This window comes from Stenella coeruleoalba (genome assembly GCF_951394435.1).
Source record: "Stenella coeruleoalba genome assembly, chromosome: X".
NCBI lineage: Eukaryota > Metazoa > Chordata > Mammalia > Artiodactyla > Delphinidae > Stenella > Stenella coeruleoalba.
In genome coordinates this window covers 117,277,707-118,431,139 of record NC_137152.1, presented here as the reverse complement: position 1 = coordinate 118,431,139, position 1,153,433 = coordinate 117,277,707, and the positions used below count along the sequence as shown (strand labels likewise).

The following is a 1,153,433-nucleotide window of genomic DNA, read 5'->3' as shown; positions in this document are numbered from 1 at the left end:
ACCTTAAATCCTCAACTGTCTTCTTCTTGAGGGCTTGGTGAAGCTCGCTTTTAGGACCGAACGCACTAAAATTGCCAAACAGGTGATGTGAATTGTCGTTTTTCCATGTTATCAGACAGGTCGTCTTAATGAAACAAAGAAACCTGCACATACCTGATTTTCAACAGCACTTGGCCTTAGAGTCATTCACAAGCATAATGTTTACAAAAGACCTTACTACATATGACATCAGTCGTATTAAAATCATTGATCCCTCTAAACGATTGTGTAATCACTGTAATTATTGTATTAAGGGCAGACAATCTCAAGATAGAAAAAGTGAGCCTACTCCACAATAGATTTTTTGGGGGGCGGTAGCATACTAAATTTAAATTACACCATAGGCACTTTTTAGCATAACATGTACTGTATATTTTTGCATTTCAATAAACCCATTTTCCCCCTACACATAACACTTGGTAATTCAGAGAAATGTATCTTAGCGGCTCCCAGCTGCTGCCTCCTCAAATTGGCTCATGGGTTTCTCTTTTCTTTTCTTTTTCTTTCTTTCTTTTTGAGTTAAGTGAAAACTACGAGTTCTCTGGGAGCAAGAATAAACCTGACTGTCTTTGAGAAAAAGGAATTCCTTTTGTTTCCCTCCCCTTCTCTCAAAATCATATCCTATGCAATGGAACCGTCAGCTGAATTTATCTGTAATAAAGTGACCACGGGAGGAAATCAAGAGAATAATTTCAGTGAAAATTGTCACATGGAGTTATCATTATACCATACCAACGAGAGATCTTTCTACACATCCTATTTTTCCCCAGAGCAAGAAGAAAGGCTCATTACAAATACAAGCTCTGCTGCCAGACAGATGTGTGTTCAAATCCTGGCTTTACGACCTACAAGCCCCATGGCAAGGTGATGCTGCGTGACTCCCAAGGCTAAGTCTTGCATAAAGGCCTGTGCATCGCAGCATTCACATTTGGAGCCTTGAGCCACCATGTAAGAGTGTCCGTGCTGTGAGGAAGCCCAGGCCACGTGGGGAGGGAAGGTGAAAGTGCTCTGGTGGCAGTCCTGACATGAGCCATCCCCGTCCAGCCACCAGAGAGGGAAGTAACGGCATCATAGATCCTCCAGACCAGTCCATACCCCAGCTGAATGCCACCGAGGGACATGAACTGATGCCATAAGGAACAAAAGAATCACCTTAATTCTCGGCCCACAGAATCCGTGAGCTTACGAAAATGGTTGTTATTTTAAGCCACTAAGTTTTGGGGTCATTTGTTATGCAGTAAGAGTAACAGAAACGAGAAGCGACCCGCGTACACATCATCTCACTGGGCCAACAAGCCTTTGGAAAGACGCTTGGCTACAAGTCAACAGGATGGGAATAGTAACAGGAACCGTAGTGACAGTGGGCCAGTATAGAGGACTTAATCTGTGCTATGCAGTGCTCTTAGTGATTTACGTCCACGAACTCATTTAAGCCACACAACAGGCCTGTGAAGTAGGCAGTATAATTATTCCCGCTTCACCAATGAGGAAATTGAGGAACAGAGAGGTTAAGTGACTTGCCCAACCTCCCACAGCAAGTGAGACAACGGGATTTGGATGCATGTAGTCTGGCGCCAGAGTCCCTGCTTTTAGTCATCCCGCTGTGCAGTCACTCGTGTCAATTATGTACATCAAGCATGTATGAGAAACCTTACCAAGGTGCCTGGACTTCCTGAAAACACCAAGTCCATCCGGCTCACTCATGGGCTCTCCTGCCTCTGGGGCATTCTTCAAGCTTAGAGGGGGCTTACTCGAGTTCCTGCAATTCATAAAGACCATTTTCCTTTGAAAGACTCCAACTCTGTCCTGGCCCTCAGTGAGAACATTGATAACGTTCAAACTAGGCTTTACTGGTACCATCCTAGGTGCTGCAGGAGAGGCTAAAATAATCATATCTAAAACCTACTGAGCACCGTGTGTCAGGCAAGTCTTATGCTCAGCCTTTCACATGTCATACTTCTTTTAATCCTCACAGAAACAGTGGCCCATGAGGTAGCAATGTTGTTTTCACTACAATTCTACAGAAAAGGCAACCAAGGCTCACGGAGAGTAACTGACTTGCCCAAGGTCACACGGTAATTAAGTGGGGACAGCCAGGATTTGAACTCACATCCATGTAACTCTAAAGCCAGTATGCTCAACTAGATCAGTGACACTCAATGCACTGCCTTTCTGATGAAAAAGAGACGTATAACCTAGTGGTTCAAAGCCAGCACAGGCTCCCGCACCAGCCATCCTGGGTTGAATCCCATTTCCATGTCTTTTGCTCTCAACTGTTCACTTCCCTCACCTGTAAAATAAGGATAATGAAAATACTGCCTCTTCCACTCCTCGGTCAATACCCAAGAGAAATAAAAACATTTGTTCACACAAAAACTTGGACAGGAATGTTTATGGCAGCATTACTGACCATGGCCAAAAACTGGAAACAACCCAAATGTCCTTCAGTAGGTGGATGGATAAACAAATTGAGGTCTAGCCATAAAATGGAATATTACTCAGCCATACAAAGGAATGAAGTATGGTACATGCTACAACATGGATGAACCTCAAACACATTATCCCAAGTGAAAGAAGCCAGGCACAAAAGGTAACGTATTATATGACTCCAGTTATATGAAATGTCCACAGTAGGGAAATCTATGGAGAAAGAAAATAGATTAGTGTTTTCTAGGGCCTGAGGGGAGGGGGAACAAGGAGTGACTGCTAAGGAGTGTGGGGTTTCTTTTGGGGCTGATGAGTTGTTCTAAAATTGCTTGTGGTGGTTGTTGCACATTTCTGTAAATATACTAAAAACGAGTGAATGGTATACTTTAATGGATGAATCAGATGGTATGTGAATTATACCTCAATAAACCTGTTTTTAAAAAATACTGCCACACCACATAAGGTTGTTGTTTGGCATAAGTGAATTGAGTGCCCAGAACTGTGTCTGGCACATGTTCAGCTCTGAATACAAGTTAGCTATTTTTATGCTTTAAAAGGTTAGAAAGAATGTACCAGAACAGACTTAGGATATTGGTTCTTGTTTGAGCACCACAAGATATCACATTTAATTCTCACTCCCGATTTTACTGTGTTTTCCTGAAAGTCGTTACGCCCCCTTCATCCTGTCACCTGAAACACACAGCTAGAAGTGCCAAATTGCACAGGAGAAACAGAGGAAAACAAAAGCAAAATAAAAGCAATATTTTGGTGGGAAACACCTACTGTGGTGGGAAAATATCTCATCCTGCTTGTGTTTCAGGAATTGATTAACCATCAGGGAGATGCTCTGCCCGTGTCTTGCCCATGCTGCCCCTCCGCTACGCCCTGCCCTCCCTCTCTCTCTCCTCCAAAAAGTTTAGTTACTTCCTCAACCAAATAAATACTGATGTTGAAAACTGCAGAGCAGTCCACATATAGGATAGTAGCAACCTACTGCAGCAGCTCTCCTAGTGCCTGGTCCAAGGTGAGGCACTGAAGAATCCCCCAGAAGCAGCTGCTGATTGGCTGCGGGACGGCTGTAGCTGTGGGATAAAGAAGGACAGCTTTTCGCCACTCCTCTCTGCACACCACTGAGCTTCTACCCTAATCCTAGCAGCAAAAGCCAACAGGAAATTGGCTTTCCAAGGAGCACTCCAAGAAACCGCACTTCCAACCTTCCCAAATTTCTTTTTTTTTTAAATTTATTTATTTTTGGCTGCATTGGGTCTTCACGTGGGCTTTCTCCAGTTGTGGCGAGCGGGGCCTACTCTTCGCTGCAGTGCGCGGGCTTCTTATTGCAGTGGCTTCTCTTGTTGCAGAGCACGGGCTCTAGGTGCGTGGGCTCAGTAGTTGTGGCACGCAGGCTTCAGTAGTTGTGTTTCGCGGGCTCCAGAGCACAGGCTCAGTAGCTGTGGTGCACGGGCTTAGTTGTGCCGCGGCATGTGGGATCTTCCCGGACCGGGGCACAAACCCATGTCCCCTGCATCGGCAGGCGGACTCTCAACCACTGCGCCACCAGGGAAGCCCAATATCCACTCTTTTTTTAGATTCTTTTCCCATATAGGTTATAAAAGAGTATTGCGTAGAGTTCCCTGTGCTATACAGTAGGTCCTTATTAGTTATCTATTTTATATGTAGTAGTGTGTATATGTCAATCCCACCCAATTTATCCCTTTTCCCCCTGATAACTATAAGATTGTTGTCTACATCTGTAACTCTATTTCTGTTTTGTAAATTTAGATTTCACATATAAGCAATATCATGTGATATTTGTCCTCCAAATTTCTCATTTAAGTTTAATTATGGAAATTAGATTGTGTTGCTTGCAGCTGTTCGCAAGTTAGGTTTCCTTGTCCTTAACCTTGTATCTTAGTAGGAGCTTTCTTCAACACCAGCACATCATGGAGGGCAGGGATTAGACAATTTCTGTTCCTTGGATTTTGTAGGAGGAGAGGCTAATTTAGAGAATGCCTCTGTATTCCATTGGTCAGTCAGTCCCTTACATGGTGAGCTTACCAGTCCAGCTCAAAAATGGTTAATTGATCCACAGGTAGCTTAAGTCTGGATATTTCCAACAGCAGGGTCATGATTCTTCACCTAAAATTCTTGGGGCCTAATGTTTCAGAAATCAGAATCATTTGGATTTCAGAAATGGAACTCAATGCATATACTGTATATGATGTAATGCCCCCATTGGGGTAGCATCCTCTAATCAAGACAACGAAAAACATTTCTGAGGTGAAGCAGATGAATTCTCAGGTGAAATAGGATAAATAGATTGTAAATAGACTCGTAGTCAGTTCAGGTCAACTTCTGCCACGAAACCCATTTGCTGGAAACTTGCAAAACATATTCAGTTTCCCATCCGTATCGGATATCAGAATTGCGGATAAGGGACTGTGTGTACCTTCATGTACACATTACCACATGTGTACTCCTGGGCAATTTCCTCACCTGATTGAGCCTCATTTTCCGCATCTGTAAAATGAGATAATAAAAGAGCTAATGCACAGAAAGCTTTGAGCAGTGCCTGACACGTGGTAAGAGCTCAAGAAATGTTATCTCACCTAAGTATCTACTGACACTTAACCATTCATCTAATGGTTAAAGAAGTTGTGGCATATATGTATATGTGTGTATATATATATATATATATATGTATGTGTGTGTGTGTGTGTGTGTGTGTGTGTCTATATATATAGAGAGAGACACACACATACACACAATGGAATATTATTCAGCCATAAAAAATGAGGAAATCCTGCCATTTGCAACAACATGGATGGAACCTTGAGGGCATTATGCTGAGTGAAACAAGCCAACAGACAAAGACAGATACTATACGCTCTCACTTATACGTGGGATCTTAAAAAACAACAACTCATAGAAAGAGATCAGATTTGTGGTTGTGGCGGGGGGAGTAGTGGGGGAATTGGATGAAGGTGGTTAAGATGTACAAACTTCCATTTCTAAGATAGATAAGTACCAGGGACGTAACGCATAACATGCTGACTACGGTTAACACTGCTGTATGCTTTACATGAAAGTTAAGAGTCGATCCTAAGAGTTCTCATTACAAGGAGAGAAAGAAGTTTCCCATTTCTTTTCATTCTATCTCTACGAAATGATGGATGTTAACTAAGCTTATTGTGGTAATCATTTCACAATGTATGTAGTAAGTCAAAACCTTTATGCTGTACACCTGAAACTCACACAGTGCTGTGTAACAGCTATACCTCGATCAAACTGAAAAAATAAAAAAAGAAAGAAAGAAATGCTAAGTCCGCGGTTGCTGCTGCTGAGTTCATTAGCATCACTTCTGCCCTCCACAACAGTAGGAACTGGAAGGGACCTAGATACGAGGATTTTTTAACTTTCCATATCTGCACAAAAAAGTCATGTCATTAGGGTCATCACTTTTCAGATGTTCTCAATTAGCAACCAAAGAAGAGCTGCCACGTTGAGATGGGAGGGGCGGCTACTCTTAAGTATTACCCACCACTCATTTATATGTATGAGGTGCCTGGGAGTCAGGGGTTTATACCTCATACTGTTGGTATAGCAAGAGGTACCCTTTGTTGAGCCCGCAAGTGTGCCCAGCACTGCACTAGATACTTAACAGGTGTTATCCTGGAGATCATGGCCACAGCCCTATAAGGGCAGCATTACTGTTATGACTTAGAGGGGTTAAGCAGTGTGCCCGAGACCATGGGGCAACAAAGCGATGGCAGCTCCAGGGTTCACTCCAGTTCCCTCCGACCTCCGGCCCTGTCTCTTTCCTCTACACTACTTCTGGGCAGAGGTCTGAGATTTGACCACTTGGTCAACACAAAATGAGGGTGCATCTAACAGGGATATAGAATCACCCATGGTGCTCAGAACATACACCTGACAAGGAAGAACAATTACTTACACCAATTCTACTGGTTTTGAGAAATATTAAACATAGTGGGGTGTGTGTGGTCTTTAGGGCTGGGGGTAGGGAAGCTGATTATTCTTATGAAGTTTCATTATGGCTTAATTATTTTTTTCATGAGATAAGCCCAGAAGGCCTTTGTTTCAAATATTATTTCTAATTATTCATGGCTTATGAATGCAATCACAAATAAGGGTGAGAAGGTAGTTTTATTATTTAATCAACTGCATAAAGATGATGTACTATTCAAAGTTAAAAGGAAAGAAAGTCATCTTATAATAAAAGCCCTAGTCAGATAATGAGGTCTCTTTGCCTATATCTATATTCCAAGTTGCTAAAACTTTTGAAGAATAAAGTAACTACGAGAGTCACAGCCTGACATGGTCACAGCAGACGCTGAGGTCCACTCGAGGGTTTCCATGAGCCCCGCCCCTCAGGAGGGAGCTTAGAGGTCACACAAGTCCAAAGCCTTGTGCTTTGCAATGAACTGTTCTGAAACCCAGCCAGCGGCCCATACTTTGAGTGATAGGGAGCTTACCACCTCATGGGGTAGCTCGTTCCTCTGTGGGGCAGCCCAAGGGGTCAGAAAACATCAACTTGTGCATGTACACGGCATGATTTCTAGACCTTTTGTCACCCCTCCGTACACCCACTTCTAGAAGCTCTCTATAATGCAGTGTTTCCCATACTTGGCCGCATAATAAAAATCACTCAGCTCTTTTAAAAATTATGATGCCCGGGTCAAACTCCATACCAGTTGGAGATGGGCCCCAGGCATCAGTATTTTAAATCTTTCTAGGCGATTTAGATGGGTAGTCAAATTTAAGAACCAGGGCTCTAAAGCCTTGCTACACAAGAGTGGTCTACAGGGACTTCCCTGGTGGCACAGTGGTTAAGAATCCGCCAGCCAATGCAGGGGACACAGGTTTGAGCCCTCATCCGGGAAGATCCCACATGCCGCAGAGCAACTAGGTCCATGTGCCACAACTACTGAGCCTGCACTGTAGAGCCTGTGAGCCACAACTACTGAGCCCACGTGCCACAACTACTGAAGCCCATGCACCTAGAGCCTGTGCTCCACAACAAGAGAAGCCACCACAATGAGAAGCCCACGCACCGCAAGGAAGAGTAGCCCCCGCTCGCCGCTACTAGAGAAAGCCTGTGTGCAGCAACAAAGACCCAATGCAGCCAAAAATAAAATAAATTTATTTAAAAAAGAAAAAAAAGAATGGTCTACAGACCAGCAGCACCAACATGACCTGGGAACTCAAGAATGTAGGATCTCAGGCCCTGCCCCAGTCTTACAGAACAAGAATCTGCATCTTGCAAGATGGGGAGACTTCTGTACACATCACAGTGTGAAAAGCCAAGCTGTAAGGTACATTCTATCTCGGTCTTGTTTAAATGCATTGTTTTGTTAGATCTTAAGCTTAGTTATCGCATCCTCAAATAAGGCAAGGTCTCTTCTGACTCAAGGTCTGCCACAAAATGCTGGGACTTCCTCTAGCTCACTCCCTATATCCATTTCAGGGTTGACTAAATCTTCTTTTCAGCCCTAGAGCTAGACCCTGGTCATCCAACTTTGCTGGGTCTAGCAAGGCTCATCTAGTGCACTGTTTCCTAAACTGAAGTCCACTGTCATATTCTTAGGGTTCTGTAGTTCCATAATAATGTCTTAAAGTGGGAGTTTTAATTTCAATCAGAAGATCTAAAAATTGTATCAGCTATAAGCATTTTAGAAACTATCTGGATGACCACCTATAGCTTGCCACTGCCTTCTGGTTTCAGCTCCCATGCTGGCTTTTGCGTTTACAATCACACCTGGTACCAATTAGAAATATTTTTAGTGTCTCAGGCTAAAGATAAAATAACAGAGACCAGCCTAGGATGCAGAGCCGGGTTTTAAAATCCAGATCTGTGACTCTACAGCCTATGGGTTTTTTGTTTGTTTGTTTGTTTGTTTTTTGGAAGCCTGTACTCTTAAAGCACAGTGCACCCCAGACACCATGCTGAATGACCTACCAGCCACCTTTCTACCTTCTCCACATTCTCCCCTGAGATCAAGCCTGGACATCAGAATGGGGCATGCTTCAACCATGTTGCCTTTGCTCTATCAAAGTCACTCTCAATGAGCTCATAATGTCATGAGAAAGAACTATGTGACACTCAGCCTTGTTTTTGCTGTGCCCACCATGGAGAACCACAGGAGAAACTTAAAATTCCTCACCATGAAATACTTTATTTCCCTTGAAGAGGCAGTAGTGTCTTTCATTAGAAACATGATTTCTGTAACTAGATGATTCTGAAACCGAGATCAGATGACAAAATCTCCAGGTTCCTGAAGTTTTATAAGAATTTTTTAGTTGTGCATTTTCATTAGTTATTATAATCTAAAAGAATCCCTTTCATCTGGTGGCCACCTCACAGCTAAGTGCTAGAATATATGCTCAGAACTCACACCTGCATTTTTGTACAAGTGCTTTGGTACCAAGTGAAGCCCAAATGCCACGATGGAAAAGAGGGTAATTCAAAGAGGGGCAGGAGCTGGGAGGATGGAGGCGCCATGGGGCCTTGGTCCTGTATGTGCAGCAAGCGCCCAAGAACCTGCGGCAGAGGAGGCACTACACAGTTACATTGCAAAAAGATGCACCTGCCGAGTTGTTAAATTAATGGTACTTTAAATATGTAAAGATAGATTTCTCTTTAAATGATATTTTTTCTATTTTAATGTTGTATTTAGGGATATTAAATTTACTGTTTCCTCAAAGGAATCAACAATTACCCCAAATCTAGTTCCCTGTTAAAAAGTAATAATAAATGATTGAGACTCAGATGATGGTCTGCTATGTTGGGAAGGAAGGAGGGAAGGAAGGAAGGAAGGAAGGGAGGAAGGGGGGGAGGGAGGGAGGGAGGGAGGAAGGGGGGGAGGGAGGGAGGGAGGGAGGAAGGAGGGAAGGAAGGAGGGAAGGGGGAGCGAGGGAGGGAGGGAGGAACGAGGGAGGGAAGGAGGAACGAGGGAAGGAAGGAAGGAAGGAAGGGGGGGAGGGAGGGAAGGGAGGGATGAGGGGAGGAGGGAAGGAGGGAAGGAGGGAAGGAGGGAAGGAAGGAAGGAAGGAAGGGGGAGGGAGGGAGGGAGGGAGGAAGGAGGGAAGGAAGGAAGGAAGGGGGAGGGGGAGGGAGGAAGGAAGGAGGGAAGGAAGGAGGGAAGGAAGGGGGAGGGAGGGGGAGGGAGGGAGGGAGAGAGGAATGAGGGAAGGAGGGAAGGAAGGAAGGAAGGAAGGAAGGAAGGGGGAGGGAGGGAGGGAGGGAGGAAGGAGGGAAGGAAGGAAGGAAGGAAGGAAGGGGGAGGAAGGGAAGGAAATGAAAGGAAGCAAGGAAGGAATTGGAATATAAAACTAGTAAAGTATACTACTACTAAATTCAACAATAAATACTGAACTTCAGCAAAAAACATCTACCACATCGCAACTGAGATCATCAGCCCTTGATACACTTTCTCTCTTAAAATTCCTATAAAGACACTCAAGAAAGGATGGAACACTAGGCTGTTGGCAGATCTACTGCCAAAATCCTGGGGGAATTCCCACCAAGTACAACTGCAACGTCATTGACACTGGACTGGACAATACATTCCATGGCCCGGACTGTGCTACACAGCTGGATACAGAATTCACCTTCCTGCTGTCCTGCTGGCTCAGCTGTGCTAGGTTCCCCTGACGAGAAAACGGGTCATTGTCCCTCTACTCCATGGGGGGAATTTCTATAGAGCCGAAAGGCTGTTCTCCCCTCGGTCCATTCATCAGCTCCTCTTTATTCGGTTACTGAATGCAATTCCCAGGAAATACCTGGACAGGAGGTGTGTGTTCATGGGTCAGGTGACAAATGCAAGCGGTATCTTGCATCCTGGGAGGATTAGGCTCCACTAGCACATTGCTCTAGGCCAGTGTTTTTCAAATTGTGGGCTGGGACCCATTAGTGTGATGTGGAATTCATTTGGTTGTCATGTCCTCTTTAAAAGAAAATAAAATTAGAAAAGAAGATATCACAGTACATCTCACATAGTAAAAGTAAGTACTGTTACATAGAACTTGTGTTTGGGAGATTATGTGTGTATGTTTTGTGTTCTAGATGACAATGTAAAAGGGTCTTTCACATGAGCCCTGCTTCTGTCAACTAACATATTATCACTTAGTCTAGCACTGTTTTATCTGGAAATCTGGTGAACATATCTGTGTTCTATACTGAGAGTATGGTGTGGTGATTGGTATGGACTCTGGAACCCGGCCACCATCTTGCCTTGTGACCTTGGGAACTTTATTTTGCCTTTCAGTGTTTCCGCTGCCTCACCGGTTAAGTGATGGTAACAATAGTGCTTACTCACAAAGCTGTTGTAAGAATTTAATGCGTGGATACACGTAAAGCAATTGGAACTGTGCTTGGCTTGCACTAGGTTCTATTGAAGTATTAGCTATTAGTAACATAACCATGATTATTTAACCTAAGTCAAAGGAAAACATCACATATGATGGTGCGGCCAAGTGCAGAGCTCCAGGGAATGCCACTTAAAGATCTCCCTCCACTTTTACATTGACCCAGTAATCATCACTTTGGTTGTAGTGGCTCCACTAGCCAGAAACTTACTAAACTGTACTTCCATCCCGTATTCATTTCTCCATCTTCGAGATGCCATAAGAGACCCTAGCCTCCTGTTCCGCTCACAGTAAACTCCAAGGCCCTCACCATGACTGAACACCATTACGTGCCCCCTACTTCCCATCCTCTGGCATCACTGTCCTCCTCTCCCTTCACTCTCCTCCTGGCTCATTCAGCTCCAGGCATGCTGGCCTCCTTGCCAGTTTTGAAACATCCACCTTTGGGACTTCCCTGGTGGTGCAGTGGTTAAGAATACGCCTGCCAATGCAGGGGACACGGGTTTGAGCCCTGGTCCGGGAAGATCCCACATGCCGTGGAGCAACTAAGCCCATGCACCACAACTACTGAGCCCACGTGCCAAAACTACTGAAGCCCGTGCGCCTAGAGCCCATGCTCCACAACAAAAGAAGCCACCACAATGAGAAGCCCGCGCACTGCAACAAAGAGCACCCCTCGCTCGCTGCAACTAGAGAAAGCCCACGCGCAGCATCGAAGACCCAATGCAGCCAAAGAGTAAATTTAATTAATTAATTAATTTTAAAAAAAAGAAACACTTACCTTTATACTTCAGGACCTCTGCACTTACTGTTCCCTCTGCCCTGGATGCTCTACCCAGGCAGACACATGGCTTGTTCTCTCCCTTCCTTCAGATCTCAGCTCACAATCACCTTAATAGAGGGGCCTGAGAAGACCTAAACAGACATTTCTCCAAAGAAGACCTAAACAGACATTTCTCCAAAGAAGACATACAGAAGGCCGAGGCACATGAAAAGATGTTCAACATCGCTAATTATTAGAGAAATGCAAATCAAAACTACAATGAGATATCACCTCATAGCAGTCGGAATGGCCATCATCAAAAACTCTACAAACAATAAATGCTGGAGAGGGTGTGGAGAAAAGGGAACCCTCCTGCACTGTTGGTGGGAATGTAAATTGATACAGCCACTATGGAGAACAGTATGGAGGTTCCTTAAAAAACTAAAAATAGAACTACCATATGATCCTGCAATCCCATTCCTGGGCATATATCTGTAGAAAAACGTGGTCCAAAAAGATACGTGCACCCCAATATTCATTGCAGCTCTGTTTACAATTGCCAAGACAAGGAAGCAACCTACATTTCCATTAACAGAGAAATGGATAAAGAAGTTGTGGTACATATACACAATGGAATATTACTCAGCCATTAAAAAGAATGAAATAATGCCATTTGCAGCAACATGGATGGACCTAGAGATTCTCATACTGAGTGCAGTAAGTCAGAAAGAGAAAGAGAAATATTGTATGGTATCATTTATATGTGGAATCTAAAAATAAATGATACAAATGAACTTATTTACAAAACAGAAATGGACTCACAGACTCAGAGAACGACTTATGGTTACTGGGGGGGAGGGATAGTTAGGGAGTTTGGAATTGACCAAAAAAATTGTATATCACTATACTGTACACCTGTAACATATAAAATATTGTATATCAACTCTACATCAATAAAAAAAAATAGATTGACTATAAAAAAAAATAGAGGGGCCTGCCCCAGTCATCCTATATTAAATAATATCCCCTGCTCCATCCCCAGGCCCCTGTGGTCCCTCTAGCCCCCAGCACTTAACATCAGCAGACATAAGATTTAGTTGTTCAGTTGATTGTTTTCTCTCTTTCCCGCTGGAATGTCAGCTCCAAGAAACATGGATTTTGCAATGCTTTGTCCACTGCTGTACCCCCAGCGCCTAGAACAGTACGTGGCACAGAGCGGCAGATAGTAATCACTTAATAAATATTTGCTGAATGAAGATATATCAAACACAGTGCAGAGAACCTGATGTTTTACATCTATAGCATTCCCCTGACCTAAGAATCTAGTAATAGCCTTTTAAACTCTTTTTAAATAGACGTTTAAGACATTAAGTTCAGTTTAGCATGACTTGCTCTCAGTGCCCATAGAATTTTATACATAATAAAACTATTCTTTGTCTTTTTGTGCAACAAAGTACATGAAGCCCTATTAAACACGACTCTGCTGCGTTTGAAGATTTCGCTGCAGCCTTTGGCTCCGTCGCCAGAAATCAGCTCCGGCCCTGCAGCCTTGCCCCATCATTGATGGGCATCTCTTCCTTCTGCTTCAGCAGGTTCTCACTGGCACCCTTGATAAAATAAAGGCAGGAATTTCCAGTTCTTTGACCAAGGGGTGAAGCAAGGGCATATCTTAGTCCCCCTTCTATTCAACCTTCACCTTAATGACCTACTTAATCTTGAAATCAGATTACAGGGTATTTGATTACCTCCATACAATTTCTAAATCACTGTTGTATGTAAGCAATAAACTTTAAAGTTTTAGGTCTGCGTTTATTATTCAGTTTATGTACTGCAGTGGCTGTTCCTGGTGACTTTTCTCCTGCCTATTTCTATTTTCTTAAAAAGTGAGGTAGTCCCGGGTCCTGGGCTGTCCTGCCAATAGCACTGGAGACTGCTGCAACTTGTTGCTTGGACATGGGATCCTAGAAATAGCCCGAATGGATACTCTGCTAATGATCCTTGTTTACAATTTTAATCTGTAAATCAAAAAGGTACAGACTAATCAGTCGTGAAACTTTTTCCTTCTTAATAAATACTTTATAAAGTAGACAGCATACATTTATTCTATAAGATCCAGGATAACCATCTAATGCCAAATTGTGAAAAGCTCTCTTGCTCAGCGCTTTTCCTGACTCAGCTCTATCTAGAATCTCTGTCCCTGTGTTTGCCAATATTTTGTAACAGCTTGTAACCTTTATAATCCTCAAATTTTTTCCTAATTTTTATGTAATTTTCTGTCCTCTTATAAGTTGCCTCAAGTCCTCTGTAAAATGAGGAGTGGTGTAAATATATCTAAAAACATTCACTTAGCCTCAATATGTGTGTGTGTGTGTATGTGTGTGTGTGTGTGTGTGTGTATCTCTAGATGGTATGACTCACTTAAAGAATCATCATTAAATATTAATTATCCAAAAAGAAAACTGATGTTTGGGAGGGGGCAAACCAGCAATTTGATGGGCTCTGTATTATCAGTCAATTGATTGGTACTGGGTATTTAAATAGCTAGGTATTTATTTTAACTAAGCACTTTCTGGAAATGACATACTAAGACATTAAAGGCCACAGTCACTAAAGCTGTAGGAGCCAGAGAGAAACTCTCTTGCACCAAAGGGGGCCACTTAATCGATCTTCCTCTAAAACTCTTCCACAGTGTAATTTAGTGACCCAAATTCTATCTGAACAAAGGAATGGGATTGGGACAATAAACAGAGTGCAAACCTGGAAACGTTACAAAAAAGTCTCCGAAAAACACCTGTATTTACCAACACCACCACCTCGCAGTACCCCGGAGGCACTAATTCAGTCATTTTGGATTTGCATCAGACTGTATTCGTGGGACCATAATAAAACACTTAAAGAAACTGCCCTTTTCCCTCGAGAACTAGGTCTCAAATTTACGTTGGCTTCAGCTTCCCAATAGGAAGCACAAATTTTATAAATAATTTGTGTTGTGTCAATTCTATTCTATTTTCTTTGATTTACAGGGTCAAAGTAGGCACTAGCCTATTAGTTGAATCAATTTATTGAATCTCTACAGTGCACAACGCAGTAACCCAGGCAGTGGGGATACAAAGTGAATACAACACGGTCCCTGTCCTCAAAGAGATCACAACCAGTTGGGGTGGAGAGAGGTGAGGAAACAAACACATAAGCTATTTTAATTAGTCTTCAATATGATCATCACTAAAAGAAAGGTTGAGCAGAGAAGGATGAAAAGGCACTCGGGGAGAGGGAACAGCAGGAACAAACTCAGAGGTATGTGAGCCCATGGAGTAGAGTGCGAAAAGGAAATGGTAAGGGATGGGACACAAAAGTTGGCTGGGACCAGATCTCCAAGGACCATCAGTGCCTTGCAAAGGAGTGGGGACTTTACCACAGAGGTCATGAGGAGACAATGAAGAGCTTAAATGGCAATTTCCTAAGATTATATCAGAAGGTAACAGAATATACATGTCTGGAGGCAGGGAGGCTGTTAAGAGAAGTTTACAAGACTCAGAGATCCTCAATGCTGGCCACATATTAGAAAGTAGGGAGTTTTCAAAAACATGCCTATTTGCCAACCCATCTCAGAGCATTTGAAACTAGTATCTGGAGGTGACCTCAGTCAATACAATGGTTTCAAAGTTCCCCCAGATGGTTCTAATGAACAGCCAGAGATGTGATCTCCAGGGACTCCACCAACAAGGGAGGAGAGGTGCCTATATTAAAGCAGCGATAACGGTGATAGAGAAAAAAAAGAAGAAAGAAGGGAGAAGACAGACTACAGAGGCATTTCTAATGTGGAATTTAAAAGGCTCTGGCTGAATGGATGTGAGAGTTGAGAGAGAGTAAAGAGAGGAGTTAGAGGTTGGTTGAATGGTGGCGTCTCTCACTGCCAATGGAGAACCGAAAAAAAGAAAGGTTTTGAGGAGAATGTTGACGAGTTGGGGCTCAAGCATATGGAATGTGAGGTCCTCGTAGGACATGTAAGGGGGTGTCCATTGGACAACTGCACGTATAGAAATGGAGTTGAGGTGAGAAGTGGAAGCAAAGAGAATCTATACGAAGAGATCTTTGATCAGATACTCCGTTTGATGACCTTGCTCTTTGAGAGGTATAATTCATCTAGATTCAGATTCAGATGGAACACACATTAACTCAGTACTTATTATGTGTCCAGAACTATTACCATGCCATGTACCATCTCCCAGGTGGTTGTGGAATAATGAAAAGGAATCACTTGGGAAAACTTACCTTTCAGAGACAAAGCTTCATAGTATCGATACAAATCTTAACGTTGGCTGTTCAGATGCCCAGGCCACGTGCCAGGCCAATGAAGTCAGAATCGCAGGTAGTAGGACCCAGGCAACAATATTTTCTAAAGCTCCCCAGGGGGTTCAGATGAGCAGTCAAGGTGGAGGACCACTGCTTTATAGAACTCTATTTCCAAAGCCCACTCACTTTCATAACTGAAGACAGTGCCGGCCAGAAGCTCCTAGCCTGGAAACCGGCACATGTGGGTGAAGCCCCTGGTTGTGCACAAAAGGATCTGTTTCTGGAAATAACCCAAAAGTTTGGGGGATAATTTTAACCACTCACTATATTTTGCAGGCATATATTTCAAGTGCCTATTTGTATTGAATTCTTCACTTACCAAAGCATAAGCTATTGTAGACCCTAGTTAAAACAGCAGAGGGTACTGATTCCTTTTCTGAAAACAATGCTAAAATGTGGCCAGCTCTTACACTCAGAGATTCACTGTAACTTAATTCTGTTTTGGGGGGGTTTTTTTGGGTTTTTTTGCGGTACGCGGGCCTCTCACTGCTGTGGCCTCTCCCATGGCGGAGCACAGGCTCCGGACGCGCAGGCTCAGCGGCCATGGCTCACGGGCGCAGCCGCTCCGTGGCATGTGGGACCTTCCCGGACCGGGGCACGAACCCGTGTCCCCTGCATCAGCAGGCGGACTCTCAACCACTGCGCCACCAGGGAAGTCCCTTAATTCTGTTTTGATCTTTATAATTTCTTTTTAAAACTCACATTGTATCTACCCTTTGCTCTATGAGTCTTGCAATGGCCTTTGGCCAAAAGCAATAAAATTCTGACCTGAAGATATATAATAAGGAATGCTCTGTTGTTCTTTCCCCAGCACCCTAATAAAAACCATAACACTGTGAGCAAAACTTTTTATACTCTTTTTATGACACCAAATCAGTGGCATTTCCCCAGGTTGATGGCAATGGTTTTTAAAACCTGGAAAAACAAGCAGACACAGAATTTCCCTCTCTGCGCATTTCCCCTTAGAACTGGACTGTGCCTAGGTCCTGCTGAAGGAAGGCATCCCTGAGCCCCTCTGTAATAAGTCTTCCCCAAGGCATTCACCCAATCCATAGCCAGTAAGCCAGGAATGCGGGATGCCAGGGCACATAACACACGCTACAATTAATACTGGCTAAGCCTTCTTGTAAGAGGGTTAGAGCTGAAATGGCTTTGGAGATCAATCTAACCCTGTCCTTATACACACGTCCAAATGAGGTCCAGAGAGGGCGGGGGCAAGGCCTTGCCCAAAGTCACACAGGATTAGAACGCAGTCCTCCTGAGGCCTCACGCCTCTTCTTTCTATTTGGCTCTAGGTGAATCCCAGACATCCAGAAAGATAGTGGGGCTTAGCTCGAGAAAGGAATTCATCCTCAAAATCTGAAATCTCTTCCGTCCCAGTGATGATGATCGTGATGATGATGGTCACTGCTAAATACGAAGCAGACAGTCCTGGGAAGGACCTCAAGCTTCTAGCCCTAGTTCTACTACTCTCCCTTTAAAGCGACAGTCACCGCAACTCCACTGGACAAAACTCAGGCCTCAACCTGTGAACTGACCTACTTCCCAGGTGGCCGAAAGCTGATGCTCAGGCCCACTCTGCTAGTCTCATGACCTAATGACCTGGAGACCCCAGCAGAGCTGAAGGAGCTGGGGACTCTGCCACACACGAGTGGTGTCCTCTTGGTGAGTCACCACCTCTTAGAGTTTCAGCTTCCCCATCTGGAAAATGTGGAGAATAATAGCACCTGCTACAAAGGGTTGGAGGACCATACTAGAACAGTGGTTCTCCACTGGGGACAAATTTGCTACCCCCGCTAGGGGACAATGGAGACATTTTTGGTTGTCATACTGGGCAGGGGGTGCTACAGGCATCTAGCGGACGGAGGTCAAGGACGCCACTCAATAGCCTACAAGGCACATGACACCTCCTAACAACAAAGTGTCATCCAACCCCAGACGTCAACAGGGCTGAAGCTAAGAAGCCCTGCGCTTGGCGCTATGTGCACAGCACTGAGCTCAGCTCCTGAACATGGAAGTGTTCAGTAAAGGACAGTCCCTTTCCCTTGGCGCCGACAGACAAACTCTTGGTGTTTGGAGAACTTGCTTACAGAAACCAAACTCCCTGTTTGGTCTGCAGAAATTCTGTTTCTCGACCTGCACAGGCGAATGTTCAACTGAGTTTCCCAAACAAGGATTGTAGACTGCACTGATCAAATATATGTCCTAAAAAGCCATTTTGCCCCAAACGGAACCCAAATAAGCACAAATAAGCACCTCTACTAGTTTGCAACTGGGCAATTTCCTTGCTTTGTCACCCAATTTCTCTGTAAGACACATGGCCATGGCTGAAAACCCAGCTCTGAAGAAAAACAGGACCCGGAAACTGGTAGGAGATCAGCTGGGGAAATCCTTCTCCAGATAAAACATACCTGAAGACAGACTCCACCGAGTTTCTCCATGGGAAGTTTTGACTCCACGGCCTCGGATTAAACACTGTGGTATTTGAAGCTAGAACTTCTGCTCGACTTGCCTTGAGCCACCACTATCAATTTTTTATTCATGTCTTCAAGGGATCTGTGTGTGTCTCTGTGTGTGTGTGTGTGTGTGTCTGTGTGTGTGTGTGTGTGTGTGTGTCTGTGTGTGTGTGTGTGTGTGTGTGTGTGTGTGTGTTTGCCAAAAGCACCACAGGTCTTAACTCATTTAGTATGAAGTCTACTGTTTAGGACTGGCTCGTCTTCGCTTTCCACAAGAGCAGGGAATTCTTCCAGGCATGTGAAAGGCAGGCAGCTTGGAGCCATTATAACGCTTGTTCCCGGCATGATCTCCTTCATTAAATAATCTTTTAATGCAACATTAATAGTAATTACAAGATTACAGTTCAAAATATTTGATAACAGCCCACTGTGGAGCTGAAATGTTACTGTTCTTTTCTCTAAAGAAGTCAGTGGGAAGCAGGCCTCCTGCACAGCGCCGCCAATACAGTACCCAGATGCAGAGTGATGCAAAGCCTTTGCTATTCCTCCTGAACAAACAGATTGCTTCAGCTCTAGGAAGGATAATATATGAATGGGGCAATAGCCGAACCAGTGTAGCTGTTTTAAGAACAGACACGCGCACATGCACACACACACACACACACACACACACACACGGACATGGACACAGACACATAGATATAAGGAATTCTTTCCCTACCTTCATGCCTACCCTCCCTAACTTAAACCTTTTCATGTAAAAAATAAATCAATCCATCGCACTTCAAATAGATTAAAGGAAGCTCTTTCTTACCATCACACTGTCTCAACAGGACCATTTTCTCTTTCAAGGCACTATTTTTGAGGACATTAACAGAACTCAGGGCGTACCTACTGTGCACCAGTGGTGTGTGCAACTGTGAGAAAAATCAAATTTAGCAGTTGATTATTTAACTCTGTTGAAAACGAACCAGAAGGGAGAAGAACCTCACAACACGACCCGGTGCTTGATTTATCCTCCCCTTGCTCTGCTGTACTAAAGGCCCCGGGCTGCACCCACGGCTTGCCACCCAGCCACTGCCAAACCTCATCCTCCACAATGGAACCCTTCTACCTCATCTTCACGTCCATTTCTGGAAGGACAACAATACATCCTTTTGTTTCCTTCTAGGCAATGCTTTGCCCAGAGACATTTTCTTAGTCCAGGGCTCACTGGAGTGCTGGATCATCACTTGAGGAGTCTGGAGACGAATCTCTCCTCAGGTATCAGAGGGATGGGATGGGAAGTCAGTGATCTTGTCCACACTACGCGAGGTGTCAGGGAGGCACCGACTCTGGCACCCTACAAGGGTGCGACCCTGCTGAAAAGTGACAGGGAGGTTGCTATTCAGGAATGATTGGCGCTGGCAGAGCTGGGAAGGAAAACCAAACACTGTGCCAACGTTCATTTTGCCAGAATCTAACAAAACTCCATCAGTGCCTATATTCTTGGAGAAATCCAAGTCTGCCGAGGGACGCCCAAGTGAACAGTCTCTTGAACTCTACCCGCGATCTATTCTGGTTTCCCTGTCAGAGGGCAAAGCCTTCACTTCACACTGTCAACACGAGCCACACGACTGCCGAAGGATGCCTGAACTCTGTCACCGGGTACTGTTTCCCAGATGCATTGCCATGAACAAATCTGAACTCCATCCAAGTGTAATTAATCAACGGGGCCATTTTAATGCTCTCTCCATATCTTAAGGTTTCTTACAAATGAAGATACAATTTCCCAAATGGGGGCACATTATACTGAGCAGTCCAAACCTCACAAACAAAAGCCATCGATACTGGGCTTTATTCGTTTTATTGAACTGTGTTCAAAGAAACAGGACGTTTATGGGGCTCTTTAATCTATTTCATTGTCCTTGATGTTCACAGGTTGATCTCTATTTAACATCAGGTTATAGTAAAGAGGTATCTTAGACGTGAACGCTCTGAATCCAAGAAGGATGGCAACCCCCTAAATGACTCGGGATATAAATCCAAGATAATGTTAATATTGTGTCTGAAGTGTGTGTGTGTGTGTGTGTGTGTGTGTGTGTGTTACTAACTTACCCCCACTAGACTCAGATGTACAAACAGTGCCATATTTCTCCGGAGTCTATAAAAACTTCCCCATGATTCTAACCACGCCACATTCCTGGATATTCCAACAAATTTCCTGCAGTTGAGTAAACTCAGTCTGATCCAGTCTCCTCTGATGTTAATGCTCGCTTTTTAACTCAGTCTCTCTTGGGTCTTCTAGATTCTCTCCTCCTCTCCTTCTCTTAAAGACGGTGTGTAAGGGGGCTGAGGATTATGTGATACTACGCGTATTTGTTTTCTATACTGTGTAACAAAATGCCACAACCTCAGTGGCTTAAAACAACACACATTCATTATTTCACTGTTTCTGTGGGTCAGAGGTCTGGGTACAGCTTAACTGGGTCCTTTGCTCAGGATCTCACAAGACTGCAATTAAGGTGTTCCTTAAGGCTACAACTAAGGTTTCTCCTCATCTGGAGGCTCGACTGGGGAAGGATCCACTTCCAAGATCATTCAGGCTGTTGTCAGAATTTACTTCTTTGGGGCAGTACAATTGATGACAGCTTGCTTCTTCCAAGTAAGCAACAGAGAATAAGAGACTAGAGACAGTCTGCAAGATGAAGTCTTATGTAATATAGCATTATCATAGCAGTGGCATCACTTCATCTTTGACATTATCATGGGAGCAGCATCCCCATTCTATCAAGTTGGATAGAAGCAAATCACAGGTCCCACCCACACTCAAGTGCAGGGTATTATACAAGGTTGTGAACACCAGCAGCCGGGGATCATGGGGGACCATCTTAGAGCCTTTCTGCCATACTCATGATAGCAGTAGCAAAGAAAGAGTCTGGGGGTCCATACAGTGTCCCCTAGATCCTAGCTGATATCTATAGCAGAGCACTCTGTTCTGCTCCTTGGACTGGTGACATCTACTAAGGTAGAGTGAGTTCCGTCTGACATTTTGGGCCAACCAGCTCATAGCCAGCAGCAGAGTCCATTGTCGTTCCCCTTCAGACTTGAGTCCTCATTCACAGAGTCAATTTTGTTCTAGCTCCAGGCATTCTCAACCTGTCCTCACTCCCTCGCTCGGGTATAGGAAACTTGCAGTGCTGCACTGTGACTCCGACAAGAGGTCTGAGGCCTCTCAAAACTATGACAAGTATACCTTGTCCCTCTGCCTCCTGTGTTTTCAGGCTCCTTCACACCAACCTGGAAAGATCTAAATAACCTCCTTACTCTAACCTGCATCCCCAAAGAGAGGGAAAACAAAGACCCCAGCATCTGAATTCCTTCCCCTCCTTCCCTCTCCTTCTTTCCCCTACCCACCAGGACCAGACGGAACAGAGTTTCTACTTCTTTTCTCATATCCTGAGTTCTATTTTAAGAAGCTAGTAAACATCCATGATCTAGTCAGCTGTGACCAGTTTGTCATATGTTAAATGAGAGCTAAAGGGATTTAGGACATCATTTTCTCTCTCAACAGAGTGGGGCTTTCAAAACAGTGGTCTTTCTATGGTCTCAAAATAATCAATTTTGAGACTTCAAGCTGATCAACAACCTCTTTGTTTTGGGCAGGTTTTACCCTCTCCTTCCTTGGGGCAATAAACCTCATGACTGACTCAGTCTTGGAAGTACAAATTTGAAAGAGGAATGATTTAAGGGAAAAATAAAAACGTACTCACAGAAATACACACACACACAAGCCAGAAGGTTAAATAGATCAATATGCTTGGTAGAGTAATCCCTTCAAAATCGATTTCAGAATGAAGTGGTAGAACCCCATTTTGTTGAAGGGCTCTAGAACAGAGCTCATCCAACTAGCGGTTACAGTGCCCTGTTTTGATCCCTTCAGTCTTCATGGTGGTTGGGGGAGACCTGGGCCAGCCAGAGCCCCTAGGCCTGTCTTTTCCAATCATGTACAGCCTCTTCTGGTTACCCAAGGAGAATGAACAGATATTATTACAGTCTAGTTGGTCCGTGGCATGAGAAGGTTTAGGAAGCACTGTCCTAGAATGCCATTGTTAGGACAGAACTGTAAAACAGCCGAATATTAAACCTGGTAAAGTCCATGTGTGCTTTTACGATTATTTGTGAGAATAGTCTTTAATCATATATAACCTGCTTCAGGTTTGATTTGCAGCTGCTAGTAGTAAGCTGCACTCTTCCATTCGCACTTAGTCTTGGTTTTCTTAGTTGGTGATTAGTGGCAGTAGCAGTGTGTGGAAATGATTTTTCCTTTATACAAAGCCAAGTGGACCATATGATAACATCACCCAAGCCGCCGGCCTCATCCCTAGTGGGTTCTTACCAAACACATTAATTTGTCCCAATAAGCAGACTTGAAGATCCAGGCTGGCTAGAATGGTCTGGGAATGGCGCCATTGGGGTTACGGCTGGCACTACCGGTGTCTTGTTGCCTCCCATGGGACCTTTTGCTCTATGTTTTCTGTCTCCTTTTTCCTGTCCCCCTGACTACTTCCAGCCTTACTATGGGGCTGCTGAGTCCCGGTCTAGCCAAGCAGGCCCATGGGGAAGTAATACCGTTAGCTCAGCAGCTGCAATGAACACATCAGTTGTGCTAGGAGAATGACTCTCGGTTGTGATGATAGAGCCTTACGAGTCTAGTCTTCGACATAATGCAGTACACACTGGAAACACTCCCATGTGTGCATTTTTAGTCTGGAGCCGGGATGTTCAGCAAAGGGCAGCATTTAAGGGGAAATCCAATTATGGACTCTGTGTTACAATCATGCACACACATATGTGCATGCACACACACACACACATGAGAGGATTCGGGGCAGAAACATGAACTAGTTGCGCCCATTTTAAAGCAAGTTATACCAAAAAGTGTACAAATGGCCTGGAGCATGGGACGTCCCATCACTTGACTCATTTCTGATATCCATACCCCCTTCCCCATGTTCATCACGGCACGGTGCTTAATGCTATCTAGAAATCACTTCATGATCTCACGCCCCCGAAATATAATGAAAAACAAGATATGGTTTTCATGAAAGGAGAAAAAATCCAGATCAGAGAAATCCAGCTGCCCAGATCCCAGGGAGCTTATAGTGAGCCATTCCTACAGGAAGCAGTAGACAGAATTTTTTTTAAATGATAATTTATTTTGTATATACATACCATTGAGGATGAGGAATTCTTTCTGCATGAAAACCTAGCAAGTGGCACCTCATTAAACAGGACCTAGACTTAATCTAACTTAGAATAGATAAAAAGAAAGGATTCACATGAAGCTCTCCAGCCTGGGGGCTTAATCTCAGAGCTTCAGAATATAATGAATGAATTAAGTAGGGCAAGTGATTAACAACAAAGAAGTGATCGCTTATTATTTTCTAAGCTGAAATATTATTGAATTTAGAGTAACATATTCATTGTTTACAGACAGGGTCAGGCTGTGATCTTTTTGACAGAGAAAAAAGGAGAGAGAGAGGATCGTGGATGGAAGCTGACTCTAAAAAGATAACATGAGTAATTTCCAATCTTTTAGAGTACAGCACCTTATCTTGTTATTTTATTTGATGCCCTACTTATCTCCTCTCTCAAAAAATGTCGTGTGGTTATTTAAGAAACACAGCCATTGAAAATGAGTTCTGTGGTATGAAAAATGGTAAAAAAAAAAAAAAAAAAAAGTCACAACCTTCCACAAGTTAATTGGAGATACTTGGGGATATCAGGCAATGAAAGATGGAAATGTCTCTGCTAATATTGAGACAGAGCCGTGACATTGAGAAAAACAGTTAAGGGAACCACCTTAAAAAGTAACAATAAAAACAGCAACCCAAGGAAGGTTATCTTGGTGACCGACCGTATGAGGCCAATCATCTCAACAGGAGAAAAAGATCAGTCATTTCATACATCAAACTTTAGCTGTTTGCACATCAAATAACTAGTTCGCTTATTTTTTCACCTTTCTTACTGGTCATATTTATAACAAAAAGCACATATCTGATATCCAAAACTCACTTGTTCTCATTTGGAGCCCCAAATGGGTACTTGATACATTTTTGTTGACTACATGTTTCAGTAGATAGAGGAACGGGTAAGTGAATGAAGGAAGGAATATGACTTCTACAGGTGTAATCTCCAAGTGGTTGTTTCAGTCTGTCTGAAATTTTCCCATTAAAGTGCCCCAGCTGCAGAAGGGCCTAAGTGTATTTTCCTGTGATTACACCAGCAACAAGCATGAACTGTTTTGAAGTACCTACTTTGACTTAAATTTCCACACAAATATTCTTTCATCTATAAAAATATTTATGTCTCGTATATGGATGCATTCAGAATGCCTATGTATAAGTGTTATTCTTTCTACAGACTTAAGTTCTAAAATTTTCCATTTCTATTTTCCTCACATATGAGTCACATAGATGTTAATGTTGTAAACTGTCTCAAACCCTTTTCAGAATGAAGTGGTTGAAATGTAAGTGTTTAAATAAATGTTTTAAAAATAATTACTGATTAAATGAACATTTTCTCTCTGTCAGTGAAAGCCAGGAATGGCCTATGTACATAGATTGTACCATCAAGTGTGGAACAAGAAAATGTCTGACAGATAATCCTATTCATTGACTTGATGTGCACAAATTCAGGGCAGTCCCTTACACTGGGGCGACTAACGGTACCAGGCAATACTCCTGATCAATATCTCCCTCCTAGGATTCTGAAGAAGAAGTCAAACTGTTCAAGAGGAGAGGTGCCCAAAACTCCAGAAGGAGAGAGAGAAACACTCCTCGTTGTACTGCAGCCTCCACAGGTGGTGGGGGGCTTTGCATATCTTGGCAGAATTGTTCTGTAACCAGGCTATTATCTAGTCACCCCAAACTCAGATGATCCTCCCAGCGAGCCTGTCTCGTCTGCTGAGTCAGATTTCAAATTCTTCCAGAGAAGTGTTCCTGCTTTCTGATATCTCCCCAGTGCACCTAATCCTGTGTTCTGACTCAGTCTTGACTCAGTGAGCCCTATTGTTTATTGCAAAAACGATGCAGGAAGCAATTTGAAGAGCTGCATCCCTGAGGGAGGTGGGAAAAGCACTAATCTATTCTGCTGTACTGTCTATTCCGGGTAATTCAAGTCAGCAAGTATTTACCACGTACTCACTATGTGCCAAGCTGTTCTAGGCACTGTTAGAGCTTCTTCTCAAGCTTTAATGTGCATAAGAATCACCCACAGATTCTCTGAATGCACATTCTGATTCAGTACTTCTGGGGTGGGATCCGGGATTTCACATCCCTAATAAGCACCCGGGTGACACAGTCAATGCTGCTGGGCCTTGGACCACACTGAGTAGCAAGGCTATAGGATACAAAAAGATAAATACAAAGCATTCCTTACCTTCAAGGCATGTATATTGTAACAAACTCAATAAAGACTTTAAAAATGGTCCACATCAAAAAAAAAAAAAAGAAATGTGGAAAACAGCCATGATTCAGATATTTGGGGGTCATTAAAAATCCTCAAGATAGCATTTTAGCGACAAGATGAAGCTGAACCAGTAGTGAGGAAGTATAAGCAGAGAGGGTTGACCACTCCCTGTGAGTTTGTTACTTCTTGGGGATGCCTTTTCTGACCCCCAGAATAAATCACATCGCTCTATTATATCATTTCCTGGTACCCTGTATATCTCCTCTGTTTAACTGCTCACCACGAGCTCCATGAGAGTGAGGTTCCTGTTTCACCTTTTCTTCCTGTTGTATCATAACCCCTAGAAGATTACCTGGTACACAGTAGGTATTCATTAAATATTTGCTTCTGAAGTTAATATATCAATACATCTGACCATTCTTAAGTCATGAAATGAGCTGTAGTAGAAAGATTCTAGACCTCAGAGTCGGACAAACCTGAGTTCCAATTCTGGAAGGGACCTTAACTGTCTTATGTGACAACATGTAAAGCCCAGTGTAGTTCCTGGTACATAACAAATTTATAATAATATTTACTGATTAATTAGTTAAATAAATGGGAGATAATAGTAGTTTGAGAGGTAACAGATATGTGGGAAGATTATCTTGGGAGGGAGGAGACCCAAGGGTATTTGAATACGGAAGGGAAGAAAGGTTGAAGGTGAAATAGACTTGTGAGAGACATAATAAAACCAGGTTTCAGAGGAGGTGGGCAGAGACAAGGTCAAGAACGGGAGAAGAGGTGTTAACTTGCAAGAAAAAAGGCACTATAATTTGAGAGTTGCAAATTAAGAGAAAGGTAGACTTCTGCTCTTGCAATATTGTGAATAAGATATTCTAAATAGCCTTCCTACTTCAAAACTCCTAAATGCTGGGTGAATTATAACAATATGTTTTTAAATGTGCTGCTGAGCTCACAGGAAAGTAAGGGAAACCCAAGGGGGTGGAGTAGGGGGAGGACAGGGGAGGGCGAAGGGGGGAGGTAGGGGATGAAGAGAGGCAGGGGAGGGCAGGAGGAGGGGGAAGTAGAAGAAGGAGCAAATCTGAAACCAGAGCAGAGTGGGAAGAAATCGGCAAGAGGGCTCAGGGTGACAATAAGCCAGCAACCTAGAGTTTGGGGAGCTGGAAATGAACTTGAATCCTTGGACTTAGGCAAATGGAGAAAATGCACCTGAGGTCCTTGCTTAAATCTGGCCCTCCTGAAGGTGGTACATCATCAGTGAAAGACAGTCCCGAAACAAAACCTGGTAGCCATCAGAGCAAGCCCACAAGGAAACCATTCCTCACCACAGTAGCAGATAAACAGAAATCAATAGTAACAGCAATAGTAATAGCAGTAACAGTAATAGCCTCTACCACACCCCTACCTCAAGAATTTGTTTCTAGAGATGTCCTTTAGAAGGAATTGAGATTTGAATTTATTCAACTATCGTGACTGGGAAACACCAAGCCTAGAAGATATTTCAGTATAGTAGCACCTCGGTTAACCAGCAAAAGCACATAAGTCATCTATGCATAAAGCGTCCTCAACCCAGACCTACAGGAGTCGCACAGACTAACAAGTACAGTCAAATAGTAACACAATAATAATCACCAAACACACAAAGGAACAAGTTACCATGAACAAGACTCAGAAGAAACAAGAAAGAACAAAGTTAAACCTTTAAGGATTATAGGTATTACTGTTAAGAGAGAATATACAATAATATGAATCTTCAAAAAAAAGATAGAAGCAAAAAAATGAACAGAAAATAAGACTATCAACAATGAGCACAATAATCTGAGAATTAAAAACAGAACTAAAAATAAATACAACCGCTGATACTGTCTCAATGGGTGGTTTAAACTACAGATTAAATATAGCTGAAGACAGAAATGGTGAACTAAAATATTGATTGGAAAAATTACCTAGACTGGAGCACAGAGAAAATATGAAATTGAAGCTAAGAGATCTGGAATGCATTGTGTAAAGGTTTAGCATAACTCTACTCAGAGGGAAAAACTAGAGAGAATGGAGGAGAGGCAGTATTTGAAAAAATAATGGCAGAGAATTTTCCATAACTAAAAACCTTAATCCATAGATTCTAGAAGCACAACGACTCCTAAGTGGGAAAAATCAGAAATCTATGCCCAGACACATCACAGGAAAAAGAGAAATCCTTTAAAGAAGCCAGAGAAATACCAACAATGGAAGCTGGAGGAGACTGTAATAAAAACTTCAACATGCTAAAAAAAAATGCCATACCCAGAAAACTATATTACAAGAATGAAGGGGAAATAAAGACATTTAAAAATAAGCCAAAACAGGGGCTTCCCTGGTGGCGCAGTGGTTGAGAGTCCGCCTGCCGATGCTAGGGGACATGGGTTCGTGCCCCGGTCCGAGAAGATCCCACATGCCGCGGAGCGGCTGGGCCCGTGAGCCATGGCCACTGGACCTGTGCGTCTGGAACCTGTGCTCCGCAACGGGAGAGGCCACAACAGTGAGAGGTCCGCGTACCGCAAAAAAAAAAAAAAAAAAAAAAAAAAGCCAAAACAGAATTTACCACCAGCAGAGCCTCACTAAAGGAAATTCTACAACATATACTTTGAGCAGAAGGACAGTGATCACAGATGGAAGGTCTGAGCTGCAAGAAGTATTAAAAAAAGAAATAGTAAATGTGTGGGCAAATGTAATGAGCACTGATTGTATTAAACTAGTCATGACATCCGGTGGGCTTAAAAAACAGATAGAAATAAAATATTTGATGGTAGTATAAGCTGGGAGGAGGACGAATGGAGTAAAAATGTTTGAAGTTCTGTGCGTTCGTTCCCCAGGGGAAAGGTAAAATTATTCATTGTCATTAGGCTTTAATAAGTAAGTTAGATATGCATATGATAACCTAAATTAATAGAAGTAAAATACATAATTAAAATAATAAACATAGGGTGTATAACTTCTAAACAAGTAGATGTGGGGGGATGGAAGCACTGTGAAACGTAGCAATTAATGCAAAGAAAATTAAATAGAACAGGCAAGACTAATTGAAAGTATAAAAACAATAGTTTTTTTTTAACTCAAGTATGTCATTAATTGCATTAAATGTAAATGAACTAAATGCTTCAGTTAAAAGATAAAGATTGTTGTCTGAATTTTTAAAAAACTATCGGCTAGTTACAAGAGACATATCTAAAACACAGGGTAACAGAGCGGGAAAAGCTACATTGTGCTGCTGTGACCTCAAAGAAAGGTGGAATCACTCATTAATATCAGATAAAATCAACTTTACGGCAAAAAGTGTTACTAAAGATAAAGACAGTCACTTCAAACAAGCCAGCAGAAAAGCAGGCAAAAGACATTAACAGGCATTTCACCAAATAATAACCATGAACGGTCAGTAAACATGGAAAACTCCCACCCTCTTTAGCAATAAGGGAAACGCAAATTAGAACCACAAATGAGGTATAGTTTTACAGCAGCAGATTTGCAAAACTTTTAAAGTCCAACAACACTAAGCTCTGGTGAGGATGTGGGGCTGAGAGAAGTTTGTGTGATGCTGGTGGATGTATTAATCGATGTTGCTTTTTTTTAACAATTTTAAAAATTTTTCTTGAAAAGTTGCCTAAAACTCTCTCCTAGGTATATACCTAAATAAACTTTTGCACATGAATATGAAGAGATATGTTTAAGAGCGTTCACTGGCAGCCAAAAGAACAGATAACAGTCCAAATGGCCATCAAAGGAAGAATGGATAAATAAGCATGTTACACTTATTTTATGAAACACTATGTCAATGAGAATGGGTGAACTGGAACTACATGCATCGACATGGATGAACTGCACAAACGTAATGTTGAGTGAGAAAAGCAACTTGCAGAAGGAAAAACAGGCAGTATGACACCATGCATATAATGCTCAAAAGCACTGACAAGTATTCACACATATGTGATAAAATTATAACGGGAAGCAATAGAAATGATCAAAAGAACACTCAGAGTAGTGTAGTGTTGGCCACTGTGGGGACAGAGGGGACAAAATGAGGGTGGGGTGGCATACAGGAAGCTTCAGTAGTGTTTGTAATGTTTGTTTCTTAAGCTTCAGGGTGGGTACATGGGTGTTCATCACAATTTTCTTTATACCCAACATAAAACTTATTATATATCTGTATATATACATATACATACATACATTCATTTGTGTATTAAATACAGCACGAAAAAGAGAAAGGGTAATTACGCGGAAAAGGAGGATGGTCAGCTGTGCATGGTGAGGGACATCATGCTGGGATTAGAGGCTGGGGCAGAAAGACGAGAACGTAGGACGAGAACGTAGGTGTGGTGAATGTGGTGGGAGATCAACACCAGCTCTCCAAAATAAGGCTGAGGAAGGGCCCAGTGGGCCCTCTTAGGCTCTATGCTGACAAAATAAAATCATTCCTTTGCCACCCCTTCCTTTCCCTGACTCTACACCCTAAAAATAATAACCCTAATACTAATACCTACCATTTGTTGAGTGCCAACCGCGTGCCAGGTACCTTATATATGTATTATCATCTTTATTTTACAGATGAGAAAACTGAGGACCAGAAGAGAGTTTCAGGGGTTGGCCCAAGGTCACATAGCTGGTAGTAGCAGCTAGTAGCCTTAATAAGAGCGTTCATAATTAATAAAGGTGGGATTCAAACCCAGGTCTCTGTGACTCCAAAGCCTGGTGTGCTTACCATTCTGCTCTCTTTCTCTTCCTCCGCCACCATCCACATCCCTTCAGGCTGTTTCTATGCTAATTCTGATTTCTGCTTTCGGTAGTGCTACCAAGGGAAAAATGGAAAGAGAAGAAACACTTGTCATGGCAAGATAGCAACCACAAAAATCAGGAATACATTCCCAAATCTGTAGCTTCTTTTCCATGAAAGCTATGATAGTATTAACTTCTCATGAATTTATCTGTAATCTGGGTGCACAGACATTTGGAGGAGAGGAAAGTGGCTGACGTAACCTTTAAAATTCCACCCCATAATTAAAGGACAGGCTCTTTCTTACTACCACGGTCTCTATTATACAGCAGTAAATGCCTCCTACCCCAGCCCTGCCTCTGCTCCTAAATCTCCAAGATGTTTATTTCAAGCTTTCTGTCCTTCTATGTGGCATGGATAGCTGTATTTCCCTCATGCCTCATGTACCTAACCTGTAATGCAGTTTGAAACACACAAATGTGCAGTAACACTATTCTGGACTCAAGCCACGCACTGCAGCCCAGACCTGAACAAGAACACTGGATAATGAATGGCTCATTATGGTCTGTCTCATTCTTGGTTGAAAATAATCCTTCAATAACGAAATAACAGATAACACGTAAGACACAGGCTTAACTGGAATCACAGTCTCTAGTTCCAGCAGATAAATTCTTCGAATGTTGCTGATAATCTGAGACTGAGTTGGTTGGTTGTTTCCTAAATGTTATCTTTAACAACAGAGAGTCTCATAAGCTAACGTCATGTGTCTCCTAGTATTCACATAATTTAGAATAAAATTTGGGACTGCGGAAGACAGACATCAGGGGAAGACATGGGAAACACTGATTGTTTTGCTGGTCGAGGACAAATTTTGCCCCTGATTTTCTGTATTCCCAGTCCAGAGTCGGAATGAATAAAGAAACAGAAAAAGAAAGCCTTAATTGACAATATAATGCCCACAAGCATCAACAGATGTGATCCCTTGTAATGAAGCATGTGGGTCTAATTTGGCATCACTAACCACTTGGAGGATCTCCTTGCTGAGTTCTTGCAGGCTATCCTTCTAAACCTATGTTTGGCTGGCACCTGTGCCCTGTTGAAACTGGCATACCACCCTATGGGTGGGCACGGTGCCACCCTAACAGATGGCCATGAAGAGTCATCATGCCAGAGAACTACTATTGTTTCTAGCAAGTTTAACTTAACAGCAATTGGAATCTCACTGAAGAGTGGCAAAATGGTGGGCCACCTTTCTGTGGAAGATAAACCATGACGTGTCTACAACTGGTATTTCAGAGTCGTTTCACATACTAAATTAAGACCTACAGGGGAAGAAGTGGAACGCAACAATGGTGTACCTGTCCCAAGGTGCTAGCAAAAAGAGGGAGCAACACGTTTCAAGGTTCCACAATAAATTCAACATTCTAATATCCTAGAGCCAATAAATAATTCAAACCCAATACCATTAAAAGTAATATTTTTAAGACATTATCACTAGAATCAACGTTCTACTTGGTCTCCTACCTAGTTCTGCTCCTACTGATAAAACACACTTGTTCTCTTAACAATGTCTGTGTGATTTGGGAACATTTGTTTTTTTCTGAGAGAGAAGATTTAATTTTAAAACTCACATATCTATAAATAATAATTGGAAATATTAGCTGTGAAGCCCAATAAATGTTTGAGTTTTGTCAAAAATTGTCAGGGTGGATAGCAGAAATCAACCTGAAAATATTATAAACGAATGCCCCAAACTGGCGAAGGAAACCCTGAAGATAGGAGGGAGTGTGGGGAGATTGGTAGCAGCTGAAGGAAAAGGCTATAGTTATGGTGCAAAAATATGGAAATCAAACATATTGTGCAGGTCATATATTCACAGATTTCCTTCCAAATCCATCTCCTTTCCTCAAATAATGAACTCAATGAGTAACCCCAATCAACAGTAAAGTTTTGTGTAGGGTTATTTAGATCCATCAGAAGGGAAAAGAAAAGGGAGCTTATCTTTCATGAGCACCTACTATATGTCAAGCACTATGGTATATACTTTAGAGGCAGTTTTCATTTCACACAATTCTGATATGCACAAATTTCAGTCACTTCAGTTTAGTTAAGGAACAGTCCCCCAAAACACACGTTCAAATTTCAGTTATCACAGTATAGGAATTGTGAATAATTGCATAAACTACAAGCTTCACTCTTAGCTCTTCACCCCATAAATCACCACAGAAATAACAGATGTGCATCATGACTACTGATCAATTATGTCACTTCTTTCAAAGTCTGTGATTGGTCACCGAGTGTCTGTTATTCAGTGTAGGGACACACAGCGAAGTGTGTCATGGTTGTGTTGCCTTCTTGTGGGTCATTGATAAACCACGTGACATTTTACAAAAATGGATAATCGAAAGAGGGAATCAGCCAACAAAGATGAAAGTGAAGCAAAGAAACAAAATGTGGTAACACTGGAAGTAAAAACTGAATCAAACATAAATGGAGTTATAGAAGAAATTGTTTACCACGGGACTGTTGACACTGCTGCAACTCAAGAGACCCTAGATATGCAGCCAGAGGACCCCAGTGAAGGTGAGTTAATCAGCAAATATGAAAACAATAGTTGTGAGAAAAAGACGATGAAGTCCCAGAGGAAGTGACAATGGCAAAATTTTTCACATCGAAGAGACTCTTGGAGATATTTCACCATATTGAAAGCACAAAGGTTAAAATATTGAAAACTGACCCAAACTTGAAAAAAGAGTATGACCACTCACCAAGGCATAGAAAAGATGGTTGCTCCATATTGTAAGTTACACAACAAGAAAGCAAATACTGTTCAAACGACTCTTGATACCTTTTTTCAATAAAGAAAAATTTAATAAACACTTTAATTTTCAATGTTTCTACTGTTTTAAATTATAGTACACTAAATATTCATTTTATAGCTTTATTTCATTCCCCTATATACTTTCAACTGACAGTAAAAGAGTTTGTAATGTTTTGACAAAATTTTTAAAGGTCATGGAACGATCACAATTTTCCCCATTAATCAGTGGGAACACTTGGCATGGTTTCAGCTTACATCGTCACTTTTATGGTGCTGCACTATTGTGGAAAGCAAGGACTGCCTTACATTTTTTCATTTGAGACTCACAAAAACCCTAGGGTGTAGGTATATGATCCAAATGTCACAGGTGAAGATCAGAGAAGTTAAGGTCAAACAGCTTAGAGATCATAGAACTGTATATAAGATACCTGCAAATAGTAGGCACTCAAAAAAAGTTCCTTTCAGAATGATCTAAACATGCCTAGGTATGACTGGCGTCAAAGTTACACTCTTTCTAATAAGTGACACAGCCTCCAAAAGTAAATATAAGTATTACATTAAATACATTCTAGAAATAAAACGTATTATATATGGTAATTTTATCATTACATTCTAGAAATAAAACCTACTATATATGGTAATTTTATCATATGTGCCTACATGATAAATCATTTAGGAAAATAATTATTATTTAATAAATGGTATTTGGTTAACTGGATAACAAATGGGAGAAAAATCAAGGTTAAAAAAAAATCAACCCCAACTAACACTAAAGTTTGTGTATGAGATAAAATCAAAAGCTACATTATTAGTTGAAACTCTGCCTGACTATATCAAATTCAGTTCAAATGGATCAAAAATATAACAAGAATAAAGCAATACCATAAAGGATATAAAAGATCATTTGCTTAATGTGAGAAACGTCTAACATGTCACAAGAACCAGAAGCCATAACTTAAAAGTCTGGAAAATTCGAATACACAGAAACTAAAAATTAAAAATTTACATATAGGGGCTTCCCTGGTGGCGCAGTGGTCGAGAGTCCGCCTGCCGATGCAAGGGACACGGGTTCGTGCCCCGGTCCGGGAAGATCCCACATGCCGCGGAGCGGCTCGGCCCGTTGAGCCATGGCCGCTGAGCCTGCGCGTCTGGAGCCTGTGCTCCGCAACAGGAGAGGCCACAACAGTGAGAGGCCCGCGTACCGCAAAAAAAAAAAAAAAATTTACATGTAGTAAAACAACATCTCAAAATTTAAAGAAAAATGACAAACTGGGGGAAATATTTTCAACTACATGATAATATAAAAGAACATATTCCCAATATACAATGAGCTCCTACAAACTGAAAATTTAAGAAGGAAAAAAGAAATTAAAACAAAAAAAAATGGCAAAAGGTATCTTTTAAAATAAGAATAGCAAAGCAAGTGGAAAGCATATGAAAGTATATTCAACTTCAATAACCATCTAAACAGCACAAATAAAAACTACAATTAGATATTGTTGCTCACTTACTTCCCACGTAAGCAACGTTGTACAAGGTCAGCCTGAAGCAGACAATCACAAAATACAAAAAGCCAGTATTCCTAACAATGTTTATGTTATGAATGTTATGTTTATGTTATGAATGTTGTTAACAATGTAGCACTTTTTGGAATAGTGAAAAACTGGAAGAAATCCAAATGTACCTCAACAGGAGTCAGGTTAAATAAATTAACACACAGCTACACACTGGACTAGCATGCAGCCGATAAAAAAGGTGATTTTTTTTTTTGGACATGGAAGTATGTCTGCAACCATTTCCTGCCGCCATCTTTTTTTTTTTTTTCCGAGTTTTTTGAAGGATGAAAGTAGGTTACAGAATTACATATATAGTGTGCTACCATTTATGCAGAATATGCACACACTCTGGTTCTCCATTGATTTGCACATAGTGTACAGATCTATGTGACTTGGCATTCTGAGGCACAGAACTACAGATCTGCGTGATATGTATGTTATTATTTGTTGGGACCACTTAATATCTTTGCACCAAACCTAAAAAACCGCAATTTCTTTCAATGGACACTAATAAAAAATATTATTAAGAATAGGAGTTAACACAGTGAAGTGTAGAAAAGCCATACTTGGTGCAAAGAAGAGATGTGATCTACCCAAAGTCAGCAGCATGCAAATGAGTCGTCTGAATATTAGTCTAAAACGGTGATCTAAATAATGGAAACTCTTCTAATACTGGCCACAAGTCACTATTAAGGCACAGGGGTTATAAGGAATGGTGACATGGAACAAGGCTAGCTGTGACCTCTTACCTGTACAGTCCAGGACTGCCTCAACAGACCCCTGGAAATGAGACTCATCCAAACTTAGTACATAACGTTGGGATCTGCTACCCATTTTTTTGTTTTTGTTTTTATTTCAGCTTTATTGAGGTGTAATTGACAGAACTGTAGGGTATTTAAAGTGTGCATCGTGATAATTTGATGTACACATACATTGTGAAAAGATTCCACACTCTTAGCAAGTTATACAATACAGTGTTATCAACTATAGTCACAATTTTTACATTAGATCCTCAGACCCTGTTCATCTTATAGCTGAAAGTTTGTACCCTTTTACCAAGCTCTCCCAACTTCCCCCTGGCAACCACTTTTCTACTCTGTGTTTCTATGACTTTGACTTTTTTTTTTTTAGACTCCACATATACGTGATACTACACAGTATTTGTCTTTCTCTGTAGGGCTTATTTCACTTAGCATAAGGCCCTCAAGGTCTATCCATGTTATTGCAAATAGCGGGATTTCCTCCTTTCTCACGGCTGAAAAATATTCCATTGTATACATATACCACATTTTCTTTATCCATTCACCCACTGATGGACACTTAAGTTGCTTCCGTATCTTGGCTATTGTGAATAATGCTGCAATGAACTTGGGGGTACAGATATCTCTTCAATATTGCTACCCATTTTTATGTTAAACTTCCCTCACAGCGCTCCCAGGGGAATCTTACCCCTTCTAAAGTTATGTTTCTTTGAGGGAAGAACAAATAGATTCTGCCAAGTCGCTTATTTGTAAACTTTGTTAGTCTCACTGAGCTTATTTTTGGGGTGTGAATATGCCTATTTTGACCAAAAAAGGATTCAAATAATTTCTTTCAATCTTGAATTTAATTTACTATTTCTTTGTCTGTTTTTCAAGCCAACCCTGGTCTTGCAAAAGCAATCCTGCAGGGTCTGAGGTTAGCATTATGTACAGGATTAAGTTATCAGAGGATGAAATGAGGCTGCTGCTATTTCCCTGGGTCATCACTGTGCCTACGCCATTTATTTATCCAATAAGAAACAGTGCCCAAGCGCTGGCCCTGAGAGAGTACAGTCTGCCCTCTTCGTACCCTGCAGGCAGTTTCTTTCACAAACTGTCCTTTGATTTCTTGTTTTTAATTAGCACATTTTGCTTAATAAGTGGCATAATGGCAAAAGTCATTCTAAAGGTAAGTTCCTGAGCGCAGTAATTGTCCACATGGACACAGAATCGTCACCCTGGTTGCTAGTCACATCTGGGCAGATAAAACAGAAAAACAATTTACTTTCTATCTTGGGTTTAAATAATTAAAGTAGGAAAAGGCAAACGACGCTTATTTGATCATAACGTGAAAAGTCATTTAGGAGAAAGTGGTCTTTCAATTGGTTGCATCTTTCTTTGATCAGAATGGGTCTAAAAGTGGCCTAACTCTTCCCTCCCTGCCTCTGCTGTGAGCCCAGTGGTCAGAGCTGGATTTTGAGGGGCCAGCCAGATGGACTGCACCTTCCAGGTAGCTCAGAGCAAAGACAGCCCATAGTATGGCCCCAAGCTTTGAAGGAAGGGCGGAGCTAGGCCGCCAAAGGGCGAACAAATAGGATGCAAAATGCAAAAGCAGAAATCTAAAGGAGAGGCACAGTCAAAAACAGGTTCTGGGCCCAAATCTATGACGTAGCTTACTTTAGAACCTTCAACAGGTTACTTAACTTCCCTGAGCCTCAATTTTTTTCATCTATACCAAGGGGCAACTTGACCTGCTCTGTTGATTTCATATGAATATATTTTGAAAGTTATTCAAATGTAGGGTCTTGTCTGTTATCAGGAACAAATATTTTGCCACTAAAATTCTCCTTTTTTTGAAATACTAGGATAGCGGGATGGCCTATGGAAATCAAATTGTGTATTTTTCTTTTTTCCTATGTGAGAGGTGCAAGAAAAATCACCTTGAAACCTCTGAATTTTGACAACTTTCAAAAGCGCCCCCCGCATGACAACAGCAAGAGTGAACTTAGATTCCAGTTTTCCCTTTATTCAGATGGAATAGCCAGGATGATGCCCAACGTCTCTGAACTCTGGGAACCCCCAGACCTGTTAGACATGTGGTGGGGGTGGAAAGAGAGGTATCAAGAGGGAGATACTGCATTTCCTGCTAAGGAGCAAGTGGGAGCTTGAGCAATGAACTGGAAAAAAGGAGAGGTATAGCTATATTTGCACCTGGAACTTGTAGAACAGTTCACACGAGGATACCTATTTGGGAATTTCAAGAATTTCAGTGCCAGAATATGAGTGTCATGTCTCACAGGGGCAATTAAAGGAGGAAACAGAGGGTGGGGAATTTACTCAAAGGCTAGGGCATGTGCCCGGGGCGGGGTGGTGTGGAGTACTTGGAAGCCTTGGTGTGACTTGGGTTTTGAGGACTGGAGCGCAGGGTGTGAAGTACGGGAGAGGGATGGGGAGGGATGGTGGGCAGATGTGAAAGACCTTGAATGCCATACAAAGAAGTTTCTCCTCTAGGCCAAGTTTCTCCTCTGGGCCTCTGAATTATTATAAGCAAGCAGGTGATCTGATCAGAGCCAGGGGGAGGAGAAGGAAATTCTCTGTGGTGTGACAGTTAAAACTACACCAAACTTTTCTGCAATGCAATGTAAACATTTTCAAAAAACAAATTTAAATAAGTTTAAAGCCCCAGAAGCCTAGTGCCTTGGATATGCCGTTCATAACATTAGAAGTATTTGATAATTATTTAGATTAGATTCAGTGTTTTAAAAAAAACACAAAATTCAAGCCTCTTTAAAAACCAAAAAAAAAAAAAATCATTTAATAAAAGAGCTTTGAGAAAGCAGGCAATGTAAGGACAACAGACAAGCGAGAGACTGCCTTTAAGTAGATGAGAGTAAAATTGAATGGGTTATTTTTCTTCTTTCAGCTTAGACATGTTTATTTAATTACACGCCTATCTATTTTAACACACTAGTGTGTTACTATATCATAACATTTCCAATTGAAACTGAGACTTGCCAGGGGTATGGTTTAGCACTCCACGAAACAACTGCAGATCAACCCATTCAGGCAAACCCACGACCATGCTACTGCTTTCATCGTAACCCAAAGACTCCAACACCACAAAATGCCAGGAAATAGAACGATGCAAGTTAAGACCTCAAAGGGAAGCAAAAAGAGGAATGCCAGAAACTAAAACATATGTTTCCCAAGAGCCATTGAGGTATAGGGAGACAGGAACACTTGTCCGTGGATATAGTTCACTTACGAGAGATGGCACAGGAATGGTCCTAACAGCCCCTGTAACAGGAAATAATCTGGTATGTAATTGGACTATCTTCCAATCTGTAAACGCGATGCTATAACATTTTGACTACTACATGTAACCTTTTATTAACATTCAGCAACCTTTGAAAATAATTGCCTTCTCCCAATAAGGAATCTGTTATAAAGCGATCAGGTTATATCGCTGTTTCCCGTCCCACCGAAACCCAGAATAATGGTCCTTCATAAAATGCACACGTTGTGAGCAAGGGACTTTCCTACACGGTCATGTTAACACTGCCTTATGCAGCACCCAGGCCAGAAAGGCATGATGTACCCTTAAAACACATTCGTCACCATATGTAAAGACCTTAAATCATCTGGATCTGAAACAATTGCTTTCCTGAGGCAATATCAACTATTAATCTAACGACAGATGAAAGACAGTCGGCAAATCATCTTGCTCCGGTTTCTCTTCTAATCAGGGATCCTTTAAAAAGGCTTTTAAAAAAATTACTCTCAGTAATAAAAAACAAAAGTCTGAATGGATGAAAACGAGAGCGCTGACTAGGTTAAGGTGCATCTTCCCATGGTCCATACTGAAAACATAATATTAGATAATGAACATTTACACGGGTTTCTCATTCTCTATTTCAAATTAACACGATGTTCTTTCATTAGGCGAGAAAGCGCCAAAGTAAATCAAGCAAGAATAGACTCTTTCCCTAAATAAAATAAGTGAAGAAACATGATAGAGTAGGAAAGTACCAAATTAGCTACAAATTTTCCATCTCATTGTTTTCTGTAAAATAAAATTTTATAACGAACACGCTCCATACAAGCTGTGCCGGTAGGTCTCGCTTCCAAAAACACTCACAGAGCAGTAATAAAAACCAAGCATGAACTCTAGGACATCTGCTATGGCATTGTTATCAAATGCAATCATTTTGGTCACAAATCTATACTCGCTTCAACTTTTTGTTGAAATATTACTTTGTCTGCAGCATCTCCAATCTGGCACGCGAGGACTGACAGATGCTCTGGTCTTACCTCAGCTTCATCTAACACGGCTTCTCATTATACTAGCTATAGCTCGGCAAACTATTCCTCTGTTCTGGAAGAAGGACAAAATGCCATCTGTCTCCGCACGGTTATCAAAACGAATACTGCAGTGTGAAGAAACTCAGCTCCAAATAGAAGAATGAGGGCGAGTTGCACCTTAGCCATATCCTGTTACAAATTATATATATATGTGTGTGTATGTATAGAGATATGTATATTTACATGTACACACTATGTATACACGTTTATATTATATATATAATAGCACGGGCTCACCACTCAAGTTTTCCAATTATTCCATGATGTGAACATTTCCAAGCAAAAAGCATGTCTCACCTTTCCTAGCTCTATTTGTAACCCGTGCAGTTTACATCCCCTGACACTAATTACTAGCTAGAAGGCAAGAGAGCTGTGCTCCCGCAGCAAAAGATTCCAAGGTCATTCCGCAACCGAAAGCAGGTGGGAGCCTTAATGTAAAAATTGGGCTAGACTTAGAGACAATGTAGAGAAGGAAGGACAAGTGCATTTCAATAGTCTACACCCCCACAAGCCAGGGAGGAGGAGGGGGGTGTTTGCAGGGGAGGAGGGCAGGGATAGGGATGACACCACAGAAAACCTGAACGCTGACGGTCTTGTGTGTTGTTAGCCCTGATAGTAGGAGTATGGCTGGAAAGGCACCAGAGGTAACCGCGAAGCAGACTCCTTATCCGCAGCTAAAGGTGGAACTTGAACTTTCTGTGCGACAGCATGTTTGACTTTGATTCCTATGCTTCACAGATTTGCAGCACAGAAATGGAAAAGAACTTTCAACCTGGAGAGGAATTTCATACTTCAAGAAATTCAAGGAGCTCTTTAAAGCCAGCATTTTCTTCCGCAGAGGCGCTGCAGATCAAGACCAACCGTACTAAGGATCTTGAGATTTGGAGACTCTGACTTAGGGGATAGTCAACCCTTTACTCCTCAACCTCTTGACATTTACAGTTGCCTGCTCAGGGCCAACAGTATATTCTCACTAGCTAGCGATCGATAGGTACCCAAGTCCTCTCGGAGTCCATATGAGGGCCCTGTGGTTTTCAGACTAAGTCTTCATGCGAACCCCTAACCCCAGACATCTGTCTAAAAAATTGATGAGGATTAGAAATGAGAATGAATGCTGTTTTTTACTCCAAAGTCAATTGGTTTGGATCTGTTTACATAACCTTTTAATTCTATAGTTTATGTGAAATGAGATTCTGAAAGCCTTATATGAAAGCTATCAGCCCAATTCCCACATGGGTCAGTTAACTTCAGTCTGTCACATGTCACAGCCTCATGCTGTCCCCTCACCCCACTGAACCATCTGGCAAATGGTGCAGTTGGTCACCACGGGAGCTAAGGGGAAAATGTGGCCAGATCAGTACAGCCCATCCTCGTGGCTGTGGGGAAGTCAAGACGGCCATCTCGATACACACAGGACAGCCCGTTTCATTTTGCTGAATCTTCCTCTCCCACACTGAACTCCACTCACAGGCATAATTACTGCCAAAGCTGTCTGTGCTCACCTGTAATTAACCTGCAATGATAAACTTCATTGATTTACAATGATGCTAGTCTGTTTTACTGTGATCAAGACAAGAGAAACCCTTTCAAGAGAAAGGTTTGCCTCTCCTGCACAGGGCCCGAAGCCTAGCTCTGCACCGAAGGTGCCTCAGGACAAAAGCTGCCATGGAGACAGGAAGCCCACTCAGGTCAGCCAGGCCATCTGTACGAGTCGTGGGCTGCACCTTGCCACCTTCCCCGCACTGGTCTCCGGACACCCGACTGCTCCCCGCTCCTCTGAACTCCGCTTCCTTCCTGGACTTCACATTTCGGACTCTCTAGCTCTTCGTGGCTCCTAGCCTTCTTCTTTTTATCAGCCCCGTTGGAGCATCCCTGATACTCAGCTTGCCTCTGGCCAATGGCATTGTGCTAGGCACAAAAGCGGAATAAAGCTGGAAGGGCTTTGGGTGGAAAGTCCTAAGATCTCAGCTCCAGCCCCACCTGAAATACTAAGAGCAGTGTGACGTAAAGCAAATCCACTAGCTTCTTGGTACACACGCTTTCTCCGTTTTCAGATGGAGATAATTACACTGATCCTGCCTTTTTCGCAGGGATAAAACAGTGTCTGGCACAGAACAGGCACTCGATCCATATTTATTCACATATTGATAGATTAGAAAGTGAGAGTGCTGTCTAAGCATAAGGTGATATCAGAGCATTATCGCCACAGCAGAAGATTTTAAATGTCTCATGCTTCTCAATATTTGCATCAAATCTAAGATGGTAGCAACTGCCAATTGATAAAATCTTGTACATAAATATGGGTGCAACAACAATAGCTGGTATTTACTGCGTGCATACTAGGTATCAGGCAATGGTCCAACCACACTACATGGATTAATTCATCTATTCCTCACCACAACTGCACAATATAAAAACTGTTACCTTGACTTTACTTATGTGAAAATTGAGGCTCCGAGAGGTTATGAAACATGCCTCAAGTCATCCGCACAGGGGATAAATGAGAGCACTGGGATTTTTTTTTAACATCTTTATTGGAGTCTAATTGCTTTACAATGGTGTGTTAGTTTCTGCTTTATAACAAAGTGAATCAGCTATACATATACATATGTTCCCATATCTCCTCCTTCAAGCACTGGGATTTGAGTCCAGCACTGTCACTGGTTCCCGAACCTGTGTGTTTCCATGATGCCATTCTACAGCTGAAGATCAAAGTAAAATATGCAGCAGAAAATACAAATTAGCTGATCACAAACCAGACTTATGTCGATGTCATAGAATCCAGTAACTACACGGAAAGCAGAAACCAACTGCACTTGAACCTCCCCAACACAAGAACTACAAAACTAGAGTCGTGATCCACAATGACCTTGATGACAAACATCCCTTTATAAAGCAATCCCTCTTTTTTGCTTTCAGTCCATGCTCGGGTATATTTAGGGCACCATTCGCTTTGTGTTATGTACTGTATGTCTGCTGCATTGTTCCTTCATTCTGTAAGGCAGCAGTGGGAAAGTAGAAGGATCAGTCAACTTGGAGTCAGAAGAGCAGGGTTATGGTCCTGACTGGCACCAGCTACCTTCTGTTTCTCATTGGTTAATTAAGGATGTTGGAACAGATTCCATATTCAGCTTCTGCAACGGCTACAATTATATGGTCTTAGAATGTTGACGTTAATATTTATCCCCTGAGCCTAAATGGGCTGAGGGCAGAGTACGGGGAAGACTTAGTGTGCTGCAACACCAAAGAAGGCACTGGAAAACCCATAGAACCTCAATCCAAAATAGCCCGTAGTGTCAACCCCAACTGCTTTAAATTTCTCATGGCGATAATGGGATTTTGATGACGATGATGATCTATCGCCACCATTTACTGAGTACCTACAATAAGCCTAGTATTTTACATACACTGTTTCCTTTTATCTCATAAGAACACTGCAGTGCAGGTATTATGATACTTACTTTACACAGGTGCAAACTAAAGCTCAGAGAGGTGAAATGCTTTTCCAAGGTAACAGCTAAGCGGCAGAGCTGGTATCCTACTCACTGGGCTTCAAACTCTAATAGAGGTGATCATGTAACCTTATTCGCCATTGCGCATCCAGTACCCAGCCCGATACCTAGCACTCACTGAAAGCCTTATTCAACCAGTGCCTACTGAATGAAGAAATAATTCCAAAATCTGTGCTCTCACCACTCTCCATGCTGTCTTTGTCTAAGACCCATCTCTAACTCTAGCTCCAGATATTATGTTAGGCACCTTATATATGATAGCTCACATAATTCATTTAGTGAAACTTCGAGACAAATATAATTATTCCCATTTTAGAACTGAGGAAACTGGAATTTGCTAAAGGTGAGTGACTTACCCAAATCTACAAATAAAAATAGCTAGGAAGTGGGAGAATCTGGGGAGTTCCAAATCCTGCCCTTATTACAGGATATTCATGTTATCTGTCAATTATGAATTACTATTTAAGAAAAAGAAGAAACTTCCCTGGTGGTCCAGTGGTTAGGACTCCACCCTTCCACTGCAGGGGGCGCAGGTTCCATCCCTGGTTGGGGAACTAAGACCCCACATGCCTCGTGGCGCAGCCACCAAAAAAAAAGAAAGTAATCCTTATGGAACATGACTTTAAGTGATGGAGTGGTGTCTTTTGAGTTCATTTTCAACTTTGCTGCCATCCACTCCCACCCCTGTAAATGCAGACACACATGCCAATGCTATTGGCCTCTTGGGTTTCAGGTTTAGCATCATTGGAAACCCACACTGCAAACACCCAGCCCGGCATCACTCACGCATAGCACTGCCATGAGAATCACCCAGTGGGAATTGAGGCATACAGGGGACTTGCGTGCTCTTTCAGTTCCTTCCATCAATTTCATGTATTTCATACTAATATAAAAGCAGGCACATTCATGCTGAAAGACATTTAATATTAGAAATTCAAATGGATCACTTTTTTGGTCTTCACTGGGTAAGAAATGAATAAAAGTAAAATGTATCTTTTATTTCCCATATACTCCAATTTTATGAAACTGTCAATGTTGGTTACTTAGGATTGAGCAAATACATAATTTCCATTGAAATGGTACGAAAAGCAAAAGCAGCATTAGGAGTTTCTCAGGTTGTCACTGATTAGCTTTATAGAAGAAAGTCCCAGACATCACACACCCTCCACAGGGGGTGCTTTGGCATCTCCAGCACCATGCTACTTACATTAGCAAATAGTGCTTATAAGAAGCATACAATGGCCAAAAATACCGTCTAGCTCTCTCACCTCAGCCCTGCTGTCCCCCATACTCACACTGTCCTCAGCTTGACAGCAGAAGTGTTTGCTCTCCACCCCCATTCCCATGTCTGAGCTCACACACATCTTTACACCACTCAGCTGACACGTCTATTTCTCCCACTCAACCGAAAGCCCCTCAAGCTAGGCGCCCTCTTCTGTGCATCACTGGGCCTCTGTGCCTAGGCTCTGTGGGTCTGGCACCGCCTAGTCCCTCTCTAGCACATCATCCTGTTTTCATCACATGTTCTTGTTCATTCATATATTAAGCTGTTTGCAGTCACTAGTGCTTGAATTCTATAAGAGCAGACACCTTGTCTGGCTTATTCATTTATGAAAGCCCAGCAACTAGAACAATGCCTGGCACTGAGTGGGATTCAGCAAATATTTTCTGTTAATACTTTAAGTGATAGCTAGAGTGTATAAGTACTTAACATATATTAAGTATGCTAACATACTTAACATATTAACATATTCATTCATTGCTTCTCAGTGGCCCTGTAAGGTGGTGTGATGAATTGGGAGATTGGGATTGACATATATATGGAGACACTGAATGAATACATGTGGACTCTCTAGACACAGCTCATCCCTTTTTTCCAGTCTTCAAAGCATAAAATTCAAAAAGGCATTTCAAAAGCATGTCTTTACAGCAGCTGCCTGGTTAAATCTGCTCACTTCCCATAGAGGCCATCTTTTTGCTCCAGCAAGGCACACATCTGACAACATGAGTTTACCTTTAAAGTGGAGTGTCTCCATTCCGAATGACAAAATGAGATGGGCAGGAGGAGTGAAGAACTGCAAGGCAAACTGTGATCCAAAATGAGAGGTGAGGGTCAAGCTCTTCGATTCAATCTTACGCAATGCTCCATTTAGTTCTTGTGATTCGCATTGTATTTTTAAGCACAACAGTTTGGGGAATCTCTTCTCAAACCATTCATTCATTTGGGATTTACTCCTTCTCATTTTTATTTATGCAATTATAATATCTTAAAATTCCAAGGGATCTTGATCCCAATCTTCTACCCAGATTAGAGTAAAAGAGCATGATCTTTGGCACCATGTGGTAGGCAAAATTTTAAGAGGACCCCCAGTGGCCCACACCCCTGTATAATCTCCTCCTCTTGAGTATGAGTAGGACCTGTAACCTATTTCTAACCAATAGAATATGGCAGAGGTGAATTTTGCCTATGTAACTAAGGTTCCTAATTAGTTGGAAGGGAGATAATCCTAGGTGGACCTGACCTGATCAGGTGAGCCCTTTAAAACAGGATCTAGACCCTCCTGGAAATCAGAGACTTGAAGGAGCAGACACTCTGTTTCTCTCCATTGCTGGCTTAGAAGAAGCAAGCTGGCATGAATTCTGCCAACAATTAGAGCTTGAGAGTGGGTCCTTCCCTAATTGAGCTTCCAGATGAGAATGCAGCACAGATAATACCTTGATTATAGATAGCCTTGTGAAACCTTGAGCAGAGAACCTAGCAAAGCTATGCCTGGATATCTGACCTATAAAAACTGTGAGATAATAAATGAGTGTAATTTCAAGTTGCTAAGTTTGTGGTAATTTGTTACACAGCAATAGAAAACTAACATAGCATCATATACACCTGGGGTCCAACACCAGCACCACCTCTTTCTATGTATGTATCACTGTGGACCTTAGTTTCCTAATCTATGTAATGGAGATCATGTCATTTATCTTAATGTTTTTTTGAATTTTATTTTATGTATTTTTTTTATACAGCAGGTTCTTATTAGTTATCCATTTTATACATATTAGTGTATATATGTCAATCCCAATCTCCCAATTCATCACACCACCTTACAGGGCCACTGTGAGAAACAATGAATGAATATGTTAAGTATGTTAGCATACTTAATATATGTTAAGTACTTATACACTCCAGCTATCAGTTAAAGGTAAAGTATTAACAGAAAATATTTGCTGAATCCCACTCAGTGCCAGGCGTTGTTCTAGTTGCTGGCCTTTCATAAATGAATAAGCCAGACAAGGTGTCTGCTCTTATAGAATTCAAGCACTAGTGACTGTAAACAGCTTAATATATGAATGAACAAGAACATGTGATGAAAACAGGATGATGTGCTAGAGAGTGACTAGGAGACACATCCAACTGAGTGGCTGGAAAACTCTCCAAAGAGGTGACATCTGACCTGAAATCTGAATGACAAGAAGGAATCCGTTGTGTGAAGATCAGAGGGCAGGGTATTTCAGAAAGAAGAAAGAGCAGATGCAAAGCTTTCAAGTGGGAAAGAGTTTGGTGTTTTTGTGGAACAGCAAGAAGGCCATGGAGGCTGAAGCAAAGTTAGCGGAGTGGAGAGAGGGCTGAGATGAGGTGGAGAGGTAGGCAGGGGCCAGGTCATATAGTTTCATAGACCACGGTCAGGAATGTGCTATTATCCCATTTTCCACTGGAGGGTTTTGACTCAGGTGAGTGGCATTATCTGATTTACAGTGTTACAAAATCACTCTACTGCTGCATGGTGCTTGGATGGTAGGATTGAAGCAGGGAAGACAGTAGTATTGCAGGGAAGACAGTAGTATTGCTTGGATGGTAGGATTGAAGCAGGGAAGACAGTAGTATCATTCAGTTCAACAAATTATTTTATCAATAATTACATACATAGATTCAGGCCCCACACAGAGTGAAATGCCATATTTTTCCTTGTTCTCATCCCCTACCCCTCTTATTTTCTCACACTAGTAATCCAGGGGACGTGTATGCCCAGCATCTGGTTCAACCAGCAAGGCTAGAGCAGGAAGTTTCTTTTATAAGGCAACAAAAACACTACAGTCAAGAGAACCCACAGAAGCTAAAACATTGTGTGAAAACCACAATACATGAGGGTGAGAGGAGGATCCAGAAGGAAGGATGTCAAAGCCCAAGGTGACCAGAGAAAGGAGAGGAGGCGGGGCACGGAATGAAGGAGAAGAGAGTCAAGGTCAAGATCAAATGGGGAATGGGCAGGGAGACAGCCTAGGTGATCACTGGAATATCTAGAATCTTCAAAGCTTTTCCAAAATTTCAAGAGAGGCATGTGTGTGTACATATACACATATAAGCATGTATGTTAGTGCATGTGAAAAACCCTAAGAAAACATGTATATTCATCATTCACCTTGGACTTTTAAAATTTAAGTAAATAGTATTAAGGGCCAAATACAAATTGACAAACATGAAGCTTAAAAGTAGAACCAGTTTCCCTGGGAAAATCTCTAAAAGAGTTTTAGCAAGCTGAGGAGTATCATTAAAGACAGTTTTCTTTGTGTCAGAAGTGTTTCTGGGGCTTCCCTGGTGGCACAGTGGTTAAGAATCCGCCTGCCAATGCAGGGGACACGGGTTCAATCCCTGGTCCAGGAAGATCCCATATGCCGCGGAGCAACTAAGCCCGTGCGCCACAACTACGGAGCCTGCGTTCTAGAGCCTGCGAGCCACAACTACTGAGCCCATGTGCCACAACTACTGAAGCCCGCGCGCCTAGAGCCCGTGCTCCGCAGCAAGAGAAGCCACCGCAATGAGAAGCCCGCGCACCGCAACAAAGAGTAGCCCCCGCTCGCCACAACTAGAGGAAGACCGTGCTCAGCAATGAAGACCCAATACAGCCAAAAAAAAAAAAAAATTATACAAAAAAAAGTGTTTCTGTTTGCCAAGGCGCTCCATTAATTAAAGATATTGTTGTGATCTTATACCCAGTTAGTAATTCCACCTTTAACATTAATCAAGAGGCAAAAATGGAAAGAAACCAATGAATTGTGACTTAAAACATCTCAGTAATACATCTGACATATCCAGCAGGTGAACAAAGAAAGAGCTTTGACAGCATGGAGTGCTAAACAAATGCACAGTAACAGAGATAACCATCTCCCCAGAGGGCCAGGAGCCCAAATGACAGCCTCACTGGTTTTTTGTTTTTGTTTTTTTTTTGCGGTACACGGGCATCTCACTGTTGTGGCCTCTTCCGCCACGGAGCACAGGCCCCGGACGCGCAGGCCCAGCAGCCACGGCTCACGGGCCCAGCCGCTCCGCGGCATATGGGATGCTCCCAGACCGGGGCACGAACCCGTGTCCCCTGCATCGGCAGGCGGCAGGCGGAGCATCGGCAGGCGGACTCGCAACCACTGCGCCGCCAGGGAAGCCCAGCCTCACTGTTTTTAAAGAAAAAGCACGGCAACACCCAAGAACACTACCTATTGTCCTTTCCAGTAACAAAGGCCTCAAAACACTCCATGCTTCTTGCTATTTTTACTTTACAATAAACTTTAAATCACTTAGAATACAGATACTGCTCAACTGACAGATGTACCTTAAGTGTATGGTCCATGGGGGTAATTTTCTTAGGCCTAAAAAAGGTTTCATTAAGCTTCGCTATAAGTGCTAGGAAAAAAAACACTTGAACGCAGCAGTGATTTCAGTTTCACTCTCGGATTTCATCAGCCTGCATGTATCTGTTTGTAATTCTTCTTCATGAAGTCGCTGCATTTGGGTCTGATCTTTTCTTATTTCCCCAATCTACCCTCCTCCCATCCAAAACGAATCCAATACCATATTGATTTGTTTTTCATAGTTACAGATAAGCAGAATCATAGGTTACAAAGAAAATCCCGCTAAATAAGTCAGTACAAAATCCACAGCCATCTACTGGTGCATAAGAAATAATCACTCTCCTATGTTTATTCCTCATTGCAAAAGGTTTATTAACGATTGACGAGCAATTGGTGGGTCTCATCCAAGTTTAGAAACATGAATTCAATTATCACAGGCCACTTAAGTGAATTTCCACTTATAGTATGTTTTAGCTCAGAAGTTACAAGTCGTTTCTGGCTAGTAGTTTTTGATTTGATGGAAACATTTAATCAATTATCAAGAAATTAGATTACTGACCACTCTGTTAAAGGTTAAAGATATGTACAGAGTGGCATTTCTAAGGGTGAATCCAAGGGGGTATACTTGTGTGAGATATAAAATTGCTTACTTCTCTGCCTCTTCTTTTAGGCTCTGAACCCCGTGAGGGCAGGAACTGTCTTTCATCTCAGTGGCCCTCAGGGCAGAGTGGGTGACACATACTAGGTTCAAAAGTACTGCTGTTCAACTAAGAACTGTAAGTTCAGGGTCTGTGTTGTGAAGTCCCTGTAATCTAATAGTGGAAATTGGGCACACATGCAAATTGCAGTAATCAAGGCAGTTGATAAAAAGTATCTTATGCATAGAACAAATTAAATGCAATAAAAATACACCAGACGAGGAATCGTTTTAGGATGGGGTCATATGCAAAGGGAGTCACAAAGAAAACAGAATTGGGCCAGGTTTCTAAAGATGGATGAATATGGCTGGAAGACACATTCTGAACACTGGGGATGCTAGGAGCAAAGGCAGGAAGGTAGGAAAATCCAGTGCATATTCATGAGATGACAAACATTCCAGATCCAATTAGATGTCAGGCATGTGGAAAAGAAAAGACTAGAAAGGTGCCTTGAAGGCCGATTACAGAGGTCCCACATACCAGGTTAAGGAATTTGGACACTCCTGTATTAAGTAGTCAATTTGGTAGAATTTTACTCAGGAGCCACTAAAGACTTGTGAGGAGAAGATTGACATTAACTAACTCAATAAACGACTTGTGAGAGACAGCAACAGAATCGAAAGTTATATCCAGAAGTTAGGGGGAAAAAATACAGGAAACCTCAGATGAATCTACATAGGGAACCACACAAGCTACATACACGGAGTGATTAAAAGTGGAGATCACTAATCCAAATAGAAGAAAAACTCAGATACAATCAAAAAAGACCTGCACATCAGAGCGGGTACAGTCAGATTGTAATAAATAAGAATGAGCCTCCTCTAAAAATGCTAATGTGGGTAACCACAAGAGATCAAACAAAAACCACTATGGGACATTCAATATTTTGTCAGACACATGAAGGCAGGTCAACTCTAACTTTCATGTCCGAAATGAAACTTAGGCATGCGGGCATAGCAAGTTGAGATACACATGGAAAGAAAATGAGAGTGATGCCAGGTGAACACAGATGTGAACCCTGCCTCCACCACTTACTAGCTCTGTGACCTGAGGCAATTCACTTAGCTTCTCTGACCCTCAGTTTTCTTATTGGCAAAATAGTGATTACAATAATAACCACCTACAGAGTTGGTGTATTAAATGAGAAAATGCAGGCGAAAAGAACCGTGTGAATTGAAAGGGCCAAGCTTAGCTCTTCTCAGATGTTGGTGTTTCTCTGGAAATCACCAGGGGGCTTGTTTAAATGCACATTGCCAGTGCCATTGTCCCAGAGATTTGGGTTAGCAGGCTGGCAATAGGGTTCTGGGGTCTTCTTTTTTTTTTTTAATTTTAATTGTGGCTTTAAACAACACAGCATAGGGCTTCCCTGGTGGCGCAGTGGTTAGGAATCTGCCCACCAATGCGAGGGACACGGGTTCAAGCCCTGGTCCGGGAAGATCCCACATGCCGCGGAGCAACTAGGCCCCGTGCACCACGGCTGCTGAGCCCGCGCTCTAGAGCCCGCAAGCCACAACTGCTGAGCACGCGTGCCGCAACTACCGAAGCCCGTGTGCCTGGAGCCTGTGCTCCACAACAAGAGAAGCCACCGCAGTGAGAAGCCCGCGCACCGCAACAAGGAGTAGCCCCCGCTCGCCACAACTGGAGAGAGCCCACGCGCAGCAATGAAGACCCAGTGCAGCCAAAAATAAATAAAATAAATTTAAAAACACAGCATAAAATTTCCCATCTTCACTGTTTTGTTTAGTGTACAGCTCAGTAGTACTAAGTATACCAGGCCCTGACAACCTCCACTCTACGTGCACTTTTTATGAATTTGAACTCCCTTCAATACCTCATCCAAGTGGCATCATACAGCATTTGTCTTTTTGTGACTGGCTTATTTCACTTAGCATAACGTCCTTAAAGTCCATCCAGGTTATAGGATGCGTCAGAATTTCCTTCGTTTTTAAGGCTGAATAATATTCCATTGTATATATATCACATTTTTATTTATCCATTCATTGGCTGATGGATACTTGGGTTGTTTCCACCTCTTGAACACTGTGAATAATGCTTCTATGAACATAGACATGTAATATTTCTTCATGATCCTGCCTTTAATTATTCTGAATATATACACAGAAGTAGGAGTGCCAGATTATGTGATAGTTTTTTTTTTTAATTTTTTGAGGAACCACCATACTGATTTCTACAGCAGCCATGCCATTTTACATTCCCACCAGCAGTGCACAAAGGTCCCATTTTCTCCGTATCCTTGCCAAGACTTGTTGTTTTATGACTTTTAAAAAAAATAGCAGGTATCCTAATGGGTGTGAAGTGTAGTGGTTATATTTGCATTTCTCTAATTCTCTAAACGGATCTGCATTTTTAACATGCTTGCCGGTGGTTCCAATGCCAAATCACACTTTGAGAAAAAGTGCTCTAGGTCAACAGTGGTTGCTGTTTTTCAACAAGTACAAGGGGAGTGAAGGTGGCCATTGCCTTTTCGGTACAGATACTACAAGAAAACCCAAGACTATCCTTCCTACCACATTACCATTGCACTAAGAACTTTTATTTCCTATACTTGGTCTAGCAATGGATGTTGACATTTTGCAATTACTTTCTTGTTACAAAGCCCTTGGCATGGTGCAAGTGCAAGTTCAAATCGCCCATGAGTGACAGTCACCACTGCCCATTCATTACATGGTAAGCTCAGGTGTGTATGTAAAGAGCATTTTGAAGGACATGATTCTTATTCATGAAATGCTATTTATATGACCAGTACTTTCCAACAAAGAGAATATTTCTCCACTCACTTCTTTTCTTTTGGCCATCATCATTATTTTGAACTCACCAGCACCCTGGCTCACACCTAATTTTAATTGTACATAATCTGTATGTGTACTCTAATTTTATCATTGGAGTGGGAGTGCCAATCCAGTCCATGTACACTGTATACCAAATGCATTCAGAGACTTTCTCCCTTTGGGTATAAGATCATTTGATCTTTCCACCAAGATTCATGGGATAACTGAATAAAATGGGGAGAGGGTTATCTTGGAAGTTGAAGAGCAGCAATAAGAATCCTCACTAAAAGCTGCATTTGGAAAATATTTATCAAGCACTTATTATGTGCCAATAACTTTTACTTTTAGACTCAAAGATCAGCATATTTTAGTCACCACTTCCTGTAAAAAGAAACCTTTTGATCTAAAGTACTTTCAAGACTGAAGTTGAAGTCACCGTCAGGGCTACAAATAAATTGAAAGACTGACTCATTCATTATTTCTCTGAATATTTACTGAGCCCCTATTATGTTCCAGGCACTATGGTAGATGCTGGATATAGAATAATGCTTCAGTACTGAAGAACGGTGTTTCATCATTGAAGAATCGCGCTTGACCTAGTAGGGGGACATCTATCTTCCAGTCTAAGTGTTTCCAGATCAAGCTTATTTAGCTGAACTCAAACAACAGGCTGCATTCTAGCCTTCCTAATCTTGGCCCACCTATATGCGTCTCTTTGTTCTGTAGTGCTCACACAGACGGCCCTATTTGCCTTTAGTGGTAATATCCCTATGTTTACACGCTGATCCTCAATTAGTAATTTTTTTCTTTCTATAGGATTGAAGCCTATTCCATACAAAATAGCTCATGATCTAGTAAGGTAGTCCACCACATCTAAGTATAAATAGTACAAGGAGTGCTCGACTTCAGGGACAGAAATATGAAAACCAATAAAAACTACATTATGAAGTCAACAAGATCGGGGTGAGAGCCGGAGGAAGTGAATATGGAGAAAGTTTCTGAACAAAGACCCTTCATCTAGGGTCCCAGGCACAGTCCCCTGCCACCACACAAGAAAAAACAGTTCCAAATTTCCAATCAGTGAGAAAGACCATATATTAAGAAAGATCTGGCTGTTACTCAAATGGATATTTTCCCAGACAGGTGATCTTAAATTACATTATCTTGCCTTAAAATGTTCTGGCAGCATAGAATGAAATATGTGTTTCTCTTGGAAAAGTATGAGGATGGTCCTTTGGGGGTCAAAGTTTCTAGGATTAGGGTAGGGAAAAAGTTCAGCCTGCTGGTAACCATGCTGTGAAGAGAATTCTAGTCCTCGGTGTTGTCAAAAGCTCCTCCATAAATCAGTAACTAACCCAACGTTAAAAGGCAAGAAATCACTCTGAAATAGGGAGAACTCTTTTTTCCATCTGAAAGGAATACTTCATCACCAGCCTTCAGCCATTCCCTCCCTGGCATCCCAGCTCTCTGAAAAACCCACCGTGGTGGATGAGAATGAAGGTCTAGGAACTGTTTTTGTTGGTGACATCTTTGTTAATAGAGTAAACTCAGAGCATGCCAGTTACCGCTATTTCTCCTTAGTTAATACTTAGCACCCTGAAGTTTCAATGAGAAATCAAGAAGCATTATCATTTTGTAGCAGAAATTAAAAATTTGAGAAGCTAAGAAAGGTATTCAAATTTCACATTAATTCACTGTTGAGGCTGGAAAAGCTCTTGACTAATGACTCTGTGTTTTCAGTTAAAGTGCTCTGATATAATCTCATTCATAATTGAAAAAGAAACCCACATAGCTACCAGTAGGTCTGGTAGTCTGTGCACTTTTAGGCCCAGAGAGAAGCTGGGGTGTCTGAGTGGAAACAAGGAGGCACCTGGGCCTAGCCTCTGCAGAAAGACTTGGTAATCAGGGATAGAGAACGCAGCCTATAATGGTTTTAAACAAGACATGGCTAGGTGGACCTAGTCATTTGTGGATTAGAGTGTGCTCGCCTTTGCCCTTTTGCCCACACTCTTACTCTTGCATGAAATCCCCCCCAAGACCCATGGGATTCACAGATCCGAGGCTTACTCTTCTTTCAAACAGAGTCTCTCTTCCACAAACTATCCTTTAATTGCTCACCCTTAAGGGCCACGTCATCCTCTAAAGTCTTTTAGATTTGATTTGCTGTCTGCATATCTGACATTCAGTATAACATCTTGTTGATATTTATCGTCTTTCCATGTCTTCTTTCCCAACTGGACAGCAAGTCACTTAAATAAAGTTATCCCCTTTACAACATCCTTAAAAAGTAGCTGCCCTTCTCTGATTAAGCACCTCAAGTGACACAGAATTTACTACCACCTCACAGAATAATCCTAAAGGGGCAGCTATAATCGTTAACCCCACTGCCACCACCATGCACACACTCTTCCTTACATCCAGCACCTTCCAACCTGCAACTGAAGATCCAAAAATTGGCTAAGCGTATCTCTCCATGTGTGGTGCCCAGAACCAAGCTTGACGTTCAAATTCATTTGTTCATATATTCATAAATGTATTCATTCAACCAATATTTACTTAGTGGTAACTCTGTCTGGCGTTGTAATATGCATGGAGGATACAGCAGTGAGAGAGAGACATGGTTCCTTCCCACAAGGGACTTGTAAAATGTGAGATAAACATTTGACTGCAATTATGCAAATAGTTATTCAATAGCAGTATTAGTTTTCTACGCTGTGTAACAAATTACCACAAACTTAGAGGCTTCAAACAACACACACTTACCTCACAGTTTCTGTGGGTCAGGAGTATGGGCACAGCTTCCTTGGACCCTTTGCTCAGGGTCTCTTACAAGGTCGCAACCAATGTGCTGACCAGGGCTGGGATCTCATATAAAGGCTCCACTGAGGAAGGATCCACTTTCCAGGTCCCTCAGGTTGCTGACAAAATTAATTTCTTTGCATCTGGCCATAGGATTCATAGTAGCTTGGTTCTTCAAAGCCAACAACAGAAAGAGAGACCCTAGCAAGACCAGGCTAGATTACGTAAGCATGGGCATGTAATCACAGACATCTTATCTCCTGTGCTACTATATTCTTTTGGTTAGAAGCAAGTCATAAGCCATGCCCATGTTCAAGGAGAGAAGGTTATTTAACAGTCTGATCACCAGGAGGTGGGATCATGGGGACCACCTTAGAATTCTGCTTACCATAGTAGCAAACTGAAATCGTGTTATGAATGAAAAGCTCAAAGTGCTACGAAAGTAAATAACCTACCTTAGTGGGTAGGGGAGTCATTAATTTTTGAGTGTGTTGTCTGTCTCATCTTAACCAGATCACAAAGCTAACACGAGCAGGGCACAAGGTAGGGCCCGTATCTTATACATTTGTTTCTACTTCAAGATACCTAGCACAGAACTACACCTGGGTGTTTTATAAACAGTCACTGATTTAACTTGATACGAAATGGATCAAATGTTCTTCAACATGTCATCCAGACTAAAAGCATGCAGCAGACCCTCAAAGACTGTTGGCATTCATAGATTTAACATTGGCTTTCAGTGACCCAAGAATCTTTCAGAAGTATGCGTGAATAGCACAAGCTACAGAGAAGCACGTCCCTTTGCCCAGCCCAGCATCTGCCTTTGGAGGAAGCTTTGCTGCTCTCTGTTCCTCAACGTGTGAAGTGATAATGCAAGTAAAGGCGTAACCGCCCTCTCAGACAAGGCCTCCCAAGGAGATCCAGCCATAAGCCCTTGGGCTAAGAAAGGCAGCTTTGAGGAGGTGACATTTAAGTTGGGACTGTGAAGCAGCCAGGCAAATGACATTGTCAAGTAACAGAAAAGGAAAGCACTTCAAAAACTAGGAAATAGGAAACCAACAGGTATGAAGGCCTATGATGGGAGGATCCCAAGTGCAGAAAGTGAGGAGAAAAGTGCCTTGAGAGGTAGATCGGCACCAAAGTAGGGATCCACGGCCAACTTTGGGACGGGCACATCTTTATTTCCACCATACCCTCAGCAATGACAAGGCTTACTCAAGTTATCTCCTCAGGGCGACACAGAAAATTGAAAGTTGTGTAAATTAACAAAGTACCAGAAGGAAAATCTTCTGGGGTATTAAATTGCCCACCAAGCAGCCTAGCACAGGGAAATCAATCCTAACCCTTCTTTCTGGGAGTGCTGAGGCATGGCACAAGTCAGTAAATGTATTAGAAGGTGCCAAGGGAACTAATGGAATAGAAAGTCCCTGGAGCATCATCAGAAAACTGTGCACAAAATGCATCTCCCAGGAGTCAATGTTGGCAGGATGGCATCATTATGCAGCCTTTCTGGTGCTTACGAGAACTCAAACTCCTTGCATATCCTAATGTAAGATAAGACGACTCTTGCAAACTCAAAGCTCACAAGCTGATGCTTGGCGTTACTACCAGTTACCACGACACTGTAAGTAACTAGGAAGGTTGTCCTCTTTGGCTGAGCCCAGAGCACTGAGGGAGGAAGAGGACAGCCTCTTAGTCTGCTAGAGCAGCTGAATCGACTCTGGTGATAGATGTCACAACCCTCACATCTGAGGCTCTGTGAGTAGAATACTGGCTGGTATTTTGTTAGCTCAAAGAAATTAGGAAAGCAAGAATCTCATTTAATTTCTAGTGCAACACAACAAGACTTTAGGAGTCTCCACTCCTCAACTGCCCAGACATTGGAATATGCTATCAAATGTTCTTATAGAATTTTATACCCTCTGAGAGCAATCATCTATCACGGAGGATCTAGGAAGAGGCCTTAAAAGCAGAATCTGGGTTCAGTGATCTCATGAAGTTGCCTCTAGTTCTAAGAGCATACAAAAATCAGTATATTTCAAGGTGGCTGTACATTCAGGAGAGCCAATGTTACCACAAGGTTTCCCTGCCATTATACCAGAATTTTTTTAAAAAAGGTTTTTTGTTTGTTTTAATTTTATTTATTTATTTATTTTTGGCTGTGTTGGGTCTTCGTTTCTTTGCATGGGCTTTCTCTAGTTGCGGTGAGCGGGGGCCACTTTTCATCGCGGTGCGCGGGCCTCTCTTGTTGCGGAGCACAAGCTCCGGACGCACAGGCTCAGTAGTTGTGGCACACGGGCCTAGTTGCTCCGCGGCATGTGGGATCTTCCCAGACCAGGGCTCGAACCCGTGTCCCCTGCATTGGCAGGCAGATTCTCAACCACTGCGCCACCAGGGAAGCCCAGAATTTTTTTAAAAGACTTTGAAAAGAGGATGAAGCAATGACCAAATATGAAGTCTTTAAAAATGACTGATCCCTTCAATTGTTTTAAACAAACCTTTCTTACTTGAAATGATCCCAGAGTCAGCTTCAGAACCAAAGTTGACACACTTCAGACCAAAAGGTAGAAAGGAACAGATATTGGCAGCGGCCAAATTAAGAAACCAAGGGCAATGGTATTCACTTAATGAGAGGTCACTTAATCCAATCTCCTAAACAGAGTTAGTATGAGCAGAGACGAGCCCAGGGAGATCATAAAACATGTTAACACTGGAATAAATAATTGGAAAATTCCTAGGACCCTCTAGGGTCCAACTTCAAGGTTGTGTCCAAGGAGAATCAGCACTTTCCACCTGCATTCTGCACTTCCTCAAACAGAGATAAGCAGAGAGTAAAAGGCAACTGAATCCCAAGTTAGGACAGAAGAGAGTAGAAACAAGGCCCATTACTGGCTGCAGATAAAAGTACTGCAGTATGTTAAGGCAAAGGGGCAAAGGAGGGCTTTGTGATAGACTCACCAGGAAAATGAGAATCTTCCAGTTTATAATTCAACGTTCCATTCTGATTATATCCACTCAGCCCAACACAGAAAAGTACATTGGGGTTAATTATAAGGTTGTTCTGTTTGTAATAACATAACGAAATTTTTAAAAATTGAATGAGTCTGGTTATGGTCAGAGGCAAATGGCCATCATTTCCAACCACTGCTTGCATTAAAATGTTAATGAGATAGCATGTCTATAGTACTGAAAGAAAGGCTGACTAGTTCTCTAAGAGGAGTTTTCAGAATGCAACAAGTTCACATGTAACCTAGCCTCTCAATCCACTCAGGACTGCCCACTTTGTGGCAGGGGAATGGGGAGTGGGCAGTAGTTCCTTACTGCAGACAATGGTTCACCAATGAGGAACTTTTTCCTCTCTTTGCCTTGCATGGTTTCCTAATACAACTTGTTTCTTCTATTGCTTCCTCACAACAGCAGCAATGTCCTGAGTGCCTATAAAGGACCAAGAAAACTGACCTTCCCAAAGGCACACAGCTTGTGAGTATCAAAGATGGGCACTAAAAGCCATCTCCAGAGTCAATGTTTCTACAACTAAACACAATCCCCTGAAATGAGCAGAAGCATATGAACACATGAACATGCAGGCATGCATGTGCGCATGCGTGCACGCGCGCACGCGCGCACACACACACACACACACACACACACACACACACACACCATCTCACACTGGGTTCCCTCAAGACAAAGTGAGGTTCACTGGTTAGCAAAAAAGAAAGTAAATGAATGTCAGTGGGTCATTTTAAGATGTTCAAGAAGAATAATGTAGAAAGAATGACGTTCAAGAACAAACGTAAGCCATATGTAAACAATGGCTGAAACAGCCAATGGATCATCAGGAACTTGTAAGTGAAGCCTTGTTTCTTTTTCTCTGAATTTCAAAGTACTTTAGGACAGGGGCTCCCCAAGTGGTATCCACAGGGGTTCTCCACAGACCCCAAGTTAGTCCCAAATGTCCATGACATAAAGGTAGAAAGCAATGTGTCACATGTCACCCATTACATCAAGAGCCATGATGGGATGTGGAGCCCCATGTCTTAGAGATCAGTGATCTTCCCATTGACTAGACTAAGAAAACTCAAGAAGAGTCAGAACAAGAACACGAGTGACAGGAAAAGCCTCAAGGGAGAGTACACAGCCTCATAAGAAAAAGGAACAGTAAGAACAGTGTTTTTCTGAGCATAGGAAAGATGAGCGCACGAACAAGGACGAGCAGAAGGGGAGGTGGACCTCTGGGGAAAGAAGGCTGTGAGTGCCATCTCTGACATGATCTGACTCTCTGGGGTCAAGGGCTGGGAGGGTGAAGGGAAGAGACCATCTGCTCCACCCTCAAAACATCTGTTATAAAATAAGACTGATGGCATGTGTCATGTCAGGAGGATCTTGTGAAAGAAACTGCTGAGCCGTACATGATCTGAGCTAATGGAGAAGTCCCCAAGGTTTGGAGACCTAGATTCTAATCCCTATTCAACTGCCAATTTACTGTGGAACACTGGGAAACTGCTTAACCCTATTCTGTCTCAAGTTCTCCATTGGCAACGGGGTAGTAAAATGAACACTCCCAGGAGTACTGCCAAATCACATTCTTGTGTTTTTGACAGGTACAACATAACCACAAAGTCCTAAGACTGTTCCTCCCTTTGCAGCTCAAAGTGGTCCCCCCATTTCAGCTCAAAGAAGAGAAACATAAAGTCTTTCATTCTCTGTCAACTCTCACAGAAAAATACAAAAGATCAGTCTTCCATCCAAAGAAAGAGTTCTAAGGAACTAAGAGAAATTCACATACATAATTAGATTACACATTTATCCTACATTGGGAGGAATGATATCCATTTTGTCATATCTATGATCACATATTCCCTAAAACAATATGGAGACAGAGTCCATGCTGTAGGTTACAGTTTAAACAGTTGTCCAGTTCTTCCAGCCATAAGTCACCTTGGAAAGAGTAAAGAATGGACCATCACCTTCCCCTGAATTCTTCATGCTAACACGTTGTGCTCCACTGAGATTAGATGTATTTTTTTAGAAATGAGCTCATAATAAAGTAAAGTCAAATGAATTGACTAAATACTTATTTGGTATTTTCAGTCCCAGGCAGTCAACCCTAGAGGAGCTGGCAGTCTTATGAAAGGAAAACTGTTCATCATTATCCTTTCCAGAACAAAGAAAGAAATTAAGGGCACATTAATTTATTTCACATCTTGCCTCTGATTAGGCATAAATATCCCACTTATCAGTATGAAAAAGATAAATTTATCTACAGCAAAGGATCATTTATCTATCAATGGCTACTTACCCATGGGAGGAGGTGGGACAGGAAGAGAATCTTGAGGAAGACCTGGGATTTTGTTTGTTCTGATTATAACTGGGAAACTGGTCAGGAAGGTCCCCTCTGCAGAGTATCTCTCAAATTTAGAGGTCACAACATGGCAGTAAATTTTAAAATGCAAATATCCGTGTGAGGAACAACACATTCAACTAAGATCATTTTAGTGTGAATTACTCTACTGGATGGTTTTGTCACCAGAGTGGAGCTTGGGGGAGCTTGATTTGAGCACACTGGACTTACAACTGAGCTTGGGCATGGACTGAAAGGGAAAGGATACGTTCAGAGAGCTGGCTCTGAGAAAGCCCCAGACCTAGCTTCACTTCTTTGTCATTTTGCTTGAAGTCAGCCTTGAGAAGCTTGGTAAGGTGATGGTACCCTTGGAAGTTATGATGGAAGAAGCTGGAATTCCACAGGGGAGTTTGACTCCAGATATACTTGCATTAACTATTAGGATTAGATGACCCTAGTGTTCTTCTAGAGCAGTACTGTCCAGCAGAAACTCAATGTGAGGCACGGAAGTAATTTTAAATATTCTAGTAGCCAGATTTTTTAAAGTAAATGGAAACAGGAGAAATTAATTTTTTTTCTTTAACTCAATATATCCAAAATATTATCATTTCACACGTAATTTACATAAAAATTATTTGGGTAGACCATTTCCATTCTTTTTTCACACTAAGTCTGAAACCTGGAGTCTATTTTTACAACACACCCCAATTCAGATGCTAAATGTTCATCAGAAATATTTGATCTATATTTAGATTTCATAACATTTACAGTTGACAAAGGAGATTCACGTACCCAAATTGTTCTAAATATGCAATATAATTGTTCTAAATATAAAGGTTTTCCACTAACTGAATCAAATACCAGTTTTAAAACTTAAATTAATCACAATTATTACTTACATGGAAATGAGAGCAGGATACTGAACAGATATCTGCACTACCATGTTCATTGCAGCCTTATTCACAACAGCCAAGATATGGAAACAACCTAAGTGTCTGTCAGGCAATGAATGGATAAAGATGATGTGGTTTATATATAATGGAATATTATTCTGCCCTGAGAAAGAGGGAAGTCCTGCCATTTGTGGCAACATGGACGGACCCTGAGGGCATTATGCTGAGTGAAAGAAGCCAGAGAGAGAAAGACAAATACTTCATGGTATCACTTATATGTGGAATCTAAATAAAAGTCAAACTCATAGAAACAGAGTAGAAAAGTGGTTGCCAGGGGCTGAGGGGTAGGGGAAATGGAGAGAGGTTGGTAACAGGGTACAAACTTTCAGCTATAAGATGAACATGGTCTGAGGATCTAATGTAAAATATGGTGACTATAGTTGATAACACTGTATGGTATAGTTAAAAATGTTTTCATTAGTTATAATTCAAAATTCAATTCCTCATTTGCACTACCCACATCAGGTGCTCGAAGGCCACATAGGTTACTGCATTGGCTAGTGCCGGTCTAGGGTGTGAGAAAGGGGGGGTCAAAGGCCACATAGGTTACTGCATTGGCTAGTGCCGGTCCAGGGTGTGAGAAATGGGGGTCAAAGGCCACATAGGTTACTGCATTGGCTAGTGCCAGTCCAGGGTGTGAGAAATGGGGGTCAAAGTGCTGCTGTATCAGTCACAGGTTCACAGTACTGCTGCGTTCATCCTGCTTTTTCCAGGGGGGCACAGACTGTATTTGTCTACCTGGCTAGTCATTGAACACGTGTTCTCCACAAATCACAAGGCAGCCCTATCAGAGGATAACGTGGATACCCATAACACCAGCCCTCCTGCTTGTAAAAACAAGTCTAACACAAGCTCTTTGAGGTCAGGATCCAGCACAAATACAACCAGCAGTGTGTCGCCCACTGACTGGCACAAAGTAAGCATTTGGCCAATTCTTATTCAATGAATGACTGACTGCTCTCCTGACAGTTGACCAAAACTCCTTTCTGCGTTTTGTGGTGTGAGCCTTGTTCACACTGGGCATCACTCATTTATCCAGTCAACAGACTATGAGCTCATGACCAGTGTATATGACAGTCACTCATAGCAGCCCACTGTCTACTCCCTGACTCCTAAAGAACGTGCCTACTGACTGACACTGGAATGTCTAGTGAGTGAGGTGCTGTCCAAGTCTGTTGAAGTATGTCAGACCTTGCCCAAGGCAGACAGTAAGCACCTGGAAAAAGAAGGGAAGAGGCACCAATGAAGGTGGATAAAGGAAGGCCACAGAATATGGATGCAGAGGCATGAGAGCCAAACAATGCCACCTTCACCATTTGCCCTCAGCCAGCACTGATGGTATATACAGTCATCCCTTGGTATCCACGGGGGCGATTGGTTCCAGGACCCCCGAGGATAACAAAATGCGAGATGCTCAAGTCCCTTCTATAAAATGCTGTAGTATTTGCATATAACCTACGCACATCCTCTCGTATACTTTAAATCATCTCTAGATTGCTTATAGTATCTAATACAATGCAAATGCTATGTAAATACTTGTAAATACAATGTAAATGCTATGTAAGTCGTTGCCAGAGTACAGCAAAATCGAGTTTTGCTTTTGGGAACTTTCTGGAATTTTTTTAAAAAATATTTTTGATCCACATTTGGTTTAATCCGAGGATTTAGAATCTGCAGATACAGAGGGCCAACTGTACTACCTCGTGCGTGCCTTGTACAATACTACACACTTCCGATGTGCGTATATGGGAAAACATTTAGTTTAAGAAAGAATTACATGCACTAGGATGGCTACAATTTTTTAAAAATAGAAAATAATAAGTGTGGATGAGGATGTGGGAATGTAAAATGCTGCAGCTGCTGTAGAAAACACCATGGTAGCTCCTCAATAAGCTTTTAATAGAGTTACCATTTGACCCCAGCAATTCCACTCCTATACATATATCTCTGTGTGTATATATATATATATATATATATCTGAAATTTCCCATGTTATCTAATCCCAGCCGCAAAATTTCCCGTTAATATATGATTCCACTTATATCAAATATTCACAGTAGGCAAGTCCATAGAGATAGAAAGCAGATTACTGGTTACTAGGGACTGAGAAGGAAAAATGGGAAGTGACTGCTTCATGGGTATGGGTTTCCTTCTGGGGTAATAAAAATGTTCTGGAACTAGATAGTGGTGATTGTTGCACAACATTGTGAATTTACTAAATACTGCTGAGTTGTACACTTTAAAATGGTTAATGGTAAATTCTATGTCATGTGTATTTTGTCACATTTTTAAATGTCAAAAAAAAGGACAATATTTTTGTGTAAAATGAGGTGGAATTTTAATCAATAAGAGGTCAAAACAATTTTTCTTTCCTTTCTTCCTCTTCTTGGATTTTCTTCCTTTTCATCTTTTTTTTCTCTATAGTATCTGTATCCCCACAATTCCTTTGTTTGCATTACAGCTTCTAGATGCCATAATCAGGAACCTTTTATGTTTTTTCATTTTACTTAATGCAAGTGAACCTACCAGTAGAAGTCACATTATTTTCAACAAATTTTCATTCTAACAGGGCCTGCCTACCTTTTGTCAAGATTTGTGCCAGGCACGTCATAAACATTTTCTCAGTTAATACAGGAGGTGGATAATTTTAAATTAGAAACAGCAATAATATTGCTTAAGACTGATCTTTCAAAGGAGAAAAGTAATTTAGAGGTACGAAAGGTGAAAGACCAACAAAACACATCTAGTTTGGAAATTCTTGTTTTCATCTCGACAGATGCCTTCATTAATTACTAAAATGAAAATTTATTGAGTACCTACTATGTGGTCCTGCCTATGATGGCAGAATGATGCAACAGATTCTTCCTGAAGTCGACTTTGAGGGAACATTAAGAGTCATAGGGTCATTGAAACAAACATAAATACTAGTCTACAAATGTGAATGACTAAACAAAAGAATGTGTTTAAACCCCATGGAGGACGAGGTGAGAAGTAAGGAGGAGATAGACAAGATCATTCCCTACATTCCCATATATATTTTTTCTATCTTTCCTTCTATATAATACACTAAAGTTCCACTGTTACACCATCCTTAGGGTCAGAGCCATGGAACTGCTCAGTAGTGGCAAGTTCATGATTCACCGAATTGTTTCTAGCACTGCCAGTAACTGAACACCATTGGACCTGGTCCAAGGTGTGTAATGCCAAATTCCATGCTATGTACTGTATAGAGAGGATCATATGATATTGGAGGCCCGTATGTCGTATTCTGATTCCAAATCTTCTACTTTCATATTATCGTGTAACGTAAGGTCTTCCAGACAAAAAAAAAGTTGAGCTGTCTCAAGGCGCATCCACTGCTCCTGATGCCCAGGACTTTGAGCTGTATGTTAGAGGATAAGGCACAAGAAGCCCCACACATGTGTATTGCTGGAACCTGAACTAAGAAACTACTTAGAAAAACAGCAACCACAAGTTCTTGGGGGAACCAGGCTGGCCTGCAAAAAGAGCAAAAATTACATAAAAGAAACAAGTGAACCACACCACAAATCTGCGAGCTTCTGCTCAGTGATGGAAGCTTCTGGTAAGTTTCTCTGCTCATGCTTTTTATTTATAAGCTCACTACGAAAACAAGACAATAAGTCAAATATAAAGCAAAAATAGTAAGCAATTGTTGAACAAGAGGAAAAGTGAATTCAAAAGGACTGGAGGGCTTCCCTGGTGGCGCAGTGGTTGAGAGTCCGCCTGCCGATGCAGGGGACACGGGTTCGTGCCCCGGTCCGGGAAGATCCCACATGCCGCGGAGCAGCTGGGCCCGTGAGCCGTGGCCGCTGAGCCTGCGCGTCCGGAGCCTGTGCTCCGCAACGGGAGAGGCCACAGCAGGGAGAGGCCCGCGTACCGCAAAAAAAAAAAAAAAAAAAAAAAAAGAGCAAAAATTAAATAAAAGAAACAAGTGAACCACACTCCAAATCTGCGAGCTTCTGCTCAGTGATGGAAGCTTCTGGTAAGTTTCTCTGCTCATGCTCTTTATTTATCATTTATAAGCTCACTATGAAAACAAGACAATAGGTCAAATATAAAGCAAAAATAGTAAGCAATTGTTGAACGACTTGAACAAGAGGAAAAGTGAATTCAAAAGGACTGGAGGGCTTCCCTGGTGGCACAGTGGTTGAGAGCCCGCCTGCCGATGCAGGGGACACGGGTTCGTGCCCCGGTCCGGGAGGATCCCACATGCCGCAGAGCAGCTGGGCCCGTGAGCCATGGCCGCTGAGCCTGCGCATCCGGAGCCTGTGCTCCGCAGCGGGAGAGGCCACAACAGTGAGAGGCCTGCATACCGCCAAAAAAAAAAAAAAAAGGGCTGGAAAGAGCAGGGGTTTTGAACCTTACAGAAAGTCTTGCAATACCTTCCGGATTTCCTTACCCTCCTTCTTCACACAGGCTGAATGGATGTGCCCAGCATTTACCATGTTGGCTTATCACTTAACCTCTGATCACACCTTCACTTCAGAGACGCTCATTTATACATAAAATTGTCAGCCCCAAATAATAAATTCAAAATATATAAGGATCGAAAAATCATTGTAAAAAAGACTATCTTGTTGTGGTGGCACTCTAGAGTATATACAGGGCATTCGCAGCCATTATCTCACTGGGTATTTCACACAAATACTTTGAAACTTTTCATATACATTCTTCTGCTATGTGGATATTCACACTAGCATTTTCTAGATAAATGTATTCTGTATTTCATAGATGCTATCTATGACTGTCAGTAAATTAACTTTCACAGTAGCCTTAAAACGCCAGTCCTTACAGGAAAGGCAAAATTAAAAACAACCACTACCCCCAATTGAAAGCCCTGTTGGAGGCCATAAAAATCTTTGTTAATGGACTTGGTACTCAATAGCAACAATGGGCATAGTGGCTCAGTATACTGCGGTAAGCGTGGGTAGAGCCTCTTTGGGAAAATAAAACAATAGAACCTATGTTTGGGGGACCCGATTTTCATGCCAGCAGCTAGCTTCTCTGCACTTTTTAAAATGCAAAATCCTCACTTCCATGTGCAGTACACCTGGCTAGCTAGCTAACTAACCTCTGACTGTGACAGTAAGTCCACCTAATGGCACTTGTATAAACAGAAACCTAGCTGTGATTGTTTTCTGAATGGGGCTCATCCAACATGCAATATTACTCCAGACGTGCCCCTGGCAAGTCACTTAGGGCTCAGAGGAGACAGCATTCGCAGGGTCTTTTTGCAAGGCGGCGGTCGGGGGGTCATTCTTTTACTGCTATGATAGAGGAGGGAGTAAAGGGAGAGAGCATTTTTCAATAAATATACTGTTTATAAGAAAACCTGAGCACTGAAACAAAATTCAAGAGGAAAGCAAATTTATCACGGGGGGGGGGGGGGGAGGGAAGATTTATTCAAACGTTAAAGCTCTCAGGTTACCTCTGTTTTCGTTTGAGATATTCATATTTTAATACCTCTGCATTCCGGCTTCTCCTCTTACTGGATGTGAGGCTAAGTCTCTACCCCGTGCTCGTGCTCATGCTGTCAGCTAACTGATCAATCATGCTATCGCCAATTTCACATTTGGACTTCACGGCAGGGTGAAACCAGAGACCAAAATGGCTGTGGAGGAAGAATTTGTTTAAATACAGCTAGTTTGGGGAACTGGCAAAATGATAAAAAAAAAAAGATGGAAAACATATGAAGTGTAAATGCATCTATCTTTAAGGCAGATCCATTTCAAAGCTTTCTGCAGCACAAAAGTCATTGTGTGATGCATCTGAGTGTGTAGTAAAATACTGTAATAGGGTTGCAACTAAATGCCAATATTTCAGTCCATCGACTGTGGGCACTGATTTGTATTTACTGCATGTCTCTAAACTCTATGAATACAATGAATGAATACACTGAAGGCTACTTATGAAATGAATCTTCATTTTGTATTTACAAGCAGAACAATGTTTTAAGAAAACCCAACAGTCGCAAATCCCAAGCAAGAGAAATAAAGGCAATCGGAATGAAGCCCTGTAATATTTTCAACCAACAGATGTTAGAGCCTATTCTGTGTGTGTGCAGTCCCATATGCAACCCAGGAGCTGGGAGACAGAAGGAGCTCTTATGCTATGAACACTCCAGCAGTGGTTTGGAAGCAAGATATTCAGGAGAAAGCAGGCGAGCCTGGGTTCTGATTCGGAATTGAACCTCTTCAATTTAACTTCAGCAAGCAAGCAATGCTTATTTCTTTTAATGTTGATATTACATTTAAATTTATTTATTTTGGTTTTTATTTATTTTATTTTTGGCTGCGTTGGGTCTTCGTTGCTGCGCGTGGGCCTTTCTCTGGTTGCGGAGCGCGGGGGCTACTTTTGGTTGTGGTTGGTTGTGGTGCGCGGGCTTCTCATTGCGGTGGCTTCTCTTGTTGCCGAGCACGGGCTCTAGATGCGCGGCTTCAGGAGTTGTGGCGCGAGGGCTCAGTAGTTGTGGCTCGCGGGCTCTAGAGCACAGTCTCAGTAGTTGTGGCACGTGGGCTTTGTTGCTCCGCGGCATGCGGGATCTTCCCAGACTAGGGCTCGAACCCGTGTCCCCTGCATTGGCAGGCAGATTTTTAACCACTGTGTCACCAGGGAAGCCCTGATTTTACATTTAAATGCAAGTTTTGAATGACTGCTCTCTAAAGACTCAACTGATGGAAATGATCTACTATTACAAGGGCAGATCATGCTTGCTTAAAATCAATCATTTTAAATCTACCTTTGTAATACATTCATGATACAAACAATCCTTTCTTCGTGCAAGGGTTGCCATTAATTCTAATCTTATAGTGCTCCCTACTGGTGATAAGTTACGTGAAACCTCATTAGATATCGAAAGGCCTAATTAACTTCTCATCTTATGCTCACATTACCATTTAAGTCCAGCGTGGCATCACCCAATTCACTGCACTGGGCAATCAGAACCAGGGGGCACCAAGAATCTCCCTCGTGTTAGGGGGAGAGAGGCGCACCTCCCTGTGAACCATAGCATCAAAGGCACCCAGGAAAAAAAAGGTCCACCACTTTGGAATGGGAATATTTAGGCAGGTTAGCTGTAAGACAACTAGCGTAAAAAACGTTGAATGAGGAATCAAGAATTGAATTGGAATTCTGGCTTTGGGCCACAGTAGCCATGTTGACTCTGAGTAAGTAATTTTAACTTTTTGAGCTTTAATTTTCTCATCACTGAAATAGGAATGATAATTCCCACCCTACCTATTTTATCAGGCTGTTGTAACAGATGCAATCATAGGTAAGATCATACTTTGTAAAAATATTATTATTATCATCATTATCATTACAGTAAAAGACATTATTTTGTTTAGATCAGTGAGCCTTAAACCATTTTAGTTTTTCAACAGTGGGATTTTTTTTTTAAGCAGAATCTTGCATGGAACTTTAATATATCAAACTGATTTTATTAGTATAGATGTACAAGTTCAAAGCTGTAACTATTTCTTTATTATTAAGTCAGTTAATGACAAGAATGAAACTGTCTGGATATACATGAAGTTTTGAAATCTGGGGTCATGGCTGTCAACTGAACTGACATTTGCCTCAATATCTAATTTGTTTCTGGACTTCCTTTGGTTGCCTAGTATCAGGAAAGTATAATTCATATAGATAAATGAAGTGTAGATGTAAATCTGGAGATGACATAGCTTTCTTTAAAAGTCACCTCGAAATGTCAGCATTATACTTCAACTAAAATGATCCAGAAGCTTGAACAGTGAGTGATAATAATAGCTACTGCTCAAACTATTCCCTATGTACCAGGTGTTTTTCTAAGGACTTCGTGTATATTAACTCACTGAATTCTACTAATAACCCAATGAGGTAGGTGTTTCTAAAGTCGCCATTTTTCAAAGATAAGGAAACCGACAAAGGAGATTAAGAAATATACGCAAGGTGACACAGCCAGTCTGGCGCTAGAATCTGTGCTCTTAACCACTTTGGTACATTGCCTTCTATGGAGGAAATGCTTCTTTGGAAGTTGAATCACCAAAAAGATTTAACAACTGCTAGAAACCCAGAACTGAAAAATTATAAATATGGAATTAAACAATGAATGGAACTCAGAACCAGCTTAAATCTTCACTATTTGGCAAAATTAGTTTCCTAATATATCTTGTTCTGACAGCATCTTTTTAAAAATATGAGACTTACTTCACTCTGTATGACAGACTCTAGGTCCATCCACCTCACTACAAATATCTCAACTTTGTTTCTTTTTACCGTATGTTAACATATATATGGAATCTAAGAAAAACAAAAAAGGTCATGAAGAACCTAGGGGTAAGACGGGAATAAAGACACAGACCTACTAGAGAATGGACTTGAGGATGTGGGGAGGGGGAAGGGTAAGCTGTGACAAAGTGAGAGAGAGGCATGGACATATATACACTACCAAACGTAAAATAGATAGCTAGTGGGAAGCAGCCGCATAGCACAGGGAGATCAGCTCGGTGCTTTGTGACCGCCTGGAGGGGTGGGATAGGGAGGGTGGGAGGGAGGGAGACGCAAGAGGGAAGAGATATGGGAACATATGTATATGTATAACTGATTCACTTTGTTGTAAAGCAGAAACTAACACACCATTGTAAAGCAATTATACTCCAATAAAGATGTTAAAAATATATATATATGAGATATTTCAGCGCCTATCTATCAGGTAGTCCCTGGAAATTTCAAAACAGCCAAATTTATTTTGTTTTCCATAATAACTCCAACTTTAGGTTTTCATTTCATTGCTAAAATTACAACCATAAGCCTTGTAAGAATATAAGCACAGATTGCCTAACCAGGTTCCTTCTGCTTATTAAAATTCAGACGAGAGTACCCCAAACGGGCCTCAGCACTAACTGGTAAAATGTTATTTTATCACCATGGGATGTACTACCACCTTCTTGTTCTTATTATACAACTTCCCCTCCCCTCGCACCTGGAGGAGAGCATGTACCTGAGCCTCCCCTGACATTTAATTGAGCCCAACACACATGTACTAGAGTAGTGACCTCACATGTACAATTCCATGCTCACGGATATGTCTCAGCTTGACATTTTTGCCCCACTTAATTTAATTTTAGCTCCTCTTAATCAACAACACATACAAATAGTTTAAATAAGTAAATATATACACACAGAGAGCAGGAGTTTTATGGCAAAGTGCACAAAAATTGTTCTGCAGAGATGGCCAAAAGGCACATGAAAAGATGCTCAACATCGCTAACCATCAGGGAAATGAAAATCAAAACCACAATGAGTTATCACCTCACACCTGTCAGAAAGACTATCACCAAAAAGACCACAAATAACAAATGTTGGCATGGATGTGGAGAAAAGGGAACCTTCACACTGTTGGTGGGAATGTAAATTGGTGCAGCCATTGTGGAAACGAGTATGGGGGTTTCTCAAAAAACTAAAAATAGAACTAACTTATGGCCCAGCAATTCCACTCCTGGGTATATATCCAAACAAACAAACAAAAAACCCACTAATTCAAAAAGGTACATACACCCCAATGTTCATAGCAGCATTATTTACAATTGCCAAGATATGGAAGCAACCTAAGTGTCCATCAATAGATAAATGATAGAGAAGGTGTTCTATATATATACAGTGGAAAACTATTCAACCAAAAAATAGAATGGAATTTTGCCATTTGCAATAACGTGGATGGACTTGGAGGGCATCATGCTAAGTGAAATAAGTCAGAGAAAGACAAATACTGTATGATCTCACTTATATGTGGAATCTAAAAAATACCACAAACTAGTGAATATAACAAAAAAGAAGCAGACTCACAGATATAGAGAACAAAACAAACTAGTGGTTACCAGTGGGGAGAGGGAAGGGGGAAGGGGCACGATAGGGGTGGGGGAGAGTGGAAGGTACAAACTATTGGGTGTAAGACAGGCTCAAAGGTGTATTGTACAACACAGGGAATATAGCCAATATTTTGTAATAACTGTAAATGGAAAGTAACCTTTAAAAATTGTATTAAATTTTTAAAAATTAAAATAAAATACACCAAAAAAACTTGTTCTGCAGAAAGCACAAGTAACTGTGCTGCTGGGCTCCAGAGTTGCCTCGTTACTTTTCCTGCTTGATCAGCCCCTCCCATGCCTAAGGAGACCCCGAAGAAGCAAATCTGGTAGCTCTGGAACACCCCCGCTTCTTCTGGGTATTTAGAAAATCTATGTCCCACTGTAAGATTTTAGCAATAATTGGCAACAAGTGATTAATCTGGGGAAAATGGAAATACAAGTAATATTTTAGTATTGATTACACATTTTAAAAGTACTTTGTTTGTTTAGCAACATTACGAGGTTTTATTTATAATCTGGCATGCCCATAAAATTACCACATTTGGTATATTTACAGACATGAAAACCCTGAAAAATAGAGAAATGATGGGGAAATGTATTATCTGATAACAAAATAAGTCATCATAATTAAGCCCTTACTCCTTCATCTTTTTAATCCCCTGCCCCCCGGGTCTGTACATTTCTGAAGAACGCCAACTTAGAAATTCTTTAAATTCTAAATTTTGGTTTATATAAAACCAATGTTTCCTACTTGTTCTATTTGATTAATTACAAATATGTGAAAGATTTAATTAAAATATATACCTTATTTTTGCATACTTAAGGCAACTACTGCTTGTGAGCATTGCAATAAAGTTTGTAACATATAAAAATGGAGGAATTGATATGAAATTATATTCTTAATCACTAAATCAGAGCCAGAACTAGGGATAGTAGACATTAGACTAGCGATTAGTTGTTTTAAAAAAAGAATTATATGTGACTAGGTTATATATTACTAAAACACACTAAGATTAGTGGTTATTAAATACTTTTATTCGTTTTGACATTTCAAAGTATTCTAACCCAAAAATCCCCTTTTTTGTCAAAGTATGAACTCTCAGATGTCGATTGCCATCAAACAGAAAGTCTCAGGTGAGTGGCACGCTAAGATTTCTTCAACCTGTTCAAGTAAGGAGGCAAAAGAAGACTGTAGTACGTTCAACCAGGGCAAGGGGGCACTGATCCAACTGCAGGGTGTTTATTACAGCAATGTCTTAAGTTTAAAGGAGCTCTTAAATGCATGACTTGGTAAAGGAAAGTGTCAATACCTAGGTATAAGAACCCAGCCAAGTGGGCAACTATTCAAAATGAACCTAGTCCCAGTGGGGAACTGGAAACTGAAACATGAACTCAGGCAGAGAGACTAGACTAACATGGTGGAAACGGGAAGGATGTGATTTGGCGGAGGGAACAAGGAATACCACCGAGCACACTAGATGTTCAGGGTCAACAAAAATAAGGCTAATTCTAGCATCCAGCAACCACAAGGATCTTTTGGCTCGGCTCACACTGGAGGGGCTCAGAAACTAGACGGGACTTAGCCTTCAAAACCCCATAGACAGCTGAAAAATATATTTCTCTCCAAAAGATGACATCATCAGGACATCATGAGATACACACATTTGTAAATACAGACATCATGAGTGTGCATATGATTTGGAAACCTCCCAAATCATTTTATGCTTTCATTCTCACTATTCAAACTGACTCCATGAATCACAGACACTCAGAACACCTTTCTCAGATACATACACCCCCACTCTTGTCCCCATCTAGCTCAACCACTCTGTTGATATTGTTGTAGTTGCTCCCTTGTCCTCCTAATGGCCCTTAAGAACCCTAAATTTGGGCATGCTCTTTTTAGGTGGATATTGTTAGCACCTGGAGAATGATTCCTATTAAAAATGGGTGACCCTTGGACTTCCCTGGTGGCACAGTGGTTAAGAATCCGCCTGCCAATGCAGGGGACATGGGTTCGAGCCCTGGTCCAGGAAGATGCCATGTGCTGTGGAGCAAGCTCGTGTGCCACAACTACTGAGCCCGCGTGTCACAACCACTGAAGCCTGCAAGCCTAGAGCCCGTGCTCTGCAGCAAGAGAAGCCACCGCAATGAGAAGCTCGCACACTGCAACGAAGAGTAGCCCCAGCTCGCTGCAACTAGAGAAAGCCCGCAGGCAGCAACAAAGACCCAATGCAGCCAAAAATTAAATAAATAAATTTTTTTTAAAAAAAATAGGTGACCCAAACCTAAATGGGCCATATGGGGAGAGAGCAAGCACATAGTTCTTTTGCTGTCCTTGGCTCCTGGATTGGTAGGTTGCCCTTGTTTGGAAAAGCCTGAAATTCTGCCAATAGCTTTGGCACATCCCTGGCTGACAACTTTAAAGCAGGCACTTAGCAGGATTTTCATTTCACTTTACTTCTCAGCCATACATCCACTTGGCCTAGACTTAAGCTCAAAAAGCCTCAAAAAATTTTTTTTCTCTTTAAAATCCAAACTTATGTTCTGAAGTTACATGGGGCAATGAGGAGACTAAACTGATACAGGGAGACGTGGTGACTTCCAATTCCAGCCAATCCAGTCATTTGGCATCAAAATGTGCACCAGCTGTGAGTGTTTGGATCTTGATAAGTCAGAGGATGCTGGAAAGCTGACAAGACACTGCTATGAAACTGTTTTCAACCCCTTAATGTCTGCTTTACCCCCTTATTTTCATATTTTGTTCCGCCTGTAAGTGTATAATATATTTTAAAATGAATGCAAAATCCCATGAGTCTGTAGGCAAGTTAGCACTGTGCCTTTGCAAGGCCTTTGAGATATCCTCAACTAACTTCACTTTTAGACACGGTCATCCTTTATCATCTGCCAGCTATTTTCTCTTAAACGGTTCTAGCAGTAATAACAAGTGATCATCATATAGATGTACCATAAAAAGAGGAGAGGGGAGTGACCGAATTTACGAGCAGAAGTTTCTCCAGGACTTGAAGTTGGTGAATTCCTCATGGATTTCAACAGGAAATTGGCCTGCTAAGGGGTTATGGGTGATAGGCATTAAGCTGGACTTATGAGCTATAGTTCCTAGTCCAGGACCACTTTGCTCTTGTTCATCAGTGCTTATGAGGAAATAAAACACTTCTTTTAATTTTGCTTTTATTGCATTTTTGTGAAAGGAAAAATATGTAAGTTTGTTGGGGATAAATACGTGTTTTCCTTATTATTTATTCATATGCATATTAAATTTCGTAAACTCAAATTGCCAAATTTAAACTGCTGATGAGGGTGAATCTCCATGCTTTCCATATGTTCAACTGAGTCAACAAGATGCTCAGGCCTTGGACTGTGTTTCACCATCAAAAGCCAGTGGGGGGGCTTCCCTGGTGGCGCAGTGATTGAGAGTCCGCCTGCCGATTCAGGGGACACGGGTTCGTGCCCCGGTCCGGGAAGATCCCACATGCCGCAGAGCGGCTGGGCCCGTGAGCCATGGCTGCTCAGCCTGCGCGTCCAGAGCCTGTGCTCCGCAATGGGAGAGGCCACAACAGTGAGAGGCCCGCGTACAGCAAAAAAAAATAAAAAAAAAAATAAAAGCCAGTGGGGCTACACATAACCATTACCTATGATACTTCCTTTTCTTCACACACAACCGGAGAAGAGAGAGAGGGTAAAGCTTCAGGCACAAGCAAGTACTGTTAGTACCAAAATTCTTCTCTCCCACTCCAACAGACCTTGTCATGGATCAGAATAGAGCCTTTTATCTAAACAAGAAATGAATCGCTGGTTTTTCATTTCCAACTGCCCGTAATGTGATTTTACAGGAATTCCATGTTGGAAATGAAAGTTGGTAGAGACAAAGGTATTTTCTCAAGCAAAGTTTTCCCAGGACTTGAGCTTCTCATCCAGGGCAGATTAATTGATTTACAGTCAGCACGATGCTGGTAATACTAACAGGAAATATAAAGAGAGGAACTTGCGTTATGTCTTGGGCTCAGGCAATTTGCATTAGGTAAAAGAAAATCATTTCCAGAATTGTCTGTCAGCCAAAGCACAGTTTTTAAATCATGAAACCAAGCCACAGATGCAAAGGTCACCCAACAAAATATTATGAACATAACTAGGGGAAAAAAGCCCTTTATGTGTCAAGAACAGGAAATGATTTTGTGTTTCTCTACAAAAATTTACAGTCAGCAGCTGAAGGCAGAAAAGGCAATAAATTATAACAATTAAATCCAAAGTAACTTGCCACTTTCATTCAAGGTCACAGAGCTTGATACAAAAGTCATGGCACAATATAAGGCAGCAAATAGTGTAACGGGTAAATTACACATACACTTTTGAGTTTTCATATTTATTTCTTGTGTACACGTCCTATTCATGTCACTTAGGAGACAAGAAGGAAGGATTGAGAAAACATCCATTGCTCCCCATGTGCTATCCACTGGCAAAGGTGAGTGGGCCTATGAATAAGCCCACACTCATCAGTAGGTGTTAGAGAATAGACTCATTTCACGCGCCCTCCATTTCTGTATCTCTCCTGCTGCTGCTGCTGCAATTCACTTAAGAGAAAACTCCAGTTTATTGATCTCCTACTATGTTCTGGGCACTGTTTGAAGTGCTTTTCATACGCTATCTCAAACCATCTTCACAAAAGCCTTGCAAGGTAGATATGCATACCCTTGTTTTATAGATTAGACACACATACACATGGAGCAGGTGGCCCTAGTTGCTATGTGCACTCAAGTTTGCTTGCGCTCAGGCTCTTACACCCAAGACTGTTGGTCTTGAACACAGTAGCAGTGGGTCCTTTTCCTGGGTCCTAACTGATATCTGAGAACCACCGAGTTTGTAATTTACAGTTGGAATTATTTCTCCCCTACATGATTTATAATGTTGATTATACAAATTCTTTGATTTCTCTTCCAAAGAACAAGGGGGACAAGGGTCACCCAGTTATCTCTGTATTATTCCAATTAGGTTATAAACTCTTTGAAGGCAAGCACTGGATTTTAGGAAGAACTCTTCTTTTCCTTTCCTCCAAGTTCCTGTCTCAGTCAGCACATTTCTGTTGTCTCCGGAGCCTATGAGAAACTTTCCATCCTTTTCTCCAGCCCTTCCCTTGATCCTACCCAAGGAAAGAGGAAGAGCATCAGGATGCTAGTATGGGACAGAAATCACTGTGCAGACAAGAAGATTCTCTTTTTTTTTAATTTTTATTTTATACCGGAGTATAGTTGATTAACAGTGTTGTGTTAAGAAGATTCTCTTACTGTCTCTCTGGCGAGCAGACAAAGCAAGGCTCTCCTTGTTGACTGCTAGCAAAAGGCAGAAGCTTGCTCTTATTATGTGTCATCTTGGCCAGGCCACGGTTCCCAGATATTTGGCCAAACATTATTCTAGGTGTTTCTGTGAAGGTATTTTTAAAATGAGATTAACATTGAAATCAGTAGACTGTGAGTAAAGTAGAATACCATCCATAACATGGCTGGGCCTCATCCAATCAGTTGAAGGCCTTCAGAGAAAAAGAACAACCTCCCCCAAAAGAATAAGAAATTCTGCCAGCAGACTGCCTTTGGGCTTGAATTGCAACTCTTCCATGTATCTACAGCCTGATGGTCTACCCTGCAGATTTTGGATTTGCCAAGCCTCTGTGATTGCATGAGCCAATTCCTTAAAATAAACCTCCTGATAGATAGATAGACAGACGGACAGGTAGATACAGATATAGGGAGAAAAATCAATTAAAATATTAATCTAAATTTATCTATATATATATTTATATCTAAATCTCTATGTCTGTATCTCAGTCCTGTTGGTTCTGTTTCTCTGGATAACCCTGACTAATAGAGATAGGGTAGGCTGCATCTAGCAAAAAGCTAGGTATCCTCATGTTGGTTCCAATTCTGGGGAAAAAAGCACATATAAGATATTAAATGCCTATAAAACCCCCAATCAGATCCTGAATGATTTTACATATCACTGAGCACTTTGTACTGATACACAGTAGACCTCCAGTAAATATTTCTTCAGTGAATGAGTTTCTGTTATAAACATGGCTGACTTCTATTGTCTCATGCCAGAAGAAATCCTAGACAGTGGAGTTTACCTATCTTTTAAATAAGGAAGCTGAGATGATTGAATTTAAGGAAAACCTGGCCTTACGGTTTCATGCCATATAGAGAGGACTGCAGAGCTGACTGGAAGTTGGCAGGCAATCAATCCTCTCCCCGATACATGAACAAGATACATTAGTTTTCTATTGCTGTGTACGTGGTGGCTTAAAACAACACCCATTTATTACCTCACTGTTCTGTAATTCAAAAGTCTAGGCAGGCTCATCTGGGTTCTCTGCTTAGGGTCTCCCAAGGTCAAAATCAAGGTATCGACCATTGGAAAACCAGGGTGAGCTGGGCTGGGTGCTTAGCTGGAGGTTCTGGCAGAAGAATCTACCTCCAAGTTCATTCAAGTTCTTGGCAGAATTCAGTTCCTTGCAGCTATAGAACTGAAGTCCCATTTTCTTACTGGCTACTGGCCATGGACCACTCTCAGCTCATAGAGGCCACTCTCAGATCCTTTCTACACAGTTCCTGCATATTCACATCGGCAGCAGAACATTGAATCCTTTCTCATTCTTTGAATCTGTATGACTTCCTCTTCTGCTACCAGATAGAAAAAAACTCTCTGCTTTTAAAGGACTCACATGATAGGTTAGGCCAGCCTCCACAATTTCCTTATCTTAAGGTCAACTGGTTAGTAACCTTCCTTAATTACACCTGCAAAATTCCTTTTGCTGTGTGTGACGATATAACCATGGTAGTAACACCCAGGGGGTGGGAGATGAAGGTCATGGAGGCGAATCTTAGAATTCTGCCTACTGGAAAGACTCATGCATACTGTCAAAGAGAAATTATTCTGGCACTTGTTAAAATAGTAATGAAGAAGACTTTATTCAAGATTATTGCAATAGGGGAGAGACTATTACAATAAGGAAGAGAAACTGGACTCAGAATTCTTGCTAAAGGCAGGCCAAAGACTCAGATATACAGGGTGGAGGAAGGAGCTTGATCATACATAAGGGATGTGAGCAAAGAGCTTGATTAGATATCAAAGATGAGGGTGTTCTCGATAAATCGGCTTAGCAAGATTCTTTGCTAAAACTGGGCTAGGCAGGCCAAGGTCAAGGCCTAATGGAGAAGAGAGCTCAGAGGAACCTGATCAAAGTCTGGTTAAGGAGGGAATCTTTTTCAAGACATCTGACTATCTTGTAAGCAGGTCAGCCTCTCCAAGGCTCAACATGTAAGTAGGTAGAATAAGTAGTTATCCATGTAATGATATTCAAGTGATTCCAATGAATTCCTTACCAAAAGTATCTCTTCTCTCCAGATGATGACATGGTACCATCCAAGGGAAGTGAAAATGAACATGACAACGATATAGAAAGGGGAAGTTAGAAGGTATCACAGGTAAATTTCCTCTTGGTCAATATGCCTAAAGATAAGCCTGGTCATCTGCTATGGTGAATCATCTTCACTGACATTTTATTTTTTATTTTTATTTATTTATTTATTTTTTGCAGTACGTGGGCCTCTCACTGCTGTGGTCTCTCCCGTTGCGGAGCACAGGCTCCGGACGCACAGGCCCAGCAGCCATGGCTCACGGGCCCAGCCGCTCCGCGGCATGTGGGATCTTCCCGGACCGGGGCATGAACCCGCGTCCCCTGCATCGGCAGGCGGACTCTCAACCACTGCGCCACCAGGGAAGCCCCTTCACTGACATTTTATGACAGCTCTCTATTCTATGGCCTTGAGCTCTTTCTTATTTCTAATCATCATGCAGCTAAGAGGTCTCATCAGCACAATGCCATACACACCAGGGACACTTGAATATATTTTCATTACAACCCATTCTTTAAACCAGAAAAAGTAAACAAAACATAGAGAAAAATGTTGGCAATACACACTCCTTAGCATTTTGATAAAAGTTAAGAATTACCAAAGAGTTCAAACTAATATCATAGGGCTGTGACACAGAGACAGAAATCAAGAACAGATTCAAACGTCTAGTGATACATTTCAGCTTGAAATATACCTTCCTTCCTTTAAGGTTTAAGTGTTTCTATGCAACTGTCCACCTTCCATACATAAATTTGTATGAAAATGGCAGGGCTGGAAGAGCCCTTCAAGTTGATCTAGCTACTCAAACCCCTCAATATTCAGATGAAGACACTTGGCTTGGTAGGTGTCTAAATCCTTCCATGTGGGAAATGACAATTTTTCAAGCCTGATTAGATTATTCTAGAGAAATCCAGCTATAGAACAGCTGTAGTGTGAGCTCAGATTAACCTATGTAGGCACATGGAAGATGACACTTACAGGACATGACTTTCTCACACCCATGTTATCCGCAATCCTCACTGTTCTCTAAACCATGGGCTTTGATGCCTCCATGGCGCTGCTCACGCAGTCACCTAGGTCTTAAAAGGCTTATCTCACCATTCAGACTCATTCTTCAAAGCAAAGGTGAAATGTCATCTCCTTTCTGTGTTTTACCTGAACCTGTCTCCTTCTACCTCACCACTATTTCCAGACAGAAAACATGGCTTCCTCTATTTTACAATTTATCATATAATATTATGATGATTTCTTCAAATGTCTATCTCCTCCTCAAGAGCAGGGATCTTAAGAGCTTAAGAATTGGTCTTTTGTGGGATTCAGTTGACTTGGTTGGTTGGTTGGTTGGTTGGTATTCAGGTAAATTGGCTGGATAACTGGTAGATTGGCTCATTGGTTGACTGGTAGGTTTTCCTAGATGTAAGTAGATAATTCTTCAGTGTTTTTCAGGAGGTGTAACCAAATAAGGTCATTCATTCATTGCTCATGACTCTCTTATAGAAAAAACATGATTGTGAGGTCTCAAGTAAGTTGGATCTGGATTCAAATCCTGATCTCATCCTCCAAAGTATTCTTAAGAAACTGCAGCCTTGGCCGAGTAGCTGGAGGTCACAGACTTAGCAATACTATCTACAAACTTTATAATTTTATTGAGGATCCTAAGTCCAGCTATTATCTGTAGATACCATCTAGGAACTGACTCAATATAACAATTGACTTATACATATAAATCACGTTTCATGTATTCTTTGGTTCTGGGAAGCCCTTCAAAATAGTGCCATATTTGGAAGCACAGCTCCATTCCCAGTGCTAGGGGGAATTCCAAATTCCTTGAATTTTTTACTGCCAGTACCACTTTTTTACTAAAATATACATTTAACCACAGTCAGAACCCAAACCGTGTAGCTGGTATTTTCATTCATTCCCGTGACGAGAAAGCCACACAGGTCCCGTTTATCAACAGTCTACTGAATAAAAACAAAAGGTTTCATGTTGGTGCCTTTTACTATAAGACAAAATCCCTATATATTCTGAAAACAACTTTAGAATACTTTCAACTATGAAGCCATCACTGTCAACTTGGGTTACAAAAGGGAGATTCAGGTTTTCAATTACAGCAATGCTCCAGGGTCCCAGGCCATCACACAATTGTTTAGTCTTAACACCTATCCTGTCAGAATGATTCTTTACCAACTTCACTTAACTCCCCCCAGCAGTTCCTCACCTACCCCAAGTTTGAAGCCAATTTAGCAATTCTTCTCAGTACTTTTCAGCTATGAACAAAACTGTCACAACCAAGTAACTGTCACGTCCACAAAGCCTTGCCAATAGATGTTTGTGGAGAATAAGGGTAATGATGATCTTTGTATATCCTATTTACAAACTGTAGAGTAATGTAAATAGAAAGGCCTAGCCATTGCTTGGTTTTTCTTTCACTGTCAGGACCAGAAAAGGAGACAGCATAGGCTTCCATGATTTTTCCAAGATTGGTCTCCACAATCACCATTCAAGAGGTTCATTTCCCCCCACAAAACGGGATTTTCTCCTAGAGGAAACACAACCATAAGAGAGACCTTAAATAAGTTTTCTACCCCAGTACTTCTCAAAGTTTAATGTGAAAACAAATCATCTGCCAAGCTTGTTAAAATGCAGACGACTGATTCAGTAGGTCTAGGATGGGGCCTGATACTCTGCATTGTAACAAGCTCCCAGGTAACGGGAGCTAGTCTGCAGATCACACTTTGGGTAGGAAGGAGTCTGCCCTCTCCCCAAAATACCACTCTTTCCTGTAAAGGAGCCCATGTTCATCGCCACAGATGGATGTGACCTTTGCCACTTTATTTGTTCTTTTTCCCCTGTTGGCTTCTTTTCCTTCCTTCCTTCCTTCCTTCCTTCGCTCTCGCTCTCGCTCTCTCTTTTTCTTTCTTTCTTTCTTCCTTCCTTCCTTCCTTCTATGCATTGGCAGATTACTTATTGTATACTATTCTACATATCTATTTATCTATTATTACTTCTTATTAATGTTGTCTGTGCTTTTTTATGATATTATTTTTATTGGAGGACAACAAATGCCTGTATCCCAAAGAAAAATTTTTCCCCTTTGAGTCTTTAGAATCATGTCCAGTCCCAAAATGCAGCTACCCACAATCCAAAACTCTGCCCAAGAGAACAGTATCGTTAGTCTTCGAGGCACTCCAAGAACTACAGCAAGAGCTTTCCTGTCTTGTCTCTAGACCACACAATTCCTAGAGGAAAAATTCAAAATCCTTCTCATCCTGACTAAGCTTCCCAAATAGTGCATACTGAACAGATTTCCCAGTGCAGTTCCAAGTTCAAGGGTTTTCTGTCTCTTTAATCCAGCAAAAACATCTCCCTAAATTTCAATATTTTGTCACCCAACAGTATTGCTTCTTATAACTAGATGCATCACAACACTTTTTGTCATGTGTTCTGAGGTTTGTTTCAGGATATTTTCAGGACTTAGTAAGTGAAAATTCTCAGCCAGGGAGCGTCCTCTACAGTTTCATTCTCTTAAAAAGCCAGGGTTTCCATAGACGTAGAGAATGGACTTGAGGGCACGGGGAGGGGGAAGGGTAAGCTGGGACGAAGTGAGAGAGTGGCATGGACTTATATATACTACTAAATGTAAAAGAGATAGCTAGTGGGAAGCAGCTGCATAGCACAGGGAGATCATTTCGGTGCTTTGTGACCACCTAGAGGGCTGGGATAGGGAGGGTGGGAGGGAGACGCAAGAGGGAGAGGCTATGGGGATATAGGTATAGGTATAGCTGATTCACTGTTATACAGCAGAAACTAACACACCATTGTAAAGCAATTATACTCCAATAAAGATGTTAAAAAAATTTTTAATAAAAAAAAAAGGCCAGGGTTTCATGCACATTTCTGTAAGCACCCCTTTGAACGAGGCATGATAGAGGTTTCTGCCTTAAGTTACTGGGTTCACACTTAGGGGGACCTGTCTCCAGAATATATTGAATTAAACTTCTCCCACTTTCATCAAGACAGGGCTTCAAACAATGTCATCTTTCCCAATTCCTTTATCTCATCATGAAAGAGTCTACAAGTCAGTGACAGTTATACTCCCATAATTACTCTCCATATTATTGAAAGAAAAGCCAATAACCTATTTTGACAAGCAAAGCCCACAGACTTTTAGATCAGTGAAAACCTGGGCTCCTATCGTGGTGGTGTCACCTCATTAATTGTTGTGAGAATTAAGTGTGTGTGCAGGAATCACTGAGCTCAGCACCTGGCAGAGGGTCAGTGGTCAGTAAGGTTAGCTAGTATCTTCTCTGAATGTCTGTTTCTGTACCTGAAAACAAGGATGGTAGGTAGTTCTGCTGAGTAAGATAAGATAGGGAGCCCCTACCTCCATAGGGTTATGGAGACTAAATGCCTTGATTTATGTATGTCAACACAATGTACTTTGAACATTGCATGATACATACTAAGTACTATATAAATGTTAATCATTTATTATTCCATTTTAAATACTGTTAATAATGATGATAATAATCACAGAGCCTTTGAGAACACAGGACTGTAATGGCTGACTAATTAAGCTCCAGCTTCCCGTGGAGGAGTCTCTTTTGACTATTTGAACCCAGTAGTTCTGGATGGTTCTGTCTATAGGGAAGCATATACCCTAGTGCAGTGACTCTCAACCCTTCTATTGGGTTGGCCAAAAAGTGCGTTCGGGTTTTTTGTGACATCTTACGGAAAAACGCAAACGCACTTTTTGGCCAACCCAGTACTTCAGAATCACCTGTAAGGTTTTGAAAAATGCTGCTGTCGGAGCCCCCCAACAGACCTCCTGAGTCAGAATTTTCAGTTGCTCCAAAGCATCCTTATGTGTATTGAGAGACACGGGCGATTCTGACGCACACATTTGAGGAGCACTGCCTTACACAATCTCTCATGGGTCTTTCATAAGCTTTGAAAGGCCATTATTCCATTATAAAAGCCATCCAGAGTCATACTCACTGAATGGGAAAAAGGGTTTCTGAGAATGAGTTAGAGGCACAAGAAAGAGACGGTTAAGGTATAGGAAAATACGTGCTACAATGAAAAATGAAAAGATCTGTAATCATTTAAACTTGAAGCAAGAAAGCCTAGGAGGGAACTTGAAGAAGTACATGAAGGAGGACTACATAGAAATGAGAATGACTGTCTCTTCTAGATAGAACAAGACAAATAAACCAAAATAGTTGGTTTAGACATGCTACAAAAGTCAATCAGAAGACACTTAAATGAGTTAGGGGATCTGCAAAATCTTTATATATATAAGCTAATACTTACACAGCACTTAACATGTGCCAGACAGTGTTCTAAGCACCTCAAATACTGACTGTTCGATTTTCTTAGCAATCCAATGATGTAGGCTTCACCCTTATCACCATCTTCCCTATTGTTACAGATGAGGAAACTCAAGCACATAGAAATCAAGTTACTTGTCAAATATCACACAACTAAGAAATGTTGGAGGGCTTCCCTGGTGGCGCAGTGGTTGAGAGTCCGCCTGCCGATGCAGGGGACACGGGTTCTTGCCCCGGTCCGGGAGGATCCCACATGCCACGGAGCGGCTGGGCCCGTGAGCCATGGCCGCTGAGCCTGTGCGTCCGGAGCCTGTGCTCGGCAACGGGAGAAGCCACAACAGTGAGAGGCCCGCGTACCGCAAAAAAAAAAAAAGAAAAGAAAAAAGAAATGTTGGAACCAAAATCTGAACCCAGATGGTGTCATGCTCATGGCCATGCTCTCAACCACTATTTTATACTGCATCTCATCCTAGTATATTTTTGCAAAAGAAATGAAAAATAAAATGTCTCCAGGTTTCCTCCAAGCCTTTACAACTGTCATCTGGGTTTACATTTCTATCACATCAATACCACTCAGAAGTTAGCTTAGCATCGGGAATGTAAAGTTATATGCTACTTATTTATAGGATGCTGACAAACTTTTTTCTGTGCCTGGATTTCTACACTTATAAAATGGGGTCAATATCTTTTAGGATGCTAAATATTCATGGGGTAATGATGTGTAAGGCTGAATGGCATGTACAACCCAAAAGATACAGGGAGAATTCCTTATGAGCTAGACACATGAATCTGCTTCAGATCCTTATTTCTCCCTAGAACGGTGCATTTCCACATCATAATGAAGCTGTTCTGCTGCCTTCACTTCTTGCATTAACTGCGGCAAATGTTACTACATGCACTATCTGTTTGATGTATATGGATTGCAAACTGATTGTAAATTAATCATGGAAGTTCTTCTGGCATTATCACAAGCTGTCACAATGGAGATTAAGTGGTTTGTAATGATGATTGCTCAGTAACTGGATTGATAGCAAGGGAACTCATCAACCTGGTCTGTTATTAATATAGCACACACTTTATAAAATCTGAATTGCTGATAAAAGAACAACAAAAACCACTTTGGTGACAGAAGATTGCATTGAAAGTACTTAGACTGATAACTGTATCATGTTCTTGCGTTGCTCTTTCAGAATTTGAAAGCATTTAGACAGAAATTGGTAGGATGGGGGAAATAACGCTATTAGGTGAGGATTTTTTCCCTAAGACATCTGTCAAAAAGTTCTTGGTGTTATAATGTCATCCAGTGTGCTCCAGGGAAAAGAAGAGGGGAGATGCTAAAGTGCCTGTATCAAACTGGGGTAGGCATTCTCAGGATGAGCTCGTACGTGTTGAAAGGGGGACAGGCCCCAGTGGAGACTGTGAGTCCCTCTCTTCTTACGTGTGTTATTTGTGGTGAAACAGGAAGACTGTGGTTGTCAAAGTGCAATCTTTAATTCTGCTGTCCTGGATCTATGCACTGACGTGTACTTTAATTAATCAGAATAGTCAGAAAATATTACTTCCAGTTAAGTGAACACTTGGGAATGCTAAGTATATTCTGTTGCCAAGGATGTGAACTGTTTTATACATACCCCAGGTGATTCTGAAAGGCAATATGATTTGTGAACCACCACTGTATGCCATACACCAATGGATCCTCAATTTTTGAAAAGTGAAAGTAAAATATATATTACTGAAACATCACTGAATATAAATTCATTTTAACTTGATGATCTGTAAAATAAAACAAAATCTTGCCTTATCTCTGGCAGACCATTGTCTTTTCCTTATCCAATGCTATGGGTAGAAAAGTAGGAAGAGGAAATGAATCCCCCATACTGATCCCAGGAAAATCCCACAAAGTTGCTGGCTTACAAAGACCCTCGGTAGCTGCACTGCCAATATCTGGCTCAACATATTCTACCTGGACATCCTAGCAGAACCTCCCACCAGTACCTGGTCCCACCAGTACCGCCCACGTCAAAATCTTCTGCTCCTCCTACTGTGTTCCCTCTCTGGGTTAATGAAAAGGAGGTAGTCTAACTGGACAGAACTCGAAGAGGGACCGTTGAATAAAAGCGGTGTCATGATGGTCTGGAAACAGCCACTGAAAGCTGACAGAATGGAAGCTGCTCCTTGAGATCCATTATAGGCTGGGGCGTGGGAGCCTGGGCTCCACTTGAGAGGGTTGCAAAAAAAGAGGGGGGGTAACCCTCAGAAATCCAACCTTCAATCAAGGCAGGGAGATGCTAGAGGTGGTTAAAGAAAGTCTGAGATTATAAAGAAGCTCCTTCACAATGAAAAGGGAGCTCCCAAAAGCAAAGAGGAAGGGCTGAGAAGAGGGAAAGGAAGGAAAAGGTGGGCCAGGTTGGGACCACTGAAGAGAAGAGCTGACAGAAGAGGTTTGGGCTCCAGAAGGGGATTGCGACTCCTAGACTTTGAGGTCCGCTAGAGCAAGATTGCGTCTCATCTCCCAGAGTGCACACAACACCCACTGGCAGGCACCCAGTAGTGAGATCCTATATGTTGATCAACTGACTCCCAAAGAGAAAATAAAGCCCTGATATATAGTGTTTGCTGATTTCATGGTGTAAATATTCCCACCGTGGGTGATTCAAGTTACCAACGCCATGTCACTGAAGGCAGAGTTGGGAAGAGATCTGCTGGCATTCTTGAACTATTTCTTCCATTCACAGAATGGCTTTAAGTCTGGCATTGGAAGACAGAAGAGGAATGCATTTTCCTCTAATTAATGAGTGCTCATTTGTAGGGTTTGTCATGTTCATCAACAAAAGCTGATCCCGGCTCTGGATACGGTTCATGATAACTGAACTGAGAATAAGTATGACGACTGTCCCCCATCGATTTGCTTGCCTTTCTCACACATTTTCTCTTCTTTCAAGTAGAGAATGGCAGGGACCCTGCAAGATGCAGTGCCTTGTTCACGTACCCTCTGTGTTCTTATCCCTGCCCGTGGATGGATGAGGCAGAGATGCCATCCTCAGCTTTCACCGTCATATAGATTGGAACTTAATCTTTCCGTTTTTCCCAGCCTAAGATGTCTAGTGTTAAAATCACCATTTTACTTGTCTGTGCAGCTATATGTTACAATGGTTTTGGTGATTCTAGTTCAGCTTAGCAGACGCTGCAGATCAGGTGTGTTAGAAGCCAAGACCAGAAGAGTCAGCAAAGGAAGGAGACTGGCATTGGGCCAGTGCCAGCCATCAGGGAGAGGCTGGGAACCCAGGCTTCTGGAGGCAGTAAGCCAAGCAGAAGTCTTATATACCAAGAGATCGAAAAACATCGAGCAGAAAGAATGGAACTGGACGAGAAGCTGAAGGCCGTCTGAGGTAGGGAGACTTTATATTTATATACTTCCTGCCCAAGAGAGGAATCTCAAAGCAGAGTGGGCTCTGCAACCGAGGCAGATGAGGCCAGATCAGAGCAATACCACTAAGGGGACGAGGAATATTTGCACGTCTGCTTACAGACACTACAAAGGAGCTATCAGTTGAGCATCTCTCCACGCTCCACTTGCAGCTTCTTGTCTATTCTTCTCAGTAAACTGTGTAAGAATTTTGCTCTGTTTTTAAAGAGCAAAGGACTCTGTTAGGAGGATAAAACCCAAAATTACAAACTGGGGAAAATATCTGCAAACGCCATATCTGAAAAAGTTAACCACTTGAGTATCAGAGCCTCAGAACCATTAACCCAGTCTCCACCAATGGCGACATTTTCTATAACTCTACTACAATATTAAAATCAGGAAACTGACATCAGTACAACACTGCGAACTAGACTACAGACCTTAAACAGAGTATATAAATACTATTAACATTCAACAGTAAAAAGAAAAGAATCCAATGAGAAATTATACAAAAGAAATGAACAGACAATTCACCAAAGAGAAGCTATGGGTGACAAACACACACATGGAAAAGTATGCAAGGTTGGTCAGTAGAGAAATGTACATTAAGGTATTACTACCTACCTATCAGAATGGCTAAAATCAAAAACAGTGACAACACCAAAAGTGGTGAGGATGTAGAGAAACTGGATCACTCATACATTGCTGGTGAGAATGTAAAATGCAATAGCCACTCTAGAAGGGAGTACGGCAGTGTCTTATAAAACTGTATATCCATTTACCATTCAACCCAACAACTGCACTCTTGGGCATTCATCTCAGAGAAATGAAAACTTATGTCCACTCAAAAACCTATACATGAATGTTCATGAAGCATTATTCATAGTAGTTGAAAAGTGGAAGCAACCAAAATGTCCCTGGTACAAACTCTGTTACATACCCATAATGGAATACTACTCAGCAATAAAAAGCAATGAAACATTGATACATGCATTAACTTGAATGGATCTCAAGTGCATCATTCTGAGTGAAAAAAAGCCAATTTCAAAAGGTTACATACTGTATGCTTGCATTTATATAACACCCTTGAAATGACAAAACCATAAAGATGAGGAAGAGGTTAATGGTTGCCAGGGGACAGGGACTGAAGCAGGAGATGAGCGTGACTTTAAAGGGGCCGTACAAGGGAGTTCCTTTGCAGTGAGAGAACAGTTCCATATCCTGACAACGGTGGTGATTACACAACTCTATATACGAATCAAATGGCCTAGAGATACACACACACACACACACACACACACACACACACACAAAGTGCACATAAAAACTGGTGAGAATCTGAATAAGACCTGAAGTCTAATTAACAGTACTGTACCAATGGATGTCAATTTCTTGGCTTTGATACTGTACTATGGTTATGTAAGGTGTCACCATTGGGAGGCTGGGTGAAGGGCTCAAGGGACTCTAGTACTACTTTTCCAACTTCCTATGAATCTATAATCATTTCAAAATCAAGAACTTAAAAAAAATAAATGCTGGCCAGAAGAGATACCACAGCAGGCACATTTGTTCACTGACGTGAAGGGTAAATTGTTGCACCCATTAGTCTATATATATCAAGATTCCTGGGCTTCCCTGGTGGCACAGTGGTTGAGAGTCTGCCTGCCGATGCAGGGGACATGGGTTCATGCCCCGGTCAGGGAAGATCCCACATGCCGCGGAGCGGGCTCGCTGAGCCTATGCTTTGCAATGGGAGAGGCCACAACAGTGAGAGGCCCACGTACTGCAAAAAAAAAAAAAAAAAAAGATTCCTACAATCATCCCGACTCTTTAATCCTGTACGACTCTATCTTTAGGAGTTAAGCAGATATTTATTCAAAATGCATGTACAAGAATGTTCACAGCACAATACCAAAGACATAGAAACAACTTGACTGTTTAACAATGGGAGTTATGGCTGAGAAAATGAAGCCTTATCCATAGGATGGATCATCAGGCAGCCACTAAAAACCATTATTTCAAAGAATATTTGGTACCTGTGGAAATGCCACGTAATTATCTGTATGCACAGCCTTATGTACACTGAAATGCCAATCTAAAAAATAATGAAAATTCTAGAGAAAACTACAATATTCACAGGAGCTAACTCTAGGTGGTTGGATTCTACGTAATTTTTATTTTACACTTAACTAGGATTTCCAAATATTATACAATGATATGCATTACTTTGCAAAAAACAGTGTGTGTGTGTATATGTGTGTCTTTATAGATATTAAAGTGTGGTCTAGCTTAGTGTTCCTCAGACTTTTATGTGCTCTTGCTAAAATGCAGATTCTGATTCAGCAGGTCTGGAGCAGGGCCTGAGATTCTGCATTTCTACCCAGCTCCCACTCTATGCTGATATTGCAGGTCCATTTTGGGGAGCAGGGTTCTAGCTTAGCCAAACCCCAAACGATTACCAAACAGTTCTTCTGAGTAGAAAATGTGTTGTGCCATTTACAATTATTTTTACTGAGATAACGTTGCAAAGAACTTCCATCGTGAAGACCTTGTCACAAATCTATACCCACACCAGATTCTGATGCATCCGCTCTCGGAAACATCGAAGCAAAGTTTACAAAACATCTCGGATTCTCAGAAATGACAAAAAAGGTAGGGGATGTTTCAACAAACAAAAGATACCCATTCAATAAATTGTGCAGTGATTCAGGTGGGAGAGCTACAACATCACTCCAAAACAAATTCCAAATGTATTAAAGAGACAAAGGAAAAAATAGTTAACAGTTTAAAAAAATATATATATATATATGATAAAAAATATAGATGGGTATTCTCCAGCAGAATGAAAAAGAATTCCTATGGGTAAATTCAGTAGAGGAATAATAGCTAACATTGAACACATCATGTGCCAGGTACTGTGCTAACTTTTTTTTCAATTCCCGTTTATTTTTGGCTCTTGGGGCAATGTCATCTTTTCAGTATGAAAAAAAGTAGCAAGTTCAACACAACAGAAATCTGAAGTGTAGAATAGGACAAAACCAAGGGTGGGGGGAAGGCAATAGCAAAAGTAAGAGATGAGATGTTGCCAAAAGACGGAGGGTGTCCTGTCCCCTCTCTGGGAAATGGCATTTAGGTGTCAGCACATAGCTTTCCATATAGGTACAGAAGGGCTGATATTCATTTTTTTCTGTAAGAAAAGATAGGGCTGGGGAGGGGCTTTCTGGAGGCTTAGAGACCAAGGCTAGTCTCTCTCTTGCTCCTCTTGACCCCCTTTTCTGACCAGGGGAAAGGAAGGAATCCAGCATTATGAAGGAGGTAAAGTGGAAGAGGGAAGGATCTCCCCCTTGACAGGGTGGTGGCCAGAACCTTACAAAGGAAATGGCTCAGGACAGTCCTTGGAGGGAGACTGAAAATGGAGATAATACTGTTAACACCTCCCCAGAAGCTGAGAGAGGAGCAGGGAGATATCTGGAAACTAGGACTTTAATAGCCTGGATGCCCCTCTCCAAAACCCCACCCCTTCCCTGTAGGGACTTCTACCTGCTGCTTGGTTTCCTTTCCCCTGGGCTACCACATGGGCCTAGGATGGTGGTCATCTATCTGGGTTACCAGCACATGGTTTTAAATGGGATTTGATGAGACCCAGCTTCTTGAAAGGTTATCTCGAAAACAGAGAGGGAAATGTTAACTGGACAGATGGGAGGAGTAGGCACCAGAAGGAAATACAAGGTTACCCAGAATGGCAGAAATCTAGGTTCCCCAGAGTGGAAAGAGAGAGGAGACATTCAACAAACAACAGATATTTATTGAGCGCCTATTATGTGCCAGGCACTGTTCTAGCACTACCCTCCAAAAAAAAAAGAAAAAACAAGACAGAGGCAGAAAACGCAAATTCTGAGGGAGAGGAAAGGGGCGGCTGAGGAAGGCAGAGGGGACTGAGAAGCCTGCGGTGGTGGGGACTTGGCCTTAGGCCTCCTCACCGAAACCCTTCTCCTCTTCTGCGGTGGCATCCTGGTACTGCTGGTACTCGGAGACGAGGTCGTTCATGTTGCTCGCAGCCTCGGTGAACTCCATCTCGTCCATGCCCTCACCTGTGTACCAGTGGAGGAAGGCCTTCCGGCGGAACATGGCAGTGAACTGCTCTGAGATGCACTTGAACGGCTCCTGGATGGCTGTGCTGTTTCCAGTGAAGGTGACCATCATCTTGAGGCCACGGGGTGGGATGTCGCAGACGGCCGTCTTGACATTGTTGGGGATCCATTCCACGAAGTAGCTGCTGTTCTTGTTCTGCAGGTTGAGCATCTGCTCATCCACCTCCTTCATGGACATCCGCCCACGGAGGATAGCAGCCACGGTGACATACCGGCCATGGCGGGGGTCATAGGCAGCCATCATGTTCTTGGCATCCAAGACCTGCTGGGTGAGCTCCGGCACAGTGAGGGCCCGATATTGCTGGCTTCCACGGCTGGTTAGAGGCGCAAAGCCAGGCATGAAAAAGTGGAGACGTGGGAAGGGCACCATGTTGGCTGCCAGCTTGTGGAGGTCAGCATTGAGCTGGCCAGGGAAGCGGAGGCAGGTGGTGACACCACTCATGGTGGCCGAGACGAGGTGGTTCAGGTCCCCATAGGTTGGCGTGGTCAGCTTGAGGGTGCGGAAGCGGATGTCGTAAAGGGCCTCGTTGTCAATGCAGTAGGTCTCATAGTGTTCTCCACCAGCTGATGGATGGAGAGGGTGGCATTCTAGGGCTCCACCACGGTGTCGGACACTTTGGGCGAGGACGCCACACTGAAGGTGTTCAGGATGTGGTCAGGATATTCTTCACGGATCTTGCTGATGAGCAAGGTGTCCATTCCAGAACCCGTGCCCCCGCCCAGCAAGTGGGTCAGCTGGAAGCCCTGCAGGCAGTCACAGCTCTCGGCCTCCTTCCGAGCCACATCCAACACCGAGTCGACCAGCTCGGCCCCCTCTGTACAGGGGCCCCTGGCCCAGTTGTTGCCTGTCCCAGACTGATCAAGAACAAAGTTTTCTGGTCTGAAGATCTGACCAAAAGGACCTGAGCGAACAGAGTCCATGGTCCCGGGTTCTAGATCCACCAAGATAGCACGAGGAATATATTTGCCCCCTATGGTTTCACTGTAGTACACGGAGATGCGGTCCAGCTGCAGGTCGCTATCCCCATGATAGGTGCCAGTGGGTTCAATGACATGTTCATCACTGATCACCTCCCAGAACTTGGCACCAATCTGATTGCCACACTGAATGGCCTGGATGTGCACAATTTCCCTCATTTTAAAATGTACTGTAATCTTTTTGCTCACCTCAAAGTATGTACAGGGCAAGAAAATGATATGTAATTAGTTTTTCTCTGCTGCCGGTCACAGGCTGGAAGGATGGGACGGGGCCTGGAGGCTGGAGCAGCGAGGTCCGAACGCGGAGGCAGGAAGGTTCTGAGAGCTGTGCTAACCTTTAGTATGCATTATCTCATTGAATCTCTCACATCAAGGCTATCAAGTAGAGACTATATATTTCCCATGTTATTGATGAGGACATTATTTCTAGCCCTGACAAACTATAATTTATGTATCATTATCCATATTTTACAGGTAATGAAACTGAGTCTTAGAAATATAAGGTAATTTAGCTGCCCAGGGTCACCCAGCTAACAATTGGCAGAGTCCAATTTCCAACTCAAAGCTACACTCTCTGATGCACTGCCTCTTTAAGAAAAACAGCCATACATTGCCTGAATGCAAATCTTACACTCCTAAATGCCCATGATCATAAACAAAATTAAAATGCTATAATAAACTAAGAAAATGATTAATAACAGATTTGGCAAAAGGTAGTTATCCTTAATATATAAAGAGCTAATACAAATTGAAAAGAAAAACACTCTGACCCCAATGGAAAAAGAGATCGAGGTCAGGTACAGCAGTTCACAAAAGAGAAAACATGTGTGTACAGGTGTGTGCACATGTGTACGCATGTATGCAATATACATATATAAGACTGGAGGGAAAAATCCAAAGCATTAACAAGTACTTCTTAGTGGTGAAATTATTAAATCATTTATTTATGACTTTATACTTTTTGTGTTTTTCACATTGTCTACAATGAGTATATTTTAGTTTTATGATCTGAGAAAAATGAAAGCTAGTCATGTTGGCACCGAATAAACTTGGTCTCATTGTAATTGCTAATCTTGTGCTCCGCTGTCCTCTGGAAGTTCGCATTTGCATTTGACAAATTTCTCTGGGACAACATTCATTCATCCATTCGTTCTTTCATTCATTCATTCATCCAGCTAGTATATTTATTGAGCATCTACTAGTGTGTAGCCAGGCAATAAATAAGTAAAATAGGCAGACATGGGCTTTGCATACAAAAAGCTACATAAGAAGACAGACCTTAAGCAAATTACGTGATTAATTAATCATTAATGGTGCCTAAGATCTCCTAAACTATTACAGATGGTTACCTACACTCTACTTATTCCTTTCATCTCTGTTTAGGCTAGGTCAAATGATCCCAATCCACTGAAAAAATCTATCTACCGGGTTTTTATTAATAGTAAGAGGGTGATGTCTTATGGAACAAATGAGCAAGGCATTTAATACAGATACTGTCTCCAATTAAATTTTTTTTTCCAATTAAATTTTTAATTGAAAATTTTATTGAGATAATTGTAGATTCACATGCAGTTGTAATAAATAATACAGAAAGATACCATGTATTTTGCCCAGTGCCCCCGATGGTAATGTTTTACAGAACTATAGTACAATATCACAACCAGAATACTGATATTGATATAGTCTACCTATCTTATTCAGATTTCCCCAATTTTACTTGTACTCATTTGTGTGTACACGCATGTGTGTGTGTATATGAGTATTCAGTTCTATGTAATTTTATCAATTTGTAGGTTCTTGTGACAATCACTACAGTCAAGACACAGACTAGTTCCGTCACCGCAAGGATCTCTTGTGTTGGTCACTTACAACCATACCCACCTTCCTCCTCCACCCACCCCACCCCATCCCTAACCCCTGGCAGCCACTAATCTGTTCTCCAGGATATACAAATGGGCAAAAGATATGAAGAGACGTTTCAGGGAAGAGGATATAAAGATGACAAATAAGCACATAAAAATATGCTCGACATCATTAACCATCAGGGAAATACAAATTAAAACCACACTGAGATGTCACTAAATACCTATCAGAATAGCTAACATTTTAAAAAGTGACAACACCAAATGGTGGCAAGGATGTGGAGAAATTGGATCACTCATCCATTGATGATATGAATGTAGTATGATACAGCCACGCTGGAATAAAATATTGGCAAAACTATTGGCAAAAAAATATTGGCAAAACTAAACATGCCTACACATGAAACATATAAAGTTATAAACCAATGTTACCTCAATTTAAATTTTTTTTCAAAAATATTAAAATTAAACTCTATAAATCTAACCACTCAAAAAAAAAAACAACAACAACTAACCATGCAGTTACCATACAGCCCAGCAATTGCATCCATGGATATTTACCCCCAAATAAGTGAAGATTTAAGTTCACACAAAAACATGTACGCAAATGTTCACAGCAGCTTTATTTGTAAAATCCCAAACTGAAAACCCAAATACCCTCCACCAAATGAATAGACAAACTGTGGTACATCCATGCCATGGAATACTATTCAGCAATACATACAACGTCCTGGATGAATCTCCGGGGCATTATGCTTAGTCAAAATAGCCAGTCCCAAAAGGTTGTATGTTGTATTATTATTCCACATACATAACATTTTTGAAATGCAATACATTGTAATTACTTGTTTTTTTGTTTGATTCTCCTTCTCAAGCTCTTTGACAAAACCATCTTTATAAATCAATAGTTCAAATGATTTTGGCAGTTTCCATTATAAGGAGTGTATCATGTCTGGTTATCAAATCCATCTTGCTGTGATCTACACCCAATATAATTATATCATAGATTTTCAAGGGGCAGAGAGCATTCTAACTGCCAACCATAACTATCTCCAACATACGGATGAAAAAACTGAGGTTCAGAGAGGGTAAATGTTTTGCCCAAGATTGCATAGCAAGCTCCTAGTATCAGGACCACAGAGATATCCTCAGTCTCGGCAAAAACTCTCCGCTGCTTCACTCCAACACTTCTACTTGGGTGCAGTGCCACTGTTTTCACGGTTTTCCTCCTGCTGCCCAAGGCACTTCCTTACCTTGTGAAGAAGCCTCTGCTGCTGTCAATCAGGACCCTTGCTGGAGATGCCAAGTGAAAAAATGTACATTCAGTACAGCCTTGCTCAGTTTGCGCTTGCTTGGCAATGATGATGATGGTGGCAACAATGACAACCGCTAACGTTTACTGGGGGCTTACTGTGTGCCAGGCACTGTTCTATTGGGTTGGCCAAAAAGTTCGTTCGGTTTTAAAGTAAAAATATGACACATTTTTCATTTTCACCAGGAAATTTATTGAACAACATATTCACCCTTTTGTTTCACTACCTTCTGCCATTTTTCAGGCAACTTCATAATTCCATCTTCCCAAAACTTTTTATCTTTTTGAGCAAAGAACTGTTCCAGGTGCCTTTTACAGTCTTCCATGGAATTGAAATTTTCTCCATTAAGAGAATTTTGTAAACACCGAAATAAATGGAAATCCGAAGGTGCAATGTCTGGTGAATACGGCGGATGAATCAGAACTTCACAGCCAAGCTGTAACCGTTTTTGTCTGGTCATCAAAGAAACATGCGGTCTTGGCGTTATCCTGATGGAAGATTATGCGTTTTCTGTTGACTAATTCCAGACGCTTTTCATCGAGTGCTGCTTTCAGTTGGTCTAATTGGGAGCAGTACTTGTTGGAATTAATCGTTTGGTTTTCCGGAAGGAGCTCATAATAGAGGACTCCCTTCCAATCCCACCACATACACAACATCACCTTCTTTGGATGAAGACCAGCCTTTGGTGTGGTTAGTGGTGGTTCATTTCACTTGCCCCACATCTCTTCCGTTCCACATTATTGTACCGTATCCACATTTCATTGCCTGTCACAATTTGTTTAAAAAACTGGAACGTTTTTGTTACATTTAAGTAAAGAATCGCATGTGGAAATACGGTCAAGAAGGTTTTTTTCACTTAACTTATGTGGAACCCAAACATCAAAGTGATTCACATAACCAAGCCGGTACAAATGATTTTCAACACTTGATCTGGATATGTTGAGTATGTCGGCTATCTCCCATGTGGTATAATGTTGATTGTTCTCAATTAATGTCTCGATTTGATCGCTATCAAGTTCAACTGGTCTACCCGACCGTGGAACATTGTCCAGAGAGAAATCTTCAGTGCGAAACTTCACAAACCACTTTGACACGTTTGATCAGTCAAAGCACCTTCTCCATACACTGCACAAATCTTTTTTTTTTGCGTTTCATTTGTGTTTTTACCTTTCTTGAAATAATAAAGCATAATATGCCAAAAATGTTGCTTTTTTTCTTCCATCTTCAATATTAAAATGGCTACACAAAAATTCACCAGTTTTGATAAGCTTTTTTTTTTTGATGCACGCCGATATGACAGCTGTCACAATACAACCACCAAAATTGTTTCGAATGAAGTTAAAGACAACTAAGGGCTACTAGAGTCATCTTATGGAAAAAAATGAACGAACTTTTTGGCTAACCCAATAAATGCTTTACTTGTATTAACTCATTTAATCCTTATGACAACTCTACAAAGTGGGTGCATAGGGCTCTTGATTAATAGTACTTCTTCAACCATTTTCTTTTTCTGTGCGCCATGTGGCACCAGTGTCCTCTGCTGTGTAGGGAAAGCCTCTCTTGGGGATGAGTCCAGAAATCATGGTGATTTAACCTGGTATTTGCTCCCCCATCCTCTGACATTACCCCACAAGACCCCTGTGTTTTCAGAAGTAAGCAGAAGGTTCAACTGTGACAATCATAGTCACACTCTTGGATTGCTGATCCCCTAGAAACCTGTACAAGGTAAATCCATGAGGTGATTCCAGCTACTGCTGTTCCTTCTTTGTGGGAGAACTGTCTGGGTGTAAGGCAGGAGCCCAACACAGTGGTTGAGAATCTCAGCTCCACCACTTCTTAGTGCAGGCCCTGAGGCAAGGTACTTATTCCGAGCCTCACAGTTTCTCCATCTGTATAACAGAGATAATAACATTCACCTTGGAGGACTGCCGAAGGGATTAGAAATAATGTATATAAAGAGCCTGACACATCGAAGTCTGTCAAGCGTGGCTAGTGTTGGTATGACACGTGTGCAGCCACTCATTTGTCAATACAATCTGTTCCCTCTCTTCCTCAGTTTAAGACTTCCTCTACTTGAGAACGTTCTTAAGATCACCAAACCTGGAACTCCAGATCGTTGTTAAAGACCTATATGACCATCCAGTGATGGTACTTGAAACACACAAAGTTTACTGGGAGAGGGAATGGATGTTGGGTATTTTTTTTTTGCTTTAGCTGAATCATCTCCTTTTTGTGTTCTCTCTGGTCTGCTTTAGGCTGCTACTGTCATTCCTGGCTTTCAGCTGTTCTAGAAGATGCTACAATTCCTACAATTCCCTGTTCTTGATCTTAAATTCTACCTTCTTCCACAACATCCATCTGAAGGCTTTGCTATTGCTGTTTCTAAGCTAGTTTATCTCTCAGCATCTTGGTCCACTTTCTCTTCACACTGCTTCCTCAAATCCCCTTTCTTCTCTGAAGCTGATTCACCCACGCTGCTAATTCATTCAGCATTTATTGATCACCTACTTGGAGCCAGATACTATTCCTAGCAGTAAGGATACAGGGATGAACCCAATGGACAAAAGCCCTGCCCTTATGGGGTTTGTGGTCTAGTCAGAATATCTACCTAATTTCTGTTATTAATTTGGCCAAAATTTAAAGCAATTTTTACATTATGTATATATTTTGGAAATGTTTAACATTTGAGGGAAATGTTCTAATTTATAGGGCAATGCCAAAGCTATATCGGAGTCTTCAGTTTCCACAGTCCTGCTGCGTGCCTTTAACTTGTGCCATAACACCTGGAGCCAGGACCTTAAGAGACAAAAAGGGAGGAGCCGTTCCTCACTTGCCCCTCCTGTCCCTACCTGGCCCACTCCTATTTGTTAAGCTTTGTGATTTCAGCCCTTGTAGTCCTCCCTCCACAGGCTGACTTGTCCCAGTTTGAAAACTGTATGACCCAGCATCTCTTCAGTTTGGTGCGTAGAGAGCTCATTCTTGTCCCTGCTTCCTGGCTCTCAACCCATGACCTAAATCCTCGGTGCTACTCTCGTGGCAAACAGATCCCTGGCTCCTTCTTAGGGATCATCTTTTTGATAAAGATCAGTCCTCTGTGTAGACTCCTCCCAGCTACTAAACCTCCCTCTTGGTTCAGGAGTGTTCACCACGGAAACCTCTCAGGGCCACATTGGACTACTGCCCCAAACTCAATGTCAGCAGGTCTATATGAGTAATAACTATGGGATCATCAACTTCTTCCTCCCTACATCCTTCTCCAGCTAGTGAAACGACATTCTTTTTCTCCCTCTTTTTTTTTTCTCAATCCCCCTTTCTTTCCACTTGAAATTAATCTTCCTAAATGTATAGCCCACATTTACTTTCTTGCCATACTCACTTCCTATATTAAACAGCGTTCTCCAGAGAAATAGAACCAATATAGATATAGATAGATAGATAGATAGGAGGTTATGGGAATTAGCTCGCGTGACTATGGAAGCAGGTAAGTTCTACAATCTGCCATCTGGAATATAGAGAACCAGGAGAGTGGGTGGTGTAATTCAATCAGAGTCCAAAGGTCTGAGAATCTGGGAGGATGGGAGGGAAGGCACTGGTGTAAGCCCCAGAGTCTGAAAGCCCAAGAACCAGGAGCTCCAGTTACTGACGGCAGGAGAATATGGACGTCCCAGCTCAAGAACAGACAGCAAATTAGCCCTTGCTCCACGTTTCTGTTCTATTTGGGTCCTCAGTGGGTCGCATGATCCCCACCCACATTGGTGAGGGTGGATCTCTTTACTTAGTCTACTGAGTCCAATGTAAATATCTCCCATAAACACCCTCACAGACACACTCAGAAATAAGGTTTTACCAACTTTATAGGTATCCCTTAGCCCAGTCAAGTTGACACATAAAATTAACTATCATGCTTCCCAATCACCGGTTCAAAGTTAACTTAGATCCTACAGGTCAGTCCCCCTCCGAAAATGGTCTCACCCAGACCTCTAAACACCTCCTTGCTCAAATCATTTGCATGTTTGGCAGTCTGGAAACTCTCCTCACTTCATTCCCATGACACCACACTCCTCTTTTCTTTCTTCCTATCTCTCTGACAAATCTTTCTAATTCTTCTTTGTAGGCTTATCTTCCTCTACCTTGCCGTTAAATTCTGGAGTTCTTGTTCCTGTCCTCTGGACTTCTTGTTCCTGTCCTCAGCCCATTCCTCTTCCACTCTACTCATCCCCCTGGGTGGTCACATACATTGCCATGGCTTCAGTTACACCTACATATCAGTGATTCCCAACCTCCCTATGTGGCCCAGATACCATTCCTGAGCTTGAGACATGCAGCTTTGTATTAGTCAGGAGGGAATAGGTTACAAATTTGCTTTAAACAATTCAAAAACCTCAGTGGTTTAACACAAGTTGATTTCTTACACATGCTGTATGGGAAATATAGATCCAGTAACATTCCAAAGCACTGTCCTCCAGCATTCAGGCTGATGGAAATGCCATTATCCTGTACCTACACATGATGGGATACTCAGCCAGCTTGGTCAATGCAACAGGGGAAGACAGACTGGAGAATTATACTTTTAAATAAATACTTTGGCCCAGAAGCAACTCACATTATTACCACTCACAGCCCATTGGTTAGAAGTAGTCACAAGATCCCATCTAACTTCAAGTGGAATCCTCCACTGTGCTGATAAGAATAGGAGAACCAGATATGGGTGAGCTCTACAAGCCTTTATCAAAATATCCAACAGAGTACTAGATATCTCCATGTTACTGTTAAATAGGCACATAAAACTGAATATGTCCAAAACAGAACTCTTGCCTATAGCACTGCCCTGGATTCATAATTATTCTCTCTGCCTCCAGTCTTGCCCTCTTCCTATGAAATCAATATACTCTCCACCTTACATTCATAAAGATCTTTTTTAAACACAAATGTGATTGTGTCATTCTCATGGTTAAAACACTATTCAGTGGCTCCGTGTTGCTCAAGATGTGGCATCAAGGCCATGATCTGGCCTTTACCACCTCTCCAGTCTCGCCGCTGTCCCCTTTCCTCTTGGGCGCCATCCCAAGCTCCTTGCAATTCCTTGAGCACACCACATTGTCCCATATGCCCCACACCTTTGCACATGCTGGTATGCCCTTCCTTGCCACTCCTTGGACCATCCTTTGTACCAGTCTGACTCCTTCTTACTTTTTAAAACTCAGCTCAGCCATCCCCTCCTTGATGAAGTTTTTCCCTGAAATCCTGTGCTTACTCCATTTACGCAAGAAATAGGTCCAGAGTCCAGGAAGTAAGTTAGATCAGTGAACTAAGCAAAATATCTGCATAATAATAAAAAGAATTTATTCACTGATGATTTAGCTCTGTATCTACAGCTGCACTATCCGATATGGTGGCCAGTAGCTACATGTGGCTATTTAAATTTATATTTATATTTTAAATTCACATTAAAATAAGACATTTAGTTCCTTAGGCATGCTAGCCACATTTCAAGTGCTTAATACCATATGTGGCCAATTACTACTACACTGGACTGTGCGAATATAGAACATTTCCATCGATGCAGAAAGTTCCATTGGACAGTGCTGCTCTAGACCATGCTGGGCACTTTACATATACTATCTCATTCAATTCTCAAGGCAGCCACATGAAGAAGGTGCCCTTTGTTTCAAAGGAGCCCCATTTTACAGATGAGGACGCTGAGATTCAGTCTGAGAATGGCAGAAATGAGAGTTCAGCTCAGGTCCATCCACTGCCAGAGTCCATGCTTTTTTCCACCACTCCACAGCACTCCTCAGTAAAGGTTCTACCTCCAGGCTAGAGGCGGGGCATAAACAGTACAAAGGCAGGCAAAGTAGAAGAACCAAAATGTCACTAACTCCTCTATGGAAGGTCTTTTCAGACAAGGACACCACGTGCATGTCTTTCTGCAGCTGTAACTCCAGACTTCAGAGTATAGATTTGCCCGAGCTCATAAGCTAAGAAAACGAGGCACACTGAGCTGCAGTACGGGAGTTACTGACATTGTTACTGTTCATGTGTTTCAATTAAATATATTTTGGGGGACTTCCCTGATGGTCCAGTAGTAAAGAATCCGCCTTCCAATGCAGGGGACGCGGGTTCAATCCCTGGTTGGGGAACTAAGATCCCACATGCCACGGGGCAACTAAGCCCACACGCCACAACTACTGAGCCCACATGCCTCAACGAGAGAGCCTGCATGCTGCAAACTACAGAGCCCATGCACCCTGGAGCCCGTGCGCCACAACTAGAGAGAAGCCCATGAGCCACAACAAAGAGCCGTGCCACAACAAAAGATGCCGCATGCCTCAACGAAGACCCTGCATGCCGCAAGTAAGACCTGACGCAGTGCTTGCTTCAGCAGCACATATACTAAAATTGGAACAATACAGAGAAGATTAGCATGGCCCCTGTGCAAAGATGACACGCAAATTCGTGAAGCATTCCATATTTTTTGTGGCCACCTAGAGGGGTGGGATAAGGAGGGAGGGAGGGAGACGCAAGAAGGAGGGGATATGGGGATATATGTATAGCTGATTCACTTTTATAAAGCAGAAACTAACACGCCATTGTAAAGGAATTATACTCCAATAAAGATGTTAAAAAAATAAAAACGGGACTTCCCTGGTGGCGCAGTGGTTAACAATCCACCTGCCAATGCAGGGGACACGGGTTGGAGACCTGGTCCGGGAAGATCCCACATGCTGTGGAGCAACTAAGCCAGTGCGCCACAACTACTGAGCCTGTGCTCTAGAGCCCACGAGCCACAACTACTGAGCCTGCGTGCTGCAACTACTGAAGCCCATGTGCCTAGAGCCCGTGCTCTGCAACAAGAGAGGTCACTGCAATAAGAAGCCTGCGCACTGCAACGAAGAGTAGCCCCCGCTCGCCACAACTAGAGAAAGCCCGTGCACAGCAACAAAGACCCAGCACAGCCAAAAATAAATAAATAAATTTATTTAAAAAAACAAAGACCTGATGCAGCCAAAAAAATAAAGAAATTAAATATTTTTTTGAAGTGATAGCATTTTTTAAAAAATGTATTTTCCTTGTCAAGGCCAAGACAGTCTAAGTTCAGACCCCTGCTCTGCAACACACTTGCTATGGGACTTTGGGCAAGTTAACTAATCCCTGCAAAATCTGTAAAATAATAATAATAATATTGTGTCTCTCAGAGGGTTACTGTGAGGATTAAGTGAGATGAGTGCAAAGTGCCCACCACTCATATATAATAGCTATTATTGCTCCAAAGCAACGTAGTCCCACTTTGGCACGTGATTCCCATGGAATCAATTCCTAGAAATAATACCTGGATTTGAACTAACTGTTGAAAAATTCACATCATTAGAAGCCAGGACTTGGAGGTTAAGATCTCTCCCTGTCTACACACTACCTCCTTATTATCAAGAGCACTTTTATCCATTCCTCTGCTGATGGACATCTAGGTTGTTTCCACATCTTGGCTACTGTGAACAGTCAGTGCTACAATGAACACGGGAGTGCTAATACCGCCTCGAGATTTTCAATTCTTTTGGATAAATGCCTAGACGTGGGAAAGCTAGACCATATGGTAGTTCTGTTTTTAATTTTTTGAGAAACCTCCACACTGTTTTCCATAGCAGCTGCACCATTTTGCATTCCCTCCCAACAGTGCAAGTATTCCAGTTTCTCCACATCCGTACCAAAACTTATTAGCTTTGATTTTTTCTGACAATGGAACATTATTCATCCTTGAAAAAGAAGGAAATTCTGCAATATGCAACAACATGGATGAACCTTGAGGACATCATGCTAAGTGGAATAAGCCAGTCGCAGAAAGACAAATATGGCATGATTTTCCTTATATGAGGCATCAAAATAGTCAAATTCATAGAACCAAAGCATAGAATAGTAGGGCTGCCCTGGTGGCGCAGTGGTTAAGAATCCTCCTGCCAGTGCAGGGGACACGGGTTCGAGCCCTGGTCCGGGAAGATCCCACATGCTGCCAAGCAACTAAGCCCATGCGCCACAACTACTGAGGCTGCGCTCTAGAGCCTACGAGCCACAACTACTGAGCCCATGTGCCACAACTAACGAAGCCCGCACACCTAGAGCCCATGCTCCGCAACAAGAGAAGCCACTGCAACGAGAAGCCTGCGCACCGCAACGAAGAGTAGCCCCCGCTCAACGCAACTAGAGAAAGCCCATGTGCAGCAACGAAGACCCAACGCAACCAAAAATAAATTTTAAAAAAGGCATAGAATGGTAGTTGCCAAGAAAGGGGCAAGTTACTAATCAGTGGGCATAAAGTCTCAATCAAGGAAAATGAATTAGTTATAAATAAAATTTTAAACATGATTTAATATAATTTTGAAGTATAATAAATCACTTTTATTGAAGGCACCTCACCCCCTCCTAGGTATTCTCTCAAATGATCAGTTGATAATGTATCTGCTGTCTGAGATAACGGGCTATTGAGATAGACATGGATAAGTCACAGTAGTCCCCAAACAAATTTTGCCAAGAAAATAACATCTAGGGACTTCCCTGGTGGCATAGTATATAAGACTCTCCACGCTCCCAATGCAGGGGCCCCAGGTTCGATCCCTGGTCAGGGAACTAGATCCCACATGCTGCAACTAAGAGGTCACATGCCGCAACTGAGATTTCTCATGCCACAACTAAGGAGCCTGCCTGCCACAACTAAGAAGCCCGCCTGCCACAACTTAAGGAGCCCACATGCTGCAAATAAGCAGCTGGCGAGCCGCAACTAAGGAGGCTGCCTGCCGCAACTAAGACCCGGTGCAACCGAATAAATAAATAAATAAATATTTTTAGAAAGAGAGAAAATGACATCTAGTGAGTCCAAAGACCTGGGATCCACCACATAAAACAGACTTTCACTGCTCCCTCTCACCTTCCCCAGGGTTACTCTACACTCAGTCACCCTGACCCACCTTCAGTGTTCTCCCTTGCCACTGGGTCTTCTCACATACACACACACAAACACATACATACAGAGAGGGGACCAGCATATAATAGTCATTAAGAAAATACCTCCTCAGTGAATAAATGAAGGAAGTGGAATTGTTCTGATTATATTGGGATAGAGGGTGTCCCCAGAGTCTCCTCTGTGATGGTTCTGAGAAGTCTCCCAAGAGCACAACTGGATAACCACCAGATTAGAAGTTCCCTATGATCCTTCCCTTATCTACCAGACTGTGATCCTGCAATGGATTTTTTAAAGGGAAGAGGAAAAAGCAAAGTACTAATACTGGATATCAGCAAAGAAATCAGTGTATTTTGTCTCAGAGTCATTTTCATCCATTTACATTTCCCCAGGAGAGAAAGAGAATATGACTAGCCATGACAGGGATGTGAGGGATGCATGTTGACTCCAGGACCCATCCTCTTTTCAGTTTGATCGTTCACATTCCATTAGTGGCTTTCACTGTGTGAAGTGAGAGGATATTCCAATGTTATGACCCCTGTTTGGTCCCCCAACTTATATCTGCCCGTGGCCATGCCTCTGCCCGTGCCCTGTTACTCGCCATCACGTATCTACTCAGTGCCTATTTGAAGATCAAGGGAAAAAACTTACGGATGTGCAGAAGATTTTCAAGGGATCAGACTTGAGAGCATGAAATCCTTACCAGTTTAACCCCAGCCAAGAGATAATTCTCTCTCTGGACATTCAAAGAAGAATGAAATTGTGCTCAAAAGACACCTAGAGCCAACCAGATTGGTTACTAAGTGGATGCAGCCTGGCAAGAGGTTTGCATGGTGGGAAAAAATGTGTTTTCATGTGTGTTTCAGTCTCCAGGACTGCTTTAGGAGCTGAAGATCAGAAACTGAAAGTGGACAGGCAGGCATTATCTGCAGTTGAACTTTTTACAACTGTGAATGCTGGAAAGGGCAAAATCACATAGTGCAAGCCGGGGTCTTAAAGATAATGCCTTTACATCCAGACATCTCTCCCCTGAGAATTCCTCAGGGCCAGTGCTGAAAAACGCTCATGCTTTTTATAGTAATCTTCCTGGCTGCCCTCAAGAGCATTTTATAAAGTGTTTTTTATGTACTAGAAGTCAGAAGAGTTACAAGTGGGATTCTGAGTGCAATGGTTAGATACATTATTTTTTTTTTTTTTTGCGGTACGCGGGCCTCTCACTGTTGCGGCCTCTCCCATTGCGGAGCACAGGCTCCGGACGCGCAGGCTCAGCGGCCATGGCTCACGGGCCCAGCCGCTCAACAGCATGTGGGATCCTCCTGGACCGGCGCACGAACCCACGTCCCCTGCATCGGCAGGTGGACTCTCAACCACTGCGCCACCAGGGAAGCCCAGATACGTTAAAAGCAATGATCCCTCCATTAAAAGGCCTCACTCATGAGTATGACCTGCCTACCCTGTCATCTAGGTTAGGTTCCAAAAGCAAAAGTGTTCTCAGCAATATACGGCTTTACTCTTTCAGGCACCTGGTATATTCCAGCTAAGAGAAAACATCATCTCTTGCTCTGATCCTCTTTTGAGATAGATGTTACATTAATACTGGGTTTCCCTCATTACATAACATTTATTCATCAGCTACCATTTTTCCTTTTCTCCACTTGTACCCAAACTTTTCCACCTTTGGAAGAGACATTAGGTTTGGCCACTGTGCTGGCAACAACAGTAGTCTAGCAAGTAATAGCAATAACAAGCAACAGTAGGCAGCAATACTAGTCTAGAAAGTTCCTCCCTGCCCAGTCCACTCCTGTTCACATAAAGTAATGTTACATAGGTGCAACTAGCGGGCTATTTTTACCACCAGGCAATACAGCTGAATTCACTGTTAGCCCCAATTTGGCATTTGGGGTGAAGGCACATTCTGCGCCATCAGGCCCTTAGGAATTGTGACATAAAGGTTAAAAACACATATATTGCTGAGACCACTCCTGCTTTTGGAACCTGACCAGAGCAAATAGAAACCTGCAAACCTGAGTGGCCTCGCCCTGGGAGACATTTTCCTAAGATGTGATGATGGATTGGATAGTCATTAATGACTGAATGAGAGTCTAGTAATGTGTCAGTATCTTTTGACTTCTATGGTTGTCTTGCGGTAAGGGATCCTAAATTTCTTGCTGAGGAATCATCCCTGCTTCCAGACCTTGTAGTTGCAGCCCTGGTTCTATGACCACTGCACCAAGCAGGGAAAAAAGAAAAAGTTGGGGTGATACAGGGAAGAAAGTACACCAGGACCTTCCTCACCCCCTCTTCCCCAGACCCACCAGAAAAACAGAATCTATCCAGCAGGGACAGTCCTGTAGCCCCACTCACATTCACGTTGAATGTGAGCACATACTCGTGAAAGCGTACAACCCAGCCCTTCGTGCCTTTATTTCTCCCCCACTTCAGACAACCAATATTTCAACTACCTGTTCCAATTCTCACCAAACTATTACTCTGAGGAGATCTCTCTGCCCATTGCTGGAAATTATCAGCTGTAATAATACAGCCGATATTATTTCTGTATTCAGACCAGATCGGCTGGTCTGAAGAAATGACGCTCAACTGTCCCAAATTAGCACAATATCTTCTGTTCTGGTTCTTTTACGGCACTCACAGCATCTGCATCTGCCACCAGGCAAGCAAAGCCCAGTCTAGGGTCAGTGTCTCTTCCTGTCAGGACCACTTGCAGCCCCCAGGGCTACCAGCATCAGTCTGACCTGCCAGCTATGCTTGGGGCCTTCCCCCCCAGGGAATCTGCCATAGAGTCATCTACATTCTCTGTCTCTTTCGCTGGCAGATAGAACAGCTCTTATTGGCATTTTGTGCCTCAAAGGGTGCAAGAGGAATATGTCTAGATTCAGTCCGTCTCTGCATTGCTGCAGACCCCCAATGGCCACTCGTTTCATGGACCCAAGTAGCTACCTTAAGTGAGCACACAGGGATATCTGCCTGTCAATTCCAATCACCTTCCTAACCTGGAAGGGGGTTCTTCTGATGGGCATCAACATGCCCTACTTTGATGCAACCCTCAAATTTCCATAGGGCTGTGCCCCACATTGGCATCCCTTTAATAGGCCAGGTTTTTTCCACTGCCCTCCTGCTTGACCATGTGGACAGACCACTGGCCACTGCCCATGAATCAGTACAGAACCAAACATAAAAGTGGGCTTTTACCACTGTTCAATTCTTCCATCACTGCTGGGGAAACAGCAGGCAATTCAGCCCACTGAGCTCATCGATTTCTTTTTACCTTCTTCTACTGGAGTGGAGGCCTCCCAAACAGGGAGGTCCATTCACCTTGGAACTGCAGTCTACAAACCAAGCGACTCATTGTCAAGAGCTGTTCATAGGGCATTATCCAAGTGATGACAGAATTCGGCAGCTCCTTCTGCAGTTCCAGAGTCAGTCCTGGGGGAAAAGAGGCTCCGTGCTAGAGCGAGTATCTCCTCCTTGCATTCCCCAGGCAGCATGGTCCTGTATAAACAATCTCCATTTTCTTATGGAACTCTTCTGGGCACTGCCATCCCCATTAGAGTGTTTCTCTGACATCACCCAAGACATTGTATTTCCGGTTTTAAGATCATTTTAGGTCCTTCCGTCATGGGGGTAGCTTTAATTAATAGCGTCCAACAGCGAGGTAGTAAATGCCACTCCAATGGACACTCTCTAGTCCAAAGTCCCAGTAGCTGTCACTCGGAGGCACTCACAGGTTTTTGCCATAAGCTCCATACTCCACGTAGGGCTAACGCACAGAGAATTTGTTCCCACCAGCACTCCAGCTTCCGTGCTACGCTGTGTGCGTTCTGGCAATCTTACTGGTTCCCATTTAGCATGTCCAATTAATATTGCTTGGAAGGGTGGACGCACATGCCTTCTGCTTTGCAATATTAGGTAAGGGAAGTGTTCCCCAGTCAGATACAATGTCCATCCCCATAATACAATCAGGTAAAAGAGACACAACCACTTCACATAAAGGCCGTTCAAACATTCCAATTCTCCTACAAACGTTTACTTTAATTCCATCAACCATTATGTTCCTAACTGTAGCCTCTGTTAGGACTTCCTCAACAGCTTTGGGTTTTACAGTACCGGGTAGGGGAAGTGTTCCCCAGCCAGACGTGATACCTATTCCTATAAAATATTGAGGTAAAGTTGACACAACTTCTGTACATAATACCTGCTTAGACATTCCAACTTTCATAATCCTATTTACTCTTACACTTTTACATTCTCTCAATCAGATTGTAGCCCGAGTCAGGGCTTCATCAATGGGTTTTGGTACTACAGTTGTTGGAAGCTTCTCTTCTCCACCCCGACCATTATTTGACCTGCCCTTGTGCAAAAGGCTTTGGGTCCCCAGGGAGGGTGTTACAGCAAAGTCTCCCTGCCTGATGCACACAGAAGCCAATACTGTGCCACGGGCTTTTGAGAAAAGAAAAGGCTTGATTGCAAGGTCCACTGGTAAGGAGACAGAAGGCAGGGCTCAAAGCTGTCTCCCTGATCTGGTGTTCGGTTAGGTGAGGATGGGTTGGTATGCAGAAGCGCTGGCGGGGCAAGTTTTGATTGGAGGGCTTTGGAACTTGGCCATTAATGGTAAGGTATGGTTAAAGGGGGCTTCAGCACCGGATCTTCCTGGACAAGGGACCCTTTGCTTCTGAAAGGGTTTGAAAGGGTTCCGATGTTCAGGTTCTGGTCATGTCCTGGTCCTTTGGTTCGTGGGTTGGGGGCTGGGGGGTCCTTTGGTTCCGGGTGTGACTTGAGGTCAAATTTTTCTCCTCTGCGCATGCTCTGGCTGCATGACTCACGCTTCTGTTCTGTTGTCTCTGAAAAACAACGCAGTATCTTGCTAGAAACAGGATAGGGCCAATTTGGGCTAGCTCTGCGGCTATAAGGGGTCGGTCGAGACAAAGGACCCAGGCCGTTTTGTCGTTCTTCAGCCAAACCGCTGCCCCAAGCAACTGCTGGTCAGGTTTCTTCTTGTAATTTTTGCCTTCCAGCTTTTAAAATTTCTCCAAACATGGGTAAATAGAGCGAGCTTGTTGGGGCCCTTTAATGTTAGGGAACCAGCAGGGTTTCCCTTTGGCCAACGTTCGTTTGTTTTAATCCCATCAATGTTCATTGTTTTCATCCCATTTCCTAATAACCATCTAAAAATTTCCATCCTGCTGGGACAAGTCCTGTGATTCCCCCCTTTCTGATTCCTCTTTGTTCCGCCCCTTTCAGTATTTGCTTTTTTCACCTTATTTCTAAACAATCTTTTAAAAGCTTCCACCTGGTTGGGAAGAGTCCCTTGACTGTCCCCAGGCCTCTTCCCATTCTCTTGTTAATTCAACTAATGTTTTTATTAGCATCTGTAAGACCCATAAGGGGAAGCTGAGATGGCAAATTTGATAAATCCTCCAGAACTGTTTTTCGATTTTGCAGCAATAAGGTTATATGGGGTGCCCACGTGAAGGGGGCTCCGAGAGACACAACATTTACCATGACCTGGGTAAAGGGCATATTCAGTGGGTGAATATTCTGGTCATCAAAAAACCAGTCCTACGTGGCTTGTATACGAAGCATATCAGCTGCTTCATTTGGGGAATTCCACTTGGCATTCATAGAGGGTGACAGTCCCCCTTCTCGGGGTGAACAGACCTTAGAGTAGCTTTTATCCAGTCCACCAGGCTGGCTGTCCCCCTGGAAATAACCCACTTTGTGTCTGGATCATGTATGGTGTCAAAACCCAAAGTCTGCATACTAAATCAAACAAAGAGAAAGATGAGTTTCTTGCAAGGCTTTTGACCTGCACGCCAGAAAACTCAAGGCTACAAGAGCAATGAGTTCCGAGTTGCTCACAGACTAAGGGATTTTTATGGGGTAAACGCTGAAGTTATTTGGCTTTTTCAGTGATCATCTTCCCTATTTGGATTAGGATAGCTGAGTCTGAGGAACAAGGAAGTCCAGAGATGACAGGAACAGAAGAATTGGCTTTGGGGGACAGGCTTGTGTCCTATGCTCTTCTGAGAAGAGCTGTCAATTCCTGCAAGGTTAGGTTAAGTTTCCTTTATGTGCCTGCACTGACTGTCTCCATTTTGTCCTTGACATAAGTGACTCCATTTTAGTTTGGTTCTACGGTAGCCATCTGTGACTGTTCCATAGTGACCTGTGACCTCCTGTGTCAACCCAAATTTGCTCTTCCACTCTGTAGCATTCAAAACCAAAGCCACAGCTCCTAAATTACTTACTCTCACGATCCATTTTAGTAAAGTTTCCTCAGGAAGCTGATGATACCAAATCTGCAAAATGAAACAACTCCTTCACACTGTCCCCCCTTGTTTCAATAGTTCCAAGAAGGTTTTGCTCTCCCCCACATGACGGCTTTCTTTGTGACCAGAGGTTGTACAGGTACTTTCTGTTGCCCCTACATAATTCTTCCCTTTCTAGGTGGCTCTGAGGCTAGTGGCCCAAGCTCAGACTGACCCAAATCTGACCTTGGTTTAGCATCAAGGCTGAACCCAGCATTTTCTTTTACTTTTAGTTTAGCTATTATAGATAACAATAGCCAAGGGACTGAATCTTTTGCCGTTGTCTTATTAGTATGTATTTCCTTATGCACACAGTGAACTAACTTCCCAGGAGTTGGATCCACCTCTATATTCTATTGGTAACTTTTACCCTTAGTACTGGATGCAGTACAGCTGCTGCTGCATACCACGTGTGACCATGTAGCCACCAAGGAATCAAAGGTTCCTCATCCCCCACCCTTTCATCCTTTTTCTTCCCAAACCACGTGTTTACATGAGCCAGGACCTTGTTATAGCAAACCTCAGTTCTGATACCAACTAGAAGTGTCCAGATGCCAATTACAAATTGTGGGAAGGAGGTGTTTTCCCACTACCACCAGGCAATTCTCCGGACACCAACTGAGTGTCCTACAATGCAACTCAATTCTGATACTAGCTACCCAGGGATAGGATCAGGTTCCGCAGGTTAAGGGCTCAGTCCTACAAGAATGCCTTCTCACCACTTCAGATGCCAGTTTCAAGCCCAAGTTATCACCTGTGCTTCTGACCGATCAGCTACAGACTGGAGGTTCCAATGACCCACCTCCTCAGGTTCAATTAATTTGCTACAGCAGCTCACAGAACTCAGAGAAAACATTTTACTTACTAGATCCGCAGTTGATCATAAAATGATATAACTCAGGAACAGCCAGATGAAAGGGATGCATAGGGTAAGGCATGGGACATGGGAGCAGAGTTCCCATGCCTTCTCCAGGGGCACCACTCTCCCAGCTCCTCGACCTTCTCCAGGTGTACCACTCTCCCAGCTCCTCCGCGTGTTCACCGACCCAGAAGCTCTCTGAACCTTGTCCTTTCAGGTTTTTATGGAGGCTTCATTACATAGGCATGACGGACTAAATTATTGGCCATTGGCAGCTGAACGCAATCTACAGCCCATCTCCCCTTCTTAGAGGTGGGGGAGGAGGGACTGAAAGTTCCAACCTTCTAATCACTAGTTGATTCTCCTGGCAACCAACCTCCTACCCTTAGGTTACCTAAGGGCTTTCCAAAAGTCGCCTCATTAACATAACAGAAGATACCTTTATGGCTCTTAGCACAGGAAATTCCAAGGGTTTTAGGAGCTGAGAGACAGGAACCATGGAAAAAGAAGACTAAATATATATGCGAAATATATTTTGGTCATCTGAATGACCAAATATATATTTCTTATAAATCACACTATCACATCAACCAAATGAGATCATTTCCAGTACCCAGAAGCCCCTATGTATCCCCTCCAGATCACCACTGCCCCTTGAAGGATGTCACTATCCCAAATTGTACAGTAACTAGTTCCTTGCTTTTCTATGTGGTTTAATCACATATGTATGCAGTTCCAAATCTTTCAGTATAGTTTTCCATAGTTTTGAATTTTCTATAAATGGCTCCTGTTTCATTACCAGGGCGATGAGAATGTACTGATTAGGGAATATATATAGGAGTAGCCTTTCTGAGTCACAGTTGTACTTCATTTTCTACTTCATTAGAAAATGTCAAATTATTTTCCAAATTAGTCATATCAGTTTTTTGTTGTTTTTTTCTTTCATAATTGAGATTTTATTGGTTGTTTTGAGGATCAGTACACAGGCATTTCAAGTTGTATATAATTCTTAACATATGTACCAAAAATCTAAAAAATCATGTAGTTGTACTCTTTTCTCAACAGTTATCCTAGTGACTTTCCAGCTTAAAATGTGGAGGCAAATTTTCCTTAACAAGATATCAAGTACCAATATCTTCCAATATTGATATGCTGTTACATCGTAAGTCCCACTAATTCACAATTTAATATCATATACACTACATACTCAAATTGTCAATCATTCACAGCACATTAACAAAGTTACTAGAAGAACTGGACTACCACGACCAAAGATGTTACAGAGCGCACAAAATTCTGACCAGGAGAGCCAAGATCAAGGAGTGAGTGGTTTGCCCTAGGAAACAATTCTACCAAAAACAACGTGGGAAGAGAAGTAATTTAAAATGTTCAAGACATTTAAATGCACAGCTGACTCCAAACTGCCATTTAGTATGCTTTGTATTATAGGATATAAAAGCTACCGCCCATCTATGGAATGTTAAGCTGACACCCAAGACAACCAAAGCCTCCTGTATTCAATATCTCACTGTTTTCTGGTTGCACCAAAAAATAAACACCCAGCAAATGATTTCAACCTCTTAAAAAAGAAGCATTTACACTTAAAAAATGGGATGAGATGGGATTCCCTCCGCGGTATGTGGGATCCTCCCGGACCGGGGCACGAACCCGTGTCCCCTGCATCGGCAGGCGGACTCCCAACCACTGCGCCAGCAGGGAAGCCCTCTCCTCGTTTTTAGTTCCTCCATTTTCTGCAGATAACTTTCCTTCAGTCCCTTGGTTAGACACTTCGGCCTGTTTTCCCTTTGCTCCCCTTTTTCCTTTTGTTTGCACTCTTTTGTCTGAAGATTTACCTTTTCCTGCCGCCTTCTGGCTTCGTTTCCACTTTTGCGGAAGCCGGTTTCGCTGACAACCTCGCCAGTCTCCTCTCGTGCTCCTCCTTCGCCGCCCCCTCGGCGGAAATGACCTTCCCCTTAGGCAGCGTGGCTGCCGGGGCGGGCTCGTGCCCGGGGCCTGTGGGTCCCGGCGGCGCGCCGAGGGCTTCGCGAAGCTGCCTGCCTGGCTGCTGCCGCTCCTCCCGCGGCCCGAGCTGCTCAGTCATGTTAGTTTTTATTCTCACTAAAAGTGACAGCTCATCCTGTTTGGTTTCAAGTCAGGATTTCTTACAGCTTACCGCATGTGCCTGGCCTCTTAGGTATCTTCTTGTAGTCCTAGTTTGCTAGGAATTTTTTTTTTTTTTGCGGTACGCGGGCCTCTCACTGTTGTGGCCTCTCCCGTTGCGGAGCACAGGCTCCGGGCGCGCAGGCTCAGCGGCCATGGCTCACGGGCCCAGCCGCTCCGCGGCATGTGGGATCCTCCCGGACCGGGGCACGAACCCGTGTCCCCTGCATCGGCAGGCGGACTCTCAACCACTGCACCACCAGGGAAGCCCTTGCTAGGAATTTTCATCATAAAAGAATGTTGACTTTTATCAGCTGATTCATCTGCATCTTTTTGAGACTATCATATGATTTTTCCCCTTTAATTTGTTGATGTAGTGAATTACATTGGCTTTCTAATGGTCATCTTGTATTCCTGGGATGCATCCTACTTTGTCATGATGATTTATCCTATTTATATATTGCTGAATTCTATTAGCTAATATTTGGTTAGAGTTTTTATATGTATCACAATGAATGAGATCGCCCTCCATTTTTCCTTTCTTTTAATGTTTTCGTCCATCAGAATTAAGCTGGCCTCATGAAACAAGTCAGGGAATGTTCACACATTTTCTGTTCTCTGGAAGGTTTTGTGCAAAACTGGAATTTTTTATTGCTTGAGTATTTCATAGGCCTTGCCAGTGAAGCCATCTGGGCCTGGAGTTTTCTTTGTGGGAAGGCTCCTGATTAGTGATTCAATTCTTTGGTTTCTAACTCTTGTCAAATGAGTTTTGGTATGTTATATTTTCTAGGAATTCATCCATTTTATCTACATTTTCTAATTTGTCAACATACAATTCCTCATAATAATTTCTTATTTTTTTTAAATATCTGAGGCATCTTTAGTGACATCTTTTTATAGCCAATCATATTTATTTTACAGGACAGGCATAAGAAGATATATGATTTCCATTTGTAAAAAACTTTTATTCTGATAACTGAATTGTTTCTAAATACATCTTACTTTTATTTATTTATTTATTTTTACAATACATCTTACTTTTAAAATTCTTGATACCTGTTCCAATTCTAAGGGTAAATGTTTTCGGAGTTACTAAAATCCAGTGATTCTTCCCAAATAAGATATCAGATGGAAAATTGTAAGTAATTTCTCACTAGTTTCATAAGATTTCTTGAAAACATATTTTTGAATTCATATTTTGCCGATCATTGTTTTTCATGCAGTTCCCCAGTCTTCTTTCCAACCTTCCATTCCCCTCTACAAACCCTACATTCTAGCCATATTTCTCTGGTCACCAACCCATGAACACATTCCACTCCTTTTTTTTTTTTTTTTTTTGCGGTACGCGGGCCTCTCACTGTTGTGGCCTCTCCCGTTGCGGAGCACAGGCTCCGGACGCGCAGGCTCAGTGGCCATGGCTCACGAGCCCAGCCGCTCCGCGGCATGTGGGATCCTCCCGGACCGGGGCACGAACCCGTGTCCCCTGCATCGGCAGGTGGACTCTCAACCTCTGCGCCACCAGGGAAGCCCCATTCCACTCTTTTTCACCTCTGGTCTCTGCTTTTGCCATTCCCTCTACCTGTAAGGCTCTTCCTCACCTATCTCCATCTGTCAGAGTCCTAACCACCCTCATGTAGGCAACTACTCCTGAGATGAGAGAATTTCACTCTCCTTCCTACAGTCCCTTTGTCCTGCCTCACAGGAACAGCTGATGTAGTATGCTCTCTGACAGGACTTCAGGGAGGCAGAGCTACACAGGGAGACAGAATGGGAGGATCAAAATGAACAGGAGGAACATGGAGATTTGGGAGATGTTCCCAGTCTGTAATAGAACTATAGAAAAATTCCATCTTCCCTACTTTTTGTTCCTATGTGTTCTGCTGTGGGTATCTCAAGGCAATCTCCCTTTGGGAGAGCAATGTCTCCCTGTGACACTGACATAAGGGTAAGAAGGTACCAGTTATTTGTTCTCATATTACCTGAACATCTTGCTGTTTCAGAAAGTTCTGATGCACAACCAATATCAACATCTGTTTCAAGGATCTCTGCTGGCATTGCAGCTTCACACAGCCAAATTGCCTATGCTTCCATCAAGGAAATGGCTATTTATTTTATGCAGCCATCTGGGCTATAACCAGGATGTTCTGTCATTTGTGGTCTTGTTTCCTGGCTTTTTCTTTTAAGGATAAAAATTTGATGACTTCATAAGCAATTTCATATATATATATATGAAATCAAACTTATAAGTAAATGTTGCCTAAGTTCTTTACAGTGTCACTGTGGTGATAGATATTTTGGTCTAGCATCCTCTCTTCCTTTCCTGTCCCCCAACTGCTGTTATTTGGATCTACAACATTTACTCTTTGGTGAAAAACAAGTTAATAAACTCCACAGAGCCCATAAGCGGTTGCCTGAAGACTTTTCACAGGACTTACTTCCTCTGAAAAGAGGCAGGCTGTTTGGAGACTCAGTATGCTACCAAATGGGATTCTCCCTTCCCTTCCTACCTCCCAACAGTCTATCAAGGAAATGGTTTGTCTTATCACTTTAACAAGCACTCTTTTTTTAAATTGGAGTATAGTTGTTTTATAATGTTGTGTTAGTTTCTACGGTACAGCGAAGTGGAATTTCCTGTGCTACACAGCAGGTTCTCATTAGTTATCTATTAACAAGCACTCTTCATCATCTCAAACATTAAAAACTTTCCTTCATCTTTTATGGTGGCTTCTCAAGAGGAATATCACAAATGACTTGTGGTCTAGAGTGTAATTTCAGTGACTACCACGGTAGAGGACATTGGAGGGTAGGGGTAGGGAGAGAGTGATCTGAAAGCAACCAATTTATCTTTTAAAATGCTATTTCCCCCCTTTCATTGAACTCAGTTTACTCAGAATTATGACTTTTATAAAGTTTTTCAAGTATTCTTATTTGAAAAAAAAATACATGGTACTCCCACTGACAACACATTACTTCTCATATTCCTGGCAATCTCACTTACTTGGAACGGAGCCATAAAATAGGAAGAACTTTGAGAGACCTGTAAGCAGCCCAAATAAATGTTGCAGAGTTCACACCCCAAAGCTTATAGGCTTTATTCATAGAAGAGTACTTCACCCACACTCTGTTTACTCTTACATTACACACAATTATAGCTGGTTTTCCAGCCCATTGCAGATTAGGATCAGCCAATTAGAATGGAGAGAGGAGCTGCAAAGGGAGAGATAGAAATGTTATCAATAGAAGACACAAAACTAAAAATTCACAGCAGTTCTAGGGCATTCTGAATTGGGCACAAAGCTCTTCACACCTCCATCCCCATGACAGCACACTGTGTTACAACTCAGTGCAATCATCGATGTTCAGAACGATAACCTGGAGTCATCGAAAGAATGCATTATGTTCGGGATTCTCTCTGTAGGAGAGCAGGGAGTGTGAAATATACTTTAGGAAGATTGCCGTCCAAAATGATTAACATTTTAAAAGGTAAATCTGAGCGATATAGAATGGATTATTGACGTCACCTCCTGCCCAGTCTTCTGCCTCCAATCTCTCCTCCCAGCCCCCCAACTACCCACCTCCATCAGGTCATCTTTTAGGGTACTACAAGATTCATCCTCCTGAGCAATAGCTCTAGTCAAATTACTTCCACATTCAGGAATCTCCAATGGTTCCCCTATACCAATAAAATCAATAAAACAAGATGCTCAGCTTATCATTTCAACACCTTCCACAGTGCAGCCCCAATCTAGCTTTATCTACCATTATTCCTTTCAAGTGTACTGCTCTCCGGCTCAGCAGTTCTCAAAGTGTAGCCTCTGGACCAGCAGAACCACAGAACTACTGAATCAAAAACTCTAGGGCTGGAGCACAGCAATCTGGGTTTTAAGAAGCCTTCCAGGTGATCCTGATGCACCTGAAGTTTGCAAACCACTAATCTAGCCAATGTGAACTGGCCATTACATAATTATACTTTACCTCTCCTGCCTCTGTGGTTTCCATGTTTCCTGTGTCTGGAATTCCTCTTGCCTTTTCCCCCTTATAAAGTGCTACATATTCTTGAAAAATATCTCTAATGATATATCCTTTAGGGCAGGGGTCCCGAACCTCCGGGCCTCGGACCGGCACTGGTCCACGGCCTGTTGGTAACTGGGCCCCCCAGCAGGAGGTGAGCGGCGGGCGAGCAAGCAGAGCTTCATCTGCCGCTGCCCATCACTCCCCATCACTCACATCACCGCCTGCACCATCCCCACCCCACCCACCCTGTCCGTGGAAAAACTGTCTTCCACAAGACCAGTCCCTGGTGCCAAAAAGGTTGGGGACCACTGCTTTAGGGAGCATCTTATATTCCGTCCACTCAGATGCAAATTCTTTCTTCTACAAATCCTCACAAAAATTTACTTGCAATCCATTCAATTCACTTATTCATTTTTCCATTCAACTAATATTCACTGAAGTTGGCTGTGTGTCAGGCACAGGGCACTGGGGATACAGATGGACAAGTAAACAGAAAAGTACACCACGGTATTCCACGCAGGTAACCGTGAGAACATAAGAAGGGTACATCTCTCCCAGACATGGAGGTTTGATAACACTTCTTACAAAAAGTGTCATCTGAGCTGAGTACAGGAAAGATGAGTAGAGATAATCAGCAAGGAGAATTTTTTTTAAAGAATAAGCAACAGGTAATCAAGACACATTTTAAGTAGAAATTCATACATGATATGAACATACAGAGTCAAATGAGTGGTGTGAGCATATACCCTTACCAGAATGTCAAGGTCTCTTCGGGGGAGCCTTTTCTTCCACCCAACAGCTATATTTAGTACAAAGATATAGCCAATGCAATTATCTCCAAAGTGCACCAGTCATATTGCTGGCATCTTGGAGAGACCCCTTTCCTGAAATCTCTGAAGAGTAACTCACGTGTGGTCTCCTTCTAAATTCTGCAGCCAGCATCCCTGCCTCAGGCCAGCATAAACTATTGCTAGAACCACCGTATTTTATTGCTGTTTTGACCACCTAAGACCCCAACTAGGTCTTCACCAACCTATCAAGTGTCAAATTTCTTATTAAAGGTGTCAAGGCTACCACAGAAATTTACCCTTGTTTTAATGTTACACCAGACAATTGACCTTCATCTATAGAGTCCCACAAACTTAAAAGGATCTCTTGTCAATCAATCTCCAAGTTCATATGACCCCCCAGGCAGTCAAGGGTCTGAGACCTGTGAGAGCTGGTGTTTGAAGTGACTCCTGAGAGGAAGTTTCCCAGTTCACTGGAGGCTCCCTTCAGAGCAGGCTGAAAGTCATGAAGACGGGATCTCAAACTGCCTAATCTGCTCAGAGATCCTGAGCTCATCCCCACTGAGGTGGCTGTAGACTAGCTCCAATCGACATGATAATCCACAGACAGGAGTCTGACATCAGATCCAAATGCCAGCCTCTAACCAAACACCCTTGTGTCAAAGAGTTATGGATGGAAAATACCTTGCTGTAAAAGCAAGGAGACTACATGGTGCTGGGAAAAAAACACTAAACTTGACACCGAGTCCCCCTAAAACCGAGTTCCTCTGCTGAGTTTAAGATTAAGCTCTCTATCCAAAACGCTATTCCCTTTCTTGTCCTAACCTGTTCCCCTCAAGATGGAGGAATATCAAAGAAAAGGGGTGACTGAAACCATATACAAGCCCCCATGTCCCTGTGATTTGAAGTAAAAGGCTTCGGCTTTAGTCTCCCAGGCCTCCCCTGAGTCTCAAAAGGCTGGCTCAAGAGTTCATGATTAGGAAATGTGAAGATGGAGAGACAAAGAATGTTTGTTGGGCTGGGAAACCGGGAACAACTTAGACTATAAACCAGCCACACAGCAGAGTCGCCAAACTCCCAGCTCCCTGAAAGATACAGATGAAGGCCTGACACATCTTCCTAAGTTGTTTTTAGAGGAAGCCGACCCCCACCAGATGAAAACTGCTGACCGCAAGCATGGAGACTCCAGACCGGTTGAAATAAGAAGATTGGTGATGCTTGAAAGTTCACCTTAAGAACCTACTGTACAGCACAGGGAACTCTACTCAATACTCTGTAATGAAGTATAGGGGTAAAGAATCTAAAAAAGAGTGGATACATGTATACGTATAACTGAATCACCTTGCTGTACATCAGAAACGAACACAACATTGTAAACCAACCAGACTCCAATAAAAATTAGTTAAAAATAAAACAACAAAAAAGAAAGTTCACCTTGAAAGCCAACCAATTCGAGAATTGTGAACAAACTGATCGTGCACTCTGCAGCCCCCTCCCTCATACTGCCTTTAAATCCCTTCCTTGAAAGCCGTTGGGGAGGTTGGGTCTTTTGAGCATGAGCTCAGCATTTATTGCAATAAATGCTGTACTTTCCTTCACCACACCTCCGTGTCAGTAGATTGGCTTTACTGCACACGAGCAAGTGGACCCAAGTCCAAGTTCGATAAACTCAGAGTCAGAAAAAACAGACTATTGCTCCTTCTCTGTTAGCCATCAGCCCTGTGACTTCTCTGAGCCTCATCCTCCCCAGCACAACTTGAGGAAATCAGATGTAGCTATACAGCTGTGTCAGAGCCTTCTAGGTGTCTAACCCAATATCCATTCTTCCATTTAGCCCTGGTTATAGAACCCCAAGGGTGAAGTATAAAACTAGCTGCAATTAAGCACAGCTGGAAAAAAAAACTAAAAAAGATCACCATAAATAAGTAAGTAAATAAATAAATAAAGCGCAGCTGACCAGCTTGGAGCCATGCCCAGTGTTCAAAGAGCAGCCGGTTGCATGAGCGCGCCCCCCTTAATAGTCCAGAAAGCCCCTATGCTGGACTATTAAGTCCAGAAGCATAGGCGCCACTGGCTTAGATTAGTCCACCATGATATATGCTATCACTGCCTGATATTTTACTTCTGTACTGTTTTTTACTTCACAAATTAGATATTGTTTTTACTAACTTATACCATCAGTGTTTCTTTAGAGTTACACACATATTAACCAATGTCTTTACTCATATTCCTTATTATCTTTCAGGCTTTCTCTCTGGGATCATTTTCCTCCTGTCTGAAGGATAGCCTTAGAAGTTTCCACTAGTTAGGGTTTTTTGATAATAAACACCCAGTTTTTGTTTTTTTGAAAATATCTTTAATTGCCTGATTTTTGAGAAATATTTTTGTTGACTGTACAACCCACTGATTATTTTATTTATTTATTTATTTTTTTTTTTTGCAGTACGCAGGCCTCTCACTGCTGTGGCCTCTCCCGTTGCGGAGCACAGGCTCCGGACACGCAGGCTCAGCGGCCATGGCTCACGGGCCCAGCCGCGCCGCAGCATGTGGGATCTTCCCGGACCGGGGCACGAACCCGTGTCCCCTGCATCAGCAGGCGGACTCTCAACAATTGCACCACCAGGGAAGCCCCCACTGATTATTTTTTGATGATTATTTTTTCTCAGCCTATTGAAGATATGGTCCACTGTCTTCTCACTTCAATTGCTGCTATTTAAATATCATTCACCATTGCTATTCCTGTTTTGGTGATCTGTCTTTTCTCTCCACCTGCTTCTAAGGTATCTTCTTTTTCTTAGATGTTCTGTGGGTTCGCTGCAATATCTCTAGATGAGGATTTTCTCTTTCTGCTTTGAATTCATTTTGGTTTGCTGGATCTGAGGATTGATTTCTCTCAGCAATTTTTAAGCCTCTCAGTCAATCCTCCATGTCTTTGGTATTGCTTTCATATTTCCTATCTCTGTCTTTCTGAACTATATTCTGGAGAACTGCTGCAGGTCTATCTTCCAGTTCATGAATTTGTTTTCCAACTATGTCTAATCTTCTGTCTAATGCAGTCATTGAATTTTGAATTCCAATTATTTTAAGGTGATTTTCTAACTTTCTTTTTGTACTTTTTTGTATTCCTTAAATTATTTATAATTAGGAATTGTCCTTTAAAACAAAACAATTCTAATTGTTTAAAAAATTTAAATGGTGGATGAGGAAGTAACTTTGCGGACTATCTAGTATAATTATTTCATTTTACATATAAGAAAATGAGACCCAGGTCAGATAAGACACCTTTTCAAGGTCACACAGTGAGTTAGGGCAAAGCCAGACGTGAATCCAACTCTTCTGACCAGGTTCACTCCACTACACTCCAATTCTGAAACAATGCTCATTACACAGAGAAATGGTACTGCCACCTCCCCAAACCTGCACATTTTTCTTTTTCTTTTCTTTTCTTTTCTATTTTATAATAGTCTGTTGAGCTACATCATCTCTTTTAATCCCTGAATTCAAAGGCCCTCTTTAACTGATTTCCCTTTTACATTCAAACTATCATTTCCAAGATAACATGGAATGTGCCTCAGAAAAGAGATCAGTTAAAATATCCTACATGGGGCTTCCCTGGTGGCGCAGTGGTTGGGAATCCACCTGCCAATGCAGGGGTCACGGGTTTGAGCCCTGGTCTGGGAAGATCCTACGTGCCGCGGAGCGGCTAAACCCGCGTGCCACAGCTACTGAGCCTGCACTCTAGAGCCCGTGAGCCACAACTACTGAGCCCATGTACCACAACTACTGAAGCCCACGCGCCTGGAGCCCATGCTCCGCAGGAGAAGCCACCACAATGAGAAGCCTGCGCACTGCGGTGAGGAGTGGCCCCCGCTTGCTGCAACTAGACTGTTCGCAGCAGCAAAGACCCAACGCAGCCAAAAATATAAATAAATAAATAATTTAAGAAAAATATATATATATAGTTATTACCAAAAAAAAATATCCTACATGTAATCACTTAGACTAGGAACTTGTATGTAACACAGCAAATTAGGCATTCTAAAGTTTGTTCCACTCTTGTAGCCATACTGCACTTCATTGTTTACAAAGCATTCTCACATTCACTACCTCTGGGATCCTCACCAATCCTGAGGTAGATACCCAGAGGTTGTTATTACCCTAGGGGTGGATTATCTGGGAACCAATGAATCAAATATCCCCCTCTTACGCCTCATTTTGGTTTTGTGATTTTTTTTAATCACTTTTCTTCAAGAGGGGCCCCCAAACAGTATAAGCCTGAGCCCTGCAAAACCTGGATCTGATCTTGATAACCCCCCAGTCAGCAACTGAGGCTAAGTGAAATTAAATGACTTCACCAAGATATAATGGCCATTAAATTATGTGTATACAACTTGACCAATTAATTATTCTGAAGTCAGTATTTTTTCATATGCTGTCATGGCAAAACTTCCCGAACTCTTAACATATTTCCGCCTAGCTGATAACTGAATTAAGATGACTTGGTGGTAGAATATTCTGAAATATATTCACTGGTGTTTTCCCACACCAAGATGTCCTTGCACCACACAAGCCCAAACAGCTAGAACATTCCACACACACTGCCTTCAGGTTAGGACTGTCACTGCAGAGATGTAGAAGAGAGAAACATGAGAGTGTTCCCCTCTTGAATTTCAGCTTTTGAAGCCCATGATGGAAATGGTGACTGTAAGGGCACAGCCTGGCAGGAGTTCCCTGTACCACCACAGCATGGGAACAGTACACATTACTGCTAGAACAGTACAGGTTACACAGGGGCAACATTAGACCCTGTAATAACCACAAATGGTGTGGGAGTGAGAGACAGAGCAGGAAGATGTCCCCTTATTCCTGAGAGAATGTATGAGCTGGTGGGCCCAAAAGCATTATGTGGTTGTGAAGAGGGAAAAATGCTGGATAAAGTGGCATGGACCATATGGTGGGAGGCAGATGGGGACACAACTGTATCGGAGGATGCTCCATGGAGGTGATAGTGCACAAGAACCATAGCAGCGGTTGGCATGACCCATGCCATAAAGTTTTATAAAGCCCCTATAACCTAGAAGGCAGTTGAGGGAAAAGAATGGGAAGAAGGATCCTGGTGTGAGCTAACACCTAAAAGTAACTGACATTACACTTTGCATCATCTAGTAGATTTAGATTCAGGACTTAAGAAAGAAGCCAAATCCACTTACAGAAATAGTGAACCAACTTGTGAAACTGAGTTGTGTGGGCTATGAAATTTGTATCCATTCTATGATTATTTTTCAACCAAACATTACTCATACTGGCAGGAGAAGGCATGATTTAGTAGAAAAGACTTCTACTTAGAATCAGAACCTGTATCTTCAAAGTCCCAGCTCTAGCAATTACTAGCTTTGTGATGTTGAGCAGGTAACTTAACCTTTCCGAAACTCAGTTTTCTCATCCATGAGACAGGATCCCTATCCTGTCTTCCTCTCAGTGCCATTATGAAAATGAAATGAAATCACACAAGAGAAAGAGTTTTGCAAAATGTAAAGCTCTCTACAAACATTAGGTGTTAAAATCAATCACACATTTATTTTCATTCACCTTGTACTCTCTCTTTTCATATTTTGGGATATTAACGTCAGTGTCTGAAGACGTCTGCTTTGTAAATATGTTTTGTTCTTTTTCATAGACTATACCCAGAGACGTGGGAGTGAAATAGGGCAGGTCCTCACTCTAGCCCCAGTCTCAGAGAGCAGCTGGATGTTGGACACTGGTTATTGGCCAGAGGCCAGGCTGCGAGGTTTCCAGTGTATTCATCACTTACGGCTGCTGTAACACACTATCACAAACTCTGCAGTTTAAAGTGGTACAAATTTGGGCTTCCCTGGTGGCGTGTCCCCCAATGCAGGGGACACAGGTTCAAGCCCTGGACCAGGAAGATCCCACATGCTGTGGAGCAACTAAGCCCGTGCGCCACAACTATTGAGCCGGAGCTCTAGAGCCCACGAGCCACAACTACTGAGCCTGCGCTCTAGAGCCCATGCTCCGCAACGAGAAGCCACCGCAATGAGAAGCCTGCGCACCGCAACAAAGAGTAGCCCCCACTCTCAGCAACTAGAGAAAGCCCTCACGCAGCCACGAAGACCCAGTGCAGTCAAAAATTTAATTAATTAATTAATAATTTTAAAAAACAGGGATACAAATTTATTATCTTATGGTCCCAGAGGTCTGAAGTCCAAAATGGGTCTCAGTAGGCTTGAATCAAGTTTTCTTCAGGGCTGTGGTCCTTCCAGAGGCTCTAGGGGAGAATCAACTTCCAGGCCTTTTCCAGCTTCTAGAGGCACCCACAGTCCTTGGCTCATGGCCCCATCATCCATCTTGAAAGCCAGCGACAGAGTAGCTTCACACTCTCTGCTTTTGACCCTCCTGCCTCCTTCCTACTAGGACCCTTGTGATCACACTGGGCCCACCCTGATACACCAGAATAACCTGCCCATCTCAAAGTTTGTGACCTTAATCACATCAGCAAAGTCCCTCGTGCCGTGCATGTTAGTTTTTGGGGGGCTGCCACAAACTGGGTGGCTTAAAACAATCGACATTTCTTCTCTCACAGTGCTGGAGGCCAGAAGACTGAAATCAATGTGTCAGCAGGACACAATCCTTCCAAAGGCTCTAGAGGAGGACCCTTCCTTGCCTCTTCCAGTCTCTGGCAGTCACAGGTGTTCCTGGGCTTGCAGCTGCAGCATTTCGACCTCTTTAGTCTCAATGCCTCCATTGTCACATGGCATTCTCCTCTATGTCCCTGTGTCCAGATTTCCCCCTTTCTGTAAGGATGCCAGTCATATTGGGTTAAGGGGACACCTTGCTCCAATACAATTTCATCCTAACTTAACTAACTACATCTGCAATGACCCCATTCCCAACTGAGGTCTGGGATTAGGGCGTCAACATATCTTCTGGGGGGCACAATTTACCCCCTAACACCATGTAAGGTGACATATTCACAGATTCTGGACATCTTTGCGGGGGTGGGGCGTTCTACCTACTGCATCCCGGTTCTCCAGACAGCCTCTCTCACCCACAATGTGGAGACCTCCAGGCCTTGCAGGAAAGGCAAGGGCTAGCAGCCCAGGACCAGTGTGGTGACACGAAAGGGTTTGGCCTTGCCTTCAGCAAGGTCTGGATTCAAATTGGTCTCTGCTCCTCGTAGCGGTGCATACTTAGAGTAAAACACTTTTACCTCTCTGAGGCTCAGTTACATCATCTGAAAACTGTTCTAACGATCTCCATCTCCCAAGGGTAGTTGTCGTAATTCCATGAGGCGAGTCTGTGAAGCACCTGGCACATCAGAAGCACATATGAAATGGGAGCTGCTATCATGTGTCCCCACACCCCAATTTTTGAGAAAAAAAGTCAAGCTTTGTTCCACATAATTGCTCCCACTGCTACTTCTATTCCACATTGAAACAGTAAATTTGCCTGTGTGCCCAGCTGGCCCTGCCAAGGCAGAGTAAGAGTTAAATTAAGAGGCCATATGCCTCTCACCTCAGGGTCTCCCTTTGCTCCATCCACCTTCCCTGGACTTGGAACTGCTGCGAAGACCTCTAACCCCTGGGGAGACCCTGAAGCCAAGAGCTAGGGGAGTTCTGAACGTGCCAAACTCCCTAGATCTAAAATTTTTAAAAAAGAAAATCTAAACTGTCAACGACCTCCCTTCATCCCCTTCAAGTCATCTCCTTGTGTCTCGTAAGCAAGCACAGCCTCACTTGAAGCCAGTTTTTGCACTGAGCCACGTTTTTCAGGAAGGAAAGCTGAAAGAAACAAGAGGTGCCACGAGCTCAAGACCCTAACTAACTTTGCCACTTTTTGACCATAAGTACAGAAGACTGGATGCATTTGAGTTTCTTGTAGACTAACACAGGTTGTCAGGGAAGAAAGAAAGATGCTTACTCTACTGCCTGATAGTTTGGCTTTTGAGTGAAATAATCAGAGAGGAAGATGCAGGAGAGGGATGAAGGATAGGGATGGACATTCCATGGGGTTTGGTTCTGCATGCTGTTTGTCTTTCATCTGAGGCTCTTGAAAGCAGCCCCCAACCCCATTTTGGGCACAAGTTACCAACACAGGACGCCATGCGAAAACTGATACTTGCCAGGGGAGAGCTAGCAGGCCTCTGACAGACTGCTCCAAATCCCTGCCTGAAAACTTCTTCCCTGAAATGTGACTTTTTGTTAACAGACCAACTTTAGCAGGGAAGTTGCATTTGTTTGCTAGAGCTGCAATCAAAAAAGCTACTACAGGGGGCTTCCCTGGTGGCACAGTGGTTGAGAGTCCGCCTGCTGATGCAGGGGACACGGGTTCGTGCCCCGGTCCAGGAGGATCCCACATGCCGCGGAGCAGCTGGGCCCGTGAGCCATGGCCGCTGAGCCTGCGCGTCCGGAGCCTGTGCTCCGCAGTGCGAGAGGCCGCAACGGTGAGAGAGGCCCGCGTACCACCAAAAAAAAAAAAAAAAAAAAAATAGCTACCACAAAACGGACAGCTTAAACAAAAGAAATGTATTGTCTCACAGGTCTGGAGGCTAGAAGTCCGAGTGCAAGGTGTCAGCAGGGTACTTTCTCTTAGCTTCTAGTGTTGCTGGCAGTCCTTGTGTTCACTCCAACCTCTGCCTCTGTCTTCACACGGCTTTCTCCATCTGTGGGTTTCTGTCTTCACGTAGCCATCTTCTTATAAGGACATCAGTCATGGATTAGGGCCCACCCTACACCAGTATGACCTCAACTACGTATATCTGCAGCAACCTTATTTCCAAATAAAGTCACATACCGAGTTACTAAGGGTTAGGACTTCAACATCTTTTGGGGAAGACTCAATCCAATGCATAACAGAGGTGAATTAGGCCACATTTGGTACACAAAAATCCAAACTGCAGCCTGCTGAAAAGGCCGTAATGTGCCACACCAGTGGTTCTCAACCAGGGGTGATTCTGATCCCTGGGACACAGTTGGCAGTGTCTGGAGCCAGTTCTGTTGTCCCATTTGGTGGAGCAAGAGGGAAGGGCCAGGGATGCTGCTAAATATCCTATAGTACACAGGACAGCCCCACACAGCAAAGAAGTATCTCGCCCATGGTACCCAAGTTGAGACCCCTACGCTCTCCCCATCAGAATAGTGTCCTTCTCTACCCAACCTGCTCCCCAAGAGCTCTCTCTCTCTCTCTCTCTCCCTCAGGAGCCATTGCTGGCCCTTTGACTTCAAGCCCTGTTTATTCCCCTCCCCTCCAGACTTGCCAATTTGAGGCAGGGTCTTCAAATTGATGATTTGAAAGGTTTTTCCCTCTGCCATGCTGCTTGGCTCCTGTCTGCCTGCCGAGACAACAGATGAAGTTGTGAGGGCTGCTGGCCTCCCTGCATCTAATCCTGAGCTTCAGCAGCAGCAGGGAAGGTGGCAAATGTTCAATAGCGGTTGTTGGCAAAGAAGCACAGCAGTGGCCAGACCCAATAATGCCACTGCGTGCGCAAAAGCTGCTTGAGCAAATTTCTCCTACGTGGTCAGATCTGCAACCAGGACAAAGGCGTCTGCTGTGCGTGGGTTCTGGGGACAGGGAAACACAGAGCTCCTTTTCAGTTCTTTGCTGGTTAATTAGTTTGGATCACTGGCTGAGATCTCTTTAAATTTCACTTCTGTTATTAATATTGGTAGATTAATCTGATCTGTGAAATGCAATGGGGGGGTGAATTTATGTGGCATAAAATATAAGGCAGAAAATTTCCACATGAGTGTGGTATTATCTCAAGTAAAATGGCTTCTGCATTGATTAGGCTCTGGTCAGCAAACCATAATAAACTACTTGCCAGTTTGCTAGGTTACATTAACTAATGAATGATTGGGTAGTACTTGCAAACTATGAAGTACTGATTAATATTAGATAATCTTATGATTAGGCACAAATGTGACTTTTGTTACCTCCTTATAGAGTCTTTCGGGTTTCTGTTCTTGTCTTTTACCATTATTATGTTTGTTAATCAAATAACTATGCGCCAGAATTCAGCAATCCGTCCTTTCAAATCCTAGCCAGTAACATCAAATAGTGACACTGCCTTGTATTTAATTAGGGAGGAAAATGTCTTTTCAAAATGTAGCACTTGGGCCCTAGCTACTGTTTTCAACTGCTGTGGATTTGGGATTGAGGAGGTGGCAGAGGTTCCTATTGCCCTTCTATTTGCGGATCAGCTGTACAATTGCGAGCGAGCATTCACCCTTGCTCAAACAGCAAGTGACCTTAGAAAGGTAGTTAGACAGGGCTATCGGACAGTGCTTGTTTCTGTTTCCAGGGTGGAATATCCTTCTCCAGCGCCCTCTTCTAGTTCCCTTTGCCAATAGCTCCCTCATGTGATTTGCACTGTAATTGTCAAGAAACTAACAATGAAAACTATCTACCTCTTCTAGCTTTAGGAATGCCATGCCTCCATTTTAAACTGCTCACCTCATAAAATCTGAGTGGATCCTCATCTCCATCAGAGATCATGAAATACGATTGAATAGGGATTTGCTTAGGAAGTAGCTGTACCTTTTTTTTTTTTTTTGGATATACTTTGCTTTGGTTTGAACAAGCATGTCCCCTGTTTCTGGGGAGCCGGGCACTTGAGGAAGTAACTCTGAGCTGGGCTAAACAGAAAGAGAATCCTATTCTCTTCAACTTTTATCTGAGTGTGAACTAGGAGTCAACACTGGGGCTGGTGTCCTGAATCCTTTCAATTTATCTTTTTAGTTATATAACTTAATATTTTTCGTTATCTTTATGAAATATTTATATCATACAGAAAGTAACATCACCCATGTACTCACCACCCAGATTTAACAGAAGGTAACATTTTGCCATATATGCTTCTGAACTATCTCCGTTTTTTAAGAAATAAGATGTTATAGCTCAAGCTCCAAACCCCTCCCATATCTACCTTCCTTTTCCCTCCTCAGAGTAACCACTCCTCCAAAATTAGTGTGTATATTTCCCATGAATGTTCTTATCCTGGTGTATTTTTCCCATGAATGTTCTTATCCAGGTCTCTATATGTATGTATTTATAGGTAATACATAATATTGTTTTGAGTGATTTTTAATTTGCATGGCTAGCATCAAACCAACCACTTCTAGGTTTCTATCCTAGGAAAACTTTCCTGCATGCGACATGTACATTACAATATATTCATTGTAGTACTGTTTGCAATAGCAAAAAAGAAAGTGAATACAACCTAATCATCCATCAGTACGGGAAGGGATAAATAAAACTGTGCTTTATTCATACACTGGAATATTATACTACAGTTAAAATAAATGGACTAGATCTATGTGTATCAACACAAATAAACCTCAAAAACAGGGTTCAGTGAATAGAGCAAGCTGCAAAAAGATAAGCGTACAGGGTGATACCATCTACTTATCCAGTTAACTCATATGTAACTCTAATTTTTCTGATGTCTGTTTCATCACATTTAAAATACAGTTGAGAGAGAGGGAAGATGGTGGAAGAGTAAGACGTGGAGATCACCTCCCTCCCCACAGATACATCAGAAATACATCTACACGTGGAACAACTCCTACAGAACACCTACTGAACGCTGGCAGAAGACCTCAGACCTCCCAAAAGGCAAGAAACTCCCCACGTACCTGGGTAGGGCAAAAGAAAAAGGAATAAACAGAGACAAAAGGATAGGGACGGGACCTGCACCAGTGGGAGGGAGCCGTGAAGGAGGAAAGGTTTCTACACACTAGGAAGCCGCTTCGCGGGCGGAGACTGTGGGTGGCGGAGGGGGTAAGCTTCGGAGCCACGGAGGAGAGCGCAGCAGCAGGGGTGTGGAGGGCAAAGCGGGGAGATTCCCGCAGGGAGGGTCGGTGCCGACCGGCACTCGCCAGCGCGAGAGGCTTGTCTGCTCACCCGCCGGGGCGGGCGGGGCTGTGAGCTGAGGCTCGGGCTTCGGTCGGAGCGCAGGGAGAGGACTGGGGTTGGCGGCGTGAAAACAGCCTGCAGGGGGTTAGTGCGCCACGGCTTGCCGGGAGGGGTTCGGGGAAAAGTCTGGACCTGCCGAAGAGGCAAGAGACTTTTTCTTACCTCTTTGTTTCCTGGTGCGCGAGGAGAGCACTGCTTAAAGGAGCTCCAGAGACGGGCGCGAGCCGCGGCTAAAAGCGCGGAGCCCAGAGACGGGCGGGAGACGCTAAGGCTGCTGCTGCCGCCCCCAAGAAGCCTGTGTGCGAGCTCAGGTCACTGTCCACACCTCCCTTCTGGGGAGCCTGTGCAGCCCGCCAGTGCCAGGGTCCCGGGATCCAGGGACAACTTCCCCAGGAAAACGCACGGCGCGCCTCAGGCTGGTGCAACGTTACGCCGGCCTCTGCCGCTGCAGGCCCGCCCCGCACGCAGTGCCCCTCCCTCCCCCCCACCCCCGGCCTGAGTGAGCCAGAGCCCCCAATCAGTGGCTCCTTTAACCCCATCCTGTCTGAGCGAAAAACAGACGCCCTCAGGCGACCTACACGCAGAGGCGGGGCCCAATCCAAAGCTGAGCCGCGGGAGCTGTGAGAACAAAGAAGAGAAAGGGAAATCTCTCCCAGCAGCCTCAGAAGCAGCGGATTAAAGCTCCGCAATCAACTTGATGTACCTGCATCTGTGGAATACCTGAATAGACAACGGATCATCCAAAATTGAGGAGGTGGACTTTGAGAACAAGATTTATTATTTTTCCCCTTTTCCTCTTTTTGTGAGTGTGTATGTGTATGCTTCTGTGTCAGATTTTGTCTGTATAGTTTTGCTTTCACCATTTGTCCTACGGTTCTATCCGTCCGTTTTTTTTGTTGTTTTGCTTTTTACTTTTAAAAAAATTTTTTTCTTAATAATTATTTTTTATTTTAATAACTATTTTATTTTATCTTTATTTTCTTTTATCATTTCTTTCTCTCTTTCTTTCTACTTTTTCTCCCTTTTATTCTGAGCCGTGTGGATGAAAGGCTCCTGGTGCTGCAGCCAGGAGTCAGTGCTGTGCCTCTGAGGTAGGAGAGCCAACTTTAGGACACTGGTCCACAAGAGACCTCCCAGCTCCACGTAATATCAAACGGCGAAAATGTCCCAGAGATCTCCATCTCAACACCAACACCCAGCTTCACTCAACGACCAGCAAGCTACAGTGCTGGACAACCTATGCCAAACAACTAGCAAGACAGGAACACAATCCCACCCATTAGCAAAGAGGCTGCCTAAAATCATAAGTCCACAGACACCCCAAAACACACCACCACACGTGGACCTGCCCACCAGAAAGACAAGATCCAGCCTCATCCACCAGAACACGGGCACTACTCCCCTCCACCAGGAAACCTACACAAACCACTGAACCAACTTTAGCCACTGGGGACAGACACCAAAAACAACGGGAACTACGAACCTGCAGCCTGCGAAAAGGAGACCCAAAACACAGTAAGATAAGCAAAATGAGAAGACAGAAAAACACACAGCAGATGAAGGAGCAAGATTAAGAACCCACCAGACCTAACAAATGAAGAGGAAATAGGCAGTCTACCTGAAAAAGAATTCAGAATAATGATAGTAAAGATGATCCAAAATCTTGGAAATAGAATAGAGAAAATGCAAGAAACATTTAACAAGGACCTAGAAGAACTAAAGATGAAACAAGCAATGATGAACAACACAATAAATGAAATTAAAAATACTCTAGATGGGATCAATAGCAGAATAACTGAGGCAGAAAAACGGATAAGTGACCTGGAAGATAAAATAGTGGAAATAACTACTGCAGAATAAAGAAAAAAGAATGACAAGAACTGAGGACAGTCTCAGACACATCTGGGACAACATTAAACGCACCAACATTCGAATTATAGGGGTTCCAGAAGAAGAAGAGAAAAAGAAAGGGACTGAGAAAATATTTGAAGAGATTAGAGCTGAAAACTTCCCTAATATGGGAAAAGAAATAGTTAATCAAGTCCAGGAAGCACAGAGAGTCCCATACAGGATAAATCCAAGGAGAAACACGCCAAGACACATATTAATCAAACTGTCAAAAATTAAATACAAAGAAAGCATATTAAAAGCAGCAAGGGAAAAACAACAAATAACACACAAGGGACTCCCCATAAGGTTAACAGCTGATCTCTCAGCAGAAACTCTGCAAGCCAGAAGGGAGTGGCAGGACATACTGAAAGTGATGAAGGAGAAAAACCTGCAACCAAGATTACTCTACCCAGCAAGGATCTCATTCAGATTCGATGGAGAAATTAAAACCTTTACAGACAAGCAAAAGCTGAGGGAGTTCAGCACCACCAAACCAGCTTTACAACAAATGCTAAAGGAACTTCTCTAGGCAAGAAACACAAGAGAAGGAAAAGACCTGTAATAACGAACCCAAAACAATTTAGAAAATGGGAATAGGGACATACATATAGATAATTACCTTAAATGTAAATGGACTAAATGCTCCCACCAAAAGACACAGATGGGCTGAATGGATACAAAAACAAGAACCATATATACGCTGTCTACAAGAGACCCACTTCAGACCTAGAGACACATACAGAATGAAAGTAAGGGGATGGAAAAAGATATTCCATGCAAATGGAAACCAAAAGAAAGCTGGAGTAGCAATTCTCATATCAGACAAAATAGACTTTAAAATAAAGACTATTAGAAAAGACAAAGAAAGACACTACATAATGATCAAGGGATCGATCCAAGAAGAAGATATAACAATTGTAAATATTTATGCACCCGACATAGGAGCACCTCAATACATAAGGCAAATACTAACAGCCATAAAAGGGGAAATCGACAGTAACACATTCATAGTAGGGGACTTTAACACCCCACTTTCACCAATGGACAGATCATCCAAAATGAAAATAAATAAGGAAACACAAGCTTTAAATGATACATTAAACAAGATGGACTTAATTGATATTTACAGGACACTCCATCCAAAAACAACAGAATACACATTTTTCTCAAGTGCTCATGGAACATTCTCCAGGATAAATCATATCTTGGGTCACAAATCAAGCCTTGGTAAATTTAAGAAAATTGAAATTGTATCAAGTATCTTTTCCGACCACAACGCCATGAGACTAGATATCAATTACAGGAAAAGATCTGTAAAAAATACAAACACATGGAGGCTAAACAATACACTACTTAATAATGAAGTGATCACTGAAGAAATCAAAGAGGAAATCAAAAAATACCTAGAAACAAATGACAATGGAGACACAACGACCCAAAACCTGTGGGATGCAGCAAAAGCAGTTCTAAGGGGGAAGTTTATAGCAATACAAGCCCACCTTAAGAAGCAGGAAACATCTCGAATAAACAACCTAACCTTGCACCTCAAGCAATTAGAGAAAGAAGAACAAAAAAACCCCAAAGCTAGCAGAAGGAAAGAAATCATAAAAATCAGATCAGAAATAAATGAAAAAGAAATGAAGGAAACAATAGCAAAGATCAATAAAACTAAAAGCTGGTTCTTTGAGAAGATAAACAAAATAGACAAACCACTAGCCAGACTCATCAAGAAAAAAAGGGAGAAGACTCAAATCAATAGAATTAGAAATGAAAAAGGAGAGGTAACAACTGACACTGCAGAAATAAAAGAGATCATGAGAGATTACTACAAGCAACTCTATGCCAATAAAATGGACAACCTGGAAGAAATGGACAAATTCTTAGAAATGCGCAACCTGCCAAGCCTGAATCAGGAAGAAGTAGAAAATATGAACAGACCAATCACAAGCACTGAAATTGAAACTGTGATTAAAAATCTTCCAACAAACAAAAGCTCAGGACCAGATGGCTTCACAGGTGAATTCTATCAAACATTTAGAGAAGAGCTAACACCTATCCTTCTCAAACTCTTCCAAAATATAGCAGAGGGAGGAACACTCCCAAACTCCTTCTACGAGGCCACCATCACCTTGATACCAAAACCAGACAAGGATGTCACAAAGAAAGAAAACTACAGGCCAATATCACTGATGAACATAGATGCAAAAATCCTCAACAAAATACGAGCAAACAGAATCCAACAGCACATTAAAAGGATCATACACCATGATCAAGTGGGGTTTATTCCAGGAATGCAAGGATTCTTCAATATATGCAAATCTATCAATGCGATAAACCATATTAACAAATTGAAGGAGAAAAACCATATGATCATCTCAATAGATGCAGAGAAAGCTTTTGACAAAATTCAACACCCATTTATGATAAAAAAACCCTGCAGAAAGTAGGCATAGAGGGAACTTTCCTCAACATAATAAAGGCCATATATGACAAGCCCACAGCAAACATCATCCTCAATGGTGAAAAACTGAAAGCATTTCCACTAAGATCAGGAACAAGACAAGGTTGCCCACTCTCACCACTCTTATTCAACATAGTTTTGGAAGTTTTAGCCACAGCAATCAGAGAAGAAAAGGAAATAAAAGGAATCCAAATCGGAAAAGACGAAGTAAAGCTGTCACTGTTTGCAGATGACATGATCCTATACATAGAGAATCCTAAAGATGCTACCAGAAAACTACTAGAGCTAATCAATGAATTTCGTAAAGTGGCAGGATACAAAATTAATGCACAGAAATCTCTGGCATTCCTATATACTAATGATGAAAAATCTGAAAGTGAAATCAAGAAAACACTCCCATTTACCATTGCAACAAAAAGAATAAAATATCTAGGAATAAACCTACCTAAGGAGACAAAAGACCTGTATGCAGAAAATTATAAGACACTGATGAAAGAAATTAAAGATGATACAAATAGATGGAGAGATATACCATGTTCTTGGATTGGAAGAATCAACATTGTGAAAATGACTCTACTACCCAAAGCAATCTATAGATTCAATGCAATCCCTATCAAACTACCAGTGGCAGTTTTCACAGAACTAGAACAAAAAATTTTGCAATTTGTATGGAAACACAAAAGACCCCGAATAGCCAAAGCAATCTTGAGAACAAAAAAAGTAACTGGAGGAATCAGGCTCCCTGACTTCAAACTATACTACAAAGCTACAGTTATCAAGACGGTATGGTACTGGCACAAAAACAGAAAGATAGATCAATGGAACAGGATAGAAAGCCCAGAGATAAACCCATGCACATATGGACACCTTATCTTTGATAAAGGTGGCAGGAATGTACAGTGGAGAAAGGACAGCCTCTTCAATAAGTGGTGCTGGGAAAACTGGACAGGTACATGTAAAAGTATGAGATTAGATCACTCCCTAACACCATACACAAAAATAAGCTCAAAATGGATTAAAGACCTAAATGTAAGGCCAGAAACTATCAAACTCTTAGAGGAAAACATAGGCAGAACACTCTATGACATAAATCACAGCAAGATCCTTTCTGACCCACCTCCTAGAGTAATGGAAATAAAAACAAAAATAAACAAATGGGACCTAATGAAACTTCAAAGCTTATGTACAGCAAAGGAAACCACAAACAAGACCAAAAGACAACCCTCAGAATGGGAGAAAATATTTGCAAATGAAGCAACTGACAAAGGATTAATCTCCAAAATTTACAAGGAGCTCATGCAGCTCAATTACAAAAAAACAAACAACCCAATCCAAAAATGGGCAGAAGACCTAAATAGACATTTCTCCAAAGAAGATATACAGTTTGCCAACAAACACATGAAAGAATGCTCAACATCATTAATCATTAGAGAAATGCAAATCAAAACTACAATGAGATATCATCTCACACCAGTCAGAATGGCCATCATCAAAAAATCTAGAAACAATAAATGCTGGAGAGGGTGTGAAGAAAAGGGAACACTCTTGCACTGCTGGTGGGAATGTGAATTGGTTCAGCCACTATGGAGAACAGTATGGAGGTTCCTTAAAAAACTACAAATAGAACTACCATATGACCCAGCAATCCCACTACTGGGCATATACCCTGAGAAAACCAAAATTCAAAAAGAGTCATGTACCAAAATGTTCATTGCAGCTCTATTTACAATAGCCCGGAGATGGAAACAACCTAAGTGCCCATCATCGGATGAATGGATAAAGAAGATGTGGCACATATATACAATGGAATATTACACAGCCATAAAAAGAAACGAAATTGAGCTATTTGTAATGAGGTGGATAGACCTAGAGTCTGTCATACAGAGTGAAGTAAGTCAGAAAGAAAAAGACAAATACCGTATGCTAACACATATATATGGAATTTAAGAAAAAAAATGTCATGAAGAACCTAGGGGTAAGGCAGGAATAAAGACGCAGACCTCCTAGAGAACGGACTTGGGGTTATGGGGAGGGGGAAGGGTGAGCTGTGACAGGGCGAGAGAGAGTCATGGACATATACACACTAACAAACGTAGTAAGGTAGATAGCTAGTGGGAAGCAGCTGCATGGCACAGGGATATTGGCTCGGTGCTTTGTGACAGCCTGGAGGGGTGGGATAGGGAGGGTGGGAGGGAGGGAGACGCTAGAGGGAAGACATATGGAAACATATGTTTATGTATGACTGATTCACTTGTTATAAAGCAGAAACTAACACACCATTGTAAAGCAGTTATACCCCAATAAAGATGTTAAAAAAAAAGAAATATTAAGAAAAAAAAGATATGAGAAATACCAGAAGAGCTTGCTAAAGATTTTACAAGACAGAACAATAAGCCTCAGTGCCTTCAAATCTCTAATACTTGCTCCAAACAATAATATGTTTAAAAAACCATATCAACTATAAGCCATAAAGAAAAAATATAGCTTACTAGGAAAAAATTAAGGATGTCTATATGCCAGAAAGATGATGAACACATTTCTCAAAAGACAAATGGGAATCTGGGTACCATTTTAGACAGATCCATTTGACAAACAAAAGGTAATTTTACATAATACAGTATGACCTTCACACAATTAAAGAGTAATTACTTTATACAGATAGAGAAATTAAGGCCAAAGAGGCCCAAGGAAAGGGACATGAATAAGGACATCAGAGGAAAGAAACACCAATGGCTTACTGGCATGTATAAATATGTATTAGTCTTAATGAAATGCTTATTTAAACAAAATGAGGATTATTCAACACAATAATCATAGATGATGATGTGAAAGTTGACATTTAGTGCTTCCCAGTAGCAGTATTCTCACGGGTGCCTATTTGTTTATTCATGTGATCATTCACTCACTCATCCAAGCATTTACTGAGCCGTTGTTACATGTCCACTGCCTGAATAGAGAGCAAAGCCTCCCACTTTCTGTTCACTAAAATCTCACATTATAATAGTAAAAGTAAAGGTGTGAAAGATCAGAATCAACTGTGATTAAAAATTTCCGAGCTGGGGGAAGTCTCAAATGTTTCAGTTCTACTCCCCACAAGCACAAATGTAGGGGGATTTCCCCTCCACTCACTAGGGGTCCAGAGACCTATACATTTTTCTAATTCTTGCAGATGTTCCGGGACTTCGCAGTGAAGCTTCAGCCTAGGGCCATCAGATGGACACCTGGAAAAGTTTTTAGGCTCAGGCAACTGTCCAACTAGATTAGTCAGCGGAGAAGGTACTGACTGCTGACCAAGGGTGGTCCTCATCAGAATTATGGTGGGTGAAGGGGAAGAGATGGAAATCATTATGCCAGGCAACAAGAAACCAAAGGAGAAGGAGAGAAAAAGCAAAGATAGAGGATCTGAATAATAGAATTAATAAGCACAAACTGGTATAGAGAAAACTTACCCTCCACAAGTAGAGGATACACATTATTTTCAAGCACTCAAGGAATAGTCTCAAAAGTTTACCATGTACAAGTTTACAAAGAAAGTCTCAGAAAACTTTCATGAGTTAATATCCTACAGACTGTGTTGTTTGACTATAATAAAATTAGGTCTTTTAAAGGATAGCTTAAACACCTAACATGCTTAGAAACTAAAATCATACTACCTAATAATCCTTGGATGAAAGGAGAAATAATAAAAATGAGATACTCCTAACATGAATTAGCAGGAGAAGATTTGTGACTTGTAGCTAACACAGAACTCTGTGAGAAAATTGCTGCTCTGAATACATTTATCAGAATTCAAAAAAGCATATTGAAGACAAATAAGCTCTGTGTTCAATTTAACAAGCTAGAATGAAGGGCAATAGACTAAATGTGAAAGAAACCATAAAGGAGGAAATAGATATAAACAAACAAATGAGGAAATACAGACCAAAAATAAAGAATAATTATAAAATCAAGAAATGATTACTTTAAAAGATTTACAAGATAAACCATGGGAGACATCAGGAAAAAAAAGAGCCAAGACTAAAGCAAAATATGAATGAGAAAAGTAAAAATACTATAGCAATTTAAAAAGTAACGAAATAATATTATGAATTAGTGTGTGCCAATAAGCTTGAAGCCCAAGAAGAACGAGCATACTGCTGGGGGAAATAATATAAATGGCTAAACTCTGCAGAGAAAAACCTGAAACGGCCAATTGTTTGGGAGACTCTCACTTGTTCTAGTATAACTTTTTATTTTATTTTACTTTATTTTTGGCAGCGCTGTGTGGCATGTAGGATCTTAGTTCCCCAACCAGGGACTGAACCCGTGCCCCCTGCAGTGGAAGCATGGAGTCCTAACCACTGGACCACCAGGGAATTCTCTCTGGTCTAACTTTTAAACACATTTAGCCTCACTCGCTTCTCGCCAGGAAGAGACAGGGATTTCTTTGATAAAATTGTAAGCAGCAGTGGGGCATGCTTCACCCAGCCCCTTCGGATCCACTCACTTTTCACAGGATCAGCCTACCAGCTGAATGATGAATTCTGATCTGCCACGTAGTAAGGAGTGGAGCAAATTCAGGGGTGAATTATTAGCAAGTCTGCTTGGCTAGAGATCTAAAGTCACAACTTGCAGTCAGCTTTATCTATGTCTCTCTGATGCATACGTATCTACCAATAGGTTCCAAACTCGGAAAGGGAAGAAATGAGTATTATTAATTAGCCCATCTCACAAATCCAAATGCCTGTAACTATTACAGAAATAAAACAGTCATCAGACTCACCCTTGTCCACTGCTCCACATACAGGAAAGCCCTAGATCTATATAGCTTTAGAGATATATTGTACAAAATGTTCAAGGAACAGATAATTCCACCTCTCACACAAGCTGTTTCAGAAGATAAAAAATGACAGAAACCTTACCAACCCGTCTTATAAGGCTCTTGTAAACCTTGGTTTCATAGCTGAGATAGAACGGATCATACAATGAAATTTAAAGGCTATCTCCCTTATGAACATAGATACAAAACTGTAAAATAATATATGATAATAGGATAATGCATCATAATCAAGTAAGATTTGTCTTAGGAAGAGAAGACTGATTTAAGATAGGAAAATACGTCTGTGTGATCCCCCACCCTAAGAAGATAAGGAAAACATTTAATTTAAATAATCATCTCAATGGGGAGATCAAAAGCATTTGGTAAAGACACATGATTTTTTACAAAGTGCTTTCCAAAACCTAAGAATAGCAGGAAACTTCTTTAACATGATGTAGTCTCTGTAGCAAATAAAACAAAATAAAACCCAGAAAACCTTCTCCTAATTACTATAACACATTAGGCACATAAATTTCAGGATATCCATGTCTGATATTGTCTCTACATTCAACCTAGTACTAGAGGCCATGATCAATGAAATAATACCCCTTCAAAATAAAAGGTATATGATAAAGATATCACCACATACCACATGGTGCAAGAACTCTACGTGGAGGATAACACAAGTATTGAACATTACCCAAAGCATATCAAAGTTCACTAACAAAGAATTAGTATCCATAAAATACAAAGGAATGGTAAAACCAACATGAAAAAGAGAAGAAATCCAATAGAATGAGAAACATTATTAACCAAGAAACAATTTAAAGAATAGAAAATCTAAATAGCTGAATCACTAGTAATCACAGAAGTGAAAGGAGATTACACTATTTACCAATCAGAGTTTTTTAAAATTAAAAGTCGGGTAATACTAAGTGTCTTTGTTATCACTTGCTGTGTAAAAACTTACCCCAAAACTTAGTGGCTTGAAACAACAGAATCTATTACCTCAGAGTTTCTATGGATCAAGAATATGGGTGCAGCTTAGCTAGTCCTCTGGCTCTGCATATCTTCTAAGGCTACCTCATCTCAAGTCTCAGTTGGGAAGGATCTGCTTCCCTAATTGGGTGTTGGTAGCACGCAGCTCCTTGTGGGTCGTTGCACTAAAAAGCTCAGGTCCTCAGGAGCTGTTCCTTGATATGCGAGTCTCTTCACTGAGCACCACACAATATGCTTTCATCAGAATGAGAAAACAAGGGGGCAAGAGAGACCGTCAGCAACAAAGTTCTAGCAAGAGGAAACTTAATCATGTGGATCACATCCTATGACTTTTGCTGGCTTCTATTGATTCAACTCATTAGAAGCAGGACACTAGGTACAGCCCACACTCAAGGAGAGTGGATTACACAAGCATGTGAACATCAGGAGGCTGGGATTATTGGGAGTCATATCAGAAGCTGCTTCCACACTGTGTATTGATGAGTATGCAGGGAAACAAGTAATAATATAATTCTATTGGGAAAATAGACTGGTACTGTCACTCTGGAGAGTAACCTGGCAGTATTTAGAAAAAACTATTGCTTATAGACAATGCTTGTGTCCCTCCAAAATCCATATGCTGAAACCCTAGCCCTCTAGATGTGATGGTATTTGGAGGTGGGGCTTTCGGGAGAAAATTAAAGTTGGATTAGGTCATGAGGATGGGGGCCTTATGATGGGATTAATGCCCTTAGAAAAAGAGGAAGACACAGGAGATAGCTGTCTCTCTCTTTGTGTGTACACACTGAGCTAGGCCATGTGAGGACATAAGCAGGAAGAGGGCCCTCACCAGAACCCAACCATGCTGGCATCCTAATCTTGGCCTTTCAGCCACCAGAACTGTGAGAAGTAAATGTTTGTTGCTTAAGCCACCAGTCTATGGTATTCTGTTCTAGCAGCTCAAACAGACTAAGGATATCTATGACCTAGAAATTCTATTCCTGAGCGTATATTACAGAAAAATATATGCAGAAGTCCATAGGGAGACATGAATGAGAATGCTCCTCATAGCAATGTTTCTGGCAGTGGAGTGGAGAGCCAACATAGATGTCCCTCAAAAGAGGAAGGAATGGACAAGTTATACTTGGGATATTCGTTCTAATGGAATATGATGCAGCATTAGAAACAATTAGCTAGAGATACATATAGCTACATAAGTTGAACTTAAAAGCATATGGTAAGAAACAGAACGAGGTCTACGGCACAATGCACCATATTCACACACACACACATTTCATAAGGCTATATGTTTCGCAAGAGTACAAACATATACGAGGGCATGATTCAAACACATCCGAGTAGGTGCCTAATTGTGGGAAGGAAATGAGTGTTGGACTCTAGGATGAAAGAAAAATAGAAAAACTGTAGGAGAAAGAACCTTGTCAAACTCAATGATGACAATATGGCCAGAGTCCAAGAATAGAATAAAAGAAAAAATAAAAGCAACCTTCATGAGTGGGCAGTTAATTCTAATCCCTGCCTTTAAGTTGCAGAGCGGGCAGAAGATAATTTAATCAAAATCAGCAGGCTTTAATGCCAGATGCTCTAGGTAGGGAGATGTTTATTCATGGGAGCTGTCTTTTTGTTAGTTTGTAAGATGATTCATATCTCCATCAATATTTAAATTCAGCCATACAGCTTTTGGAGGGATTTTAAGTAAGATATCCAAAACACTAGCTGATAACTAAGGGTGGGAGATCTCAGAATAAACCACTGAGTAGGGGTGGCCTTGGAGAATAGCTTGGAGGAAAGGTTTGTTCTCTACCATGTGCACCACCACAACTGAACATAGGGATATGAGGAGGGGTGGCAGTTCGGCTTGGGAAGACTCTTCTCTCTAACTGAGCCATCCTGGCCTCATCATCATCCCCCCCCCACCCTGCCTCATCATCATCCCCCCCCCCACCCCGCCCCAGGTGTCAGGAATGGTTCTTTGAAATGTCTGAGCTACATCAACAGACGTGTCACAAGGGCTGCTTTGTGATGGCTAAGTCCCTCCTTAGCCACCATTGGCTGAGGGTACGGACCCTTCATCGTCCTGGGGAGCTGTATATATAGCGTGGTCAGTAGGCCCGGAGTAGACCACTGGTAGGCTTCAATACAGCTGAGGCGTGCCAAAGACTCCTAGAGCCTGATACAGACATGGATCGAAAACCCTCGAGAGCCAAACGGAGAAGGGTGGATGAGGCTCCCTATAACCTCAGACCTAGACATGGTGGCCACGTAAGATGACCCTACCCAAGCTGTTTTCTTCATGGATTCCCTCTCCCCCAAGAATCCTACCCTCTCCCTGCCTGGCACAAAACCCCTCCTCAGCCCTGACCCCTTCTCATGAAGTCTCCCTTTCCATCAATAGCCCATCTTCTTCTCCCTAATCCAATGTCCTTTTGACCTCACTCTGTTGTCCTTCCAGGTGCTGAAGACAGCCAGGACCGTGACGAAACCCCGTCAAAGGAGTCTGAATAAAAAAGCCTCTAAGAAAGCTGTCAACCCCACAAAACAGCAGAAGAAAGCTACAAGACAAACACTCTCCAGCTGTTCTCACAGGCTGGATGAGACACTAAATCAACATCAGAATAATGCAGAGCAGAACCAAGAGGCCGAGCAGAACCAAGAGGCCGCGCAGAACCAAGTGCCATACGGCAACACCCCTCCAAGCGAAGAGCTGATGAGCCAGTAAAGCTCAGGGGGAGGCCAGAGACCTCAGAAATATCTGCCAAGTCTGAGGTCTGAGAAATGGCCAACTGTGTAGACACGGAATTTTACAACATCAGGGTACACGGATGCTAATTAAATAAAAATCAACTTGTGAAAATTTCTGTGTGTTTCTGCGAGTTCTCTCATGGTGGGAGCAGGGAAGGAAGGGAAGAGGCAGGTGTGTGAGGAGGGAGGGACACTGAGTCCTGCAAGGTTGCGGGGGACACTGGCAGAATCACAGTTAACCAGACAGTGGGGATAAGGAATGGGTCAGGACTGAGTGCTGAAGATAAATTTCCTACTTAACACTTGAACCCACAGGCAAGGTGGAAAGGGGCTTGGCGTTTCTGTCTTTGGGGTAGGGGGCTGGACGAGGGGCACGACAAAGTGTACATTGCCAGAACCTATGTTGTTTGAGGTGAGTAGGTGGCAGTATCATCCCAAGAAATAGACAAATCACTTCCAGGCCACCTACGTCATACAAGTGTTTGCTACATCTCACCCTACGATGCCAGCGACTAAAGGTCCTCCAGAGGGCCAAAAATCTCACCCTACTAAAAGTTATTGAAAGCACCCTGAGGACTCAAATAATGGTGGATGGAAGCCACAAACTCAACACTGATCAGCCCACTTTCTAAAGAAACTTAAGGTGGAGCAGTGGCTTCCCAAGGGCAGGGAAGTAAGAGCTGTCTGCTCTCAGTACAGGCAACTGTCTACAAAGAATTCTAAAACAACATCATCTCCCCTCCAAACATCTTTTATCTCTATTCCTTCCAAAGTTCTTGTTGTTTTTTCTCTGAAGAGACGATCCTTTTAAGTGGTTTTATTGAAGTATAATTGACATATAATAAATTGCACATGCTTAAAGTGACCGCTGAATGAGTTTGGTCATATGTGTATACTTGTTAAACCATTACCACAATTATAAGTGTGAAAATACCCATCACCCCCATAAGTCTCCCCTTACCCCCTGACAATTGCTTCCTCTTGTTCCTCTCTGCACCCCCATCCTCAGATAACCACTGATTTGCTTGCTGTCTCCATAGATTACTAGCATTTTATATAAATGGAATCAGTATGTACTCATTTTTATCCAGCTTCTGTTACTCAGAATAGAGAGTCAATGTTCTTGTGTACATCAATATTACTTTTTTTTTTTTAAGAAGATGTTGGGGGTAGGAGTCTATTAATTAATTTATTTATTTTTGTTGTGTTGTGTCTTCGTTTCTGTGCGAGGGCTTTCTCTAGTTGTGGCAAGCAGGGGCCACTCTTCATCGCGGTGCGCGGGATGCTCACTATCGCAGCCTCTCTTGTTGCGAAGCACAGGCTCCAGATGCGCAGGCTCAGTAGTTGTGGCACACGGGCCCAGTTGCTCCGTGGCATGTGGGATCTTCCCAGACCAGGGCTCGAACCCGTGTCCCCTGCATTAGCAGGCAGATTCTCAACCACTGCGCCACCAGGGAAGCCCTACATTTCTTTTTAATATTATGATTGTTATTTTGTTGAAAGTTTAGTAGCTTTTAAATGATGCCACAAACTTGCTTTAATTTTATTTAAAAATTAAGATCATTGTCAAGCCATGTGCAGTCATAAGAAATAGAAAGATACCTTATACCCTTAAATGTTGCATGTAATGCAACATTTAATAATCTCCCACTACATAATTTTCTCTTTACATCCCATTTTAACCCCCAGTATCTACCTCATGGGTTTCACTGAAGTATATTTGTCATATACAAAGAAAGAGAGAGAGAAAGAGGGAGGAAAGGAGAAAGAGGGAGAGGGAGAGGAAGGTGGGGGTCGGCGGGGGAGGGAGAGAAATTCCACTATAATGCCCTGTATGGGGTGTTTATTTTCCTATAAACATTAGAACACACTATGCACATCATTATGCAGCTCATTTACTCTTCAGATCACTCCATGGACATCCATGCCAAGATGTAGATATATCACTGGATAGATACCTAGATTTATGGATATAGACAGCAGATTTTAAAATTTAGCCTCTGTAAACCACAATGTCTTGTGGGAAGAGCTAGTTTTTGTAAAATGGAATCGATTTTTCAATGGGAGATTCAAATTTCTCTAACAGCATTTTATGTGTTCATTTATTTTCCTACTGTACACTTCATTAAAACTCTAGCTATAAATATATATTAAAAAACTCTAGGTAATGCCATATTTTAAAAATGCACGTATGACAGAGCCTTCATATACTCTGGTTTCTGCTATTGCCAATCTTCTCAGCAGGCTCCTTTTTTATGGTAAATCTAGAAGATTTTTGTTAAGACTTCATGTGGCAACTAACTAAAAGTTGCACAGGTTTGCAAATACCAGTTGTGTTGACTGGAGATTTGACTTATAAAAAGTGAAAATAAAATGAAATATCCAATATTTGGGGGGAAAAAGATAAAAGCTGTGACCACTGGTGAGAATAGGAGAGTAATAATATAATAATAGCCCAATAAGATAATGAGGAATTATGATATATACATTGTAAGCAGGGGTCCTAGAATCTGGGAGACTGGATCTAAGTCTCAGCTCTGTCAGTTACATATTAGTGTGAATTTGGGCAGGTTACTGGACTTCTCTGAGATTCACTGTTCTGATCTATGAAATACTGGGTCAGTAAACATTTTCTGTAAGGGGTCAGGTAGTAAATACTTTAGGCTTTGTAGGCTATATAGGTTTCTGTTGTGTTAGCACAAAAGCAACCACAGACACTATGTAAGTAAAAGTGTACAGCTATGTTCCAACAAAGTTTTATTTGTAAAAATAAGCAGCTGTGGTCTATATTTACCCCCACATGGACACTGGTTTTCTGGCCCCTAAATCACAGTGACTATATATATATATTTGTTTTTTTCAATAACTGCCATCGAGAAAGAACGCAAGCAAGAATGTAAAATATCCCAACATATTAAATACCCATAAAAGAGATTTTAAAGTGAAGGATTACTATAAGCCATGCTAAGATAATAGGTTTGAAAAATGCAGTCTGATCGATTTCCTTAAGATTATAAAATACCAATTTTCACATATTAAATTTCAAAAAAAGGAAAGAAAAGCAGAATAACCGACCCAACTATAAAATTATTAAATGTATTCTATAAATCTCATTTGGTCCTTATTAAAAATATAATAAAGGAGATTTCATTCTAAAGGTTGTTTATAACGGAAAGGCAAAGCTCTGACAATCTGGCCCATCAATACAACCCCCAAATGATTTAACTGTGATGCAAATAAGATAAAATGTGGAAGTACAATATTACAGAAAACATTTGATTTTTTGAAAATATATTTTAAAAATTATTTGTCAGCCCTGGATTTATATTTAGAAAGATAGATTTCTCATATCCTGAAATTGCTTTATCAGGGGGAGAGCATATATATATATTTTTTTACCAGTAATAAGAAATATTAATCAGGTCATTACTGACAGTCCAGTCCTATATTGACTATTTCTTGGTACTCCACGCAAAAAGGATAATTTACTCATTAATATTTTACTATTAGAAGTTCTTCTGGGCTTGAAAAGTTAGTTCAGGTTCCAGAAAGACCTAATTGTAAATACTGAGTTACGTAAAGATCAACATTTAAACATTTAAAAATATTCCTCCTTTGTTTTAAGGTTTTTGCTGTTTTTAAGTGGATTCTGAGGCTGCAGCAGAAAATTACGGCACCATCAATTAGCTATGCTTTCATATATGCATTATGGTGGTTGTAGAAATGTCATTTCCCTACCTATTTTTAGCATGAAAGACAAACACTAACAAAAAACTATTAAAACTTGTGAAAAACGTCATAAAAGACATGTATATAAGACAAAAGGTACTTAAAGATATCAGAGGGGAGACCTTGAAGATGGCGGAAGAGTAAGACGCGGAGATCACCTTCCTCCCCACACATACACCAGAAATACATCTACACGTGGAACAACTCCTACAGAACACCTACTGAAGGCTGGCAGAAGACCTCAGACCTCCCAAAAGGCAAGAAACTCCCCACGTACCTGGGTAGGGCAAAAGAAAAAAACAAAAAACACAGACAAAAGAATAGGGAAGGCACCTGCACCAGTGGGAGGGAGCTGTGAAGGAGGAAAGGTTTCCACACACTAGGAAGCCCCTTCGCGGGCGGAGACTGCGGGAGGCGGAGGGGGGAGCTTCGAAGCCGCGGAGGAGAGCACAGCCACAGGGGTGCGGAGGGCAAAGCGGGGAGATTCCCGCACAGAGGATCGGTGCCGACCGGCACTCACCAGCCCGAGAGGCTTGTCTGCTCACCCGCCGGGGCGGGTGGGGCTGGGAGCTGAGGCTCTGAGGCTCGGGTTTCGGTTTCGGACGGAGCGCAGGGAGAGGACTGGGGTTGGCGGCTTGAACATAGCCTGAAGGGGTTAGTGCACCACGGCGAGCCGGGAGGGAGTCCGGGGAAAAGTCTGCACCTGCCGAAGAGGCAAGAGACTTTTTCTTCCCTCTTTGTTTCCTGGTGCGTGAGGAGAGGGGTTTAAGAGAACTGCTTAAAGGCGCTCCAGAGACGGGCGCGAGCCACGGCTAAAAGCGTGAACCCCAGAGATGGGCGCGAGCCGCGGCTAAAAGCGCGGACCCCAGAGACGGGCGGGAGACGCTAAGGCTGCTGCTGCCGACACCAAGGGGCCTGTGTGCGAGCACAGGCCACTCTCCACACCCCTCTTCCGCGGAGCCTGTGCAGCCCGCCACTGCCAGGGTCCCGGGATCCAGGGACAACTTCCCCGGGAGAACGCACGGCGGGCCTCAGGCTGGTGCAAAGTCACGCCGGACTTTGCCGCCGCAGGCCCGCCCCGCACTCCGTGCCCCTCCCTCCCCGCCGGCCTGAGTGCGCCCCCGAATCAGCGGCTCCTTTAACCCCGTCCTGTCTGAGCACAAAACAGACGCCCTCCAGCGACCTACACGCAGAGGCAGGGCCAAATCCAAAGCTGAGCCCCTGGGAGCTGTGAGAACAAAGAAGAGAAAGGGAAATCTCTCCCAGCAGCCTCAGGAGCAGCAGATTAAAGCTCCACAATCAACTTGATATACCCTGCATCTGTGGAATACCTGAATAGACAACCAATCATCCCAAATTGAGGAGGTGGGCTTCGAGGGCAAGATCTATGATTTTTTTCCCCTCTTCCTCTTTTTGTGAATGTGTATGTGTATGCTTCTGTGTGCGATATTGTCTGTATAGTCTTGCTTCCACCATTTGTCCTAGGGTTCTATCCGTCCATGGTTTTTTTTAAAAATTTTTTTCTTAATAAATTTAATAACTTTATTATACTTTACCTTCTTTCTTTCTTTCTTTCTTTCTTTTTTTCCTTCCTTCCTTCCTTCCTTCCCTCCTTTGGACAACGAATCATCTCAAATTGAGGAGGTGGTCTCTGAGAGCAAGATTTATGATTTTATCCCCTTTACCTCTTTTTGTGAGGGTGTATGTGTATGCTTCTGTGTAAGATTTTGTCTGTATAGCTTTGCTTCCAACATTTGTCCTAAAGTTCTATCCGTCCCTTTTTTTTCTAAATAAGTATTTTTTAATTCAATAACTTTATTATACTTTATTTTATTTTACTGTATCTTCTTTCTGTCTTTTTTCCTTCTTTCCCTCCTTCCTTCCTTCCTCCCTCCCTCCCTCCTTTCTTTCCTTCTTGCCTTCTTTCCTTCTTTGCTTCTTTCTTTCTTTCTTCCCTCCTTCCTTCCTTCCTTCCCTCCTTTCTTTCTTTCTTTCTTTCTTTCTTTCTTTCTTTCTTTCTTCATACTTCTACTAATTCTCTCTACTTTTTCTCCCTTTTATTCTGAGCCGTGTGGATGAAAGGCTCTTGGTGCTCCAGCCAGGAGTCAGGGCTCTGCCTCTGAGGTAGGAGAGCCAACTTCAGGACACTGGTCAACAAGAGACCTCCCAGATCCACATAATATCAAACGGTGAAAATCTCCCAGAGACCTCCATCTTAACACCAGCATCCAGCTTCACTCAACGACCAGCAAGCTACAGTGCTGGACAACCTATGCCAAACAACTAGCAAAACAGGAACACAACCCCACCCATTAGCAGAGAGGCTGCCTAAAATCATAATAAGGCCACAGACACCCCAAAACACACCACCAGACGTGAACCTGCCCACTAGAGAGACGAGATCCAGCCTCATCCACCACAACACAGGCACTAGTCCCCTCCACCAGGAAGCCTACACAACCCACTGAACCAACCTTAGCCACTGGAGACAGACATCAAAAATAGCGGGAACTACGAACCTGCAGCCTGCAAAAAGGAGACCCCAAACACAGTAAGATAAGCAAGATGAGAAGACAGAAAAACACACAGCAGATAAAGGAGCAAGATAAAAATGCACCAGACCTAACAAATGAAGAGGAAATAGCCAGTCTACCTGAAAAAAGAATTCAGAATAATGATAGTAAGGATGATCCGAAATCTTGGAAATGGAATGGACAAAATGCAAGAAACAGTTAACAAGGACCTAGAAGAAATAAAGATGAAACAAGCAACAATGAACAACACAATAAATGATATTAAAAGTACTCTAGATGGGATCAATAGCAGAATAACTGAGGCAGAAGAACGGATAAGTGACCTGGAAGATAAAATAGTGGAAATAACTACCGCAGAGCAGAATAAAGAAAAAAGAATGAAAAGAACTGAGGACAGTCTCAGAGACCTCTGGGACAACATTAAACGCACCAACATTCGAATTATAGGGGTTCCAGAAGAAGAAGAGAAAAAGAAAGGGACTGAGAAAATATTTGAAGAGATTAGAGCTGAAAACTTCCCTAATATGGGAAAAGAAATAGTTAATCAAGTCCAGGAAGCACAGAGAGTCCCATACAGGATAAATCCAAGGAGAAACACGCCAAGACACATATTAATCAAACTGTCAAAAATTAAATACAAAGAAAGCATATTAAAAGCAGCAAGGGAAAAACAACAAATAACACACAAGGGACTCCCCATAAGGTTAACAGCTGATCTCTCAGCAGAAACCCTACAAGCCAGAAGGGACTGGCAGGACATACTGAAAGAGATGAAGGAGAAAAACCTGCAACCAAGACTACTCTACCCAGCAAGGATCTCATTCAGATTCGATGGAGAAATTAAAACCTTTACAGACAAGCAAAAGCTGAGGGAGTTCAGCACCACCAAACCAGTTTTTCAGCAAATGCTAAAGGAACTTCTCTAGACAAGAAACACAAGAGAAGGAAAAGACCTATAATAACGAACCCAAAACAATTTAGAAAATGGGAATAGGGACATACATATCGATAATTACCTTAAATGTAAATGGACTAAATGCTCCCACCAAAAGACACAGATGGGCTGAATGGATACAAAAACAAGACCCTTATATATGCTGTCTACAAGAGACCCACTTCAGACCTAGAGACACATACAGAATGAAAGTAAGGGGATGGAAAAAGATATTCCATGCAAATGGAAACCAAAAGAAAGCTGGAGTAGCAATTCTCATATCAGACAAAATAGACTTTAAAATAAGGACTATTAGAAGAGACAAAGAAGGACACTACATAATGATCAAGGGATAGATCCAAGAAAAAGATATGACAATTGTAAATATTTATGCATCCGACATAGGAGCACCTCAATACATAAGGCAAATACTAACAGCCATAAAAGGGGAAATCGACAGTAACACATTCATAGTAGGGGACTTTAACACCCCACTTTCACCCATGGACAGATCATCCAAAATGAAAATAAATAAGGAAACACAAGCTTTAAATGATACATTAAACAAGATGGACTTAATTGATATTTATAGGACACTCCATCCAAAAACAACAGAATACACATTTTTCTCAAGTGCTCATGGAACATTCTCCAGGATAGATCATATCTTGGGTCACAAATCAAGCCTTGGTAAATTTAAGAAAATTGAAATTGTATCAAGTATCTTTTCCGACCACAACGCCATGAGACTAGATATCAATTACAGGAAAAGATCTGTAAAAAATACAAACACATGGAGGCTAAACAATACACTACTTAATAACGAAGTGATCACTGAAGAAATCAAAGAGGAAATCAAAAAATACCTAGAAACAAATGACAATGGAGACACAACGACCCAAAACCTGTGGGATGCAGCAAAAGCAGTTCTAAGGGGGAAGTTTATAGCAATACAAGCCCACCTTAAGAAGCAGGAAACATCTCGAATAAACAACCTAACCTTGCACCTCAAGCAATTAGAGAAAGAAGAACAAAAAAACCCCAAAGCTAGCAGAAGGAAAGAAATCATAAAAATCAGATCAGAAATAAATGAAAAAGAAATGAAGGAAACAATAGCAAAGATCAATAAAACTAAAAGCTGGTTCTTTGAGAAGATAAACAAAATAGACAAACCACTAGCCAGACTCATCAAGAAAAAAAGGGAGAAGACTCAAATCAATAGAATTAGAAATGAAAAAGGAGAGGTAACAACTGACACTGCAGAAATAAAAGAGATCATGAGAGATTACTACAAGCAACTCTATGCCAATAAAATGGACAACCTGGAAGAAATGGACAAATTCTTAGAAATGCGCAACCTGCCAAGCCTGAATCAGGAAGAAGTAGAAAATATGAACAGACCAATCACAAGCACTGAAATTGAAACTGTGATTAAAAATCTTCCAACAAACAAAAGCTCAGGACCAGATGGCTTCACAGGTGAATTCTATCAAACATTTAGAGAAGAGCTAACACCTATCCTTCTCAAACTCTTCCAAAATATAGCAGAGGGAGGAACACTCCCAAACTCCTTCTACGAGGCCACCATCACCTTGATACCAAAACCAGACAAGGATGTCACAAAGAAAGAAAACTACAGGCCAATATCACTGATGAACATAGATGCAAAAATCCTCAACAAAATACGAGCAAACAGAATCCAACAGCACATTAAAAGGATCATACACCATGATCAAGTGGGGTTTATTCCAGGAATGCAAGAATTCTTCAATATACACAAATCTATCAATGTGATAAACCATATTAACAATTGAAGGAGAAAAACCATATGATCATCTCAATAGATGCAGAGAAAGCTTTTGACAAAATTCAACACCCATTTATGATAAAAACCCTGCAGAAAGTAGGCATAGAGGGAACTTTCCTCAACATAATAAAGGCCATATATGACAAACCCACAGCCAACATCCTCCTCAATGGTGAAAAACTGAAAGCATTTCCACTAAGATCAGGAACAAGACAAGGTTGCCCACTCTCACCACTCTTATTCAACATAGTTTTGGAATTTTTAGCCACAGCAATCAGAGAAGAAAAGGAAATAAAAGAAATCCAAATCGGAAAAGACGAAGTAAAGCTGTCACTGTTTGCAGATGACATGATCCTATACATAGAGAATCCTAAAGATGCTACCAGAAAAGTACTAGAGCTAATCAATGAATCTGGTAAAGTAGCAGGATACAAAATTAATGCACAGAAATCTTTGGCATTCCTATACACTAATGATGAAAAATCTGAAAGTGAAATCAAGAAAACACTCCCATTTACCATTGCAACAAAAAGAATAAAATATCTAGGAATAAACCTACCTAAGGAGACAAAAGACCTGTATGCAGAAACTTATAAGACACTGATGAAAGAAATTAAAGATGATACAAATAGATGGAGAGATATGCCACGTTCTTGGATTGGAAGAATCAACATTGTGAAAATGACTCTACTACCCAAAGCAATCTACAGTTTCAATGCAATCCCTATCAAACTACCAGTGGCAGTTTTCACAGAACTAGAACAAAAAATTTCACAATTTGTATGGAAACACAAAAGACCCCGAATAGCCAAAGCAATCTTGAGAACGAAAAACGGAGCTGGAGGAATCAGGCTCCCTGACTTCAGACTATACTACAAAGCTACAGTAATAAAGACAGTATGGTACTGGCACAAAAACAGAAAGATAGATCAGTGGAACAGGATAGAAAGCCCAGAGATAAACCCATGCACATATGGTCACCTTCTCTTTGATGAAAGAGGCAGGAATGTACAGTGGAGAAAGGACAGCCTCTTCAATAAGTGGTGCTGGGAAAACTGGACAGGTACATGTAAAAGTATGAGATTAGAACATTCCCTAACACCATACACAAAAATAAGCTCAAAATGGATTAAAGACCTAAATGTAAGGCCAGACACTATCAAACTCATAGAGGAAAACGTAGGCAGAGCACTCTATGACATAAATCACAGCAAGATCCTTTTTGACCCACTTCCCAGAGAAATGGAAATAAAAATAAACAAATGAGACCTAATGAAACTTCAAAGGTTTTGCACAGTAAAGGAAACCATAAACAAGACCAAAAGACAACCCTCAGAATGGGAGAAAATATTTGCAAATGAAGCAACTGACAAAGGATTAATCTCCAAAATTTACAAGCAGTTCATGCAGCTCAATTACAAAAAAATAAACAACCCAATCCAAAAATGGGCAGAAGACCTAAACAGACATTTCTCCAGAGAAGATATACAGACTGCCAACAAGCACATGAAGGAATGCTCAACAACATTAATCATTAGAGAAATGCAAATCAAAACTACAATGAGATATCATCTCACACCGGTCAGAATGGCCATCATCAAAAAATCTAGAAACAATAAATGCAGGAGAGGGTGTGGAGAAAAGGGAACACTCTTGCACTGCTGGTGGGAATGTGAATTGGTACAGCCCCTATGGAGAACAGTATGGAGGTTCCTTAAAAACCTACAAATAGAACTACCATACGACCAGCAATCCCACTACTGGGCATATACCCTGAGAAAACCATAATTCAAAAAGAGTCATGTACCAAAATGTTCATTGCAGCTCTATATACAATAGCCAGGAGATGGAACCAACCTAAGTGTCCATCATTGGCCAAATGGATAAAGAAGATGTGGCACATATATTCAATGGAATATTACTCAGCCATAAAAAGAAACAAAATTGAGTTATTTGTAGTGAGGTGGATGGACCTAGAGTCTGTCATACAGAGTGAAGTAAGTCAGAAAGAGAAAGACAAATACCGTATGATAATACATATATATGGAATCTAAGAAAAAAAATGTCATGAAGAACCTAGGGATAAGACAGGAATAAAGACACAGACCTACTAGAGAATGGACTTGAGGATATGGGGAGGGGGAAGGGTAAGCTGTGACAAAGTGAGAGAGTGGCATGGACATATATACACTACCGAACGTAAAATAGCTAGTGGGAAGCAGCCGCATAGCACAGGGAGATCAGCTCGGTGCTTTGTGACCACCTAGAGGGGTGGGATAGGGAGGGTGGGAGGGAGGGAGACGCAAGAGGGAAGAGATATGGGAACATATGTACATGTATAACTGATTCCCTTTGTTATAAAGCAGAAACTAACACACCATTATAAAGCAATTATACTCCAATAAAGATGTAAAAAAAAAACCAAAACACAGATGACAAAATTGTATTTCACAGTTATTTCATTTAAATGTCTTTTCCAGGGGCTTCCCTGGTGGCACAGTGGTTAATAATCCGCCTGCCAATGCAGGGGACACGGGTTCGCGCCCTGGTCCAGGAAGATCCCACATGCCGCGGAGCGGCTGGGCCTGTGTGCCACAACTATTGTGCCTGCACTCTAGAGCCCATGAGCCACAACTACTGAAGCCCGCTTGCCTAGAGCACCTGCTCCGCAACAAGAGAAGCCACCGCAATGGGAAGCCCGCGCACCGCATCGAAGAGTAGCCCCCGCTCACTGCAACTAGAGAAAGCCCATGCGCAGCAACGAAGACCCAACGCAGCCAAAAATAAATCAATAAATCAATAAATAAAACTATTACAGAAAAAAGAAAAGTCAATAAATAAATATATTTTCCAGTTTGCAGAACACTTCCATATATACAGTCTCATTAATAAAGGCAAAAGGGAATACAAAGTTATTAATGTTAAAAAGTGCTTCTTCAGCTTTTGGAATCCTGAGAATTTTTAGTAAGACTTGGTTAGCTTCAGCAAGCTACTTGGGTGGGTTGCATTCTTATCCATAGGACCATCCTGCCTAATATGTGAAACCCATTAATTAAATAAGCCTCTGACCTTGGTCAAGCCTCCTAATCAGCCACCCCTCGAAGCAAATAAGAAGAGTAGGAAGTCAGTCCCAGGAAGGGCTTCTCATGGTGCTGTCTCTGCAGCTATCTCGCTCTATAAAATAACCTGAATGTTTCTACAAGACTCCTCAGAGGAAAGTACAACATAAGTTGCTCGTTTAAACTTCCAAAATTCCTCTAGAATATAAAGCGATTCAGCTTTCATCACGTAGTAGGCCCTTAGGAAGATAGTCCTAATATACAGTTCTTCCCAACTCTCTTTTCTCATCCTGGAGAAGCCAAATAACTTGAAGGCAGGAATTATAACTGTATCTTTGCATCCTGCATGGCACGGTTTTTGTACTCGTAAGCTGCTCAACAAATGTGGAAGGCAGTACAGAGCAGGAGAATTCATGCAATCTGAAGTCACACTAAACAGACCTGCTTCAAGTCATAGATCTACCACTTATTCGGTCATATGGATCTGCCAACTGACCTTAGGTTCAGGTTACTTGATTACTTGTCAGATTCAGCAAATAAAAATCCAGGATACCCAGTTAAATTTGGGGGACATACTTATATAAAAATTTATTCATTGTTTATCTGAATTTAACATTTAGCTGGGCATCCTGTATTTTAATCTGGTGATCTTACTTTGAGCAAATTACTTGTCTGTGTTTCAGGCAGTTTTCCCGGGAGAAACAGCCCACAAGGAAGCAGCATACCCTATTCAGAGTCACACCATGGATGAGGCCAGAGCCCTGGCTTCTCCAGGGGATGGGTTCAGAGCTACTTGACACTTAGTGCCCTAAAGTCTACTTAGGACAGCCTTTCCCAGTGAAGGACAGTCCCTCCCAAAGTACTAATGGTGTCTTATTTGAGAAACACTGTACCAGATGTCTGTGGGATAAGGGTAGCTGTGCTTAATCTAGTGTTGAGTTGGGTATTTTATACTGGATGGAGATTGTTCTCTTCCCCTTCACTTTGACCATGTATGGTCCTGTGCCACACACGAGACTGGAATGGTGAAATTATGAGATAACAAGTTAAAGAATGAGTAGAAATCACTCCAATTCTGTTGACATCACTCCAATGACAGGCAACAAATTCCCATCAGTCAGAACTCAAGGCTTTCTGAGAGAAACTACCTTTTTAACTAGGAATTTGTTTAGATAAAACAGTGGACAAATGCAGGTTATTTCTCTTCCTTCTTCTGCTTATTTTTTTCCAATTTATTTCCCTATCTAGACCCCGAACACTATAGGAATACGCAGAATGTACTATAGTCTCACCCCACAATAAGGGAAGATAAGGAGTATCTTGTGTTATGTCTGCACTGAAGCAGTTGATTATTCAATAACCAGAATAATAACCAGACAGACTTTTGGTCTTGCATCCTTGTCTGGGCATCTCAGCTTATACCAAAAATGTCCCTTCCCCTCCTAAACGTGCTATTACTCTCAATATTGCCGTTCCTGAGTCTGGTCATACATTTGGCCAAAATAGAGGGACTAAAGGGATAATAAGAGTAAAACAGAAAAGAGGTCTCAGTTCCACAAGTAATTTTCTGAGGTTCTCTTCACTGTCATGTAAGGTAGTGGAAGCTTTAGCATCAGGTAAATGGTTTGAATTTTGGCTCTACCACTTACTAGCTCTGTCACCTTGGAAAATTATTTAGCCTTTTTGTGCCTGTTTCCTCATATGTAAAACAGGGTAGTAACACAGACCTCAAAGTGTTATCATAAGTATTAGAAAAATAAATATATGTAAAGCACTTAGCACAATGTTAGGCAGAGAACAAGTGCTCAATAAACAGCTATTATTACTGTGATGCTTTCAGAAAAGCATCACCTCTGACTCCAAGCAAACACAAGCACAGGCAGGCTGGAGGTGGCCATGAATAACCCATGTCTAGACAACCAGGAGAACGGCCAGCCTATCTCCTAGCTCAGGAAAGCCTTCTAGGAAGCGTCCTCGCGTGCGTGCGCGTGTGCACGCACACACACACACACACACACACACACTCATGCACCAAGCAAAATGATGGGATGGCAGTTCACATAACTCAGAATCAGTCACGCACATACTTAAAGAAAAGATTTTTCATAAGCAACTTATTATTTGTGAAACATGTGATTCACAAATTCTTAATTGAAGGCATTCGGCTCAGACGCTAGTGCCAATAACAAATGCCATTTTGGGAACAGAGCCAGCTACAGAATGTCTTCTATAAAAGGGAAAAATTAATTTCCATTTTAGCCTGTCTGGAAAGAGTATCTCATTCAGCGTTACAAGCAGATGGCAATATCTCCATGTTTTGTGAATCTCAGGGCTTTCCCTAGCCAGTTAAATCCAGCTGCTTAGCATTTTTGGTTCATGATTTTACTTGACAGCATCCTTTGACACTCAATATCCATTCCTACTCTCTTCCACGTACCTGTCTGTATACCACAGGGATAGAAAAACTAAAAACTCTATTTCCCTGGCTCTCTTGCAGCTAGGATCTTGGATGTGAATTCCATTTCACCAATGAGATGCTCTTGCACAAGATTTGGAAGGCAGGAGTGAGGCAAAGTCCATCTTCCTGCTGCTATTGTCACTGTTGGTCAAGTGTCACTGGTAAGCCCTGAGCTCTGTGTGGAGGTAGTGGAGGCAGCAGCAGTGGTAACAGGGGCTGGAGCAGCAGCTTCCTAGCCTCTGGGTCCCTTCCTACCCTCTGGAGATCACAGAGCTGCCTCCTGATCTCCAATCTTCTAATCCTTCCAAGGATTTTATAACGGAACCCTGACACAATTCCTTTAGTGCTTTAAAAAGCTTTCCATCAAAATACTTTAACAGGGGCTTCCCTGGTGGCACAGTGGTTAAGAATCCACCCGCCAATGCAGGGGACATGGGTTCGAGCCCTGGTCCGGGAAGATCCCACATGCCACAGAGCAACTAAGCCCATGCGCCACAACTACCGAGCCTGTGCTCTAGAGCCCACGAGCCACAACTCCAGAGCCCATGTGCCACAACTACTGAGCCCACATGCCACAACTACTGAGCCCGCGTGTCACAACTACTGAGCCCACGTGCCACAACTACTGAAGCCCACGTGCCACAACTACTGAGCCCACGTGCCACAACTACTGAAGCCCACGTGCCTAGAGCCCGTGCTCTGCAAGAAGAGAAGCCACCGCAATGAGAAGCCCGCACACCACAACAAAGAGTAGTCCCCGCTCGCCGCAACTAAAGAAAGCCCACGTACAGCAACGAATACCCAACGCAGCCAAAAATAAATAAATAAATAAATAAATAAATAAATAACTTTAACGTAGTAAGGCATGAACTCTACCTCCTCGGGGTCTGGGAAATAGCCCCAAATGAGCCCTTGCATGTACTACATGTCTAAGGCTCATATTTTATTTCAGAAATTAATGCAAAATTCAAATTATGCTTCATAATTCATCTGTTTTAATAGGAAAAACGTTACTTATCTTCGAATAAAACATATGCTAGAGGAAAATGTGCTATGTTTATTGTGTAGCATAGATCAGTGGTTCTCAAACCAGGATTTGCATCAGAATATGCACAGAGCACCAGTAATTACAGGTTCTCAAGCCCAATGCCAGATCTCCAGAATGAGAATCTGAAGATACATGGTAGACCATGGAACCTGAACTTCTAAAAGCCTCCCCCCAGTTGATTCTGATATGCAGCCAGATTTGAAAATGATTTGTTTGGATCATCAGGAAAATATGTATCTGGACTATATTCCCTCAGTTTCCCCAAAGAGACTTTTTCAGTGATTTGAGTTATGATCTGACATTTTGGCTGCATTTTTAAGAGGGCATGTGAAGAAAATATTCAGTCAGAAGTTTCTGTGTCTTTGGTAAACATATAATAAAAAACATTGTCCGATATGTCACTCAGTGTTGCTTATATAAGACACCATACAATATATTTCTTTTAACATTCTTCCTTCAGTATAAACACAGACAATAGAGCCAACCTAGTTACCTTTCTTTGCTTGGGAACCAGAAACCTCAGAGCTAAACTCTGTGCTTTGTTTAGTAGAAACGCCATTCCATATTCCTGTTACAGTTATCTCATTCCTTCTAAATGGTTATCTCATTTCTTCTAAACAATTTGCCTTTTTTAGTTTATACATTTATTTTTATTGTTCCACTTCAGGTCTTTTAATATTGTAAACAGTTTCAAGTGTAGAAAGGATATAATTTATAAGTTAACTAATTGGTTTTCTTTGGCTTTGGTCTGTTCAAGATGAGTGACAATTGATTATACTGAGCAACAATTATATTCAGCATTATGAAAGTCTCAGAGGATTGTGCCAACATACGCTCCCTCCACATCATTATTTATTCAGATTACTTTCTCATAAAAAATCCAGGCGATAGAAAAATATATAAAGTAGAAAATATAAGCCCCCTTTCACTGCAATACTACTCTCTCCTTCACAACATAAACCACTTTAAGCAAATTAGTGAATAATCTCCTAGATCTTATTTTCTGAACATATAAAAGCAAATATATATTTCAAACTGGGATCATACTTTACATATTGTTCTGCAACTTGCTCTGTTTCTCTTACAATTCAGTTTGGACACCTTCCCATGTCAATATCTACGAATCTATGTCATAATTTTGAACAGCTACATACAGTCCATCATATGGATGTGTCATGATTTATTTCGCCTGTTCTTTACCTAAGATAAGCTCTTCTACCCAACAACATGGCATGACACAGTGTTTCCATTGGGAATACAAGAAGGGAGAAGTTAAAAGTTCCTTTCTAAAGACATGACCATTTTACTCTTTCGTCTCTCACTTGCAGTCGCATCGCTAACTACTGACAGCTCATAGTCGCTCAATAAGGAATTCTCCAAAACGAACGAAGTTGAGAGAGTGAAAAATGCTTAAGAGCTCAGTAAATGATACTTTAAGCCAACTACACACTGCCAATGCATCTTAAATGAGCATTTTATTTTCCCTTGGTAGATTCTAACACATGACCCTTTTTTAAAAATCCATACCACCCAGATAGCCAGACCAAGGTGCTTAGCAGGGATTTTCTTTTATAATCAAGTCAATATACAAGTTCTTAAGACACCTATCTACCAGGTTGTTTTCGACTGCACAGAAAACAAAGCCTGCTCTTTGGTTAGTGAATCAAAAAGGGAAGAGTGTTGTATGGCTTGGCTCTCACATTGCAAGCTGCTGACACTGCAATTTGTAGAAACCTAGTCCTTATCCAAACCAGGAACTCTTGGAGGAAAACAAGAGGCACAGGTGACACTCACAGGAGACTAGAAACTTTCCGTAATCACAAGAATCTAAAAAAAATGAACCTCAAATATGAACTCTTTTGATATATGTTTATAGAGAAAGTTTTATATGGCTAGCATCTCCATTGACCAATAAACTACCTTTCTCTGGGGAGTAAAAAAATAAGCAGAGGCAAATGACTGATTCTGTTTGGTAAGGAATTGCTTTATGTGACCCCAAATATTTTGCAAAATACTTTTTATCTTGGCGAGTGGGTTGGGGACTGATAACTGACTACTCTGAGACATGGTGAAAGTTGTGGATATGCTCATCAGAAAAATTCTCATTTACACAACATTTTAGATACATTTCAGAAGTTTTGTGGATCAAATTTAACAAAATGGTATTTATTTCAACAAAAGCAATCCATAGACTGATACAGCCAAATGGCATTTTGTCGTGTTCATACTTTTGTATAACTTTTCATATAAATGTATTCACAGAGCAAAAGCAATCCTTTGTTGGATCCTCACATCCTGCTTTTCAGATCAGAAAATAAGGTCACCTTATAAAAGGCTGCAAAGAAGTACATTCTAAGAGCGTTCCTCTACTGCCATCTTGTGGGTTTTTGTTGAGTAACAGGCAAAGGCTATAAGGGTTTTTCTTCCCCCCTTCTACTTCTCAACACCCATATACTCCTCACCTATGTTCGCCAACCGTTACAATCTTGCTACACCCACTCCATCTGTCTACACACCCACACATCCATTTTTCCAAATCATAGAAAAGTAGGCTACTTTCATCATGACCTTCACCATGAAATATTTCAGTATGCGTTTCCCAAGAGTAAGATCTCCCTATTTAACTACAACATTAGCACACCTAAAACAATTCACCATAAATTCAATATCAAGCATACAGTAGATACTAAAATTTCTTCTACTGTCCCCAAAATGTCCTTTATGGATTCCATTTTTCCAATCCAGGATCCACTCAAGATTCACTCAGAGCATTTGGCTGTTGTGTCTCCTTAGTCTCCTGCAATCCAGAACCATCCCCGACTCCCCCTCTTCTTCATGACATCAAATCCTTTGAAGAAGCCAGGTCAATTGTCCTTCATCATGCTGCACATTGTAGAATTGTCTATTTCCTTGTAATGAGATTCAGGTCAAACATTTCCAGTAAGAACGTCACATAAATGACATTGTGTACCTACCACTGAGTCATACCAAAAGCATACAGTGTCACATCAAACCACTACTGGCACTGCCAAGCTTGACCACTTGGTTACAGTGGTGACCACTGGACTTTTCCATTGTAAGAGCATATTTTTCCCTTTATTAAAAGTAATCTGTGGGGCTTCCCTGGTGGCGCAGTGGTTGAGAGTCTGCCTGCCGATGCAGGGGACACGGGTTCGTGCCCCGGTCCGGGAAGATCCCACATGCCGCGGAGCGGCTGGGCCCGTGAGCCATGGCCGCTGGGCCTGCGCGTCCGGAGCATGTGCTCTGCAACGGGAGAGGCCCCAACAGTGAGAGGCCCGCGTACCGCAAAAAAAAAAAAAAGTAATCTATGGAGTGATCATTTCAGACTTGTTCCCAATAACATTTTACCCAGTCATATTTGCATCAACTGATCATTCTTACCCAAACCATTTATTACTCTGGGGGTTATAAAACAGCACTTTTCTAATTATATTATTCTTTCTACATTTAGTAGCTGGCATTCTTCTGTAAAAATAAAAACAAAAACAGAGTTTTCCTCTTTTTTTCTCCTCTCCTCTCCTTTTCTTTTAAATATCACCAAGGATTTATGAATTTTTCTTAACTCAGTGTATTCCAAACCATTACCATCGTTATTATTTTTGATGTTCAAATTATTCCAGACTTAGCCATTGGGTGCCCCTTTGAGTTGGCTCCTGTGTCCTTATGACATGTTCCCATCATTCTTTGGTCATTTTCTTACTTTCTGGTACAGCAAGATACCCAGGCTTATCTTGTACTTTACTTGAAATCAGCCATTTCTTCAAGGAAATCTGATTCATTTTAGTGAGAAATGATGTATAGAAACAAAGATCTGAATGCTAGATGTGTTCACTGTTATTGGAGAGTTATTGCTCCTATATCGTTTTGAGCAATGTAGAGAGATAAAGGGAAACACACACACACATTATAATCGTGAGTTCAGAAGACTTCCTCTAACTACGATGGAGTAGCTTTGTAGCAGACCAATAACCTAACAAGAAAAACTAGTAAATTCACGTTCTCAAAAATACCTTTTGTGAAGGAATTAGAGGGCTACTGAGGCAGCCAGGACTTGAGAGACAAGATCCAGAAAGAAGGGATGCTCATTAAGGTGAGCCTTACTTTCTGCACACTACTTTTCCCTCAGGATATTTTTGGCATGGAGCATGAGACAGAGAAGCCAGTAGATTAGTTTTAGGTCATCACATGGGTTGAGGAGACTAAAAATGAAGTTTGGAGCTGCCAAGGCAGCTGAATGTTGACAGACCAAGATCCTAGAGAACTAGGAGGACACAGAATAGAATACAACACTTGGAACCCGTTTTCTTTTAGAGGCATTAACAGATTAAGCTGTGCAGAGAATGAGGCTAAGAAGTCAGGTAGAAAGCATCAGCAAAGTAGAGCAAGTTTGTGACAAGCTCACAGTGCTGGGGAGAGCAAAACTGTAGTTTATGACCTACCAGGTAGGAGGAACCCTAGCAACCAATCTTGACTCTTTTTTTGTTTTTTTTTTTTTGCGGTACGCGGGCCTCTCACTGTTGTGGCCTCTCCCGTTGCGGAGCACAGGCTCCGGACGCACAGCCTCAGCGGCCATGGCTCACGGGCCCAGCCACTCCGCGGCATGTGGGATCTTCCCAGACCAGAGCACGAACCCGTGTCCCCTGCATCGGCAGGCGGACTCTCAACCACTGCGCCACCAGGGAAGCCCCAATCTTGATTCTTAGTTGGAACTCCTAGAGGGCTACACCCTACAAGGGGGGGTTAACCAGAGCTAAACCTGGACATATAAAGATTGCAAACTAGCCTTGAGACAGCAAAGTCCCTAGGTGAATTAAGGTGATCTAATCCTCTGCTGCCTGCCAGAGGAAAAGGGTAGTCCTCTCTGGAGGAAGACAACATGATCAGGAGCCTCTACAGTTTCTCATACATAATGTTGAGCATTCAATCAAAATCTACTGGCATACAAATACACAAGACAAGAGAAAAAGAGACAGGATAGAAACAGAAACATAGGTGATATTGGAGTTACCACACACAGACTTTGAAATAACTGTGATGAATAGGTTCAAGAAAATATATGGTAACAGAGAGATTTTCACCATATAAGTGGAAAATATAATAAAAAGTCAAAGGTAAAGTCTGGAACAGAAAATAAAATGGTTAAAATTAAGAACTCAGCATATGGGTTTAACAGCAGATTGGGCAAAACTGATAACATGATTAGTTAACTAGAAGATACGTCAATAGATAATAGCTAGAAAAATGAGTGGAGAGCAAAAAGGATGGGAATTCCTGAAAAAATGTAAGAGACATTTGAGATATGGTAGGAAAGTCTAATGCAAGTGTAGTTGGCAGACCCAGAAAGAAAAAAGTTAGAGAATGGGTCAGAATCAGCTCTAGAGGAAGTGGACAAATTCCTTGAGAAACAAAACTCAATAAATCTGACAGAAGAAGAAAGAGTCCTATATCTATGAAAGACATAAAACCTGTTATTAAGAACCTCCCAACAAAGTAAGACTCTAGGCCTAAATGGCTTCACTGATAAAGCCTTTCAAACACTTGAAGAAGAAATAACATTGATCTTACACAAATACTTCCAGAGATCAGGAAAAAAAGGGAATACTTGCCATCTTATTTTATGAAGCCATCATGACCACAACTTGAAAAACACATTCTAAGAAATGAAAATTACATAACATGGTAAAAGGGGCAGGAAGAAACTTTGGAAGGTGATGGATATGTCTATGGTATGGATGGTGGTGACGGTTTCTGGGTACATGTTTATCCCCAAATTCAACTTTTATACATTAAATATGTACAGCTTTTTACATGTCAATCATAACTCAATAAAACGGTTTAAAAAAAGAAATAAAAATTGTGTGTGTAAATGAAAAGTGTGTGTGTAAATCTAATCCAGTGATATTTAACAATGATAATATACCTCAACCAAGTGGAGTTTATGGGAAAATCAATTAGTATAATTTACTATATTAGCAGGAAGAGAAGGTAGAAATTATATGATCACTTCAATAGATGCAGGAAAGGCATTTGATAACACTGAACTCCTACTTGTGGTTTAAAAAAAAAAAACTCTTAGCAAACTTGGAAGAAAATGGAAATTCCTTAATCTGAATAAATAGTAACTACCCAAAAAATCACATTGTTAAATTATTTTAAAAATTTCCCCTGAGATCAGGAAAAAGGCAAGGATGTCTGCTGACAACACTTCCATTTAACACTGTACTAGAGGTCCTAGACAGTGTAATCAAGCAAGAAAAAGATATACAAGGCATAAGGATTAGAAATGACGAAACAAAAACTATCATTTGCAGATGACATGATCGCATACATAAGAAATCCAAAAGAATCTACAATGTGAATTAATAAGTGTATTTAACAATGTTGATATAAGATCAAAATATAAAAATCAATTTAATTTTTATAGATCAGGACAAGTAGAAAATAAATATTTTTAAAATTTACATTACCAACTAAAAGCCTAAAATACCTAGAAATAAGTCGGACAAAATATGTGTAAGATCATTACACTGAAAACTAGAAAACACTGTTGAGAGCAATTAAAGAAAACCTAAGTATGCAAACATAGGAAAATACTACGTTCATAGGTTAGAGTCTCAATATCGTTAATATGTCAATTGATTTATCGAGTCAATGAAATCCCAATAAAAACTGCAGCAGGTTTGTGATGAAAACTGACAAGCTGATATGGAAATTTATATGGAAATGCAAAAGACCAAGAATAGCTAAAGCAACCTTAAAGAACAAAGCTGGAGGGCCTAAACAACCAGATATCGAGACCTACTATATAGCTATAAGACAGTGTCGTATGAGGGGAAGGATAAACAGATCAATGGAGCAAAACAAAAAGTATAGGAACAGGGCTTCCCTGGTGGCGCAGAGGTTGAGAGTCCGCCTGCTGATGCAGGGGACACGGGTTTGTGCCCCAGTCCGGGAAGATCCCACATGCCGCGGAGCGGCTGGGCCCGTGAGCCATGGCTGCTGAGCCTGCATGTCCGGAGCCTGTGCTCCGCAATGGGAGAGGCCCGCATACTGCCAAAAAAAGAAAAAAAAGTATAGGAACAAACCACAATTATATGATCACCTGATTTTTATATCCTTAGGATATATCCTTCTGAGATTATTCAGAGTCAAATTTATTTGACTTAATTTTTTCCTCTGTGATTACTGTTATCATTCTAAATCATTTGTTTTTGTATATATTCAACTTAAGGTTTTTCTTAAATCCCTTGATCTGTAAAATATTTACAGAGTTCAAAAGTCAAAACTATATTAAAAGACTGGAAATAAAATAGCACACTCAATAACCACAGGATCAAAGAAGAAATCACAAACAAAATTATAAAATACTTTGAGATGAATGAAAATGTAAATACAACTTAACAAAACTCACAGGATACAACTAAAACCCAATGCTTAGCTGGAAATGTATAGTTGTGAAGACCTATATTAAAAGAAAAAAGATTTCAAATCAATAACCTAATCTTCCACCTTAAGAAACAAGAAAAGGAAGTGCAAATTAAACCCAAAGCAGTCAAAAGGAAGGAGACACATATTAGAGCACAAATGAATAAAACAGAAAGTTGAAAAATAGAGATCAACGACACCATAGAAGTTGGTTCTTGAAACAGATCAACAAAATTGACAAATTTTTAACTACATTGACGAAGCAAAAAAGAGAGAACTCAAACGATTAAGAAATGAAAGAGAGGGCTTCCCTGGTGGCGCAGTGGTTGAGAGTCTGCCTGCTGATGCAGGGGACACGGGTTCGTGCCCCGGTCCGGGAAGATCCCACATGCCGCAGAGCAGCTGGGCCCGTGAGCCATGGCCGCTGAGCCTGTGCGTCTGGAACCTGTGCTCCGCAACGGGAGAGGTCACAACAGTGAGAGGCCTGCGTACCGCAAAAAAAAAAAAAAAAGAAATGAAAGAGAGAACATTACTACCAATCTTACAGAAATAATAAAGGATACAGAAATAAAAACAATACTATGAACAGTTATATGCCAATAACTTAGACAACTTAGATGAAAGGGTTAAGTTCAAGAGAGGAACAAATTAGTGAAACTCAAGAAGAAATAACAAAATCTAAACAGACCTTTTAAAAGTAGAGATTCGATCAGTAGTTTTAAAACTATCCCCAAAGAAAAGCCCAGGTCCAGGTGGCTTCACTGGGTTTTACAATCTCTTTCAAGCGACATAAGAAGAGGGAACACTTTCCAACTCATTCTGAGGCCATTTTACTCTGGTACCAAAATCAGACATAGACATTACAATAAAGAAAACTAAGCCAACATCCATTATGAATATAGACACAAAAATCTTCAACAAAATACCAAACCCAGCATCACCAAGTGGGACTTACCTCAAGAATGAAAGGTTGGTTCAGCATACGAAAATCAATCAATGTAATACACTGTATCAGTAAAGTCAAGGAAAAAACCACATGATCATCTCAATAAACACAGAAAAAGCATTTGACAAAATCTATCTAACACCCTGTCAACAACAACAAACTAGGATTGAAAGGAATCTTCCTCAACCTGACAAAGGGCATCTAGGAAAACTATGAAGCTAATATCATACTTAAAGATGAAAGACTGGATACTTCTCCTAAAGATCAGGAACATATGTTTTCATACCTCTTGAGTATATACCTAGTATATACCTGGAATTGCTGGGTCATATGGTGCTACTATGTTTAACATGCTGAAGAACTATCAAACTAGCAATGTATGAAGGTTCCAACTTCTTCAAATCCTCACCAACATCTGTTATTTTCTTTCCTTTTGACTGTAGCCATACTAGTGGTTGTGAAGCTATATTACATTCTGGTTTTGAGTTGCATTAACCCTAATAGTTGTTGAGGCTGACCATCTTCTTATGTGTTTAGGTCAACTCTATATCCATTAGATACATTATGTCTTAATTCAACACAATCTGCATTAACCGTGCATTTGTCAATGAACTTCAAATGGGAAAAAAATGATCTTTTTTTTCCAATTATTAAATACGTTACCTTAAAAAATACTTTTCTTGATCTCAGTAAACCCCCTCCACCTACCAACTACTGCTTGATTTCTTTGTTCTTCTCTGAAGCAAAATCTCTCAAAAGAGTTGCCTATATCTGCCGTCTCTAATTCCTCTACTTAGTCTTTTTAAAACTCATTCCAAGTAGGCTTTCACTCCTTCCACTCCATCACACTGCTCTCATCAAGGTCTACCATGACCTCCACATTGATAACCCTTCAAGTCTAAGCTCTTATCTTACTGACCTATCAGCAGAATTTGACCATGGATCACACCTTTCTCCTTTCCTCCCCTGACTTCCTGAAGGCCAAACACTTTGGGTTTCCCTCCTACCTCACTTGACACTCCCAGTCTTCTTTGTTGGTTCTCCTCTTTTTCCTTACATCAGTTTTGGCATAGCCCAGGGATTAGTCTTTGGTCCTCTTCTTTAACTATCTTATTCATTCTATCCATGGCTTTAAATACATGGATTTAAATTCCCAAATTTTTATCTCCAGCTCTGAATTCCTGACTCATATGTCCAGCAACCTATTCAACATCTCCACTTGAATATCTAATAATCATCTCAAATTCAACATGGCTAATTCCTGATCATCCGCTCTAACTTGCTCCTCCTACAGCCTTCCCTATCTCAGTATTGATAGCAACTCCATCCTTCCAGTTTTTCCTGGATTACTCTTTCTCTTACACCTCACGTCCAATCTGTCAGGAAATCCTATCAACACTTCCTTCAAAGTATCCCCAGAATCAGACCTTCTTAACACCACTTCTCACCTTGCTTCCACACTGATTTGAGCTACCTACATTGCTGCAACAAGTTCATAACTGGTGTCCCTGCTTCTCCTCTTGCCATTTTACAGTCTATTATCAACACAACAACCTAAGCGATTCTATTAAAACACAAGCTAGATCCCATCCCTCCTCTGCTCAAAACCTCGTACCAGCTCCCATCTCATGCAGAATGAGAGCCCAAGTCCTCACCATGGCCTCCGTCTTCTGGCCCCGACCACCACTCTCATCTCCTCGCCTTATACCCCTCCCCTTGCTCTCTGAATCAGCCACACAGGCCTCTTTGCTGTTCTGCAAACATGCCAGGTGCATTCCTGCCCTGGGGTCTTTGCTCTAGCTGTCCCCTCTGCTGGAATGCACGTCCCCTAGATATCAGCTCAGCCAATTCCTTTACATCCTTCATATCTTTCCTCAAATCTTCCCTGCTCAATGAATTCTACCCTGACTATTCAGTAGTGCAACCTGTGCCTCCCCTCGATGCCACTCTGAACTCCTCTCCTTCTACTCTTTTACTCTTTTTCCACAGTATTTATGACATTCTAACATGCCACATAATTTACTTATTTATTATGCCTACTGTTTCTTCTGTCTTACCCCCCTCCTCACCAGAATGCAAGCTTCTTGATGGCAGGGCTCTTTATTGTGTCCCATAACATATCCCAAGCACCCAGAACAGTGCCTGGAATATAGTAGGTGCTCAATAAATATATATTGAGTGAATGAACAAATCTGCTCTAGTTCTTCCAGAAAAAGTCACTGCCACTGCTGTTCTTGTCCTTGAGAAAATTCTATGCTCAGGATGCTGTCTTCCAGTGCTCTCAACCTGGAGCTTCCATTCAGTCCTCATTGCACTTAATGCTATATTCCAAGGAGAAATAAAGATGCTCTTCTCTCCATAGGACTCCATCCTAGTCTATGGGGCCAGTTAGAGGAATACAGGCACTCTGTTCACTCACTCATCACCAAGATTCTGCCTCCAGGGGTCAGAAATAAACCAAAATCCCCCAGGAGATAGACACAAACCAAACTAGGCCCCATGCCCTAGGTAACAAACCTATGAAAACGGATGTCTAGATATGTCAGAATCTTAGTTTTTACTCAGATATGAATGTCCGCTACATATAAAATGAGGTGATTGGATGAGAATGTTTGGTCTTTTCTAGTTCTCAATGTTCTTATTGTATTTAAACTTAAACAGTTAAGGTCAATTCTCTAATGTACTAAGTATTTTAACGCTCATTTCAAATATGATCCTCTACTTTAAAAAACTGTGAGTCAAATTGCCTAAAAACTGTTCTGTGAGCTATTTTATCACAGACATGCATCCCATATCTGTCTATACTAGGTGAAGGACTTGACATTCTGACTGATTCAATTCATTAGGTGATTTTTTTCACCCTCCAGTGAATCAACTGGTCATTTGACTGAACTGTCTAAATAAAACAGTTGTAGAAGAATGTTTCAGAAGGCCATTTCTCTAACTGAAGCAAGACACTGTGGCCTATATAAAAGTGAAAATGAATAAGGCTCCTAAGGCTATATTTAGCTTTCTATCGTCTAACACATAATTTGGCAAGGCACACAGATGTCAATCAGCCCAAACATCTTCTCCCAGCCTTGGTACTCAACTAAGACAAAGTAGACAGGATATCTGGGGGTCATGTTGGCTTTTCCTGGGAGATGCTAGTCTACATGACCTATTTTTTGTTGTTGCTGTTTCTCTATGTTTTTATAATTCTGAATTTCTGGAGAGTTGCAAAGAGAACAAAGGGGGGCCTACATATCCTTCACCCAGTTTTCCCCAATGGTTACATCTCACAAAGCTATAGTATAATACCTGAAACTAACATAATATGTAAATCAACTATACTTCAATAAAAAAAAACCCAGGAAATTGACATTGGTACAATGTGTGTGTATAGTGCAATGTCATTTTATCACATGTGTGGGTTCACGGTTACCATCACTGCCATCGGATGTGGAACTATTCCATCACCACAAAGATCTCCCTAGTGCTACTCCTTTATAGTTACACCCACCCTCCTCCTCTCTACATAATCTATTTTTAACTATTTAAGGAATATACTTCCTCAGGCAGGTTTCCCTATTTTGACGCACGTTTATACCTAAAAATTCCAAGAACAGACCTCCATCATTTTCATGACCAAGAAATCCCTGACAACTCATCAAAGCTCTGTTTTGAGCCTGGGCTCACAGATAACAGTTTGCTTAATTAACATAAAAAATCTGAGATATATCAGAGCCTTTCTAGGGATATTTAACATTCAAATACATTTTAGTTAACTTATTCTATTCTTGCCCTGGTTAAAGCATGGATTTTTAAAAATCCCCTTGGTAAGTGATTGTTTAAAATGCCTGCTCCAATGATCTAGTTACATGCTCAACAAGACAATGTAATCTGGATCCAGGGGTCTGAGGAATAACATTTGATCACTTTCCCTCTCCAATGAGAGGAGTCACACAATGTGAAAAAAGAAAAAGAGCTATGGGTTACAAGTGTTTAAAATACAAACCGTCTCACTACAATGGAAGCATTCCCCCTGTGTTACCTCTCCCAATCTTCACCATTTTTCTTCTCCTAACCTACCATCCTTCCCCCTTGCCAGCTGCTCATCCTATAAGATTTCTTTTCCCTCCATCCAGAGTAATCTCCTCTGAGACTGAAGTCAATTCTATCTGCAGAAGTTCTGCTAGCTATCTCAAAAATTTTCAAAGATACAAATACATGGCATATTTTTACAGTAAAAATAGTACCCAACTATAGAGTTGTGTAGTTTGCTTTTTTCACTCTGCACATGAACATTTTCTCATGTCATTAAACATTTCATTATTCTTAAAGGCTTAATAAGGAAAATTCTGGCAAAAGTACACATAGAGCTCATGTGGATCCATACCTTATGCTAAAGTTATCTAGAAATGCTGGATAAACTGTAATACCCAAACAAATTTAAATACATAGCCTAGCTATGTATTTAAATACATGAAGGAAATACATGAAGGGTCATGAGGGAAGAAAGAAATCAGAGCCGGAACTACGGTGCCTATCTCAGGTTTAGCATGGAAAGTCCTGCATCCAGGGAAATCCCTCAGTCTTGGGCAACCTGGACAGTGGCCATCCTTGCCCAGAGCAATAAGTAAGTGGAAGCTGACATACAATGGATCTGTAGGCATATCAGGCCTGATAAGGACTCTAGGGGATAGATCCAGTACTCCTAAGACTCTCTTATTAGTCCCAATTATTTGTAGATTTTCTTGAATTGTCTATGTAAATGATAATATTTGTATGCAAATAACGGTGGTTGCCTTTTAGTCATTACAAGTAATTTGTTTCTATTATATGATTCTTTGGCTAGGCCCTCTAGTATTATGTTAGATAGCAGCTGTGATATCAGGCATCATTGCCCTATTCTTGACCTCAAAGGGAATGCCTCTAAACTTTCTCCACTAAGTATGTTTGTTTTAGTTTACTTTCATAAGGTTAGGGGAGTTCCCTTCTAGTCCTAGTTTGCTAAGATTTTTTAAAATCATAAATGGGTGTTGATATTTATCAACTTTCTTCTTTACCTTTTCAGAAAATCATAACATTTTTCTCCTTCAGCCCATTAATGTAATTCTATTCCTCTGCATTCCAGTACTGAAACATCCTTGCACTCTTGGAACAAAGCCTACTTAATACATTGTTGGATTCAGTACACACACACACACTTGTGGGATTTTTGTATCCATGTCCTGAAGTTAAACTGGCCTCTAATATTCTTACCTTGCACTATCTTCTTCTGGCTGTGTTATCTACAACACACTAGCTTCATAAAAGTGATAGACAGCTTTTTCTGTTATTCTTTTCAAAAAATTATTTACTTTTTGGCTGCGTTGTAGCTTCGCTGCTGTGCGCGGGCTTTCTTTAGTTGTGGCAAGCAGGGGCTACTCTTTGTTGCTGTGTGCAGGCTTCTCATTGAGGTGGCTTCTCTTGTTGCGGAGGACACGTTCTAGGAGCGCAGGCTTCAGTAGTTGTGGCGCACAGGCTTTGTTGCTCCGCAGCATGTGGGATCTTCCCGGACCAGGGCTTGAACCCATGTCCCCTGCATTGGCAGGCAGATGTTTAGCAAGTGTGCCACCAGGGGAGTCCCTGTTATTCTACTTTCTGAAACAATTTGTGTACGACTGGAGATATCTGTTCTTAAAATTTTAGTAATATTCACCTAAAAAACTGGGGTCTGACCTGGGGGGCAATGAGGAAATGTAAAGAGTGCAACTAGAACCATTTAGCCTAACCACTCTGGCCTCTGCAGGCCCTGGGCATCTCCCACATTTCCCTTCATATACTGATTCTGCCCAAAGGCCTTTGAAAGGTTTTTAGTTAAGTTTGACACTGAGTTCCATTAACTTCCCTATCACTTTTTTGGCATTGACAGGGGTGAAGGTGGGGGAAGGATCCATATACGATAACTTGGTTTGCCATATGTCACAACTATTCCCCAAGGTGTACCTGGGTGTGCAACCTGTGCAGTCACACAAGGCCCAACTCCTAGAACAGCCCTGTGCTTGGCTTAATGCTCTGTCATCGCCATCTTGAAATTCTTAGTAATTTTGAACATGGAGCCCTGCATTTGCATTTTGCACTAGGCCCCACACATGCTATAGCCAGTCCTGCTATTCCTGGATACCTTTTGAGTTTCACCTCCCTCTGCTTGGTCTCCTACCCTGAAATTATAACCCAGGTACAGCTACGTTTTCTTAGCAAGTCTCTGAGATCTGGGGCAGGCAGCAGTTGACTTGGATGGTCCACATATTACAGCCAATATGTAAGGCTCTAAATTCAGCCTGGCAATTCCACAGTAGGTATTATGAGTTTCCCAGTCCTCCTAAGGGAGAGTTGTGCATTATTTAGACCATAAATAGAAAAGAAATAGTCACAAAATGCCATAATGAATAAAATGTGCCTTTATTACACTAAAGAGAAGCCCTTATTTTATGGAGAGCTTCCATTGTCTGTGACGGTGACATTCAAGAGAGAACTTGTCCTCATTTTCCAAGTGATTGAACTTTACATCTATACAGACTCTTTATTTTTTATTTTTTGGTTGTGCTGCACAGCATGCAGGATCTTAGTTCCCCGACCAGGGATCGAAACTGTGCCCCCTGCAGTGGAAGTGCAGAGTCAACCACTGGAACGCCAGGGAAGTTCCTCTAACCAGATTCTTTACCAACGTCTGGTTGGCCAGGGATTCAGGTGTAAGATCTTTGACCGTTTGGTGATTTTTGGTTTAAACTCTCAATGCCCGTGGAGTTCGGGAGAATGTCTATCACCTCGGGTTTTAAAGCAGCCACACTTATCAGTTTCAGTTCAGGCTCTGCATCAGAGGTACTTCTCACTTAACTAGCATCTTTTCATTTGGAACAGATATGGTAATGGCTTGAGGGAAATGACTCTGTGACTGTTAAGGTTTGCATGTTAGTGACATGCTTATGATCCATCTCTTTGTAGGGCTTGATCATCTGTGTCAGACACGACTTAGTAGTGCATTAGGCACTGGGGTTGGAGACAGCACTAAGAACCTTATCTCCTTTCCACTCTTGTGAGGGTCCCTTTGGCTTTTAATGTTTAATAATAACAACCCTCAACTGCTTCAACTTTTCATCTCTACTCCAGCATTTATCTTTAATTGTTCGGCTGCCACTCTATGCTCACATTCTTTCCCCTCCCATTACCCGCTTAGTGGTAATCTCTGTCAGTGTACCCTGCAACTCAGCTTCTAATTTGTTAAACAGAGAACAGTTGCAGATGTTCCTCTCTACTGCTTTCGGAGTGCTGTTTGTTTCACACTATGCTTATCTTCTGCATAGACTGCAGCAGCTTTTGCTAAAATCTCAATCTTATATTCTAAAGTATTTGTTTCCTTATGGAGTTGTCTTATTACTTATTTCTACCCAGAGAATTTTTTTGGTTGTTCTTTTTCATTTAGTTTTCCTTGAAGGCAGTTCTTAAAATTTAGAGAAGCAGTATTAGATTCTTGGGGAATAGCCTTAAAAGCAACCACTTGTTTTACTGAACTCTGGTGATCATTCGTTGTATGGTTTGACTTTTTTTTTTCTAAGATTTCGGTTCATCTTGGAAGTACCTGTTTGTCATAGCAAAAATGAGGAACACCACAAAAACATCTGTTTCTAATCCAATCATCCAAGAGGTATTTTATTTGTTGCGCACTTACTATGTGCCAGACACTGTCCTAGGCACTTGGGCTGCATCACTGAACAAAACACATAAAAATCCCTGACCTCAGAGAGTTTATATTCTGGCAGGAGAAGGCAAATAATAAACAATAAGCATAATACATGACTAAATTATATAGCATATTCACAGGTGATAAATGCTATGGAAAAAACAGAGCAGGGCAAGGTGGAGATCAGGAGGGCAAGTTGAAACTTCCCTACCTCCCCAGCCTTTATACTCAATGTTCCATCTACTCTCCTATCTTGAAAAAAATTATTCTCCCCATTCTGTACTACCAGTGAATCACTGTACCATTATTTCTGATTCCTTTCACAGTCAAATTTCTTCAACAAGTTGTCTACACTCTCTGCTTTCACTTTCTCACTTCCCAGTTACTCTGCAACTCAAAGTTATCTAGTTTCTGCTCCTACTTCTTCACTGAAACTATTGCCAAAGTCACCATTCATTTCCATGTTACCAAATCCAGTGGAAATGAATCCAAATTTTGATACTTTTGAGCACTCCTTCCTCCTTGAAAAGTGCCCCCCTCTTGGATTTCATTATATTGCTCTCTCCTGCTTACCCTCCTACTTCTCAGTCTCCACTGACAGCTACACTACTTCTGACCATCCTTTAAATGCTTGTGATGCTTGTGTTCCTCTGGATTCTATTCCAGTCCCTTCTTTTTTTTCTTATTCTTTCTGGTTGGAATCAATCATTCACTGTGATTTCAATTACCATCTATATACTGATGACTCTAAACTTTTATATCCAACCAGACCTTTCTCCTGAGCTCCAGAACCATGTATCTAACTGCCTACTAGTCATATCTACCTGGATGGCCCATAGGCACTTAAAACAGCCCATCCAAAAATGACTCATCTCCCCCTGCCAAACCTGCCCTTCTTCTCACTGTTCCAGCTCAGCACCATCTTTCCAGTTGACCCATCATTTAGAAACCTGAAATTAATACTCTCTTTTCAGCACCCTAATTTCTTCCCTCACACACACTGATCACCAAGTCCTATTGATGCTAAACAGCTCTCAAATCTACTTCTATCCACAAGTGCCACTACTCTAGCCGAGTATACCATATTTTCTCATCTATATTAATACAACGGTCTCATAACTGGTTCCCTTGACCCCAGTGTTGCTCACTCCCAAATTCTCACACAGTAGTCAGAGTGACCTCTAAGGATTAGATCTAACCATACCATTCCTTTGCTTGAAACCCTTCATTGGTTCCCGCCAACCACAGGATAAAACCTAACCCTTTAGTGTGGGTTATAAGTTCTTCTGATTGAACATCTAAGTCAAAGTTGCTGCCATCCTGAACTATCTGCAGTGCTCCAAATACTCCATGCATTTGGGCCTTCATACCTGAAACACTCCTTCCACCACACAGTGATTCCATGGCAAACGCTTGTTCATCCCCCTTACCTTTCATTTTAATGTCTCTTCCTGAACTCTGGGCTACTGTCCCTGCCATCTGCTCCCATAGAACTTGGTACTCCTCCCATCACAGCCCTGTCATTACTTCTTTACCTGACTTCTTCCCCAGCTGGATGGTGAGCTCCGTGACGGAAAGGCTAAGTCTATTTTGCTCATGATTATATCCCCAGTACATAGCCTAGCAGGGGCTAAATCAATGTTTGTTGAATGAATGAGCAATAAGCCCAGGTAAACTTGAGCCCTACACATTTCAAAGAGGAAAGTAAATCATAAAAAAAGATACAATTTTTTTAAAAAATCAATTTTACGTATGTCACAGAACACAACTGTTTTCTTCAAAAAGTAAATATAAGATAATAACAGTGTTCAGCTCTGGGTAGTAGATTATGGTTGAGTTTTTTTCCTTTCTTCTACATAGCCTTTTTACCAAATTGTCTATAATGAGTGTGTCTTACTTTTATGGTGGAAAAAATGTTATAAATTATAAACTACAAAGAACCCTAATACAAAATATTTTTACCTCTTTTCCTCAAAACAAAGAGTGCCATATACAGTGAAATATGATCACTGGGTTTTTTCTACCACTTTGCTTGAAGGTGAATAACAACATGAAATCCCTGCTTTATTTAACACCAACAGAAGTATATATATGTTGATAACATAACCCAAGTTGCAAAAATCACATCACTATCTAGGACCTGAAATGCAAGCAGTGCTTTTCATATGTTTTTTAAAATTCTGTAGGAGCTATTTTTAATAAGAATTCGGATTCTGGTTTGATGCACAAAAACTGAATTATATCTTTATTTTATATTTAGAAATAAACACAACAAAAATAAGAACTAATTTTTATCCTTCTAGAACACTCCATCAGATTTGGATGACTTGGACAGTCTCCTCTGCTCTGAAAGACATGTCCTTCTCAACGGGAAAATAATGCTACAGGAGAAAAGTAAAGTAGAGTTAAACAACTTGAAAACTACTATACACACATCACACTTTGTTATAGAAGGAACTGACTGCGACAAAGTTCTCAAATTCTCTATATTGAATGCTATGATTAACTTAGCTATTTTCAGTTTGCCAATGTATCATCTTATTACAGTGAGGCATACAGACAAAATACACTATAGAAAATACCATTACAATGACAATTTCTGAATAACAAAGTTAACTTCCATGCCTCAGAGAATGACCCACAGAAATCAAGTTTTGTTAGTATAGTTATAATGTCATATGTGTGCATACACACGTGTGTGCATATATTGGGTTGGCCAAAAGTTTCATTCATTTTTTTCCATAAGATGGCTCTAGTAGCGCTTAGTTGTCTTTAACTTCATTCGAAACCATTTTGCTAGATTGTATTGTGACAGCTGTTATATCAGCATGCATTTTAAAAAAACTTATCAAAACTGGTGAATTTTTGTGTAGCCATTTTAATATTGAAGATGGAAGAGAAAAGCAACATTTTCTGCATATTATGCTTTATTATTTCAAGAAAGGTAAAAAAGCAACTGAAACGCAAAAAAAAAAAAAAGATCTGTGCAGTGTATGGAGAAGGTACTGTGACAGATGGAACGTGTCAAAAGTGGTCTGCGAAGTTTCGTGCTGGAGGTTTCTCGCTGGACAATGCTCCACGGTCGGGTAGACCAGTTGAAGTTGATAGCGATCAAATCGAGACATTAATTGAGAACAATCAACATTATACCACGTGGGAGATAGCCGACATACTCAACATATCCAAATCAAGTGTTGAAAATCATTTGTACCGGCTTGGTTATGTGAATCGCTTTGATGTTTGGGTTCCACATAAGTTAAGCGAAAAAAACCTTCTTGACTGTACTTCCACATGCGATTCTCTACTTAAACATAACAAAACGTTCCAGTTTTTAAAACAAATTGTGACAGGTGATGAAATGTGGATACTGTACAATAATGTAGAACGGAAGAGGTCGTGGGACAAGTGAAATGAACAACCACCAACCACACCAAAGGCCGCTTTTCATCCAAAGAAGGTGATGTTGTGTATATGGTGGGATTGGAAGGGAGTCCTCTATTATGAGCTCCTTCCGGAAAACCAAACGATTAATTCCAACAAGTACTGCTCCCAATTAGACTAACTGAAAGCAGCACTCGATGAAAAGCGTCTGGAATTAGTCAACAGAAAACGCATAATCTTCCATCAGGATAACGCCAAGATCGCATGTTTCTTTGATGACGAGGCAAAAACTGTTACAGCCTGACTGGGAAGTTCCGATTCATCCACCATATTCACCAGACATGGCACCTTTGGATTTCCATTCATTTCGGTCTTTACAAAATTCTCTTAATGGAAAAAATTTCAATTCTATGGAGGACTGTAAAAGGCACCTAGTTACCTATGAGCTTCAGGAGCTAATAGAGTGCTACAGTGACACTCCAACTGTCAGAATGAGAGTAGCTGAGTAGCAGAATTTTGAGTGTCAGGTTATACTTGGGTGGGGCGGGTTGAGGGGTACAACTGCCCAAGAAAAGAGGAGTCTTGAAAATACACTGGTGGGGGAGATACTCGTAGAGGGGTACACTGAGCTAATACTCCCGGCTCTTTAGGAGTGCTGGAATGTGTTTTAAAAGGCGGAAAGAAAGAGTCCTAATTTTAGGAAGTAGTCCACAGATTCATGCTCTCATATTATAGATAAAGCTGCATAAGTTTACAAGTCCACATAGATATACCTACCAAAAAAAACAAGAAAAGCAGCTATTCTGAGACCTTTTCTGAGGATCACTCAGAGGTTTTAGGTTAAAAAAGCAGCATGTTCAGGATGTTTTAAGCTGTGTAACAGACCTGAAGTTGTCACCAGGGTAGGGACAGGGTGCTACTGTTAACTCTTCCGTAAACTTACTGGTTTATTATTTCTTAGTGGAATCTTTTTTCCTTAAAATAAAAATAACTTTTCTTTGCTCAAAAAGATAAAAAGTTTTGGGAAGATGGAATTACGAAGTTGCCGGAAAAATGGCAGAAGGCAGTGGAACAAAAGGGTGAATATGTTGTTCAGTAAAGTTCTTGGTGAAAATGAAAAAGGTGTCTTTTACTTAAAAACTGAAGGCACTTTTTGGCCAACCCCCAATATATGTGCATGTGTGTACTGCATTAAAGTTATACAAAGTAATATATAGGTATGTGTAATAATATACATGTACTATTATTATATATATTTATGTATTACCTTATATAAATAATACATCAATTACATACACACAGATAATACCTTGTATAAGAATTTTCTTTTGTTTCCTCTGAGATAAGTCACTTTTCCTATTCATCTAGTCCAAATCTCCATTTTGTATTTTCATGAACTGAGCCCAGGAAAGTTAAGGGACTTGCCCAAACTCCCACCGTAAATAACAGGAGAACTGGGACTAAAGCCAGTCTCCTGACGCTCAGTTTAATGGTCTGTTATTCCACTCCTCTCCTTCTCCATAACTGAGGCTAGAAATGAACACCTTGAGTAATGCACTGCAATTTTCAAAGCATTTTCACATATGCTTAAGCTACACACACACACACACACACACACACACACACACACACACACACACACACAGATACACACACACACCCCCTCAGCTGATGGTATCAAGGCTAAGTTACTTGCCCATGGAAATGCCACTACTTAATGGCCTGAGTCTCCTGACTCCCAATCTAGTACCCTATTCCTTGAAGTATACTTCTTTTCTCACAAACCATTTTATTCTTACTGGGCCCTTGGTAATTACTTTGGGAGGAGGAGACCCAGGCCAAGGCTAGGGGATCTGTAAGTCTGCGCAAGTGAAATGAGGCCCAGGTAGTCCCCTCGTGTGTGATCCTGGGATCCCCTCTCTGAACCTCTTCTAATACTGGATTGTGTACGTTTGGAGAGCAGGTAGCTGAAACTACACCTAGGATCCAGGATTTGATCTCAGATTTATCAGACTCCTGAGGCTATGCTCCTTCCCCCGGATATGCCATGTGGTCAACACACGTGGAGGACCATGGTCATTATTATTTAGCAAGGGTGTCTATCATGGAGCTTCAGAGTCAGGGCAGGCAGATTCCATTTCTTTGTTTCCCTGAAGAGCTGAACTATGTATACCAAATAATATGGCACCCAAACAACCTAGCACATTTCTTGTCCACCTTCCTCCCATCCAGATATCCCTAGTGATAATATTTGTTTCAGAAGCTGATACTCCTGTGGTCCAAACATTTGTGGGATAAAAAAAATAGGCATCAATTGAACCAAGATGTTGATAACAAGAATCAAATATTAAATACTTCAACTTTATATGCTATTGTCATTACCTGTGGTCTCCTGCTCCTTTTCATCACCTAACCCTTCCTCATCTGTTGCTTTCCCTAATGTTCCAGCAACCCTCTTTGGTTTGTGTCTTCGGTTCTTGAAACCCTTTAAAATTCTGTTGACTTTCCTTCGTAAAGGATTGGCCCATATGCTGCAATATTAAAAGTTCAAAGTGAAACCTTACTTCTCAACAGTGACAGAATAATAACAATGGTGGGTTATAAGGAAAAGGCTATTTGCTCACATAACTCTTTACACATTCCCACCTAATTGTTTAATTCCAGATTTAATAACTCTGATAGAAAGTATTATACTTGGCTCACTCATATTTATCATTGTAACCATAATTATTATTCTATATAGCATTATTTTGATCATTGGATCCTCTGCAACAGGAATGCCATCCTACTTCCCTCTGCTGACATCAATGTTACCCACCCTTCAAGATCCAGCTTATATATTATTTGTCTAGATAGCCTTCTCTTTCACTCTTAGCCTATAGGGATTCCTCTCTCTTACGAACTTCAAAACTAAATAGTAATAGTTCACATTACATGATCATCTACAATTTTACAATTTCACACTCACACTCACTATTGCTATCATTGGGTATTCAATCCTGTTCTTCTTTGCATTTGTGTGGACAGTGGATGGAGGTGGGTACTTGAGAGCCTCTCACAGGCCAAGAACTTGGCCAGGTGCTTTACATATTTTATCTTATTTAATCCTCACGACAGCCCTATAAGGTGCAAATGATTAAACTGGGGCTTAAAGAGGTAAGATAACTTATCCAAGGTCATACATAGCTAGTAAATAGAGGTGTTACTAGTATTTGAACTTATGTCTGTCTGACTCAAGTACAGACGTTTTCTATTAGACAACACTGCAGCATTAGCAAATAATGACTAATAACGGCAGGTATGATAGAATTCCTGCATTCCAAGGCCTGTGTATAAGTACTTCATGTGCATGATCTTATTTAGTTGATGAGGCAGGTACTATTTCTATCATTTCCATTTTTCATACAGGAAATTGAGGCACTGAGAAGGAAGGTAATTTGCCCAAGGTCACCAGACTACTCAGTACTGGAGGCAGGATTCAAATCCAGACCTGCTTAAATCTAAAGCACAATCTCTTACCCACTACGCTATTGTAGTCTATTTTGTCTACTGTTGTCTTATTTTTCCCCCCAGAGCTTGGAAATAACTTCAGGCTAGAGCTTTACCTTGTAACTTCATATATCCCACAGAGCCTGGTAACCCAGTGAGGACTCAGGAAATGTTAGTTGATATTTATGTTTACAGAGCTTTCACTTTCTAAATACCTAAAAACAATCCAAGGAACAGAAACAGGAATGCCCAAAGCAGAGGTAAGGATGGAAACACAAAAGAGAAAGAAAGAGAGAAATATTTTCATATAAGATTATGAAGAGGTTTGCATATAAGATTATGAAGAGGTAATGACAGATACATATTCCTATCCTCAGCTCAATGCTAGATAGTGTACAGAAGAGGATACCTGGCCCCAACAGTGCTACTTAGCTATACAGAGCAGCGGGTTCTGTGTATGTGGGGCCCAAAGATAGAAAATCCTGATTTTGACATGACTCTGAAGGTAATACTCACTTTTCTCCCCTAAAACTACATTCCTGGGTTGTCACTGAGCTCCACTAGCTAAGGCAGATATGGAGCAAATAAACACCTTTTTCTCAATGAATCATAAAAAGTCTCCAGGCATAAATGAAACAGTGGGTGAAGGCCCAAAATACATTTATATGATTTCCCTATGGTCTATTTACATTGCAGTACTGTTAACTGCAGTCTCAAAAAAACCAAAAAAACAAAAAACAAAAAACCTGAAACAACTACATAGTTCTCAGTCCCCTGGGGCTACATGTGTTTCAGAATGCAGAATATTTTGGATTTTAGAAAGGTAATATGACATGATATACTGCATATTACATGACACTCTCATGGGGTCTATGGCAGCATCTCATGATCAAACAGTAATATTTCTACAACAAAATATATGAATATTCACTCTAAGCGTTAAATAATGACTAGAAAGTGTCTCAGGTCAGGTCAGATCAGGTTTTGCTGCCAAATGAGTTAGGAAAAAAGTTTTAGGTTTGCAGAACTTCTTGAATTTCAGAATTTTAGATAAGAAATTAGGGACTTATACTTTTTTTCCAATGCTGTGACTTCAATGTATCTTACTTCACATAATTAAAATGACTGTGTTTTCTTTACCCACAGATTTTATTTTAAATTTCATGGTGTACATTTCCCCTTAATTAACAAAGAAAAATGCAACACAGCCTTATTATTTTAAAACTCACTGCACTGGTTTAGGTTGCAGAGGACTTGGTATTAGGTTCAACCTTCTAACATTACTGAGATCCAAAGTTACATTTTCTACCCAATATCTAATGAGAATGCTCAAGGGGGAAAGTAGGGGTGAGATTATTTGTTCAGTGTCCTAGAGGTGATTTTCTTCTTTTCATATAAAATGTCATATACTGTCACCAGCATACTCACACTTGAAATATACAGATCAACTTATCCAATACTCATTCACTCACTGACACATCTGCTCATTTATGAAATTAACACTATTCTAAACAGCGAGACATAAAGATGAGTAAGACATGGGACCTGCCCTCAAAGGAGCTTAAAACTTAGAAGGGAAGGCAGATATATAGGCTGATAATTATATCACATTGAGATAATCCAAGTAGAGGTAAGCAGAGGTTGGTAGAAGATAAACAGGAAGAAGCCTGACCCGATCTGGGCAGCAGGTTTGGGGTAAACTTCCTAGAGGAGGTGACATCTAATATGAGGCCTGCATTCTGGGTGGAGTGAGCCAGATAAAGAAGAGTGGAGATAGATATATGACAGCATTTCTATCAGTGGGTAGGTACACTGTGTGAAAAGCTCAGAGTGGCAAGGCAGCAAGTTGTTTGTAAGCATCAAGTAGAATAGTGTGGCTGGAAACACTAAGTAGGCCCACTGGGAATTTCTAGTGATACATATCTATACAGTTGTGAGACTTTTTTTTCCTCTAGGAATTCCCAGAAGCTTAGATGTAGAAGCAGAGAAGTGGTGTGGATTCAATTTCAATGAAGCAAAGGAGCTGGAAAGACTGTATTGATGTAACAGGCAATAGGATCCAGGGTAGATAAAGAAATCAGATGATGTTAAAAAGGTAGAAGACCAGGGGAAAAGAGAGCGTTAAAGAGTCTGGAGGTCTCGATGAAAACAGGGGTAGCAAAAGTAAAGAAAGGAAAAACCTAGAAAACAAGGCACACACACACCCCCCTCCATGGCCAAAGAGTAGGATTTTGAAGTTTAAGATTTCAGAGACTCATAGGTTCAATTTTTGATGAATGATAAGGTTCAGGATATGGGCACAAAAATGGGTGGCCAATGCAGAGTGCAGGCAAGAGTCCTCAGAATTGAGTACACCAGGGAAGTCTAAGGCTATGGACTTAGATGGCTCATAACATGGACAGCGAGGCTATCCAGGAAGATGATCAGATGGAGAACACAACATCTAGCAAGTGCCTAAACCAAGCAGGAGCTCAATAAAGATATGCAGAAAGAATGAATGAATAAACGGTTGAACTGGAGAACCTAGTGCAATTCCAAATGGGCTGTGTACCAGATTCATTTGGGGTGCTTTAAAAATATAAATTTCAGGACCAAACCTCAGACTTACAAAATCGGAATCTCTTGGGTAAAGCCTGGCAATCTGTATTATTAAATATTCCTAAGGCTACTTCCACAGAAGCCATCTACAGTCCACAGTTTGAGAAACACTGATCTAGTGGGTTGATTTTTCCATGTTCCTTAATAAACTATAATTCATTAATATAAATATAAATTATTTAAGATAGTTAAAGAACATAACATCACTTTTATAGCTAGGAAAGCTTATAAATTTAACTTATCATTTGCAACGTCACAAAACAGTCATAAAATCCACAGAAATGACTAACTAGATTATTCCAATAATTATTTACTGATTTGCTTACCACATGGTCTAGAGATCAGTGGTTCTCAAACCGGAGTGTACATGAGAATCACTTGTTGGGCTTGTTAAAACACAAATTGCTGGACTTTAAACCCAGAGTTTCTGATTCAGTAGGTCTGGGGTGGTGCCTGAGAACATGCGTTTCTTACATGTTCCAAAGGGATGATGATGATACCTGTGCAGAAACTCCATTTGGGTATCCCCAGTTCTAGACTCAAAGAAGTATGAACTTGGCCCCAGTGTCCTCACAGAGGTTACAATTTAGCTAGAGAAAGAAAACAAACAATAGGAAACAAAGGATAATTACATGTTAGATTATGTGGATAAGAATACCAGCACAGAAAGAGGTTTTAAGACAAGACAAAACACTGGAATCTGGAGCAGTTGCAGAGCACTTCATGGAAGAGTTGGGGCAGCTGCAATTTGAAGGTAAGAAAGAATTCAAACAAGTGAAGAGGATGAAGAAGAACAATCCCAAGATCTAGGAAGAACATGGGCAAAAGAACAGAGGCAAGAATAAAGCCTGGGGTATGCCAAGAAAAGTAAAGAGAGTTCCCTGGCTGGAGCAAAAGATACATGGAGTATTACAAGAAATATTACTGGAGTTATAGAATGAGTCCAATATAGATGAAAGCCACAGCCCTTCGAGTGGACTTGAAGCAACAAGATGCTGCTGTTTTTATCTAATTTTCTTCCTATTTCCTATAGTAAAAAGAGAAAGAAATCGGAAGACAGATTGGAATCCTTGCTCTATCACTACGTAATCTTGAGCAAGAAGCCAAACCTCCCTGCACCTGTCTTGAAGGTCACACACGACAATGTATGTGAAAACTTCACATAAACTGGAAAAGGCCAAACATGCTCATTGTTTTTATCTGTGCCTTTTCAGTGTGACTTTCTATCTTGGATACTTGTATATACCCTTTATTAGACTATGTGTCCCTTGAAAGCACAGAGCATGATCTGATTCACCTCTTTGCCCTTCACAGCACCTAACAGATGGCCTGGAATCCAGATATTCTTGAATGCATTAGAAGTTCTTGAATGATATAATGAAATGAAATAATGCTATTTTAGGAAGATAAGCCTGGCAGGATATAACAGGATGGATTAGAAGGACAGTAGACTAGGGGTCCACGTATATGTCCAAATTAGCTTGGCAAGCATCCTTACTCACTCTCTCCTTCCTAACGGCACAGCCACACATTCCTATTGAAGGGCCAGGAAACTTCTCCAGGACCTAAAGCCTAGCCATCTTCCAAAAACCACCTGCAGCCCCATCGCAGTTATTGTGTCTCTTGTATAAATTATTTGCATTGGACATATCATCTCAATGCTCTCCTCAGTTCCCAATTCTGCCTTTGCATTTGGATGCTAGCTAGTCTTGTGTTACGGACTGAATGTTTGTGTCCCTAAAATTCATCTTGAAGCCCTAGCTCCCAGTATGGTTGCATTGAAGATGGTACCTCTAAGGAGTAATTAAGGTTAAATGAGGTCATAAGGGTGGGGCCTTGATCAGTAAAATTAATGTCATTATAAAAACTAATTTTAAAATTCTTTTTAGTAAAAACCAGACAGCTTTCTCTTTCTCTCTCTACCCCCCTCACAGGCATCATGGAAAGACCATGTGAGCACACAGAGAGAAGGTGGCCATCGGCAAGCCAGGAGAGCCCTTACCAGAAACCAAATCAGCTGGCATCTTGATCATAGACTTCTAGCCAGCAGAACTGTGAGAAAATAAATGTTTACTGTTTAAGCCAACTGGACTGTGGTATTTTGTTATGGCATCCCTGGAAGACTAATATATTTTGCTCCCCTTTTGCTCCTCTCCTGAAACCACTTACTTAGGACAGCAGTTGACAACATAAAAGGCCTGGACTAAGCTGCGACTATAAAATATGAAGAGGTAAATCCCAGACTCATCCCAAAGGAAACCAAAAAAATGACAGGGAGCCTGAAGGAATAGAATTACATATTAAGGATAAAGGAAAGTAAATAGTCACAGATGATTCCAAGGTTTCTAGCCTGGGAGACTAAAGAAATCACTGACAGAAATGAACGGGTGTCAAGGGGAGATGATTTGGGAGAAAAAGAAGTTCAGTTTTGCAATGCTGCAGTAAGTGCATTTTGCACTAACAGAACACCCAATTCATGAAGGCAGTTGGAAATATAAAACAGATAGAGGTGAGGATTTCAGGATGTATGTTTAAGAGTCATTTATCCAAACAAGCCCAGAACATTATGTTCAGAAAGGACTTCAGAAATTTTCTAACTCAATTCTCTACTCTAACTTTATGAGAAAATCAACACCAAAAAAAGTTAAGCTCACTATAAAACTGGTAGTGAAGGCAGAAGTAGAACACAGATCTTTTAAAATATTCTTTCTACTACATACTTGTAATATTCTCTGATAGATGAGAATAAGGCTTTGGGAGACAACCACAGTTGGGAAAACAAAGAGAAGCAAATTGAGGTGGATCAGAATGGTAAGGAGAACAATGAAATCCAAGGAAGGAAAGTTTCAAAAAGGAAGCAGTCAACAGTGTACTTGTGACAAAAAGGTCAAGTTGGATGGAAACTGAGAAAAGGCCACTGCATTTTGCAATGAGGTTATTAGTTACTTGGCAACAAACTCTTCTTTTTAATAGTACCTAATATCCCAGAATTCTCTAAAATGCTGCCCTTGGAGTCCCTGCAATAGGAATACCTCAGACATATAATCCGCATATAATGAGGTTCTCTTATTATTTCAATAACTAAATTACCTTGAACAGGGTCCAAGAAGAACTGGCTTTATGTGAATTTCAAATCTATAGTGACTCATGTTAGATTAAGGGTTCCAGTTTGCTCACATTCTCATCGGATCATATTTTGTCAAAGTTCTTACAGCCCAGCCATACTTTTAAAATTTATAGACTTTATTTCCTTTCTTTGAATTCATATGTATATAATCCTAGGAACTTCAAACCTTTCAGCAGTTGGCTAATTACTGCATAATCCTTTTCAAAATAACATTACTAATTATATTGTACAGTATAATGAGACACACAAACATAGGGATTTGAAAATGTAAATGCCTATTTTTAAAATTCAATGGGTGATGATTTTTAGGCAATTTTTGACACATTTATTCCCAATTCTTTACCTCCCATTCTATGAGAGTAAGTGGTATTAAGATTATCTACATAATGAAAACCACATTATAATACAGAGAATCACTCAGCAGGATTTGTCTAAATGTAGAAATTTTCAGTAACAGCCATCTGGCAAGCAGCAACATTGAAAGTGTATGGGGGATGTGCTATTTACATCATCTGTGTATCAGATGATCTACAATCTTAAAAAAACATGGCTTTTTTATTAGTTGAAAGAAAACATAGTCTTGTCATTTTCAGACTGAGTTCTGAATTTTTCTTAATTCGAACTTACAAATTCAATCTGACAGGAAGAAAAAGAACATTGAAAATACACTTCATCTGATTTTAATAGGCATGGTATTACAATGTTTGAATCTTTCACCTTACTAAAGCTATGTACACACTCAAATATCATATCACTATATAATACACAGGATGTTTAACTGGCATATACATACAGATTAAACTTTATATAAAAACAGATAAAGATTAGCAGCTGAATTTTGCACTTGAAACTACTGTTATTGGCACTGTATTACTGTAACAGGAAAAATTCAGCCACCCCCTTTCTCCTCTCTCGCCCTAGAGCCCCCTCCCCTGCTTCCTTTTGTCCCAATCCACCTGTTTGTTCCTTCATCTCTATGTAAGTCTTAAGCCTACCAGTGACACTTAAACCTAATGAGGCTTCTGATCCCTATTAATGAGAATAAAAATAGATCTTACATAACCTTGAGGACGTAATGAATTTCAAAATGCATCTTATATGCGAGTTTAATAAGGCTATTAGTAGCAAATTCTTAGAAAGCTTTTCACTAATGCTCTCTGTTCCCTTTTGTATATGTGAACCAGTTCAAGCTGGCTTGAGTTTTGTTTACCTGGTTCATACCACACTTGAATATAGAAGTAAACTACAGATTCAGTTACAGATTATTAAAGGGGCAAAGTTCAGCCACTCCTGCTTAGAAATGATAAGCATTTAAGGGATCTATAATAAGGAGACTCCATCTGGATGTAATGAATTCTGTGGGAGGGCCCCCTCCCCACCTAACCCAAATCTTGTCCTCCCTTCAAAAACTCAGCTCAAATAGCACTTCCACCATGGAGCCCACTCTTTCCTCTCCCACTCAGCCTTATCCCCAATGCCTCAGAACTTTTATAAGTTACTGCCACCACTCATTTTAGTCCTTAATTATATTCCATCTTATATTGTTCTTAATATGTCGTGCTTGGGATTTATTTTAAGGTAGACTGAAGCTCCTTAAAACTAGAGCCTATCTCTTAGACATTGCTGCATCCTCCACAATACCTAGCACAAGCAGTGACTGAACATGGTCAACTGGAGAAAGCGTGAATCAGGCATTAAAAAATGAAATGCATTTGTCTCTGGAAAGTGATTATCCTCTTTAGGTAAACTGCTTTCATTCCTCCCCTCTACTCATATTACTTCTCATTTTTCATCCCTCCAACTCTTGCCAGTTGTTAGCTCCTCAGGTTACCTGTAAATAAAAGGCACTGCCCAAACTATAGGAGCTGAGGAATGTCAAAACATCATTTGTTTGGCTTATGACTGAAGGCCAAAATAGAAGAACTACAACAGCTTTTTCCTGAAGGAATGTATATTCAATGTATAGGAAAGGATCCAGCAAGAGGAGCTTAAGAGTATCTTCCAGGGACTTCCCTGGTGGCGCAGTGGTTAAGAATCCGCCTGCCAATGCAGGGGACACGGGTTCGAGCCCTGGTCCGGGAAGATCCCACATGCCGTGGAGCAACTAAGCCCGTGCACCACAACTACTGAGCCTGCGAGCCACAACTACTGAAGCCCACGCGCCTAGAGCCCATGCTCCGCGCAACAAGAGAAGCCACCGCAGTGAGAAGCCCGCGCACCGTGACGAAGAGTAGCCCCCGCTCACTGCAACGAGAGAAAGCCCGCGCGCAGCAACGAACACAACCAACACAGCCAAAAATAAATAATACATAAATAAATAATTTTTCTTTTTAAAAAAGAGTATCTTCCAATGCCTCAAAGGTTCTTCTAACAACGAGGCCCAGATCATGTTACTATAGATATGCATTTCGCTGTGGGCCCCTCTGATTCAGACAAACAACTGTGTTTGGCTTCTTTCTTTTCTTTTTCTAAACCACTACACTTGATTTTACTGCTGCATCTATTTCCCTTTTATGGGATCATTTATTTTACCTACTGTCATTTACTACTGTAACAGTTTATCTAGCTCTTTATTCTTTGAGATGGAGAACAGAAAGTGAGTTAAGGGGATAGCTCTAAAGAGATACCTTGCCCCCAAAAAGGAGGGTTTAGCAGGCTTTGGCCTCCATTTAAACTCCTTGTTTGGTATCAAGGATAGGATCTTTGTTCTAACACAATTATTCTCCTTGCTTCTAAAATCAGCTTACCAGGAAAAGCTGACAGTGCCCCATCCACCCTCAACCATCCACTGTTCCTGGAAATTCAGCTAAGCAGCAAGCTGAAACTGACACCTGCTCTGAGGTTGCAACAAAGAGCTCAGGATGACTGAAGGTACATACCACTCTTACACAAAATAGTAAAGTAAGTAAATAAATAAATAAACTATAGTAAACCAAAATTTATGGCATTCTATATATATACCATTCACATTGTTCAAGTCTCTCAAGCAGTTTGTATTATGTAAAAAGAAGAAAATATGTTCTATTAAAGGATAATCCTCTGGAACTCATTTTAGAGAAAACTCCAGTGTACTTTAGCATCCCCATAAAACTCCTTGGCAGAGGCATAACAGAGGGACCATAACGAAATTATTATACCAGGCCTATTATAACAGATATTCTAAATTGCATGGCATAATCCTAAGCTACCTATTTCTAGCAAATAGTATTTCATTTTTATTCATGGGTTATTTTTATATGAAATCAAGCTTTGGAGGGAAGACAGAAGGGTCAAAAATTCCACTCCTATTCCCATTCACCTGTGAAAAGAAAGAAAAGAAAGAAGCCTAGGAATAGCGATAACTCACTCATTATAGGAAACTAAGTGAAAACTGAGAAAAGAATTGACAGTCATGCAAACTGGAAAAGCTGAAAGGCTGTGACCCAACGGTGTCTTCAAAATGGTCTGAGAAAGTGATGAAAGCAATGAGAAAGTTTAAATCACTATATGACTGCCTTCCAGGCTAGTCAACTCCATCCACTGTATTTCTTTATTCATTTATTCAACAAAAATATATTAAGCATCCACTATATGTGAGGCATTCTGCTATGAACTGAAACTACAATGATGAGTATGACAAATTCATCAGACTCAAGGAAAAGGTACAAAAAAGAAAAAAAAAAGACTTAATGATCTTTATTGAAAATAAGGTAACATGTATAGTCTAAATCTTCTGGTGAAATCTAAATAATTTCTTGGTAACTCAAATATCACCTTCTTATTAACTCAAATAAAAACATCAAAGATGCTTAATCTTCAACAGGCAACTTTTCTTTACCAAAAAGTTTAAGGAGGAACTTGCTCTCAGGGTTGTGCTAGTGCCGACCCTGCACTTGCACAAACCTGAGAGTGAGTGCCTCACTCATCCGACCCTAGCCCTGGCCCTGCTCTCTACCTCCACACCCACTCTGTCCCAGCAGGTAGGGAGCTATTTAGAAAAACTTACAAGCATCATGCCAACAGCCCACTGGGATTTTGTATAAGATGCTAATAAGAAATCTGATACAAATTGGCTTGAAGGAAGATCAAGACTTTAAGACCCAATGGTAGGTGACCATCTACTAGATGGAAGCTAACACTTCTGGGAATCCTTCTGATTTGCAGTTAATAACCACTTCCACTCTACATACCCTCACCTCACTGATTTATTTTTCCTTCCAATTGGGATTTTGTTTGATGAGGGAATGTATAGACTATGCAAGAGGATGTCTTAAATTTATGGAAAAATAAAATAACATGCATTGAAGAAATATTATGGTAACTCAACTTTTAGGTTTTTCCCAAGCTACCTTCTTTTAAACAAAAGGGACCTAAACATAATCCCTGTGCTTTTGGAGCTATGAATAAATGTGTCTACACAGAAATATTCAAGTATACTCAGCAATCAGCAAATAAAAGTTGATGTTTGCCTACCTCCTCTGGCAAAGCAAGTAGCAACAAATGAGCAGACATCCCAGGATGAGAATGCTGATCACACCAAGCCCAAACATCCGGAACATCTGCATAGGCTCTGGTGGTTTAATTATATCCTGTTATTTTTATGACTTAAGCAAGAGAAGCAAATCTGAGCTCTTTCATAGTCTTTATTAAAAAAACTATCAGTTAATAAAGTAAAATAAGGAGGTATTCTTATATGACAGGTAAATATCATTGGTACTCTGTAAGTAGCAGGAGTTCATGAAATGTTCTTGAAATACAACTAAAGGTTACACTTTAAGTATGCTCCCCCCAATGGAAGCCTTAACCAAATGATCCTACTGTTTTTGTTACCAGATTATTACGATTCAGACTATATATATTTCTTCCTATGACCCAAGCATGTTTTTTCCTTGGCCATATGTTATATATCCTACAATACTCAGGAAGTGAATTCATCTATGAATACTTAACTTGACAAAGGAATTGTTTCTTAAATGTTTACTTCTCAACTATAAAACATTATATTAAATGAGAAATCAAGAATCTGCAGGTGAATAAGTATATTTTATTCTTATATTCATTTGGAAATGCATTCTAATATGATTGGGGAATTGTAAGTCACGGTTCAATTTTTCCCTCTACAAGAACCAAATGTCTCTTCACACATAATATAAAGACTAAACTGATGAATGAATTATAAACACCATGTGACAGTGTTAAAATTGTAATACTATGTTCATGATCAGGTTTCAGTTCCCATTATTAATACTAGATATTCAACAAAGACCTGTAAATTGAATAGGGACTATATTAACCTAAGACACTGTTTTGCATGTGTCCTTTCTGTACCATTTGTTAGTAGTTAATCATATCAAATATGTCCATGAAGGGACCAACTGGTAATATGTCCCCACTATCCAAATGAAGGAGCAAAAAACAGATGGTCTAGTATTCAAAGCATTGTAAAGAAAAAAAATCTTAAGAGAAGAACCTAATTCAAAAACAAAAGAACAAAGAGAGAAACTGACAAACAGACTTAACAGGAAACATTCAAGTTACTGTTACATACTGAGATGCTGAAGAAAAGATAAATGAGAAGAATTCTACTCAGGAAGAAAAGATGGGAAGAGAAAGTAAGCTAAGGCATGCTTGACTGGTATCTTCTCCCAGGCATTGAGGGTTACATCTCACAAAGCCTGGAATCTATGGGACAAGATAGTGACTAAAGCAAAAGAAAAGATGAAACTAATTTCAAACTGCCATAGTCACATCTAAGGACTAAGCAGAAATGGCTCATGAATAGAGGCCTGACCACCTCAGGACTTTCTACAGGTGGTATTGCTCTAGGGCTGGGAGCCTCCTTTCAATGTTAAGCTGAGGGACCCAAATTTAAACTTATGCCATTGTGACCTGTTTATTCAATTTTTAAAAACAGGAATATAATAAATGTAAAAGGATTAACTTACTGTCTCGTAGCGGGGCAAAACAGTTGAATTTACTGGTCTTGGATGACGAATAACAGCATTTGTATCTCAAACATTCACTTTTGCTAAGATCTTGCAGGTGACGGCAAGGCTTTATCTCCTGATTCTCCTGTACAATGCATGCTTTTAGAAACAAAATGCAAGAAAGAGAATTCAGCATGGTTATTAAGTACTTGCCCTAATTAAATAATTACTGCAAGACAAAAGAAAAGAAAAACAAACACTTAAGCTTGTACATTTAAAGAAAAGATTGAAGGAAATATACAAATAGTAATAAATGCTGAAAAAATAAGAGTTAAATGAAAAGTTACCACAAAGTTACTTAACATCACACATTTTCAATTCTAGATAAATTGCAGAAAAATATAAATTGTTAACAGATCATTGGTAAGGTAGTTTTTGTTTTTTTGGTTTTTCAAAATTTATTTATTTTTGGCTGCATTGGGTCTTCGTTGCTGCACACGGGCTTTCTCTAGTTGCGGTGAGCTGGGGCTCCTCTTCCTTGCAGTGCGCGGGCTTCTCATTGCGGTGGCTCCTCTTGCTGCGGAGCACGGGCTCTAGGCGCGCGGGCTTCAGTAGCTGTGGCTCGCGGGCCCTAGAGCGCAGGCACAGTAGTTGTGGCGCATGGGCTTAGTTGCTCCGCAGCATGTGGGATCTTCCCGTACCAGGGCTCGAACCCGTGTGCCCTGCACTGGCAGGCAGATTCTTAACCACTGCGCCACCAGGGAAGCCCGGTAAGGTACTTTTAAAATGACTATAAACATAAGCTGATTAGTAGTGATACAAACTTACAGAAAGGGCTAAATAACTAGAACAGGCCAAATGCCCTTAAAACTAACACCTTGTTAAAAGAATACCACAGATACACTCTCACTCAATTTTACTAAGCTGCAGAAATGCACTGAATCCATCAGTGAGACTGAATGTAAGTAAAATTCACACAGTTTACTGCTAGGGAGTAAAATAAGTAATACTATTGGCATTGACCTACTTTCTGTGAACACTTAATCATATTGGCACTGCAGTATGTTTTAAGATTCTTCCTTTTGGCCTTAAGTTACAACTCTATAATTTTGAATAGGCAATGATTTATGGCATGAATACCAAGATTCATGCAACTGTAAGAAATTCATACATATCTGAATCTGTAAGATTCACAAGCTGAAACAGCTGATTTTTTAAACATCCTGCTTTATATAAAAAACAAGTGACAACTAAAAACGCAGATATCAGATTTTTATTTGAAAAGAAAACCTCTACAGTATGGCTTAAGGCCAGCATAGATTCAGTTCAATCTCCAATACTATCAACAACTACAGACTTAGAAAAGTAATAAATGATGTTTTACGATCACTCTGAAGCACTTCAACATCAGCAAAGAATAATATAATGGTTATAAGTATATTATTACCTCTTGGTATATTTTTATTATATTCCTCTACTTTAAAGACTGGCAATTCCTGAAGCTCAGGTAAGAATAACAACAGCTACCATTCATTAGTCACCTATTTGGGCCAGGTATCTTGCTTTACGCACATTATTTCCAATCTTCACAACAAACTCTCAAAATTAGTTTTACAACCTCCATTTTTAAAATGAAGAAATAAAGGATCAAAGTAACTTGCGCAAGGTCACAAATTTAATGCGTTACCAGTTGGCCTGGATATTCATTTCCCAAACATTTTAGACATGTGAGAGCTTAGCCTACTTTGTTGTTATACTCTAAGCAATCTGTTCTTCAATTCTGCTAGGCCCAGAGTGACTCTCCTCCCCAGGATGGGCTGCATCTAGGATACCATGTTCAGTCCTGGACATCACACACTCAGGGAAGGGTGACAATTGTCAGGCCCTGGTCAGAGATCTGATGGACTTCCTGTGTGCTGAGTTCCTCACTACAGATATTGTTCAAAGACCACTTTCCAGGAATGAAAATCATACAAGAAGAGATTTTAAATCATAGGAGAGACTGGACTAGATGATCTCTAAGGTCCCTTCTAATGCTGGGCTTCTGTTATTTTATACCTAAATTGCATCTGATGGACTTTATGCCAGATACTAAAATTAGCTTTTAGACTCAAATTACTAATTTTGAAGAATAAAAAGGGTAGAACAATTTTTATCAGTTTAAGTGTATGATTTTATCCAAAGGGAGAAGGATTGTGTGACCTCTCAAGCTTCCCTGCCAGTCTGTCTCAAGGTTATCATTTTAATCTGCAAGAGATGAATCTATTACTAACAACAGTCTAATGATGAGAAGACGGTCTTTTTGTTAGTGCTTAAGTGGGAAGAATATTCATTTTTAATTATATAGGGAAGGAAATAAATTGGTTAAAAGTACTTCACATTTTATGAACTTGTAGTTATTCTTTTTCAAGAATACAGTATATAACATTTTATAAATATTTAATCACTGTTGAAAGAGTTGAATCAACCTAGGTATGATATTTCTCTTAAAATAGAACGGTCTGATTGTTTTGGGCAAAAACGTCATCTCATAAATTGATTTTGGCTCAACGTACTGCACCAGGTTGGAGGAGTATTTCAGAAATGCAGATATCTTTTTTTTTTTTTTTTTTTTTTTTTTGCGGTACGCGGGCCTCTCACTGTTGTGGCCTCTCCCGTTGCGGAGCACAGGCTCCGGACGCGCAGGCTCAGCGGCCATGGCTCACAGGCCCAGCCGCTCCGTGGCATGTGGGATCCTCCCGGACCGGGGCAAGAACCCGTGTCCCCTGCATCGGCAGGCGGACTCTCAACCACTGCGCCACCAGGGAAGCCCAGAAATGCAGATATCTTATTCAGACTATTTTTAAAGGTGGCGTCAGTGTTTGTATAATGTACTTATTATAGGTAGCTATGGGACAGTTTACATCTGCTCTCTTCTCAAGCTCTAAAGCTTAAATCATCATTTGTTGTTTATGACGAACTCCAGCGCTCACTATTCTTTCAGCTTCACAACATACCACCTTATCAGACTTCTCTTTCTCCAATCGATTTGACCATGGCAGTATTTTTAAATAAATTATTTAAGGAGTTTGTTTATTTTGCTATTCTCATTGGTAGTAGATGTCATAATGCTTGTTTTGAACTGGAAACCTCTTAGAGAAACAAGAAGAGATTTATGCAAAATCACAGAAGAATTCAGTGGTAGAGTCGGAATTAAACAATGGATACAATTTTGTGCTTATATATGTACATCAAATTTTATTAGAATTCTGCATGATTTTTAATAAAAGCTTCATCTTTATAATTCACATATGTCAATTTATTTGAACCTTCTCCTTGAAAGGGCACCACATGCTGTACAAAATGAAATGTGTTTATTTGTGGTTAATCTCAGGGGCCATCATGTGCTTGATAAACACATTATATACAGAATCACAAAAAGACAGAGATGATGTGACTTGAAACCTGAACTTTTTATCATTGAAACAGATGGGAAAACATCTGGTATATTCCATAACATTAGAGCTACACAGTACCCTGATTAATGCCACAGAAGACACTAATTTCACAATACTGGATCAGTGACTAAATTTCAAGCAATGCCATTAAGGTAAATTTTGAAAGGTTTAGAGATTTGTAAAGGAAAAGTATTCTGTAAAGAGTAACAAATATTTATGGAATGACTTAAAATACTGTCTCAGTTCATCTTCGCAATTCTTTGTGGTAAATATTTTCATTTTAAAGATGAAGACATTGAGGTTCAGAGGTTATCTTGCCTAAGGCAAAGGGCAGAGTCAGGATTAAAACTCAGGTTTGTCTCACTCCAATGCCAATAGACCACACTGCCTCCTAAACATTTAACTACTGTTTTCAAAACAAGGACATTGGGAGGAATAAAATAAAACAGGAACTTACTTGTTGGAAAGAAAAAACTTAACAGAGTTTCCCTGGCAGCAGTTTCTTCCAGAGGTTGTCCATTAACATTTTCATTGCTCCACAGAATATTTTCAGTTGGAGACACAGAATTCGAGAATCCTTAAGAAAAGTGAAATTATTAATCCCAACATATAAAGTATTTATCATTTTCTTTGACCCTTTAAAAGTAATTACCTGTGCTTAAATTAAATATGGAAAGTCTAAGAGCTAACAGACATTGCATTTAAAACCCATAACAGCTTAGGTACAATTAATAATCAGAATATGTTTTTGCTGTGAAACTGAAAAATGAGTATTAAGTTTAAATAAATTAATTAAAAAATAAATAAATTTCAAAATGCTTAAGCTGTAGGCTGACATCCCATTGTTGCACTGTAAACTAATTTACAATAGTGAACTTGCCTGACAATCTTGACATTCGGAGGCCCAATCAACTAACAACATGGAAACAGTATGTATTCCAACTAAGTCAGGCCCCATCACAGAAACTCTTGGCAAATATGTTGGCTTCTTTATTTACGAATAAAAATCAAGGCCTTAGACACTGTAAACCTTCCTTATCCTTTCTCACTACTTCAACACAACTTGCTTTTAGTTTTATTTGCATGATTCCCTCCTATATAAGAGGAGAGGATATCCATCCTCATTCCCATGACATGGATTTGTCCATATCATTAAATATTTTCCAACACTATCTTTAATAATCTTACAGTATCACATTATACGGCTCTATTATAAATGAGTTAATAATTTCCCCCGTACAAAGACATTTAAGTTTTTTACAATTTATTGATATTATGAAGAACACTGCCTAGAAGAACACTCATAGATACAGAGAACAGACTGGTGGCTACCAGAGGTGTGGGGTGGGGTTAGGGGTGGGGTGGGAGAAACGGGTTAAGTGGGTCAAAAGGTACAAACTTTCAGTTATCAATTAAATAAGTCCTGTGGTAATGTAATGCATATTTAAAAGTTGTTAAGAAAGTAAATCTTTTAAAAATATTTATTTATTTATTTATTTATTTATTTATTTATTTATTTATCTGTATGTGGGATCTTCATTGCAGCATGCGGGATCTTTTAGTTGCAGCATGCGGGATCTTTTAGTTGTGGCATGCGGGATCTAGTTCCCTGACCAGGGATCAAACCCAGGCCCCCTGCATTAACCACTGGGCCACCAGGGAAGTCCCAAGATAGTAAATCTTAAAAAGTTCTCATCACCAGAAAAAAAAAATTTTGTAACTGTGTATGGTGACAGATGTTAACTAGACTTATTGTGATGATTTCACAATTTACACAAATATCAAATCATTATGTTGTATACCTGAAATTAATATAATGTCAGATGTCAATTATACCTCAATAAAAAAAAGAAAAAATAAAGAACTCTGCAATGCAATGATTTATCACTGTAGCTATATATTTGCAGATATTCATGAAAAATTCCTTAGGATAAATTCTTAAGGAATGGCTCTTGACCTTGGTCACACTACCCTCCAGTAAGGCTGCCCCAAGGTATACATCTACCAGCAGTGAAGGCAAGTGTCAATATTCTTGGACCCTCACCTTTTTTGTTGTTTGTCAGTTTGATGGCCAAACTAATGTTGCCCCTTGTTTTAATTTGCACCTTTAGTCATCAGTGAACTGATCTCTTTCATATATTTGTTGTGTAATAGAGAACTTAACCCTTAATCTGCCACATATATTGTAAATATTTTTCAAGGTAGTCAGCTACGTTTGCGTTTTTTATGGTGTTTTAAGAAATTCAAAAGTTTAAAATGTTTTATGTAATCAAATGTATCAGTCTCTTCCTTTACTATTTCTGCCTTTCAGGTCATGTTTTAAATGGCATTGTGGACCTTTTAAAGAATGTCACCTGCCATTACAGTAAACAAAGGATGTAGCTGGCCACATACACCAAGCCATAAGTCACTGAGCCTCCACAGATGGTGCACCCTGAACGGATTCAGGATGGAGAAAAGCAGGATACTGGCCCTAGATAGTTAAGATGCATATCAAGGGAATGATTTCAATAAGCCCAGACTCTTGCATCTTCCCATACACAGAAAAGCGCTAAATTCATTAACTTGAGATGTCTGGTTTTTCTTTAATTAGCAGTAATCTTTTGATCTTTGACTATCTGGGTGTTTTTTTGTTTTTTGTTTTGTTTTTTGCCAAAACTCCTATATCCTGGCTCCTCCCTTACCTCTTTGGAACAGTCCCTCAGAGCTAATCTGAGAGGCTGTTCCCTGGGCTTAAGTCCTCAGAAAGTCTGCCGAATAAAACATAATTCTCAAATTTTAGGTTGTGCATATTTTCAGTCGACAGCATTCTACACTCTAATATTTCCTTCTAACACTTTTATAGTTTCACTTTTTATATTTAATCCACCTCGAAAATATTTTGGAGTATGTTATGAAGTAGGGACACATGTTTTCCAGTTTTCCTAATACCATTTATTGAATCTATCCTTTCCTACTTATGACATCACCATAATATTCTAAGTCCTTAGTCATAGATTTGTTTCTTGACTCTCTATTCTGTTCCACTAATCTATCTGTTCATGCACCAATACCACTGTTACAATTTACCTTGTATTATCATATGTTTTAATAACTGGATCTGGCAATCTTTTCATTAGTCCTCATTATCAAAATTTTATTCTCAACTCTGAAGAATATTTTAGATGAAACTTAGAATCATTTTGTCAAATCAAAAAATCCTAATAATATTTTTATGGTAATTATGTTCCTTATTTAACAGTCATTCAAAAAACATTTATTGTGTGCCTCATGTACTAGGCATGAATTTACTTAAATATAGACTCATTTGGAGATAACTGATAACAGTACAAAATTATCTCACCCAAGAATCTCACTCATTCAAGTCTCTTTTTATCTCCCTGAGTATAGATTTATAGTTGCATTCATATAGGTCCTGTACCGTTCTTATTACACTTATTTCCATATGTCAAATATATTTTGTTGTTATGTTATGAATATGCTGTCATAAGAATATTCACTTATCATTTTTAAATCTCCTTTATATCAATGATAATATTCTCTTTCTTATTTTAATGAGACCAACTTCCATACATATACACTTGAATGTATATTCTCAGCCTGTAGGGTACTTTAATATGAACTTTATTATATGAATATGAACTTTATTATACATGTTAAATCAAGCTAACTTGTATAATTCAAATGGTCAATGTCTTTATTTTTTCTGTCAAGGACTAAAATATATGTATCATAGTCTCCCACTACGACTGTAGATTTGTCCATTTCTACTTGAAGTTCTAAAACCATTTTTTTTAATATATTTCAACACTATGCATAAGTATTCATTCATTACAGTTTTATCTTCATTGTGTAGTACATATCTTGACAATAACCCATTTTTTCCTGTTTGTTTTCTCCTAACCCCTACTCGTTCAATAACTATGTATTTAATGCCTACTATATTCGAGGTTTTGGGGATACATCAGTGTACAAATCAGATAAGATCCCTACCCTCATAAAGCTTACAATATAGTAAACAAACAAAAAAGTAAACTAACAAATTAAAAAATTATAAATTGTAATGCATGCTATGAGGAAAGTGGATACCAATACAATATAAGGTAGGGGACATACTTTAAATAGGGGCTGGCCTCTCTGAGATGATACTTCAGCTTAAAAAAAGAAAAAAGATTAGAAGAAACTGGCCATACAAAGGGCTTGGAAGAGTGCTTCCAGCACAGGGAACAAGAAGGGAGACTAATATTGCCAGCCATACTTTGCCAGGTTAGAAGGCTCACTGCCCTACATTATACAGGAAAGGAGCTACAGTTGGAAGCAGCCTTGACAGGACCTGTGTTCTGTACTGCCATTTGTTCACTCAGTGCCCCCCTCGCACAACTGACTGTTCTTGTCAACACGCCATCTGAAGGAAGTATTGGCTGGCAGTAGCACACAGTGACCTGAGTCTCCACACTAGGTTATCTTCTGCAGGGGGTGTGCTCTCTGGAGTCCCTCTAGGATGGAGATTCATCTCCAACTCAAAGTACCTTAGCCTCTAGACCCTGCCAGACAGGCTTGGCCTTAGCTAAAGTGAAACACGGGTTGCTGCAACTTCTCTCATTAGTGTCTGGCCTGGCCTTCTTTCTATCTTTCAGAAATCCCTCCAAATTTCCAGCATGTCAATAAAGATAGCACCTGGGACTTCCCTGGTGGTCCAGTGGTTAAGACTCCATGCTCCCAATGCAGGGGGGCCCAGGTTCGATCACTGGTCAGGGAACTAGATCCCACACGTGGCAACTAAGAGCCCGCATGCTGCAACTAAAAAGATCCTGCATGCTGCAACAAAGATCCCGCGTGTCGCAACTAAGACCCGGCTCAGCCAAAATAAATAAATAAATAAATAATTTAAAAAATTAACAAAAACAGGATCAAACTACACATTAACTAAAAAAATGTTTTTAAAAATAAAATAAAGATAACACCCTTCTTGGTTCTCTGGGTTTTCAACTATTACAGATCTTTTGGTCACTTCGATGGGTACAAAAGGAGGAGGCAATTAAACATTTACTCAGAAAAGCACCAGCAGCAGCAGCCTGAACCCAAAACCTCCAGCATGTTTAACCTGCTCTCTACCACTGGTTTCTTCCCTACTCTGAAAGACAATTATTTATAAATTAACTTGAGCACTATTTCCCAAAGTGTGGCGTAAGTACCATCAGCATTACATGTGTTGATTTTAGGTGGAACACAGTTGAATACTTATGGATGTATTTAATTTTCGCTATTATTTATTATGAAAAGTGTAGAAAAAATATACATGACACCAAACATCATTTACCATATGGCAAACCTTTATAAAATCCCCTTTGACATTCCTGTTCTTTCATTACTGGAAGCAACTTCCTTTCCTCTCTCCAAAATCTTCCATCAGCCAGTGCCCAGGTCTTTTCAGAGCTTCCTCTTCACCTTATTAAGCTCCAGCCTCTTTCCCCTCCCCCACTGTTATTCATATGCAGAAAAATTCCATCCCCTATGCTTCTAATTTGCATCTGTACACTCATTAAGCTCAGCAAATAAAAGACTAGGAGGCAGCATCCCTAAATGGCAGCAAGAAATGGTAAAGAACCAATTATGTTTCCCTGTCACAAAGAATTTTTATTTTTTAATTTCCCTGTTACCAAAAAAAGACTGAAAACCTAACTACGTTTCAAAGGAAAAAAAAAGGCAGACTCAAAGCTGTGGGCTTCATGGGCATGTGACCTATGCAATGTACAGAATGTGGCTCTTAGAACGGTTCCACACTTGGTTTAATGTTCTGCTATCATCTTGAAATTCATAATACATTTTGAACAAGGGACCCCCACATTTTCATTTTGCAAATCATGTTGCCAGTCCTGCTCTGCAGTGAGGTCTCTCAGATGAGGAACTGAATTAAAGGGCGAAGAGACAGAATGTGAACAGTAGCTAACGGTATCAGCTTGAAGAGGATTCTGCTAAGACTTAAGTTGAGGGTCTACCTATGCTGCAGTCTTTTCTGGGCCTTGTGCTCAAATAGACCTGAACTTGCATCTTGGCTCTGCCACATACTGGCTGGTGAACTTGGGCAAATCAGTAAACTTCTCTTTGCCTCAGTTTACTCATCTGCAAAATGGGAATGATATTTATTTTGAAGAATTGTGAGTATTAAATGAAGTCATACACGAACTGCTTAGCACAATGTAAAACAAGTAAATATTTTATCATATATCTTTCATTTTTTTAAATTGTTTCTAATTTTAAATTTAATAACATTACTTTGTTTTCACAATACTTATTTTTATAAATAATTCTCTTAATCACAAATATGACCAGTTTCCCATTTATAACGGTGCTATAATTTCCTTTTAAAATAAATATATTTATTTAAAAAGTGAGGCAATTTAAAGAAAAATATGAATAACTGATAGCATTAAGATAACAAAGAATTGTGAAGGTGTTATACAAATGACTGAGGCAGGAGAAACACCTGTCTAGTGAAATCTCCTCGATTTTTAGACAAGATAACTGAAGCCTAAAGAGGCAAAATGCCTCATCAAAAGTCACACAGCAAGTCAGTGGCAGAATCATGACAACTCAGGTCTCCTAACTTCTAGATCAGGCTCTTCCAACTACACCACATACACAAATGGTTAAAGCAAGACCAAACTTGGTGCCTAGTGTGGTACAAGGCAGTCAATCAGACCTATCTAGGTGCACTGCCTCATGCACTCCCCCAAATAACAGATAAATGAAGTATTATATAATAATATAGAAACCAGTCACGTGGTTTTTTCCTATGGAGCTAAAGCATTCTGAAAATATTACCTATTAGTCAATCTTTATTTCTCTCTCTCTTTTTTAATCTCCCCAAAAAGGATGTGCAATAAGGGCTGACCCAACAGGTTACAGAGAATTGGTGGAGGAGGTGGGATCAAACTCCTAGTCCTGATCTACTAGTCTCTTCATCCTGTATGCTACTAGTCTATATGCCTTATGCATAAAAGTAACCTTAAAAACAAGATCTAAAAGACTATACAACCTGGAGCTCTCCCAGAGTTAATTCAGATCCCTCAACTTCAATTCTCCTTGGTGGCATTAAGTCTAAGAGAACTCAGAAGGGTCTATCTAGAAAGAAGGGAAATTTTAGCTCTGGGACCAGATGCCCTGCTTTCACTGCAATACTCCAGGGGCATGGCCAAATTATTTTACCCCTCAGTGTATTAGTTTGCTAGGGTCACTGCAAAAAAGCACCATAAACTGGATGGCTTAAAACAACAGAAATTTATCGCCTCAACAATTCTGGAGGCCAGAAGCCCAAAATCAAGTCCAAAATCAAGATCAACCAATAGGGTTGGTTCCTTCTGAGAACTGTCAGGGAAAGCCTCTCTCCTTGGCTTATAGATGGCTGTTTTCTCCCTGTGTCTATTAGTATAGTCTTTCTACTAACAATGTCTATCTCTGTGTCCAAATTTCCCCTTTTTATAAGGACACCATTCATACTGGACTAGGGCCCACCTCACTTTAACTTGATTACCCCTATAAAGACCTCATCTCCAAATAAGGTCACATTCTGAAGTGCTAGGGGTTAAACGTCCAACATTTTTTGTTGTGGGGGGGACACAATTCAACCCATAACACAATGAGTTTAGTTACATTAATTAAGTTAAATCATTTTAAATAGAAAATAATATTTAATCCATCCAGTCACATATTACCTCCTGAGAATCTGGGACATCTGACAACATTAAGAATGAATCATGGATTATTTTAGGAGAAAACATGTTAAACCTATATTGGAAAAAGTCCTCATGGAAATAAAGAAATCACACTGAATAACAGTATTCTCCTTTTATAACAGTTCTACTCAAAATAGGAGTAGAAAATGAAGAACTCACGGACTAAGAAAATAACACGTACAATTTATAGTTTTGTTTCTTAAATTATGTTTTCAGAGAATGAAAAAGCTCTCAGTTTGTAAGGTTCTCAGTTTTATTTGTAACTAACATTTACAAATACAGTAAAACTAATTCAGAAATATATTGTATTTTAGATGAACAGTAGGAAAAATAAATATGGATAATTCAAAGTAATATGATTTGTAGATGATCATTTAAAAGGCATCTTAAAATGTTTTTCAAAGAGTAGGAATAATATTTTTCTAACTTATTTAAAATAGTTGATAAAAGAATGCATAACATATACTTTATTCAACACTGAATTTCATCCCCAAGCAGCTGAGACACAGTGTATAGTGGTCTCTGTTCATTTTACTTAACAATGCCTCTGCCCAATTTTTGCTTCCTTCTTTGACTGTGGGAGGACCTTGGCTGAGGAGATGGAAGGCCTCTGGGTATGGCAGGGACAGAGAAGTCATTGAGATTAGAGGTGGGGATGATGGAAAGTCTTTGGGCTTGAAGCTGGAGCTTGAGGGAGGGAGGGAGGGAGGAATACTATGGGAGAGCCAAGTCCTTTATGCGGAGGAGGAGATAGAATACCACTGTGAGGGGACTGGGAGGGAGGGCAGGCCAAGGGAGGTAAGGTAGAGAAGGCCCTTTTTTTGAGAAGGCTATCTTGGAGCTAAGGAGAGAAGGCTGTGGGGAAAGAAAAAGTATTTGAGTGGGGGGGGGCAAGAAAGATCTGGAGGAGGTGGGAAAGACTTTGAGTGAGGAAAGTGAGGCAGCAAGAGCATTGAGTAGAAGGAGGAAAAGAAGACTTCTGAGGAAGGAGAGAGTTAGCTTTGGGTAGTGAGGGAAGAGAAACCTGTTAGTGGGGAGAACGGGGGGCCTTTGGAGGGCTGAAACAGGCATCTGAGAGGGGGGTGAGCAAAGGTCTCAAGGAGGGTAAATAAGAAGGGAAGGGAAGGATTTTGACTGAGGAAGAGAAGGCCTCTGTGAAGGTAGGTTAGAGAAAGGACAATGTGACATAAGAGAATGAAGGCATTTTAAAAGGGACGTGAGGGGGACTTCCCTGGTTGTGCAGTGGTTAAGACTCCACGTTCCCAATGCAGGGGGCCCAGGTTTGATCCTTGGTCCTGGAACTAAATCTCACATGCATGCCACAACTAAGAGTTCACATGCCACAACTAAGGAGCCAGTGAGCCGCAACTAAGGAGCCCGCCTGCCACAACTAAGGAGACTGCAAGCCACAACTAAGGGGCCCGCCTGCCTCAACTAAGACCCGACACAACCAAATAAACGAATAAATAAATAAATAAAAGGGAGGTGAGGGAGTGAAGACCTTGAGTGAGGGGAGTAAAGGGCTTTGTGAAATAAGGAAGAAAGGCTTTTGAGTGACGGGAGAGAAGGCCTGTAAGGTGAGCAAAGGAAAGTTGTTGTGGGGACGTGAAGAATTAAAGGACCTTGACTGAAAGTTAAGAAGAACTTTTAGAGTGGTGATGAAGAAGGGAAAGCATTTCTGAGAGTAAGAGAGGAAAGGGATTTGTGAAGTGAGGTGACAGACAGAAGGTCTTTGTGAGCACAGGTAAAGGAGATAAGTTCTTTGAGTAAGGAGGTGAGGGAGTTTAGTACTCTGTGAGGAAAGGGAATTTCCTACTTTGTGAAAGGACTGGAAGGAAGGAGGTCTTTCAGGGGAACAAGTGAAGAAGGGAAGTCATTTGTGAGGGTAGAGGAGGCAGGGAAGGCAACCATGAAAGAAGAGAAGGCCTCTGTGAGAGGAATTGAGCAAGGAAAGTCCTTGAGAAGGGAGGTGATGGGGAAACGAATTTGAGAGGTGAGGTAAGGAGGGTTAGTAACGTGAGGTTAGAGGTGGAAGAGCTTTAAGAGAGGAGGTGATGGAGGTCAGCACTTTGAGTGGTGCGGTGAGGGAGATTAGTACTATGTGATGGGAGACAATGAAAAAGCCTTAGGAGAAATGAGGGATGGAAGTCATTCATGAGGGAAAGAAAGGCATTTGTGTAAGTTGGTGAGGGGATTTAGTAGTTTGTGAAAGGAGGCTAGGGAAGGAAGACCTTTCAGAGAAGACCTAGTATAAGTAAAGAGACTGAAACACTAATCAAAACCTCCCTGAAAAGAAAAGTCCAGGAGCAGATGGCTTCATTGGTGATTTCTACCAAATATTTAAAGAAGAATGAACACCAATCCTTCTTAAACTCTTCCAAAAAATAGAAGATGGAACACTTCTTAACTCATTCTACGATGTCAGCATTAATCTGATACCAAAGCCAGACAAAGATACTGCAAGAAAACTACAAACCAATACCACATATGAATACAGATACAAAATACTGGCAAACCAAATGCAACAGCATATTAAAAAGAATATACAAAATGATCAAGTGGGGTTTATCCCAGGAATCCAAGGATGGTTCAACCTAAGAAAATCAATGGAACACACCACATTTATAGAATGAAGGAAAAAAACTCACATGATCATCTCAATTGGTGCAGAGAAAGTATTTGGCAAAATCCAACACCTTTTATGATAAAATCACTCACTCAACTATGAATAGAAGGGATTTTCCTCAATAGATAAGAAGCATTTATGAAAAATCAACAGCTAACATCATAATCAATAGTGAAAGGCTGAAAGCTTTCTTTCTAAGATCAGGAGCAAAATAAGGATGCCCACTTTTACCACTTTTATTCAACATTGTATTGGAAGTTCTAGCCAGAGCAATTAGAACATAAAATGAAATAAAAGGCATCCAAAATGTAAAGGAAAAATACAACTATCTATTCACAGATCAAATAATTATATATGCAGAATATTTTTTACAGTTCACAAAAAAACCTACTAGAGCTAATAAATTCAGCAAAGCTGTAGGGTACAAGATCAACACACAAAAAGCAGTTGTGCGGGCTTCCCTGGTGGCGCAGTGGTTGAGAGTCCGCCGGCCGATGCAGGGGACAGGGGTTCGTGCCCCGGTCCGGGAAGATCCCACATGCCACGGAGCGGCTGGGCCCGTGAGCCGTGGCCACTGAGCCTGCGCGTCCGGAGCCTGTGCTCCGCAACGGGAGAGGCCGCAACAGTGAGAGGCCCACACACCGCAAAAAAAAAAAAAAAAAAAAAGCAGTTGTGCTTCTATATACCAGCAATAAACATTCCAAAAAGGAAATTAAGAAAACAATGCCATTTACAATAGCATCCAAAAGAATAAAATTTCTAGTAATAAATTTAACCAAGGAGGTTAAAGACCTGTACAATGAATACTACAAAACATTGCTGAAATAAATTAAAGAAGATAGAAATAAATGGGAAGACATGCCATGTTCATGGATTGAAAGACTTAACATTCTTAAGATGGCAGTACTGACCAACATGATCTACAGATTCAATACAATCTCTATAGGGACTTCCCTGGTGGCCCAGTGGCTAAGACGCCACGCTCCCGATGCAGGGGGCCCGGGTTCAACCCCTGGTCAGGGAACTAGATCTCACATGCCACAACTAAGAGTTTGCATGCCACAACTAAAACAATTAAAAAGACCCTCTCATGCTGCAACGGAAGATCCCGCACGTAGCAACGAAGACCCAGCACAAACAAACAAACAAATAAATAAATAGAAAAGTGCTTTAAAAAAATACAATCTCTATCGAAACTCCAGGGGCCTTTTTGCATAAATGGAAAAGCTAGTCCTCAAATTTATGTGGAACTGCAAGAGGCCTTGAATATTCAAAACAATATGAGTAAGGAACAAAACTGGAGGAATCACATGTCCCAATTTTTCAACTTTCTACAAAGCTATAGTAATCAAAAGAGTATGGTACTAGCATAGGGATGATCACACAGACCAACAGAACTTAGAGTCCATGAATAAACCCATAGGTCTATGGTCAACTGCTTTTCAACAAGGGTGCCAAGACTATTAAATGGGGAATGAGTAGTCTTTTCAACAAATGGTACTGAAATAACTGGATATTCACATGCAAAAGAATGACGTTAGACCCCTAACATATGCCATAAAGAAAAATTAATACAAAGTGGGTCAACAACCTAAATATAAGGACTAAAATCATAAAACCCTTAAAAGAAAACCTAGGCATAAATCTTCATGACTTTGCATTTGGCAATGGATTCTTAGATATGACATGAAAAGCACAAGTGTCAAAATTTTTTTTAAAAAAAACAGATAAAATTGGACTTTCTCAAAATTGAAAACTTTTGTGCATCAAAAAGCTATCAAGAAAGTGAAAAGAAAACCTACAGAATGAGAGAAAATATTTACAAATCACATATCCAGAGTATATGAAGAACTCTTACAATTCAATAACAAAACCACAAACAATCCAGTTTAAAATGGTCAAATGATTTGAATAGATATTTCTGCAAAGAACATATACAAATATCCAGAAGCACATGAAAAGATGCTCTACATCATTAGTCACTACAGAAATACTAATGAAAACCACAATACAATACCACTTCACTCACACTAGGATGGTGATAATCAAAAAGAGGGGGTGGTAACAAACACTGGTGAAATGGAGCCCCTCATACACTGTCAGTGGGAATATAAAATGGCTCAACCACTCTGGAAAAGTCTGGGACTTCCTCAAACAGTTCAACATGGAATCCCCATACGTCCCAGCAATTCCACTCCTAGGTACATGCTGAAGAGAACTGAAAACATACTGACACAAAAACCTGTACATGAACATTCATAACAATATTATAGCCAACAACTGGAAACAGCCCAAATGCCCAGCAATCTGATCAATGGATAAACAAAATGCAGTATATTCATACCACAGAACAGTATTCGGTGGTAAAAACGAATGAAGTACCAATACATATACAACATGCCCAACTCCCGAAACCATTATGCCAAGTAGAATAAGCCAGACACAAGGAAGGACAAATATTCTCTGTTCCCATTTATAGGAAATGTCCAGAACAAATCCACAGAGACAGAAGTAGACTGGTGGGGGCCAGGGGCTGGGAAATGAGGAGTAACTGCATTCTCAGTGGGTGTGGGTTTGAATTCGGGGTGATGAATGAGATAGAGGTGGTGGCTGCTCAACGTTTAAATATCTAAACGCCACCGAATTCTTCACAACCCAACAGTTAATTTTAGGTTCCGAGAATTTCACCTCCGTTTTTTAAAAAATGGCGGGAGGTGAGGGGGTAGGGTTTTGTGAGGACAAGTGGGGAGGAAGGGAGGGAAGGGGCTTCTGAAAGGAGATAAGGAGGGAAGCTGTTTGTCGTCGGACAGACGGGAGGGCAGACGCAGCGGGAGAGACGGATGGCCTTCGTGCTACCGCGCAGAGCCCCGCCCTTCGGCGCCCTCCCCTCACCCTCCCGTCCCCCTGAGGGACCCTCGCCCGGTGTACCCCGGGTGGCACTCACTGGCACTCAGGTAGCAGTAGAACAGCAGCATGAGCAGGGCGCAGACGCCAAACAAGAGCAGCCGGGAGTGTTTGCAGGCCCACACCTTCACCAGAGAGTAGCAGGCCTGGATGCCGCACAGAAACGCCCGCGGGCCCGGCTTAGGCCTGTCCGCCATGATGGCCTGGTCCTCGGGGGCACTGCCGCTAGTGGACACCATCTCCGTGTTCTTCTCTTGGTTCCCCGCCTGACAACTGCTCTGCTTGCGGCGCGCCGCCCGCAACGCCCGAGTCTTCGGCCGTCTCCTCCCCCGCGACAACTGCCCCTTGGAAGGCATGCCTCAGAGGGCCCGGTAAGCTGAGACGCGGCCGCCCCGTCCGCTGCCCATTACCCAGAAGCCCCCAGGGCGGTGACGCTTACGTGATACCCCCGGCAGCACGTGTGGCCGTCGTGCCGGGCCCAGGCCTCGCCCCTTCGTAATGGCCGGCTTTAGTGGCTTGTGCGCATGCACCGCTCAAGGCCTGCCCCTTCTAGGGTTTGTCAAACGTTGTCGAATGAATGAACGGGGCTCCCAAGGCCTGAGCCAGTAGCGGGACTGCTTGTCACCCATCAACTAAATGGCCTGGCTGGAGTCATACTCCAGCCCTGGCTGCTAATTCCTCCTCAAATTCAGTCCTCTGGCACCACTATAGCCTCTACGGTCACCACAGGCAATCACTGCAGCACCGCCAGATAAATGTGGCTTTTTAAATGTAAATTTTCGTTATTTAAAATGAAATGAAATTAAGAAATCCCTTCTTCCTCAGTCCCAGTAACCCCATATCAAGTGCTCGGTAGCCACACATGGCTCAGGCGACCATATCTGACAGAGCGAAAAAGGAGCATCTCCATCATGGCAGAAAGTTGTGATGGGCAGCACTGGATGTGAAGAGTGACGATCGCGAATATGGTAGATGTTCAATAGGTTGCTACACTGTGGTAGGAGCTCTTAAGTGGAACGAGATGGTATTTGCCTTTAGAGACCTTAAGGTTGAGTCACAAATAAATGAAACAATAAGACAATATGAGGACAAAGAGTGTGTGGGGAACACAAAAAAGCGACTCAGAACACTTCGATTTGATTCCCATCATTTGTCACCAGTGAATTGGGTGGCCTTAAGTGCCTTCCTTCTGCTGTGCCTTAGTGCAACACGTGTAAAATAAGACAGCGTTGTCTCAGAGTCTCCTTTTGACTCTAAAATCTGACCCTTGGGCAAAATCCCATTAACTCACTTTGTGTGGGCACATCTGCAAAAGCACTTTGTAGATGATGCTGGAACACTTGTTCATCTACCTCCGTCTAGTTTTCAAGGGATGTGAAACGACCCCCTTCAACTGCATTTCCATCTTTCTTACTACATTTTACTCTGGCTTTCCAAATGGTTTTCTACTAATCATATTCTATTGTTTTTATTGTTCTTTCCGATGTTAATAAGCATTCCATAGGGGAAAGGAGGAAGGAATTTTTCCTATGTAAATAATTCTTGAAATTTAGCGCACTCCACTCTACCACCACATCTAGGAGCAATTCATAATGCTCTTTAGTTTATTAAAGGAGCCGGCAGGAAAAGAAGCTGCTTTCCTTTCCTTTTATCTTTTCTTAATCTTTTTTTGGGAGGGAAGGCCTCAGCTTTTCCAAAATTAATTTGACCAGAGGATGCCTGTATTAACAGCTTTTGAAATTACTGCCTTCAACTGTAAGGAACAGGAAAGTGTCTGAGATTTTACTGTACTTCTGAGTAACAAGGCAGCCCACCACAGTTTTGTAAATGCTGGCAGAAGATGCAAGACTACTGGGTCAGAGACAAAGGACAAAAGCTCCCCTAGACATTCAGACACTCGAGAGACCCATGAACAATTGCCTCCCAACAGCAAACTTGTTCATGTCATAGAACCCGTGGAAAATGACCGTGTGACCAGGTACCACGCAGCTGCCCTGAGGGCTCAGGGATTAAGCTAGAGCACACGGGTTGGAAACTCAGCTCTCTACCACCTCATGGGTTGTGCTCTCTGAGCCTTAGTTTTCCCTTCTGCAAATAATGGGCTGTGGACATACTGATTGTGAGGATTCTTTCCAGTTCTGGCTTGCTGTGACTCGCACTCGACTGTAGCGTTTGGGGTTGCTGTCAACAGGCAAGGCATGGCAGTTTATGGCAACAATGCAATACTCGTGAGCAATCCACATTATGCCGCTAGAAATAACAAAAACTCGGGGACAAAATCTCTAAGATTAAGCCCGAGTACTTCCTGGTTTACAAAACACTAATTCAGATTGGGGGCCAGGGCACAAAAAGCCATCCACTTTGTAGATTATCAGATGTAGATTTAAATCCTGCCCTGGATTTCCTCTTTCATCCTATATTTTCAAGGGAACTAAATTTGATACTAGTCAACCTAGAGCTAATTAGGAAGGAAAATCTGTTGCGTGAGCATGAATACAAGGGACTGCTTCACAAGATGGTACATACCACTGCTCAGAATGTAACTACCATTCTTGTGGAAAATTGACAATTGACACTTTTTTAAATATCACTATAGGCAGACATGAAAAGATGTTCAACATCAGGTAATCAGGGGAATGCAAATTAATCAACAAGGAGATAATTTATGCTCATCGGATTGGCAAAAATTAATAAATATTCACAAGAATGTACAGAAATGGGAACTCAATCATTGCTGGTGGAGGTGCAAATGGATACAACCACTTAAGACAGCAATTTGACCACAACTTGAAAGGTTAAATATTCACATATTCTGTGACACACAAATTCCACTTTTAGGTATCTATCCTCTCACCCATGTGTACAAAACAACATGTACAAGGGCATTCATTGTTATAATGAAAGCAACATAAAGGATGTCTCAGTAGGGAAATGGAAACAAATTGTTGTTCATTCCTATAATGTATTAATATATAGTACTTAATAATGGTTAGGATCAATCACCTTAGCCGACATAGTAATTCTTTTTTTTGGCGGACCTGCCTAGTGGCATAAGGTGGCAGTTTCAGCTTCTAATTCAGTGGAACCACTGTTGTGTTCCCTGAAAGAGATATTTCTCTCTTGAATAATAATCTTCTAAAATAGCAGAAATCAGAGAATGAGAAGCAAAGTGCAAACATCTGTATAAGCATGTCGTTAGGCATCATTCTCACCATCACTCCCTTAGTCCTTAGCCCCATGTATTCTAGTTCTGGGACAAACAGTGCCTTATGTTGATTACTGGTCCTGGTTCAGAGTGCACAACACATCCTGCAAGACAGCACCACAAACTTATAGGGTGTTTTCTCCTAGGTGGTGTCATAACTAGGTTTTTACTAGGTGATTTCATTGTTCTAGTAAGCCAACTTATTTTTTTTCCAGCTTTTTTGTGGTATAATTGACAAATAAAATTGTAAGATATTTAAAGTGTACACGTGGTGATTTGATATATACATACATTATGAAAAGATTCGCACCATCTAGTTAATTAAGACATCTATTACATCACAACTCTCTCTTTTTTTTTGGTGAGAACATTTAAGTTCTACTCTTAGCAAATTTCAATTATGCAATACAGTGTTATCACCTATAGTCACCATGTTATACATTAGAACCTCAGACCTTATTCATCTTACAACTGAAAGTTTACCAACCTCTCCCTGTTTCCCCTACCCACCAGCCCCTGGCAACCACTTTTCTACCCTCTGTTTCTGTTTCTGACTTTCACTTTTTTTTTTTAAGATTCCACATATAAGTGATACCACACAGTATTTGTCTTATTTCACTTAGCATAATGCCCTCAAGTTCCATCCATGTTGTCACAAATGGCAGATTTCCTTTTTTCTTATGTCTGAATAATATTCCAATGTGTGTATGTGTGTGTGTGTGTGTGTGTGTGTGTGTGTATCTCACATCATCTTTGTCCGTAATTCTTCAGGAGACCTTTCCTGACCCTCAGACCAGGTTAGAGCCCCTTCTTATACTTTCCTGTGAGGTTAGTGTGGTTAGTGTGCTCCAAGCACAAAGAACAAGATAAACTCAAAGGGCCAATATTGCCAGAACAAAGGCTACAGGACTTCTGTCACAATGTGACCGTTGCAATGTCCCAGAGCCCTCCCAAGCAGCATGCCCTGTCCCTTTGCTATCCCATATAGGGAAAGACATTGGCCCCGTTTTTCTCCCGCTCAGCACACTGAAAGTATACATACTCTGCCCAGGCAGCAGATGACTCACAGGTTCCCTGCCTATAAAAACAGACAAGCAGGGCTTCCCTGGTGGCGCAGTGGTTGGGAGTCCGCCTGCCGATGCAGGGGACGCGGGTTCGTGCCCCGGTCCGGGAAGATCCCACATGCCGCGGAGCGGCTGGGCCCGTGAGCCATGGCCGCTGAGCCTGCACGTCCGGAGCCTGTGCTCCGCAACGGGAGAGGCCACAGCAGTGAGAGGCCCACGTACCACCAAAAAAAATTAAAAAAAAAGAGTAGCCCCCGCTCGCTGTTAAGTAGACAAAGCCCGCACGCAGCAACGAAGACCCAACGCAGCCAAAAATAAATAAATAAAATTTATTATTATAAATAAAATTATTATTATTATTAAATAAATAATAATTTATTTTAAAAAAAGTTCTAAAAAAAAAGAACATTTTCTTACGTAATCATAGTACAATTCTCAAAACTGGGAAATTGACATTGTCCTACTATGTAATCTACTTTATTCATAGCCAAATTTCCCAATAATATCCCTTATAACAAAAGACAACAAGATTTTCTTGTTCAAGAGCCAATCCCATATCACATATTGCATTTAACTGTCATGTCTTCTTAGTATCATTTGATTGCAAACAGTTCCTCAGTATTTGTCTTTCATGACCTTGATAGTTGTGACGAGCATAAGCCATTTATTCTGTAAAATGTCCATTTTGTAAGCTTGTCCGATGTTTCCACATGATTAGATTCAGCATATTAATTTTTTTAGCTGGAACACTACTGAAGTGTGTTGTGCCCTTGTGCATCGTATGAGGAAGCACATATCTATCTGTCCCTGTAATTATCTTTCATGCTAATTTTTCTGTCTGCCAATGTCTTTTTCTTGTGTATCTCCAGCATCAAATGCCAAAGTCTGCCTGACTCATGGTATATGTTTAATAAACATTAGTTAAATGAATAAATCTCCCTTCCTCTAAAAGAAAGTTATAGGGGTTTCCCTGGTGGCACAGTGGTTAAGAATCCGCCTGCCAATGCAGGGGACACGGGTTCGAGCCCTGTTCTGGGAAGATCCCATGTGCCGCGGAGCAACTAAGCCCGTGCGCCAAAACTACTGAGCCTGCGCTCTAGAGCCCGTGAGCCACAACTACTGAGCCCACATGCCACAACTACCGAAGCCCACACGCCTAGAGCCTGTGCTCTGCGACAAGACAAGCCACTGCAATGAGAAGCCCACGCACAGCAACGAAGAGTAGGCCTCGCTCACTGCAACTAGAGAAAGCCCGTGCACAGCAACAAAGACCCAATGCAGCCCAAATTGAATAAATTAAATAAATTAAAAAAAAAGAAAGCTATAACTCAAGCCAAAAATCTGTAAATCATAATGCTAGTTTCTTCACTCTCCTTTCCCCCCACAAGTAATAATCACTAAGCCCCACTGATTCTATGTCCTAAATATCATAGCAATCCCACCTTTCTCCATTCTCACTGCCATTGCACTGGCTCATTACTCCAACATCCTAGCCTCCCTGCCTCCAGTCCTGCCCCCTTTTAATCTATCTTTGGAAGGTGAATTAAAGAAAATACCACTATATCATGGAGAATGGGCACAATAATAAGTTTAATTGGGATAACTTACAAGCCCAAGTGTTAGTAAGATGAGGTAGGTGGTTTCGAGTTCTGTCAGTATCCCACAGTGAGACATTTGGGGACGGAAATTGATTGGCTTTTTCAGTGGGGTTTCTGAAGTTGGTGAGGATGGCAAAGAAGACGTTGTGAAACAAGGAGGCTCCTAAATAAGAGTACAAAGTTCATCATGAAAACTAGAGTTTTCTGAAACCTCTAGTCATGGACTCCAGACCAAGCCATGAGAAAAAGGTCCCAGGGCTTAGATAGGGAGTGGTTTAGAGCCCTGTGGCCAGCTCCTACAGCTTGCAGTGAGGTATTCAGCCAGAAGTTGGCCACAGTACACACTGTCTAGTCAGTAAATAACCCAAAGCTACGCAGATATCCGACACAATCAGAGGCAAGGAGGCAAGAGTATCTTTGGTAGAGAAACTCCCAGCTATCTCTTTGGTAATCTCCCAGGTGAGCCTTAGAAACACCCCTTGATGGGGGAAAATGCATGTAAAATGGTGATGAACTGCGTCCGTAATGCCCCCAAGGACAGCCTACTAATTGCACCAGAGGCTGGGCATATATAGACTGTGCCCACTGGATCTTTGAATACCGAAGAGTTGTGTCGCTACCCGCACGAAGAGGGTCACCCTGTGTCCAAGTGAGAGGCAGTGGAGGCAAGGGAGGTTGTCTTAGCACACGGAAAATCTAGTCCTGGAAGTGGGTGGGAAGCACATAATGTTGCTTTGAGTTGGGTCCAAGGTGACCCTCTGCATCCATTTAGCATGGACATCACAGGATATGGACACATGAGTGTAGAAGGCAAAGGCAAACAGTGGCTGAGGCCACTGCCTGGTAGAAGTGATACCCGAGGCATTGTTTGATAGTGGGATGCTGATAAGATCCCTCACAGACAACTGAAGTTGGGGGTGACATATCTAGCTTTGTGATAGTTGGCACTATGGTCACTGCCCCAGACAGGTACAGTCTGTCCATATCTGGATTAGGAAAACGGAGAAGTTATTCACTCCTCAGTGCTCTCCTTGATTCACAGGTTTGAATCTGTCCGTGCCTCACCAGTTGGGGCCCGTGAGCTACCCTCAGGAATGAACCAGACCTGATTTTCTATCCTGGAATGAAAAGTTGCACAGAGACCTGGGCTAACAATTCCTTTACCCAAGGCAGTCTGTTCAGATGAAGGAAGATGGCTTCAGGACAAAGGCGACTTTGTTCATCAGCATAAAAATCACAGAAGTATCCCCCAACTTTCAGAGGAGGTGTGTGGCAAACCCAACATCAGAGTTGTCTGCCCAGTGGGAAAGGACACCAGATGCCATTCCAAATTTGTGTTTATCCACATTTCTGTGATCCATGCAGTAAAATCTTCTTACTCAGCATGGTCAGTGCAGGTCCAAAAAAGGAGGGAAATTATTATTATGTAGTACGGCAGCCAGGCAAGTGTGCCACTCCAGTCCGTTGTGGAGAGCACGATTGCCTAACAGCCCCATGGTGGTGCCCTGCAGGCTCCACAACTGTGTTTGTGCCAAGGCCATATTGCCTATAGACTACTTGCAGTCAGTAATTGAGCACGGTGGAGGTACTAATGCAGATTCGGCTCAAGAACTCCCCATCTGCCTGCGATACTTGGAACTGCATTATAGTCTAAGATCGTTCTTACCCAATTCTCCTTACTTCCTTTTCCTTCATAGATGTCAGATCTGCATCATGGTCTGAAGTCTCTATTGACCTTCTCTGGCATGTGGCAAAGGTAGTCCGTCAGAGCCTTCACTTTACGTGTGCTATGTGATTGGAGGAGGTGGGCGGCAACCCTATACCTAGAGAGTGTGTCCAGACTATGGAGGGGCAGGGGGGCTGTGAAGTATATCTGCCAGTGTGAGCCAGTCCTATCTTTTGTGGTGTGACCAAGCTAACCCTGAATGCCATGCTTGTGTAGCTGCCACCCGATGCAGGCTCTGGGGGTGCCAGTAGTTTCTTGTGTGTCAAATGACAACCGTTCATGGTGGTTTTGTTACTGTGGTGGGTCTGGATGTGGGTCCCGTAGGTCAATATGGCTATGATGGCTCACAGGCCCGGATGAGTTTCTCATTGCAGATGCTTTGCTTTTCTCAGGATGTGCTCTTTTCTAGGAGACAAGTGCATATGTGACTTATTAACTGAGCTTGTGGCTGAGTTGTGTTTGTTTCTATGGGGTATGACTTTAATAGTCCTGCGTGGCTTAGTGACCTGACTAAAGAGTGAGGCCATTAGCAGCAGCCCCTGAGTCTATGTAAAGGGATATTTCATTCATTGAAGAGTGGAATGCTTTATGACCAAAAAAGCACTGCACTTCCACACAATGTGCAGAGCAGCCAGTGCCAGGGGTTGTCAGCATTTATCACCACATAACAAATGGCTTAGCAGTATTCCACTGAACTTGCTCACCCATCAGTGAAACAGGCTTCCTTGTCTGGTACCAAGTCTCAAAGTTGAGGCCCACTCGAGCCAGTAGCTCAGGCAAAGCAGGCAATAGGGCCATCTCAGTACCTACTGGCTGGGCAGCCACGTGTTCTTGCAGTTGGCTTGACCCCCCGTTGGATGTACCATTTCCATTTCGCATTTTTTTCGGTTTGTTGCACTTTGTCAATTATTAAGCTACTGTATCTCAGTTCCAAACCATCCTTCTACACTCTACTCTATGAGGCTGGGGCTGGGATTCTGCACACCACATTTCTCCTTTGCCGGTGCTGCCTATTAGGGTCTGCCAATAAGAGGCTCTAGAAGGAGACTGGAAGACCATGGTTCTTCACTCTGGCAGGAAGAGTTTGCTCCAGTAGCAGCTGCTGAATCCAATTTCCAGATTCCGATCCCCCCCGCCCCGCTCTCAGAACCAGCATTATCACGTCTCCTTGGTGCTCTAAGCCCAGCCACATGGGGGTCTGCCTGCATGTTATCAAGGTACCTGTACCGACCGATAGTACCCCTTTGCTTGAGATCTGGGTTTTTACTCTGTGGCCCTCATTTTTGAGCCTTTGGGTTCTCACCATCCCAGCCTCCTCCCTTTGTTCCCCCAGGCCTCAGGATGGTAAATGCTTCCCGCAGAACCCACCTCTGTGGAAACTTAATGCTTCTGTTTTGCATTTTCAGTCCTTTAAGGTCTGTTTAACCAATCCCTGTATTAAATTCTCGGTTAAAATCACTGGTGTGATTTCTGTTTTCCCAACTGGACCATCACTGAGACACCCATCTGATGGAATTGATTTCAGTAACAACCCCACTAGCAGGTTGGGAATGTTGGATCTGAGAGTCACACTTTTCCCTTCAGTGAGATAATCTGTCCCCAACAGGGCCAATAATTGTCATTCACAACGCATGTACCATCCAGTAGTGGTGAGATGACCCACCCCCAATATTGGCAGAGTCTTCTTGTCAAGAGACATCAGATGTGAGACTGGTCACAGATAATTAAAACTCCAAGGGATCAGAATGAGTTGGGGGCGGGGCGGAGCTGGTATTGTTTCATTGCTTCTGTGGCTGCTTCCTGCTGGGGTCCCCAATCGAATTTGGCTACCCTTCTGGTGACTTACAGATTCTTGAGTAACATTCCTATGTGCAGGATGTGCTGCCTCTAATACCCGAAGAGGCCAAACAGGCGATAAGGGCTCCTTCTGTGTAGTTAGTGTTTGAAAGGTCAGCAGTTTTTCCTTATTAGGTTGTGGAATATCTCTTTGGGTTGCTGCTCAGATAGCCCCCAACTTATGCACTCCAGTGGCCTGGCTCCGATATCTATCTTCATTCAAGGCCCTGCCACTTGCGCTTAGAGAGCATGCATTATGGTGAAAAGTTTCCTCTGGGCGCCACTATGGAAACTGTCATCAATGGAATGGAAGGGCTTTCCCAACGTATTATTGATATATTGCAGTATTGCTGGGGAAGTTCAACATGCCTGAGGTAGGACAGTAAAAGTGAGCTCCTTGCTCTGCCAAGTGAAAACAAAATAATTTCTTTTTTCTTCTTGGAGAAATCTAGAGCAAGGAACATGAGCAATGTCTAGGGCTATTCTGTCCAAGAGTAGTATAATGTGAGCCACACGTGTAATTTTAAATTTCCTAGTAGTCACTCTATTAAGAAAAAGGTAAAAAGAGACAGGTATAACTAATTTTACTAACATGGCTCAGTTAACCCAATAGATCCAAAATATTAATATTTCAGCACTTAAATATAAAAAATAGGTATTTTTCATTCTTTTTCTCAAACTAAGTCTTCAAAATCCGTTCTAAATACATGCATTCTAAATACACTGAGAATTGCACATCTCAATTCAGACTAGCCTTTGATCGCTCAGCAGCTACATGTGGCTAGTGGCTGAAGGCCCGGACAGTGCAGCTGCCGGCCACATACTGAGTGCCGGTAATGGATGCAGTCAGTTCAGTCACCTAGTGGTATATCAAGTGCTTTGAGTGACATGGCGGCCACTATTAAAGCCACAATGATCTGCAATCAGGGGCCACAGACACTGTATTTACTCACTGGCTACACAGGCTGGGAGTTGGAAGGTAGTATGCGCTACCACTCCCTCCTGGCAACGGAATAAGCCTTGCGGGTTGTCTTTCTCACCTACTGGTACTTGATACTGTTTCAGCTGCACAATCCTGGCAGGCTTTGAAAATACAAGAGGCTCTGTAGTCACCAGGAGGGATGGCGATGACCACACCCACCCGGCAGATGAGGGTACTATGCTGGATTGAGGGAACCCAGCATGTCTGTACCAATCCTGCAGTCTGACAAAGGGACCATGAGCACGGTCCCATCAAAGGGGCCAATGGCATCTGAAGCAACTGTGCCAAGTCTCTGGGTGTAAGTAAAACCAGTCTCAAATCCTGCCAGAGAAACTTACTGTGGACCCATCGGGTCCAAGAATGACAGCTCCTTGGGCTCCAGTGGCTGCCAGGTCTGCAGAATCCTCCCCGCACCTAAGTTCCGGAAGACATGGACTAGGGCACAAACTCAGCAATCCCTATGACGAGGGCAGAGGACTGGCCCCCAGGCCGAGTTTGCTCTTGAGGGCACTCAAATCTGGATTGAAGGGCCCTCTAGCAGTCGGGCTAGAAAATCAGTCTCCTGGGTAGCACAGAGGCCTGTGGGGCTGGGGAGTCTCATTCCAGCTGCATTAACGTGTGCTTAACTGCTTCGCTTCCTCCCCTGCACCCTTCTCCAAGGACACAGGAGGCGGCTTTGGAGACTTGCCGTCCAGGTAGTGGGAAAACTAACGGCCTTCATCACCCAGGATCCCCTTGCGTCAGCTCTCCACAGGGGTCTCCTTGATGCCCGCTCAAAAATCAGTCATTTTTGATTCCTGCACCCCTACCTCCTCTCTGCAACCTCTTTAGAGTGTTTTTCCCATCTCTCCTTCCTTAGCAATCCCTTTGTTCAAGGCCCAGAGCCATAACAGTGCTGCCTGAGGGAGCCTCAGAAGGACGCCTGGAGTGTTCGCCTCCGGCCTTTTCATTTTTGCTGGGTCCTGGGGCAACTTTTACAGGGCCCCTTATCTCCTCTTCCTCTTTTGGGTGGGGCCTAAATCAGCACCGAAGGATTATCCCATCCCTCACTCCCGGGTAGAAGCAGCAAAGTTAGGGACGTCCTGCTCATGTAAGATCCCACTGGCTTCTCCAGCATTCTCTGAATTAAGGTCACTTGCTCGCAAGTTATCCCTGACGCCCAGGATTTTCATACCGTCGGTCTATAGTGCCAACGTGCCTCAAAGCAGCTGCGACCTCAGTAGGGAAGTCTCCTCTTTGTGGCTACGTGAATCTGATTTCCCCGAGCATCCGGTGCAAGCCCAGGGCAGGCACATGTGCTCTCTCCCCATTGGCTGGACTAGCCAATTCATTCAGCAAACGGAAATCTGGTGGTAAACCTCAAATGCTGGCCATTCAGTGCCACTTACCTCATGGGTGTAGCTTCTTCATCACGCAAGCTGTTCAAGCCTCATGGGACTGCTGTGACTATTGTTGGGAGTCCAGTTCCCTGTGTTTTGAAGCCCCTCGGTCTGGACCTCAATCCCTCACCCTCTGCCTAATAAGCCCCTGGGCGGTACACTGCACAGTGCCAGGTTTCATGTCTGAGGTTAGGTTGCATCTACTGTTCCAGTGGCACTTGAGACCAAGGGCTCTTTTCTGTCAACTTCTTTTCCCTTAGGGCTCACAGGGCTGACTAACTTGTAGGGAGGGCCAAGGGATGGAAGAGTCTCTATCTGCCTCACATGGAGGACTTTCCAGAGCCTCTGTGGCACATGGTATGGCCCTAGACCAAGGCCGAAACATGTTCACCAGTGATTTCAGCTCAGCTAGGCCTCCCACCGCTAGCCCTAGGAGGGGTGTTGTGCAGCCCTCGTATGGCTTAGTTGATCCCTTTTGCAGTTTCCCAAAGGCCAGAGCTGGAATAAGTGGAGTTTGCCTCATGTGGGGCACTCACGTGGGTCACGATCTGTGTGACTCGGTGGGTGAAGGCAAACAGCACACCAGCATGCAAGAGGGGAAGGTTTTAATGAGGGAAAATTACCAGTAAGGGTCAGGAAGGAGAGGCATGTGGACGCCCATTCTCTCCCGCAGAGACACATGCAAAGGCCGCCCCCCCCCCCACCCCCACCCCGCGTGCTGCATCCCTGGGGCTGGGCTCCAGGGGAAGGTGTATCTTCCCTGGGAGTCTACCTTTCCACAGGGCAACGCTGATGGTGGTGGCCTTGCAGGCAAAGGATCAAACCAGGGCTCAAATGCCAGCTGTCAGGGGAGCTGTCTGGGAACACAGCCTGCTAGCACCTGTGACCTTTGGGAAGCTGGATTTGGACTGTGGGGCAGAGGAACGTCCAGGAAGTTGGATGTGGGCCCAGTCCCTCCTGCTAGGTGGTTCCAGGCGACCTGACAGAGGCTCCTGGAGTGGTGGGCAATCCCGCCTGTCCCTCCACACTCTTCAAGTGTAAATCTGATCTCGTTTAAAACCCTTCAAAGGCGCCCAAAAGCCAAACCTCTAACATGGCACGTAGGCCTTCCTTGGCCTTATCTCTCGTCTCACCTCTCTCACTCTCTACCTCAAATTCCGTGGCCTAGCCACACTGAAGCTTCGGGAAGCTTCCCAAACTGACTTTTTCATGCTTAGATCAATGGCCCCAGCCCTTTTTATCCTGGCTAACCTCTCCAACCTGTCCTCCGTCTTAGGTAAGATTTCACTTTATCCGAGAAGCCCTTTACTGACTCCTCGCCACCCTGATTTGGGTTGTTTCTATGTGCTCCCACCTCACCCTGTGCATCTTAGTACTTACTGTACCATGTGCTGGAACTGCCCACTGACTCACTGAGCTCTCCCACTCGACACTAAGCTTCTTGAAGGCCTGAAATATTATCTCTGTATTCCCAAGAAGCCTGTGAAGTGCTTGCTATATAGCGAATGTGCACTAAATATTTAATGAGAACCAGATGAAATCAGGCGGGTGCTTCGTTAACAATTACTCTGTAGTTTTCTCCATATAAAACATGAATACCTTCTTAATGCATATACGACTTTGGAGTTAGGATACCTTAGCAACCACTTACTTAGCCCATGAAGAAACTGGAACCTGGAGAGGTGACATGACTCTTCTAGCAACCACCGAGCTAGTCTACGGCCTGGTCAAGTGTGGGATCTACCTCCTGATTCCTCCCTCTTCACAGTATAATTCCTTAGGTTCCTTTTTATCACGTAGTATCCATGCTGAGCTTGCAACTTTTAATGATATATATTCCTTGAGCACTAGTACTCTGTTCTTTGATGTAATACCTTACAGGTTTTGATCTCCAAGGAAATCTGACAAAGATGCCTTAGTATTTACCAAAAATAACACTGGAATTTTTTTCCTCCTCTTACCATAAACCATCTATGTTCTGTATGATACCGAACAATGATGATATACCCCAAGTTCTCAGGATTGCATGTAACCATCTTCTGTTGACACTTACATCTTCCTTCTAGTTTTGGACCTGTAATCAAGTGTATGGTATATAGAAATTGGTGGGAAGACCTTTAGGCACTTAGTTTTGAAGCCTATCTTTAATCATTTAGCAAGTGCAACTTGCAAAGACTTTTAATGCCTCTCCCATTAACATAGAACTCATCAGCATAAAATACAGATTTCCCCGTTTCTTCATGGAAAGTTCTGAGAGAAATGGAAAGTAGATCTCTAAATAGCCCCCAATAAAATTTTTAAACAGCCCTAGATAAACACACAGAAGGAAAGACGATCAAAATTTAAATACTGGTACACATTAAGCCTTCTGAGCAATCAAGACTAGCATCTGGTAATGGCTATTTCAGAATAACTGCTTATCAGAGGCATCAGAGGGTCATGAGGGAAAGATGCTATTTATGGCCATGAACCAAACTGGCTCAAAAGTGATCAAATCGGTATATTGACTCTAAAAGGCACTATATTCCTAACCACCAGGAACGGGAAGATCATGGTCAGATGGGAGAAATGCCTCCGAGTGAGCCAAATTGAGTCTCAAGCCTGCCGCCACCAATAGGTTGTTCACGTGTAGCGAGCACTGAAATGCGAGACCAGGAAAACCCAACAAAGTTACTTGAGGATGGCTGCTATTTTTCAACATAGACATATTTAATATTTTCCAAATGGCAAGGTAAGTTTATGTGTGCTCAGACAAGAGTATGTGTTTAACACGGTTTAGTAGCATCCTATGTAATTAATGTGTTCAAATTCTCTAACTGGGGATATGCAGAATTAGTTTCAAATATCTACTTTTCTGCTTTTTAAGGGCACATAAAAGATTATTTGCAAGGCATAATGTATGCTTTGCATGATTAATACCTCCCCCCATCGTTAATTTTTGTTATATTTAGAAATTTAAGACCAGGAGCAAACATCTGTCAGACTAATTTTTTGCTTTTTCATAAGTGCAACTTTTTAATAAAAATTTACATCTAGATAAACAATCTTCAGATTTTTGAAACTTTAATAAGATTTTAAAAACATGACTTTGAACTGAAAAACATACACGTTTAGCACACAAATATTGTAATATGAATAAACTCCAACTCCGTTTGAAAACATGTGACTCAAATTACAGTTTTAGAAGTTAGTAATTCACATTTAAGCAAGTTAGCGCCTTGCTGAATTCAGCCTTTGTAAAAAAGAGACTTAGTGCATATTGTAATGGCACAATGTGCTTTTGTACCATTTTGTTGACTTTTTTCACCTTATTAAACAAGATCAAGTTCTTGAAAGTTGGTAGATAACGGCTAACTTCCTATGACATGTGAAATTTCCAATGGTAATACAGTTACATTTTGTAACAGAACGTTTTATAGATTTCTTTTCCTATCTTAAAATTTTAAAAGCAATCATTTGTAAGGATTGCATCAACGTCAATTTAGCAGAGGAAGATCAAACTTTATTGAAACTGCTTGCATACAAAATATATTGCACTATAACCAAACAAATGTCAACATAAAATCCAATCTGTTGTTGCTAATATGTACAGAGAATATTGCCCAAGAGCAGTTACATTACAAGGTCATTCTACCTTGGTTAATTATCTACAGTATTTTAAACCAAACAGCTTACAGATGATGTGTGCAAGGTACCAATTTCTGTTTTCAAATACTATACATTCCCAGAATAAATAACTAGAAATCAACATTAATGTTTGGCAATACTTTTAAAAGACTTTTTAATATTCTTGAAATCATGTGCAGTTTGTTGCCATTTTTATATGCTTATTTGTATGCAAGGAAAAGTAACCGTAAAATGAAAATTCAAAGAAACAAACCCACAAAATACATCAGAGGCAGAACTTCGGTTTGTACGGCTCTGTACAGATTCAGTGGTACCCCTACTTGGAGTTATTTTTTAAGAAAAATATAACATCTTAGAGTGAAGGTCCTTCACATATTTTTCCTCTGTAAATCTTGTTCATAAGAAAAAAAAAAAAAAAAGAGAGACTCAAACCCAAAATCCAACACATCAAAAAACTAAAGAAAAAAAGTATCATTTGTTAACCAATCCTAGTCTGCTTTCCAATTCTGCTTATACATTTGGACCTAATATTTCAAAGTTTACAAAACATTTAACCTGCTTCCATTGTTTCTTAGACAAAGTACCTGTACTTCACAGGATTATTATGCACACATGGAAATGACCTTCCTATCTCCCCCAAATAAGCTTGAAATTAAAGTATGAAAAACTTCACAAAACATGGGGAGGACAAAATAAAAACAGCTCTAATTTAAAACTGGTCATCAGGCCAAAGAGAAGGCATATCCTACTAACTTTTGACCAGGAAGATTTGCTCCTAGCTGAAAATGTTTTAGCCTCTCTCAAATGAAAAGACAGTTATTTCTTCTCCTGTCTATATAGAAAAATTACACATCCCTCTCAATAACACTATTTGTCAAACTTCAGTGCAACAAAACAAAAACAAAAACAAGTCTTATTCTTTATACTGCCTAACCTGATGTTTATGTAAGAAAAAAAAATATGGAAAGCATGCATTCTTCTATAAAGTACTAATGTTTGACAGGGTTTGCTACATCTTTTAACATTTAGTGTTTCCAACTTATCTTCCCTGAACTCTGCATCCAAATATAATATTCCTACCTGCCAAGATATAAAAAAGGCACAGATCATACAACTTTTTTTTTGCTAATGAAAATGACAAACGTCACATCACACACATCTCAGGGTCCACTAAAATACTGGAAAAGTGGACCAAAACATAAACTGACACAGGACATGAAATGTCATTGGCCTTCCGTATGAGACTGAAAACAGAAGTGTAATATGATTACCATAAATGCTATTTATTCAGAAAAACTGAAATGTACCAGTGAGTTATCACCCAACGCAGGGTAACGGTCCAAATTAAGAAAGAATACCACTGCTTGGTATTTAAAAAATAAACCAAACGAAAATCCTGTCCTGAAGTGCTAAGTATACTTAATTACTTAAAAGTAATGTTTCAGGGGCTTCTCTGGTGGCGCAGTGGTTGAGAGTCCGCCTGCCGATGCAGGGGACGTGGGTTCGTGCCCCGGTCCGGGAAGATCTCACTATGCCAGGGAGCGGCTGGGCCCGTGAGCCATGGCCGCTGAGCCTGCGCATCCGGAGCCTGTGCTCCGCAACCGGAGAGGCCACAACAGTGAGAGGCCCGCGTACCGCCAAAAAAAAAAAAAAAAAAAAAAAAAAAAAAGTAATGTTTCAAAATTTTAAGATCTGTTTCTTTGTGCAAATCTGAAAACTGTTGCTTATGGCCAATATGACAAAAAATAAAATTCTTAACAGAACTGGTGTTCATTTCATGCCCTGTGCCACCTTGCCTACTATTTGTCTTTGGCCTAACAAAGTTTCTAATATGGAATAAGAATTACGGAAATGGTATAGGGAATATAACTCCAGAATTATGCCGTTTAGGGTACTCCATTCACAAGTGGTTGCTGACCATCCGCGCTGTCTGGCTTTTCCTTCTTCTGGTTACGATCTTTACCCGTACGCAGCCGGTTACCTTCACCGGAGGTATTCTGTAATGTTTTAGTGTGGACACTCCTTTCATTATTGCAGTCAACTCTGATCTAAAACAAGTTACAGTTGTTATATACACAGACCATATCCTACTGTAATCTGTAATTGGCCTGATGAGAAATTTAAGCCCGAAGGGTAAATTCCACATCTTAAAAGGGGGATATGGGGGTGAGAATAGAAGAAGTGCAAGAAATTATGGTCAGGTAGGATCTTTATTTGGTTTCTGATTTTAAAACACTCTTCTTTAACTGGAACACACTGGTCATCTCACTGTGTCCAAAGTTAGATAAAAACTCACAATCCTGCCATGTCTTCTTCTAAGCTTTAGTTAACATCTTTCTGTCTATCATGAGTATAATTAAGTTTCCTTACACTGAGGGCGCTCACTGTCTTACAATAAAAAAAAATACGAGCGTTGGTTTCTAGTAGCTTCAGTAAGGCTACTTACTTGCCTTCAGTAAGGCAAGTCAGATGATCATACAACTTGAACTCTGAAGAATAAGAATGGTACAGGGAAATTTGAAGACACTAATGTGTGGAAGAACTGGAATCCCAGGAAGAGTGTAGAGATGAATACAATTTAAAAAATAATATTCTGAGATTTATGCAATATTTTAAGTGCCAACACTGAACACTTAAACACTGCTAAATAGACTTCTAAATGCTGTACAAAAGGAAGATAATATTGACAAATGGGCCTAAAACAATTACAAATATTGATCTGCTTCAAGTGCAAATGTGACATATAATCCCAAAATGGTTTGCTGTAATTTCAAAGTGTGTTTAAGTGTTGGTCCTGGGTGACTGTTTTAACTGTTGGGTTGTGAAGAGCGGAATTATAAAACTGGTACATAAATGCCTTACATCTCTGTAAGGCACATGTGTGTGCATTATTTCATCGATCTCTATCTACGTCTAAGGTCTTTTCTATGCTGGTCCTTAAGAACCAGCCAATGGTTAACACCTACTTACAACCGCTATGAATTCTAAGAAATACTCCATCATGGAGTTTCTGCCCTTAAAAATCATCTCTCACTAATCTTGGGTATTGGTCCCAAACCAATCCATAGGCATGAAGGAACCCTAAGTACTTGGATTAAGTCTTCAGAATTAAAGAAGCAGCAGAAGAGAACATGGGTTCTGGGAATCAGATACCAGCATTCAAATATCACTCTACCGTATGCCATCTATGTGATTCAATCTTTCTAAACATCAGTTTACTCACCTATAAAACAGAATAATAAAACTTTTTACACTTCAGGGGGCTGCTGAAAGATTAAGTAAGATAAAACACACACAGAGCACTCAGCAAAGGTGTCTGTCTGGACACGCTCAGGGGTAATTTTCAAATTACTTAACAATGGGTTCGGCACAGGTGATTACCACTTGAGATGGGGTTCTCAGAATAGAGGCTGGCTGTATATAAGCAGCTGACTGATTCAGCAAGTACCAGCTGAGTGTCAACAGCCCTGTGTATCATGATTATTACCCTTGAGCCAGACACCTTTTTTCCCTTACTTTCCACTCAAAGAGGACACTCTATCCATGTAACTCAGGGGAGGAGGGACCCACAGGGCTGACGCAAGTCTCTCTTGGTTCATTCCTGGATGTTTCTTTTCTTGGGCAGTTCGTGGGGGGGGGTGGGGGGGCGGTTGGACCACCAATGTGGTATTGAAGTCACACTGAGGCTGCAAAGTCTTCAGAAATACTGAGACTGCATATTCTCTCGAGAAATCTTCTTTGTATACTTGTCGCAAAGGACTAAGACTGCCCACAAATGTAGTGTTGAAAGGAAAATATTTCAATGTACCAAATTCACAACCTTTGAACATGCTCAAAAATCAAGTAAAATAAACTCATACATCTCAAAGTACTGTAACTCAAACAATTGAGATGGAAAGAGGCACACAGGTTTACCTGGAGGGATCCATCTGCGGCTCTTCCTTTAGCCTCTCTTGGATTACGTGGACGATTATCTGTTCGGGAGTGATCATCGTTTCCTATAGGGACGTTTTTAAAAGGTTCGATGGTCACTGATTCTGACATGCTTATTGGAAGTTCTTTGTTCCCCCATCCTCAATTTATTTAGATCCACCACAGAATCTAACATAGGATCAACAACCTAGTGATTCCAGTTACACACTGGCTAATAACCTAGCATGCTACCAAGGAACAGAAAATATTTCTAAGGCATCACAATTCTGCATCAGCTGTTACAGGTCAACCTGAGCTAATGATCAGACTGTGATGTTTAGAATACCAGAAGAGGTGAAACTAGTTATCAGTGTTAATTCATGTATTTATTCTATGTGAACCAGAGGGAAAGGAAGGCTGTCTAATATTGCCAATTGCATGAGCCTTTCCCATGGTGACCAGTACAAAACCAGAGAAATGGGGGTCTTGGTAATACATCACTGAATCAGCAAGGTTCTTCATAGAACTTCAGACAGCTGTTACAACTGACCTTCATTTCTCGACTAATGAAAACCTCTGTACCTTTGAAGCCACCTCCGCGTCCTCTTCCTCCCTGTCCTCTTCCTCCACCTCCACGCCGTCGCCCGTCTCCTCTGCGCAGGAAGTTCTCCCTCTCTTCCTCTGTTGGAGCTAATGACCAATCACTGAGTTCATCTCTGTGGTCAGATTCTGTTTCAGAAGCATTTGATGCTTCAGAATTAGTTCCTATCGAGAGTTAAAAGTTATATACCGTTGTCCGACTTAAAAAAAAAGTTAGGTTAACAGAAGCTTCCAGAGACGTTTCAGGGGTAATCCATTACTCTTCCCAATTTATAAGCCCACCAAAGAGTATTATCACCTTCCATTTTGTAAAACAAATTATCTTAAATTCAAAATGAAGGTCTCCACAATATTTGAGGTAATTTTTGTTTTAAACATTTTTGGTTCTCATTAAAAAAAATAAAAGATTTTATTAGCCATCTAAGTTCAAACCTGAGTATGCCACATCATTAAACAGCTGTGCTCCTTTAAACATCTGTGCTCTCTGGAGGAAAAGTTGTCTACAACAGTTAAATGCAATACCTTGATCAACAAAACCTCTATAAAGAGGGTTCCTTTTAACAAGGTTTGGCCCAGGCACAGAGGGGAATGCATACATTTTGGTCACCTCAGAGAGGGTGGCAAAGGTGGCCACCATGGCTACTATCTCAGGGAAGGGTCTCTCGTGCGATAAGGGATTGGACCTAGCTGAATGGGGATATGCTTGCCTGATGCTTGGTCCACAACCTTCCCTCCCACTCCCACTGGGATAATTGATCATTATAAAGGATTTATTGTAATAAACTTGTTATGCCTGAGGGTCTGGGTTAATGACATAAGGGATGGGAGTGGGGAAAAGAGCTCCACGGTGACGGGGGACTTCAACAGCATAAAGAACAGACTGCTGGGAGAGGGATTAGGGGTTAGGTTCAAGGTTGGCCTTAGGAGTAGGTGTCTCTCTCCCCGACTCCAGAATATCAGCTCTACTACCTCTCTCTCTTCCTCTGTTGGAGCTAATGACCAATTATAGCTTCACCATTATAGCTTCATTCCTGTGGATCTTGAAGGCTTTTCCATCTTAAAGAGTTCCTTTTTGAAATGCAAATATTTGTGAGATGGATTATACCTTATACCATCATAAGCAAGTTACATAGTAGATACACAGTTGAGCAAGAAAGACAGTAGGCACTGGCAGTGGGACAGCGTTCAATGAAAGGTACTGGGAGAGAAGAAAGAAGCACTGAAAGAAGAGCTGAGAAGGCAAAGAGAAGCTTCGCCTACTTCTTGACTGTGCCTAGGGCTGACTTTGGCCATGCCACTCAAAATCACCTGACGAGCCACAGGATGCAGACCCCTGATTTACACAGTCCATCCAGCAAGTATGACCAGCACATGCCTGACAAAAAATGAGCCACAGTACACAAATGAAAAAAGTTTTGGCTATACAGTAATAAAATCAGGAAAGGCCTTAGGAAAGTCATCAACGTACAAGGGCTTAAGCAGATTTATCCCCAGTCAGAATGTGGACAGACTCACACCTGCCCTGTGAACTCTATGTGTTATTATCAGGTTTTTACTCTATGTCTCTTGCAACACAATTTGACGCACTGTGAATTGGAAACCATGTAGTGAGAAACTGTTATAATGGGGTTCTAATGAGTATTAGAGATTAGCAGCTATTAAGTCTAGGAACAGATAAAGTTACTGAGTAAAATGCTTAGTTTGTACCTGAAGTATATCCAGGACCGCGTCTGCCGTGCCCCCTATTTCTGTAAGGTCTACTACCTCGACCCATTCCTTGACCATCATCAGTCACATAGCCTTTTTCCTTATCTGTACGATTTGGTGGTGGTCTAGAACTAGCTCCAATCTGTCGCAACTGCTCATCAATTTGTAATCTCTCCAAACGCAACTGGTCTACTTCCTATTTAAAATATACAAGATAACAGTAAAAATAGTTTGACATTTTACTTAAAAATACCTTTCTCCTTTTCATCAGATAAAAAGTATACTGGAAATATTTCAATTTCAGTTCTAAATTTATAGTAAACACTGTTACACAGAATTATCAGGAAATTGAATGGTCTCCTTAAAAATAAATTTACTATAGATAACATATTATTGATGTCCAGAATTAGAGATATAACAAAAATACTAAGCATTAAAATTATACTGATAGAATTTAAAGTTATTTAATTTGGCACTATTATCCGATAGATCTGCTAAGGCACAAATATGCTAGTTTTTGGACCTCTTGATAATAGGATATTGAATAAAACAACTCTAAAACGTATGAATACAGATAAATGACATTTAAGGTTTAACCAGCTAACCTTAAAAATCACACATTGTAAATAATCTTAATTGAAATAGATTTGCCACTTAATATCTTAATTAACAAAACATTGAGTCTGGGCCATCTTCTGCTTTCAAAGAACATATACTATGGCAGGTCTTTGGACGTGACTATACAATTAAGAAACAATTATCTTCGATGAACTGAAAATGTTTATATTCCTTATATAGGGGAACTATTTAATAGTTGACAAAAACAAGTTGGATATCTTATATCATGCCTTGAAAACCTCTTAAAGACTACAACTCTGCTAGAACAAGTATGACGAACAGTATAGTCAGTTGATCAAAATATACACCTGGGGTCCATTAACAGACCCTCACACACAATGCTTCCAATATGTTGGGTTCTGTCAAATCCAGATGAAGTCTCAATTCTAACCCTTCTTCCAATCTACCCATAAGCATCTATTTACTAGCCATAGGGAACTGGATCCACAACTAGAGTAGCACTGGGTGTCTCAGTCAAGCAGACGCCGTCATAGGGACCGTCCACATGAACAGTCACTGGGGAAGCCTCTGTAAAGCTAGGTTCCTAAAATCTTGGTTATGGCAGCCTCAGGAAAAGGGCAGGTAAGAATCTAGATGAGCTTCATCTGTGCTCTGAACCAGAATTTGTTTTACAGAGGACTTGAACAAAGAAGAGACTGCAGCTGAGTGAGTGGCTTACTCCAAAAGTACAGTTAGAGCTCATGGAATGGGTGTATCTTGCAAAACAGAATGGTAGTCCAGGTTATCCCACTGGGGCAAAGCAGTCACCTTTTGGTGAGAGATGCCAAGCCCACTCGAGGGAAGATCTGGTGATGGAAAGAATGGCAACAACAGGACAGCTGCTGATAACCAAAAAAGATACTCAATTGTGAAGAATAAATCAAAAGATCTAAGGAAGAACATTAGTCAAAAGAACAAGGGACTGATACAATGCAACCCTAACTCTCCAGGTCTTCAAAATTATTTAAGCTAAGAATATGAAGAAAAACACATACAACAGATTACACATAAAACACACTTTAAAACAAAAGTGAATAAGCAAATCAATGGGGTATCCTATCCATGCAAACCTTGCTGGATGAAACCTCCCCACTTGCAATTATTAACTGACCACCATAAGAATGATAAGAAGTGCCTAGCTATTGTATTTTCCTTCCTTGTTTACATATAACTATAAATTATTTAATTTTATTTCTTTAAGAAATCAGCAAAAAAATTCTTATTAAGATAGCATCATAAATAAAATAGAAACTTGGATTGCTTTAAAAATACTATTTAGTACCAGTTACAATGTATTTTTGATACATATGGATACAAAGAAGAAATTATAAAAGTGACATGGGTGAAATTCTATTCTATCGAATTACAGAACATTTGGCCAAAAGAAATTTTAAAAAGCACCTAGTCTAGGGAGGTGATTTGCCTATAGACACAGAGCTAGTTCATGGAAGAAGAGAGACCCCAAGCAAATCACTGGATTGCCAATCCAGTGCTCTTTCTGCTATGCCTTGCAGCCTCCTCGTTCCTGCTTTCCAGTTTGTAAGCTAGAGGAGGCATAACTGTACAAATACTAACTAAAATGTGCATTTATAAAACAACACAAATTGTTTCTATTTTGTAATAACAGAGTATAGAGAAAATTACGAAGGATAAACATTTAAACAGAGGACTTCATGAAACCCTGGGATTTCCTTGATAAATGACATAAAAGGGACAACAAAGGCAAGTGTTACAGACACGAAATTTGTCCTGGAAAAAACTCACAAGGGCTAGAAAGGATCAATGGGATGAAATGTATTTTTGACAGGATTGTCTAAAGTGAGTATAAGGGTTTAACAGAAGAATAATGGGAAATAGGGGAGTTTCTTGAGAACTGGGATACTGGTCCTTAAATTTATAATGATGGAAAACTGACGTGTTTTCAGAAGGAATATAATAAGCTAAACGAAATGAACATTTTTTTCTATTATCTTTTACAGGTCTTTGATTATCATGTCCAGGCTAGTATGAAACTTAATTGCTTTAAGACTTACTATGGAGTTTTTATATTTTAGTGCAAAAGGTTTCAACGTTAAAGTTCTTCCTGTCCTCACCTTTAAATAGTTCAGGTGATAATCCAGAAGAACAGTGGCATTAGCGATGCTGTCTTTTGTTCCCACAAAAACAAATGGTACCATACCCTGAAAAAGAGATGGCAACAATAATCCTATAAAATTAATGGTGAATTAATCTGAAAAATGCAAATAATGACTAAATCCCTAGCACAGGGTCTGACAAACAGTAAGTACATGAAAGTTTGTTGAAAATATAAACCAATACCTAAAAACAAAAGTAGTTGGTATATTTTACCCACCTACTGTGTATAAGGACAGATCAGTATAGCAACCCTTAAATCCATCAGGTTACTATGATATAAACACTACTAATAAATGTTGGTAAACTCATAAATTATGTAACTCAAAATTATATAAGCTTTAACATGAGAAGCATAAACAAAACGAATACTTTAAAATACTCTAAATCATTTACTACAGATTTTATCTAGATCAAATTCTTTAAAAAATAATTCAAAATTAGATACCAGGGTACAAAAGTAGAAACTAAATCAACTTTGCTAGCCGAGTCAACAGAGTACAAACAAAACACAAACAAGAAGAATAAGAAATTAAAATGCACTTAGTAATTATTCTGTGGGGGGAAAAAAAACTAGGCACATCCATGAGCATAAAATTTAGCATTTCAATATACTTCCATAATGCGCTCTGAACATAGTAAAGGACTGAATCATCAGGAAAGTTTGATCTCTCTATGGTACTACTTTAATATAAGGATAGATTTTAAAAAAGGAGTAGACTAAAAATGTATACTTCTAGCCCATCAGTACAAATGAGAAAAAAACTGTTTCTTGTCACAGTTATAGGGAAGCCTAGGCCAGTTGTGCAAACTAATAGCTGGCAATTATGACATTCAAAGTTAAGAATAATTCAATATTCAGCTACTGATGAAATTCACATGGTTACTGATATTCACAAGTGACTAAAGAAAAGCACACAGGAGCTTTGATGTAGATACATTAGAATTCTCTAGGTGAAGTTTCTAGGTGTGAGAAGCCAAGAAGCTTACAAGTATCACCCTTTTAAAAAGAGCATTCAGGGCTTCCCTGGTGGCCCGGTGGTTGAGAGTCCGCCTGCCGATGCAGGGGACGCGGGTTCGTGCCCCGGTCCGGGAGGGTCCCGCATGCCACGGAGCGGCTGGGCCCGTGAGCCGTGGCTGCTGCGCCTGAGCTTCCAGAGCCTGTGTTCCGCGACGGGAGAGGTCGCGGCGGTGAGAGGCCCACGTACCGCATTTAAAAAAAAAAAAAAAAAAAAAGAGCATTCATTTGATAGGTGTGGGTACCGCTGGGCTGCTTTTGTTTGCTTGCGCTCAGTACACAGAGTCTTACATGCATGTGGGGTTGAAATAGGTTTTTTCTTTTTCCTTCCACATGAACATGGCTGTTGATAGGGTACAAAACTAAACAATTAGGAAATACTGCTTGCAGACTGACATCCATCTGGTAAGCAAGGCACTGCTTCCTAGTAACAACAACCACCTAATGAATCAGGTGCCATTGAAAACCCATGAGCTTCACATGGATTTTTTTTTTGATTGAATAATATATGAACTATGGAAACAATCAGGCCTATGACTCAGATCTTTTTTTCTCAAAAACATTTCTGACGGTTGAGTTTTTTCCCCAGCTTTGTTACAAAGCAGTTAACCATATTATTTTCCAAAATGCCCTATGATGAAATGCTACGCCCTTCCCCCTGGATCACATATGACCAAAATAAGCTTGAAAATCCTATGTCACAGATTTAGTTGATCAACTGTGGAGCAAATAATGAAAAAAAATTCTCTTTCAACATTTCCAAACTGTTGATGTGCCCAAGTGCCACTCTAATTTAAGCACATTACTAGTGGACCAGAATGGTTAAATTACGACAAAGAAAGGCAAGAGCAGACACCAGGAAAAAGTGATTTCCTGTTCTGGGATGAGAACTGGCCTGCCCAGCAGAGAGGAATATCCAATCTACTTGCGGTTATATTTCTTTTTACAAAATGGCATTTTTGCTTTTAATCTCTTGTGAGTCATAATATTCTCCCCATAAACAGTTCTCACAGGCCAGGTTGAGGGCGGGTGTCTGCCCTCAAGGAACTAACAATGTGACGAGATAACTAGTAAATATCTATGTAGTAAGCGCTACGATAGGGGCGAACACATCGGAGCATGAAAGGGGGAAAGGCTCTTGAGCCCGTCAGGGGGAGGGGACCTATGGAAAGTATACAAGGAAAGCTGCACAAGGAGTACGGTCAAAGCAAGGTGGCAGGTTGGAGGAAAAAGAGTGCGCCAGGCAGAGGAAACATGTGCATACGTCTAGAAGCAACAGAGAGCAGAGTAGTGTTTCAAGAACTCTAGGTACTTCAGGTATGGCTCAAGCCTCTCTCAAGTACAAGGGAGAGGAGTGGTAAGAGATGATATTGGTCAGGGGACTGTGAAAGAAAGGCCCTTATTATAAGCAACAGGAAGGAATATGAGCTTTTTCCCAGGGCAATGGGTCCACGAACCCACAGACACTCCTCCACATCCCCCAACTCTGACGATCATTTGTAGTCTTTCTTAACCAGGGGAATAAACATTAAAATATAAAATTAAAATGTATTTTTCAAGGAATGTTTTCCTACCTGCCAAGCCTTGAGTTCAGGTTTCTGGGATTCCCCTGCTACAATTGATGAAACCACTAACACCTAAAGCAGTATAAGGAATGCAAGTGATGTCATTAACTATAACAAACGATACACAGAAGCCTGAACGCAGGACTTTCACTGCAGGACTTCTAAATCTATTTCTAAACAATTAGGTTAGTTCAAATATTGAAAGTCAGTTTTAAAAATATGGTTTTAAGTAGTAACTTATGCATCTAACAGAGGGTACATTTTGAGCTACTACAACCTGTAAAATTTCAAGAGCTACAGCATGAAAAAATAAAAGTCCACCCTCAAAAGAAAAATGTGACCACTGAATGCAACCCTGTATTTTATGTTTACAGCATAAGATTTGTCACTGTGAATAAACTGAAGAGTAGTTATCACTTTGGTTTGTAATATCTCATAAGCTGGCAATCAGATTTGAAACAAATATAGCATGAGTAGCCTTATGAGCCTAACCACAGAAAATACCCAAAACACCAACTGTAACATTTGGGCTGAAGAAATGACTTTTAGTATAATTCAAAGTGACCATTATTTCTTACCCTCTGGACTTTTGTGCTGTTAGGCTGAGAAAAATGAGTGCTGTTTTCCTTTACATCTATATGCTTTTTTTCTTCTGAAGGAGTAGGTCCAACCCTTGAGTTACTGGAAGGTAGGGAATTTGGTGGCATAATTTCCTTGGTGAAAAACACAAAACACAAAAGAGAAAAAAAAAGGACCAATTTCTAAGACTTTATTTAGCTCCATTATTGTACCAATGATCATATTTTTAAGAACAGAAGCTATTATAAACAGTCTTGGTAAACAAACTTACAGAATGCAAACATTATGCAGTAAAAGCGCACAAAGATTCAACTTCAGCTAAAAGAACCTTGACAAAAGACTATGAAATATATGAAAATTATGGCAATTTGAAAGGATTTTATTTTAAACAGTACCATTGTACAGAAGAGCACGCCCTTACCCCCCCACCCCAAATACTTTAAAAAATGTAAAGCACAGAAAATAAGCAGACACACAAAGTAAAAAAGCCAAAGGATGAAAGCCAGAAGACCTAACTAGTGTCCCAATTTTGTCTCTGTCAGGAACATTAAGTAATATATGAAGAGTGCTTCAGACTTTTTTTTTACATTTGTGGTTACTCATGTTGAAGATCAAGAAATAAGGCTTAAAGGGGTTAAAATTACTAATCCACAATCACAGCATTAGAGAATAAACAGAGGCCGTTATCTACAACTGCAATTAACTGGAATGCCTGATAGACTTTTTACATTCACATTATGTGCATATTGGAGGCCTCTAAGTTACTATCTCAAATAAGACAATAAAAGACTTTTACTTTTATTAGAGAAACCAGAAACATACGCACTAGAAACATACCTCTTCTTGTGGAACATTTTTCTCATTTTCAGCTTCAATTCTCACCCTCACAACTCCTGACTTGTCCACAATCTCCTGAATCAGTTTTCCATTTTTTCCTATTACTTTGCCTAAGGTAAGAAATGAATAATTCATGTTTGGTTTTAAAAACACATACCTCAAACCAGTAAGCACACCCCACCATAAACGATCACATTTTATATATACGTATAAAATTTCATATAATTTCAGTTCTTTCTTTCTTTCTTCCTCCGTATCTGTCTGTCTGTCTATCTATCTCAAAACCAAAACAGAGACTCTTTTCAAAAAGACAGAGTCAAACTGGCTTTCCATTTTATGAGGTCATCATTGTTCAAACTCCTCTGGTCAGGTATTAGAGTTGATTAATACTTGTGAACTGATAATACTTGTGAACTGATACGGGCAATTTTGAATTTTTAAGGCAGTTCAAAGATAGGCTCTTATTTGGCATAAAAGGGCATATTTTAAATGTTCAGGTATAGTGGCGTGTATCATTCTTTCTGCAAAGTTCTATAAAAGGAATTAAGGAAAAGGACAGATAGTAGAAAATACATTGGCTTCGTTCTTTGACAATTTCAATTCTATCTGTACCTGATTGAAATCTGCTTCTTTGCCCATGGCAAAGATTTTTAGAATTTTATATGGCATATTTATAAAAGGTACTCTAAGTTTAAAAGTGGCTTAAGCAGCTATAAGTACATCTAAAAGTACACATTCTTCAGGCCAATGTGTTAGTGGACTACTACTCTTGTGCATTACTCACAAATTATATTAGTATGTTAGAAGGTAAAGGGATTAGTCAGAGTAAAAGATTAAGAAATCACACTTTTAACTTAAAACCACAATGGAAAAGCTTAAAACCAATTCAAGATTAAGTTTTATCAGTATCATCTGTTAAAACTCCAAAGACTTCAAATACCAGTAATGAATGGGCACTCGATTCTCTCTCATTTTATAAAATTTAATCATATACTTAACTGGGAAATGACTGCTTTCACAGCCATCATCATGCATTAGTGTAAAGCAAGACATTACAAATATTAAGAACAAGGGATTCTAGAAATCTACATGTGAATTACATCTGATTCCAAGGGCTCTCCCAAGGTTCTTAAAGCACCCAGCACTGGCCACGCCCATCATGTGCTTGCCCCACCATTTCACCTGAGGTAGGGATGGGGAAAAAACTGGAATCGAAAATTTGCTGAGCCGATCCTAAATAAGAATGCAGGGAAAGCCCTGTCAAAGCACAACCTTGTGGTTCTTCTAATCAGCATAGCCTTGGCACTCTTGCTTTGCGTGCCAGCCTCACTCACCCCCATAACCTCTTCTGACTGGTCATAACCTGCATGACTGGTCAGTGGTCAGGGAAAAGAACTGACACCACTAAATCAGGACTCCTGATTTAGGTCTTTCTGTCAATTATTTCAGCTCTTCTTCCCTTCAAATGAAAAGGGGTGGAGGAAGGAGAGAGTCTTCCCATGGTTTTTTTCTTTATGTCTATAACACTTATTAGACCAATTCACTGTCAAAGTGGGTGAAAAACAAGCAAATTTTTAGAAAAGAAAGATAAATCAGTGTACGTACCAAAGAGAGTTTGTGGGAAATAAGAGAGATCATAAGTCATATTGTGGGACTTGAAAACTCATACAATACTTATTAGACATCTCCCTATAGATCTGCCTTGCCAAATTTTATACAAAAACGCTTTCTGAAAACTCCCAACATTCCCAGTGCTGGAAGAGACAGCCTCTAAAACAGAACTGTCTTATTTTTCTAGGTAGGAACAAAATGAAAATCAGGCTTTCTGGTGAAAGGTCACTGCTGGGATCCTCTTCTGTTTAGGTAAGACCACAGGTAGAATCTACTTTTAATAGCAAATAATCCAATTCTACGTTACATAGTTATTTCCAATTCCCAACTGACAGCTTACTATAATTCTGCTCTACCGAACTGGAATTGTTTTGAATAGGGGAAGGAAAGAGAACTACATTTACAGAGTCCCCTACTATATCCAGAGCTTATGTAATTATATCTTTAACTATCTATCTATATCTTCCTATTTAATTATCACAATCCTATACGGTAGACACTATGATCACATTTGTTTTAGAGGTGAGGAAAGTAGACTCAAGGAGGCTAAGTCAGTTGCCCAAGGCCAAATAGCGACCAAAAAGTGAAGTAGAGCTGAAATCTGGATCCAGCGCCTACACCCAAGACCTTTCCCTATCATCAAGCCATCTCCAAAATGAACTTTCGTGAATCTGACACATAAGTTTTTATTCAGTAATTTTTGAAAAAACTGTCTAATGGTTATATTTTCTAAGAATTTCTGAATTTAAAATAACTTTTCTAACTATAAAATGTAGGCAATTGCTTGACAAACTGCAAATAAGAGGAAAATAAATATCATTCACAACCCCACTTATCCTGAGGTAACCAGGATGGTGCTAATCACACATTTCCCACACACACAACTGGTGTGCAAGTTACCTCAGTAACATTACATAGTCATGCTCTTCGGTTGTCTGTAGTATATAGTTGAGAAAATAATTCTGCATTATTTCACTAGTATTTTATACTTCATCTTCAAACTAATTGTCTTTGGGAGAAAAATACTATTCCAAGTGTTTTTTAATGGCATAGGAAGATGTTTATAATTCTATGCTGATAAAAAGAGCAGGCTAAGTAGAACTGAAAGTAGGTGAAAAAAATGCATAGAAAGTCCTTATCTTCTCCTTTAAACATTCCAAAGGGCATGCATTACTTTTTATAATCAGTCATGATATCAAGTTAAAAATTTTTTTAAATGTATAGGCAGTGTGTCCCAATTTTATTTATAAATTTAAAACATATGTAGTATTCTTGATAAAACTGCACTTTGTTGATATGTTCTACTAAAGATAAAGAGTTCCCATGTGTTTGCTGGTACTCGTGATTGGTGATGATCATGAAACAAGTCAAAATGAAGAATTACAGTTGACGTTGCAGAAAGCCCTAGAGACATTCGGAATTACTTCTAGCTTTGGAACTTATTAGATTTAAGTAACCTATATTCAGATCTTCAACTCTGAGATAATGAAGAGTGCTATCATTTTATAGCCCCATTAGAGAGATCAAATACCAGTCTATTCCAAATTATAAAAAGCCCCCAAATGTCATTAATTTTGAAAAAAACATATTTAAGATATAAATACATATAGTGAAGAGGCTGTGCAAAATTTATCCTTCCAGGAACCGGTAGGTTTGAACTAGCAAAGCAGTATCTTTTGCACACCTTCTGAAAATGTAATCTTTGACTGTATTTACCAAATATTTTTTGTACACTGTAGCAACAGACTATTTCAAAGACTAAGCTTCAGCTAAGTGACTCCCCAAGTGAGTGAAAATGGAATTCTATCGGTATAAATAAACTGTTTACCTAACTTTTGCTTTTGTAGTGTGTGTCAAAAGCAATTGACGACTCACCTACTAAGTTCCTTGGAACTTGTATGACATCTTCAGCAAATTCCAGAAAGCTTCGAGCCTTTTTCACTGCATCCTGATCCTAATACAAATGGGGAAAAGATTTAAATCAACAAAAGATGAGCCAGCTAAAATACTATTTTTTATTTTAGAAAAACACTATTTAGTAAAATATTTACCTCCCCATAAATATGAAATGTGCAGGTATCTTCATCTAGATCGATAGCTGTGACCCCAGGTACCTTTCTAGCTTGCTGAATATTAGCACCATGAGTACCAATAGCTAGACCCATCAGATCTTCTCGTACGATAAACTGTTCGTGAAACCTTGAGGCAAGTTGCCTTGAACTCTGAAGAGAAACACACATCTGATTAGTATGCTTTATCAACTATTAAGACAACTGTATTTAGGTCAGCCATGTAAATTATCTTGACCCTGTATATCAGGGACCTATAAATCAGTTTCACTTGGAAACTAACAGGTTTAAGAAAATATTTCGCACAGCGTAAGTACTTTTTAGGTCACTAAAGGTCTATGCCATTTGATATATTTTTGTTAACAGGAAAGGGCTTGTTGACAATTTTCCAAGGTAACTTTTGCAAACCTATTTGCAAGGCTGCCTTAGTTAACCAATGACATCAATGTAATACTTAAGAAGCAGATCAAATGTTCCCAAATAAAAACCAGCTCACTGGGTCTGACAGACTCAATATTAATTAAGTAAAAAAAAAATTTAAATACCATCTTTACAGAAAATTGTACTCATTTCATTTTTTTAATTCATTTTCATTGGAGTATGGTTGCTTTACAATGTTGTGTTTCATTTCATTTTATTAAAGGATATTGGTGTGTGTGTGTGCATATATTTTTTTTTCTAGAAACAGTGCCATTTACATAACTTATCACTAGATACTGTGGGCCTAGATAGTCCTCTGATGAAGTGATGACATTAGAAAGACACCCTCCCACCCCCATCCCCAACCTGAGTAAAGGAATCATAAAAATTTTGGTATAGTAATTAAATTGAATGATCACAGAGTATCAAAGATTTACAGCTTATCTTACATATGTGCCTGCAACCTAAAATGAGATCAGAGTCTGTAAGACCTTGTGATCTGGATCCACAAGTAAGATGAATTCTTCCAAATATTCAGTGATGACTGAACTAGGTTATACTGACACCTCAAACTTGTGGATAATCACTCTCTTTAGATAGTATTATCAAAATTTAATGTTTAGTTCTAGCATGCCATTAATGAAAACCAAACATATTAGTGGCTCATGTTGAAAAATGGAAATTTCGTATCTGAATATGTGGATCTCTTTAATATTAGTAGTGAGAAAAGATAGGCATGCACGCTAGTTTCTCATTATTCAACATACCTGATAATTTGAATGAATGAGTGTAACTACTATAAACAATTTAAAAAGTATAAAATCCTTTTTTGTAGATTAGAGCAACAAAATGTATCAAATATTCCTAGGACTTTTCAAGAGGTCATGTTTTTTGAGTCCTGGTTCATTCACCTGGTTCATTCTTTTCAATTGATAATTCACTGATAAATGATAAGCCAAAGGTATGATAACAGACCATTTAAGAAGAATTAGATGTTTAAGAAGAGGTAAATGAGTATATTTCCACAATACTCACAATGAAAGTAAGGAGGCTGTTCTGGCCTAAAAGCTATGAGAGAATCACTAAAGAAACCACAAACTTGTGAACACAGGGACATCAAGAAAGAATGAGAGTAAAAAACCAATTAAATAGACCTCCATATGGCCGTAAGGAAAACAAAGTAGCAAAAGGAGATATGAATGTCTCCTCTCCTGCTGAGAGTTCAGCGATCACATAGTAAGTTGGAAGGTGGCACGTTTCACAGAGTTTTACAAGAATACAGCCTTTAGTAGTAGTCACCTTCTCTCTTAAAATGCAGTTTGGAACTCCTTTTTTTCTTTACTATTTCAACTGCATGGTGTTTTCCCTCTAACGAAATGAATAATGATGAGGAACTCTGGAATCTGACAATAATATACTTCAGTTGGCACATTAAACTAAGATCCATTTAGTTTCTATGGTAATGGATGGAAGTACTAAATAGTTATCAATGAAAATAAATGTATGGTGATGGAAATTATTGGAGGATTAATAAAAGTAGATAAAATGCACCTTAAGAGACGAAATAGTAAGTTAGGGAAATAGCCTCTGGCAGGAATCTGAAGACAGGAGTTTTAAAGAGTGACAACCAATTAGAATGAAGAAGTTCTATACCCTTTTAAACAGAGATAAACATACATAATGAAAGGAATATGATTAGATATTTAAATACTCTCTAGTACTTTAATGATAACATGTTATATGGAAGAAGCATTGCTTCATTTTATTAGCAGCTTTGATGAACTTCTAGTAAAAAGTGAGTTGGCCAGAAGTTCCTTAGCATACATAAACTGCTGCTGAATTCTGAAACCTCAGGCATAAAAATTTTAGTACGATTATGCACTGTACAATTTAATTTTTCAAAATATAGAATATAAGGAATTGCTAAGAAACAATAAATAAAGGACAAGCTGCCCATATTCAAGTTTTGTAAACACACAGTTATTTCTAGATAATCTTACAACCATCCCTAGGGAAAGCCACATACCTCTAGCTGCTTACTGGCTTCCTCATTTCTCAGTATCAGAGACAGCTTAGTGCGCAGACTCCGAAAGTGCATGTCAATCAGCATGTGTGCACGCTTTGAGGTGACTTCATTGATAGACTAAAGGATATAAATCGACATCATTATTATCAAAGCAAATGCCCTAAATGAAATACACCAAAAATAGACAACTCAAACACACTCACCAAAATGACAAGCTGATAGTTTTCTGCATCATAAGTTACAGAAAAGGCACCAACTGCCTTTTTAAAGTCCTTATGTGCCGATTCTTTGGCACACCTAGAAATAAAAACAATATCCACTGTGAAGTTCAGATGACTGATTACCAACTACTGGTACAAATATATACAGAGACATTTGCACTTAGTAGAACTGTAGATTCATCTTAAACTTGATTTATGCAAAATATGCTGTATCCATTTAACAGTTTAGTTCCTTTGCTGTACATTTCTGATATACTCAGGCCAATCAAGCATATGAGATTACAGAGAAAGGAAAAAACCAGTTATGTTCTTAGGGGATTACTGGTGGTCTTAGATGACCAGAGGTGACATCTTTAGGGGAACTACTCTCCCCTGCAGGCTTCCTGATTTCAGTTACATATGGTAGGTCACTAATTTTCTTGAGTCAACTGTTGAACACTTTTGGGGATAGCTACAGGATACTCAATTTTGTTTTGCTGTTTCTTTTCTAAAGAAAAAGTACTGACCAACTTAAGGGAGAGAAGGAAATGTGTAAGAATCAGAAGGCACAAACATACATATGCAATCTCTATAATCAAGAAGCAGGATTTCTGTGTATTGTGAAATACAGGTTACTGTTTATCTAAGGTGTGACATGTCCAAATCAAACTTAATATACGCCCTTGATGAAATCTTTAAAAAGGAATTTCTTCTCTAAAAGGTCTTTAAGCATTACTTCAGATCAAGGATTATAAGAGAGATGACCTTTCGAAGCTTCTTTAAGCTCTACTTGTTACATATTTATCTGAAAATACTAGCTAAAAGGGAAAAAACCTGGACAAATCTCCATTGCCTAGAAATTGATCTGTGACTTAGGACAGAATATCTGTATTAACCAGTTTCAAAATCTTAAAATTCTATGAACAATGTGTATTTTAGAAAACAAATGTACATTAGCCATGTATGTAACCAAGTAAGTTTAAACAAGTGGAATGTTGGCTTGATTATATAACTGGAAAAAGCTAAATATGTTTTTTTCACTACTTTTGCAAACCATTTTTTGCCAAAGTTCACTGAATTTAAAAATTGATTTCTATTATTTGAAAACTTATATTCTTTTAAATTAATTGCATAGCACCTCTAAGTTCTCAGCCTTTTCTTGCATACCAACTTACATTTGTCGTAAGTCTTCTGGCACGTCCAGTTTGATTTTATGGAAAGTATCTTTTGTGGCAGGTTTGTTGGGATTAACTGATCGTAAACGTTCAATTGTGACAATTTCATTGTATGTAGCATCACATGCTGCATATTCTATCACATAAAACTGTGAGAAATAAATGAAAGTCATTCCTGGTCACAGCGTTTAAAGTAAGAACAAGAAGCTATACCTATTCAGTTGTTTTTCAATTCTCTAGAGGAAAAAAAACTATTTGATCAACTAACAAACACACGAAATATACTGAACATGTAAACATTTAAATAAAATGCTCAAGTTAGATATTACTTTCAAATAGAAATCCAGACTGAAATGTAGTATACCTGGCTTTAGAAAAGGGAAATCGCGTAAGAAAAAAAATTTAAATAGGCATTTTCCTACCTCACCCTTTATCATCCTCACTTTAGCTAACCACCAACAGCAAGGCTCTTTTTCATTTGCTCTGGAATAAACCTACACAAAAATTACAACATAGAATATTTCATGATTAACATCATTCAGAAATCTATAAATTATCAGACATCAAGGAAAATTTCTTAAAATGACCTTAGGTGTCTTTCAAGCCCATAAGCTGTAGACTTTAAGCCAGACTGCACCCCTACTTCTGGACATAGACACACACTCAGAAACTACCTGATTACCTGGGAGAGTCCTGTAAAAAGTGCTTTCCTATTTCTCTATGCTGCCTCAGTAATAATCAGTAATCTGAATATGAATGCTCAAGAAAAGATGACCATTCATAAACCTGGGCATACTTTCCTTGGGTACTTTGAGAGCTAAGAAAATGTATCTAAAAAATGTAAAGATAGATTTGTTTTTGTTTTACTCTAATAAGCAAATAACAAATTGGAAGTTACTGACCCTGGCCTACTTCCTGGCTGCATGGTCACTGAATGGGTAAGGCCGCTGACTACTCAGCTCACTAAGGATACCACCTGGCATTCACGTATCCTGGGAACTAAACGGACAGATCCTTGGTCACTCTCTGGTCTCCTGTCCCCTCTCCACTAAAATGGACAACTCCACGCTGGCAATCCTCTGGATACCACGTTCCTGCTCTCACACACTGTGGATCAGTTCTTCTAAACTGATCTCTCTGGCGACCACTTCACAGTTCACTTATGATGTGCAGCACGGAACCTTTTGTGAAGACACTAGCAAATCAAGGTTAATAGGAAAAGAGACACATGGAGAGAGAGAAAGAAATACTCAGAAGCAGAAAGACAACACAGGGAGGACGAGGAGGATGGGGAGGAGAGGACAGGAGAGAAGACCGGCAACTCAAGGCTCTGACTCTCGTCTCCCTTTTACTACTGAAGTTAATAGTTACACAACACAGAGATGAAATACAACTGAACTCAACCTCCTTTCCCTCTTGCCCCCAACACTTCCTCTCACCTCTGCTCTAGCCAGAGAAATAACCTCAGTTATTTGTTAATTGTTATGTAACACAATGAGGTCATCCTGGCAACTGTGGTTCATTGGTTCCCATCTGTTGTGTGACTAGGTTGGGAAAAAAGTCCCCTCTATTCATCACTATTATGAGCATTCGTGGTACAGACAGACCAAAAGACCTAAGTTAATGGTTATACAATACAGTGACTCAGTACAACTTGATTTAACCTACATTTCTCTCTTGTGACCATCAATTCCTTTCAGCTCTGCGCTAGCTAGAGCAACAACCTCAGTTAGTGAGGTCACTGTAGCAACAGCATCTCACTGGTTACCACCTGTCATGTGACTCAGTTGAGAGGGAAAAAAAGAAAAAACAGTCCCCTTTATCCATCCAAACACTATTATGAGGCCTTCTGATATAGACAAACCAAAAGTCCTGGTCCTTGACTTCAGGAAGCTCGTAGTCTCCTGGGGAAAGTGAACAGCTAAAGGTCCTCAAGTACAGACACTGTTTGTGCTCCCTACTGGGATCCGTCACAAAACCAAGCCCAGTTCCTTTCACCTAGTAAGTACTGAGTACATTTTTGGTAAATAAATAGCACTTTATTCTATTTCCACTATAAAGCTGTAGAGAAAAGAACACAGGCCTGGACATCCAGAGACCTTCTCTGAGCACTCTCTAAAATAGCACTCCTGCCCCTACATCACCTTTCATCCTCTTTTTCTCTTCCTAGGACTTACAACTGCCATAATATTAGCTATCCTCACTAGAATGTGACCTTGTCAAGGCTGGGGCCTCTTCTGTTTCACTGACCATCTGTACCTAGCACAGGAAATAAGAATTCAAGGACCTAGTACACCTTACCTGACCTGTACAAATGGATTCTTAGCTGCTTCCATCATACCACAAATGCTCATGAAATTCAACTGTTAACAAGGCATTGTGGAGAAGAGAAGAAGCTTAAAATGGAGTACATGAACAGGGAGGAAGAAAAGGATACTATATAGACCAACTACAACATAAAGCAGACTCCAAGTGCCTTAAGTGTCACAACAATCTTCAGCGGCTAGAGAAATCACAAATATAATGTTTTTGTCAATGTGCTACATCTCCATAGCACTTTTTGGTCAGACATCAATGGCACATAAGCAGTTGGTTCATAGCATCTCCTGTGAAAAGATGTTTTACCTGTATGTGTATATACTAAAACTCGCAGATGAGTTCTTACAAATATCCCAGGAGGATTTTCTGCTACTTAAAGCAAGCCTAGGATGCTGCTCTATCGTTAAGGAATGATTTTTTCCTAACCCATTTTACTTAGAACGGGGACACAGTTGTAAACTAACAATATATTATTCAAACAAAAGATTCAGAGAATGAGGGAAGGGGGAAAAGAAATACTAGTGGGCAAAGGAAATCAGTGGTGACTTTCAAAGCTGCACCCTGAGTGCTGCTCGGGCAGCCACACTTAAGCATCCATAATGTATTATTTCCAATCATTATTAAGATGGAGCAGTCAAAAGCACACATACATCAGAGCTATAATTCTCAATGCAGATTGAAAAGTGTTAAAGACAAGGGATACAAAAGGCACAGGCAAATTAAATGCTCCCCCTTCTTCAGTGCTTAATAACTTGATGGCAGGGGAAACTTACCTCAACTTCATCGCTTTCATTTATATCTTTATTATAACCTACAGGTGGTGGGAATCTCACATCATGGAATGGAATCTGCCTCTCTGGCTGCCAGCTGCAAATAAGCAAATGCAATTATTTAACATGTTTTTTGGTTTAATGGAAACAATGACCATGCTGCCATCAACTTTTGGTTAAGTGTGACCCTTTGGTTTTCTAGTTTAAAGAAGCAAATGCTTTAAAACTGTCAGTGTTCTGCTGAGTGGGGCATAAGGGCAATCTAGACACATTTCAACAAACTCTGCATGCAGCACAGCAGCCTTGTAGTTCTAGTTGGAATATTTCTCTAAACACAATAGATCAACATTACAATTTTCCAAACAAGTCTTTCTTCCAATAATTTCAACCTCTAAGAGTTCTAAACTTAGGGCCACAACAGCAATTTCCTTTGATGCTTAAATACGTTAGTATCAGTAAGTGTTAGTAACGTCATCACCATACTTCCACTTGCAAAGGAATTGTAACCACATTCCGATGACCACAGAAACTGGTCCTAAGTGCCCTCTAATTCCCAAGCAAAATGGGGCAGTCAGCACATTAGCAATTCACAACTCACTTTTCCCCCTTTAAATTTTAGATCCCGCGAGGTGGTCAGTTCTTGCCATGGATAGCTGGCTGCTGATCAGTATGGCGCACCAGCAATGCACTGGCCTGGTGGGGTCTCCTAAACCACAGAAACCCGATGGAGACAGCCTACAGGAGTTCAGTAAGTTGCCTATGTTTTTTAATTTAAAGTTATGTGGAACAATTTTGAAAAACACCAAATTATTCTTTTATATCTACAATGATATAGAGTATTAAAAGATAAACTTTGCAGAAACACTGGAGGATTCAACTGCTAGAGCAGTCATTTCTGGGTTTTCTGCTAAAGGGCTCTCTAAGTAAAATCCTATTGAGAAAAGTGCTTTTTTTTTTTTTTTTAAGAAGAGCTATTATATAAGATAGCACAGTAGGTAAGTCAGAATTTGTGGAAATATGATTAGGGCCTATATTACACTGAACCCCTTTTCTGTATTATTATACACCCTTGAAAACTCTGAAACTTAAAAAAAATTGTCTTTAGGGAATTCCCTGGTGGTCCAGTGGTTAGGACTCGGTGCTCTCACTGCCAGGGCCCCGAGTTCAATCCCTGGTCAGGGAACTAAGATCCCACAAGCTGTGCAACGTGGCCAAACAAACAAAAAAAAGTCTTTACTTCAGAAAAACTTTTTAATATACTTACTGAATTCAATGACTTAACATGTTAAAGATTCACTGCTAAATTTGATTTGTAAAGCATATAATAATAAAGTTTCTTCATTCCAAAGAATTATTTTGTCTTAAGTATAGAGATAAAAATCAAATTTTTTATTCAAAAAATATGAAATATGGAAGGCAAAAAGAAAGCATCTAAAATAATGTGGTATTATAGGAGTTTCTTTATGATTGAAAGGAAAGAAAGGGTAAATATAGTCTGAAGTTTTACAAAACATCAGGTTTGTTTTTTGTTTGTTTTAAAAAACCCAGAAAAACAAAAAGGAAACGCAAGGAAAGTACTACTTTGGTAGGGACCTATCAAATCCTGGTGACATGCTCAAACCCAGTGTTGAATCTCATACATACTACACAAACACAAGGAAAAAGTTGATCTATTTCAAATTCCCAGGATGACAGCTAGAAGAGAAACTTGTACACAGCTACGGTACGGCAGACAATTAGGAGGTCCATAGAAAGAATAATTTTAAGTTTACAGTAGAAATCTGGTTGAAAACAAATGAGAACTGATCTATCACTGTATAAACAAATACAGATACATTCTTGAATGCACAGAGGAAATAAGTGTTTGCTTAATACCTTAGATTAAGGACTATAGGAGAAACTAAAAGAGTAGCAAATAAAGATAACTCTCCCTTTATGGGAAACAGTGTTTACCTAGTGATGGAAACAAGCAGATAAGAGTATAAGTACAAGAAAAAAAATTACTCTCCAAGTTATCAAAGATACCTCTGTTAGAGGTGTGATGCTGTTATCTAGTGTATAATGCATGGATAATCACGCAGAGGCACATTCTGGAACTTTTGGCTCTATGTATTCAGAGAAAGGTATTCTATTATCCAAACTTGTATTTGGGACCAAGACTATTTGTCTGGAGCTGAGAATTGGGCTGGATACTCTAAATCCTTTTATCTGTCTCCCTAAATGCGTTTTAGGCATCCGAGAAAACTACAGTTGACCCTTGAATAACTCGGAGGTTAGGGATGCTGACCCTCTGTGCAGTCAAAAATGCACGGATAACTTATAGTCAGCTCTCCGTAGCCACAGTTCCTCCATATCTGTGGTTTGCATCACGGATTTAACCAACCCTGGATCGTGCACTACTGTAGTATTTACTACTGAAAAAAATCCACATATAAGTGGTCCTACACAGTTCAAACTCATGTTGTTCAAGGGTCAACTGTACTTTGCCCTGTTGGCAGCTACAAGATTCTGCTAACATTCTAATTATAGCACGCCTGGGTCAGATACTGTATTTTAACAGATTTATTGAGATATAATTCACATAACCATATAAGCATCCACTGAAGTGTATGTACAAGTCAATGGGTTTAAGTATATTCCCAGATATGTGCAACCATTACCAGTCAATTTTAGAAAATTTTCATCACTTCAAAAAGAAATCCCATACTCTTTAGCTACGGTTCTCCATCCCCCACCAGCCACTAAGCAACCACTAATTTATTTCTTCTCTCTGTAGACTTGCAATCTGCTTTTGATACACTATTAATTTCTCTTGGTAAATAAAAGCCAAACATTATAATTGTTGGCCAGACTTCAGAGTTCAGTAAAATCCTAAGATCATGACCACATCTATACTCCGGTTAAGGAGGTTATATGTACTTTATATTCTTGAATGGCTACTCTGAAAATAGCCGTTATTAGCATTAAAAAAATTTAGTCAAGAGACCTGTCTCCCCCAATAAAATGCTAACATCTATACTATTGATGCCTTTGTATAGCTAATGTTCCTAGGCCTCTAGGTATTTTTATTTACTCACCTAGCAGAAGAAAGCAGAAACGATCAGTTACTGCTATTAATGATTATAAACATATGAAACAGATAAAAATGTTAATGGGCAAACAATTATTTCCAATAAAATATACCAGATGACTAAAACCATCAATTTTAGATTTAACATTACAAAACTCACATCAACTTTCCCAGTACCCATGAATCCATTCATTTTCATCTTTTAACATTTACAAATATTCCTATTCAAACCCTCAGTTACTAATACAGAAGAATCTGGTTTCTTTCTTCACATTCAAGGGGACTGAGATGTAAGGATCAAGATTATACAAAAGGGATCTCTGAGGTCATTAGCAGGAACAGTCATTCCATTGGTTTAATATTGAGTTGTTCACGAACTTCCTGGTCAGTAACATGAAGATCCATTCCTGAAAAACACTCAAACTACACTTGAATTTTTTAAAATGAGGAGTAAAAGGAAAAATTAGCATAAAATATTAAAGAACCTAAATATTAAAATTATATCAAGACACTTACTTGTTTTCAAATGCCACTGTTATTGAATCTTCATGAACATCTTTTACAAATGCCTATAAGAAAAAAAACACCAGTTAAATTAACTTCTAAGCTTAAACATCATTTTTGTTTTCAGTTACACTTTACAGATACCAAACATTTTATGTTTAACAGAATGAAGCTTCAAGTGAAAGTTTGTCAGTTTGTGAGGATCACTCATTCATGAGTCACATCTATATTTAGATACCTACTATGTGCTAGGCCCTAGGAATACTCATTAGTTAAAATAAAACACAAAGAATTGCTCCAGAGTTCAGCATCTCATAGGACAAAGACAGACAAGTAAATTGAAAATTACAATGCAAAGCTGAAGGTATACTTCAGGCTAGAAGTACTGGAAACTAAGAAACTTGTTCCAGAGCTATATACCAGTCAGTGTAGATCTGTTGTAACCTATCTTTTTCTCCTTAATACAATTTTAGGAGAATACAATAGTAAATAACTAAATATAATCTCAAATCTATATATGCACAAGTACACTAAGTTCTCTTTAAAAGCAATGTGCTGCTAATACCACTAAAAGTCCAATTACCAGAGTTTAATTAAATTCTCAATCTCGCAGGCACTTGGCAAAAAAGAAATAGTAATATAAAGTACAGAGGTTTAAATCTTTTAAATCTGATGACGCAATTGCTAATAATCTGCAGAAGGACATAACAAAAGTAATAGCTAACTAATTATCAAGAATTCTTTAATCAGCATGCTGTCCGTAATTCTATAAAATTAAGTTTTTAATAGGTGCAGGAAAGGAGGTTTTGTTTTTGTTTTGACAATTAGAGGAGTAGGATAAAGCATAAAGAAACCCAAGGGGCTTTATATCTTAATTCATTTTAAAATGGCTTTAGAGATTAAAGCTTCTTACTCCAGTGTGTTCTGTACATGTTTCTGTCCTTTCGTGGTTTCTCCCTGTCTGCAGGATTATGGTTAAACTCCTCTGCCTGAAAAAGGCCCTTTGTGACCTGGCCCCACTGCTCACCACTCCAAGCTTCATCTTTCACATCCTTGTAGGCTGTGATCCAGCAGTGCTAAACTACTTGGGCCTCTCTGTACATGCTGCTGTTCCTTCTTTCCTATTGTCCTTCCCCTCTTTTCACCTAGCTATCTCCTACTGGTCTTTTACAATTCAGTTCAGATGTCAGCTGCTATGGGAAAACCCAGAAGACTAAGTTAAATTCTATCCTCTACATACTTATAGCATCTTCTGAGTATCCTCACCATAAACTTATCCCACTATAGTCTTTTGCCCATTTTCCTACCAACAGTAAGTTTCCTGAGGGTGGGTGATATAGGCCTTTTATTTACTGTTGAACTTCAGAGTACCTATTAAGGGTTCAATGAATAGTTGTTATCATGGATCATTGCCTAAGGGGTTCCTATCCTAGCCTTGGAGGAAAGGTATGCGGGTGGTGGGGTGGTAGTATGTTGGTCAGGAAAGACAAACAGAAGAGGACGAGGTTCCTATCCAACTTAGGGAGTGGAGGATGGGGAGGCCCAGCAGGCCTAATGGGCAGCAGGAGCAAAGGCTTAGACCTGGAGCAACAGCTTGGGGTGCGGTAGAAGTAAATCCTTTGTGGACAAGGAAGCCAAGACAATTCAATGGGGAAAAAAGAACACTGTTTTCAACAAATGGAGCTGGGACAACTGGATATCCACATGCAAAAGAATAAATGCAAAGCTATGCTAGAAGACAGTTTCCTTGTATGATCAAGGTGGACTATAATGGAATCTAGGTGTTCTGCGATACTCAAAATGGCTAAATTATTATTTCTAAATTAAGCATGTATGTGTATCTTTATAGTTGCTGGTTTAAAGTGGGGGGGGAAATCCACATTTTCTTCCTATCATTTTGATCTTGCTTACTTTTCCTTAGCCATATTTAAATCACACCCATTCTCTTCAGAGTATTTCAAGAACTCTAGTTTAATACTGACCATGATATTTTAGAATATACTAGATTTTATAAGGGCGCATGCCCCCAGTGCTCTCAGGGGTTTGCCTATTACTTCAGCAACAGAAAGGCTTGATTTTGAGTTAAAGTTGGAGGAATTCGACGTTTAGTTTTATAAAGTAAGTCCCACAAATTACGGAGAAAGGAAAAACAGACCCCCACCCCACCCCAACTTCTCCCTTGTGTTTACATGATGGCGAATACCAAATTAACAATCTGCTTTTTGAGGGTGGGACTCCTATTAGGAGCTAATCCCTTATTTACCCAAAAATGTCTTTGCTCTGTCTCCATCCTCGCCTAAAATTTTATGTTTGCATGCCTTGGCAGTAACTAGTATTAGTTCTTTACTGTATATTATATGCTGAAAATGTTAAGTCCTTTAGTCAGCTAAGAGAACCTTGTTACAGCTGGGTGAAGAACTGTTCTCACTAAATCAGGTACCTTTCCAATACTACTGCCCTTGTCTAAAACCGTGCTGTTGCTCACCATAGAAGCTGCTGGTCATATGTACATATTTCGATTTAATTAGGTACAATTAAATAAAATTAAAAATCAGTCTGAGTCACACTTGCCACACTTCAAGTGCTCAAAAGCCACACAGGGCTCAGTACCTACTGTAGAGGACAGCGCAGGTAGAGACCACTTCCATCATCACAGAAAGTTCCACTGGATAGCACTGATTTAAAACATTTACAAATGTTGGGGACTTTTCAAATCCATCTTGAAAGCACTCTAAAAGTTAGTCTCATTACTTCATTGCTCTATTTTAATTTATTTCTATTTGCCAAAGAGTTATTGTATAGTTTAATCACACTCATTCACCACATTTGCCTATTTCCTAAAATTGAACGTCCCTTCAAAGGAGGAAGATCTGCAACTGTGTGACTACTAAAAACCAAAAAAACAAAAAACAAAAAAAAAGCTTCCAAGTTTTCAAAGACACTAAAAGCAATTCTGGATGTAGAGTGTCAAAAATGGTTTGAGTAATCATCACAGCTTACGGCGGCCACCGCCTCGAGTTAATGAGGCTTACCTGTATATGGATGTTGGCGTGACTGTTCCCAAACCAGTCATTTTTAGCCACTGTTTGCATATTACGTGAATACAGAAGGCATGGAATACCTTCTTGTTGCTGCTGTAATAAGGGGAATAAAAGAAACTCAGAGGTTGCAAAGGTCTCCTCTGACTCCTGAGGCCTTTTGCTAAAATTCCAACAAAGGTCCCGTCTTTCTGCTTCTCATCATACTTTCTCCAATAACCCTCCTTTTCGGCCCTGCCCCTGACTTACCCCAACACTCATACCCTTCCCTTCCCTGGCCACCCCAGAGCATTATCACCTCACCCACCAACAACTATGGAAAACTATGTTTTGTTGTGCTCTCTACCTATCTACATCTAGCAAAGTTGATGAGAAGATAGGTTCAGCGGATTCCTGAGGGGTTGGTTACCAAAGAAGGCAACTGAATAGGTTTGAATGAATACAAGAAGGGAGCTGCATGGGACTGGATGAGAGCTAGGGCTCTTACAAGGGTCAGTAAACTTAGTGGTTAAGAGTTTTGCTGTGAATGAGAGATAGGTTCAAAACCTTGGATCTAAGACATAACAGCTGTGGGACTCTCCACGAAATGGTCTCTGGTCCTCAGATGCCTTGTCTGTGTAAGTAAGGAATGGATACAGGGGAACTGGACTTGCCTCCTAAAGCTGTTGTGAATAATGAAATCACACATGTCTAGTGCCTAGCATGATGGCTGGCACATAGTTGGCACTAAATAAATGAGAGGTAAAGCAGAGAGGGGCATATTTTATAAAAGATGCAGAACCATAAACACTCCTGCATCTGAGAAAGTTACATCTCAACAAAAGCACACTTAAAAAAAGATTTAAAAATTAGGATAGAAAGAGAAAAGGCTGTTTTCTCAAAGATACTAAATACTAATAGGTTATTTAGACTTTCAGAAGAAAAAGTGATGAAAATCTTTGGGGTTTGAGAAAGGTGCTAAAAGTGCAGTTAAAGACACAGTGGGGCTTCCCTGGTGGGGCAGTGGTTAAGAATCTGCCTGCCAATGCAGGGGACACAGGTTCAATCCCTGGTCCGGGAAGATCCCACATGCCGCGGAGCAACTAGCCTGTGCACCCCAACTACTGAGCCTGCACTCTAGAGCCCACGAACCACAACTGCTGAGCCTATGCGCCACAACTACTGAAGCCCACATGCCTAGAGCCCGTGCTCCCCAACAAGAGAAGCCACCGCAATGAGAAGCCCACACACAGCAATGAAGAGTAGAGAAGGCCCGTGTGCAGCAATAAAGACCCAACACACCAAAAATAAATAAATAAATGAAAAAAAGAAAGGAAAAAAAAAGACAGACACAGGCTCCTTATCAGGGGGAATAAACAGAAAATCAAAAAATCATTATGGGATCCCCCACCTGGCAACTGGGCCAAAGAGGCAATCATAAAATCATACTAACCAAAGTGTGTAATGACTAGAGATATCTAAGTCAAACATTACATCACCGGGATTGCTGAAACTAAAAGAAAGTCTGTCCCTATTTGGGTGAAGTCTTACTCTCCCACTATACCTCACACCTTAGATTGTACAGAGAAATTTCAATGTAAGCCCCTGACCACCAATGAACACAACTACTACATTATCACTGAAGACAGCACATGTAGTGCATTGATAATTCTCATTAGAGAAAACTTAAAAGCATTGCAAAATATCCCTCCTAAAGAAAATCTGTAGGAGATAGACAATAAGGACATATGAAATGTGATAAAATACGATTCAAACCCAAGGCTTCACATATAAAGCAAGTTATTGCTTCGCCGCCCTTTGAATGTGGGAACTAACAATGTATGAGAATGAACAATGGGAAGGGAAAAGTACAATAAACCTCATCAACAATTCTTCCAACCACAGTGCATGACTAGGAATACTCGCCTTCACTTGGGCATTTACCACAAATTCTGAGAAAAATGCATCCTTTCTGGTTCACCTTGACGCAAAGACAACACACAGGTATAGAGAGAATAGTATTAAATGAGTTATTAATTTTCCTGTGTGTAGGTATTCTAACTTTTGAATGCTTCAGTTCTTATGTGTTCCCAATGTAACAAAAGCAAACTTCATAGGAGCATTAAAGATTCCTAACTTTATCTTTCATTAATAGGCATTCATATGAAGAATTACAGTGTAATGTGTCAAGGTGCAAGAGTTAATAAAAAGGAAGCTAATACATAAGCTCAATATTTTGTGATGTCTTTGTGTCAATGGTAATATCCTTGCAACTGTACTTACAAAATAATGCTAAGGCATTATTACAGTAAAAAATACAAAGTTACAATGAAATTTACAAAAATGGGTGGGAAATCCAATCCAATTCATTTCTTTAAGCTAAATTTCATCATTTCAGGAAGGCAGATTACCTGATCTCAAAGCCCAGATCTGACCCTTACTAGCTCTGACACTTAGTAGTAACTCACTTACCTCATCTCTCTGTACATCTACGTCCGCATCTATAAACTGGAAATAACAATGGTAACTCAGGGTTGTGGGAGGTGATTAAACAAATTAAGAGAGGTAAAGCACCTAGAACCCTGCCTGGCACCTCAAGAGCTCTCAGCACCTGTTAACAGTTAAAAGCACGATTGTAGTCATCTCAGGAAGCACATTCCCATAGTGGGCAGGAATCAGAAAGCCAGTTCTTATACCACTGAATTTTACATTTAATGAATAATTTGGAGGTTTTCAGAGTGTGTGAGTATGAAGTTGGAAAATGCTCAACAAAAGGGGAGTACTGATGCTTCCATAAAGATACTAAACACTAAAAAGGTTATTTAGACTGGGAAGAAAAAAACATGTGGTTGACCTGAACAATTTACTTCCTTGAAGTACAGAAGACTTCAGAGAAAATGTGAAGAAAATTTTCATTACATGACTTTTTCTAAGTCAAAGAAATACCTAAGCACAAAAGTAGTGGCTCTGACAGTTACTAAATCCAACTTTCGAGTTTTTAAGAAAAAACACCAGAGGGAAAAATAGAAATGAGCTGTTACAATCTTAGGGTTTAGGTTTCATGGTTCTGGTAATTCTGAATCCTAAGTTTGAGTTAATTTTTTAGAGGAAAAAACCCAACTGTTCCCAGCATATACTCTACCCAGTTTATACTGCAAATTTGGACCATGTGCTCAGAAGATGGAGAACTCTACCTTACAATATTATTGGTGGTTCTGTTAGGCAAATCAAAGTCTGAATTCAATTATACTGAAGCTGTTTGAGTTGTTTAGTTCTTTAAGCCTTTTCAATCAATCCGATGAACCCAGGTTCCCAATTTTTTCATAAATGTAACATTTCTCCATAATAGTTCATTTTTTTATTCATCTTTATTTCCCATCTTTTCTGCCCATCCCACTGGACAAGTAACTCAGTTTACTTTTGCTTTACTTTTATAACTCACATCAATATTGAGCCTTATAAGAATTTAAACCTTTGTCATTATAGAAACTATTTTTCTACCAATACAGACCATTTGAGGTTTTCTGAAAAACAAAACCTTAACTAAATAAACATAACAGCAATTTCTCTGCACACGTTTGTTCATGTTTAATATTTCCCCTCAAGGAACTAAGGGACAACCCATTCCTTTTATTCACCTTCAAATTAAGCAACTTCGTTAAAAACAAAAATAGGGGGAGATTAAGAGCAGAGATAGAGGGTCTTTCTTATATTCCAATCAGTTTGCAAGCAAAATCACAGAAGCAAATCACAGGTTGCTCGAACAGAACAATATATCCTTCAAGACCACGATGTACTACTTGCCCTCTGTAGCAAGCAAACTCCACTAAAAGACAGTAAGAGTGGCATCTCATCTAAGCTAATATCCCAGATCTATTAGAATACCGCTCAACCATTAGCCCCTGCTCATATTTATTACAGCTAGTGCCCCAAATCTAGTGAGTAAAACTACCAATCTAGGAAGCAGAACGATTCTACACAAACTAACCAGCAGAATTATGGATCACCGAAAAAAATGCAACCAGAATTTTGACTGCATCATTTTGCTAAAAGTATGGAACAGTTTACATACTTTACTCATTCATTAAATATATTGATCTCCAAAATCTCCATAAAATTGGTAAACACATATATAGTTAAGTCAATGTTTATTTTCCTATATACCTCGTTTGAAACGTTTATGTAATCCTATATAGATTTAAGAATTGCATTTGGACAATGGCAATATTTAATTCCCATGCTTCCTTCTATATGCACCTTCTGTCGCCAAGATACTGTAGTAAGGTGGGACATTACTTACAGAAGTTATAGAGAGACATTCAAGAGGAAATGAGAACTTATAGACTGCTAGATCTACAGCAAGTATGGACCAAGAGACGCACTACCGACATAGGAAAATATTTTTAAGCCTCCTTTTGAAAATGTAAGATATTAGTAAGGTCTGCAATGGTGTAACTTAAAAAAAGAAAAGCCTGCAGCAAAACCATGCATGCCTATTTAAAACCTCAACAATACAGTTCACTGCAACATTACACAGAGGAGATAGTCAAGCCCTTGGAGCACAGAACAATTATTTCCACTCACTTAAAAAAATTCCCCAATAATGATAATTTCCTGAAGTTTCATGGCATATATCCAGGCCTTTGGAGGGTTAATTTTTTTTCTTAAGTAGCAGAGCTGCCAATGTTTTTAGACGCTGAAGCATCTGTATTCCTGAATTTGCCCACATTTATAACAAGGGAGGAGGGGCCACGAATATTCAAGATTACCAACTTCTTTAAACCATTACTCGGATATGTCTGGGTCTTCCTGAAACTTTTGAATCTAAAATCTTTTCTGAAATCCACAAAGAAAGGTCACTAATAATCAGTTGCCATTGTGATTTGGTACCGACTACAGTTTCTTACTACTCTTTCTTCACACCGCTCGCCCAGAACAGTGGAGCTCTCCGAAGTCCCAATGCTGGACAGGAAAAGAGAAGCCAAAGGAGATGGCAAACCCTCTTTGCAAGGCAGGAGGCGGCTTGACGGAAGCGCCCCCTGCTCCTCGGCAACTACCCACACGTCAGGCCCGGATCCCACTGGGAGAGGATATTTAAGAAAACAGAAATAAGCCGTCACCGTCACTTCGCGCGGATACCGGCCCTTCCCGCCCGGATCTCCTACCTGCCGTCGGCCCTCGCCCATCCCCAGCTCTCCCTGCCGGGGCTCGGTCCCCGAAAGGGCACCCTCTTTTCCTTGCCCGCTTCTCATTCCGACAGGCGCCGGGGCCTCATACAGGAGAGGCAGCGGGGCTCAAGGGGCTTCCTACAGGCCCGAAGTCCGGTCCTTCCTTCCCTCCCAAACAACATCCCGCCGAGCGCGCCCTGGCCCCGGGCGCGGCGTTTGGGAAGAGGGCCCCAGGCCTGCCTCCGGCCGAGGCTAAGAAGAAAAGGGAGGGAAAGAAGGGCGAAGATGGGGCCTGCCCTGGAGTCAAGTACCTTGTAGAAAGCGCCATTGGAGCCCCGCACTTCCACCACCAGCTCCTCCATCTTCTCGTCCGCCCTGCTCGCTCCGGGAGCCCGCCCCTGAGAGGTGGGCTGCGGGCGCTCGAGGCCCAGCCGCCGCTGCCGCCGCGCTGCTGCACGCCCCCCGGCAGCGGCGCCGCAGTCACCGCCGCCGCCTGCGCTCGCCGTCGGCTAACCACCCGCTCTGAGGCGGCCCCTCACCGGAAGTGAAACCGAAACGGAGCCGAGCGCCTGACTGAGGCCGAAAGCTCCGGCCGCTCCGCGTGTAAACAGTGAAACCGCATCACATGACCGACGCCGCCTCTTCCCCCAGGGTTCGGCCCCTCGGCCCCGCCCTCCTTCCCCTCGCGGGCCCAGAAGCGCGCGCCTGCGCGCTGCTGGGCAAGCACCGGGGGCCGGGCCTAACGTAAGGCGCGCGGGCTCGGCGTGCGCGGGCTCGGCGGCGGGCGGGAAGGCGGGAAGGGCGGAGACAGGTCGCACCGCTTCGCGTCGCCTGGCGAGGACCAGAGCGCCCGTTCCTTTAGCGGGGGCAAGCCGAGGCGTGGGAAAGGGCCTCCCGTAGCAAACTAGAGTGTTCACTTATCCAAGTCCGGGCTGGCTTAGGTTGGAGGTGTTTTTGTTTTTGTTTTTTTAAAGTGGGGCAGAGCCTAATTGAGCTGGAGGTGGAGTGGGGGACAAGAATGAAGTTGAAGAATTAGATTGAAGAAGACTTTGAACTAGTGACAGTGGCAACCGCGGTGACTCAGGCTTGTGTGACCCTTAGAGGCTGAAGGTGAGAGTAACGCCCTCCCTTCCCCAAGAGATTTTGGGCCGTCCTGTGGATGCATTCTGTGTCCTCGGAGGGGCAGTGGAGTGTGTCAGGACCTCTGGAGGTGTTAGTCCTTCCACAGACCCAGCACTGACCCACATACTTCCCTTTTCTCGATTCAGTTTCATACTTTTACTTGACATACGTAAAAAAGAAAATGTGTTAAACACTTGTTAATTTCTTTACAGTTTATTTCCCTACTATTTCACACCTACTGTATGCCCACCGTGCCCCAGAGGCGACCTGTCTACAAGGGCCTGTGCACCTGTTTTCTTTCAGCTCTTTCCCTTTACCCTCCATAGTACAGCAAACCCCAGTTCTTTCTCATTCCTGCTTCTGCATCCTGCTTGTATCCACCTTGACCTAGGTTTCCTTTGGAAGGCTTGTATTCAACTGAGAAGTTTATTGAGCCCCTACTATATGCCAGACACCGTGCTGAGTGCTAGTGAGACATAGGTCAGAGCTGGGAAATGACTCCAGCTGGAATGTGACCAGTGAGAGTTAACTGGCAGCACAGAGTTGGTGGAGGCGGGTTGAACCGCCCCAGGCAGGTGCCCCAGAATGCGAGGCATCCTTGGGCCTCCAGTTCCCTTCCCACCCCACTCCTAGCCAGAGCAGCAGCATTGCTGCTGGTGGAACTCCAGCATGAAAGCCTCAGATCAAGGGCCACATTCCTTGAGGCCATGGTAAACAGGGATGATCTATTGAACTAGGGTTTCTGGAGTAGTCACAAGATGCAAAGATTCCAAGGAGGCTGAAAGAGAATCTCACCAGTTGGCTGCATGGAAGCAGAGCAGAGCATGAGCTTTAACCCCAGTGTAGTAAAGGGGGACAGATTGATTAGAATGGTTATACCTTCCATGTGTAGGGTGTTGTTCAAATATTCAAATAGTACCAGCTCTTCATAACCACTACAAGCTGCACTAAACCTGGTGGTGTTCCCTGAACCGCTGATGCACTTTCATGCCTTCATGTCTCCCCATGCTTCTTGGCCCCCTGAAATATTCTTCTCATTAGGGTTATTGGCTGGATTCCCATTAGCTTGTTATTTGTATCTCAGGTGCAGAGAGTTAACTTTGCTCCTCAATTCTCAGCACATTGTCATCATCAGTCCCTGCAAGGCCCCTCTCTTATTTATATTATTTTACATTGTTTAAATTATTTGTCCTCGTCTTTCTCAATACCCACTCTCATTCTTCTTCTAGACACAAGCTGCAATATGTTTGATATAGATCCTTGATCATTTAAGACATGCGGTGTTTTGTGTACGCCTTTTACATTTACAAAGATGGTGCTGGGCTGTAAATCTCTATTTCCCACTGTTTTCACTCAACACTGTGTTCTTGAGCTATATCCACATTGCTGTGATTTCCCTAGTGATGGGCGTCTAGGTTACTGCCAACTCCCTGATGTCACACTGTGGTGAAAATCCTTGTGAATGTCTTTACAAACCTTTGCAAGAATTTCTTTTGTGCTCTTAAAGAACTTTGTACACACCTCCTGCTTCCTCACCATACTGCTTGGCATATAGCAGGGACTTGGTAAATGTTGAATACGTCACCCATGATGCTTAATATACTAGCATCACTTATTTATATTTCTGTTTTCCTCGTTGGACTGTTAGTTCCTTACAGGCAGGAAAGACGTCTTATTTATCTTTGTGTCCCTGGCACATTCAAAGTGGTTGATTTTAGGAAATGTTGGATGAATGAATGCATGCCTATCCTCACTACCTGTATGTGCTATGATTTCGTCTTTGCCCACTTAACTCTGAGTCTCAGCTCAGCTGAATTCAGACACAGGCTCAGCCCCGCTCATCAGCTTGTTCCTCCCACATTCTTCTCTCTCTCTCTCTCTCACTGGCAACCCCTTCTTCAGGGTGGTTGCTTAGGCCTAAAACTCGGTCATTTTGACCTTCTCTTTCTCTCACACGTTGAATCCATCAACAAATCCTTTCAGAGTCCACAATCTATTTCTCACCACTTGTGCTGCTAAAACCATGTCCACGTCCCGATCCTCTTTTACCTGGATTATTGTAACAATTTCACTGGTTTCCCTGCAGCCACTCTTATCCTCTGTCTATTCTCAACACAGAGACAGACCCTATTCAGGTGTCAATCAAGTCACTCTGCTATTCAAAACCTTCCAACTGTACCCTAAATGCCTCAGGGTAAAGGCCAAAGTCCTTATTAATTCTGGCCTCAGTGCCCTTCACCCACTGGCCTCTGTTATCTCCTTGATCTCACCTTCTACCTCCTCCCTTCACTCCATTCCAGCCATACTGGCTTCTTTGCTGTTTCTTGAAAACATCAGGTAAGTTCTGTCTCCTATCACTAGAATATAAGCTCAGTGAGAACAGAGATTTTTGTTTCTTTTATCCACTGCTTGTCCCCAGTGCCTACCACAGTGTTTGGAACATAGCAGGTGCCTACTGATTTATGAAATGAATGAATAAATGAATGAATATGTGTTGAGGATGCAGCTTGGGTCAAATCTGTTCCCGTGCTTATATTTATCCGATATTGGAATGATGCTTCAGCACCTCTAGACTTGCCTTGGCCCCTAGCTTCCATTAAATTGTTGCCTGTTGTCTTTGCATTGATTTATTCTGTGTTATTTCCTGCTCCTTCGAAATTTGAGCCCTTTGAATCTTTTTCATGCCTCAATCCCAGCTAAAGTGCCCTTTGCCCTTTCCAACTCTAGAAATCCTATGGGCCCGCTTGGAGCCAGCTAAAACCTCACTTCTTTCATGACACGTTCTCTGACAATCTCACTTCACTTTGACGTCTCCTTTGAACTAGATATTAGAAAAAAAATTAAATAATAGTCTTTATGTTTTAGAACAGTTTTAGACTCACAGGAATATCAAGCAGATAGTAGACAGTTCGCACATCAGTTCCCTGGTATCTCCCTCCCAGTTTCCTCTGTTGTTCACATCTTGCATTACTGTGGTTTATTTGCTATCATTGATGAGCCAAATTGATATATTTTATTAGCCAAAGTCCATACATTAGTTTACATTAAGGTTCACTCTTTGTGTTGTATAGTGTATGGGTCTTGACAAATGCATAATGTCATGCACCCCCCCATTATAGTATCGTATAGAATAGTTCCACCACCCTAAAAATTCCCTGGGCTCCACCTATTTATTCATCAGCTCGACCCCCTAACCCTAGGCAACCACTGATCTTTTTACTATCTCCATAGATTTGCCTTTTCCAGAATGTCATAGAATTGGAATCATCCAGTATGGGGCCTTTTCACATTGGTTTCTTTCACTTAGCAATAGCATTTAAGGTTCCTCCATGTCTTTTCATGGTTTGATAGCTCACTTCTTGTCAGGGAAGAATGATATTCTATTGTCTGGATGTATCACAGCTTATTTATCCATTCGCCTACAGAAAGACATCTTGATTGCTTCCAAGTTTGGGCAATTACGAATGGAGCTGCTATAAGCATCCATGTGCAGGTTTTTGTATGGACGTAAGTGTTCACCTCATATGGGTAAATACCTAGGAGTGTGATCTCTGGATCCCATGGTAAGAGTATGTTTAGTTTTCTAAGAAACCGCCAAACTGTCTTCCACAGTGGCTGGACCATTTTGCACTCCCACCAGCGATGAATGAGAGCTCCTGTTGCTCCACAGCCTCGCCAGCCCAACCCAACTTTTGGTGCTGTCAGTGTTCTGGATGTTGGCCATTCTAACAGGTGTGCAGTGGCATCTCGTTGTTTTAATTCGCAATTCCCTAATGACTTATGATGCTGAACATCTTTTCATATGCTTATTGCCATCTGTATATATTCTTTGAGAAGGTCTCTGTTCAGATCTTTTGCCCATTTTGAAATTGGGTTGTTTTCTTATTGGTGAGTATTGATAGTCCTTTGTATATTTTGGATACCAGCTCTTTATCAGATTGTGTTTTGCAAATATTTTCTCCCAGTCTGTGGCTTGTCTTTTCATTCACCTAACAGTCTTTCACAGAGTAGAGGTTTTTAATTAAAAAGTCCAACTTAATCAGTTTTTTTCTTTCATGGATCATGCTTTTGGTATTGTACCCCAAAAGTCATCACCAAACCTAAGTTCACCTAGATCTTCTCCCTTGTCATCTTCTAGAAGTTTATAGTTTTGTGTTTTACATTTACGTCTGTGATCCATTTTGAGTTAATTCTTGTGAAATGTATAAGGTCTGTGTCTAGACTTATTTATTTTATTTTTTATATGCATAAAATAAAATGCATATGGATGTCTAATCATTCTTAGGTCTTCTTTGATTTCTGTCTTCAAGGTTTTGTAGTGTTCCTCATATAGATACTGTACATATTTTATAAGATTTATGCCTAAGTATCTCATTTTTTTTGGTGCTCCTGTAAGTGGTGTTGTATTTTTAATTTCAAATTCCAATTGTTCATTGCTGGTATATAAATCTCCCTCTAACCACTGCTTTTGCTGTATCCCATAAATTTTGATAAATTGTATTTTTTTAATTTAGTTCAAAATTTCTCTTGAAACTTCTCCTTTTACCCATGTGTTATTTAGAGGTGTGTTGTTTAATCTCCAAATATTTGGGGATTTCACAATCATCTTTCAGTTGTTGATTTCTAGTTTAATTCCATTGTGGTCTGAGAGAAGACATTGTATGATTTCTACTATTTCAAATTTGTTATGGTATGTTTTTGGACCATTCTTGGTGAATGTTCCATGTGAACTTGAGAAGAATGTGTATCCTACTGTTGGCTGAAATAGTCTATAGCTGTCAATTAGATCAAATAGATTGATGGATCTGTTCAGTTCAACTATATCCTTACTGATTTTCTGCCTGCTCAATCTATCAGTTACTGACAGAAGGGTGTTGAAATCTCCAAATATAACAATGGATCTATTTCTCCTTGTAGAGCTGTCAGCTTTTGCCTCACATATGTTGACACTCTTGTTGGCTGCGTATACATTAAGAAATTTTATGTCTTCTTGGAGAATTGACTTCTTTATCATTATGTAATGCTCTTCTTTATCTCTGATAATGTTCCTTGCTCTGAAGCCTGCTTTATCTGAAATTAACATAGATAATCCAGCTTTCCTTTGATTCGTGTTAGCATGGTATATATCTCTTCACCCCTTTACTTTTAATCTAGTTGTGTCTTTTATTTATTTATTTATTTATTTATTTTTGGCTGTGTTGGGTGTTAGTTGCAGCATGCGGGATCTTTTCGTTGTGGCGCATGGGCTCTCTGTTGCGATGCACGGGCTTCTCTCTAGTTGTGGCGCGTGGGCTCCAGAGCACATGGGCTCAGTAGTTGTGGCTCATGGGCTCTCTAGTTGTGGCATGCAGGCTCAGTAGTTGCGGCGCATGGGCTTAATTGCCCCATGGCATGTGGGATCCTAGTTCCCCAACCAGGGCTCGAACCCGTGTCCCCTGCATTGGAAGATGGATTCTTAACCACTGGACCACCAGAGAAGTCCCCCTAGCTGTGTCATTATATTTAAAGTGAGGTTTAATGTATAGTTGTATCTTCTTTTTAAATCCACTTTGTTAGTCTCCATCTTTTAATTCATGTATTTAGACCATTCACATTTAAAGTGATTATTCATATAGTTGCATTAATATACCATTTTGTAACTCTTCTATTCATTGCACTTGTTCTTTTTTTTTTTGCGGTATGTGGGCCTCTCACCGTTGTGGCATCTCCTGTTGCAGAGCACAGACTCTGGACGCGCAGGCCCAGCAGCCATGGCTCACGGACCCAGCCACTCCGCGGCACGTGGGATCTTCCCGGATCGGGGCACAAACCTGTGTGCCCTGCATTGGCAGGCGGATTCTCAACCACTGCGCCACCAGGGAAGCCCTGCACTTGTTCTTTTTTAATCTTCCTCTCTTTTTCTGTCTTCTCTGGCTTTAATTGAGCAATTTATATGATGTGTATGTTTTCTTCTCTCTGAGGATATCAGTTTACTTCTTTTAAAAAATTTTCGTGGTTTCCCTAGAATTTGCAATATATATCTACAGCTAATTTAACTTTATTTATTTATGTATTTATTTTTTAATTTTTATTTTCTTTTACATCTTTATTGGGGTATAATTGCTTTACAATGGTGTGTTAGTTTCTGCTTTATAACAAAGTGAATCAGTTATACATATACATATGTTCCCATATCTCTTCCCTCTTGCATCTCCCACCCTCACACCCTCCCTATCCCACCCCTCCAGGCGGTCACAAAGCACTGAGCTGATCTCCCTGTGCTATGCGGCTGCTTCCCACTAGATATCTACCTTACGTTTGGTAGTGTATATATGTCCATGCCTCTCTCTTGCTTTGTCACAGCTTACCCTTCCCCCTCCCCATATCCTCAAGTCCATTCTCTAGTAGGTCTGTGTCTTTATTCCTGTCTTACCCTAGGTTCTTCATGACATTTTTTTTCTTAAATTCCATATATATGTGTTAGCATACGGTATTTGTCTTTCTCTTTCTGACTTACTTCACTCTGTATGACAGACTCTAGGTCTATCTACCTCATTACAAATAGCTCAATTTCGTTTCTTTTTATGGCTGAGTAATATTCCATTGTATATATGTGCCACATCTTCTCTATCCATTCATCCGATGATGGACACTTAGGTTGTTTCCATCTCTGGGCTATTGTAAATAGAGCTGCAATGAACATTTTGGTACATGACTCTTTTTGAATTATGGTTTTCTCAGGGTATATGCCCAGTAGTGGGATTGCTGGGTCATATGGTAGTTCTATTTGTAGTTTTTTAGGGAACCTCCATACTGTTCTCCACAGTGGCTGTATCAATTTACATTCCCACCAGCAGTGCAAGAGTGTTCTCTTTTCTCCACACCCTCTCCAGCATTTACTGTTTCTAGATTTTTTGATGATGGCCATTCTGACTGGTGTGAGATGATATCTCATTGTAAGTTTATTTTCAAATAACACTATACTGCTTTATGTGTAGTGCAGGTACTTTATTAAAGAGTATTCCCATTCACTTGTCTCTCCTGCCATTTAATTTCACTTATCCATATACCATAATCACCAATGCATTGTTGCTATTAGTGATTTGAAAAGATAGGTCTATTAGATCAATTAAGATTAAGAGAAAATAAAAGTTTATTTTATCTTCATTTATCCCTTCCCAAAACCCTTCCTTTTTTTAATGGAGATTTGAGTTTCTGACCTGTGTCATTTTCCTTCTCTCTGAAGAACTTTTAACTATTTTTTAAAACATTTCTCTCAATCTTTGGCTGAAAAGGTCTTTATTTCTTCATCACCTTTGAAGGATAATTTCACTGGATACAGGATACTAGTTTTTTCCCCTCTCTTTCAACACTTTAAATATTTTGCTTCATTCTTCTTGCTTGCGTGGTTTCTCATGAGTCCCTGGGCTATGATCTTCAGAAGCACTTCTTAGCTTTTTTTTTCTCCCTTTAGGTGACACAGAAAGGTTAGAGGGGACTACACTGGCTCAGCTTCTCCCCCATGTTAGGAAGGGCTCTGGTAAGGTAATTTCCCTTGGAGGGCAGGCCTTTGTTATGGAGAACACTGGGTGTATTTCAAAATGGTTGTGCTTTCCATCCTCCTGCACACAACAGGGAATTTTTCTCTGAACTTCACTCTGAGAACCTGGAGCGGGGGTGGTACCTGGAGGCAAAACCCTTGAAAATGTAGGCCTTCCCCCAAGATTCGTCCCCCAGGAGTTTTCAACTCTTCAGCTAGTCCACACTCAGCCTCAAGCAATTCATCAAAACCAGCTTTTAAGTATTCCTACCAATAATTGGCTCCAGTGGCTTCTGCCTCAGGTAATTAGATCTCTGTTGTGATTATCTATGTTCACCTCTCTCCACATTTGGGGCTGACAGTTTGCCCTGTGACCTCCATTCTCTGGGTCTAAGAAAAGTCATTGCTTTTCTGTTGGCTCAATGTTTTTCTGGTTGTAAGGTTGGGAGTGATAACTTCTAAGCTCTCTACACTTCAGAGCTTGATGTTAAACGTTTGGGTTGGAATTTCTCTTGTAGCTTGGGGTTCAGTGTCAGGACTCGTGTTCATAGCTGAAACATCACCAATAAGCCTGCACAAGTGGAAGTACTAATGCTCAAGGTCAGTTCAAGTATCTACTTCATTAGGAGATAATCACATTATTTTCTCTTTATCCTTTAAGAACAATAAGCATGCGATCTGTGGCAGACTCTGGGTTGGTTAACTCTACTTCCATTCCCAGCCTCATTCTCCCCTGCCTGCCTTTACCCTAGAGGCTGGAAAACCGAAATATGCACGTTTGCAGCCCCCCTGCAGCTAGAGTGGCCACGTGACATATTTCTTTGCAAATAAGATGTAAACGTAAGTTCTAAGTTCTTTGGGAAGTTCCTGGGGAAGCTTTTGCTTTTTTGAGAAAGGGGGACAAAGTTGGCTGATGCTGCCTCCTCCTCTGTGATGCCTGCCTTGATTGTGGATGTGATGCCTAGGGAAACCTAGGGAAACCATGAGGGGCTAGCCAAGAGAATCACAGTGGTATCAGTGAACCACTGCCGGCAGCCACCTACCACCAGACTTCTTGTGTGGGAAAAAGAAACCTCTATTTGATTAAGCTTTCCTAAGGTGGGTTTTCTATAACGTGCAACCATATGCACTTCTAACTGATGGACCACCTAACCTATATGGAATCCGAGGTACAAAACCAAGAAATCAGTCTAATAGGTAGCCGCTAGGAAAAGCAGGAATAAGTTTGGCTCCAGTGAAAGAGTGATGCTGACACCTACACTGTTCAAAGAATGAAAGGAAGGATTAGTCTTAATGTTGAAATACTGAGGACTAGAGCTTTGCTGATTGCCATTTGTCATATACATAGGTTACATGAGATGTGGGGGGAAGGTTGATTCTGTGTGAGTTCAGTGCCAGTGACCAGTAGCAGAAGAAGGCAATCTTCATGGCGGAGTTGGGGGGGGGTTGTAGCAGTGTCCCAGTGCTGCACACAGGGAAACAATCAAAGGACAGATTGCTCAAGTTTTCTGAATTCCAAAGAAGAGGCTCTTTGTTAGCCAGTCTTCTTGGGCAAGTTACTTGATCTCTGTTCAGTTTCCTTTTGTAAAATGGGGATAATAAATAGAATGCAGCTCATTGGGGCATTGTGAGCATCAAACGAGATAATCTGTGTAAAGAGCTTAACCAGACAATGTGTTGTATCAACGATGTTAAGACTGGATTGTTGGTCTCTGCTTGCTTTTGCCATCGCCAGCCACAGACTCACAAACTCCGCCTCGCTCTGCAGGGCAGCATATGCGACTGGCTTATCCTCCTGACATCAACAGAGCACTCCGAGAAGGGCTTTTAATACCAGGGCAGAGAAATGTTTCTAAGCTACAGTGGACCTTGGTTTGATCATTCATTTGGGCTCAACGAGCTGCCAAAGTCAAGTGAACTTTCACCTGAAAGGCAGTAAGCAAAGTCCTTCAGAAGTGTGAATTTGTTTAGTAAGAGTCGTGTTTAGAGTCCTGCCGGGAACTGACTAAGTTTGGAGGTTCATATGTCCTTTCTGAAATGTGGAATATTGTCTATCTCAAATCTCCTGGCATTTTTCTCATTCTCTTGATTTCTCAGAGATGATTTAAAGTGGTGACTGAGGGTCACTGTCTACTGCAGTACTGGGTCAGTGCGTGTTGCAAGCGTGGCTTTTTTTTATCAGTATGATTACATTAGATTACATATCACTTAAACCTGACAAATATTGACCTAATTAAAGGGTTTTATTTTTATTTTATTTATTATCACATGTAATAAAAAGTCTGGAGACAGGCTGTGTGGAACTGATACAGGAGCTCTTTATGCTTCCCCCTTACCGTCCTTGATGTCCCCATGCTTGCAAGTTGACTGCGCCTCCTCCAGGCCTTGAGATCACATTTTATGCAGGGAAAAGAGAGAAAAATAGAGGGCACGAGGCATATGCCAGCTGCTCGTTTTTTTCCTTTTTTTTTAAATAAGAAAAAGAATAGCTTTCTCAGAAGCCCCATCTAGTACACTTCTGCTTACATCTCATTGGCCAGCATGATGTTGCTTGGCCACACAGAGCTGCAAGGAAGCCTGAAGCTTGCCATTTTTTAGCCAGACACATTGCTGCGGTAAACAAAACTGGGTTTCTTTTGGAAGACGAAGATGTGAGTGGTGTTGGGTATGTAGCTAGCAGTGAGTGCCGCACTTGGCGTCCACAGTGTTGACGGTGGAACAGTAATAGCTGGGGAAACCCTGGCTCACAGTTGCAAACTAGTCAACCAAGCAGAGGGTGTGTGTAAAGTGTAGAGATTTTTGTTCCTGGCCTCCATGAAAAGGTTGCCTGTTTTGAAGGAGTAGAGGAAAGCCCAACCTCAGAAATATAATCTGTGATTGTTATATTATAAAGCAACACTCTAGAGCTTTCTTGTTCCTTTCTTTTTGACAAACCTGCCTTTTCAGAATTAATGGGAAGAAATATTTTCCATAACCTTTAGTATCTAGGCAGGGCGGGGCTCAGACTCTTTGTAGAACTGACATGAAAATATTTCAACCATTTAAAAATTAAAGGGACAAGGAAAGACTGAGGGATGTTAACAGACATGATGACAAAATGCCATGTGGGATTCTGGATTGGCTCCTGGGAGAGAAAAAGAGAGGTAGAGTGGGAAAACTAGTGGAATCTGAATAAAGTTTGTAGTTTAGTTAATAGTAACGTGCAGAAGTTTGTTTGTTACTTGTGGCAAATGTAACAAGGTACTGTGACACCCTAGGGGAACTTGGCACCCTAGGGTATATGAGAACTCTGTATTAGCTTGGTAACTTTTCTGTGATTTGAAAATTACGCCAACGTTAAAAACTCATTGAAAAATTAAGGGAATGTTGGAGGAAAAAATTGTTACATGACAAACAAAGTATTTACATTTCATTAGTTGCAGCAGTAATTATTCAATGAGTGGGATCCAGATGCACTGGTATGAGTCTAAGGTATTTTCACAGCTGGAATTGAGTCACGTCCAGAAAACTGATGGGAGGAAGGCCCACCGTTAATCTGTTTTTCATGAGAGATGCGAAGCCTATTAGGAAAAACTTAAGAGTTGGAGTAGAGAGATCAAGCAAATGTGGTCCGAGGACTGAGGCCACCATGGGACAGGACTGATTCTTAGTGCGGTATTAGTAATTCAGATTGTTTCCTGGCTCTAGCACCCTGGGCATCATGCCAGAATTCTAGATATAAGAGAAGCAGTAAAAGAGCTCATAAAGCTGGACTACTGAGGATGAAAGCTGTCAACTGCATTGAGCCCAAGATCTTTTCAAGGAATGGACATAACACTGGCTGTTTTAGCAGTGCATAGTTTTAGTGATAGGATATATAAGTACAGGAGAAGGAAATATAAAATGCCTCAGGATCCAAGAAGGCTAGTTCTAAGAGAACACAGGAGGCACAGCCAGGGTACTCACCAGAAGTATTTTTGAGAAGCTGAAGAGGCCACCATTTTCTCATAATTGTACAGGAGCGTGGTAAGAGAAACGCTAATATGCAACTGCCATTGTGATTCTCTTTTTACACCTAGGTTGGTGTGACCTGAGAATCACAGTTTATATGAGAATGCATTTTGTAAGGCCTTCCTGCAGAACCGATTGCTATTTGCTGGGTTCTTTTAGTACGTGAAATCTGATTTATGGATGCTGACCAAAATACAATATGATAAAAAAGGAAATGAAAATCAGTTTGGCTTGAAAGGTGTGTATTTGAAAATGCTACTTTCTCCAAGTAAATGGTGATCTTGTCTTGTAAGAAAGAAAATAACAAGCTACATTTTAAGCACACTGTTATTATTTGTGGAAACTGACCAATTAATTATTCAGGAGAAATTAATTCTTCAGCACTAGGGTTTGGGGCTGGTGTAAATCTGATCACTGACAGGACTTGTGATAAGACTATGTGAAGAGCACCAAAAATGTTACAAATCTTGTAGTTTTTAAAATCAGAGGCTTCTTTACCATAATGAATTTCTGAAAATGCTTGCACTAAACCTAGCAGAAAATGGGGCAGAGTTTTCAAATTGAAAGTCAATTTATAGCTTGAAATAACAATTCCCTAATATTAGTGGAGTTACAAAGTCCTGGGAGTGGAGAGGGAGACTTTGGAATATAGGTCCGAATTCCAATCTCTCTACTTCTCTCTTTTTTCTTTTAATTTAATTTTTATTTTATATTGGAGTATAGTTGATTTACAATGTTGTGTTAGTTTCAGGTGTACAGCAAAGTGAATCAGTTATACATATACATATATCCATTCTTTTTCAGTTTCTTTCCCCATGTAGGTTATTACAGAGTGTTTTTAGAGTTCCCTGTGCTATGTAGTAGGTCCTTGTTGATTATCTATTTTATATATAGTAGTGTGTATCTGCTAATCCCAAACTCCTAATTTATCCCTCCCCCTACCTTTCCCCTTTGGTAATCATAAGTTTGTCTTCTAAGTCTGTGAGTCTGTTTCTGTTTTGTAAATAAGTTTATTTGTATCATTTTTTTAGACTCCACATATAAGTGATATCATACGATATTTGTCTTTGTCTGACTTACTTCACTTAAAATGATAATCCCTAGGTCCACTCATGTTGCTGCAAATGGCATTATTTCATTCTTCTTAATGGCTGAGTAATATTCCATTGTATATATGTACCCCATCTTCTTTATCCATTCCTCTTCCATGGACATTTAGGCTGCTTCCATGTCTTGGCTATTGTAAATAGTGCTGCAGTGAACATTGGGGTGCATGCATCTTTTTGAATTATGGTTTTCTCCAGATATATGCCCAGGAGTGAGATTGCTGGATCATATGTCTCTCTACTTCTCTTGAGGTAAACATATGCTGAGACCACCAGCTCTTGGGTGCAAGTGAAGATTTGGGCTCTGTGGGAGCTCCAGAGGACAGAACTGGTATAGGACTTTCTCCTCCATGGGCTGCAGAAATGCCTAGAGACCAGTGTCCAGGAGCCATGGGCTGAGGGGGAGGACACTGTGCATCCTGGGAGAAGCTTGATGGTCAGAGCCAAAGGCAGAAATCTCCAGTGGCTGCTTGCAGGGCACTGGCAATCTATCTGCTTCCGAATTCTTGACCTGGGAGGCTGCGTCTTTCTCACCTGCCTCCACCCAGAGGACTGCTTCAATTTAACGCTCTCTAGAATCTAGAACTGAGCCCCGGAGAGGGAACAACAACAATAAAATAACTACCAGCCCAGGGGCGTAGCAGCCAGAGAGGAAGATCCATCAGGACACATCCCAGTAAAAGACCTGCTGGAGGAAACAGGACAACTTGAATAGAAAATAGCAAGAGCATTTGAGGAGATTCAAGAGCAGAACATAGGAGAAGTCTGAAGCTATACAAGTTGATTTCCCAACTAAACAGTACAGTCAATGAATTAAAGGAGAGAACAGTCCCTGTTGAGATCCAAATTTGTGGCCTGGAACATCAACTCAAAACACACAAAAATAGAGAGAGATGGAAATCATGAGAGAAAAGAAAGACACATTTGGAGGACAGATATAGGAGTTTAATTAAATTAATTAATTAATTAATTTTTGGCTGTGTTGGGTCTTCGTTGCTGCGCAAGGACTTTCTCTAGTTGCGGTGAGTGGGGGCTTCTCACTGCAGTGGCTTCTCTTGTTGCAGAGCACGGCCTCTAGAGCGCAGGCTCAGTAGTTGTGGCGCACGGGCTTAGTTGCTCCGTGGCATGTGGGATCTTCCCGGACCAGGGCTCGAACTCATGTCCCCTGCGTTGGCAGGTGGATTCTTAACCACTGTGCCACCAGGGAAGCCCGAAACAGGAGATATAATGTACAAATTATTAGAAGTTCTAGGAGGAGAAAAAGGAACAGGTGGAGGAGAGTCCACAGTAAAGAAATGAGAGAGTGACCAGGATCCATAGATTGAAGGAGGTCACCAAGCTTCCAGCTGGGTGATTGGAAGAGTCACCAAGGGGAGATTGTCTTTCCAGGACACCAGAAAGCTGGGGGATGAAGTATTGCCCAGGGACACCGGGGCACTGACTGTGCTCCTGAAAGGTGCCAAGTTCCAGTCAAGAACCACGAGAGCTCATCGTTTGTAAACATTGCCTTAAAGGAAAGCACCAGATTATACAAATTGTCCAGAAGGCGATGTGAGCTTGAGAATAGAAGGGCAGTGGTGTAGCAGCTATACAGCTGCTTTCCCTGATCTGGGGACCCTACCTGCAGGGAAAATGCCGCCAGCAGCTGGAACTTAGAAGCAAGGGAAGAGCCATGGCAATTTAGGCTGCATCTGCTCCCATGCTGCAGTAGCCATAGTGCTGTTTACCATATATTTCTAGTTCTTTCCTGTTCTGGGAACATAGCAGTAAACAACGCTTCTGCCCTCTTTTTTTTTGTTTTAGTCGATTTTCTTTCTTATTTCTCTTTTTTAACAGCAAAAGAGAGTTGGAACCCTGAAGGAAAGGAAAGCCTTGACACTCAGGCAGAGGCCTGAATAGGTGTCTCAACTGGATACCCCAAGTTCTGATAGGGAACTAGGGATGTCTTGAGGACCACCTTGAGACCCTAACAAATGAACAGTTGCTGACTTTTCAGGCAGGGATTTGATAGCAACCAGGGCTTTTAGAAGTGGGAAGTGGTGACAGCAGAAAAGAAAAAGCTTTAACTTTCATGGAGCTAACTCTCCTTGTAGAAATGCTGTGAAATACAGAGATTACAAAACAAGGGGATTTCAATCAATATCTGAATTTTAAGTGCAGGAGGGGATAATAGTAATATCAATAGAGTTTTTTGTTTAACATCTTTTTTTTAACATTGGAGTATAATTGCTTTACAATGGTGTGTTAGTTTCTGCTGTATAACAAAGTGAATCAGCTATACATATACGTACATCCCCGTATCTCCTCCCTCTTGTGTCTCCCTCCCACCCTCCCTATCCCACCCCTCTAGTTGGACACTGAATAGAGTTTTAAAATTTTTGTTTTTATTAACTTTCCCTGCAAAAGTGGCTAAGGAGGAAATGGACTTCAAGTTAAAAATTTTTTTGTTAGAAGTAATTCTTTTAAAGAATGCTTTAAAGGCAGTTGGAATCTTTGAGCTCTGTGATTTATGTAAGTGAATTCTTTTGTTTTTAAGTGATGGTCAGAGGACAAGAATTCAGAAATGATTTTCTTCATGGAATGTGACCCTCCACCCCAAAAAACGTACATGTAAATAAGACATAAAACTTTCATTGGTTAATAGTACAAAAGACAATTTGTGACATTTTCCTTCAAAAACAAATGAGTGTATGCCTTAGTCTTGGGCAGGAAGATCAGACAATGTTTGGGCTTTTAATAGGTGTAAGCAATTGATCTCTGTTTCAGCATTTCCATGATTGTGCTGTCCAAGTGTACTGAACAGAAATGGCCTTGAGACAATTTACCTAAAGGATTAAAATAAGTATAACTTTTTTAAATGAAGCACTTTATTTTACTTCAGACATGACTTTATTTAAGGGAGAAGATGATCCTGCTTTAGTGGGATGCAACCGAGACTGGGGTGTCTTGGGAAAGGAGTAGTTTGTTTGCTTTTCTTTCGCTTTCTTCCTCTTAGAAATGTTTTAAAATCTTGGCTTGAGGCTGAGGTATCTGAGCTGGTGAGTAGAGAATTTGGACTATCCCTTTAATAGAAGGTGGGGAAGTGAAGCTTGGAAAAGATCGGAGGGGTATTAAGTGGACAGTATTGGGTGGGATGGGAATCTGTTGTGTTCGTGGTGCAATAGTAGTTCTAGCACTGGGCACACGGGAGAGGAGAGGAGGGGGAGGAAATCCAGCAAGACATCTGAGACCCCCCACCTTCCCATCCTGCCATGAGGTGAAAGGTGTCATGAGTCAGAAGGGCAAAGGAAGTCAGATAAGACCCGATGGAAGGGAAGCTGCTCCTGAGCTCCAGAGCTCGGAGAAGAGTCTGAGCATGGGCCCAGGGAAGATGTAGAATTAGGAAAAACAAAACTGTTCTGAAAACTGAACTCTGGGGAGACAAGCTTGACTGAGCCCTGCCCCCAAGTTAGATTGCTGCTGACAGCAGGTGCTGATTGGACATGCAAAATGAGAACTGCTGGTATTACCGGCCACTAGAAAAGGGTTAATCCCAAGCAGTTAAATTCCTGAAGAATGCATTACTGGCCCTGGTCCCACCCAAGTTTGAGTAGGAATTTCAATCCCTAGTTGGCTTGTTATGGTTCTGGCAGAACCACATCCCATACTTGAGTCTCTTATGGGTTGTATTCGTTAGATTACTTGGATGGAATGAACTTTGTGCTTTATCACTGTGTTGATTGTGAATTAACCACAGAGTGCAAAATTGGGTTATTTTGTTTCTTTGGGTTTTTATTACTGAATTTACTTTACATAAAATACAATTTCCCCCTTTTTTTTTTTTTTGCGGTACGCGGGCCTCTCACTGTTGTGGTCTCTCCCATTGCGGAGCACAGGCTCCGGACGCGCAGGCTCAGCGGCCATGGCTCACGGGCCCAGCCGCTCCGCAGCACGTGGGATCCTCCCGGACTGGGCCACGAACCCGTGTCTCCTGCATCGGTAGGCGGACCCTCAACCACTGCGCCACCAGGGAAGCCCCAATTTACTCTTTTTAATGTATGGTTCTTTCTATGAGTTTTGACAAACGGTTACAGTCCTGTAACTATAATCTCTGCCTCTCACACCCAGCCTCTGGCAAGCACTCTGACATGTTTTCTTCCCCTATAGTTTTACCCTTTCCAGAATGTCATATTAATGGAATCATACAATATGTATGCAGCCTTTTGAGTCTGAATGTTTGCACTTAGCAAAATGCATTTGATATTGCATGTATTAGTACCAGTTCCTTACTTTGTATTGATGAAGTATTACATTATGTGCATAAGCACGTGTACCACAGTTTGTTTACCCATTCGCTATTTGGAGGCCATTTAGATTTCCATTTACATTGTTTCCTGTTTGGGGAGATTATGAGTAAACATGGTATAAACATTTGCATGGAGATATTAATATGAATATAGTTTTTTATTTCTCTCCAGTAAATACTCAGGAGTGGGATTGCTGGGTCATATGGTAAGTATATACTTAACTTTATAAGAAATTGCCAACCTATTTTCAAAAATGGCTGTTGTACTATTTTGCATTTCTATCAGCAATGCCTGTTGCTCAGCATTTTTGCCAGCACTTGGTATTGTTATTTTAAAAAATAGCCATTCTAATAGGTGTGTAGTGATATCACATTTGGGTTTTAATTTGTATTTCTCTGATAAGCAGTTACATTGAGTTCACGTGTTTATTATCCACTTGTGTATCTTTTTGGTAAAATGCTCCAAAATCTTTTCCCCATCTTAAAAATATGTTGCTTATTTCTCTTATTATTCTGGATACATGTTCTTTGCTAGATATGTGTTTTGGAAATATTTTCTCCCAGTCTGTAGCTTATCTTTTCACTATTTTAATATGTCTTTTGAAGAGCAGTGGTTTTTAATTTTGATGAAGTCCAATTTATTTATTTATTTATACTTTATAGATTGTGCTTTGTGTTTCCTCCCTAAAAAATCTTTACTTACACCAAGGTGGCGAAACCTTTTTTCCTGTGTTATCTTCTAGAATTTTTATATTTTTAGCTTTTAGGTTTACCTCTAGCGTCCACTTCAATTTAACTGTTGTATAAGGTGGGAGATATGGGTTGAGCTTCAATTTTTAAAAAATGTATATTGAATTGTTCCAGCATAAAATGTAGGGGTTAGGTTGAAAGATATGAGGTGAGACGAAATGAAGGCCTTTCAGAGGATAGGCAGAAGAGGGTAGAGTAGAGTGAAAGTATTCTCACTGTTTCATCTTACTGGGATGGGGAAAAATGGGGGAGGAAATGGAGCATTTTGATGGAGACAACATTTGATGTCTTATTTTAAATAGATAGTAAGGAAATATGTGTATTAGAAGAAAGGAAAAATACCAAGCAGCAATACAAAATAAATAGTAAATATAAAGCTACATGCAAAACACAGAATCAAGCACATCAGACTTAATGTTATATTTGAAAGGACTGACTTATCCCATTAAAATAGAGAGACTGTCCAGTAGATTAAAAATACACTTAAAATGATAAAGATTGAAATTAAGGATATGAGCAAAAATATCATGCAAATACAAAGAATACAAGAGGAATTTAAAATTAAAAGAACCAAAGAGGACAAAGAAGGACATTATGTAATTATAGGGGGCAAGGCTATAATAAATGTAAACACAAACCTATATGCAGTAAACAATATAGCAGCTAAATACATAAAGTAGGGGTGGTCACTGACCTATAAACAGAAATCATTGGGTGGGGGTTCTAGGAAAGCTCTTTAAAGAAGGCTGACTTAACTCTAAGATCTTTTTTGCCCCTTCCCTCCCTCCTTCTTCTGCCTGGAATATTGGACGTTATGGTTGAAACTGTAACAGCCACCTTTTGGCCATGAAGCAACTTTGAGGATGGATGGTGGCACTAAAAATTGCAAAGCAGAAAGATAAAAGGAACCCAGAGCATTAATAAATTCATAGAGATGCCATATCAGTCCTGGGCTATCTCTTGTCAAATTTGCTCTGTGTGTGTGTGTGTGTGTGTGTGTGTGTGTGTGTGTGTATGTGTGTGTGTGTGGTGTGTGTGTGAGTGTGTGAGAGAGAGAGAGAGGGAGACAGAGACAGAGAGAGAGAGAGAGAGAGAGAGAGGGAGACAGAGACAGAGAGAGAGACAGAGAGGGAGAGAGAGAGAAGATAAACCATTATCTTGTTGAAGCTACTGTTGTATTGATTCTCTTTCTAGCAGCTGAACATTATTTCTGTCTGATACATAGAGGACTTGAATAACATAATAAATAAACAAGTTAATAGCTATATGTGTATTGGTAAGTATACTATTTCGTGAGGGTAAAGACAGGGGAGTAAGGAAACATTTACACTGTCAGTCATGAGTTGGTCCACAAAGAAATTCGAAGCAGAATTTTATAAGTAGTTCCTTTATTGATTATACTCATTGATAAAACTTAAATAAAATTTGAAATAAATAATATAAAGGTGACTCATCTACTTTGATATCAAATAAACCCCACATTTCTAAGTAATCTTTGGATCAAAGAAAAAAAGAAAATTGAAAACTTAGAAAGCAAGGTGTAGTTCATACAAAAATATATATTCTCAGAGGAAAATTCATGGCCTTAAATGTCTTCATTTTAAAAAGGACCATGAAAAATAAAGAAACTAAGTACTTATCTAAAAATATTATAAAAAGACAATGGAAGAAAGCAGAAGAACTAGGAAAAAGCAATTAAGAAAAATAAAAGCTAACATTAATAAATTGGGAAACAAAAACGGTGGTAGATAGGGTAAAAATCCAAAAGCTTATTCTTTGAAAATAATTATAAATTAGATAAACCCTTTACTAGACTAAAGGAAAAAAAGTAGAAAACAACAAAAATTGGTAAAATTCATAAGCAGAAATGAGACAAACTTGTGTGTAACATATAGTGAAAAAATTATAAGTCAATACATACATGTGTTTGGCAGCAGATCTGAAAACAAAGAGGGATCGCTGATTTCTTTTTAGTATATGATGACCAAAATTGAGCAAAGTAGAAATGGAAAACTGCAGAAGATCAATTTCAGAGAAGAGATTGGAAAAGTGACTTAACATGTACCATGGCAAAATCCACCAGAGAATGTTGGATAACCTCTCACAAACATCCTATCCAAAGCATATCTGAGCTCAAAAGAAAGTAAGGGCAATTCCCAGCGAATAAACCAAGTGGAGCTGAAAACCAGAGGGGTAAGCTGGAGCTGAAGTTGAACCTATACTGTCATCTCAGTAACAAAGGGTTTAGAAAGATTGACTGTGGCAGGACAGGAGATAAGCCCATGGGACTGCATAACATGGAGAGTAGAACTGAGATCCTCAAATAAAGCTGAGGCACTCTAACTGGAAAATGAACCGGAAACATTTCATCTTCCAGTAAATGGGGAGAACAAGGAAAGTTGTCTGCTTTAGCCAGGGCTCTGCGTGGTCCGTCCACCTGTGTGCTCCTTCCCTCTCCCATCCTCAAGCTTTCCGTAGCTATTATTCTGAATTTTGTGTTTACACAAATACCTGCTTGTTTTTGAGCTTTATGAAAATGAAATACTGAAGTAGTCTTGTGACTTTTTAAAATGCAACATTGTATTTATAAGATTTATTCATGTTGCATGTAGTTATAGTGAATTTATTTTCTCTGCTACATAATATTTCATTGTCTAGATTTACTACCATTTGTCTTTATTCACCTGTTGCTGGATGTTTTTTGTTTTTCCATTTTTATTTTTTGCTGTTATGAACTGTGTAGATATAGTCATGGTGCACATATGCAAGAAGCTACATGCATATATATATGTAGGCTATATTCCTAGGAGTAGGATTGCTGCTTTAAAGAATATGTGAATGTTAAACTTTATAACATAATGCAAATTGTTTTTCAAAATGTTTATACCTGTCTGTACTTCCACCAGATGTTCCTAGTGATCTGCATCCTGACAAATATTTGGTGTTACCAGACTTCTTAATTTTTGGCAACCTAGTGGATATTAAATATCTAATTATGGCATAATTTGTACTTCTCAGATTATTAATGAGGTTGAACATCTTTTTACATGGCTATGTGCCATTCATGTTTCTTTTCTATAAAATGTCAGTTCAAGTCCTTTGCCCAGTTTTCTTTCTTCTTTTTTTCAAAGTAATTAATTAATTTATGGCTGTGTTGGGTCTTTGTTGCTGCTCACGGGCTTTCTCTAGTTGTGGAGGGTGGGGGCTACTCTTCATTGCAGTGCACGGGCTTCTCATTGCAGTGGCTTCTCTTGTTGCGGAGCATGGGCTCTAGGCGTGCAAGCTTTGGTAGTTGTGGCCCACGGGCTCTAGAGCACAGGGTCAGTAGTTGTGGTGCATGGGCTTAGTTGCTCTGCGGCATGTGGGATCTTCCCGGACCAGGGATTGAACCCATGTCCCCTGCACTGGCAGGCGGATTCTCAACCACTGCACCACCAGGGAAGTCCCTGCCCAGTTTTCTATTTGGTCATTTGTCCTTTCTTTTTTTAATTAATTAATTAATTAATTAATTAATTTATGGCTGTGTTGGGTCTTCATTGCTGTGTGTGGGCTTTCTCTAGTTGTGGCAAGCGGGAGCTACTCTTCGTCGCGGTGCGCGGGCTTCTCATTGCAGTGGCTTCTCTTGTTGTGGAGCACGGGCTCTAGGCACACGGGCTTCAGTAGTTGTGGCATGTGGGTCCAGTAGTTGTGGTGCACGGGCTTAGTTGCTCCGCCGCACGTGGGATCTTCCTGGACCAGGGCTCGAACCCATGTCCCCTGCATTGGCAGGAGGATTCTTAACCACTGTGCCAGCAGGGAAGTCCCTGTCCTTTCTTATTGATTTGTAAGAATTCTTTATGTATTCTAGATATTAACATTTTGTTAGGCATATTTGTTGCAAATATATTCTCCCAGTTTATCACTTTTTTACTTTCTTTTTTGATGAACAAAAATTAATAATTTTCATGGAGTCAAATTCATCAGTATTTTCTTTAATTGTCATTGTTTTCTGTGTCTTATTTAAGAAATGCTTCCTTACTTTGAGTTTATAAAAACATCCTCCTATAGTGTATTAAATTTTTTAAAGTTTTGTTTTTTCATATTAAATTTTTAATCCACCAGCAACTGATTTTCTAGTGTGGCATATGGTAGGATATCCAACTGTTGCAGCACCATTTGTTGAATAATATATCTTATCTCTGTAATACCATTCCTGGCATATATCATTTTTATATATTCATGGGCCTATTTCTCCACACCCTATTCTGTTTCATTTTCAGTTCTTTAGCCCTATACAAATATCACATTAATGTTGCTTTATAATAACGTTTGATATCTGATATAGCAAAGGCAAACCTTGGATATTCTTAAGCATATACATTTTAGAATGCACCCATTGAGCTCCTCTAAAAAGATCTGTTGGGGGCTTCCCTGGTGGCACAGTTGTTGAGGGTCTGCCTGCCAATGCAGGGGACATGGGTTCGAGCCCTGGTTTGGGAAGGTCCCACATGCCGCGGAGCAACTGGGCCCGTGAGCCACAACTACTGAGCCTGCGTGTCTGGAGCTTGTGCTCCGCGACAAGAGAGGCTGCGACAGTGAGAGGCCCGCGCACCGCGATGAGGGGTGGCCCCCGCTCGCCGCAACTAGAGAAGGCCCACACACAGAAACGAAGACCCAACACAGCCAAAAATAAATAAAATTAAGAAGAGAAAAGATCTGTTGGGATTTTAGTTGGAATTACATGGAATTATGTATCACTTGACCATGAACAAGGCATCTTTTTCCATTTTTAAGATTTTCGTTAATAACTTAAGAATTTCAAGACAATGACAGCAGAGTAGTAAACCATGTACTTAGCGCTTCTTGGTGTGAGGCTCTGTGTGATTGCATAGGTCGCATGCCAAGGAGGCTGGCCCTGTCCACATTCCACCTCCCATATTGTCAATATTGCTTATATTTGCGTTCTGTCCAAGAGATACTATCAAAAGTTGATGGAACTACAAATAGAGCTTTAAGTACAATATTTAAAGTTACCAAGGTAACCAGAGAGAACTAAAAATAACAAAGATCAACAGTCAGGAAGATGAGAGAGGGCCAGAAGGATGTTGTAAATTAAGTGCTTCTTTCATATCAGGGCTATCAGGGCGTCAACAGATACAAATCAAGAAATAGGTGTCTAAGCATAGCATTCATACTTCCAGAGAGCTAAAGAGAGAAACAGCAAAAACTGATTGCTTTTGAGAAGTGGGTTTACTGTTGGGGAAGGGTGAGATGGGAGAGAGTCTGCAGCCTTTTGTCTGCGGAATTTTTGTTGGCTTGTTACCATTTGCATTCATTGCTTTTATAAAATAAAAATAAAGACAGGGAAAGATGCTTTTTGTTATATGTTGTGATAAGCTAATATGCATGAATTACCATAATTCACTCTTAGCTGATTTTGGACAGAGTAAATTTGATTGCTTTTTGAATATGAAAATACAACGTTTATAATGATTAATTAGACTCAGATGTTTTCTTATTCTCATGAATTGGATATTTATAACAATGAAATTTCTTTGTGTTTTATACTCTTAATAATGTTTTAATCTGAATAGATGTTTACCGAATAGAAAGAGATTTTATTAGGCGGCTGGCATTTCCAACTTTTATATTGTGTGGTTTTCTGTCAGACAGGACGAACTAAGATTTTTTTTTCAGACTGATTAGCTACTTCCAGGGGGCATTTTAAAACTAGTTCTAGTTGTAGGTACTAGAGAGAGGTGGTTAAGATTGTGGGACTGTAGTGCTGGAGGTTCAGATCCTGATTCTTCTACTTACTAGCTGTCACGCCTCTGGAAAGTTACTTAATAACTCTATGCCTCTGTTTCCTCCTTTCTAAAATGCAAACAATAATAGTACTCACCACACAGGATTTTGTGACAATTAAGTGTGATAAAATATGTAAAGTACTTAAGCAGTGTTTGAGACAAAACAACTGTCCAGTTCCTATAAGAGCCATAGGAAAAGTGTGCTTTAAAATACCTTTCTTTTTATCTAAGAAATGGTGCAGAAGCCAATAATTTCGTGTATTTTAACTTTTTTGAAAGTCAATTCCAAAGAATCAATTTCAAAGTGATTAGAATATTGTTTAGTTTTCAACTCCCCTAAAAATCCTAGTTGACTCTGTATCCTCCATGGTGAGTAACATAGATAAACAAAGTCAAAAATCTGGATCAAGTGTTTTGATGGCTCCAAATCCATTTAAACTAACCAGAGATAATGTCTAGTAATAGATGGTTTATTTGATTCTTCATTCTGGAAACAGTATGATATTAAACTGCAAAGTTAAAGCTAACTGATTTTGAAAACTTTCTTTCCTTCTGAAGTACTGTGGTGGGGAAATACATACTCCTGAGTTACTATTTGTTTATACCAAGCTTAGAACACATCAGTTTGGGAACCTGGCATGATAGACTGATAATTATGCAAAAATCTTCTATCTTGTATTTTTGTACCTGAAAATTAGAAATTACACTTATAATTAACAAATAATTCAATTCCTACCTATTCTTTCCTTTTTCTTTGCTTTTCCTTTCTCTCTCTCCCTCCCTCCCTTCCTTTTTCCTTCCCCCTTTCTGGAAAGGAAAATGCATACATTCAATTTCCAAAAGAAAAACACCAAATTAGAACCTCACACTAATCTGAGTCCCACATAAGCTCATTGTTTACAACAGTGTTTAAATACATTTTTCTCTCTAAATTCTGAAAATATACCTTGAGGAGCATACATATATACAGACTATGAATAGGAAATTATAACAATTATAAAATAATGTTTGGAAAATTTAAGAGATTCCAAAGGATTTGTGAAACTTAGCAGAACAGAATTATAAACGTTTGTCATGTCTTCAGCTGTACCATATATCTTAGAGCTCACATTTGAGATATATGTCATTTCTGAAAATAACACTGCCTTTTTAAAATTAAGTTTTTACACATACATCACTAATGATGAATTACAGGTACAAAATTACTTGATAGACAAATAGGATCTCTCTCTCTATTTCCTTAAAATATCTCATTGAAATGCAAGTAAATCCTGCAAAAACTTTTATAGTTGTTACTTGAATTTTTTGAGTGTCCTAGGAATGCTTGCTACTGTTGCAATCTACCCTTGGGAAACTGACAAAGTTAGCATATTCTGGTGATTACTGTCTCATATGGTTATTCTTCTCTGAAATACCAATGCAAAGAATTGTTGAATGGGTCAATACTCTTTTGGTTTTAAGTGACAGAAACTTATCTCAAATGAGCTTAAGCAAAAAAGGGGATTGGTTGCCTTACATAACCTTGGATAGTCAAGGGTAGAGCTAGTTCCAGGCATTCAAACAATATCATTTCAATTCTCTCCTTCTCTTTCCATCTCTTGGCTTTACTTCCCTTACTGTTGGCTTCATTCTTGAGTGGGCCTCTCACACTTGGCTGCAAAGACAGCTCTTGGCAACTCCAGGCTTACATTGTCCCTGGTGCTTACAATCTCAGAAGAGGCCCTTTCATAACCAACTTCTATATCAGTCCCTGAAAAAGAGCTAGGCTTGGCTTTATTTGTTAAATGTGTCCATCCCTGAAACAGCCAGGTGCATTGATTGACGTGGGGCAAGCACACTCTCCTGAGGTAGGGGAAGCAGTGTTGAGTGATGATGGATTGTCTCCCCAGAGTGGCAGTGGAAGGTTCCAAAAAGAAAAGATACAGTCAGAAAACTAACAGAAGCTTGTAGGATCTTCTCTTTGACCTCAATGTTTTGAAATTTCTCTGTGAGATGACTTAGCATGGTTCTATTTTCATTCATTAGATTGGGCATGTAATGGTCCCTTTTAAGTTGGAAACTCATATCCTTCAGTTCTGGAAAATTTTCTTATATTTTGATATTTCTTTTAAGTTTTTCTTCTATGGAAGATTGCATTATCCAAAGATGACTATGCCAATATATCTCCCATCCCATATACTCTTCTTACAATGTGACCTTGACATTCCTCCAAGGAGTGGTAGGTCTGTATTCTCTACTTTTGAACATGGGTGGACCTTTGTAACTGCCTCAACCAATAGAATATGGGAGAAGTAACACTGTTCATCTTCCAAGGATAGGTTATAAAAGGAAATATGATTTGTGCCTGGATCTCTCTTTCCCTCTATTTCTCTCAACACTTATTATTGGGATCCAGCTACTACATTGTGAGAAAGCCTAGGCCACATGGGTATACCAGTTGACAGACAGCACCAACCACTAGACATATGAATGAGCCTTCAGATGGTTCCAGTCTCTAGCCTTGGAGCCTTCCGGCGGAGGCCCAGACATTGTGGAACACAGATAAACAGTCCCCACTGTGCCCTGTCTGAATTCCTGTCCCACAGAAACCACAGGAGATAGTAAGTGATTATTGTTGTTTAAGCCACTAAATGTTTGAGGAACCTGTTATGCAGAAATAGATAACTGATACACTTCCCTGTTTCTTCTCTGTTCTCTCTATTGCACCGCCATTATTTGCAGGCTGTATCTCTTAGACTGGTCCTCTGATTTTCTTACCTTTTTTTTTCTTATTATTTTGTTTCATCATCTTTTTGTTCTACTTTCTGGAAGATTTTCTCAATTTTATATTCCAATCCTTCTATTGAATTAAATCCTTTTTACCATAATATAATTTAATTTCTAGGAGCTCTTTTTTAAAAAAAAATTTCCTTATTTATAGCATTCTATTTGTATTTAATATATATGTATATATATACTATCTTTTCATATATCTCTGAGGATGTTATTACATAGTTTTGATAGCAGATTACTGAGACATAATTCACATACAATTTACCCTTTCAAAGTCTAAAATTCCGTGTTTTTTAGTATATTCACAGAGTTGTGTAACCATTATTGTTATCATCTAATTTCAGAGCATCTTCATCCCTCCCTGCTAAAACCCTGTACCCATTAGCAGCTTCTCCCTGTTCCCTCCCCCTTCTGTCCCCTGGCAACCACTAATCTACTTTCTGTCTCTATGAATTTGCCCATTCTGGACATTTCATATAACTGTATCCCTGTACCATGTGGCCTTTGTGTCTGGCTCCTTTCACTTGGCATAATATTTTCAAAGTTCATCCATGTTGTAGCATGGATCAGTACTTCAGAAGCATTTTCTTTTTCCTTCATGAATAGTCCCTGCTTTCTCTGAATCTTTTTTTTTAAATTTCCTATTTGTTTGCTTTCGATTCTACCTTTCATGTTGGAAGCGTTCCACGGATGTCTGATAATCCTTGGATGTATGCTAAAATGCTTAAGAGTGGGGGACCAAAAGTCATTTGGAAGCAGTCATTTGGAGGGTGCGAGTAGACCTTGTCAGTGTAGTTTCACTGCGGGGTGATATAGCGGGGCCATTTTAGGGGGAATTCTGGTATAGTACTGTACTTGTTTGCTAGGACTGCTGTAACAAGGTACCACAGACTGGGTGCCTTAAACACCAGAAATTTATTGTCCTCAAATTCCAAAGACTAGAAGTTCAAGACAAACTGTCAGCAGGGTGGGTTTCTTCTGAGGCTTCTCTCCTTGGCTTATAGATTGCCATTTTCTCCCTGTGTCTTCACATAATCTTCCCTCTGTATGTGTCTGTTTCCAAATTTACTCTTCTTATAAGAATGTCAATCATATTGGTTTAGGGCCCACCCTAATGACCTCATTTTAACTTATTTACCTCTTTAAGACCCTGTCGTGAGCTACACCCGCATTCGTATGTAAGACGTGAACATACGAATTTTGGGAGGACACAATTCAGCCCATAACAAGTACCTTTAGGTCTCTCTTCTTGTGATAATCAGATTTCTTCCAAACTTGTGCATGGAAGGTATAAACCTGGCCACCACAGTTCTGAGAACTGAGTAGGGGAAGAGATCCAGAGATTTCAGCATTAACTCAATCTGTCTTCTTTCAGTTATAGTACCCTCAGCCCACCACTGTGTCTGATGCCCTCTTGTCTAGAGACCGTCTGTTTCACCCTCTCCAGAAAATAAACCTTCAGATCCAGCTGTCTTAGGGAAGGGATCTGGAGTTCCAACTACATCCTAAGGAAACTTTCAAGTGACCTTTTCCTTCATCCTTCCAGGGGTACCGGCTTCCACTAAGTAAGTCATCATCAGGGGCAGGGGCTCTGCATTGTAAACTGGGTTATTTCTCAGCATTCCTTACTATTAGTTCAGGATTTGGCTTTCTTGGTTCCCTGTCACCACTCAAATGCTTTCTAGCTTTCAGAGTTGTGTTGCTGTTTTCTCTTCTCCCATTATTTTTCTCCTTGTCAGTTTGTACCTTTTAAAAATCTTTTTATTGTTGTTTTAGTGGAGTTTCAGGAAGAAGTAAAAGCAAATGTGGGTGTTAAATCCATCATCTTTACTCAGAATTCCCACACATTTATCTTTTTAAATGAGCTCATGCTATACAGACTGTTCTATAATCTGCTTTTATCATCAAACAAATTCTAGTGAATATTTATGTTGTTTCTATGTCAATAAATAGAAATCTCCATCAGTGGTTCTTCAGCCTGGCTGCACACTGGAATCACTGGCTGGTGGGGGTGGAGGGAGCTTTCAAAAGTACTGATGTCTGGGTCCCACCTCCAGGAGTCCTGACTGAATGGATATGAGGTATTGCGAACTGGGAATTATAAAATCTCGCCAGACGATTCAAATATACAGCAAAGTTTAAGAGCCCTTGGCTTAACACCATTGTTCATCATGCCAGTACCATGTTCCACGGAAGGGGTAGATAGCAATGCATTTAAACAGCCCCCTTCCTGGACACATAGGTTGTTTCAGATTGTTTGATATTATAAACAATGATGTTATGAACATCACTGGACGTAAAACATTCTCTATATTTCTGATTATTTTAGTGGCTGTATTCCTAGAAGTAGGATCACTGTACCAAAAATCTGAATATTTATAAGATTTTGGGGTATAGTTTGCCATAGTAGTTCGGGCTCCCACCAGCAGCGTATGAGAATCCTTGTTTCCCCACACTCAGAAACACTGTGGACCATCATTAACAAAATTAAACAAATTTTTAAATGTAGTCAGTTTTGAAAATTGAAAACTAGTATTGTGTTGCTATTTAATTTTTTTTCTGATTTTTATTGTATTTTTATTGTGGTAAAATATATACAACATACAATTTACCATTTTAATCATTTTTCAGTGTATAGTTCAGACGCCTTAAGTACATTCACATTGTTGTGCAACCATCACCAACATCCACCTCCAGAACTTCTTCATCTTATCCATCTGAAACTCTGTCCCTTAAACGCTAATTCCTCATTTTCCCCTCCCTCTTGTCCCAGCCCCTGGCAACCACCATTTAACTTTCTGTCTCCATGAATTTGAGGATTCTAGGTATCTCATGTAAATGGAATCATAAGGTAAGAGTCCTCTTGTGACTGACTTATTTCACTTAGCATAATAGCATTGCTATTTTTAATGTATTTTATTATCTGCAAGGTGAAGCAATGTTTATGCTTATTGTCTATCTGTATCTTACTTTTTGTGTATGAATTGCTTAATTATATGAGGAACATCCGTGAGGAATGTTTTTGGCTCAAAGTATCTGAAACCCTCATTAACAGTGGCTTAAACTAATAAGGGTTCATGTTTTCTTCACACAAACAGGAGTCTGGAAGTAACCAGCTGCTGGTGGTATTGGTTCAGCAGCTCAATGGAATCACATCTGCAAGATGACTGCCTCAGCTTCAGCCATCCCATCCTTTTCCGAGGCAGGAAAAACGAGGTAAGGAATTTGTGTGACCTCTTTACTTTAATTAAGAAAACATAATTTTTCCTAGAAATGCCCCTCTCCTCCAGCAGATTCTTGCTTGCAGGATTGTGTCACATTACTACCCCTAGGTGCCTGTGGTGCAGGCAAAGGAGAAGGGGGTGGAGGATGCTTGCTGAGTTGGACAATCAACAGTAGGGTGTGGTCCTTTGCCTATTTATCTCTTAGAATGTTTGTCTTTTTGTTACTGATTTGTAACATTTTTTTGTATAGTTAACCATTTTTTGTGCGTGTCACATTTGTTTGGCAAATGTGGGTTTCCAGCTTCTTGCTTACAGTTTAGTTTTGTTTCAGCACACAGAAGATTGATTTTTTAAATTCTTAGGTCCATACATCTTTTATTTTATGGTTTCTTCTTTGTTCTTGTGCTTACAAAAACCTAGTGCCTTCTGAGAAGGGATGAATATTCTTTCATATTTTCTTCCTGATCTTTCATGGCTTCACTTTAATTTTTAAAAGCTGGAATGGGTACCCTGTTTGACTTCTTATCTGAGACTGGGGGAGGAGTGATTCAGGGATGTGGGTGCAAAGGAACAGAGGAAACAAATTTAGTCTATTACCACTCACTGTGGGAAAAACAACCCAGTCCTGCCAACTCTGCAAAAAACTATCCCATGTTAAAATGTTTAGTGGTGGGCAGTGGTGGTAGCTGGATAAGGTAGACCCTCGAGGGCCTGTTTAATGGCAAGAAATGTTTTATGGCAAACGAACTTCAAATGCTGACTGGAGAGAATATGCTCCAAATAAAGACACTGGTTCAATTTCAGAAATAAGAGGTGAGAATGAATACACAAATGGAAAGACAGCACAGAGATCAATTTTGCAAGCAGTTGTGCCATGGAAGATCCTGTAAGCCTGAGGTAGAGTCCAACATTTGCTGAGAAAGAGGCACCATGAAAGTACAGATGGAACTGCCCTTAACACGGTGGTCAAAAGTAGTTTTTATGAAGGGTAGAGAAAAAAACCCAGTCTGCTTAGTATAGCTGTTTCCTATATTCTGCATTAACCTAGGGCTCGACAGTCTCTATGTCCCAGATGAAATTACTTTAAAGTGACAGCCAAGTGACAGCCCAGCCCTGTATAATAATGAGAAAATATACAAATATACAAGACATTTTAGGCTTAGAAAAAATATCTTCCCATATGTTTGCATCTAATCCCATCTGTCTTTGATATAGAAAGATGACAAGCTGAAATTGACAATGAACTTCCGAAATTATTTTTCTTTGCTCCAAATAGAAGCTACAGAATGGCCCAAAGAATAATATGTAAACTCCCATTCCCTGGCATTATAAACAGTGACATCATGGTGTTTTCCAGTTATCTTGAAACTGCAAGACTAAATTTGAGAAAAAAATATTGTATGACAATGCAGTATTTCTCCATGCTTGTCTTTTCTGTGTTGGATAGATTATTGGGTGCTCAAGACTCATGCCTGCTTTGATAGAAATTAATCAATATGATGAGTATTAGCCTTGGAAGGGAACTTTGAGTTCAATCACTTGTTTACTGACCTCTGGTCATCGTTTGTTGTACATCATGCCTGTTGTTTAAGACTTCACAGGTGCTTGTTCATCAAGATGAACATCCATTTAAGTAATTATCCCTCTCCAGCTGGTCTTTCATGACCCTCAGTATTTTCTCAAGAGTTGAGTGGTGCTTCTTCTCATGTTTTAACCAAGTATTTTCCTGTCTACTGGACTGGCTACTTCAACTTCAGGTCATTTCGGGAAATGGCATGAATTAAGAGCTTTGTTCAGACCTTTCAACCTTTGGATTTGCAAGTACACACATATTCACTTCGCTTTTCTTAGTACAGTAGTCCTTGAAAAGATGGGTTAATTTGACATCGTACTATGTACCCATCTTATTACATTTGGTTCTCCCACAGGGCACTATTAGTGACTAATGTTACAGGCTTTGCATAATATTTCTTTCCGCTTTTGTCCTAATAGTTCTTTTGATCACAGCTAGATCCAAACGACAACTGGCTTAAGGTGATTTATCCCTTCTTTAAAAACATGTTATTCGCATCTGTATAAAAGAGAGGCTAAGGTACTTTAATCATGAGCACATAGTAGAGAAAACTGGGATTTATGATTCACAAGGGTATTAGCAACAGGTCTCTTTTACTTTTTACTCTTTTTACTTTTTACTCTTCAAGTATATATCAGGTGTGTGCTGTCTAGCAAACACTCAGCAACTTCTTCAGGTGCTACCTTGTTAAACCTTGCAGTGCTTATGTGGATCTTACCTTCACAAAGCGTTTTCAATTGTGGGGCTTTGGGCTTTTTCGGATCTAATTGCACTTCCTCCGACACAGCACATATGCACCGTAAGTGTACATTTCCCACACAGTGTCTTTATGAACCTTGTATCTGCAAGCGCTTGACCTATCTGTCTTTTGCTGGCTGGGGACTTTGGAATAGATGGAGCTTCTGTTTCCCCATGCTTTAAGCAGGCTCCACACAGCTTATAGATGGACTTTGTATCACTGGCTTTCAAAATACAGTGTTCGGCCTGGAATGATCCTACACTGCTAACGAGCATGCCCTAACAATGGAGAAGCGGCCTTCTGTTTTCTGGAGGACTGGTCACTCTTTGTGGTGTTCTCACGGTGTTAAAGAGGTCATCTGCTGAGGAGATGGCGATAGCATAGCGGATCTCCTGTGAGAGAGTAAGCGGGTCAAATACTGGATTAGAAGAGAGGTGAGTCTCCTTAGAGTCTCCATTTGTATTCATGACCTCCTTTGCAAAGATGAAATTGAACTGTTGCCGTGGTATTGATTCATTCTATGTAAGCCTAGGAGAGACAGCAGCCAGCGGCATGATGATGGATGGGCGCTTGAGGATGATGGGCACTTCCAGCCTTCTTCGGTAACTTTACTTCTTATGTCTTTGTTTTCTTCAGGCTTGGTTGGTGGTGGTGTCCTGCTCCAGGAAAAGGAAGGTAAGGGAGGAGGGAGGAGGAAGCTTGAGAGACAGATTAGTGCTCTGGTCCAAATTTCACTAGGTTTGTTTCTCAAAGCTCTCATGAAAGCAGACAGTAGATAAATGCTGAAGTATACCATGTGATCACAGTTGTGTGAAAAAAAACATGCATTGCAAAACAAGGGGAAAAAATAAACCTAAATGTTAACAGTTGCTATCTCGTGGGTGGGAATAGAGTTGACTGGCTTTTTTTTTTCATCTCTTCTGCATTTTTCCATATTTTCTATGCTGATTATGCATTATTTTATAATAGGGCAATAACTTTATAAATTACAAATATAAAGAAAAAACTTCTGCCTGCCAAGATAGATTTGCCTCTACATCTTAGTATAAATATAGTATGCCATGAAATATAATTACTAAATATTTTGTGCTGTTACTGGGAGTAAACAACAACATGAAATCTTGGCTATATTCAGCATCTTTGGAAGAGCGCACACTTAAAACAAAGAAGCAAAAGTACATCCTTGACTATTACTCCAGAAACAACATTGTTTCCTAAGTAGCTTAAAAAATTCAGTAGCAAATAAACCCAGTGTTAATGATCCTTCAGATATACGGGATGAGGCAAGAATCATGTCTTCAAGTATATATCAGTTTTATTGAGATATAATTTACACATCATAAAATCTACCCATTTAAAGTTTACAATTCAGGTGTTTTTAGGGTATTCACAGAATTGCAAAACCATTACCACAGTCAGTTTTAGAACATTTTCATCACCCCTAAAAGACACGGTGTACCACTTAGCTATCACTCCTCATTTTGCCCCACCCAACTCCCCCAGTCCCAGGTAACCACTAATCTACTTTCTGTTTCTAAAAATTTGTCTACTGACATATCTTATAAATGGAGTCATGCAAAATGTGGTCTTTTGTGACCGGCTACTTTTACTTACATGATAGTTTTGAGGTCCGTCCATGTTGTAGCAGGTATCAGTACTTCATTCCTTTTTATGGCCAAATAATACTACATTGTATGGATATACCACGTATTGTTTATCCATTTATCAGCTGGTGGACTTTTGGATTGTTTTCCCTTTTTGGCCACTGTGAATAATGCTGCTGTGAACATTTGTGTACAAGTTTTTATGTGGATATTCGTTAACATTCCTCTCAGGTTTATACCTAGGAGTGGAATTGTCGATGCTGATTCTATGTTTAACTTTTTGTAGAACTACTAGACTGTTCTACAAAGCAGTTGTGCCATTTAACATCCCCACTAGCAGTGTATGGAGGTTTGAATTCCCCTACCTCCTCGTCAACACTTGTCATTATCCATCTTTTCGATTAGAGCCATCGTAGTGGGTGTGAAGTGGTATCTCACTGTGGTTTTTGATTTGTATTCCTCTGATGCCTATTAATGTTGAGCAACTTTTCACACGCCCCTTGGTCATTTCTGTATTTCTTTTGGAGAAATGTCTGTTCAAATCCTTTGACCATTTTAATCAGGTATTCTTTTTATTGTTGAGTTGTTGAATAATGGAAAGGATTTGGAACCTGGCAGCCCTGGATTTGAACCTGAGCTCAGGCACTGAGTGAAGGTACTCGATAAGCTAGACCCATTCTTACTGTTTATCACAGAGCATTATAAGGTATGGGGTGTTCTCTGTGAAGGAATGGGGTGTTCTCTGTGACTGCATTTTTCACATAACTGAAACTTATCCCTTTGTTTGCCAAAAGTTGAAAAATTTCTAAACTGCCTTATGTATGTTCTGTCCTTTATTCAACCTGATTTAACCCTTTCTTGATGACTCCTTGGAACATCCTGGATTGTATTGTATTTGTGGCCCTTTCGGGGCACTCACGGGCTACTGAGGTGTGGAGGGTTGTTTGCTGAGGCTCTTATGGCTCTTCTAGTGACTTCTTTCCTCTGTTTGGGGTTCATTTTTCAGTGAACCTATTTCTCACAGTGTTCTTCCTCCACCCTCTCATTGTTTCTAATTTGACTGTAATTTTAGAAAGAATGGAAGGTTACCAGGGGAAACCAAATAAGGAAATATCACACATAATTCACAATTAGTTTCTAGTTCAAAAGCCTTGTGTACTACATAATAAAGTGCATGCCCTTTGGTACAGCTGTTTTATTAAAGGTTCAGGTACATTTTCACTTACTTTCAAGGTCCAGTTTGAGCTTCAGTTGGTTACAAAGTTGTTGGAAATGATACTACTGGGCAAGTGGAACATGGTCCTCATTTCATATTTAATAAGGGTTTTGCTTCATTGTCAATATTCTTTCAGGTAGATATGTGAAATTTAAAAATTCAAAACCACCTAGGATCAAATTTTAAGTAGCATTTAATGAAAAAAATCAACCTAAAGTGGTCCCCAAACCTTTCATTAAATGGGAGAGTTTTTTTTTTTTAAATCAGACTCTTATATTCAACTTTTAATTATCCAAAGGTAAAACATCTGTATTGGGGCCTACCATAGAGAAATACTACCTCCACAGTACCCCATTTAGGCACTTGGGTCAACCAGCAATACTCTGTTGAAAATTAACGCGTATTCCAGATAACCTTATTTATGTGTTCTTTTTTGCATGTAACCTGCACCCTACTGGAAAAGATTTAAAAACGTTACTCTAGTTCCAAGGGTGGGTTGGGAGCCTGACTGGCATGATGAAAGGGTTAAGTGCACCGGCTGGGGCCCACTAACTAGACTGATCTGCCGTGGGCAGGCTTGTGCTTTGGAGAAGGCTGGCCTGCAGGTGCCTAGCTGTGTCAAATATTACACTGCACTGTTTATCTGTTCAAAATATTTTTTGAGGATTATAGGATTATGTTTTTGGTCATGAGAAACCAGCTTGAAAATTTTCTGACAGTTTTAGTAGATGTGGGGCTTAATAAATAAGCCAATGGAATGCAAGGGAACTCAGCCCGGGATCTTGCTAAAACTGCAGAACCAGGTGTCACATCCCTTGGGTTAATTGCTGGTACCAGCTTGCCTGGGGTGAGTTCAGGCAGGAGGTGACTGAAATGGCCGCTGCAGCTGAAACCCCGACCAGAGCCAGCTGGGGTGGGGCTGTTTTGGAGGAGCCGTATCTGTTGGGAGGCCTTCTCGCTGGCAAGGTCGTTTGGGTCCCTGTCCCGCTACTGCAGGCACACTTTGCTTAGGTCCTGGTTCTGTCCACCCTACCTCATTCCACTGGACATTGGACTTCATTCTTTCATGCTCTGCCACATCAGGAAACATTAAAAGGGTAGCCTAGGTCTCAGTGCTGGTGGGTTTTTCTTTTTGTCTTCTTTTTTCCTCTTGGCGGCACGTGTATCCCTATTTTGGACAGCTCATTAGTGCTTGCTAGTGGACATCTGGGGCTCCCAGATTCCCCCTGCATTTCCCAGCGTCTATGATTTTGATGCAAAATCATCTGCTTTATCTGCCAGTTCTCTGCTGCCGCCGCTGCTGCTGCTCTTGTGGCAACTGCCGTTTGCACTGTGGTCTCTTGGCCTCTGCACGTCGAGCCTTGTGCTGTCTTTTGGGTTCAGGTTTCCTTGGGTTCCCATCTTTTGTCTGTTAACATCCCTCAGTGCTGCTCCGTCCCCACGAAAGGTGGGCCGTAGGTCTTGTGACCCTCCTGAGAAACCCCACCACGGGTGGCCTGAGCACCGGGTCACACCCTCACTGTGAACACTGTTTTCTGGCGTGAGTGACAGCCCTGACTCTGGTGCCGCCCTGCCCAGGTGCCACTGACTGAGCAGTGTAGCCTCCCGACCTGTCTTGCTCTCACACCGGACATCCTAGCTTTGCAAACTGCTGACTTCCATGACGCTCTGTTTCCCACCACAATTCGGCTCTGTTTCTTGGATTCTGCTTTCCATCTCCTCTGTGGCTTTAGCCAGGAAGGAATAGCAGCTTCTGGGCAGCATGCCACGAGAAAGACCATTCCCTCAGGAGCAGCACTTTTTCTGCTTCTCATTTTCAAATGTTCCTGCTTTAAATCGTCCTTCTCTTCCCCACCATGGCATGCAGGTTCCATTAAGTCTCCTTTTCAGTATACAAACTCTAACAGAAACTAGGTAGTGCATATATACCACAGAAGGGAACATTTCTAAGAGACAGCAAGATAATCATGACTGCTGCTTTGGAGAAACAGAAACAAAACCAAGAAATTAATAAAGGGCAGAGAGGAATTTCCAAGAGTTTCTGATAACCCTGATCTAGGCGTTATACTGGAATGTACTCATGGAAAGCATCACCCAGAAACTCATGTGCAACTGTGAAATAAAATGCAGTGCTCCTAACACGAGAGGACCAGATATTCAATAAAACTAACTTTAGATTCCCTCTGCAGTGTGAACTTTCTGTAGTGTGTTTACTGGAAAGCTTCCAGTGGGAAGATTTTACTTTTTACTTCTCCAAACTGAGTTTTCAGTCCAAATAAATGTTAAAATTAATGCTGTTTAAATAGCAGCTTCAAATTGGTAAGTGTTAAATACAGAGGAACGTCACTCTACAAAACATGTGTGTTCCTGAAAAGCTTTGTGTAGATACCATTTTGGAAAATCCAGTCACATCTTAAGGGCACTGAGGGAGCAGGCTATTTAAAGGAACTCTGCATTCAGTGAACTGCTTTTTGCAACATGAATAATCTTCTCCTTATATATCTATTTTGTGAGTTTTGGTTTTCTTAAGGCATGGGGCCCCTACGTTTTTCTTTTACCCCAATAATTTTATAGGAGAACATTAAAAGAGTGGAACTTCCAGATTTGATTATTTGCTGATTGATGCAGAAGCAAACATACATAAGAACGCCTTAACAGACCTGTACACAGCCTGAAGGAACAGCCATTTAATTGAATCCATCAACAGCAGCTTTCTCTTTAGGGTTTAGACTACTTAGTCAACTTTCTTAAGAGCCTCAAGTCACTTTTGACTGCTTCCAAAAATCTGTTCCCTTGGTATCTAACCTTGAAGTTTTGCTGCAGAAAATTCTTTACTGAAAGCTTTTAAATGACCACAACAGTCTTTTTCTTGACTAAAAAGAGTCTAGACAGGAATGCAGCATGCCTTTTGAAATACACACATGGGCACATGTACATGCACACACATGCACCGACACATCTGTAGCAAACATTTCAGCACTTTCTCTGAATGAAGACGTGGGTCTCTAAGAAATGGGGGCTGGGATAATTTGATTTTTCATTTGTTAATTTATTCAACAGATATTTGTTAAACACCTGCTGAGAGCCAGGCACTGTAGTTAGGTCACATTTCCCACCATTTGTAGGGAGAACGACAGAATATAGGCAATAGAACTCTAAGCTGGGAGAAGAGGGGGAAAAAAGGGGACAGGTTGGCTTTACGCTCCTTCCCACCATGTTAGGTCAGTGGCCAGGGCTGATTTTCTCACTACCACAGCTCATGAAATGTTAACGTTGAAAAGAACTTTGGAAATTCCCATCCAAAAGCTTCCATTGTACAGAGGAGAAAAATGGAGCACAGAACAGAGGAATGACTTGGACAGTGTCACGTGGTGAGAAAGTAATAGAGCCAGAGCAAAAATTCGTAATAGCAGTATCCATCTCATAGGGCTACTGAGAGGATTAAATGCGTTAATATAGGATAGGGCTTGGTACTTCACGCGATATTAATATCTGTTAAATAATAATACTAACAGCAGCAACAGTAATGTACCTTGCTGCATCTCAAGTGGATCTAATCTTACCTACTTTATTCTTTCCGACGCCTTCAGAGCCTTACAGGGGACTTCAGAAACTCTGAAGCTCTGGGAAGGAGCTCACCTCATTGTGGTGGAGTCAAACTTGTCTTGTGGGAGGGGATAGGACAAATGGTATTAGAGTTAGAATCTGGAAGTTTCAATGGCCGCAGGTAAGAGAACCACATCCACACGTTCAGGATTATACAGCTCATTCTCGATTTCACCTTCTTTTGAGTCGTAACCACATTTTCCCTTTTCAAACCACACGTAATGTTTAATCGTCTCTATTCAAGTGATGCTCAGTGTGATGGACGCTTCACAGTCCTTATTTTATTTGACCTTGGGGCAGCATTTGATTGTTTTGATTATCCCCTCCTGCTTGAAGAGTCATTTCTGTGACTCTACATTCTTTAACTTTTCCTCCCATCCCTCTCCTCCCATCACTCTGGCCAGCATCCCCACGCCACTCTCTCTCTCTCTTTCCCCCTCCGCCTCCCTCTTCCCCCCTCCGCCTCCCTCATCCCCCCTCCCCCTCCCTCCTCCTCCTCTTCGCCCTCTTCCTCTTTCTCCCCTCCCCACCCGTGGAAAATTTCAAATGTACACAAAACCAGAATAGTATAGTTACTCTCTCCGAAGTTATGCCACCAACTCAGTATACAGTTAGCTTCACTTGCTTTGTTTTGCTTCTGATTTTTATGGGTTGTTTTTTAAATTTTAATTTTGTCTTATATTTATGTAATAATTTTCTGTAGTTCCAAAATCAAATCTACCACACAAGGCCTATTTATAGAAGTGTAGCTTGTATCCTTGTCCCCTCCACCTTGTTCCTCTTTTCTCTCTAGAGGTAGCCACTTAACTTGTAGTTTTTTGGTTCATCCTTCCATTTAAAAAACATGTTATGTATTATTCAGGTTTTACTCTCATCGTGACACCTGTGTTTACATCTATTTCCCTGCCCTCCTCACACACATGTACTGCCATCAAGTCATATTGAATTATTTGAAGTTGCTCTCTATGTGTATATGTGTGTATATATATACCTCTCCTGCCTAATTTCTTGCCTTAACTCCATCTTTATCCCTGTGTTTATATCTTCCTCCTTGTCCCCCCCATACTATGCTTCAACCATATTGAATTATTTGACAGGCTTCAATATACTGTGCTTCCTCTTGCCTCTGAGCCTTCGTAAATGCTGTTCTTTCATGCAAAATCCTGACTGGAAAGAGTTCAAGGGAGAATGAGAGGAAAGGCTGGAAGGAAACAGACACTGTCCAACATCGCTAGTGGGATGCATATAGGACGTCCTCTGTAAGGGGCCCTCCTCCCAGATTTCAGTAGTACTCTATTCATCACTGACACCCTCCATATATCAAAAGTTATATACGTATGTATGTATATACCTCCCTCTGCCTCTACTTCCCTATTGGCATTGTTTGTAATACTAGAAGAGCCCAAGCGTTCTGCCATTGTAGGCTATCTAAATAAACTATGGAACATCTGCAAGATAGAATAGGATGCAGCTGAAAAAAATAATTAGGATGATCTCTATGCAGTGATGTTGGAAGATCTCTAGGATATGTTGCTAAGTGTATAAAACCGTGTATACAGAACAGTACATGCTACCTCACATGTAAGAAAAAGTGGGGAGGATAAGACTCTCCATTCATAAAATGCTTCCTTTTTATAAAGAAACGCTGGAAGGATAAGAAAGAAAATAATACACATAAGTACCTATGGGGAGTCAGAGGAGGTATAAGAAAAGGGTGGATGGGGTAGGTGGAGTTAATAAAATAAACTTATTAAAGAAGGAAGAAGGACTTCCCTGGTGGTGCAATGGTTAAGAATCCGCCTGCCAATGCAGGGGACACAGGTTCGAGCCCTGGTCCGGGAAGATCCCACATGCTGCGGAGCAACTAAGCCCGTGCGCCACAACTACTGAGCCTGCACTCTAGAGCCCACGAGCCACAACTACTGAGCCCTTGTGCCACAACTACAGAAGCCTGCCTGCCTAGAGCCCGCGCTCTGCAACAAGAGGAGCCCGCACACCGCAACAAAGAGTAGCCCCCGCTCACTGCAACTAGAGAAAGCCCGCGCACAGCGATGAAGACCCAACGCAGCCAAAAATAAATAAATAAATAAATTTATTAAAAATAAATAAATAAAAATAAAGAAGGAAGAGGAATTAGTATCGAAAGGAGAGGAATTGGAGAGAGTATTGGCAACTCTTGAGAATTTTGCTGCAAAGCAGATAGAAAATTGTATTCACAAAAGGAAGCCTAAAATTCTCATTGTTTTCATCAAATTCAGTGTTTAATTTCTTCCATAATGCTTGGTATTTTATTTCCCTTAATATATTTTTCATAATTGTATAATATAAAGAAAAATATAGTTTTTTTTTAAACAAGTCCCTCTTAGATGCCCCTGATGCCCTCCACTTTACCCCACTGTACTACGCAGGTATCGCTTCCTATGTGTGCCCTAGTATGAAAAAGGTAGGAAGTACTCCCTTACAGAATGGTGCTCGAGCGGTACTATTTACGTATGGGTAAGATAACTCACTGCAGGTTCTTCGGAAGGTCAGGATAAGTACAGGAGGTCATTTTCATAAAGATCCCTGGAGCTCCTAGAAAGAACTCTAGAGGGGACTACAGAGGCCAAATTTAGGTCCCAGAGGTATTCTGACCCTCAAGGCAAATAGGGGAGATAAGGGCAGCACAACCTTTAAAAAATTGTGCCCCCAAGAAAGACAGAGAACTTTCCATTATGACTTGGGGGTTGTGGGAAGACTCAAAGGTAGGTCTTGAGATTTTATAGAAGGGTCATATACAAATAGGTTACAGTTCAGCATTTTTCCATAAGAATATCATGTTTCAGCCAAATTGGTAGTTTTTCCTAATCCAGGTTAGGCAAGTCCTAGCCTAATGAGATTTGGTCCCATTCTCTATGAATGAAGGATTTGGCGGGGGTGGGGGTGGGGAATATAGGAGAAATGAAGTAAACATCCTAAATTGTGTTTTAAATATTAAAAAATAAATTATTAAACTCTGATCAGTGGAAGAAATTAATACCGTCAAACAATATATAGGGCTCAGTCCTCTTGTTTGTAAGATGAGTAGACGGTACAATATGTTACAAGAGGAAATTTCCTGTTCAGAAATGCATTTGCAAATAGAGGTGGCCAACAGTCCTTGTGCCTACCTCAACCTCTGGCACCGTGAGGGCAAGGTATTTTTTTTCTTTGTTTACTGATTTAGTCCATGCATTAGAAAAGCTCTGGGCACAGAGTAGGTACTCCATTAATTTGTTTGTTAAACAAATTTGTTAAAGGAAGGAGGAAATAAAGATTTTGCACTTGAAAAGCTCCTTGCAATTCCTGATCAGCATCAAATTCTTGATAGTCACCATGGATGAGAAACTTCGTTCAAAATGTAAAATCATTGTTTACAATTCAAAATGGACAATAGTTGAAACTATATAGAAAATTCAACATCCCTTTTATTTCATTGACAAGTGTAATACTGAATTTTTGGTACTTAAATGTATTTTTGTATCCAACTGAGTATTTTCTTTCTTTTTTTTTATAAGTTTTTAAAAAATATTTATTTATTTGGCTGCACCAGGTCTTACTTGTGGCACATGGGATCTTTTAGTTGCAACATGCGGGCTCTAGTTCCCTGACCAGGGATGGAACCCAGGCCCCCTGCATTGGGAGCGCAGAGTCTTAACCACTGGACCACTGAGTAAGTCCCCAACTGAGTATTTTCATATCAAGCTATTCAAAGTAATGTAGACTACCTATGCGTTCTTAGAGTAGTCAACATGCAGCTAGCTTGGACACCACTAAAAGGTGTTGTCAGCCACAAATGGACAGTAATGTCCGACCTACATGGACATAGATTGGGGCTAATGCCTGTGATGCATACCAGTTGCGACAGGGAGCTGTAAGAGATTCCGCTTGGGCTACAATGAAGATTAGGCCTGACTGTGACCCTCACTACAGGTATAATATCCCAGATAGAGATTATCTCTACAAAACAGTGTATCTGCTGGAACTCATTACCATGTGAACATTCTAGAGCAGCACTGTCCAATAGAAATATAACATGAGCTACATATATAATTTTGAATGATCTAGTCACATCAACAAAGTACAAGTGAAATTAATTTTAATATCATATTTAAAGTAATATATTTGAAATGTATTAACGTACTTAATAAAAAATTATTCATGAAACATTTGACATTCTTTTATTTTTTCATCTTATGTGTTTGAAATCTGGTGTACATTTTACACCTAAAGCACATCTCAATTCAGATGCTAAAATTTCACTGGTTAAAGTGAAATGTGGTCCTATCAAAATAATGAAAATTTAATATAAAAATATTTTACACTGCTTCAGTTTTTAAATTTAAATTAATTAAAATCAAATGCAGTGAAATAAAACAAAAAATTCCATTTTTCAGTTGCATTAGCTATATTTCAAGTGCTCAGTAGCTACATGTGGCGAGTGACTACCATAGTGGACAGCACAAAACTGGAACATTTCCATCATGTTGGACAGTGCAGCTCTAGTGTTGTGGTACCTATAACCAAAAATCAGGTATAAGTGTCATCTGGAAGAAAAATACATTATGAAATATTTTTTTAGCTATTAACATAGTTACTTAAAAAGTGAATTAGACACAGGGAGGGGGAAGGGTAAGCTGGGATGAAGTGAGAGAGTGGCATGGACATATATACACTACCAAATGTAAAATAGATAGCTAGTGGGAAGCAGCCACATAGCACAGGGAGATCAGCTCGGTGCTTTGTGACCACCTAGAGGGATGGGATAGGGTGGGTGGGAGGGAGACGCAAGAGGGAGGGGATATGGGGATATATGTATATGTATAGCTGATTCACTTTGTTATAAAGCAGAAACTAACACACCATTGTAAAGCAATTATACTCCAATAAAGATGTTTTTTAAAAAAAGTGAATTAAGAAGTACTCTTCTCTCCTGGGTCTAAATATATACCCAGCTATTGATTTGGCTTACCTCTGTGTCTCCAAATAACTGAGGCAAATACAAAAAATAGCCCAAGAAATAAAATTACTCTTAAAATAAAAAAAAAGAAGTACTCTTCTCAAAAATATATTTCTCAGACTAAAGCTTCCAGGCCTTTAAATGCTGACTTTTATCTTTTGCAGTTCACTTTTGGAAAATCTCCAAAATTATAAGATATCTAAAAGATCCAAACTGTAGTAGTTGAGTTGTGCCACAAGAGGACCTGCAAAGACAAGTTGAGCTCAAATTTCAGCCATGCTTATCTTGTTAAACTGAAGTGTAATTAGGAAAACATCTCGCTGTCAACATTAACATTTTCACATCTGCCTTCATTAAAATCTAAAAAGGTAATCCATTCTGATCTAATTTAAAAATAGCACATGGGATCAGCGCTGTAAGTAGTAACTTGAGGACACCAAAAGTACCATTTCGGCAGGAATGAGGAAACAGTATATGGTGGTTAAGAACATGGAGTGTGAAGATGTACAGACCAGGGTCAAGTCCTGGTTTGACCCCACACCAACTTTATGACCTCAGGCAAGTCTCTTTATCCTAAAATAGAGCTAATTATAGTACCTACATCCTAGAATTTTTTTGAGGATTAAACAAGCTAACACATATAAAGTGCTTATCACAGCATAGATAATAAGTACCCGAAAATGCTAGTTTTTCTTATGGTTATTACTTTTTTACTAGCCCTTAATCCTCTCAGGATTTAGAACATTTCTTTGGTAAAGGAGGAACATTGCCTTAAGCCTGCCATACTTTGTAATCTTACTTCCGTGTAGGTAGTGACAGGAAGACTTACGTACAGTAGGGTATCAAGTCAAGAAGTGACTATATTATGTGCCTTAGGGGTCCAGCCCTGCCTGGCTCCAGCCCACACTTGCTCTTCCCAGACTTAGATTGGAATCAAGTTCTTTGACTCCTTCCAAGTACCTGTTTCTGTCTTAGGACCAACTTCCCTGGCTACTTGATATTCTATTTCATATTTTCTATTTACCATGCTCTTCCTTTTTCTTCCCCCTTCCTTCCTTCCCTCTCTCTCTTCTTTCTAATTTTACTGCCCTTTGTTAACTTGATTGAGGTTTTCTTGTTATTTTCCCTATAGCAATTTGTTATGTCTTATTTCTATTCTTTTAGTGGTTACCCTTAAAATGTTAATAAACATTTAAAATTACATTTTTCTTTCATCATATAGAACTAATCCGTACACTAATCCACACACTTCCCCTGAAAAATATAAGATTCCTAGCACTCTATCTTCCTTTCCCCCTTCCTTGTCCATCTCACATATTGTAGTGATCTGGGATTTTAGTCCTGGATATTTTAAAAGTATAGGTCAGCTGTTATTTAAATTGAAATATAAGCATTATTGGCCTCTTTACATACTTTTGTTTCTTATATCCTAATTTTCTGCCCTGGATTCATTTCTCATTTTGCTACAGTACATCCTTGAGTAGTTTTTTCAGTGAATTCTCTAGGTGATAACTTTCTGACTCTCTTGCATGTCTGAGAAGGTATTTTGCCTCACTAGAGTCCTAGCTTGACTAAATACAGAATTATAAGTTAAAAGTTACTTTCCTCAGAACTTTGAAGATATTGCTCCATTGTTTTCCTATATAAATTTTTGCTCCTTTGGATAAAACTTTCTTTTTCCTTCTGTCTCCATGGAAGCCTTTGGAGTTTTCTTAGATCTTTGGAGCTGTGGGTCTATTATTATTCTTCCTGCTCAGCACTGGATAAGACCCTTTATTCTGAAGATTCCTGTGTTTTCTCAGCTCAAGAATAATTTTTCTGTTTTATTATTTTATTGATTTTTCCCCCTCACTATCTATGTTACCTCTTACTAAATGGAAAGTGAACTTCCTAGATTGACCATACCTCTTAACTTTTCTCTCAAGTTTGTATCTCTTTGGTTTGTCGGGATTTTTGGTTTGTGTCATTTTTTTTAATCCTTGACTTTATTGTCAGGAGGGCTAATTTGGTCTTAAGTCATGTACGTTCTATCTTTTAACACTTTTATTGCATTTTCCTTGTTTTGGTAAAAATGTTATTTCAAAGAGCTCTTTCAGGACTTCCCTGGTGGTCCAGTGGTTAGGACTCCTCGTTCCAAATGCAGGGGGCCCAGCTTCGATCCCTGGTCAGGGAACTAGATCCCACATGCTGCAACTAAAGATCCCGCATGCCACAACTAAGACCCAGCACAGCCAAATAAATAAATAAATTTTTTTTTTTTAAAAAAAGCAAAGAGCTCTTTCTTGTTCTTTGACCTTTTCTTCTGCAGTGAAGCTTATTTTGTTTTACGGGTGCAATATCTTTGCAAATTTCTTTGAAGAAGTTTTATTGTTATTGTTTAATTCCTTGTCTGCTGCCTGCATTATTCCTACTTCCTCTGGCATCAGTTGTGCTCTCTGTAGTGGTCTTTCTCTTTCCATTGGTACTTGGCTGTTGGTTCATTTTCATGAATGAAGGACTAGGTTCCAAATATAGGCAGGTGGTAAGGTTTTTCTCTGCAGTTGGATAGGTATGTTTCCCCAACAGGCTGCTCTGGTGAATGAGACATAACTTCTGTGAGCTCAGCTCTATGTAAGTGGACAGGGCATGAAGCATGCCTTTGGACACTTTTGCTTAAAGGTACGTCAAACTAAAGTAGACCATTCTTGCTGCAATTGCCAACATATTGAAGGATGTATTTCTCTCCTGAGTAGAACTCTTTCCTTCCCATCTCACCCTCCTGAGTCTGTCATGAAGTCCAACACTAATTCAAGTTCTGCTCTACTCATGTCTCAGACTCCTATACCCACACTAAGAGCAGTTCCTAGGTGGCTAGTTCACTTTTCAAAAGTGCAGTTTCATTATTGTTTTCCCCTCTGTGGTTAAATGCATGGCAGACTTCAGCTTAGTAAGAGTGGAGGGGTGTTCTGGGAAGGGGTTGGGGGAAAAGGGCAACTAGCCCTATGATTCTAATGCAGTTCTTTCATTTCACTGGCAGTTGCCCCAGGACCCCTTCTGCTCCCATCCCCAACCCCACATTTATTGACTCTGAATTTGGAGTTGCTTTGGGTTTGTTTTTACATCAGTAGTTTTCTCCTATATGTGTTCTGAGATGTGGTTTATTCTATTCTTGTCTATCTGATCCTATCTGCTTTCTACCTTCCAGGAATCCCTCATAATCTCTGGTCCACCACTGGTACACTCTCCTGTCTATCAGCATTGTTACTCATTCAATAAGTACTTATGGAACTTCTACAGCGTACCAGTCACTGTTCTAGGTACCAGGGATATGACAGTGAACAAAAGAGACAACATTCCCAGTTCTCATGAAACTTTACCTCCTAGTGGAGGGTGACAGACAACAAACACATCATTTAAATGTCCAGTCTATCAGATGGCAATAAATGCTAGGGGAGCAAATTTAGCAAGGAATGTGGGAAAGAGTGCCTATTTGGATCATGGGATGGGGCTGTGTTGCAGTATTAAACAGGGTGTCCAGGGAAGACCCGGCTGTGACATTTAAACACAGATTGAAGGAAGTGAAGGAAGTGAGGGAGGGAGCCATGTAGATAGTTAATGGAGGAAATCTAGACAGAGAGAACAGAGAACCCAAGGGGGATATGTGCCTGGTACACTGCACTATAGGGACAGTAAGAAGGACTGTGTGGATTTCCTTTTATATCACTATTTCAATCACTTTATGGAATTTAGAACAGAAGAAGAGGTTGATATTTGTGCTCAGTTGGCCTACTTTGACCTAACCTTCTACTGCGATTTCATTCTCAGGATATATTAGTCTCATTCTCCATGCACATCATTTAACAATTATAGATCAGCTTATGACCGCTTATATTATTATGCCATGTTGTTATATAACCACTGGTGTGCTGCAGCCAGTTCTCATCGCTTTAATGAGCTGATTGCTAAATATTCAGGAATTTTGCAAGCTCATTGTTAAACCATTGGTAGCTTGTAATCAGCTGTGCTGGGAATATTTACCCCATGGAATCACCAAAAGCTACAAATCAGGACCTATTTTTTCTTTTGGAGAGCTGCTTTACCGGCACAACACTGTAATTTACTTTCAAATTATGTAGCATTTCATGTGTGTGTTTTACCTCCCCAAATAAATTGATCCCCAAAGTTTCTTAAGGACCAGGATCATATATTCATATAACCCAAAACAATAAACAAATAGTGCTATGTTTATAATAGTATTCTGTAATTATTTATTAAATGAAGCAAAGAATTAAGGCATACATTTTTAAACTAGAATTTTCCAGCTCAAAAGTGGCTAGACCTAACATATATGGACAAAACAGCAAAACTGATGTCAGTGAGCCTAGAAAGTATCCATTGAAACCTTGTCACCCATGTCAATTAATCTTATCATGCCTTACTCTTTTTATTCATAGAATTATGACATTTTCTAGTACTGGAATATGTTTAGGTTTGCAGATTAAAAATGAGTTCTATTGTTGAAAGTCATCCACTGACTAACTAAATGACTTTAACCTAAAGTTTTCTTTTCTGTAAAACGGATCTGTTCTGAATTCACCTCATTCTATTCTCTCATAATTACTATAGGAGAACTGAAAATATGCAAAATGAAAACCACTACATATGTACAAAATGCTATTTGCATCATATAGATGTTATCTATATCATTACATGGTTGTCAAAGTTATATAGATAGTATATGGATATTATTTTAATATCTGTACTTAAATAGAGCATAGTACTCTATACATAGGATGAACTCAATAAATACTTACGGAATGAAAGACAGAAGAAAGTAATAGATGAATGAATGCATAAAACAAACTGTTAAATTATACTGGCTCTTAAAATGTTCATAAATTACTGGTTGCCAAGGTTATTTGTAAGAATAAACACTGCTAAAAAGATTGATACTTCTGTTTCTGGCAAGAATGAATGTTTCAACAAAGACATTTAATAAGTTAAAATTACATGACTTTGGCATCTTATCAAATTCAGCATCATTCTTCTCATTCATACGTTTTCAGTGGCAAACAGCACCCAACAGAAACGATTGTCCAAAGTGTCTGGTTCATAGATAATAGGATTTGCCCTCCCAGATATCAAGATTTAGCGTAAAATCATGACCAGTTAAGATAGTGAGGTATTAACACACGTACAGACAAGTAGGCCAGTAGAATTCTATAAAGAGCCCAGAAACAGGCCTATGCATATGTAGAAACTTGATACATGACAGAACTGACATTGCATGATGGTAGAGATAAAACAGACGATTCCATAAGTCTTGCTAGTATAATTTGTTACCAATATGGAAAGAAAGTGAAATTGGACCTCTACCTCACACCATACAAAAATCAATTTCAAATGTTTCAAGAACTTAAATGTAAAAGGACTAACTTAAAACTCTTGGATATAGTATAGAAATATATTTATAAGTTTGGGGTGAGCACAGATTTATTAAACAAGATTTTTAAAAGCTTAAACTATAAAAGAAAAGATTGATAAATTTGACAGTTTTAAAATTTAAAATAACTGGCCAAAAGCAAAAAGATACTATGAAGTGATTGATAAAACAATTCACAAAGTGGGAGAAGATATTCCCAATATATATAACTGACAAAGGATTAGTATCCAGAAATATAAGAAACTTGTACAAATCTATAAGAAAAAAGCAGAAAAACTGGCAAAAGACATACACAGGGGCTTCCCTGGTGGCGCAGTGGTTGAGAGTCCGCCTGCCGATGCAGGGGACACGGGTTCGTGTCCCGGTCCGGGAAGATCCCACATGCCGTGGAGCGGCTGGGCCGGTGAGCCATGGCCGCTGAGCCTGCACGTCCGGAGCCTGTGCTCCGCAACGGGACAGGCCACAACAGTGAGAGACCCGTGTACCGCAAAAACAAACAAACAAACAAACAAAAAAGACATACACAGACATTTCACAGAAGTAGAAAATAGAATGGCCAATAGAAGATACTCAACCACATTAGTAACCAGGGCAATGCAAATTAAAATCGCAATGATATACCATTTCTCCCCTATCAGAATGGCCAAAATTAAAGTGTTTGCTGATGCTGAGATGATGACTAGGTAGAACCAATGGAATTCTCATACACTCCCAATAGTAATAAAAATTGCTACAATCACTTTAGAAAACGATTTGGTGTTGCCTAGTTAAATATGTAGATACTCTATGAACCAACAATTCTACTCCTAGATATATTTAGAGGTAACAAACTGTTTAACAACCAATGAGTCATGGACATTGACCATTCGGAATGGATGTCAGCCTGCACCCAATACTAGTGTAGACCTACTGTCAGTGTTAATACACCTGAGACAAACTCTAGCACATAGGTACTAAAAGACATGTACAAAAGTGTTTTCAGTGGCATTTTTTGTAATGCCCAGCAAAAATTAAATAGATGACAATATTGTGGTATTTTCACACCATAGACTACTTTGCAATTACAAAAATGAATAAACTAGTCATATGCATCAACATGAATGAATCTCAAAACGTGGTATTATGTGAAATAAGGCAATCTCAGAAGAATATATGTAGACAGAATGATTCGATTTACATAAAGATCAAAACCAGGGACAATTTGATTTTTACCACTGCTCCCCAGGAAACAAGACCCAGTCCCTGACGTCTAGACCTAGAGGCTCAAAACGTAAAGAAGACATAAGGAGTTATCCAGCTTATCCATGTCATTTTTTCGACATGAGGGACAGGGGGATGATGAAAGCATTCTGGTTTAAGGGAATAGGTACAAGACTTGAAGACATAAAGCTCAGATTCCAGCCTTGGCCCTCCACATAATAGCTTTGCAGCAATGGGAGGAGTTACTTAAACTCACAGAGGATAATAACAGCTATCTTCCCTATAGCTACAATTACAAATATGAGATACTACTATAGAGGAGATAATAATGAGCATGTGATTTTTTTAAAGTTTATTAAATGTTTGGTAGTAACTGCTTTCACATTATAAAGATGTGCATATTTACATTAAATTAAACATTTAACAGGATGTTGGAAATCCTAAATGCACACATGACCAATTTTGAAGACACATACTGTTATTCAATTAAACAAATATCTTTGTAAATGAGTTAAAGTGACTTAATGGGCATTCTGTAGTCAGAGCTCTTTTGGTCTCTCACAGCAAATTCTTGCTCATAGATGAGTAGAGGGAGCATCGCTGAATGAGATAAGATTTAGTAGGAAGATGGCAGATCAAACTGGGAAAGATGTTATCTGAAGCAAGCTAAGGGGAAAAAGCCAAGGATTAAGGTCAGGGTCACAGCAGGAAAATGGCATCAAGCACCAAACTTCAAAAAGGAGTGGCTCTGATGGAAATGAGAACATGAACTGTAAAGAGAGAAAAGACAGGCATTTAAATTGGGTTAAAAACAACCCCTTCTGGGACTTCCCTGTGGCGCAGTGGTTAAGAATCCACCTGCCAGTGCAGGGGACACAGGTTCGAGCCCTGGTCCGGGAAGATCCCCCCACATGCTGTGGAGCAACTAAGCCCGTGCGCCACAACTACTGAGCCTGTGCTGTAGAGCCCATGGGCCACAAAGCCCGTGTGCTGCAACTACTGAAGCCCGTGTGCTCTAGGGCCCATGTGCCACAACTACTGAGCCCACGTGCTGCAACTACTGAAGCCCACATGCCTAAAGCCCATGCTCACTCTGCAACAAGAGAAGCCACCACAATGAGAAGCCCGTGCACTGCAACGAAGAGTAGCCCCCACTCACCACAACTAGAGAAAGCCCGCGTGCAGCAATGAAGACCCAACACAGCCAAAAAATAAAAAAATAAAAGAATGATTCTCATGTTATTAAAAAAAACCAAACAACTGCTTCTGACAAAATCTACTTATACATCATGAAAAGGTACACTAGAAAAAGGCCAAAGTAATAAAATGACATAGAGAAGTTGAAAATATAATGATACAGAAGTAGAAATAAATACCAGGCAAATGCTTTTTATTTTAAACATCTTTATTGGAGTATAATTGCTTTACAATGGTGTGTTAGTTTCTGCTTTATAACAAAGTGAATCAGTTATACATATACATATGTTCCCATATCTCTTCCCTCTTGCATCTCCCTCCCTCCCACCCTCCCTATCCCACCCCTCTAGGTGGTCACAAAGCACCGAGCTGATCTCCCTGTGCTATGCGGCTGCTTCCCACTAGCTATCTACCTTACGTTTGGTAGTGTATATATGTCCATGCCACTCTCTCACTTTGGCAAACGCTTTTTTAAAAAAAAGAAAAAGCAAGTATGGATATATTAATACCAAATATAATTTAAGGCCAGATGTAGGATATAAGAAACAATAAAATGAGATGTAGAGATCCATCTTATATTGATACAAGCTACTATCCTCCAGGAAGATGTACCATAATAAACCATTCTGTATCTACCAGTATCATTCTGAAATATGTAGAGCAAATACTCTTAGATATTTAGTAAATTTTAACATATCTTTCTCAGAAACTAAGAGATCAAGTAGGTAAAACATAATTAAGAATAAAGACTGACCAGAGTTAAGAAGTATATATATATATATACACACACACATACATATATTTTTAATAAATATATATGTTATATATATATATCTCAAAGAAAGACTTGACTTTTTTTTTTTTTTTTTTTTTTGCGGTACGCGGGCCTCTCACTGCTGTGGCCTCTCCCATCGCGGAGCACAGGCTCTGGATGCGCAGGCTCAGCGGCCATGGCTCACGGGCCCAGCCGCTCCGCGGCATGTGGGATCCTCCCAGACCAGGGCATGAACCCGTGTCCCCTGCATTGGCAGGCGGACTCTCAACCACTGCGCCACCAGGGAAGCCCTCCACTTTTTTTTCAAGCAAGTATAAAGCATTTACAAAGATTGATGATGAAGTTGGCTACAAAGGAAAAAATAAATTCTCCAAAGCAGAAGTTAAGCAAGTTATTTTCTCTTACCACAGTATAATAACATAAAGAATTTAATAAAAAGAGGTCAAAATCCAAGAAAAGATATTATAGGGCTAAAGCCAAGGTGTGAGTAGAGCTCCATTCCTTCCAGAAGCTCTAGGGGAGAATCCTTACCTTGCCTTTTCCAGCTTCTAAATGTTGCCTGAATCACTCCTATCTCTGCTTTTATCATCTCATCTTCCTCTCTGACTGTTTTGCCTCCCTCTTTCATCTTTTAAGGACCCTTGTGATTACAGTGGACCTTCTCATCTTCCTACCTAACTTACTCACATCTGCAAAGTCCCATTTGCCAAATAAGGCAACAGATTCTGGGGATTAAGACATGGGCATCTTTAGGGGTGGGGCGTGATTCTGTCTACCCCAATCTGGACATGAAAAGACAACCTTGGGTTAAAATAAAATCAAAACCGAAATTGCAATTTATCTGCAAATGAAAAAGTGTTATGTATTGTGCTATATACGCAAACCTATGGGATGCTCAAAAGTTGTACTCAGAGGGCAAGATATAGCCTTGAACATATCTATTAGAAAACAAGGAGTATTGGAAGAAAGGAAGTAAGTGCCCAAATCAACAAGTTTGAAAATTAATAGAAAAATAAGCCCAAAGAAATCAGAAAGAATTGATACAGATAACACAATAGAAAACATTGAAACAAGTCAACAATACACTAAATTAAATCTATGAAAGGGAAATCTGATTTTGGAAAGAACAAGGAAAAAAAGACTTTGACAAGTGTAATTATGAAAAAAAGAACAGACACACAAACAATGATAAGAACGAGAAAAGTGGATATAGGATATTTAAAACTTTATAAGAGGAATTCTATATACAATTTTACACCCTACATTTAAACAGTAGAAATGGATGGTTATCAACATTAACTCAAGAAGTAGTCGAAAATTTGAATAAAAATAGCAATATAAGAATCTGAAAAGATATTCACAAATTTTACCCTCACAATGAACTTGATTCAGATGGTTTTACAGTTCTATCAGACCTTCAGTAGACATATAATTACAGTGCTATGCAAATGGTGCCAGTGATATAACAAAAATGAAAAGCTTTCAAATTCATTCTATGCAACTACTGCGTGCACTCCCCACATGAGCACACTGCCTGTTTCTCCTTTTCTCTGTCCTCCCTATAATTTATTTAGACCAATATTCAGTGTTCACATTATTATGACACTGGGGATATTAATGTCCATGGGTTTTTCTTGTTTTTTTCCTTCTCCCTGCATCTTGTCTGTTTCTTTCAGGTTTTTCCTCTCCGTTTTCTCCTCTGCTTGTTCTGGTCTCTCTTTGATGTTAGTTTCCTCAGATACCTGTGGTGTTTGGATGTCCATTCATATTTACAAGTGAGGCACCAAGATTACTAGAGATGGCTAAACATGTGGGCAGGGCTATTTGGCTGCCAGTGGTGTGCTTGGGCTGTTTCACCGGGGAACCCCTGGTCGTATCTTTAGACCCAGTATCTTTATTTATTTATTTATTTACATATTTATTGGGGTATAATTGCTTTACAATGGTGTGTTAGTTTCTGCTTTATAACAAAGTGAATCAGTTATACATATACATATGTTCCCATATCTCTTCCCTCTTGTGTCTCTCTCCCTCCCACCCTCCCTATCCCACCCCTCTAGGTGGTCACAAAGCACCGAGCTGATCTCCCTGTGCTATGTGGCTGCTTCCCACTAGCTATCTATTTTACGTTTGGTAGTGTATATATGTCCATGCCACTCTCTCACTTTGTCCCAGCTTACCCTTCCCCTTCCCCATATCCTCAAGTCCATTCTCTAGTAGGTCTGTGTCTTTATTCCCATCTTGCCCCTAGGTTCTTCATGACCCTTTTTTTTCCCTTAGATTCCATATATATGTGTTAGCATACAGTATTTGTTTTTCTCTTTCTGACTTACTTCACTCTGTATGACAGACTCTAGGTCCATCCACCTCACTACAAATAACTCAATTTTGTTTCTTTTTATGTCTGAGTAATATTCCATTGTATATATGTGCCACATCCTCTTTATCCATTCATCTGTCGATGGACACTTAGGCTGCTTCCATGTCCTGGCTATTGTTAATAGAGCTACAATGAACATTTTGGTACATGACTCTTTTTGAATTATGGTTTTCTCAGGGTATATGCCCAGTAGTGGGATTGCTGGTCGTATGGTAGTTCTATTTGTAGTTTTTTAAGAAACCTCCATACTGTTCTCCATAGTGGCTGTATCAATTCACATTCCCACCAGCAGTGCAAGAGTATTCCCTTTTCTCCATACTCTCTCCAGCATTTATTGTTTCTAGATTTTTTGATGATGGCCATTCTGACCGGTGTGAGGTGATAACCTCATTGTAGTTTTGATTTGCATTTCTCTATTATTAGTGATGTTGAGCATTCTTTCATGTGTTTGTTGGCCATTTGTATATCTTCTTTGGAGAAATGTCTACTTAGGTCTTCTGCCCAGTTTTGGATTGGGTTGTTTGTTTTTTTGATATTGAGCTGCGTGAGCTGCTTGTAAATTTTGGAGATTAATCCTTTGTCAGTTGCTTCGTTTGCAAATATTTTCTCCCATTCTGAGGGTTGTCTTTTCGTCTTGCTTATGGTTTCCTTTGCTGTGCAAAAACTTAAGTTTCATTAGGTCCCTTTTGTTTATTTTTGTTTTTATTTCCATTCCTCTAGGAGGTGGGTCAAAAAGGACCTTCTGTGATAGAGTCATAGAACGTTCTGCCTATGTTTTCCTCTAAGAGTTTGATAGTGTCTGGCCTTACATTTAAGTCTTTAATCCATTTTGAGTTTATTATTTATTTATTTATTTTGCGGTACAGGGCCTCTCACTGTTGTGGCCTCTCCCGTTGCGGAGCACAGGCTCCGGATGCGCAGGCTTATCGGCCATGGCTCATGGGCCCAGCCGCTCCGTGGCATGTGGGATCTTCCCGGACCGGGGCATGAACCCGCGTCCCCTGCATCGGCAGGCGGACTCTCAACCACTGCGCCACTTGGGAAGCCCATTGAGTTTATTTTTGTATTTGGTGTTAGGGAGTGTTCTAATTTCATTCTTTTACATGTAGCTGTCCAGTTTTCCCAGCACCACTTATTGAAGAGGCTGTCTTTTCTCCATTGTATATTCTTGCCTTGAACTATAGTCTGGAATCGCTCACTTGAGTTGATTGGGACCAGACTTCTTTGAATTAATGGAGCAAGAGAATTTTAGACAGTTTTCCAGTACCTGCAGTAACTTGGGGTTGGTTGTAAAGACCATCAATTACAAAGAGTGTGATCTTTAATTGATTATTCCCTCAGCCCTGGAGTTGATGTTATCCCTATATTACATGGTTGTTGTGAGGATTAAATGAGGGAATGCTAATAGAAGTACCCAGCAAGAAGCAATCACTCAATAAACTGTAGTTCCTTTCTCACCTTTTCCTGAATGTGAAATTGGTGGAAATTCACTGGTTTCTCTGAAAGCCTAACTAACCCTCAGAGCACAATCGTGACATAAGTTCTATGAGTAAGGGCTCCATACTACAAGTGGGAAATTGGAAACGAAGGTCATGTCTTTTGAGTCCTGAGCCCATCAGTTAGCTTGCTGGTATTTTTCTGATATTTCTGATTTTTTCATTCTACATCTAAGCCTTTTATTTTGTATTTTTTGGTTGTGCCGCATGGCAAGAGAGATCTTAGTTCCCTGACCAGAGATCCAGCCCGCACCCCCTGCATTGGAAGTGCAGAGTCTTAACCATTGGGCCATCAGGGAAGTCCCTACATCTCAGCCTTTTTTAAAAATTTTTTATTTTTTTGCGGTACACGGGCCTCTCACTGTTGTGGCCTCTCCCGCCGTGGAGCACAGGCTCCGGACGCGCAGGCTCAGCGGCCATGGCTCAGGGGCCCAGCCGCTTCGCGGCACGTGGGATCCTCCCGGACCGGGGCACGAACCCGCATCCCCTGAATCGGCAGGCGGACTCTCAACCACTGCGCCACCAGGGAAGCCCCATCTCAGCCTTTTTAACCAATTTGGAGAAATTGATGTATATTTTAAGTAAAAAATGCATAATTTAAAAAACTTAAATGATATGGAGAAAAACAACTAAATAGCTTCAACTCTGTTTGTAAAGGTTTCACCCAAGAGGTTAAAAGTCAGGGTTTTGATTTCTTTTGCCTTGACCTAATCACATTTGCTAAGTGTAACATTTAACAATTCACTTAAAAAAAATCTTACTGTAAAGAGAACAGGCACACACGGGACTATCTGACAGTCTGTGATGAGTGTGGTTTATATCCACAAGCTCTAAACAACCTAGAAATAAAACGTGTTTTACAAAAGGAAAAAAAAAGCTTGTTGGCAAAGTCTGTGAAGCTTATGTTTTGTAAAGAGAATTAGGCTTCAAAAAGGGCAGGGCTATTAGAAAGGTCGAAGCTCCAACTTCTCAATGTATGGGTGATACAGTCAGGACAAGGCAGTAATAATAGCGACTATATAGTGAATGTCTACTAGGTACCTGGTGCTACAGTAGCTCTTTACGTATGTAATTGGACGAGTGTGTTTGGTCAGGAGGACCATAAATCCTATTTACTTCCTTTCATCTTAGAGAAAACAGCTTGGTGACATCTAGGAATGTGATACCTAGGTAGAGGAAAGAGGTCATTTCAGAGCTCGTGCAGGTTGTTTGTGGAGCCAATGCTAGGTACATAATAGCTCTGTAATTGTTTTCCTTGCCCCTCGTTCTGGGTCTCACAGTGCCTTTTCCTGTTGAGTTCTATGCAGATCAAGTTTAATTTAGGGCAATTTTCTTCTTACTCAGATTGAATCTAGATTGTATACTCTATATAATATATGAAGATATGTATAGATATGTACATTATATATATAAAATATGTGTACATGTGGGGATATAACTGATAAATAACATCCCAGAATCAGCTGAAATTTGGTAGGAGGGCCCTTTACAGAGGATGTCCTATATGCATCCCACTAGCAATGTCTGACAGTGTCTGTTTCCTTCCAGCCTTTCTTCTCATTCTCCCTTGAACTCTTTCCAGTCAGGATTTTGCATGAAAGAACAGCATTTACGAAGGCTCAGAGGCAATAGGAAGCATAGTGTATTGAAGCCTGTCAAATAATTCATGATTGAAGCATAGTATGGGGGGGGGGACAAGGAGGAAGATATAAACACAGGTATAAAGGGGCTTCCCTGGTGGTCCTGTGGTTAAGACTCCGCATTTCCACTGGCGGGGGGCATGGGTTCAATCCCTGGTCGTGGAACTAAGATCCCACAGGCCGCGCAGGGTGGCCAAAAAGAACAAAACAAAACAAAAACAGCACAGGTATAAAGATGGGGTTAAAAGCAAGAAATGAGTCAGGAGAGGTGTGTGTATGTATCTGAGCGTGTGTATACGTACACACACATATACATATATACGTATACATACACACATAGAGCAACTTAAAGGAATTCACTGTAACTTGATTGCAGTAGGTAGGGGAGTTTTTCAGGAGGGAGGAGAGCGGTGTATATTTGGTGTTCGATTGCACTCTGGGTGGGCAGAATGACCCCTCGTTCTGCTCTTTCCATTGGCAGGAAGATCTTGGAGGGGGGACCCGGTTTAGAGGGCAAAAGGCCACTCAGACTGCTGTGCTGGGAGTCCAGGAGGATGGACTTGTGGAATTGAGCAAAAAGGCTCGGATCTGGGAATATCCAAAATGGGAGCTCTGTGAAGAGTTTACCTTTTGGGGGTGCTTTTCTCCTGGGCCATGGGAACAGCTATATGAAGAGGACAGTTCTAAATCTTTTCCCCTCTGTGTTGCAGTCTCCTTACTCTCAGCTCCTCAGTAAAGACTCACCTTGCCACTGCCTTCAGTGGTGGAGGCGTGAGGAGTCAAGGGACAGGGCTGCACCAGGAAGTGTGAATTGCCCCATATTGGCCCCACCGCTGATGCCCATGTGCAGGGAGCAGTGTGCTGTATAGTGGGCGACTGTGCTCAAGCCTGTCTGGAGGCGACCGCATCCAAGAAAGAGGTGGCTCATGGCCGAGCTGAGAATAGCAAGGAGCAGCTGCGAGGTGGGAGATTAGCGAGCAGATGTGAACAGTGTATCTTAGAAGAAGATGCTCCTTGCAAAGGAGAAGACTGACTTGGGATTCACACAAATCGTCTTTTATTTTCCCAGGAAACCTGTGTGATAGGTACTATTCTCCCCACTATATGTATTAGAAAATAATAATATTTTTCTTATGCTGTAAAAAAATGATAATAATAATAGTTATCATTTATTGTGCACCTACTACGGGCGAGGCCCTCTGCAGTTTCCTTTACATGCATTATTATTATGGAAAGATTGTTGCAGGGAAATAATTGTTTTCTCAATTTTACCGATGAAAAACTGGAGACTCGGAGAGTAAATAATATACTGACATGCATGGAGGTAACAATTGACTAAACTGGGGCTAGAATCTGGGACTGTGGAGTGCAGAGCCATGCTGATCCCCTTCATACATCCTAGAGACAAGAGATGACAGAAGGAGTTAGGGATGAGCTTCCCCAACTCCCCTCTCTTACCTTCTTTGGACTGACTTGTACCCTTCCCTTCTTCTGATTTCTGCACATCGTTCTCTCTAGGATATCCAAATATCATTTGAATTCCATATCTTCCTACCCCCTTGGGACCTTTTTCCAACAATTATCTCTCTTCTATTCTTACAACTATGAGCACTAAAAAAAACAAAACAAAAAAAACCTCCTTCACTCAATAATTTCTCTCGTTCAAGCTAGTCTTGTTCAGAGAGAAGTTTTTATTCACTCTACCCATTTGTCAATTCAATGGAGCTCTCAGTAGGGTTATCATGGACCCCCTGATTGCCAAATCCTAGCTTTAGTCCCCATTTCTGTGAACCTTTCTGCAGTTTTTGACACTTATCCTATTGACACTCTCATAGTTCTTGAAACTCTTTCCTCCCTCAGTATCCATGACGCTAGTCTCTTGTTCTCCTGCTATTGTTCTCAGCATTCCTCCTCAGTCTCATTCAGTGGCTCTTTCTTCTTTCCTGCCTACCCCTTACACATGGATTTTCATCCTTTGTGCTAATCGTTTCTTCTCTCTGGAGATGAATTTATTGCATCCTATGACTCTAACTTCCAAACCTGAGTCAGATTTTCTTTCTGAGCTTCAGAACTGTATTGGCTATTGGAATTGTTCTAACGCCTAGTTTAAAAAGAAACTTCATCTGTAAAACCTTCTGACTCTCCCCAGAACGAGAACGTGCATCCAGCCGACACTCATCACATCACACTTCGTCTGAGCTGTTTCTGTGCTTGTCTTCTTCCTTCTAGTAGGTTGTAAGCTCTTTGAGGGACAGAACTTTGCCTTTCTTATCACTGCATTTTCTTTAGAATTGAATACAGTGCCATTTCCATGATAGGGGATCAGTAGGTTTTGAACTTAATCTATGTTCACAGTTAGATGAGCTCTGATTCCATCTTCTAGAATTTCTCCAAGTTAAGGCCCCGTTGAGCCGTGCACCATTGCTGGGCAGTGTCAGGGCCAACCTCTTCACCAAGCTGCTGCAGCTGGATCACAGTTGGATCTCTGCAGAGGACGCCATGAAACACGCATCCTTCCTCAGTTTGTGGAGAGCGGATCCACACACTCCCTGACACTACTTCGACACTTACACTGAAGGAGGCCAGCCTCGTTCAGGCAGCTCAGCTTTCCACATGGTGGATTCTGAGTTCTAAGCCACAGATGTAGGCCTGAGCAGGCAGTGTCTGGAGGGATTCTACACCCTTCACAGGGAAGCCGCCAACAGCATCTCCTTTGCCTGTTGTTTGCCTACCTGCCCGAGCCAGGCTAACCTGCTCACATGTCCCCTGCTGCCCTCCCAGGCACCTGAACAATGGCCTGGTGGCCCAAATATTGGCCTGTCCGCTCAGTGTTAAGGAAGCTCTCATCGCTCCTGAAAAGAAAAAAGATATAGGTTGGTGGTTACTTGTCCTCCAATATAAAAGCCTTATAATTCTTGCTTTCCTTGTCACTACTCTTTACTCACCATGAACATAATAAAAATATTTAATTTCAATATTTTATTTGCTTAATGCCCACTCTCAATATGTGTGGCTTGACCTAGATTCGTTACATTATGCTGTAAATTTCTTGAGGATAAGGGTGAGTGTGCTCAGCTCAATTTGATGAATTCTTATCTTAGCATCATTTGAAATGTGCACTTAATAAGCAAAAATGCCTTTGATGATGATTTTACACCATCTACTGGTCTTTGATCCAAATACATCAGTCTTTAAAATCTGTGGGGATTTATAAGTAGTGCGACTATGGCCCGTGTTCTCGTGATCGCAACCAAATTGGTATGACTTTGAGACGATGACTGTTAGCCACCTTTCATCATACTGAAAACTGAGTTACATGGAGTGAAACATAAATAACGTGTGCCTTCACGATGGCAGTGACAGCGGAGGCAGGGCTGCATGAAGGAGTTTAGATGTGATGCAATCAGATTTGTGTTTAGATGAGATTTTCTTGGCTGAAGTGTGGGAGGTGAATCAGGAGAAGCCTGGAATTAAAATCGGGCTACTAATGAGAAAGAAGAAATAAAAGAGCAACCACTGATATGCGGAAGCTGGCCTGACATTCACAGGCAAAGGCCCTCTGAGACCATGATAAAGTGAAGGAAAACAAGGCCACTTCAGAATTTTGTCGAATTTTGTCTAAGCACAGACAAAAACAAGGTTGCTGTGCCACCCATAAAATAGCAAACGCCCTCCTCTTTCTGCTACCATGGATGACGGATACTTCTTTACCAATTCCAGCTTTATTTCTGCTCTGGTCTGTTCTCCATATACCTAAGATTTACTGAGATAACCAATCATAAAATTGTCCCTATTTATTTTCTGACAGCATTCAATCCAGAGTGAACCCCTACTTCCTTAGACCAACTAGACTATTAACTCCTATAATTAGTTCTTTTAACACCCTCTTACTGAGATAACCCTTGCTCCCCTTGCTATGTGTTGTGTCTCACTGCAGTGAGTAATGAACCCAACTTGTTCAACTACAGGCGTGCAGCTGGTGGTCTTTGGCTAGAGGACATTGACACTAGCAAGAGGGAAGTTACAGCAGTATATGCAAGTGGAGGTGAGGCCATGAAATAAACAGTCGTACCAGGGAGGAGAAGAGTGTGCAGATTCTAGAAACATTTAAAAGATAAAATCAGTAGTACTTGACTGATTCAATTTGGAGGATGAGAGAACGGGAAGGTTGAGGACAAAGTCTAAGTCTCTAGCTTGGGTAACTGGTGGATAAGGGTGCTATTCGTGGGTATGGAGAAAACAGAGAGAGGGGACCTTTTCCCGAAAAGTTTGGAAGATTTTGGATATTTATGATAGAAATACCTGTGAGACATCCAGGTGGACAGGTTCATTAGGCAGTTGGGTGTATGGGTTGGAAGCTAGGAAAGGTCTGACGTAGTAGTTCAACTCCAAAGAGGAAATGAAATCACCCTGGAAATATGTGTAAAGTGAGAAAAGCATTCGGCTGAGAATTAAACCCTGGGAGTTGTCAACATTTAAAGAGTAGGCAGTGGAAAGGAGGGGAAAACAGAGAGTCAGGAGAGACGAGTGTCACAGAAGCAAGGGAGTCGAGGGCCATGGACATATACACACTAACAAACGTAGTAAGGTAGATAGCTAGTGGGAAGCAGCCGCATGGAACAGGGATATTGGCTCGGTGCTTTGTGACAGCCTGGAGGGGTGGGATAGGGAGGGTGGGAGGGAGGGAGACGCAAGAGGGAAGACATATGGGAACATATGTTTATGTATGACTGATTCACTTTGTTATAAAGCAGAAACTAACACACCATTGTAAAGCAATTATACCTCAATAAAGATGTTAAAAAAAAAAAAACAGTTGGGGAGCCATGAACAGCATCAGATGCAGGTGAGAGATCGAGTCTGGTAGGTTGGGAAATTATGAAATAATGGGGACCAGAGGGAGGGCAGTGGAAGTGGAATGGGGGGCATGTGTGCACACAGCAAGAGGGGAAGTGAGTGGAAAGGGAGGAAGGGTGAACACCTCTTGGGACAGTTTAGATGACGAAGTAGAGGGTCTGAGCGGAAGCTCGGTAGAGATGTGGGGTCAACAAGGAAGAAGGATAAGATAAAAATACCACTAGAAAGTCTGTTTTGTTCACTGATGCATCGCCAGCGACTCCAGCAGTGTTTGGCACATATGTAGACATTAAATAAATATGTGTTGAATGAATGACAGGGGATAAATGGTAGAGAACTTTCCAGAAGATGTAGAAGGGGTTGGAGTCAAGGGAGCAAATGGTAAGGTTGTTGTTAACCCGAGAAGTTACAAGTCTTCCTCTGTAGTGGGTCCAGAGATGCCATCCCATTTAAGCCTAGGGTCTTTCCCTAGAAGCATTTGACCTTTTTTGTTATCCCATCATTGCATAGTTTCATGTAGCTCAAAACTCTGAGTAATATTATCACCATAGATTTATTTTGGTAATACAAAGAAACATCATCATTTAGAGAAAGTTTATGAATTGATGTATTTCAAATATTAATAACTATCTTTAACATTCTACTTGTGTAACAGTTCCTATTTATGAAGCTGCTGTGATTTTGTAATTTTGTGAAGAACTTTACGACAATTCGAATTGGCCACTGACAGATGGGTTTACCCCAGAATATACTGATTTCCTCATCCCTGGACGGGTGTTCATGCAGAGGCTAGTGGACCCCTTCCTTGGGATAAAGTAGTTGGAATCCAGGCATCACGTAAGAGTTGAAGTAGATAATTTCTAAAGGTACATATTGTAACTCAGAGCTTCTGAGATTCTGCTACTGTATGTTCAAGTAATACCATTTCCCATTTTAAAAGCAATTGTGTTTCCAGTGTTGTCATCTCATATTTTAGGCTGTTTGCACTAAAGCTTTTGATATTAGAGAACAAATTTAAGTCTTTGACAACCATGTCATATGCAAAGGCATTATGAAAAATAATCTAAGTTGTCTTTCCTAAGAATGTCTATGTGGGGGAGGGAGGGGGGAAGGAGGGAGGGAGGGGGTGGAAAGGAGTGGAGGAGGGGAGGGAGAGAAAAAGATTGATTGACGGAATGAAAATGAACTACTGAATTCCATTTGCTTTCTACTAACAAGTTAGGAGGCCATCTCTCCATCCGTACCCAGAAGAACTAGACTGATTAGGGATTTGTTTTTGTTTGTTTGTTTACAAAGAAAGAGTTATTATCATCTATGTATATTCTTCCAGTGGAGCATAAAACTGTGGCTGTTTTCTTGAGGTCCCTGAGAGATTTATTGTTTCAGGAGCCTGCTTTGTCATTTCCACTGGATAGTTTTACCAATGCAAACTGACCGGCCTTCCAGAAAAGCCTGTTGTCTGCTGAAGGCCAGGTGTCTGATGATGAAAACAGTATGAGGCTGGCATAGCAGAAAAAATAAAGTGCACACATGACAGGAAAGGTGGTGAAAACGGCTATACTATAGAGACCGTCCCTCCCCCAAATCTGGCAGTCTCCATCTAGCCCTAGTTCAGAATGCAATCTTTTTCAAAAGCCAACATCTTGGCCCCTGGATAAAATATAGAGGAAGGCCTTGATGGAAAATCAGGAATCTTGTGATGTGATCTGTGTTTCAAATACGGAGTTAGTGTGATGGGGCTTCACCAACCCAGTGCTCTCCTTAGCATTGGCATTGTCTTCCTCTTGGATCCTTCAAAACTGCTTGCTAAGTCCACACTCTATAATGACTGAACTCCTAACACTTTTTCCTCTTTGGTGATCTGAGACTTTGTGATTCTTGCTACAGCACGCAGTCATGTAGGGTAAGTACTGTTTATTGAGTGCCTATATATAGCACGCACTCTACAGACTGTGCTCATACTAACTGGGCAAAGCTGATATCATTGTTGCCATTTTACAGATGAGTAAACTGATGCTTACGTTAACTGACTTGCCCAAGGCCACATAGATGTTAAGTAGAAGATCTAAGATTTTAATCCTAGTCTGTTTGGCTCCAAAGCCAGTCTTTTTACTACATCATTTGTTCATGAATTAACTAATGATGGTCCTAACTAATGTGTTTTAAAATTTAAACCACCATGTTTGATTTTTTTTTCATTGCTTAAATTGACTAAAAAATTGTCCAACATGGTATAAGTCTACCAAATATGAGATTATACACACAAACACACACGCACACATACACTTAGTTGAAAGATATAGTTTCACAGTAAAGATGTTTTTTCAAACTCTCTTTTTGCCACTGGTTATTAAGTTTGAAGCTTGTGATAAGATGTAATTAACATTAGTGTTGGCTGGCTGGTCCCAGGTTGTTAGGCTCTCAGCAGCTCACAACTCCTGAAGTTGAGCTCCTGCACATTTTTCCCTCACCCTGTCACTCTGTCTGCTTCAGGGCCACCTCATATGGGTTCCAGGTTGGACGTTGAACAAGTCCAGGGAGGCCCATTCACATCACAGTCTATGTGAATGACACCTGCCCTCCTGTCTTCTCCACTTCTATCTCCAAACACACTTGTTTAGGGTGTGTGTGTGTACATGTGCACACGCACATGTTTGTGCAAGACAAGAGGATCATCTGACAGGGAATTTAAATAAGGGACAAGTGGTGAAATTACAGCATTAATTAAGAATTGTACTGTCAAATAATGCAGGAAGAATGGCGCCTGAAAGTTTAACCTCTGACACTAAATCTACCTCGGAACTAGAAAACACCGAAGTGGCGAAACAAATTATGAATTCTCTTGGATATTCTGTTCCTGAAAACTCAGACACAGATACATCCAGTCAGGTCAGCAGCTTGTTTCTGGTGATGAGTAACACGTTTTGAAATTTTAACTGTGCCAGAAGAGAGGGAAGGATAATAAAAAGCTGACAAAAGGGTTCCCCTTGACCTAAATTGCAAAAAGATTCCCAGTAATAAATGGCTTCCTGATCTGAAGAGCTGCAAGCCTTCCTTCTGGGAAGCATTTTAGATTAGGTCAATAGGACAGAATCTAGAAGTTGATCAACCATACACCCAACTAGTTGCCACCGCTGGAGTCTTTGCAGAGAAGTATTGGAGGCCCTAAAGGTATGCTGATGCCTGTCCCAAACAGGGAGGGTGATGGTAGTGGTACAGGCCAAGAGGAGGGAGCTGGATGCAGAGCAAATAGCATGACTAGAAATTTCAGATAATGTAAGGGAAGGAAATTATGCTGTGTTTGGATGAGGCAGGTTTTCTCCATGTGGGAGATTTTGAATGTCTTCCTTTAAGAGCCTGTATTAACTTGTTGGGGCTGACATAACAAAGTACCCCAAACACTCAGCCCTTATAGAGTTCTTAGGTGCAAAGATGTATTTCAAATGCGAAAGAGATGGAAGAAAAGAAACACTATATCTACAATTAAAATCATATTGGGCTTCCCTGGTGGCGCAGTGGTTGAGAGTCCGCCTGCTGATGCTAGGGGACGCGGGTTCGTGCCCCGGTCCGGGAAGATCCCACATGCTGCGGAGCGGCTGGGCCCGTGAGCCATGGCCGCTGAGCCTGCGCGTCCGGAGCCTGTGCTCCGCAACGGGAAAGGCCACAACAGTGAGAGGCCCACGTACCGCAAAAAAAAAAAAAAATCATATTTAGATATTATTTTTGGCAAGTCACCTATAGTCAGCATGTGAGGGCAGACCGCCTCCTAACATTTGCAGATCCTGGGACAATAGTACAAATGGAGGCTCACATATCATTTTATCTCAATATTTAAGTTATAAATCATACTTACAGGTGATTACATGAAATATGTTCTATCCTTCTGCCTTGACAAATCTACCTTAATAATAATCTTGAAGGGATGATCCAATTTAGAATTCTTAGACTGCTCAGAGCTCTGTGCCTGAAAGTGATGGTTCATTTCTCTTCTCAATGCAGCTTAGCCCCAGGTGTCAGGAGGGATCTCCTGCAGAAGCATGTGGACGCCCCAGACCATATATTCCAGCCCTCTCTAAATGGCTGTGCCGTGGCAACCCCTCAGACCTAGGGGTGCACACTCCTGGGTGTAGTTGACCCTAGGAGGACAGATGTCACGGAGACTCCTGAGCAGGCCTTGGAAGCACGCTGAGGTCATTTGGGAAGTGAATTCTTGGGTCCTAGGTGCCCACACTGGTAACCAAAAGGGCTGAGCGTGGGCTGCAGGTAGGTGCATCCTCCAGCTCTGTGGACTCTTCTCCCATTGGGAGGGGCTGCAGCCAGAGGAAGGCGGCACCAGAATTTGTTGTGTAAACCAGGTTGGTGTAATTGCCCTGTGAAAAACAGGCCAGGGTTCTGCTACTATTCAACTGTAAGCCCTGGGGCTGCCATCTTTGGGCCCTCTAGGATGCTTTAAGGACAGTCCAGTTAAGGGGCATGCGATGCCCAAACTAGGTAGGGAGCAGGGACATTTGCATCACTCCCTGCTGAGGAAAGCAAACAAGGTCCAGCAAGAAGAGATGAGTCGTGAAAGGGTCTGCTGGCAGTAATCCACCCTGAGAGAGGCCTGGGCGGGGTTTCCTTCAATGAGACTAGAGCAGTCCTTGACTTCAGCCAGAGAGACCCATTGGAACGCCTCCTCCCAGGTGGTGCTGCGTTGTCATAACAGAAGGGTGGGGCCCCAATGCAGCTGGAAAGCGCCCTAAAGAGCAGGAATTTGGCAGGGGCTCCAGGGGAATGGAGGGGAGGTGATGACTTCTCCAGCCCTTATCCCAGCCTGGAGACAGTGGCCCAGCAATTCGGCCAGTCCCTTGGCTCTCACTCCATACTGGAAAAGTAACCTTCGGAAACGTGGGTTTCCCAACTACCTCGTTCCTAGTGTGCGGTGCAGGCCAGTCACAGAGCAGAGAGCTATTTCCTCCACACAACAGGGATCTGTCGGTTTCTGCTTTGTCAGTGAACTTCGTTGGCCTCAATCAGGTCCTCAAGAGGATGATTGACTTTGAGAAAATGAAGTGCCCGAGTGAGCTAAGCTGAGGTGCTGACCCTGTGAAGTTCAGTCTCTGGCTTTTCCCTCTCTCTCCCTCCTCTTTCTCTTGCCTTCTCTCATCTCTCTTCATCTTGTTCTCTTCTCTCCTACCCTCACCCTTCTCTCCCCGCTCCCTCTCTCCCCGCCCCCTCACTTTCCTCTCAATCTCTTCTCTTGCTCTCTAACTCCCTTTAGAAATCATTGCTAATGTCAATGGATCGCCTACATTTTACAATGTTTGAGTCTGTGGTTTATATATTTCACCAGAAGCAAATTTTCTTTTCAACCAGAGAATTTCATGTAGAAAAGAGAACGGGATATTTCCAAAGAAGCATTAGATCAGATCCCTCACCCTTCTATCCACCCTGCACTCACACCCATCCCGAGCTTCAAGGGACACGCTCACGGTGGTATCTTAGACCGAAAATTCTGCTTCTATCTTTATTCTGTTTGTTTCTCTCAGTTCTGGATGAGGCCTCATGGGGGAGCTGCTATCTCACTGTAGATAAGAGTAGACTATTTCCAACAAAGACTGACCTTTACAGATTGGAATGAAGCATGATTTTTGCTACAGAGAAAAAGGTTCTCGATTGTTATTTTCCTGCAGGTGTCTTTATTTTGTTTCCCACAAGAGCCCACAAACACATTCTAATCAAGTTTAGAGCTCCATCTTGCCTTAGTAAAATGAAAGATAAGACATTGTGGAAACATTTTACTTGTTGAACATTCAAATCAAAGATAATTTCAAGTATTTCTTTTCATATGCAGAGGGGTTTTGCACATAACATCCTCAGAGAAAGAGTTCATTATATGTTAACTGTGTTATTATAGCTATATCAGATATGCAAATCTTAAAAAAATATCCAGGATAAGAAAATGAACTTTGTGAGTGTAACAATTAAATTAATTTACAAATAGAAATCCTGTCAATTTCTTTTTTTAAATGAAGTTCCAGGATAAAGTAAATAGAGGTTTATTGCTGAAAAAGCTGATTTATCTGACGTTCAATCAATTGGAAAGTCTTACAAATCCACATTTTGGTGCAGCTCCAGGATGTGAGGATTGATGTTCCTACTGATGACCCAGAGGTACTGCAGGTCCTCAGTGTCTCCTGAATCATCAGAAAAGAAACAGTTTTGCCTAGCAGAGCTTTAGTGCTAAGCAGATTTTTTTCTGGGTCTATATTTTTTTTAAAAAATTGATTAACCAGAACATTTGACAAGATTGCAGATTATGTAGTTCATGCTCCTTATTTTGCAGTCCAGGAAACTGAAGTGCAGGCACAGAAAAGGAGCTTCCCAGGGTTACCCAGGTATGGTCCTTTTCTACCTGTGCTCCACTGAGTCCTAGGGAGTCTTGGACATACTTTTGGGTCCTCCGTGAGAGAGGGGTATTGAATGGCCATCCTCTGGGCCCATTCTCCTGTTCTCACCAGAGCATCTTTGCTTTTATCTGTGTGATAGACATAATATTTTGCCAACGTAATTGGAGCCAATGTACTTCCTTCCTTGCTAAGCTGTAGTTGCTAGTCCTCCCAAGGCTTGCGAATCAAAATCCATTCCTGGCCAACACGGATCATGGGGTCTCTTCTATAATGTGTATATGTTATTCTTCCACCATTAAGGCTTAGTTATTGGCCTTAGTGGCCCAGAGAAAGGAGTTGACTGTGACATGAGGGAAGTCTCTACCACAAAAGAAAAGAAAGGGAAAGAAACCCACCCCCTCTGTCTAAGTAGATCCTGGGAAGAGAAAGAAGGCTGATGGAGAGGAAGGTACTTTGAAACACATGAATCCTGACCACCTTCTGTAGGCTCAGGTCCTGGAAGTGGGAGGCTATTACACAGGGAAATCTAAAAGCAAAAAACTTCTTCCTCACTCCCTGTTTAGAACTCTGGGGTACTGGGAAAGTGATATGAGCCCAGCAGTGATGGAGGAAGGTGGATAGATACAAGAATTTGGCCCTTCACGGCTTGGGCACGGTATGCAGCAGATCCAGAAATTTACAGGTGTCCCACACATGAGAAGATCAATACAAGTCTGGGGTCAGGTCAGAGAGGTGATTGTAGGTAAGAACTTTAAGACTGTGACCAATGGGCTCCAGGGGTGAATAGTATATAAACCCAAAAGGCCAGACAGGACCAGTTACATCTTAGTGGTCATTAGTTCAAGGACCCCACCAGTGCAGCCATTCCCCTGAATGGCTGACCAAAAAAGAATCAGAAGATCCCAGGGGATCTGAGGTCCCACTGCTCTCCTTCCGCTGTGACATGACATAAGCCACCCCTTCTCAATAGGAAGAGGATCAAAGGGACAAAGAAGCAATATGAAAGAGGAAACATTTACCTGAAGGAGATTGTCATCCAAAAAAGACTGCTTAAACCAGCCCTGTTTCAGGGGTTGAAAAAAGTTCCAGGGCTTGCAGGCCCTCACTGTTACTTCCTTTTTAAAAATTTTTTTTGGGGTATACTTCTTTTTTAAATTTTTATTGGGGTATAGTTGGTTTACAGTGTTGTGTTAGTTTCTGCTGTACAGCGAAGAGAATCAGTTATACATATACATATATCCACTCTTTTTTTAGATTCTTTTGAGTGAAGTAAGATAGACACAGAAAGACAAATATCAAATGATATCGCTTATATGTGGAATCTACAAAAGGGCTATAAATGAACTTAGTTACTATTACTTCTTCCTTTGCTCTGTCTCAGAAATGTTCAGGGTTAGGTCACTCAGAGCTACCCAGACACAGGAGGCAGCGTGGTGAGGTGGAAAGCACATTGGAAAGCCAGGAGAACTGAGTTTGTGTACCGGCTGCAAATTGTCTGTCTATGAAATAGAATGACTAGTCCTGTAAGATCCCTTCTAGCATCTGCATTCAGTATTATAGAAATGCCAATGTTTACTTTGGTGGAAACCCAGGATCCCCTGCTAAATTCCTCCTCTGGCACTTAAGAATAAAGTTCAAGGAGAGAGTCAACCTCACAGGGTGGCATTCCTTGGTAGGGTCACTAGAGTTCCAGGACTGGTTCCCAGCCTTACCACTTCAGGACTTGGATGGGGTCAATGAACACAGAGGGAGTTAAGCTGCAGGAACTGACTCAGTTAACCAAATTCACAAGAGACTGATGGAGTTCTCAGTCTTTTCAATCATCTTGACTCTTGGGGTCTAGAGGAAGCCTAACAGAAAACAAATACCTGGTTTTCCAGCCTCTCCAGAAGCTCTATGGATGTCATGGTACCTCCAGCACCATTGGGATTTGGGTGTTAGTGTTTTCTACCTAACTCCAAAATGACACTCGCATTTAATAATTCAAAGATATTTGTTCAGGATGCTCTGGCATCTTGTGGTGCTCTGCCTATGAGGCACTAGGGAATGGGGTTTTCTCAGTCTCCTTTATGATTGATGGGGGCCCATTCCCCTCTATTCAGCATCAATAAACTCCCAGAATTTTAGAACTGCATATCAAATAGATGGAAGGGAAAGTATTTTAGAACAAATCACAAATAGTCACCATTGGGCAATTGATTAGATAAAGAAATGCAAGAGTTCAGGAGAGTAACAGGGAATAAATAGTAATTAGGCTGGCTTTGAGTCATCATCCTCAAGAATTAAATGTGGAGCCGGAGCCAGAAATCCAATTCTCGCTGAAGAGACAGTTTAGATCACAATGCAACAATGTAATTTCAACTGAGATATAAGCCCATTCTCTGCCCTTTTGGAAAGTATAGAAAACGAAGTAAAGCTTCTGTCAGGAGATGTCTTGTTTTGCATGGACTGAGGGTAGAGGAAACCTGCTGGTCTCCATGGTCAGTGTCGTTAGCTGTCCCACGGTGATGATACCAGGACGAGATGAGAATTATTTTTTCAATGACCAGAGCCACTGGGCTTGGGTAATGCTGCAGACCTTGGGACTGAGTCCAACTCTTTGGCTCCTTTGGCTTGACTCCAAGCACTCCTCACCCAGCTGCTGCCAAGGTTGCTTCAGATAGTCCAGTCACCGTGCAATTGAGTAACTACATCTTCACATTAGTTACATTCTCGTTCCCAGGAGATAATCTGGGCTTTGGATGGATGCTTCAGAAGTTCCCAAAGCTGTAAGCAAGATGTTTCTTATCCTTGTGTCTTATCTCCTCTAACACATGTTGATTTGTACCAGCTTCAGCCTCAGCAGGTGGGGCTTTTTGTCCTGTGGCTCCCCGTGCAAAACAACTGTAGCTGCCACCGCCCTTCTGCCCACTAGCGACAGCTACCCACCAGGTTCCCTTTGTTTACTGTATTCTGGAAGAGCCCTTCTTGTCAGGGTGGTGGCATGTGTTGGAGGTAGAAAACAGTCCAGGAAATCCACTTAGCTCTGCTGGAAATGTGAATAAGTATAAGATCTGACTATAAAGGGTACCTCCTTGATATAAGACCCTTTAGATACTCTCTCATTTTAGCCTCATACCAGGCCTGTCAGATAGAGTATTATTCTCATTTTATAAGTAGGAAACCAAGGTTCAGAGAGGTTAGGTAGCCATCTAAGGCTACTTTCTACCACTGACTGTCTGGGATAGTTATTTTCTTTGAGCTATTGGTAGAGCTTCCGGTGGGATGCTAATGGGGTGGGAAAGGAGGAAGGTGATGTTTGGCCTGTCAGATCTGACTCCTTTATCCTGGCAGCCAGTGGAGTGAAGGAAAGGATAGCCAGCTCCATCTCAAGCTTTAAGGCTGTGCACTAGTGAGTGGCAGAGTGGCGACTGGAACCCATGTCAGCCTGCCTCTGAAGCCCAAGCTCACCGCACCATCCCACACTGCTAACTACATGCGTTCTTAGGTCTAAGCATTCACAGCTTTTCTATAGAGGCCTCCATTTGTTCTTGTGAGGATTCTTGCCAGCTGGCAACCTGGTGACTAGGTCTTCACTTGGCTGTAGAGGAATCCACTTATGGTGTTAGCTTTTATCTTTCTCCACTCCATTTGGATCCCAGTGGAAATTGCATCAACAGGTCATTGAAGACATTTCTTCCAGATCCAGGGAGACCATTCATCAGTGAAGGCCAGGGCAGCAGGCACTTCCTCCTTAGGAGCCATGCCTGTGATATAGTCACAGCCTCCAAGGGGAGCCCTGAGCAAACTTATCTCTGGTACTGGTCTAATGCTTCCACATGGCATCATTAATCTTTTGTCCTCCGAATCTCCATTTGTGAGATAGAGGTTTTGGATATGGTTGAAAGCTTGAATTTCCTCTTCAATCTTTCTATCCCTTCACATTGTTTTTGAGGAACTATACTTGTAAGTGGAATGGGAGAAGTCAGCTGGTTAAGGAAGTTGAAGTGCAGTGAGAGTCTCCTGGACCCCATTAGCAGTCTTGTGTGGTCCAAGGAGTTTCCAGGACTCAGCTGCAGGGAGAAACTTCCTCACTGATCATTCATAAAGAATAACCAGACCACAGACTAGTTGAAACCGTCCCTGACTGCCCTGTGTCTGAACATGGGAAATAGAGCTTCCCCATTCTTTGTACCAGAAAGAGAAAAGGGGGGAGCGAGTGGCTAACTATATCAGTTACCAATTCAGGCATCGTCAGAAGATGAGCACTCCCACAAAAATGTGGAATTGCATTGGGGGTTTGGGAGGGAAAGGTCAGAATGCAGACAGCAGACTGAGCAGACAACTAAAGTGTGTCCTCTTGGGGTTTTTATCCACCTTGACACCTTCTCCCGAGCCAACTAGATCTCAGTGATATGTTCAAAGTAGAGGAGCCGTACAAGCCCTGTCACCAAACTGGACAGGGAGACTCGTGGTGCCTTGTCCAGGCAAGGTGACTAAGAATCTAGGTCAAGAACCAGCACACAAATCTATTTCTGCCTTTTCTCTGTATGTGGGCATGTATTTTCTTTAAAAATTAGTAACAAACATCTTTCTGGTGCTTACATGTAACTGACAAATTATAGAAATGTTAATCATGGTTCCTAAGAAAGTGATAAGACATTGGCAACTGTTGGGATAGAAGGAAAGCAATGAGATTTCAAACCTCTCTTCTTTCTGGTTCATCTAGAATCTCCCCCATCACGTGGACCCCAGTAGGACATGTGGAACATCATGTATCTGCCAATTCCTTAGAGAAAAATGTTTCTTGCATTTACTCCTTTAAAATAGAAAGCACTTATAGCAACTGAAAACATGATTTGCAATAGCCTTGAATCTGTGACTATTCAGAGGGAAGCACCAGGCAATAAAAATAGATAAGATAAGAAAATATGGGGAGTGCTGTAACAGATCTGAACCCTAATACGTGTCCACCTCAACATTTTGTGAGAGTATCTCTCCAGTTTGTGTTATGTTTCTTAAAAATGTGAAGTTGAAGGACAAATTCAGCAACTTGTTCAAGGCCTCAGATTGAGCTGGTGAACAATCATGAACAATTTTCTTTGTTATCTCATAATAACCTTTTGCCTTTAGCGATATTAGACACAATGTAAACTTTCTACAGAAAAATCTGTGTGCAAATTCCAGGGATTGTAGGTAATAGTAACAGTTTAGTAACAGTAACAGCAATTTTGAAAGTCAGTAAAAGGTTATTTTAAAAAATCCCATCCTGGGGCTTCCCTGGTGGCGCAGTGGTTGGGAGTCCGCCTGCCGATGCAGGGAACACGGGTTCGTGCCCCGGTCCGGGAATATCCCACATGCCGCGGAGCGGCTGGGCCCGTGAGACATGGCCACTGAGCCTGCGCGTCTGGAGCCTGTGCTCCGCAACGGGAGAGACCACAGCGGTGAGAGGCCCGCGTACAGCAAGGAAAGAAAAAAAAAATCCCATCCTGTGTCTTTTTCAAAAACTATAATTGCTGTGTATGAGGGGTTACCGAATTGGTGTTGGAATTATGTTGTTGCAGCAGAATAAGCACACTCTGCTCTTCCTAGGCACTGATTCCTGTCCTGGTTACAGCCCAGGTTGATGACCTGACTCTTCAGGCCGCAAGAGTACAGTTTGGGGTGAGGGTTTCTGGAGTTGTGAATGTGGACTGTTGGGGGGGGGTCCCTCTTTCTGTTGGTGAGGCTGCCCATCTGGCACTCACAGACTTAAGGCTCCTGGGAGACTGAATACACGCAGAAAACATTCGAGCTCAGCGTATTTTCATTCCTGAGCCGTGTTTTATTTTTTCCCCTGAAACCCCATTTTCTTTTCTTCGATGAGCTGGGATGGGCAGCCTAGGGGGGAAACTCATGTTTCTCTTCGCTCTCTATCTTCTTTTGAGTCCATAGTCAGTCTTGGGAATCCAGCTCCCTACCAACTGCTATCTGGGCTCTACGTTGTTCTCCTTTAGCTCTTCAAGGTCAAACGTACCTCTAAGAAGATAACCCCCCTTCCAAAACAAAGCTCAAAAATGGAAGAGGGAAGAGGACCTTTCACATCTTCCTTTTAAGTTTTTAAAAAAATAATTCTTTACTTTAGTCTTCCCTGGGAAGGTTCCATCTAATCACTCAGCTCTATGATGCCCTCCACTGGGAGGGAGGTGAGAACATGGCAAAGTCCTTCACTCTACCTAGGGTAGGGCTACCCTATCTCCTTCCAAGCTTTATCATTCCTTAGTTGGAGGTCTTTGATGGCTACCATAGTGTCCTCTCCCAAAAGAAGCTGGAATGGGATTTGGCAAGAGCTCTTCTAACTATTCCTGGTAATTTTTGCTTTACCATCCTCTGTACAGAGTGTCTGAACTTCCAAATGGAGAGAAGATTACCAAGTCTGGGGATGTTAATGTGAGAGTTGATTCTTACCCTATCTCTGGAAATGAAGAGCAGCTTCTCCTCATGCATTTCTTGAAGGGAGTGAAATAAATACTTTGAAAGCTTTCATCTTTTGATTGTTTTCCCTGTAATTCTGTTTACCATTAGAAAACAGGGAGTGTGGCTTAAAGCATTTAATAAAGATAAATTCTCCAGAGATATAAATGAAAACATCCAGCTGAGAAACCACCATAATGCAGAAAAAAAGTCTGTATTAGCATAATCTACCGCCTTGAATAGGTTGAAGCAAAACTAATACTATTGGCTCTGTAAATCAGTTTCATTCAGTGATGGCCAAGGCCTGCTCAAGACACATAGTAATGTTTGCCTGTGAAATCACATTACTATACACAAAATTTCCTTATCACTGTAGTATGGTATCAAGTTAAGACTTGGATGGAAGACTAAACTGGTGGCAGGTCAACAGAATGCCATTGTTACGAGTAGTGTTGCTGGGTCATAGCCTTGAGAGTTTTTAAGGTATAGCAGCAGACTTTAGGGTACTTTTTGCCAAATAGCCTATGAAGCTTAGCTTATTTTAGTGTGTGGATACTTGATAAAGGTCTCATGGATTTCCTGCCCTAATTTCTAGACCAGGCCGTTCTGTTCTTCCTCCCTAAAGGTTATGCTTGGAGTAGTAATTGGAAAAAATTGGATCAGAGAAACCTCCAGGTAGCAGTGCTGTTTTGTTGCCAGACAGTTCTGCATTCTCTCCCAAAGTTTGTTTGTAATGGTTTTGGCTCTAGGCCTCATATCTAAGTTCTTTCCACTTTTTTTTTTTTTAACCCTGAGAAAGAAAGTCTTGCTGATGTTTTCCTGGGTTTTATATAATTTGAATCAATTTAACAGACACCATATTTTCTTTGTTGTGCCATTTAGATTAGTTTATTTTAAGAGAATTGTGTCCACTCTGGTATTTGTTATGCAGACCTGAAAACAGTCACTGAAATGCTTAAAATAAAAATTATTTTGTGTTCTGCAGTGTTGTCCCAAGGGATATATCTTTCTTTGGGGTGCAAGTGATTATTAGAATCAACCTAATATTTGATATTGATATTTAACTTTCCCTTGAGAATGAGATGCTAAGAACTATGGCAGTTCTTCCTAATTTGATAAAGAGATAAACACCCAGAGAGTCCAGTGCTAAGAGTAACTTTGTGAACTTGACCTCTCGAGGACTTCTAGTGTGTGCCAAATGTGGATTTGCTTTCCAAATACATAGATTATACTGAGCTGGAAATCTTTTTGAATTAGTGTATCTTTTCTTTTTTCGGTACGCGGGCCTCTCACTGTTGTGGCCTCTCCCGTTGCGGAGCACAGGCTCCGGGCGCGCAGGCTCAGCGGCCATGGCTCACGGGCCCAGCCGCTCCGCAGCATGTGGGATCTTCCCGGACTGGGGCACGAACCTGTGTCCCCTGAATCGGCAGGCGGACTCTCAACCACTGCGCCAGCAGGGAAGCCCTGAATTAGTGTATCTTGAATGGATCTGCTATTCAGTGAGTAATACTAGAGTTTCACACTGAGTTTGTTAGCTTCTGGCAGGCCTGTGGGGGTAAATCTGCTGTTGTTTACGGGTAAAAATTATGAAAATTCATGAGGTAAAGTTATACATGAATGTATATAAAGAATAATTCATTGCCTTTTATTTTTATAATTCACAATCATCTTTGCATATTTGCTATACATTTGTGGTATTCCTAGAATAAGGAACAATATATGCATATGTGGAAGAGAGCACATTGGAAAAATAAGCAGGTAGAAAATAGGAATTCACAACACAGAAAAGATGGTACAGGCATTACATCTCCCCCGAAGGCAAGCATCTCCCCTTTGCCCATTACTTTTCATAGGCTCCATGTAGTCATTGGTGAACTTAGTGCTGGGTATGGTACTTTCTTATTTCCATTCGTTTACAAATTGTCTGTGGCTCTGCTTTCATGTTTCAACAACATAGCTGAGTAGTAGCAACAAAGGCCCTAAGGCCCACAGAGCCAAAAATATTTGCTCTCTGGCTCTTGACGGAAAAATTTTGCGGACACTTAGTCTCAGCAATGAGGAGTTGAAACCATTTGAGCAAAGGAATAGCAAGATCAAAGTGGTAACTCAAGGCAATTATTCTAAAAGCCATGGGTGGGAGACTGAAGCTGAAAGATTGATTAGGAGGCCTTTGGAGTATAATCTGGATCTTAAAAACTAAGGTGGTGGTGATAATGATAGAATGGGAGAGCCAGATGTGAGAAACATTGAGCAGGTAGAATCAACTCTACTTGACAACAGTTGCAAAGTAAGAGATGAAATAAGTAGAGTTCGATGACTGGGGTTTTATTCCTGAGCCGCTAGACGATGTTAGTATCGTGAACCGAGATCAGTATCATGGTGAGACCATCAGATTTCAGAGGTAAAGCTAAGACAAGTATGGATTTAGACATGTTGAGTTTGATATGTCAGTGTGTTATTCAGGTGGAAATCTCTAAGAGGTATGAGTTTAGAGTTCAAAAAAGAGATCTGGCCTGGAGATTAGGAATTATAAACATTTATCTACATGGAAGGGATTTGTAAAACCAAGGAGAAATTGAGTGTGCTAAGAGAGTGTTCGAGTACAGCCACATTTGCACTTAGAGGGAAAGAGGAAACAATGGAAATACAGGGAAGTGGCCCTGGGAGGTGAAAAGAAAAGCAGAAGTGTGGACTGTTCCAGAAGCTAAAAGAAGAGATTCAAGAAAGAGAGTGTTGTCAGCAGTGTCAGAGCTGCACAAGTGTCTGGGTTGTTGAGGAATAGGAAAATAACTTTGGGTTTTGCATTCAGGAGTTCATTGGTAGACTTCGAAGACAAGTCTTGAAAACAAGGTAGGGGCAGAAGCCAGGCGTCTAGAAGTTTAGAAATTAGTGGAGGTAGAAAGAATGGAGCGTTTTTTGTTTTTCTTTTTTAATAAATGTATTTATTTATTTATGGCTGTGTTGGTCTTCGTTGCTGTGCGTGGGCTTTCTCTGGTTGCGGCGAGCGGGGGCTACTGTTCATTGCGGTGGCTTCTCTGGTTGCGGAGCACAGGTTCTAGGCACATGGGCTTCAATAGTTGTGGCACGTGGGCTCAGTAGTTGTGGCCTGCAGGCTCTAGAGCACAGGCTCAGTAGTTATGGCGCATGGGCTTAGTTGCTGCACGGCATGTGGGATCTTCCTGGACCAGGGCTCGAAGCTCTAACCCATGTCCCCTGCATTGGCAGGCAGAGTCCTAACCACTGCGCCACCAGGGAAGTCCCAAGAATGGAGTGTTCTTTTGGGAAGTGTGGCTAAAGAGGAAGGGGAAGCATTGGGAAACCGAGAGGGTAAAATATCTTACCTCCATATGGCCTTTCCTTGATCCTTTTAGCCTCTCAAGCCCTTGTATTCTGAGAAGGGAGATGGGGTGAGGCTGGAGGGAGGACAGGAGTTGGGCCTAATGGATGCTTACTGGAGATTCTGTAGGTAAAAATCACGCATTGGGTGGGAGGTTCAAGTGGACTTTGCCTTCCTTGTTCCATTCCACTTACAAGTTCTGGATTCTGTGGCCAAGCTGAGGTAATAAGTTTGCCTTGAATGCCAGTAAGGCACATTTAGAGCATGATGGCAGCCCTCTAAAGCTCCGTACGTGTATCTGTCTTGAGGCAGAAACCTCAGCTTGATAAGGTTCCTTAAGAGGCTTTTTCTACACAGATCAAGTGCAAAAGGCAGTGGAAAATGAGCTTGTACAAAAGAGAACCAGTCCCTGCAGGCATTCCTGTCTTTCCCGAGTAACTCCTGCATTTTGGGGACCTAGAGCTTTGTTCATTTTGCAGTTTTGGAAGGTGTTCCTCGGGGGCTCCACACACGTATTGTACCTCCTGGAAGGAACTGATTTTCCAGCCTGCCGTGCTCACAGGCCAACTGGGTCCGATTGCATTACACGGGTCACTGGAAACCACGAAAGCATCAGCTGGGCCATGGAAATGCAGACAGCTTAAACTGCCATTACGCAGCATAAATTAAAGTTGCAGGAATTACGAGGAAGTGAGCACATGAGAGGCATAAGACAGCTGCATTTATATCCCACACTCAGATATTTTCCTGGCTTTAAAATTGGAATGTCTGAAGAATGTCTGAATATGTCTCCAGAGAGTCAAACCTGGACTGATGGGGAGGGAATTAGAGGGAAGCAGAATTTCAGCTCAACATATGCAAGAGCTTTTAGACTCCTAGCATGCACTATTCCAGGAATTGTTGTTTAAGCATCCAATTGGAATCTAGTGGTGACTTGCCTTGTGGCGTGTACGTGGAGGATAAGCATAGACAGAGCACTGTGCCGGATATGGGGCCTTATTAACCGTGCAGGGTGATCCGCCCTGCTCTAGGCCTGTTGCCCTCTTTGTAAAGTGAAGATAGACTAAATGACCCTGGAGGGCCTTCCTGCTCTAATATTCCTAGATTCAAGTTTCTTGGTAAGACACAGTGGTACAATGACTTTTTTTGGTGAGGAGGTGGAGGAGGAATCTGATATTTTGATCATTACTCTTTTCAAGTATAGCCTTCATGAGGTAGATCTTGTTGTAACCCTCTCTTTTCCCATTAAAGTTTCAAAAAACCCCAGGATCTGAGATACTGTAATGTAATTCAAACTTCTTTTTTATGTCTCTGTGAAAAACAAACATTGACTAAAACTGTATCAGGTGGTTAAGAGCACAGACTCTGGAGTAGAGCTGGGTTAGAATCTTGACTGTCACTCCTAATAGCTATGTATCCTTGGGCAATCTCCTTGCTATTCATAAGCTCATTTTACTTATCTGAAAAATTGGGGTGATAATAGCACGTGTATCTCCAGAGTGTTGTTGGCAACATTTTAAGGAGGGCTGTGGAGTCTGGGAAAACCCACAAAACTACCTTTGTTTGAAGTACAGTTAGGTGAAGTTCCTGATTCATTTGTAGATTCCTTGGGATTTTGTATATAGACTGTCTTATCATTTGCAAATAGGGAAAGTTTTAAAGTTTTATTTCATCCTTTAAGATCTATAGGCCTATTATTTCCTTTTCTTTCCTTATTGCACTGGCTAGAACTTCCAGGATTATGCTGAATCACAGTCCTTTTATATCTGGGGGTTATGCCACCATTCCCAAAGAACTGACGTAAACAGTCGACACACTAAATTTGCCCATTTCAAGGAAGGTTTAGAGTCATCTGGCCTTTCCAGGTCCTCAGGCCAGCACCAGGTAACACCTTTTCAAACCTGGCTTAAAACACAGAATTGGCTCTCAGGGGTTCCTGAGCAGTTTCTCTGCCTGTAGCTCTCTGGCATTTAGGGAAGCCCATCTCACCACAGGAAAATGTGTGTAAAAGAGAGCCCAGCAGCAATAAGCACTAAATAAATGTCAGTTGCTATCATTCTTATCATTATTATTTATTAGACCAGGGCTTCTCAGACTTTAATATGCATAGAAATCACCGAGGGATCTTGATAAAATGCATTTCTAACAAGCTCCCAGGTGATACCGAGGCTGCTGGCCTGCGGACCAGACCAGGAGTAGTGAGAGCGTGGAGGGTATCTATTATGCATTCTGCTTAACACCCTCCTTCTTGGGGGAAACTGCCTATCACTTGGCGATTATGATTCAGATCTCTGACAGGGCCCACATTCCTCCTACTTCTCACTGGTCCATATGTCACCTGAGATAGTTAAGCAAGAAACAGGCGTCTATTTCTCACTGGCATATTTATGCCTAAGACCTGCTCAGAGAAGTGGGCATCTAATTGTTGTTAGCTCAGCCACTTTATCTTGCACAGAGAGACTGAGTTAAGTACTAGGAAGAAGCCAAGCTTTGGTGGCCAGACCTCAATGACCAGGACATTTTAAACTAACGTATGGTTCATATGACTTGTTTTCCCCATTATCAGGGTGAAATAAACACAAATGTAATTTTAAGAAGTGTCTCATGTATAACATTCCTGAAATTAGAACAAGATGATAAATCGGCTACTGTAAATTTCTCATTTTCCAAGGTTACCCTTAGTTCTACACACCTGTGCGATGCACAAATCCACAGCAACTCACGAGGGAGGCGTTACGTCTGGGCCCACTTGTCTCCTTTAAGCCCCACCATCTGTACTAGTGCACACACTAACCACTGAGCATGAGGACTGTTTCAGACCACACTCACCCTCCCAGGCTTAGTTCCGACCCACTTCCTCAACTCACCGCATTTTATCCTGCCCCTCATCTTCTTGGGCTGTTGACTTTGCAATCTGCTTTTCCATTTCTGCCTTTGTTTTGCCCTTGGACTTGTGGGTTGAAACGCCCTGCAAAGCAGGCACTTCAGGGGAGTAGGTGATCAGGCAGTATGTGTTGAATCAATGAGTGTCAGGCAGCATTATTGGGAGGCAGGGCTCAGCCCTGGGACATCGTATCACAGTGAGAGGCTTCCAAGAAGTAAATGGCAGGGGCATGTGGAGGGGAGCATGAGTGAAGTCATCTTCCTTCTAATAACCTTGAGAATAATTGAAGGCACGTGTTCTCTTCATTCTTTGGCGCTGGACGGACATAAATCTCCAAAGAGTAGGTTTGAAAAGGAGCGAACTGTGAGTGTGGAGTTCTGGGCTGGCGCCCCAGCTCTCGTGACTAGCTCAAGGGCCTTGAGTAGACCATTTTCCTTTCTCTGGATCTCATTCCCCCATCTCTGACATGAGGTGAGGTGGTTCGTGGACTCCATCTCTGTGGCTCGTTCAGTGATGACAGTCTAGGATTTTATGTGCTTACCAGCCACAGAGACTAAACCCAGTCAGCTCTGTACTCGAACTGCTAATCTGTTAGTTTGTTTTTTTTTAATCACATTTCCTTAGGTGACTTGACTTTTTGGTGAGTAATGGTACCTGGGTGTACCCCAGGTCTGTTAGCTTTGCTAATCTGCCAGTGTTCCTACCAGGCAATAGATTGATTGATTTTTCTTTCTGAACTTTTGTGAAGAATGTTTTAAAGGTAAGTGCTCTGTTGCTCTCTGTATTATCACTTACCAACTACTTTCTTGTTGAAACTTGTTAAATTCAAAAACTATTTCTGCAGCCATTTAATTTCTCCCATTAATTCAAGTATTGATTTCGCTTTTCCTAGAGACTTGAAATAGATGACACATATTTTTATCTGAGAGATTTAGAATGCTTTACACTTTCTCAATTAGCGCCCTCTCTATTAATTAAAAAGTAGTTACACTAAGGTTGGTTGGATTTATGGAGTTAAACTCCTTCTTTCCTTTCTTCCTTTCTTCCTTCTGAGTGTAGAGAACAGACACATGGACCATCTACTATGGGTCAGGCCTTGTGCTAGATGCTTTCACACGTGTTTACTCATCACAAAATATTAGTTTTAGGTAGAGCTTATTATCACTGTTTTACAGATGCGAAAATTGAGGAAACTTGAGCTAAACCTATTCATTCAAGGTTGTATGACTAGTGGGTCTCCCCTACCCAAGCCAGCCTCACCTCAAGACGATTTCATTGGATTCCCAACTCCAGCTCATTAAATAGAAACAACTTCTACTATTTGTATTATAATTTATAAGAACATGTTATTTTTTCCTCTAGCTTTCTGTAAAAATCTGTGAAGTATAGATGAACATAATGAAGGAAAAAATTATAATCCTATCATGCAGGAAAAGTTTCTGCTATTATAGTGAAAGTCTTTCCAGTGTAAAACACATTCACAAATATCACTTGTGCTCCTCTGCAACCCCATATGGCTTCATCTCCACTAAACACCAGAGGAAGCTGCTGCTCGGACAGATGAAGAACTTGCCCAAAGTGTACAGCTGGAATGTGGTAGAGCCCAGACTCATCCCAAAGGTTGACTCTAGTCCAGGGTTGATTTTACCACATAAGCAATTTATGTGAAGGGCAAAGAAAGGAGAACTTTCCAGGAATCGCTTGTCCTCATCATTTGAGCAGATGTCAATATTTGGTAAAATGCAGACCCTGTCAGAGCCCCACTAGTGATTATTTGCCAAGCTCTCAAATGAAGCCAATACTATTTCGCAGTCCTAGAAGGAGATCAGAGGATGGCCTCCAAAAATGGTGCTTCATTAGTGGTTTCCAGTGGACAGGAGTCACTTCGATGCCTTGTTTGTTCTGTAGCCTTTGGCCATACCCTAGCTTACCACTAACTTGAAAGATGTCTGGCCTGTTAGGAGTTTTGTAAACCCACTGGAGATCTGGATACAAGTTGTGGTTTCCTCTAGGCAGATGTAACTACTCATTTGAATACTTAGGAGAGGCAGGTACTTGAAGGCCTGCCTTCACCAGCCACAGTCTGATGGCTTGTGAACAGAGGCCCTTTGAAAACAGGCACTTTGACGTCAGAGACCACCATCAAGTGTGCCTAGTAGCCATCAGAATGAGTGGCTTCTTTAGCTGCTTTATAAACACATGCGTCTCCTACATCTAGCTGAGGATTTTGCCCTTTGGAGAAAGTGTCTGAGGGCAGGTACTCTCTGAATTTGCTCAAATAGAATTCAGGATTTAGATTCCTGGCTATTTTTAAAGAACTTTATTTTTAAAAATAGCACAAAAAATGTGTCTAGTTTGAAGAACTCAAAACCAGGTAGAAGCATATAAAATTATATGAAAGTCCCTTTCATTCCACCCCTCCCCAATCTAACTCCACAAGAGTTATCTCTGTTGACAGTTTGAGAGTATACTTAAAAACTTTTATATATATAAAGAAAAGTACACAAGTATTAAGTATATTGTTTTTTAAAAACATTCGTATACACCTGTGTAACCACTAGCTAGATCAAGATAGAAATCATTTGTATAGTTTTTAAAAAACTGAAATAGGATAGTAGCACACATGTACCTTTGCAATTTTGCTCCATCACTTATTTTATCATGTCGGTATATACAAAGCTCCACCTCAGTGAACACAGCATTCCATATTGTGGATACATCATAATTTATTTAATCATTCCCCTGTTGACAGACACTCAGGTTGTATCCACATATTTTGCTATGACTAACAATGCTTCAGTGACTATTTTTATACATACATTTTTGTGCACACGGTTCCAGACTTCTGTATAAAAGTATTTGAAGCAGTGAAAGTAATAATCCCTAACATATGCGCAGCATCTTCCAGGTTCCAAGAGCGACAACAGTTATTATCTTCTTGGGTGCTATTAACAACTCTGAGAGGGAGGCAGGAGAGCTTCTGAATATTTATGTTCCCTTCGTGGACTTGGAGAGGTTACAAGTCTTTGACACCTATAGGTCACACGGCCTTTGGTTGGGGGCAGTAGCAGAAGCCAAGCACAGATGTGTGACCCAGATTACATGGCCCCTTCCACTGCTTCTCAAGTGCCTTCCAATAGAGCTCCCATCTGTGTCTGGACCCAGCCCCCAGATTGTGTCACCAAGTCGCCTCTCTGACCACGACAGTTCATTCGGTCTGGCACAGAGGATGAGAGAGAGGGCTCTGGTGCCAGGCTAACTGGGTCCAAATCCTAGCTCCACTGCTGATTAGCTGCAGCTTTCTTAACTGTAAAATGAGATGGTACCTCCTCATAAAGTTATAGTCAGACTTAAATGAAATAATGCACGTCAATAAGTTAGCAAAGTTCCTGGCTCATAAGAAGAGTTCAATAAGATATTTTAAAGAGTAGTTTTATTTGAGATATAATTCACAGACCACAGAATTCACCCTTTTAAAGTGTACGTTTCACTGGTTTTTAGTATATTCACAGAGCTGTAAACCATCACTGTGATATAATTTTAGAATATTTTCATTACGCCAAATAACTGTCACCCTCCAATTCTCCCAGCAGCTCCAGCCCTAGGCAGACAGTAATCTACTGATACTTTCAGAGTCTATAGATTTGCTTATTGTGGGTATTTTATACAAATGGAATCATACAATACTTCTATTTTTGTGTCAGACTTATTTCCCTTAGCATAATGTTTTCAAGGTTCATCCATGTTGTAGTATGTGTCAGTACTTCATCCCTTTTTATTGCAGAAGCACATTTCATTATATGGCTATACTACCTTTGTTTATACATCCATCACTTGATAGACATTTGGGTTGTTTCTGCTTTTTGGCTATCATGAATAATGCTGCTATGAACATTCATGTACACATTTTTGTTTGAATGCCTCTTCAATTCTTTTGGGTGTATAAACCTAGGAGTGTATATACTGCATTATTCCATATACTCCACTAAATGAACTTTAAAAAATTCCTGGAATTGCTAGGTCATATGGTAACTCGATGTTTAATCTTTTGAGTAACTGGTAAACTATATTCCAAAGTGGCTGCATCATTTTACAATCCCACCAGCAATGTTTGAAGATTACTGTTTCTCTACATTCTTGCTAACACTTGTTATTTTCCATTTTTTGAAATTAGAGCCATATTGATGGGTGTTAAGTGGTATCTCATCGTCGTTTTGATTTGCATTTCTCTAATGGCTAACGATGTTGAGCATCTTTTCACATGTTCTCAGTAAGAATCTAACAATTATTATTTATTCAGAAGGTATCTACTAATTCCTGCTTTGGGCAAGTCATTCTTATCCTTTTATATGGCTTAGAATTCCCCAACTAGGGCTTCCCTGGTGGTGCAGTGGTTAAGAATCTGCCTGCCAATGCAGGGGACACGGGTTTGAGCCCTGATCCGGGAAGATCCCACACGCCGTGGAGCAACTAAGCCCGTGCGGCACAACTACTGAGCCTGCACTCTAGAGGACACGTGCCACAACTACTGAAACCCGTGCGCCTAGAGCCCGTGCTCTGCAACAAGAGAAGCCACCACAGTGAGAAGCCCGCGCACCACAATGAAGAGCAGCCCCTGCTTGCTGCAACTAGCGAAAGCCCACGCACAGCAATGAAGACCCAACGCGGACAAAAATAAATAAATAAATACATAAAATTTATTTTTTAAAAAAAAGAATTCCCCAACTAGACCAGGAGGTTTTTGAGAGCAAAGGCCATTAGAAGCATTGCTGTACCTCCAATGGCCTTGCTCAGTGATGGCCATATCAAAATACCTAATGTTGAATAAGTAAATGAATAAATCATCACAGGAAATGGGAATTCATTGATGAGGTTGTAAGCAAGCACTTTTTTTTTTTTTTTTTTTAGCAAGCACTTCTGAAGCACCTACTTCAGGTGTGCCTGTTGTCTGTGCTTGGGCTTTAGTGATAGCCAGATTCAACTCCAAAAGTGATTTGTCATCATTCTGCCCTACATTACAACATTTAACTCTGACGAGGCTCTGTCCATACCGGGATCCAGATAAGTGTGGGTACTACATTCAAGCATATGGTAAGAGGAAAAACAAACCGTCCTCCTGCCAGGAAATTATTGTGCCTGTTTCTGGGAAGTAGCGTGGGGCCTGGGTTACCCCTGATGACTGGGGGCGGTTTGGGCCTGGTGGATCGAAACGCTCTGCTGCCCCCTAGTGTTAGTGGATCTCACAGTGTTTTGTGTTTCAGGAGATTTCAATTCTGCCAGGAAAAATCATACTCAGTCTTGGATGAAATAGAGAAACGATTCTGGCGATTTTCATCTCTATTTATTGTGAAAAGTATATGTATATTTAATATACACTCTCACTGCTCCTTCGGAATATGGAGTGAAACAACATTGATTTATTTGCAACTTTGACTATTTTGAGTACTTTATTCCAAAGGTATAAATCATGTTGAAAATTGGAAACAGACTTTATTTACTAAATGCATTTCTGCTTTAAGACATTTTCCTCCTCTGTTTTCTCATTTATTATATACTCCAACAAATTAAACATACTAGAAAGGCAGGGTGGACTCATGGGAAAAGCTTGGGCCTTAACGCCAAATAGACCTGGTTCGCATCGACCTCTGTCACTTGCTAAATATGTGATCTGGGGTAATCTAGTTACAGAATAATGCCCCCGCAAAGGTGCCCACATCCTAATCTGTGAATCTGTTACCTTGCATGGTGAAGTTGACTTTGCAAATGGGATTAAGGTTATGGACTTTTAGATGAGAGCATGTCCAGGCTGTGCAGGTGGGCCCAATCTAATCACAAGCGCCCTTAAAAGCAGAAAACTTTTTCCAGCTGAAGTCTGAGAGATGCAGGGAAGTGGGAGGCAAGAGAGACTTGGCAGAAGGGGAAGTCTGAGAGATTCAAAGAGTGAGAGGGACTGGACTCCGGTTTGCTGGTTTGAAGATGGAGGTGCAATGCAATGAGGAATGCAGGGGCCTTAAGGAGCTGAGACAGGTTCCTGACTAACAGTCAGCAAGGAAATGGGAATTCAGACCTACAACTGCAAGGCACTGAATCCTGCCAACAACCTGAAGGAGCTTGGAAGCCGATTCCCCCCCAGAGCCTCCAGAAGAGAGGCCAGCCCTGCCCACACGGTGACTTCAACCTGTGAGACCCTAAGTAGAGGACCCAGTTCAGCCATACCACAACTGGATTCTGATCTGCAGAACTGTGAGATAATAAATGGATGTTGTTTTAAGCTGTTCGGTCTGTGGTGATTTGTTACAGCGCAGTAGGAAGCTTATACGGTACATTACTGTCTGTGAATTGGGAATAACAGCCGCCTACCTTGAAGGGTTGTTGTAAAGATTAGAAATCACATACGTAAATTGCCTGGCATACAATTGGTAGTTAATACATGATAGCTTCATATGGGGAAGCACCTGAGTGAGAAATGGAAAGAGGAGAGGAGATGTTGTTAGAAAGAAAAAGGGTCTTTGTTCACATGAAGCTACTTTTGCATAAGGTCAAATTTAGCTGACTTGTATTACACTGATTGGCCACTGGTTGTTGGTAACAGCTTGAGAACATCTGCTCACCTGCTTCTACTGCTAAGTATTTTTTAAAAATATAGCATGTTCTAGTGATAATGATGCAAGGAAGTGTTGTGAGGTAGTAAATATTTAAATGAACTTTAATAAATCACTGGAGATATTATGCTGTGTAACCGCATCATTTTCCCACTACTGCTAAAACAACTTTGCTCTGATTTTCCATAACTGCAGTGAAGATAGTAGGAGGAGGAGAAAAAAAATCCATTCTTGTAGAGCTCTACTGGCATGAATTTTCCCATCTAGGAGGCCCACGGAACAGGGAATGACCCCTGAGGAATGAATACTAGATCCCCCAGAGACATGGTAAAGAACCATGGGTTCTGGGAGAGCAATGAAAGGTCTTATGCCTTTCCATGATACAAGGGCATAGAATTTTTCTAAGTGGATCCTGGGATTTGAGAAAAAACGATTGTAACATACTCATCACCCACGTCCCCTCTTCTGCCCTCCCACCTTGCCTCTGGACACAGCCTAGGTATACTTTGTGTGTTAGTCAGCTCTGCTGTGGTAATGAACAGCTCCAAACCCTTGGTGGCTTATAGCAATGATTTATTTCTTGCTCATCTTACATGCTGGTGGGTCTGTGTCTGCTCCTGGCTATGAGTCTTCATGCTTTTTCTCATTCTAGGACCCAGGCTGAAGGAGCACACCCTGTTGGTGATGTGCTACATTCATGGCCAAGGGAAAAGAACAAGAATCAGAGCCACACCATGCAGTTTAGTTTAAGACTTCTTCTCAGACGTGATATATGCCATGTCCACGTACATGCCGTTGGACAAGTACAATATCAATGGGGTGAGAAAGTATGCACCTCCCACATGAGGCACTGCAAGTCACTTGGCTCTATGGGTGGGGTATATAATCCTTTCAAGGGGGAGAGAAGGGCAAGTCCTTGGGAATCAGTTATCCAGTCTACCACACCTTGTCCTCAGTCCTCCTGAACCAAGACTTCCTCCCTGACTTCCTGCCTTTGTTCCATTAGACTTACCTTAACCGCTCTTCCTAGGAATATAGTTCCCAGAGCTCCTGTCCCGACGGCAGTGGACATGACCTTGTCCTGGTGGTTTGGAGTTTCTCTCCTTAGGTGGGATCCACTCTATTCCTACTGCCATGCAGAAAGGAATGAAAATTATTCTAAGGGTATAAGCACCTACTGAGGAATAAGAGGAAAAAAATTTATCTTACTTTTGGGTGGGGTGAATCTGGCTGGGCAAATCCTCAGGGCTGTAGATAGCTCAGGGAACCTGGGCACTGACCCAACTTGTTCTGGACACAAGTCAGCCTCCCAGATACTACTTCACCCAGATGCTTTGCACTCAAACCTATTTTGACTCAGATTGAAAGTCAGAGGATCAAAGGAGCCGTGGATTTTGCTTTGCCTTAGAAAGCACTTTGCACTGGAAAGAACCTTGTCACAATGAGCATTTGCATTTGATGGAGAAGAGACAGGTTCATCTCACCAAATGGGCACTCAGGAAAGGAGCAGGACGATCCTTTACTGCAGTGCTTACCTAGGCATGATCAAAATGGAATTCTGGCTTTCACCACAGCTGGTCCTAACCAGAAAACAAAGCTTGCTGATTAAAGACCGTGAACCTAGAATTACCCCTGTTTGCCAAACCCACTTTGTACTGGATCTACACATGAAGCCTCTTTCCTCACCCATGAAAATGAGACTTATTTTAAGTCCCATACACAGACCTGTAGACTCATCAAAGAGCAACTTTTCACTCCTATGTTAGCATAACCGTCATGAGCCTCTTTCTCCTACTTAGTCTCCTGATTTTTATACCTCAGGGAACTCCTTAGGAAATTTCTTCAATGCTGTGTCAAGTAAAAAAAACTCAGTTTTTTTTTTGTTTTTTTAAAAAATCTCTGGGAGAAGGTCTTTTTAAAAATCTTTGCAAGGTAGCTCTATATAGGCATAGGCATATATAGGCATATAGGCATATAGATTCCTTTCTAAATCTATAGTTCCTACATCTTTTTATTCCCCCTCAATGGTTCATTAAACGTAATCCCAGTGCATTTAAAAATTATCATATATGAAACAAACACATATGAAATTATACAGATTCCTAAGAACTTGAGAAATTCCATGCTGAATCTGACCTAACACTTTAGTCAAGGGTGGTGAATAGTGGTATCATTACTGCAGCTCGAGCTGATTCCCAATCATAGAAGTCACCAGTAATCAATTACCACACTCCTACTAAGCCTGGAAAGGACCTGCAAATTAAGGGAATCTCTTTTGGAACAGAGTTATGCCATCAACTGGAATTAAAAAAAACAAGCCCACAACTCAGCATTGTCACTCTCTGCTGGATATATTACTTACTACTTGCTAAACAGAGGAAACTCTGTGTTTTCTAAAATTACCACTTTAAAGTTTTAGGATGGAGTGAGGGTAGGGAGAGTAATGTCGTCCTGTAATTCTGATATTCTGTGATTTTGTTAACCAGTCTAGGCTTACTCTGTCCATAGTACAGTTTTATAGATTTTGGACCTACCCCTTCTCAACCTTCTTCCTTTTATACAAAGAATCTGAACATATTTGAATCTCTTCTCATAAGTCAACCCTCCTCTAAGATTCTTTTGATCATTTAAATTACCCTTTCGTGTAGCAAAGCCAAGTATAGGATATCTTCATTAGGGAGATAAGCACTGCCCATGATGTGCCAGGTGGGAGAGTGGAATTGAAGGGGCCACGGAATAAAGGGTTCTACCCTCTAGAAAAGTAAGACATCCAGAACAATCATAGAGCCCTGACCTCACCTGTCTGTGGCTCCCAGATAAGTGCACTCTGCCTTTTCTTTCCTATTTTGTCCTTAGATTATCATGACCCTGAACCCCTACCCACACAAACACTCAAGCAGTCTGATCTTTCTACACCCTTCCCCGGGACTTGTCCCATTGCAAGTCCCAAGGTTCCCAGGGGTTCTCAGTTTAAAGGGTTAGTCCTGAATGTCCTTATTTGTTGCTGAAGAATAAACAAACAAACTGTGCAAAGAAACGTTCTGATTGCCGCTGCTCTTCTACACTGAAGGTGTAGGATCTCTACAGAAACTCAGCCCTGATTCCCACCGCCGGGCACTGCTGTTGCCTCTACCACACCGTTGGAACCTTGGAATAAAAGATACTGTGCTCCTCCTCCTGGTCTTCTTAAGACACAGAAGCCCTGGGAGTTCTGTGTCTTAATTGGCATGGGCCTCGAGAGATAGAACTTGTGGAAATCTCTCACGGGCACATACACGCACCCCTCAGCTGTTTCTCCTAATGTACAACTCTAACACTAATACAGATAGGCCAGCGAATGCTGATACATCAACCACCGCCCAAGCAGAACTAGCGTGGCTTCCAGTGTCACACTTGGGTCACTAGTCCAGATTTTCTTCTCTCTCCCAGGAATCTCTTTTGTCTTCTGCCATCTGGCCTCAGTTGGGGCCACCTCAGCCATAAATTGGCTTTACTATTTTTGAACTACAAGGTGGTAGGAGGTAGAAATTCTCCTCCACCTTCTGCCATAATGATTCTTGGTTCCTACATAAACTTATGGGTGCAAATCAGTATGCGTGGGAATAAGAGGGGCAGTATCTCCAATCGCTCAATAAGACTATTGAAACCCTAAGCCACTGTCAGCTCCATCTCCCCTACTCTATGGCAATATCCAATCGCATCCTTATCTAAGAACAATGATGGAGTGCTTGTTTTACATTTGCATAATTTAAAGGGGATATTGCAAGGATTTTTTTCTCCCTGAAAAAGGAAACCTGTTTTAAAGGTGAATTGCTCTCTAACTCTGGATAAAGGAAAATAATTGCTGTGAATTTTTAAACAAGAATTCTCCATCTTACAAAAGTGAAATGCTTTTTCTGCCAGGCGCTCTCTGACATTTGTAAAAGAGAAGGATGATATTTTCAGGCCTTTTTGATGAAGGTCATTATGTCACAGCCTCATGGGCCATTGTCTTTGGGAAAAGTCTATATAGCCCTTGATCTCTTTCCAGGTTGGAATCTGAGCTATAAGTTTAGCTTGTTTTGGCCCAAATATGTGCACATCTAGCTTTTTAGGACTATAATGATGAGGTGACATTAATGTACCCCACCTGATCCTCTAATCAATAAGATTGCTATGTTAAATGAAATGAACCTGACTAGTTATATAGAGCATCTCTCTACAAGGTTTGCCTACAAGGTGATGTCAAACTTCAGTCTTCATATTCTTTCATTGATTTTCAATTTTCACTTGGGAACCATATGTAATTCTGCTTATCCTGTTACCCACAATGAGCTCATTGATGAATACCTAAAAGAACACAAGCAGTTGTCTATTTTTCAGTTTTATTTCTTTTCAAAAGGAAAATGAAAACATTATTTTAAATCTACTTGCATGGTGATTTAGTTTCTTATTACCAATTGGAATAAATAAAATCTCGCATTAAAAATTGAAGAGAATAACACATTTGAATAAAAATGGTATTAAGCACCCCGGAGCTCTAGTTTTCATAGCCCCAGCTAGAGTTGCAGATTTTGCAAATAAAAACACAGAATGCCCAGTTAGATTTGAATTTTAAATAAATAAAGTTTTAGTATAAGTATGTTCCATGCATTATTTGTGACATACATACATACGCTAAAAAAATGTTTTTCTGAAATTCAGATTTAACTAGGCATCCCATATTTATCTGGCAAATCAACCCCTAGTTCTACTGGTCTCTTGGGTTACATGCCTAGTGTAAGTCTTAGCAGCAAGCAGTTACCAGGAGGTTGGCCTCAGGCTGGACCAGAAGCAGGCAGGCATTTTGACGTTAGGCAGAGCATGTCAGGTGGAAAGTATGACAGGAAGCATGAGGTAGGTGTTCAGACAGGCAGACAGGCAGGCATGATTATGGTGCTTCAGTAGTCAGGATACTGCCCCAAGGTCTGAAGACCTTACACCAAAACAAGACCCCAGTGGGAAAGAAATTGGGGTAAATATCATTGAATTAAGATGGCCCACAGGAGTTATGCAGAATTGGACAGAGCTCAATTGCTAAAATGGGAGTATAAGGTCTCAGCTACTACAACCAGGGTACAAGATTAAAACAAGATCAAAGGCAAAGTTATTCATATCCAGTTACTGGCATATAGCCCTTTACATTTCCTGATCAGCATAAATTGTCAATTACATGGTCCCAAAGCCTTGGTTGAGACTGAACTATGTTTAGGGTTAAATAACTACAGGTGAAAGAACAATTGGGTGTTAGGGGAGTGGGCTACAGAAAGTCACAAGAGTCATTTACTGACATTCAGTTCATTTTTTTTTTTTTTTTTTTTTTTTTTTTGCCGTACGCAGGCCTCTCACTGTTGTGGCCTCTCCTGTTGCGGAGCACAGGCTCCGGACGTGCAGGCTCAGCGGCCATGGCTCACGGGCCCAGCCGCTTTGCAGCATGTGGGATCTTCCCGGACCGGGGCACGAACCCGTGTCCCCTGCATCGGCAGGCGGACTCTCAACCACTGCGCCACCAGGGAAGCCCTCAGTTCAATTTTAAAGCAATGGGTGTTTATTGACCCTCCACTAGATGCCCAACTGTGGATAGGTACTGTGGGCACTATGAAACATCCCACTTGTCTTTACTTTTCTGTGAATACATTATTTTGCTAAGTAGATGATTGTATTTAGACTTCATTCTGGACAAGATGGTTTCTTCCTGCTCCTCTCTGCTAAGAACGACCATAGAAATCATGCAATGGACAAGCCATGGACACTTGCAAACATAGGAGAAAATTGGCAAGAAAAACACAAAGTGGTTCTTTGGACCCCAGCATCCCACCTCTTTCCCACCGAACAGCAGAAGACAACCTCGATCCAGCATTTACTGACCCCCTAATCTGGCAACAGAATGAAGTAACCTAGAAAACATCAGGTGAGCCAGTACCTTCCACAAGAGGGGTACACAGGTAGTCCCCCAGGATTAGTTGGCTGGGGCTGCCATAACAAAATACATTGACTGAAGGAATGACTATAGCCTATACATCTCTTAAACTCCAGACTCAGTTTTCTACTTAATATTTCCAAATGGTTGACTAACAGAGATCAGAAATTCAACATGTCCAGACCTGATTGTTTCCACCGCTAAACCTGTTGTTCTTTCAACAGCCTTCCTTTTCTCCATTGAGAGCAACTCCATCTTTCCAGTCTCCCAAGCCTAAAACTTAAGGATTATTTCTTGAATTCTCTCTCTCATATCCCACATCCAGTCATTCAGGAAATTCTGTTGACTCTACCTTCAACATATATGTAGAATCTCACCATTTTTTACCGCCTCCACTTCTACTACTCTTGTCCAAGCCACCATTGTCTTCTGCTTGGATAACTACAATAGACTATTAATGGTCTCCCTGCTTTTCCTCTATTCTTCAATTTATCCTAAATGTTAATACCAGAATGGTCCTTTAAAAATCTAAGTCTGTTCACTCATACAACTCAATAACAAAAAAAACAAACAACCCAATCGAAAAATGGGTAGAAGACCTAAATAGACATTTTGTCCAAAGAAGACATACAGATGGCCAACAGGCACATGAAAAGATGCTCAGCATCACTATCATTAGAGAAATGCAAATCAAAACTACAATGAGGTACCACCTCACACCAGTCAGAATGGCCATCATTAAAAAGTCTACAAATAAGAAATGCTGGAGAGGGTGTGGAGAAAAGGGAACCCTCCTATGCTGTTGGTGGGAACATAAGTTAGTGCAGCCACTATGGAAAACAGTATGGAGGTTCCTTAAAAAACTAACAATAGAGTTGCCATGTGATCCAGCAATCCCACTCCTGGGCATATATCCAGAAACGATGAAAACTGTAATTCAGAAAGATACATGCACCCCAATGTTCATCACAACACTGTTTACAATAGCCAAGATATGGAAGCAACATGTGTCCATAAACAGATGAGTAGGTAAAGAAGATGTGGTATATATGTACAATGGAATATTACTCAGGCATAAAAAAGAATGAAATAATGCCATTTGCAGCAACATGGATGGACCTAGAGATTATCATACTAAGTGAAGTCAGAAAGAGAAAGACAAATACCATGTGATATTACTCATATGTGGAATTTAAAATACGACACAAGTGAACGTATCTATGAAACAGAAACAGACTCAGACATAGCGAACAGACTTGTGGTTGCCAACGGGAGGGGCGTGGGGGAGGGATGGATTGGGAGTTTGGGATTAGCAGATGCAAACTATTATATATAGAATGGATAAATAACAAGGTCCTACTGTATAGCACAGGGAACTATATTCAGTATCCTATAATAAAACCATAATGGAAAAGACTATGGAAAAGAATGTGTGTGTGTATACACACACACACACACACACACACACACACAACTGAATCACTTTGCTGTACAGTAGAAATTAACCCAACATTATAAATCAACTATACTTCAATAAAATAAATTTTTAAAAAATCTAAGTTTGTTCATATCACTCTTCTACTCAGAACCCTCCAGTGGCTCACTATTCACTCAGAGTAAAACCCAAAGTCCTTCTGATGGCTTAAATAATCTGGTCTCTCACCACCTCTCGGATCTCATTCCTTCCTGCTCTCCCCTTTAGTCACTCTCCTCCAGCCACACTGATCGTCCGCTGTTCTTCAGGTACTTCTGTCTTTGCCTTGGCTGTTCTGCTCTCCTACCATTTAACTGTGTAGCTAGCTTCCTTAACTCCTTCACATCTTTGCTCACATGTCACCTTGTCAGTAAGGACTTCTCTGACCATCCTTTTCAGCAGTGCATTTGGCCCTCAGCCTGGCATTCCTAACCCCCTTTTCTGTATTTTTCTTTTTCCATAGCATTTATCAATTTTTAACGTACTATATAATTTATTTGTTGTTTATTATTCATTGCCTGCTTCTCCCCACTAAAAATGTAAGCTCCTTGAGGGCAAGGATCATCATCTGCTTTGTCCCCCAATGTCCCCCAAGTGTTTAAAGCAGTGCCCCTTGCATAGTTGGCTTTCAATCACTACTTATTGAATGAATTAAAGAATGGCCTGTATTTCTAAGAATGAGGCTCTGTGGCATATTTGTGCAGGAAGAATTAGGCCTTATGTAAGAGTAATAATATTAATAGTTATTATTTATCATTAAGGAAAATATGATATATGCCAAGAAGCTTGCTGAGTAAGGACTGTCTACTTTCACTTAGATGGGGGATATTTCCTTTGGGGATTGGTGATAAGGATCAATAAGGACAATATTCAGATAAAAAAGGGCTCTTCATATATAGACGATATTTTTTAGCTACTAGACAGGTAATATACAGCCTTCCAGTCAGTTAAGTTACTTTGTAAGACAAATTTGGGCTTGAACTGGATTCTCTGTCCACAGCTCCTAACCACATGCATAGTAGGTATTCTGTAATTGTTGGTTGGTTAAGTGGTGGGCTGGAGAAGTGAATAGAAAAATCTCCTAAGATTTATGTTCCCATGTATTGTACTTTCTCCTCCAGCCACACTGAATTATTTGCCTTTCTTCATGTATTGTTTATCCTTACACACTTAACTCCTAGCATGTTACCTGGCACACGGTAAGGACTCACAGTACATTGGATGGAGGAGTGAAGGGATAATGAGTCACTGATGTCCTAAAAATGTTCATTAAATTCAGTCAAATCATTGCTTTGTCAGCTTCACTTGACCATCTACTATAGACATAAGTTAAACCCATCTACACTGTTGAAGGATTCATGCTGTATCCTTCACTGATATTGGTCTGTACATTTTCATCCTCTATGAAAAGAGAGAAGGTAACTTTTCTAAGTTTAACTTGGTTATAGTCTCAGCAGTATGACCCTTTTTAAAATAATTTAAAAGTTCATTTATACAATGAATCTATAAAGAGCTGACATAAGATATTAGATTCATTTTTATAATTATATTTGCATTTTAACATTAAAAGAAAAAGTGAAAACATTCTTCATAAAAAAACATTTGTATTAGGTTTATCGTTCATGTAACAGTAGCATTAAACTTACAAAAGATATGTAATGGCTCAAAGAGTATTAGGCATTTGTCTCTGGTTTCGGGATGGTATCGGGCTATGTATTCACAGAGAAAAGGCCATTAGCATTCTTAATTTGAATGAAATAAGGTGCACTGATTAAGGACATCTTTTGCATCAGTTAGGATTAGGCTTGGCTATGAGTAACAAATATGTGAAAAGATGTTGATTTATTTCAGTCTGGGAAGAGGGAGTTCGGGGCTAAGATGGCAGCTCCATGGTGCCAGGAACAAAAGCTTCTCTTTTTTTGTTGCTCAGCCACGTTTGACTTAGATTCGCAGTGTTTTCTCAGAGACCAAGGTGGCTCCAGCCATTGCATCCGCATTCCCTGCATCAGAAAAGGGGAAGAGGGAGCAAGAAGGGGTGTCGTCTCCATTTTTCTTGGAAGTACCATACCAGACTTCCACTTGTCTTGAACTCAGTCATTCCGAACTGCAAAGAGGTCTTGGAAATGTAGTCTTCTTAGCTGAGCAGCAATGTATCTGGCTGAAAAATTGGGGTTCTTTTATTAAGAAGAAAGGGAGAATAGGTATTGGGAAGGCAGTCTCTCCCTTACCCAAGTGTGGACCGCTGGGGAAGAACGCTTATCTCATGTTGTCTTTACATGATGCTTTTATTAACCTTTGTCAGAACTATAGTGGATTCTATCAAACTCCAACAATGCCTCCACAGTGATGGGACTTTTTTCCTGTTTCATGGACTTGTGAAGTTTTTCCCCCTACTGGGAATGAATATTTCTCAGCAATATTCTGCATGATCAGCTGGCAGGATTATGACTGATTTTGGAGACAATTGACTGCTTATTCTGATTTTGGTTATAAGTCTCTTAAGAGGGCTTCCCTGGTGGCGCAGTGGTTGAGAGTCCGCCTGCCGATGCAGGGGACGCGGGTTCGTGCCCCGGTCCGGGAAGATCCCACATGCTGCAGAGCAGCTGGGCCCGTGAGCCATGGCCACTGAGCCTGCATGTCCGGAGCCTGTGCTCCACAACGGGAGAGGCTACAACAGTGAGAGGCCCGTGTACCGCAAAAAAAAAAAAAAAAAAAAAAAAAAGTCTCTTAAGAGAAATGTAATCTATCTCTACCTTTTAATTGACCCATTGACTACCTAGGACTTCTAAATCATTAAGAATCTGATAGAGATTGAGTCCGTTATAACCAGGATATGTTTTAAAATTCTAACTTTCCCTCCAGCTCCTTCCACATAAACAACAGACAAGAAAGCCAGAAAGAGAGGTAGACCTTGTTTTGGTATTAAGAATGTTCCCCATGATATAATTATTTAAAATATATACATGCTAAGAATTCAGGATTATTTGGCATGATGTAATATGACTATCAGATGACTGTTTTAGTGGATATTTGTTCTTTTTTAAATTTTATTTAATTGTGGTAAGAACACTTAACATGAGGTCTACTCACTTAAATTTTTAAGTATGTTATACATTACTGTTGACTATAGGTACAATGTTGAACAGCAGATCTCTAGAGCTTATTCATCTTGCTTAACTGAAACTTTATTCCCATTGATTAGTAACTCCCCACTTCTCCCTCCCCGGCCAGCCCCTGGAAACCACCATTCCATCTTTGATTTTGTGATCTTATTTTAGATACCTCATATAAGTGGAACCATGCAATATTATCTTTCTGTGACTGGATTATTTGACTTAGTAAAATATCCTGAAGGGTCATCCTTTTTTTAAGGCTGAATAATATTCTACTGTATGCATATGCCACATTTTCTTTATCCATTCCTCTGCTGATGGACATTTAGATTGTTTCCACATCTTGGCTATCGCGAATAGTGCTACCATGCTCATGGGATGCTGTTATCTCTTTGAAATCCTGATTTCAGTTCTTTTGGATAAATACTCAGGAGTGGGCTTTTTGGATCATTTGGTAGTTCTATTTTTAATTTTTTTCTTTTTTTTAGGAAAATCCATATTGTTTTTTGTAGCAGCTGCACCATTTGGCATCTAATTTCTCCACACCCTCACCAACACTTCTCTCTTGTTTGGAAATTTGTTCTTTATAACTTTCCAGCAACCTATCCCCACTTTCCTTTGGGAAGTTTTTTCTCCACTCATTGCAGTTCATAGGTGGGTAGATAATTGAAACCAAGCCGATCATAATACCCCATCCTCCTGGCCACATTGATTGGTCCAGGGGTAAGTTGGAAGGATTAAAAGTGGGGATTAATTGTAGCCATAATTCCTATAACAAGGAGGAATTCTTCCTGCATTAGAACAGAGTGGAGGCAAGCAAAAATGGGTGATCAATGGCAGGAATAAGAGAGGGAGGGAGAGTAGGCAACTCAACATCATGAAGTCTCCAGTCCAAGTCCCTGAGGCTCATTCTTTGATTCCGAGAACCAATGTATCACCTTTCTGCTTAAGCTGGTTTGGTTTGAGTTTTTGTCACCTTCAGCCAGAAGAATCTGGACCCATGCAGCTCCACTTCTTAGTGCATTTAACCATAGACTCCCTGGATTCTAGTTATTTGTGTATGTAGCTCATCCCTTGTACCCAGGTGTGAACTCCTTGAGAAATGGCACCGTGGCTAATTTGTCCTGTGTCTTAGATGACTCCTAACTGTTTTACCCTAAGTGGGTCTTAATAAACATTTGCATTTGGTAAAGAAGTTAAACAAATATATTTTTTTATATCTATAGAGTCATACCTTCTATTCTTTGTTGAATGATTGCAATGTAGTAGGAACATTCCAGAGTGAAGTATATGTTGTTTAATATTTATAACCCATTTGCGAGGTAGGCACAATTATTACCTATTTTACAGATGAGTGGACTGAGTTTTAAAGAGGTTAAAACCATTTGCCCAGGGGCTGCCCTGGTGGAGCAGTGGTTAAGAATCTGCCCACCAATGCAGGGGACACGGGTTCGAGCCCTGGCCGGGGAGGATCCCACATGCCGGAGAGCAACTAAGCCCGTGTGCCACAACTACTGAGCCTGCACTCTAGAGCCCGCGAGCCACAACTACTGAAGCCCGCGTGCCTAGAGCCCATGCTCCGTAACAAGAGAAGCCACCGCAGTGAGAAGCCCGCACACTGCAACGAAGAGTAGACCCCACTCGCCGCAACTAGAGAAAGCCCGCGTGCAGCAACGAAGATCCAATGCAGCCAAAGATAAATTTTAAAAAATTATGAATAAAGTAATAAAAAACAAAAAACAAAAAAACCTGTAGTTTAAAACAAACAAAAAAAACACTTGTCCAAGTTCACCTAGTAAGTGCTGAATCTTAGACTTGAGCCAGGACTCTTGCTGGCAAAGCCAATGCCTTCAATTATTGCCTGTCAATACAATTGGCTATTTCTCCCCTAAGAGTTAGATTAGACATGACTCCCAAATACCCATGTACAATGGGGGGAATTTTGTTTCCTTCAAGAAAAGTTCTGATGTTTATTAATTTTTACATGATTACAATCAAATTGAATATAGGCCTCAAAGGTAAAATTACTCTTTCCCCCAAATTAGATTGGATTTAGACAAGTCAGCTTTGTATATCAAAAGGTCCTGCTTTCTGAAGGAAGAGAGACTGTTTAGGTACCTAGTGTGCTAGAGATCACGATTGATTTGACCACTAATATTTAGGCTTGTGGTACATTTTTAGGAGTAGTGTTTCATGCTGACCTCATACTTTAATAGTAGGTCTTGATTAAATAGTGTAGAAATTATAACTACTTATGAGAAACATGCTTGTTCAAAGAGCCTCAGTTGAACATAGAAGTACTACAAAAGGCAAACTTCACCATCTGTGTTTATTCAAGTTGCCTATATTGTGTGTATTCAGTGAATTCAAGCTGTTTCTAATACTATGACTAATTTAAAGTAAAAGAGTAAATCTATGACATTCTCACTGATGCCAGTAAGTCTTATGCTTAAAACCCTGTGTAGGCCCGTTAGCACTTTTCAGTGTCACAGACTTCACAGGCACTCCAGTGCTACTGGTTATGAGAGATAACCTAAGAAAGCATGGATCATTCTGTGCAACCCAAAGTACCTGTCTTCTTATGATTCATTTATTCTTTCAAACCATTACGATCACCTAAAATGTGTCAGGTACTATGCTAAGTACTGGAGTATCTAATGGTGAACAAGACACACACAGTTTCTGTCTTCATGGAGCTTAGTTAAGTAGACAGACAATAAAGAAATAAAGAAATAAAGAAGAAAATATCAGGTGGTGATAAAGTGTTACACTGAGAATAGAAGAGGATGATCTGATTGAAAATGACTGAGTTCTAATGTGAGAAAGTTGGTAAGGGAAGGCTCCTCTGAAGGAGCAGAAACCTGAAATGACAAGAAGGAACCAGCCTGAGAAGGTGTAGGAGAAGTATTCCAGGCAGAGGGAACAGTTAGTGCAAAGGTCCTGAGGCAGAAATAAACTTGGTACTGTCAAGTATTGGAAAGATGATTGGTTAAGTATCATTTTTCGGTAGAATAAGGTACATTGATCTAAAGGCCCTGCTGTTGTCAACTAGAGGGAAGCCTTACAATGATTCAAATTATCCTCTGAACTTTATAAATCTTAGCAGTGGCAATTCTAGAGGTGGTAGGATTAGGGATTATTTTTATTTTTGCTTCTCTGTATTTTCAATTTTCTGCTTAACAATGAACATATTTTTTTTTTGCCAAACAAGACCTAAAAAATCCCATGGAAGGCATAGAAATGCACTTAAGGACATTAGGAAAGGTATATTTGGGGATGACAATAAAGCAAAATTCATCACAAAAAATGTACTAGAAAACATAAATATGGTTTTGGTAGAATTGAATAAGGAAGGGCTCAAGAGAGGGGTGAGAAAACTTGTCAGGAACAAGGGAGTTAGGAATGAGTAAATGGCAGTATCCTGTCACCTAAACTGGAATGAAATCTCAGCCTTTCCTAAGAAAGAGGGTGACAGTGTCCTGGATCTATGTGCTCAGGCACCAGTAACCCTGATTTTCTTGGTCATTGGGTTCAGACAGGTGAGCTGGGCTCTACTAGTTATTAGTGGTTTGTTTAGACTGGGGCCAGCCTCCCAGTTTGTCCTTAGGATGGATCTGCAGCAGTCCCCAGAGCCTCAGTGGGCCAGTGACCAAGCCCCAGAGAAACTCTGACTTGAGACATAAGTCAGAGTAGGTAGGGTAGAAGAGCAGGTCTGGGACACCCTAATGCTGTCGATTTTCTGCCACGTGCTGGGCCATGCCTGGGCAAGCTACTCTCTATCTTGGAGTCTCATATTTTCTCATCTCTAAAGTGAAGGGATTGGGCTAGAACCTCTTTAAGATTATTTCTAGCTCTAAATTTCTATCTCTGCTCCAAACCTCTTACCGTGAAAATTCTTGTGGCTATATTTTGCTCTGAGAGGAGCATAGCATTGACTGATAAGCAAAATTTGGGCCAGTGAAGCATCCAAGCATGCGCAGACCAGAGAGAGGAAAATAGGTGATATGCTAATTTTTACTTTCCCCTTCCTTAGCCCCTTATACAGAAATGTTAACAGTGGTGACATTTTTAGGGAGAAGGAGCTGGCCAGTAGGCCTTGGATTCTAGCTCATACCTGCATTTGGGGAGTGGGGCCTTTCCATAATGTTCCTACTCTCCCCTAAAATGAGTACTGTCACATCCTGTTCTGCACTGATGGGAGGAAGGTTTAGAACAGGAATTATGGGGTACCTAAAGAGCCTAAAGAGGAGGAAGGGTGTCACTGAATGGTGACGGAGAGACTTGCCAATGTCATCACACTTCTGCTGAGGGCCGATCGTGTGTGCTTTCTATTGTTTGGAAAGAGATGGAAGCCGTAGGAGGAAACAGCTCCTATGTGTGGAGACACATAGCAATGCAACATTGTAGGAACATTGCCAGTGAGCTGCACAATTCATACCAATATGATATTTGGTTGTTGTTATTGTATTAATATTAACAATATCATAAAGAGAGTTTTTTTCTTTGTTATTGTATTAATATTAATAATATCATAAAGAGAGCTTTATTCCAGTAGGGCTTATTAATTGACTGTGGTGGGGTAAGGAACTGAAAACCTCTTCTTCCCTTCTATCAGAGGGTTGTTTTAGAATAAAAAAAGAATCTAAAATGAGCTGATGCCACTCCATGCTGTGAGTTACCAAGTTATTGACAATAGCAGTGAACACTGCTCCAGGTATAAAAGATATTAAAAACGTTAACAAATAGAAGAAATTACTTCACTGATTCTCTGTACCTTGATTTGCTCATTTCTAAAATGGGAATAAATTTTGTAAATTGTGAAACCTTTAAAAACATGTATTAATAATAATAATTAGTTTAACATTAATAATTATGACATGGAAACTTAGTGGAATGAAAGGGTTAAGGCAGTTACTCAAATAATGAATCCCTCCTGGGGGCTCATTTATTTAGCATGAGATTCTCACTGATTATTTGATTAATGCCAACTATACCATACATATCTATTAGGTTCAGGATGTTTGGATATAAACAAGCATATATACAGGTTTATACTGAAAACAGTCATAACAACAGGGTGCATCAGTACATAGGAAACTCAAAGCTCTCAGGTGAATTTTGGACACATGGATTGAATTTCTCTTGAGCACTGTCAAGTGTTTGGGAAGTTGCTGGTGCTAATCGACTTAAAGGAAACTAAGGAAGTATTTCTCCAATTTACTGTCATTAAAATAAACACTCAATTGGATATAAGTTTTCATGTAAATTGGCGTCATGTAAAAACCTAGAGAATAGCATTTCTTTAACTGTTAGTTGTAGTTTTGTATCACATAATGAAATTGCTCAGTTTGGAAGGGGGTAAACAGTTAAAATGTATGAATGGCAAAATGAGGTCTCTTCATATGCGAGTGGTGCTTGGTGACCATTTGAGGATGAACTGAGGATGGAGGCAAAAGATACTCGCAGCAGTTTGTCCTTGCCTTGTCTGAATTAATGGTTAAGATGCGAGTCACAAGGGAAGTAAGACTGTCCCCAAATGAGGGAACTGAGGGGACTCCCAGGGAAGGAGAATGTGGAAGGCATTATGAAACAAGATATTCTTAATCTTTCATAAAATTCATCAGAACAATTGGACAGTCCATTAAAAGTTGGCACGTTACCAGCCTCATCTAGACATCCAGAGAGCCTGCTGCCATCAGTCACAAAGGACATTCTGTCCTAGACACCCTAAGCCAACACCATGTAGTAGTAATGGTTGTGTTAGAGGCTGAGAATGTGTCAGCGGGATGATGGTACAAGTTCTGCCCAATGCTAGTCATGAGAGATGCTGTGCACAGCAGCCTAGGTGTTATTAGAACCGTAACAGGGACACTTAGAGGTCATTGGATTGAATCTCCTCATTTTATTGAAGAGGATACTGGTAAGCTCACTCACCCAAAGATGCACAATGAATCTCCTGTTTCTTAGTCTAGTGATTTTCCTACCGTAAGAAATGGTTTACCTTAACTCTTGCATGTATTCCTTAAACATACCACATAAGTTATTTGCACTGTATGTTAATCTATATAAGGAAAATCAGTATGCAAGGAAAATAATTGCAACCACTGTGGCCATATACTGTATCGGCCAAAACATTTGTTTGGGTTTTTCTGTAAGCGGTTACAAAAACCCGAACAAACTTTTTGGCCAACCCAATAATAGCACTTTCCTGAGGCTGCCGTGTTGGTCAAAACCAAAAGAATAGTAGTTTTATGAACGAGACCAATTGTTGTGGCTCCTTATGTGCCAGTACTCTTGTACCAAATGCATTCTTTTCTGTTTATGTCACACCACCCAAGAGATTTTGAATTATAACTCCAGCAAAAGAGAAATGCCAAGGTCTCTTACCAGTCACTTCTAATCTGGGTCATATCAAAGGTCACATAATATTGCCTACATGTTCAGCACACTCCCACTGTGAAAGAATGATAAGCACCGTCTGAAGGACATTTTATTTCTTGAACACATTCCTTTTACGCCGACAGCTGTGGTGGTCTGGTGGGCTCCAGGGCTGAAGGCAAAGACCCACGATGATTTCTTCTTGACAGAGAAGCTGCTACTACTTTTCCTGCGTGCGCGCTTTCCATTCCCAAATGGTCTCCCTCTTGGGCCTCCCATGATTGCCCCCATCTCCTTCCCTCTCCCCCCTGTACCCCCATTAGCCTTGAAAGGTGTCTGTTGTATTACACAAGCCCACAGTGATACAGCAATCTGGGTCTAGTTCCCAGACAGCTGCTTTGATTCAGGAAATACTTGTCAGAACACAGACTCGGCTTATAGCTGTATGGGATGAATGAATTACAGGAATAAGCCTTCTGTTCATTTGCCAAATTCACAGTCCATAGGCTCAGAATACTTCCAAGCGTGTGTTTACTCTTTGGAGATGTATGTTAGTTATATGTTGTCATTCATGGAGGCTTCCTTCGTTCCTCCAACACCTCATTTGTCAAACTTTGGTTGGAGATGAGCTATTTCACATGTCAGTTATTCAGGTAGCTGGATGCTACCCTTTAATTACCAAAGCTTGGTTTATTTTAGCCTGTCTTATGGATAGATTGCTTAAATGAATTGTATGTTCCTTTGCCTTTTACATTGAACAGAATAAACCATATTGGTCTTTTCTTTAAAGTGTAAGGGTGAATATGAGCATCAGTGATTTCCTTATGTCCTGACACAGTGCTGTCCTCAGGAACTATTAAGGCATATGGGACAACTCACACCTATCGTCAATGGCCCCAGCATGTCATGCTATATGAATTGTGGTACCTGCTTTGGGAAGTTCTTTCTCTATCTTGTTTTTCATTACTCAGAGCTACCAGTGGCAATCATCTCTTCCTTCCTCATCTTCTCTTTGCCTGCATAATCCCCCTGCACTCCCCATCTCCCCAACCCCACAAAAGGCCCATTTCTTAGTTTCCTACAGTTGGTATTCTGTGCGCTGGGAAACTACAACCAAGCATGTTAGAGTTGAGCACAGATAGGAGGGAAGCGTGGGAACAGAGCATCTGAATGTTGACACATCTCATTTGAACCCTCAGGGATTCTTTTTTGTTTCCCTCCCAATTCTAGGCTATGTTCTAGATCAGTGTTGTTCACACTGTTTATTATTGCAGGGTCCTAGGAAGAGATGCCAGAGGTGGCCAAGAGGTGTGTTTAGGTATAGTGTTAGTTATCCTGTTCTAGAACATGCTTTATAACCTAGTGTCATCATGGATTGGGAAGGCATTTGACATTTTCTACGTATCTGGAAACCATCTAGTCCAAAGAGTTTAACTCACTATTAGGGATAAATAGCACAACATTTTAAAACCACAAGTACCATTTTACATAAATTGTACATTTCTTTTTCCTATCTGAGTTGAACTATAGAGCGTGCTTTAAAACAGTGAAGTCCAATAGAAATATAATGTGAATTATATATGGAATTAAAAATGTTTTAGTAGCTACATTAAGAAAGTAAAAATAAATAGGCGAAATAATTTTAATCTTTCATTTAACCCAGTATATCCAAAATATTTTCATTTTAATATATTATCAATATAAAAATTATACCACTTTGGCTTTTAAATTTAAACTGGTTAAAATGATTTAAAATTTCAATTTTCCATTCACACTAGCTACATTTCAAGTGCTCTGCCACTTGTGCCTAGTGACTATTATATTAAATAGTATGATTTTAGAACATTTTTGAGCTCCACTAGTTTGGAATTTATAATTTTATCGGAGTTCAACTGAAGTTTACAATCTGATCTCTCTGTGGAGAAAGGTTTCACTTGGCACATTCACCGTATAAATCAGATCACAGGAGGCATGTTTAATCCACTTAAGAGTATTAAGCGTTTTGTGGGACTTTAACACAACATTTATGAATGCAAAAATATTCTGCTATGCACAGCAGAGTGTCCTGTATTCATTAAGGGGCATCTAACAGGGTGTCCTCTCCTTTTGGACACTTGGTTAGCAGTTAGTTATTATTACACTACTTTTGAAAGGTTTATGTAAGTCACATTTCCTCTAGAATTGTCTAAAAATTTGTTAGTATATCAGATAACCATTATCTAAATTAAATAAACTTCACAGATATAGTCTATGTCAAACTTAAATATAAAAATAACATGGAGCTTTGCTTCAAGGTGATAATATCTTTCTCACAAGGTGGTGAACTTAAAATGAAATAATGCACTTCATAAACTGAAAAATGTTTCATGCATGTCATTCATTATTTCTTTACTGGCTTTTATAAGCCAAGCTTTGTGCTAGATGGTAGGGATATAGTTGTGAACCAGATGGGCAGACGTGATCCCAGCCCTCATGGAACTTACAAGCTGGTGGGGAGAGACAGGCAAATAAACAGAGGGCAGTAAGGGATCTGATAGGGGAAGCACCAGTTGCTAAGAAAACATATAGGAGAGTCATGTAACCTAGACTAGTTGAAGGGGTTGGTCAGGGAAGCCTTCCTGGAAGAAGTGGCGTCTAGGCTGAAACCTGCAAGTTGATTTGGAGTTAGCCAGGTGAAGGAATGGACCGAGTGGGAAGAGTGCACCTGCAATCAAAATGTGCAAGATCCAGGAGGTGAAAGGGAAAGCATGAGGCAGTCCTGGAACCGAGAGTAGTTCTGTGCGACTGCAGTGGGGAGTCCAAATGAAAGAGGGAGCCATGGTGAAGGTAGGGAGACCAGTAGGAACCAGATCACAAAGGACCTAAGGAAGTTGGACTTTATTTTGTCCCAAGGACAAGGGGTGACCGTCGAAAGGTATTATGCAGGGGATAATCTGATCTGGTAATGTTATGGAATGACAACATTATTCATATGTTACGTTCCATATGTTCCATATCAAAGTGATCATATGGAATGATCACTTTGGCTGCTGCATGGGGAAGGGGCTGTGGGAAGGTGAGAATGGAAGCCGTGAGATCAGTGAGGCCTTGGCTGGAGACACTGGGAACCTGAACCAAGGGAGTGGGGGAGGGGGGCACAATTTGATAGATATTTAGGAGCCAAAACAATAAGCCTTAGTGATTGATGGGATGTGGGAGGTGAGGGGTAAAGAAGAGTGTCGTGGGCTCCTGGGTAAATGGTGGTACCTGCCATTCACTAAAATACAAAGAGCTGCAGGTGGAGCAGGTTGTGTGCGTGTATGGCGGGGTGCATGGGATGACAGGTCAGTTGTGGCCATGCTGAAGCTGATGTCCCATGGGCAGTCTCTAAGTAAGGATGTCCTATAGTCAGTTAGATTTGTGTCTAACCAGAGTCTGCTGAGATATCCTGGCCTCTGAAATTTAAATGGAAATGATTCAACACCCCCGTCTCCATCCCACACACAGTGGGAGCTCTACATCCTTCCTGAAGTCTCTACAGATTCTTGAGGGGGTGATTAATGTTTTTCCTCTTTGCCTCTAGACCTCAACTCTGGTCTCTGCTGAATTAGTTCAGTCGATGGATCATCTCCCTGTGCTGGTTCTGTGCCACACTTTCCCAGCTGTTGAACTAAGCTACTTCCCTTAATTTTCACAAAACCCAAACCAAAAACCCAGTCACACAAGGCCATTGTGTATGCAGCAGGTTGGACTCACGATTTGTGGAGATGACAGGGGTTTGGGGGGCAGCAGTGCAGTACAATTTAAAAATGAATAAGCACCATCCTTGTTCTTAAGAAACCCTTGGCCAGCCTGCCAACCTGGCCTGCAACCTCCTGAATTGCTTTGCTCTGTCTACTTTCCCTCTCTCAGTGCATCCTAGCAACAGAAGCAAACTAACCAAAACAAAACAAAACCAAGCCTCCCATTATATTATGCAACATTTCTTTATAGTTCCTTTCTTCAAGACGTTCTTTGCATATTCAGAGATTCATAATGTGCTCTGCTAACAGTGGTGTATATCTTCTGGGTTCTCCCCAACCCTCCACGTCATTGTGTGGAGAAGGAGGGATATGACTTAATATTTCACCACTGATATGAATGGCATGAATGATACCCCCTAAAAGGAAAATGACCACAATTAGTTGTTTTTTTTCCATTTTATTTTATTATTTTATTTTTTTTAACATCTTTATTGGAGTATAATTGCTTTAGTTTTGATTTTAAGTATCCATTTGTTTCCCTTCATTATATGAGTCTGGCTCTTGAGAGTAGGCTGAAGGTAGAGGTTTGACAGTCAACAATAGACAGCTTTTGCTTGAAGCAGTTAGGAGTGCATGTGATCACCCAAAGACAACGTGTGAAGTGAGAAGAGAAGATGGCCTAGGATGGAAACCTGGCATTCAGCATACGGGATTTTAGGTCCCGACCAGGGATCGAACCCGCGCCCCCTGCTGGAAGTGTGGAGTCTTCACCACTGCGCGGCCAGGGAAGTCCCTAAGCCTTCAATCTTAAGGGAGCTACAGAAGAAAAGGGGCCCTGGAAGGGGACTGAGGAGGGTAAAGAGGCAGGGGAAAAAGCAGCAGAGTGTGTTGTCATGAAAACCAAGTTAAGAGGGTACTATTTCTTGTTAGAAAGGAGGCGAAATCTGGACTGTGTGTCTTTATAACCCAGTGTCTGTCAGAGTGCCTGCAGTATACTCAGTGAATACTTGTTGAACTGGAATGGGCTACCTTGCTAAGCTGACTTCTACTCTTGTGGTCAGCACAGCAGCTGTTACAATTCTTTTCCATGTATTTCAAGTCTCCAGTGTACTCCTCCCTTCTCCATCCTCATCGCACGCCTTAGCTAGAGGTCCTCTGACAAGTGTTTCCTCAAGTTCTTTCTTCTCATGCATCTCTACAAGCACCCTCTCTACCTCAGCATGTCTTTGTCCCTCTCTTCTTTCCCTTGTGTGTCTTGGAGATAAAGGTGGCCCTTCTCTTTTGGCAAGGCTCACTACACTGTCTACTAGCTCTTTCCCTTCGAGGGAGCTCTGATCTGTGATTATGAGATGTTCTCATGGTCAACTAGCCTAGATTAAGAAAAATTATGAATCTAATTATCATTAAATAACATTTGATAAACTGTGACTTTCGAAACATTGCCTCCAAGATAGTGGTACTGGTGAGGGAAGACAAAAGTGAAAAAGGCTCAGGGTGATGAAAATAATGGGAACTTTTGGTCCATTTACCCTCTTTACTTCCTTTCAACTTGAAACTTCTGGAGAGAGGACTATACTTGCAGTTCCAATTCTTTATAACTCACTTGTATTTAACCCCTTGTAATCTGGCTTCCTCTGTTGTCAGAACGGCTCTCCTAAGGATTCGGCTTGCCACGTCAGTGGGTTTTTCCTCAGATCTGATCCACCTCATCCTATTGGCAGTCTTTGATACTGTTAGCCACTTCTTTCCTTCCTTTGATTCACTGATATTCCATTCGGTAGCTTCTCATCTCTTTTCTCCTATTTCTTATGGAACCTTATCATTCTCTAATGTCCTTTCTAACTATAGACTGCCTTTTTTAAAAAAAAAAAATTATTTATTTATTTTTGGCTGTGTTGGGTCTTTGTTGCTGCGCATGGCCTTTCTCTAGTTGCGGTGAGCAGGGGCTACTCTTCGTTGCGGTGTGCGGGCTTCTCATTGCGGTGGCTTCTCTTGTTGCAGAGCATGGGCTCTAGGTGCAAGGGCTTCAGTAGCTGTGGCTTGCAGGCACAGTAGTTGTGGCTCGCAGGCTCTAGAGCGCAGGCTCAGTAGTTGTGGCGCACGGGCTTAGTTGCTCTGCGGCACGTGGGATCTTCCTGGACCAGGGCTCGAACCCATGTCCCCTGCATCAGCAGGCGGATTCTTAACTACTGTTCCACTATGGAAGCCCGTGGGTCATAATATTTTTAATTGAGAAAAGTTACTGTCCATAAGTTCTGAGGTATCTGGTAAATTCAGAGTAAATTCTGCTAAATGGAAGATAATCTCAATACTTATTTTTTCATATTTAATTTTGTAAATATTTTAATCCAAAATTTTCACAGGTACTGACTTTTTGTCTCCAATCAGAGATGCTCTCTTCAACAAATATTTTATAAGACAAAACATGTCAAGTAGATTGTCTGAATTTGTGATTTTAAAAACTTCTTTGCTAAATTTAAATGGTGCAAAATCATAGGCCTTCTCGATTTCATTCCATTATGGTACAGAATGTATATTTATCCAATTATAAAAGGAACTCCTTGAAAGCCTCTTTTTACAAGTAGGAATAATCCAAAGCACAATTATAGAATTTAAAAATCAAAATTTGCACACCATGTGCTCTGTCATTGTTTGATTTGTTTTAGTCCGTTACTTGCTTTTGTAGAAATGTATTTTAGTGTCTTTTGCAAACTTCATTTTCAATTAATAGAAATTGCTCAGAGCTTCAATAGGTAAAGTTTTTTATCACCCTACTTATTAAAGACCCAATTAAGATTATTAAATGATTTGGAATAAAATGCAACCAAAATTTAGGTAACTAATTTACAAGTTCAATTTTATAGAATACTTAGGTTGATTTAAAATGTAGTTCTTCAAAGGCTCTAAGATGTCTAAAATCTAATAGATGATGGTCATCAAAGTGAGAAAGCACATACCAATATACTAGGGTAAGTTTTGGGATTCAAATTAGCTTCCTTTTTTAAAAAATTTTATTGGAGTATAGCTGAATTACAATGTTGTATTGGTTTCAGGTGTACAGCAAAGTGATTCAGTTATACATATACATATATTCATTCTTTTTCAGATTCTTTTCCCATTTAGATTCAAATTAGCTTCTTGATGAAAATGTTGTAGTTACCTTATATACCTGTGTATATGTAAAAAATATCTGTACATTCTGACAACTACATCTTCTGTTTCAACTGGGAGACACCTGACTTCGCTGAGTATAGATAGGAATTATGTGTGCAACACAAAGTACATTGCTGCCCCATAGGTTTCTTCTTAAATTAGTAAAAATAATGTTTTTACAGTTACACTATGCCTCACCTATGTTTTGTATTTGTATTGCCACTGAAAAACAAGTATTTTTCTTCATTGTTGAAACTTTTAATTAAATTTCCAATCAAATTCACAACAAAGTCAGATGTTTCACCAGAATTAACTTCCATAGCTTTATTCTGATTCCATGAATTGGAAGAAAGAAATCAGATAATTATTATATATTCTACTTGAAGCATCTGATGGCCCAGATGCAACTAACATCTTATAACTCTCTGGGAAATTCTCCTGATAATGGAACTAATATATTAACAGTTGTAGTTTTACTTTTCCTCTAAGTATTAGGAAATTTGGAATGGAAAATGAGTTAAATTAATTAAGAGTAGTCATTTGATCTAAATGAAAATCACATTTCACAGAGTGATATGTAAGTCTGCCTTCTAAGGCTGCATGTTTTCTTTGGACAGATTCTTCTTAAAATAACCACTAACTTTTGAAGGAGATACTGATGCTTTTTCAGCATATTTGTGTCTTCTGGTTGTCATGTGGGCACAGTGACATCACTTTGGCTCCCATGGTGGAGAGTAAATGCTGGCAGGCATTTTGTGTGGGTTTCCCATTCATTGTCAATTTTCTTCAGAAATGGAAATTTGGTACTTAATTTTTCATTAAATATGCACTTAAATGTTTTGGGTTTATTATTGCCCCAAAGGGTCGTTGTAAAATAAAAAAGCAATGCCTAACAATAAAATAAATAGTTGTACATTTATGCTGTACCGTAAATAACGGAGCCACTGTAGCAATAACAATCAGACCACTCTCCACACACTCTGTGACAAGGCTGCTGTCTCTGTTCCGTGTTTATGTGCACCTAACATAGCCTGCTTTGAGCAACTTGCAGGTCAAGGCCTGGGCCACAGCACAGTTGGCTGCTACAACAAGTGTTAGAATATGTGGGGGAGGAAGATTGAAAAGGCAAAGTAGGATGCAAGTTTAAAGGAGTGACAGATTATCTGTGAATGTGTGGGGTTTTCCCCTGTGAACCAGGGAAACTTTAGAAAGGGATGGGAAGGATGCTAGTTGATAACAAATAATCCAGCCCACCTAACAGATAGGCTTCTTGACCCCTAATTACAGATGGGGAAACTGAGTAAATTTCAAAGGTCACACACCTAGGAAGTAATAAAGTTAAGACCAGGCTATTCTACCCGAAGCCAGGAGGAGGTAGCTATTGCTAGCTCCTCATAGCAGAGAGCACTTCATTTCAGCAGTGATTGTGCTTCAATATGCCCTTGAAAGGAAAGTGTTTGTCATGGATCATCTTTATTTCGTTATCTTTTAGATTTAACAGTGTGTTAAAGTAAGCACTCTGTGCCCTACACACGTCTCTCACGCTCTTCTACAGGAAACCGTGGCAGAAGTTGGATCCACAAAGTACAGGGTACCAAACACACCCCAGCTTATTTCAATGAAACCATTAATATTGATTCATTAAAAAAATCACCAGAACAAATGCCAAACTAAATGGGATTCTGGGACGAGAGGTGTGTACCAGGACTGTCCTCGGCATCTGGAACCCTATGTTTGGCTCACTTTAGGAAAACCCACACATTCACAGATAATCTGTCACTCCTTTAAACTTGCATCCTACTTTGCCTTTTCAATCTTCTTCCCCCACATATTCTAAAATCCTTGAGAGCATGAACTAAAATTTGTTTCTGTTTGGGGTCCCCTTAGCCTCTCACATTCAGTTCTTTCTTAGTAAACATGATTCATTGACTAGTCTTCTCTTTGGAAAAGGCAGCTTCACAAAATAGGAATAGCCTGGTCTTAGCTTTATTACTTCCTAGGTGTGTGACCTTTGAAATTTACTCAGTTTCCCCATCTGTAATTAGGGGTCAAGAAGCCTATCTTTTAGGCGGGCTGGATTGTTTGTTATCAACTAGCATCCTTCCCATCCCTTTCTAAAGTTTCCCTGGTTCACAGGGTTTAAGCTTGGAGCAGTATTTCATAGAATCCCTTTCCAGCATGAGTCTGGATTATGAACATTCAGTGGGAGGGACTTGTGTGAGTTTTAAAAGCAAAAGAGAAGGAGAAGCTGCATCATCAACTGCTTCCCTTGGCTTTTGGGGGTCCTCCTGAGACCCCCCCACTAAAGTGCTGTAGCAGCTGAGATCATCAAGGCAACCTCCTTAAGATCTCTGGACTTTTGGATTTCTGGAAAGTGGCCTTCCTCACTTATTCTCCTAACCCAAAAGTAATCCAAAAGTTGCAAAGCTTCTAATTCCCTCTATTCAACCTTTCCATTTAAAACGCAGAGTAGCTCTGTTTTCCTGATAAGCTCTGATACTTGGAGTGGCTGTAAGGAAGAAATTACATACTATATGGAAAGCATTCACCGTGGAACCCCACAGGCACCAAATAGATGCTCAATCAACAGTAGCTGTCCTGGGACTTCCCTGGCAGTCCAGTGGTTAAGACTCGGCGCTTCCACTGCAGGGAGTAAGGGTTCGATCCCTGGTCAGGGAACTAAGATCCCGCATGCGGTGCAGTGTGGCAAAAAAAAAAAAAAAAAAAAAGCTGTCCTTATTGTCATTATCATCAGTAGAATGCCTTAATTTATTCTGTTGCTCATCCTATCCCAGGACAAAATCTTGTGCTCTATCTTTGTATCTTTGAATCCATTCTCTGCTCAGAAGCCTCTGAAGTGTGGCCATTGGTGGGAAGAGTGTTTCTGCTGTCCATGGCTCCAACCTGCTCCATCCCTGACCATTGTTGACCCATGGTTCTCTTTCCTGATTGCTGAACCAGGCAGGCATAGTAGGTCCAGGTATAGAAGCTTCATAAGGATGAGGTCTGAACTGAAATTTAGAGGAGGAAAGCAGCGGGATAAGGAGAGGAAAGCCTAGGGTCTTCTACTCAGTGAGCAACTGATGTAGATAGAGAGCCAGCTAGGGAAGGGATGACTCTACCTCATCCCAGTGCTAAAATCCACGTAATTCTCAAATACTGTTCCAGACTGATTTGTGGTGACACTGCCCCTCCTTGTTTCCATTTACACAATTTATGATTTTTTTAAAATATTCTGATCCACCTGCACCAATATAGATGTTGATGGGATAAAGAGAGAGAAGAATAGTATTTGACCTAAACTCTGACCTTACCCCTCCTCCCTTCTCCATCCCTGAAGCACCACTGGCAACTATAACTTTACTCTCCACCATTTGAGTATATTAAGGGAACTGTGGGGATTAAGAGAGTTGGCCACTTTGGGCCTGCTTTTTTGTTTGTCAAATGATGCAAGACAAATTTCTCTTGCAAGAAACTCCAGGTATGTGCAGTATCTGGAGCGTGGTAGCATGGTATAGTGGAAATAGCATTGATATGGGAAATAGGAGATCTGACTTCTCAACCTAGCTGTGATACCTCGGGCAATTCATCTCTCTTTTCTGGAACAGATTTCTTCATGTGTAAAATAGGGAGTTATACAGATCTGTAGCCCCTTAGCCAAAACTCTTGAGTCCACATATGAGTGAGAATTCAAAATTTTTCAGAATGCTAGAAAAGTCATGTATCTTCTGTAAGACTTTCATCGGGATGTAATCAAATACATTAATATTTCTGCAGCCAAATGTGTGAACGTTCACAGTGAGTGGGATAGATACTATAAACAGCCTAATGTCAGACTGAAATTGAAACTGTGCAACCCACATTGGGACTTGAACCCACGGCCTTTTTTTTTTTTTTTTTGGCGGTACACGGGCCTCTCACTGCTGTGGCCTCTCCCGTTGCGGGGCACGGGCTCCGGACGCGCAGGCTCAGCTGCCATGGCTCACGAGCCCAGCCGCTCCGCGGCACGTGGGATCTTCCCGGACCGGGGCACGAACCCGTGTCCCCTGCATCGGCAGGCGGACTCTCAACCACTGCGCCACCAGGGAAGCCCCCACTGTCTTTTAATTGAGATCACACACCTGGTCTCAGGACTTAATGAAGCTCAGGTTCTTGATGTCTCATTGCAGAAAGAATTCAGTGAGAGACAAAGTGATAGGTAAGAAGTGGATTTATTTAGAGAGAAACACACTCCACAGACAGAGTGTGGGCCATCTCAGAAGGCGAGAGGCCCTGACATATGGGATGGTTAGTTTTTATGGGCTGGGGAGGATTATTCTAACTATTTCAGGGAAGGGGTGGGGATTTCCAGGAATTGGGCCACTGCCCACTTTTTGACCTTTTATGGTCGGCCTCAGCACTATCACAGGCGCTGGTGGGTGTGTCATTTAGCAGCTAATGTATTACAATGAGCCTATAATGAGGCTCAAGGTCCCCTGGAAGTCAAATCTTCCGCCATCTTGGACCTAGTTGATTCTAACCAGTTTTGTCATGCCCTATGGCTACGTCCTTCTTTTAAAGGTTGTGCCCTGCCCCCTTCCCTCCTGTTTCAAGATCAGGTCAGAGTTTTGCCTTTTGGAGGAAGGAACATTTTTGCTGACAAAATGAATGACAAGACGGATCTGGCCATGTAAAGATCAGGGGGAAGGGCACTCCAGACAGAGGGTAAAGTTAGGGCAAAAGTTGTGACGTGGGAATGAGCTTGGCACTTGTGCAACAAAGCAAAGGCCAACGTGGCTGAAGGGGATCAGACGAGGAAGACAGTGGTATCAGAGAGCTGGGGAGGGAGGTAGGGCTCCATCACAGAGGGCTCTGCTGGCCTAGGTAAGGAGATAGGGCTGTATTCTAAGTGTAGTAGAAAGATTTTTGAGGACTTCGAGCAGGGGGGTAACATACTCTAAATGAACTTTGAGCCAAGTTCCCGCTCACTGGCATGTGACGAATGTAGATGAGCAAGGGAGATGGTGGAGGAGAGGCCAGGGAGGTTGGAGGGAAACCAGGAGCTCCAGTTGAAGAAGTCACAAAAACAGGGTCAAAAAGAAGCATGTGGCTAACTGTATTGACAGCTGATGAGGGGGTGATGCCGAAATCTCAGCCTCTCTGTATACCAGTGCTGAATTGAATCTTGGGGGCAGAGTTTTGGGTGAAGTAGAAAAGAATAGCTTTATTGCTTTGCCAGGCAAAGGGGGCCACAGAGAGCTCCTGCCTCGAAAAACTATGTGTGCCAACCCGGGGGGTATTTGATGAAGAGTTTTATAGCAATTGCTCAAGGGTGGGGTCGCTGATAAGAATCAGGGTGTGCCCAGGGCCTGCACTCCCTTCATCTCTCCTCTGGTGGCCAGTCTCCTAATCTTTTTTTTTTTCCCATTTAAAAATTTTTTAATTTGTTTCAAAGTTAAACCCAAGACACATTGACTTCATAGGAAATCCACTGAGAAATGTTTTTCTGGGCTGAACACCTCTTTCCTTTTAGTCTCCCCCAACAGAGCATGTACACGTTAATTACTTTCATCTTATAATCACTGCTGTCCCACCACTACCAAGATCACCTAAACTGTGTGTGCAGTATTCTGAATGTTCTTAGTTATACCCTAATTTCACTAACTGCAAAAGATTTTCTGGGATACCCTGTCACTTGAATTCTTTGGCTACTTTTGAAGATGAAGTCCAAAGAACTCTCAAATGATTCTCCTTTGGGGGAGGGAGGGTGGTATTTTATAGGCGTTAGCAAGTAGCACCTGGGGCTGTGCTGATCCCATCTGGCATCACTGGAAGGCAACCTACAAAACCGAAGAATCTGGCTTCCCTGGTGGCACAGTGGTTGAGAGTCTGCCTGCTGATGCAGGGGACACGGGTTCATGCCCCGGTCCGGGAAGATCCCACATGCCGCGGAGCGGCTGGGCCCGTGAGCCATGGCCGCTGCGCCTGCGCCTGCGCGTCTGGAGCCAGTCTCCTAATCTTGATGAGCTTCTCTGGTCCTTTTAATCTTGCCTCTTGGTTTGCTGGCCGCTCCTCCCTTGATTAGCAGCTGTTTGAACCTGCCCTTTGGAATTCAGTGAGGGTCAGGGAGGCTGGAGTCTTGCCTACAAGAAACGGGGGACAAAAGGGCCTCCATGCCTGAGAGCCGCACAGCGCCTCACTTGGTTTCAAAATTGGCATTGGACTTTGCAATATGAAAGAAATCATTGCCCCAGAAATGGTCTCAGTGGAGAGGTAGGGGCAGAAGGCTGATTGGAGTGGGTGGAGGAGAAAAGGCTCTGCTGTTAAGGGGAGCAGAGAAACGGGGCTGTGGCTGAAGAGAGATGTGGCCTGAGGGACGGAGGGTACCACAATCTGAATGTTGGGCTAGGGTTAGGGGTGGGACGAACACTAGGAACTTAGAGTGAGGATAGGGTGGGGGAAGTCACACAGATGGAAGCCAGTATCACAAAATGTGCTGCCAGGATTGCCAGTAATAATTGCTGTCAGCTCAGGAAGTCTGCTTTAGGCTTTCTCTTGCAAATGTACTGAGAATAATGATAATTAAGAGCATTTGGGAAAATGTCAGTGCCTGAATACAAACGCTTCTAAGCTCATCATTCCCACGAGATTACCTCTTCCTTGGCCAGTTTTTATCTGAGGTAACTTATCTGTTACTTAAGAATTCCCAAGCTTATCTTAAACCTGTTTGTTTTTCTGCTTTGCTCATGGTTTAAATGCTCATTCTTATGAAACTGGAATATTCTGGCATTTCTCAAAGTGAAAGGCAGCTCACTAGAAGCCTCCGCAATTCTTTCTCTGGGAAAAAGGAAGTATGGAAGGCAATCTGATCTGCTTGGGTACAGTTAAAACAGGGCGGTTCCATTTCTTACCCAACTGTCTTGTCTAGCAGAGCATTCTGTAAACATTTGCCAAGTGTGTGCCCTCTGCAGGACTCCAGAGAGCATACCAGTGAAGCAGACAGCATGGTATCTCCTTTCCAGGATTTTTTAGTTTACTTGGACAGAAGACTAATCAGAATTATTATTGTGCCAGATATTCTGCCAAGTACTTCACCCTCGCGGCCTCACTGGATCCTTACCTGTGAGGTACATTATCCAGGCAACCCACTTCACAGATAAGGAAACTGAGGCTCAGAGAGCTAAAATAATTTGCCCAAACACACACAGTTAGGAAGTGGCAGGGCTGGGACTTGAAACTCCAAAAGAACTTTCCGCAGTGATGGAAATGTTGTCTCTGCACTGTCCCTTACGGTAGGCATTAGGCATGTGTGACTCTTGAACAGTAGAAATGTTGCTGGTGCAACTGAGGAACTGTGTTTTAATTTTAATTCAATGTATTTAAATGTAAATAGCTCCACGAGGCTAGTGGCTACCCTAATGAACAGCACAGCTCTCAGAGTCTGTGTGCTTTCTGCTCGAGCATGTGTGAATGATGTAATGAGAACGGCCATTCCTTTGTCCCCCCAGCTTTGGGTGCACCAGCGTTCTCCAGTCCATCCCAGGAGCATTGAACGTAAGCCCTGGCCCCCAGCACACACAGCAACTAAGGAAACCAGTGAACACCACCGCCCGAGTACAGAAAAGGGGAGGTGAGATGTGACTTAGGTAATGACTGGGGTGATGAGCTAGCCTCATATCCCACAGTAGTCATGAAGTTGAGTCATGAAAATGGTGGACGCCTAGGTGGGCTGTAACCCTGCATTCTTTCATCAGAATCCTGTTATATCTTCTTAAAAGAACTCCAGGGACTCATATTTTCAACCTGTTTGGGTGGGGGACGAAGGGCAGGGCACATTCTCTATCTTTGCCCATCCCTCCTTTGTTTGCTTAAACATGATTGCCCTTTGAGATATGACCCAGGCGACTTCCTGGTACCCTTCTCACTAAAGCAGAGATGAAAAATCTTTTGACATTCATCCCCCTTCTTAGTTTGTCTTTAGCAAACGGAATGGAAAACATTTTCCCAAGGTCTTTCTAGCTCTGTTTTTCATCCAGATCCTTAGGATGAAAATTCCCACAGACAAAACTGTTCTGGTGTGTGGGTGGTATTTTCCCCAGGCTTCGTAAGTGCTGTGCAGCTGAGCCTGGGTGCTAGATAATTTTCTTGCTTCCCTTTGCCACTTAGGGCCAGAAGTTTAATTTAAATGATTCTTAACTTACCTCTCGATCCGTCCTGTAATTTAAAAGGCAGTCTTCCGCCCTCATCTCCTTACTCTGACTCACTAGTTTCACTCCTTTTCCCCACATACGCTCAAGTTCTGCTTGGCAAACTGCACCCAGAGTCTTCCCTCATTGACCCTGATTCATCATATACGGGGGCGATTTCCCCTACTAGTTCTCCTTGGGGCAAGAAATAATATCTGTGGCTGGCCTTCACCTTTCTTGCGCACTCTTTACTATTGAGCACAGGAAGTGTCCTGAGTCTTCTTACCATGAGATAGATGTGTTCCTTCAGAAGTTGGCTAGCATGCTTCCTATAATTAGTGTCTAAGGTTCTGCGCTTACCAAAAGTGGTTCCCAGAAGTCTCTCCATCCTCACTCCAAAGAAACTGTTACCAAAAACTGGGTTCGCCTCTTGGTGGGCATCAAGCCAAAAGATACAACCAAGCCAAAGATTGGGAGAAGGAAGGATTGATTACTTGCAGCAACTAAGGAGAACACCGGGGGTCTTTCCAAAAGCAGTGTCTCCTCAAACAGACACTTACGGAAGTGGGACAGACACTGGGGAAGTCTTACGTTATGGGTACATGCATATTCCTGAAGGGGCTTGGGCAGTAGGTAGAGCCCAAGCTTTAGTTGACTGAAGTTACCAGGGTCAGAAAAGGTCACCAGCATCATCCCTTAGATTCCACTTGATCTGCTGGTTGAGCACCCGAGGGGGTATTTAAATTCTGCAAAACAGCTCGAGACATTGCTTTAGGCTGGTCTTTACTGCTGAAATAGAACTGGGCGTCTTTACAACTGATTAATTATCTTTGCTGTTGTTACTTCTCTTGCCTGGTAAGTTAGTCCTTTTGTTCTCTTAAGTTCGTTATTTGAGACCTGTTCAAGGACAAGCATTGTGGCCAGGCTAAGATCACAAAATAGTTTAGGCCCAAAATGGCTTCTCTTATGTCAAGAAAGCCATGCCTGGTTCTCTTTCTCTGAGGACTCCCCCTACCCTATCTGCTTACAAAATCAATCAGCAGCTACAGATACAAGAAGATACATCAAGCTCCTATCAAGGAGAAATAAGAGGTAAATACTGTGGTATCATTCCTGGTGGTATCATAGTCATGTACTCAGAATGTCATATTGGTTTCTTCTTTCTCAGTCTGAAATTGTGCCTACCAAATTTATTTTGTAGGTTATAAAAAAACTGTGCTTTGGAGATTTCGTGGGTGTGGTAAATAGTTATCTTGAATTTCTGTACCCCAGCTGGCTGAAGTAAGCTGGCTGAAATTCACTGAATTTCTCACAGTGAATGACTTTCAATGTCTTTCCCTTTATCTTAGTGGCTGAGCAACTGTTGGGCTGCACCCCGCAGGCCTACAAGCCCTGTACTTGCCCAGCCTGGAGACCAAAGAGAAAGAGAGAGCCAGGAGTCAGCGACAGAGACATCAATGGTTTCATGGATGGGGGCATCTTACTTGCCTGAAGCAAGGCCCTAGAATGACACCCGCCATGTGCCGCAGAGGCAGGCAGGACATGGCGGCAGTCTTCGCCCCCAGGTGGGGTAGGGAGGGAGGTTACCCGTTACAGGAGTATTGACTTTAGGTCGGTGCTTATCGGTTGCCAGGGAAACCAGTAGAGGGGTGCACCCCTTACCGCCCCTTTGATCAATCATCGTAGTGGAGGTAGTTCTGATATCAAGATTAGAATACTAGCTGGGGCCAGAGGCAGGTACATAGGCGTTTACTGATTAGGCCCTCTGTTGAAGAGGGAAGGTCAGTCATGTGAGTGGGGTGTAGGTGAAGCAGGGACTGGTCAAGCATGGGATGTACACAGAGCAAGAGAACAGCCATCTTGGGTGGCCTGACCATACAGCAACCCATCTAGACTTGCACATTTGGTATCTGTGTGTATGATGGAGGACTTAGTAGAGAAATTAAATGCTAGAACGTAAGCCTGTATACAGCATCCTATAACTAGCTTAACATCTGATCACAGACCTCTCTCCTGCCCTGAAGAAGTTGGAGAGAGGCTGAGGTGGCTGGGAATCATGCTGCTGTGGGGACTTCTTTCTTTAATTGATTTACTGGTCTCGACCTGATAACTTTGAGTTAGGTCTAGTCAGGAAAACCCATCTACTCTAAGTGTTCAAATAGCAGGTATTTCATACGGGAAACTGATAACAGTTGCTGGAGCTTCCAAAGAAGCAGGGTGCTGGAGCCAAAGCTGTTCTCCTTTGCTGAAGCCATGCTAGCGGTGACCGCACATGTTAACCAGGTCTGTTTTCCCCTCCGCCTGCCTTCTAGTCTCCTGCTAGTCCCACCCTGCAGCAAAGCCTTCAGGGAGCCTGGAGTCTGGAAATGTCATGTGCAGAGTCCCAACCCCAGAATCAGAGCAGAGTACAGAAAGGTTGTCTTGGAGACGAGAGAAAATCAGGAAATAACCAGCATAGTCATGAAATGGCTTTTGCCAAGTCTGGGTTAATTTTTCCTAATTATTCTTTAGAATCATTGAATCCAGGAAGGCTTTAGTTCTCTATAGCTGGGCGGATAAGACCAGTAACATTCTGAGGTCTGTACTTGCCATATGCTGGGACGCTGTGTGCCCAACACATTTTTCTGAGGTCTTTGGAGCTAACATTTATCAAGGGACAGCTTCAGACGTGCCTTCCCCAGGTAGTCTAGTATCTTAAAGGTATATTCCTTCAAGGTCCACTAAAAGGCCATGTCACTTAAATAACTTAATACTTCAAGGTACTTTTTGTCCCCATTCACTCTGTTAAACACTTAAAAGTAGCAGAAGCCACTGAAATAACTTGAGGCATCATTTTCACTGAAAAACCTCTCAGAACATATGAAGGCAGCTTTTTCTTTGTCATCTGTTGCTGTAAACATTTGAGAGGAAGCAGTGTAAGACATTGAACTCGGGGTGCAGTGTATATTTTGGCATGCCTATTCAGAGTACGATATTCTATATATATCTGTACTTTGTATGATATGTGCTATATATGGGCCACAGGATTCTTTAATGTGTTCTCAAAGAATGGAAAGGGGGATTGAAAAGGAAAACCTAAGCTAGGAATAACATTTTCTCTTTCCATGAATTGGGCCTGAGTTGGGCTTACAGTGAAAAGCTTAAAATACATCTGCAAGATCCTTAACCCTTTAGAGAAAAGCCTAGAAAACTAGATAATAGAACTTAATCACCCCCAAGAAAGCCTAGACCTATGAAAATAATAGAATTAGTGATTTGTTCTTTCAAATGTGAGAGTTTTCTGGCACCTTTTCCACTAGGAAAGGTAGAGATAGGAAGCAGAGCATTCTACCGCACTAGCTACCATTTATGGAGAGAACTAGGCACCAGGCACTGTGTGAGGTTCTAAACAAACACTGTATATAATCAACAACTGTGCAAGAGAAATGTATTGCTCTACTGTAAAGATGGGGAAAATATCTTTTAGGACCTTCCTCAGACACAGAAGAGCACTGAGTGAATAAACCCAGCAATTCAGAATTCTAGACCCTCGCTACCCAAGGGGTGGTCCCTGGACCAGAAGCATTGGCATCACCTGAGAGCGTATCAGAAAGACACAATCTCTAGTCCCACCCCAGACTCACTGGATCAGAATCTGCATTTCGGCAAGATCGCCAGGTCCTTCACAGGCACATGAAAGGTTGAGAAGCGTGGCACTGGAGCCGGGGTCAACAGCCTTTTTCTGTAAGAGGCCAGACAGTGAATATTTGAGGCTTTGCAGGCTATTACGTCTCTGTTGCCACTATTCGGCTTTGCCATTGCAGCACAAAGGCAGTCACAGACAATACAGAAATGAATGAGTGCAGCTGTGTCAATAAAACTTATTACAAAAACAGGCAGTGTCGGTCCATATATTGCTTGTAGCTGTAGTTTGCCGAGCTCTATCCTAGATGGTCTGTAGTTTATTTTTTCCTACCATACTAGATTGTAAGCTCCTAGAGGGCCATGAGTATTGCTTTCTCCAGAAGGGTCTTTGACACATAGCAGTGCTCCATACATTCTTGCTGGTAGGTTGCTTTGCTGTGTGGATAAGATGGCTTATTCATGAAAAAAGTCAAATGAGAGGAAAAATATATGTGCTGGAGTCAAGGCTCTTGCTCTAACGCAGGAGGTCTCACAGTGTTTGGCCTCAGTCCAGTGCCATCTGTCAATCTTGCAAGCACAGGAGCATGCTTGGTTAGCCCACTGAGAGCAGATTCAGTTCTCAGCGTTGGAGTCATAGTGGTCAAGTTCATAAGACTGCTGTATAAAGGCAGAACGAGCATTTATTAATGTACACTGAGAAATAGTTTTCACAGGGGTGATAATATGCACTGGCATGGCCAACATTTTCTTTTCCTTTAGGTCAGCACTTCTTAATCTGGGGTCTTGGGGTTCACATGACCCTGGGACACCTGAAAATTATATGCAAAATATGTCCATTGCATTTTTCTTGGAGGAAGGTCTATAGTTGCAATAGATTCCTAAAGAGGCCCATGAATGATGCAGAGAAGGCTAAGAATCACTGTTATGTACACTGACATGAAAATCCAAATTGTAATTTAAATCCCAATTTTCTACTTTAAAATAAGAATTGTGGACGTCCCTTGTGGTGCAGTGGTTAGGAATCTGTCTGCTAATGCAGAGGACACAGGTTTGAGCTCTGGTCTGGGAAGATCCAACATGCGGCAGAGCAGCTAAGCCCGTGCACCACAACTACTGAACCTGCACTCTAGAGCCAGCAAGCCACAACTACTGAGCCCACGTGCTCTAGGGCCCATGTGCTGCAACTACTGAGCCCGTGCACCATAACTACTGAAGCCTACGCGCCTAGAGCCCGTGCTCCGCAACAAGAGAAGCCGCCGCAATGAGAAGCCCGTGCACCACAACGAAGCGTAGCCCCCGCTCACCACAACTAGAGAAAGCCCGCGCACGGCAACGAAGACCCAATGCAGCCAAAAATAAATAAATTATACTTTAAAAAAAAGGACAAAGAAAGTAAAAAAATGAAATAAGAACTGTTAATGTTACGGCAAGATAATATTTTTGGAAAATTAATCTCTGCTTATTTTCAACAACCCCTGCTACAGCTGGTCTGCTACAGGTTGGTCTGCTACAGCTGCGCCATTCTTTGCCTGCGGGGAAAGGTGACAAATTAGATTGGAGAAGTCAGTTCTTGGCTGTTGAGTTTCAAAAGCCTAGCTCTGGGAGTGGTGGTGGGTGGGAACTAAGAACCAGAGCAGCAACAGTGAACGCTAGATTTGCCTGTGATGAGAGCATAAATTCTCTGCTCCAGCTAAGGATTCTTTAGACTGAGGGAAAGGAAGTCAATGGGAAATCAAAGACAGATCGGATTTTGGTGGGGTCTTGGAGTAACTGGCCTCCTGCCTGCCTCTTTAGGTTGAGTCCCAGAGAGCTACACAGACATGGCATAGAGAAATGGTAAACCTGAAGAAGCCTTGTGGTCTGGACTTGCAGGAGGATGTGGCAGTGATCTTTGTGGACAGATGGCCAAAGACCAGATGAAAATGAAGACAGCTCAGTGACTGTGAGGCAAAACGAGACCAAGGACAGACCCTGAACTGATCACGCCAATGTCTTCTCACCAGTTTAGCAAATTAGGCGAAAGGGAGAAGGGCAAAATTAAATTTCCCCCACCTGGAACTCAAGATAGCAATTAATTATAGATATGGAAAAAATAAAGGCAATTATTTTTGCCAAACTCCTGAGTTTGTGGATAGGAATACATACCTGCCACTTTGATAGGACCTAGAGTCCCCTAAGTCTGAGAATATGAACCACATATTCTCTTCCAGTAAGTCAGTGATTCACACCCTAGTTGCATATTACAGTCACCTGAGGATCTTTTAAAATCCTTATGCCCAGGCCATTTTGCAGATCAATTAAATTAGAGTCTCTGAGGTAGGACTCAGGCATCTGCATTTTTTTAAAGTTCCCTAGGTGATTTCAATGTGCAGCCGCGTTTGACAGTGGTGCCTATGATCTCCGTGGAAAGCAAAGCCGTAATAAGAAGGTTACATGATGGGAATGGAACCAAACCCTAGTGAATGAGTTATATTAATTGAATGTATTATCTTAATATATATTATATTTATATTATAATAAATAACATTAATATATATTATACTTTCAGGCATTCACCTTCACTACAAGGATGGGGTTAGAAACTCTTAGCTCATGGCAGAGTTTGGATGATTCTGCCAACGTTTGCCTCAGCTGCTCCTATGTCTTCTGCTTCTGTAGGTAGCCAAGCCCTTTTCTGATGGTCACATTCTTTCTTTAGTAATATCAGTGGGCTCAATCTGGTTATTGTCTAGTTCTGCAGGCTTGGGAGACTTTCTGTTTCTTAAAGGTGATTGCATATCCCTGCTCTGATTCATTACATATTGATTTTAAAGTTGAACTCTCAGAGGATAACCTTATTTTCCCCATTTCCAAGTTCTTGGGGATGTATTACTGTACTCCCACCCCATCCCAATCCTGACTGGTCACATCGCAAACCACATATCTCTTCAGAAAGGCTATTAATATGTAATATGGCCCAAAGCAATCTGTCACTGATTTAAAAGGAGATTACCATCAACAACTTCTTTTAAAACATTCAAAGGTCATGGCAAACATTCTTTGGCTGTGTCAGATAACAAAGATGGAGAAGTAGTTTGCAAGCATGGCCATGTAATCTTATGTCAAACCATATGGAGCAATGCTCTGAAATGCCAAGCAAATGAATTTGCTAGCAAGCATTTATTGAACATCTATTATCTGTCAAAGACTGCACCAGTGAAAACAAGCATAAGAAATCTGGTCCCTGGCTGAAAAATGACTTGATCTAGTCTACAACCTATCTGGGCACTATGTTTATTTCAATGTGTGCATTGTAATCACTTATAAATCTGGCAAAATGCCTGTGTTTTGAAAGAGCTAAGGATGACTTTTGATGATACCATAAGGTTTATCACGTGTATGTACAGATACACACACACACACACACACACACACACACACACACTGCCATTATTTGTGGCCAAGTTTGGCTTATGACAAAACAAATTAAGCCTTAGGTGTTGCTTCTTTCCTTAGCAGATAACTTAAGTAAGGCCACTTTTGCTTGTTAACCATTAACAGGAGGATAGAAATGTACATTTTTTCCCCTTTCATAGTATCAGTCCTCAAGTAAACTGTGCTTTTCCTTGCCTTCAATTCAAACAGTAGCCGGAGTGATTTTAAAAATCATTATGTCCCACCGCTATTGGAAAATTTCAGTGCCTTTCCATTGCCCTTAGAATAAAGTCTAAATTTAAAAGCATGTCTTATAACTCCCCTCCCCAACCCTTGCAGGAAGCTTTCCTTAATTTCCTACCCCACTCCTATCCTCACTGGATTAGATATTCTTTCTGGGTTCTCCAGTCATAGCAAATACCATCACATTGGGGTTAGGTTTCAACATATGAGTTTCGGGGGAGACAGACATTCAGTCTATAGTAGCCTCCATATAATCTCCTATTTACTGTTTGTCTTCTCTACTAGACTGTAAGTTCCTGGAGGGCAAGAGCTGTGTCTTTTTCATCTTTAGGTCCTCACAGTGTCTAGAACAAACTAGGAGCTCGTTAATCTGCTAAATAAGTGAATACATGCTATTCCCTCTTTATAGAATGCCTTTCAGTTCCCAGGGTCCTCCTCTTCTCTGTCTAGAGAAAGCCACCTCCTCAAGACCCTACCCAGTTATTACCTCTGTTGTGTGGCTTTCCCTGACACTCTAGGCAGAGCCAGGTCAGTTGTCATCACTCCCTCCCTGCGTTATTACAGAGCCCCAGCCAAGGTGTGCAACCTTTGCAGTCACACAGGGCCCCATGCTGAGGGGAATCTCTCACTTGGTTTAATGCTCTGCTGTCACTGTCTTAAAACTCATAATGATTTTTGAACGAGAGGCCCTGTATTTTCATTCTGCCTTGGGCTCTGCAAATTAGAGCAGAGTCCTGGTCCCAGTGCAGTGCATGGCACCTAGCCTGGGGTTCACTGAATGATTTTGAATTTGAATGTTGAATGGTCCAGTTTTTCCTGTCCAGGAAAGGAACCATAAACATCTCTCTGTGAGATTCCTTTACGTTATTTCAGCACATTTATCAAAGTCTTACTACTCTCATAGATCTTTCTTGATTCACACTTGGCATTGCATTCACTGAAACCACAAAGGAAATGTTCTCATCCTTGAAGAACAAATCCTACTCCAATTCTTCATTCCTTCAAGTGGTCATATAGAAAACAGAGAGTATTTCATGGTTTTTGTTTGTTTGTTTGTTTGTTTGTTTTTTTGTGGTACGCGGGCCTCTCACTGTTGTGGCCTCTCCCGTTGCGGAGCACAGGCTCCGGACGCACAGGCTCAGTGGCCATGGCTCACAGGCCCAGCCGCTCCGCAGCATGTGGGATCTTCCTGGACCGGGGCACAAACCCGTGTCCCCTGCATCAGCAGGCGGACTCGCAACCACTGCGCCACCAGGGAAGCCCCATGTTTTTTCATCAAGAGGAGTGGCTTTGATTTGGTGAGGCGCTCCTGGGAGAGGGATCTAATAGCATACCTGGGACGTGTACTTTGCCACTCTCCTTCCTCAACACTCGCAGTAGAAGTGCAGGGCTTGGCTTCTACAAAAAGCAGAAGAGCCTTTACTTTGATAACACCTCTAAGAGAGGGCTATTAAGAAAGTGCCTTTTTAGTTGAAATAGGAAAACATGTTGTGAAACAAATGAATGCCCTCTCAACCTGGTTTGATGTAGAGATATGATTTAGTAGTTCTTCTGGATAACTCTATTCACTTGTAGTGGCTTGTGTGGAACATTTTTCCTCATCAAGGTCAGTTGTGATCAGAAACAGCTTGAGTGGTATATAGCACTGTATTTCCATTGATTCTTTTCAAAGCAGTATTGGTTCAATGATTGTATTGTTTTACTTGTTCTCAAAGCCTTAATTAGGGGGTGATGAACATTGCAGAAAGGAAAGCTGAGGTTTTGCAATCAGCCACCGTCATTTATTTGATCAATAGCATTGGTATCAGGACCACATTGCCAACAACGACATCTCATCGTCCTCCTCCTCCTCCTCATCATCATCACCCCCATCACCCTATATGTTAGTGTAGGGCTTAGTTTCTGAAGTGCTTTCTAACCCACTACCTGTCTCTATTATTGCTGGGGGAGGGTGCATTTCTAGGGAAGGTGTGTTTGCCATTATCTTTTCACATCCACTTACTGGAGATGTTTCTTGGAGAAATTAAAAGGAAAACTGGAAGAGGCAGAAAAAATTTGGAAACTCAGAACATAAATACTGTAAGAAATACAATTGGTTTAGGAGGAAACAGTCTAAAATAATAGGAAAATATTCCAAACAGGAAAGGAAGTAATTTGAGCTCTGTGCCTGAGGAGGGCAGACAGAGGGTTGCCATAGTGTCTTCCGAGAAGGTGCCCAGCCAGCCACAGGCACTGATGGTTGGCTTTCACAGGGTCTAGCTCTCTCTGGGCTCTGTGGAGGCATGGGCTAACCCAATTAACTGCTCTTTATGCAGGCTCCCCTGGAAAATGATAAAGAGGAGTGGGGAGGGGGTGAAGCTCTCGCTAATTGCTGTTTGCAAACAAATACATTGTGAGGATGAAAGCAGTCACTCGATAAAAGGGTTCCTCTCATTACAAAAAGGATGACAGGTCCTTTCAAATAGGGATCCTTCCATTGTTTGTTTATAGGTTATTAATTACTCAACCAAGGAACTAAAAGCCCCTGCTGAAGAAATGTCAATCAGAAATTAAGACAAAGCATATCTAGAATCATACTGGTAGATAGACTTTAGACGTCAAGTTTTACATTTTTCATTTTACTGGAGAGCAGGCTAAAATACCAGAGTATGGTTCAATACCAGACCCCTGGCAACCCTTGAGAACAAGCAAGTGAAAAAGATCAGAGCCTTTCGATAAAACCTATAGTTAAACTGCAATTAATGTTGATAAGGATGCATATTTTCTATCCCTGTTAGATTTCAAGTTCTGCGAGGGCAGGGACTGTGTCTTGTTCATCCTGCAGCACAGGGCCTGGCATACAATAGAGATGCAGGAAATGCTTCCTGACTGAGTATAAAATTTAGAGGGATCCTGGAGTGATGCGGGCAGCACAGTTGGTGTAGAGTCAGGGAGTAGTAAGGTCTTGACCAGAGTTTGACAATTTGAGACACCTAAAAAATTTGCTTGGCATCCCAGTGTGATGCCTTTTACCCTGAGAAACACAGCCTGTGTTTGGAAGCATGTGTTTGGCTCTTTGGGAAGGGGCACTGCTGCGGCCTCGTATTCCCTTCTGCAACACAGATCAGAGCACACAATTTGATGGACGTGACTAGGCTGAGGGACTCCTGGACAGGCCCCTCTCTTCACTCCAGTGCCTTGCAAAAAGAGGAGAAGGTTTTTTTTTTCTGCCTTCTCTACTCACCACCCTCTACATTTGGAAAGAAGCATTAAGCGTAGATTTGTGAGGAAGGTCTGTTGCTACTTCTTTCGATACCATATGGTGCTAATTCAAGGGTAGATCCTAATGTTCAAGAGATTCAACTGAATAGATATTTCTTGAATGCCTCCTATTTGTAAGGCTGAAAGCATGTGGACTGAAGCTTCTAGTTGATAAGTTTGTCAGTTCTTGTTCATTCCTTGATCCATTCAATTTGTCTTTCATAGCATCCTATGGGCTCCCTTCATGGCATTTACTACAGTTTCTCATTCTGTATTGTGATTGATGTGATGTCTAACTGCCCCACTGAGATATAAGCTCCATGATGGCAGACATCACGCATGTTATTGCTCACTGCTGTAGCCTTAGAGCCTAGTAGAATGTCTGGCGCATAGTGTGTACTCAGGAAATGTAACCAATGATTCTCTACCCAGCGTGAAGTACAAATAATGTACCCCTAAATCCTGCATGCCACATACAATCAAGTCAATGTGTACATTCAATAGACCATTTCTTTTATTTCTCGTGAGCTCTTATTAAATCAGTAGTACATTTCAATCATTGGTGCCTTTGCCTAAAGGACATATGGCATGCAAAGTCACCTTAAAGTAATGCAGTGATTCATGGGTTGGCAGGACTTGAACGTAGCCTGATAGTAACACATCAACAAAAGAATGTGTTCTTATAAGGGCTCTTTGGGTTGTTAATGTTAGAAGCTTAGCAGAAGATATTCTATCGATAAACATATGAGTCATTATAAATTAATACCCTGGCCTCTGGTTTTATAAGTATCTGTGAATTTGCTTAACATGACTTTGCCCTTGAGAGATGAATCCATTCCATTTCAACTGGGCTGATAAAAGATAAAATCAGATTTCGGAGTCTACAAAATTAAAGTCCAGACACTTGACCTACCTTGGCAATTCATCACGATGATGTTACTCTGCTAGGACTCTTCACATAGGATTCATCCTGGTACGTGGGATTTCAATGCATGGAATATGTCAATCCTTGAACTTGAACTGAGGTTGCTACTGTTTCAAATTTATGCCAAACATGCAGTATAGAGAAATGCTAAACAGATTTGGAAGGGTTTCAAGGGAAAATTCCTTCAAAATTGACCACAATTCCTGGAAATTATTCCACATTGCAGTGAAATGTATATATTATACTCAGTTCATATTATTATAAATCAGGCCACTCTAAGATGAATAAAATATACTATTCCTCTTTCACTCTCCTGTTTTGAACTACATTCTATGCCATTAAATTCCTTTGGTCTTGACTTGTTAGGTAGTTCTTTTTTTTTTTTTTTTTTTTGCTGTACACGGGCTTCTCACCGTTGTGGCCTCTCCCGTTGCGGAGCACAGGCTCCGGACGCACAGGCTCAGCGGCCATGGCTCACGAGCCCAGCCGCTCTGCGGCATGTGGGATCTTCCTGGACCGGGGCACGAACCCGTGTCCCCTGCATCGGCAGGCAGACTCTCAACCACTGCGCCACCAGGGAAGCCCTTATTCTTTTTTTAAAAAAGTTTTTTCTTTCCCTCCTGAGAAAATACAGGTTTCTGATCTTTGTCAGAAAAAAACCTTTAAAGTAATGGATGGCCATTTGTTTGGAAACTGTAGCCAGGATGGCTAGCTGTGTGTTTCAGTTATCTATTGCTGTCCGCAAACTTAGCAACTTCATACAACAACCATCTTAATATTTCTCATGATTCTGTAGCTTGATTGGCTCAGTCTGGTGATTCTTCTGCTAGACTTTCTTGGGATCTCTCACATATCTGTAGTCAGATGTTGGTTGGGGCTAAAACATACAAGATGTCTTCACTTACATAGTCTGGCACCTTGAGGGGGACGGCTGCAGGCTGGGCTTGGCTGGGATGATGGGACAGCTGCGTCATTCCTTCTTCATGTAGCCTTTTCACATGGTCTCATTATCAGGGTTGCTGGACTTCTTACCTGGTGGCTCAGTACATCAATGGGCACAAAAGCAGAAGTTGAAAGGCCTTCTTAAGGTTTTGTTCCCAGAAAGGCACGGGGTCACTTCTGCTGTATTCTGTTGATTAAAGCAAGACACAGGACAACCCAGGTTCAGTGTGGGAGGGGGCTACTTAGAGGCATGACTAGTGTGAGGCGTGGTTCATTTGGAGCTATCTCTGGAGGTTAACTACCACTCTGGGCAACACAATTCATGTCGCCTCAGGTGTTGCTGGACCGTGGCTGACCAGCCCAAGACTATATTTTCCAAACTCCATTGCCTCTAGTTGTGGCCATTGACTAATTCTTGCGATGGAATGGGAGTGAAAGTGATGTATATCATTTTGGGGTCAAGGCTTTATGAAATGAATGTGCCATTTCTTTCCTCTTTCCCTTTTTCTTTGGCTGGATGCAAGTAGTAAGCTCCTAGAGGATGCTAGAGCCACAAATTAGAAGGAGCCTGGGTCCTTGCATGATTACATGGAGGAAAGCTGCCAGTAGAACAGATACACCAACTTTGCACTATTATATGAACAAAAAATAAACTTATGTTGTGTTAAGCTCCTGAAATTTTGCTACCACAGCCTATTACTACCCGACTAATATAGAAATGTGGTACTTGATGAAGGCCAATTGGTATTTACTGTCACGCTAAGTGTAAGGATACCAAATACCAAAGTTTTATGCCTACTTTATGGTGACACTAAAATGCAGATCATGAAAGTTTCAACAGTTTAACTCAAAGAGGGAATGCAGCAGATGCCACTGTTGATAAAGAATTTTCCCATTAATTCATGGTCATAACTAATTAATTTTTCCTTTTATTTGTAGTCAATATTTGTGCTAAATTGCTGCTAATACACTGTGAATTGATATGAAGACCACTGAAGAATTGCGTAAATGATGTCAGACACTGTAGGTGTACTAAAAGATAAAGCTCTATGTTAGTGTAAAACTACTGTCACAAACACCAAAATTTATGGGAAGTTAACCACTATCAAAATCAGGGCATAACAGTTTCATCACTTAAAATTTAATTTTGCATGGATGAAAAGTTGAGGAGAAATTATAATGGATATGTGAAAATGGCAATAGAAAAAGTACAGTGGCATTCAAAATAGTGTCAAAACAGCCATGACAGGACAGAAGACTCAGATTCATCATATACTTGCCATAATAGCTGATATTCCTGGTATCGAAGTCTCACAAGGTTGGAAAGGGCCAAAAAAGTCATGTAGTTAACATCAGTTCTGTAGTCAAAACCGTGACAAATTGGATTCTTATTTATTTATTTTACAAATTGGATTCTGATAAATGCAATTCACAATCCTGCAGAGTGGAAGAGAAGCAGGCCCGGGTATCATACCTGGGACTAAAGTTTCTGCAGGTGTGTTAAGCTTCCTTGATTTTGAGAAACAAAGAAGCCCTCAAGATACCTTAAGTAATTGGAGTTAGTGGTAAGAATGTAAACTAGGGGCAACCTCCTTGGACTAACAGGTAGCTGTCACTCAGTATCTAAGAGAGCTCTTCCAAGGATTGGGTTTTCTTGTCACACAGCCTTAGCTGAAACGATTCATGGATCTGCAATTCAGAACTCTTATTAACTGGGCTCTGCTGCTTTCTCAGTCTTGCCTCTCTTTTTCCTTAGTACCGGAAGAGACTATCTGATAACCTCCCCTCCCCCAACCTCTGTATCTCTGCCCATACACTCAGCCTTCTCCTGGTACTATGCCTAAAGCCATACCCTCCATTTGTGCAGTCACTTTCACCCCTTCTCAGCTATTCAAAGACAACACTCCAGCCATTTTCCCTTTCTTCCTTTCATCATCAACTTTTCCCCTCTCAACTGGATCATTCCTGTGAGCATAAGAACAGCTTGTTATTTCTCCATCCTTAAAAAAACAAAACAAAAACCTTGGCCCCATATCCGTTTCCATCCACTGTCCCCCTTTCCTGCTCTTTCATAGTAAAACTCCTTGCAAAAAGTTGCCTGTGTTCGCTGTCTTCCTTTCTTCTCTTTGTGTTCCCTTTTGAACTTACTCTAATCAGGGTTTCATCCTCACCACTCTATTAATACAGCTATTGTCAAGGTCCAAAACCTTCTCATTATTGAATTCAGTGGTCAATTATCATTCCTCATCTTACGCGACCTATGTGTAGTATTTGATAACAGTTAATCTTTTTTTCTTCCTTGAAATACCTTTTTTAATAGATTTTATTTATTTATTTATTTATTTATTTATTTATTTATTTATTGGCTGCGTTGAGTCTTCCATTGCTGTGCGCAGGCTTTCTCTAGTTGTGGCCAGCAGGGGCTACTCTTTGTTGCGGTGTGAGGGCTTCCCATTGTGGTGGCTTCTCTTGTTGCGGAGCACAGGCTCTAGGCACGCAGGCTTCAGTAGTTGTGGCACATGGGCTTCAGTAGTTGTGGCTTGCCGGCTCTAGAGCGCAGGCTCAGTAGTTGTGGCAAATGGGCTCAGTTGCTCCGCGGCATGTGGGATCCTCCCAGACCAGGGCTTGAACCCGTGGTCCCCTGCATTGGCAGGCAGACTCCTAACCACCGTGCCACCAGGGAAGCCCCCTTTGAAATACTTTAACCTGGATTTCAGGACGCATGCTTTCCTGGTTTTCCTTCTGCCTTACTGGCCATGCCTCCATTTACTCTGCTGATTCCTCCACATCTCCTATCCTTAAGTATTGGGCTGCCCTGGACTCAGTCTTCAAATCTCTATCTATATTTATTTCTTATTGACTTATCCAGTTCCATGGCTTGGAATACCGTTGTATGTTAATGATTCCCAAATTTCTATCTCCAATCCTAGAACCTCTTCCCTAATTACTAGACTCATATATCCAACGGCCTTCTTGACATCTTGACACATGAATAGCTAATGCACATCTTAAACTTAACATCTCTGTATGGACTGGATATCTGTGTCTCCTCCAAATCCATATGTTGAAACCTAATCCCCAATGTGGTGGTATTAGGAAGTGAGGACTTCGGGAGATGATTGTGTCGTGAGGGTTGAGCCCTCATGAGTGGGATTTGTGCCCTTATAAAAGAGGCCCCAGGGAGCTCCCTCGCCCTTCTGCCACGTGAGGATACACTAAGAAGATGGCCATCTGTGAACCAGGAAGCATGCTCTCACCAGACACCAAATCTGCTGTCACCTTGACCTTGGACCTCGCAGCCTGCAGAACTGTGAGAAATAAATTTCTGTTGTTATAAGCCATCCAGTCTATGATATTCTGTTATAGCAGCCTGAACTAAGACAATATCTAAAACAGAACTCCTGATGTTCTCCCCAAATTTGACCAATCTCTACATTTTTTAACATCAGGAAATGGCAAGTCCATTATTCTAGTTGCATAGGCCAGAATAGTATTGGATTTATTCTCGACTCTTTTTTTGTTTTCCTCTCTCACATCCCACATCCAATGTGTCAGCAAATCCTGTGGCTCTGTTACCAATTAAAACCAAAATTCAACCACTTCTTCCCCCCTCGACCCCTTTGGTCTAGGCTTCCACCATCTTCCTTCTGGATGATGGTAATAGTCTGCTAACTTGTCTCCCTTATTTGATGGTGATCTTTGAAAACTTTAAATCAGATCGTATCAATCTCCTGCCCCAAAGCCTCCAGTAGTTTACCATCGTAATGAGGGTATAATGGCCTACAAGACGTCTGTTACCTCTCCTAAAAATAAATCTTTCATCCATCACCTACTACTTCCACCTTACTCCACTCCAGCTTCCTTGATACCTCTCCCTCTATCTACTTCCTTTGACTAACTTCTCTCCATAGCTTTTATATTTATCTGTGATGCTATTTTATCCAATACTTTTTTTTCCTTCTTACTACTAGACAATGAGCTCTGCAAAGTCAAAGATCTTTGTGTTTTAGTTCACTAGTATATCCCCAGTGCCTAGAACAGTGCCTGGCAAACAACAGTTGATTTTTTTTTTTTTTAAGATTTTTTTGATGTGGACCATTTTTTAAAGTCTTTATCGAATTTGTTACAATATTGCTTCTGTTTTATGTTTTGTTTTTTTGGCCACGAGGCATGTGGGATCTTAGCTCCCTGACCAGGGATCAAACCTGCACCCCCTGCATTGGAAGGCGAAGTCTTAACCACTGGACCACCAGGGAAGTCCCAACAGCTGATTTATAAATATACATATTTATTGAATAATTGTATAAACTATCAACTGGCTGTACATGTATTTTTTCAATTCCCTAATCTGGAGGTGAGGATCTCGTTGGCCTAGTGAATTATCATTGCAACTTTATACATTACTGGTGAGTCGACTGCTTCTGAGTCAGGGCCTACTTTGGTCTAATCAGTGAGTAGAGGCTAGGGCCTTTGTTACTCAGAAGAAGCCTGCAGCTAGGTTCTGTCTATTACTGTTAGGTGGGATGAAGATAGTATATATATTAGGTTGTGGCACAGACTGGATGCTCTGAAAGAAGATGGGCTTAATGTATTGCCCTGTAAGATTTTAGAATATGATCTCAGTTTCCAGGTCAGTTTAAATGATTTAACTCCCATTTACTTACACTTCAGGATGTTTTCTTTTTAACTATACAGATTGAGAAATGAGCAGGTGTATATGGGTGTTGGGGATACAAGATATGTGATCTCAGAAAAATCATTTAACCTCTGATCTTCAGTTTCCTCATCTCTAAAATAAGTAATAATAGCAGCATTTCCCTCATAGGATTGATATGAGAATTAAATGAGTGTATATATGAGCGTGTGTGCATCTGTATCTTATTAAACTGCTTAGTACATTATTAACATTGTTATTATATTATATATTTTATTAATGTACATTGCTTAGTTAATTACTTAGCCCATGGTTATTATTAATTGCTTAGCACATCATTATTATTGTTAGTAGTAATAGTATTCTTATGATTTAGGACTGGATTCCTAGCAAATATGAAGAAGTTGTCTAAGGGTGAGAATACCTCCATTCTAGGAGAAATGAGCTGTAACCATCAGTACGGGTTTATTAACATATCCAGAGTTCCACTGTTTTCACAGAGGGTGTGTGAGTCTTAAGCACATGTTGGACAAAGTTTGAGGTGTGACTTATAAGTGTAATAAAAATTTGAGTTCATCTTGTGGATTTCTTCAGAGCTTCCACTTAACCATTCTTCCAGGAGAAAGGTGATTTGATGATTTTTTTTCCTAAAAGGTAAAATCTCTTTTAAGAATTGGGACCATGTCTCTTGACTTTATATTCCCAGTGCCTGGCATTTGTTTGATGAGTGCAAAAGAATAGTTGCATCTTAGGTCTGTGAGTATGTGAACTAGTCCAAGAAACAGCCTATGTGTTACTATGTGTGAAAACATGTGCTTGTGTGTGTGTGAACATTTGTGTGTGATTTTATGTGTTGTATGAAATTAGACAGTATCCTCTGTGAGGGAGGTGAGAGTGTCTGTTTCATTTCCTAGGATCAATAGATGCAGCAGTCAAGTGCCCAGCGTTGGGTTTGCCCTGAATAAATACTTCTTGAATGAAAGAAGGGTTAGAGGCAGTGTCAAAGAGTAGACGTGCGATCTGTGGTCAGCCAGAGCAACTTCTACACTCTGGGACTGTGGAGAAGTTACCTAACTTTTATCTAAGATCTAGGTTCCTCATAAGTTAAAGAGGGATATTAATAGTATCTATCTCATACGGTTGTGGTGGAAATGGAAGAATGAAGCATGCAAAGTGCTTAGCACAATGTTTGGCAAAAAGTAAGGAAGTTGTTGTAACCGCTGCTTCTGCTGCTGTTATTCGCATAATGCCTGTAATAGTCCAGGGTAAATATCTGTGGTTTTGGCTTGTGTAAGATGGAATCCATTGGGAAATTGCTAGGCTATGTTGCAGTAACAAATTAGCTCTGAAGCATAGTGATTTAACATAAGAGGCTTCATTTCTTGCACATGTAGTATAATGTATGTCAGGTGACTCTCCTGGGCAGCTCTACTCCATAAAGTGTCTTAGCAGTCAAGCCATCTGTTTTCTGGCTCTGTCACTTCAACACGTCCTCCAAAATGAGGCAGGAGTAGACAGCTGGAGGATTATGCAGAGGCTTTTAAATGCTTGAACCCGGAAATGGCACACATCACGTCTGCTCATATTTCATTCACTAAAACTAGTTCACGTGCTCCTCCCTTAACAATGAGAAATGCATTCTTCTACACACCTGGGAAGGAGAGCTGGCTTTGGATGAGCTTCATCAATCTTATCCACATAGGGTGTGCTATTGTGGGGCAGTCATTAATTGATCACTTATTCATTGATGATTAATGACAATATTTAGCCTCTTGTACAATATGTGTATAATTTTGATTATTGTTGCAATTGTTCTTTGAAAACTTGCCTGACCTTCAGGCCTGAAACTAAGATTTCAATATTCTATTCACACAACTAGTGACAGTACATCTTATCTTTCTGTCTAGGGCTGCCACAGTTGTGTAGATTGAGTAATGAACAACTAAGTGTTCAGTGATTGACTTTCGTATAGACTTACCTTTCTAAATTCTCATTCTCACTTTTTTGCCTCTGTATATTCTTTACTTACTTGCCAGCTCACTGATACATTTAAATAAATAAATTTTATCCATCCAGCATTATTAGTTACTTTCAGTGGAAGGGTCATTCCGGGCATCTAGTCCACCATATTGCTAGTAGTCAAAGAATTCACATAGATTAAAATTCAGAGAAATGTGAGTTCACAGAAAAAACCCTCAAAACATGCTAGAAATTAAGGCACTATGAACAAAAACCACCTGAAATAGCAGAAGATTCAGAAACAAAATAACCTTTAGATGTTGGAATTACCAGATACCAAACTTAAAAGTATATTTATTATATTTAAATATATTATATAAAAAATTAAAAATATGAGCATATCATAAGATTATAAAAGTCATCAAGAACTTTGAAAAACAATGAAATAATTTATAGGAATAAAAGTATAATTGAAATTTAAAATTCAATATATTTAATGAATACATATTAAATTAATATATTTAATAAACAAATTGGAAGATAGATCTGAAAAAATTATTGTCTCCCTTTGGGTAATGGTGGACTAGGTAATTCATACCTCTCTTCTTTTTCAAGATAATGTTTATGTTTAATCCATCTCTTAAAATTGTCTTCTTGGGCTTCCCTGGTGGTGCAGTGGTTGAGAGTCCGCCTGCCGATTCAGGGGACACGGGTTCGTGCCCCGGTCCGGGAAGATCCCACATGCCGTGGAGCGGCTGGGCCCGTGAGCCATGGCTGCTGAGCCTGTGCGTCCGGAGCCTGTGCTCTGCAATGGGAGAGGCTACAACAGTGAAAGCCCTGCATACTGCAAAAAAAAAAAAAAATTGTCTTCTTAAAAGCATAAAAGAGTTAAAAAACATAGTAAAGAATTACCAGGCAAAGATATGGGAGAAGACAGGAAAACAGGGAAATGGCCTGCCATTCAAGACTGCCCTTTTCCCTGGGAGAGTTTGCCGATTTGGTAACAGAGATGCTGAGTCTCTTTTTAAAAGCCTTTCAGGTGTCGGGGACAAAAGTTTGGGGTACAGAATCGAACAAAGTTAGGGGTCAGGCAAAGTACTTCATGTTTTGGACCAGGGGTTGGCAAACTTTCTCTGCAGAGAGCCAGAGAATAATATCTTTGCAGGCCACATATGGTCTCCAACTCATCTTGTCCTTTGATTTTTTCTACAACCCTTTAAAAATGTGAAAAATGTTCTTTGCCCATGGGTCATGCAAAAGCAGACCATGCACTGGAATTGGCTTGTCAGCCATATTTGATCTGTGGGCTGTAGTATGATTACCCCTTCTTTGGACTGAGAACATGGAAAGAAGCATCCTAGAAGTAATGGTGAACTGGAAGGAGGATAGCACTTGCACAGACGGCAATCAGCTCTGTGTCACCTGGACAGCCCCCAAAATCTCAAGACCAAATATTGGATTAAGGTGATCCCAGGTTTAAGCAATAGAAGGCACCTGGCAGAAACAAGTGAAAAACTTCTCGAGAGGAAGTTATCATCATTTCCGAAATAAATTAAGGTCTACATGTAATTTTTGAAATATAGTGTTCAATACTCAATGAAATATAATCGGAAACAAGACAATATGAACATGATAAAGCAGAAAGAACAAAAAGCAGAAATAAGACTCCCATCTTACATTTCAAGATGGGTTTTTCACTATATAGATTCATGTCATTAAAACTTAATATCTTACTTTAGGAGATGCTAAACTCAAAATAGTGTAATATTTCAGTGACTTGCCTCATAATGAAAAAAATGAAAGCCTTTTTGTAAACGTTGATCTTCATATATTATGTCTACTTTAGGTAGACATAAAAAAAATCTTTCGTTCATTCATTCACTTATCCATTTAGTCACGCATACGTGTGCACGCAAGCACATGCACGTGCATACGCACGTACACACGCTCATACAGGGCTCGACACAGGTGTAGGCTCATAGCCTTCCGCTTAGAATGGAGATGTGTTGCCGTGAAAAGCATGCCCACCAATGTGGAAAATCAAGCCAGTTGCTTATAAAAACGGAGCCAATCTGCTTGGATCCGAGACTGAGAATTCAGACCACGTGGATCACGTGTCCGCTTTCCCGGGACTGACGCGCTGCTCAGGAGACACTTGTTGGGTGAGTCGTGGTCATGTATCTATTGGATTTAGCTCTGCTTCCTCTTGCTCTGCTTTGTGTTGACTTTTTCTGTGTGAACAGTGTGTTGCTGGCCTCTGGGTTAAGAGGAGTTATTTAATGCACACAGGCCAATGGACAGCCTCTAACTGTTACGAGTTCAGGGGATCTAATATCTTGGGAGGATTTATACCTATTACTTAACTGCCTGAATACCAAGTTCCTTTCTATTAGCTTTATAATAAGATGAGCTTGGGTCTCACGTTTATCCCAAGAAGACAGCCTTATCCAAATCATCTGTATTTTATTTTATTTTATTTTTATTTTTGCGGTACGCGGTCCTCTCACCGCTGTGGCCTCTCCCGCCGCGGAGCACGGGCTTCGGACGCGCAGGCCCAGCGGCCATGGCTCACGGGCCCAGCCGCTCTGCGGCACGTGGGATCCTCCCGGACTGGGGCACGAACCCGTGTTCCCTGCATTGGCAGGCAGACTCTCAACCACTGTGCCACCAGGGAAGCCCAAAATCATCTGTATTTTAGCAGGCAGTACCAAACTTCAGGCCTCAGAAACACATTTTAAATAATTCTTGCCATGCCATATATTTTAAGTATCATTAAAAAGACATTTTCTTGCAAAAAAAACCCTAATATCTTCCTTTAGATGAGACAAAATTAAAAATCTCTGAAGAGGACTGGAAAGTATAAAAACTAACATAGGTTTGAAAGAGAACCAAATAAAAATTCTAGAATAGAAAAAAAAAACCAGTAAGTGAAATCAAGTTCTACAAGTATGGATTTAACAGCTGAAGAGAGAATTTGTGAGTGTAATAGTGAATAATTCAGAAGAAATAATCCAAAACAAAACACACAAAAAGGATGGAAAATACAGAACAGATGGTAGGACATAGAGGATACAGTGAGAAGCTTGAATATATTTAAAATTAATGTCCAAGACTGATAATGGGACAATATTTGAAGAGATAATAGCTGAGAAATTTTCAAAACATATAAAGAGAATAAAGGCAAAATAAAGATTTCAGAATAATAAAAACAGGAAATTCTCTACGGACATATTTACAATACAGGGTAATATTCACACAAAAGAAAAGTAATCCCCATTGGAAGTGTGGAAATGCATGAAGGAATAAGGAATGATAAAAGTAGAAAATGTGAGTAAATCTAAATGAACACTTTAAAGCAAGTATAATAACAATAACAACAGCATATTGTGTGTGTGTATGAATAATTATAAATATATATTTAATTGAGATATGTGAAAATTTTATTATGGAGTCTGTGCATTGTTCTTGAAGTAGTAAAAGTACTCACTTAATAATAGCATAATTTGAGCAAGAAAGGCAAGTTGTGGAAGAATGCAGAGTTCTATTTATAGCATATTTAAAACATGCAAAATTAAACATGTTTAGAAGACAAATATGTGGCTAACCAATAAAGAAATCCTGAGAATGATGAACACAGCATTCAGGCTGGGACTTTCTTTGACCAGGGGAGGGGGATAAGAAAAGGGAGGGTCCTGCAGGGCACATCAATATCAGTGACACTTAAATCAGGTGGTGGACAGTGTGTGTTGAATCATTATTCGTTATGTGTAAGTTTCATAAAAGTTTTGTATCTACTCAGTATTACTAAAAACAATGAAAGAGAAAGTAGGTTTATAATGTCTTACGAGATTAAGGAGTAATTTAAAAGTAATAAAACACCAAGAAGAAAAATACCCTAAAATCCAGCAAAAATGACAAGAATTCCTCTGAGCCTCTGAGTTAGTAGAAAATAATTAAGCCCAAAAGGTAATATAGCTATTAGAACAAAGTCATAAGACAATGTAAATACTGATAAAATAAGTTGTATTAACATATTAGAAAACAGTTATAAGTGTCTAGGAACAAAAATTGTTTTTACTATTAAGAATGTTATATATAATTTTATTTTAAAATATATTTTATTTATGTTATATATATATATTATTATTATTTTTTTTTGCGGTACGCGGGCCTCTCACTGCTGTGGCCTCTCCCGCTGTGGAGCACAGGCTCCGGAAGTGCAGGCTCAGTGGCCATGGCTCATGGGCCCAACCGCTCTGCAGCATGTGGGATCCTCCCGGACCGGGGCACAAACCCGTGTCCCCTGCACCGGCAGGTGGACTCGCAACCACTGCGCCACCAGGGAAGCCCTATGTTATATGTTTTTAAGATATTTATATATTTATAAATAGTTTAAAATTTATATAATATTCATGATATACCTGAATATTATACATATTATGTGTAAATTTATACACATAAATTTATAAATAAATAACAATGTTGTATGTAGTGAACCTCATATACCCATCACTCAGATTCAAAAATTATCAAGATTTTGGAACATATGCTTCCTCATCCTTCCCCATTGCTTTTTATGTTGCTGAAGGAAGCTGGAGTATTAAAATCTGAGAATTAAAAAACACTATAAAAGAAATAAGAGAATCCCAAAGAAAATTTGAGCAAAGACATTTGTTATTGCAGCAGAGAATTCTAAAGTGCAACAGCGTTTAAGCAAGTTGGAGAGCTGATTTCAGATCTCAGAGTTTGTGGAGGGTGAGATTTAAAAACTAAGATTTCAAAAGAGCTTTGGTCAAAGGTAGAAACAACTCTTCTGCAATATAGTGGCTACAGTTGTGCACTGTGAGTGGTGGGGATTTAGTGCTAGGGCAGCAGAGAGGAAAGTATGGGAAATGATGCCTGGGGTTCAAAAAGGCAGCAGCGCTCAATCTATCTGAACAATACCTTGAAAGATGGGCAAAATCTTGCCAGGTGGAGGAAAGCAGGAGAGGACAGATCCATTAAGACAGAGCAGGCAAAATCTTTTTACACTAAACACTAAGTCAGGTTCCATAAATCTTTCCCTCACCAGCCCCAAGCCCTACCATTAGGCAGAGGTCTCCAGAAGAGTCGGCAGAAAGTCATGTAATGCAAAGTGTGAGTTAATGAAGCAGGTCAGTTGCTGTGACGTCACATGTGACAGGGCATGGCCATAGGGTAGGTCATTTTGATAAAAGGAGTTGGAAAGTCTAGAAAACGGAAAGTGGACAAATCTTGGGGTATTTCTGGGGGTAGAGCTTCTGAGTTGTGTGTGATGACCCCTCATGAAGAGATGGGTCAAGAGGAGGAAAAGGGTGTAAAAAAGGTAGACAATTTAGCTTCTTTACTAGTCAAGTACTGTTGTTCTCAATCTTAGCTGTATATTAGAATTTCCCTGGAGCTTTTGCCTTTGACCAGCTTTACCCACAGAGATTTGATTTGGTTTAGGGTATGGCCCTGGAACCAGCATTCTCCTAGCTTCCAAATGATTCTAATGTGTAGCCAGGGTTAAGAACCATCACTGAATCTCTTGTGTTTCTTCTGGAGTAGCTATATTGTGCAGGGCGTTTCTCATTGTCTTTATCTCACTGTCACTTTATCTCACTTTATCTCACTGTCTTTATCTCACTTTATCTCACATAGCTCACTGATGTGTCTAGCACAGTGCTTTATAGTTAGCAGTTACTTAGTAAATTCTTTTTAAATATTCAGTTATTTCTACAGAACATGCTGTACTAAAATATTGCTGTGTGTCTTTTGGTACAATGGAATCACAGGTTTCTTTTGGATATACGCTGGATAAATACTTTAGTGAGAATGTCTAGAGTAGTATATTAATCAGTTCCATACCTTCTTGTGGCAGACACTCTCGACTGCCTTTCCAGCAGTCATTTCCTTCATCTTCTTTTCTTTACTGACAGGGACCCTGGACAACATAAGCAGTGTAAACCAATCATGGAATACCATTCCCATTGACCATTCACTGGTCTAGAGGTAGGTAGGTGTGACACAGTTTTTGGCCATCTAGATTATGAGGGGCCATATGTGAAAGATTTTTTTTTCCTTATAAAGAGCTGTCCAAAGAGGATTCCCTCTGCCCCTTCCCTCCTGTTTTGCTTTGAATCTTGTTGTGTGAATGTCTGGAGATGCAGGAGACATCTTGTGACCAAGAGGCAACAAGGCTGAGGATGGTGGAATAGATAAGAAGGGCTTGGTTTATGGATTATGTCTTTGAGCACTCAAACAGACCCTGGGACTGGCTTCTACTAGATTTCTTATTCAGTAAACAGTACATATCTTCCTGGGATAAGCCATTGTTGGTTAGAGTTTTGTTACTTGCAGCCCAAAACATCACACATTGAACAACTCTTTTAAAAAAAATCAAGATATTTCTTTATTTTTAGAGAATACTCATCTTCTTTTGTCATAATTTGCTCATAATAGTAAGGTAATCTTAATCACAATTGTTGAGTTTCCTCAGGTTTTTTCTCAGTCTTTTAAAAAAATCTGCTTATAATAGTAATCCAGATTTACTGAAGAAAAATTTCATAATCCAGAGAAGCATAGTGAAGAAAATAAAAACACATAATCTCGCCACCTAGATATACCTACTGTTAAAATTTTGTTTTTGTATCATTTTGAAATTTAACTTTTATTTTTATCACAGTTTTATGTAATATATACATATGCTATATATAATACATCTGTTTATATCATATATATTAATTTATAGTATGTTATATATAATATAATAGATAAAATATTATATATAATTTATATGAATATATTTATAGAATTTAAATGAATTAATAAAATGTTAATAATACAATCAATAAAATATATTTATATAATTTGAATATATTATATAATATAAATATATAATAAATTATATATTATATATAATAAATATTTGCATATAATATATATTTATAGTTTAAAAATCAGATAGTTCTATAAATTCTATAAAAATAACAATCAACTATCCAGTGTTTCCCAGTCCCCACTGCCATTTCCCAGATGCTGTTAATTTAAACTCTTTTAGCTGTTTCTTATCATATGTATCTCCATATATATAAATGACATGTAATATTCCTGGTTCTTTATAATTAATTTCATATATTATCTTTCACTTCCAAATATGAACAAAAAGAATTCTGCTTTCTTACATAGCTTGCAAACTTCCCAGCCTAATACATATCTCCTATCCCATCCTTCCAATATGGTTATATTATAGTTATATTTAATTCCATAGTCACTCTTTACGTTATTACTGTTATTGTAGAAATTTTGATGGCTAAATAATGTAGTATATTATATGTCCTCCTTATATAACTCTCTAATCTTCATGGATTTAATAATTATCTTTTTTTCTCTTATTACTTATAGTACCTATCATTATTGTACCATCATAGTCTCTTAACCGATATGTGTATCTACTCTCAGTAGCTTCCCCCCAAATATTGAAGGGGATAAACTTCTGAAACCTCACATTTCTGAAAAATGCCTACTTTCTATCACTTTGCTTTATATACATTGGTAGATTTCCTTAAATTTATCTTCAAATATTTCTACTGATATTTATACTTTCTGCTACCATATTTTAATTATATTTTATATATATTTTAAATATTAAGTATTTTAAATATTAAATTTATATTTTATTTATAGTATCCTAATTTTGTTTTTGTTTTATAATTTTATATTGTTTCCTGTATTTTCTCTGTTTTTTCCTCTTCCTTTTCCATGTAGTTTTCTTTTTGACTGATTCTTTCCTGTAGGAGTTGTTCCTCATATATATGGTGTTACTCAGCTGTCCATTGTTAGCCATTGTGGGTCTCTCTGCTCAGGATGCTTTTTTCCCCTTTATCTCCTCTTCTTTCAATGTTTTCACCCTTAGCTCTGACTGGTCTTTCAAAATCCAGAGTTTCTGTGGATCAGCTTCTTCACAGTGTACCTCTGTCAGCATAGTAAGGGCTTCTCAACTGGGCTTTCAACCAATCCTCCTGTTTTTTAGAAGCATCCACCCCCTGCCATTAGTGATATCTGCTATCTCAAATTCCTGGGCCCTTCCAGGGTTGTTCACCAGTTTATTATAGAGGATATTATAAATGATACAGATGAACAGCCAGATGAAGAGGTACATAAGTTGAGGTCCAGAATGGTCCCTAGCACAGGAGCTTCTGTCCCCATGGAACTGGGATGCGTGAAGCTCCTGAACAACTGCCTTTTTATGTTTAATGGAAAGTTCCACGTCTATGGATATATATACATGCGTATGGTGTATATATACACACATATAGTATATTGTACATATATATGTACTTAGTTTGAATTTTTTGATAATGTAAAAAGGTGGAAGAAAAATAGACATCAATAGGCAGATGGCTGAATAAAATACGGTATATCTAAATCATAGAATATCATGCAGCCGTTAAGAAAAATATTTGAAGGGATTTCCACACAGTATTAAGTAAAAATAGCATGATGCAGAAGATGATGTTTAATATGATCTTTGTAAAACAAAATCCAACAGAAAAATCCTGTATATGAGCTATATGCACAGGCATGTGTCTGTATAGAACCATGAGTGTGGGAAAATATGGATGATTGAATTTGCGGTGGTTTAAGTGGATTATCTTTCTGTGAGGAGTGGAGTGGGGCTGGGGATCATATGGAGTGAGGGGGAGAGAAGGAGAAATGGAGAGCCAAGTTATAAAAAAAAATCATCATCATAATGGAAATATATTTTGTCTGCATCCTACCCGTCTGGCAGATATCAGATTTAGAATTCTCAAGTTTTAATTTCCATTTTGCTATAGCAACAGCCAACTAATGGCAGGACCTTACTGAGTGAGTTAACATTGGATGATACCTCAAAATATAGCCTTCTGATTGGAAGACATTGGCCACATATTAGATTAATTCCATAAATAAGGGCTATAAATAGGAACTGGGATCATAGTTAAGCATACCAGAGAAAAACATGTGGGGTGTATAACTTATGTTCTTTAGATACACTGGAATTTTTGTAACTCAAAGTGATTTATTCAGTAGACTAGGTAACTAATGAGCAATAGTTTCCTACAAGCTCTGAAATCCTACTCTCCTAGGATCTATTTCTTTGACTAGATTTGCACATTAAATATTAAGGAATGAAAGATGGAAAATAACATTTAATGCCCAGTGTGAAGCCCTTTCTAGTGGCAGTTCCCAGGAGTGCCTTTGTGCACCAATTTTCATAAACCACCTCTCAAAGTCACCACATGTAAATATGTGATCAAAGTCAATAGTGTGTTTGCTATGCAAATAGCGCTTCAAGACACATCCCTCATCCCCTTCCCACACTGCTATCCCTAATCCCCTCTTAGAGGGAGATTCTGGAGCCTGCCAGCAGCACTTTAAGTTACTATTTAATTTAATCATCACAACTGCTGTATAAAACTAGATGACATTCCCAGTTTACTGATAAAGAAATAGAGACTCAGAGAGGTCACATAGGATTCAAATTTAGGTCTCCTTACTGCAAAGTCAGGGTCTCCCCCCACTGCTCTGTAGTAGTAGTACTTTGTATTATTTTTTATTTTTATTTTTTTTGCGGTACGTGGGCTTCTCACTGTTGTGGCCTCTCCCGTTGCGGAGCACAGGCTCTGGACGCGCAGGCTCAGCGGCCATGGCTCACGGGCCCAGCCGCTCCGCGACACGTGGGACCTTCCCGGACCGGGGCACGAACCTGTGTCCCCTGCATCGGCAGGCGGACTCTCAACCACTGCGCCACCAGGGAAGCCCTCAGGTGATTCTTATTAGGGAAGTTGGTATAACAGATGTCAATACTCTAGCAACAAGGGAGGCTGGCAAAGCAAGTATCTGGCATTTTCAGCATCTCTAAGGGAGAAGTGGACCCTGCCTCCCATCAAAACTCATGAGGTAAGGATTCCCCATGCATTGGAAGGGGGTTCATATCCTGGACTGCTAGAAGGAACAACAAATGCCTGTTACATTCCTGTACAGCTTCCTTAGAGACACATAGGTTTCTTTAAATGGGTTGTGTATTCTCTTCCAAAAAGTTTAATTATGACTAAAACATCAACTCTCTTAGCGTACATCCTTGCCAAGAAAAGCACATTACTACTGCTTTTTTTTTTTTTTTTTTTTTATTTGCGGCACGTGGGCCTCCCACTGCTGTGGCCTCTCCCATTGCGGAGCACAGGCTCCGGGCACGCAGGCTCAGCGGCCGTGGCTCACGGGCCCAGCTGCTCCGCGGCATGTGGGATCTTCCCGGACCGGGGCACGAACCCACGTCCCCTGCATCGGCAGACGGACTCTCAACCACTGCGCCACCAGGAAAGCCCACTACTGCTTCTTAAGTTAATCTTTGTCTGCATACACATAAGAAAAGTGAGGGGGTGCTTGATCTGAGTTGGTTAAAGAGACTATGGATGAACTCTTGAATGCTATTCTGGTTAGATCTCATTTAGGTAGAAAGAAGCTGAACCAGAATTTAGCCCCTAAGAAATATGATAAAATAAATATGATAAAGACTTGAATATTGCTAAGATAAGTAGCATAAAATATACTTCAGTTGTTTCCTCAGTGTTGCCATGTCTGGATTGTAAATGATATTTAGGAAATAAAATACCTTAGTGTATTGAATTCTTTAAAGGTGATTCCTCTGAGGATATGATATAGTCCTTTACTTAGAGTTGAATTTATTTTTTTTATGTTTTAGAAATGGCCTTTCTACAGAACGTGGTCTGTATCTCTCCAACCGAGTTCCTAATTCCTTACATAGAGTGTAAGCCAGTGTAAACATTCCAATTTCAACTGCATTTAACATCAGTGTGTTCCTTCACGGAGGAGGAAATGGCATCCTCATCCCCACTGCCAATCAGTTAACTTCCTCTCATAGTGATATATTTAGGAGGAAAGGCACCCCGCCATATATTCCTTACACAATCAACTTCCTTTGTTAGAGTGATGAAGATGGCCTTGTGCACAGCACGATCACAGGAAGTGGCCTAAACTAAAAGTTTGATAACAGTGATATACTATGCTACTCAAACTTCTCCACCACCAGGGAATAAAAAGCATCGATGACACATATTACAACTTCAAACACTCAAAGCTGGATGTTCGCAGTCAGGGAGTTTATCAAAATAACATTTGTTAAAGTTGTTCTCCGTAACTTTTATAGCAGATCACTCATAAGTTTCTGTCTAGAGACACTGATGAAGTTACCAGGGAAAAGATTTGATTGATAAGATGCTGTCTCCATACCACCTGTTTAAAAGGAAGGGCCAACTCTGGTATATACTAATTAAGGAAAACTCTTCTTTGATGGGAACAGTGTGGTCGTTTGGGGTTCAAAACGTTTAATGGAATTGTGGCGTCTTGACCTCCAGATGGAACACAGCCCTAGGCTGGTAATCAAAAATATATCTGCACATCTAGGACTGAGCAACCAGCATCATTACCACCAATTACAGTACCATTTGTTTCAGGCTCTTTTGCTGGGGCCAGGTGATAAGCGGTGCCAGCTGAGGTTACACAGTCTCAACTATGCCAGCCCAAGTTCCTGGGGTCAAGCAAATTGGGATGATTACTACTATTGCTTTAAAGGAGAATATAAGGAAAAGGGGAAAAGTGATGTGGTTTTTAGTCTGAAGGTGTGTCTGAGAAGGTTGACAGCAGGTGGCACTTTTGCGTGTGGTCAAAGGGCACCTGCAGTCACCTGGTAGTCGAAGCCTTGAGAAGTCCATGGCAGTAAAATCTCTCCTGGAGATATGCTGCTTTTTACATTTCAGCCCTTCCTACTTGGCATCAAGGGGCACTGGCCACAAGGGATGTTGTGACACTTCTGCTTTTGGGAAGAGACTGAGTTTGGGCGACAATCTGTTTCTAATGCTTCATTTTGTAATTGGTAATTTACAAAGTGATTATGTATAGATAATTTTAGTTCTCAATATCATTAAATAGCCTTTGGACTAGGCCAGAGGTCTATCCTTTCTCTTTAAAGAGCCAGATAGTAAATATTTTAGACTTTCTGGGCCTTATGGTCTCTGTTACAACTACTCAACTGTGCTGTTGTAGCATAAGAGCAGCCGTGGCCAAAATGTAAACAAATGTGTGTAGCTGTGTTCCAATAAATTTTATTTACAAAGACAGCTGGCCTGATATAACCTGTGGCACAGTCACACACTCAGTAATCATAATGGCATTGACCCAGGAGTCTTAAGATCTGGGCTTTTGTCCAGGCTCTGTCACCTACTAGCTGTGTGACCTTTGACAAGTCAGTTTACCTTTTTAAGCCTCAGTTTCCGTTTCTCTGAGATGGCATTTCCTGCCTCTACCTAGTTCACACATCTGTTGAGAGAATAATTTAAAAAAAGGATACATAAGTAAAATAATATTAGTGATTGTTATCTATTGAGCACTTACTAAGTGCTAGGCATTATGTTAGTTTAGTTACATCTATCGTCTAGATGCATCTCACGCTGTAAGAAAGGTTCCATTTGATATATCTATTACCATTACTCATAATCAAAATTATAAATCTTTATTGAGCACTTGTTATGCACCAGTATTGTGCTATTTTGCACAAATTATCTCACCAAATTCTCACAAATTTGGTTGCTATTGTTAACTCCAGCTTATGAGTATTAAGGTTGGAGGATGCCACTATTTAGTTGCAGAATATGCATTAAGGGAGTGGAAGCAACATAGACTAAGACTAATGAGTGAGGGGGGGATATCAACATGGTGGAGTAAGATAAGAGGGCGTGGAGCTCACCTCCCCACAAGAACACATTAAAAATACATCTACATGTGGAATAATTCTCACTGAAAACTAACTTTAAACTGGAAGAAGGACTCCTCAACAACCAAGGTTGTAAGAAAGATGCATAGGTAATTGGGTAGGAAGGGAAGAAAAGCGATCAGCTTGGGACCTGTGCTCCTGGGCGGTGACTCAAAGGAAAAGGGAGATTACACGGGCAGACACCGACCCTGGGGAGTGAGCCGGTCAAGCCAAAGGATGGGCACCCAAGTCCTGTGGTTCTACATGGAGGAGACAAGCCCCCTTTGCTGGTTGGAGGAATGATGGGACTAACAGGAGCCCAGGCAGGGTGGCCATTGTTGGCACATACACAGGCAGTGCCCCAGAAGCCCCCCAGATCTCTGATGGTGGCCACTCTACCACAGCTAATCTCTCAACACATGCTGAGAGTCCATGTGGGTCCCCGTCATCCCTGCGAGGGGTTCCAGAACAGGGTGGGGAAGGCAGAGGCAGGGGGCAGTGATAAGCTGTGAGAGACAAAGGGGGCTCGCAAGCAAGGCTGCGTCTGAGCCAAGATGCAGGTGCTTACACAGGCAGTGCATTGGACCTTTGTCTGCACACAGGCCCTGCTTGCTTCAGCACTCCCCTCCTCTGGGGCAAAGGTCCCAGTACAGGGAGAGGGAAAACCAGACACTTAAAGGGAACAGAGCCAGCTGGAGCCTGACCCTCAGGGCTTCCACTCCAGCAACTTGGAATCAGACCCTGCCCTGACAGGGGAGTGACAACCACTGAGCAGAGAGGAAATCCCACCTCACACCCTGTGCCAGCTCTAGCTTCTTCTCTAGCCCTACCCCCTACTCCCTACCCAGGTGATAGCAGGCAGCATACCACGAGGAAAGATGTGACTGGCGTCCACATCAAATCCAGCCATTCTGCCAAAGAAAGTGGGCACACACAGTCTGCATAGGGACATTCCCACATAAGAACATCCCCTTCAAGACCACAAAAGGTACTACTTCACCTAAATTGATAGAGGCAGAGCAAATTAAGCAAGATGAAAAGGCAGAGGAGCTACTCTCAATTGAAAGAGCAAAAGAAAACCCCTGAAAAAAAATAATGAAACAGAAATAAACATTTTATCAGATAAAGAATTCAAAATATTGCTATTGCAATATTTTTATTGCTATAAAAACGTTAACTGAATTAGAGGAAAGAATTGATCTAAACACTGAACATTTTAACAGGGAACTAGAAAACATAAAAAAGTCCCAATCAGAAATGAATAATTCAATAGTTGAAATAAAAAACACACTAGAAGGAATGAACAGCAGACTAAGTGATACAGAAGAACACATAAGTGATCTGGAAGATAGAATAATGGAAATCACCCAACCAGAGCAGCAGAAAGAAAAACAAATTTTAAAAAATGGAAGCAATTTAAGAGATCTCTGGCAGAACATTAAGCATACCAGCATTCACATTATAGAGGTTCCAGAAGGAAAAGGGAGAGAGAAGGGGATTGACAATGTATTTGATGAAATTATGGCTAAAAACTTCCCAAAACTGAAGAAGGAAACAGATACCCAGGTAAAGGAAGCACAGAGGGTTCCAAACAAGATGAATCCAAACAGACCCACACCAAGACATATCATAATTAAAATGGCAAAAGTTAAAGAGAGACTTATAGGAAGCAAGAGGAAAATAAATAGCATATACAAGGGAATTTCCATAAGGCTATAAGCTGAATTCTCTGTGGAAACTTTGTAGGCCAAAAGAGAGCGACATGATAGATTCAAAGTGCTGAAAGGGAAAAATCTGAAACCTAGGATACTCTACCCAGCAAAATTATCATTTAGAATAGAAGGAGAGATAAAGAACTTCTCAGACAAACAAAAACTAAAAGAATTCATCAGTACTAAACCTACCATAAAAGAAATGTTGAAGGGTCTTCTCTAAATGGAAAAGAAGTAAGAATATATTGGAAAAGAAAAATCCTACTAGGAAAGACAAATATACAATAAAGATTGAAGAGCAACCAGTTAAATAAGCCAGTATATAGATTAAAAGACAAAATTTTTTTAAAGCAACTATAACTACAATAAATAGTTAAGGGAGGGGCTTCCCTGGTGGCGCAGTGGTTGAGAGTCCGCTTGCCGATGCAGGGGACACAGGTTCGTGCCCCGGTCTGGGAAGATCCCACATGCCACAGAGTGGCTGGGCCCGTGAGCCATGGCCGCTGAGCCTGTGCGTCCGGAGCCTGTGCTCCGCAATGGGAGAGGCCACAACAGTGAGAGGCCTGCATACTGCAAAAAAAAAAAAAAAAAAACCCAACCCCCGCCCCTGCCACCAAAAAAAAAACAACAAAAAACTTCCAGCAAACAAAAGTCCAGGACCGGACTGCTTCATGGGGGAATTCTAAATAATACCGATCTTTACCAAACTATTCCAGAAAGTTGCAGAGGAAGGAACACTCCCAAATTCATTCTACTAGGCCACCATTACCTTGATACCAAAACCAGTCAAAGACACCACAAAAAAAGAAAATTACAGTCCAATACCTTTGACGAGTACAGATGCAAAAATCCTCAACAAAATATTAGCAAACTGCATCCAACAATGTATAAAAAGGATCATACAGCATGATGGAATTTATTTCAGGAATGCAAGGATTTTCCAGCATCCACAAATCAATCGATGTGGTACATCAAGTTAACAAATTAATTAATAAAAACCATATGATCATCTCAATAGAAACAGAAAAAAGCATTTGACAAAATACAACATCCATTTATCATAAAAACTCTCATCCAAGTGGGTATAGAGGGAACATCTCTCAACATAGTGAAGGCTATTTATGACAAACCCACAGCTAACATCGTATTCAACAGTGAAAAACTGAAAAGCCTTTCTTCTAATTTCAGTAACAAGACAAGGATGACCACACTCACCACTTCTATTTAACATAGTATTGGAAGTTATAGCTACAGCAATCAGACAAGAAAAAGAAATAGAAAGCATCCAATTTGGAAGGGAAGAAGTAAAACTGTTATTATTTGCAGATGACATGATACTTTATATAGAAAACCCTAAAGTCTCCACCAAAAACCTACTAAAACTAATAAATGAATTCAGCAAAGTTGCAGGATACAAGATTAATATACAGAACTATGTTGGTGTTTCTATACAGTAATAGTGAACTATCAGAAAGAGAAAGTTAAAAAAAAACAATGCTGTTTAAGATCGCATCAAAAAGAATAAAATACCTAGGAATAAACTTAACAAGGAGGTAAAAGACCTACACTGAAAATTATGAAACATTGATGAAGGAAGTTGAAGATGACATAAAGAGATGGAAAGATATCTCATGCTCTTGGACTAGAAGTATTACTATTGTTAAAATGGCCATACTACCCAAAGCAATCTGCAGATTTAATGCAGTATCAAAATACCCATGACATTTTTCATCGAACTAGAACAATTAATCCTAAAATTCATATGGAAGCACGAAAGACCCCGAATTGCTAAAGCATTTTCTCAGTCACAGACCAAATATGAGGGCTAGTCTCAGGGATGGAGATCATATATTTGAACTTGGAACTCAGCACCACGTCCCTCTGTCTGCTTTTCCCCAGCATCTCTCTAGGTCACCATGTACTGCTCTTCCTTCCTTTCTTCCTTCATTCATTCACTCATTCATGTATTCAGCAAATATTTATTGAGTACCTCTAATGGAATGAGCCAGATACTGAGCTAGACCTGGGAATACAGTAGTGAACAAGACTGAGAGATACTGACCAGAAAGAGCTGAGAGTCTAGTGTGGGAGAAAGAAGAAAAAACCAAGTAAAATAATTATGAATTGTCATAAGTGCTATGGAGTTAACAAACAAGCAGCTTAGTTCAAGAAGGAAGATTGGAAGGTAGAGGGAGTTACAGTGGTCAGGGAAGGCCTCTGCAGAGCCAACATTTATGCTGAGAATTCCTGGAGAGGAGTCAGGCAGATAAAGAAAATGGGCTCTTTCCAGGCAGAGGGAATAGTGTATGCAAAGATTCTGAGGCAAGAAAGAGATTAGAGATGTTGAGGAATACCAAAAATGCTAAGGGTGGCTAGAGCCCAGTGAACAAGAGGGAAAGTGGTACGAGATGAGAGTGGGTGGTTAGGAAGGGGCTGTGGTAAAGACTTGGGAGTTTACTCTGATAATGAGGAGCCATTGGGAGCCATGAAGCACAGTAGCAACCGATCTGGCTTGGACTTAAAAAGAAATCTCTCTGGATGCTAGGTTGAGAATAGACTGTGGGGGCCAAGATGGGAGCAGAGAGACAATTTAGGATGCAGTTGAGGTGAGGTTACTGGTGACTTGAGCTAGAAGGGTGGTTGTGCAGAGGGAGAGAAGCAGACAGAATCAACATATTCTTTGGCGGTGGAAGTGACACTGCGTGCTGATGGATGGAATGTGGTGGTGAGAGAAGGCAAGCGTGTAGTATGAATATGAAGTTTGGGGAAGCACCGCAATCTCTAGGGGCCTCTGCAGGGGGAAAGGCTGCAGAAGTGAGTGCAGGGTGGCTACTGAGATAAAAGGAAAATCAGGAGTGTGGTCCACTCTGTCAGGTATTTCTGAGAGGGTGTATAAGATGAGTACAGAGAAATATCCATTGGGTTAGGCAATATGGATGTCATTAGTGTGGGCAAAAGCCAGTTACAAATGATTTTAAGAGAGAATGGGGGAGGAACTGAAGACAGTGAGTATAGGTGACTATTTTGAAGAGTTTAGCTGTGAAAAAGAGGAAGAAGTCGGCGGGAGGTTGGGTAGTGGAGAGGAATGTGTAGTTAGGAGAGAGTTTTCTTTAGGTTTGGAGGTAGTAATGTCAGAAAAAGAGGAGGTTAGGGAAGGAGTGAAGGCCCTGAGAAGCCAAGGAGGGGGATGGGACTCAGAACCCTAGTGGAAGTGTTACCTTAGGGAGGAATAGAATCAGGGCCTGCACTGTAAATAGAAAAGAAAAGGATGCAACTGTGAAGGGGTTTGCAGGTTTGGTGGTGGGAAAATGATGGAATTCAAGTCTAATGCTATCTGCCTCGTTCATTCACTCACCATGTTTTCTGAGCACCAACTACGTGTGAGGCACTGCCCTAACCTTTGGAGATACAGCAGAGAATGAAACAGATAAAAATCTCTGCCCCCATGGAATGGAAATTCTAGTGGAGCTAAGATTGAGTGTGGAAGATTGGGTATGGGAGGTTTGAGGAGCTAGAAGAAGGCTAGAAAGAAGCTTGCTAAAGGAAAAGAGTGGGATCATATCTGCATTCGATTGTCAGTTACAGATCCAGGGCTGTCTCTGGGCATGGCTGCCTTAAGCATCTATTCACCCTTCCTTGAGCCTGAGCTGCCCTGAGTGTATTGTATGTGCAGAAGGGGAGAAACAAATACAACCTTAACCTCTAGGTAATACTCTGCTACACTAGTTTGAAACTACATAGGTAGGTATCCCTTGATAATGGCAATTTATACAATCCCATTAAAGATTGTCCATAGATCCTGGGTGCTCTCAAATTTTACTTTAGAAAACGTGAATTGGAATAGTCGCACCGAAGCAGCATATCGACATGTCAAACAGCAGGAGTGAGCATATAATAATATGTGCCGTAGGCTGCCTGATCCTCATTCAATCCCTAACCCTCACCTGATTTGAGTGAATATCCACTTTCCACTATTCATTTCTGTATTGCTTGAATTTTTAGGGGTACGTATGACTTTTATAATCAGAAAAGGAAAAGCTTTAAGAAAACACCACCTCTAAGGTAGTACTCCTGGTACTCTAAGCCAGCATTATAAAGGAATGTTATTATAGGAAATACGATGCCGTATGCATGACAGGGTGATGTCGATGATATAGTAATTGATTTTTTTCCTTGTAGTTCCCCTCCTTGCCCTTCTCCTCATTCAAGTGGCCAGAATTGCACTGTCCAATATGATACTTGCAAGCCACATGTAGCTATTGGGAATTCAAAATGTGGGTGCTCCAAGTTGAGTTGTGCCGTAAGTATGGAATACACTACGGATCTTAAAGCCTCAGTATAAAAAAAGTAAATAGGTCTTTAATAATTTTTTATTGCTTGTATGTTGAAATAGTTTGGATATAGTAGATCAAATAAAATATATTATTAAAATTAATTTCACCTGTTTTTTTTCAAAAACTGTGGTCACTAGATTTACAGTTTCATATCTGGCTCACATTATGCTTCTATTGGACAGGGCCAAGTGAGACCACTCTGTGTTGCTGGCCGCCCCCATCTGGCCCTCTGCTACCTCCCTGACATCATCTGCTCTTCTCCTTTGTGTCATTCCTGTCTTAGGGGCTTGACTTTCCTGTTTCCTGAGCCTAGAACACACTTCCACCAGCTATTCACATAGGCATACTACCTTACTTCCTTAAGATTTGTTTTGAAACGTCACTTTGAGAGTGAAGCCTTCCAGCTAATCTAAAATTCCAAAATCACAACATTCTTTCCTACTCCCTCCTCTGCTTGATTGTCGCCATAGCAGCCATCTGCAACTGAAACACTGCCTTTTTTTTTTTCCACTGATGTTTGGAGTTTATTTCTTTTTATTTATTTATTTATTTAACATCTTTATTGGAGTATAATTGCTTTACAGTGGTGTGTTAGTTTCTGCTTTACAACAAAGTGAATCAGTTATACATATACATATGTTCCCATATCTCTTCCCTCTTGCGTCTCCCTCCCTCCCTATCCCACCCCTCTAGGTGGTCACAAACCACCGAGCTGATCTCCCTGTGCTATGCGGCTGCTTCCCACTAGCTATCTACCTTACGTTTGGTAGTGTATATATGTCCATGCCACTCTCTCACTTTGTCACAGCTTACCCTTCCCCCTCCCCATATCCTCAAGTCCATTCTCTAGTGGGTCTGTGTCTTTATTCCCGTCTTACCCCTAGGTTCTTCATGACCTTTTTTTTTTCTTAGATTCCATATTATATGTGTTAGCATACGGTATTTGTTTTTCTCTTTCTGACTTACTTCACTCTGTATGACAGACTCTAGGTCCATCCATCCACTCAAATAACTCAATTTCATTTCTTTTCATGGCTGAGTAATATTCCATTGTATATATGTGCCACATCTTCTTTATCCATTCATCTGTTGATGGACACTTAAGTTGCTTCCATGTCCTGGCTATTGTTAATAGAGCTGCAATGAACATTTTGGTACATGACTCTTTTAGAATTATGGTTTTCTCAGGGTATATGCCTAGTAGTGGGATTGCTGGGTCATATGGTAGTTCTATTTTTAGTTTTTTAAGGACCTCCATACTGTTCTCCATAGTGGCTGTACCAATTCACATTCCCACCAGCAGTGCAAGAGGGTTCCCTTTTCTCCACACCCTCTCCAGCATTTATTGTTTCTAGATTTTTTGATGATGGCCATTCTGACCAGTGTGAGGTGATATCTCATTGTAGTTTTGATTTGCATTTCTCTAATGGTTAGTGATGTTGAGCATTCTTTCATGTGTTTGTTGGCAGTCTGTATATCTTCTTTGGAGAAATGTCTATTTAGGTCTTCTGCCCATTTTTGGATTGGGTTGTTTGTTTTTTTGTTATTGAGCTGTTACATTTAGGTCTTTAATCCATTTTGAGTGTATTTTTGTGTATGGTGTTAGGGAGTGTTCTAATTTCATTCTTTTACATGTAGCTGTCCAGTTTTCCCAGCACCACTTATTGAAGAGACTGTCTTTTCTCCACTGTATGAAACACTGCCTTTTACTTAGTTATGTGCATAGTTACTGTTTGTCCCCATAAGAGCCAGGATTTGTTTTTCCCTGTTTTGTTCACTGCTGGAATGGTGCTTGGAATGTAGTGGAACCTTAGTAAATATTTGGTGAATGAATGAATCAGTTGCCTCAGGAGAGGGATTTGACATGTTGGTGGACAACAGTAACAGAGGAAGCTCACTGGCTCTGGTCTCCAAAAGGCTGAGTCTTAGGGGAGCAGAAGATTCCTGGAACAGAGTGTTTAGGGGATCATATTTGTAAATATAGCAGGACTCCCCACTATGGCAGAAGGAAACTAGAGGTCCTCATAGATTTTAGATATGACAGAGGGCAAAAGGAGATGGATCCATGAATTGACTGAGGTTAAGTTTCTAGTAACTGGGAAGAAGGAAGTTTCAAAGTAGAAATCAACTTGAGTTGCAGAAAAGTAAAGTTATATTTCCCCTGCACCAGAGTTTGTGGCTGAGACTTGCATGCTGAGAGCAGTGTTAGATATTTAATGTTAGGATTTCCTGTGCCCTCAGGAGCAGAGAATGTCACATTGTGGTCCAAGTAGCTGTCCTCATTTCTTCCACCTCTATCCGCAGCCCAATGTCTTACGCATTATCTGTCATTAAAATTCCATATTCAGGAAGATTTTCAAACAAATAGTTCCCATTAAGACAACCAGATCATATCTCTCAGACTCTATCTCTACACCTACATCTATATCTATATCTGTCTAGAAAGTAACTTCATGTGACCATTGTAACTTCAAAGACAGAATCTGAGAATGTGATATGTGGACCATTCAAGAAAACAATTGCATTCTGAGAAATTGTTCAAATGATAAATGCTCCTTTATTCAATGAGTGAGTATGGTAAGCACATGACTCCTAGTTTTTTTTTGGGGGGGGAGGGGGCGCCACACTGTATGCGGGATCTTAGTTCCCCAACCAGGGACTGAACCCACACCCCCTGCAGTGGAAGCATGGAATCTTAACCACTGGACCGCCAGGGAAGTCTCCGACTCCTAGTTTTGTGGGGGTTAGTTGCCAGATCATGTCTAGCCCCCATCCCTTTCTACTCACCCTACGTCACGCCATCTCTGAGGTTCGGTCCATCCTGCATTCACGCCTCATCCTCCATTCACACTCTGGGATGGAGGTGGGCCGGAAGGAGAAGTGGAGTGATGGGTTGTGGATATCTGCCTCAAACATTTAGTGATTTTTTTTTATCCTGCAAGTTTAATAGTTTGTTACAGGCATCAAAATTGCTGCATTAAAGCAGAAGACAAAAAAATGGCTGATTCACAAGAGCTGCATCGAAATACCATGTGCCTTCATCACACCTTGCTCCAGCTGCCAGCACATGGTCACGAGTCTCATGAGGCATGTTTCTTTAGTTAGGTCTATACAATTTCATAACAACATTACTGGGTTTTTTTTCCTGACTTAGAGGATGAAGAAAGTATGAATATTTTAATCAGCATTGTGTAGGCTTGAGATTTTCTTGTTTGTTTATTTTCCTAATTTTAGAATTAGAGCAGAGGTTGTCTGGCACTTGGTAAATGTGGGATTGCACATTGGCCTGTGCACATTCACACCCAGGAAAGATACAGGAAAGAATCTAGAAAAGATCATTTTATTTTGTGTTCAAAAAAGACACGGAGGAGTGGCTTTGATGGCTTCCCATTTGATCTAAGATTAAACAAATGTTCAATATTCAGTTGAGATCGCACATGTTCTAAAGTCAAATATAGCCTGTTAAAGGGTTCAGTCATGGAAAAGGACATTTTAGTCAAAAATTCATTTCAGTTTCAAGAAATTAAGTTGAATAATGAAGTGAACACATCAGTACTGCTTTGTTCTAATTCTGGTGGTTTTGTTTTTTTTGTTTGTTTTTTGTTGTTACTGTGGGATGTAAAATTTCCTCTTTTCCAATAAGGTCAGTTACATGAGAAGTAAAAATACTTTTGTAATTCAGAGATACAGTGCCGGAATTTGGGGGCATAGGCACCATCTGAAAATGGGATAATCTTTTCATAGTGAAAGATGGCCTCTGCTAGAATGATACATTAAACCTTTCAAAAAAGTATTTTAGTTGATTTATTCTTTGTCTTGGATCTGATGGGAAAGTGTCTAAAGCAGAGAAATGTGTTCTTCATGTGAAAAATGGAAATTATTGAGTTCTATCTTTTAACTTGTCCAGATACCTTTATAAATTGCATCTTGTTTAGTATCTAATAGCTCAGGTGGTCTTATGAATAGCAGTCTCAATTGCCTTTCCTGTTGAGCGTGTCAGGAGCTGCGCCCTCTTAGTGTGAACTCTGAATATTTGTGTCACAGTCTGCTTTGGTGTCAAAAATAATCCTCACTGCTGATTTTTAAATGTGGTATCTCTTTAAAATATGATATCCAGCTGGTATCCCTCTTCCCCAAACAACAATATTTAAAGAAGAGAATGCATAACATTAGAGCCAGTGAACTGATCTGTATGCTATACAGATTTAGCCATTTTGAAAGTCATGGGTTCATGGGAATACCCTGGTTGCCATACAAAACTGTGGCTAGGACCACTTGTATAAGTTTCAAGGCCAGAAGGTACAATGCTAAGAGACATGGGTATGCAGTGTGTTGGAGCTTTGCGTTGAAGCTATATACCTTTTCTGTCAGGAAGACCCTTCCCTTTCCCCTCCCACTTTGCCTGGAAAATTCCTACTTATTCTTCACACCTCAATTTATATGTCACTTCTGAGAAGCCTTCCCATGTGCTTCTGTAGCACCTTGCACATGTCACTTATCACACTCCATTATAATTACCTGTGTACCTTTATGTCTTTTTTCATCGGACTGTAAGCTCTACAAGAAGCTTTTCATCTTTGTCCTTTTTATCTTTGTATTCCCAGGACCTAGCCTGATATAGACACTTAAAAACTATCTGTTTAATGAATGAATGAATGAATGAATGAATTCAAAAGACCTGCTTTTATGTCCTACCTCTTCTGGTTATTAGCTGTATGGACTTAGGGGAATAACCTCTGGAGGTGTTTCTTCGTCTGAAAATGGGATTGATTATCCATACATTACAGCCTTTTTAGAAACTGAAACCTAGAGAACTAAGTTACCTTTTGGATGTCATATGATGGTACAGATGAAAAGAGGCATGGTCAGGTCTCAAGGACATCACAGTGCCTCTCAAGTGAAGTAATTTTGAGTTGTGAAGACAACAAAGAAGAAAGTGTATCTTTATTGATATAACGTTATAACTTTGATAAATAAGCAACGTTGTTTTTATTCTGCCAGTAGAAAAGCGGGGAGCAGCCCACGTGTCTTTTTGGATAGTGACTCTGTTTTGTGTATTATGTACTTAGAAGACCAGGTTTGGAGTCCTTGGACTTCCTTAGGTTTTGAGATATTGGGAAACTTTCTCTGAGCCTCTGTTTCCTTGTCTATAAAATAGGGGTAATAATATTTTCCCCCAGTTAGGATTATAGTGAGGATGAAGAAATATATATAAACTGTAAATTGCTGTACACATGCAAGTTGTGTAATAACCGTAAGATGGCATCGTAATTATAACTAAGAAATGTCACGTCAGTCAGCTGCTGTCTCAAATGATCTCAAGGGGGCAGCACCCTTCATAAAACCAACAGAATAGAATATATTGCATTTCAGTTTTTGCAGTTATTTATAACTGTTAAAACAATTTACTAGGTTATATTTCAAATATTTTGAATGAAATTATTCTCACAGTGTCAGAAAGATAAAGGATGTTTTCTAGCTCCCAACCCATGGTATATCCACAGACAACTGAGTAGCCTCAGTAGTAAGCAGACCTAGCTGGAAGGAAGTATATCTATGCTGGAGCTGGCTTTCTTTGCTTCAGGGCTTTGGGAAGGTCATGGGCACAAGAATCTGAGGCCCACAAACTGACCAGCTTTTCTGAGAGTAGCTACCCATGGCAATGAAAAATCAGCCTTCAGGAGTCAAGAGTGAAAAGGATGTAGCCAGAGTGAATTGCTAGTTTCCTATTGCCGTTGTTAACAAGTTACCATAAACTTTGAGGCTTAAAACAACATGAATTTATTCAAACAGTTCTGGAGGTCAGAAGCCTGAAAGGGGTTTCACTGGGCTAAATGCTGGCAGGACCACACTCCCTCTGTAAGCTCCAGGGATAACTCTATTGAATATTCCTTGCCTTTTTCATGTTCTAGGAGGTGTCTGCAGTCTTTGGCCCTGTTCTTGTTATCACTTTAACCTCTTGTTTGCATAGTCACATCCCTTCCTTTCTCTTCCATTGTTAAATCTCCTTCTGCCTCCCTCTCCTAAGGATACTTGTGATTACCTTTAGGGCCTACTTGCGTAATCCAGGACAACTTCCCCATCTCAAGGTTCTTAACTTAATCACATCTGCAAAGTCCCTTTACCATATAAAGTAACATTCACAGGTTTCAGGGATAGCTTTGGGGGCTATTATTCAATCTACCACCATCTTACGTGTCCATATGTAAGATGATGGCATCATGATTATTACTAAGAAATGTCAAGTCAGTTGGCCATTGTCACATAGGATCTCAAGGGGGCAGTACCCTTCATAGAGCCAACAGAATAGACGGTATTGAATTTTAGTTTTTGTAATGATCTATATAGTTTAAACAGTTTTCTAGGTTGCATTTTAAATATTTTGAAGGAAATTTAAAAACCTATCTGCAGTTTCTTTCTCAGAGAGTTTCATCTTGTCAAACCCAGTCAGCCTTTCCTGTGCTTCTGCTGATCTAACTTTTTTTTTTTTTTTTTTTTTTTGCGGTACGCGGGCCTCTCACTGCTGTGGCCTCTCCCGTTGCGGAGCACAGGCTCCGGACGTGCAGGCTCAGCGGCCATGGCTCACGGGCCCAGCCGCTCCGCGGCACGCGGGATCCTCCCGGACCGGGGCACGAACCCGTGTCCCCCGCGTCGGCAGGCGGACTCCCAACCACTGCGCCACCAGGGAAGCCCCCTGCTGATCTAACTTTAAAGATCCATTCCTGTTCCAGCAGACTCCGAGTGCATCTAAAGAGATTACCCACTTACACTTCTATAGATCTGATTCATAGGCCTTTCAATTTAATATGGCAGCCTAAAATTCGCTTTAGCTATTCTTTTTCTTCTAGCTAGGTTTCTAGTTGGTTCTGGATTCCTCTTAGTGGTTAAGGGAGAAGTTGAATGGGAGTGTTACCAAGCTTCTGGTTTCTGATTTAGGACATCTAAGGAAACATAGTAAGGAATGATTTGGGACATGGAATCTAGGTCTTTTACAGTGAGCCACATTGCTCAGTGTTAAGGGTAGGAAAGTCTAGCTATTCCATAGTCAAGAGGCAAAGGACTTTTCATAGGCTCTTAGATTTGCAGGGCTGGAATCATACTGCGTAATACTTTGATAGCCCATAGTGCTCCCACAGACGTTTATTTCATTCAGTCCATGAGAATGATTCTGTGAGGGTGACAGAATTACCATCCTCTTTTTAAACTCAGACTCACCACGGTGAAGAACTTTGCATACCAACGAAGGGGCAGACCTAGGACTTGAACTAGGTTTCTGGTTCTTTATCCACTGTGCTGTTCACTACTCTGGAGCTGTCTAAGACCTTTCAGTTTAGTCCTATTCCCACCTAAGTATTCGAATCTCCTCTCCAAAGTTTTTCTAGTCTGTGACAGCAGGTTTAACATGACTGAGTCTATTCTGCTCACATTTTCTCTTGAAATATCTGGGTAATTGGAGCACGGGATGTGAGTGTTATGTATGTTATAAGGGAACTTGATGACTTTTTCTCCATTTTCTACATCGTGTGAGGTGAGAAAGATAAATTCTCTCTTTTATGAGAACTATTGATATGATTTATATGTGCCAGTATTAATAATTTGTGAAGGTACAGGTAGAAAAACTGAATGCCCTTTTGGGGGGCCTTTAGTCTAATGTGGTTCTTATTTTTGACTATTATTAATCTGAGTTCATTCTTCCAGAATGTGTGATAAAGATCTTTTGGTGACTTTGGGGGAAACTGAGAATTTATTAAAGAAGAAATATTGACTGCAAGACATAGATCTGTTCTAGAGAGAAACCACAAACTGGACACTTGGAATACAAAGGGTAAAGAACACTTTCTTGTAGCAGTATCACCTTTGCTTTTATGAAAATGTATATAAGCATAAAGTTATATTATAGAACTGGAGGGGCCTTTGTAATAACTTCTCAATGAATAGAAGAAGGAACCAAGGTTAGGATGTCCAAGTGGAAGTTCATGGTAAAGGTGAGATGAGAAAACAAGTGCGAGTCTCAGGAGCTAGGACCTCGTCTACTGCTCCAGCACATAGTACACTAAGACTTCTGCATCACATCTCTTGCTGTTCTTTTATCCCTTTCACTCAATTCAGAGTGGTATTTCACACATGCAGAGATGATAATTGAAGGATATAGAGTGTAAACCAATTTTTATTGATTCTCTGCTTTTTGTACCAGCAGACTGTCATACAGTATATGCAAAAAGTCATAACCAACCTTGAATTCAATCACAGTGACAGAAGTCAGATACAAAAATAAAAGAATCATCTCACTTGTAATTCAGAATACAGGAAGATTGCCAGTTTATGACTTGAAAATCATTTTAAAAGAATGTATTTCCAAGAGGATATTAATCAGATAGTTCAAGTTCTTATTCATCAAGAGAACTATTCCTCATGAATTAGAGAGAGAGCCTGACAGTTTTGTTAATTCTTTATAATAGGAACAGTTAATAGGGACAGAGTTGCAGTCAATAAGCATTCTCCATAATTGAGTCTTGAGCTGCTGAATTTGTCAACAATAATAAAGAGTGCAATTAGAAAGTAACTGGGGAAATAATAATAGTTGTGTCTTTAATGAAGACTGAGACCCTTATATAAACTCTGTGTAATTAGTTTTTGTGTGCTAGCAAATCTTTTTGAGTCCTGCAAAATTATAGGCTATATCATATCTGAATGTTATTGATGCCTCTCTCTCATATACAGAGCAATTAGGAAAGATGTTTTAAAGGAGACTGGTGAGGTAAAAGTAGAGATAATTGAAAATTGAGAAGTTTCATTTCCATTGTCCAGAAAAGTGATAATGGAATCCAGCATGTAATCCATTATTTGTCATCATGTTGTCATTCTGTGACCTAATACCAGGTTAGTCAATGGAAGGTTTCATCCACCATAATGGACTTAATGTTCTTCGACAACACAATCACTGAAGAAAGTTAGATTAGGGCCAATAAGTTCTTGAAAGATTCAAACATTATCATTGGAAACGTTAATAATGTGTAGATCATACCATGCATTTGACCAGTTAACCTTGCTTCAGTTTTATATGAGCAACTCCATCAATACTGCACAGTATTTTACAGAGAAGGGAAAGCCATAATTTATTTATAAAGTGCAGAGAGAACGTGGTCTTCATAACAACTTTGGGAGGTAGGCAGGTCAGCGATCCCTGCAACCTTTTTCTAGATGAAGAATCTGAAACTCAAAGAGGTGAATGACTTACCCAAGAGGAGTTAAAGACAGACTTTCAGGTCCGGGTCTTTCCGTGCCACATCTTTCAATTTTCGTTACTTGTTGAATTTCACCTCACACCAAACATATACTTTTGGCTTTGAATTGAGTTACGAATTCTATTAAATATCAAATTCTGTGCTCTCACATACACATTCACAATTAAATTTGTCTTATGATGTGTGCAACATAGCTATACCTTTCTGAATTTAAATAACCTTCCACATTCATTATACATTAGATACCTGGGTATATGCTGATTTATAAGATTCATGGTTGAAGAATGGCATATTCTTTACTTAGGGAGCATCCTTCTTGGCTTTCAGAAGGTAGTTCTTCATATTTATGATTCAACTAGAAAAGACTTAGAAAAACTTTTCCTTCACTTCACACCGGTAACCTAAAAGAAAATTATTTTAGTGAATTGATACCTCGAGTTTTAATGGAGGTAGATTTCTTTGCCACAAACCACCCTCCTGGGGTTGTGACATTAAAAACAATCCAAAGATTCAAACAGATCAATACCACTGAGGTCCAGAGTGCTGACTGTTGAGGATATGAATTACCAGAGCCAAGGAACACTGAATAACTTCATCCCCAGGGGAAAAATGTTGCACAGAAATGGGCTGTATTACAGCATTTGCAAAACTTTCATTTAGCTAAATCATTAAGATAATTTATTGGCAAAGTAGACTGTGGGTTAGGAAAGGATGTGGAGAGAAGCATAAATATATCCTCCTTATCCTTGAAGGTTCCTGCATTTCATGGAAGTTGCTAGAAATATCTCAGAGGTTTTCCTACAAATGCCACCTTGTTCTCTAGGTTATATCTGCCCAGTCTGGCCTAGTACTGAAGAACAGACTAGTTACAACCAATTTTCCTGGTGGGGGAAAATTCGTCCATTCTAATTTTGTAAGGAAATAGCTTGGGGAGTAAAGAAAGTTTTCCTTCCCTATCTCATAAAAATGTAAAGCTGTGATGTGTGATTTCTGAGAACATGGTGATGGCCTGAGGACATTGGACCCAGTTCAAAGAGCCTAAGTGTTTGGAAGTGAAATTTTGGTCACTTTGAGGCAGACTATTCAGAAGTTTTCTTAGCATTTTAAATATTCAATTGATTAAAGTTTTAAATCCCCAACCTAGTTTTTTCTTCACTTTTGAGCTCTGCATACAAATCTTGTTATTTTCTTTATAAATCTAATAGATTTTAATAGTCCTTCATAAGGCTTTTAAATAATGTATAGTGCCATTTGCCGACTTAGTTGATTAAACACCTTCAGATATTTTTAAACTGCATTGATATATTTAATATATGGTATCCACTTTCCTTTCTTAAGTCTTTTAATAGCTTGATAAACAAAACCTCTAGAGTATTAAACAAATCATAGTAAATTGTACTTTATATATATTGTGAACCAAAAGTCCTCTTAGGTGCTCTGATAGTATTAAAGAATACAGTAGAATTCCAATTAAAGTCATAAGTATAATCAGTTATTCAGTTCCACATTTTAACTTGAAGTTTCAAGGCTGTCACTCTAAAAGGCCAAATTTTCTTAAAATAGCAAGTACATAGATATCAAATATGTACAAAAATATAATAACATAATTTGATTCTCCCAAACCTTTATTTTCTTCACTCTAAATCTTCTCACATTTAAAAGATCTGTACTCAGTAAAGAAAACAGTGACACTTCCAAATTCCTATGGTTACTTGCAACCAGAGTTGTTGGCCAGGTATGAGAACTGGAGCTGCATGTCTTTGGACCACTCATGCTGTCATTCTGAGCCCATATGTCTCAAATGACTCCACTTAAAAGGGAATAGCTCTCCTAACTCATATTACCTAATTTTTTGTTTTTCAAAGAAATTCATCACTTTCCACCCAAGTCGATCACTTACACTTCTGTGCTTCTTAAGACATGTCATAGTGCTTAGTGCCCAAGCATGGATTTTGGAGTCAGATTACTGGATTCACATCCCAGTTCTACTACTTATTAGCTGTGTGATCTTGGACAAGGAACTTCAAGTCTTGGTGCCTCAGTTTCCTAATCTGTAGAAGGTGGATAATACCAGAAACTACATTATAGGTTTGTCATGAGGATTAAATATTTTAATGTATGTAAAACTCTTTTAATAGCCCCTGGGTCGTGGTATGTTCTATATAAGTATTAACTGTTATTATCATTACATTTATTTTCCTTCAAACTCTTACGATCTTTGAACTGAAGGTATCCTAAGATGTAAATGTCTTTTCCATTTAATTTTAAAGATCTTTGAACTTGATGGAATCTTGCAATCTTTCATAATTATAAAATCATGTAATTTCCTTATATATTAAAATTATATTCAGTTTAATATATTACTTTGGATTTGTCTTTTTCGTGGTCACAGCTTATTAAGTTATTCTACTGAATGGTTTTAGACTCAGCTCTATGCACTTAATAAATGACTTGCCTGAGTCATTTAACTTCTCTGTGCCTCAATTAACTTATCTTAAAAATGGGGATAAATAGATAAAGGAGATGTGATGCACACACACACACACACACACACACACACACACACACACACACACACACACAGTGGACTACTACTCAGCCATAAAAAAGAATGAAATAATGCCATTTGCAACAATATAGATGAACCTATAGGGTATTAACACTAGGTGAAGTAAGTCAGACAAAGACAAATACTGTATGATTTCACTTATATGTGGAATCTAATAAACAAAACAAATGGTCAAACATAACAGAGAGAGTCATAGATACAGAGAACTGACAGGTGGTCACCAGAGGGGAGGAGAGTGGGGGAGGAGAGAAATAGGTGAGGGAGATTAAGAGATACAGACTTCCAGTTGCAGAATAAATGTGTCACGGGTATGAAATGTGCAGTGTGGGGAATATAGTCAATAACTATGGAATATCTTTGTATGATGACAGATGGTAACTAGACTTATCACGGTGATCATTTTGCAATGTATAGAAATATCAAATCACTATGTTGTGTACCAGGAACTAACATAGTGTTGTAGATCAGTTATACTTCAAAAACAAACAAACAAACTCATAGAAAAAGAGATGAGATTTGTGGTTACCAGAGGCGGGGGGTGGGGGAGGAGGAATTGCGTGAAGGCAGTAATAGGTACTCACTTCCAGTTACAAGATAAATTAGTACTAGGGATGGAATGCACAACATGAGAAAGATAACTCACACAGCTGTATGTTATGTATGAAAGCTGTTAAGAGAATAAGAGTTGTCATCACAAGCAAAAATATTTTTTTCTATTTCTTTACTTTTGTATCTATATGAGATGATGGATGTTCAGTAAACTTACTGTGATAATCATTTCATGATGTATGTAAGTCAAATCGATATGCGGTGCACCTTAAACTGATACAGTGCTGTATGTCAACTATTTCTCAATAAAACTGGAAGAAAAAATGGGAGTAATAATCCCTGACATGCTCTACCTACCTTATTCAATAAATACTAAATATTTATTGAGCACCCACTATGTCCTAGGCACAATTTGCGGTTCTTTGAATAAATCAGTGAACAAAGCATACAAATACTCCTGCCTTCTTGGAGCTTAGCCAGGGTGGGAGTGGCAGAGAGAAAGTGGTCGGGGAGGGGAGACATAATGAATGAGTAAATTATATGGTATATTAGGAGGTGATAAGTGCTACGGGAAAAAATAGAACAGGTTAAAAGGAATCAGAAATTTGCAGGAGGGGTTTGGGGGCTGATTACAATATTACACAGCGTGATCAGTTTTAGACCTCATGGAGAATATGAGATTTGAGTAAAGACGAAGGAGATGGGGGAATAAGCCAAGACATATCTGCGGGGAGAACATTTCAGACAGAAGGAATGATGTATTAGCTTCTGCTGCAGCAACAAACAGCCCTAATATATTAGGCTCTGACAAGCACAAACATTTATTTTTTGATCATGTTATGTGGCCAGTAGTCACTCTCATAATTCTTTAAATACTTTTTTCTCTCTAGACTTAATTATAGCATTTAAGTTTATCAGGGGTAGGGAGATATACTTCACTACAGGGAAGCATGGCAAGATTAGAGAGTGTGAAGGAAGTGTTAACACAGCAGGTCTGATTGCTCACTCCTTGAATGTCTCCAAGTGTCTCGGATTTACTCTTGGCCAACCTCTGGGAATGTAGCTCTCAGAATGTTCTTTATATCACTGTTGGATTGATTATTTTGTTGTGTACACCTGGGAGAAATAGACCGTTCCATAGTAGCTTGCCAGCATTGCTTTGCACAAAGATTGATGATGTACACCTGGTTGCATTGTTTTGGTCCTGAGTTTCAGTTGCCATGACTGATTGCTAGCAAGATGTGCCTACGTGACCAACCTCCCACAAAAGCCTAAGACCCTGAGACTCAAATGGATTTCCCTTGGCAGGGACATTCTACACTTGTCCCTGCAGTTTCCTGTCGGAGAAAAAATCCCATTCTGTGTGGCCTTGGATGAGGAAGGACATGAGAAGTCTATGCTGGACCTGTTAATGCGTTTCTTTTTCCTGCTGTTTTTGCTCTCTATCTTCTGTGATAAATCTTAGCCGTAACCTGCTCTTGAATTGTGATTCTTTCTAGTGAATCATTGAAGTTAAGGAGGAGGTTGTGGGATTTCTCACGCAGGAACAGAATTGATCATTTCTGCCACAAACAACTAGAACAAAGGTTTAAAAGGAGGAATATACCTTACATGATCACGGAACAGCAAATAAGCCATTGTGGAGTGAAGGGCAGGAGGTGGAGAGGAATCGGAGATGAAGTCAAGGAGTAATGGGGGGGGGGTGTTGATCATGTAGGTTTTGCAGGTCGTAGTGAAATTGGAAGCTGTAGGAAGGTTTTGAGTAGAAGAGTGACATAAGTTTTAAAAAGGGATGCAGTTTCGAGACTGGATGGTAGAGGGGCAAGGGTAGAACTTGGGAAACCCATTAGGACACTGTTGTGATAAGTAAAGGGAGAGACCATGGTGATCTGGACCAGGTAGCAGCAGTAGACGTGGTAAGAAGTGGTTGGATTTTGAATGTTTTAAAGATGATCTTTACGGATCAAGTAGACTAATGGTGTGTGTGTGAAAGTTTGTGAGATGTAAGGCACCATTCGCAGGTAGATGATTATTTTCAGGTGGCGAATATTGCTTTGGTCAGGAGGATGAATAGGGCCTGAGGGTTCTGAGGGAAGATGAAAGCTTGTATTGCCTAAGGCTGCAGAGGGGCTCTCTTGGGTTATTCATGAAGCACACACAGATGTTTTTTTGATGAAAATCCCAAGCAATATGATTTGCCAGTGCTGTTACGTCAAATTGTCTGTCTGTGGTCAGGCCTAACCCACTAACTCAGGCACATCAGCGTGGGGGGAAATCCCTTTCACTCCCGTTTTCAAAGGGGACCTGGCATAAGTAAAAAGAATTTCCCTAAGACTGTTCTCATACTGGGATAGGATTTGTTCTCCCTTTACTCACTGGCAGGCACATAACCAGTGTGGTTTCAAGTGTGGGTGTTTTCTGTCACCTTGTAGCAGTAAAAACATATGCCGATGTCACATATATTCTGGAAGCAGCTTCTGGGTTGAGGTCATCAGTAAAGGTTTTGCCTGTGCCCCACTTTCTCGTTTCCTAGTGCTTTTCTTGTGTGCCCTTTCTCTTTCCCCAATTCCCCAAACCACCCTTCTCCAGCACACACATATAGCAGTATTTTGGAAGATATGATTCCCTCTTGTGCCCAGAGATTCTACTGCTAACTCAGATGCAAAGGAGAAATTGCAGCTGAATTATTTCTATTGCTTCTGTTCTAAAAATATCACTTCCTCTTTGCCTAGTGTGTGCAGGAAATATGTGGCTTTATTTCTGTATAACAGATGCAAAAGCAACTCAGGTAGGGCAGTAAACCCCAAGTGTGAATGCATTTTGATGTATTTAGAATTGCTACAATTAGAAAGCTCAACCCCGATAGAAGACCCAGAGCTAATTATACCAGGAAAAGTCAGGAAATTGGTTTAACAAAGAGAATTTGTGACACTATCCCTGTTGACAATTGGATTAGGGGATGTTCCCAGCTCTGTAGTTTACAGGATATTTTTCTACAAATCATTAGCAAAAATGTCAAACAAACTCTTTTGTTCTTCACCTTGAAATAAAGCCACAGATCTGAGTGCAGCTCAGGAAAGCGAGCAAATGTATTTAGAAAGTTGCCCGGCCAACATGTTGGTTTGCTACCCGACCCATGGGACAGCGAGCGAATGACTATAGCTGGATAAGGCAGCTCGCATAATGATATGCTACTGGGGGTACTTCAAAAGGAAAGAGTACATTTTTCTGAAAATGTCACGAAACTTTCCATTTTGTACCATATGAATGCATTTTTCTTGTTTGATGCATGGTGCCACTACCCAAGGTTTTATGATGTATAGGGGCTGTTTAGGAGGAAAGCAGCCTTTGAGTTCTACTACCTGTCAGTGGTAGAGAGAGTGTGGGGGGGGTTGAGAGGAAGGGGGGAAATGGGGGTCACTTAAACTGATTCTCATTCCTTTATTTAGAACCACAGTGTCAAACTGAAGTAGACTTGGCCTCTAGACATACTTATGTTGCTGACAAGGTGTGTGACGTCAAGAAAGGCACTGAAGTTGTTAGGAACTTAGTTTCCTCAACTGTAAAAAGGGAGAGGCTGTTAGTTGGATTTTATTTTATTTTATTTTTTTTAACATCTTTATTGAGGTATCATTGCTTTACAATGGTGTGTTAGTTTCTGCTTTATAACAAAGTGAATCAGTTATACATATACGTATGTTCCCATATGTCTTCCCTCTTGCGTCTCCCTCCCTCCCACCCTCCCTATCCCACCCCTCCAGGCGGTCACAAAGCACCGAGCCGATATCCCTGTGCCATGCGGCTGCTTCCCACTAGCTATCTACCTTATGTTTGTTAGTGTGTATATTGGATTTTATTAATTCAACAAATGTTGGTTGAGTAGCTTCTATGTGTCAGGTACTGTTGTAGGTTCTTGGGCCATCTCAGTGAACAAAAACAGGCCAAGATCTCTGTCCTCATGAGATTTCCATTCTCGTTTCAAGTGGGAGGGCAAACAGCAAACAATAAACATAGTAAATAAGATGTTTATGTTAGAAGGTGATATATACCATGGAAAAGAGAAAACAGTAGAGTCAGGTGAGGTTTTTTCTGGAGTGCTGGCGAGGTGGAGGGGGTTAAGTGTTGCAATTTTAGGTAATCTCTAGGAAGCTTACTAGTTCTTAAAATCTGTGATTCTATGGTGTTTATTCATTTAATACTCATAATCATGGCAACTTTATATTAAATATTTACAAAGAGACTTTAAAATCCATCATTGCTATTAAGATATCTTGTGGGCATGCAACCTTTTTTTTTTTTTTTGATTTGTCCTCAGGATCTAAGGCCCTTTACACTTTATTTTCTCTTTTTTCTCCTGGGTTTCATGAACATTTGTCTGATCTACCTCTTCTCCATTTCCCTGTTCTCTCTGTTTCTCCATTACGGTACTTCTCCTAGCCTAGTTTTACATTCACTAGTTTCATGTTGACCGGGACAGAGGTCAGGCTGGGAACAGTATTCTATCCATATTTATTAATTCCATGAATGAACTTTCCAGGCCTCCTGGCTTAATATTCCACAACTTCATACTAACTGGTTCCCAACTAGTGCTCATACCCAAACTCTTCCAGTGAAAAGAACAAGCAGTAGTTAAGAACTACTCACTCATGCATCCACACACCTTGTGCCTGAGGAGTGTGTGTGTGTGTGTGTGTGTGTGTGTTTAAAATGCATTTGAGGATAAGAAATGCAAACAGTTTATAATCAATGATTGTGCTTCGTATTGCTTGGAGGCCACTAAGAGGCCAAAAGATTTCTTTTGGAAGTCAAAAACTCAATGGAGGCTTCCCTGGTGGCGCAGTGGTTGAGAGTCCGCCTGCCGATGCAGGGGACACGGGTTCGTGCCCCAGTCCGGGAATATCCCACATGCCGCGGAGCGGCTGGGCCCGTGAGCCATGGCCGCTGAGCCTGTGCGTCCGGAGCCTGTGCTCCGCAACGGGAGAGGCCACAGCAGTGAGAGGCCCGAGTACCGCAAAAAACAAAACAAAACAAAACAAAAACTCAGTGGGCCATTTGCCACATTTTCTCTAACTTATTCAATCATTTTGTCATTTGCTTTTTCACTAAATATTTATTGGGCGTTAGGAGCTGTGAATTACTACTTTTTATAACAAACACACCAGAAAAGAATTACAGTTTCCCCTTGGTATCTATGGGGGATTTGTTCTGGGACCCCCCCCATACCAAAATCCACATATGCTGAAGTCCCTTATAGAAAATGGCACAGAGCAGTCAGTGCTCTGTATCTGTGTGGATATGGAGGGCCAACTGTATCTCACTTTTGAAAGTCTGCTAATGGAGAGTACCATAATACAAATATTATTAATTCATATGAAAATCAAGTAGAAAAATACTGCACTATTAGAAATATTAATACTGCTCAAGAGCAGACTGCCTTGAAGAACCTTATAGATCACTAATTACCTATTCGCTGTACTGGGCAACCTATTAGAATCCAATGAATATTCAAACAGTGGCATGATTGAATCCAATTCCCACCAATCCCTGATGTCTCATAACGTATCTGCCTTATTTATATATTAGTTGTCTGTACCTGTAGACAGCTGGAAAACAGATCTTAAATATAGAAGATCATTCCAAGTGGGAAAAGACAGATGGAACAGTAGTATTGTTTGGCAGGGCTCAAATGGTAGTCTGTACATGGGTTATCTATCCAAGGAATTAATGTGGCAGGAAATTGGTGGAAGTCCGATTTGAAGCCATTTGTTGGAGAGCTATGGCATATATCGGAGACTTAGTTACAAGAGGACTGGGGTATAAGGAAAACATTTTATCTACTGAGGTTCAAGGTTAAAGTCAGGATGCCTAGTCTTTGGGAGACATGGTTATGAGGCAGAGAATCCAGATGATGAGAGATTGGGACATCAAGGTTGCAGTGGAACCAGCAGCTGAGTAAGCGAGCACTCTAGGACCTTCATGTCTGGGACCAGGATTTGTCCCAGAGTCAGGGGTGAGGTTGAGCTGATGCATGGAGATTAAGTCAGGTTGCACGTTTGGAGAGATGTAGAGTCAGGGTACTAGATATGCTATTATGCATCTAATATACTATAAGGAATAGGGAGAAGTTATCTGAAGGATGTTGGTTAATGGCATACATCATACATGAAGACTTACAGCAAATTCAGTCAATCAACAAAGATTTATTGATCACCTAATATATATACCAGGCACTGATATTCAGTGAGGAAGAAAACATAGTTCTGAGATGATCACTGTATCTATTATATACCACAGATTACAGTGCAACATGTATGAGCTACTAGAAAGGTAATGCTTGAACCAGATTTTGAATGATTAGTAAGACTTATCCAGGATAAGAAGGTAAGGACAATTTTTTTAGGGGACTAGAACAATATGCACAAATGCATGGGATTAGGAAAGACCTGTTGTGTCTGTTGAGGTAAGAATAGAGTATATAGTGAGGCATGGTAAGAAATAAAGCTGGGGGCTTCCCTCGTGGCACAGTGGTTGACAGTCCGCCTGCCGATGCAGGGGACGCGGGTTCGTGCCCCGGTCCGGGAAGATCCCACATGCCGCGGAGCGGCTGGGCCCGTGAGCCATGGCTGCTGAGCCTGCGTGTCCGGGAGAGGCCATAACAGTGAGAGGCCCGCGTACCGCAAAAAAAAAAAAAAAAGAAATAAAAGCTGGAACTTAATATACAAGTCCCTCCACGAGAAGTTTAGAATTTTAAGTGCCATGAGTGCTGACACTATAACGCCAGCTGCTATAAGAAATAAACTCCAAAATTTACATTGGTCCAAGCACAAGCTACCAGGAGTTTATTTTTTGCTCACAAACAATCCAAAGTTGTTTTGACTCTACTCCAAGTATTGATTTAAGAACCTAGGTTTGTTTGTTCTTGATGTTCCATGATCTTTAACACATGACCTTCAGCATGCTGTACTCTTCTGTATCAACCTGGCAGAAGGGGAAAGAGCAAGGAAAATAGCTTGTGCGAAGATAGATGTTGAGGGCCAGACCTGGACGTGACACATAGCACTTCTGCTCACATTCTGTTGATTGGAATGCAGTCATATAGCCGCACCGAACTGCGCAGGAGTCTGGCAAATGTAGTCTGTGTGCCCAGGAATAGAGGAAATGGCTTTAATGAACAGCTTGTCAGGCTCTATCACTCCACTCTCTCACTGTGTTTCTAGCACCTAACACTTAATAGACACTCAGTAAATATTTGCTGAGTGAATAAAGGAACAAATTTTCATTTTGTTTTGATTTTTTTTCCTGATAGGATAGTGATGTAATCTTATTTCTTTTCATTACAAAAGAAACATACTCTTGTTGTAAATATGTAAATAAATAATTCAGAAATGTGCAGCATCAGTACTCTGTTAGGATAACTGATGGATGTGGAGCAGTTTGACAAGTATTGGGAGGGTCACGTGGTGGGTAAGCAGTTAAGAGACTGTTCTAATAGCCCAAGAGAAAGATTTTTGAGCCAGGGCAGTAGGAATGGCTATAGCTATAGGAAAGGATGAATGTGAGACCCATTCTCAGGGAGCATTAAAAGGACTTGATGGTGAATTTATTGTGCGGGGGTGATGAAGAAAGAGGAGTAGAAGGTGATACTAGGGCATCAAACTCGGCAATGGGATGGAGAACGTATCAGCTTTCTATCGTTGCCATAACAAATTACAACAAATCTTAGAGCTTAAAGCAACATCATTTATTATTATCACAATTCTATAGGTTCAGAAGGCGAGGCAGTCCCAACGAGGCATTCTGTTCAGGGTATCACAGGGGCAAAATCAAGATGGTGGCTGGCTTGAGCTCTTACCTTGAGGCTCTTGGGTGGGGAGAATTAGCTTTGAAGCTCCTTCAGGTTGTTGGCAAGAAGTCAGTTCCTTCTCACTGTTTCCACCTGGTCTCCTCCATTTTCCAGTCAGCAATGGTGGGGATGAGTCAAGTGCTTCTTACACTTTAGATCTCTCTGTCATATCTTCTACTCCCTCTTCTGCTTTTAAGCATTACCTTGGGCCCACCCAAACAACCCAGGACAATCCCACCACCTTGAGGTCATCTGTAAAGTCCTTTTTGTCTCGTAATGTAACAAACATATCGACTGGCATGACACCAGGGGGCAAATGTCACGGGGGTCAAAATTTAGCTTACCACAAAGAATGTGCAGGAATTGTGGACTGGCTCATTTATCAGCCATTCTAGCCTCGTTGGTGCATGTTTTCCTGTTCTGCAGAGGCTGTATCCTCTCCTGCAGCTGACGTTCTGGCTGTGATTTAGGTTCTGCCAGTCAGATGTACTCACATGAGACCTGAAGTTGGAACTGAGGTAAGGGGGAGAGAGGAGCGTGTGAGACATCAATTCTGGCTGGTGAGAATTGGAGCAATGCTGGCATGGTTTTGGAACCAGCAGTTGGAGCAGTGACTTCTAGATTCAGCAGGCAGCTGGAGCCTGAGCCAGCGAGTACATCAGACTCTCCTTGGTTGTTTAACAGATACCGCAAGCATCTACTGAGTGTCTTTATATGGGCCTGGCAATTTGCAAAGGTTACCTTATTTAGTGGAGGCAGCTCTATCCCCGTTTTTGACAACTGAAAAAATGGAGAATCAGTATTCAAGGGCCTTGCCCGTGCTCACACGGTGATTAGAGCTGACATTCAACTTCACATTTCTCTCCATTGTGTGACTGCAGCCCGCTCTTTTGTTGTTGTTCTTGTTTGTCGATTAGAATAATTTTCTCTAAAATGTGTAGCTGATAGCTATGTTCTGGATTCTGACCTTGACATCATAAGGAACTCAGCTGTTTTCAAAGAGCTTTCGCATCCATAGCTTCATTTGCTATCAGGAGACATAACTGGGGACTCCGGGATTATGAAAGATGGGAAGAGGGAAGTGAGAATATCCCTGCTGAAGGGGTCAGTGGTAGCTGGTCCTGAAACCTGCAGTGTCCAGTTTAAACTGATTCTGGAAGAAACCTCGCCTTTCTACTCCTGCCCACGTGGAGTGAGCTCGCAGAGACTGGGTCATTTCACGAAGACTGCTCCAGGAGTACACAAAGCACCCAGACTCCATAGACACAGCTGCGCCTGCTGCCACGGGAGATAAATGAGTGCCCTGGCAGCTCAGCCAGAAGAGACGATGAGCTGGGCTGTCATATTTGTACAGTGACAGATGCCTGTGCTCACACCACATGAGAGGGAATCTCTGGAGCTGGAAGAGGCAGACAAATGCCACATTTTCATACTTTCCTTAAAAATGCAAAGGATGTTGCAGGGTTGTCACATCTAAGTTGCTGCTCTGTGAAGATTGGAAATTGCTTCTTTTAGGAAAGGGGAACAGGATGGGGAAAGGAGCTCCGAGTCTCCTCCTGGCAGAGGTCAAAGCAGCCTCAGGATGGGCCCACGTGACTCACTTTGGATGTGGCCTGGGGGCAGGGTGCAGGACGACGGGTAAGGAGGAGGTTTAGAAAGTGAGGGCTGGCGCCTGGCCTTGGAGTCGTGTATCATGTGCCTGGACCGAGGGTGGATGGAAGCTCTTGGAAGCAGAACCTCTGTCTTTCTCATTCACCACCTTATTCATAACAATTAGAAAAGTGCCTGCCACATGGTAGGCACTTAATACATATTTGCAGGTTGACCGTTGCGAATAATGCCTTGAACCCGATTGTGTAAGAAGGGGAAGGCAAACTGCAGCTCATGGGCCGAATATGGACCGCTGTCTTTTTTTTTTTAACATCTTTATTGGAGTATAATTGCTTTACAATGGTGTTTAGTTTCTGCTTTATAACAAACTGAATCAGCTATACATATACATATGTTCCCATATCTCCTCCCTCTTGCGTCTCCCTCCCTTCCACCCTCCCTATCCCACCCCTCTAGGTGGTCACAAAGCACCGAGCTGATCTCCCTGTGCTATGCGGCTGCTTCCCACTAGCCATCGTTTGGTAGTGTATATATGTCCATGCCACTCTCTCACTTTGTCACAGCTTACCCTTCCCCCTCCCCATATCCTCAAGTCCATTCTCTAGTAGGTCTGTGTCTTTATTCCCATCTTGCCCCTAGGTTCTTCATGACCTTTTTTTTTTTTTTTTAGATTCCATATATATGTGTTAGCATACGGTATTTGTTTTTCTCTTTCTGACTTACTTCACTCTGTATGACAGACTCTAGGTCCATCCACCTCACTACAAATAACTCAATTTCGTTCTTTTCATGGCTGAGTAATGTTCCATTGTATATATGTGCCACATCTTCTTTATCCATTCATCTGTCGATGGGCACTTGGGTTGCTTCTATGTCCTGGCTATTGTAAACAGAGCTGCAATGAACATTGTGGTACATGATTCATTTTAAATTATGGTTTTCTCAGGGTATATGCCCAGTAGTGGGATTGCTGGGTCGTATGGTAGTTCTATTTTTAGTTTTTTAAAGACCTCCATACTGTTCTCCATAGTGGCTATACCAATTTACATTCCCACCACCAGTGCAAGAGGGTTCCCTTTTCTTCACACCCTCTCCAGCATTTATTGTTTCTAGATTTTTGGATGATGGCCATTCTGACCGGTGTGAGATGATATCTCATTGTAGTTTTGATGGCCTTTCTCTAACCGCTGTCTTATTTTTCAAATAAAGTTTTATTTGCATGCAGGCATGTGCCGTCACTTATGTACCGCGTGTGCACTGTGATGGCAGGGCTGAGTAGTCATGACAGAGAGCACATGGCTCACCCAGCTGAAAATATTTACTCTCTGGCTCTTTCCAGGCAAAGTTTTCTGATTCCTGGTATAAAGCACCACTTGAAGAAAGCTCCCTCATAGCAGATGGGAAAGGCGCCTTGTTTGACCCCATCCCACCCTCCAGCTACCAGGACGTTTCTTTGCTACCATTTAAAGAAAAACTCCTCAAAACAGTTTTCTGTATTTTCTCTAATTCCTCTCTTCACATTTTCTTTTAAATCCACTCTACTCAAGCTGTTACCTTCATTGAAATTGCTCTTGTCAAGATCACCAGTGTTGTGAAAACCATGGTCAGATGTTCAATTCTCATGTTATTTGTCTTAACAGCAGTATCGGACACGGTTGGACACACGTGGAGTATTTTCTTGTTTTGCCTTCTGGGTCATCAAGTTTCTCCTAGCTTCGCTGGTTGCTCTTTCTCAGCATACTTTGCTGCTTCCTTCTCATCTGACTGGCCTCTTCATGTTGAGTGCCTCAGGGTTCAGTTCTTGGTTCTTTTCTCTTGTCTATCTAAATTCCCTTAGTGATTCTATCCAGTTTCATAACCTTAAGTACGCTCTGTACAGTCATGACTTCCAAATTTCTATCTCTAGCCTGGGTCTCTCCCATGCTCTTAACTCGGCATCTCCAGTTTAACCTGTCCCAGCAGAAAACCTGGCAGTCCCTTCTCAGACTTGTTCCTTCCACAGTCTTCTCCATCTCTATTGATGGAAACCCCACTTTTCCAGCTGCTGAGGCCAAAACCCTTTGAATAATCCTTGATTCCTCCGAATTCACTCCTCATCTAGTCCATAAGCAAATTCTACTGACTGTACTTTAAGTTACATATCTAGGCTTCACCCACTTCTCTTTTGTTAAAGTCGTAGTCCAAGCCACTGCTCTCTGTCACCGAAATTAATGAAATAGCCTTTGACTTATCTACCTGTTTTCCCCCTTCATTCCCTTTATCTGTTCTCAACACAGTGGAATATTCCTGGTTAATTTAAATTACATAACTCCCCTGCTCAAAACTTTCCAGCGGTTCCCATGTCACTGAGAGTAAAAGCCAAAGTCCTTCTGATGGCCTACATGGACCGACGTAATCTGGCCCCCTTACCTCTCTGTCCTTACGTGCCACCACTTGGCATTCATGAAAATGTGCTTCTGAGATCTGCTGCAGAGAGGACTGACAGCTCCAGCTGCCGTGCTCTGAAACCCATTGCTAAGTTTATGCCAAGCCCATGCTTCCCATGGCTGCTCTCAGCCAGTGACCATGGCCAGGATACTAAGGCAAGTTCGTTCCTAGAAGATGAGGGATTCCTGTGCTGGAAGGCTTTGGCTTGAGGCCTCCTCATTGGCCTGAGGCCTCCTTATTGGCCCGATCAGACTTTTCCTAGAACTGTGCTGCATTCTGACACTTCCTACCTAACGTTCCTTCCTTCCGTCCCTCCTTCAGAAGGACAGACCTTCATGCTGGGAGGCTCTCCCTACCTCCTGCACCTCCTTCTCTCTTTTTTCCCTGCAAGTGTTTCCCCTGTCAAATAAATTGTGAGCACCTTTCAAAACTATGTAAAATGATGACATATGATTTGTCGCTTTAATTAAGCCATTGCCTTTAATTTGACATCTGTCAGTTATTTCTAGTAGGGGGGTTCCAGACTTTGTTTTCACACTGAAGTTCATTGGCTGTTTTGAGTCAAGGGTATGAGTATTTCATATTAGGCACAACAAACAAACAAACAAACAAAAACCCCAAACAGGAAAACCAAAACTCTACCCTTCTGACAAGTAACTCCATTAACTGAATCTCTCCCAAGGATGAAATGGTGGCTCCGGCTTGTATTTTTTTGTGAAACTTCTAAATGAGCAGAACAACTTCAATTTAGCAGTGCAGGGCTGAGGAATTACTGTGCTTATAACTGCAAATGAAGTCTCAGTGTTGAAACTGATGTCAAATTTTATTCAATATGCAAGATCAAAATAAATAGATTATTTTGAAACTGAAGAACTCTTTGATAAAGACAACCACTGAGGCATATGATATTTTACTAAATGACATTGCTGAAAGTCTAAGATTATTTGATGTTTGAAAAAAGTCTTTTTTATTTTCTTAACAATGAAGATTTAGACTGGTTGCAGACCAATCCATTGACTTTCTTCAAAGTAAACCATCAGCAATTAGAAATAATGAGTTATTGTTAGATATTATTGATGAGTCACCTTCAAAACAACTGTCTACCACTCTTTAATCTAGCTTTTGGATTAATTTAATGGAAAAATATGCTGGATTGGCAAAGCAGGCTGTAAAAACAAACAAAACCGTTAACTTATGTCACTAGTGCTTGTCTTTGTGAATTAAGGCTTTTGTGATTCCTTAAAATTTAAAACAAAATATACTGGATATCAGGCTGATATAGTTGTTATTTGTAATCTCAGTTTTACATTTTTCTATTTATTGAAATAGCTTTATTTTATTATTTTTTAACATCTTTATTGGAGTATAATTGCTTTACAATGGTGTGTTAGTTTCTGCTTTATAACAAAGTGAATCAGTTATACATATACATATGTCCCCATATCTCTTCCCTCTTGCGTCTCCCTCCCTCCCACCCTCCCTATCCCACCCCTCTAGGTGGTCACAAAGCACGGAGCTGATCTCCCTGTGCGATGCAGCTGCTTCCCACTAGCTATCTGTTTTACATTTGGTAGTGTATATATAAGTCCATGATACTCTCTCACTTCGTCCCAGCTTACCCTTCCCCCTCCCCATGTCTTCAAGTCCATTCTGTACGTCTGCGCCTTATTCCTGTCCTGCCCTTAGGTTCTTCAGAACCATTTTTTTTTTTTAGATTCCATATATATGTGTTAGCATGCGTTATTTGTTTTTCTCTTTCTGACTTACTTCACTCTGTAGCTGTATTTTTATACTTACCTTTAAAGAAGTGAATTATGTTTTTATGTGGTAAAATCTAATGCTGTTTTCTGTCGTGATTTTTACATTCGCTGTCATGCTTAGAAAGAATCCTTTCATTCCAATATTATATAACTATTCACCCATATTTCCTTTTAATACTTTTTCTGATTTCATTTTTGTACATTTGTATGCAGAAGCTATTGATTTTTGAATAAGCATTTTGAAACTAACATTTTGCAGTATTCCCGTGTATATTACAGTTGCATTTATATAAAATTTGCATGTAGAATATAATATGGAAAATAAAAATCCTATAGTTGTGTTAGATGAAGAGATTATGGAAAGCTTTTGTACTTATAGGAAACTTTAAAAGTATGATTACATTTTTCCTAAACAGGGAGAGAAAAGTCAGGAATTGTCAAGTCCCAGTTCTCCCTTTTTTCTAGCTGGGTCATCTTTGGCAAGTTTCCTCTCAATTTCCTCACCCAGGGAGATGAGAGCATTTGAGTAAATGGTCTGTAAGGTCTCTGGTAGCTCCAACATTCTTGGATTGTACAGTTTGACCAAACAGGTCTTGTTAATGACTTGCCAATTCAGATCAAAGCAGAAAACTGTTTTGTAGTTCTTGTAGATGGATTTTTAAATGTCTTTTGAATTTTTTAACAAGCAAGTGATAATCCCTAGTCCTGCTTCTAAAGCGGGTCACTGTAAAGCCAGACATTGGAAAAGACAACTGCAGTGATGTAATTAGTTGTTTGACATGTTCTAGGAATATTAACCATGCTGCAGAATTCACATACTTGTTATAATTTGTGGAATATGCTCTGGAGAAATGAGTCTGCTCAAACATGGAGACTAAAGTACCGGCACCGCTACCATCTCCTCATCACTCTATTTTCAGCAATGGGTCACAGCCTTAGACATGAAGTGTTCATTCTATTTGCGCAAAGTACATTACCTTCCAGCTCTCCTGGTTCTCACTGCTAACTGGTCACTATGTTTACTTGCATTTCAGCTCAAATGTACCAAAGTGAAGTTGTCAAAAACACTAGAATGTCCTTGCAGTAATTGGATTTTCTGCTCTGAGTTGGGAACATAAGAGATGTATTTAAATGGAACATGCCAAAATGCTAAGGCAGCATGAAGGACACCATCTGTCACAATATTTTTCTAGTTAATTTTAAGTGAGCAAAAGATTAAAAATATGTTTTCTTAGTCCTTGCATCTTCACAGAGGAAATCTATTAAAGCAGAAGCTGTGACGTTTACCATCCCCTTGTCTGTCTCCCTAAGTTACCAGCATTTAAATGAAGTTATGAATCATCGAGGAAGGGAAAGGGGGTTTTGAAGAGGGAGGGTGTTGGAAAAATGATAGAGTTCTTTGCTGACTGTTTTAGTTTTCTATTGCTGCTGTAACAAATTACCACAAACTTAGCGGCTTAAACAGAACACATTTATAGTATAGTTCTGTAAGTTAGAAATCTGAAATGGGTCTCATAGGGCCAAATTTAAGGTGTCCAGAGTGTTGCATCTTTTTCGGGAGGCTCTAGGGACGAGTCCGTTTCCTTGTCTTTTCCAGCTTCTAGAAGCCACCTACATTCTTTGGCTCATGGCCCGTTTGTCCATCTTCAAAACCAGCAATGTAGCATCTCTCTGACAGAAGGGACATTGTTTAAATACACAATAGGTGACAAGTAGAGCCAGAATCGAATTTGTTAGATGAAAATGAACATTTATTAAGCTCGGCACAGCTTATATCTCACAGGCCCAATTCAAAAGTGGATGGCCAGTCCAGCATTCATTTTTGCTATCGACATATAGTTGACCGATAACACTGTGTGAGTTTAAGGTGTATAGTGTGTTCATTTGATACACTAATATGTTGCAATAAATCTACCACTGTAGTGTTAGCTAATGCCTCCATCGTGTCCCATAATTAACATTTATTTTTTGTGGTGTGAACATTTAAGGTTTATTCTTTTAGCAACTTTGAAGTGTATAATGCACTACTGTTGACTGTGCTGTGCATTAGATCTCCAGAACATATTCATCTTCTAACTGCAAGTTTGTATCCTTTGACGAACATCTCCCCAATTTCCCCAGCCTCCAGCTCCTGGTAGCCACCCGTTCTACTCTCTGTTTCTAGGAGTTGAGCTTTTTTATATTCCGCATATAAGTGAGATCATGCAGTATTTGTCTTTCTCTGTTTGACTTTTCTCACACAGCATAATGCCCTCAAGGTCTGCCCATGTTGTTGCACATGGCAGGATTTCCTTTCCCATGGCTGAATAATATGTATTCCATTGTGTATGTGTGTGTGTGTGTGTGTGTGTGTGTGTATCTCACATCTTCTTTATCCATTCATCTCTTGATGGACATTTAGGTTGTTTCCATGTCTTGGCTATTGTGAATAATGCTGCAATAAACATGGGGGTGCAAATATCTTTTCAATATGCTGCTTTCATTTCCTTTGGATATACCCAGAAGTAGGATAGCTGGATCAGTTGGTAGTTCTATCTTTAATTTGTTAAGGAACCTCCATACTGTTTTCTGTAGTGGCTGCACCAATTTACATCCTCACTAACAGTGCACAAGGGTTCCCATTTCTTCACATCCTTGCCAACACTTGTTGTATCCTGACTCTTGACGATAGCCGTTCTAACAGGTGTGAGGTGATAGCTATTGATTCCCCATATTTCTAATTTTTCTCTATTAGAAAAAATCCTGTGTTCTACAATAATGATTCTTTTCATAAGAATAAACTTCGAAAAGAGGAGCTACAAGGTGAAAGATGATGTGTGTTTTTAAGACTTTTGATAAATCATACCAACCTATTATGGTATAAGACTTAAAATTAAGGATCAATATTTTGTGCTGCCTTGACATCTGATAAAATCAGGAGGGCCTTGAGTAGCCTAACTGCAAGTTCCCCTGCCCAGTCTGCTTCTGTGAACAAGGTCCTTTAGCCAAATAACCTTCCTTATCATGGGGGCTAAGTGCAGTTCCTGCTTACTTCTGAGCATGGGTTTCAGTTCCTTGCCAGCCCGTGGAATCACTCAAACAAACCAATCGCCTCCCCTATGGCAACCAAGCGCATCCCACCCTCTTGATACTGCATGTTCATTCTGTGTGGCCCTGCCTAGCAGGCTGTGTCCTCTCCTGGGCTGTAAGTAAAGTGACTGATAAAATGCTATTGATTTCATCTTTCCAGTGTCCAGTGTCACATGGTTGACCCTAGGGCAGGGATCCCTGCTTCATCAGTGGGGTGAAGAGGAGGCAACAAAAACGCCTAGCCTTCAGAAACATTGAATTTATTTTATAATGGTTTTTCTGAAACATTTGGGATCACAAGATATACAAATCTTATGAAAGTTCAGAATCCTGTGTCCAGAAAAATGAGCTGGTGATCAAACATACACACTTTGCATACAATTTCTGGGATCTTCTGAAGCACCCCGAGTGACTGTCCTGATGAGTTCATGAACTTTTGCTATGACATAAAAACACTGAGTATCATTTTTGGCTGAATTTAAAAAATTAGTCCATTTGAGTCCTTTTCCATGTGAAATGTGTTTCCACTCACTTACATTCCAAGTTAGACATGTGGGAAGAACAGAAGCCTTGCAGCTTCTGTTATCCAGTCAAAAGAATAGTTTCTTGTTTGTTTTGGTTTTTGAAAGACAGCACTAGAAGAAAGCCGGAAGGCCACAGGCTTTACACGTTTGTGTGTGTGTGTGTTAGGCCCTGTGCCAAGCATTTGATGAGGAATAGCTCCTTTGATCTTTCAAGTTCATAAGGATGATGAATGTAGATTGCATACCACATGGTAGATATTCCATTAACTGAGAAGCAGTGAAGTGTAGTAGATTGGGTTTTGGCAATAGAGAGATCAGGACTTGAATCTTTCTTTTTCTACAGAATAACCTCCAGCAGGTAACCTCTCTGAGTTTCAATTTTCTCGTATGTAAAATGGAAATAACAACAATAACAATACTACTACTAACCTTTTATAGTGTATTGTATTAAAGTGCTAATATATGTTAAGCACCCACTTTAGTATTTATTTAGTATTTATTTATTAGTATTTATTTAGTATTTTAGTATTAGTGCCTCAGTAAATTTTCAATCTTACTACCTCTCTTTTACAGTTGTGGAAACAGAGCCAGAGAGATAACTTGCCTGAATGTCACGTAGCTAATAACTTATCAAGGTCATAGAATTGATATCAGAGTCTGAGTCAAGTGACAGATGATTGTGCACAGATTATAATTAGATTAATTTTCAGAATGTGTACAATTTTCTGTAATTTCTATTAGCATACCAACATCCATCAACAAAATGAAAGCTTGGGGCTGGGGAATAGCGACATGATATTTGATGAGAAGTAGAGGAACAGCTGTAGCTATAATATCTTGAGAATGCTCAAGGAGCAAACGCTTAATGGGAAACCATTTAGGAAATCCTAATTGGTGACTCACTCTCCAAGCTTCTGCCGTGGTGTTATACCATAGGGGCCTCCTCAGCGGTGATGTGACTGTGTCTTGGTGTATCTGCTATATTTCCTACACTGAGATTTTGCGTACATTTTTCTCATTTGAGTCCTACAACTAAAAGGTATACTTACCATCATTTTACATGTGATGAAACTGAGGCTCTGAGAGGTTACAGAACTCGTTTAAGCTCACCAACTGTGAAGCAGTGGAGGCCAGAATGCAATGCAGGACTCACTAACTGCTCTTACCTAAATTGGCTGGGGAGTAAGAATATAATTATATAATAATAATAACAACAACAACCATTATAATTACCAGGTATTGAGTGTTTACTGCATGCTAGCACTCTACATGAGGTATCTGATTTAATCCTCTCCAGAATCAGAAGACAATTATTACCTGCATAAGGAAGAGGAAACAGGTTCAAAGAGGCAAAGTAACTTGTTCAGCCAGGATCCCATAGCTAAGAGGTAGTTGAGCTGGATGAGAAACTCACATTCTTACTCCAAGAAGTAAGTATGGCTGAAAACACAGGTGATTTGAATAGGAAGAAAATTTTTCATTGAATAATTATCATTAAAAATAGCTTTCTGTAGCACGAGTGGTTTAGAACAATGCCACTTTCAACACCTACCTAATGTAAATGCTGTTATAAATAAAACTAAGGACAATTTACCATCTTACCTACTTTTACTAGAAAATGCTATAGAAATAATTGGCTATAAATATATTTTGGTTATTAAAAAATCTTTTTATGAAATATAAAACTTACACCCAGAAACATAAATATATATACTCACTAGTTGGCCCTTGAATTCCTGAAATAAATCTGACTTGAACAAAATGTATAATTCCTCTTAATTTATTTTTGGATTTGGTTTACTGCTATTTTCTTTAGGGCTTTATATCTATACCCATTAGTAAGACTGGCTTATAATTTTCCTTTTTCAAATCATCTTTTCAAGTTTAGGTGTCTAAGTTATGTTAACTTCATAAAATGAGTTGGGAGGTGTGCTTTCTTTTTACATTTTCTGGAACAGTTGCGAAAGACTGGAAGTTTTCTTCCTCTGATGAGTGACAGAACTTGAAAATTGACAATGAAGTTTTTCTCACTGTTTGTGTGTGTGTGTGTGTGTGTGTGTGTGTGTGTGTGTGTGTACACATGCACGTGCAAATGTAGTACTTATAGGACTGTTCATATGTTCTCGTTCTTCTTGAGGCCATTTTGGTAAGTTAAAATTTTTTAGGAACTTCCGGACTTCCCTGGTGGCGCAGTGGTTAAGAATCCCGTGAGCTACAACTACTGAGCCCGCATTCCACAATGACTGAAGCCTGCACACCTAGAACACATGCTCCACAACAAGAGAACCCACTGTAATGAGAAGCCCGTGCACAGCAATGAAGAGTAGACCCCGCTCGCCATAACTAGAGAAAGCTGGTGCACAGCAACAAAGACCCAACACAGCCAAAAATAAAATATAAATAAATAAATTTATAAAAAAGAATTGTTTTTAGGAACTTCCCCATTTTGTTTACATTTTCAGACTTATTGGAATAATGTTATTCCTTTTTTTTAAAATTTATTTATTTATTTTTGGCTGTGTTGGGTCTTCGTTGCTGTGCGTGGGTTTTCTCTAGTTGCGTCGAGTGGGGGCTACTCTTTGTTGCAGTGCGCGGCTTCTCAACGTGGTGGCTTCTCTTATTGCGGAGCCTGGGCTCTAGGCGCGTGGGCTCAGTAGTTGTGGCATGCAGGCTCTAGAGCATAGGCTCAGTGGTTGTGGCGCACGGGCTTAGTTGCTCTGTGGCATGTGGGATCTTCCTGGACTGGGGCTTGAACCTGTGTCCCCTGCATTGGCAGGCGGATTCTTAACCACTGTGCCAGCAGGGAAGTCCGGAATAATGTTATTCTTAATAACATCTTATTTTTCATGTCATATTTGTAGTCATGTCCCCTTTTCACTTCTTAGATTTAGTAATGTGTTTTATCTTTTAATCACTCTCACCGTAAGATTATATCAATAACCAGTTTTTGGTTTTTGATCCTCTGTATTTTATTTTTGTTTTCTATTTTATTATTTCCTCACCTCTATTATTTTGAGGGGTTTATTTTACTCTTAATTTTAACCTCATTTATTTTTAATTATCCTTTTTTCTAACACATGCGATCAAGGCTTATAGTTCTAAGTGCTGATTTAGCTGTATATCCTTAGTCTTGATATGCAGTATTGTTATCACAGTTTAGTTCAAAAAATTTAAAATTTTTATTATTGCTTATTCTTTGACTATGGGTTATTTAGAAGAGTATTTCTTAATGCTCTTGGGGATTTTTCTGTTGTTTTTTTTTTTAAAGTGGTTTCTCAATTGTCCTGTGGTCAGAGAACATACTCTGTAAGATTTCAGTGCTCTAAAATTTACTGGCCTTGTTTTAGGGCCCACAATATAGAGTATTTTTGGTAAATATTCTATATGTTCTTAAAGTGAATGTATATTTTCCAGTTGTTTTGTACATTGATCTAAATATTTTTACTAGGTCAATTTGTTTATGAGGTTGTTAATATTTTCCTGTATATTGTTGAGGACCATTCTGTCAGTTATGGAGAGTTATCTGTTAAAATATTCAGTTATGGAGAGTTATCTGTTAAAATATTCTGGTATAATTTTACATCTGTCTTGTTTTCTCTGTATTCATGTTAAATTTTAGTTTATGTATTTTCAGTTTATGTTATTAGTTGTATACAAATTCAGGATTGTTTAAGTTTCCTGGTTACTTAAACCTTGTATGATTAGGTAGTGATCCTTTTTATCTCTGTAATGATTTTGCATTAAAGAAAAATTTGTCTGATTATTAATATAGCTATACCAGCTTTCTTTTGTTAGTATTTAAATAATATATTTCTCTGTCTTTCTATTTTCAACTTTTAGATGCCATTATGCTTTAGATTTGTTTCTTGTAAATAGCCAATGCTGATATATATTTTTTAATCCAGTCTTATAATCCTCATAACTGGAGCAGTTTGTCCACTTTCATTGATTGTAACTACTGATATATTTAGATTACATCCATCATCTTATTTGGAGATTTTTGTTTGTCTTGCCTGTTCTATATTTTTTTCCTCTCTTTCTTGATTTCAACTGGACTGATTATCTCATTCCATTTTTTCCCCTCAACTGGCTTCAAAATTATACATTCTATTTCTATTCTTGAGCTTTAGTTTCCCTGGACATCCCAGATGTTGCAAAACCGGGCTGCAATTCAGTGTGAAAGATTGTTTTTGTTTCACTCGAACTTTGGAAGTGAGGTCTTTTGGTGTTTTATCCTAAAAGGGATGGTTTATCAGAGTCTCTGATTTTGGTACGCCCCGGGTTTTGATTTTGGTTGCTCTAGGCCTGTAAAGCCACCAAAAGTGCAGCTGAATTCCTCAGCTTTTCCTTTTAGATTGGTATATACCCTTAGAGCTAAGATGGCTTTGAATTCTTCTCCAGGTTCTATTTGTCCCTGTGATTTGGGCTGTTGGCCCTTTCTCACTATATTATTATCTCTTCCATGCTTTAATAAGATGTTATGTTTTTACATTTTGCTTATCCTCAGTGGTAGAGATGGCTCAATTTTTTAGTTTGCCTTTTGTGAATGAAAAGTCCTAAATATCCATTTGATGTTAGCAATCCTTTGATCTTTATAACAGCCTCTAAGTAGGTTCTATAATATTATCCTTATTTGGAAGACAGGGGGAACTCAGACTGAGTTAGGTCAGGCAACTTGTATGTAGCGGAGCTGGCCTGGGAACCCCATTCTACTGGATTATAAACCTGGTGTGCATGTCACTATACCATGAAGTCTGTTTTAAAATAATTTCAGTCATGTAGTTGTGTGTAGTTCACATGATACTTGGAATTTCTTATGCTAGGAAAGAAATTGTTTGCTGAGACAATATTCACAGGACATGAATTATACACACACGGCACTTTTGAAAAATGTACTTTAGAACTATTTAAAAGAATAATGGTTAAAAATAGTGGCAGTCTGGTAAAATTCAACTATTACAAAAAGAAATGAGCCAATGATAAATTCATCTGTGCAAACAGGGCTGTTTGCTTACACAGTTGAGTTATACTTGGTCACTTTATTTTATGGGTTGAAAAACAAATTCCTGGTTTGAGCCAATTTTGTTGAAAAGCAAATGTTTTAATGGGAATAAGACATATGAGATTTGAATATCAAATTTTTACCTTGATAAAACATCTCTTTGGTTGATGTTGAGTGACTAATGATTTCCTTATATAAATTCATAAGCTGTATTTTTTAGTAGACAGAGAACACTAATTTTTTTTCATCTTTATTGGAGTATAATTGCTTTACAATGGTGTGTTAGTTTCTGCTTTATAACAAAGTGAATCAATTATACATATACATATGTTCCCATATCTCTTCCCTCATGCGTCTCCATCCTTCCCACCCTCCCTATCCCACCACTCCAGGCGGTCACAAAGCACCGAGCTGATCTCCCTGTGCTATGTGGCTGCTTCCCACTAGGTATCTACCTTACGTTTGGTAGTGTATATATGTCCATGCCTCTCTCTCGCTTTGTCACAGCTTACCCTTCCCCCTCCCCATATCCTCAAGTCCATGCTCTAGTAGGTCTGTGTCTTTATTCCCATCTTATCCCTAGGTTCTTCATGACATTTTTTTTTCTTAAATTCCATATGTATGTGTTAGCATACAGTATTTGTCTTTCTCTTTCTGACTTACTTCACTCTGTATGACAGACTCTAGGTCTATCCACCTCATTACATATAGCTCAATTTCGTTTCTTTTTATGGCTGAGTAATATTCCATTGTATATATGAGCCACATCTTCTTTATCCATTCATCAGATGATGGACACTTACGTTGTTTCCATCTCCTGGCTATTGTAAATAGAGCTGCAATGAACACTTTGGTACATGACTCTTTTAGAATTATGGTTTTCTCAGGGTATATGCCCAGTAGTGGGATTGCTGGGTCATATGGTAGTTCTATTTTTAGTTTTTAAGGAACCTCCATACTGTTCTCCACAGTGGCTGTATCAATTTACATTCCCACCAACAGTGCAAGAGGGTTCCCTTTTCTCCACACCCTCTCCAGCATTTATTGTTTCTAGGTTTTTTGATGATGGCCATTCTGACTGATGTGAGATGATATCTCATTGTAGTTTTGCTTTGAATTTCTCTAATGATTAATGAAGTTGAGCATTCTTTCATGTGTTTGTTGGCAGTCTGTATATCTTCTTTGGAGAAATGTCTACTTAGGTCTTCTGCCCATTTTTGGATTGGGTTGTTTGTTTTTTTTGTTATTGAGCTGCATGAGCTGCTTATAAATTTTGGAGATTAACCCTTTGTCAGTTGCTTCATTTGCAAATATTTTCTCCCATTCTGAGGGTTGTCTTTTGGTCTTGTTTATGGTTTCCTTTGCTGTGCAAAAGCTTTGAAGTTTCATTAGGTCCCATTTGTTTATTTTTGTTTTTATTTCCATTTCTCTGGGAGGTGGGTCAGAAAGGATCTTGCTGTGATTTATGTCATAGAGTGTTCTGCCTATGTTTTCCTCTAAGAGTTTTATAGTTTCTGGCCTTATATTTAAGTCTTTAATCCATGTTGAGCTTATTTTTGTGTATGGTGTTAGGGAGTGATCTAATCTCATACTTTTACATGTACCTGTCCAGTTTTCCCAGCACCACTTATTGAAGAGGCTGTCCTTTCTCCACTGTACATTTCTGCCTCCTTTATCAAAGATAAGGTGACCATATGTGCGTGGGTTTATCTCTGGGCTTTCTATCCTGTTCCATTGATCTATATGTCTGTTTTTGTGCCAGTACTATACTGTCTTGATTACTGTAGCTTTGTAGTATAGTCTGAAGTCAGGGAGCCTGATTCCTCCGCTCCGTTTTTCCTTCTCAAAATTGCTTTTGATATTCGGGGTCTTCTGTGTTTCCATACAAATTGTGAAATTTTTTGCTGTAGTTCTGTGAAAAATACCAGTGGTAGTTTGATAGGGATTGCACTGAATCTGTAGATTGCTTTGGGTAGTAGAGTCATTTTCACAATGTTGATTCTTCCAATCCAAGAACATGGTATATCTCTCCATCTATTTGTATCATCTTTAATTTCTTTCATCAGTGTCTTATAATTTTCTGCATACAGGTCTTTTGTCTCCTTAGGTAGGTTTATTCCTAGATATTATATTCTTTTTGTTGCAATGGTAAATGGGAGTGTTTTCTTGATTTCACTTTCAGATTTTTCATCATTAGTGTATAGGAATGCCAGAGATTTCTGTGCATTAATTTTGTATCCTGCCACTTTTCCAAATTCATTGATTAGCTCTAGTAGTTTTCTGGTAGCATCTTTAGGATTCTCTATGAATAGGATCATGTCATCTGCAAACAGTGACAGCTTTACTTCTTCTTTTCCAATTTGGATTCCTTTTATTTCCTTTTCTTCTCTGATTGCTGTGGCTAAAACTTCCAAAACTATGTTGAGTAAGAGTGGTGAGAGTGGGTAAACTTGTCTTGTTCCTGATCTTAGTGGAAATGCTTTCAGTTTTTCACCATTGAGGACGATGTTGGCTGTGGGTTTGTCATCTATGGCCTTTATTATGTTGAGGAATGTTCCCTCTATGCCTACTTTCTGCAGGGTTTTTATCATAAATCGGTGTTGAATTTTGTCAAAAGCTTTCTCTGCATCTATTGAGATGATCATATGGTTTTTCTCCTTCAATTTGTTAATATGGTTTATCACATTGATTGTTTTGCATATATTGAAGAATCCTTGCATTCCTGGAATAAACCCCACTTGATCATGGTGTATGATCCTTTTAATGTGCTGTTGGATTCTGTTTGCTAGTGTTTTGTTGAGGATTTTTGCATCTATGTTCATCAGTGATATTGGCCGGTAATTTTCTTTCTTTGTGACATCCTTGTCTGGTTTTGGTATCAAGGTGATGGTGGCCTCGTAGAATGAATTTGGGAGTGTTCCTCCCTCTGCTATATTTTGGAAGAGTTTGAGAAGGATAGGTGTTAGCTCTTCTGTAAATGTTTGATAGAATTCGCCTGTGAAGCCAGCTGGTCCAGGGCTTTTGTTTATTGGAAGATTTTTAATCACAGTTTCAATTTCAGTGCTTGTGATTGGTCTGTTCATATTTTCTATTTCTTCCTGATTCAGTCTTGGCAGGTTGTGCATATCTAAGAATTTGTCCATTTCTTCCAGGTTGTCCATTTTATTGGCATAGAGTTGCTTGTAGTAATCTCTCATGATCTTTTGTTTTACTGCAGTGTCACTTGTTACTTCTCCTTTTTCATTTTTAATTCTATTGATTTGAGTCTTCTCTCTTTTTTCTTGCTGAGTCTGGCTAATGGTTTATCAATTTTGTTTATCTTCTCAAAGAACCAGGTTTTAGTTTTATTGATCTTTGCTATCGTTTCCTTCATTTCTTTTTCATTTATTTCTGATCTGATTTTTATGATTTCTTTCCTTCTGCTAACTTTGGGGTTTTTTTTTGTTCTTCTTACTCTAATTGCTTTAGGTGCAAGGTTAGGTTGTTTATTCGAGATGTTTCCTGTTTCTTAAGGTAGGATTGTATTGCTATAAACTTCCCTCTTAGAACTGCTTTTGCTGCATGCCATAGATTTTGGGTCATCGTGTCTCCATTGTCATTTCTTTCTAGGTATTTTTTTATTTCCTCTTTGATTTCTTCAGTGATCACTTCGTTATTAAGTAGTGTATGGTTTAGCCTCCATGTGTTTGTATTTTTTACAGATCTTTTCCTATAATTGATATCTAGGCTCATAGCGTTGTGGTCGGAAAAGATACTTGAAACAATTTCAATTTTCTTAAATTTACCAAGGCTTGATTTGTGACCCAAGATACGACCTATCCTGGAGAATGTTCCATGAGCATTTGAGAAAAATGTGTATTCTGTTGTTTTTGAATGGAATGTCCTATAAATATCAATTAAGTCCATCTTGTTTAATGTATCATTTAAAGCTTGTGTTTCCTTATTTATTTCCATTTTGGATGATCTGTCCATGGGTGAAAGTGGGGTGTTAACGTCCCCTACTATGAATGTGTTACTGTCCATTTCCCCTTTTATGGCTGTTAGTATTTGCCTTATGTATTGAGGTGCTCCTATGTTGGGTGCATAAATATTTACAATTGTTATATCTTCTTCTTGGATCGATTCCTTGATCATTAGGTAGTGTCCTTCTTTGTCTCTTCTAATAGTCTTTATTTTAAAGTGTATTTTGTCTGATATGAGAATTGCTACTCCAGCTTTCTTTTGGTTTCCATTTGCATGAAATATCTTCTTCCATCCCCTTACTTTCAGTCTGTATGTGTCTCTAGGTCTGAAGTGGGTCTCTTGTAGACAGCATATATATGGGTCTCGTTTTTGTATCCATTCAGCCAGTCTGTGTCTTTTGGTGGGAGCATTTAGTCCATTTACATTGAAGGTAATTATCAATATGTATGTTCCTATTCTCATTTTCTTAATTGTTTTGGGTTCGTTATTATCGGTCTTTACCTTCTCTTGTATTTCTTGCCTAGAGAAGTTCCTTTAGCATTTGTTGTAAAGCTGGTTTGGTGTAAAAGCTGAACTCTGTCAGCTTTTGCTTGTCTGTAAAGGTTTTAATTTCTCCATCAAATCTGAATGAGATCCTTGCTGGGTAGAGTAATCTTGGCTGCAGGTTTTTCTCCTTCATCACTCTAAATATATCCTGCCACTCCCTACTGGATTTCAGAGTTTCTGCTGAAAGATCAGCTGTTAACCTTATGGGGATTCCCTTGTGTGTTATTTGTTGTTTTTCCCTTGCTGCTTTTAATATGTTTTCTTTGTATTTAATTTTTGACAGTTTGATTAATATGTGTCTTGGTGTATTTCTCCTTGGCTTTATCCTGTATGGGACTCTCTGTGCTTCCTGGACTTGGTTAACTATTTCATTTCCCATATTAGGGAAGTTTTCAACTCTAATCTCTTCAAATATTTTCTCAGTCCCTTTCTTTTTCTCTTCTTCTTCTGGAACCCCTATCATTCGAATGTTGGTGTGTTTAATGTTGTCCCAGAGGTCTCTGAGACTGTCCTCAGTTCTTTTCATTCTTTTTTCTTTATGCTGCTCTGCAGTAGTTATTTCCACTATTTTATCTTCCAGGTCACTTATCCGTTCTTCTGCCTCAGTTATTCTGCTATTGATCCCATCTAGTGTATTTTAAATTTCATTTATTGTGTTGTTCATCGTTGTTTGTTTCATCTTTAGTTCTTCTAGGTCCTTGGTAAATGTCTTGCATTTTGTCCATTCTATTTCCAAGATTTTGGATCATCTTTACTCTCATTATTCTGAATTCTTTTCCAGGTAGACTGCCTATTTCCTCTTCATTTGTTAGGTCTGGTGGGTTTTTAATCTTGCTCCTTTATCTGCGGTGTGTTTTTCTGTCTTCTCATTTTGCTTATCTTACTGTGTTTGGGTTCTCCTCCTTGCAGGCTGCAGGTTCGTAGTTCCCGTTGTTTTTGGTGTCTGTCCCCAGTGGCTAAGGTTGGTTCAGTGGGTTGTGTAGGCTTCCTGGTGGAGGGGCCTAGTGCCTGTGTTCTGGTGGATGAGGCTGGATCTTGTCTTTCTGGTGGGCAGGTCTACGTCTGGTGGTGGGTTTTGGGATGTTTGTGGACTTATTATGATTTTCGGCAGCCTCTCTGCTAATGGGTGGGGTTGTGTTCCTGTCTTGCTAGTTGTTTGGCATAGGATGTCCAGCACTGTAGTTTGCTGGTCGTTGAGTGAAGCTGGGTGCTGGTGTTGAGATGGAGATCTCTGGGAGATTTTTGCCGTTTGATATTATGTGGAGCTGGGAGGTCTCTTGTGGACTAGTGTCCTGAAGTTGGCTCTCCCACCTGAGAGGCACAGCTCTGACTCCTGGCTGGAGCACCAGGAGCGTTTCATCCACACGGCTGAGAATAAAAGGGAGAAAAAGTAGAAAGAAAGAATTAGTAGAAAGAAAGAAAGAAAGGAGGGAGGTAGGGTGGGAGGAAGGAAGAGAGGGCAGGAAGGAAAAAAAGAAAGAAGGAAAGAAGATAAAGTAAAATAAAATAAAGTAAGATAAAATATAATAAAGTTATTAAAATACAACAAATAATTATTAAGAAAAAAAAACGGATGGATAGAACCCTAGGACAAATGGTGGAAGCAAAGCTATACAGACAAAATCTCACACAGAAGCATACACATACACGGTAACAAAAAGAGGAAAAGGGGAAAAAATCATAAATCTTGCTCTCAAAGTCCACCTCCTCTATTTGGGATGATTCATTTTCTAAAGCAGGGAAGGAAGGAAGGAAGGAAAGAAAGAAAGAAAGGAAGAAAGAAAGAAGGAAAGAATATAAAGTAAAATAAAATAAACTTATTAAAATAAAAAATTATTATTAAGAAAAAATTTTTAAAAAAAACAAAAAACCAACAACAACAAAAGGAAGGATGGAACCCTAGGACAAATGGTGGAAGCAAAGCTATAGAGACAAAATCTCACACAGAGGTATACATATACACACTCACAAAAAGAGGACAAGGGGAAAAAAATCATAAATCTAGCTCTCAAAATCCACCTCCTCAATTTGGGATGATTCGTTGTCTATTCAGGTATTCCAGAGATGCAGGTACATCAAGTTGATTGTGGAGCTCTAATCCGCTGCTCCTGAGGCTGCTGGGAGAGATTTCCCTTTCTGTTCTTTGTTTGCACAGCTCCTAGGGCTCAGCTTTGGATTGGGCCCCGCCTCTGCGTGTAGGTCGCCAGAGGACGTCTGTTCCCGCTCAGACAGGACGGGGTTAAAGGAGCCACTCATTCGGGGGCCCTGGCTCACTCAGGCCAGGGGGAGGGAGGGGCATGGTTGCGGGGCGGGCCTGCGGCGGCAGAGGCCGGCGTGACGTAGCGCCTGCGTGACGTAGTGCCGGCGTGACGTTGCACCAGCCTGAGGCGCGCCGTGCGTTCTTCCGGTTAAGTTGTCCCTGGATACCAGGACCCTGGCAGTGGCGCGCTGCATGGGCTCCCGGAAGTGGGCTGTGGATAGTGACCTGTGCTCGCACACAGGCTTCTTGGGGGCGGCAGCAGCAGCCTTAGCGTCTTATGCCTGTCTCTGTGGTCCACGCTTTTAGCTACGGCTCATGCCCGTCTCTGGAGCTCCTTTAAGCAGCGCTCTCAATTCCTCTCCTCACGCATCAGGAAACAAAGAGGTAAGAAAAAGTCTCTTGCCTCTTCGGCAGGTCCAGACTTTTCCCCGACTCCGTCCCGGCCAGCCGTGGCGCACTAACACCCTGCAGGCTGTGTTCACGCCGCCAACCGCAGTCCTCTCCCTGTGCTCCGACCGAAGCCCGAGCCTCAGCTCCCAGCCCCGCCCGCCCCGGCGGGTGAGCAGACAAGCCTCTCGCGCTGGTGAGTGCCGGTCGGCACCGATCCTCTGTGCGGGAATCTCCCCGCTTTGCCCCCCGCACCCCTGTTGCTGTGCTCTCCTCCGCGGCCCCGAAGCTCCCCCCTGCACCACCCGCAGTCTCCGCCCGCGAAGGGGCTTCCTAGTGTGTGGAAACTTTTCCTCCTTCACAGCTCCCTCCCACTGGTGCAGGTGCCTTCCCTATTCTTTTGTGTCTGTTTTTTCTTTTTTTCTTTTGCCCTACCCAGGTACGTGGGGGGTTTCTTGCCTTTTGGGAGGTCTGAGGTCTTCTGCCAGCGTTCAGTAGGTGTTCTGTAGGAGTTGTTCCACGTGTAGATGTATTTCTGGTGTATCTGTGGGGAGGAAGGTGATCTCCGCGACTTACTCTTCCGCCATCTTCCCGGAAGCTCCGAAATCCAACACTAATTTTTTATAGGAAAATCTGATCAAATCTGAGAGAACTGCTCTGTGTTGGATTAAGTCTGACCTGGAATTATATGATGAGTGCATTCACTACCCAGTATTGGGTCATATATATATAGAATGTTTTCAGCAAGCTGGTCATTTCAAGATGGTTTGAGAGGGCAAGTGAATCTGAAGATGTACAATCAGATTTGTAAAGGTTAATTATGTAGTAAGTTTTTTAGGGCTAATTAGGGAAGTAACAAGAGTGCCAGTTGGTATAAACTACTTCAAGCAAGACATATTTTCATTAAAAGCCATATTATATATGAGTGTGGTTAGGTAGCATATATATTGCCTATATGATTTATTAACACACAAAGAAATATGGGGCAGTATGATTCAAATTTTCAGTAGTGCCTTCTAATGGAAGTGCAAATCATGGATTGTGAGAACTGAGGAAACCGAGGCTCACAGAATGATAGCCCATCCAGTTCTCTTTTTGGTATACAATTCACTTTTTCCTGCATCAGGTGAGAGAGGGAAATCAGATATTGCCTAGACTTTGCCTCTCTAACCCTTGTTTTCACAAGCAATCAGTTAATATCAGGGCAAGCTTCCAGGTAAGAAAGATTCCTTAAGGATTTTAGTGTTAATAAGTGAATCCATCCTGAGTTTGTAGAGTGGCTTTCTTCCATGCACAAGAGCAAGATTACTATTGCATGATGCAATAGTTTTGAATGTTAAAATGAAAATGTTTTCAACTGCAAATGATAGTTACAGATATTGTTTCAAATAGTAGCTAGCGAGATGCAGATCTCTAACAGTTATGAATTGAAAATGTTTCTTGTGTGCAATTTAAAATATCTCTTCTTGAAAATGTTCAAATATTATTGGCAAACCAAGCCATTTCTCACTTCTCTTGCTATGCATAAATCTACCTAACTAGTTCCACTGCATGTTTTTGGTTTCTTGGATTTGATGAATCTTCCTTGTGGCATTGCCTTGAATGCTTAAATCAGAGAGACGCGTTTTGATGCCCATGCACATGAAATTAACACACCTCTTTTGGTTATGAATTGGAGACTTCAGGATGATGGTGAGCCGACCTGGGTGATTTAAGGCAAAGTTGGACATTTGCCCTCACTTAAGATAAATCAATCTTTTCCAACCAATCACGTACCAGGATATGCCCCTGACCTCTTTACCAGCAGAAAGCATGAGAAACAAGCTAGCTACTTATGGATCACAGTGGAAAATGAGACTAGTTATTTCTACAGCTAAATAATATGTGGGCATTTAAAACACTTTATGTTGAAATAATAAGGTGCAAAGACATTAAAACTGATGTCTGTTGCACCTGTAAGTCATCTGCTCCGGGACTAGTCTCCTTTGCTGTTAAGTTCCTGACCCAACAAGTAGCAGGCAAAAAATACCTAGACTAGGGTAAAAGGTTAGTTAAGGTGGCTTGACTTTCATGTTGAAAGCTGACCGCACTGAGTATCCTAAACTACTTTTGGGCAGCCATTTAAACACAACCAAGATATTCCCCAAGCAAACATGTGACTCCTCCTTAAGGGTTTCATTGCTAGTTAGTGATTTCTTTATTAGCTAGCTGTGATTTGTGTCAGTTTGAACAAATTGGAAGACAAGACTTTTTTCAAAAATACAATTTAATTGTTAATTAAAATGAATATATGCTTATTATCAAAACTTTGCAAATACATATACAAAAAAGACAAAAACAATTGATAATTTTATAACCCAGAGGAAACAGTTAATATGCCTGTGCAGTTTCATTCAGTCTTTTATTTCTGTGTATATCCGTGTACATGTTCTTTACACGTTTGGGATAATAATGCATATGCAGTTTTATTTCTTGCTTTCTTTCACTTTGTATCACATGTATTTCATCATGTCACTAAATGAACATATTATAATTTAATTATTTCCCTGTTATTGAACAGTTATGCTTTTCTAATCTTTTACTATTATTAATATGTATTTTATGTACTAATTATCTATATCTATCTATCTATCTAAATTGTTCTGTCTATGATTACTTCCTTAAGATAGGTCCCTAGAGATGGAATTATTGGATGAAAGGGTACAGCACATTTTAAAATAAGTGCTTTTGGTACATATTGCTGAAATGCCGTCTAGGAATCCTGCTGGGGATTTGTATTCCCACCAGTGGTGTATGATAGTAGCGATTTCTTTGCCCCCTAATTCCCATAGAGTAGTGCTGTGCGGTAGAAAGATAAACTGTACCTGTAATTTAAAATTTACTAAAAGAAAAAAAGGTAACTATGTGAGATGATATGTTAATTAGCTTAGCTGTGGTAATCATTTCACTATGTATATGTATATCAAATCAGCATGTTGTAGACTTTATATGCAATTTATAATAAAAAATTAAATTAAAAAATTTTCCTAGTAACCACATTAAAAAGTAAAAAGAAACAGGTGAAATAATTTTAATAGTATATTTTATTTAACCCAATATATCCAAAATATATCATTTCAACACGCAATCAACATAAAATTATTAATGAGATATTTTACTTTTTTTCTGCCCTAAGCCTTTGAATTCCAGTGTATATTTTACACTTTACAGCACATCTCAATTCAGACTAGCCATATGTCAAGCAGCCAGTTACTACCATAATAAATAGCATAGCCATAGAGTATCGCATTAAAAAAAATCCTTGCCAATTACATAGGTGGAAAATGACATTTCCATGTTGATTTTAAGTGTAGTTCCAGTTACTAACAAAGCTGAATATTTCCTCACATGTTGTAATTTGGGGAATACTAATGGATCTCAGTTTGTTTATCTCTATGTTTGCGTTAACCCTTTTTATGCCACAGTTATAGAAAACATTCTTCCCTTCATGTTATATTTTTCCCAATTTTTAGTCCTAAATTTTGAAATTTCTGTGTAATCAAATTTATGTATTTTTTCTTTGTGACTTCTTTCATTGATCGTATGCTTAGGCAATCCTTTTGCATTCCAAGACAGTTAAATATTCCCTTATGCTTTCTGTAGTTTCAGTTATTTTCTAAGCTTAACACTTTTATCCATATGGATTTTATTTTGGCTCAAGGCATGATGATGTAAGAATGAAAACTTAGTTTTGTTTGTTCCCAAATAGCTAATTGCTACAATACCATTTATTGAATAATCCATCTCGTCCTCTTTGATATGACATAATTCCTTCACAATATGCTAAAAGTTTCTGTGTATTAGGGTCCGTTTCTGGCTCTCTGATCTTTTCCATTGATATTTCTTTGATTTCTGTTATTACTCTAATATTTTAATTATTATAGCTTGATAATAGATTTTAACATTTTGCAGGGTAAGTTTCCCTTTTTTCTTTTTCCTTTGTTTTTCTAATGTTTCATACTTACTCTTGCTTAATTTTTCTTCCAGACAAAATTTAGAATAATGTTGGAAAGTTCCAAACAATCCTGCTGGTATTTTTTTCCATTGGTATTATTATTAGAAATATTTTTAAACTACGTATTATCTTGGGAACTATTGCCATCTTCCTAATACCACTCTTTTCATTCAGATACACAGTTTGTCTCTCCATTATTCAAATTATTTATATTTCTCAGCAGTGTTTTCTAGTTTTCTTTTTTTAACTGAAGCATAGTTTAGTTACAATATGATATTAGTTTCAGGTGTACAACATAGAGATTCAAAATTTTTAGATTATGCCCCATTTAAAGTTATCATAAAATACTGGCTATATTCCCTGTGCTGTACAATATATTTTTGTAGCTTATTTTTTACATAGCACTTTGTACCTTGTTTTCTAGTTTTCTTCATATAATTTCCATATGTTTCCTATTAATACAGTTAGCAGGTTATTCATATTTTTTAATTGGTTATTTCTGGTCCATAGTAAAGTATTAATTTTGGTATACTTATCTTGTACCTAAACATTATAAGGAACCTGTACTATTTCGGGAGCTGTTTTGTGAAAAGAAACTATTATGGAAAGAAAACCATTAAGAGAGACTTACTGTTAGTTAATAAAAGATATGTTATTAGGCTTTAAATCAAGGATAAGTGACTCCTAAATATACATATATATATATTTTTTCTTTTCTTTCACCTCTGGACTCTCTGAGAAAACGTCCTGAGTTATAGAACATTTCACTTTTAAACCTCTTCTAATCAGAAGCTTTCCGACTTTCCTTTGCCCTGCACCTCCGCCTCCGCTTCCCTGAGCTGCTGAGTTTTAAGTCTCTTAGGAACCACAGCTGCCTTTTTATTTCACTAACTGACTACTTCATTTATTTGAAACTGTTTTTTCCTGCTATAGCAGTCCTGAATTCTTCCTGCTACTTCTCACCAACTGATTTAATTTAGGCTAAATTCAAAAGGCAGAACATGGGAATGGTCCAACCGCCCACTCTGTGTTTTTCTGCCTCAGCAAAAGGGCCTAATCAAGAGGTGGAAATTGGGGTTGCTGGTCTGCATGCGGCCCGCACCATCCCCTGTGTGTCTGACCCTCAGCTCCCGCCTCTCCTCCATCGGCCCTCCCCTCTCCTCTCCGCCCCCTACCCACCACCCTGTGCCCAGACTCCTAAATGGTTCTCTCATCACAAGATGGGTTTACCAAACTCTTCAGCTTCTGTTCAAGCAATAAAGCAAGGCTGTTGCCAACACTGTTTTAAATATTTTTTTCTTTAGTATAAAGTCTTTCGAAACATAAGTGATTTTGAATAGTTAAGCAGCAGTCTTTTCTACAGTGACCTCATTAAATTCTGCTTTTTCTCAGCTCTGGGATTCTTATGTGACAGTTGATTCTAATCACTGAGTAACTGACCTTGGAAAAATGTATTCTCTGCCATCTTGGTACAGCAGGTACTAAATTTAAAAAGTAAGTTATATTCATTGAAGATACAGTATGTGAGTATACTTAGGACACATTACACAATAGCTTCTTAATGAGTTTTTATTGACATTTTGTGAGAAAACAATATTTAGTAACAGAAATATGGGTTCCCTTCCACATTTATTGAAATTCCTTAAATGAGTTTCGCATTTTACTAAGTGTCTTCTCTATTTCACAAGAATCTATGATATGCTACGAGTTTGGTCGGACAGTGGGAAATATACTATTTTGGAAATGGTATGTAATCCCAGAGATTTCACTATTACCATCCAAAAGTATTAAATTCTTCTACTTGTATGTGAATGTATGTGTACACAAACCCATGGGGAATTCAAATCTAAAACTATGGGTGAAGTGACATTTTAACACATTTATAACAAAACTCTGACACTTCTTTCGGCTTTTCTATTACCATCTCCATTAATTAACCAAGTATTAAAATTGGTCCAGCATTGTGCACATTTGATTTAAACAATGAGCCTTGGTGCTTAGCCGTTTAAAAATTAAACCAGTGACCTAGTCGCACGGATTGGTATCTCTATGCTTTGTCTATGGGACCCTAAGATCGGATTCCCTCAGGTCTCTAGTCGAACTGTATCTACTACTGCATCAAGGCAACTTGAGAATGAGAAACTACCTTTAATATAGCAAATAGTCCAGGCTAGAAGTAAGTTACAAAGTAACCTCTGTATTCTCCATGCAAAGGAAACTGACCATTTTCATTTCATACATCATTTACACCATGTTGCAGTGATTCCAGGAAATCACTAGACTTTAAAAAGAACATATGAGACAAAAAGATTCCTTTGCTAGGTCTAAATGTTCTACAGTGTGTAAAGGTAGACATGTCATTTCCTTTGTTATGTATTTAAGTAAAAGATAACATTTGTACGAAAGAAGAGTGTGTTAGAAACACACTTTTTGTTTCAAAGTCTGAAATATAAAGGTCCCTTTATTGGGAAAACTGAAGATACACCTTAAATCTAGATAAATTCAATTTTGTGAGAGAGTATCCAGAGTATTTATTCAAACTATTTTAGCAAAAGCATGGCAGATTAAATCAGTTTGTACATGTTAAAGTATTTAATCTGCTTAACCCTCAAAGGTTAGGAGTATGTGTCAGAAATTTTACCCAGATCCATTATTTCATACTATTAAACTTTTGCTTGGAAAATAATTGATATTACCTAGGATATTTCAGTAAAATTTTGAGTCACGATTATACAGGGTCATTAAATTCGGGGACTTTCTATTGGTCCAGTGGCATGTCAGCTTCCACTCAGTTAATGTCATTGGTATTTTTTGTAATTAAAATTTTGTATGCTGTACATTCACATGAAAAAAAAAAGAAAAAAGTATATTTCACTAAATAATATGCCTTGGAGAGCCATGAAAGGATGATTGGTATAGGTGGGATTTAAGGAAAGAAAGGGTAGAATTGGAACTGGACAGCAGGAATGAGACCGTTTGAATGACTAGAGAAGCTAATTTGGGTAATCAATGGTTAAGAAACGTCAGGCAAGCAGTTAATAAACACTGTGGTTAGTAACGCATTGTGCTGGTTGACTTTTCAACAATGAAAGATACTTCACAGTTGCTTATGACAGTATTTTATGTACATTATGTACATAATATATTATGGATTTGTTTTGAAAAACTTTCTCTTTCTCTCCATGTGTGAGGTCAGAAAGTACTTCTGCTGGAACTTTTTACTTGTAGATGAGCTGTTTTGGCGCCACCTAGGCTTTGTTTTGAACAAGTGAGCATGATGACGAACTGGTTCCCATCCTGCTTTCTCTGAAACAATTTCCCTTTCAAGAGGGAGTTGGGGAGCATGATGTGGAATAAACAATATAGCTTTTATATTGGAGTTATCTGGTTTTGTATGACACTTAGAGGTTCACAGAATGTCAAAGAGGGACGAGACCTTAGAAGTTGGCTATTTTAACTTCATTTTACTGATGAGGGCCCTGAAACCTCGACATGGTGAGGACATAGCTTTGTCCCTTACATAGTTAGCTCTACCTCCTGGATTTTATCTTCCTCCCCACTAGACTGTGAGCCACTTGAGAACAGGTGCTAAGTTTTACTTATCTTTTACCCTCTGTGACACCTTGTGCGGGGGCTTGCGGGCAGTAGCCACTCAATAAATATTTCTTGAATGAATATTTTAAATGAATTCTTAGTCGAGATGAACTTTGTAGGCCACCACACTCAGACATGGAAGTGGTCTAACGATTTTGGTATAACCTAGTTTCCTCTCTATTTTGAACTCCCTCTTAGCTCCAAAGAAGAAAACCTGATTTTGCCAATTCAAGGTCAATTTTGTAACCTCAGGTTTAATGAATACGCAGTCAATTTAAGATTCTTTCCCCCACCTTCTCTCCACAATGGCACTTAGGTCTAGTGCTCGCTTAAGTATATCTGACACTTTTTATGCATCCCTTCAGATTCTTTTGTTATTTCAGCCACTAAAGAGACCAGTTTGTCACCAGCTGAGCACCTCTTGCCTTATTGATGCTGAAGTGTGAGGTGTTTCGGAAATCACTCAGAGCCAGCGCATGCACAGCATGGAAATGGGGAGGAGTGAATGCCCAGTGGGGTAAAACTTTGATCCATGGGGCATGGGGGCTAGTTGATAATCACGTCTCACTTTCTTCCCCAAGAAGATGCATTTCACGTAGCCTCAGACATTCCAGTAGATCAAGCAGCCATTTACCTTTCGCAGTGGCCGACTCAGTAATGCGTTCTGATTTTGGCTCTGCCCCTTCTCTGCTTTATTCCCCTGTACATCATCCTTGATTCCTGGGATCACACTTTCAAGAAAAGTCTTTGTGTCAGGTTTTCCTTCCAGAGAACTTGGACTAAGACACATGGTGGGGTGGATACCAGACCCAAGGATGGCATCTGGCCATGCTGCTCTGCCCTGAAATGTACTTATTCCCATCTTGTTTTCAGTCATCCTCACGCCTCCATGCTGCTACCTGCTGTGATGTTCCATTCCCATCAACTCCCATCCCCAGGCTACAAGTTTCTGTTGTGTGTGCTGAGAGTGGCCTTCCAGATCCACAGCACTGCGGGCTGCAGGGAACTTGTGAACTGTTTCCCACACGCCATGGGGAGTTATATGGGGATTCTGAGGGCCCATCTGCTAGGTGACCCATGAATTCATCTTTCCTTTCCTCTCCTGAGCCACGATGGTTTGAAGATGTCTCTGTGAGTCTTTCTGCCTCCCAGGGCATGAGATATGGAGTCTTTTTAATCTTTATCCTAAAATTTATCTTGAGCTCCATCACCTCCTGCCCCTGACTGGCCTAAGGAGACCCCATCAGTGCCTGTCTGGCATTTTTCTTGGACTGTGTCCTACTCCATGCCCACCCCGTCACTCACATGACATCTTAAACAAATTTGGGTGGGGAGGGTGAAATTAGTTCTGAATGTTATTCTTTTCTTATTGCTTAGACTAAGGCCTTGTCTTCTGAGGCTCAAAGACATAGGCTCTCGCAACCCAGAGGAAGTATTTCCTCTAAGGACAATTGTCTCTGTCTTGAGTTCGGAAATTCTACTGGAGAATTCAGAAGCTCAGCACTGGTCAGTTCTTTGCTTTTGTATTTCTGTTCTAACAACCTGCCCTGGCGCAGTAAGTATGCAGTACTCTGGCTGCCTGGGCTGGGAGAGGACCTTGGGGAACCATGACGTGGCAGAGCAGTTAGCAAGAGTTTAACGTTTCATAATATTGCCTCACCACTAATGAAAGACGGGACGTTAAGGCTAATCTTAGACAGAGCTTTTCTTTGGTGTAACCGTCATTCCCTGACTCAGCACCCTTCTTCCTTCTTTGTGCAACCCTGCCTCATACATAGCGACCTCCATGTCCTTCCTCATTAAGCTGCTCTGAGTAGTCACTAAGGTAAACTTTATAGCATTCCTGATGTCAGAATATCCTTTTTTTGTAGGGGCACTGACTTTCAGTTCTGCTGAACGGGCCTTAGATCTAAACTACCAGGTCGATTTTTATTGTGGGGGAAGGGGATTGATTAACCAGACCCTGCTGTGCCCTAGGATAGAGCATTCCCTTTACTCGATTCAGAGACCGTCTCCCTTTTCCTCGCTCTTTATCCTCTTTTTAAAATTGAGATATAATGCACATACCATAAAATTCATCCTTTTAAAGTATCCAATTCAGTGGGTTTTAGTTTATGTGTAGAGTTGAGTGACTATCACTACTATCTAACTCCAGCGCATTTTCATCACCACAAAAAAAGGAACCCATTACTACCCATTAGTAGTCATTCCCTGTTCTCGCTGCTGCCAGCTCCTGACAAACACTAATCTATTCTCTGTCTCTGCAGATTTGCCTATTCTGGACATTTCATATTAATGGAATCATACAATATGTCGCCTGTTACATCTGGCTTCTTTCAATTAGCGTAATATTTTCAAGTTTTGTACATGTTGTAGTATTTAACAATATATCACTCCTTTTCCCCCTCAGCTTTATTGAGATGTAATCGACAAATAAAATTACATATATTTAAAGTGTATAATGTGATGATTTGATATAGGTATACATGTGACAGGATTACCACAAACAAGTTAATTCACATATCTATCACCTCACATAGTTACCATTCTTTTGTGTGGTGAGAACACTTAAGATCTGCTCTCAGAAAAATTTCAAGTATACAATTCAGTATTCTTAACAATAGTCACTATGCTGCATATTGGATCTCCAGAATTTACTCATCATTTTTCTCATCTCTTTAAATTTAATTTCATTTTTTCCAGCTTTATTGAGATATAATTGACATATGACATTGTACAAGTTTAAGATGTACAATGCATTGATTTAATACGCTTTTGCAAAAAATCACTACTATAGCATTACCTAATACCTCCATTATGTCATGTTATTACCATTTCTTTTTTGTGGTTAGAACATTTAAGATCTACTTTTTAGCTACTTTCAAGTATGTAATACAGTATTATTAACAATAATCACAACACTATACATTAGATCTTCAGAACTTATCCATCTTATAACTGGAAGTTTGTACCGTTTGACCAACATCTCCCCTTTCCCCCCATTCCCCCAGCCCCTAGTAACCACCACTCTACTCTCTGTTCTGTGAGTTGGCTTTTTTAGATTCCACATGTAAGTGAGATCATACAGTTTTTGTCTTTCTCTGACTTATTTCACTTAGCATAATGCCTTCCAGGTTCATCCAGTAGATCACAAAGGGCAGGATTTCCTTCCTTCTCATGGCTGAGTAATATCCTATTATTTGTGTGTGTGTGTGTGTGTGTGTGTGTGTGTGTGTATAATCACATTTTTAATCCATTCATTCGTGATAGATATTTAGGTTGCTTCCCTATCTTGGCTGTTGTGAGTAGTGCTACAATGAACATGTGCATGCAGGTATCTCTTTGAGATACTGATTTCATTTCCTTTTGATATATACCCAGAGGTGGGATCACTGAATCATGTGGTAGTTCTATTTTTGACTTTTGGGGGGACCTCCATACTGTTTTCCACAGTGGCTGCACCAGTTTACATTCCCACCAACACCACACAAGGGTTCCCTTTTCTCCGCATCCTTGCCGACATTTGTTATCTCTTGGGTTTTGATAATAGCCTTTAAAAAAAATTGAAGTACAGTTGATGTACAATGTTATATTTGTGTCAATTCTACAACATAGTGATTTGATTTTTATAGATTATACTCCATTTAAAGTTATTATAAAATGTTGCCTATATTCCCTGAGCTGTATATTATTACATCCTTGTATCTTATTTATTTTATACGTAGTTCGTACCTCTTAATCTCCTTCCCCTACCTTGACCCTCCCCCCACCCCTCTCCCCACTGGTAACCACTAGTTTGTTCTCTGTGTCCATGAGTCTGTTTTTGTTTTGTTATATTCATTCATTTGTTTTATTGTTTAGATTCCACATTTAAGTAAAAACATACAGTATTTGTCTTTCTCTGTTTGACTTACTTCACTAAGCGTAGTGCCCTCTTGGTCCATCCATGTTGTTGCAAATGGAACAATTTCATTCTTTTGTATGGCTCAGTAGTATTCCATTCATCTATTGGTGGACACTTAGGTTGCTTTCATATCTTGGTTATTGTAAATAATGCTGCTGTGAACATTGGGCTGCACATATCTTCTCTAATTATTGTTTTCATTTTCTTTGGATAAAAACCCAGGAGTGGAATTGCTGGATCATATAGTAGTTCTATTTTTAATTTTCTGAGGAACCTCCATACTGTTTTCCACAGTGGCTGCACCAATTTATAGTCCCACCAACAGTGTACTAGGGTTCTCTTTTCTCCACATCCTCACCAAAATTTATTATTTATTGTCTTTTTGATGATGGCCATTCTGACAAGTGTGAGGTGATATCTCTTTGTGGTGTTGACTTGCATTTCCCTGATAATTAGTGGTGTTGAGCACCTTTTCATGACCTGTTGATGATTTGTATGTCTTCTTTAGAAAAATGTCTATTCAGTTCCTTTGCTCATTTTTAATTAATTAATTAATTTATTTTTGGCTGTGTTGGGTCTTCGTTGCCGCGTGCGGGCTTTCTCTTGTTGCAGTGAGCCGGGGCTGCTCTTCGTTGCGATGCGTGGGCTTCTCATTGCGGTGGCTTCTCTTGTCGTGGAGCACAGCCTCTAGGTGCATGGGCTTCAGTAGTTGTGGCTCACAGGCTCTAGAGTGCAGGCTCAGTAGTTGTGGCACATGGGCTTCGTTGCTCCATGGCATGTGGGATCTTCCCAGACCAGGGCTCGAACCTGTGTCCCCTGCATTGGCAGGCAGATTCTTAACCACTGCACCACCAGGGAAGTCCCTGCTCATTTAAAAAATTAGATTATTTCTTTTTTTCTTTCTTTTTTTGCTACTGAATTTTATGAGTTTCTTTTATGTTTTGGATATTAACCCCTCATCAAATATATGGTTTGCAAATATTTTCTCCCATTCCATAAGTTGCCTTTTCATTTTGTTGATTGTTTCCTTTGCTGTAGAGAAACTTTTTCTTTTGATGTAGTCTCACTTGTTTATTTTTGCTTTTGTTGCTTGTGCTTTTGGTGTCATATCCAAAAAATCTTTATCAATACAAATGTCAAGGAGATTTTACCCTATATTTCTTCTAGGAGTTTTAATGGTTCATGTTTTACATTTAAGTCATCAATTCATTTCAAGTTAATTTTTCTCAGTGTTGTAAGTGTTCAATTTCATCCTTTTGCGTGTGGATATATAGTTTTCTGAACACCACTTATTGAAGAGGCTATTTTTTGCACATTATGTATTCTTGGCACTCTTTTCAAAGATTAGTTTACCATATATGCATGGGTTTATTTCTGGGCTCTCTAGTTTATTCCATTGGTCTATATGTTTATTTTTATGTTAGTACCATACTGTTTTGATTACTGTACCTTGGAAATATAGTTTGAAATCATGAATTGTGTTACCTCCAGCGTTGTTCTTCTTTCTCAAGATTGCTTTGGGTATTTGCCGTCTTTTGTGGTTCTGTATGAATTTTAGAATTGTTTTTCTATTGCTGTGAAAAATTCCATTGGAGTTTTGATAAGAATTGCATTGAATCTGTAGATTGTTTTGGGCAGTATGGACATTTTAACAATATTAATCCTTCCAATCCATAAACACAGGATATCTTTACATTTATTTGTGTCTTCTTCAGTTTCTTTCATTAATATTTTACAATTTTAAAGTATGCAGATATTTCATCTCCTTAGTTAAATTTATTCCCAAGTATTTTGTTGTTTTTGATGTGATTGTGAATGGGATTGTTTTCTTAACTTCTTTTTCAGATTTGTTAGTATATAAAAGCACAAATGATTTTTATATGTTGATTTTGTAACATGCAACTTTACTGAATTTGTTTATTAGTCCTAACAGTTTACTGTTTGGAGTTTTCTATATATAAGATCATATCATCTGCAAAGAGACATAAGTTTACTTCTTCCTTTCCAATTTGGATGCTTTAGTTTTCTTGCCTCATTGCCCTGGCTAGGACTCCTAGTACTATACTATGCTGAATAGGAATGGTGACAGTGGGCACTATTTTCTTGTTCCTGATCTTAGAGGAAAGGTTTTCAGTACTGTACTATTGAGTATGATGTTAGCTGTGGATTTGTCATATATGGCATTTATTATGTTGAGGTACATTCCTTCTGTATCCAATTTATTAGGAGTTTTTGTCATGAAAGGATGTTGGACCTTGTCAGAGTTTTTCCTGCATGCATTGAGATAATCATTGATTTTTATTCTTTATTCTGTCAATGTGGTATATTACATTTATGGATTTGCATATGGTGAAACATCCTAGCTTCCCAGGGATAAATCCCACTTGATCGTAGTGTGTGATCCTTTTAATGTGCTGTTGAATTCCTCTTGCTGGTATTTGTTTTTTGAGAATTTTTGCATCTGTCTTCATCAGGGATATTGTCCTGTAGTTTTCTTTTCTTGTAGTTTCTTTATCTGGCTTTGGTATCAGGGTAATGTAATGCTGGTCTTGTAAAATACATTTGGAAGTCTTGCCCTTTCTTCAAATATTTGGAAGAGTTTGAGAAGGTTCTGCGTTAATTCTTCTTTAAGTGTTTGGTAGAATTAACCTGTGAAACCATCTGGTCCTGAACTTTTCTTTCTTGGGAGCCCTGCGTTTGAGTGGGGTCACTGACTGTCCTCTGTGGTCAGATGGCTTTGCTGACTGTGCTCTGTGATCAGGCGGGGCCTTAGGTTGGCCTTGACAGCTGGTCTTCTGGGGACTTCTTACTATACTCCTGGCCAGGTTGGTTTGCCAGCTTGGCTCCATAGATGGGCAGAGTTGATAGCTCGGGTGTCTGGTCGGTGGGGCTGTTGGCAGGGATATGGTGTCCCACTGAGATCTGTGCACTGGTCTCTGTGAGCCCCACCCTTCTCGTTGTTTCCAGCTGATTCCCAGTGGTATTAGCCCGGCCAGTCCCCCCAGTGTTCCCCATGAGATGAAACCAAAATGTGTCTTATGGGTTGTGCCCTGAAACCCTGGGGAAGCTAGATATCTGCTTTAGGCTCTCTTTTCTCCACTGGAGAAACCATAGGCCCAGGGGATCCCAGTAGGTGTGGTGCTGTGCTGGTCTGAGTGAGGGACAATGCGGTCAGAGTGAAACTGCTCTTCTTACCCTTCTAGTGTGGTTTTTCCTGGCTTTTGTGCTCTACAAGAGTGCTTCAGCCTCACCCCCAGGTTCTGGGATTTTCACAAAGGTGTTCTTTTCTGTGGATAGTGGCTGTGAGGATAGTTTCCTGTGAGGATGACTGGAGCTGGGGAGCTCCTGTTCCACCATCTTGTTAATGTCACTCCTCCCTTCATTCTTTTTTATGGTTAAATAATATTCCATTGTATGGCTAAATCACGTTTTGTTTATCCGCTCACCAGTTAGATAATTGTTTTTTTCTACCTTCTGGCAATTGTCGGTAGTGCCAGTATGAATATTTGTGTGCAAGTATTTTAGTATCTATTTTCAATTCTTTTGCATATATACTTAGGAGTGGAATTGCTGGGTCATATGGTAACTAGTCTATAGTTCACTTTTGAGGAATTGCCCAACTGTATTCCAAAGAGATTGCACAATTTTACATTCTGACCAGCAATGTCTGAGGCTCCAATTTCTCTACACCCTCATCAGCACTTGTTAGTCTTATCTAGTCATATCTTTTCATAATCTGCCCCTGGTTATTTGAAACCATAAGATTGCTCTGTGCTGTTAATGAAAAGAGACACATCTTGTCACTTATTGCATGCATCGAGGTCCTTATGAGGTTCAGAAGCATATGGATAACATTTTGTAAGAATTCCTGTTTACTAGTGGGGGTTGTCTACTACTCTCAGGCAAAAGGAGCTTTGACCAAAGTGTTGACTTGTGTATGGAAATGTACCTGTGTCTTGATTATCCCCACATGTATTCTGCTGAGGAGTCATCTTTACCCTTTTATATTCAGCCGTTTGAGTCAATGCAGATGAAATCTTGGATAAACATAGAAAATTTACGTAGTCCTAACAATTACATGCCAGCTTTTTATTGTGATTTAAACAAAGATAAAACAGCATGTGCAAAAACAAGCAAAAAATAGTCAGACATCGTTTCTAAAGATGGAATCCAACCTCCTAAACTAGAAATTCCTATTCTATTTATAAACCCATGGGGAAATGTCATTACTAATTTTGGAAAATTGAAGCCTGAGTTGTTGGGTAATATATGTTTTAGATAAGCATTTGAATTAAGATCTCTAAAACATCAAAAAGCTGAATCTCAAAATAGTTTCTTATTATATATAATGTGCAGTGTTTGGGGTATAAAAATGCATGAAATTAAAGCTTCATATAGCAGTGATTTAAATTTCTTTATTTGCCAATTTAATGGGGGTATTTTGGAAATACTAATCTATCATGTCTGTCCACCAACTTCCAAATCATGTGTCGAGTAGCCATTAGACCATTATAGCACCTGGAGAAGATGGGGGGCATCTTTCCCACCGTTATACCACCTAGCCATTGAACCACCTAGGAAGGAAAAATGTTAACAAGGTAGACGAAGTAGAAAGCCCACACTGTAGTAGACAGTTAGCATGCCTTTTGCTGCTCAGCATCTGGTTCCTTTTCCTGTGTTTGGGCAGTGCCTACTGTCTGAACTTTCGTCACAGCAGAGAAGCTGAAAACACCTGATACTTGCTTCCCCAATGTACTTTGAAGCCAGGGCTATCCCAGTCACATTGTGCTAGACCTTAAGTGGTGGATTAATGATACAAAGCAGGGATTGTGCACAATGCGTTTTGGCAGGCATAGTATTGATGAGGTGACACCCACGTCCATTGCTCCGCATCGGTGACGTCTAGATCCAGCAGCCTGGTAGTAGTTTCTTCCATGACCTACTTCTGTGGTGTGTTCTTAGCCACGATGCCTCTATGCTTGGTTCTTCATCCCTTCCAGAAACTGTGAGCTACTCATTATCCAGAAATAAATTAATTTTTTTGTTCAAATTAGGCAAAACTGTTTTCTGTTGCTTGGAGTTAAGACCCCTAACAGGTATACTCACCCCTCCTTGTCCCCAGTGATTTGAGGAAAAGAGAAGCGATCAGGGGTATGGGAATCAGATGGTGTTTCACTTGTGTTTCAGATTCACATCTCCAGCCTGGGGTTGAGAGGAAAGCCTAAACAAGAAAACCATTTGCTCTGCTTCTCAAATATGGGAGGTCTTGCAAGGTACTCCCATGGCTGCATGGGACAGCCACATCAGAATAAAACAAGCAACACAGCATGGTTAGGCAGGAAGAGGGCCTCAGTTTTGCTTCTCAAGAGTTTTCTGGTCTTCCATGTGGTATAAAAAGCATATAAAGGTCCCCATGTGTCCTGAGGAGGAATATGGAATATGACTAATAGTTCTTGATGGTGAGCTTACGAAGGGACTCACAACAGGGGAACAAAATGATCTCGCAGTTGAGGACTACAGGGTAGACTGACTTGGTCAGGTATCCAGTGAGAGATGCAGCCAGGTCTGAGGGTGGTAAACTATGCCAATGAAGTGAGGCCAAGTTAACAGGGAGGACCATTGAGCCGCATTGGAGCTGAGAGATAACAGGCCACTAGTTCCCAGCTATAGACCAGATGGGTGAACAATGAAAAGGACAAGGGACAATTATTACTGTCACCATAGAAGCTACTGGAGACCTGAGGATATAGATTATGGGACAAGATGGAAAATAATATTGTTTCATTTTATTAATAGGGAATAGACATTCCTTCTATGATGTTGAAGGGAGACTTAGATTAAACTTTATGATTATTTTTGTCAAATTCATTTCAGCTCAGCTAAAACAGGTATGTTGGTTGATTTGTGGTCTCCTAGGGCATTCACTTATCAAAGTGAACTTCCTGTGCACTGAAATGTGGCATGTAGGTGTTGAGGTACTTGCCCAAAGAACTTTTTCATTCTGCCTCTACATTGGACCAGAGTTTCTCAGAAATGTTTGTCATTAGTCAATATTTACATTTTTTATTCCTGTAAATTGCTATGTTTGTTCAATATACTGAAATTTACTATATTTGAATAGAGAATCCCAAAGTAAATTGCCTAACATATACATGATATTCTCATTTCCCAGTGTTCAATCCAAGAAATTAGAATTTCCAGTACTCACTTGAACCAAAGAACATGGTCTATTTCAAGTATTCAAATCCTATGTGACATCTAGATCCTCTGGCCACACTGACTAAACAGACATCAGATGAACCATATCTAGGGTAACATTACTGTTACAACATTTTGATTGATATGACATATCTATTAAGAATGCTCACCCACCCATTTATACTGCCTGGTTTTACTGAGTCATCACCCATTTCTTTGGGCATTTAGAGACATGGATAATTCTTATAGTTAAAGGAGCTAATGCAAAGAGGGACACCAAGGAATTTGCCTAAGGCAGAGGTGGAGTTAGAACTTATTAATAACTCGGTTATATGCTCTGGGTGAACTTGTATTTGTTGGAGATAATATCCATCATCACTTTAATTTCATGCCCATAGGACTAGGTAGTTCATATATGTAATTAATGGGGCTGTTACCATGCCAGCAGTTCTGAAATGACAATTTACCGCCAAGGACCTAATATAAGTTATTTGATTCAGTTGATTATATATTTGAAAGCCCTTTTGCTGTACCGTCATCTGTTTGAACACTTTAAATGAAATTCTGTATTTTCCCAGAGGACCAAATGTATTAAGGTCTGTATGAATGTATAATATATATTCTTTCAATTCTCAATTCTCATTGTCCAGCGACAGTGATATTTAATCTGCTTGATATAAAGACAGCTCTAGTATAGTGATAAAAATGAAATTTTCATAGATTTACATTTTAAGAACTTAATACTGTTGTCAAGAAAAACATAAATACTGAAGCTGACTGGATTCTCCTAAACACAGGAATGTGAACTTGCCATTTTTAAGATGAAAGTACATGAAAGAGTGATGTATTATTAATGATTGAACTGTTATTATCAGACATTATTAAAATTTTGTTAGAAATTTTACAAAGGCAGTCTGGAATTAGCATGAACTTAATTTTTGAAATATGATCAATTTAAATGTAGATCATTAAAGAGTCTTCTCTTTGTATCTTTGTTATAATTATGAAAGTAATTGAAAATTCATAATGCTTTAAGTTCCATTTTACAGTTGTTAAATTTATACAGTAATTATAGCACTTTTTTCTCAAATGACTCACAGATATTATTTAACAGGCATTGTGCTAAGCCATGCTAATAGGAACTTAGATGTACTCAGAGTACATGCCTAAACAGATAACTAAATGCTATTGTTGCAAAGTTGATTCATATGCTACCTTAGGTTATCATTGTTTGTAAGACATAGACACAAGATATTTAAAAAAATGTTTTGTAAAAAAAAGTCTAGACTAGTGTGAATATAATGAAATTCAGTCATTGTCAGGGCTGAATTGTGTTCCCCCCAAATTCATATGTGGAAGTCCTCAGAATATGACTGTATTTGGAGTTAGACCTTAAAGATGTAACTGTTAAAATGAAGTCACTAGAATGGGCCCCAATCCAATATAACGTCTAAGAAGAGGAGTTTAGGACACAAAGCCACACAGAGGGAAGCCCATGTGAAGACATGGAGATAAGATGGCCATCTGCAAGTCAAGGAGAGAGTCCTCAGAAGACACCAACCCTGCTGACACCTTGATCTCAGACTTCTAGTCTCCAGAATTGTAAGAAAATAAATTCTTGTTGTTTGGTCCACCCAGTCTGTTGTATTTTATTATGGCAGCCCAAGAAAACTAACACAATAATATATACAGAGTTGTCATGTATGTATATTCAACTGCTTGGAATCCCATTTCTAGTTGTGTATATGGCCTTGCAGCTGCTAAATTTGGTTCAAGAAGCAAGACAGCTTGGTGTTTGCAATCATTCTTAAATGGAAGATCATAGACTGTTTGTGTATGTTCTTTTGCTATTGTGGAGTAATCCTGGAGTATAAAAGGGCAGTGGCAAGGGAGAATCCAGTTGTTTTCTCAACTCTCGTAGTCTACCTGTGAGGAGAGTGTCATCAAATTCTGCCTTAAGTGGGCTGGGGGTTGGGGGAGAAGCTGTGTTAAGATAGGCCACATCCGTTCTTGTTCTCTGTGGCCTCATTTTTTGTTTTTTTTTAGAAACATTATACAAAATACTTTGTTTCTTTCACTTTATGATCTCATTCAGGACTTCTCCTTTCTCCCAAGTTAAACTTGGTGTTAAAAGATAGTTAATAGGCTTCCCCGGTGGCGCAGTGGTTGGGAGTCCACCTGCCGATGCAGGGGACACGAGTTCGTGCCCTGGTCCTGGAGGATCCCACATGCCGCGGGGCGGCTGGGCCCGTGGGCCATGGCCGCTGAGCCTGCGTGTCCGGAGCCTGTGCTCCACAACGAGAGAGGCCACAACAGTGAGGGGCCCGCGTACCACACACACACACACAAAAAGATAGTTAATAGAGGCCATTAAGATTTACCTTTCAGTGGAATAGAAGGACTACATTTTCATAAAACTTCTCCTTTATCTGCTTTATCAGGTACAAGTGTGTGGCTTCTTTGCTTCCATTAAATTCCATGTGTCGAGCCAAATAAAGGAGGAATTAATAGCTCTCTCTCTCTCACATGCACACATGCACAGGTGTGTGTATGTGTATGTGTGTGTGTATGTGTTGGTAGTTTCCAACCTAAATTCTATACCAGCCAAAACATCTGTTGAATGATTTGGTGATAGAATATAAACATTTCAGAAATTCTAGGTCTTGAAAACTTTTACCTCCCACATACCCTTTCTTAAGAAACTTTTGGAGGCTGTTCTCCATCCAGTGACAGAAAATCAAGAGAGAGAAAAACATGGGATAGAGAAAACAGGGGACACCAGAAGGGGGTGAAGAGAATTCCAGGAGGATGGTAAGCAGAGCTCCAGGTGACAGCTGTGCCCCTGATGTAACTGGTCCCAATTTTAGCAATTCGAGTCAAGATATGTTGCCACCCCTGGACTTCCCTGGTGGCGCAGTGGTTAAGAATCCGCCTACCAATGCAGGGGAAATGGGTTCACTTCCTGGTCTGGGAAGATCCCACATGCCACGGAGCAACAAAGCCCGTGCGCCACAACTACTGAGCCTGCGCTCTAGAGTCCGCGAGCCACAACTCCTGAAGCCCGCACGCCTAGAGCCCGTGCTCCGCACAACAAGAGAAACCACCGCAATAAGAGAAGCCCGTGCACTGCAATGAAGAGCAGCCCCCGCTCGCCATGACTAGAGAAAGCCTGCGCGCAGCAACGAAGACCCAACGCAGCCAAAAATAAATAAGGAAATTTATATACAAAGAAATAAAGTACAGTTGATTTACGATATTAAAAAAAAAGATATGTTGTCACCCTTGTACCCTCTTTTTTAACCTGAGGACAGAATGCCCAGGTGACCCTCACCCAGATTCTTAGCTGTTCTTGGCTTTACCCTTTGCTGGTAAATACTCTGCTCTGCTGTCCAGGTCCTTCTGCTGGGATCAGCCAATGACACCATTTCATCCCACAGAGGTGTTCTGTTGTCTCTCTAGCAATGCAAAAATTACAGAGCAGCCTATTTACCCAGGCATATCCCTGTCAGACCTCCAGCATCAGACCACAGTACAGCTCTGCTGGGTGTCGCAAGTGTGCTGAGCTTTTTGTTTCCCAGGTTTCACTCATAACCTTGTTCATTATTATCCCAGAAAGGGCTCTTGTAGACTCTCAGTGAGGTCAGAGTTACACAGCATCCCGCTTACCTTCTCTTGAATTTCTTCATCAAACAGTGGCAACACTGCCTATTCTTTAGAGCTAGGTTTGTGCTTTATACTTGGCTTTTCAAACAAAGCAATGTATGAGTAGAGGGAGGAGGATGTTATAGGGGAGGGGCTCAGTTGGGTGTTGGGTGCTTGGGGGTTCATTCTATTAGGATTATTAGTATTTTGTTAGTATTTATTACTGTTCTTTAAACGAGGGGTTTCCAAACTTTGCTTGTAAAGGGCCACAGAGTAAAGTGAATATTTTCAGCTCTGTGGGTCGTACGGTCTCTGTCACAACTGCTCAACTCTACTGTTGTGGCACGAAAGCAGCTGCAGGTACTACGCAACTGAGTGTTCCAGTAAAACGTAATATACAAGAAAAGGCAGTGGGCTGGACTTGGCTAATGAGCTGTCATTTGCTGGCTCCTGCAAACTGCACGTAGATGTTTTATATACTCTTATAAAGGTGTGATCCATTTAAAAAATGTATATAAACAAGCAAGCACAGGGTGCCAGTATTCACTCCGTGCTTATTATGGTCTGAATATATATGTCCCCTCAAAATTCACATGTTGAAAATCTAATTTCCAAGATGATGGTATTAGGAAGTGGAGCCTTTGGGAGGGGTTTGGGTCACGAGGGCAGAGTCCTCAGGAATGGGATTAGTGCCCTTAAAAGAGGCCTTAGAGAGCTTCCCTGCCCCTTCTGTCATGTGAGGATCCAAGGAGAAGTCTGTGACCTGGAAAAGGGCCCTCACTCGACCAGGCTGGCATCCTGATCTCAGACTTGCAGCCTCCAGACTGTGAGAAATAAACTTCTGTTGTTTATAAGCCACCAGTCTGTGGTACAGTCATCCCTCTGTACCAGAATCTGCGGATGCTCATGTCCCTTGTATAAAATTGCATAGTATTTGCACGTGACCTATGTACATCCTCCCGTACACTTTAAATCATCTCTAGATTCCTTATAACAGCTAATACAATGTAACTGCTATGTAAATAGTTGTAAATACAATGTAAATGCTATGTAAATAGTTGCTGGTGTGAGGCACATTCAAGTTTTGCTTTTTGGAACTTTCTGAATTTTTAAAGAATGTTTCAGTTGGAGGTTGGCTGAATCTGCAGATGCAGAAGCTGATGATATGGAGGACCAACTCCGTGTTTTGTTGCAGCAGCCCAAATGGACTAAGATAGTAGTAACTTATAAAATGCCTTTTCAGCTCTTTCTTCTTTCTATGTGCTTCCTTTCCTTCTTTTATATTTTAGTTTGGTCTGTTGTCATATTACCTTTTTGTTGTGATTTCTGGCATATTCCCCTATAGTAGGATGGATACTGGATTCAGAATTGGAGAACCAGGTTCTACTCCACACCTCTACACTGACTAGTAGTTAAATAGTTAAGTGAAGATGCCTTCCCTCCTTCAGGTCTCAGTTTCCTCCAATGTAGAATGAAAGATTGGACCACGTGGTTCCAGAGGCCATTTACAGCTCCAATAGTCTATTTTTTCAGATGTCTTACCATGATTCAATTTCAGTCATTGACTCGTGTACTTCCTTTCTCTCCCTCATCCATCCCCCCCCAAAAAAAGAGTAGCTCAAGTCATGCATGAACATTCTCTTGGGTTATTTCCATCTCAGTGTTCCAGGTTAGAGGATTCATATACTAAGCAGTGTTTTAGATCTCAACATTCTGGGTTTGTAAGGAATACAGTTTTTTCAAAACTGCACGGATGAACTCCCAAGTAAAGAACAGAGACTTAATAATTGTACTGTTCTCAGAGAAGAATTACTAAATCTATCCTAGAGTCTGCCATAGTATCGTAATAGTGTTGGTTGCATTGTAATTTAAAGGCTTGTCAAATAATCTGTCGTAGAAATGCAATTTTTTAGATGTTTATAAATCCCATGGTGCTGATACTTTTCACACAAGTTGTCAACTGCAGTATGAAATTTTATTTCTATATGTTTAGATTTATACATGAGTTTTGTAAATGAGAAGATAAAGTCCATAGTTCATTGGTAGAGAGTTGTACCAAACCCAGGGAAGCGTGAGTGGTCCTTGATGATGATTTGTCTCTAAAGATGAAGATGTTCTGACCAGGCTACCTGGGTAGTAGTTTGGAGGCAGCACATTTAAAATAAAGTGCACAACACTCTTATGAAGGGAGCAATGATAGTCAACTTCTTCTCCCAATAAATGAGAATAAAAAATATATCAGATCAGAAGGTTGAGTGTAATTCAATTCAAATGCTCTTGAATCTTTCAGGTGATTATCTCAATAAGGGAAATCGTAATGTATTCAATCTCATGCATATGCATCAATTGATTTCCATTTCTCAGTTCTGGCAAAGGCCTAGGAAATAAGTGTAGATTCAGATTACACTTTAAGTAGTACTGATGGGACTAAACTAGGAAAGTGAAAGGATTTTCAGCAGAGAAAAGTCATTCATCCCAATGAGCTGGACTTGCCTAATAGCGTCCTAGAAAAGAACCAGTTGCTTAGGGAGATCGCAGGTATTATTTTGTCCCCATTCCTCCCCTTCTTCTTACTCTCCCTCCGTGATCTTCCAGTAAGCCTGGAACAGGGCCTTGCACATGGTACACCCTCAATGAAGATCTGTTGCCTTCAGTTCTCTTCAGGTAGGCCTTCTTTCTTCAGAGGAGCATCTCCTTGGCTTGAGCAGCTGTCGTAGAACAAAAAGAACATGCCTACTTAGGTCTGAATGTAATCCTACCCTCTCTATTTGAACCTGGCTATTCAATTGCAATGCACTGATTACAGAGCTCCTACTCTGTGTTAGGAATGAGGCAAGAGTAATTGAAGCTCAAGGTTTGCAAGTTGTGAGAGGACTATTTCGGTTCAATTCCATTCTAATAAATAGAACTTTATTGAACGTATACTGTGAGCCAGATTGTGCTAGACACCCACTGTCAGTTACTCTTCAAAATAGCATGGTAAAATGGAGTTTTTATTTTTCCTGTTTTATAGGTGAATTTAGTGGGCCTAGAGAGGTTACAAGCTTTACCAAGGTGATCCTACAAATAGTAATATATAGGGTGGGAGTGAGATCAAAGTCTTTTGGCTCCAAACTCCATATTGTCCCCACGACACCAGACTGCTGTGTAACAAGCCCTACTGTTTGGATATAATTGGAAAGGTCTTTAATCTGGCTGTTCACCCACTCTCAGAGCTGGGGAGGCCCCTCAAGTATTGACCAATGCTCAGCCTCCCTCTTCCTGAGCCTGTCTCAGTAATGAGACTTAGGATGTGCAGGAGAAGGTAGCTAATTTGCTTACTTTTCTTCCTTTGGAACAAGTTAATTTCTCTGGGCTTTGTTTTTCTTATTTCTATAATAGGTTTAACAAAATCACCCCTATTGCATGGGTTCTATGAGTATTCAGTCTTCCAATTTCTTTCTTTTGACCACTGGCCCTACCTAATTGAGGCCACACCCTCACTTATTTGTTTGTTTGTTGGTTGGTTCATTCACTCAGCATTTATTAAGCACTTACATCAGTCACTGTTCTTGGTGCAAGGGATTCAGCTGTGAATGAGACAGACCCAGCTCCTGCCCTTACAGCCTTATGGACTATAGGGGGAGACAGGCATGAATCCAGCAATTATAATGAGATACGACAGCAGTAGATGGTGCTATGGGACTAGTCTGGAGGTCCAGAAAGCCTACTCCCTGGAAGAGGGGATATGTAAGCTGGCTGAGAACCAAAGGATGAATGGAAGTTACCAGGCAAAGGAGTAGGAATGTAGGAGCAGGTTAAGCACGTTGGATATCTATGTACAGTTGTCAACGGTGACAGACAACTGCCATCTTCAGCTATTTCTTCCCTACTTCTCCAGCTCTAACTTCAGAAAAGTACAGTATGTAAGCTTCCTTCCCAGCCACATTTATAAGGCATCCAATCCTGTCAGCCTCTGGTGTTGCACTTGGCTACAGGGGAGCAGGTGTCAGGATTAGTGACCCTGCAGGAAGAAGTACCCCCAGCCCCCAAATTAATCAAGAAAGCCTCACCCTCAGCCACATCCATTCAGGGCTTTACACACTTATTTTATTCACTTGGTTCTTGTCTACTGTTAAAAACATCCACATCTCTCTTGGATGTTTAAAGACTTTGCTAGGAAACAAGTTCAATGGGAACTGTGGATAGGAGGGAAGAGGTGGAGTAGCAATAGAGCTGTCTACTAAATAAGGCAACTTTTCTCCTGAAGTTTTCGATCCCTGTGAATGTGGATAGTGTGGGTGATGTGTGAATAGATCTTTTCATCTCTCTTATGTGAGCCAGTATTCATTTACCCCAACCTTCACAATTCCTCTTTGTTTTTCTTTTCTTTTCACTCAGATTTTATCCGTGTCTCCAGGAGCAAAATAAACTAATGATTACTACAAGGGTAGCCTAGTCAGCAAACAGTCTCCTGTTTTGTTAGCGATTTTCCAGAAGCTTAAAATTGCACTATGTGTGTTGGAGGCTGACAAGGGTTTAAAAAAATAATAAATCATTTCTGAAATCTTTGAATAGTCTCGAAAAACACCTTTATATCTTGGTTAAAATATTAGTAGGTTTCCTACATGATCTATGTGTTCTTTCCCTTCTGTTGTTCTGTCAGTTGAGTACCTGTCATCTGTAGCTTAATGGGCCTATGGCGCTTTCCTTATCTAGGTCACTCTGCATGAAATGAGACTTCTTGATTTTCTGCACCCTTTGGCTCTTTAATTAGTATCTGTACGTTTATGCCCTTATTCAGTTGTTCATCAAATATTTCTTGATCAAGGCTCTGGGGAGGGACGAGGGAGGCTCCAAGAAGAAAAAGACTGTATCCCTGTGCCTAAGGGATTCAAAGGAAAAAGCATACACAAGCAGATAACTCATGAGGCAGTGAGATAAATACTGTGACAGTGATGTGTACAGATCGCTATAGGAGTACAGCAGAGGGATGCTGTCTCTCAAGTTGCCAATAGTCCCTATAGGGGATGAGAGTGTTTGACTCATATTCATGAAGTCACAGTATCTAAGATTTTTGAATAACATTGTGATTGATGGTTGCAGCTCATCTAGAGAGAATATGACCTTTGAGAACTGAAGTTGTACTTTCGTGTATTCTGTGCCCTAATCTCATGGTCACAAGAATGTTACAAAACAGTGGTCTTTGACTCAGGGCTCACCAGCAAAAGCTCTGTAGCCTGGACACGCCTCCCCACATTTCGCCTCTTGTTCAACTAGTGCCTAAGGGTAACCTGCATCCCCACCTTTTCTGCAGTTCTGGATGCATTTATTATAGACACAGCAATTTTAGCAGTTACCTATGCTACTTACCTTCTTCCTATTTGATTCATTCTGTTGTTTTTCTAGTTTTGTAGCTGAATAATTAGTTCCTTTGTATTAAATCTTTCTCTTCTTTAAACAAAATATTTTAACTGTATAAATCTTCCCAAATACAGCTTTAGTTATATCCCATAGGTTTGGTATGAGGTATTTTCCTTTTTGTTAAGTTCTAGAAAATTTATAACTTCAAGTTTTTCCTTCAATTTGACATTTATCAGAATGTTCCTTCATTTTTAAGTGGTAAAGTTATGGGGTCAACTCTCAGCTGTTAATTTCTATTTTTATTGCATTGTGGTCAGAGTATGTGAACTACATCATATTTAAATTAGAGGGTGAACAACTAGGGCACCTGCTGGATGCTGGTGGGGGCCCTCAACACCCAAGGAGACAGGAGGAAGCCCCAAGTGAACCGGTAGGACCTGAGGGGACTGGGGGGCGAGGAGAAGTGTAGGACGGACAGGACTGGTGCCCCCGAGGGGTGGCTGAGAGGGGGGAGGGGTTCTCCCGCCTGGAGGGACCCTCTGGGGCTCGGATCTGTGGGGAGCACGCAGAGCGTTTCCGCTGCCCAATCGGCCAGGGAAGTCTGCCCAGCCGGGGAAGTCTGCCCAGCTCTCAGCCGGGTCCTGTGCCCTCAGAGGCCCCCTCTGTGCCGTTTTGGTCCTGTAGATGTAGGAGGGAGGCAGGAGAGGCAGGCGGGAGTGGCTCTCCAGGCGGGAGGAGCGGGAGAGGAGCTGAGGGCGACTGCCCTGCCTACTCGGGCCCAGGAAGCCCGCTGGGCCCCCGCGAGAGGTCCCCTGCCCTCTGAGACCAGAGGCACGCCTGGGCCCCTTCTGTTCCTTGAGCCTAAGCCCCACCCCCCACACCCGCCCAGGGCCTTTCCCAGCCCTGTGGGTCCTAAGTATAGGCCCCGCCCACTGCCCAAACCCCACCCTCCACAGCCAGGCCTTTTCCACCTTTTTTTGTTTTTTCTTTTCCTCTTTTTTACTATTGTGGTTCTGTTTTACCTTCCAGTTGTTGTTTCATCTACATTTTTATTTTTATATTCTTTCTATCATATCTGTTATTTTTCTAGTCTAATTTTATTTTTTACTCTTTGTTATTCTTTTTTTTTTTTTTTTTTGCCACCACATGCGGTTTGTGGGATCTTGCTTCACGAGCTGGTGGTCAGGCCGAAGCTTCTGTGGTGGGAGCTCCAAGTCTGAACCAGTGGACTAACAGAGAACCTCAGACCCCAGGGAATATTCACCAGAGTAAGGTCTCCTGGAGGTCCTCATCTCAGCACCAAGACCCAGCTCTACCCAACAGCCTACAAACTCCAGTGTTGGAAGCCTCAGGCCAAACAACCAGTTAGACAGGAACACAGTCCCACCTGTCAAAAAAAAAAAAAAAAGTTGCCAAGAAAATATGTCACAGATGAAGGAGCAAGGTAAAAACCTACAAGACCAAATAAATGAAGAGGAAATAGGCAATCTTCCTGAAAAAGAATTCAGAGTAAGGATAGTAAAGATGATCCAGAATCTCGGAAATAGAATGGAGGCACAGATTGAGAAAATACAAGAAAGGTTTGACAAAGATCTAGAAGAACTAAAGAACAAAAAAACAGAAATGAACAACACAATAACTGAAATGAAAAATACGCTAGAAGGAATCAATTACAGAATAACTGAGGCAGAAGAATGAATAAGTGAGCTGGAAGACAAAATGGTGGAAATAACTGCCGAGGAACAAGGTAAAGAAAAAACGATGAAAAGAATTGAAGACAACTCAGAGGCCTCTGGTACAACACTGAACGCACCAACATTCGAATTATAGGGGTCCCAGGAGAAGAAGAGAAAAAGAAACGGTCTGAGAAAATATTTGAAGAGATTATAGTGGAAAACTTCCCTAACATGGCAAAGGAAATAGTCACCCAAGTCCCGGAAGCGCGGAGAGGCCCATACAGGATAAACCCTAGGAGAAACACACCAAGACACATATTAATCAAACTAACAAATATTAAATTCAAAGAAAAAATTTTAAAAGTGACAAGGAAAAAACAAAAAATAACATACAAAGGAATCCCCATAAGGTTATCAAATGATTTTTCAGCAGAAACTCTGCAGGCCAGAAGGGAGTGAAAGGATATACTTAAAGTAATGAAAGAGAAAAACCTACAGCCAAGATTACTCTACCCAGCAAGGATCTCATTCAGATTTGACAGAGAAATCAAAAGCTTTTCAGACAAGCAAAAGCTAAGAGGATTCAGCACCACAAAACCAGCTTTACAACAAATGCTAAAGAAACTTCTCTAAGTGGGAAACACAAGAGAAGAAAAAGACCCTCAAAAACAAACCTAAAACAATTAAGAAAATGGTAACAGGGACATACATATTGATAATAATCTTGAATGTAAATGGATTAAATGTCCCAACCAAAAGACACAGACTGGCTGAATGGATACAAAAACAAGACCCATATATATGCTGTCTACAAGAGACCCACTTCAGACCCAGGGACACATACAGACTGAAAGTGAGGGGATGGAAAAAGATATTCCATGCAAATGGAAATCAAAAGAAAGCTGGAGTAGCAAAACTTGTATCAGATAATACAGACTTTAAAGACTGTTACAAGAATTAAGGAAGGGCACTACATACTGATCAAGGGATCAATCCAAGAAGAAGATATAACAATTATAAATGTTTATGCACCCAACATAGGAACACCTCAATACATAAGGCAAATGCTAACAACCATGAAAGGGGCAACTGACAGTAACACAATAATAGTAGGGGAATTTAACACCCCACTTACCAATGGACAGATCATCCAAACAGAAAATAAATAAGGAAACACAAACTTTAAATGACACAATAGACCAGATAGATTTAATTGATATTTATAGAACATTCTACCCGAAAATGGCAGAATACACTTTCTTCTCAAGTGCACACGTAACATTCTCCAGGATAGATCACATTTTGGGTCACAAATCAAGCCTCAGAATATTTAAGAAAATTGAAATCGTATCAAGAATCTTTTCTGACCACAACACTATAAGACTGGGAATCAATTACAGGAAAAAAAAAACTGTAAAAAACACAAATACATAGAGGCTAAACGGTGCACTACTAAATAACCAAGAGATCACTGAAGAAATCAAAGAAGAAATAAAAATTTACCTAGAAACAAATGACAATGAAAACACAATGACCCAAAACCTATGGGATGCAGCAAAAGCAGTTCTAAGAGGGAAGTTTATATCAATTCAAGCTCACCTCAAGAAACAAGAAAAATCTCAAATAAACAACCTAACCTTATACCTAAAGCAATTAGAGAAAGAACCAAGAAAACCCAAAGTTAGCAGAAGGAAAGAAATCATAAAGATCAGATCAGAAATAAATGAAAAAGAAATGAAGGAGACAATAGCAAAGATCAATAAAACTAAAAGCTGGTTCTTTGAGAAGATAAATAAAATTGATAAACCATTAGCCAGACTCATCAAGAAAAAAAGGGAGAACTGAAATCAATAGAATTAGAAATGAAAAAGGAGATGTAACAACTGACCCTGCAGAAATGCAAAGGACCATGAGAGATTACTACAAGCAACTATATGCCAATAAAATGGACAACCTGGAAGAAATAGACAAATTCTTAGAAAAGCATAACCTTCTGAGACTGAACCGGGAAGAAATAGAAAATGTAAACAGACCAATCACCAGCATGGAAATTGTGACTGTGATTAAAAATCTTCCAACAAACAAAAGCCCAGGACCAGATGGCTTCACAGGCGAATTCTATTAAACATTTAGAGAAGAGCTAACACCCATCCTTCTCAAACTCTTCCCCAAAAAATTGCAGAGGGAGGAACAGTACCAAATTCATTCTATGAAACCACCATCACCCTGATACCAAAACCAGAAAAAGATATCACAGAAAAAGATGCAAGGATTCTTCAATATATATATATTCTTCAATATATGCAAATCAATAAATGTGATACACCATATTAACAAATTAAGAAATAAAAACCATATGATCATCTCAATAGATGCAGAAAAATATTTTGACAAAATTCAACACCCATTTATGATAAAAACTCTCCAGAAAATGGGCATAGAGGGAAACTACCTCAACATAATAAAGGCCATATATGACAGACCCACAGCAAACATCATTCTCAACGGTGAAAAACTGAAAGCATTTCCACTAAGATCAGGAACAAGATAAGGATGTCCACTCTCGCCACTCTTATTCAACATAGTTTTGGAAGTCCTAGCCACGACAATCAGAGAAGAAAAAGAAATAAAAGGAATCCAAATTGGAAAAGAAGTAAAACTGTCACTGTTTGCAGATAACATGATACTATACATAGAAAATCCTAAAGATGCCACCAGAAAACTAGAAATAATCAATGGATTTGGGAAGGTTGCAGGATACAAAATTAATGCACAGAAATCTCTGGCATTCCTGTACACTAACAACAAAAAATCAGAAATAGAAATTAAGGAAACAATCCCATTTATCATCACCACAAAAAGAATAAAATATGTAGGAATAAACCTACCTAAGGAGGTGAAAGACTTGTACTCAGAAAACTATAAAACACTGATGAAAGAAATCAAAGATGACATAAACAGATGGAGAAATATACCATGTTCTTCGATTGGAAGAATCAAAATTGTGAAAATGACCATACTACCCAAAGCAATCTACAGATGCAATGCAATCCCTATCAAACTACCAATGACATTCTTCACAGAATTAGAACAAAAAATTTTACAATTCGTATGGAAACACAAAAGACCCCGAACAGCCAATGCAATCTTGAGAAAGAAAAACGGAGCTGGAGGAATCAGGCTCCCCGACTTCAAACTGTACTACAAAGCTACAGTAAACAAGACAGTATGGTACTGATACAAAAACAGAAATATAGATCAATGGAACAGGATAGAAAGCCCAGAGATAAACCCACACACATATAGTCACCTAATTTACAACAAAGGAGGCAAGAACATACAATGAAGAAAAGACAGCCTGTTCAATAAGTGGTGCTGGGAAAACTGGACAGCTACATGTAAAAGGATGACATTAGAACACTACCTAGCACCATACACAAAAATAAACTCCAAGTGGATTAAAGACTTAAATGTAAGACCAGACACTATAAAACTGTTAGAGAAAAACATAGGAAAAACACTCTCTGACATAAACTACAGCAAGATCTTTTTTGACCCACCTCCTAGAGTAATGGAAATAAAAAAAAATAAATAAATGGGACCTAATGAAACTTCAAAGCTTTTTCACAGCAAAGGAAACCATAAATAAGATGAAAAGACAACTCTCCGAATGGGAGAAAATATTTGCAAATGAAACAATAGACAAAGGATTAATCTCCAAAATATACAAGCAGCTCATGCAGCTCCATATCAAAAAAAACAAACAACCCAATTAAAAAATGGGCAGATGACCTAAATAGGCATTTCAGCAAAGAAGACATACAGATGGCCAAGAGGCACATGAAAAGATGCTCCATATCACTAATTATTAGAGAAATGCAAATCAAAACTATAGTGAGGTATCACTTCACATTGGTCAGAATGGCCATTATCAAAAAATCTAGAAACAGTAAATGCTGGAAAGGGTGTGGAGAAAAGGGAACACTCCTTCACTGTTTGTGGGAATGTAAGTTGATGCAACCACTATGGAAAACAGTATGGAGGTTCCTTAAAAAACTAAAAATAGAACTACCATATGACCTAGAAACCCCACTACTGGGTATATACCCTGAGAAAACCATAATTCAAAAAGGCTCATGTACCACAGTGTTCACTGTAACACTATTTACAATATCCAGGACATGGAAGCAACCTAAATGTCCATCAGCAGATGAATGGATAAAGAAGATGTGGCATATATATACAATGGAATATTACTCAGCCATAAAAAGGAACGAAATTGAGTTATTTGTAGTGAGGTGGATGGACCTAGAGTCTGTCATACAGAGTGAAGTAAGTCAGAAACAGGAAAACAAATACCATATGCTAGCGCATATATATGGAATCTAAAAAAAAAAAAGAAAAAAAAGAAAAGATGGTACTGATGAACCTAGTGGCAGGGCGGGAATAAAGACGTAGACGTAGATAATGGACTTGAGAACACGGGGAGGGGGAGGGGGAAGCTGGGGTGAAGTGAGAGCGGCATGGATATATACACACTACCAAATGTAAAATAGATAGCTAGTGGGAAGCAGCTGCATAGCACAGGGAGATCAGCTCGGTGCTTTGTGACTGCCGAAAGAAGTAGGTTAGGGAGGGTGGAAGATGTTCAAGAGGGAGGGGATGTGGGGATATATGTATGCATATGGCTGATTCACTTTGTTATACAACAGAAACTAACATAGCATTGTGAAGCAATAATACTCCAATAAAGATGTATTAAAAATAATAAAAAAAGAAATTAGAGGGTCTTATTAGGTTTTACTGTGGTCAGGTACATGATTACTTTTTATTAACGTTTCAATAATGTAAGAGAAGGGTGTGTTGTTACTGTTTGTAAGGCATCTATACCTATCTATTCATGTATCTGTATCTTTGTGTATCTGTGTGTGTCTGTATATATGTGTGTGTGTCTCTCTATATACGTATATACACGTTAAATTGAGCTTTTCATTTACATTATTCAAATATTCTTATAAGGATTTTTTGGTATGGCCTCCTCGCACTCCTATACCACCAATGCTCTTAGGCTTTTTTCGTTTCTGCTGTCTTCCTAGAAGGTTCTTCTTAATGTACTTAATTGCTGTTCTGCTTGTTGCATAATGATTTAGTCTAGTTTTATTAACTTCGTGGGTTACAGATTTTACCATCACAAAATTTCTCTCTGTCCAATTTAATACTTTAGGTCTTGGGGTAACCCTCTAACTGATATGTATATTGTCACTTTTCATTTGCATTTGCCTGATATAACTTAATACATCCTTTTATTTATTTTCTTTCTTGTCTTTATAGATATCAAGTTTTGGGAAATAGGCAATTGGAGCAGAGTCTGGCTAGATCCTCATCCAACCTGGCTTCTCTTTCTGGGTCAATAGCTAAATGACATTTTCCAGCACTCTTTTATCAACATGGGGTATAGGACTGGTCTGATCAATAAAATGTGAACAGAAGTAATGTGTATCACTTAAAAGTCTTGCCTTTAAAAGGTGCCCTGTGATCCTCTGTGTTTTCACTCTCTCTCTCTTTGTTCAAGGGGTGACTAAACTTAGAGGATCCAATAGAGGACTTTGAGGCCCTAGTGGAAGGCAAAGTATAAGGATGCAGGGAGCGTGAGGCTTGTATGGAAAACTGTAAGAACATCACCCAACTGGATTATAACATGAAGGTATCTGGGGTTTTTTGGTCACAGTATTTAATCTACCTTCATATAGAAATAGATTTACAGTGCTCCAAATTCAAAAGGTTCACAAGTATATACACAATGAAAAGTAATTCATCCTTCCCTCTGGCCTCTCAGCCACCACGTTCCCTTCTCCAGAGGCAGCCATAGTCAGCAGTTTCTTGGATATCTTCCAAGAGAATTATCTGTCCTTATCCTTTCACCTATTTTGTTACTGAATCTTTGGTCTTTTCCTATTGATTTAAAGTTTCTATATATTAAGGAAATTAGCACTTTTTGGTGGTGTAAGTGGCTGATTTATTTCTCAGTTTTTTTGTCTTTATGTGTTTTTTCTCCACATAGAAAGCTATGATTTATATGTAGTTGAATTTTTCAGTTGTTTTTAATGGAATCTCAGTTTGGTGTAGCAGCATGCACGTTTTATCTATATTTATCTCTCAGCGTATCAAATTCAAACAGAGCGATGCTTTCTCCTTCCCAAGTCATTTACTTGTCCACTGTCCCATTTCCATCAACTTCTTTAGAAGTCTTTCACTTTGCTGTTTCTGAACATCCTCCAACTTCCCCACCTTCACCCTGTGTCTCTTGGGTTTTGGTGAGATAGTTTGGATTTTTAGTTCCTGGTTCTACATATTTTCAATTAGAGAATGTCTCTTCTGTTTCAAAAGTCCTTGCAAGACACTTTTATTAGTTTCTAGTATCATCATCTTCATTCATTTAGGCATAATTACGAAAATGATATGGTTCATTGTTCAATGCTGTTTCTTGTACTTTGTTCAGAAGAATTTTGTTCTGATTTAATTTTCATTTAGCTAGAATACTTCCTTGAGTGAGTTCTCAGAACCTGCCTTCTCAGCCCTTGAAAATCTTAAAATATCTCTTCTTTGGACTTTCATATAAGTAAAACCTTGGTCAATATATGATTCTTAGGTCACAGTTCTTTTATCTCAGCAAACTGTGGATGTTGCTGCATGGTATTCTAGTCACACATGAGTAGCTGGATGCTACTCTGTTCATCTTCCTTTAACAAGAAAACTTCTCTTTCATTAGAAGCTTTTAAGGGTGTTTTTTTAACCTTATAGTTCAGAAATTTAATCAGGGTGGGTCCAACTATCTCATTATTTCCTTAACCCTGCCTGGGTCTCAGCAAGCTCTTAGAGTCTTAAACCTCAAGTTATTTTTTAGCTCAAGAAGGTTGTTGCTATAATACCATTGAGGATTTATTTCTCTTCTAGCTATTCCTCTTTTCTTCCTGGAGCTCCTAGTAATCATGTTGGGTTTCCTGGGTCTTTCCTCAGGGTCTTTTATTTTCTATTCATTAGATCCATTTCTTTGTATTTTTGCTCTGCACTATGGAATTGTTCCTTTTTTATCTTTCAGAAAACCAATTTGAATTTTAGTAGGGGCTATTCCTTTAAAAATATTCCTTTATTGATTTAAAAAACTCATATTATCATATTTGTCAGTCCCTGAAACTTTTTTGTGTATAGGTTGAATCATCTTAAGACCTCATTAAACTTTTATTAAATTCTTTTCCATTTTTTATTCTATGTCAGAGCTGTCCTATTTAGGTCATTCACCTTTAAGCAGATTGGGGTCTCATTTTTAGACTGTTAATGTCAAAAGCTTTCTCAAGTTACCCGAAGTTAAGGCTGTGGTATCTTGGGTAGTGCTGCATGAACACATGATAGGAGATATGGTAGGAGTTTATCCTCTAGGGGACAAGTAGTCAACAGTTTGGCAAGTTGGGACTCTTATGCAGGGCTAGTGTGAGGAGGCCTCTTTGGTGTCAGGAAGGAATTGTGAGGGATTGTATTCAAGTTGATGATGTTGACAGGAACCACTGGCCCGTCCCAGAGCTGCACACAGATGTTCCTCTCCTTGTTGTGAGGGAACCCACTTGGGTAAATTGAACTCATCCATCAACCTCCCAGGCAACCGTAGAGTCTTCTTTGTTCCATACTGCCTCAGAGAGGCAAGCCTGCTTACAAAGTTCAGGGTTCTAGGCCAACTAACTTGCCAGCAGTATAACCAAATGAAGTTCTGCAGTGGAATCTTCTTCCCAAGTGACTCTACATCAGATGTCATCACGGGCCTTATCTAGGTTTGGCATGTTGTTAGGGTTACTTTTAATTGTTCAGTTGGTCTTTCAAAGAGTCATCAGGAAGAGAGAATCAGGGGGTGTGAACTCAGGATACCCTCTTCCCAGAATACCCCTCTTTAGTCTGTCCACAGGCACCACTGCCTCATGCTCTCATGGTCTCAGTTCTTCTGTCATCAGGAGTGACGTGGTTCTTTAGATTTATTCTTTGTTACAGCCCATGATCCCAAGAGGCTTGACCCAGTGTCCCTGCGGTACCAAATAGCCTGTGACCGTGGGGTACTCAAAAATCATCTCTTTCCTCTGACCCCTGCTGAGCTCCCTCCTGAGAGTGTGCTACTTGTAGCCCGGGCCTCCACTCTCTCACACACACATTCTCCTGCGCTTGGAAAGTGGATGGGGTTGCCTTTGTTCTCTGACTGCTTGGGAGGCAGCTCTCTTAAACTGGTCAGTCAAGATCTCCTCAGTGTGCCTATGGGGCTATCAGGTAAACAAATCCCACCTGGCACGTCTTTCTAGGAGCGCAGAGGTACCCAAATTCACAGTCAATACTTTGCTTCGGTCCTTCCTCTGGGGAACTGGCTACTGACCACTCCTCTTACCTAATCGATTTGTTGTGTGGTTGAATTGAAACAATGTCTGTAAAAGTGGTATGTCCAGAGCCCCCCACTTAATGGAACTGCCCTGACTTTTGTTGTATGTCTGAGACATTTGAGCTTGGATCCTATATTTAAAGGCATGTTAGTGTCCTTACTCTCCTCCAGGGTTTATTTGCTCCTTTCACACAAGGCATTCCACCAGTTTTTTTTTCTTTACCAGTTTTTTTAATTGAAATGCAAAATGAGACATTTATTTGTGATCCATGTCTAACATTAGGAATGGGAAGGAGGAAGGGGTGGATAAAAAGGCATTCCACTCGTTTTAAATGCTCTGCCATCTCCTTGCTACCATGCTGCCCTTTGCCTATTTCAAAACTCCTTGAGTTTCATATATTTTGATACCAGGAAACCCACCCACCTCATGTGTATATCACATTATTCACACACGTACGTCACATTATTTAGTTAGGTAAATGCATGTTTGAATTATATGGTTTGGGACTTTTTCATGTGTCCCCATTGTGACTCCTGTTTTATTATACATTTCTTAAGAGCACAGACCTAATTTACTCTGTCCTTTACACCTTCTCAGCACTTGTTATAATACAGCGAGTGTTGGGAAACAGAACTAAAGCAATTTAAATGACAACACTACTCCCTCCCCCACTACTAAAAGCGAACATCACCTTTTTCTCTCCTAGAAAGATTTATCAGGCGACAAAGATGGATAGATAGATAGATGATAGCAGTTTGGTGCTGAGTGTTTGGAAACCGCCTTTGTTATCCCAAAGTTCTATTTCTCAAGAGGCTTTTTGAAATCAGGGCTAGTGTACCTGACAGAAAACAAGCTGGAAGAAGCCCTAGATTTGACACTTTACCCACAAGATTGGTATCTGAATACTGATTCTTATCCTTACTTACACTCATTCTGTTTAACTTGCAAGAGGTGATAAACGGAAGAGCTGTGTCTCAGAGAGAGAGATTCGGTAGAATGAATTCATTACCTGAATTTCAACATTCTATTTTATGGGAGACATTTTAGTCCAGAGCGCTCATGACCAGTTTTTGTAGCACATGGGATAAAAGAAAATCCTAAGGGTCATGAGAAAAATATAACTTCTTGAGTGCTGGGATAAAGGGGACCTGCCTGCTCCTTTGAATTTGTGGGGCTAATTAGAAACAGCATCTTAGGAAATACGGTGCTGGGGAGAGAACATAGTGAGCTGTTACTGCTGAATATGTCACTAGGGATGACTGTTATATTTATGGCTAAAAGCCATTTGAAAGTGCAAGAGAAAATATTGTTCTGCAAACAGAACAGAAAAATTTAATCTGTGGTCAGTCTCACTGTGGAATGTTACAATTCTAGTAATGAGTGCTGAAATGGGCTAACTGGAACCTGGTTTAAAATTGCATTATAAAATACAGAAAATGGTTTAATGCATGAAATAAGCTTTTGGTTAAACCCAGTGGAGTGGAAAGTTTCAGGTTCAATGTTGTTATTTTCAAATCTGCAGAATTCAAGAAGGTGCTCTGGAGACAACATTTCTGCTACTTTTCATAGTCTGTTGTGAGGACTCAATTTATGTCTTTAGGACTCTGCACTGTTTTTAAACTGATTTCTGTCATGTCAATTTGAACCTGCCCTATGATGGGAGCCCACATGTGTTACCATGTAACTAGGAAATTATTAGAGATTATATTTATAATAAAATTATATGCACCATGATAGTCTTAGGAGCAAAATAATTTATATTAATGAGCGGTCCTTTGGGAGTAGATCTGTAACCATCCAACTGCAGCATAGCTTGATTAGAAAATACAGTAAGTTTCCACCATACACAAAACTAAAACCTGAACACCACCAAAAAACCCTCTCAATCTGTAAGAATGCATGATCAAGTTATGGTAGAAAGCTTCTTCAGTCCTGAGTTATTGTTTTTCTCTAAATGTTTTGGAGAAATACCATCTGGAAATTAGATTTAGAAACCAGGAAATTGTTATGGTATTTCCATCAATAAACTGATTTTATTCCCCAAAGTTGAAAGAATTAAAAACCCAGTTATTTGAAAACATTTGATTTAAGCAAGTGAGGTTTTTTTGGTTAATTTCTTTTTTGCATGGGACTGGAGTGTCTGGAAATAAAGAGTTCTCTCTCCTCTGGATGTCTCTATATTTCATAATTAAAGTGTAAGAAGGCCTCCCTTGGAAAGTTTGTTTTGGAGACTGAAAGACAAAATCTAAACTCATGCTTCAAATATTTTCTCAAAGAATCAAATCTCAGTTTTGTAACTGATTTGAGATGGCTTGTACCTGTTTCACTCGGTTGGGGACATGCACATCTATTTTAACAAATTAAACATTAAAGTCATTCTACAAATGCTGCAATAATTGCTCACAGAAGAGTGTTTCTCAAAATGCACTTTGTGTTAATGACTCGAGTCTTACGTTTAAAAGCATAGAAATGTATCATGCTATTTCTTGGGAGTAGATTAAGATGAATAATTCACCAGTACTTTATTTTTATTCTAAAATCTCTTTTTCTCCCTAATCACGTTGTAGTGGTTAGAGGGTAAAAGTTAAGAATAAGAATTGCTTTCCTAGAGAAGGCATAATATGGTCAGCAGTGTTGGTGGGGAAAGAAAGCAGAGTTGGCGTAAATATGTCTGCCTTATTAATGAAGAAGCCTCATGGGCCTTCCTTATTCCAATTCCAGATGCAGGCTTTTGGAGAGCAGGGGCCTCTTCATGTCTCCGCACCATGCAGCGCCTTGTCTTGAACATGGCAGGCACTCCGTAAATATTTGTTGAGTGAGGGTTAAGCCCGCTACTCATTGGCTGTCTACTCTGTGCCAGGTACCACACTAAATGCTTTACTTGCATCCTCTCATTTAATCTTATGTATTTGTATCACCCGCATTTACCAGATGAGAAAATTAGGATACAAGGAAGTGTCTTGCCTGATGCCACAAAACGAGGAGGTAGATAGGCATCAAAGTCATGTCTGCCTGGTTCCAAAGCCTGTGATCACTGGGGTAATGCGCTTTTCCAGATGAATGTAGGAATGAATCAATGGATTCATATTATATCACTCCACTATTTTGAAGCTATTATACTTAGTTATCATTTCCTGGAAGCTTTACCCACATAGTCAAGCCTCTATCTGAATGGATATCGGGATAAAACAAACAGTGAGAATTTTGTCTTCTGAAAAATCATCTTTGAATGCAGTCTTCAGGAATGTTTTGCATTTAAGTGTGGAGATGGCCTTTAGTAGGCCTTCTGAGCAGGTAGAGGTATGAAAGTGTGAGGAGAGCAGCGTTTTGAAGACCCAGTATTTAAAAGCTTTTCCCTTTTCTGTGCTGTTCAGAAATTGGCAAGTTTTACCCTCATCTGGTCTCTAGAGTTTCTGTATAAAAGACAACATACTTCAGCTGCTATGAAAGGAAATCAAAGGTGGCCATGTACTGAATCTATTAGTTTACTGAGCTCTGAACCCAGTTCCCAGTTCTTGGACTCCTAAACACCAGAGGACATTGACCAGAAGAATATCCACTTTCTCAGATGTAATTATCTTTCAGACTCATTCATGTGTCACTCTGCGTATTCCAAGCAACCTGCACTGATGTTCTCTTTCCACTTAATTGACCAGAAGATTCTGTAAACAGATTGCTTATTTAACATCATGAAAACTCAGGCTATAATCAGTATATATCCTATGAAAAAAAATCCATGGAAACATCTATAAGCCCTCTTATCACCTTCCGCTAGATCCTAAATTTGTGCTTCTTTCTCTGTTTCAGTGTCTGTTGATAGCCATCCCATTCTTCCAGGTGCCCCGGTGCTCTGCTGAGAGTCCTCTTTCCCTTCTCATGCATAGTTGTCTTCTGGGTCAAGTCCTCAAGATCAGAAGGATTTTGCATGCATGAGATGATTAGCATTTCTTGCTTTCCATCTCCATTGCGCTGGGCTAGACCACCATTATCGCTCCTGTGGACTGCCACAGCAGCCTTCTAACGGGTCTCTTTATTCATGTTCTTGCTATTCCTACAGCTCATTATCCGCACTGAGGAGTAATCTTTCTAAAATGAAAATTGGATGTCGTCACTGCCCTGCTTAAAGGACTTCAATGCCTCCTTTTTGTTCACGGCATAAAATGAAAACTTACTGTAGCATTTCAGGTATTTATAGCCTGGTTCTAATCTACCTTTGGGGTTGTATTTCTTGATACTACTCTTCCCACACTCTACACTCCCACAGAAGATGAGGTGGCTAAGTAGAGTGGATGGAGCAAGAATTTTGGAGTCGTAAAATCTGCCTCATTTCGAATTCTGGCTTTGCCATTTACTAGCTGTGTGACTTTTGGTGAGTTAGCTAACATTTCTGAGCTTCTCCGTTCCCATCTGTAATAGTAGGGAGAATGTTGTGTGCCTCAAAAGTTGTCAGGAAGATTAAATGGTATAATGTATGCACATAACATTCCATGAGCTATTTCCGTGTGGTCTCATTCTGCCTCACGTTATAAGTGTTGTTGGCATTCTTATTTTCTCCATGTTGTAAGCACTACAGCAGCTAAGCTTGTGTCTTTTTTATCTTGCTATCTCACATAGCACTTAGCACAGTGTCTTATACTTAATAATTGCTCAAAAGTGTGTTGAGTCGATTTGAAATAAAATGACAGCCTAACAATTCAATATCTGAATTTTGTTAACAACTTTCCGAAGAACAAAATGTGAGTCACCCACTGGAGTGTCCATGTGTATGTATAAATACCAGATATTTTTGCTCATTAACCAATTGATGATTGGTCTGTTCATATTTTCTATTTCTTCCTGATTCAGTCTTGGCACGTTGTGCATTTCTAAGAATTTGTCCGTTTCTTCCAGGTTGTCCATTTTATTGGCATAGAGTTGCTTGTAGTCATCTCTCATGATCTTTTGTATTTCTGCAGTGTCAGTTGTTACTTCTCCTTTTTCATTTCTAATTCTATTGATTTGAGTCTTCTCCCTTTTTTTCTTGATGAGTCTGGCTAATGGTTTATCAATTTTGTTTATCTTCTCAAAGAACCAGGTTTTAGTTTTATTGATCTTTGCTATTGTTTCCTTCATTTCTTTTTCATTTATTTCTGATCTGATCTTTATGATTTCTTTCCTTCTGCTAACTTTGGGGTTTTTTTGTTCTTCTTTCTCTAATTGCTTAAGGTGCGAGGTTAGCTTGTTTATTCGAGATGTTTCCTGTTTCTTAAGGTAGGATTGTATTGCTATAAACTTCCCTCTTAGAACTGCTTTTGCTGCATCCCATAGGTTTTGGGTCATCGTGTCTCCATTGTCATTTGTTTCTAGGTATTTTTTGATTTCCTCTTTGATTTCTTCAGTGATCATTTCGTTATTAAGTAGTGTATTGCTTAGCCTCCATGTGTTTTTTTTTTTTTTTTTTTGCGGTACGTGGGCCTCTCACTGTTGTGGCCTCTCCCGTTGTGGAGCACAGGCTCCAGACACACAGGCTCAGTGGCCGTGGCTCACGGGCCCAGCCGCTCCACGGCATGTGGGATCTTCCTGGACCGGGGCACGAACCCGTGTCCCCTGCATCGGCAGGCGGACTCTCAACCACTGCGCCACCAGGGAAGACCCATGTGTTTGTATACTTTACAGATCTTTTCCTGTAATTGATATCTAGTCTCATAGCAGTGTGATCGGAAAAGATACTTGATACAATTTCAATTTTCTTAAATTTACCAAGGCTTGATTTGTGACCCAAGATATGATCTATCCTGGAGAATGTCCCATGAGCACTTGAGAAAAATGTGTATTCTGTTGTTTTTGGATGGAGTGTCCTATAAATATCAATTAAGTCCATCTTGTTTAACGTATCATTTAAAGCTTGTGTTTCCTTATTTATTTTCATTTTGGATGATCTGTCCATGGGTGAAAGTGGGGTGTTTAAGTCCCCTACTATGAATGTGTTACTGTCCATTTCCCCTTTTATGGCTGTTAGTATTTGCATTATGTATTGAGGTGCTCCTATGTTGGGTGCATAAATATTTACAATTGTTATATCTTCTTCTTGGATCGATCCCTTGATCATTATGTAGTGTCCTTCTTTGTCTCTTTTAATAGTCCTTATTTTAAAGTCTGTTTTGTCTGATATGAGAATTGCTACTCCAGTTTTCTTTCGGTTTCCATTTGCATGGAATATCTTTTTCCATCCCCTTACTTTCAGTCTGTATGTGTCCCTAGGTCTGAAGTGGGTCTCTTGTAGACAGCATATATAAGGGTCTTGTTTTTGTAACCATTCAGCCAATCTGTGTCTTTTGGTGGAAGCATTTAGTCCATTTACATTTAAGGTAATTATCGATATGTATGTCCCTATTCCCGTTTTCTAAATTGTTTTGGGTTCGTTATTATAGGTCTTTTCCTTCTCTTGTGTTTCTTGCCTAGAGAAGTTCCTTTAGCATTTGTTGTAAAGCTGGTTTGGTGGTGCTGAACTCTCTCAGCTTTTGCTTGTCTGTAAAGGTTTTAATTTCTCCATGGAATCTGAATGAGACCCTTGCTGGGTAGAGGAATCTTGGTTGCAGGTTTTTCTCCTTCATCTCTTTGAGTATGTCCTGCCAGTCCCTTCTGGCTTGCAGAGTTTCTGCTGAAAGATCAGCTGTTAACCTTATGGGGATTCCCTTGTGTGTTATTTGTTGTTTTTCCCTTGCTGCCTTTAATATGTTTTCTTTGTATTTAATTTTTGACAGTTTGATTAATATGTGTCTTGGCGTATTTCTCCTTGGATTTATCCTGTATGGGACTCTCTGTGCTTCCTGGACTTGATTAACTATTTCCTTTCCCATATTAGGGAAGTTTTCAACTATAATCTCTTCAAATATTTTCTCAGACACTTTCTTTTTCTCTTCTTCTTCTGGGACCCCTATAATTTGAATGTTGGTGCGTTTAATGTTGTCCCAGAGGTCTCTGAGACTGTCCTCAGTTCTTTTCATTCTTTTTTCTTTATTCTGCTCTGCAGTAGTTATTTCCACTAGTTTATCTTCCAGGTCACTTATCCATTCTTCTGCCTCAGTTATTCTGCAATTGAGCCCATCTAGAGTACTTTTACTTTCATTTATTGTGTTGTTCATCATTGCTTGTTTCATCTTTATTTCTTCTAGGTCCTTGTTAAATGTTTCTTGCATTTTCTCTGTTCTATTTACAAGATTTTGGATCATCTTTACTCTCATTATTCTGAATTCTTTTTCAGGTAGACTGCCTATTTCCTCTTCATTTGTTTGGTCTGGTGGGGTTTTGCCTTGCTCGTTCATCTGCTGTGTGTTTTTCTGTCTTCTCATTTTGCTTATCTTACTGTGTTTGGGGTCTCCTCTTTGCAGGCTGCAGGTTTTTAGTTCCCGTTGTTTTTGGTGTCTGTCCCCAGTGGCTAAAGAAGGTTCAGTGGGTTGTGTAGGCTTCCTGGTGCAGGGGCCTAGTGCCTGTGTTCTGGTGGATGAGGCTGGATCTTGTCTTTCTGGTGGGCAGGTCTACGTCTGGTGGTGTGTTTTGGGGCGTCTGTGGCCTTATTATGATTTTAGGCAGCCTCTCTGCTAATGGGTGGGGTTGTGTTCCTGTCTTGCTTGTTGTTTGGCATAGGTTGTCCAGCACTGTAGCTTGCTGGTCGTTGAGTGACCTGAAGTTGGCTCTCCCACCTCAGAGGCACAGTACTGACTCCTGGCTGTAGCGTCAAGAGCCTTTCATCCACAGGGCTCAGAATAAAAGGGAGAAAAAGAAGAAAGAAAGCAAGCAAGAAAGAAAGCAAGAAAGAAAGGAAGGAAGGAAGGGAAAGAAAGAAGATAAAATAAAATAAGGTAAGAAAATAAAGTTATTAAAATAAAAAATAATTATTAAGGAAAAATTTTTTTAAAAAAGTAAAAAAAACACAAAAAAAACACACAAAAAAATGGACGGATAGAACCCTAGGACAAATGGTGGAAGCAAAGCTATACAGACAAGATCTCACACAGAAGCATACACATACACACTCACAAAAGAGGAAAAGGGGAAAAAATAATATATCTTGCTCTCAAAGTCCACCTCCTCAATTTGGGATGATTGGTTGTCTATTCAGGTATTCCACAGATGCAGGTACATCAAGTTGATTGTGGAGCTTTAATCCGCTGCTTCTGAGGCTGCTGGGAGAGATTTCCCTTCCTCTTCTTTGTTCGCACAGCTCCCAGGGGCTCAGCTTTGGATTTGGCCCTGCCTCTGCGTGTCGGTCGCTGGAGGGGGTCTGTTCTTCGCTCAGAGAGGACGGGGTTAAAGGAGCCGCTGATTAGGGGGCTCTGGCTCACTCAGGCCGGGGGCGGGGGAGAGGGAGGGGCACAGAGTGCGAGGCGGGCCTGCGGCGGGAAAGTCCGGCGTGACTTTGCACCAGCCTGAGGTCTGCCATGCGTTCTCCCGGGGAAGTTGTCCCTGGATCCCGGGAACCTGGCAGTGGCGGGCTGCACAGGCTCCGCGCAAGAGGGGTGTGGAGAGTGGCCTGTGCTCGCACACAGGCTTCTTGGTGGCGGCAGCAACAGCCTTAGCATCCCATGCCCGTCTCTGGGGTCTGCGCTGATAGCCGCGGCTTGCGCCTGTCTCTGGAGCTCCTTTAAGCAGCGCTCTTAATCCCCTCTCCTCGCGCACCAGGAAACAAAGAGGGAAGAAAAAGTCTCTTGCCTCTTCGGCAGCTCCAGACTTTTCTCGGACTCCCTCCCCGCTAGCTGTGGCGCACTAACCCCCTGCAGACTGTGTTCACGCCGCCAACCCCAGTCCTCTCCCTGCGCTCCGACCGAAGCCCGAGCCTCCGAAGCTTACTGATGTTTCATTTTACATCTCTATACTGTTTGACTTGTTGTATAGAGCAATTATCTTTTGTAATCAAAAATCAAATAAAGTAAAAAATAATTTTTAAACTTGGTAATTGCAGCACGACACATCACACGTTACAATAGAGGTCAGACAGGTGCTGTGGGGACTCACAGGAGGAGGCTCCTAGTCTAGTTGTTGTGCATCTAGAGAGGATTTCTGGAGGGTATGAAACCTGTACTCCTGACGGTTGAGTGGGAATTAGCTAGTGGGCTGGGATGGGGAGTGTTCCAAGGCACAGGAAGATATAGAGGCTGAGAGCAGAGGGATCTTGACTGGGTGAAATAACTAAGGCTATAGGTATGGCTGGAACACTGGAGAGGAGAGGTGAGAGACCAGTTAGAGGGGTCAGCAGGGGCTAGATTATTAGATTACAAGGACCCCTATGTCAGGTTAGGCTTGAAGTTAATTATTACCAATTGTAGGAGCCACTGGGGAGTTGTAAACAGGGGAGTGACATGATCAGGCTGTTCTCACGCTGGCTGCTGTGTCGGGCATGGATAAGAAGTGGTATGAGTGGAAGCAGTGGGACACTGCACTGCAGACCACTGCACTTGTGCAACAAGAGAGAAATGTGCCTTTGACTAGCTTGGTGGCACTGGGGAACATGGAGAACTGAATAGATTCAAGAGATGTTTATAGTGCAGCACTGACAGATCTGGCTGATTGGTTAGGTTCAAGAAGAAGGCGGGGTGGATTCCATGATGGTGCCTGACTTTCTGGCTTGAAAAATTGGGTGAGAGGAATACAAAGAATCTGATTTTTGATTCAGTTTCAGACAAGCCTTGAAGGGAGCGGGATGGCAATGAGAGAGCACTTGGGCTTACAGAGGTTGACGTACTTGGTCTGAGAACCTGGCCTCTGACAATGGTGACACCCTCTGGCTTGACTCTTGGTAATGCATACCTATGTGGGCCAGCCTTGAAATCTAGCCTGCCCTCTGCTGCCTAGTCAAGCAGCTGCAGATGACTCTAGACGGCAAGGCCTCTAGGCTGCCCCAAGCCGGGACTCAGGGCCAGATTCAGGTTTTGAGGGGCCTGAAGCTTATATAATTTGGCAGGGAGCTTCCTTAGTAAGATTACAACATTAAAAACGAACATGAATATTGACTTAGAATGAGAAGATAAATCATACTAAGTTACATATTTTAAAAAGCAGAGAAGAATCAAGAAAAATTGCAAAATAATTTTAATTACAGAACGAATTCATTATTTATTCATTTAAATGAATTAACATCTATAAAATATTTTCCTTATTATCTAAACATATCTGATAAAAGACTCGTATCCAAAATTTACAAAGCACTCTTAAAATTCAAAAATAAGGAAACAACCCAATTAAAAAGGGGGAAAACGATCTGAACCAACACTTTACCAACAAAGATGTACAGATGGCAAGTAAGCATATGAAAAGATGCTCCCCATCATATGTCATCAGCGAAACGCAAGGTAAAACAGCAGTGAGATGCCACTGCACACCTGTTAGAATGGCCAACATCCAGAACACTGACAGCACCAAATGTTGGGTTGGGCTGGCGAGGCTGTGGAGCAACAGGAACTCTTATTCATCGCTGGTGGGAGTGCAAATGGTCCAGCCACTGTGGAAGACAGTTTACAGTTTCTTGCAAAAGTTAACACACTCCTGCCGTATGGTCCAGCAATTGTGTTCCTTGGTATTTACCCAGATGTGCTGGAAACCTATGTCCACACAAAAACTTGCACTCAAATGTTTATAGCAACTTTCCTTATAATGCCAAAACTTGGAAGCAACCAAGATGTCGCTCAGTAGGTGGAGGGATAAATAAACTGTGGTCCATTCAGACAGTGGATTATTGTCTACGTACTGTATATGATTCCAACTAGATGACGTTCTGGAAAAGGTAAAACTGGAGACAGTAAAATGATCAGCAGTTGCCAGGGGTTCAGAGCGGGGGAGGGAGGGATGAATAGGTAGAGTGCAGGGGATTTTTAGAGCAATGAAACTAGTCTGTATGGTACTGTAATGGTGGATGCATGACATTATGCAATTGGCAAAGGTCATAGAACGTACAGCACAGAGTGAACCCTACTGTAAATTATGGGCTTTAATTAATAATAACCTATCAATACTGGTTCATCAGTTGTAACGCATGTACCACACAAACGTATGACCTCACTACTAGGATAAACTGAATGGGGGTGGGAAGAGGGAGTATATGGGAACTCTGTACTTTCTGCTCAACTGTTATTTAAACCTGAAACTGCTCTAAAAGTAATCTATTAATTTAAAATAAGCTAATTCAGTGTTTCTTCCAACATGGTTCATCAAAATGCTTGTTTACTATACTCATTGACTCATCCTAAGAAGAGACATCTCTATTTTGACTGGGCATAGGTGAGAATCACATCCTTCCCTTATAACGTATGGTGGATACACTATCCACTGTTTTGCATTCTGAAGGCAAGCAATGTCTAAACACATATTTGCAATAAAAATCCAGCTTTGGCCCCTCCTTAGCTTCATTTAGCTTCATCTTCTATGTGGCAAGTTCACATCCATAGGCTGAAAATCAGGGTCAAGTCCCAGGCCTGGGGATAAACTATGGCATTGCCAATGGGCTGGGATTCCAGGCTGAGCAACTAACCACAACTGAAGAGTAGAGGCCAAAACAGAAGTGGAGGTTATGAATTTGCCAACTTGGGAGTGGAGTAGGTGTAGAACAGAGAAAACTGACTCAGGTTGGCTACCTGGGAGCCCAGAGTTTCACCCCGGGAAAGCCTCTGGGCCCTGAGCCTTACAACAAAGAGGAGACTTGAAGGTGTTGTTGTCTTGTTTCCTACTCTGATTAGCAACAAACCCCTTGCACCTCTCACTTCTCTCATTTTCTTGCTGCATCTCTCAGTCTTTCCTTAACTTCTCTGCATCGCTCGCTTTCCAACCATATCCAACTCTGGCATCTCTAGTTCAAGGTTGTTTTGTTCCTTGTCATCTGTCTCGTAGAATAGTTTCACTGCCCTAAAAATTCCAATCTCAGGATTGGAAGCTTTGCCATGAGCTCAACTTCTCCCGAATGCTTGAACAGTGTCTGCAGTATTCTCCATAGCGATCTCTCCTGGAAAGTCTCTGGTGATAAGGCATTGACTACATCACGAAGCAGCTCCTACTCTAGGGGAGCAATTTTACATGGGAAATTTCCTTGTTCAAGTCCAAATCTGTCTTCCTGGATCTTTTCTAAGTCCTTGGTATTTGTTGAGTGAAGCCGTCCAGAATAAGGAGCAGAATAAGTTTCTTCCTTCTCTCACGTGACAGCCCTGGGGGATTTGAAGGCAGTGCTCTCCGGTCTGCACACTTTCAGGTTAAACATCCAAAGGCCTGTGAATTGTTTCCCATGTCTGTCATCCCTTCACCATCTGAGTAACTACCCTCTGGGCATGTCTGCTGAAAGGGCGCCACCCAGAAATGAGCCTGCCACTCCAGCTGTCCAGGGGAGGATGGAGCTAGCCCAGCTCTTGTTCTGAACAGGGTGCTTTTGCTAATGCAGTGCAGGAGCAGATCAGCCCTTCTGGCAGTCACGCAGCATTCCTCATTTCTATTGAACTTGCAGATGACTCAAATTCCTTCCGTCTCTGCACGTGCTGTTGCTAAGCCACATCTCCCTCTCCCATCCTTAAGTATTTTGAGATAAGATTAATGCCTTAAACATTGTGTTTATTTTTCATGCTGAGAATGTTGGCCCAGCATTCCTCCTTGGTGAGATCTTTGGCCACCTGGTTTTGCTGTTATCCCTACATGCTATCTCTGATTTTGAAGTGCAGGCCATTTATATCTTCCTTTGGGAAATGCGCAAGGCATAGGATTGAGCTGCTTTGGCTACGTTCTTAGTAGTACGCTTTTGGTCCAATCGTTCATGCTGGTAAACCACCATCTGACCAAACCATCATCAGCCTGCATTTTTCCATCTTAACAGCAGTAAGGCAATATTTATGGAAGTTCTTCTATGTGCCTGGCCTCTGCTAGGAACAAGTCACAACATTCTAAACAGGTTTTATAATCATCCCCATTTTTCAGATGAGGAAACTGAAGATCGGGGAGATTGAATACTTGTTCAAAGTCACACAGCTAGCGTGGGGTGGATCCAAGACTGAACCAAGGTGTGTTTGACACCAATGCTCATGCTCTTAACCACTATACTATACCATCTCCACCTTCTGAAAAGCCAGTCTTTCTAAATCCAGATTTACATCACATAAATTCATTCATCCAGGCGGAGGGAAAAGATCAACAAGTCTAAGGCAGAAGCATGTCTGATGTGTTTGAGATACTGTGTGCATACCAATGTGGCTGGAACTGAGTGGGCGACGGAGAAGGTGTAGTAGATATTTCACAGAGGTCATTGGGGCCCAGATTATATAGGGATTGGTAAGCAGTTTGACTGGTACCTTGAGTGACATGAGGAACTCTGGGAGGGTTTTGAGCAGGGTGATGACATGACCTGGATTATAAACCTAATCTGGTTGCTGTCTTTGTTGAGAGTAGAGTATGGGAGACTGGGGCAAAGTTCTGGGGAGCTCAGTGAAGTTCGTATTTTGGAGGATGGGTTTGGGGGATGATTAGAGAAGGCTAAGTTTTCTCATAGATAAACCCAAAGGAAATACATTATAATACACTTACAATTGGAAATACAACTTAATTCCTATCTATGAGACATTGCAATTCAATCAATTTTTAAATGTAAATTTATTTTATTATGAAATGTTTCAGGTACAAAAAAACCTATAAAGTCTAATATAGTGAACAACCATTTAACCATCACCCAGCTTAAGAAATGTAGCATAACAAATGCAATCTAATCCCACCGTGGACCCATCTCAATCTTGTGTCCTTCCTCTCTCCCTCCTTTCCCAGTGGTGACCTCAGTCCTCCAGTTGTATTTTTATTCCATGCATATTTTTATGCTCTCATTGCATATGTATTATCTGTTATCAACATATAGTATTATGTTGCATATTTTAAAACTTTAAATAGAATCTCTCTGTACATATCATTCCATGACTTGCTTTTTTGGTTAATTATTATGCTTTTGCAATTTATCAAGGTTGTGTTTCACTCATTTTCTTTAGTGTTAATTTGTTACTGATAGCATTTCACTGTACAACTCTATCATACTTTATTTATCCATCCTCCTGTAAATGGACGTTTAGGTTGTCCCTATTTTTCTGCTATTATGAACAGTGCTGCAGTAAACATTCCTGTACATTTCTCTGTGAAAAACCAATGGAGCTTCTGCAGGCTTAGGGTATAAACCTAGGAATGGAATTGCTGGGGGCTATACATCTTCAACTTTACTAGATTTTGCCCGATTGCTCTGCAGAGCAGTTGTACCAATTTCCACTCTTCCCAGCAGTATGTGAGAGTTCCTGTCTCTCCAACATTTGGCTTTGTCAGACTCTCCATCTTTACCAATTGGATTCTTGTGAAATACAGGTCTTTCACACGCATTGTTAAGCCCTAGAGAACTGGGATCATATGTTGCGTTTGCCATGGTTTCCCTGGCACTTCGCCCAACTCCTGGCACATAGTAGATACTCAATATTTTCTGGTTGACTGAGCAACACAGTTTTCTGGTTCCTCTCATGTAAAATCCCTCTGCAATTTGCTGGAGAAGATGCCCATTCTCCAGGGAGTCTTGCTTCTACCTCATTCTTTTCGCTTGAAAATCAGAAACCTCTCAGGGACTAAGTGGAGAGAGCACTTTTTGGCCGCCCTGTTTGGTTTTACTGCAGCCGCAGTTCTCAGAGCTTAGCCATGCATCAAAATCACCCGGAGGACTTAAAGCTCTGAACACTGGGCCCCACCCCCAGAGTTTCTCATTGAAGAGATCTAGGGTTGGTCCAAGAATTCACATTTCTAACAGGTTCCTAGGCATTACTGATGCTGCTGGTCTGGGAAGCACACTTTGGAACCACTATAGTTGAGAAACATTCAATCCAGACATTTTGGGTATGTTCTGTGTGGAATGTACTTAAAGGGACTAAATGCAAAACTTGGAGTCATTCCAACGTGGACAGTGGAAGGAAAAAAATGTCATATCCAACTTCACCTGGCTGGAGTAGGGAAAGGAGAAGCTTGAATTCTGGGTCACTAGAATGTTCAAGACAGATGGTGGGCCATGCAAAGACTGATATAATTCAGTAAGAATATATTGGGAAGTTTTCATCTACCCAAGAATCTTGCACAAGATTTCAAGCCAGGATCTTTTTTTCCACTGATACTGCTGAGACTTCCCGGATCTTCTCTTTCCCTTCCTCCTCGTCCTCTTCTTCCTCTTGCTCGTCTTTCATCACCATCACCATCATCATCACCAAACATTAATTCAAGTGTAGGCTTGACAGTCAGGATACCATAATAGACATAGCTACTGTTTATTTTTATTTATTTATTTTTAGCATCTTTTTTGGAGTATAATTGCTTTACAATGGTGTGTTAGTTTCTGCTTTATAACAAAGTGAATCAGCTATATGTATACATATGTCCCCATATCTCTTCCCTCTTGCGTCTCCCTCCCTCCCACCCTCCCTATCCCACCCCTCTAGGTGGTCACAGAGCACCGAGCTGATCTCCCTGTGCTATGCGGCTGCTTCCCATGAGCTATCTATTTTACGTTTGATAGTGTATATATGTCCATGCTACTCTCTCACTTTGTCACAGCTTACCCTTCCCCCTCCCCATATCCTCAAATCCATGCTCTAGTAGGTCTGTGTCTTTATTCCCGTCTTACCCCTAGGTTCTTCATGACCTTTTTTTTTTCTTAGATTCCATATATATGTGTTAACATATGCTATTTGTTTTTCTCTTTCTGACTTACTTCACTCCGTATGACAGACTCCAGGTCCATCCACCTCACTACAAATAACTCAATTTCGTTTCTTTTTATGGCTGAGTAATATTCCATTGTATATATGTGCACATCTTCTTTATCCATTCATCTGTCGATGGACACTTAGGTTGTTGCCATGTCCTGGCTATTGTAAATAGTGCTGCAACGAACATTGTGGTACATGACTCTTTTTGAATTATGGTTTTCTCAGGGTATATGCCCAGTAGTGGGATTGCTGGGTCATATGGTAGTTCTACTTTTAGTATTTTAAGGAACCTCCATACTGTTCTCCATAGTGGCTGTATCAATTTACATTCCCACCAACAGTGCAAGAGGGTTCCCTTTTCTCCACACCCTCTGCAGCACTTACTGTTTGTAGATTTTCTGACGATGGCCATTCTGACTGGTGTGAGGTGATACCTCATTGTAGTTTTGATTTGCATTTCTCTAATGGTTAGTGATGTTGAGTATCCTTTCATGTGTTTGTTGGAAATCTGTGTATCTTCTTTGGAGAAATGTCTGTTTAGGTCTTCTGCCCATTTTTGGATTGGGTTGTTTGTTTTTTTGTTATTGAGCTGCATGAGCTGCTTGTATATTTTGGAGATTCATCCTTTGTCAGTTGCTTCATTTGCAAATATTTTCTTCCATTCTGAGGGTTGTCTTTTGGTCTTGTTTATGGTTTCCTTTGCTGTGCAAAAGCTTTGAAGTTTCATTAGGTCCCATTTGTTTATTTTTGTTTTTATTTCCATTTCTCTAGGAGGTGGATCAAAAAGGATCTTGCTGCGACTTATGTCATAGAGTGTTCTGCCTCTGTTTTCCTCTAAGAGTTTGATAGTGTCTGGCATTACATTTAGGTCTTTAATCCATTTTGAGTTTATTTTTGTGTGTGGTGTTAGGGAGTGTTCTAATTTCATTCTTTTACATGTAGCTGTCCAGTTTTCCCAGCACTACTTATTAAAGAGGCTGTCTTTTCTCCATTGTATATTCTTGCCTCCTTTATCCAGGATAAGGTCCTGGATATGTGCGTGGGCTTATCTCTGGGCTTTCCCTCTGGTTCCATTGATCTGTATTTTTGTGTTTGTGCCAGTACCATTCTGTCTTGATTACTGTAACTTTTCAGTGTAATCTGTAGTCAGGGAGGATGATTCCTGCAGCTCTGTTTGTCTTTCTCAAGATTACTTTGGCTATTTGGGCTCTTTTGTGTTTCCATACAAATTGTGAAATTTTTTGTTCTAGTTATGTAAGAAATGCCATTAGTAGTTTGATAGGGATTGCATTGAATCTGTAGATTGCTTTGGGTAGTATCGTCATTTTCACAATGTTGATTCTTCCAATCCAGGAACATGGTATATCTCTCCATCTGTTTGTATCATCTTTAATTTCTTTCATCAGTGTCTTGTCGTTTTCTGCATACAGGTCTTTTGTCTCCTTAGGTAGGTTTATCCCTAGGTATTTTATTCTTTTTGTTGCAATGGTAAATGGCAGTGTTTCCTTAATTTCTCTTTCAGATTTTTCATCATTAGTGTATAGGAATGCAAGAGATTTCTGTGCATTAATTTTGTATCCTGCTGTTTTTTTTTTGTGAACAGATATATATTTTACTTTCATAAACGTTAACAACAATAGTACAAAGATTGTGAGGGAGGTAGTGGGAATATGTTGTGTTCGGTCATTACCGTGTGAGTTTCCTATTGCCATGTAACAGGTTATCAGCTAACTTGCTTCAGTCTACTTTTTTTTAAATTAATTAATTAATTAATTAATTTTTAACATCTTCATTGGGATATAATTGCTTTACAATGGTGTGTTAGTCTCTGCTTTACAACAAAGTGAATCAGTCATACATATACATATGTTGCCATATCTCTTCCCACTTGCGTCTCCCTCCCTCCCACCCTCCCTATCCCACCCCTCCAGGCTGTCACAAAGCACCGAGCCAATATCCCTGTGCCATGCGGCTGCTTCCCACTAGCTATCTACCTTACGTTTGTTAGTGTGTATATGTCCATGACACTCTCTCGCCCTGTCACAGCTCACCCTTCCCCCTCCCCATAACCTCAAGTCCGTTCTCTAGGAGGTCTGCGTCTTTATTCCTGCCTTACCCCTAGGTTCTTCATGACATTTTTTTTTCTTAAATTCCATATATATGTGTTAGCATACGGTATTTGTCTTTTTCTTTCTGACTTATTTACACTCTGTATGACAGACTCTAGGTCTATCCACCTCATTACAAATAGCTCAATTTCGTTTCTTTTTATGGCTGAGTAATATTCCATTGTATATATGTGCCACATCTTTTTTTTTTTTAACCGTTCTCCAGAAGGTCTGTGTCTTTATTCCTGTCTTACCCCTAGGTTCTTCATGACACATTTTTTTTCTTCTTAAATTGCATGGAGTACCAAGAAATAGTCAATATAGGACTGGACTGTCAGTAATGACCTGATTAATATTTCTTATTACTGGTAAAAAAAATATATATATGCTCTCCCCCTGATAAAGCAATTTCAGGATATGAGAAATCTATCTTTCTAAATATAAATCCAGGGCTGACAAATAATTTTTAAAATATATTTTTAAAAAATCAAATGTTTTCTGTAATATTGTACTTCCACATTTTATCTTATTTTCATCACAATTAAATCATTTGGGGGTTGTATTGATGGGCCAGATTGTCAGAGCTTTGCCTTTCCATTATAAACAACCTTTAGAATGAGATCTCCTTTATTATATTTTTAATAAGGACCAAATGAGATTTATAGAATACATTTAATAATTTTATAGTTGGGTCGGTTATTCTGCTTTTCTTTCCTTTTTTTGAAATTTAATATGTGAAAATTGGTATTTTATAATCTTAAGGAAATCGATCGGACTGCATTTTTCAAACCTATTATCTTAGCGTGGCTTATAGTAATCCTTCACTTTAAAATCTCTTTTATGGGTATTTAATATGTTGGGATATTTTACATTCTTGCTTGAGTTCTTTCTCGATGGCAGTTATTGAAAAAAACAAATATATATATATATAGTCACTGTGATTTAGGGGCCAGAAAACCAGTGTCCATGTGGGGGTAAATATAGACCACAGCTGCTTATTTTTACAAGTAAAACTTTGTTGGAACATAGCTGTACACTTTTACTTACATAGTGTCTGTGGTTGCTTTTGTGCTAACACAACAGAAACCTATATAGCCTACAAAGCCTAAAGTATTTACTACCTGACCCCTTACAGAAAATGTTTACTGACCCAGTATTTTATAGATCAGAACAGTGAATCTCAGAGAAGTCCAGTAACCTGCCCAAATTCACACTAATGTGTAACTGACAGAGCTGAGACTTAGATCCAGTCTCCCAGATTCTAGGACCCCTGCTTATAATGTATATATCATAATTCCTCATTATCTTATTGGGCTATTATTATATTATTACTCTCCTATTCTCACCAGTGGTCACAGCTTTTATCTTTTTCCCCCCACGTATTGGATATTTCATTTTATTTTCACTTTTTATAAGTCAAATCTCCAGTCAACACAACTGGTATTTGCAAACCTGCGCAACTTTTAGTTAGTTGCCACATGAAGTCTTAACAAAAATCTTCTAGATTTACCATAAAAAAGGAGCCTGCTGAGAAGATTGGCAATAGCAGAAACCAGCGTATATGAAGGCTCTGTCCTACGTGCATTTTTAAAATATGGCATTACCTAGAGTTTTTTTAATATATATTTATAGCTAGAGTTTTAATGACGTGTACAGTAGGAAAATAAATGAACACATAAAATGCTGTTAGAGAAATTTGAATCTCCCATTGAAAAATCGATTCCATTTTACAAAAACTAGCTCTTCCCACAAGACATTGTGGTTTACAGAGGCTAAATTTTAAAATCTGCTGTCTATATCCATAAATCTATGTATCTATCCTGTGATATATATGCATCTTGGCATGGATGTCCATGGAGTGATCTGAAGAGTAAATGAGCTGCATAATGATGTGCATAGTGTGTTCTAATGTTTATAGGAAAATAAAATAAACACCCCATACAGGGCATTATAGTGGAATTTCTCTCCCTCCCCCGCCAACCCCCTCCTTCCTCTCCCTCTCCCTCTTTCTCCTTTCCTCCCTCTTTCTCTCTCTCTTTCTTTGTATATGACAGATATACTTCAGTGAAACCCATGAGGTAGATACTGGGGGTTAAAATGGGATGTAAAGAGAAAATTATGTAGTGGGAGATTATTAAATGTTGCATTATATGCAACATTTAAGGGTATAAGGTATCTTTCTATCTCTTATGACTGCACATGGCTTGACGATGATCTTAATTTTTAAATAAAATTAAAGCAAGTTTGTGGCATCATTTAAATGCTACTAAACTCTCAACAAAATAACAATCGTAATATTAAAAAGAAATGTAATATTGATGTACACAAGAACATTGACTCTCTATGCTGAGTAACAGAAGCTGGATAAAAATGAGTACATACTGATTCCATTTATATAAAATGCTAGAACATGTAATCTATGGAGACAGCAAGCAAATCAGTGGTTATCTGAGGATGGGGGTGCAGAGAGGGACAAGAGGAAGCAATTGTCAGGGGGTAAGGGGAGACTTATGGGGGTGATGGGTATTTTCACACTTATAATTGTGGTAATGGTTTAACAAGTATACACATATGACCAAACTCATTCAGCGGTCACTTTAAGCATGTGCAATTTATTATATGTCAATTATACTTCAATAAAACCACTTAAAAGGATCGTCTCTTCAGAGAAAAAACAACAAGAACTTTGGAAGGAATAGAGATAAAAGATGTTTGGAGGGGAGATGATGTTGTTTTAGAATTCTTTGTAGACAGTTGCCTGTACTGAGAGCAGACAGCTCTTACTTCCCTGCCCTTGGGAAGCCACTGCTCCACCTTAAGTTTCTTTAGAAAGTGGGCTGATCAGGGTTGAGTTTGTGGCTTCCATCCACCATTATTTGAGTCCTCAGGGTGCTTTCAATAACTTTTAGTAGGGTGAGATTTTTGGCCCTCTGGAGGACCTTTAGTCGCTGGCATCGTAGGGTGAGACGTAGCAAACACTTGTATGACGTAGGTGGCCTGGAAGTGACTTGTCTATTTCTTGGGATGATACTGCCACCTACACACCTCAAACCACATAGGTTCTGGCAATGTACACTTTGCCGTGCCCCTCGTCCAGCCCCCTACCCCAAAGACAGAAACGCCAAGCCCCTTTCCACCTTGCCTGTGGGTTCAAGTGTTAAGTAGGAAATTTATCTTCAGCACTCAGTCCTGACCCATTCCTTATCCCCACTGTCTGGTTAACTGTGATTCTGCCAGTGTCCCCCGCAACCTTGCAGGACTCAGTGTCCCTCCCTCCTCACACACCTGCCTCTTCCCTTCCTTCCCTGCTCCCACCATGAGAGAACTCGCAGAAACACACAGAAATTTTCACAAGTTGATTTTTATTTAATTAGCATCCGTGTACCCTGATGTTGTAAAATTCCGTGTCTACACAGTTGGCCATTTCTCAGACCTCAGACTTGGCAGATATTTCTGAGGTCTCTGGCCTCCCCCTGAGCTTTACTGGCTCACCAGCTCTTCGCTTGGAGGGGTGTTGCCGTATGGCAGTTGGTTCTGCGCGGCCTCTTGGTTCTGCTCGGCCTCTTGGTTCTGCTCTGCATTATTCTGATGTTGATTTAGTGTCTCATCCAGCCTGTGAGAACAGCTGGAGAGTGCTTGTCTTGTAGCTTTCTTCTGCTGTTTTGTGGGGTGGACAGCTTTCTTAGAGGCTTTTTTATTCAGACTCCTTTGAAGGGGTTTCGTCACGGTCTTGGCTGTCTTCAGCACCTGGAAGGACAACAGAGTGAGGTGAAAAGGACATTGGATTAGGGAGAAGAAGATGGGCTATTGATGGAAAGGGAGACTTCATGAGAAGGGGTCAGGGCTGAGGAGGGGGTTTGTGCCAGGCAGGGAGAGGGTAGGATTCTTGGGGGAGAGGGAATCCATGAAGAAAACAGCTTGGGTAGGGTCATCTTACGTGGCCACCACGTCTAGGTCTGAGGTTATAGGGAGCCTCATCCACCCTCCTCCGTTTGGCTCTCGAGGGTTTTCGATCCATGTCTGTATCAGGCTCTAGGAGTCTTTGGCACACCTCAGCTGTATTGAAGCCTACCAGTGGTCTACTCCGGGCCTACTGACCACGCTATATATACAGCTCCCCAGGACGATGAAGGGTCCGTACCCTTAGCCAATGGTGGCTAAGGAGGGACTTAGCCATCACAAAGCAGCCCTTGTGACACGTCTGTTGATGTAGCTCAGACATTTCAAAGAACCATTCCTGACACCTGGGGCGGGGTGGGGGGGGATGATGATGAGGCGGGGTGGGGGGGGATGATGATGAGGCCAGGATGGCTCAGTTAGAGAGAAGAGTCTTCCCAAGCCGAACTGCCACCCTCCTCATATCCCTATGTTCAGTTGTGGTGGTGCACATGGTAGAGAACAAACCTTTCCTCCAAGCTATTCTCCAAGGCCACCCCTACTCAGTGGTTTATTCTGAGATCTCCCACCCTTAGTTATCAGCTAGTGTTTTGGATATCTTACTTAAAATCCCTCCAAAAGCTGTATGGCTGAATTTAAATATTGGTGGAGATATGAATCATCTTACAAACTAACAAAAAGACAGCTCCCATGAATAAACATCTCCCTACCTAGAGCATCTGGCATTAAAGCCTGCTGATTTTGATTAAATTATCTTCTGCCCGCTCTGCAACTTAAAGACAGGGATTAGAATTAACTGCCCACTCATGAAGGTTGCTTTTATTTTTTCTTTTATTCTATTCTTGGACTCTGGCCATATTGTCATCATTGAGTTTGACAATGTTCTTTCTCCTACAGTTTTTCTATTTTTCTTTCATCCTAGAGTCCAACACTCATTTCCTTCCCACAATTAGGCACCTACTCGGATGTGTTTGAATCATGCCCTCGTATATGTTTGTACTCTTGCGAAACATATAGCCTTATGAAATGTGTGTGTGTGTGAATATGGTGCATTGTGCCGTAGACCTCGTTCTGTTTCTTACCTTATGCTTTTAAGTTCAACTTATGTAGCTATATGTATCTCTAGCTAATTGTTTCTAATGCTGCATCATATTCCATTAGAACGAATATCCCAAGTATAACTTGTCCATTCCTTCCTCTTTTGAGGGACATCTATGTTGGCTCTCCACTCCACTGCCAGAAACATTGCTATGAGGAGCATTCTCATTCATGTCTCCCTATGGACTTCTGCATATATTTTTCTGTAATATACGCTCAGGAATAGAATTTCTAGGTCATAGATATCCTTAGTCCGTTTGAGCTGCTAGAACAGAATACCATAGACTGGTGGCTTAAGCAGCAAACATTTACTTCTCACAGTTCTGGTGGCTGAAAGGCCAAGATTAGGATGCCAGCATGGTTGGGTTCTGGTGAGGGCCCTCTTCCTGCTCATGTCCTCACATGGCCTAGCTCAGTGTGTACACACAAAGAGAGAGACAGCTATCTCCTGTGTCTTCCTCTTTTTCTAAGGGCATTAATCCCATCATAAGGCCCCCATCCTCATGACCTAATCCAACTTTAATTTTCTCCCAAAAGCCCCACGTCCAAATACCATCACATCTAGAGGGCTAGGGTTTCAGCATATGGATTTTGGAGGGACACAAACATTGTCTATAAGCAATAGTTTTTTCTAAATACTGCCAGGTTGCTCTCCAGAGTGACAGTACCAGTCTGTTTTCCCAATAGAATTCTATTATTACTTGTTTCCCTGCATACTCATCAATACACAGTGTGGAAGCAGCTTCTGATATGACTCCCAATAATCCCAGCCTCCTGATGTTCACATGCTTGTGTAATCCACTCTCCTTGAGTGTGGGCTGTACCTAGTGTCCTGCTTCTAATGAGTTGAATCAATAGAAGCCAGCAAAAGTCATAGGATGTGATCAACATGATTAAGTTTCCTCTTGCTAGAACTTTGTTGCTGACGGTCTCTCTTGCCCCCTTGTTTTCTCATTCTGATGAAAGCATATAGTGTGGTGCTCAGTGAAGAGACTCGCATATCAAGGAACAGCTCCTGAGGACCTGAGCTTTTTAGTGCAACGACCCACAAGGAGCTGCGTGCTACCAACACCCAATTAGGGTAGCAGATCCTTCCCAACTGAGACTTGAGATGAGGTAGCCTTAGAAGATATGCAGAGCCAGAGGACGAGCGAAGCTGCACCCATATTCTTGATCCATAGAAACTCTGAGATAATAGATTCTGTTGTTTCAAGCCACTAAGTTTTGGGGTAAGTTTTTACACAGCAAGTGATAACAAAGACACTTAGTATAACCCGACTTTTAATTTTAAAAAACTCTGATTGGTAAATAGTGTAATCTCCTTTCACTTCTGTGATTACTAGTGATTCAGCTATTTAGATTTTCTATTCTTTAAATTGTTTCTTGGTTAATAATGTTTCTCATTCTATTGGATTTCTTCTCTTTTTCATGTTGGTTTTACCATTCCTTTGTATTTTATGGATACTAATTCTTTGTTAGTGAACTTTGATATGCTTTGGATAATGTTCAATACTTGTGTTATCCTCCACATAGAGTTCCTGCACCATGTGGTATGTGGTGATATCTTTATCATGTACCTTTTATTTTGAAGGGGTATTATTTCATTGATCATGGCCTCTAGTACTAGGTTGAATGTAGAGACAGTATCAGACATGGATATCCTGAAATTTATGTGCCTAATGTGTTATAGTAATTAGGAGAAGGTTTTCTGGGTTTTATTTTGTTTTATTTGCTACAGAGACTACATCATGTTAAAGAAGTTTCCTGCTATTCTTAGGTTTTGGAAAGCACTTTGTAAAAAATCACGTGTCTTTACCAAATGCTTTTGATCTCCCCATTGAGATGATTATTTAAATTAAATGTTTTCCTTATCTTCTTAGGGTGGGGGATCACACAGACGTATTTTCCTATCTTAAATCAGTCTTCTCTTCCTAAGACAAATCTTACTTGATTATGATGCATTATCCTATTATCATATATTATTTTACAGTTTTGTATCTATGTTCATAAGGGAGATAGCCTTTAAATTTCATTGTATGATCCGTTCTATCTCAGCTATGAAACCATGGTTTACACGAGCCTTATAAGACGGGTTGGTAAGGTTTCTCTCATTTTTTATCTTCTGAAACAGCTTGTGTGAGAGGTGGAATTATCTGTTCCTTGAACATTTTGTACAATATATCTCTAAAGCTATATAGATCTGGGGCTTTCCTGTATGTGGAGCAGTGGACAAGGGTGAGTCTGATGACTGTTTTATTTCTGTAATAGTTACAGGCATTTGGATTTGTGAGATGGGCTAATTAATAATACCCATTTCTTCCCTTTCCGAGTTTGGAACCTATTGGTAGATACGTATGCATCAGAGAGACATAGATAAAGCTGACTGCAAGTTGTGACTTTAGATCTCTAGCCAAGCAGACTTGCTAATAATTCACCCCTGAATTTGCTCCACTCCTTACTACGTGGCAGATCAGAATTCATCATTCAGCTGGTATGCTGATCCTGTGAAAAGTGAGTGGATCCGAAGAGGCTGGGTGAACTATGCCCCACTGCTGCTTACAATTTTACCAAAGAAATCCCTGTCTCTTCCTGGCGAGAAGTGAGTGAGGCTAAATGTGTTTAAAAGTTAGACCAGAGAGAATTCCCTGGTGGTCCAGTGGTTAGGACTCCATGCTTCCACTGCAGGGGGCACGGGTTCAGTCCCTGGTTGGGGAACTAAGATCCTACATGCCACACAGCGCTGCCAAAAATAAAGTAAAATAAAATAAAAAGTTATAGTAGAACAAGTAAGAGTCTCCCAAACAATTGGCCTTTTCAGGTTTTTCTCTGCAGAGTTTAGCCATTTATATTATTTCCCCCAGCAGTATGCTCGTTCTTCTTGGGCTTCAAGCTTATTGGCACACACTAATTCATAATATTATTTCGTTACTTTTTAAATTGCTATAGTATGTTTACTTTTCTCATTCATATTTTGCTTTAGTCTTGGCTCTTTTTTTTTCCTGATGTCTCCCATGGTTTATCTTGTAAATCTTTTAAAGTAATCATTTCTTGATTTTATAATTATTCTTTATTTTTGGTCTGTATTTCCTCATTTGTTTGTTTATATCTATTTCCTCCTTTATGGTTTCGTTCACATTTAGTCTGTTGCCCTTCATTCTAGCTTGTTAAATTGAACACAAAGCTTATTTGTCTTCAGTATAGTTTTTTGAATTCTGATAAACGTATTCAGAGCAGCAATTTTCTCACAGAGTTCTGTGTTAGCTACAAGTCACAAATCTTCTCCTGCTAATTCATGTTAGGAGTATCTCATTTTTATTATTTCTCCTTTCATCCAAGGATTATTAGGTAGTATGATTTTAGTTTCTAAGCATGTTAGGTGTTTAAGCTATCCTTTAAAAGACCTAATTTTATTATAGTCAAACAACACATTCTGTAGGATATTAACTCATGAAAGTTTTCTGAGACTTTCTTTGTAAACTTGTACATGGTAAACTTTTGAGACTATTCCTTGAGTGCTTGAAAATAATGTTTATCCCCTACTTGTGGAGGGTAAGTTTTCTCTATACCAGTTTGTGCTTATTAATTCTATTATTCAGATCCTCTATCTTTGCTTTTTCTCTCCTTCTCCTTTGGTTTCTTGTTGCCTGGCATAATGATTTCCATCTCTTCCCCTTCACCCACCATAATTCTGATGAGGACCATCCTTGGTCAGCAGTCAGTACCTCCTCCACTGACTAATCTAGTTGGACAGTTGCCTGAGCCTAAAAACTTTTCCAGGTGTCCATCTGATGGCCCTAGGCTGAAGCTTCACTGCGAAGTCCCGGAACATCTGCAAGAATTAGAAAAATGTATAGGTCTCTGGACCCCTAGTGAGTGGAGGGGAAATCCCCCTACATTTGTGCTTGTGGGGAGTAGAACTGAAACATTTGAGATTTCCCCCAGCTCGGAAATTTTTAATCACAGTTGATTCTGATCTTTCACACCTTTACTTTTATTATTATAATGTGAGATTTTAGTGAACAGAAAGCGGGAGGCTTTGCTCTCTATTCAGGCAGTGGACATGTAACAACGGCTCAGTAAATGCTTGGATGAGTGAGTGAATGATCACATGAATAAACAAATAGGCACCCGTGAGAATACTGCTACTGGGAAGCACTAAATGTCAACTTTCACATCATCATCTATGATTATTGTGTTGAATAATCCTCATCTTGTTTAAATAAGCATTTCATTAAGACTAATACATATTTATACATGCCAGTAAGCCATTGGTGTTTCTTTCCTCTGATGTCCTTATTCATGTCCCTTTCCTTGGGCCTCTTTGTCCTTAATTTCTCTATCTGTATAAAGTAATTACTCTTTAATTGTGTGAAGGTCATACTGTATTATGTAAAATTACCTTTTGTTTGTCAAATGGATCTGTCTAAAATGGTACCCAGATTCCCATTTGTCTTTTGAGAAATGTGTTCATCATCTTTCTGGCATATAGACATCCTTAATTGTTTCCTAGTAAGCTATATTTTTTTCTTTATGGCTTATAGTTGATATGGTTTTTTAAACATATTATTGTTTGGAGCAAGTATTAGAGATTGGAAGGCACTGAGGCTTATTGTTCTCTCTTGTAAAATCTTTAGCAAGCTCTTCTGGTATTACTGATATCTTTTTTTTTTTAAATATTTCTTTTTTTTTTTACATCTTTATTGGGGTATAATTGCTTTACAATGGTGTGTTAGTTTCTGCTTTATAACAAAGTGAATCAGTCATACATATACATATGTTCCCATATCTCTTCCGTCTTGCGTCTCCCTCCCTCCCACCCTCCCTATCCCACCCCTCCAGGCTGTCACAAAGCACCGAGCCAATATCCCTGTGCCATGCGGCTGCTTCCCACTAGCTATCTACCTTACTACGTTTGTTAGTGTGTATATGTCCATGACTCTCTCTCGCCCTGTCACAGCTCACCCTTCCCCCTCCGCATAACCTCAAGTCCGTTCTCTAGGAGGTCTGCGTCTTTATTCCTGCCTTACCCCTAGGTTCTTCACGACATTTTTTTTCTTAAATTCCATATATATGTGTTAGCATACGGTATTTGTCTTTTTCTTTCTGACTAACTTCACTCTGTATGACAGACTCTAGGTCTATCCACCTCATTACAAATAGCTCAATTTCGTTTCTTTTTATGGCTGAGTAATATTCCATTGTATATATGTGCCACATCTTCTTTATCCATTCATCCGATGATGGGCACTTAGGTTGTTTCCATCTCCGGGCTATTGTCAATAGAGCTGCAATGAACATTTTGGTACATGACTCTTTTTGAATTTTGGTTTTCTCAGGGTATATGCCTAGTAGTGGGATTGCTGGGTCATATGGTAGTTCTATTTGTTGTTTTTTAAGGAACCTCCATACTGTTCTCCATAGTGGCTGAACCAATTCACATTCCCACCAGCAGTGCAAGAGGGTTCCCTTTTCTCCACACCCTCTCCAGCATTTATTGTTTCTAGATTTTTTGATGATGGCCATTCTGACTGGTGTGAGATGATATCTCATTGTAGTTTTGATTTGCATTTCTCTAATGATTAATGATGTTGAGCATTCTTTCATGTGTTTGTTGGCAGTCTGTATATCTTCTTTGGAGAAATGTCTACTTAGGTCTTCTGCCCATTTTTGGATTGGGTTGTTTGTTTTTTTGTTATTGAGCTGCATGAGCTGCTTGTAAATTTTGGAGATTAATCCTTTGTCGGTTGCTTCATTTGCAAATATTTTTCCCATTCTGAGGGTTGTCTTTTGGTCTTGTTTATGGTTTCCTTTGCTGTGTAAAAGCTTTGAAGTTTCATTAGGTCCCATTTGTTTATTTTTGTTTTTATTTCCATTACTCTAGGAGGTGGGTCAGAAAGGATCTTGCTGTGATTTATGTCATAGAGTGTTCTGCCTATGTTTTCCTCTAAGAGTTTGATAGTTTCTGGCCTTACATTTAGGTCTTTAATCCATTTTGAGCTTATTTTAGTGTATGGTGTTAGGGAGTGATCTTTTTTTTTTCTTTTATATAAATTTACTTATGTATTTATTTATTTTTGTCTGCGTTGAGTCTTCGTTCCTGCACACGGGCTTTCTCTAGTTGCGGCGAGCCGGGGGATACTGTTTGTTGCGGTGCGTGGACTTCTCATCGCAGTGGCTTCTCTTGTTGCAGAGTACGGGCTCTAGGCGCGCAGGCTCAGTAGTTGCGGTGCGTGGGCTCAGTCGTTGTGGTTCGCGGGCTCTAGAGTAGTTGTGGCGCACGGGCTCAGTTGCTCCGCAGCATATGGGATCTTCCGGGACCAGGGCTCGAACCCGCGTCCCCTGCATTCTTTTTTTTTTTTTTTAAACATCTTTATTGGAGTATAATTGCTTTACAATGGTATGTTAGTTTCAGCTTCACAACAAAATGAATCAGTTATATATACACATATGTTCCCATATCTCTTCCCGCTTGCGTCTCCCTCCCTCCCACCCTCCCTATCCCACCCCTCCAGGCGGTCACAACGCACCGAGCTGATCTCCCTGTGCTATGCGGCTGCTTCCCACTAGCTATCTACCTTACGTTTAGTAGTGTATATATGTCCATGCCTCTTTATCGCTTTGTCACCGTTTACCCTTCCCCCTCCCCATAGCCTCAAGTCCATTCTCTAGTAAGTCTGTGTCTTTATTCCTGTTTCACCCCTAGGTTTTTCATGACATTTTTTTTTTCTTAAATTCCATATATATGTGTTAGCATACGGTATTTGTCTCTCTCTTTCTGACTTACTTCACTCTGTATGACAGACTCTAGGTCTATCCACCTCATTACAAATAGCTCAATTTCATCTCTTTTTATGGCTGAGTAATATTCCATTGTATATATGTGCCACATCTTCTTTATCCATTCATCCGATGATGGACACTTAGGTTGTTTCCATCTCTGGGCTATTGTAAATAGAGCTGCAATGAACATTTTGGTACATGACTCTTTTTGAATTATGGTTTTCTCAGGGTATATGCCCAGTAGTGGGATTGCTGGGTCATATGGTAGTTCTATTTGTAGCTTTTTAAGGAAGCTCCATACTGTTCTCCACAGTGGCTGTATCAATTTACATTCCCACCAGCAGTGTAAGAGGGTTCCCTTTTCTCCACACCCTCTCCAGCATTTGTTGTTTCTAGATTTTTTGATGATGGCCATTCTGACTGGTGTGAGATGATATCTCATTGTAGTTTTGATTTGCATTTCTCTAATGATTAGTGATGTTGAGCTTTCTTTCATGTGTTTGTTGGCACTCTGTATATCTTCTTTGGAGAAATGTCTATTTAGGTCTTCTGCCCATTTTTGGATTGGGTTGTTTGTTTTTTTGTTATTAAGCTGCATGAGCTGCTTGTAAATTTTGGAGATTAATCCTTTGTCAGTTGCTTCATTTGCAAATATTTTCTCCCATTCTGAGGGTTGTCTTTTTGTCTTCTTTATGGTTTCCTTTGCTGTGCAAAAGCTTTTAAGTTTCATTAGGTCCCATTTGTTTACTTTTGTTTTTATTTCCAAATCTCTAGGAGGTGGGTCAAAAAGGACCTTGCTGTGATTTATGTCATAGAGTGTTCTGCCTATGTTTTCCTCTAAGAGTTTGATAGTTTCTGGCCTTACATTTAGGTCTTTAATCCATTTTGAGCTTATTTTTGTGTATGGTGTTAGGGAGTGATCTAATCTCATACTTTTACAGGTATCTGTCCAGTTTTCCCAGCACCACTTATTGAAGAGGCTGTCCTTTCTCCACTGTACATTCCTGACACCTTTATCAAAGATAAGGTGTCCATATGTGCGTGGGTTTATCTCTGGGCTTTCTATCCTGTTCCATTGATCTATCTTTCTGTTTTTGTGCCAGTACCATACTGTCTTGATTACTGTAGCTTTGTAGTACAGTCTGAAGTCAGGGAGCCTGATTCCTCCAGTTCCTTTTTTCGTTCTCAAGATTGCTTTGGCTGTTCGGGGTCTTTTCTGTTTCCACACAAATTGCGCAATTTTTTGTTCTAGTTCTGTGAAAAATGCCAGTGGTAGTTTGGTAGGGAGTGCATTGAACCTATAGATTGCTTTGGGTAGTAGAGTCATTTTCACAATGTTGATTCTTCCAATCCAAGAACATGGTATATCGCTCCATCTATTTGTATCATCTTTAATTTCTTTCATCAGTGTCTTATAGTTTTCTGCATACAGGTCTTTTGTCTCCTTAGGTAGGTTTATTCCTAGATATTTTATTCTTTTTGTTGCAGTGGTAAATGGGAGTGTTTTCTTGATTTCAATTTCAGATTTTTCATCATTAGTATATAGGAATGCCAGAGATTTCTGTGCATTAATTTTGTATCCTGCCACTTTACCAAATTCATTGATTAGCTCTAGTAGTTTTCTGGTAGCATCTTTAGGATTCTCTAGGTATAGGATCATGTCATCTGCAAACAGTGACAGCTTTACTTCTTCTTTTCCGATTTGGATTCCTTTTATTTCCTTTTCTTCTCTGATTGCTGTGGCTAAAACTTCCAAAACTATGTTGAATAAGAGTGGTGAGAGTGGGCAACCTTGTCTTGTTCCTGATCTTCGTGGAAATGCTTTCAGTTTTTCACCATTGAGGATGATGTTTGCTGTGGGCTTGTCATATATGGCCTTTATTATGTTGAGGAAAGTTCCCTCTATGCCTACTTTCTGCAGGGTTTTTATCATAAATGGGTGTTGAATTTTGTCAAAAGCTTTCTCTGCATCTATTGAGATGATCATATGGTTTTTCTCCTTCAATTTGTTAATATGGTGTATCACATTGATAGATTTGCGTATATTGAAGAATCCTTGCATTCCTGGAATAAACCCCACTTGATCATGGTGTGTGATCCTTTTAATGTGCTTTTGGATTCTGTTTGCTAGTATTTTGTTGAGGATTTTTGCATCTATGTTCATCAGTGATATTGGCCTGTCGTTTTCTTTCTTTGTGACATCCTTGTCTGGTTTTGGTATCAAGGTGATGGTGGCCTCATAGAAGGAGTTTGGGAGTGTTCCTCCCTCTGCTATATTTTGGAAGAGTTTGAGAAGGATAGGCGTTAGCTCTCCTCTAAATGTTTGATCGAATTCGCCTGTGAAGCCATCTGGTCCTGGGCTTTTGTTTGTTGGAAGATTTTTAATCACAGTTTCAATTTCAGTGCTTGTGATTGGTCTGTTCATATTTTCTATTTCTTCCTGATTCAGTCTTGGCAGGTTGTGCATTTCTAAGAATTTGTCCATTTCTTCCAGATTGTCCATTTTATTGGCATAGAGTTGCTTGTAGTCATCTCTCATGATCTCTTTTATTTGTGCAGTGTCAGTTGTTACCTCTCCTTTTTCATTTCTAATTCTATTGATTTGAGTCTTCTCCCTTTTTTTCTTGATGAGTCTGGCTAGTGGTTTATCTATTTTGTTTATCTTCTCAAAGAACCAGCCTTTAGTTTTATTGATCTTTGCTATTGTTTCCTTCATTTCTTTTTCATTTATTTCTGATCTGATTTTTATGATTTCTTTCCTTCTGCTAGCTTTGGGGTTTTTTTGTTCTTCTTTCTCTAATTGCTTGAGGTGCAAGGTTAGGTTGTTTATTCGAGATGTTTCCTGCTTCTTAAGGTGGGCTTGTATTGCTGTAAACTTCCCCCTTAGAACTGCTTTTGCTCCATCCCACAGGTTTTGGGTCATCGTGTCTCCATTGTCATTTGTTTCTAGGTAGTTTTTGATTTCCTCTTTGATTTCTTCAGTGATCACTTCATTATTAAGTAGTGTATTGTTTAGTCTCCATGTGTTTGTATTTTTTACAGATCTTTTCCCGTAATTGATATCTAGTCTCATGGCGTTGTTGTCAGAAAAGATACTTGATACAATTTCAATTTTCTTAAATTTACCAAGGCTTGATTTGTGACCCAAGATATGATCTATCCTGGAGAATGTTCCATGAGCACTTGAGAAAAATGTGTATTCTGTTGTTTTTGGATGGAGTGTCCTATAAATATCAATTAAGTCCATCTTGTTTAATGTATCATTTAAAGCTTGTGTTTCCTTATTTATTTTCATTTTGGATGATCCGTCCATGGGTGAAAGTGGGGTGTTTAAGTCCCCTACTATGAATGTGTTACTGTCCATTTCCCCTTTTATGGCTGTTAGTATTTGCCTTATGTATTGAGGTGCTCCTATGTTGGGTGCATAAATATTTACAATTGTTATAGCTTCTTCTTGGATCGATCCCTTGATCATTATGTAGTGTCCTTCTTTGTCTCTTTTAATAGTCCTTATTTTAAAGTCTATTTTGTCTGATATGAGAATTGCTACTCCAGCTTTCTTTTGGTTTCCATTTGCATGGAATATCTTTTTCCATCCCCTTACTTTCAGTCTGTATGTGTCTCTAGGTCTGAAGTGGGTCTCTTGTAGACAGCATATATAAGGGTCTTGTTTTTGTATCCATTCAGCTAATCTGTGTCTTTTGGTGGGAGCATTTAGTCCATTTACATTTAAGGTAATTATCGATATGTATGTTCCTATTCCCATTTTCTAAATTGTTTTGGGTTCGTTATTATAGGTCTTTTCCTTCTCTTGTGTTTCTTGCCTAGAGAAGATCCTTTAGCATTTGTTGTAAAGCTGGTTTGGTGGTGCTGAACTCTCTCAGCTTTTGCTTGTCTGTAAAGGTTTTAATTTCTCCATCAAATCTGAATGAGATCCTTGCTGGGTAGAGTAGTCTTGGCTGCAGGTTTTTCTCCTTCATCACTTTCAGTATGTCCTGCCACTCCCTTCTGGCTTGTAGGGTTTCTGCTGAGAGATCAGCTGTTAACCTTATGGGGAGTCCCTTGTGTGTTATTTGTTGTTTTTCCCTTGCTGCTTTTAATATGCTTTCTTTGTATTTAATTTTTGACAGTTTGATTAATATGTGTCTTGGCGTATTTCTCCTTGGATTTATCCTGTATGGGACTCTCTGTGCTTCCTGGACTTGATTAACTATTTCCATTCCCATATTAGGGAAGTTTTCAACTCTAATCTCTTCAAATATTTTCTCAGTCCCTTTCTTTTTCTCTTCTTCTTCTGGAACCCCTATAATTCGAATGTTGGTGTGTTTAATGTTGTCCCAGAAGTCTGAGACTGTCCTCAGTTCTTTTCATTCTTTTTTCTTTATTCTGCTCTGCAGTAGTTATTTCCACTATTTTATCTTCCAGGTCACTTATCCGTTCTTCTGCCTCAGTTATTCTGCTATTGATCCTATCTAGAGTACTTTTAATTTCATTTATTGTGTTGTTCATCGTTGCTTGTTTCATCTTTATTTCTTCTAGGTCCTTGTTAACTGTTTCTTGCATTTTGTCCATTCTATTTCCAAGATTTCGGATCATCCTTACTATCATTATTCTGAATTCTTTTTCAGGTAGACTGGCTATTTCCTCTTCATTTGTTAGGTCTGGTGCATTTTTATCTTGCTCCTTTATCTGCTGTATGTTTTTCTGTCTTCTCATTTTGCTTATCTTACTGTGTTTGGGGTCTCCTTTTTGCAGACTGCAGGTTCGTAGTTCCCGCTGTTTTTGATGTCTGTCTCCAGTGGCTAAGGTTGGTTCAGTGGGTTGTGTAGGCTTCCTGGTGGAGGGGACTAGTGCCTGTGTTGTGGTGGATGAGGCTGGATATTGTCTCTCTAGTGGGCAGGTTCACGTCTGGTGGTGTGTTTTGGGGTGTCTGTGGCCTTATTATGATTTTAGGCAGCCTCTCTGCTAACGGGTGGGGTTGTGTTCCTGTTTTGCTAGTTGTTTGGCATAGGTTGTCCAGCACTGTAGCTTGCTGGTCGTTGAGTGAAGCTGGGTGCTGGTGTTAAGATGGAGGTCTCTGGGAGATTTTCGCCGTTTGATATTATGTGGATCTGGGAGGTCTCTTGTTGACCAGTGTCCTGAAGTTGGCTCTCCTACCTCAGAGGCAGAGCCCTGACTCCTGGCTGGAGCACCAAGAGCCTTTCATCCACACGGCTCAGAATAAAAGGGAGAAAAAGTAGAGAGAATTAGTAGAAGTATGAAGAAAGAAAGAAAGAAAGAAAGAAAGAAAGAAAGAAAGAAAGAAAGAAAGGAGTGAGGGAGGGAGGGAGGCAGGGAGGGAAGGAAGGAAGGAAGGAAGGAGGGAAGAAAGAAAGAAAGAAGCAAAGAAGGAAAGAAAGTAGGGAAGGAGGGAGGGAGGGAGGAAGGAAGGAGGGAAAGAAGGAAAAAAGACAGAAAGAAGATACAGTAAAATTATATAAAGTATAATAAAGTTATTGAATTAAAAAATACTTATTTAGAAAAAAAAGGGACGGATAGAACTTTAGGACAAATGTTGGAAGCAAAGCTATACAGACAAAATCTTACACAGAAGCATACACATACACCCTCACAAAAAGAGGTAAAGGGGATAAAATCATAAATCTTGCTCTCAGAGACCACCTCCTCAATTTGGGATGATTCGTTGTTCAAAGGAGGGAGGGAAGGAAGGAGGGAGGGAAGGAAGGAAGGAAGGAAAGAAAGAAAGAAAGAAAGAAAGATAGAAAGAAAGAAAGAAAGAAAGAAGGTAAAGTATAATAAAGTTATTAAATTTATTAAGAAAAAAATTTAAAAAAAAAGCCATGGACGGATAGAACCCTAGGACAAATGGTGGAAGCAAAACTATACAGACAAGATCCCACACAGAAGCATACACATACACACTCACAAAAAGAGGAAAAGGGGAAGAAAATCATAGATCTTGCCCTCGAAGCCCACCTCCTCAATTTGGGATGATTGGTTGTCTATTCATGTATTCCACAGATGCAGGTGCATCAAGTTGATTGTGGAGCTTTAATCCGCTGCTCCTGAGGCTGCTGGGAGAGATTTCCCTTTCTCTTCTTTGTTCTCACAGCTCCCAGGGGCTCAGCTTTGGATTTGGCCCCGCCTCTGCGTGTAGGTCGCTGGAGGGCGTCTGTTTTTTGCTCAGACAGGACGGGGTTAAAGGAGCCGCTGATTCGGGGGTTCTGGCGCACTGAGGCCGGGGGAGAGGGAGGGGCACGGCGTGCGGGGTGGGCCTGCGGCGGCAGAGGCCGGCGTGACGTTGCACCAACCTGAGGCCCGCCGTGCGTTCTCCCGGGGAAGTTGTCCCTGGATCCCCTCTTTTCACTTTTTAACTCTTCTCCAGAGGGATCGAATCAGCGCATGTCCCCGGCGCCGCCGGCTGCCCTGGGGCCGCCGCGCCGGGTCTGTGCGTGTTCAGCTCGGCCGGCCCCCCTAGTTACTTTTAATTTTACATCTCCAGCTGGCGTGCAGTTCCAAGATTCTGGAGAAGCCCTTTTTAAGTGGGGGATGTGTACCCAGGTTCAATTCCCTGAAATTTGTCTGTGATCTGGGTAGTTAGAAGGACCTGGTATCGTCCCTTCCAAGGAGGTTCAAGGGCAGTCATATTCTTCGTGATTCGAAATCAGAAGAGTGGGAGAAAATTGGAAACATTAGTTTGGAGAGTTGCAGCCAGACATGTGAGGAAACTAGAAGAACTCAGGATCCAGTTCAGTTTACAGATACACAGTTCTTTCCTCTCACCTTTCTTATTTCTAACTGGCTTTAATTACATATATTTATTAGAATTCTTGACCTTTTAGAATCCTTTATTCCTAGTGAAAACTAAGAAGTGATCAGTGTGGACTGTTTGTTACACTAGCATTCTGTGGATTGGCAAATTTATAAATACTTTTCACAGTTTCTAGAAGTATATTCTTCCTCTTAGTAATTTTTCAATGTGGCACAAAATATGCTTACTGATAGAACCAAATATCTTCAGTTCCTCTGCCAAAGAAAGCCAAAAGTGGATAAATCTATGTTCAGTAATTAATGTTGCAGTATTTTATCTTACTTGGAAATGATCTAGATGTTCAATGACTAGCCTTCATTTAACTTATCTCATCCAACTTTAAGGTTTTAAGTTACCAAAAAGAGTTTGGAAACTATTCTTAAGCAAATATACCATAAGGCATGATTATTGCTGAAAAGTACACTTATAAATTTTTATCTTACATCTCCTTAATTTACTTGTTCTTAACAATTGTTTAATTACTCCTGAAAATTTCATGAGACATTGAACAGCCAGCCATCATCTTAAGTTACCATTCTTGCTGACAAATTATGTAACAGAGATTGCAAAAGCGTATTTGACTTCAGTTAACCTTGATAGAATAAAAATATTCTACTTAATACTGATCACTCTAAAGACATGCCTGTTTCAATTAAACCAACAGACTTAAACTAGCTTTCATTCACCAAAGATTATGCTAGATCACGTGAACTTGAAAAACACTTGGGTTGGTCTGTACATTTCTTAGCATACACTTGATTTATATAAATGTTTGTTTTTTCAGCCTATTAAATAGAGCTCTTTACAAATGAATTTTGCCTATACCATCCAAAGGTAGAAGAATATCACATATTTATCACCTACATACATAAACATACAGACAGATGCAGAGGTCTTATAGCTTTTGTTTAAAGTTTTTAGGCATGAGATACATACAATAATGCAAAATTCACTAGTTCATAAAAGAATGGTTGGGTTCCAATTGTGTTTCTGGCAGATAGAATAAGTTAAGTTTACCTGCTCAGATGGTTAAAGATTTTACTAATACTAGTGGGAAAAAGTGTTAAGATTTTTCATTCACTCAATGTCCAAATAGCTGCTGCTGCCACTTCTTTTTTCCCCGATAAGAATGACTTCCCTGGAGTCTGTATTTCATGAGATGCCTCTGGGCATCCTAGAGAAGACCAGGTAAAACATTGATATCTCACAGCTCTCCCTGGGAGGGAAAGGCTCCATAACCAATGTGTTTTCCAGCCAATGTAAATTGGGAAAGGAAGGGACAACGTGAAATTTTCCCTTCCTCTCTCGACCAGGCTCCACAGATTTTGGAGAGCTGACCTTGGTAAGAATTCTTACCCTTTGCCAGGCTTCTGCCAGTTTTCCCAGGATGCCGTCTGCAGGATTCGGAGTGAGTGGGGTGTCCCAGTAGGTCTCATCCTGGTCACTAGAAACTGTAGAGGAGGAAGAATAACTTTCCCTCTACCCTTCAGAGTGAGTGCCTGGCTGAGACCCCTTTCCTCTAGGGCACCTCGTAAGGGGATAAGGTTATCTCAGGTGGTTAAAAGTTCTCCACTGTGGCCACTGTAACACAGGATTATCTTTGGTAAGGTTAACCTTAAAACAAAATTTTATTCACCTGAGGCCTCATACTGGACCCAGTCCGGTTTCTAGGTCAAACCCAATCTGTCCTGGACCGGGTCTGGTTTCTAAGTTGGACCCAGTCCGTCCCCAGACCCATTTCGGTTTCTAAGGCGGAACCACTTTGTTCTGCACCGGCTCCAGTTTCAAAGTCGGACGGACCGAGTTTGTCATCGGACCTGGTCCATTTTCTAAGTCGTCCTGGTCCTCGTCCCCTTTGTAAGTTGGACACAGTTCGTCCCTGGAATCGGTTCGGTTGCTGAGTCGGAACAAGTCTGATTCTGGCCAGTTTCTCGCCCCACTCCGGAGAAAGAAAGGCTCGAAGTCTGAAAGCTCATAACGTAAACGCCGGAGCTGGGATCCAGCCTCCGAGACGAACTCGCCCACCTCCAGAGGCAGCGAGCAGGCAGCCGGTCAAGGGGCTTCACAGGTACCTCTGCTTGTTTGCTCAGTGCTCCTGGGGGCTCCTTTGGTTCCCTGTTCTGACATCAGAACTATTAAAAGATAAACTGAGGCATATTAAAAATTCTTAAGAGTCTGAAGAAAAATCAGAATCGGGCAGCACCAAACCGGAAGTGGTTAGGAGTGGCCTGCTGACCGGAACTGGGTAGGGGGGGAACTTTTACAGAGAAAAGGCATAACCAAGGTAAGGAAATTATCGATGGGATGTAGCTTCAAGCTTAGTTGACTGTTTGGGATTGGTCGTCCTTAGGTTTCAATCTGGTAACCTTGAGGCATTTACAGGATTAGATTTTGATTTTGGTTTGCTTATATAGGCCTCCAAGGCATTAGAGCCACCTCCATCTAAGGACCTCCTTGTTTAATTAATTCAACACTCGAGCTGAAGTTTATAAGGTATTTTCCTCCTCCACTTTTTTTTTTTTTGCAGGGGATTAGCGGATTAAGATAGCTATCAAATCTCTTATAACAGAAATCTTTTTTTATTTCTCGTAATAGGTCGTCTAGTGGGCGACTGACCTGCAGAGATCCCTTCTCTTGGCTATAGCAAGGTATGTCCATGCGGCAAATTTATTAATTGTTCACACGTGGCCTTTGGCTGTTCCAGGTCCCTGGCTGCTAGCAGAACCCCAGTTTTGTACAGGTGTTTGCCTTCCCAAGTCCTCAGAGTAGACCTCCCACCAGAGATCGTAGGCCTGGCTTCTGAGTATACATATGGAATAGCTGGGGAACTTTTAAAACCTACTCTTGCCTAGCGTTAACATTGTTTCCACAGCTCCCAGGTGATTCCAATGTGCAGCTAGGCCTGAGAACCATTCCTCTTGCTGTGATTGGTTTCGGGCATGGACATGTGATATAGTCCCGGCCACTGAGAGGAGTTTTCATGGTGAGGGGAAAGAGCGGGGGCGAGCACATCTGGAAGGAAAGATCCCCCTCTCTCCGCCCAGAGAGGGGTGGATGTGATAAAAGCGCTCCTCTTTCTTACTGGTCTTTACTGTCTGCGTGGGAATGTCGGTTAAGTGCTGCAGCCAGCCATCCTCGGTGCTCTGAGGATAAGTGTAAAATGCTAGGGCGGGAACGCTTGCCTGGGTCTTTGATACCTTGTTGCGTCCCTGGCTCACTGAAATTAACCAACCGCGCTGCCTAACTCCAGGCTGCCTGTTATGCGGTATAATAAATCCTGGTGCAGCCCAAACTGCCCTGATCACACCTCTTGTGCAGTGGTAGAGAGTTAAGTTACTGGCACCTAGCATGATCTTTACTGCTCATTTGGGTGTTATTGGTGAAATGGCCCTCCCACTGAGAATGCGTTTTCTTTTTTAACCTGGACATAAAGACGTAAGCGCTGGTGACTTTGAAGAAGTGCTTCGCATGTATTCAGGGTTAAATAGGCTTTGTGAATGAAGGGTAAACCTAATGACCATATATGATACAGTTTCACTGGAATCGCTCTTTAATGTTAGAAAGAAACTTTAAATGAATCTCTGGAACAGCCCATTGATGAGTTGTAACAGCCTATGGCCTAAGTTTGACCTTGCAAGTAGATACCTTTTTGTTACTTTTGTCTTGGGTGATATGCAGACCTACATTGTAACAATGTGTTTTGTGGTTAGGGAATATTCTGATACAAAGTTGTAGTTACTCTTTTACAAAAGTTGCAATGCTTTTTTTTTTTTTTTTTTTTTGCGGTACGCGGGCCTCTCACTGTTGTGGCCTCTCCCGTTGCGGAGCACGGGCCCAGCCGCTCCGCGGCACGTGGGATCTTCCCGGACCGGGGGCACGAACCCGGGTCCCCTGCATCGGCAGGCGGACTCTCGACCACTGCGCAACCAGGGAAGCCCCCTAGTTACTTTTTTTATTTTTTTTCACTTTTTTTTTAACATCCTTATTGGGGTATAATTGCTTTACAGTGGTGTGTTAGTTTCTGCTTTATAACAAAGTGAATCAGTTATACATATACATATGTTCCCATATCTCTTCCCTCTTGCGTCTCCCTCCCTCCCACCCTCCCTATCCCACCCCTCCAGGCGGTCACAAAGCACCGAGCCAATATCCCTGTGCCATGTGGCTGCTTCCCACTAGCTATCTACCTTACGTTTGTTAGTGTGTATACGTCCATGACTCTCTCTCGCCCTGTCACAGCTCACCCTTCCCCCTCCCCATAACCTCAAGTCCGTTCTCCAGTAGGTCTGTGTCTTTATTCCTGTCTTACCCCTAGGTTCTTCGTGACACATTTTTTTCCTTCTTAAATTCCATACATATGTGTTAGCATACGGTATTTGTCTTTTTCTTTCTGACTTACTTCACTCTGTATGACAGACTCTAGGTCTATCCACCTCATTACAAATAGCTCGATTTCGTTTCTTTTTATGGCCGAGTAATATTCCATTGTATATATGTGTCACATCTTCTTTATCCATTCATCCGATGATGTGCACTTAGGTTGTTTCCATCTCCCGGCTATTGTCAATAGAGCTGCAATGAACATTTTGGTACATGACTCTTTTTGAATTTTGGTTTTCTCAGGGTATATGCCCAGTAGTGGGATTGCTGGGTCATATGGTAGTTCTATTTGTAGTTTTTTTAGGAACCTCCATACTGTTCTCCATAGTGGCTGAACCAATTCACATTCTCACCAGCAGTGCAAGAGTGTTCCCTTTTCTCCACACCCTCTCCAGCATTTATTGTTTCTAGATTTTTTGATGATGGCCATTCTGACTGGTGTGAGATGATATCTCATTGTAGTTTTGATTTGCATTTCTCTAATGATTAATGATGTTGAGCATTCTTTCATGTGTTTGTTGGCAGTCTGTATATCTTCTTTGGAGAAATGTCTATTTAGGTCTTCTGCCCATTTTTGGATTGGGTTGTTTGTTTTTTTGTTATTGAGCTGCATGAGCTGCTTGTAAATTTTGGAGATTAATCCTTTGCCAGTTGCTTTATTTGCAAATATTTTCTCCCATTCTGAGGGTTGTCTTTTGGTCTTGTTTATGGTTTCCTTTGCTGTGCAAAAGCTTTGAAATTTCATTAGGTCCCATTTGTTTATTTTTGTTTTTATTTCCATTACTCTAGGAGGTGGGTCAGAAAGGATCTTGCTGTGATTTATGTCATAGAGTGTTCTGCCTATGTTTTCCTCTAAGAGTTTGATAGTTTCTGGCCTTACATTTAGGTCTTTAATCCATTTTGAGCTTATTTTTGTGTATGGTGTTAGGGAGTGATCTAATCTCATACTTTTACAGGTATCTGTCCAGTTTTCCCAGCACCACTTATTGAAGAGGCTGTCCTTTCTCCACTGTACATTCCTGCCACCTTTACCAAAGATAAGGTGTCCATATGTGCGTGGGTTTATCTCTGGGCTTTCTATCCTGTTCCATTGATCTATCTTTCTGTTTTTGTGCCAGTACCATACTGTCTTGATTACTGTAGCTTTGTAGTACAGTCTGAAGTCAGGGAGCCTGATTCCTCCAGCTCCTTTTTTCGTTCTCAAGATTGCTTTGGCTATTCGGGGTCTTTTGTGTTTCCATACAATTTGCGCAATTTTTTGTTCTAGTTCTGTGAAAAATGTCAGTGGTAGTTTGATAGGGATTGCATTGAACCTATAGATTGCTTTGGGTAGTAGAGTCATTTTCACAATGTTGATTCTTCCAATCCAAGAACATGGTATATCTCTCCATCTATTTGTATCATCTTTAATTTCTTTCATCAGTGTCTTATAGTTTTCTGCATACCGGTCTTTTGTCTCATTAGGTAGGTTTATTCCTAGATATTTTATTCTTTTTGTTGCAGTGGTAAATGGGAGTGTTTTCTTGATTTCAATTTCAGATTTTTCATCATTAGTATATAGGAATGCCAGAGATTTCTGTGCATTAATTTTGTATCCTGCCACTTTACCAAATTCATTGATTAGCTCTAGTAGTTTTCTGGTAGCATCTTTAGGATTCTCTATGTATAGGATCATGTCATCTGCAAACAGTGACAGCTTTACTTCTTCTTTTCCGATTTGGATTCCTTTTATTTCCTTTTCTTCTCTGATTGCTGTGGCTAAAACTTCCAAAACTATGTTGAATAAGAGTGGTGAGAGTGGGCAACCTTGTCTTGCTCCTGATCTTCGTGGAAATGCTTTCAGTTTTTCACCATTGAGGATGATGTTTGCTGTGGGCTTGTCATATATGGCCTTTATTATGTTGAGGAAAGTTCCCTCTATGCCTACTTTCTGCAGGGTTTTTATCATAAATGGGTGTTGAATTTTGTCAAAAGCTTTCTCTGCATCTATTGAGATGATCATATGGTTTTTCTCCTTCAATTTGTTAATATGGTTTATCACATTGATAGATTTGCGTATACTGAAGAATCCTTGCATTCCTGGAATAAACCCCACTTGATCATGGTGTATGAACCTTTTAATGTGCTTTTGGATTCTGTTTGCTAGTATTTTGTTGAGGATTTTTGCATCTATGTTCATCAGTGATATTGGCCTGTCGTTTTCTTTCTTTGTGACATCCTTGTCTGGTTTTGGTATCAAGGTGATGGTGGCCTCATAGAAGGAGTTTGGGAGTGTTCCTCCCTCTGCTATATTTTGGAAGAGTTTGAGAAGGATAGGCGTTAGCTCTTCTCTAAATGTTTGATCGAATTCGCCCGTGAAGCCATCTGGTCCTGGGCTTTTGTTTGTTGGAAGATTTTTAATCACAGTTTCAATTTCAGTGCTTGTGATTGGTCTGTTCATATTTTCTATTTCTTCCTGATTCAGTCTTGGCAGGTTGTGCATTTCTAAGAATTTGTCCATTTCTTCCAGATTGTCCATTTTATTGGCATAGAGCTGCTTGTAGTAATCTCTCATGATCTTTTGTATTTCTGCAGTGTCAGTTGTTACTTCTCCTTTTTCATTTCTAATTCTATTGATTTGAGTCTTCTCCCTTTTTTTCTTGATGAGTCTGGCTAGTGGTTTATCTATTTTGTTTATCTTCTCAAAGAACCAGCCTTTAGTTTTATTGATCTTTGCTATTGTTTCCTTCATTTCTTTTTCATTTATTTCTGATCTGATTTTTATGATTTCTTTCCTTCTGCTAGCTTTGGGGTTTTTTTGTTCTTCTTTCTCTAATTGCTTGAGGTGCAAGGTTAGGTTTTTTTTCGAGATGTTTCCTGCTTCTTAAGGTGGGCTTGTATTGCTATAAACTTCCCCCTTAGAACTGCTTTTGCTGCATCCCACAGGTTTTGGGTCGTTGTGTCTCCATTGTCATTTGTTTCTAGGTATCTTTTGATTTCCTCTTTGATTTCTTCAGTGATCACTTCATTATTAAGTAGTGTATTGTTTAGCCTCCATGTGTTTGTATTTTTTACAGATCTTTTCCTGTAATTGATATCTAGTCTCATGGCATTGTGGTCAGAAAAGATACTTGATACAATTTCAATTTTCTTAAATTTACCAAGGCTTGATTTGTGACCCAAGATATGATCTATCCTGGAGAATGTTCCATGAGCACTTGAGAAAAATGTGTATTCTGTTGTTTTTGGATGGAGTGTCCTATAAATATCAATTAAGTCCATCTTGTTTAACGTATCATTTAAAGCTTGTGTTTCCTTATTTATTTTCATTTTGGATGATCTGTCCATGGGTGAAAGTGGGGTGTTTAAGTCCCCTACTATGAATGTGTTACTGTCCATTTCCCCTTTTATGGCTGTTAGTATTTGCCTTATGTATTGAGGTGCTCCTATGTTGGGTGCATAAATATTTACAATTGTTATAGCTTCTTCTTGGATCGATCCCTTGATCATTATGTAGTGTCCTTCTTTGTCTCTTTTAATAGTCCTTATTTTAAAGTCTATTTTGTCTGATATGAGAATTGCTACTCCAGCTTTCTTTTGGTTTCCATTTGCATGGAATATCTTTTTCCATCCCCTTACTTTCAGTCTGTATGTGTCTCTAGGTCTGAAGTGGGTCTCTTGTAGACAGCATATATAAGGGTCTTGTTTTTGTATCCATTCAGCTAATCTGTGTCTTTTGGTGGGAGCATTTAGTCCATTTACATTTAAGGTAATTATCGATATGTATGTTCCTATTCCCATTTTCTAAATTGTTTTGGGTTCGTTATTATAGGTCTTTTCCTTCTCTTGTGTTTCTTGCCTAGAGAAGATCCTTTAGCATTTGTTGTAAAGCTGGTTTGGTGGTGCTGAACTCTCTCAGCTTTTGCTTGTCTGTAAAGGTTTTAATTTCTCCATCAAATCTGAATGAGATCCTTGCTGGGTAGAGTAGTCTTGGCTGCAGGTTTTTCTCCTTCATCACTTTCAGTATGTCCTGCCACTCCCTTCTGGCTTGTAGGGTTTCTGCTGAGAGATCAGCTGTTAACCTTATGGGGAGTCCCTTGTGTGTTATTTGTTGTTTTTCCCTTGCTGCTTTTAATATGCTTTCTTTGTATTTAATTTTTGACAGTTTGATTAATATGTGTCTTGGCGTATTTCTCCTTGGATTTGTCCTGTATGGGACTCTCTGTGCTTCCTGGACTTGATTAACTATTTCCTTTCCCATATTAGGGAAGTTTTCAACTCTAATCTCTTCAAATATTTTCTCAGTCCCTTTCTTTTTCTCTTCTTCTTCTGGAACCCCTATAATGCGAATGTTGGTGCGTTTAATGTTGTCCCAGAGGTCTCTGAGACTGTCCTCAGTTCTTTTCATTCTTTTTTCTTTATTCTGCTCTGCAGTAGTTATTTCTACTATTTTATCTTCCAGGTCACTTATCCGTTCTTCTGCCTCAGTTATTCTGCTATTGATCCCATGTAGAGTACTTTTAATTTCATTTATTGTGTTGTTCATCGTTGCTTGTTTCATCTTTAGTTCTTCTAGGTCCTTGTTTAACTGTTTCTTGCATTTTGTCCGTTCTATTTCCAAGATTTCGGATCGTCCTTACTATCATTATTCTGAATTCTTTTTCAGGTAGACTGGCTATTTCCTCTTCATTTGTTAGGTCTGGTGCATTTTTATCTTGCTCCTTTATCTGCTGTGTGTTTTTCTGTCTTCTCATTTTGCTTATCTTACTGTGTTTGGGGTCTCCTTTTTGCAGACTGCAGGTTCGTAGTTCCCGCTGTTTTTGATGTCTGTCTCCAGTGGCTAAGGTTGGTTCAGTGGGTTGTGTAGGCTTCCTGATGGAGGGGACTAGTGCCTGTGTTGTGGTGGATGAGGCTGGATCTTGTCTCTCTAGTGGGCAGGTTCACGTCTGGTGGTGTGTTTTGGGGTGTCTGTGGCCTTATTACGATTTTAGGCAGCCTCTCTGCTAATGGGTGGGGTTGTGTTCCTGTTTTGCTAGTTGTTTGGCATAGGTTGTCCAGCACTGTGGCTTGCTGGTCGTTGAGTGAAGCTGGGTGCTGGTGTTAAGATGGAGGTCTCTGGGAGATTTTCGCCGTTTGATATTATGTGGATCTGGGAGGTCTCTTGTTGACCAGTGTCCTGAAGTTGGCTCTCCTACCTCAGAGGCAGAGCCCTGACTCCTGGCTGGAGCACCAAGAGCCTTTCATCCACACGGCTCAGAATAAAAGGGAGAAAAAGTAGAGGGAATTAGTTGAAGTATGAGGAAAGAAAGAAGGAAAGGCGGGAAGGAAGGAAGGAGGGAAAAAAGAAAGAAGCAAAGAAGGAAAGAAGGCAAGAAGGAAAGAAAGTAGGGAGGGAGGAAGGAAGGAAGGAGGGAAAGAAGGAAAAAAGTCAAAAAGAAAGAAGATACAGTAAAAATAAAATAAAGTATAATAAAGTTATTGAATTAAAAAATTCTTATTTAGAAAAAAGAAAGGGACGGATAGAACCTTAGGACAAATGTTGGAAGCAAAGCTATACAGACAAAATCTTACACAGAAGCATACACATACACCCTCACTAAAAGAGGTAAAGGGGGAAAAATCATAAATCTTGCTGTCAGAGACCACCTCCTCAATTTGGAATGATTCGTTGTCTAAAGGAGGGAAGGAAGGAAGGAAGGAAAGAAAGAAAGAATGAAGGTAAAGTATAATAACGTTATTAAAATTAAAATTGATTATTAAGGAAAAAATTTTAAAAAACATGGATGGATAGAACCCTAGGACAAATGGTGGAAGCAAGACTATACAGACAAGATCTCACACAGAAGCATACACATACACACTCACAAAAAGAGGAATAGGGGAAAAAATCATAGATCTTGCTCCTAAAGTCCACTTCCTTAATTTGGGATGATTCGTTGTCTATTCAGGTATTCCACAGATGCAGGGTATATCAAGTTGATTGTGGAGCTTTAATCCGCTGCTCCTGAGGCTGCTGGGAGAGATTTCCCTTTCTCTTTGTTCTCACAGCTCCCAGGGGCTCAGCTTTGGATTTTGCCCTGCCTCTGCGTGTAGGTCGCTGGAGGGCGTCTGTTTTGTGGTCAGACAGGACGGGGTTAAAGGAGCCGCTGATTCGGGGGCGCACTCAGGCCGGCGGGGAGGGAGGGGCACGGAGTGCGGGGCGGGCCTGCGGCGGCAAAGTCCGGCGAGACTTTGCACCAGCCTGAGGCCCGCCGTGCGTTCTCCCGGGGAAGTTGTCCCTGGATCCCGGAACCCTGGCAGTGGCGGGCTGCACAGGCTCCGCGGAAGAGGGGTGTGGAGAGTGACCTGTGCTCGCACACAGGCCCCTTGGTGGCGGCAGCAGCAGCCTTAGCGTCTCCCGCCCGTCTCTGGGGTCCGCGCTTTTAGCCGCGGCTCGCGCCCGTCTCTGGAGCTCCTTTAAGCAGTGCTCTTAAACCCCTCTCCTCACGCACCAGAAAACAAAGAGGGAAGAAAAAGTCTCTTGCCTTTTCGGCAGGTGCAGACTTTTTCCCGGACTCCCTCCCGGCTAGCCGTGGTGCACTAACCCCTTCAGGCTATGTTCAAGCCGCCAACCCCAGTCCTCTCCCTGCGCTCCGTCCAAATCCGAAACAGGAGCCTCAGAGCCTCAGCTCCCAGCCCCGCCCGCCTCGGCGGGTGAGCAGACAAGCCTCTCGGGCTGGTGAGTGCCGGTCGGCACCGATCCTCTGTGCGGGAATCTCCCCGCTTTGCCCTCCGCACCCCTGTGGCTGTGCTCTCCTCCGCGGCTTCGAAGCTCCCCCCTCCGCCTCCCGCAGTCTCCGCCCGCGAAGGGGCTTCCTAGTGTGTGGAAACTTTTCCTCCTTCACAGCTCCCTCCCACTGGTGCAGGTGCCGTCCCTATTCTTTTGTCTCTGTTTTTTCTTTTTTTCTTTTGCCCTACCCAGGTACGTGGGGAGTTTCTTGCCTTTTGGGAGGTCTGAGGTCTTCTGCCAGCCTTCAGTAGGTGTTCTGTAGGAGTTGTTCCACGTGTAGATGTATTTCTGGTGTATCTGTGGGGAGGAAGGTGATCTCCGCGTCTTACTCTTCTGCCGTCTTCAAGGTCCCCCCCGTATCCTGCTGTTTTAACAAAATTCATTGATTAGTAGTTTTCTGGTAGCATCTTTAGGATTCTCTATGTATAGTATCATGCCATCTGCAATGACAGGTTTACTTCTTCTTTTCCGATTTGGATTCCTTTTATTTCTTTTTCTTCTCTGATTGCTGCGGCTAAAAGTTCTGACACTGTGTTGAAGAAGAGTGGTGAGAGTGGGCAACCTAGTCTTGTTCTTCATCTTAGAGTAAATGGTTTCAGTTTTTCACCTTTGAGGATGATGTTTGCTGTGGGTTTGTCATATATGGCCTTTATTATGTTGAAGTAGTTCCGTCTTTGCCTACTTTCTGGAGGGTTTTTATCGTAAATGGGTGTTGGATTTTGTCAAAAGCCTTTTCTGCCTCTGTTGAGATGATCATATGGTTTTTCTCCTTCGATTTGTTAATATGGTTTATCACATTGATTAATTTGCGTATATTGAAGAATCCTTGCATTCCTGGGATAAACCCACTTGATCATGGTGCATGATGCTTTTAATGTGCTGTTGGTTTCTGTCTGCTAGTGAAATCAGTTTTATTTAGTTTTAGTTCCCAAAGGGTTTCAGCGCAATTCTCTGGTCCTGGGAGTCCTTTTTCCCTGTGTCACTAGGTGGCACTTGTGAGTACTTCTCATTTCAAGAACATTTACTCCAGTGGCATTGACACTAGATGGCGCTGGGGACATTCCCCCACCAAGGCTGGCTCGCTCCCAGTGTGTGTTGAACTGTAAGCCTGGTTACCTCCTGTGCACAAAGAACTCTGAGAAATTCGTCAATATTCAGTTGTGGTAAAAAATCAATTCTATTATAACCACTTTTCTGGTCAGCGTTGCATCATACATACCCAAAGTAGCGAATCTGAATCAAATTCAGTATTCAACTTAGATCCAAGAGGAGCTCCAGTTTACCTGATCATAGACTGAGGCAGAGCCCCCAGCCTGAGGCTCCCCTTTGTCATTGAGAATGGACATCCAGGCCTAACCTGCAAGAAGAGGTCAGGTGTGTGATCTTAGGTGAGTTATTTTCTTGCATGTAGTTAAAAATCTCTTTGATGAAATGTCTCTGAAAGCCAGAAACCGGAACCATGATTTCCTCACTTCAGCTAAATTCATCTTTTTGTTTTTCAGGGATGTTTATTCCTTTTCTAGAAAAATTAGAGGCCACTGGCTTCCCCTTTCCCTCATGCTTAGTTCTAACTTTATTATCTTTCCCTAGTTGAGGTATAGAACCTCAACTGGTCCTTGAGATAGGAATGCATTCCCTTGTCACAGTTTACCTTTCAAAGTGAAACTGACCAAAAGATTTTATACCCAGTCTGGAAGGCTGACATTCTCATCCTTTCTTTTTTTAATTTTTAATTTTTTTATACAGCAGGTTCTTATTAGTTATGACATTCTCATCCTTTTAGCACTCAAGTCTCATCCAGCTTTCCTCTGGAGTTCTTTTAGTGGAAAGAAGACCAGACTAAAAAATCATAAGATCTGAATTTCGGCTGGATCTTGCCCGTTACTAACTGTGAATCCTTAGACTTGAAACCACATTTATTTGAGCTTCACTTTCCTCATCTGTAAAATGGGAGAATAGTTATAAATTACTGGCAGCTGCACCCTGCTCTTCCCTATCCAATCAGACTTTATGCTGATGAGAGTCTCTCTCTTTTTTCTTTTGCGCTTGACTATAAACTAGAAGTGGCTTCAGAAGCACTTTGTCTCCTGTGGCTGAGAAGCACAGTATCTGTTCTGAGAAAAGCCAACATGTGTAACTACACATTAAGAGTGCAAAATTTCACACACATACACATGACAACAACACAAGTTTCTTTGTGAGAGAGGAGAGCAATGCAGTTATGATCTCTCAATTTTGGAGTTTCCAAAGCATGTTCACATCTCTTCATTTCTTTTGATGTTCCCCCAAATCCAGTGTGGAAGAAGGCATGCAGCCATCAGAAGTCCTGTTTTACAGATGAAGTATGTGAGTTTTAGAAAAGTGAAGGGACTAGCTCAGGGTCACAAGTTACTGGGCAGGGATGTGATCCCAGGTCTCTGTGAGCCCTGTGCCACTGGGGAACCAGTTGACTAATTCTGACTCTTGTAGTTAATGCTGGGCAAGGGGCCTTGAAATATTTGTCGATTTTTTTCAGGCATTTGACCTAAGCCACAGAAAAGGAGAAAACTGGTTATCTAAGGTCACATAAAGAATCACATAAATAGAAAATTGAAGGAAGATTGAAGTCAATCTAACTTCAGTCCGTGTTCGTAACAAAGCCTCCCTCTGTTTAGTTAAGAGCCAATCCCTTAAAAAAAGAGGGGTCTTTGTTTTTCTCAAAAGAACCAAACACATTTGCAGATGTTGTGCCCTTTATTAAAATCTTAGGTATAAAAAGCAAGAAATGTTTTCGCTGGAAAAGCAAAGCTCTCCCTTGGTGTTGAGCAAATGGGAATCCTTTGATTCGATGCAAAATTTCTATTCTAGGTATGGTTATGTAGTTTCTTTAAAGAAATAAAAATGGAAAACATTCAATGCTTTTAAATACCACCTTTCTCTTTTTCAGTTTGCTTGCTTATTATTAATACAGTTTGAATGGATTCTTGCTTTGACATGGAAGTTTATTTTTAAAAGAACTGTGGATCATCTGTTACTATAGCAATAATTTCTCACTCTGAAGCTATTTAATCTTAAAGCAACATGGGACTTTAAATGTCAAGGTGGTCCGTATTTAGCATGAATGCAGCGCTTGACTCTACTGATCATGAAGGTGTTCGTGATGAAGGGAAATGGAGTTTCCGGGTTTCGTTCTTTGTTTTAAATTTCCCTCCGGTGCCCCTCACCTGTTAGGCATTCTCAGTAGCGGGGGAACTATTTGTATGTATGGTCAGCACAGACGCCTATGCTGCTGGCAACACGTGACAGTGACTACCGTGTGCGGCCACAGCTGTTTGCACGCTGGGCCTCTGTGGGGGAGCGCAGAACTGCCCATGCACCACCTTCTAATGCAAATATATGCCGCAAAATAGAACAGTCAGGGTGTGGCAAAAGACGCCTCTGGTAAATCGCTTCACCTCTGCTTTAGCGGGCTCTGAATCCAGCATCTGGGCAAGGATGATCTTTCACTACGAGTAGACATCGTATTGTTTGGACATAGCTTTTGAGGAGGAACCGCTGCTGTGAGAGGCAGTTCACGCAATTTGATGTAGCTGCTACCAGCTGGTGCTTAGGTTCAGAGCCAGCTTCGGTGCTCTTTCTGGTATGACCCGCTTATGACTTGGTCTTCACGTACCAGCATCCAGTTCCCTGTTCTAAAACACACCCTTAATGCATACATGCATACATATATTTTATTCAGCTGAAATGAGGACCTCAACAGAAATACAACCTAAATTAAATCCATCATAGAATCATAGATCTGGATGGCATTCTTTCTTCCTGTTTACTTGACTGGTCCTGAGAAAAATCTCTAACATGAGCTGTAGGGACCCGTGGACTTGACCATACTAGTGACCCACCTACCTTCTCCCTCTTATCCTTTCTGCTCTAGCCACACTGAAATTATTTTAATTCTTCAAACAGTCATGCTCTTTGTTGCTTCAGGTACATGCTGATATATTTATACACGCTGATCCTTTGCCTGAAATTGCGCCCACTCTTTTCTGTTGCCATTTTCACCCAGCTAATCCCTATCTGTTGCTTAAATCTCAGCTCAAGGTCATTTCCTCCGAGAAGCTTTCCCCAGTTTAGGTGAGAATCCCATAGCACTCTGTGTTCCCCATGACATAAGACTCATCATCAGGGAGATTGCTCATCCACTGTCTATCCCCTTGGCTAGACTCTGAGTTCAGTGATGTCAGGAATCTGTCTTGTCTATCATGGTATTTCCAGTGCCTAGTTCAGATAAGCACTTAAATGTTTGTTGGATTAATGAATGAATTACAGTCAGCTTTCATGGTAGAAAATCAAGGTAGCTTTTTTTGGGGTTCAAAAGCCTGTTTTGAGATAAGCTACCTCTGGAACTGGCAAAGTCCATTTTAAATGTGCCAGAGTTACTCCTGGTGAGCTGGGGTAAGGAATGCAAGTGACGTTTAACACAGAGATCAAAAGGTACACACGTAAATGTCTGCTATTTCCTCCGAGTAATCTCTTTGAGAAGAGGCCTTTAGATCCTGTGGCACATTTTTTGTCCTTTGAGTGAAGATATTTTACTTCGGAAATTGTTGAAAGTCTTCTTAGGAGCCTGAAATTCATTCATTGATTCATTCAATAAATTTCTATTTTTCTCAGAAATAAGGTGTGACTAGTAAACAATGGGACCAATTTTCTTATGTGACTCATAAACTGACTCAGAAGGCAATTCAAAAAGTTACATCTTTAATGAGATTTAATTTTGCTGCTCATTTTTGAAGTTATTGTACAATCCAGACTTGTTGACTGACTTTGTAAATGAGCCAAGCGTCACTCAAGTACCTTATGCTTGGGTTGTGTTTTTTCACAAGGGACATGTCAGGCTCTAGGACCACACCTGACCTCAGGCAAGTGGGATCTAGGGAGCAAACAGGATCTCAGCAGTAAGGCTGGTTTGCTGCTCTCCAGCCCTGCCCTGTGATCCTGGTTGTCTGTTTCTATCCTCTTTAGAGCCCATGCCTTACGTATTGAGCTTTCTTCCTGGCATCTGTAAGTGGGGTATGTTTCACCCTTTCTAGATTCTGTTTAATTCACGTGTGCTGAGCACAGTGATAAATCTTTTGCTAAGCACTGAGATTAAGGCGATAGAGAATATATAGGAAAACTACAGGGAAGTTACAGTCAGGGGAAAGCTAGATAAGACACTTAAATCATTACTGTAAACTACTGTGAGAAGTGCAACAACCCATATACATGCAAGATGGAAAGGAGGGAGGCTACTTCCCTTAAGGACTTCACAGCACAACACATGCACGTTCTGTGACAGGCATGAGTATGAGGCAGGGTGCCACATTATCTTGAAACGCAAGAGAGAAGGATTGCCTAAAGCCTGCCATGTCATCTTGGGGAGACAGCTTTCTCCTATAGCTCGTGATGGTGTCCAGGGACTGTGTTAGTTTCCTACTGCTGCTGTAACACACAACCACTAACTTAGTGGCTTAAAACAACACAATTTATTCGCTTTCATTTTGGGAGGTCAGAAGTTTACAATCAAGGTGTAAGTAGGGTGGTATTTCTTCTGAACATTATCAGAGGAGAATCTGTTCTGTTGCCTTTTTCATCTTCTGGAGGCTGCCTGTATTCCTTGCTTTGCACGTTTCCTTCCTCACATTATTCCAGCCTCTTGTTTCTGTCATCACATGTCCAACTACTCTGACCTTCCTATCTCTTTCCTGTAAGGACCCTTGTGATTACATTTGGTCCACATGGAAAACCTAGGATAATCGCCCCATCTCAAGGTCCTTAACTTAATCACATCGGCAGAGTCCCTTTTGCCATGTAAGGTGACATCCAGGTTCCAGAGCTTACATGGACGTGGACATCTTCGAGGGCCATTATTCTGCCCACCACAGGGGACTATGGCAATGAAAATAGGAACAACAACGGAAAGGAATTTGATGCGATGTCAGTCTTTCTTCAGTTCATCAGTCAATTAAATAAAAATCATTGGCAGTGACTCCTCCAAATATTTTCCCTTTTAATTTTTACTTCAAAATTCCCTACTTTGAAACATATGTCATAAGGCTGTACTACCCACTTCATCTCCTTATTGATGTCATCTGTCCACATCCTGATCACCGCTACCCCTACCCTCATTAAGACTGTGGTACCTGGTTCACTGTGTTCCTCTTTATTCCTATCATTTTTTGCTGGCATAACCTGTTCAGTACTCTGGCCTTCCAGTTGGGTGACCTTGTTATCACTGATCATTTTCCTCAAGCCCAAATCAGCCACAAAGTTCCTTGTTTACGATTCTGAAATTCCAATTTCAAGCATGTCACTCTCTAATCATTTCCTCTTATCCTTTTTGCTTACTTACTGCAATTCTTGCACTGATATGATTTAATTTACCCTTTCTCTTATTTATGTTCCCCATCCTGACCTCAGGTATCTCCGTACCCATTATATTTTGTGAGCCATCTTTATATTCATCCATTTACTTAAGTACTAATTGAACAACTACTGTGTGCTTGTCTGGGATACAGTGGTGAGGAAAATAAAGCTCTTGTACTCATAAAACATACATTTTAGTTAAAACATAATCACTCCCATATAATTGCCCATAATTCCCTTACACCATTTCTGAAATTTCAGTTTCAAACATCCTTTTCTAACTGAGACCTCCAGTCTATTACGCTCACCACTTTCTGTCACCACTCTTTGCTTCACCTTCATCTTTTTGCTCCTCAAACTTCCCCATTCACCAACTCAGCTGATGACTTCACCTCATATTTCATTGAAAAAAAAAGAGAATTAATAAAACAAGAAACCCCTCATCCTTCCCTTCCCACTACCATGTTTCGCAGTCTTTCTGCATCTCTACCTATATTCTCTGCCTTTCCATTCATCACAGTGAGAGAAATGTCCTTGTTCATATCACAGGTGTACACTCTTCTTATGCCCTGTATCCCCTCCTCTTTTGCCTACTAAGGACTTCACTCCATTAATTGTTCCCTCTCTCTCTCCTGTATCATCAGTTTCTCTCTTTCTACTGTATCATCTCATCAGCCTACAAACATGCTCTAGTATTTTCTGTCTAAAACAAGCAAACAAACAAAAATCTATTTTGATCACATATCCCCTTCTAGCTTCTGCTTCACTTCTAAGTTCTACTTCACATCCAAACGTCTTGTAAGAGTAGGGTAGCTTCTGGATACCACTTCCTCATTCTCCATTCACTACTCATGTCACCATGATCTGACTTTTATGAAAATATGTACTCTTGTCAACATCAGTATTTCTGACACCAATGTGACTTGATAATTCTTGTCATCAAATCCAGTGAATACTGCATATATGTACAAAGGATGCTCAGTATTTCCACTTGGATGTTTATAAGCTATCTTCGTCTTAGTATGTCCAAATTGGAACTCCAGTCCCTAACCCTAGATTTGTTATTTCCCCAGTCTTTACTCTTCAAATCTTAGTTCATGAGCAAACTCATCACAAAGTTCTATATTGAAAATACCTCCAATCTAGCCACTTCTTTCTATCCCAGTCACCTCTAGTTTAGTTTCCTACCTGCTCTTCCTGTTGCTACTCTTGCCCCACTATTATCCATTCACCACCCAGTTGCCAGAGTGATGTGAAAATCATTCATACTCTTCCTCCATTTCTCCTTTCGTGTAGAGCAGGGGTTGCAAACTCACCTGGCTATCAGGGCCAGGAAGACAAATGAGTGAAGTAAACCAGGTATATTTTTTCCTTAAAAAAAAACAAAACAAACAAAAAACTACGAGAAAGCTGAATCAGACTTTTTAATTTTTACTGAATTATAGTGTAAACATGTAAAATAATAACATTTATGATACTGTCAATTATATTTTAAAATCAAATTGTAAAAAGAGACAAATTAAAACCAGGAGGATTTAAATATCCAGCTCTTGTTTTCTTATCATTTTTAGATTTGTCTACAGATTATTATCTATACTATAAGAAGAATAGGGCAACAGTTATGATAAATGGTGATAAACACACCCTCAGACTCAGAGTGGAGAATATAACTACTGGTCTTTTTACTGTCTCCATGGTTTTGCCCTTTCCAGAATGTACGTAGCTGGAATCATATACTTTGTAGCCTTTCCGCATTGGTGTCTTTCACTTAGTAATATGCGTTTAAGGTTCTTCCATGTCTTTTATGGCTTGATAGCTCATTTCTTTTTAGTGCTGAATGCTACTACATTGTCTGGATATACCACAGTTTATTTATCCATACATCGATTGAAGGATATCTTCATCACTTTTAAGTTTTGGCAATTATGAGTAGAGCTGCTGTAAACATCCATGTGCAGGCTTTTCTGTGGACATAAATACCCAAGGAGCATGATCTCTGGATCGTATGGTAAGAGTATGCTTAGTTTTTTTTTTTTTTTTTTTCCGGTACGCGGGCCTCTCACTGCTGTGGCCTCTCCCGTTGTGGAGCACAGGCTCCGGACACGCAGGCTCAGCGGCCATGGCTCACGGGCCCAGCCGCTCCGCGGCATGTGGGATCCTCCCGGACCGGGGCACGAATTCGCGTCCCCTGCAACGGCAGGCGGACTCTCAACCACTGCGCCACCAGGGAAGCCTAAGAATATGCTTAGTTTTGTAAGAAACTTCCGAATTGTCTTCCAAAGTGGACCATTTTGCATTCCCACCAGCAACGAAAGAGGCTCTCCATTGCTTCACATCCTCACCAACATTTGGTATTGTCACTATGTTGGATTTTAGACATTCTAATAGGTGTTTAGTGGTAGCTCATCATTTTATTTTGAGAGATTCCGTAATGACATGTGATGTTGAACATCTTCTCATATGCTTATTTGCCGTTGTTGTTTGCTGAGGTATGTGTTCAGATGTTTTGCCCATTATTTTAGTTGGATCGTTTATTTTCTTATTGTTGAGTGTTAAGAGGTTTTTTTTTTTTACTGTTATAGATATCAGTCATTTATCAGATATATGTTTTCCTAGGATTTCTTCCCAGTCTGGAGCTTGTCATTCTCTTAGTAGTGTCTTTCACCAACAGAAGCTTTTGATTTTAATGAAGTCCAACTTACCAATATTTCTTTCATGGATCATGTTTTTGGTGTTGTACATAAAAAGTCATCACCAGACCAAGGTCACCTGGATTTTCTATGTGATCTTCTAGGAGTTTTATTGTTTTGCTTTTTATACTTAGGTCTATAAACCACCTTGACTTAATTTTTGTGTAAGGTGTAAGGTCTGGATTTTTTTTTTTTGGCATGTGGCTGTCTAGTTGTTCCATTTGTTGAAAAGACTATCTTTTTTTTCCATTGAATTGCCTTTGCCTGTTTGTCAAAGATTAGTTGACTGTATTTGTGGGCGTCTGTTTCTGGGTTCTCTGTGCCATTATATAAATATATATATGTCTATTCTTTTTTTTTTTTTTTTTTTTTTTTTTTGCGGTACGCGGGCCTCTCACTGTTGTGGCCTCTCCCGTTGCGGAGCACAGGCTCCGGACGCGCAGGCTCAGCGGCCATGGCTCACGGGCCCAGCCGCTCCGTGGCACGTGGGATCTTCCCAGACCGGGGCATGAACCCGTGTCCCCTGCATCGGCAGGCAGACTCTCAACCACTGCGCCACCAGGGAAGCCCCCATATATGTCTATTCTTTTACCAGTACTATACAGTCTTGATTACTGTAATTTTACAGTAAGTCTTAAAGTTGAGTAGTATCTTTCCTCTAACTTTCTTCTTCTCCTTCAATATTGTGCTGGCTATTGAGGACCTTTTGCCTTTCCAAATAAACTTTAGAATTATTATATCTCCATTTATTAAATATTTTTTGATTTTGTTCATCAGAGTTTTGAAGTTTTCCCATTATAGATCTTGTACATTTTTTTGTTAGAGATATACCTAATTATTTGATTTTTTGGTGTTGATGTTGGTTCAATATTTGTAAAAAAAAAGTATCACATTAATATAACATGTTAATGATAGAACTCTGTGCAGGAGAAGAAGAGTAATTTTAGAGGGGATGATAGTGGGAATAATGAATACAGTTATATCTTACATTGTATAGGATTTTTTTTAAAGGTTTAAGACCTCAGTAACTTACAGTTTGCTGTGTGATCAAATAGGTGATTTTATGCAATCTCCATAATTACTTGTAAGGTCAGCATTATTATCTCTATTTCTAGAGGAGGAAACTTGATGGTAGACAACTTACACTCCTGTGTTCAATAAGGGTGAAGCTGCTACCTCTTCTGTGAAGGAGCACCTGAGGAGACTGTCACTTATCATAGCTCATAAAAAACTAAAAGAAGGAATCAACACTACAAAAAAAATTCATTTTAAGGCGGCAGGCAGGATGGTACTATGCTGAAGTTTAGTATTAAATTTTAAGCTTTGTGCTTAAGCTAGTGATTACTTACTGTGAATGGAAACATTTGTAGCTGAGTCAGATCAGACTCCTGTTTGATGGACAGCCAACACAGGAAACAGATAAATCTGCCTCATTACAAATGAAAGATGGCAATAAAATATATGTTATTCTTCTGGGGCAGGTGTCTACTGAAAAGGGAACTGGTTATACTTTACATGAAAACTCTGCTCCTCTATTCCATACTCTAGCCCTGAAGACAAGGATATAACCTTGATTAAAAACTAGAATCTGTTTTTACTACATTTTGCCTACTGGCTTAATGTTTTTCTCCATTCTTTCATTTTCTTCCATTTTGTTTTTATCATCCAAGGTACGTATCTGAAGTATGTTCACAAATATTACGTATATACGGTTGACCCTTGAATAATGTGGGGTTTAATCTGTGTATAACTTACAGGCAGCCCTCGGTCTTCAGTATCTGCGGTTTCCCCACATCTGAGTATTAGTCACTATTGAAAAATATCTGCATGCAAGTGGACCCATGCAGTTCAAACCTGCTGTTGTTCAAGGGTCAACTGTATGATTTACTCTACAAGCAAAGCATACTGTTAGCATAGTACATTTTGGCTGATGGTGTTCAGTTCCCATCATAGAGTGTAGGACGAGTTTATAACCTTTTGCATGTGACTATTACATGTAGGACAATCCATCTTTAAGTAGGGATCCCTTACTCCAAAATTAATACTAGATGGTTTTCTCTGAATGACGTGTCTTATAATTTAAATAAACATCATATTTAAAATGAAAAATGCATATGTGGTAAACAGCAATACTTGGCCTTGAAACATGTCTTGAGGCATCAAATCTCATGTTTATAGAATCATAAACGTGACAGAAGTGTCAGGGATAGCTTAGTCCAACTTTCTTATTTTACATTTATGGGAAGGGAATACTATAGAGAATAAGTGGTCTGACTTCTTTCCCTCCCTCCCTCCCTCCCTCCCTCCCTCCCTCCCTTCCTCCCTCCCCCTCCCTCCCTTCCTCCCTCCCCCTCCCTCCCTTCCTCCCTCCCCCCTCCCTCCCCCCCTCCCCCCCTTCCCTCCCTTCCTTCCTTTCTTCCTTCTGCCTGGACATCACAGCTGGAGGTTCTGATTTAATTGTTGCAGGTTGGGGGGTGGGGTGGGGAAGAACATCATTTTTACAGAAAGCTTGTAGATGATTCTCATGTGCAGATGGGATGGAGATCCTATGGGCTAGACTGAGCAGTGTGGTTTCCAGTGGGCTGCATCAGTTGACTAGTTTTCTGTGCGTTACATGGCTGGGTAGCATGAAGAGGCTGAACGTCTCAGTAGGGAAGCTCCCTTGCAGCCGATGAAGTTCCATTAATGTTTTCCTAAGCTCAGCTGTGATGTTAACAAGCCCTAGCTGAGTCTCTTCATTTTTACTTTTTAAAAAATTCTGAGTATAAGCGCAGTTACAGTTGGGTGGGGATGGCATGAAAATTAGAGAAAAAAAAAAGGTGCTTGTCAAATTGAATATGGTGTCCTGCTATTTCCCAGGTGTTTTGAGTTTGGTTTTTAGAATGACACCCCTCTGGGAATGTCTGAAGAACACTATGACACGTTGAAATCTCAGAGTGTCAGAGGTTTGTATCTTCTTGTTCAAATATTTTCTTGGAAACTACTTAATTTGTGATAATCTTTCTTTTCTGTCTTAATTAATCCATGAGGAAAGTGGGTCTCAGGCAGGGTCATTGGAAACCTATTCTGGGTCCTTTTGCTAAGTTTTCACCATGCTGTACCCAGGAAATATCTCATGGGGCTATTAATGGAAGTGTTTATTGGTCAGAAAGTTCTGAGTACTGCTGGAGGGGGAGATAGAAGGCAAGGTACATGCCTTGAGCTGTGGGACAGCATGATGATCAGAACAAAGAGAGCGTTTTCCCAGGACGCTTTATTGCGGTTGTGGAGTGTCAACCTGGCCTTGTTTCCTTTGTATTTACCTTACCAGCAACACAACACAGAGACACACATGCACGTTCCCTGCTTTCCCCAGTACTGTTAGGCCATCACAGTTCTCATTAAGTCCTGATAAGAAAGGAGTTTATACATCTCAGTAGCCTCTACCTCATCTCGTCTGTCCCTGAAGTCTGAGGAATAGAGGTGGTCTCCCCAAAAGAGGGTTAGGTCTCCAGTCAGCAGTGTATTCTTCTCTCTTTTACCTCCCTATACTTGCCTCTGCTGCCAAGCAGATTTGGGCCAGGAAAGCCCTGACTCATGCACCTGCCCTCCATGGCTTGGTCCTCTTTGGAACTAATCTCAGAAAAGGATCCTGCCTTCCCCATGCTGGCCTTTGGGCTCATATACTGCCTCGTGTAAACAGGCCTCTAGATGATGTGGGATGCACTGCGGGATGTCTGAACATAGACTGCTCTGTGGATCCCCTGCTTTTGTCCCCACTCCTTCACCTGAGTGGAAACGGAAGAACTGGCTCATGTCTGCGTTATGACAGAGTTTCCACAACCCGTCAGATAGAGGAGCCAGCCCCAGGCTCCTTTGTACTTGTCTCTGTCTCTGTCTCTGTCTCTGCCTGTTATCTGCCTTGCCTCACTCTACCAGCTGTATTGGTGCCAGGAAGCCTGAGTCTTTCTGAGCCTCCTACATGGTACAAGGGAAGGACTAGATGGCCTGGCATACTTGGGGTAACCTCTGTTACCTAGCACTCCTTAAGTTTACCACACTTTGAGCTTGCTACACTCGTTGGGCCTACAGGAAACCTTGCGTTATCAGGTTCAAACATTTTTGACTTTTGATTTTCTATTGGGTTTGGATACTTTGAGTTAACTTTCAGTCCTAGGAAAGGCTCCCTTGTCCCAATCTCCCTACTACCTGCAGGCGTGGGCACTGAAGAGTTGGCCCATTGCCTTACAGGCAAAAATGGAACCTCTCTTTGTTCCCAGCCACTACCAGTCACTACCAAATCAGTCTGTTTTGTTCCTGGGTCTGGAATTTGGAAATGTTGATATTATGTATGGACACATATAAATCTCTTCTCAGTTATTCTTTCCTCTTGATCCATGTGGTTTTTATTCTCAAACTGTTTTCCTCATAAGACCCATAGGTTGTAATATATGTTTTTTTGTGTGCATTTATATTTTAGCAAAATACCCAAAATGCCTTTGGCTTCTAGATGTTATATAAGGAAAACATGCAATGTTATGACTCTTTCATTTTTATCCCCTTCTTGCTAAAGCAATTTTTCCTTTAGAGACTCATGGCAAGACTGAGCAGCTGGGGAAGGAGGAAATCTGCTACTGGTAAAGAATATTCCCAAGATCTTTCCAATACTATTTATTTGGTTTAAAATAAATCTTCAGGGACTTTCCTGGTGGTCCAGTGGCTGAGACTCCATGCTCCCAGTGCAGGGGCCCTGGGTTTGATCCCTGGTCGGGGAGCTAGATCACACATGCTGCAATAAAGAGTCTGCATGCTGCAACTAAGACCCGGTGGAGCCAAATAAATAAGTAAATAAATAAATATTTTAAAAAATAAAAGAAGATAAATCTGCAAATCAATTGCATTTAACTGTTGCATAGTGGCTAAAAATCCATGATTTCACGTTGGGTTGAGCCATCCGCTACACACTGAGCCTGTTCTTTCTTCAGGTCCATGTGAATAGTTGGGAGTCATTCTAAGATGACATCTGAAGGAGGAAGCCACTTCATCAGAGAAGTTGGTCTGAAGAAGTTACTTCTGAACCACGATAGCTTTAACCAAAAAGAAGAGAGAGAGAGAGAGAGAGAGAGAGAGGAGGAAGAGAGGTGAAAACTTACTTGTAGTATTTATGTAATTATGTTAACTCCAGAAGAAAGGGTTGAGACACTGCTACTACTTGGGGGACACCCCTTCCAGGGCCTGGGAGTGGGCTCTTGTCTAACACCCGGAAATGAATTGTCTGAGGAGACACATGCGCTGACAAAGCAAGAAACTTTATTGAACAGGGGCGCCCAGTTGGGCAGCAGCAGGGTAAGGGAAGCCAGAGAACTGCTCTGCCACGCGGCTCACAGTCTTAGGTTTTATGATGGTGGGGCTAGCTCTCTGGGTTGTCTCTGGCCAATCATGTTGTTCGTGTCCATGTTTGGTTGGACTCAGGGCCCTTTCCGGTGGTGCACACATCTCTTAGTCAAGATGGTTTCCAGTGTGACGCTTCTGGGAGGTTGGCAGGACATAATATCGGCTGGCGGCAGCTCCTCAGTACTGTGTTCCTTATCGGGACCTCCTGTTGTGAGACAATTTATGCAAGTGGTTATTATTGTGCCTGGCCAGGGAGGGCAGTTTTGGCCAAGGGTTCCCCAACACTGCTATCCAATGTACATTTCTGCAGTGGTGCAAATGTTCTCGATCTGTACTGTGCAATATGGTAGGTACCGGCTGCACATGACCACTGAGCACTTGAAAGGTGGCTAGTGTGATTGAGGGACTCATTTTTATTTTAACTTAAATAGCTACACGTGGCGAGCATCTGAAGTACTGGGCGGCTAAGAGTTTGAGCATGGGACTCCAGAGCGAGGGGCTCTTTGATTGCAGTGAGCTTTTCACGGTCTCTGCCCGCACATCAAGGCTGGGAATTTCTGCATAACTGGCCTCTTCCATTGCTAGTACTTACAGGTTTATTAATCCATTTTGTTTTTACTTCTTGTGGATTCCTATTTAACATATTTGTTCAACAAATCTGTTCTAATGCATAGAGTGTTGTGACATGTGCGATTTCTGAAGATATGCAACTTTTATTCAGCATGACATTTACATAGATTTGATTAGGTACATTTAATTTCCTCCTACTAAGTAACTTGTTTGGTGTGAACAAGTAATTCTCATGTCACTGAGAATACAGACTTGAGAAAGAGGTGTAAACAGAGGGAGGAGATAGACATTTGCAATTTACCAAGATCTGACTACCAGTATCTCGTTTATTGCGTTTTGCATTTTTATCATCAGATAACATAGATCAACAAATTTGAGGGAGATTGGGTCCTGAAGCTGTCTGTTCCACTGTTGAGTGGCTTACATCCTTAGAAAGTTCCTCCTTATTGTGTGACAGAATCTGTTTTCAGCCATGGTTTCTACTTGTGGGATAACACAAGTACATGTAATTCTATTTCCATATATCAGTCCTCCAAATCTTTGAAGATAAAACTCTTTATTACATAGAATTTCTGGATGTATTTCCAATTAATTTATTCATGGCTGACTTTAAAGTCTCCTCACTGTGCTGTCCTGGTTATCAAGAGCTGGGCATATGCTAGTTTGTTAACGGTGGATTTGAGGTAATACTCAAAACTGAAACTGACACTTCATGTGAGATTTTATCCATAACAGAGTTGAGCAGAATGCTCGCATGCTGAGTTCTAGATGCTATACCTTCATTGATCGAGCCTAAGATTACTTTAGCTTCTTTATTTTTGTTTAAAGCAGAGCCACAGCAGTACTCATATTGATCATATAGTCAACTAAAGGGCCATAGTCTTTTCTACGAGTGTTGAGTCATGTCTCTCCTGCATTACTATAGTTGTATTTGGGCGACAAAGTGCAGGACTGTATATTAACCCATCTTCATAACTTTGGTGCATGTGGTTGACACTGGGATGCATCGCTAGATCTCTCTTCAGAAATGAAAAACTTATTTCTCCTTCTGCTGGGAATGCTGGTGTCAATAACCCTCAGCTGTCATAAATCTTTGGAGACGGCCTCAGCTAAAGAAGACTACCTTGCCAAGGTGACACTTACTTTTAGGGGCAGCCTCCATCTACTGACTGATCAACTCAAGGGTAGAAAGTGCTCTCCCTCCCTTTGAGACCACTCTTCAGGGCCATCTCAGGCCCATTGCTCCCTCTGGGGAGTCAGCTGGACCTTCACCGGGACTGTATCACATATCAGTTTGTCCCTCTACTGATTCCTGGTTTCTTTCCTTTCACAGGTGTTGAACCCAAGACCCCTCCCTAGTATGTCTCCTGCCTGCTTATTTCTAGCTCAGAGTCTGCTTCAGTTTCAGAGAGCCCCATGTACGCTCACATATTATTCTAGTCTGAGCAGCAAATTCATTTTGGATCCTGCATCTGTCATCAAAGGAATCAGATATTCTAATTTTCAGATATGATTCCTTTCCTGAAGTCCAGAACCATACTTGAAACTCTTTACTGGATCTTTCTACCTTGATGTGTCATAGGCATCTCATTATTCCCACCATCTTCCCCTCTGAACCTACTCTTCTTTTTTTTTTTTTTTCTTGCGGTACACGGGCCTCTCACCATTGTGGCCTCTCCCGTTGCAGAGCACAGGCTCCAGACGCGCAGGCTCAGCGGCCATGGCTCACGGGCCCAGCCGCTCCACGGCACGTGGGATCCTCCCGGACCGGCGCACGAACCCGTGTCCCCTGTATCGGCAGGCGGACTCTCAACCACTGTGCCACCAGGGAAGCCCTGAACCTACTCTTCTTACTACATCAATTCAGTCACCCACACTAGAAATCCTGTCCTCTCCCTCAGCCTAAATTTTCAAAGCTTCCTTCTGTCCTTTCTCTGCCGTTTCCCTAATTCAGGCCCTTATTATCTGCCACTTACACTACTGTAATAGCCTCCTCCCTGGCCTCCTGTGTCACCAGTATTTCCTCATAACATGCCTCCTCTCTTCACATGACCACCAGAGGATCTTTCCAAAACATAGGTCTGATCATGTTACCCTCTGACTTAAAAACGTTGATGCCCTTTCTCCTATTCCCTTGCTTAAAGGTTCAAGTTAATACTTCATAGGCTGACCTTCAAGCCTTTTATCCAACCTTTCTCTTTCCTGTTCTATCTGCTTCTGCTCTCTTCATGTGTACTCTAGTCATAAACACTCTCCCGATGCTTTTTTCTCCGCTCCCTTTCGTGAAGAAATTCAACATGCTGGTGAATTACTCTTGTCTCCCAGTAGATTGTGAGCTTCTTGGAGGCAGGGAGTGTGTGTGTGCTTGCTTTCAGGCTTGCTCTCCAACAATGCCTGACACATTGTGGTTCCACTCTGTCCCCAGTATGGCACACAGGTACTAGGGTATGTCCCTTCCATAGAGTTGAACATGGAGCTCAAAGTTAGAAGGTGAGAAAAAGAAAGGAAGGTACTGAAAACTTAGCATGACCAGGTAAGTCACAAGTATGGACTTACAGGCATCTTTTAAGTACTTTTCAAATGGTTTGACGTTACACTACTTTTCTTACTATGAGTGAATCTGAGAAGTTTGAACTTTTTATATCTTGTTGATAATTAAACTGGTGTGCCCCAGACTAAGAAGTCATGGTAGATTAAAAGTGCATTTATATAGAGAATGTGGTTTTAATATTCTTAGAATTGCTGGGGGCGGGGGGAGGAAAAAATAGTTGCCCAAGTAGTTTAATGAAATGTTAAACATAGTTTTCCCTACGAGAGACACATTTATCCATATTTTTCTCTTAGAAGGCAAATGTCAGATTTATATAGTGTTTCTCGGTGCTGGATTTAGTATGAGGTACAAGTTCAAAGGTAGCGATTCTATGGAATTACTGTAATGAACTGAGTAGTTTTGTGGCTTTAACCTGGGAAACAAATGAACAGAGTCAGAATCCTCCAAAATGATCAGATGGGAATGCTGGGCTGAAATCAGCAGATGGAGACTTATAGAAAAATAATTGTTTAATTCTGAATTTAATTTAAAAAATGTTATCACAAGTTAGAGGAGACCTGACTTAGAAGTGGTTTATGTGAAAAAGACATATATTTTTGTAAGCCAACAGTTTGATGTGACTGTTACAAAGGGGATGCGATCCCTGCAATGTCCAGATCACAGAATAAATCGCTAACCAATGTTGTATTGATTTAAACATGTCACGAATACTGTATTCAAATTTAAAGAGAGCAATGCCAAATTAGGATGCCTCCAAAGGAAGGTAAGCTGGATAGGGAAGGCTTTGCTTTCAGCCAGAAAAGGTTAAAACAGCATAAATATTAAACTGGAGATGAGGTAGCTGTCTGACGGGGGGTCACATTGGAAACATGGTTATGTAGAAGCACCAAGCGTTGGGTTATATCAATTGGCAATAAAACTGGGTAAAACTTAAAGAATGACCATTTTGGATCAAAATAAGACTTTATATTTGAAAACACCTAAAGATGTCCCAAAGCACAGTGTCTTTCGTTTTGTGGAAATGAGTTTCATGTCATTAGGAGCAAGGAAATTAAGGCTCTATGGCATTTAAGAAGACTGTTGAAAATATCGGATGCAAGATGGGACAAGATAGCTACCAAGGGCCCTTTTAGGTTTCAGTTTAAGATGGTATGAACTCACCCAGTGTTGGAATGCATCACTATATATTGACGTATTGTCGATGAAGGCCATTTTGGATTCTCAGCTATTTTTAAAATTGTGTTATATAGCATCTCTTTTCATTTATTGAACATTAAATTTATATTTTAAAGAGCAGATAGAGTGTGAATAGCCTATCATAGAAGTTAAGGGAAGGCTGTTTGTTCTTGTCCTAGTTCTACCACTTGCTAGCTATGGATAAGTCACTTTGCTTCTCTGAACATTAGTTGTTTTTTTCCTTCACCATCAAATATGACTAATAATAGTACATAAATTATGGGTAGTTGTAAGGATGAAATGAAACATGAAGCACTCAGGTCAGTGCCTTACATATAGTAAGTATTCAGTAAATGGTTGTTATTGTTGTTATTATTACTTGTTTCTCTGTATTTACTGAAGCTTAAAGCAAAAATGTTTCCTCCCTATTGACATAATGCGGACATTTTACTCTTTGCTCATAACATAATAAGGCTCCCTGTGTGATTCCATCTTGTAATTATTTGATAAGTTATCCTTATTAAGTCTATGGGCAGTTTCAAACTTTAATTCTTTCATTTTTATTTGCAACATAAAAAAATAACAGAGTTCATGAGGCAGCAGATGAAACACGTTATCACTTTTTGAATAATACATTCAGTTGAAAATTAAATGGTTTAAAATATAATTGCTTTTGGAAATGACTGTATGAGCAGTGGAAGGATTTAGTGGAGGAATGAAAAATCAAGCAGTCGCACAAAGCATGATTTGATTCCTTACCATGGCTTCATGTGAAACACTCAGTTATTGCCCTGTTTTTCAGAATGTGGTCACTTTGGTATTAGTAAACAGCAATGTTCTATTCTCTAGTTACATATTTTGAAGTTTGGTTAGTGCATGTTTCTCAAACGGAAACACAAACCGAATTGGATATAAAAATTGTTCTTATTTGCTTAAAGTGATCTTGCTAATAGTAAAAATGTTCTCATCTGTAAAGTAACGATGCTTTCTTCATGGGATAATAGTGATATTTAAGCCAATGTATGTGACACAAATAGCTTTATAAACAGAAAATTTAGATTAGTTTTAAACACGTTTATTCAGAAGTACTTGAATCCTTAAATATGACAGCGTTCATTGGGAAACTCCAAGAGAGGTATTGTATTTGGCATTTTCCAAACTTACTTGACCATGGTGCCGTTTTTTCTTTCCTGCATCATCTTGAGTGACTAGTCCTGTGGATGGCTTTGTCGAAGACCCTCACTTTGTAGAGAGGGATCTAGACTTTCCCAAGATGACATAGTCTAGTGCTCTTTCCTCTCTAAAATGTTGAATCTTTGATTTGACTATTTTCTTGGAAATCTCTGGTTACCAATTAATTCATCTTGATTTCTGCCAAAGAGGGGAATGAATTGTGTATCAGGATCTTAATCCATAAAACAAAGGCAGTGACCAAGGGCTCCCTTTTGAAGCATCAGTGGCTGAAACTTTTGGAGTTGAAATGTCTCCTTGGTAAAGATTATCCTTTCTTGAGCACTTCCTGCAGGTGTCCTTGGCTTTACTTTGATGAGAAAACAATCGTCTGTTTGGCTTTACTTTGATGAGAAAACAATTGTCTGTTTCATTTTGACATTTATTAATAAATGTAATTACATATGTTGATCTGTGCATTTATACAGCTAGATACATAGACAGATATAATTTTACAAGTTGGGATTATACTTTACTGGCTGTTTTTAATAGGTACTAGATTAAATTCTTTTTGATTTAAAAGAGAAGAAAAAACAGTGTAACTGAAGAAATCCCTAAACTTCAAATAAATATTGCTTCTCCAAAAGAGTTATTAGATTCTATAACTTCTATCTTGAGATAATAAAAATATTATGAAAAGCAGTGAGGGGTTGGAATTCTTATTTTTAAAACTACATGTGTGGTAGGCTGCCTCTAAGATGGCCCCCAATGATTTGATTTTTACATAGTCAGAGTTTTTAGCATTTTTACAATGTCAAAGTTTTTTTTTTATCATTTTCGTTCCATTCTGTAACCATAATTCCCTCAGATATCTGTCGCCAGAAGAGCATTTCTATCCCCTCTTATTTATGACTACCTTATTTTCAATGGTTCTTGTGCTTTAATGCCCTTTCTGTTACTCCAGAGGGTACAGTGAGAACACACCTCTCAAAGCCAAAAGACGTGGATTTGCTTGCAGAGAAAAAAGCTATATAACAGGAAAAACTCTATTCTTCTCTTTAGGCTGTCTTAGAGGAGGGAATCGCACAGATCCCTGAAGACGATGGCAACGCTGAATTGGAAGGGAGAGCAGGCAGAGTATCTGGCGCCCCACAGCAAGGAAGTGGACGCAGAAGGTAAGTGAGATGTCTGTGGGTGACAGAGCTAGTAGATAGTAGAATCGGGCTTAGAACCAAGGTAGTTTACGTTTCAGTGTAAGTCTGGGTCCTTAACCACCATTCTCTACTGCCCTGTGAGGGAATGAGAATGCAGTAACTGGTGGTCAGCATCGCGACCATGGCTTTGGCTCTCCAGCGTGAGAGGGGGACTGGCGTGGCTCATTGTGCATGTTTGATACGAGAGGAAATGCATGCCCATTCCTTTCCATTCCAGGAAATATCAGAAGTGTAGCTTCCGCTTTACTTGTTACACAGTGGCATTGCTGGAAGGGAAGTAAACCACTTGCTAAAGGCAAATCTGCAAAGAGCTCTCATTGTAAGCAAACCACCCTTTCCATTGGCTCCTTTCCCCCTCACACTTTCTTTTCTTTTTTGTTTTTAAGTTGAGAATTATGTTTTATTTGGTGGACAAAACTGAGACGTAAGCCCAGGATGCAGCCTCTCAGATGGTTCTGAGTAACTGCTCCCCACCTCACACTTTCAAGTACTACTTAGCCTCACTGTGGCTGCTAAACGCTTTCTGTTTCCAGACATTTCAGAGGCTAGCAGGGTAGCTGATTCCTATTACTCTCTTTCTTGTTCCTCTCTTGGCTTTGGTGCTCTTGACTCCCCAGCCTTACCCTGCACAAATATCCTCTTGCACAAGCTAGATGTGGCTCACAGGGGTGAACACCCTGCTTGTCTGTGCTGCCTGGGGCTCCTGGGATCCAGGTAGAATGTTGCGTGCTGAGAGTAGATTCCCCACCTGCCGCATCTTGCACAGGGTTTTAGTCCACGACCGCTGGGCAAAGCCCTCCCAGCTCCAGCTGTCTCATGGGCTTACCAGTTATAAGTAGGTGTCTAGCTTTAAATGAAATTTAATTGATATCAGTGCAGGAGTTTGGCTGGGCTTTTTATAACTTAGGAAAAAGGAGCCATTTGAACTCAATTGAGATTTGACCCATTTAAGGTGAAAAGAAAGAAACAAGCAACTTGTTGAGGATTTTAGTCCACTTAAGAATTAGAGAATCCATCTGACCACAATGGACAGTATGTAAAAGTGGCTTCATACAATAATGTAAGCAGGAGGTTTCTGATCAAAATGGAAGTATAGCTCAATTAAAAGAATTCTGACATAGGAGCTGCTTCTCACACGCATTTCTAAACTTTTCTTAGATTTTTAAACTTTAGAGAAGATTTTTGTATGTATGTGAATGCTGGTTTCTGGTTGTTTTTTTCTGAGTCATAAATGAATCACTGAACATGAATCATAATAATTTTTAAAAAAATCTATTTATAGTGACATTTTGTGTTTGTTTCTTACTCTCAATGTTGCTTTGGAAATTACTGGAATACAATTGTTCTGAAAATCCTAAGGAAAGGAGCTAGAATTTTTTTGGAGTATTTTTCTTTGTTTGTCTCTATAATAATAGATATCAGCCCCTTACATTTATACAGTGCTATAAAGAACATTCATGTCTGCTATCTCTTTTGATTATTACTGCAAAATTGTGAGGCAAGTACATCAGATATTCTTATTCTCATTTTATAGACATGCAAATTGAGACGCTAAAAGATTACACTGTTCAGAAAACTTTTAGTTGAAAATCCAACACACACTCATAATTGCTGAAAAGGAATTTATTGGATCAGGGTATTGAGAAGGATGGATGGGTCTGGCCTCAGGATCTAATGTATCCAGGGATACATGCGGCAATTGGTCTCTTCTTTGCTCCTTTTCCAGCTCCTGTTGCAGCTTCTATCTGCATGCTGGCCTTTTTCTCTCAGGTTCTTCCAACTAGCTTGGGACATGGTTCCTGGAAGGTATGGGAGTTATACATTTGCTTTTTTGAAATCCATTGGGGAACAGAAAGCCTACCACTGTCCTGCTCAGCACCAACTCTGGAAACCCCAGAGAAAGATTCTCGGTGGCCTGGCTCGGGCTATGTACCATTTCTTGGATCAAAATTCACACTTAAGGAGATACAGGATTTTGATTGACCTTGCCTAGGTCAGATAGACACACACATGGCCAGGGGAGCAAGGTCTGTGACAGAGAAGACAAAACCACAGAAATCAAAGAGGATAAATAATGGCTCAGGGTATTTTCATCCTTGGTCCAGTCCCTATGCTGTTGTGTGCTGTTTTTGTTCTCCAGAAGGTTTCATCTTAGAAGGAATTCTCTTCAGAAATACACAAAGATCCCATTCACTCACTTTCTTTAATATTTTAATTGTCAACTGGTTAGGGATCCTTGGGAAATTACAAAAATAGTATATAGAAGTCCCATGTATCTTTCACCCAACTTCTCCCAATGATAACATCTTTCATAATGATAGTATAATATCAAAACCAAGAAATTGACATTGGTACACTCCAAAGAGCTTGTTTGGATTTTACCAGTTTTACATGCATTTATGTGTGTGTATGTATGTAGTTTTATGTGATTTTATCACACGTGTAGATTTATGTAACTGCCACCACAATCAAGATACAGAACTGTATGTACCATCACCACAAAGATTTCCCTTAAGGTAATCCTTTATATTCACACCCGTATCCCTCCACCCCATCACTAATGCCGGGCAACCAGTAATGTCTTCTCTATCTCTGTACTTTTGTCATTTGAGAACGGCATGTAAATGGAAATCATATAGTATGTGACCTTTGAGATTGGCTCTTTGCACTCAGCATAATATCTTTGAGGTGCATTCAAGTTGTTGAGTGTATCAATAAACTGTTACTTTTTTATGGCTCAGTAGTATTCCATGGTATGGATGTAAACATTTTGTTTAACCTTTGACCTGTTGAAGGATATCTGGGCCTTGTTTCCAGTTTTCAGCTGTTACAGATAAAGCTGTTAGAAACATTTGTGTACACATTTTTACGTGGGCATGAGTTGTCATTTCTCTGGGGCAATTGCCTAAGACTGCAGTTGCCGGGTGGTATGGTAAACACATCTTTAGTTTTGTTAAGAGACTGCTAAACTGTTTTCCAGAGTGGCTGAATCATTTTACATTCTCATCAGCAATGGATGAGTGATCCGGTATCTTCACATCCTTGCCAGGATTTGTCGTTCTCACTATTTTTTATATTAGGCATTCTGAAGGTGTAGTGAGATCTCACTGTGGTTTTAATTTGCATCTCCCTGATGATGTTGAACGTCTTTTCATGTGCTTCTTTGCTATCTCTGTATCCTCTTCAGTGAGATGTCTGTTCCTTGCCCCTACCTTTCTCCATTTTATAAATGGATTTTTTCCAGTTGAATTTTGAGAGTTCTTTATATATTTTAGAGTGGTATCATATCTAGACCTGTGGTTTATAAATATTTTTCCCCAGTATGGAAATTTGTATTTTCATCCCTTTAATAGGGTCCTCTGCAGATCAAGGGTTTTTAATTTTGATGAAGTCTGATTTATCCATTTTTTATTTCATGTGGCAGGCTTTTGGTGTCATCTCGAAGAACTCTTCATTTAGCCCTAGGTCCTGAAGATTTTCTCCTATGGCTTTTTCTAAAAATTTAATAATTTTGCATTTTACACTTAGGTCTGTGATCCATTTTGAGTTAATTTGGTGTAAAGCGCAAGGTTTAGGTAGAGGGTTTTTCTCCCCTATAGATTTCTATTAACTTTTAATTCAAAGGAATGCTATTCAATGATAGTTTATATATTTATACTGTCAGTGATTTCCCAGAAATTATGTATGCAAACATAATACTTGATGATTTCAGTATCTTGTTGGTGCTCCAAACAGTGCTGGGCTAAATATAGAAGCTCAGTAAATGCTTGCTTAAGCAAGCAGAAAGTTCGGGCTTCGAACTTCCCACTCACTTGGGGACTTTGAACAAGTCACTTAGAGTCTCAGTTTCCTCATATACAACATTGGATAACAACGCATGCTTTGTCTCTTTCACAGAAGATCAAGTGAAATAATGTATGTAAAAGTTGCTTTCAACAATTAAAAACTTTTTAAATGCAAAGTACTTAAATACCTCTAGGACGATAATGGATTTTATTAGTAAGCATAATAGAATAGTGCTATAATCCAAACGTTTGTGGCTGTCTCCCTAGCTGTCCCTCATTTTCAAAGGGGCAGCATTCCCTTGTCTACAGGAGCAATCAGAAGGTTTGGCTTTACTCTTTTGTTTCCTACCTTTTCTGTCTTTTTGAGGGAGCTGTCTGACAGTCACCACCTGGAACTCTGACCTGCCATTCCCTTGTCTATTCAACAGTCTGGAGCCTTCTCCACTGGAGTCTGGGAGAAGATGGTATGGAACAGATCTGCTTTCCATTGTCCACACTGTCCTTTCAATCTAACTTCAAGACTAACACACCTGATGATATAGGTTTGGAAGTCCAGGATGCTACCACAGAAATTTTACTATTAATTGAGCAGGGTTTTCATAATGTGCAGCATGGTACAAACATTCCCGTTCACTTTCCATGCAGAGTCCATCTTCAGTGAGCATCCGGGAACTTCCTTCCCCGTCTCTGTGATCCTCTCATCTTTTTATCACCCTCCCTTCCCCCCAACCCCAGTCTTGACTTCATCCACAAGGGAGAAGCACCAAATCCTTGAAGTCCCATAAAAACTTCCAATTATCAAATGACACCTCCTTAAAAAGTCTACCCTGGGGCTTCCCTGGTGGCGCAGTGGTTGAGAGTCCGCCTGCCGATGCAGGGGACGGGGGTTCATGCCCCGGTCCGGGAAGATCCCACGTGCCGCGGAGCGGCTGGGCCCGTGAGCCATGGCCGCTGAGCCTGCGCGTCCAGAGCAACGGGAGAGGCCACAGCAGTGAGAAGCTGGCGTAACACACACACACACACACACACACACACACACACACACACACACACACACACTCCCTCTCTCTCTCTCTCTCTCTCTCTCTCTCTCTCTACCCTGACCATGCTTCCTCCAGCCATGCACTCAACACTTTCTGTTCTATTACCCTGTTTTATTTTTCTCAACACTGATCCTTATTTGGTAATACATACGTATTTGTTGTCTGTCTCCCGTACTGGAATGTCTGCTTCATAAAAAGGAAGGATTTAGCATTCTTTTGTTTACAGCCAGACCCCCAGAACTTTGAACGTAGAATATGCTAAATAAAATTTTTTTCAATGAATAAATGATCTTTTCAGAGTGGACTCTCTATAAGAAAATATTTGACCATCTTTTATCTCATCGTTTATCTCATAGAAAAATCATACCTCATAGTTCAACTATCATTGGTTTGGTTTATATGCCAACAAAGTTCTTGTCTCTTTTATCTACCCTAAATCCCCCTTTCCTTACAAGGTGTGTGGGGAATAGAAAGGAAAGGGTGGGGAGGAAGGAAAATCCTGTCCTGCCAAAAGACACTTTTGGTGGAAGTGAGCTGGGAAGCAAGGACACTGTGATCAGGAGGTTCGGGTATAATAATGGGATAATAGATTTCTATCCTTGCTAGGCAAGACAGCTGTGAACATAATAAACAAATATAAAACTATGCAGCAGAAAATGATTATAAGTAATTAGTGGTGAATGGTTTATTAGTCAGGGAAAAAGACAAATGAAAGGGAGTTTTCAGGATATTGCTGGGGAGGAACAGATATCAAATCTATGGCCTTTGTGGTCGGGGTCTGGAACCTGCCATGCAGGGAGAGGCAGGTTTATGGAAGGGAAATTCAGCTCCCTTCACAAAAATGCATTGCTCTTCCTCATAAACACTTTCACTGTGTTAATAATGCTACTGGTCACAATAATGATCGTAAAAGCTAACAGTGACTGAGCATGCTCTACGTGTTTTATTTGGTTTCATCATTACAAACCTATGAGGGAATTGCTGCTATAATTTCTGTTTTACAATTGAGGAAATTGAGGGAAAGTAACTTGCCAGGGATAGTAATAAGTCTCCTTCCAGCCAGTTAGGTTCATTGTACTTAATTTTGGTTGGAAAGATGGAATGCATTTCGATATGTAGAAGGACGTGATTATGACTTTAATGCATAAAATAAATCCCTCTAAGTCAGCAGAGCTGCTCTGAGTGCAGGATAATAGGACAGATCTTCCCAGGGGCCTAGATCTCCCAGTAGTTAGGTAGGTATATCTGGATGGGCATCAGCATTTTAAGACCACTAAGGAAACTTCTATATACAGAGTGCTCCTTTCTTATAGTTAGACACCGCAGCTTTCATTCTTGCCTCTTATTTGTTGGATACCTTGCCTTTGTCAACCCACTATCCCGTATTCATTTCAAGGTGGGGTCACTAATAAAACAGGCCCAGCCGAAGAGGTGTTGCAAAGGTGGTTGTGAGTCCAGGCTTTGCAGACAGACTTTCGTTTCTTTCATTCATGCAACAAATATTTATTGAGCACTTATTATGCGCTAGGCACTCTCCTAGGTGCTGGGGATACAACAGTGAACCAGGTTGCCAAGGCCCCACCTCTCACAGAACTTTGGTTCTAAGGAGGGGAGAGAGAAAGAAGGCCCTCTTTAGATAAAGGGTAAGAAGTGACCTTTCAGGGTCAATGATATGTAAGGTGAATCCTGAAGGATGAGAAAGGAAGGGAGCTGGAGAAAAAGTGTTCCAGAAAGAGGGGTTAACTCACACTGCTGTTTGAAACATTACAGTGGTGTCAGCCGACAAGAAAAGTCTAAACTTCTTAGTGCGAGACATAGATGTCTTCATGATCAGACACCTGCTTGCCCACATCTACATCTTTGTCTCCAATCAGTCTCCCCTGCTGCATGATGTTTTGCACCTTCCTACCATGGCAATATATTGTGTCCACAGCCCTGAATTCCTTTCCCAAATCTGCTTCCTGATAAACTGATATCGATCCTTCAAGACTCAGATCAAGGGTCAGCTTCTCTTACTTCCTCAGGTAGAACCGATCACATCCTCTTTTGTGACCCGACTGTATGTGGACAATCTGTTACAGGTCTCGAAGCCTCTGCTTTATATACCCATAGAATGGAGGAGCTGAAGAGTAGCTTACGTTTCTTCTATCATAAGCCAGAATAGAATTCTATAGAACTGGAAGGGGCCTTGTTATTGGTTTTCAAACTGTGCTTATAGAAATTTCGTGAGTCTCTCAGAGGTGTTTCTGGGGCTAAGTTGGCAGGAATCTGGGCTACCACCTTGCTTTTCTCAGAGCCTCTGTTTATATATTTTTAATCTCATTTATTAACTAAGACTTTGTAAGATTCATCTGCGTTTTGAAAATTTTCAACTATTTTTAAGGGTTTGAAAGTCATTTATCTCATCCAATCCCTCATTTGCCAGAACTCTAACTTTTTTAAGGGAACTGAACTAGTTAGTTGTAGTACCCGAATCCAGGTCTCTCAGCTCCCACGAAGCCCTCAGGGTAGGGCTCAAACCCACGATTTTGAGATTCCAGGTCTTGCTTTGTATGGAAGGAGCAGGCCAAGCCTATGTATAGAGTTCTCCAGAATCATAAGACTCCATGATTTTGTTTTGTTTTTAGAACTTGGAATTCCTGAGTGTCTACTAACAAATCCCCTAATGTTCTTGATCTGTTTTTCTCGATGTGCAAAGGTATTTATACCACAGAGGGAGCCAATGAGCCAGGAAGTAGAAAATGCTGACTCATGGGTACCCTCTGAGTGAGAATACAAGTAAGGTTGCCCAAGGCACGCAAATCTGGTACATGCCTTTACAGAGGGAGAAGGGTTCTTCCAGTCCTTGCTTTCTGTATTAATTAGCCTCCTCACTGATGTTTGTGTGAATTGGGTTTGAATGTGAAAACATCACTTTGTATTTCTCGTATTTGTAAACTTTTCACCATCCTCTTTCCTTTTCTCAAGCTAGAGGTTATTTTTATTTATCCCAGAGTGTTGGATATCATGATTGTCCCAGTAGCAGGTTTTACAGAGCCTACGTTTTAATTGCAGATTTGAATGTTTAACTTCTAGTACCCTTTGCGTTGAAGTCCATATGTTTGCTCTACGTAGTATGAAGTGATTAATTGAGTCATTAAGACAACTGTTGCCTTATTAGGGATCCAAGAAAGCTGAATGGAATGCTAGAAGTGAAAACTAACCACATTTATTTAGCTTTCACTGCACATGTGCATATGTGTTTTCTAAGCAAATGATACTGTGGTGCAAATCTGCAAATGATATGAGAGTGGAAGAGATTGCTAAGGCTTTAGGACCCCAGAAGATCTTGACAGCTTAGGAGGAGTGGCCAATTCAAACAAAATAATAAACAAAAAATGTCCACCATGCCCCTGGCTCCAAAAAACAACCTGACAGGAGACATACACTTTATTTTTTTATTTTTTATTTTTTTATTTTTTGCGGTATGCAGGCCTCTCACTGTTGTGGCCTCTCCCGTTGCAGAGCACAGGCTCCGGATACACAGGCTCAGCGGCCATGGCTCACGGGCCCAGCTGCTCCACGGCATGTGGGATCCTCCCGGACCAGGGCACGAACCCGTGTCCCCTGCATCGGCAGGTGGACTCTCAACCACTGCGCCACCAGGGAAGCCTGACATACACTTTATTTTATTTTATTTTTTTTATTATTATTATTTTTTATTTTTTGCGGTATGCGGGCCTCTCACTGCCGTGGCCTCTCCCGTTGCAGAGCACAGGCTCCAGACGTGCAGGCTCAGCGGCCATGGCTCACGGGCCCAGCCGCTCCGCAGCATGTGGGATCTTCCCGGACTGGGGCACGAACCCATGTCTCCTGCATCGGCAGGCGGACTCTCAACCACTGCGCCACCAGGGAAGCCCCGGACATACACTTTAAAATGAGAATTTTAGTTGATCATGAATTCAGTGAGTCAATCTTAGCTACAGTAATAGTAGTATAAAATCTGGGACAGAAGAAGTCATAATGCTGATGTCCTCAGTGCTGATTGGATTTCCCCCTTCAGTCCTGTGTGTAACCAGGCTCTTGAATGGCCTGTTTTATTTTGTTTTTGTTGCTGTTTGTTTTTTGTTTCTGTTTTGTTTTGCCCTCCTGTAATATCACCTTCACTGGCCCCTTTTCCCCACATCTCCTGGTAATCTTTGTTTTAGAGACTTAACATTTTTTCAGTCTTCCACAAAGTGCCATGTACAGATAGAGTCCCTGACTGGAGCCCCTTCTTTCAACCAGATTGCCATCCAATAGGCCCATGTATAGCAATTTGGGGCAACATTTTAAGGGGATATAAATGAACCTGAGTGCATGCAGAAGAGGCTGTAAAGGTTCAAACCCTTGTCCAGGGAGGAGCAGTTTGGAGGATCGATAGTGGTTAATCTGAGGGGAAGTGGTGTGTGAGTGGGGGCATTGGAGAGGCAAGGATTTTGAGAGGCTCCTTAGTCAGGGCTGCCCTACTTGGCACTGGGTCTACGTGCCCTTATCACCTTGTCAATACTGAGAGGGTCCAGGACAGAGACTGTAGACTGTGACGTCAGGTAGGTGCATCCAGTCCTAGTATAAGCGTAACTGATGATGATTTTACTTCTGGATTGTATATATCCTACAATGGAAGGGAGGCAGTTGGAGTCACAAGTAACTAAAAGAACATCATTCCAGTGGGAATTAACCAAAATCTGGAGAGAGAAGTCAACTTTCCACAAATAGGAGAATGTGGGTTCTAGGCGCTCTCATCTGTATCTTAAGGAGTTGACATCAAATGATTCTGCTGATAAATATAAAATTAAAAAGGACTGATGAATGTAAAGGACACCTAGCACAATTTTTGCCATGTAACACATGCTAAATAGATTATTGTCCTCATTATAGTTATTATTATTACTGAGAGTGAACTTATATTTAAGGCCTTAGGAGTAGCTGCAGTTGTGAGATTCATTCCTGCTAGTGCTTCTGTCACCCTTCTGATCTGGATTCTACTCTTTCACAGCCCTGTCTCTAACCCCTCATGTCTACGTCTGTATCTGACCCTGGTTCAGCCAGACAGGATGGTATCAGTGCGGGCACATCCTCAGTGTATTTGCATTTGCACGAAGTTCTGTCCTTAAAATATACAGATCTCCTGACTCCATTTCACGGGGTTTGGTGATTGGATTTTGCGTGCTCTCCCCTTGCTTATTTTTATTCTTAATTGCAAGTGCATACATCCATGCGATGCTTCTCTGCTGTGTTAACTCCCCTTTAAAGGTCCAGAATGCCTTCTGTGAATGTACTGGAATGTCTCCTGCTCTTGTGCACGGGGAAGTTTTGTAGTCAGAACTTCATGGTTTTAGGCAAGAATAAAGAATTTCCCCTGTGCTGAAGGCTTCTGGAAACATGATCACTTATTACTCTTTTCTCTGGGTACTTCTGGCTATTAGGACAAATGTCCCCACAGCAAATATAACATCAAAGGAACTGTCTGGCCCAGTATTTAACTGTTTCATATCTACTGTGTGTACATTACAACAGTTATTCCTAAGTAACTAAATTCTGTGGCTTAATTCCATTTTTAGATAAATTGGATGCTTTTTCCCTGACCTAAAAATGGAAGAACAAATATCTATCTATAAGCGAACAGCAGATGTTATTATAATGAGCCGGGCCGTAAGAGACAAATGACGCTGTTATCTGTGAATTAGTAGGAGCTACTTAACATTAACTTGGACAAAATAAATCACTTAAGCCCTCTATTTTAAAAAGTTGCATGTCCATTTGTTCAGTTCCATTGACTGCATTTTGTTGCTATTTTATCTGGCAAAAAAAGCCAAAAGTGATTTTGTTTAGAACTAGGTTATCTACAAGGATATCATTGATTTTTTTCCTTCTTATCATAACATTGTCTTTTTAACTTAACAGTACAGAAAAAAATCCATAAAGGGGAGGAAAATCACCCATAAATCCCATAATCCCATTACTCAACAATAACCATTATGGAAATTCTAAGATTTTCTAGTCATCTCTCTCTCCCGCTCTCTCTCTCTCTCTCTCTATTATTATATGTACGTATATGTATGTATTCTATATATTTGTTACATACATTAAAATTATCATATACTGTATTATATGTTTAGTTTTTCACATTAGAGATTATACTACAGATACTTTGTGGTATCATGAATTATTCATTTAATATTTCATTGTGAACATTTTCCCATGTCATTAATATAATTTTATAATGACATAATTTTAAATGATTGCATAATATTCCATTAAAATTTTTTGTATGACATTTTATTTGACTTCTCCTTTATAATAAGAGGACATGAAGATTAGTTCTAATTTGTTACCCTTATAAGTAATTTTGTAAAGGAAAACCTGGTAAATAGACCCCTGTACAACTAGATCTCTTATTTACTTAGCATGGATTCTTAGAAATAGATTTTTTTTTTTTTTTTTTTTTTTGCGGTACGCAGGCCTCTCACTGCTGTGGCCTCTCCCGTTGCGGAGCACAGGCTCCGGACGCGCAGGCTCAGCGGCCATGGCTCATGGGCCCAGCCGCTCCGCGGCGTGTGGGATCTTCCTGGACCGGGGCACGAACCCATGTCCCCTGCATCGGCAAGCGGACTCTCAACCACTGCGCCACCAGGGAAGCCCAGAAATAGATTTATTAGTTGAAATGTCATGAACATTTTTCAGGCTCTTGGTATTCATTCATTCATTCACTTTTTCATTCCCTACATATTTATTGAGAATCTACAATGTGCCAGGCTCTCTTGAAGGCATTGGGTATATAGCAGTGGATTAAAAAAAAAATCCCTGTCCTCATGGAGCTGATATTCTAGTGAGGGAAGACATACAATTAAAAAAAAAAAAAATATATATATATATATATAATATGTCAGGTGATGACGTGTGATCTGGAGCAAAATAATGCAGGGTAATGGGATGAGGAACTCTGGGGTTGGGCATGGGTGGAATGACTATTTTTATGAAGTAGTCAGAGAAGATCTTCCTACTGGGGTGACATTCAAAGGGAAACCTGAAGGAGGGGAAGGGAGAAAGGCACTTATATATCCAGAGAAGAGCATTCCTCTCAGTGAGAATGGCAAATGTGTAAAGACCTTGAGCCAGGGGCACGTCTAAGGTACTGAGGAATCATAAGAAGTTAGTGTGGCTAAAGTAGAGTGAATGGGGAGAGAGCAGTAGCCCACGTGGCCAGGGAGGTGGAGGGATGGGGAGATGACAGATGATGTAGAGTCTTGTAGGCCTTTATTGCCTTTGGTTTTGACTCGCGGGAGATAGAAAGTCATCGGAAGGTTGTGAGCAGAGAAGAGATAACATCTGACTTATGTTGTAAAATATGAAAAAATTGCCCTCCAAAATGATTGTGCTAATTTTTACCCCTCACCAGCAGAGTATGAGAGGTCTCTCCTAACACTAGATCTGGTCACACACACACACAAAATAAAACAAAGAAAATGGAACCAAAAAACTTCAGTATTTGTTTCTTTGACAAAAATTAATTGAGGGCCTACCATGTGCCAGATGCCATGATAAGTACTGGATATATATTTGTAAATAATGATATTTCTTACCCTTGTGGAATTTTTTGTCTAGTGGGGTAGACATAAAATAAACAAACACATATATTCTTTTTTTAAAAAAAATCAAAATAGAAGTTTATTTCTCTAAAATGTGCAAATCCAGATTGGTCATCCAGGCCTGGCATAGTGAGTCTGTAATCTTTAGGAGCTCCAAGTTGCTCTATTTTCTTAAACATATTGCTTCTGTTTTACAGTCCAGCGTGATAATGCCTGTATTCAGGTAAGCAGGAGGAAGGAAAAAGAGAGGGGGGAAGGTCACATTTTTTCCTTGATGGGTACAACGAAGAAGTTATCCATATTACAAACACATATATTCTTAAGGTATGTGCTATGAAGTACACCATGCTGCAGTTGTGAAAAATATGTGTGCCCTATTGAAGGTGCGTGTCTTTACTTAAATAAGGCAGTTAGGGAAGTTCTCTCTGAGGAAGTGACATTTAAGCAGGGAGTTAAAAAGTAAGAAGGAATCAGTCATGCAAAGAACAGGAGGAAGAGAAATCCAGGAAACAGCACAGACAAAGCTGTTTTGTTTGTTTGTTTTTATTACTTTATAAGGTTGAAAGTAGTGTTATGTACTTATTGGCTCTTTGCCTTTCTTCTTTGGTGAAATGTTGGTTTGTATCCTTTACCACTTCTCTCTGAGTAGTGTTCACCCTTTTCTTATTGTCTTGTAAAACAACACTAAGGACATTAACAACTGTTTTGTCTTACCTGCCATATTTGTTGCAATATTTGTCCATGTTTATTTCTTTCCTTTTACATAGTTTTAAGGATTGGTGACATTTTTCCTATTGTCTCCAACATCTTTGATTAAGTTTCGTTGCTAAATCTGGCAACTCTAAGTTTATAGGGTCCATTTTAGGGTTCTGCCTTCTGTCTTGTTGATCAGTCAGCCAGTCCTGGAACAAATACCTATCAAAGTATACTTGCCTTGGAAAGGTCAATTCTGGATTCATCATTTCTCTTTTCAAAATTTTCTTAAATTATTCTCCAGTATTCTTCACATGAATTTTAATCTTCTATGAGAACTTTAGTATTTTATTAAGGGCTTAAACTATGATTGTGTTGAACCTATGAATAATTAAGGGAGGAATTGAAATTTTTACTGTGTTAATTCTTCCCATCCAGAAATATAGTATGTCTTTCCATTTATTCAAATGTGTTATGCTGTCAGCAAAGTTTAATATTCTCTTTATAGGATCCCATGTTTTAATTTAGGCTACTGTGAGTGGAATCTTTATATTTTTATCAAATGCAAATATGATCATATTACTCCCTGCATTATCATTGAAAACATTCTGATATATTTGCTTATCATTTTTTAGTCTTTTATTTAGTGATAGGTATTTATGTAGCTTTGATTACTTCCAGTTTACCATTATTATGAATAATGCTATGATTATATATTTTCTTTGTACTTCTAGCAGCTTCTTCATATTAGTATCTTTGACTATTCTTTTCATTAGTGAAATATGACCTTTCTTTCTCAGTTTAGTGCCTTTTGCTTTACGTTCTCTTTGTCTGAATTTAACATTATCAAACCTACTTTAAGTTTGCTTGCATTTACCTGATGAGCCTTTGCCCTTTCTTTTATTTTAACCTTTATTCAAGTTTTTATATGTAAATGGTAGCTATTGGAACATATGGATTGAAAAATATGTAATCTATAAGTAATAATAAATAATAAAATAAATTAGATGCACTGAAAACTACACAGATCTATGTCACTCCTGAGAAGAGCAATCCAAGAAGTCTATCAAGGTTTCTGGAATTGACGTGTTTGCCTATTTGGGAACTTCTCTCAGCATGTGACATAATTTCCATTTATAGAATCGAACATTAAAACTGCTAGCCAAAATTTTAGGACAGATTGTCCTCAAATGTAAGACGTATTTGATGAACAAGTGCATTAGATTAATCTGATTGAAGTGGCAAACTGTAGATTTATGGTATTGCAGAGAGGCAAGTATTGTTGCTAGTTTGAAAATCCAAATAACATTATATGGAATTTCCAGATTTCCGTCCTTTGATGTGACCTCAATGGACTACAGTGAGGTTTGGTGACTCTATAGTAGCCCAAGCCAGTCCCTCCTCAGACCCCCTATACTCATGTGGGATGACAGCAGACTACTGGGCCCCTTTTATCTTTTTATTTTTTCAGTGAGCCGCCACCTTCTTCCACCCCAGGTTTCCCTGCAGCTTACTGACATTGTCAAGACTTTAGACAATCATGAGTTCTGTTATCTCTTATTTCCACCAAGTCTAAGCAATACTTCCCCTTTGGGTTTCCTTGCACTGTTTCTCTTCTACTATTCAGGTTGTTCATTCTCCAGGTCTCCTTTCAGGCTCTTCTTTCTGATCTCTAAACCGAAACACTCAGAGCTCTCCTTCTCTATCTACACTCTTAAGATGATCTCAGCTACACCCATGGCATCACATACACTTATATGTAGATGACTCAGGAATGAGAGTAAAGAAAAGGAGGAGAGGGGGAGATTAGTTCAACAGCATTTATATAGTATCTTACAATAACATTCATTAAACAATCACATTGTGTCAGGCGTGGGGCTAAGAGCCTTTGCAGTATTATCTAATTAAATCCTCAAAAATTCTTTACTATACTCACTATACTCGTCTTTTTCTCTGTTGCCCTTCAATTTATACTAGATCCCAATTCCTTCTCAAAGACATTGTTTCAGCAATTCTCCCCACCCATTACATTACCAGTTTGAATCCCATGGATCCTTTCTTATACCAATGTGCCATAGTTTCTCTAATCTTCAGAACAGAATCCTCTCTGCACATATCCTTCCTACTGGCACCTCATATCTCTGTTCCCTCTCAGCAAAGCTCTTCAAAAGAGTTATTTCCATTTGCTATTTCCAATTCCTCTCCCCTTTTCACTTGAACTCACACCAATCAGGTTTTCACCCCCCACTATTTTGCTGAAACTGCTCTTTTCAAGATCAGTGATTAAATCCACGTTGCTAAATCCAGTGGTCAAATATTAGCCTTCTTCTTACTTGACCTATAAGTACTAGTGTATGAAGCTCATCACTCCCTCCCTGTTCTAATGCTTCCTTGACTTCACTTTCAGCAGTTCTCTGGTTTTCTTATTATCTCACTGGCTTCTCCTCAGTCCCCTTTGCTGATTACTTTTCCTTTTCATGAACTCTAAAAGTTGTAGTGGCTTAGGGTTCAATTCAGTTCTTGGACATCTTTCTTGATCCACATTCACTCATTAAGTTCATGTATTAGTTTGTTAGAGCTGCTGCAGCAAAGTACGACAGACTGGGTGACTTAAACAACAGAATTCGTTGTGTCACGATCCTGGAGGTTAGAAATCCAGAATGAACATGTCAGCAGGGTTGGTTCCTTCTGAGGGCTGTGAAGGCAGACTTCTCTCCTGGGCTTGTAGATAGCCGCCTTCATGTTTGAATGGTGTTCTCCGTGTGTGTGTGTGTGTGTGTGTGTGTGCAAATTTCCCCTTTTTCTAAGGACACCCGTCCTATTGGAATAGGGCCACCCTAATGACCTGATTTTAGGTTAATTGACTCTGTAAAGACCCTATCTCCAAATAGGGTCACATTCTGAGGTACTGGAGGTTAGGATTTTAACATAAGAATTTGGGGGGCAAAATTCTCCTGTTGCTTTCATTAGTAATTTGACTTTCAATGCCATCCGTATGCTGATGGGTTTCTAGATTATGTCTCCAGCCTGGGCCCCTGCCACGCATTCCAGCTGCCGGTTCTATGAATCCTCTTGGATATCTAATAGACATCTCAGGTTTAGTACGTCTATATCAATCACTGTTCTCTGTACCTCACCCTCTAGGCAAGTCCCTCCTCCTCCCTAGCCTTCTCCATTTCAGTAAGTGGAAACTTCATCCTTCTAGTTTCTTAGGCCCAAAATATTAGTATCATCCTTCACTTTTCTCTCTCGATACCCAACGTCTAATCCCTCAGCAAACACTGTCTGTTCCTCATTCAGAATGTATCCAGAATCTGACCACTTCCCACTATATCTTCTGCTACCAACCTGATCCAAGTCACCGTCCGCTTCCATCTAAATGGTTGAAGAGAGCCTCTTGATAGGTCTCCCCACTTCATCCCTCGCTCCCTATGGGATACTCTAATCAAAGAAGCCAAGGTTGTTTCTTTAGACATAAGTCAGATCATGTCAGTTTCCTGCTTTGACCCCTCCACTGGCTTCCCTTACAAGGGCCTACTAGATCCTTCATGATATTGGACCGCAGCTACCCTTCTGACCTTAAGTACTACCACACTTCCTCCTACTCACTCTCCTCCAGCTACACGGATGTCTTGCTGTTCCTCAAACAGGCAAGCGCTCACGTTAAGACCTTTGTACTAGTCTTCGCCTCTGCCTGGAATGCCTTTCTCCCATTTGAGAGCATAGTTTGGTCTGATATCTCCCTCAGATCTTTGCTCAAATACCACTTTCACAGTAAGACCTTTCCCGATCTCCCTGTGTACAATTTGAAATCCTCTTCCCCTCCCCAGCACTCTCTATAACCCTGCCCTGCTTTTTTTTCCATCTGATAAACTATATAATTTATTTTTTTATTGTCAGTTTCTATCTACAGAAACATCACATGTCCCTTTGCTTAGAGGTCTATAGGTACAACCATGCTTGATCTGAAGAAACTTGACTGGACTCCCTCACTTTTTCTTCAGCCAACAGTCAATGCATACCTTCTTTTCTGTGCCAGACGTTGTGCTGAACAGTAGGGACACAAAGATGAGGACATCAAGATCTTTGTCCTTGCCCTTGAGGAAATCACAGTCTAATCAGGGAGAAAGACAGGAGTCCTAGTTTTCCCAAGGGGAGTGACACATGGCTGAGTGAGTGACAAACACTACTGTTCTGGAAGGGCTCTTACAAACCAGGGAATAATCAGTCACCAAGTCAAACCCAAATGTGCCCTTCCCCAAGGCTCCTCTGACTTTGCAATTTTTCTGTGTCTATAAAAATAACAAATGTTCATCTCCACAACGTCTCTGATTTATATGCTTGTGAAGTCATGACTATGATTATTTATGCAAATGAAATTAATTTCAAACTTCATCAGTCTTTATTTAGTGTTTGGGGGACTAGGACTCTGCACTACTACAGGGGCTCCTCATTTTCAGTAGAATTCAGGTCTAATTTCAAATGCAGGAAGAGAGCTGCTATCTAAAGGAATCCTGCTGTGAGATTTTTTTTAAAGCAAAATCTTTTTATTTCAAAGTGAATAATCTCCCCCAATTTATCCTCTTTGTGTGATTTGAAAAAAATCTGGTGCATGAACTTCTAATGCATGGGAGTCTGAGTTTGTGCATGACATGGTTGAAAGATCCCTGGATTGAACCTTTGTCTGAGCACTGCAACTTATAGATTCTGTGACCTTGGACAGTTTTTTTTTTAACTTTTCTTGTATCTCAATTTCCCCTTTTACTAAGTGAAGGACTTCACTTCCTATTTCCTAAGGATACTTGCCATTCATATAAACTGTGATTTTATTAGTTTTTAATGTCCTTGCTTTTTCCAAGTACTTGATTGGCCTCTTCCTAGATTTTTGGTTAACAGTGAATTGTCAGTGTACCCCATGAGTACAGAACCTAATTTCTGTCCTGTGGAATCTACATACATTACGTCCAAGTGCAGTCAGATTTTACTTGTATTTCTTTCATTTGTTACTTATCCCATGAGATTTTAGAATTTCCCCAATGAATGGGACTTTGTTATTCTTACTGTTATTTTTTAGAATATTCATCAGGAATATAAAGGAATGGTAATATACAATTTGATATACTTCATGCATTTACTTCTTCCCTCATAAAACCCATGGGAGGTAGGTAGCATTTGGTAAAAATGGAAACTATGATTGAGAGAGGATTTTTTTTTTTTACTCAACGGGCACTTACTTATAGAGCACTTTCTATGCCCCAGGCACAGCTAAGTATTTACAAACGTTACCTCACTTCTAATCCTCATTTATCCCCATGAGGAAACCGAAACAGCAAGGATTTAAGCAGTTTGCCCAAAGTCATGGAGCTCTTAACTGGTAAAGCTGACATTTGGACTCAGGCAGTCCAGCTCAGGATTGTTTTTACCCCATACAGTAAACCAAGGAAGGTGCCTAAGGTCACACAGCCACTCCACTGGGGAGCCTGGATTTCCATCTTTCCTTCACCTATGTATCTACCAATCTGCATAACTGAGTGTATTCATGCCTACATACATGTTGCTGGACTCCAAAGACACTATGCATTTGTTCTTCTGTGTCACCAGATGGCATGATCTCTCTGCATTTGGCAGTTCCTAATAGGAAGTTAAATTCTGTTTCTTATCTATTTAATTGAAGTAACATTGGTTTATAACATTATACAAGCCATAGTAATCAAAACAGCACGGTAATGGCAGAAAAACAGACATACAGGTCAATGGGACATGGGAATTCCCTGGCGGTCCAGTGGTTAGAGCTCTGCGCTTCCGCTGCCGGGGGCACGGGTTCGATCCCTGGTTGGGGAACTAAGATCCTGCATGCTGCTTGGTGTGGCCAAATAAATAAATAGATCAATGGAACAGAATTAAGCACCCAGAAATAATCCCACACACATATATGGACAATTAATATACAACAAAGGAGCAAAGAACATATAATACAATGGAGAAAGGATAGTCACTTCAATAAATGGTGTTGGGAAAACTGGACAGCCACATGCAAAAGAATGAAGCTAGACCACCATCTCATACCATATACAAAAATCAACTCAAAATGGATTAAAGACTTGAATCTAGGTCCTGAGACCATAAAACTCCTAGAAGAAAACATAGGAAGTACACCCTTTGACATTGGTGTTAGCAATATCTTTCTAGTATGTCCCCTCAGGAAGGGAAACAAAAGCAAAATGACAAGTGGGACTACATCAAATTAAGAAGTTTCTACAGAGCAAAGTAAACCATCAACAGACTGAAAAGACGATCTACTGAATAGGAGAGGATATTTGCAAATGATATATCTGATAAGGGGGTAATATCCAAAAAATATAAAGAACTCATACAACTGAACACACTAAAAAACAAACAGGTCGACTGAAAAATGGGCAGAGGAGCTGCATGTGTTATTTGGAAAAGTAATAGACATTTTTCCAAATAAGACATACGTATGGCCAACCAGAACATGAAAAGGCGTTTAATATCACTATTAGGGAAATGCAAATCAATTCTGTTTCTTATTAATAGCCTTGTGAGTTGATATTGTGTTGGTTAATGCTTTGTTAGAATTCTGCTAATTCTAATGGACTTTTAAAGATAGGTTTCCTTGGTTTTCTCATCGATAAAATAGTGAGCTTGAACAAACTCCATTGGTAAAGTCCTAATAAACTGTGGGTATCTTTAGGAACCCATTTGAACTGCTTTGTAAGTAGATAGGTGTCCATCGCTGGGGACACTGACGGCAGATGTATAACATGGAATACTATAGTCATCACAGGAAATGAACTAGATGTACATATGGCAAAACGGACGGATGTTAGAAAACACAGTATTAAAAGGAAAATAGTAATAGTGTGTGATTCATAAAGTAATATCATTTATGTAGGTAAACACACAAACACAAAATATCAGACCATATATTTACAAGTATACATGTATATCTAAGGATATATATAAAAATATTGAAGTGGATGTGTTACCAAATGCAAGTTCATGTGCCTGACGCACAGTGAGTCCAAACAAACTGAAACATCAGAGTCTGAAGCAGAGAAAGGTTTATTGCAGGGCCAAGCAAAGAGAATGGGTAGCTTGTACTCAAAAACCCCGAACTCTCCCATGGTTTTCGGTGAGAAGTTTTTAAAGTCCAGATTTGGGGTGAAGGCGGCAGGATGTGTGACTTTCTTCTGATTGGTTGGTGGTGAGGTAACAGGGTGGTGCTCCAGGAATCTTGTGCTCAGCCTGAAGTTACTATCTTCCACCTGGCTGGGGGCCTTAGTTCTGGCAGATAAACTCAAAGATATTGTTAAATATATTCCTTGGGAAGGAACCAGGATGCTGCCCCAAGGCTGCACTACTGTTTTTGACTGCTCCTCCTTTCTTTCTGCATTCCTTCCCTTCCCTGATTAGCAACTGTTTGAATCTGCTCTTTGGAACCCAGGGAAGGTCTAGGAGGCTGAATGAAGCCTATTTCCTACAAACAAGGAATTGGGGACATGGAAAGTATTTGTACCCATGAGGGCCCCCCAGGGTCCTGCTTGGTTTCAAGGTTATCCTAGAAAGGTAAACTAATATGATAAATTCTGCTCATGAGTCAAAATGCATGATTGTGAAATGCAGGTCACTTCTGCAAGGTGTTGAGGATATATTGGAACTGACAACTTGTGTGGCTTCTTTGGCGCCTCTGTTTTCTCACCTGAAATGAGGGAGATGGACTAAATCATCCTAAGGAATCTTCTGGCTCTAATACTCTTTGGTTAGTCATATCCAGAAGAGTCACAAAAGGGAATGTAAAACAAATTCAGAAGTTGTGAGCTGGGCTATTATTTTGCTATATTCCAAGGGAGTGATTATACAAAAGTGCCACTTGTTTTGGAATAATTTATATTAGAATTGCACTTAGAGTTAGTACAATTCTCTTAAAAGTTGTTAATGGAGTTATTCTTCTGATAATAGGGTGTTATTAATATTAGATTCTTAGTATTAATGATATTCATTGCAACACAAGATTAATCTGGTACTAAAATTTAAGCTCTCACTTTGAGTATAAGGGCCATTTTCAATGTGATAAGAATGCAATGATTAAGAATAGCATGGTAAGAAAAGATTTCTTTTTGGAATGGAAGGATGTGCTTGTGTGTCTTTTTTTCAAAACACTGAGGAAAAACAATTTTGCTTTGTGCTTTAATCAGAAACTTTTAATAAGCAATCTGAACTTGCTCAACGAACTAGAATCTGGGCTTTTGTAATCAGTTCCTTGGTTAAACCAATTGAATTATAATTGATTACTTCTATAACTTGTTTAAATTTCGCCGTCATCTCTATTCATCACTAATTTATCATTTGCAGCCTAAGTACTGTGTTTGAAGTGCAACATCCTTTCACTAAAATACGCATTTCTTATTTTTATTAAAGCCTCCAGTGTTTTCTGGTGCATCGTATTTGTCCCTTCACCGCCGGACATGGCTGCTCTGGCAGTTCTTGGCAAGCTTGCTCAGTCACATGTGACCTTTTCTGAAGTGCTTTTCATGGGATGTATCATTCATTAATACCGTTATATTTAGGGTGAGTTTGGTGAGGGCGGGGGAGTTAAAGAGAGTTGGTGGCATTTTACAGGCTGTATCATTGCTCCGTTATCTGTTTGATTAGGATGGGAACATTTCGTTTATTTTGGTACCGCAACAATTATATATTAAGGTTTATAAATATCCATTGTGCTTTCAAAAATCTGTAATAATAATACCAATTAACTATATTTCATATTTTACAAATAGATCTCATATCCTTTATCTCATTGACTCTTCATAAGAGCCCTACAAATTGCTTGCTCCATTTTACAGCTGTAGACACTAAGGTTCAGAATCACACTGCTAGAAAGTGGCAGAGTCCCAGCTTGCTTACTGCGGGATACACCTTTCATACCATGTTACCCCTCCACAGGCAGAGGGCAGTGGTGAGTTTTGGGATTGTCCATTGATGAATCTCTTTCTTGTCAACAGTAAAATCAAGTGACTCAAGACTTTTTCAAATAGGTTCACTTTGCATTTAGCTCTCTCTTTAAAAATGTTCACAAGGTTATTTAACTTTTTAATGTTGCATAGCATTTTAGCTTCACAAAAATGGCTTCAATCTCATTTGAAGACTCCTGAGCCAGTTCATAGATTAATTACCAGTCATGGATGTTCTCTCTGAGCTGAGGGTCTTTCTAGTATGATGAATGCTTATCTCTACTAGGTTGAATGGATTCTAAATGAAGTGATTAATTAAAAAAATCAATTAGTATGGAGGGCAAATATTCTACTCACAGCAACCTCTAGTTTAGAGTAGTCTCCCTTATATAGAGGTGGTTGTGTGGCGATCGAGGTGAGCAGGGAGGAACCCATGCCAAGGAAACAACCCCTGCGGCACACTAACTGTTCTTTCCCTGGGGGAGTGGAAAGGAATTCTTCTGAGCTAACAATTTTCTCTCCCCTTGCCCGCTGAGTAAGGCCGCCCTTGACTTGTTCCCTCAGTTGGCCAGTGATCTGGTTCTGTGATGAAATATGTATTACATTGAGTACCTCCCTGTGTTGTTCTCCTGTTCCAAGTTAAAGAATCAGAAAGTAATAGATCATCAATGGGTATACACTGATCTCTCTATAGAAACTTCCAAATCTCTGAACTTAAGCTCTGTCAGCCTCAGAATATTTTGGAAATGAACAAGATGGCAAAGTCAATTACATGGAGATAATTAACTTGGGCTTATTTTCTTCTGACCTCAACTCATATTTTGTAAGCTAATTGATAGCTGTAGTTAAATGAACTAGATTGCTCTAGTGGAACTAGTGAATCTTCCGTTAGCGGACTTGGTTGATGAAGCGGGGCTGGGGGATTGGTGTGTCCTTGTTCTTCATGCTTAGGGCCACCACGAGTTCTTGTTCATCCTGTTCTGATGCTTGCTGATGATTGAGTCTATTTATTAAAAATGCCTGTCTTCATCCTCAAAATTACCCCAGCTTGGGTGATAAATTATATGGTTATCCGATTTATTATTTTTTTAACTGCCTATAATTTGAAATACACATGGGTACCCTGACCTCCCAGATAGACTATAATTATTTTTATATACCTTCTTTTCTGAGATCCTCAAGCAGACATGCTGACCAAAAAGACATGTATGTGTGCAGTCAGCTTTATTATAAATGATTATTGGAATAGTCTGCTAGGGCTTCTGTAACAAAGTACCACAGTCTGGATGGCTTAAATAAAATGTATTGTGTCACATTTCTGGAGGCCAGAAGTCTGAAATCAAGGTGTATCAGCAGGATAGGTTCCTTCTGAGGACCATGAGGGAAGGATCTGGCTTGTAGGTGGCCATCTTCTTCCTGTGTGTTCACGTGGCGTGCTCTCTGTACGCATTCTCCTTGTCTCTAATTTTACCCCTTTTATAAGGTCGCCAGTCGTATTGGTGACCTTATTCTAATTTTTTACCTTTGTAAAGACCAAATAATCTTTATGTCTCCAAATAAGGTCACATTCTGAGGTACTGGGGATTAGGATTTCAGTCTATGTATTGGGGGGACAATTGAAGCCATAACAATTATTAATAATTTATAAAACACAGACCATGTACCAGAAAAATGGTTTATAAGGATCATTCCACTTAAATCAAGGAATATACTTACAAATAGGTGCTATCTCATCCCCATTTTAGAAATGAGAGAACTATGGCTCAATGAGGTGACTCACCCAAAAGTATACAGCTACTAAGTTGGGGCACCTGGGTGTGTACCCAGAGGCTGGACCTTTAGTCACTGTGCTTTGCTGCTCCTGTCACAGGCTGCTGTGCAGTGGTGAATCCTGGGGCTTGGGGAAAGAATTTAGACTCCCAAATCTTCCCCTTATCTGGGATTTTATTGTATGGATTGTAAAGCCTTCAGTCTCCCAAATCAAGCGAAGGGGTCTGCGGGAGAGGTCACACACTGATTTAAATGTAGTACACTAACGTTTAAGGGAAGAGTAGGAGGAAATTGGGCTCCTTGAAGCTGGGGCATGGGTGGTAAGGAGAAAAGAATCCCTTGAATGAAGAAATGACACGGAAAGGGGGCTGCACATTATCTACTGATTTGAAAGCTGCTGGTTTGAAAAGTGTTTCTAGGACCTACTCCTTAACGTTGCCACCTCCCCGTTTCCCTGGCCGGAACACTTCGTAGAGAGTGAGTAGGAGATTCAGGGACCTGAAGCCTTACTGTTTGGACTATGGGCTGAGAGTGAGGGTGAAGGGGACAGGAGCAGACTAGTATGTGTCATCAACGGTGTGGCCTTACGCTAGGATCCATCAGACACAGTCACTTGTGGGGCCACTTGGCAGTGATGGAACCTGTCGTCATAGTTCATGTGTGGAATATGTTAGGGTAGAAATACGTGTTAATTAAAAAACATTTTCCCTTGTGGTTTTGGGTGCTTCAATTGCTGTTGTCAGGGCGCTATAAGGGAGCTATTTTTTATATTTATTTTCTTCATAATGCCTCTTATTCCTCTGGAAACAGGTCTCTTTTCTAGCATTGAGACATTGTTCAATAGAATGGTGAGAATTCTTTCTTTGGGCTGGTAGACTTTAGCAGTACAGTCAAGAAAGAGCTCTCTGAAATATGGAAATTGTTTAGGTTTCGTACTGACTGTAGCACCTGAGGAAGATCACAAGGTTCTGGCTGAGAGATAGACGATGTGACATCTGTTCCCGTGTTCCCACAATGCTCTCTGACTTAGGCGCCTCTGGTTTCCCGCTTCTTTTCCATTTGCCCCTCAGGTTTCATCGATTGGATGAATGCATATGAACTAGGAAAGTGAGCATCACTATTGTGACCTTTTTGACTCTCTGCCTTTTGATTATTCAGCTTTACTTCTCCTTGATGGAGAGGCAGAGCAGGCTGACATCGTTCAGTGTTCAGTGAAGTTTGAGAAAACATGTTTACACAGTCTTTCATAAAACCCTGTGCCAGTCTTAGGGGCAAAAAAAAGGCAGAGCAATTAAGTCTTTTCCTGAACGATATAACAGATCAGGCAGGTGCTAAAAAAGTGATGAAGTTCACAGTCGTCCGAGCATACAGCTTCTCTCTGAAGGCTCTTGAGAGGAAAGTGCCTTTAACAACTATTTGTAGACAATAAGATGAAACACTCGCGTATGAATAAATCTTTACAGTTTTTGAAGCATTTTCATTTTCACTGTCTATTCAGTGCCTTTAACAGCTTTGTGAGGTAGGCAGAGCAGATGTTGTCGTTATTTGGGTGCCTTAGGGATGAGACATATTGGAAACTTAGCATCACTGGGTAGTAAGGAAGTAGAGGAAGGTGGTGTGAGTTGAGATATAGTATTAGAAGGGTATTACTAATTTAGTTGCAAAGTTGCCCAGAGGGCATGGCTACCTTGGGCTTTTGTCAGTGTGTGAGCCTAATACTGATGCATTTTTATGAGAGCCCTGTCTGGTAAACAGGCCATTATAGTGGGGGATTTCAGGTGTTAGGAAGAATCCAGTAGAAGTGACGATGGTCCTGACTTATCAGCAGTGGGCCTCGGAGAAGTACTGGGAAGAGGGTTAGTGGGAGGGGGGATGCTCAGGATCCAGCAGAGTAGGCAGATTCAGAGGACCAGCATCACAGTGGATTGCTTGACAGATAAAATGAGACAGAGGTCTGCTTGTAAAGATTGAGGCATATAGATGCTTAAGGCCATCCCTGGCACACTGAGCCCTGAATTAATGAGGGGACCACTTTCTAGGTTCCACCAGTGGACAGGCCTGAGCCTATCAACACACATGGGCTTCGCTTAGATTGGACCAGGAATTGATGTAGGTTTGAACCTGCAGGTAAGGTTCAATTGTGACTCCACTTGAAAGGAGTTGCAGAAAGCAAATACAAAGAAAGTGAGGCAGGAAGTAACAACCACCATTCTTCCCATTTTATAGAAACCCAGGCGTACCAGAGTTACAGTCAGAGAATAAGCCCATAAGATGGGCCAAGCACACATTTTTGCTGACTCCCAAACCAGTCCTCTTTCTCCTACATGCTATGGAAGGGCCTAAGGAAAAGCAGAAAGGCTTTACTGGTATTTTATACATTAAGTAACAGGTACAGTTCCAACATTAGGATAGCAGGCTCAGTGGTGAGGTAGAAGATTGGAAGTGAAAGAAAACAAAAACAGACTGTGCCACAGAAAGAGAGGACAACCCATGGGACAGTGGGAGACCTGAGAAGCTCAGTGTGCACTTAAAAATCTTTGTAGCAGTTGCTTGTTTCAATAAAATCTCCTGATATAGGTATCTGTTTTAGATTTTCCAGGAGTTTCCCTTTGCTTATCACCTTGCTACTAAGATTGATGGCATAACAATGTTTTTGTTTTCCATATTCACTTATTCCTTGTGTATATTAGATCACTGTTATATATTTATTGCATACATATAAATTATTTGGGCAAAGTAGAGAAGATCTAATATACACTCCTCTAAATCCTCATAACATAAGGTGAATTAAAGTGTCTACAGAATAGGGAATCAGTGACATGTGGATAAGCCCTGAGAGTGTGCCCAGTGTGCTGTTGTGAGGCGAGATGCAATAGACAGATGTGCAGTCAGTGTTTTCCCAAATATTTTGAGATGGAGAATGTCAAGAGACGATTACAGGTATCTAAAATCCACAGCCAAAGATTTGATGTGTTCAAGGATCAGTGAAGTGATAGACTCCAAGGCGTGGAATACCTTCAGTTAATTAGAATTATTGCACCCCTTGCTTCTGCTTCCATAGCTCTTATTTAGTTCTGCTTTACATTGGCTCCTTACAGGTCTGCTTCCTTTACTAGAGTAAAAGCTTCTCAAAAGTGAGGATCAGGTCTTATTTCGTTTCCTGTTTTTATAGCTTATAGCAGCGTTCTGAACATAATGGAAGCTAAATAAATTAGTATATTTAAAATTAAGGTAGCCCAGAGAAATGGAAATATCTACGATAGTACTTTTATTTCAAAGATGGTTCTATTCTAATCTGAAAAGAGACAAATATTTAAAATCATATCCCCAGAAAGAAGGAATATAAATGAGTATGTGGTAAAATAAAAATATGACTGAGGTAGCAGTCAGAACACTTGGGTTCTTTTTCTAACTCTGCTGACAATTTGCCATATGATTCTGGGTGAGGACCTTCTCCACGAGCCTCCCTTATTCTTGTCTTCAAAATGAGCCCATTTAGTTGATAATTCCTATGGTTCCTTCCCATTGAACAATCTGAGTCCAAAAAGGAATGCGATTTGGAAAACACATCAAGATGTTCGAAGTCTACGTGCTCTGTTGGTTATATATAGCATTTTCCTGATTAGTAAGCAATGCAAGTTCATTTCTGAGAATAGAGAATAGTAGAAAACAAAGAAAATAAAAAATAATCCTACTACCCAGGAATAACCACAATGGGCATCTTTGGGTATTTCCTTGTAGTTATTACTCTGAGTGTGTGTGTGTGTGTGTGTGTCTGTATGTGAGAGACAGAGAGCGAGAGAGAGACAGCGAGAGAGAGAGAGAGAGAGAGAGAGAGAGAGAGAGAGAGAGAGAGAGAGAGAGAGGAAGATGGAGGAAGAGGAGGAGGAGAGGGAGGGAGGGGGAAAGGGGGAAAGAGAGGGCGAAGGTAGGGAAGGAAGGTGAGAGAGAGAGGAAGCAGGAGAGGGAGGGAGGGGGAGAAAGAGACAGAGCAGGATGGGGAAAGACAGATTTACATTTATGCTTGGTATGCTTTAGTCACTTAGCATTAAATTTTGAATATTTTTTATGCCATTAAATTTTACTAGAGAAGTGATTTTTAGTGGCTGAATTACATTTCATTAGTAGGCATCATAATTTACTGCACCAATTCCCTATTATAATGTGATGTACTTCTTTTGAGATAGATCTTTACAAATCTTAGCATATTTTCTTATGATAAATTGATAGCATATGAACATTTTATCTGTTATCTGATATCTGTGGCCAAGTTACTCTATAGGAAATAGTACAATTTATGCTGCCACCAGTAGTTCATGGGAAGACCCTCTCAATATACTCCCTGCAGGGAGTTTATCCTTACTTTTTACAACTTTGAAGGTTTGATAGGTGAACCTACTTCATTATTTTAATTTAATTATTTTCCCATACTACTGGTGAGATTGAATATTTTCTACCATGTTTATTGGATAATTGCACCTTTTCTTGTGACTTGTCTATTTGATCAGTTTGCCTGTTTTTTGGGTGGTGGGGTGGGAGTCGTCATTTTTCTTTTGTTGATTTGTAAAAGTTTTTTATCTACTAAAGATATTAATTCTTTATATGTCATATTTTATAAATATTTACCCATTTTATCATTTGCCTGCTATTTTAAAATGATTTTTATCATGCACAAGCTTTAAGTTTTCAGGTAGTCAAATCTAATATTCTTTAAGTTTTTTAACTTTGGTGTTCGCTTAGAAATGTCTCCCTTGCTCCAAGATTTTATAAAAATGTAGGTATTATCTTCTTCTTTGGGAATAGGTACCCATGCTTGCTTTGTGATTGTGGGCATCTTTATGTGAATGCATTTTTATTGTGCTTAATCAAGTAATTGTTTCCCCTATTGTCTTTGCTTTATAGACACTGTTGCAAGATGGAAAAATTTATGTCTTTTAATAAAATTGTGTAAGCCTATTTGATTCCAGTTCACTGTGATCCCTCAGACATTTTATTTTCCCTCAACATTTCTATTTTGTTTTCTTTTCAATCAACATTTTAAAATATAGAATGTATGTTGAATTTCTTTAAATTCAGTTTTTGTATAAGATTTTAAATACAGATCACATCTCTTTTGCTCTGATATACCAAAAACTATCAACAGGGATTTGGGGAATTGGAACCAGGAACTGAGCTCTCTTTATTAAGTAGACATGTGAAGAGTGTGAGTTTTTTTTTATCATATGAACCTATTACTTAAAATAATAAGTGAACAAATGAACGTACCTCTCTAGCCTAATCTTTTCTTGCTCCATGGCTCCACCCTGTGGATCGAGCCTGATCAGATTACTCCCTCTTCCCCTCCCCCATCTTGTTCTCTTTTCTATGCTTTTGCATAGAATGTCCTACCCTTGGCCTGGCACTCTGATTTATCTTTCAGAGTCCAGATCAACAAACTGCTTTTTTTTCCGGAATTTCCCAACCTCTCTCAGCATCTATACAATCATTTGCTTTCAAATTTATAGCATTTTGTATATACCTTAAGTAACGCATGTCCCAAATTGTCACATGGCTACTGGAATACCTACCTGTCTCTTTCACTAGTCTGTAAATCGTCTGAGGTAGGACTCATGTCTGATTTGCCATAATGCCAAACATATCACTTCTCAAATGAAACAAAGTTTCAATTCTTTGGATTTTCTCTGAACGTTAAAATATGGCTGCATCTTTAACTCAATAACAGAGATGATAAAGATCTTAGTTCTAAGACCTAGTGTGGTGTTATAGGCCAATGGTTTCCAAACCACTGCAAGTTATAGCTGCCCAAGTTATTTTCAAAAATTATGATTCCCAGCTGTGGCCCAGACCAACCAAGTCTGAATCACTGGGAGTAGAATTCAGGCATCAGTTTTTTTTTAAACAACTCCATAGGTGATTCCAATGTGTAGCCAAGTTAGAAAATCAGAGTTCCAAATAATTTTGAATGGATTTGAAGGTAGAAAAACATCCTAGAGAACATGCTTTGTTTCCTGTAGCTTTTATATACTTTCCTGCTCCATTTATTTGCTTTTAAGACACTTTGGAGTCCTGGACTAGCCAGCAACTCTGAGCCTAGTTGCTATCTAAAAAATGGAGATAATGCTTGTTTTTCTTGTTTTACAGGGTTCTGAGAATTAAATGAAATGATTTAGGCAAAAGTGCTCCATGAACTTTTAAGTACTATAAAAATATTTGTTCTTACTCTTAGCCGACCCGTATTTTGTTTTGGTATATATTTTATTTCTTTCTTATGAATGAATTAGCTTCCAAAGAGTGTGGAATTTATTTCCGCAGTTACTTAAAACTGTCCTGCTTTTTCAATTAACTTTGTTTTGATATTCTTTGTCTTGAACATCTATAGCTATGTCTTCTATTTTCTGTCTTCTTGAATGGTGATAAGACAACTTTGCTTTCATCCATGTATTAGTCAAGAGTTCTCCACAGAAACAGAACCAGTAGAGCTGATGGTATCGATGCTATGATTCCAGTCCAGGTCTGAAGGCCTGAGAACCAGAAGAGCCAGTGGTGTAAGTTCCACTCCGAGTTTGAGTGCGAAGGCCTATGTCGAGCTTGAACACCGTAAGGTAGAGAGAGAGAATTCTCTCTCACTCAATTTTTTTTTTCTATTCAGGCCCTTAATGTATTGGATGAGGCCCACCCACATGGGGGAGGGCAATCTGCTTTACTCAGTCTACCAATTCAAATATTAATCTCATCCAGAAACACCCTCAAAGACACACCCAGAAATAATGTTTAATTAAATATATGGACACCCTATTCCCAGTCAAGACGACACATAAATTTGACCATCACAATGCAAAATATAGAATATTTAGAAACTCTTGCTACAAATTGTGAGAAAAATCTGTTCTAGGTAGTAGGTTCATTCATATAACCTCAAAAGAACTTGCAGGTTTTTTTATAGGTACATTTTTGTCTTTGAGAAATTGCAGTGATGTCTGACGAGACATGAGATATCATCTTCGTTAAGTTCCCCATCAATTTGCATGGCAGATACTTCATAGAATAATTTCTGCCCAGTGCTGATCACGGGAATCATTGTCAGTTCGATTAGTTATCTTTCTTTTGACATAAATGCACTTTGGAGACATTTAAATGGAATGAACACTATTCTGGGCAAGAGAACCAAGCAATACCTTTCTCATGCTTTTCAACTCTGAGCCTTCTCAAGGTAGCATACCTTCAAATTCAAACATATGGGAAGTATAATTTTATATTTTCCATCACTGCATTTTTCATATTCATTTCTTTATTTCATTTTTTTTGGCTTTCCGAAGAAAAAGAGGTGTAGTAGAGGACTCTGTAGTCCTCTGAGTCACATCCACAGTTAAGTATTTCCACTTACAGTCTTAAGCCAATATTTTAAAAGCTAAAACTGGTTAGATTTAAATTGCCATCTGAGTGCAGTGTCCTTTATGGCATCACATGGTAGCTCCAGAAGGTACAGTATAACACTGATGATGCTTGGAGCAAGGCTCCCAAGGGTAAGAGAACAGGGTTAGAACACAAATTCCACAATGCTTGCTTCACAGTTTGGGTTAAGTTAAAACTCTCTGTGCCTTGAATTTTTTATCTATAAGAGGTATTGCCAGATGTCTCAATCACAATGAATGGTTTTGTAAAGAAAAACAAGTCTCTTGAAAAACTGACATTATTATATAGGAATACATGATTGAGTAGAGCTTTCCAGGCTTCAGAGAGCCTTTCTACAGATGCCTTTCTATCTCGAGTCTCACTGTGGTCTAGTTAGGCAGGGCTTGTAATAATAATATGTGCAAACAGAGTCAGAAAGGTCATATGACCAGTCATTGGCACAGCCGGGACTTGAGCCAAGGTCTGACCAAGGCCCTTGTACTTTTCACTATACCTTTTTAGAAGAAAATAGGTATGAGTGTGTATGTGAATATCTGTGCATATCTGAGTGTGCAAACATATATGCACATGACCATGTGTACATATTATGGGTTTGTATGTGCATGTTCAGGTGCATGTATGTGTGAGTATGCATGTGTACATGAGTGTTCAGTGTGCACATGTGTGCATATTTTTGAGTGTGTGTGTGTGGGTATGGAGTGTGTGTATATGGTTGCATGCAAGCGTGTGTGTATATATGCATATTTGTGTAAGTATACGTGTGTGTGTGTGTATGGTGGAAGCAGGAGAAATGAGACAATAGATTATGAGGTTCCAAGGTAAAACAACTTTCTGATACATTTTTCTGTGTGTTTTATTATTTGAAAATTATAAAAGGTCTCAGAAAAACAAACAATCCAATTAAGAAATGGGCAGAAGACCTAAATAGACAGTTCACCAAAGAAGACATACAGATGGCCAAGAGACACATGAAAAGATGCTCAACATCACTAATTATTAGAGAAATGCAAATCAAAACTACAGTGAGGTATCACCTCACGCTGGTCAGAATGGCTATTATCAAAAAATCTAGAAACAATAAATGCTGGAAAGGGTGTGGTGATAATGGAACCCTCCTGCACTGTTTGTGGGAATGTAAGTTGATGCAACCACTATGGAAAACAGTAATGGAGGTTCCTTAAAAAACTAAAAATAGAACTATCATATGACCCAGCAATCCCACTACTGGGCATATACCCTGAGAAAACCATAAGTCAAAAAAGTCATGTATCACAATGTTCATTGCAGCACTATTTACAATAGCCAGCACACAGAATCAACCTAAATGTCCATCGACAGATGAATGGATAAAGAAGATGTGGCACATATATACAATGGAATATTAATCAGCCATAAAAGGAAATGAAATTGGGTTATTTGTAGTGAGGTGGATCACCTAGATTCTGTCATACAGAATGATATAAGTCAGAAAGAGAAAAACAAATACTGTATGCTAACGCATATATATGGAATCTAAAAAAAAATGGTACTGATGAGCCTAGTGACAGGGCAGGGATAAAGATGTTGACATAGAGAATGGACTTGAGGACTTGGGGTGGAGGGGGAAGTTGGCAGGAAGTGAGAGTAGCATTGACATATATACAGTACCAAATGTAAAATAGATAGCTCATGGGAAGCAGCAGCATAGCACAGGAAGATCAGCTTGGTATTTTGTGACTACCTGGAGGGGTAGGTTAGGGAGTGTGGGAGGAAGGCTCAAGAGGGAGGGTATATGGGTATATATGTATGCATATGGCTGATTCACTTTGTTGTACAACAGAAATTAACACAGAATTGTGAAGCAATTATACTCTACTAAAGATCTATTAAAAAGAAGTAATAGAATCATCTATATCCACAATAAGCAGTTAAGGGATATGCAAAACAAGTAGTTGTAAAATATGATGTCACAATCAGTAATCATGAGGGGAGAAGAGTAAAAATGTAGGGTTTTTAAAATGCATTTGGAAGTTAAGAGATCAACTTAAAATCATCATGTATATAAATAAATTGCTATATAAAAACCTCATGGTAACCACAAACGAAAAATCTATAATAGATAGACACACAGAAAAAGAAAGGAGTCCAAACATAACACTAAAGATAGTCATCAAAGTGCAAGGGAGGAGAACAAAAGAAGGAAAGAATGAAAAAGAACTATTTAAAACAATTAACAAAATGGAAACAAATATATGCATATCAATAATTACTTTACATGTAAATGGGCTAAATGTTCCAATCAAAAGACACAGAGTGGCTGAATGGATAAAAGAAACAAGACCCATGTATATGCTGCCTACGAGAGACTCACTTTGGGTCTAAAGACACACACAGACTGAAAGTGAGAGGATGGGAAAAGGTATTCCATGCAGATAGAAATTAAAAAAAAGCCAGTTTAACAATATTTATATAAGACAAAATAGGCTTTAAAACAAAGACTGGTACAAGAGACAAAGAAGGACATTACATAATGATAAAGGGAACAATCCAAGAAGATACAACAATTGTAAATGTATATGCACCCAACACGAGAACCTAAATACACAAAGCAAATATTAACAAACATAAAGGAAAAAATTGACCGTAACACAATAATAGTAGGTGTCTTTAACACCCCACTTATATCAATGGACAGGTCATCCAGAAAGAAAATCAATAAGGAAACACTGGCCTTAAATGACACATTATACCAGATAGGCTTAATAGATACATAGAGAATATTCCACCCCAAAGCAGCAGAGTACACATTCTATAACAAGTGCCCATGAAACGCTCTCTGGGCTAGATCACATGCTAGGTCACAAAACAAACCTCAGTAAATTTAAGAAAATTGGAATCATATCAAACATTTTTTCTCACCGCAACACTATGAGACTAGAAATCAACTACAAGAAAACAAATTAAAACTGCAAAAAACACAAACACATGAAGGCTAAACAACCAGTAGTTCACTAAAGAAATCAAAGAGGTAATCAAAAAATACCTGGAGACCAATGAAAATGAAAACACAATGATCCAAAATTGATGGGACACAGAAAAAACAGTTCTAAGAGGGAAGCTTATAGTGATACAGGCTTACTTCAGGAAACAAGAAAAAAAAACAAAACTATAGAGCAATCACAGTTAAATATCAAAGAAAATAACCTAAACAAAATGTTCTCAAGTAGAATTCATGAACATGCTTAAAGAAAAATAGAAGACAACCAAGTGGGAAATAAGATAGGGGAATTGTCAGATAAATGATAGTATATTCACATAATGGAATATTCTGCAGCTATTTAAAAGAGTACCGTGATTTATGATATGGAATGATGTCTGAGATGTATTTTTAAGGGGGAAAAGTCAAGGTGGAAAGTGAGCATACAGTGTGCTTCAGTTTATGTTTGATTTGTATACAAAATTGCTGGAATTGTAGAAGAAACTTATCAGTTGCCTTTGTGGAGTGGAACTGAGAGAGTTGGATTCTGGGGGATGGAAAGAAGACTGAATTTTCACCATACATCCTTTTTTATTATTTGGATTTTGTACTATGTTCAAATATTATTCAACATGCTTTCTGTGTGTGTTTTTTTATCATGTACATATTTAGATTTTTTTCAATTAAAGTGTGCGTGTGTGTGTGCGCGCGCGCGCACGTGCGTGTGTGTGTTCTAGGAAAATCCCTGGTGGTCCTGGACAGTTTATTGGATGCTTTTATATTGCTGCATTGATTGTATTTGGCTGAATGTAAGAAAAAACAAAACAAAACCCCAAACCCCCACAAAGGTCATGGCACTTAAGGGCTTTATTTCCTCACGTAATAAAGAATGTGGAGGTAGGCACTCCAGGCCTGGGTCTGGTGCAGCTGCTCCAGAAACCATGTTGTTTCTGGTTTTGTACTCTGTTCTCCCTAGCAAATGGATATGGGAATGGTTCAAGAGGGAATAATTTCTTGCATTTCAGGAAATATAAGGTGATTACATATTTTACAATCCAAGGTGATTGGTGGAGAGTATAAGGGGCTTAGTAAAATCAATCTTCCTATTGGGAGGAGCATAGTAAGCATCTTCAAATGAAAGGAGCACTAAGACTTAGGACGTGGATCTTGGAGTAGGACATAGGCTTGAATCCTACTTTGCAGTAACTAGCTGGAAAACTTTGGACAAGGGATTTAAGCATTTGTAACACTGATTTTCTAATTTTAAAAAGTGAAGATAATAATAGTTGCCTCAGAAGATTGTTCTGGGTATCAAATGAGGTAATGCATTTAGAGCTCCAAGAAGGGCATCTGACATGTAGTAGGGCCATTATATATCACTATGGATTTTCCTATTTCACAAACTTGGTTTTAAGTGGTCAGTCTGGTCCATGTAGAAAAGGTAAACTAGTTGTTCTGCTTCTTAGGAGATACCTCGTGAAAGCCTTCCATTCTGCTTTTAAAACAATATAGCCAGGAATAAAGGTATATTCTGTTGACTGTGAGGCCAAGATATATGCCACTAGAAGGTATTTCATTACCCTTCGGGGACAGTTAATTAATTTACTGATTTATTAATGATCCATCCATCATTTTACAGAGATTTAAATTTCACAAAGGAAACCAATATGCCAATGAGGGCATTCATGTATCACGATGTGTGGGGCAGAGATTAAACAATTTCTTCTTTGATCTTTGACTCCAGTGATGAGAGAAGTCTTGTGCCTTTATTTTCCTGATAGCCCCCTTTCCAGGCTGGACAGTAACAGGGTATGTAGTGAACTCACTACTTTAAAAAAGCCCTGCAGAGGACTTATGGTTGCAACTGCAGGGCCAGTGACAGACCTGACAAGGCACCACCACAGTCCTTTCTTTCTTTCTTTTTTTTTTTTTGTGGTACGCGGCCCTCCCACTGCTGTGGCCTCTCCGTTGCGGAACACAGGCTCCGGACGCGCAGGCTCAGCGGCCATGGCTCACGGGCCCAGCCGCTCCGCGGCACGTGGGATCCTCCCGGACCGGGGCACGAACCCGTGTCCCCTGCATCGGCAGGCGGACTCTCAACCACTGCACCACCAGGGAAGCCCCACAGTCCTTTCTTGAGGCCACAATAACAAGTTCCCAGAAGTCAAAGAATATGGAGCTATGAAATAGACACTGTGCTTTTTTTTTTTTCACCTGTGTTGGCCATTTTACCTTTTCTACACACTCAGAATTGTGTTTAACCAACAGCCAGAGACAGTAACTTTGGAAACTTTGGAAACTCTTCCCCAAAGAGAAGTGTATATTAAAATAGCCATCACTGATTTCAATTGAAAAAGCAACCCCCATGCTGACAGTACCTAATCTGTATTTAATCTGGATAATTTGGTTCGGTACTTGGAGTCAGTTTGAAAAGCTCCTTTAAATAGATTTTTTGTTACTATAAAGAAAAGTGAATATTGAAAGTAAGTACTCGCAATGCATATATGTCTCCTAGTAGCTTTACCATTTAAAAGGATGACAAATATTTACAGTCCACATTGATGGGAATTTTTCAGAATTAAAAAAAATACGTAGAACAGAGAACCACTGGAGTATAAATTGATCAGATTATTTATTCGATAAAATTCAGCTCTATGGTGGCAGGGAATGAATCTGTCTTTTTCAATACTCTATCTTTGTCGCCTGGCCCAGTGCCTGGTGCATGGTAGGCAGGGCTCAATAAATATGTATTAGCTGAATGAATAAATAACTTAAGCTTGGTGGAGGAATGGAGGAAAATGTCAAATTCTACTGCTGTGGTATTTTGATTTCTACATAAAGAGAAAATCACATTTATCATCAATAAACACCTGATTAGGTAGGTATAGCCATATAAATCTAATTTTTTCCTCTAGAGGCTCAGTTCTTGACTCCTCTCTCTTGGCAGAGAAGAACTCTTATTAATTTATCCTCAGATATTCTACAAGACAATCTAAGGCATTTCTCAATTCATTCCTCTTCTTCACCTCCTATATTTAATAAGTCATTAAGTCCTCCAATTCCACTTGAGAAATCTCTGCTATGTAAAACCTTCTCTCTATCCCATCTGCCACTGCCTTAGGACAAGCAGGCGTCATTTCTCACCTAAAGATATGTTTTAAAATATAAATAAATTAATGAACAATATTTTAACCAGTCTTTCTGCCTCCAGTCTCTCTTCCTTCTAATCTATCACCAACACAGCAGGCAATAATGTTGATATTTGACTAAATTATTCTTCAATAGATGAAGAATTCCACCAAGTAAGATTCTAAAATGTTACCATTAGTTAAATTTTTTTAAAAATTTGCCTCCCAGTTACCTTTCCAGTGACAGTTCTTGGCATTTATTTCCAGTCTTCTTTCCTATCTTTGAGCATGTCATACTCTTTGCCACCTCGGGGTCCTAACACATGCTATTTCAAATTATTGGATTCCTCTCCCTCTTCCTCCTTTACCTAGCTAACTGTTACTATTAAGATTTCAGCTTGTAAATTACTCTGTTAAGCCTTAATTTAAGCCCTCTAGGCTAGATTAGGGCCTCCTGCTATAGAATACTATAATACTCTGCACTTCTCCTTCGAAACACTCATAGTGCTTCTACTAACTTATTCAGTGTCTGTCTTATTTGCTAAATTATAAAGGGACCATATCTGTCTTGTTTATCTCTGTGGACCCTGTAGGAAATGTGGTGATTGGCACATAGTTGGTACTTAACATATATTTGTTGAATGAATGAATGTTAACTGATATATGAACACATCTTGCAGTACCATAACTTGGTGACTTTTTGAAGTATAGTTGATTACAATGTTGTGTTTATTTCTGCTGTACAGCAAAGTGATTCAGTTATACATATATATATATATATTCTTTTTTTAATATTCTTTGCCATTATGGTTTATCACAGAATATTGAATATAGTTCCCTGTGCTATACAGTAGGACCTTGTTGTCTACCCATTCTATATATAATAGTTTGCATCTGCTAACCCCAAACTCCCACTTCATCCCCCTCCACCCTCTCCCTTGGCAACCACAAGTCTGTTCTCTATGTCTGTGAGTCCATTTCTGTTTCATAGATAAGTTGATTTGTGTCATATTTTAGATTCCACATACAAGTGAGATCATATGGTGTTTGTCTTTCTCTTTCTGATGTACTTCACTTAGTATGATAATCTCTAGTTCCAACCCTGTTGCTGCAAATGGCATTATTTCATTCCTTTTTATGGCTGAGTAGTATTCCATTGTGTGTGTGTGTGTGTGTGTGTGTGTGTGTGTGTGTGTGTGTGTATACACCACATCTTCTTTATCCATTCCTCTGCCGATGGACATTTAGGTTGTTTCCATGTCTTGGCAGTTGTAAATAGTGCTGCTATGAACATTGGGGTGCATGTATCTTTCTTTTTAAGTTGAATTTTATTTTATTTATTTTATTTTTGGTTGCGTTGGGTGTTCATTGCTATGCATGGGCTTTCTCTAGTTTCCACAAGTGGGGACTACTCTTCATTGTGGTGCGTGGGCTTCTCATTGTGGTGGCTTTCCTTGTTGCAGAGCACAGGCTGTAGGCATGCATGCTTCAGTAGTTGCAGCACATGGGCTCAGTAGTTGTGGCATGTGGGTCCTAGAGTATGCAGGCTTCAGTAGTTGCGGCACGTGGGCTCAGTAGTTGCAGCGCATAGGCTCTAGGGTTCGAGGGCTTCAGTAGTTGTGGTGTGTGGGCTCAGTAGTTGTGGCTTGCGGGCTGTAGAGCACAGGCTCAGTTGTTGTGGCTCATGGGCTTAGTTGCTCCGTAGCATGTGGGATCTTTCTGGACCAGGGATAGAACCTGTGTCCCCTGCATTCTCAGGCGGATTCTTAACCACTGTGTCACCAGGGAAGTCCTGCATGTATCTTTTTGAATTGTAGTTTTGTCTGGATATATGCCCAGGAGTGGGATTGCTGAATCATATGGTAGCTCTATTTTTAGTTTGTTAAGGAACCTCCATACTGTTTTCCATAGCGACTGCAACAATTTACATTCCCACCAACAGCATAGGATGGTTCCCTTTTCTCCACACCCTCTCTGCATTTATTATTTACAAATAATAAGTCTACAGACTTTTTTATGATGCCCATTCTGAACAGTGTGAGGTAATACCTCATTGTAGTTTTGATTTGCATTTCTCTAATTATTAGCAGTGTTGAACATTTTTTCATGTGCCTGTTGGCCATCTGTATGTCTTCTCTGGAGAAATGTCTATTTAGTTTTTCTGCCCATTTTTCAATTGGGTAGTTTGTTTTTTTGTTGTTGAGTTGTATGAGCTGTTTGTATATTTTGCAGATTAAGCCCTTGTCAGTCTCATCCTTTGCAAATATTTTCTGCCAGTCTGTAGGTTGTCTTTTCATTTTGTTTATGGTTTCCTTTGCTGTGCAAAAGCTTTTAAGTTTGATTAGGTCCCATTTGTTTATTTTTGCTTTTATTTCTATTGCCCTGGGGGACTGACCTAAGAACACATTGGTAAGATTTATGTCAGAGAATGTTTTGCCTTTATTCTCTTCTAGGAGTTTTATGGTGTCATGTTTTATGTTTAAGCCTTTAAGCCATTTAAAGTTTATTTTTGTGTATGGTGTGAGGGTGTGTCCTAACTTCATTGATTTACATGTGGGTGTGGTGACTTTTTTAATACGACGTCCATATAAAATCCATATCCAATCTACCTGAAATGACATTCCCTAATTCTCCACTGAAGTATTATAATTTTATGAGTATTTATTGTGCCCCAATCATGGCCAGTAACTGTGCTAGATGGTGGAGATATAAAGACAGATAACATATAGAGCCTCACATGAAGGAATACAAGGTGTAATTAAGAGATACAGACAGGTAAATGAATTATTTAATAGTCTGTGATGAGTGCACTAGTAGAATTTACTGCAAAACATAATAGTAGAACAAAAGAAGGATTATGTAATTATGAACACCATTGGTGGCGTGGCAGTGGGGGAGAAAGTTCAAGGAAGGGGTCACCAAAGAGGTGATGCTTGATTTGATTCTTAAAGGATCATTAGGTGTTCACTATGGGGATAAGTAGAGGAGCTTGTCCCAAAGAAGAAATAGCCTGTGTGATGGTGTCATAGCTTGGGTTTCCTGGGAAGCAGCCTCTGAGTTGGAGTTTAGTGTTCAGGCTGTTTATTAAGGAATACCCTTGGGTTCAATACTTACAGAAGGAAGGAGGAGAAACAGGATTGATCAGAGGGAGAAGTCTAGTTGTGATACAGGTTTAGGAGGATACCACAAGGACCTCGGAAGCTGAGATGGCTTTACAGGGTTATGAGTTGTCCCCTCTTGGGCCAAAATGTCCACATCTTTATGCTCCTGCATTGGTCATTACATGTGAGTTGCTCCTGGGAAGGGGTATGACCTTGCACAAGGCAGCTCTCTGCAACTGAGGCAGTCCTTCAGAGATCTGCCAGTTGAGGGCTGTCCACTGACAGAATTCCCAGCAGCTAAGGCAAGAAATCCTTCCTTGAAGAAGAATCTGGGTGGTACATCCTAGATGACCAGGAAGAGTAAAACAGCTTTCCAAGTTCAGAAAACAGCAAGTAATTATTATTATTTTTTATTACTGGGGCATAAGGTGGTGGTGTTAGACTGCTGGCAAAAAATGATGTCGGTGAGATAAGTAGAAGTGAGATACTAATGATAAGTTATGCAGTTTGAACAAGTAGAGGGACAAGCAAATGTAAATTCCCAAAACAAGAATAAATTTTTTACGTGTTAGGGAAAGAAAGAAGGTATATTTAGGCGAAAGATGATGACATTAGAGCAGCGGCAGTGGAGATGGAGGAGAAGTAATGGAATCAAGATATGGTAAATAGGTAGAAATTAAGGAATATGGTGATCAATTGAATGCATGTGTTTTGGGGGGATTGATAAGAAGAAAGGAGTTCTTGAGAATGATGCATGGTTTCTAACTGGGAACATTAGGCAGTGGGTGGTTTCACTAACCAAGATAGGCAAAAGGAGAAGGACAGATCTGAGTAGGGGGTGAAAGAGATACTGAGCCTAGGGGTAGGAAAGTGGACTTGAAGTTATCTGTTATAACTTGAAGTTACCCAGGGGAGTTGTTCAGTAGGCAGATGAATATGAGGTCTAGAAACATGGGAGAGAAGAGCTGAAGTCATACATTTGGGATCCTTAGCACATAGATGATAACTGAAGCTGTGGTACCATATGAGAAAGAAGATCTGAGGGTTGAGTATTTAAGGGAAGAGCCCTAACTTCATAGAGGATGGCAGGGACTAAGCCTGTTACAACCCTAGAAGAGCTGAACGTAGATAATGCTTTAATGAATTAAAGCAAAACAGTTTGTTCTTATAGCATAACAAACAAGGTGAACATCAGCATAGGTGTACAGTTTCCCTTGCTTCCAAGGAAGGGAAGCTTGCTTCCAAGTCCCACGGGGTAATGTGACAGGCCCAGATAGATGCTAGGTACATGGTAGGTTCCATTGCACCATAGGTGAGGAAACCAGGGCCAGGGACTCAGCACATTTTGAACAAGAAGCAAACGTGGTAGCAAGCAGCAAACAAGCCAAGCCAGTAACGTTTCCCCAGGGAGTGAACATTTACACAGTAGTCATGCTGTGGTCGCCTTGACCTACATAGTTGCCTATGTGACTAGCCACAGAAACAGCTTAGTATCAGGAGACCCATAAGCCTTGCAGTTTGGCACAGTCAACAAGGACTTGCAGGGGTGCTCAGGGCTGGTGGTGAGCTGCCTCTCCCTGAAAGGATGTGATTTCATTTGACCCTCACAAACACAAGCAGGTAGGCAGAATATGGATCTATGAACCATTTACAAAGGAGAAAATTGCTCCTGAGAAAGGAAATCTGACTTTTCCTTCTCTAACATATGAAAAAGCCAGGACTGAAACCCAGTTCTTCTGACTTCGGTATATGCTTTTCTTGGTACTTAAAATGATAAGCATAACTCACAACTAATTAGGAATTCAAGGCTATGCCCATGTTTGGAGCAGTCTGAAGTGTGTCAGATCTACATGGGAGCTGCCTTGCATGATTTTTCTATAGTTTGGAATTCAATTTACTCCGGTGAAGTTTCTCAGAAAGTGATGTTCCCAAAGCCATGTCAGAATCCTGTGGGGGCAATGCTCATGGTTAACAAGAGGTGAATTCAAAAGGAACACATGTTCCTGACTTGTATATACTTGCCCTGCCAATTTCCCAGAGCTTCCTCTGCTGTGATTTCCGGTAATTGTAGGAAGTAATACCACACAGTTTCTCACTGAATGCAATTAACAATTTAATGAAACTTGGATTCATTAATTTGTGTAGATTTTTACAAAATCACCTTGCTGAAGCCTGCACAGTGTGCCCTAATGACCCATGAAAAAGCTACACATATAGTCTTAACATTCTACAGTGAGTTTTTAAAACAAATTCTGCAGTAAGTGCAGTGGCTGGGCTGAAATATGTCATCTTGTGCTCTTTTAAAAGGTACTTAATTTTTTTAATGGAAAGTGCAATTTAGCTGACAGTCATCTCTTTGCTGCTGCATTGGAATAAAGTAGATTTAAAGGCATGGAATAGAGTACACTATAAAAAGTGGGTCTTTATGCAGAAAGGAATGAAACAGAAAATATAAGGAACCCACAGAAAATTGAGGATTTAATTGTGAATACTGGTGAAGATGTTTGGTTATTGACTTCTTTCATTGCTGTAACAGACTGTTGGTAACAATGGACAGAGAGTGAAGCAGGAGAAGTAGTTCAGGTAGAATGGAAATATCTTGACTGAAAAAAAGGTCGTAAGGGGATCTATGAAGACGAAATGAAGTGACACAGAGTTCTTGATGTTGGAATTGATGTCTGATTGGTACTAGAAGAATGGGTGAAGACCTGGGCTAAATACTGCAAACCAGACTGATCCACTGATGCACACTAGGAGAGATGCGAAAACTAGGCTGTAGCGAAAGTTTTTGAAAGCAGGTTGAATGTCAGAAGACTCAGATATGAGAACTCAGGGAGGTGAGAGTCAGCATCAAGCTGGTGCCGTGTTGGGCAGGTGGAACTGGGCTTGGTCACAAAAACATAAAAACACATTAAACGAGCCAGCATTCAAGCTTGTGAGGGAGGGGGCTATTATTTAAGGCCTACTTAATGTTTACCTGGTCACCTATCGACTATATGCCATAAGTTGGAATGGGTTTTGGATGGAGGATGAGTACTCCCATATCTGTGAATGGGAAGAATTCAGCTAGAGCCAGTGGTCAATTCTGAGTCCTTTTCTAACATGACCTCTCATCATTACCTCTTTCTTGCAATAGCCCTTTTATTGCGCCACACTTCCTTGGTTGTGCCCTTACCTCTCTAGCTTCTCCTTCTCTGTCTCCTTTACTGGCTTATTTTTACTCTCTGCTTCACTTCTCAGTATTAATTGTTCTCAGAAGTCTGTCATAAGCTCTTTCTTGTTCTCTACTTATTGTCTGTGATAGTCTCATGGCTTCAATACCATCTACAGAGAGTTAATTCGCAAATATATATATATATATATATATATATATATATACACATTCAATTCGAATAGAAGTCTTGAGATTTAACCCAGTGTTTCTCACATTTGCTCTAAAATTGTGAACAATGTGTTTATTCTTTTTAAAAGAAAGATAATTTGTGCAGAGGCCCAAGCACTGGCTTTAATTATCTCATATTATTCTTATGAAAGATATAAATCACGTGTGTGTATATTCCTTATAATTAAAGCTAAAATGACATTTCAAATTAAATATAATAGAAACTACAAGATCACAGCACAATGTGACAGATGTTTGTTTGGATTTTTTTACTATTAACATCTTTATTAGAGTATAATTGCTTTACAATGGTGTGTCAGTTTCTGCTTTATAACAAAGTGAATCAGTTATACATATACATATGTCCGCATATCTCTTCCCTCTTGCGTCTCCCTCCCTCCCACCCTCCCTATCCCACCCCTCTAGGTGGTCACAAAGCACCGAGCTGATCTCCCTGTGCTATGTGGCTGCTTCCCACTAGCTATCTATTTTACGTTTGGTAGTGTATATACCTCCATGCCACTTCTCACTTTGTCCCAGCTTACCCTTCCCCCTCACCATATCCTCAAGTCCATTCTCTAGTAGGTCTGCATCTTTATTCCATCTTGCCCCTAGGTTCTTCTGACCATTTTCTTTTTTACTTTTTTAGATTCCACATATATGTGTTAGCATAAGGTATTTATCTTTCTCTTTCTGACTTACTTCACTCTGTATGACATTCTCTAGGCCCATCCACCTCACTACAAATAACTCAGTTCTGTTTCTTTTTATGGCTGAGTAATATTCCATTGTATATATGTGCCACATCTTCTTTATCCATTCATCTGTTGATGGACACTTAGGTTGCTTCCATGTCCTGGCCATTGTAAATAGAGGTGCAATGAACATTTTGGTACATGACTCTTTTTGAATTATGGTTTTCTCAGGGTACATGCCCAGTAGTGGGATTGCTGTGTCGTATGGTAGTTCTATTCTTAGTATTATAAGGAACCTCCATACTGTTCTCCATAGAGACTGTATCAATTTACATTCCCACCAACAGTGCAAGAGGGTTCCCTTTTCTCCACACCCTCTCCAGCATTTGATGTTTGTGGATTTTCTGATGAAGTCCATTCTAACTGGTATGAGGTGATACCTCATTGTAGTTTTGATTTGCATTTCTCTAATGATTAATGAAGTTGAGCATTCTTTCATGTGTTTGTTGGCAATCTGTATATATTCTTTGGAGAAATATCTATTTAGGTCTTCTGCGCATTTTTGGATTGGATGTTTGTTTTTTTGATATTGAGCTACATGAGTTGCTTATATGTTTTGGAGATTAATCATTTGTCAGTTGCTTCATTTGCAAATATTTTCTCCCATTCTGAGGGTTGTCTTTTCGTCTTGTGTATGGTTTCCTTTGCTGTGCAAAGGCTCTGAAGTCTCATTAGGTCCCATTTGTTTACTTTTGTTTTTATTTCCATTTCTCTAGGAGGTGGATCAAAAAGGATCTTGCTGTGACTTATGTCATAGAGTGTTCTGCCTGTGCTTTCCTCTAAGAGTTTGATGGTGTCTGGCCTTACATTTAGGTCTTTAATCCATTTTGAGTTTATTTTTGTGTATGGTGTTAGGGAGTGTTCTAAATTCATTCTTTTACATGTAGCTGTCCAGTTTTCCCAGCACCACTTATTGAAGAGGCCGTCTTTTCTCCAGTGTATATTCCTGCCTCCTTTATCAAAGATAAGGTGACCATATGTGCATGGGTTTATCTCTGGGCTTTCTAGCCTGTTCCATTGATGTATTTTTCTGGTTTTGTGCCAGTACCATACTGTCTTGATTACTGTAGCTTTGTAGTATAGTCTGAAGTCAGGGAGCCTGATTCATCCAGCTTCGTTTTTCTTTCTCGAGTTTGCTTTGGCTCTTTGCCGTCTTTTGTGTTTCCATACAAATTGTGAATTTTTTTTGTTCTAGTTCTGTGAAAAATGCTAGTGGTAGTTTGATAGGGATTGCATTGAATCTGTACATTGCTTTGGGTAGTAATTTTCCCAATGTTGATTCTTCTAATCCAAGAACATGGTATATCTCTCCATTTGTATCATCTTTAATTTCTTTTATTAGTGTCTTATAAGTTTCTGCATACAGGTCTTTTGTCTCCTTAGGTAGGTTTATTCCTAGATATTTTATTCTTTTTGTTGCAATGGTAAATGGGAGTGTTTTCTTGATTTCACTTTCAGATTTTTCATCATTAGTATATAGGAATGTCAGAGATTTCTGTGCATTAATTTTGTATCCTGCCACTTTACCAAATTCATTGATTAGCTCTAGTAGTTTTCTGGTAGCATCTTTAGGATTCTCTATGTATAGGATCATGTCATCTGCAAACAGTGACAGTTTTACTTCTTCTTTTCCGATTTGGATTCCTTTTATTTCCTTTATTTCTTCTAGGTCCTTGTTAACTGTTTCTTGCATTTTGTCCATTCCATTTCCAAGATTTCGGATCATCCTTACTATCATTATTCTGAATTCTTTTTCAGGTAGACTGGCTATTTCCTCTTCATTTGTTAGGTCTGGTGCATTTTTATCATGCTCCTTTATCTGCTGTGTGTTTTTCTGTCTTCTCATCTTGCTTATCTTACTGTGTTTGGGGTCTCCTTTTTGCAGACTGCAGGTTCGTAGTTCCCGTTGTTTTTGATGTCTGTCTCCAGTGGCTAAGGTTGGTTCAGTGGGTTGTGTAGGCTTCCTGGTGGAGGGGACTAGTGCCTGTGTTGTGGTGGATGAGGCTGGATCTTGTCTCTCTAGTGGGCAGGTTCACGTCTGGTGGTGTGTTTTGGGGTGTCTGTGGCCTTATTACGATTTTAGGCAGCCTCTCTGCTAATGGGTGGGGTTGTGTTCCTGTTTTGCTAGTTGTTTGGCATAGGTTGTCCAGCACTGTGGCTTGCTGGTCGTTGAGTGAAGCTGGGTGCTGGTGTTAAGATGGAGGTCTCTGGGAGATTTTCGCCGTTTGATATTATGTGGATCTGGGAGGTCTCTTGTTGACCAGTGTCCTGAAGTTGGCTCCTACCTCAGAGGCAGAGCCCTGACTCCTGGCTGGAGCACCAAGAGCCTTTCATCCACACGGCTCAGAATAAAAGGGAGAAAAAGTAGAGGGAATTAGTTGAAGTATGAGGAAAGAAAGAAGGAAAGGAGGGAAGGAAGGAAGGAGGGAAGAAAGAAAGAAAGAAGCAAAGAAGGAAAGAAGGCAAGAAGGAAAGAAAGTAGGGAGGGAGGAAGGAAGGAAGGAGGGAAAGAAGGAAAAAAGTCAAAAAGAAAGAAGATACAGTAAAAATAAAATAAAGTATAATAAAGTTATTGAATTAAAAAATTCTTATTTAGAAAAAAGAAAGGGACGGATAGAACCTTAGGACAAATGTTGGAAGCAAAGCTATACAGACAAAATCTTACACAGAAGCATACACATACACCCTCACTAAAAGAGGCAAAGGGGGAAAAATCATAAATCTTGCTGTCAGAGACCACCTCCTCAATTTGGGATGATTCGTTGTCTAAAGGAGGGAAGGAAGGAAGGAAAGAAAGAAAGAAAGAACGAAGGTAAAGTATAATAACGTTATTAAAATTAAAATTGATTATTAAGAAAAAAATTTTAAAAAAAAACCATGGACGGATAGAACCCTAGGACAAATGGTGGAAGCAAGACTATACAGACAAGATCTCACACAGAAGCATACACATACGCACTCACAAAAAGAGGAATAGGGAAAAAAATCATAGATCTTGCTCCTAAAGTCCACTTCCTTAATTTGGGATGATTGGTTGTCTATTCAGGTATTCCACAGATGCAGGTGCATCAAGTTGATTGTGGAGCTTTAATCCGCTGCTCCTGAGGCTGCTGGGAGAGATTTCCCTTTCTCTTCTTTGTTCTCACAGCTCCCAGGGGCTCAGCTTTGGATTTGGCCCTGCCTCTGCGTGTAGGTCGCTGGAGGGCGTCTGTTTTGTGCTCAGACAGGACGGGGTTAAAGGAGCCGCTGATTCGGGGGCGCACTCAGGCCGGCGCGGAGGGAGGGGCACGGAGTGCGGGGCGGGCCTGCGGCGGCAAAGTCCGGCGTGACTTTGCACCAGCCTGAGGCCCGCCGTGCGTTCTCCCGGGGAAGTTGTCCCTGGATCCCGGGACCCTGGCAGTGGCGGGCTGCACAGGCTCCGCGGAAGAGGGGTGTGAAGAGTGGCCTGTGCTCGCACACAGGCCCCTTGGTGTCGGCAGCAGCAGCCTTAGCGTCTCCCGCCCGTCTCTGGGGTCCGCGCTTTTAGCCGCGGCTCGCGCCCATCTCTGGGGTTCGCGCTTTTAGCCGCGGCTCGCGCCCGTCTCTGGAGCGCCTTTAAGCAGTGCTCTTAAACCCCTCTCCTCATGCACCAGGAAACAAAGAGGGAAGAAAAAGTCTCTTGCCTCTTCCGCAGGTGCAGACTTTTCCCCGGACTCCCTCCCGGCTAGCCGTGGTGCACTAACCCCTTCAGGCTATGTTCAAGCCGCCAACCCCAGTCCTCTCTCTCCCTGAGCTCCGTCCTAAACCGAAACCCGAGCCTCAGAGCCTCAGCTCCCAGCCCCACCCGCCCCGGCGGGTGAGCAGACAAGCCTCTCGGGCTGGTGAGTGCCGGTCGGCACCGATCCTCTGTGCGGGAATCTCCCCGCTTTGCCCTCCGCACCCCTGTGGCTGTGCTCTCCTCCGCGGCTTCGAAGCTCCCCCCTCCGCCTCCCGCAGTCTCCGCCCGCGAAGGGGCTTCCTAGTGTGTGGAAACTTTTCCTCCTTCACAGCTCCCTCCCACTGGTGCAGGTGCCTTCCCTATTCTTTTGTCTCTGTTTTTTCTTTTTTTCTTTTGCCCTACCCAGGTACGTGGGGAGTTTCTTGCCTTTTGGGAGGTCTGAGGTCTTCTGCCAGCGTTCAGTAGGTGTTCTGTAGGAGTTGTTCCACGTGTAGATGTATTTCTGGTGTATGTGTGGGGAGGAAGGTGATCTCCGCGTCTTACTCTTCCGCCATCTTCAAGGTCCCCCCTCTGATATCTTTAAGTACCTTTTGTCTTATATACATGTCTTTTATGACATTTTTCACAAGTTTTAATAGTTTTTTGTTAGTGTCTGTCTTTCATGCTAAAAATAGGTAGGGAAATGACATTTCTACAACCACCATAATGCATATATGAAAGCATAGCTAATTGATGGTGCCGTAATTTTCTGCTGCAGCCTCAGAATCCACTTAAAAACAGCAAAAACCTTAAAACAAAGGAGGAATATTTTTAAATGTTTAAATGTTGATCTTTACGTAACTCAATATTTACAATTAGATCTTTCTGGAACCTGAACTAACTTTTCAAGCCCAGAAGAACTTCTAATAGTAAAATATTAATGAGTAAATTATCCTTTTTGCGTGGAGTACCAAGAAATAGTCAATATAGGACTGGACTGTCAGTAATGACCTGATTAATATTTCTTATTACTGGTAAAAAAATATATATATATGCTGTCCCCCTGATAAAGCAATTTCAGGATATGAGAAATCTATCTTTCTAAATATAAATCCAGGGCTGACAAATAATTTTTAAAATATATTTTTAAAAAATCAAATGTTTTCTGTAATATTGTACTTCCACATTTTATCTTATTTGCATCACTGTTAAATCATTTGGGTGTTGTATTGATGGGCCAGATTGTCAGAGCTTTGCCTTTCCGTTATAAACAACCTTTAGAATGAAATCTCCTTTATTATATTTTTAATAAGGACCAAATGAGATTTATAGAATACATTTAATAATTTTATAGTTGGGTCGGTTATTCTGCTTTTCTTTCCTTTTTTTGAAATTTAATATGTGAAAATTGGTATTTTATAATCTTAAGGAAATCGATCAGACTGCATTTTTCAAACCTATTATCTTAGCATGGCTTATAGTAATCCTTCACTTTAAAATCTCTTTTATGGGTATTTAATATGTTGGGATATTTTACATTCTTGCTTGCGTTCTTTCTCGATGGCAGTTATTGAAAAAAACAAATATATATATATAGTCACTGTGATTTAGGGGCCAGAAAACCAGTGTCCATGTGGGGGTAAATATAGACCACAGCTGCTTATTTTTACAAGTAAAGCTTTGTTGGAACATAGCTGTACACTTTTACTTACATAGTGTCTGTGGTTGCTTTTGTGCTAACACAACAGAAACCTATATAGCCTACAAAGCCTAAAGTATTTACTACCTGACCCCTTACAGAAAATGTTTACTGACCCAGTATTTTATAGATCAGAACAGTGAATCTCAGAGAAGTCCAGTAACCTGCCCAAATTCACACTAATGTGTAACTGACAGAGCTGAGACTTAGATCCAGTCTCCCAGATTCTAGGACCCCTGCTTACAATGTATATATCATAATTCCTCATTATCTTATTGGGCTATTATTATATTATTACTCTCCTATTCTCACCAGTGGTCACAGCTTTTATCTTTTTCCCCCCAAATATTGGATATTTCATTTTATTTTCACTTTTTATAAGTCAAATCTCCAGTCAACACAACTGGTATTTGCAAACCTGCACAACTTTTAGTTAGTTGCCACATGAAGTCTTAAGAAAAATCTTCTAGATTTACCATAAAAAAGGAGCCTGCTGAGAAGGTTGGCAATAGCAGAAACCAGAGTATATGAAGGCTCTGTCATACGTGCATTTTTAAAATATGGCATTACCTAGAGTTTTTTAATATATATTTATAGCTAGAGTTTTAATGAAGTGTACAGTAGGAAAATAAATGAACACATAAAATGCTGTTAGAGAAATTTGAATCTCCCATTGAAAAATCGATTCCATTTTACAAAAACTAGCTCTTCCCACAAGACATTGTGGTTTACAGAGGCTAAATTTTAAAATCTGCTGTCTATATCCATAAATCTATGTATCTATCCAGTGATATATATGCATCTTGGCATGGATGTCCATGGAGTGATCTGAAGAGTAAATGAGCTGCATAATGATGTGCATAGTGTGTTCTAATGTTTATAGGAAAATAACCACCCCATACAGGGCATTATAGTGGAATTTCTCTCCCTCCCCCGCCGACCCCCACCTTCCTCTCCCTCTCCCTCTTTCTCCTTTCCTCCCTCTTTCTCTCTCTCTTTCTTTGTATATGACAGATATACTTCAGTGAAACCCATGAGGTAGATACTGGGGCTTAAAATGGGATGTAAAGAGAAAATTATGTAGTGGGAGATTATTAAATGTTGCATTATATGCAACATTTAAGGGTATAAGGTATCTTTCTATCTCTTATGACTGCACATGGCTTGACGATGATCTTAATTTTTAAATAAAATTAAAGCAAGTTTGTGGCATCATTTAAATGCTACTAAACTCTCAACAAAATAACAATCGTAATATTAAAAAGAAATGTAATATTGATGTACACAAGAACATTGACTCTCTATGCTGAGTAACAGAAGCTGGATAAAAATGAGTACATACTGATTCCATTTATATAAAATGCTAGAACATGTAATCTATGGAGACAGCAAGCAAATCAGTGGTTATCTGAGGATGGGGGTGCAGAGAGGGACAAGAGGAAGCAATTGTCAGGGGGTAAGGGGAGACTTATGGGGGTGATGGGTATTTTCACACTTATAATTGTGGTAATGGTTTAACAAGTATACACATATGACCAAACTCATTCAGCGGTCACTTTAAGCATGTGCAATTTATTATATGTCAATTATACTTCAATAAAACCACTTAAAAGGATCGTCTCTTCAGAGAAAAAACAACAAGAACTTTGGAAGGAATAGAGATAAAAGATGTTTGGAGGGGAGATGATGTTGTTTTAGAATTCTTTGTAGACAGTTGCCTGTACTGAGAGCAGACAGCTCTTACTTCCCTGCCCTTGGGAAGCCACTGCTCCACCTTAAGTTTCTTTAGAAAGTGGGCTGATCAGTGTTGAGTTTGTGGCTTCCATCCACCATTATTTGAGTCCTCAGGGTGCTTTCAATAACTTTTAGTAGGGTGAGATTTTTGGCCCTCTGGAGGACCTTTAGCCGCTGGCATCGTAGGGTGAGACGTAGCAAACACTTGTATGACGTAGGTGGCCTGGAAGTGACTTGTCTATTTCTTGGGATGATACTGCCACCTACACACCTCAAACCACATAGGTTCTGGCAATGTACACTTTGTCGTGCCCCTCGTCCAGCCCCCTACCCCAAAGACAGAAACGCCAAGCCCCTTTCCACCTTGCCTGTGGGTTCAAGTGTTAAGTAGGAAATTTATCTTCAGCACTCAGTCCTGACCCATTCCTTATCCCCACTGTCTGGTTAACTGTGATTCTGCCAGTGTCCCCCGCAACCTTGCAGGACTCAATGTCCCTCCCTCCTCACACACCTGCCTCTTCCCTTCCTTCCCTGCTCCCACCATGAGAGAACTCGCAGAAACACACAGAAATTTTCACAAGTTGATTTTTATTTAATTAGCATCCGTGTACCCTGATGTTGTAAAATTCCGTGTCTACACAGTTGGCCATTTCTCAGACCTCAGACTTGGCAGATATTTCTGAGGTCTCTGGCCTCCCCCTGAGCTTTACTGGCTCACCAGCTCTTCGCTTGGAGGGGTGTTGCCGTATGGCAGTTGGTTCTGCTCGGCCTCTTGGTTCTGCACTGCATTATTCTGATGTTGATTTCGTGTCTCATCCAGCCTGTGAGAACAGCTGGAGAGTGTTTGTCTTGTAGCTTTCTTCTGCTGTTTTGTGGGGTGGACAGCTTTCTTAGAGGCTTTTTTATTCAGACTCCTTTGACGGGGTTTCCTCACGGTCCTGGCTGTCTTCAGCACCTGGAAGGACAACAGAGTGAAGTCAAAAGGACATTGGATTAGGGAGAAGAAGATGGCTATTGATGGAAAGGGAGACTTCATGAGAAGGGGTCAGGGCTGAGGAGGGGGTGTGTGCCAGGCAGGGAGAGGGTAGGATTCTTGGGGGAGAGGGAATCCATGAAGAAAACAGCTTGGGTAGGGTCATCTTACGTGGCCACCACGTCTAGGTCTGAGGTTATAGGGAGCCTCATCCACCCTTCTCCGTTTGCCTCTCGAGGGTTTTCGATCCATGTCTGTATCAGGCTCCAGGAGTCTTCGGCACACCTCAGCTGTATTGAAGCCTACCAGTGGTCTACTCCGGGCCTACTGACCACGCTATATATACAGCTCCCCAGGACGATGAAGGGTCCGTACCCTTAGCCAATGGTGGCTAAGGAGGGACTTAGCCATCACAAAGCAGCCCTTGTGACACGTCTGTTGATGTAGCTCAGACATTTCAAAGAACCATACCTGAAACCTGGGGCGGGGTGGGGGGGGGGATGATGATGAGGCGGGGTGGGGGGGGATGATGATGAGGCCAGGATGGCTCAGTTAGAGAGAAGAGTCTTCCCAAGCCGAACTGCCACCTTCCTCATATCCCTATATTCAGTTGTGGTGGTGCACATGGTAGAGAACAAACCTTTCCTCCAAGCTATTCTCCAAGGCCACCCCTACTCAGTGGTTTATTCTGAGATCTCCCACCCTTAGTTATCAGCTAGTGTTTTGGATATCTTACTTAAAATCCCTCCAAAAGCTGTATGGCTGAATTTAAATATTGGTGGAGATATGAATCATCTTACAAACTAACAAAAAGACAGCTCCCATGAATAAACATCTCCCTACCTAGAGCATCTGGCATTAAAGCCTGCTGATTTTGATTAAATTATCTTCTGCCCGCTCTGCAACTTAAAGGCAGGGATTAGAATTAACTGCCCACTCATGAAGGTTGCTTTTATTTTTTCTTTTATTCTATTCTTGGACTCTGGCCATATTGTCATCATTGAGTTTGACAAGGTTCTTTCTCCTACAGTTTTTCTATTTTTCTTTCATCCTAGAGTCCAACACTCATTTCCTTCCCACAATTAGGCACCTACTCGGATGTGTTTGAATCATGCCCTCGTATATGTTTGTACTCTTGCAAAACATATAGCCTTATGAAATGTGTGTGTGTGTGAATATGGTGCATTGTGCCGTAGACCTCGTTCTGTTTCTTACCTTATGCTTTTAAGTTCAACTTATGTAGCTATATGTATCTCTAGCTAATTGTTTCTAATGCTGCATCGTATTCCATTAGAACGAATATCCCAAGTATAACTTGTCCATTCCTTCCTCTTTTGAGGGACATCTATGTTGGCTCTCCACTCCACTGCCAGAAACATTGCTATGAGGAGCATTCTCACTCATGTCTCCCTATGGACTTCTGCATATATTTTTCTGTAATATACGCTCAGGAATAGAATTTCTAGGTCATAGATATCCTTAGTCCGTTTGAGCTGCTAGAACAGAATACCATAGACTGGTGGCTTAAGCAACAAACATTTACTCCTCACAGTTCTGGTGGCTGAAAGGCCAAGATTAGGATGCCAGCATGGTTGGGTTCTGGTGAGGGCCCTCTTCCTGCTTATGTCCTCACATGGCCTAGCTCAGTGTGTACACACAAAGAGAGAGACAGCTATCTCCTGTGTCTTCCTCTTTTTCTAAGGGCATTAATCCCATCATAAGGCCCCCATCCTCATGACCTAATCCAACTTTAATTTTCTCCCAAAAGCCCCACCTCCAAATACCATCACATCTAGAGGGCTAGGGTTTCAGCATATGGATTTTGGAGGGACACAAACATTGTCTATAAGCAATATTTTTTTCTAAATACTGCCAGGTTGCTCTCCAGAGTGACAGTACCAGTCTGTTTTCCCAATAGAATTCTATTGTTACTTGTTTCTCTGCATACTCATCAATACACAGTGTGGAAGCAGCTTCTGATATGACTCCCAATAATCCCAGCCTCCTGATGTTCACATGCTTGTGTAATCCACTCTCCTTGAGTGTGGGCTGTACCTAGTGTCCTGCTTCTAATGAGTTGAATCAATAGAAGCCAGCAAAAGTCATAGGATGTGATCAACATGATTAAGTTTCCTCTTGCTAGAACTTTGTTGCTGATGGTCTCTCTTGCCCCCTTGTTTTCTCATTCTGATGAAAGCATATTGTGTGTGCTCAGTGAAGAGACTCGCATATCAAGGAACAGCTCCTGAGGACCTGAGCTTTTTAGTGCAACGACCCACAAGGAGCTGCGTGCTACCAACACCCAATTAGGGAAGCAGATCCTTCCCAACTGAGACTTGAGATGAGGTAGCCTCATAAGATATGCAGAGCCAGAGGACGAGCTAAGCTGCACCCATATTCTTGATCCATAGAAACTCTGAGATAATAGATTCTGTTGTTTCAAGCCACTAAGTTTTGGGGTAAGTTTTTACACAGCAAGTGATAACAAAGACAATTAGTATAACCCGACTTTTAATTTCAAAAAACTCTGATTCGTAAATAGCGTAATCTCCTTTCATTTCTGTGATTACTAGTGATTCAGCTATTTAGATTTTCTATTCTTTAAATTGTTTCTTGGTTAATAATGTTTCTCATTCTATTGGATTTCTTCTCTTTTTCATGTTGGTTTTACCATTCCTTTGTATTTTATGGATACTAATTCTTTGTTAGTGAACTTTGATATGCTTTGGGTAATGTTCAATACTTGTGTTATCCTCCACGTAGAGTTCCTGCACCATGTGGTATGTGGTGATATCTTTATCATATACCTTTTATTTTGAAGGGGTATTATTTCATTGATCATGGCCTCTAGTACTAGGTTGAATGTAGAGACAGTATCAGACATGGATATCCTGAAATTTATGTGCCTAATGTGTTATAGTAATTAGGAGAAGGTTTTCTGGGTTTTATTTTGTTTTATTTGCTACAGAGACTACATCATGTTAAAGAAGTTTCCTGCTATTCTTAGGTTTTGGAAAGCACTTTGTAAAAAATCATGTGTCTTTACCAAATGCTTTTGATCTCCCCATTGAGATGATTATTTAAATTAAATGTTTTCCTTATCTTCTTAGGGTGGGGGATCTCACAGACGTATTTTCCTATCTTAAATCAGTCTTCTGTTCCTAAGACAAATCTTACTTGATTATAATGCATTATCCTATTATCATATATTATTTTACAGTTTTGTATCTATGTTCATAAGGGAGATAGCGTTTAAATTTCATTGTATGATCCGTTCTATCTCAGCTATGAAACCAAGGTTTACACGAGCCTTGTAAGACGGGTTGGTAAGGTTTCTCTCATTTTTTATCTTCTGAAACAGCTTGTGTGAGAGGTGGAATTATCTGTTCCTTGAATATTTTGTACAATATATCTCTAAAGCTATATAGATCTAGGGCTTTCCTGTATGTGGAGCAGTGGACAAGGGTGAGTCTGATGACTGTTTTATTTCTGTAATAGTTACAGGCATTTGGATTTGTGAGATGGGCTAATTAATAATACCCATTTCTTCCCTTTCCGAGTTTGGAACCTATTGGTAGATACGTATGCATCAGAGAGACATAGATAAAGCTGACTGCAAGTTGTGACTTTAGATCTCTAGCCAAGCCGACTTGCTAACAATTCACCCCTGAATTTGCTCCACTCCTTACTACGTGGCAGATCAGAATTCATCATTCAGCTGGTAGGTTGATCCTGTGAAAAGTGAGTGGATCCGAAGGGGCTGGGTGAAGCATGCCCCACTGCTGCTTACAATTTTACCAAAGAAATCCCTGTCTCTTCCTGGCGAGAAGCGAGTGAGGCTAAATGTGTTTAAAAGTTAGACCAGAGAGAATTCCCTGGTGGTCCAGTGGTTAGGACTCCATGCTTCCACTGCAGGGGGCACGGGTTCAGTCCCTGGTTGGGGAACTAAGATCCTACATGCCACACAGCGCTGCCGAAAATAAAGTAAAATAAAAGAAGAAGTTATACTAGAACAAGTGAGAGTCTCCCAAACAATTGGCCTTTTCAGGTTTTTCTCTGCAGAGTTTAGCCATTTATATTATTTCCCCCAGCAGTATGCTCGTTCTTCTTGGGCTTCAAGCTTATTGGCACACACTAATTCATAATATTATTTCGTTACTTTTTAAATTGCTATAGTATTTTTACTTTTCTCATTCATATTTTGCTTTAGTCTTGGCTCTTTTTTTTCCTGATGTTTCCCATGGTTTATCTTGTAAATCTTTTAAAGTAATCATTTCTTGATTTTATAATTATTCTTTATTTTTGGTCTGTATTTCCTCATTTGTTTATATCTATTTCCTCCTTTATGGTTTCTTTCACATTTAGTCTGTTGCCCTTCATTCTAGCTTGTTAAATTGAACACAAAGCTTATTTGTCTTCAATATACTTTTTTGAATTCTGATAAACGTATTCAGAGCAGCAATTTTCTCACAGAGTTCTGTGTTAGCTACAAGTCACAAATCTTCTCCTGCTAATTCATGTTAGGAGTATCTCATTTTTATTATTTCTCCTTTCATCCAAGGATTATTAGGTAGTATGATTTTAGTTTCTAAGCATGTTAGGTGTTTAAGCTATCCTTTAAAAGACCTAATTTTATTATAGTCAAACAACACAGTCTGTAGGATATTAACTCATGAAAGTTTTCTGAGACTTTCTTTGTAAACTTGTACATGGTAAACTTTTGAGACTATTCCTTGAGTGCTTGAAAATAATGTGTATCCTCTACTTGTGGAGGGTAAGTTTTCTCTATACCAGTTTGTGCTTATTAATTCTATTATTCAGATCCTCTATCTTTGCTTTTTCTCTCCTTCTCCTTTGGTTTCTTGTTGCCTGGCATAATGATTTCCATCTCTTCCCCTTCACCCACCATAATTCTGATGAGGACCACCCTTGGTCAGCAGTCAGTATCTTCTCCGCTGACTAATCTAGTTGGACAGTTGCCTGAGCCTAAAAACTTTTCCAGGTGTCCATCTGATGGCCCTAGGCTGAACCTTCACTGCGAAGTCCCGGAACATCTGCAAGAATTAGAAAAATGTATAGGTCTCTGGACCCCTAGTGAGTGGAGGGGAAATCCCCCTACATTTGTGCTTGTGGGGAGTAGAACTGAAACATTTGAGATTTCCCCCAGCTCGGAAAGTTTTAATCACAGTTGATTCTGATCTTTCACACCTTTACTTTTATTATTATAATGTGAGATTTTAGTGAACAGAAAGTGGGAGGCTTTGCTCTCTATTCAGGCAGTGGACATGTAACAACGGCTCAGTAAATGCTTGGATGAGTGAGTGAATGATCACATGAATAAACAAATAGGCACCCGTGAGAATACTGCTACTGGGAAGCACTAAATGTCAACTTTCACATCATCATCTATGATTATTGTGTTGAATAATCCTCATTTTGTTTAAATAAGCATTTCATTAAGACTAATACATATTTATACATGCCAAAAGCCATTGGTGTTTCTTTCCTCTGATGTCCTTATTCATGTCCCTTTCCTTGGGCCTCTTTGTCCTTAATTTCTCTATCTGTATAAAGTAATTACTCTTTAATTGTGTGAAGGTCATACTGTATTATGTAAAATTACCTTTTGTTTGTCAAATGGATCTGTCTAAAATGGTACCCAGATTCCCATTTGTCTTTTGAGAAATGTGTTCATCATCTTTCTGGCATATAGACATCCTTAATTTTTTCCTAGTAAGCTATATTTTTTTCTTTATGGCTTATAGTTGATATGGTTTTTTAAACATATTATTGTTTGGAGCAAGTATTAGAGATTGGAAGGCACTGAGGCTTATTGTTCTCTCTTGTAAAATCTTTAGCAAGCTCTTCTGGTATTACTGATATCTTTTTTTTTTTAAATATTTCTTTTTTTTTTTACATCTTTATTGGGGTATAATTGCTTTACAATGGTGTGTTAGTTTCTGCTTTATAACAAAGTGAATCAGTCATACATAAACATATGTTCCCATATGTCTTCCCTCTTGCGTCTCCCTCCCTCCCACCCTCCCTATCCCACCCCTCCAGGCTGTCACAAAGCACCGAGCCAATATCCCTGTGCCATGCGGCTGCTTCCCACTAGCTATCTACCTTACTACGTTTGTTAGTGTGTATATGTCCATGACTCTCTCTCGCCCTGTCACAGCTCACCCTTCCCCCTCCGCATAACCTCAAGTCCGTTCTCTAGGAGGTCTGCGTCTTTATTCCTGCCTTACCCCTAGGTTCTTCATGACACATTTTTTTTCTTAAATTCCATATATATGTGTTAGCATACGGTATTTGTCTTTTTCTTTCTGACTTACTTCACTCTGTATGACAGACTCTAGGTCTATCCACCTCATTACAAATAGCTCCATTTCGTTTCTTTTTATGGCTGAGTAATATTCCATTGTATATATGTGCCACATCTTCTTTATCCATTCATCCGATGATGGGCACTTAGGTTGTTTCCATCTCCGGGCTATTGTCAATAGAGCTGCAATGAACATTTTGGTACATGACTCTTTTTGAATTTTGGTTTTCTCAGGGTATATGCCTAGTAGTGGGATTGCTGGGTCATATGGTAGTTCTATTTGTAGTTTTTTAAGGAACCTCCATACTGTTCTCCATAGTGGCTGAACCAATTCACATTCCCACCAGCAGTGCAAGAGGGTTCCCTTTTCTCCACACCCTCTCCAGCATTTATTGTTTCTAGATTTTTTGATGATGGCCATTCTGACTGGTGTGAGATGATATCTCATTGTAGTTTTGATTTGCATTTCTCTAATGATTAATGATGTTGAGCATTCTTTCATGTGTTTGTTGGCAGTCTGTATATCTTCTTTGGAGAAATGTCTACTTAGGTCTTCTGCCCATTTTTGGATTGGGTTGTTTGTTTTTTTGTTATTGAGCTGCATGAGCTGCTTGTAAATTTTGGAGATTAATCGTTTGTCGGTTGCTTCATTTGCAAATATTTTCTCCCATTCTGAGGGTTGTCTTTTGGTCTTGTTTATGGTTTCCTTTGCTGTGTAAAAGCTTTGAAGTTTCATTAGGTCCCATTTGTTTATTTTTGTTTTTATTTCCATTACTCTAGGAGGTGGGTCAGAAAGGATCTTGCTGTGATTTATGTCATAGAGTGTTCTGCCTATGTTTTCCTCTAAGAGTTTGATAGTTTCTGGCCTTACATTTAGGTCTTTAATCCATTTTGAGCTTATTTTTGTGTATGGTGTTAAGGAGTGATCTTATCTCATACTTTTACAGGTATCTGTGCAGTTTTCCCAGCACCACTTATTGAAGAGGCTGTCCTTTCTCCACTGTACATTCCTGACACCTTTATCAAAGATAAGGTGTCCATATGTGCGTGGGTTTATCTCTGGGCTTTCTATCCTGTTCCATTGATCTATCTTTCTGTTTTTGTGCCAGTACCATACTGTCTTGATTACTGTAGCTTTGTAGTACAGTCTGAAGTCAGGGAGCCTGATTCCTCCAGTTCCTTTTTTCGTTCTCAAGATTGCTTTGGCTGTTCGGGGTCTTTTCTGTTTCCACACAAATTGCGCAATTTTTTGTTCTAGTTCTGTGAAAAATGCCAGTGGTAGTTTGGTAGGGATTGCATTGAACCTATAGATTGCTTTGGGTAGTAGAGTCATTTTCACAGTGTTGATTCTTCCAATCCAAGAACATGGTATATCTCTCCATCTATTTGTATCATCTTTAATTTCTTTCATCAGTGTCTTATAGTTTTCTGCATACAGGTCTTTTGTCTCCTTAGGTAGGTTTATTCCTAGATATTTTATTCTTTTTGTTGCAATGGTAAATGGGAGTGTTTTCTTGATTTCACTTTCAGATTTTTCATCATTAGTATATAGGAATGCCAGAGATTTCTGTGCATTAATTTTGTATCCTGCCACTTTACCAAATTCATTGATTAGGTCTAGTAGTTTTCTGGTAGCATCTTTAGGATTCTCTATGTATAGGATCATGTCATCTGCAAACAGTGACAGCTTTACTTCTTCTTTTCCGATTTGGATTCCTTTTATTTCCTTTTCTTCTCTGATTGCTGTGGCTAAAACTTCCAAAACTATGTTGAATAAGAGTGGTGAGAGTGGGCAACCTTGTCTTGTTCCTGATCTTAGTGGAAATGCTTTCAGTTTTTCACCATTGAGGATGATGTTTGCTGTGGACTTGTCATATATGGCCTTTATTATGTTGAGGAAAGTTCCCTCTATGCCTACTTTCTGCAGGGTTTTTATCATAAATGGGTGTTGAATTTCGTCAAAAGCTTTCTCTGCATCTATTGAGATGATCATATGGTTTTTCTCCTTCAATTTGCTAATATGGTTTATCACATTGATAGATTTGCGTATATTGAAGAATCCTTGCATTCCTGGAATAAACCCCACTTGATCATGGTGTGTGGTCCTTTTAATGTGCTGTTGGATTCTGTTTGCTAGTATTTTGTTGAGGACTTTTGCATCTATGTTCATCAGTGATATTGGCCTGTCGTTTCCTTTCTTTGTGACATCCTTGTCTGCTTTTGGTATCAAGGTGATGGTGGCCTCGTAGAAGGAGTTTGGGAGTGTTCCTCCCTCTGCTATATTTTGGAAGAGTTTGAGAAGGATAGGTGTTAGCTCTTCTCTAAATGTTTGATAGAGTTCTCCTGTGAAGCCATCTTGTTCTGGGCTTTTGTTTGTTGGAAGATTTTTAATCACAGTTTCAATTTCAGTGCTTGTGCTTGGTCTGTTCATATTTTCTACTTCTTCCTGGTTCAGTCTCGGAAGGTTGTGCGTTTCTAAGAAGTTGTCCATTTCTTCCAGGTTGTCCATTTTATTGGCATATATTTGCTTGTAGTAATCTCTCATGATCCTTTGTATTTCTGCAGTGTCAGTTGTTACTTCTCCTCTTTCATTTCTAATTCTATTGATTTGAGTCTTCTCCCTTTTTTTCTTGATGAATCTGGCTAATGGTTTATCAATTTTATCTTCTCAGAGAACCAGGTTTTAGTTTTATTGATCTTTGCTATTGTTTCCTTCATTTCTTTTTCATTTATTTCTGATCTGATTTTTATGATTTCTTTCCTTCTGCTAACTTTGGGTTTTTTTTGTTCCTCTTTCCCTAATTGCTTTAGGTGTAAGGTGAGGTTGTTTATTTGAGATGTTTCCTGTTTCTTAAGGTATGCTTGTATAGCTAAAAACTTCCCTCTTAGTACTGCTTTTGCTGCATCCCATAGGTTTTGGGTCATCGTGTTTTCATTGTTATTTGTTTCTAGCTATGTTTTGATTTCCTCTTTGATTTCTTCAGTGATCACTTCATTATTAAGTAGTGTGTTGTTTAGCCTCCATGTGTTTGTATTCTTACAGATTTTTTCCTGTAATTGATATCTAGTCTCATAGCATTGTGGTCAGAAAAGATACTTGATACAATTTCAAATTTCTTAAATTTACCAAGGCTTGATTTGTGACCCAAGATATGATGTATCCTGGAGAATGTTCCATGAGGACTTGAGAAGAATGTGTATTCTGTTGTTTTTGGATGGAATGTCCTATAAATATGAATTAAAGCCATCTTGTTTAATGTATCCTTTAAAACTTGTGTTTCCTTATTTATTTTCATTTTGGATGATGTGTCCATTAGTGAATGTGGGGTGTTAAAGTCCCCTACTATGATTGTGTTACTGTCGATTTCCCCTTTTATGGCTATTAGTATTTGCCTTATGTATTGAGGTGCTCCTGTGTTGGGTGCATAAATATTTACAATAGTTATATCTTCTTCTTGGATCGATCCCTTGATCATTATGTAGTGTCCTTCTTTGTCTCTTCTAATATTCTTTATTTTAAAGTCTATTTTGTCTGATGTGAGAATTGCTGCTCCAGCTTTCTTTTGATTTCCGTTTGCATGGAATATCTTTTTCCGTCCCCTCACTTTCAGTCTGTTTGTGTGCCTAGGTCTGAAGTGGGTCTCTTGTAGACAGCATATATATGGGTTTTGTTTTTGTATCTATTCAGCCACTCTATGTCTTTTGGTTGGAGCATTTAAGCCACTTACATTTAAGGTAATTATCTATATGTATGTTCATATTACCATTTTTTAAATTGTTTTGGGTTTATTATTATAGGTCTTTTCCTTCTTTGGTGTTTCCTGCCTAGAGAAGTTCCTTTAGCATTTCTTGTAAAGCTGGTTTGGTGGTGCTGAATTCTCTTAGCTTTTGCTTGTCTGTAAAGGTTTTACTTTCTCCATCAAATCTGAATGAGATCCTTCCTGGGTAGAGTAATCTTGGTTGTAGTTTTTCTCTTTCATCACTTTAAATATGTCCTGCCACTCCCTTCTGGCTTGCAGAGTTTGTGCTGAATGATTAGCTATTAACCTTATGGGGATTCCCTTATGTGTCACTTGTTGTTTTTCCCTTGTTGCTTTTATTATTTTTTCTTTGTATTTAATTTTTGATAGTTAGATTAATATGTGTCTTGACGTGTTTCTTCTTGGATTTATCGTGTATGGAACTCTCTGTGGTTCCTGGACTTGATTAACTATTTCCTTTCCCATATTAGGGAAGTTTTCAAGTATAATCTCTTCAAATATTTTCTCAGTCCCTTGCTTTTTCTCTTCTTCTTCTGGAACCCCGATAATTCGAATGTTGGTGCGTTTAATGTTGTCCCAGAGGTCTCTAAGACTGTCCTCAATTCTTTTCATTCCTTTTTCTTTATTCTGCTCTGCAGTAGTTATTTCCACTATTTTATCTTCCAGGTCACTTATCCGTTCTTTTGCCTCAGTTATTCTGCTATTGATCCCTTCTAGAGTATTTTTAATTTCATTTATTGTGTTGTTCATCATTGCTTGTTTCATCTTTTTTTGTTCGAGGTCCTTGTTAAATGTTTCTTGCATGTTGTTTATTCTATTTCCAAGATTTTGGATCATCTTTACTATCATTATTCTGAATTCTTTTTCAGGTAGACTGCCTATTTCCTCTTCATTTGTTTGGTCTGGTGCGTTTTTTCCTTGCTCCTTCATCTCCTGTGTGTTTCTCTGTCTTCTCATTTTGCTTAACTTACTGTGTTTGGGGTCTCGTTTTCACAGGGTGCAGGTTTGTAGTTTCCGTTGTTTTTGGTGTCTGTCCCCAGTGGCCAAGGTTTGTTCACTGGGTTGTGTAGGCTTCCTGGTGGAGGGGACTAGTGCTTGTGTTCTGGGGGATGAGGCTGGATCTTGTCTTTCTGGTGGGCAGGTCCACGTCTGGTGGTGTGTTTTGGGGTGTCTGTGGCCGTATTATGATTTTAGGCAGCCTCTCTGCTAATGGGTGGGGTTGTGTTCCTGTCTTGCTAGTTGTTTGGCATAGGGTGTCCTGCACTGTAGCTTGCTGGTCATTGAGTGGAGCTGGGTGCTGGCGTTGAGATGGAGATCTCTGGGAGATTATCGCTGTTTGATATTATGTGGAGCTGGGAGGTCTCTTGTGGACCAGTGTCCTGAACTTGGCTCTCCCACCTCAGTGGCACAGCCCTGATACCTGGCTGCAGCACCAAGATCCTTTCATCCACATGGCTCAGAATAAAAGGGAGTAAAAAAAGAAAGAAAGAAAGAAGATAAAAGAAAATAAAGTTAGTAAAATGAAAAATAATTATTAAGAAGAAAAAAATTTTTTAAGTAATAAAACAAAAACAAATGGACAGACACAACCCTCGGACAAATTGTAAAAGCAAAGCTATACAGAGAAAATCACACACAGAAGCATACACATACACACTCACAAAAAGAGGAAAAGGGAAAAAAAAAAAATATATATATATCGTTGCTCCCAAAGTCCACCTCCTCAATTTGGGATGATTCGTTGTCTATTCATGTATTCCACAGATGCAGGTACATCAAGTTGATTGTGGAGATTTAATCCGCTGCTCCTGAGGCTGATGGGAGAGATTTCCCTTTGTGTTCTTTGTTCTCACAGCTCCCGGGGTTCAGCTTTGGATTTGGCCCCGCCTCTGTGTGTAGGTTGCCAGAGGGCGTCTGTTCTTTGCTCAGACATGACGGGGTTAAAGGAGCAACCAATTCAGGGGCTCTGTCTCGCTCAGGCCGGGGGGAGGGAGCAGTACGGAGTGTGGGGCGAGCCTGCAGTGGCAGTGGCCGCCGGGACATTGCAGCAGCCTGAGGCGTGCCGTGCGTTCTCCCGGGGAAGTTGTCCCTGGATCACGGGACCCTGGCAGTGGCAGGCTGCACGGGCTCCCGGAAGAGTGGTGTGGATAGTGACCTGTGCTCGCACACAGGCTTCTTGGTGGCGGCAGCAGCAGCCTTAGCATCTCATGCCCGTCTCTGGGGTCCTCGCTTTTAGCCGCGGCTCACGCCCATCTCTGGAGCTCCTTTAAGCAGCGCTCTTAGTGCCCTCTCCTCGCGCACCAGGAAACAAAGCGGTAAGAAGTCTCTTGCCTCTTCGGCAGGTCCAGACTTTTCCCTGGACTCCCTCCCGGCCAGGTATGGTGCATTCACCCCCTGCAGGCTGTGTTCACGCCGCCAACCCCAGTCCTCTCCCTGTGCTCCGACTGAAGCCCGAGCCTCAAGTCCCAGCCCCGCCCACCCCGGCGGGTCAGCAGACAAGCCTCTCGGGCTGGTGAGTGCCAGTCGGCATCGATCCTCTGTGTGGGAATCTCCCCGCTTTGCCCTCCGCACCCCTGTGGCTGTGCTCTCCTCCACGGCTCCGAAGCTTTCCCCCTCCGCCACCCACAGTCTCCGCCTGCAAAGGGGCTCCTAGTGTGTGGAAACCTTTCCTCCACACCTCCCTCCCACTGGTGCAGGTCCTGTCCCTGTTCTTTTGTCTCTGTTTTTTCTTTTTTCTTTTGCCCTACCCAGGTACGTGGGGAGTTTCTTGCCTTCTGGGAGGTCTGAGGTCTTCTGCCAGCGTTCTGTAGGTGTTCTGTAGGAGTTGTTCCACGTGTAGATGTTTTTCTGATGTGATTGTGGGGAGGAAGGTGATCTCCGTGTCTTACTCTTCTGCCATCTTGAAGCTCCTCCGATAATGTTGTTTTGTTAAAGCTAAGTCACTTCCTTCATTGCGGATATGGTGCTGACTGCTAAGGGACAGAGATTTTTGAATTCAGCATGCCTACACCATGTGCTCTGAGATGACTCAGTTCTGTCACATTTCTTTTTTTAAACAATATGAAACTTAAAAATATATATATATATAAAATAGACTTCCAGTTCATCATTTGGCCTTCACGTAAGTTGAATACATCATTTATTATTTACTTCCATCCCACTAGATGATAAAAAATGCTTATTTCTACAATTTTTATAGAAAATTTTTACCATCACAGTGAAAAGAGAGAATTAAAAAAATAAATAAAAGAGCCCTGAGAATATGTCTGTGGACCCCCCTTTGAGATTGAGTACCTCACTTTCAAGTTTCATGGGAAAATTAAATTGGAAATGTCTAAACAAAACTCATCATTTTCTTCTACCTCAACCGTCTCCTTACCCTGTGTTCCCTGTCTCAGCAGTGGGTACCACCTAATTTATCTGGTCGTACAAGTAAGGAAACAGATTCATCCTTGACCCCATCCTTCTGTCTCTCATCTACAGAGAATAAAATATCAAGTTTTGCTGAGCCTACCTTCGAAACATCTCTAGAATTTATCTGACTACTGTTGCTGCATTTCATGCCATTAACGTAGCTAACCCTATAATAGTCGTTTTAGTACAACTGCCTTCTGGCTGGTTTCCTTGTTTGTCAGAAATTAAGATGGTAAATTAGGTCTTGAACCAAGATCTTACTCAAATTGGTAGGCTGGGTGTTTGGACACTTACTTTTTAGGATTTTTATTGAGTAAATAAGTCATGGAACGTACAGTGCATGGACTTTGCAAGCCAATGAACTTCTTGGTTGATTTGGTATTGCTTTTTAGTTTATTTGCAATTGGCTTCGCTCCAATGACTGAAGTACAGAGGAAACTACCATGGATTATCTCAGAGTAATATTTAGGTTACTTATTTCACAGTTGCAAAGGTTTGGGCAAATGGACTTGTTTAAGCAGAAGAGATTACTCCTGTAATGGAAAAATGTTGGTCCTATGGTTCTAGGCCCTAAGGTACATAAAGGTCACTTTTTTTTTCTGTATGTTTAGATGCAATCTTCTTTTACTGGAGGAGATGGGATTGGGTATGGTGACAATGGAAGAAGTCTTGAGAGAATGGTTTAGGAAATCCATCTGATTCGATTTTAGAGTCTTCATGCTTTTTTTCATGTTGTTCACCCACTGTTTCATGTGACATGGTACCTAGAATACAGAAGACACTCAATATTTGTTGAATGGATGAATTCTCAACTCATCATTGCCCATATATACCCCCACTGGTCCTGGACTCTGGTGAAAGACAAAATCTAAAGGAATAGAATGTTAGGGATGGCATAGACTTTCAGGAGCATCTAGAGCAGGAGTTTTTACACTGTGTTCTATAGACTTGATGAAGTCTGGGTTCTCTTGCCCTCTCTTCTACCAGAGCAGAAACTTCTCAATTTTTACATACTGGGGTTCCTCACAAGTTTTTTTGGGGGGGGAAATATTTTTGATATTAAAAAAATTAAATAAAAGTAGAGCCTTTTCGTTTTCAAGATCAGTTTGGTCCAAGCCCATCATTTGGCCGATGAGGAAACTGAGGCCCAAAAGGAGGAACATATTTTTTCAAGGTACATAAACTGGGGTTCAAAGTCTAACCTTCCACCTCCAGAAAACAGAGGAGGAAGAATCAAGGATCTTGGAATCTTGTTTGCATTGCATTTCCTCACTCCACCTTTGCTACCCTATCTATTGTGGTAGGAATTTTTCAGAGTGATAATAATATCAAATCCTAGAATGTCTGAACTGGAAGAGACATTGAGGTAATGTAGTTCAAAAGTTTTTATACCTTTAGGCAGAAAAAATATTCTTCATTAACATGAAATATTACATGGAAGCCTATTGTTTCAACATTCTTTCAATATTCAATAAACATTTGTTGAACACTGTTCTAAGGTATGCAGATACAATAGTAAACAAGAATGGTCTTTACTTTCATGAAGGTAGCATTCTGTGAATGGGGGAGAGAGCTATTAAACAACTAAACTAATAAACAAGCAATGTAACCTGACAGAGGAAATAGAGGTAAACTTTAGTAATAAACCAATTATTTGAGTTAAATCAAGGATCAAAGTCAGATACTGTGAAATTAGTATGTGGTTTCCAAGTTATTTTACTACTTCTATATTTTATCATGTTAACAATGAAATACAAGAGTTGCAAGTTGTGTGTTGCTAAATGGTGGTAAAGAGGAAGGAATGTTTGGGTAAAGCACTGGTTTCTTTCTTATGAGGAAAAATATGCTAGTTTAAAAATTGTACATAGCTTCTTCAGTCGGCTTGAACCAGTAATTACATATTATGATAGATGATATAAAGAAAACAAAGAAGTTGCTATGATAGAGGTTACCTGAGGCCGTGGCTATTGATAAAGCCTGGTGAGGGCCAGTGCCCCACGTACGCATGTGTAGTTTGGCGCTCCACACAGGTGCTCAGCTGAGGGGGAAAGTGAGGGCTGACACTTAGTTCAAACTCTGCTTGCCAGGTTCAGTGCGCTGTGTCAGGTGGCATTTGCTTTGAGTTAGGGCCACCTTTTGCTTCCTCCGAAGGTACTGCCCATTCTCCAGGGCCTGGGCCTGCAGGGATGAACCCACCCAAGGGGGGACTTTTCTCTAATTTTCACAAACAGGCTACAAAAGGAAGCAGCAGCACTGATCAGGAAAGATCTCTCTGAAGAGGTAACATTTGAGATTTGACTTAAAGGATAAGAAGAAGTCCACATGAAGATCTGTATTTGAGGTAGAACAGCAAGAGTTGTCTGGCTGCCGTTTAGGTGGGTGTTTGCCTGGTATATTGAGGAGCAGTAAATAGACTAATGTGGATAGAAGAGCAGACAAAGCGGGGGGGAGAAGAAGAGGTGATGAAATTAGACAAGTGATGAGGGCCAGTGTGCATAAGAATGGTGTTCCAAGCCATTGCAAAGATTTTGCCTTTTCTTTTGAGTTGGATGAGATATTATTGGAGGTTTATAATCAGAGCTGCTCTGATTAAAGTGCTTAACCCCAGTGGTGTGATGCTCAATGTTTAACAAGCCGCAGTCTAGTTGCTATTCCCGTGATGTAAATACCTCCATCATGGCTGATTTCACATCACTGAATGTGGAGTTGAGAAGCCATGGTAACAGTTGTCATGGAGTAGTGTGAGCCAGTTGTAGCACCTCATTTTGCAGGTGTAAAAACTGTGGAGATCAATATGGTCAGATCAAGGAGGACCTAGTTTACCAAGATAAAGAGTATAGACTTCATCCTGTAGGCACAGGAAGCTACTGGTGAATTTTAAGCAGAGATAGCATGGCTAAATTTGTGTTTTGCGAAGTCTTGGGAGGTAAATTAAGGGTAGCACATGTGTTATATTCATTTTATAAGTGAGAAAATAGGCATAGAGTTATTAAATATCTTATAGCAATGGGTATTGAAGAGAATATTGGCAAAACCAAAACCCATGAGTTAGTGGGCAAAACTGAAATTTGAACCCAGATTTTCCAAATATCGCTTTGATAAAGCGATCAATAAATGGGAACTAGAGAAAATATACTTTCTTGATTTGAGAAGTTTAATAGAACAACAATAAAAGGACATGTGGGAGGGTCGTGCTGGCAGTCCAGTAAAAATGTCACTATTGAAAATGGGTGACTCTAAAAAGCCGGATCATCTCCAAGAATTTTGAAACAGTGGAGAAGTTGGAATTAAAACAGAATTACTAATTGTACCTCTTTGTCTCCCTCTAGAAGGATAAACAAATGGCTGAGGACTGCCACTCATAATACAGCTCCATTAATAAACTATTTAACTTCAACACTAAAATATCCCCTAATTGCATAAGACTTAATAGTGTATAATCAACCTGACAGAGGAAATAGAGGTAGACTTTAGTGATAAACTAATCATTTGAAATACATCGAGGATGAAAGTCAGACTCTAGTCAATTTATTGAAAATAGTATGTGATTTCCAAATTATTTTACTACTTCTATATTTCATTATGCTAACAATTAAATACCAGAATTCCAAGTTGTGTATTGTTAAATGGCATTAAAGAATGAGAAATGTTTGGATAAAATGTTGGGTTCTTTGTCATGGGGAAAAATATGTGAGTTTAAAAATTATGCATGGTTTCTTTAGCTGGCTTAAACCAGTATCAAGAGGCATCTTAAACAAGGTGAAATTTGTCATTTCTATTGGAATATAACCAAGAAGAACTAATTAGCAGGAAAAGTTTTCCCCTGCAGGCTGCAAAATTAGTCTTGAGGTCAAAATAAATGATAATGAGAAAGTTGGGTTATTAAGTATAAGCATAGTTTCCAAAGGATAAATATAAAAGGTCACTGAATAGAATATTATCATGGAGAAACTTTCAAGCTGGCAGATTGAGATTTAGTTAATATAGGTTGCTGAATTTTTAACAAATTTGCATCATATATATTTCCTTCATCTCTACTGAATCATTAAATTAGAAAATATAAGCTCCCAAGACATTTTAATGAGTGTTGAATTCAAAATGTTCTGGTGACTTAATTTTTCAATAGGAAACTGTGGGCTTATTTTCTCAAGAAACCATACTCTGGTTTAAATAGAATTGGAGCACTTCCTATAATTTTTATTCAGTGAGAAGGAAACATAATTCTTTCTCCCTTCTGTTTGACTTTCATTCATATATTCCACAAATATTTATTGAGCATCTATTTTGTGCAGAACACTGTTGTAGGCACTGTGTTAAATGCATCAAGGATGTAGCTTAGTAGGGGAAATAAAACACATTCTTCAGTTTGCATGTCAGAAGATGGAATGTTACAAGTATCATATAAGAAGTACAAATACAATGTTCTGTGATCCCAGAGGATGAAGATATTACTTCTAATTGGGACAAAAGTGAAGGGCTCTAAGTTAAGATTAGAACACATGAAAATGAATGGTGGGAGTGCATTCCAGGTGGAAGGAATAAGTTTGAACAAAGATTTGGAGCTGAGGAAGTACAGAATACATATGAGGAGAATGTAATTCAATGAGGCTGAACTCTGGGATGTGTATCAAGAAGAGTTATGGGAAATGGGGTAAAAATAGGTTTGTTAACTAATTCATCCATCAAAGGTATTTATTGAGTACCACCTATGTGCCAGGGACTGGTCTGGACAGTGGTGATGGAAGAATGGACAAGGCAGTCTTTAATCTCATGTAATTTTGAAAAATTCCTTGGATGCTAAATACAGAATTTTGGTAGTCTGCAAGTAAGGGGATTATCAAAAATAGTATGGCAGAAACATGATCATAGCTTTTCAGAAAAAAAAAGTATTTACAAAGTACTAGAAATGTGTTATCACTAGTAGAAACTGTTGGAAAACCTGTGCTATTCCCAGTTAATGCTTGCAGAAAGTAAAACAACTGGAATAATAAAATAAATAACCTTTGTAAGTAATATCACATTTTAGAGAATAAATTTCACAGGTATTAACTCATTTGTTCCTTCTGTCAACCCCATGACATCAGATATTATTATTATTTCCATTTTATAGATGAGGCCTAGAGACTAAGTGACTTACTGATGAGCATACAGCTTTAAGTGTCCGAGCCAGGATTTGAAACCAAATATTCTGTCATTCCAAATCCCCTACTATTTTTCTAGCCTTCAGCCTCGATAGAATCAAATGCTCCAAAAACAATCTTCCTGTGCATATTTTTTTCCTATCTCATTTCCTGCCCCATTACTCTCACACTAGATGCAATGAATCACTAAAAACAGTATTATGGGCAGAGATTTCTGAAAATCTTTTCAACTGTCAGTTTTGGTTTAAATTAAAAACAGTATTGTGGAAATCATATGAGCACATCAGAAGGCTGGATCCCAATTGCATTATAAATGCTGATTCCTGACTTCTGGCGTTATGTGTATACGGTTTTACAACGTTTCTGGATTGGTATGTGTGAGTCTGCCAAAATCGCTTGTTGGCCTTCTTTTTCTCACCCTGAAGATCCCCCATAATGATTTAATAGATCTTTCATAAAGGTGACTTCTTTCAAAGGCTACAGCAACATTTATCTTTCATGGACTGCAGGAATGGCATTTCCCTTGAGAGGAGTGATTTTGGTTATTTATTAGAGTTTTATCCCAGTGGTGCTGAAGTAGTAGGAGACTACAAAACAAGAATCAGGGTTTGGACGCCCATTTGGAAAGTTAAAAGGCAGCAACAACCTGTTCATAAATTTTTCTTGTTGATACAACAGCTGCATTAAATGACCCAGGTATCTAGGCAGTTGTATAACAGTTCCGTCAAAGAGGTCTCTTGGCATCACGCAGGTAAATCCATCTATAGCAAATACTGTCCGCATGGCTCCAACGGCAGCTACGGGGAGCCATTCCATACACTCAGATGCATGACCTTGTTGAATTCTCATACCCGTTTTATGAGAGAACTGATATTATCCCCCTGTGTTGTTGATGCGTGACTCTTGCTAAGCACACCCTCTGCCTTTGCACAAGCTGCTTCCTACTGAACTCTATTTAAATGTTGGCGTGTTCCCTACTCTGCGACTCTTTCCCTTATTATATACTCTCTAGTCATTCTTTTCACAGTATGGAGGGCCAACCTTGTGCCCGACCCTGTGCTAGGCATTTGGGATACAATAGAGCAGCGAAGCAGACGAAAAAGGGTCCTGTGCTTATTGAGACATTTTTGTAGTGAGGAGAGAGAGACAATAAACCAAACTAAAAATATAAGAATTTCAGATTGTGATCAGTGCCATGAAGAAAAGAATACAGGTTGATGTAATAGAGAAGGAGGATGGGGGTGGTGATTGGGTGGTCAGGAAAAACACCCCCTGCCTCTGTCTCACTATCTTTCACTTGTATTGTTTTATTCACTGTTCTCTACTGCACCTGTTAGTTTCCTTGTTTTCTCTCCCTAAGAATCTGTAGACTTCTTGGCCAAATGGGTGATTCCCACTTGGGAAGTTTCACATCTCTGAATCCACTGATGCAGAGGAAGCACTTCAAAAATATTTGTTGAGCTGACCTGAGGAAACGTAGGCCGTGAGCAATTAGCTGACTTGCCTAAAGTTATACCACTAGAAATGTATAGATCAGAATGTGAACCTGATCTTTCTGACTCCAGGTGCAGTGTTCTTTCCCCCATATTACAACGTTCTTTCAACGTCCTTTCCATGACCCCTAAGGCCCTACATGATCTGTACCACTACCACACTCATCCCTTCATCTCCTACTGTCCCCTCACTCTGTTCCAGCCCAATGGCCACCTTGTTGTTCCTTGAGCAGTCCATGTATGCTCCCACCTCAGGATCTTCTACCTGTTTTCTTTGCCTGCAATGCCCTTTCTCCAGTGTTCTTTCCCCACATATCTCCTTGGCCAACACCCTTGCCTCCTTCATGTCCTCACTCAAGTATCACCTTCCCAATGATGGCTACCCTGTCCTCCCTATTTAAGTGTCCAACCTGCCCCCTCGGTACCCCGATCCCTCTTAACCAGCCCATCATTCCTCCCACCCCATGACACTTATCTTTTACCATATTAGGTGGCTGCCTTATTATGTTTATTGTTTATTCTCTCTCTTCAGCTTATCAGTTAAAAGATAAGCTCTAGAAGGGTAGGATCTTGTTATATTTTGTTTACCATTTTATCTTAAGGTCCTAGAACAGTGCCTGGAACATAATACTCATCTAATAACTGTTGAGTGAACTTTGAATAAGTTTATGTTTAGGCAAATATTGCTTATACATCACTGAAAAGCAATGTCTTAATATCAGAATTCAATGCAGATAGCAAGCAAAGGTCATACTGTATTACCACTGGGTCCTTTGATGCTGAACCACCTATGCCGAGCATAGCATAGTGCTGGGGCTTGAGTGGATAACAGGAAACATGGCACCTTCTTCAGGATTAAATGCTGCCTCATTTATGTATGCTGGATATCTCTCCACTTGAGCATCAGGATAAGGTTCATATGTCTGCCCAACTTCTGCCTACTCTGCTCTTAGTACTTTGCTAGGCACGCTGAGAAGATGTATTTAGGAACTGTTTGGTGAATGGGCTCACACACAGTAATCAACTGGGCATTTGTTGGGTTCTTTTCTAATACCTTCCAGAGTCTTTCCTCTAAAAGAATATCTTTACATGATTCTCCAACTGGGTCATGAATTTGATCTGGGCTTCTTTCCATTAGACATGCAGAAATAACGGGAGTGATGGGCTCTTTTTAAAATGACCCTTCTCTGCCTACTAATTTTGCTTTTCTATTTATCCATGGAAGTACTGCATCTGACAGCAAAGCAGCTACCAAGATAGGCTGTCTTGAATTTGGCAAGCAAAGTCAGCTTCCACAGCCAAATCGTATTTAAATAAATAGATCCTGACTTCTTTAGCTCTTTGCTCATAATACTTCATTTGTTTTTCTGGATGTTTTTAGAGGTCATCCAAATTTTATTTAAATGCTGCTGCAGCATAAACATTACTTCAAAATGAAATTTTGAAACATTAAGCATTTTCAAATATGAGGTTTTGGTGGTATGCTTTGTAATCTTCATTTATTTTTCAAAATTTGTCCTAGAACAAAGGGCTTTGAGGACATGGTCATTGAATTCAAATTAGGTAGAATGAAATCTCATTTCTATGGAAGTTTAGAAGCTGAAGCTCTGCCTGTTCATTGTTACCACGCAATCTACTGGGTTGGCCAAAAAGTTCATTTGGGTTTTTCCATAACATTTCCATCCATCCTCGCCTGCCATTTCCACAGAGCTTCCTCATGGCAGCCTAGTTCACCACCTTGCATAACCCTACAGAAGTCTAGTTCTCTTGCACAAGACACAGAACCACACAGGGAACCCCATAGATACACAGCCATGCTAAATCTCATTCCCTCAGATATGTAACTATGCAAAAGGCTCTTCATCACATGGCTATGGTACATTCTGGTGCACATGTAAGTATACACACACTCCCCCATACCCTCATACTCATGCTTCTCCCACACTGCAATCCTGCTGAATTTCCCCCACAGACACTCAAATACACAAGCTCCCCAGTGCTTGAAACTTTCTTCTCTCCCTTATAAGAGTCTTGTCTATGATAGAAGGTGCAAGCTCTTCTTCAGATCAGTAGTGTAGGAAATGATAGGCATAAATGAGTGGAGCATCTTAGAGAAATACTAAAAAAATAGTGGGGGGGGGAGAATTGTTCATGTACTAGATTAATATCTACAGCATAGCAATTACCATTAAAATGCTCAGAATCTGAGCAGTTAAGTAAGCATTTAATTTATTTACTAAATATATCTGTTAGGTAATGGTATTTGGTTTTTATAAAAAGGAATTGAATTTCTCTGAGGTAATGATTAAAACTTCCTTCAGCAGCAAGTCTTTAAGCCATTGACCACATTTATATATATGTGTAAAGAAAACAGTAAGACTGAATTATTCTGAGACCTACACAGAGAAAGAAGTCTGAAGTTCTGTGGAGAGTCTTCCATGAGTATTCAGTACAGTACTGATCAACACTTGTGTGAAATTACCTGAGGTTGGGGAAAGAGCCATCCAGTAACATCAGAGATAACAGTGCCTGAAGCTCACACAGGGCTGGTAATAGTGCCTCTTTCCAACATCCAGATGGGAAAAACTTAACACTGACAGGACACTGAGTAGTCAAGAATATGTCCTCCTTTTTACCAGGTTATAATAGACCAATTCAGTTGTACAACCAGGGCCCTACCTGGAGTGCCATATTTGAGAGAGAGTCTCTTTTAATCAGATATGACAAGCCCACTGTTAAGAAATGTATATGGGGTTAATGCCTACAAAACAAACTGGCCTGGTATCTGGTTAGAGGGTCCCAGTCTCACAGGTGGTAAAGAAGGTCACTTCTTGACAGGTCAGGGACTTTATTATCAAAATTGGGGGACCTGAAAAAGAGAGGATTTAACCTAAATTTATAGGTACTGTACATGAAATCTGGTGCACAGTGTATCTTTGGGCTTGGTTTCATAGCCTTGGTAAGGAGAAAAACAATAAAAGCTTTTATAAAATCGAACTCAAGATTTCTTATGTAAACTTCTAGACAGAAGTTAACTTGTGGGCCATAGTAGGTGTTCTCCATTTGCAGAACAAAATCAAGGAGGCCTATGTGATTAAATAGAATTCTTGTTGTACCTATTAGAAATAAACATGCCAAACCTACTGAGGGAAACCCCCTTGAAAATAATCTGTGGGGACTATGATAGCGAGAGAGAGTACTGTCAGAAAAAAACTTCTGAAACTTGGAAATAAGACACATCCTCTCCATATCATATGGGAGCAAGCGTTGTGTCGGGGAATGAACTTAGCTTGTCTCATTGTTTACTCACTAACTCTTGATACTCCTTAATTAATTAGTTAATTAACTAGTGAGTACTTAAAGGATCCAGAACTAGTTTTACGATAATCTTTTTTACTACACTACTTCCAAATTATTTTTCATGAATCCATAAATAATTAATGATTTACTCACCTTGGTGAGAGCTCAACCCTGGGGTTCTTCTTTTCAATAATTTTTATATAACCCATATTCTAGATATACTCACTGTTCAATTTTAAATAAAGGTCCTGTACTTAGTGAAGTTTCTTATTAACTTGTAGATTTTTTCCAGTACAGATGCAAATTGTTTTTCTTAAATAGAATATATAACCTTAAATATTTATGACCTTTTGGACAGTGACCTAACTTTTTTGGTTAAATTTCCTATAAATCTCTTAGCTTTGTAATTGTTTTTTGAAATGGTCATTATATCTTACTGGTTCTCTCATTAATTACTTGGTTAGCTAAAGTCTTTTTCAGGTGTTAAGGAAGAAGACAAAAGTAAGGAAACGAAAAAAAAAAAAAGAAAAGATGATTAAACTAGGTGACTTCTAAGGCCCTGCCTAGCTCTTATTTGTAATTCTATGTCCGAGTGTATTATTGAGCGTAACTTTGGAGAGCCTTAGAAGAAATGAAAAGATGAAGGCAGACGAGGCTCTTCTGTTTGCAGTCTCTCAGAATGCTAGTTTCTATCACAGCTCTAGTTTTGAGGTACAGACAGAGAGTAGTGAAACATTCATTAACATTACAGATTCTCAAACTTTGGTAACAAAGAATAGTGTCAAAATTACTTACATCTGTAAGCTGCCATGTTTCTGACAAATGCATTAATTTCTTCTGTTCTTTAAAAGCTATCTTTGGAATGCTTTGGAAAAAAAATTTTGGTGAATATTTTTATATATTTCTGAGAAAACAACAGAAATGGGAGTGGGAGAAGAGGAGATTGTACTGATTGTTTAAAAAGTGATATTAAAATTTAGAATCTCCATTATTTTCAGCTTTATGGAACTATAACTGACATATAACATTGTGTAGGTTTAAGGTATACAATGTGATGATTGATACACTTACATATTATGAAATGATTACCATGGTAAGGTTAGTTAACACACCTAGCACTTCACATAGTTACCGTGTGTGTGTGTGTGCGCGCGCGCGCGTGCGTGCGCGTGCATGCGCGTGTGTGGTGAGAGCATTTAAGATCTACTCCCATAGCAACTTGCAATTATACAATACCTATTGTTAATTACAGTCACCATGCTGTACATGAGATCCCCAGAACCTACTCATCTTGTAACTGGAAGTCTTTACCCTTTGATCAACATTTCCCCATTCTCCCCCCCACCCCCGCCACCAGTCCCTAGCGACTACTAATTTACTCTGTTTCTATGAGTTTGGCTTTTTTATATTCCACATATAAGTGAGATCATACAGTGTTTGTCTTTCTCTGTCTGACATGTCACTTAGTATAAGGCCCTCAGGGTTCATCCACGTTGTCACAAATGGCTGAATTTCCTTCTTTCTCGTGGTTAAATAATAATATTCCATTCTATATACAGAGCACATCTTTACCTACTCCTGCATAGATTGACACTTAGGATGAGGCGTGTGGAGTGCTGAGGGTGCCCAAGGAGCAGTTGAGGGTATTTGAGGACAAGGTGTTCCCAGTGGCTTGTGGGTGGGCTTCTTGGTGGAACCCATGATGCAGTTAGTCGGACCCACTTCCCTTTAATGCCCTTGGAGAGTCCGATCTGCAACGCACCTAGCGTCTTTCCAACCCCAGTCTTGCAGCTCAGGACTCAAGCTCTGGATGGGGCGAGAGAGAAAGGGGCCTCTTCGGCAGCATCGCATGCGCTCACGTTTCTTCTCGGGAGAAATCACAGCTGAAAAGAGTTCTGTGCACTAAGCTGTGCGGCTAGTAAAGTCAAGCTGCTCCTCTTACCCACTCCCGTGCATCTAAACTCAGATAAGTTTTCCTCCAACGATGTGCTGCAACTTTTCCGCTGGGCACCTTGACTTCCACAAAGGCTCTCTCATCTGTGGCTGTGCGCCTGAGATAGTGTTCTCCAGGGACTCCCGGACCTTGACCAGGAGGGGCTGAAGGGTCCAAAGCCAGGACCGAGGTCTGTATACCTATTACCCAATGAGTGGGTGGGCGAGACTCCTCCTGGGTCCCTTAGTGTATGGTGCTGGGTCCCGCAGCTCCCACAAGGGCACTTTTGTCCATGGAGCGGACCAAATTTTTGTCGAGGGGGTATACGAATGAGGGACGTCTTGTTCAGCCATGTTGCTGACATCACTCTGGAATCTCCATTCTTAAGTTGTAAGAGAGCTAAGTCCTTCGGAGAAGGACTAGGCAACTACAGATGTCCCAAGTCACTGCTCAAGCGTTTCCCTCAGTCTTAAAGTACATTCTAACCAGATAGCAAATACCCAGAGTGACTTGCTTTACCTGGAGATGTTTCTTATTTTACTGCAAAAATCAATATAGATCCCCTGTGTCTATGTCATGACACATGAGTGGAAGGGTCTTATTCTGCCTTCTGCTTCCACTGGTCAGTGAGAAGTAGCTGGATACTCTTCGCTTCTTGGACCATTTTAATTGCATGTATTCTTCCCAAACCATACTGCTTCTGGATTATTAACCTGATTGCTGAACTCAAAGCCTTCTACTGATAACCATGGATGGTTTCAAATAAGTAAAAATAATATGGAATAGGAAGGTTCGGAATTATTGGGGGAAAACTTTAGAGATCGTGTAGAATGTTGAGAAGAAATGAACAAGAAAGGCAAATATGCAAGTATATGAATATCCAATGTCTGATTCCAAGAAAGTTGCAAGGCAACATACATAGAAGTATGAATTTTCTAAGAGGAGCGATCTTAACTTTGGATAAAACACATAAACCAAGTGGTAGAAGGAGTGTTAGTAGTGATATACTTGATGGCATTCCCCTGTGCAGTGACATCTATGATGCTTAGGACAGCCGAGGGCCAAGACATTTTATAGTTCTATAATGGTGACTTTTTTGCTGCCAGAGGGATGTGACCTAGGTATGGTTAAATATGCAAGCAAAAAAGTACCTTTCTAAAGAATTATGTACTTCTAAGGGTTTATATTACTTTTTTCTAGTATAGCAGTCAACCAACAACTAACTAACCATTTCATCAGTCAATAATTATGCTAAGTAAGGCTGAGATTAGGGTACCTCCAGCTGCTGTAGTGAATATACAGCCAAATGTGTAATGGCCTGATCAAAATATAGATTTATTTCTTGTTCATTTAAATATGTAAAGGGGTATTTCTGGTTGGGGAGGTTGGTTCTCCTACAAACAATCATTCCAGGCTGGCAAAGACTTTGCCATCATCATGCTTGGCCTCCTTGGTCTCCATGGTAACTTCTATTCAAATCAGCTGGAAGTGGGAGGCGAGCATGAATACACTTGAGGGATTCTAATGCAGCAAGGATTAGTACGGCACCCATACATTTTGTTGGCTAGATCTCATTCATATAACCACAGTTGATGCGATGAGGTTCGGAAATGTAATCTACTATTACGTGAATTGCTAACAGTCTCTGCCATGTTTGCCATTCTGGTTGAAATAGTCCTCTGTATCCTTCTCACACATAGCACACGTCTGAGACCTCTATAAGTGAGACACCCGAAAATCTCCTGTAGTCACTAAATCTAGTTCAGTCAGATCTTGAGATAGTTCCTTATGTTCTGACTACCTATGACCTAAAAAGACAAGCTGAATTATCAGTACCTCTACCTCACAGTACCCAGTGGTGGGATGGGGAAGGATGAGCACAATGAGAAATCCCATTAAGAAAGGGAAAATTGGGAAACATTCAGCAATTACTGATCTAGAGCAATGATGGAATTCTGCTAGGCAGATATTGTGAGATTTCCCTGCCAAGTGAAGAAACTTCCGTGATAAGCCCCTAATTCTGCTTTCTCAGAGGAATTCCTTCTTTCTGTTACTCTCAGTGGCCCCTGGCTATCTATACATTCTGCAGTGTTCTTTATTGCTCATTATTCTTCATTGCCACATCTGAAAGTGAGTAAGAAAGAAATGAACATCCCTGACAGCTGACAGCTGGTAGCAGGCCTGGTAACTAAATTTAGGCCATGATGTTTACTGCTAAATAGCTAGGCCATGGTGTTCCCTGCTGAAATAAACAATTCCATACAATATCAACAATATTTGAAAAGAGATCACTCCATGACCTTGATGAAATAAGAGAAAAAATAAGACCACTCGGTAATCGGGACTAAACTCAGACAAAAAGCAAGAACACTATGTAACCACAAAAAATAATTAAACTCTTCTCATTCCTGGTGATATAACCACTTTACCAATGGCAACTCTAGCCCCAAATCATTTCTTCTACTTCCTGAATAAAACTTATGATCCTAAAGTGCAGAATTGTCCTTGTTTTCTGATAGCATATTGAATGCTATCAGAACAGACCCCCATTTCTTTAAATTCTCCCTAAAATTATGCAGCACAAGCCCAAATATTTCCATCTGCTAAGTACTGAATAGTCCCTCCACCTCCCAAAATTCTTATGTTGCAGTCCTAACCTCCCGTACCTCAGAATGTAAGCATATTTGGAGATCCTCTATTAAAGAGATGATTAAATTAAAATGAGGTCTTTAGAGTGGACCCTAATCTAATCTGACCAGTAGCCTTATAAAAAGAGATTAGGACTCAGACAGCAGGCAGGAGAGCACAGTCATGGTAAGTCAAGGTGAGAGGCCTCAGAAGAAACCAAACCCTCTGACACCTCGATCTCAGACTTCTAGCCTCCAGAACTGGGAGAAATAAATTTCTATGCAGCCGTCCACTCTGTGGCACTTGTTATGGTTGCCCTAGCAAAGGAATATACCACCCCGACTCCCTCTTCTCATGGCACCCTATGATTGCTCGTGGTGTGTAGTCTTCCTTGTTGCAACAAGTTAGAAAACCTAATTTTGACTACAGGAGTTTCCCTCATGGTCTTTGGTATTGGGCTTTATTGTGAATGTGGAGGGGACATTCTCTCTTTGGGAAATGTACAGGTTTTGTGATATTCTTCTTGCTGGTACCAATTTGGGCAATAATTTTTTTTTACAGAATGTGTGTGTGTGTGTGTATATATATATATACACCTTTGGAAATTATTATATATATAACAGTATTTGAACATACACTTTATCCTATAGGATAAAGGGAAAAAGTGAGTTGGCTCATGGGTAGATACTTATAGAAAGTAACATTTGAGGAGTTCCTCTGATTCTGGATCAGTGTCACAGGCAAGATAATTTTTTTTCCCCTGCCAGTAAAACAAACAAAGAAACAAAACTTTGTGTAATATCCTGGGATGCTGCAATCCAGAGACGTTCTCTTCCACAGCTCAACCGAGTCCAGCAGAGTTGGTATTGACAGTTGAATGTAGCAGGCGGAAGGCAGCCGAGGACAGCAGGAAAGAAGCAGGCTGATTGTGTCTGCTTATCAGTGGTACGAAAGCCCTGGTGAGGGGCTCTACAGAGGAGCCAGGACCAGCATTCTCACAGGAGAGGGTGTCAGCCTGAGTTGATACTGAGGCTGTTTGTGTGCCCAACCAGAAAGATGGAACCCAGGCAAAACTGGAATTCATACCGAGGCAGATTATGGCTTGTCAAGGAGCAGCCAGGCCCCAAGAGAGTGTATAGGAGCCAGTTTACTCTGATAACCATTCATGCTGCATCTTGTGGCCAAGAGAAGCTTTGAAGGCCCTGGCCTGGCTTCTGGGTCTTGTTCTTCTGCTTCCTAAGATGACAAGACCCTGACTTAACCCTGAGTTAGTGCCAGATACTTTAGACCACACCCACAAGAAACTTGCTGTCTATGAATGAGGTTAGTCCCATTCTGTTGTTGAAGTACTGGCAAGGATGGATGTTGCTATCACATTTTCTGGTCTTTTGTGGATGTTCGGAAATGTATCACCCATCAAGATGGACATATAAGTTCTGGGGATCTACTGTAAAATATGGTGACTATAGTTAATTATACTGTACTGTATACTTGAAATTTGCTAAGAGGTAGATCTTAAGCATTCTCACCACACACACAAAAAGGTAACCATGTGAGGTGATGGATGTGTTAGTGAACTTGATTGTGGTAATTATCTCACAATGTATACATGCTACTGACTCCAAGCTCATTCTGCTCCCCGCACGACAGGCCAATACCTCAGGAGATGAGGTGTTGGGACAACGAATAACGACTTTATTCAGAACTCTGGGAGTCCGAGAAGATGGTGGACTAGTGTCCTAGAGAACCATCTTACTGGGGTCTGGATGCTAATATCTTTTATAGAACAAAGAAAGGGGGAGCTGAAGACATAAAGTAAAAAGGCCGTAAATTGTTGCAAATATCTCCTGGTTTGGGCCAGAGTCCTGGAGGGGATGTGTTAATTTCTTCTTTGCTGTAGCCATTCACGGGTGGGCTGGGTCAGGATGTTTCCTCTGAGCTGAACAAAGACATTTTAGCTGTTTAACCTTCAGGCATGGGGAGCAGGGTTCCCGGAGATGGGCCAGTATGTATACTTTAAGTTACAGGCAACATCCCTTTAGTGATTAACTTGTAGCAAAAGCAATAGAAAACAAAGGTTAAAGTAAAAGAAACAGATCTAATATGAAGTCAGATTTGTTCTTCCCTATTACATACATATATTAAATCATCACATTGTATGCTTTAAATACATACAGTTTTACTTGTCAGTTATATCTCAATAAAGCTGGAAGAATAAAATTTGTCATTATTTTGTCTTTAAACTGGCAGTAATGGCCCTCACTATTGTGTACCTAAGTGCTTCTTTTGTAGATGATGATATGATAACCACTGTTATTTTTGTGGACTTACTATGTGCCAGGCACTCTGTATGAACTTTATGTGTCTGATATTATTTAATCATTAAGAGTCAGGCTAGCATGCTGGTCAGGAGCATAAAATTTGCAGTCAGACTGCTTAGATCAGCATCCTAGATCCATTACTTACAAACTGTGTGGACTCTGGACCTAGTTTCTAATCACTGTCGATGGCACTGGGATTACCAAGATGCATAGGACCTGATCATCGACCTTATGGAGCTCACAGACTCCATAGAAGTATGCAGTCTAGCACAGGGGCAGGCAGACTTTGGGCCCATTCACTAAATCCAGCCTGCTACCTGTTTTTATAAATAAAGTTTTATTGGAACATGGTCATGCCCATTTGTTGACATATTGTCTATGCTTGTTTTCATGCTACAGTGGCAGAGCTGAGTAGTCCTCACAGACAACCATGTGGCCTGCAAAGCCTAAAATATTTACTCTCTGGCCCTTTACAGAAGAAAGTTTGCCAAACCTTGCTCTAGTCCAATGGTTTGAGGTCATCGTTAAAATCCAGTGCATACCATTGAAGAGCACAGGTGTCAGACAGATATGTGTTCAAATATGAGCTTGGCAACTTATGCAACTATGTGACCTTGAACAAGTTACTCTCCATCCTTCAATTCCCTCATCTGAAAAGTAAAGATAATAATAATACCTACCTTACTGGGCAGCATGAGGATGTGAGGGTGAAACGAAGTAGTCCACGTGGAGAGTGTAGCACAATGTCTGGCACATGGTAAGTGCTCGTGTATTTTATCTGCTACTGTTGTTGTTGTGAGCTCCCTATTGGAACCTCGGTGACTTTGCCAGAGCAGGAAATTGTGGATGGGGAGGGATAAAGGATAAATTGGTGGTGGAATCCTGAGTGTGGGACAGATAACGGAAGCCACTGACAGGCTGAAGAGTTTCCATTTAAACATATAACAGGGAGGCATTGAAAGCTGATAAACAGTGGGGGAGGAGAGCATGATGAAAAATACTACTTGGGGAAGATTTTATGTATCTTCCTCTTTCTTTTTTCCTGCAGCACTTATCATCTTATAACACACATTACAATTTATTATTTTTCATTGTCTATCTCCTACTGCTAGAGTATCAGTTCCATGGGGCCAGGGATTTTTGTTTTGATTACTAATGGATCCCAAGCACCTAGGACAGTGCCTGACCCATACAAGGCACTCAATAACAGTTGAATGTATTTGGCCAGCAATGTGTAGGATGGACAAGATGCAGGAATATCACTTAGGAGATCAATGTGCTCACCATTAAGCGTGAGAGCATGGGTGCTAGTTTAGGGTAATGGCAGTGATCTTGGAAAGATAAGGAGGACAATGTTGTTTTGTTTCAGAATATTTTCAGGACTTAGTAACTAATGAACAAGAAGAGTCAAGGAAAAGTTTGTCGAAGTAGTGTGTTTTTCTCTCTGAAAAATCATACACACATGAGGTATTACACCTCATTGGATCCTCAGCCCAGTTATAATTTGACAACAGGGAAATGCATATGTGAGGGGAAATATGATGGTGGCAGACACCTCCTACCATTGTTGACAAAATGAACCACCCAGTGTCTTGTCCTGCAAACATGTAGGGATGAACTAGGTCTAACCTCTTACCTCAATCTGATTTGCTATGATTTATATTACAACCTGGACAGTTTTACTACTTCAATATAATTTCGTGTGTGTGTGTTGCCTTGCTTAGTTTTGGTATGACTCTCATTCCCTTTTCTCTAAAGACTTCAACATTCATATATATACATTAAATTGCTAATGTATAAAGCTGCTAAAGATGATATTTAATTGCCTAAAATTTGCTGATGAAAATGCTCTTTTTGAAGGACTTTCTCCCTTAGGACCTAGGGGGAGTGAAAGTGCTGTCTAGAATGGTCTATTTCTGTATCAGTAATTGTCTTGTGCCTTCCTTCCATGGCTCCAGTTTTCAATGGTAGATCAACAAGTGTGGCTACTGCTTGTTACAGATGTGAATCAGATTCTCCCTCTAGGTCATATTTAGTGACCCCCTTTTATCTTCTTATTCCCCTGAGGAGAGCAGTTCCATTCAGTTCAGCATACCACAGATTTCTGAATGAATGTACTCTTGTCATTTTGGAAATGCCATTGTCATTTTGAAGTATCTCTCTGGTTTCTGTATCCTGCTACAGGACAAGGGACAAAAGCGATTATGGTGTAAAATGTAATTCATTGTTTCTAAAACTTAAATTGAAAACCAAGGCAGAAACTGTGAAAGGAGAAGACAAAGAAGCAGAATGGTCAGAAATCCTACAGTAAGAGGAAAAAACTGCAAGTCACTTTATTGGAAAAAAATGGAAGATATTTGTTATTGAGGATTTTCAGGCAAATTTTCAACTAGTACCATCATGCACTTACTGAACATGCATTTACATTGACTTAGTTGAGGAAGGAGCCCATTGAAGAACTCTTCCTCCATCTGGTACCTTTCAGGCTCTCCAAGCTGGCATTGCTTCAGAGGAGTGACATGGAAGGGTAGTTAAGGTTCTGGAATCAGCCCTGGATCAGATCCCAGCTCTGCCCCTTACTTGTAATGTGACTCTGAAAAAGTCCTACACCTTTCTAAGCCTCAGGTTTTATATCTGTAAATTGTAGACCATAGAAACTTCTCAGAGTTGTTGTGAAGTTTAGAATAGGTAATCCATGTAGATGACTTTGCAACTTGTTAATCTATACGCTGTACTTATTATTATTACACAGACTTTTTGCTTCTGCCTAAACCACAAAGCTAATTTTTTCCCTCCACATATCAGTGGGTTTTAAGGGTGGCCACTATCTCTGGCCACATAGTTTCCCATGCTTGGTGGATTTTTCACCATCTTTACCAATCAGGACCTATTTTTAGATCCACTAACACCCCACAAATTCCTTGATCCTCTTAGCTCTTAAGAATTATGCCCTCATGTGATGCCCCAAATTAATTTTTGCTGGTAGTATTTAGTTAGTACCTAACTGATAGTATCTGTGTCATAAGCAGCTATCTTACATTACTTTCCTAGAACTGTAACTAAATTGTAAGGCCCTTGAGGGCAGGAACTACATCATATTTCATTTTGCAGCCCAGATTCCTAGCATGGTACAAATCCATCCAGATGCTCTATAATGTTTTTAGGTGGTTGCAATTGTGATGTTGGTGAAAGCTAAATTTAGCCTCACAAGTTGGGCATTAACCTGTATAGTCACAGTATTTGGGGGGTAATTAGCATGCTTTCAGCAGACCTGGGTTGAATCCAGGATTCTCCACTTCCTATCTTTATGACTTCGGATAACACATTTCACCTCTGTATGTCTCAGTAAGGACTAAATGAGTTAAAACGTTTAAAGTACTTAGCAAAATACCCAGAACACAGGAAAGACAAAGCAATTTATTAACAGATAACAATGCCTTGCTATCAATAAGCTAAAAAATATTACAGTTGACCCTTGAACAACACAGGTTTGAACTGCGTGGGTCCACTTATATGAGGATGTATTTCAATGGAAAATACTACAGTACTACACAGTTCATAGTTGGTTGATTCCTCGGATGGCAAAGGCCAGATATGGAGGGCCGACGGTAAATTATAAGAGGATTAACTCCTGCGTTGTTCAAGGGTCAACTGTTCTCTTCCTTGGACTCTTCCTTTATTACTACTATTATTATTAAACTTGCTTTGACCATTTTGATAGCTCCTATTCTGAAAGTTCGTCCATTCTTCAGGCCCTCCGAGCCTGTTTTTTTTTTTTTTTTTTGCAGTACGCGGGCCTCTCACTGTTGTGGCCTCTCCCGTTGCAGAGCACAGGCTCCAGACGCGCAGGCTCAGCGGCCATGGCTCACGGGCCTAGCTGCTCCGCGGCATGTGGGATCTTCCCGGACCGGGGCACGAACCCGCGTCCCCTGAATCGGCAGGTGGACTTTCAACCACTGCGGCACCAGGGAAGCCCCGAACCTGATCTTTGACCTCACCAAGGAGTCCTGGGTGCTTAATCTTCCTTTGCCTTAGGGTCTATCCCACATTCCCCTTCAGATTTCCCTCTCTATTGAGCCTGGATTCCCAAGTCTAACACTTAACCTACTTTCTTTTTAGGACTCTCAACACTTATCACAAACTTACCCTGCCGACCTTCACCTCTGGGCCAGGCTCATAATATGACTTCATTCCTTTCTACAAATTTCCAAATAGGGCTGGAGAAGATCACTACCACACTAATCACGGTCAGCACAAGGACAGTGACAGTTTACTACTGTGGAGGGTATTTGATATGCAGTCTCAGTTGAATTTTTAATGCCACTGGGAAGGTTTTTCTTGATCATTCCCCTATTCAAGGAGCATCTATTTACGCAAACCTTCACCAGTCTCCCCCAATTTTTTCGCAGTACCTGCCCCTTTCACTGGAAGGTGGTTCCAAAGCTAGTGTGGCTACTATCAGAGTCACCTGCGAGAGTTGTAAAACAGATCGCTGGGGCTCATCCTCAGAGTTTCTGATTCAGTAAGCCTGTGGTCGGGCTTGAAGCTTTGCATTTCTAACAAGTTCCCAGGTGTTGCTGGTGCTGCTATATCCCTTCACAAATTCCTCCACCAAATATCTCCCCTTGCCTGCTCCCGTCAACTCCCTACCCTATTTTTAGTCTTGTTTCCAAATCCATTAGTTCATTGAAATAACTATGATGGCACTGATTCCTATTTTACTATACCCAATAAATACTTTTGGATCTTCATCTTCTTTAATAGAATTTGACACGTGCTATTCCATTCTTAAAAGTATCATGGTTTCAGTGACACTGTAGTTTCCCGAATGTCCCCTGGGGCAGTTTCGTCTACTATTGCTATCACTTACACATTGCTGATTCTCAAATCTATATTTCTGGCCAACTGTTGATTCAGCCTCCCTCTGCTAGGTATCTCACAAATCAAAGAAATTCATCATGAAAAAAAAATTTAACACTTAAACCTGTTTTATTTTCTCCTGATTGATAGGAATCAAGATCATGAACAGTAAATGGGAACAACACTTTGGCCGCAAAATCCAATGTATTTAAATATGATAATATGTTTGTGCTATATAGAAGATTAATTCATTTGTCCATTCAGCAAAAATTTGTAGTTCTCCAGGTGAACAGTAAGATGAGTGTTTTAAGCAAAGAGAACAATGTGGACACATGCTTTGGGAAGGAAAGAACCTAGTGTGTATGAAGAACAGAAAGCTCTATATGGTTAGAACAGAATTACCTGAGGCTGAAATAACCTGAGGCTGAGGAAGTCAGGGTCCATATCACGTAGGGCCTCCTAAGTCATGTAAGGATTTTTTTTTGACATCTTTATTGGAGTATAATTGCTTTACAATGGTGTGTTAGTTTCTGCTTTATAACAAAGTGAATCAGTTATACATATACATATGTTCCCATATCTCTTCCCTCTTGCGTCTCCCTCCCTCCCACACTCCCTATCCCACCCCTCCAGGTGGTCACAAAGCACCGAGCTGATCTCCCTGTGCTATGCGGCTGCTTCCCACTAGCTATGCGGCTGCTTCCCACTAGCTATCTACCTTACGTTTGGTAGTGTATATATGTCCATGCCACTCTCGCTTTGTCACAGCTTACCCTTCCCCTCTCCATATCCTCAAGTCCATTCTCTAGTAAGTCTGTGTCTTTATTCCAGTCTTACCCCTAGGTTCTTCATGACATTTTTTTCCTTAAATTCCATATATATGTGTTAGCATACGGTATTTATCTTTCTCTTCCTGACTTACTTCACTCTGTATGACAGACTCTAGGTCCATCCACCTCATTACAAATAGCTGAATTTCATTTCTTTTTATGGCTAAGTAATATTCCATTGTATATATGTGCCACGTCTTTATCCATTCATCCGATGATGGACACTTAGGTTGTTTCCATCTCCTGGCTATTGTAAATAGAGCTGCAATGAACATTTTGGTACGTGACTCTTTTTGAATTATGGTTCTCTCAGGGCATATGCCCAGTAGTGGGATTGCTGAGTCATATGGTATTTCTATTTGTAGTTTTTTAAGGAACCTCCATACTGTTCTCCATAGTGGCTGTACCAATTCACATTCTCACCAGCAGTGCAAGAGTGTTCCCTTTTCTCCACACCCTCTCCAGAATTTATTGTTTCTAGATTTTTTGATGATGGCCATTCTGACTGGTGTGAGATGATATCTCATTGTAGTTTTGATTTGCATTTCTCTAATGATTAATAATGTTGAGCATTCTTTCATGTGTTTGTTGGCAGTCTGTATATCTTCTTTGGAGAAATGTCTATTTAGGTCTTCTGCCCATTTTTGGATTGGGTTGTTTCTTTTTTTGTTGTTGAGCTGCATGAGCTGCTTGTAAATTTTGGAAATTAATCCTTTTTCAGTTGCTTCATTTGCAAATATTTTCTCCCATTCTGAGGGTTGTCTTTTGGTCTTGTTTATGGTTTCCTTTGCTGTGCAAAAGCTTTGAAGTTTCATTAGGTCCCATTTGTTTATTTTTGTTTTTATTTGTATTTCTCTAGGAGGTGGGTCAAAAAGGATCTTGCTGTGATTTATGTCATAGAGTGTTCTGCCTATGTTTTCCTCTAAGAGTTTGATAGTTTCTGGCCTTACATTTAGATCTTTAATCCATTTTGAGCTTATTTTTGTGTATGGTGTTAAGGAGTGATCTAATCTCATACTTTTACATGTACCTGTCCAGTTTTCCCAGCACCACTTATTGAAGAGGCTGTCCTTTCTCCACTGTACATTCCTGCCACCTTTATCAAAGATAAGGTGACCATATGTGCCTGGGTTTATCTCTGGGCTTTCTATCCTGTTCCATTGATCTATCTTTCTGTTTTTGTGCCAGTACCATACTGTCTTTATTACTGTAGCTTTGTAGTACAGTCTGAAGTCAGGGAGCCTGATTCCTCCAGCTCCGTTTTTCGTTCTCAAGATTGCTTTGGCTATTTGGGGTCTTTTGTGTTTCCATACAAATTGTGAAATTTTTTGTTCTATTTCTGTGAAAAATGTGAGTCATAGTTTGATAGGGATTGCATTGAATCTGTAGATTGCTTTCGGTGGTAGAGTCATTTTCACAATGTTGATTCTTCCAATCCAAGAACATGGTATATCTCTCCATCTATTTGTATCATCTTTAATTTCTTTCATCAGTGTCTTATAATCTTCTGCATACAGGTCTTTTGTCTCCTTAGGTAGGTTTATTCCTAGATATATTATTCTTTTTGTTGCAGTGGTAAATGTGAGTGTTTTCTTGATTTCACTTTCAGATTTTTCATCATTAGTGTATAGGAATGCCAGAGATTTCTTTGCATTAATTTTGTATCCTGCCACTTTACCAAATTCATTGATTAGGTCTAGTAGTTTTCTGGTAGCGTCTTTAGGATGCTCTACATATAGTATCATATCATCTGCAAACAGTGACAGCTTTACTTCTTCTTTTCCAATTTGGATTCCTTTTATCTCCTTTTCTTCTCTGATTGCTGTGGCTAAAACTTCCAAAACTATGTTGAATAAGAGTGGTGAGAGTGGGCAACCTTGTCTTGTTCCTGATCTTAGTGGAAATGCTTTCAGTTTCTCACCATTAAGGACGATGTTGGCTGTGGGTTTGTCATATATAGCCTTTATTATGTTGAGGAAAGTTCCCTCTATGCCTACTTTCTGCAGGGTTTTTATCATAAATGGGTGTTGAATTTTGTCGAAAGATTTCTCTGCATCTATTGAGATGACCATATGGTTTTTCTCCTTCAATTTGTTAATATAGTGTATCACATTGATTGATTTGTGTATATTGAAGAATCCTTGCATTCCTGGAATAATCCCCACTTGATCATGGTGTATGATACTTTTTAATGTGCGGTTGGATTCTGTTTGCTTGTATTTTGTTGAGGATTTTTGCATCTATGTTCATTAGTGTTATTGGCCTGTAGTTTTCTTTTTTGTGACCTCCTTGTCTGGTTTTGGTATCAGGGTGATGGTGGCCTCGTAGAAGGAGTTTGGGAGTGTTCCTCCCTCTGCTATATTTTGGAAGAGTTTGAGAAGGATAGGTCTTAGCTCTTCTCTAAATGTTTGATAGAATTCACCTGTGAAGCCATCTGGTCCTGGGCTTTTGTTTGTTGGAAGATTTTTAATCACAGTTTCAATTTCAGTGCTTGTGATTGGTCTGTTCATAGTTTCTATTTCTTCCTGATTCAGTCTTGGCAGGTTGTGCATTTCTAAGAATTTGTCCATTTCTTCCCGGTTGTCCATTTTATTGGCATATATTTGCTTGTAGTAATCTCTCATGACCTTTTGTATTGCTGCAGTGTCAGTTGTTACTTCTCCTTTTTCATTTCTAATTCTATTGATTTGAGTCTTCTCCCTTTTCTTCTTGGTGAGTCTGGCTATAATGGTTTATCAATTTTGTTTATCTTCTCAAAGAACCAGCTTTTAGTTTTATTGATCTTTGCTATCGTTTCCTTCATTTCTTTTTCATTTATTTCTGATCTGATCTTTATGATTTCTTTCCTTCTGCTAACTTTGGGGTTTTTTTGTTCTTCTTTCTCTAATTGCTTAAGATGCAAGGTTAGCTTGTTTATTCGAGATGTTTCCTGTTTCTTAAGGTAGGATTGTATTGCTATAAACTTCCCTCTTAGAACTTCTTTTGCTGCATCCCATAGGTTTTGGGTCCTCTGTCTCCATTGTCATTTGTTTCTAGGTATTTTTTGATTTCCTCAGTGATCAGTTCGTTATTAAGTAGTGTATTGTTTAGCCTCCATGTGTTCGTACTTTTTACAGATCTTTTCTTGTAATTGATATCTAGTCTCATAGAGTTGTGGGTGGAAAAGATACTTGATACAATTTCAGTTTTCTAAATTTACCAAGGCTTGATTTGTGACCCAAGATATGATCTATCCTGGTGAATGTTCCGTGGGCACTTGAGAAAAATGTGTATTCTGTTGTTTTTGGATAGAATGTCCTATAAATATCAACTAAGTCCATCTTGTTTAATGTATCATTTAAAGCTTGTGTTTCCTTATTTATTTTCATTTTGGATGATCTGTCCATGGGTAAAAGTGGGGTGTTAAAGTCCCCTACTATGAATGTGTTACTGTCCATTTCCCCTTTTATGGCTGTTAGTATTTGCCTCATGTATTGAGGTGCTCCTATGTTGGGTGCATAAATATTTACAATTGTTATATCTTCTTCTTGGAGCAATCCCTTGATCATTATGTAGTGTCCTTCTTTGTCTCTTCCAATAGTCTTTATTTTAAAGTCTATTTTGTCTGATATGAGAATTGCTACTCCAGGTTTCTTTTGGTTTCCATTTGCATGGAATATCTTCTTCCATCCCCTCACTTTCAGTCTGTATGTGTCTCTAGGTCTGAAGTGGGTCTCTTGTAGACAGCATATATATGGGTCTTGTTTTTGTATCCATTCTACCAGTCTTTGTCTTTTGGTAGGAACATTTAATCCATTTACATTTAAGGTAATTACCGATATGTATGTTCCTATTCCCATTTTCTGAATTGCTTTGGGTTTGTTATTGTAGGTCTTTTCCTTCTCTTGTGTTTCTTGCCTAGAGAAGTTCCTTTAGCATTTGTTGTAAAGCTGGTTGGGTGGTGCTGAACTCTCTCAGCTTTTGCTTGTCTGTAAAGGTTTTAATTTCTCCATCAAATCTGAATGAGATCCTTGCTGGGTAGAGTAATCTTGGTTGTAGGCTTTTCTCCTTCATCACTTTAAATATGTCCTGCCAGTCCCTTCTGGCTTGCAGAGTTTCTGCTGAAAGGTCAGCTGTTAACCTTATGGGGATTCCCTTGTGTGTTATTTGTTGTTTTTCCCTTGCTGCTTTTAATATGTTTTCTTTGTATTTAATTTTTGACAGTTTGATTAATATGTGTCTTGGTGTGTTTCTCCTTGGATTTATCCTGTATGGGACTCTCTGTGCTTCCTGAACTTGATTATCTATTTCCTTTCCCATATTAGGGAAGTTTTCAACTATAATCTCTTCAAATATTTTCTCAGACCCTTTCTTTTTCTCCTCTTCTTCTGGGACCCCTGTAATTTGAATGTTGGTGCGTTTAATGTTGTCCCAGAGGTCTCTGAGACTGTCCTCAGTTCTTTTCATTCTTTTTTCTTTATTCTGCTCTGCAGTAGTTATTTCCACTATTTTATCTTCCAGGTCACTTTTCCATTCTTGTGCCTCAGTTATTCTGCTATTGATCCCATCTAGAGTATTTTTAATTTCATTTATTGTGTTGTTTATCATTTCTTGTTTCATCTTTAGTTCTTGTAGTTCCTTGTTAAATGTTCCTTGCATTTTCTCTATTCTATTTCCAAGATTTTGGATCATCTTTACTATCATTATTCTGAATTCTTTTTCCGGTAGACTGCCTATTTCCTCTTCATTTGTTTGGTCTGGTGCGTTTTTTTCCTTGCTCCTTCATCTCCTGTGTGTTTCTCTGTGTTCTCATTTTGCTTAACTTACTGTGTTTGGGGTCTCGTTTTCACAGGGTGCAGGTTTGTAGTTTCCGTTGTTTTTGGTGTCTTTCCCAGTGGCTAAGGTTGGTTCACTGGGTTGTGTAGGCTTCCTGGTGGAGGCGACTAGTGCCTGTTTACTGGTGGATGAGGCTGGATCTTGTCTTTCTAGTGGGCAGGTCCACGTCTGGTGGTGTGTTTTGGGGTGTCTGTGGCCTTATTATGATTTTAGGCAGCTTCTGTGCTAATGGATGTGGTTGTGTCCCTGTCTTGCTAGTTGTTTGGCATAGGGTGTCCAGCACTGTAGCTTGCTGGTCATTGAGTGGAGCTGGGTCTTGGCGTTGAGATGGAGATCTCTGGGAGATTTTCACCATTTGATGTTATGTGGAGCTGGGAGGTCTCTTGTGGACCAGTGTCCTGAAGTTGGCTCTCCCACCTCGGAGGCATAGCACTGACTCCTGGCTGCAGCACCAAGAGCCTTTCATCCACCAGGCTCAGAATAAAAGGGAGAAAAAGTAGAAAGAAAGAAAGAAAGATAGAAAGAGAATAAAAGAAAATAAAATAAAGTGAGATAAAATAAAAGTTAGTAAAATAAAAAAATTATTATTAAGAAAAATTTTTTTTAAAAAGTAAAAAAGAAAAACAAAAACGGATGGATAGAACCCTAGGACGAATGGTGAAAGCAAAGCTATACAGACAAAATCTCACACAGAAGCATACACATACACACTCAGAAAAAGAGGAAAAGGGGAAAAAATCATAAATCTTGCTCTCAGAGTCCACCTCCTCAATTTGGGATGATTCGTTGTCTATTCAGGTATTCCATAGATACAGGGTACATGAAGTTTATTGTGGAGATTTAATCCGCTGCTCCTGAGGCTGCTGGGAGAGATTTCCCTTTGTCTTCTTTGTTCCCACAGCTCCCAGGTTTCAGCTTTGGATTTGGCCTCAGCTCTGCGTGTAGGTCGCCAGAGGGTGTCTGTTCTTCGCTGTCTGGCTCACTCAGGCCGGGGCGGGGGGGCGGGGTTGGGGGGGGAGGGAGGGGTATGGATGCGGGGCGGGCCTGCGGCGGCAGAGGCCGGCATGACGTTGCACCAGCCAGCGGCGTGCCGTGAGTTCTCCCGGGGAAGGTGTTCCTGGATCTTAGGACCCTGGCAGTGGCGGGCTGCACAGGCTTCCCGGCAGGGAGGTGTGGAGAGTGACCTGTGTTCGCACACAGGCTTTTTCGTGGCAGCAGCAGCCTTAGCATCTCATGCACGTCTCTGGGGTCCGCGCTGTTAGCCGCGGCTTGCGCCCGTCTCTGCAGCTCCTTTAAGCACCTCTCTTAATGCCCTCTCCTCGTGCACCAGGTACATGGGGAGTTTCTTGCCTTTTGGGAGGTCTGAGGTCTTCTGCCAGCATTCAGTAGGTGTTCTGTAGGAGTTGTTCCACGTGTAGATGTATTTCTGGTGTATCTGTGGGGAGGAAGTTGATCTCCGCGTCCTACTGTTCCGCCATCTTTCAACTCTGGATTTCCCTTGTAAGGATTTTTCATTTGATTCTAAATTTTGTACAATGCCATGGTAATGACGTAATCCAATTTATGTTTTAGATCACTATGACTACATTGTGGAGAATGGATTTTAGGGGAGAAAGAACAGGGAGACCAGTTAGCAGGCCATCAAAATCAGTGAGGGGTGATGTCTTGGACTAGGGTGGTGGCAGTGAAGGCAAAACATATGGGTGGATTTGGGATATATTTATCTTAGAAGCAGAACTGCAGGATTTTCTTGTGGATTGGATGGGTAGATTTCTTGCTTGATAAATTAGTTGGAGGGTGATATCACTTACTGAGATAGAGAACTTGGAGTATATTTCAGAGCAAAGATCAAGTGATCGGTATTTGACATTCCACTGTCTATGGGTTAAAAACCAAACTGCTTGGCATTGCATTTAATATCTGGTCTACCTTCTTTCCTCTCTTTCCCTTCTCATCTTGTGTTTTGTTTCCTCATATTTCCTCATATCCTTGTATCTTTACCCTTTCGCCATCCCCAAGATCTTAGAAATTTCCAAACATGTAATGCTGTTGTACAGTTCTTTGGCTAACTCCTACTAATTTTGCTCTATGAAGCGTTCCTTGACAATCCTAGGAAGAATCGATGATTTTGTCTTTGTGTCTTCAAAATATTGTGAAGTTCACTTCCATCATAATAAAAACAACATAACAATATTGTGTTGGCACTATTTTTATCATCATTTTATGGATGATGAAAGAGAAGATAAGAAAGGCTAAGCAAATTACTCAATATCGCATAACTGGGATGCAACAAACAGATCTGTATGACTCCAGAGCATATGCTTTTAACCACCATGTTCACAATCTGCCACATTATTGTACTTGCCATTCTATATGGCATTCATTTTATTTTATTATTATTTAAAAATTTTTGGTGATAGCTTTTTAAAATTTGTTATTGAGGTAACATTGGTTTATAACCTTATATGTTCCATGTGCACAACATTATATTTCTACTTCTGTATACATTACAGCATTCTCACCACCAAAAATTTAATTTCCATCCATCACCATACAGTTGATCCCCTTTACCCATTTCACCCTCCCCCCAGCCCCTTCCCCTCTGGTAACCCCTACTCTGTTCTCTGTATTTGTGTGTTTGTTTTTGTTTGGTTGACTGACTCATTGATTGATTTTTGCTTGTTTTTTATATTCTGCAAATGAATGAATTATACAGTATTTCCCTTTCTCCATCTGAGTTATTTCACTTAGCATAATACCCTCAAGGTCTATCCATGTTGTCACACATGGAAAGATTTCATCATTTTTTATGGGTCAGTAGTATTCCATTGTGTGTGTATATATATATATATATATATATATATATATATATATATACCACATATTCTTTATTCATTCATCTGTTGATGGGCACTTAGGTTTCTTCCATATCTTGGCTATTGTAAATAATGCTGCTATGAACATAGGGGTGCATATATCTTTTTTAATTAGTGTTTTTGTTTTCTTTGGATAAATACCCAGGAGTGGAATTACTGGGCCATATGGTAGTTCTAATTTTTTGAGGAACCTCCATACTGTTTTCCATAGTGGCTGCACCAATTCAATTTCTATCAACAGTGCATGAGGGTTCCCTTTTCTCTGCATCCTCACCAACACTCATTTCTTGCCATTTTGATGATAGCCATTCTAACAGGCATTAGGTGATATCTCATTGTGGTTTTCTTTGCATTTCCCTAATAATTAGTGATGTTGAATATCTTTTCATGGGTATATGGTGCTTATTTTAAGTTGATCTTCTGTAGTAGCTGTGCATTCCTTAAAGACAAGGCTTACATTTATTAATCTCTGACAGTGACAGACATAAAGCAGATGGTCAATAATTGTTGAATAAAGAATTAAAATAATACTAATGTTGCAGACTGTTCGACTTGGAAATTATCTAAAGAGATCACGTACTAAGGCATATGATTAAAGTAGGATTGCATGTAGAATTCTAAGATCGATATTTGTAGTTGAGAAAAAAAAAAGTCCAATTTCATCCCCCTGTCTTATAGCTACCTGAACCCATGAGGTACTCCAGTGCGAGACATATATAACCTTTTTGTGCCTTACCTTTCTTTTATGACCCTGGGGTCATATTGTTTTGGGATAACTTCAGAGAACTCAGTGATTATTTATCAGGCAGTATCTCGAAATATTTTTTCCTCCTGCAGGACATCCGTCTTGTCATTGGAGTGAGACAAAGCTCCAGTCTAAGGCTGACTCAGTGATCATATCTTTCACAAAGACCTTACAAGTCAAACTTCCTGAGTCCTCTCCCAATTACATTGGCAACTTATGTAACACAAATGGAGGAGAAAGAAAGCAATATAAAATATTTTTCAGAATTAAAAATACCTATATTTTATGACCTTGCAGTTCTGCTTCTAGAAATCTATTATCAGTGAATACATGCATTTGCACACAAATATTGGTGTGCAGGGATATTTGTTACAGCATTGTTATAATGATGCATATTTTAAAAATAATAGTTATCGTGTACTGAGCACTTACTATGAACTAGATGCTATACTAAGAATTAAGTCGTTTGATCCTTGTCATGGCCTTTAATGCTTTCCATCAAATATTTCCTGCTGTCCATCTTTCAGGAACAGAAAGATGTTGTTATTTCCTTGTTCCCTTCTGGCTGGGTAAGGCCATGGGACTGGTTCTGGACAATGAGTTGGGAGTCAAACTGATGTGTGCTGCTTACTGGCTGGATCATTCAGTTGCCTTTTTTTTTGTTCTTTTTTGGTACGCGAGCCTCTCACTGTTATGGCCTCTCCCATTGCGGAGCACAGGCTCCGGACGTGCAGGCTCAGCGGCCGTGGCTCACGGGCCCAGCTGCTCCACGGCATGTGGGATCTTCCCGGACCGGGGCACGAACCCGCGTCCCCTGCATCGGCAGGCAGGCTCTCAACCACTGCGCCACCAGGGAAGCCCCAGTTGCCATTTTGAAATCCTTTCAGAGCTCCCTTTATTTCTGTCATGGCAAAAGGAAAAATTACAGATGGTGGCTTCTCCATTATCTGGAAACCCTGAGTTACTAAGAAGAGCATAGCTCTGCTGTTGACCTGTGATGGGCATAAAGCACGGGCAAGATAGATCGTTACTGTTTTAAGCCATTGAGATTTGGAATGGTTTATTACTGAAACATAACCAGGTTTATCCTATGAGGGAGGTACTATTTTTATCATCGTTTTATAAATGAGCAGTTGAGGCAAAGAGATGTTAAACCATTTTGTTAAGATCACACAGCTACCACTCATAGCTCCATGACCATCAATAGGTGACCTTAGTTTTTACATTAGGTTAAATCTAGACTATTGAATACTATGCATCTGTAAAAAGAATGAGGCACTTTATAGGTATGAACATTAAAAAAGCTCTGCAGGGCTTCCCTGGTGGCGCAGTGGGCTTCCCTGGTGGCGCAGTGGTTGAGAGTCCGCCTGCCGATGCAGGGGACACGGGTTCGTGCCCCGGTCCGGGAAGATCCCACATGCCGCGGAGCGGCTGGGCCCGTGAGCCATGGCTGCTGAGCCTGCGCGTCCGGAACCTGTGCTCCACAACGGGAGAGGCCACAACAGTGAGAGGCCCGCGTACCGCAAAAAAAAAAAAAAAAAAAAAAAAGCTCTGCAGAGCATATTGTTCAGTTAGAAAAAGCAGCAGAATTGTAAAGGAAAAAAAATATGTAAACAGCAATTTATGTAATGATCAATTCATGTAAAAATGATATCTATGAACAAGTACATATGAAAATACGTGTGTGTGTACATGTATGTGTCATGTATCTATTCACACATGCATATATATATAATAAAGAGACCAAAAATACTGAACCCGTAAAAAATAATGGGACCATTATTTTCTAGATCTGTTCACTCTCAATCCAGAGAACAAACATTCAACAGCACAACTATAAAGTTCTCTTTTCTTCTTGAAGGCATTGCCAAGATCACCCTAAACCTGACTTCCAGACTAAAACGTTTGTAACTTTTCCCCCTTACTTGTAGACTCTTTACATTTCAAATCATCTTTGTTTTTAAAGCTTCCTCTTGATTTCTCTATAAAAACTATGATCACCCAGTGTGGTAGGCAGAATTCTAAAGATGCTGGTCCTCTAAGATACTTGACCCCTTGTTATGGAATTAAACATTAGTCTAGGTGCTGCTGTGAAGCGATTTTGCAGATATAATTAAAGTCCCAAGTCAGTTTACCTTATGTTATGGAGATCACCTGGGTAGGCCTGACCCAATCATGTGAGCCTTTTAAAAGTACCAATATATAGGCTTTAACAGATACAGAGAACAGACTAGTAGTTACCAGTGGGGAGAGGGAAGGAGGGAGTGTTAAGGGTAGGGGAGTAAGAGGTACTCACTATTAGGTATAAAATCAGCTACCATTTACATGCTCCTAGGTTCAGGCTCACAATTGCTGTTTAGTGTTTTCATCTCACTGGCAGAAAAAGATAATTTCTCTTAAATTCAAACTGTTACCAGAGCCTGGTTAGTTTGTATTTTGCATGGTCCCTGTTGCTCAATTTTATTTTATTATACTGGATATCATTTAAACTCTTAGAATTTCTCTCCAGTTCCTATTCACCAAATGTTGACAATGAAGGACAGAATTATGTGAATCCAATTATTAGTTTTGATTGAGACTGTGAATGAAATATTCTTTGGGGTATATTAGTGTCTAATACTTACATGCTACAAAGGAATCAGAGTCCCTGTCTTCAGAACAGAGGGTCTTAATATTTTGAGGGTTACATATTCCTTCGAGAATATGACAAGAGCTGACTCCAGGTAAAATGAACCTGTCAATATGAACCTGACTCCAGATAAAATGCATGTATGCATATATACCCTTAATTTATTTTTTAAAATTACTTTTAGGGGTATCAAGTTAATATACTGTGGCAGAGACATTTAGTGCTCACCAAGTAGCTCATGTGCTTTCCCAGCCTCCTTTGCAGTTAGATTTGGACCATGTGAATAGTTTTCTGCTACTGATTGTGAAGTGACCTATGTCTTTCATTCCTCCATCCCTTGCCCAGAGACCACATGTTCCAGATAAAATAAATACCAGATGGTGGAAGGCGATCCAGTCTACATCAGGTTTGAGTGAACAAGGGAAAACCTTTTATGGTGTTAAGCCTGAGAAATGTCAGTGATTGTCTGTTGCAACAACTAAAGTTTATTATCCTTTCTAATACAGAACTTCTATTTAAAAATTTTCCCTTCTGATAATTGAGATGATGTCAGTTAAATTCAAGGTTTACCATGTTACACTAGCTTAACTCTGTTAGTATATATGTTTTTGTTTTTCAATGTTTTTGAATATGTGTGGTAGTCTCCAAAAATGGCTTCCATCAATTTCTTCCCTACCAATACTTGCATACCACTCCTCACTTCCAAAGTTGGAGTCTGTTTTCCTTCGAATTGAGTGTGGGCTTGCCTTACGACTTACCTTGACTAATAGAGTGCAGTGCACGTGATGCTGTACCTGTTCCAGACCTAGCATTTAACCTCATAGGTGGCTGAGGCACTGATGAAAAGTATGGTATGGTATATTTCTTTCTCCAGTTGACTTATTTCACTTAGCATGATACCCTCTAGATCTACCCACGTTGTCACAAATAGCAAGCATTCATTTTTTTTATGGCTGACTATATTCCACATCTTCGTACATTCATCAATCAGTGGATGCTTAGTTTGCTTCCATATCCTGGCTATTGTAAATAATGCTTCAGTGAACATAGTGGTGCATATATCTTTTTTTTTTTTTTGCGGTACGCGGGCCTCTCACTGTTGGGGCCTCTCCCGTTGTGGAGCACAGGCTCCGGATGCGCAGGCTCAGCGGCCATGGCTCACGGGCTCAGCCGCTCCGCGGCATGTGGGATCTTCCCGGACCAGGGCACGAACTAGTGTCCCCTGCATCAGCAGGCGGACTCTCAACCACTGTGCCACCAGGGAAGCCCGCATATATCTTTTATTAAGGGAACCCTTTTGCACTGTTGGTGGGAATGTAAATTGATACAGCCACTATGGAGAACAGTATGGATGTTCCTTAAAAAACTAAAAACAGAACTACCATATGACCCAGCAATCCAACTACTGGGCATATACCCTGATAAAACCATAATTCAAAAAGAGTCATGTACTACAATGTTCATTGCAGCTCTATTTACAATAGCTAGGACATGGAAGCAACCTAAGTGTCCATCGACGGATGGATGAAGAAGATGTGGTGCATATATACAATGGAATATTACTCAGCCATAAAAAGGAATGAAATTGAGTTATTTGTAGTGAGACCTAGAGTCTGTCATACAGAGTGAAGTAAGTCAGAAAGAGAAAAACAAATACTGTATGCTAACACATATATGTGGGATCTAAAAAAAAAAAAGTGGTTCTGAGGAACCTAGGGGCAGAACAGGAATAAAGACACCGATGTAGAGAATGGACTTGAGGACACGGGGAGGGGGAAGGGGTAAGCTGGGAGGAGGTGAGAGAGTAGCATTGACATATATACACTACCAAATGTAAAATGGATAGCTAGTGGGAAGCAGCCGCATTGCACAGGGAGATCAGCTCGGTGTTTTGTGACCACCTAGAGGGGTGGGATAGGGAGGGTGGGAGGGAGATGCAAGAGGGAGGGAATATTGGGATATATGTATACATATAGCTGATTCACTTTGTTATACAGCAGAAATTAACACAACATTGTAAAGCAATTATACTGCAACAAAGATGTTAAAAAAAAAAAAAGAATCACTGCCTTAGAGGTATCATTTAATTTAAGAACCTTCTCTCGTGATTGGAAAAATAAATTATTTAAATTTTAAGAAAAGCATATATCTTTTTGAATTAGTGTTTTGTTTTCTTTGGAAAAATACAAAGTGAAATTGCTGAATTATATGGTAATTATAATTTAAAATTTTTGAGAAACCTCCAAATTGTTTTCCATACTAGCTACACTCACTTACAATAACACCAGCAGTGCACAAGGGCTCCCTTTTCTCCACACCCTCACCAACACTTGTTATTTTTTGTCTTTCTGATGATGGCCATTCTGATAGGTGTGAGGTGGTATCTTGTGGTTTTTATTTGCATTTCCCTGATGATAGTGATGTTGAGCATCTTTTCCTGTGCCTCTTGGTCACTTGTATGTCTTTTTTGGAATACTGTCTATACAGGTCCTCTGACCATTTTCTTTTAATTTTATTGAAGTTTAGTTGATTTACAATATTATATTAGTTTCAGGTGTACAGCATAGTGAGTCAGTATTTTTATAGATTATACTCTGTTTAGAGTTATTACAAAATAATGGGTATATTTCCCTGTGATATATATCTTTGTTGCTTCTCTATTTTATATATAGTAGTTTGTATCTCTTAATCCCATGCCCCAATCATGCCCCTCCCCCCTTCCCTCTCCCCAGTGGTATCTACTGGTTTGTTTTCTATATCTTTGAGTCAATTTCTGTTTTGCTATATATATTCATTTGTTTTATTTTTTAGATTCCACATACCAGTGATAACATATGATATTTGTCTTTGTCTAGCTTATTTCACTAAGCATAATACTCTCTAGGTACATCCATGTTGTTGTAAATGGTAGAATTTCATTCTTTTTTATGGTAGAATAATATTCCATTGTATATATAAACCACATTTCTTTATCCATTCATATGTTGAAGGACACTTGGGTTGCTTCCATATCTTGGCTATTGTAAATAGTGTTGCTATGAACATTGGGGTGCATTTATTAGTTTATTAAAAACTAGTGTTTTTGTGTTTTTTGGATATGTACCCAGTAGTGGAATTGCTGGATCATATGGTAGCTCTAGTTTTTAGTATTTTGAGGAAACTCCATCTGCTTTTCCATAGCGGCTGCACTAATTTACATTCCTACCAACAGTGTACAAGGGTTCACTTTTCTCCACATCCTCGCCAACGTTTGCTATTTGTAGACTTTTTGATGATAGTCATTCTGACAGGTGTGAGGAGATATTGTGGTTGTGAAATGCCTTTCTCTAATAGTTAGCAATGTTGAGCATCTTTTCATGTGTGTTAGCAATCTTTATATTTTCTTTGAAAAAATGTCTATTGTGTTCTGCCTGTTTTTTAAATCTGGTTGTTTATTTTTTTGATACTGGGCTGTGTGAGCTATTTATATATTTTGAATATTAATCCCTTGTCAGTTACATCATTTGCAAATATTTTCTCTCATTCACTAGGTTGTCTCTTCGTTTTGTTGATGGTTTCCTTTTCTGTGCAAAAGCTTTTAAGTTAAATTAGGTCCCATTTGTTTATTTTGCTTTCATTTCTTTTGCCTTAAGAGACAGATCCAAAAAATATTCCTAATGTTTTAAGTTAGAGAGTGTTCTGCCTATGTTCTCATTTAGGAGTTTTGTGGTTTCAGGTCTTACATTTAGGTCTTTAATCCATTTGGAATTTATTTTTGTGTATGGTGTTAGGGAATGTTCTGATTTTACATATGGCTTTCCAGTTTTACCAGCACCACTTATTGAAGAGGCTGTCTTTTCTCCATTGTATAGTCTTGCCTCCTTTGTCATAGTTAAGGTGACCATAGGTGCGTGGGTTTATCCCTGGGTTTTCTACCCTGTTCCATTGATCCATAAGTCTGTGTTTGTGCCAGTATCATACTGTTTTGATTATTGTTAGCTTTATTAGTATAGTCTGAAGTCAGAGAGCCTGATTTCTCCAGCTCTGTTTTTCTCTCTCAAGATTGCTTTGGCTATTCAGGGTCTTTTGTGTTTCCATACAAACTTTAAGACTTTTTGTTCTAGATCTGCAAAAAATGCCACTGGTAATTTGATAGGGATTGCATTGAGTCTGTAGATTGCCTGGGATAGTATAGTCATTTTGACAATATTGATTCTTCCAACCCAAGAACATGGTATATCTTTCCATCTGTTTGTGTCATCTTCGATTTCGTTCATCAGCGTCTTGTAGTTTTCGGAGTACAGGTTTTTGTCTCCTTAGGTAGGTTTATTCCTAGGCATTTTATTCTTTTTGATGCTATGGCAAATGGGATTATTTCCTTAATTTTTCTTTCTGATCTTTCATTGCTAGGGTATAGAAATGCAACAGATTTCTGTGTATCAATTTTGTATCCTGCATCTTTACCAAATTCATTGATGAGCTCTAGTGCAGTAGTTTTCTGATAGCATCTTTAGGATTTTCTATGTATAGTATCATGTCATCTGCAAACAGTGACAGTTTTACTTCTTTTCCAATTTGGATTCCTTTTATTTCTTTTTCTTCTCTGATTGCTGTGGATAGAACTTCCAAAGCTATGTTGAATAAAAGTGGTGAGAGTGGACATCTTTGTCTTGTTCCTGATCTTAGAGGAAATGCTTTCAGCTTTTCACCATTGAGTATGTTAGCTGTGGGTTTGTTATATAAGACCTTTATTATGTTGAAGTAGGTTCCCTCTATGCCCACTTTCTGGAGAGTTTTCATCATAAATGGGTGTTAAATTTTGTCAAAAGCTCTTTCTGCATCTATGGAGATGATGATATGGTTTTTATTCTTTAATTTGTTAATTTGATGTGTCACACTGATTGATTTGTAGATATTGAAAAATCCTTGCATCCCTGGGTTAAATTCCACTTGATCATGATGTATGATCCTTTTAATGTGTTGTTGGATTCAGTTTGCTCTTATTTTGTTGAAGATTTTTGTGTCTATGTTCATCAGTGATATTGGCCTGTAATTTTCTTTTTTTGTGATATCTTTGTCTGGTTTTGGTGTCAGGGTGATGGTGACCTCATAGAATGAGTTTGGGAGTGTTCCTTCCTCTGCAGTTTTTTGAAATTGATTCAGAAGAATAGGTGTTAACTCTTCTCTAAATGTTTGATAGCATTTGCCTGTGAAGACATCTGGTCCTGGACTTTTGTTTGTTGGGAGTTTTTTAATCACAGTTTCAATTTCAGTAGTTCTGATTGGTCAAACACATAGTCATTGAAGTTCAAACACATTCTAAAAGATCTTCATTTTTACTCTCCTCCCCCAAATTTTGTGTTTTTGATGTTTTGATACTTACATCCTCATGTTTATCCCTTAACTGTTTATTGTAATTACAGTTGCTTTTACAATTTTTTTCTTTTAATCTTTATACTAGCTTATTTAAGTGGTTGGTCCTCTGCCCTTACTATATATTTTCCTTTCCTAATGGAATTTTTCCCCTTTCTTTAGATTCTTACTTCTTTTTCACTTAGAGAAAACCCTTCAAATGATGTATAGTTTATTTACAGTTTTGTGTTAGTTTCTGGTGGCCAGCAAAGTGATTCACACACACACACATATATACATATATATATTCATGTTCTTTTCCACTATAGTTCATTATGAGATATTTAATATAGTTCCCTGTGCTATACACTAAGACCTTGTTTATCTATGTAATATGTAGTAATGTGTATCTGTTAATCCCAAATCCCTAATTTATCCCTCCCCCCACCCTTTTGCCTTTGGTAATCATAAGTTTGTTTTCTATGTCTGTGAGTCTTTATTTTGTAAATAAGTTCATTTGTATCACTTTTTAAGACTCCACATATAAATGATATCATATGATATTTGTCTTTTTCTGACTTACTTCACTTCCTGTGATAATCTCTAGGTCTCTCCACGGTGCTGCAAACGGCAATATTTCATTCTTTTTTGTGGCTGAGTAATATTCCATTACACACACACACACACACACACACACACATATGTGTGTGTGTGTGTGTGTGTATATAAACACCACTGCTTCTTTATCCATTTATATGTTGATGGGCATTTGGGTTGCTTCCATATCTTGGCTATTGTCTTTACTAGTGGGATTTTTCCTTTCTTATAAATTCTTACTTTTTGTTGAAGCCTTTTCTTTTCCACTTAGAGAAGCCCCTTTAACATTTCTTTTAGGGTAGGTTTAGTATTGGTGAACTCTTAGTTCTGTTTGTATAAGAAATTCTTTATCTCTCCTTTGATTCTAAATGAGAGTATTGCTGTGTATAGTATCCTAGGTTGCAGTTTTTTTCCCTTTCAGCACTTTGAATCTTTTGTGCCGCTCCCTTCTGGCTTGCAGAGTTTCTTCAGAGAAATCAGCTGATAATCTTATGGGGGTCCCCTTGTAACTGACTCTTTGTTTTTCTCTTGCTGCCTTTAGGAAATATCTCTTTATCTTTTGTCATTTTAGTTATGTTATGTGTTCATGTGGGTCTGTTTGAGTTCATCTTGTTTGGGACTCTATGTGCTTCCTGTACCTGGATATCTGTTTCCTTCTTCAGGTTTGGGACGTTTTCAGCTATAATTTCCTCACATACATTTTTGATCCCCTTCTCTCTCATCTCCTTCTTGGACCCCTATAATGTGAATGTTGGTATGCTTGATGTTATCCCAAAGATCTCTTAAACTGTTTTCATTTTTTAAATTTGTTTTTCTTTTTGTTGTTCTAAATGGGTGATTTTTACTATTCTATCTTCTAGCTCATTTATGCATTCTTCTGTATTACTTAGTGTGCTATTCATTCCTTCTGGTGGGTTTTTTATTTTAGTTATTGGTTTCTTCCTTTCTGGTTGGGTCTTTTCTATATTTTCTAGTACCTTGTTAAAATTCTCTCTATGTTCATCTATTCTTCTTCTGAGTCAAGTGAGCATCTTTATGATCATTACCTTGTACTCTTTTTTTTTTTTTTTTTTTTTTGCTGTACGTGGGCCTCTCACTGTTGTGGCCTCTCCCGTTTTGGAGCACAGACTCCGGACGCGCAGGCTCAGCGGCCATGGCTCACGGGCCCAGCCGCTCCGCGGCATGTGGGATCTTCCCGGACCGGGGCACGAACCCGTGTCCCCTGCATTGGCAGGCGGACTCTCAACCACTGCACCACCAGGGAAGCCCTACCTTGTACTCTTTATTGGGTGCATTGCTTATCCATTTCATTTAGTTCTTTTTCTTAGATTTTGTCTCGTTTCTTTGTTTGGAATGTATTCCTTTGTCTCCTCATTTTGCCTAATTCTCTTTATATGTTCCTGTGTATAAAGTAGGTTGGTTACATCTCCCAATCTTGGAGAAGTGATCTTGTGTAGGAGATGTCCTGTGGGGCCCGGTAGCTTGCTACCTTGTGGCCACCAGAGTTAGATGCTTCAAGGGTGTTCCCTGTGTGGGATGCGTGCGCACTTTGGTTGTGCCTGGCCTGACTGCTATGGGTACACTGGTAGCCAGTGCTGGCCCCTGGTCCAGCTGGCTGTGAAGGCCTATCATGTGCATTTTCTGCAGGCCCACTGGTGGGCGTGGTAGGGTTCCTGCACAGCTGACTGTGTGGCACAGTACACTGTGTGGCACAGTAGTACATGACTGCTGTAGCCCATATAGGCTGGGTAGGCTTCCTGTGTGGCAACTGTGTGGCCTAGTGGTATGTGACTACTATAGTTCCACTGTTTGGTGGGGTAAGCACCTTGTGCTAATAGGCTATATGGAGGATTCCAGTATGGTGCTTGCCAGTGCTGGTGTCGTTGTGGTCGAACAAGATTCGAAAAATGGCCACCACCAGCATCTCAATCCCCAGGGGATTCTCAGATGCCTTTTGCCCCTCGAGGAGGCTCTTCAAGATCAGCAAGTGGGTCTGACCCAGGTACCATTCAAATTCCTGAGCTGAGACTTGGAGCATGTGAGATTTTGTGCATGCCCTTTTAGGCTGGAGTGTCTGTTTCCTATAGCCTTCCACCTCTCCTGAGTGTACACGTTGCTGGTTTTCAAAGACAGGCATTATGGGGGCTCATCTTCCCAGTGCAGGAGCCCCAGGATGGGGAGCCCAATATGGGGCTCAGACCTCTTGCTTTTGGGGGAGGACCTCTACAGTTGTGTGATATCTCTTGCTTTTGGATCATCAACCTAGGGGTGTGGGTCCTGACTAGACTGCTTCTGCACCCCTCCTACCCGTCTTGTTGTAGCTCCCTCTTTATATATTTACTTGTGGAAAACACTTTCTTCTAGTGTTAATGACATTCTTATACATAAGTCCCTCATAAATTGTAATTTTGGTGTGCCTGTGGGAGAAAGTGAGTTCAGGATCTTCGTACTCTGTCATCTTCGTCCCCCTTTCTTTGTGCAGAAATTTTAAATATATTCCCACTCATTGATTTCTGCTTATGTTGCTTGTGCTTTTGGTGCCATATCCAGAAAATCATTGCCAAGACCAATGTCAGTGAGCTTACCCCCAATCCATTTTCAGTTAATTTTTGTGAGTGGTGTAATATTGGTCCAATTTCTCTTTTTTTTTTTTTGCATGTGACTATCCAGTTTTCCTAGTAACGTTTATTGAAGACACTATCCTTTCCTCATTGAGTATTCCTAGCTTCCTTGCTTAATATTAGTTGTTCATATATGCCTGGGTTTATTTCTTTGTTCTTGATTCTGTTCAGTTGATCTACGTGTTTGTTTTTGTTAGTACCATTCAGTTGTGTTTTTATACAGTAACAGTGAATTATCTGAAAAAGAAAGAAAACCATCCCATTTACAATACTATCACAAACAATAAAATGCTTAGGAATAAGTTAATCAAGGAAGTGAAAGATCTATACACCAAAAACTATAAGACATTGATGAAAGACATTGAAGAAGATACAAATAAATGGAAAGATATTGTATGTTCATGAATTGGAAGGGTTAATATTGTTAAAATACCCATACTACCAAAAGCCTTCTACAGATTCAGTGCAGTCCCTGTCAACATTTCAGTGGAACCATAGAAGACCCCAAATAACCAAAGCAATCTTGAGAAAGAACAAAACTAGAGGCATCACACTTTTTGATTTTAAAGTATATTAAAAAGCAATAGTAATCAAAACAGTATCAACAGTATTCCTTTGTGTGTACATACCACAATTTGTTTATCCATTAACCAGTTGGTCGGCATTTGGATTGTCTTTAAATTTTGGATATTATGAACAATGCTGTTATAAGCATACTTGTATTATACAAGTGGTTATGTGAAAATATATTTTAATTTCTCTTGGATAGATACCTAGGAGTAGATTTCCTATTTCATGTAATGCGTGTATGTTAAACTTTTTAATAAACTGACGGTTTCCCAAAGTGTCTGCAACCATTCTATAGTCTCACCAGCAATGCATGAGGTATCCTGTTTCTGCATATGCTCACCAAAATTTCATTGTCAGTCTTCATTTTATCAATACTATTGGACATACAGTGGTATCACACAGTGTCATTAATTTGTATTTCCCTATTGACTCGTCATCTTGAGCATCTATACAAGTGCTTATTTGCCATTTTTATATCTTCTTTTCTAAAGTGTCCATTCAAGTGTTTTGTTCAGCTTTTTTTTGGGCTCTTTGACTTATTAGTGAGTTGTAAGAATCCTCTATATATTGTCAGTACAAGTCCCTTATCAGATATGTGTTTTGCAAATATTTTGCCATGGAATTTGGCCTGTATTTTCATTTTAAAAACACTGTGTTTTGAAGAGCTAAAGTTTTACTTTTGATAATGTCCAATTTATCAATTTTTTTCTTTTATTGTTTATGCTTTTTGAGTCATTTAATAATTGTGTCACTCAAAGTCACATTTTTTTCTTATGTTTCTTCTAGGAAATGTATAGTTTCAGCTCTTACATTTAAGTCTATTATCTCTTTTGTGTAAATTTTTTATTATGATGTGAGGAGATAGTTGTGGTTTATATTGATTTTCTATTTATCTTTGTCTTTCAAGAGTTTGTCTACTATGATGTTTCTAGTTGTGATTCTCTTTGTGAATACTTTACAGAGGGTTCATTAAACTTATTGGATTTTTAAGTTTATGGATTTTTTAAAGTAAAATTTAGGAGCTTTGGCTATTATTTCTTCAAATATCTTTATGCATCTCCCCCTTTTTTCCTTTTGAGACTCCCATGATGCATAGGTGGCATGCTTTACATTGTCTCATAGAACTCTGATGCTCTGTTCATTTTTTCTTTGGCTTTTAAAGATCTTTTAAAAATGGGATAATTTGCTTGATCTACCTTCAAGTTTACTGTCTTTATTCTGCAATCTCAAATTTGCAGTTGAACCCAAGTAGTGACTCTTTCATGTAAGTTATTGTACTTTTAAAATCTTGAATTTCCATTTTGTTCTTTTTTATAGTTTTAATTCCTCTGTTGTGATTCCTGATTTTTAACTCACTGTTACCACGTTATCCTTTAGGTATTTACATATGTTTTCTTCAATTCTTTGAGCATATTAATAATAGCTATTTTGAGGCTATTGCTAAACTCAACATCTAGGTGCAGTTTGTTTATATTGACCGTTTTTCTCCTAAGTCTGGGTCACACTTTTCTTTTTGTTTGCTTGTTGAGTAATTTTTGGTTGAAATAGATAATTTTATATCATATAGCATCTGTGGCTTCTATTGTATTTTTTCTAGTTTTAAAAAATCATTTGTTCGTGTATATTTTTGTTTTACTAATTTGCCTGGACTACTGTGGAGTCTGTCTCCTGCACCTGTGTAGCCCCTAATGCTTCAGCTAAGTTTTCTATTTTCCTTTTTAAAAATTCTTATTTATATATATTTTTAGTCTGGCTTCACAGGGATTGCACCTGTGCCTATATATGGTAGTTTTCAACCTTTGATTTGCAAAAAGTTTGTGCTCAGATATTTTGAGCCCATTAGGCCTCCACCCTTTTGCACTGAGCTGTGTCATTTCAGAAATGCATTCAAAGTTGCATTCAATTCTCAAGTTTCCCTTGGCTTTCTTTTTTTTTTTAACGGTTTCTTCTGGATCTCCCCAGTGCATGTGTGGTTTAGCAGTCAGCCAGGGTTGTGTGAAAGCTAATCTCAGCCCTTACGTGGCTCTCTAATTTCTAGGATCACCCCCTTAATTTTCTTCCTTGTCTGTTATTCAGCCTGAATCATTTTAGCCTGGCTGTGCTTACAAGGCCCTGGGCATTTCCTTTGTGCTCTGACATGACTCTATAACTTTAAGCCACCAAAGCCTTCAATTTTCTGCATTACTCCCTATCCCCCTACAAAGCAATTTGAGTTCACCACCACTGGCTGCAAAGGTACTGTTTATGTTGTCAGTCTCAAATCATTGAACTACGCTTTGGTAGCTGAGTGGAGGGTGCATGGATGGGAGTAATTCAAGACAGGAAGCCCGTAGATTCACAATAGATTACTGCTATAATCACCCTATGTTGTTGGGGTTTTTGCTTCTCAGTGTGTGTTTGTCTTTGTTCAGTTTCCCATGTCTCAAAATAGTATGAAAAAAATTTTTAAATTTTATACTTGTTTTCTGCAGAAGGGGATCATTCTACCTTCTCGCCTTGGTACTACCGTAAGTTCCACTTCCTGTTGTTGATTTTGATTGTGAACTTAATTTGTTTTAAAAATATTAAAATTATATATATATTTTTTGAATGAGCTCTAGCAGTATTGTATTTGTCTTTCAAAAACTTTATTCCATCTAGGTAGTCAAAATCATCAGCATGAAGTTGTTTATAATCCTCATCTTTTTTCATGTGACCGTATTTATTTTTAATGGCTTTATTGAGGTATAATTGACAAAAAATAAATAGTATGTATTTAAATACACAATTTGATAAGTTTTGACATTAATCACTTGTGAAACTGTCACTAGAATATAGCCATCCCTCTCAGGGGTTTTCGTGTGCCATTTGGTGATTGCTCTCTGCTGCTGTCTCCAGGCCCCCCATCCCCAGACAATGACTGGTCTGTTTGTCGTGAAATTTTTAGTTTAGTTTAGATTGGTTTGAATTTTTCAGAACTGTACATAAATTGGATCATATAGATGTACCTTTTCTGTATGGCTGTTTTCAGAGGGAATAATTAATTTCAGATTCACTGGTGTTAATTCCCATATCAAATAGTAAATTCCTCTTAAATTCTGAGCAGTATTTTATTATATGGATATAGCACAGTATGATTATCAATTACTCGATGGACATTTGGGTTGGCTTCATTTTTTTGATCATTACAAACAAAGCTGCCATGAACATTTGTGTACAGGTTCTTGAATGGATGTTGCTATTTGGTAAATACCCAGGAGTGGATTGCCTAGATCATATGGTAGATGCATGTTTAAGCTTTTAAGAAACTGTCATACTGTTTTCCAAAGTGTTTGTACCTTTTATTATTCCTACCAGCTGTGTATGAGAATTTCAGTTCCTCCATATCCTTGCCAAAATTGGCACCGTCAGTCTTTTATTGGGGGGCCATGCTGCAAGGCAGGTGGGATCTTAGTTCCCTGACCAGGGATGGAATCTTCACCCCCTACATTGGAAGCATGGAGTCTTAACCCCTGGACTGCCAGGGAAGTCCCACAGTCAGTCTTTTTAATTTTAGCTTTTATAATAAGTGTGTATCAGTATCTCACTATGGTTTTTCAACTTGCATTTCTTAGATGTTGAACATCTTTTGTTTATTTCTTATCCTTATATCTTTTTGCTGATATGCTTTTTCAAATCTGTCCATTTTTTTAGTGGGTGGTCTTATTGTTAAGTTTCATGGGTTCTTTATATATTTTGAAAATAAGTTCTTTATTAGATATGTGCTTTGCAAATGTTTTTCTCCCAACCTGTTGTTGATCTTTGAAATCTCTCAACAGTATCAAAGAACACAAGTTTTAGTATTGAAGACATTCAACTGGTGATTGTTTTTGAGTTGTGCTTTTGATGTTGTATTTAAGAAATATTTGCCTAACCCAAGGTCGTATTTGTTTTTTCCTCTTTTCTTCTAGAAGTTCTGTAGTTTTATAGTTTTGGCTTCTATATGTAGGTCTGTGATCCATTTTGAGTTAAATTTTATGTATGATGTGAAATATGGATTTAAATTCTTTCTTTGTTGCTTATGGATATTCAGTTGTTTCAGCACCATTTGATAAGTAAACTGTCTTTCCTCTACTGAACTGTCTTTGCACCTCTCTTAAAAATCATTTGGCCATAACTGTATTATCTATTTCTGAATTCTCTCTTCTGGTCTAATGATATATAGTATATATTTATACCAGTAGCACAATGTGTTGATTATTGTAGCTTTAAAATAAGCCTTGAAGTCAAGTTCTCCAACTTTGTGCTTTTTCTAAGTTATTTTGGTAATTAAAGTTATTTTGCATTTTCATATAGATATTAGAATAAACTTATTAATTTCTACCAAAAAATACCTGGTATGATTTTGATTGAGGTTACATTACCTTATAGATAAATTTGAGAGTAATTGACAGCTCAACAATATTGAGTCTTCTGACCCATAAACATATCAACTCCATTTACTTAGATCTTTAGTTTCTCTGAGCAAATTTTATAGCTTTCAGTGTATAGGTCTTACACAGTTTTCATTAGATTTATCCTTAAATATTTCATGTTTTTGACTATATAATAAATGGTATTTTTATAGTTTTTCAATTATTTGTTAAATATTTCAATTAATTATTATATGTTCCAATCATAAATTTCTAAATTTGTTTCTCTTGGGTTATTGTACTAGCTAGTACCACCAGTGGTGAGAACAGAAATCCTTGTCACATCCTGGATATGAGGAGGAAGACATTCAGCATTTCACCTCTAAGTAATATATTAGTTGTAGTTTTTTCACAGATCCCCTTTATCAGGTTAGGAAGTTTCCTTCTATTTCTAATTTACTGAGAGATTTTTAACTGGAAAGGATGTTGGATTTTTTTCAAATGTGTGTTCCTTGTCTACCAAGATGATTATGAGGATTTTCTTCTTGGGTTTGTTAAGATGTGAATTACACTGATTGACTTTCAAATGCTAAAGCAATTTTGCCTTTCTAAGATAAACTCCTCTTGTTTATGACATTTAATCCTTTCCTATATTGCTGGATTTGTTAAAATTTTGCTTAGATTTTTTTTCTCACGTAAGTCCAGGAGGTGTATTTATTTATTTATTTATTTTCTCAAAATATCTTTCCCTGGTTTTGGTACCAAGGTAATGCAGGCCTTAGGTAATAAGTTTGGAACTATTTTTTTCAATTTTCTGAGTTTATATAGAACTTTATGTAGAATTGGTATAGTTTCTTCCTTAAATGTTTGTTAAAATTCATCAATATAGTTATCTGGCCAGGAGATTTCATCATGAAAAGGATTTTTACTACTACAGTCGACCCTTGAACAACACGAGTTTGAACTGTGCAGGTCCACTTATATGGGGATTTTTTTGTGCTACAGTACTACATGATCCATGATTGGTTGAATCCATGGATGTGGAACCACAGATACGGAGAACCAACTGTTAAGTTACATGTGGATTTTCAGCTGCACAGGGGGTTGGCACCCCAGCTTCCCCATTGTTCAAGGGTCAACTGTAATTCAATATATTCAGTAGATATGGAGCCATTCAGATTATCTGTTTCTTCTTAGGTGATTTTATTCCCTTATATCTTTCAAAGAATTTGATAATTTTAATTAAGTTGTCAAATTTCTTGTCAAAAAGTTATTTATAATACTCCCTGTTTATCTTTTTTAATATTTGTAGAATTTGTACTTATGTCACCTTTCTCACTCCTGACATATGATAATTTGTATTTTGCTTCTTTTTTCCTGGTCAGTCTTGCTAGAAGTTTATTGATTTTATTGCCTTTTCTCAAAGAATTAGCCTTTGGTTTCTTCTTTTTTTTTTCTATTGTATTTTCTGTTTTCTCTTATATTTATTTCCATAATGATTATTATTTCCTTTCTTCTGCTTATTTTGGGTTTAATTTACTCTTTTTTTACTCTAGTTTCTCCTCCCCCTGCCCCCAGTTTTATTGAGATATAATTGACATATAACATTGAATTAGCTTAAGGTGTCTTTGTAGTTTCTTAATGTGGAAATTCAGGTTCTTGGTTTGAAACCTTTCCTTATTTTTAATATATGCATTTAGAAATATGAATTTCCCCAAAATATTGCTTTAGCAAAATCCCACAAGTTTTGATGGACAGTGTTTTAATTTTCATTCACTTCAAAATAATTTTTTATTTTTTCTGTGACTTCTTTGTCCCAGAGATTATTTAGAAGGTTTTAATTTTTCTTCAAATATTTGAAAGATTTTCCAGAAATCTTTGTTATTGATTTCTAATTTTATTCCATTGTGGTCAGAGACTATGATATGTGTGAATTGAGTCCATTTAAGTCTATTGAGGCTTGTTTTATGGCCCAGCATGTGATCTATATTTATGAATGTCTCTTGTGTACTTGAAGAATATGAATTCTGCTATTGTTAGGTTGGCTGTTCTATAAATGTCATTTAAGCCAGTTAGGTGATTTTGCCATTCAAATTTTCCATACTCTCATTTCTCTTTCTGTTTACTTTCTGTTCAATTTAATCTTTTTCAACTTTCCCAGTGTGGAAGATTAAATCATTAATTTTAAAACTTTCTTCTTTTTTAATGAAGGATTCACTGCTTTACATTTTCATATAAATACTGCTTTAGCTGCCTAGTACAAATTTTGGGTTGTTTTCATTTTTATTTAGTTCAAAATAATTTGTGATTTATTTTGTGATTTCTTATTTGGGCCATAGGTTATTTAGTGGTGCATTGTTTAATTTATAAATATTTGCTGATTTTCTCGATTTCTTTCTGTTATTGAGTTCTAATTCAATTTTGTTTTGGTCAGAGAACATTATATGATTTCTTTCTTATTTTTTAAATGGAGTGTCATATAAATGCCAAATAAGTTAGTTAGGTTGATAACTTGTTCAAATCTTTTATGTAATTACTGATTTGCTATTTCCTTATGCTCTTGTTAATAGAGGGGCTTACAATCTCCAACTATAATTGTGGTCTATTCTACTTCTTCTTTTAGTTCTCAAAGTTTTTACTTCATTTATTTCAAAGATCTTTCAATCAGTGCATTGAAAGATGCATATCCTTTTTAAAAAATTGACCCCTTTATCATTACTAAATAACTATTTTTATCCTTGGTAATATTCCATGCTCTGAAATATACTTTGTCTGATATTATTATAGTTTTCCTCACCTTTCCTTTGACTAGTGTTAGTATGATATGTTTTTTCCTTGTTTTGTTTTCTTGTTGGCAGCATATAATTATATTTTGCTTTTTAATCAAATATTACAGTGTATTTTATTTAGCATGTTACATGATTTAAATGTAATGCAACTACTAATTTGCTTTCTATGTGTCCCATCTACTCTTCTACTCCTTTTTTTTTTTTACTCTTTCCTGTTTTGTTTTAGATTGAAAATTGGTATTAGGAGTATTATCTCCTTCATTGGCTTGTTAGCTATACCTCTATTTTTAAAGTGTATACTTGAGAATTTGCAGAGTACAACTTTAATCAATTTCTCTTTTCAAATAACATACCATTTCTCATATAGTGTTAAACAGTTATAATAGTATAGTTTCATTTCCTTCCTTTTAGCTTTTATGTTATTGTTGTTGTACATTTTACTTCCTCATGTGTTATCTCACTATATATTATTACTAAATTAACAATCAAAATACCATGTTAATGACTGATAGTAACTGTGTGAATGAGAGATGGTAGGAAGACATTGTGCAAAGGTCACCCTTAAGGTTGGAAATGCAAAAATGTATAATGTATTGACAGACAGGAAAGATCCAGTTTTTCCCAAAGGGAAATCTAATTCCTGTGGAAAATAGAATCTTGAAGAATGCAGATTTTATTACAGAACCTTTCTTTTTTTAAAAATTGAAGCATAGTCGATTTACAGTGTTGTTAGTGTTAGTTTCTCATGTACAGCAAAGTGATTCAGTTATACATATATAAACATATTCTTTTTCATATTCTTTTCCATTATGCTTTATTACAGGATATTGAATATAGTTCCCTGTGCTATACCATAGGACCTTGTTGTTTACCTCTTTTATATATAGTAGACAAAACCTTTCTTAATTGTTAAGTCACAAAAGAACATTGAATTGTTAGGATCCTAATATAATTTATCAGTGGATCAATAACCCCATATCTAAAAAGAAAATAATGAACCAAATGAAACTGTTTAGCATTGGAGGAAATGAAATATACTTTGCCTCTTCTTATAATAAGAACAATTTTGAGGGATGGTAACTAAAGGAGATAGGTGTAGTTATAAGATTAACCCCATTTCTCCACATGTCTCTTTAGGTCACTGGCTAATTTTCTTTTTGAAAATTAAACAGAAATATTCTCCATGGTTAAAGAGAAGTACAGTAAAACACTTCATACTATTATTATGCCATAAATAAAAGATGTTGAGAAGTTGAGAGACTTTTCTGGCAAAAGGCACAGCTGCCTTTTCTCTCAGCACTAATTCCCACTACTTAAGGATGTCACTCCTGCTGTAATATCTTTTCTTTACTGATGCATTACCATTTCTGCTGGATCATTTCCATCATGGCTACTTCAGGGCCTTTGAATTTACTCTTCCTTGTTATGCCCTTCCCCTGTTTTTTGCACTATAGCATAGCAGTGTAGCACATAGGCTTTGCAATCAAAATACTTACATTTGAATCTTGTCTGTACCTCCTAACTTTGTCAAGTTATTTAATTTCTTGGTACTTCAGTTTCCTCATACATAAGATGCAGGTAATGATAATACTACTTTGTAGGGATGTTATGACATTCAAAAAGTTAATGTATGCAAAGTGCTTAGCAATATGCCTGACACTAGTAAAAAATGTTAGCTATAAGTAGCTCAGATGTCATCTCCATAGCCCTGATACTCTGCTTAAACAGCCATGCAGTCATTCTAAATCATATTATTCTGCCTATTGAAATCCAGTTGTGTATTGTAATCTGTAATCATCTTGTTTATTGTCTGTTTCCTTACCATCATACCTCCTCCACAAACACAGACAAAAATGACCAGCATGAGCACAGCTACTTAGTCTACTTCAATCATTTTTGTATCCCCAGTGTCTAGAAGTGTCTGGCACATAGTAGGTGTTAAGTAAAATTTGCTCAGCCAGTAAATGATGTTAAATGAATCAGTGGTATTTTTGAAAGGTAAATGAGCCCTCTAGTGGTGGCAAAAATGGTGCATAGCCCTTTTACAATAAACTTATTAATTTCAACGGGTTGTTTATATTTACCTACTTTTCAAAAGAATTTGGTTTTACAGGAAAGGACTCAATACAGTGAAAATAAGGGGAAAACAAACAAAACAAAGACAATTTAATATAATTGAGGGCCACATGTGGTTCTCAATGCAGAAAAGAGGTGGGGATGGAAAAGAACAACAGCATTTTGTGAGCATTGTAGTAGGTGTCATAGTAGGTGTCTTGTATAAATTATGCAATTTCCACAACAACCCACTTAAGTAGGCTATTATCCCTACTTTGCAGCCGAGGATACTAACACTTAGGCAAAAAGAAGTATATTTTATAGCTATCAGTGATGAAAAGTAACCATGCAAAACCGTAGATGGTAAACTTTCTCTGGTTTCTCTAAGAGAAATTTGTCACATGAATGCTTATACATAAAGGACATTGAACAGCACTTTGGGTAGTGTCTTCCATTGTAGTCTTACAGGGCATTCTGAGATGTTATTCAAATGATTGTTTCTTGTATATTGGCCTTTGATAACAACAACAACAACAAAACGAGGGCAAAGCAGTTATAAATAACAAAATGAAAGTGTTTCTAAAGGGAAGTAAAATACTGTAGTCGAGGTACAGAACTTTTTGATTATATGATTTCGTATAGGAATAGAGCTTGCTGAATCTCAACTAATATTGCATCAGCTTATTTCTTAGATTGATAGCCTCAAATATCAATTATCTCATCTTTTTTTCTCTTATACAAAAGTAACACAACTCGCTGTAAAGCATTTGGAAATAGAGACATTTTTGAAGAAAAAACATGTTACCCATATTCCTGCTTCCTGTAAATTGTGGCGCTTAACATTTTATGTTTCTTTCCAGACATTTTTCTTTTCTAATTGCATTTCTCTGTATGTGTATGCTTGTGTTTATGTATACTAAAAAACGGCTTTCAGGATTCCTATTTATAGCCAAGTGGGAGACTAGATAGATACTCTGAACTATCCTCCAGTGGCAAAACAACTAAAAATACTGGATAAAATATTTTTAAGAAATATATTTTGGGGCTTCTCTGGTGCCACGGTGGTTAAAAATCTGCCTGCCAATGCAGGGGACACGGGTTCGAGCTCTGGCCCTGGAGGATCCCACATGCTGGAGAGCAACTAAGCCTATGCGCCACAACTACTGAGCCTGCACTCTAGAGCCCTCGAGCCACAACTACTGAAGCCCACATGCCACAACTACTGAAGCCCACGTGCCTAGAGCCCGTGCTCCACAACAAGAGAAGCCACCGCAATGAGAAGCCTGTGCACTGCAGTGAAGAGTAGCCCCCACTCGCCGCAACTAGAGAAAGCCCGCGCGCAGCAGTGAAGACCTAATGCAGCCAAAAACAAACAAACAAATAAATAAATTTATAAAAAAATAAAAGAAACATATTTTAAGTTGCATCACTGAACTCAACTAGGAAATTAAGTTAAATCCTTAGAGGAGAGAAAGGGAATGAAATTGGGAATCCAGAAAGACAAATGAGCGCTGAAGCAATTTTTTTTCCCAAGGGATATCTGTCACACCCTGTGACTTTGAGCTTCTCTTTGATGGCTACTTGGGGCATGGGTGAGGTGACCATACATCTAGTGAGCCTAAGGTAGTCTTGGTTTTTTCATGTTGTTATTACATAATTATTAATAGCACCATTTTGCACTTTTAAAAGTATCCTGATTTGGGCAATAATTTATATTGTTGCCCTAGGCATGGTCAGCGGATGAGAGATGCCTTCATCGACATGAAATCCTAACACTATCTCACTGTAAGTCAGAATAGAAGTAGAGAAGGCACAAAGGTGTCCCTAAAATATGGTTACAAACATTGGGGAGAGATAGACACCTCTAAACACAGATAATTCAGACACCATATGGGGTAAGAGTGAACAATCTTACACTGCTCACTAAACTCTGAGTGTATCATATGACAGAGTCAATGTTCACAATGTTGAAACAAGTGATTTTAAAATGTTATTTGAAAAAGCTGAGTTAGATTTACTCTTAGCAGTTTAAGAATATAAGGATGTATAACAAAATAAGGCTTCCTGCAAACATAACTTGATAGTGAAAAGGTTAATGCTTAAGTCTATCTGGAAAATATAAATATATTTAATACCTAAATCTTCAGTGTTGCTAGCTAGATACATGAATCTTTCCTATGAGATACAAACAAGTGTGACATGGCAGGACCTCCATCCATTCTGATGTTCAGAACTACCACAGGAGGTTCAGCTCTCTGTCCACTTTTGTTTCCTGCATTTTCCCCAGGAATAGTTTTGGAAAGGCTTTGTAGGTTAATGGAAAAACCGATATCTGGCAATCACCAATGGAAAGTAGATTAGACTTCCTGCTCATGCTATTGTTTTTCTTGTTTCTCCTGCATTCTGCTGTGTAAAAGTCTACTGAAATCACAAAACATTAGGTTTAGAAGGAACTTTCTTTCATATAATTTTCTTGAGGATTTAGAAATTAAGTGATTAGATATAATCTTCGATATAACTTTGATGTAGCTTTTCATTTTTTTTTTTAACTTCAGAGGAGGAAAGAGAAACTGGGAAGATTTCAAGCTAACTATAGAGTCATAGTTTCTACAGAAGCAATAATTTTATTTCCATAACTAGTTAAAATTAACAACTGTAACTCTAAAAAACCAGATTGCCATGATTAAAAGTATAACACCTATGTCTAGATCACAGTAATATACTACTTAATAAGTAGATATAGTTTAAAAACTGATTAAAACCTATAACATCCATTTTTTAAGGAAAATGTCAATTATTTTAGGGCCCATTTTGAAATATTATAAAAATACACTGTAATTTAGCAATTATAATATAGATGTGCACTACTAGATATTACAACTTGCATGTAGATTTACTTTCACAATTTCAACCTAAGAATAAATAAAAAATGTTTTACTTTATCCTGATTTGAAGATTTTATATAATTTTTGGAGATTTTACAGTTTCACTGTCTTTCAAAATTACTCTTTGTAATAGCTCCATTATATCCTATACTATTTAAATTATCCCTTGTTTTTATAGCATTTGGTTTTTCTAATTTTTAATTCTCATGATTAATACTAAGGTGAACAATCTATACATAAATCTTTGATCATATCTGATGATTTCTTTAAGCTATGGTAGAGGTGCAATGTAGAGTTTGGGACTGTATTTCATAGGATTCAGATAGGACCCAAAATACTCAAATCCTGCCCTGCCAGTCTCATTTTCTCCATGCAGTATCCAAGGGTACCATACACAGAGGGAGCAATGACAAATAGAAAAATCAAGGTACCATTTCAGAGATTTTCTGATAAAACTGAGTTTGAGCCTGTAGCTCAAATTCAGAGCTTATGAAGAAGACCCTCTCTCTCTAAGTCCAAATCCAAATGTCTCCACCAGCCAACCACTCAGCCTGAATTGATGGACACATCAATTTATAGCCATTTATAGCCACACCTACCCACCTACTCCCATTCCTAACCACTAGCAACCACTAATCTGTTCTCCATTTCTAAACTTTTGTCAATTTTAGAATGTTATATAAACTGAATCATATAGCTTATAACCTTTTAAGATTGGTATTTTTCAGTCAGCATAACCCCTCTAAAATCCATGTAAGTTTTTGCATGCATAAATAGTTCATTGCATTTTATTGCTGAGTAGTATTCCATGGTATGGATGTAATACAGTTTGTTTAACCAGTCATCTATTGAGGAATGTTTTGGTTGGTCCCAGGTTTTGACTGTTACAAATACAGCTGTTATGAACATTTTTGTACACATTCTTATGTGGACATGAATTTTGATTTCTCTGGGGTAAATGCCCAAAAGTACAATTGCTGAGTCATATGATTAGCTCATGTTTAGTTTTGTGAGAAACAGTTTCCAGAGTGACTGTAATTTACATTCCCAACATCAATGTATGAATAATTCAGTATCTCTGCATCTTCATCAGTATTTGGTATTATAATTATTTTTTATTTTAGCCATTCAAATAGGTCTGTTTTAGCTTCATTTATTTTTATTATGTGAATTTCCTTCCATTTTGTGCCTGTTGTTCTATTAGAGGATGGGTATTTTTTTTTTAATTTATTAAGAACATTTTCTTTATTAAGTATATTAAGACAGCATTACCTAATTTTGGAAATTTTTTACCAATTTGTTATTTTCCTTAAAAAAATTTTTGGGGGGACTTCCCTTATGGTCCAGCGGTTAAGACTCCTTGCTCCCAATGCAGGAGGCCTGGGTTCGATCCTTGGTCAGGGAACTAGATCCTGCATGCCTCAACTAAGAGCCTGCATGCCGCAACTAAAAGATCCCGCATGCCACAATGAAGATCCTACATGTGGCAGCGTGCCACAACTAAGACACGGCACGGCCAAATAAATACATAAATATTTAAAAAAAGCTTTTTTGGGCATACTAAAGTATTAAATTTTTGGGTAATACAATTCATCCTTTCCCTTGCAAAGTCTTTTATTACATTTATATTTAGGAAGTTGTCCTCTACTGAGAGATTATTTAATTATTCATCTATATATTCATTTTTAAGTTTTATTTTTTACATTTGACTTTTTGGTCTATCTAGAAATTTATTTTAGTATATAGTTTAAAGATCTATCATGAGTCATTTGCTATGTCAACAATTATCTCAAAACTATTTGAATAGTCCTTCCACTTTTTTTCTCATTGGATTATGCTACTTTCTGTATCACTTGCTCCATTTTTATTTAGCCTTGATTTTGTTTTGATGAAATCTATGAAATCCTATCAATCTGCCCATCAATTCTTGTGCCAGTACCATTTAGCTGGGATTTTTGGCAATAACTTGATAGCAGTCAAATTATTGATAAGTCTGGGTTCCTGGAGTTTAGATATTCTATGTAAATCACTGGAAGTTGGGCCATATGCTTTAGTAACCAAGTGTTGGCATTAAAAAGGTATTGTTTTGTTATGAAAAAGTGGGGCCTGCATCTGATAAGTCCTTAGCCAAGATTCAATCTTGCAGATTTAATGCCAAAGCCTGCCTTCTCGCAGTTATAGCAACCTGACCAATTCTGTGAGCCTTAGTGTAATTATGATTCATTCACCTGTTAAATAGAAGGCCACAGCATTTCCTCAAGGGAAGGCTCTACCCATCTAAGCCACTTCGCAAGGTTGAGGGGAGGAGTGTTCCTGTACAGATAAAGGTGAAGTGGGACACATGATCTGCTCATACTTGCAAAAATATGCTCTTCCTTAAAGGTACATTTTAAAAATTGCATATTCCTGGAATGGAACAGTCTTCATTTGTTGATTTTTTATGTTGACAATTGATTTAGATAAAGAATAGCAGAAATATTGTGTTTGTTTGCATGGGCAATTATAAACACTGAAGATACGTATTAATAAATACCTTTTGAATTAAAAAAAATGTGGGGCCTGACTTACTCTCATTATGTAAGAAACTCCGATTGTGCTTCCTAAGAGGTCTGCTCATGGAATTGTGCACTTTCAATCAGGTATCCAGTAATCCAGTAATCCCCGCCTCTTCCTTCGACTAGATCCAAACAGCCCAGAGTCATTCACGCCTCTTGGAACAGCCTTGGATGTCCAGTAATTCCCCTTGATAGATCTTAACTTTAACACTGATCCTAATTTATACTTTCACAGTGTTGTAACGTTTGTAGAGGAGTCTTTTAAGGAAGCTAGTGAAGTGAATGGAGTGCATTCAGGTCAGCGCATCATAAGCAATGCAATCTGTTTCAGGTTCCCAGAATTGCACTCTGTAAAGGAGTAAAGATCTATCACTAACCAATAGTTTAGGAAATAATTTACCAGAGGGTAGAAAAAAGGACTTCAGTCCCTTCTGGAGGTATAATAAGGTTTCAGAGTCTATTCCATGGATTTACAAGTGTTTGTGCAGAACCTTTGTCATTTTATTTATTTTCTTTCTTTTCAAGAAGATACTCTAGTTCTGTCACTCAGAAAATAAATCTTAGCGTAAGTACCAGTTTCAATTTCATTTCATAAGTACTACAGTATAAATGGGGATGTTTTGGGCTGCAAATAGCCCAACTCAAAATTGGTTACATAACAAAGGGAATTTGTAGATTCATGTAACTGGAAAACTCAGAGACACTGTGAGCTTTAGATATTTTGATTCAGCGACCAAACAGGCTCACCAGCCCCTAGTTTATTTCAGTTTTCCATAGTGTTAATGTCATCCTAGGGCCATTTATTCCTGATGTCACAGGAAGTTGTGAGCAATTCCCTAGGGATATGCTTCCTTATTCAGGAGAGAGAATGAATGTGTTTTACCATTCCCAGTGATACTGTTGTGTTCAGGTGTTTGGAAAATACTAATTGGCCTAAGCCATTCAGAATTCACCTCCAAAAGCTGGGAGTAAGGTTAATTCTATGCAAATGACCTAGTAGAGAAAGTTCAGGATTCTGTTACCACGAAGGAGAGAAAATTGATGTTGGGCAGCAAACCAAAGCTGTCTGCTACACCCATTATTCAGCACTTTAGAGATAGTTTGTAAAGGAGCCTCTGAGGGATGATTTGTATTAATACAGCTGGCTGTTCTAGTTGAGCCTTATAGATACTCTGAATACTCCTGGATCTCAGTCAACGACAGATACATATTTATTGACTCTATACTACATGCCAAGCAATTTCCTGTCATTGCACATATCCTAGAAGAATAAAAGGGATTGTTTCTTATCAGAATACTGGGTTTATTGGGGTAAAATTTGTAAAACTTGTGCAAAATCTACTCTGTACAGATGAATCCTTTATTGGATAACTTGGCATTTAACCAGCACAAAGGCCGTTGGGCTGCTCCAACTGCCCCTCCCCTCAAGCCATAGTTGTTTCTTGAGTGGTGCTGCTTCAGTGTTGCTGTCTACAACCCTGATTTCCACCATGTACAGATGCAGACTGGTCATGGCTGAGCGTGATGAGGGTACAGGCCATGTGTCTAGAAGTAGAGCCACTTGATTTTAGCAAGTGTGTAGGTGGCAGAGATTTCAGATGTATTGGAGAAACTTCCAATATCAGTGGCCGTAATGCATGAGGTGGCCTGGGCTCATGACTTCATATGCTGTCCAGTTTGACACATTCAGTCTATAGACACATGAGGAGGAGAACATTTGCTTTTAAGAAAAGGATATAGATTTATTGTGATGTTTTATGAGTGATGATGGCAAGTCAAATGAACCATTCTAACCTCTGCTTCTGGGGTTTCTGATAGAATGAGGTAGCACTAAGAGTCTAGCAGGAATTTGCTTTTAGGTTTTGAGTCAGGTAATGTGGTGGTAATGGAGAATCTAGCAGCATCTAGAAGCTCTTCAGATTTTTGTTGACTGTTTTTGTGATTTGTATCTATGACTGAGAGCAAGAATTAGTGTGTCAGTTGTTTTACGTTCAGGGATGTAATCTGTGATATATGTGCTAGTAATAAATAAAGAGCATGTTACAGTTTTCAGAGTAATTTCACACACCATTATTATTTCATTTGATCCCCTCAAGAATCTTGTGAGTTAAGTAGGAATATTCCATTTTATATGTTCAGAGCTTCAGTTTCAGAGAACTATATTAGTCAAAGTCATAAAATAAGCAAATAGTGAATCAGGGACTTGAACCTTGTTCACCTCATGCCAAATCCCATGCTCTTCCCACTACAAAAAACACCCCTGCTTTTTACAAGGAGACATGGGGCAGGAGATCAAGATCAATAGTGAGCTGTTGTCCTGACTATTTCCCCAGTCAGCTTTTGGAAGATTCTCCAACGGAGGTGGGGATAGTGGTCTTATGCTATTACTTAATGTTTTCAGGAAAGGACAACAAAGATGAAATTAAGAAATGTTTATACAAGGTTGTTTTCAAAGGAGATGTGAAAATACTCCACATAATGTTACAGAGTTGTTAAGTTGCCATTACTTTCAGGATAGAGGAAAGTGTCTTCATTTTGTGTGTTACCTACTTTTAATAACCATTTTCTTTATATTTGATGAAGCCATTATCGTATCTCAATTGGCTTTCCTCATCTGGCCTCTACCTCCAGTTTTTTTTGTTTTGTTTTGTTTTAAACCTGTGAATGTATCTCTATACTGCAGCTGAAGTGATCTTCCTAAAATGAAAACAGGGTCCTGTCCACCTCTTAAAATACTCTAGGGGTTCTGCAGTGTCTATGGGATGGGGCCCAAGCTCCTCAGTATGACATATAAAGCCCACTGTGATCTTCCCCACCTACTTTTCTAGTCCCTTCCTCATGTGCACCCTCTATTCCAGGCATTCTGCACAATGTCTATTCTACCAGTTTCATACATTATGATCTCACATGTACTGTTATTTACATGATGTCACCTCTGTCAGGAATATGCTTTCCCTCTTCGCTGATGCCCTTTGGCAAGCTTTTTTGTTACTCATCCTTCAGTAATGAGGCTAAATGTAAGTTCCTCAGTGAAACCCTCTATGATTCCTGTCCTTGCCAGAAAGATTTAGTCCCTACTTCCTCAGACTGTGACCCCCATAAAAACTTACATTTATTTATTTAAAAAATTTTATTTTTATTTTTAATACAATTTTGAAAGGTTACTTTACAGTTATTACAAAATATTGGCTATATTGCCCGTGTTGTACAATATGTCCTTAAGCCTATTCTACACACAGTAGTTTGTACCTCCCACTCCCCCAGCCCTATAGTGCCCCCCCGCACCCCGCACTGGTAACCACTAATTTGTTCTCTATATCTGTGAGTTTGCTTCTTTTTTGTTATATTCACTAGTTTGTTGTATTTTTTAAATTCCACATATAAGTGATACCATATAGTATTTGTCTTTCTGTGTCTGACTTATTTCACCTAGCATAATGCCCTCCAAGTCCATCCATGTTGCTGCAAGTGGCAAAATTTCATTTTTTTAATGGCTGAGTAGTATTCCATTGTATGTATATATATACATATATATATGTGTGTATATATATATATGTGTGTGTGTGTATATATATATATATATATATATATACACACACACACACACACACACACCACATTATCTTTATCCATTCATCTGTTGATGGACATTTAGGTTGTTTCCATATCTTGGCTATTGTAAATGATGCTGCTATGAACATTGGGGTGAATGTATCTTTAAGAATTAATGTTGTGGAGCTTTTTTTTTTGGATATATACCCAGGAGTGGAATTGCTGAGTCATATGGTAGTTCTATTTTTAGTCTTTTATTATAACAGTCATCTCATTGGTTTGCTATTATTTGTTTTCTTGATGGTAGCCCCAGCTAATCTGTAAACTCTTTGAGGTCAGATATACTCGTTGATAATTTTTCTCTTCCAAGTTCCAAGTACAATGCCTTGTGTATAATTGATGTTCAGTGTATTTGCTGAGTGAATAAATGCATAAGTGAATAAATGTTTACTAGGTTGCCTTACTAAAGTGCATGTGTGATGAGTACTTTATTTAAGTTTGTATGAGATCTTTTTGGGTATGACAAGAATGTTTGGTTATACACAGATGTTGTATCATATCTGGAATATTATGTGTATTGTTGGTATCTACCATAGTAAAAAGGAGTAATTAATATTCATAAATGGAGGTATAAAAGAATGTGGTAGGCAAAAAGAGCTGGGGTCCAGTCACAGGTTTGCCAATACAGGTTTGCTAAAAACATACTGGTTGAGCTTGGGCAAATTCCTTTCTCTCTCTGGGTTTCAATTTTTTCATCTGTAAAATAGGCATGGAAGAGGGAGGTAGATTAGAGACAGTCTGTCAGGGCCCTTCATCATCTGAGGGTATGTGATTCCAGGCAGCAATATGAGTGATTTACTGAAAATGGCAAAACCATAAATACTGGCGAAACTGCCTCAGCTGCATGATCCTTTCTTTCTTAGACCAGGAGTGCTCCTTTAGGATATGGGCGTTGCTAATCACATTTTGAACATCAGGAGATTTTACTTCCCAGATGCAATGTTTATCTAACTAAAAATGCTATTGAGTTAATTCCCATCAAGTCCTAGCAGCTTCACAGTTTTGAGAACCTTTCTATTTTTTAATCAGACTGGACATTTTAAGAGGTGTAGAAAAAGTGATTTCAGTACAAAGACTTAAACAGATGATTTTCTCCAGTGATTTTTGTTTTTTTTCATATAGTTAACAGACTTATTGAATGTTATTAAGAAAACAATAACAAGAAAAAATGTTATGGATATGATCCAACCAAATCTTGGGAAAAATTAAGGAATCAAATACCAAATTCAGTTTTCTTGTAATTTTAGTACAAGAGTATAGTGTTGATGTCCCTCAATGTGTCTTGTCAGTCTTTTTTAATATGTGGCTACTCATAATGTAGTTGGACATTAAAAAGTAATCTTTGAGACGAATGACGTGAGTGAATTAGTTTGAATTTTCAAAAATGAACCCTGTGAGGCTTATTTCTTCAAGGTAACTTATAGTATTGAAGTAGCTTTGGCTCAACAGGTAAATTCACCCTCAATGGGTTGCAGACTCTCTAATGGTAGATCATGCATGCCCACACTTCAGTAAGCTTTTTCCATCAGTTTCTTTTTCAGATAGAAGATTTATTTAATATCACCAGCTTTGAAACATTAAAAACCTAAAGCATCTTATTACCTGTAAATTCCTTTATTAGGTAAATAATCAACAAAAATGCATACATATGATCACTAAACAATATGTGCAAGAATGTTCATCGCAGTTCTATTTATAATAGCCCCAAACTGGAAACAATCCAAATGTCCATCAACAATAGACTGGATAAATACATGGTCACACAATGGAATACCAGACAGCATTAGAAGGAATGATCTACAGGTTTTTGCAGCAATGTGGAGAAATCTCAAAGCATAATTTTGAGCAAAAGAAGTCATCAAGAGGAAAGTACATACTGTCTGACTGCATTTATATAAGGTACAAAAACAGCAGAAACTTACCTATGTTGTAAGAAATTCAGAAGGATAGTGATCTTTGGAAGGGTAGCGACTGACAGGGCATGAAGGGAGCTACCGGAGAGCTGGTAGTGTTATATACCTTCATCTCTGTGATGGTTGTGGGTGTGTTTGGTTAGTGAAAATTCATTGAACACTCAATATATATGTAATTCATATATACACTAACAAACGTAAGGTAGATAGCTAGTGGGAAGCAGCCGCATGGCACGGGGATATCGGCTCGGTGCTTTGTGACCGCCTGGAGGGGTGGGATAGGGAGGGTGGGAGGGAGGGAGACGCAAGAGGGAAGAGATATGGGAACATATGTATATGTATAACTGATTCACTTTGTTATAAAGCAGAAACTAACACACCATTGTAAAGCAATTATACCCCAATAAAGATGTTAAAAAAATAATTTATGTATTTCAATTAAAAAGATAAAAAATCATGACATGGGCAAAAACCTCAACGGAAAATAATTTAAATTAATAATTTTTTAAAAAGAGCATACCTTGGAGTGGGGCTATGTATCTGACTGAGGTTATAACTAATCTACCATGAAGTGATCCTTGTAACATAAAATTCCTTTGGTATACACGTTTCATTAGGCTTATCTCTTTTAGGGTGAATTTGGTATGACTGTCTGCTTGTGTTCTGGGTTGCCTTTGGAGCCTTGTAGGGAATTCACTGGCGATCTTTTGGTAGATAATTGGAAATCTTCTCTGTTGTTTTAAAGATGCCAGTAATAATTGAAGGGCTTTTTGGTCAGAAGTTTTCCATCTCAGGCATAACTGCACAGGGCTTAATTCTCAAGGACTTCCTGCAGAGAACTTCATTATTAGGAGGGCATTTATACAGGGGGCCTTCTGGGGCCTGCAGCGTCTCACCCAAAGGTCTACCTCCCTGTTAATTCCTGGACTCTATTCTTGCTGTCATGATATGTTTCCCCAGGTCACAGTAGGATGGGGGCACAAATATGACCATGGTAGACATTACAGAAGAGTATATTTCTGGCTCTTTCCCCAACCAATTTGTAGGAACTCCAGACTCTTTAAATTTATCCTACAGTGTTTTATCCTCATCAAGAAGACGGTCTCGTGTCCATTTATTGATTACTTCCTTCAAATTCTACATGGCATTTGTCACTTTCCTCCTTTCCTCTGATGCTGAAGATACCTGTGTTGGGCATATATTTCTTGCCTCTCCATATCTCCATGTTATTACTGGCCAGTCTGATCAGCTGCTTAGTTCGCTGTGTGTCATGTTCTAAATAGCTCTGCCCCACTTGCGTTAATTCTGTTACCTAAGCTAATAATAGCAAGAGGAACATGTGTATCACTTACTGAGCTCATGCTAATGTGGCAGGCTAAACTAAGCTATTTAAATGGATAATCTCATTTGATTTATATATATATTTTTTTCCAGAAGTTGATTTAATTGGCAACAACAGGCACAAAATGTAAATGGACATATATTTTTTTGTACCCCAGAGATGTAATGTTATTTAACTATTGCATTAAAATGATAACTAAGGTCACTTAAGAAAGTATTTTTATTTATTTATTTTTTTGCGGTATGCGGGCCTCTCACTGTTGTGGCCTCTCCCGTTGCGGAGCACAGGCTCCGGACGCACAGGCTTAGCGGCCATGGCTCACGGGCCTAGCCGCTCCGTGGCATGTGGGATCTTCCCGGACCTGGGCACGAACCCGTGTCCCCTGCATCGGCAGGCGGACTCTCAACCACTGCGCCACCAGGGAAGCCCAAGACAGTATTTTTAGATTGGACGTTTAAAAACAGACTGTAGGATAGATTATATTAGTTGTATACTACATCTGGCTTTTTTTTTTGGACTCTGAATAAAAACAAATACTGGGGTGCCTTGCTTTTAACAGGGAGGTTTTCTTGCTCGTGGTAATTTGATTTTTCAATCTAATTATTTTTGCCATTATCTCAGTAATGATTTTTTCAAACTACAGTATACTACTGGTAAGAGACTGTTTTTCTAGAGCAGCAATCACTGTAGTTCTCAGGTATTTCAATTAACATGCCATTTTAACCTAAATCATTTATAAGGGAAGAACATTTTGGGGTCTGAATAGGTATGTCTTCAATTTATTACAGTTTCCTTATGTAAGTGAAATACAAAATCCATTCGTGTTGTTTCTTTCATAAAAATGTACTTGGATATGATGAAATGCAGGCTGCAACAGTGAGAGTGATTAGAAGTCCTTAGTCTTCCCCAGTTTCAGTAATTGCTTTTAAATATTGGACCTTATGTTTTTAAGAAGGTATTTATTTGGAAGAAAGGCCACAAATGCAAACAGAAAAAAAATAGCTCCTGAATCTTGGGTGAAACTCCAGGTTTGGAAAGTTAGCCACTTTTTTTGGGGGGGGGCTGCGTCGGGTCTTAGTTTGCATCATGCAGGATCTTTCATTGTGGCACGTGGGCTTCTCTCTCTAGTTGTGGCATGGGCTCATTAGTTGAGGTGTGCTGGCTCTCTAGTTGTGGCACATGGGCTCCAGAGCACGTGGGCTCTGTAGTTGTGGCTCACGTGCTCAGTAGTTGCGGCGCAGGGGCTTAGTTGCCCTGCAACATGTGGGATCTTAGTTCCCTGACCAGGGGTCGAACCTGAATCCGCTGCAACTGGAAGGTGGATTCTTAGCCACTGGACCACCAGGGAAGTCCCTCTCATTTGATTTTTATGACTACCTTATGAGGAAGGCACTACTCATATCCCTGTTTTATATATGAGAAAATTGAGACACAGAGGAATTATATAACTTGTCCCAATTCACACAGCTTGTAAGTTGTAGAACCGGCATATGAACGCAGGTCTATCTCTCACCAGAGCCCAAACTCAACCCTTAATAGAAGGAATTGCTGTAAAATAGTACAAACTTGTATTGCCACTGTCTTATGACAGCTAAGGGACATAGTGTGCATTGTGTTCAGAATTGTTCCTTCAGTGACTGGACCATCACCTTTGAGCTATATATACGCCTCTTGCCTCTGTCTTCCCTTGTAGTGTGTCCTTTTCTAAGATGTGCCTCAGTCCTCCATGTAAAAATGGCTTTTTGTCCAGACAGGTTTGATCCTAAGCTGGTTTCTGTACATATTTACATTATGTGGTTTTGTCACAAGTTCTTTATTTTAAACTATTTCATTTTACCAGGCAATATTGTTAGGGTATCATGTTAGCTAATGATACGTTTTACTTGTTTGTTCTCTGACTTTCTAGGTTTTATTATTTATTTCTATATTGTGGTGTTTGTTTTATAGCATATTTAAACATTTTTCTCTTCGTGTTCTCTAATCTCTCGGTAGATCCTATAAGGTCAGGTTAAAACCATTATTTTCACTTAGCATTTCATGTTTGAGTATTGGTTTTAGATACTTTTATTACTTTTGGTTTTTGATCTTGTTATGTTTGTTGTTTTCTGTGATAAAAGCATATTTTAATCTCACTAAGAGCACAACCTCTCTTTCATGCTTAAGGGGGTGGGAGATGGCCATGGAGCTGTGTGTGGGGTGGGAGGACGATGGAGGTTTATGCGTGTGTTTGTGCTCAGTCCAGTCTGTCCCCTGATGTTAGAGATCCAGCTACATAAGCTGGCTTTGTCATGGTTCTCCCCTTAGAAAAGGCCTTTTTAACTTTCAGAGTAGTAGTAATGGTCCAGAGGAGTAGTAGTGGTGGTAGTGGTGGTAGTTGTAGTGATAGTAACGGTAACATCAGCTACCATTTGCCAAGCACCCATATGCCAGGCATGGAACTAGGTGCTTTACTTCCGTATCTTATTTAATTTCCCTATAAACCTACAAGTAGGCACTGGTAGTTTCATTTTATTCACAGGAAGTTGAACCCTGAGAGATTAAATCACTTGTAGAGCCTAGATTTGAATCTAGATCTGTGTAAGTTCTAAAACGCTTGCTTTTTCTGTCAAGGCCTCCTGAACACAAATACCTAGGACTTCCTCAGGGTTCTCCCCTTCCACCTGAATTCATCTAGTTCTTACTGCAAAGGGAACCCTCCTCACCCCAACCAGACATCTGCTTCCGTTGTCTGTACAGAGCCAAAGACCTTTCCCAACCGAGCTGACACAAGGATCTGGTCTTTGTGGGCACAGAGCAGCCTCCGTATGAAACTCTGTCACCTTGGCTTGCTTCTCTACTTCCAGCTTGGCTCAGATCAGCTGCTTCTGGGTATTCCAGAAGCCCTGTAGGCAGGCTTTCATCCCGGCTGTTTTATCAAGGCAATGTATCACTTTTGCCTCTGCTAATGAGCGCTAGAAGTAGCTTTCCTCAGCAAATTCTGTTTCTTTTTTGCAGACAGACCTGCTGAAGCCCTGAATCTTACCTTCTTTCTGTTCTTTCTCTTAGTTATTTAAACACTTTAAAATACCGATAGGAAGAGCACAGTGGCAAACATCCAACATCACCTCCTATTCAGGAACCAGGATAAAGTTTACTTTTGCAACCAGAGTAACAAATGCTAGTGGCTGTGCAACTCATTCTTAAAGTTCCTTTTACATGAAACCACTTAAGAGTACTTAACCAGCCTAGCCAAGACTTTTTTTTTAAATTAAATAGAAGCTTTGTTTATTTTTCTCTTCCAAAGTTTAAAAACATGTTTGAATGTGACACAATGACAGGTTTTCCTTGCAGTTTTTGGAAATTTCCCCAAAAGATTTACAAGTTGGGTTTTGTACCTCTTTGTTTGTAAAAGCTAGATTTACTGTCGTAAGTAGATGACTGAAAAGAACTACTAATATTGACAAGGGAGCATAAACATATAAGGTGGTGTTTTAAAAATGTTGACTTACTAGGGGAGGAGTAAAAGATCATTGGGAAAACCACAGTGCTGGAGATCAGAAAAATCTGCTGTCCTAATCACCAACCATGAGATATTGGACATGTCACCTTGCATAAATATCAGTCTTCCCCATATTTAAATGGGGGGGGAGTGAGTTGATCTGTATGTCATCTGGAGGAGGATAACTCCAGCCCCAGCCCTCAAATGACAAGAGTATAAAAGAGCAGATTTGGAGCTAAGAGACGATAGCTTAATGTGATAGTTATTCATTTATTTTCCTTCATCTCTGAATCCACACTTCTTTGCCTTCCTTTGGAAGTGGACTACGCAGATGTTTGTTTTTTTTGCCAGCTGGCTTGTTGCTAGGTTATACCAATAGAGGGCGCTAGAGGAATACTGCTGGGCTAGAGAAGGAGGAAGAAGCCTTTCTGTGTGCTGTTTTCCATTGGGATTGTCAGGGGTGCTGGGTGCTGATAGCATCAACCTTCACTGTTCAGCAGCGACCCACTTCTTCTGGCGTGGTTCTTTGCCGCCACAGTGGCAGTCCTCACAGTTCAGCTGTGGCCCACACTATCCAGCAGGTTTCTGCTCCATCCAGTGATGAATTGCCCCTGCATCAGATTTAGATGTAGATTTTGGCTTCTGGCAAGTTTCCCCCACTGACATGCTGTGTGTTCCTGTAGTAGTCATGTCCCTCCCATCAGAGGTCTGAATCTAGCCTTGGGGAGGGCGTCTTCTAAGTTCTTTCCTTGTTCCATCTCCCTCAACCCTAGAATCAGCTTATACCTCTCTCAGTAGTTAACCATGTCTAACTACTTAACAATTCTTTATATTATACTTTTCTTAATGAAAGTACTGGTGTGGTTTCTGTGTATCATCTGAATGGACCCTGACTGTTACATTTAATAACTGTCACAGCAATACGCACACACACCCACACACACCCACACACACACACATGTGTTGCATAGGGCAGAAGTCAAAATAAACTGACCAACCAACAAGACTTTTGGAGGAGACGATAGAAAAAAAAAATTTTAAGGTCAGGAAAGGACATGAGAAATGTAATTCTCATATGTAGAATCTGCCCTATTTACAGTTGGGCCAGCTCTATTGGCAAAGGGGATCTGACTGAGTATGGAAGAAAGCTTAGGAAAATGAAAGTAATAAAAACACTTTTATTGAGTTCCAAAACACTGACTTCAAAACAATTAAATTAATAAAGTAGTTGTACTATTTTTTGAACTCAATGAAAGTCTTTAAAAATTAAATTGTTTTTAACTCATGATTTGTTAACTCAATAAATGTGGTTTTCAATTTGCTTTTGAAGTTACTGGTTTTGAATGTAATAACAGTTACAATTTTTCCCCTTTTATTACCTTACTTGTTTTAAAGGCTCTCAGTCAAACTTTTCTCTCTACTTAGCCCCAAAGAACAATTTGCAGAGTACCAGTGCCCTGGCAGAGAACCAGGTAGGCGCTGCATATAGGTACTAAGCTGACAAAGTTGTGAAATAGCAGTGGGGAGACGAAATGCCATCTATAGACAGGTATTTCAAGCTTCCAAGTTCTCTCTTTCTCAGCAATGCTCACCTAGAGTACTTTTCCCACCCTCGCTCCTGGCTGATGAATTGTATCAAACTTCCCTGGAGAAGTGAAACAATCAGAGGCATAGCTTATTTTCCTACCATCAAGGCTAAAAGAATACTTACCATTTGTACCTATTTCCTTTTTTCCTTCCTCTGTTACAACAGAAAAAGATGACTTTGTCTTATCAAAGACCAACTTGTCTACTTGTACTCCGGAGCCCATGCTCACTTGCTTTCTCAAGGCTTTATTGAGTCAATTATCAACCCTTCTTTCTTTACCTTATTATTTTAATTATTATGAAATGATGATTTTTTATGATAAAAAACCTAAATATAAAAAAGAGACACATTTCTTCTATTTTCATCTCACATGCCATATTTAGCTGTGGCTGAAACTTCCAAAACGATGTTGAATAATAGTGGTGAGAGTGGGCAACCTTCTCTTGTTCTTGATCTTAGTGGAAATAGTTTCAGTTTTTCACCATTGAGAACAATGTTGGCTGTGGGTTTGTCGTATATGGCCTTTATTATGTTGAGGTAAGGTGCCTCTATGCCTGCTTTCTGGAGGGTTTTTATCATAAATGGGTGTTGAATTTTGTCGAAAGCTTTCTCTGCATCTATTGAGATGATCATATGGTTTTTCTCCTTCAGTTTGTTAATATGGTTTATCACATTGATAGATTTGCATATATTGAAGAATCCTTGCATTCCTGGAATAAACCCCACTTGATCATGGTATATGATCATTTTAATGTGCTGTTGGATTCTGTTTGCTAGTATTTTGTTGAGGATTTTTGCATCTGTATTCATCAGTGATATTGGTCTGTAATTTTCTTTTTTTGTAGTATCTTTGTCTGGTTTTGGTATCAGGGTGATGGTGGTCTTGTAGAATGAGTTTGGGAGTGTTCCTCCCTCTGCTATATTTTGGAAGAGTTTGAGAAGGATGAGAGTTAGCTCTTCTCTAAATGTTTGATAGAATTCACCTGTGAAGCCCTCCGGTCCTGGGCTTTTGTTTGTTGGAAGACTTTTAATCACGTTTTCAATTTCAGTGCTTGTGACTGGTCTGTTTATATTTTCTATTTCTTCCTGGTTCAGTCTCAGAAGGTTGTGCTTTTCTAAGAATGTGTCCTTTTCTTCCAGGTTGTCCATTTTATTGGCATATAGCTGCTTGTAGTAATCTCTCATGATCCTTTGTATTTTTGCAGTGTCAGTTGTTACTTCTCCTTTTTCATTTCTAATTCTGTTGATTTGAGCCTTCTCCCTCTTTTTCTTGCTGAGTCTGGCTAATGGTTTATCAATTTTGTTTATCTTCTCAAAGAACCAGCTTTTAGTCTTACTGATCTTTGCTATTGTTTCCTTCATTCCTTTTTCATTTATTTCTGATCTGATCTTTATGATTTCTTTCCTTCTGCTAAGTTTGAGGGGTTTTTTGTTCTACTTTCTCTAATTGCTTTAGGTGTAAGGTGAGGTTGTTTATTTGAGATGTTTCTTGTTTCTTGACATAGGATTGTATTGCTATAAACTTCCCTCTTAGAACTGCTTTTGCTGCATCCCATAGGTTTTGGGTCGTCGTGTTCTCATCATCATTTGCTTCTAGGTATTTTTTGATTCCCTATTTGATTTCTTCAGTGATCTCCTGGTTATTAAGTCGTATATTGTTTAGCCTCCATGTATTTTTTACAGATTTTTTACTGTAATTAACATCTAGTCTCATAACGTTGTGGTCGGAAAAGATACTTGATATGATTCCAGTTTTCTTAAATTTACCAAGGCTTGATGTGTGACCCAAGATATGATCTATCCTGGAGAATGTTCCATGAGCACTTGAGAAGAATGTGTATTCTGTTGTTTTTGGATGCAGTGTCCTATAAATATCAATTAAGTCCATCATGTTTAATGTATCATTTAAAGCTTGTGTTTCCTTATTTATTTTCATTTTGGATGATCTGTTCATTGGTGAAACTGGGGTGTTAAAATCCCTTACTATTACTGTGTTACTGTTGATTTCCCTTTTATGGATGGTAGTATTTACCTTATGTATTGACGTGCTCCTATGCTGGGTGCATAAATATTTACAATTGTTATATCTTCTTCTTGGATTGATCCCTTGATCATTATGTAGTGTCCTTCTTTGTCTCTTGTAGTAGTCTTTATTTTAAAGACTATTTTGTCTGATATGAGAATTGCTACTCCAGCTTTCTTTTGATTTCCATTTGCATGGAATATCTTTTTGCATTGCCTCACTTTCAGTCTGTATGTGTCTCTAGGTCTGAAGTGGGTTTCTTGTAGACAGCATATGTACGGGTCTTGTTTTTGTATCCATTCAGCCAGTCTATGTCTTTTGGTTGGAGCATTTAATCCATTTACATTTAAGGTAGTTATAGATATGTATGTTCCTATTACCATTTTCTTAATTGTTTTGGGTTTGTTTTTCTAGGTCTTTTCTTCCTCTTGTGTTTCCTGCCTAAAGAAGTTCCTTTAGCGTTTGTTTTAAGGCTGGATTGGTGGTGCTGAATTCTCTTAGCTTTTGCTTTTCTGTAAAGGTTTTAATTTCTTTTTTTTCTTTTTTTTTTTTTTTTTTGTAGTACACGGGCCCCTCACTGCTGTGGCCTCTCCCGCTGCGGAGCACAGGCTCCGGACGCTCAGTCTCAGTGGCCACGGCTCACGGGCCCAGCCGCTCAGTGGCACGTGGGATCCTTCTGGACCGGGGCATGAACCTGTGCCCCCTGCATCAGCAGGCGGACTCCCAACCACTGTGCCACCAGGGAAGCCCTAAAGGTTTTAATTTCTCCGTTGAATCTGAATGAGATCCTTGCTGGGTAGAGTAATCTTGGTTGCAGGTTTTTCTCCTTCATCACTTTAAATATGTCCTGCCACTCCCTTCTGGCTTGCAGAGTTTCTGCTGAAAGATCAGCTGTTAACCTTATGGGGATTCCCTTGTATGTTATTTGTTGTTTTTCCCTCGCTGCTTTTAATATTTGTTCTTTGTATTTAATTTTTGATAGTTTGATTAATATGTGTCTTGGTGTGTTTCTCCTTGGATTTATCGTGTATGGGAGTCTCTGTGCTTCCTGGACTTGATTAACTATTTCCTTTCCCATATTAGGGAAGTTTTCAAGTATAATCCTTCAAATATTTTCTCAGTCCCTTTCTTTTTCTCTTCTTCCTCTAGGACCCCTATAATTCGAATGTTGGTGCGTTTAATGTTGTCCCAGAGGTCTCTGAGACCGTCTTCAATTCTTTTCTTTCTTTCTTCTTTCTTCTGCTCTACAGTAGTTATTTTCAGTATTATATCTTCCAGGTCACTTATCCGTTTTTCTGCCTCAGTTATTCTGCTATTGATCCGTTCTATAAAATTTTTAATTTCATTTATTGTGTTGTTCATCACTGTTTGTTTGCTCTTTAATTCTTCTAGTTCCTTGTTAAATGTTTCTTGTATTTTCTCCATTCTATTTCCAAGGTTTTGGATCATCTTTACTGTCATTACTCTGAATTTTTTTCAGGTAGACTGCCTATTTCCTTTTCATTTGTTAGGTCTGGTGGGTTTTTGCCTTGCTCCTTCATCTCCAGTGGCTAAGGTTGGTTCAGTGGGTTGTTGTAGGCTTCCTGGAGGAGGGGAGTAGTGCCTTTGTTCTGGTGGATGAGGCTTGATCTTGTCTCTCTGGTGGGCAGGTCCACGTCTGGTGGTGTGTTTTGGGGTGTTTCTGAACTTATTAGTATTATAGGCAGCCTCTCTGCAAACGGGTGCTGTTGTGTTCCTGTCTTGCTAGTTGTTTGGCATAGGTTGTCCTGCACTGTAGCTTGCTGGTCGTTGAGTGAAGCTGAGTGCTGGTGTTGAGTTGGAGGTCTCTGGGAGATTTTCGCCGTTTGCTATTACGTGGAGCTGGGAGGTCTCTTGTGGACCAGCGTCCTGAAGTTGGCTCTCCCACCTCAGAGGCACAGCCCTGGCGCCTGGCAGTAGCACCAAGAACCTGTCCTCCACATGGCTCAGAATAAAAAGGGAAAAAAAAGAAAGAAAGATAGAAGATAAAATAATATAAAATAAAGTAAAATAAAATAGTTATTAAAAATAATTATTAAGAAAAAAAATTTTTAAGTAACAAAAAAAAAAAAAAGACAACGAACAGACAGAATGCTAGGAGAAATGGTAAAAGCAAAGCTATACAGGCAAAATCACACACAGAAGCATACACATACACACTCACAAAAAGGGGAAAAGGGGAAAAAATAATAAATCTTGCTCTCAAAGTCCACCTCCTCAATATGGGATGATTGGTTGTCTGTTCAGGTATTCCACAGATGCAGGTACATCAAGTTGATTGTGGAGATTTAATCCACTGCTCCTGAGGCTGCTGGGAGACATTTCCCTTTCTCTTTGTTCACACAGCTCCCGGGGCTCAGCTTTGGATCTGGCCCCGCCTCTGCGTGTAGGTCACCTGAGGACATCTGTTCTTCGCTCAGACAGGACGGGGTTAAAGGAGCCGCTGATTCGGGGGCTCTGGCTCACTCAGGCGAGGGGGAGGGAGGGGCACGGAGTGCGGGGTGGGCCTGCGGCGGCAGAGGCCAGCGTGACGTTGCCCTAGCCTGAGGCCCGCCGTGCGTTCTCCCGGGGAAGTTGTCCCTGGATCCCGGGACGCTGGCAGTGGCGGGCTGCACAGGCTCCGCGGAAGGGGGTTTGGATGGTGACCTGTGCTCGCACACAGGCTTCTTGGTGGCGGCAGCAGCAGCCTTAGCGTCTCATGCCCGTCTCTATGGTCCGCGCTGTTAGCCGCGGCTCACGCCCATCTCTGGAGCTCCTTTAAGTGGCGCTCTTAATCCTTTCTCCTCAGGCACCAGGAAACAAAGAAGGAAGAAAAAGTCTCTTGCCTCTTCAGCGGGCCCACACTTTTTCCCGGACTCCCTCCCGGCTAGCTGTGGTGCACTAACCCCCTTCAGGCTGTGTTCACGCCGCCAACCCCAGTCCTCTCCCTGCGCTCCGACCGAAGCCCGAGCCTCAGCCCCCAGCCCCGCCCACCCCAGCGGGGGAGCAGACAAGCCTCTTGGGCTGGTGAGTGCTGGTCGCACAGATCCTCTATGCGGGAATCTCTCCACTTTGCCCTCTGCACCCCTGTTGCTGCGCTCTCCTCCACGGCTCCGAAGCTTACCCCTGCACCACCCGCAGTCTCTGCCCGCAAAGGGGCTTCTAGTGTGTGGAAACCTTTCCTCCTTCACAGCTCCCTCCCACTGGTGCAGTCCCGTCCCTATTCTTTTGTCTCTGTTTTTTTCTTTTTTTTTTTTTTTGCCCTATGCAGGTACGTGGGGGAGTTTCTTGCCTTTGGGAGGTCTGAGGTCTTCTGCCAGTGTTCTGTAGGAGTTGTTCCACGTGTAGATGTATTTTTGATGTATCTGTGGGCAGGAAGGTGATCTCCACGTCTCACTCTTCTGCCATCTTGAAGGTCTCTCTGGAGTATTTCTAAATATGACATTAAGCCTGGAGAGGCTTGGTATATTCACTGAGGATACCATTTTTGAAATGTAGAGAAATAAATATTGCAAACATTTTCCAAATAAAACATATATCTTTTTCCAATATTGGAAAAAATTTCCAAATAAAACACACAACCCCCGAAAAGGCCTGAAAAGGTACACAAGGAGGAAAAATGGTCCTTTTCAAAGGGAGTGGTTTTCTCCTTAATCATTCTATACTTTTTTTGTTAACTTTCCTCTGTCCAGTAGAGATTAGGAAGACAATCTTAGCTAATTAATTTTCACATTACAAGTTTTAACGAAGGGAGATAAAACACTCGAGGAGGCAATATAATTAGTGGATACTGTTAGCTTATAAATTTTATACTTATGGGAACACAAACATTTATTGCCTGGCTCCTTGGCTGGCATTAATCTCATCTTGTATCTCTGGATTGTTGCCATGGCTTAGTTTTAACAGAGCCAGAATATCTGCTCCTAGATTGTCTCTGATAAAAGGATGAAAGAAGTGATAATTATGCAAGGAACCACTTTGTCACTACTTCCACGGTTCGACTTAGGATGCTCTAGACATTGACATAAGTAGGCCACAGTGTTTTATTTACCTCAATTAACAAGAAAGCAACATTTCTTTTATTTGTGCCATTAATATGGGCAAGGGATAAGAAAAGTGTAATAAATTTCTAATTTAAATTTGGAACCAAGTAAAGGGAGAAAGTTTGACTTGTGCATATTTGCAGTTCTGTGAGTCATGGCCAATTTTTTAAACATAAGCCATCTGCCAGTGTAATACTTTTAATGATACATTTACTTGAAATTCTTTTCACATGCTCCCCTGAGTTCCTGTACTCAAAAAGATCAGAAAGAATATTTAGCTCAGGCATTTGGGCCTTCTGTGATCTACTGTCTCCAATGATTTGAGTTGACAATAACTTTCATCACTCAATGTGTTTCCTCAGGGGCTAATATTCCATTTTTCTTATCTCTTTTTTCCTAAAGATCTTTGATATTATTTAACAGTAGTATCTGTGCTTCGTTGGCCAGTGTATTTGGGTTTTGCTGGAAAGTTGTATTTTTCATAGGAGCTAGTAATTGACCATCAGATGTTTTGAATCTTATCAACAGTAATATTTGGGGGGCAGTCTAAATAGAATGAAAACTTGATGTTCACAGAAGGGTTTACAGAGCTTCAGCTACTAGGCTATTTCTAAGAGTTGCCTAGCCATTTCCCTTTGCTGTCATTTTTGTTTATTTTTCTGTCTGGATTTATTTTTCCCTTATTACTCCTGGAATCAGAACATCTACAACATGCTTCATTTCTTTCTTTTGTTCTTACCACTTCTTTATTTATAAGCTTCACTTTGTCTCCAGTATTTGGAGAATTATATACTTGCTGTATTTTTCTTTTAAAATTTTCAGTGTATTCAATACCTAACACCAGACTCATTCACTACCTCCTTTCAAACTCCTTTTGAAGTTCCAGAAGACTGTTTCAATATAGGTTCATTTAGGTATTCAACAAATATTCACTAAGGGACTACTCTTTACTAGATTAAATGCTAATCACTAGAAATAGAAAGAAGATGGAGGCATACATTCTGTCACCAGAGGATCAGCAAAATATAGTGGTTAAGGGCAGAGAAACTGAAACCCAGAGTCAATCCTGGGTTTCAGTTCCAACTGTGATGTTTAATTTTGTGTCAACATGGCTATGCCTCGGTGCCCAGTCCTTTGTTCAAACACCAGTCTACATGTTACTGTGAAGGTTTTTTAAAGATGTGATTAACATTTAAATCAGTTGGCTTTGAGTAAAGCAGATTATCTTGCGTAAAGTCAGTGGGCCCCACCCAATAGTTGAAAGACTTGAGAGCAAAGTCTAGGGTTCCCCGAAGAACAAGGAATTCTGCCTCAAGAATGTGATATAGAAATTCTGGCTGAATTTTCAGCCTGCTGCCCTGTGGAATTCAGACTCAAGACTGTGTCATCAGCTCTTACCTGAATTTCCAGTCTGCTGGCGTGCTCTGTGGATTTTGGACTTGCCAACCTCCACAATCATGTCAGCCAATTCCTTAAATCTCTCTCTTTCGATAGACTGATAGATAGATAGATAGATAGATAGGGAAATATCTATACATAAATTTGTTATATCTATATACATATTTATACAACTATATCTATATTCTATTTGTTTTGTTCCTCTGGAGAACTCTAATATACCAGCTCTTCTACTTACCAGTTAGACTGGTGAATTTGCCTATCTGAGCCTCAGTTTCTTTTTTTGGTAAATGGGTTTTAATGAGGATTAAACGAGTCAATATACATAAAAGCATATATTACTATACCTGGTACATATAGTAAATGCTGAACAAAAGGTAACTCTAGCTTCATAAGTTGCTTAATGTCTGAAGGGTCAGTTGTGAATTAGTGCTAGAGATACAAAGGAGTGCTAGGAGGGAACAGAAGACTGGGGCGAGGGTGGTCAGCAAAGGCTTTCTGGGGGGAATTAATACTTGATGTAAGTCTTAAAGATTGAGTAGAAGGACTCATTCATGTAATTGAATTAGTTCAGAGAAGATGTAGTTCGCTTATTTTAGGCTCGACTCAATGACATGCATCAAGACAATAAAGGAAAATAATATACAGATATTTTATTAGGTCCAGAATGACAAAAATGAAGAAGACTTGGAGTAAATAGAAATCAAAGCACCCTGGCAGAACCAAGACTTGTGGAGACAAATCCAGATATTGTAACTGACTCTGGAGATGGCATACGCCCTTAGAGCTGCAATGTAGTAGAAATACCACTGTCCTCTTAGTTGTGCCTGAGTCATAGAATATGAGTCTAAATGATTTAATTCCAATTCCAGAGCAAGGAAAGAGGTAAGAGTGGAGTTGAGTTGTGCATTGAATAGGCTTATCTTATTTGATGTAATCACAGAGCAACTTGATTTTTCGTTTTGGCCTCCTGCTTAATCTTTAAATTTAATAGGTGAGTTCTTTTTCCACCAGGAGGAAAACTCAAGATAATGCCACTACTTTTCTGATCATTCTTAGATAAATTTTAAAACTAATTATTACTTTTAGGCATCAAATATTATATCAATTCAGAAATTAGAATATCAATTTTCATGTCATAATCAACATTTTAATGTTCAAATCTAGGACTTTCTCAACTTCCTTTGCTGGGGTTTTGTAGTGGAAAGCCTACATTGATGGAAAGAGGGTGTAGTAAGCTTCATTTCTCTTTCTTTTTCACCTCCTTCCTTGAGGTTGGGGTACACTGAGGAGAGGAGTGAAGGGAGAAGAAAAGTTCTCACTTGATGGGCTTCATGTGTTATTCCTCTGGCAAAGTGTTAAAACTACCTCTTTCATAGTGCATTTTTCTGAGTTCTTCAGAGCCTGCCCCACCCTACCCCCACCATTGAGGATTCCTTGCAATTTACTTGATACAACATTTACTCCCAAACCTCCTAGGAATCTGATGGTCAATCTCCAGCTTCTTTCTGCTGAGGCCCCGTTGACCATCCAAAACAAATCCATGCCAGCTATCTCTTACACATAGCCTATACCCAGTCCATAGAAAACACATTTCCTTTTCCAGAAAAATTCTACAAGTACAAGCCAACCCCATTGTAGGGCCTTCCATTTACAGCTAATCATCCCTACTCTTGCCCTTTAGTTTTCTCAGTGTTAGATATCAGTCCACTGTCTTGCTCATATCTCTGAGAATACATCTTAAACCCTCTGAGCGGTCAGATTGAGGTTCCTCATACAGGCTTGAGGTGAGGAATAACCACTTTCTTTGCCCTTGCTATTCTTGGGGTGTGTGTGTGTGTGTGTGTGTGTGTGTGTGTGTGTGTGTGTCTCCAAAAATTCTCTTCTCCAATCTTTCCTTCTCCTGATCCTTTATGTTTCCAAAATTAATGATGAGCTTTAGAATCATCTAGATGGTTCTTGGCAAGCTATTTCTTTACATGTTATGTAGGCTGGGGTGTCTTATAAGACATTGGTATCTGATATGTATTATCTTATAGATTTTGATGAAATTTTATCTTATTAAAATCTGATGCACAAAATAGATATCTAGAAATATAATAAAATTGTAGAACATGAGAAATAAAGAGACAATATTAAGGCCGCCAGACTGAAGTGTGAATTATCTAATAACAAAATTCAGAAAGTTGGTTAAAAATGCAAGGTAAATACAATGCCCCAAATTTTCCTACACACCAGCAAAAACTAATTGAAATATATAGCAGAAAATCATATACCTTTTACAAATGCAAGAAAAATATAGTTTGTAAGGATAAATTTAAGTATATACAAATATACACATATTTGTATATGTTTACATATATATATATATATCCATTGCCAAAAAAAGTACAAAATATTTTTTAAGTGAAGATAAGCAAATATGAACAAGTGGAAAGCAGTATATTGTACTTATAGGATTGAAGACTCAACATAATAAAATGTAAGTTCTGTCCAAATTAAATTCTAAATTCAATGAAATTCCTCTCAAAAATCCCAAGAAGATTTTTTCAGCAAACTTGAAAAACTTGAAAAATTCATATGGAATAGTAAAGATAATTCTAAAAATGTAGAACAAAGTGTAGAAGTTTCCAGACTAGATCAAGATTTACAGTGGAACCACAGTAATTTTTGAAAGGTGGTATTAGGCAGGGATAGAAAGATGGACCAATGAAAAGAAAGAGAAAGCACGGAAACAGATCTAAGCATATAGTATGTGGGACCTTGGCCTATATCAGAGGTGACATTACAAATAGCTGGGGGTAAAGTATGTTTTACTTAATACATGGAGATAAAACATTTGCTTTTTCATGTGGAAAAAAATAAGTTCATTTGTTACACCAAAATTTCAGATGGATTAAAGAATTAATGTGAAAGAAAAATATGTGAGACTACTTTAATGTCATTTTGTATATTATCTATCAATGTGTGTAACACATTGCTGCAAAGTGAGAGGCTTAAAGCAATAATATTTATTATCTCAATCTATTGATAGGTCAGGAATTATGGGCATGCCTTAGCTGAGTTTTCTGTTTCAGGGCCTCTCCCAGGCTGTTGGCTGGGACTGTAGTAATCTGAATTTACCTCTAGAAAGTTCCACTTCCTAGACATTGACATGATTATTGGCAGGAGTTAGTTCCTCACAGGTTGTTGGACTGAGGCCAGCTGTTGCTTGGAGGCTGCCCTCAGTCCCTTGCCATGTGGGCCTCTTCAGTGCAACATATTGTTTCATCAAAGCAAGCAAGTGAGGGAAGCACAAGATAGAATGCCAGAGAGAGCGAGGAAGATCCAGAGACAGAGGACACGCCCTCACGAGCAAATGAGCAAGCAAGAGAGGGCTATTAAAACGGAAGTCAGTCTTTTGCAACCTAATTATGGAAGTAGTTGAAAAAATACAAATTAAAACAGCAATGAGATGCCAGTTGTACCATGAGATTGGCAAAAATATTTTTAATGGACATGTGATAGTGAGTGATGGTGTAGGGAACCAGCAACTTTCATATACCACTGGTGTAGAATTAAACCGTTAAAACCACTTTGTAGAACAACTTGTAATATCTAGAGTTGAAGCTGACAGTCTATAGCCCAGAAATTTTACTTCTGTATATATGTATTATGGAAAAACTCTAAACTGAAATAAAAATTTTAGTAATGAAAAGTGTCAATAGAGCCGGTGTCATTAGTAAGGGGACAAATAAATAAATTGTGGTAGATTTGTAGTGCACAGAAGTTAATATGTAGCAAATCTGGAAAATATGGTTTTGGATAAGTTGCATAACAATAGAGTATTATACCATTTACACAAATTAAAGATAAACATATACATATACTGGTTGTTGATGCATATATATCACAAAAGTGTAAAAAACATAAACTGGATACACAACAAATCAAGATAGTGTTTCAGTGTTTGCTTAGAATGTTAATTGCTTAAAAGATCTATGGCAAATATTCCAATGTATTGGTCAAAGTAGGCTAGTTTATGTTGCATTAATAAAAAGTACAGAAATTTCATCGGTTTAACCCATGAAAAACATTGTGCCCCGTCACATCAGTCTCCTGCAGGTTAGCAGCTCTCTGGGGCTGCTGCTCTTCAGTGGCTTCAAGTTTGATAAGGAGTATTTAAAAGGTGAAAGCAGATTGAGTCCCTGCTTTCACCTTTTAAATACTCCTTATCAAACTTGGGGTCTCAAAGATCACTACCGAGGTATAGGAATAGGTCAAAGCAGCATACCAGCTCTTAATGACCTTCACCTAAAATGGATACCTGTCACTTCCATTCACATTTTATTTGCTAGGACTAGTCACATGGACCTAGCAAAACTATAAGGAAAGCTGAAAAATATTTTTTATAAACACAAAGATATTTGAGGAACACTAATAGTCTCTCTGCCGTGACTGTTCATTTGGGGTGATAGGAACATATAGTTTTGTTTCATTATATTCTGCATTTTTGTTTTTATTTATCTTAGCTTTGTTAAGATATAATTGACAAATAAAATTGTCAGGTAACTTAAGGTGTACATTGTAGTAATTTGATGTACGGGTACATCATGGGAGGATTCCCCCCATCTGGTTAAGTGACACATCCATCACTGCACATATTTATCTTTTTTTTGAAGAGAACATTTAAGTTCTACTCATTTTGCAAATTTAAATTATATAATATGGTTTTATCAACTCTATTTACCATGTTATTCCCTAAATCCCCAGACTTTATTCAGCTTACAGCTTGCATTTTAAAATATTTGCTTTGTTTTGTTTTTCAGTTATTTTTCAAATCCTGACCTAGAAAAAAATATATGAGCATAGGAATACCCTGTACCATTGTTCAACAATGGATTTCCACATGTTAACATCACTTGCATATAGGTGGATTTTGAGTCAAATAAGTTTGAGAAATGCTGGGCAAAATAGAGCAGGCTTCTTTTCCATAGGACTTCCCAGAGCTTTTAATGAATTCTGCTGAGCATTAGCTTGTGATTTTACTGTTTAGTTTAGTTTGCCTTTTTTCTTCCCTGCAAAAGTTTTAGTGTGTGTTTTATAGAAGTCTACCTTTAAAATATTGCTTACATTGAAATGCAATTCACATTGAATGGTGAGAGAAGCTCAGGAATCAGAAGATCTAGGCTTGAGACCTGGCTCAGTTCTATCACTGAAGCATTACATTTAGAAAGAACATTAGAGCTGGAAAGTATATTAATATATCTCTGACTTATTTTTGAGATAACTGTAAGGGCAGAATGGAAAAGCCTACATAAATATCACGTGCAAAGGGTTAGTTTCTTCTAATAATTTCTTACAACAGCAATAAGAAACTAATACAAGCTACCTGAGGTAGATCACCTTGTATAGCAGTTTTCTTTAATGTATATCATTAAGAAGTTTCAATGCAAGATAATTATATTAATAATTTATCTTTGAAACTAAAGTTACAAGACTCTTAAGTGTGTATTGGACTATGCCTACAAAGAAACAAGTTTGATAGTAGTATGCTATAGCAGAAACAACTGGATTAGAAAAAGAAAACACAAAGCAAAATTGGGTATTATCATGCTGCTGTCACGGAAATCTGATATAAACATACACAAATCACTTCCCTTCACTTAGCCACACGTTCCCTATTTGTAAAACTATTTCAGACTTGTCTGAATCTAATATATTCATAGTCTATACCTGCACAGGTTTTAAGTCATTAAAAAAATCTTAGGTGGAGTATTAATCACTTTATCTAGCACTGACCTTGACATATTTTTAGTTCTCTCTCTCTCTCTCCCTCTCTCTCTCTCTCTCTCTCTCTCTCTCAAGCATATAAATTAAATTGAAGGACAGATTCAGGAATTGGATAGAGGAAAGGCATTTGGGATAAGGGAAGAAAGCTACTTCTCATATTCTGTTTCTCTAGTTTGCAAAGGTAAAATAAAATTTCTAGGTCACTAGTTCTGTTAAGTAGGTAGACTATGAAATTAATCCCAGCAGAACTATATCCCACAAAACTAGCTACCCAAACTTTGTGTACAATAATAAATTAGTGATGGGATCTCAAAGGAATACTATAGAATCAGTAATTTCAGTGGCATAGTTTTATTCTTAAATCCTAGAGCTAGCCATGAAATTAAAATATTTGTATGACTATATTTTGAGCCACGTTAAGTACAATGTTCTTTAAAAAATTCAACCCATATATGTGGGAAGTTGGGTAAATTGAAAGAACTCTCATCATCTTTTATCATCTTGATTTTATCCTGAAATATTATATCATTTGGCATTCATTCTTGGCTTTTAAAGGACTTGAAATATTGTGACCAGAATCTACTGCCATCTATGTTTTAATTTTGGATATATGCTATTATATCTGAAAAAAATCAATAAAGAGAGTATTTGCTTAAGACTGAAAGTGTAACTGCAGGGTATATACATATGATATATGCACTTTAGTAGGCCTCTTTCTAAAACTGCTAATCAGTCTATCAACATGTAAATTGTGAGCTCATGTAAAGTATATCTCAGACATCTCTGCACCCTCAGCAAAGTGTGGAGATTCAGTGAATGTGTGCCATGTTGTACTGAGTGTTTTTCAAAAGCACAGTATTGTGCTACCTGTCCTGTAAACTATGTAGTCAGTAAATTCAAAGGTACCTACTTTTAAAAAGCGCACAATATATTGGTTTGGCCAAAAAGTTCGTTCGGATTTTTCCATACCATCTTATGGGAAAACCCGAACGAACTTTTTGGCAACCCAATAGTTGGAGATAAAACAGCTTTTAAGCATCACTTTATTGAGTGCTTAATATGTGCTAGTCAAACATAAGCAAATGTGAAACTCTGAGGTGGACAGTAGGGCATTGATAGCCTGGAACTTACCTGCAGAGGGGTGAATTAATAGCAAGTGGACACCATTGTGTCATGTGAAATTATTCCATATCGCAATTACTTATATAAATTGATCATTGCACATTGATCATTGGCGTTATTATTTGATCATTAAACATCTTTTGAATAACTATTCAACATAATGTTAATGCCAAGTATATTTATGCCATTTCAATATTTGGAAAAAAATTACTAATCTATATGTGTTATATAGGACTCTTTATTTAGAAGGTTCAATAAGCCAGAATACTAGATATTCCAAGTATTCAAATAGTCAATTTCATGTAGACACAGTCATAAGATTTTAAGAAGTATATTTCATTTATTTTTTATTCATTTATTCAATATTTATTTATAGTTTTCCCATAAAAGTCATTGTGTTTGGCAATATGTTAGCTGCAAGCAACAGCTATTTAACCGATACTGTGTTATATCTGCTCGTGGTCCTAATGCAGAGAATTTAAAGATGTCAGTGTACACAGTGCCAGCCAACTGATTTGATTGACTGATAGAAGGAGAGAATTTGATGGCTGAAAGGAACTTTAGAACCTAGTTAGTCTGAATCTCTTCCATATTCGAATTTTACAGATAAGGAAGCTGAGGCCCAGAGAGAAGTAACTAAGGCAAGATCATGTAATAAGATAGGATCAGAGCTAGAGCCCTGATTTCCTGACTTTGAGGCCATTTTGGTCTTTTTTTTTTTAACTATACTGAGCTACTTCCATAGTCATATCTTTCCTCTCAGTTGCCTTAATTAGCCTTTCTTGGTTTTGACATTGTATATACACAATCCAAGAAAAAGAGCTAAAATGCAGACATACTATTTTGAGCTTGAATATTTGAATTCTCTTTGGGTAACATAGTGGATGGTTAGAAGGGAGTGTTGGGAAACAATTCTCCATGAATATTTCATGACTCTGCATGGTTGATGTCCTCTGATCATTTGCAGTCAAGTTAAGAATGTTTGTATAAGGAGAAATTGTAGGATAGTAAAGCTTAGAGACAACGCCCTCCCTGGAGACAATGGAGGGTAGTAAAGATAAAGACCTCTTCTTCCTTTTCCCAGAGATATTTGCTTACCCAGAGTTAAGATGAGCTTGCTCTCTCCCCAGAGAGAGAGGCTCACCAGTAGCCCTATATAAGACCAGAGTTTCCTAAGTTTGTGCTTCCTCTCCTTTGATGTGACTCGTTGCATGTACCAGTGCCATCTGACCCTCACTGTGTTATCCCATGAGGATTTGGGCTCAGGAAACTCGTGCTAAGGCATTACTCTGACTACTGCTTCTGGTGTGAGTAATAAGTGGTCTTTGTCTCTGATCCAGAGGTCTTGTTTAATATATATAGGCTAATTTGTTAGTTTGCAAGTAAGATAAAAATTTCAGATCCTTCAGAGTTTCTAACTTAACAGGCAGATGGAGGTGAATTGTTATCAGAGTATTCGAATTAGCTCATGTAGTAATGAAATACATTATAAATACCCATGAGAACACAAGTGTTTTGGGGTTGTAGAACTGTTAGATATTTCCCCATTAATCACTAACAAATATTTTGAATCACAGTACATAGTTGTCTGTATTCAGTTGTATAGTTCAGACCAAAGTGTCCTTTGGGGACAAATGAAACAAAGTGGTGCTCTTTGAATTTATGTCTCTGGCATTCTAACTTAAGCATGGGATCATTTAATTTATACCAGTGGCAAAATTACTTTCTGTAAAAATGGATCTTAGAGATCAGTAGTCCAACCCACTCATATTTAAACTTTCAAGTTTGTAATTGATGGAAGTCTAAAATTTCCAACTTTAGTTAGGACCAGATGGTTGGAATGAAACAAATGTAGAGCAAGTCGAGTGTACAAACAAAATCTTTGAAAGTACTTCTGGAATCACTATTGTAGTTTGAGTTAATATCAACCACACAGTCAGCCAGGATGAGGCACTATTTATTATCAAAACCATCCTGTGGTGTAAGTGGCATTATCACCATTTAGCAAATGAGAAAATCCGGAATCAGCGTGGTCGCCAAGGACAAAAAATGTTAGTAAATGGAAAAGTTGGATTCAAGCCCAGGTCTTCTGGGTCTACGTCCTCTTAGGTTGCTTCCACTTATTAATTTGAACACTCCCCTTCCTCATCCATATATGAAGAAAAAATTCAAACTTTATAGGCATTATGATATAATGGAAATAACTCATCATTTGCAGTCTGAAGGCCTACTTTTGAGTACTAATTTTTCCATAGAATTTTTTTTCTTTCTTTGTGGAAGTCATTTGAAGAATGTGGAATGAAAAGAGTTTACTACACTAATAGTAAATGACAGCACTGGAACTAGCATCTGAGTCCTGACTCCTAGTTCACTGTACTTAACACTGCACCATGTTACTTCCATTCAAAACATCTCAGATATGGTGTGTGATATTTTATGTCTCCAAACTCCATCTACTTGTATTTTGAACAGCACAGGAAGTAGAAGGAAAATTCCAATCTAAGAGAGGAATTCTCCCAGTAGAGCTGGTAAAAGAACATAAAATTTTAGTCAAGGAAGGCCTGATATTTATTACTTGCAGAGGACAGTGATTTTTTTTTTTTAGGACAGTGATTTTTGATTTTTAAGAATGATCTCTGCATATGGGAACTTATCATTTGATTTGGGGGCAACTGACTAGATTGCATTACATATCCATAATTGGGTAATTTTTCAAGTTCATTCGTAATTGTTTTTTCATATCTTTTTGTAGATCTTTTAATTTGCAGATAATTTCTGTGATATTTTCCAATAACTTAATTGAAAGATAATTGTTTTTCATTTAGAACAAGTGTACTTTGATCTCAGGAGAATAGGGTATTGGCTTCATAAAACTTGTTCCCATTTGAATTTGACATGAAAGCATTCCTGAAATGATAAATATTCAGATATGAGTTGAAAACATGCCTTATTTAAAACTCAGCATGTAACAGATATAATCACGCATAAGGATGTTCAGCTCCTTTCCATGGAGATTTGCAATGCAGAAAATAACAACAGATTGTTTTAATATACAAAAGGTATAATCCTGGGTAGGTACAAGGGGGTGGTTTAGGACCAAAGAAAATTTACCTAAAAATAGGAGTAAGATCCATTTGCTGCCCTCACAGAAATCACAGATAGCCAGGGAGGCAGGCCTGTAAATAATTCAAATACAAAATTAAACTGTGAAGATCCTTGAAGGGTAGGCCAAGGAGCAATGAGGATCAATCCAAGATTCGCAAGCAGCAAAGTAACATGATCAGGGCTATATTTTAGAAACATTTCTTTGGTGGTTTACTGTGAGGTAGAGAGAGATGGCATTCAGGAAATTGAATTAGCATGACAGTGCCAAAGTCCAGGTAAGAGATAACCTGTAGGTGTGCACATGTATCAGAATGTAGTGATAAGGGCAAGGATCTTTTTCTTAATTTATTTTTTAATTGAAGTCTAGTTGATTTACAATGTTGTATTAATTTCTGCTGTACAGCAAAGTGACTCAGTTATACACATATAGACATTCTTCTTTATATTCTTTTCCATTATGGTTTATCCCGGGATATTGAATATAGTTCCCTGGGCTATACAGTAGGACCTTGTTGTTTATCCATCCTATACAGAATAGTTTGCATCTGCTAATCCCAAATTCCCAATCCTTCCTTCCCCCACCCCCCTCCCCCTTGGCAACCACGAGTCTGTTCTCTATGTCTGTGAGAGTCTCTTTCTATTTCGTAGATAGGTTCATTTGTGTCATATTTTAGATTCCACACATTAGTGATATCATAGGGTATTTGTCTTTCTCAAGGAAAGGGATCTTTTTGCTCTTTTTCCTGCTGGAAAAATTACATCTGTAGCTTACATCATGCATCTGGGTATGACAATTTAAGAGATACAGATACAGGAAGTGGGCCTAAAGCATGGGTAGCAATGAGTATATGCTTTCAGCAGCCAGACAGGTAACACAGGCAACCATTTGATGAGGATGCTATAGAGGAGATTCATTCTAGAGCCGTGCTGAGGAAAAATATTTTTTTGATAACTTTCTATCCTGATCTCTCTTACTCTTTTGTAAATTTCTAGCTTAGCATGAAGAAGCAGTTTGAAAAGACTGTCCAAAATATCAGGAGAAACGGAGACTCCATTAATAGAGATTAGTACCTAAAATAGGGTGAGCAATGCAGTATTGAGTCATTTGAAATAGTCTTAAAGTAGGGATTAGGAGTCCTGAGTTTGAGCCCTGTTCTGCCACTTACTTGGTTGTATGACCTTGGGTAAGTCACTAAGGTTCTCTGGGTCTCAAGTTCCTTATTAGTAGAATGGGCAGTTCTGACAAGGCTAGCATTCTTACATTTTAGTGTACCTATGCGTCACCTGGGGAGTTTGTTAAAAATGCAGAGTCACTGACCCCATTGCCAGAGATTCTAATACAGTGAAAGTGTAACAGATTATCAAAGCTCTACGGATGTGTGGATTTCTCTGCATTTGAAAAATTAGCTCTGACTCTTCAATCAATAATTCTTCATTTGCAACAGAACTACACCTTGTAATTTAGACAGTTTTGAATGACTTTCTAGCTTTTCATTTTTGCTCTTTTGTTCATTTATTTTTTCTTTTACTTCATCCTGGGAATGATGGAATGGGAAGACTTTAAGAGTATAAATCAAGGGAAAATGCTATATTTTTATTGGCTGTGGCTACGTTGCTTCTCCCTTCCCTACCCCTCAATGCACAGAGAATTTTAGGAAATTAAACAAGAAAACAAAACAAAAACAAAACCAAAACCAATGGCGAGAACTTCTTTGAGTTATGCAACTGGTTTGGTCTATTCTCCTTAAACCCAGTTGTAGACATAGATGTTATCACTCAAATGGAAAGAAAGGCCAGTCTTCAGCTCACTCCCCAGTACTAGGGGCAAAGTCATGACAGAGTGACAGAGAAGTTTAGGGTCCTCCCAGAAACTGCCTGCAGATCTGTCTTTACTTAGTGGCAAGAGATTATCTGTGTTTTCAAGTATGAAGTATTGGTCAGTGAGAATCCAATTCAAGTTAGGTGATTGTTTTGGTGTAGGTATATCTCAATTTCATCATAATCATATTAACATTAGTATTGGCATTTTCATTTCCTACTCATCTTTATGATGTAATAAAGGCACATGAAAGCAAAACATTTAGAAAATGGCACCAAGAGGTATTGCTGTATAATATATAAAACATCCCCAGCTCCTGAAGCATCATTTAATTCAGGTAAAGCATTCTCTATTTCTTCCTCTTATCAGGCACTGTTCAATAGAAGTATAATCTGAACCACACGTGGAGACCATATATGTAAATGTAAATTTGCTGGTAGCTACATTAAACAAGTAAAAAGAAAATGATGAAATTAATTTTTTAAATGCATTTTATTTGTCACAGTTTATTTGAAACCTTCCAAATGTTCACGTGTGGCTAGTGGCTGCAGCATTGGGTGGCACAATTCTAATCAGTTACATGTGAGCTTTCAATCATTTCTCACCAGCTCACAGTATTCCTATCCATCCCTAGCTTGATCACGGTCCTAGTGGATTTCACTGTCCATAAATCCCTTGGTCTGTCTCTTCATCCTTAATAATCTGTTGTTCTTCCCCTCCATCTCAGTCCCCCATCATTCCTATGGGCTCACTATGATCCTGTTATCACCCGTAACTTCTAGTGTGTGTGTGTGTATAATAATTTGATGTTTTGATATATGTATGCTGTGAAATGGTCACCACAATCAAGCTAATTTACATAACCATGACCTCAAAATATTTACCTTTTTTCCTTTTTTTTTTTAGTGAGAACACTTAATATTTACCCTCTTAGCGAATTTCAACTCAAGCACACAGTATTGTTAACTGTAGTCACCATGCTGTACATTACAACTCCAGAACTCATTCATCTTGCATAACTGAAACTTTGTACCCTTTAACCAATCTCTCCCCATTCTCCCATTTTCTTAATCATCTTTTAAGTTGTTTTTATTAAACTTTGTTCAGTTCCTTAAACATACCAGGCTCTCTCTGGCCTCACAGCCTAGAACATTCCTTTCCCTCTTCTGCACCTGGTTATGGTTAAACATCACTATGAGAAACTTGCCTGCCTGGTCCCCAACTTCTCTCTAGACTGGGCTAGTTTCTGCTATATTCTGTCACGAGCACTTTATACATCTCCTATTATAGCACTTATCACAAGGTACTTATTACAGCCGCTTTTTTTTTTTTTTTTTTTTTGCGGTACACGGGCCTCTCACTGTTGTGGCCTCTCCCGTTGCGGAGCACAGGCTCCGGACGCGCAGGCTCAGCGGCCATGGCTCACAGGCCCAGCCGCTCCGCGGCATGTGGAATCTTCCCGGACCGGGGCACAAACCCGCGTCCCCTGCATCAGCAGGCGGACTCCCAACCACAGCACCACCAGGGAAGCCCTACAGCTGCTTTTTAAGTTGATGTATTCTCTGCTAGACTGTTGGCTCTATGAAGGCAAGGACTGTGTCTGTAATATTATCATGCAATTTTCCTTCTACTTTCTACTATTATTATAAATTTATCTGAGGTTGTTCCTTTAGGATCTGGTTCTTCTAGTAGATTCTAAGTTCCCTAAAGGCAGGAACCATGTTGTTTTGTTCACTGTTGCATTCCCAATGCATAGAATGGCACCTAATGCATAATAGATGCCCCATGCATGTCTTTTAAAGGGATGGATGGATGGTTGGATAGACTATATAGAAACAAAACTGCACTGGTTAGTTTGCAGATGTACTACTATGTGATAGATTGACATACTTGTTTGCTAGTTACTTTAGGGAAGTTGGAATAAGGATCTGAATGTATACTGCTTGCAAGTTCAGTTTATGTGGAATTGAAACATATGAAGACTAAAGTCTAACTGTAATATTCATTTTTTGTGTTCGTCATGTGCCCAACACTACTAGGCTCTTTTCATACATTATTTCAATTCTTGTAATAGCCTAAAATATAATTATCATTTGCTGCTTTTTGTAGCTGAAGATACTTAGTCTTAGAGAATCATAGATGTCCATGTTTTTTCTCGTTTTACAGCTCAGAGAGGTTAAGTACCTTAACAACTTTACACAATTAGTAAGGGCTAGAGCTGGGGCTGGAAATTGGGCCGATCTGCCTCCAAAACTTAGGTGGTCATTGTGCAGCCCTTATCTACCCTCAGTGAGGTCTGCAGTGATCCTTACTGTTATGACTTCTTTGATCACATATTAACCTCTCTGCACCAGAGAGGAGAAAAGATACTTTGTGGTATAAATGTCTCTCAGGACATCTCTCTGGACTACAGTTCTATTTCAGTGAGCTTCCCTCTCGTGGAACACAGAGTCATGTGTTCCTGATGCTCCTTGATTCCTGCATTGTTACTACTTATTGTCTTAGACTTGGAGAATATGGTTTATTGGATCAAATGGACAGTGGAAAATTTCTTACCTTCTTGTATATTAAAGTGGATAAAAAATAATAGTAATTATTCCAGAGATTTTGCTGAATATTAAATGGAATAATGTATTTAATGTCTACAGCAAAGTGTCTGACACTTAATAAATATTAGGTATTAATATTTTTTATGACTTACTGAACCTGGTTGACTTGGCTACATGCGCTAATTGGAAGACAGGGCCAGAGCTATTGTACTGTAGTATCTTCGCTGTCTACATGGTCCTAATGGGTTTTGGGAGATACAGTGGAACTTCAGCGTTGTACTTGATAAAGTATGAGCCATATAGCCAAAGTGACGAAGTTTCAGGATTCTTTTGTTGTTGTTGTTGTTGTTTTGCGGTATGCGGGTCTCTCACTGTTGTGGCCTCTCCCGTTGTGGAGCACAGGCTCTGGACGTGCAGGCTCAGCCGCCATGGCTCACGGGGCCAGCCGCTCCGCGGCACGCGGGATCCTCCCGGACTGGGGCACGAACCTGTGTCCCCTGCATCGGCAGGCGGACTCTCAACCACTGCGCCACCAGGGAAGCCCAGGATTCTTTTTTAAGAGATGAAATATAAGTCCCTGGCTTGCAGAAGATAATCAAAGTTATGATCTTAATACTTTGCTATACAATTCAGAATTGGTGGCAATGATTTCTTATAGCACTGTTCTTTTTTGTATTTTTCCCCTGTCTGGATACATATACATTGACACTGCACATAGAATCTTAGGATTAAATGAGAGAAGAGATAACTTGAGATGAAGAATATTTATGATCCTATGGCTGCAAAGGACAGCAGTTTCTCTATTTTGAGGTCCAGCCCCTATTCTGGCTATTCTGTAGATTACAAAGGAAAGCCTCAGTGTGGAGCTTCTAGCAATAAGAGCTGCATCCAATTTCTGTTCGAATCCTCATTCTATCTCACCTATAATAATGCTAAGGTCTGTAGTACTTAAATGTAAAAATCACTTAAGCTCAGAGAAGTATTGTTAGAAATGTATCACTGTTCAAATCACTAGTATACTGTATTATGGGCTTCATTGTACGGTTAAACATGGAAAATTTATAACATGGAAAGTGTTGTTTCAACTCATATATTTAATCATTGATGGTTTGTTATTTTAAGTAAAATTAAAAGAAAAATGACAGATTTTGAACTTGTATAAAAATGGTTCAGAAAAAAATCTAAACAAAATATTTTAAAAGAAATATTAAATCATGAATGAAAGATATATTTAATTTAAGAGATCAATACAGTGTATCCCCAAATTTTGGAGAAATGAGTAAAATATAAGAAGGCACATTTATTTATCTCTCATCAGTCATGGTGAACTTTTCTCTCCCCCAGGCTGCCATTTTATCTTTATATACTTGCTATAATAGCACTTACCGTAGTCACCCCTGTATCAGAATTGTTTAGCTTTGTGTCTGGCATGTCCTTGAATAGAGAATGTCATAAGAGCATTATCTCTTATATATTACTGCCAGATACTGCAGCTGCACATTCACACAAGAGCATAGGAGACAAGGCAGTTACAAATAAATATGGAAAGAAGAAAATATATATGCTTTAAAAGTGGTTGGTGTATTACTAAATTATAGTGTTAACAAAATAAAGACATAAATATCATCATGAGCAGGTACCAGTGGTATAAATTGAGGCCAAATTCTGTGACTCATCTCCTCAGCTTTGTGCTTATCGGCTTACCATTAAGGCTTCCCCACAAAGCCTGACATCCACCAAGGAGATACAACTCATTTACGAGTTGTTGTAAGCATATAAAATTTAGAGTACCAAAAACTTTAGAATGAATTCTGCTTTGATCAGTATGATGGACTAGATATTCTTAAGAGTTCTTCCAATAAAATGAAAATAGATTATGGATAAATTATAACAAGCTAACTTTTAAAGCACCACCATGTTTCATGAAAGCAATGAAAGCCTCTAAGGGTTCAGAAAGGAGATTAATGAAAGAAAAAAATCAGTGAACTGAAACTTCTAAAGGTGAGTGGTAAGCAAACATGAAATTCAGAGTTGCTCTGTGATCTGAGTCTGCCCCCCTTCCCCCCTTCACGCCTGCTAGATGCAAGAGATGAAAACGAGACTTCTGCATTCATTAGACAACATTGAAGAAGGCTATAGTGTCGTACTGTCATAGGTGCCTAAGTACTCCTTGTCTTCTAGTAACAGGAGACACCAGTTCTCTTTGGAGGAAAGCAACTCCCATTTAGATCTTCAGTGTTCTGAACAGTTAAGTTCAGTCACAGTAAAGCATCACCAGAAGCATGAGGAAGCAAGTGATCATGAGTGAGAAAAAAAACCCAACAATAAAAAACCCTAACAAATTGAGACTTTGTATACATAAGTAATTCCTATATGTAATGTAAAGTCATTATTTAGGAAATGTTTAAAGAAATGAAAAATGAATGCAGTAAAATTAGCAATCAGTGAGAGAGTATACAAAATGACCAGCAAATTTGAAAAAGAACCAAAGAGAATTCTTAGTAATAAAATGTCTTTGGAAAAATGCTTGGAGATTGGCTTCTAACAACTCTGCTTGTTGGGACTTCCCTGGTGGTGCAGTGGTTAAGAATCTGCCTGCCAATGCAGGGGACATGGGTTCGAGCCCTGGTCCGGGAAGATCCCACATGCCGTGGAGCGACTAAACTTGTTCGCCACACCTACTGAGCCTGCACTCTAGAACCCACGAGCCACAACTACTGAAGCCCGCGCACCTAGAGCCTGTGCTCCACAACAAGAGAAGCCACCACAATGAGAAGCCTGTGCATGGCAATGAAGAGTAGCCCCCGCTTGCTGCAACTAGAGAAAGCCTGCACTCAGCGACGAAGACCCAACACAGCCAAAAATTAAGAAAAAAAAAATCTGCTTGTTTATGGTGATGCTATGTGAGGCTGAGGAGGCGGTTATTAGATGCATTGTTTCCAGGGATTTCTGGATAATGGATAGCAGGAGTACACCAGCCAGAGCTGCAGTTCACCCACACCATCCCAGGAAGGAGAATGGATATCCTATACTTATCCAATTTCTTTATAATTCACCATTTGATCTTTTATGAACCGCGTAACCTCTCTGTCCCTGTTTCCCTGTTTCATTTTTAAAGATTGAGGGTAAATCAAGAGAACATATGTAACAATAAATAAAATACATTAAAATAAAGTGTAATATATTTTTATATACAGTCATCTTTTAAAAAATTTGGGAACATCTATTATAGAATGGTGTAATTTTGTGATCAGCAAATAAAGTACATTCACGATCATAATTTTACAATTTATTTTTATGAATTTGGCTTTATAATTTAACCTTGTGAAATTACTTTATGGAATTCTTATGAATTTACAAAATACTACCTGTACTCATATTTTTTTTTAACATAACAGCCATAGCACTACCAAAGATTTACTTAACTGCTGAAGTATGAAAGAAAATACTTCCTTTGAGTCTCCTCTAAATTCCAACATTTCCAGTTGTTTTCTTTCCCCTAGAAAAGTAAAAACTGATGGCTGGCAGTAAAACTTACTTATTAAATTATAGTGATTACCCAATGAGAGAACATGAACCTAATTTACAGAAAGACTGAGAGATTTATGGACCATAGAGGCAAATTGGAATTAATATGGTTCACACTTATAAGTCAAAATTTGGTCTACTTCTTCATAGCTTATTGTCTTCTGAAACCCTATATACTAAAACAAAGTAAGAATTGGGGCCAGTGGAGTTTAATCATGTGCTAAGTCAACTAAGGATATTAAGTAGAGGATATTTTTATTAAGACTGTAAGAGCCTGACTTTCTGCCACTCTCATCCTCACATGCAAAATCTAAATTTTGCATATCTTCTTCTATGATATCTTTTATGTTTATCTCTTCCTTTCCATCTCCACCTTTGTACAGATTCTTATCCCCTCACATCATGTGTTTTGCAGTAGTCTTTGAATCACCTCCTTGCCTCTGAGACCGAAAGTACTGTTTCTGACCCTTTTCCTTACTTATTCCTGTTGAAAATCATGGTCACCTTCCACAATATATTCAGTACAATCCTTCGTCTACTTCTGGTGTCTTCTGTACTCCCTAGCCTTCCAAGTTCAGTCTTAGAATTTTTTAGAATTTTCTGCTGCTCTCTCAGGTATTTATTTAGAAGTCTCCCTTTGTCTATAGATAGACACTTTTCCCCAAAGCCATGCAGTTTTCTTCCTCCTGGAATAGTAATGTGATACCACCCACGTTAAGGGTTTACTTTTCATTTATGATATTTTACATGACTTATGGTGCCACTTCTCCAGAGATTCTGGACTCATGTTCCATGAGCAGAACTTTATACCTGTTTTATAGTTCTTTTGGTGCATAATTTTCTCTTCTTGTTTTCTGTCTGGATTTCATCCATAAGATTACAAACCACATGATATTGGCCTTTATAATGGTCTCTCTTCTCTAGATATTTTTCTTCCTAAACTTTTTCCTAGATCAATTTTCTTTTCTTTCTACAAACACTTCTTGTTCTCTACTATATTTGAGGATAAGTATTCATTCTTCTAGTATGTTTTATTTCTGCTGTAGTGTCCAGTTTGCTTTGTTGAATCCAGTCAGTACCCATTTGGGTAGAAACATGCACAGAGTATATAGTCTGTGCATCATTATGGAGTGTTCAGCCCCATGCAACATGTATGTATAGATTTCTGTCTTTTTCTGTACTTACTACTTCCTGAAAGCAGCACATTAAGATATATTTATCTTTTCATGTGAACTAAATTGCCAGCCTGCTTGTCAGCCCCATCAGTTGATACGTCAGCCATTTTTCTAATGTAGGCTACACTTATCTTTAATGGGAAAGTATTAATCTGAGAATACACTACATTAAAATTCAGACTACTCAATTAATAAAATACAGCTATGTCTTCCAATGCTGTGCTGGCCTTGCACATAATAGGCATTCAAATATTTTTTGAATGAAAGCAATATTTAACTATAGGTTTTGATGTTTTGAAAAAAAGAGTGTTCTCATAGGTAATATTCAGTGTTGTCCCAATGTTTAAGGGCCTTTCTTTGGAGATAATGAGCTCTCCATCCTTGAGATATTCAAACTTAGATTTGGTTGATCACCTGGTAAAGACTTTAGAACATCCAAGGGTGATTACTCTAGACCAGGGGTTAGTAAACTATGTTGTGCAGATCAAATCTGGCCTGCCACTTGCTATTGTAAATAAAATTCTATTAGAATACAGCCATGTTCAATTGTTTAGGTATTACCTATGGTTGCTTTCATGTTACATTGGTGCAAGTTGAGTAGTAGTGACAGAGAAAGCCTAAAATATCTGCTGTTTGGCCCTTTACAGAAAAAAGTTTGCTGACCCTTTTTCTAGACTAGTATCGAGATGTTCTTGATTAATGTAAAATAATGTCCTGAGGAAGTAAGCTTCTTAAAACATAAACTGCATTGGCCATAGAAAATGTGTGTGTCCTAAAGTGCTTCGGTATATGGGGTCTAAGCAGCAATTCTTAATTGAGGGTATGCTAATCTCTTGAAATTGTTTCACATTTTTTGTTTGTATACGTATATATGCATTTGTGGGGAAAGGGCCCACAGTTATCATTATCAAATTCTCCATGCAATCTGTGTGTGACCAAAAAAAAAAAAATCACTGCTCTATATATTTCTTTTTATGATTACAACAAGAACTCATATTAAAATTTTGATAAAGCCTATGATGGCTTTTCCCCCATGTTTGGTACCTCTAACTTCTGCCTTGTTTCACCCAAATGCTGCAATTTTGCCAGACTATCAAACTGCCATGAGAAAATCTAGGCACAGCATGGCATTGTCAGCTTCTAAAGGTGAAATTTATGTTGTCACCCTTTCTTCTTGAGGAAGAATAAGTGTGAATACTAAAGAGAGGTCAGTGAAAATTTTCCTTTTTTAGAAACTGTTTTATTGGTACAACTGACATGTAAAAATCTGTACATATTGAATGTATACAAGTTGATGAGTTTGGGGATAAGTATATACCCCCGAAACCATCACCACCATCAAGGCTACAGACATATCTATCACCTCCCAAAGGTACCTCCTTTCCCTTTCATTATTTTTATCATGTGTGTTTGTTAAGAACACTTAATATAAGATGTACCCTCTTAACCAATTTTAAGTATACAATTCAGTATTGTTAGCTATGGGCACTATGCTGCTTAGTAGATCTCCAGAACATCCTTATTAGTATCTAAAAACCTGCCCCCAAAGCAAAGCAGTTACTGGAAAGAGATTTTATATGGGAAAATATTACGTGTCATCAAATTCTGTTTCCTTTTCCTTATGTACTCACAGCTAGACTACATTTCCCATCCTCCCCATAATCAGGTGGAGACATTTGATTGCGTTCTGGAAAATAGAATGTAGACTGAAGTGATGGACGTCACATTCAGGGCAGGCTCCAAAAACCTTCCATGTGATCTTCTGTATACTCTTCCATTTTTAAACTGGATAAATTGGATTTTTCTTAGGCTTTAAGGGACAGTGGAGTTACTCACTGGAAGAAGCCTTGATCCTTTACTGACTGTGCGGAGCATACCACCATAGTTATTCTGGAATTGTTTATTACAGTAGTCAGTCTAGACTGACTACTTCAGGGATGGACTAATACACCAATCAGACAGTGAAGAATTGTGTAAATTAAAAAAATATATATCTACAGTACTATTGAGGGGCCAGGAAGGCATTCACCTGTTAAAAGGGCTGAATCATGTCTTTTTAATTACTTGATTATGGTGTTGACAGTTTTTTGAATAGCCTTTATAAATACAGTCATTAGCATATATATATGTTTTTTAAGCCAGCGACCATCTTTGCTCTACTATATATTGAACTTGCTCTATTCCCTCTTGCTAATACCCAGGTCATGAAAAAATAGGAAATGTTATTTGTAAACAACTGAGGGTAAATCCACATCAAGATAAGTCTCACTTATGAAACTTTCTAGGCCAATTTAAATAAGAAAGTTAAATTAGAAAAAGTTAAATGAAAAACAAAAAACCTAAAAATCAGCTTACCATCCCATAGTCAGACCTGAGTTAATTTTCTCTAAGGAAGAACTCCTGCTGACCATACATAACTATATGAGAATAGATTTTTTGAAAAATGTTTTCCCTGTTATATAACCATGGCAACTCCTTCGCTAGGCTGAAGGGGAAGTATCCAGGGTCAAATTAGAGATGTCTTAAAAAGTGGCAAACTGGAGGAGCATCAAGATGGCAGAAGGGTAAGACGCGGAGATCACCTTCCTGCCCACAGATACATCAGAAATACATCTACTCGTGGAACAACTCCTACAGAACACCTACTGAACACTGGCAGAAGACCTCAGACCTCCCAAAAGGCAAGAAACTCCCCCACATACCTGGGCAGGGCAAAAGAAAAAAGAAAAAACAGAGACAAAAGGATAGGGACGGGACCTGCACCAGTGGGAGGGAGCCGTGAAGGAGGAAAGGTTTCTGCACACTAGGAAGCCCCTTCGCGGGCGGAGACTGCGGGAGGCAGAGTGGGGAAGCTTTGGAGCCGCGGAGGAGAGCGCAGCCACAGGGGTGCGGAGGGCAAAGCGGGGAGATTCCCGCACAGAGGATCGGTGCTGACCAGCACTCACCAGCCCGAGAGGCTTGTCTGCTCAGCCGCCGGGGCGGGTGGGGCTGGGAGCTGAGGCTCGGGCTTCAGTCGGATCACAGGGAGAGGACTGGGGTTGGCGGCGTGAACACAGCCTGAAGGGGGTTAGTGCGCCACGGCTAGCCGGGAGGGAGTCCGGGGGAAAGTCTGGACCTGCCGAAGGGACAAGAGACTTTTTCTTCCCTCTGTTTCCTGGTGCGCGAGGAGAGGGGATTAAGAGCGCTGCTTAAAGGAGCTCCAGAGAGGGGCGCGAGCCGCGGTTATCAGCGTGGACCCCAGAGACGGGCATGAGACGCTAAGGCTGCTGCTGCCGCCACTAAGAAGCCTGTGTCCACACCTGCCCTCCTGGGAGACTGTGCAGCCCGCCACTGCCAGGGACAACTTCCCCGGGAGAACGCACGGTGCGCCTCAGGCTGCTGCAACGTCACGCTCGCCTCTGTCACTGCAGGCTCGCCCCGCATCCGTACCCCTCCCTCCCCCCGGCCTTGGTGAGCCAGAGCCCCCAAATCAGCGGCTCCTTTAACCCTTTTCCGACCACAACGCTATGAGACTAGATATCGATTAAAGGAAAATATCTGTAAAAAAGACAAACACATGGAGACTAAACAACACACTACTTAATAACCAAGGGATCACTGAAGAAATCAAAGAGGAAAACAAAAACTACCTAGAAACAAATGACAATGAAGACACTAAGACCCACAACCTATGGGATGCAGCAAAAGCAGTTCTAACAGGGAAGTTAATAGCAATACAATCCTACCTTAAGAAACATCTCAAATAAACAACCTAACCTTACACCTAAAGCAATTAGAGAAAGAAGAACAAAAAAAACCCAAAGTTAGCAGAAGGAAAGAAATCATAAAGATCACGTCACAAATAAATGAATAAGAAATGAAGGAAATGATAGCAAAGATTAATAAAACTAAAAGCTGATCCTTTGAGAAGATAAACAAAACTGCTAAACCAGTAGCCAGATTCATCAAGAAAAAAAGGGAGAAGACTCAAATCAATAGAATTAGAAATGAAAAAGAAGTAACAACTGACACTGCAGAAATACAAAGGATCATGAGCGATTACTACAAGCAACTCTATGCCAATAAAATGGACAACCTGGAAGAATGGACAAATTCTTAGAAATGCACAACCTTCCGAGACTGAACCAGGGAGAAATAGAAAATATGAACAGACCAATATCAAGCACTGAAATTGAAACTATGATTAAAATCTTCCAACAAACAAAAGCCCAGGACCAGATGCCTTCACAGGCGAATTCTACCAAACATTTATAGAAGAGCTAACACCTTTCCTTCTCAAACTCTTCCAAAATATAGCAGAGGGAGGAACACTCACAAACTCATTCTATGAGGCCACCATCACCCTGATACCAAAACCAGACAAAGATGTCACAAAGAAAGAAAACTACAGGCCAATGTCACTGATGAACATAGATTGCAAAAATCCTCAACAAAATACAAGCAAACAGAATCCAACAGCACATTAAAAGGATCATACACCGTGATCACGTGGGGTTTATCCCAGGAATGCAAGGATTCTTCAATATATGCAAATCAATCAACGTGATACACCATATTAACAAATTGAAGGAGAAAAACCATATGATCATCTCAATAGATGCAGAGAAAGCTTTCGACAAAATTCAACACCCATTTATGATAAAAACCCTCCAGAAAGTAGGCATAGAGGGAACTTTCCTCAACATAATAAAGGCCATATATGACAAACCCACAGCCAACATCGACCTCAGTGGTGAAAAACTGAAACCATTTCCAGTAAGATCAGGAACAAGACAACGTTGCCCACTCTGACCACTATTATTCAACATAGTTTTGGAAGTTTTAGCCGCAGCAATCAGAGAAGAAAAAAATATAAAAGGAATCCAAATCGGAAAAGAAGAAGTAAAGCTGTCACTGTTTGCAGATGACCTGATACTATACATAGAGAATCCTAAAGATTCTACCAGAAAACTACTAGAGCTAATCAATGAATTTTGTAAAGTAGCAGGATTCAAAATTAATGCACAGAAACTTCTTGCATTCCTATACACTAATGATGAAAAATCTGAAAATGAAATTAAGAAAACACTCCCATTTACCATTGCAACAGAAAGAATATAATATCTAGGAATAAACCTACCTAAGGAGGCAAAAACCTGTATGCAGAACATTATAAGACACTGATGAAAGAAATTTAAAATGATACAAATAGATGGAGAAATATACCATGTTCTTGGATTGGAAGAATCAACATTGTGAAAATGACTCTACTGCCCAAAGCAATCTACAGATTCAATGCAATCCCTATCAAACTACCACTGGCATTTTTCACAGAACTAGAAAAAAAAATCAGAATTTGTATGGAAACACAAAAGACCCCAAATAGCCAAAGCAATCTTGAGAAGGAAAAACGGAGCTGGAGGAATCAGACTCCCTGACTTCAGACTATACTACAAAGCTACAGTAGTCAAGACAGTATGGTACTGGCACAAAAACAGAAATATAGATCAATGGAACAGGATAGAGAGCCCAGAGATAAACCCATACACATACAGTCACCTTATCTTTGATAAATGGGGCAAGAATATACAATGGAGAAAAGACAGCCTCTTCAATAAGTGGTGCTGGGAAAACTGGACAGCTACATATAAAAGAATGAAATTAGAACACTCCCTAACACCATACACAAAAGTAAACTCAAAATGGATTAGAGACCCAAATAGGAGGCCAGGCACCATTAAACTCTTAGAGGAAAAATATAGGCAGAACACTCTATGACATAAATAACAGCAAGATCCTTTTTGACCCACCTCCTCGAGAATGGGAAATAAAAACTAAAATAAACAAATGGGACCTAATGAAACTTAAAAGCTTTTGCACAGCAAAGGAAACCGTAAACAAGACGAAAAGACAGCCCTCAGAATGGGAGAAAATATTTGCCAATGAAGCAACTGACAAAGGATTAATCTCCAAAACATACAAGCAACTCATGCAGCTCAATATCAAAAGAACAAACAACCCAATCCAAAAATGGGCAGAAAACCTAAATAGACATTTCTCCAAAGAAGATACACAGACTGCCAACAAACACATGAAAGAATGCTCAACATCATTAATCATTAGAGGAATGCAAATCAAAACTACAATGAGATATCATCTCACACCGGTCAGAATGGCCATCATCAAAAAATCTACAAACAATAAATGCTGGAGAGGGTGTGGAGAAAAGCGAACCCTATTGCACTGTTGGTGGGAATGTGAATTGATACAGCCACTATGGAGAACTCTGTGGGTTCCCTCAAAAACTAAAAATAAAACTACCATACGACCCAACAATCCCACTACTGGGCATATAACCCTGAGAAAGCCATAATTCAAAAAGCATCTTGTTCCAAAATATTCATTGCAGTTCTGTTTACCATAGCCAGGACATGGAAGCAACCTAAGTGTCCATCAACAGATGAATGAATAAAGATGTGGCATATATATACAATGGAATATTGCTCAGCCATAAAAGGAAACAAAACTGAGTTATTCATATTGAGGTGGATGGACCGAGAATGGACTTTAGGATACGGGGAGGGGGAAGGGTAAGCTGTGACAAAGTGAGAGACTGGCATGGACACATATACATTACCAAACGTAAAGTAGATAGCTAGTGGGAAGCAGCCGCATAGCACAGGGAGATCAGGTAGGTGGTTTGTGACCACCTAGAGGGGTGGGATAGGGAGGGTGGGAGGGAGGGAGATGCAAGAGGGAAGAGTTATGGGGACATATGTATATGTATAACTGATTCACTTTGTCATAAAGCAGAAGCACACCATTGTAAAGCAATTATACTCCAGTAAAATGTTAAAAAAAGTGGCAAACTTTTTACTTTTCTTTAGAGGACAAAGTAAACCCAAAAGGTTGGGGTCAGTTTCAGCATACCCTTCTCTTGAAGAAAATGTCTCTATGTGTGTGTATGTGTGTATCTACGTGTACACGTGAGAGGGCATGCATGTGCACACATGTATGTTGTCTCAGTCATACCAAACAGGAAGAAAAAAACTATTCAGAATAGTTTGGAACTAACAGTTGCAGGACTTTAGCTTGCTATCCTGAATGGTTGTATTATCATATAAACTATAAATATAGCAAGCATCCTTTTAGCCTGCAAAATAATAACTTACTTTAACTGCCATAGAGCTTTCCCTTATCTCTCTAAGTATTCTCTTCCTTGCAGTACAGGGTGCTGCAGATTTTCTGCTCATATAAGTAGTAAATGCTGAGGCGTCGCCTTGGAGTTGGCAGTGTGATCAATCACAGCCTCACGTTGTAGAGGGTCTTCCCCAACTTGTTGACAGGACCCATATCTTTCAATGCGTATTGTTTTGAAAACCTTAAAGGCTGACCTCTAGAATACCATAAACATGCTAATAGCAGTTCTTAACAGTATCTTCCATTTCTTTCACTTCTCCTTCCCCAAAGAAAACATACAAAGTTCACAAAGCAACAGCAGCCTTAATACCCAGTTTTGAAGGGGGAAAGCTGTGACTGATTAAGTGATCATGTGATAAACAGCAGAGTTTCTTTATCTCTCTCAAAGGGACTTTTCATTATACTGTGTGCCCTTCATAACTTTCTAGCCTTACCTCTGCCCCTAAGCTGACAGTGATCTATTAAACTAAATCATTTTGAATTACTGGCACAAAAGAAATACTTTCAGGTGTGGTATATGTTTGGCCTAAAATGGGTCCACCCTGCTACCCCTCCACCAAACTCTCCTCTCTAGTTGCTGAGCAACCAGTCTTCCTTCAAGTCAATGTTGAAATGTCTCTCTCCACTGTGAAGTCTCTCTCTAGCCACCAGACACAGTTGGTTGTCCTCTTGTTGGTATTTCCACAGTATGTAGTACATACTCTTTACTATTACGGTTATCTCACTTCATATTCATTCATTAATGTATTAGTCCCCTGCATAGGACCTTGAGCTCCTCAAGGGCAGAGAACACGTCCTGTTCATTTATATAGCACCTAGTCCAGTGCCTGGTACATGCAAAATAGTAGTCAATGAATAGGTATTGAATAAATTAGCAAGTATCCCATTTCTGCATTTAATCAGCATAGCATAGTAGTTTAGAGTAGGGGCTTGGAGATGTACTGTCCTAGATTCAAGTCCTAGCCTTTCCATGTATCAACCTTGTGATCTTTGCAAGTTACTTACCTTCTCTGTTTAGTTATCTGTAAAACTGGGATGCCAGTAGTGCCTGCCTAATGGAATTGTTGAGTGGATTCAATGAGGAAATAGATGTAAGGTACACGATGAAGTGCCTGAAACACACTAAATTTTAACAAATGTCTCTTGTTTCTTTCAAAGCCCCCGCTCCATCTCTCTCTTAAGAAACCAAAACTGCTTAGGTAAATGTTATTGATAGGGAGGGACTAGGGAGAGACTTTTTCCAGCCAAGTCCCGATCTGAAACAGGACATAAATTTATACTGAGTGAATATTCACCAGTACATATGTCCTTTGTGACAGATAAAACTATGTAGTATTGTATTTATGTTCAACTACAAATAAAACTGAAGTTCATCAAATTTCCCTTTTTTCTGCAATTACAGAGGAAAGGAAGGTGTGGGTTCAATTTAGAGACCCCACGGAAAACGTTTAACCCCATTTCTTGGTCAGTTTCAAGATAAATTGCTGAATATTATGCATGGGCCTGTTTCATTTTCAAGGATTCTTTTGCAGTGTTTTTCTTTAGATATGCATATACCCAGAAAAAATTGCAGGTTAACAGCTTGTATTCGAGGCTACTGTGAATCAGAAAGCCACGTAGAATCCTGTTGTTACTTTCAAAAATTATTTGAAGAATATCTTGTCTTACTGATAATACTATAATTACACTTTACACTGTTACCCTTTACACTCTTCATATTACTCAGCAAATTGTATCCTTTTGTATAAACTCTTTGTCCTTGAAAATAGGTCATTACAGCAAAGCAAACTCCAGCTTTCCAAGGCAGATAACTTTCCTGAGATATGTTTTAGATCTTCACAGGCTGCCTTTGTTCTGTTCTTGTTTATACTTTTCAAAGAGTTAGAAATAGCTGCAATGTATTTGACACAGCTACAGCTGCCTTTAAAAAATACTGCCTATCTGGTTGATGTAAAACGATGTAACCAAAAAATTGGGTGGGGGGTTTGGACAGGTAGCAGACTGTATGCTTAAGAATCCCCAGAATATTGCTCTGTCTAATATAGTAATTACAGTAATACACACACACACTGCATTCTGCCTATCATAAGGTAAACCATATTTTTAGTCAATAGGAATTCAATTCAAATAACGAAGGTTGGAAACAACCTCAGTGAACTTGAATAGGGCTCTGCAAAGAAAGTCTATAGTTTTATTTTTATTTATGTATTTATTATCATTTTGTTTCAAAAGATTTTATAACAGTTTAGGAGAAAGTTTGGTTTGCAGCTGCCAATCTTACTAAAAAACTCCGTGTTAAGAGTTGATGTTAAACTCCATATACATAAACCTCTTCGAAGCATACCAAACCAAGTAAGTCATCTTAAGTCATCCAGTTTCTGTAGGAAATCGTGTGCTTCAACAATGAGGCAGGAGGAAGGGAATGTGGTAAATCATGAGCTCTAATAGGAGCTATAGGATAGCAGGGACCTTGTCTACATTTTTTTCACTGCTACATATGCAGAACCCAGGAGAGGGCCTGACACATATTAGGTGCTTACTAAATATTTGTTGAATGAATAGATGAATGTTTATCTAATTATAAAGCCCATAGAGAGCCATGGCATAAATTTCGGAAAATATAGAAATTATATTAAAGAAGATAATTTTCAATTAAATACGAAGTTCTCACAAAAAAACCCCGGGGTACAGAATGGCTTTCAGTATAATAGTTCCACTTTTATCACACTAGTAAATATTGGGGTTTTTGTGACAGATTTCATTCTATTGCTTTATGAAGTTTGAAAAGAAATGGACTTAATGATCTCTAGGATCCAGTCTAATTCAGCTATTTGGTGATTCAGTGAAATCCATGATTATTAGTATAATCATTAACAATGCTATGATTTTCAACCCCATACCAATACGTATACACACAAAAAATAAAAATGGATTTGTACTGTCCACATAATACTCCTACCTTACCCTAGAAATGTAGAAATACTTTTTGTATTGTAAAAGGATAAACAATATTTTAGTTATTATATTTTGAGAACATAGTGGACAGTAGTGAGTAAGAGTTAATGGGAAGTCTTAAAATTATATTTACTACCTAGGGTATTTTGGGCCAAGAATTATTTGTACATAATATTTCAATTGTTCTATCCCGGCATTTTTAAAATCAATTTTCTTTTTAATAGTCTAGACAGCATTTTAAGAATAAATCCTTCTCTCAGATTTTGTAGTAGATAATTCCATTTTATTTTCCCCATAAAATGCATCAGTTCAAGTAAAGGCCATTCATCCTTTAGGCCTTAAAATAGTTATCCATGTTGACATATTAGTTGAGTTAACTGCTCCTGTATGTTTCAGAACCTCACTAACTATATATGGTTTTCAAATTGTGTGTGAGAAATTAATAGTCTCCGCTCAGTACTCACTGTTCAACTTTCTTAAACCCTATCTTATTTTTTTAAATTGAAGTGTAGTTGATTTACAATGTTGTGTTAATTTCTGCTGTACAGCAAAGTGACTCAGTTATACACGTGTACACATTCTTTTTTATATGCTTTTCCATTGTGGTTTATCACAGGATATTGAATAGAGTTCCCTGTGCTATACAGTAGGACATTGTTGTTTATCCATCCTGTACATACTAGATTGCATGTGCTCATCCCAAACTCCCAATCCTTCCCTCCCCCACCCACTTTCCCCTTGGCACCCACCAGTCTGTTCTCTATGTCTGTGAGAGTCTCTTTCTGTTTTGTAGATAGGCTCACTTGTGTTGTATTTTAGATTCCACATATAAGTGATATCCTATGGTATTTGTCTTTCTCTTTCTGACTTACTTCACTTAGTATGATAATCTCTAGTTGCATCCATGTTGCTGCAAATGGCATTATTTCATTCTTTTTTATGGCCAAGTAGTAGTCCATTGTATATACTTAAACCCTATTTTAAATGATCCATTATACAGGCAAAACTACCTTATTCCATGGGTAAAGTTTATCATTTATAGATCTGCATTTGCATGTAATTTCCCATATTTTAAATTCTGCACATTGAAAAAGATTTAAAATCCATTCATTTATGACTGACTGACTATAGGACTTAATAGTCCACTCATAGAGTTCTGGGGATGGACAGTGGTGATCGTTGCACAACAATATGAACGTACTTAATACCACTGAGTTGCACACTTAAAACTGGTGACTGTAGTAGGTTTTATGTCATGTTTATTTTACCACAATAAAATTATTATACAAAGGGAAATCTTTCTGATTTTGAAATAATCTACTGTGTGATGTTTCCTTTTTAATGTAAAGCTTTAAAAACTGTTTTGCCTTTTTTTTCAATTTCAGAATAGTAGAACTTTCAGATCACATAAAATATTTGAGCCACATCTGTATTTAAACTGATTTTGTTGGGAGATTTGAATCGAGTATATGTCGCAGAAGCTATGCAACTAGTCTGCCCATGTGGACAACAGTTATGTTTTAAAGGGAAAGGTCTGTGCAGTTTTCAAATAAGCTAAAGAACTTAATGAGTTAGGTGTGTACAAACACTACTGTAACTCAAACACATGATCTCCCACAAAGAGTGCAAATATTTGAGTAATCATTTCTGTCCATTTGGAACCATATCCTTTGGGTGTTAATATCTGGGGAATAATCAGCAAAGGCAAACATTATTTTTCTCTATTGCGTTGGGTAGAGAAATATGTGGAGATTAATGACATTTAAAAAATTCGCACTCAGATGTGTTGATCATGTCAGCATTATTTTAGTAAATGCCCTTCTTTCAAGGTAGGCAATGTTTTCACTTTAAAAGCAACAACAATAATCTTAATGTCCATTCAACTAGAAGGCTGAGATAGCAGTATCTGAACTGATGCCTATTCTCCACACTTTATAGGAGAGAATGATACAAAATTGAAATAAAAAAGAACTGAAAAAATTGTCTTCAAAAACCCCTGTGCCTTTTATGGTTAACTGTTAGCACCAATTTTTAAACACCCATTTTTAAGACATTTGCTTGGAATACACTGAATCACTAGAAAGAGTAGCATGGAAAATACCAGCTTCAGGTATTTCCTTCAGTTGATTTTAGGCCTCTTCTTTGAAAGTGTAGATACAGTTAAATGCTGAAACTCACTTTAACCGTGCTTATTTCTTGGCTGACATGATAACAATTACAAAAGGACCTGTTGACATTCTTATAAAAAGTTGACAATATCATTGTTTGCCATGAAATGTAGTTAAGAAAAAATATTCAGTGACACTTATAGATGATAAGATAGACTTTATTCAGGACCATTGTGCTATGTATAGGGAATACTGCATTGGGATTTTACAGTGGGGGAGAGAGATTGAGCTCAACTCTGAATACAGCATGTGCAAATGGAACATTATAGCCAAGGAGCAGAGTGGAGAGTCAGTGAATGGAAAATTACTAAGAGAAAATCAGGAGTAAGGGGGATTCTGGTTAAACTGACTTAGCAGGGTTATTGCTAAAACTGGATTTTGCAAGGAAGTGCACAGATGGGCCTAGGAGAAGGTTCAGGATCCTGACTAAGGTTTGGTTAAGCAAAGAATCTTTGTCAGTGTGTGGCAATACAGTAATGAATCAGTTCACTTTGTTATTTTCCATTGTAACCATTTTCATAGTTTTAATGTTTTTGTTTTTAATGGATAAAATATATTCCAGTTAAATGTACTATTTTTATTAGCTTTTTTACTTTGTTCTAGAAGAAATTTTTTTATGTTTAGGGGAAAAGGCTTAAAATAATTACTATTGATTTTAACTTCTTTATTTTTTGCTGAAAAAGCACTTGATGTTTAACAAACATGTTTATCATAAAAATTCATACATATAATTCCTCTTTAATCAAGCTCTAAATTAAAGTTTATTTTTCCTTTAATGCCTCTCAAACTCATCCCATATTCCTATAATTCAATAGCTCCTAGTCCACTGCCTCTTTATGCAGAGAATTGCATCTCAAAAACATTGGTTTCATCTCGTTTTTACCTGAATGCAGTTTTCAGTATCTTCCAGTAGTTGAAACAATAGAGGCAATGCTTTTTCTCTTCTTCTTTTTATCTTTATGTATATCGTGGATCTCAAATGTACAGAATTGATTAAATAGTAATCCTTGGCTCCTGATACACTGTTATTTGTCCATCAATGGTTATATTCTTTTCTATTCTGTATTTCATGACTTTATTTATTTACATATTTAAAAATTCACTTCCTAACTGCCTCTTTTGTGTCAGTCTGTTAAGGTCACCCTTAAAAAGGACAAATAGTACAGCACTTTGCCCTAATGGATTAATCAAGATTAAGAGTACCAGAACTTGGGATGTTGGGTGGGTGCCTCCCATTGAGAGAAACCGGGTTGGGAAGGGAGAAGTATACTAGGTAAGGGAAATAGTCGGGAAAGAAGGCGTGGTGTGTACATAGAGAATGAGTAGTTTTGACCAAAGCATAAAGTGGGCTAAGAGAAGTAGGAAGAGACCACATTGTTAATGACTTTGAATTTCAGTTTTATTACATAGGGAGAACTTTTGCACAAGTAAGTGACGTAGTCACTTTTGAACTTTAGGATAATTCCATCCATCAAGGCACAGTGTGGTAGATGGGTTTGGGAGAAATAGATATGGATGTGCTAGAAGGAATTGGGAAGGAGAGCCTGGAAGTAGTAAGATCTTAGCTGCTCAGAATTTTCAACACACCTATTTATATTAGCTTCCAGTAAGGTTTATCCCATTGCCTGTGGAGTCCTTTTTTTTTTTTAAAGACTACTCCTGACATTTTCTCTCTTTTTTTTTTTTTTGCAGTACCCAAACATGTGGGATCTTCCTGGACCTGGGCACGAACCCGTGTCCCTGCATCGGCAGGCGGACTCTCAATCACTGCGCCACCAGGGAAGCCCCATTTTCTCTTTTGATCTCTGGAAGTTCATAGGTATTTACTGAGGTGAGAATGAACTGATTCCCTAGTGTTTGCTAATTATAATCATGTGTCAGCAAGGGCTGGAACACATGGCATCTATGGGGATTTGCTGCAGCGTTAGCAAGCTATTGGTATTCAGAATACTCAGTTTGCTAGAACATTTAAAATTAAGTTGAAATATATTTGTCTGTTGCTGCATTTAAATGTTTTAATTGTCTTCAAATGCTTAATAGTCTGAATACCAAAGTGCCTGGAGAGCCTTGGCAAGGAATGGTAAATAAAACATATGCCCCCTACTGTGATTTATGGGAGTCAGGTCAAATTGTTTTGTTTGTTTATGCATTAGCAGAAAAATTGGATGTGATCCCGTAGTGGTGGTACCAAGTAGTATCCAAGGACTCTCATTTTGGTAAATCCAGCATGAAAAGGCAGGCCTCAGTGTTTTCATTAAATAGAATTATTCTGTGAAACAGAAGCCACTCTCCAGTTCTACAGTCAATCAGCACCTGCCATTGTAAGGGTTTGTGCTAAGAGAGAGAAGCTAAAGAGCAAGGTTTCTCAGTTTCCACAGTACTGACATTTTGGGTTGAGATAATTTTTTTCTTTGGGGATTGTCCTGTGCACTATAGGGTATTTAGCGGCATCCATGGTCTCTCCCCAGTGGATGCCCGTAGTGACCCTCACGTACTCAGTTGTTAATAACCTAAAATATCTCTACACATTGCTAAATGTCCCTTGAGGCACAAAATCACCCCCTGGTTGAGTACCATTGGTATCGAGTCTATTCTTATCCTCAGGAAGCTTACAATCAAGCCATTTTATGGCCCAGATTTTGGAATCAAGAAGCCTCAGGTTTGAATCTTCACCCTGCCATTTACTAGTCATGTGACCTTAGGTAAGGTACTGAACCACTCTGAGATACACTGTCTTTACCTTTAAGGACACTTAAGGAAAATACTACTGAGTTTGCAGAGTTATTGTGAAGATTATAGAAAAGTAAAGAATGTTGTAAATAACATATGCTAAAATGGTTGCTAATCTAAAGTTTCCAAGACCAACTGTGCTTATTGTGTTACATGACTCTTATTGAAGTATGGTTTTCGCAGGGTTATACCCAGTAGTGGGATTGCTGGGTCGTATGGTAGTTCTATTTTTAGTTTCCTAAGGAACCTCCATACTGTTCTCCATAGTGGCTGTATCAGTTTACATTCCCACCAACAGTGCAAGAGGGTTCTCTTTTCTCCACGCCCTCTCAGGCATTTATTGTTTGTAGATTTTTTAATGATGGCCATTCTGACTGGTGTGAGGTGATACCTCATTGTATTTTGATTTGCATTTCTCTAATGATTAGTGATGCTGAGCATCCTTTCATGTGTTTGTTGGCAGTCTGTATATCTTCTTTGGAGGAATGTCTGTTTAGGTCTTCTGACCATGTTTGGATTGGGTTGTTTGTTTTTTTGATATTGAGCTGCATGAGCTGCTTGTAAATTTCGGGATTAATCCTTTGTCAGTTACTTCATTTGCAAATATTTTCTCCCATTCTGAGGGTTGTCTTTTCGTCTTGTTTATGGTTTCCTTTGCTGTGCAAAAGCTTTGAAGTTTCATTAGGTCCCATTTGTTTATTTTTGTGTTTATTTCCACTTCACTAGGAGGTGGGTCAAAAAGGATTTTTCTATGATTTATGTCATAGAGTGTTCTGCCTATGTTTTCCTCTAAGAGTTTTATAGTGCCTGGCCTTACATTTAGGTCTCTAATCCACTTTGAGCTTATTTTTGTGTATGGTGTTAGGAAGTGTTCTAAATTCATTCTTTTACATGTAGCTGTCCAGTTTTCCCAGCACCACTTATTGAAGAGGCTGTCTTTTCTCCATTGTATATTCTTGCCTCCTTTATCAAAAATAAGGTGAATATATGTGTTTGGCTTTATCTCTGGGCTTTCTATCCTGTTCCATTGATCTATCTTTCTGTTTTTGTGCCAGTACCATACTGTCTTGATTACTGTAGCTTTGTAGTACAGTCTGAAGTCAAGGAGCCTGATTCCTTCAGCTCCGTTTTTCCTTCTCAAGATTGCTTTGGGTAGTATAGTCATTTTCACAATGTTGATTCTTCCAATCCAAGAACAATGGTATATCTCTCCATCTGTTGGTATCATCTTTAATTTCTTTCATCAGTGTCTTGTAGTTTTCTGCATACAGGTCTTTTGTCTCCTTAGATAGGTTTATTCCTAGGTATTTTATTCTTTTTGTTGCAGTGGTAAACGAGAGTGTTTCCTTACTTTCTCTTTTCAAATTTTTCATCATTAGCATATAGGAATGAGAGAGATTTCTGTGCATTAATTTTGTATCCTGCTACTTTACCAAATTCATTGATTAGCTCTAGTAGTTTTCTGGTAGAGTCTTTAGGATTCTCTATGTATAGTATCATGTCATCTGCAAACAGTGACAGTTTTACCACTTACTTTCTGATATGGATTCCTTTTATTTCTTTTTCTTCTCTGATTGTTGTGGTGAAAACTTCCAAAACTATGTAGGATAATAGTGGTGAGAGTGGACACCCTTGTCTTGTTCCTGATGTTAGTGGAAATGGTTTCAGATTTTCACCATTGAGAACGATGTTGGCTGTGGGTTTGTCATATATGGCCTTGATTATGTTGAGGAAGGTTCCCTCTATGCATATTTTCTGGAGGGTTTTTATCATAAATTGTTGTTGAATTTTGTCAGAAGCTTTTTCTGCATCTATTGAGATGATCATATGGTTGTTCTCCTTCAATTTGTTAATATGGTGTATCACATTGATTGATTTATGTATGTTGAAGAATCCTTGCATTCCTGCGATAAACCTCACTTGATCATGGTGTATGATCCTTTTAATGTGCTATTGGATTCTGTTTGCTTGTATTTTGTTGAGGATTTTTGCAATCTATGTTCATCAGTGATACTGGCCTATAGTTTTCTTTCTTTGTGACATCTTTGTCTGGTTTTGGTATCAGGGTGATGGTGGCCTCATAGAATGAGTTTGGGAGTGTTCCTCCCTCTGCTATATTTTGGAAGAATTTGAGAAGCATAGGTGTTAGCTGTTCTCTGAATGTTTGATAGAATTCGCCCGTGAAGCCATCTGGTCCTGGGCTTTTGTTTGTTGGAAGATTTTTAATCACAGTCTCAATTTCAGTGCTTGTGAATGGCCTGTTTATATTTTCTATTTCTTCCTGGTTCAGTCTTAGAAGGTTGTGTTTTTCTAAGAATTTGTCCATTTCTTCCAGGTTGTCCATTTTATTGGCATATAGTTGCTTGTAGTAATCTCTCATGATCCTTTGTATTTCTGCAGTGTCAGTTGTTACTTCTCCTTTTTCATTTCTAAATCTATTGATTTGAGTCTTCTCCCTTTTTTTCTTGTTGAGTCTGGCTAATGGTTTATCAATTTTGTTTATTTTCTCAAAGAACCAGCTTTTCATTTTATTTATCTTTGCTATTGTTTGCTTCATTTCTTTTTAATTTTTTTCTGTTATGATGTTTATGATTTCTTTCCTTCTGTTAGCTTTGGGGATTTTTATTCTTCTTTCTCTAATTGCTTTAGGTGTAAGGTTAAGTTGTTTATTTGAGATTTTTCTTGTTTCTTGAGGTAGGATTGCTATAAAACTCCCTCTTAGGACTGCTTTTGCTGCATCCAGTAGGTTTTGGGTCATGATGTTTTCATTGTCATTTGTTTCTAGGTATTTTTTGATTTCCTCTTTGATTTCTTCAGTGATCTCTTGGTTGTTTAGTAGTGTATTGTTTAGCCTCCATGTATTTGTATCTTTTATAGATTTCTTCCTGTAATTGATATCTAGTCTCATAGCACTGTGGTCGGAAAAGATACTTGATATGATTTCAGTTTTCTTAAATTTACCAAGGCTTCATTTGTGACCCAAGATATGATCTGTCCTGGAGAATGTTCCATGAGCACTTGAGAAGAAAGTGTATTCTGTTGTTTTTGGATGGAATGTCCTATATATATCAACTAAGTCCATCTTGTTTAATTTATCATTTAATGCTTGTGTTTCCTTGTTTATTTTCATTTTGGATGATCTATTGGTGAAAGTGGGGTGTTAAAGTCCCCTACTATGATTGTGTTACTGTCGATTTCCCCTTTTATGGCTGTTAGCATTTGCCTTATGTATTGAGGTGCTCCTATGTAGGGTTCATAAATATTTACACTTATATCTTCTTCTTGGATTAATCCCTTGATCATTAAGTGGTGTCCTTCTTTGTCTCTTGTAATAGTCTTTATTTTAAAGGCTATTTTGTCTGATATGAGGATGCTACTCCAGCTTTCTTTTGATTGCCATTTGCATGGAATATCTTTTTCCATCCCCTCCCTTTCAGTCTGTATGTGTCCCTAGTTCTGAAGTGGGTCTCTTGTAGACAGCATGTATACAGGTCTTGTTTTTGTATCCATTCAACCCCTCTATGTCTTTTCGTTGCAGCATTTAATCCATTTACATTTAAAGTAATTATCAGTATGTATGCTCCTATTACCATTTTCTTAATTGTTTTGGGTTTGTTATTGTAGGTCTTTTCCTTCTCTTGTGTTTCCTGCTTAGAGAAGTACCTTCAGCATTTGTTGTAAAGCTGGTTTGGTGGTGCTGAATTCTCTTAGCTTTTGCTAGTCTGTAAAGGTTTTAATTTCTCTTTCAAATCTGAATGAGATCCTTGCTGGGTAGAGTAATCTTGGTGGGTTAGTTTTTCCTTTTCATCACTTTAAACATGTCCTGTTACTCCTTTGTGGCTTGCAGCGTTTCTGCTGAAAGATCAGCTGTTAATCTTATGGGGATTCCCTTGTATGTTATCTGTTGCTTTTCCCTTGATGCTTTTACTACTTTTTTCTTTGTATTTAATTTTTGATAGTTTGATTAATATGTGTCTTGGTGTGTTTCTCCTTGGATTTTTCCTGTATGAGATTCTCTGCACTTCCTGGACTTGATTGACTATTTCATTTCCCATATTAGGGAGTTTTTCAACTATAATCTTTTCAAATATTTTCTTACTCCCTTTCTTGTTCTCTTCATCTTCTGGGACCCCTATAAATTAAATGTTGGTGCGTTTAATGTTGTCTCAGAGGTCTCTGAGACTGTCCTCAATTCTTTTCATTCTTTTTTCTTTATTCTGCTCTGCAGTAGTTATTTCCACTATTTTATCTTCCAGGTCACTTATCCGTTCTTCTGCCTCAGTTACTCTGCTATTGATTCCTTCTAGAGATTTAAAAATTTTATTTGTTTGTGTTGTTCATCATTGTTTGTTTGCTCTTTAGTTCTTCTAGGTCCTTGTTAAACGTTTCTTGTATTTTGTCCCCTCTATTTCCAAGATTTTGGATCATCTTTACTATCATTAGTTTGAATTCTTTTTCAGGTAGACTGCCTATTTCCTCTTAATTTTTTGGTCTGGTGGGGTTTTACTTTGCTCATTCACCTGCTGCCTATTTCTCCACCTTCTCATTTTGCTTAACTGACTGTGTTTTGGGTCTCCTTTTCTCAGGCTTCAGGTTCTTAGTTCCCGTTGTTTTTGGTGTCTGACCCCAGTGGGTAAGGTTGGTACAGTGGGTTGTGTAGGCTTCCTGGTGGAGGGCCTCGTGTCTGTGTTCTGGTGGATGAGGCTGGATATTGTCTTTCTGGTGGGCAGGACCACATTTGGTGGTGTGTTTTTGGGTGTGTGTGACCTTATTACGATTTTAGGCCGCCTCTCTGCTAATGGGTGGAGTTGTGTTCCTGTCTTGCTAGTTGTTTGGCATGGGGTATCCAGTACTGGAGTTTGCTGGTTGTTGAGTGGAGCTGGGTCTTAGCAGTGAGACAGCGATCTCTGGGAGAGCTCTTGCCAATTGATATTACATGGGGCTGGTTGGTTTCTGGTGGTCCAGGGTCCTTAATTCAGCACTCACACCTCAGAGGCTCAGGCCTGACACCTGGCCAGAGCACCAAGACCCTGTCAGCCACACGGCTCCTAAGAAAACGGAGAAAAAAAAGAAAGAAAAAACATAAAATATAATAAGTTATTAAATTAAATTAAAAAGTAATAGGACTTCCCTAGTGGCGCAGTGGTTGAGAGTCCGCCTGCCAATGCAGGGGACACGGGTTCGTGCCCCGGTCTGGGAGGATCCCACGTGCCGCGGAGTGGCTGGACCCGTGAGCCATGGCCGCTGAGCCTCTCGTCCGGAGCCTGTGTTCCGCAATGGGAGAGGCCACAGCAGTGAGAGGCCCGTGTACCGCAAAAAAAAAAAAATAATAATAATAAAAAAAGAAAAGAAGGGAGCAACCAAGCCAGTAAATAAATCCACCAATGATAGCAAGTGCTAAAAACTAAACTAAGATAAACCTATGAATCAGAAACTAGTCTGTCGCATACAGCAAACCCCAAGTCTACTGTTGCTCCCAAATTCCACTGCCTCAGTATTGGGATGATTGGTTGTCTATTCAGGTATTCCACAGATGCAGGGTATATCAAGTTGATTGTGGAGCTTTAATCCGCTGCTTCTGAGGCTGCTGGGAGAGATTTCCCTTTCTCTTGTTTGTTCTCACAGCTCCCAGGGGCTCAGCTTTGGATTTGGCCCTGCCTCTGCGTGTAGGTCGCTGGAGGGCGTCTGTTTTGTGGTCAGACAGGACGGGGTTAAAGGAGCCGCTGATTCGGGGGCGCACTCAGGCCGGCGGGGAGGGAGGGGCACGGAGTGCGGGGCGGGCCTGCGGCGGCAAAGGCCGGCGTGACTTTGCACCAGCCTGAGGCCCGCCGTGCGTTCTCCCGGGGAAGTTGTCCCTGGATCCCGGGAACCTGGCAGTGGCGGGCTGCACAGGCTCCGCGGAAGAGGGGTGTGGAGAGTGGCCTGTGCTCGCACACAGGCCCCTTGGTGGCGGCAGCAGCAGCCTTAGCGTCTCCCGCCCGTCTCTGGGGTCCACGCTTTTAGCCGCGGCTCACGCCCTTCTCTGGAGCTCCTTTAAGCAGTGCTCTTAAACCCCTCTCCTCACGCACCAGGAAACAAAGAGGGAAGAAAAAGTCTCTTGCCTCTTCGGCAGGTGCAGACTTTTCCCCGGACTCCCTCCCGGCTAGCCGTGATGCACTAACCCCCTGCAGGCTGTGTTCAAGCAGCCAACCCCAGTCCTCTCCCTGCGCTCCGTCCGAAACCGAAACCGGAGCCTCAGAGCCTCAGCTCCCAGCCCCACCCGCCCCGGCGGGTGAGCAGACAAGCCTCTCGGGCTGGTGAGTGCCGGTCGGCACCGATCCTCTGTGCGGGAATCTCTCCGCTTTGCCCTCCGCACCCCTGTGGCTGTGCTCTCCTCCGCGGCTTCGAAGCTCCTCCCTCCGCCTCCCGCAGTCTCCGCCCGCAAAGGGGCTTCCTAGTGTGTGGAAACTTTTCCTCCTTCACAGCTCCCTCACACTGGTGCAGGTGCCTTCCCTATTCTTTTGTCTCTGTTTTTTCTTTTTTTCTTTTGCCCTACCCAGGTACGTGGGGAGTTCTTGCCTTTTGGGAGGTCTGAGGTCTTCTGCCAGCCTTCAGTAGGTGTTCTGTAGGAGTTGTTCCACGTGTAGATGTATTTCTGGTGTATGTGTGGGGAGGAAGGTGATCTCCACGTCTTACTCTTCCGCCATCTTCAAGGTCCCCCCTCTGATATCTTTAAGTACCTTTTGTCTTACATACATGTCTTTTATGACATTTTTCACAAGTTTTAATAGTTTATTGTTAGTGTCTGTCTTTCATGCTAAAAATAGGTAGGGAAATGACATTTCTACAACCACCATAATGCATATATGAAAGCATAGCTAATTGATGGTGCCGTAATTTTCTGCTGCAGCCCCAGAATCCACTTAAAAACAGCAAAAACCTTAAAACAAAGGAGGAATATTTTTAAATGTTTAAATGTTGATATTTACGTAACTCGATATTTACAATTAGGTCTTTCTGGAACCTGAACTAACTTTTCAAGCCCAGAAGAACTTCTAATAGTAAAATATTAATGAGTAAATTATCCTTTTTGCATGGAGTACCAAGAAATAGTCAATATAGGACTGGACTGTCAGTAATGACCTGATTAATATTTCTTATTACTGGTAAAAAAAATATATATATGCTCTCCCTCTGATAAAGCAGTTTTAGGATATGAGAAATCTATCTTTCTAAATATAAATCCAGGGCTGACAAATAATTTTTAAAATATATTTTTAAAAAATCAAATGTTTTCTGTAATATTGTACTTCCACATTTTATCTTATTTGCATCACAATTAAATCATTTGGGGGTTGTATTCATGGGCCAGATTGTCAGAGCTTTGCCTTTCCGTTATAAACAACCTTTAGAATGAAATCTCCTTTATTATATTTTTAATAAGGACCAAATGAGATTTATAGAATACATTTAATAATTTTATAGTTGGGTCGGTTATTCTGCTTTTCTTTCCTTTCTTTGAAATTTAATATGTGAAAATTGGTATTTTATAATCTTAAGGAAATCGATCAGACTGCATTTTTCAAACCTATTATCTTAGCGTGGCTTATAGTAATCCTTCACTTTAAAATCTCTTTTATGGGTATTTAATATGTTGGGATATTTTACATTCTTGCTTGCGTTCTTTCTCGATGGCAGTTATTGAAAAAAACAAATATATATATATATAGTCACTGTGATTTAGGGGCCAGAAAACCAGTGTCCATGTGGGGGTAAATATAGACCACAGCTGCTTATTTTTACAAATAAACTTTGTTGGAACATAGCTGTACACTTTTACTTACATAGTGTCTGTGGTTGCTTTTGTGCTAACACAACAGAAACCTATATAGCCTACAAAGCCTAAAGTATTTACTACCTGACCCCTTACAGAAAATGTTTACTGACCCAGTATTTTATAGATCAGAACAGTGAATCTCAGAGAAGTCCAGTAACCTGCCCAAATTCACACTAATATGTAACTGACAGAGCTGAGACTTAGATCCGGTCTCCCAGATTCTAGGACCCCTGCTTACAATGTATATATCATAATTCCTCATTATCTTATTGGGCTATTATTATATTATTACTCTCCTATTCTCACCAGTGGTCACAGCTTTTATCTTTTTCCCCCCAAATATTGGATATTTCATTTTATTTTCACTTTTTATAAGTCAAATCTCCAGTCAACACAACTGGTATTTGCAAACCTGCGCAACTTTTAGTTAGTTGCCACATGAAGTCTTAACAAAAATCTTCTAGATTTACCATAAAAAAGGAGCCTGCTGAGAAGATTGGCAATAGCAGAAACCAGCGTATATGAAGGCTCTGTCCTACGTGCATTTTTAAAATATGGCATTACCTAGAGTTTTTTTAATATATATTTATAGCTAGAGTTTTAATGACGTGTACAGTAGGAAAATAAATGAACACATAAAATGCTGTTAGAGAAATTTGAATCTCCCATTGAAAAATCGATTCCATTTTACAAAAACTAGCTCTTCCCACAAGACATTGTGGTTTACAGAGGCTAAATTTTAAAATCTGCTGTCTATATCCATAAATCTATGTATCTATCCAGTGATATATCTACATCTTGGCATGGATGTCCATGGAGTGATCTGAAGAGTAAATGAGCTGCATAATGATGTGCATAGTGTGTTCTAATGTTTATAGGAAAATAAACACCCCATACAGGGCATTATAGTGGAATTTCTCTCCCTCCCCCGCCGACCCCCTCCTTCCTCTCCCTCTCCCTCTTTCTCCTTTCCTCCCTCTTTCTCTCTCTCTTTCTTTGTATATGACAGATATACTTCAGTGAAACCCATGAGGTAGATACTGGGGGTTAAAATGGGATGTAAAGAGAAAATTATGTAGTGGGAGATTATTAAATGTTGCATTATATGCAACATTTAAGGGTATAAGGTATCTTTCTATTTCTTATGACTGCACATGGCTTGACGATGATCTTAATTTTTAAATAAAATTAAAGCAAGTTTGTGGCATCATTTAAATGCTACTAAACTCTCAACAAAATAACAATCGTAATATTAAAAAGAAATGTAATATTGATGTACACAAGAACATTGACTCTCTATGCTGAGTAACAGAAGCTGGAGAAAAATGAGTACATACTGATTCCATTTATATAAAATGCTAGAACATGTAATCTATGGAGACAGCAAGCAAATCAGTGGTTATCTGAGGATGGGGGTGCAGAGAGGGACAAGAGGAAGCAATTGTCAGGGGGTAAGGGGAGACTTATGGGGGTGATGGGTATTTTCACACTTATAATTGTGGTAATGGTTTAACAAGTATACACATATGACCAAACTCATTCAGCGGTCACTTTAAGCATGTGCAATTTATTATATGTCAATTATACTTCAATAAAACCACTTAAAAGGATCGTCTCTTCAGAGAAAAAACAACAAGAACTTTGGAAGGAATAGAGATAAAAGATGTTTGGAGGGGAGATGATGTTGTTTTAGAATTCTTTGTAGACAGTTGCCTGTACTGAGAGCAGACAGCTCTTACTTCCCTGCCCTTGGGAAGCCACTGCTCCACCTTAAGTTTCTTTAGAAAGTGGGCTGATCAGTGTTGAGTTTGTGGCTTCCATCCACCATTATTTGAGTCCTCAGGGTGCTTTCAATAACTTTTAGTAGGGTGAGATTTTTGGCCCTCTGGAGGACCCTTAGTCGCTGGCATCGTAGGGTGAGACGTAGCAAACACTTGTATGACGTAGGTGGCCTGGAAGTGACTTGTCTATTTCTTGGGATGATACTGCCACCTACACACCTCAAACCACATAGGTTCTGGCAATGTACACTTTGTCGTGCCCCTCGTCCAGCCCCCTACCCCAAAGACAGAAACGCCAAGCCCCTTTCCACCTTGCCTGTGGGTTCAAGTGTTAAGTAGGAAATTTATCTTCAGCACTCAGTCCTGACCCATTCCTTATCCCCACTGTCTGGTTAACTGTGATTGTGCCAGTGTCCCCCGCAACCTTGCAGGACTCAATGTCCCTCCCTCCTCACACACCTGCCTCTTCCCTTCCTTCCCTGCTCCCACCATGAGAGAACTCGCAGAAACACACAGAAATTTTCACAAGTTGATTTTTATTTAATTAGCATCCGTGTACCCTGATGTTGTAAAATTCCGTGTCTACACAGTTGGCCATTTCTCAGACCTCAGACTTGGCAGATATTTCTGAGGTCTCTGGCCTCCCCCTGAGCTTTACTGGCTCACCAGCTCTTCGCTTGGAGGGGTGTTGCCGTATGGCAGTTGGTTCTGCGCGGCCTCTTGGTTCTGCTTGGCCTCTTGGTTCTGCTCTGCATTATTCTGATGTTGATTTAGTGTCTCATCCAGCCTGTGAGAACAGCTGGAGAGTCTTTGTCTTGTAGCTTTCTTCTGCTGTTTTGTGGAGTGGACAGCTTTCTTAGAGGCTTTTTTATTCAGACTCCTTTGACGGGGTTTCCTCACGGTCCTGGCTGTCTTCAGCACCTGGAAGGACAACAGAGTGAAGTCAAAAGGACATTGGATTACGGAGAAGAAGATGGCTATTGATGGAAAGGGAGACTTCATGAGAAGGGGTCAGGGCTGAGGAGGGGGTTTTTGCCAGGCAGGGAGAGGGTAGGATTCTTGGGGGAGAGGGAATCCATGAAGAAAACAGCTTGGGTAGGGTCATCTTACGTGGCCACCATGTCTAGGTCTGAGGTTATAGGGAGCCTCATCCACCCTTCTACGTTTGGCTCTCGAGGGTTTTCGATCCATGTCTGTATCAGGCTCTCGTAGTCTTTGGCACACCTCAGCTGTATTGAAGCCTACCAGTGGTCTACTCCGGGCCTACTGACCATGCTATATATACAGCTCCCCAGGACGATGAAGGGTCCGTACCCTCAGCCAATGGTGGCTAAGGAGGGACTTAGCCATCACAAAGCAGCCCTTGTGACACGTCTGTTGATGTAGCTCAGACATTTCAAAGAACCATTCCTGACACCTGGGGCGGGGTGGGGGGGGGATGATGATGAGGCGGGGTGGGGGGGGATGATGATGAGGCCAGGATGGCTCAGTTAGAGAGAAGAGTCTTCCCAAGCCGAACTGCCACCTTCCTCATATCCCTATATTCAGTTGTGGTGGTGCACATGGTAGAGAACAAACCTTTCCTCCAAGCTATTCTCCAAGGCCACCCCTACTCAGTGGTTTATTCTGAGATCTCCCACCCTTAGTTATCAGCTAGTGTTTTGGATATCTTACTTAAAATCCCTCCAAAAGCTGTATGGCTGAATTTAAATATTGGTGGAGATATGAATCATCTTACAAACTAACAAAAAGACAGCTCCCATGAATAAACATCTCCCTACCTAGAGCATCTGGCATTAAAGCCTGCTGATTTTGATTAAATTATCTTCGGCCCGCGCTGCAACTTAAAGACAGGGATTAGAATTAACTGCCCACTCATGAAGGTTGCTTTTATTTTTTCTTTTATTCTATTCTTGGACTCTGGCCATATTGTCATCATTGAGTTTGACAAGGTTCTTTCTCCTACAGTTTTTCTATTTTTCTTTCATCCTAGAGTCCAACACTCATTTCCTTCCCACAATTAGGCACCTACTCGGATGTGTTTGAATCATGCCCTCGTATATGTTTGTACTCTTGCGAAACATATAGCCTTATGAAATGTGTGTGTGTGTGAATATGGTGCATTGTGCCGTAGACCTCGTTCTGTTTCTTACCTTATGCTTTTAAGTTCAACTTATGTAGCTATATGTATCTCTAGCTAATTGTTTCTAACGCTGCATCATATTCCATTAGAACGAATACCCAAGTATAACTTGTCCATTCCTTCCTCTTTTGAGGGACATCTATGTTGGCTCTCCACTCCACTGCCAGAAACATTGCTATGAGGAGCATTCTCATTCATGTCTCCCTATGGACTTCTGCATATATTTTTCTGTAATATACGCTCAGGAATAGAATTTCTAGGTCATAGATATCCTTAGTCCGTTTGAGCTGCTAGAACAGAATACCATAGACTGGTGGCTTAAGCAACAAACATTTACTTCTCACAGTTCTGGTGGCTGAAAGGCCAAGATTAGGATGCCAGCATGGTTGGGTTCTGGTGAGGGCCCTCTTCCTGCTTATGTCCTCACATGGCCTAGCTCAGTGTGTACACACAAAGAGAGAGACAGCTATCTCCTGTGTCTTCCTCTTTTTCTAAGGGCATTAATCCCATCATAAGGCCCCCATCCTCATGACCTAATCCAACTTTAATTTTCTCCCAAAAGCCCCACGTCCAAATACCATCACATCTAGAGGGCTAGGGTTTCAGCATATGGATTTTGGAGGGACACAAACATTGTCTATAAGCAATATTTTTTTCTAAATACTGCCAGGTTGCTCTCCAGAGTGACAGTACCAGTCTGTTTTCCCAATAGAATTCTATTGTTACTTGTTTCCCTGCATACTCATCAATACACAGTGTGGAAGCAGCTTCTGATATGACTCCCAATAATCCCAGCCTCCTGATGTTCACATGCTTGTGTAATCCACTCTCCTTGAGTGTGGGCTGTGCCTAGTGTCCTGCTTCTAATGAGTTGAATCAATAGAAGCCAGCAAAAGTCATAGGATGTGATCAACATGATTAAGTTTCCTCTTGCTAGAACTTTGTTGCTGACGGTCTCTCTTGCCCCCTTGTTTTCTCATTCTGATGAAAGCATATTGTGTGGTGCTCAGTGAAGAGACTCGCATATCAAGGAACAGCTCCCGAGGACCTGAGCTTTTTAGTGCAACGACCCACAAGGAGCTGCGTGCTACCAACACCCAATTAGGGAAGCAGATCCTTCCCAACTGAGACTTGAGATGAGGTAGCCTGAGAAGATATGCAGAGCCAGAGGACTAGCTAAGCTGCACCCATATTCTTGATCCATAGAAACTCTGAGATAATAGATTCTGTTGTTTCAAGCCACTAAGTTTTGGGGTAAGTTTTTACACAGCAAGTGATAACAAAGACACTTAGTATTACCCGACTTTTAATTTTAAAGAACTCTGATTGGTAAATAGTGTAATCTCCTTTCACTTCTGTGATTACTAGTGATTCAGCTATTTAGATTTTCTATTCTTTAAATTGTTTCTTGGTTAATAATGTTTCTCATTCTATTGGATTTCTTCTCTTTTTCATGTTGGTTTTACCATTCCTTTGTATTTTATGGATACTAATTCTTTGTTAGTGAACTTTGATATGCTTTGGGTAATGTTCAATACTTGTGTTATCCTCCACGTAGAGTTCCTGCACCATGTGGTATGTGGTGATATCTTTATCATATACCTTTTATTTTGAAGGGGTATTATTTCATTGATCATGGCCTCTAGTACTAGGTTGAATGTAGAGACAATATCAGACATGGATATCCTGAAATTTATGTGCCTAATGTGTTATACTAATTAGGAGAAGGTTTTCTGGGTTTTATTTTGTTTTATTTGCTACAGAGACTACATCATGTTAAAGAAGTTTCCTGCTATTAGGTTTTGGAAAGCACTTTGTAAAAAATCATGTGTCTTTACCAAATGCTTTTGATCTCCCCATTGAGATGATTATTTAAATTAAATGTTTTCCTTATCTTCTTAGGGTGGGGGATCACACAGACGTATTTTCCTATCTTAAATCAGTCTTCTCTTCCTAAGACAAATCTTACTTGATTATGATGCATTATCCTATTATCATATATTATTTTCCAGTTTTGTATCTATGTTCATAAGGGAGATAGCCTTTAAATTTCATTGTATGATCCGTTCTATCTCAGCTATGAAACCAAGGTTTATACGAGCCTTATAAGACGGGTTGGTAAGGTTTCTCTCATTTTTTATCTTCTGAAACAGGTTGTGTGAGAGGTGGAATTATCTGTTCCTTGAACATTTTGTACAATATATCTCTAAAGCTATACAGATCTAGGGCTTTCCTGTATGTGGAGCAGTGGACAAGGGTGAGTCTGATGACTGTTTTATTTCTGTAATAGTTACAGGCATTTGGATTTGTGAGATGGGCTAATTAATAATACCCATTTCTTCCCTTTCCGAGTTTGGAACCTTTTGGTAGATACGTATGCATCAGAGAGACATAGATAAAGCTGACTGCAAGTTGTGACTTTAGATCTCTAGCCAAGCAGACTTGCTAATAATTCACCCCTGAATTTGCTCCACTCCTTACTACGTGGCAGATCAGAATTCATCATTCAGCTGGTAGGTTGATCCTGTGAAAAGTGAGTGGATCCAAAGGGGCTGGGTGAAGGATGCCCCACTGCTGCTTACAATTTTACCAAAGAAATCCCTGTCTCTTCCTGGCGAGAAGCGAGTGAGGCTAAATGTGTTTAAAAGTTAGACCAGAGAGAATTCCCTGGTGGTCCAGTGGTTAGGACTCCATGCTTCCACTGCAGGGGGCACGGGTTCAGTCCCTGGTTGGGGAACTAAGATCCTACATGCCACACAGCGCTGCCAAAAATAAAGTAAAATAAAATAAAAAGTTATACTAGAACAAGTGAGAGTCTCCCAAACAATTGGCCTTTTCAGGTTTTTCTCTGCAGAGTTTAGCCATTTATATTATTTCCCCCAGCAGTATGCTCATTCTTCTTGGGCTTCAAGCTTATTGGCACACACTAATTCATAATATTATTTCGTTACTTTTTAAATTGCTATAGTATTTTTACTTTTCTCATTCATATTTTGCTTTAGTCTTGGCTCTTTTTTTTTCCTGATGTCTCCCATGGTTTATCTTGTAAATCTTTTAAAGTAATCATTTCTTGATTTTATAATTATTCTTTATTTTTGGTCTGTATTTCCTCATTTGTTTATTCATATCTATTTCCTCCTTTATGGTTTCGTTCACATTTAGTCTGTTGCCCTTCATTCTAGCTTGTTAAATTGAACACAGAGCTTATTTGTCTTCAATATACTTTTTTGAATTCTGATAAACGTATTCAGAGCAGCAATTTTCTCACAGAGTTCTGTGTTAGCTACAAGTCACAAATCTTCTCCTGCTAATTCATGTTAGGAGTATCTCATTTTCATTATTTCTCCTTTCATCCAAGGATTATTAGGTAGTATGATTTTAGTTTCTAAGCATGTTAGGTGTTTAAGCTATCCTTTAAAAGACCTAATTTTATTATAGTCAAACAACACAGTCTGTAGGATATTAACTCATGAAAGTTTTCTGAGACTTTCTTTGTAAACTTGTACATGGTAAACTTCTGAGACTATTCCTTGAGTGCTTGAACATAATGTGTATCCTCTACTTGTGGAGGGTAAGTTTTCTCTATACCAGTTTGTGCTTATTAATTCTATTATTCAGATCCTCTATCTTTGCTTTTTCTCTCCTTCTCCTTTGGTTTCTTGTTGCCTGGCATAATGATTTCCATCTCTTCCCCTTCACCCACCATAATTCTGATGAGGACCACCCTTGGTCAGCAGTCAGTACCTCCTCCGCTGACTAATCTAGTTGGACAGTTGCCGGAGCCTAAAAACTTTTCCAGGTGTCCATCTGATGGCCCTAGGCTGAACCTTCACTGCGAAGTCCCGGAACATCTGCAAGAATTAGAAAAATGTACAGGCCTCTGGACCCCTAGTGAGTGGAGGGGAAATCCCCCTACATTTGTGCTTGTGGGGAGTAGAACTGAAACATTTGAGACTTCCCCCAGCTCGGAAATTTTTAATCACAGTTGATTCTGATCTTTCACACCTTTACTTTTATTATTATAATGTGAGATTTTAGTGAACAGAAAGTGGGAGGCTTTGCTCTCTATTCAGGCAGTGGACATGTAACAACGGCTCAGTAAATGCTTGGATGAGTGAGTGAATGATCACATGAATAAACAAATAGGCACCCTTGAGAATACTGCTACTGGGAAGCACTAAATGTCAACTTTCACATCATCATCTGTGATTATTGTGTTGAATAATCCTCATTTTGTTTAAATAAGCATTTCATTAAGACTAATACATATTTATACATGCCAGTAAGCCATTGGTGTTTCTCTCCTCTGATGTCCTTATTCATGTCCCTTTCCTTGGGCCTCTTTGTCCTTAATTTCTCTATCTGTATAAAGTAATTACTCTTTAATTGTGTGAAGGTCATACTGTATTATGTAAAATTACCTTTTGTTTGTCAAATGGATCTGTCTGAAATGGTACCCAGATTCCCATTTGTCTTTTGAGAAATGTGTTCATCATCTTTCTGGCATATAGACATCCTTAATTTTTTTCTAGTAAGCTATAATTTTTTCTTTATGGCTTATAGTTGATATGGTTTTTTAAACATATTATTGTTTGGCGCAAGTATTAGAGATTGGAAGGCACTGAGGCTTATTGTTCTCTCTTGTAAAATCTTTAGCAAGCTCTTCTGGTATTACTGATATCTTTTTTTTTTTTTTAATATTTCTTTTTTTTTAACCTCTTTATTGGGGTATAATTGCTTTACAGTGGTGTGTTAGTTTCTGCTTTATAACAAAGTGAATCAGTTATACATATACATATGTTCCCATATCTCTTCCTTCTTGCATCTCCCTCCCTCCCACCCTCCCTATCCCACCCCTCCAGGCTGTCACAAAGCACCGAGCCAATATCCCTGTGCCATGCGGCTGCTTCCCACTAGCTATCTACCTTACTACGTTTGTTAGTGTGTATATGTCCATGACTCTCTCTCGCCCTGTCACAGCTCACCCTTCCCCCTCCCCATAACCTCAAGTCCGTTCTCTAGGAGGTCTGCGTCTTTATTCCTGCCTTACCCCTAGGTTCTTCATGACATTTTTTTTTCTTAAATTCCATATATATGTGTTAGCATACGGTATTTGTCTTTTTCTTTCTGACTTACTTCACTCTGTATGACAGACTCTAGGTCTATCCACCTCATTACAAATAGCTCAATTTCGTTTCTTTTTATGGCTGAGTAATATTCCATTGTATATATGTGCCACATCTTCTTTATCCATTCATCTGATGATGGGCACTTAGGTTGTTTCCATCTCCGGGCTATTGTAAATAGAGCTGCAATGAACATTATGGTACATGACTCTTTTTGAATTTTGGTTTTCTCAGGGTATATGTGCAGTAGTGGGATTGCTGGGTCATATGGTAGTTCTATTTGTAGTTTTTTAAGGAACCTCCATACTGTTCTCCATAGTGGCTGAAACAATTCACATTCCCACCAGCAGTGCAAGAGGGTTCTCTTTTCTCCACACCCTCTCCAGCATTTATTGTTTCTAGATTTTTTGATGATGGCCATTCTGACTGGTGTGAGATGATATCTCATTATAGTTTTGATTTGCATTTCTCTAATGATTAATGATGTTGAGCATTCTTTCATGTGTTTGTTGGCAGTCAGTATATCTTCTTTGCAGAAATGTCTATTTAGGTCTTCTGCCCATTTTTGGATTGGGTTGTTTGGTTTTTTGTTATTGAGCTGCATGAGCTGCTTGTAAATTTTGGAGATTAATCCTTTGTCAGTTGCTTCATTTGCAAATATTTTCTCCCATTCTGAGGGTTGTCTTTTGGTCTTGTTTATGGTTTCCTTTGCTATGCAAAAGCTTTGAAGTTTCATTAGGTCCCATTTGTTTATTTTTGTTTTTATTTCCATTACTCTAGGAGGTGGGTCAGAAAGGATCTTGCTGTGATTTATGTCATAGAGTGTTCTGCCTATGTTTTCCTCTAAGAGTTTGATAGTTTCTGGCCTTACATTTAGGTCTTTAATCCATTTTGAGATATTTTTGTGTATGGTGTTAGGGAGTGATCTTATCTCATACTTTTACATGTACCTGTCCAGTTTTCCCAGCACCACTTATTGAAGAGGCTGTCCTTTCTCCACTGTACATTCCTGCCACCTTTATCAAAGATAAGGTGTCCGTATGTGCATGGGTTTATCTCTGGGCTTTCTATCCTGTTCCATTGATCTATCTTTCTGTTTTTGTGCCACTACCATACCATCTTGATAACTGTAGCTTTGTAGTATAGTCTGAAGTCTGGAGCCTGATTCCTCCAGTTCCTTTTTTCGTTCTCAAGATTGCTTCGGCTATTCGGGGTCTTTTGTGTTTCCATACAAATTGCGCAATTTTTTGTTCTAGTTCTGTGAAAAATGTCAGTGGTAGTTTGATAGGGATTGCATTGATCCTATAGATTGCTTTGGGTAGTAGAGTCATTTTCACAATGTTGATTCTTGCAATCCAAGAACATGGTATATCTCTCCATCTATTTGTATCATCTTCAATTTCTTTCATCAGTTCTTATCAGTTTCTGCATACAGGTCTTTTGTCTCCTTAGGTAGGTTTATTCCTAGATACTTTATTCTTTTTGTTGCAGTGGTAAATGGGAGTGTTTTCTTGATTTCACTTTCAGATTTTTCATCATTAGTATATAGGAATGCCAGAGATTTCTGTGCATTAATTTTGTATCCTGCCACTTTACCAAATTCATTGATTAGGTCTAGTAGTTTTCTGGTAGCATCTTTAGGATTCTCTATGTATAGGATCATGTCATCTGCAAACAGTGACAGCTTTACTTCTTCTTTTCCGATTTGGATTCCTTTTATTTCCTTTTCTTCTCTGATTGCTGTGGCTAAAACTTCCAAAACTATGTTGAATAAGAGTGGTGAGAGTGGGCAACCTTGTCTTGCTGCTGATCTTCGTGGAAATGCTTTCAGGTTTTCACCATTGAGGATGATGTTTGCTGTGGGCTTGTCATATATGGCCTTTATTATGTTGAGGAAAGTTCCCTTTGTGCCTACTTTCTGCAGGGTTTTTATCATAAATGGGTGTTGAATTTTGTCAAAAGCTTTCTCTGCATCTATTGAGATGATCATATGGTTTTTCTCCTTCAATTTGTTAATATGGTGTATCACATTAATAGATTTGCGTATATTGAAGAATCCTTGCATTCCTGGAATAAACCCCACTTGATCATGGTGTATGAACCTTTTAATGTGCTTTTGGATTCCGTTTGCTAGTATTTTGTTGAGGATTTTTGCATCTATGTTCATCAGTGATATTGGCCTGTCGTTTTCTTTCTTTGTGACATCCTTGTCTGGTTTTGGTATCAAGGTGATGGTGGCCTCGTAGAAGGAGTTTGGGAGTGTTCCTCCCTCTGCTATATTTTGGAAGAGTTTGAGAAGGATAGGCGTTAGCTCTTCTCTAAATGTTTGATCGAATTCGCCTGTGAAGCCATCTGGTCCTGGGCTTTTGTTTGTTGGAAGATTTTTAATCACAGTTTCAATTTCAGTGCTTGTGATTGGTCTGTTCATATTTTCTATTTCTTCCTGATTCAGTCTTGGCAGGTTGTGCATTTCTAAGAATTTGTCCATTTCTTCCAGATTGTCCATTTTATTGGCATAGAGCTGCTTGTAGTAATCTCTCATGATCTTTTGTATTTCTGCAGTGTCAGTTGTTACTTCTCCTTTTTCATTTCTAATTCTATTGATTTGAGTCTTCTCCCTTTTTTTCTTGATGAGTCTGGCTAGTGGTTTATCTATTTTGTTTATCTTCTCAAAGAACCAGCCTTTAGTTTTATTGATCTTTGCTATTGTTTCCTTCATTTCTTTTTCATTTATTTCTGATCTGATTTTTATGATTTCTTTCCTTCTGCTAGCTTTGGGGTTTTTTTGTTCTTCTTTCTCTAATTGCTTGAGGTGCAAGGTTAGGTTTTTTTTCGAGATGTTTCCTGCTTCTTAAGGTGGGCTTGTATTGCTATAAACTTCCCCCTTAGAACTGCTTTTGCTGCATCCCATAGGTTTTGGGTCGTTGTGTCTCCATTGTCATTTGTTTCTAGGTATCTTTTGATTTCCTCTTTGATTTCTTCAGTGATCACTTCATTATTAAGTAGTGTATTGTTTAGCCTCCATGTGTTTGTATTTTTTACAGATCTTTTCCTGTAATTGATATCTAGTCTCATGGCTTTGTGGTCAGAAAAGATACTTGATACAATTTCAATTTTCTTAAATTTACCAAGGCTTGATTTGTGACCCAAGATATGATCTATCCTGGAGAATGTTCCATGAGCACTTGAGAAAAATGTGTATTCTGTTGTTTTTGGATGGAGTGTCCTATAAATATCAATTAAGTCCATCTTGTTTAACGTATCATTTAAAGCTTGTGTTTCCTTATTTATTTTCATTTTGGATGATCTGTCCATGGGTGAAAGTGGGGTGTTTAAGTCCCCTACTATGAATGTGTTACTGTCCATTTCCCCTTTTATGGCTGTTAGTATTTGCATTATGTATTGAGGTGCTCCTATGTTGGGTGCATAAATATTTACAATTGTTATATCTTCTTCTTGGATCGATCCCTTGATCATTATGTAGTGTCCTTCTTTGTCTCTTTTAATAGTCCTTATTTTAAAGTCTATTTTGTCTGATATGAGAATTGCTACTCCAGTTTTCTTTTGGTTTCCATTTGCATGGAATATCTTTTTCCATCCTCTTACTTTCAGTCTGTATGTGTCTCTAGGTCTGAAGTGGGTCTCTTGTAGACAGCATATATAAGGGTCTTGTTTTTGTAACCATTCAGCCAATCTGTGTCTTTTGGTGGAAGCATTTAGTCCATTTACATTTAAGGTAATTATCGATATGTATGTCCCTATTCCCATTTTCTAAATTGTTTTGGGTTCGTTATTATAGGTCTTTTCCTTCTCTTGTGTTTCTTGCCTAGAGAAGTTCCTTTAGCATTTGTTGTAAAGCTGGTTTGGTGGTGCTGAACTCTCTCAGCTTTTGCTTGTCTGTAAAGGTTTTAATTTCTCCATGGAATCTGAATGAGACCCTTGCTGGGTAGAGGAATCTTGGTTGCAGGTTTTTCTCCTTCATCTCTTTGAGTATGTCCTGCCAGTCCCTTCTGGCTTGCAGAGTTTCTGCTGAAAGATCAGCTGTTAACCTTATGGGGATTCCCTTGTGTGTTATTTGTTGTTTTTCCCTTGCTGCCTTTAATATGTTTTCTTTGTATTTAATTTTTGACAGTTTGATTAATATGTGTCTTGGCGTAATTCTCCTTGGATTTATCCTGTATGGGACTCTCTGTGCTTCCTGGACTTGATTAACTATTTCCTTTCCCATATTAGGGAAGTTTTCAACTCTAATCTCTTCAAATATTTTCTCAGTCCCTTTCTTTTTCTCTTCTTCTTCTGGAACCCCTGTAATGCGAATGTTGGTGCGTTTAATGTTGTCCCAGAGGTCTCTGAGACTGTCCTCAGTTCTTTTCATTCTTTTTTCTTTATTCTGCTCTGCAGTAGTTATTTCCACTATTTTATCTTCCAGGTCACTTATCCGTTCTTCTGCCTCAGTTATTCTGCTATTGATCCCATCTAGAGTACTTTTAATATCATTTATTGTGTTGTTCATCGTTGCTTGTTTCATCTTTAGTTCTTCTAGGTCCTTGTTAACTGTTTCTTGCATTTTGTCCATTCTATTTCCAAGATTTCGGATCATCCTTACTATCATTATTCTGAATTCTTTTTTCAGGTAGACTGGCTATTTCCTCTTCATTTGTTAGGTCTGGTGCATTTTTATCTTGCTCCTTTATCTGCTGTGTGTTTTTCTGTCTTCTCATCTTGCTTATCTTACTGTGTTTGGGGTCTCCTTTTTGCAGGCTGCAGGTTCGTAGTTCCCGCTGTTTTTGATGTCTGTCTCCAGTGTCTAAGGTTGGTTCAGTGGGTTGTGTAGGCTTCCTGGTGGAGGGGACTAGTGCCTGTGTTGTGGTGGATGAGGCTGGATCTCGTCTCTCTAGTGGGCAGGTTCACGTCTGGTGGTGTGTTTTGGGGTGTCTGTGGCCTTATTATGATTTTAGGCAGCCTCTCTGCTAATGGGTGGGGTTGTGTTCCTGTTTTGCTAGTTGTTTGGCATAGGTTGTCCAGCACTGTAGCTTGCTGGTCGTTGAGTGAAGCTGGATGCTGGTGTTAAGATGGAGGTCTCTGGGAGATTTTAGCCGTTTGATATTATGTGGATCTGGGAGGTCTCTTGTTGACCAGTGTCCTGAAGTTGGCTCTCCTACCTCAGAGGCAGAGCCCTGACTCCTGGCTGGAGCACCAAGAGCCTTTCATCCACACGGCTCAGAATAAAAGGGAGAAAAAGTAGAGAGAATTAGTAGAAGTATGAAGAAAGAAAGAAAGAAAGAAAGGAGGGAAGGAAGGAAGGAGGGAAGAAAGAAAGAAAGTAGCAAAGAAGGAAAGAAGGCAAGAAGGAAAGAAAGGAGGGCGGTTGGGAGGGAGGAAGGGAGGAAGGAGGGAAAGAAGGAAAAAAGACAGAAAGAAAGAAGATACAGTAAAATAAAATAAAGTATAATAAAGTTATTGAATTAAAAATACTTATTTAGAAAAAAAAAGGACGGATAGAACTTTAGGACAAATGTTGGAAGCAAAGCTATACAGACAAAATCTTACACAGAAGCATACACATACACCCTCACAAAAAGAGGCAAAGGGGGAAAAATCATAAATCTTGCTGTCAGAGATCACCTCCTCAATTTGGGATGATTCGTTGTCCAAAGGAGGGAAGGAAGGAAGGAAGGAAAGAAAGAAAGAAAAAAGAAAGAAAGAAAGAAAGAAGGTAAACTATAATAAAGTTATTAAATTTATTAAGAAAAAAATTAAAAAAAAAAACCATGGACCGATAGAACCCTAGGACAAATGGTGGAAGCAAGACTATACAGACAAGATCTCACACAGAAGCATACACATACACACTCACAAAAAGAGGAAAAGGGAAAAAAATCATAGATCTTGCTTCTAAAGTCCACTTCCTTAATTTGGGATGATTGGTTGTCTATTCAGGTATTCCACAGATGCAGGTGCATCAAGTTGATTGTGGAGCTTTAATCCGCTGTTTCTGAGGCTTCTGGGAGAGATTTCCCTTTCTCTTGTTTGTTCTCACAGCTCCCAGGGGCTCAGCTTTGGATTTGGCCCTGCCTCTGCGTGTAGGTCGCTGGAGGGCGTCTGTTTTGTGCCCAGACAGGACGGGGTTAAAGGAGCCGCTGATTCGGGGGCGCACTCAGGCCGGCGGGGAGGGAGGGGCACTGAGTGCGGGGCGGGCCTGCGGCGGCAAAGTCCGGCGTGACTTTGCACCAGCCTGAGGCCCGCCGTGAGTTCTCCCGGGGAAGTTGTCCCTGGATCCTGGGACCCTGGCAGTGGCGGGCTGCACAGGCTCCCCGGAAGGGGGGTGTGGATAGTGACCTGTGCTCGCACACAGGCCCCTTGGTGTCGGCAGCAGCAGCCTTAGCGTCTCCCGCCCGTCTCTGGGGTCCGCGCTTTTAGCCGCGGCTCGCGCCCATCTCTGGGGTTCGCGCTTTTAGCCGCGGCTCGCGCCCGTCTCTGGAGCGCCTTTAAGCAGTTCTCTTAAACCCCTCTCCTCACGCACCAGGAAACAAAGAGGGAAGAAAAAGTCTCTTGCCTCTTCGGCAGGTGCAGACTTTTCCCCGGACTCCCTCCCGGCTAGCCGTGGTGCACTAACCCCTTCAGGCTATGTTCAAGCCGCCAACCCCAGTCCTCTCCCTGCGCTCCGTCCGTCCGAACCGAAACCGGAGCCTCAGAGCCTCAGCTCCCAGCCCCGCCCGCCCCGGCGGGTGAGCAGAGAAGCCTCTCGGGCTGGTGAGTGCCGGTCGGCACCGATCCTCTGTGCGGGAATCTCCCCGCTTTGCCCTCCGCACCCCTGTGGCTGTGCTCTCCTCCGCGGCTTCGAAGCTCCCCCCTCCGCCTCCCGCAGTCTCCGCCCGCGAAGGGGCTTCCTAGTGTGTGGAAACTTTTCCTCCTTCACAGCTCCCTCCCACTGGTGCAGGTGCCGTCCCTATTCTTTTGTCTCTGTTGTCTCTGTTTTTTCTTTTGCCCTACCCAGGTACGTGGGGAGTTTCTTGCCTTTTGGGAGGTCTGAGGTCTTCTGCCAGCCTTCAGTAGGTGTTCTGTAGGAGTTGTTCCACGTGTAGATGTATTTCTGGTGTATCTGTGGGGAGGAAGGTGATCTCCGCGTCTTACTCTTCCGCCATCTTCAAGGTCCCCCCTCTGATATCTTTAAGTACCTTTTGTCTTATATACATGTCTTTTATGACATTTTTCACAAGTTTTAATAGTTTTTTGTTAGTGTCTGTCTTTCATTGTAAAAATAGGTAGGGAAATGACATTTCTACAACCACCATAATGCATTTATGAAAGCATAGCTAATTGATGGTGCCGTAATTTTCTGCTGCAGCCTCAGAATCCACTTAAAAACAGCAAAAACCTTAAAACAAAGGAGGAATATTTTTAAATGTTTAAATGTTGATCTTTACGTAACTCAATATTTACAATTAGGTCTTTCTGGAACCTGAACTAACTTTTCAAGCCCAGAAGAACTTCTAATAGTAAAATATTAATGAGTAAATTATCCTTTTTGCATGGAGTACCAAGAAATAGTCAATATAGGACTGGACTGTCAGTAATGACCTGATTAATATTTCTTATTACTGGTAAAAAAAATATATATATGCTCTCCCTCTGATAAAGCAATTTCAGTATATGAGAAATCTATCTTTCTAAATATAAATCCAGGGCTGACAAATAATTTTTAAAATATATTTTTAAAAAATCAAATGTTTTCTGTAATATTGTACTTCCACATTTTATCCTATTTGCATCACAATTAAATCATTTCGGGGTTGTATTGATGGGCCAGATTGTCAGAGCTTTGCCTTTCCGTTATAAACAACCTTTAGAATGAAATCTCCTTTATTATATTTTTAATAAGGACCAAATGAGATTTATAGAATACATTTAATAATTTTATAGTTGGGTCAGTTATTCTGCTTTTCTTTCCTTTTTTTGAAATTTAATATGTGAAAATTGGTATTTTATAATCTTAAGGAAATCGATCGGACTGCATTTTTCAAACCTATTATCTTAGCGTGGCTTATAGTAATCCTTCACTTTAAAATCTCTTTTATGGGTATTTAATATGTTGGGATATTTTACATTCTTGCTTGAGTTCCTTCTCGATGGCAGTTATTGAAAAAAACAAATATATATATATAGTCACTGTGATTTAGGGGCCAGAAAACCAGTGTCCATGTGGGGGTAAATATAGACCACAGCTGCTTAGTTTTACAAGTAAAACTTTGTTGGAACATAGCTGTACACTTTTACTTACATAGTGTCTGTGGTTGCTTTTGTGCTAACACAACAGAAACCTATATAGCCTACAAAGCCTAAAGTATTTACTACCTGACCCCTTACAGAAAATGTTTACTGACCCAGTATTTTATAGATCAGAACAGTGGATCTCAGAGAAGTCCAGTAACCTGCCCAAATTCACACTAATATGTAACTGACAGAGCTGAGACTTAGATCCAGTCTCCCAGATTCTAGGACCCCTGCTTATAATGTATATATCATAATTCCTCATTATCTTATTGGGCTATTATTATATTATTACTCTCCTATTCTCACCAGTGGTCACAGCTTTTATCTTTTTCCCCCCAAATATTGGATATTTCATTTTATTTTCACTTTTTATAAGTCAAATCTCCAGTCAACACAACTGGTATTTGCAAACCTGCGCAACTTTTAGTTAGTTGCCACATGAAGTCTTAACAAAAATCTTCTAGATTTACCATAAAAAAGGAGCCTGCTGAGAAGATTGGCAATAGCAGAAACCAGCGTATATGAAGGCTCTGTCCTACGTGCATTTTTAAAATATGGCATTACCTAGAGTTTTTTTAATATATATTTATAGCTAGAGTTTTAATGACGTGTACAGTAGGAAAATAAATGAACACATAAAATGCTGTTAGAGAAATTTGAATCTCCCATTGAAAAATCGATTCCATTTTACAAAAACTAGCTCTTCCCACAAGACATTGTGGTTTACAGAGGCTAAATTTTAAAATCTGCTGTCTATATCCATAAATCTATGTATCTATCCAGTGATATATCTACATCTTGGCATGGATGTCCATGGAGTGATCTGAAGAGTAAATGAGCTGCATAATGATGTGCATAGTGTGTTCTAATGTTTATAGGAAAATAAACACCCCATACAGGGCATTATAGTGGAATTTCTCTCCCTCCCCCGCCGACCCCCACCTTCCTCTCCCTCTCCCTCTTTCTCCTTTCCTCCCTCTTTCTCTCTCTCTTTCTTTGTATATGACAGATATACTTCAGTGAAACCCATGAGGTAGATACTGGGGGTTAAAATGGGATGTAAAGAGAAAATTATGTAGTGGGAGATTATTAAATGTTGCATTATATGCAACATTTAAGGGTATAAGGTATCTTTCTATTTCTTATGACTGCACATGGCTTGACAATGATCTTAATTTTTAAATAAAATTAAAGCAAGTTTGTGGCATCATTTAAATGCTACTAAACTCTCAACAAAATAACAAACATAATATTAAAAAGAAATGTAATATTGATGTACACAAGAACATTGACTCTCTATGCTGAGTAACAGAAGCTGGATAAAAATGAGTACATACTGATTCCATTTATATAAAATGCTAGAACATGTAATCTATGGAGACAGCAAGCAAATCAGTGGTTATCTGAGGATGGGGGTGCAGAGAGGGACAAGAGGAAGCAATTGTCGGGGGTAAGGGGAGACTTATGGGGGTGATGGGTATTTTCACACTTATAATTGTGGTAATGGTTTAACAAGTATACACATATGACCAAACTCATTCAGCGGTCACTTTAAGCATGTGCAATTTATTATATGTCAATTATACTTCAATAAAACCACTTAAAAGGATCGTCTCTTCAGAGAAAAAACAACAAGAACTTTGGAAGGAATAGAGATAAAAGATGTTTGGAGGGGAGATGATGTTGTTTTAGAATTCTTTGTAGACAGTTGCCTGTACTGAGAGCAGACAGCTCTTACTTCCCTGCCCTTGGGAAGCCACTGCTCCACCTTAAGTTTCTTTAGAAAGTGGGCTGATCAGTGTTGAGTTTGTGGCTTCCATCCACCATTATTTGAGTCCTCAGGGTGCTTTCAATAACTTTTAGTAGGGTGAGATTTTTGGCCCTCTGGAGGACCCTTAGTCGCTGGCATCGTAGGGTGAGACGTAGCAAACACTTGTATGACGTAGGTGGCCTGGAAGTGACTTGTCTATTTCTTGGGATGATACTGCCACCTACACACCTCAAACCACATAGGTTCTGGCAATGTACACTTTGTCGTGCCCCTCGTCCAGCCCCCTACCCCAAAGACAGAAACGCCAAGCCCCTTTCCACCTTGCCTGTGGGTTCAAGTGTTAAGTAGGAAATTTATCTTCAGCACTCAGTCCTGACCCATTCCTTATCCCCACTGTCTGGTTAACTGTGATTGTGCCAGTGTCCCCCGCAACCTTGCAGGACTCAATGTCCCTCCCTCCTCACACACCTGCCTCTTCCCTTCCTTCCCTGCTCCCACCATGAGAGAACTCGCAGAAACACACAGAAATTTTCACAAGTTGATTTTTATTTAATTAGCATCCGTGTACCCTGATGTTGTAAAATTCCGTGTCTACACAGTTGGCCATTTCTCAGACCTCAGACTTGGCAGATATTTCTGAGGTCTCTGGCCTCCCCCTGAGCTTTACTGGCTCACCAGCTCTTCGCTTGGAGGGGTGTTGCTGCACGGTACTTGGATCTGCTCGGCCTCTTGGTTCTGCTCTGCATTATTCTGATGTTGATTTAGTGTCTCATCCAGCCTGTGAGAACAGCTGGAGAGTCTTTGTCTTGTAGCTTTCTTCTGCTGTTTTGTGGGGTTGACAGTTTTCTTAGAGGCTTTTTTATTCAGACTCCTTTGAAGGGGTTTCGTCACAGTCCTGGCTGTCTGCAGCACCTGGAAGGACAACAGAGTGAGGTCAAAAGGACATTGGATTAGGGAGAAGAAGATGGGCTATTGATGGAAAGGGAGACTTCATGAGAAGGGGTCAGGGCTGAGGAGGGGGTTTTTGCCAGGCAGGGAGAGGGTAGGATTCTTGGAGGAGAGGGAATCCATGAAGAAAACAGCTTGGGTAGGGTCATCTTACGTGGCCACCATGTCTAGGTCTGAGGTTATAGGGAGCCTCATCCACCCTTCTCCGTTTGGCTCTCGAGGGTTTTCGATCCATGTCTGTATCAGGCTCCAGGAGTCTTCGGCACGCCTCAGCTGTATTGAAGCCTACCAGTGGTCTACTCCGGGCCTACTGACCACGCTATATATACAGCTCCCCAGGACGATGAAGGGTCCGTACCCTCAGCCAATGGTGGCTAAGGAGGGACTTAGCCATCACAAAGCAGCCCTTGTGACACGTCTGTTGATGTAGCTCAGACAGTTCAAAGAACCATTCCTGACACCTGGGGCGGGGTGGGGGGGGATGATGATGAGGCGGGGTGGGGGGGATGATGATGAGGCCAGGATGGCTCGGTTAGAGAGAAGAGTCTTCCCAAGCCGAACTGCCACCCTCCTCATATCCCTATGTTCAGTTGTGGTGGTGCACATGGTAGAGAACAAACCTTTCCTCCAAGCTATTCTCCAAGGCCACCCCTACTCAGTGGTTTATTCTGAGATCTCCCACCCTTAGTTATCAGCTAGTGTTTTGGATATCTTACTTAAAATCCCTCCAAAAGCTGTATGGCTGAATTTAAATATTGGTGGAGATATGAATCATCTTACAAACTAACAAAAAGACAGCTCCCATGAATAAACATCTCCCTACCTAGAGCATCTGGCATTAAAGCCTGCTGATTTTGATTAAATTATCTTCTGCCCGCTCTGCGACTTAAAGGCAGGGATTAGAATTAACTGCCCACTCATGAAGGTTGCTTTTATTTTTTCTTTTATTCTATTCTTGGACTCTGGCCATAGTGTCATCATTGAGTTTGACAAGGTTCTTTCTCCTACAGTTTTTCTATTTTTCTTTCATCCTAGAGTCCAATACTCATTTCCTTCCCACAATTAGGCACCTACTCGGATGTGTTTGAATCATGCCCTCGTATATGTTTGTACTCTTGCGAAACATATAGCCTTATGAAATGTGTGTGTGTGTGAATATGGTGCATTGTGCCGTAGACCTCGTTCTGTTTCTTACCTTATGCTTTTTAAGTTCAACTTATGTAGCTATATGTATCTCTAGCTAATTGTTTCTAATGCTGCATCATATTCCATTAGAACGAATATCCCAAGTATAACTTGTCCATTCCTTCCTCTTTTGAGGGACATCTATGTTGGCTCTCCACTCCACTGCCAGAAACATTGCTATGAGGAGCATTCTCATTCATGTCTACCTATGGACTTCTGCATATATTTTTCTGTAATATACGCTCAGGAATAGAATTTCTAGGTCATAGATATCCGTAGTCCGTTTGAGCTGCTAGAACAGAATACCATAGACTGGTGGCTTAAGCAACAAACATTTACTTCTCACAGTTCTGGTGGCTGAAAGGCCAAGATTAGGATGCCAGCATGGTTGGGTTCTGGTGAGGGCCCTCTTCCTGCTTATGTCCTCACATGGCCTAGCTCAGTGTGTACACACAAAGAGAGAGACAGCTATCTCCTGTGTCTTCCTCTTTTTCTAAGGGCATTAATCCCATCATAAGGCCCCCATCCTCATGACCTAATCCAACTTTAGTTTTCTCCCGAAAGCCCCACCTCCAAATACCATCACATCTAGAGGGCTAGGGTTTCAGCATATGGATTTTGGAGGGACACAAACATTGTCTATAAGCAATATTTTTTTCTAAATACTGCCAGGTTGCTCTCCAGAGTGACAGTACCAGTCTATTTTCCCAACAGAATTCTATTATTACTTGTTTCCCTGCATACTCATCAATACACAGTGTGGAAGCAGCTTCTGATATGACTCCCAATAATCCCAGCCTCCTGATGTTCACATGCTTGTGTAATCCACTCTCCTTGAGTGTGGGCTGTACCTAGTGTCCTGCTTCTAATGAGTTGAATCAATAGAAGCCAGCAAAAGTCATAGGATGTGATCAACATGATTAAGTTTCCTCTTGCTAGAACTTTGTTGCTGACGGTCTCTCTTGCCCCCTTGTTTTCTCATTCTGATGAAAGCATATTGTGTGGTGCTCAGTGAAGAGACTCGCATATCAAGGAACAGCTCCCGAGGACCTGAGCTTTTTAGTGCAACGACCCACAAGGAGCTGTGTGCTACCAACACCCAATTAGGGAAGCAGATCCTTCCCAACTGAGACTTGAGATGAGGTAGCCTGAGAAGATATGCAGAGCCAGAGGACTAGCTAAGCTGCACCCATATTCTTGATCCATAGAAACTCTGAGATAATAGATTCTGTTGTTTCAAGCCACTAAGTTTTGGGGTAAGTTTTTACACAGCAAGTGATAACAAAGACACTTAGTATTACCCGACTTTTAATTTTAAAGAACTCTGATTGGTAAATAGTGTAATCTCCTTTCACTTCTGTGATTACTAGTGATTCAGCTATTTAGATTTTCTATTCTTTAAATTGTTTCTTGGTTAATAATGTTTCTCATTCTATTGGATTTCTTCTCTTTTTCATGTTGGTTTTACCATTCCTTTGTATTTTATGGATACTAATTCTTTGTTAGTGAACTTTGATATGCTTTGGGTAATGTTCAATACTTGTGTTATCCTCCACATAGAGTTCCTGCACCATGTGGTATGTGGTGATATCTTTATCATATACCTTTTATTTTGAAGGGGTATTATTTCATTGATCATGGCCTCTAGTACTAGGTTGAATGTAGAGACAATAGCAGACATGGATGTCCTGAAATTTATGTGCCTAATGTGTTATACTAATTAGGAGAAGGTTTTCTGGGTTTTATTTTGTTTTATTTGCTACAGAGACTACATCATGTTAAAGAAGTTTCCTGCTATTCTTAGGTTTTGGAAAGCACTTTGTAAAAAATCATGTGTCTTTACCAAATGCTTTTGATCTCCCCATTGAGATGATTATTTAAATTAAATGTTTTCCTTATCTTCTTAGGGTGGGGGATCACACAGACGTATTTTCCTATCTTAAATCAGTCTTCTCTTCCTAAGACAAATCTTACTTGATTATGATGCATTATCCTATTATCATATATTATTTTCCAGTTTTGTATCTATGTTCATAAGGGAGATAGCCTTTAAATTTCATTGTATGATCCGTTCTATCTCAGCTATGAAACCAAGGTTTATACGAGCCTTATAAGACGGGTTGGTAAGGTTTCTCTCATTTTTTATCTTCTGAAACAGGTTGTGTGAGAGGTGGAATTATCTGTTCCTTGAACATTTTGTACAATATATCTCTAAAGCTATATAGATCTAGGGCTTTCCTGTATGTGGAGCAGTGGACAAGGGTGAGTCTGATGACTGTTTTATTTCTGTAATAGTTACAGGCATTTGGATTTGTGAGATGGGCTAATTAATAATACCCATTTCTTCCCTTTCCGAGTTTGGAACCTTTTGGTAGATACGTATGCATCAGAGAGACATAGATAAAGCTGACTGCAAGTTGTGACTTTAGATCTCTAGCCAAGCAGACTTGCTAACAATTCACCCCTGAATTTGCTCCACTCCTTACTACGTGGCAGATCAGAATTCATCATTCAGCTGGTAGGTTGATCCTGTGAAAAGTGAGTGGATCCGAAGGGACTGGGTGAAGCATGCCCCACTGCTGCTTACAATTTTACCAAAGAAATCCCTGTCTCTTCCTGGCGAGAAGTGAGTGAGGCTAAATGTGTTTAAAAGTTAGACCAGAGAGAATTCCCTGGTGGTCCAGTGGTTAGGACTCCATGCTTCCACTGCAGGGGGCACGGGTTCAGTCCCTGGTTGGGGAACTAAGATCCTGCATACCACACAGCGCTGCCAAAAATAAAGTAAAATAAAATAAAAAGTTATACTAGAACAAGTAAGAGTCTCCCAAACAATTGGCCTTTTCAGGTTTTTCTCTGCAGAGTTTAGCCATTTATATTATTTCCCCCAGCAGTATGCTCATTCTTCTTGGGCTTCAAGCTTATTGGCATACACTAATTCATAATATTATTTCGTTACTTTTTAAATTGCTATAGTATTTTTACTTTTCTCATTCATATTTTGCTTTAGTCTTGGCTCTTCTTTTTTCCTGATGTCTCCCATGGTTTATCTTCTAAATCTTTTAAAGTAATCATTTCTTGATTTTATAATTATTCTTTATTTTTGGTCTGTATTTCCTCATTTGTTTATATCTATTTCCTCCTTTATGGTTTCGTTCACATTTAGTCTGTTGCCCTTCATTCTAGCTTGTTAAATTGAACACAAAGCTTATTTGTCTTCAATATACTTTTTTGAATTCTGATAAACGTATTCAGAGCAGCAATTTTCTCAGAGTTCTGTGTTAGCTACAAGTCACAAATCTTCTCCTGCTAATTCATGTTAGGAGTATCTCATTTTTATTATTTCTCCTTTCATCCAAGGATTATTAGGTAGTATGATTTTAGTTTCTAAGCATGTTAGGTGTTTAAGCTATCCTTTAAAAGACCTAATTTTATTATAGTCAAACAACACAGTCTGTAGGATATTAACTCATTAAAGTTTTCTGAGACTTTCTTTGTAAACTTGTACATGGTAAACTTTTGAGACTATTCCTTGAGTGCTTGAAAATAATGTGTATCCTCTACTTGTGGAGGGTAAGTTTTCTCTATACCAGTTTGTGCTTATTAATTCTATTATTCAGATCCTCTATCTTTGCTTTTTCTCTCCTTCTCCTTTGGTTTCTTGTTGCCTGGCATAATGATTTCCATCTCTTCCCCTTCACCCACCATAATTCTGATGAGGACCACCCTTGGTCAGCAGTCAGTACCTTCTCCGCTGACTAATCTAGTTGGACAGTTGCCTGAGCCTAAAAACTTTTCCAGGTGTCCATCTGATGGCCCTAGGCTGAAGCTTCACTGCGAAGTCCCGGAACATCTGCAAGAATTAGAAAAATGTATAGGTCTCTGGACCCCTAGTGAGTGGAGGGGAAATCCCCCTACATTTGTGCTTGTGGGGAGTAGAACTGAAACATTTGAGATTTCCCCCAGCTCGGAAATTTTTAATCACAGTTGATTCTGATCTTTCACACCTTTACTTTTATTATTATAATGTGAGATTTTAGTGAACAGAAAGTGGGAGGCTTTGCTCTCTATTCAGGCAGTGGACATGTAACAACGGCTCAGTAAATGCTTGGATGAGTGAGTGAATGATCACATGAATAAACAAATAGGCACCCGTGAGAATACTGCTACTGGGAAGCACTAAATGTCAACTTTCACATCATCATCTATGATTATTGTGTTGAATAATCCTCATTTTGTTTAAATAAGCATTTCATTAAGACTAGTACATATTTATACATGCCAGTAAGCCATTGGTGTTTCTTTCCTCTGATGTCCTTATTCATGTCCCTTTCCTTGGGCCTCTTTGTCCTTAATTTCTCTATCTGTATAAAGTAATTAGTCTTTAATTGTGTGAAGGTCATACTGTATTATGTAAAATTACCTTTTGTTTGTCAAATGGATCTGTCTAAAATGGTACCCAGATTCCCATTTGTCTTTTGAGAAATGTGTTCATCATCTTTCTGGCATATAGACATCCTTAATTTTTTTCTAGTAAGCTGTATTTTTTTCTTTATGGCTTATAGTTGATATGGTTTTTTAAACATATTATTGTTTGGAGCAAGTATTAGAGATTGGAAGGCACTGAGGCTTATTGTTCTCTCTTGTAAAATCTTTAGCAAGCTCTTCTGGTATTACTGATATCTTTTTTTTTTTAATATTTCTTTTTTTTTAAAACATCTTTATTGGGGTATAATTGCTTTACAATGGTGTGTTAGTTTCTGCTTTATAACAAAGTGAATCAGTCATACATAAACATATGTTCCCATTTGTCTTCGCTCTTGCGTCTCCCTCCCTCCCACCCTCCCTATCCCACCCCTCCAGGCTGTCACAAAGCACCGAGCCAATATCCGTGTGCCATGCGGCTGCTTCCCACTAGCTATCTACCTTACTACGTTTGTTAGTGTGTATATGTCCATGACTCTCTCTCGCCCTGTCACAGCTCACCCTTCCCCCTCCCCATAACCTCAAGTCCGTTCTCTAGGAGGTCTGCATCTTTATTCCTGCCTTACCCCTAGGTTCTTCATGACATTTTTTTTTCTTAAATTCCATATATATGTGTTAGCTTACGGTATTTGTCTTTTTCTTTCTGACTTACTTCACTCTGTATGACAGACTCTAGGTCTATCCACCTCATTATAAATAGCTCAATTTCGTTTCTTTTTACGGCTGAGTAATATTCCATTGTATATATGTGCCACATCTTCTTTATCTATTCATCCGATGATGGGCACTTAGGTTGTTTCCATCTCCGGGCTATTGTAAATAGAGCTGCAATGAACATTTTGGTATATGACTCTTTTTGAATTTTGGTTTTCTCAGGGTATATGCCTAGTAGTGGGATTGCTGGGTCATATGGTAGTTCTATTTGTAGTTTTTTAAGGAACCTCCATACTGTTCTCCATAGTGGCTGAACCAATTCACATTCCCACCAGCAGTGCAAGAGTGTTCCCTTTTCTTCACACCCTCTCCAGCATTTATTGTTTCTAGATTTTTTGATGATGGCCATTCTGACTGGTGTGAGATGATATCTCATTGTAGTTTTGATTTGCATTTCTCTAATGATTAATGATGTTGAGCATTCTTTCATGTGTTTGTTGGCAGTCTGTATATCTTCTTTGCAGAAATGTCTATTTAGGTCTTCTGCCCATTTTTGGATTGGGTTGTTTGTTTTTTTGTTATTGAGCTGCATGAGCTGCTTGTAAATTTTGGAGATTAATCCTTTGTCAGTTGCTTCATTTACAAATATTTTCTCCCATTCTGAGGGTTGTCTTTTGGTCTTGTTTATGGTTTCCTTTGCTGTGCAAAAGCTTTCAAGTTTCATTAGGTCCCATTTGTTTATTTTTGTTTTTATTTCCATTACTCTAGGAGGTGGGTCAGAAAGGATCTTGCTGTGATTTATGTCATAGAGTGTTCTGCCTATGTTTTCCTCTAAGAGTTTGATAGTTTCTGGCTTACTTTTAGGTCTTTAATCCATTTTGAGCTTATTTTTGTGTATGGTGTTAGGGAGTGATCTTATCTCATACTTTTACATGTATCTGTCCAGTTTTCCCAGCACCACTTATTGAAGAGGCTCTCCTTTCTCCACGGTACATTCCTGCCACCTTTATCAAAGATAAGGTGTCCATATGTGCATGGGTTTATCTCTGGGCTTTCTATCCTGTTCCATTGATCTGTCTTTCTGTTTTTGTGCCAGTACCATACCGTCTTGATAACTGTAGCTTTGTAGTATAGTCTGAAGTCAGGGAGCCTGATTCCTCCAGTTCCTTTTTTCGTTCTCAAGATTGCTTCGGCTATTCGGGGTCTTTTGTGTTTCCATACAAATTGCGCAATTTTTTGTTCTAGTTCTGTGAAAAATGCCAGTGGTAGTTTGATAGGGATTGCATTGAATCTATAGATTGCTTTGGGTGGTAGAGTCATTTTCACAATGTTGAATCTTCCAATTCAAGAACATGGTATATCTCTCCATCTATTTGTATCGTCTTTAATTTTTTTCATCAGTGTCTTATAAGTTTCTGCGTACAGGTCTTTTGTCTCCTTAGGTAGGTTTATTCCTAGATATTTTATTCTTTTTGTTGCAATGGTAAATGGGAGTGTTTTCTTGATTTCACTTTCAGATTTTTCATCATTAGTATATAGGAATGCCAGAGATTTCTGTGCATTAATTTTGTATCCTGCCACTTTACCGAATTCATTGATTAGCTCTAGTAGTTTTCTGGTAGCATCTTTAGGATTCTCTATGTATAGGATCATGTCATCTGCAAACAGTGACAGCTTTACTTCTTCTTTTCCGATTTGGATTCCTTTTATTTCCTTTTCTTCTCTGATTGCTGTGGCTAAAACTTCCAAAACTATGTTGAATAAGAGTGGTGAGAGTGGGCAACCTTGTCTTGTTCCGGATCTTAGTGGAAATGCTTTCAGGTTTTCACCATTGAGGATGCTGTTGGCTGTGGGCTTGTCATATATGGCCTTTATTATGTTGAGGAAAGTTCCCTCTATGCCTACTTTCTGCAGGGTTTTTATCATTAATGGGTGTTGAATTTTGTCAAAAGCTTTCTCTGCATCTATTGAGATGATCATATGGTTTTTCTCCTTCAATTTGTTAATATGGTTTATCACATTGATAGATTTGCATATATTGAAGAATCCTTGCATTCCTGGAATAAACCCCACTTGATCATGGTGTGTGATCCTTTTAATGTGCAGTTGGATTCTGTTTGCTAGTATTTTGTTGAGGATTTTTGCATCTATGTTCATCAGTGATATTGGCCTGTAGTTTTCTTTCTTTGTGACATCCTTGTCTGGTTTTGGTATCAAGGTGATGATGGCCTCGTAGAAGGAGTTTGGGAGTGTTCCTCCCTCTGCTATATTTTGGAAGAGTGAGAAGGATAGGTGTTAGCTCCTCTCTAAATGTTTGATCGAATTCGCCTGTGAAGCCATCTGGTCCTGGGCTTTTGTTTGTTGGAAGATTTTTAATCACAGTTTCAATTTCAGTGCTTGTGATTGGTCTGTTCATATTTTCTATTTCTTCCTGATTCAGTCTTGGCAGGTTGTGCATTTCTAAGAATTTGTCCATTTCTTCCAGATTGTCCATTTTATTGGCATAGAGTTGCTTGTAGTAATCTCTCATGATCTCTTTTATTTCTGCAGTGTCAGTTGTTACCTCTCCTCTTTCACTTCTAATTCTATTGATTTGAGTCTTCTCCCTTTTTTTCTTGATGAGTCTGGCTAGTGGTTTATCTATTTTGTTTATCTTCTCAAAGAACCAGCCTTTAGTTTTATTGATCTTTGCTAATGTTTCCTTCATTTCTTTTTCATTTATTTCTGATCTGATTTTTATGATTTCTTTCCTTCTGCTAGCTTTGGGGTTTTTTTGTTCTTCTTTCTCTAATTGCTTGAGGTGCAAGGTTAGGTTGTTTATTCGAGATGTTTCCTGCTTCTTAAGGTGGGCTTGTATTGCTATAAACTTCCCCATTAGAACTGCTTTTGCTGCATCCCATAGGTTTTGGGTCGTTGTGTCTCCATTGTCATTTGTTTCTAGGTAGTTTTTGATTTCCTGTTTGATTTCTTCAGTGATCACTTCATTATTAAGTAGTGTATTGTTTAGCCTCCATGTGTTTGTATTTTTTACAGATCTTTTCCTGTAATTGATATCTAGTCTCATGGCGTTGTGGTCAGAAAAGATACTTGATACAATTTCAATTTTCTTAAATTTACCAAGACTTGATTTGTGACCCAAGATATCATCTATCCTGGAGAATGTTCCATGAGCACTTGAGAAAAATGTGTATTCTGTTGTTTTTGGATGGAGTGTCCTATAAATATCAATTAAGTCCATCTTGTTTAATGTATCATTTAAAGCTTGTGTTTCCTTATTTATTTTCATTTTGGATGATCTGTCCATGGGTGAAATTGGGGTGTTTAAGTCCCCTACTATGAATGTGTTACTGTCCATTTCCCCTTTTATGGCTGTTAGTATTTGCCTTATGTATTGAGGTGCTCCTATGTTGGGTGCATAAATATTTACAATTGTTATATCTTCTTCTTGGATCGATCCCTTGATCATTATGTAGTGTCCTTCTTTGTCTCTTCCAATAGTCTTTATTTTAAAGTCTATTTTGTCTGACATGAGAATTGCTACTCCAGCTTTCTTTTGGTTTCCATTTGCATGGAATATCTTCTTCCATCCCCTCACTTTCAGTCTGTATGTGTCTCTAGGTCTGAAGTGGGTCTCTTGTAGACAGCATATATAAGGGTCTTGTTTTTGTATCCATTCAGCTAATCTGTGTCTTTTGGTGGGAGCATTTAGTCCATTTACATTTAAGGGAATTATCGATATGTATGTTCCTATTCCCATTTCTAAATTGTTTTGGGTTCGTTATTATAGGTCTTTTCCTTCTCTTGTGTTTCTTGCCTAGAGAAGATCGTTTAGCATTTGTTGTAAAGCTGGTTTGGTGGTGCTGAACTCTCTCAGCTTTTGCTCGTCTGTAAAGGTTTTAATTTCTCCATGAAATCTGAATGAGATCCTTGCTGGGTAGAGTAGTCTTGGCTGCAGGTTTTTCTCCTTCATCACTTTCAGTATGTCCTGCCACTCCCTTCTGGCTTGTAGGGTTTCTGCTGAGAGATCAGCTGTTAACCTTATGGGGATTCCCTTATATGTTATTTGTTGTTTTTCCCTTGCTGCTTTTAATATGCTTTCTTTGTATTTAATTTTTGACAGTTTGATTAATATGTGTCTTGGCGTATTTTTCCTTGAATTTATCCTGTATGGGACTCTCTGTGCTTCCTGGACTTGATTAACTATTTCCTTTCCCATATTAGGGAAGTTTTCAACTCTAATCTCTTCAAATATTTTCTCAGTCCCTTTCTTTTTCTCTTCTTTTTCTGGAACCCCTATAATTCGAATGTTGGTGCATTTAATGTTGTCCCAGAGGTCTCTGAGACTGTCCTCAGTTCTTTTCATTCTTTTTTCTTTATTCTGCTCTGCAGTAGTTATTTCCACTATTTTATCTTCCCGGTCACTTATCCGTTCTTCTGCCTCAGTTATTCTGCAATTGATCCCATCTAGAGTACTTTTAATTTCATTTATTGTGTTGTTCATCGTTGCTTGTTTCATCTTTAGTTCTTCTAGGTCCTTGTTAACTGTTTCTTGCATTTTGTCCATTCTATTTCCAAGATTTCGGATCATCCTTACTATCATTATTCTGAATTCTTTTTCAGGTAGACTGGCTATTTCCTCTTCATTTGTTAGGTCTGGTGCATTTTTATCTTGCTCCTTTATCTGCTGTGTGTTTTTCTGTCTTCTCATTTTGCTTATCTTACTGTGTTTGGGGTCTCCTTTTTGCAGACTGCAGGTTCGTAGTTCCCGCTGTTTTTGATGTCTGTCTCCAGTGGCTAAGGTTGGTTCAGTGGGTTGTGTAGGCTTCCTGGTGGAGGGGACTAGTGCCTGTGTTGTGGTGGATGAGGCTGGATCTCGTCTCTCTAGTGGGCAGGTTCACGTCTGGTGGTGTGTTTTGGGGTGTCTGTGGCCTTATTATGATTTTAGGCAGCCTCTCTGCTAATGGGTGGGGTTGTGTTCCTGTTTTGCTAGTTGTTTGGCATAGGTTGTCCAGCACTGTGGCTTGCTGGTCGTTGAGTGAAGCTGGGTGCTGGTGTTAAGATGGAGGTCTCTGGGAGATTTTCGCTGTTTGATATTATGTGGAGCTGGGAGGTCTCTTGTTGACCAGTGTCCTGAAGTTGGCTCTCCTACCTCAGAGGCAGAGCCCTGACTCCTGGCTGGAGCACCAAGAGCCTTTCATCCACACGGCTCAGAATAAAAGGGAGAAAAAGTAGAGGGAATTGGTAGGAGTATGAGGAAAGAAAGAAGGAAAGGAGGGAAGGAAGGAAGGAAGAAAGAAAGAAAGAAGCAAAGAAGGAAAGAAGGGAAGAAGGAAAGAAAGGAGGGAGGGAGGAAGGAAGGAAGGACGGAAAGAAGGAAAAAAGACAGAAAAAAGAAGATACAGTAAAAATAAAATAAAGTATAATAAAGTTATTGAATTAAAAAATTATTATTTAGAAAAAAAAAAGGGACGGATAGAACCTTAGGACAAATGTTGGAAGCAAAGCTATACAGACAAAATCTTACACAGAAGCATACACATACACCCTCACTAAAAGAGGTAAAGGGGGAAAAATCATAAATCTTGCTGTCAGAGACCACCTCCTCAATTTGGGATGATTCGTTGTCTAAAGGAGGGAAGGAAGGAAGGAAAGAAAGAAAGAAAGAACGAAGGTAAAGTATAATAACGTTATTAAAATTAAAATTGATTATTAAGAAAAAAATTTTTAAAAAAAACCATGGATGGATAGAACCCTAGGACAAATGGTGGAAGCAAGACTATACAGACAAGATCTCACACAGAAGCATACACATACACACTCACAAAAAGAGGAATAGGAAAAAAATCATAGATCTTGCTCCTAAAGTCCACTTCCTCAATTTGGGATGATTGGTTGTCTATTCAGGTATTCCACAGATGCAGGGTATATCAAGTTGATTGTGGAGCTTTAATCCGCTGCTCCTGAGGCTGCAGGGAGAAATTTCCATTTCTCTTCTTTGTTCTCATAGTTCCTGGGTTTCTGCTTTGGTTTTGGCCCTGCCTCTGCATGTAGGCCGCCCTCAGGCGTCTGTTCCCCGCCCAGAGCGGCGGGCGCTAAAGCAGCCGCTTATTAGGGGGCTCTGGCTCACTCGGGGCGGGGGAAGGTGTACAGAATGCGGGGCGAGCCTGCGGCGGCAGAGGCTGGCCTGACATTGCAAGAGCCTGAGGCATGATGTGTGTTCTCCCAGGGAAGTGGTCCCTGGATCACGGGACCCTGGCAGTGGCGGACTGCACAGGCTCCCGGGAGGGGCAGTGTGGAGAGTGACCTGTGCTCGCACACAGGCTTCTTGGTGGCGGCAGCAGCAGCCTTAGCGTCTCATGCCCGTCTCTGGGGTCCGCGGTTTTAGCCGCTGCTTGCGCCCGTCTCTGGAGCTCGTTTAGGCGGCGCTCTGAATACCCTCTCCTCGCGCACCCTGAAACAATGGTCTCTTGCCTCTTAGGCAGGTCCAGACTTTTCCCCGGACTCCCTCCCAGCTAGCCGTGATGCACTAGCACCCCTCAGGCTGTGTTCACGCGCCAACCCCAGTCCTCTCCCTGGGATCTGACCTCTGAAGCCCGAGCCTCAGTTCCCAGCCCCGCCCGCCCCGGCGGCTGAGCAGACAAACCTCTGGGGCTGGTGAGTGCCAGTCGGCACCGATCCTCTGTGTGGGAATCTCTCCAGTTTGCCCTCCGCACCCCTGTTGCTGTGCTCTCCTCCGTGGCTCCGAAGCTTCCCTCTTCCGCCACCCGCAGTCTCCACTCACGAAGGGGCTTCCTAGTGTGTGGAAACCTTTCCTCTTTCACAGCTCCCTCCCACTGGTGCAGGTCCCATCCTTATTATTTTGTCTCTGTTATTTCTTTTTTCTTTTGCCCTACTCATGTATGTGGGGATTTTCTTGCCTTTTGGGAAGTGTGACGTCTTCTGCTTGTGTCAGTAGGTGTTATATAGGAGTTGTTCCACGTGTAGATGTATTTTTGATGTATTTGTGGGGAGGAAGGTGATCTACACATCTTACTCCTCTGCCATCTTGAAGGTCCTCCAGTTGCCCCACTGTTTATATTTTTACAGTATTCTTCCTATCTGTGGTTTAGACTCAATAGTTTCTTTTGTTATGTCTTCAGGTTCATTTACCTCTTTTTCAGCAGTGTCTTGTCTGTCATTAAATCCAGGCAATTAATTTTTTCCTTTCATATATTGTATTTTGGGGCTCTATGAATTAAAGTTTCTCTCTTTATTTCATATCTGAGTCTGTTTCTAATGACTTACTTTTCTCCCAGTAATGACTATGTTTTTCTGCTTTTTAACATGTCTAGGAACTTTTTATTGTTTACTAGACATTGCCATTTTACATTGTTGAGTGTCTAGGTTTTGAAGTCTTCCTGAAGGAGTGTTAATATTTATTTATTTTGTGCAGTGATTTGCGTTACTTGCTAACTTGCTTGACCTTTCAGAAGCTGGTGTTTAGGCTTTCTTTGGTTATATGTAGAATGAACTTTAGGCGTATTTTGTACCTACTCCTAAAGCATAGTCCTTCTGGGGTCTCCACTTAATGTGCTGGGTGTTCAGCACAGTGTCTTCATTCTGGCTGGTTGGAACTCAAAAGTCTTCATGGCCTGTGTAAGCTCTAAGAATTGTTAAGCTTATCAATATCCAGGATATGTTATTTGATCTCTTGGAGTTTCATGCTATACATGCACAGCTTAACATTCAGTCAGAAACTTAAGGGGATCTCTGTGCAGAAATCTGCAGTTCTTTCTGCATATGTCTTGCCTCTCTAGTTGTCTATTCTCTTATTTCTAGATGCTTCATCCTCCCCAAACTCTGATCTTTGCTTCCTTCAATCAGCAAGACTACTATTTTAGCTTCATTTCTCTATCCCTGTTCTGTGGTCCCGAACTGTTTCCAGGTATATACCTGTAGTGGTCTTTGTGCTTAGTTCATTTATTTTCCTTATTTTGGAGATCACAGTCCTAAATTTACTATTGTACACTGTCTGGAAACAATTGTGTCATATATTTTGTCCAGTTTTCTAGTTTCACAGCAGAAGAGGAAATCTAGTATCAGTTAATCTGTCTTGGCAAGTAGAGAATAGAACCCTCTTTGTAATTGACTTATTTCTTCCTGAATGCCCACATGTATCTTTCTTTGTCCTTGAAATTCAGTAACTTCTTCCAGATAGCTTCTCATACTGAATATTCTGTACCGTTTTTTCCCCTGAGTTGCAGTATATTATTTTTATCTGCATATTCAAGCCTTCGTAGCCTTGATGTGTCTTGCTTCATTCTTCAGGAATGCAAGTTCTGTGTGAGTTGGACATCGTTTGTCGAGTTTACAGGTCTTGCTTTTAATTTTTTAAAATCTCTTTTGTCTTTGCTTTTATTTACTATAATTTATTCATGCTTTTTCTTTAAGCCTCACTGTATTTCCAATAAAGTTTGTATATAATTCTGTTGTTTCTAATATGATCTTATATCTATAGTGTTTAGGCCTTTCCCACTTTCTAGGTTTTACTAGCTTTTCATCTTCATCATAATAAAAGTTTTGAACTTTTATTCTTATTAGAGATCTTTCTTGTTATCTAACTCATGTTATTTTTAATTTTTTTTTTTTTGAGAACGTGAGGAAGTAATTGTCTGAACCTGGCTTCTGTGTCCTTGGGTAATTTTTCCTGTGACTTGTTATTCACTGGCCTTTGCTCGTGTTTAATTCCTTCTTTTAAAAATAACATTTTAAAAAATTTCTTTGGATTCTTTTATGTTTATTTCTTTGATATATTATTCATATTTTAGGGGTGGGGGCAGAGATAATGATGTGGAGATACCAATATCTTTGATATGGGTTTATTTCCTAGGCGAACTTCTCACCACAAATATCTGTCTTTTTTCCCTAGTGGCATGTATTCTCTCAGTTACTGGCGTTCAAGTGATTGGTCATTCACAGCAAATCACTTAAGCTGTGGGCTCTCTGTTGTGTGCTGTAGTGATTATTGTTTCCCTTCTGTCATTTATTCCATTTCTGCTCTCACAGTTCCAGCTGGTTATAAGGTTAGATCATAGATAAACTTGTCATATCAGTATAGTTTCTTCTTCAAGTCCATGTCTCATGCCATTCCGCATTTTTGCAGAAGTATTCTCGGTTTCTCCAGTTATTTGTCCATCCTTGTCAATCCAATTACTCAAAAGGTTTATTGAATATAATGCTAAGGTTAGCAATAATTATTTTGGACAAACTCTGAATCCTTCTCAAGGTGTAAAGAGGTGTGTACTTTATGTCTGAATCTTCTCTCTTGTTTTGCTTCATATTTTATAGTGTTTTGTAGGCATGTTTCAAAATTTGTATATTGAGGTTGTGGTCATTTCCTCATGGCTTTGAAGACTGATCCACTCCCCTACACATACACACACAGTCTACTTTGTACCTATGCTCTTGGTGGGTTTTGAGAGAGGGAAATAGAACAGTAAAGCAACATTGCTCTTCAGGTTTTAACTGGAGAATTTGTATTAATTTTAATAGAATTTCTAGTAGAATAAATAGCTTACTATTTAGGGAGGGTACATTGTTGTCTATTTTGTAGAAAAAATACAATATACTTTTGTACTATTCTACCACTAAAACAATAACCAGAAATCATTTATGTAGCGGATTTTCAAGAGCTTGGTTTCAACACCAATAACTAAAAACTTTTGCTGGCAAAAGTTCCCTCCCCACCCCCTCTGGGGCCTTGTTTGGTTGAAGGAAATTAATTAGTTGTCTCATTATCCCTTCTACTCACGTGATCCTTGGACCAGAAGCATAGACTTCCCTGGGGAGAGTGTAAAAAAAATATATAATCTCACACCTACTGAATCAGGATTTGCATTTTAACAAAATCCTGAGGTGATTCCTATGTACATTAAAGTATGAGAAGCACTGATATTAGCAAAAGTGTTCCCAGATCGTAGAAAAAGTTTTGTACATGATTTCAGGCCTGGTAGACATTTGTGCCTCCACATTTCTTCCTTCTACAGCCATAATGTAAGTAACTGTGGTCAAAAACCAGTGGTGTGGTAGTGACTTCCTGAAAAAAAGAAATGTCCTGATTCCCATAATTTACCAGTTTCCTTGGTGTGAATACTTTCACCATGGCTGATTTCAAGCTAACAGCGTGGTGACGCTGAACGTGGAATTGAGGAGAGATGTGTATAATCTATTCCCTCATGCTTTTACAAGATGCTTTCAGCACACCACTGCTGAGAATCTATTCACTGCTGTTGCTATTGTATAAATACGAGCTCTCTTACCAAGTTCCATGATATTTGGGGGCTTTTGGATGTGCTTCTTTTGCTAATCTGTGCTTTAGTTAAATGAAATAAGATGAAATATTAACATTAAATTGAAAGTTAGTAAACTGTTTTATTATCTCTCCTTATCCTTTTAACATATTAATTACATCTTAAAATTTTGTTTTATAATTGAATGTCTTCGTATGTCTAGATTTTTGCTTTCAGTATTGATACATAATATTTTGGTCTTCCAAATAATGTTTTTCTTTTTTCCAATGCATTTTAAACTTTTATTACTTTATATAATCATTTGAATACTCTTATGGGACAGTATGGGTATTTTACCCCCAAAATGGCTGAGTTGGGCAAGGTCGCAAAACAAATACAGAGACAAAACAAATGAGAAACCATAACTCCAGTTTTCCTCCATCCCAGTCAGAGTAGTCTGTGTCAAAGACATTCTACGTAGAGAATGATAGATGGAGTTTCTCAGAAACTGTAGTTGATCCTCTTATGGATCTAATGGCAAGTAACATTATGCATTATTGGACATGATTGAGAAGGTTTTAGATGACCAAGCTTGCCACTGACTTCTCTTCCTTCCTTATTAGCCTAAGATTGATCCATGAAGATCAGTTTGGTATTTTTCCCTTGCATAGTCATCAGCAACTTCATTCATTATGAATGTGATGAAAGAGGTTAAATAAATTACTCAAGTAAATATAGATATTTAGTAAATTGCAGAGCCAGGTTAAAGTCTAGTTCCACCTGAATCCCAAACCCTTGTCTTTATTGCATTACACTTTGTTTCTTATATTGAGTATGAATTTTTTACCCTAGGAATTTTATAGTGTAACTGCCCATACTCACTCTTGAGGAAGTTGGTCAAATAGCAACCATGTGCAATTAGAGTTCAGAGATGTATCAATAACATTGTTCCAATCTTTTTATTTGTAAAACGTTCTCAGCTACCCACAATTACAAAAATATTTTACATCTAGAATAGACGTGTTTACAGAAACAGAAAGTAGATTAGAGGTTTCCAGGGGCTGGGTGGAAGGGGAAATGGGGAGTTGTTGCTTGCTTAATAATTACAAGTTTCTGGGATTCCCTGGTGGCACAGTGGTTGAGAGTCTGCCTGCCGATGCAGGGGACACGGGTTCGTGCCCCGGTCCGGGAAGATCCCACATGCCGCGGAGCGGCTGGGCCCGTGAGCCATGGCCGCTGAGCCTGCGCGTCCGGAGCCTGTGCTCTGCAATGGGAGAGGCCACAGCGGTGAGAGGCCCGCACACCGCAAAAAAATATATATAATAATAATAATAATAATTACAAGTTTCTGTTTGGGGTCATGAAAAAGTTTTGAAAATAAATAGTAGTGATGGTTGCATAACACTGTGAATGTAATTAATGCCACTGAATTGTACACTTAGTCAACATGTCAAATTTTATGTTACATATATCTTACCACAATTTAAAAAAAACATTTAAAACAGACACAAAGCCGCAAAAACACAAAAATTTACATGGTTATCATGGCACCTGCATTTGTGGAGAATAATCATCTTTGGAAATGCTCCAAATTACTTTTTCATAGCCTAGATATTCTAAGGAAAGCTTTTTTTTTTTTTACAAACACAGCTAATGCTGGTAATAATTTCTATAGTTAAATGGACTTTTTTATAATTAAAGAGAAATTTTATTAATTTACAGTGAGAATATTAAGCATATAGGGAGCCTTTTGACTAATATCCATCAATGTGTTTATTTTCCACCAAAGCCAAATTATTACCAGAATTTGGGGGTTGGTAAGATGATCATAATGAGAAGAGTAATAATGATTAGGCGTAGCCTTTCACTTGCACTTACTTTGTAGTTCTTTCTTAAGACCTTATACTTACATAGACACTTTCACAATCCTCCATAGATGATCCCTCTTTTCTATCATGTGTCTAATTTATTATTTTGACTCTTAATTCTCAGATTTAAACATTCTCAGATTTAAACTCAAGACTTTCATGATTCCTACACTCCAGGTTTGGCATTTCCCTTTATTTTATGCCCCCAAAGTTCCCTGTAACTTTCCACTGCAGGACCTGGCTGACTTATTCATCTTTATTGGTAATTATCTGTCTAATATCTGTACTCCCTGAAGGACTATGTGTTCTATAAGGGTAAGGATGGGATTTTGTTCACTACAGTATTCCTTTCATTTTCATTTTTACTGGTCATTATTCTCTTCATCCAGAAAGACATCTTGTTTTTTTCTTTCAAGGCTGTGCCACACTTAGCCTGCTTTCATTGTTATCCATGTTTCAGCTCCACAGTATCTATAGAGAGTTTTTTCCTGACCATTCTAACTAGATCCCCATCCAATTCACTACTGCTGCACCCTCTATTTCATTCAGTGAACCTATAGTGACTTTTATTTCTGCATTAATCTATTTGTGTATTTTTTTATTGTCTCTCTCAAGTGATGGTAAGGTCAGTGACAGGAGAGATCGTATATGTTTTATTAGCCATTGCATTTATAACCCCTGGCCTAGGACTAAGGACAGAGTTGACACTGAATACGCATGTATTCTCTGCCTATCTACTTAAGATTCCTTTAGAAGATGCAGGCACAAATAATAAATAAAAGTGAATAACATCATAAAGAAAATCTACATGGATAATGCTCATACATATATATTTTTTCTGACATGGGTGAATGGTATTCTGTAGACATAGACTAATAATAGTTCATATTTCAGTTTAAAGTGATCTATAGTACATAGTCAAAAAATGGTTCTCTAATGAGAAAAGTTACCATGTACAGCTCCTTGAAATGGTACTTTAAAAGTGTTGAAATATAGATCTCAACATCCTTTTGCCTTAGAGCAATAAATGGATACTCCTCTACTAGTCAATGAATATTCTGGAGAGATGCCTGTCCATTAATGACTATTTTTGAATTCTTAATTGCTTTGCATGTTCAGAGCCCATATATTTTGCTTGAAATATCGATTTTTGATTATGTATCTCTCACAAAAGGTTTACTCCTGACCTTGAGATTTTCTTGGTTAAAGCAGTCATCCAAAGCTCTAAGAACTAAAGCATATTTTACTTAGAGTTTTTACTGTAAGTGGCGATACAATACACCTACTCAATGGAATATTGTCTCCGTGGAGTAGCGATTTGGCTTCAGGAAGCAGTGACACAGCTGCAGTGGACTGAGCTCAGAGCACATTTTTCTAAGTCTTTGTCTTATGAATTCGGTCAGATAAAATGTTTGATCTGAATACATTGAAAATTAAAAGATGGATAAATGCTTTTAGAGATTCATTTCTCTTTAACAATTCCCTGGAGTCTTTAAGAAACATGTTGGAATCGTTGAAAGTTAAAATAATATGAATGGGATCAGAATAATTCTCTCTCAGGTGCTGGCTGGCAATGGAAGAACATAGGACGCATTAAGATGATAAAATATAGCCGGTATAGTGTTTAGAGCTTAAAGAACTCACAGAGATGATCTTGTCAAATTGATCAACATGTGTAGAGGCGCAGACACTTGCCTAAAGTCACACTGTGAGTCAACAGCAGAGCCAGTCCTTGAACCCAGTAAAATTGGTCCCCACTATAGGTTTTCTCTACTATGTACTCATGTATAGGGAGTCATCACTAGAGCTGTTCCATTTGCAAGTGGTATCAGTAGTATGGGATACAGTTTGGGGTAAAGCATTTAAGATTAATCAGGATGCTTTTAGTAGACAGAATCAGTAGCTTAAAGCCCAAGGTCATTTTAATTTGGTTGTTTTCTTTTCCTTTTTATATCTGTTATTTGATGATCAAAATGACCAAAAAATAATGATAAGAACAGACATGCATGCTTTAGCATATACTGAATTAATATCATTATGAGTTTCAAAAGCTTTTAAAAATTTTCCACATGATAGATAATAGATTGCTCATGTTTCTACAGTTTTTTAGGTTTACAAAGTGTTTTCATGTTCAACATCTCTGTGAATTCTCTTGACAGGCCTGCCTGCAATGTGGGTGATGTTTATTTCCTTTTAGAGATGATGGGCTTGAAATTCCATAAATTTGGGAATGTGTAGAAGTTACTCAGCTTGATGATGACAGAGGCAGGATTCAAACCTTTGTCTTCCAACTTCAGTGTGCGTGGTAATCCCCTGCAGGTCTTGTTAAAGCTGTCTTCTGGGTCAGAGTTTCTGATTCAGTAAATTTAGGTGGTCTAATAATTTGTATTTCTAACAAGTTCTCAAGTGATACTGATATTGCTAATCCAAAGACCCACCCACTGGTGTAGTCAGTCCTAGACCCAGTTTATCTGTATTCTCATGTGTTCTCTCTTAAAGAATGGGGATATTCCATAAGCAAGTGGTTTGCCTAATCCCTGTTCTCCATAAATCCTCTTTATATTAAGCAAATTGTTAAAGTACTCTCTTGTGTTTTCAGTTTGTGCACATCAATGATGCTTTTGAATACAAAAAAAAATCAACACATATGTATCAACTCCATTGAATGAAGTGTATATCATTTTGTTATGTTAAAGTAAGCCTCATCAATTATTTTAAAATACATTTTATTTTATGATTAGTTGTATCTTGTTTGCTAATATTCCACTTATAATTATGTTGCTGATTAAGTAAGGTTGATACAGTTATTTCCTGAATCTGCTCCCAAATACACTGCACACTAAGTAGGATTAAAATTTAAAGTAAGGGGGCTTCCCTGGTGGCACAGTGGTTGAGAATCCGCCTGCTGATGCAGGGGACACGGGTTCATGCCCCGGTCCGGGAGGATCCCACATGCTGCGGAGACATTGAATTTAAAATAGAAGTTGATAATTAAATTCTTATTTTTATTAGCAACTGCAAGATGAATTTATAAAGGTAACATCTAAGAAGTTTTTTAACCATTAGATGTGTTTCATCAGTATTTTCACTTTTCTCTCTTTTTATTTTAAAGACACTTGCACGCTCAACAGTCTGGACTGGTCTCAGGTGGCCAGACAAAATATAGGACACTTAGTTAAATTTGAATTTCAGAGAAACAAAGGATATATAGTTTTTAGTATAAGTATGTCCAAGATATTGCAGGGAACATACTTATACTAAAAATAATTACTTGTTTTCATTTGAAATTCAAATTTAATTGGGAGTCCTTTTCTTTTCTTTGTTATTTTTCCTGCTAAATCTGACAACCCTAGACTGGTCACAAAGGTAGAGCATCACGTACATGTCCTTTTGTTTTGACAACTGGGTGAAACCATAGAGAGCATGCACAAGCACCCCCATTTTATCTCAGCAGTTATATGAAAAGTAAAATTCAGAAATTGAGAATAAGTGCATTGTATTAACATCACATACTCATACCTAATTTTACTGTACTGTATCATATATATTATACGTTTTTTAATCAGTCATGTTGTCAGGATGCATACTTAACTACATATTGAACTCACTATGTCTTCAGTGTGTTAAGATCTTCAAATATGGTCATGCATTAAACAAATACTTTCCAAGCACTCAGGATGAGTCAGAATTCACTGTGTTCAGTCAAATGTGAGTTTAAATAGATTAACAAATAATTGTCCTCTGTCCCCTTCCAATGAATTATATGCCAAGAAAAGGGCATGAAAAGGCACCAAAGCTAAAGCAGTGATCCTCAACCTTGGTTTCACATTGGAATCACTGGGAGATCTTTAAATTACATGTCTGGGTTCCACCCTCAGATATTCTTGTTTAGTTGATGTGAGATCTATCTTGAGCATTGGGAATTTTTAAAAGCTCCTTCAGATGCTTCTAAATATGTACCTATGCTTTCCTAAATTAGTGGTTCTCAAACTTGTTTGCACATTTAATGACCTAGGGAGTCCTTAAGTAAATACCTGGATGATCAGACCACACCATAGACCAATTAAATAGAAAAGGGAGGGAGGTTAAGAATCAGGCTTCAGTATTTTTAAGCTCCCCAAATTTATTCCAATATAGAGCCAAGTTAGAAAACCACTACTTTGTAGGATTTGTATGAATTTTACACATCTCTCTACTTAGGTACGAACTAGACTTTGAGCACTTGCCTTATTAAAACTTAAGAGAAATTAAAGACAGAGCTATAAGAGCTAATGGCGATACTGGTTCTTTCAAGGAGTGAAGAGCTATCTGCTATGTGGTCATCAAAAGGGAAAAAAAAAGATAGGAAAGGCAGTGACAAAACAGCAAGCATGTATTGTACTTGAGACTCGCCTGTGGAACACTCTGCCATAGCTTGAAATCCATTTGACTTCTGGGTTGCATTTTGGTGTATGTATTTTCCTGCACTGGGATAACTAAAAATTCCAAACTGAACAATCAACAACAAAAAAGTTTTGGAAGCACAAATGTAAAAACTTGCTGCTACACTTGAGTACTGAAAACCCTGCTGTTAGTTGTCTTCTCTCCTACCTGCATGGCTAAACTTGCCCTATGAGCAAGTCAGGTGTGCTTAATGAACCACAGAAAATTGTGGAAGCCCTCAAGTAGGGCTTCTGAATCTTTAAGATGCATCAGTTTAAATGATGGATTTGTTTTACCTTGAGCCATTATATCAAGTACCATCAATTTTGTGATTCAATTAGTTCTCATTTATACATATTAATGCCTATTGATTTCTTAATTCAGTTCTACCTATATGACCAGATAATAGCTTCCTTTTTTCTCTTCCTTCTGGAGGTGATAGTGAGTAGGGTGTCAGAGATTGGGGTGGGAATGTGAGTGGGATGGAAAGAGCCCTAGGTTCACGATTCAAGAAAAGGCATTTATTACAATATTACATATTTCACTTAATTTTCCAAGCCTTAGCTTCTTTATTGTTCCAATGAGTATAATATGATACCTGGCCTCAGCCTCACAGACTTGTTGTGAGAAGCAAATTAGTTTGGTATATTGTCTTCTGTGAGGTAGCTGACAGTGAAAAACTACCAGCAGCAATAGGAGTAAATGGAGAATTCGTGGATTTAGACATGCCCATTGAGGTGGTGTGAGTACTGCAGGAATTGACCTAGGGTAAGGTACAGTTTTTCAGTTAAGTGAAAGAAGTCATTCACTGGCAGAAGTTAGGGGGCAGGGGTTGCAGAAGGGACTAGAGGTTTGAAGGGAATGGAAACATTGGATCATCTTTCCCTGATCTCTAGCAATGTAAGCTTTTTGAGTAGGGTTGCCCAGTAATATATAGGATATTTTTGGTTCACAGCCTCGTGTGTTCCCTGGGCGAAATTTGAAACTGGACCCCATACAGGCAGGGCAAAGAGAGACTGAAGAAAGAGGCAGAGCACTCCATGTTTGTAGTCGCCAGTATTAATAAGCTAGGGAACTTACAGGCTCATCTTGGGTGCCTGCAAGACAAGTATATCTCTGCACCCGCCCACCAGAATCTTAAGAGATTATATAGAGGCCTTAATGGGGTTCACTCAAGTATACAGTGCAGATGGTCTCAATAACACTTTACTTTCTCAAGGCTGTGTCCTTGAAGTAATTACTAGTGTGGGAACAGTGGGTGGAATGTACATTCCAAGGGCAGGGGAAGGGGTAAAGGGCCTGCAATTGCCTGGATCCAGCTCCAGGATCCTCTCAATGACCTCTAACAGATACACAGTTAATTTGAATTTGATATAAACAAAATAATAGTTTTAGTATATAGAAGCCCAAACATTGTAAGGGAAATATACCAAATATAATAAAAATCACTCGTTTATCTGAAATTCAAATTTGTGCACCCTGTATTTTTATTTGCTAAATCTAGCAACCCTAATCTTGGGGGTCTTGGGGTTGTCAGCTTTGCTCCTTCTCTCAGTTATTTTTGTGGAGGAGATTGTTTCAGGTATTGGTTCCTTGCTACTTGCCTCATGATATTGTTGACTGATAATATTACTGGATTTATATATCTTGCATGATCTTTACAAGGAGTTTTAGATAAGCATTTTCATCCCCACTTTACATATTAGAAAACTGAAAATCAGAGTGATTATAGAGTGCTTGTCCAAGTTTTACATCTAGTTAGTGGAATATTAGGTAATTACTCACCATCTGATTCCATATGCAGTGTTGTTTCCACTATGCCCAAGCTGTCTCTTGGACTGATTAGATCTCAGCATTTTATGTTTATTTTTAAAAATTTATTTTTTATTAAGGTTTAGTTGATTTTCAGATGTACAACATAGTGATTCAAAAATTTTAAAGGTAATACTCCATCTATAGTTATTATAAAATATTTGTTATATTCTCTGTGTGGTACAATATATCCTTATAGCTTATTTATTTTATACATAGCAGTTTATACCTCTTAATCCCCTACCACTGTCTTGCTCCTCAATCCCTCCCTCTCTCCACTGGTAACGAGGAGTTTGTTCTCTATATCCATGAGTCTGTTTCTTTTTTGTTATATTCACTAGTTTGTTTCATTTTTTAGATTCCACATATAAGTGATATAATTATAGTATTTTTCTTTCTCTGTCTGACTTATTTCACTAAGCCTAATACCCTTGAAGTCTATCCATGTTGTTGCAAATGGCAAAATTTCATTATTATTTTTTATGGCCAATATTCCATTCTATATATGTACCACATCTTCTTTGTCCATTCATCTGTTGAGAGGGACTCTTAGGTTGCTTCCATATCTTGACTATTGTAAGTAATTGTAAATAATGCTATTACGAACATTGGGAGGCATATATCTTTTTGAATTAATGTTTTTGTTTTCTTTGGATATATACCCAGGAGTGGAATTGCTGGGTCATATGGTAGTTGTGATTTTAGTTTTTTGAGGAACCTCCATACTGTTTGGCTGCACCTATTTACATTCCCATCAACAGTATGCAAGTGTTCCCTTCTCTCCACATCCTTGCCAACATTTGGTATTTGTGATCTTTTTGATGATAGCCATTCTGACAGGTGTGAGGTGATATCTCATTGTGGTTTTGATTTGCATTTCTCTGATGATTAACAATGTTAAGCATCTTTCCATATGACTGTTAGCCATCTGTATGTCTTCTTTGGAAAAATGTCTATTCAGGTCTTCTGCCCATTTGTTAATTGGCTGTTTCTTTGTTTGTTTTTTTTTTATTACTATTTTTTTAACATCTTTATTGGAGTATAATTGCTTTACAATGGTGTGTTAGGTTTTGCTTTATAACAAAGTGAATCAATTATACATATAAATATATCCCCGTATCTTTTCCCTCTTGCGTCTCCCTCCCTCCCACCCTCCCTATCCCACCCCTCTAGGTGGTCACAAAGCACCGAGCTGATCTCCCTGTGCTATGCGGCTGCTTCCCACTAGCTATCTATTTTACATTTGGTAGTGTATATACACCCATGCCACTCTCTCACTTTGTCCCAACTTACCCTTAGCCCTCCCCATGTCCTCAAGTCCATTCTCTAGTAGTCTGTGTCTTTATTCCCGTCTTGCCCCTAGGTTCTTCATGACCATTTTTTTTTTTAGATTCCATATATATGTGTTAGCATACGGTATTTACTTTTCTCTTTCTGACTTACTTCACTCTGTATGACAAACTCTAGGTCCATCCACCTCACTACAAATAACTCAATTTCGTTTCCTTTTATGGCTCAGTAATATTCCATTGTATATATGTGCCACAACTTCTTTATCCATTCATCTGTTGATGGACCCTTAGGTTGCTTTCATGTCCTGACTATTGTAAATAGAGCTGCAATAAACATTGTGGTACATGACTCTTTTTGAATTATGGTATTCTCAGGGTATATGCCCAGTAGTGGGGTTGCTGGATTGTATGGTAGTTCTATTTTTAGTTTTTTTAAGGAACCTCCATACTGTTCTCTGTAGTGGCTGTATCAACTTACATTCCTACCAACAGTGCAAGAGGGTTCCCTTTTCTCCACACCCTCTCCAGCATTTATTGCTTGTAGATTGTTTGATGATGGCCATTCTGACCAGTGTGAGATGATATCTCATTGTAGTTTTGATTTGCATTTCTCTAATGATTAGTGATGTTGAGCATCCTTTCATGTGTTTGTTGGCAATCTGTATATCTTCTTTGGAGAAATATCTGTTTAGGTCTTCTGCCCATTTTTGGATTGGGTTGTTTGTTTTTTTGATATTGAGCTGCATGAGCTGCTTGTAAATTTTGGAGATTAATCCTTTGTCATGTTGCTTCATTTGCATATATTTTCTCCAGTTGTTTGTTTTTTTGATGTTGAGTTGTATGAGCTGTTTATTTATTTTTGATATTAACCTCTTATCAGTCATATAATTTGCAAATATTTTCTCCCATTCAGTAGGTTGTCCTTTTGTCAGTGGTTTCCTTTGATGTGCAAGAGCTTTTACGTTTAATTAGGTCCTATTTGTTTATTTTTGCATTTGTTTCCTTTGCCTTATGAAACAGAGCTAACAAAATATTGCTATGCTTTATGACGAGTGTTCTGCCTATGTTTTCTTCTAGGATTTTTATGATTTCCAGTCTTACATTTAGGTCTTTAATCCAGTTTGAATTTATTTTTGTATATAGTGTGAGGAAATGTTCTAATCTCATTCTTTTACGTGTAGCTATTCTGTTTTCCCAGAACCATATTAAAGAAATTATCTTTTCCCCATTGTATATTCTTGCCCCCTTTGTCATAGATTAATTGACCATAAGTGTGTGGGTTTATTTCTGGGCTCCCTATTTTGTTCCATTGATCTGTCTGTTTTTGTGCCTGTATCATACTGTTTTGATTACTGTAGCTTTGTATTATAGTCTGAAGTCAGGGAGCCTGATTCCTCTGGCTTTGTTCTTCTTTCTCAAGATTGTTTTGGCTGTTTGGGTTTTTTTGTGTTTCCATTTAAGTCTTAGGTTTATTTGTTCTAGTTCTGTGAAAAAATGTCATTGGTAATTTGATAGGGATTGCTTTGAATCTGTAGATTTCCTTGGGTAGTATGGACATTTTAACAGTATTAATTCTTCTAATACATGAACATGGTATATCTTTCCATTTGTCTGTGTCATGTTCAATTTCTTTCATCAGTCTCTTATAGTTTTCCAAGTATAAGTTTTTACCTCCTTAGTTATGTTTATTCCTAGCTGTTTTATTCTTTTTTTTTTTTTTTTTTTTTGTGATACATGGACCTCTCACTGTTGTGGCCTCTCCCATTGCGGAGCACAGGCTCTGGACGTGCAGGCTCAGCGGCCATGGCTCACGGTCCCAGCCGCTCCGTGGCACATGGGATCTTCCCGGACCGGGGCACGAACCCATGTCCCCTGCATTGGCAGGCAGACTCCCAACCACTGCGCCACCAGGGAAGCCCCTTATTCTTTTCGATGTGATGGTAAATGGGGTTGTTTCCTTAATTTCTCATTCTGATACTTCATTGTTAGTGTATAGAAATGCAACAGATTTCCTATATTAATTTTCTATCCTGCAACTTTACTTAATTCACTGCTGAGCTCTAATAGTTTTTTGGTGGAGTCTTTAGGATTTCCTATGTTTAGTATCATGTCGCCTGCAAATAGTGACAGTTCTACTTTTTTCTTTCCAAGTTGCATTCCTTTTATTTCTTTTTCTTCTCTGATTGCTGTGGCTAGGACTTCCAATACTATGTTGAATAAAAGTGGCTAGAATGGGCATCCTTGTCTTGTTCCTGATTTTAGAGGAAATGCTTTCAGCTTGTCACCCTTGAGTATGATGTTAACTATGGGCTTATCATATATGGCCTTTATTATGCTGAGGTATGTTCCCTCTATACCCACTTTCTGGATAGTTTTTATCATAAATGGATGTTGAATTTTTTCAAAAGCTTTTTCTGCAGCTATTGAGATGGTAATATGGTTTTTATTCTTTAATTTTTTAACTTGGTGTATCCCATTGATTGATTTGTAAATATTGAAAATCCTTGCATCTCTGGGATAAATTTCACTTGATCATGGTGTATGATCCTTTTAATATATTGTTGGATTTGGTTTGCTAATATGCCCAAGCTGTCTCTTGGACTAATTAGATCTGTGCATTTTATGTTTTACCAGAAGCAGATTTTCTTGTTTTCCATTATCTAAAACTATTCCCAGTGGGCACTTTTTTAATCCAGTTGTTTTGCTTTGTATGATTCCATTGGATTCATATTATTAAGATTGCTATGAGTAGAACATATAGCACATTGAATTGTCATCGTGGTTTCTTTGACCAAATGAATTGGACAAATACAGTGTTACAAGAATTTACATTTTCTACACAGTTGGAAACTCAACAATTTATCTGCTCCACAGTTTTAAATAGTTACTTTCTACAAACAGCATCACAAAATTACTTGAAATAGCATAATTATTGTGTAATATGTTCTTCTGAAATCTTCTCTAGATTGATATGAATGGTCATTGCTTGGAAAATTATAACTACATTTTCTCCAAGACATCATATTTCAAAGAGAACAATACCAGGAAGTGTTTAATGGCAATAACACACATGTAGTGACACTATAGAGCAGTGGATCTCAGGGTGTGGTTCCCTGGACTAGCAGCACCAGCATCTCCTAGAACTTGTTACTGAGATGCAAATTCCTATATCTCCACCTAGCCCTACAGAACCAGAAACTTTGGGGGTGTGACCCAGCATCTGTGTTTAACAAGCCCTTCAGGGGACTTTGATGCATCGTAAAGTTTGAGAACTATTGCTAGCCTAGCATTCTCTTGTACCTCCTGAGGGTGAAGAGTCAATGCTGACTTTGAAAAGCTGCATTTACACACATTTCTCTTCCAACAATGCTGCTGTGGACAGCATTTGATGAGTCTACTCCTTTCTTACAGTTCCTATAATTCTTATGTATTACAACTTGCTTTGCAAGTGGGATAATGGACATTGCCAGAATAATGGAGAGAGAGTTATGAAACCGAGTGAACAGAATTAATTGTTAAATGCAACTGTAAGTGTTCATCTTTTTTGAGTGGGGAAACTTAATAATTAGTAAACTCTTGTTATGTGCGAGGCACTATGATCAGAATTTTTCATACATGTCTCATTAATTTCTCATAAACATTGTGCCTTGGAAGTATTATAATGACCATTTAATAAGTGACAGAACTGTGCTCTGAAATACTAAGTACCTTACTCAAAGTTACACTGCTGGTCAGTGACCTATGTTTGGTTTATAATCTAGGTATTGATTATCCTTTGTATGAGTGGCTCTGGCCTTCACACAGTATAATTACCATTTCCTATTGCCACCTACCTTGAATTATTTCTCATCATTCTACAATGCAGTTTTTTATGAACTTGACAGTTGTCTTGAAACCAGAGGGTGAATATAGAAAAAAAAATCCAAAGGATTGTACTGAAGCATTTCAGTTTCTCACTCTGGCCCATAGAGACAGATTTTCTAGGAATTCCCTATAATAAAGCAGATAAATATATTAATATTGCAATTTTACAGTTTACAAAAGTGAATGCATCAATAACTCATGCAAGGAAACTTGGTATGTATCAGAGATGATATTAGAGATTAGTAGGCAAAGGATGGACTATTTAATGCGTGGTGTTTGGACAATTAGCTACCAGATAATTGAAAAACAAACCCTAAAATTCGGTCCTTACTTCACACCATATACAACAGTAAATTCCAAATGAATTAAAGACCTAATTGTGAACCAAAAAAATTTAAACATGTTTAAACTGTGTCAGAAAACATTTGCATGATCTTGTGGGGAAATAGGATTTCTTTTAAAAGATTTATTTTTAAAACATTTATTTAAAATGAAAATGACATCAAGATTAAAACATTCCTGTGACCAAAAAAAAAAAACATACCATGAAAAATTTAAAAGACAAAGGACAGATTAGGAGGGGATATTTCCAACATGAACAATGGAGAAAGGATTAGAAACCAAAATATATGAAGACATTCTACAAGTGAATAAAAAGAATATGACTAATCCAGGAGGAAAATAGGCAATAAATACAAATAGGCAATTCACAGTAGAAAAAATTGAATGACAAATAAATATATGAAAAAATGCTACACCTCTGTAGTAATCAGGGGAATGTAAATAAAAACATCAGTGAAATACCATTTCAAGCTGTTCACACTGGCAAGAACTATAAAATCTGGCAATGACAAGTATATACTTCTGATGAGTGTGTAAATTAGGCCAACCATTTTGCAGAATGCAATTCAGAAATAGCTAGAAAATCTGAATATATGCATACACTAAACCCCAGCAATTCCACTTCTAGATATAATTCCTAGGGAAACTCTCCTGTATGAGTGCAGAGAGACATACATCAAGTCAATGCAGCACAGTTTGTGCTAGATAAAGATTAGAAACAAGTGTCCATCAATAGAAAAATACCAAAATAAAGTTTGGTATATTCATGAAGTACAATATTATGTAGCAGTTAAAAATAATGAACATGATAGATTTCCAAAATATAATGTGGAGCAAAATAATTTATAGGAAGATATAGATAGTATGGATACCATTTATGTAATTTAAAAACATATAACAGCAATATATAGTATTTTTGGAAATAAATATATATTTATAAAATATGGATTGGTAGGATAAACACAAAATTCATGGTTCCCTCTGGGGAGGGGCTAAGGTAGGAGAATAGGATTGAGGAGGAAATTCTAGGGACAAAAATCAGAAAAGTTTATTTGCTTATATTTTTAAAATGTGACATGGTACAGCAAAATAATATCTGTCACATTCAAGGCCATGGATAAATAGATGTTTGCTATAGCAGTCTCTGTACTTTCTACATTGTTGACTTTTTTTTTCCAAATTGAAAAAAAAATCTTGAAGCTCAGAGGGGTATGTGAATTGCATTAAGACAACCAAGGTAAAGAAATATATGACTCTGCAAAAGTAAATTCACATTCAATTGAAAAGGCTAATTACATTGACAGAGGAGCCAAGTATTCCAAATGGGCCTAAGGAGATTTTCAAGTCTTTCTCTTTGTGAAACATTATTGATTAATCCTTGCAGTGTCTGGAAGGGTTTCATTAGAGGCAATGTTTTTCACTAATTCTTTCTTCCATCTCTGAATTTCAAAATCCATGTTGGAGCACTATCCTCTTTTTATCTGCAGGTTGATAACTATCTTATAGCTGACACTAAGACATGCTTTCACCATCTTTACAGTATTACCAGATGACAACCCCTACTCAAAAAAGATGTGATGCAGTTAATTAGTGCTTTTTTCCCTTATTTTTAGAATAGATTATTGTAATTCACTGCACGCTGGTCTTCTGGGTATCTGGTGGTATGAGATTCCAGATGATCTAGGATCTTTCTACTTGAGTTCTTAAGGAGGGCTTTTTATGAGAGCCCTCCCTAGATTTAAATGAACTGTGTTAATCTAAACATAATGCTTAATATTTACTAAGGATTTTACAGTTTTGGAAATATCAATTCATTAATATATAATTCAAGACTTCTCAGAGAGAAAACCTGGATGATTGAATGCTGAGTGTTAGTGAAACAAAAACAAAAACACTAGATTGGGTGTGAGATGACTTGAGTGTTAACACTAGGCCTGCCTCTAACCAGCTCTGAGACTTTGAAACAGGTACTTCCCCAGTCTGGGGAATCAATCAGTTTCTTCATCTGTATATTGACAGGGATGGACTAATGAGAGATCACAAGTTGGTACAAAGTGAGCATAATTTAGCCTGTAGGTACAATTTATTTGATGTTGATATGAACAGCATTTGTTACAGGTGATTGCTTCCTTCTCCTGCAAATACTTTCTTCCCTTTAACTTCTACCAGTGACATTTTTCACAGAACTAGAACAAAAAATTTCACAATTTGTATGGAAACACAAAAGACCCCGAATAGCCAAAGCAATCTTGAGAACGAAAAACAGAGCTGGAGGAATCAGGCTCCCTGACTTCAGACTATACTACAAAGCTACAGTAATCAAGACAGTATGGTACTGGCATAAAAACAGAAAGATAGATCAATGGAACAGGATAGAAAGACCAGAGATAAACCCACGCACATATGGTCACCTTATTTTTGATAAAGGAGGCAGGAATGTACAGTGGAGAAAGGACAGTCTATTCAATAAGTGGTGCTGGGAAAACTGGACAGGTACATGTAAAAGTATGAGATTAGATCACTCCCTAACACCATACACAAAAATAAGCTCAAAATGGATTAAAGACCTAAATGTAAGGCCAGAAACTATCAAACTCTTAGAGGAAAACATAGGCAGAACACTCTATGACATAAATCACAGCAAGATCCTTTTTGACCCACCTCCTAGAGAAATGGAAATATAAACAAAAATAAACAAATGGGACCTAATGAAACTTCAAAGCTTTTTCACAGCAAAGGAAACCATAAACAAGACCAAAAGACAACCCTCAGAATGGGAGAAAATATTTGCAAATGAAGCAACTGACAAAGGATTAATCTGCAAAATTTATAAGCAGCTCATACAGCTCAATAACAAAAAAACAAACAACCCAATCCAAAAATGGGCAGAAGACCTAAATAGACATTTCTCCAAAGAAGACATACAGACTGCCAACAAACACATGAAAGAATGCTCAACATCATTAATCATTAGAGAAATGCAAATCAAAACTACAGTGAGATATCATCTCACACCAGTCAGAGTGGCCATCATCAAAAAATAGAAACAATAAATGCTGGAGAGGGTGTGGAGAAAAGGGAACACTCTTGCACTGCTGGTGGGAATGTGAATTGGTACAGCCACTATGGAGAACAGTATGGAGGTTCCTTAAAAAACTACACATAGAACTACCATATGACCCAGCAATCCCACTACTGGGCATATACCCTGAGAAAACCATAATTCAAAAAGAGTCATGTACCACAATGTTCATTGCAGCTCTGTTTACAATAGCCAGGAGATGGAAGCACCCTAAGTGTCCATCATCGGATGAATGGATAAAGAAGATGTGGCACATATATACAATGAAATATTACTCAGCCATAAAAAGAAACAAAATTGAGCTATTTGTAATGAGGTGGATAGACCTAGAGTCTGTCATACAGAGTGAAGTAAGTCAGAAAGAGAAAGACAAATACCATATGCTAACACATATATATGGAATTTAAGAAAAAAAATGTCTTGAAGGACCTTGGGGTAAGACAGGAATAAAGACACAGACCTAGTAGAGAATGGACTTGAGCATATGGTGAGGGGGAAGGGTAAGCTGTGACAAAGCGAGAGAGAGGCATGGTCATATATACACTACCAAACGTAAAACAGATAGCTAGTGGGAAGCAACCGTATAGCACAGGGAGATCAGCTCGGTGCTTTGTGACCGCCTGGAGGGGTGGGATAGGGAGGGTGGGAGGGAGGGAGACGCAAGAGGGAAGAGATATGGGAACATGTGTATATGTATAACTGATTCACTTTGTCATAAAGCAGAAAACAACACACCATTGTAAAGCAATTATACTCCAATAAAGATGTAAAAAAAAAAAAGAGCGGTGATCAAACTAATAACATCAGTCCTTTGGAAGTACTTATGCAAATGTGGGCCTCTGTACCCTCCCAAGAATGATTATCTTCCAACTTTGACTTTGATTTAGCAGCCTTAAAGGCCAGTCATATGAAATAGATCAGATGATTTCACTGTCATGTACAGTAAATCTAGAGTATGTGTTTCCTCTTTGTAGATTTGTTCCAAAGCCTACAAAACTGTGTTGGGATTGTAGAACAAAACCTGATCAGACAAGCCCTGCTCAACTCCATGATAGTGCAGAGAAACGCTCCAGCTGTGAACAAGGAAGCTGAGACCAAAGGCTTCATATTCAAACACTATAACAATGAGGGGCTTGCCAAAACTCTAATGCACTTCTCTTTTGTTTCCTTTTGCTGCTGTTCATTAACAAGTCCTTTCTAGTTCATGAAGAATTTTATTTTCATTTGTAGATTAAAATGAATTAAATTCTAAGTAAATGTAATGTAAACCAAAATTTATTTTCTAAAAATCAAGTTAAAAAGAAATACAGAAATGCGTATTGTAGATTACTGAGATCAACCACCATTATAGTTCAGTATACTATGGCTTTACCTCTTCTATTTGATATGATTTATCTGCCTCTGCAATACCATAGCACTTAACTGTGTCCATGATGTAATGAATCTTCAACTCAGGGTATCTTATGAAATTTTGTATCACTCAAAATTTTGTGTCTGCAGCAAGAACACTACTTCCGCTATTCCCAGTCTTATGAGCATGAAGAACCACTAAAGTGTTTTTTTAAAATGAACTCTTAAGCAGAAACTAGCACACCATTGTAAAGCAATTATACTCCAATAAAGATGTTAAAAAAATAAAATGAACTCTTTATTGAGATAATTGTAGATTCATGTGGAGTTGTAGGAAATAAGACAGAGAGATTCCTGTATACTTTGCCTGGTTTTCCCATGTGCTGACATTTTGCAAAACTATAGTACAGTAAAACAACCAGGAAATTGATATTGGTACAGATCTTATTTTTTTTAACTAATTAATTTATTTATTTTTGGCTGTATTGGGTCTTCATTGTTGTGCGTGGGCTTTCTCTAGTTGTGTCGAGCGGGGGCTACTCTTCATTGAGGTGTGCGGGCTTCTCATTGCGGTGGCTTCTCTTGTTGCAGAGCATGGGCTCTAGGCCCACGGGCTTCAGTAGTTGTGGCACACGGGCTCAGTAGTTGTGGCTCACAGGCTCTGGAGCACAGGCTCAGTAGTTGTGGCAAATGGGCTTAGTTGCTCCGCGGCATGTGGGATCTTCTCGGACCAGGGCTCAAACCCATGTCCCCTGCACTGGCAGGTGGATTCTTAACCACTGCGCCACCAGGGAAGTCCCTGATACTGATCTTATTTAGATTTTCTGTTTTCAGTGCACGTGTGTGTGTGTGTGAAGTTCTCTCCAGTTTTGTTACCTGATAGGTTCATATATCCACTACTACAGTCAAAACGCTGAATAGTTCCTGCATCACAAGGATCCCTTTTGTTGCCCTCTTATAACCTTTAAATACCACCCTCTCTTGTCCCATGCCTAAACCTAACCCCTAACCCCTAATTCACAATCCCATCCACTAACCTGTCTTCTGTCATCTAGTGCGTAGCCTTTTGGGATTGATTTTTATTCACTCAGCATAATTCCCCTGAACATTCATCCAGGTTTTCGTGTGTTATCAGTAGTTTAGTCCTTTCTACTGCTGAGTAGTACTCCATGGCATGGATGTATTGCAGTTTGTTTAACCAGTCATCTGTTGAAGGACATCTGGAATGATTCCAGTTTTTGGCTATCACAAGTAAAGTTGCTACATGTACATGTTTTTGTGTAAACATGGTTTCATTTCTCTGGTATAAATGCCCAGGAATGCAATTACATGTTTATTTAAAAAAGAAACTGCCAAACTGCTTTCCAGAGTAGCTCTACCATTTTATATTCCCACAGGCAATGTACGAATGACTCAGATTTCTCCATATCCTCGCTGGCATTTGATGTTGTCACTATTTTTTTCAAGCCATTGTGGTAAGTGTGTCGTGATATCTCATTGTTATTTTAATTTGCAGTTCCCTTACAGCTAATAATGCTGATTATTTCTTCATGTGCTTATTTGACATCTGTGTATCCTCTTTGGTAAAATGTCTGTTCATGTATTTATCAAATTTTCTAATTTTTTTTTCTGTTGAATTTTGAGAGTTCTTTATATATTCTATATATGAGTACTTTGAATATGTAGTTTGCAAATATTTTCTCCCAGTTTATAGCTTGTATTTTAATCTTCAAATGAGCTTTCACAGCAAAATTTGATTTCTTTAAAAATTTAATGGAAAGATATAATGTAAATTTTTTGGATTTTTTTTCCTTTTTTTGATTGTTTTTGATATCAAGCCTATGAACTCTTTGCTCTGCCCTAAATCCCAAAGATTTCTCATATACTATTTTTCCCCCAAAGTTTCATAGTTTTACATTATACTTTTAATCCATTGTAAGTTAAATGTGTGACACATAGGTCTTTTTTTTTTTTTTTTGGTTAATGCATGTCCAGTTGCTCCAGCACCATTTGTTGAAATGAATTGAATTACTTTTGCAACTTTGCCTAAAATTAGTTGGGTAATTTTTTGTGGGTTTATTTCTGGGTTCTCTGTCCTGTTCCACTGAGGCACACATCTATTCCTCTGTAAATACCATACTGTTTTGATTACTGTAGCTATATGGTAAGCTTTAATATATGATGGACTGATTCTTCCTAGTTTATTCTTTTTTAATCAAGATTTTTTAGCTATTGGAAGTCCTGTGCACTTCTGCATAAATTTTCAAATAAGCTTCTGTGTACCTTCAAAAAGTCTTTCTTTGACTTTGAAAAGGATTACATTAAGCCTATAAATAACTTTGGGGACGTATGATATCTTTACTGTTTTCCTCCAATCCATAAACATGGTATGCCTCTCCATTTATTCAGGTTTTCTTTTATTTATTTCATTAACATTTGTGATTTTTAGCATATGGATGTTGTACATGTTTTATTAAGTATTCTTGTAAATGATATCATTTTTAAAATTTCAGTTTCCATATGTCCATTGTTGGTATATAAAAATATAATTAGTTTTTATGTGTTCATCTTATATCCTGTTGCTCTGCTGAACTCAGTTTTTACTTCTAGGAGGTTTTTATTTTTTTGTAGATTACTTGGGATTTTCTATGTTGACAATTGTCACCTGCAAATAGAGATTGTTTCATTTCTTCCTTTCCAATCTGTTTGCCTTTTATTTATTTTTCTTGCATAATTTCACTGGCTAAAACTTTTATTGTCATGTTGAGTAAAAGTGGTGAGGGCTGACATGTTTGCTGTATTCCCAATTTTAAAAGGAAATAGTCCAGTGTCTTACCATTAAGTTACTATAAGTATTTTGCAGATGATCTTTATCAAGTTGAGGTAATTCTACTTCTACCTTAATGAGAATCTTTGTCATGAATGTGTGCTGGATTTCTTCAGTTTTTTTTTCTGTATCAATTGATATGATTATATAATTTTTCTTCTTTTGCTTATTGATATGATAGATTATATTAATTTTTAAATGTTGAACAAGACTTGCAAACCTGGAATAAATTCATTTGGTCACAGTTATAGTACATAATTATTTTTATACATTACTGGACTTTATTTGCTAATATTTTATAGAGAGTTGTTGAATCTAAGATCATGAGCTATACTGGTATGTAGTTTTCTTTTCCTTCCTTTCTTTTTTTGGTACTATCTTTATCTAGTTTGGATATTGGGTAATATTGCTCTCATAAAATGATTTGGGAAGGAAAATGCTTTTTTAATAATGGGAAATAACATAATCTGATCTTTGAAATAACAGTTCTGAAAACAGGGTGGAGGTTGGACAAAAATGGGATATGTTGTTATGGAATCAAATTGGAATCTATTAGGTAAAGGCAAGAGGTGATGGCTTTATATAAATAGCACCCATAGATATTAGGAAGAGAAAACTAGATTTGTGAGGTGTATAACTTTGGAACATGTATATTTCAAGAGAGGATGGAGAAAAGTAAGACCAATGAAGAACACTAAAATGGAAGCACTGGTATTAGTTATCTATTGTGTGACAGTATCACCACAAATTTAGTGCCTTAAATAGCACACAGTTTTTCTCTCACTGTTTCTGTGAATCAGGAATCTGGGCATAGCTTATCTAGGTCCTCTGCCTTAGGGTTTCACAAGGCTGAAATTAAGATGTCAGCTGGGATTGTGGTATTATCTGAGGCTCTACCGGGGAAGGATTTACCTCCAAGCTCTTGTGGTTGTTGGTGAAATTCAGTTTCCTATAAATACTGTTGGACTGAGGGCCTCATTGTCTTGATGGCTGTTAGCTGGAGTTCAAATTCAATTCCTTCAAACATGGGACTCCTCAACATAGCCATTTACCCCATCAAAGCTAGCAAGTGAAAGAATATTGTAACTACACAGATGCCACCTTTCTATTTAGTGTAATCCCAGAAGTGGATTAGCATCACTTTTGCTATATTACTTTGGTCAGAATCAAGTCATAGGTCTCATCCAAACTCAGAACGAGGACATCACAAAAGGGCATGACTACCAAAGGAAGTGACAAGTAGGGGTCATCCTTGATTTTCTCCACCACAGTCAGTTAAGAAGAAAATCAAGAGAGTTTTATCTTGTAGATGCGGTTGGCCCCATAACTGAGACAGTGGGGTAGAAAAATAAAGTAGTGATAAACAGGAGGTGCCTGGAAATGTCACATTAACATGACCCATATGTATGCCACTGGGGAATCAAATTCAATAAAATATTTTGTGGGATGGCGTGGGACATGGAAGATTACATGTAGAAATGCCTAGAATAAGGCTTTGCACACAGTAGGTTCTCCTTAAATATTTGATTCAGAAGTGGATGAAAATGAATCAGTGAGTAAAGAAATCACTGAAGTTATAGAAGTCTGGAGTTCAGGCAAGAAGCAGAACTGGTATTCATCAGTAAAAATATTCGACAATCAAGTCAATGGCATATTGCATTAAAAGGGACTAAAATATTATTCAAAACAAAGATTTTTATCTTCATAGAAAATTATTTCTTCTGACAACCAACTAACCAAAGGATAAAATCTATTAAAGTAAAAGAGGACATCAGATACACATCCAGTTGGAAATATCTGAACATAAAAAGTGTAAATGCCTGGGGCTATTAAGAATTTCTCATTCATTAGAGGTAGTGCATTGTAACTTCCTATATAATTCCAAGGAATGAGATGAGCATTCCCCATTTCCAAGTACAGATTAATTCTCAGCTATAATCCATTCTCTTTGAATGCACTGAGATTTGATTGTTGTTGATCTGAAGCTCTTTGTTAAATTTTATGTAAATTTATTACTCTATTTAGGCTTTCTGTCAAAAACAACAAAAACAAAAAAACCCTGACTTTCTAATTTTGTCTGTTCAATTGAAGGGAAAAATCAACTATAATTAAGATTTTTGTGGCTTCTCTCACTGGCTTACATATGTACTACATAATGGCATATGATCCATATCATTGGTTACGTTGAGTTGCCTCTCATTTCATCAAATCAACAAATATTTAATGAGACTGTATCATGTGCAATGCACTGTAACAGCTTTGAGCAAATTTTCCTTCAATTTTCTAATATTCTCCTCTCTTCTGAAGGGTGTTTAAGTTTGATTTGGGGAAACTTGGCAGGATAAATAAGGCTTTATATACAGCTTTGAACTGATTTGCATGTATCTGCAACAGTATTCCCATGGTATGCCTCAAAAAGGATTTACAATCTCTTTATCTCTTTTTAAAAATTAGAGGAAATAAAGTTTACCACCTGATATATGCTATAAGCCAGGCATCTAGAGATAATTCATTTGCTACTATATATCTGCATAACATATATAATCAAACAAGAAAACTGCAGATGAAAATAACCTAAATTCAAATAATATTTAGAGCAGTAATAGAGAATAATCCCTTCATTTACATTGTCAGTATATTTTCTTGTCTGCATATATTCACTGACACTGGCTATGAGTCTATTTTTCTCAATGAATTATAATAGAAATGAATTTCAGATAACAAAATCATAAACATCTGGGCTTTGCAGCACATGATCTGCTGAGTTTTGAATATGAAATTATTTTGATTTCATTTCCAATAATAAAAGGAAGCAGGATATCATGAGGTAATTTATGGTATTGTGCTGCTGAGAAGGAAATAGTCTCATTTGCACCATTGTTTACAGTCTCCTTTATGTCCATCTACTGTTCCATTTCAAAGGGAGGGATATGGTGGACTTGAAATCTGAGTTATATCAACTTCCAGGACAGTGCTTGGCATATGCTAGACACTCAATAATATTTGATGAAGGAATGAATAAATTGCAATGAATAAATTTTCATGATCAAATTTGAGAACCCACTTCAGGCAGGTATTGAGTATAAACATTATCTTAAAATAATCTTACTAGGCACAGACTTGTAAAATCTGTAACTTGACAAAACTGCTAACGAAATTGGCCCTCACCCACAAGCAGGTAGAGACAAGCCAAAGGAAAACACAGACTGGTATACAATTCTAGGGCCAAGGCAGGTGGGTGAGAAGGTCCAGACCATGATGGTATAATCTAGATCTAGTTAGACAGAGGATGGCAGAGTAGGGGAGACAGGATCCCTGCTCTCCCAAAGCTTACAGTCTGTCAGGGGAGACATATAATTAAGCAATCCGAATAGATAACAATTTCGAGAATCCCCGGTCATATGTATAGCTTTGCTTTATCACCAGTACCTTGCATGCTGCAGGCACTCAATAAATATTTGCCAAAAAAGTAAATAAATCAGTGGAGTTTGAGAGAAGTGGATGATCTTGTGAAGGTTAAAGATAACAATAACAGGAATATTAGATTTCAAGGATGACCAAAAAACTTTGTCTTACACAACTGAATGTAGAAGTGAATTCACAGAAAGTATATTGAAGGACTAAAGGGCATAGGAAGTGGATCTCTGGCAAACAAAAGAGGCAGTTTCATGGAGAAGACCAAAGTCAGCATATTGTCTGAGGTACCAGTGAGGTGAGGAGAGAATTAGGAAGTTTGAATAGCAAAGGAGCATACAGTCCCAAGTTTGGTTAGTGGATGATGTGGAAATGGTTTGCGCACAGAGACTTTATGGGAATTCTTCATATCTATTTACAGTGGAAGTGCTTAATGTTGAATGGGTGTCATATAATATATGTTATCAATTAAAATTCTAAATATAGCATTGTAATAAGAAGACTTTTTCTGTGATTTGCATCATGCTAAAAGTTCAGGAAAATGGATATATGACTTCCTAATGCAAATTATGCAGGAAAATTCATGAAAATGTACATAAGTGGAGCTACAACATAAGCACATTCCTATTGTTTCTTTATTCAATCTGAACAGTTATTCTCTGTTTATGAAGAAAATCTTTTGAGATTTCTGACTTTAACTAGTAGTAGCCCAAATAAGCACATTTGGGAAAATATGCAGTACTGTACAAATCAATGGGATTTTGACCTGGCAGACCAGGTTTGTTTTTTGTTTTTTTTTTTGTGGTACGCAGGCCTCTCACTGTTGTGGCCTCTCCTGTTGCAGAGCACAGGCTCCGGACGCGCAGGCTCAGCGGCCATGGCTCACGGGCCCAGCGGCTCCGCGGCATGTAGGATCCTCCCGGACCGGGGCACGAACCCGTGTCCCCTGCATCGGCAGGCGGACTCTCAACCACTGCGCCACCAGGGAAGCCCCAGACCAGGTTTTAAATCTCTTCATTACCTGATATGTAATGGTGAATAAGTTACTTAGCTTCATGAGCTTCAGTTTTCTCACTTGAAAATCACATCAATAATAGTATGTATAATATGACATTGAATATTTGACTTTTGATTCATAGTGGGCACTCAGGAATATGCTGAGGCATTTTGCAATAAATACTTGCCTAATCAGAGTCTCTAGTTAGGAGGGGACAGGTGGTATAAAGATCATCATCTTTCTTAGAAGATCCAGATAAGGTTGTCCCTGCCCCACCTCCCTTTGGATTAGGCATTACTTTAGTAGTTGCTGACGCTCATAGGGACTTCAAAACAAGGAAATAGTTTCATTCTGACTGGAAATAGGCTACTAGATCCTCTGGGTTCTCCATTCTGTGTAGTAAAATTAGTTTATGTTACTCACATTAAATGAACTTGGATCATTTACCTGGGTATGTTGGTGTCATTCCATCAGACACCATCACCCATGTAACAACAGTGTCCCCTGAAGCTTTTTAACAGCACATTGAAATGGAGGAGAAAGTAGGCATCATGTGAAAAGCATCTTTCTTAAATCATATGCAGTTCTACAAGGAGGGAAATACACTCTACAAGGAGGGAAATAAACTCTAAAGAAATCATTTATAATTGTGCAAACATAAAACGAGGGGCTGTCTTGAACCTCCTAAAAATGTGGTGGTAAATTATTCAAACAAGCTCAAATGAGTTGCTCACTTCCCTGGTGTTAATTTGCTGCAGGCACTGATGGAACAATCTCATTAAGTCAATACAGAAGGGACTTCAGAATACTTAAGCCATCTTATTTTAGCTAAAACCCCTCCCAACCTTAAGTCACTTTTTCGAAAATCACAAATCAAATAGGATACCATGGAATGGATTACACACTCTGAGAATGAAATGAAATCTTTATTTGGAAAAAAAATCACTTTCTTCCTAAAATAGAGAAGAAAACTCTCCTCTTTAATGGGTTTTGATAATTAAAAACTATATGTATATTCCAAAGTAGATTCAGAATTATATATTTATATATAAATATATAGTACATATATACACACATATGTACATATATACACATACATGTACATATATACACATATATGTACACACACACATATATGTAAATGTACAAGAGGAAAGAAAATCATTGGGATGTATTGGACCCTGGGTGTTAGAACATGTGACTTTGAGAAATGATTGGATTAGCTACACCAATAGACTTTCAAGGTAGAGTTAGTGGTAGGTTATTGGGGACATGCTTCTTTAATTGAGATATCAACTGTAAGACTGGCATGTGGGACAGAGAAGAAGGGTTCAGGGTGGTATGAATAACACCCATATAGTCTTCTAGAGGCTAGCTGTCGAAGAATTTCCTCATGCTGCGTTTCTTTTGACTCTGCATCTCTGGTTTTCTTAAGCTATCTGTGTGTCCTTAGTGACTGTAATTTATTGAGTTTATACTATGTATCAAACACTATAATAGGCACTTTACATGTAATATAGTACTTAAGCCTATCACAGAAGAAGGAAAAATAATACCTCTCATTTGTTCTTGTTGCAATAAAAATGCAATTTATTTCATCACTTTTACCTTATTATTTTATTTATTGATGTAATATAAGTGGTCATAGTTTAAAAGATGGTCATTATTCTCTCCTTCTTGAACACTAGTTTAGTAAAACTGTCACCATTTGCAGGTGACATGATACTATACCTAGAAAATCCTAAAGATGCTACCAGAAAACTACTAGAGCTCTTCAATGAATTCTGTAAAGTTGCAGGATACAAAACATATACAGAAATCTGTTGCATTTCAGTACACCAACAGTGAAATATCAGAAAGAGTAATTAAGGAAACAGTCCTGTTTACCATTGCATCAAAAAGAATAAAATGACCATACTACCCAAGGAAATCTACAGATTCAATATAATCCCTGTTGAAATACCAATGACATTTTTCACAGAACTAGAACAAATAATTTTAAAATTTAAATTGAAACACAGAAGACCCCAAATAGATAAAACAGTCTTGAGAAAGAAGAATGGAGCTGGAGGAATCATGCTCCCTGACTTCAGACTATACTACAAAGCTATAGTAATCAAGAGTATGGTACTGGAACAAAAACAGACAAATACATCAAGTTTTACATTTTTAATAAGAAATCTCTAGCTTTATTGAATTTATTCAACAGTTAAGTGCAAAGAAAACTTATTTCATTAATGGATATTTATTGACTGCTACTCTCTGGCAGGCATTGTGGTGGTTGGCTCTAGGAATACAGCAGTGAACTAAATCAAGTCTCTGCCCTCATATGGTTTACATTCTACAACTATTAAATATTTCCGTTGAAAGAATCCCTTCCACACAAATGTTACTGGCAAAGAATTTGATGAAATTCTTTGATTTGATGATTATTTTAAATGTAACTATTTTGAAAAGCCTGTTGTTTATTTTGTTTGCTTTTTGTAGTTGTCCTTTATCAGGATGATATTCCCTTCTATTCATAGTTTGCTGAGGAATTTATCATGAATAGGGGCTGATTTTTGCAAATACTTTTCTACATTAATTGAAATGATTATCTAGATTTTCTCATTTTTTTTCATGAGGTAAATTATATCAATATTTGAATATTACACCAGCTGTGCAGCTGTGCGTTCATGGGACAAATTCCATTGGGCTATAATGTATTATCCTTTTATATATTGCTAGGTTGGTTTGCCAAAAAAATTGTTTTTAAAGATATTTGTTTTGATGTTTATGAGAAATATTGTTTGTAGTTTACTTTTCTTCTGAGGCACATGTCTGGTTTTAGAACTAGGATATGGTGGCTTCAAAAATGTAGAATGTTGGCTTCCCTGGTGGTGCAGTGGTTGAGAGTCCGCCTGCCAATGCAGGGGACGCGGGTTCATGCCCCGTCTGGGAGGATCCCACATGCCGCGGAGCGGCTGGGCCTATGAGCCATGGCCGCTGAGCCTGCGCGTCCGGAGCCTGTGCTCTGCAACGGGAGAGGCCACAACAGTGAGAGGCCCGCGTACTGCAAAAAAAAAAAAATGTAGAATGTGCCAATGGAGCCATATGGGCTATGTATCATTAGGAGATATATATTAAGAGATTTGTTGCAAAGAGTATTAGTAGGAGATCACAATTATATAATATATAATGAATATAAGGAAATATATTTATATAATTATATAATATATAGCAAACATATAAATGATATATTTTATGTATATATATCAAAATGAAATCAAACAAGGAATGAATCAAAAGTGAAATCAAACAGGAACACATACACACACACGAAAGGAAGGAAGGAGGGAAGAAAGAAAGGAAGGAAGGAATATTTAATAAGTTTAAAATAAACCTACTGGCTTATTCTGAGTTGCCCGAACAATAAACTATCTGTGACTCCAGGCTTCTCCTCTCAGCTGGGCTGGCTGCATCCAAGTTCAGTGCTTAATGAGGAACGGAAACTATCACCCCAAGGGGCCCAAGTTCTTTGGACTCTGGATAGCTGTAGTTCCATATAGCTCCTATATAAAGCTGGCACCTGAAAACAGTCTGCCTTGTGCCTAGGGGTCTGTTTGTAACCCATCTGACAAGGTCACATTCTCATGTGTGCCTATAAGAAGAAGGGATAGCAACGGGAGTTCTATTTTAGCCTCACTCATGCTGTGTGTCCAACAGGATCAGACACTGACCTATGTTTTTGTGTGATAATGGAATAACGGAGGACTTGTAACTTATCATTTCTTGTTGATTCAGTTCTTGCAATTTGTTCTTCTCCCTAATAAAGTCTGTTCCTTAACTCATGCTATTTGATATTGCAGAATTTGTCCTGAGCTCTCTTCAATGACAGGTGGTGACTACAAACAGACCAAACATATTCTTCTCTGTATTCCCTTCACTTACTACCAAAAGACCTCTTGTTCTTCTCTTCTGGGAGGTTTTTGCACTCATTGGTCCTATATCTTCCCTTTCTCTTTTCTCTTTATTATACTGCAAGGAACTTCTACTCCTTACCCTAAAAAAGTTCTCACTAAGGTCATCAATGACCAAAAGGTATTCTAATTCTGTTACTAAATAAATCACAGATTTTAGAAGCCAGGGAATCCTGGTGGTATTAGTCTTTTATGGATCTAAGAGTTATAGCCAAAGTTGTGTACATGGCTAAGGAACAGATTGCCATAATGAGTTGTATAGCTCATGAAATAAGATTTAGCCTATACCATGACCATTTTCAAATGAAATTATCAAAATCCTCTGTCTACATTATGTATTATCTGTGGATAATATAACTGGGTATTGGGTATTGCCAAATATGCTAGGCCATGTTTTGTCCTTCTGCGTGTGTAAATGCATTTCATCCTTACCAATTCCCAACATAATTTCTGGCTCATTATACAAAAATCCATGGCCAACAGGCACATGAAAAAGTGCTCAATATCGCTAATTATTAGAGAAATGCAAATCAAAACTACAATGAGGTATCACCTCACACCAGTCAGAATGGCCATCATCAAAAAATCTACAAATAATTGCTGGAGAGGATGTGGAGAAAAGGAAACCCTCCTACACTGTTGGTGGGAATGTAAATTGGTGCAGCCACTGTGGAGAACAGTGTGGAAGTTCCTTTAAGAACTAAAAACAGAGTTACCGTATGATTCTGCAATCCCACTCTTGAGCATATATCCGTAGAGAACTCTTAATTCAAAAAGATACATGCACCCCAATGTTCATAGCAGACTATTTACAATAGCCAAGACATAGAACCTAAATGTCCATTGACAGAGGAATGTATAAGAAGATGTGGTGTATATACATATATATATATATATATATATATATATATATATATATATATATATATATATATATTTACAATGGAATACTACTCAGCCATAAAAAAGAATGAATGAAATAATGCCATTTGCAGCAACATGGATGGACCTAGAGATTATCATATTAAGTAAGTCAAACAGACAAAGACAAGTATCATATGATATCACTTACGTGTGGAATCTAAAAAATGATACAAATGAACTTACTTACAAAACAGAAATAGACTCACAGACATAGAGAACAAACTTATGGTTACCAAAGGGGATAGCAGAGAGGGAGAGAGAGAGATAAATTAGGAGTGTGGGATTAACATATACACACTACTACATATAGAATAGGTAAATAACAAGGACCTGTATAGCACAGGGAACTATACTCAATATCTTGTGATAACCTATGACGGAAAATAATCTGAAATATATATGTGTGTCTGTGTGTGTCTTTGTGTATGTATAACTGAATCACTTTGCCATACACTTGAAACTAGCACAACACTGTAAATTAACTGTACTTCAATTTAGGGGAAAAAAAATCCAGCTTAGTGATCCAGATTCAGTGAGTTCTTTGAAACCTCCTGGCCTCAGATTAGGTGTGGAAATACATCACCAGGGAAAGTGACATGTGATTTAATGTAATAAAGTTTGTTATGTACATCTTCATTCCCATTGAGATATCAAATGACACATTTCAGTGATTTAAGAAGCTGCAACGTCACAGCTATTTCTTTTTCCCACTTATGTGAAGTTACTGTTTTTCATAATATTTTACTGTGTAACTGATGAAGATTGTTCATGGGATTCTTTATTCTCAAGGTCACAATGTAGCATTGTAATCACTTGTTAACAATATTATAGGTGTAAACATAACGTCAATTACATTATAAAAGGTTATTTTTGTCATAATCCATTCACTACTGCCTCAAAGGAGGGAACTTGTTCTTGTAACTAAACACAAATATAAAATATAAAGCTACTTATTTCTGTGTTCCATTTATATTTTTTTGCAACATGATTTAAATCATTGTATCCTAAACTTCAGGGCCTATGTGACATATTCACAGTTTTGCCATTTTCATATTTTACCTCTACTATTATTTACTTCTTATCTTTTTATATCAAATCATTTTTTGTATTTGGTTTCTTTGAGAAATAATATCCCTGAAGCCAAAGGTTTTACTTATTAATTAGTTTTTTTCTAATACCCATTCAAATACAACGTAGCTATTAGAGTACACTGCTTGTCAACATGCCAGTTGAAATCATCTCACACACCCCCAATGATAAATTAATTACCACTTTGAAAAAATAGGTTATGAAACCATTGTCAAATCTAAATATATTCCACACACACACACACACACACACCTCATTGCCATATGCCCATATATACCTTCTCATACATGTATGCACACACATTTATATACACACCAAGACGTACAACTACATATACATGAAACAGACCTTCCCTTGATAATTTTATTTTCCTTTTTGTATTTGGTTTGGGTTTTATGTAGGAATTCAGAATTAATTTAACAACCTTTAATTTAAAAACGGTGAAAATATGATGGTATTAATGTTAAAGGACTTGATTTACAAAAAGCGTTTTTCTAAAGAGCATTTAGCAAACGAAAATTAGCATCCCTGTTGCAATTGCAATTACTAATATACAATTTGCTAAAGAATTAGTACTTTTTGCCAGCAGGCATTAATTTGTAACTAAAATGAAAATTCATGAGATCCTTGAGTTAGCTAGAGTCAGGGTCTTTCTATTCCAGAAATCTTCCCATGGAATGAGTTTTCATAAAAAGTTATTGACAGGTTTGGAGAATAAATTCCTGTTTTTGTAATTTCTGAACTGGAGTTTGTAAGTTTTTTACTTTCCTCTGGAGTGATTATGATGATATCTGTGTGAGAAACATTAATCTTCAGAGACAGACCAAGGCTTGATCTCTATCAATAATTTCAATGGTGGTGCTGGTCTACTAATACACTTCCGCAATTACCGCTGACATACCATAGACTTAAAAAGACAAATTTCTGTTTATCATCATGTAATTTCACACTAAATGAAAGTAGAGTCATTTGGAGGGTAAACAAAAAGAGGCTCAAAGCTATTTGAATCAGAATAAGAACCAGATAGGGTTATAGAGGCTAGGGAATAAGAATCTTATGAATCAAATGGTGGTAGGTTGGCCAGGGACTGTGAATTCCCTTTAGCTTTTACTGTAGCCATGATGTTCTGTGGCCACTTAGTGGCTCACTAAATGGTTGTTGAATGAAAGAATTAGAGAAAAAGTTACTTGGCCCATGATATAGTGCAGTGTGCACAACTAGATGATACAACACTTCTCCAAAGTCATAATCATACAAAAAATATAAAAGACAAAATAAAATTCACTTTGATTAGGCTTAAGTAGTTGAGATGTCTGTTTAGAATATTAGAAATTAAAAATAGAAAAATGCATGCAATGATTGGCATTGTTGTGTGAAACTGGTCACAGTTTCTGGTCAAAGCATGTCGGCATTCATGTTCATTTCTATTATGTCCCCCTTTCATTCTCTTTATTTATGCCTTTCAAAGGCTTTTCAGGTAAACTGGTTACAGTGAATTCACTAATGATAAACAAATTTTTTAACTTAGTGGGTTGAGCCCTGCAACTTCCAAGAGACCTAGCTGTGGAACTCTCAGAAATTTTGCTTATAAGAAAAGTCTATAACCTTAGGGAATATTATTGTACAGTAATCACCCTGTTCAAACATTTGTGATATGATTTTGCAATTCAATAGTACTTTTTTCCAAAAGCCTGACTGTAAGAACATGTATTAGAAGGCAAATTAGAAGCACAAGCTCAGGAAATAGAGGCAACTTTCAGATAATCTCAGCCAACCTTCTCTCTGTTTCATCCTCTCTTCCCCTTCACTCTTTCAGAAGATGTTTTCTTTTACAGTTTGACTCTCTCTTTTGATCATAGTTACTAGGTAATAATAATTACTGAGTAATTGTACAGCGTTATGTCCCATTTTGTCCACCTTTGAATGAGAAGCCTTGAAAAATATTGCCAAATCAAGAAAAATTCAATCTGAGGTACTTTAAAGTACAGTTGAACTCTGAAATGTATTTACATATTGTGGATAACCATCACTATTTGTGACTTGAATTCTATCTTCCATATTCATTTCTGACTGTTACTAATTTCCCTGGGATAAATAGCTAGCAATTGAATTGCTGGGTCATGGGGTGGTTGAATATTTAACATTAAAAGAAACTGCCAAATAATATTCTAATATAATTGTACCACTTAAACCCTACCGGCAATGCACAGGAGTTCCACTTGCTTCACATCTCACTGACACTTGGTCATTGTCAGTCTGTTTAACTTCAGGTTTTCTAATGCACATGTAGCAGTATCTAATTATGGTTATAATATGTATTTCTGTGATAATTGATGGTTTTGAGCATCTTTTCATGTGATTGTTGGCAATTTATTTATGTTTATGAAGCAATGGTGAAAATATGTTGCTAATTTTTATTGAGGTGTTTACCTTCTTTTTTGAGTTGTAAGAATGCTGTATGTATTCTGGATAGACTAAAAATGTTTTTTCATAATCTTCAGTCTAACCACTTATTTTCTAATAATATCTTTTCATGAGCACAGAATTTAATTTGGTGAACATTTTTAATCAGTAATTTATCTTAGATTTAGTGCTTTTATGTACTCCCTAAGAGACATTTGCCTACCCCAAGGTCACCATATTTGCTATGCTTCCATTCTGAGGCTTCATTGTTCTACTTTAATGTTTAGGTGTATGACTGATATTCCAAGAAGACAAGGTTTATATTATACCTAAGAATATGCAGATTTACATGAACATTTATTGAAAAGACTTTACTTTTACCTTTAGGTTGCCTTGCTACCTTTGTCAAAAGCAGTTGGCCATACAATTAAATATATATAGAAATATAGCTAAACGGTTTTATGATGTTTCATTGATGAATTGCTGTATTCTTCTTGAATACTTAGCTTTATTGTAAATCTTGAAACTGAATAGTGTGACACTGACAAATATATGTTTTCAGGATTGTTTTGGTTATATTTTGTTTTCATGTAGGTTGGATTGATTTTCATAGAAATTTAAGAATCAACTGCTAGGAGAGACCTTCAAGATGGTGGAGGAGTAAGACGTGGAGATCACCTTCCTCCCCATAAATACATCAGAAATACATCTACACGTGGAACAACTCCTACAGAACACCTACTGAACGCTGGCAGAAGACCTCAGACCTCCCAAAAGGCAAGAAGCTCCCCACGTACCTGGGTAGGGCAAAAGAAAAGAGAAAAAACAGAGACAATAGGGACAGGACCTGTACCTTTGGGAGGGAGCTGTGAAGGAGGAAAATTTTCCACACACTAGGAAACCCCTTCACTGGCGGAGAGGTGGGGGGTTGCAGGGGGGAAGCTTCAGAGCCACAGAGGAGAGTGCAGCAACAGGGGTGCGGAGGACAAAGCAGAGAGATTCCCACACAGAGGACCGGTGCCGACCAGCACTCACCAGCCCGAGAGGCTTGTCTGCTCAACTTGCCAGGGCAGGTGGGGGCTGGGAGCCTGTGCAGCCCGCCACTGCCAGGGTCCCATGATCCAAGGACAACTTCCCTGGGAGAACACACGGCACACCGTGATCAAGTGGGATTTATCCCAGGGATACAAAGATTCTTCAATATATGCAAATCAATCAATGCGATATACCATATTAGCAAATTGAAGGAGAAAAGCTATGTGATCATCTCAATAGATGCAGAAAAAGCTTTCGACAAAATTCAACACCCATTTATGATAAAAACCCTGCAGAAAGTAGGCATAGAGGGAACTTACCTCAACATAATAAAGGCCATATATGACAAACCCACAGCCAACATCATCCTCAATGGTGAAAAACTGAAAGCATTTCCACTAAGATCAGGAACAAGACAAGGTTGCCCACTCTCACCACTCTTGTTCAACATAGTTTTGGAAGTTTTAGCCTTAGCAAACAGAGAAGAAAAAGAAATAAAAGGAATCCAAATTGGAAAAGAAGAAGTAAAGCTGTCACTGTTTGCAGATGACATGATACTATACACAAAGAATCCTAAAGATGCTACCAGAAAACTACTAGAGCTAATCAATGAACTTGGTAAAGTAGCAGGATACAAAATTAGAGAAATAAAGGAAAGAGAAATTAAGAGAAAGAAAGAGAAATTAAGGAAACTATCCCATTTACTATTGCAACAAAAGGAATAAAACACTTAGGAATAAACCTACCTAAGGAGACAAAAGACCTGTATGCAGAAAATTATAAGACACTGATGAAAGAAATTAAAGATGATACAAACAGATGGAGAGATATACCATTTTCTTGGATTGGAAGAATCAACATTGTGAAAATGACTATACTAGCCAAATCAATCTACAGATTCAATGCAATCCCTATCAAACTACCACTGGCATTTTTCACAGAACTGGAACAAAGAATTTCACAATTTGTATGGAAACACAAAAGACCCCAAATAGCCAAAGCAGTCTTAAGAAAGAAAAACAGAGCTGGATGAATCAGCCTCCCTGACTACAGGCTATACTACACAGCTACAGTAATCAATACAGTATGGTACAGACACAAAAACAGACATATAGATCAATGGAACAGGATAGAAAGCCCAGAGATAAACCCACACACATATGCTCACCTTATTTTTGATAAAGGAGGCAAGAATATACAATGGAGAAAAGGCATCTTCAATAAGTGGTGCTGAGAAAACTGTACAGCTACATGTAAAAGAATGAAATAAGAACACTTCCTAACACCATATACAAAAACAAGCTCAAAATGGATTAAAGACCTAAATGAAAGGCCACAAACTATAAAACTCTTAGCAGAAAACATAGGCAGGACACTCTATGACATAAATCACAGCAAGATCCTTTTTGACCCACCTCCTAGAGAAATGGAAATATAAACAAAAATAAACAAATGGGACCTAATGAAACTTCAAAGCTTTTGCACAGCAAAGGAAACCATAAACAGGATGAAAAGACAACCCTCCGAATGGGAGAAAATATTTGCAAATGAAGCCACTGACAAAGGATTAATCTCCAAAATTTACAAGCAGCTCATATAGGTCAATATCAAAAAAACAAACAACCCAATCCAAAAATGGGCAGAAGACCTAAATAGACATTTCTCCAAAGAAGATATACAGACTGCCAACAAACACATGAAAGGATGCTCAACATCACTAATCATTAGAGAAATGCAAATCAAAACTACAGTGAGGTGTCACCTCACACCAGTCACAATGGCCATCATCCAAAAATCTACAAACAGTAAATGCTGGAGAGGGTGTGGAGAAAAGGGAACCCTCTTGCACTGTAGTGGGATTGTAAATTGATACAGCCGCTATGGAGAGCAGTATGGAGGTTCCTTAAAAAACTAAAAATAGAACTCCCATATGACCCAGCAATTGCACTACTGGACATATACCCTGAGACAACCATAATTCAAAAAGAATCATGTACCACAATGTTCATTGCAGCTCTGTTTACAATAACCAGGACATGGAAGCAACCTAAGTGTCCATCGAGAGATGAATGGATAAAGAAGATGTGGTACATATATACAATGGAATATTACTCAGCCATAAAAAGAAACAAAATTGAGTTATTTGTAGTGAGGTAGATGGACCTAGAGACTGTTCTACAGTGAAGCAAGTCAGAAAGAGAAAAATAAATACCGTATGCTAACCCATGTATATGGAATCTAAAAATAATAATAATAATAATAAATGTTGCTGAAGAACCTAGAGGTAGGACAGGAATAAAGATGCAGACTTAGAGAATGGACTTGAGGACACAGGGAGGGGGAAGGGTAAGCTGGGGTGAAGTGAGAGAGTGGCATTGATGTATATACACTACCTAATGTAAAATAGACAGCTAGTGGGAAGCAGCTGCATAGCGCAGGGAGATCAGCTCAGTACTTTGTGACCACCTAGAGTGGTGGGATATGGAGGGTGGGGGGGAGACACAAGAGGGAGGAGATATGGGAATATATGTATATGTATAGCTGATTCACTTTGTTATACAGCAGAAACTAACACACCATTGTAAAGCAAGTATACTCCAATAAAGATGTTACAAATAACCCAAAAAGATTTAAACCGTAAGGTCCAGTAATCCCACTTTGGGGAGAACCATAATTTGAAAAAATACATGCACCCCAGTGTTCATTGCAGCACTGTTTTTTACAATAGCCAATACATGGAAGCAACCTAAATGTCCTTTGACAGAGGAATGGATAAAGAAGATGTGGTACATATATACGATGGATATTGCTCAGCCATAAAAAGAATGAAATAATGCCATTTGCAGCAACATGGATAGACCTAGAGATTGTCATACTGAGTGAAGTAAGCCAGACAGAGAAAGAGAAATATCGTATGATATCCGTTATATGTAGAACCTAAAAAGAAATTGTACAAATGAACTTCTTCACATAACAGAAACAGACTCACAGACTTAGGGAACAAACTTATGGTTACCAGGGGGGAAGCATGGCGGGAAGGGTTTGTTAGGGAGTTTGGGATCAGCATGTACACACTGCTATATTTAAAATGGATAACCAAGAAGGACCTACTGTATAGCACAGGGAACTCTGCTCAGTGTTATGTGGCAGCCTGGATGGGAGGGGGGTTTGGGGGAGAATGGATACATGCATATGTATGGCTGAGTCCCTTTGCTGTGCACCTGAAACTATCACAACAATGGTAATCAGCTATTCTCCAATATAAAATAGTTTAAAAAAAGAAACAAAAAATGAATCAACTGCTAAATTATTACCAAAAAAAAAAAAAAACAACCAGCTGGCAAATTTGACTTACATTTTTTGAATTTATAGACAAAATTGGGGAAAACTGGTATTTAAACAATAGTGAGTCTTCCAATGTTAGTTCAAAATATACCACTTAATTTCTTTTTTTCCTCAAGGTTAGAGTCAAGATATTGAGTTTTAGAAAAAATACCAGAGGTGAAGTGCCCATCACATCACATCGGGGGTCCATGGCATGTACATGACATCACTGATGATGTCAGCCTCTGTCACTTGGTTATGTTAGTGTTTGTCACATATCTCCAGTGAAAAATTAATATATTTTCCCTTCTCATACTTTATTATTTGTAAATTAGTTACTAAGTAAAGGCTATACTCCAGGATTTTGGGCACAGGGTGAAAAGGCGGCTTAAGTGACACTTCTGGGAGGGACACTGTATATATATATGTCATATATACATAATTTGAAATTATTCTACAAAAAGGTTTGTAACTTCTCAATTAATTTATTGAATTATTTATTTGTATCAATATGGACCTTTATATGTTTACTTTGAATTTGGGGTTATAATCAAATACTACAATATTCATTCTGTTGCTGCTACTATTCCAGATTTGGCCTTTGGGAGCTCTTTCAGGTTGTCTTCTGTGTCCCCTTGATATGTCCCCATCCTTTGGTTTTTTGAGCTCTTCATAACTTTCTGGTACTATAAGATGCTGCAGTCTTGTCTTGTAATTTCCCTGCCCCATCCCTAAATTTAGTCATTTATCCAAGGAACCCTTCTTTCCTCCTCTCTCCTTAGAGCGACAGGGCCCAATGAGGAGCTGAGCGTCCACCCTGACCAAACAGCAGTAAAGCGGGTGAGTTGGCATCTACTTCCTTTCTGTCTAGTGAAAGTGGGGCCTGATGGGAAGCTGATTTTACCTTCCCACATTGAGGTAATTAGGCCATGCAGGTTGATACCCCACTTTTTCTGGGATAATGTCAGTGGGGCTGAGGTGGGGCAGCTGTATTTCTACCCACATGTCTTCAGAGAGGCAGTGTGAGGCAGTGTCCCTCTTTTGCTAGTGTATTGTTGGCAGGGCACGGTGGGGAGTTGAACCTGTATACTTACCTGCCCCTCAACGGAGAGACTGCTTGCTTAACAACAAATAAAGAGTAAATATGATAAGGCATCTCATTATATAATTAATATTCCAAATGTCCATTTTATATTTAGTAGAAAATCACTTGTCATACCAAGAACCAGGAAAATAGCAACATGAATGAGAAAAGACAACCAACAAACTGACCAGACACCTTCACTGAGATAAATCAGATGTTGCCTGATGGTTAGTGGCTGCTGTATATAATTTTATATAATGATATATCTGGTGTTATATATCTGGTATTACTATATTCTTTAAAATTCGATTTAGTTTATGCTAGCCAACCCTCATTACTTGAATCTCCTAGTTTAGTTAATAACTTATTATATTATATATTTCTTGTTCAAATTACTGTTGTTTCTCCCTTTGAATTGGACCTTGAGTACTAAAGAGGTAGAGAATTGTTGAGTTTGGGACTTCTCTGAGCTCTTAGGTTCAACTACCCCTGATGTGTCCGGCTGTGGCCATGACTTCTTTGAAGTTATTGTGAAAGAGGAGACAGAGGAAGAGAAGGAGAAATGGCACGTGGCCGGGTGGTTGACAAATAGGTATATTTGTTTTATTGTAAGGTATCAGGTGTCCATTGTGGTGACGGAAATAGCAATCCAGGGAAAAACTTTGGGGTATGAGAGAAGTATATAGAAAGGGAAGGTGGTATATATAAATGTTGCAGTGGAGTATATTATACCTTTAGTCTCTTTCATCGAGATCAACAAATTCAAGAGAAGGACTTGAGATATTTTGAGTAGTTTTGTTGGCTGAACGATGTTTCCTTGGCCATGATCCAGTTCCAAGACCAAGTACTGTGGTGGAAGTATCTAAGTAGCCTGGTAAACTGATTGGGGTTGGGCACAGGGAAGACGCGGAGGGAGAAACTGCCTTCTTCTTCTAAATGAGGTACGTGGCTGCTGCTTCTGCTACTACAGTCCTCCGTCCTCGACCAGAGGATGCCCCAGTCAGGCTCATTTGCTAGTGTAAGGAAAATTCAAGTTGCGAAGAAGGTGAGAGTTCTGTCCAGCTCTCTTCCAATTGGATCTTTATGTGGCCTGTGATATCTACATGTGATGGGTGAGTGCAGTGGTCCTTTCTACTTAGCAGCTCACTTTTGGGGAATGCAAACTAGCTTTTCATGTGACAACTATATTAAATTGAAACTCAGCACAGTAATGCAGACAAATATTCTAAGTCGCAGAGGTAGAGGTTGGGGGAGGAAAGTTTATTCTCTCTCAGTTCTAAAGTTTGTCCCATTAGAAGCATAGTAGGGGAGGGGATATATATTCAGAGGTGGGTAAAAGGTAGAGGGGAGCTAAATGATTGTTTTCCATGCTTTTGGGTCTATTCTTCTGACCCATCATGGACTGAGAGTGTTGGGGTATTGACTGAAATGGCATGGTGAGGAGTGTTTGAGTATGGATAAGATTGCCACCTTCAACCATTCTGTGTGCAGTACCCCATTCCAGGAAGTACCATTCATGTGCGTAAAAATATGATTGGCACATCTTGGAATGAAGTAATGTACAACAGGTACAATATACATGGTGGTCCCAGAGGAGGTATGGCTACCTGAATCTTTCCTTGAACCAAGGCACCATCTTTTCAGCACTGGGCCACATCAAGGGACCCTCAAATGTGCCTTCTAAGGAGTAAGACAGGGAATTAGGGCACCCTAGGAAAATCTTCATATGTATGTTCTTGAGGAGTTTAAAAGTTGATTAAAAAGGGGACTGTGCATATGAGACTACAACATGAGGTAAGTTATGATACCCCTGTGTCTCCCCATTGGTATTTCTCTCTGCAGAACCAAATTTCCTCTTTCTTGGATTCTCCTTCAATCATCTTTGAAGTCACCAAAGTACTCGGGGTTAACCATGGTTAAGTTAGATGAAGCTTTGTCAGTCTGATATATACTTTTCAACTCTTATTTATTGATTTATTATGTGTATGCTTATTCATTTATTTTTTAGTTATGTGAAAAATGGATGGGCAAGGAGGAACTACACTTTAGAACTCTTGATAATGATAAAATATGACTTTTTTTCTCTTATTCACCTTTGGATTTCTATTCTTAACCCTGCACACAGAGGGAGAGAAAGAAGATAGCCAGTAGTTGGAGACCATCTATAGAACTAGAACAGTACGTGGGAAGCAAGTTATAAATTTTACATTCTTCTGTGGGAACAAGAATCTTGATGCTCTGCAAAGGTAAGCCCTCTTTAACCAAATCAGTGGTTATAGAAAACGAGGGGTTTTGGTATTCCTGCATCTCAGAGAGCCACAGGTTTCACTCCCACTTCACTCCTTGGCAAAAATTTAGGTTGTGGTCAAAAGAAGGAAATTTCTCTATCTGTCTCTCAACATTATTACCCACGTACAACCTGTGTCTACTACTTATGGTATCTCCTTTCCTCCTTCACACTATCTAAGGATCACCCTACACAGAAAGTCTCACTACTCCAGATATGTGTAGGTCCTTGTTGTATATCTATTTTATATGTAGTAATTTGTATCTGTTAATTACAAACTCCTAATTTATCTCTCTCCCCCTGCTTTGGTTCTTGTAGACACCAAGGTCAAAGATGAAAGTTAGGTTCAGCAATGGGGTTGGGAGGACAGAGTAGGTGCCTCTTGTCCCACAAAGAGAAGAGGACCAGTCAGCCTAGGGACTCGGCAAGTTGGGAATATATTATTTTTGTCTTCTGGTCTCTAGCAGAACCAAAATACTCAAGTTTACTATACAGCTGGGTTCAGTACTAAACTGCCCACTTCAAAGAACTCTGAATTCCTACTCTGCTGCCTAAAGACAAGCACGAAGGGATGCAGCTGTTTTCTTTGTTCACCAGGTGAGAACATCCTCTGTTTCATTACACTTCCCTTATATAATGATAATTGGCTGTAGGGTATGGCTGAGGTAGAAATAAGTACCAGCCAAAAGGCTGTCAGAGCTGAAAGAAGTGACCGGGTATTTAGTCCATAGCAAAATCCTTATCACGGTCAGATACTTGGGTCACAGATGGCTCAGATATATTTATTGAAATTGTGAAAGTGCTAACAGTTTTGTGAAATGGGAACTATTGAAAGTCTATTGGAAGAAAAAAAAAGACTTGGGAAAGTCCAGTTTATATGTACCTTCCCTAAGTCTTTTTTTTTCCTTTCTCCATAGCAAGTAACTTAGCTGGAAGTGTGTTTCCAAATCCTCTTTCCTCTCTCTCTCTGTAGGAATGGCATAACATGGCTCTCATTCTCTTCGACTATGACTTGTTTGTGGTCTCCTGACACCTTTACATGCTCTCTTTCATCTTCTTTGAAGTTCATTTGGTCATCAGAAAGTCAAGAGTGCTAGGCACCTGTGTCACAGAGTGGAAAATTGGGAAAATACATTAGCAACAACCAGACCTTTCATCAAGGGCCGAGATAATCTAGAGCTGAGAGGAGGAAAGGGATATCTCTAGGATTTAAGTTCATCTCTCTCTTAGAATTGAACAGCGATATATTAAGTGGTTAGTTTCTTCTCAAGAGAAAAAGAAATTGGATTTCTGCCCTCTCAGTATTTGCACCCCATGGCTGATCTCCCCTTTCCTTCCTAAGGGTTTTAGTGTGTTTTCACTAATATTATGTGGATTTGGAATGAAGGAATTTGGGGGTACCATGGAGCGTTGTAAGTATTTTGTTCTTGTTGTTTTATTTTGTTTGGGTTTACAACTTGAAAGATAACAGGTTAGAGAGAATAAAAATATTTCTTAAATGAAGAAGGAACACCAGGAAGGGGCTTATTCTCTTTTGGGCATGAAAAACATCCAAGGATTCATAGAGTAGGTGAGGAGAAACTTACTCAGGTGGAGATGAAATCTGGCAGGAAGTAGGATGGGCAATGCCAAGTTCTTATGGAAAAATGACGAATGTCATGCCATGGCAGTGGAGATTGGGCAGGTATGAGAAGAGCTACATTGGTATAAGGTGTATTGGGCAGAGAAGCTACCTTGAGCCATGGTGTGTGCAGTGCCCTATTTAGGAAGATACCATTCACATATACTGTATTATGAAGTGTGCCTTTCTGATTAGAGTAATGCTCAACAAGTACAACTTTGTTGGTGACTGAAGTCCCTGAGGAAAATTTGTCCCAAATAAGTCATTCAGTCGTCTGTAACCCTTTATTGTAAAGAGATATGGCCACCGAGGAGGAGGCATGCACTGGGAATATAGCCCTACCTAAATACTGCTAAGAAAAATTCCCTGATTTAGACAACAGCAAGACTCTGTCAACATGGTGTTCTCTATACTCGGCAATATAATGCCACTCCGTCTTCATAGAAGCAACAGGGTTCCCTGTCGGGCTCTCTGTTGGAATTTCAACATGGCTTTAGGTCCTACATACCACAGGACATCTGAAAGACCAAGATTGGACATGGATGTGGCAGCTGAGACAAGATGGAATATCCACCGATTTTTCAATTGAAAAATTACCAAGCACAGTATGCCAGTCCATGTGTGAGGTGCTACAAATATAGTAGAACAGGAGAGGCAAAACTTCAAGAAGCTGTTAGTGCAGATATACAATAGCTAGTAAATGAATAGAATGTGAATTGTGCACAACAGCCCAAAGTACTGTGGAGAAACATTAAAGTGTATTGAGGATTGGGCAGTGCTCCAGAAAGGAGGGGATGGGGCAGTTTCACATAGAGCAGTCAGGGAAGGCTTCTCTGATAAAGCACTATTTGAGTGAAGTCCTGTATTCGGAAGGGATAGAATCAATCCGCAATTGCTCAGTGCTCCAACACTTCCCTTCTGCCTTGGCATGGAAGGCAATCCCAGTTTTTCCTGCTGATCTTTTCTTACTGTCCATACCTACCTCCAGCCCGTATAGTTCTGTCCTGTTTCAGGGGATTTTTGTGATGAAAATTCATGGAAATATTGAGACACTTTGGTTTAAGAAATGGGAAGGAAAGGGGATCAAACAAACAAAGAGGCTGTCAAGCTGGATACTATATCCCCAAGACAGGAGAATAGGAGTTGATGGAAATCAGAAAAAAAAATAACTGTTGCCATAATGCTTTATGTAGAGAGGATTTCTCTTCCCTGGGAGGTTTCCAGAAATCACCAATAAGAAATTGAGTATATTTTTTTAAGGGGAAAAAGGAGAAATTGAAGACATTGTAAATGATGCTTTTGCCAGTATTGATTATCCTTGAATGTGAGAAGCTCAGATCAGAGACTGAGACATCTGTTTGTTTGAAAGGAGTTGCAGCTGCCTGTTAAACTGATCGTGCATGTGCACAGGTACGTCTGTGAGAATTAGTCTAACTTGCTACTCTCTACCAACCTAAAACCAGTGCATGGCTACTGTGGCTGCTGCTTGTGCTTCTGCACTCCTGCTAGGTTAAATTGAGAATGACCTAGCACAAGACAACATGGAAGTAAAAGAGAAGGTTGAGTTGGACAATGGTCTGCAGTCAAGCTCTCTGATAACAGAGCTCATCACATCTGCAGTGTCAGTAGGAGATTGGACCCTCTCTATTATGATTTTCTTTCTCTCCTGTGGTCAATAGAGGGGAAAGTGGTATTTCCTTATTTGGGGTAATCTGCACAGAGAGGACAGAGACATAAAGTGGCCAGTGGGCCTTCAGACAATCAGTTGGGAAGAGGACTATAAGGGCTAATAGTGTTGAGAAGAGTTACAGTCTTCTTGAAAATCCTGATGCAGTTGGCATCCATATCCATGAGTTCCACAGCCACAGGTTCAAGTAACCACAGATCAAAACTACTTGGAAAAAATTTCATAACGTTCCAAAAGGCAAAACTTGAATTTTCTGAGGACCAGTAACTTTATAGAGCATTTATATTGTATTTACAACTATATACGTAGCATTTACATTGTATGAGGTATTATACATAATCTAAAGATAATTTAAAGTATACGGAATCATACTAATTGAAGTCAGAAAGAGAAAGACAAATACCATATGATATCACTTATATGTGCAATCTAAAGTATGACACAAATGAACATATCTACAAAACAAAAACAGACTCACAGACATAGAGAACAGACTTGTGGTTGCCAAGGGGGAGGGGGTTGGGAGAGGGAAGGACTGGGAGTTTGGGATTAGCAGATACAAACTGTTATATATAGAATGGATAAACAACAAGGTCCTACTGTATAGCACAGGGAACTGTATTCAATATCCTGTGATAAACCATAATGGAAAAGAATATGAAAAAGCATACATATGTACATATATATATGTGTGTGTGTATATATATATATATATATATATATATATATATATATACACACACACATATATATAAAACTGAATCACTTTGCTGATTCAGAAACTAACACATTGTAAATCAACTATATTTCAATTACAAAACAAAACAAGAAGCAAAAAGCAAAGTACACAGTAAGATGTGCATAGGTTATATGCAAATACTATGCCATTTTATAGAAGAGACTTGAGCATCCTCAGATTTTGGTATCCGTTGGGGGTGCTGGAACCAGCGCCCTGTGGATACCAAAGGATGACTGTACTTTTTGGAAAAATGTGGGGCTTCCTGTGGCTATTAATACAGGCCAGGTATTTTTCCTATTAAAGAAGGAAGATTTCAAGACTTTCAGACATCAAGACAATTTCCTTTATCTCAGTCTTCATGGTTGTTTCAATAAAAAATTATAAACTAAGTATGATGTTTCCCATACTTGTCTACTTCCCTATTTAAAAGATCTTCAGCCCATAGTCGTCAAGTTCTAAAAAAACCTCCAGTTTAAGACTTGGAATCTTCTCACCTGAACTTCCTTCCAACGTTTTCAGCTGTGTGTTTGTGTGTGTGTACCGTTTAACATTTCAGTGTATACACAGTACTATAGCTTCTTTTTAGTGAACACTTACATGAGTTTAGATGAATGTGAAATTTATATAATAGTGATAAAATTCAAGATACAGAATAGTACCACTATGTCAAAAGAATCTTTTTACCAGCTCTTTTAGAGTAAAAACATCCCATAATTCCCAGACTCCGGAATCCATTCACCATATTTGTTTCCCTATACCTTGGTGTCCCACGCTCAGTATTCCAGAGAAACACAGGCCCATAGTAGCATGTGTCTTAGATAAAAAATGGAAGAACATGCTCAAAATGACCTTACTCCAGGAAGAGGGTCAGAAAACCCAGGTGCTGAAAGGAATATAAGGGCATCCTTAGGCCCCAAGTTCATATATGTCTTGTAGATCACTCCTGATAAGTAATTTTTTTTTTTTTACTCCAGAGTGTTAAAAAGAAAAGGGATTTCTATTCTTTCCACCCCACCAATAAAAGGCCATTTTCTCCCACTTTGTTTTCAGGATTTTGTGTGTTTTCACTGCTTATTCTATAGTTCTAGAGTTGAGGTAAGAAACTCAGGTAGAGGGCCTCAAATCTTTGAGAGATAAAGCTGGGGTTGATGTGATGGAGTGTATTTTCTGCCTAACTGGATTTGAGTAATGTAAATTGCTTGTTAGTACATTGTTAAAAGAATGGGAAAAAAGAGTAAGATAATGAATGCAAGGATATTTCTTCCATGAGCAAGAAAACCTAGGAAAAAGTTTTAAAGGTTTTCAGTTCTGGAAACTGTCACATAAAACGTGCAACATGAGAGAGGAGAACACTCAGGAGGGTTGCATGAGGAAAGACAGTGGGGTGGGTGCTACACAGGTCCTTTGGACAAATGTCAGTGGCCACTCACTGCCTGAAAACATTTAGTGTTTGTTTCAGACGAGCATGAGTGCATATTTAGGCAGGGTTGTCCTCACTAGACATTCTTTGTGTGGTATCCTCCTCCAGAGAGTAGCAGTCAGGTACAATTAGATGTGATTGACCCCACTGTGAGTGGAGTAATATATGACATGTACAACATAGACCATGGCACTGTGGGTGCATTGGGAGTGTTTAGTTACTTGCAGAGGGATGCTTTCCTTAGAGTACAGACCCCCGGGGTACATCAAGGGAGTACTTGTTTCAGAGGTGTGATTTAAGAAATGAGGGTCCCATGAAAAATCCTCCCATTATTTCTTCTGAGATTCATATTCCCTTTCCCAAAGCTGCCTGACAGAAATGGGAATAAGACTTTCAGGGTAGTCATGCCTGTGGAGTATTTTTCCTTTTTGTAGAAACTTTTCCCTACACCATCCAAAATCCTTTAACCTGTTCTCTCCTATTTCAAGGCTTCTTTTTTAGGCCTTCCACAGTTCCCCACTGCTTCTCATGCTCTACCCTACTGAAGCTCAAATTTTTTGACTCTCAGGTATTGAAGCTCTGTCTTTCTTCCTGAGCCTAGGATACCCTCATTCTTTAAAAAATACTTTTGAATCCTCCGTAAGTTACCAATTTTTTAGGTTTATGCATAATACCCAGAAAATTTTGCTTATTGACATGATTTTATTTTGTTGCTTTTAAAAAGTTATGTATCTTTTGTTATTGTGCAGAGGAGAGGGTGGGAGATGGTAAGTATCATATGCTTGGGTGCTGTTCTCTGAACTGGAGGGGTGTCTGTGAAGCAAGATACAAATTTGTGTTGGACAAAGGGAGATAAGCTGGTACCTCTCTCCTTTAATTCTGACCCAGGAGTTGAGGTAGAAATGGGTCCTTGTGGTATTTTTGTCTGTATTAACAAGCCATACAGATCATCATACTTCAATCCTTCATAAAAGTTTAGGGGATAAATTGTTCTTTTGTCTCTTACCATCTTACCTTCATGGCCATTCTACAAATAACTACTGGTACTGATCATAGTACTTTGATTATGGCTTAATTTTGTGTTTTTATTTCATTGTCTGTCTTTTGATTTATTTTTTCATTGAGTGTTTTTGGAGTCAGTTTTCTGGATTTTTTTTTTTTTTTTTTTTTTTTTTGCGGTACGCGGGCCTCTCACTGTTGTGGCCTCTCCCGTTGCGGAGCACAGGCTCCGGACGCGCAGGCTCAGTGGCCACGGCTCACGGGCCCAGCCGCTCCGCGGCATGTGGGATCCTCCCGGACCGGGGCACAAACCTGTGTCCCCTGCATCGGCAGGCGGACTCTCAACCACTGCGCCACCAGTGAAGCCCAGATATTTTATATATGTGATTTGAACATAAAATTTTTTAATGTATTTACTTATTTTCATTTTGAGTCATTGGTTGGTTGTTGCTGATTTGCCTGATCTGTAAATAACTGGGATAATTAACAACCCCATGTCCCAAGGCACTCCTTGAATTTCAGATAGTGCCACAGACAGAATTTTGTTCTTGGGACACTGATCCTGACAAATAAGCAGGTAAAAATTAACCTAAAATAAGACTCTCCCTTTATGGTGAATAACTATGAGTTTTGAAAAATGCATATAGTACAGTATCTAACAATGTGGTCATGATTTTCTGTCTGGATGATCTGACCAATGATGAAGGTAGGGTCCCTTACTATTAATGTATTATTGTCAATTTCTCCCTTTATGTCTGTTAATATTTGCTTTAGATATTTAGTTGCTTTAACTATTTTTCATCTTTCAATCTTTGTACTGGCTTATTTAGGTGGTTGATTCTCAGTCCTTACTATATATTTGCCTTTCCAAGTTGGATTTTTCCCTTTCCTATGAATTCTTTCTTCTTTTCCATTTAGAGAATACCCTTTGTCATTTCTTTTAGGTTAGGTTAAGTATTGATGAACTCTTCTAGCTTTTGTTTGTCCTAGAAGTTCTTTATATTTCCTTTGATTCTAAATAGAATCTTGCTGGGTAGAGTATCCCAGGTTATAGGCTTTTTCCTTTCAGCACGTTGAATGTGTCATGCCACTCCCTTCTGGCCTGCAAAATTTCTGCAGAAAAATAAGCTGAGTTCCTTACAGGTATAACTTGTATATGACTATTTATTTATCTTTTGTTGCCTTTAGATCATTCTCTCTTTGTCTTTACATTTTGCCATTTTAATCGTGTTATGTCTTGGTGTGGGTTTGTTTGGGTCCAACTTGTTTGGTACCCTCTGTGCTTCCTGTACTTGAATATCTGTTTCTTTCTTCAGAGTTGGGAAGTTTTCAGCTATAATTTCAACAAATATATTTTCAATCCCCTTCTCTCACTTTTCTCCTTCTGGGACCCCTATAATGTGAGTGTTCTCATGGTTAATGTTATCCACAGACCTCTTAAACTGTTTTTATTAATTTCTTTCTTCTTTTTGCTGTCCTGTTGGTGTTTTCCATTGTTCTGCCTTACAGATCACTTATGAATTCTGCTATATAACTTAGTCTGCTGTTCATTCCTTCAACTGTGTTTTTATTTTTTTTAACATCTTTATTGGAGTAAGATTGCTTTACAATGGTGTGTTAGTTTCTGCTTTATAACAGAGTGAATCAGCTATACATATACATATATCCCCATATCTCCTGCCTCTTGTGTCTCCCTCCCTCCCACCCTCCCTATGCCACCCCTCTAGGTGGTCACAAAGCACCGAGCTGATCTCCCTGTGCTATGCGGCTGCTTCCCACTAGCCATCTGTTTTACGTTTGGTAGTGTATATATGTCCATGCCACTCTCTCCCTTTGTCCCAGCTGACCCTTCCCCCTCCGCATATCCTCAAGTCCGTTCTCTACGTCTGCCTCTTTATTCCTGTCCTGCCCCTAGGTTCTTCAGAACCATTTTTTTTTAGATTCCATATATATGTGTTAGCATATGGTATTTACTTTTCTCTTTCTGACTTGCTTCACCATATAACAGACTCTAGGTCCATCTACCTCACTACAAATCACTCAATTTTGTTTCTTTTTATGGCTGAGTAATATTCCATTGTATATATGTGCCACAACTGCTTTATCCATTCATCTGTTGATGGACACTTAGGTTGCTTCCATGTCCTGGCTATTGTAAATAGAGCTGCAATGAACATTGTGGTACATGACGCTTTTTGAATTAAGGTATTCTCAGGGTATATGCCCAGTACTGGGATTGCTGGGTCGTAAGGTAGTTCTGTTTTTAGTTTTTTAAGGAACCTCCATGCTGTTCTCCATAGTGGATGTATCAGTTTACATTCCCACCAACAGTGCAAGAGGGTTCCCTTTTCTCCACACCCTCAACAGCATTCATTGTTTGTAGATTTTTTGATAATGGCCAATATGACTGGTGTGAGGTGATACCTCATTGTAGTTTTGATTTTCATTTCTCTAATGATTAGTGATGTTGAGTATCCTTTCATGTGTTTGTTGGCAATCTGTATATCTTCTTTGGAGAAATGTCTGTTTAGGTCTTCTGCCCATTTCTGGAGTGGGTTGTTTGTTTTTTTTGATATTGACCTATATGAGCTGCTTGTAAATTTTGGAGATTAATCCTTTGTCAGTTGCTTCATTTGCAAATATTTTCTCCCATTTGGAGGGTTGTCCTTTCTTCTTGTTTATGGTTTTCTTTGCTGTGCAAAAGCTTTTAGGTTTCATTAGGTCCCATTTCTTTATTTTTGTTTATATTTCCATTTCTCTATGAGGTGGGTCAAAAAGGATCTTGCTGTGATTTATGTCATAGAGTGTTCTGCCTATGTTTTCTGCTAAGAGTTTTATAGTGTCTGGCCTTACATTTAGGTCTTTAATCCATTTTGAGTTTATTTTTGTGTATGGTGTTAGGGAGTGTTCTAATTTCATTCTTTTACATGTAGCTGTCCAGTTTTCCCAGCACCACTTATTGAAGAGGCTGTCTTTTCTCCATTGTATATTCTTGCCTCCTTTATCAAAAATAGGGTGAGCATATGTGTGTGGGTTTATCTCTGGGATTTCTATCCTGTTCCATTGATCTGTATTTCTATTTTTGTGCCAGTACCATACTGTCGTGATTACTGTAGCTTCGTAGTATATTCTGAAGTCTGGGAGTCTGATTACTCCAGCTGCGTTTCTCTTTGTCAAGATTGCTTTTCCTATTTGGGGTCTCGTATTTCATATAAATTGTGAAATTTTTTGTTTTAGTTCTATGAAAAATGCCATTGGTAGTTTGATAGAGATTGCATTGAATCTGTAAGTTGCTTTGGGTAGTATATTCATTTTCACAATGTTGATTCTTCCAATCCAAGAACATGGTATATCTCTCCATCTGTTTGTATCATCTTTAATTTCTTTCATCAGTGTCTTATAATTTTCTGAATACTGGTCTTTTGTCTCCTTAGGTAGGTTTATTCCTAGATATTTTATTCTTTTTGTTGCAGTGGTAAATGGGAGTGTTTCCTTAGTTTCTCTTTCAGATTTTTCGCCATGAGTGTTTAGGAATGCAAGAGATTTCTGTGCATTAATTTTATATCCTGCTACTTTACCAAGTTCATTGATTAGCTCTAGTAGTTTTCTGGTAGCATATTTAGGATTCCCTATGTATAGTATCGTGTCATCTGCAAACAGTGACAGCTTTACTTCTTCTTTTCTGATCTGGATTCATTTTATTTATTTTTCTTCTCTGACTGCTGTGGCTAAAACTTCCATAACTATGTTGAATACTGGTGGTGAGAGTGGACAACCTTGTCTTGTTCCTGATCTTAGAGGAAATGGTTTCAGTTTTTCACCATTGAGAACGATGTTGGCTGTGGGTTTGTCATATATGGCCTTTATTTTGTTGTGGTAAATTCCTTCTATGCCTATTTTCTGGAGGGTTTTTATAAAAAATGGGTTTTGAATTTTGTCGAAAGCTTTTTCCGCATCAATGAGATGATCATATGGTTTTTCTCCTTCAGTTTGTTAATAGGGTTTACCACACTGTTTGATTTACATATATTAAAGAATCCTTGCATTCCTGGGATAAGCCCAACTTGATCATGGTGTATGATCCTTTTAATGTGCTGTTGGATTCTGTTTGCTAGTATTTTGTTGAGGATTTTTGCATCTATGTTCATCAGTGATATTGGCCTGTAGTTTTCTTTCCTTGAAACATTTTGTCTTGTTTTGGTATCAGGGTGATGGTGGTCTTGTAGAATGAGTTTGCAGGTGTTTCACCCTCTGCTGCATTTTGGAAGAGTTTGAGAAGGATAGGTGTTAGGTTGTCTCTAAATGTTTGATAGAATTCACCTGTGAAGCCATCTGGTCCTGGGCTTTTGTTTTTGGAAGATTTTTAATCACAGTCTCAATTTCAGTGCTTGTGATTGGTCTGTTTATATTTTCTCTTTCTTCCTGGTTCAGTCTTGGAAGGTTGTGCTTTTCTAAGAATTTGTCCATTTCTTCCAGCTTGTCCATTTTATTGGCATAGAGTTGCTTGTAGTAATCTCTCATGATCCTGTGTATTTCTGCAGTGTCAGTTGTTACTTCTCCTTTTTCATTTCTAATTCTATTGATATGCATCTTCTCCCTTTTTATCATGATGAGTCTGGCTAATGGTTTATCAATTTTGTTTATCTTTCAAAAAACCAGCTTTTAGTTTTATTGATCTTTGCTATCATTTCCTTCATTTCTTTTTCATTTATATCTGATCTTATCTTTATGATTTCTTTCCCTCTGCTAACTTTGGGGGGTTTTTGTTCTTCTTTCTCTAATTGCTTTAGGTGTAAGGTTAGGTTGTTTATTTGAGATTTTTCTTGTTTCTTGAGGTAGGATGGTTTTGCTATAATCTTCCCTCTTAGAACTTCTTTTGCTGCATCCCATAGGTTTTGGGTCGTCGTGTTTTTGTTGCCATGTGTGTCTGGGTATTTTTTGATATCCTCTTTGATTTCTTCAATGATCTCTTGGTTATTAAGTAGTGTATTGTTTAGCCTTCATGTGTTTGTATTTTTTACAGATTTTTTCCTGTAATTGATATCTAGTCTCATAGCATTGTGGTTGGAAAAGATTCTTGATACGATTTCAAGTTTCTTAAATTTACTAAAGCTTGATTTGTGACCCAAGATATGATCTATCCTAGAGAATGTTCCATGAGCACGTGAGAAGAAAGTGTATTCTGTTGTTTTTGGATGGAATGTCCTATAAATATCAATTAAGTTCATCTTGTTTAATGTATCATTTGTAGCTTGTGTTTCCTTATTTATTTTCATTTTGGTTTATCTGTCCATTGGTGAAAGTGGGGTGTTGAAGTCCCCTACTATGATTGTGTTACTGTCAATTTCCCCTTTTATGGCTGTTAGTATTTGCCTTATGTATTGAGGTGCTCCTATGTTGGGTGCATAAATATTTACAATTGTTCTATCTTCTTGTTGGATTGATCCCTTGATCATTAAGTGGTGTCCTTCTTTGTCTCTTTTAACAGTCTTTATTTTAAGGTCTATATTGTCTGATATGAAATTGCTACTCCAGCTTTCTTTTGGTTTCCATTTGCATGGAATATCTTTTTCCATCGCCTCACTTTCAGTCTGTATGTGTCCCTAGGTCTGAAGTGGGTCTCTTGTAGACAGCATATGTATCGGTCTTGTTTTTGTATCCATTCAGCCAGTCTATGTCTTTTGGTTGGAGCATTTAATCCATTTACATTTATGGTAATTATCGATATGTATGTTCCTATTACCATTTTCTTAATTGGTTTGGGTTTGTTTTTGTAGGTCTTTTCCCTCTCTTGTGTTTCATGCCTAGAGAAGTTCCTTTAGCGTTTCTTGTAAAGCTGGTTTGGTGTTTGAATTCTCTTAGCTTTTGCTTGTCTGTAAAGGTTTAATATTCTCCATCGAATCTGAATGAGATCCTTGCTGGATAGAGTAGTCTTGGTTGCAGGTTTCTCTCCTTCATCACTTTAAATATGTTTTGCCACTCCCTTCTGGCTTGCAGAGTTTCTGCTGAAAGATCAGCTGTTAACCTTATGGGGAGTCCCTTGTGTGTTATTTGTTGTTTTTCCCTTGCTGCTTTTTATAATTTTTCTTTGAATTTAATTTTTGATAGTTTGATTAATATGTGTCTTGGCATGTTTGTCCTTGAATTTATCTTGTATGGGACTCTCTGCACTTCTTGGACTTGATTGACTATTTCCTTTCCCATATTAGGGAAGTTTTCATCTATAATGTCTTCAAATATTTTTTCCATCCCTTTCTTTTTCCCTTCTTCTGAGACCCCTATAATTTGAATGTTTGTGTTTTTAATGTTGTCCCAGAGGTCTCTGAGACTGTCCTCAATTCTTTTCATTCTTTTTTTTTTATTCTGCTCTGCAGTATTTACGTCTACTATTTTATCTTCCAGGTCACTTATCCGTTCTTCTGCCTCAGTTATTCTGCTATTGATTCCTTCTAGAGAGTTTTTAATTTCATTTATTGTGTTGTTCATCCTTGTTTGTTTGCTCTTTAGTTCTTCTAGGTCCTCGTTAAACATTTGTTGTATTTTCTCCATTCTATTTCCAAGATTTTGGATCATCTTTATTATCATTACTCTGAATTCTTTTTCAGGTAAACTGCCTATTTCCTCTTTATTTGTTTGGTCTGGTGGGTTTTTTCCTTGCTCTTTCATCTGCGTGTGTCTCTGTCTTCCCATTTTGCTTAACTTACTGTGTTTGGGGTCTCCTTTTCACAGCCTGCAGCTTTGTAGTTCCTGTTGTTTTTGGTGTCTGACCTCAGTGGCTAAGGTTGTTTCAGCAGGTTGTGTAGACTTCCTGGTAGAGGGTAGTAGTGCCTGTGTTCTGGTGGATGAGGCTGGATCTTGTCTTTCTGGTGGGCAGGACCACATCCAGTTGTGTGTTTTGGGGTGTCTGTGACCTTATTATGATTTGAGGCAGCCTCTCTGATAATGGGTGGGTTTGTGTTCCTGTCTTTCTAGTTGTTTTAAAGTAAAGCATATTCTTTACTTTAAAAATATTTTTTGCCAATTTTTTAGTATGCATGTTTGAAGAGATATACCTTTGTATATATGTCATCATAACTTCCTTTGCTTCTCAAATAATGGTTTATTTCTTTCTTTGAAAATATAATGTTTACTTTAAGGTTTTTATTAGTATGATATTTGGAACCTGTCACAGGAATTTTCTGTTGTCTGTTTTTCTCCTGTGTATAGAATATATTTTCTTTTCCTTTCCTTTCATAAGTTCAGTTGAAAGATGATTAATTGAAGCAACTCTGGATAATGTTTCCCCATCCCTGGGATTGTTTTGTTGTTTTTGTTATTTTCTGCTTCTTTATTTGTTTATTGACTTGGCAATACTATATCGGTGAAGTTTTGTCTACAGCATGAAGCATTCTGTGTTTTTCTGATTAGTGCACAGGCTTTGTTATACACACAGGCATTCTGAGAAGACAGTGGTTTTAGTGGAGTTCTCTTTGACTTTTTCTCTTCCTGATCTCTCTGTCAAGCTGTCTGCCTTCATGTGTATCACACCCAGCCCTTAGACTTCCTAATTGCAGGCAGATCTTTATGTAGTTTTCAAAATGCTACAGGCAAAAGTGGTCCAGAGTTTGATCTAAATAATTCAGACCCTTTTGCACGGGTAGTTTTGAGGCAAATCTATGAGGTTTGTTTGGATACCATGAGGGCTCTTATTAGCTATGTCTACCCCTGTTTCTCTGTGGTAAACAAGCTGGACTATTTTTCAGAGTATTACTCTCAGATTGCTGTAAACTCATTTTATTTACCGACCACCAAAATCTATATTGGTTTTGAGAATGTGGTTAGGTTTGACATCCCCTTCACTCTGTTACAAATAAAGTCTTGTTCTTTAGGGAGAGCCTTAATATTCTGTTATTCAGGGTAACCTCTCACACTGGGCTAGAATAACAGAATCACTGATCTGGAGCTGGCACTAAAGGCAGGCCTGCTTCTCTCAGAGTGATGTTTCTGCTTTGTAAGTAGGGTGCTTATCAGTGGCAGTTCTTCTCTGTTTGCCTCACCTGATGTGGAACCTAAACTCAATGATCAATCTAGAGCAAAGTATATTAGAGATCCAGTATTCTTAGATGCTGTACCTGCAGTAGAGCCTCCACTCTATGATAGGAGACTGAGTGGTGGAATAGTGTCCCTGAACTCTCACCACATGTTCCTCATATTTAGCCTCTGAAACAATAATCTGGTTTTGAGAATGGATGAGAAATGCTGGAGGGTTGCGACTTCACTAGTACACTGTAGCTCTTGATTGGGAGCTAGAGGTAGGGAGAACCCATTTTGTAGGCCATAGTCACCTTAAATACTAAAACCCCAGCGTCTGGCATCCATTCACCATATCTGTGTACCTATATTGTGGTACCTTGGGAACAAGACAGGGAAATGCAGGCACCATATAATATATCTCAGAATGGAAATAGTGCAATAACATGTTCTAAACAATCTTGTTTCAGATAATGACCCAGAAAACCCAAGAGCTGAAGGAATATCATGGCATCCTCAGATGTCAGGTATATTTTACATCTTGTAGATCAGTCCTATTAAGTGAAATGGGCTTTTTACACCCTGGGGTCTGAGGCAGGAAAGGGATTTCTATTTTCTCCATTCCACCACCTACTGTGTATTCTCTTTTTCTTTACATCTAGGATCATGTATGCTTTCCCTGATTTTTCTGTTTCACTGGAGTTGAGATAGGTAACTCAGGTAGAGGGACTCACATCAGGTGATTCAAGTATGAGTTGGTGACGTGAAGTATATTTACTGCTTAATTAATGGACCTGGGGAATGCAAACTTCTTGTTAATGCTTTATATACAACAGTGAGAAAAGGAATAGGATAAGGCATGCAAGGGTATTTCTTCCATAAGCAACAGAACCTAACAGTAAGAATTAATATTTATCAATTCTGAAAACTGCCATATCAAAGCGGCAGCATGTGAGTGGATACCACCAAAGAGGCAAGTATGAGGAAGGGCAGTGGAGTCAGTGCTATAGAGGTCCTGAGTACAAATTCCACTGATCACTCACAACCTGACAACACTAAGGGGTTGCTTCAAAAGTGAATTAGTGGGTGTTTAGGCAGGGCTGCCATCCCTATACATGCTGTGTGTACCACCCTACTGCAGCAGTGGCTATCATGTATAATTAAAAATAATTGATGCCTCTGCTAGTGGAGTAACACATGACATGTGCGACATATGTGATGACACTGTGGGTGCATTGGGAGTGCTTAGTTACTTGCAGGGGGATGATTTCCCTAGAGTGCAACTATGCCACTCTTATGCACCTTCCATACTTGTGCTAGACTACTTCAGAGAACTCTTTTAGGAGCCTTCTCAGAGGCAAGGACCTAAAAGCATCCCACTGAGTTCTTCTGAGACTCACATCCATTTTTCTAAAATTACTTTACTGAAACAGGAACAAGGCCTTCTGTGCTATTATATTGTACCATGCTGCCTGTAAAGTATTATTCATTTTGCAGAACCTATTCCTGACCCCAACCAATGAATCTGTTAAACTATTCTCATGTATTAGCTTCCTCCCCCATTTTAAGGCTTCTCCTTAACCTTCTGAGGCTCAAAATCTTTTCTCTCTTGAGTATAGAGATACGTTTTTTCCATTCTTTCTCTCTTTCTCTCTTCCTTCCTCCCTCCCTCTTTCTTTTTTTCTTTGTTTCTTTCTTCCTTCCTCCTTTCCTCCCTCTCTCTCTTCCTTCCTCTCTCTTTCTTTCTTTCTTTCTCTCTCCCTCTCTTTCTTTCTCTTTATCTCTTTCTTTCTCCCTTCCTTCCTTCCTTTCTTCCTTCCTTCCTACATGTGTCTAAAACATGATCATTCTTTTGAAAGACTGTTTGAATCCTATGTAAGTCACCAATTTATTAGGGTTTGTGCATCATACTGAGAAACATACTCTTTGATAGTATTTTTTTGTTGTCACTCTTAAAAAGTTCACATATTCTTAGTTTTTCTCTTACTTTCCTTTTGGTGTCCCTTCCTAATGCAATGAGGAGAGAGGAAATGAGAAGGGAGGAAAGGGAAAGAGAAGGAGATAGAGAATCATTAGATCAATACTCTGTTTCTTTTTCTTATTGTGCAGGGTACCTGTCACAGGTGAAGGACATCTGGGTTTTTTCTAGTGTTAAGCAATTATGAATAAGGCTACTCTTATTTGCAAACAGATGTGCATGTGAATACAAGATTCATTTTACTGTCAGTTTCTAATTCTGGAGGTAAAAAGCATAAAAATTGCCACTTCATCCTTGCAACAAGTAATCTGAACAGAGTGAAAAATAAACTCTTCTTGGATTTGCATGAGAGGGGAAGACACAGAGCAAACAACTACCCCCAAGATTGGTGAGACAAAAAAGCAAATAAAGGGGGTCTCAGCTTACAGAATCAGAGACTCAAGAGCAGACTGCTATAGGAAAACAACTGTAGTTGATGAGTTGCTACAAGCTCAGTGTAGACAACTCTTGAGAGTTAAAAACTCCAGGGGGACCCAGTCATACAGGACCCCACAATTTTGTTAGATTTACCTCTGGGAGATTTACAAGATTCCCACAGTAATTATCAGAGAAATATTTCCTTGGTCTTCTGGCACAGGGAAGGGAAAAGGAACCATTTTGAAATACACTAAAGCACTCCGCTCTTCTTTTCTTTAATTTTTATTTTATATTGGAGTATAGTTGGTTTACAATATTGTGTTAGTTTTAGGTGTACAGCAAAGTGATTCAGGTATATATATATATACACACACACACACATATATATCTGAATATGTATATATTCTTTTAAAGATTATTTTCCATTGTACATTATTACAAAATATTGAGTATAGTTTGCTGTGCTATAGAGTAGGTCCTTGTTGATTGTCTATTTTATATATAGTAGTATGTATATGTTAATCCCAAACTCCTAATTTATCCCTTCCCCCCTTTCCCCTTTGGTAACCATAAGTTTGTTTTCTATGTCTGTGGGTATATTTCTCTTTTGTAAATAAGTTTATTTGTATCAGTTTTTTTTGGATTCCACATATAAGTGATATCATACGATATTTGTCCTTCTCTGTCTGACTTACTTCACTTAATATGATAATATCTAGGTCCATCCATGTTGCTGCAGTTGGTATTATTTTATTCTTTTTTATGGCTAAGTAGTATTCCATTGTATATAGGTACCACATGTTCTTTATCCATTCATTCATCAGTGGACATTTAGGTTGCTTCCATGTCTTAGTTATTATAAACAGTGCTGCAGTGAACATAGGGTTGCATATATCTTTTCGAATTAGAGTTTTTGTCTGTTCTGGATATATGCCCAGTGGTAGGATTGCTGGATCATATGGTAGCTCTATTTTTAGTTTCTAAAGGAACCTCCATACTGTTCTCCATAGTGACTGCACTTATTTACATTCCCACCAACAATATACGCTTTAGATTAGACAGCGTCATCATAACTTCTTTACTTCTCAAACATGGCTTTTATTTCATTGGAAAATTCTATAATGGTTGCTTCAAAGACTTTGTATATTAGTATAACTTCTGGGCACTCTCATGGGCAGTTTCTGTCATCTGTTTTTGTCCTGTGTAAGGGTTATATTATCTTTGCACATTTCATAATTTCCTCTAAAACAGCACATTTGCTACTCTGGATACTGATACCATACAGTGATTGTATTGTTACTGTCTGCTTTTTTATTTGGTTTTTTAATGGGCTGGGGTATGTTAGTAAAGTCTATTTTGGCTGCTATGAGTTTTCTTATGTTGTTCCTCAGAGGGCACAGCCTTGTGCAGGCACACAGTCACTCTGATATGGTAGTAATTTTCATGGGTACTCTTACTTTCTTTTCTTGATCTCTCTGTCAAGGTGTCTGTCTCTGTGTGTATCATACCCAGCTATTAGGTTTCCTAACTGAAGGCTGATTTTTCTATAGTTTTCAAAAATGCCATGGGAAAAAAAATTCCTCAGAGTTAAATAAAAATAATTTGAACCACTTTGAACAAGTAGTTGTTGAATTAAGTCTTTCAGATTTGTTGTGGTATTAGAAGAGCTCTTACTTGCTTTCTCTTTATCTGGTGCTCTCTGGTAGACAAGCTGGCCTTTGGTTTAGTTTGTTATTCTCATATAGCTACCAGCCTCATCTTTTACTTATCACCCAAGTCTGCATTATTTTCTTTTTCTTTTTTATAAATTTATTTATTTATGGCTACATTGGGTCTTCATTGCTGCATGCGGGCTTTCATTAGTTGCAGTGAGCGGGGACTACTCTTCGTTGCAGTGCAGGGGCTTCTCATTGCAGTGGCTTCTCTTGTTGCGGAGCATGGGCTCTAGGCATGTGGACTTCAGTAGTTGTGGTGTGCGGGCTCAGTAGTTGTGGCTCGCGGGCTCTAGAGTGCAGGCTTAGTAGCTGTGGAGCACAGGCCTAGTTGCTCCGCAGCATGTAGGATCTTCCTGGACCGGGGATTGAACCCATGTCCCCTGCATTGGCAGGTGGATTCTTAACCACTGAGCCACCAGGGAAGTCCCTGCATTATTTTCCTGAGTGCCATTAGGTTTGACTTTACCCACACTCTGTTACAAATGAATTCATATTTTTATGAGAGCTTTAATACCCTATGTTATTTAGACCAGCCTCTCACACTTGGCAAAAAATCTCTGATTCACTGCTCTGGAGCTTGGACTACAGGCAGTGAGGAGGAGGAGGAGAGAAGAAAGGATCATTCTGTCTCAGCCTGAAAACCTGCAAATCGAGCATGCAGCAGGTGAGAGGATACTAATGCAGGGAGAGGTGGAAGAGAGAAGGCATTGGAGTGGGTGTTTTATATACGTTTTGTATAAATCCTGGGGGCCACACATGGAAGCATCAGGTGACTATGAAAGTAACATGGCTGGGGAGCATTTGGGCAGAGTCAGCACACTTAACCATACTTTGTGCAGTGTCCCACTCCAAAGAGTGCCGTTCAGGTACACTAAAATATGATTGGCACTTTTTTGAGTGAGATAATTCACAACATGTACAATCACATGTGGTGGCCCTGTGGGGAAGTGGTGTGGTTGTCTCTACACAGCTGTATTCACTTTGGCCAAATCACCGTCCTCTCAGAAGACCCTTAAGTGCCTCCGGAAAGATGAGACCTAGGATCTGAGGGCTCTTGGGAAAACTTCCCATCCAGGTTCTTCAAAGATTCACATACCTTTATCCAAAAAGGACCTGAGACCCCGGAAAAAGACTTGGGTTGGGTCCATTGTTCTCCCTTTCTTTCACCCTTTTCCCTCTTGTGCACTAATGCCACTTCTCTTCTAAGGAACCTAGAAGCTTCTTCTTCTTTAATATCCTCTACGATATCACTATATCAGCAGCAGTTCAGATGGTGACCAGAACTTTTCATTCAGTTAGTCTCTTTGCACACTTTAAGTATTTTTTTGTGTTTTATGTGCAACATTTGTTGAAGTGAGTGATGAGGGGTTTCACTTATCAGACCTTTAGAACTAAAGACACATCGCACAAACTTTTCTTTCTGTTCTTAAAGGGTCCTGTCTTAACCCAGCTCCTTCAAAGAGAGACTAGAAGAGAGAGACAAACAGAGAAAGGTAAAAGATGGCAAGCATCACAGTCCTGGAGACCAGTTCAGCACTGCAGCAATTATTGGGAAATACTTTGTATATTGTACATTCCTATGTTGAAAAATTAGTATATCCTGATCCCCCAGCCTTTGAATGACAACAGAGCATTGAGTTGACAGCTGATGTTTGTCAATATTGCTCTTTCCAAACAGCCACTTGTCTCGCTTCACCCCATATCATGTATATTAATAAACTTTTACAAATATGTTCAGTAGTGTAACTAACACCCAAACATTTCTGTCAGCCCCAGATTCCTTCATGTCTGTTTAGAGTCAATCCCTTTTCTCACCCTTGGACTCTGGAAACAACAGATCTGCATTCTGTCACTGTAGTTTTGGTTTTTCGTAATTTCAGATAAGTGACATCATACAGAATATAGTCTTTATGTTAGGCTACTTTCACTTAGCATAATGCATTTGATATTCATGAAGTTGTTGTGTATGCTCCTTTTTATTGCTAAGTAATATTCCATGGTATGGACATACCATAGTGTTTTTATCCATTCAACTATTGAAGGATATTTGGGTTGTTTCCAATTATTTGGGGCAATTAAGAATAGAACTGCTATAAACATTTGAGTACAGCTTTTTGTGTGAACACAAGTTTTCATTTCTCTAGAGTAAATATCTAGGAGTGGGATCACTGAGCCATATGTGAATATTTAACTTACAGGAAGCTGCCGAACATTCAAAGTGGATGTACCACTTTGCACTACAGCCAGAAATGTGTGATATCTCTAGTTGATCCACATCCTACTTTTTAATTTTATTTATAAGGACCTATGTCTGGGCTCTCTATTCTGTTCCATTGATCTATTTTCTCACCAATACCACACTCTCTTGATTACTGTACCTTTATAGTAAGTGTTGAAATCAGTGTTAGTCTTACAACTTTGTACCTATTTTTAAAATTGGTGTAGCTATTCTGGTTCTTTTGTATTTCCTTATAAATTTTAGAATCAAATTGTTGATATTTATGCAAATTCCTCATGAGATTTTTGATTAGGATGAAATTAAATTTATGGATGCATGTGGAAAGATTTGACATCTTACCATACTGACTCTTCCAATCCATGAGCACAATATATGTCTCCATTTATTTGTGGCTACATATGTAAGTTTTATTCTAGCTTAAATGGTACCATTTAAAAATGTTTAACTCATAATTGTTCATTCCTAGTAATAGAAATATTATGTATGGTTTGCTGCCCATGTCTCAGGGGTGGATCACTAGCCTTCCCTGCCTGATTTCTGGTGTCTTATAATCTGTTGTTTCCTATATTTTGACAGTTTTTTTCATTGTTTCAGGTGGGAGGATAAATTAGTTCCCTGTAACATCATATTGGCAAAGCATACACAAATAAGTGGTGGCCCTAAAACTGGCAGGTGTTTTTCAGCATTAAGAGAGCTGCTTTCTTTTGAGCTTAGGTACTCTTCTCCACTTCAATACTGAGCTACCTCAGGAAACTTTAAGTGCCTCCTAAGGTGTAAAACCTACAGGCTAAGATCCCATGGGAGAAGCCTCCTTCGCATATAGGTTATTCAGTGATTTAAAATCCTTTGTCTGAAAGTGGCCTGACCAAATGGAAACAAGACTTGCTAGAAGAACAAAGCCTTCCTTTCTGTCTTATCCCTCCTTTTCCACTCTGTAGAACCCAATTTTCTTCCTTTCTCCCCAAACTCTTAACCTTTTCCACCTATCACTTTCCTTCACTTTTTCCAAAATGTTTTCTTTCTTACTCCCCAGATTCTCTCCTGCTTCTCAGTTTCCCCCACCACTGGACCAAAACTTTATTGAATCTCAGGGATTGAAGCCACGACTTTCTTCAGGGACCTAAAATATTCCCATTCTTTTGGATATACTTTTGGATCTTATATGACGTTACCAAATGACCCCAAATTTCCCAAAACTTTTACACTCTTTAGACTCTTGCCATTTTTTCCCTTCAAATGTATATGTGAAGGGAGAGAAAGGGCAAGGAGGAACCAGTGCTCAGACAGCCTTCTATGATGAAATATTGTTGGTTTTTATATCCCACTCTTGATGTCCCTTCTTAACCTAGTTGGGGAGAAAGAGCGAAAGACAGCGACAGTGCTATAAGCCTTGGGACTGGAGCAATGTATGGGGAGCAAGTTGTACATTTTACATTTCTATGTAGGGAAATGGGGACTTCCTGATTCTACTCTCCTTTAATCCGCACTAGGGGTTTACTTGACAACTTCTTTTTGAGGAAATTTGCTACCTAGCTTTAACAGGGGAATTTGGGTTAAAGAGGAAAGAGGAGGAAAAAATCCTCTATTTTGTCTACTAGCATTGTTAACACAGAACACCGTGTGTGTACTTAGAGTGGTTTTATTTTATATTGAGGTTGAGTGATTTTTTATTTATTACTTCTTATTTTAGTTTTGGTATTTTTTGGCAAGGTGCTTATGTTCTTCTTGGTGTTATATATTTGGAATTTTAAAAAATTGTGGTTAAATATATATAATGAATTTTAACCCTTTTAAAGTGTACAATTCATTAACATTAAGTCCACTCACATTGCCGTGTAACCATCACCACTACCCATATCCAGAACTTTTTTGTCTTCCCAAACCAAAACTGTGTTCCTGTTAAACAATAACTCTCCATTAGCCCCTCGGCACTAGCCCTTGGTCATCTCTATTCTACTTTCTGCCTCTATGAATTTGCCTATTCTAGGTACCTCATATAACTGGAATAATACAGTATCTCTTTGTGATTGACTTATTTTGCTTGGCATAATGTCTTCAAGGCTTATCCATGTTACAGCATGTGGAATTTATCAACACTTCCTTTTTAAGGCTGAATAATATTTCAGTGTATTGTATACCGCATTTTGTATATCCATTCATCAGCCAATGGACCTTTGGGTTGTTTCCATCTTTTGGCTATTGTGAATAATAATGCTGCTATAAGGGACTTCCCTGGTGGCGCAGTGGTTAAGAATCCACCTGCCAATGCAGGGGACACGGGTTCGAGCCCTGGTCCGGGAAGATCCCACATGCCACAGAGCAACTAAACCTGTGCGCCACAACTACTGAGCCTGTGCTCTAGAGCCTGTGAGCCACAACTACTGAACCCGTGTGCCACAACTACTGAAGCTCACGTCCCTAGAGCCCGTGCTCCACAACAAGAGAAGCCACTGCAATGAGAAGCCCATGCACCGCAACAAAGCGTATAGCCCCCGCTCGCCACAACTAGAGAAAGCACGCACGCAGCAATTAAGAGCCAATACAGCCAAAAATAAATAAATAAATAAATTTTAAAAAATTATAAAAAAATTAATAATGCTGCTATGAACATTGGTGTACAAATATCTGTTCCAGTCTCTGTTTTTTTTTCCCAGTCTCTGTTTTTAATTGTTTTGGGTATATACCCAGAAGTGGAATTGCTGGATCATATGGTAATTTTATTTTTATTTTCTTGAAAAACTGCCATATTGTTTTCTATGGTGGCTGTACCATTTTACATCCCCACCAGCAATGGACAAAGGTTCTGATTTCCCCACGTCCTCACCAATAGTTGTAATCTTCTAGTTTGTTTTTGTTTCTTATAATAGCTATCCTAATGGTTGTGAAATGGTATCTCATTGTGGTTTTGATTTCATTTTCCTAATGATGAGTGATGTGGAGAATCGTTTCATGTCCTTATTGACTGGGAATTTTAAAATATATATATATTCTGTTTATTTTAGTTTTTACTTGTTGTATAGATGTGGATTTGAGATCTAGACTTGAGTCATTTTAGTCTATTGACAGCAATGTAGGTGCCTGAGTGCTGGGGGACTTGGGGACCTCCAGTTTAAATGTCTCTTACTTCATTCTCCCTGTCTCTCCATGACAAGTGATTTAGCCAATTGTGTATTTTACTAAATATACCTACCTCCCTCTATGCAGGCTCTTGTTTAACTCATCTCCCTAGCTCTTAAAATAAAACTGGTTCTGAGTGTGTGAATTTCTCTCACCTACTTGCTTCCACCTTCCCTCAGCTTCGGTTTTAAAAGCAAAAGACAGACTCTTGGAGGCCTGTGCCTCCAAATGGAAAGATTGGAGGATATTCTCTCAATAATGGGAACTCTAGGAAAAGTTGAAAAAATCCAGGACTCTGAAGGTAGAATCAGACACTCCCAGGAATGGTGGAGAAAGTGGAATTTCTGCCCTGTGAATCCTGGCACCATCTAAATAATCTCCCCTGGTCTCTTGAGTTTCCTGCATGTTTACCTTGCTGCTTCTAGGGTTTGGGAGTTAAGTTATAGAACTCTGAACAAAAGACTGGGAAGGTCAGGGCAGAGAAGGATGTGATGGGTGTGTTGGGCAAACCTTTAGCTTTGGTGGAAAGCAAACTATTTCTCACAACTTGAAAATCAATAGGAAACTGTTGATGAGGTTATCTCTTACCTGAGGAAAAGAAAAAAGGAGGTGGCTTGTTATCTCTCAGGCCTCAAACCCAGCGTGTTAAATATGTAGCAAGTAAGGGGATACTCACTCAGAAAGGATAAGAGAAGGACAGTGGGGTGGTCGCTCCCATGCTGGAAATTCAATGTTGAATGAAAATTACATGTATGTATTTGGGCAGGGCCATCAACTTCAGCTGAGTGTAGTGCCCTACTCTAGATGGTGTCATTCACATCCACTAAAGCATGATTATCACCTTTTTGAGTAGAGTAATGCACATCATATGCGTCCTATGTGGTGGCTTTGGGGGTGACTGTATATAGCTGCATACACAGAGCTGCTCTTCCTTGAGTCCAAGCACCTTTCTCCCGTTGCTGGGCTACCTCAATTGACTCTTATAAGCAGGTCTTGAAGAATAAGACCTAGGGACTGAGGGCTTCTGGGAAAAGTCACCCATGGAGTTTTTCCAGGGATTTGTAGATTTTTATACCCTTGTCCAAAGGAGGTGTGCCCACAGGGGTATCACATTTGTAGTGAGGATGTGGCTTTCCCTCTTTGTGAATTCAAAGCTTCTACTGTTTGCAGAACCTAGTACTTTTTTATAAATTTATTTATTTATTTATTTTTGGCTGTGTTGGGTCTTCGTTTCTGTGCGAGGGCTTTCTCTAGTTGCGGCGAGCGGGGGCCACTCTTCATCGCGGTGCGCGGGCCTCTCACTGTCGCGGCCTTCTCTTGTTGCAGAGCACAGGCTCCAGTCGCGCAGGCTCAGTAGCTGTGGCGCACGGGCTTAGTTGCTCCGCGGCATGTGGGATCTTCCTGGACCGGGGCACGAACCCGTGTCCCCTGCATTGGCAGGCAGATTCTCAACCACTGCGCCACCAGGGAAGCCCAGAACCTAGTACTTTTTATGCCCCTCCAAACCTCTGACCTGTTCTTTCCTAGCAGTATTCTTTATAGTTCCCAAGCCTTTCCCTTTTCCTTTGGGACTTTTCAAATTCCCTCCTGCTTTCACTTTATACCCAAAAGCTCTTTACTCTCTCAAGATCGAAGATGAGTTGTTCCTCAGGAGTTTGGATGCACTTTCTTACTTGAAAACATATGCATGTTTCCTTTCAAAGTATATGTAAATATTTATTTAAAATATATGGTTTTGTATATATATAGCAATTCTTTTTTTTAAATTGTAGTTGATTTACAATGTTTCAGGTGTACAGCAAAGTGATTCAGTTACACATATATATATTCTTTTTAAGATTCTCTTCCATTATAAGGTATTGAATATAGTCCCCTGTGCTTTACAGTAGGTCCTTGTTGTTAAATGTTCTAGGCAGCTTCATAACCCCTATGGTTATGGTGAATTCAAAAATAATTTATATATATATATATATATATATATATATATATATATAAATAAATGTATGTATGTAGCCTTTTTGTCTACTTTATTTTCCTCAGCATAATTATTTTGAACTTCATCCATATTGTTATGTGAATCAATAATTCACTTATTTTTATAGCTGAATAGTATTTTATTGTGTAGATATACCACAGATTTTTTTTTCCTTAATGCATTCACTTGTTGATTAGCATTTGTCTCCAGTTTGGAGTGATTTGGGCTTTAACTATTAGAAATACAGTAGCTATGGTCCTTGTATAAATATCCGTATGGAAATGTACTTTAATTCTCTTTGAAAGTCTGGATCATATAATATAGTAGTCATATATCTACAAATCTCTGTATGGAAATAAAAATATCCTTGTACAAGTATCCGTATGGAAATATACTTTAATTCTCTTTGAAAGTCTGGATCATATAATATAGTAGTCATATATCTACCTTTCCAAGAAGCTAACAAGCTGTTTTCCAGAGTGGTTGTGCTGTTTTTCATTCCCAGTACCAGTTTATAAGAGTTACTCTACATCCTTGCCAGTATTTCTTATTGCCTATCATTTTAATTTTAGCTATTCAAATAAATGTATTCTGGTGTTTCGTTGTGGTATTAATTTGCATTTCCCTGTTTACTAAAGATGTAGAGCACCTCTTCATGTGGTTAGTCCCCATCCCTCTATCTCTCTTGGTGAAGTGCCTATTTAAATCCTTTGTCCATTTTTAATTGTGTTTGACTTGTTAATGAGTATTGAGGGTTCTTTATAATTTCTGGGTACAAGTTCCTTATCAGATATGTGATTTGCAAATATTGTCTCCCATTCTCTACTATGTGGTCTTTTCATTCTTTAACAATATCTTTCAAAGAGCAGAACTTACTTTGGATGAGGTCCAGTTTTTCAGTTTGTTCTTTTATGGATCATGCTTTTGATCTAAGAGGTATTTCCCTAACCAGAATTGGCAGAATTGAAGAGGACCTTCATCAAAACTCAATTATGCTGGCATCCTGGTCCCAGACCTCCAACCTCCAGAACTATCAGCAATATATTTCTGTTTACAAGCTACCCAGTCTATGGTACTTTTATAGCAGCCTGAGTGGACTAAGACAAAAGGGATGAGTGAGAACTCTGTCACCTCTGTCTTTAGGTGTCCAGTGAGAGGGTCTGGGCTGAGATGAGAGTGGGAGTTGTGTAGGATGGTGGTGGTGGATAAAGGCAGATATGGGTATATCTGATTTTCTGTATTCTCCCGTTTCCCATTTCTATGTTTGCAATAGCTGCTTTTGACTAAATAGTCATGAATATCCTACCATTTACCACTTCCTTTTCTCTATCCTAAAACATTCCCCAGGAATGCATGTGGCAGGGAGATGATATTAGCTCTCTCATCACCAGAACTATCTCAGTAGTTGCCATGGGCTTAAAACCAGAATTTGCAAAAAAAACATTGCACTGAAAATCATTGCAAATCCAAATCTTGCAAGTAAATTGGGAGATTTCAGGTTCAGACAAAGTGGCATAGCCCAAACCCTGCACATCTCAGCTAAATACAACTATAAAACTGGAAATAACACAAAAGGCAACTAAAGGAAAACTCAGAAAGTTGGAAAGAAGGAGGTGAACTCGTTAGGAACTTCAAGACTGGAGATTATCTTATGCTCCCTCACCCAGCAGAAGAAGTCAATACAGGCATGGTGTTTCCCAATCCACTACCTAGCAACAGGAAGTGGTCTAGGTAGGCTCCTTATTCCTCTCCTGTGATCATTAAAATAAAAGCCTCAGAACTGCAGCGTCCTCATGCGATTTGTCTCATTCATTCTAAGATTCCTATTATCAGTGATGGGTATTAAGTAGAAGAGGCCAAGGAGTTGGAGTCATCTGGATCTATTTACTTCACCCCAGTTTTCCTTTTTCTTTCAATGAAAAGTATTACATCCAGGTATGGATTTCCCCAAATCTCCCCACCTCTCTATCTGTAAGAACTTCCAATTCCGGTTGCTAATCTCTCAAAGTCCCATTTATTTTTGGAAATTCTTTACCCTGAACTTCATTCTGAATTTACGCAGTTGCATGTTGTCATGAGAGTTGAAAACACCTAGAGAGACAGAACGGAAAGGTGAAGAAAATGCACTTAGCAAACAGTTCTCACATGAAAGCCTCAGAAATTCTGTTTTGTAAACCATTTTTGTTTGTTTATACAGGCCATTTTTTTTTCCTCCAGCATCTGTGGAAGAAGTGGGCTTTTGATCTCACTGTCCTGGCACCTAAATTCCCACTCTTCTCTCCAAGGGCGTTCTTGATGCTCTTGACTGGCTTTTCTGTGGGTTGGAGTTTAGATAAAGAACACTTAAAAAAAGATCAGGAATTTTGCAGCGCAGGAGCCTGGGGAATGAGGTGTTTGACTTTTCTACTTAAAGGATTACTTTGGGGGGGGTGGGAAAATAGTTTTTAATGAACTAACACTAATATCATTAATACTTTGAAAATCAAAAGGATAATGCAGGTATGGATTATTATTCCTAAGTAAGAAGAGATAGAGGGAGATTTATTCTACCTTGCTCCTGAAACCTGGCTCATTAAAGATGCAGTAGGTGAGGGGACTCTCAGAGAAAGATGGAAGAGGAAGAGCAGTGATGTAGAGGTTGCAGAGGCACTTTAGATAAATGTTGGTGTCTATTCAAAGGCTTAAAGGTGTGAGAGGTGGCATGAAAGCTGTGTGAGATGTCTTTGAGCGGGGCTGCCACATTCAGCCACATTGTATGCAGTGCCCTACTCAAGATAGTGTGATTCACACAAACTAAACCGTGAAGTTTGCTTTTGAAGTAGAGTCATGTACAACATGTACATCAGCATGTGGTAGTCCTGGGAGTGGAGGTGAAGCTTCAGACATAGAGCTACCCTCCTGTGAGTAAGGTACCACCCTTCAGTGCTGAGCTATTACAGAGGACCCTCAGAAGAGCATCTCAAGAGGCCAGGCCCTGATGCTCCAGTGGGTAGGACTAGGTGCTTTCACCACTGCCCTGGTTGGAGAACTAAGACCCCACAAGCTGTGCATTGAGGCCAAAAAAAAAAAAAAAAAAAAGAGGCCAGACACAGCATATGAGGGTCCCTGGAAAAAGCTTCTCATACATATTCTTCAGAGATTTGCAGCCCACTGTTCTGAAAAGGCCTGACCAAACTGGAAAGAATTTTGGTGGAGATGTGGTCTGTTGATGGTTTTTATTGTGAAATGATGTTAGATTTTGTTAAATGTTTGTTCTCTATTGGGATGATCATGTGTTTTTTCCTTTCTTCTATTAAAATGATGTGTTACATTGATTCACATATGTTGAACAACTTTGCATACTTCGGATGAATCCCACTTGCTTGGTATATAATCCTTTTTCTATGTTGCTGTATTCAGTTTGCTAGTATTTTTGTTGAGGGTTTTTATATTCTATAATACCACCTAGGTGATATTGGCCTGTATGTATTTTTCTGGCTTTGGTATCAGGATAATACTGGCCATATAGAATGAGTTGGAAACTATTCCCTCCTTTTCTATATTTTGGAAAAGGACTGGTGTTTATTCTTGTATTAACATTTGGTAGAATTCAGCAGTGAAGCTATTTTGTCTTGGGGTTTCCTCTGTGGAAACCCTCTGATTACTAATTCAATCTCTTTACTTATAGGTATGTTCAGATTTTCTATTTCTTCTTGAGTTAGTTTCAGTAGTTTGTGTCTTCCTAGGAATTTTTGTTAATATATAATGTTTCATAGTATCTCCTTATAATCCTTATTTCTGTAAAGTTGATAGTAATGTCCATTCTTTCATTCCTGATTTTAGTCATTTGAATCTTATTTTATTGGTCAGTTTAGCTGAAGTTTTGTCAATTTTCTTGAACTATTCTAAGAACCAACTTGGTTTCATTGATATTGTCTATTGTTTTTCTATTCTATAATGCATTTATTTCTAATCTAATCTTTATTAGCTCCTTTCTTCTGCTTGCTTTGAGTTTAGTTTCTCTTCTGTTTCTAGTTTATTATATTGGAAAGTTAGGTTATTGATTTGAGATCTATGGGACCTCAAAATTTAAAGGGATAAATTTAAAGGCATTTGTAGAATGTCTCTAATGTGCAGATTTTTGGTATGAGGTGATACGTAGTTGAACAGAACTGGACCTGCCTTCAAGAAACTTGTACTCATGTCAGACAGGAAGAGGCATATAAATGAAAAAGTAAAATAAACAGAGGACAGTTGCCTCTCCCTTGGTAGAGGTGAAAGTTAGTATTCCAACAGTGTTCATGTTGACCAGATCTCAGGACTTGAGATCCTCCAGTTCCTTATCTCATGCAAAGCTCACTAGGTTACTAGCATTTAGTCTCTCAGATACTGCAGAATTAGGCTCTGTGTCACAGAATTGGGGGAGTTCCTTTCTCCTCGATGTATTTGGGTGAAAAAGACTTGTGCTCAGTGCTGTAAAGCTATGGCAAATTCTGAGTTGAGGACTTCATACCCTTTTTCTTAGGTTCTAATTATGCACAGTCCTGGGGTAGCTCTTTCCCCCAGAAAGCAGGTTAGTCACATATAAATAAATGGTACGTGCTTTCCCCAAACTCACTTTGTAGTTATGGTTCTGGAAGCTACATATAATATATAAACAATATTCTCAATGCACATATAATGGTACCAGGTAAGGAAACTGCCTTGTTATTAGAAGATCAATTTTATTTATAGTATTCAGGTCTCCTATGGAATTGCTCAAATTCTTTCCTTATACAGAAAACTTTCTATCTGAACACCAAATCCCTTTACCCTGTAACTCATTTATTCTACTCTTCTTCTCAGAGCCTAGAGCTTTGCCAGTGGTTAGAAACTCCTCTCTGATGTCACCATATATTTAGAGATTAAGATGGTACCACTGACGAAGCAAAAAGACAACCTACGGAATGGGAGAAAATATTTGCAAATGATGCAACCAACAAGGGCTTAATATCCAAAATATTTAAACAGCTCATACAACTCCGTATCAAAAAAACAACCCAGTCAAGGTATGGGCAGAAGACCTGAATAGACATTTTTCCAAATAAGACATACAGATGGCCAACAGGCACATGAAAAGATGCTCAGCATCACCAATTATTAGAGAAATGCAGATGAAAACCTCACACGTGTCAGAATGGCTATCATCAAAAAGTGTACAAATAACAAATGTTGACAAGGATATCGGGAAAAGGGAACCCTTGTGCACTGTTGGTAGGAATGTAAATTAGTGCAGCCACTATGGAAAACAGTATGAAGATTCCTCAAAAAACTAAAAATAGAACTGCCACACAATCCAGCAATTCCACTCTTGGGTATATATCTGGAAAAAATGAAAATGCTAATTTGAAGAGATACGTGCACCCCAGTGTTCATAGTAGCACTACTTACAACAGCCAAGATATGGAAGCAACCCAAGTGTCCATCGACAGATAAATGGATAAAGAAGAGGTGATATACATATACAATGGAATGTTACTCAGCCATAAAGAAGAATGAAATTCTACCATTTGCAGCAATGTGGATGGACCTAGAGAATATTATGCTTAGTAAAATAAGTCAGACAGAGAAAAACAAATACTGTATATCACTTATATGTAGAATCCAAAAAATAATACAAATGTATGTACAAAACAGCAATAGATTCACAGATACAGAAAACAAACTTGTGATTACCAAAGGGGAGACAGAATTGGGAAGGGACAAATTAGGGGTATGGGATTAAGAGATACAAACTACTATATATAAAATACATGAGCAACAAGGATATATTGTACAGCACAGGGAATTATAGCCATTATCTTGTAATAACTTTTAATTAAATATGATCTGTAAAAATTCTGAATCACTATGCTGTACACTTGAAAGTAATATAATATTGTAAATCAACTATACGTCAATTAAAAGAAATAAAATCATTGGGCACAAAACATCTATAATTGACAAAAAACTTTAAACTATCACAAAATTTTATTTGTATATAATCAATTTTAAACATTGATTATTAGAACATAGTAAATGACTTGAATTATTAAGAGAAAGGAAAAGATGGTACCTGAACTTTTTATTCAGTTCATCTCATTACAATTATAATGTTAACTTTTAAAAATACTACATGTGAAGGGATGAAGTGACAAAAGGATTGTTTGAGTCTGAATAAATATTACAACCCTCTTTTTTTTTTTTTTTTTTTTTTTTTTGCATTATGTGGGCCTCTCACTGTCGTGGCCTCTCTCGTTGCGGAGCACAGGCTCCGGACATGCTGGCTCAGCGGCCATGGCTTATGGGCCTAGCCGCTCTGCGGCATGTGGGATCTTCCTGGACCAGGGCACGAACCCGTGTCCCCTGCATCGGCAGGTGGACTCTCAACCACTGCGCCACCAGGGAAGCCCTTACAACCCTCTTAAATGTGAATAAATAATGCATTGGCTTTTTTCCCTAATTTTTCTACAGTTGTTCCTTCTTAATACAAGGCTAAGTGAGAGAGAAAGAGAAAAGAGAGAGGGTGACAAGAGCCACACTTTTGGACATGATCACAGGACTCGAGTAGTGCCTGAAAGGTAAATTGTAAATTTCACATTGTTCTGTTGGGAAATGGGGTAGAAACTGGTGTCACCTCCAATATATGCTTGTTCAAACCATTACACAGTTGAATTGACAATTGTGTTTGTGATTTTTTTGTGCCTAAATCTAATAACCCCATAGCTTACCGCACTCCAAACTGTGGAGGGAAATTTTAGTTTGAATTACAAAGTACACAAATTGTTCTTTGTCACCTAATATTGTAGGAAGGGTACCTCACGTGACTACTGTTACCACTAACTTACATGCTCCTTTTTGAACTCCCAGCATATTCTATGTGCTTGTCTGTGGTAGTGACCACTCTGAGTGAGTTTTTCCTCATTTTTGCATGTTTACATGCCATTGGAAAGAGTAATATGTATGTGTGTTTGGTTTGGGGTTGTAATTTTATGTGGGTGTGCTTATGTTGTGTGGATATTTTCATTGCGTTGGTTTTGATATTTAGTTTATGGGTTTTACTCTTTACATGTTCTTACATTATTGTTCTATATTTAAGTTAGGTTCTAATATGCTATTGGATTCAGTTTGCTAGTATTTTGTTGAGTATTTGATTAGAACTCTTGAGAATGAGGAGATTTTTACATTGGCTTCATTTACTCTTTTATGTGTATCCCTATGCATATCAGGGCCCTGGAAGGCAGAAATTGAGAAGCAGGTTATCTATTTTGTATACCTGTGTTAGGAAATGTAGTATGTCCTGTTGCTCCCTCCCTCCAGGGTGATCTCCCTTAAACCACACCAATGTGTTGCCTTGGCAACTGCTATTTGTTATTGCTTTTCCTTTCAGAAAAAGTTGTATAACTCTTTTTGCCTAGTACCTTTCATCAGCATAATTATTTAGAAATTCATCCAAGTTTTTGTGTGTATCAATGATTCAGATATGTTTATGCGTGAGTGGTATTGCAGTGCATGTATAGAACATATTTTGCTCATCTCCACACCTATGGATGAACATTTGGGTTGTTTCAAGTTTTGGGCTATTATGAGTAATGCTGCAATGAACATTGATGTACAATTTTTTGTGTGAACGTTTGTTTTGGAATGGCAAGGTCATATAGCAGATTTATGTTTATCTTTTTCAGAAATTGATAATCTGCTTTCCAAATTGGTTGTAGTGTTTTACGTTTTCAAATTTCTGGTGCCTTTATATCCTTAACAACATTTAGCATAGTTAATCTTTTTAATTTTAGCACTCCTAGCAGGAGTCAAGTGTCACCTCATTATAGTCTTATTTTGCGTTTCTTGAATAACTAATGATGCTGAGCATTTTTATGTGCTTATTTGTATATTTTTTTAGAGAACTTTACTTGTAAAAGTAAAACACTAGAATACAATTCAGAAATAATAAGGAATGTACCACTGACATATACAAGTGGGTTGAATCTCAAAGGCGTTTTGCTGATTAAAAGAAGCCAAAAAAAAAAAGCTTACATACTGCATGATTCCATTTATATGATGTTCTTTTTTTTTTTTTTTTTTTTTTTTTCCCGATACGCGGGCCTCTCACTGTTGTGGCCTGTCCCGTTGCGGAGCACAGGCTCCGGACGCGCAGGCTCAGCGGCCATGGCTCACGGGCCCAGCCGCTCCGCGGCATGTGGGATCTTCCCGGACCGGGGCACGAACCCGTGTCCCCTGCATCGGCAGGCGGACTCTCAACCACTGCGCCACCAGGGAAGCCCTATATGATGTTCTTGAAAAGATAAACATATATTAATGAAAAGTAGGTTAATCATTTCGTGGGTTTAGGAGTGGAAGTTGGTGTAACTATAAAACAATAACACAAGGAAAGTATCTTAGGTGATGCAGCTATTCTTTATCTTGATAGTGGTGATGTTTACTCAAATCTATACATATGTTAAAATCATAGGTCTATGTACATACAAAAAAATTCAATTTTACTGCACATTATTTTTTTATCTATATGCTCTTACTATATGCAGTTTTACTTTTTAAAATTAGTTTGTTTTTAACTTTTAAAGACTTTTTTTAGAGCAGTTTTTAGGTTCACAGAAAAATTGAGAGGAAGGTACAGAGATTTCCAATATAGCTCCTGGCCCCCCATTATCAGTATCACTCACCACTCACAATTGTACATTTCTTACAATTGATGAGCCTACATTGACATAATTGTCACACAAAGTCTACCTTAGTACATTATTTTTTTCTTGGTCTCAGCTTTTTTGTGTATGAGTACGCTTTCCTCACTTCTTTTATAATTACAATGCATAGTAAGTAATTCATAGTAAGAAAACTTTATCTATTGATCAACTGATGGTATTCGTAGAAAATTTAAATGTGTTATCCCTAGATTATAAATTTATCAACAATGGGAACTTCACCAAATGGCTACTTAATTCACTATTCCATAGACTTCTCTACCTGCTAGGTTCTGGTTTCTCGTGGGCTATAACTTTAGCTCTCCTATGGAACATTCTGGTCCCTCTTATTTTATGACATTTTTCTATTCATTCTTTTCACCTCAGCAGCCCAATACTAGCTCAACCCATATCTTTATGGGCAGGATGTTACTCTTGTTGTTTTTAGTTTGTGCCAGTCCACTTGATAAGGCCATTGGATGACTCATGTATTGATTGTCCTTGAGCCTTTCTTGGACAAAAAGCCACTGATAGTATGAGAGGTGGGGTCTTAACACATTTTTAATTGAAGCATAATTGACATATAATATTATATTAGATTCAGGTGTGCAACATAGTGGTTTGATATTTATATACATTATATTAGCACTATAAGCCTAGTTACCTACTGTCACCACTTGAATGTGGGCTGGGGTTAGCGACTCACTTCCAAAGAGTAGTGTAGGCAAGGTGAAAAGTGGTAACTTTACATTATGGAAATCTGGCAGACAGATCCTATCGTAACTAAGAATTTAAGGTTAATACTACCAGTGATAAGTTATGTGGATACACCTCCTGATAAAATGCAAGGAGGAAGGGCACTTCATCTCTGTGGTATTCCCTCAAATTCAGACCCCCAGTCTAATCAAAAGAAAGCATCAGAAAAACTCAAGTTGAGGGAAATTCTAGAAAATGCCTGGCCAGTACTCTTCAAAGATGTCAATGGCACAAAACACAAAAAGGGACTGGGAAATTTTACTCATCAGAGGAACAGAAAAGCGTGTTACTGGGAAAAGTGGTGAAATACAAATAATGCCTGTAGTTTTGTTAATATTACTGTGCTACTGTTAATTTCTGAGTTTTTACTAATGTACCGTGGTTACATAAGATGGGAAGCTTACGGGAAGCTGGGTGATGGGTGCATGAGAACTCACTGTACTTTATTTATATACAACTTTTCCATAAATCTAAAATTATTCCAAAATGAAGGTAAGAGAAACTAAGAAACAACTAAAAAGCGCACATCTAATTCTGCTTCTGCCTGGTATATAGAACAATGAAAGGTGTGGATTTCAACCTAACAACATGAGCAAGTCAGATGAACACCCAAATCATAATTTTTCTTGAACCACTTGGAGATCTTAGGTTCTAGATCTATTAAGCAGCTTGATTTTAAGGAAAGATAGCTCCTCCCAGGAGAAGTGGGATGCAGAGACTGGCTTACCAGTGACAGAGAAAGTGAAGTAATTGTACTTGCCTAGCAAGCACCCATGGCATGAGCAAGAACACCACTGGGAAGGGGGTAGGGACCTGGAGAGAGATCAGTGTGTGGTTTAGGTGTGATGGATGTCAGAGATCAAGGAGTAAAGCAGAAGCACTGAGAAAAATCCTCTGGAAACCTGACATTACCCTAAGCACAAAACAATGCTAGAAGAATTAAAACCCTGTCTTGCATTTAAGCTAACTACCACAAGGATAAATCCCAATCCCAAATTAATAACTGACAAGATTGACTCAACTGCCCTATCACATAAGAAAAGCCTGCAAGAAGAAGCGGTGTGTTCATTTCCAGGTGCAAATATTATTTACCTCGTTTTCTACTGTTCTACATGATGTTCAGCATCAACTGAAAGTTTTAAAATACACACTCAAAAGAAAGAGAAGGAAACCTACTATCAAGGGACAAACAAAAAAATAAAACCAGATTCCAAGATCATCCAGATATCAGAACTATCAGACAGGGACTTTACCATAACTATGATTAATATATTTAAGTATCTAATAGAAAAAGTAGACATACTGCATGAGCAGATGGGGAATTTTAGCACAGAGGTAGAAACTACAAGAAAGAGTTAAATGGAAATGCTACAAATATAGAAAAACAACAAACTTCTTTCAGAGATGAAGATTTACTTTAATGTGCCCATAATTATTTCAGTGCCATGCAAAGGCAGAAGAAACCTGTGAAGGCTTGAATGAAAGCATTTCCATTTAACTCTTTCTTATAGTTTCTATCTCTGTGCTGAAATTCCCCATCTGCTCTTACAAGATGTCTGCTTTTTCCACTAGATAGTAAATAGATTAATCATATTTGGATGGGGCTGCCACACTGAGCCATTCAGTGTGCAGTTCCTTTCACAAGAAGGTGTCATTAATGTGGACTAAAATATGAACGGCACCTTTCTGAGAAGAGTAATGTACAACATGTAGGGCATAGGTGGTGGCCCTGGGGTGGGGTTGTAGCTGGGAGCACAGATGCCTTTTTTGGAGACCAGGCACCCACTCTTCAGTGTTGGGCTACCTCAAGAAACTTTCTGTGCCTTCTAAGAGAATATACATGGGAACTATGGGCTCCTGGGAAAACACTTCCACTTAAGTCCTTAAGAATTTATATATTCATACTTTTGCCAAATGAGGCTTGATTAAAATTGGAAAAACATTGTATTGAGAAAATAATACTCCTACTTTGCCAGCTGAGCGTTTTTCCCCTATATTGCCAAATTCCCCAACCTTTTATCACATATGAACTTCTCATTTGCCAGGCTTGTCTTTTAGAGCTCCCCAAATACTCTCCTGCCTCAGATTTCTCCACTGCTGAACCCCAAAGCCCATTTTCCTCTTAGAGACTGAAACATTTTCTTATATTTTCTAAGCTTTATTGAGGTATGATTGGCAAATAAAATATGTATATATTTAGGTCGGACAATGGGAGTTTTTTAAGGTGTACAATATGATGGTTTGAAATACATATACAATTGTGAAACGATTAGCACAATCAAGTTAATTAACACATCTCCGTTACCTCACGTAGTTACCTTTTGTGTGTGTGTGATAAGAACACTTAATATCTACTCCCTTGGCAAATTTCAAGTATATGATACAGTGTTATTAACTATAACCACAATGCTGTACATTAGATCCCCAGGACTTACTCATCTTATAACTGAAACTTTGTACCCTTTGACTAACATCTCTTCATTTCCCCCATCCTCCAGCCCTTGACAACCACCATTCTATTTTCTGGTTCTATGAATCTGACAATTTAGGTTCCACATATAAGTGTGAAATCATAGAGTATTTTTCTTTCTGTGTCTCACTTATTTCACTCTTTGGGTGGCTACCTCAGTTGTTTCCAAGTTTATGAATTTCCTTTGTTATATTCCTATTAGTTGACTTTGAAAATACCCTTTAAACATTTGTTACCAATTATTATACATTTATTAGGGGTTAACCATAGTTTCTCAAGAAGCTTTTACTTTTTAAATGTTTTTTTAAAAAATATTTTAAAGTTATATTTGAAGGATAGGAGATATTGCCTAGGTTTTTCTCCCCATGTTCTTATGGTGGAACTTCTTAACTCTTAACCCTATGCTGACAAGAAAGAGAAAGAGAAAAAGAGAGACAGACAGACGGACAGAGACAGCAAGCAGCAGACTGTTGGAGACCATCTACGGCATCCGAGCAATATGTGCATCTGGGAAGTAGGTTATCAGTGTTGCATCCTCGTGTTGGGAAATAGGGGAAGATCTTTTACCCACTCATAGGTGATCTTCCTTTAATCACATCAGGGTTTTTCATGAGTAAAAACCGGCATATTTGTGCAGTTTTGTGACTGATCTCAAAACAGTCACATGCCACACTGTACCCCAATACTTGGAAGAATTTAGGTTTTTGATGATGACGGTAGAAATAATTCATTTTTCCTTCCTAACATGCTTGCTGGTGGACAACCTCTCTTCCTCACAGTGTCTACTTTCGTTCTTTCTGCACTCTGAGGGTTTTCTAAGGCACTGAATCTTAACTACCCATAATACATACTACATTGTGATGAGACTCATTGGAAGTTTTCCCTCATAATTTTGTTTGTGCCGTTTGAGGGAGATAAACAAAATTGATAAACCTTTAGCCTGGCCCGCCAAGAAGAAAAGAGAGAGGACCCCCAAAAACCAAAATACGAAATAATAAAAAATGAGAGGAGAAATAACCACTGATACCACAGGGGTACAAAAAAAATTATAAGAGGATACTGTGAAGAGCAGTATTCCAACAAAATGGCCAACATTGAAGAAGTGGACATATTTGTAGAAACATACAACCTGACAAGACTGACTCAAGAAGAAACAGACAATTAGAACAGACCAATCAGTAGTAGTGAAATTGGATTTATAATTTTAAAACTCCCAGCAAACAAAAATCTAGGAATGGACATGGACAAGGAACTCATACCTATCCTTCCTAAAGTATTCCAAAAAATTGAAGAGGATGAAACACTCCTAAATTCATTCTATGAGGCCACCATTTACCTGATGCCAAAACCAGACAGACATTGCAAAAAAAAAAAAGAAACTTAAATGCCAATAACTTTGGTGAACATAGATGCAAAAATGCTCAACAAAATATTAGCAAACCGAATGCAGCAATATATAAAAAGGATCATATATCATGATCCTTTTAATTTATTCCAGGGACATGAGAATGATTTAACATTTGTAAATCAATCAACGTGATATACCATATTAACAAAAGGAAGAATAAAAATCACATGATCATCTCGATAGATGCAGAAAAAGCATTTGACAAAATGCAATTTCCATTCATGATAAAAGGTCCCCAGGGCAGGAGTATCCTTGCTTGATGACTTTCACAGGAGGGTGAGATGCCCACTTAAGTGGGGCTTGCCTATGTCCTAATTCAATTGGAATTAAGTCTGCTTGAAAGAGAAAGACACTCCAAGCAGCGTCCTGTTCCAGAATCACTTACCTGAACTCCACACCACAGAATAGCAATGCCAGCGCCTCTTAGGAACCAGGAGGCAGGGAACAGAGAGGATGCAGGGTTTTCTGGGATGGAGTGGTGGGGAATCCTGTTCCTGCTCAGCCCCTGAACAGAAAAGAGCACTGCCCACCCCGCCCCACACAAGTTTACCCCACCCCTGCAGGGATCAGCCTGGGAGTAGCCACAAACCTTCCGGTAAGGACCTGGCTTCACTCTCCCTTCTATCCTCCCTCCTCCATCCCTGCCTGAGTGAGTGCCCCTTCCACTGCGGCAGGATAACACAGGGGTTTTCAGGCCTGATAGGGAGCAGGGACCCTCAGTCGCCCACCACAGCCCTCTATGCCCCACAACTCCCAACCCCTCTCCTAGAAGTACCTGCCTCACTCCAGGCCCAGGGACTAATCTGTGAGTATGTGCAGGAACCAGGAGTATGTACAGAACCATTCTGGAGGTGTCGGATCCTCTCAAGGACACTCACAGAGAAAACGGCCCAAGGAAGTAACCATCAGAGGCTCAGGAGAGGTACGAGTCTACACTGTAGCTTCCCCAAGGCGTGCACACCAAACCTCTTAGTATCCAGAAGGAACTTCATGTTCGCTTAGGTGGCATGGGTCTGAGGGTGTCCTGCAGCCAAGGAGCCTCTCTTGTCCCTCTGATGCTGGATTTTCCAGACGGTCCTCAGAGGTCCATTCATTAAGAGGGCCTTTTGGGAATTCCCTAGAGGTCCAGTGGTTAGGACTCCGTGCTTTCACTGCCGGGGCCCGGGTTCAGTCCCTGGTCAGGGAACTAAGATCCTGCAAGCTGCGAAGCAGCAGTTGCCATTGTCACCTCCACCCCTGACGGGGCACGTCCAGGCTCCCCATTTGCCCCCCGTGCAGTGCACTCGTTTCCTTCTTCCCCAGCTCCTTGTCCTTCATTGTGGAGAGGACGGCTCTCCTCTGGGCACATCCTCCCTCTCGGCCCTCCTTCTCCAACCTCAGGCTCCTCATCCTTCCTCGGATTGGGCATCACGAAGCCAGAGCACTGATGGAACTTTGTGGATGGTGATGGGAAGTTGAAAGCCTTAAAAAGGCAAAGCCGGGATGCTGGGGTCATTTAACACATGTGGAATGAGTGCCCATTTCTCCAGGACAGGGGCTGTGCTACGTTCTGGGAGTACACACAAATTCACTCTCAGGGACCCTTCGCTGCCCTTAGGGGTAGTCAGAAAATAAGCCAGGAAAGGAAGAGCAAGATTATTTGTTAGGGTCATCAATACTATGCAAAAATAAAACTAGTTAAGATGAAATGAGGGACTGGCTGGGAATGGGTGGATCCCGAAAGACCTTCTTTTAAGAAGAATGCAAAAGGAAGATATGTGGGTAATTATAAGTTAAAATTGGCTGTTCAAAAAACTAAAACAATAATGTCTTTTTTGTTTGTTTTTTTGTTTTTTAAATTTATTTTTTATTGAAGTATAGTTGAGTTACAATGTGTCAATTACTGCTGTACAGCAAAGTGACTCAGTTATGCACATATATATATTCTTTTTAATATTCTTTTCCATTATGGTTTATCACAGGATATTGAATATAGTTCCCTGTGCTATACAGTAGGACCTTGTTGTTTATCCATCCTATATATACCAGTTTGCATCTGCTAATCCCAAACTCCCAGTCCAACCCTCTCCCACCCTCCACCCCCTTGGCAACCACTAGTCAATTCTCTATGTCCCTGATTCTGTTTCTGTTTCATGGATAGGTTCAATTGTGTCATATAATAGATTCCACACATAAGTGATATTGTATGGTATTTGTCTTTCTGACTTACTTCACTTAGTATGATAATCTCTGGTTGCACCCATGTTGCTGCAAATGACATTATTTCATTCTTTTTTATGGCTGTGTAGTATTCCATTGTATATATGTACCATATCTTTATCCATTCATCTGTTGATGGGCATTTAGGTTGTTTCCATGTCTTGGCTATTGTGAATAGTGCTGCTATGAACATAGGGGTGCATGTATCTTTTTTAATTATACTTTTGTCTGGATATATGCCCAGGAATGGGATTGCTGGATCATATGGTAATTCAATTTTTATTTTACTGAGGAACCTCCATACTGTTTTCCACAGTGGCTGTACTAACTTACATTCCCACCAACACTGTAGGAAGATCCCCTTTTCTCCACACCCTCTCCAGCATTTGTTATTTGTAGACTTTTTGATGATGGCCATTCTGACCGGCGTGAGGTGGTACCTCATTGTAGTTTTGATTTGCATTTCTCTAATAATTAGCCATGTTGAGCATCTTTTCATGTGCCTATTGGTCATCTGTATTTCTTCTTAATAATGTTTTAAAAGATTTATGGTATATATGGAAGTAAAGTATAGGATAAAAATGGAAGAAAAAAGAAGAAGGAATAAATGAAGATAAGCTCTTTTTAGGCACTTTCCTGTTATGGTAAAAGTATTAACTTAAGTTAGACTGTAATAAGTCACTGTTACGTATTTTAACCACTAGGGAAACCATAGAAGAGTGGTTTTTATGATGAACCACACAAGATCATGAAAATTTAAAGCAAATAGAGAGAAAATGGAATAATAAAAAAAATAGTTGATTAGTCCAAAAACAGACAAGATAGGAGGAATCAATTGACAAATATCAGGTGGGACAAACAGAAACCATAACAACTTGATAGGCTTAAACCTAATTATCCTAGAATCATATTAAGGAAATTAGAATAAAAGCTCCAATTGAAAGAAAAAAAATTTTAGACTAATTAAAATAAGAGAAGTCAACTGTATACTAAATACAAGGCACTTTACATACAATGATACACGTAGATTGAAAGAAATATGATAGAAAACAGCTCTATCTTCAATATTTTATTTTTACTGAGGTATTAATGTACAGTTTGATAAGTTTTGAAAAATGCATAAACTCAACTAATTCACCACCCAAATGAAGATATAAAACACTTACATCATCCCAGAAAGTTGCTTTGTCTGTATCCCTCAAAAAGGAAAACAATGCTCTGATTTCTCTAGTCAGGGATTACTTTTGCCTTTTGTTGATTTTACTAAAAAGTCTAACCATCTATTACATATTCAGAGATACATACAGTCAATCCTTATTATTGACATATTCATATTTGTGAATTCCCCCACTCACTAAAATTTATTTGTAACTCCATAATCAATACTTGTTGCGCTTTCTCAGTCATTCGCAGACATGCACAAAGTGTTGAAAAATCTGAGTCACCTGACACCCACGTTCCTAGTTGAGGGCAAAGAAGGGGATTCTCTGCTTTCTTATTTCAGCTCTAATACTGTAAACAAGTTTTATTTGTAGTCTAGTGCCACATTTTTCACCTTTTTGTGTTTATAATGGCCTCCGAGTGTAGTGCTAAAGTGCTGTCTTGTGTTCTTGAGTGAAATAAGTCTGCGATGTACCTTAAGGAGAAAATATGTGTGTTAAATAACCTCCGTTCAGGCATGAGTTATAGTGCTGTTGGCTGTGAGTTCAATGTTAATTAATCAACACTATATATTAAATGAAATGTCTTTGTATAGAAACACATATAAAACAATGTTATTTATTGATCTGTTGATAAAAATGTTTTGATCAGAGGATCACATGAAACCCTGTATTTTCCCTAGGATCAATAGCTCAATATTTGCTAATTCAGTGTTCATGGTGAGTTTATAGAACATACTTACTACACATAACAAAAATTGACTATATGATAAATATTTTCTCTCAGTCTATGGCTAGACTGTTTATTACTTTAACTGCATTTTTTGATGAGAAGAATTTTTAAATTTTGATGAAACCCAATTCATCAGTTTTCTTTTACAGCTAGTCCCTTTTTGTATCTTTTATAAGGAAAATTTTGCTTCCTTCAGATTACAAAATTATATTTTGTTTTCTTCAAAAGCTGTATGGTTTCTAGATTTTATGTTTATGTCCATGATTCATATAAAAAGAATCGGGGACAATTCTTTGAATTCAGGGCTGTGGTTCATTTTACCATTCAGATATCCAGTTATTCCAGTACCGTCTGTTGAAAAGGCTTTCCATCCCACATTTAATTTCATTAGAACTTATCTCAACAATCAAAGATATACCTCAGTCTGGTTCTATATATGGAGTCCCTATTCTACTCCATTGATCTATTTGTCTATATTCATGCTAATAATACTGAAATGTCTTTGACAAAAATCAATCTCCATTCTTTAAAACCTCTTGAGAAATTAGAAATGGATGTATATTTCCTATTCCTTAAAAATGTAAGTATGTATACACAGTTGACCCTTGAACAACATGGGGACTAGAGGTGGCAACCTTCTGCACAGTCAAAAATCTGGGTGTAATTTATAGTAGGCCCTCTGTATCCATGGTTCTCCTCTATCTGTGGTTCAGCATCTGTGGATTAAACTAACTGCACATTGTGTAGTACTGTAGTATTTATTATTGAAAAACAGTACACAAATAAGTGGACCTGTGCAGATCAAACCTATGTTATTCAAGTGTCAACTGTGTACACACACACATTTAATAGGGAACAATTAGAGACAGACATTCCCATAAGGCAATGATGCCCATCATATCCAGTGTAATTTTAACATTGTTCTGGAAGTGTTAGTCAATGCAATTAGATAAGCAAAAAATAGAAGCATAAGACTTGGAAAAAAGAAGAAATATAACTATATTTATTATGAAATGACAAAGAGTACACCTGGAAAATCCCAGAAAATCAATAACAAGATAACTCAGTTATAAAATAGTTTTGCATGATGGGAATGTACAAAATTACCAGGCAAAAATCAAAACCATTGTGTTCCCAAATTATAACTAACTAGAAGATATAATGGAAGAGAAAAATTCTATTTATGATGGCAACAATAAGATAAAATATCTAAGAATAAATTTAATAAGAAATTTTGAAACCATATATAATGAAAGCTATAAAACATTCTTTAAAGAAAAAAAATAGGGTTGAACAAATGTAAACACATCACATTCTTAGTTAGGATGTCTCGGTGTCATCACAATGTCAGTTCTACCTAAATTACTTTTAAAATATAATGTAATCCTAATGAAAATACTATTAAATTTCTTTAGGGCGCTAGACAAGTTGATATTACAGTGTATGTGAAAAAATAAATGTTCATACATAGCTATAAAACACTGAATGAAGGGACATGATGGGGTATAGCACGACTAGATATAAAAACATAATATGAAGCCTGTATAGTTAAAACGGTGTGTTACCAGCATATGAGTGGACAAACAGATCAAAGGAATAGAATGGCAAGTCCAGAAATAGACCCAAGTACACACAGAAATTTAGTATATAATGAGCATAGTATCTTAAATCACTTCATCAAAAATAGATTTTAAATAAATGATGTTGGGAACATGAATAGTCGTTCGGAAAAAGAATACAGTTCCTTGTATTCCTCCCATTGAACACAAGAATAAATTCCAAATGAATAAGGAATATAAATAAGAAAAAAGCAATATGCAATGAATAGGATGAAACATAACAGACAAGAGCAATAATTACAGTAAATGTAAAAACAACTAAGCTATGTAAAAGGAAGAGATTTTCAGACTAGATAAGACAGACTACTTGACAAGAAACACATTATAAATAAAAACACAGTTTGAATGTAAAGTATAGAAAATTTCATTATGTACATTTTTCGTAATGGATTCTTACTCATTTAGATACCCAGGTGAAAGATCCTTTTTTCCACAGAGCCTTCCTTGGGTTGCCTTAGTTGGCCTAATTATTATCCTCTGCTCCCCTATTCTTTTCTATATTCCTTTTCTCTATTTTTCTGTCTCCCATACCAGATAATGAGCTCATCGAAAGCAGGATGTTTGCCTGATTTGTACCTTCACTATTTCGCTCTCTCTCACTGTCTTGACACATAGTAGGTACTTAGTGTATTTGTTGAAAGAATCTGTATATGCTGTCAGGATCAGGAAGAGAAGCCTATTTCTTATCTCTTCTTTGCCCTTTGTAGTATCTTTCTCCATGTTCTGTATGTGAGAGAAACATTTCACTGGCTGGCTGGAAAGAGATAATTGTGTTTGCTCTATTTCAATTACACTTCGTTGTTAGAAAATAGATGTAACATAAATGGAGTTGTCTCTCTTCTGCAGATGGGTGACATAACAGTGTTTACATCCCATTAAGCTTTATAAAATCTTGTCACATCATATAATGTGACAAGCAAGAATAGTTTACAGCTTAACCAATGGAATTGTTTGAATTGTCTTTTTCATGGGATTATAGCATTTTTCTTACAAGATCACGGGAGACAAGTGACCCTTTACTTCCGGGTCACTGAAATGTGTTCCCCACTGTGCAGATGTGTGGTTGAAGGACAGTATCTTTACATTTGCATGTAATTGTGAAATAAGATCTTCCATGTGCCTACCTTTCAAAACACAGTTTTCTGCAAAATGTAATATGCTTCTTTTCAAGAGAAATTTGCATCGGTTTTCTGTAATGATCCAGAATTTCTAGTTCTAGGCTCAGTACGGTTTACATAACTATATGTAGGTTTCTCTACAAGCTGCTAATGTGGAAAAATGGACCATGTTCTCAAGAACATATCCTGCCTTAACCAGAGGTTCAAAAAATCACTAAATTTTTACTTGTTAAGGAGTTAAAGAAGTAATTCAACACTTGTAAAAGTTATCCTGAGCATGAATGAATGCTAACAGATAAATTGTACCATATCACTTGGCCCAGAGGATAATAATCTATTTGTTAAAATATGAATACCCCAGTATAACACCATAACAGTCCACATAAGATACTAGATAATCTTTTAAAACAGAAAGACTGACATTAATATGAATAACATAGAATTTCTTCCATCATGACTGATATATTCTAGAGGACCTACGTGGAACAATCCCACCTCCCCACCTAGTTTTCATGCCTACTTAAATTTGACCCTCTCTCATTATTTCTAATATGTCACCAGGTGACCACAAAATCATAAACTATCTTTAATAAACAACTGTACCTCAGAAAAAGATACTAACATTCTGAAAACCATTCTCAATTACAATTCCCATTCCAAGTATAATATTTGAATGTGTTGTTACATCCAGAAGCCTTACCAAAAGAATAATATCTTCACTTAAAAGATTGCCAGGGGCTTCCCTGGTGGCGCAGTGGTTGAGAGTCCGCCTGCCGATGCAGGGGACACGGGTTCATGCCCCGGTCCGGGAAGATCCCACATGCCACGGAGCGGCTGGGCCAGTGAGCCATGGCCGCTGAGCCTGCGCGTCCAGAGCCTGTGCTCCACAATGGGAGAGGCCACAACAGTGAGAGACCCGCGTAACACAAAAAAAAAAAAAAAAAAAAAAAAGATTGGCAGGTGGTGATGCAGGTACTTTTGGACATTCTAGTCCAATGCTCTCTTGCCCCTAAAGAAATTATGCCTGCATCTGCAAAGTGAGCAGAGTGGTCAGTGTGAAAATAATGAAAATAGATATAGCTGCAATTAAGACTTAGATGGTTAATTATACTGTATCTTTTTAAAGACAAAATATAGCTGCAAATAGAAGATTTTCCTCAGATGATGTGATATTGGCAGTATCATGGATAACAGACAATTTTGACCAAAATCACCTAAGTTCTCTGAAGCTTTCTGAAATGTAACAGAAGCCATAGTAATTTCATAGCTCTCCCCCTTTGTGAAGCACAAGATAGTGATTCTATCCCTATTTCATGTACCTAGGAATGCCTTGAAGAATTTGGTAAATGTAAATTCCATGACCTTCCAGTGACCACAGAAAATTTTTATTTTTAACAAGCTCCCTGGGTATCCACATGTAGGTGGTCCTGGAACACACTTTGACAAAAATCATGACTCTCCAAGAGGTCAATTCAATCAAAATCACAACTGAGCCTAAACTACCCTGAAAATCTGGGAGCTTTTTGGATTTCCTGCTTCATACATCTCAGAACTTACCTTGAAATTAGCTATGAAAGAGGCACCCAGAGGAGCCATTGAGAGGGCTGTTGGAGTAATAATTAAGAGTCTGGTAGAGGCTCGCCCTTTTCAAACTAAGCCAAACAGTTACAAAATGTTTTCCATGGTCTACAGGGAAGGGTCCAGTGGCTACATACTTTTGGTAAATAGGCCTAAATATATTTTTGTCCCCACAAAGGGAAATCAATTGTTCCTCCACTGGACAGAATTCATTTGCATGTCTATGGACAAGAGCCATTTACATGGCTATCAATTATCTCCAAAGTATAGAATTGTAAAAAGCTTAAAGGCAAAGCTCATAGAATCAGAAAATCCAGATTTAGGCAACATCTAGATTTCCTAGATACAGAATTTTTTTTTGGTCCATTTCAAAGTTTTTCACAATCTTTCTTAACATTGCCACCCATTTGATATTCATAATCTCATAGGAAGATTATTCTTAGTCACAAAATAAGACTGGTTTCAGTAGATTTTTCCTGATTATTTATGTAGGTACAGCATTAGTGTTAATTTACCATATAGTCTTCCTTGAGTTTGCTTTGCAAATCTAGAGCCATACCATATTGAAAAAATTACTAAGGCCACAAAATTAACTTCTGTCTTGATATTTATATAATTAATCTCAGATTGGACTTTTAAAAGGCTCTGGGATTTCTGGGTCTCTATATTTTGCTGTTTCAAGTGTAGGGAACAAGTCTCAAAAACCCCCTTCACCAGATTGTACCTATACTTCCTATGGATTTGAGTGAATTTCTGTTTTTTCCAGGGTCCTCAGCATGTCTTAAGATTCCTGGTCTAACAGAAAGATTTTCTTTAAAACCTGTAAGTCTGGCACCCTTAAAGTCAGGTAGCAGGCCAGTTTTCCTAGGAAGGTTTTATAAGCATTGACTTCAGAGGTAAAGCCAACCTATTTCATTAAAAGTGGTTTGTCCTATGTGAATTAAAGAGCATTGTTCTCCTATATGACACGTCAGGTAGTGCCTTGGTTGTATAATCAATTTGTTAATAATATCCTGGTAAAAAGGAAGGCAGATTCTTATTGAACCAATATAAGTAGCAATATTGCAATGAGAAGTAAGGAGGTTTGGTAAGCTTTTGAATTCTGAAAGTGAGTGAAAATCAGATTCATTTTAAAATATTTCCTTTCACAGTACAAAAACAAAGTTTAGGAAATTATTGTGGATTAGAGATAGCTTAAGAAGAAAGAGAAAGAGCTACATTATATATTTAGAATATAAAGCATTAAAACAGTATCAACAATATTTCAAGCAAATAACTGCAATAAAACACTCTTCAGTCAACATAATCAATTCTTATTCTTCTGGATCTTGGATTACCATGAAGCTGTTTGCTTCTTTACTAAAAAGTGTACTGGATGTCCTGACTCAGTCTCCTGGTACAATACGAAAGTTGTCTAACATGTCAGTTTGAAAGTTGAGAGTTTTTCAAGTGTCAATAGTTTGAAGTATTTGGTACAGTCCTTTTTTTTTTATAAGACTTTGAGACTGTCCTTTGTTGAAGATACAAACTCTGGCCTCTAATTTATAGAAGAGCCTTCATACAAGCATCAAAGTAAAGCAAAAATTATCTGTAGAAAGCAGACACCTAAAATTGCTGTGGTTAATGTGTTACTGACAGTTTTTCAAGTGTGAAAGTTCTTATGAAGTTCATAATAAGAATAATGCGACTGACAGGGAAATTTGCCCATTTTGGTGGCATATAAGACAAAGGTAATAAAGTCATTCAAGAAATTAGATAAGTTGTATCCAAGAAAAATGATTAAGCCTAATTTCAAAGAGGACAGTGACTGTTACAAGTACTTTATAAAAATGAATGGATGTACTATTTAGAGGGAAAAAATCTTAAGTTGTAACATCGAATAATTTTATACCAATTTCAATATGAAGAGATTCAGTAATTCTGGAGTAAGGCCTATGCATCTGCATTTTTATAAAACTCCATGGTTAAGTCTGATGTATATCTACAGCTGGAAACTACTGCCCTTGAAAATGCTAGATTCAAATTAAAGGGGTAAAATTGTAACCAATCAACATTTTAGATAATAACTAAAATTATGAGGGATAATCTAATACTGTTGCTATAGGATATCACGAGACAAAATACCACCAGGACTCTGATATACAGTACAGCAAAACTTGACAGAACTATTGCCTAAGAATTTTAATCACTGTTTCTCCTGAGAGTGCAACATATTGTAGAAGGCAAAGGCACTGACAAATCTTCAGGGACTTCCTATAAAGCATAAAATTTCTAAAATATTTATAAAAGTACTGTTTTACTTATACAAATTTAACATAGGGAAGACTGAATTTATCTTCTGACTTGACAGCTCTTCTCAAGTAACACTTGAAAGAGTGACATATTAAGCAGACTAATTATTTCTAAGTATCTGATTATAAAGCAAAGGAACAAATCTTTCCCTCTGTGAAATTTCAAATACAGTTTTATGTATAAAGATATCCTGAAAGCTTATATTATTTGTTTTTCCATCTAGGATCAAAGTTATGGAAATTTAAAAAATTTAAGTTGTTAAGAGGAGATTTGGACACTAGATTAAGACAGGACCATGAATGCCTCAGAAATTGCCTGTGTTAAAGAACAAAAATTCAACTGAGTAAATTTGAAGACCTAAATGGGTTTATTAAATGGTTCATGAATCAGGCAGCATCCCATCATGCAATAGAAAGTAGCTCCACAGAGCTGTAGGAAAGTAAAGGCTTTAAAGGTGCAGAAGGGGGTGGAAAAAGTAAATTATTAGCAAAAAAATTATTAGCATTGTTTCAGGCAAGGTCACACTCCTCAAGGACCTATAGGGTAGAATATCTCATTAGTGCTGACCAGATAATTCCAGGTTGACTGGTTAAAAGTTACAGTCCTCAGGGGTGGTTGTAACTGCTCTTAGGTTCATAAGTGATTCCATTGTGGGCCTGTTATGATACCTGGTTGCATATTTAACCAAAGTGACAAAACATTTAAAAATGAATATAGAACCAGTAGGTAAGACACTAGTTAGTAAACCAAAGAAACAAACCCATCCAAATTGAGTGAACTTTGCTAAGATTTTAATAGCTTCTTTTCAGTGACAGTTAATATCAATATAAACAATGGTAAATATTCTTTCCAGGATTTGACATTCATTATGCTCTTTCATAACCTGGAACAAAGTGATACCTTACTTTAGGACATATCTCTGGGGTCCATGATGTCAAAATTAATTTTGCAATAATTCTAAGATGTTACTTATGTTAACGTTCGAAACATTCATCATTGCTATTTTCACTTGAATCAATAAATATTTTTTTAAATTCTCAGTTTTAAATGTCTAATGCAGTAAGCATTTACTTTTATAATCTATGGGAACAGAGGCTCTTTGGAATATACAGTAAGTCCCAGGAGTATAGTGGATCAAGAGACCCAAAAAGGCTGAGAATTTCTGCTTCAGGACAGAATGTCTTCTTTTTGAAAAGCACAATGAAATCTAGGAACAACTGTAAAATTAGAGAAAACAGTCCTCACTTTGGACATCATCTGCAAATTTGAGGCTTTTCCAGAATCAGCCTGAAGTTTTATAGTTCACTGAAAGGAAATCGCAGAACTCACCACAACTATTATACTCATCATTATGGTTTATTGCAGGGACAGGATACAGATTAAAATTAGGCAAGGGAAAAAGTGCATAGAGCAGAGTCCAGGAGAAGTACCAAGGGCAGAGCTTCCATTTTCCTTTCCCTATGAAGTCAGGACACATTACTCTCTTGGAATTGATTTGTGATAATATGCATGGAATATTGCCAACCAGGGAAACTCACGTGAGCTTTGGTGTCCAGAGATTTTATTGGGGCATCATAATGTAGGCATGACTGATTGACTGATTGCCTATGTAGTTAATCTCAGCATCCAGGTAGACTGATACCATGTGACCCAGAGCCCCCCACTCTAAGTCACAGTGTTGATCTTTTTGGTGTGGCCAGCCTCCACCTTAAGACTATATGGATATGGCTAGCTCCCAAAGTTACGTTGTTAGACTATCCAGTACAACGCAAGGCCCCCAGGCAAACAAAAACAGATGTTCCTAGGATTTTCCAAGACCCGAGAGATTACTTCCCAGATGCCAAGAACAAAGGCCAAGACCTTCTCTTTGGGCAAGTCCAAATTCTTTCCTACACACACAAATACATACACAATTGTATTTTTCTATAACCTTTACTCCAAAATATAGTGTCAACTATTCATATTAATTGTACTCTTGCACTAATGTACCAAAATACTATTTCACAGGGAAAATTGGGGGGTAATACTTGAGAACTGTATTGTAGAAGCATGTTAGCCAATTACCAAAGTTCATGAGCACACACAGCACTGTTTTTTTATAGCCACACATATCTTTTACACAGATTCTTAAGTTACAGAAATCAGCACATTAACATGGTTCATGTTTTAAACCCTCTGTTACATATGAAAATAAGAGGCAAAAGCATGTAGGCTTAAATTATGCTTAATAATCAATGTTTCAATATTCTTGTTACTTAGAAATTATGTAGATATTCAACAGTATTCATATTTTTCCTCAATTTGATAACAGTCCAAGGTTTTAAGTTACCTAACCGTCACCTTGGCAATTATCCTCAAGCTGACATATTGACACACTACAAAATATAATTACTGTTGACATAAAGTCTGTCAGAATAATTATTCAATATAGTTGAGCACAGGTTGCAGTTTTAATAATGTTAATTATTGAGGAGTGATGTTACCTTACTTGATCAAAAGACAAATCTAAGTAGAGTAGGATAAAATATATGCCTGCAATATACTTAATGCTGGTAAGTCAGAAAAGACATAGATGTTTTATTTAAAGTTATTAAACTACTCTTGTTTACCAAAGATTTACTTTCATTATATGAAATTGGATTTCCTAAAAGGTTTCTGAGTTAGTTTCCGTAAGAATAATTATTTTTGAAGGATAGCATATTTTAATGCATTAGAAGTTCAATTTCTCTGTTTTCTGGGAATTTAAGGTATATTTGATTTCAGATGTGCTTATTTATCTGTATAAACAAATAAGAACAGATCTCTCTTTTTTTTTTTTCCGGTACGCGGGCCTCTCACTGTTGTGGCCTCTTCTGTTGCGGAGCACAGGCTCCGGACGTGCAGGCTCAGCGGCCATGTCTCACGGGCCCAGCTGCTCCGCGGCGTGTGGGATCTTCCCAGACCGGGGCACGAACCCGCGTCCCCTGCATCGGCAGGCGGACTCTCAACCACTGCGCCACCAGGGAAGCCCAGATCTCTTTTAATTTAAGAGACCTTATAATCTAATTTTTTAGTTCTCTCTGGAGATAAGAAAACATTGCACAGTCAACACGAGACATAGTAGCCTTTCTGAATTATCATACAGAGACAGAAAGAACTTGCTACTAAAATTCTCTAATTTTATCTCAACATCAAGAAACACAAGAGACTTAGAAACACAATAAACTCACAGTCCAGATACCAAAGAGTCCAATTCCTTCCTAGTGGGTACAAAATTCTTAATTTATTTGACCTCAGAATAATAGAAAACACACAAAAGTTAACAAGCCAAATTCTTTGATGTCTTTCACCCACCAGAGACAACAACTTTATAATCCATTAATCCATTTACAGAGATCACCAAGTGGTCAGACCATAAAACCAAATTCTCAGCCATTGCTGCCATCAATGGGGAATAACTAATTATCCATAAAAGAAGCAAAAACAAAATGTTAAATCATCAGAGAGGTGGGAAAAAAGAGTAGAGAGAAGACAAATACCATATGATATCACTTATATGTGGAATCTAAAATATGACACAAATGAACCTATCTACGAAATAGAGACTCTCACAGACATAGAGAACAGACTCGTGGTTGCCAAGGGGGAGAGGGGTGGGGGAGGGAATGATGGGGAGTTTGGGATTAGCAGATGCAAACTGGTATATATACAATGGATAAACAACAAGGTCCTACTGTATAGCACAGGGAACTATATTCAATATCCTGTGATAAACCATAATGGAAAAGAACATGAAAAAGGTATACTTATTTCTCCAGAAACACCATCCACTGGGAGTATTGAAGGATGACCTTTGAAACTGTTAAAGGATATTGAAAAGTAAAAGGTAAAATCATGACTCTCACACAAATATAAAAATTTGCAAAGTTTTCAAATTTAATTCTTTAATTAATTAGCAAAGGATCTAGTAAGATGTTACAGCTGATTCAAAGGAGAAATCTAAGTACCACACTTATGGAATTTACAAATACAGTAGATGCAAAACTGGTTTTATCCACCGGATAGGGAGAGAAGTGATTCGTTTCTCCACCAGAAGGAAGGAAGTCTTCAGACAGGAGTTAAAGTTGTCCTTCCGTATCCACTGGGGATTGGTTCTAGGACCCAAGTGGATACCAAAATCAGCAGATGCTCAAGTCCCTTATATAAAATGGGGGAGTACAGTTGGCCCTCCTTATCCACGGGCTTACCTAATGCAAATGGAATTTCGGTTGGACCGTGTTTGCATTTCTATCAGTTACCTACAATATACAGAGTTGTAAGTACTACAAAAGATAATGAGAGAGGCAAACCTCAGAAAATCAGAATTAGATAATGACTAGTTTTCCTGAATAAGCTTCTTTTGGTCCATTTCGGAGTCTTTCACATTTTCCTGATGAGATGCAGGTATAGTTCTACATCTTGAGGTTACGTTTCCCTGCAAAAAGAAGCTTGTTAGGCATGAATAAGCATATTTTGTATTTCTTATTAGGTAGATTCTCCAAAGAGCAATCTGGTGCTCAAGTCTGGACCTGTAGCTGTTACTTTCTTTCCGATGTGATAGAGTCACAAGTAGAACCAGAGCACCAGGGCAATTGTTTGCCTACTCATTCCCTTGTATTTATCTGAAACCAGCTGTGTAGAATAAACCCAATGATCAACTGCAGACTGTTATAAATACCACTGAATTGTAACACTTGAGATGTAAAGAGAATAAATTTTATCTTACATGTATTTTACCACAATAGAAAAGGAGGAATAAGAAAAGCCAGTCAGAAAAATTGACCCCATTCATAGAAATGCAAACAAGATCTATACATGTATTGTTAACCTATATGAGGACATGTGTAAGTCATTTGTGATTTAAAGATTCTTTTTGTGGATTAATTTTTTAAAAAAAGAATTCTATAAGAGGAAAATAACTCCAGGAAGGAGTGCTTAACTTTGTAGAATGCTATTAAGGACTTTTTAGAAGGAAAATAGAAACGTTTTCATAGGTTTAGCAACATGGACGTCATTGGTAACTCTGACAATAGCATTTTTAGTGTAGAATCATAAACCAGACTGAAATGGATCGAAGGGAAATTGTGATTTTTTTAAAATTCCCTATATGCTTTATTAAAAAAAAATCAGTGTTTTCTAAAAGTAACACAAATAACTTTTGTTATTAGAAGTACATACATAAAATACATATAAGTAATTTAAAATATAATAACTATGTATTATAGATTTACTTTAAAATATAATGTGTGCATTGGGTTACTATGCAATAACAGACACTTTTAGGAAGTCAGTGAGTGTGAAAATTTTTACAACATATTAAATAAATATTATACTTTCAAAGTTTCTTGCACTTTACTAACTTTCAGTTTTCTTACCCCCGGCCTCACATTTTAATATATTTTGTTGACTGTTTCAACTAGTGAAAACTAATGTTGGTCTTTAAAAAAATTAAAGCTACGAATATAAAAATAATGCATTATCACTATAAAGTGTTTTTTTAAAATAAGTGAGAAATGTGGAAAGAGAAACAATCACCTGAAATCCCATCACCTAGAGAAAATCAATGTAGAATTCTTAGTATAATCTACAGTCTATGTGGCCAAGTCTCTGCAGGGAGTTGCATTACAGAATCAGTGTAGTTGCTAAAAGAAAATTTTAAAGAGCTCCACATTGATTTTCATCACCTTGAAAACCATTATAAAGTATTCACTCCATACACCATAACAACAGTTCTCAGAATTATCTTTCCTTTCCATAACAACTCTCTCATTCTTAGAAACTACTTCATAGTTTCTCATTCACCAAACCACAGACTGTCTCTCTGATAAACAGTCAGCACTTCTGTTCATGCTTGCTTCTTCTTTTCAGGTCTTAATGAAATCGATTAAATTAGGTCATCTGCGTTCTTTTCTAGTTTTTTCCCTCATTGATACTGCTTCACTAAAGTTTCATGTGTCAGTTTGGCAAATACCAACCCATACTTAGGGTGGTTGGGAAGGGAAAGAGCTGAGCTAGCAAATGCAATATGTGTTTGGGGAGAGAGCAAACACTCATGTTAATGCACTTTTCCCTACCAAATATTCAAGTTAGCCAATCTTTATTACACCTGTAAGGAAATGCATGTATTTTAATTGTGCTATCAATATTCTCTAATATTAATTCAAGCCTACCCCCATCTACTTTTTTCTACAGAGTGAGTGAATCAAGTTCCTCTTGGATACTTTTGAAAGTATTCCCACTCTCTACTGGTTTAGGCTCTTCTTGCAAATCTGTGTTTGAATTGTGAGCTTCCAGGTGGGCAACCAAGCTACTGCTCTTCTCTCCCATATACACACCTCTACCTAGGTCTATGTCTCTAGCTAAGTGAAGAATATGCTGAATTTTAAAATTATTTTCTTTTTGAAAGCAGTTATCCACTAAATGGCTCTTACCTCTAAAACCAAAGGACATTCATTCCTCCCACCAGCCCCCGACAACCACTAATCTGCTCTCTGTCTCTGTGGACTTACCTATTATGGATATTTCATGTAAATGGAATCATGCAACACGTGACATTTTGTGTGTGACTTTCACTTAGCATGGTATTTTCAAGGGTTGATTTATGTTGTAGCATATATCAGTACAATTGACCCTTGAACAAACAGGTTTGAACTGTGCAGGTCCACTTTTATGTGGATTTTTTTCAGTATGTACATACTACAGTAGTGCACGATCCACAGTTGGTCTGATCTGTGGTTATGGAAATGTGGATATGGAAGACTGAAAAACATTTGGATTGCTTCTACTTTGGGGCTGTTGTGAATCGTGCTAGTATGAACATTATATGAACAACTGTTTTCAATTATTTGAGATATACAACTAGGATAGAATTGCTGGGTCATACTCTGTTTAACTTTTGAGGAACTGCCAAAATTGTATACCATAGCAGCTACACTGTATTATATTCCCATCAGCAGTATATGAGGGTTCCAATTTCTCTATATCCTTTCCATTAAATGTTATTTTCATTTTTTAAATTGTACCCCTCCTACGGGCTATGAAGTGATATTTCAGTGTGGTTTTGATTTGCATTTTTCTACTAATTACTGATGTTGAGCATCTTTTCATGTGCTCGTTGGCCACTTGTATGTTTTCTTTGGATAAATGTTTATTCAAGCCCTTTGCCCATTTTTATTGGGTTGTTTTCTTGTTGAGTTGTAGGAGATTTTTATATATGCTGGATACTAAATCCTGATCAGATATATGTGTTGTCTTTTTTACTCTTTTCCTGGTGTCCTTTGATGCACAAATTTTAAAATTTTGATGAAGTTCAATTTATCTAAATTTTTCTTAAGTTGCCTGTGCATTTGTTGTCATATTTAAGAAAGCACTACCAAAACCAAGATTTTCTTAGGTGTTTCTGGTGCTTCTCCAGGCTTATAGCATTCTCTCCAGCCCATTACTCACCATATGTTTACTTCTATAAGTTTTGTGATTTTAGTTCTTATATCTACATCTTTGATTCATTTTAAGTTAAATTCTGTAGTTAGTGTGCAGTAAAGTCCAATTTCATTGCTTTCCATGTGAATATCCACTTATAGCAAAACCATTTATTGAAGAGACTATTCTTTCCCCATTGAAAGATCTTGGAACCCTGGTCAAAAATCATTTGACTGTAGATATATGGGTGTATTTCTGAAATCTGAATTCTAATCCATTTGTTTACGTGTCTATTTTTGTGCCATTAATACACTGGTTTTTTTTCTTTTCTTTTTTTCTTTTTTAATTTTTTAACATCCTTATTGGAGTATAATTGCTTTACAATGGTGTGTTAGTTTCTGCTTTATAACAAAGTGAATCAGCTATAAATATACATATATCCCCATATCTCCTCCCTATCCCACCCCTCTAGGTGGTCACAAAGCACTGAGCTGATCTCCCTGTGAGATGCGGCTGCTTCCCACTAGCTATCTATTTTGTATTTGGTAGCATATATAAGTCCATGCCAGTCTCTCACTTCGTCCCAGCTTACCCTTCCCCCCATCCCGTGTCCTCAAGTCCATTCTGTACAACTGCGTCGTTATTTCTATCCTGCCTGTAGGTTCTTCATAACCTTTTTTTTGTTTTTTTAGATTTCATATATATGTGTTAGCATTCGATATTTGTTTTTCTCTTTCTGACTTACTTCACTCTGTATGACAGACTCTAGGTCCATACACCTCACTACAAATAACTCAATTTCATTTCTTTTAATGGCTGAGTAATATTCCATTGTATATATGTGCCACATCTTCTTTATACATTCATCTGTCAGTGGACACTTAGGTTTCTTCCATGTCCTGGCTGTTGTAAATAGAGCTGCAATGAACATTGTGGTACATGACTCTTTTTGAATTATGGTTTTCTCAGGGTATATGCCCAGTAGTGGGATTGCTGGGTTGCATGGTAGTTTTATTTTTAGATTTTTAAGGAACCTCCATACTGCTCTCCATAGTGGCTGTATCAGTTTACATTCCCATGAACAGTGCAAGAGGGTTCTCTTTTCTCCACACCCTCTCCAGCATTTATTGTTTGTAGATAATTGGATGATGGCCATTCTGACTGGTGTGAGGTGATACCTCATTGTAGTTTAGATTTGCATTTCTCTGATGATTAATGATGTTGAGCATTCTTTCATATGTTTGTTGGCAATCTGTATATCTTCTTTGGAGAAATGTCTGTTTAGGTCTGCCCATTTTTGGATTGGGTTGTTTGTTTTTTTGATATTGAGCTGCATGAGCTGCTTGTAAATTTTGGAGATTAATCCTTGGTCAGTTGCTTCCTTTGCAAATATTTTCTCCCATTTGGAGGGTTGTCCTTTTGTCTTGTTTATGGTTTCCTTTGCTGTGCAAAAGCTTTTAAGTTTCATTACTTCCCATTTGTTTATTTTTGGTTTTATTTCCATTTCTCTCAGAAGTGGGTCAAAAAGGGTCTTGCTGTGATTTATGTCATAGAGTGCTCTGCCTACATTTTCCTCTAAGAGTTTGATAGTGTCTGGCCTTCCATTTAGGTCTTTAATCCATTTTGAGTTTATTTTTCTGTATGGTGTTAGGGAGTGTTCTAATTTCATTCTTTTACCTGTAGCTGTCCAGTTTTCCCAGCACCACTTATTGAAGAGGCTATCCTTTCTCCATTGTATATTCTTGCCTCCTTTATCAAAAATAAGGTGACCATACGTGTGTGGGTTTATCTCTGGGATTTCTATCCTGTACCATTGATCTATATTTATGTTTTTGTGCCAGTACCATACTGTCGTGATTACTGTAGCTTTGTAGTATAGTCTGATGTCAGGGAGTCTGATTCCTCCAGCTCTGTTTTTATTTCTCAAGATTGCTTTGGCTATTCAGTGTCTTTTGTGTTTCCATACAAATTGTGAAGTTTTTTGTTCTAGTTCTGTGAAGACTGCCATTGGTAGTTTGATAGGCATTGCATTGAATCTGTAGTTTGCTTTGGGTAGTATAGTGTTTTTCACAATGTTAACTCTTCCAATCCAAGAACATAGTATATCTCTCCATCTATTTGTATCATCTTTAATTTCTTTCATCAGTGTCTTATAGTTTTCTGCATACAGGTCTTTTGTCTCCTTTGGTAGGTTTATTCCTAGGTATTTTATTCTTTTTGTTGCAATAGTAAATGGGAGTGTTTCCTTAATTTCTCTTTCAGATTTTTCATCATTAGTGTATAGGAATGCAAGAGATTTCTGTGCATTAATTTTGTATCCTGCAACTTTACCAGATTCATTGATTAGCTCTAGTAGTTTTCTGGTAGAGTCTTTAGGATTCTCTATGTATAGTATCATGTCATCTGCAAACAGTGACAGCTTTACTTCTTCTTTTCTGATTTGGATTCCTTTTATTTATTTTTCCTCTCCGGTTTCTGTGGCTAAAACTTCCAAAAGAATGTTGAATAATAGTGGTGAGAGTGGGCAACCCTTGTCTTGTTCCTGATCTTAGTAGAAATGGTTTCAATTTTTCACCATTGAGGACGACGTTGGCTGTGTGTTTGTCATATATGGCCTTTATTATGTTGAGATAAGTTCCCTCTATGACTACTTTCTGGAGGGTTTTTATCATAAATGGATGTTGAATTTTGTCAAAAGCTTTTTCTGCATCTATTGAGATTATCATATGGTTTTTCTCCATCAATTTGTTAATATGGTGTATCACATTGACTGATCTGTGTATATTGTGGAATCTTTGCATTCCTGGGATAAATCCCACTTGATCATGGTGTATGATCCTTTTAATGTGCCGTTGGATTCTGTTTGCTAGCATTTTGTTGAGGATTTTTGCATTTATGTTCATCAGTGATATTGGCCTGTAGTTTTCTTCCCTTGAGACATGTTTGTCTTGTTTTGGTATCAGGGTGATGGTGGTCTCGTAGAATGAGTTTGTGGGTGTTCCACCCTCTGCTGTATTTTGGAAGAGTTTGAGAAGGATAGGTGTTAGCTCGTCTGTAAATGTTTGATAGAATTCGCCTGTGAAGCCATCTGGTCCTGGGCTTTTGTTTTTGGAAGATTTTTAATCACAGTATCAATTTCAGTGCTTGTGATTGGTCTGTTTATATTTTCTGTTTCTTCCTGGTTCTGTCTCGGAAGGTTGTGCTTTTCTAAGAATTTGTCCTACCACCATTTAAAGTGGTTGTCCATTTTATTGGCATACAGTTGCTTGTAGTAATATCTCATGATTCTTTGTATTTCTGCAGTGTCAGTTGTGACTTCTCCTTTTTCATTTCTAATTCTGTTGATTTGCATCTTCTCCCTTTTTATCTTGATGAGTCTGGCTAATGGTTTATCAATTTTGTTTATCTTCTCAAAGAACCAACTTTTAGTTTTACTGATGTTTTCTGTTGTTTTCTTCATTTCTTTTTCATTTATTTCTGATCTGATCTTTATGATTTCTTTCCTTCTGCTAATTTTGGGGGGGTTTTTTCTTCTTTTACTAATTGCTTTAGGTATAAGGTTAGGTTATTTATTTGAGATGTTTCTTGTTTCTTGAGGTAGGATTGTGTTCCTATAAACTTCCCTCTTAGAAGTGCTTTTGCTGCATCCCATAGGTTTTGGAGTGTCGTGTTTTCATTGTCATTTGTTTCTAGGTAATTTTTGATTTCTTCTTTGATTTCTTCAGTGATCCTTTGGTTATTAAGGTGTGTATTGTTTAGCCTCCATTTGTTTGTATTTTTTACAGATTTTTTCTGTAATTGATATCTAGTCTCATAGCATTGTTGTTGGAAAAGATACTTGATACGATTTCAATTTTCTTAAATTTACCAAGGCTTGATTTGTGACCCAGGATATCATCTGTCCTAGAGAATGTTCCATGAGCACTTGAGTAGAAAGTGTATTCTGTTGTTTTTGGATGGAATGTCTAATACACTGTTTTGATTACTGAAGCTTTGTAGCAAGTTTTGGAATTGGGAGTTTTGAGTTCCATCAGTTTTGTTCTTTAATTTCAAGACTGTCTATTCAATCCTCAGAATAAATCAAGCTTGCCAATAATTGGTCTCAGACTACTAGCTTCCACCTCGGGCAAAATATTACAGTTGGGCGAAGCCATAGACATACTAAAAGCCTAGGATGAAAAGCTGTAGAGAGGGTGTTGATTAGGTGAATTAAGGACTTTGAAAAACACCTATATGACTGTATGATATTATAATATTTATAATTTAGTCTGTTGATGTGGTAGATTTCATTGCTTGATTTCCTGGTGTTGAGCCAGCCTTGCATACCTTAAATAAATACCACTTGATAATGTTGTATAATTCTTTTTATACATTGTTGAATGGATTTTCTAATAAATTGTTGAGGATTTTATATCTGTGTGCCTGAAATTGTGAGAAGTTAGATAAAATTTAAAGAAAATGTTAAAAAATGGAGAGGTATATCATTCTCATTGGTGGCAAGGCTCATTATTTCAAATATTACAATTCTTTTCATACTAGCCTATAGATTTATAGCAGTTTCAATCAAAATTCCAAGCAGGTTTTTAGAGACATTGGAAAATTGATTCCAAAATTTTAATTGAATTGTGAGGGACCTAGAATAGCCTAAACAGTCTTGAGAAGGAACAAAAAAATTTGGAAGACTTCAGCAACTAGGAGTAGCTCTAACAAAAGATGTTAAAGGACCTCTATAATTAAACATTGTTGAGAAAAATTATATAGATCACTTAAGTAAAATGAACAGCATTCTATATTTATAGAAGGGAAGACTCAATATTGTAAAATATCATTTAATTGATAATCTATAGATTCAACGAGATCCCAATGAAAAGCCAAACATGTTTATTTTTGTGAAAATTGATGAGCTGACTTTAAAAATTTAATGGAAATTCAAAGGGCCAAATATAAGCAGTGCAATTTTGAAGCAGAAGAACCAAGTTGGAGGATTTAGTATTGTAGATATAAAGACCATTATTAAGTCATAATAGTTAAAATTGTATGATATTGCTAAAAGGATAGACAAACTGACAAATGCAAGAGAATAAAGACTTCAGAAGCAGACCTACCCATATATGTTCACTTGATTTGTGACTCAAGGCACACTGAATTGCAATGAGGAGAGTTGAACCTATGTACACCTCTTAACTTTGAATCTCATTCCTAGCTATATGCCCAATATGCCCATGAAATATTTTCGTAAAATCCCTATTCATAAATGTTAATCAATAGTAGAATGGATAATTCAATTGTGGTGTAGTCACACAATGGAATTCTATAATATTATATAACAATGAGAATGAACAATCTATAATGACGTGCAAAAACATGGATAAGTCTTACAGACATAAAGTTGGGTGAAATACCAGACACAAAATAACATATACTTTATGATTCCATTCATATCAAGACTGAAAACTGGTAAAAGTTCTCTACAGTATTGGAAATCAGAAGAGTGGTTATTCTTGGGGAAAATACTATGTGGGAATGAGCACAATAAATTCTTCTGGGATGTTGGTGATGTTCTATTTCTTGATCTGGGTGATAATTTCATGAGTTTGTTCAGTTTTGAAAATAATTTGAGCTGAACACTTGTGAGTACTTTTATGTATGTATATTATATTCATATGAAAAGGAAAAAACAAAAACTTGATATATAAAGAAAATATGGGAGTAAGTTAGGCTCTACATTCTCTTAAAATGAGTTTCTACGACACTTCTAATTGATGCCACTTTTGTATGGAGGTAGCTAAAGAATGTTTATTGGCAGGACCATGATGGCATATACAAAATACTTTTGAGACAGCTGTAATATATGCACAAATTGGATAAAGATCCTGATATATTATTCCATAGAATGGTGTTTATCATACAGTGTAAATTTTAAGCCATAAACCTCTAATTATAAGTGGTGTAACTTCCTGGAAATTTTATATCGGATATATCACTTACTGTGCAAAAGATAATTTTTCTGAGTTGCACCTGCTCAATACCTAATATCTCATCCATTCTATCAGAAATATCATGCAAATTGTGAAAAAAAATATATGCAGTCTGTGTGTTTTTTCACTGTTCAATTCAGTGTTGATACACATTTAGGCATATTTAAAGTTTTTGCAGAGATGAGATATAACAATAGAGTAGAGATTACTATGCAGACACCTGCAGTGCTGCCATTATCTAGGGAAAATTAGATCCATTTATTTTGTAGTTCTGTTGGTTACTCACACTCTGCATTCTAATTCCTCTGCTCTGCTGCCCATTATATTGTGTTGGAAAACACTCTTGCTGAGAGAGTTCGGGCTCAAAACCTGATAGCACTGTGTAAGATGCACTCCACAATTCATTAAGTTAAGAATAAACTGTTGCATCAAATGCATGTTTTTCATTTATTATTTTCCTTATTCCACTGTATAATGTTTATTTGAGGAATTTCATCAAGCCCTACCTTTATGGCAGAAAAGTGGTACTGTGCTGATCCCCCACCACCAAAAAAAATGATGCCTGGAAGTTAAGAGGTATCGTTTCCTTGGTGATAATTATGTCTTTTCTAGTTTTAAGCTGCTATAATTCTAGGCTATTTCAACAGCAAAATCAATTGAGGATTATCCCCCATTCATCTGTGTTTGCTGAAATAGTAGAAAGGGATGTGGACACATATGGTTGGCAAATAAAGTTTAAATAAATATAAGCATGCATTTTATTGGAGAGCTTTCCATGCAAATGCTATTCAGTTGCATTTACTGAAATAATAGGGAGTGTTATGTGGACACATATTTAGGAAATAAAGTTTAAATAAATATAAGCAGGCTTTTTTACAGGAGAGCTTTCATGCAAATGCTAATGTATACTGTCAATCTCCAAGAGAAAAATAGACTTTGAAACTTCCCCAAATTATTTGTCCAGATAAATATTTCCTGAGAAACACATTTCTAGGAACATAGTTTGGAAGATTCTAACCTGGATGAAATCTTCTGTCCGTTCTCACGGTGATTATCTGTTATTTCTATAGGATCTATCAATACTTGATGCCACTTGCATTTGCCCTTCCTTTCCAACTTTACTAACAGTACTCTTGTTAAAGTCCAGATTACATTTTACTACGACTACTGCTATGGCTTTCTAATGCCGAGATTCATCAGATGTCCTCAGGGAGCAATGGTTGTGTAGAACACTACTTCTGAGTAGTGGAGTCCACGTATTGTTCCTGTGAGACTTCATATTCATTCTCCTGTATACCAAGTTCTCATCTCCAGGAAACCTGTCTCTTTCTTTTTTTTTCTTTTCTTTTTTTTTTGTGGTACGCAGGCCTCTCACTGTTGTGGTCTCTCCCGTTGCGGAGCACAGACTCCGGACGCGCAGGCTCAGCGGCCATGGCTCACGTGCCCAGCCGCTCCGCGGCATGTGGGATCTTCCCAGACCGGGGCACGAACCCGTGTCCCCTGCATCGGCAGGCGGACTCTCAACCACTGCGCCACCAGGGAAGCCCCTTGTCTCTTTCTTTATGCAACTATATTTCTAACACCTAGTAGAGTGCCCAGTACACATTATAGCTTTAGAAATTTCAGTTGAATGCTTCTTAGGGAATAATGGATGAATACAATTAGATTTGCCTTCATTATAGGATTTCTCAGAACTTTTTCTATGCCAGTATGCAGAGTAAATATCCAAAAAGGACATAGAATGTATATTTTTACCAAAATTTGGGGGCATAGAAAAGTTTTGTTTTGCTTTTACAGAAAATTCATCAGCATATTACAGTACATACTTCAGCTGACACTCCTCGATATTGTTTCTCTCCAGCTGTTGTCCAGGAATGAACTCTGTCCTTTCAAATTCTGCTAGTCTCAGTTCCAAAGCAAGATTTTAGGCTTTTCATTTGTTATGAAGAGAGGAACAAAATAGAGGAGGAAAAGTCAATCATACTTACGTATTAATACTCTTCAAAATCATAGCTGCTTGTCTTCATTCACATTCTGGAGAATGCACTATATACTCTGACGGAATAAACAAAAGATAAAATTAATTTTAAATGGTATTTAGCCTGGGAAAAATCAGCCAACTGGATTTTGAGGGACAGCTCCTTGTCATAAAGAATATTAAGAGGAGGATGGAAGACAGTATTTGGGGCCTTTTCTAAAACTGAGATCAAGTTTGTCTTACAGAGTACTATGCAAAAGCAAGATATTTCTGTTTAATTGGATTTACAAAATTCTAATTGCTTTTCTTATGGGATGTGCAATATCCTTCTGAGTAGGATTGTTGTCAGCATCAATAACTTCTTACCACATATTTGGAGAACTGCAGAAAGAAACTCTATATTAACTAATTCTGATGAGCAGTTGATATGCAGAGAAAGATTGCTAGAAGTTTTGAATCAGCTTGTACTCCCCACACACCCCACATTTTCTTAAACTAATCATTTATAATTCCAGAGATGAGGAAAATATTTATCATTCATCTCAGAAAGTCATGCTTAATCTAAATCACTTCATAATCCCTTCCACATGAGACCAGCACAATAAACAACCCTTGCATCCCTCTTTTGTGTTTCTAGCTTCCTATTTGGCTCTCTGATAGGATGCATGTTGATTAAAATACAGTTTCTGGAGCCAGGCCGATTGAATTTGAGCCCTGCTTACTGTTGAACTTGGGCAGGGTGTTTGACCTATTCGTGCATCAGTTTCCTTGTTGTAGGGTAGGGCTAGTAACAGTAGTTCCTCAGAATCGCTATTGGGTTTAAACAAGTTAATACTAATAAAACACATGATAGTGCCTGGCCCATGACAGGCATATATAAATGTTTGATATATGAAACAGAGACAGTTTTAAAAACAAGGAAAGAAAGGGGTGAACAAGAGTCAAGTATGTTTGGGGAAGCACATTGCTCACTTTATGAATAATATAGACTACTGTTTAAATCTTCTGGAGAGTTAGAGAACACTGCTCTATTTTCACACCACATTGAAAATTCAAAGATAGAAGCACAAACCAGTTGACAGATAGTGAAGCAGAGAAAAGGCAGTGACTCTGGGTGCCCCTGGGACTTGGAGTCAAACCTAACCTGGTCTGTGCTCTGTCATCCAAAGAAGTAGCACCCCTTAATACATGTATAACTGAATCTCTTTGCTGTGCAGTAGAAATTAACACGACATTGTAAATCAACTATACTTCAGTAGAATAAATTTTAAACAAAAGAGAGCAAGAATCGGGACAAATTTGCAGACTATGTGCAAAGCATAGTTGTTTTTTTAAAGATTTTTTTTTTGATGTGGACCATTTTTAAAGTCTTTATTGAATTTGTTACAATATTGCTTCTGTTTTGTGTTTTGGTTTTTTTGGCCCTGGGGCATGTGGGATCTTAGCTCCCTGAAAAGGGATCGAACCTGCACCCCCTGCATTGGAAGGTGAAGTCTCAACCACTGGACCACCAGGGAAGTACCCAAAGCATATTTTTGAAGTAGATACATTTCCTAAAATCTTCTTAGCAGCCTTCAATATAGGGCAATTGCTATGAGTAGGGACTAGGATGAATGAGAGCATCTTTACTCCTGACTGGTGAGCAGAAATGATTAGAGATGATAAACCTGAGGCATATGATATTCAAAGATGGACTCATTTTCTTGCTTTCAGGTCATATAGGAGTTGGAAAAATATCTCATAGTTGACTGACCGTTATGTTTCTTAACAAAGCCTGCATTGCACTGCTTCACTTAAACTTTGGGTATCAAATTGAGAGAAACTCACTTATGAGGTTGCAAAACTTGCCCACTGCAATTAGAAAACCTTCCTTCTTGAATGCTTTGGCGCTTCCCAGCCCCATTCATGTGTTCTCAGTTAAAATTTGTCAGATCCCAGTTAATACTGAATACCTCATCGGAGTGTTGATCTTTTTTCAGAGTAATCCTCACTGCTTTTTTTTTTTATCAATTCCCTTATCATATAGGCATTACCTTTAGTTAAAGTAACAGATGAATTTCTGATCTCTCCATTTTGTTAATAATGCTTTGAGAATCAGAGGAAATGATATATCCAAGCTTGCCATTCATAGGTATAACAACCATGGTTTTTTTTCTCACCTTTTGAGTGTATTCAAATTCTGTTCTCTTGGCTTTTAATTACCTGAAAAAAGTCATCTGGGATTTAGAACAAAGCAGGCTTCTGTTCTTTTGAAATTAATTATAATTTTCAAAGACTGTAAGTTACTTTACACAAAGTTATTCCTTTCTTATTCTGGAGAAACAGGAGTAAGTGTTAAAAAAGAGGAAATTATCAATGGGTAGGTAAAGTAGTAATATATTACTTGATTAATAGCCTAAATGAGTTAACATTAATTAATATTAATGAATCCAAAAAGAAAGAAATACAATGGTTATAAAGACAAGTTTTGTTTGAGGCTTATGTTGAAAAGGACTTCACATGTAATTGGAGGAGCTGTGTTGAACTGGCTCATGAATCTGTAGTGAGATATGATTTGGTTAATTATTTTTCCTTTTGTTCTGCAGTGTTAATAATTTTTACAACTCTACAAGATCCCATATATATTTATTAATTTAACTCAGGGAAACCTGATAATAACCTGTAGATCCTTTTCTTTTAGAATCCATTACTTGTGTGTGGGAATTATGTAATTTTTAAATTGCCTGGTGCATAGATGATTAGTATACACTTAGTATCAAGTGATATGCTTAACATCAAAATGTCAAGTGAAGCTAGATTCAATGTTTGATGCCCATGAATGGGTTCCATAATGTTCGAGTTATCTACTGCTGCATAGCAAGCCATCTGTTTTTTTGTGAGTCTTCCTTCGTAAAGTATCAGCTCTCTGTGGGATTCACCTCTATATCAACAGTGCCTGTTAAAATGCCTAGTGCCACGTGACTCAATGAATAAGGCTGATACAGTCCATTCATTCATTTATGCACTCATTTGTCTACACATTCATCAAGAGAACTTGTCCAGTTAGTGGCAGTGTTAGGACTCAAACACATCTTCTCATTCTATATTTAGTGTTATTTCTATTACACATTACACGGTATCTTACAATGCTATAGGGTGTCACATTTCATAAAGCACTTAAATACACAATATTATCTCACTTAATTATCACAAATGCTCTGGTAAATTGTCAATATTGTTCTCATTTCACAGATGTGGTTCAGAGAGGTTAAATACTTTGCCCCAAATAACGAAGTTAATGAGTAGCATTACTGATAGAGCTCGATCTCGATCAGATTTCTCACACCACCTGTTGAGTTTTTCCCCCACTTAACCACAGGGTGAATTAATTGATTAGCTCTTTTTATTGGTTTAAAAATGAATATCAATAACTTTAAGTAGGCACTGCTTATTTACAAAGATCTTCTAAGATGTTGATATGAACAATTTTAGAGTTGTGCATTTTTTTTCTCTCCCATTATATAAGCAGTGAAAAGAGGCATCTCTTTTGAAAGATGAACGTGTTGAAAACTATTCATTTTCAAATGACCTTCTTTTGGTATTGAATTTCACGTTGGCAGTGCTATATCATGCAAAAGTCACAGACCTCAGTGGTGGAGTATGTAATTAACATAGACTTCTTTAGGAATATTTATCAGTTAGTTTGTTGTTTGACCAACATTTTAGAGTTAGTGTGTGCGGATGTGTGTATGTGTGTCCCCTGAAATTTGTTAGAAATACTTCATCAAATAATATACAAAGTCAAAGGTTTGAGTCACACATACCTCTTTACTTTGCTCCTCATATATCTGCTAAAAAGACTTTTTTTTAAAACATCTTTATTGGAGTATAATTGCTTCACAGTGGTGTGTTAGTTTCTGCTTTATAACAAAGTGAATCAGCTATACATATACATATATCCCCCTAGCTCCTCCCTCTTGCATCTCCCTCCCCCTCTCCTTCTCACCCCTCTAGGTGGTCACAAAACCCTGAGCTGATTTCCCTGTGCTATGTGGCTGCTTCCCACTAGCTGTCTATTTTACATTTGGTAGTGTATATATGTCCATGCCACTCTCTCACTTCATCCCAGCTTACCATTCCCCCTCCCCGTGTCCACAAGTCCATTCTCTACAACTGCGTCATTATTCCTGTCCTGTCCCTAAGTTCTTCATAACGATTTTCCTTCTTTAGATTCCATATATATATGTTAGCATACGCTATTTGTTTTTCTCTTTCTGACTTACTTCACTCTGTATGACAGACTCTAGGTCCATACACCTCACTACAAATAACTCAGTTTCATTTATTTTAATGGCTGAGTAATATTCCATTGTATATATGTGCCACATCTTCTTTATCCATTTACCTGTCGATGGACACTTAGGTTGCTTCCATGTCCTGGCTATTGTAAATAGAGCTGCAATGAACATTGTGGTACATGACTCTTTTTGAATTACGGTTTTCTCAGGGTATATGCCCAGTAGTGGGATTGCTGGATCGTATGGTAGTTCTATTTTTAGATTTTTATGGAACCTCCATACTGCTCTCCATAGTGGCTGTATCAGTTTACATTCCCACTAACAGTGCAAGAGGGTTCCCTTTTCTCCACACCCTGTCCAGCATTTATTGTTTCTAGATTTTTGGATGATGGCCATTCTGACTGGTGTGAGGTGATACCTCATTGTAGTTTTGATTTGCATTTCTCTGATGATTAGTGATGTTGAGCATTCTTTCATGTGTTTGTTGGCAATCTGTATATCTTCTTTGGAGAAATGTCTATTTAGGTCTTCTGCCCATTTTTGGATTGGGTTGTTTGTTTTTTTCATACTGAGCTGCATGAGCTGCTTGTATATTTTGGAGATGAATCCTTTCTCAGTTGCTTCGTTTGCAAATATTTTCTCCCATTCAGCGGGTTGTCCATTGTCTTGTTTATGGTTTCCTTTGCTGTGCAAAAGCTTTTAAGTTTCATTAGGTCCCATTTGTTTATTTTTGGTTTTATTTCCATTTCTCTCGGAGGTGGGTCAAAAAGGGTCTTGCTGTGATTTATGTCATAGTGTGCTCTGCCTACTCTTTTCTCTAAGAGTTTGATAGTGTCTGGCCTTCCATTTAGGTCTTTAATCCATTTTGAGTTTATTTTTGTGTATGGTGTTAGAGAGTGTTCTAATTTCATTCTTTTACATGTAGCTGTCCAATTTTCCCAGCACCACTTATTGAAGAGGCTGTCTTTTCTCCATTGTATATTCTTGCCTCCTTTATCAAAAATAAGGTGACCATATGTGTGTGGGTTTTTCTCTGCGCTTTTTATCCTGTACCATTGATCTATATTTCTGTTTTTGTGCCAATACCATACTGCGTTGATTACTGTAGCTTTGTAGTATAGTCTGAAGTCAGGGAGCCTGATTCCTCCAGCTCTGTTTGTCTTTCTCAAGATTGCTTTGGCTATTCAGGGTCTTGTGTGTTTCCATACAAATTGTGAAATTTTTTGAAACACAGACTCTTTTGACATGAGAATGTTTAATCCCAGCTGGTTTGTTTGAATAGTGATTTAATGAGAACTAGCCCAGTGTGTAAGTTGGCTATATTTTGTGAATATGAAGTATGAAGTCCTCTACATGATCATATGGATACATCTTCAGGTCATGTGAGTGAGTGATGGTGGTAGAAATGCTGAAGGATGACCAGTGGCTTCTGCTTTTTAGATGGAGACTTTAGATAAACACAAATATGCATTTATGCAAATGAACTTGGTGGAACACCAATGTCATTAAAAAGACCCTAGCACTTGAGAAGACAAACTTCATTTTTCTATAATTGCTCCTGACCTGATTCTTTTTTTTCTTGGTTATAATAAGAGATATATTAGATATAGTATATTGGACACCAAGTTAGGCTCAACTTCCAAGGGCAGTTTTCCATTCTTAAGGTATAATTATCTATAGACAATTAGCTGCAGGTGGTGAAATAATAGACACAGTTCATTACACATGAAATTAGCCAACTGTTGGCTTTTGGGGCTAGTTTCTGGAGCAATTGACCACTTAAACCTTATTTAGGGAGTTCAAGCAGCCGATTGCACATAACAATTATTTGAGGATCTAATTTTTCCACATGCACTTAATTTGGAACTGACGATTGTATGTGATTAATAGAATGGCTGTGTAAGCTCATTTATTATAAAGGTGTCTTGTAAGCTTGCCTAGGACACTGAGGGTAGAATGCAAGAGGCTCAGAATAGATTCAGCCTATACAGGAGGTATCATGCAGCTGTCACAGATCCCTACAGGCAGGCAAGAAAGTTTAGGAAGTTAGATTCAGTCAATAAACATGTACCAAGTGCCTCCTCTGTACCAGGCACCATTCTTGGCACTGGGAATACAAAGATACAATCTTTGCTTTCAAGTAACTTGCAATCCACATTTGTATATAATATATCACGCATTATGTGGCAATAGGTGTAAAACCAAAGTGCTATAGACGTTCTGATGAAAATGATAAATTACCTTAAATCTATGTACTCTTATCTCTAGTCTTAGTCTAAGCCACCATAATTGCATGTCTGAATTTCTACATGGCCAGCCACTCCTTAGTTATTTGGTTCTCTGCTCATGTATTATCTCCTCAGACAAGCCCTTCTCATCACCTCCCTCAAAACGAGCTCACCCTTCTAACCCTCAGTCACTTGTTTATTTTTCTTTGTAGGTCTCATCGCTACCAACCTTATATTAGATTGGCCAAAAAGTTCGTTTGGGTTTTTGTAAGCTGTTATGGGAAAATCCGAACGAACTTTTTGGCCAACCCAATATTACGTATTTATTTTTTGGTTAACTGTATCTGAAGCAGAATACAAGTTTTCTGAGAGCAAGATCATTACATATACTGTTCATTGTTCTATGAGTTGCTAGAACAATGTGTTTCATAGACAAGCTTTTCAATATATTTTTTTAAAGCGTAGGACTTACAGACTGGGTCATCATGGAGGATTTCAGGAAGAAAATGTATTTTAACTTGGGTATTTCCAGATCGTTACCACTGATTAAGCACTGCTGTGTTCCAGGCAATGCAAATATTTGGCCTTGAAGAATGAGCTTTCATTTCATGGGACAGAGAAGATGAGTGAGGGATCTTCTAGCAAGTTGAGCTAAGAGAACTTTTTGTACAAGGAAGGGATGTGTTCAGAGCTGCATTTAGAACAATACAGGCAGTAGGACTCTGCAGCATGCCCTCACAGTGGCAAATATTAGAGTATAGAAAGTGTGCAATATAATGATTGCAACAGTCTGAAGTAACAAAGGTTTACTAAAGAGAATACAATATTCTAGCATTCAAATGCTATAACATATGTCTCCAATTGAATTTTTGGAGGGAGGCACATGGCATTGTAATCTTTAGACGAAACAGATTGCTTGACTGTGGGTTGAAGTATAGGATATACATTATGATTAATACCTCTCCCCCCCAACCCCCAATTAAAAAGCTTCCAGAGGGTCTCAAGCTCTCCTGTCAGTAATATTGACAAAGAAGGTAGAACCTCATAGTTGGAAACAGGAAGTTGCAAAAGTTATTCACGTCTACCTCTCTGCAGGTTCCAGCTTCTGGTGTTTTTGAAAGGTCAAGTCTCTGGCACTGGTCAGAGACTGGAGATTAGATGGCGCTAAATAGAGCTCTATCATGTGGCTCATTCCGTTTTCATTTGTGCCCACATAGGCAAACATTTTGAGGCCTTCTGACCTCAAGGGATCTCACTAGAAGCAACTTCCCCCCACTAGTTTGTCGCTTAGGGTGAGGACTGAAAGTCCTACCTTTTGGGTAAACTGCTTCAGCCACATGCTGAAGTATAATGGTTCTCTCTCTCTTTTTTTTTTTTTTTTTTTTGCTGTACGCGGGCCTCTCACTGTTGTGGCCTCTCCTGTTGCGGAGCACAGGCTCCGGACGCACAGGCTCAGCGGCCATGGCTCACGGGCCCAGCCGCTCTGCAGCATGTGGGATCTTCCTGGACTGGGGCACGAACCCGCATCCCCTGCATCGGCAGGCGGACTCTCAACCACTGCACCACCAGGAAAGCCCTATGGTTCTCTTTTTTCTTTTTTTCTATTTTTTTTTAAACATCTTTATTGGAGTATAATTGCTTTACAATGTTGTGTTACTTTCTGCTGTACAACAAAGGGAATCAGCTATACGTATAAAGATATCCCCTCCCTCTTGAACCTCCTTCCCACCCTCCCTATCCCATCCCTCTAGGTCGTCACAAAGCATCAAGTTGATATCCTTGTGCTATGCAGCAGCTTCCCACTGCCATCCATTTGACATCTGGTAGTGTATATATGCCAATGCTCCTCTCTCACTTCATCCCAGCTTCCACTCCACCCCCATTCCCTCAAGTGCATTCTCTACGTGAGTGTCTTTATTCCTGCCCTGCCACTAGGCTCATAAGTACTGCTTTTTAAAATTCTCTATATATGCATTAGCATATGGTATTTGTTTTTCTCTTTCTGACTTACTTAACTCTGTATGACAGATTCTAGGTCCATCCACCGCACTACAAATAACTCAATTTCGTTTCTTTTTATGGCTGAGTAATATTCCATTGTATATATGTGCCACATCTTCTTTATCCATTCATCTGTTGATGGACATTTAGGTTGCTTCCGTGACCTGGCTATTGTAAACAGTGCTGCAGTGAACATTGTGGTACATGTCTCTTTTTGAGTAATGGTTTTCTCAGGGTATATGCCCAGTAGTGGGGTTGCTGGGTCGTATGGTAGTTCTATTTTTAGTTTTTTAAGGAACCTCCATGCTGTTTTCCATAGTAGCTATATCAATTTACATTCCCACCAGCAGTGCAGGAGGGTTCCCTTTTCTCCACACCCTCTCCAGCATTTATTGTTTGTAGATTTTTGATGATGGCCATTCTGACCGGTATGAGGTGATACCTCATTGTAGTTTTGATTTGCATTTCTCTAATGACTAGTGATGTTGAGCATCTTTTCAAGTATTTGTTGGACATCTGTATATCTTCTTTGGAGAAATATCTATTTAGGTCTTCTGCCCATTTTTGGATTGGGCTGTTTTTTTTTATATTGAGCTGCATGAGCTGCTTCTAAATTTTGGAGATTAATCCTTTGTCCATTGATTCGTTTGCAAATATTTTCTCCCATTCTGAGGGTTGTCTTTACGTCTTTTTTATTTTTTCCTTTGCTGTGTAAAAGCTTTTAAGTTTCTTTACTTCCCATTTGTTTATTTTTGTTTTTATTTCCCTTACTCTAGGAGGTGGGTCAAAAAGGATCTTGCTGTGATTTATGTCATAGAGTGTTCTGCCTATGTTTCCCTCTAAGAGTTTGATAGCGTCTGGCCTTACATTTAGGTCTTTAATCCATTTGGAGTTTATTTTTGTGTATGGTGTTAGAGAGTGTTCTAATTTCATTCTTTTACATGTAGCTGTCCAATTTTCCCAGCACCACTTATTGAAGAGGCTGTCTTTTCTCCATTGTATATTCTTGCCTCCTTTATCAAAGATAAGGTGACAATATATGTGTGGGTTTATCTCTGGGCTTTCTCTCCTGTTCCATTGAACTGTATTTCTGTTTTTGTGCCAGTACCATACTGTCTTCATTACCATAGCTTTTAGTATAATCTGAAGTCAGGGAACCTAATTCCTCCAGCTCCGTTTTTCTTTCTCAAGATTGCTTTGGTTATTTGGGATCTTTTTTGTTTCCATACAAATTGTAAAATTTCTTGTTCTAGTTCTGTAAAAAATGCCATTGGTAATTTGATAGGGATTGCATTGAACCTGTAGATTGCTTTGGGTAATGTAGTCATTTTCATAATTTTGATTCTTCCTATCCAAGAGCATGGCATATCTCTCCATCTGTTTATGTTATCTTTGATTTCTTTCTTCAGTGTTTTATAGTTTTCTGAATACAGGTGTTTTGCCTCCTTAGGTAGGTTTATTCCTAGGTATTTTATTCTTTTTGTTGCAATGGTAAATGGGATTGTTTCCTTAATTTCTCTTTCTGATCTTTTGTTGTTAGTGTATAGGAATGAAAGAGATTTCTGTGCATTAATTTTGTATCCTGCAACTTTACCAAATTCATTGATTAATTCTAGTAGTTTTCTGGTGGCATCTTTAGGATTCTCTATGTATAGTATCATGTCATCCTCAAACAGTGACAGTTTTATTTCTTCCTTTCCTATTTGCATTCCTTTTATTTCTTTTTCTTCTCTGATTGCTCTGCCTAGCCCTTCCAATAGTATGTTGAGTAAGAGTAGTGAGTGTGGACATCTTTGTCTTGTTCCTGATTTTAGAGGAAATGCTTTCAGTTTTTCACTATTGAGAATGATGTTTGCTCTGGGTTTGTCATATATGACCTTTATTATGTTAAGGTAGTTTCCCTCTATGCCCAGTTTCTGGAGAGTTTTTATCATAAGTGGCTGTTGAATTTTGTCAAAAGCTTTTTCTGCATCTTTTGAGATGATCATATGGTTTTTATCCATCAATTTGTTAATGTGGTGTATCACATTGATAGATTTGCGTATATTGAAGAATCCTTGCATTCCTGGGATAAACCCCACTTGATCATGGTGTATGATCCTTTTAATGTGCTGTTGGATTCTGTTTGCTAGTATTTTGTTGAGGATTTTTGCATCAATGTTCATCAGTGATGTTGGCTTGTAGTTTTCTTTCTTTGTGACATCTTTGTCTGGTTTTGGTATCAGGATGATGGTGGCCTCATGGAATGAGTTTGGGAGTGTTCCTCCCTCTGCTATATTTGGAAGAGTTTGAGGAGAATAGGTGTTAGCTCTTCTTTAAATGTTTGATAGAATTTGCCTGTGAGGCCATCTGGCCCTGGGCCTTTGTTTATTGGAAGATTTTTAGTCACAGTCTCAATTTCAGTGCTTGTGATTGGTCTGTTTTTATTTTCTGTTTCTTCCTGGTTCAGTCTTGGAAGGTTTTGCTTTTCTAAGAATTTGTCCATTTCTTCCAGGTTGTTCATTTTATTGGCATATAGTTGCTTGTAGTAATCTCTCATGATCCTTTGTATTTCTGCAGGGCCAGTTGTTACTTCTCCTTTTTCATTTCTAATTCTATTGATTTGAGTCTTCTCTCTTTTTTTCTTGATGAGACTGGCTAATGGTTTATCGATTTTGTTTATCTTCTCAAAGAACCAGCTTTTAGTTTTATTGATCTTTGCTATTGTTTCCTTCATTTCTTTTTCATTTATTTCTTATGTGGTCTTTATGATTCCTTTCCTTCTGCTAACTTTGGGTTTTCTTTGTTCTTTTTCTAGTTGCTTTAGGTGTAAGGTTAGTTGGTTTATTTGAGATTTTTCTTGTTTCTTGAGGTGAGCTTGAATTGCTATGAACTTCTCTCTTAGAACTGCTTTTCCTGTGTCCCATACGTTTTAGATTGTTTTGTTTTCATTGTCATTTGTTTCTAGCTATTTTTAAATTTCTTCTTTGATCTCTTCAGTGATCTCTTGGTTATTTAGCAGCACGCTCTTTAGCTTCCATGTATTTGTGTTTTTCACTGTTTTTTCCTGTAATTGATTTCTAATCTCATAGAGTTGTGGTCAGAAAAGGTGCTTGATACGATTTCAATTTTCTTAAATTTTCCAGCGCTTTATTTGTGACCCAAGATGTGATCTTTTCTGGAGAACATTCCACGTGCACTTGAGAAGAAGGTGTATTCTTTCGCTTTCAGGTGGAATATCCTAAAAATATCAGTTAAGTCTGTCTGATCTATTGTGTCATTTAAAGTTTGTGTTTCTTATTTATTTTCTGTCTATTGGTGTAAATGGGGTGTTAAAGTCCCCCACTATTATTGTGTTACTGTCTATTTCTCCTTTTATGCTTGTTAGCATTTGCCTTATGTATTGAGGTGCTCCTATGTTGGGTGCATAAATATTTACAATTGTTATGTTTTCTTCTTGGATTGATCCCTTGATCATTATGTAATGTCCTTCCTTATCTCTTGTAACAGTCTTTATTTTAAAGTCTGTTTTATCTGATATGAGTATTGCTACTCCAGCTTTCTTGTGATTTCCATTTGCATGGAATATCTTTTTCCATCCCCTCACTTTCAGTCTGTATTTGTCCCTAGGTCTGAAGTGGGTTTCTTGTAGATAGCATATATCAGGGTGTTGTTTTTGTATCCATTCAGCCAGTCTGTGTCTTTTGGCTGGAGCATTTAATCCATTTACATTCAAGGTGATTTTCAATATATATGTTCCTGTTACCATTTTCTTAATTGGTTTGGGTTTGTTTTTGTGGGTCTTTTTCTTCTCTTGTGTCTCCCGCTTAGAGAAGTTCCTTAAGCATTTGTTGTAATGCTGGTTTGGTGATGCTGAATTCTCTTAGCTTTTGATTGTGTGTAAAGCTTTTGATTTCTCTGTTGATTCCGAATGAGATCCTTGCCAGGTAGAGTAATCTTGGTTGTAGGTTTTTCCCTTTCATCTCTTTAAATATGCCCTTCCACTTCCTTCTGGCTTGCAGAGTTTCTGCTGAAAGATCAGCTGTTAACCTTATGGGGATTCCCTTGTATGTTCTTTGATGCTTTTCCCTTGCTGCTTTTAATATTTTATCTTTGTATTTAATTTTTATATTTTGATTAATATGTGTCTCAGCATGTTTCTCTTTTGGTTTATCCTGTATGGGACTCTCTGTGCTTCCTGGACTTGATTGACTATTTCCTTTCCCATGTTAGGGAAGTTTTCAACTGTAATCTCTTCAAATATTTTCTCAGACCCTTTCTTTATCTCTTCTTCTTCTGGGACTCCTATAATTCAAATGTTGTTACATTTAATATTGTCCCAGACGTCTCTGAGACCTTCCTCAATTCTTTTCATTCTTTTTTCTTTATTCTGCTCCCCGGCAATTATTTCCACCATTTTATCTTCCAGCTCACTTATCTGTTCTTCTGACTCAGTTATTCTGCTATTGATTCCTTCTAGAGTATTTCTAATTTCAGTTGTTTTGTTGTTCGTCACTGTTTGTTAGCTCTTTAGTTCTTCTAGGTCCTTGTTAAATGTTTCTTTTATTTTCTCCATTCTGTTTCCGAGATTTTGGATCATCTTTACTATCATTACTCTGAGTTCTTTTTCAGGTATGTTGCCCATTTTGTCTTCATTTACTTGGTCTTGTAGGTTTATTACCTTGCTCCTTCGTCTGTAACATATATTTTTGTCGTTTCAGTTTTTTTTTTTTGATGGGTTGGGCTGTATTCCTATCTTACTGGTTGTTTGGCCTGAGGCCTACAGCACTGCAGTTTGCAGGCAGTTGGGTAGAGCCAGGTCTTGGTGCCGAGAGGCAGACCTCCAGGAGGCTTCACTCCAGTTAATATTCCCTGGGGTCTGAGGTTCTCTGTTAGTCCAGTTGTTGCAGTCAGCAGTCCCACCACAGGAGCTTGGATCCTACCTCCGGCCTGGGAACCAAGATCTTGCAAGCCATGTGGTGGGGTGAAAAACAAGAAAAAAAAAAGAAAGAAAAAAAGGAGCAGTATAATAACAAGGAATAAAAAATAAAATAAAATTGAAAAGATAAAAAATACATTAGGAAAGATAAAAGTATAATTGAAACAACATGACAAGGTAAAACAAAACCACAACAGAAAAAAAGGGGGGTGGGAACAAGCCAAAAAGAGCAGAAAAATAACAAAGTATAAAGAATAAAATAAAATTAGAAAAATAAAAGATTTATTAGAAAAAATAAAAATATAAACGAATCAACAACAGCAAGGTAAAACAGAACCCCAACCATAAAGAACAAAAAAGAAAAAAAAAAAGGCCATGGCTATTGGGGGTGGAGTTTAGGCGGGGGTGGAACTTATGCAGGGCGGGATTTAGGGTGAGGTGGGGCCTAGGTGGGGGGTTTTGAGCATGGGGCAGGGCCTAGGGTCTGGATCCACGCAGCTGGAAAAGGTCTTGTGGGCAGGGCCACCTTCAAGCATGGGGCGGTGTCTCTGCTTAGGACCTGTGTGGAATTGGAGACTCAGCACATCCAATGGGGGGCCTCCAGAGTGTGGATTTCCAGAGTTTGGAGGTTAGGCCCTGAGTGAGGGTGTGTGGGTGGGGTTTAGGCCCAGCATGTTGGAGGGGGTCTCAGAGGGGGTCTCCAAGTGTAGAGTTAGGGCCCTGGGTGGGGGTGTAGGGCCAGGGTTTAGGCTCTGCATGGCAGGAGGGAAGCTCCGAGGGCAGAGGATCAGTCCCAGGAGCCCAACAGGCTCCCTGGTGCCTAAGTGGACAGGGAAAGTGCTGGCCGTGTTCCCTTCTGTTCCTTCGTACCCCTCTCCCACCATCTCCCCCAGGGTCTCCCCTGTCCCCACTGGACCCCTAACCGTGGGTGGGTCCTGCTGGGTGTAGGAAGTCCTCCCTTCCCCAAGCCACCCCTCAGGGGTGCTGGTCCTGGAGGTCCGGCCTTTACTTCTGCTCCCCCTTCCCTCCCTCCCATTCCCTCAGGACCCACACGGGTGGAGGGGGCCTTGGTGGGCAGAGGATCAGGCCTCGTAGCTCAGCAGGCTCCCGTGGGCCCAAGTGGGCAGGGGAAACCTGGCCACGCTCCCTTTTGATCCTCTGCCCTCCCAGTGGTCCCCCAATTTCCCCCTTTGGGCGTGGGATCCCTTCCCCTCCCCCAGCATGGGCACCAGTCCCATCCTGCCTCCACTTCTCCTCCCCCTTCACTCCCCTCACACCCCACGTCCTACCCAGTCTCTGGGGGTTCCTCCCGTCCCCTCAGGTGTCCATGGTCCCCCACCAGTGCCTGGTAGGTGCCCTAGTTGTGTGGAAGTGCGAGTTCCATATCCTCCTAGTCTGCCATCTTGACTCCACCGGCTCATGGTTGTCTTTTAACAGAAAGGACTTGTGTGACTGAGTTGAGAGTCAAACTGTCTGCTTTCTTTTATGGAATTTTATTGTTTCTAGAAAGAACAACTGACAGACAAACCATGGCTATTCAGACTCCAGTATTTGACAAGCATTTTGTCAAAAATGATATAAATGAGCTTATAACATCAAGGAAATTAACTGACAGCATTTGTTCCCAATAGTAAAATTCAAGCTTTCAAAGTCTTAAAGTATATAATTTTGGAAAATGTGTGTCTGTCGCTGTAAGCTTCCCAATACATGAAGTATTTTCTGATCAGACTGGTGGTAATATTAAGGAATGTGATTTTTGATACCATATAATGAAATATGTCAATATTTGGAGGATCTACATAACTCTATGAACATTTTCCAGATGACCCATGCAGGATGTTAGAAATCACATATGCAAAAAAGACCCACTCAACATTCAGGATAGATCAATGGATTTTAGTGTAATCATGAATGAAAATGTTATCCATATGGCTTCAGAGCTCACAATGCCACTAACCTTCGCTATATTAAGGGTTAAAAAGTAAGTCTCTCTCAACTGACAGCCTTACTTTCTTACTATTTCCAGTATGACCGGTATTCTAAAGCAATTTAATTTATGGAACTTATAAATTTTTATTTTGATGCCAAAGCCACAATTCAAAAATCCAATCAACAGCTGAGGGAAATGGCTTCAAAATGTGTTGAAAAAGGTGACCTCTCATTTTTTGTGAAGATTAATTCATGTGCACTCTTCCATGAGGATTATCTTGCTGCTGAGTGTAAACCTTTAAAAGACTCTCAATTTCAGGGCTTAATCTTGGGAATGTGACCAGAGAGCTCAGAGATGGCTGATGTGATGCACAACTACCTGAAAAGCAGGGCGTGTCTTGTCTTAGCCACATGGCCAAGAGTTAGGAGGACAAAGGTTTGACTCAGTCAGCCTCTCTTTATACTGAGATGACTTCAAACTTGCCAGGAATCAGTCCAAGCAATCCATCTCTTTATTTTTGAGCAAACAAAATGAGGGTACTATTCAATCAAGACAGAATTGTTTTAAAAGAGGTAGTTAATAAAATAAGTTTTTGGCTTCCTAAGAAATGGTATCAGATCATTTACTGTTTTCTTGGAATATGATGACAGACTGTTCCGTCTGTAGATACAGAAAGTTACAAAGCACTTTGCTTTGCTCATTTGCTTTACTAAAGTTGTGTAAGGTTTTCAGGGTAAGGATTATCATATAAGTTTTAGATGACTTATTCCCAATTCCTTCAAAAACAGGAGACAAAAATGTCTGTAAACTTCAGCAGTGGGATTTAAAATTTCACATAATGTAAAATTCACTGAGCCTGAGAATCCATGGGACAGTTTACCACAGGTGCTGGTCATGTAAATCTCCCCAAAACCCTTCAATTATTCCTTCTTCCTGTCTCAGTTCATGTATCATGGCTAGAGGCAGGGATTTTTAAGGCTTAAACCCTGCGAGGATATTGTAATTGCTAAAACTAGAGAATTCTCCTACATCAGCTGTCATTGGGTTATTGAATTCATTGTATTTACAAAAAAAAAAAACCATTTAGAGAGTTTGGCTTGTTTCTTTCTTATACTTTTTGGAAAATTTATTTTATTGAAGTATAGTTCATTTACAATGTTTTGTCAATTTCTGCTCTATAGCAAACTGATTCAGTTATACATATATGTATTCTTTTTCATATTCTTTTCCATTATGGTCTATCACAGGATACTGAATATAGTTCCATGTGCTATACAGTAGGACCTTGTTATCCATTCTATATACAGTATAATAGTTTCCATCTGCTAATCCCCAACTCCCAATCCATCCCTCCCCCATTCTCCCTCCCCCTCGGCAACCACAAGTCTGTTTTCAATGTCTATGAGTCTGTTTCTGTTTCATAAATAAGTTCATTTGTGTCATATTTTAGATTCCACATACTTCTTACACTTTTTTTACTGTAAAAATCCCTGCTGGCTGTTGGGGATTTTGAGTTGAAAATCCACTTTTGATGCCAGTAATTAACTGTAATATTAGACAAGTTGCCCGTAGACTTTACATATTTGAACGTTCACTGTTCTAAAGGGGTAAGGGTAACTTACTGTACCCAACCACCAAGTACCTGGTTGTCGCAATAAAAGAAGAAAATAGAGGTGAGAGTTATTTTACTCAATCTAAAATTGCGGGTAGCCTTCAAGTGTTTCAAGACCTAGTTCACCCAGCTGATGCCTGTGGTAGCATGAGTAAGTTACTTTAAATACCTCAGTTTGTTAATATGTAAAACAGTGATGAAAATAAGGTTTATCACATAGGTCTAAAGAAAAAAACTAGGTAAAACTATCTGTCAGTGATGAACACGTATAATAAATGTTCAACACAACTTAGCTGTAGCATCATAGGATTTATAGGATTATGGGATTTTAGTTCAATAATGGGCATTAAATATATCTAATTTTGTTCTTAAAAATAAGTACAACCTACAGCATCCTTTAAAAGGATGTTTGAATTTTTCTAGTTACAGACAATTGAATGTTTCTAGTTATATGCCTGAGTTCTTAGGAATGTCTTCCTTTTGGTTTACAATTCTTATAATTTTTAATTATTTGTTTGAATCCTGTTGACATATACAAACAAATATCTTTCACATAACAAGATAAAAGCTGTCAATCAACTATAAATTTTCTATTTTTCAGGACAATAATTACTAAGTTTCAACTATTCTTCATCTTGTATGATTTTAATATCTTTACTGTTCTGGTTTGGGCCATGTAGAGGATATGCATATATATACATATATATGTATGTGTGTGTGTGTGTGTGTGTGTGTGTGTGTGTGTGTGTGTATACACACACACACGTTTTTGAGATTCATCCCTATGTCAGAACCTATGCTTGGAACTTGGGAAAAGACTATGATATAGACATGGACTTGAACTTGATGGAGCACATCTATTGCAGCTCTCATTCTAGAAGCAGTCAATCAAAACAGATTTCACAAAACAAGAAAAATAAACAACAGGTTCATATCTGAGCACAAACTTTTAGTTTCAAAATGAACAAAGCATATAACCTTCATTACTTATAAAATTCTATAGATCTCACCCTAGTTATCAGAAAAGATGTTTTAAGATTTGCTGTTGGTTTTTAAACCAAAAAATTTAAATGTAATATAATTCTTTTTGACCCTTGAATAATCTATATGAAGCAAGCCCAATCAGAATAGTGAGCTTGAATTTGTTTCTGTTAGGCCAAATTCCACCATCAAGTAATTAACACATCCATCACCTCACATATTTATGCTTTTTTTTTTAGTGAGAACCTTTAAGTTCTACTCTCTTAGTAAATTTCAGTTATACAATATAGTGTTATAACAAACTGTAGTCACCATGTTTTATATTAGATCCTCAGACCTTATTCATCTTTCAGCTGAAAGTTTGTACCGTTTTATCAACCCCCCTATTTCTCCCACCCCCTGCCCTGGCCCCTGGCAACCACTTTTCTACTCTTTGTTCCTAAGAGTTTGACTTCTTTTTTTAATTCCACGTATAAGTAATACTATGTGGTTTTGTCTTTCTCTGTCTGACTTATTTCACTTAGCATAATGTCCTCAAGTTCCATCCATGCTGTCGCAAATAGCAAGATTTCCTTTTTTTCTCAAGGTTGAATAATATTTTGTTGTATGTACATACATACACTGTAAACAAACACACACAGACAAACACACACACACACACCTTCTTTATCCATTGATTTGTCTGTGGACACTTATGTTGTTTCCATAGCTTGGCTCTTGTGCATAATGCTGCAATGAACATGGTAGTGAGATATCTTTTTGAGATCCTATTTTTAATGCCTTTGGATATATACCCAGAAGTGCAATTGCTGGATTATATCGTAGCTCTATTTAATAATTTTTAGGAACTTCCATATTGTTTTTCAGTGGCTGCACCAATTTACATTCCCATCCACAATGCACAAGGGCTCCCTTTTCTCCACATCCCCACCAACACTTGTTATTTCTTGTGTTTTGGATGATAGCCATTTTAACAGGTGTGAGGTGATATCTCATTGTTTTGTTTTGCATTTCCCTGATGAGTAATGATGTTGAGCACCTTTTCATGTACCTGTTGGCCATTTGTATACCTTTTTTAAAAAAATGTCTATTCAGTTCCTCTGCCCATTTTTCAATCAGATGGTTGGCTTGTTTTGCTATTCGGTGGTGTGAGTTTTTAAAAACATATTTTTTAGATATTAACCCCTTATCAGATACATGACTTGCAAATATTTTCTCCCATTCTGTAGGATGCCTTTTCATTTTGTTGATGGTTTCCTTTGCTGTGCAGAACCTTTTAATTTGATGTAGTCCCACTTATTTATTTTTACTTTTGTTGCTTTTGCTTTTGGTGTCAAATCTAAATATCATCACCAAGATCAATGGGAGCGTATCCCCTATGTTTTCTTCTAGGACTTTTATGGTTTCAGGTCCTATGTTCAAGTCTTTAATCCATTTTGATTTGATTTTTGTGTATGGAGTAAGATAGAAATCTAGTTTCATTTTTTTCTTTTTCTTTTTTTTTTTTTGCATGTGGCTATCCAGTTTTCCCACCACCATTTATTGAAGAGACTATCTTTCCTCATTGTATATTCTTGACTCCTTTGTCATAAATTAGTTAACCATATGTGCATTAGTTTATTTCTGATCTCTATTCTGTTCCATTGATCTGTGTGTCTGTTTTCATGCCAATACCGTACTGTTTTGATTACTGTGGCTTTGTGGTATAGTTTGAAATCAGGAAGAATGATGACTTCAGCTTTGTTCTTTCTCAAGACAGCTTTAACTATTTAGGGTCTTTTGTGGTTCCATACAAATTTTAGGATTGCTTGTTCTATTTCTGTGAAAAATGCCGTTGGAATTTTGATAGGAGTTGTTTTGAATCTGTAGATTGCCTTGGGTAGTATAGTCATTTTAACAGTATTGATTCTTCCAGTGTATGAATGTAGTATATCTTTCCATCTGTTTGTGTTGTCTTCAGTTTCTTTCATCACTGTCTTATTGTTTTCAACATACAGTTCTTTCACAGCCTTGGTTAAATTTATTCCTGTTTTTTTTTAATTCTTTTTGATGCTATTGTTGTTAGGCCAATTCGTTCACTATAGAGCACATTATGATCACAGCCAAGAGCAGTATACTCTGACTAGAAATAGCAGTGAGTTTAAGTCATTGAATTTCCCTTTGTCTTCATTTTTCTAATAAGTATGGGAGCTATAAAAGTCTTTCCAAAGTTTGGATTTCTAAGAAAACTTAATTGAATTGAGGCATATCACCAAACTTTCCTTCCCTTAAACGCAAAAAAGAAGAAGAAAAAGTATGTGTGAAATCCAGGAGAAAAAGACAAAACTAAATGGCACTAAATTATGTGAAAGGTTCAACTTGGCAAGTGGAAAATTGTGAAAGAGTAAAAAAAAGATTCTAAAAGTTGATATACTGCTCTTTCTTCAACATGCTGAGAACCAGTACCAGGGGAATACAGAAAACTTTATTCATTTATCATCAAATATTTATTGAGTGTCTACTATGTGTCAGGTATTGTTGTAGGCTAAAATAAAACAGTGAACCAAAGAAAATAAAGACCCCTGCCTTTATGGAATATGTGTGCTCGTAACTATTCTGAAAATTTTTAAATGGGTCCTAGTTACATGTATTCCTCCCTTACTTATAGGAACCTTTATATACTTGGAAAGCTTTGAGGAATTAAAATATTGTTAATTTCAACCCACTTTTGAAAATAAAAGATGTTTTATATAAAATGATTCATCTTATCATGAGTTTTAAATATATTTTTTTCAAAATTGTGGGGATGCAGATTTAGCTTATTAAAAATTTGGCAATCAACTTGTCAAATAAACTAATTATCAACGGCAGTCTTCATTATGAAACCAATCAGACTGTCAGAAAAAGTCTGACTTCATTTTTTTCCAATTTAAATAAGTGTATTAATATACTCTTCATGACTGCATCTGACTTCTGAATTCTAAATCTAAGATGGGTAAGGCACAAAGCGTTACCTTGAGTTTGTCACCTATCTGAAAGTACCATCACCATCCATATTTCTTAACAATGCTCTCTTTGTTTTGCTCTCACAAAACTCTACTGATACTCAATTCTTTGAAAATGCTTGGGATATGGAGGAAGAGAGTTCGTTAAGCAATTTTTTTTCTTTACCACCCCATTCTACAATGTATCTGGATTCAGAACTTTCCAAGATAACTCCAAATACCACATTTCAATACCATTCTTTGTTAAAGGAAGTTTCACTGTATTGCAAATTTCCCTTTTGCTTGGCATCTGGGAGGCTATCAGTATAATGTAAGGCACTATAGTAAGATTCCAGATTTTTGAGTTGGATGCCTTTCTTTTGTAAAGCGGGAGGACAATTTTGAAGTGGACATGTGAAAGCAGAACCAGCATGAGCCTGGACCAGAGGTGTGTTCAGGCAGGTTAGTTTTAGAAAGGGTACATAGGCGGTGGAAGATCTGAAAACTAGGGTCCTTAGGTGTAGCCATGCCTGTGGGCCTCTTGGAAATTATCTGTGTACTCCAAGGACATGTACCTTACATTAAAGCCCACTGATTTAGCAGGCATTCGCTGAGCATTACTGTATATAAATCTGTAAGTTAAACACTGGGTTGTGGGAGGTTAGAGAGGCTGCTAAGCTGTAGTCTCTGCCCTTGCCAAGGGAGGGAAATCAAGGCGAAGTCAGCGTTCAGCTTGGGCTAAAGATAAAAATAGCCTGCTGTCAGTTTCTAAAATACAGTACCAGTATCATGCTGTGCAGGGGTTCTGTTTATTTTTTTACATTTGTTTTGGCAATACGGATGACAGTAGTACATCACCATATAGGTCTGGTGTAGGCTGTGGATAAGGCAGCATTTCATATATTCACAATTATAAAATCTGAGAGTTTTCTCTTTCATTATAATATTCCACCCCCTAACTATTTTACCCAATAAACGGAATGCTTCCCCCAGAACAGTGAGAGGCTGAGTGCACAGCACACCTGTGCTGTGCACTTCCTACTTGCAGTCCCCTGTGCTCGGTCCCAGGTCTACCAAAGGATAGATGGCTTGGGCGCCCGCACAAGATAAATGGCACCCATGTGGCATGCACAAAAGTTGCTGTAGTCTTTCAGAGCTTTAAAGCCTAAGCCGTCAAGGAAGCCTCTCCAGGGAGGTGAAAATTAAACTGAGGAAACATTTAGGTAAGCGGAAGGAAGTTAGGAGAGGATTCCAGGGAGAAGACTCTCTCTATGCCTGTGAGATTCAGCACTCAGCAAATACACAAACTCAAAAATTAAAAGAATGACCTATAGATACACAGCAATAATTGGACCAGGAGAATTGGTGTAGGCTTGGATATCGACTCTACTAAATTGCTCATGGTGTAACAGCTTGTGAATAGTACTTGTTTTATAATGAACTTAAGGGACACACAGAATTTGCCAGATTCTCTATCTTTATTCCCTCAAGACACCAAGGCCATAGGTGGCCTTTTATTCCTTTGTCTCACTTGAAGGTATTGAACAATATCCCGATCAAATATTTGATGAGTCACTGAAAATGTGAACCTATCTACAAAAACAACACTAATGCATACTAATAAAGGCAATGAAGAGAATCCCCAAGTCTCTTACATTCATCTTTGACATTTACTAGGTTGTGGGTATACCTGGAAGGGACTGACTTTTCAGCTGATAAAATATTAGTAACATGGAAACATATTCCACCTCAGTGCCCATGACAGCTATTTCCTGTTCTGAAATGTGAGCTACCCATAGTCAAGTAGAATTTACTGATAATATTTTCTATTATGTTAGTGTCTTTTAATTTCCAGGCAGTATCCTACATCCTTGTATATATACATACTTGTCTCTCACAGATAACAGTTTGGTAGACTAGCTAAGAGTCAGAGGTTACTGCACAGGCAAGAACACATACAGGTAGGATCTGACTATTTCACTGGTTTTGTAGCAAAGCAGATTTGTTGTTGTTGCTGTTGTTAAAGACCAATAGCCAGGTCCCAGGCTGCTCAAGGATGGGAGAGGAAGCAAAATCATTTGATTGATAGTCCTGTCTCTGGAGATGAACTGTGTTCACTGCCTTGAGTGGCCTTTATTTGGTATATTGAATTTAGGTACTGTGAGCTGATAGGATGTGGTGTGAAACATATCTTTTTCTTTTTCTCCTCAAGTATTTTCCTAAGGATGAAGAAGTCTGAAGACTTGCAGCGTGATCAAATATGCATGCAAATGTATTTCCAATTGTTATGAATATAGGTAAAGAATTAGAGACAATTTATTTTCAAAATCATAAGAAACAATACTCTGTCTAGACCCTATCATTATGGTTGATGTTTAGAATTAAGTACTCTGTGATACCACAAGGAAAAGGATGCTTTGAGAAATTTTTCCTGGTGCTCTAGATCCCCAGTCTCTAACTAGTATTCAGATAAAGTGGACAGGGGTGAAGAGACCCATTTTTTATTCTACTACTAGTTTTATGCCTACTGCTGAAAATTCTGTAACAATCAAAAAGAACAAGTGGGATCCCTACCAAACTCTGACTTTAATTGAACACTTCAAATATGGAAAACTTCACAATCTATCCATTCAATGCACTCCATTTTCAGATAGCTATAATCACTAGAGAGCTCTTGGATTAAATTTACAGTCATATAGGGTATACTGCATCATGACCTTGGACTCCCTTGTTTTTTACTCTATGCTTCTGGGTTTGGAGCCCATATAGTGCTGTGAAAGACCCCCTGGGACCAGTCTCAACTCAGAGGTCACTACTGCATGTAATATAAGAGACATTGCCCAGGTAACACTTTGGATATATTTTGTGTCAAAGTGCATCCAAATTTATGAAGAAATATCAATTTGAAGCCTACGAAATAAAACTCATGGGATAGATCTGAATCTTTTACGTTTATCAAAAAAGAATTTAAGCTCAATAAGAAAAAAAGATGGTATTCCAGCTAAGTCAGGTAAAACATCTGGATTTGGGGCTTCCCTGGTGGCACAGTGGTTGACAGTCTGCCTGCCGATGAAGGGGACACGGGTTCGTGCCCTGGTCCGGGAAGATCCCACATGCCGCGGAGCGGCTGGGCCCGTGAGCCGTGGCCGCTGAGCCTGCGCGTCCGGAGCCTGTGCTCTGCAACGGGAGAGGCCACAACAGTGAGAGGCCTGCGTACAGCAAAAAAAAAAAAAAAAAAAAAAAAAAAAAAAAAAAAATCTGGATTTATGGGATGATGTTTTTCTTATTACTTCATTCCCAGCATGATACATATTAAAACTATTTTGCTCAATGTTCTGAAGCAGACTCTATATCAAAAGTACAGTGGTGAAGTTGTTTAGTATATTACTGCAATGTTATGAATCAGCACCAGTTGATGGAACTCTTAAAAGTAATGAAAGACAGCAAATGTAATGATCTGTGGTCTTTGTCAACGTTCATTGGTTGAGTCATGAAAGAGCTTTACAAATATTTACTCCACCATTATCTTCAATTCGAGATTTCCTTTAAAAAAGGGGGAGGGGTGCTCGCTTCCGCAGCACATATGCTAAAATTGGAACGACACAGAGAAGATTAGCATGGCCCCTGCGCAAGGATGATGCGCAAATTCATGAAGCGTTCCATATTTTTATGTAAAATAGATAGCTAGTGGGAAGCAGCCACATAGCACAGGGAGATCAGATCGGTGCTTTGTCTCCAACTAGAGGGGTGGGATAGGGAGGGTGGGAGGGAGACGCAAGAGGGGTTAGACATGGGGATATATGTATACGCATAGCTGATTCACTTTGTTATACAGCAGAAACTAACACACCATTGTAAAGCAATTATACTCCAAAAAAGATGTTTAAAAAAATGGGGGGGAATACTTGCCAAATATTCAGTAATCAAAGCCAAAATTGATGCTATGGTTTACATTTTCTCACCAGTACTACATTGCATCTCAATGAGATGGAACTGAAGCTCCAAGGAAAGGAAAAGCTTGTGACGCAGCTAGAGAGGTACACAATTTTATACGCAAATAGAAAGTTTTCAGAATTTATATAAATAATAATGACATTACACATTTTCCTATCCTGAATCAACACGAAGGTATTAATTGTAATAGACAGCGTTATATACATTGACTGCAAAAACTACAAGACAAATGTGAAGAACATTTTGTATATATTGGTACACTGAAAGTACTTTCAACTTATGAAATACTCCCTTTGAATTCCGTATTAATAATACTGAGTTGATACAAGAATTAGTGAATTTAATTCACTTGGACATATGTAATTTGAAATCGATGAGTTTTTGCTTCAAAGTGAAATCAATTTTTCTAAAAGAGATGAGCCAGTTTTGGCCATGTGGATAGAGATATTAAAGGAAAATGCCTTTTTGGTAACTTTCAATTATTGGAAGTATTTAAGTATGTTTGGGATAACTTGAACATATGAATCTAATTTTTCAACATTAAATTTTATGAAATGTAAATATAGATCAAGCATAGATCAAGCATTCCCGAGGAAACTGAGCATCTGATTTGAGATATGCTATCCGTATAAAATATACACCAGACTTTGAAGGCTTATACCAAAATAATGGAAAACATCTTATTACTGTTTTATATTGATTACATGTTGAAATGATGATATTTTAGATATATTGGGGTAAATGAAATGTATTATTAACTTGGTTTCACCTGGTTGGTTTTCTTAATTAATTTTTTTTTTTTTGGCTGTATGCGGGCCTCTCACTGCTGTGGCCTCTCCCATTGTGGAGCACAGGCTCCAGACGCGCAGGCCCAGCGGCCACGGCTCACGGACCCAGCTGCTCCGCGGCACATGGGATCTTCCCAGACCGGGGCACGAACCCGCGTCCCCTGCATCGGCAGGCGGACTCTCAACCACTGCGCCACCAGGGAAGCCCCAAACTTTTTATTTTGAGATAATTGTAGATTTACATGCAGCAGTAAGAAATAATGCAGAGAGCCTATGTACTCGTTACCTGATTTTCCATGATGGTAATATCTCCTGTGCTTCACCTACTCAACATAGCCACCTCTCTCTGAACTCCTGGCAATCACTGATCTTTTTCTGTCTCTATATTTTTGCCTTTTCTGAAATGGCATATAATTGGAATAATAAAATAGGTAGCCTTTTCAGACAGTCATCTTTCAGTTAGCAATATGGCTTTGAAATCCATCCCTGTCTTCCTTGCCCGACAGGTCATTTCTTTTTATCATTGAATAATATTTCATTGTATGGGTACACCACAGTTTGTACATCCATTCACTTATTAAAGGATGTCTTTTTTGCTTCCAATATGTGCAATCATGAATAAAAGTGCTATAAATATTCACATGCAGATAGCTATTCATGTAGGTATAAGTTTTCAAATCAGTTTAGTAAATACCTAGGAGCAAAATTGCTAGATTGCATATGGTAAACTATGATTAGCTTTTGAGAACCTGCAAAATTGTTTCCCAAATGGTTGTACTGTTTTGGATTCCCACCTGCAATGGATGAGAGATTCTGTTGTTCTACCTCCTTACCAGAAATTTTTATTGTCAGGGTTTTTTTTTTAATTTAGCCATTCTAATAAATGTTTAGTGGACTATAATTGTTGATTACTTTGCAACTTCATAAAGACATATGATCTTGAGCATCTTTTCATGTGCTTATTTGCAGTCTGTATATTTTCATTGGTAAGGTGTCTGTTTATGTCATTTTTCTTTTCTTAATTGGGTTGTTTTCTTGTTTTCGATTTTAAATATGTCTATTTTGGATACAAGTCCTTTACTAAATATGTGTTTTATAAATATTTTCTTCTGGTCTGTGGCTTAATTTTTACTTTTCTTAGAGCAGAAGTTTTGGGTCTTTTTTCTTTTAATGAAGCCCAACTATCAATTTTCTTTCATTGGTTGTGCTTTTGGTATTGTATCTTAAAAACTCCTCTGTTTTCTACTAGCAGTATTGTAGTTTTGCATTTCATCTTTGGGTCTGTGATCTAGTTTTAGTAAATATTTGTGAAATTGTAAAGTGTGTGTATAGGTTCTCTTTTTTTTGTATATATGGTCATGGAATTTCTAGAACCATTTGTTTATTTTTTCACTTTTAAGGTGTTTATTCCACACATAATTCTGAAGTAGAATACACTTTTAAAAGTCAAGATGATTGTTGATGACAGCCTTGTTTAAACACACTTAAATCACAGAATCCAGTGGATTCAGAAGGGAACATACAGGTAATCTGACAGTGAGGCCTCACTTTGGTTTTATTCGTGAGAAAACATGTAGGCGTTGAAAACTTCAAAACTATGCCTTCAAAAACTATGTAGTATGTAGAACTATTTGTTTAAAAGACTGTCATTTCCCCCACTGAGTTACCTTTGGTACTTTTTCAATAGGATTTTAATGATTTAAAAAAAAGCGTTTTGTCAGTGACCCAGTATGACTTCTCTAGGGTCTTAGCATCATCCTCTTCTACCCTATCCCTAAGGAGGTCAAAACCAGGGAACTTGATTGGAATGTACAGGCCTGATTCATGGCTGTGATCCATGTTTTGCTGGAACTTTTCTAACAAAAGAAAATGAGGTCAGTGAATTACAATTAACATTGAGCAGATTATTTTCCTTTTTTTTTTTTTTTTTATGGTTGCCAAGCAAGTGATTTTCTGGCCATAGAAAGGAATGGGAAGTTTAAGTCAATCAGCAGAATCAAGTGTTAAATATTTTTTGACCTGGTATACCCTGGAAAGCTAAACTAAATTTTAGCTGGATAAATGAAAAGGACATATCCTATTTCTACCTCTTCTATGTTCATTTCTTCTGTTTTCTATTCAGTGTAAAGCTTACAGCTGAAATTCCTTAGCACCATTAATGCTCTTATGTGTAATTGGTTAGTGCAGCAATATGTCATTTCAGTATAAATGAATAGGTTCAGTCACGGCAGACTGTTTATCATAAACATATTTAAAATGTATTTTGAATCTCATGGTTAATTTGGTTTCAGTGATATTGACTACTTACATACCTGCATTCAGTCTGAAGCAATAGCATTTTCCCCTGATACCATTTTCATATTTAAAAATAAATATGATAGATTCTCACTGAGTTGAGTAAGGATCTGAATTTGAGCATTTCACTGACAAAGGAATATTCTCTGTTGCCTTTCTTTCTGTATCCCCTACCCTTTTGGATGGCATGGGAAGGTGGATCCTCACGTACTGACTCCTTTTTCCTTCTGACTTTGTATCTGGAATGAAACAGCAAGTAGAATCACCATGTTTGTAGAGCCTGGAGAGTCCAACTAAGGTAGAAGGTTCTCTGAGATCTTTGTGACAGAGACAGTCCTGGAGACTGCCAGATGAGAGTAGAGGGAATAGCAGCAGAAGAGAAGATTTGCCTCTCCTCAGAGCTTGAAGACAAAGACCAGTGTTTGAGGGTTTTCTAAGGGACCTCAGTCTATGAATCCCTTCAAAGAACTAAACTTGTATGTTTACTAATTTGCTGCATATAGTATTTGAATGTCCTTCCCAATCCCTGATGAACCCAGTGAAACTGATTGGGGTGGGATGTTTCTGCCCTAGAAGAATTGCTCCTGGTACATGAGGGGAATTTCAGCTAAACAAAAAGGTAGCCAGGTTTCAACATCAGACAGAGGAAATCCAGGAAGCATGAACTGAAGGGTGGTTCAAGGACATTGCCTGTGTCTGTGGTTGATTACTGTGGAAGAAAGCACATAAAAAGCCTCTTTATCTTCTCTTTGAATTCTCCTCTCCTGCCTTTACAGTGTTTAATCTTTCTTTCCTGACAATTGTGATAAACATTATATCAACTTATTGTCCATTATACATATTGAAAAGGCAATTCTTTTAAATAATATGGTCAGTTGAAGAAATTGCTCTTTCTTTTCAACTCCTAAAATTTGGTTTGTATCTCCAAGAAACCCGGAAACATAAATTTTTCATCCCCACATCTCAGCAGGTTGCCTAATGGTTTCCTGTTCATTCAATGGTGACCCACAAAACCACTGCCTCCGGCCACTGGATTATTTGCCACTTCTCAAAAAGACTCTCTAGCAAAAACAAATACTGTATGTTAACACATATATATGGAATCTAAAAAGAAAAAATGGTTCTGAAGAACCTAGGGGCAGGACAGGAATAAAGATGCAGGCGTAGAGAATGGACTTGAGGACATGGGGAGGGGAAAGGGTAAGCTGGGACAAAGTGAGAGAGTGGCATGGACATATATACACTACCAAACGTAAAATAGATGGCTAGTGGGAAGCAGCCTCATAGAACAGGGAGATCAACTCTGGTGCTTTGTGTTCACCTAAGGGGGTGGGATAGGGAGGGTGGGAGGGAGACACAAGAGGGAGGGGATATGGGGATATATGTATACGTATAGCTGATTCACTTTGTTATACAGCAGAAACTAGCACACCATTGTAAAGCAATTATACTCCAATAAAGATTTTTTTTAAAAAAAGACCCTCTAGCCGATTTTTATGGGTTCTAGGAGAATAGAAAACTGTGATTTAGAAATGAGAAGGATAACTCCCTTATAGGGTCTCAGTAACAGCAGGGAAGAAAGTCAATATAACTTTCAATACAGAAGATCACCATTTAAATAGAATTAATGAAAAAGACAGAAGTTAGCTCTTAAAGAGGTACAATTAGAATATATCAAAAATTTCTTTTGAATATGATTTTGAATTTAAAATTGCAATTGACAAAATGGAAAAGAATATGATCAATGCTGAAGACTGAACTGAATTAGTAGACCAAAAAATCAAGTTGAAGAAAATCTAAAACAGATAAAAACAAAAACCATGAAGAGGAAAATAAGAAACCTTATAGATAGATCCAGGAAAATGAAAAGTTTCGGGAGAAGAAAATGGATCAATTGGAAGAAATATATGAATTAAACAAATGATAGAAGAAATTTAGCTTCACCGAAAGACTGGAGTCAGCAAACTGAAGGGACTCATGAGTGAAAAGGCTTAGTTGAACCAGCAAATTGAAAGGGCTCCTAGGGAGAAAAGGTATACACATAGAGATATCCTAGGGATATTTATGAATTCCAATAATGTAACAATATCTTTAAAACTTCCAAGGTAGTTTACAAAGGATTCAGAGTCTTACTGGTTTTCTCAACTGTAATACAAGAAGCAGGAAGTGACTAGGACATTCTTTACAAGCCGGTAGAAGATAAAGACTGTGATTCCAAAATCCTGTACCCATCCCAAACAGCAGTCATCTGGAGAGTAAAATTTAAAAAAATATATTTTTACATATGCGTGGATTCAGAGGGTATACCACCCATAAACCTCTACCTGAGGAAAAATGTTGAAGGCTGTCTTTTAATGAAATAACTGAATCAGAACAGAGGTAAAAACAGTGTAGTCAAAAGGAAGTCCTGTTAGAGTTACACCATATCTCCTAGAACATTATCAAGTAATGAGAACAATTCAGCAAGTCTGCTGGTCAACTACAAACAAAAACAGGCAAAACAGAAATAAGTGATCAAAAATCTTGCATTAATATCCAGTTTTTTCATAGTAATTAAATGGGTTGTAGTGAAAATTAACTACTTGTTGATTATATATTGGTGGGGGAAATGGGATAGAAGACTTGAGATAAATCCTTAAGAGGATATACAGAAGTCAAGTCTTGAGATTAAATAGGATTTATATTATTTAGATTCGTTGAGCATAAATAATAGGTCAAGCACCATGATGTATGCATTATAAATGCTATCTGTGAGGCAGATGTTTTTTTCACTTTATTGATGATAGAAGTAAAGCTCAGACATTTTAAGTTACTCTCACATGGTCATAAAATTTTTAAGTACAGAGCTGGAAATCATTCCTCTGTCTTAATACAAGTCCAGTTTTTTCTACTATAAAATATGTAGACTGTAAGTGGTATATGACGGTATTAATCAGGTTTCTCCAGAGAAACAGAACCAATGGTAGATAGATGGATAGCAAGGTAGATAGATAAATAGGTAGATAGGTAATTTAGTATGAGAGGTTGTCTCATGCCCATTATCTTCTGCCATCTGCAAGCTGGAAGCCCAGAAAAGCTAGTGGTGTATTTCCAAGTCCAAACCTGAAGGCCTGAGGAACAGGAGCCACTGATGTCCAAGGGCAAGAGGTGATGGCTGTCCAAGTTCAAGCAGAGAGCAAATTCAGTCTTCTTCCACCGTTTTATTCTGTCTAGGCCATCAATGAGTTGGATCATGCCCATCCACATTAGTGAGGGTGATCTACCAATTCATATGGTAATTCCTTCTGAGAACACCCTCACAGACACACTCAGAAATAATGTTTTACCAGCTATCTGGGTATCCCTTACCCCAGTCAAGTTAGCACATAAAATTAGCCATCATAATGATTATACCAAATCAAGTAAGTTCCCCATCCCTAGTCTAATTCACCAATATTTGCAGAGGTCCTGTGTTCATAAAATGAATTATAAAGAAATTTAATTATCTCATTCATAAACTTATTTAGAATTTACTAGAATTTACCCAGGGCTTCAAAAGAGAGAGTGGCTAGTGAAGGGATAAAAAAAAATTACAGGGTCATAGTATAAGCACTTAGGAGAAAATAATTTATTTGGAAAGTCTTTTAGGGCACTGTTGGCTTGTAAATATACGTAACCAGCAACTGATTTTTACTTTTATCCTGTTAGTTGCGGACAAATCAATAAACTGTCTTTGCCTCAGGTTTCTTATCTGTAAAACTTGAAGAAGGAGAAGGAGAAGAAGAATAGTATTTACTTAATAGGCTACTGTGAGTGTGAACTGTGTTAATACAATACATATAACGTGCTTAGAAGAGTTTTAGGCATTTAGTAAGCAGTCACTATATATTTAGTATTAATTAGGCATGAATTCAGCTGTGATGTGACCCCAATATCCAGATATACTATGTTAGCTATTGGTTTAAGATGGTCCATGTAAATGAAATGTCTGTTCTGAAAAAAAAATCTATCAAACTTGTTGCAAAATTTATCCTGGCCTTCCTTAGAATTCTTATGAATTCATGAATGTAAAAATAGACTTTAAGGATATATTTGATAGAGAAAATATTTCAAACTAAATATTAAGCAGACAAAAATATGTGTTCTTGTTACAAAGCTCTTTCTGTGTCTGTTTATCAATATAATTTTTGTATAAAACCTCTAAAACATGTACATATAATGATGATTAAAGTTGGGTTTTGAGGTCCTGTGGAAAATTGCCATAGCCAATAATTACATTTAATATATCTGATCCATATTTTATTTGTCATAGATTTTATCATATCTCAGTAAACTTGAAGTTTGAAGTATCCCTATGATATAAAATAGTAACCCAATTTAAATATCCAATTTGAAATATTACCATTCTGAAAATCATTATTCCCATTCATATTTTCTTTCTCATGAAACGCATACCAATACCAAGAGGCCATTTTGTGGAAACTAAGAAAGCAAATACAGATATTGTAATGTATGACAGAGACAGAATGATAAAATTGGGTTGGATCAGCTGGCTCACACAGATGTCGTGCTGGTCTTTGGGCAGGAAAAAGATTAGGAAATTATTCTGATGACATGTTGATGGTTTACATGATTAACAAATAAGAAATGGCCATATATACTTTGCTAGGAGGCATGTAAAGTTTTAATTAATGATATGTCTAAGCATGAGACATTCAGATTCTGTTATTCAGTTATTTCTGATGATATTAAGACTTAGATATAGTCATATATCTTATTTCTGACATGGCTTACACATATTCATATAACTGTAAAAATAAAGGAAGGATAAATTCATGAGTCCCAGTAATAATATAAAGTTTTCTTCTAGAAGTTGCAGAAACCACTATTGTGTAGCCTTTTACTGATGAAATGCTTGTCCTAGAAAAGTACACAACTAGCAGCTATAATATTCAGACATTCAATACACTTGGTCCATGGCTCAGTTGTAAAACATATTGGGTCAAATTCATGAAACTACAACAAGGACACACACTCTAGGTGGCTCCACGTTTTCTCATCCCGCTTAAGAAACAGAGCAGGAATGCCTCATATTACTAAGATCCTGATTTATATTTCATTAGTAGAAAATAGGAGAGAATATATTCAGAGAGCTAAGTATGACACTTTGGTGATCCACTTGGATTCTTCTTGGTATTTATTTACCCAAATATGATTGTAAAAGGACAGGTAAAGCATCCCAGGCCTGAGTAGGAGATGGTTACCTCAGGTCCCTCAGGAATGGGGGTCTGGGTTGGGTGCCAGGTAAGCCACTGAGGCCAGCATTGGTATGTAGACAAAAGAATGTTGCCTGCCATTTCAGTAAACAATGTTGCCAGCCATCAAGCCTTCAGCCTCTGCAGCCTGCCTGATGGTGTGCCCTGAGGGGAAGGCAGGATGGAGAAAAACAGGATAATGGCCCCAGATAGTTAAAGTGCATATCAAAGGAATCATTTCATTGAGCCCAGAGTCTTGCATCTTCCCATACATAGAAAAGTGCTAAACTCATTAACTTGAGATGCCTGTTTTTTGTGATTAGCGGTAATCTTTTGATGTTCGACTACGTTTTTTTTTTCCCCCAGCAAAATCTCTTCTATAATCCTGGCTCCTCCCTTACCTCAGAGCTATGTGAGAGCCTGTCTCCCAGGCAGGCTCTAGCCCTTAGTAAGATCTCCAAATAAAACATAACACAACTTTTAGGTAGTGTTTTTTTCTTCAGTCGACAGGTGGTAGTTGAGAATCAGGAGAATCTAAAATAGATTTTGGGAGAGACAATGAATCTCAGTTGTTCAGGGAATGAGGCTGCAGCTTGTCCATTAACTTTCCTCTTCTAGTTTCTTCTTAGTAAGAAAGGCCCACCAGAATCCTATAGGAGGAGCTCCCCAAATATATGTGGAAGGGGCGCGTTTGGGAAGTACGTGAGATGGACTGTGTTAGACATGGTGATGCCTCACTTATTATCTGCTTCAAGAAAGGACTAGTTACCCAGCTGTCAGCTCCTTCAGGATGTGTCTCAGCTACAGATGCTGCCTTACCCTAATGTCATGCCCTTACTGGGGCAGGCCACATCTAGTGACTGAGCAAAGCTAGAATATTCAAGCCCAGCTAATTCAGCCCAAGGTGGTTCACTCATTGGAAATGCTCACCCCACAGCTGTGCTGCATATCACAAGGCTTTCTCCAAACTTCATCTCAGCCCCTGCTATCAGAAGACCCATTAGATTGTTAGATGTATTATCTCACTATATTAGTGGTGATCCTAGAGCAGAATTTCTCATCCAGGGTTGTGCAAAATTCTAATGTTCTGCAAGATGTCACTAGTGGTTATGAAATATCTTGAAGAAGGAGGAGGAGGCAGAGAAAGAAGAGGGAAGTTAATTTTGAAATTCTGGAGCCAAGCGTGCACTGATAGACAGTGACAAAATACTCCCATGAGCAATGACATTGGAAGTCTTTCAGCCCCTACGGCAATGAGCAATAGGATGATGTTCATTTGGTTGAGTCTATTCTCCGCATTTGACTTAGATCATTGATCATTGGCAAGCACTATATTTCATGGAATGACTGAAGGACAGAAATTGATGATGACATTCTTTTCCTTCAGAATACCTCCCCAATCCGCCCTTACACAACTGGCTCTCATTATCTACAATGTAGTCACATATTCGTTCAACGATACTTCTGTGAAAACAAATTTAGTAATAGAGTACAATATCTACAGCAGCTTGGTTCTTTTTTTTGTCTTTAGCCTTACAGTATCCAGTCATAATGACATTTTCCAAAGTAATTTAGGTTAGTTCTTTTCTTCCCCACTCCCTTCTGTGTGGTTCTTTCTAATATCAATATATTTCTTTGCTCTGGTTTGTATTCCATTTTATTTCCCCACACATTCATATTAGTTTTAATTGTTCATTTACTTCAGAAAACTGTGAAACATTACTATGGCTTTAAGAGATACAACTATACAAAAATGTATGCTTAGAGAAATGTTCACATAAATGTTATTTGTTCCTCATCTCTGCTAACTCATTCCCATTCTCTCCTTCTTTGCACCTTCTCCCAATACTTAATTTCTTTAGTTTCTGATGTAACTTTTTTGTATTTATTTTGCACAGATAAGCAGATGAATGCATATTTATGTTGCCTTCTTTCTTACATGGAGAGTAGCCTACTGAAGACACTCTATTTGCACTTTGCTTTTTAAAATTAATATATGAAGGAAATCATTCTTTTCTTAAAATTAATTAATTAATTTGTTTATTTTTGGCTGCATTGGGTCTTCGTTGCTGCCCATGGGCTTTCTCTAGTTGCGGCAAGCGGGGGATGCTCTTCGTTGTGGTGTGCGAGCTTCTCGTTGCAGTGACTTCTTATGTGGCAGAGCACAGGCTCTAGGCATGCAGACTTAAGTAGTTGTGGCATGCAGGCTCAGTAGTTGTGGCTCGCGGGCTCTAGAGCTCGGGCTCAGTAGTTGTGGCACACGGGCTTAGTTGCTCCGCAGCATGTGGGATCTTCCCGGACCAGAGCTCGAACCCATGTCCCCTGTGTTGGCAGGTGGATTCTTAACCACTGCACCACCAGAGAACTTCCTGGGTATCATTCTTTATTTTTACAGCTGCATTAGGATTACATAGAGGTATCATAGTTTATTCAAATCCTCTACTAGGGAAAGGCATTTAGATGATTTCCTATATTTCCTAAACATTACAATTACAAACAATGCTGCAATCAATAAACTTGTAAATATGTCTTCTGTATTTTTGGAAGTGTATCTTCAGGGTAGTTTCCAACAAGTCACATTTCTGGGTCAGAAGATAAATTGCATGTTTAGTTTTCTTAAGTATTTCCAGATTTCTTTCTGGAAAGGTCTTGCCAGTCTGCATTCCTACCAACAGTGTTTTCCCACAGCCTCATCAAGATTTGTTGATACATTTGAAAATTTTTACCAGTTTGATAAGTGAGAAATGAGATAGCAGTATTGTTTTAATTTGCATTTTTCTACTTTGGGGATTATGTGGGCAGTATCTATATTCCATGTATATGTGTGGCTGTAAATTATCTGTTCTTGTCTTTTCTCCAGATTTCTATTGGGCTTTATTCCTTTGCTGTCTTTTAACTTTTCAAATGGTGTTTATTGCATGTAATATATGTGTATATATGTATGTATATGGTCAAATTTTTAAATCTTTGGTTTTGAGTCACAGAAGTTTTTTTCTAACACTCAGATTAAAGAAGAATGCACCCATGCCTTTTTTCTAGTATTCTTATTATGGTGTTATTATTGTTACTATTATCATTTTTACTTTAGATACTTTATTCATCTAGAGTTTATTCTTGTTTATGGTGGGAGATTTAAAAGTAATTTTATCTTTTTCATATACTAAATTTTCATATATACTTGGATATAATTCTGAACTTTCCATTCTATTCCATTAGTCTATTTTTCTATTCATACACCAAGCTGCTTTAATTAGACACTATATTTTGCTTTAATGTCTGGTAGGGCTCATCCCCTCTTTATACTTTTTCTTTCTCAGTGTTTCCTTGCTAATCTTGCATGCTTGTTTCCCCATATGAAATTTAGTATCAATTTGGCTAACACTGTAGAGTAGTTTGTGGATATTTTTTATTGGGATTATATTGAGTTTATAAATGAATTTATGAGCATACTCATCTTGTAACATAGAATTACCTTATCCAGGAATAATAGGTGCCTTTTTATTTGTTCCATTTGAGTCTTTCTGGAGAGTTTAAAATTTTTCCTCATGTAAGTTTGCATATTATTTGTTAAATTTATCCCCAAGGATATTAATCATCCATTTATTCCTGTGAATCGGGTTTCTTCTGTCATTATATCCTATTTAGTGTTCCTGTTTTTGAAGACTATTGATTTTTATGTTAATATTATATCTTACTATTTTACTGAATTTGTTTACTGTTTGAGTTAGTTTAATCATGGATTCTCTTAAAATTTCTAAGTACACATAGAGTAGTTTTATTCTTCATCATGTACTATTATACACTATATATAATTGATTTTTTCCTGTCTAATTAAATTTACTAGTAATTCTAGTACAAATTGAAACAGTAGGTGATATAGCGGAAATCTGTGCCTTGTTTCTTATCTTAATGGAAATAATGCTAATGTTTCCTATTAAATAAGATACTGGTTTTAGAATATATTTATCTATATATCCTATATATCCTAAAGCCAGTATCTGATTTTATGTTGGCGGCTTGTAAAATGCCTTTTCAGGATCAATGGAAATAGTAATATGTCTTTTCATTATTAATGTAGTAATGCTTTTAATGGTTTGCCTAATGTTGAACCAACTTTGCATTATTGGAACAAATCCCGGTTGATTATGGTGTATTGTTTTCTTAATGTGGTATTGGATTCTGTTTGTTAATATTTTTGCTTTGGTATTCATGAGTGATGTTGTCTGTAGTCTTTCTTTTTTACTCTTTCTGCTTTAGACCATGTTATACTTAGTTCTAAAGAGACTTACAGAAGATTTTTTTTTCAATGCTCTTGAATAATTTCTAGAGCATTTGATTATCTGGTCTTTAAAGATTTGCTATAATTCTTCTCTGAACCTCCCTTGCCCTCGTGCTTTTTTGGGGGGAGGGGCACTTACTTAATAAATTCCTCTATTTATTCAATGGAAATTGGTCTGCTTGAGCTTTTTAAACAAATAAGATAACTTCTGGTAATCTGTATTTCCCAAAGAAATTACCCATTTCCTCTAGGTTTTTAAACATATTTTCAAAGATGTTTGCAACTTAGTCTCTTTTGAGTTTGAATTTTTTTCTCTATTTCAATTGTTATTTCTTTCCTGTCATATCATTTTGCAATTTTGTGCTTTCTTCATGTTTTATTGATCATCTTATCTAGTGATTTATGGGGTTTTTTTCAAAAAAGAAGCACAAGATTTTGATGTATTATTTAGATATAGTCTTTACCTCACAGGCTTTTTCTTTTATCTTTAGTAATTTTTTTTTTTGTACTTACTATTGACTTACTTTTTTGTTCTTTATCTCATTTTATGGGTCAGGTATTCATTCATTTACATTTTTTTTCCAGAAAAGTTTTATAATTTTTTATTCTCCTTAGCTGCATCAGAGAGTGCCATTCTTTTTTTTTTTAACATCTTTATTGGAGTATAATTGCTTTACAATGGTGTGTTAGTTTCTGCTTTATAACAAAGTGAATCAGCTATATGTATACATATGTTCCCATACCTCTTCCCTCTTGCATCTCCCTCCCTCCCACCCTCCCTATCCCACCCCTCTAGGTGGTCACAAACCACCGAGCTGGTCTCCCTGTGCTATGCAGCTACTTCCCACTAGCTATCTATTTTACGTTTGGTAGTGTATATATGTCCATGCCACTCTCTCACTTTGTCACAGCTTACCCTTCCCCCTCCCCATATCCTCAAGTCCATTCTCTAGTACATTTTTCATTTTTATTGATAAAAAGTTTTAGTGTAGAGAACAACCTGCATGGCACCCAACCTTTGACTTTAAATTGGATTACACCATATACATGTAATATTTAGTCCTTTTCTAGTATGAGAGACTTTATTGTTTAGTAGCATAATTTAATCCATTTGTATTCAGTATTACTATTTTTGATAAAAATTCTGTAATTCAATTTTATGAATTTTATTTTTATGCCTCCTTATCACTAACTTCTTTTAAAGTCATCGACTGTTTCATTCTTCCTTTCTATGCTGCCTCTATGCTCTTATTATTTTTAGTATTATCAAATGCTTTGAAATTTAATTGAAGTATAGTCACTATAGAATATTATATGTTACAGATGTACAATATAGTAATTCAGTTTTTAAAGATTATACTCCATTTATAGTTATTATAAAATATTGGCTATATTCCCTGTGTTGTACAATATATACTTGTGGCTTATTTATTTTATACATAATAGTTTGTACCTCTTAATCCCCTACCCCTGTGTTGTGACCCCCCTTCCCTTTCCCCACTGGTAAGCACTAGTCTGTTCTTTATATCTGTGAGTCTGATTCTTTTTTTTGGTTATATTCATTAGCTTGTATTTTTTAGGTTCCCCATATAAGTGAGATCATGCAGTATTTGCCTTTCTCTGTCTGACTTATTTCACTTAGCATAATGCCCTCCATCAATGTTGCTGCAAATGACAAAATTTCATTTTTTATGTAGCTGAGTGGTATTCCATTGTGTGTACACACACAAACACACACACACAGACACACACTTAGGTTGTTTCCATATCTTGGCAATTTTAAATAATGCTGCTATTAACATTGGGGTGCATGTATCTTTTCAAATTTGTGTTTTAGTGTTTCTTCACATATATACCCAGGAGTGGAATTCCTGGATCATATGGTAGTTCTATTTTTAGTTTTTTGAGAAAACTTCATACTGTTTTCCACAGTGGCTGTATCAATTTACTTTCCCACCAACAGCGTACAAGGGCTCCCTTTTCTCCACATCCTCGCCAACATTTGTTATTTGTATTCTTTTCGATGATAGCCATTCTGACAGGTGTGAGGTGATATCTCATTGTGGTTTTGATTTGCATTTCCCTGATGATTAGCAATGTTTAGCATGTTTTCTTGTGCCTGTTGGCTATCTGCATTTCCTCTTTGGAAAAATATCTATTCAGGTCTTCTGCCCATTTTTTAATCGGGTTGTTTGCTTTTTGGGTGTTGAGTTATATGAGCTGTTTATGTATGTTGGATATTAATCCCTTATTGGTCATATCATTTGAAAATATTTTCTCCTATTCAGTATGTTGTCTTTTCATTTTGTCAGTGGTTTCCTTTGCTGTGCAAAAGTTTTGAATTTCATTAGGTCCCATTTATTTATTTTTGCTTTTATTTCCTTTTCCTTAAGAGCTGGATCCAAAAAAATATTGGATAAATTGGATAATATATTCTTACCACATTTTAATCATACTCACTTTTTTCAAAACAGCCTTGAACTTACATATTTTTTACTACAAAGTCAAAATACAGGTATGCATTATCTACTTCCTACAGAAATAAGTAACTTAGCATTTTAAATTTTTTCTGATGCTTCTTGTATTTCTTAATTATTTTCTTATATAATTTGGAGTTTTGGAACTATTAGATTATCTAAAATTATTTGTTTTACATTATTTACCTTCTCTTCGAAGAATAATTTTACATTTTGTATTTCAACCATACTAATATATTCAGATTCTAACTTTATTGCAGGTATAAATGGTTTCTATGTTGATTGCCAAGATAGTTTTACCACTCCCTTCCCATTTATAAGCTTTTAGTTTTAATTTGCTTCTATGTTGGTTAGATTACATCTCTTTTTTTTTAACTTAGGATTTTAAGTGATTGGTCATAATTTGTCAACATTTGATTATACTTTGGTTAAAATTATGAGCATTTGCTTTTCTGATGCCTAAATATATGAAAACTATAGTCATATACCCAGCTGTTGAATTACAAATTTCTGAAAATATTGTTCCATTTATTTCTGATAGTGTGTTGCTTTTATTTATTTATTTATGTGTTTGTAGTTATTGTTATCATCTTTACTAGAATTATTACTGTGAAAGCCATCTTTTGGCATGGCTCTTGAAGACCCTACCTCCTGATACTGATCTCTTGTATAATCTCCTCACCTTGAATGTGGGCTCTACATAGTGGCTTTTTTCTAATAAAGAGATTACAGCAAAAGTAATGGGATGTCACTTCTATGATTACGTTACAAAAGACTGTGACTTCCATCTTGCTAGCAATTCTCATTCTGATGAGGTCAACTGCCCCATTGTCAGATCCTCAGTGGAGAAGCCCACCTGGCAAGGAATCAAAGGAGATTTCTGGATAGTAGCTCGTGAGGGATTGAGGCCTCAGTTCAACAGCCTGTGAGGAAATGAGCTGGGAAGTGAAACTTTCCTGAGTTGAGGTTTTAGATGAGAGCAGAGCCTAACTGCAGCTTGTGAGAAACATAGACCCAGAGGATCCAGCTAAACTGTTCCCAGTTTTTGGACCCACAGATTCTGTCAGATGATGAATGTGTGCATTTTTAAATTTGCTGCATTTTGAGTTAATTCGTAACATAGCAATAGATTGAAAAAAACAAAAACAATTAGCACCTATTTGTACTCTTTGTCTGCATGCTCAGGAAGCTCCTTGCATTTGTTTTCCAAAACACTGCTTTAGTCTTTTGACACACTGGCTCCTCTATGTGGGAATTCTTATATACAATTTTTAATTTCTAGAAATTCGTGTATTATTTATTCCATTTCAGTTTTAATTTTTACCTCTCATTTATTCTTTAATTTTAAATTTTATCTTGTTGCTTATTCCTTCATTGTCATTTAGTTTAATAGTGCCCTTGCTCTCTTGAATGATACTGAGCTTGAAGAGGAGATATAGGTAAAAATACATATTCTTTTTCATGCACTAACTAATATACTTTTTATCTACTTTGTTATGGTCAACTCAATTTTATGCTATGGGACCTATGATATGTTACAAGACCTATGATAACAAGACATCATTTTGGTTTTGTTATGTTTTATGTTTGCTTATCTTAGGAAAATAAGAGAGATGTCTAGGTCTGTGATTGACCCAAATTAACACGAATAGAGTATTTTCTTTGACCCCTTAACTTTTCTCCTGGCTGTTGCTATTACTCTTTTCTCTTATCATAGAGTGCAAAGTTCTTATAAGATTGATTATATTAATAAAATGTTTTTCACGTTCAGCTGTATGTTTTGCCCTGCTGTACTTCATATAGAGCAGGTAACTGGGTTGGAGTCCTATCACCAGTGTCAGAGAAAACTACTGTGCCCTGCTTGTTTTGTAATGATGAACGAGGTGCTTTCAAAAGTCAATTTGTAGCCATTGAAACAATTCTTAGTAGTTAGGTCCCTTTATGTTCCTTACCCACTCTCACTTCCAATTCTTTCTCTTACAGTGTGTAACAATATGTGCTGAAGGTGGACTTTGAGTTGTTTGTTTTTTCTTTAGGTATCATATTCACTCCTTCTCACACATCCCATTAACCCATTAATATGGAAGCTTTTGGAAATACTCTTTATCTTAATACTGTTTATAATAAGGCAGATTGGTATACCCATTTTAAAGGCGTGAAAGTTATGCCTTAGAAAAGGTAAATAATTCAACTAAGTTAACCTGGATATTAAAAGGCAAAGCTGAGATTAGAATCCAGGTGTTCTCACTTCTAGTTTAGTGACTTTTTCCTTTGTATATCACTATTTAATTTTTTTCTCAAACAGTTCTCTCGAGCAGTTTGAAGGGAAGAATAGAATGACTCAGCAGATGCCAGTTGTCCTTGGAGATAATTCTTTGGGTAGTTGGGAAATTATATGAAATTATATTCTGATATTTCACACTCTTACATGATGATTAACCTCGGTCTACTAACAAAGGATTTAAATGAAACCACAGTTTAATTAGCATATATAACCAAATCATAATTCTCTAAATGACTCCTTTCTCTCTAAAATCATGTTTCCTAAGTGGATATCAGCTGTGGAAGTTGTTTGGTATTTATGTTTTCACCCACTTGTTTTAGAAAACTCATGGTTTACCAATTTTTATTGTATTTAGATAATACCCTAAAAAGTGATTAAAATATAATGTGATGCCCACACAGGATTTGATGACAAAACATTTTCTGGTGGACAAGAGTAGTCATTCAATTTAGCATAACCAGGGTCAGACATTTAGAAAACTCTGACAACAAAGTATTATAAACTATAGCAGAGTCAAGGAAACACAAACGAATTATGAAGCACAAAAGCAAAACAGAAGAGTTCGCTTTATACTCCAGTAGTATGACTATCTTGAAAATGGGTTTCTGGATTAAAAATTTCTGTTTGCTGTGGTTGAATGCTTAATTATATATTTTACATATGTGGCTCATTTCCCGTATTCCTCACGCGGCCTAGGAGACCTCCAAGGGGAGGGCACTCAGGCCCTGTGAGCCGTGTTGTGACCTGTGGCACTAGGACCCCTTGGAGAGTGGTGAGGGTGTAGCAGGCGGTACCAGGACCCAGGGGAACCACTGTGGGCCTGTGGAGGCTTTTGGCCCTGCAGCAAGACGAGAGAGGCCTGAGAAATTTAGAAAAATAAATAAATGCATGCCAAGCTTTAAAATGTATCCATATTATAATTAGCACTTCTATAAAATACATTTATACTATGGATTTTAATATTCTTCCAACTTTTAACTGTAATGTACATTCATTTAATTTTTCTATAGGCATCTATTAATAACTGAGTATTAAAAACTGGGGCACTTTGGGGTATATACAGAAAATAATTGCTTCCAAGATCTGTTTGACCTCACAATAGCCTGTTTTCAATTATCCCTGTTTTCATGATAATAACATTCAGGCACATACCTCCTACCAACTCATTCTGAATCTTTGATAGGGTATCTGTATATCAATAACAATTCTTTTTAAAAAGTACGATTGCCGGTCCATAAAAATGTCCCCACCCAAAAAAACAAAGGAAACACTCAAGCAAAAATCATCTCTTTAGCAGCAGCCTTGCACATGAGATCATTTTTTTTCATTCAAACATTAACACTGAGTTTAGAAACAAGCATCGTGTTGTTAAAGAAAACTTTCAGAGTGTTGGAAATGAGTAGCAATACATGTGTTGTTGTTCTGGTTCAAGTAATAAGCAGCTATATTCTCTTGTGGATGTCATTCAGCCCTTCTGGTTTCAGTAACCAGACTGGAAAATGGTAAAATTATTGTAAGACTAGATAAAAGACGATTATAATTACCAAGTGTTGTATGATGATGGTAGCAGTAGTGATGTTGAGAAATGGTGGGAGCCTGGATTAATTTTCAAAGTAGAGGCAACAGGATTTGCTGTTAGTTTGGATTTGTGGTGTGACTTACCTTATTTGACACAACTATGTTCATCTGTTAAATGGGGATAAAATTAATGAGTTTCTCTCTCATGAGGAGATTGTTATGATTAAGGGAGCTAGTGTATATAAAATGCTTAGCATAATGCTTATGACATAGTGAGTGATAAGCTAAGATAATTATATTTTAAGAGACTTCAAAAAGGAAGCCTTTGGCCCCAAAGGTAACACTTCATCAAATCCAATTCAGTTCTCCAACCATCTAGAAAGCCAGATTTATTATGACTTTGCAGCTATGATGTGGGGAAAAGAAAATATCAGAAAATAGTTTTCAGTCTCCTTGCCTTTTGCTCTGCGGGTGAGGATTATTTCATACTAAAATACCAGGCATGCCTTTTTAAAATGGTGGCATTTTGAGGTCAAGGTCAATTCTTCGCCTTGGTATTACCAGTCTGGACTAAAGAGTGAAACTTCAAAGATCTGGCTTGTTTCCAAAGACATTTTTATTTTATATACTTAAGTGGCAGAATTCCACTAACAAGCTTTCCTCTCTGATTCTACTTAAAGGAAACTGAAGAGCTAATAGAAGTGGATGCATCAGTACTAGTCATAAAAATAAGGTACTTTCTATGCATGAAATGTACTTTTATATGCTTTCTTTTCTCCATCAGTGCTAATAAAGTATTGTAGTTATGTGTAAGCAGCCACATTTTCACCACTACTTCAGCCTCATTCATTTAGTGATACTGGAAAGTTTCATTTTTTCTTGCATGTATGTTCTTGTTTAAAAGTCCCTAAAGGCCCATAAAGGCTTTATTTTCTCAATATAATATTTCATGGGCATACAAAATTTTAAAATTCAATCCTTGGAAGTGTTCTCTGATTTCACTGTACCATTATTATTGATGCCTTTATCAAAAACCTATTCTAAGCAACTGATTTGACTCATAATAAAATCCACCTTAGATTGTTCCACAAGAAATTAGCCTGAGTTTCTCAATCAGTGGACTCTAATCCCCGCCTAGTTTTCTGCTACCTTGTAATCACCACAGGCAACACCAGCCTAGATGGAAAGCAGAGCAACCCCTCTGTGCTCCAAACAATTGTCCAGGGTAAATATCAGCTCTGCCTGGGCTGGTTGTGTTTGAGTGTACATATGGGTATATGTAAGTGTCTTAGCAAGTGTCTTAGCAAGAAAGTAGAGTAATCAATGTTGACGTTGTGTCCTCTGACATTTTTTCCCATTATTTCATTATTCCATTATTTTAGTCTTTGGGGGTGCTGCGGGTGACTTTTGATACAGTGAATTTTTTGTTCCCTCTGAAGGTCTTTAGATGCTTACAACATACTGTGAGGTGCAACAAACATCAGTAGGAGGTAGGTCACCTGTTGGCAATTTCTTTGTCTGCCTGTCTTTCAGGAGTGTCATTGTCACCTTTCACACCTCAAAAACCTCTTTCCATCTGGGTTCTGGTAAGCTGGGCCCTAATGTCATCCTCACCCCCAAACACAGGTGGAAACACCACAACCTTGTTTGTGTGTTAGTGTTCAGGAGGAATCTGTCTTCAGTGCTCAGCCCTCACTCAGTCCTTATCCCCAATGTCTGGCTAATTGTGGGCCTGCTGCTATGGTCCTCAACCCTGCAGGACTCCATTTTTCTCCCTTCTCACACACCTGCCTGTCCCCTTTCCTTCCCTTCTTCCCATCGTCAGAGAAATCATGAAGATATACACACATCCCCTGGAAAGAAGGACTTTTCCTAACTTGTTAATTTTATTTTAATCATCACCATTTATATATTCTGTTGTTGTAATATTTGGCCTTTACATGGTTGACAATTTTAGACCTCTGGAAATACAGTAGATAGTTCTGAGGTCTCTGGCCCGCACACGATAGTTACTGGCTCCACTTGATGTGGTTCAGTTTCCTGAGTCTCTTGGTCCTAAATTGGCTGATTTTGATTCACTTTCTCTTTCAGCTTGTGGCAATGGCCGAATAGTGTTGGCCCCCTTGAAATGGTGGCTTTCTTGAAGAAGTGGTAGTTGTTACAGAAGGGCTATTTTTACCTTCATGATTATCTTCTGCATCTGGTAGGAAAATAGAGCAATCTCAGAAGGGCATTGGCTCGACAGTTTCTTGTATAGTTAAACATACTCTTTCTATATGTCCCAGGTGTTCTACTCCTAAGTATTTTCCAAAGAAAAATTAAAACATATAAACCAGAAACTTGCACATGGATGTTCATAGCTTTGGTTGTAATAATAAAAAACTGGAAATAACCCACATATTCCTAACCTGGGGAATAGTTAAACAGATTTTGATACATTTACAGATTTTGATACATTCATACATTGGAATCTACTAAGCCATAAAAATGAGCTAACTACTGGTAGTTAACTCATTCATCCATGTTCCTTGAAGGTACACGCATGGATCTGAATGGCATTAGCTAATTCAAAGTAATCAGACCCAAAATTAGACACTTTCGAGGAGACAAAACTTAGGGACAGAAGAGATCAGTAGCTTTCAGCACATGGAGGTGGGAGAAGATATTTGTTATCAATGGGAATGGGGACATTTTTTGAGGTAATGGAACTCTTTTATACCTTGAATGTTGCCATAGTTATATGACTATGTACATTTGTGAAATTTCACAGCAACGTACACCAAAAGTATGATTTTTATTGTATGTGAAGTATACATTAATAAAAAATGACATAATTTATAACCACACATAAGTCTGGGTTCTGAAAAAAACATACTATCATGTATATCTTGCTTGGGTCCAATTGTAAGGGATGCAGCAAAAACCTCCTTTTTCCTCTTTCTTCAGAATCTGGTTCCTCCTCAGCTACTCCTCTGTTTAATCCTTGCCTTTTCCCACCAATTTGGTTTCTTGCCAGTTATATACCTCCTGTGGGAGACATTTTATCAGTGACCTTAAATATTAATATTTCCTAGAACAATAATTCTGAGAAGACAGACCAAAACACTGGACTAAGATCCAAAAAATTTTAGTTCTATTTTTTTTTTTTTTTTGCGGTACGCGGGCGTCTCACTGCTGTGGCCTCTCCCATTGCGGAGCACAGGCTCCGGACGCGCAGGCTCAGCGGCCATGGCTCACGGGCCCAGCCGCTCCGCGGCATGTGGGATCTTCCCGGACTGGGGCACGAACCTCTCAACCACTGTGCCACCAGGGAAGCCCCTTAGTTCTATTTTTGACTATGTCACCAATTCATTCTGCAACCTTTTTGCCCAGTCACTTTTCTCAGAGTCCCCATTTCTCTCTCTATAAAATGAGGCAGCAGGACTAGATCTCTGAGGCCCCTTCAAGCTTCAGTGCTTCGTGATTCTATCTAGCAATCAGGTTTAACATATTGAAAATTAAATGAGGAGGCTCATAATTTCTAAAGTCATGTTTTCACCCAGGATCCTATTTGCCAATTCATTATTATGGATTATTCATGCATATAAATTCCTTCAGGCATATTTTTTCCAGTTTGCATTAAGACTTTATTCAGAACTTTGATCTTTGTCAAAATAACCCCCTTTAGCAGAAAATCCATCCAAAGGCAGAGCCAATTAATTATGATAATTTTTTAACATCTTTATTGGAGTATAATTGCTTTACAGTGGTGTGTTAGTTTCTGCTTTATAACAAAGTGAATCAGTTATACATATACATATGTTCCCATATCTCTTCCCTCTTGTGTCTCCCTCCCTCCCACCCTCCCTATCCCACCCCTCTAGGTGGTCACAAACCACCGAGCTGATCTCCCTGTGCTATGCGGCTGCTTCCCAATAGCTATCTATTTTACGTTTGGTAGTGTATATAGGTCCATGCCACTCTCTCACTTTGTCACAGCTTACCCTTCCCCCTCCCCATATCCTCAAGTCCATTCTCTAGTAGGTCTGTGTCTTTATTCCCGTCTTACCCCTAGGTTCTTCATGACCTTTTTTTTTTTTCCTTAGATTCCATATATATGTGTTAGCATACGGTATTTGTTTTTTTCTTTCTGACTTACTTCACTCTGTATGACAGACTCTAGGTCCATCCACCTCACTACAAATATCTCAATTTGATAACAGGAAGTTATGAAGTTCACCTGAAAGCGTGAAGCTCATTCTCATCCTAGTATTTTCTACTTTCAGTTTCAATTTTCAGTTTAGCAAATGTTTATTAAGCCCACTATGTGATTATACCTATTTATTGCAATTTAAAAATTTTTGTGCAGAGTGAAACATATTTCATTCATTAAACAGTTAACGAACTACTACAATGTGCAGTCAGGGACTTCCATTGTGGGAGGGGATGGACACATCAAAATCCACTACAACTAATTTTTTTTTGCAAATTGCAGGAATGTCCTCTGACGCAGATTCTGGTATATTCTATAATGACATTTTCTAAACTATTTCATGTCATAGCACCAATAGAAAGATGATATTTGTACAGCCCCTGGGATAAATAGACAAGGCAGCTCAGGGTACTTAATCAGCCTAGTAGATGCAGCTGCCTCAGGTCCCAATTAGTTAACCTGATGATATCTTCATACATCTGTAAACCATTTGTAACATGCGGCTCTGCCTTGTAAGCCACCATCACTCACAGCCAGTAGGCCACTGTTATCTAAATAACATAACCTTCAGTTGTATGAAGATGGGAAAAGATAAATACTGGACTGTAGTTCTAGGCAATAGGCTGGGTTCTGAGGATTACAAAGATGAATACAGTGCAGCACCTACTTTCACCAAGGTTGAAGCCTGCTGAGAGTGAAGATAAAGAAATTATCATTAGAGTACAGTATGGTAAGTGCCATAATACAGTGATACGTAAAAGAGATACGTGTAATTGGAGCATGCAGAGTATATTAGCTCAGGTCCACGGAGAAGCAGACACTGAGGCATGTTTAGATATGCCGGAGGTCTATTGGGGAAAATAATCAGGTGTAGATAGGAGAGCTTCAGATGATAAAGCAGGTGTGACCTATATGAAGAATGGGAAGGGGGAGAAGTGAAAACTGGGTGGAGTTTCATACTGCACTGCATTTCTGGGAGAGGTTTGGCCAGGTTGATGGGGGGGAATCCTCAAGCCAAAGTTACTTACTACAGGAGTCTCACCTTCCACAGGAATGTGCCAGAATTTATAACCAGACATACTCTCATCATTGGCTGGAAGCCTTAGGAGACCTCAGCTGAGCACAAAGATGCAACGCCAAGTAAGGTAAAACGGAAAAGTTTTCTCATTTTATTTTACCATAGAACTTGGTTTGGCTCCATAATTGGGAACACTGTTGTTTATTTCAGCACCGGATTGTAGTCATAGAGTGTGATGTTACCTATGAGATTTTCATATATTCTGTTTATCATGTTTGAGGAAGTTCACTTCTATTCCTAGTATGTTGGGTGGTGTTTCTTTTTTTATCATAAATGTTATTGGATTTTGTCAAGTGTTTTTTTTTCTTTCTGTACCAAGTGAAATGATCATTTGTGGGTTTTTTTCCTTGATTCTGTTAATGTGCTGTATAACTTTGATTTTATATGTTGAACCACCATTGCATTCCTGGTATAAATCCCAGCTGGTCATGCTGCATTTGAAAATGCTGCTGGATTTGGTTTGCTAGTGTTTTGTTTAGGATTTTTCATCTATATTCATAAGCGTTATTGGTCTGTAGTTTACTTTTTCTTGTGGTATCTTTTCCTGGGTTTGGTATCAGCGTATTGATGGCCTCGTAGAATTAATTAGGAAGAGTACCATCATCTTATATTGGTATTTACCCAGTGAAGCCCTGGGATTGATTTGTTGGGAGGTTTATGATTACTGACTCAAAATCTTTACGTGTTATTATTCTCTTCAGATTTTCTGCCTTTTTAAGTCACTTTTGGTAGTTTTTGTGTTTTTAGTAATTCATCTATATTATCTAGGTTAAATAATTTGTTGGTGTACAATTGTTTATAGTATTGTTTTATAATTCATTTTGTTTTAGAAAGGTCAGTAGTAATAACCCCACTTTCAATTTTAGTAATTTGAGTCTTCTTTTATTGAGTCATTCTAGCTACAGATTTGTCAATTTTGGTTTTTTTGAAGAACCAACTTTTATTTTTATTAATTCTCTGTATTGTTTTTCATTTATCTCTGCTATAATCTTTATTATTTCCTCTCTTCTTCTAGTTTTGGGTTTAGCTTGCTCTTTTACTAGTTCCTTAAGTTGTAATGTAGGTTACTGATTTGATATCTTGCTTAATTTTAATGGAGGCTTTCACAGCTAGAAATTTCCCTCCGAGCTGTGCTTTCACTATATCCCACACATTTTGCTATGCTAGAGTGTTTTTGTTCTCTTCAAAGTATTTTCTACTTTCCCTTATGATCACTTCGTTGACCCATTGGATGTTTAAGACTGTGTTGTTTAATTCCCACATATTTGTGAACTTTCCAGTTTCCCTATTTTCATTCCATTTGCCTGGAGAAGATACTTTGTATGATTTTAATCTTTTGAAATTTGTATAGACTTAATTAGTGGCCTAACATGTAGTCTATCCTGGAAATGTACTATGTGAACTTGAAAAAGTGTATATTCTGCTTTTGTTGGATGAAGTCTTCTATAGATGTCTGTTAGGGCTGTTTGGTATATGGTATTGTTCAATCGAGTATTTCCTCACTGATAATGTCTAGATTTTCTATTTATTATTGAAAGAATTCTTCTTATTATAGAATATCTATTTCCACATTCAATTCTGCCAGTTTTTGCTGCAAACGTTTTGGGGACTCTGTTATTAAGTGTGTATGTGTTTGTAATTATTATATCTTCTTGGTGGATTGACATGTTTATAAATATATAATGTTCTTCCTTAACTTAAAAAAATTTTTTTAATTTATTTATTTATACAGAAGGTTCTTATTAGTTATCTATTTTATACACTAATATGTATATTAGTGTACATATGTCAATCTCCCAATTCATCCCACCACCCCCACCCCCACCCCCGCCACTTTCCCCCCTTGGTGTCCATACGTTTGTTCTCTACATCTGTGTCTCTATTTCTGCCCTGCAAACCGGTTCATCTGTACCATTTTTCTAGGTTCCACATATAGGCGTTAATATACAATATTTGTTTTTCTCTTTCTGACTTACTTCACTCTGTATGACAGTCTCTAGATCCATCCATGCTTCCTTAACTCATAACAATTTTTGACTTAAATTTTATTTAGTCTGATATTAGTGTAGCCACTCCAGCTTTCTGTGGGCTGTTATTCTCATGGAATGTCTTTTTTCATTCTTTAATTTTCAACATATTTGTGTCCTTGGATCTAAAATTAATCTCCCATAGACAGCATATAGTTGGATCATGTTTTCTAATCTGTTGTGCCAATCTCTCTTTTATTTTATTATTTTTTAAGTGAGATATAGTTGAGTTACAATGTTGTATTAGTTTCTGGTGTACATCAAAGTGATTGAGCTATATATATATAGATATAGATATTGATATTGATATTTATATATATATTTCAGATTCTTTTCCATTATAGGTTATTACAAGATATTGAATATAGTTCCCTGTGCTATACAGTACGACCTTGTTGGTTATCAATTTTATGTATAGTAGTATGTATCTGTTAATCCCAAACTGCTAATTTATCCCTCCCCCTCTTTCCCCTTTGGTAACCATAAGTTTGTTTTCTATGTCTGGGAGTCTATTTCTGTTTCATAGATAAGTTCATTTGTATCGTTTGTTTTAGATTCCACATATAAGTGATATCACATGATATTTGTCTTTCTTTGTCTGACTTACTTCATTTAGTATGATAATCTCTAGGTCCATCCATGTTGCTGCAAATGACATTATTTCATTCTTTTTTATGGCTGAGTAATATCCCATTGTATACATAAACCACGTCTTCTTTATCCATTCATCTGTCAATGGACACTTAGGTTGCTTCCATGTCTGCGCTATTGTAAATAGTGCTGCAATGAACACTGGGGTGCATGCATCTTTTTGAATTAGCGTTTTCTCCAGATAGATGCCCAAGAGTGGGATTGCTAGAGTATATGGTAGCTCTATTTTTAGTTTTTTAAGGAACCTGCATACTGTTCTTCATCGTGACTGCACCAATTTACATTCCCATCAGCAGTGTAGGAGGGTTTCCTTTCCTCCACATCCTCTCCAGTATTTATTATTTGTAGACTTTTTGATGATGGCCATTCTGACTGGCGTGAGGTGATACCTCATTGTAGTTTTGATGTTCATTTCTCTAATAATTAGCAATGTTGAGCATCTTTTCATGTGCCTTTTGGCCATCTGTATGTCTTCTTTGAAGAAGTGTCTATCTAGGTCTTCTGCCCAGTTTTTGATTGGGTTGTTTGTTTTTTTGATATTGAGCTGTATGAGCTGTTTGTAGTTTTGGAAATTAATCCCTTGTCAGTAGCATCATTTGAAAATACTTTCTCCCATTCTGTAGGTTATCTTTTTGTTTTATTTATGGTTTCCTTTGCTATGTGAAAGCTTATAAGTTTGATTAGGTTTGATTTGTTTATTTTTGCTTTTTTTTCTTTTGCCTTGGGAGACTGACCTAAGAAAACTGCTACAATTTATGTCAGGGAATGTTTTGCCTAAAACTCTCTTCTGGGAGCTTTATGATGTCATTTTATTTATTTATTTATTTATTTATTTATTCATTCATTCATTCATTTATTCATTTATTCATTTATGGCTGTGTTGGGTCTTCATTTCTGTGCCAGAACTTTCTCTAGTTGCAGCGAGTGGGGGCCACTCTTCATCGTGGTGCGCGGGCCTCTCACTATTGCGGCCTCTCTTGTTGTGGAGGACAAGCTCCAGACACACAGGCTCAGTAGTTGTGGCTCACGGGCCTAGTTGCTCCGCGGCATGTGGGATCTTCCCAGACCAGGGCTCGAACCCGTGTCCCCTGCATTGGCAGGCAGATTCTCAACCACTGTGCCACCAGGGAAGCCCTGGTGTCATGTTTTATATTTAAGTCCTTAAGTCATTTTGAGTTTATTTTTGTGTATGGTGTGAGGGTGTGTTCTAAATTCATTGATTTATATGTGGCTGTCCAGCTTTCCCAACACCACTTGCTGAAGAGACTGTCTTTTCTCCTTGTATTGAATATATTCTTGCCTCCTTTGTTAAAGATTGACTATAGGTGTGGGGGTAATCTCTCTCTTTTAATTGGAGAGTTTAATCCATATTTATTTCAAGTAATTGCTGATAAGGAGGGACTTCTGCCATTTTGCTGTTTGTTTTTGATATTTTCTTGTGTACTGTTTTAATCTTACTTTTTTCTATATTTTTACTGTATTTTTGAGTTATTTTCTTAGTGGTTGCCCAGGAAATTACAAATAACATCTTAAATATATAACAGCCTAGAACGTGCTAATACCAACTTACCTTCAATAGTACACAGATGTCTGCTCCTGTATATCTCCATTCGCCACTCCACCTTTATCCTGTTATTGTCACAGATTACATATTTTTATACATTGTATACCCATCAACCTAGACTTATGATTTATGAAATTGTGTTTTAAATCAAATAGTAAAAAAGAATTTATAAAGAAAAATACTTTTTACTTTATATAAAAATATATTTGCCTATGTAGTTACCTTTTTAGTGTTCTTTATTTCTTTATGTAGAATTGAGTTACTGTCTAGGATCCTTTTATTTTAGGCTGAAGGACTGCCTTTAATATTTGTTGTAGGCAGATCTGATAAAGACAAACTCTCATTGTTTGTTTGTTTGTTTGGTTTTTACCTAGCAATGTCTTAATTTCTCCTTCATTTTTAAAAAATAATTAATTAATTTATTTTTGGCTGAGTTGGGTCCTTGCTGCTGTGCTTTCTCTAGTTGCAGCACAGGCTCGGTAGCTGCGGTACCCGGGCCCAGCTGCTCCACGGAATGTGGGATCCTCCCGGCCCAGGGCCCGAACCCGCGTCCCCTGCATTGGCAGGCAAACTCCCAACCACTGCACCACCAGGGAAGTCCCTCTCCTTCATTTTTAAAGGATAGTTTTGCCAGTTATAGAATTTGTAACATACTATGTTTTCTTTAAGTACATTAAATTGTAATCCCACTTCTTTCTGGCCTCCATGGTTTCTGATGAGAAATCAACTATTAATCTTATTGTGATTTCCTTGTATATGATGAATCACTCCTGCTGCTTTCATGATTGTCTTTATCATTAGTTTTTCACAAATTGATTATGACATGTCTAGGTATAGATCTCTTTCAGTTTATCCTACTTTGAGATTATTGAGCTTCTTGGATGTGTAGATTAATACTTTTCATCAAATTTGGGAAGTTTTCAGCATTTACTTCTCTAAATAGATTTTTCCCCCATACCTTTCTCTCCTCTCTTTCTGGGACTACCACTATGCATGTGTTGGTACCATTAATGATGTGCCTAAGGTTCTGAGGCCCTATTCATTTTGCTTCATTCTCTTTTCTTACTGTTGTTGACAGGATAAGCTCAGCTGTCCAATCTGCATGCTCACTGAAACTATCTTCTGCCTTCCACAATCTGATTTTGAGAACCTCTAGTTCATTTTTCATTTCAGTTATTTTACTCTTCAACTCCAAAATTTCTGTCTTTCTCTTTTTGATAATTTTTTCACTTTATTAATATTCTCAATTTAGTGAAACATCATTTCCCTACATTTTTTAGTTCTTTAGACATAGTTTCCTTCAGTTTATTTGATATATTTAAACATCTGATGTAAAGTCTTTCTTTAGAAAGTCCAATGGGCTTCCTCAGGCAGTTTCTATTGATATTTTTTCCCTGTGTATAGGTTGTACATTTTTTTATTTCTCTGCCTAATTTTTTAGATGGCCTTTTTGATTATGATGTGCATACTCTAAATAGCATATTCTTTTCCCTTCCCAGGATTTGTTGTTGCTACTGCTTATTCTATTTTTTGTTATTTGTTTGTTTAATGACTTACCTGTACTAAATGCTGTAATGTCTGTATTATTTTTCAAGTGTGGTCACTGAAGACTCTGCTCTGTTAGCTCAGTGGTCAACTAATAATTGTACAGAGGTTTCTTTAAACACCTATAGCCAAAAAAAAATCTTCCATTCTTTGCCCAGGGACTATCTGTGTGTGTTGAAGCATGCCTTTATCACATAGCTAGGCAGTGGACACATAGTTTAGCCTTTACTTACTGATTCCATAGTGCTTCAAGTAAGCAGGAGATGAAATCATAGGGCCTTCTCAGGTCTTCCCTGAACATGTACACAGCACTGAGCACATGTGTGGCTTTCTAGATTGCCAGGAATATATTTAATGTTTCCAAGGTCCTCTGAACATCTCATTCCCCATCCTTTCCTCCCAAGGTATTTGGTTATTGTATTGATTGGCGGAAACTTTATCTATCACCTCAGGCAGAAGCAACCTAAGACATTAGCCTGTAAATGTATACAACAAATACCCCCGAGCCTATTGCAGCCTTAACACTAGGCCAGTTCCCAGTTAAGTGAAATAAAAACAAGTCTTTGGAGCAGATATTCCAAGAAGTCACCATACAGGTCAGAGCAAATAATTTCAGTTGACCCGTGAACAATGTGGGGGTTAGGGGTGCCAACCTTCAATGCAGTTGCAAATTCGGGTATAACTTATAGTTGGCATTCCATATCCATGGTCCTTCCATATCTACAGTTCTGCAGCCACAGATTCTACCAAGTGCGGATCATGTAGTACTGTTGTATTTACTATTGAAAAAAATCCACATATAAGTGGACCTGCACAGTTCATACCTGTGTGTTGTTAAAGGGGCAACTGTAATTATAATTATTATGAATGAGGTCTGTTCTGTTCCCTCCAGTACTGGACACCAATACCTAGGAAGCACTCTGTTATTTTCATGGCTACTGCAGATATAGGGAAGAGAAGATGAAACTGGAGTAAGTTAAAATGCCACAAACTTTACTGTTCTTACCAATAATTAGCATTTTCCCTCCGGCTTTATTGAGGAACTATTAACAAATGAAAATTATACATATTTACAGTATATAGTGTGATGTTTTATTATATAAATACATTGTGAAATAATTGCCAAAACCAAGAGAAGTAACAAATCTACCATCTCATAGTTACCTGTTTATTTGTGGTGAGAACACTTGATATCTACCCTCCTGGCAAATTTCAAGTATACAGTATATTATTATTAACTAGAGTCAGCATGCTATACATTAGATCTCCAAAACTTATTCATCTTATAACTGAAAGTTTGTACACTTTTGACCAACATCTCCTCTTTTGCCCAAGACCTCCCTCCTAGCTCCTAGAAGCCACCATTCTACTCTGCTTCTATGAGTTCAACTTTTTTATGTTCCACATGTGAGGTAATACAGTATTTGTCTTTCTGTGGCTGTCTTATTCCACATAGCATGATATCTTCTAGGTTCATCCATGTTGCCACAAATGGCAGGATTTCCGTCTTTTCATTTTATTGTATTTTTATTTTTAAATATTTATTTATTTATTTATTTATTTATTTGGCTGTACCGGGTCCTAGTTGTGGCATGTCGGACCTTTTAGCTGCGGCATGTCGGATCTTTTAGTTGCAGCGTGTGTGATCTAGTTCCCTGAGCAGAAATCGAACCCAGGCCGCCTGCATTAGGAGCGTGGAGTCTTAACCACTGGACCACCAGGGAAGTCCCAGGATTTCCTTCTTTTTAAAGGTTGAATAATATTCCATTGTGTGTGTGTATGTATATACCACATATAGCCATATATTCCATATCCTGGCTGTGAACATGGGAGTACAGATATCTCTTTGAGATCCTGATTTCATTTGCTTCGCATATATACCCAGAAGTGGGATTGCTAGTTCATACGGTAGTTCTACTTTTAATTTTTGGAGGGATACCTATACTGCTTTTCATAATGGCTGGAACAGTTTATATTTCCAACAAAGGTATATAAGGGTTCCCTTTTCTCCATCCTTGCTAATACTTGTTATGTCTTTCATTTAATAGCCATCCTAACAGATGTGAGGTGATACCCCATTGTAGTTTTGATTTACATTTCCCTAATGATTATTAGTGAAGTTGAGCACATTTTCAAGTACTTCTTGGCCATTTGTATGTCTTTTTTGGGGAAAATGTCTATTTATTTCCTCTACCCATTTTTCAATCAGACTGTTTGTTTTGCTATCGAGTAGCACGGGTTTGTGTATGTATATGTGTGTGTATGCATGAACATACTTGGAGGGACTATGGCTCCAGAGTTCAGGCTGCTGGTGGTTCCAGTGCCTGGTGCTCAGGTCCTCTCACTGCAGCATTGCTATAGGTTTGCAAGGCACAGTCCCTTGTGGACTGGTTACAGAGCCAGAGTCCAGAGTGCAGGCATTCACGGAGCAACAGTGGCTCTGAGGTTGGGATACAGGTGATACTGCTGTGGCAGTGGCTCCAGTGTCAAGGCACGGACACTCACAGAGCAGCGATAGAGCCAGGTTGTATACACATATATATTATTAAAAATCTATTCAAATCTTCCATTTCTTACTTAGTCAGTTTTGGTAGTTTGCATCTTTATAGGAATTTGTCCATTTCATTTATATTCTCATTTTTGGTACAAAAATGGTCTTAGTATTCACTTATTACATAAAATATATATTTTCTGAATTGTAAAGGAAAACACTGGAATAAGTGTGGGATAGGGTGGAGATATATATGTGTGTGTGTGTGTGTGTGTGTGTGTGTGTGTATTTATATATACCCACACAGGGTGGATATATGTATGGATATATATGTATATATGTGTGTATATGTATGGATATATGTGTATATGTATATGTGTGTATATATGTATATATATACACACACACACCCATATATATGTATGTATGTAAGTATCAGTATATGTATACATACACTTACTCCAGTGTTTTCCTTTATAATTTCTAAAATGTACCATACTACATTGTGCCTCTGTACTTTTGCTCTTGCTCTTCCATCCACCTGGAATCTCATTGGCCTGGATAATGTCTCTTTATCTCTGACAATGTAGTATAAGCATCCCACATTTAAGAAGCATCCTTATACACCTTTAGGCAGGTGTAATGATAACCATCTCTGCTCCCATATCATACTTATCCTTGCACATATATCTTTTCTTAATATAATCCATTACATATGAATAACTTTCTCAATTGACTATGACTTTGGAAAAAGGACTAATTTTTCTTTTAATTCCAGTGGCTAGAAAAGTGGTTAGCACATAGTTTGTTATCAGTAGCTACTAAACTGAACTGAACTTATTTAAATCAATGTGAAGGATACACAGATGCTAACAAATCCAGAAATCATAGAAATCATTTTTCATTGTGAATAATGTCTGCCTGATTATGTGCAAATAATAACAATGAAACCATCAACAGTAACAGTAGCCTCCTTTTATTGTGTTGCTAAAGTGGGCCAGGTGTGGAATATATGCTTTATGCATGTTCTCATTTCATTCACACAACAATTACGAGAAATGCCAACATTTTAATCTTTTTGGTTTGGAACCAAGGATGTCTAAATGTGAGATTTAAGCAGCATGCATTTTATACTTGCTAATATGACTTTCATTTGCTTTTTTCTCTTTTCTATTCATATTATGCTTTGGATAGACTCTCTAAGCATATGTCCTTCCAAATGCCTTCATAAATCTTCTATAGTTGCTGTCCTCTACAGCTTTAAGGAGGTAGGTAGATTTTTCCCTTTAATTAGTAGAAATTAAACTGGGAAAATTGTTTATATTTACATGTTTTAGACAGGCAAAATATTTTTTTTGAAGTTTAATCTCAGTTACTTTTTTTAAACATCTTTATTGGAGTATAATTGCTTTACAATGGTGTGTTAGTTTCTGCTTTATAACAAAGTGAATCAGTTATACATATACATATGTTCCCATATCTCTTCCCTCTTGCGTCTCCCTCCCTTCCACCCTCCCTATCCCACCCTTCTAGGTGGTCACAAACCACCGAGCTGATCTCCCTGTGCTATGCGGCTGCTTCCCACTAGCTATCAATTTTACGTTTGGTAGTGTATATATGTCCATGCCACTCTCTCACTTTGTCCCAGCTTACCCTTCCCCCTCCCCATATCCTCAAGTCCATTCTCTAGTAGGTCTGTGTGTTTATTCCTGTCTTACCACTAGGTTCTTCATGACATTTTTTTTCCTTAGATTCCATATATATGTGTTAACATACGGTATTTGTTTTTCTCTTTCTGACTTACTTCACTCTGTATGACAGACTCTAGGTCCATCCATCTCACTACAAATAACTCAATTTCGTTTGTTTTTATGGCTGAGTAATATTCCATTGTATATATGTGCCACATCTTCTTTATCCATTCATCTGTTGATGGACACTTAGGTTGCTTCCATGTCCTGGCTATTGTAAATAGAGCTGCAATGAATATTTTGGTACATGACTCTTTTTGAATTAAGGTATTCTCAGGGTATATGCCCAGTAGTGGGATTGCTGGTACAAAAACAGAAATATAGATCAATGGAACAGGATAGAAAGCCCAGAGATAAACCCACGCACATATGGTCAGGCAAAATATTTTATCAGAATTCTTTAGAGTTAACTGGTAGGAGATGCAATTTCCCTCATTTTAAAATAGAAAATATTTTTGCTATAAATATTAATGTGTTTTGGAAGGAAAAAACCTTACCCTTTCACTAATAAATAGAAGACTGTTCTAATCTCAGTTCTTCACTTCACTAATTTATTGTTATCTTAGGAATTGCTTCTCTTTTCTTGGCCTCAGTTTGCTCAGCTTGGTAATGAAGGCACTGAACTAAATTATCGAAGGTACCTTTGAGTGCTAGTATTTTGTGAGTAACTAACACACAATAGTCATATTTGTTGAATAAATAAATATGTGACTTTAGTTTATCACCAACTACCCCAATTTTTTATGTTCTAAAGATCTCATTAATCTACCTTCTCTTTTTTTTTCTATTGCTGTTCCTGAAGTCAGACTTGAACAATTGCAGTGGTCTCTGAAATACTGTCTCTGCCTCCAATCTCATGGTCTTCCAAACATTTTTGCATGGATCATGTAATAGTACCATTCTCATGATAAAAATTCCTCAGAAGAAACCTATACGATTCAGGAAAACTTCCATACTATTCATGGACTAAGGCTTTTCATGATCTGACTTCAAACTATCTTTCTACACTCAAATCTCTTTCCATGCTTCTCATGTATTCCAAATTCCATTAGTGGAACACTGTTTATCATTCCATGAAAGTATCGTAAGTTTTATACCCTATAACTTTGTACATATTAATTTTAATTCCCATGATGCACTGTCCACACCTTCTCTCTCACTCTCTTCCCCCTTCCACCTTTTCTAAGCCCAAGGAGACACTGAATACCTCAACTTGTGTCAGCTGCCCACCTCCACAACAATCTATTATAGCCAGAAGCATGGTGACAAAATCAAATATATGGTTTCTAGAAGTTCAGCCTTATTAGTCAAGTAGGCAATTCCCAGAAGAGAACACCAAATAGGCATCCTTTGTACTCATGATTTCAAAATATGACTGATCATTATAATAATACAAAAAATTATTTTGAATGTACTGTTCCAAGTCCTAAACTTTTGGGGGTTTTGCAATGTGATAAATAAATAATACCCTCTGCCCTGACCAAGTTCTGAGCCAATTAAGAGACAAGACAAAGAATCCACGGTTAGCGAACAAAATATCACCTTTATTGTTAATAAAGCTATTATTAGATAATTCAGCTTATATCTGAAAAAAATCATACTTCTTAATACTGAATTCCACAGGTCAGCAGAGTTGTCTACCCAATCATTGACAACAGTACTAAAAATTAGTACTATAATTGGAGATCTAGGAAACTGTGAGATCCCAGGAAATGTTTGAATGCTAAGGAAGACAATCCAGCAGAGAGGTATAGAGTATTGAAGATACAGGAGAAAGAGTAGATACCTGCAGGAGCAAAGTCCTTTAAAGGTAAAGAGAGATGGGATGCCAACAACTCTTAGAGGAATTGGGGCCTGAGGGGTAGGTGTGTGCATGTGGGCACGGGCACACACTTACGTCAGTCAGCATTCAACAGCAGAAACAGAACTTGTAGGATATGTAGGTAGATAGAACATACACATACACACACAATCAAGAAATTGAATTATGTGATTGTGGGCAATGGCCTAGACCCAGGTAGAATTTCTTCTCTCTCAGGGAAGCCTCAGCCATGCTTCTGAGGTCTTACAAATTATATATGTAGTCAGTCCCATGCAAGTCACCCAGAATAATCTTCCTTGAAGCCCTTCCCAGCATCACCTAGATTAGTGTTTGATTGAATAGCTGGGGACTGTAGCTTAGTCAAGCTGACTCATTAAAAAGATCATCATAGCACCTGCAAAATCATTCCTTTTAAATATACTGCCTTTGTAACCCTTAATTATTTGGGCAATCTTCAATCCCACTGTTCTTGTTATCTATTATATCATGAGAGTTGTGGCAATTGACATTTCAGCCCACAGATTGAGCAGTTAAAAAATCTCATTAAGGTTTCTGGAGAGTGCTCTGGCTAATCATGTGTACCTTATCATTTAGTTATGTTTATCTTTTTTTATTTTTAGCTTTATTGAGATATAATTGACATATAACATTGCATAGGTTTAAGGTGCAACATGATGATCTGATATACATATATACAAATCGTCCTCAACTTAGGTCCCAATAAGCCCATCTTAAGTTGAAAAATATCATTAAGTCAAAAAGGCATTTAATACGCCTAACCTACCGAACATCATAGCATAGCCTAGTCTACCTTAAATGTGCTCAGAACACTTCCTGTAGTCAACAGTTTGGCAAAATCATCTAACATAAAGCCTATTTCAGAAAATGTTGAGTATCTCATGTTATTTTTTAATTTATTATTTATTTATTTATTTTTATTGGAGTATAGTTGCTTTACAATGTTGTGTTAGTTTCTGGTGTACAGCAAAGTGAATCAGCTATATGTATACATATATCTGCTCCTTTTTGGATTTCCTTCCCATTTAGGTCACCACAGAGCACTGAGTAGAGTTCCTTGTGCTATACAGTAGGTTCTCATTAGTTATCTATTTTATACATAGTAGCATATATATGTCAATCCCAATATCCCAATTCATCCCATCCTGCCCTTTCCCCCCTTTGAATCCATACGTTTGTTTCCTTCCTTCAACTAACTTGTTGTTTTGTTTGTTTTTCATTTTGTAGTTCCTTTAGGTGTAAAGTTAGATTGTTTATATGAGATTTTTCTTTTTCCTTGAGTTAGGTCTGTATTGCTATGAATTTCACTCTTAGAACTGCTTTTGCTGTGTGCCATAGGTTTTGGAACATCGCATTTCCAACTTCATCTGTCTCCAGGTATTTTTTGATTTCCCTTTGATTTCTTAGTTAATCCATTGGTTGTTTAGTAGTGTGTCCTTTAGTTTCCATGTGTTTATTTTTTTCCAGTTTTCCTCCTGTAATTGATTCCTAGTTTCATACCATTGTGTTTGGTAAAGATGCTCGATATGATTTCAGTCTTCCTAAATGTAGTAAGACCATTTTGTGGCTTAACATGTGATCTATCCTGGAGAATGTTATATGTGCACTTGAAAAAAATTTGTATTCTGCAGTTTTTTGAGACATGTTCTGTATAAATCTATTAAATTCATCTGTTCTCATGTTGTTTAAGGCCAATATTTCCTTACTGATGTTCCATCTGGATGGTCTATCCCTCCCAGATAAGAGTATTCTTGCTTGTGAGTTTTCCTCCTTTCAGCATTTTGCATATATTATGCCACTCCCTTCTGGCCTGTAAAGTTTCTGCTGAAAAATCTCCTGATAGTCTTGTGGAGGTTCCCTTATATGTAACTAATTGTTTTTCTCTCACTTATAAAATCATCTCTTTAACTTTTGACATTTTAATTACAATGTGGATCTCTTTAGTTTCATCTTGTTTGGGATGCTCTGTGCTTCCTGGATCTGGATATCTGTTTCTTTCCACAGGTAAGAGAAGTTTTCAGCCATGGTTTCTTTAAATGAAATTTCTGCCCCTTTCTTTCTTTGTTCTCCTTCTAGGATCCTTATAATGTGAATGACAGTATGCTCAATGTTGCCCAGAGATACCTTAAATTATCCTCTTTTAAAATTTTTCTTTCTTCTTTTTGCTGTTCTGGTTGGGTGATTTCTATTACCCTGTCTTCCTGGTTTCTAATCCATTCTTCTGTATCATCTAATCTGCTGTTGATCCACGTTAGTGTATTTTTCATTTCAGTTATTGTATTCTTCAATTCTGATTGATTCTTTCTTATATTTTCTAAGTCTTGTTTGTAGTTCTCACTGTATTCATCTATTCTTTTCCCAAGTCAGGTAAACATTTTTATGACAATTCAAATTCTTTTTTTCAGGTTGATTACTTATTTGCATATCATTTAAGGTCTTTTTCTGAGGTTTTATGTTGTTCTTTCGTTTGGAACATATTTCTCTGTTTCGTCATTTTTCTTGGCTCTCTGTGTTTATTTCTATGTATTAGGCAAAACTGCTACCTCTCAGTCTTGGTGGAGTGGCTTTGTGTAGGTGATGATCCTTCTTGTTCAACCCTGCCAGAGCTCTTGTTTACCATTTGAATCTTTGTGGTTATCTCTGCTGCCTAACTTATTCTTGATATGCTCCTGTTTTTGAGAGTATGCTGAGAGCTTTCAGTATTCCAAGGGGAGGATCTCAGATAACACCTAGTTTCAGGCTGATTGGAAGCCAGACCCTTAGGCAGTAATTGTTAAAGGATGCAGATATATACAGTCCTTTGGGGGCACAATCGTAATTTCTGATGGCCTCCAGACCAGGAGATCTGGAAGTGTACCCTGGGTGACAGTTGCAAAAATTGAGGCTCCTGATGAATGTATAAGCTCCATTCTGGGGAGTCTTGTTGAGCTGGAGCAAGGCCAGTGGGGTGCACAAGGATGGTGTCTTCCTGTTTATGTTCCATAGGGGTGCCTCCTTAGCCTCTACATGTGTGGAAAACCTGAAGCTTATCCCTCAGGGTGAAGCTCCAAACTAATAGGCCTTTTTCACAGGAAGACTGAGATTGTGTTTCAGTCTGCTGTCTGTGCAGTGCCCTGGGGGTAGTGATCTGACAAGAACCATCTTTCCAATTTTTACCGTTCTATGGAGCTCAGGAACACTACCCACATTGGCAACCAGGACCAGGAGTTCAAGGGGTATACTACTGTGTGGATTGCTTGTGCCCACTGGCTTTAGCTAAGCAGCTGGTAAGTGTAGGGTGCAGAGCTTGTGTTCTTGCTTCAGAAAGGCAACTGGAAAATGACTTGACTGTGCACACCTGCAAGCTTCAATCATGCAGCAGGAGAGTACCTTGTCTGTATGTGTGCATCAGCTTTAGGCCCAGAGTAGGAGAATGCCATTACTGCTTGCGCTTGCCAACCCTAGCCAAAGCGTAGGGGAGTGTCAAGTCAGCTTTAGACTAGGAGAGGGATAATGCAGTGATGGCTCACACTCACCAGTCCCAACCAGGGACTGGGAGAGTGTTGCAGCCTCCTGCACTTGCAGAACTTAGCTAGGGAGCAGGAGAATGCCTGCCCGCCCCAGCCAGGAAGTGGGCAGGCATTTCAACCACCAGAGATCTCCTGCTTCAGCAAGGCAGCATGACAGTGCTGTGATGACTTGCCTCTGTGCCAAGCTCACCCACAGTTTAGGTGGTGTCCACCAGTGTCTTCATCTCTGGGGAGCATTTCCACCATTCCTCGCGCTCCCAGTTGATACTTTTAGATTCACAAATGACTCTCCTTCACATATAGTATTTGCACTTTTCAAACTGCTATTATTTCACTGGGTCTCAAGGTGAGTGAAACTACATATGAGCCATTTAAGAGGGGAGTCAGTTTCCTATAGTACTTTGGGACCCTTGGACATCAGCCCAATTGGTTTTCTAAGCCAGAGGTTTTGGGGACTTGTTTTTCTGGTGTAGGTCCCAGAGGCTGGGAAGCCTGATATGGGGTGCCAACACCTTGCTCCTCTGGGAAAAGTGTCCATCTGATGAGATCCCTCCCTATTGTGTGCCACCATACCAGGGGTGGGGTTTTTGGTGAGAGTGTTTCTCTGCCTCTCCCACCCATTTTGATGTGATCCTTTTTATCCTACGTTGTGGAACAGGTGTTCATCTAGTTCTCAGGTTCTTTTCTGAGGAAATTGATCCATATGTAGCTGTAGAGTTGTTGTGTCCATGGAAGGAGGTAAGTTCAGGCTCTTCCTATGCTGCCATCTTGAACTGTCCAAGTCTCCTATTTTCTTGCTGATCTTCTGCCTCTTTATTATCTGTTATTGAAATGGGGTATTGAAGTCTCCAATTATTAAGTTTTAAATTCCTCCCTTTGTTTCTGTCAACTTTTACCTCATATATTTTGGGGCTCCATCATTAGGTGTATCGACATTTAAAAATGTTTAGTTTTCCTGGTGGATTTATACTTCTATTATTATGAGATGTACTTCTTTTCTATAATAACAATTTTTATTTTAATTGTATATTGTTTTATATTACTGTAGCTATTCCAGGTATCTTTTAGATATTGTTTGCATGGTATAACATGTTCATCTTTCAATTAATTTTTGTCTTTGAGTCTAGAGTGCATTTCTTATAGAAAGCTTATAGTTGGATAAAGTTATTTTTTCTTACCCATCTTTCAACATCCGTCTTCTAATTGGAATGTTTAATCCATTGACATTTAATGTAACTGCTGATGATGTATGATTTATGTTAGCAAATTTGCGCTATATTTTCTATGTCTTATTTTTACTTTTCTATTATTCCTCCATTACTTGCTCCTTTGTGCTGATAAGTTTCTAGTAGATAATTTTAATTGCCATGTTATTTTTTTTTACTATATATACACTAGTCTCCCTTTATCCATAGTTTTACTTTCCATGGTTTCAGTTACCTGTAGTCAACTGCCTCCCAAATATATTAAATGGAAAATTCCAGAAATAAACAATTCATAAATTTTAAATTATGTGTTATTCTAAGTATTGTGATAAAATCTCATGCCATACCACTCTGACCCACCTGGGATATGAATCATCCCTTTGTCCATCGTATCTCACCCATTAGTGACTTAGTAGCTGTCTCACTTATCAAATCAACTGTCACAGTACTGTGATGCTTCTATCCAAGTAACCCTTATTTTACTTAATAATGGCCACAAGGTGCAAGAGTAGTGATGCTGGCAATTTGGATATGCCAAAAAGAAGCCATAAAGTACTTCCTTTAAGTGAAAAGTTTAAAGTTATCAACTTAATTGGGAAAGAAAAAAATTGTATGCTGAGTTTGCTAACGATCTACAGTAAGAATAAATCTTCTATCCATGAAATTAGGAAAAAGAAATTCCTACTAATTTTTCTGCTGCACCTCAAACTGCAAATGATATAACCACAGGGTGTAATAAGTGCTTAGTTACAGTGGAAAAGGAATTATATTTGTACAATATGATATTTTAAGGGAGAGAGAGAGAGAAACCATATTCACATAACTTATTACAGTATATTATAATTATTCTATTTTATTATTAGTTATTGTTCATCTTACTGTGCCTAATTTATAAATTAAACTTTATCATATGTACACATGTATAGGAAAAAACGCAGTATATATAGGGGTTGGTGCTATCCATCATGGTTTCAGTCATCCACTGGGGGTCATGGAATATATCCCTTGGAGATAAGAGGGGACTGCTGTATTTTTAGTTATTTTCTTAGTGTCAGCCAATGGTATTACTATTAATATCTTAATTTACAAAGGTGTAGTTTAGTTTAATATGCAATTAACTTCAATAGTATACAAAAACTTTTCTACACTGTAGCTCCATTCTCTTTTCCTCTTTTGTGCTATTATTATTACACAAGTTACATATTATTCTCTATAAACATCAATATTGTATTACAATTATTGACTTATGAAATTGGTCTTATAATCAGGTTGGAAAATTAAGGAGTTAAATAAAAAATATATTTATACTGTCTTATATTTACCTATGTAGTTACTTTTATTAATGCTCTTTATTTCTTCGTATGTATTCACATTTTTATCTAGTATCCTTTTATTTCATCTTGAAAAACTCTCTTTAGTATTTCTTCTATAGCATGTCTGCTAGTGACATGTTCTTTCAATTTTTGTTTGTATGGAGATGTCTGAATTGCTCCTACATTTTATGAAGGATAGTTTGCTGGATATAGATTCTTGGGTTATATTGATACTATTTCTTTCAGCACATTGAATATACCATCCTACTTCCCTCTGCCTCTTATGGTTTCTGATGAGAAATCAGTTGTTTACCTTATGGAAACTGTCTTTCATGCGATGAGCTGATTCTTTCTTGCTACTTTAGAGATTCACTCTTTTTCTTTGGCTTTCAATGTATATCTTGATGTGGATCTCTTTCAGCTGATTCTGCATGGATTTTGTTGTGATTTTGGATGTGTAGATTTATGTTTTTAAAATCAAATTTGGGAAGTGATATCTGTTATTTCTTCAAATATTCTTTATGTCCTTTTCTCATTCTTTTCTACTATTAGAATCGTTTTTATGCATATATTGGTCGCTAGATGCTGTTACACAAGTTTCTGAGGTTCTGATGATGTTTCTTCATCTTTTTTATTTTATTTCTCAGGCAGGAAAATCTCAGTTGGTTCATCCTCATGTTCACTAATTCTTTTTCACCTCAAACCTGATGTTGAATGCCTCTAGTGAATTTATCATTCCAGTTATTATATTATTGTTCACTAATTCTTTTTCACCTCAAACCTGATGTTGAATGCCTCTAGTGAATTTATCATTCCAGTTATTATATTATTTAACTTCAGAATTTATATTTGGTTCACTTAGTAATTTATATTTATTTATAGGTATTCTTTATTTGATGAGATATTATGCTTATACTTTCTTTTAGTTTTTAGACATGGTTTAATTTGCTTGGTGAATGGTTGGTGCCAGGTTTCTCACAAGAGTTATGGAAGGAGAGGAATCTAGAATGATCTGTGTGATAATGGATTAGAGTTGCAGACATCAGTAAGAACTTGTTCTTACTTTATGTAGATATAGTTAATGACATGCAGATATATTTATGGATATGTGTCTACATGGGAATTAGTATACACACATATATTTCTTTGCTCTTTCACCTGAGAGGGCCTAGAAGAAATGACACACACACATTCCCATACGAGTTAGCATATTTAGCACCCAGGTCTTCGTTTATAATACCATTTTCCAATAAAATGACCCAAGTATCCTTGTAGAAATGACTGATTCTTGGACAGGGTCAGGGAATAAACAAGATGTGAACCTAGAGCATCATGTAGTGTTGGAAAATAAGATAACACCCTCTCTGATGCCAAAAAAAAAATCCCCACATGATGGGAATATGTCAAAGTGGAACAGCAACCAACTGAAAGAGCTGTCAGTGGCCAAAGCTGGAATAATTTGAGCAAGAAAATAAGGTTATAGGGAATTTTAAACCAAGGTATAATAAGAATATCCATGAGTCCATACTGCGATAAATAAATGATTAAGTAAACTAATAACAGAAGAGACAAATCTCCCACCTGGAAGAGTTCCAAATAATTTATGTAGATACTCTTCCCTTAAGGAGGAAGAATATAACTACCCACTCCTTAAGCGTGGGCTGAACATCTTGCCTTCCTTCTATAGAATACACTATGAAAAGGGAGAAAATAACTAAACTGACTAAATGCAATGTAGTATCCTAGATGAGATTCTGAATAGGAAAAACCACATTGAACAAAAGCTAAAAAAATATGTATTAAACATCAACTTCAATCAATAACATGGTAGCAATATCAGTTCATTAATTGTAACAAATATACCAATATAAGATCTTAAGAGGTGAAACTCAGTGTGGTGTTTATGATACCTCTAAGGATTATCTTCTCAATTTTTCTTTATATGTAAAACTGTTCTAAAAATTAAAGTTTATTTTAAAAATAGCATAGAGGGCAGTTATATATCCAGGATGTCAGCATGAGCCCAATATATCTGCTCTCTCATGCATGAGTACTCTGGACAAAAGGCAACAAAAAAATCTTACTGAGAACTTTGAAAAGTAAACAAAAGCAAGCAGATTTTGGAGGAGAGTCAAAAGTTGGAAATGTGACTATAAGACTTAGTTTCTCATTTGTTTTATTGCCTTATGGCTTTGCCCTGGGGGCAGAACCCATTTGTGAAGCAAAACAATGCCAGTGATGGGTCAGGTGCTAAAACACCTTTAGAAACCTCAACTTTCTGGCCAAGGAGAAAAGAGAAAGGAATCCTTTGGGACTGGAAAATGACAGGAGCATCCCTGAGCAGAGTAGATATCATCTAATTCTGTGTATGAATCTGCACAAATCTCAAGATAATCCCTGAACTTTGAATGTCTGAGAAGAGAGATTTAAACCAGTATAGTAAAGGCTTAGAGAATCTAATAAACTATAAAATACCACACAATTCTCAGGCTAATCTCTGAGAGACAAATGTATGGGACAGACTTAAACTAGTACAGCAGAAGTTTTGAGAAAGACCCTGAGATATGAACAACAACTTAAAAGAAATGAGACAGAGCTCATAGTTTGAAGCTAACAGGGTTTATTGTCAGCTAAAATTAAAGCATCATATTACAGAAGATCATGATGGGAAACTGATTCTCCACAACAGAATATAGCATTCAAGATGAAACTCAAAACTGCTTACATACAAATATCCACAATAATGTGACTGATTCTCAAAGGAAAAATCAATCAATAGGACCATACCTAAGAAACTTAGATGTTGGAATTATAAGACAAAAATATATATAATTATGTGATGTGATAGAGGTGTTAGTTAATGCTGTGGTAATAATCACTTTGCAATATCTAAGTGTATCAAATGAACAAGTTGTACAGATTAAGCTTACACAACTTTATATGTCAATTATATCTCTATAAAGCTAGAAAAATAAAGATAAGAAAATAAAACCTTGAAAAAAAAGACTGTGCAGCAGCTATTATAATTATGCAATATGAGGTCAAGGAGAATATACCTGAAATGAATGGAAAGAGACATTCTCTGGAGAGACAGAGGAAAAAAAGAAATTTTAGAATGAGTAAAATTTCAGTGTTAGATTAGAACTGCAAAATATAATACTTGAAATAGAAATCCACCATATAGGCTCAATACAGGAATGGAGGTGACCATCAAACTTTATAAAAGTGTCTGCCGGGGTTCTTGGTGGACTCAATAACAAAAAACAAACAACCTAATAAAAAAAATGGGCAGAAGACCTAAATAGACATATCTCCAGAGAAGACATACAGATGGCCAACAGGCACATGAAAAGATGCTCAGCGTCACTAATTAGTAGAGAAATGCAAATCAAAACTACAATGAGGTATGACCTCACACCAGTCAGAATGGCTATCATCAAAAAGTCTACAAATAATAAATGCAGGAGAGGGTGTGGAGAAAAAGGAACCCTTGTATACTGTTGGTGGGAATGTAAATTGGTGCAGCCACTGTGGAAAATAATATGGAGGATCCTTAAAAAAGTAAAGATAGAGCTACCATATGATCCAACAATCCCACTCCTGAGCATATATCTGGAAAAGATGAAAACTAATTCAAAAAGATACATGCACCCCAATGTTAATAGCAGCACTATTTACAACAGCCAAGACACGGGAACAACTCAAGTGCCCATCAACAGATAAATCAGATAAATGCATGAAGAAGATGTCACACACACACACACACACACACACACACACACACACACAATTTTACTCAACCATAGAAAAGAATAAAATATTGCCATTTGCAGCAACATGGATGGACCTAGAAATGATCATACTAAGTGAGGTAAGTCAGAGATAGACAAATATTATATATCACTTATATGTGGAATCTAAAAAATAATACAAAGGATTTATATACAAAATAGAAACAGACTCACAGACATAGAAAACAAACTTATGGTTACCAAAGGGGAAAGGTGGGGGAGGGATAAATTAGGAGTATGGGATTAATTGATACAAACTACTGGAGATAAAATAGATAAGCAACAAGGATTTACTGTATATCACAAGGAACTATATTCAGTATCTGGTAATAACCTATAATGGAAAATAATCTGAAAAAATAATGTTTTTATGTATATATAATTGAATCACTTTGCTGTACACCTGAAACTAAAACAGAAAAAAAGTGTAGTAAAACAATTATACTTCAATAAAAAAAAGTGTAGGATAGAACTAAAGTATTTCTTAGAGGAAAATATAAAGCATCAATTGCTAACGTTAGGAATGATAAAAGATGTAAGAAATAGCCTGAGTTCTGGCCACAGGAAATTAGGAAAAGAAGAGCATCCTAAAAGAAAAGTAAGTAAAATAAAGAAATAATAAAGGTAAAAATAGTAATCATTGTTATAGAAAAAGAGAAATATTTGAAAAAAAATCCATGATATCCAAAGTTGCTTTTTTAAAAAGATGATCTAAATTTATACAACTGTAGCTATAAGGTTGTATAAGAAGAAGAATGAGAGAGAGAGAAAAAGAGAGAAAGGAAGAGGAGAGGAAAGGGGAGCAGAGAGGAGACAAAGAAGGAGGAATGGCAGCAAGGAGGAAAAAGAGGATGGAGAGAGACGAGTGAAAAAGGAAGTAGAGGAGGAGAGGCAAAGAAAGGGAGAGAGAAAGGACACAAATAGCCAATATCAGGAATGAAAGTGGGGACGTCATATTTATTATACAGCATTAAAAAATAACCAAGTAATATTATTAGTAACTTTATGCCGATGAGTTTGACATCCTAGATGAAACTGACAAATTTCTTGACAGACACAAATACCAAAATTGAACGAATTAAAAAAGAGAAAACTTGAATAGCCACATATCACTAAAACACATTGAAGTCATTATTTCAAACATGTCCACAAAGAAAATTCCAGGTCCATATGGCTTCATTCATTAATTCTATTGAACATTTAAAAATTAAATAATACTTATCCTATACCAAATCTTTCAGAAATTAGAGAAGGAAAAAACATTCCCCAAGTAAATGTATCAGGCCAAGATTATCCTTACACCAAAGCCAGAAGAAATGACAAGTAAAATAAAATTTTCAACCCCCTCATGAACATAAATGCAAAAATCCTTGCTAAAGTATTAGCAAATTAAAGCCAGAAACACATTAAGAAGAGATCACAACTCAAGACCCATTGGGATTTAGCCCATGAATTTAAGATTGGTTTAATATGCAAAAATAAATTTTAATATATTTTTAATGGAAGAAAAGATGAAAACAATCTCAAAAGAAAAACGATTTGACAAAATTCAACAGCTATTCATCAAACTAGAAATAGAAGGGAAGTTCCTCCACCTCAACTCCCTACTAATAGGAAAAGACAAGGGTGTCAGCCCTACCTAACCAACTCTACTCATCATCATATAGGAATTCAAACCAGCACAATAAGACAAGTGAGTGGAAAACATTTCAAGTAAAGGGCAATATATTAAATATCCTAGGTTTTGTGGATCATATCATCTCTGTGAAACTGCTCAGCTCTACCATTATAGCATGATAGCAGACATAGACAATATTTATATGAATAGGCAGGACTATGTTTCAATAAAACTTAATTTACACAGACAAGAAGTGGCCTGGATTTGGCCAATGGGCTGTCGTTTGCTCGCCTCTGCATTAAGGCAATAAAAATAAATAGAAGGCATAAATATTTGAATAAAAGAATACTTGTTTTATTTGATGAAAACTTGATTATCAGTATAGAAAACCTTAAGATAACTACAAGAATGACACTAGAAGTAATAAAATTCTTCTTATTACTGGTGTAACATAAAATGGTGTAACATAAAAGGTCAATATCTAGAAACCAATTGTATTTCAACATATTGGCAATGAACAACTACCAAATGAAATAAAAAAATACAACTCCATTTATAATAGCATAAAGAAAGATAAAATATTTCAGAATAAATTTTATGAAAGATGCATAAGACCTGGAATTTGAAAGTTGTCACTTCTTCCTCCTTGAGACACTTCTCTCCTTTAACTTCTCTAGAGCATAATGGTTAGGAGAATAAGCTCTTTAGTCACAAGGTTTGAATCCAGGCTCTGCCACTTGCTAGTATGTAACCTTGGGTGAGTTAATTAACCTCTTTGTACTTCATTTTCTTTATCTGTTAAATGGAGATAATAATAGTATCTATCTACCTCTTAAGGTTGTCAAGAAAGATTTAATGTGCTAATGCGTATAAGGAGCCTTCTTGGCAAAGTAATATGCACTCAATAAATATTTGCCATGATAATAGTTATCACTCTACAGTATCTTAATATTGTGTATGTGCATGGGCATGTACACATGCATTTATTCTTCTCTATTTCTTCTTGGTCTCCTTCTCAGGACATGATCTATGCATGAATGGCATGTATTCCCTATGATTATTTTCTTTACCTTCTTCTCACTCTGTACTCTTTCTTAGGGTTATCTCATTTACTCAAATGGCTTTAATTGTTATTTAATTACTGATGACTCTCAAATCTAAATTCCTAGTACAAATACTTCTTCTAAGCTCCAGATACATGTATCTATTTGCTTATTGAATATCTCCAATATGTGAAAAACAGAAACCGCCACATCAATATGTGTAATACTGAACTCATCACCTCCTAATCCCAAATACGGTTTCTTCCAGTTCTCTCCATCTCTGGAAATGTAACCAAGACCTACCCAATGTCCCAAGCCAGAAATCTACAAATCTTCCTTAAATTCTCCAACATCTTTACATCTGCCAGTCAGTAATGCTGATATTAGGTACTGTTTTAGGCATAGAAAGATGTATAAAGATGGAGCCTTGCTCTCAGGAACCTCAAAGTCTGTTGAGGGGTACAGATATATAATTTCAGTATAACCCAGTAAGTGCTATCCATAGTCTAGCACTTTCTATAATGGTCCCCCATTCTTTTTCCTCTTATTAAATGGAATATCCATTCACCCAGTTGCCCAGGATAAAAACCTGAGTCATCCTAAATTTAATTCCTCTATTTTCCTTACCCCCATATATAATTCATTACCAAATCCTATCAATTCTGTCACCAAAAACCTCATGCAGGAACCTTTCACTTCTCCCATCCCACTGCCATCATTCTCATTCAGTGGTTGTCACTTTGAGAAATTTTGCCCCCCTCCAGGGGACATTTTTCATTGTCACAACTGGGGGAGGATTTATTGTCACCTAGTGGTCTCTAGTAGAGGCCAGGGTTGCTGCTAAACACGCTGCAATGGACAGTACAACCTCCCACAGGGGAAAAAGAAATGATCTGGGCAAAATATCAATAGTGCTTAGGTTAGAAACCCTGTTCTAATGCAAGTCAGGATTCTCTCTTATTTGTACTACTATGACTGCCTCCTAACCAGTTCTCCTCTATCCATTCTCCCTCTTCCACTCACATAGGCATCCATCAACCCATCCACCACATAGCAGACAGAATGATCCTAAACATAGTTCTGACATGTCATGCTCCTGCTTAAATTATCAGTGCTTTCCATTTACAGCCACAAACAGCGATCTTTACCATGCCTAGCACCATGTTTTGCAAATGTCAATAAAAATGCTCAACAGTGTCTGAGTGGATAAGCAGAGTGATTAACCTGAGTTCTTGTTGTTTGCTTGTCTTTTTTGCATGTTATTAGTAAAACAGAACAAACCAATGAATCTGCAGGGCTGACATATAATAAATGTTCAATATATTCGTTGAAGTACTCTGTAATAGATACTAAAATATTGGAGGAAAGAGCAGAGAAACTTTGGAATACTGTAACAAGAGTTACTTTTCTTTATCGCAAAGGATTGTCTTTCTTTCTTTTTTTTTTTTTTACTTAAAAAAAATATAGTTGATGTGCAATGTTATATAAGTTACAGGTGTACAACATAGTGATTCAGAATATTTAAAGGTTATACTCCATTTATAGTTTTTATAAAATATTGGCTATAGTCTCTATGCTGTACAATATATCCTTGTAGCTTATTTATTTTATACGTAATAGTTTGTACCTGTTAATCCCCTACCGCTATCTTGCCCTTCTCCTTTACCTCTCCCCACTGGTTTTTATTTTTCTATAGTTTATCCTACTGCTAATATTTCTATATTATCTTGTCCTTCTCACACTTTATTGGGGTTATCCCAAATAATGTCATATATCTTTTTTTAAATATATTAGACTTTTTAGTAAGGTGTTGTACAATATGTACAACATTAAGAAAAGATATTTACCTCAGTGTTTCCAAACAGAAACCATTGATGAGTAACTGTGTCAGGAATATAGAGGAGATGAAAGTATGTTACTATGTGAGCTTTGTGGGCTGTAAAGTTTGGAAGGGGTTACCTTGCCCTTAGTTAATTTTTTTTAATTTGGAAAGCAACTTCCATTTACTGCCGCTTTTCTGAATGTTAAACTCTAAAATAATAACCTGGTTGAACACACAGTTGATCTGGACAAAAACTTGTAATCTGATGTAGCCTTTTCTACTTTCCTTGGTCAGGTCAATTCACTTTTAGGTCCCAGTTTCGGTACTTGTAAAATGGCATTGTCACCATGGAAGATTCTAGCTTGAATTCTGTTATTATCTTTTTTTGACAAACTTTCACCATTTCTCTTTCTCCTAGGATATGGAGTTGTGATATATATCATACTGTCTGACATATAGTAGGCAAAGGTCTTCTGCAGAAACTGGTGGAGAAATATCAACAGTATTACTCTCTACTTAATGTAACAGGTGTACAAGCATATTATGTATGTTTGTGTATGTGTGTATATTTCTTGTACAGCCTTCCGTTTTGAGAAAGAAGTTCAAGGTAATGATTTTTTTGGCAGATCCACTGCCTTCTATCCATTGTTGTTCTTTTTGTTTTTGGCCACGCTGGGCAGCTTGTGGGATCCTAGTTCAAACCCGTGCCTTTGGCAGTGAGAGCGTGGAGTCCTAATGACTGGACCACCAGGAAATTCCCTATCCATTCTTCTTTTGTTTGCTTAGAAAGTTTAACTGTATAGGAACAGTATAGAAAGATTATATTAAATACTACATTGCCCCTGATTAAGATGGGGTCGGGAAGAGTCATTTGATACTCTTTGGCAGGCTGGGTTTTCTCCACTCAGATAGCAGCTTCTCTCCCTACCATGTCGTGGACTGGGGGTACAGAGAAGTTCTCCACATGGTTCCCCACTCTTCCTCATATGTACTCCATTATTTGCCTCTCATCTAGTTGTTCCCTTGTGTGAAACATTCTTTCACTTTAAATAATAAGATATTGCTTTGAAATGGAAGATAGGCATTTAGATTTCAATTGAAGTTGTCATTGATTACTGTATTCCTTTGAACACATCCTTGTTCTTCAATAAATGATAATGAAAAGCTCACAGTTTAAGATAGATGCTTGAGAGGGGATGGTGGAATATGTTACTTATAAAATTTCTCTTCATTCATGAGTTAAGAATAAAGATATTTGGAAAAGTAGGAGTTTTGGTACTTAGTTTTATAGGTGGTGCTATCCTAGAAGTTGTGTAACTCCTATTCCCAAGCAAAAGATAGGGGATATTCAAAATTGTAGTAAAGATGGCAAAATATTTTCTTAATCAGATTGCTTACTGAAACTTTATTTCTAATTCTAGATTTTTTAAATTACTAGATATCTTTATCAATCTACTACTTCATAAACATGACACATTTAGGAAGTAAATTATACAAAGTGTCATCTTCTTTGGATGCCAACACTGGTGGCATACTATCTTAACAGTAGGGTGTTTATCTTTTAATCTTGAAATCTATCAAAATATTATCACTCTCATTCTCATTTTGCAATTGCTTTTAAATGACAAACTTTTACGGTAATGTCGTCTTCTCTAAAATATATTCCCTTATATCAATAAAGACACTACCATCCAAGTTCAAAATGTCAAAATTTTGCTTGTTTGACTAAGTAAAATTAACTTTTGTGTTTAGGGGAAAAAGAGTGATCAGCTCAAAGATCTTTTCAAAGATGCTTTTGAATCTTAAAAATAAAAACTAACACGAATACCTTATCAGCACATATTTTGATTTTTACCCCATTGTAATTCTTCTATATTGCTTATAGACCTGATTATGTCAACTGAGGTTCAAGAAACTGAGCGAGAAATATAAAAAGGATGAGGAAAGTGTTGTTATGTTACTGGCAGAGCTCCATCTGATAAGTTCATAGTAAGTCCATAATTATTGATGGGAGAAAGAAGAAAGATGATCTATTGAATGACAACTGCTAGTGAAGCCACACATCTCTCATTTATAAAGTTCTATTAATTTATACCAAATACAGTCTATTATCTGATTTAAGGGTAATTGTTCCTTATTTTCCATATGAATGGAATAGCTGAATATTCTTGCACAGTTTCATAATTAACAATTACAATCCATTTTGTACTTTTTTTATGAGACAAAATTAAATATTTTACTTTCTTTCCCTCCCCTCTCTTTCCTATTCTCTTCCTTTCTGTTTTTCCTCCTCTCTTTCTCATCTCATCTACATCTCCTTTCTGTCTTTCTCTTTCTCCATGTCTCACACTCTTTCTCCTCCAGTGCTGCTGTATCCCTCAGATAGACAGATAGATAGGCAGATCTTGATAAAAATATACATATAGTTACACACTATACACACATTTACTTATACATACATAGATTTGTACATACAGTTGACCCTTGAACAATTCGGGGGTTAGGGGCACCAGCCCCCTGTGCAGTCAAAAATCTGTGTATAACTTTTGACTCTCCTAAAACTTAACAACTAATAGCCTACTGTTGACTGGAAGCCTCACTGGTAACATAAACAGTCAATTAACACATAGCTTGCATGTTGTATGTATTACATGCTATATTCTTACAATAAAGTAAGCTAGAGAAAAGAAAATGTTATCAAGAAAATCATAAGGAAGAGAAAATACATTTACAGTTCTGTACTGCATTTATCGATACCGTAAGTTTACGTTGTCTGTTCACAAGATGAATCCATCTGTTAGTACATACCTTAGTATTGTCTTATGTGATACAAAATACTGTAAATGTTATACAGATTTCTAACAGTAGACATCAAAAATGAAAGATAAATTCATATGTATTTACAGGTATAGTTACCCATGCATTGGTAATGAAGAAGCAGCAATATGATTGCTTTATGGTAGCCTAGTGTGATCAACATGGTAACCTATACACTAATGAATGAATCCTTATAAAATTTTTATGGCATACCCTATTACAGTCATATTCATAATACAGTATTGTCAACATTGTTACATTTTTTAAAAACCACTTACCCGTGTTGATAGGCTGACACACAGTTTCGCTAATTATGAGAGGCATACTGTACGGTAATATAGTTCTTTGAAAGCAAAGCTATAAAATGGTAAGAAAACTAACACATTATTATATTAAATATCAGTCACCTTATACCTAATGTAAGGATAGAGTATTCATTTCATTACAAGTCTTGCACATAATGTCCTACGTGATGAATACTTAAGCGATGATGATGACACAAAAATGTTTCATACAGTTCTTGCCGTACAGTTATTAGATTTTCATACAAAGACACTTGCATACACACACAACAGATAAGTTTATTAACTGTACAGCATGATGATTATTTACGATTCATTAAGTGGAAGTGGATCATCATAAAGGTCTTCATCCTGTCATCTTCATGTTGAGTAGGCTGTCTCAAGCGTGGCAGAGGTGGAGGAGGTGGAAGGGGAGGCAGGAGAGGCAGGCATGCTTGGTGTAATTTTATGGAAATACATCGTAATTTCTGCCTGACTTTTTGCTGTTTCATCTCTCAAAAAATATTTCTATATGGTACCAATGCTTCTTCCACTGTTTAATTTCAGGGCCCATGTCATAGAAAGGTCCATGTCATAAAAAAGTCAATAACAGTCTAGAATAATCGGAATCCTTCTGCCAGATTGTCTAATGTTAATTTGTTTTCTGGCACTGCCTTTTCTACATCTCCTTCCTCATCGTCTGGCCCTGGTTTGGAAGTATTCAGCTCCATCAAGTCATCTGCTGTTAATTCCTGTGGTGTGGTGTCTGTTAGCTCTTGAATTTCTCCAAGATTCATATCTTGAAACCCTTTACCCCTGCCCCTCCACCTTTTTTGCCATAGCCACAAGATCTTTTATGATGTCCTTGATTGGCTCTGTTGTAAATCCTGTGAAGTCATGCACAACATCTGGACACAGTTTTCTCCAGCAAGAATTTATTGTTTCCAGTCTGATGGCTTTCATGGCTTTTTCTTTAACAACAATGGCATCTTCAGTGGTGCAGTCCTTCCAGACTTTCATGATGTTCTCTTTATTGGGATTCTCTTCCATAGTGCTCACAATCTTTCCGTAGAGTACTATGTATAATGACCCTTAAAGGTCCTTATGACCCCCTGATTTATAAGCTGAATTAATGATATTATGTTTGGGGGCAAGTAGACCACTTCGACACCTTCGTTGTTGAACTCGTGGGGTTCTGGGTGACCAGAGGCATTGTCCAATATCAAAAGAACTTTAAAATAGTGTCCCTTACTGGAAAGGTACTTCCTGACTTCAGGGACAAAACATCGATGGAATCAGTTCAGAAAAGGGATTCTCACCCAGACCTTCTTGTTGTACAGCCAAAAAACTGGCAGCTGGTGTTTATCTTTTCCCTTCAAGGCACAGGGGCTAGCAGCTTTATGTATAAGGGAAGTCCTGATCATAAACTTGACTGCATATGCACAGTACAATAGAGTTAACCTGTCCCTCCCTGCCTTAATTCTGGTGCTCACCTCTCTTCCTTACTAATAAGTGTCCTTCATAGCATTTTATCCCCAGAATAGTGCACTTTCATCTGCATTAAAAACTGTTCAGGCAGATATCCTTTCTCCTCAGTGATTCTCTTTATGGTGTCTTGGAACTCGTCTGCTGCCTCTCCATTGGCAGAAGCTGCTTCTCCTGTTATTTGGACATTTATTAAGCGAACCTCTTTCTAAAATTATCAAACCATCCTTTGCTGGCATTAAATTCTTTAACTTTACATCCTTCATCTTCCTTTTGCTTTAAGATGTCATGTAATGACTTTGCTTTTTCTGAAATCATAGGTGTTCCTTTCTCTTAGCAATCCTATACCCACATAAAAGCTGCATTTTCAAGGCAAGATAAAAAGATATTTCACAAAAAAAGTGGAAGGTTTTCGTGCCTACTGGCATAGCTGCAGCAATGGTTTCACGAATTTCCTTTTCCTTTCTTTACAATGGTCCTTATGCTACATGCATTTATCTTGAAGTGGTGGGCAACCACAACGCAGACCTCAATCTATGGTACCTATCAAGCCATTCAGCTTTTTCTTGTAACATCATGACTTTTCTCTGCTTCTTGGGAGCACTTCCAGCATCACTAGTGGCACTTCGTGGTTCCCGTGGTGTTATTCAAGGTTTACAGTGTTGCACTAAATACAATGAAAAATACGGGAGAACCATAAGCCATCACTTTTTACTGTGATTCGCAATTTACTGTAGAGAGGAACTGCGCAGGTGGAGATAATGAGCATCACACAGCATTTTAAATGGATACTTGCAACACTTGAGCTCACTGCAATAGCAACAGGAGTATCTACAAAATTATTACAGTTGTACAGTGTGTACCACAGTGAATTGTATGCAGTTATGATTTAATACTGCATCTTTGTTTGTTTACATTTCTCTTGACTGTGAATTGTGCTGTATATGATCTGTGTTTGTAAGTTTTGATAAATTTGAACTTTTAACAATACACTTGTATATATTTTATGGTAGTAAATAATAAAGACATATCTACATATAGTTTATGCACTCATAACATACCTAACTTTAAAAAAATTGTTTTGCTGTTTCTAGGCTATGTAGTTTATCTGTGAGTTTTTTCAAATTGTTGCAAATCTCCAAAACACTTTCCAGTATGCTTATTGAAAACAATTTGAGTATAAGTGGACCTGCACTGTTCAAACCCATGTTGTTCAAGGGTCAACTGTATATTGTGAATAGTTAGATAAGATAATGTGAAAAGGCCTTTAATGCCTTTCACATATATGAATTCTTTCCCCTCAACTAAATTTTAAGTATCTTACTGTCAGGGATTATGTCCTTGGTTAAAATTTTTTTTTTAAAGACTAAAAACTTTCATGATATCTGATGTCGACACAAACAAATATCACTTTAGTTTAAAAATCACTTTAAGTTAATTGAAATGACTCTATTTCTTCTTTTATCTCTTTGAGCATTACAAAGATACTTGTTTCAGTCTCTTTCACATACTACTCAGTGTTTGTTTCCTGGCATGAGAATTCTCCTGGTTTGTCTCCCCAGAATCTTATAGCACTTTCCCCCTTTGTATGCATTGCATTTTAAAAATTCTGAATTCTTCAGTGGGAGTTGTTTTCTGTTGGAGTCTTGCCTGCCCTAGTTAATGAAGGCAAATTATGAGGCAGTTTCATATTTGCCTCTTGGGGCCTCCATGGATTTCACTTGTTATGGACTAGTTTTAATGTTTAGTTTATAGTCTTGGAGTACTCATACCTCCTGGGTAATGAGTATCTGGATCCCATTGTCTATGTATAGGAAAGGTCTGTGATTCTGACTTCTAATAAATTACCCTTTCCCAATCATGGCTCAGGACAATCGGCAGCTTTCCTTCTTCAACCAAGGGCCAGCTGGCTGAACTTCTTTAGTCTGCATTTCACAGGGCAGCCCTACTTAGCTCAAGGCTTTATTCAGAGAGCTCAATGCCAGGACCCCACACCCAGGGCCAACAGTCTCTACAGCAGTCTGTGTTTTGGTGGTGGCAGGGAAGTCAAAATCTCAACCCTGTACTTAAAGGAATCATTGTAATCTGATGCAGTCTTTCCCACTTTTAGCTAGGTATCAATACTTTGGAATTAGCCACCTGGCTTCGATTTTTTTTTTTCCCAGTGCTCAGATATTTTTTTCTTTCCTGTCCTACTGATGATTATTTGTATAATAATGAATTCTGCATTTCTCTGTCTTTTCAGGGTTATGATAGGGGTCATTTTCTGCATCAGCTCAGTCTGCTATATTGCTTGGAATTCAAGTCTATTAATTTAGCAAAGATTCTAGAGTACCCATGAGTAGGTAGGAAAGTCAACTTAAGGAATAAAAAGTCTAGCTGTGGGAATTTCTTCCTTATGTGATTTTGAAAGTCAAACTCAAGATGAGCCAGGCTCATAAAGCAAAGATTATTATATATTTGCCTTATCAGAAAAAGGCATTTAAGTAATACATATTCTAATTTGCTTTTAGATCCTCAAAATAATGCTTTGATCCTTTAATTCAAAAACTTTCAGAGGATTTTTCCACACAAATAATATTCTACCCTTTCATAGGGAGAAAAAATATCTCATTCTCACTTCTTACTAATGTCCATAAAGCAGAATAACTATCCGTAAAATGAGTACAGAGTTGCACAATATCTAGTAATATTTTTTGACACTTGAGCAACTAAGTGAGTTCAATTTCTTGCTTGCCATTGCTATCTGAATGTTTAGTTAGTGTAAGCAAAATATCCAAGTCATTGGAGAGAATGTGGAATAGTCATGATAGTACTATAAAGAAATATATTTTACTATCAAAAGTTTCTCATATCAGATATAACCAATGTATTTATCATTTATATTCTATATATAGAACTATAGTAAGAGATATATATCCTTTAGTAGGGTGTATATGGACATGTATACACACACACACTTGCCATGTGTCGATAGACAGACACCTGCATAGTAATCCTTTTCACATGAAGGTAACATCACTGAACATTTTGCTGTTTTTGCACATACATATAGACCTTCAGAGATACATGTGCAGAAAAACATACTGGAGCTCCTTTACATGTTCACACACATCAACCCAGGTAGATATAGATATATGTGTATACCTGTGTCATGCATTCGTATGTAACAAAAATAATGACCATACGGTCTGTCTTAGTCTACTGGTAACAATATACTATAGACTGTGGCTTAAACAGTCTGAAGGCTAGAAAGTTCAAGATCACAGTTGTAAAGGCTGGAAAGTTCAAACTCAAGGTTCTGGCAGGGTTCAGTTTCTTTTGAGGCTATCTTATCGGCTTGCACAAGGCTGCCTTTCACAGTGACATCACGTGGCAGAGAGAGAAAACTCTGGTCTCTCTTCCTCTTCTTATAAAGGGACCAGTTTTATTGGATGAGGATTCTACCCTTATTACCACATTTAACCTCAATCACAACCTTAGAGGCCCTATCTCCAATGTAGTCACATGGGGGCTTACAGTTTCAACATATAAATGGGGGGGCACAATTCAGTCCACAGCACAATTAATAAAATTTAATTCTGTTTTTGCTACTAACATTATAATATGAACATTTTAATATTTTTCTGTTTTATATTTGAGCTATCTCTTTTCTACAATAATGAACTTTTTAAAACATCTTTATTGGAGTATAATTGCCTTACAATGGTGTGTTAGTTTCTGCTTTATAACAAAGTGAATCAGTTATACATATGTTCCCATATTTCTTCCCTCTTGCGTCTCCCTCCCTCCCTCCCACCCTCCCTATCCCGCCCCTCTAGGTTGTCACAAACCACCTAGCTGATCTCCCTGTGCTATGCAGGCTCTTCATGACCTTTTTTTAAATTTTTATCTTAGATTCCATATATATGTGTTAGCATACGGTATTTGTTTTTCTCTTTCTGACTTACTTCACTCTGTATGACAGACTCTAGGTCCATCCACCTCACTACAAATAACTCGATTTCGTTTCTTTTTATGGCTGAGTAACATTCCATTGTATACATGTGCCACATCTTCTTTATCCATTCATCTGTTGATGGACACTTAGGTTGCTTCCATGTCCTGGCTATTGTAAATAGAGCTGCAGTGAACATTCTGGTACATGACTCTTTTTGAATTATGATTTTCTCAGGGTAAAACCCAATCCAAAAATGGGCAGAAGACCTAAATAGACATTTCTCCAAAGAAGATATACAGATTGCCAACAAACACATGAAAGAATGATCAACATCATTAATCATTAGAGAAATGTAAATCAAAACTACAATGAGGTATCATCTCACACCGGTCGGAATGGCCATCATCAAAAAATCTAGAAACAATAAATGCTGGAGAGGGTGTGGAGAAAAGGGAACCCTCTTGCACTGTTGGTGGGAATGTAAATTCATACAGCCACTATGGAGAACAGTACGGAGGTTCCTTAAAAAACTACAAATAGAACTACCATATGACCCAGCAATCCCACTACTGGGCATATACCCTGAACTCTTTGAAACTTGTAGAAGGACATAGATAATAGTGACATGAACACGCATGTTCCTCCCACCCAGCTTTGATAAATATTTGCATTTGGCTATAATTGCCTAAATTCTTTATTTTGTTTTTTGTGTTTTATTATTTGGAAATAAAGTGTTACTTGTTCAGTTGGAGCCTTCTTGTGTAATTCTCTGTGGCTCATTAATCCTCCTTCCCCTCCAGAAAGAACCACAGTCTTTACCTTGGTGATCATTATTCTCTACATTTTCAATATATTTTTTCTACATAGCTACTTATATATTAATATGTAATACCTTTTTTATGTTTTAAAATTTTATTTAAATTCTATTATACATATTCATATCTCTTAATTTTTATTAACATTATGCTTTAGGGGTTTACTCAGTTTAATATATATTAAAGTACTTCATTAATTTTTAGCACTTTGTAGAATTTTGATGTAAGGTCATACCACAATTAGTTCATCCATTCTCATTTTGATTAATATTTAAGTGCCTTCTATTTTTTGAATTATAAACAATGCTGAAATTAATCTCATACATGTGTCATGTGCCAGAGATTATGCTGGATCAATCTCTTCGCTCTGGATCCTTGCTACCCTTTGTGTGTGTGTGTGTTTCTGTCTGTCTTTCTCTCTGTGTCTGTGTGTGTTTTAATTTTCTTTATGGAGAAATATACAAAAATACATGTATGTAAAGCAAACTATTTAACTGCAATAATCCGGTCACATGTGGAAAAAATACATAAATACAATTCCTGCAAAATGTAGCAGCTTTTCTCCCCCATTCAAATGCCTTCAAACCTTTGTTGAATATTGATTGACTACATATGTGTGGCTTTCTTTCTGGGTTCTCTCTACACTTCCATTGATGCATGTTTATATCCTCATTCCAATACCATGCTATCTTAATTATTGTATCTTTACAGTAAATCTACAAACCAGGAATGTAAGTTCTCCAACTTCATTCTTCCTTTTCAGGATTGTTTGGCTGTTCTTGGCCCTTTACTTTTACATATAAATTTTAAAATTAATTTGACAATTTCTTCAAGACATTCTGCTACTCTTTTGACTGTGCTTTCACCTGGGCAGAATTGCCATCTTAACAATACCGAGTCATCCATTATATGGTATGAAAAACAGTATGGAGGTTCATCCAAAAATTAAAAATAGAATTACCATGTGATCCAGCAGTCCCCACATCTGGGTACATCCTAAGGAAATGAAGACAGGATCTCAAATAGACATGTATACTCCTATGTTCATTGCAGCATCATTCACAATAGCCAAGATATGGAAGCAATCAGAATGTCCATATATAATGGAATGAGAAAGAAGGAAATCCTGCCATTTGTGACAATATAAATGAAACTTGAGAGCTAAGTAAAGAAAGTTAGAGAAAGAAAAATACTGTATGGTATCACTTATATGTGGAATCTAAACTAGTCAAACTCAAAGAAACAGAGTAGAATGGTGGTCGCTAGTGGCTGGGGTTAAGGGGGAATTGGAGATATATGGGTCAAAGGGTATAAACTTTCAGTTATAAAATGAATAAGTTCTGGGGATCTCATGTATATCATGGTGACTGTAGTTAACATAACTGTATTATATACTTTTAAGTTGTTATGGGAGTAGATCTTAAATGTCCTCACCACACACACACAAAATGGTAACTAAATGAGGTGATGGAAGTATTAACTAATCCCATTGTGGTAATCATTTCACAGTATATAAGTGTATCAAATCATCACATTGTACACCTTAAACTTACATGATGTTATATGTTAATTATATCTCAGTCTGGATAGGGAAAAATGAATATTTGAAATTTTGTGGTACAAAAGCATGAAAAGAAAGAACAAACTGATGTAGAAGAGTTAATTGTAAGGCAACTCAAATGAGAAACTTTGAGGGAACATATAGATTAGAATCGTTAAAGTTAGAAAAAATGTAATTACCTTTATACTCATAAAATAGATAGACAACTGGATAGCTACAAATTTTTGGCACTAATTTTGCCAGTGTATGAAATTTTAGACCTTGACATTACTTAACAAAACTCCCTGATTAGGAGTATATGTCCAAATATGGTCCCTTGCACTGTGATCTACTTGTGACAATACATATTTCTTCACCTCCAAACTACCTGCTTCACACGTGGAGCAGTGTTGACAAAGAAAAGAAGATCCTGGCTCATTGGGAACTGGTAATACATCCCACATCTGGTTTTGATGTAACTGTTCCCTTTCGACTTTATTCTGTTAGGAAAGAAAAATAAATAATGTGCCTTTTGTCAGCTTTAAATTAATCTAGGCTCAGGTCATGATTCCTATCTTTTCTCCATAGGTTTTGGTGACATCTTATAAAAATGTCAAGAGAATTACTTTCAGTACTGTTCCCTAAAGCCTGTTGATTTCCCAATATCCATTCTAAAATCATGATTCATGATGTCCTGAGAAGACCTTATAGGTAACCTTTTCTCTGATAGATTTCCCGTCATCTCCCGAGCAGACAAGTCTGTCATTTTATTACAGTTTCTCCCTGTAGTAGTCATATTTAGACAAGTTAACTTCTGGCAGCGGATAAAATGTTGCTTGTGATTTTGCATTTTTCCCAAGTGGCATTACATCTAATGTTGAGAAACCTTCCTTCACTGGTTTGATGGCTTAGATGGTTGTTAAACCAGTGGGTGAGCAATACATTTTCCCCAAAGCTAGTAATAGAAAATGCACCCCAGTTTGTGGTGTGTGTGTGTGTGTGTATGTGTGTAAAGTTAAATGAGGATATCTCTCTGTCAGTCTTTCAATCTATCTATATATCTCTCCCAATCATTCTCACTCTGCCTAAAGGTTTATCAGTTTTATTGATCTCTAAAAATCAGCTTTTGGTTTCATTGATTTTCTCTACTGCTCTTCTATTTTAAATTTTATTGATTTTAGTTTAGATCATTATCGTTTCCTTTCATCTGCTTATTTTGGGTTCAATTTGCTCTTCTTTTTTATTTTTTAAGGTGAGAGTTCTGGCCCTTGATTTGAGGCCTTTCTTATTTTGTAATATCAGAATTTAGTGCTAGAAATTGCTCCCTAACTATTGCTTTAGTGGTATTGTTTAGTGCTTTATTGTTTAGTGATAACACAACTTATCAAATAAGTTGTGTTTTCATTTTCTTTCATTTCATTTTTAAACTTTAAAAAAATTAAAATATAGTTAATTACAATATTATGTTAGCTTCAGGTGTGCAGCAAAGTGATTCAGTTATATATATGTATAATATTCAGTTATATATATGTAATATATTTGTTCTTTTTCAGATTCTTTTCTATTATAGGTTATTACAAGAGACTGAATATGGTTCCTTGTGCTATACAGTAGGTCCTTGTTTATCTCTTTTATACATAGTAGTGTATATATGTTAATCGCAAACCCCTAATTTATCTCCTCCCTCTCTGCCCCCACTATCCCCTCTGGTACCCATAAGTTTGTTTTTATTGTGTCTGTGAGTCTATTTCACAATAGACTGTTTTGTAAATAAATTAATTTGTATCATTTTTTTAGATTCCACATGTAAATGATATTATATGATATTTGTCTTTCTCTGTTTGACTAACTTCACTTAATATGATAATCTCTAGGTCCATCCATTTTGCTTCAAATGGCATTATTTCATTCTTTTTTATGGCTGAGTAATATTTCATTATATATATATATGTATACGCACACACACACACACACACACATAACATCTTCTTTATCCATTCATCTGTTGATGGGCACTTGAGTTGTTTCCATGTCTTGGCTATTGTAAATAGTGCTGCTATGAACATTGGGGTGCATGTATCTTTCTGAATTAGAGTTTTCATCTTTTCCAGATATATGCCCAGGAGTGGGATTGCTGGATGTTATGGTAGCCCTATTTTTAGTTTTTGAAGTAACTTCCAGACTGTTTTCCATAGTGGCTGCACCACTTTACATTCCCACCATACAGTGTAGGAGGGTTCCCTTTTCTCCACACCCTCTCCAGCATTGTTTGTAGCCTTTTAATATTATTTTACTTTTTTTGCGGTACGTGGGCCTCTCACTGTTGTGGCCTCTCCTGTTGCGGAGCACAGGCTCCGGACGCGCAGGCTCAGCGGCCATGGCTCACGGGCCCAGCCGCTCCGCGGCATGTGGGATCTTCCCGGACCGGGGCACGAACCCGTGTCCCCTGCATCAGCAGGCAGACTCTCAGCCACTGCGCCACCAGGGAAGCCCTGTTTGTAGCCTTTTTGATGAAAGCCATTCTGACCAGTGTGAGGTGATACCTCACTGAGGTTTTGATTTGCATTTCTCTACTAATTAGAGATGTTGAGCATCTTTTCATGTGCCTGTCAGCCAAATGTATGTCTTTTTTGGAGAAATGTCTATTTATGTCTTCTGCCCATTTTTTGATTGGGTTGTTTGGTTTTTTTTAAATTAAGCTGTATGAGTTCTTTGTATATTTTGGAAATTAATCCCTTGTTGGTAACATCATTTACAAATATATTTTCCCAGTTGTAGGTTGTCTTTTCATTTTGTTGATGGTTTCCTTTGCTCTGCAAAAGCTTTTAAGTTTAATTTGGTCCCATTTGTTTATTTTTGTTTTTATTTCCATTACTCTAGGAGACGGATCCAAAACAATATTGCTGCAATTTATGTCAAAGAGTGTTCTGCCTATGTTTTCCTCTAAGAGTTTTGTAGTATTCAGTCTTACATTTAGGTCTTTAAACCATCTTGAGTTTATTTTTGTGTATGGTGTTAGGGAGTGTTCTAATTTCATTCTTTTACATGTAGCTGTCCAGTTTTCCCAGCTCCACTTATTGAAGAGACTTTCTCTTCTTCATTGTATATTCTTGCCTCCTTTGTCATAGATTAATTGACCATAAGTGTGTGGGTTTATTTCTGGGATTCCTATCATTTTCCGTTGATCTATATGTCTGTTTTTGTGCTAGTACCATACTGTTTTGATTACTGTAGCTTTGTAGTATAGCCTGAAGTCTGGGAGCCTGATTCTACCAGCTCTTTTCTTCTTTCTCAAGATTGTTTTGGCTTTTTGGGGTCTTTTGTGTTTCCATTAAAATTTTAGGATTATTTGTTCTAGTTCTGTGAAAAATGTCATTGATGTTTTGATAGGGATTGCATTGAATCTGTAGATTTCCTTGGGTAGTATGGTCATTTTAACAGTATTAATTCTTACAATCCAAGAACATGATATATCTTTCCATCTGTTTGGGTCATCTTCAGTTTCTTTCATCAGTGTCTTATAGTTTTGGGGGTACAGTTTACTTCATTTCTAATTACATTCTATTTTCAGTTTTGATTTCCTCTTTGACCCACAGTTTATTTAGAAGTATGTCCTTTATTTTTCAATATTTGGTGATTTTTCCAGACATCTTTCTTTTATGAAAGATGGAAGGATTTAATTCCATTGTAAGGATACAAGATAAAATGAGTGTATACACTGTCTATGGACAGTTAGGTTGTTTCCATGTCTTAACTATGTGAATAATTCTGCATTGAACATGGGAGTGCAGATATGTCTTCAAGATAGTGATTTCAACACATATCTCCTAAGAATAAGGACATTCTCTGAAAAAAATCACAGTACCATCATCACACACAAGATACTTAATGTCAGTCTAATTATATCATACAATTGTCTGTATATTGGGGAGTCTAGATGAAGGTTATTGCAGGAGTTCATTGTAATCTTTAATTATTTCTTAGATTTAAAATGTTTAAAATTAAATTTTAGGATCACTTTAAACATTTCAAATTATGTACAGGTTTATCAAATAAAAAAAGTCCTTTGTCATACCACCCTCTCCTATCCTTCAGTCCTCCCAGCATAGTTCCTAGAAGTGACCACTGGTAACAGTTTGGAATGTATCTTTTAGACATTCAAACACAGTCAGAAATAGAACAATTTTTGCTTACAAAAAAAGATCATACTTTTTACACTGTTCTTTTATTTTTGGACTTGTTAACTTTGCTAGTGTTAGTAATTATATTCCCATGGATTTGCTATATATATATACACACACACACACATATATATATACAAATATATCATCTACAAATAAAGGCTGTGTTTTCATCCTCTTATTCATGCATTTTCTATTTATTTTATTGGCTTAATGCATCAGCTAGGGCGTCCATTACATTAGGAAATAGAATAATAATAATGAGCTTCTTTGTCCTATGTCTTAGTTTAATGGGATTGCTTCTAATGTCTTCATCTCCTTTGAGGTTGGATGACAGCAGTGCATTTCAGTCCATTCCATGTTCTTTCTCTTGATTCCTTTTTTAATACAAAATACAGCTGTTTGGCCTTTAAGCTAAGAATGTAAAGAAAACCTATATGATTAAGCAGTAGATATTTTAAAGAGCCTAATCTCTAAAACCCCTGAAATTGCCAGCTTTCCCAGGAATCCCAGTAGGGCAGGAAAACTTTTCCCTTCTTCCCTTCTAGGTTCTTTGGCTGGTCTAATAATAAAAAAATTAATTTTGTATGTACAGGAACTCATAAAAAATGAGACTCAAAGAAGTAACCAAAGCAGGCAGTTCCTATACCTTGTAGACAGATAAGAAACTTGTGAAGAATTAACAAGACAAAGTTTAGTCTTGGGGTAGTAAATTAGTAAGGAAGTAGCAAGGTATATTTATATAGCCTTCTTGGCCCTCAATTCCCTATTTTTGGTGATAAGGATGCCTTCTACCCTGCGGCTACAGGGAGGATACCTTTTACCTTTTACCTACTTTTAATGGGACAAAGGAGGGTCAGAGTGTCCTTTTTTTTTTTTTTTTTTTTTTGCGGTACGCGGGCCTCTCACTGCTGTGGCCTCTCCCGTTGCGGAGCAACAGGCTCTGGATGCGCAGGCTCAGCGGCCATGGCTCACCCGCGCAGCCGCTCCGCGGCATGTGGGATCTTCCCAGACCGGGGCACGAACCTGTGTCCCCTGCATCGGCAGGCGGACTCTCAACCACTGCGCCACCAGGGAAGCCCAGAGTGTCCTTTTTGTATTGGCTGTTTCTTAAGTAACTTTAATTCAGAATAATCAATATACCAAGGTGGCATATTCTGCTCCCCATCAGCTCCTTTTCACTCTCTAAAAATCTGTAGGTATAGCCTTATCATCCTCGTAATTTAACCTCATTTTCTTCCTACACCAAGCTAACTGTATTACTGGTTTATTTTTCATTTAGCAATTTGTGTTAAAATTACCACAATTGCAAATGTTTCTTTTTAAATTTTATTTAAAATAAATACCTGATATTTCAGTTAGCATATAGCTTAAATACATTTTCAAGGGTAACTGTCTAACATACTTATCATTTAGAAAATTGTTTCTATTGGAAAATATCCTGATCTCCAAACAAGTAATATACAATTGAATATTTAGAACTCAACCCCCTTCTAAGTAGGGGAATGTGTGTTGTCAGCAGTGGAGAGATCTGATGTCTAAGAGAGATTGACCAAATCACTAACAAGGTCGAATTGCCATCATTTGCCATCTACCCAAATTGTAGAGGCAACTTCAAAATAACCAGGTTTTGAAAGGTGTGTTTGCCACAGAGGCACCCAACTATTTCTATAATGTTTTAAAAGGAAGCATAGACCCAGAAAAAAAAAAAAGCAGTGCTTTCCCACCACTTTGCAATGCCTCATATACCTACTTATATAGGAGAAATATAGGAAGAACCAGAAGTGTGCTGTGGGGTGAAGTTTATTGGTTTCTGGGTTATGGTGACAAAGAATATAAAAATAACAATATTTTTTGAGAGCTAAATGAGATAAAGTAGAGATTCAAAATGAGATAAAGTAGAGATTCGATTTTGATCTTTAAAGTTTTCCCATTCTTAGTTTTCTGAAAGCTATGTTTATAATATTCTTAGAAAAGGTATTTTTTTAACAGTTTTTCATTAAAGCTTTCAACAGTCCTCCTTTCCAAAGTACAGCTAGACATTCCCTCCTCTGTGCTTCCATAACATTATGTTGATGTCTGATTAGAATAGGATCTAATCCATATTTCAGCAACTTTACTTTTAAGGAATAAAATTTAAGTACCATTTGTTAACCTTTAACTTATAGGCAATCTCTTAAGATTTCTTTGGGAACGATATTTAATAGGGTTTTAAAATAATCATTTGTCCAAGAGGAGACTATATCTTGGTGATATAAACATAAAGAATGATGATTTTATTTACTTCTTTATTCACATGTGATGTTTGTGGTTTACTCTGGACATTTGTCATTTAGAGTGCTGTTATTCTTATGACTTATAAGTGCACACCGTTGATTTTGACCTTACCTGTAAGTATTGTCTTCCCTTCTTGCATATATCAAACATGGGTATCCAATCTTTGCCTGAAACAGCATATGAATTGTAAAACTCCTATCATTCTTTCTTAGTTAACCTTTCTTTCCTATTCCACTATTTAGAGAATAATTAAGTAAAACAATATAATCCCTTCATTTTACAGATTGAGAAACAAAGCTCAGAATTACTGTGACTTGTTTAGGTGTACGCATCTAATTAGTGAGGGAATCAGATAAGAGCCAAGTGGTGTTTTTCTCACTCAACCATTCTTATGTCTAAGGCATTTCTATTCATCCTTGACTTCAACCTTCCATTCATCCTCATGGATCTAAACTATTATAAAGTCTTATTGATTATTAATGGAATAATCAATAATGGAATAACTTTTTAATCATCTTTTTTTCTCTCAATTACTACTACCATCATCCTAACTTATGTTCCCTATTTTCTTATATCTGAAGAAATGCAATAGTTCCTTCACTGATTACTTTGTCAACAATTTCTTATCTATTTATCCCCCTACCGCCCAACACACAGATATTTAAAGATCATTTTTCTGGAATATCATTCATTATTCTTCAGCTCTGCTTTAAGAAATCTATAATAGCTGCAAATAAAATTAAACTTCTTCATTTTAGCATGTAAGAGTGATTCCACTTTGCTAGGCTGGTTTTCCCTGGCCCACTCTGCTATTCCCCAACCTAAACCCCTTAATCTTAGAAACACCCTCTGCTAATTCCCTGATACCTGTCACATTTATTCTTCCTTTTGCCTCTTGCCACCCACTATCTCCGTAATTGGAAATAGTCTTTCCATCTTTGCCATTATCATCTCAAGTTCTACACATTTCCATGGAGTTTTTCCCCCTTCCCGATCAACCCATAAACTTTCTTTAAAACCCTTTTGATATTTCACTGTATCCAACTTAGTACATATCTAAATGCTATCCAATATTGATCATTTTTCAGTTAGCCCATGTCAGTCTTATCTACACTCAGTATAAAGATCAAAGCTTTTACTTCATATGTCTTTTGCATTTGCCTGAGGACTAGCGTGGCATTAAATAATAGTAAAGTTCAAGAAACACTGACTATTTTATACATAGTATCAATGGTATATATATGTCAATCCCAATCTCCCAATTCATCCCACCCACCCCCTTTCCCCCCTTGGTGTCCATACATTTGTTCTCTACGTCTGTGTCTCTATTTCTGTTTTGCAAATAAGATCATCTATACTGTTTTTCTAGATTCCACATATATGAGTTAATATACTATGTATAAAATAGATAACTAATGAGAACCTACTGTATTGCACAGGGAACTCTACTCAGTGCTCTGTGGTGACCTAAATGGGAAGGAAATCCAAAAAAGAGGGGATATACGTATACATATAGCTGATTCACTTTGCTGTACAGTAGAAACTGACACAACATTGTAAAGCAACTATACTCCAATAAAAATTAATTTAAAAAAAGAAACACTGATTGCCTCAGTCATACTCGTTTTTGATGCACAGGCATAATAAATGGTGTAGGCAATTTATGAAGGTTCTTTTTCCCACAGTATCGTATACTGATGGGGATAATTTTGGAAAGTATCTTAGAAAAATAGGTAGAAATACAAGGTCAGACATGTACTCCATGAATAAACCCCTATGAAAATATTTACTGATTATATTTTATGTCTAGTTTTCCAAATCAAAGTAGGAATAAGATATTGAGATTTAATGTTATCAACAAATTAATTTGAAAGTAATAACTTTATGAGATAAGTGAAATCATGTATTTAAATTACTCAGCACTCAGTCATTTAAATTACTAGAAGGTACTCAATAAATGATAGTCTCTTCTTTGTCCTCATGTGAAGTAAAAGAAAAGCAATATTAACAAATCTTATATTTTTTCCAGATCTGTGTACACTTAATGTATACTATGCAGTGTACTGATTTTCTCCTTGTGTTTAACGCTGGATATTCTATATCAAGTCACTCATCATTTTCTGATTTTTATCTTTTATGAGATGCTTATTAGGCTCCTTGGTTTCTGATATTTAGCCCATTTTGCACAATTTAAATTAATGTTGCTGCTCCTTTCAGGTACCAGAGTCCTTTTATGATAGTCAAGAACTTCATTTTTATTTTATTGTCCCGAACTTATACTAAAATTGCATTTATTGTATCTTTTGGTACTCTGGAATGTTTTGGAGACAAAGAATGTCTTTTTAGATTTCCACTGAGCCTTTCTACAAAGTTTTCTCATTTATGGTAATCCTTTTTTTGGATTGCTTGGAAAGGATTTACAGTGCATTGTTGAACAGAATAAATATAAGAGTCTTGTCCTGTGCAAGTCAACTGAATCCATACGAAGCTGACATTTTTGTGCAACTCATAAAAAAATCTGTTGACGTATATATATCATTTTAGAGGTAAAGTACTGGCCATGTTTTGTCAAATATCCTGAGGGTTTGAAACAGAAAAAAATCGTAAAATAGTTTCCACATTAAAATATATTCCTAAAACATATTTTCTTCCACTTTTGTCTCAAAGATGTTAAATACATATTCATTTAAGAAAATATGCTGTTGATCAATGTATAAAGACATTTTTCAAACTTGTTTCACTCAATAACCTCCCAGACCTCTGCAGCTGCATAAAAAATTTTTGAGAACCTATTAAGTCTCTGAAAATTTGATTTCCCCCAAAATACTGGTGCATCAAAATATAACCAAATCCTAAATGTATGAATCTGATTCAAAGTAATATTTGTTGCCGACATTGATTTTACATGCGTTGAAACTCTCTAAAACCCAAAATAGACCATTAAAAGTGCTTCGTTGACACTCTAAATTTGCCTCATTCTACTGTTACTAAGAATTAGAAGCAGCACAAGAAAATGCTGACAAGTTTTTTTGCATATTTGGCTGTCTTCATTTCAAGTAAAATCTGCTGAAAGATCTCCCAAAGCCAAGTGTTAGCTATAAACTTTAAATGTGTGAGAAACCATCTTATAGTTAATAGAAAAATAAATTGGATGCAGCCCTGCATCAAAATTACACACCGCCATAAAAATTTCTCAAAATTCCAATTGGTGTTTTTATACTGATTTAATTTTAATCAAGTTTAATTGTAGAGGGCTTCCCTGGTGGCGCAGTGGTTAAGAATCCGCCTGCCAATGCAGGGGACATGGGTTCAAGCCCTGGTCCAGGAAGATCCCACATGCTGCGGAGCAACTAAGCACGTGTGCCACAACTACTGAGCCTGTGCTCTATAACCCTCAAGGCACAACTACTGAGCCCACGTGCCACAACTACTGAGGCCCACGCGCCTAGACCCCGTGCTCCACAACAAGAGATGCCACCTCAATGAGAAGCCCATGCACCACAATGAAGAGTAGCCCCCGCTTGCCACAACTAGAGATAGCCCATGTGCAGCAACAAAGACCCAACGCAGCCAAAAATAGATTAGTTAATTTTTTTAAAAGTTTAATTGTAGAAAGTAGTACAACTGACAGAGGACTCTGTTCCCATCTGGGGTTTCTGGATATTTTCCTCATTTCCTTTTCCTAGTAGCTCACTCATGTCTCCAAACTTTGAATGTACCAAAAAAAAAAAAAAAAAAAGAAAAGAAAGAAAAACAGTAATCCTAAAAGAAGTCAGTTTGTTAATTTCTTTTAACACCACTCTTTTTGATTTCTGTACAAAATTTATGTTAATCTAGTTTTTAATTTTTAAATTTTTTTGAACTTTATTATACAGCAGATTCTTATTAGTTATAATCTAGTTTTATAAATAACTTGTTTATTGAGATATCTTTTAAAATATTACTTAAAGATAGCCATAGGTCACAATTTTACTTTGTGGACAAAAATATAGGCCTCATCTTTCCTGAATAAGGGCAGGATATGTATGTAGGACCTCAGGAAGCTGAGATGATTGTTGCTTGTATAACTCATTGATTGATTTTACCATATTAATCAAATCAGGAACTTTAATTTTGGAAGATAGTAATCCATACAACATTCTCAGGAACTACTCAAATCATATCTGCAATGAACATTTCAATTTATTATGCTTCAAAACAGAAACAAAAGGATATTGATAAATGGGGTTAATAAAAGTCATCAAGTCCTCTCTTTCACACACGGAAATGCTCCATGAATGTACAAGTTACAGGTGATATTCAGTTAATGAAGGTCTTCTCTGTAGACGTATTATTGTTCTATTCAAGATGCTTTTGAAATATGCATATTCATTTTAAAGCATACTATATTTTTAAAATTTATTTATTTAATTGTTTTTTGGCTGTGTTGGGTCTTTGTTGCTGTGTGTGGGCTTTCTCTAGTTGCAGTGAGTGCGGACTACTCTTTGTTGCAGTGTGGGGGCTTCTCATTGCATTGGCTTCTCTTGTTGCAGAGCACAGGCTCTAGAACACAGGCTCAGTAGCTATGGTGTGCGGGCTGAGTTGCTCTGTAGCATGTAGGATCTTCCCGGACCAGGGCTTGAACCCGTGTCCCCTGCATTGGCAGGTGGATTCTTGACCACTGTGCCACGAGGGAAGCCCTAAAGCATACTATATTTTTAAAAGAGAAATATGAGAGTGACTCTTAGGAGCAGCCAGATAGTTGTGCATGATGATTGAGGCTTCCTAGAAAGTGAAGAAGTTGATAAGCAATAGCATAAAGAAAATGTGTCATCAGATATGAAAGAGTTAGCAGGAATAAAAACAGATGGAATTAAGACTTCCTTTTTTGAAGAATATAAACATTTGCAAGGAAACACCACCACCATTATAACAATGAGAGCAAGTAGGATGAACTGCAAAATGAAGGGTTTTTTTGTTTTGTTTTGTTTTGTTTTTGCAGTACGCGGTCCTCTCACTGTTGTGGCCTCTCCCGTTGCAGAGCACAGGCTCCGGACGCGCAGGCCCAGCGGCCATGGCTCACGGGACCAGACGCTCTGCGGCATGTGGGATCTTCCCGGACCGGGGCACGAACCCGTGTCCCCTGCATCGGCAGGCAGACTCTCAACCACTGTGCCACCAGGGAAGCCCAAAATGAAGGTTTTTTAACCAATTAGGAAGCTGAAGTTTCAAGGACATACAATAATCTAAAATCCAGAAAATGATGTGCCCCTCCTAGGAGTGAAAAACCTATAAATGCTTTAATAATTGGTGTAGCAGTGGTGGAAGGAATAGAAGGTTGCCACTGACACGGGTAGGAAGAAAACATTGATAAATTTTTTAGGCCAAGTGTAGACTTCATGACAGTTTTAAATGGAAAAAATATATATTGAAACATACAAATTATCAAAACTGATACAAGAAATAGAAATTTGGAATAGCCATATAGCCATTTAGCAGCTACTTCACTGTTGAATTCTGTCTAACATTTAAGAAAGAAATAGGGGTCTTCCCTTGTGACACAGTGGTTAAGAATCCGCCTGCCAATGCAGGGAACACGGGTTTAAGCCCTGGTCCCGGAAGATCCCACATGCCACAGAGCAAGGAAGCCCGTGCACTACAATTACTGAGCCTGTGCTCTAGAGCCTGTGAGCCACAACTACAGAAGCCCATGTTCCACAACTACTGAAGCCCGTGCGCCTAGAGCCCGTGCTCCGCATCAAGAGAAGCCACCACAATGAGAGGCCTGCGCACTGGAAGGAAGAGTAGCCCCTGCTCTCCGCAACTAGAGAAAGCTGGTGCACAGCAACGAAGACAAAACGCAGCCAAAAATAAAATAATAAATAAAATAAATACATAAACTTATTAAAAAAAGAAATAGGATCAGTGTTTTGCAAAATCTTTCAAAAATAGAAAAAAAATCACGACCCCACTCATTTTATGAAGTTATTATTACTGTGAAACCCAAACCAAAAATATTATAAGAAGTATATATCAGAAACAAATGTTTTCATTAATATAGAGGAAAAACTCATTATATAATAAAATAATACCAAATCTAATCCAGCAAGAGATAAAATTGAATCACCAAGTACGGTTTACCCCAGGGATGCATGTGTGTATTAATATAGGAAAATCAATCAGTGGTGGTTCATGTAGTATTTACTAAAATGATTGGAATGTTAATTTAAAATCATATTTTTTTGTTTTGTTTTGTTTTTGGCCGGCCACGCTGTGTAGCATGTGGGATCTCAGTTCCCCACCAGGGATGAACCCTCGTCCCCTGCAGTGGGAGTGTGGAGTCCCAACCACTGGACCACTATGGAAGTCCCAATTTAGAATCATTGGTAGATAAAGAATAGCAGAAATATAATTGTTGATTCTATATATTTACCTATGTATCTAACTCTCTACATACAGTGTTTTTTATATCTAACTCTACATACAGATACAGTTTTTAAAAAATTGGAAGTGTTTATATCATTTTAAGCTAGCTCCTGTTTCATTAAATAATTCTCAGTAGTCTATGAAAGAATGAATGAATAGTGCCTCTTCAAATGAATGAGATAATGTACCTAATCAAACCCATATTGGGGACACTTGTCATCTCAAAATTATTTTAGAATAAAATAATGTTGTGATGAACCTCCCATACCTACTTTTTTTGTTAAATAAAACTTTCATTATCCCATGAAGTTAAATAAGTACAAGTAATTTTTAAGGTCAACTGAATATGTTTTTAAGTCTTTTGATAAATATTTTAATAAAAATCTGGCCTACTTGGAACTGTCCAAGTTTGAAATGCTTCTAACCGATCAAAACACCACCTAGCAAATCTCAAAACAAAATTGATAAAAGATATAGTCATACTCAAAAAGCAAATTAAAATCTCTATAAGGTAGAAATCAAATGTAAATACAAAGTGGTAAGGAGATGAGGCTAAGAAACTTGTGAGATCTGAGAGAGACAACAAACCAAGGCAGCTAGGAATTCAAATCCCAAGAGACAGCAAAGATGAATAGTGCAGAGAACAGGTGCTAGGAATAAAGTTTCAAACCAAAAATGTAGGCAGGAGTTAGCCACCCGTGAAAGGATACCAAGAAAAAGCTGCAAATTCAAACCAGGGCTAGGGTTTATCTGGGGATGCTGAAATAGGAAGCATTAGCCTTACAGCTAGGATCTTGGCTAAGCTGCCCACTGGCTTAGAGACTGCATCTGAGCTAAGAAATCAATGTATAATAGTGTTTTATTTTGTGCTTGTGTCTCAGGGATAAATTGGAGGCAATATCAAGTCCATTTGTCAAGGAAATCTGAGTACATAAAAAGTGAAAAAAAAGTTCCACTCAATAAGTTGGCAAACCATCTTACAAACACATGGGAAAAATCAACATTAGAAATACCAATAAAGTAAAAAAAAAAAGGAGAAACATTCACTCCAGAAGAAATGGAACTTATAAATAAATATGATTTTTAACTTAAATGTGAGTAGACTGTTCAAGGAGATAAATGAAGAAATTTCATGCATGAAAAGAAGACACTTTGGGGTAAAAAGAGGCACTAATTGAAACAGGAAGAGGTAGATATGAAAATACATATATAAATCCTGGAAAAAATGGGTTTTCATCAAAAATTTGAAAAATCAGTATAAAAGATAAGACACAGAAAAGAGTTCAACTGAAAGGAAGAAAATATTGAGGTTTTTTTTTTACCAACATTTAAAAAAAATTTGGATCAGTTTTAGATTTACAGAAAATTAACAACTTAGTACAGAGTTCCTTTACATAGTGCAAAGAGATCGTATGCTCAGTTTCCACTATTTTTTTAACATTTTTATTGGAGTATAATTGCTTTACATTGTTGTGTTTCTACTGTATAACAAAGTGAATCAGCTATATGTATACATATATCCCCACATTGCCTCCCTCATGTGTCTCCCTCCAGCCCTCCCTATCCCACCCCTCTAGGTGGTCACAAAGCACCTAGCTGATGTCCCTGTGCTATGCGGCTGCTTCCCCCAGCTATCTATTTTACATTTGGTAGTATATATATGTCTATGTCACCCTCTTACTTCGTCCCAGCTTACCCTTCCCCCTCCCCGTGTCCTCAAGTCCATTCTCTATGTCTGCGTCTTTATTCCTGTCCTGCCCCTAGGTTCTTCAGGACCATTTTTTGTTTGTTTATTTTTTAGATTCCATATATATGTGTTAGCATACGGTATTTGTTTTTCTCTTTCTGACTTACTTCACACTGTATGACAGACTCTAGGTCCATCGAATTCAATACAAATAATTTCAATTTCATTTGTTTTTATGGCTAAGTAATATTCCATTGTATATATGTGCCATATCTTCTTTATCCATTCATCTGTTGATGGACACTTAAGTTGTTTCCATGTCCTGGCTATTGTAAATAGAGCTGCAATGAACATTGTGGTACATGACTCTTTGAATTATGGGTTTCTCAGAGTATATGCCCAGCAGTGGGATTGCTGGGTCATACGGTAGTTCCATTTTTAGTTTTTTAAGGAGCCTCGATACTGTTCTCCATAGTGGCTCTATCAATTTACATTCCCAACAGTGCAAGAGGGTTCCCTTTTCTACACAACCTCTCCAGCATTTATTGTTTGTAGATTTTTGATGATAGCCATTCTGACCAGTATGAGGTGATGCCTCATTATGATTTTGCTTTACATTTCTCTAATGACTAGTGATGTTGAGCATCCATTCACGTGAGGGCAATCTGTATATCTTCTTTGGAGAAATGTCTATTTAGGTCTTCTGCCCATTTTTGGATTGGGTTGTTTGTTGTTTTTGATATTGAGCTGCATGAACTCCTTATAAATTTTGGAGATTAATCCTTTGTCCATTGATTGGTTTGCAAATATTTTCTCCCATCCTGAGGGTTGTTTTTTCGTCTTGTTTATGGTTTCCTTTGCTGTGTAAAAGCCTTTAAGTTTCATTAGGTCCCATTTGTTTATTTTTGTTTTTATTTCCATTTCCCTTGGAGGAGAGTCAAAAAAGATATTGCTATGATTTATGTCATAGAGTGTTCTGTCTATGTTTTCCTCTAAGTCTTTTATACTTTCTGGCTGTACATTTAGGTCTTTAACCCATTTTGAGTTTATTTTTGTGTATTGTATTCGGGAGTGTTCTAATTTCATTCTTTTACATGTAGCTGTCCATTTCCCCTACCACCACTTATTGCAGAGGCTGTCTTTTCTCCATTGTATATTCTTGCTTCCTTTATCCAAGAAAAGGTAACCATACGTGTGTGGGTTTATCTAAGGGTTTTCTATCCTGTTCCATTGATCTATATTTCTGTTTTTGTGCCAGTACCATACTTTGTTGATGACTGTAGCTTTGTAGTATAGCCTGAAATCCGGGAGCCTGATTCCTCCAGCTCCATTTTTCTTGCTCAAGATTGCTTTGGCTAGGTTTTTCTTTCTCAAGATTGCTTTGGAGCCTTTTGTGTTACCATACAAATTGTGAAACTTTTTGTTCTAGTTCTCTGAAAAATGCCATTGCTAGTTTGAGAGGGATTGCACTGAATCTGTAGATTGCTTTGGGTAGAATAGTCATTTTCACAATGTTGATTCTTCCAATACAAGAAAATGGTATACCTCTCCATCTGTTTGTACCATCTTTAATTTCTTTCATCAGTGTCTTATAGTTTTCTGCATGCAGGTTTTTGTCTCCTTAGGTAGGTTTATTCCTAGGTATTTTTTTCCTGTTCGTTGCAGTGGTAAGTGGGAGTGTTTCCTTAATTTCTCTTTCAGATTTTTCATCATTAGTGTATAGGAATGCAAGAGATTTCTGTGCATTAATTTTGTATCCTGCTACTTTACCAAATTCGTTGATTAGCTATAGTAGTTCTCTGATAGCATCTTTAGGATTCTCTATGTATAGTATCATGTCATCTACAAACAGTAACAGCTTTACTCCCTCTTTTCCAATTTGGATTCCTTTTATTTCTTTTTCTTCTCTGATTGCTGTGGCTAAAACTTCCAAAACTATGTTGAATACTAATGATGAGAGTGGGCACCTTTGTCTTGTTCCTGATCTTAGTGGAAAGGGTTTCGGGTTTTCACCATTGAGAATGATGTTGCCTGTGGGTTTGTCGTATATGGCCTTTATTATGTTGAGGTAAGTTCCTTCTATGCCTACTTTCTGGAGGGTTTTTATCATAAATGGGTGTTGAATTTTGTTGAAAGGTGTTCCTGCATCTATTGAGATGATCATATAGTTTTTCTCCTTCAATTTCTTAATGTGGTGGATCACATTGATTGGTTTGCGTATATTGAAGAATCCTTGCTTTCCTGGGATAAACCCCACTTGATCATGGTGTATGATCCTTTTAATGTGCTGTTGGATTCTGTTTGCTCGTATTTTGTTGAGGATTTTTGCATCTATGTTCATCAATGATATTGGCCTATAGTTTTCTTTCTTTGTGACATCTTTGTTTCGTTTTGGATCAGCGTAATGGTGGCCTCGTAGAATGAGTTTGGGAGTGTTCCTCCCTCTGCTATATTTTGGAAGAGTTTGAGAAGGATAGGTGTTAGCTCTTCTCTAAGTGTTTGATAGAATTCGCGTGTGAAGCCATCTGGTCCTGGGCTTTTGTTTGTTGGAAGATTTTTAATCACAGTCTCAATTTCTGTGCTTGTTATTGGTCTGTTTATATTTTCTATTTCTTGTTCAGTCTTGGAAGGTTGTGCTTTTCTAAGAATTTGTCCATTTCTTCCAGGTTGTCCATTTTATTGGCATACAGTTGCTTGTAGTAATCTCTCATGGTCCTTTGTATTTCTGCAGTTTCATTTCTTATTTCTCCCTTTTCATTTCTAATTACGTTGGTTTGAGTCTTCTCCCTCTTTTTCTTGATGAGTCTGGCTAATGGCTTATCTATTTTGTTTATCTTCTCAAAGAACCAGCTTTTAGTTCTATTGATCTTTGCTATCATTTCCTTCATTTCTTTTTCATTTATTTCTGATCTGGTCTTTATGGTTTATTTCTTCTGCTAACTTAGGATTTTCTTTGTTCTTCTTTCTCTGATTGCTTTAGGTGTAAGGTTAGGCTATTTCTTTGAGATGTTTCTTGTTTTTTGAGGTAGGATTGTATTGCTATAAACTTCTCTCTTAAACCTGCTTTTTCTGCATCCCATAGGTTTTGAGTCATCGAGTATTCATTGTCATTTGTTTTTTGATTTCCCTCTTTGATTTCTTCAGTGATCTCTTGGTTATTTAGCACTGTATTGTTTACCCTCCATATGTTTGTATTTTTTGAAGATTTTTTCCTGTAAATGATATCTAGTCTTATAGCATTGTACTCAGAGAAGATACTTGATGCAATTTCAATTTTCTTAAATATACCAAGGCTTGATTTGTGACCCAAGATGTGATCTATTCTGGAGAATGTTCCATGAGCACTTGAGAAAAATGTGTATTCTGTTGTTTTTGGATGGAATGTCCTATAAATATCAATTAATTCCATCTTGTTTAATGTATCATTTAAAGCTTGTGTTTCCATATTTATTTTCATTATGGATGATCTGTCCATGGGTGAAAGTGGGGTGTTTAAGTCCCCTACTATGATTGTGTTACTGTCGATTTCCCCTTTTATGGCTGTTAGTATTTGCCTTATGTATTGAGGTGCTCCTATGTTGGGTGCATAAATATTTACAATTGTTATATCTTCTTCTTGGATTGATCCCTTGATCATTATGTAGTGTCCTTCTTTGTCTCTTGTAATAGTCTTTGTTTTAAAGTCTATATTGTCTGATATGAGAATTGCTACTCCAGCTTTCTTATGATTTCCGTTTGCATGGAATATCTTTTTCCATCCCCTCACTTTCAGTCTGTATGTGTCCCTAGGTCTGAAGTGGGTCTCTTGTAGACAGCATATGTATGGGTCTTGTTTTTGTATCCATTCAGCCAGTCTGTGTCTTTTGGTGGGAGCATTTACTCCATTTACATTTAAGTACTTATCGATATGTATGTTCCTACTACTATTTTCTTAATTGTTTTGGGTGTGTTATTGTAGGTCTTTTCCTTCTCTTGTGTTTCCTGCCTAGAGAAGTTCCTTTAGCATTTGTTGTAAAGCTGATTTTGTGGTGCTGAATTCTCTTAGCTTTTGTTTGTCTGCAAAGGTTTTAATTTCTCTGTCAAATCTGAATGAGATCCTTGCTGGGTAGAGTAATCTTGGGTGTAGGTTTTTCCCTTTCATCACTTTAAATATGTCCTGCCACTCTCTTCTGGCTTGCAGAGTTTTTGCTGAAAGATCAGCTGTTAACTTTATGGGGATTCCCTTGTATGTTATTTGTTGTTTTTCCATTACTGTTTTAATATTTTTTCTTTTTATTTAATTTTTGATAGTTTGATTAATATGTGTCTTGATGTGTTTCATCTTGGATTTACCCTGCATGGGACTCTCTGTGCTTCCTGAACTTGATTGCCTATTTCCTTTCCCATATTAGTGAAGTTGTCAACTATAATCTCTTCAAATATTTTCTCAGTCCCTTTATTTTTCTCTTCTTCTCCTGGGACCCCTATAATTCAAATGTTGGTGTGTTTAATGTTGTCCCAGACGTCTCTGAGACTGTCCTCAATTATTTTCATTTTTTTTTCTTTATCCTGCTCTGCAGTAGGTATTTCCACTATTCTGTCTTCCAGGTCACTCATCCGTTCTTCTGCCTCAGGTATTCTGTTATTGATCCCTTCTAGAGAATTTTTAATTTCATTTATTGTATTGTTCATCATTGTTTGTTTGCTCTTTAGTTCTTCTGGGTCCTTCTTGTATTTTCTCCATTCTATTTCCATGATTTTGGCTCATCTTTACTGTCATTACTCTGAATTCTTTTTCAGGCAGACTGCCTATTTCCTCTGCATTTGTTTGGTCTGGTGGGTTTTTGCCTTGCTACTTCATCTCCTGTGTGTTTCTCTGTCTTTATTTCGCTTAACTGACTGTGTTTGGGGGTCTCCTTTTCGCAGGCTGCAGGTTCGTAGTTCCTGTTGTTTTTGGTGTCTGCTCCCAGTGCCTAAGGTTGTTTCAGTGGGTTGTGGAGGCTTCCTGGTGGAGGAGACTGGTGCTTGTGTTCTGGTGGATGACACTAGATCTTGTCTTTCTGGTGGGAAGGACCGTGTCCGGTTGTGTGTTTTCAGCTGTCTGTAACCTTATTATGATTTTAGGCAGGCTCTCTGCTAATGGGTGGGGTTGTGCTTCTGTCTTGCTAGTTGTTTGATAGAGTTTCCAGCACTGTAGCTTGCTGGTCATTGAGTGCAGCCTGGTCTTAGCATTGAGATGGAGATCTCTCAGAGAGCTTTCCCCGTTAGATATTGCATGGAGCCGGGAGGTCTCTGGTGGACCAATATCCTGAACTCAGCTCTCCCACCTCAGAGGCATAGGCCTGACACACAGCCGGAGCACCAAGACCCTGTCAGCCACATGCCAGAAGAAAAGGGAGAGAAGAAGAAAGAAGGAACAAAAAAATAAAAAAGTTATTAAATTAAAAAATAAAAATATTATTTAAAATAAAATAAATTAATAAGTAATAAAAAAAGAAAGAAAGAAGAGAGCAACCAAAGCAAAAAACAAATCCACCAATGATAACAAGTGCTGAAAACTATTTAAATAAATAGAAAAAAAAAGGACAGACAGAACCCTAGGACAAATGGTAAAAGCAAAGCTATACAGACAAAATCACACAAAGAACCATACACATACAAACTCACAAAAAGAGAAAAGGGAAAAAATTATATATATATATATTAAAAGAAAAAAGGAGAGCAACCAAATCAATAAACAAATCTACCAGTGATAATAAGCTCTAAATACTAAACTATGATAAATATAAAACCAGAAACAAATTAGATGCAGAAAGCAAACCCCAAGTCTACAGTTGCTCCCTAAGTCCACTGCCTCAATTTTGGGATGATTCGTTGTCTATTCAGGTATTCCAGAGATTTAGGGTACATCCAGTTGATTGTGGAGATTTAATCTACTGCTCCTGAGGCTGCTGGGAGAAATTTCCCTTTCTCTTCTTTGTTCGCACAGCTTCCGGGGGTTCAGCTTTGGATTTGGCCCCGCCTCTGCATTTAGGTCACCTGAGGGCATCTGTTCTTCACTCAGACAGGGCGGGGTTAAAGTAGCAGCTGATTAGGAGGCTCTGGCTCACTCAGGCCAGGGGGAGGGAGGGGTATGGAATGCGGGGCAAGCCTGCAGTGGCAGAGGCTGGTGTGACATTGCAGCAGCCTGAGGTACACCGTGCGTTCTCCCAGGGAAGTTGTCTGTGGATCCTGGGACCCTAGCAGTGGCGGGCTGCACAAGCTCCCAGGAGGGGAGGTGTGGATAGTGACCTGTCCTTGCACACAGGCTTCTTGGTGGCAGCAGCAGCAGCCTTCGCATCTCATACGTTATCTCTGGGGTCCGGGCTGATAGCCGCGGCTTGTGCCCATCTCTGGAGCTCCTTTAGGTGGTGCTCCGAATCTCCTCTCCTCATGCACCCTGAAACAATGGTCTCTTGCCTCTTCAGCAGATCCAGACTTTTTCCCAGACTCCCTCCCAGCTAGCTGTGGTGCACTAGCCCCTTTCAGGCTGTGTTTACTCAGCCAACCCCAGTCCTCTCCCTGGGATCTGACCTCCGAAGCTCTGGAGCCTCAGCTCCCAGCCCCCGCCCGCCCCGGCGGGTGAGCCGACAAGCCTCTCCAGCTAGTGAGTGCTGGTCGGCACTGATCCCCTCATGAGGGAATCTCTCCACTTTGCTCTCTGCACCCCTGTGGCTGTGTTCTCCTCCATGGCTCCAGAGTTTCCCCCCTGCCTCCCCCGTCTCCACCAGTGAAGCGGCTTCCTAGTGTGTGGAAACGTTTCCTCCTTCATGGCTCCCTCCCAGAGGTGCAGGTCGTGTCCCTATTCTTTTGTCTCTTTTTTTTCTTTTTTCTTTTGCCCTACCCAAGTACATGGGGAGTTTCTTGCCTTTTGGGAAGTCTGAGGTCTGTCAGCGTTCAGTAGGTGTTCTGTAGGAGTTGTTCCATATGTAGATGTATTTCTGATGTATTTGTGGGGAGGAAGGTGATCTCCACGTCTTTCTCCTCCACCATCTTGAAGGTCTCTCTCCTCTATTTTTTGTTTTTTTGTTTGTTTTTGCGGTACGCGGGCCTCTCACCGCCGCGGCCTCTCCCGCCGCGGAGCACAGGCTCCAGACGCGCAGGCCCAGCGGCCACGGCTCACGGGCCCAGCCGCTCCGCGGCACGCGGGATCCTCCCGGACCGGGGCACGAACCCGTGCCCCCTGCATCGGCAGGCGGACCCCCAACCACTGTGCCACCAGGGAAGCCCTCTCCTCTATTTTTAATAACTAATATTTTTGTAGTACTCTTATTACTATAAGTGAACCAACACTGATACATTGTTATTAACTAAAGTCCATTCTGTGTTCAAATTTCCATAGTTTTTACCTAATGTCCTTTTTCTATTCCAGGATCTCATCCGGGATACTACATATTAAATTAGTTATCATGTCTCCTTAGGTTTATTATGGCTGTGAAGTTTTCTCTGACTTCCCTTATTTTTGAATGACTTTGAAAATTTTGAAGCGTTCAGGTTAGATATTTTGTAGAATGCCCTTCAATTGGGATTTGAGTGATATTTTTCTTAGATTTTGAATGGAATAGTATTCTTTTGGGAGGAGGACCACAGAGGTAAAGTACCATTTTCATCACATATAGCAAGGGAACAAGATGGCATTACATCTGGTATTACAAGATGTTCCAGGATTATATTATATATTTCCTGATCCATTACTAGAATCAGCCATTTTTCCAAGGAGTCCTAGTTCCTTTTAATGGAGAATAGTATTAGAAACCAAGTTGTGGTTGTTAGATTTGCTCTTTGATACAGAAATGTCATTGCTTCTAGGTACCCTTAGCTGACAGAAGGAAATACATATGTGCATAGTAATTATATATATATATATATATATATATATATATGTATCTATAAATATTTTTACATCTATTGCATAAATATATCATTAATTTTTTCCAGTTTTATTGAGATATAGTTGACATATAACTTTTTATTAGTTTAGATGTACAACATAATGATTTGATATATGTATATATTGTGCAATGACTACCACATTAAATTTAGTTAACATCCATCACCACTTTTAGTTACCACTTTTTTTCCTTATAAGGACTTTAAAGATTTACTCTCTTAGCAACTTTCAAATATACAATACAATATTAACTAAAGTTACCATGGTGTACCCTAAATCCCCAGAACTTATTTATAACCATAAATGTGTACCTTTTGACCACCTTCACCTAGTTTCCCCACACCCATCCCCACCTCTGACAACCACGAATCTGTTCTGTTTCTATGAGTTCAGTTTTTTAAGATTTCACTTATAAGTGAGATCATACAGTATTTGTCTTTATCAGTCTGACTTATTTCACTTAGCAAAATGTCCTTGAGGTCCATCCATGTTGTCACAAATGACAAGATTGCCTTCTTTCCATGGCTGAGTAATATTCCATTTTGTATGTGTGTGTATGTGTGTGTGTGTGTGTGTGTGCCTCCGTGCACATGTATACCCACATTTTCTTAATCCATTCGTCAATGGATACTTAGGTTGTTTCCATCTCTTAGCTATTGTGAGTAATGCTACAATGAAAACAGAGGTGCAGGTATCTCTTTGAGATAATGATATCATCTACTTTGAATATAAACCCAGAAGTGGAATTGAGGAGCTCATTCATTTTTGCATTGAATAATATTTGATTCTTTGGATGTACCACAATTTATTTATCTGTTTACCTACTGAGGGATATTTTGGTTGTTACCAAGTTTTGACAATTATGAATAAAGCTAATATGATATGTATCCATGTTCAGGTTTGGTACTGGTCTAATTTAAATTAGTTGAGTATATATACTTAGAAGTATGATTGCTTGTAAGACTATTTGACTTTGTAAGGAAATACCAAACTGTTTTCCAAAGTGGTTGTACCATTTACCATTTCCACCAACAAGGAATGTGAGGTCTTATTACTCTGCTGCTTCACCAACATTTGGTATTTTCGTTTTTTTTAAAAAAAATTTAGCCATTCTTTTTGTTCCAGCTTTAGTGATATATAATTGACAAATAAAATTGTATATAATATGTACAACTCAGTGTTTTGATATACATATACACTGTGAAATAATCACCACTCTCAAGCTAATGAACTTACCAATGACCTCACATAGTTACCATTTTGTGTGTGGTGAGAACACTTAAGATTAACCTCTTAGCAAATTTCAATTATACAATTCAGTATTGTTAACTCTAGTCACATTGCTGTACTTTAGATCTACAGAATCTATTCATTTTTTATTATCAACGGTTTTTTTCCTTTGACCAACATCTCCCCATTGCCCCATCTCCACTTACCCCCAGCTACTGGCAACCACCATTCTATTCTCTGCTTCTGAGTTATACTCTTAGAGTCCACATACAAGTGAGATCATAAAGTATTTTTTGTGTGTCTGGCTTATTTCACTTAGCACATAATGTCTTCTAGGTTCATCCATGTTGTCACAAATGACAGAATTTTCTTCTTTATGGCTGTTTTCAGTTTTCTCTTATATATACAGCTCAGTCACACAATTTCTTTATTCATTGGTTAGTAGACACTTAGGTTGTTTCCATATCTTGGCTATAGTGAATAATATGTCTATGGACATGGGGGTGCAGATATCTCTGAAATATACTGATTTCTTTTCATTTGAATATATACCCAGATGTGAGATTGCTAGATCATATGGTATTTCTACTTCTCATGTTTTTGAGGAGCTTCCATACTGGTTTTTTTTTTACATCTTTATTGGAGTATAATTGCTTTACAGTGGTGTGCCAGTTCCATACTGTTTTTAATAGTGGCTGTACCAATTTATATTTCCACCAATAGTTTACAACTGTTTCAATTTCTCCAAATCATCAACAAAACTTGTTACCTCTTGTCTTTTTGATAATAGCCATTCCAGCAGGTGTGAGGTGATATCTTTTTGTGGTTTTGATTTGCATTCCTCTGGTGATTAGGGATGTTGAGCAACTTTTCATGTACCTATTGGCCAGTCATATGTATTCTTTGGAAAACAATTCTATTCAGGTTTTCTCCATTTTTTAATCAAGTTATTTGTTTTGGATACAAATCCTTTCACAGGTATGTGTTTTGCAAATCTTTTCTCCCAGTCTGTGATTTGTCTTTCTGTACTTTCAACAGTCTTTCACAGAGTACAAGTTTTTAATTTTAATAAATTCCAGCTTATCAATTTTCCTTTCTTTTTACTGTTTCTGTTGTATTTGAAAACACTTAACCAAACCCAAAGCCACTTAGATTTTATCTTTGTTTTCTAGTAGAAGCTTCATCTTTTTGAATCTTATATTTAGATCTATGATCTATTTTGAGGTAATTTTTGTGAAAGTTGTAAGTTCTGTATCTAGATTTATTTTTTTGCATGTGAATGCCCAGTTGGTCCATCACAATTTGTTGAAAAGACTATCCTTTTCCCACTGAATTGTCTTAGGTCTTTTGTCAGAGACCAGTTGACTATATTTGTATGGGTCTACTTCTGGGCTCTCTATTCTGTTCCTTTGGCCTTTGTGTCTACACTTTCACTAATATCTCAGTGCTCTGATTATTGTAGCTTTATAATAAGACTTGTAATCTGCTGATGAGAGTCATCCAACTTTATTCCTCTTAAATTGTTCTTAACTAACGTGTTGGCATTGTAGGTCTTTTGCTTCTTGATATACACTTTAGAATCAGTTTGTAGTGTATTTATCTGGCCTTAGCTTTAGGGTAGTCCTGGACTTATATAATAATTTAGGAATTATTCCTTCTGGTTCTATTTTATGGAAGAGATTATAGAGAAATTGTAAGACTTCTTTATATATTTGGTAGAATTTAACAGTGAAACCATACAGGACTGGTGCTTTTTTTCTTGGATGTTTATTAATTATGAATTCATTAGTTTAATAAATATAAGCATATTCATATTATTTATGTATCCTTGTGTGAGTTTTGGTAGTTTGTGTCTTTCAGGGTGTTGGTCAGTTTCACCAATGTTAACAAATTTGTGAGCAGAGAGTCATTTTTATATTGAAGTATTACCCTTTTAATGACCATGCAATCAATAGTGCTGACCCAACTCTGTTTCTGATATTGGTAATTATGTCTTCTGTCTTTTTTCCTTGGTTGCTTGGCTTGAACTTTATCACCTTTATTGATCTTGTCAAAGAATTTGCTTTGGATTTCCATGGTATTTGCTATTGTTTTACTGTTTTCAATTTCATTGATTTCTGCTATAATTATCATTATTTATTTTCTTCAGCTTGCTTTAGGCTTAAATTGTTCTTCTTTCTGTAATTTCTTAAGGTGGAATATTAGATTATTGATTTTAGATCCTTCATCCATTTGAATACATGAAACTAATGCTATTAATTTCCTTCTAACCACTGCTTTCACTGCATACTACGCAGTTTGATAAGTTGTATTTTCATTTATTTTAAGGTACTTTTAAATTTCTCTTGAGACTTCTTTGACCTGTGTGTTATTTAGAAATGTGTTCTTTAATTTCCAAATATTTGGAGAATATTTTCTACAAATGGTGCAGGAACAATTGGACATGCACATGGAAAAAGTGAATGTAGGCACAGGCCTTATGCCCTTCACAAAAAATTAACTCAAAATGGATCACAGACCTAAATATAAGATGCAAACCTATAAAACTCATGAAAGATAACACAGGAGAAAATCTAGATGACCTTGGGTATGGTAATGACTTCACGTACAACACCAAATGTATGATCCAGAAAGAAAGAATCAATAAGCTAGACTTTATTAAAACTAAAAACTTCTGCTCTCTGAAAGACAGTGTCAAGAGAATGAAAAGACAAGCCATGGACTGGGTGAGCAGAGTTGCAAAAGACACATCTGATAAAGGATTGTTATCCAGAATATTCAAAGAAGTCTTAAAATCCAACAATAAGAAACAATCTGCTTTAAAAATGGGCCAAGGACCTTAAGAGACACCTCACCGAAGAAGATATTCAGATGGCAAATAAGCATGTGAAAAGATTTGCCACATCATTTTTCATCAGGGAAATACAAATTAAAACAATAAATACCACTATACACCTATTAGAATGGCTAAAATCCATAACACTGACAACAAATGCTGGTGAGGATGTGGAGCAACAGGAATTTTTATTCATTGCTGGTGGGAATGCAAGATGGTACAGCCACTTTGGAAGACAGTTTGGTGGTTTCTTACAAAACTAAAAATACTCTTAACATACAATCCAGCATTCATGCTCCTTGGTATTGAAAGAGTTGAAAATTATGTCTACACAAAACCTGCAGACAGATGTTTACAGCAGCTTTATTAACAGTTACCAAAACTTGGAAGCAATCAATATGTCTTCCAGATAAATAGTTATCCATCCAGAGAGTGGATTATTATTCAGTGCTAAAAAGAAATGAGCTATCAAGCCATGATATGACGTGGAGGAAGCTTAGATGCATATTACTAAGTGAAGGAAGCCAATCTTAAAATGCTACATACTGTATGATTCCAACTATATGACATTCTGGAAAACACAGAACTGTAGAGAAAGTAAGAAGATCAGTGGTTTCCAAGAGTTGGGAGAGGGTGTGAGTTGAATAGGTGGCACACAGAGGACTATTTGGGCATGAAAATATGCAGTATGATACCATAATGATGGATGAATGTCATTATACATTTGTCTAAATCCATAGAATATACAACATTAAGAGTTAACTCTTAATGTAAACTAACGACTTTGCGTGAATGATTTGTTAACGTAGGTACAACAGTTGTAACAAGTGTACCAGTCTGGTGGGGGATATTGAGAATAAGGGAGACTCTCTCTGTACCTTCCTCTCAATTTTGCTGTGAACCTAAAACTGGTCTAAAAAAGTCTTAATTTTAAAAAAGCATATTTATTTGTTAAAAGACAAAGTATCATGGTATTTAAGGGCATATTTTTTAATGAACAACAGATCTAATTTTAAGACTAGTCTCTGTCACTTATTAGCTTTGTGACTTTGGTCAATTTGCCTCTGTGACTCTATATCCTAGTGGTGATCTTTAAAATGTATTATATTATCAAACTCATGGGTGGTTATAAAAAATAAATATATAATGCATGTGAAACATAGTGATGAGCACACACTGAGTATTTAATTAATCTTATTGTTATAGAATACTGTGATTTATTTCTTAGAATAATACATTTACAATAAATTTTTATGTTAGAACACAGGGCTGATGGTCCAAGTTTATATTCTACAATAAAATACAATTTTCAGTAATTCGGATACAACTAGAACCTAGGAGAACCAACTTATTGACCAGAAGCCACCAAAAACTGCCAAAAGATGGCACTTGCGCCAAACTCCAGAAAGGAAGCCTTTCTTAAAATCTGGCATTGGTTTCAAAATTAAGTACTGAGTAATCTTTCCATTAAATTAATTGTGAAGTGTATTTTAATAGAAGGACTTGCACATTGCCAGGATATTTGAATTTGGCTACAAAGAAAGATACTAACAATAATCTTCAAGTCTAAAAACCCTCATTAGCAATAAATAAGAAATCCCAAACTCACAAGTTCTTGCATATTATTACTTCCATATAAATACATATAATTTGGTAAAGAATCAGACTTAGGAAATAGTTTCCCAGATTTACATGCTTCCTATTTTATCCATCAAATAATAACAACATCTTGTCTTGCCTCAAGTACTTGGTGTTTGCTTAGTAAAGGCTAATAGATAATCATCCAAAATATTTGCTAAACTTGGCAGATGACTCATTAGAAGAAAATGAAGATCTACTCATTTTAATAATACCAAAGTGTGTCAGTTTTGATAAGTTAGAAACTATAAATGAGTCCTTTAGGAATGTTTCCTCAATATATAGTCAAGCTCTATGTATAGGTTTGATTTTATATAGGGCATGAAATGTTTGAGAAGGTGTGTGTCCTCTTTAAAATTTATATATTTTATGATTCCTTAATACTTTTAGATAAATCTCATATTTAACTTATGAATATATGTCAAGAACCGCTTTTAAAAATATATTTTGCATGCTAAAACTGGGAAATTTTTCTGCTTTATCCTTGATATATTAGCATTTTTATACTTTTAAGCATGTTTTATCTTTTAAAATCATGTGCTATAGTTGCTTCATGTTGGGGACTTTATTATAGTTTTCATATACACTCCCTGTTCATTCCAAATTTTAATGATTGTTCTGTATGTACATTGTCAGATATTATAGTAATTGTATAGTATTCTGTACCCCTTATAAACATCATGTAATGTTAGTTTTACAGGTAAAATTTAATGATCACCAACAATCCATAAGCTGATATCTCTTCAATAATTTTGGAGAATTTGTCTGAATTTCTCTAGTATATTTCTCAAGAAAGGCTCCACGGAAATCCCAAGATACAGGAAATCCAGGAAAATTTCAATGAATATTGGGGTCCCCTTAAAAGAATTTAGGAATAGACTTAAATAAGCCCCCGCTGCTCAAATATAGTACAATTTAATCAATAATAAGCAATAACTATGTTTTATAGAAACATATAAATATGCTTAAATCTATGAGTTTAAAATGACATTCAAAAAGTCCATCATTGATCACCTTCGGAAGATGCTAGGTATTCCAATTGAACTCATGTATCTCTTTCTATCCTTTGACTTTCAAACAACAAATACCATTATATTTAGAGTTTACTTCTTTTAAATAAAATGTAGTTGGGTCATTAAAAACATCTATTCTGCCAATCTTTGTCTTTTAATTGATATATTTAGACTATTTTTATCATTCGTATATTTAGGGCTTAAGACTGCCATTTTTATTTGTTTTGTGTTTGGTACCTCAGTTTTGTATTCCTCTGTTTCACCTCTCACACTTTCTTATGGGTCACTTGAACATATTTTAGAATTTAATTTTGACTTATCTGTTGAGTTTTTTTAGTTTATTTCTTTGTATAGAATATCTAGTGGTTTCTGCAAATATTACTTTATAAATATGTAACTTATGGTCTGCTGATATGAGCATTTAACAAGTCTAGGTAAAGTGTAGACAACTTACCTCCATTTAATTCCCTTAATTCTCTATTTAGAACATTCTTTTCTTAAATATACTTCTCCACATACACTGAGAACTGCACTACACAGTGTTATAATATTTTATTCAATCTCTAACATAATTCAGTAAGCTCAAGAGGAGGAAAGTATATTGTATATACTCATATTATTGATATTTCCATTGTTCTTTCTTTCATCCTGATAATCCGGGATTCCTTCTATTTCATTTCCGTTTTTTGTGTGAAGAACTTCCTTTAGCCATTTATACACTGTTTCTCCTCTCCTGTGACATCAATGACATAGGTGCTAGCTCTCTTGTTACTGTCCCACAGGTATTTGAGGCTCTGTTCATTATTTCTTTTAGTCCATTTTCTCCTATTTTCACGTTTGGAACTTTTATTTATCTATCTTTAGATTCACTGATTATTTCCTCTGTCATCTCTACTGTTGAGCCCTCCCAGTAAGTTTTTTTTTTTTTAATTTTGGTTATTGTATATTTCATGTTTCTAATTTTTCACTTGGTTCTGTTTTGTAACTTTGAGTTCTTTGATAAAATTTTGTTTTCATTTGTTGCAAAAGGATTCATAATTGATTTCTTAAACATTTTTATCACTGTGGAGTCAAAATTCTTTTCAGATAATTACAGTATCTGATTCATCTTGGTGTTGACATCTGTTGATTGCGTTTTTTCATTCAAGTTGTGATTTTCCTAGTTTATGGTATGATGAGAGATTTTTGTTTGTGTCCTGGACATTTTGGGTATGATGTTAGGAAACTCTGGATCCAATTTAAATCTTCTATTTCAGCAGGCAGTCACCAAGTTTAGGTTTAGCACATGGGTCCTGGCCTACTTTTGTGGGCTGTGGTTCAAATGACATTTAGTTTTTAGAGCCTTGCAGTGCTATTCTGGTGTGCTTCATTTTTATGCTACATGGATGGCCCTCTGGAAACTTGGGTGGTATTCCAAACTTTCAGTTCTGCAACTTTTTGACATGCTTATTCTAAAGCTTTATGTGTGAGTTGGTCAGGGGTCTGCCTAGTATATTCTTAGAGTTTTAAAGAATTCTTTTTTCCAGCTCTTCTCTGAGATCTCCCCCTTCTAGTTGAAAAGGTGAGAGATACTTGCCTTCCATTGCCTCATATTGAGGTGGGGAGTGACAAAATGCAGACCTCCTTACTCAGTTTTTGCTGTTAACACTGGCAATGGATAAAAGTGTTTCTCTGGGCTGACTGCTTCCAGTGACTGAGGGTCAAGGTCCAGATTCCCTACTCTTTCTCCACAGATACCATGGTGGGAAATGTTAGGGTGGTCTTAGGTTCTAAATATTGTTGTGATACGTTTTGATAATGTATATGTAAGGTTCATATGACCACATTTTAATACTTATACTTTAATAAACATGTATTCTACAAGGAAGTTAATTCGGAGCGTTCCCTGTTATGTAATTGGCCTGAGACACAGGCTGATTTAGCTATCCCTGTTCCTTTATAAAGCTGAATTCTTAATGGTTTGGAATTGTTAAAGCTTGCTTCTATTACACATCCAGTCTGAAATCCCTGTGGAAATATATATAATACATATATCCCTGAATTTATTTATTTATTTTTTTATCCCTGAATTTAAACAGTAGATGCTGAATAAACAATAATAGCAGTGATTTGAAAGAAAGAGAAAACTTGGGGTTAGTTCAGTTTCATCATTCTATGTGATGTGTGTTTTTTTAATTGAAGTATAGTTGATTTATAATATTATGTTAGTTTTGGGTTTACAACATAGTGATTAGTTATTTTGGCAGATTATATTCCATAATAGATTATTACAAGGTAATGTGTATAATTCTTCATGCTATACAGTATATCCTTGATGGTTATCTATTTTATATATAGAAGTTTGTATCTTTTTTTTTTTTTTTTTTTTGCGGTATGCGGGCCTCACCGCTGCGGCCTCTCCTGCTGCGGAGCACAGGCTCCGGACGCACAGGCCCAGCGGCCACGGCTCACGGGCCCAGCCGCTCCGCGGCATGTGGGATCCTCCCGGACCGGGGCACGAACCCGTGTCCCCTGCATCGGCAGGTGGACTCCCAACCACTGCGCCACCAGGGAAGCCCAGAAGTTTGTATTTCTTAATCCCATACCCTAATCCCACACCCCTGCCTTCGCTCTCCCCTTTGGTAACCACAAATTTATTTTCTATATCTGTTGGTCCATTTCTGTCTTACATATATATTCATTTGTATTATTTTTCAGATTCCACATTTAAGTGATATCATACAGTATTTCTCTTTGTGTGATTTATTTCACTAAGCATAATATTCTCTAGGTCCATCTGTGTTGATGCACATGGCAGCAATTCATTCTTTTTTATGGCTAATATTCCATTGTGTATATACACCACATATTCTTGATCCAATCTTCTGTTGATGGGCACTTGGGTTGCTTCCATGTCTTGGCTATTGTAAATAGCGCTGCTATGAACATTGGGGCACATGTATCTTTTCGAATGAGTGTTTTGGGGTTTTTTGCAGATACATACCCAGGAATGGAATTGCTGGATCATGATACTTCTACTTTTAGTTATTTAAGGAACCGCCATGCTGTTCTCCATAATGGCTACACCAAATTACATTCCCACCAACAGTGTACAAGCGTTCCCTTTCCTCTACATCCTCTCCAAAATTTCAAAATTGTAGACTTTTTGGTGATAGCCATTCTGACAGGTGTGAGGTGATACCTCATTGTGGTTTAGATTTGCATTTCTCTACTAATTAGTGATGTTGAGCATCTTTTCATGTGCCTATTGGCCATCTGTATGTCTTTGTGAAAAAATGTCTATTCAGGTCTTCTGCCTATTTTTTGATTGGGTTGTTTTTTTGATATTGAGTTGTAGAGTTATTTGTATATTTTGGATATGAACCCCTTGTTGGTTGCATCATTTGCAAATATTTTCTCCCATTCCATAGGCTTTTTCATTTTTCCAATGGTCTCCTTTGATATGCAAAAGATTTTAAGTTTAATTAAGCCCCATTTGTTTATTTTTGCTTTTATTTCTTTTACCTTAGGAGACTGATCCAAGAACACATCACTATGATTTATGTCAAAGAGTATTTTGCCTATGTTCTCTTCTAGGAGTTTTATGGTTTCAGGTCTTACATTTAGGTCTTTAAACAATTTTGAGTTTATTTTTGTATATAGTGTGAGGGAGTGTTCTAACTTCATTGATTTACATGTAGCTGTCCAGTTTTCCCAGCACCACTGTTGAAGAGACTGTCCTCCATTGTATATTCTCACCCCCTTTGTCATAGATTAATTGACCATAGGTGTCTGGGTTTAGTTCAGGGCTCTCTATTCTGCTCCATTGATCTATGTGTCTGTTTTGGTGCCAGTACCACACTGTCTTGATTACTGTAGCTTTGTAGTATAGTCTGAAGTCTGGGAGGGTGAAACCTCCAGTTTCGCTCTCTTTTCTCAAGATTGCTTTGACAATTCAGGTCTTTTGTAGTTCCATTTAAATTGTAGGATTATTTCTTCTGGTTCTGTGAAAAATGTCATGGGTATTTTGATAGGGATTGCATTAAAACTGTAGATTGATTTGAGTGCTATGGCCCTTTTTAACAATACTAATTCTTCCAATCCAAGAACATAGCATATCTTCCCATTGCTTTTAATCATCTTCAATTTCCTTCAGTGTTTTATAGTTTTCAGAGTATAGGTCTTTCCCCTCCTGGTTGAGTTTATTCCTAGGCATTTTATTTTTTTGATATGATTTTAAATGGGATTTTTTTTACTGTGTCTTTTTGGTATTTCATTCTTAGTGTATAGAAATGCAACAGATTTCTGTATGTTAATCTTGTATCTTGCAACATTGCTGAATTCATTTATTAGTTCTAATAGTTTTGGGGTAGTGACTTTAGGGTTCTCTGTACAGGGTATCATGTCATCTGCAAATAGTGACAGTTTTACCTCGTCCCTTCTAATTTTGATATATTTTATTTCTTTTTCTTTTCTGATTGCTGTGGCTAGGACTTCCAACACTATGTTAAATGGAAGTGGCAAGAGTGGGCATCTTTGTCTTGTTCCTGAATTTAGTGGGAAGGCTTTTGGCTTTTCACTGTTGAATATTGTGTTGGCTGTGGGTTTTAAGTTGTTTTTATATCTAGGTGTAAGTGAATGCATTTGTTTAGAATTCTGTGAAATTGTGTCTTGTGATTTTCTTACAATATTTCTCCCTTATCAATGTTATTTCTCCTTTGCCATTTATTATTTTTTTATTTGTGCTATTTCTCCCTTCTTGCTTGATAATGGTAGGTTGTAGTTTGTTCATGTTAGCTTTTTCTAGACATTTCTCTTGCTTAAAGTATATAATTGGGTCTTAATTTGTGGGCAAATTGGAAAAAATATGTTTATTTTTAGATATTAGTTAATCCTATTCATATTTATTGATATAACTGATATATTTGATCTTAAATTTTCCAAATATTTATAATTAAGTATATTTTTACCATTTATTTTTATTTATATAGTGTGAATTATTTGCTCTCTGGTTAGTCAATTATTTATTCATTTATTTAGGAAGGTTTGTCAAGGAGGAATAAATTTTCCTCTAACCTTTCTAGTTCTTCTGGCTGGTCTAAGAACTAAATTGACATGAGACAGATTAACAGGAGAAAATCAAACAAAAGTTTAATAACATATATACGTGGGTGAGACCCAGGAAAACTGAGTAACTCAACAAAATGGCCAAAACCCTCACCTCAAATACTATCTTCAGCTAAAGATAAAAGAGGATGTATGGGATAGTGGTTTGGGACTTCAAAGGGGAGGAAGGCAAGTCACATAGAGGTGGAAAAGCAAATGTTTGTTTGGTAAACAAACAAATATTTGCTGAGCCATGAAGAGACAATGGAGCACAGACTGGACTCTGATGTCTAGACCCTGCCAAATTTCCCCCACCACATTTAGCCCATATTCTTTGCAGATATTTCTGGTGATAGCTCTATTCTGGAACAGACCCTTTAAATTATTTAGGCAGCTAAGGGGTAGGTGAAAAGAAAAACTTCCTGAACCTTCTTTTTCTTAAAAATACTTAGCCTAAATTAATCCTCATGCCAAAAAGACACATTTTCAGGTTACAAATATTTCTCCCCTGCAGTCACATCTTTGAAACTTCTCCAAGAAGTTTCATAGTCCAGAGGCTGAGTTTGTAGATTGTTCAGCTCATTGAACTAGACTCTAAGTCCTGAAAATAGATCTGTCCACTTAAATTTATTTTAGGATGTGGTGATGCAGGTGGGCTCTCAAAGTTAGGCCTATATTGTGTAAGCAAGCAGTCAGGTATTTAATAAGAGGCATTTCTATGGAAACAAGAGAAAACAAAGGTTAATATATGGAGCAAATTATAAACCAGTTTCTGAGCTTGGTGGGGAGCCAATCAAGATTTCTAGATGTCAGGATCAAAGCATCTTCTGCAGTTTGAAATGTCTTCGGTGATGTCATTGGGTGTTCAGGTAAACCTTCTGAGTGGCTTACATATCAACCGACGTGAAGATTGTCTAAACATGGGCTACTGTGGTGATTTCTCTTAAGTTTATATCAAGTTGTTCAGCTTCAGTTTACAGGGCTTCAGGAAAAGGGCAGCTTTAGTTCGCAATGATGCTGTTAAAAGAGGGAGAAAAATAAAAAATGTTTGGAGAGTTGTAGCCAAATATTTGAGGAAACTAGAAGATTTCAGGATCCAGTCCAGTTTACAGGTTAAAAAACCAAAACCTCAAACACAATTAACAGATCTAGAATCTAATATCCACAAGTGTGTATTATAATTTATATTAAAACAATTTTTTTTTCTAAAATCACCGTTAATTACCAAAGATAGCTTAGAAAAGCTAATTTGTTTGCAAAATAAGTATAGTTTAAAAAAACTTGGCCCATTTTTTTACATAAGTCCAGCAAGAATAGTGATTGACCACATAGGTTCCTTTAAATCTGCTTCATTGGAATTTTTAATATGGAATTTCCAGATTGAACTTTTAAATGCCTCTTGAGGCCAGGAAACCAAGTCAAGAATTTTCCATCAGACTCACCTGTAATGCCTATAGATATGGGTGACTTTCCTCTCAAGATCCCTAAAATATCCTGAGGTTCTTACACCTGCCAGGACGACCTTCTTAACCGGTAAGGTTGTTGGGAACACTGTAAGCAAGGTACCAGGATGTTTTTGCCAAGGGGCTTTATTGGCTTCATAAAGTCAATCTTAGCTCCTTGAAGCTGTCTGGTCATATTTGAGTCAATTCATATCTGTCTCAAATATGACATTCCAATCAAAGTCTTGGTAATGTAACCAGTGTTTCCAATTGTGTCCCGTTACAAAGAGAACAGATTCTTAATGAACTTACGTAAATAACTATATTGCCATGAAAGTAAGAATACTCAAGTTTCTGAATTCTGGAAGGATCATGTAGGGAGAAAAAGATAAATGTTTCAATTTTATCTTACAAAGGTGTAATTTGCCAAATTGCTGTAAGATAGCATAAGAGGAAAGTTTTCCTTATATCTTGAAAACAAAGATTAAAATACAAGTATTATTTCAGATAAAAAGTCATAAATATTATAATCATATCAGTTCATTCAGTCCTATGTAATTAATTCTTGTTGATCTTGATCTTTTGTTAGCAGTTTTATGAGGATAGTAGTTTTTCCATTAGAGTGAATTTGTGTATACCCAGCACGTAACACAGCCCCGCAGGCCTCTTACTGTTGTGGCCTCTCCCATTGCGGAGCACAGGCTCCGGACGCGCAGGCTCAGCGGCCATGGCTCACGGGCCCAGCCGCTCCGCGGCATGTAGGATCTTCCCAGATCGGGGCACGAACCCGTGTCCCCTGCATCGGCAGGCGGACTCTCAACCACTGCGCCACCAGGGAAGCCCAATCCATGTTTTTTAGATGTATGTTTTTCAGAACAAGGCAAAGTGCCTGTGATTATGTGTGAATCAGAAGGCTGAATTATGAGGAACTATGGTAGAACATACAGATTTTCAAAATACCAATGTTGAAATAGCATGATGTGTAAAACAAAGCTTTGGGGAGTATATCAAATGACAGATACTGCCTTTAATTAGCATTATGATTATACTTTATATCCTATTTAGCCCTTGAGTCTGGAGTCTGCATCCTTCATTCATAAGCATAAGCTAAATGGTCTATGAGACTATACAGATCTGGAAACAGAACTAAAGTTCAGTTCTATAAGCCTCCTCAACCATTAGTTGTAGATTCTCTCACCACTGGGATTTTCTCAATGGACATTCTGTTACCAGCGCTTCACTGAATCTCATCTGGCCTTGATGATGCCTTCTAAGCAGTAGAGTATAAAGAACAGGCATTGGCACAGGCAGACATTGACATTGTTTTCCTTTCGCTTACTGGTAGTGGTAAAGAACTTAAAATTTTGAGTATTTTCTTTTCTTTACTTATAAAATTGGTGTAATAATGCCTACTTCATAGCAATGTTGTAGCTATTAGGAGCTAAATGAATGACAATTTCTAAGGTCACCACCTCATTCTATGGACACCGTACTATGGCCTGCTCCATTGCTTCCTCCTGGATGGTACAGCCATCCTGTGCCCTAGCTCAGTACTCATTTCACCACTCTCAGCAAGCTATCTTTGCACCAAAATTGCATACTGTATTCGATACCTATTAGATTTCTTTCCAACTCAACAATTTATTTTTGTTTGAAACCTTTTCCTTCAATCTTTCCAAGGGGTGGGCTACAGGTAAATCCACCCTCATGATGTAACCATCTCCAAAAGTACCGACCTACTAATACCATCACCTTTGGGGGGTTAGGATTTCAACAAATTTGGTGGGGGGACACAAAAATTCAGAACATAGCATGTGGTATACTGCAGAATAGTAAATAAGTCTATCTAGTTTTTGTTTAGGGCATTAAAAGGAGACAGAGTGACGAGGGCAGAGACAAGATGATGGAGTAGAAGGACATGAGGTCACCTCTTCTCATGAAAACACCAAAATCAAAACTAACTGCTGAACAACCACTGACAAAAAAACACTGGGACCTACCAAAAATGATATCCTACAACCAAAGACAAAGAAGAAGCCACAAAGAGATGGTAGGAGGGGCACGATCATGATAATATCATGCCAGGTGGGCAACCGACAAACTGGAAAAGAATTATATTGCAGAGGTTCTCCTACATGAGTGAAACTTCTGAGCCCCGCATCGGGCTCCCCAGCCTGGGGATCTGGCATCTGCAGGAGGAGCCCCCAGAGTATCTGGGTTTGAAGGCCAACAGGGTTTGATCACAGGAATTCCTAAGGACTGGGGGAAACAGAAACTCCACTCTTGGAGGGTACACACAGAGTCTTGTGTGCACCAGGACCCAGGGGAAAAAGCAGTGACCTCCTGAGCCTGGGTCAGACCTACCTGCTGGTATTGGAGGATCTCCTGTGGAGGTGAGGGCAGCTGTGGCTCACTATGGGGACAAAGACACTGGTGGCAGTAGTTCTGTGGGATACTCATTGGCATGAGCCCTCCTGGAGCCTGCCATTTTCTGACCAAGACCCAGCCCCACCCAACAGCCTGTAGGCTCCAGTGCTCGGAGTCCAGTACCACAGGGCCTTTAGAGACGAATTCTATCAAACATTTAGAGGAGAGTTAACACCTATCCTTCTGAAAATATTCCAGAAACTCATTCTATGAGGCCGCCATCACCCTGATACCAAAACCACATAAAGATACCACAAAAAAAGGAAAATTACAGGCCAATATCACTGGTGAACATAGATGTAAAAATCCTGAACAAAATACTAGCAAACAGAATCCAACAGCACATTAAAAGGATCATACACCATGATCAAGTGTGATTTATCCCAGGGATGCAAGAATTTTTCAGTATCCGCAAATCAATCAGTGTGATGCACCACATCAATAAATTGAAGAATAAAAAGCGTATGATCATCTCAATAGATGCATAAAAAGCTTTTGACAAATTTAGCATCCATTTATGATTATAAACTCTCCAGAAAGTGGGCCTAGAGGGAACATACCTCAACATAATAAAGGCCATATGTGACAAACCTACAGCTAACATCATACTCAAAAGTGAAAAGCTGAAAGCATCTCCTCTAAGATCAGGAACAAGACAAGGATGATCCACTCTCGCCACTTTTATTCAACATAGTTTTAGAAGTCCTAGCCACAGCAATAGGTGAAGAAAAAGAAATAAAGGGAATCCAAATTGGAAAAGAAGAAGTAAAACTGTCACTGTTTGCAGATGACATACGATACATAGAAAGTCCTAAAGATGCTACCAGAAAACTACTACAGCTCATCAATGAATTCAGTAAAGTTGCAGGATACAAAATTAATACACAGAAATCTGTTGCATTTCTATACACTAACAATGAAAGATTAGAAAGAAATTAAGGAAACAATCACATTTACCGTTGCATCAAAAAGAATAAAATACATAGGAATAAACCTACCTAAGGAAGCAAAAAACCTGTACTCCGAAAACTGTAAGATGCTGATGAAAGAAATCAAAGATGACACAAACAGATGGAAAGATATACCATATTCTTGGATTGGAAGAATCAATATTGTAAAAATGACTATATTACCCAATGTGATCTACAGATTCAGTGCAATCCCTATCAAATTACCAATGGTATTTTTCACAGAACTAGAACAAAAAAATCTTAAAATTTGTATGGAGACACAAAAGACCCCGAATAGCCAAAGCAATCTTGAGAAAGAAAAATGGAGCTGGAGGAATCAGGCTCCCTGACTTCAGACTATACTATAAAGCTACAGTCATCAAAACATTATGGTCCTGACACAAAAACAGAAATACAGATCAATGGAACAGGATAGAAAGCCCAAAGATAAACCCATGCACCTATGGTCAATTAATATACAACAAAGGTGGTAAGACTATACAATGGAGGAAAGACAGTCTCTTCAATAAATGGTGCTAGGAAAACTGGACAGCTACATGTAAAAGAATGAAATTAGAACATTCCTTAACATCGTAACCAAAAGTAAACTCAAAATGGCTGAAAGACCTAAATACAAGACCTAATACTATGAAGCTCTTAGAGGAAAACATAGGAAGAACACTCTGACTATAAATCACAACAATATCTTTTTTCAATCTGACTCCTAGAGTAATGGAAATAAAAACAAAAATAAACAAATGGGACCTAATCAAACTCAGAAGCTTTTGCACAGCAAAGCAAACCATAAACAAAACAAAAAGGCAACCCACACAATGGGAGAAAATCTTAGCAAATGATGCAACCGATAATGGATTAATTTCTAAAATTTACAAACAGCTCATAAAGCTCAATATCAAAAGACAAACAACCTAATCAAAAAATGGGCAGAAGACCTAAATAGACATTTCTCCAAAGACATACAGATGGCCAAGAGGCATATGAAAAGATGCTTAACATTGCTAATTATTCAAGAAATGCAAATCAAAACTATAATGAAGTACCACCTCACACCAATCTGAATGGCCATATCAAAAAAATCTACAAACAATAAATGCTGGAGAGGGTGTGGAGAAAAGGGAACCCTCCTACCCTGTTGGTGAGAATGTAAATTGGTATAGGTTCCTTAAAAAACTAAAAATCAAGCTATCATGTAATCCAGCAATCCCACTCCTGGGCATATATCCAGAGAAAGTCATGGTTTGAAAGGATACATGCACCCCAATGTTCATTGCAGCACTATTTACAAGAGCCAGGACGCGGAAGCAACATAAATGTCCATCGACAGATGAGTGGGTAAGAAGATATGGTACATATATAGAATGGAATATTACTCAGCCATTAAAAAGAATGAAACAATGCCATTTGCAACAAGATGGATGGACCTGGAGATTATCATACTAAGTGAAGTAAGTCAGACAGAGAAAGACAAATATCATATGATATCTCTTATATGAGGAATCTAAAATAATGATACAAATGAACTTATTTACAAAACAGAAACAGACTCACAGACATAGAAAACAAACTTATGGTTACCAAAGGGGAAGGGCAGAGGGAAGGATAAATTGGGAGATTTGGATTGACATTATACACACTACTATATTTAAAATAGATAACCGATCAGTACATACTGTATAGCAGAGGGAACTCTACTCAGTATTCTGTAATAACCTAAATGGGAAAAGAATTTGAAAAAGATATATGTATAACTGAATCAGTTTGCTGTATACCTGAAACTAACCCAACATTGTAAGTCAACTATACTCCAATATAAAATAAACATATTTTAAAACATGGAGACAGAGCAGGTGGTCTAAAGGAGTTACCCAGAAACACACAAGAATGGATTAGAGAGAACACTGATTACATACGACCTAACATGCTGCATGGCAGACACAAAGTCAAAGACTAGGGGACAGGAACCTAGCTTATGGATGTTTCTGGAATATCAGTGTAGTTAGGAATTCTTAGAGGTATCCCCATTGCATTTTTCTATTCAAACAATTTTCTAGGAGAGACCATGAATCATCCCAGGGAGTCAGTCACCTGTGTTAGTATGTAACACAATAGATGGTTTTCCAAAATGCAGCAACAGTTAAGTACCTCTTCTTTCTCTTGTTGTGAAAGATGGGGACCCAGTTGATCAACATTGTATTCTTCCTAGTTTTCAAATATGCCTGGCCATATCTGGAAGACTGGTGAGACCAGCCCGCAGGGTCGATTTGCAGGATAGACTGAATCACCTTCTGGGAAAGAAAACTCACTTTGAAGAGGATGTCAGGTCAGACCCACAAGATTTTACTTCTTTAGTCCTTAGTCATCAAAGAGAGGGATGCTTCTGAGCATAGTTTAGTCGCTGTTTCTCATTCTCATTACTCAGATTTACACAGGTTTTATATGGTCAACTTCGTAGTGAGAGAGGAGGGCTGCAATTAAAAGCAGAAAATTTGTGTAATTTAAATCTTTGTAATGTGTTACAGTACAAGGTGTAACTGCTGTGGGATATTGTGAGTCAAGGTGGAGAGAAAAGGTTTTATCTGCAGGGTGGCTACCAAACATGAGACAGAGGAGGGAACAGAAATCACTTGTTCTCTGTTATTTTGATAGATGACATTATGAAGCCATAGAAAGCTAAATAATGCCCTGATGTTTTGAAGCAGTTTCCGAAACACGTAATACATGTTTCTTAAGTTTACACAATTAAACCATTACTATCTGTCATAGTATTTCAAATGACAATCTGTGAACTCTTGGCAGGCCAGAGATATATTATTGTGGGTCTGCAAATTTTCTCTAAGAAATTTTTATTTTGTGTTTTTCCATTTTCATAATCTATAAAATTATAATCACATTCTGGATCAACTAGATGAAATACTCTGGAACTAAGCCATGTCACACAATTTTATTAATTGTATGATATTTTAGTTGTGGATTCATGGAAAAAGGGAGGTATACTGAGTATTACAATAATGCATTTGAGCCAAGCATAAACCAAATTATGTCACACAGTCTAAAATTTCACAGAAGTTCGAATGGAGAAAAGTTGTAAGAAATTGAGTTGCCACAAGACACAAAGCAGTATAGCCATGTTGAATATGAAATTAATATTGTGAATTTGAATTTTATTGGCTATGTGAATATGGTTTTATTTAATTTGTAAATATGTCTCAGTTTTATAGGTGTGTAAGAGCTATGAAGATGAGAAGTTTATTCTTAGCTTTTATGATTGTGCTTATTTAACTAGCCATTAAAAATAAGTCATCACCTTGGGTCTGAGGAGATATTTTCCTTGCAGTGAGATTCAGATATCGTTCAAGTTTGGGGAAAACTGAAAACAAACACTGGTCTCTGAGAAATTCATAGTTTTAAGTATTTCAGAACCACCTAAGGCAGGGACAACGCCTTGGCATCACTAAACCCAGCGTAACACTAGCCAAACTTTATGGCACCTCATTCTGCAGTTATAAGGAAGAAAAATCTTTAAGAGATTTGACTGAACAATGCCAACTATTTTTTAATGAGATGGAAGTGATGAATTTCTATTAGAACAATTTTTAATGTTTTTATAATTCCTTCTTGAATCATTTTCACATATAACAATATATCAAATATCTGTGAGGCCGTGTACCATAAGCTGTCCAATTTAGGAGGTAGAGGCACTACTGTTTTGTATATGACAAAAATGAGGCTGAGAGACATTAAGTTGTCTAAGGTGATGTAGAAAGAGGTATGCCGACAGTTATAAGTTTTCTGATCCCAAGTCCACTGAACTTTCCACGCATGACACCAGCTCCTTCTGATCATATACTTCCTTCTTTCCAAAAATTCACTTAGCATATGCAAAAGGAACTTTGTCCAGGATTGTTTATGTGCAGCAGATTGGATAATCTCTCCTTCAATTAGACACCGCAGGACTTGGGCTCTGAGTCCTTCTAGTTTCTCAAATAGGTTCACATTTATCCACTGCCATTTTTCTTGCCTTTCATGAATAGTAGCACATATTTCTAATACTACAAGGGCATTTAAAATATACCCCTTCTGACTTGAAACAGGCAGAATTATGTGAGAGAACTTCAGTTATCAGAAAGAAAATGGCAATAAAGCAACATCCAGGATATTGAGAATTTAAGTTAAAATCATTTACCAAAACAAATCAGCCTTCGTAAAAATATAACAGCTCTGCCTTCTTTTGTATCTAGCGGCATTTGAGTAGCAAAATACTAGGCTTTTCAAAGATAGTAACAGGAGTTTGTAAAGAGGGTCCAGCAAGTTTTATAATATACTTGCCATTTTTCCTTGACTAACTCATTGATTGAAATAATGCATGTAGCAATGTCAACAGCTATGAGAAGTTTAATTGGAAATTGCCATAAAAGTTTTGCCTAAAATTTGAAAGTTATCAACTTTTAAAAAATACATGGTCACAAATGAATAAAATGGAAGGAAAAGCAAATACTTTCTTGAGGAGAAAAGGCTGAAAAGAATAAAGAACAAGAAAATGCTCTAGATTTTCAAACATTTACAGAAGTAACGTCTTACCAGAACTTCTTTCCTATTACTTTTAAAATATTTATTTATTTTGGCTGCATTGTGTCTGTGTTGCTGCGGGCAGGCTTTCTCTAGTTGCGGTGAGCGGGGGCTACTCTTCGTCGCTGTGAGCGGGCTTCTCATCACAGTGACCTCTCTTCTTATGGAGCACGACCTCTAGGTGTGTGGGCTTCAGTAGTTGTGGCATGAGGGCTCAGTAGTTCTGGCTCACAGGCTGTAGAGCTCAGGCTCAGTACTTGTGGTGCACAGGCTTAGTTGTTCCACGGCATGTGGGATCTCCCTGGACCAGAGCTTGAACCCGTGTCCCCTGCATTGGCAGGTGTATTCTTAACCACCGCACCACCAGGGAAGTCATCCTATTACTTTTTAATTACCATTATTGATCTTAGGCCTATTTTAGTTTGGTGCATGAAAATCCTAAAGGAAAAAAGCCCCCAAAATTTGGATTTTTAGCAGCTAAACATTCTTTAATGTCATTTACTTCTATTACTTGCATTTTAAAGAAGTGTATGTCATATCATAAAGGATGCACTGTTACATATAAAATATATGCAGCATGATATAGACAAAGATTCTCTGAGGAAAATAAAATGGAAATAAATAGAAAAAGAAAATGCTTTGAACATATTGAATTTTTTTTCAAACCTCTTTATTGGAGTATAACTGCTTTACAATGGTGTGTTAGTTTCTGCTTTATAACAAAGTGAATCAGCTATATATATACATACAACCCAATATCCCCGCTCTCTTGCGTCTCCCTCCAATCCTCCCTATCCCACTCATCTAGGAGGTCACAAAGCACTGAGCTGATCTCCCTGTTCTATGTGGCTGCTATCACTAGCTATCAATTTTACATTTGGTAATGTATGTATATTCATGCCACTCTCTCACTTCGTCCCAGCTTTACCCTTCCCCCTCCCCGTGTCCTCAAGTCCATTCTCTACGTCTGCATCTTTATTCCTTTCCTGCCCCTAGATTCTTCAGAACCTTTTTTTTTTTTAGATTCCATATATATGCGTTAGCATATGGTATTTCTTTTTCTCTTTCTGACTTACTTCACTCTGTATGACAGACTCTAGGTCCATCCACCTCACTAAAAATAACTCAATTTCGTTTCCTTTTATGGCTGAGTAATACTCCATTGTATATATGTGCCACATCATCTTTATCCATTCATCTGTCAATGGACACTAAGGTTGCTTCCATGTCCTGGCTATTGTAAATAGAGCTGCAATGAACATTGTGTTACATGACTCTTTTTGACTTATGGCCTTCTCAGGGTATATGCCCAGTAGTGGGATTGTTGGGTCGTATGGTAGCTCTATTTTTTGCTTTTTAAGGAACCTCCATACTGTTCTCCATAGTGGCTGTATCAACTTACATTCCAACCAACAGTGCAAGAGTGTTCCGTTTTCTCCACACCCTCTCCAGCATTTATTGTTTCTAGATTTTTTGATGATGGCCATTGTGACTGCTGTGAGGTGACACCTCACTGTACTCTGGATTTGCATTTCTCTAATGATTAGGGATGTTGAGCATCCTTTCGTATGTTTGTTGGCAATCTGTTTATCTTCTTTGGAGAAATGTCGATTTACGTCTTCTGGACATTTTTGGATTGGGTTGTTTGTTTTTTTGATATTGAGCTGCATGAGCTGCTTGTAAATTTTGGAGATTAATCCTTTCTCAGTTGCTTCATTTCCAAATATTTTCCCATCATTCTGAGGGTTGTCTTTTGGTCCTGTTTATGTTTTCCTTTGCTGTACAAAAGCTTTTAAGTTTCATTAGGTCTCATTTGTTTATTTTTGTTCTTATTTCCATTCTCTAGGAGGTGGGTCAAAAAGGATCTTGCTGTGATTTATGTCATAGAGTGGTCTGCCTATGTTTCCCTCTAAGAGTTTGATAGTTTCTGACCTTATATTTAGCTCTTTAATCCATTTTGAGTTTATTTTTCTGTATGGTGGTAGGGAGTGTTCTAATTTCATTCTTTTACATGTAGCTGTCCAGTTTTCCCAGCACCACTTGCTGAAAAGGCTCTTTTCTCCATTGTACGTTCTTGCCTCCTTTATCAAAAATAAGGTGACCATATGTGTGTGGGTTTATCTCTGGGCTGTCTATTCTGTTCCATTGATCTATATTTCTGTTTTTGTGCCAGTACCATACTGTCTTGATTACTGTAGCTTTGTAATATAGTCTGAAGTCTGGGAGTCTGATTCCCCCAGCTCCGTTTTTCTTTCTCAAGATTGCTTTGGTTATTCGGGGTCTTTTGTGTTTTGATACAAATTGTGAAAATTTTTGTTCTCATTCTGTGAAAAATGCCATTGGTAGTTTGATAGGGATTGCATTGACTCTGTAGATTGCTTTGGGTAGTATAGTCATGTTCACAATGATGGTCCTTCCAACCCAAGAACATGGTATATCTCTCCAAATGTTTGCATCATCTTTAATTTTTTTTTTAACATCTTTATTGGGTTATAATTGCTTTACAATGGTGTGTTAGTTTCTGCTTTATAACAAAGTGAATCAGTTATACATATACATATGTTCCCATATCTCTTCCCTCTTGTGTCTCCCTCCCTCCCACCCTCCCTATCCCACCCCTCCAGGCTGTCACAAAGCACCGAGCCAATATCCCTGTGCCATGCGGCTGCTTCCCACTAGCTATCTACCTTACTACGTTTGTTAGTGTGTATATGTCCATGACTCTCTCTCGCCCTGTCACAGCTCACCCTTCCCCCTCCCCATAACCTCAAGTCTGTTCTCTAGGAGGTCTGCGTCTTTATTCCTGCCTTACCCCTAGATTCTTCATGACATTTTTTTTTCTTAAATTCCATATATATGTGTTAGCATACGGTATTTGTCTTTTTCTTTCTGACTTACTTCACTCTGTATGACAGACTCTAGGTCTATCCACCTCATTACAAATAGCTCAATTTCGTTTCTTTTTATGGCTCAGTAATATTCCATTGTATATATGTGCCACATCTTCTTTATCCATTCATCCGATGATGGGCACTTAGGTTGATTCCATCTCCGGGCTATTGTAAATAGAGCTGCAATGAACATTTTGGTACATGACTCTTTTTGAATTTCGGTTTTCTCAGGGTATATGCCCAGTAGTGGGATTGCTGGGTCATATGGTAGTTCTATTTGTAGTTTTTTAAGGAACCTCCATACTGTTCTCCATAGTGGCTGAACCAATTCACATTCCCACCAGCAGTGCAAGAGAGTTCCCTTTTCTCCACACCCTCTCCAGCATTTATTGTTTCTAGATTTTTGATGATGGCCATTCTGACTGGTGTGAGATGATATCTCATTGTAGTTTTGACTTGCATTTCTCTAATGATTAATGATGTTGAACATTCTTTCATGTGTTTGTTGGCAGTCTGTATATCTTCTTTGGAGAAATGTCTATTTAGGTCTTCTGCCCATTTTTGGATTGGGTTGTTTGTTTTTTTGTTATTGAGCTGCATGAGCTGCTTGTAAATTTTGGAGATTAATCCTTTGTCGGTTGCTTCATTTGCAAATATTTTCTCCCATTCTGAGGGTTGTCTTTTGGTCTTGTTTATGGTTTCCTTTGCTGTGCAAAAGCTTTGAAGTTTCATTAGGTCCCATTTGTTTATTTTTGTTTTTATTTCCATTACTCTAGGAGGTGGGTCAGAAAGGACCTTGCTGTGATTTATGTCATAGACTGTTCTGCCTATGTTTTCCTCTAAGAGTTTGATAGTTTCTGGCCTTACATTTAGGTCTTTAATCCATTTTGAGCTTATTTTTGTGTATGGTGTTAGGGAGTGATCTAATCTCATATTTTACATGTATCTGTCCAGTTTTCCCAGCACCACTTATTGAAGAGGCTGTCCTTTCTCCACTGTACATTCCTGCCACCTTTACCAAAGATAAGGTGTCCATATGTGCGTGGGTGATGGTGGCCTCGTAGAAGGAGTTTGGGAGTGTTCCTCCCTCTGCTATATTTTGGAAGAGTTTGAGAAGGATAGGTGTTAGCTCTTCTCTAAATGTTTGATAGAATTCGCCTGTGAAGCCATCTGGTCCTGGGCTTTTGTTTGTTGGAAGATTTTTAATCACAGTTTCAATTTCAGTGCTTGTGATTGGTCTGTTCATATTTTCTATTTCTTCCTGATTCAGTCTTGGCAGGTTGTGCATTTCTAAGAATTTGTCCATTTCTTCCAGATTGTCCATTTTATTGGCATAGAGTTGCTTGTAGTAATCTCTCATGATCTCTTTTATTTCTGCAGTGTCAGTTGTTACCTCTCCTTTTTCATTTCTAATTCTATTGATTTGAGTCTTCTCCCTTTTTTTCTTGATGAGTCTGGCTAGTGGTTTATCTATTTTGTTTATCTTCTCAAAGAACCAGCTTTTAATTTTATTGATCTTTGCTATTGTTTCCTTCATTTCTTTTTCATTTATTTCTGATCTGAGCTTTATGATTTCTTTCCTTCTGCTAGCTTTGGGGTTTTTTTGTTCTTCTTTCTCTAATTGCTTGAGGTGCAAGGTTAGGTTGTTTATTTGAGATGTTTCCTGCTTCTTAAGGTGGGCTTGTATTGCTATAAACTTCCCCCTTAGAACTGCTTTTGCTGCATCCCACAAGTTTTGGGTCGTTGTGTCTCCATTGTCATTTGTTTCTAGGTATTTTTTGATTTCCTGTTTGATTTCTTCAGTGATCACTTCATTATTAAGTAGTGTATTGTTTAGCCTCCATGTGTTTGTATTTTTTACAGATCTTTTAGTGTATTGTTTAGCCTCCATGTGTTTGTATTTTTTACAGATCTTTTCCTGTAATTGATATCTAGTCTCATGGCGTTGTGGTCAGAAAAGATACTTGATACAATTTCAATTTTCCTAAATTTACCAAGGCTTGATTTGTGACCCAAGATATGATCTATCCTGGAGAATGTTCCATGAGCACTTGAGAAAAATGTGTATTCTGTTGTTTTTGGATGGAATGCCCTATGAATATCAATTAAGTCCATCTTGTTTAATGTATCATTTAAAGCTTGTGTTTCCTTATTTATTTTCATTTTGGATGATCTGTCCATGGGTGAAAGTGGGGTGTTTAAGTCCCCTACTATGAATGTGTTACTGTCCATGTCCCCTTTTATGGCTGTTAGTATTTCCCTTATGTGTTGAGGTGCTCCTATGTTGGGTGCATAAATATTTACAATTGTTATATCTTCTCTTGGATCGATCCCTTGATCATTATGTAGTGTCCTTCTTTGTCTCTTTTAATAGTCCTTATTTTAAAGTCTATTTTGTCTGATATGAGAATTGCTACTCCAGCTTTCTTTTGGTTTCCACTTGCATGGAATATCTTTTTCCATCCCCTTACTTTCAGTCTGTATGTGTCTCTAGGTCTGAAGTGGGTCTCTTGTAGACAGCATATATAAGGGTCTTGTTTTTGTATCCATTCAGCTAATCTGTGTCTTTTGGTGGGAGCATTTAATCCATTTACATTTAAGGTAATTATCGATATGTATGTTCCTATTCCCATTTTCTAAATTGTTTTGGGTTCGTTATTATAGGTCTTTTCCTTCTCTTGTGTTTCTTGCCTAGAGAAGATCCTTTAGCATTTGTTGTAAAGCTGGTTTGGTGGTGCTGAACTCTCTCAGCTTTTGCTTGTCTGTAAAGGTTTTAATTTCTCCATCAAATCTGAATGAGATCCTTGCTGGGTAGAGTAGTCTTGGCTGCAGGTTTTTCTCCTTCATCACTTTCAGTATGTCCTGCCACTCCCTTCTGGCTTGTAGGGTTTCTGCTGAGAGATCAGCTGTTAAGCTTATGGGGATTCTCTTATGTGTTATTTGTTGTTTTTCCCTTGCTGCTTTTAATATGCTTTCTTTGTATTTAATTTTTGACAGTTTGATTAATATGTGTCTTGGCGTATTTCTCCTTGGATTTATCCTGTATGGGACTCTTTGTGCTTCCTGGACTTGATTAACTATTTCCTTTCCCATATTAGGGAAGTTTTCAACTCTAATCTCTTCAAATATTTTCTCAGTCCCTTTCTTTTTCTCTTCTTCTTCTGGAACCCCTATAATGCGAATGTTGGTGCGTTTAATGTTGTCCCAGAGGTCTCTGAGACTGTCCTCAGTTCTTTTCATTCTTTTTTCTTTATTCTGCTCTGCAGTAGTTATTTCCACTATTTTATCTTCCTTGGTCACTTATCCGTTCTTCTGCCTCAGTTATTCTGCTATTGATCCCATCTAGAGTACTTTTAATTTCATTTATTGTGTTGTTCATCATTGCTTGTTTCATCTTTAGTTCTTCTAGGTCCTTGTTAACTGATTCTTGCATTTTGTCCATTCTATCTCCAAGATTTCGGATCATCCTTACTATCATTATTCTGAATTCTTTTTCAGGTAGACTGGCTATTTCCTCTTCATTTGTTAGGTCTGGTGCATTTTTATCTTGCTCCTTTATCTGCTGTGCGTTTTTCTGTCTTCTCATTTTGCTTATCTTACTGTGTTTGGGGTCTCCTTTTTGCAGGCTGCAGGTTCGTAGTTCCCGCTGTTTTTGATGTCTGTCTCCAGTGGCTAAGGTTGGTTCAGTGGGTTGTGTAGGCTTCCTGGTGGAGGGGACTAGTGCCTGTGTTGTGGTGGATGAGGCTGGATATTGTCTCTCTAGTGGGCAGGTTCACGTCTGGTGGTGTGTTTTGGGGTGTCTGTGACCTTATTATGATTTTAGGCAGCCTCTCTGCTAATGGGTGGGGTTGTGTTCCTGTTTTGCTAGTTGTTTGGCATAGTTTGTCCAGCACTGTGGCTTGCTGGTCGTTGAGTGAAGCTGGGTGCTGGTGTTAAGATGGAGGTCTCTTGGAGATTTTCGCCGTTTGATATTATGTGGAGCTGGGAGGTCTCTTGTTGACCAGTGTCCTGAAGTTGGCTCTCCTACCTCAGAGGCAGAGCCCTGACTCCTGGCTGGAGCACCAAGAGCTTTTCATCCACACGGCTCAGAATAAAAGGGAGAAAAAGTAGAGGGAATTAGTAGAAGTATGAGGAAAGAAAGAAGGAAAGGAGGGAAGGAAGGAAGGAAGGAAGAAAGAAAGAAGCAAAGAAGGAAAGAAGGCAAGAAGGAAAGAAAGGAGGGAGGGAGGAAGGAAGGAAGGAGGGAAAGAAGGAAAAAAGACAGAAAGAAAGAAGATACAGTAAAAATAAAGTATAATAAAGTTATTGAATTAAAAAATTCTTATTTAGAAAAAAAAAAAGGGACGGATAGAACCTTAGGACAAATGTTGGAAGCAAAGCTATACAGACAAAATCTTACACAGAAGCATACACATACACCCTCACTAAAAGAGGTAAAGGGGGAAAAATCATAAATCTTGCTGTCAGAGACCACCTCCTCAATTTGGGATGATTCATTGTCTAAAGGAGGGAGGGAAGGAAGGAAGGGAGGGAGGGAGGAAGGAAGGAAGGAAAGAAAGAAAGAAAAGTATAATAATGTTATTAAAATGAAAATTGATTATTAAGAAAAAAATTTAAAAAAAAAACCATGGACGGATAGAACCCTAGGACAAATGGTGGAAGCAAGACTATACAGACAAGATCTCACACAGAAGCATACACATATACATTCACAAAAGGAGGAAAAGGGAAAAAAATCATAGATCTTGCTCCTGAAGTCCACTTCCTTAATTTGGGATGATTGGTTGTGTATTCAGGTATTCCACAGATGCAGGGTATATCAAGTTGATTGTGGAGCTTTAATCCGCTGCTTCTGAGGCTGCTGGGAGAGATTTCCCTTTCTCTTCTTTGTTCTCACAGCTCCCAGGGGCTCAGCTTTGGATTTGGCCCTGCCACTGCATGTAGGTCGCTGGAGGGCGTCTGTTTTTTGCTCAGACAGCATGGGGTTAAAAGAGCCGCTGATTCGGGGGCTCTGGCGCACTCAGGCCGGCAGGGAGGGAGGGGCACGGAGTGCGGGGCGGGCCTGCGGCGGCAAAGTCCGGCGTGACTTTGCACTAGCCTGAGGCCCGCCGTGTGTTCTCCCGGGGAAGCTGTCCCTGGATCCCGGGAACCTGGCAGTGGCGGGCTGCACAGGCTCCGCGGAAGAGGGGTGTGGAGAGTGACCTGTGCTCGCACACAGTCCCCTTGGTGGCGGCAGCAGCAGCTTTAGCGTCTCCCGCCCGTCTCTGGGGTCCGCGCTTTTAGCCGTGGCTCGCGCCCGTCTCCGGAGTTCCCTCAAGCAGCGTTCTTAAAGCCCTCTCCTCACGCACCAGGAAACAAAGAGGGAAGAAAAAGTCTCTTGCCTCTTCCGCAGGTGCAGACTTTTCCCCGGACTCCCTCCCGGCTAGCCGTGGTGCACTAACCCCTTCAGGCTATGTTCAAGCCGCCAACCCCAGTCCTCTCCCTGCGCTCCGTCCGAAACCGAAACCCGAGCCTCAGAGCCTCAGCTCCCAGCCCCACCCGCTCCGGCGGGTGAGCAGACAAGCCTCTCGGGCTGGTGAGTGCCGGTCGGCACCGATCCTCTGTGCGGGAATCTCCCCGCTTTGCCCTCCCCACCCGTTGCTGTGCACTCCTCCGCGGCCCCGAAGCTCCCCCCTCCGCCCCCCGCAGTCTCCGCCCGTGAAGGGGCTTCGTAGTGTGTGGAAAGTTTTCCTCCTTCACAGCTCCCTCCCACTGGTGCAGGTGCCGTCCCTATTCTTTTGTCTCTGTTTTCTCTTTTGCCCTACTCAGGTACGTGGGGAGTTTCTTGCCTTTTGGGAGGTCTGAGGTCTTCTGCCAGCGTTCAGTAGGTGTTCTGTAGGAGTTGTTCCACGTGTAGATGTATTTCTGGTGTATCTGTGGGGAGGAAGGTGATCTCCGCGTCTTACTCTTCCGCCATCTTCAAGGTCCCCCCCCATCATCTTTAATTTCTTTCATTAGGGTCTTACAGTTTTCTGCATACAGGTCTTTTGTCTGCTTAGGTAGCTTTATTCCCAGGTTTATTTTTTTCTTTTTGTTGCAGTGGTAAATGGGAGTGTTTCCTTAATTTCTCTCTCAGATTTTTCATCATTGGTGTATAGGAATGCAAGAGATTTCTGTGCATTAATTTTGTATCCTACTAGTTTACCAAATTCATTGATTAGCTCTAGTAGTTTTCTGATAGCATCTTTAGGATTCTCTATGTGTAGTATCATGTCATCTGCAAACAGTGAAAGCTTTACTTCTTTTCCAATTTGGATCCTTTTCTTTCTTTTTCTTCTCTGATTGCTGAGGCTAAAACTTCTAGAACTATGTGAATAACAGTGGTGAGAGTGGACAAGCCTGTCTTGTTCCTGATCTTAGAGGAAATGCTTTCAGTTTTTCACCATTGAGAATGATGTTGGCTGTGGGTTTTTCATATATGGCCTTTATTAAGTTGAGGTAATTTCCCTCTATGCCTACTTTCTGGAGCGTTTTTATCATAAATGGGTGTTGATTTTTGTCAAAACGTTTTTCTGCATCTACTGAGATGATCATATGGTTTTTCTGCTTCAATTTGTTAATATGGTGTATTACATTGATTGATTTGCGTATATTGAAGAATCCTTGCATTCCTGGGATAAACCCCACTTGATCATGGTGTATGATCCTTTTAATGTGCTGTTGGATTCTGTTTGCTAGTATTTTGTTGAGGATTTTGGCATCTATGTTCATCAGTGATATTGACCTGTAATTTTCTTTCTTTGTGACATCTTTGTCTGGTTTTGGTATCAGGGTGATGGTGGCCTTGTAGAATGAGTTTGGGAGTGTTCCTCCCTCTGCTATATTTTGGAAGAGTTTGAGAAGAATAGGTGATAGCTCTTCTCTAAGTGTTTAATATAATTTGCCTGTGAAGCCATCTGGTCCTGGGCTTTTATTTGTTGGAAGAGTTTTAATCACAGTCTCAATATCTGCTTGTGATTGGTCTGTTTATGTTTTCTATTTGTTCCTGGTTTGGTCTTGGAAGGTTGTGCTTTTCTAAGAATTTGTCCATTTCTTCCAGGTTGTCCATTTTATTGGCATAGAGCTGCTTGTAGTAATCTCTCATGGTCCTTTGTATGTCTGCAGTGTCTGTTGTTACTTCTCCTTTTCATTCCTAATTCTATTGATCTCAGTCTTCTCCCTGTTTGTCTTGATGAGTCTGTTACTGGTTTATCAATTTTGTTTATCTTCTCAAAGAACCAGCTTTTAGTTTTCTTGATCTTTGCTATTGTTTCCTTCATTTCTTTTTCATTTATTTCTGATCTGATCTTTATGATTTCTTTCCTTCTGCTAACTTTGGGGTTTTCTTTGTTCTTCTTTCTCTTATTGATTTAGGTGTAAGGTTAGGTTGTTCATTTGATATGTTTCTTGCTTCTTGAGGTAAGATTGTATTGCTATAAACTTCCCTCTTAGAACTGCTTTTGCTGCATCCCATAGGTTTTGGGTTTTGTTTTCATTGTCATTTGTTTCTAGGTAATTTTTAATTTTCTCTTTGATTTCTTCAGTGATCTCTTGGTTATTTAGTAGTGTATTGTTTAGCCTCCACGTGTTTGTATTTTTTACAGATTTTTTCCTGTAATTGATACCTAGTCTCACAGCATTGTGGTCAGAAAAGATACGTGATACAATTTCAATTTTCTTAAATTTACAAAAGCTTGATTGTGACCCAAGGTATGACCTATCCTGGAGAATACTGAGTGTATTTTTAATACTCACCTATTTAAGTGCAGTCAATGCAAAAGAGAGTAGTGTTAATTAATGTTTCGAAAGGGGAAACAAATAGCAAAGGCAGAGTTATCCTTTTTTTTACCAAAATTAAACATTTTCAGAAATCTGACATCATTGACTGCAGTTATTTGTCATGGAGGGAAAGTAAAAAACCAGGTTGTTATTAATTTCAATCGTTTTTAGTGAATTCATAGATTTTAAGTGAGCCATAGAACTTGAAATGCATTACCTTGTAAATCAGTTTGTGGAACTTTGAATTGTTGAGTACAACCTCACTGTGTCACAAGCTAATTAGCTGCACTTTTCTCTTTTTGCATCTATTTTGGAGTTAGTAGACTCCCCCCACCACCACCATTTTCCCTTCCCTTCTAGTTTCAGTGTGGAAGGAAGCACTTGCACATTTTCCTAGAGGAATGAAATTGACACAACCTTTTGGAGGTCAATTTGGAAATTATTTATTTATTTATTTATTTTGGCCATGGCATGAGGAATCTTAGTTCCCTGACCAGGATGGAACCCATGCCCCCTGCAGTGGAAGTGCAGAGTCTTAACCACTGGACCACCAGGGAAGTCCCTGGAAATACGTTTTGAACATGGTAACAATTTACACATGACCACTCATGTGCTACTTGCTCTGAACTCTTAAGCCATCTCAGGAGTGGCAGCCTCTGGGAACATACATTAAATTTACACATTCTAAGTAACTGAACATCCCCCAAGGTTTAAAAACTACTGTTTCAGGTGAGCTTAGGTCCTTTGTAGTTAAATGGTCAAACTTTCCAGGTTTATTCCACTTCCTCTTCCTGTTTCTGTGAGTGGTACCTGGACAAGGGAAAATTTATATAGCATTATGGAAGCACCAGAGGAGAACTTCTGGATCAAGAGTTACCTTCCTCTACTAACCTCTGGTTAAGATAGAGCTCACTGCTTCTGGTTTGAGGCATATGGTTTTTTCTGTTTTTTTCTTCATCTGCTGCTGCAGTGTCTGCAGTTAATATAACATGGGGTTTTCTCTTGATAGAGAAACGTACAAGGATTTCTAGGAAAATCAGCCAATTCTTGCTTACTAGGCTTCCCATCTTGGTTCTTGTTGATGTGGCTGATCCTGATACTCACTGGTATCCTCCATCTAGACTTCAGCTTTGGGATATCCACCCTGTAACCTCTGTAATGTACACTCATGATCATGACTCTTGATCCCAGAGAGAGTCATACACACTCAATTATTACATACCTTCTACTTGCTATGCAGGGTCTGTCTCATGGGATCCTCTGGACCTCTTTTACGTCTGGTGAAAACTGGGGGAAAATTGAGGAGGGGACATTTCCAGACCCTCATTTTACTAAGTACATGAAATCACCATTCCTCCTCTATTACAGCCACTCCAGCTTTGTATTGGGAAGGTGTGAAGCTATTTCTTCCATAGTTCCCGAGGGGAAAAGATTTTTAAAAAAAATCATACACTTATACTTTCAGCTTTTCCCTGTCTCTTAAAAATTATTATTATACTACTTTGTCCCCCTCTATGCACCTACCACTTCCACTTAAACACAAGGCCAGGGTTTAGGGGACGGGGGCATTAAACACTATTTATTTCAACGATACATACACTATATTCAACAGAGTCCCTCCCTTTTTGGCTCTTGCCACGTTCCTCACAGCAAGTTTTTTTTTCCCCATTTTTGTACGATAGGAACTTATGTCATATTCTGTCTTCTTTACACTACAGTTTATAGTAAACCTCTATGCTTAGATCCAAGGTTTATTCTTCATATATAGAGGAAAGTTTTCAGATTTTGATAATCTCTCTCTCTCTCTCAAAAACAAACATCATGGTTAAAAGAATATTATCTCCATTTGCATTAAACCACTAGCTGAGCTATAGTTTTTTTTTTAAGGTAGTGTCTCATATCCACCAGAAGCAATGAATTCAATTAAGTGAGTAGGTAAGGAACCTCAACACTACAAGACTTAGAAAATGCAGAATTTGAGAAGTATTACTTTTTAAAATTATTAACAAATTTGCATTACTCAAACTTAAAAATCTATTCACATTCTTTGCCTCAGTGTACCCCAAAAAAGCACTATATACACGTGTAAAAACTAAATATACAAGGGTGTTCATTGCAGCATTGTTTGTGATAACTAAATATTCGAATAACCAAAATAGCCATGAACTGGTCACTAAGTATTGTTATATCCATAGAATGTAATAATATAGAAAAATTTGAAAGAATGAAGTAGATATATATGTAGTTATAGGTAAAAATCTCCAAGAGTATTAACTTAAAAATCAATTTTCACAAAATATGCATAGTCTGCACCGAAATATTTTTCTCTGGGGGTGGTATTACCAGAGTTTTTCAGTTTCCCTGTTATACATTCTTATACTATTTGCATTTTTGGGTTTAATTCAAAAATACTTCTTATATAAAATGGGTATCAGAGTATATCTCAAACCAATAGTCAGTATGACTTTACTGAGGAAATGCTAGTGGCATTCTTATTAAATCCAGGAAGAAAATGGTAGTCATGTCATTACTACTTTATATATTTCAGAATGAATTAGACAAAATAATAAGAAATGGAACAGAGTTCAAAGGTAGAATTATTAGAAGGGTAGAAAAGAAATTATCAGTGTTTATAAATGATATGTTTGTTTGCCTGTAATAATAAATAGGATTAACAAACAAGCTATTGAAACTAAAAAGATCAGTAAAGTGGTTAGTTGTAAAACAAAAATATAAATATCAATGGCCACCCTGTAAAAGAGCAACATGCAACTTCAAAACAGATAAGCCACTCAGAATATCAACAGCATATACAAACTACTGAAGAGAAGAATTAAGAGAAAATGTGAAAGTTTTAGAAAACGAAAATATTTTGAAGAAAAATATGAATATAGGAAGATAAAACTATAAAATATTCTATGGCTGCTCACCCTGCTGCCCTGCCACGGCTGTTTACCCTCACCATTGTACCCCACACAATCAGGACGTTACTTAAGAGTGCTCTTAAAAGAACACATGGTGTGTGGCTGACAGGGTCTTGGTGCTCTGACTGGGTGTCAGGCCTGTGCCTCTGAGGTGGGAGAGACAAGTTCAGGACATTTGTCCACCAGAGATGTCCTGGCTCCATGTAATATCAAATGGTGAAAGCTCTCCCAGAGATCTCCATCTCAACACCAGCACCCAGCTTCACTCAACAAACAGCAAGCCACAGTGCTGGACACCCTATGCCAAACAACTAGCAAGACAGGAACACAATCCCACCCATTAGCAGAGAGCCTGCCTAAAATCGTAATAAGGTCACAGACACCCCAAAACACAACACCAGACACGGTCCTTCCCACCAGAAAGACAAGATCCAGCCTCATCCACCAAAACACAGGCACCAGTCCCCTCCAGCAGGAAGCCTCCATGACCCACTGAACCAACCTTAGCCACTGGGGGCAGACACCAAAAACAACGGGAACTACGAACCTGCAGCCTGCAAAAAGGAGACCCCAAACACAGTAAGTTAAGCAAAACGAGAAGACAGAAAAACACACAGCAGATGAAGGAGCAAGGCAGAAATCCATCAGACCAAACAAATGAAGAGGAAATAGGCAGTCTACCTGAAAAACAAGTCAGAGTAATGAGAGTAAAGATGATCCAAAATCTTGGAAATAGAATAAAGGCAAGAAACATCTAACAAGGATGTAGAAGAACTAAAGAGCAAACAAGCAATGATGAACAACACAATAAATGAAATTAAAAATTCTCTAGAAGGAATCAATAGCAAAATAATTGAGGCAGAAGAACGGATAAGTGACCTGGAAGATAAAATAGTGGAAATAACTACCACAGAGCAGAATAAAGAAAAAGAATGAAAAGGATTGAGCACAGTCTCAGAGACCTCTGGGACAACATTAAACACACCAACATTCGAATTATAGGGGTCCCAGAAGAAAAAGGGAAAATAAAGGGACTGAGAAACTTTTTGAAGAGATTATAGTTGAAAACTTCCCTAATATGGGAAAGGAAATAGGCAATCAAGTCCAGGAAGCACAGAGTCCCATACAGGATAAATTCAAGGATAATCATGCCAAGACACATTTTAATCAAACTATCAAAAATTAAATAATACAAAGAAAAAATATTAAAAGCAGCAAGGGAAAAACAGCAAAAAACATACAAGGGAATCCCCATAAGGTTAACAGCTGATCTCTCAGCAGAAACTCTGCAAGCCAGGAGGGAGTGGCAAGACATATTTAAAGTGATGAAAGGGAAACACCTACACCCAAGATGACTGTACCCAGCAAGGATCTCATTCAGATTCGACAGAGAAATTAAAGGCATTACAGACAAGTAAAAGCTAAGAGAATTCAGCACCACCACCTCAGCTTTATAACAAATGCTAAAGGAACTTCTCTAGGCAGGAAACACAAGAGAAGGAAAAGACCTACAATAACAAACCCAAAACAATTAAGAAAATGGTAATAGGAACATACATATCGATAACTACCTTAAATGTAACTGGATTAAATGCTCCAACCAAAAGACACAGACTGGCTAAATGGATCCAAAAACAATACCATTATATATGCTGTCTACAAGAGACCCACTTCAGACCTAGGGACACAAACAGACTGAAAGGGAGGGAATGGAAAAAGATATGCCGTGCAAATGGAAATCAAGAGAAAGCTGGAGTAGCAATTCTCATATCAGACAAAATAAACTTTAAAATAAAGACTATTACAAGAGACAAGGAAGGACACTACATAATGATCAAGGGATCAATCCAAGAAGAAGATATAACAATTGTAAATATATATGCACCCAACATAGGAGCACCTCAATACATAAGGCAAATGCTAACAGCCATAAAAGGGGAAATCGACAGTAACACAATCATGCTAGGGGACTTTAACAACCCACTTTCACCAATAGACAGATCATCCAAACAGAAAATAAATAAGGAAACACAAGCTTTAAATGTTACATTAAATAAGATGGAATTAATTGATATTCATAGGGCATTCCATCCAAAAACAACAGAATACACTTTCTACTCAAGTGCTCATGGAACATTCTCCAGGATAGATCATATCTTGGGTCACAAATCAAGCCTTGGTAAATTTAAGAAAATTGAAATTGTATCAAGTACCTTTTCTGACCACAACGCTATGAGAATAGGTATCAATTACAGGAAAATAATCTGTAAAAAATACACATGGAGGCTAAACAATACACTACTAAATAACCAAGAGATCACTGAAGAAATCAAAGAGGAAATCAAAAACTACCTAGAAACAAATGACAACGAAAACACAATGACCCAAAACCTGTGGGATGCAGCAAAAGCAGTTCTAAGAGGGAAGTTTATAGCAGTACAATCCTACCTCAAGAAACAAGAAACAACTCAGATAAACAAACTAACCTTACACCTACATCAGTTAGAGAAAGAAGTGCCAACATCCCCAAAGTTAGCAGAAGGAAAGAAATCATAAAAATCAGCTCAGAAACAAATGAAAAATAAATGAAGGAAACAACAGCAAAGATCAAAAAAACTAAAAGGTGGTTCTTTGACAAGATAAACAAAATTGATCAACCATTAGCCAGACTCATAAAGAAAAAAAAGGAGAAGACGCAAATCAATAAAATTAGAAATAAAAAAGGAGAAGTAACCACTGATACTACAGAAATATAAAGGATCATGAGAGATTACTACAAGCAACTCTATGCCAATAAAATGGACAACCTGGAGGAAACAGACAAATACTTAGAAAAGCACAACCTTCCAAGACTGAACCCAGAAGAAACATAAAATATAAACAGACCAATCACAAGCACAGAAATTGAGACTGTGATTAAAACTCTTCCAACAAACAAAAGCGCAGAACCAGATGGCTTCACGGGCGAATTCTAGCAAACATTTGGAGAAGAGCTAACACCTATCCTTCTCAAACTCTTCCAAAATATAGCAGAGGGAGGAACACTCCCAAACTCATTCTACACGGCCACCGTCACCCTGATACCAAAACCAGACAAAGATGTCACAAAGAAAGAAAACTACAGGTCAATATCACTGATGAACACAGATGCAAAAATCCTCAACAAAATACTAGCAAACAGAAACCAACAGCACATTAAAAGGATCATACACCATGGTCAAGTGGGTTTTATCCCAGGGATGCAAGGATTCTTCAATATATGCAAATCAATCAATGTGATACACCATATTAACAAATTGAAGGAGAAAAACCATATGATCATCTCAATAGATGCAGAAAAAGCTTTCGACAAAATTCAATGCCCAATTATGATAAAAAACACTCCAGAAAGTAGGCATAGAGGGAACTTACCTCAACTTAATAAATGCCATATATGACAAACCCACAGCCAATATCATTCTCAATGGTGAAAAACTGAAAGAATTTCCTCTAACATAAGGAACAAGACAGGGTTGTCCACTCTCTCCATTATTATTCGACATAGTTTTGGAAGCACACAGCATTCAGAGAAAAAAAAAGAAATTTAAGTAATCCAAATCAGAAAAGAAGTAAAGCTGTCACTGTTTGCAGGTGACATGATACTATACCTTAGAGAATCCTAAAGATGCTACCAGAAAACTTCTAGAGCTAATCAATGAATTTGGTAAAGTAGTAGCATACAAAATTAATGCACACAAATCTCTTGCATTCCTATACACTAATGTTGAAAAATCTGAAAAATCTGAGAAATTAAGGAAACACTCCCATTTACCATTACAACAAAAAGGAGAAAATATATAGGGATAAACCTACCTATGCAGACAAAAGACCTGTATGCAGAAAACTATAAGACACTGATGAAAGCAATTAAAGATGATGCAAACAGATGGAGAGATATACCATGTTCTTGGATTGGAAGAATCAACATTGTGAAAATGACGATACTACCCAGAGCAATGTACAGGTTCAATGCAATCCCTATCAAAGTACCCATGGCGTTTTTCACAGAAGGAGAACAAAAAATTTCACAATTTCTGTGGAAACACAAAAGACCCCAAATAGCCAAAGCAGTCTTGAGGGAAAAAAACGGAGCTGGAGAAATCAGACTCCCTGACTTCAGACTATACTACAAAGCTACAGTAATCAAGACAGTATGGTACTGGCACAAAAACAGAAATACAGATCAATGGAACAGGAGAGAAAGCCCAGAGATAAACCCACACATATATTGTCACCTTATTTTTGATAAAGGAGGCAAGAATATAAAATGGAGAAAAGACAGCCCCTTCAAAAAGTGGTGCTGGGAAAACTGGACAGCTACATGTAAAAGAATGAAATTAGAACACTCCCTAACACCATACACAAAAATAAACTCAAATGGATTAAAGACCTAAATGTAAGGCTAGCCACTATAAAACTCTTAGAGGAAAACATAGGCAGAACTCCCTATCATATAAATCACAGCAAGATCCTTTTTGACCCACCTCCTAGAGAATGGAAATAAGGACAAAAATAAACAAATGGGAAATAATGAAATTTAAAAGCTTTTGCATAGCAAAGGAAACCGTAAACAAGATGTAAAGCCAACCCTCAGAATTGGAGAAAATATTTGGAAATGAAGCAACTGACAAAGGACTAATCTCCAAAATTTACAAGCAGCTCATGCAGCTCAATAGCAAGAAATCAAACAACCCACTCCAAAGATGGGCAGAAGACCTAAATCGACATTTCTCCAAAGAAGATATACAGACTGCCAACAAACACATGAAAGGATGCTCAACATCCCTAATCATTAGAGAAATGCAAGTCAAAACTACAATGAGGTATCACCTCATTCCAGTCAGAATGGCCCTCATCCAAAAATCTACAAACAATAAATGCTGGAGAGGGTGTAGAGAAAAGGGAACCCTCTTGCACTGCTGGTGGGAATGTAAATTGATACAGCCACTATGGAGAACAGTATGGAGGTTCCTTAAAAACCTAAAAGTAGAACTGTCATACGACCCAACAATCCCACTACAGGGCATATACCCTGAGAAGGCCATAAGTCAAAAAGAGTCATGTAACACAATGTTCATTGCAGCTCTATTTTCAATAGCCAGGACATGGAAGCAACCTAAGTGTCCATCAACAGATGAATGGGTAAAGAAGATATGGCAAATATATAATGGAATATTACTCAGCCATAAATACAAACGAAATTGAGTTATTTGTAGTGATGTGGATGGACCTAGAATCTGTCATACACAGTGAAGTAAGTTCGAAAGAGAAAAACAAATACCGTATGCTAACACATATATAGGAATCTAAAAATATGTGTGTGTGTATATATATATATATATATATATATGGTCCTGAAGAATCTAGGGCCAGGACAGGAATAAAGATGCAGATGTAGAGAATGGACTTGAGGACAGAGGAGGTGGAAGGGTAAGCTGGCACGAACTGAGAGAGTGGCATGGACATATATACACTACCAAACATAAACTAGATAGCTAGTGGGAAGCAGCCGCATAGAACAGGGAGATCAGCTCAGTGCTTTGTAACCACCTAGAGGTGTGGGATAGGGAGGGTGGGAGGGAGGGAGACACAAGAGGGAGGGGATATGGGGATATAGGTATACATATAGCTGATTAACTTTGTTATACAGCAGAAAGTAACACAACATTGTAAAGCAATTACACTCCAATAAAGATGTTAAAAACCACATTTTATGTTACTAGATGAGAATTTGTTAGCCTGAAAAGATGTCCGTTAATAAGCTGATGTACATTTGGTTTTTCTGCAAATTAATTTAAAGGTTAAATGTACTTCTGAACAGTATCAGATTGATGTATATGGATATATGAAAAATAACTCAGCCTCATGAGCAAGCCAGTAATTCTTCAATATGGTAAACAAAGTTCTTATGGATTTGGCCCTATCTCACTTAATTCACCTCCCTTCCCTCAGGCACAAAGATGTTCATTAAAAAATAATGAAATTAATTTATCCAAAGCTATGTAGTGCTTTGTACATATATCGGGAACATTAATAATAAAATTAAGTTTTGTGGATAGCTAGTTCTATGGTAATCCTTGCTTTACATGCATTATCTTATTTGATCTACACAGTGATCCTATAAAGGATAATATTGTCTTTATTTTTGAGATTAGGAAACAGACTAGCAAAGATGCTTAAATTGGCTCTACTAGTAAGCAGAGAACCTAGAATATAAATAGCATCAAATATGGCCTTCAATAGTCACATATTTCAGAAACTTGTATACAGACATATGATTGGCTGTTATCAACCTTTAACATAATCTTTTTTTTTCCTTTAAATACTGCCAACATTCTTCCTACTCTTTATTCACGATTATGGATATAGGAAACAAATTTATTTAATAATTAATAAATATTACGTTTAGTGGTATTACAGAGAACTACAGTCTATGGTGGATACCCAAACACTGAATAAACGTGGGTGAACATTAGTAGATAGTATTTGAATAAGTAACAGTCATATCTCCCCGCAAGGTTAACAGCACTACCAGAATCACATGAAGAAATTGCTAACTTAAGCATTTGTTTTGCTTCCCAAATCTGTTATTTTTTGTAACACCACTCACAGAATTTGTATAAGGTATATGATGCATGTAAATGTATTGATATTTATTTTATTTGCAAGAATGACTCACTGTTAGCAGCAGATGGGGTCATGAACACACACCTATAACATGGCAACAGCTACAAGCAACATGGGCTGATTGGATGGTGACCACTTCTCTCTTGACTTCAACCTTCAGCTCCACGTGTCAGCAAAACCTTACAGGGCAAAGCTCAATGGAATTCTGGCACAGACATGGTAAATCAGGGCAAGTGCAACTAACTCCTGTAACAGGACTAGCTCGTGCTCACTGATTGCCAGTCTCCTGCCGGCTGTGGCCGACCTCTGATGCATCCTTTGCCTTCTACCCTCTTCCCAGCGCTGACTAGTTCCCATTCACTTGGTGAGACCTCCTGAGCTCTGAATGCTGCTTCCCTCCAGCTGTTCCTTCTCAGGCTTCCCCCACACACTTCCCTGCCTTACCTACTGCCTACCTGGCCTTGGTGCCCCTGCTTAACTCCAAGACATGAGCACTGCCAGCTCCCATTTCCATTGATGCCCTGTGTAACACACTGATGATAACTCACCTTACCTATGGGCCTTAATGGAAAATACATATATAAATAATATCTTAGGAAAAGGAACCCTCCTACGCTGTTGGTGGGAATGTAAATTGGTGCAGCCACTATGGAAAACAGTATGAGGTTCCTCAAAAAATTAAAAATAAGAGTTACCATATAATCTAGCAATCTCACTCCTGGGCATATATTCAGAGAAAACTCTAATTTGAAAAGATACATGCACCCCAAAGTTCACAGCAACACTGTTTACAGTTGTCAAGACATGGAAGCAATCTAAATGTCCATCAACAGAGGAATGGACAAAGAAGATGTGGTACATATATACAATGGAATATTACTCAGCCATAAAAAAGAATGAAATAATACCATTTGCAGCAACATGGATGGACCTCGAGATTACTATACTAAGTGAATGAATTCAAAAAAAGACAAATATCATTTGATATCACTTATATGTGGAATCTAAAATATGATACAAATGAACTTATTTACAAAACAGAAACAGACTCACAGACATTGAAAACAAACTTATAGTTACCAAAGGGGAAAGGAGGGGGGATAAATTAGGGGTTTGGGATTAACAGATACAAACTACTATATACACAATAGATAAACAAGGACCTACTGTATAGCACAGGAAACTATATTCAATATCTTGTAATAAACCATAATAGAAAAGAAAAAAGCAATAGCTTAAATCTATATATTGAGATAAAATACTTCATATATGATCTCAATTTCATGACACCTCTGAGAGACGAAGATGATGGCAGACTTTATTTTCTCCATCTTAAGATGAGAAAATGGATGCATATGGAAAGTGTGATAAATTTCAATGGTCAGCTTTTCATAGGGCTGGACTGGTACCAGTGTTCCTTTTTTATTCTTTGAATAGATATTTGAATGCCTACTAGTGACAGGCACCTAATGCAGTTTTTATTTCATTGCTTTATATTCCCTAGGAGGGAATGTGCTTATATTAGTGGTGAAGAATAACATTCTACCACTATAATATTTGAACCAGATATTCGTAACAAGAGGTTATGGAGGTAGTCTGTGTTGGTTGAATGTTATTTAGAAAGCATTAATCATATATGAGCACTTTCATTAATTGTTTCTTAATGATTGATGCTAAGAGCTGATTCATCCACCTTTACAGCCCAGAGAAGAAGGCATGGGGCACTGTCAGAGACAGGCACGTGGAGCACTTTGCAGCTTTTTTTTTTTCCACAACTCACACACACACACTGTATTTTATTTTTACCAGAGATAAATCAACTGACACCAAGCATTGTAAATGGATGACCACAACAAAAGCAACAATGTTGCAATTAGCAAACACGAAACACACTCATACTATGTCATAATACTGACATTCAGTCCAGCAATCCTCCACTGTAACAGCTCCTTTACTTTGCAGTGAAAACTGATTTGTATATTTTTTGCCCCTGAGTCCTTGTGGGATTTTTTTTTATTCAAACAGAAAGTCACAAAAATTATAATCATCCTCATCAGTTCACTCAGTCCCATGTAATTAATTTTTTTTCATCTTGATCTTTTGTTGGCACTTTTATGAATTCATCAGTTTTCCCTTAGAGTTCTGAAAATGCTTATTCATTCAGTTCAGCAGTATATTCAGTTACCAGAAACCTGTACTTGTCAGAGTTTTTTCCATGAATTCCTTGAAGATGAAACCCTTTTATAGGAACATTTTTGCAAAAGCATCAGAGTACACCCAGAACTGTCTGTAAATGACAAAAGACTTAAAAATGACCACGGTTAAAAGATTTGGTGAAAGTTCATAATAATGCAATTGACAAGGAAATTTAGTTATTTCTGGGATACACATTTTAAAGTAATAACTAGAATTATGACTTATAACATTATACCAGAACATATAAGATTTTTAGAAATTTCATGTAATGTCTGAAACATTTATCTTAACATATTTCCATACAAATAACCCAAAGAAAGTTTAGCATTAGTTGTTTTCTTGTTGTTTATTTTTTTATACTGCAGGTTCTTATTAGCCATCAATTTTATACACATCAGTGTATACATAACATAATCTTTATGAAAACATTTATATTGTGTGAAAATGCAAATAATGTTGAGTAAATATACCAAAAGTTAAATTTTACATAATTCTCACTATGTCCATACATTTATTGTAATAAATGCTAGTATTCACTAGTAACATGAATTACAGAAAAAAAAACATATCCGCAAATTAGCAATGTCATGTAAGAAAAAAATCTATAAAATCTAAAGTAGGATTTTTTAAAAAGTATAGGATGCCAGAATTTACACTTCCATCCATGAAGTGCTAATTGATATAGGCATTGCCCTTCTGTCATAAAAACTGGAAAACCAGAGAAAAATATATGAATAAGTGATTTTAAGACATTGCACAACTGGTAGTGCAGGACTGTGATTTCTGAGAAAGGGAAATCAAACAAGATGAGCCCTATGGTTCGCACACCCTGTCTCCTAAAGGCATGTTCAAGGTCGCAGTGCAGAAGAGGGAAACCAAGCAGAGTCCTGGGGCTTTGCTGAGTTGAGACAGCTGTCAGGGATTGAGGAATCCAAAGTGGCTAGAATTTGTAAGTAGAGTATTGGAGAGGAATGAGCTGCACAGAGAGAAACTTCACAACGCTAGAGAAACACCAGAGAAGAGTAGGCCGAATACTTGACTGTACAGTGTGGTTATTACGGTTACAGGAACTGCCCATCACATTACAGTGAGTCAGATTCTACCTCCTTGGAATTTGCCCTTGGACAAAAACATTTGTCCTCTCTGCTCCTCAGATAGGTTTTATTAGTAAAGTGAGGATAAAACTAACTTTATCTCTCTGAAAAGATTGGTAAAAGTGTGAGACTTTTTTTCCTTCTAGTATTTTATAAAATTTTTAAAGGTTACACTCCATTTACAGTTAATTACAAACTATTGGCTGTATTTTCCATGTTGTACAATACATCCCTGTAGCCTGTCTTACACCCAATAGTTTGTAGCTGTTAATCCCCTACCCCTAGCTTGCTCCTCCCCTCCCCGGACTGGTAACCACTAGTTTCTTCTCTATATCTGTGTCTACTTCTCTATATCTGGTGCTTTTTGTTATATTCACTAGTTTGTTGTATTTTTTAGATTCCACATATAAGAGATATCATACAGTATTTGTCTTTCTCTAACTTATTTGACCTAGCATAATACCCTCCAAGTCCATCCATGTTGCTGCAAATGGCAAAATTTCATGCTTTTTTTTTAACATCTTTATTGGAGTATAATTGCTTTACAATGGTGTGTTAGTTTCTGCTGTATAACAAAGTTAATCAGCTATATGTATACATATATCCCCATATCTCCTCCCTCTTGTGTCTCCCTCCCTCCCTCCCTCCCTATCCCACCCCTCTAGGTGAACACAAAGCACCGAGCTGATCTCCCTGTTCTATGTGGCTGCTTCCCATTAGCCATCTATTTTACATTTGGTAGTGTATATATGTCCATGCCACTCTCTCAGTTCATCCCAGCTTACCCTTCCCCCTCCCCTTGTCCTCAAGTCCATTCTCTACGTCTTTATTCCTGTCCTGCCCGTAGTTTCTTCTTCAGTTTTTTTTTTTTTTTTAGATTCCATATATATGTGTTAGCTTACAGTATTTTTCTCTTTCTGACTTACTTCACTCTGTATGACAGACTCTAGGTCCATCCACCTCACTACAAATAATAACTCAATTTCGTTTCTTTTTATGGCTGAGTAATATTCCATTGTATATATGTGCCACATCTTCTTTACCCATTCATCTGTCGATGGACACTTAGGTTGCTTCCATGTCCTGGCTATTGAAAATAGAGCTGCAATGAACATTGTGTTACATGATTCTTTTCGATTTATGGTTTTCTCAGGGTATATGCCCAGTAGTGGGATTGCTGGGTCGTATGATACTTAGTTCTATTTTTAGTTTTTTAAGGAACCTCCATACTGTTCTCCATAGTGGCTGTATCAATTTACATTCCCACCAACAGTGCAAGAGGGTTCCCTTTTCTCCACACCCTCTCCAGCATTTATTGTTTCTAGATTTTTTGATGATGGCCATTCTGACTGCTGTGTGGTGATACCTCATTGTAGTTTTGATTTGCATTTCTCTAATGATTAGTGATGTTGAGCATTCTTTCATGTGTTTGTTGGCAATCTGTGTATCTTCTTTGGAGAAATATCTATTTAGGTATTCTGCCCATCTTTGGAGTGGGTTGTTTTTTTTTGATATTGAGCTGCATGAGCTGCTTGTATATTTTGGAGATTAATCCTTTGTCAGTATCTTTGTTTGCAAATATTTTTCTCCCATTCTGTGGGTTGTCTTTTCACCGTGTTTATGGTTTCCTTTGCTGTGCAAAAGCTTTGAAGTTTCATTAGGTCCCATTTGTTTATTTTTGTTCTTATTTCCATTTCTCTAGGAGGTGGGCCAAAAAAGGATATTGCTGTTATTTATGCCATAGAGTGTTCTGTCTATGTTTTCCTCTAAGAGTTTTATACTGTCTGGCCTTACATTTAGGTCTTTAATCCATTTTGAGTTTATTTTTGTGTATGGTGTTAGGGAGTGTTCTAATTTCATTCTTTTACATGTAGCTGTCCAGTTTTATTTGTGGTCTTTTTGATGATATCCATTCTGACAGGTGTGAGGGGACATCTCACTGTAGTTTTGATTTGCATTTCCCCGATGATTAGTGATGTTAAGCATCTTTTCATGTGCCTGTTGGCCATCTGCATTTCCTCTTTGGAAAAATGTCTGTTCAGTTCTTCTGCCCAACTTTTAATCAGGTTGTTTGCTGTTGAGTTGTATGAGTTGTTCATATATGTTGGATATTAATCCCATATCAGTAATATCATTTGCAAATATTTTCTCCCATTCAGTAGGTTGCCTTTTTGTTTTGTTGATGGTTTCCTTTGCTGTGCAAAAGCTTTTAAGTTTAATTAGGTATCATTTGTTTATTTTTGCTTTATTTCCTTTACTTTAGGAAACAGATCCAAAAAAATATTGCTGCGATTTGTGTCAAAGAGTGTTCTGCCTATGTTTTCCTCTAGGGGTTTTATAGTATCTGGTCTTCCATTTAGGTCTTTATCCCATTTTCAATTTATTTTTGTGTATTGTGTTGGATAATGTTCTAATTTCATTCTTTTACATACAGCTGTCCAGTTTTCCCAGAACTACTTACTGAAGAGACTGTCTTCTCTCCATTGTATATTCTTGCCTGCTTTGTGGTAGATTAATTGACCATGAGTGCATGGGTTCATTTCTGGATGATCTATTCTGTCCCATTTTTCTTTTATTTTACTTCTTTCTTTCTTTCTTTCTATCTATTTATTTATTTATTTATTTATTTATGGCTGGATTGGGTCTTCATTGCTGCATGCGGGCTTTCTCTAGTTGCAGCGAGTGGGGGCTGCTCTTCATTGCGGTGCGCGGGCTCCTCATTGCAGTGGTTTCTCTTGTTGCATACCATGGACTCTACGCATGTGAGCTTCAGTAGCTGTGGCACGCAGGCTCAGTAGTTGTGGCTTGCTGGCTCCAGAGCGCAGGGTCAGCAGTTGTGGCTCACGGGTTTAGTTGCTCTGCAGCATGTGAGATCTTCCTGGACCAGGGCTCGAACCCGTGTCCCCTGCATTGGCAGGTGGATTCTTAACCACTGCACCACCACGGAAATCCCAATTCTGTCCCATTTTTCTATGTGTCTGTTTGTGCCAAAACCATGATTACTGTAGCTTTGTAGTATAGTCTGAAGTCAGGGAGTGTAATTCCTCCAGCTCTGTTCTTCCTTCTTGAGATTGTTTTGTATACAGCCCTCTTCTTCTCTTGTTCTTGGAGAGAAGAAGAGGTTGCTGGATACACATCCTTGAAGTTTGAGAGTGCCCATATGTAGAGATTAGTACTTGCTTCTTTCCTGAAACTTCTGAAGGGGGAGGTTCACTGGAGTATCCCATGCCTTGGGGGGAACTGTGAAGAGCTATAGTAGGGCTGTTTTCAGGGATGAAGAAAATGGGGGCACCCCTCATTCCAGGCCCTTGAGCCCTCAGTGACCTCCAAAGACCCCAGTGGTTACTGTGGCTTCAGGCAACATGGAGGGTGGGAAACCTGGGGCACAGGAATCCTTGGCCCTTATCAGGGCCTCTGACATTAGACTGAACCAGAACAAGCCTGGAGATATTTCTCTCCTTGACTCCAAGTTAACAGAGCCATAGTTTAGTCGGTCCTGGGAGAAAGGAGGATATTTGAAAAGGATATATGATTGGAATTTCAAGTGGGACTGGATTCTGGCAGTTCCCCAAAAAGTTAAACATAGAGTTGCTGTATGACCCAGCATTCTACTCTGTATACCCAAGAGAAATAAAAATGTATGTCTATACAATATGTAAACATGAGTGTTCGTAGCAGCATTATTCGTTAATAGCCAAAAAGTGGAAAGAGCTTAACTGTCCAGCAGTTGGTGAATGGACCAATAAACTGTGTTCTATCTATATAATGGAATATAATTCAGCTTTAAAAAGGAATGAAGTACTGATACATGCTACAATATGGATGAACCTAGAAAACATCATGCTAAGTGAAAGAAGCACACATTGTATAATTCCATTTATATGAAATGGTCCTAATAGACAAATCCATAGAGACAGAAAATAATGAGTGGTTGCCTAGGACTGGGATTATGGAGGGAGGTAGATGGATGACTGATAAAGTGTATGAGGTTTCATTTCAGGATGATGAAAATGTTTTTAAGTTGACTGTAATGATTGTTACACAACTCTGTACATATACTAAAATCCATTGAATGGTACACTTTAAATGGGTGAATTGTATGGTATGTAAATTATATCTGAAAATGCTGTTAGAAAACATGGAACTGGACTGAGTCATAATAAATGACCAGCAAATTATGAAACAAAAGACTGGTAGAGGGTATTGAACACTCCTTTTCTCATCAGGTTCTCTGGTTGAAATGTAAACTCCAGGAAGGCAAGGACTTTGCTTTTTTCATTTCTGTGTTCACTGTGCCTAGAACTGTGCCTGACACATAACAGGAGAGTAGTAAATACTTATTGAATTAACTAATAAACTAGGATATTGAAAATAAAACACTTTAATGTCTAGCACTGGATTCAGTGAATATTCTGTAACTAGAAAAGGCAAATAGCATCAAAAGTTTCTTCAATTAACTTGAATGGAAATAGACTCTGCCATAGAACCCATGAGTTTTCAGAGTTTGGGAATACCTCAGTACTCCCAAAGGAGTAAAGGAAAGCCATTTTGCCTTGCCATCTTCTGCCTTCATGGGCCAAGATCATCTGTAAAAGCTTCCAGAGGCCACATCAGAGAGAAGAAAAAAAGAGGGTTGCAGTTAGTTAAGGACAGATTTCTTCAAAGGTGCTTCTCTATAGGCATTTTCAAATGTAAAATATATGGAGTAATTGTATATTTTGTTGTTTTTTTTAGTAAATATACCATAAAATTCTGTAAAGAGAACTTCTACCTTTTTTTTTTTTTTTTTTTTTTTTTTGCGGTACGCGGGCCTCTCACTGTTGTGGCCTCTCCCGTTGCGGAGCACAGGCTCCAGATGCGCAGGCTCAGCGGCCATGGCTCACGGGCCCAGCCGCTCCGCGGCATGTGGGATCTTCCCAGACCCGGCACGAACCCGTGTCCCCTGCATAGGCAGGCGGACTCTCAACCACCACGCCACCAGGGAAGCCCAGAACTTCTACCTTTTTTAAGACCTCACTTTTCTTTTTTTCTGTCACAATACTGTATGTAGTTATCACCAAAGCTGCTTATGGTTTATTTCAATCATATCTATTTTCTCTCTCTTTCTTCCTCTTCTCTCTCTCTCTCTTCCTCTTCTCTCTCTCTCTCTCTCTCACAGTGTAGGATGGGAGTGCAGGACGGGATTCTGCATAGCATGTAGACATTGCCACACACAGCAAGACTGAATGGTGCTGACCGATGGGTCTCTCCTGATATCTACTAATAATCAAGCACTGCCACTTGAGCACTGCCAATGTTCTTTTCCCGGCCAAAGCCTCACAGTTTTAGTTTTGTAAATACAGAAATCAGTTAGATCAAAATTAATGAGATTTTGCTGCATTTACAAGCAATACCAGTAGTAACAGCTGAATCAATCACAGAGCCTGTGTCAGCCGTCAAGATGAACAAAATAAACAACGTGTCTTATCTCTCCAATTAGAATCTCTGAGGTGAAAGCTCATCAGTTAGAACAGGTACATGGTATCTAGCTCTAGACATACTGCATTTTCACCTCTCTCTCTTTCCTCTTTGAGGCCTGGCCTTGCTGTTTCTTCCTCCTGTAAACCCTCAGGTTTTCCTTCCCACAGGAGAGTCAGGAAATATTCACCAACCACTGTCCTGCTCTAGCTCTCCAGCATTCAAAATCAAACACAAGAGTATTCAAAATTGGCAAACCAAAAACAAAATAAAACCAGTATTATATTTATATACAGTTATATAAAAATATAAATAACTAATTAATGTCTTCATCACTGATATTGACATTTTCCTTTAATAAATTAACATCAGTACTTCATTGATCTACTGGGTTCGTTTGTCATAGTGTAAAATTACTATGTAAACAAGTTTTTGTTTGATGGCATTTGCTATGAGTTGCTATGGGTGGGTGGGCAAGCTTGCCTGTGATTTAGTTAGGAGGGTCATTTTGCTCTTCACTAAGCTATATCTTCCGCATCTACAAGTAGTAATAGTGATATTCTGGCCTCCAATCTGCTGGTCTTTCTCAATTTTCTCATACTCCAGGTAGGAAAGAGAAGGAGCTATTTATTGGTCTCACTCAGAGACACCAGTAATATGTTTATTATTTGTCATTCCATAAAATGTATTCCCTGCAGAACCAGGTAATGTACTGTGACTGTATTTCCTCTTTTATACAACTTTCCATTTTTCCCGGAGGTAAGAATTTCTGTCTTCATTTTTTCTTACTTATGCATATGCTTTTTACTCTTTCTTTATGCAACGTAAAATCTCTAGATTCCTCTTCCATAAGATAAATTTCATCCAGCAAATTTTTATTCCTCTTATTTTCCTAGAGTCTTCCTTTTGGGGGCCTGAGAGTCTCCTCTTCTAATTTGGACTGGTTACTCTTTAGGCCTATTGCACATTTGTCGTTCTGGAAGCTTCTTTTGGGTCTGTCCAATATGAATTCACTGTTTCTTACTTTTTCCCCAAAACAAACTCTTTATTGAAGTGTAGTTGATTTACAATGTTATGTTAGTTTCAGGTGTATAGCAAAGTGATTCAGTTATACATATACATATATCTATTCTTTTTCAGATTCTTTTTCCCATACAGGTTATTACAAGATATTGAGTATAGTTCCCTGTGCTATACAGTAGGACCTTGTTGGTTATCTATTTTATGTATAGTAGTATGTATGTGTTACTCCCAAATTCCTAAATTATCCCTCCCTGCCTTTTCCTTTTGGTAATCATAAGTTTGTTTTTTATGTCTATGAGTTTATTTCTGTTTTGTATATAAGTTCATTTGTATCATTTTTTTAGATTCTACATATAAGTGATATCATATATTTGTCTTTGACTTACTTCACTTAGTATGATAATCTCTAGATCCATCCATATTGCTGCAAATGGCATTATTTCATTCTTTTTATGACTAATATTCCATTGTATATCTGTACCACATCTTTACCCATTCATCTGTCAATGGACATTTAGGTTGCTTCCGTGTCTTTGCTATTGTAAACAGTGCTGCTATGAGCATTGGGGTGCATGTATTTTTTTTGAATTATGGTTTTCTCCCGATATATGCTGGTCATAGGGTAGTTTTAATTTTTTAAGGAAGCTCCGTACTGTTTTCCATAGTGGCTGCACCAATGTACATTCCCACCAACAGTGTAAGAGGGTTCCCTTTTCTCCAAACTCTCTTCAGCATTTGTTATTTGTAGATTTTTTGATGATGGCCATTCTGACCATTGTGAGGTGATACCTCACTGTAGTTTTCATTTACATTTCTCTATTAATTCGTGATGCTGAGCATCTTTTCATGTGCCTGTTGGCCATCTGTATGTCTTCTTTGCAGAAATTTCTATTTAGGTCTTCTGCCCATTTTTTGATTGGGTTGTATGGTTTTTGGATATTGAGTTGCATGTGCTGTTTGTATATTTTAGATATGAACCCCTTGTCAGTTGCATCATTTGCAAATATTTTCTCCCATTCTATAGGTTGTCTTTTCATTTTGTTTATGGTTTCCTTTGATGTGCAAAAGCTTTTAAGTTTAATTATCTCCCATTTGTTTATTTTTGCTTTTATTTCCATTATCTAGGAGATGAATCCAAAAAAATACTGCTGCGATTTATGTCAAAGAGTATTCTGCCTATGTTTTCCTCTAGGAGTTTTAACAGTATCTGGTCTCCCATTTAGGTCTTTAATCCATTTTGTTTATTTTTGTATATGGTATTAGAGAATGTTCTAAGTTCATTCTTTTACTTGTAGCTGTTCAGTTTTCCCAGCAACAGTCATTGAAGAGACTCTCTTTTCTCCACTGTATATTCTTGCCTCCTTTGTCATAGATTAGGTGACCATAGGTGCATGGGTTTATTTCTGGGCTTTCTCTCCTGTTCCATTGATCTATATTTCTGGTTTTGTGCCAATACCATACTGTTTTGTTTACTGTAGCTTTGTAGTATAGTCTGAAGTTGGGCTGCATGATTCCTCCAGCTCTGTTTTTCTTTCTCAAGATTGTTTTAGCTATTTGGGGACTTTTTTGTTCCCATACAAATTTTGAAATTCTTTGTTCTAGTTCTGTAAAAATGCCTTTGATATTTTGATATGGATTCACTGTTTCTTGAATCTCATTTCTCCCTCATTCTTGGTGTACCTTTTACTTTGGTGGAGTTCATTCTTTAAAATTTTTCTGAAAATAATACCTAGGAGATAAACTTTTCAGACTTCAAATATTGAAAAATTATATATTGTATCATAGCTTTTTCAACCAAGATAGAATGACGATAGAATTTTACACGATAAATTATTTTTAACCATTTTCAAAGTATTTTTCTAGTCTGTTTTATCTTTCACTGTTCTTGTTGAGAAATCCAAAACCATTCAGACTCCTCACCCTCTAATGTTACCTCTTTTTTCACCTGAAATTGCAATAGATGTTGCTGCCTATCCAACATCATTCACCCAAAATTTGTTCAGGTATTTACCCCATCCCCAGTTTCATAAGAGTATCCTGGTTAGTTTAAGACAATCAGCAAATGGTATTCTCTGTCTGCCAATATAGGCCCAGAAATGGGCATGTGACATTAATAACCTCAGCAAACTGAAGGAAAGGACTTAGAGTATATTGGTAGAGAGGGTTCTCACTCTCCTTCTGAATGTGAACTATAAAATTTGTAGCCTTCATTGCTACTGTCAACTATCTTGTGAAAATTAAGGAAACCAAATTTAGGGAGATTCGAAGGAAGAAGGAGGAGGCAGATGGAACTGGGGTCCTTCATGACTTCAATCAAACTTTTGATACTATTACTAGAACCCACTCTACTTCTATACAATCCTCAATCTTTTATTTAGTAAGATAGTTAGTTTGCTTATTATTTAAGCAGGTTTGAGTGAGAATTTTTCTCCTCTGGTTCAAAGCATACTGACTGCTAGAGGAAGCTTTTACAGTTTTCCCTTTTTCCTTAGTACCCTGAAATTTCTTGATGATGTCTCCTAGTTTCAGGCATTTTCCTTCCTTTTGCTTGACATTAATTGCCCCTTTCACTCTAGGAGCTCATATCCTTCAGTTATCAGAAATATGTTATTTTATCATTGTTAATTGCCTTCCTTTTTTTCCTCTGTTTTCTCATTCTGGACTGTCAACATAAAAGGGGCTATAGAGAATTCTTAAATTACTCATTGAAGATTCATGGATAAACTGCAGATAGATTTTTATCCCCTTGAAATTATATGCAAAATACTGTATTTATGTATGCTCTATTTTTCCTGAAAGATAATCTAAAGCTACTTTTTATTTTTATTGTCCCCAGAAAATCTAGTCCTTGAGTGTGACAGGACCATTAGCTTGCAAGAAAATGCAATTGTGAACTGCTGACTGGTTAAAGATGAAGAGGAGGGAACAAAAGATATGGAGAAGGTAATAGTTCCTGGTATAACTCCTGACACTATATGACATGAATGGCTGTTGGATTTGCTTTGTTCAATAAAGAAAAAGGAGGTTAAAAGGTTAACTAGCTATCTGACTGATTTGAAAGACCAAAGAAAAATATCTGATCTGTTATTCTAGTGAATGGACAGCTTTGTGGCTGTCAGTTGAATGTTATTCACTAAATGAATGAGATTTGAGATCTTACTTTAAAGAAAGAAATGAAAGAATCCTCAATAATGGAATTAAATTCACTTTGTGTGCCAAAGTCTCATCTAAGGTTTTATTATACTGTGAGATGTGTCTTCTGATAAGTAATATTCTATGTTTGGCTATGTATTTACTTGAGATTTTAATGGAAAAAAATGAAAATGAAACTTTTAATAGAAAATCCTTGCCATTAGTTTCCAAAACAGCTTCTTAAATTGCTCAGTTTCAAGAATATTTTTGGCAAAGCAATATATTATATAGTAAGTACAATAATAGTTCTAAAACTCCTTAAAATCTTTCACTTTTTTACCATTTAAAATTGCTATTAAGTTAATGTTGGCATCATTTCAAATAAGCCATCTTTAAATAGCTTGCTTTGTATATTTTTTCTTATAAATTTGTTTCATCAAAATGCCATGCTAATGGGCCTGCAGCTGGTTTCATATTGGAACAGCTCAAACAAGAACTCTCTAGTCATTCCCAGAACCACAGAATTATAATTTTTGTAGGAAGAGGTAACTTGCCCCATCAATTATACTCTTCCTATATCTTCAGTCTCTCCCCACTATCCTGGTACTCTTTCCTCAGCTTGGAAACATATTAGAAGAATTGAAGAAAATCCTTCTACATTCCACTTCCTCCTCCAGGCACTGCATATTCCCTTATTTGACTCCTAGTCAAGTTTTTGAAAACTATTCTTCTGAATGTCAATCATAAATAAGTGGGGAGAGAAAGATGGTGGAAGGCAGAGGATTGCAACCTGGGTTGATGCTTTAAGACCTGAAAGCAGGAACAGGTGAGAAGGTGGAATAACTAGATTAAGCATTAATATTTGTTAAGAGAATGAGGCTCTCAGGTTATATAGACCTGTCTTCAAATTCCTACTTTGTCACTTGACGGTCCGTGACACTGGAGAAGTGATTTAAGCTTTATAAGCCTCCATTTCCCTGTGTGAAAATGAGGTAATAATAGTTCCTACGACACAGTGTTAGAAGCAGGATTCAGTATGATAATATGAGCTTAATAAATATTAGTTGCAATTACTACTATTATCAGAGACTGATAGTATTCACATGAAGCTAAGTAAAACCTGAAGCACAACATTCCAGGGCAAAACAGGTGTTGAGGGACAGTTAATTCAAACAAATGAGGAAAAGAAGCAGATAGGAAGCAGTGGGGCTGCAACTAGAGACTGAATTCGGTTGACAGAGAGAAGGAAGAATCTAAAGATTCTCTATACCTGGGATGTAGAGACAGGATAAAGGAGTACATGTAAAACAGCTGCACACAGCACCATCATCTGCAGTCTCCTCCTGCAATGGGATCACTTCAGGGATTAACTAATATTTGCTGGTAAAATTTTCTTTTCTGTTTGAGAGTATTCTGAATGTGAAAGATGGATTCCCATGACTCCTCCTTCAGGCTATACACTTAATGCACTAAGTGATGAAATGGCCCTGGTGTTCTCCTGGGTCAAACATCACTTATATGATGTTCTCCGGTTTCCAATTCTAATTACCAGGAAAGTTAGGGTGTAGGACGCAGCATATAGGTCACAAGAAGTAGCAATAATGGTCATGAAGAACAGCAAGGAGGAATGGAGAGAAATTATTGTTAGACACTGGATGGAGAATAGCAAGTTGTTCTTCATTGTATAGTACATAGGTTTCTCAGTGTTTTTTTTTTTCATTAGAAGGTATGGATCTAAGTAATCTTTGCTGTAATCTATTTGCCTACACATTTCTGTGATGAATGCAGGGTCTGGAGGGTTTAAACAGCATTACAAAAGCACAGGTGAATTATATCTTGTCCTTTGATATATTCAATATTGTAAAATTTTGAATTAGTTTTTTTGTGGTTATTGTTTCACAATGTTTGTGTGTGTGTGTGTGTGTGTGTGTGTGTGTGTGTTAAGTTATGCTCCAGGGTGTTGTTGAAAACAATGAAGCAACCTTAGCCTGTAATTAGTAAAGTTTAATAGCTAAGTGTGTTTAAGGAAAGACGGTATGAGGGCCCTACCCATACTGCTGTCATTACAGGGTTACTGTGGGCATAATCAAAGCTGTGACACTCAGAGAAGCAATAGTAGAGGCTTAACACTGTGTGTGTGGGAGTGAGGAGAATAGATCTCTCTAAAATAACACATTCCATGACTACACAAACAAGTAACAATAGTATTTCCCAGAGTGGGGGACCATACCTACAATTACAACATTATCTAAAATGTCCAGTTTCCAACAAAATTTACAAGGCATGCAAAGAAATAGTAAAGTATGACTCAGACACTGGGGGAAAAGGAGGCAACAAAAACTGTCTGTGAGAGTTACTAGGTGTCAGATTAAACAGAAAAATGTCAATGCAGCCATTATACATATGCTCACTGAACTAAAACATGATTAAAGGAGTGAAGGAAGAAGGTATGATGAGATGGCAAATCAAATAGAGACTATCAATAAAGGGACAGAAATTTAAAAATAGAACCAATGGAAATTTTGGAGTTGAAAAGTATTACAATAATTGAAATAAAAATCCACTAGAGGGTCTCACCAGTAGATTTGAACTGGCAGAAGAGAGAATTATTAGACATGAATATAGATCAATAGAGATTATGGAAGCCAAAAAATAGGGAGAAAAAATGGAGGAAGAAAAATGAACAGGCACTAAGAGAAGTGTCAGACATCATTAAACATACCAGCACACACATAATGGGATTACCAAAAGAAGAGGAAAGAGAGCAAGAAGAAACACTACTGAAAAGGACTGATGGCTGAGCCTGTCCCAGATCTACTGAAAAACAGTAATCTACACATTTAGGAAGCTTAACAACTTCTAAGTAGTATAAACACAAACAGACCCACAAACAGACACATCATAGTAAAAGTGCTGAAAGTCAAAGACAAGGAAAATATCTTGAAAGAATCAGGAGATAAATGACATGTCACTTACAAGGGAACCCCAATAAGATTAACAGCTGAATTCTAAGCAGAAACAACATAGGCCAACAGGCAGTGGGATAAGTGCTCAAAGAAAAAACTCTGCCAACCAAGAATCCTATAACCAACAAAGTTACTAATCACAAATAAAAACAAAATAAAGGAAAAAAATGTTGAATATGTTGCTAGCAGACTTGCCTTACAAGTAATTATAAAGAAAATTCTTTAGTTTGAAAACAAATGACCCCAGATGACAATTGAAATCCATAGGAACAAACAAAGTGCACTGGTAAATATAACCACGTAATTATAAAAGACAATGTAAATGCATATTTTTCTCCTCTCTTATCTTAATTGATTTTAAAGCAATTGTATAAAATAATATGCATATAGCATATTGTTGGGCCTATTACATATAGAAATGCAATATATGTGTAATATGTTTACCAAAAACACTACAAAGAAGTGGATGGGAATAAAGCTGTAATGGGCTAAGGAAATGATGACAGATGGTAAAGTAATAAGTATAGCAATGTTATGTTGCTGAGCAACTGGAGCCCTCATACACTGTAGGTGGGAATGTAAAATGGTGCAAAAACTGAAAAATGGTCTAGCAACTCCTGAAATGATTAAATGTAGAGTTACCGTATAACCCAGGAATTCTACTCCTAGGTATAGACCCAAGAGGAATGAAAACACGTCCATGCAAAAACTTATACACAAATGTTTATGACAGCATTATTTATAATGACCAAATTTAGAAACAACCCAAATGCTTATCAACAGACAAATGGATAAACAAAAATTGGTATATCCATACAATGGAATATTATTTGGCCATAAAAAGGACTGCAGTAATGATATATGCTACAACTCTGATGAACCCTGAAACATAATGCTAAGCGAAAGAAGCCAGTCACAAAAGACCACATATTATATGATTAAATTCATATGAAAATCCACAATAGGAATATATAGAGAGATAGAAAGTGTACTAGTGGTTGATTAGAACTAGGGAGTGATACACAGGGGTTTTTCAAAATGATTCCTGTTATGTCTATTGATAATAAAGCTACATCAACTAGAAAGGTAAGGTACTTCCTTAAAATCAATTAGATGGATTCTAAAGTTTTTATCCTCGTCCCCATTAACTATTTAGAAGGCCCTTAAAATCTAAGTCACTGCCTATGATGATTAATTTTATGTGTCAATTTGACTGGGCTATTGTGCCCATATAGTTGGTTAACCATAATTCTGGATGTTTCTGGGAAGTGTTTTTTAGATGAGATTAACATTTACATCAGCAGACTCTTGCAGTCTTCCCTGTGTCTCTGTCTCTCTATACACACACACACACACACACACACACACACATATATATGCACATATGTATGTGTATACACACAGACATATACATCCACACACATAGCCTGTTGTTTCTCTTTCTCTGGAGAACCCTGACTAATATACTGCCCCAGAATCAGAAATTAGCAGACCTGGGAACTGGTTGCCCACTTACCACGATTGATTTCTAATTTTGCTCTCCAAATCTTCCTCACTGATAAATAATCTTTGGATCTGGTTTCTTTAGAGGATATTAGTATATGTCCATGTTGTTACCAAATCACTGCTCTCACCAACTTTCCTCATTCCCAGTTTTGCCTCATTCCTTAAGGTTGGAATTTTGTTTGGTCTTTGCTGTTCCCCTGTTGTGATTTCAAGACTGAGCCTTAGACTGTGCCCCCAGCCCAGTACTCAGGGACTTTTCACTATGGTTTGAAATCTTGGATGTCAAAACTGCCAAACAATTACAAATTCCAGGGCCAACTACTATCTAATTTATCTGTTTGTCAGATTACAACATGCGTCTCCTAGGGCTGGCTGGATTTTTGGAGAGTTCCTTTACTGCTAGCTCAGTTTTCCAGGTTAGAACTTAGCTCGTACTCTGTAAGTCACCTCTATTCATGAGCAATCTGAACGTCCAACTTTCTGAATAAATTACTGATACCTGTATCAACGGAGCAGTCACTTCTAGAAGCTCCAAATTTTGTTCTCTTTGTAAGAAAAAAGATTTTGACCTCATACAGGACGAAGGTTTAAAGATAGGCCTGAAGTGAGTCAGTGGTAGGATCAGGAAAAAGCTGCAAATCCCTGACTGAATCTTGCATGATCCTACAAAATCAGTGAGTCTTCTCTAAAAAGCCTACCAGCAGCTAGTAAGTCTTCTGGAGAATTAAACAGCTTTTATTAAACAACATTTTGACTAAGAGTAAATATATGAGAAACACAGATCAAATTCCTTTTATAATGCCTCTCAGTTTCAAATCTAAAGGGTAAGTTCTTCTCTAGGTACCTTTTGCTTTGAGCTAAGGACAAAATGTTAGCATGACCTCAGATGTTTAGTAAGCCCTAAATATGAACTCATTTCAAAATAGCTCATAAGAAACTATTGAAACAAAGCTAAAACATTGAGCATGGCAACTGCCTTCCAAGTCATTGCAGTAGACCTCCACAGTACCTGCCTAGTTTAGTTTTAATTCTCACTATTTTGCCCATGTTTTTGATTTTTTGACAAACCCCAAACCCTTAACAAAGGAAGTGTCAGCATTCTTTCCAGTGGACTACTTTTATTTCCCCAATATATTCTCTCTTAACTCTAGGTCTTTATAGATTTCTTCTACTTGCTGCAATATCTGTCTCCACCCTGGCTAACTTCCAATTTCTAGCCATCCTACTTCTCAAACGTCTTTCCTGTATCTCCAGACTGGGTTAGGAGACCTGTTGTTGTGCTCCCATAACACCCTATGTTTATCATCAGCACTTACCACATTGAACTTTAAGTGCTTGTTTATTAGTCTGCTTTCTCCTTTAGACTCTGAGTGCCTTGAGTATAAGAACAGTGTCTATTTTATTCACCAATTCTATGCCTTGTTCACCTTGGTATCCCCAAGATCTGGTAAATATCTGTCTATATAGTGTGTCCTCACTACACTGAGCTTCTCTGTATCTGATTGCACCAGTAAACATTAACTAAATAGTAGCTAGATAGAGGATGGTTGGATGGAAGAACAGATCACTAGATGGACAGAAAGATTAACATAAAGGAAACAGAGTCTGGTTTGGACATTCAACACAGAGACAGTGGAATTGTGATCCAGGGTAGAATTCTGATCCAATCACTTAATACTTTCGATATGTCTCAGGTACAAATTCAAAGCAAGTGTGGGCCGCCTAGCAAATGTAAACAAGCAACAAGTCCATGAGCCATGGCTCCAGCCCTTGGTGTTAAGACATATTTTACACTGTCATCTTCCACAAGCCTCTGCTTAGTATTTGTGTTCTCTATGAAATTTCATTGGAAATCTTTTAAATCCTAGTGAAAGCTTGTACATGTCTTCAAGAAGAAGCACTTTTGACCTTTCGTCCATTTTCAAATGGACTATTCCTTCCCTGGCCCTCACATGGGATTATGTTTTCTTGGATTAGAATTAGAGGCAACATTATGTGCTGTTAGGTTGGATGCAAGGTAGGAAAGAAAGAGGAGTCAAGGATGATGCCAATTTGGCTGGGGGAAACCTGAGAAAAGGAGGTCCTTTTTACTGGTAGAGAATCGTGTGTGAGAAGAATCAAGAGTTTGATTATAGATATCCTAACTTGGGGATGTTTGTTAGCCATCCAAATGAAAATGTCAAGTAGTTGATTAGATACATGAATTAGGAGTCTGGGGGAGAGACTGGAGCTGAAGATACATATTGGGAGTCAAGAATATATACATGCTTCTAAGATAATGGGACTGGATGAGATTACTTAGGGAGTAAGTGCTGAGAAGAAAAGAACAAGTTCAAGGACTAATCCCCAAGACCCTTTCTGGATGCAGTGTGAGGGAGAAGAGATGCATCAAGAGAAAATGAGAAAAATTTAAGGTTTTATCAAATAGAGAACATCTCAGATATTATAACACATATCACACTTCATTCATTCAATAAATAGTTATCATGTGTTTACTATGTGCCTGCCATATACCAGGCACTGTTTTAGATGTTAGGGATGTAGCAGCGAAAAAAGAAACAACAGATTCAATTTTCTGCCTCTATGGAATTTTTATTCTAGTGGAGAAAGGAGATAATAAGATAAATAAGAAAAGTACAGTATATTAGGTCGTAATAATTGCTAGAAAAATTAAAATAAAGCAGGTCTTTGTACTGCTCTTCCCTTTGTTGGACACTCTTACCCCAGAAATCCATGTAACTGGTTCCCTCCAAGACTTCCAACTTTGCTATAATGTCACCTTCTCAGTAAGGGTCTTCCTGGCATTTCTGTTTAAAATGCCAAATCATCCCCCCCAATCCTCTGTGACTTGCCTTACCTACTTCTTTGCTATACTTTTCTCTACAGTGCTCATCACCATCTTATTATTTTTTTGTTGTGTAGTAACATAACCATTTATTCATTCATCATTTGCCACCTCCCCTCCTCCACTAGAGGGTCAGCTCCAGGATGGCAGGGATTTGTTTGTAACTCTTCTGTTTACTGTCCTACCCCAGAACCTAGGGCACTTTATGGCATGCACTAAACATTCAATAAGTATTTGCTAAATAAATAAATGAATTACTCAATGAATAACCATTATCATCACTGAGAACACATCTTATCTTACCAACTACTTGGAGTATTGCGCCAAAAGATGGAATGACTGACTATTCTTTTGAGACTCTGGTAAATTTAACTATGGAGACAGAAGACATTCTGTAAAGATCAATGAGTTGTTTATCCTTTGATAGCTTTTAAATTCTAAGGCAGAAAATAATATAATTCTTAATTAAATGCTTAGGTTAGGTTTATCATAGCTTACCTATAAATATTGTTCAAATAAATGACCAAAGTAGAGTTGTGAATTTTATGTATTGAATAAACCTTTATGGTGTGCTGGGCCTCCTTGTATAGTCAACTTTAGCTGTATGCTGATGCCTGTCTAATAAAACTTAGAGTGTGATTTTACCATTTGATACACATATGAAAGCTTATAGCTCTACTTTTACATTCAGGACATAATGATAGTTATTGCTCTGACTATTGAGTACCAAGTTTTTTTTTTTTAAGATTTTTTTTGATGTCGACTATTTTTAAAGTCTTTATTGAATTTGTTACAATATTGTTTCTGTTTTATGCTTTGGTCTTTTGGCCGTGGGGCATGTGGGATCTTAGCTCCCCAACCAGAGATCGTTGCCCAATGATCATTGCCCTGCATTGGAAGGCGAAATCTTAACCACCTAACTTGGTGGTTGGACCTACAGGAAAGTCCCTGGGTGCCAAGTTCTTGATCATGCATGCAACTCTCAATTATGACATCATTACAAAAGTAAAGAATAATCTTTTCCACCGTGTTTTGAGTTATAATGGTTTCTAGGTAAACATGGAGGTAAAAATAACTGACTACTTACTTCCTTATCAAATTTATGAGGAAAGAAATTTGTTGTTCATTTAAAACTTTCCATCATGTTAAGAAAAATCGTATTTGCTTTGCAAAGATGTTACAGGAGGCAAATATGTAAAAGGATAATTAGAATGCAGTGTGCCAAGTATCATGTTAAAGGTATGAAAAATACTATGAATGGAGAAAAAGAAACACTTAACATTGCTTGAGGTGTTTAGAGAAAATTTTATGAAATGAGTTATATTTAGCCAGGATGAGGCATTTTTCCAACTGGAGGAAGGATTTCAGTTGGAAAAATCCTGGAGGATTTCAGATCAACACAGTGTCACAGGGGTAAAGGAATTATGTAAGAGCTGTGGACAGTAAAAATTTCAGTGGGGGCAACAAATATTTTATGGAGCTAGAGGAAGGTTTCACTGGAAGTGAAACCAAGATAAGACAGTGAAGAACCAAGGCAAGAAAGTGAAGGTACTTGTAGTCCATGCTAACACATTTGGATTTTTCTTACAAGTATGTTTAAGGCAGCAAAACACTGTGTTTTAGAAAGAATACTCCAAATAGCTCTTGGAGATTAGGTGGGAATAGAAGATATTTACGTACAGGGAGAGCAGTTGGAAGGCGGCTACAATAGCACTGTTGAGATGTGATGTAGCAGTGGATATGGAGAGAAGGGGTCAGATTTGAAAGACACTTCTATGGTATGACCATTTTGTGATTTCAGTCCAAGTTAGATTTGAAAAAATAAATACATAGAATTTAAAATAGCACGCTGAAAAATAATATAAAAATATCTGTGAACCAGAAACATTACAAACACATATAATGCTATGTAGTCTTGAAACCCTGGCCCTGCTGAGCTAGCTATAGGTCTTCAAGCAGATCAAGGAAGCTGGGAGTTAAGTGCCTACAGGGGAACAGGAAGGAGAACATTGAATATGCTGCTAGAAATCTCAGTCAAGTTCACTGAATGAAATCAGGGTCCCTGGCAGAGTGAACTTCCTGTGAAAGGAGGCTGAAAAGGGCTGTAGCCAGTGCTTAATTCTTTGATTTTATATAAAGCTTGTACACATGTGGTTGGAGGAAACAAAGAAATCCTCAGGGTCTAAGAAAGGGGACACATATCTCATTGTTTTAGTGACAGTACCTGCCAATTCCCCATTCTCTCTCTGAGATGGAAGAGCCGTGACCCCTGGGTAGTCAGAGCCCAGGGGGAGGCAACCACAAAGCTGCTTAGATAAGGATGGTTAAACAGAGGGATGGGGTGGGCAAAAGAAAAGCTACTGAAAATGTGTCTGAAAATGAAAATTCCAAAGGACACAAAGAACACTCTAAGAAAGATGGTAACAGACTTAATTGTCAAATAAATTCACTGTCAATAGGGTGCAAATAATAGAAGAATCTCAAAATTATCTCTAAGTATTTTTAGAATGTCCAAAGAGATAAAGGAAAGGGACAGCAACCATTAAAAATGTAAGAAATCATGAACCAACAACAAAAATAAATAAATTTAAAATGGAGTTATTAAAAATTCAGTCATTTTAATTTAAAAAAATAACACTTGGTCCAAAGGAGACATGGTTAAAAGGAGCAATAACAGAAAAGAAAAGTTCACTATATGGTCTCAATAGCAGATTTGAGATGGCAAAGAAAGAATCAAGTTCATTGCTACCAGATCTGTCTTACACAAAATGTGAAGTGATGCTGGATGGTAACTTGAATCTACAGAAAGGAATGAAGAGTAGCAGAAATGAGAACTATGTGGGTAAATATGTGGAGTAGTTGCAGATGATCCTAGGATTTTGTCATAAGGACGATGGAAAGGGAATACAGAGGGAGGAGCAGGTTTAGGCAGATCAGAGAGACGAACTCAGCTTGGGTGTGCTGAATTTGACCACTGAGGTTCCTACAGGGCATCCCAGCAGAGATGTTTGGTAAACGATTGGAAATAGGGGCAGCCAAAGAAGCCACAAAAATACTGAACAGTGTCAGGAAATCCAGAGGCCAAAAACAGAAGAGAAACTTAATCTTGAAAAAAATCATGACTATCCACACGGCATATGTTGCATGAAGATGCAGAAACACAGCCTGATTGGAAATGGTTTGGAATCTTCAGTCTGGAATGTCAAACAGAAATCTATAAGGATTGATTTTGATCGAAAAAAAATATAGAGGTGTTTTCCACTAAAATCCACATATTAATCTAATATCAGGACCAGGGACATTCTGAAAGCAGGCCATTTTTGTAGATAAAAAAGGAAAGTACTACTTTGCACTGGAGACATTGGTCATGAAAATGTTTTATAGACTAAAAGTGTAGAAAGGATCAGCAAAAGTTTAGATCAATTCACTGATGTAAGATATAAAATAGCTGAATAAGGAGAGTCAAACTTGGTTCCTAACCTTATGAAGGCAACTTGCATTTCTTCACATACCAAATCTTTTTGCTGCTGTCAGAATAGTCAGATGGACAATTGAGCAGACCTAATACTGTGTGCCTTAAACTTTATGACTTCCTGAAGCTGGAGACTGACTGCAAGTGCTGAATACCAATGGATTCTGGCATTCACCCTAAACTCACAAGTCAAGCGTAAATTATTAAAATAAATATACAGAGGAAACGTGATCGGATTTTAGTGTTGTTAATCATCTGAGTTTGTGAGTATATTTTTGTGACATTCTATAGTTACCCATTTTAATGATCATCAAATATTCTGAGGTGAATATTTTTGCACAGAAATATACACCATATTATTATTTCGCACTGACTGATTTGAGAACAAAACTAATCAAATACAAATTAAAATACAATAGTCAGAATTACAGAGTTGGAAGAAACCTTAGAGATAATCTGGTCCAGTTTCTTATGAGGCCTGGGAAAGTTCCTGCCTCAGTTCCCCACATGAGCATTTGACTCAGTTGGAAATCCTTCAGTGACAGAGAGGGAAGAAGGTCCCATCAGCTGAGCACCATTCCAGGTGCTTCACATACACTATGTCACATGCTTTTCACAATACAACTCTAGCAGTTAGGCCATTTTACAGACAAGGAATCTGAAGCTCAAACATTTTAAGTAACTTGTCTTCACAAAGTTAGTAAGTGATGGGACCTGGATATAATACGGGTTCTGTATCTGACTACAAATCCCATACTCAGTCCATTAATAATGGCATTCTAACTCCTTGCTTTATTCTAATTATTACCAAAAAAACTTTTAGTCGTATCTGAAAATAAACTCCTTTGATTTCCAAATCATTCTCCCACATGGACGCGCATACAGTTTGTAAAGACCATCATCATGTTATCTACAGGTCGTCTCTAAGCTGAATGTTCCCGGTTATCTCTACAGTTCCTCACCAAACAGTGCACAGACCTCTGAGATTGTGATACACTCTGCATGCACTCTACTTTGTCAAATGGCTAATTTCACACAATAAAGTAGGGCCTTAGCCTTGGTCCTCACAAGAGCGAGTTTGCTCATGAACTCCATCTGCTGTGTAGAACTTAACATCATCCTTTAGGAACAAGACTCTTCTACTAAAGAATGACAAGATAGATAGGGTTACAGAAGCTTCACTTAAAAATTTACATCGATACATTTCAATATGGTGATGGCTATGGAAATGTCAGTTTACTTTGTGACAGTGCTAAGTCTTTTGGCTCAGAGCCAAAACATACATATATCTTACATCAGAGAGAATGGGCAAGCAAAGGATTTTAGAAGTGGCTTTTCACGTTTCAGAGGTCCATCGAACTGGGCCTCTCACTGTTGTGGCCTCTGCCGTTGCGGAGCACAGGCTCCGGACGCACAGCCTCAGCGGCCATGGCTCACGGGCCCAGCCACTCCGCGGCATGTGGGATCCTCCCGCACCGGGGCACGAACGCGTGTCCCCTGCATCGGCAGGCGGACTCTCAACCACTGCGCCATCAGGGAAGCCTGAACTGTCACATTCTTAATAAAAAGAGCAGCATTCAAAGCACAGAGCAGAACCTCTTTATCTTCCTTGTCACTGCACCACTTGTGTCTAATAGGATATTACGGCATATCCCAACAGAACCTGAACCATAAAAAATACAAATGGGAATTTTCTTGGCTAATTTGTAAGTGGAGGGGGCCTATAGGAGAGAGAATAAAGACATATAACAGTGGGTACTTAAACCTAAACTCTAAGAAATATTAGTGATTTATACATAAAGAAAATTGAACAAAATCGGAACATGTGAAACAGTTCATATTAATATGATAGGATTTCTTTTAATTTTAGGATTCCTTCAAGAAGAATTCATAAGTAAGTTAAGGTGATTTTTCCTGAAGGATGAAGCACAGAGAAATTGAACTCAATGTCACACACGGAGATACAGATTTGGCCCAAAGGCATAACAGTTTCCCTTACCATCAAGTGTTACTAAACTTGAATGCCCATCATTTCAGTGTATTTTCTATGGGCCCTTTGTTAACTGGTACAAATTCTACAGGACTGGTCTTTCAGCAGTATATTCACATGTACTCTTTGAAAAGATTGATTCTCTCTTTCTCTCTGTCTGACTCTCTCCCTATCTTTGTATGTGGTGTATACATATACACACACATATACACATACATACACACAAAACACTTGGCTGTTTTAAAAATATTTCATACCCAATCTCCCAGTTATCATTTCAAAACTCTTGCAAAATACTTAGTAGAGATTAAAGTCATCATAAGTATTTGTAAGTTAGAAAAGTACTCAGTAGCCATTGGCCTTCGCATTACCTAAGGTGTTCCTAAGGAGACTGGAGGTTTGTTGATTACTCTACATGGATTGTTACAATGTCCAGAAAAAGAATACTTTTGTAGAAATATGCAAGCTGACTCTAAAATTAATATGAAAATTTGAAGGACCTAGAATTGCTAAACAACATTTCAAAGGGAGGACCAAATTGGAGTGCTATTCTGCCTGAATGCAAGAATTACTGTTAAGCTCCCATCATCAAGATGGTATATTATTGGTGTAAGGATGGCTAAGTAGTTCAAATGAACAGAATAGAAAGTTTAGAAATAAACCCACATATACATGTTCAACTGATTTTCAACCAAGTTGCCAGTGGGAAATGGTAGCCTTTTCAATAAATGGTGCTGGAACAACTTGAGACCCGTATGAAAAACTGTAATTTGACCCTTACACATCACAATATACACAAAACTCAACTAGAAACGGATGATATACCAAAGCATAAAATCAAAAACTATAAAATTCTACCTTGAAGTAGATGATTATTTAATATGAAACAAAAGTAAAACATTTATACCTAAACAGTATACTGATATACAGAATATATTAAAAAATAGAATTCAATAATCAGGCAAGGAACCAAGTTAAAATAGTAATTATTTAAGCAGATATTTCATAAAAGAATATATATGAATGGCTTCTAAGCATATGAAAAGACGTTCATTTGTCATTAGAGAAATTCATTAAAAACCATGATGGGATACCATTACAAACCCACTAGAACTAGGCTAAAATTAAAAACACTAAAAATGGTAGTTATCACTGAAGATATAGGGTGATGAGAATTCTCATACCTTGTTGGTGGGGGCATAAAGTGGTATAACCACTTTTTTAAAGTCTGGCATTTTCTTAAAAGACTACACATACTTCATACTTGTACACATACAACCTCACTCCTAAGTATTTATCCAGGAGACTTGAAATGTATATCCATGCAGAGCCCGGTAAATCAATGTCATGTCAGCTTTACTCATAATAGGTAATAAATGGAAACAACTCAAGAACTATCAATAGGTGAATAGAAAAACTACTCATGATGTATGCAAACAACACAATACAGTAGTAAAGAAGTAAACTACTGATGTAACAATATGAATGAATCTCAAAAATGTCACGCTAAATGCATAAAGCCAGTCACAGAATTTGACATACAGTATGACTATTTATATAAAATTTGAAAAGGCAAAATTAATCTGTAGTGACAGAAAGCAGATCACTGGTTGCCTGGGCCATTGGTCAAGAGATGGAATTGACCACAAAGGCCCAGGAAGGAACTTTTTAGCTGAAAGAAGTATTCTATATCTTGATTGTGGTAGTGATTATGCAGGTGTATTTGACAAATTCCTTCACAGTGTACACTTAAAATGGGTGTACTGTATTTTATATAAATTACATATCAAGGAAATTGATATAGAAAAAATGTATTAGTACAATACTGTTTATTTAAAGCCTAAGATTTGAAATGGCTTTATTTACAGGCAATTTAAGATTAAAATGACAGTACCTTCTACTGCCTATGATTGAGAAACTGACACTGATAAGGAAAAAAAGCCTTGTAAATGCCATTAATAAAGCTTTCCTTGTGCGTCTATTTTCCAAGTTGACATTTTCTCAATTTACCAGATTTACACACACACACACACACACACACACACACACTCATTCCGTGCTTGCACCAATATTTTCAAGGAAGTCTAAATAAATTAGTTGGGGAAATTAATGTATAATGTGAGACATACACCATTCCTAGTATGGAGGTTAATAAGAGGTGCTGTCAGCTAATAGTATTTACATGATAATCCTACTTCTAGCTCTCTTAAAGCAGAAATTTCACTCTTCTTAGTCAAAGCAGTGAGAAATAGTATTGATTTACTGTTTCCAGTTTGTATGAAGTAGAGGTGAGCCTCCACGGATCAAAGTGAGACATGTGAATGCAGAGTTGCTGGAAGTCTAATTAGAGTGGTTAAGCTCCCTTCTTTTCACTGGCTTCAAAATTATGCAACACTTTACAGCTTAGAATTCTATGAAGTCTGTCTCCTCAGAGACCTCACAACAGCCTTTGCAGGAATTCTCATTTTCCTACTTTATTCATAAAGAACCCAGCACTCAGAGAGGTGAACTTTCCAAGGTCTCCCAGATATACATTGGCAGGTCCAGGACTAAAGGCCAGGGCTTCTGACTCCAAGTGTTTTCCCCTCTATAAACCCTACCTCCTTACACTGGCCAAGCTTACTTATTTCTGACAAAAAGGAAACCCAATGATAGGAACTCAATGGAAAATGCTTACATATATATCAATATCTATGTCCATATCTATATCATCTGTATTTGTAGCTATTCATTCCCAAAGTTAAGAGGGACAGAGTAGGCATAGGAACAAAACTGTATACAAGACCTAAGCAGAAAGATGAAATGCTGAAAGATACACAGTTATTCAAATATAGCTGATTAAAACTGCAAATATCAGAGAATCTAAGTCAGGGAAGCATGTGGAAATAAGTCAAGCAAAATCGCAAGAAGGAGGGAATGAGCTTTTTTGTGGTACTAGGCATTAAATTGAAGTTTGGGCCAAATTAAGACGGTCGCTATGAAGTAGAGGGTCCTAGTTGTTGTAGTCAACATGGGAGTTGCACTTGTATTTGAGGCAGTACAGTATAGTATAGTGTGTAAAAGTCTCTATTTTGGAATTAGATAGACTGAGTTCAAACCAAATAGATTTCAGGTATAATTCTTTTTCAACCACTTCCCAGCTGTGAGACACTGGGCAGATTGCTTAACCTCTCTGAGCCTCATTTGTATAATAGGAAATGCAGCGGTGCCTCATATGGTTGTTTGGAGGATTAAATTAAATAATGATATATAGTTAATTTTTCATATAAATATCAGCTATGATTATTAATTATTAATAAATAATCATCATCCTATTAATATCCCACCCCCCATATATAATACTGCCTGTCATATATTAGGTGTTAAGCAATATTTGGTGAATTTAAATAATTCTTTTCTTTCTGTCAATATCAAAAGATTAGTTATCATTAGAAAAAGGACAGGTAGAGGATCCGCTATTCACAAAGTGCTATTTCTTCCAAATTCCCACTATTTGGTGCTTCTGGGAAAGGCATCTTTCATCTACTAATATCTAAGTATATGCCCACTCACGGCACAGTGTTTTCCCTCGCCAGAGAAGATCCAGGCACATCTTCTGAAACAGACACAGTGCATAGTGCCAGACAATCAACTTTTCTCCATTTCTATCATCTCAAAAGACCAACAACTGTGGGAATGCCATACTTAACCTTTTCAACATAATAGCATCTTAAATATTTTTAAAAGCATACAATATTCAAGACATACAAAAAATAGTGAAGAGTAAACAGCATGGAGGAACTGACCCAGTTACAGCAACAAGTCAATAGCCTGAAAAGATAAATGGCAGGGAAGAACGTCCTAGATTAAAAGAGACGAGAGATCTAACAACTAAATATCACATGTGGACCTTAAGTGCATCTTGACTTGAATAACTTAACTGTAAAAAGGAATTTTTGAGACAATTAGGGGAAGTATCTTTATAGTCTTTTGGTATACATGATACTAAGGAATTATTTTGGGTAAAAGTAGTGATGGCATTGTTATGTTTTTTAAAAGCTCATATTTTGTCAATATGTATACTGCAACATATAGAAATAAAGTGACATGTTGTTTGGGATTTTCTTTAAAATACATTTTAGAAAAGAACAAAGATAGATGAAGCAAATATGGCAAAATTTTGATAACTGTTGAATACACAAGATAAGTATACAGGAGTTCATTTTACTAGCGCCTCTACTTTTGTATACATTTGAAAATAACTCATGTATGAGCCCATTTGATGATATAAAGCCATGAACACAATAAATACCCATGAATCCAAAGTCCGTTTAGGAAACAAAAGCCAATTCAGTTAAATTCCCTGCACCAGTTACCTCCACCCCCTACAAAAATGACCACTATATGGATTTTGGTGTTTATTATTGTCTTTTTACTCTGTACTTTTACTACAGATTTATTTATTCCTAAGAAATACATCACATTGTTTTGTATGTTTTTAAACTCCATAAAAAACAGTATCCAATTGTATGTGTTCTGCAACTTGCCCTTTTTTTTGGTCCATATGACGTGTGTGTGATTCATCTCTATAGCTCCAAAATAAAGCCTTCCAAAAATATCTTCCATATTCTTTTCCTGAGCTGACCAAAGTTTCTATCAGCATTGTAGGTCTTGTATATGCCACTTCTGGAGTTCCTGCTATGCTATCTTTATTGTTAAGAAGTCGTGGAACTTCACTGAGCTACAATTTTCTCTGAATAAGGAGATCTGTGTCCAGTAATTCTGTCTTTCATTAAAGGTTAACAGAATTTCATTTCCTCCCAAATCTAGTTGTCTTTCTAAAAAAGTTTCTGAAATACATTAGTTAAGTTTCAGCTGTTAGCAAACACATTTTTACTCCCTCAACAAATAAGTAAAATAGGGCATAATGATTGTCTATTAATATTGCTGTTGTTATTGTAAGAGTTGACATCTATTAGCCAAATCTAAAGATCTTGTAGTATCTGCATCACCTGGCTCTGAACTTAATAATGACAAAGGTGAATAGCCACAATGTGGAGAATTAGATCTATCCATGATTTACTTATCTTGGATGTTCATCGAGAAAGGCTCCAAAACATTCACTGTTGTGAGCTGTCTCATTCAAGGAGATTTCCCTTCCCACTCCTTTGAATGGCAACAATCACCATGTGTAGAGCTTTAAGAAAGGTGGGAGATCATTATAAAATAATGCCTTAAGTTTATTCCCAAATAGTCTTGGTCACAGAGTAGGTGCTCAATAAATACTTATAGTTTTCCCCCTGGTGGGAAATGCAGTAAGGACAGAGTCTCTTGAACACATTAATTGGTTATCATTGAAAGCATGTTCTCGAGGAGAAAAGATGAACAAGTGAAAGGCATCTGAATGCACCTCTATCTCTAGTAGCTTGTGCAGAACTGACTTCAGGATGGTAAGGGGAATACAAAAGGGAAAGCCCCTCATCTTTGCTTGTGCTCTGAGGCTCAGTGACAAACCTACACCAAAAGGCGTTTCTCTTTGATATACAGCAAAAGGTAACAAGAACTTCTTCCTCACCTGCCTAACAAATCCTCTTCTTAACTCCCACAGTGGCGTGAAGGGATCAATCCCTGCTTTCTTCCTCCCAAAGCCTGGACCTGATTGCATTTAGATTTTTTTTTTTCCTTTTTGGTAAGCCAGAAACCCACTACTATCCTTTGCCCTTGTTGCATTTTGTAATGGTGAAACTGTCTTTACCTCACTGACAGTAATTTAATTGTTGATGTCCTCTGCCTATTATTAATCATCGCTACTGTGGTCAGGAAGGACAAGCTTGTTAAGTACTGTTACTTTTGGCCCATAATTCCTAATCAGAGATTTATTCTTATTGTAGTTGGCCTTCCATCTTAAAAAGACAGTTTTCAAAGCTCACATGCTCTCCATTAAAAGTTCTCCCATTAGGCATAACCTAGAGGGACTTTTTAAAGTGTACTTAGATTTCATACAGCCAGTTTTCTCCAGAAGTGAGGTTCCATACAGTCTCTGTGGTTAAAACCTTTCTTCAAAAATATTTTATTATAATCTAATATGTTATGGTGTAAGAAGCCTTATGTTTATCCCACACCCCACCTTGGTGCATTTAAATGACTTATTTTATCTGTGCCCACACACAAGCACTCAGCTATAAACCGGTTTGGCCCTTTGTTGCTGGAATCTGTTCAGGTTCACTCTTTTCCTTTGCTCTCTTCTTGACTCTTCAATCTCCAAGGACTGTATTTTTAAAAATTTGCTCTTATGAACTATTTGATACATTTCTCTTGTTTAGCATTGGACACCTGCACCCAGATTCATATTTAGTAGTCTCTGACAAAACCCAAATTATCACAGCAGTTGGTAAAATGGGCTTCAACTTTTTCAGTCTCCTTGGTTAATGACCTTGTTTGATTGACTTTCTGGGGTATGTCAAAGAGAGAAGATGCCTTAATCACAAGTCTTATCTTGGTCTTGTAGGATAGGATGGTCAGCTTCCCTTAGCAGCGAAGGGGGTTCAATACAGCAATGCTGTCCACTATTCACAATAGCCAAGATGTGGAGACCTACATGTCCATTGACAGATGAATGGATAAAGAAGATGTGGTATACATATATACAATGGAATACTACTCAGCCATTAAAAAGAATGAAATACTGTCCTTTGCAGCAACATGGGTGGACCTAGAGATTATCATACTAAGTGAAGTCAGTCAGAAAGACAAATGATATCACTTATATGTGGAATCTGAAATATGACACAAATGAACTTATCTATGAAACAGACCCACAGACACAGAGAACAGACTTGTGGTTACCAAGGGGGGGATGGGGGAGGGATGGATTGGGAGTTTGGGATTAGCAGATGCAAACTATTATCTATAGAATGGATAAACAACAGGGTCCTACTATAGAGCACAGGGAACTATATTCAATATGCTGTGATAAACCATAATGGAAAAGCATATGAAAAAGAATGTGTATATATATGTATAACTGAATAACTTTGCTGTACAGCAGAAATTAACACAACATTGTAAATCAATTATACTTCTATAAAATAAATTTTTAAAAAATATAGCAATGCTGTCTTCCTTTTATCTTGTCAATGAGCTGTATACACTACAGAACCTTTGGGACACTCATTCGGCATTTTAAAATCTCAAGATGGGCTTCCCTGGTGGCACAGTGGTTGAGAGTCCGCCTGCCAATGCAGGGGACACGGGTTTGTGCCCCGGTCTGGGAAGATTCCACATGCCGTGGAGCGGCTGGGCCCATGAGCCATGGCCGCTGAGCCTGCGTGTCCAGAGCCTGTGCTCCGTAACGGGAGAGGCCACAACAGTGAGAGGCCCGCGTACCGCAAAAATAAATAAATAAATAAAAATAAAATAAAATAAAATCTCGAAGCAATGGTAACTACAATTCTATAAAACACTGTCTCTATTTATCTCTGTGTGTATCAGTACATTTGTTCACCAAATATTCATTGATAGTTCAGAATATTCCAGGCACTATGCTGAGTGATGTGGATGCAGATCTCTCAAGAAACTTATTTTTCCCCCAAGTTTTATTCTAGGGGATGTTAATAGGTGTTACGTGAAAATAAATTAACAAAAGTTTCCGTGGTTACATAGGTTTGGAAAAAGGCAGGTTAAACAGAGATAATTAATTTTCTTGGCTATAGAATATCTCAGAGTCCTTAATTCACTTGACATCTCATTCTTATTTATCACAAATGTCCAAAGAGGATGGGAGCAAAATAAAAAGCAAGTGTGTCCCAAAATTACTTGAGCAGGAAACCCTTTCTTTCCTGATTGTCTTAATGGGGTAGTGTTGCTCAGAATATGCTTTGGGAAATGGCAGCTCTGGCATTGAAGAAATCATAACATGGTTAGCTTGAGGCCATTATGTTTTGTTGCTTCTTTTCATCCTGGAAATACTTTTTTCCTTGAAATCTGATACTAATATAGCCACTGCATCCTTCATGGGGTTACAATTTGTGTGGCATATCTTTTTATATCCATTTATTTTCAACCTTCCTGTATCTTTCTATTTAAAGTGTGTCTCTTGTAGATAGCTCATAGTTGTGTTCTGCTATTGTATTGATTTTGACAATCTCTGCCTTTTAATTTGTGAGTTTATTCCATTAAAATTTAATATGGTCATTGATGCAATTGTATTGGGAATATCATGTTATTGTTTTCTATTTTCCCTTTGTTTTCAGTTTCTCTCTGATTCATCTTTGTATAACTAACTCTCTCTCTCTGCTTTGTTCATAGTAGGTATTCAATAAACATTTGTTGAATTGATAACTGAACAGTCCCTTCCTCTGTGAATGTACCAGATTCCTCCAGGCAGTGTGAAATTTTTCTCCCTTCTGTACTCATACAAAATTGACAAAATACCCAAACATTTCTCATAGACACTGGGGTTTACTGCCAAAATATTTCTAAGCCTGACAAGACTCCTGGGCTGCCTCTGATACTCAGACATGGTATGGCTATTTCAGCACACACAGAAGGAACACTGAGCCATTTTTCAGTGTTTCAACTGCTTGTAATGAGATACAGGTTGACACTGTAATTATTGTTAAAATTGGTTTAGAAGGAAAAGCTTATATGAGATATCGGAGTGGCTTCGGCTATCACTGTAAATTCTCAGCCTGTTATTCATCCAACAGAACATTCCCTTTGTCTACAAATCAGACTAGTCTTCGCCCTAAACACAGTATTTTTTTGATTCCCAAGGCTGCCACGAGTACTGAGGGAACTGCACAGTGGTGATGTTTTGAGTGTCACATTGTAGGGCAGTTATTTGCTTATGTGTCTTTCTTCTTCACTCGATTGTTTTCTCCATAAGGGGAGGGCCAATGTCATATTTAATTGTGTATCACTACCACATTCACAGAGCCTGGCAAATAGTAGATACTCAACTATTTGGATTAATGAATAATTAATGGACAGAAATTCAAGAAAATCTGCTGAAATATAAAACTTATAGACATATATATTTATTTCTAACATAGGAGAAATATAGCAGAGATGTTCACATTGAAAGACTTGAAGCCAGTACAGTACTTGGTATGGGATATTTGAGAGCACCCACACAAAAAAAACACTGAATCACTTTTCCACCTTCGTGAAATTTTGACCATATTTTTGTTCTGAAGCATAGAGGGATAGATTACATTTTTCAGTAAAGTCCCCAGTGCACCCAAGTCAAACATCTGTGGGTAATTTTGAAAATGTCTGATGGCTAATCTTAACATCTGATTCTTCAGGGTGGCCATAAATATGTGTGTGTTTGGGTGTGTCAGAGAAAGAGAGAGAGGGAGGGAGGGAGGGAGGGGAATGGGGAGAAGGAACAAACATGAAAGGCTTATGATGGAAAACCTTATATTTTTTCTTCATGACATCAGTGGCATTACTTATATGAGATTTAAAAAAAAAACTGGCACTAGGAGGAGGTCCAAAAATGAAAAGAGGTATTTCCTAGTTTTGCCAATACAGTGGTTGGGTGTTCCTTAAACATTCATGTTCTGAAAAAAGGGAGCAATTCAAAATCAAACTTGACACAGAAACTCTGCCCCTCTCAAAAGCTAGGAGGGGATTTTTGTATTCTTAAGAAAACAACACTTCCTTGCCCTTGGATGAAATGATATGTGTCATTATTTGCATGAATGATAATTCCCATTCTCATGCTTCACTTATGACTATAAGGGGGTAAACATTTTTAAACTATAAAAGATAGGTATAATTCAACTCTTTTAAGACATGGTTTTGTATTCATTTCTTACCGTCACTTTAAAAAACTTAAAACCTAAACAAATGATATAAATGAACTTATATACAAAACAGAAATAGACTCACAGACATAGAAAACAAACTTACGGTTACCAAAGGGGTCAGTTGGGGGAGGGATAAATTAGGAGTTTGGGATTAACAGATACACACTACTATACATAAAATAGATAAGCAACAAGGGCCTACTGTATAGCACAGGGAACCATATTCAATATCTTGTAATAACCTATAAGGGAAAAGAATCTGAAAAAGAATAGATACATATGTGTATAACTGAATCACTTTGCTGTACACCTGAAACTAACACAACACTGTAAATCAACTATACTTCAATAAATTTTTCTAGAGGAGATACAAAAATAATAAAATTAAAAACTTAAAACCTAAAGGAAGTCCTATATCTTAAACTGCACATTGTCATTGTACATCTGTTTTCCCTCTTGGCATAAAAAAAATTGTATTGAGTACAAAATAGTCAGTTGAATTGGTAAAATTGAATAGTTTAAATTGAACTGCCTGTACATCTGGGCAAATTGAAAACATTATCAAGCTGTTGTCGGAATACATCTGGCAGAACTTGGAGGTGAGTTACAAAGATGATTCTGTAGGTCATTTTATTTCTTTACTCCAAATTTGTCCTGTGCGGCATGTGTACGAGTGCAGTTATTGAATTAACAATCATTCAGCCATTGGAGGATTTCTAATATTGACTGAAAAAATATGTTTCCATTGGAAAGAATGAAATACATTTTCTAAATTTTCATCAGAAGCTGCTAATAAATTGCTCTTTCTGCTTCATGTTTCATATAAATCAAAGATCCTCACTTATATCAAATATGCAAAATACGCTACTGTGAATTGAGTTATGCCTAATACAACAAAGTTTGGTCATATGAATTTAATAGCAAAGTGAATTGTCTTGAAATTCTAGTTAGACTTGTTGCTACGAATGTTTAACCTGGAAAAGAGAGAGAACACAACTAGATCACCTGCTCAAGAAATTCACAATTCAATTGAGTCTAAACCATCCTCTCAAAAACGGATGATAAGCGTGATAATTTAATATTTATTTTAGATTTATGATATGTGTTAATTACTTCAGTAATCCTTCTAACTTAATGAATTCTAGTATGCTAATGATTTTTGAAAATAAGGCAGAAATATCAAAGAGAGACCTTAGATGGTGTCTGCATAGAATACCTGCAAAAAGTGTTTCTGTGGGTTGTTAGTCATAGCAACTCAGAAAAATAAATTTGTCTTATATATCTAGTGATTAACTGAAATTCTCTCTCATTTTTGTGTGCCTTCTGTATACTCTTAAAAATATTACTTATTTAAAACTTATTTTACACCCTTTTAAATATACTAAAATATGGAAGAAAATGCATCGATGTTATAATTTTGCTTTGCATCAACAAATTCAATTGGCTTGAAACACTGATCTCATTTGAACTTGAAACAATAATTAATATACTAGTGATAGTTTTAAGAGTGAAATGGAGATGAATAGGTGAAACAAAAGGGATTTTTTTGGGGTGGTGAAACTATTATATCTGATACAATGGTGGATGCATGACATTATGCATTTGTCAAAACACATAGAATGTAAAACAGGAAAAGACAACCCCAATATAAACCATGGACTTTTGTTAATAAAAGTGTATCGGGTATTATGTTTTCATTAATTGTTCAAAATGTACCACACTAATGCAACACGTTAATAATAGAGGAAAAGAGGGGATATATGGGAAATCCCTGTACTATCTGCTTAATTTTTTTGGGTAAATATCAAACTTTTCTAAAAACATAATAAATTGATTTTAAAAAGGAGTAAAGTGTGCATCTTATTTTTACTTAAAATTTTTTTTTCTATTTCTTTCTTTCTTTTATTTATTTATTTTGGCTGTGTTTGGTCTTCGTTGCTACACGCGGCTTTCTCTAGTTGCGGTGAACAGGGGCTACTCTTCGTTGCGGTGCGCGGGCTTCTCATCACAGCGGCTTCTCTTCTTGCAGAGCACGGGCTCTAGGTGTGCGGGCTTCAGTAGTTGTGGCTCGTGGGCTCTAGAGCACAGGCTCAGTAGTTGTGGTGCACGGGCTTACTTGCTCCGCAGCATGTGGGATCTTCCCGGACCAGGGATCAAACCCGTGTCCCCTGCATTGGCAGGCGGATTATTAACCACTGCACCACCAGGGAAGCCCGTTATTTTTAAAGCAGTCTCACTTCTCTTTTGTGAATGAATTCTCTACTCATTGTTTCTTTCCATTTGATCTTCAAATCGTATTACACTTCGCCTTTACATGCATCAGGTTTTAGTGTTATTCTCCAGTTCTGATTTGTGTTACCATATAAGATTTTATATTTATACATTTATATATACGTACACATTGATATTTATATATATGTGTGTGTATGTGTACTCTGTATCCTAGACTATAAACGCCAGTGGAGAAGGAGCTACTGTGCTGTTTGCCTTGTGACTTATTCAGCACAATGTACACAATTACAATTAACGTTATCTTTTCCCAGTGGATTTTCCCTTTAGTATTCAGAAGCCACGCTTTCCCTTTAGTATTTCAGAACTCAGGAGAGCTGATGTATACCTTTGTGTTTGACTAGCCATAAATAAGGACTGAGCTAGTGACACTGGTCGCGATAGAGAGGATAGATGATGGACTGACTGAAGTGGAGCTGAGAGAGAAAGTGTCTAGCCATGTCTAAGGCTTGGTGCACATAGTGAAGTCCAGGGAACACTCAGAATATGAACGCAGCAGCAAAGGGGCCTTCAGTAGAATATGAAAGTCTCAGGAAGTGGCTGCATACTCACACTCAAATAGGAATTAAATGGTAAAGATGGTAAGTAAGTTAAATGGGTTTCTCAGACAAATATCACCATTTTACTTCTTGGTGTCTATATACAGGCTATCCAAAGTTTAACCTGATTGATGTCTTGCTTTCTGTTTAAGGTTTTGTATAACTTTCTGATTAAAGCATTTTTCGTCATAATTTCCTAAAAGTACTTAGAAATGGGAATATGTTTCCAAATAAGTATTATGAAATTACTTCGGAGAACTTATCCAAATTGTGTGTATAGTAGGGCTACAGACAATGATATAGATTCCATGATACTGATATAATGTCCAGGAACTGGGAAAAAGACTTAGGGGTTACTTCCAGACATTCTTTATGGAAAAGAACAATCCACAGTAGTTTCCTCATCTAATAAGTAGAAAAATTTTAAGTATTTTACGGTAATATGTCTTCTACCATGGATCCAGGCAAAATGATTCAGCATCTTTAAAGGACAGCGAGATCTCTGTGGTCTATTCCATCTCTTCCATTCTGTGAGGTAAGGATGCACAGATGTTTTTGCTATAGTGGACTTAGCGCACCAGAGACTATTACAAATGTGATTATGGATAACTTATTGTTATAATTTTTCAAAACTGTATATTTGTATGTGAACATGTGTGTATCACAAAGTAAATTCCTGAGGGAAATATAATTATTTACATCTCCAACACATTATGTGCATCTGTGTAACTGATGATAACAAAAGCCCTGGGTGCGGGGCTATTGGTGAAGATCTGTGCTTGAGAGCAGGTGTCTTCAGGTGATTGCCTTCAGGAGTCTGCTGGGTCTCATTTGAAATCACTGCAAAATCTAGGAATTTCTCCTAAAGCCAAAGTTAACATTCACTGAGAGGTTGGTGGACAATTCCCTTCCAGATCGCCTACCTCTTTATACGTTCAGAACAGACTTAGAATGCAGGTTTCTACCAGGGGTAGCACGGAGTATACTCAACATGCCACTAAGCCTAACCCACACGCTTTGCATAGTAACTCAAGGCCTCTAAAAATGTATTGAGTCTAACCCACCTGTTTTATAGTAGTTGAAAATAAAAATAATGGTGGCAATCTAACAACACATAATTAAGAGAAGGAAAAAGAGGTTTAAATCCATAACTACCCAAACGATATTGGGATCATTTTAATTAAGGCTTTTTTTTTTTCTTTTTTTTTTTTTTTTTTGCGGTACGCGGGCCTCTCACTGTTGTGGCCTCTCCCGTCGTGGAGCACAGGCTCCGGACGCTCAGTCTCAGCGGCCATGGCTCACGGGTCCAGCCGCTCCGTGGCATGTGGGATCTTCCCGGACCGGGGCATGAACCCGTGTCCCCTGCATCAGCAGGCGGACTCTCAACCACTGCGCCACCAGGGAAGCCCTAAGGCTTTTTTAATTGCCAAACTCTACCGCTACTTAAAGTCAAGCTACTGGAGGAAGTATCTATAAATCATGTGTCCCTTTCATTGCCTCCCATTACTCCTTAACTCACCCTAGTTTCTCTTTTGTCCCCACCACTACACCAATACTGATTTCTCAAAGCTTTACCAATGACTTCCTTGTTGCACAATCCGTAGCTACTTTTTCAGATCTTCTGTGAGTTGACTGCTCAAGAGCACTGGCCAGTTCTTAACTCTCTCTTTGTTGGAGCTCTTATTTCTATCAGCTTCTGCTACGCTGGTTCTCCTCCAAGCTCCCTGGCTTCCCCTTTTTGGGTGTTCTTTGTTGGTTTTATCTGATTATTAATGTTTAATATTAATGTTAGATTTATAATCTAACTGATAATGTTGGGTTTCCTCAGCCCTTAGCCTTGAGCCCTTTCTTTAACCAAAACTTCAATTACTTGCCTATATGTTGAGGACCGACTAATATCTTCAGCCCAGGCCTCTCCTCTGACCTCCACAGATGTGATAATTTAATGAAAAATCTCCATTTTGTTACCTCACAAGCACCTCAGAGTGCCCCCCTTTACATCTCCTCTATAGCAGTCATCACAATGTTAGTATATATTTATGTTATTGTTGGGCCAGTGTAAGTCTGGTCCATTACACTGACACCCCCTTGAGAGCAAGAAACATTTGTTTTGTTCAGCACTTTGCACATAGTAAATGTTGGGTAAGTATCCAAATATCAACTCACTGCACTTCGGGTATGTAGTCCTTTGCTGGCCCTCAAATATTTTTCCTCACCTTCAGGGAGTTTTACTTGCTGTTGTCTCTATCTGAAATGCTTTTTATTCCTACTTTCACATGGCCAGCTTCTGCTTATCATTCAGGTCTCAGCTCAGATGTTACTTCCTCACAAAGGCTTTTCCTGATGATCTGATCTAAAGTTGGCCAAAAGGTACATGAAAAGATGCTCAACATCGCTAGTTATTAGAGAAATGTAAATCAAAACTACAATGAGGTATCACCTCAGCAGTCAGAATGGCCATCATCAAGAAGTCTACAGGGCTTCCCTGGTGGCGCAGTGGTTGAGGGTCCGCCTGCCGATGCGGGGGACGCGGGTTCGTGCCCCGGTCCGGGAGGATCCCACATGCCGCGGAGCGGCTGGGCCCGTGGGCCATGGCCGCTGAGCCTGCGCGTCCGGAGCCTGTGCTCCGCAGCGGGAGAGGCCACAACAGTGAGAGGCCCACGTACCGCAAAAAATAAATAAAAAAAAGTAAAAAAAAAAAAAAAAAAAAGTCTACAAACAATAAATGCCGGAGACAGTGTGTAGAAAAGGGAACCCTCCTACACTGTTGGTGGGAATGTAAATCGGTGCAGCCACTATGGAGAACAGTATGGAGGTTCCTTTAAATACTAAAAATAGAGTTGCCATATGATCTAGCAATCCTACTTCTGGGCATATATCCAGAGAAAGGTCTAATTTGAAAAGATACATGCACCACAATGTTCATAGCAGCACTATTTACAATAGCCAAGACATGGAAGCAACCTAAATGTCCATTGACAGAGGAATGGATAAAGAAGATGTGGTACATATATACAATAGAATACTACTTAGCCATGAAAAAGAATGAAATAATACCATTTGCAGCAACAACGTTGGAACTAGAGATGATCGTGCTAAATGAAGTAAGTCAGAAAGACAAATGCCACATGATATCACTTATATGTGGAACCTAAAATATGACACAAATGAACATATTTGTGAAACAAGTGGACTCCCAGACATAGAAAACAAACCTATGGTTATGAAAGGGGAAAGGGGGTGGGGAAGGGATAAATTTAGGAGTTTGGGATTAACAGATATATACCACTATGTATAAAATAGATAACCAACAAGGACCTACTATATAGCACAGGGAACTATATTCAATATCCTGTGATAAACGATAAAGGAAAAGAATATGAAAAAGAATGTGTGTGTGTGTGTGTGTGTGTGTGTGTGTGTGTGTATATATATATAACTGAATCACTTTGCTGTGAAACTAACACAACATTGTAAATCAACTATACTTCAATTATAAATAAATAAATAAATAAAGTTGCCCCCCTGCTCTTACCCCAGTCATAGCACTTTACAACATTGTAGGATCTTCCAAAGTGGGCTCCTTTGTTTATTTATCTCACCAGTAGAATGCCAGACTTTAAAGGAGTAAGAAGCTAATCTGCATTGTTCACCAGGGCAACCCTCTTGCCTCACACATAACACTAAGTCAGGAAACTTCTTCATGTTTTACAAGAATTAATAAAAAGTTTAACCAAGTTAAAAAGTATCACATGAAAGAGAGTGAGAGATTATGTATTGTTGTGGGATATGGGAAGACTTTATGGAGGAAAAAACAGTTGAATTTTGGTTTGTAAGACAGGTAAGACTACATGAGGTTTTGCATTAGAATATGTGCCCTAAGGAGCATAAATAAAAGAACAGGACTGCAGCCTGATGAGATCTGTGTTTTAAGAAGATAAATCAAAAAGCTGTGTAAAGAATGATAGCTTAGAGACTAAAATTAGAAAGTTACAAGACTACTGCAACCTGCCAGGAAAGGAGTAGAGTCTGATTTTGAGAAGTGGCTTTGGGGAAAAGAAAAAAAAAAGAAGTGGAGATCAAGACAACCCAAAAGGATTTATTTGCTAACTGCATGTATATGTAGAATGAAGGATGAGAAGGTTATAATCTGTTTTGATAATAACAGTTATGGTGCTAAGGAGCTTAGTGGTTGGGAAAGGGGTGGTTCGGGGATGAATTAAGGTTTGGAGACAAGTTTTGATGATCGCTGGATATATGAATTAAAAAGTGCAGCTGGTAGTTCAGTGTTTGGGTCTGGGATTCAGGGAAATGAGCAGGGCTAGAAGTGAATATTTCAGAATCATCACCACATACATGGTACTTAACACACAGCAATGGATGAAATTTCTCAGGGATGAGAAGAGAAGAAAGGATATAGCTAATAACTGAATATTGGTGGAAGTTTATGTAAAAAGGAACTAGAAAATAAAAAAAAAAAAACTGTGAGAATATACCAACAAAGAGCGAGCATAATTCAGCTGACACATATGACTTGTTTTTCATTGAAAGTCTCTTACTATTCTTAGAAAGATGATTATAAAAGACAGTGTCAAATGGTGCAGACAGCTTTAAATGATCAAATTATTCCTATTTAACTGTGAAAGCTGATTTTTTTTTTTTTTTTTTTTTGCAGTATGCAGGCCTCTCACTGTTGTGGCCTCTCCCATTGCGGAGCACAGGCTCTGGACGCGCAGGCCCAGCGGCCATGGCTCACGGGCCCAGCCGCTCCGCCGCATGTGGGATCTTCCCGGACCGGGGCATGAACCCGTGTCCCCTGCGTCGGCAGGCGGACTCTCAACCACTGCGCCACCAGGGAAGCCCGAGCTGATGAATTTTTAATGTCAGATGTAAAGGTTGCTAATTCTGCCAAAAATGCAGTAGAACATTGGATCTTTCCATTGGAACTTCAATGACTTATCACTGTTGATGTTTTGTGTGCTAATCCCTATTTAATCCAGCCTTCCGAATGACAACTGGAAATCTCACCAATACACAGAATTTTAGAACACTTGCTAATAATGTGCAATATATAAGTGAAAATGGTCAGAGCAGTGATTTTTGAATCTTTAGGGTGAGAAATTTTTGCCTATGTCCACTTTGCATCTGTCCTCAAATTCTAAAAGTGTATGTGCGTGCCCCTGAATTTTAACTTAGGAAAAATCAAGGATACTCAATACAATTATTTTAGAGGCTGACACTGCAGATAAATTGCCTATTTGGGTTATAGTGGTATTTAATCCTAGGGGAGCAGAGGACACAGATTCAAAATGCATTCTGTTATGATGATATATTTAGTTGTGAATTCTTCCATTTCGAATTCATAATTACAATGTCCCCATCCTTGAGGTTATTCTCAGCATTCAACCCTCTGATAAATTTGTCTACACAAAACGGCAGCTGGTCCACTGGCAATTGAACTGCTTTTGGTGACATAATTTCAAGATGTTTTTTAGAGTCTCTGAAAGAGAGCATCTGCCCATAGCTTGGGAAGCATTGTGCATGGGGCACTTTGCTTACATTTTCTCTAGGGACAAGGAGGCAGTGTGGGCTGACAGTTGGTCAGAATTGTCAGGTAAATAACTGTCTCATGGAAAATGTTCCTTTGCTGGTTTTAGTTCCCATGCTTAGTAGAATTACAAGCCTTGTTATTGAGGAAAAAAAAATAATGGTAATGAGGTGATCAGTGTAGATCAAGAAAGAAAAGTCAGGTTTTTCTAAAGTCTTTTTAAAATTCAGTCCCCAAATGAGACTATGATAGAAAAAGAAAAAAATAATAAAACAAATGGAAAAATCCAGGTGATCTGAAGGCAGAAGCTATTCTAAATGGAATTAATTCTCTTAGCACACTTTCAGGTTAGGTTTTATGAAATCTATTTGTTTCACACAAAAGAGAAACAATTTGCATCTGACCTTGTAGTAAAGAAAGACTCCGCTGATTTTAGAGCAGCAAGAATTGAAGGTGAACCATAGAATTATTACTCTAACCCATGCTATTTTGAACATCTTCTAAATGATTCAAGCCACAGTTTGTCTGACCCAAGGGAATAACTTGCTTTCAAAATCCCCTGGCAAATCCTGCCTTATTGGAAGTAGTTGAACAAGGGATGAATGGATACATTTTCTTCACAGTCCTTTATGGGACAAAAACAATTTTGTAGTGACCTTACCCTAAATCACCAAAGCACACGACTGTAAGAAATCAAAGTGACAAGCAAAACTAAAGGGAGATATTTGTGATGATGAAATCGTTCTGTATTTTGATTGTGGTAGTGGTTACACAAATCTATACATGTGATGAAATTGTGTAGGACTATACGTCAACATTGTACCATTGTTATTTTCCTAGTTAGGTCCAGTTTCCCCATGCAATCATTGGGGAAAACTGAATGAAGGATACACAGGAAATCTCTTTAGAATCTTGGCAACTTCCTGCAAAGCTATAATTATTTAAAACCAAAAAGCAAAAAATAATTATACAACAAAAGAAATAGAAAAATATCAAAAACTCTTCCCACCACATGCCTTATGTCTCATCCTTCTCATCTGCTAGATTTGAACTTATTACGTCACTTCCATAGAGAGCACTTGAGTAACTCCTCTACCTAAAGTCACCTCCTTCTATCTTGCATTACCAGCATTTTTCTTTATCTCCCTAAGTTTCTCCTTCATAGCACTTCTCAGCACATATGTAATTATATACTCACTGGTTTCATAATTTGATAAATGTCTATTCATTCAGCACTTAACAAATATATGTTGAGAACCTACTATGTACCAAGCCCTATTTTAGATATTGAGGATACAGCAGAAAAGTCAGAAATGATCCCTGGCAGACCAATAAGGGCCCTTCCCTCACAGAGCTCACATTCTAGTAGGTAAGGATAACAATACACAAGTAAATACATAAATAACTAAGAAAAATATCAAGTAGCAACACATTTTGCAGAGAAATAGAGGATGGAAATATAATAGAGAATTATTGGATGGCTACTTAACATTGAGTTATTAAACTGTGCCAGTTAGGTACAGTGATGTAATGTTTGAATGGAGGCCTTAATTATGGAGAAGGAATCGGCCATGCAAAAATATGAGTGGTGTGGGGTAGAGACAAAGGGAGTACTTCCCAGGCAGAGAAAAAAGAAAGCACAATTTCCTTAGATTGGGAAAGACCTTGGTGTTTTCAGTGGTAAGAAGGAAGCCAGTGTATATGGAGTGGAGTGAGTGAGAAGGGATCATAGGAGATCAGGTCAGAGAGGCATGAAGGAGCCAGATCATCTAGGGCTTTAAATGCCAGGGTAAGAGGTGTACTGGAGATCCATTGGAGAGCTTTGAGCTTTCAGTTTTGTCAGTTTTTAGTCATCACTGATGCAAACCTAGACACTTTGGCACATAAAATATTGTCTGAGTTATGGTAAACACTGTTTTTGATGAAATATTAAATTAATTATGGACTGTGCCTCTTTAGAAATGTAGAATCTTCTCCCCCTTGGCCAACAATCTCTTAAACCTTCTGGAAGCCTTCCTTTGTGTTCTAAAAGTGAGAGTGCAAGTTCTAGGGCTTCTTTGAACAGCTGTGGCGGCCACAGAGAACTTTCTTCACTTAGTGGCCATGGGTAGACTTTAGATGTGTCTGAAAAATTAAATCCAGGTGGCTGTAGAGGATACACTTCTGATGGTTTTGCTTAGATCAAGTCCTTTCTGGAATGAAGACCTTGATAACTATCCAACCTGGGAATGCCACCCACACCCAGCTCCTCTACTCTGTACCTTACAGCACACGCTTGAACTTCTGTAGGCTTCCCTTTCATCAGTACTTCCTTATTACACTCCCACTGTGTTCCAGGCAACTCCTTAGGAACTAGGGAGACAGTGAAGAGACATACAAATAAGGTATCGTTCTGATGCAGCTAGCGTTTGATTAGGGAGAGCCAAGCAATATAAAGTAAAATTAAAATGAACAGAAACACGCCCCCGCCCCAATTTTCTGCTAGCAATTATTCTTTCATGAAAATGAACCCAGTTGATGTGATGGCTACTAGAGGAGGAGAGGACTATTTTAAATGAGGGGGCTGTGCACTTCATGTATAGCCTCTCTGAGGGACTGAAGCTGGGAATACCTGAGATAAGGTATTTAGTCCCTCCCCCAACCCCAAAATCAGCTGTTCTGGTTGAAATGAAGGAATAAGTGCAATCAGAGCACAAGCCAGGGAACATTCATGTTTGTGTTTTAAGTTCTCATCTAAGTCTCCTTCATAATGTATGAAACAAGTATTGGGATGCCTCTTGATTAACAAGATTTTCAGACTGTTTCTACCATTGATGTGCAGAGATCAGAAGCCTGGCAGAGTCCCCTTGGTCAGGCTCCTCCAGCAATTTGCTGCAGGGCATCTTTAGTCATCTGTACCATCCTTTCAATGTGACCATTTGCTTGAGGGGACTGAGATACAATGATGACAACCTGGATAAAGCTCCTGTTCAAAAAATCCTTAAATACTCCTGAGGAGACTGCATAACAAATCTTAAAAGGTAGCACTGTTGAATAATGTATTTGCAAAGCAAAAAAAAGGCAAAAGAAAATTCTGGCATAAACATATAATTTTGGGATATTCTGAATATTCTCATTTGTACTTTTCTTGTTGGTTTTTTGTTTTGTTTTTACATCAGGGTTTGATTGCATTGGGCAGAGCAGTTTCAGCGACCATCAACTAAGGCCTGCTTGGTCCCAAAACAAGAAACAATGTGTACTGCTAGAAAGAGCATGGCTACAGTGACAGACTTGAGTTAAGGCTTGGACCCTTACATGCTATATGACTGTGGGAAACTTATGAACCTCTTTGAACCTCTCTTTCCTCATCTGTAAAATGGTGATGATTATATCTACATCATGAAATTATTATAAAGATTAGATGTAATGGCCATACAAAACTGATTACCAAACTTGGCTCATAAAAGTCACTCCGTAAAAGATAGTCATTGTAAATAACATTATTAAAATCAATACTGGTTATTGACTAAGCCTCTTGATCACCTTCCATGGATGGCCCTTGATATTTGGCAATTGTTTGAGAATCTGTAAGAATATCACATAAGATCAAAGGCCGATAAACTACAGTAAAGGTTTACTTGCAAACACTGGAATCATGTAATTGAGATGATTTGACTGTAGAGCCCTATATATTGATTCTTCTTAAAGATACTTATGATTCCTGTCCCCCTGCCCCCATGTCTCACTGTAAGACCAGTCCAGTTGGAATCACTCACTGGATACATTTCCTTATTTCTTGGATACTGTGCTGAATTATATATTCAAGTTATTGTGCATTGACATGAATTTAAGGTAAAAACACTTAGAGTAAAAATACATTCTTAGCATTGCAGATAATTGATTCAAGCTATTATTGGGCCAGAAAGAATGACATGGGCCTCCCCTTCTCAGATCCCAGTTCCTGGGAAAATGTTTTGGAGAATTTGCTGTCACTCCTCTAAGGGTAAATTATGGTACTTTTTAAATGCCTCAATCACTGAGTTCTCACCATGGGCATCTTCAAAAGGAACTTACAGGCTTTATCTCTGAAATGAAAAGTTGGAGCAAATCATTACTACATAATTACAACGCACTGGCCTTTTACTGTGTACCAGGTCTATGCTAAGTGCTCGATTTTAGTTGTAATCTCATTAAGTCCTCATAGCAACCCTATGGGGTATGGACTATTATTATCCCATTTCGTAGAGGAGAAAACTGAGCATCAAGGATTTGAGATGACTTTGCTAAAGGTCACAGCTGGTTAATAGCTTATCAGGGGAGAACCAACTACTTGTCCACTCTAAGTTTAGAGCTCAGGAAAATGGTTAAGCACAAGATATTTAGTGGCTTGATTTTATTTGTATCAATTCTGCAGATTCTTGAAAGGACTGTGGAACGCATTTTGAAAGTGGCATTTCTCTAGGAAGTAAGTGGAGTGAGGACATGTCATTGGTGGATAATGGGGTCTGGGACCTGTTAAAAGTACCTGGTGAAGAAAAATGTGTTTCCTCAACTGCACCCTGGTTGAAAAGGGGTCAAGTTGAGTTGTGAACCCTAAAACTTCTCCCAGTTCCTCTGGAGACCTTGTATAAAATCTAGGGCTCTGTCTAAAGAAAAAAAGATAGAATGAGGATAATCAAAGCCAGAGAAACCACAACAGAGAGAAAAGTAGATATTAATAGATACACTGAGAAAGTAGGTGAATGAAAAGTGGATCTCCCCTATTTATATAAATCTAAAATTGCACTTGGTCAAAAGTTACTGATAAGGGCTTCATTATGGACTCCACATGAAGGTGATTCAGTAACATATCATCTGAGAAATTTGTCAAATATTTGATTAATATGCTATATGTTTTGGTAGCATGAGGATAATTAGGGAACCAAAAATACCTCCTGCCCTCATGGAACTCACACTCTAATGGGACAGACAGACAACCAAAAAGGCAGTTCCAATACAGAGGGGTATATACAGTATATAATGTAGGATGTACAGGGGATTATGGAAGCTCATAGGAAGGAAACCAAACTTTTGTAGATCCTGGAAGGATTATTGGAAAAAAGAGACATTTAAACTGGGGCCTGAAGGATCAGTAGAAGTCAGTCGGTCTAGCAGTGTGAATAATTAGGTGTGTACATGGGGGTAGGGAGTGATTGGCATCCTGATTTCTTGGCTCCTGTGGACATATCAGGACAAGTGAAAAATAAAACTCCTCCTTCCCCCAGCTCTGGAAGAACAGGGCCCATATCTGTTTATACACAAGTGAGCTCACTGCATCTCTATACATTTCTCCAGTCAAGCCTTTCAACAGGGATTATGATGAATGTTTTCAGAGCAGGAGAGGATGGAGGCTAGTTCTTTGAGTGAAGGAATAGTAAACAGCCTTAATCCAGGGAGATGGTTACTTTCCTTAGAAACATTGGATAGAACCAGAGATTAGGGTTTGTATAAATGCTAGGGGACTGATATCTCTCCCCAATACAGCACCCCTGAGAGGTGATGGAACCTCTGATTAAGTGGTATACGCATACATGGATGGAGTTCGGGTGGCATAGCACGTAGTCAGGAATGATCACTAGCCCCTTGGCCTTGACAGCTACGGTGAAGATCCCTTTACCTGTTCTTGTCATAGAAATATTGGTGCTTTCCATATGAAATGGGCCATATGAATTTAGATAATGAGCATTTGTAGGATGACCACAGTAGCTAAAATCAGGGTCCCTCTCATGGTTTTTCAGCACAAAGTAAACCTGGCATTATTTTAAACCCCACGGAAAGGGGCTCAAGTAATGACTGACAATGAATTTCCTAGTAGCCAGGACAGGTTTTGAAATCAGACTTAATTTGAATTAGAAAACTTAAAAAATGCATTTTTGCTCCAAAAAGTTGGTACAATTCATTTCATACCTCATATATATTACAAGACCCCAAAGCAAGGGAGAACATGGCATATATTGTGAACTGAAAGTAATTCACAATCTTATGGGGATAGTGTCATCTAAGCTAAAAGCTGACAGATTATTTGGTAGCAAACTAAGACAGAAAGGAGGTGGAAAGTTATCTGGGTAAGCACATCTCAGGCTTAAGAAACATCATGTGCAAAATTAGTAGGAGAGAGAGTATGGCATATTTGAGCAGCTTAAAGAAATGTGGTATGCCTGAAGTGCCAGTAGCATTTGGACCATCACGTCTGAAATACAGAAGAGAGAACTGAGTGGGAAATTTTGTATTTTTCAGTATATGCATGGTAATAGAAACCAGAAGAATATTTGGAAAGATGAAAAGGACCTGAGACAAAAGTGTTAATATTTAAAGATGGGCAAAGAAGGAGATAGAAAGAGACTAGAAGAATAGGAAACAAACAATAGGAGAATGTAGAATCCTTCATGCCAAGAAACAAGTTTTTAAGAACAGATTGTTGTTAACTTAGCCAACTCCCGTTAAGGGTTCAAATAAGGCAAGGGATGAAGCCTTGTTAGGATTAGCAACTAGTATAATTTTGGTGGCCTTGGCAAGCACAATTTTCATGTTATAGTTAAGGCACAAGTCAAATTACAGTGGGCTTTAGAGTGGATAAGATGTGAGGACAGAGAAAGAAAATGTAGATCACTTTGCTTTCTAGTCAAAACTCTTGGAAAGTGAAGAAAAAATATAATAACTTAAGAATGATGTGGGTTTCAAAACTGCAGTATGGAGACAATATCTCCAGCATTTATAACAAAACTATAATTTTCTGTCTTAAAATATTAATTTCTTAACTAAAAGGCATCATATTGTATGGTGTGACTATTATATCTATGTGTTAATTAAAGATATGTAATAGGAATCTATTGTATGTATAATTTTACATTAGGTATTATCAGAGAGAATGCATTTATTCAACCTAGATTTATTGAACATGCACAGTATGCCAAATACTGTGCTGGTTGCTGGTGAATGTGGAGATGCAGAAGACAGTGTCCTCTCTCTCATAAAGTTCAAAGGCTATGGGGGATAAGGTTGTGTATTAGCGGTCCCAGTTTCTGTATAAGCCGTACTATTTCCTGAATTTAGACATGGCTGGGCTTGAATTTCAGTCTAGTTGGAACAGAATTCCAGAACTCTACATACACAATGATAGCAGAGTGCTTGTCTCCATGCTGACTCTCTAGCCTATTTCAGTAAATTCATTTCTGAGCTCTGGGTTAGAGCAGGCTACAAGAAGAAACTGAAGAAGCTATGAACATGAAAACGCAAGAATAATGAGGACTCTGGAAAACATGGAGCAGCCTGTAACATGTCAGCAGCAGTGGTGATTGACGGCAGAAAAGCCAGAGAGGAAGAGGAAGTCATATGGTAGCTATCATATAGAAACAGAGGTCTCGTTTATAAGCACCCATAAACTACTTCATCGATCCTTTCAGATATAATCGAGGGAAGGATATTTGTAGAGGTCTGGAATTGAAATCAGTAGGTTAAAAAAAGGACAAACCAGCAAAATATAGCTTACTCTTGTTACTTTGACTTCATAAATATAACCCCCAAAACACTTGGGTCACACATGCAAACAACCATAACACACAGCAGAATTAAATATACATTAACAAGAGGTGCAAAGTAACTATGAGAATGAAAAAAAATGCAGAATGTAATTCTAAATAGATGAACAGAGAAAGCTTTATGGAGGATGTGGCACTTGGATATAGTGGAAAGATAGGATTATTTCTTGTGATCTCATAGTCTAGTTATAAAAATATTGCACATAATTGGCACCAAGTAAATTGTTGTTACAGGAAGCCATTTTGAAGCAAATTGAGTCAACGGAGAAGAAGGATCTAAATGGGAGAAATGGCGTTAATTTGGGAATGCTTCTTGACAAGGGCTTCCTACACTGAAAGGATGTTCTGTCCTAGGAAGACACTAGGAGGAATTGCTTCACAGAACAGAAAGAAATGAATTGATTGTAACTGGAATGTGGGAAGCAGGTGGAAGGGCTGCAGCTCAGAAGGGCCACTGAATGCAATTTGAATTTAATTCAGAAAACTGCTATTTGACCTCAACATTTTAGAACCTAAAATACACTCATTTTTTTAACCTTATCCGGATTTCATTCATTTTTAAAGCATATCAAAATTGCAAACTCATTCCTATTTGCATTGTGTTCCCTGGATAAAGCCTTGATTCAGGGCACAGAATAAGAATCAGACCAAGTAATATTTAGAATATAAGATTTTATACTTTCAAAGAGACTTACAGTTTTTAATTTAGAAAATGTTCCTATGAGATATTGATTTTTTTAAACCTGCTGTAACATTTAAATTGGAGTTAAGCTATTTTTCCGCATTCAGGGATAAACCCTTTAAGAGAATTTATATACATTTGCAAATGTACATGGAAGATTAATACAGACCTGAATGTTTAAAATTTTTAAATAACCTTACGAAATATTAATTTATAAATTTGTTTGAAGGAAATTTTTTAAAGTTCAACTAGCTATTTATAGTAACTGATATTTAATTAAGATAAAGACCAATTCAAAAGTTTTATTTTTCTGAAAGCCAAAACATTTGAGACAAATTTCATTTGAGACCACTTTTCTTCAACTTTTGAAGTCCCTTATATATATATTCGAAATTCTAAACTCCAATCATTTTTTCCAAGCCCATTTTAATTTTGTTTTATTTAGTTTTGCTCTACTAAGGATTTTCCATTTTCATAGGATCATAAAACCATCTCTTCTAAGTAGAAGGTGGGACTATAATCTTTTTTTTTTTTTTTTTTTTTTTTTTTTGCGGTATGCAGGCCTCTCCCGCTGCGGAGCACAGGCTCTGGACGCGCAGGCTCAGCGGCCATGGCTCACGGGCCCAGCCGCTCCGCGGCATGTGGGATCTTCCCAGACCGGGGCACGAACCCGTGTCCCCTGCATTGGCAGGCGGACTCTCAACCACTGCACCACCAGGGAAGCCCAGGGACTATAATCTTTTAATGCTTAACTCTAAGTGGAAGGACTAGTAATTGCATATCTAAAGAATAATTGGTTGATCATCACCAGCTGCTTGACCATTTTAAATTTACACATTTACATTAAGCTTTTCTCCTAACTCTGAAAGTTTTACTGAAAATTCATTTTCAAGCCATTTTTCCAAGGAGAAATATTTACTACTGACACTATCACTAGAGTATTTTAAATTGAGATGGTAAAACAGTATGAGTGGCATTACCTCTTTTAGAATGCTGCAACTAAACACAAAAGCATTCTCAGCTCTGTAACTGGTTTCAGATAGCAGTAAAAGATATGAGGACCACAAATATTGATGAAAAATACAGGTACCTTAAGTCATATGTACCTCAAATAAGAGTGGCAAAAAGCAAATTATCTTTTCACTGCCTTTTTGCTGTCAACCCAGCAGTGCACACAGAAGTTGATGGCAGCAGAGGATACCGTTGCCAACATTTCATGAGAATTTTTCTTCTTGTAGGTCTGTATGAGTCTCTACCAGTTCCTTCACAAATATGGGTCAAGGAACCCTCACTGAATTTGAACTTCTGCTTAAATTAAAGCTCAAACTGAGGGACAATCTTTTCAAGTATTTACCAAAAGCCTTGCCCTGTTTCCTTCCTGTACGTTTTAAGCTTGATGTATTTCCCCTGCTCTTAATTTCAGCCATACCCACTTTGTCCAGTAAGTGCAGAAAAACCACCTTGCCTTATCAGGGACTTAAGGAAGATGCATTTGGAGATAATGTTTAAGAGGGATAATAAAAGGATTTCTCAAAAACCCCTTTTAATTTCCTGGTTTCTAACTTTTCCAGACTGAACCATAGGTAGAAGATGTCTCCTGAGATATTTAAAATGTACTAAGGCCCCTAATCCTTGTTTACTTCCCCCTAAATCTCCTAGGAGAGCAGAAGAAAAGGTGAGCATCTAGACAAACTCAGAAAGTTACTTTTACCAAAGAAACCAAAATGAAACAAAATAAACAAAACCTCTGGTCAATTAAGGGAGTCTTTTGATGGTATTAAACACATGGTATTTTCCCCTTTGGCCTAGTTTTGAGCATTGCAATTGGGACTGTAAGGTTTGCTTAGTTTTGTGTTGTCACTTCTATTTAATCCCTTCATGAATCTTTCACCAAAAATGAACTCATTTTAAGATGAAGTGGTGAATTAATGCAGTTATATAATCCAGCAAAGACGCCTAATTTGAGAGTGTGTCAATTAGAATGTGGCAGGGCCTCTGGCCTTTGCAATCAAAATACTAGTCTACTGTTGCAACAGGGCTTTTTTTTTTTTTTATCCTCAGATGCCTTTCACTTAGAAAATTTTTCACTATTTTTCACTTCCCTAATATCAGGGGGTCAACAAGTTGTGCTCTGCAACTTTCATAGAGGAACATGAAAGGCAAAATGAGAGTTTAGTTCTGTAGCCTCAAGCATGGGGCCCCAGGCATCGTGGAGTGGGCTGCTCCCCCTTAGACCAGCAGGCAGCGGTGCTGAAATGCAGCTGTGGGCTTGATGCTAGTTGGAGCCTTTCCAGAGGTGTGCCTGGTCATGGAGTTAATGCTACTCAGGTAAGCGTGAATTTACTGTGGAAGTGAAGTCATTGAATAGGTTGTTCCAAAATAAATGTTAGGTTGGAAAGAGTAGGCACACCAAAATTGCTATTTCCAAAAATCATTTAAAAAAATGCACTGCATACCATGCCCTGGCCATACAAGCGCAGACCCCCGCCCAGTGGAGGGAGAACCCTCAACTGGACACAAGCCCCACCCTGCCTGGGCGGGAGCAAGGAAACTCGAGGAACTCCCTGAACCCTGAGATAGACAGAGGACTGGGATCCAAACGGGTTGGGTGAGTATAAACTACTGGGGCCTTCTTCCCTTCAATACAGTCTGGTATTTGTAAGAGTTGAGGACCTGGGCCCCATTCAACCGGCATATACGTATTCTCTGGAGACAGCAATTCATTTCACATCAACGTCAACCTAAGGAAAGCACACAATCACTCACTACTGCTCTTGCCCTGGACTATTAAGGAAAATCTGCCCAGTTGTTTCATGTTAAATTGTGACTAAGGAACCACCAGACCTTATGAGTTGCAAGTAATCCTGTACGTTAAAAGAGAAATTATCATATGAGGTGAAAAAAAATGTACTGCATAAACGTATTCCTGTCCTGGTTTCTAAGTGTGATATGTGGCCAGTTTTCTGATAGAAGTAACACCATGATGGTATATGTTGCAGATTTATGTTTGAGCTTTTCGCATTTTCAATCTAGGACCATGATTAAAAAGGTCAAGAAGGGGCCTCTTCTGTGGCCAGAGTGAGGGCAATGTGTAAGGGTTAGGGGTAGAGAAATATACTAGGAAGGGTGGGACAAGGCATACTGCTCTCAGCAAATGAATCATTCTCTCAGAGAAAGGGGACGTTGTGTGAGGAGAAAGATGAATCATCCTCAGGAAACCCTACCATCACATAGGTGAAAGGTCCCTGCTATCATCGCAGAGATTTTGGGAATGACAATTTATTGCTGCAATTGTATCTTTTCTTTCCTACCTTACTGACATTGGCAAGATTTTCCACAAAGGAGAAACTACTGAAAATGAGTTGCAAACTACAACTCTTAAGAGTGGCCAGAGATTACAGACATGGGAACAGGGATACAAATGACAGTTGACTTTTCAACATAAATAACGGACGACAGAGGACAATGGGTAAATATGTTTGAAGTACAGGCAGAAATAAACTTAACCTAGGCTGTCTTCAGCAAATATATCCTTCATAAGTAAGTCAAAGAAAAGACATTTGCAGATTCTTGTCTCAGATTTCTCATGAGAAAGACTGGAGGCAGGGCACAGGATGAGAAATCCTCCTTTGTCATCAGACCAAGAAAAAGGAGATAATAGTTATGGAGCTCCGTAGGAATCATCCTCCTCTATTGCCTGTATGGAATACAAGTCTTAATTCACTGGGGAAATGACAATAAGCCCTGTCACTCTCAGGTATACGTGAAGACCAATTTTATCTGGGAGAAAGAAACAGAAAAATCTCTCTATACCTAGAGGAAGGACAGGAACACACCCTTGTCTCAGAACAATAGAGACACCCTACTGCAGAGGAAGGAATAGGATCAATGAGAAGGTCTCACAATGAGACTAAAGGAGACAGATAACCTGCCGGCAACTGAGATTGAGCCAGAATATCAGAGAACATCCTCCACCCTCTAGCATCAGGTTAGCGAGCTTTGAGCAACAACAATCTTCTGCTGAGAGAGTGTTAAAAGGGACTTTCTTTGAGGCATACATGAAAGACCTTCAGCAGAAGGAGGAGCAGACATTAAGGAAATCCTCTGGAAACCCAGCTTGTACTCTAAATATGAAGTAACACTGGAAGAATTTGAAGACTATGGTGCACTGAAGGTCATCATAGCAACAATAAACCCCTACTCAGGTCAATGACTTAGTATACAGATAGTCTTCCACACTGAAGAGCAAGCAAAAGAGAGACATGCTCATTTCTGGGCATACATAATATAAATGTTATTTCCAACTGTCCTAAATAAAATGCACAGCATTTAACAAAAAATTATGAAACAAAGCAGCTAGTGAAAACATTATCAACTAAGCAATCAACAGAACCAGAACCAGATATGATTCAGTTGTTCGGTCTACCAAACTAGGAAATTAAAACAAAAAACAACTTTGATTAGCAAGTCCCTAACTGAAAAGGTAAACTATATGCATGATCATATGGAAAATTTCAATAGAAATATGGAAACTATAATAAATGATCAAGTGGAAATGGAGAATAAAAAACACAAAAAGGTAGATGAAAAACTCCTTTGTCAGTCTCATCAGGAGACTTAATGCAGCCAATTAAAGACTTGGTGAACTTGAAGACAGGTCAACAGAAATTACAAAAAAGTACACACAAAAAGGGAAAAAAGGGGAGGAGCTTCAAGATGGTGGAAGAGTAAGACGTGGAGATCACCTTCCTCCCAACAAATACATCAGAAATACATCTACATGTGGAAAAACTCCTACAGAACACCTACTGAACACTGGCAGAAGACCTCAGACCTCCCAAAAGGCAATACACTCCCCACGTAACTGGGTAGGGCAAAGGAAAAAAAAAAAACAGAGAAAAAAGAATAGGGGCGGGGCCTGCACCAGTGGGAGGGAGCTGTGAAGGAGGAAAGGTTTCCACACACTAGGAATCCCCTTCGCGGGCGGAGACTGCGGGTGGCGGAGGGGAGAAGCTTCGGAGCTGCGTTGGAGAGCACAGCAACAGGGGTGCGGGGGGCAAAGCGGAGAGATTCCCGCACAGAGGATCGGGGCCGACCAGCACTCACCAGCCCGAGAGCCTTGTCTGCTCACCCGCCCCCGGCTAGCCAGGAGGGAGTCCGGGAAAAGTCTGGACCTGCCAAAGGGACAAGAGACTTTTTCTTACCTCTTTATTTCCTGGTGCGCGAGGAGAGGGGATTAAGAGCGCTGCTTAAAGGAGCTCCAGAAACGGGGGCGAGCCGCGGCTAATAGCGTGGACCCCAGAGACAGGCATGAGACGGTAAGGCTGCTGCTGTCGTCAACAAGAAACCTGTGTGCGAGCACAGGTCACTCTCCACAACTCCCCTCCTGGGAGCCTGTGCAGCCCGCCACTGCCAGGGTCCCGGGATCCAGGGACAACTTCCCTAGGTGAACGCACGGCACGCCTCAGGCAGGTGTAACGTCATGCTGGCCTCTGCCGCCGCAGGCCACCCTGCACTCCGTGCCCCTCCCTCCTCCTGGCCTGAGTGAGCCAGAGCCCCCGAATCAGCGGCTCCTTTAACCCCGTCCTGTCTGAGCAAAGAACAGACCCCCTCAGGCGACCTTCAAGCAGAGGCGGGGCCAAATCCAAAGGTGAACCCCAGGAGCTGTGCGAACAAAGAAGAGAAAGGGAAATCACTCCCAGCAGCCTCAGGAGCAGCGGATTAAACCTCCATAATCAACGTGATGTACATACCCTGCATCTGAGGAATACCTGAATACACAACGTATCATCCCAAAGTAAGGAGGTGGATTTTGGGAGCAACGATACATATATTTTTTTCACTTTTTCTCATTTTGTGAGTGTGTATGTGTATGCTTCTGTGTGTGATGTTGTCTGTATATCTTTGCTTTTACCATTTGTCCTACAGTTCTGTCTGTCCAATTTTTTTTAGTATAGTTTTTAGCACTTGTTATAATTGGTAGATTTGTTTATTGGTTTGGTTGCTCTCTTCTTTCTTTCTTTTTTTATTACTTAAAAAATTTTTTTAATAATTATTTTTTATTTTAATAAGTTTACTTTATTACATGGTACTTTATTTTATTTTACTTTATCTTCTTCTTTCTTTCTTTTTCTTCTCCCTTTTATTCTGAGCCTTGTGGAAGACAGGCTCTTGGTGCTCCAACAAGGTGTCAGGGCTGTGCCTCTGAGGTGGGAGAGCCAAGTTCAGGACACGGGTCCACAAGAGACCTCCCAGATCCATGTAATGTCAAACGGTGAAAATCTCCCAGAGATCTCCATCTCCACACCAACACCCAGCTCCACTCAATGACCAGGAAGATACAGTGCTGGACACGCTATGCCAAACAACTAGCAAGACAGAAACACAACCCCATCCATTAGCAGAGAGGCTGCCTAAAATCATAATAAGGCCACAGACACCCCAAAACACACCACCAGATGTAGACCAGCCCACCAGAAAGACAAGACCCAGCCGCATCCACCAGAACACAGGCACTAGTCCCCTCCACCAGGAAGCCTACACAGCCCACTGAACCAACTGTAGCCACTGGGAACAGACACCAAAAACAACAGGAACTATGAACCTGCAGCCTGCAAAAAGGAGACACCAAACTCAGTAATTTAAGCAAAATGAGAACACAGAGAAACACAAAGCAGATGAACGACCAAGGCAAAAACCCACCACACCTAAAAAATGAATAGGAAATAGGCAGTCTACCTGAAAAAGAATTCAGAAAAATGATAGTAAAGATGATCCAAAATCCTGGAAATAGAATGGAGAAAATACAAGAAAAGTTAAACAAGGACGTAGAAGAACTAAAGAGCAAACAGTGATGAACAACACAATAAATGAAATTAAAAATACTCTAGATGGGATCAATAGCAGAATAACTGAGGCAGAAGAACGGATACGTGACCTGGAACATAAGACAGTAGAAATAACTACTGCAGAGCAGAATAAAGATAAAAGAATGAAAAGAATTGAGGGCAGTCTCAGAGACCTCTGGGACAACATTAAACACACCAACATTCGAATTATAGGGGTCCCAGAAGAAGAAGAGAAAAAGAAAGGGACTGAGAAAATATTTGATGAGATTATAGTTGAAAACTACCCTAATATGGGAAAGGAAATAATCAAGTCCAGGAAGCTCAGAGAGTCCCATACTGGATAAATCCAAGGAAAAACACACCAAGACACATATTAATCAAACTATCAAAAATTAAATACAAGAAAAAATATTAAAAGCAGAAAGGAAAAAACAATAAATAACACACAAGGGAATCCCCATACAGTTAACAGCTGATCTTTCAGCAGAAACTGCAAACCAGAAGGGAGTGGCAGCACATATTTAAAGTGATGAAGGAGAAAATCCTATAACCAAGATTACACTACTCAGCAAGGATCTCATTCAGATTTGAAGGAGAAATTAAAACCTTTACAGACAAGCAAAAGCTAAGAGAATTCAGCACAACCAAAAGAGCTTTCCAACAAATGCTAAAGGAACTTCTCTAGGCAGGAAACACAAAAGACGGAAAAGACCTACCATAACAAACACAAAACAATTTTAAAAATGGTAATGGGGTTTCCCTGGTGGCACAGTAGTTGAGAGTCCGCCTGCCGATGCAGGGGATACAGCTTCGTGCCCCAGTCAGTGAAGACCCCACGTGCCGCGGAGCGGCTAGGCCCATGAGCCATGGCCGCTGAGCCTGCATGTCCGTAGCCTGTGCTCCGCAACAGGAGAGGCCACAACAGTGAGAGGCCCACGTACCGCAAAAAAAAAAAAAAAAAAAAGTAATAGGAATGTACATATCGATAATTACCTTAAATGTAAATGGATTAAATGCTCCAACCAAAAGACATAGACTGGCTGAATGGATACAAAAACAAGACCCATATATATATATACTGTCTACAGGAGACCCACTTCAGACCTAGGGACACATACAGACTGAAAGGGAGGGGATGGAAAAACCTATTCCATGCAAATGGAAATCAAAAGAAAGCTGGAGTAGCAATTATCATATCAGACAAAACAGACTTTAAAATAAAAACTATTAGAAGAGACAAAGAAGGACACTACATAATGATCAAGGGATCGATCCAAGAAGAAGATATAACAAGTGTAAATATTTACGCACCCAACATAGGAGCACCTCAATACATAAAGCAAATAGTAACACCCATAAAAGGGGAAATCGACAGTAACACATTCATAGTAGGGGACTTTAACACTCCACGTTCACCAATGGACAGATCATCCAAAATGAAAATAAATAAGGAAACACAAGCTTTAAATGATACATTAAACATGATGGACTTAATTGATATTTATAGGACACTGCATCCAAAAACAACAGAATACACATTCTTTTCAAGTGCTCATGGAACATTCTCCAGGATAGATCATATCTTGGGTCACAAATCAAGCCTTAGTAAATTTAAGAAAACTGAAATCGTATGAAGTACCTTTTCCGACTACAACGCTATGAGACTAGATATCAATGACAGGAAAAAATATGTAAAAATACAAACACATGGAGGCTAAACAACACACTAATTAGTATCCAAGAGATCACTGAAGAAATCAGAGATGAAACCAAAATATATCTAGAAAAAAATGACAATGAAAACACGACAACCCAAAACCTAAGGGATGCAGCAAAAGCAATTCTACGAGGGAAGTTTATAGCAATACAATCCTACCTTAAGAAACAAGAAACAACTCAGATAAACAAACTAACCTTACACCTACATCAGTTAGAGAAAGAAGTGCCAACATCCCCAAAGTTAGCAGAAGGAAAGAAATCATAAAAATCAGCTCAGAAACAAATGAAAAATAAGTGAAGGAAACAACAGCAAACATCAACAAAACTAAAAGCTGGTTATTTGAGAAGATAAACAGAATTGATAAACCATTAGCCAGACTCATCAAGAAAAAGAGGGAGAAGACTCAAATCAACAGAAGTGAAAAACAGTGAAGTAACAACTGACACTGCAGAAATACAAAGGATCATAAGAGATTACTACACACAACTCTATGCCAATAAAATGGACAACCTGGAAGAAATGGAAGAATTCTTAGAAATGCATGACCTTCTGAGAATGAACCAGGAAGAAATAGAAAATATGAACAGACCAATCACAAGCACTGAAATTGAAACTGTGATTTAAAATCTTCCAACAAACAAAAGCCCAGGTCCAGATGGCTTCACAGGTGAATTCTATCAAACATTTACAGACGAGCTAACACCTTTCCTTCTCAAACTCTTCCAAAGTAGTGCAGAAAGAGGAACACTCCCAAACTCATTCTACGAGGCCAACATCACCCTGATTCCAAAACCAGACAAAGATGTCACAAAGAAAGAAAACTACAGGCCAATATCACTGATGAACATAGATGCAAAAATCCTCAACAAAATACTAGCAAACAGAATCCAACAGCACATTAAAAGGATCATACACCATGATCAAGTGGGGTTTATTCCAGGAATGCAAGGATTTTTCAATATACGCAAATCAATCAATGTGATACACCATATTAACAAACTGAAGGAGAAAAACCATATAATCATCTCAATAGATGCAGAAAAAGCTTTTGACAAAATTCAACACCCATTTATGATAAAAACCCTGCAGAAAGTACGAACAGAAGAAACTTTCCTCAACATGATGAAGGCCATATATGACAAACCCACAGCCAACATCGTCCTCAATGGTGAAAAACTGGAACCATTTTCACTAAGATCAGGAACAAGGCAAGGTTACCCACTCTCATCACTATTATTCAACATAGATTTGGAAGTTTTAGCCACAGCAATCAGAGAAGAAAAAGAAATAAAAGGAATCCAAATCAGAAAAGAAGAAGTAAAGCTGTCACTGTTTGCAGATGACATGATGACATGATACTATACATAGAGAATCCTAAAGATGCTAGCAGAAAACTACTAGAGCTAATCAATGAATTTGTAAAGTGGCAGGATACAAAATTAATGCACAGAAATCTCTGGCATTCCTATATACTAATGATTAAAAATCTGAAAGTGAAATCAAGAAAACACTCCCATTTACCATTGCAACAAAAAGAATAAAATATCTAGGAATAAACCTACCTAAGGAGACAAAAGACCTTTATGCAGAAATAAGACACTGATGAAAGAAATTAAAGATGATACAAATAGATGGAGAGATATACAATGTTCTTGGATTGGAAGAATCAATATTGTGATAATGTCCATACTATCCAAAGCAATCTACAGATTCAATGCAATCTCTATCAAACTACCAGTGGCATTTTTCACAGAACTAGAACAAGAAATTGCAGAATTTATATGGAAACACAAAAGACCCCGAATAGCCAAAGCAATCTTGAGAACAAAAAATGGAGCTGGAGGAATCAGGCTCCCTGTCTTCAGACTATGCTACAAAGCTACAGTAATCAAGATAGTATGATACTCGCAAAAACACAGAAATGTAGATCAATGGAACAGGATAGAAAGCCCAGAGATAAAGCCATGCACAAATGGTCACCTTATCTTTGATAAAGGAGACAAGAATATACAGTGGAGAAAAGCCAGCCTCTTCAGTAAGTGGTGCTGGGTAAACTGGACAGCTGCATGTAAAAGAAAGAAATTAGAACACTCCCTAATACCATACACAAAAATAAACTCAAAATGAATTAAAGACATAAATGTAAGGCCAGACACTATAAAACTCTCAGAGGAAAACATAGGCAGAGCACTCTGACATAAACCACAGCAAGATCCTTTCTGACCCACCTCCTTGAGAAATGGAAATAAAAACAAAAATAAACAAATGGGACCTAATGAAACTTCAAAGCTTTTGCACAGCAAAGGAAACCATAAACAAGACCAAAAGACAACCCTCAGAATGGGAGAAAGTGAAGCAACTGACAAAGGATTATTCTCCAAAATTTACAAGGAGCTCATGCAGCTCAATATCAAAAAAACAAACAACCCAATCCAAAAATGGGCAGATGACCTAAATAGACATTTTTCCAAAGAAGATATACAGATTGCCAACAAACACGTGAAAGAATGCTCAACATCACTAATCATTAGAGAAATGCAAATCAAAACTACAATGAGGTATCACCTCACACCAGTCAGAATGGCCATCATCAAAAATCTAGAAACAATAAATGCTGGAGAGAGTGTGGAGAAAAGGGAACCCTCTTGCACTGTTGGTGGGAATGTAAATTCATACCGCCACTATGGAGAACAGTATGGGGGTTCCTTAAAAAACTAAAAATAGAACTACCATACGACCCAGCAATCCCACTACTGGGCATATACCCTGAGAAAACCATAATTCAAAAAGAGTCATGTACCACACTGTTCAATGCAGCTCTATTTACAATAGCCAGGACATGGAAGCAAAGTGTCCATCGACAGTTGAATGGATAAAGAAGATGTGGCACATACATACAATGGAATATTACTCAGCCATAAAAGGAAACGTAATTGAGTTATTTGTAGTGAGGTGGATGGACCTAGAGTCTGTCATACAGAGTGAAGTTAAGTCCAAAAGAGAAAAACAAATACCATAAGCTAACACATATATATGGAATCAAAAAAAAAAAAAAGGTCATGAAGAACCTAGGGGCAGGACAGGAATAAAATGCAGACGTACTAGAGAATGGAGTTGAGGACTTGGGTAGGGGCATGGGTAAGCTGGGACAAAGTGAGAGAGTGGCATGGTCATATATACACTACCAAATGTAAAATAGATAGCTAGTGGGAAGCAGCCGCATAGCACAGGGAGATCAGCTCAGTGCTTTGTGTCCACCTAGCGGTGCGGGATACGGAGGGTGGGATGGAGACACAAGAGGGAGGGGATATGGGGATATATGTATACATAGAGCTGATTCACTCTGTTATAAATTAGAAACTAACACGCCACTGTAAAACAATTATAGTCCAATAAAGATGGTAAAACAAAAAAAAAAAGGGAAAAAAGAGTGCTGTGGGGGGACGGAAAAAGTATCCAAAAGCTGTGGGACAATATTAAATACTCTGAAATATGTGTAATTGGAATTACAGAAGGAGAAAAGAAAAATGGTATGGGGTAGAATAATTACAGTTGACCCTTGAACAACATGATTTGAACTGTGCAGGTCCACTTATATGCAGATTTTTTCAATAGTACTATGGTACTATTGAAAACCAGTACTACTCGATCTATGGTCGGTTGAATCCTCGAATGCGGAACTGCGGATATGGAGTAACTGCAGATATGAGAGCTGACTGTAAAGTTACATATGGATTTTCAACTGCATGTGTAATATTGGATCTCCATATTGGATCTGTTTCTTTTACTTTAACCTTTGTTTTCTATTGCTTTTGCTACAAGGTAATCGCTAAAGGGATGTTGCCTGTAATTTAAAGTATACATAATGGTCCATCTCCAGGAACCCTGCCTCCCCATGCCTGAGCTTTAAGCTAAAATACCTTTGTTTAGTTCACAGGAAATATCCTGACCATGCCTGTGAACGGCTGCAGGAAAAAAGACATTAACACATCCTCTCCAGGAGTCTGGCTGAAACCAGGAAATATCTGCAACAATTTATTACCTTTTTCACTTACCTCCTCACTTTCCCCTCTTTGTTCTATTAAAGAAACTAGCATCCAAACCCCAGCAATGTAGTTCTTTGGGACACTAGTCCACCATCTTCTTGGTCTGCTGGCTTTCTGAATAAAGTCGTTATTCCTCACCCCAACAACTTATCTCGCAATTAATTGCCCTTTTGTGCAGCAAGCAGTATGAGCTTGGACTCAAGATCATACTGCTTGGGTCAGTGCCCCTAACCCCTGCATTGTTCAAGGGTCAATTTTACATAAAAGGGAAAATGTCTGAGAATTTTCCAAAATTAATGAAAGAAACCAATCCATGTATCCAAGAAATTGAGGGAACGCCAAGCAAGACAAATACCAAAACTAACCACACCAAGACACAACAAACTGCTGAAAAAAAAGAAAAAGAAAAAGAAATCTTTAAGACATTCATTTCACATAAAAGAAACATTAACAAATGTGAAATAACTGAATAATATAAACTTTCTCTGACCAAAGTAGAATTAACCTAGAAAGAAATTACAGAATGATACATGGCAAATACTAAAATATTTTAATATTAATAAATAACCCAGGGTCAAAGAAGAAATTACAAGAGAAAACAGAAAATATTTAGACTTGAATAAAATCAAAACAATGTATATCAAACTATGTGAATGCAGCTAAAGAACGTCTTAAATGGAATTTGAGGTGTAAATACTCGTATTAGAAAGTAAGAAATGTCTCAAATCAATGACCATAGCTTTCACATTAAAACAGTAGAAAATATATGAAACTTAAATTTAAAGAAAGCAAACAGATGGATGTAATGAAGAGCAGAGATCAACAAATTGAAAATAAAAAAATAGAGAACCAATGAAATTAAAGCTGATTTTTTGAGAGACTCAATAAAATTGATAAATCTCTAGTCACATTAAGAAAAAAAAGACACAAATTATGCAATTTGGAAATTAAATTGGGAACAACACTACAGGCCATGCAGACAATGAACAGAATAAAATTCCTCAATTTTATGTCATCTATGAAAAATCTACAATGAACATTAAATTTAGCATTATAAATTGTAATTAAAAATTTAATTGTAAAAAATTAAGCCCTTTTCCCCTAAGATCGGGAACACAGCACAGAAGTTTGCTCTCACCATTTTTATGCAACATTATACTAGGCTTCTCTCCAGTGCAATAAGGCAAAACAAGAATTAAAAGAATTAAGGATTGGAAAAATAGTTGTAAAATTCCTGTTATTCATAGAAAATTTGTTATGTATAAAAATTTTATGGAGTCTAAAAAATTTTTCAATAATCAAAATTTAAAAATTAAAACACTTGTACAGAGCTCATTTAGCAAAGCAGTTGATATGAAGTCAACATAAAATTTCTATTTTATTTCTATTTTAGTTCTATGTACTTTAACAAACAATTGGAAAATAAAAATGAAATTACCATTTTTAATAACACCAAAAGATATCAAATATTTAAGAAATTGGCTAAAGAAGATGTGTAACAACAGTACACTGGAAACTACAAACATCGTTAAGAGATATTAAAGAATAGTGAAATAAATATGGAAAACTTACATGTAGTGAAAGTCTCAGTATTAACAGGATAGCATTCTTCCAAAATTTGCCTGTGATGCAACCCTTGTCAAAATTTTGGGATGAATTTTTAAAAAATAATATCTGAGAATGCAAAAGAGCTAACAGGTCCAAAATGATGTTGAAAAATATAGAAGATTCAACCTACTAGATTTCAAGGCTTACTCTAAAGCTGCAGCAATTAAGACAGTGTGGTATTGGATTAACGATAAATAACAGATCAATGGAACATAATAGTTCAGAAATAGACTCACACACATATAGCCAAGTGACTTTATACCAAGATGTCAAGATAATTCAATGGGGGGAAGGTATGTTTGTTTTAAAATAATGGTACTGGGGAATTGTATGTTTACATGAGAAAAATATGCACCAGAACAGCAATCTCAATCCGTACACAAAAATAAATTTGACATGGATCATAGACCTGAATGTTAAACCCGGAAGTATAAATCTCCCAGAAGAAAATATTTGAGGATATTTTGTAACCTTAGGGTAGGCAAAGATACCTAAGAGAGGAGCACACACGAACACGCACACACCCCTCAAACAGAAAAGAAAAAGAGTATTACTGGACTTCATAAAAATTAAAAGTACATTTTCATCAAAAGATACCATTAGGAACACTAAGAGGCAAGTCAGAAGTACAAAAGAACTCTCAGCACCCCTGCACTAAGAGACATGACCAACCCTAACATGGCTTCCAGCAGCCTAAGGCTCCTTCCCTGGGTGACCCAAACCCCTCTCTCTGGGTTCCTTTTTTGTAAAAAACTCAGGGCTGTCAAAAGAATTTTCTGTCTGCTCCAGCCCAAGCCAGACAACAGGCCTCAACCCAGCCCCTCTTTCTTAGAGCATTTACCACAAAGAGCTTACAACTGTGAACCCTTCCTCTGTCCCTCTGAGATGTGGATGTATCTCCTGCAACTCAGTCTGTCTTTCTCAAGGTCTTAGAAACCATCCTTTGCAATGTAGTTACAGGGGTTCAAAAACTTGTCAAGTCATTGTACTGAACACTTATCCATTTTTATTAGTTGCAAGGTATACCCTAATTAAAATCAAGCTTAAACAGGCAATTAGGAGGCAATTCAAAAACTGAAATGAGTGACTAGGTATAATGACTTTTTCTTCTATACTGGATTTTTAAACAAATGTCCATGAGCTGCAATATAGAACACAATAAACATAGCCTTAGTAACCGGAATAATTTTTGAAAATATCTTCATCACTCAAAAATTCTAAATATAGCATAAAAATCTATTCATTTCATTGGCTATTTTCTTGATTAACATAGGATTGCATAAAAAGCTGAGAGACTTGGATAAGTCCTGAAGATTCTCAATTGTTGAAATGAGAGACTAAAATATACTTAATGAATGTTAAGTCAATGTAACAATCAAATTAGATAATAGTATTAGCTAACATACTGAGTGCTTATGATGAGCTGGGTGCTCTGCTAAGTGATTTACATGTGTCAAAGAGTTCATTCCTTTGAGGTAGCTACTATCTGCTTATTAATGAAGAAACTGCAGTATGGAGAGGTTATGTAACTTGCCCAAAGCTATAAAGCCAATGAAGTGTATAGCCAGGATGTAATGCCCGTTAGTTTGGTACCACCTCTACCACTGCATGGCACTGAAATATAATGTATCAAACATCAAATGATATGAATGTAAATCAGCGTTGTTTATTACATGTTTAATAAAATTTTATTTTCATGTTCATTCATTTTAATGCATGTACTGAGCAGCAGCTACCCTATGTCAGGTAAGGTGGTGGGACTTGGGGCAATCAAAGATGCTGCCACCTCCAGGAGATTTAAGTGTCTGAGTCAAGGGAGTGTTTGCAGCATTTGCAAAGCACCATAGGAGCACAGATGATCTAAGTTGTGTCTGACTTAACCTAGAAGTTGATACTTGCTCTGGGCCATAACAGATGAAAAATGGTGATCTAGGTAGAAAGAACGACATGTACAGAGGTGAAGACATGGGGAAAAGGGTGTTGGAAAGGATTTATATTTATTTTAAAAGGGACATGAGACAATATAGTAAGATAAGATGCTGAAAAGGTAGGTGGGGACTAGATCATGGACAGTCTTGACTACCTAATATATTTGGAGATTTGTCTTATACCCCAAAGATTTACAGAATTTCTTAAGAGTGTTTCTTCCCAAGGGGAAACTTATGCAGGATCCAATATATGAAATAGATCAAAGAATCAACTCTGGTTGAAGTGGAGACAAGGGCACCATTGCCCTTACAGTAGTACCATTTTATTAGACACTTGAGTATTTTCCCCTACCCAACCTCATCAAGTTTACTTGGCCTAGAATAAAATATTTCATCTTCCATGCCTAGGAAACTCACCCCTAATGAGCCAGAATAAGTGTCATATGTTCTATAGAATTATAGGCCTTTTAAGAAGTACTGTAGGCAATGGACAGTAATTTAAGAGTTTTAAATAGGTTGGGAGTGAGCATCGATGATCATATTTTTGGTTGAGAAAGAGACTGTAGCCAAGAAGGACCAAGAAAGTCAGTGATATAATATGATGGTGGCAGAAATGGAGAAGATAGGTAATAAACATTACTGAAGCCTGCAACCTGATTTGGTGAGAAAGAGAAAGGAAGGAGTAAGTTTCTTGGTTGATGTGGTACCATTATCAGAGAATATTATGCTCATACAATGCAGGGCTTATTTAGTAGAGATGAAAATCATGGGTTTTCAGAATTCATCACTGGTTATTAATTTGAAGGCAAGACTATAAAGATGTATCCAGAGTTGATATCAGAATTCACTATTAAAAAGCTCATAAATACCCTTTTGACATAACCCAGAGAGAGCAGATACTTTTGAAAAACAAACAAATGAAAAAACAGCAGTAAAAGGAGATTGGAATGAGGAATTCTAAAGCAAGATGGTTTGCATTAAATACTATGTAAGAGTGAGTCTGTTTGCCCAGGAATATACTTGCTGTGGTTCTAGCCCTAAAGGGAACAAAAGGCACCTTCCAATCTCTTCACTGAATTCATGGATGGAAGAGAAAGAGGAAAAGGAGGACGGGAGGATTTGGGTCAGGGGATGTTTATAGTTTCCTACTCAGATGACAACACCAAATGCTCCTATGTCCCTGGCAGTCAAACAAATTAATCAGTGTTTTTGTTTTTGTTTTTGTTTTTATTCTTCACCTGGTTTCAGGATCCTTCTCAATTCAGCACAGCTACTATCAATTTTGGTTGGCACAGGAGATAAACCTATTTGCCATCTCTGATTTGGAAGATATATACCGAACAATCCAGATGGGAAAGTCAGTGAGCATTTAGATACATGAGTCTGATTTTCAGGAGGGTGAACCAAAGTAGAAATACGTATTTGCCAATATTCAATACAGAAATGGCAGTCAGGCTATGGGTGTGAATGAAATCACCCAGGGAGAGTCTGTCTTAGATGTCTAAAGACACTTCATTCTTTGAGGAGAGGGGACATGCCTTCTATGTCTTTATATTGTCCCTAGGCTGAGCACAGAGTTTAGCCTTGCAGGGTATTCACTTCTTTCTGCAATCTCCTAAACTTTTTCCAAATACGGACTGGAATCACCTTAACTGAAATACCAATGGTAGTGGTTCTCAAAGCTTGTTCTCTGTAGGGCAGGGTCATCAACCCCTGGAAATTTGTTAGAAATGCAAATTCTTAGTCTCCACCCCAGACCTACTAAATCAAAAACTCTGGGGATGTAACAGCAATCTGTGGTTTAATAAGCCCTCCCAGTGATTCTGATGCACACCTAATTCTGAAAACAGATGCCTCTAGCTGACACAGAGAAACCTGTGAATTATATCTCTCAGGACCAATCTGTGGTCTACCTTGTCTCATTCTACTTAATTTTTACACACTTAAGTGTGCCATGATAAAGACATACCATTCATATCTACAGGTTAATAATTCTCTTGATTCCCAAACCCCATAATCCCTTATTTAACCCAAATGTAACAAAGAGCTTTTATTCTACAGGCTGACTCTAATTGTTAATGACTGATTGAAGATTTATGTTAGGAAAGATTCTGAGGGAACACATAGGTTCTGTGTAAAAGAGTGCTGTGACAAGTTAGTTAAGTCCACCATGTGTGCTGTTGGGCTAATGTCAGGTACTCTTTTCTCATCCCTCTAGAGTGTTACACTGAATCTGCCAATTTCCTGCAAGAAGACCAGCCTCCTCAATGCACTATAAATGAATAAATATGTGTATGCTCAACTCTTTAACTGGCATCTTCTTCCAATCCCTAATGATAAATTTGTTCACACCACAAAGCCTGCTTGGCCTGAAATACAGAAACACATGTGAAAAATAAATAGGGGGAATTTATAAACCGCCAGAATAATTTGCCATAAATATTAGAATGTAGAAGAAAGGTCTACATTAAATTATTATCCCTCTATGTGTTCAACCCTAAATCATCTTAGAGTTTATCCAGCATCATGGTGAAGCTTGGTTAGTTCCTGGCTTTATGTCAGCAAATTACCCTAAGGACATATTTTACAAATTATCCTAAGGACATATTTTACTGAACATCAATTCTAGACAAGCATTGTGAATGTGGGAAAATATCAAAAGCATTTTAATATATTTTATGACATCCATTTATTCAACAAATATTGAATGAGTACTAAGGACTAGGTATTGTGTTAAGGCTTAGTAATCAGAAATGGGTCATCCATAGTTCATGCTCCCAGCAACTTGAGAAGAAATAAGGAGATAGTGATGGTTCACTGTGCTAAGGCCTGTGAGAGTGGTAAGCCTGGGTAGCAAATGAAGGAGACACAGCATCCACTATATGTGAAGATAGGATGTGAAGGACAGAAACAGAAGGCTTTCAGGAAGAAGCAGAACAAGAGCTGAGTCCGGAAAAGCAAATATGCGTTATATGGAAGAGGGGGGCAAAGAGGGAAAGGGCAGGCTAGCAGAGAAACTGCTTGTGTGAAAAGATAGAGGTGATAAATAGCATGAGGTTTTATTAATTACATGTAGCTTCACGTGGCTAAAGACAAAGGTGTGTTGGGAGGGAAGGGGGAAGAGGGTATGATGAAATTTAGGCTGTAGAGATGTGTAGGGGCAAGAACCAACCAAGGCCAGGGGCAAGTTCATTTGAGGACTAACTAGCTTTGAGTTAATTTTGATTTCTGCTTTGCCATCATTTCTCTGTGCTACTGTTCAGAGCAATCCTGGAACAGTTTATTCCACATCAATTTCATCCATTTGGAAACTGGTCTGGTAAATATAGGTTCAAAGAAATTATTTTGTCCTGGAAAATTCTGAGTACCGAAGGTTGCTGGCATGCGTACATGGCCATTTCTTTCTGGGAAGCATTACTGTTGGGTATGGCTGTTGTTGACTTTCTTGTGGTGTACATGGGTGATTTGCCTGCCTCCCTGAATTTTGATTGGTGTTACTTAGTGGGTTTTAGTGGAAGTAGAGGGACACTTTCAGCGCCCCACATTCTCAGAATTGGAAGAGTCTTCAATTAGCAAACCTTATCTGGTTCAAACATCTCTCTGAATCAGCTGGGGATTGCATTCAGTTGCTAATAACAGAAAACTGGAACACAGAGGATTAAACAAATGGTATGTTATTTTTCTTTTGCCAGAGTCTACAGGTAGGCAGTCTGGGGCTCGTGCAGCAGCTCTGTAAAGTCAATGTCCTAGGCTGCTGCTTTCTTTCTGGTCTGCTTCCCATAGTTGGTCCCCTATCCACAAGGTCAGCTCACGATCTCATTGATGGTTACTGCAGCTATAACCATCTTGTTTCCCTTTGGAAAGAAAGGGGGAAGAAAGAGTGGGGAGGGGCAAAACTCTGTGTGCCAGCAGACTCAGATCCCTTTGACGGTTTTGTTCAGAAACGCTACCCAATGACTTTGACTGCTATTTCATTTGCCAGAACTGTCACATGACAACTTCTTGCAAAGGAGAATGGAAAATATTTTTTAGTTGGTCATGTTGCTATCCAAAATAAAATTGTGGCATAATACGGAATCAGAAGAGAAAGTTTATTGGATAGACAATTAAGAATCTCTGCCCGTATCTAAGGTTCAGCCTGAAGCTGGCATCTGGATCTTATAACCCTGACTGCTAATTTCTCTCTTCCTCTTTCTGTCTCTCAAAAAGGAAGTGCTCTGCCAGAATCCTCCAATTCTGCAGTTCCTACTTTGTGTTTGGTATGTTATCAACACTATAGTACTGAGCCACTTGCCTCTTGTTAGCACAGATTTTTTTATCCTCTCTTCTATTCACCACTGGTGTTAAATGTATGTGCTCACATAGGTGCACATACATGTACATGTATGCAGGTGATTCTGACTGCTCTGAGCTCATGCATAAACCTGGCATTATTTTCTGAGGCAGGCCTAAATGTTTTGTCTTTGTGTTTTACGATCTCCATTCATGAGAAGAACTCAATTGCTTTCCAACCCCTCCTCTGCCTTTGGAAAATTATCCTTGAAGAAAACAGTGGGTTTTCCCATTTGTCAGCAAAGGAATAAAAAGTTAAAAAAGAAACCCATGTCTTTCATTATTAGAACTTAAGCTTACATCTGTGTCCTGGAAATTAAAACTTTAAAAACAATTCCGTCAGGGCTAATTAGAGGAAAGTTGGTGGTTGTGTGTTTTGGCAAGAGTTTCTTTGCAATAAGATATTTAGAAAAGATGGAAGGATGATTTCACAGCACTGTTCTGAGTTCAGGAAAAAAGAAAACTTCAGCTACTGGCATATTGAATATTTTATCAAGCATAAACGTTCAAATTTAGCTCATTCCCTGGATGTTGCTTTCCTTTAATCAGTTGGAGATAGACAAAAATGAAATGAAATAAAATTAAATTAAATGACACACGTTCACATGTAATGTACAGAATCATTCAGAATAAATACAGGCCATGCTGTCTTTGGAATGGGTACTGATTTTAAGGTTCTCTGCAGATGTCTAGCTCCTTGGGTCTGAGGAAGGGTACCTGGGAGGTAATCATTTTCAAAACAAAACAGGCAGATGGGAAATTTCTTTATGAATGAGAGGAAATGTCTGACAAAGAAGTGGGTGATCCTAAGGGACTGCTTTTGTCTATTTCCTGTCTTGTTCATTCACAGCCCTTGTCTTCTAGCCTGTTCCACCATCTTGCATCCTCTTCCATCCTCCCTCACCCCCACCACCCACGTGAAGGTTTAGACAGCCAGTTGCGCAAGCAGTATTTCTTTGGGTCCTCCTAACCAGCTCCCTTTCCTAAAAATCACTTCACGTGAATGTAACAGAATATAAACTTACTTTGTTTTAAAAATGCCTAGAAGATACCATTTCCTGAGTTTCCAATGAGAAAATAAATAAGAACGTGTTTTGGATTCTATAAAGTACCACCTAAGTGCGAGGAACTGATATTTCCACATAAAGTTTGAATTATCCTGTGTGTAGTTAATACTTAACTGACCTAAGCCACACGCATGTATACATTTTTGCATGAATACACACACGTATATACACATAAGCACAATGCTCTAATGTACACGGGAATATTTCTGAGTTCTAGAATTGTCTTTGCTAGATTTAAATAGTTCATGCATTTTTCATTTTGACAAATAATGCCAAATTGCTCACCCAGAGAGGATATATAAATATACACACTTACCAACAGTTCATGGGGGTGCTTATTCCCCCCCCCTTTTCATTAATAGTGCTTATTAGCAAACATATTTTTGCTGATCTCCAAGATGAGAAATGGCATTTCATTTTCCTTTGCACTTTGGTATTAATGAGGTTGAACATTTTTATGTTTATTGACAAGTTGCATTTCCTCTTCTATAAATGAACTGTTCATGTTTTTTGTGCATATTGTTGCTGGGTCATTTGTGTTGTTTTCCCTTATTTTCAGTGAGAAAGAATTCGGGAATACAGAAAAGTGATTGTGGAGAAGACATTACGGCTTGAGAACTGCTGGAGCAATGACACAATGGCATGAAAATGGCAGCCCAAGAACTGTCAAGTCGGCCAGCATGTCTGGAGTGCAGGTTAAGTGAAGGCCATGGAAAATGGCATGGGGAAAATAGTTGTGTGTTGAGCCAAACTAATCAAGTTAACATCATGCACGATTAAGGGAAAGTTATTTCTTGATGCCAAGGTGAGACTCTCTGTGCACAAGCAATACTATGGATTCATAGTCAGGCTGTGGACCACTGTTTGCTAATTGCACAGTGAGACATCTGAGGTACCTTATCAAGGTGAATGATGAAAATCTGAATAGAAAACAAGCAGCATCGCAGCAAGCAGCCAGGCAACATTGGCTACAAAAACATCACCTGAAGCAGAACATGTGCTCTTGCCAAGACCCCAGTTTGGGCAGTCAGTAAACCTGGATTAGCTTCAGATTTGATACTGACTCACTGGGTGACCTTGAGCAAACCCCATCTTCAATTCTCTGGGCTGTTTCCTCATGTTCAAAACGAGGTAGATTAGACTTTATCCATTTCTAAATCCTGCCACTTATATATGTTCATTTTATTAGATAGTTTCACTGCATGGCAGGCCTTGACATTTATTTGTTTAATCTAGAACATGCAAGAAGGCTGAGGATATTGTGGTCATGTTTGAGTGCTCCTTGGACCCCCATTCAGTGCCTGCTAATTAACCATAGAAACATACTAGTAATTTTTTCAGGTACATTTCCAGGGATATGAATAGAATGGAAAAATCTGAAGTTTTCAGGGTCATTCTACCTTCTAGTTTTAAAGATATGAGCACGATTTTTAAGTCTTCAGAAAACTCTCTAAGCCTCATATACATTCTCTTTGATTTTTTTTTGTTTTGATCAATGTGTTTTAAAACCAAATTGCTCCTTTGTCATACATGACAAATTGTGTGTATCTTCTTACAAGTATAGTGTTAGTAAGGAAGTTAGAGGATCCAGGTACGATTTCATTATTCCCTAATGGAATGTTTCTTGCATCACTAAATGTTATATGAGATTAAAAAAAAGTTCTGATAGCTCTTTCATACATAATTGGTAACAAAAACTGTTTCTGGATAGTTACATACTCATGAATAAGTTCATTTTATTTTAAATTAATAAAAAGTAATTAAGTGAAAGACCACAGCTGGCAAAATGAGGAGTCCAAAATTTCTACCACCATACCTGTAATCTTTTATTAGAGAAATTTTATAGCCTCCAAGTATGGGTATAATTGTGTATCGTTTATTAAAATACATAAACCCTTCCCTTTCAAAGACTTTGTTACCATCACTCTTAATTGCTACATGACAATTTTTTGTACCCAAGCTGAACCAAGTAAAAATTTCTTTACTAATATTTTCAATTGAGCATCAACATCTTTCAGTTATTAAAATCGATGCAAATCTCTCATAATTAAAGTGCTCTGTTTTATTTAGGAAAACTTTTCTTCCCTCTGGAAATGTTTTATAAACTATGTATCTATAAATTCTGCCTAATGCCATATTTTGATGTGTGCTCAGGAAGTTAACAAAATCTGTAAGAGAATTTTAATTCTCGATCCCTAACCCCAAATTAATACTACAAGTAAAAATAAAAATCTTTTTGGTCAATGAAGTAACAAATGTATTCCTTCATAAAGCACTTCAACTGAACAAAGTCATGATATTTACACACTAAAGATGACACTGCCCTCCTATGTAGATTCTAATGTTACAAAAACAAATTGTTTTGTTTTGTATAAGGCATTTGAAAGGCAAAAAAAGCAATTTGTTATTCACTGATATTATCCGGATTGAAGCAAAATTTAGTTTTCCTTGTCAAATTGACATCACAACTTTCTATTTAGTCCAAACTGGTATATCATAAAGTTAACCCAAAAGTAATTTGGGAGATATTGAGATCCTCTTTTTTTTCCCCCCCAGCGAACCCATCATACTCTTAAGTTACAAGACAAATGGTGAAGGGTCTGGAAATCTGTAGGAGAGGCAAGCACATGGTGGGGTCCGCAGAACAGGAAAAGGCTAGCCCGCTTTCCAGAGCTCCTCTGCGTCAAAAACCAACCAGAGCCGAAGGTTTTAGAGACTGGGGAGAGGTAGGTAAATGCTGTTTTCCTGAATAGGGGAGCTGCACCAAATGGATGAACACAACAGCTCTAGTTAAATACACAGAAGCCAAGGATTTTCCCTTTGCTGATTTTTGGCACTATCGACTGGAAAAATGTATTGACAGAGGAACACTCCTCACACACAAAAAATCTGGCTATTTTCTCTAGAGTGAAATTTTCTAGACAAAGCTATGATAATGAAATGTGCCTGCACTATAATTCAGAAATGCTGTAAATTTCAAAGATGCCACTCTCGTGAATATCTTCCAGAAGAAAATTGAGGGAGGTGACAGGTATCTATCCTGTTTGGATTGCTTCCAGATATCACCTAATTTACAGCGATCTATTTCAATTTCCCTAAGTCCATCCACAGTTCAACCGTAAATACTTTTGACCTCATTCACTAAAAAATAAATCTGGGAAAACTTATTTATAAGGTGCAAGAATAATAATAATAATAAACCAAAAGAAAAGGCAAATGGTACCAACTCTCCATCCTCCTAATTGCTACTCTGATCTCAAAATAGAAGATTTTCATAAACTGTAAACTTCCTCAGAGCTCATGTGTCAGAGAATGGATATTACATTGGTGACCTCTCCTAGGCCAACATTTCACGGCTGGGCCCCCGAATTTTGTTTATTTGCTTCTTTGTATAGGAGAATACGAGACAGAGTGAAAATGAAACTTGAAGCATCACCTGAAGTAGTAAAATATGGCCCTCTTCATCGTGCCATCCCATCCAGAAGACAGGGGAAGGCTATCTTCTCACTGGTACCTCCCCTCAAAGGTTCAAGTGCAGCAGAAATGCGAAACTCATATTTCATTGTCTAATTCATTTAGTTTACTTGGGAAAACAAGATATGGCAAGGTCAGACATCAAGCATTTATTTGGCCAGTTAGTGCTTACCCAAGCAAAATGATATCCAATCTATTTTAAATCAAATATTTTCATTCTCCAAGTTCTGAACATTAGACAGCCTGCATTTTTCTTTTTAAAAGGGAGAGAAAATGACAATATTCAGAATAAGAAAATCCTGAATTCAGAGGCTGATGCCTGCTGTATCCTTTCTTGTTCTAATCAAGATTATTTAATTATAAACAGAATTTTAAGACATATTTCTCATCCCCTATATTACCATCATGATTCAGACATGATGTTGTTCATAGTACAGTCTGAAGACAAGCCCTAATAGATACCAGATACAGCTTCATGTGAGGAGTAGCAACACAAAGAAACATTCTATTTAGTGAACAGAAGTGGATTTTTACGGGTACCAGGAATCTAGGGAGACACACAAAAGTTGACACAATGGCTGAGGCTGTTTCGGGAAGCACAGCATATATAAAATGGTTCTTTATTTAACCAATGAAGATCAGTGTCTTAACTCACTTTTCCTTCCAAACTGCAAGCTCCTTGAAGGCATTATAGTATGCTTTGTACCTCTTCATTTTTTTAAAAAATTACCCCGATTGCTAAGAGGAGTTCTGGGCACATAATGGATGCCTAATAAACATGTATTGCTTTTCTCAATAGACTGTAAGTTCTAGGATGGGAGGGACCAACAGTCAGTCCTGTACATCACTGTATATCCAGTGCAGGTCCAACATTTGGTATACTGTAGGGGTTCAAAATATTAATAAATCAGCAGTGAGGGAAGGAATGACCTCGCCATGCTCCAGCAATAACTGAATGCACAAATTTTGAATAAAACAATATTTATTTAGTCCTTTCTATTCAGTCACATTTGAAGAAGAAAGCAGTAAGTGGGTGTCACAATATGGTTTAATATATCTAGTAAACTTTTCCATTCATTACAGAATTGAGTCATGAAAAAATTTATCCAAAAATCATTATGTACAGATGGCAAGACCTACAGCTAATCCTGAGTCTCAAATATTGCCCTCCCTAACTTCCTGGACATTATGACAGGGAAATGCTTAAAAGGTCAGAAAGCACACCTTGAGAATGAGGTTTTTACCCTTAATATCTCTCGGATTGAAAGACCAAGATAAGCAGCCTCAGGTGAGTCCAGAAGAGACTCCCCAGATCCTCCTTACATTATCCAAAGGTGAGGTATGCAATAATGTGGTAAGTCTGCAATTTGTTGACACCTGTATGCCTTGCACATCAAAATTCATTTTACTGGAAAGACATTTATTATTCTCTTACTCCATTGGCTACTATCAATTGGCAACTCCCTATGAGAGACGGTTAAATGAAGGGATGCCCCCCAAAGCTGCAACCTAAAGACCAAACTCCCCCAGGGCCAATTAATCCATTTGTATCAGACCTTGTAATACTGATGGAAATGGCAACAGAGAGCTACCACTTATTAATATATTCATATAGGTTGACCTTGACAACTAGACCTTGACTGTAATTAATTCATTAAATGATTCATTCTGCAAATATCAAAGCTTCTATTATGTTCCAGTCATGGCAGTAGACATGAGAAATATAAAGTTGAGTAATACACATTCCCTGCCTTCAAGGATATTGCAACAAAAGAAAAGGCTTATGGTACAACTTTGTGCATAATGCTGTGAGCAAACAGAGAAAGCAGGGCTTCATTGCTCTGGGTAGCAGAGAGGATTTTGAAGAAGAAATTACATATGAGCAGCATCTCAAAAGATGGAACAGATATTCAGTAGGCAAGAAAGAGTAAAAGCCTCCTAGGTAGACAGAACAGTATGTTTTGAAAGTGTGTAAGATTTGCAGGTTTGGGGAAGAAAGAGAACTACATTTTGCTAGACAGTTGGATGTATAGTTGGATTGGCTGGTTGGATTGGGTGTTAAGTGAGCAGTTAAAGAGGAGCTTGGATAGTTGAGATTGAATTAATATTATCTCTGTGCTTTATATTTTTAAATGTTGACCCTTCCTGGTAGCTGGAAGGGATTCATCAAAATTGTATAAAAAGACATGATGGTAGCTTGAACTAGAGCAGTAATAGAGGGAAAGGCAATGAGGCACTGAATTTAACGCACATTTCTCATGTGGAATCAATACATCCTGCTATGGAGGTGGCAGAGTAGATTTGTTTTAGAAGGAGGACTTTAAGCTGGTTGCATAACTATGAACCAGGATGGTTAGACAGATCACTATATTAAATTCTGGAAATAAAGGGCAACAAAACAAACAAGATGATCTTGGTAAAGTCACTTCCCTTCACAGAGGTTCAGTTACCCAACAGTAAGTGGTTAAGTATTGAACTAGTCATCTTAAAAATTGTGCCCACTGTAAAGGTACATGGAAAATAATTTGAGTCTATTTTAAAAAATGCTTCCTAGTAAGTTTCCAGAAGCTTTCATATTTATTTAGATACTACTACTAAGGCTGCAGGTTGGTTTCTGCTATTGTCAAGTACAGTAATATTGGAAAGGACTGGGAGAGAAATATTCTCATTACTTAAAACCTATTCCTAAGGCAGTCTACCTGAAAAACAATTCAGAGTAATGATAGTAAAGATGATCCAAAATCTTGGAAATAGAATGGAGAAAATACAAGAAATGTTTAACAAGGAACTAGAAGAACTAAAGAGCAAACAAACAATGATGAAAAACAAAATAAAGGAAATTAAAAATTCTCTAGAAGGAATCAATAACAGAATACCTGAGGCAGAAGAATGGATAAGTGACCTGGAAGATAAAATAGTGGAAACAATTACTGCAGAGAAGAATAAAGGAAAGAGAATGAAAAGAATTGAGGAAAGTCTCAGAGACCACTGGGACAACATTAAATGCACCAACATTCGAATTACAGGGATCCCAGAAGAAAAAGAGAAAAAGAAAGGGACTGAGAAAATATTTGAAGAGATTATAGTTGAAAACTTCCCTAATATGGGAAAGGAAATATATATCAAGTCCAGGAAGTGCACAGAGTCCCATACAGGATAAATCCAAGGAGAAACACGCCAAGACACATATTAATCAAACTATCAAACATTAAATACAAAGAAAAAATATTAAAAGCAGCAAGGGAAAGACAACAAATAATATGAGGGAATTCCCGTAAGGTTAACAGCTGATCTTTCAGCAGAAACTCTGCAAGCCAGAAGGGAGTGGCAGAACATATTTAAAGTGATGAAAGGGGAAAACCTATAATCAAGGTTACTCTACCCAGCAATGATCTCATTCAGATTCGACAGAAAATTAAAAGCTTTACAGACAAGAGAAAGCTAAGAGAATTCAGCACTACCAAACCAGCTTTACAACAAATGCTAAAAGAACTTCTCTAGGCAGGAAACACAAGAGAAGGAAAAGACTTACAATACCAAGCCCAAAACAATTAAGAAAATGGTAATAGGAACATACATATCAATAATTACCTTAAATTAAATGAATTAAAAGTTCCAACCAAAAGACATACACTAGCTGAATGGATCCAAAAACAAGACCCATATATATGCTGTCTACAAGAGATCCACTTCAGACCTGGGGACACATACAGACTGAAAGTGGGGGGATGGAAAAAGATATTCCATGCAAATGGAAATCAAAAGAATGCTGGAGTAGCAATTCTCATATCAGATAAAATAGACTTTAAATAAAGACTATTACAAGAGACAAAGAAGGACACTACATAATAATCAAGGGATCAATCCAAGAAGAAGATATAACAATTGTAAATATTTATGCAGTCAACATAGGGGCACAATACATAAGGCAAATGCTAACAGCCATGAACAGGAAATCGACAGTAACACAATCATACTAGGGAACTTTAACACCCCACTTTCACCAATGGACAGATCATCCAAAATGAAAATAAATAGGAAAAAACAAGCTTTAAATGATACATTAAAGAAGATGGACTTAATTGATACTTATATGACATTCCATCCCAGGAAAACAGAATAAACTTTCTTCCCATGTGCTCATGGAACGTTCATCATGATAGATCATATCGTGGGTCACAAAACAAGCCTTCATAAATTTTAGAAAATTGAAATCGTATCAAGTATCTTTTCCGACCACAACGCTAGGAGACTAGATATCAATTAAGGGAAAAATCTGTAAAAAAATACAAACACATGGAGGCTAAACAATACACTGCTTAATAACCAAGAGATTACTGAAGAAATCAAAGAGGAAATCAAAAAATACCTAGACACAAATGACAATGAAAACATGCTGACACAACAACTATGGGATGCAGCAAAAGCAGTTCTAATAGGGAAGTTTACAGCAATACAATCCTACCTCAAGAAATAAGAAACAAAGAAACATCACAAATAAACAACCTAAACTTACACCTAAAGCAATTAGAGAAAGAAGAACAAAAAATCCCCAAAGTTAGCAGAAGGAAAGAAATCGTAAAGAGCAGATGAGAAATAAATGAAAAAGAAATGAAGGAAACAATAGCAAAGATCAATAAAACTAAAAAGCTGGTTCTTTGAGAAGATAAAGAAAATTGATAAACCATTACCAGACTCATCAAAAAAAAAGGGAGAAGACTCAAATCAATAGAATTAGAAATGAAAAATCAGAAGTAACAACTGACACTACAGAAATACAAAGGATCATGAGAGATTACTACAAGCAACTATATGCCAATAATATCGGCAACCTGGAAGAAACGGACAAACTCTGGGAAAAGCACAGCCTTCTGAGACTGAACCAGGAAGATATAGAAAACATAAATAGACCAATCACAAGCACTGAAATTGAGACTGTGATTAAAACTCTTCCAACAAACAAAAGCCCAGGACCAGATGGCTTCACAGGCGAATTCTATCAAACATTTAGAGAAGAGCTAACACCTATCCTTCTCAAACTCTTCCAAAATAGAGCAGAAAGAGGAACCATCCAAGCTCATTCTATGAGACCACCATCACCCTGATAGCAAAACCCGACAAAGGTGTCACAAAGAAAGAAAACTACAGGCCAATATCACTGATGAACATAGATGCAAGAATCCTCAACAAAATACTAGCAAACAGAATCCAACAGCACATTAAAAGGATCACACACCATGATCACGTGGGGTTTATCCCAGGAATGCAAGGGTTCTTCAATATACACAAATTAATCAATGTGATACACCACATTAACAAATTGAAGGATAAAAACTATATGATCATCTCAATAGATGCAGGAACAGCTTTCAACAAAATTCAATACCCATTTATGATAAAAACCCTCCAGAATGTAGGCATAGAGGGAACTTACCTCAACATAATAAAGGCCATATATGACAAACCCACAGCCAACATCATCCTCAGTGGTGAAAAACTGAAACCATTTCCACTAAGATAGGGAGGAAGACAAGGTTGCCCACTCTCACCACTATTATTCAACATAGTTTTGGAAGTTTTAGCCACAGCAATTAGAGAAGAAAAAGAAATAAAAGGAATCCAAATCAGAAAAGAAGAAGTAAAGCTGTCACTGTTTGCAGATGACATGATACTATACATAGAGAATCCTAAAGATGCTACCAGAAAACTACTAGAGCTAATCAATGAATTTGGTAAGGTTGCAGGACACAAAATTAATGCACAGAAATCTCTGGCATTCCTATACACTAACGATGAAAAATGTGACAGAGAAATTAAGGAAACACTCCCATTTACCATTGCAACAAAAAGAATAAAATACCTAGGAATAAACCTACCTAAGCAGACAAAAGACCTTATGCAGAAAACTATAAGACACTGATGAAAGAAATTAAAGACGATACAAACAGATGGAGAGGTATACCATTTTCTTGGATTAGAAGAATCAACATTGTGAAAATGACTATACTACCCAGAGCAAGCTACAGATTCAAGGCAATCCCTATCAAATTACCAATGGCATTTTTCACAGAACTAGAACAAAAACTTTCACAATTTGTATAGAAACACAAAAGACCCCAAATAGCCAAAGCAATCTTGAGAAAGAAAAAATGGAGCTGGAGGAATCAGGCTTCCTGACTTCAGACTATACTACAAAGCTACAGTAATCGAGACAGTATGGTACTGGCACAAAAACAGCAATATAGATCAACGGAACAGGATAGAAACCCCAGAGGGAAACCCACACACATATGGTCACCTTATCTTTGATAGAGGAGGCAAGAATATACCATGGAGAAAAGAGAGCCTCTTCAATAGGTGGTGCTGGGAAAACTGGACAGCTACCTGTAAAAGAATGACATTAGAACACTCCCTAACACCATAGACCAAACGTAGAATGTACAGCTAGTGGGAAGCAGCCGCATAGCACAGGGAGATCAGCTCGGTGCTTTGTGACCACCTAGAGGGGTGGGATAGGGAGGGTTGGAGGGAGGGAGACGCAAGAGGGAAGAGATATGGCAACATATGTATATGTATAACTGATTCACTTTGTTATAAAGCAGAAACTGACACACCATTGTAAAGCAATTATACTCCAATAAAGATGTTTAAAAAAAAAGAAAGTAAACGTATTCCCAGAGAACAATTAAATGACGTATTCATTGAGTGACAGAGCTTAGAATTTTTAGCATGTATTTTGCTTATATGCTTTCGGTTTTGCTCTGCCATAATTAAGAGATGCTAATAAGTTAGCCAAAGACTTAGAAGTGAATCAAAGAAGAATTCCTTTTCCGTTTGATTCATAAGTATTGATGCTGCTAATATCTGTATTAAACTCTCACCTTTTGGATGAATTCCAAGAACATATCGAAGGAAAATTAAAGTAAGATTTTGTATGAATAATGAAATGTGGTGATAAAGATTGTACTCTGCCTTGAATAAAGATTGCATTTCCACCTCTACTTTCATTTTAGTTTCATAAAGTTCACTAAAATATGTTTTAGGGGAAAAAAACTTTATCTTGATGACAAATAGGCTTTGCCAGAAGAGAAACATATTAATACTTTCAATGAAAGATGAGAAAATGTTGCCAAAAGCAGTAAAAGCCCCCACTAGAATTTTGCTTTACCTTAGAATAGGCCTGATGCATAGTCAATTCTCCGTATTCTTCCACCTGGGCCCCCCTCCCCAGTAGACCAAATTCTTGGAGATCAGACTTTAGTCCCAGATTTGCAAGGTAAAAGATAGGTTAGTCATGCCCTGCGAGTTGACCTTTCCTGATAAAGGTTCTAGAATTTCAGATTTAGTTAACCTTGAGTACTTCCTGATTCTCTTGTTCCTATTTTAATGTCACTTCTATAAAACCTTTCCTTATTTCTCCAACCTTCAGTCATATTCTAATAGTTTCCTCCTCCGTGATACACAGGGCATTGTTCTTGCAATTTCTAGAGATAGGGACACTTGTGTTGTAGTTAGGTGTTTGTGTGTGTGTGTTTATACACACATATATATACATACATATATATGCATATATATATATATAATACTCATATATCATATGTATGTGTATGTGTATATGTATGTATATATGTATATATAGACATATGACATATATATATATCATACTAAACTGAGCTCTTTGAGATGTCTAATTTATCTCTGGGTCACAGTGCTCTAGAAGCTTCAGACTAAAGTAGACTCCAGGATCCTGGCAAAATCTAAAGTCACAGCAAAATGTAAACTTTTGGAATTTTATAAGCTAGAGGTAGGTGTGTCTTAAAATCACTAATTTATCTTCGTAACCTAGCTTATTTCATTTGTGGGAGTATTGTAGTTAACAAGAATGCCTCTCCCACCAAATTATGATCTTATCAAGGCAGAACTGTGTAAGACTGAAATGCTTCATGAAAAACCCATGGACAATGGAACCATTTATACCTGGGTTCAAATTCTGTAACTGTTATTTATTGTGTGGCCTTATGTACTGGATATGTGCATCCCTCCATAACTATTTTCCACCCTCCTCCATCCAACTTTCTTCACAGTGGGCTGACTGATAGGAAATGCATAAACAGGCTCACCTAGTTTGGGGTTGAATTTGATCAATAAAAAACCCCAAGGAGGAGACTGAAGGAGGGAGGGCAGTGAGATCAAAGCATTTATTCCCCTGGTGACCTTTCAGCTAGGTGGCTAATACCAGACTGGTTGTGTCCCTAGACAGACTGTCACTGTTCCTCTTCAGGAGTCCAGCTTTACACAGTCCCCTACCCTGCCCAGGTCCTTTCACACTGGGGGTGGTAACAATTTTGCCACTACTAACCGCTTCCTGCAGTATTCTTTGAGCTTCCTCTTTATCCTACCCACACCTTTATAATCAGTTCCTTTATAAAAACCTACCCTCCTCCACAAATGATCCTAATCTGAATAGGTTCTTTGTTTCTTATGGAGACCCTAACTGATAAATATTAGAAAAGTCATCAGGGATAATAATGACTGTCACTCAAAGTTCTTGTGAGGAATAAATAAGAAAGGGCATATTAATAGTCTGCCTACCACAAGTCCTGTTGCATAGTAAGCATTCAGTAGACAGTAGTAATGATTAATATTTTCAGGTCTATATTCCAGCCACCAAGCAGAGAATCCAGCATGAACAACACTGGTAAATGAATGAATAAAATTGCAAAACATAAGGCCAATTTATAGCCGTCATTTAAAAATTGATCCACTATGCTTCTACTGACTTTAATTTTCCTATATGCTTCCTCATGGTTTTCTCTCACATTGAAATGATATACATATATGGATATAGGCTGTGTCTCTAGGACCTGACCTATATTTTAAGCTCTTTCAGATTAGGAACTTTAATTTTAGCTTCTAGTTTTATTTCTATTTCTTCTAAAGAACTGCTCTCCATACAGTAGGCACATATCTTTTGTGGACTTTAGGGATGGAATACCCATTCTGAAAAGTAATTTCATTAATTTCTAATGTTGTGTTAAATGTAATTTGTTAAAAGCCTGTGACAGGTTGAAATATCATTTTGATACCTAAATACTAGCATCAGTCCAACAGCAGTGTGTTACTGGAGAAAACAAGCACAATGATGACAAAAACTCTGTCATTACTCCCTTGCAGTTCAGAATGTATTTTCCATCTCATTTCATTCCAACAGAACACAATTTCCTTTTGATATTGTACATTTGTGCCCCTTGTCCTGTTCAGTCACACTGTACAGCCAGGTCCCTTTAACTTCGTTCTTCTCTTGGTTTCAAACTATGCTAATAAACTCAATTTATGGCAAGACATGACATTATTACCAAGTAACCATCATACCTACCACACTTGGAACTGTTCCAAGTGACAAGCCTATTGCCAGAAGAGGGACTAAAAGTTTTTAAACTGTTTTTCAAACCTAATAAATAGGAAGCCAGGCTGTTTACTTGATATCAGAAGAATAGAGCCTATGTAAAATAAATGTGGTATTTTTTGGGGGTTTTTTGGCTGTGTTGGGTCTTCATTGCTGTGTGTGGGCTTTCATTAGTTGCGGCGAGCGGGGGCTACTCTTCGTTGTGGTGCGTGGGCTTCTCAATGTGGTGGCTTCTCTTGTTGTGGAGCACGGGCTCTAGGCGTGCGGGCTTCAGTAGTTGTGGCTTGCGGGCTTTAGTAGTTGTGGCTTGCGGGCTCTAGAGCGCAGGCTCAGTAGTTGTGGTGCACAGGCTTAGTTGCTCTGCAGCATGTGGGATCTTCCCGGACCAGGACTCGAACCCATGCCCCCTGCACTGGCAGGTGGATTCTTAACCACTGCACCACCAGGGACGCCCTAAAAAAAATATTTTTAGCCTTCACAATTTCAATGAAGGCTAAATGACAAACTGGGAACAATAAAAAACTATTTTCTTTCATTGCATATATATTTTGATTTAATTCCTTGAAGAATTCAGATGTAGCTCATTTCCAAATTAAATGTAGTTTATATGTCTGAACCTCTGCCATGAAGACTACTCCAGGTTTCACAAATGTATAAATCCCTAGTGCTTTACTTCAGAGGCATAAGAAAATAAGATGGTAGACTGAATATATACATCAAATTTCACTTGCTCTGAAAACTCCACTAAGATCCACAAGGACAGAGAGAACAGGAGCGAATAAAACAGCAACAACATTCTGGAAGTTGGAAAGCAAATGAACCAGTGATAATTAACTTAGCAGAACTAAGAAAACTGAATTTCAAACAGCACTTAGGAAAAGCTGAGAACCAACCAGATGTATATTACAGAATCCTCAAAGATTCAGGAAATATTAGCTCCAGGTACTTAAGAAATTCGGCATAAAAGGGAGAGGCTCAAATAAGGGGTAGGGTAAAACAGTCACATTTCTAGATCTCCTTATTTAGTCTATGCTCTAGGGAACTCTTTCTCCTACTCCAGCAGATACCTGGAGGTTTATTCTCTGGAAATACCTGGCACAGTTGAGGGTATGGGTCCTAAAAAACAGGCATGGTAAGTGACCATGGACCATGTGCATATTGAATGCTGAGAATTCCAGGCTCTCCTTCCTCCATTCTCATTGAGTGTTGCTCCCAAATCGCTGGCAGCCAGATTTTTACCATCTAGACAGCAGATTAGAAGTCTCTTTTCAGTTAAACTTCATCAGACACAAAAGAATGACATAAAGATACAAAAATGTGGCATTCCTTGATTTAAAAATTGCATCCAGATAATTCTACAGTAAAATTCAGTCAACCAATTAGACCCATACACTCAGAACTTCCAACATCATTTTATTCACACATCTTTAATCGTAAGCAATCAAGGATTACCATGCATCTGAGGAAAACATCAAGCAATAAAAACGAAGAATAATACAGAAACAAGCAGAAAAAAAAAAGATACTGGAAGCAACAGAGACTACAGTGGGAAAAGAAAATTTCAAACCACTCTATCATTACAATAACCAAAGAGATAAGATTAGGTTCTATTTATCACATTTCCATGGGTGGAGAAATTTAGGATTTGTAGAACCTGAAAGACTTGCTATTACCCCCAAGAAAGTGATTTAGAAAATATATTTTTCTATTGAAATTTTTATATATAAAGAAATATATCATAGCTTAAGCGTTGATATGCAGTAGTGGTTTGTAAGGCATATAATGCAACAATAATCTCCCACTACATAATTTTCTCTTTACATCCCATTTTAAGCCCCAGTATCTACCTCATGGGTTTCACTGAAGTATATCTGTCATATACAAAGAAAGAGAGAGAGAAAGAGAGAGGAAAGGAGAAAGAGGGAGAGGGAGAGGAAGGAGGGGGTCGGCGGGGGAGGGAGAGAAATTCCACTATAATGCCCTGTATGGGGTGTTTATTTTATTTTCCTATAAACATTAGAACACACTATGCACATCATTATGCAGCTCATTTACTCTTCAGATCACTCCATGGACATCCATGCCAAGATGCATATATATCACTGGATAGATACATAGATTTATGGATATAGACAGCAGATTTTAAAATTTAGCCTCTGTAAACCACAATGTCTTGTGGGAAGAGCTAGTTTTTGTAAAATGGAATCGATTTTTCAATGGGAGATTCAAATTTCTCTAACAGCATTTTATGTGTTCATTTATTTTCCTACTGTACACGTCATTAAAACTCTAGCTATAAATATATATTAAAAAAACTCTAGGTAATGCCATATTTTAAAAATGCACGTACGACAGAGCCTTCATATACTCTGGTTTCTGCTATTGCCAATCTTCTCAGCAGGCTCCTTTTTTATGGTAAATCTAGAAGATTTTTGTTAAGACTTCATGTGGCAACTAACTAAAAGTTGCACAGGTTTGCAAATACCAGCTGTGTTGACTGGAGATTTGACTTATAAAAAGTGAAAATAAAATGAAATATCCAATATTTGGGGGGAAAAAGATAAAAGCTGTGACCACTGGTGAGAATAGGAGAGTAATAATATAATAATAGCCCAATAAGATAATGAGGAATTATGATATATACATTATAAGCAGGGGTCCTAGAATCTGGGAGACTGGATCTAAGTCTCAGCTCTGTCAGTTACATATTAGTGTGAATTTGGGCAGGTTACTGGACTTCTCTGAGATTCACTGTTCTGATCTATGAAATACTGGGTCAGTAAACATTTTCTGTAAGGGGTCAGGTAGTAAATACTTTAGGCTTTGTAGGCTATATAGGTTTCTGTTGTGTTAGCACAAAAGCAACCACAGACACTATGTAAGTAAAAGTGTACAGCTATGTTCCAACAAAGTTTTATTTGTAGAAATAAGCAGCTGTGGTCTATATTTACCCCCACATGGACACTGGTTTTCTGGCCCCTAAATCCCAGTGACTATATATATATATTTGTTTTTTTCAATAACTGCCATCGAGAAAGAACTCAAGCAAGAATGTAAAATATCCCAACATATTAAATACCCATAAAAGAGATTTTAAAGTGAAGGATTACTATAAGCCACGCTAAGATAATAGGTTTGAAAAATGCAGTCTGATCGATTTCCTTAAGATTATAAAATACCAATTTTCACATATTAAATTTCAAAAAAAGGAAAGAAAAGCAGAATAACCGACCCAACTATAAAATTATTAAATGTATTCTGTAACTCTCATTTGGTCCTTATTAAAAATATAATAAAGGAGATTTCATTCTAAAGCTTGTTTATCACGGAAAGGCAAAGCTCTGACAATGTGGCCCATCAATACAACCCCCAAATGATTTAATTGTGATGCAAATAGGATAAAATGTGAAAGTACAATATTACAGAAAACACTTGATTTTTTAAAAATATATTTTAAAAATTATTTGTCAGCCCTGGATTTATATTTAGAAAGATAGATTTCTCATATCCTGAAATTGCTTTATCAGGGGGAGAGCATATATATATATATTTTTTACCAGTAATAAGAAATATTAATCAGGTCATTACTGACAGTCCAGTCCTATATTGACTATTTCTTGGTACTCCATGCAAAAAGGATAATTTACTCATTAATATTTTACTATTAGAAGTTCTTCTGTGCTTGAAAAGTTAGTTCAGGTTCCAGAAAGACCTAATTGTAAATATTGAGTTAGGTAAAGATCAACATTTAAACATTTAAAAATATTCCTCCTTTATTTTAAGGTTTTTGCAGTTTTTAAGTGGATTCTGAGGCTGCAGCAGAAAATTACGGCACCATCAATTAGCTATGCTTTCATATATGCATTATGGTGGTTGTAGAAATGTCATTTCCCTACCTATTTTTAGCATGAAAGACAGACACTAACAATAAACTATTAAAACTTGTGAAAAATGTCATAAAAGACATGTATGTAAGACAAAAGGCACTTAAAGATATCAGAAATACCAGAAGAGCTTGCTAAAGATTTTACAAGAGAACAATAAGCCTCAGTGCCTTCAAATCTCTAATACTTGCTCCAAACAATAATATGTTTAAAAAACCGTACCAACTATAAGCCATAAAGAAAAAAATATAGCTTACTAGAAAAAAATTAAGGATGTCTATATGCCAGAAAGATGATGAACACATTTCTCAAAAGACAAATGGGAATCTGGGTACCATTTTAGACAGATCCATTTGACAAACAAAAGGTAATTTTACATAATACAGTATGACCTTCACACAATTAAAGAGTAATTACTTTATACAGATAGAGAAATTAAGGACAAAGAGGCCCAAGGAAAGGGACATGAATAAGGACATCAGAGGAAAGAAACACCAATGGCTTACTGGCATGTATAAATATGTATTAGTCTTAATGAAATGCTTATTTAAACAAGATGAGGATTATTCAACACAATAATCATAGATGATGATGTGAAAGTTGACATTTAGTGCTTCCCAGTAGCAGTATTCTCACAGGTGCCTATTTGTTTATTCATGTGATCATTCACTCACTCATCCAAGCATTTACTGAGCCGTTGTTACATGTCCACTGCCTGAATAGAGAGCAAAGCCTCCCGCTTTCTGTTCACTAAAATCTCACATTATAATAATAAAAGTAAAGGTGTGAAAGATCAGAATCAACTGTGATTAAAAATTTCCGAGCTGGGGGAAGTCTCAAATGTTTCAGTTCTACTCCCCACAAGCACAAATGTAGGGGGATTTCCCCTCCACTCACTAGGGGTCCAGAGGCCTGTACATTTTTCTAATTCTTGCAGATGTTCCGGGACTTCGCAGTGAAGCTTCAGCCTAGGGCCATCAGATGGACACCTGGAAAAGTTTTTAGGCTCAGGCAACTGTCCAACTAGATTAGTCAGCGGAGGAGGTACTGACTGCTGACCAAGTGTGGTCCTCATCAGAATTATGGTGGGTGAAGGGGAAGAGATGGAAATCATTATGCCAGGCAACAAGAAACCAAAGGAGAAGGAGAGAAAAAGCAAAGATAGAGGATCTGAATAATAGAATTAATAAGCACAAACTGGTATAGAGAAAACTTACCCTCCACAAGTAGAGGATACACATTATTTTCAAGCACTCAAGGAATAGTCTCAAAAGTTTACCATGTACAAGTTTACAAAGAAAGTCTCAGAAAACTTTCATGAGTTAATATCCTACAGACTGTGTTGTTTGACTATAATAAAATTAGGTCTTTTAAAGGATAGCTTAAACACCTAACATGCTTAGAAACTAAAATCATACTACCTAATAATCCTTGGATTAAAGGAGAAATAATGAAAATGAGATACTCCTAACATGAATTAGCAGAAGATTTGTGACTTGTAGCTAACACAGAACTCTGTGAGAAAATTGCTGCTCTGAATACGTTTATCAGAATTCAAAAAAGTATATTGAAGACAAATAAGCTTTGTGTTCAATTTAACAAGCTAGAATGAAGGGCAACAGACTAAATGTGAAAGAAACCATAAAGGAGGAAATAGATATAAACAAATGAGGAAATACAGACCAAAAATAAAGAATAATTATAAAATCAAGAAATGATTACTTTAAAAGATTTACAAGATAAACCATGGGAGACATCAGGAAAAAAAAAGAGCCAAGACTAAAGCAAAATGTGAATGAGAAAAGTAAAAATACTATAGCAATTTAAAAAGTAACGGAATAACATTATGAATTAGTGTGTGCCAATAAGCTTGAAGCCCAAGAAGAACGAGCATACTGCTGGGGGAAATAATATAAATGGCTAAACTCTGCAGAGAAAAACCTGAAAAGGCCAATTGTTTGGGAGACTCTCACTTGTTCTAGTATAACTTCTTATTTTATTTTACTTTATTTTCGGCAGCGCTGTGTGGCATGTAGGATCTTAGTTCCCCAACCAGGGACTGAACCCGTGCCCCCTGCAGTGGAAGCATGGAGTCCTAACCACTGGACCACCAGGGAATTCTCTCTGGTCTAACTTTTAAACACATTTAGCCTCACTCACTTCTCGCCAGGAAGAGACAGGGATTTCTTTGGTAAAATTGTAAGCAGCAGTGGGGCATGCTTCACCCAGCCCCTTCGGATCCACTCACTTTTCACAGGATCAACCTACCAGCTGAATGATGAATTCTGATCTGCCACGTAGTAAGGAGTGGAGCAAATTCAGGGGTGAATTATTAGCAAGTCTGCTTGGCTAGAGATCTAAAGTCACAACTTGCAGTCAGCTTTATCTATGTCTCTCTGATGCATACGTATCTACCAATAGGTTCCAAACTCGGAAAGGGAAGAAATGGGTATTATTAATTAGCCCATCTCACAAATCCAAATGCCTGTAACTATTACAGAAATAAAACAGTCATCAGACTCACCCTTGTCCACTGCTCCACATACAGGAAAGCCCTAGATCTATATAGCTTTAGAGATATATTGTACGAAATGTTCAAGGAACAGATAATTCCACCTCTCACACAAGCTGTTTCAGAAGATAAAAAATGAGAGAAACCTTACCAACCCGTCTTACAAGGCTCGTGTAAACCTTGGTTTCATAGCTGAGATAGAACGGATCATACAATGAAATTTAAAGGCTATCTCCCTTATGAACATAGATACAAAACTGGAAAATAATATATGATAATAGGATAATGCATCATAATCAAGTAAGATTTGTCTTAGGAAGAGAAGACCGATTTAAGATAGGAAAATACGTCTGTGTGGTCCCCCACCCTAAGAAGATAAGGAAAACATTTAATTTAAATAATCATCTCAATGGGGAGATCAAAAGCATTTGGTAAAGACACATGATTTTTTACAAAGTGCTTTCCAAAACCTAAGAATAGCAGGAAACTTCTTTAACATGATGTAGTCTCTGTAGCAAATAAAACAAAACCCAGAAAACCTTCTCCTAATTACTATAACACATTAGGCACATAAATTTCAGGATATCCATGTCTGATATTGTCTCTACATTCAACCTAGTACTAGAGGCCATGATCAATGAAATAATACCCCTTCAAAATAAAAGGTATATGATAAAGATATCACCACATACCACATGGTGCAGGAACTCTACGTGGAGGATAACACAAGTATTGAACATTACCCAAAGCATATCAAAGTTCACTAACAAAGAATTAGTATCCATAAAATACAAAGGAATGGTAAAACCAACATGAAAAAGAGAAGAAATCCAATAGAATGAGAAACATTATTAACCAAGAAACAATTTAAAGAATAGAAAATCTAAATAGCTGAATCACTAGTAATCACAGAAGTGAAAGGAGATTACACTATTTACCAATCAGAGTTCTTTAAAATTAAAAGTCGGGTAATACTAAGTGTCTTTGTTATCACTTGCTGTGTAAAAACTTACCCCAAAACTTAGTGGCTTGAAACAACAGAATCTATTATCTCAGAGTTTCTATGGATCAAGAATATGGGTGCAGCTTAGCTAGTCCTCTGGCTCTGCATATCTTCTAAGGCTACCTCATCTCAAGTCTCAGCTGGGAAGGATCTGCTTCCCTAATTGGGTGTTGGTAGCACGCAGCTCCTTGTGGGTCGTTGCACTAAAAAGCTCAGGTCCTCAGGAGCTGTTCCTTGATATGCGAGTCTCTTCACTGAGCACCACACAATATGCTTTCATCAGAATGAGAAAACAAGGGGGCAAGAGAGACCGTCAGCAACAAAGTTCTAGCAAGAGGAAACTTAATCATGTGGATCACATCCTATGACTTTTGCTGGCTTCTATTGATTCAACTCATTAGAAGCAGGACACTAGGTACAGCCCACGCTCAAGGAGAGTGGATTACACAAGCATGTGAACATCAGGAGGCTGGGATTATTGGGAGTCATATCAGAAGCTGCTTCCACACTGTGTATTGATGAGTATGCAGGGAAACAAGTAATAATAGAATTCTATTGGGAAAATAGACTGGTACTGTCACTCTGGAGAGCAATCTGGCAGTATTTAGAAAAAAATATTGCTTATAGACAATGTTTGTGTCCCTCCAAAATCCATATGCTGAAACCCTAGCCCTCTAGATGTGATGGTATTTGGAGGTGGGGCTTTTGGGAGAAAATTAATGTTGGATTAGGTCATGAGGATGGGGGCCTTATGATGGGATTAATGCCCTTAGAAAAAGAGGAAGACACAGGAGATAGCTGTCTCTCTCTTTGTGTGTACACACTGAGCTAGGCCATGTGAGGACATGAGCAGGAAGAGGGCCCTCACCAGAACCCAACCATGCTGGCATCCTAATCTTGGCATTTCAGCCACCAGAACTGTGAGAAGTAAATGTTTGCTGCTTAAGCCACCAGTCTATGGTATTCTGTTCTAGCAGCTCAAACGGACTAAGGATATCTATGACCTAGAAATTCTATTCCTGAGCGTATATTACAGAAAAATATATGCAGAAGTCCATAGGGAGACATGAATGAGAATGCTCCTCATGGCAATGTTTCTGGCAGTGGAGTGGAGAGCCAACATAGATGTCCCTCAAAAGAGGAAGGAATGGACAAGTTATACTTGGGATATTCGTTCTAATGGAATATGATGCAGCATTAGAAACAATTAGCTAGAGATACATATAGCTACATAAGTTGAACTTAAAAGCATAAGGTAAGAAACAGAACGAGGTCTACGGCACAATGCACCATATTCACACACACACACGTTTCATAAGGCTATATGTTTCGCAAGAGTACAAACATACGAGGGCATGATTCAAACACATCCGAGTAGGTGCCTAATTGTGGGAAGGAAATGAGTGCTGGACTCTAGGATGAAAGAAAAATAGAAAAACTGTAGGAGAAAGAACCTTGTCAAACTCAATGATGACAATATGGCCAGAGTCCAAGAATAGAATAAAAGAAAAAATAAAAGCAACCTTCATGAGTGGGCAGTTAATTCTAATCCCTGCCTTTAAGTTGCAGAGCGGGCAGAAGATAATTTAATCAAAATCAGCAGGCTTTAATGCCAGATGCTCTAGGTAGGGAGATGTTTATTCATGGGAGCTGTCTTTCTGTTAGTTTGTAAGATGATTCATATCTCCACCAATATTTAAATTCAGCCATACAGCTTTTGGAGGGATTTTAAGTAAGATATCCAAAACACTAGCTGATAACTAAGGGTGGGAGATCTCAGAATAAACCACTGAGTAGGGGTGGCCTTGGAGAATACCTTGGAGGAAAGGTTTGTTCTCTACCATGTGCACCACCACAACTGAACATAGGGATATGAGGAGGGGTGGCAGTTCGGCTTGGGAAGACTCTTCTCTCTAACCGAGCCATCCTGGCCTCATCATCATCCCCCCCCCCACCCCACCTCATCATCATCCCCCCCCCCACCCCGCCCCAGGTGTCAGGAATGGTTCTTTGAAATGTCTGAGCTACATCAACAGACGTGTCACAAGGGCTGCTTTGTGATGGCTAAGTCCCTCCTTAGCCACCATTGGCTGAGGGTACGGACCCTTCATCGTCCTGGGGAGCTGTATATATAGCGTGGTCAGTAGGCCCGGAGTAGACCACTGGTAGGCTTCAATACAGCTGAGGCGTGCCGAAGACTACGAGAGCCTGATACAGACATGGATCGAAAACCCTCGAGAGCCAAACGGAGAAGGGTGGATGAGGCTCCCTATAACCTCAGACCTAGACGTGGTGGCCACGTAAGATGACCCTACCCAAGCTGTTTTCTTCATGGATTCCCTCTCCCCCAAGAATCCTACCCTCTCCCTGCCTGGCACAAACCCCCTCCTCAGCCCTGACCCCTTCTCATGAAGTCTCCCTTTCCATCAATAGCCCATCTTCTTCTCCCTAATCCAATGTCCTTTTGACCTCACTCTGTTGTCCTTCCAGGTGCTGAAGACAGCCAGGACCGTGACGAAACCCCTTCAAAGGAGTCTGAATAAAAAACCCTCTAAGAAAGCTGTCAACCCTACGAAACAGCAGAAGAAAGCTACAAGACAAAGACTCTCCAGCTGTTCTCACAGGCTGGATGAGACACGAAATCAACATCAGAATAATGCAGAGCAGAACCAAGAGGCCGAGCAGAACCAAGAGGCCGCGCAGAACCAACTGCCATACGGCAACACCCCTCCAAGCGAAGAGCTGGTGAGCCAGTAAAGCTCAGGGGGAGGCCAGAGACCTCAGAAATATCTGCCAAGTCTGAGGTCTGAGAAATGGCCAACTGTGTAGACACGGAATTTTACAACATCAGGGTACACGGATGCTAATTAAATAAAAATCAACTTGTGAAAATTTCTGTGTGTTTCTGCGAGTTCTCTCATGGTGGGAGCAGGGAAGGAAGGGAAGAGGCAGGTGTGTGAGGAGGGAGGGACGTTGAGTCCTGCAAGGTTGCGGGGGACACTGGCAGAATCACAGTTAACCAGACAGTGGGGATAAGGAATGGGTCAGGACTGAGTGCTGAAGATAAATTTCCTACTTAACACGTGAACCCACAGGCAAGGTGGAAAGGGGCTTGGCGTTTCTGTCTTTGGGGTAGGGGGCTGGACGAGGGGCACGGCAAAGTGTACATTGCCAGAACCTATGTGGTTTGAGGTGTGTAGGTGGCAGTATCATCCCAAGAAATAGACAAGTCACTTCCAGGCCACCTACGTCATACAAGTGTTTGCTACGTCTCACCCTACGATGCCAGCGACTAAAGGTCCTCCAGAGGGCCAAAAATCTCACCCTACTAAAAGTTATTGAAAGCACCCTGAGGACTCAAATAATGGTGGATGGAAGCCACAAACTCAACACTGATCAGCCCACTTTCTAAAGAAACTTAAGGTGGAGCAGTGGCTTCCCAAGGGCAGGGAAGTAAGAGCTGTCTGCTCTCAGTACAGGCAACTGTCTACAAAGAATTCTAAACAACATCATCTCCCCTCCAAACATCTTTTATCTCTATTCCTTCCAAAGTTCTTGTTGTTTTTTCTCTGAAGAGACGATCCTTTTAAGTGGTTTTATTGAAGTATAATTGACATATAATAAATTGCACATGCTTAAAGTGACCGCTGAATGAGTTTGGTCATATGTGTATACTTGTTAAACCATTACCACAATTATAAGTGTGAAAATACCCATCACCCCCATAAGTCTCCCCTTACCCCCTGACAATTGCTTCCTCTTGTCCCTCTCTGCACCCCCATCCTCAGATAACCACTGATTTGCTTGCTGTCTCCATAGATTACATGTTCTGGCATTTTATATAAATGGAATCAGTATATACTCATTTTTATCCAGCTTCTGTTACTCAGCATAGAGAGTCAATGTTCTTGTGTACATCAATATTACATTTCTTTTTAATATTATGATTGTTATTTTGTTGAGAGTTTAGTAGCATTTAAATGATGCCACAAACTTGCTTTAATTTTATTTAAAAATTAAGATCATTGTCAAGCCATGTGCAGTCATAAGAAATAGTAAGATACCTTACACCCTTAACCTAGTTTCTCTCAGTGGTAACATGTTGCATATCTATAGGACAATATCACAATCAGGAAACTGAAATTGTTTTGATCCGTTTACCATATTCAATTTTTCCAGTTTTACATGCACAAGTCTGTGTGCGTGTGTGTATGGTTCTATGCAATTTTATCACCTGTGTAATTTCCTGTGATTATCACCACTACAGTCAAGATACAGAAAGTTTCCATCACAAGGATCTGTCATGCTACTCATTTATAATCACAACTATCTCCCTCTCTCCATGACCCCTGGAATCAGTAGTTTGTTCTTCATGTCTATAATGCTGCCATTAGAATGTTAAATAAATAGAATCATTCAACATATAACCTTTTGTGATTGGCTTTTTACGTTCAGCATAAATCCCTTGACATATATTCAAGTGGTTGTGTGTATCAATTTTTTTTTTTGCTTTCTTTATTGGTGAGTAGTATTCTATGGTATGGATGTACCACAGTTTAACCATTCATTTATTGAAGGACATTTTCGTTGTTTTTATTTTTTGACTATTACGAATAAGGCTGATATGATCGTTCCTGTATAAGTTTTTCTATGAACTTAAAGTTTTCATTTCTCTGAGATAAATGCCCACGAGTACAATTGCTGGGTCATATGGTAATGGCATATTCAGTTTTGTAAAAAAGTTCCATACTTCTCTCCAGAGTGGCTATACTAGTTTACAGTCCCACCAGGTCTTTTGCACTCTCACCAGCATTTGGTGTTATCATTTAAAAAATTGTTTTAAGTGATTCTGGTTCATGTATAGTGATATCTCATTGAACTTTTCATTTGCAATTCCCTGATGGTAAATGTTGAACATCTTTTTATGTGCTCATTTGCCATCTGTATATCCTCTTCACTAAGATTTCTATTCATGTCTATAGCCTATTTTTTTTTAACACTGACAAAATCAGGCTTTCATGAATTTGAACACAAGGCACAGGTTTCCAGGTGCACAGAAATACATCTCCATTTTACGACTGCTTATTAAAAATCTCAATCTTTTATGATAGGGATAAAAGAACAAATTGTTTCTTATTTAAGCAGCAAGACCTTCCTTACTATGACCTTATGGGCTTTTGTTAAGAGCTGATCATCTGAATTTCTAGGACTTCTTGCAATTATATATATAGCATGTATATTATTTCCTTTCTACACCCACCTACCACTAGCTGGTTGTTGCCTCCTAGACCCTGGTGAGTTTTTCTGTGGTTAAATGATGTTTTAGTTTCTGTATAAACACAGAGCCTCTTTGTTGTCTTCTATATATAATATTTTCTTCCTCTGTGTGTCATTACAGTCCCTTTAGGCTTTTGTTTACTCTTCATGAAATAAACGTGGATGCTCGATGCATCCCCTACTTACAAGATGCTGGATCAGGATTCCTATACTTGACATTTAGGATGATCTATTAGGGGCTTATAATGTACATTTCCACTCCTACTACAAATGCAATGGTCTGCCTTATGACAGAGTTATTAACTTTTCTTTATTCTATCACTCCATCCATTTTTGGTCCTTTCCCACAGGGTATGGCAACAGAGTCCAGTCCTTCTAGTATACTATACAACATGTAAGTTTTAACAGTGTATTTAGCCTATAGCTGTCGGTGGTGGGTAGCACTGAACTCCTGAACCTCCCAATCCTAGATCCAGTTGATATTTTCAAACTTAAAGTCATATAAGACAAGAGAAAATTCTACAGCCATACCATAGTGAGGTTTCTGGGGATATTTCTCTATGTTCAGCAGATTTATCAATAATCTCTGGCTTCTCCATTCCTTTGGCAATCAGAAAAAGACAGCCATCGTACAGCAGACTTGACGATAAAGGAACACCTGGCCACTCACTTCACATTGACATAACTAGAAAGGTTCTTGTCCTTTCCCCTCACCCAGGCTCTGGACTCCTAGCTGTACTTGAGCAGAGAGAGTAGTCCACTGAAAATTAATCACTCTGTTGGCTACATGTATTTTACACAAGTTCCTAAAATCTTATGTGTCGTCATATTTCTGAGCTGTATAATTCATGGTTACAATATCTAAATCAGCACAAAGGGAAAATGGCAGTAAGTCTGCTCATGATAGCTGAACCTAGCACTGAAGCTGGGTTCTACAGGGGCCCAGGCCAGTAGAGAGAAGTCTGGAGGGAGCACCTGATTGGAAATGTGGGCATAATGAATCTCTTTAGCAGCATCGTTGACCCCTTTCAAATTAAAATCCTCTGAATCCCTGCCCCTTGGAAAGTAAAAACAAAGGTCAAGAGAAATCACCTGTCCAAAGTCATTTAATGTCTTTGTTTGTTCACCCACATCAGTGAGGGTTGGAGGTCTGCCTGTTTTCTCCTAGTCTTGGCTAAGCCTCAGTTTCTGTTCAGTTGTATTGTGTTCTCCTGACTGGCAAAGCCTTGGTATCCCTAGTCCAGACCAGACAGACTAATGTTAGGGCTGCATGTCTTTGGTCATGAGCACTGAAATTTAAGAAAAAAAAAAAAAAAAAAAAAAAAAAGAGCACACTTAGCACTTCCAGTTCCTGAAGAATTTTCTCTAATATTTGAATTCTTGTTGTTGTTGGCCTCTTCCTTTTTAAGCCATTGCATCTCCTTCTTCAGTTCTTGTACTCTTATTAGGAGTTTTTCGGTCTGGTTTCTGTTTACGTCATTTTTAGCAATGAAATGATAACCCCAGGAATAAAGGAGCCATATAGGTCCAACCCATCTGCTTATCGTGGGCCACTGCTATAGCCCATTTTCTAATTGGATTTTTAAATTTTTTCACTGTTGAATGTCAAGAGCTCTTTATATGTTTCAGATACAAGTCCTTTGTCAGGTAATGTGATTTATATTTTTTCCCAGTCTGTAGCTTATGCTTCATCATCATTATAGCATGTTTCACAAAGCAAAAGTCATAATTTTCATGAGGTCCAGTTTATCAATTTTTTCCTTTTATGGATCATGCTTTTGGTGTCTAAGGACTTTTCACCTGGTCTCAGGTACCAAACATCTTCTCTAAGATTATATAGTTTTACATTTCAATGTGTGATATTTTTTCATTTCTGTATAAGGTATGAGATTTGGGCCAAGGTTTTTTTGTTGTTATTTTGTTTTGTTTTTAAACTATGGATGTCCGATTGCTCCAGGACAATTTGTTAAAAAGGGTACTCTTACTCCTTGAATTGCTTTTTCATTTTTGTCTAAAATAGTTAGGAATATTGGTTTGAGTCTATTTCTGGGTTCTTTATTCTGTTCCATTGATATATGTGTCATCCCTCAGCAAACACCATGCTGTCTTCATTATTGTGACTGCATAGTAAACCTTAATACCAGGTATGGTGACTCTTTCCACTTTCTTCTTGTACTCTCTTGGTAGTTTTGATATCAGGGTAATCCTGGCTTCATAAAATGAGATGTGAAATGTCCTCACCCTCTTTGATTTTGTGATAAAGAGTAAATGTCAATGTATAATCTCTAACTGTTTGGTAGAATTTTCCAGTGAAATCATGTGGACATGGGTATTTCTTTTTCAGAACTTAAACTACAAATTCAATCTCTTTATTGGTTATGGGACTAATTACATTGCCTATATAACCTTTTGGGGGGGTGGTAATTTGTGGTATTTCAAAGAATTGATTCATTTCTTGTAATTTTTCACATTTATGAGTTAACAAGAGTATCCACTTATTATCCATTTAACTGACTGCAGGATCTGTGATGACAGTCCCTGTTTCATCCCTGATATTTGTCGTTGTTTTCTCTAATTTTCTCTGTCAGTCTTTCCAAAGTTTTGTCAATTTCATTGATTGTTTTGAATAGAGAAAATCACTGGGGAAAAACTATTTTATTCTTCCTTTCAATTTTGTTGATTTCTGCTCTTTATTTACTTCCTTGCTTTGGGTTTATTTTCTTTTTTTCCTATCTTCTTTAAGTAAGAACTTAGGTCTCTGATTTGAGACCTTTCCTTCTTTCTAATGTAAGCATTTAATGCTATAAATTGCTCTCTTAGTGGTACGTTAGCTGCATTCCACATATTTTGATAAGTCTTTTCATTTTCATTCAGCTCAATGTCTTTTTAAAAAAATTTTCCTTGCGACTTTGTCCTTGACCCATGGATTATTTATAAGTGTGTTTAATTTCCAATTGTTTAGAGATTTTCCTGTTGTCTTTCATATTTACATATTTCTAGTTTGATTCCGTTATGCTCAGAAAATATGTTCTGTAGTATTTCAATCTCTTAAATTTGTTGAGGCTCATTTTATGGCCCAGGATGTACATTATCTTGGTATCAATATATGCTCTGAGGACTCTTGAAACAAGTGTGTACTCTGTTGTTGTTGACTCTTCTATATATAAATTAGATCCTGTTGGTCATTGTTTTGTTCAGTTATTCAATCTTTGCTGACTTTCTGCCTAGTGGTTCTATCAGTTGCTGAGTGTTAGGTGTTTGAAGTCCAAGTATAACTGTGGCTTAGTCAATGTCTTCTTTCAGTTCTGTCAGTTTTTGCTTTGTGTATTTGGAAACTCTGCTGTTTGGTTGATACATATTCAGGACAGTTATATCTTTGTGGTGGATTGATGCTTTTATAATAATGTAATATTCCTCTTTGCCCTTAGTAGCTCTCTTTGCTATGATGTCTACTTTACCAGATACTAATATAGTCATTCCTGCTTCTTATTTTTAATTGTGGTAAAATACACATAACAAAATTTGTCATCTTAACCATTTTAAGTGTGCATTTCAGTAATATTAAATCCATTTATGCAAGCAATCTCAAAAAACTGTTTTCATCTTGTAAAACTGAAACTCTATACCCATTAAACAACTCCTCAATCCCCCTGCCTCCATTCAACTTTCTGTCTATGAATTTAGCAACTCCAGCTACCTCATATAAATGGAATCATACAGTATTTGTCTTTTTGTGACTGACTTATTCATTTAGTATAATGCCCTCAAGGTTCACCCATGCTGTAAGAATGTGTCAGAATTTCCTTCCTTTTTTTAAGGCTAAATAATATCCCATTGCATGTATAGACCAGATCTTTAACCATTTATCTATCAACGAATACTTGGGTGGTTCCATCATTTGCCTATTGTGAATACTGCTGCTATGAGCATGGGTATACAAATGTATCTTCAAGACTCTGGTTACAGACCCTTTTGTGTATATATCCTGAAATAGAATTGCTGGATCATATAGTAATTCTATTGTTAATTTTTTGAGAAACCTTCATATTGTTTTCCATATTGGCTGCACTAATTTATAGTCCTACCAACAGTACACAAGGGCTCTGCCATCATATCCATTTCCCAGAAGAGTGATTCTGCCCCTCAATCTCTGGTGCAACCCTATTCCTTTTTTTCCCTTAATCTAGCTGAGCCAGGCTGGCATTTTGAAAAGTAATATGTTTTTTTTCAGAATTCAGGGAGAAAATACATAAGAATATGTTAGGAAGCAAAAACTTGCCAAGCTTGGCAAGTTCAAGTTTCTATTCCAAGTACTGTCACTTAAACTTTGCTTCCTATTCCCTCACCTCTTTGCCATCTTTTTTTTTTTTTTTTTTTTTTTGCTGTACGCAGGCCTCTCACTGTTGTGGCCTCTCCCGTTGCGGAGCACAGGCTCCGGACGCGCAGGCTCAGCGGCCATGGCTCACGGGCCCAGCCGCTCCGCGGCACGTGGGATCTTCCTGGACCGGGGCACGAACCCGTGTGCCCTGCATCGGCAGGCGGACTCTCAACCACTGCGCCACCAGGGAAGCCCCTCTTTGCCATCTTCTTCACCAAGTGTCAGCCGGCTGCTCACATCACCATCCCCTCAGAGAAATACACGGCAACCATGATTCAACTACATGACTTGGTCTTTTTACTTGGTTTTGGTCTCCTAACAAAGAAACTACTTTTTCCAGAAGCAACTGACAAGATTATTTTTTGTTATCAGTTATCACCACCATTATGAATAATTTTATTCCCTTCCAAATTTCTGATAGCATATCTTGTGTTTTCTCTGATTCATAAACAAATTGTCCATTTTGATTATCTTTACCATGTGCCAAGGCTTGGATTGATTTTAATCTATATTTTCAATCCAATAATTTATGTTGCTAAATTTAACAATTCATTTCTCATGGTTCCTTTTGTTCTGTTTGTATTTTTAACTTTTTGAATTGCATCTTCACTTATTTTCATTCATTCTTCTTTAATGATGAAAATTCTTTAGTCTGGATTTTCTCATATGTACAGTTTTCGCTTATTTAATAGTAATATTAGTACCTAAGTACTTACTATGTGCCACTTTTATAAATATTGGGTTGGCCAAAAGTTTGTTCGGGTTTGGCCAACCCGATATTTTACATACGTTTATTTAATCCTCCAGTAACCTTATTGAGTAGGAAACTGCAGAGAGGTTTTACGTTTTCTCATATTTACCCAAGATCACACAAGTAGTGGATGGCAGAGCCAGGATTGGAATTCAGGCAATCTGTCTGCAGATACAGTCCTTCAAATCACCATAATTTAAAAAATAATCTATAGCACTTCCTGTGTTTCCCTTTTCCCACAGAAAATTCTGGCTGGGACTTGGTGCCTATTTATGTCATCCTGGTACAAATCAAGATAAATAGCAATATACAATACCCCTGAGTCTTCATAAACTATTAATATCTACATTTTGGAAACCTAACTATTTTTCCACAGGAAGACTATTTCTTTTAAAGTGTCATCATAAGTAGCTTTTTCCTGGAAATCTTAATACCAAATAGCAGTTGTTGAATTAGTTTTAAAACCTTCCTTTCTCGCCACTTCTCACTTCAGACTATGTGACCCTAAAACCTTCCCTGAATACCCTCAATACATACAATATATTCCCCAGCTTTTAAGAAAAATTTCTGTTCCATAGTAAGCTCTCAAACATATTTTGAATGAATGTATTATTGCATTGTGAAAAGCAAACTTTCAATGATTGGAAGTGGAGAGATATTTCCAATCTTAAAATAATTTAGACATTTTGCCACTTAAAATTAACTTCCTAACAAATCTCCATCTTGGAGAATTACGAAGCTAATGATCCAGATGTATATAGGTAACATATCCTTCAAAACATCAACAACTTTGCAGAGAAGCTAAACGAAGATTTTTGTGGTGAATAGCAGAAGAGAACCTACCATGGAATGTACAGATTCATAAATCAGTTCACACATGGGATTCAGTTGAATGCGAGTAACAACTCAGCAAACATTAGCTCTTATCTTCATATGTGTATGACAAGATATGGTAAGGTTCAACACTGGTATAATTTTTCTTTTCTTTCACTTAATCTTTGTTCTCTTAGAGGGCTTGTATTTGTACATTATAACGAGAGTGTGATTATTCGATGCCTTTTTAGGATACTATAACTGAAGCCAACTTATTCTATCATTATTACTACCCCAAAATTATAGCTTCCTGACATACTCTAAAAATAAAATTTCTTAAAATTACACATAGGATTGCCTAAAAACCAGTATTTACAAGACTATTTGCAACGTTTTATGTAAATGTCTAAATGGGGAGACCTAGAGATTGATACTTCAATCACATAAAATATGTTGTGAGATTTCTTTCCTACTACTTCCTTTGTGCTGTATTGGGAAATCCCTCTGGTAGTACCATCTAGAAAAACATTTGCTACCCTTCTTTGTCTTTACCATTATCATTTCACTATTTGCTCTATTCCAAGCCAATACTGAACGGAAATTGAAAATGAATATACTCAAAATTAGTCCTTCAACTCATCCTTTTTTTAAAATCAGAGTGGACAGAAACATCAATCAATGCTAAGTCAATAACACTTGGAAGAAAATGTTCTGTTCCTGCTTCCCTAATCATCCTTCTTCTAATTACTTCCTGAACAAAGTCTGACTTTGAGGACGATGATATGACCTTCGTTTTGACTTTATCTCGAGTCAAATCAGAAGTTTCATACATTTGGTATGTCAGCTACCACTACCTGAGAAAGTCATTTTGAAAGTGGCAGTCTAAGTGATTGCCCTTAACCGAGGGCATGGAGACTGTGTCTAAGCTCAGCCCAATGGACTTGTTTCTCACAGCCTCACACAAGTGAAATATTTGGCTGTGGACAGCTGCTACAAATCACTGTCACCCAAACCTGTATGTTGTGGCCTGTTTCTTTCTGGCATGCAGACAGTTATGCCTTATATTGAACCATTTTGAATTGATGGAAATTTCTTATTCATCTTATAGTTTTACATTTGAATCTCTATACTGCATTTTCTGAAAGAATATTATTCAGAACTTATCCTGAGCACTCCTGTAGTACTTTACTCCATAAATATTCTGTCAGCCAAACAATGTTCCCTGTTTTCAATACCACATCCATTACTCAGACTCAAAAAGGCACTGAAGATAAGGCTCAGCATTCTGTGTGAATCCTGGCTTCTAGTGAGTATTGGCCTTAAACATTTCTCCTGCACTTTGTGGGCATAGGCCTGAGCTTCATCATCCTACCAAGATATTAAAATATGCATATGGGACTTTTAAAAATCACTTTTTAACCATCATAGTGATAATTCGTTCAGAACGAGATATTTATAAAGTCTCAGCTGATGCTCCAAAAAATTATATGTCAATATGGCAAAATAGTAACTTCATGTTGGAAGAACTTAGCTAACACCAACTTAAGTGATTAAGATGAATATCACTAACAAAAGAGAAATTGACATCTAATATACCTACTGATAAGGTGCACTAAGAAGAACACAGCATCCTTTCAGTGTTATTCCTGTCACAAATGTACAACTTAAATCTATCATGAGGAAATATCAGATAAACCAATATAAAGAGATATTCTACAAAATAAGTGGTCTTTATTCTTCAAAAATTTCAACGTCATTAAATACAAAGAAAGGACGAGGAACTGTTGTAGACTGAAGGAGATTAAAGAAACGTTAACTAAATACAATGAATGATCTTAGGTGGGTCGTGAATGAGGAAATGCAACTACGAAGGTTATTATTTAGACAAGGTCAAATTTGACTATGGATTCTAGAAGGATCAGAAAACTTTTTCTGTAAAGGATCAAATATTAAATATTTGTAGACTTGTGGGTCATATGGTACCTGTTGTAACTATTCAATTGTATTGTTGTAGCCCAGAAACAGTCATAGACAAAATGTGGTTGTGTTCCAGTAAAAGTTTATTCACAACAAGCAGCAGTTGTCCATGTTTGACCTGAGACCTAAGGTTTGCAGATTCCTAAATTAGAGAATATTATTATATCAAAGTTAAATCTCCCAATTTTGGTATTACTGTGGTTTATTGTTCTGGGAAATACATCCTAAGGTATTTAGGGATTTAGGTCAATGATTCATAATATGTGTGACTTATCCCTTAAATGGTTTTGGGGGAATAAATACTATATATTTACATACTATATGTATTATTTACACAGAGAGAGAGAGAAAGAAAACGAATGAATGAGTGAAAGCAAGAAAATGTGATGAAATATTGGTGAATTTGGTGAAGAATAAAGGAAATTCCTAGTACTATACTTGCAACTTTCCATAAATTTGAAATTGTGTAAAAATAAAGTTGAACAAAAAATCTCAATTTAAAAAATAAATGTGCACACCAGATGGATGCCTATTTTGTCATTGGTTTTCTAAACCTACATAGTCAATCCATC

General features: G+C 39.2%; 2 protein-coding genes, 2 long non-coding RNA genes and 1 pseudogene across 26 annotated transcripts; 2 read left to right on the top strand and 3 right to left on the bottom strand.

Moving 5' to 3' along the window:
- Nucleotides 1-91,319: 91,319 nt before the first annotated feature.
- On the bottom strand, nt 91,320-93,565 carry LOC307180755 (tubulin beta-5 chain-like; annotated as a pseudogene). The gene has a single exon. The product of its transcript is annotated as a tubulin beta-5 chain-like (transcript).
- An 84,398-nt stretch (nt 93,566-177,963) lies between these two features.
- FMR1NB (FMR1 neighbor) lies at nt 177,964-211,408 on the bottom strand. Its single transcript, XM_079910255.1, has 6 exons — nt 210,983-211,408; nt 198,134-198,253; nt 194,258-194,398; nt 192,786-192,882; nt 181,502-181,650; nt 177,964-178,119 (listed from the first exon to the last, which is right to left on the bottom strand). Exons 1-6 carry the CDS (start codon nt 211,296-211,298, stop codon nt 178,103-178,105), a joined length of 840 nt encoding a protein of 279 aa, XP_079766381.1. The 5' UTR covers nt 211,299-211,408; the 3' UTR covers nt 177,964-178,102.
- Nucleotides 211,409-226,685: 15,277 nt separating this feature from the next.
- FMR1 (fragile X messenger ribonucleoprotein 1) lies at nt 226,686-262,322 on the bottom strand. 16 transcript variants are annotated; one of them, XM_079910876.1, is made up of 17 exons: nt 261,989-262,322; nt 253,505-253,557; nt 249,922-250,015; nt 247,252-247,323; nt 246,830-246,978; nt 245,658-245,751; nt 245,455-245,571; nt 242,991-243,161; nt 242,815-242,893; nt 239,329-239,438; nt 238,491-238,625; nt 237,922-237,984; nt 235,290-235,376; nt 232,579-232,774; nt 230,854-231,036; nt 230,275-230,357; nt 226,686-228,407 (listed from the first exon to the last, which is right to left on the bottom strand). In XM_079910876.1, the coding sequence occupies exons 1-17, from the start codon at nt 262,037-262,039 to the stop codon at nt 228,246-228,248; spliced, it is 1,899 nt and encodes a 632-aa protein (XP_079767002.1). In that variant the 5' UTR covers nt 262,040-262,322; the 3' UTR covers nt 226,686-228,245. The 16 variants fall into 16 exon arrangements, with proteins under 16 accessions (XP_079767002.1, XP_079767005.1, XP_079767009.1 ...); XM_079910879.1 differs by having other exon boundaries at nt 226,686-228,356; XM_079910883.1 differs by having other exon boundaries at nt 226,686-228,356; nt 230,854-231,000.
- A 95-nt stretch (nt 262,323-262,417) lies between these two features.
- Nucleotides 262,418-268,887, top strand: LOC307180163. Its single transcript, XR_013825692.1, has 3 exons — nt 262,418-262,787; nt 266,412-266,531; nt 268,517-268,887. It is a non-coding gene; the product is annotated as an uncharacterized lncRNA (long non-coding RNA).
- Nucleotides 268,888-506,509: 237,622 nt separating this feature from the next.
- LOC307179901 lies at nt 506,510-1,058,652 on the top strand. 7 transcript variants are annotated; one of them, XR_013825593.1, is made up of 17 exons: nt 506,510-506,720; nt 537,891-537,943; nt 567,400-567,512; nt 743,547-743,685; nt 808,462-808,539; nt 814,150-814,306; nt 823,272-823,454; nt 827,819-827,876; nt 828,236-828,347; nt 830,246-830,366; nt 845,354-845,410; nt 862,796-862,902; nt 940,166-940,218; nt 940,925-940,975; nt 941,577-941,688; nt 944,729-944,822; nt 1,058,355-1,058,652. It is a non-coding gene; the product is annotated as an uncharacterized lncRNA (long non-coding RNA). The 7 variants fall into 7 exon arrangements; XR_013825595.1 differs by having other exon boundaries at nt 830,246-831,004; XR_013825596.1 differs by having other exon boundaries at nt 823,272-823,478; nt 830,246-831,004.
- The last annotated feature ends 94,781 nt before the right edge of the window (nt 1,058,653-1,153,433 follow it).

Bases quoted from the DNA above. Each gene is read 5' to 3' on its own strand.
- FMR1NB (XM_079910255.1), bottom strand. From the start codon at position 211,298: ATGCCTTCCAAGGGGCAGTTGTCGCGGGGGAGGAGACGGCCGAAGACT. The intron at 194,399-198,133 runs GTAAGTTCCTGT...TGTTTCTAAAAG, and splicing joins AAGTTTTTTCTTTCCAACAA to CATGCATTGTACAGGAGAAT. The intron at 181,651-192,785 runs GTAGGCAAACAT...TTAATATTGCAG, and splicing joins TACTTGCTTTGCCAGAGGAG to CATATGGGCCAATCCTTTAC.
- FMR1 (XM_079910868.1), bottom strand. From the start codon at position 256,584: ATGCAAACAGTGGCTAAAAATGACTGGTTTGGGAACAGTCACGCCAAC. The intron at 247,324-249,921 runs GTAAGTTTCCCC...ATTTTTGTGTAG, and splicing joins ATGAAAGCGATGAAGTTGAG to GTTTATTCCAGAGCAAATGA. The intron at 230,358-230,853 runs GTACAGAGGTTT...ACGTCCCTATAG, and splicing joins ACGCGGAGGTGGCTTCAAAG to GAAACGATGATCACTCCCGA.